We start from the raw sequence: 1,153,433 nt of genomic DNA, 5'->3' as shown, positions 1-1,153,433 counted from the left end.
ATAACCCTTGGGTCCCTTCCAACTCTAAGATTCTATGGTTGTGTGACTCTGGATGACAGCACTTCTCAAGGGTTTCAGACAAGGGTCTGCCCTAATGGTTGATGCCAGGGATGAAACCCTTCTGCACAGGAGGCAGATGGTGCACCACAGAGCTATGTTCCTTGCCCTGGGAAGCATTTTTTACTTTGGTGAATATGGGAACCCTATCATAGAGACGCTCTGAAACCCCAAATATATTCAGGTAGCTGCAAGCCCCACTGGCCCCTTTATCTGGCAATTAAAAAGCAAGTAATTTCACCTTAACCACCCACTCCAAAATAACTACAAAGTATGAAAGACTAATCTCCAAAGCTTTAGCTTTGTCTTTGCTTATTTCCGTTAATAAAGACTAATTCTACCATTCTCTAAATTCTTCCAGCAGGAAAACACCGGACAAAGTAGAAAAGCAAAGACTGATCACGATGATCAATTACAGCCTCCCATCACTGTCCCCAATGAATGCTGGAGAGGAATATTACGGAATGGACAATGGAACTGTTCTCTCTAACAATAGCTTCACTAATAATAATTCAGGATTGACATTAGGAGAGTATATGTATCTATATATTTGCTTTTTAATCAGCATTTTGGGACTTTGGTGGAATGGGACTGTCATCTGGCTGCTTGGCTTCTGCATTAAGAGGACTCCTTCCACTACTTACATCCTGCACCTCTCCATAGCTGACTTTGGTTTACTCACAGTTAATCTTAGTTCGTATATATGGTCCCTGTTTGAAGTATCTGTCCTCAAACACCTTCTAGTATACATTCTTATTCTCATGTTCCTATTCTACAGCACAGGTCAATTTCTGCTGACAGCCATCAGCATTGATAGGTGTGTGGCTGTCCTTTTCCCACTTTGGCATCGATGCCACCGGCCACCAAATATGTCCACCGCTGTTTGTGCTTCAATATGGGGACTTTCTTCTATTTTCCCTGCAATTCACTTCACTCTCCTTCTGGCTGATTTCAATGTTTATAACATACTGGGCATTCATCTTATTGTGAATGGCTTCCTTTGCCTCCCACTCATGACTATCGCCACTCTGATCCTTTTTATCAGGGTTTGCTTTAAATCACACCAGAGGAGGAGGGGAAAACTTCTAATTATGGTCCTGCTTGCTCTCTTCTTCTTCATCATTTTCTCATTTCCACTCAATACCATTTTCATCACTGTTTATGTTTTTGATTCAGAACCTCCTTCTTTCTTAGAATATGCCTTCATACTTGCCTATCTGGATAGCTGTATTAACCCTTTGATTTATTTCCTGGTTGGAAGACAGAAAAGAGGCAGGTGTAGGCAGAGCATGAAAGCCACATTCCAGAATGTTTTCAAAGAGGAGGAAAACCCTGCAGAGGTAGGGGAGATCTCTTTGGAAACTCAGTTATGAGGGCTCAAAAATATTGCCAAAATATGTCTTTATCATTGTGATTCTGATGACACAATCTAGTTCCCAATTTACAAATTTCTGTCTGTAACCTTGTTGACCTGTGCTCAGTGCTGCCTATTGATTTCAGAGTGTGCATAGAATCTCAGTCTTGAACAGATGAATGGATTTGACGAACTTCTTATTATTCTTATTATTTTATAAATCTAGATAGTATACGACTATGGAGGAAGCCTGGGTCCATTGTATTCATACATTCATTTAATGTATTCAGGGAGCTCTGAACTTGCAGTTGGGGAAAGATGTAGGCTGGGTATATTCGGCTGGCAGAAGGGAACCTTTAAACACATTTTGAATGCTTTATGCATCAGCATTTTTGTTTTCAGTTCAGAACCTCCCTAGAGCCTATATTATGACTACTTTTGTGAGTGCCTGAACTGTTGTGTTAACCCTTTGATTTATTTCCCTCTTGGAAGACATAGTAGATTATAAATGGTGTTCATGATTTTAAAGAGTGGCAGAAAGTAATTACAAGATTTATCTGGCAAGGAAAGAAACCAAGAATAAAATTTAAATTACTTACAGATACCAAAGAGAGAGGAGGTTTCTCTCTACCAGATTTAAATGTGTATTACGAAGCTTCTTGCCTTTGTTGGTTAAGGGATTGGATATTGTTAAAAAATACAGCTCTATTAGATCTGGAAGGATTTGATAAGAGATTTGGGTGGCACGCATATTTATGATATGAGAAGGTAAAAATCCATAAAGATTTTCTGAACCACATAATTCAAAAATCAATATATGAGGTGTTGAATAGATATAAGCCTTAATAGAATGTAAAACACCATGGTGGCTGTTGCCGTTAGAGGCAACAACTATTAAAAAAAGTTAAATATGGGGGGAAGGATGGGCCACCTATGGAGATTTGGTGATGGAGATGGATGACCTTCTGGAAACTTAAACTTAAACCTTATAATGAAATAAAAAACCTTGGTAAATGACTGGCTGCATTATCATCAAACAAATGAAGTGTTTAAAGAAGACCAAAAAAAAAAAAAAAAAGCTAAAAATGGTGGTGGGGGGGATGGCCCACCTATGGAGATTTGGTGATGGAGATGGATAACCAGTGGAAACTAAAACCTTATGAGGAAATAAAAAAACCTGGGAAATGATTGGCTGCATTATTGTCAAATAAATGAAGTGTTTAAAGAAGACAACAAGAAAAATGGAATATATAAGATGTAGGTTTGAATTGAATTTATTAAGTAATAAAGTAAAAATGTTGTCAAGAACATATAAGTTACTTTTGGAATGGTATACAAAAGATGAAAAAGCTAAATCTATAATGATACATTGGGCAAAAGATATTGGGTATAACATACTTTTAGAAGATTGGGAAAGATTGGGAAATATGGAATAAATTTTACTGCACGCAGTTTGCTCAAATAAAATGTAATGAAAATGATGTACAGTGGTACCTCGGGTTACATACGCTTCATGTTACAGACTCTGCTAACCCAGAAATACTACCTCAGGTTAAGAACTTTGCTTCAGGATGAGAACCGAAATTGTGCTCCGGTGGCGTGGCGGCAGCAGGAGGCCCCATTAGCTAAAGTGGTGCTTCAGGTTCAGAACAGTTTCAGATCCTCGGGGGAATCTGATATGAGGAAAATGGAGGTTTTAAAAAATGGCACAGTTTTGAGTAGTTAGCAGTAGTTAGCAATTGAGTAGTTAACATTTGGGAGTGGGGAAAAATCTACAGGAATTCCCCACTTTCCAGAAGAAACTTCTCATGGCTCTTATGTTACTGTATCCATTGGCTGCAATATTCCCTGTGTTTTTGTACTTTATGGTATATAGATTATTATGTTAACCAAGTTGAGCATGGAAAGATAAAAGCATACTATGCTATTAATCAATAAATGAATATCACTCGATTAAGTCACAGAGTTGTTAATTGCTTTCCGCTTCCCAATGACTAGGAAACCACCTTTTATCAAGAGTTCTTTCTATAACAGTGAGACTTAAGGCGGCAACAAACTCCTCCTAATTTTGCTGATGGCTATCTTGATCACCAGTAAAGAAACAGTTTCTTCTTGTCACAAGATGTTGGCAAACTGATTAAGCGCAGATGAAGAGGAGAGGATAATTTACAGGACATTAGCTGGGTCAGTCTTACAAGTTTTCATTGCGACTTGGGCATTGCATTGATTCCTGCAAATCCTTCAATTGCCTGCTTTCCCCAGCACAGAACGCTCTTACTCCTGCTTCCTCCTGCTCATGGTATCTGAGCCACAGATTCTCACAGGTATGTGAACATATTTCATCTGCAAGGGTGGCAGGACTAGGACAGAATGAGTTCTGGAGATCTCAGCGCCTGATAGACTTAGTAGCTTCAGGTCCAACACTAAGGCTTTGAATATCCCTTCCAAAACCCTACTGATGTTTGTCCCCAATCAACAGCAAATACAGTGGTTCCTCGGGTTGCATACGCTTCAGGTTACAGACTCCGCTAACCCAGAAATAGTGCTTCAGGTTAAGAACTTTGCTTCAGGATAAGAACAGAAATCGGGCTCCAGTAGTGTGGCAGCAGCAGGAGGCACCATTCGCTAAAGTGGTGCTTCAGGTTCAGAACAGTTTCAGGTTAAGAACGAACCTCCGGAACGAATTAAGTACTTAACCCGAGGTACCACTGTAGCAGGTTTTCATGGGAATAAGCAATGGCACAAAAGAATCACCTCTCATATCCTTGCATAGAAATCACAGTTCAAATGGAAGTGTGGATTTTGTATCCAAAATCTGAGGCTGAGTGGTTTGCATGCAGAAGAGTCCAGATTCAGTCTCTGTCAGGTAGGGCTGGGAAGGACACTGTCTGAAATGTGAGGATCTATTACCAGTCTTTTGAGGATGCTTTCCCTAACTCAGTAGGTATTACTAAACTAGCTCAACAAATGATCTGAATTGGTGTAAGCCAACTTCCTAACTAAGTCAATATCAACCGATTTAAATAAGTCACAACCAAGTGCCTTGATTTCAGTGGGTCAATTCAGAGTATGGCTTAATCAAATAGCATCCAAAGTATTGGGTTACATGTATATCCAGCCATGTCATTAGGGAAACATCAAATGGCAGAGTTCCTGGCAGAGCCTTAGCTGTGCATAATTATAAATGTGCCTGACTCTATGCACAAATTCAGCTGAATGTGCAGTCACCATAAAGATCTGCTTTTACAATCCTGCCCCTTCTTATGCACTTATATGCATGGTCTTTTATGGGAAGAGGACTAATATGACACATCGTCATATATTCAATTAAATAAGTTCATCCAGTTTAATGTCCCTCAGGAACCCTTCCTCCAAGGATCTTCCCCTGCTCCTAAATCAAAAGAAAATTGAGACGTTCCTTGATTGATGTTAGTCAGCCACATATGCCCAACTATTGTAGCTGTACCTCTTGTTTCTTTTTTCTTTTTTAAAATTATTCTTATCAGCAATTTCAACATAACAAATTATCAAACCATATAATCGCATACATTATTTCCCCCCTTCCCCCTCCCTTTGCTCCCCCACCAAAGTCCTCCCTCAGCTCCTCTCTCTGATTTCTCAGCACATATTATTCTCTGCATGTTATAAAATTTTACATATCCTTACATTATCTATCTAACATGTTATCAACCAATAAATTTGTCTATGTTTATTCAAAACCTGCCAACGAGTCCAGTTCATTTTGTTGTCTTTTTAAATAATTTGTAAAAAAAAGCTCCCATTCTTCCTTAAAGCCACAGCTGTCCTCGTCCTGCAATTTACATGTCAGTTTAGCCAACTCTGCATATCTCATCAATTTTTATTGCCACTGTTCTTTCATTGGGATTTACTCATTCTTCCATCCTTGTGCTATCAAGACTCTTGCTGCTGTTGTAGCATACATAAATTAATTCTTTATATTTCTTGGCAGGTCTTGTCCTACAGTCCCTAACAAAAATGCTTCTGGTTTCTTTACAAATGTCATTTTAAACATCCCCCCCCCCAATTCATTGTATATCATTTCCCAATTTTTTAAAATTTCTCTCCATTCCCACCATATATGATAAAAAGTCCCTTCTTTTTCTTTACATTTCCAACATATATTTGACCCTGTATTATACATTTTTACGATCTGCACTGGTGTAATATACCATCTATACATCATTTTCATATAATTTTCTTTAAAGAGAGAACAATCTGTAAATTTCAAGTTTACCTTCCACAATTTTTCCCAGTCCTCAAATTGTATATTATGTCCTATATCCTGTGGCCATTTGATCATAACCGATTTGACCTCCTCATCTTTTGTTTCCCATTCTATCAAAATACTATATGCTTTCTTCAGCAGCTTCACTTCTTCTTCTATAACTTCCTTTTGAAATCTAGAAGTTGTGTAACTAAACCCTTTCTTATTCTCTTCCTTGTACATCTCATGTAGTTGTCTGTAATGTGCTCTGGCCATTACTGATACGGAAGACCACATGTGACTGTCCTACCTATTTACTGCATTATGTCCAGATGGCATTCACATAGTGAGCATAAAAGAAGCCTGTTGGAATGCAGAAAACCAGTGGGACATGGTTGACTACAGGTATAAACTTTACAGAAGGATGACCATGGTAAAAACCCCAAAAGGCACAGATGAAACATTCCCAGTATTTTTGTACTCTTTTTTGTACATCCGTTTTGATTCCGTTAACCAGATTGAGCATGGAAATATAGAAGCAGGGTATGATTTTAATCAATAAATGAATTTCACTTGATTAAGTCACAGAGCCATTAGCTGGTTCTCCCTTCCCTACCTCTTGCAAACTAACTTTTCCCAGTAATTTCTTTCTGCAAAACTGAGACTTTTAGAGTGTAATCTCCACTTTAATTTCAGCAAACAGAACTCTGACACCATCAACATCACTTTATGTATTAATTTATCTATTTATTTATGATTTCTTTTTTAAACATGATTTTTAATGAGTTTTCCAAAATTACATTTCACATAAATTACACAAACTTCCTAACTACCTACCATGTTACTCAAAGGAAGTATCGACCTCCCTCCCTGGATCCTGCCACCTGAGGTGGTCTCCTCAGCTTGCCTTGTGGGCAAGGCAATCCTGCTTCCGTCTAGAAGGACTCTTCAATCTGGCATCAAAGTTTGCTTTTAATGACACTCAGATTGTGCCTCTAAACATGAGTTGGTCTTTGCCAATGCAGATGTTTGCCTCTGCCCAGTCTGTGGAATAGCAAGTCCAGCATTGCATACTTAACTGGATGTGATCTTTGCAGAGTCTTGCACTGCTAGAATTCCACATGTCTGTTACAAAGTCTCACTGAGTGAATTTGACGATGGTGGTGAAGGAACATATCTGCTTTAGTGGCTTCCTTTAGAAAGCAGGAACAGAATGATGGACTAGATCTACCTCTGTTCTGCTCCAGAAAAGCTCTTCTTTTGTCATCAGGGACATAAGAAAGGAAAAACAAGTGTGGTTGCTTCCAGATGTTTTGGGCTATAACCCCACATGCCAGACTGTTGTAGCCTCAACAGCTGAATGGCTGGCACAGGATACTACTAACTACTTTTAGCAGAGGTGAATGATTTGGAAACAGAATTTTGAATCAATAAGAGGACAGAGGAGTGAATGAAGAGCTCCGTCCAGAGCAGAAAAAGTCGGTGTAGCCAAGTCAGGAGATGACCAGATGGTGAACTAAGTTTCAGCACTGGAGTTGGAGAAGAATGTGGGGCTTGTTTTCATGTTGTGCCAGAGGAAAAAACATAACTGATGGAACATGCAAAACCAAGTGAAGAAAAGAATGCAAAATAAAGCCCCATCCTTCATGTTGCCTTCTCTGTTGATGCTATCAGGACACACCATAAGAAGGGAACAGCTGGGGAAGGCCAAAGAACCATCCATCCCGGCAACCTTTTCTCACAGTGGTCAAACAGATGTTTATGGGAAGCTTACAAGCAGGACCTGAGCACAACAGCTTTCCCCCCAGTTCTGATTTTCAGCAACTGGACTTCAGAGGCATACTGCCCCACACACAGGAGGCAGAATATAAATTTATCATCCATTGATGTGTTCAGTCCTCTTTTAAAGTCATCCAAGTTGGTGGCCATGAGTATATACTTTGGGAGCAGATTCCACGGTTTATCTATCTACTTTTCAGAGAAGTATTTTCTTTTGTCTCTCTTGAATTGTCCAGCATTCAGATGCACTAGATGGCCCTGAGTTCTAGTATTATAGGAGAGTGAGAAAAATAATAATATGGCATTATAAATTATTATTATTATTATTATTATTATTATTAAAATTTGTATACTACCCTATACTCACCTATACCACCCTAAATTTTTACATTTGCTATAATATTGCATGCTCTTAGTGCTTTTTCGTACATCCATAACTTCCAGTTTTGTACCTCCATAATTCCAGTTTCAGCACGAAAATTTAGAAGCTTTTTATGATTCTATTCAATAAATGCATTTCACCTGATCAATTCAGAGTCATTTGTTTCCTACTGCTTGCAAGCCCACTTCTTGCAAGAGTGGTATTCTAGGGTATTGCAAAAAATAATCTCCTCCTAAATTTGCAGATGATTGTATTGGCAATCCAGTGAGAATCGTTTTTGTCTTGTCACTGGCAAACGGATTAAGCATAACTGAAGGCAAACGGGCACATTGCTGTACATCTTGCCATGAGCTTTTAAATGCATTGAATGTTTCCTCAAGACTTGGGAGTGGCATTGATGTCTGCAAATCTTCTGGTTGTTTATTCCAGCACAGGAATATATACTGCTGGTTTTTTCTCTCTCCATCATGATATCTGATCCAATGTTTGTCACAGGTAAGCGAAAAGCTTAAGTTAGAAATTCTTGCCTGCTTATTTCCACTTTTTACAATAAAATGAATACCTCTAGCCATCTCTTGCTTATCTCAGTAAACCAGTTTCACAACTTTTTTCATCTTGTTCTGTGTTCCCCATTTCTGTTTTGCCTTTTCCAGTAGGACAGGGAGTGCACTGAGCCTGATGTTGTACTAAATCAAGCAGGTTCCTAATTTGGCCAGTGAAACTGCAAAGGAAAAACCAGGAGCCTTGGAGCAAGCTCCCCGTTGTTCATTGGCAAGTGGAGATGGCTCCAATGCATGACCCAAAAATCTTTGTACCTCTATCAACTAGGGGTGGGGAACCTCCAACCGATGGGCCAAATATGGCCTGTCAACCTTCTGCATTTATGTCACAACAACAACAACAACAACAACAACGACAACAACAACAACAACAACATTTTATTTATACCCCACCCTCCCTGGCCAAAGCCCGGCTCAGAGCGGCTAACAACAGGAAAAACAGCACATTTTACATAAAATCACAGCTAATTAATTAAAAAACATTCTAAAATCAATTCAGAATCAAATTAATGGCAACCATTGGGCTAGAGGTCTGTGAGGATTACAGAAGGAAGGAGGGGGTCAGATTGTGCTTTGGCCAAAGGCCTGATGGTACAGCACTGTCTTGAAGGCCCTGCAGAAAGATGTCAACTCCTGCAGGGCCCTAGTCTCTTGTGGCAGAGTGTTCCACCAGATCGGGGCCACGGCTGAAAAAGCCCTATCTCTGGTTGAGGCCAGCCTAACCTCCCTGTGGCCCGGGATCTCCAAGATGTTCTTATCTGAAGACCGTAAGGAGATGGGAGAGAAATCATTTCAGAAGCCATGTGGCAGTATCGCTTTCAACTGGATTAAAAATATCCTAATCTTCTGCATCCTCGGGGGCGGGGGGCTATAGGGCAAGAGGCTCCCACCACTCCTCTTCATCCAGCCATGCCCTGACATTAGGTTTGTTACTGAAGAGGTAGCTTGAACTCGAGATGAAACAGATGAGCCATTTCACCTTAAAAATTAACTCTCATATTAGGAATTAACTCAAGAATTAACTCACAAAGACATGGAAGAGTAGGCTGAAAAGTTTTAGTTTCATCTTTATTCATTAACAAAGACTAATTCCACCCTCTCCACCCCCAGCAGACATATCTACACAAGAAGAAGCGCAACAGCAACGACTGAGTACAATGGCCAATTACAGCCCAATGGCCCTGTCTCCTTTCAATGCTAAAGAAGACTATTATGGAGAAGACAATGCAACTGGGTCCTCCAACAATAGTAGTTATGATTATCCAGAATGGATTTTGGATATTTACCCAAATATATATATATTTTCTATACTCACAATTTTGATTTGCATTTTGGGGCTTTTAGGGAATGGGACTGTTGTCTGGCTGCTTAGCTTCTGCATTAAGAGGAACTCTTTCACCATTTACATCCTGAACCTCTCTGTTGCGGACTTGGGTGTAGTCACAGCTAACTTTTTTATGGAAATGATTTTGTTTGCAACAGGAGACTATTATGGACCTCTGTATGATTTTCTACAAGATGTCTTTCAAGTAATGTACAGTGCTGGTCAATATCTACTGACAGCCATCAGCATTGACAGGTGTGTGTCAGTCCTCTTCCCAATTTGGCATCGATGCCGCCGGCCAGCAAATTTGTCCACCACTTTGTGTTCCATAATATGGGTACTTTCTAGCCTTCTCTGTGGAATTACCTTCACCCTCCGCCTGAGTGAAATGGTACACAATTATACCATGAAACGTTACCAATATGCTGTGAACGGCATCCTTTGCCTCCCGCTCATGACTATCTCAACTCTAATTCTCTGCCTCAAGGTCTCCTTCAAATCGCAACAGCGAAGGCGGGGTAAAACTCAAATAGCCATCTTGCTTGCTCTTCTTTTCTTCATCATTTTTTCGTTTCCACTAAATGCCTATTACATCAGCCCTTATGTTTTTGATTCAGCCTCTCTCTTTTCTTCAATTTATGTCTACTTATTTGCCTGCCTGAACAGCAGTGTTAACCCTTTGATCTATTTCCTGGTTGGGAGGCAGAAGAGAGGCAGACACAGGAAGAGCATGAAAGCCATACTCCAGAATGTTTTCAAGGAGGAGGAAAGCTCAACAGAGGAAGCAGAGACCTCTGTTGAAACAAAGTGCTAATGGTCCCAAAAGACCATCACTTTTATCTAGTTTATACTATGACATTCTACATTCTACTAAGCAGATGTCTATAACTTCAGGTTGCATTTCCTGTAGCCTACTTAATTTGTATTCAGTATTCACGTCTTGCTTGAGCTCATATAGGTGAGGTTGTAGTCTTTTCCTGTGACTGAAGACAGTTCTGAAAGCATTTGGCACAAACTCCACTAATATGGCCAAAATTATTTTGACTTGGAATCATAGAATTACAGAAATGTAGAAGTGGAAGGGACCCGGAGGGACATTTAATTCAAGCCCTGCAAAGCCACCATATGCCTTCTGAATTCCACTTTTTTTTTGGGGGGGGGTAACCTGAAAAATGAAAACCCTGGAACATGAAGAAGTTTCCTGTGCCACCTACTACTGTACTGCAACCTTGCAAAATCTTCCATCCTGGATAGATACTTAAGGGTGGCGAGTTCCATGTTTTGAGCTCATCAACAGAATGAGCAGAGCTTTTTAGTGAAGTAGGAGGGCTTTAGTCAGTTGAGGTGGGTAGATTTGGAGAGGAAGAGATAATGGCCACTAACTTACAAAGCAGTAAGGGCGGCCGGAGGGGCGGGGAAGGCACTAAAATTAAGGTTAAGGCATTTGTGCTGCAGGTGGGAAGGACTAGACATCCCATGAATTAAACTTGGGGGGGGGGGTCCAAATATGTGAGTGGTGAAAGAAGTGATTTCTTCAGGCAACTGAGTTTTGGATAGACAGGAGCATCAAGGAAAGAGGACATGTAGGAGAATGTACTGTGTTGTAACAGAGGAGCCATAGAGGAATGGAATGACTTTTGCCTTACTGCTGAAGGGGAAGAAACTTGACAGACTAAATATCACGAGCAATGTACAGGGAAGAATCCAAAATAAAGAAAAAGCCCACCCCGCTATCTTTTACATCCCATTGATGCTGCTGCTACAGGACAGTAATTCTTCTTCTTAGGGGAACTGGGGTGTGGAAAACCTGCCCTCACACTGACCAGGTGGATACAAGCTTCCTCCAGTTTCCAGTGATGCTACTGCTCTAGGACATGACCTTGAACAGTCAATGAAGTAAGGAGATCATCCCAACTCTCCAGGATGCCTTTAAAAATTGTGTGTGTGTGTGTGTGTGTGTGTGTGTGTGTGTATAATGACGCTTCTTACATGTCTGTAAACTGTAAACTGATTTGAGATTTTCACCATTAAGCAATATATGAATATTATGAAATAAGAAATAAATACATTTGCATGTATATCTTTGAGTTTCTTGTGTACCCATGGCCATGTTAACCAGCTAGAGCATAGCAAAATGAAGACGACACATGACACTACTCAGTAAAAATAGTTCTCCTGATTGCATAACAGAGTGTTGTCTGGTTCCTCATTCCCTGCATTTTGCTAACCCAATTTTCTCAAGAATGCCTTTATGAGCTAAGAACCTCCACCTATATTCAAAATATTTTTGTCACATGATGTGGGCAGAATTCCTTAGCAAAATGTACTGCTCTAGGACATGACCTTGAACAGTCAATGAAGGAGGGAGATCTTCCTAACTTTCCAGGATGCCTTTAAAAATTGAATGTGTGTGTATATCTATCTATCTATCTATATCTAGATAGATGATAGATAGATATAGATAGATAGCTAGATAGATGATAGATAGATGATAGATAGATAGATAGATAGATAGATAGATAGATAGATATTGATAGATAGATATAGATAGATAGATAGATAGATAGATAGATAGAGATAGATAGATAGATAGATAGATAGATAGATAGATAGATAGATATAGATAGATAGATAATGATGCTTCTTACATGTCTGTAAACTGTAAACTGCTTTGAGATTTTCACCATTAAGCAGTATATGAATATTATGAAATAAGAAATAAATACATTTGCATGTATATCTTTGAGTTTCTTGTGTACCCATGGCCATGTTAACCAGCTAGAGCATAGCAAAATGAAGACGACACATGACACTACTCAGTAAAAATAGTTCTCCTGATTGCATCACAGAGTGTTGTCTGGTTCCTCATTCCCTGCAATTTGCTAACCCAATTTTCTCAAGAATGCCTTTATGTGGTAAGAACCTCCTCCTATCTTCAAAATTTTGATAACCATTGAAAAGAATATTTTTGTCACATGATGTGGGCAGAATTCGAAAAAGGGTGGGTGGAGCCCTAAAGTTCATACAGGGAACTTGAGGACATATCTGCTTTTATTCCCGTTGGGTTGCATTCATTTCTGCAAGCCTTCCTACCATCTACTTATTCCAGCGCTGAGTGCTGCATTTCCTGTCTCCCAATCACCATATTGCTGATCAGCATTTTCTCACAGGTATGTGAACGTCTCAAGTTGATGTAGTTCATTTGCAAAAGCAATAATCTCAATGTCAGGCTAATCAATACATATGTTTTTCTAAGTCTCATCTTGCTGCTTGATCTCACATTGTTGGGGGTTCTATTTTTCTGACCCTATTAAAGTTCACAGGTGGTATGGGATGGTAGAAGAGGGCTAGTACCTCCGGAAGGGGACACATTGTGCTCCTTCTGTGATAGTTTGTCCACCTTTGGTCCCCACCCCGCCTTCAGCTCTCACCTATGGCTCCACAGAAGGAAGAGAGGAAATAGTGGAAAATGATAAAGCAGAATGCAAAGAACAGTTAAAGGCACTTTGCCCATGCTTGGAATCTAAATGGACATGGAACATAGACATGGAACACCAATATAAATGTCAAGGGGTTTAGTGGGAATATTTGGTGATTGCAACCACAGCCAAGAAACAAAGAGGCACGACACAGAGGCATTTGGTTGAAGAAGAAGAAGGGTTTGGATTTGATATCCCGCTTTATCACTACCCGAAGGAGTCTCAAAGCAGCTAACATTCTCCTTTCCCTTCCTCCCCCACAACAAACACTCTTTGAGGTGAGTGGGGCTGAGAGATTTCAAAGAAGTGTGACTGGCCCAAGGTCACCCAGCAGCTGCATGTGGCGGAGCGGAGACTCGAACCTGGTTTCCCAGATTATGAGACTACCGCTCTTAACCACTACACCACACTGGCTCTCTGAAACATGGGGCTACATTTGTTTTAATTCTTCTGTTCAGGTTTTCAGCCATCCTGCTCAATTTATAATATTTCCTGTTTGCCTTCTGGGTTCCAGTAATGAACAACTACACATATTGAAGTATCAGTCCTGGAGGTGGAAAGGCATGGGAAGCAACTGAATAGAACTGATGAGCAACATCTGAAGATGGGAGTGATAGGAATAATGAATGGATATGGCAGTTGAGTTTTTGATAGACTGGAGAACTGAGAAGTCTAGAGAGGAGAAGGTCCTAGTAGACCATGTACGGAATGATCAGAGCATGGAAGGAGGGGATGGATAGAAATGGCAGGATTTCCCTTCCTTACTTAAGAGAAGCACTGTGATTGACTAAATGTGTGGAGGAAACAGTGCTCTTTAGAGGATTGTGATCATGCACACTAACAGCTCTATTTGTAAAATATACAAAAGTGCTTTGAAAGGTTCCATTACACTTCAAAAGCCTGCAAGTAAGTCTTAAGCACTGGGAAGTACTCTGCTCCCAACTCAGGAGATTTCCAAAACACCAGGGGAAAGAGAGCCCAGCTAATGGGCTGAAAAGAGCAGGATGATTGTAGAGCAGGGGTACAAAACCTTTTTCCAGCAAGAGGAGCTCATTCTTTTCTGGGAAACCTCCTAGAAGGGAATACATACAGCCAATCTACTCCCACTTGTAAGCAGAGAGTTCTCTTTGGATAAAAGTAGGATGCTTGGAATCGCTTAAGCCTCTTTGCTCCCAGGTGCAAAGCTACACAAATTCTATGCATGGCAGGAGAGAGTGCAGGAAGGTAAGGAAGGCCCTTCTCATGGCAGAATTGGGGTGAATGGGAAGGATGAAGGCAGGAAAAGGGGCAGCAAGAGTTTGTGAGTGACATTTGGTCCTCTGCTTCAGGCAGCAAAATGTCTTGCGCCAGCACTAACACATCACATCATTTCTTTTAGTTTTTTCTCCTTCTCTTTGGTGTCCTCACATATTTCTTTCCCTTCATGCCCCTCCTCAAAGGCAACTTCTATGGCGAAGCTTCTTTACTCCTTTGTCTTCGTCTCTCCTTCAGTCTGTTTTGTACCCAGCCCAACCATACACACATCAGGTCTCAAGCCATGTAAATTTTCAAAACTCCGAATAAATAAATAAATAAATAAATAAATATAGGAAACTGTCAATATAGTCATCTGCAAACTTAGGATGAGATTATTTTGTGCAATACCCTAGAACAGCCTTAGGCAAACTGGGCCCTCCAGATGTCTTGGGAGTACAATCCCTGACCACTGGTCCTGTTAGCTATGGATCATGGGAGTTGTAGTCCAAAACATCTGGAGGGCCAGGTTTGCCTATGCCTGCCCTATAATGTCACTCTTGCTAAAAGGGGGCTTGAAAGTAGTACAAATCAATTCTCGAGCCATGCATACATTCAAAACTCTGAATAAATAAATATAGGAAACTGCCTTGTACAAGGTCAGACCATTATTCTACCTAGCTCAGATTCCTGACAATGACCAGCAGGGATATCAGCAGGAATCATTCCTATCCCTACCCGGAACTACCACTGACTGAATCCAGGACATTCTGCAAGCTAAGCCAAAGCTCAAAGGGAGACAGTGCTCCTGAAGGTAGGAGTCTATCAATTGATGAAGATGATCATCCAAATGTCATAGACCAAATGGAGCAAACAGCACGCAGACCTAGTGGTGGGAGGAAAAAATCCTTAAATAAGAGACATGGGGGAATGAATAATGGACTTCAATGTCTGTACACTAATGCGCAAAGCATGGGAAATAAACAAGATGAGCTTGAGCTCTTGGTACAGCAAACTAAATATGACATAATAGGCATCATTGAAACCTGGTGGGATAAGTCCCACGATTGGAATGTAATAATGGAGGGATACAATCTATTTCAGAGAAACAGACCAGACAAGAAAGGAGGAGGAGTGGCGTTATATGTCAGGGATGTGTATACCTGTGAAGAGACCCAAGATTTAGAACCTCAAAGCCAAAGTGAGAGCATTTGGGTCAAAATTAAGGGAGAGAAGAATAACAGAGACCTCATTGTGGGAGTTTACTATAGATCCCCAAGCCAAATGGAGGACATAGATGATGCCTTCCTGGAACAGATGGCCAAGCATGCAAAAGGAAGGGAGATAGTAGTAATGGGGGACTTCAATTACCCGGATATTTGTTGGATGTCAAACTCAGCCAAGAGCATAAGGTCAGACAGATTCCTCACTGGCCTTGCAGACAACTTCATTGTCCAGAAAGTGGGAGAAGCAACAAGAGGAACAGCCATTTTAGATCTGGTCCTGACCAATGTTGAGGACCTGGTTAGTGGGGTAGAAGAGGAAGGATCATTAGGCGCGAGTGATCATGCTCTTCTGAAGTTTACTATACAGCGGAAAGGAGCAGCCAAGCATACTAGGACTCAATTTCTTGACTTTAAGAAAGCCGACTTCCTAAAACTTAGGGAAGTGCTGGGTGAGATCCCATGGACAGTAATACTAAAAGGAAAGGGAGTTCATGATGGCTGGGAGTTTGTTAAGAGGGAGATAGTAAAAGCACAACTTCAGGCAATACCAATGAGACGGAAACATGGAAGGTGCCTAAAGAAGCCAGGGTGGCTATCTAAAGAACTTTTAACTGAGTTAAGATTAAAAAAGGATGTGTACAAAAAATGAAAAAGGGGGGAAACCACCAAAGAGGAATTCAAACAAATAGCCAGCACATGTAGACACAAAGTCAGAAAAGCTAAAGCACAGAATGAACTCAGGCTTGCTAGAGAGGTTAAAAGCAACAAAAAAAGCCTTTTATTGGTATGTCCGTAGCAAAAGGAAGAACAAAGAAACAGTGGGGTCACTCAGAGGAGAAGATGGTGAAATGCAAACAGGGGACACAGAAAGGGCTGAACTCCTCAATGCCTTCTTTGCCCCAGTCTTCTCCGATAAAGAAAACAATGCCCGACCTGAAGAATTTGGAGCAAATGATTCAGCAGAGGAAACACAGCCAAGAATAACTAAGGAGATAGTACAAGAATACTTGGCTAGTTTAGATGTATTCAAGTCTTCAGGGCCAGACGAACTGCATCCAAGAGTATTAAAAGAACTGGCAGATGTGATCTCAGAACCATTGACAGTCATCTTTGAGAATTCCTGGAGAACAGGCGAAGTCTCGGCAGACTGGAGGAGGGCAAATGTTGTCCCTGTTTTCAAAAAGGGGAAAAGAGAGGACCCAAATAATTATCGCCCAGTCAGTCTGACATCAATACCAGGGAAGATTCTGGAGCAGATCATTAAGCAAACAGTCTGTGAGCACCTAGAAAGGAATGCTGTGATCACCAATAGTCAGCATGGATTTCTGAAAAATAAGTCATGTCAGACTAACCTGATCTCGTTTTTTGACAGAATTACAAGCCTGGTAGATGAAGGGAACGCAGTGGATGTAGCCTACCTTGATTTCAGCAAGGCATTTGACAAGGTGCCCCATGATATTCTTGTAAAGAAGCTGGTAAAATGCGGTCTTGACTATGCTACCACTCAGTGGATTTGTAACTGGCTGACTGACCAAACCCAAAGGGTGCTCATCAATGGTTCATCTTCATCCTGGAGAAGTGTAACTAGTGGGGTGCCACAGGGCTCTGTCTTGGGCCTGGTCTTATTCAACATCTTTATCAACGACTTGGATGATGGACTCAAGGGCATCCTGATTAAATTTGCAGATGACACCAAACTGGGAGGGGTTGCTAACACCCCAGAGGAGAGGATCGCACTTCAAAACGACCTTGACAGATTAGAGAACTGGGCCAAAACAAACAAGATGAACTTTAACAGGGAGAAATGTAAAGTATTGCACTTGGGCAAAAAAAAATGAGAGGTACAAATACAAGATGGGTGACACCTGGCTTGAGAGCAGTACATGTGAAAAAGATCTGGGAGTCTTGGTTGACCACAAACTTGACATGAGCCAACAGTGTGATGCGGCAGCTAAAAAAGCCAATGCAATTCTGGGCTGCATCAATAGGAGTATAGCATCTAGATCAAGGGAAGTAATAGTTATGCCGGCCAAGAGGCCAAAAGGACCAAGAAAGGTCGAAAATGGCGTCCGGCACGCTTCCATTGCGCAACTCTGCTTTCTCTCCGTGCCGTTCCAAAAGTCCTCTGCCTCTTGCCGGTAGCAGAGAAAACACAGCAGTTAGAAGCAAGATTGCAGCGTGGGGTAATAACTCAACGCAGACACAAGGCTTTCCTTATCCTCTTAGCCTTTAATCAAGTAGAATAACAGATCGTAAATCTCCCGGCGATCGAGCCGACATCCTCCTCTCGCATAGCGTACCAGAGGCAGACTGACTTACTCAGAGCAAACCACTCCCATAAGCGTCTATGCGTAACCACGCCTCATGATGCAAGACGTCACACACAGAACCTCTTAACCCTGTAGGTTCTGATTCTCCCACAATAGTGCCAGTGTATTCTGCTCTGGTCAGACCTCACCTGGAGTACTGTGTCCAGTTCTGGGCACCACAGTTCAAGAAGGACACTGACAAACTGGAACGTGTCCAGAGGAGGGCAACCAAAATGGTCAAAGGCCTGGAAACGATGCCTTGTGAGGAACGGCTAAGGGAACTGGGCATGTTTAGCCTGGAGAAGAGGAGGTTAAGGGGTGATATGATAGCCATGTTCAAATATATAAAAGGATGTCACATAGAGGAGGTAGAAAGGTTGTTTTCTGCTGCTCCAGAGAAGTGGACACGGAGCAATGGATCCAAACTACAAGAAAGAAGATTCCACCTAAACATTAGGAAGAACCTCCTGACAGTAAGAGCTGTTCGACAGTGGAATTTGCTGCCAAGGAGTGTGGTGGAGTCTCCTTCTTTGGAGGTCTTTAAGCAGAGGCTTGACACCCATATGTCAGGAGTGCTCTGATGGTGTTTCCTGCTTGGCAGGGGGTTGGACTCGATGGCCCTTGTGGTCTATTCCAACTCTATGATTCTATGATTCTATGATTCTGCGGATGAGCAAGAGCCCTCAAAACACCTGCAAGCATAAAGTGCATATGTCTCTGGAGACTTGGATAAGTGATTTCCTGAATGCACAGGAAATTGCTGAAGTATTTAAGCTGGGAAAATAGAAACCTGCTCATGACTAATTGGGACACCAACTAATGGCTATGAACATTTTAACAGGATATGAATGCTGCACCCCTGCCCTTATTGAACACAAAGCACTCCCTGACATTATCTGCTCAAGATTTTGTGTTCAGTGGTGGATGTACAATATGTGTTGAATGCAGAGAAGAGGTTGTGACCGAGACCCTGAAATTCTAGAAACAGAATATTGCAAGTCTCTCTGCTCTCTTTTCCTGGAAAACAGATGTGATTGGACAAAGGTAGGACTTTCTGTGCATGGAATCTTTTCTTGATGGGAAATTATCTTCTGCGGTAGCTCTTGGCTCTATTTCAGTCTCCCTTCCTTTTTTCCACCACACCCCTCCTCAAAAAAGGGAAGTAAAAGTGCTCTAAAGCTTTTGGCTGAATCCCTTAGCCATTTTCCTTACTAAGAGGAAGAAAAAATCCCTTTGCTCTTATTCATCTCTTCCTTTCCAAGTTATATTTTTCACAGTTGACATTAAACTTGTGTCTTCAGCCCCCGGCAGACTAAATGTTAAGTTATGGCTGCTTTCTGCAGCATGCTCTTCCTACAAAAATAGTGATACCGTTTGGGTTTATTCTGCTTTATGAGCTGTCCTGTCATACTTCCCAAATGCTACCACACTATTGCTGTCTGGAAGGACTATAGCACAACAAGGGTTGAGCAAAAATGCAGCCCTAGAACACTGGTGCTTAAAAAGTTACACGATTGTGTTATCTCCTTTTATATTTCAATGGAGGAGTTTGAGTTGCCTGAGAGAGACACGGAGGGAAAGGCTTTTTGTCAAGAGCCCCAGTAACAGGCTATACATATATAGTTAGGAGTGAACCCTAATTCAATGGAGTAAATATGAGAACGATTTCACGGTCACTCTGTGTTTTGTAAAGACAATGTAAGTAACAGCATATCCCTTCATCTGCCCCACCTGCAGTGAAATGGGTCTCTCCCATATCAGTCTCTACAACCACAGCAGGTGCTGTAATTTTCCATTGGTTTGACTTCACCCCCAAAGGAACACTCCATTGTCTCCTGAGACTGACAATTGCCAACAACAACATGGAAAACTTTGTATACTGAAAGGGGGGAAGTAAGTATCCTAAAGCAAAGGGAGGGTTTCATGTGAAATGTTGGGTTTCTGGAGATCATGGAGGCTACAGCTGTTGAGCTGCCTCCTGGGTTGCGTTCTAGTCAACCTAGTGGGCTCAGACAGACTGGAAATGAGGCTGCAAAAAATTCAAAGGGTTCTGAAGTCTCTCAACACTTCTACAGAAGTTTGAAGGAAATGGTTGGGGAGATGTTGCTGGGTCCCTGGGGCATAAGGAGGGATGACGCATGGTAAAGGGAAACTGGAGGTAAGGAGGTAACAGGAAAAGAAGAGAAAATGGAGACTAAGGGAGACACAGAAAGGAATCTAATTTTGCTAAGGAATCTGGGTCTTTTTCATCCTAATGGCAAGCCAGAAGGAGAATAGGAAGAAGGGAGCTAAAGAAGAATGAGGTGGCAGGGAAGTACACACCTGTATAATGGGGTCTGATGGTGACATGGAAATCCACATGTGTTTGTGTGTGTGTGCGCGCACACACACTTTCTGAACAAAAAGTCATCCAAGTTAATTTACCTACTGACAAAGTAACAGAATAAATTAGCCTCCCCAAACTCCAAAAGCCAGTGTGGTGTAGTGGTTAAGAGTGGCAGACTCGTAATTTGGGGAACCGGGTTCACGTCTCCGCTCCTCCACATGCAGCTGCTGGGTGACCTTGGGCTAGTCACACTTCTTTGAAGTCTCTCAGCCCCACTCATCTCACAGAGTGTTTGTTGTGGGGGAGGAAAGGGAAGGAGAATGTTAGCCACTTTGAGACTCCTTAGGGTAGTGATAAAGCGGGATATCAAATCCAAACTCTTCTTATCCAAATAAATTCTACAAACAATGCTCATAAAATGCCCCCACAGCTGAATAATGTTGCTTTTCTAAAATGTTGCTGACATAGCCTTCAAAAAGAAATGGAGCAAAGCCGACAAGTAAAGCGTCCCAGAGACATGGAACAACCAGAGAAAAAGCTCCTCACTCTCTTGCCCACCAGTACTTCCATTTAAAAACATCAGTTATGGATTTTCAAACCGATTCCATAAATGAGGCAAACATGCCAGCCTTACCTGGCATCTACTGTAGTTTTCGCTCTATAAGACGCACCTAGTTTTTGGGGGAAGAAAACAAGGAAGAAAAAGGAGGAAGAAAACAAGAAAAAAAAATCTGACTTGCTGTTCTGGCTCCTGGGATAGCTGCGCAGCCTGCATTCACTCCATAAGATGCACACACATTTCCCCTTACTTTTTAGGAGGGAAAAAGTGTGTCTTATAGGGCGAAAAATACGGTATTTGTCCAGATCAGTAGCAGGGACTGACTCCACCCCTCCCTCCCTCTGTTCTTTTAGGAGGCGATTCTACAGCAGAAGAACCCGAAAGCAAAATTTGAACAGAATGGCTAATTTCATTCACCCATCCTTGCTTCGTTTTGATGTCAGCAAAGGATATCCAGCGACATACGACTGCACAGAGTTTCCAAACAATGGTACCAACAATGATGATCCAGGATCAATTGCTAAATATAATTTAGAAACATATATTTTTTTCCCCATCACTCTTCCCTTCATCATGTTTGGGCTGTGGGGCAACGGGACTGTCATCTGGCTGCTTGGCGTCCGCATTAAGAGGAGCACTTTCTCGACATACATTGTGAACCTGTCCGCTGCTGACTTTGGGTTGCTCATTGTTGAAAGTATTCTACTAATATACTGGAGCATAACTAATTTGTATCGTGATCTTATAAGTGTATTGTTCAATGACCTCTTCCTATTCACGTACAGTGTTGGCCAATTTCTGCTGACAGCCATCAGCATTGACAGGTGTGTGTCTGTCCTCTTCCCACTTTGGTATCGATGTCACCGGCCAACACACTTATCCAGCACTGTCTCTGCCCTGTTGTGGGTCCTGTCCTTTCTTCTCCCTGCAATTCACTTCACTCTTTTCTTGACACATGAATTTACATATTATTTCCTAAAACACTTGCAGTTCTTCATAAATGGCATCATTTGTCTCCCACTCTTAACTATGTCCACTCTGACTCTGTTCATCAAAGTCTATTTTAAATCACAACCATACCAGCGAGGAAAACGTTTGGTAGCCATCTTGCTGACTCTATTCTTCTTTCTCATTTTTTCTTTCCCACTGAATGTTTTTTCCTGTATGAAAGTGCTTAATCAGCACTTGCCCTCCCATATTATGCGTTATGGTTACTTCTGTGCCTGCCTAAACAGCAGTGTTAATCCATTGATCTATTTCCTGGTTGGGAGACGGAGGGGGGACAATACTAGGAGAAGCATGGAGAGTATACTAAAGAAAATCTTTGTGGAGGAGGGAGAGAGTAGAGAGGAACTGGAAACCTAGTTATGATGCATGTGTTGTTTATTTATTCTTCATTCAGTATTTTTCTACCCAATCTTTCTCTCAACATAAAATTCAACAGAGCTTCTGTGCTCCACATTCTAGTGCTAAGGATTCTTGTTTGTGCTTTGTAAAAACTCAAATAGATTGACTTTGGATAGCCCTGTAGAAACATAGAGCGTAGCTGTGGGGTCTGAAGGATCAGCCTTCAATGTGACTATCTAAATCTGACCCATCCCACAGAGCTGGTGCAGCAGGATATCATGTTCAATGTTATCAAAAGCTACCAAGAGAAGCAGCATCATGCTCCTTGTGTCTCAGTCCTGGACCCAGATTGAAATTGCGGTAATCTGTCACCTCCAGGAACAGCTGGAGGGGATTAAACTGTCATTAATTCCCAGGGAGACGGAAGGCAGGGAGAACAGGCACAGCTTTCAGACACGTTTGAGAGGGAGACCACACTCTTGACAATGACTCTTTCCACTACCTTATCCCAAAATGGAATGCTCTATCACCATCATACAATGAAGTGTTTGCTAAACCCTGAACCCAATGACACACACACACTTCTCCATTGGCGTTCACCAGCTAGGATGGGCAGGGATCCAAATGGCACATTGTCAGATGCAAAGCTGCAAGTATCTTGCACACTTCATCAGGCCACATCAACTGCAAATGATTCCACAAGACAGTGGGAAAATGGCCACACCTGCTGCACCTGCCTTACTGTAGAGTTGATTGACAGTTCAAGAAGGACACTGACAAACTGGAACGTGTCCAGAGGAGGGCAACCAAAATGGTCAAAGGCCTGGAAATGATGCCTTATGAGGAATGGCTAAGGGAGCTGGGCATGTTTAGCCTGGAGAAGAGGAGGTTAAGGGGTGATATGATAGCCATGTTCAAATATATAAAAGGATGTCACATAGAGGAGGGAGAAAGGTTGTTTTCTGCTGCTCCAGAGAAGCGGACACGGAGCAATGGATCCAAACTACAAGAAAGAAGATTCCACCTAAACATTAGGAAGAACTTCCTGACAGTAAGAGCTGTTCGACAGTGGAATTTGCTGCCAAGGAGTGTGGTGGAGTCTCCGTCTTTGGAGGTCTTTAAGCAGAGGCTTGACAACCATATGTCAGGAGTGCTCTGATGGTGTTTCCTGCTTGGCAGGGGGTTGGACTCGATGGCCCTTGTGGTCTCTTCCAACTCTATGATTCTATGATTCTATGACATTCTTCTCAGACCGTTAGGCATATTGATCACAGATAACCTCCATTCCATTGATTACAGATAACCTCCATGTTTCAGTTGAACTGGCGTCTACATCACATGGAAAAAAGTATTCCTAATATTGATTTATTTTTGTTGAGATTTGTAAACTGTTGAGATTTGTAAACATATTTCTGTTTAAATGCAAAAAATGTTGCAAATTGACTATGTATATTTCCCTCATAGTATACTGCCTAAACATGTCGTTGCAATACTTGTATTAAAACAATACTTTCACAAGGTGGTGATTCTAGTTATCTGAAGGACAAGCCTGTGGCAGACAGAGGATCAGCAAGCACCCCAAGTGTTTATTAGGTAAAAGTAAAGTTGAATGACCCCTGGACAGGTAAGTCCACTCAAAGGTGACTATGGGGTTGTGGCACCCATCTCGCTTTCAGGCTGAGGGAGCCGGTGTTTGTCCACAGACAGCTTTCTGGGTCACATGGCCAGCATTACTTCTGGCACAATGGAATACCTCCCACCACAACAGTACCTGCTTATATAATTGCGTTGGCTTGCTTTCGAACTGCTCGGTTGGCAGGAGCTGAGACAGAGCAACGGGAGCTCACTCCATCGCAGGGATTCGAACCACCAACCTTGTGATCGGCAAGCCCAAGAGGCTCAGTGGTTTAGACCACAGCACCACCAGCCTCCCTTTTAAGATAGGCAAATATATGGGGGCCAGCATAGTTAATTAATCCTGCACATAGTTGTCTCTTTCATTTGATATAACCTTAAATGTGTTTTGTTCTTTTTTCCTTATCCATGATTCTTTTAACCGGTTGAGAATTGAAATTTAGAAACTTTTTTATGATTCTGTTCAACAACTGCATCTCTCCTGAAATAGTCAGAGTTGATTTTACCCTCCTCCACCACTTGGAAACCTACTTTTCTTCCACCTATTCTTAGAGGGGAAGAATCTCCTCTCAGGTTTGCGGGTGAAAAGCTTGATCACCCACTGGCAATCATTTTTCTCATCACATGATACTGCCAAACTGTTTAAGTACAGATGAAGATTTCTGTATGAGTTCCTGTACATTTTGCAGTGAGCTTGAAACACTGAATTTTCCTCAGGACTTTGGAGTTTCTCTGGTTTCTGCAAATTTTCTGATTGCAAGCTATTCCAGCACATTTATTTATTTATTTATTTATTTATTTATTTATTTATTGTCTCTTGATCTCTCTGATTCATTATACCTGACCCAAAGTTTGCCACAAGATATAACACTATCTTCGCCCAGCTTTGTTTCTCTTCAAAGGTGTATTGAAAACCATAGTGGGGTTGGCTTTGCACAGCCCTAAACAGGCGTATACAAGAGAATGTGCTTTGGAAGGCAAATTCCATGCTAGGGATCATTAGGAAAGGAATTGGAAATAAAACTGCCGATATCATAATGACATTATACAAATCTATCGGGTATCAATGGCAATTTAAATGATCCTATGCATTTATCAAATACATTCTAACCAAAAGGAAAACAAAATTTTGCATTCAGGGAGCTGTTTATTCAAATCCTAGTTTTAGTGTCATCTAAACATTGGGCAATGTAAATGCTGGGGAAGCATTTACATGTATATCTGAACAGGTTTGCAGACATAGACAGAGAATTTCTTCAGTGCAGTACAGACCTCCATACCAATGTGTGGGGCATTTTAAGGTGTGGCTGGCAGCATACTTTTGAGGCTCCATATGCCAGTGTTCATGAAGTCTGGGGTGAACCGGCCTTTTTTGCCCTTTACCTTCCCTCCTTACATGACATGTCTTTTTAAAACAAAAACAAAAAACAAAACAAAAAAACTTTAAGATTCAACAATAACCAAAAATCCACAATAGCTACTACATCAGTTCATTACAAGTGACCATCTTTAACAATAGTTGAAAAATTATGGAACATCACTTTAACTTACTCAAATTTTTATATTTAACTCTTATCTCTTTCTTAACAGATCAAAAAGAAAAAAGACCAGAAAAAGAAGGTAAAAAGAAAAAGAAGAAAAAGAAAAACAAGGGGGGGAGAGAGAGATTTAAAGAAAGAATTAAAAGAAAGGAAAAAAATATGAAATAATAATAATCACATTTGACATGTCAGCTTTGGTGCAAATACTGGCTGGTATTGTGCTAGAGTCCCCTGTTTCTTCACGCCAAGAAACTGTGGTCCAGTCTTGGTTCACCAGATCAAGAGTGAAAGATGGTGAGAAGTGTTTGGCCTCGATGCCTGTTTATAGCATCATAAACAATTTACAAAGACTCAAATTATCATCCAAACACAGCTTGTGTTTACTTCCCTTCAGCTATCAATGACAATTCAAATGAACCCATGAATTTATCCAATGCATTCTAACCAAAAGAAAACAGCATTTTTCACTGAAGGGGTTGTTCATGCAAATCCTAGTTTTGGTGTCAGTATCATCTAAACATTGAACAATGTAAATCCTGGGGAAGGATTTACATGTGTATCTGAACAGCTTTGCAGAAGCAGATGTAGACTTCTTCAGGGCAGGACAGACAACCTCAGTAATGCGTGGGACATTTTGGGGTGGGGCCAGCAATGTGCTTGTGAGGCTACATGGGCCGTTTTTCAGGAAATCCAAACCTCCTCTGCAGTAGGAAGTAACAATGGGACAACGAATGTATTCTAAGGAGCTCTCATCCCCTAATCCCTGAAGGTGTCCGATATGTTTATTTAGCTGTAGCTATTAGATAAAATGTGTTAGTTAAGGACAGAAACGTGAAAAGCAATTATACATATTTGATGATTAAATGATATAGAATTATCATTTAACAGAGATAAAGAATGCAATTAAAGATGTGGAATTAGACTTTATTTATTTTTAAATTGCTATCTCAGCCAGTGTGGTGTAGTGGTTAAGAGCGGTAGATTCATAATCTGTGGAACCAGGTTTGATTCCCTGCTCCTCCACATGCAGCTGCTGGGTGACCTTGGGCTAGTCACACTTCTCTGAAGTCTCTCAGCCCCACTCATGTCAGAGTGTTTGTTGTGGGGGAGGAAGGGAAAGGAGATTGTTAGCCACTTTGAGACTCCTTCGGGTAGTGATAAAGCGGGATATCAAATCCAAACTCCTCCTCCCCTCCTCCTCCTCCTTCTTCCCTATGGAGGAAAATCACTGAAATATGTGGAGTTAGAATCATTTAAACAGGAACAGTTCACAGGGTAGAGGAGGAATTGGATCAATGATTACATAATTGGTCTGTATATTAAGTAGGCAGGTAGGTAGGTAGACTTATAATATGAATGGAAGAGGGAGAGAGACAGAGGAAAAAGATTCCTGGCTCCTTATACCGCAAGATGATCATGGAAGTGTAAGAGGCAGAGTGAGGCAGAAGAAACCCAGGCTCCATTGGTTGTGGAAGGGAGGGGAAAGGCGGAGAGAGATGCAGGCGGGGGGGGGGGGAGACTGGAATGAAGTTGGAATGGAGCTTCACCGTCTGCATGTGTCTCTTTCTCTCTGCCTCTGTTATCCCTTCCATAGCTGAGGGAGTCAGATTTCTTTTTCCACCTCTGCCTGCCTCCACTACTTCAACACACACAGTGTAGCAGAGGGAGACTGGTTGCCATACCCTGCTCTCCACTTTCTTGCTTGGACACATGAAGGAGCATCTCCACCTCCATTGTTCAGCCCAGACACTGAGGTCCAGCGCTGAGGGCCTTCTGGTGGTTGTCTCCCTGTGAGAAGTTACAGGGAACCAGGCAGAGGGCCTTCTCAGTAGTGGCACCTGCCCTGTAGAACACCCTCCCATCAGATGTCTAAGAAATAAACACGATCTGACTTTTAGAAGACATCTGAACAGCCCTGTTTAGGGAAGCTTTTAATGACTGATTAGATAGATGATAGATGATAGATAGATAGATAGATAGATAGATAGATAGATAGATAGATAGAGATAGATAGATAGATAGATAGATAGATAGATAGATAGATAGATAGATAGATAGATATAGATAGATATACACACACATACACACAGTGGTACCTCTAGATACAAACGGGATCTGTTCCGGAGCCCTGTTCGCATCTAGAAGCAAACGTAACTAGTGATGGCACATCTGCACATGCGCAAATTGCTTTTCGCTACTTCTGCGCATGCGAGTGACGTCATTTTGAGCATCTGCGCATGTGCAAGCGGAAAAACCTGGAAGTAACACGCTCCGTTACTTCCCAGTTGCCGCGGAGCGCAACTCAAACGTGCTCAACCCGAAGCACATTCGCCCGAGATATGACTGTATATATATAATTGTCCAGTAGCACCTTAGAGACCAACTAAGTTTGTTCTTGGGATGAGCTTTAGTGTGCATGCACACTTCAGATACCATTTTATTTTATTTTTTATTTATTTCTACTGCGTCAGACCAACACGGCTACCTACCTGATGTTTTAATGTATTTTTAATCTTTTGTTGGAAGCCACCTAGAGTGTCTGGAGAAACCCAGCCAGATGGGCAGGGTATGAATAAATGATGATGATGATGATGATGATGATGATGATGATGATGAAGAGAAGAAAAAACAATTTGCTATTGCCCTCCAACCCCAGCTTGCCAGCCAGAGGCTTTTGGTCATATATGGATTTTGCACACTGCCCTTGTAACAGAGTTGTTGTGTGTGATGATTGCATTGTAATGCATAATGCACAATGGTACATAACACATAATGAATGACACATACAATGCAACGCATCAAATTATACACAATATCAAGGGAATCGGACCACACACACAGGAGATTGCTGAAGAACCCAGGAGGAGAAAGAGAACCTGCACATGCCATTTGAGGCACCTGCTAACTGATTTGCACAATTTAACAGGATGTAAAATTATCTGCCCCACCCTTCCTGAACAAACACAAATCTATCTGATGTTCTCTGACCAAGGTTGTGCGCTGCCTTCTGAATGGGCAACATCTCTTTTGAAAACAGAAAAGAGGTCTTGATTCAGACCCAAGAATTCTAAGAGAAGATCCCAAGTCTTATGGTGGGAAACCAGGTGGAATTGAATAAGGTAGGATATTTTGTGCAGAGAACCTTTTATGGGTGACCCATTTTCCTCTTCTTTGAGGCCACTTCCTATTCTCCCTTCCTTCACATCCTCCTCAAAGAAAACCTGTTCTCTAAAGATTTTGGCTTAACTTCTTTGTCATCATCCTAACCAAAATGAAAGCAAACCATTTCTAAATGACTTTGTTCATATTCATCTATTCCTTTCCAGATCTCCTTCTCTGTTTTTGACATTTAAGTGGTGGCTTCCTCTGAAAATTCTCTAAGTGTGACCATGGACCCAAGTAATAGCAGGATGGTCACTGATGCATATGTATGTTATCTCTATCTTTCCCCTCAGTGAGATCCACACTACATGGGTATTTTGAATAGCACATCCCTTAAAGTTTGCATGTACCCTCTCTGAGCAGCTTTGCAGAGATGACTAACTGCAAGGGGAAAGCTTTTTTTCTAGTAACCACCATAGTACAAGATAATACTAAAAACAGGGTGGGGGAGAGAAAGGGAAACTAAATTCTATTCCGAAGGAGAAATTGACATGCTATATCTATGCTATTTTTTTGTAAACCACTTTGAGTGTTTCTTTTTTACAATTATACATATGATTGCAACTTACACACGTTTAACGTCTGTGAATTGGACTTTATGTGGCTGAAGGCCAGCCAGTGTAAATTATTATTATTATTATTATTATTATTATTATTATTATTATTATTATTATTATTGATTGACTGATTGATTTAGACCCCACCTTTTTTGCTGGCCTGACTCAAGGTGGCTTACAGGTAAAAATACAAACCACTAAAAACACAGAAAAGTATGATAATTAAAAAACCATTAAACACTGATAGAATTAAAACTGTATACACATAATCTATTAAAACCGTACAAATAATTACAATGAAAGCAACACAGCACAAGCACTTTTGTTAAAAGCCGTCAGATCCCAAAAGCCCGTTGAAACAAGAAATCACACAGATGAAATGCACAGAAGGTGGAGAGCTTAAAAACTCTTTTTTTTTTGTACAGGGTTTTCCTGGTGCAGAAACAGCTTTCAAGCTCTCTGCCTTGCAGAACATTACCCAGGGTGCTCTCACACAAGGGCCACTCAGTGCATGGTCCTAGAAAGATAAGAATGGGGGCACTTCCAAAGATGTGGTTCGAGTATATGTATTTTTTTGTAGATGCACACCACCCCTGGAACACGATCATACTGCATAAACGCTGTTAAATAAATGAATAACTATTGCTGCATGGTATCTGTTGCAGAACCACCCATTCATTTGTCTGCCTTGACTCCTCTAGTGGCTTCAAAAGATCATACCACGTGGCTGCATATGAAGTAGGTGACCAAGTCCCACCAGGACTACATGTTCTCTGCAAGCAACCATTATTTAATGAGGAAGAATACAAAAAAATCTGCAATCTGGGTGTGTGCATATTCTTGGTGGCATATTCTTCCCCTCCCCACAGGGAGCCAGTGTGGTGTAGTGGTTAAGAGCAGTGGACTCGTAATCTGGGGAACCGGGTTCGCGTCCCCGCTCCTCCACATGCAGCTGCTGGGTGACCTTGGGCCAGTCACACTTCTTTGAAGTCTCTCAGCCCCACTCACCTCACAGAGTGTTTGTTGTGGGGGAGGAAGGGAAAGGAGAATGTTAGCTGCTTTGAGACTCCTGAAGGGGAGTGAAAGGCGGGATATCAAATCCAAACTCTTCTTCTTCTTCTTCTTCATCACATCTTCTCATTTGTTTCCTCTGTCAATTTCAGCTTTCCCAATTCCTCATTTGCTATTTCTTAAAATAAAAAAAAATCAAATGAAGATTATTCAGCATTTTAGGGCACTTTATGCAAATTTAAGCAATGTTCTCCCCAGAGAGGCTCACCTGGTACCTTCATTACATATCTTTAGGCAAAGGCATTTATCTTCTTCAGGTCTTTGGCTAATTAAATAATGGTTGGCCTTTTAACCTGGGGTGGGGTATTGTTTTTGTTTGTTATGGTGGTATGTATTTTTGTGTTTTTTATATTGTAAACCACCTATGATCCTCAAACGAAGGAAATTTAATTGATAAAACATAATAATAAATAATAAAGTTTCTGAGCATACTTGTAGCTAAGCATGTTTTCTCAATCATATTCTTTGGCATTAGCACGCATAGCAACATGCTGTAAGAGTTTTCATGGTACTTCAATCTGGGTTCAGGTGCAGTTTGCAAACTGAATCAGCCTTGATCACCCTCACTGGGGACCCGTATTGAGGGTGCAACTCTGTTTCCAACTCTGTGATTCTATGATTCCATGCTCTGCAGGAATGGAGAAGGAAGAGGGATTATCTCAGCAACTATCTGCAGTTACAGATAGGTAGCCGTGTTGGGATTATGTCAGCAACTATCTGCAGTTCAGCTTCAGCCTGGATTTTTAAAAAAATCTACAGGAATGTATGGAAAGATAGAAAAATTAATCAATTCAGAGCACGTAGACTAAGGTCATAGAATCATAGAACTGTAGAGCTGGAAGGAAACCTGAGGATAATTTAGTCCAATCCCCTGCAATGCAGGAATCTGCAGCGGTGCCATACAGGGATTGAACCTGCAACTTTGACGTTGCCAGTATCAACCTCTAACCAGCTGAACTATCTAGGCTAATGTTGTTGTTTAGTTGTTTAGTCATGTCCGACTCTTCATGACCCTATGGACCAGAGCACACCAAGCACTCCTGTCTTCCACTGCCTCCCGCAGTTTAGTCAAACTCATGCTGGTAGCTTCGAGAACACTGTACAACCATCTTGTCCTCTGTTGTCCCCTTTTCCCCCTTTCCCAACATCAAGGTCTTTTCCAGGGAGTCTTCTCTTCTCATGAGGTGGCCAAAGTATTGGAGCCTCAGCTTCAAGATCTGTCCTTCCAGTGAGCACTCAGGGCTGATTTCCTTAAGAATGGAGACGTTGGATCTTCTTGCAGTCCATGGGACTCTCAAGAGTCTCCTCCAGCACCATAATTCAAAAGCATTAATTCTTCGGCGATCAGCCTTCTTTGTGGTCCAGCTCTGACTTCCATACATCACTACTGGGAAAACCATAGCTTTAACTATATGGACCTTTGTCGACAAGGTGATGTCTCTGCTTTTTAAGATGCTGTCTAGGTTAGTCATTGCATCTAGGCTAATAATTATCATTATTTTTAATGTGTGTTCCTGAAAATGCCACAGTAACTGGAGATGAGCCAGGAAGAATTATTTCACTTCAACAATATTTTAGGAAATTGCTGTAATGGATAAGGCAAGAAAGACTAGAGTAAACAGAAAGCTTTAATTCAATCTTCATTGGCTCAGCTACATTAGCAAAAACTAATTCCACCCTTGATTCTTTACTTCCAGCAGAAATATATATACCAGAAGAAGCACAAAAACAAAGATTGAAGATGATGACCAGTTTCAACCTAACATCTTTGTCCCTTTCGTACAATGAAACTACTTTTTCCAACAACAACAACAACAGTAATGATGACACAAAATCGATTGTGTATTATGAATTAGAACTATATGTTTTGTTTGTATTAATAATTGTAATTTGCATTTTGGGGTGCTGGGGGACTGGAAATGTCATCTGGTTGCTTGGCTTCCGTATTAAGAGGAGTCCTTTTACCGTGTACATCCTGAACCTCGCCATTGCTGACTTTGGCTTACTCACAGTTGAATTGATTATAGAAGTAGTTTGGACTGTAGGAGGTCTGAAGGAGAGCCTTCTGCATGTGTTCCTTGGTGATGTTTTCCAATTCGTGTACAATGCCGGTCAGTTTCTGCTGACAGCTATCAGCCTTGACAGGTGTGTGTCTGTCCTGTTTCCACTTTGGTACCGATGCCACCGGCCGCCATATTTGCCAACCGTTGTGTGTGCCTTAATATGGATGTTTTCTTTCCTTCTCCCTGGAATTCACTTCATTGTCTGCCTGACTTTTAAGGGAAAACAGGATCTCATAAAATACTATCAGTATACTTTTAATGGCTTCTTTTGCCTACCACTCATGACTATCTCCACCCTGATCCTGTTTATCAAGGTCTGCTTTAAATCACAACAACGAAAGCGGGGGAAACTACTAATAGTTATCCTGCTTACTCTGTTCTTCTTCATCTTTTTTTCTTTTCCACTGAATGCCTATTACATGATCATTTATATTTTCCATTCACCAGCGCCCTATTCCTTACCTTATTGCTACTTAAACACTGCTCTTAACAGCAGTGTGAACCCTTTGATATATTTCCTGATTGGGAGACAGAAAAGAGGCAGGCCTAGGGAGAGCATGGAAGCCAGGCTCCAGAATGTTTTCAAAGAAGAAGAAAACTCTACAAAGTAAGTAGAGGCCACCTCGGTTGAAATCCGCTTATGATGACTCCAAAGAATACAGGTTTTAGCTGTATCACTCTAGTTACAATAAGACACTATAGTTTCTACTTAGTTAGATATTTGTGTGTTCAGACCCAGAAACCTCCCCCCTAAATAAATTCACGCATGACTCAAATTTTTGGTTTGTTTTTGGCAGAATTTAGGCCACAACTTTATTGATTACAGAAAGTGACTGGTTGCATAGGCTCTGGTTCAAATAGCTCCCTGCCATGCAGGGTTCCAGCATAGGTCAGCCAAGGGTGAACACCTGGATAAGCAGAAAGCTGGGAACAGGCTAACTCCGCCACCCAAATGTCCCCCTGGATTCAGGCACGGGCACAACCCCCTCTCAGGGGTTGACCAAACCATTGAGTCCATGGATTCCTTTAATGGAATACCCTTCACAGAGGGATGGCGAGAGTGTTCTCCCATCCCTAACACCTGAACCAGATACAGATAGGTAGCCGTGTTGGTCTGCCATAGTCAAAACAAAAAAAATTCCTTCCAGTAGCACCTTAAAGACCAACTAAGTTAGTTCTTGGTATGAGCTTTCGTGTGCATGCACACTTCTTCAGATACCTGAACCAGAGCCTTTCCGCAACCTTACAAGTTGTGATGATTTGCTACACGGCAGGCGAAACCCAAATGGCAACAGCCAATCAGCCAAGTGGGGAAAATTCCTGCCATGCCCCTGTCCCAATGGCAGATGGCACACGATGGCATAGCAAAGTCAAGTGCAAAGTCCTAAAAGTAGAGAGAGGTGGGCGGGTGTTCCAATGCACGTGCCGAAAGAGGGAGCTCCGGGTCATGTGCATGGGCATAAATAGGTCCCTTGAACCATTTGGACTGTGTCCCATTGGCCAGATTGCACCCAGCTACAAGGGACCTACCAATTGGGTGTTATGGCTGACCAATCGTACTCACCCACAACACAGGGTGTCAGTTTTCCAGGTCTCACCGTAATATGTGCCCTCTTTAAGGGAGGATCTGATGTATCTCAAATCTGCTGACATTTCTTTCTTGTTCAAGGGTGGTGAGGTTTGGCTACCTACTGTAGGTCCAAACACGAGAAGTTCCACATATGAAAAATTATTTACTGTATTAAGGACATTTATAGTTCACCTAATCATATACCGAAGGAGCATAGAGAGCTAAGCAACCATTGGACCATATAGCTCTGTATTGTAAAAAAAAAGGTAAAGGACCCCTGGATTGTTAAGTCTAATCAAAGGCAACTATAGGGTTGCGGTGCTCATATCACTTTCAGATCAAGGGAGCCAGCGTTTGTCCACAGACAGCTTTCCGGGTCATGTGGCCAACATGACTAAACTGTTTCTGGTGCAACGGAGCACCGTGATGGAAACCAGAGTGCACAGAAACACCTCTGTTTACCTTCCCACCGCAGCATTACCTATTTATCTACTTTCACTGGTGTGCTTTCAAACTGCTAGGTTGGCAGGAGCTGGGACAGAACAATGGGAGCTCACCCCAACATGGGGATTTGAACCGCCAACCTTCAGTGTATTGCATACAATGACTAGCTGGGGTGCAAACTTGAGTGAAATATTGTGGGGGCCCAGGCAAGCCCCGCCCCCTAATTATCAATCACATGGTGCAGTGCACATCCACCATTTGAATGGAAAAGCCCATCAACTTTGCGGGGGCCCAGTCCCCTCAAATATTTTATTTTGGAGCTGGCACCTATGCTGACTGGCAGCCCTATCTGGAGATGCCAGGGATTGAACCTGTGATGCTCTGCAAGCAATACAGATATTCTAGCACTGAACTACATCCATTCCCCTACACACAATATAGAGAATACAATAATAATAATTCACCATAAAACCAAACAGAATCAAGAACATGCTATACTGGGCACATGCTCTTGGCTGTTAAATGCCAGGAAGTTTTGATCTATACAGATTAGATTTGAGTGTTTTCTGTGGTGAAGGCAGTTACAACAGCATTTGATACAAAACCCATGCCCTGAGAAAAATAACTATGTTAAAAAAAAGAGCCTTCCCAAGGAGCCTTCTGAGTCATGTCAAAATCATTTTGATTCCCTTCGAGAGAAAGCTACCAGATGTGAACTGCACATCTGGAAAAGCCCCCTGACAACCTAGGGACACACAGAAACCCTTCGAGAAATCTCTTCAATCGCATTTTGCGCTCTGTCTCCAAAGTTGCTTCTAGTTTTCCTCTTGCTGACCTTTTGAGTCCAGTTCCAAATATAATATGGCTTTTACTAGCATAGGGTTTTTTACTAGCATAGGGGTTCACATGTGACTGTCTTATAGACCGGCTCAGATCCAGCTACAGGGATACAGAGTTTTACCAATGGTGGAAATGTCTGGGAAGCCATGGAAGGGAATCAGGGAGAGACAACAGAAGGTGTGAATGGCTAGAGATGTAAATAGTTGGGGCAGCCAAGTTTTGGATAAAGTGGAACAGTGAGGAAGCCCAGAGAGGACAGTGTCACAGTAAACCATGCAAGAGATGATCATTGAGAGTTTGAACCATTTTAAACTGAGGAGATGGAGAAGAATGGCAAGATATTTGTGCAAGGAGAAGCACCATGACTGACTAAACACGGGAAGCAAAGTACAAGGAATAATGGAGTTGGGGGGGGGGGGACACTGTCAATTCTTCCTCCATTTTCCACTGATGCTGCTATGCGACCAACTCAGAAAATGTCAGTAAGGGAGGGATATCTTTCCCACTTTCCAGTTTGCCAAACGGATTTTGTTATGATGATTCTTAGGTTGTAATCTTGTATGTATATATGTGAGTGGGTTTGTTTTTTTAATTAATACATTTGTATTTAACAAAAGTAATAATCTTAATAACAGGGGAGATGTATAGTAGCATATTGCTTCATGAAATAAATCCAGTAGATTTAGGAATTCCAAAGTTTTAATGTTACTGTTGGGAGCTGTTGATATAAAAGATGCATGTTTACACATGTAATAAAATGCTGCCATATATCTTGAAATGGAGTACCTTTAGCCAATCTTTTCAGGGCCTTAAAGCAGTATGTAATCTTCTCAGAAGGATTAGTCTTCCATACATTTCTTATGCAAGAGCATCACAAAAATCCTGTAAAGTTTTCCAATTTTGTACAACAGATTAATAATAATAATACAGAATAATAAATAATAATAAAACATTCAGTTACCAAGAAAAAATGTTTCAAGTTCTTTACATGCCGTGCTTTTATTATCTCCATCAAACACAGAGAGAAGTGTTAACTGTGGCACCATCTGAAATTGTACCTGTACAATATCTGATATCCTGGGTTTTGGGTTGTGTATCCATGATTCTTCTAAGCAGCTTAAGCATGGAAATATAAAATCAAGGCATAACTAACATCAATAAAGGGATTTATCCTGATGAAATTACTATAGCAGTGATCTACAGGTCAGGAGAAGAACGAAGACTTCTCTAATGCCTCCTCCATCACTCTTCTGAAAAGTGAGTTTAATTTATTTCATGTGTGGTCAGGGCTTTTCCCCCCACCAGAACTTATTGGAACTCAGTTCTGGAACCTCTCAGGTGGGTGCCATTTCCATTATAAGAGAACAAGGGAGGCATTCATGGCGAGTTCTGGCACCTCTTTGTCTAGAAAAAATAGCACTGTGTGTGGCCTCTCACTAAGAACTATCTCCACTCTTATCCTGTTCATAAAACTATCTTTGAGGTGACAACAGAAGAGGCAGCCATTCTGCTTGTACTCTGCTTCTTCCTTAACTTAGCTTGCCGGTTAATTTCGTTTTTCTTAACTGATCATTTCTTCATTCGGCTCTTACACATTTTTAGTTCTTATGCAGCTGTCTAAATATCATATTTCATCCACTGATGTGTTTCCTATTTGGAAGAAAGAAAAGGGGTTGATCTAAGCAGAACACATAGGTCATACTCCAGATTCTTTTGAAGGAGAAGGAAGATACAGAGGAGCTAGAGTTCCAGGAGCAAAACCTGGTATGATGTCTTCAAAGTAATCAGAAACTGCATTTCTCTTCTGATTATAGTGCATGCTCCTTTCAGCTTTTTTTTCTTTCAAACAAATGTATTTACCATAAAGTTTATATGTCTGAAGAGCTTCAGAGATGTCCACTTATTTTATTTTTTTTCAACTGCTGAGTGATGTTTTTAGATTGTGATGCTTGCTATACTATGGTTATCCAGAGAGCAGCAAGAATGGCTATCTGGAGATCCTGTAATATGATTCATGATGTAATGTGAATTATATGATTCATGCATGAAAGAGATTGTCTTATTATGATATTATTGTTTTAATGCAACAATTAGTTGGGATAAGAATGAGAAAGGTAAACTTCCTGAATCAAAGAACAAAGTACTGTAAAAGCAATATTAATTGTGAAACTCAACAGAGATCCAACTTGAGTGCCATCCTGTAGACCAGTTTGTTTCTTGATTAATGATTTCAAATGTTTATATTAATATCAGTACTGCATAAATATATTCATCTGGATCAAACAGACTTTTCACTGAAAGCATTTGTGGTAGAGCACTATTAATAAAGCATGTTAAAAGCACCTGACACCAGACTTTTAGGTGTCAAAGGCCAGGATAAAGAGGTGCAGGATCTGTACATGGTAAAATGTGCATAATGAAGGTACCACATGCATCTGTGTAGGGAGGGAATATGACAACTTAGTGTGTGCAACACAGAAGTTATCTCTCCTTGCACTCAGCCCCTGAACTTCTGTGGGTGGTGAAAGTAGACAGCAACAATACTTTGTCAGATGACTGGTCCATCTTGCTCAATATTGTCTATACTGACTGTTAGTGGCTTGCCCAGACTTTTAAAAATTGCTTTTATTAAGATTTCTTTGGGTAACAAAAATACATGCAGCATCTCTGCTTTCAGTTCACAGAGTTCTTTCTACAGATCATTTATATTCAATAGGAGACACTAATGTTATAGACCGTATGAAGATGGGAGAGAAGAGAGGCATGGGGGGGGGGAGAAGGGGGGTAGAAAGCTTTCATTCTTTGACATAATGTATGTGTGAGGTTTCTGTGTCACCGTCATGTGGGCAGGTTCTTTTTCCATTCATTTATTAGTTTTTGTTGGCAGTGAGAGAAGTTGTGGGGAGCCCAGAGCATGGTTGCTTGCCTTCAGCTGACTGCAGTGAGTTTTGTTAGCATGGGGGGGGGGGGGAGGGGGGATTCCCAATATAGAACTCTACTACATCGCCAACCAAGTATAATCCTATAGGACTAGACAAAACAATGGGCTCACATGGAGACAGACATAATTGAAGACACCCCCATCACCGCTTGGTGTTCTCCCAGTCCTACCTGAAAATTCTAAGACTGAACCTGGAAGCTTTGCATGCTCTAAGGAACCAAGTCCATGTTCCTTTGGTGTGTGTGTGTGTGTTTCTGCCAACTCAAGTACATGATCACGTTACATTTGACACATAACACACTTGCGAGAGGGGAGTCTTGTATGAAGTTCTGACTATCTCAAACCTGTCCGTTCTCATCTGTGATCAAATGCTTGGCTGGAAGTAGGATGTTTAAAGCTTGAAATCCCTCAGTCTTCTTTCATCCCAGATGTAGTGTATATAAAATTGGGAAAGAGCATAAAGCAGCTGCTTGCAGGGATAGAATTACAGCAATGTGAGCGCATAATCAGGAACTGGTGTTTTAACAAGGCAGCAAGAAAGCATTTGCAGTATCATTTGGAATCCTTTTAAAGCAGCATTTTTAATGGGCTGGCACTGATGCATGAAATATTTCCTTCCTGCTTTTTTCTCCTTCTCTGTGCTGCCTCCACTTCTCTCTCTCTCTCTTTCGTTACATTCCTCTTCAAAAGTAGCATTTGCAGAAAAGCCCTTGGTTTGATTCCTTTGCCCTGATCTCTCCTTCAGTCTGTTCTGGCTTCCATCATGTCCACAGCTCAATTCTTAAGGTATGTATATCTGCGAGTCTGTGAATGTGGGAACATAGGAAAGCTGCCTTATACTAAGTTAAACTTATTACTCCATCTGGTTGCGTGTCGAGGTCCCCAGGGCCACCCCAATAACTCACACATCACACAGAAATTTTTGTTTAAGGTTTTTGGCATGATTTTGGCCACAGCTTTATTAAAATACAAAAAATGTGAGTGGTTGCTTAGGCATTGGTTGCGACTATCTGCCCCCCCCCCATGGGGGACAGACTGACATTCTGTGAAAGTCAGAAAAGGGGAATACACTTGGGGGTAGCGACGGAGCAGGGAACCTGCCCTCAGCCCTCCCCAAATGCAACCAGGAGCTTTTGCATGGCCCGAGCCCCCTTGACAGGGTGGACAAGCAATAGTTAGCCCCTGATTCCTTTAATGGAATCCTTTGCAGCAGCAGCATTAGAGGGGCAGGCACAGCCAATCCATGCCCCTCAACCAACCAAACCATAAACCAATGCCTAACCGCAACCTTACAAGTTGTGACGATTTGCTACGCGGTATGCAAAACCCAAATGGCCCCAGCCAATCAGCCTGATGGACAAAATTCCTACCGGGCCCCTGCCCCAAGAGCAGATGACCCCATGACAGGCATAGCAAGGTCAAAGCGAACAACCCTAAATATAGGGAGGGGGGACGGGCAATCTGATGCACGGGCAGAAAGAGGAAGCCCTAGCCTTGTGCAAGGAGTTTTAGCATTTCTGGCTGTCAATCAACAAATGGCAACATTAACTTCTTCCCAACAACAAAGGAAGCCCAATCACATCAGTGGCCAACGATCAATTAGCCCGCCCCACAACTTTGGAGTGTCCTGGCGGCCCCCACTGCAACATGTGCTCTCCATGAAGGAGAACACGCTTTATCCTGCATCACAGGGGATTGGGTTACATGGGCCTTGGGATCCATTCCAACTCTACCGCTCTATGGTTCTAGTTCAGTACTGTTAACACTGATTGGCGGAGTTCTCCAGGATTTCTGGCAACAGCCTTTTACAGCTCTGCCTGAAGATGCAACAGATTGAAAAGCTCCATTGTAGTCGCTGAATCAGTACAGAATCTGACTATTAATGCAACATGCCACTAAACTTGAAACATCTGCAAGTACAAGCTGCAAATATCTTCTGAAGCTTTGCTAAGTTACAACCAAAACAATTTGAAGAGCACACAGGGGATTGCTGATGCATACCGGGAAAGAAAGTTAACCCTAACCTCGCCTTTTTCTAAAATACCAGCTAATGGATTTGCACATTTTAACAGGATATCAATTACCTGCCCTGCCCTTGCTAAACCAACATGGTGTTCTATCTGATGTTCTCTGCTCAATGCTGAGTACTGACAGCTGGATGGGCAACGTGTTTTGAAAACGGAGCAGAAATACTGGCTCAGACCTTAGAATTCTAAGAGAGCAAACATCTGTGATTGGAATTAAGGTAGGACATTCTTCCTCTTCTTTGAGGCCACATTATATTCTCCCTTCCTCCACACCCCACCTTAAAGACAAAAACTTTGGGCTTAACCTCTTCACCTCCATCCAGAATGTAGGGAAATTATTTCCAAATGCTTTTGCTCATATTCATCTCTTCCTTTCCAAATTGCCTTCTCTGCTGTCATCATTTAAACAGTGTGTTCCTCTGATATTTCCCCATGGATCAAAGTCAAGGCAGGATGGTGACTGTCACCCTTGCAGTCCCCAAGATTTCCCCAGTAATATTGCTGCTTCTGGGTATTTTTGGATGGGACAGTCTTGAGATGGATGGGGCACTCCCATTCCAGTTCAGCTTTGTGCAGTTGATTAAGTGCAAAAAAAAGAGCTGGCTTTCGGGTTACAAGTATAGAACTAGCATACTATTAAAGGGAGAAAATTCTCTGCTCATAGAGGTAAAAACTGAACTTTACTAGAACCAGGATAGTATGAAATGCAAACAAGCAAAAACAACACACACATTTTTTAAGAGGGAGAAAAGAAAACTAAATTTTACTATTTGAAAGGAGACATTGACAGCAAGAGTGAAACTGTTGTCTATCACTCCATGATTTCTGTTTCAGAACCTTCCATTCATTTACCTATCTTGCCTCCTTTACTGCCCTGGCTGGCCACATTCAAAGTAGGCCAGCAAGTCCAACTGGGTTAGCTTCATGTCCTCTGCAATCAATGGGGTAGAAAAATGAAACAATGGAAAGTGGTAGGATAACTTTATTGTCTGTATGTGTCTTTCTGAAAATGCAACTTTAACTGGAGAGGGTATAATAAGAAGCACTTCACCCTAACAGTGGTTTCTCAGACTGAAGCAAGAAAGACTAGCTTGAAAAGGTTTGTTCACCTTGTTAGCAAAAGGCTAACGTGACCTTTTCTCGCACTTCTCCCAGCAGGAATCTCTACACCAGACAAAACACAAAAGCCAAAGTTGAACACAATGGCGAGTTTCAGCCCAACGCTCCTGTACCCTTTGGATGCTGGAGAGAAATATTATGAAACATCCAATGCAAGTGTTTTTTCCAACAACAGCCACAGTAATGACGGCCCAGAATTTATATACAGGACAGTAACAATGTATATAGTGTGTGTATCAATAATTATAGTTTGCATTTTGGGATGCTTGGGGAATGGAACTGTCATCTGGCTGCTAGGATTCCGTATTCAGAGGACCCCCTTCACCACATACATCCTGAACCTCGCCATTGCGGACTTTGGTTTACTCGCTGTTGACTTTATTTTAGAAATACGCTGGCTTCAAAACCGTAAACAGGATGAAGGCATCGTGTTTGAATTCTTTGAAGATATTTTCCAATGCATGTACAACACTGGTCAGTTTCTGCTGACGGCCATCAGCATCGACAGGTGTGTTTGTATCCTGTTCCCCCTTTGGTATCGATGCCACCGGCCACCACGTTTGTCTACCATTTTGTGTGCCTTGATATGGATATTTTCTTACATTTTCCCTGGAAATCACTTCATTCTCTTCCTGACTGCTAAGAAGGAACACAAGTATATAAGGTGCTACCAGTATATTGTGAACGGCTTCATTTGCCTCCCACTCATGACTTTCTCCACATTGATCCTTTTTATCAAGTTCTGCTTCAAAACACAACGGATAAGGCGGAGAAAGCTGATCACGGTCATCCTGCTTACACTCCTCTTCTTTCTTTCTTTTTCTTTTCCAATGAATGCCTTTTACATAAGCCATTATATTTTTGAGTCTCCAACTTTGCATCGCATACAATATGGCTACTTGTGCGCCACTCTGAACAGCAGCGTTAACCCTTTGATCTATTTCCTGGTTGGGAGACCAAAGAGAGGCAAACCTAGGAGAAGCATGAAAGTCATACTTCAGAATGTTTTCAAAGAGGAAGAAAGTCATCCAGATGAAATGGCACCCTCGGCTGAAACGAAGTTATGATGGCTCCAAAAGATTTATCAATCATGCAATCACACATTCTTAGCCCCTGTGCTCAAGATTCACCTTCCATTCCTTCAAAGAATATGGGATGATTTGCAGTGACCTACATTGAGCTTGCCTCTTCAAGATGGTTCCCACCTGCCTCTGGAGGAATTGGGGCTATACCATGAAACCAGCTGAGAGAGGAACGGAGGAACGGGGCAGGGGATAGATTTCACCATCTACTAAGTAGAGGTGCACCTCCTTCTTTCACACATTGTAAAAATCCCCCTCCTATTCTCCACCCTTTTCTTGCCCCTGCTCTCAACCTCATCCCCCTGCATCCTCCTCCCTGCTTTGTTGTAAGCCCCTTATCACCCCAATTTTCACATTCACCCCTTTCCCCTCCACTGTCTTCCTTCCCCCCCCCTCCAGTCTCCGTTTCACAGAGATCAACCCATTTCTGTGCCGAATGCAGAAAGAGGAAATCCGAGAGAAGCTGGAGAGAAGAAGAGGAACTCTTAGGATGCACTCCATCCTGCTCATAGAGTGCACATCCTGCTCACAGAGTGCACATGTTGTTTAGTCATTTAGTCGTGTCCGACTCTTCGTGACCCCATGGACCAGAGCACACCAGGCACTCCTGTCTTCCACTGCCTCCCGCAGTTTGGTCAGGCTCATGTTTGTAGCTTCGAGAACACTGTCCAATCATCTCGTAGAGTGCACATAGAGGAACATAAATAAGAGGTTAAGGGCCTCTAAAGCAGCATCTAGATACAGGATTTAAAAGAAAAAGAAAAAAGAAAGAAGCAACAGCCTGTAACTGCAATACCTCAAGGACCACCTCTTCCCATATGAACCAACCAGGACCCTGAAATCATAATCAGGTCCTTCTTTGTTTGCCTCCCCCATGAACAGTCCAGAGAGTGCCAACATGAAAACGAACCTTTTCTGTGATGGCTCCCCACTTGTGGAATCTTCTCCCCAGGAATCATCAGGTCCCCAGGGGGAGGAATCATTCCTCTTTTCCCAGACCTTGGATAGTTAAACAATCTATGGCCTTTTAAATTGTGTATGTAGGGGGGCATCGTTTTGTGTGTCATTATCTTATGTATTTTTTGTGTTTTTATACTTTAAACTACCCTGTGATACTCAGATGAAGGCTGGCAAACAAACAAAGCCTTCCCCTCTCTTATTCCATGGCCTCCTTTGCAAGCACACCAGTATCATGTTCAACCTCTTCTTTCCTCCTTTTTCAACTCTCCCTTGCACACAGACCTGCCCCATTTCCATACACCCTCCTCTGTTCCTATTCTGAAGCACCATTTGCATGTGCACTCACTGCTGGTATATATTAATTTATCTTTAGGATGAATAAACTATTGAGAACAAGCCAGTCGCTTAGCTTATTCAGTTAGAGTGTTAAATGGTGTTTGATGGACATTGTACTTACATAGGTATCTGCTTGCTAATAAAATAGCTATTCAAAATGACTGACTCCACTGCTCTGTTTTTACTGCTGGTGTCTCTTGGGGCGTTTGAGCTCCATTTAGCGTGGGAAGCTGGCAGAACACTTTTTGAGTTGGCAGATAGGCAAGCCTTGAGCTGGACTACTTTCTCCTCCTCTGTGTCTTTCAGGCATGTGAGCCGCTGCGGAGCAGCTTGGTCAAAAGAACAATATGGGACTTGGGCAGCACACATGCCACAAAGCTGACCGCTTGGTGGCTGGTTTGGCTTGGGCCTCCTCCGCCCTCCTGTGGGCAGTTGGTTATCAGTTGCCTCCTTTTGTGCCATGAGTGTTGCAGGTTAGGGCTCCATGGTCATTTCTGTCTCAGATTTGAGCGAGTGCATCAGCCACCTGCCCTTCCCCATTAGGTCTGCTGGTGGCCATGATATTTTAGACCTACTTTGTCTATAGAGCCCAGTGGCAGCCATTTTAGAGCAGGCCTGGCTTCAGCACATTGAACTTGCCTTCAAATATTTCTCTGATGAAAATAGGAACGTTCAATTCAATAATAATAGTCAGTGCTTTTTTCTGGTGGGATGCAGGGGGATGCCTACCCCTAAACATTTTGTGAATCTTTGTACTTTTGTCCATTTATTGTATTTATTTTTCTTGATTTGAACTATAAAATGGTGATTTCCTTGAATCAAAATGAGAGCACCCCTAAACATTTTTTTAAGAAAAAAGCACTAATAATAATAATAATAATAATAATAATAATAATAATGCCCCACACATCTGACAGTGCAGCTGCCAACATATATAAAACATAATTAATTAATTTATTTTTTTAAATACACTGCCCTTCCTATACAGGGCTTCCTTCAGAAGTCTTCTAAAGGTTGTATAGTTACTTATCTCCATGCCTTGGGGATCGCATAACTCCATGCCCTCCAACATTTATCTAATGGAAATAGGGATGTCCTAAGGAAAAGTGGGACATTCTGGGATCAAATCAGAAACTGGGACGTCATCTGTAAACCTAGGATTGTCCATGGAAAATAGGGACACTTGGAGGGTCTGTCTGAGGGCATTGGCCTGGTGACCATTTTGAGCAGCAGACTTGGTGAAATATTATTCAGGCCATGATAAACCCATGACCTATGGCTGGTTAGGTCTTGTGGACTTTGTACTAGCACCAGACAGTAGCCTTAGCCAGTACCTGGTTTATTCTTAATAGTTGACTTTTGGGTGGTGGTTGGCACAGAACCTACTTTGGCTGGGGTAAGAAGATAGCCTTGCCATTGACCCAGCATGGGTTTGTTTGCCCTAATAGATATGGGATTTCTTAATCATAGTCAGTTCCCTCACCTACAACTCTTCTGTGCAGGTTTACGTCTAACTTTTAATGAAATGGACCTTATCCAACCCAGCCATTTGTCTCTCTGTATATATTTCAGCCTTCGACCACAATAGAATGTTTACCTTCTATAAGAGTTAGCTTGGCATTTTGTGGTTAAAATGTTATGGCACATTTCATAGAATCATAGAACTGTAGAGTTGAAAGGAACCCCAAAGGTCATCTGGTCCAGCCCCCTGCAATGCAGGAATCTCAGCTAATGATTGCTGCATCTCAGCATTTCTCAAATCTCAGCATTTGCCCAATATGTCTTCTTGGGGTCTGGCAAAGGGCATGACATAGAAACAGTTTGCTCTAAATCCACTTCCCCCTCCCTTAGGCACATGCAAAAATTGGCTAAAGAAGAAATTGCATGTTTACTGGAGTAAAGTTCACTTGAGCTATTGATCTCGCAGTGTCCAGTACTAAAGTTCATCTGACAGTTGATTGTCCGGAATCCAAATGTCAAATTTTACTATCAGCTGTGACCCTGGAAACACTTGTAAGTATAAAGTGCATATATCACCTGAGGTTTTTGTAAGTTATAAAGGGACACACACTCACAGGAGATTCTTGAAGTATCAGGAAGCAAAAGACAATCCGTGGCTAAGTTGGGCACCAACTAATGGATTTGCACTTGTTAACAGGATTTCCGTTATCTGCCCCACACTTGCTGAACAAACAACTCTTCCATTTGACATTCTCTGCTCAAAATGTGTGCTGACTTCTGGATGAGTATTTTATTTTGAACACAGAGAAGAGATATCAACTGATATCCTAGAGGCATCAGAGAACATCTCAAACCTTGTGAGCAAACATCTGTGGTTGGAATAAGGTAGGAAATGTTTTGTAGAGGTTCTTTTCCTGATGGCACAATTTTCTCATCTCAGAGATCACTTTCCATTCTTTTCCTCCACTCCCCTTCTCAAAGCCAGTATTTCCTCTAAAGCTTTTGGCTTGACCTCTTCATCTTTATCCTAAACAAAATAAATCTACGTGCCTTTACCCAAAATCAAATTAATTATTGTTTTAATTGTTGAGATCTGCAGGTCCAGCTTAAAAGTCTTATCGCAATACCCAAAACTCTCCAGTCACCGTACTTGGGGTAAGGTGGTGAAGTCTTAATTTTTTAAAATACAGGACTCTTTTGCAAATGTTGTCTATTAGAAAGGGTTTGTTGTCATTTGTCCAGCTTTTATTTGCTTTCTAACCTTTCCAAATTAATTCTTCTCCCATCCTTAAAAAAAGAATAGAAATCCAGAACATTTTTCATTTTTTAAATATATTTTTATTCTGTTCTCATTGCTAAAAATTATTACTATCAGCAGCAGAAGCATTAGAAATTGCTAACAACAAACAAACAACACGAAGCAGCCAGCTTGGGTAGTTTAGCCTACTGGGGTTATATATATTCTTACTAATTAGTGAGCCAGGCAGCCAGCCAAAGCTTGTGGGCTTATTACCCAGCCTTGAATACTATTGTTCTTTCCCCTACTCTCACTGCTTCTGCTGGCAATCTGGCCCCTTCTTGACATGGTCTCTTTGTTGACTCCAATGAACGTGTTAAAGGTAAAGGGACCCCTGACCGTTAGGTCCAGTCACAGAAAACTCTGGGGTTGCGGCGCTCATCTCACTTTACTGGCTGAGGGAGCCGGTGTGCCGGTGTACAGCTTCCGGGTCATGTGGCCAGCATGACTAAGCCACTTCTGGCAAACCAGAGCAGCGCACAGAAATGCCATTTACCTTCCCGCCAGAGTGGTACCTATTTATCTACTTGCACTTTGACATGCTTTCGAACTGCTAGGTTGGCAGGAGCAGGGACCAAGCAACAGGAGCTCACCCCGTCGCGGGGATTCAATCTGCCAACCTTCTGATCGGCAAGCCCTAGGCGCTGTGATTTAGACCACAGTGCCACCTGCGTCCCAATGAATGTGTTACTTTTTATCATTGCTGACCAATTCCAAAGGCTTATTCCACTTTTCTCCCATGTCTTCCAGCAGGACTATCCACACCAGACGATACACAAAAGCAAGGGATGAGCACAATGGCCAGCTTCAGCCCAACATCCCTGTCCCCTTTGAATGCTGGAGAGAAATATTATGCAGCCTTCAACACAAGCGCTTACCCCAACAGTAGCCACAGTAATGATGATCCAGAATTTGTATACCAGACAGTAACAATGTATATAGTGTGTGTATCAATAATTATAGTTTGCATTTTGGGATGCTTGGGGAATGGAATTGTCATCTGGCTGCTTGGATTCCGTATTCAGAGGACCCCCTTCACCACGTACATCCTGAACCTCGCCGTTGCAGACTTTGGTTTACTTGCTGTGGACCTTATTCTAGAAATACGCTGGCTTCAGAATCGCAAACAGGATGAGGGTGTTGCGTTTGAATTCTTTGAAGATATTTTCCAATTCATGTACAACGCGGGTCAGTTTCTGCTGACGGCCATCAGCATTGACAGGTGTGTGTCTGTACTCTTCCCAGTTTGGTATGGATGCCACCGACCGCCACGTTTGTCCATTGTTTTGTGTGCCTTCATATGGGTGCTTTCTTTCTTTCTCCCTGGAACACATTTCCTTCTCTACCTGGCTGTTAAAGAGTATCATGGTTCCGTAAGACTCTACCAGTACATTGAGAATGGCTTCTTTTGTCTCCCACTAATAACTGTCTCCACATTAATCCTGTTCATCAAGGTCTGCTTTAAAACACAACAGCAGAAGCGGGGCAAGCTCATTATAGTCGTCCTCCTTACTCTTTTCTTCTTTATCTTTCTTTCTTTTCCACTGAATGCCTTTTACATTGGCCATTATGTTTTCCATATTCCAACTTTGCACCGATTGCAATATGGTTACTTGTGCGCCACTCTGAACAGCAGTGTTAACCCTTTGCTCTATTTTGTGTTTGGGAGACGAAAGAGAGGCGGGCATGTAAAGGGCATGAAAGCCATACTCCAAAATATTTTCAAGGAAGAAGAAAACCCTACAGAGGAAGTGGAGACCTGTGCTTTAAGTACCTTGTGATGGCTTTGAAAGAGTACAACTTATAGCTATACCACTCTGGTTACTATAAGTTGTTCTAGCTCCTACCAAGTAAACAAGTGTATATTTGTATTCCACTGCTGAGATTAAGTTTTGATGGCTCCAAAAGATTTATAATCCTAGTTTCTTTGAAGCATACCTGTGTAATTTTGGTTTCCATTACCAGGACTTTTCTTGACCTGTATTCAGTGTGGGCTATTGATTCCAGGATGTGTTTAGAATTTCAGCAGGGTGAACTAGATGAACTCAGAAGCTCTTAATTATTCTAAGTCTTGTAGAGTTATGAAGCAAAGCACGCTATACCATCAAAACCATGTCTCTCTGTTTTACAACTAGTTACCAGAATCATGAATGTACAAAAACCCATCATCTATATTTGATATACTGTAATCTTGTATGTATAATCACCCCTTGCATTGCTTTGTAAGCCACTGTTTCTAATACAAGTTTGTATCTAGCTGTAACATGTCTACACTTGTTTGCATTGCTGTTGTAAAATGCTGTCATGGACTGGGTGGGGGCAGAGAAGTGGTGGGAGGCACCAGCTGAAGAACCCCCCAGGGAAGAAGACTCAGAGCCAGGGGATTGGTGGTGGGACAACGATGAGTGTTCAGAGGAAGGAGACTGGGAGGAGGAGGAGGAGGAGGAGGTGGAGGTGGTGGTGGTATTGGAAGCTGAAGAGGTAACAGGGTTTAGTGAGCAGGAAGAGGCTGCGACAGAGAGAAGTCCAGAATCTGGGTGGGGGAAAAGGAAGGAGGAGGGAAAGGATTTGGAAAGAGTCTTCTCCCCACCCTACATTCCCACTCTCGGTCTCACACACACAGAGGTGCAGGGAGAACTGTTCTAAAGCCCAGACAGTAAAATGACTGGCAGGCTAGGAGCATCAATGGTACCCCTTGGAGATTTCACCCAGAGCAAAAGTCTTGGCGTAAACCTCCCCCCCACCCCCAGCTATGGCTCTGCATTTGTGGAAGGCAACACCAGAGCACTATTAATCAAACACACTGAGAGCACTTTGCATGAGACTCCTTGCTTCACCCTGACTAAAAGTAAACACAGAGAACTCCGAGGTGATGTCATGCAATTGCAGCTGGACATATCAGATGCTTTTTCTGCCCCTGCCCCCAACTCACATGCAACTGGTGCACACGAGGGGAGCAAGATTTCACCTACCTCTTCCCCAAAGCTTCTTGCCAGCAGCGTTTGTTTAGCAATAGCTTTTAGGAGCCGGATAAGGAACGCCTCACCAGCATGCAAAGGCATGGGGATGCCAGGAAAACCACCCTACTCTCCTTCAGGATGAGGCCTGGGATAAGGGGTATGCACTTCTGCTATGCCAACTAAATATGGTATAAGTAAAGGTAAAGGAAGGGACACAGGTGGCGCTGTGGGTTAAACCACAGAGCCTAGGACTTGCTGATCAGAAGGTCGGTGGTTCGAATCCCCGCGACGGGGTGAGCTCCCATTGCTCTGTCCCTGCTCCTGCCCACCTAGCAGTTTGAAAACACGTCAAAGTGCAAGTAGATAAATAGGTACCGCTCCGGCGGGAAGGTAAACAGTGTTTCCGTGCACTGCTCTGGTTCGCCAGAAGCGGCTTAGTCATGCTGGCCACATGACCCGGAAGCTGTACGGTGGCTCCCTCGGCCAGTAAAGCGAGATGTGCGCCGCAACCCCAGAGTCGGTCATGACTGGACCTAATGGTCAGGGGTCCCTTTACCTTTAAAGGTAAAGGACCCCTGGATGGTTAAGTCCAGCCAAAGGTGATTATGGGGTATGGTGCTCATCTCGCTTTCAGGCTGAGAGAGCAGGCATTTGTCCACAGATGGCTTTCTGGGTCATGCAGCCAGCATGACTAAACCACATCTGGTGCAATGAAACACCGTGATGAAAACCAGAGTGCATGGAAACTCTGTTTACCTTCCTGCTGCAGCTTGAACCAGCATGCTTTCAAACTGCTAGGTTGGCAGGAGCTGGGACAGAGCAACAGGAGCTCATCCTGTCATAGGGATTCAAACCGCTGACCTTCTGATAGGCAAGCACAAGAGGCTCAGTGGTTTAGACCACAGCGCCACCCATGTCCCTTAAAATATGGTATACATGGTATATGGGATCACCTTTCAGTTTATCCTTACAACAATTCTGTGAGGTAGGTTAGGGTGAGTGTGTGACTGAATCAAGGGCACTCACTAAGTGCCATTGCTAAATAGTGATTTCAATCCAACTCTCTCCACTCTTAGTCCAGCACTGGAATGCTGTTCATGGCTCTCTCAGGCAAAACTTTGAGATGAGTCAAAGGAGTGTTGACAAGACTAGTGATTTTATTTATTTTGCAGAAGGCTGTTTGGGAATGGTTTTGTATATAGTTATTTTTCACATGACATATTGAAACTATCTTCATCGAGAGGAAACACCTGACACATGCCCAAGCAAGATAGCTCTGATGGCAGATAATGATGCCCTGGTGTTTCACTGCCAAGAACATAATAATAATAATAATAATAATAATAATAATAATAATAATAATAATAATAATAATTTATTATTTGTACCCCGCCCATCTGGCTGGGTTTCCCCAGCCACTCTGGGCGGCTTCCATAGAAACCAAAAAACACTAAAATATCATACATTAAAAACTTCCCTGAACAGGGCTGCCTTAAGATGTCTTCTGAATGTCAGGTAGTTGTTTATCGTTTTGACATCTGATGGGAGGGCGTTCCACAGGGCCAGTGCCACTACTGAAAAGGCCCTCTGCCTGGTTCCCTGTAGCTTTGCTTCTCGCAATGAGGGAACCGCCAGAAGGCCCTCGGCGCTGGACCTCAGCGTCCGGGCAGAACGATGGGGGTGGAGACGCTCCTTCAGCTATAATGGGCCGAGGCCGTTTAGGGCTTTAAAGGTCAACACCAGCACTTTGAATTGTGCTCGGAAACGTACTGGGAGCCAATGTAGGTCTTTCAAGACCGGTGTTATGTGGTCTCGGCGGCCGCCCCCAGTCACCAGTCTAGCTGCCGCATTCTGGATTAGCTGTAGTTTCCGAGTCACCTTCAAAGGTAGCCCCACGTAGAGCGCATTGCAGTAGTCCAAGCGGGAGATAACTAGAGCATGCACCACTCTGGCGAGACAGTCTGCGGGCAGGTAGGGTCTCAGCCTGCGTACCAGGTGGAGTTGGTAGACAGCTGCCCTGGATACAGAATTGACCTGCGCCTCCATGGACAGCTGTGAGTCCAAAATGACTCCCAGGCTACGCACCTGGTCCTTCAGGGGCACAGTTACCCTATTCAGGACAAGGGAGTCCTCCACACTAGCCCGCCCCCTGTCCCCCAAAAACAGTACTTCTGTCTTGTCAGGATTCAGCTTCAATCCATTAGCCGCCATCCATCCTCCAACCGCCTCCAGGCACTCACACAGGACCTTCACCGCCTTCACTGGTTCTGATTTGAAAGAGAGGTAGAGCTGGGTATCATCTGCATATTGATGGACACCCAGTCCAAACCCCCTGATGATCTCTCCCAGCGGCTTCATATAGATGTTAAAAAGCATGGGGGAGAGGACGGAACCCTGAGGCACCCCACAAGTGAGGGCCCAAGGGTCTGAACACTCATCCCCCACCACCACTTTCTGAACACGGCCCAGGAGGAAGGAGCGAAACCACTGTATAACAGTGCCCCCAGCTCCCAACCCCTCTAGATGGTCCAGAAGGATGTTATGGTCGATTGTATCAAAGGCCGCTGAGAGATCCATGTGCCCAGTATGTCATACATATTCGTATATATTAGTCTCATGTGCAGTAACACCAAGTTGATACTCCTGTAGCCAAAACTGTACAACCTTTACATAAGAGGCATACTTCAGTAGATTTGGGTAGCTCTGAGAGGGGCATAAAAAACTCTGAACACCCCACTGAAAACTCAGTGGGTTGGAATGTCGAATGAGTGTGAGAGTGCGTTGGAGTGGCATAGAATGGAGTGGCTTTCCCTCCTTCTTTCTTTTTTTTCTCTCCCATGAAAAAACACCAGAAATAACATCTTATGGTATGGCTAAGCCTTATTCAGACTGAGCTATTTTTCTCCATGTCCCCCAGGATGGAGTGAAGAGTACTTGATATCAATAGAGGCTGTAAAGAACTGGTGCATATGGGATCAGACAGAAGTGTTCCCACGCCCCACCAAAAAAAGCAAAAAGGCACATGTCAAAGTTGTCCCAGGGGGGTTGGAAAATTAAGGCGATTGAAGCCTGCCAGCAGAACATCATGTGGGAGGAGAGTACTGTTGTGTTCAGAAGCTGTTGTGGGCTTCCTTGAAGCATCTGTTTGGCCACTGTGAGACCAGGACAATTGACTGCAAGGGCCACTGAACTGATCTAGAAGGACTCTCTTTTTTGTTCTTCAGATATATTTCTCCACCCCAGCCTACGTTCTTCCCCAGCAGAAGCAACCGCAAGCTGATTACTCTCTGAATACACTGGTTAGTCTTTCTGTTAATGGGTCAGGTGACACTCTAATCAATAAAGATATTTCTCCAGATAGGGACAAAGAGAAGTTGGACTTGCTTACCACTTGCAAACTCTCTCTTCTCAAGAGTGCTTGCTTGGGGCACTGAACTTTAGAAGGCAAGAAGAAGAAGAAGAAGAAGAAGAGTTTGGATTTGATATCCCGCCTTTCACTCCCTTTAAGGAGTCTCAAAGCGGCTAACATTCTCCTTTCCCTTCCTCCCCCACAACAAACACTCTGTGAGGTGAGTGGGGCTGAGAGACTTCAGAGAAGTGTGACTGGCCCAAGGTCACCCAGCAGCTGCAAGTGGAGGAGCGGAGACGCGAACCCGGTTCCCCAGATTAGCAGACTACCGCTCTTAACCACTACACCACACTGGCTCAGAATCTCCTCCTGAGTTTGCCAAATGCTATCCTGAGACCCAAGGCACAAAGCAACCAGCTTATCACACAATGCTGGCAAATGGATTACACAGAACTGAAGACACATGGGCAGAATCCAACACATCTTGCAAATCTTCGGATTACCTGCTTATTCCAGCACCACTTGCTGCTCCCACTCACCATGCCCGAGGGATGCTGTTCCAAAGTTTTTGAGAGCAATGTGAATAGCTACTTTTGATGTCATTCATTAGCAAAGGTAAGAGGGGATCTGTAGCTGAATGACAATGCTGTGCACCTTTGGCTTATAGGTGGGGCAAGCTATCTCCATGGAGTGTTCTGTTAGAAGGATACCAGGCGGATGGCTGGTGAAGACGACAGGAATTTTTGGTTTCCACATCCAGTCAGAGCAGCAAGTACTAGGCAGGATAGAGTAATGGTTTGTCTAATACATTCCACATTTTAAAAATCTTGCTGCCTGGCTAATCTATTGTGTTTCTTCTTCTTCTAATTTTCATATTTCTTAATAATCCCAATTCAACTTGTGTTTTATTTATCCACTTTTGTTCAAAATCACATTTTAATAACAATAAAATTACACATGCCTTCCCAATTCATTCTAGCTTTTGTTTCCCGAATCACAAGAGCTGTTCAACTCCTTCTCACACTCCTCTTCTCCAACACCCAACCAACCAATGACCGTGACACAAGAGGTTAGTTTCCAATCTTAAGGCTGAGTCAGAGAGCAGAAGAGGAGAATTTGAGTTCTAAAACAATATGCTTACTGATGTTGTGAATGCAATTTTTTTACTCAGAGCAAAAGATCCACAACACATCGGCAAACTCCATTTCCCCCCTGAGCCTTTGAAACTGATAAGTTGTGGCAAACATTCCAATGACTATATTCCTAAAGTGTTCATCAGTCATGAATTCCCACTATAGCATGTCTCTTTTGTTATTGTTTGAGTGTCTCAGTTTCATATGGTTGAGCTTTACAGCTAAAACTGACTCCACATTTGTTTATTTTCTTTTGTTAGAACTATACAAGAAAGAGGCCAAGAGTACAGATACAGCAAGATGAGCAATGATGGCCTGGGATCCTGGTCCACTTTGAATGCTTCGTTGGAAGATATTGGAGCAGAAAATGAAACTGACTTCCTAACCCCCGAGGATGGTTTCGATCACGAATTATCACCATATGATATAGCAGACATTGTTATCTCCATCTCCATTTTACTTATTAGCATTTTTGGAATCATTGGGAATGGAACTGTCATCTGGTTACTTGGTTTTTGCATGAAGAGGAATCCTTTTACCACTTTCATACTACATCTGGCTGTTGCTGACCTTGGGGCTCTCATGAGCTTATCTCCTCTTTCAATTATGAGAATTTTGACTTTATTTCCATTCTTCACTTTTTATAATAACTTCTTTGCAGTATTCGAGAATTTGTTGTGGTTTATGAACAACACTGGTCAATATCTGTTGACAGCCATTAGCATGGACAGGTGTGTTTCTGTCGTTTTCCCACTTTGGCATCGATGCCACCGACCACCACACTTTTCCACCCTTGTGTGTGCCACAATATGGATCATTTCTTTCCTGCTCACTGTAATCGGCATGATTCTTTATCTTTTTAACATTCTATCACATACCATTTTCTACCACCTTCTAGTGAATGCTATACTTTGCCTCCCACTCATGACTGTTTCCACTCTGGTCCTGTTTATAAAACTTTACTTTAGGTCACAACAAAGGAAGAAGGGAAAAGCTTTAACAGCCATCCTCCTTGCCCTCCTCTTCTTCCTCTTCTTAGCTTTCCCATTAACTTGCATTGTATTGATCTGTTTTTTCACTCCATTTATAGCCTATAATGTTGAATCTTTTGCAATATCTGTTGGGTTATTATGCAGCTGCCTGAATAGCAGTATTAACCCACTGATTTATTTCCTGATTGGGAGAAACAAGAGGGCTCGATCTAGGGAGAGCATGAATGTCATACTCCAGAGACTTTTCAAAGAGAAGGAAAACTGCAGAGAGGAACGAGAAGTTTCAGTTCAAACCTGGATGTGAAGACTTCAAAAAAGCTCAGGAAGTGTCATTTTCTATCTCTTGGTGTTTTTCTTGGTACTTGTTTTCCTCTGTATTCACAATTTTACTATTTTGGATTCATTTACTCTGTTAATTTTTGTCCTTGTTTCAGGAGTATCGCTAAAAGCCCCTTGGATTGCCCATTTGGCAGGATTAATGTTTTGTATGTTTTAGAAAATGAAATAAAAAGAAATGCCACTTCAACAGACTTTGAGTTAAGAGGGATGGCTTGCTAAATGGTATAGAAAACAGATTCATTGCCAAAGGGAATGAAGTAAAGAAATCTTCCCATGTAGAGCTCAAATGTTTGAAGAAAACAGAAGAAAACATTTCCCCCAGATTTTTTTAAAAAGTGCATTATGGAACATTCCACCAGTACAATCCCTATTTTCTGTGCTATTTTTCTAGAAAAAGAGGTGCAGAAACTCACCATAATGGCCTCCCTTGTTCTGTTATAATTTCAGCCGCACGCACCTGAGAGGTGCTGGAACTGAGTTCCAATTAGTTACGGCTGAAAAATAGCACTGCTTATTATATGGATGTAGTGATATAGAAATTACAATTGCGCCTCGGGGCCCCTAGACCCACCCCTAAAATAAATACATACGGACACTTATATTAGTTAAACTTTTGGGGCAAATTTTGGCCACAACTTTATTGAAATACAATCACGGGAGCGGTATTGGCTTAGGCATTGACTCCCCACTATAACTGACTCCACCTCTCAGGGTGATCGTTGAATGGGGTCAACCAAATGAGGGAACAAGCTTGATGAGAACCAGCCTACGCTCACCTTGGGGTTCGTGTGGTCCTGGCATGGCCCTAGCCCCTCAAGTGGACTTCGGACAAGATCCAGGACCCCCAGATTCCGTTAAAAGAATACCCAGTTCCTGGAGGGGCAGGTGATGGCCACACCTCCCCTCCCCACAATCCAACTGAGCCAATGCCTAACCGCCACCTTACAAGATGTGATGATTTGCTAAGGGGTAGGCAAAAATCAAAGGGCTAAAGCCAATCTGCCAAATGGGAAAAAAATTCCTACCAAGCCCCTGTTCCAAAACAGGCAACCCAAACCAAAGCAAGGCCAAGCGACTCTACCTGAACTCGGGAGTTTGGGTGGTTGTTCAGCCATGCAAATGCAAGTGACCCACTTGCATCACACTGCTGTTTTTAAAGCACCTAGGATCACACCACCTACTGGCTATTGGCTAAAGCCAGCTGGCATGATCCCAGGGGAATGGCCAGGACTTCCCGCCCCCTCCCCCCCCCATTTCAACCCTGTCAGGTGAGCTCTTGGGACCTGAGCGCAACCAGGACTCTGTTATGAGGATCCCATCTATGTGCATATAGAAATACACAAAGTTCTGCCATCTACACCTTTATAGGGCAATGTGACAATTAGCAGAAGTGATTTGTGACATCAATGTTTCTCTATCTTTCCAATAACGTTTTTGAAAAAAACACCAGTGGATACAGGAGGAAGATGGTTCCATATCATGTCACAATGCACTTTCCACTCAATGCTAGCCATTGATGCTATATCCAAAGCTACACTAGACTCCTTTGCACGATGAAGAACCGACATCATCATGGACTCACCTTGACACATCATTCTAGTCAACACTTATTAAGAAGGATTGGGATGGGGCATGAGAATAAAGCAGTCAGGTGAAACCATGCAGTCCACTCTGCATTGCAGAGGAAAGAGTCACCCCTGGACATGGGAGAAGATGACCAGGCTCCTCTTAAGCTGATTAGCTTTTCACTGGAACAACCTAAGTGACCCACCAAAGTGTGCAAAGGCTCTAATGCAATTGAGAAGCAGCAAGCTGCTCACCTAAAAGGCTAACCAAAAATCAGCCTGAGCGAGTAACACTCATTATCAGAATGGCACAAAGCACCTGGTGGGTAACAGGGAGATATTAGTGTCTTCAATCCTAGCTCCTGCACTCTGTGTTTGTGTCTGTGTCTGTGTCTGTGTCCGTGTTTGTGTTTGTGGCTGTCTCTCTCCCTCTCTTAGTGTGTGTGTACTTGTCTGTGTGCGCTATTAATGAAAGTAAATATGATTATTCAAAAGAGAAGAATTAACTTGGTGTTGGACTGCTGAAGAAGGATAGAACCCAAGGATTGAGAACTGAATGTGGTCTGAGGCCCAGAACTTTAATTAGCCCCATAATGTTTTGGAATTCTTTTGCATGTCATTATTGCATATATAGTTATTTTCCCCTATAATATAAGTTTTGGGTTAGATGCTTTTGTAACTGTCTCCTCTCACAGGAAACACCCAACTATCTTCTGCAGAAGTTCAAGCAAGATAGCTCTGGTGGCAGATAACAATGTCCTGGCATTTAACGGTCATGAACATGTGCCCAGTAGACCATTCTCATACAGAGTCTTCTATATCACATATTTAAGTCTCATGTGCAGTAATATCAAGTTGATATTTCTCATGTTTGCCCTCCTGTATCCAAAATTATACCACCATTGCATAAGAGGCATGCTTTGTGTATCACTGAGAGGGGCATAAAAACCCCAGAACAACCCAAAGAAAATTCATTGGAATGGGAAATGGAATGACTGAATGGAAAAAACTAAGAACAAGGTGGAAGGGGGCATGTAGTAGGTCTCTTTCTCTCTCATACTTATACTCATACACATAAACACACACACACAGGGAGGGAGGGAGAGAGAGAGAGAGAGAGAGAGAGAGAGAGAGAGAGAGAAAGAGAGAGAGAAATACCATCTCTTGGTCTGGCTACATTTCAGCCTTATTCAGAAAAGAGAATTTATTTTTTCCTTGTCGCCAGTATGGAATGAAGAGTACTCCAAAAAAATTAGAGGCTTTAAAGGATTGATGCATCTGGGATTGTGCAGAAGTGTGACCACACCCCACAAAAAAATAGCAGGTTGGCCTCCCACACATGTCAATGTCGTCCCAAGGCAGTTGGAAAATTAAGGAGATTGAGGCCTGCCAGCAGAACGTCACAGGGGAGCAGAGTACTGTTGTGTTCAGAAGCTGTTGTGGGCTTCCTTGAAGCTTGTGTTTGGCCACTGTGAGACCAGGACAATTGACTGCAAGGGCCACTGAACTGATCTAGAAGGACTCTCTTTTTTGTTCTTCAGATACATTTCTCCACCCCAGCCTACGTTCTTCTCCAGCAGAACCAACCACAAGCTGATTTCTCTCTGAATACACTGGTTAGTCTTTCTGTTAATGGGTCAGGTGACACTCTAATCAATAAAGATATTTCTCCAGATAGGGGCAAAGAGAAGTTGGACTTGCTTACCACTTGCAAACTCTCTCTTCTCAAGAGTGCTTGCTTGGGGCACTGAACTTTAGAAGGCAAGAATCTCCTCCTGAGTTTGCCAAATGCTATCCTGAGACCCAAGGCACAAAGCAACCAGCTTATCACACAATGGTGGCAAATGGATTACACAGAACTGAAGACACATGGGCAGAATCCTACCCATCTTACTAAGAACCAGATGAGGCATCTTAACAATTTCTGAATATCTTCCGATTACCTGCTTATTCCAGCACCACTTGCTGCTCCCGCTCACCATGCCGGAGGGATGCTGATCCAAAGTTTTTGAGAGCAATGTGAATAACTACTTTTGATGTCATTCATTAGCAAAGGTAAGAGGGGATCTGTAGCTGAATGACAATGCTGTGCACCTTTGGCTTATAGGTGGGGCAAGCTAACTCCATGGGGTGTTCTGTTAGAAGGATACCAGGTGGATGGCTGGTGAAGACGGCAGGAATTTTTGATTCCCACGTCCAGTCAGAGCAGAAAGTACTATGCAGGATAGAGGAATGGTTTGTCTAATACATTCCACATTGTAAAAATCTTGCTATCTGGGTAATCTATTGTGTTTTTTCTTCTTCTCATTTTCATATTTCTTAATAATCCCAATTCAACTTGTGTTTTATTTATCCACTTTTGTTCAAAATCACATTTTAATAACAATAAAATTACACATGCCTTCCCAATTCATTCTAGCTTTTGTTTCCCGAATCACAAGAGCTGTTCAACTCCTTCTCACACTCCTCTTCTCCAACACCCAACCAACCAATGACCGTGACACAAGAGGTTAGTTTCCAATCTTAAGGCTGAGTCAGAGAGCAGAAGAGGAGAATTTGAGTTCTAAAACAATATGCTTACTGATGTTGTGAATGCAATTTTTTTACTCAGAGCAAAAGATCCACAACACATCGGCAAACTCCATTTCCCCCCTTAGCCTTTGAAACTGATAAGTTGTGGCAAACATTCCAATGACTATATTCCTAAAGTGTTCATCAGTCATGAATTCCCACTATAGCATGTCTCTTTTGTTATTGTTTGAGTGTCTCAGTTTCATATGGTTGAGCTTTACAGCTAAAATTGACTCCACATTTGTTTATTTTCTCTTGTTAGAACTATACAAGAAAGAGCCCAAGAGTCCAGATACAGCAAGATGAGCAATGATGGCCTGGGATCCTGGTCCACTTTGAATGCTTCGTTGGAAGATATTGGAGCAGAAAATGCAACTGACTTCCTAACCCCCGAGGATGGTTTCGATCACGAATTATCACCATATGATATAGCAGACATTCTTATCTCCATCTCCATTTTACTTATTAGCATTTTTGGAATCATTGGGAATGGAACTGTCATCTGGTTACTTGGTTTTTGCATGAAGAGGAATCCTTTCACCACTTTCATACTACATCTGGCTGTTGCTGACCTTGGGGCTCTCATGACCTTATATCCTCTTTCAATTATGAGAATTTTGACTTTATTTCCATTCTTCACTTTTTATAATAACTTCTTTGCAGTATTCGAGAATTTGTTGTGGTTTATGAACAACACTGGTCAATATCTGTTGACAGCCATTAGCATGGACAGGTGTGTTTCTGTCGTTTTCCCACTTTGGCATAGATGCCACCGACCACCACACTTTTCCACCCTTGTGTGTGCCACAATATGGATCATTTCTTTCCTGCTCACTGCAATCAACTTGATTGTTTCTATTTTTAACATTCTACTGTATACCATTCTCTACCACCTTCTAATGAATGCTATACTTTGCCTCCCACTCATGACTGTTTCCACTCTGGTCCTGTTTATAAAACTTTACTTTAGATCACAACAAAGGAAGAAGGGAAAAGCTTTAACAGCCATTCTACTTGCCCTCCTCTTCTTTCTCTTCTTAGCTTTCCCATTAACTTGCATTGTATTGATCTGTTTTTTCACTCCAGTTGTAGACTATAAACTGCAATTTGTTGCAATATCTGTTGGGTTATTATGCAGCTGCCTGAATAGCAGTATTAACCCACTGATTTATTTCCTGATTGGGAGAAACAAGAGGGCTCGATCCAGGGAGAGCATGAAGGTCATACTCCAGAGACTTTTCAAAGAGGAGGAAAACTGCAGAGAGGAACGAGAAGTTTCAGTTCAAACCCGGATGTGAAGACTTCAAAAAAGCTCAGAAAGTGTCATATTCTATCTCTTGGTACTTGCTTTCCTCTGTACTCACTATTTTACTATTTTGGATTCATTTACTCTGTTAATTTTTGTCCTTGTTTTAGCAGTCCTTGTTTTAGCAGGAGTAATGCTTTGTATGTTTTAGAAAATTAAATAAAAAGAAATGCCACTTCAACAGACTTTGAGTTAAGAGGGATGACTTGCTAAATGGTATAGAAAACAGATTCATTGCCAAAGGAATGAAGTAAAGAAATCTTCACATGTTGAGCTCGAATGTTTGAAGAAAACAGAAGAAAATATTTCTCCCAGATTTTTTAAAAAAGTGCATGATAGAACATTCCACCAGTTGTTGTTGTTTAGTCGTTTAGTCGTGTCCGACTCTTCGTGACCCCATGGACCAGAGCACGCCAGGCACTCCTGTCTTCCACCGCCTCCCGCAGTTTGGTCAGGCTCATGTTTGTAGCTTCGAGAACACTATCCAACCATCTCATCCTCTGTCGTCCCCTTCTCCTTGTGCCCTCCATCTTTCCCAACATCAGGGTCTTTTCCAGGGAGTCTTCTCTTCTCATGAGGTGGCCAAAGTATTGGAGCCTCAACTTCACGATCTGTCCTTCCAGTGAGCACTCAGGTCTGATTTCCTTAAGAATGGATAGGTTTGATCTTCTTGCAGTCCATGGGACTCTCAAGAGTCTCCTCCAGCACCATAATTCAAAAGCATCAATTCTTCGGCGATCAGCCTTCTTTATGGTCCAGCTCTGACTTCCATACATCACTACTGGGAAAACCATGGCTTTAACTATACGGACCTTTGTTGGTAAGGTGATGTCTCTACTTTTTAAGATGTTGTCTAGATTTGCCATCGCCTTTCTCCCAAGGAGCAGGCGTCTTTTAATTTCGTGACTGCTGTCACCATCTGCAGTGATCATGGAGCCCAAGAAAATAAAATCTCTCACTGCCTCCACTTCTTCCCCATCTATTTGCCAGGAGGTGATGGGACCAGTGGCCATGATCTTCGTTTTTTTGATGTTGAGCTTCAGACCATATTTTGCGCTCTCCTCTTTCACCCTCATTAAAAGGTTCTTTAATTCCTCCTCACTTTCTGCCATCAAGGTTGTGTCATCTGCATATCTGAGGTTGTTGATATTTCTTCCGGCAATCTTAATTCCGGCTTGGGATTCATCCAGCCCAGCCTTTCGCATGATGAATTCTGCATATAAGTTAAATAAGCAGGGGGACAATATACAGCCTTGTCGTACTCCTTTCCCAATTTTGAACCAATCAGTTGTTCCATATCCAGTTCTAACTGTAGCTTCTTGTCCCACATAGAGATTTCTCAGGAGACAGATGAGGTGATCAGGCACTCCCATTTCTTTAAGAACTTGCCATAGTTTGCTGTGGTCAACACAGTCAAAGGCTTTTGCATAGTCAATGAAGCAGAAGTAGATGTCTTTCTGGAACTCTCTAGCTTTCTCCATAATCCAGTGCATGTTTGCAATTTGGTCTCTGGTTCCTCTGCCTCTTCTAAATCCAGCTTGCACTTCTGGGAGTTCTCGGTCCACATACTGCTTAAGCCTGCCTTGTAGAATTTTAAGCATAACCTTGCTAGCGTGTGAAATAAGTGCAATTGTGTGGTAGTTGGAGCATTCTTTGGCACTTCCCTTCTTTGGGATTGGGATGTAGACTGATCTTCTCCAATCTTCTGGCCACTGCTGAGTTTTCCAAATTTGCTGGCATATTGAGTGTAGCACCTTAACAGCATCATCTTTTAAAATTTTAAATAATTCAGCTGGAATATCATCACTTCCACTGGCCTTGTTATTAGCGATGCTTTCTAAGGCCCATTTGACTTCACTTTCCAGGATGTCTGGCTCAAGGTCAGCAACCACACTACCTGGGGTATACGAGACATCAATTTCTTTCTGGTATAGTTCCTCTGTGTATTCTTGCCACCTCTTCTTGATGTCTTCTGCTTCTGTTAGGTCCTTTCCACTTTTGTCTTTTATTATGGAAATCTTTGTACAAAATGTTCCTTTCATATCTCCAATTTTCTTGAACAGATCTCTGGTTCTTCCCATTCTATTGTTTTCCTCTATTTCTTTGCATTGCTCGTTTGAGAAGGCCTTCTTGTCTCTCCTTGCTATTTTTTGGAAATCTGCATTCAATTTCCTGTATCTTTCACTATCTCCCTCGCATTTTGCTTGCCTTCTCTCCCCTGCTATTTGTAAGGCCTCGTTGGACAGCCACTTTGCTTTCTTGCATTTCCTTTTCATTGGGATGGTTTTAGTTGCTGCCTCTTGTATAATGTTACGAGCCTCCATCCATAGTTCTTCAGGCACTCTGTCCACCAAATCTAAATCCTTAAACCTGTTCCTCACTTCCACTGTGTATTCATAAGGGATTTGACTTAGATTGTATCTTACCGGCCCAGTGGTTTTTCCTACTTTCTTCAGTTTAAGCTTGAATTTTGCTATAAGAAGCTGATGATCTGAGCCACAGTCAGCTCCAGGTCTTGTTTTTGCTGACTGTATAGAGCTTCTCCATCTTTGGCTGCAGAGAATATAATCAATCTGATTTCGATGCTGCCCATCTGGTGATGTCCATGTGTAGAGTCATCTCTTGTGTTGTTGGAAAAGCGTGTTTGTGATGACCAGCTTGTTCTCTTGACAGAACTCTATTAGCCTTTGCCCTGCTTCGTTTTGAACTCCAAGGCCAAACTTGCCAGTTGTTCCTTTTATCTCTTGATTCCCTACTTTAGCATTCCAATCCCCTATTATGAGCAGAACATCCTTCTTTGGTGTCATTTCTATAAGGTCTTGTAAGTCTTCATAGAATTGGTCAATTTCAGTTTCTTCAGCACCAGTAGTTGGTGCATAAACTTGGATTACTGTGATGTTAAAAGGTCTGCCTTGGATTCGTATCGAGATCATTCTATCATTTTTGAGATTGCATCCCAGTACAGCTTTCACCACTCTTTTGTTGACTATGAGGGCCACTCCATTTCTTTTACGGGTTTCTTGTCCACAGTAGTAGATATGATAGTCATCCGAACTGAATTCGCCCATTCCCGTCCATTTTAGTTCACTGATGCCCAAGATGTCAATATTTCTTCATGCCATCTCATTTTTGACCACATCCAACTTACCCAGGTTCATGGTTCTTACATTTCAGGTTCCTATGCAATATTTTTCTTTACAGCATTGGACTTTCCTTTCGCTTCCATGCATATCCGCAACTGAGCGTCCTTTCGGCTTTGGCCCAGCCGCTTCATCAGCTCTGGATCTACTTGTACTTGTCCTCCGCTCTTCCCCAGTAGCATGTTGGACACCTTCCGACCTGAGGGGCTCATCTTCCAGCGTCATAACTTTTATATGCCTGTTGTCTTTGTCCATGGAGTTTTCTTGGCAGGGATACTGGAGTGGCTTGCCAGTTCCTGCTCCAGGTGGATCACGTTTGGTCAAAACTCTCCACTATGACCTGTCCATCTTGGGTGGCCCTGCACGGCATAGCTCATAGCTCATAGCTTCTCTGAGTTATTCAAGCCCCTTCGCCACGGCAAGGCAGTGATCCATGAAGGAGGCAGTGATCCATGAAGGATTCCACCAGTACAATCCCTATTTTCTGTGCTATTTTTCTAGAAAAAGAGCTGCAGAAACTCACCATAAAGGCCTCCCTTGTTCTGTTATAATTTCAGCGGCACGCACCTGAGAGGTGCTGGAACTGAGTTCCAATTAGTTACGGCTGAAAAATAGCACTGCTTATTATATGGATGTAGTGATATAGAAATTATAATTGCGTCTCGAGGCCCCTAGACCCACCCCTAAAATAAATACACATGGATACTTATATTAGTTTAACTTTTGGGGCAAATTTTGGCCATAACTTTATTGAAATACAATCACGGGAGCGGTATTGGCTTAGGCATTGACTCCCCACTATAACTGACTCCACCTCTCAGGGTGATCGTTGAATGGGGTCAACCAAATGAGGGAACAAGCTTGATGAGAACCAGCCTAAGCTCACCTTGGGGTTCGTGTGGTCCTGGCATGGCCCTAGCCCCTCAAGGGGACTTCGGACAAGATCCAGGACCCCCAGATTCCTTTAACCGAATACCCAGTTCCTGGAGGGGCAGGTGATGGCCACACCTCCCCTCCCCACAATTCAACTGAGCCAATGCCTAACCGCCACCTTACAAGTCGTGACGATTTGCTAAGGGGTAGGCAAAAATCAAATGGCTAAAGACAATCTGCCAAATGGAGAAAAAAAATTCCTACCAAGCCCCTGTTCCAAAACAGGTGACCCAAACCAAAGCAAGGCCAAGCGACTCTACCTGAACTCGGGAGTTTGGGTGGTTGTTCAGCCGTGCAAATGCAAGTGACCCACTTGCATCACACTGCTGTTTTTAAAGCACCTGGGATCATGCCACCTACTGGCTATTGGCTAAAGCCAGCTGGCATGATCCCAGGGGAATGGCCAGGACTTACTGCTCCCCCCCCCATTTTAACCCTGTCAGGTGAACTCTTGGGTCCCGAGCGCAACCAGGACTCTGTTATGAGGATCCCATTTATGTGCATATAGAAATACACAAAGTTCTGCCATCTACACCTTTATGGGGCAATGTGACAATTAGGAGAAATGATTCATGACATCAATGTTTCTCTATCTTTCCAATAAAGTTTTTGAAAAAAACACCAGTGGATACAGGAGGGAGATGGTTCCATATCATGTCACAATGCACTTTCCACTCAATGCTAGGCATCGAGGCTATATCCAAAGCTACACTAGACTCCTTTGCACGATGAAGAACTCACATCACCATGGACTCACCTTGACACATCATTCTAGTCAACACTTATTAAGAAGCATTGGGATGGGGCATGAGAATAAAGTAGGCAGGTGAAACCATGCAGTCCACTCTGCATTGCAGAGGAAAGAGTCACCCCTGGACATGGAAGAAGATGACCAGGCTCCTCTTAAGCTGATTAGCTTTTCACTGGAACAACCTAAGTGACCCACCAAAGTGTGCAAAGGCTCTAATGCAATTGAGAGGCAGCAAGCTGCTCACATAAAAGGGTAACCAAAAATCAGCCTGAGCAAGTAACATTCATTATCAGAATGGCACAAAGCACTTGATGGGTGGCAGAGAAAGATAACTGCCTTCCAACCCAGCTCCTGCAGTCAGTCAGTCTCTCTCTCTCTCTCTCTCTCTCTCTCTCTCTCACACACACACACACACACACACACACACACTTTCTCTCTCTCTCTCTCTCTCTCTGTGTGCGCGCGTGATTAATGGAAGTAAATCTGATGTTTCAAAAGAGAGGAATTACAGTAACTTGCTGTTGGACAGATGCAGAAGGATTGCACCCAAGGATTGAGAATTGGATGTGGTCTGAGGTCCAGACCTTTAATTACCCCCATAATGTTTTGGAATTCTTTTGCATATCATTATTGCATATATAGTTATTTCCCCCCATAATATAAGTTTTGGGTTAGATGCTTTCGTAACTGTCTCCTCTCACAGGAAACACCCAACTATCTTCTGCAGAAATTCAAGCAAGATAGTGCTGGTGGCAGATAACAATGTCCTGGCATTCAACGGTCATGAGCATGTGCCCAGTAGACCATTCTCATGCAGAGTCTTCTATATCACATAACTAAGTCTCATGTGCAGTAATATCAAGTTGATACTTCCCATGTTTGGGCTCCTGTATCCAAAACTATACCATCATTGCATAAGAGGCATGCTTTCTGTAGCACTGAGAGGGACATAAAAACCACAGAACAACCCAAAGAAAATTCAGTGGAATGGGATATGGAATGACTGAATGGAAAAAACTAAGAACCAGGTGGAAGGTGCATGCAGTAGGTCTCTCTCTCTCTCTCTCTCTCTCTCTCTCTCTCACACACACACACACACACACACAGAGAGAGAGAGAGAGAGAGAGAGAGAGAGAGAGAGAGAGAGACCATCTCTTGGTCTGGCTAGATTGCCAGACCAAATTCAGAAAGAGAATTCTTTAAAGGACTGATGCATCTGGCATTCAATGTGGATTACTGATTTCAGGGTGACCACAGGATTTTAGCATTGCTCAGGGGGTTAAAATAGATGACCTCCAAAGTGCATTATCTTCATGTTATTTTAGATGTTCAGTTGTGCAGCAAAACATTGCTTTCTGAATGATTGATGAAAGAAAATCTAATGTTTCAAAAGAGAGGAATGAACTTGCTGTTGGAATGTTGCAGAAGGATTGAGATGTTGTCAGCCCAAGGACTGAGAACTGGATGTGGTCAGAGTTCCAGATCTTTAAACATCCCCATAATGTTTTGGAATGTTTTTGCATATAGTTATTACATATATAGTTATTTTCCCCATTATATAAGTTTTGGGTTTGATGCTTTTGTAACTGTCTGCTCTGACAGGAAACACCCAGAGGTTCAAGCAAGATAGATCTGGTGGTAGATAACAAAGCCCTGGCATTTAACGCTCAAGAGCATGTGCCCAGTATACGATTCTCATACAGAGTCTTCTATACCACATATTTCAATCTCTTATGCAGTAATATCGAGTTGATACTCCCCATGTTTAGGCTGCTGTAGCATAAAAGGCATAAAACCCCTAGAACACCCCAAAGAAAACTCAGTGGAATGAGATATTGAATGAGTGAGTGTGGAAAATTTTTAGACCCTGATGGAAGGCGCATGCAGTAGCTCTCTCTCTCTCTCTCTCTCTCTCTCTCTCTCTCTCTCACACACACACACACACACACACACACACACACACACACAATCCCTTGATCTGGCTAGATTGCAGCCTTATTCAGACTGAGAATTAATTTTTTCCTTGTCGCCAAGGTGGAATGAAGAATACTCAATATCAATAAATAGAGGCTTTAAAGAACTGGTGCATATAGTATCAGACAGAAGTGTGCCCACACCCCACCAAAAAAAGCAGATTGGCCTCCCACACATGTAAAAGTTTTCCCAAGGGGGTTGGAAAATTAAGGCGATTAAGGCCTGCCAGCAGAACATCACCGGGGAGGAGAGTACAGAAGCTGTTGTGGGCTTCCTGGAAGCATCTGTTTGGCCACTGTGAGACCAGGACAATTGACTGCAAGGGCCACTGAACTGATCTAGCAGGACTCTCTTTTTTGTTCTTCAGATATATTTCTCCACCCCAGCCTATGTCCTTCCCCAGCAGAACCAACCGCAAGCTGATTACTCTCTGAATACACTGGTTAGTCTTTCTGTTAATGGGTCAGGTGACACTCTAATCAAGAAAGATATTTATCCAGATAGGGACAAAGAGAAGTTGGACTTGCTTACCACTTGCAAACTCTCTCTTCTCAAGAGTGCTTGCTTGGTGCACTGAACTTTAGAAGGCAAGAGTCTCCTCCTGAGTTTGCCAAATGCTATCCTGAGACCCAAGGCACAAAGCAACCAGCTTATCACATGATGATGGCAAATGGATTACACAGAACTGAAGACAGAATCCTACACATCTTGCTAAGAACCAGATGAGGCGTCTTAAAAATTTCTGCAAATCTTCTGATTACCTGCTTATTCCAGCACCACTTGCTGCTCCCACTCACCATGCCGGAGGGATGCTGATCCAAAGTTTTTGAGAGCAATGCGAATAGCTACTTTTGATGTCATTCATTAGCAAAGGTAAGAGGGGATCTGTAGCTGAATGGCAATGCTGTGCACCTTTGGCTTATAGGTGGGGCAAGCTAACTCCATGGAGTGTTCTGTTAGAAGGATACCAGGCGGATGGCTGGTGAAGACGAAAGGAATTTTTGGTTCCCACATCCAGTCAGAGCAGCAAGTACTAGGCAGGATAGAGTAATGGTTTGTCTAATACATTCCACATGGTGAAAATCTTGCTGTCTGGCTAATCTATTGTGTTTCTTCTTCTTCTAATTTTCATATTTCTTAATAATCCCAATTCAACTTGTGTTTTATTTATCCACTTTTGTTCAAAATCACATTTTAATAACAATAAAATTACAAATGTCTTCCCAATTCATTCTAGCTTTTGATTCCCGAATTCCTGAATACTCCACATTTGTTTATTTTCTCTTGTTAGAACTATACAAGAAAAAGCCCAAAAGTCCAGATCCAGCAAGATGAGCAATGATGGCCCGGGATCCTGGTCCACTTTGAATGCTTCATTGGAAGAGATTGGAGCAGAAAATGGAACTGACTTCCTAACCCCCCAGGATGGTTTCGATCACGAATTATCACCATATCATATAGCAGACATTCTTATCTCCATCTCCATTTTACTTATTAGCATTTTTGGACTTATGGGGAATGGAACTGTCATCTGGTTTCTTAGTTTTTGCATGAAGAGGAATCCTTTTACAACTTTCATACTACATCTGGCTGTTGCTGACCTTGGGGCTCTCATGAGCTTATCTTGTTGTTCGATTATGAGAATTTTGAGTTTATTTTCATTCTTACCTTTGTATAGTAACTTGTTCGTAGTATTCGACTATTTGTTGTTGTTCATGTACAACACTGGTCAATATCTGTTGACAGCCATTAGCATTGACAGGTGTGTTTCTGCTGTCTTCCCACTTTGGCATAGATGCCACCGACCACCACACTTTTCCACCCTTGTGTGTGCCACAATATGGATCACTTCTTTCCTGCTCACTGTAATCGGCATGATTCTTTATCATTTTAGAGATACAATGAATCCCCTTTTCTATCTGCTTCTAATGAATGCTATACTTTGTCTCCCACTCATGACTGTTTCCACTCTGGTCCTGTTTATAAAAGTTTACTTCAGATCACAACTGAGGAAGAAGGGAAAAGCTTTAACAGCCCTCCTGCTTGCCCTCCTCTTCTTCCTCTTCTTAGCTTTCCCACTTACTTGCATTTCATTGATCCGTTTTTTCACTCCACTTATAGACTATGATGTTTTATTTTTTGCAATACCAGTTGGGTTATTATGCAGCTGCCTGAATAGCAGTATTAACCCACTGATTTATTTCCTGATTGGGAGAAACAAGAGGGCTCAATCTAGGGAGAGCATGAAGGTCATACTCCAGAGACTTTTCAAAGAGGAGGAAAACTGCAGAGAGGAACGAGAAGTTCCAGTCCAAACCCGGATGTGAAGAGTTCAAAATAGCTCAGAAAGTGTCATATTCTATCTCTTGGTGTATTTCTTGGTACTTGTTTTCCTCTGTATTCACTATTTTACTATTCTGGATTCATTTACTCTGTTAATTTTTGTCCTTGTTTCAGGAGTATCGCTAAAAGCCCCCTGGATTGCCCATTTGGCAGGATTAATGTTTTGTATGTTTTAGAAAATGAAATAAAAAGAAATGCCACTTCAACAGACTTTGAGTTAAGAGGGATGACTTGCTAAATGATATAGAAAACAGATTCATTGCCAAAGGGAATGAAGTAAAGAAATCTTCACATGTAGAGCTCAAATGTTTGAAGGAAACAGAATAAAATGTTTCTCCCAGATTTTTTTAAAAAAGCATGATAGAACATTCCACCAGTACAATCCCTATTTTCTGTGCTATTTTTCTAGAAAAAGAGCTGCAGAAACTCACCATAAAGGCCTCCCTTGTTCTGTTATAATTTCAGCGGCACGCACCTGAGAGGTGCTGGAACTGAGTTCCAATTAGTTACGGCTGAAAAATAGCACTGCTTATTATATGGATGTAGTGATATAGAAATTATAATTGCGTCTCGAGGCCCCTAGACCCACCCCTAAAATAAATACACACGGACACTTATATTAGTTTAACTTTTGGGGCAAATTTTGGCCATAACTTTATTGAAATACAATCACGTGAGCGGTATTGGCTTAGGCATTGACTCCCCACTATAACTGACTCCACCTCTCAGGGTGACCGTTGAATGGGGTCAACCAAATGAGGGAACAAGCTTGATGAGAACCAGCCTAAGCTCACCTTGGGGTTCCTGTGGTCCTGGCATGGCCCTAGCCCCTCAAGTGGACTTCGGACAAGATCCAGGACCCCCAGATTCCTTTAACCGAATACCCAGTTCCTGGAGGGGCAGGTGATGGCCACACCTCCCCTCCCCACAATCCAACTGAGCCAATGCCTAACCGCCACCTTACAAGATGTGATGATTTGCTAAGGGGCAGGCAAAAATCAAATGGCTAAAGCCAATCTGCCAAATGGAGAGAAAAAAAATCCTATCCAGCCCCTGTTCCAATACATGCGACCCAAACCAGAGCAAGGCCAAGCGACTCTACCTAAACTTGGGAGGGTGGGTGGTTGTTCAGCCGTGCAAATGCAAGTGCCCTACTTGCATCACACTGCTGTCTTTAAAGCACCTAGGATCACGCCACCTTCTGGCTATTGGCTAAAGCCAGCTGGCATGATCCCAGGGGAATGGCCAGGACTCCCCCCCCCCATTTTAACCCTGTCAGGTGAGCTCTTGGGACCTGAGCGCAACCAGGACTCTGTTATGAGGATCCCATCTATGTGCATATTGAAATACACAAAGTTCTGCCATCTACACCTTTATAGGGCAATGTGACAATTAGCAGAAGTCATTCGTGACATCAATGTTTCTCTATCTTTCCAATAACGTTTTTGAAAAAAACACCAGGGGATATAGGAGGGAGATGGTTCCATATCATTCCACAATGCACTTTCCGCTCAATGCTAGCCATTGATGCTATATCCAAAGCTACACTAGACTCCTTTGCACGATGAAGAACCGACATCACCATGGACTCACCTTGACACATCATTCTAGTCAACACTTATTAAGAAGCATTTGGATGGGGCATGAGAATAAAGCAGGCAGGTGAAACCATGCAGTCCACTCTGCACTGCAAAGCAAAGAGTCACCTCTGAGCAGGGGAGAAGATGACTGGGCTCCTCTTAAGCTGATTAGCTTTTCACTGGAACAACCTAAGTGACCCACCAAAGTGTGCAAAGGCTCTAATGCAATTGAGAGGCAGCAATCTGCTCACATAAAAGGCTAAACAAAAATCAGCCTGAGCGAGTAACACTCATTATCAGAATGGCACAAAGCACCTGGAGGGTAACAGGGAGATATTACTGTCTTCAATCCTAGCTCCTGCAGTCTGTGTCTGTGTCTGTGTTTGTGGCTGTCTCTCTCTCTCTCTTAGTGTGCGTGTGCTTGTGTGTGCGATTAATGAAAGTAAATATGATGCTTCAAAAGAGAGGAATTAACTTGCTGTTGGACTGCTGAAGAAGGATAGAACCCAAGGATTGAGAACTGGATTTGGTCTGTGGCCCAGAACTTTATTTACCCCATAATGTTTTGGAATTCTTTTGCATATCATTATTGCATATATAGTCACTTTCCCCCATAATATAAGTTTTGGGTTTGATGCTTATGTAACTGTCTCCTCTCACAGGAAACACCCAACTATTTTCTGCAGAAGTTCAAGCAAGATAGCTCTGGTGGCAGATAACAAGGTCCTGGCACTTAACGGTCATGAACATGTGCCCAGTATATCATTCTCATACAGAGTTTTCTATATCACGTATTTCAGTCTCATATGCAGTAATATAGGTTGATACTTTCCATGTTTGGGCTCCTGTATCAGCAGAAGGGACAAAGAGAAGTTGGACTTGCTTACCACTTGCAAATTCTCTCTTCTCAAGAGTTCCTGTTAGGGACACTGAACTTTAAAAGGCAAGAATCTCCTCCTGAGTTTGTCAAATGCTATCCTGAGACCCAATGTGGAATACAAACATCTTATCACATGATGCTGGCAAATGGGTTGCACAGAACTGAAGACATGTGGGAAGGATCCTACACATCTTGCTAAGAACCAGATGAGGCATCTTAACAATTTCTGCAAATTTTCCGATTACCTGATTATTCCAGCACCACTTGCTGCTCCCACTCACCTTGCCTGAGGGATGCTGATCCAAAGCTTTTGAAAGGTATGTGAATAGCTAAATTTGATGTCATTCATTAGCAAAGGTAAGAGGGGATCTGTAGCTGAATGGCAATGCTGTGCACCTTTGGCTGATAGGTGGGACAAGCTAACTCCATGGAGTGTTCTGTTAGTAGGATACCAGTTGGATGGCAGGTGAAGATGGCAGGAATTTTTGGTTCCCACATCCAGTCAGAGCAGAAAGTACTAGGCAGGATAGAGTAATGGTTTGTCTAATTCATTACACATTGTAAAAATCTTGCTGTCTGGCTTATCTATTGTGGATCTTTTTCCGATTTTCATATTTCTTATCAATCTCAATTTGACTTGAGTTTTATATTATCCACTTTTGTTAAAAATCACATTTTAATAATAATAAAAAAACAGATGCCTTCCCAATTCATTCTGGCTTTTGTTTTCCTAAACACAAGAGCTGTTCAACTCCTTCTCCCACTCCTCTTCTCCACCACCCAGCCATTCCACCCTCAATGTCTGCAACACAAGAGGTTAGTGGCCTGAGGTCCAGAACTTCAATGATCCCCATAATATTTTGGAATGCTTTTGTCTATCATCATTACATATATAGTTACTTTCCCCATAATATCAGTTTTGGTTTTGATGCTTTTATAAGTGTCTCCTCTCACAGGCAACACCCAACTATCTTCTGCAGAAGCTCAAGCAAGATAGCTCTGGTGGCAGATAACAAGGGCCTGGCATTGCATTTTTCCGGTTGTGTTTTTTCAGGTTACGGACGTGCCAAAACCCGGAAGTACTGGAATGGGTTACTTCTCGGTTTCGGCGGTTGCGTGTGCGCAGAAGCACTAAATTGTTCTTTGCGCATGCGCAGAAGAACCGAATCACAACCCACGCATGCGAAGGTGCACTACTGCAGGTTGCGAATGCTGCGGGTTGCGAACGTGCATCCCGCACGGATCACGTTCGCAACCCAAGCATCCACTGTACACCATTCTCATACAGAGTCTTCTATATCACATATTTAAGTCTCATGTGGAGTAATATCAAGTTGATACTTCCCATGTTTAGGTTCCTGTATCCAAAACTATATCACCACTAATAACCAGGTGGAAGGGGACATGATGTAGGTCTCTCTCTCTCTCTCTCTCTCACACACACACAGAGAGAGAGAGAGAGAGAGAGAGAGAGAGAGAGAGAGAGAGAGAGAGAGAGAGAGATACCGTCTCTTGTTCTGGCTAGATTGCAGCCTTATTCAGATTGAGCATTTATTTTTTTCCTCTGCCAGGACTTCGACCGCCCATGAACTGGACCGTGACAGGTAATTGTTCTACTCTGAACTCAGTAACTTATTACTATAAGTCTACTTGTTAATATCCACAGATTGTATATCTCTGGGGAGACATAGAGGTAAACCCTCTTTCCATTATTTTCAATGGCAGAATTATATATTAATATTATTTTTTGAATTCATATACTGTCCTATAACTGGAGGTCTCAGATGAGTGATGCTGGCAGTTCTTTGTGGTTCTTTTACTTTGTTCTTGGCTATTATTATTATTTATTAATAATAATAATAATAATAATAATAATAATAATAATAATATCTGCTATACCAGCTTATGCAGTGACAGTGGTGGGGCTCTCTGACCGAAAGTCAAGCATTTTTCTAATTAAAAATTGTCAATGGGCCATACTCCATAAGCTCGGAGAGTGGAGAAAATAAATGTCAACAATGAGGTATTTGTGCTTGGAAACATCCTGGAAATGCGTGAATAGAATTGGGCATTGATGTCAGAAGGTCTGAATGGTTATTTGTCGTAAGTCCACCTAACTCTCCTCCACTTCCCACTGATCCTGAAGCCATAGTACAACATATATATATATATATATATATATATATAACATAAGACACATCATAAGTCATGAAGGGAAACTGAAGAGTTGGCCTTTATGAAGAGCTTGTTTTATGAATTATTTTCTTATTATGATGTGTCTTGTGTTTGATACACCCTTGTATGCATATCATTTATTGTGTACTCAACAATGCTGTTAACTGGCTTGAACATGGGAAGGTAAAACATGGCATCATCAGTAAGGATATTTTTGTACACTGGTTGCCTGGTTCCTTCTGCCTAGAACTTGCTTACCCACTTTCCTTAAGAACTCCTTTGTATGACATGAAGCTTTAGAAGTTAAGATTCTCCTCCTACATAAGCCATATTGATAACCAATGGTGGGGGAAAATCTTACCATGTGATATTGAGAAGCTGCTGAAGAACAGATAAAAATTAGTGGCTGGAGCTCTGAACATCTCGCTGGAAGCTTGACGAAACATCTGCTGTTTCTTTGGAGTTACATTCATTTCTGAAAATGCCCTGTCCCCCTACTTTTATCAGCACAGAATATTCTACTTCCTTCTGCCTTCCACACCCCATCTCCTAAGGGGGGTGGTCAATAACTGGCCTCCTCTTAAACTGATTCATTTTGGACTTGAACAAACTAATTGCCCCAGCACAATGCGCTAATGCGCTTATCCAACCCACCGGCAGCAAGCAGCTCACCCATTCTAAAAGTGACATCAACAGCTAACAGAATGTCAGCCTAAACAGTGAACACTCACTATCAGAATGGCACGAAACAACCAGTGGCTTTTGGGAGGAAATTACTTTCCTCAAATCTAGCTCATGCAGTCTCTCTGTGTGTGTTGGTTGGTGTGTGTGTGTGTGTGTGTGTGTGTGTGTGTGTGTGTGTGAGAGAGAGAGAGAGAGAGAGAGAGAGAGAGAGAGAGAGAGCTCCACAACTCAAACCTACTGCACTCAGTTACGATGCTTTTCACTTCTAACTATATCTCTCTTGTTCTTTTTTGTATTTTAACTAATTTTTATTCTTTTTCATTGAAAATCTTCCAATTAATGACAAATCAAAGCAAATCATTCCATATTACAATAATAGCAGTACCACCAATTATATATTCTCCACAACCCAACCAATGTCTACGACACAAGACATTAGTTTCTGATCTTAAGGCTGAGTCAGAGAGCAGAGGAAGAGAATTTGAGTTCTAAAATGATATGCTTACTGATGTTGTGAATGTAGTTTTTTTTACTCAGAGGAAAGATCCACAACACATCGGCGAACTCCATTTCCCTCCAAAGCCTTGGAAACTGCTAAGTTGTGACAAACATTCCAAAGAACTATATTCCTAAAGTGTTTATCAGTCATGAATTCCCACTATAGCATGTCTCTTTTATTATTGTTTGAGTGCCTCAGTTTAATATGGTTGGGCTTATAAGCCAAAACTGACTCCGCATTTGTTTATTTTCTCCAGGTAGGAAGAGCAATACAAGGAGTAGCTCAAAAGTAGAGATCCAGCAAGATGAGGAATGAGGGCCTGGGATCCTGGTCCTCTTTGAATGCTTCATGGGAACATATTGGAGCAGAAAATGGAACTGACATCCTAACCCCCCAGGACGGTTTTGATCATGAATTATCAACATATCGTATAGCAGGCATTATTCTATATTTCTTAATTCTAGTTATTAGCATTTTTGGACTTATGGGGAATGGGACTGTCATCTGGTTTCTTGGTTTCTGCATGAAGAGGAATCCTTTCACCACTTTCATACTAAATCTGGCTGTTGCTGACCTTGGGGCCCTCATTTGCTTATCTTCTTATTTGATTGTGTATCTTGTGGTGTCATTTTCATCCTTATCTGTAGATATTAGTTTGTGTGTACAGTTGTTTGAGTTTTTCTTGTTGTTCATGTACAACACTGGTCAATACCTGTTGACGGCCATTAGCATGGACAAGTGTGTTTCTGTCATTTTCCCCCTTTGGCATCGATGCCACCGACCACCACACTTTTCCACCTTTGTGTGTGCCACAATATGGATCATTTCTTTCCTGTTCTCTGTAATCAACTTGATTCTTTTTATTTTTAATATTTTTCTGGACCTCCTTTTCTACCAGCTTCTGTTAAATGCTGTTCTTTTCCTCCCACTTATGACTGTCTCCTCTCTGATCATCATTTATTTATTACGGCCATAGGCCCATACAGGTAAAAACAACACATAAATAACAGCTTGTGCACGTGGGGAAAAAAAACAGCCGCTAAAACACCACTATAACAATAAAATACTATAAGATGGAATGGCATACTACGCCTTAATTAGCTTGTAGTGCTCCTTGGCGTCGTTTTTGGGTAAGGACAGCGACCAGGAACCTAGCCACTTTCAGGGTCGTATGGGTATCCTTATCCTGCAAGATTTGGGCAAGGTGGAATTTTGGTGGGGTACCCTCTAGTTTCTGTATGATTGATCCCAACAAATTTGCCCGTGGCACATTGAACAAGGGGCAAGTGAACATAATGTGCTGGAGCGACTCCGGCGTCTCCTTATCACATTCGCACATGGCGGGGGCTTGGCCCTTTGAGAATCTATGTCTCAGGACATTGGAGGGAAAAACGTTAAACCTCGCTTTGGTGAAGGCCAGTCTATGGGCAACAGTCGAAAGGGAAGAGAGGTATGATGGAACGCAGTAAGTTAAAGTGACACCAATGTTCTGGGGCGAACAAACACCTCCCCCCAGCGTATAATTTCGCTGTAAGTCGATGCCATCCAGTCTTTGACGGATCAGTCTTTGAGCAGTGATTTGGTCTAGTTTTAGGGAATCTGAGGGAGAGATTCCATAACTCAGGAGTTTGGCATGAATTCTACTAGTCCAAAGGCTAGAGAATTCATCTCGCCATAAGCATTGGACAAGGTAATGGTTTGGTAATCTATGCCACAATGATAACCAATAATTGAAGACTTGCTTCCACAGGCAAGTTTCTAAGGATGCGATCTTCAATTCTAGTCGCATGGCTGCATTGCTTACGCACAGGGGGAGCATTAGGAGCCGACGTAGGAATTGGTTTTGCAGAGTCTCAAGAGGAGCAGGATCTGTCATCACGGCCCAGAGCGGGGCAGCATAAGCAAGCACGGCAACCACTTTTGCCTTGAACACCTTTAGGGCCGACCTCTCTGATCCTGTTTATAAAAGTTTGGTTTCAATCACAACACAGGAAGAAGGGAAAAGCTTTAACAGCCATCCTCCTTGCCCTCCTCTTCTTCCTCTTCTTAGCTTTCCCATTTACTTGCATTTCATTAATCTATTTTTTCAATCCACCTTTGGACTATGATGTTTCATCTTTTAAAGTATCTGTTGTGTTATTATGCAGCTGCCTGAATAGCAGTATTAACCCACTGATTTATTTCCTGATTGGGAGAAACAAGAGGACTCGATCCAGGGAGAGCATGAAGGTCATACTCCAGAGACTTTTAAAAGAGGAGGAAAACTGCAGAGAGGAACGAGAAGTTCCAGTTCAAAGCCAGATGTGAAGAGTTCAAAATAGCTAGGAAAGCTTCATTTTCTATCATTTGGTGTATTTCTTGGTACTTGTTTTCCTCTGTATTCACTATTGTTTTATTATTTTGGATTCATTTACTCTGTTAACTTTTGTCCTCGTTTCAGTAGTATCGTTACAAGCCCCTTGGGTTCCCTAATTTGCAGGATAAGTGTTTTACATGTTTGAGAAAATGAAATAAAAAGAAATGCCACCTCAACAGACTTTGACAAGAGGGATGACTTGCTAAATGGTATACAAAAGAGATTCATTGCCAAAGTGAATGAAGTAAAGAAATCTTCACACGTAGGGCCCAAATGTTTGAAGAAAACAGAAGAAAATATTTTCCCCAGATTTTTTTGAAAAAAGTGCATTATAGGACATTCCACCAGTATAACCCCTATTTTCTGTGCTATTTTTCTAGAAAAAGAGGTGCAGAAACTCACAATAAAGGCCTCCTTTGTTCTATTACAATTTCAATGGCACCCATCTGAGAGGCGCCGGAATTGAGTTCTGGAGAGTTCTGGCTGAAATAGATCCCTGCTTATTATACGAAGGTAGTGATATAGACATTGTAACTATGTGCATATAGAAATCCACAAAATTCTGCCATCTACAACTTTATAGGGCAATGTGACAATTAGCAGAAGTGATTCATGACATCAATGTTTCCTCTATCTTTCCAAAAAAGATTTTGGGGGAAATCCAGAGCATACTGGGGGGGGGGGGTTCCATATCATGCCTCAATGCACTTTCCACTCAATGCTAGCTGTCAAGCCTATATCCAAAGCTACACTAGATTCTTTTGCATGGTGAAGAACTGAAATCGCCATGGATAAAGACTCACCTTGACACATCATTCTGGTCAATACTTATTAAGAAGGATTGGGATGGGGCATGAGAATAAAGCAGTCAGGTGACACCATGCAGTCCACTGTGCATTGCAGAGCAAAAAGTCACCTCTGAGCAGGGGGGAAGATGACTGGGCTCCTCTTAAGCTGATTAGCTTTTCACTGGAATAACCTAAGTGACCCACCACAGTGTGCAAGCTGCTCACATAAAAGGTTAACCAAAAATCAGCATGAGCAAGTAAGACTCAGCATCAGAATGGCACAAAGCCCTGATGGGTGACAGAGAAAGATTACTGTCTTCAAACCCAGCTCCTGCAGTCTCCGTATCTCTCTGTCTGACTTTCTCTCTCTCTTAGTGTGTGTGTGTGCGCGTGCACGATGAATGAAAGTAAATTTGATGTTTCAAAAGAGAGGAATTAACTTCCTCTTGGACTGATGCAGAAGGATTGAACCCAAGGTTTGAGAACTGGATTTGGTCTGAGGCCCAGAACTTTAATTACCCCCATAATGTTTTGGAATGCTTTTGCATATCATTTTTGCATATATAGTTATTTTCCGCATAATATAAGTTTTGGGTTTGATGCTTTTGTAACTGACTCCTCTAACAGGAAACACCCAACTATCTTCTGCAGAAGTTCAAGCAAGATAGCTCTGGTGGCAGATAACAAGGTCCTGGCATTTAACGGTCATGAACATGTGCCCAGTAGACCATTCTCATACAGAGTCTTCTATATCACATATCTAAGTCCCATGTGCAGTAATATCAAGTTGATATTTCTCATGTTTGCCCTCCTGTATCCAAAATTATACCACCATTGCATAAGAGGCATGCTTTCTGTAGCACTGAGAGGGACATAAAAACCGCAGAACAACCCAAAGAAAATTTAGTGGAATGGGAAATGGAATGACTGAATGGAAAAAACTAAGAACAAGGTGGAAGGGGGCATGCAGTAGGTCTCTCTCTCTCTCTCTCACACACACACACACACACAGAGAGAGAGAGAGAGAGAGAGAGAGAGAGAGAGAGAGAGAGAGAGAGAGAGAGACCATCTCTTGGTCTGGCTAGATTGCAGCCTTATTCAGACAGAGAATGATTTCAGGGTGACGACAGGATTTTAGCATTGAGCAGGGGGTTAAGATAGATGACCTCCAAAGAGCATTATCTTCATGTTATTTTAGATGTTCAGTTGTGCAGCAAAACATTACTTTCTGAATGATTGATGAAAGAAAATCTAATGTTTCAAAAGAGAGAAATGAACTCGCTGTTGGACTGTTGCAGAACGATTGAGCCCAAGGATTGAGAACTTGATGTGGTCTGAGTTTCAGATCTTTAAACATCCCCATAATGTTTGGGTATATTTTTGCACATAGTTATTACATATATAGCTATTTTTCCCATTATATAAATTTTGGGTTTGATGCTTTTGTAACTGTCTCCTCTGACAGGAAACACCCAGAAGTTCAAGCAAGATAAATCTGGTGGTGGATAACAAAGCCCTGGCATATAACTCTCAAGAGCATGTGCCCAGTACACCATTCTCATACAGAGTCTTCTATACCACATATTTCAATCACATATGTCATAATATTGAGTTGACACTCCCCATGTTTGGCGGCATGCAATGGGTCTCTCTCTCTCTCTCTCTCTCTCTCTCTCTCTCTCTCTCTCTCTCTCACACACACACACACACACACACACACACTATCCCTTCAGTGGAATTGAATATGGAATGACTGAATGGAAAAAACTAAGAACCAGGTGGAAGGGGGCATGATGTAGGTCTCTCTCTCACTCACACACACACACACAGAGAGAGAGAGAGAGAGAGAGAGAGAGAGAGAGAGAGAGAGAGAGAGAGAAATACCATTTCTCGTTCTGGCTAGATTGCAGCCTTATTGAGATTGAGCATTTATTTATTTTCCTCTACCAGGACTTTGACCGCCTGTAAACTGGACCGTGACAGGTACTTGTTCTACTCTGAACTCAGTATCTTATTATTATAAATCTATTTGCTAATATCCACAGGTTGTATATCTCTGGGGAGACATAGAGGTAAACCCTCTTTCCATTATTTTCAACTGCAGAATTATATATTAATATTATTTTTTGAATTTATATACTGCCCTAAAAATCTTCCAATTAATGACAAATCAAAGCAAATCATTACATATTACAATAATAGCAATACCACCAATTATATATTTCAATTATTTAAGAAATTCAAAAGGGAAGTCCCCATGCTCCAGATGTCTACAGATATTGTCCGCATTAAAGTCTCTGCATTCTTCACTATTTTCCATTTTCATAACTCTTATTTTAACCGTGCTTATCTTCTCAATCCATCAGTCGCTGTTTCTGTGACTTACTATCTTTCTAAACAGTTCCTTATATTATGAACACACAGGAGGCATTTCTTATTCCATATTATTCTCTGTCCAATTATTTTTGAAGTGCAGGCCTCTTTCTTCGATCTCTCCTTCGTTCTTCGTATTCTCATTAAGGCTCTGGGCTTTGTTCCAAAGTTGAAGTTTGTGGCAGCCTATCAACAAATTCTTTCTGATCTCTCTTAGTAAGCTGGTGTGTCTGTATGTTTCCATTAAGTACTGTATTGTGGGGTATGCTTCAGGAGCTGTATGTAATATGAGAATTATTTTGGGTTCTTCTAAAGGAGCCCCCCCCCCCAGCTCTCCTGGGTCCTAAGAGAACTGAGAGGGCTCCAGAATTCACCATCATCCAGCCACTTTTGATTGATGGGGTCTGTGTGGAAAGGGTAACAACGTTCAGATTTTTGGGCATTGAATTACAAGAGGATCTGTCCTGGAGTGTCAACACAAGGGGGCTTGTGAAGAAGGCGCAGCAGAGACTGTACTTTTTGAGAATTCTAAGGAAAAACCATCTTCCGCAGAAACTGCTGCTTGCCTTTTATCACTGTGCCATTGAGAGCGTGCTCACTTATGGCTTATGTGTGTGGTACGGAAGCTGTACTACCCAGGACAGGATGGGGTTGTGCAGAGTTGTTAAGGCAGCAGAGAGCATTGTTGGCTGCCAACTCTCCACCTTAGAGCAGATTTATGCCACAAGGTGCCATAGGAAGGCACTGGACATAGTAAAAGATCCATCGCATCCTGGTCACTGTCTCTTCGAGCTCCTGCCATCGGGACGGAGATACAGGACGATGAAGACAAGAACGAGCCGTCTTAAGAACAGCTTCTTCTCCAGAGCGATCTCGGCCCTGAATGGGAAGCCTAGACTTTGAAAGTCATCTAATCTTCCTTGCTGTATTATACTGTATTGTTTTAATTAGTGTTTTTATAGTTGTTTTGATTTTGTGTGGAGTGCCCTACCTGGGTGGATGGAGCAGCCAAGTAATTTCGTTGTCCCCGAGAGGGGGCAATGACAATAAAGATATTATTATTATTATTATTATTATTATTATTATTATTATTATTATTATTATTATTATTATTATTTCCTCAAATCATATATAAAAATAATTCATACAGACAGATGTGTCTTAGAATGAGGTACCCCCTTTTGTAGTCCAAAGGAATTCCTTTATTTTTGTAACTGTGCAACACAGCCGCCATCTTTTTTTCCTCCCATCCTCAGCCCAAGCCGCTTTCGTATCAGATTTCACTCTGCCAGTTCTCAGTTGAGGGCTGTGCATCCTACATTCAATTAAGATTTCACCTCTTGTGTTCCCTTTGAATAATTAATTTCTTTCTGGGTGAGCTTTGCCAAAACATGAGGTAACAAATATGACAAATGCAAAAAGACAGCAGTCGCTCACCTCATTAATCCACACGTCGAGATGAGAGTCCTTTTAGAGTCCAAAACTTAGCAACCAGCAACTGTATAATTAGGCAGATTTTTCTTTTATCTCTTTCCATCTGGAACATGCCTGTTTTTTGCCCAAATCTCATTCATTTTTTGAAAACAGGTATTTTGGCTCATGGGAGTGGCTTCAGAGAGTGCCCAGCTCATCATTCCATGCTCCAAGCCCAGCGTCCCTGCCCCCACATCTTGTTGCGGAGGACAGATAACGGACGATCTGTGGGCAAGACAGCCCTCCCCCACCACGGGGAGGTCGGCAGGGCTGATTACCCCCTTATCAACCCTGAATTACTGGAACAGCTGAGAGTCCGTTCTTGTGGGAGACAGCCATTTCCCTCAGCAGGAAACAGGAAGTCTATATCACTCTTTTTTATATATAAATTTTTTATTAATTTTCAAACACAAAATAAACACAAACAATACACAATACATAAACAAACAAACATTAAACATGTATAATTTTCATAACCTTCTTTTCATAAACCTTACTTCCCGGACTTCCCCATGCCTCCCCTTTTCTGCATCCTTGTTTTTACATTTCTGCAGCAACTCCCTCAATTAGCCAATTGTTCAATTCATTTTCTTTTAGGTTCTTCTCTAACTTATCAAATACAGCTACAATTCTCTATTTCCCAATCCCTTGACATTTTAACACTCATCAATTTTACAACAGTTTTTAAGATACATTTTAAATTTCTTCCAGTCTTCTTCCACCGTCTCTTTCCCTTGGTCACGGATTCTGCCAGTCATCTCCGCCAGTCCCATATAGTCGATCACCTTCGTCTGCCATTCTGCCATTCAGCGTGGGTAGTTCTTGTGTCTTCCAATACTTCGCTAAAAGAATCCTTGCTGCTGTAGTGGCATACATAAAAAACGTCCTATCCTTCCTTAACACCAATTGGCCAAACATGCCCAGGAGAAAAGCCTCAGGTTTCTTAGGAAAGGTCCGTTTAAGGACCTTCTTAATTTCATCAGGAAGTCTATATCACTCTTGTCCTAATGAGTCATTCTAATTCCTAGTAAGTCAGTGTGCGGTACTTTGGGTTGCATTGTCTGTAGCCATGTTGACCTGCATTCAATGTGGATTACTGATTTCAGGTTGACCACAGGATTTTAGCATTGAGCAGGGGGTTAAAATAGATGATCTCCAAAGTGCATTAACTTTATGTTATTTTAGATATGCGCTCAGTATGCCATTCTCATACAGAGTCTTCTATACCACATATTTCAATCTCATATGCAGTAATATCAAGTTGATACTCCCCATGTTTTGGCTCCTGTAGCATAAAAGGCATAAAACCTCAGACCACCCCAAAGAAACCTCAGTGGAATGGGATATTGAATGAGTGAGTATGGGAAAAACTTAGAACCTCATGGAAGTAGCTCTCTCTCTCTCACACACACACACACACACACACACAATCCCTTGACCTGGCTAGATTGCAGCCTTATTCAGACTGAGAATTATTTTTTTCCTTGTCGCCAAGATGGAATGAAGAATACTCAATATCAATAAATAGAGGCTTTAAAGAACTAGTGCATATGGGATCAGACAGAAGTGTGCCCACACCCCACCAAAAAAAGCAGATTGGCCTCCCACACATGTCAAAGTTTTCCCAAGGGGGTTGGAAAATTAAGGGGACTAAGGCCTGCCAGCAGAACATCACCGGGGAGGAGAGTACTATTGTGTTCAGAAGCTGTTGTGCGCTTCCTGGAAGCATCTGTTTGGCCACTGTGAGACCAGGACAATTGACTGCAAGGGCCACTGACCTGATCTAGAAGAACTCTCTTTTTTGTTCTTCAGATATATTTCTCCACCCCAGGCTACGTTCTTCCCCAGCAGAACCAACCGCAAGCTGATTACTCTCTGAATACACTGGTTAGTCTTTCTGTTAATGGGTCAGGTGACACTCTAATCAAGAAAGATATTTATCCAGATAGGGGCAAAGAGAAGTTGGACTTGCTTACCACTTGCAAACTCTCTCTTCTCAAGAGTGCTTGCTTGGGGCACTGAACTTTAGAAGGCAAGAGTCTCCTCCTGAGTTTGTCAAATGCTATCCTGAGACCCAAGGCACAAAGCAACCAGCTTATCACACGATGCTGGCAAATGGATTACACAGAACTGAAGACACATGGGCAGAATCCTACACATCTTGCTAAGAACCAGATGAGGCGTCTTAACAATTTCTGCAAATCTTCTGATTACCTGCTTATTCCAGCACCACTTGCTGCTCCCACTCACCATGCCGGAGGGATGCTGATCCAAAGTTTTTGAGAGCAATGCGAATAGCTACTTTTGATGTCATTCATTAGCAAAGGTAAGAGGGGGTCTGTAGCTGAATGGCAATGCTGTGCACCTTTGGCTTATAGGTGGGACAAGCTAACTCCATGGGGTGTTCTGTTAGAAGGATACAAGGCGGATGGCTGGTGAAGACAGCAGGAATTTTTGGTTCCCACATCCAGTCAGAGCAGCAAGTACTAGGCAGGATAGAGTAATGGTTTGTCTAATACATTCCACATTATAAAACTCTTGCTGTCTGGCTAATCTATTGTGGGGGTTTTTGCTTTTTTAAATTTTCATATTTCTTCACAATCCCAATTCAACTTGAGTTTTATTTATCCACTTTTGTTCAAAATCACATTTTAATAACAATAAAATTACTTATGCCTTCCCAATTCATTCCAGAATCACAAGAGCTGTTCAAATCCTTCTCACACTCATCTTCTCCACCACCCAACCAACCGAAGTCAATGACACAGAGGTTAATTTCCGATCTTATGGCTGAGTCAGAGAGCAGAAGAGGAGAATTTGAGTTCTAAAATGACGTGCTTACTGATGTTGTGAATGCAGTTTTTTTACTTAGAGGAAAGATCCACAACACATTGGCAAACTCCGTTTCCCCACAAAGCCTTTGAAACTGATAAGTTGTGACAAACATTCCTGTGAACCATATTCCTAATGTGTTTGTTTATCAGTCTTTAATTCCCACTATAGCATGTCTCTTTTATTATTGTTTGTCTCAGTTTAATAGGTTGAGCTTTAGAGCTAAAACTAACTCCACATTTGTTTATTTTCTCCTGGTAGGAAGAGCTATACAAGAAAAATCTCAGAAGTAGAGAGATCCAGCAAGATGAGCAATGATGGCCTGGGAACCTGGTCCACTTTGAATGCTTCGTTGGAAGATATTGGAGCACAAATTGAAACTGACCTAACTCGCCAGGATGGTTTTGATCATGAATTATCACCATATAGTATAGCAGACATTCTTATCCCCATTTTACTTATCTCCATTTTACTTATTAGCATTTTTGGAATCATTGGGAATGGAACTGTCATCTGGTTTCTTGGCTTTTGCATGAAGAGGAATCCTTTCACCACCTTCATCCTGCATCTGGCTGCGGCTGACCTTGGGGCTCTCATATGCTTATTTACTTTTTCCATTATATATCCTCTGAGGTCATTCTTATCTTTAACTCCCTATATGCATTTGATTTTATTATTGGGTTTCATTCTTTTTTTCTTCATGTACAACACTGGTCAATATCTGTTGACAGCCATTAGCATGGACAGGTGTGTTTCTGTCGTTTTCCCCCTTTGGCATCGATGCCACCGACCACCACACTTTTCCACCCTTGTGTGTGCCGCAATATGGATCACTTCCTTCCTGCTCATTGCAATCAACTTGATTATTGCTTATTTTACTGTTCCACAGTATACCGCTTTATTCCACTTTCTATTGAATGCTATACTTTGCCTCCCACTCATGACTGTCTCCACTCTGGTCCTGTTTAGAAAAGTTTACTTCAGATCACAACAGAGGAAGAAGGGAAAAGCTTTAACAGCCATCCTCCTTGCCCTCCTCTTCTTCCTCTTCTTAGCTTTCCCATTTTCTTGCATTTCATTAATCGGTTTTTTCCCTCTAGTTATAGACAATAAAATGCAATTTGTTGCAATATCTGTTGGGTTATTATGCAGCTGCCTGAATAGCAGTATTAACCCACTGATTTATTTCCTGATTGGGAGAAACAAGAGGGCTCGATCCAGGGAGAGCATGAAGGTCATACTCCAGAAACTTTTCAAAGAGGAGGAAAACTGCAGAGAGGAACGAGAAGTTCCAGCTCAAACCCGGATGTGAAGAAAGACTTCAAGATAGCTCAGAAAGCTTCATTTTCTATCTCTTGGTGTTTTTCTTGGTACTTGTTTTCCCCTGTACTCACTATTTTATTATTTTGGATTCATTTACTCTGTTAATTTTTGTCCTCGTTTCTGGAGTATCGTTAAAAGCCCCTTGGATTGCCCATTTGGCAGGATAAATGTTTTAGATGTTTTAGAAAATTAAATAAAAATAAATGCCGCTTTAACAGTGTGAGTTGAGTGGGATGACTTGCTAAATGGTATAGATAACAGATTCATTGCCAAAGGGAATGAAGTAAAGAAATCTTCACAGGTAGAGATCGAATGTTTGAAGAAAACAGAAGAAAATATTTCTCCCTTATTTTTAAAAAAGTGCATGATAGAACATTCCACCAGTACAATCCCTATTTTCTGTGCTATTTTTCTAGAAAAAGAGGTGCAGAAACTGACCATAAAGGCCTGCCTTGTTCTCCTATTATAGCCATGGCACCCACCTGAGAGGTGTGGGAACTGAGTTCTGGTGAGTTGCGGCTGAAAAAAAGCCATGCTTATTATATGGATGTTATAAAAATTGTTAAAATTCTGCTATCTACACCTTAATAGGGCAATGTGACAATTAGCAGAAGTGATTCATGACATCAATGTTTCTCTATCTTTCCAATAATTTTTTTGAAAAAATCTTCAGAGGGTACAGTAGGGAGGTGGTTCCATATCATGCCTCAATGCACTTTCCACTCAATGCTAGCCGTCAAGCCTACATCCAAAGCTACACTAGACTCCTTTGCATGGTGAAGAACTGAAATCGCCATGGATAAAGGCTCACCTTGACACATCATTCTGGTCAATACTTATTAAGAAGGATTGGCATGGGGCATGAGAATAAAGCAGTCAGGTGACACCATGCAGTCCACTGTGCATTGCAGAGCAAAGAGTCACCTCTGAGCAGGGGGGAAGATGACTGGGCTCCTCTTAAGCTGATTAGCTTTTCACTGGAACAACCTAAGTGACCCACCACAGTGTGCAAGCTGCTCACATAAAAGGTTAACCAAAAATCAGCATGAGCAAGTAAGACTCAGCATCAGAATGGCACAAAGCCCTGATGGGTGACAGAGAAAGATTACTGTCTTCAAACCCAGCTCCTGCAGTCTCTGTATCTCTCTGTCTGTCTTTCTCTCTCTCTTAGTCTGTGTGTGCACGCGTGCACGATTAATGAAAGTAAATCTGATGTTTCAAAAGAGAGGAATTAACTTCCTCTTGGACTGATGCAGAAGCATTGAACCCAAGGATTGAGAACTGGATTTGGTCTGAGGCACAGAACTTTAATTACCCCCATAATGTTTTGGAATGCTTTGGCATATCATTTTAGCATATATAGTTATTTTCCCCATAATATAAGTTTTGGGTTTGATGCTTTTGTAACTGTCTCTTCTCACAGGAAACACCCAACTATCTTCTGCAGAAGTTTAAGCAAGATAGCTCTGGTGGCAGATAACAAGGTCCTGGCATTTAACGGTCATGAACATGTGCCCAGTAGACCATTCTCATACAGAGTCTTCTATATCACATATCTAAGTCTCATGTGCAGTAATATCAAGTTGATATTTCTCATGTTTGCCCTCCTGTATCCAAAATTATACCACCATTGCATAAGAGGCATGCTTTCTGTAGCACTGAGAGGGACATAAAAACCGCAGAACAACCCAAAGAAAATTTAGTGGAATGGGAAATGGAATGACTGAATGGAAAAAACTAAGAACAAGGTGGAAGGGGGCATGCAGTAGGTCTCTCTCTCTCTCTCTCTCTCACACACACACACACACACACACACACACAGAGAGAGAGAGAGAGAGAGAGAGAGAGAGAGAGAGAGAGAGAGAGAGAGAGAGAGACCATCTCTTGGTCTGGCTAGATTGCAGCCTTATTCAGAAAGAGAATGATTTCAGGGTGACGACAGGATTTTAGCATTGAGCAGGGGGTTAAGATAGATGACCTCCAAAGAGCATTACCTTCATGTTATTTTAGATGTTCAGTTGTGCAGCAAAACATTACTTTCTGAATGATTGATGAAAGAAAATCTAATGTTTCAAAAGAGAGAAAGGAACTTGATGTTGGACTGTTGCAGAACGATTGAGCCCAAGGATTGAGAACTGGATGTGGTCTGAGTTTCAGATCTTTAAACATCCCCATAATGTTTTGGTATATTTTTGCACATAGTTATTACATATATAGCTATTTTTCCCATTATATAAATTTTGGGTTTGATGCTTTTGTAACTGTCTCCTCTGACAGGAAACACCCAGAAGTTCAAGCAAGATAAATCTGGTGGTGGATAACAAAGCCCTGGCATATAACTCTCAAGAGCATGTGCCCAGTACACCATTCTCATACAGAGTCTTCTATACCACATATTTCAATCACATATGCCGTAATATCGAGTTGACACTCCCCATGTTTGGCGGCATGCAGTGGGTCTCTCTCTCTCTCTCTCTCTCTCTCTCTCTCTCTCTCTCTCACACACACACACACACACACACACACACTATCCCTTGACCTGACTAAATTGCAGCCTTATTCAGACTGAGAATTAATTTCTTCCTTGTTGCCAAGATGGAATGAAGAATACTCAGTATCAATAAATAGAGGCTTTAAAGAACTGGTGCATATGGGATCGGACAGAAGTGTGCCCACATCCAATCAAAAAAAGCAGATTGGCCTCCCGCACGTGTCAAAGTTTTCCCAAGGGGGTTGGAAAATTAAGGCGACTAAGGCCTGCCAGCAGAACATCACAGGGGAGGAGAGTACTGTTGTGCTCAGAAGCTGTTGTGGGCTTCCTTGAAGCATCTGTTTGGTCATTGTGAGACCAGGACAATTGACTGCAAGGGCCACTGACCTGATATAGAAGGACTCTCTTTTTTGTTCTTCAGATACATTTCTCCACCCCAGCCTACGTTCTTCCCCTGCAGAACCAACCGCAAGCTGATTTCTCTCTGAATACACTGGTTAGTCTTTCTGTTAATGGGTCAGGTGACACTCTAATCAATAAAGATGTTTCTCCAGATAGGGACAAAGAGACGTTGGGCTTGCTTACCACTTGCAAACTCTCTCTTCTCAAGAGTGCTTGCTTGGTGCACTGAACTTTAGAAGGCAAGAGTCTCCTCCTGAGTTTGCCAAATGCTATCCTGAGACCCAATGCACAAAGCAACCAGCTTATCACACGATGCTGGCAAATGGATTAAACAGAACTGAAGACACATGGGCAGAATCCTACCCATCTTGCTAAGAACCAGGTGAGGCGTCTTAACAATTTCTGAATATCTTCCGATTACCTGCTTATTCCAGCACCACTTGCTGCTCCCACTCACCATGCCAGAGGGATGCTGATCCAAAGTTTTTGAGAGCAATGCGAATAGCTACTTTTGATGTCATTCATTAGCAAAGGTAAGAGGGGATCTGTAGCTGAATGACAATGCTGTGCACCTTTGGCAGATAGGTGGGACAAGCTAACTCCATGGAGTGTTCTGCTAGATGGATATCAGGTGGATGGCTGGTGAAGACGGCAGAAATTTTTGGTTCCCACATCCAGTCAGGGCAGAAAGTACTAGGCAGGATAGAGTAATGGTTTGTCTAATACATTCCACATTATAAAACTCTTGCTGTCTGGCTAATCTCTTGTGGGGTTTTTTTGTTTTTTTTTTAATTTTCATATTTCTTAACAATCCCAATTCAACTTGAGTTTTATTTATCCACTTTTGTTCAAAATCACATTTTTATAACAATAAAATTACATATGCCTTCCCAATTCATTCCAGAATCACAAGAGCTGTTCAACTCCTTCTCACACTCGTCTTCTCCACCACCCAACCAACCGAAGTCAATGACACAAGAGGTTAGTTTCCGATCTTAAGGCTGAGTCAGAGAGCAGAAGAGGGGAATTTGAGTTCTAAAACGATGTGCTTACTGATGTTGTGAATGCAGTTTTTTTACTTAGAGGAAAGATCCACAACACATCGGCAAACTCCATTTCCCCACAAAGCCTTTGAAACTGATAAGTTGTGACAAACATTCCTGTGAACCATATTCCTAATGTGTTTGTTTATCAGTCATTAATTCCCACTATAGCATGTCTCTTTTATTATTCTTTGTCTCAGTTTAATCGGTTGAGCTTTATAGCTAAAACTGACTCCACATTTGTTTATTTTCTCCTGGTAGTAAGAGCTATACAAGAAAAATCTCAGAAGTAGAGATCCAGCAAGATGAGCAATGATGGCCTGGGATCCTGGTCCTCTTCGAATGCTTCGTTGGAAGATATTGGAGCAGAAAATAAAACTGACCTCCTAACCCCCCAGGATGGTTTTGATCATGAATTATCACCATATAGTATAGCAGACATTCTTATCCCCATTTTACTTATCTCCATTTTACTTATTAGCATTTTTGGAATCATTGGGAATGGAACTGTCATCCGGTTTCTTGGCTTTTGCATGAAGAGGAATCCTTTCACCACCTTCATACTGCATCTGGCTGTGGCTGACCTTGGGACTCTCATATGCTTATTTACTTTTTCCATTATATATCTTCTGGAGTCATTCTTATCTTTAACTCCCTATGTGCATTTGATAGTATTATTGGGTTCCATTCTTTTTTTCTTCATGTACAACACTGGTCAATATCTGTTGACAGCCATTAGCATGGACAGGTGTGTTTCTGTCGTTTTCCCTCTTTGGCATCGATGCCACCGACCACCATACTTTTCCACCCTTGTGTGTGCCACAATATGGATCATTTCTTTCCTGCTCATTGCAATCCACTTGATTGTTGCTATTTTTAGCATTCCATGGTATTACATTTTATTCCACTTTCTATTGAATGCTATACTTTGCCTCCCACTCATGACTGTTTCCACTCTGGTCCTGTTTATAAAAGTTTACTTCGGATCACAACAGAGGAAGAAGGGAAAAGCTGTAACAGCCATCCTACTTGCCCTCTTCGTCTTCCTCTTCTTAGCTTTCCCACTTACTTGCATTTCATTAATCGGTATTTTCCCTCCAGTTATAGACTATAAAATGCAATTTGTTGCAATATCTGTTGGGTTATTATGCAGCTGCCTGAATAGCAGTATTAACCCACTGATTTATTTCCTGATTGGGAGAAACAAGAGGGCTCGATCCAGGGAGAGCATGAAGGTCATACTCCAGAGACTTTTCAAAGAGGAGGAAAACTGCAGAGAGGAACGAGAAGTTCCAGTTCAAACCCAGATGTGAAGAAAGACTTCAAAATAGCTCAGAAAGCTTCATTTTCTATCTCTTGGTGTATTTCTTGGTACTTGTTTTCCCCTGTACTCACTATTTTATTATTTTGGATTCATTTACTCTGTTAATTTTTGTCCTCGTTTCTGGAGTATCGTTAAAAGCCCCTTGGATTGCCCATTTGGCAGGATAAATGTTTTAGATGTTTTAGAAAATTAAATAAAAATAAATGCCGCTTTAACAGTGTGAGTTGAGTGGGATGACTTGCTAAATGGTATAGATAACAGATTCATTGCCAAAGGGAATGAAGTAAAGAAATCTTCACAGGTAGAGATCGAATGTTTGAAGAAAACAGAAGAAAATATTTCCCCCAGATTTTTTGAAAAAAATGCATGATGGAACATTCCACCAGTACAATCCCTATTTTCTGTGCTATTTTTCTAGAAAAAGAGGTACAGAAGCTGACCATAAAGGCCTGCCTTGTTCTCCTATTATAGCCATGGCACCCACCTGAGAGGTGTGGGTATTGAGCTCTGGTGAGTTGTGGCTGAAAAAAAGCCATGCTTATTATATGGATGTTATAAAAATTGTTAAAATTCTGCTATCTACACCTTAACAGGGCAATGTGACAATTAGCAGAAATGATTCATGACATCAATGTTTCTCTATCTTTCCAATAATTTTTTTGAAAAAATCATCAGAGGGTACAGTAGGGAGGTGGTTCCATATCATGCCACAATGCACTTTCCACTCAATGCTAGCCGTCAAGCCTATATCCAAACCTACACTAGACTCCTTAGCATGGTGAAGAACTGAAATCGCCATGTATAAAGACTCACCTTGACACATCATTCTCGTTAACTCTTGTTAAGAAGGATTAGGATGGGGCATGAGAATAAAGCAATCAGGTGAAACCATGCAGTCCACTGTGCATTGCAGAGCAAAGAGTCACCTCTGATGAAAGATGATTGGGCTCCTCTTAAGCTGATTAGCTTTTCACTGGCACAACCTAAGTGACCCACCACAGTGTGCAAGCTGCTCACATAAAAGGTTAACCAAAAATCAGCATGAGCAAGTAAGACTCATCATCAGAATGGCACAAAGCCCTGATGGGTGACAGAGAAAGATTACTGTCTTCAAACCCAGCTCCTGCAGTCTCCGTATCTCTCTGTCTGTCTTTCTCTCTCTCTTAGTCTGTGTGTGCACGCGTGCACGATTAATGAAAGTAAATCTGATGTTTCAAAAGAGAAGAATTAACTTCCTGTTGGACTGATGCAGAAGGATTGAACCCAAGGATTGAGAACGGGATTTGGTCTGAGGCCCAGAACTTTAATTACCCCCATAATGTTTTGGAATGCTTTTGCATATCATTTTTGCATATATAGTTATTTTCCGCATAATATAAGTTTTGGGTTTGATGCTTTTGTAACCGACTCCTCTAACAGGAAACACCCAACTATCTTCTGCAGAAGTTCAAGCAAGATAGCTCTGGTGGCAGATAACAAGGTCCTGGCATTTAACGGTCATGAACATGTGCCCAGTATATCATTCTCATACAGAGTCTTCTATATCACATATCTAAGTCTCATGTAATATCAAGTTGATATTTCTCATGTTTGCCCTCCTGTATCCAAAATTATACCACCATTGCATAAGAGGCATGCTTTGTGTAGCACTGAGAGGGACATAAAAACTGCAGAACAACCCAAGGAAAATTTAGTGGAATGGGAAATGGAATGACTGAATGGAAAAAACTAAGAACCAGGTGGAAGGAGGCATTCTGTAGGTCTCTCTCCCTCTCTCTCTCTCTCTCTCTCTCTCACACACACACACACACACAGAGAGAGAGAGAGGGAGAGAGAGAGAGAGAGAGAGAGAGAGAGAGAGAGAGAGAGAGAGAGACCATCTCTTCATAGATTGCAGCATTATTCAGACTGAGAATTTGTTTTTTTTCCCCTTGTCGCCAGGATGGATTGAAGAGTATATAAATAAAAATAGAGGCTTTAAAAAATTGATGCATGTGGGATTGGGCCGAAGTGTGTTGAAGTCCCACCAAAAAAAGCCTATCAGCCTCACACATATGTCAAAGTTTTCCCAACAGGATTGGAAAATTAAGGAGATTAAGGCCTGCCAGCAGATCATCATGGGGGAGGAGGGTCCTGTTGTGTTCAGAAGCTATATGTGGGTTTCCCTGAAGTATTTGTTTGGTCATTGTGAGACCAGGACAGTTGGCTGCAGGGGCCACGTACCTGATCTAGCAGGACTCTCCATTTGTTCTTCAGATATAGTTCTCCACCCTAGCAGAACCAACAGAAAGCTCATAGCTCACTTAAGACATTAGCTACTCTTTCTGTTAATGGGTCAGATGACACTCTAACCAATAAAGATATTTCTCCAGATAAGGTCAAAGAGAAGTGAGACTTGCTTACCACTTGCAAACTCTCTCTTCTCAAGAGTGCTTGCTTGGGGCACTGAACTTTAGAAGGCAAGAATCTCCTCCTGAGTTTGCCAAATGCTATCCTGAGACCCAAGGCACAAAGCAACCAGCTTATCACACGATGCTGGCAAATGGATTACACAGAACTGAAGACACATGGGCAGAATCCTACACATCTTGCTAAGATGAGGCATCTTAACAATTTTTGCAAATCTTCTGATTACCTGATTATTCCAGCACCACTTGCTGCTCCCACTCACCTTGCCTGAGGGATGCTGATCCAAAGCTTTTGACAGGTATGTGAATAGCTAAATTTGATGTCATTCATTAGCAAAGGTAAGAGGGGATCTGTAGCTGAATGATAATGCTGTGCACCTTTGGCTGATAGTTGGGACAAGCTAACTCCATGGAGTGTTCTGTTAGAAGGATACCGGGTGGATGGCTGGTGAAGATGGCAGAAATTTTTGGTTCCCACATCCAGTCAGAGCAGAAAGTACTAGGCAGGATAGAGTAATGGTTTGTCTAATACATTCCACATTGTAAAAATCTTGCTGCCTGGCTAATCTATTGGGGGGGGGGGTTCTCTAATTTTCATATTTCTTAATAATCTCAATTCAACTTGAGTTTTATTTTATCCACTTTTGTTTAAAATCACATTTTAATAATTATCAAAAACAGATGCCTTCCCAATTCATTCTGGCTTTTGTTTCCCTAATCACAAGAGCTGTTCAATTGCTTCTCCCACTCCTCTTCTCTACCACCCAACCATCCCACCCTCAATGTCTACGACACAAGAGGTTCAGAAATGATATGCTTACCGATGCTGTGCCTGCAGATTTTTTTATTTGGAGGAAAAATCCATAACCCATTGGCAAACTGCATCCCGCTGCAAGCCTTTGAAGCTGATAAGTTTTGACAAACATTCCAATGAACAATATTCCTCACGTTTGTTTGTTTGTTTGTTTGTTTGTTTATCAGTCATGAATTCTCCGGTTCTCAGGGCTTCTCCATACCTCATTTGGCCTTCCATTACCCACTTGGAAAACCTTCTCTTCTCAAAACAAATGGCCATTGGGTTTTCTGCAGATTGCTGTTCATTCCAATTCAGAGGAAACGAGCGTGTTTTTCAGGGGGTAGCTGCACAGCAAATGGAAGGTCACTTGGACCATTGCCTGGAAAGTACCTGGAAAGTGTGTGAAACTGTGCCCTTTTGGAATAGGACTGGTGGAATGGTGGGCGTGCCCTCAATTTGAACAAGGAAAATAAGCTAGTCACAACATGCCCTGTTAGTTACTGTACATAGATCTCTCCCCCCCCCCCATAATATTTATAAAGTTTCATACAAATACAACACATACTATAAAATCAACACCAAAATACAAGAAAAAGAAAAAAAGGAATAAAACAGATATAACAAATGATAACCAAAAATATAACCACAAACACTTAAACAATAAAAGTTAATTAATTAATTAAATTTCCAACTTCTTAAAAATATTACCTGACTTCCTCTAATCTCTCCCAACTGAATTTCCTTGTAACTGAATGTAGCAGTTTTCCAATATCATTGTTCAAAAGTACAATATTCCGATTATAATCAAAATTCTTAACTTTTCTTAACATTCTATATCTATATCGTATTTATTTATTTAGTCTTAATTTAATCCTAGGTCTGTTTAGTACCTTCAAGTAACTACTAATCTTTAATATTATAATATTTACTCAAGTAATCTTTAAATTTCTTCCAGTCTTCTTGATTTTCCTCTTCTTTGTGGTCGCGGATTCTCCCAGTGAGATAAGCCAGCTCCATAAAGTCCATCATCTTTATCTGCCATACTATACATAGATCTTTATATACATGTGTGTTTGTGTGTGTGTGTGTGTGTGTGTGTGTGTGTGTGTGTGTGTGCCATCGCATCCAACCATTCCATTCTGTTCTCCTCTCCCACCTGGTTAACCATTGTCCCCTTCTTAGTCATTCAAAAGCCCCTCCCCCTTCCAGGTTTCATAGTTACACCTGTGGGGCTTCATATGCACAATGCAATCAAACCATATGATTTTCCCCAAAGAAACAAAGACACGGTAGTTTCACCCCTCACTCAGTTGTTCCTTGCAACTTATTTACTCACTTTTCTCAAGAATGCTTCACCATGACATCAAGACTTTGGAGGCAAGAACCTCCTCTTAAATTAACTTTCTGGACAACTAATGAACAAAATTCTTCTTGCCACAGGATATTGCCAAACTGCTTAAGAGCAGATGAAGAGTAAAGGGTGGAGCCCTAAACATCTTGCAGAGAGCTTGGTGAAATTTTCTCCTCCTTGGGGCTGTAGTCAATTCTGCCAATCTTCCTGGTACCTCCTCATTCCAGGACAAGATTTTGTGCTTCTTGCCTCCAACTCACTGTGTCCTTAGACTGCTGATCAAGAGTTGCTCACAGGTTGTCCCCCTCTTAGTCATGTCTCAAGTTGACATAGTGCATTTGCAAAAGTGGGAGAAGAACCAAAGGCAGAAGTGTACATGCATTACAGGCAGAAAAGGCCAAGTTGAATCCCTGGAGAAGGGAATAGTGGGCTGGACAAACCAATCATCTGCCTCACAAGTGCTCTACAGTGGGGATACAAGATTAATTTTAAAAAATCTCAATGTAAGGCTCATCATCATTTTTTTATTTTTATTACTAGCTCTCATTTTACTGCTTGAATTCACTTTAACTTGTGTTTTATTTTTCTGTTATAATTCATATTGTTTCCTCCATAAACAGTTTACTGGTGTTGGCATGTCTCCTTATGCTGGGAAATGTTATATTAGATAATATTGGTCAAAGAGGGTCAACAGGAGAGGAGTGAAAAATGTAAGGAATGTATGTGAAGTATGTTAATGTATGTGGGGTTGAACAGAAGTGTCCCATGTCCCAGTAAAAACACAGGATGGTCTCGCAGCAATGTCAAAGTTGCCCCTAGTGGGGTTGGGAAATTAAAGAGCTGGTTGACAAGTAGAAAAAACAGGAGAGGAGACTATTGTTGTGTTCAGAAGCTGCTTGTAGGCTTCTCTTAAGCATCTGTTTGGCCCCGTAAGACCAGTACAGTGGATTTGACTTGAGTTTTATTTCATCTGGTTTTATAAAAATCACATTTTAATAATAAAAAACCTTATACCTGCCTTCCCAATGCATCATTTGGTTATGTTTTTATAATATATGTTGGAAGCTGCCCACTGTGATTTGGGAACCCAGTCAGATGGGCGGTGTACTAATAATCATAATGGCTTTTGTTTTCCTGATCACCAGAGCTGCTCAATTCCTTCTCCCATTCCTCTTCTTCACTCCAGATTTGAAGCACTGAGCCCATCCAACCATCCCACTCCCAGTGTTTTGGACACAGTACAGTAGTTTGATAAGAGAGCAGAAGAGGGGAATTTTAGTTCAGAAATGATATGCTTACTGATGCTATGCCTGCAGATATTTTATTGAAGGAAAAATCCATAACCCATTGGCAAACTGCATTTCCTCCCTAAACCTTTGTTTATCAGTCATGAATTCCCACTATAGCATGTCTCTTTTATTACTGAATGTGTGGCAAGGATTGCAGCACCTAACCAACTATAAAGGCAATATGACGAACATGGTCACGGCCAATGATATGCTGGCAGAGGAGCTGAACATCTACTTCGCCCTCTATGAGCAGATATCTCGGCTCCTGTCTGCTAGCCTACAAACTCACAGCCACTTGCTTTATATGACCATCAAGTGAAAGCTGCATTGTGGGCGGTCCATCCCTGCAAAGCTGCTGTCCCAAATGGGGTGTTGGGAATAGTGGTAAAAAATTGCGCCGATCAATTAGCAGGGGTCTTGACAAGAGATTTTTAACATCTCTCTGCAAACCGCTTGTGTTCCATCATGTTTGAAAGCGGCCACAATTATCACAGTCCCAAAGAAAACAGCATTTAGCTGCCTAAATGACTATAGATCCATTGCATTAACATCTGTAGTGATGAAATGTTTCGAGAGACACATGAGAACATGTTTTCCACCGGGCTTTGATAAACACCAGTTCGCCTATAGGAAAAATAGGTCAACAGACGATGCCATTGCTACAGCTTTTCACCTTGCAGCGAGTCATCTGGAGAAACCAGGAAATTATGTCAGAATGCTGTTTATTGATGATAGCTTGGCTTTCAATACCATCCTTCCGGACATTCTCTTCGGAAAGTTAAGGGACCTGGACCTTTCTTCTAATATCTGTGAGTGGATTAAAGACTTTCTGAGAGATCAGACACAAAGAGTAAGGATTGGATCTGTTACATCTACCTCCCTGAAGCTCAGCACTGGCACTCCACAGGGATGTGTGCTAAGTCCATACAGTGGTGCCCCACAAGACGAATGCCTCGCAAGACGGAAAACCCGCTAGACGAAAGGGTTTTCCGTTTTTGAGTTGCTTCGCAAGATGATTTTCCCTATGGGCTTGCTTCGCAAGACGAAAACGTCTTGCGAGTCTTGCGATTTTTTCCCACTTTTCCCCCCTTTCTCTAAGCCGCTAAGGCGCTAATAGCCTTTTAGCCGCTAAGCATTTAATAGCCGCTAAGCCGCTAAGCCGCTAAACGCGCTAATCCGCTAATCCGCTAATAGGGTTGCTTCGCAAGACGAAAAAACCGCTAGACGAAGAGACTTGCGGAACGGATTATTTTCGTCTTGCGAGGCACCACTGTACCTGTATTTGTTGTATACATATGATTGCATTTCATCTGACCCATCTACTGCAATTATTAAGTTTGCTCATGACATCACTATAATGGGTTTAATTATATGTGGAGACGAATCTGTGTACAGGGGGGAGGTTCAAAAGGTATCCACATGGTGCTCAGAGAACAATCTGCAGCTAGACATTGGCAAGACAAAGGAGATGGTGTTGGACTTTCGGAGGAAGAGAGGGAAGCTAGCCCCGTTGTATATCATGGGGGGCTGTGTGGAGAGAGTCTCTTCCTTTAAATACCTGGGAGTCCATCTTAGTGAAGACCTAACTTTGAAGGTCAATACAACCTAGGTGGTTAGGAAGGCCCAACAGAGACTTCATTTCCTTAGGGTCTTGCGAAAGAACAAGGTTGGACAACAGCTGGTGATTTCCTTCTATCGGTCCACGATAGAAGGTGTTCTCTCATACTGTATTATGGTGCGGTACACTGGTTTGACAGCCATGGACAGAGTCCCTACGGACGGTGGTGAAGAGAGCACATAATATTGTGGGCTGTCCCCTGAGTCCGCTAGATGTCATCGCGGGAGACCATTGCCTCAGAAGAGCGAGGAACATTCTCAGGGATGACTCACACCCTGGCCAGCACCTTTTAAATCTCCTGCCCTCAGGCAGGAGATATAGAAGCATGATAAGCTGCACCAATATGCTAAAGAACAGTTTCTAACTGTGGGCTGTGAGGCTGCTGAAAGGAAGACAGCCACATTGCAGCTGACGTTTGGGGTTCGTGGTCGTACGACAGCACACAGAGTGTAACAAGGACTGAGAGATTGTGGGAGGAGGGGGCTCGTTTAACAAGTGGTACGGTGACAATAAAGTATTTCTATTTCTAATATGAGTGTCTCACTTTCATATGGTTGAGCTTTGTAGCCAAAACTGACTCCACATTTGTTTCTTTTCTCCTGGTAGGAAAAGCCATGGAAGGAGTAGCTCAGAAGTAGAGATCCAGCAAGATGAGGAATGATGGCCTGGAATCCTGGTCCTCTTTGAATGCTTCATGGAAAGATATTGGAGCAGAAAATGGAACTGACATCCAAACCCCCCAGGACGGTTTTGATCATGAATCATCACTAAATCCTATAGCAGTAATTATTCTATATTTCTTAATTATAGTTATTAGCATTTTTGGACTTATGGGGAATGGAACTGTCATCTGGTTTCTTGGTTTTTGCATGAAGAGGAATCCTTTTACCACTTTCATACTACATCTGGCTGTTGCTGACCTTGGGGCTCTCATGAGCTTATCTTCTCTTTCGATTATGACAATTTTGAATTTATTTTCATTCTTACCTTTGTATAGTAACTTGCTCATAGTATTCAACTATTTGTTGTTGTTCATGTACAACACTGGTCAATATCTGTTGACAGCCATTAGCATGGATAGGTGTGTTTCTGCTGTCTTCCCACTTTGGCATCGATGCCACCGACCACCACACTTTTCCACTCTTGTGTGTGCCACAATATGGATCATTTCTTTCCTGCTCACTGTAATCAGCATGATTCTTTTTATTTTTACACTTACAATGGATCCCCTTTTCTATCTGTTTCTAATGAATGCTATACTTTGTCTCCCACTCATGACTGTTTCCACTCTGGTCCTGTTTCTAAAAGTTTACTTCAGATCACAACTGAGGAACAAGGGAAAAGCTTTAACAGCCATCCTGCTTGCCCTCCTCTTCTTTCTCTTCTTAGCTTTCCCATTAACTTGCATTGTATTGATCTGTTTTTTCACTCCAGTTATAGACTATAAACTGCAATTTGTTGCAATATCTGTTGGGTTCTTATGCAGCTGCCTGAATAGCAGTATTAACCCACTGATTTATTTCCTGATTGGGAGAAACAAGAGGGCTCGATCCAGGGAGAGCATGAAGGTCATACTCCAGAGACTTTTCAAAGAGGAGGAAAACTGCAGAGAGGAACGAGAAGTTTCAGTTCAAACCCGGATGTGAAGAGTTCAAAATAGCTCAGAAAGTGTCATATTCTATCTCTTGGTGTATTTCTTGGTACTTGTTTTCCTCTGTACTCACTATTTTATGATTTTGGATTTATTTACTCTGTTAATTTTTGTCCTTGTTTCAGGAGTATCGTTAAAAGCCCCATGGATTGCTCATTTGGCAGGATTAATATTTTGTATGTTTTAGAAAATGAAATAAAAAGAAATGCCTCTTTAACAGTGTGAATTGAGTGGGATGACTTGCTAAATGGTATAGAAAACAGATTCATTGCCCAAGGGAATAAAGTAAAGAAATCTTCACATATAGAGCTCGAATGTTTGAAGAAAACAGAAGAAAATATTTCCCCCAGATTTTTTTAAAAAGTGCATTATGGAACATTCCACCAGTACAATCCTTATTGGCTCTGCTATTTTTCTAGAAAAAGAGCTGCAGAAACTCGCCATAAAGGGCTCCCTTGTTCTCTTATGGCACCCACCTGAGAGATGCGAGAAATGAATTCTGGTGAGTTCTGGCTGAAAAAAATCCCTGCTTATTATATGGATGTAGTGATGTAGAAATTATAACTATGTGCATATAGAAATAAAAAGAATTCTGCCATCTGCCATTGAGAGCCAGTGTGGTGTAGTGGTTAAGAGCGGTAGTCTCATAATCTGGGAAACCAGGTTCGAGTCTCCGCTCCTCCACATGCAGCTGCTGGGTGACCTTGGGCCAGTCACACTTCTGTGAAGTCTCTCAGCCCCACTCACCCCACAGAGTGTTTGTTGTGGGGGAGGAAGGGAAAGGAGAATGTTAGCCGCTTTGAGACTCCTTAAAGGGAGTGAAAGACGGGATATCAAATCCAAACTCTTCTTCTTCATCATCATCTAAACCTTTATAGGGCAATGTGACAATTAGCAGATGTGGTTCATGATATCAATCTTTCCAATAAAGTTTTTGAAAAAAACACCAGAGCATACAGGGGAAATGGTTCCATATCATGCCACAATGCACTTTCCACTCAATGCTAGCCATCAAGCCTATATCTTGATGATTACGCTGGACTCCTTTGCATGGTGAAGAACCGAAATCGCCATGGATAAAGACTCACCTTGACACATCATTCTATTGAGAAAGATTGGGATGGGGCATGAGAATAAAGCAGTCAGGTGAAACAATGCAGTCCAGTCTGCATTGCAGAGCAAAGAATCAACTCTGAGCAGGGGAGAAGATGACCGGGGTCCTCTTAAGCTGCTTAGCTTTTCACTGGCACAACCTAAGTGACCCACCACAATGTGCAAAGGCTCTAATGCAATTGAGAGGCAGCAAGCTGCTCACATAAAAAGCTAACCAAAAACCAGCTTGAGCAAGTAACACTCATCATCAGAATGGCACAAAGCCCTGATGGGTGACAGAGAAAGATTACCGTTTTGCAACCCAGCTCCTACAATCTCTCTCTCTCTCTCTCTCTCTCTCTCTCTCTCTCTCTCTGTGTGTGTGTGTGTGTGTGTGTGTGTGAAAGTACCGTAAATCTGATTATTCAAAAGAGAGGAATTAACTTGCTGTTGGACTGATGCAGAAGGATTGAACCCAAGGATTGAGAATGAATTGTGAACCCAAGGATTGTGAATAGAATTGAGGGTTGATGTCAGAAAATCTGAAAGGTGAGGAAAGGGAATGATTCTGACATCTGAGTGTTGGATTGATTGGACAGCCAAGCCAATTCAGAGCTGAGCAGTTCACCCTTCCCCCTGTGAAAGATAGACAGAGAGAGTGTGAAGGTATTTGTCCATAAGCCCAGCCACCTTTTCTCCACATCCCACTGATCCTGCTGCTATAGTCAAACAAATAGATATCAAACATAAGGCACATCGTGAGAAGAAAACAAGTCATAAAGGCCAGCTGAAGAGTTGGCCTTTATGAAGAGCTTGTTTTATTAATCATTTTCTTATTATGATGTGTCTTGTGTTTGATACAACCTTGTATGCATATCATTTATTGTGTACTTGCCGATCAGAAGGTCGGTGGTTTGAATCCCCACAACGGGGTGAGCTGCCATTGCTCAGTCCCTGCTCCTGCTAACCTAGCAGTTCGAAAGCACGTCAAAGTGCAAGTAGATAAATTGGTACTGCTCCGGCAGGAAGGTAAGCGGCGTTTCTGTGCACTGCCCTGGTTCGCCAGAAGTGGCTTAGTCATGCTGTATGCCGGCTCCCTTGGCCAATAAAGCGAGATGAGCGCTGCAACCCCAGAGTCTGCCACGACCGGACCTAGTGGTCAGGGGTCCCTTTACCTTTACCTTTACCTATAGCTCTGTTTAGAGTAGGTAATGTCTTGATAATATAATGTTTTAAGTTTTTTGAATTAATCCAGCATATTTCCTTTTAATTGTTGAATGATTCTGTGTACATTGCGGCAGCCTTTGGCTATGTGCAATAAAACTGACTGACACAGGTATGCGAATGTTTCAAGTTGGTGAAGTTCATTTGCAAGATCAAGAGGGGGGGCATAATTGGGTGGCAGAGGTGAACGTGCAGGAGCACTACTCTTGAAGCAAAACCAGTTTCTTTGTGACATAAATGGTCCTGTTGTTATTCTTCATTATATGCATTCTGTGATTAGAGAGCATGGAAGAGAGCAAATTGGGGTATAATAAACTGTAGGTTAAAATAATGTATTTTTTTTCCATATGTCAGTAGCTGACTGGATTGTTTGTCTGTGTATTTAATATGTGGATTTAGGAACAGACCAAGATGTGTAATTCCAAGTCAGACTTTCTGATCCCCTTGGTCAGCACTGTCTGCTGTAAAGGGGGGGGGGGAGCATTCTCAATGATCCTCTAGGATCTCCAGGATTTCCCCTCCCTTGGTCCCTTGAACTAGAGTCGCCACAGCTTAAATTTTGGCACCTCTGCATGTAACATATGTATTATAATCCCCAAACTATAGTCCCTCTCCAGAACCACTTCTTATTATAGCTGCACAGTCTGTGATTTTCATTTTTTATAAAAAGTGATGAAAAAGAGAATTTAAATTGGACCAATAAGAACAATGACCGCTCCCCACATCAACTGGGGGTGCCTTTTGCGTGGTCGCACACAGACCCCCCCCCCCCCCCGGATCCCAGTGCGGACCTTGGTAGTTTGGGCTGGCTTCATCCTCCCCAGGCTGGATATCTGGAGGTCTCCGCCTACCTCAGCCAATTGCCCAATCCCGCCCGGGGAGGCGTTACAAGGGATTCAGCCAGGTAAGGGGAGGGACCACCCTGCCCACACAACAGAAGGTGAATCCTACCTGCAAAGTGTCAGTTGATTCCAGAGCTTCTCCCACCCTGCCCTCCCTCAGTTAAGTCTTCTTTTGCAGGTTAACCTCTTCTCCACAGGTACGCAGGCGCTGCTACGTCTTGGTCGCTGTTGAAGGGCCGGAAAGGAATTTTCCAGCATTGGCAGGTTTTGCCTTTCCAGTAGCGAAATGTCAAAACTTTGGCAGTTTCAGGCCTTGGGCGGGATCCTTTAGTCTATCTTCCTAAATGGTGTGTGTGTGTGAAGTGGTGACCCACGCCCCCCTTGCGGCGGTGATCCCAGGGTTTCCTGTTAAAGGGGTCTTGAGGGGAGGCATTGGCCATACGCCGAGAGGTTGTCATTGCTGTTCCCTCCAACGGCAGCGAAACAGGTGGTGGGCTCTCTGCTTGAACGCATGTTCTTCAGAGCCAGCACAATCCCCACACATTCTGGATAACCCTGATGTCTTCCAGATCCCCGGCTGCGGACTGGGAAGGATAAACGGCCAATGCCTGAGCCAAGGTCTCCCTACACCTGAAATTTAATAAAGTTGTGGCCAATTGTAATCCCATAGCATGTTGTCTTGAGTCATTATTCTGCTCAGGGGTCACCTGGGGTTGGGGGGACTCTGCCTGTGCACGCAAAAGTTACATACACTTTTTAACACTGCTGCTGTTGTTTTCCCAATATATTGCCTCATTTTTGTTATCCTTTGAGTTACTCCACCATAAGTGCCAAGCTGGAAAATCATAGGTACGAAACTGAGAACCAAGAAATCAAAGGAAGTCTTTAGATTCACAACTGAGATTCTTCTTGGTGTCCTGGCATGACCCTGACATCTGTTATCAGATTTCTGTTTCACACTTAACAGCTAAGTTCTGATTGTATCAGAATGGGAAATGGTGGTTAGTTTTGCAACTAGGTTGCAGCAAGAAGACAAAAGAGGAACTAGTGGCCAAACGAACTTAGATGCAATTTTCCCATGCTTGAAATCCAAAGAAACACAAAATGTATACTTGGAACATAGAGGCAAATGTCCAGGGTTTGGGCAGGAACAATAGGTGAGTATTTCAAGTAATCAGTTCCCTGTTTCTTCTCTGTCACTTTGCAAAATCCCATTGAGCTCAATGAGCATTGGATTAATTGGAGGGTCCCCTCTCCATTTGTGTCTTTCCCCCCAACTATTTATTTGATATATCTGTTGTGAAAATCAATAATGGCCATAATAATGCCCATATCTGCCCAATTCAAACTTTCAGATGTCTCCATTAATGTCTATGGCTGACCATCTAACACAGGGTGGCCAAACTTGGTCCTCCAGCTGTTTTGGGACGACAACTCCCATCATCCCTAGCTAATAGAACCAGTGGTCAGGAATGATGGGGATTTTAGTCCCAAAACAGCTGGAGGACCAAGTTTGGCCACCACTGCTCTAACATCTCACGAGGCATATAAAAACAGGTTCTCAGGGCTCCTCCACACCTCATTTAGCCTTCCATTTCCCGTCCAGGAAAACCCTCTGTGTACTGCTGAGTCGAAACAAATGACCATTGGGTTTTCTGCAGATTGCTGTTCATTCCAATTCAGAGGGAACGAGTGTGTTTTTCATGGGAAAGCTGCACAGCAAAGGCAAGATCACTTGGACCGGTGCCTGGAAGGTCCCTGGAGAATAATAATAATAAATAATAAATTTTATTTATATCCCGCCCTCCCCAGCCGAAGCCAGGCTCAGGGCGGCTAACAACAGTCAAATAGTCAAACAGTCAAATTCTAAAAACATTCTAAAAACATTTCATTATAAAATTAATTAAAATCAAATTTTTGGCAACCGATTAGGCAAAATTCTGTGCAGGTTGCCAGAGGAGGGAGTCAGGCTGCGCCCTGACCAAAGGCCTGGTGGAACAACTCTGTCTTGCAGGCCCTGCGGAAAGATGTCAGGTCCCGCAGGGCCCTAGTCTCTTGTGACAGAGCATTCCACCAGATTGGAGCCGCAGCCGAGAAGGCCCTGGCTCTAGTTGAGGCCAGCCTAACCTCTCTGAGGCCTGGGACCTTGAGGGTGTTGTTATTTGCAGACCGTAGGTTTCTCTGTGGGGCATACCAGGAGAGGCGGTCCCGTAGGTACGAGGGTCCTAGGCCGTATAGGGCTTTAAAGGTTAAAACCAGCACCTTAAACCTGACCCTGTACTCCACCGGGAGCCAGTGCAGCTGGTATAGTACCGGATGAATGTGATCTCGCAGCGAAGACCCCATAAGGAGTCTCGCCGCGGCATTCTGCACCCGCTGGAGTTTCTGGGTCAGTTTCAAGGGCAGCCCCACGTAGAGCGAGTTACAATAATCCAGTCTGGAGGTGACCGTCGCATGGATCACAGTGGCTAGATCAGGGCGAGAGAGATAAGGGGCCAACTGCTTAGCTTGGCGGAGATGAAAAAATGCCGCCTTTGTTATAGCTGTAATCTGCGCCTCCATAGAGAGGGAGGTATCGAAGATTACACCCAAACTCTTAACGGACGGTGCTGGCACTAATTGCACCCCCGCAAGAGATGGGAGTTGCCCCCTCGATCCCATATCGTCCCGCCCCAGCCAGAGGACCTCTGTCTTCGAAGGATTTAACTTCAACCGGCTCCCACGTAACCATCCAACCATCCAGCCACAGCTTCCAGACATCTGGTCAGTGTGTCTGGGGCCGAGTCAGGATGGCCATCCATCAACAGATAGAGTTGGGTGTCATCAGCATACTGATGGCAACCCAGCCCAAAACTCCGGACAAGCTGGGCGAGGGGGCGCATAAAGATGTTAAAAAGCATTGGGGAGAGAATCGCACCCTGAGGCACTCCACACACCAAGGAGTGACGCGATGACAATTCCCCCCCAAGCGCCACCCTCTGTCCCCGACCAGAGAGAAACGAGCGCAGCCATTGAAGGACTGTGCCCTGGATCCCCACGTCCAGAAGTTCATGATCGACCATGTCAAAGGCTGCTGACAGATCAAGAAGAATCAGCAGCCCCGACCCGCCTCGATCCAGCTGCCTGCGGAGGTCATCTGTTAGGGCGACCAGAGCCGTCTCGGTCCCATGCCCAGCGCGGAAGCCGGACTGGAATGGATCCAGAGCAGAAGGCTTGAAACTGTGTCTTTTTGGAATGGGACTGGTGGATGAACCCTCAATTTGAACAAGGAAAATGACCTAGCCAGGACATGCCATGTTATTTACTGTACATACCTCTTTACATACATGTGTGTGTGTGTGCCATCTCATCCAACCATTCCTCTCAAGCACTGTAGTTTTGACCCTCACCCAGTTCCTCCCTGCAATTTATTTTCTCACTTATCTCAAGAATGCTATTCTATGACATCAAGACTTTGGAGGCAAGAACCTCCTGTGTAATCAGCTCTCTTGACAACCAATGAACAAAATTCTTCTTGCCACAGGATGTTGGCAAATTGCTTAAGAACAGATGAAGAGTAATGGGTGGAGCCCTAAACATCTTGCGGAGAGCTTGGTGATACATCTATTTTCTCCTCCTTGGGTCTGTAGTCAATTCTGCCAATCTTCTGACTACTTCTTCATTCCAGCACATGATTTTGTGCTGCTTGCTGTCTCCAACTCACCTTGTCTTTAGACGGCTAATCAACAGTTGCTCACAGGTATGTAAATGTCTCAAGTTGACATAGTTCATTTGCAAAAGTGGGAGAAGAACCAAAGGCAGAAGTGTGCATGCAGTTCAGGTAGAAAAGCCCAGGTTGAATTCCTGGAGAAGGGAATACTGGGCTGGACAAACTAATAATCTGCCTCACAAGTGCTCTACAGTAGGGATACAACAGTTTACTGGTGGTGGCAATTTTCCTTCTTATGATAGGAAATGCTATGTAAGAGGCAAAGAATCAGGATTGAGGGGGATGAATAGGAGAGGAGTTTAAAATGACCCTATTTTCATCTGAGGAATTTTCAGGGATATGTCAATGTATTTGGGATTGAACAGAAGTGTCCCCAATGACTTGTAAAACAACAACAACAGGTTGCTCTTCAGAGTTGCCTGAAGTGGGTTGTGAAATTAAAGAGCTGATGGGCCAGCAGAAAACCAGAGGAGTGGAGATGACTGTTGTGTTCCGAAGCTGTTTGTAGGCTTCCCTTAAGCATCTGTTTGGCCATTGGGAGACCAGGAGAGTGGATTTCAGTTGAGATTTATTTAATCTGCTTTTGTTAAATATCACATTTTAATAATAATAATAATAATAATAATAATAATAATAATAACAACAACAACAACAACAACAACAACAACAACAACTTACATATGCGTTCCCAAATCATTGTTTCGTTATGTTTTTATTTATGTTGAAAGCTGTCAACTGTGGCTGGGGAATGCAGTCAGATGGGCTGGGTACGAATAATCATAATGGCTTTTGTTTTCCTGATCTCCAGAGCCATTCAACTCCTTCTCCTGTTCCTCTTCTCCACTCCAGATCTGAAGCACGGAGCCTATCCCACCACTCCACTCCCAGTGTTTAGGACAAAATACGTAAGTTTCAGATGTTAAGACTGACTCCGAGAGCAGAAGAGGGGAAATTTAGTTTAGCTTACTGATGCTGTGCCTGCAGATTCTTTTACTGGGAGGAAAAATCTATAACCCCTTCCCGTACTGCATTTCCCCCTAAATCTTTGAAACTGATAAGCTCCATGTCATAGCTTTAAAGTGTGGAAATTGAGCTTTAAAGCATGAACCTACATTGAAATTGCAGAGGGAAGGTAAGATCCATACCTTCCATAGTCCCTTTCCATAGTTACCTCTTGTTATATCTAGATGGACAGTGATTTTCTAAAAGAGAAAAATAAATGAACATCTGAGAACTTGATGAAGCCATTCATTCTATGCTATCCTTTCTGAAATGACTAGGATTTTTACCACAGTATGCCAAGTGTAGAATCACCATAGATTTTTATAACTGCATCATTTTATTGAAAGTTTCATTTTGAATTGCTGCTGCACAGTGGGCCAGCATTTTCATCAAGCTACCCACCACATCCACAATATCTCTTTCTTGGTCATTCATTACTAGTTCAAATCCCATTGAGTGAATATAGATATATAGAAACCTTGCATATATATGGTTGTTAGAGAGTCTGGCATAAAACTTTACCAAAAACTTTGATGGTGGTTTCTTGTCCTTCTCTGTGTTGTTGTTGTTTTAAAAAATATATATACTGAGATGAGCTTTGCCATTAACTATTTCCCCTTCCTATGCAAGCAGAGTTTTAAGAACGCCTGAACAGAGTCCACCTCATGATAGGACAAAAAGCTTATATATGGCTTGGTAGTCAAGTCTTCTAATCACTAGAAAATGTATTGAATAAATCTTCTAGATTTCAAAAGGGATTGCCTGTAAACTTTCAAGCAATTTCTAGTACCCATAAGGACTCTTCTATTTTTATAAAATAAAAACTAAACCTGTAAGGAGGATTAATTTTGCACCCCATATCACATTGTTTTGCTATCCCATGGTATTTTGCAATCTAGGCATGCACCAGTGTAATAAGGTTCAGCTTTATAGACAGAACTGACTCAATCTTTGTTTCTTTTTCCTAGGAGAAGCCTTTCAAGAGATAGCTGAAAAGCATAGATTGAGCATGATGAGAAACAATAGCATGGAATCCCTGTCCCTTTTGGATACTGTAGAGAATGCAAACCGAACAAACAATGGCACCGAGCTCCCCCAAAATAATAATCCCTATATTGAATTAAAGGCTCAAGAAACGGCATTGATTATTATTGCCGTCTTTATTTTTGTTATTAGCATTTTTGGACTTACTGGGAATGGAACTGTCATCTGGTTTCTTGGCTTTCGCATGAAAAGGAATCCTTTCACCACCTTCATATTGCACCTGGCTGTTGCTGACCTCGGGGTTCTCATTGCTTTGCTAATATTGCTACCTCTGTCTGTATTTTTACCCTCATTGTCAAATATCACCTCGTTAATATTTTTTGGCATCGGTACTTTCTTTTTTTTCTACATGTGCATCACTGGTCAATTTCTGTTGACAGCCATCAGCGTTGACAGGTGTGTTTCTGTCCTCTTTCCAATTTGGCATCGATGTCACCGGCCACAGCACTTGTCTACCATTGTTTGTGCTCTCATATGGATCCTTACTTTCCTATCCATTGGATTATGCATTTATGCTTCTTTGGAGTACCTTTCTGAGAAACTATTTTTCTTCCTCTTCCTGGTTCCTCCTGTGCTTTGCTTTCCACTCATGATTATCTCCACAGTGATCCTGCTTATAAAAGTTTGCTTCAGATCACAACGAAGGAAGAAGGGAAGGGTCTTAAGAGCCATCCTTCTTGCTCTCCTCTTCTTCCTCTTTTTCACTTTTACATTAACTTTCATGATTTTACTTCTGTTTCTCGGGTTTGATATCTCATCACCTTCACTAATTGTTGGACACTTATGCAGCTGTCTAAACAGCAGTGTTAACCCACTGATTTATTTCCTGGTTGGAAGAAAGAAACAGAGTCGCTCAAGGGAGAGCATGAAGGTTGCGTTGTGGAGGCTTTTCAAGGAGGAGGAACATGGAAGAGAGGAGCTAGAACTCCGAGTCAGTCCCCAGATATAATGCTTCAAAAGAATCAGAATGCTTTACTTTTCTGCTCAGGAAGTCAAAGAAACCAAAACAAATTGTGATTATTTAATGGATAGTACAATCTGTGAATTATTGGGCTACGTACACACAAATCATGTCCTCCCTAAAAGAGGGCACATGTTGTGGTGAGACCTGGAGACTGACCTCCTGGTTGTGGGTGGGTCTATTGGATAGCTACAACACGCAATTGGTAGGTCCCTAGTTGCTGGGTTTAATCTGGCCAATGGGGTGCAGTCCAAACGGATTGAGAGACTCATGCACGCATCCCAGAGCTTCCTCTTTCGGCTCATGCATCAGAACACCCGCACACCTCTCCCTAATTTTAGGGCATTTTGTGATTGACCTTGCTATGCTGTCGTGTATCGTCTGTCGTTGGGACAGGGGCACGGCAGGAATTTTCCCCACTTGGCTGATTGGCTGTAGCCATTTGGGTTTCACCTGCCACGTAGCAATTCATCACAACTTGTAAGGTTGTGGATAGGCACTGGTTCATTTGATAGGGATGGGAGAATGGTCTCGCCATCCCTATGTGAAAGGTATTCTGTTAAAGGAATCCAGGGACTCAACTTGGTTTGGTCAACCCCCGAAAGGGTGTTGTGCCCGTGCCTGAGTCCAGGGGAGCATCTGGGGAGTGAACAGAGTCTGTTCCCAGGCTTTTCACCTGCCTCAGGTGTTCACCCTTGGCTGACCTATGATAGAGCTCTAGGTCAGCGCTACCTGCGAGGGTGTAGGGAGCTAGTCGAACAAGAGCCTATGCAACCACTCACTTTTCTGTAATCAATAAAGTTAAAAGCCTAAATTCTGCCAAAAACCAAAACTAAAATTTGAGTCAAATGTGTCTTTATTTAGGCACATTTATGTAGACAAAAACTGCAACATTAGCCCCAGAAAACCTCATTTCTTACAGTTGTGCCAAATTGGGTGAAGTCATGCTAAAGTATTGGTTTGTTCCACCATATCAGGTGGAATGCTCTTTCAAGGAAGTCTTGCCTGCCACCTTTATTTCATATGTTTAGGCACCAGGCAGAAATGTTCCTCTATACCCAAGCCTTCAGCTGATTCACCTTAAATGTGTTTGATGGAGGGGGGTTATTCATTTGTTTTTGTTTTATTAAATATTTTGTGTTATAATTTTTACGTTCTGAACTGCCCTGTAATCTTCAGAAGAAGGGCAATATGTAAATTTAATACATAAATAAACAAAACTGTTACGAATGGTGTCTCCAAACATACTCGAAGACTGCAGCTTCCAGGAACCTTCATACCAATTTGGGCAACATCTCTAGAAACATCCAAATCAGTACAGTTGTGAACCATCACAACACATTGGGTGGAAGTACTTGATTGGCACAATTTTGTTGGGGGTTGTTGCTGTTAATATTTTGTATCTGTATTTTGTATCTTATGGTTTATGTGGAAATTGTTTAATTTGACTGTGTGCTTTTTGATATTTTCTTTATTGTTTATTACTACTTTTGTTATGTTTAAAGTTACGTAATGTTGTAAGCCGTCATGAGCATGGTCTTAACTTTGGAAAGACAGCATAAAAATAAAATGATTGATTGATGGGGGGCACTGCTGTTGTGCCCTGCTTGTATGTTTTGGTGCTTGTTTTACACTGTTCTCACTATTTTTAAATAATTAATAATATTCCTCAAATAAAATATAAAAAGATAATGGAGCATGTGAAACAACAAATAGGTATTGGAAGGGAATTTGAGCAGTCTTATACATACAATTAAATTATTATAATTAAGTATTAATTTGAAAACCTACCAATTCAAAGCAGTTTACCTACCATAAATACCAACTGCACAACAATTGTTGTTGCTGCTGCTGTTGCGTGCCATAACAATCTCTGAGCGATGTGGAATTCCAGCAGTTATGGGAACTTACTCAGGGTCTGTGTATCCTTTCGGAATGAGGCAGAGCAGAGACTGTGGTGTCTTTATGATAAATTGTTTACTTATACACATATACAGTATGCGCCTATGTTCGAGGGGATCACAGCATTAGCCCTCCAAAAGGGTCTTGTTTCTCCCACAGCCACAACCTTGGATTCAAACTGAAATCAAATATTGCTTTCAAACATTACTCTGACTCTCTCTCTCCAGCTTGCTGCTTTACTTCTAGGTAACATCATTGCCCACAAAATTTGCCCACTGCCTTGATTAACTTCTAACACTTGCTAGATCCAGGGATTAGAGGGATCTGGAGCATAGCCTAACATCCCAAACTCTTAAAAATACATACATACATACATACATACATACATACATACAATGCCATTTAAATGCTGGGTTCCACCTGAAGAAAAATATGTAATTACAGATATAACAAAAGTAGTCAGAAACAATCAATAATGAAAAATACACAACCAAATTGTCCACATGAGTCATCGTAACATCACCATTCATTTCTCTTGAATGACTCTGTGATGTCTGCTTTCCTGTTTCACACTTTTCTGTTTCACCCTTAACAATGAAGTGCTGACAGCAAAAGAATAGGAAGTGGTGCAACAGGGCTGTGGTGAGAATGGGGAAAGAGGAACTGTTGTTGTTTAGTCGTTTAGTCTCTCTCTCTCTCTCTCTCTCTCTCTCTCTCTCTCTCTGTGTGTGTGTGTGTGTGTGTGTGTGCTCCTGCTCTTGAAATGAACCCTGCAAAAGTTTTCCACCACAGTATATATTCAGATTGATTTTTGCAGCAGGAGAACTTGGGTCAGTTGCAGTTGATAGAGGTGGAAGGGAAGAGATAATTGACAGGAATATAAAAAGAAGCTACAGCCACAGCAGGCGCTGCAACTGCCCAACTGCTTGACCTCACCTCCAAAGGTGTCCTCCTCCATTGACTCATGAGACAGATGGATGCCAACGCACAACAAAGAAGCAAGAAGTGAGAGTGGGGATGGAGAACCTTACAATGAAATATTCCAGTGACTGGAATTTGTGGAGAGTGGATATCCCCAATATGTGAGGGATGGGCGAAGTGTCTGGTTCTGAGAGCTGTGCTTTGGATAAACTGGCTCACAATTCCTGAAGATGGTGTTTCCATGGGATCAAGACTTAAAAGGCAAGATGCTCCTCTTAAATTAGCTATTGATAAAAAAGGGAATAACATCTTCCTGCAACACAATGTTGGGAAACTGCTTAAGAATGGATGGAACCCTACTGTTTTCTGATAGAGCCACCAAATGTTTTCTGAACTCAAATCCACTAACAACTGAGGGACATGAAGAAGCTCTCTGTTTATGTGTGCAATTGCTGCGTTTTGCGTGTGTTTGCATGACTGATTGTGCATGGATATTAAGGATCTGTTATTGTATGAGAGTCTGTGCCTGCCCAAGAAATTCTTCCCTCTTGCATAAATGTATAGAGCGAGGAGTTCCACTTTGGGGTTTCATCAAAAGAGAATGTTGAAGAATATTTTACGATCGCCAACTGTAAATCTCAAAGGTGGTCCAGCAAAACTTCCTTCCTTCCTCCTCTGAAATGAAGGCATGGAATCAATTTTGTAGCTCCGGAAACACAGCATAGCTCCTGATAGCCCTGCTTTTTTGTGTCATGATCCTCCAGGTGTTCCTCTTCTGCCTCATTTTCCCTCCTACCACTGTGTGGCGCTGCTCCTCTGTTCTTGCTATCTCTGTGTGGTTTAAATTTTAAAATTGCCTACCGCTGGAAGTTTTTCCCTCTTTCTGTCTTTCCCTCTTGCCCCCTAAACTGCTTAGGGTTTCTTACTCAGGATTTCAAAGTACAGTGGTACCTCAGGTTAAGCACTTAATTCATTCCAGAGGTATGTTCTTAACCTGAAACTGTTCTTAACCTGAAGCATCACTTTAGCTAATGGGGCCTCCTGCAGCCGCCGCGCTGCCAGAACACAATTTCTGTTCTCATCCTGAAGCAAAGTTCTTAACCCAAGGTAGTACTTCTGGATTAACAGAGTCTGTAACCTGAAGTGTATGTAACCCGAGGTACCACTGTAGAGCAAATTAATTAAACTCTTGAATGTCACACTTTCTGGTTGCTCAACAAATCTTTGTTCCACCGATGACTTTGTTCCACCAACTTCAGCTACTGGAATGGATCAGAAGGGTGGGAAATCTATACACAAATGTAATATGGTTGAGTTTTATTTAATGGGAACTGACTCCACTTTGTCTCTCTTCTCCTAGGAGGAGGATTCATACAAGAAGCAGCTCAAAAGCAGAGATTCAACATGAGGAGAAATTATGGCCCTCAGTCCTTGTCCCTTTTGGATGCTGTAGAGGAAGATAAGGAGACAATGCAAGTGGGCTCCCAAACTATGAACATATTAATTATGGAATATCATATACCTTATTATCCCTGCCTTTATTTCAGTTATTAGCATTTTTGAACTTACGAGGGATCTAACTGTCATCTGGCTTCTCGGCTTTGGCATGAAAATGAATTGTTTTACCATCTTCATCCTGAATTTGGCTGTGGCTGAGCTTGGCATCCTTGTATGCTTTTATATCTCTTCTGATTTGTTGCAAGGGTTCCTTTCCTCTTACTTTTTCCTCATGTACATCACTCGTCAATTTCTGCTGACAGCCATCAGCACTGAATGGTGTGTTGCTGTCCTCTTCCCAATTTGGCATTGATTCCATCAGCCTCCATGACAATATGAATGCCCACAAGGTGTAAGAAGCAACAAAGGGGATCTGGTCCTCATCAACAGAGAGGAACTGAGTGATGAAGTGGAAGCACTGGGAAGCTTAGAAGTAAATGAACATAACCTGTTTGCTTTAATGATACAAAAACATGGGAAAGCTGAGTGTAGTCAGCTTGCACTCAGAAAGGAAGGTGGAAAGTATCGTTACAGATAAGCTGAGGTGTAAGAAGGGAATGTATATGAAATGGAAGAAAAAGAAAATCGGAAAGGAAGAGTATACTGTACAGGTGTAGCCAACAGCTGCAGGGAGAAGGTCAAGTAGGTCAAAGCTCAGAATGAGCTCAGGCTTTCAAGGGATATTTAAAATAATGTAAAGTGTTTCTTTGGCTAATGCTAAACGGCACATATTTTCATACCAAAACAAAAATCACAAACCCTGCAAGCTTTTCCATTTTGGGACAGCTGAGGTTCCATCAGCTGCCATCATCTATGAGATCTGACACCTTTCAATCAATTATCCCATAGATTGAGCTGCTATGTATGTGAGATTCTGTATACACCATAACTGAAGTTAAATTATCCGCCGCCACAAAAAGTATAGGATGTTTTCTCTGAGTTGCAGATCTCAGCATCCTAACAATCTACAGTCCCCACAATTATGAGGCTTTCTAAATTTGACATAAGTTTTTGTGTGACCCTGTTAACTAGTTTGAGCATGGTAAAATAAGGGGAAGGCGAAACTCTCAGTAATAAATAAAGATATTTCTCCCAATTACATGACACAGCTATTATTATTACTATTTGTTATGTATTAAATTTGTATACTGCCCTTCATCCAAAGATCTCGGGGTGATTCACAAAATAAAAATACATAATAGAGCCAAAGCAAAACAAACCAATCACAAACCAATCCCCTGGTTCTTCCTTCTCTGTGACTCTCTGACCCACATTTCTCAGGAATGTCTTTCTAAGACCTTCGAGTCATAAATTTCCTCCTAAACTAGCTATCTTGATAACCAACGAGCAAAATTCTTCTTGCCATATGATGTTTGCAAACTGAGCACAAATTAAGAGGAAGGGGTGGAGTTCTAAACAGTTTCCAGGGAACTTTGATGACAAGTCAGTTCTTTTATTTTCTTTGTAGTTGCATTTATTTCTGCACATCTTCCAGCACAGAATATTATACCTCTTGCTGCTGCCTCCCAAGTATCTGTCTAAAGATTGCTGATCAGCAGTTTCTCCCAGGTATGTGAATGTCTCAAGTTGATGTAGCTTGTTTGCAAAAGCTGGAAGGCAACCATATCTGAGTGGCGGGGGAGGGGGTATGTGTTTTTCAGCCAGCTTGAATCCCCAGAGTCTTCTGTTAGAAGTATAACAGGTCAAAGGCTGGGGTGATCCTTTTAGGCTGTGTTTATGGAAGACAATCTTACTTGGCTACAAGTGATCACCAAAGAAGATTCTTTTAGACCTGGTGTACCAGGGCAAAGAGCTGGAGCATATGGGATCCTAGGCTAAGAGGGCACCACTGCTACTTTTAACCTTTACTAAACGAGAAATGCCTCCTGATTCTTTAGTATATGCTGATATAATTTTATTCTTGTAATACATGTGTACAGCTGTGTGTATGTATCTTTCAATAACGGTAAAACTTGCTTAGATGAAAACCACATATCACTTGCAAGTGAGTAAGCTCCAAGGACAGGTGACAGGGAAGTTTTATTCTGTATCAAAATCTGATGCCTAATTAAAGTCTCCTAAAATTATTTACTTGTTTCATAAAATATATGTACTGCTTGATCATAAAAAAACAAAACAAAACCTCAAATTATTTTGTAATAAATGAAATAAAAACGTTCTCTAAGTTTCCTAAAATGAAATTCCATTGAAACCCATTGAAATTAACGGATCTAAATTAATAATGGCCATTGATTTCAGTAGGCTTAGTCTGGGTGAACATTAGCTAAATACAACCCAAACACTTGAATGGCCCTAAATATGCCTAGATTGAAGACTTCGGAAGGACTTCTTGTTGCCCTAACAAGGAGGAAAAAGGGGTGTGATGATATATCAAGAAAAAGAGAAAAGGTGTGCAAAGAGAGAGAAGGAGAGAGGGAGAAAGAGAGAGTTGACTACTTAGGTTTGGCTGTAGAAGTTTCATAAGAAGCATTATGAATATTTTGATGCATGAGATTCCAGGCACCATAAATGGAAGCCATTCTCCTTGCTCTCTTTCTCTATGGAAGCACTATTCTGAAAAGTAATCTCTTTGACTTCATTTAGACCCACAAGATTGTTTCAGAACTTCAGCTGTTATGATGGTTCTAGAGACTTATCTGGTTATCCAGATTTAAACAATAGTTTTGTCATTGGATATCAAAATAATAGCACAAATGAGCTAATTTTCCCCCAAAGTTAACAAAATATATAATCACCAGATAAAAATGTAATAAATAAAGTTGAGAGGACAAATTTTCTCCCTCCTAAATGTGACAGAGTAGATTTCTCCCTAGGTAAAGGTAAAGGGACCCCTGACCATTAGGTCCAGTCATGGCCAACTCTGGCGTTGTGGCACTCATCTCACTTTATTGGCCGAGGGAGCAGGCGTACAGCTTCAGGGTCATGTGGCCAGCATGACTAAGCCGCTTCTGGCGAACCAGAGCAGTGCATGGAAACACCATTTCCTTTCCCAATGGAGCAGTACCTATTTATCTACTTGCACTTTGACGTGCTTTCGAACTGCTAGGTTGGCAGGAGCAGGGACCAAGCAACGGGAGCTCACCCCATCACAGGGATTCAAACTGCCGACCTTCTGATCGGCAAGTCCTAGGCTCTGTGGTTTAACCCACAGTGCCACCCGCGTCCCTAGATAGAAATCGCTAGACATCAACAGCTTGGCTAGAGAGTTAACTACTCTGAGGCCATGAGCCAAGGGAGCTCACCCACATATCCAAGGATTAAGCTATAGATTACACTGTTTCAGATTTATAGGAGCCTGGAATGCTTTGAAGATTTCGTAATTCTAGTCCTTTGTAGACCCTTCAAGTAGACTTTAATAAGGCTGTTGTCATTTTAATCCCAATCCTTTGTGTCTTGTGTGGGTGCAGTCACAATCTGAGAGGGTGCTCTTGGGCTCAGCTTCTCCGTCTGGCTATTCCAGAGGCATCTAGCTGGCCACTGTGAGAACATGATGCTGCACTAGATGGGCCACTTGTGTGATCCATCTGAGCTTTTCTGGTGTCCCTCTCTGCATCCAGTGTGGTGTCCAACTCCTTCTCCAAACTTCAGAATTGGGTCCAGGGTGGGGCAGTTCATCTTCAGGTTGAACCAGCATGGTCTGCCCTGATTCAGGAACCCCTGGATCAATGTCATGGGGCGGATGGTTGTGCACAGCTCTAGTGAACATCTGCCAATCTCTTCTACTTTTTAATAAAGTCATAACTTTGATTTACAACACTTGAAACCATTCTCATAGTTTATAGTAGTTATTTTATTTAGGCATCCCACAATGGAAGGAAATTCTATACATCATTTTAACATCACAAGGGAACTGGATGTGACGGACATTTATTATATACAATAATAAAAAAAATAATAAGGCAGAGAATGCGGCCTCTGTCAGGTTACTAAAAAGAGGATGTGACCTTCAGAATTCCACCCTCCAGATTTATTTTATAGTTTTTTGTTTATTTATCACATTTATCTCACACCTTTTTCTCTAAAGAGAACGGGCAACACAAGAGCAGGGCCTTCTCTGCAGTGGCTCCCCATCTGTGCAATGCTCCCCCCAGGGAAGTTTGCCTGGCACCTTCATTATACACCTTTAGGCGCCAGGCAAAAACGTTCCTTTTTAACCAGGCCTTTGGTTGATCCAATTTACATCCTATGCCCTTTTAAAATGTGTGTTTTTTTTGGGGGGGGGGCTATTGGGTTGTTGTTTTTATTTTTATTATGTATTTTGTGGTTTTATATCTTGATTTTATTCTGTGAACCGCCCTGAGACCCCTGGATATAGGGTGATATATAAATTCAATAAATTATTATTATTATTATTATTATTATTATTATTATTATTATTATTATTATCATTATGAGCTCATGGTGCCATGCATGGTTCTCCCAGTCCTACTTTAATCTTAGGGTGGATTAACGCTCAATCTCTTTGCACATGGAACTCTTGGAATTATAGCACTGTGGTGGGAATAAGGAACGCCTAAGCACTTTCAGGGACGCGGGTGGCGCTATGGGTAAAACCTCAGCGCCTAGGGCTTGCTGATTGAAAGGTCGGTGGTTTGAATCCCCACGGCGGGGTGCGCTCCCGTCGTTCAGTCCCAGCGCCTGCCAACCTAGCAGTTCGAAAGCACCCCCGGGTGCAAGTAGATAAATAGGGACCGCTTACCAGCGGGAAGGTAAACGGCGTTCCGTGTGCTGCGCTGGCTCACCAGATGCAGCTTGTCACACTGGCCACGTGACCCGGAAGTGTCTGCGGACAGCGCTGGCTCCCGGCCTCTAGAGTGAGATGAGCGCACAACCCTAGAGTCTGTCAAGACTGGCCCGTACGGGCAGGGGTACCTTTACCTTTACCTTTAAGCACTTTCAGTGCCTTTAACAAACTGCAACTCCCAGGATTCTTTGGGCGGCCATCAATGTTTATCATAACAATGTAAAGGCATGGTGTGGATATGGCCACCATTGACTTGAGAGTTTTTGAAAGAAATGTTGGGAATCAGGTAAGAGACTCACTCAGTGGAAGTTGCTCCCAGTCCCAGTCGCACCCAAATCAATATGACTTTGACAAATGAGGAGTCAGGGTTGTAGGTAGTGTGGTTTGTGTACCCGTTGTGTAGATCATTTGATTGACCGCAGAATAATGCTTACTCTTGTTCTCTTTCTTTTTGCAGGTATCGGCATGAAAGGATTACCGAAGTTAAAATTTATGTAAAGGGTATTGCCAAGCAACCAGATGGTCGAGCAATAACAGAAGATTACAGTGGTTCTGGAGACATACCTGATTATCTTAACTCAAATGAGGGTATCATATTTAGAAATTTAAATAATAGCACAACTGCTGCCTCCAGCATTGTTTTTGCCGAGTTTGTAGCATCAAATGATCTGGTCTTCTCCAAATTAGCAAAGTATTTAATCAACAGCTTCATTGCCATTATTTGCATTTTGGGGCTTTTGGTATCTCTAATCAGTACTGCTGCATTTGCTACTGCCCTTCGTGTGACGAGTGAATCTCGCATTCTCAACAGCGTTTTTCTATTATTTTTTGAACTCTTTTGCTTCACATATTCTACCAGTCAGTATCTACTGGCAGCTATCAGCATTGACAGGTGTGTAGTTGTCCTCTTCCCACTTTGGCATCGATTTGACCGGGGACCAAACTCATCCGCCATCATATGTGCTATAATATGGATCTTCTCCTTCCTGCTTTCTGCAATCCATTTCGCTCTCCGCATGACTGGCAGATTTGGGGCGTCCCTTTTACACTACCAGCTGCTTGTAAATGCTCTGCTTTGTACGCCTCTGATGTTCATCTCTTCTATGACCCTGTTCATCAAAGTCTGCTGTAAAGCACAACAACGCCAGCAAGGAAAACTCATCACGGCTATCTTGCTTGCCCTCCTGTTCTTTCTCATCTTTGCTTTCCCACTGAATGCAGTTTATGTAATCTATTGCTATTATTTCCCCCACCTTCACAGTCTCATGCTCATCGGCTTTGGGTGTTCTTCTGTAAACAGCCTCATCAACCCAATCATTTATTTTTTAGTTGGAAGGAGAGCACGGAAGAGTCCTTCCAGGGTATCCATGAGAGCTGCAATCTCAAGGGTGTTTAAGGATGTGGGAGACTGTAGAGAAGACAAGAAATCCAGAACAGAGAGCAAAGTTATGATTTGACCGCCTATGAGTGGTGTCTTAGCAGGGTTCCTACTGTGTGAAATCTTAGATTTCCCAATGGATTTTTATAGGCAGGCCTCACTTCTATCCATGGGGTTGGTAAAAAAAATAGCTTCTCATCGTGAACCAGCATAGCCATCTTCCTTACACTCCTCTTCTCTGTACCTTTGCTTCTCCAGTGCATGAAGTTTATATAATCAATTAATATTATTCCCACTTTCCCAATCTAATGCTTATTGGTTTCAAGCGTTCCTCTATAAACAGCAATATCAACCGTCATGGAGGGGATGTCAGCTCATGGGTGCTTACAGACATCTCTGGTGGGATTGTGGGAAAGTACAAAAGTTCTGGCTCTCTGTGATTAAAGAGATTAATAGCACTCTCCTCACTTGAGGTTCCCAGAAACAGCTATTCAGAGGCATCCTCAACGAATGCAAAAACCTTCCCAAAAAGACTTCTAAAAAGAATTCACTAGTTTTGTCAAAATTAATTTGACCCCTCCCAAAATTAGGTCTAAGTGAGTCATTAACCTATTATTCAATTCCACATCTGGGAAAACCAAGTTGGAAGAAAGGGGATTATGACTTAACATCAGAAATAACTTTCTGACACTAAGAGCTGTATGACAGTGGAACAGACTCCCTCAGGAGATTATGGACTCCCCTTCATTGGAGGCTTTTAAGCAGAGGTTGGAAAGTCATCTGTTATGCATGCTTTAGTTGAGATTCCTGCTCGACTAGATGACCTTTGGGGTACCTTCCAACTTTACAGTTCTATGAGTCTATGAACCCAGGGATATATAGAAGGTCTCCATTTCTAGGTCCAATAGCAATGTCTGTGTGGCTCGGTACACACCATACACTGAAACCACATTGAAAGCACATGATGGCCCTCCAAGTATTCTGAGAACTTAACTTACCACTCACAGAGCTACATTTTCTAGTGCCCTTAATAAACTAAAGTCCCCAGAATTATCGGGGGTGGGGGAGGATAATGTGTTTTCAATCTACTTTGTGTGATTGCCCAATTTACTGCAAGTGAGTGATAGAGATCTGGTGTGTTTCTTGTTTTTGTATATGTGTGTGTGGATGCTTGCTACTGGAATGCAGCTTCCAAAAGCTTTCCACCACAATAGATATTGAGATAGTGTGTGCCACATTTAGCAGGTATCAAGGGAGAATGAGCAGAGTTGTTTTTTGAAGCAGGAGAACTGTGGTCAGCTGAGGTTTTTAGAGATGGAAGGGAAAAGGTAATTTCCAGGAACATACCGAGAAACAAGGAATGAGTGAGTGTGGATGGGGGACCTGACAGTTAAGCATGAGACATTTCTGCTGGTTGGTGGCAAAGCATGGAAATCCTGTGAATAGAATTGAGGGGGTCGGGGATCCATATATGTGAATGATGGGATAAGTGAATGACAGCTGGAGTACCAAGGAATAACAGAATGAAGCGACCTGGGAGAAGAAGCAGTGGAAGAGGATTGGAAGAAATTTAAGGACTATTTACAAAAACATTGTAAATTGTATGAGTGTTAAGAAGGATGCAGGACTGAAAATAACAGGGCATCAGCAAACTAGCTGAAGGGACTATGAAAATAAGTGAAATTTGAGAAAAAGATAAATTTCAGATTAATATCATGTCTAGATTAAGTATTTAAGTTCATGATAAAAATATTTAAAGTTAGAGACATAATATTGGAAAGTCACAAAATAAGATTTGAAACAAGGTGATAAATTGCTGTTTAAAATTTTATGAATTGGGAACACAGGAACGAGAGATGTGAGGAAGTCCAAAAGCAAAGAAAATATGGTTATGAACTATTTGATTTTGTTGTTGTATGTTTTTTGTATTATGTGTTATTCTTTTTATTCTTTTGTGTTTTTCTTTGTTTATTGTATTATGGTGATGGTTTTATATGTGTTTGGTGATTATAAATGTCTGAAATCTTTAATAAATATTTTATAAAAAAAAAAAGGAATAACAGAATGAATAGACTGGCGCACCAAGGAAATTCATAAAGCAGAAGATCACCATATACCCTGTAGGCAATGAGCAGAGAGACTGTAAACGGAATTGTTACTGAAAAAGAATGGAATGTTTTTTGCCTTACTGTGCAAAGAAAAGGAATATGGCTGACTAATTATCAAGATCAAAGGACAGAGAAGAATCCAAAACAAAGACAGAGCCCATCCTCCTTTCCTCTAGTACCCACTGATGTTGCTGCCTTAGGACATCACCTTGAAAACTCAGGAAAGAAGGGACCTCCATCCGACTTACTGGCTTTCATTGAGTTCTTTTTCCTTTATGTTGCTTCTTATAATTTATGTAATATTGCATGCATATCTTTAGGTTTCTTGTGTATCTCTGACCCCATTGACCAGCCTGAGCATGGCAACATGAAAACAAAGAATAACTGTAATCAATAAATAGATTTCTCCTAGTTACATTGCAGAGTAGTTGTCTGGTTCATCCTCTGAGACTTGATGACTCATGATTCTCAATAATGCCTTTGTCAAGAATCTCACCCTAAATTAGCTATCTTGAGTACCAATGAACAAAATCCTTCATCTCACATAATGTTGGAAAACTGTTTAACACGGACGAAGAGGAATGGATGCAGCCCTAAACTTCTTGCAGGTGTCTTCTTGGTGTCTCCTCCACATACTGTATGTCTAAAGATGGCTGATCAGCAGTTTCTCACAGGGATGTGAATGTCTCAAGCTGATGTAGTTCATTTGCAAAAGAAAGTGGGGGACCACAGTTGAGTGGCAGAGGGGTACATGGGTAGTTCTGCTTGAAGGATTCTGGCTCACCAGCTTGGGAAAGTTCTTCGTGACATCTTGGGAGCCACTACAAGCCAGTGGGCCACCCTCGTTTGTGACCCCTGGATCAATGTCATAGACCAGATATATTGGGCTGTGCACAGCTCTAGTGAACGTCTTTTTCAATCTTTTCCACTTTGACAACTAAGTAACAGCATTTAAAATTATTTTGGTAATATATAGCAGTTATTTTATTTTAGATATCCCAACATGGAAGGAAATCCATTGCCTCCTCATAATGTGATGTGGTGGGCATCTGGTAAGTACAGTAATAATACGGCAGAGCATGAAGCTGCTATCTGGTTACTAAACAGAGAGTATGTCCCCCAGTCCTGGATTTATTTACTTATCATTTATTTGTTTATTTTCCAAAGAGCTCAAGGTGGTGTACATGGTTTCCCCTCTCCTCATTTGAACCTCACAACAACCCTGTTTGACAAAGACTGGCCCAAGGTTACCCTGTGAGCTTCAGGTCAAGTGTGGATTTGTCAGTCAAGAATGTCCAGAATGAGGAATTAACTCTTTATTGTCAAAAGTACACTTACAATTTATCAACATGCCCCTCAGCCCTACATCTCTTAGCTAAGATGTGGAAGGCTTTGACTCTACACCAGCCTAACCTATCTCTCACTCCTTCTGCACCTGTTTTTCACTCTCCAAACCTGCAGCTTCACCTGCTTCTGACTCTCGTCTCCTGGCTGTTACAGGGACCCCCAGATCAACGATCCCTTCTTCCGTGTCAGTCGCTAACCTCCGTTCTCCCAGCACACATTCACCAGTATCCTTTGTGTAACCTCTGAGGAAGCCAGGAAAGCACCATCTTGGTCAAAGTGACTTATTTCCCTGAAACAAAAAATGGGTGCTGAGGAGCAACTATTGGCCCAGTTGATGACAAGCCAAAAACACTTTCCGAAGAAACTGAAGCACTTCCCTATTACAGCAGTTCTTGGTATCCCCTTATTGCATTCTAAGAAGAGGACAGCAGTTGCCTTGAATAATACACTGATATGAAATCTGCTGATATAAGATAAGGGAAGTAACACAAGAAGCAAAACCAACGTTTTCTTTTTTGCAATGTGGCAAGAGCAGAAATACACATCAACAGCTTCCATAATGTGCCAGCCTAGGGAATAATAATAATAATAATAATAATAATAATAATAATAATAATAATAAATTTTATTTATATCCCGCCCTCCCCAGCCGAAGCTGGGCTCAGGGCGGCTAACAACAATAAAACAGTACAACAGTACAACACAACACAACACAACACAACACTCTAAAATCATTCATTATAAAATTAATTCAAAGCAAACCACTGGCAACCATTCGGCCAGAGCTCCTCACAGATTGCCGAAGGAGGGAGTCAGGCTGTGCCCTGGCCAAAGGCCTGGTGGAACAGCTCTGTCTTGCAGGCCCTGCGGAAAGATGTCAAGTCCCGCAGGGCCCTAGTCTCTTGTGACAGAGTGTTCCACCAGATCGGAGCCACAGCCGAAAAAGCCCTGGCTCTAGTTGAGGCCAGCCTAACCTCTCTGTGGCCTGGGACCTTCAAGATGTTTTTATTTGAAGACCGTAAGTTTCTCTGTGGGACATACCAGAATGCATTTTCTATATAAATAAAGAATGCATACCAGAATGCATTTTCTATATAAATATAGAATGCATTTCTTTATTTCTCAGTTTTATTTCATTACTACATTCTTATATTTCAGAGTTTGTATGTCTTTATCATACAGAGTGTGTGTTCCTGGCATTGGACAATCGGGATAGATTAGGACTTCTGCTGGTTTACCACCCGCCTCGCTGCCCAGCAGTCTCCCTGCTTGAGCTGACAAAGCTGGTTTCAGAGGTGGCATTGAGGATTTCCAGACTGCTGGTTCTGGGAGATTCCAACATCCATGCCAAGGCAGCTGGCTCTGGGGCAGCTCAGGACTTCATGGCCTCCATGACAATCATGGGGCTGTCCCAAGATGTCAGTGGTGCAACGCAGATGGCAGGCCACTCTCTGGACCTGTTTTCTTGACTGGGAAGGAAGAGGGTGACTTGTTTGTAAAGCATTTTGGAGATAAAATCGCTTGCCTCTACCAAGACTTTGCTGTTACAGCAAATGAATTTCATGGGGTGTCCAGAGCATAGTCTAGTCCTATTGTGTTAAATGAGTTTCAGTTGGTAAGGCTCAAGTATGTGGACAAGGTGTTCGGATTAGTCAGCGTGACCACTTGTACTCTAGACCCCTGCCCCTCTTGGCTGATAAAAACCAGCAAGGAGGGAACAGCTGGCTGGTCCTCTTTACGAGAGGGGGTCGTCCCTGCCTGTTTGAATGAGGCAGTGGTAAAACCACTCCTTAAGAAACCTTCCCTGAATTTGGAAATCCTAACTGACTACCAGACAGTTGCTAATCTCCCTTTTCTGAGCAACGTTCTGGAATGAGTGGTCACAGACCAGATCCAGGCATTTTTGGAAGAAACTGATTTTCTGGATCCATTTCAATCAAGGTTTAGGCCCCGTTTTGGCACAGAAACTACTTTGGTTGCCCTGTTCGATGACCCCTGTTGAGAGAGAGAGAGACAAGGGAAACATGTCCCTGTTAATTCTTATTGACCTCTCAGTGGCTTTTGATACCATTGACCATGTTATCTTTCTGAAGTGACTGTCCGAACTAGGAGTGGGTGGTACCTCTTTGCGGTGGTTCCAGTCCTACTTGGATGGTCATTCCCAGAGGGTGTTGCTTGGGAAATGCTTTTCAGACCCATACAATGTGGGGTTCCATGAGGCTCAAGCCTATCCCCCACATTGTTTAACATCTACATAAAACCACTGTGGGGACATCTGGAGGTTTGGAGTCCACCTATTCCAAACTTGTTAATTCCAACAGACCTCTGATTGGAATTGTGCTGTAAGTATATAAAACCTATGGCTGCTGAGTGGAAACACCAGCAGAATTTCAAGTGGCAGGAAGTTACAAAAGCTGGGCTGCCACCATCACAAAAGATAAGCGTCATTATCCGGTTTAAAGATCCTGACAGATATTTCAGATTGTAGTATCTGCTATTTGTGGGTGAGGGGATAAACCATATTGTTGATTCTGTGCTCTGATACGCACACCCAAAATGCATGCAGATACAAAAAAATGCCCTTCACAGCAAAATGAAGAGATTTGATCACAGCTACTTTGTGAGCAGAAAGGAGCATAGTAATTGGTGAGATAGTTCCTGTGGTTTAAAGTTGATAATGAAGCATGTGCAACAAATGTCATATCAAGGAAAGTTGTTGAAAAACACAAACTCTTGCAGAAACTAAATATAGTAATAGCCGCCCAGAGGCGGGGTATAAATAATAAATTGATATTATTATTATTATTATTATTATTATTATTATTATTATTATTATTATTATTATCATCATCATAATCATCATCCTTATCATCATTATTATTATTTTCAGTAAAGGAGGGGTCAGGAAACTTGTCAGGAAAATGTTTCACCTGTGGAAATACCTTTGCCTAAGGAAAAACCAACACTATCCTCTCAAATGGTCGCCATTGCCATTCTAAGAGAATGGGGGAGGTGTTCATGGTGTGTTCCAGCACCTCTTTTTCTAGAAAAATAGCACTGGATATGGGGGACCCCCTGTTCATCCTCCTGTTCATGTAGATGCAGGTCAATTCTGTGTCCAGGGCAACTGTCTACCAGCCCTATCTGGCTGAGACCCTACCTGCCCACAGACTGTCTTGCCAGAGTGGTGCATGCTTTGGATATCTCCCACTTGGACTATTGCAATGCCCTCTATGTGGGGCTACCTTTGAAGATGACTCAGAAACTACAAGCAATCCAGAATGAAGCATATAGACTGGTGACTGGGAGTGGCCTCCAGAACCGTATAACACCAGTCCTAAAGGATTGACATTGGCTTCCAGTATATTTCCAAGCACAATTCAAAGTTTTGGTGCTGACCTTTAAAACCTGAAATGGCCTCTGACCTGTATACCTGAAGGAGCGTCTCCATCCCCATAGCTCAGCCCAAACCCTGAAATCCAGCTCTGAGGGCCTTCTGGCGGTTCCCTCACTGCAAGAAGCCAAGTTACAGGGAACCAGGCAGAGGGCCTTCTCAATAGTGGGGCCCATTCTGTGGAATGCCCCCCCCCCCCATCAGATGTCAAGGAGATAGAGAACTACACAACATTTAGAAGACATCATAGTACAGCTGTGTATATGAAAGTTTTTAATGTTTGATGTTTGATTGTGTTTCAAATATTTTGTTGGGAGCCAACAAATTTTTATTATTATTATAAGCAGTAGTAGTAGTAAACTGACCAATATCTAACCTTGGTTTAGGAGGGGTCCCTGTTGTGCAATTTCTAGTGTAGCTTAATATCAGTATAACCATACTACTCAGAAGTAAGACCTACTAAATTTCATGGGCATGTCTCCCAGATAGGACTGGGGCCTGAATTAGTTAGTCTGAAAGGTGCCACACAGAATGTTTAACTAGGTACCCATTAAAGTTTCAGCCCTCTGGAAAAATATCATCTCTCACCCCAACTTATTTACTTGTACATTTTGTTTCCAGAAAGTGTGGCAGAATATCAAATGGAGCAGTGCATAAGAGACCAGGGTTACAATTACCACTCATTGATGGAAGGTGGTATATAAATTGAATAAATATAATAATAATAATAATAATAATAATAATAATAATAATAATAATAATAAATAAACAACAACAACAACAACAACAACAACAAACAAACAATTGATCTGTTTCAAATGGCCATTCATACTGTTTACTATGCACCATCTTGTACATCCCTCAAATTCATTTGTGAATAAAAATATAGGCTTACTCAATCTGAATTATCTAATCAAATTAGCCACTAAAACAATCTAGCTACCATTTCCATTGGTTTGAATTCTGTGTCTGCTCTTTTCTTCCTTTTCTAACGCCTACTTCCTATGAAGTTTGTTATCCAGATCTAGTTCAAAATCTTCTGGTGCTTCAGTTTCCTCTTTTGATTTCTGCTTACTTTTGTTGCTGACTAGCTCATCAGCGGCTGTTCCGGCTATAACTCTAGCTTGTGTTTCTTGGGGGACCAGTACATTTTATCAACTACCCCATGATGGATGATTACGAGGTAAGCACTCTTAAACAAAAGCTCCCTTTTAATTTCTTCCCCATTTGCTTTTACATGATGCTGATTTAGGTGCCTGTTTGCTGATACTGTGGCAATTTCTCTCTGCATGCTTTCATGAGTTAGGCTTGAGATTGAATTTAAGATGTATAGCAGCTTGTAAAAGAGAAAACAGATAGGCTGGCTGGTCATTTCAGCTATTTCCACTACCAAACATTGTAAAAACAAACAAACAACCTTGTCATAACCATTAACCAAATGAGGTTAAGGGGGTAAGCATGCAAAGCTAATGTGTAATAGAAATATGTATTTCTAGATACATAGAATCAAAGAGTTTTAGAGTTGGAAAGGACCCTGAGGGTAATCTGTTCTCCTCTCTCTCTCCTCTCAGTCTTCAGGTGCCCAGAACTGGACACAGGACTCCATGTTTGATCAGACCAAGGTAAAGTTTTTGGTCTACTACAGGCTTCCTCAACATCAACCCTCCAGATGTTTTGAGACTACAGTTCCCATAATCCCTGACCACTGGTCCTGTTATCTAGGGATCATGGGAGTTGTATGCCAAAAACATCTGGAGGGCTGAGGTTGAGGAAACCTGGTCTACTAAGACCCCTAGATCCTTTTCGCATGTACTACTGGCAAGTCAGGTGCTATCCGTCTTATATTTATGCAGTTGGTTGTTTCTGCCTGACATTGGTACCTATTCCAATTCATTTGTTGGTTCTCCAATCTGTGAAGTTCATCTTAAATTCATCATACATACACCATGCTGTTATACAATGTTCAGCAATGTTATTTGTTGAAAAATGATATTTGATTTGTGAAATTGCAAAGTATTTTTTTATAATTAAACTACTTTGTTTTTGCATTATCCTCCCTCCCCTTCCCCTCTTTGCTTATTTGGTCAGTTGTTATTAACATCTATTCTCTTAAACCTAAAGTACTCTCTGTAACTGGGTTGTAATTGTGATTTTATTTAGATATCAGAAAATGTTTCTAGCATTCAGTATAAAGAAGGTGTAGATTTACTGGGGTAAGTGCATTTTTAAAATAATTTCATGTTCAGGATAAGCACTGTATCCATTCACTTCACTTAAAGTGAAGTGAATGGATACAGTGAATGTAGCTGTGACAAAGCATAAGTGATTAATGCAGAACAATATCTTATAGAGTTTTAATAACAATAGCCAGAGATTTCCATTTTGGATTCTCTCAATTTCTCATGTTTCCTGTTCTGCAGAGTTTTGATTTTTTTAAAAAATGATTTCCTCATGTATTTTAAAAAATATTTTAATGTAACTTAGAAGAAAGTTACATTTGTTAAAAGAAATATATTAATATATTTTGTGTGCAGTTTTGAATTGTGTGCAGTTTTGAATATTGTGTGCAGTTTTCCCATAATACATGCATTTTTGTAGGAATTTCTTGGCTGGAGAACTGCATCACAAAATGCAGATAAGTGTGAATTTCAAAGAAAAAAATGTGCTGTTGTTTTGTGTATTGCTTCAGGAAGTTCAAATTAGATAGTTTCTAATTAAAATGCAAAGAAATTCAAATCTATCCCCCATCTCCAGTTCTGCGATTAGCAAAACCATCATAGCAACAATCTCAGCTTGATGCAACAATCCTGGGTTAAAGAAAAAGGTTTAGCCCTTTGTCAGAAAAAGTGGAGGGGAATAAATACCACTGATAGACTCACTCCCCTTACCTTTATTTAAAATTTCCTGGATTAAAGAAAATGTTTGGGGCCGTTGTTACTAAAAATGGAGGGGAAGACCACAGGGAAGTACTTCCCCTTTTCTGAAAATCATTTCCTAACACATAATCATAGATTCATAGAATTTTAGAGTTGGAAGGACCCCAAGGGTCATCTAGTCCAACTCCCGGCAATGCGGGAACCTCAGCTAAAGCATCCATGACAGATGGCCATACAACCTCTGCCTAAAAGCCTCCAATGAAGGGGAGTCCATAATCTCCTGAAGGAGTCTGTTCCACTGTCGAACAGCTCTGTCAGAAAGCTTTTTTTGAATGTTTAGTCAGAATCTCCTTCAACTTGAAGCCATTGGTTTGAGTCCTACTCCCTTCCATGTCACAGCCCTTAAGATATTTGAAGCTGGCTATCATATCTCCTTTCAGTCTCCTCTTTTCCAGGCTAAACATACCTTCAACTACTCCTCATAAGGCTTGGTTTCCCGATCCTTGATCATCTTGGTTGCCCTCCTCTGCACGTTCCAGCCTGTCAAAATCCTTCATAAATTGGGGTGCCCAAAATTGGACACAGTATTCCAGGTGTGGTCCGACCAAGACAGAATAGAGTGGTACTATTACTTCCCTCAATCTGGACACTATACTTCCGTTGATGCAGTCTAGAATAGTGTTAGCTATTTCCTAATTTGCTATTGAACCTCAACATTTCACCTACTTTGTGTCAATATTTACTCAATAGTTGTAAAAATGGAAAAGCTACCAAACCGTTTACTTTGAAGATTCCAGGAAAATGTGTACTGCCATAGCTACACAGGTATTGATCTAGACAAGAAGAAAGTGGTATTATCTCTTTGCTGCTTAGATTGATCACTGATTGGGTCATGCTGACTTTAGAGTTAATGAAGGTGAACCTAGACATCATATCAGGTACTGAGATCCTTTTATCTCTTTCAGGGAATTATATTTTGAGGAAATACGTGATAGAAATGTAATCCAAAGCATTGCCAACAGCATAATTATCATCATCTGCATCTTTGGCTTCCTGGGGAATGGAATGGTCATCCGGCTTCTGGGCTTCCACATTAAGAGGAATCCTTTCACCACCTACATCCTGAACCTCTCCATCGCTGACTTTGGTGTCCTTACAGTTCTCCTGACTATTATTTTGCCTGTTGTAACTTTCTATGAGAAATCCCATGTTGCTGTTTTGATTAGAAAAGTATTATTTGAACTATTTTTCTTCACGTATTCTGCGGGCCAGTTTCTACTGACCGCCATCAGCATCGACAGGTCTGTGGCTGTCCTCTTCCCACTTTGGCATCGATGCCACCGGCCGGCACGTTTATCCACCATTATCTGTGCCCTGATATGGACCCTCTCTTTCCTGCTCTCAGGCATTCACCTTACTCTCCTACTGACTCAGAGCTTTCCAGACTCTAACTTAGTGTACCAGCTTATTGTAAACGCCCTCATTTGCACTCCTCTGATGGTCACCTCCACTCTGATACTGGCCCTCAAAGTCTGTTGCAAATCAGAGCAGAATCAACGCGGGAAGCTGCTCACCACCATTTTGCTTGCACTTCTTTTCTTCCTCATCTTTGCTTTCCCACTAAATGCCATTTACACTGCCATCTATTTTAATGAGAAGAATATGATTCTATTGGAAGTTGGTTTTGTGTGTGCCTCTCTGAATAGTAGTGTCAACCCGCTGATCTATTTCCTAGTTGGGAGGAGACAGAAAAAGGGCCAGTCCAGGGTCTCCATGAAAGCTGCACTCCAGAGGATTTTCAAGGATGAGGAAGAATCAGCATCCAAAACTGAAAACTCGGTTATGATAGCAACTTAATGCCTTAAGGCAGGACTGGCCAATTCTTTATTATCATAAGCACAATAATGTACAGAGGGTAGTCTTTGGCGTGGAAGACTTCTTTTAATGCCTTTCTATCTCATGTCCAACATAGGAAATTTAAACTAGGAGTTTTGTATTGTAACATTTGCTGTGGATAGAGTAAGACTGTGGAGATGGGCCTTGGAGAGAAGGTCAGGTCTTCTTCACCCCTATATTTTTTGAAGGGTTGGGCTAAAGATTTTCTCCCCACCACCTCCCCATGCCATAATGTTGATTGGCGTTTCATCCTTTCAGAAAGTACACAAGTAGACTGGACAAAGCACACATCTCCAAGCTAGACAGCAGTGGGACATGACCACAGTCCCTTGCTCACGCTGACTGCAGTGGCTGTGAACCGCCTTGATATCTAAAGGTATAGGGTCGTATACTAATTTAATGCAGAATGAAATAATTATAATAATTACATGTATCTTATATTGTTCTTTTTCGTTTCTCTGTTGTTCTTTTTCATTTCTCCATTGCTCACTTGCATTCCATTTATGTATTCTTTTCATTCTTATACCACAGTGTTTTATCTTAATCATTCCTCAGCTGCAATTTAAATAAATCTTTCAATTTTATTGTACTTTGCATCTGACTCCGGTCCTTTCTGAACAGCACACAACAACTCACTATTGAAGGTCACAGTCCATCACATTTTCACTGCATGGGTATACTCATGTGTAGGCAGCTTGTTATCAGCTTCCAACCATTTAGCAGTAGTCAGCAACTGAAACTACACTTTGAGTAGAAACACAGACACCATAACACTCAGTCAAGTGAATTATTTCTTGACTGGACATAAACACTTCACAGTAGCACTATTCACAATCATTATAGCAATAGCTGTAATGACATACTTAAGTTTCAGTCCTTCTTTCTTTTAAGCAATGATGGAGGCAGACACAGTCTATCGGCAGTCATGAAGCAGCAGTTTGGTCAGTCTTCTAGTTCTCCTTTTATTGGCACTTCCAGCTGAAGCTTTGCATGCTCAGAGTGCCTCTCCCACTTATATGCAACTGTTCTGGAATCTTCTCCCTGTTTGTGGATGAATGACTCCCTAATACTCACTGGAGCAAGCTGTTTTCAGGCTACCCTGCATATCGCTAACAGCCTATATGGCAAGATTTGTCAGATCTTACAGTGCAGTGGACCTCTGGCCGGACCAGGAGCAGAGCCACGTTGAGCTATGTTGCTGTAGCCTAAAGTCCATCTATTCCAAATTTGCTACTTCTAACAGGCCTTGGATTAGAATGATGCTGTAAGTATATCAAACCCAGGGCTGCTGAATGTTAACCACTATCTCCAAAAGTCTATGGAAAAATCTGTTTTTAGCTTATATCTAAGCGACATCAGTGCAGGGAGCAGCAGAATTTCAAGTGGCTGGGCCATTATCATAACACAAAAAACCGCAAGTGTCATTATCCAGATAAAAGACTCAGCCAGAGATTTTAGATTGTAATACAGTGGTAACATAGTTTACAAACACCTCGAGTTACAAACACTTCGGGTTACAGACTCCACTAACCTGGAAGTAGTACCTCGGGTTAAGAACTTTACCTCAGGATGAGAACAGAAATCACACGGCGGCAACACAGTGGCAGCAGGCCCCATTAGCTAAAGTGGTACCTCATGTTAAGAACAGTTTCAGGTTAAGGCCCCATTAGCTAAAGATCGTGAAGGACAGATCGTGAAGCTGAGGCTCCAGTACTTTGGCCACCTCATGAGAAGAGAAGACTTCCTGGAGAAGACACTGATGCTGGGAAAGATGGAGGGCACAAGGAGAAGGGGGCGACAGAGGATGAGATGGTTGGATAATGTTTTCGAGGTTACCAGCATGAGTTTGACCAAACTGCGGGAGGTAGTGGAGGACAGAGGTGCCTGGCGTGCTCTGGTCCATGGGGTCACGAAGAGTCGGACACGACTAAACGACTAAACAACAACAACAACAAGCTAAAGTGGTACCTCAGGTTAAGAACAGTTTCAGGTTAAGAACGGCTTCAGGTTAAGAACGGATCTCCACAACGAATTAAGTTTGTAACCAGAGTTCGTAACCACTGTATCTACTATTTGTGAGGGGGATAAACCATATTGTTGATTCTGCACTCTGATACACACCCCAAAACACATGCAGTTACAAGACGAATGCTCTGGACAAGACAATGCTAGTTTTTGAAGTCATGGCAACTATGCACAGAAATCAGCAGATTAACTGGTGAGATACTTCCTGTGGGTGAAAGCTGATTATGAAACATATGTAACAAACTTCATATCAAGGAAACTTCTTGAAAAACACAAGCTTTTGCAGAAACTGAATCTTCAGTAAAAAAAGGAGAGGGGGGCTTCCTCAAGGGAAAATCTCTCAGCAAAATGAGGAAGAACCTTTGCACAAGAAAAATCAACACCACACAATCTTTAAGACTTGATGTATAAAACTCAAAATATTGCTTAGATGTTTTGCATGAAAGAACTACCCCAACATTTTCTTTGAATGTTCATTTCAGATAAAATTTGATGGAATTCCTACACCTGGACTTGCCACTATGAACACTCCTCTACATGCCTCCGAACATATATCATACGTAGCAAGTGGCTAATCAATCAAACCAGTTAGCCAGAGTCATACTGGGGGCCAAGGGGATTAGAGATGATAGACCACCTCATATCCCATGGGTTACTTACTGTACTTTGTTATCCACGAGGAAGGAAAGGAAAGGGTTATAGACAGATCGGGAGGGGGCATGGCCCCAGGCACACAATTTTGAGAGGGTGTGAACCAGGTGCCCCAACACAGGTGCCATCTTCCATAGGGATTTCTGTTCCACCCAGGCATGTTCTGGCAGGCCCTGTCCCCAGCTTCCTGTCCTTCTCTGCCTGCCGCTGGGGGTCTCCTCACTTGACGCATCGGTGCGGAGGTCAAGTGAGGTGGGGAAGGGGCGACCCACAGCAGCATAGCCTGGCATCAAGCACAGTAAATATTACAAGCTCAATTCTTCTTTCTCTAACACCTACTTCCTGTGTTGATGCTGGAACAATACCAGGATGCGTTTCAAAATTAGGTGGTGATTCAGTTTCCTCTTTAGTTTTCCACTTAATTATTTTGCTAACTAGCTTATTATGTGTTGGAGGCTGTTCTAGCTGCAACTGTAGCTTGGGTTTCTTGGGGGACCAGTACATTTTATGGACTATCCCATGATGGATGATTACGAGGTAAGCACTCCTAAACAAAAGCTCCCTTTTAATTGCTTCCCCATTTGCTTTTACATGATGCTGATTTAGGTGCCTGTTTGCTGATACTGTGGCAATTTCTCTCTGCATGTTTTCATGAGTTAGGGTGGGGCTTCACACTTATAGCAGCTTGTAGAAGAGAAACGGGGAGGTTGGCTGTCCAGTTCAGCCATTTACACTCCCAAACATTCTATAACGCTAAAACCAAACAAGGTTAAGCAGGGAAGTATTTGAGGATAATATGTAAATAAATATATATATTCCAGATACATAGAAACATAGAATTGTATAGTTGGAAGGGACCCCGGAGGTCTTCTGGTCCAACCACCTGCAGTGTAGATTTTCATCCAACCTCTGCTTAAAAACCTCCAAGGTTAACAATAATAATTCATTATTTGTACCCCGCCCAGCTGGCTTGGTTTCCCCAGCCACTCTGGGAGGCTTCCAGCAAAGATTAAAAATACATTAAAATGTCACACATTAAAAACTTCCCTGAACAGGGCTGCCTTCAGATGTCTTCTAAATGTCAGGTAGTTGTTTATCTCTTTGACATCTGATGGGAGGGCATTCCACAGGGAGGGTGCCACTACCTGGTTCCCTGCAACCTCGCTTCTCACAGTGAGGGAACCGCCAGAAGACCCTCGGTGCTGGACCTCAGTGTCCGGACAGAACGATGTGGGTGGAGACACTCCTTCAGGTATAACAGCTCTTCTTGTCAGAAAGTTCTTCCTGATAGTTAGTTGGAATCTCCTTTCTTGCAACTTGAATCCATTGGGTCATGTCCTGTCTCTGAAGCAGGAGAAATCAAGTTGGATCCATCATCCATGTAACAGCCCTTTAATATAACAAGGGCTCTGTACTAGATGACCCTTGGGGTCTCATCCAACTCTACGGTTCTATGATTCTGTTCTCCTCTCTCTCTTCTCTCAGTCTCCTCTGCCCCAGGCTAAACATGCCCAACTCCCTCACCTGTTCCTCATAAGGCTTGGTTTCCAGACCCCTGATTATCTTGGTCTCTCTCTCTCTCTCTCTCTCTCTCTCACACACACACACACACACACACACACCCTGCACATATTCCAGCTTTTCAACATAATTCTTAAATTGTGGCACCCAGAACTGGACACAGTATTCCAGGTGTGGTTTGACCAAGGCAGAATAGAATGGAATTATTACTTCCCTTGATTAGGAACTATACAGTATATCTGTTGATGCAGCCTAGAAAGCAGTTGCTTTTTCCTGCTACACCACATGGCTGACGTGTGAAACTTTTGGTCTACTAAGACCCCTAGATCCTTTTCAAATGTACTAGTGGAAAGACAGGTTTCCCTTATCTTATATATGTGCAACTGGTTTCTCCTACCTAAGTGTAGAACCTGAAACTGGTCCGTATTGAAATTCATTTTGTTTGGGTCCAGTTCTACAATCTGTTAAGTCATATTGAATGCACCATAAGAGTATCTCATGCACTGTGCTATTATATAATGTTCACCAATGTTACCTCCTTTGATTCAATACGTATATTTGGTTTGTGAAATTGCAACACATTTTATTAAAATTAAACTACCTTATATTTGCATTCTTTCTTTTCCTTGACCTCTTTGCTCAGTTGCTATAAACAATTAATCTGTTAAACCAAAAGTAGCCTCTGTAACTGGATACTAATTGTAATTTTCTTTTCTCTTACATAAATCCTCTTTTTCAAAAAAAGGAGAAGAATATATCTAGACGACTGTGGTAAGTGCACATAAAAAAGTAATATCATGTTCAGTATTAGCACTGTATACATTAACTTCAACACACCTAAGAATGAAGATGTGGTACAGCATATGTGATTAATGTAGGACCATAACTTCATCTTATAGTCTGCATAAGGGATAGGTGGAGATTTCCATTTTGGGTTCTCTCAGTTTCTCACATTTTGAATTCTCTACATTTCTGCAACAATTTGGATTAAAAAGAAATAGCTTCATGTAATATTGAAAAATATGTTAGTGTGACTTTCTTTTTTAAAAAATGTAATGTTTGTGCTGTCTTGAAGAATGAACACACTTTAACAAGCATATTGCCATAATACATGAATTTTTTGTAAACACTTTGGTTGGAGAACTGCATCCAAAAATGTGGGTAAATTTGAATTTCAAAGAAAATTTTGTTTTGCATATTGGGTCAGGAAGTTTAAATTAGATAATGTCTAAGTAAAATGCAAGGAGATTCAAATCCCCTTCCCAATGACTAGTTCTGCAATTATGAAAAGCATCATTGCAACATTAAATCAGATTAACTTGATCATTCAGTTGGATTAACATAATCCAACAATTTTGGTTTGAAGAAAAATGGTGCTTTCTCTTTATTTGGAAATGTCTTTGAATTTGTAGTTTTCCAGGAAAACCTCTAGGAAAAATATTTTCCCTGTTATGAGAATCATTTCCTAACTGATAATGTTTGGGTATGATATTGCCATGCTTTGAAACTCAAAGTTCCCTTGTTCTGTGATAAAATATCAACTTATTTGTTTCAAAAATTGAAAAGCTATTGGTAGGATTTAAATAAACATTTACAACTTTATTTACAGAGAACAAGAAATACAATTAGTGATAACAGAACATTAGGTATAAAAAGCAGAATGTAACATTTGGTGTAATAAACCAGAAGTGGAAGCTGGGGGAAGTCAACAGGGAGGGGGGAACTAGAAAATGGATGTTAAATGATGACATTAAATATGTCTTACGAGAAAAGAAAACCAATAAAAAATGTTTTTTTAAAAATTGAAAAGCTACCAACCAGCTTATTTTGAAGACTCACAAAAACTGTGTAGTGCCTTAGCTACACAGGTGTTGATCTAGACAAGAAGAAAATCAAATTATCTCTTTGCAATTGGATAATCCTAACTTTTGATGATAGTTAATGCTATAGTTAGTGTATATCAAAAAAAGATTTCCTGTTATCTCTTCCAGGATAGAGAATGAAGAGCCAAATCACTCTTCTGGAGATTCAGATGATGGCTCAACTGTTTCATTGAAGTTAACCCAAAGCATTGCCAACAGTGTCTTTATCATCATCTGCATCTTTGGCTTCCTGGGGAATGGAATGGTCATCCGGCTTCTGGGCTTCCACATTAAGAGGAATCCTTTCACCACCTACATCCTGAACCTCTCCATCGCTGACTTTGGTGTCCTTGCAGCTCTCCTGACTATTATTTTGCCTGTTGTAACTTTCTATGAGAAATCTCATGTTGCTGTTTTGATTAGAAAAGTATTATATGAACTGTTTTTCTTCACGTATTCTGCGGGCCAGTTTCTACTGACCGCCATCAGCATCGACAGGTCTGTGGCTGTCCTCTTCCCACTTTGGCATCGATGCCACCGACCGGCACGTTTATCCACCATTATTTGTGCCCTGATATGGACCCTCTCTTTCCTGCTCTCAGGCATTCACCTTACTCTCCTACTGACTCAGAGCTTTCCAGACTCTAACCTAGTGTACCAGCTTATTGTAAATGCCCTCATTTGCACTCCTCTGATGGTCACCTCCACTCTGATACTGGCCCTCAAAGTCTGTTGCAAATCAGAGCAGAATCAACGCGGGAAGCTGCTCACCACCATTTTGCTTGCACTTCTTTTCTTCCTCATCTTTGCTTTCCCACTAAATGCCATTTACACTGCCATCTATTTTAATGAGAACAATATGATTCTAATGGAATTTGGTTTTGTGTGTGCCTCTCTGAATAGTAGTGTCAACCCGCTGATCTATTTCCTAGTTGGGAGGAGACAGAAAAAGGGCCAGTCCAGGGTCTCCATGAAAGCTGCACTCCAGAGGATTTTCAAGGATGAGGAAGACTGTGTGGAACAGTCAGAGTCCAGAACTGAAAACTCAGTTTTGGAAGAGTCCAAGTCTGGAACTGAACACTCAGTTACGATGGCTCCCTTGAAGGCTTAAGACAAGAAATGTCAACTTCTGTATTACAGTGGTACCTCTGGTTACGAACTTAATTTTTTCTGGAGGTCCATTCTTAAGCTGAAACCCTTCTTATCCTGAGGCGCTCTGTCTGGGGCCTCCCGCTGCACGCACGCCTCCAGCAAGCGCTTCCCGTTCACATCCTGGGGCAAAGTTTACAACCAGGAGCAGCTACTTGTGGGTTTGCGGAGTTCGTAACCTGAAGCATTCGTAACCAGAAGCGTTCATAACCAGAGGTGCCACTGTATCATGATCAACATGATGTATAGACAATAATCTGTTGTCTGAATGTCTTCTTGTATTGTCTTTCTATTGTCGAAAGCAGGAGTTTCACTTTAGGAGTTCTGCATTTTAATGTTTGCTTTGGAAAGAGCACTATTGTGAAGATGGAGATTGGATGGAAAATATGTGTGAGCATAGATTTCTTCAACCCTATACTGTATTGTCCAATGGGTTGGGCTTCTCTCTCCATGAACAAGAGTCATAATGTTTTTTGGAGTTACAGCCAACCCAGAAGCAACTTTAGTCCACATGGCTTAAAACTGTGGATCATTCATTTCATTTATTACGGCCATAGGCCCATACAGGTAAAAACAACACATAAGTGACAGCTTGTGCCGTGGGGAAAAAAAACAGTCGCTAAAACACCACTATAACAATAAAATACTATAAGATGGAAAGGCATGCTATGCCTTAATTAGCTTGTAGTGCTCCTTGGCATCGCTTTTGGGAAAGGACCAGGAACCTAGCCACTTTCAGGGTCGTGTGGGAATCCTTATCCTGCAAGATTTGGGCAAGGTGGAATTTTGGTGGGGTACCCTCTAGTTTCTGTATGATTGATCCCAACAAATTTGCCCGTGGCACATTGAACAAGGGGCAAGTGAACATAATGTGCTGGAGCGACTCCGGCGTCACCTTATCACATTCGCACATGGCGGGGGCTTGGCCCTTTGAGAATCTATGTCTCAGGACATTGGAGGGAAAAACGTTGAACCTCGCTTTGGTGAAGGCCAGTCTATGGGCAACTGTCGAAAGGGAGGAGAGGTATGATGTGGATCTAGTAAACTCATTTTGAGTGGCATGATTCAAATTGATTAATTTTTTGTTGTATCTATTTCAACAACCCCAAAGTTTGAGAGTCTGTAGCACGAATGTTATAAAGATATGCTGATCTGTTGTGGAACCCCATTGAAGAAGATAACAATAGTTACTTGGACCTTATTGCCAGTTGCAAAGGGGGTCCTGTAGCAATTCGAGCTTCAGGGCCCCCAAAATGTAGATCCACCACTGATAGCCACCACCATACCTACAGCCCCTTGCTCATCCTGACTGTGGTGGCAGCTGTGGGGCACATCAGGAACTGATTTCTTCTGATCTCTTCCAGGGAAGAGTTTTTTTATATATGGACATTGAGTTGCCGGCTTCCTTGAAGTTAACCCTAAGCATTGTCAACAGCATCCCTATCATTATCAGCATATTTGGCTTCCTGGGGAATGGAAGAGTCATCCACCTTCTGGGCTTCCACATTGAGAAGAATCCTTTCACCACCTGCATCCTGAACCTCTCCATAGATGACTTTGGTGTCTTTACAGCTCTCCTCAGTATTATTTTGCCTGTTGTAACTCTCTATGGGGAATTTTATTCTGTTCACGTGATTAAAATATTATTATTTGAACTATTTTTCTTCACATATTCTGTTGGCCAGCTTCTACTGACAGCCATCAGCAATGATACTTCTGTGGCTGTTCTCTTCCCACTTTGGCATCAATGCTACAGTCCAACACATTTATCCACCATTATCTGTGCCCTGGTATGGACCTTTTGTTTCCTTCTTTCTGGAATTCACTTTACCCTTTTTAAATGCTCCTATTGCTCCATCCCAGCGTCTGCCAATCTAGCAGTTCAAAAGCAAATAAATCGGTATCGCTGCAGGAAAAAGGTAAAAGGTGTTTCTGTGGGCTCTGGCCCTCGTCACAGTGTTCTGTTGCAACAGAAGAAGTTTAGTCATGCTGGGCACATGTCCCAGAAAGCTGTCTGTGGACAAACGGTGACTCCCTTATCCTGCAAAGCGAGATGAGTGCTGCACCCCATAGCCACTTTTGACTGGACGTAACTGTCCAGGGGCCCTTTACCTTTACCTCTACATATTGTCCAAAGAATGAGATTTAGACTAGGAGTTCTGAGTTGAATTATTTCCTTTGGAAAGAGGAACCCTTTCCAAAGGAAACAGATTTATGCTTGAGCACAAACTTCTCCACCCCTATAAAATCTAAAGGGTTGTGCTAAATCTTCTTTCTCAGTGCCTCCCCCATTATAATGTTGACTGGAGTTCCGGGCAATAGACAGCAGTGGGACATCATAGCATGACATAGCCACCACCATAACTACAGCCCCTTGCTCATGCTGCCTGAGGTGGCAGCCATGGGGCAGGCACAAGCTTGCTCTAGGCTAAACCACTTGCAGCTATATCGTGATCAGGCCCAATCCCAACTAGTGTTGACTATAGTGTCAGTTCAGAATCCACCAGGTCCCTTTGTATCTCAGCTCATTTCTGTCTCCAGGAAGCCTGGGAAGCCCTCTGGATAATAGTTCTACCCACTATTATATTTTCAGGCACAAAAGGAAGCTCTTTTCCAATGGGGGGACTATAGGGTCACTCCTTGGTAAGAGGCAAGTGCACCAGAGGCTTGGAATGCACCCCAAGAACCTCAATCTGAATTAAATCACTCAGTAGGAAGAATACAGAAGGCCATCAAAATGCAAGCAGAAATTCCCCAATGGCAGACCTCTTCAACACACATCAGGTCCTAAGGAAGTTTGTGGATGAGGCTCTACTCTACTACTACTACTACTACTACTATTATTACTCTACGATGCCTCTGCATGGAGTCTGCTTCAAACAGCTTTGGTGCAGTGGTAGGTTGAGTGTCACAGCTTCACACAGAGATGCCACTAAAGTTCATGTCTTCTACTAAAGACTCAGGTGGCAAAAAAATTTCTTTGGAGATCTGGGGTGTCTCAATGCATGTTAGACCCAAAAAAGTGAATGGAGTGGAAAGGAAGCAAACATTGGTGAAAGACACTGTAGCTTCTGAAAGACCTTTGATGTTTTATTGTATTTTTAATATTCTGTTGGGAGCCACCCAGAGTGGCTGGGGAAAGCCAGCAAGATGGGTGGGGTGTAAATAAATTATTAGTATTATTATTATTATTATTATTATTATTATTATTATTATTAAAGCCTGAATGTCTTTCTTGGACACACAAATATCAATTTTCCTGCTTTAAGCATCTCCCTCTTTCACTTTTTAAAAAAATCATCCTGGTCAGTTTGTTCTAAGACGCTCTTTTGGGCCTAGATACTTGGGTTTTGGGTTGATGCATGGTTTTCCCTCAGATGTTTTGATATTTCCCAAAATCCATTTTATTTTTATTTTCTGTTTATTCCTGTGTAAGACTCCAACTTCACTACAATTTTAGGCACATTCATTTTTTTATTTTTTTTAACCTGAATTCATTTTCCATTTGGAGACCTCTGAGCCTCATGCATTCCGTACACTTTTCCAAACTCTCTCCCTGAGTCCACAGGATCCTTTTCAGAAGATCCCTCCTTGATCCTTAGGTTTAACTGCTATCTACTTTGGAATTAAGTAAGCTTTGAACTAATTAAATTGGAAGATGCAGTTTAGAACACAGGATTTGTGTTATTGATAGCTGCTTGGTCGCTACTTAAAAAACAACCACCACCTATCAATTATTTCTTTTAGTTATAGCACAATCCCACCCACCATCCATTTTGGGGGATTTGCACCTACTGCTGCTGAACAGGGTTTGGAACAGGGTTTGGATCTATTGTAACTTGACACCAGCTTAAATTACACCAATTTGCTTCAGGCCATCTTGTTCATAGGTTTGCTTCATTAGTCAATAAGCAGCACTACTTCTGCTTCTCCTCCATAGAAGTATCCAGGCAAACGGCAGAAACCCTGATCAGATTAGAAATCATAGGAAGGATACTGAGAAAGCAAATGGCACATGAGTGACAAGGAGAATAATCATCATCATCATCATCATCATTTATTTCTACCCCACTCTTCTTGCTTGGTTTCCCCAGCCACTCTGGGCGGCTCCCAACAGAATATTAAAAGCACAATAAAACATCAAACATGAAAAACTTCCCTAAACAGGGTTGCCTTCAGATGTCTTCTAAAAGTCAGATAGTTGTTTATTTCCTTGACATCTGATGGGAGGGTGTTCCACAGGGCGGGCGCCACTTCCGAGAAGGCCCTCTGCCTAGTTCCCTGTAACCTCACTTCTTGCAGGGAGGAAACCGGCAGAAGGCCCTCGGAGTTGGACCTCAGTGTACGGGCTGAACGATGGACGTGGAGATGTTCCTTCAGGTATGCTGGGCAGAGGATGATGAGTGGAGAAGATGCCAGGCCTAGGGAGCTGGTATGAGTTTTCATTTCACTTTTAATTTGTATACCACTTTTCTATATTGCTATACACAGGATGGTTTACAAGCTGAAGAAACAACAAAATAGACAGCAAATCTATCACACACCTAATAATAATCTGATCCAATACAGAAAGTGATAATAAAAACATAATTTTAAAATAAACAACCTACACCAAATATAGCAATATTCAATAATCCATTTGAATATAATAGTAAAATTCAAAATTAAATACCAGCAAATAATAATTAAACAGTTTACACTACTACCAAGAAGGCCCTCTGCCTAGTTCCCTGTAGCTTCACTTCTTGAAGTGAGGGAACAGCCTGGAATTGTTGTCATTTATTAATTTATATGCCACCCAATGCCCAGATTAGTTTTGCATTTAAAAACCAAAATAAGAAGCCCATAGAACGCATTATCCAACTAAATGGAATAAAGTAAAAATAGATGTATATGCCCCTTAATTCCCGTATTAGCTTCTAAGCAAATTGTAAGTGTAAAATCCAATGAGGCAAACATTTTTGAAAATCAACATCCATAATTAAAATATGCATTGAGTTCTGCAGAAAAACTGGATCTGTGGAAGCTTTTCCAGAAGCGAATATTGCATTTGGTTATCGCTTATGTCATCCCCACAGCATAGCTTACAAGGGGAGATTTAAGAAGTCATCATCATTGAATCTGTCATAGCTGGAGGATTCTGATCCTCTGTGCAATCAGCTTTGTCACTAAATACAGTGGTACCTCGCAAGGCGGATGCCTCGCAAGATGGAAAACTTGCAAGACGAAAGGGTTTTTGGTTTTTTGAATTGCTTCGCAAGACGATTTTCCCTATGGGCTTGCTTCACAAGATGGAAACGTCTTGCAAGTTTGTTTCCTTTTTCTTAAAACCGTTAATACAGTTGCGACTTGACTTCGAGGAGCAACTCATAGCACGCGGTGTGGTAGCCTTTTTGGGGGGTTTTGAAGACTTTGGTATTTTTGAAGCTTTTCCAAAACTTTTCCGAAACCGTGCTTCGCAAGACGAAAAAATCGCAAGACGAAAAAACTCGCGGAACAAATTAATTTCGTCTTGCGAGGCACCACTGTACTCTTTCCAGCACTACCTTCAAGGGTTCTGTGGGTCGAAGTTTCTTTCCCCTTCCAATTAGGAAGTAAAGGAATGGATTAACACTGCTGTTGATAATAGCACATGCCATACATATTAGCGGTTCCCATAACATGCTTTGAATGTCAATCAGCTGAAAAGCTAGAAGGGTCATCAGGGCACTGAATGGTACACCGAAAATAAAGAAGAAAAGAAGAGCAAGGAAGAGGGCTGTGTAGAACTTTCCTCATGGGCGTCGATGAAAACTGCAGCAGACCTTGGTGAAAAGGATCACAGTACAGATGACTACAACAATTGGGCAAAATACAGAGTTGATTGTGGAAATGACTTGAAAAGTTATGGTAGATTGTATTTGAAAGAAATCAGTTCCGAAGAATAGACTGGACATTGCCCTTATTAATGCACAAACAATTGCAGACAGGTGTTCTGGACGGTGGCATCTGTACCAGATTGGGAAGACAACCAAGAGACACTTCTCAACACTGATGGCTGTCAGGAGATATCCGCTCGTGGTATATGTGTAAAAAAGCAGAGCATGCGATATGGAGTCTAGGGAATTAGGATCACTTTTATTCAAAGAGAAAGCGAAAACTACTGCAGAAACAAGGACACAAGCATCAGCAACAGCCAAGTTCAAGATGTAGGTGGTGATGGGGTTCTTCTTAAAAATGAAGCAGAGAAAATAGATGACGATTGCATTCCCCACCAGACCACATATAAATATTATAAGGATGATGAGAATACCAAAGAGCAGTAGGCAGTCTATGAAGGAAGAAAGCTCAAATTCAAAATCATCTTCTGGGAATGTTGAAGGGCTGAATTTTCCATAGATCCCATCAGTAGTGTGTGTTAAAACAAGCGATGTTCCTGTGCTCAGCTCTGTCATGATGAAATCTCTTCCTTTGGATTCTACCTGATTTTTCCTTTACTTACACAACTGCTGCAAGCAGAAAGGATGAAGATCATAAGAAATCATCACTAAAGACCAGTTAAAACACATACCTAATGCATAGCAACATATCTTTTTCCTTAACTGAAGTTTCTCCAAACATACTCTCCAGGGCTTATCCCAAGGCAGTCACTCATAACCCCATTTATGTCTGCTCACTCAAACCATAATTAAGAACTATTTAGGAGGAATAACAAAATAACATTACACATGAACATAACATGAGAGCCAGCGTGGTGTAGTGGTTAAGAGCGCTAGTCTCGTAATCAGGGGAACCGGGTTCGCGTCTCCGCTCCTCCACATGCAGCTGCTGGGTGACCTTGGGCCAGTCACACTTCTCTGAAGTCTCTCAGCCCCACTCACCTCACAGGGTGTTTGTTGTGGTGGAGGAAGGGAAAGGAAATTGTTAGCCGCTTTGAGACTCCTTAAAGGGAGTGAAAGGCGGGATATCAAATCCAAACTCTTCTTCTTCTATTTAGAACAAAATATATTCAAAGCCCTGAATTGTGGCTTATGAATCTGAGGAAAATAAGAAGCTCATATTCTTGTGAAAATGAAAATCACATTTAGGTGATTTTCCATGATGTTTTTAACATTTCGAACTGTTTCAAGTTCATTGCATACACTGCCTTGAGCAGTCACATAAAAAGGTAAACATTTGTTTTTTAAAAGATTAAAAATAACACTCCCAAATGCCTTCTGAATAATATCTATAGATGGCTTCCTAAGCACGTCTACTCAGAAGTAAGTTTCAATTAACAAGTTCTACTTAACTTGGTGGGAACTTACTATGCATAGTAAGTGCACTTAGGACACTAAACCATAATATCCCAGTCTACTCATGGAAGTCTCATTGAACTAAATAGGACTTAATTTGCAAGTAAGTGGCAATTTGCAAAGTTTATAACTTTTTAAAAAAAAGTAACACTGGAAAGAGATTAAGTTTTTGGCAATACTCACCCGCTGCAGCTTCAAGAAGAATTAAAAGGGTTTTGGTGAAGCAAAGAAGAGGCACAACTTTCCATATGCATATGAATTTGACTTCTGGTTACACCATCTTTGCTTACCCCTCCTCAAAGATGCTATCTAGGCCAACTGTTGAGACTGTTTATCAGACTGCAACCCAAGGGAAGCATGTAGGACAGAAGAGAACTTGTGGACATGTTTTGAGATAGTACGATTTGAAGCAAGCCTAGCCCAATCTGGTGCCCTCCAGATGCTTTGGACTACAACTCCCATCTGGGTGTGCCGGATGGGACTGTTGGGAGTTGTAGTACAAAACATGGTGGTCACCAAGTTGGAAAAACAAAGTAATAGAAAAGATTATAAAGTAAGGATCTTAATTATGGGTTGGGGGGTTGTTCTTTTAATGGAAATTATCTAACTTCATCTGCCATTATATTTGATTTGATGGTCAAACTAAACAGGAAACAATGCCTTTGGAGACCTGGAAACTACAACTAATCCAGAATGTGGCAGATGGGGACCTGATGATATACGAAGCATGCTATGGATTGGGACTCTGTGGCAGCTTTTTCTTCAAAAGAAAAGTATTATCAAAAACTAAATGATACAATAATTTGTATCTGTGCATACTAAAAGTATCTATGTCAAAAACAGTATTCAATATATATATCACCTTTAAAATTAATCCATAAAGCTGGATTGGTTAAACCAAGCCAATACAATGTTTTCTTTACATAAGCATTGTGTTTCAAGATTGTGAATGGGGAGTAGTGATGTACAAGTCTGGTATGCAGGCCTGGCCTGTCTCCAAAGGATGTTACCAAAATACCTTTTATTCCCATTTCAACAAGTTCAATTGGAGTAGGGAAAATCAGGTATGCTGTAGGGCCTGTTCTAATGTCACTGGAACCAGCAGAAGTGGGGATATTTGTCACAGTTCTCTCATGCAATGCAATCCTAATCACATTTCATGGGGAGACTCCTTTACGAGTGTGCTTAGAATTGCAGGTTATAGTTAACTCCACTGGAGAGCTTTGTTCTCTAACCTGGAGAGTCTGTTCATGTGAGAAATTGCTGTGTTCACCTTTTTATTGGGAAAAGACACACACTGAAGTTCAAATCACAGTAATGTCCCAGAATACGCCAACTTCTTCTCATTTCTGGCAAGGACCTCATAATTTTCTCTGTCCAGGCATATAGTTTACATATGCAAAATGACTTCACATTAGCTTAATAGGTATTAGTTGGAAGAGAGGAGGCACTGTACAAGCTATCATCTCCCTAAACATTCATCTGTTGTCTTTTTTTGCCAAACGTGCAGCTCCCCAAGCATGTAGGTTTGTAGCAGTGTAGTTTTGTGCTGGCAGACATTCAGTCAGACCCCAACTCTTCAGTCAGTTCAGTCCTTTACTGACAGCTCCAAAACATTAAGGCAATTTCACTATATATAGACTTCCCCTGGATCCCTAGTAGAAGGTACAGGCTTCAAATGCAAAGCAAGTACAACTCACAGCATACATACAGCACAGAATTCAGTATTAATTTGCGAAGCAAGCAGGCAACGTACAGACCCCTCTTAATAGACCTAAGAATGACCACATCCATGGCCAGTTACCAGGTCACAGTGACCTACTTGGCTGGTTGCCAGGTCAGTGTCCTTCAGACACTAATCACAAGACCTGCAGGTGAAAGATAAGGGAAGCATGTGCACCAGATGGGCAGGGTATAAATTATTATTATTATTATTATTATTATTATTATTATTATTATTACAGCAATTAAAGGAATCTCAACACCATCCTCTGATCAGCTTTCTGACCATAAGGCATGCTCACTGAATCAAAACACAAAAAGACCATTTCAAATACTTGTCGTCAACTGTTATAGTATTATCTTGAATAGAGTAGCTACACATGGGTTCACTGATTAGTTTATCACATGCCTACCACAAACGGACAGAGCCATCAGATGTCATTGTCTAATCATTGCCTCTCCCTTAGTCAGTTCATTAGGTAGAATTTGTGACTGTATTTGCCTGGGCTTCACCACCATTTTTGCAACATCCAGCTGGTTCCCTTCAATAGCACCTGCTTCATCCTTGAACATCCTTCCAAGCACATCCTTCAAGAGCTCCCTAGATTGTCTCTCCCAACCAAGTAATATATTCTTGGGTCAATGATGCTGAATGGCAAATATAATGAAGAAGAGGAGAGCGGTCAAGAAATCTGTGTGCACCTTTGGTGGCTGACATCTGTGTGAGCTACAGCAGATCTTGATGAAGGGGGTCGGCATGGAGCCAAACGTAAAGGGAGGGGGGAAACCCAGAAAGTTCACAATGCTAATGATCATTGGACCCTGATGAAGTAGAAGCGTCATTCCAGAAAGCAGGTTAGACAAAACCCAGAACAATGATGATACAACAGCAGAAGAATATGCTGGTAGATGCATGAGTAACAGATGAAAGGTACGCCCACAGCCAATCATGAAACACTAAAAGTATTCCTATTCACGTTCCCAATGGGCAACCAGCTAATCCAATACTACCATATGAGGAGGGTGGGCAGGCTGCTGCATTTAATTGATGAAGCCATTAGCCTAAATAGGGCTATGCCTGCCCTACTCCCATTGGTCCACATGAGACTCTCACACACACACACACACAATATCATAGATGCCAGGTAGCACCATGCTTTTCACCTTTGCAAGGGGTGCCCCTAGCAAGGGGGGAAACACTTCCATCAAAGCAACAGAGGAGAAAAATCATGCACTTCTCTAAATTTTGCAGTGCAGGTATAGTTCAAAACACATTACATAATGTACACAAAAATATATTCTATGAGAAAGCATGCATTTATAAGCATTTTTAGTTGAAATGAATAGGAAAACATAAGGCAATGCTTATTTTAGGCAGGAAATCTGTACACAACGTGTATTTTAGGGAAACTGAGTACAAAAGTGCAGACAATTTAAATGTGAAATGTTTGTTTCTCTTGTTTTTAAGGGGACAGAAACAGAGTCAGGACTGAGCTATCTTATGAAACTGACACAGAACAGAAACAGGCTGACGTTGTTCATCCTTATTTGGAAATCATTGCTCTCCAGAAGCTTCTTAGTGCTTTATTATGTGCCAGGAACACATATCTCAGATTCTTTCAATTCCACATTTCCCGTTTCCCTCAATGACAAAGCAAAGCAAAGGATGAATGGTGTTTCTGAAAGCAGTAAAGAGAAATCAAAGCAACATAAGAAGAATAATGGATGTATAACCTAAACAGTCTATGAAGTACAATATTCTAAATGGAATAGCAAAGGAAATGAAGGGAGAGTGAGCAGTAACGGTCACATAAAACATTATTGGCTGATCTTGTGAGCTGCAGCACATCTTGGTGAACCTAATCAATGTAGAGACAAGAAGAGCGATGATAAGGGCATTCTTGGTACAGATTATCCTGATAATTGTGGAGAAAACATTCATATGACAAAAGATGGCAAAATAGCTTTGCTGTTCCAGGCAACAAGCCAGAAGTGGGCCAGAGCAGCCATGAAGGCAAAGCAGAAATGTATTCTGACTGGGCAAAACAATCCTAGATTGGAAAGCAAGCCACACTGGGCTGTCCAGTATAAGCAAACCAAAGGAGGTAAATTACTGGCCTCTTTAGTGACAATGATCTTGTTGGTTATTTCTGAGAGTGCTCAGTGCCAAAAAAGGGAGTGGCAGGAGCACAAAAGGGAAGAAGTTGAAGTCAACTACAGGCAAATTCAGCAAGTTAGGCGATCAAGGGAGTACTTTTCTTGGTGCAGATGCACAAAGCATATGTTCAGAAACCAGATGGCAATTCCAGTCTTCACCAATGGAAACAGAAGTGGATTTAGGAAAGCACAACCAGTTTGCCAGCACTGGGCACCAAGCCAAGAGGGCACTGGAAGAAGAAGAAGAGGAGGAGGAGGAGGAGGAGTTTGGAATTGATATCCCGCTTTATCACTACCCGAAGGAGTCTCAAAGCGGTTAACAATCTCCTTTCCCTTCCTCCCCCACAACAAACACTCTGTGAGGTGAGTGAGGCTGAGAGACTTCAGAGAAGCATGACTAGCCCAAGGTCACCCAGCAGCTGCATGTGGAGGAGCAGGGAAGCGAACACGGTTCACCAGATTACGAGTCTAGCACTCTTAACCACTACACCACACTGGGGCAAGGATGACTTGGAACAGAAGATGAGAGGCAGAGGCAGCAAAAAGTTTTGAGAATTGCACAGTGGGCCACGGAAATTTTAGATCCCAAAGTCCACCACTGCTCCAAACATGCACATAAAAATGCTGGTGCTGTGGAGGATTGGTAAATAACCACAAGTATTGTCATAGTACCATGTTCTCCATTGTTTCCTCCTCCCTCCTCCCTTGCACATAAGGGGAAAGTGGCTTCTCTACATCATGGTCTTCACGAAATTGCTGGAATTTCATTACAATTTGTAATTCATTACAATGATACCTGAAGGCCTTTTCAGGACTGGTCCTGAGACATTTTGCTGCTAGAGGCTATCCCCAGAAACATCTGAGTTGGCATCTGAGAACATTGCATCCTTGCTTTAGGATCAACTCCATTCCTTTGTTTAAGGCAACTTTCCCCAACCTGGTGCCCTCCAGATGTTTGGAACTACATCTCCCACTCCCATACAGCACAACATGGTGGGAGTTGTAGTCCAAAAAATCTGGATGACATCAGACTGGAGGAGGCTTGTTTGAAGTCATGTCATCTCAGAACTTGTGTTCAATTTATCTTCCTCTCTGGTCCCTGATAATTTTAGCCTGATAAACAGCTACAACAGTTGGCTGAGATACCATCATAGAGGAAGGGGCAGAGAAGACTGTTTAACGAAAGTTATTTCTTATATACATTGGGAGTCTTGTGCCTCTTCTATGAACCTCTTCTTTATTTTGCCCAAAACTTTTTCCTGCATTCCAGGGGGTTGGAGTGAATGATCCCTTCAGATTCGACAATTCTATATTTCTGTTCTTCTTCTTGAAGCTGTAGCAGGTGAGTAGTGCTAATTTCTTTCCTGGGCTACCTATAACAAGTGAGTTAGAAGCTTTCCATACTGGAATTGTGTAGGCACTTACTTTTAGTGATTATCCCTTCTGATCCTCATCCCTTCTGCTTGCAGACATAGTGCAGAGAACGGGGAAGAAGGAAGAATCCAAAGGAAAAGATTTCATTATGGCTGAGCAGAGCACAGCAGCATCACTTGCTTTAACCATTGATGGGTTTTCTGGAGACTACAGCCTTTCAGCATTCCCAGAGGAAGATGATGAATCTGAACTTGCTTCCTTCACACATTACCTGTTTCTCTTTGCCTGTCTTTTCATTATTACCCTTGCAATATTCATATGTGGCCTGGTGGGGAATGCAATTGTCATCTGGTTTCTCTGCTTCATCGTGAAGAAGAATCCCATCACCACCTACATCTTGAACTTGGCTGTAGCTGATTCTTGTGTCCTTGTAACTTTAGCACTTGCAATTTCAGCTAGCTTTTGGGATGTAGGAGGAATTTCCTCTGGGCTGGGTTTTGAACTGTTTATTTCCACACATGCCATTAGCTTATATCTACTGACAGCCATCAGTGCCGAGAAATGTCTCTCTGTTGTCTTCCCACTCTGGTATCGATGCCACCGTCTAGAACACCTGTCTGAAATTGTTTGTGCATTAATATGGGCAATGTCCATTCTGGTCTTTGGAATTTATCACTTTGTCATTTCAACCGAAAATGCAGACTTTGACATAATGATTTGTGTCATTCATATGATCAACTCTGTATTTTGCACACTTGTTGTGGTGATCTGTACTGTGGTCCTTTTCATCAAGGTCTGCTGCAGTTTACATCGACGCCAACGAGGAAAGTTCTACACAGCACTCTTACTTGCTCTTCTTTTCTTCCTTATTTTTGGTGTTCCACTCAGTGTCATAATAACTGTTCAATATCTTTTTCCTGGTGTTAATTTAATAACGGCATTATTTGGAGTAGTATCTGCTGTTATCAACAGCAGTGTTAATCCATTCATTTACTTCTTAATTGGAAGGAAAAAGACGCATCGATCCAGGGAACCCTTGAAGGTGGTGCTGGAAAGAGTTTTTAGTGACAAAGATGATTGCAGAGAAGATCGGAGTCTTCCAGCCACAACAGATTCAATTATGATGACTCCTTAAGTCTCTCCTTGTAAGCTAAGCTGTGGGGATGGCATTAGAGATGACCAACAACATAGATTTATTCTTAAAAAAAAGTCTGTAGATTTGTATTTTTCTGCTTCTTTTCTACAACTTATAATCATGGGTGTTTATTTTTAATGTTTGCTCCTTTAGTTTTTATACTTGTAATTTGCTTAGTAGCCAACATGAACATCAGATGGCATACAAATTAATAAAGAAAAATTAATCATTCACCAAGTGGGATTTGTTCAAATACCAAGGACCTCCAAGGCTTCAAAGGCCTAAGCAGGATTCTTCACAATTGCATCCCTTTGGAAGCTCTGCACACCCATGGGGTGAACGTGTGAATTTAACACACCTGGTCATTACGTGTGAAGCTTGAGCTGCTGTAAAAGCCATCTGGTCCCCTGGCAAAACCTCCTGTATCTCCAATCTAACCTGGTTCCACCACAAATAATATTGTTACAGGTTTGTGGTGGAACAAGGTATCCCAAATCCCTGTGTGTCAAATTCCCTCCTATATATTCCTGGATATGTTCTGGGAAGAGGAAAGAGAACAAAGGTGAGAACTTCATGAGTGCAGGCTGCAACCTAGAGAATGGCGAGCATAGCTGACTGCTCTGGTTTCCAGCTGACTGAAGCTATGAGAGAAGCAGCAAGAGACACTATTGGGGAGGGAGGTTCTGCACTCCCTCCAACTAAGCTCAGGTGTAAATATGAGTAAAGAAACCACATTCCTTAAAGACTCTGCAGGCTCCACTGCAGAAGAAGTTCCACTGTATCCTTTGGCTGTAATCCATTATCTTTGTGCTATGAAAACTTAAACTAGTTGATGTGTCCACACTGAACAACTTGTGCTCACACAACTACAGGGGCATCTGTTCTAATCTTTTCCAAATTTGCTGGCAACCTTACAAGGGTAGTCAAGAATAAAAGAACATCGTTACAATGATACCTGATGGTCTTTTCAGGACTGGTCCTGAGACATTTTGCTGCTAGAGGCTATCCCCAGACACATCTGAGTTGCCATGTAAGAACATTGCATCCTTGCTTTAGGATCAACTCCATGCCTTTGTTTAAGGAACTTTTCCCAACCTGGTGCCCTCCAGATGTTTGGAACTACATCTCCCACTCCCATCCAGCACAACATGGTGGGAATTGTAGTCCAAAAAATCTGGATGACATCAGACTGGAGGAGGCTTGTTTAAAGTCATGCGATCTCATAACTTGTGTACGATTTATTTTCCTCTCTCAACCCTGATAATTTTAGCCTGATAAACAGCTACAACAGTTGGCTGAGATACCATCATAGAGGAAGGGGCAGAGAAGACTGTGTAACCAGAGTTATTTCTTATATACGTTGGGAGTCTTGTGCCTCTTCTATGAACCTCTTCTTTATTTTGCCCAAAACATTTTCCTGCATTGCAGGGGGTTGGAGTGAATGATCCTTAGGGTCCCTTCAGACTCAACAATTTTATATTTCTATTCTTCTTCTTGAAGCTGTAGGAGGTGAGTAGGGTTAATCTCTTTCCTGGGCTACCTATAACAAATGAGTTAGAAGCTTTCCATATTGGAAGTGTGTAGGCACTTACTTTTAGTGATTATCCCTTCTGATCCTCATCCCTTCTGCTTGCAGACATAGTGCAGAGAACAGGGAAGAAGGAAGAATCCAAAGGAAAAGATTTCATTATGGCTGAGCAGAGCACAGCCGCATCACTTGGTTTAACCATTGATGGGTTTTCTGGAGACTACAGCCCTTCAGCATTCCCAGAGGAAGATGATGAATCTGAACTTTCTTCCTTCACATATTACCTGCTGCTCTTTTTCTTTCTTTTCATCCTTACAATATTCATATGTGGCCTGGTGGGGAATGCAATTGTCATCTGGTTTCTCTGCTTCATCGTGAAGAAGAATCCCATCACCACCTACATCTTGAACTTGGCTGTAGCTGATTCTTGTGTCCTTGTAACTTTAGCATTTTCAATGTCAGCTAGATTTTGGCATGTAGGAGGAATTTCCTCTCGGCTGGGTTTTGAACTGTTTATTTCCACACATGCCATTAGCTTATATCTACTGACAGCCATCAGTGCCGAGAAATGTCTCTCTGTTGTCTTCCCAATCTGGTATCGATGCCACCGTCTAGAACACCTGTCTGAAATTGTTTGTGCATTAATATGGACAATGTCCATTCTGGTGTTTGGAATCTATAACTTTTTCATTTTAACCCAATATGCAGACTTTTACATAATGATTTGTGTCGTTCATATGATCAACTCTGTATTTTGCACACTTGTTGTGGTGATCTGTACTGTGATCCTTTTCATCAAGGTCTGCTGCAGTTTACATCGACGCCAACGAGGAAAGTTCTACACAGCGCTCTTGCTTGCTCTTCTTTTCTTCCTCATTTTTGGTGTTCCACTCAGTGTCATAATAACTGTTCAATGTTTACTTGCTGATATTAATATAATAACGGCATTATTTGGAGTAGTATCTGCTGTTATCAACAGCAGTGTTAATCCATTCATTTACTTCTTAATTGGAAGGAAAAAGACGCATCGATCCAGGGAACCCTTGAAGGTGGTGCTGGAAAGAGTTTTTAGTGACAAAGCTGATTGCAGAGAAGATCAGAGTCTTCCAGCCACAACAGATTCAATGATGATGACTCCTTAAATGTCTCCTTGTAAGCTAAGCTGTGGGGATGGCATTAGAGATGACCAACAACATAGGTTTATTCTAAAAAAAAAAAAGTCTGTAGATTTGTGTTTTTCTGCTTCTTTTCTGCAACTTATAATCATGGGTGTTTATCTTTTAATGTTTGCTCCTTTAGTTCTTATACTTGTTATTTGCTTAGTAGCTAACATGAACATCAGGTGGCATAAAGTTTAATAAAGAAAAATTAATCATTCACCAAGTGGGATTTGTTCAAATACCAAGGGCTGCAAGGCTTCAAAGGCCTAAGCAGGATTCTTTTCAACTCCATCCCTTTGGAAGCTCTGCACACCCATGGGGTGAAAGTGTGAATTTAACACACCTGGTCATTAGGTGTGAAGCTTGAGCTGCTGTAAAAGCCATCTGGTCCCTTGGCAGAACCTCCTGCATCTCCAATCCAACCTGGTTCCACCACAGATAATATTGTTAAAAGGTATCCCCAGATCCCTGTGTGTCAGATTCCCCCCTATATGTTCCTGGATATGTTCTGGGAAGAGGAAAGAGGACAAAAGTGAGAACTTCATGAGTGCAGGCTGCAACCTAGAGACTGGCGAGCATAGCTGACTGCTCTGGACTCCAGCTGGCTGAAGCAGCAAGAGACACCTTTGGGGAGGAGGTCTTGAACTCCCTCCCTCAAAACTCAGGTGTAAATATGTGTAAATAAGCCATACTTCTTAATGACACTGCAGACTCCACAGGATTGGCACCAACAGGAGCAGACATGTTCTATGCTTACAATAACATTTTATTACCTTGTCAATTGTGCTGTCTTAAATGTGCATTTTTTAAATTTGGCTTCTTCTAGTAATGTTTTCTTTTGAAATGTTTAAGACAATATAATAGTTTCCTGGTAACTATTTTGCTTTGAATGTATATTTAACTTTCTTCAGTATTGTTTTATCCTGGATTTGATGCTCTAATGTGTTTTAAACCACACTGAGGTTTTTTTAAAAATATATACAGAGGCATAGTGATGAAATGAATAATAGGAATAATGGAAATTTCTGAATTGTAGGTTCAGCTTGGCGATCCTTGTGGGCAACATAAAGTAAGCACCTTGGTAGCCACTTGGAGAATTGCCTTGGTTTCCTCTCTGCTGTCATGTATCCTGTCTTTCATTTTCCTTCCTCTTGTTCTCCTAAAGCAGGCCACTGTTTATCTTACTAGATATATAGAGTGATGTCTTTTGCGGGCAGTGGAAAAAGGGCAGAATGGAGGCTATGAACTTTCCTTTCTTCAGAGAGCTAGCTTGACTGGGGAAAACATGAGTCACGACCTTGCTGTGGGTCACTGGCCAACGTGATGCAACTCAAGGTTAAATATTATGGTGCACACAATATGCTGGATTATCTCATTTCTTCTCAAGTTAACTAATATCTTGTATCAAATGTTACAGCTTAAGAGTGAATATCAATGTTTACTTGTTTGTTTGTTTTTAATTATTGTTTTTTTTTATGTTTTTAGCCATTCTTGTTTTTATCTGTATGCTATCTTGAGTCCCTGTCAGGGCACAGGCAGGATATAAATAAAATTATTACTGTTGTTGTGGTGGTGGTGATTGTGGTTGTTGTTAAACCTCTACCTAAACAATCTTTTAAAATATATATATTTTTTAAAAAATTGTCCAGTAGCACCTTAGCGACCAACTAAGTGTGTTCTTGGTATAAGCTTTCGCGTGCATGCATATACACAAAAGCTTATACCAAGAACAAACGTAGTTGGTCTGTAAGGTCTACTGGACATTTATATATATTGAGTGCGTCAGACCAACATGGCTACCTGCACCGTCAAAGGCACACACACTGAACATGAGAACTAAGCATCACTCCTTCCTGTACACATGGGGACATTTTCAAAGAGAAAGAAGCGGTTGGAACAGAGAAAGCAATCAATATTGACTAGCTTTAGTCTTTCATTTCATTACCTATTTATTGACATTGTCAAAAGGCTTAAAAGCTGCTAACCATGAATGGGACGGGGCAGCTCTGAGATCATAAAAAGCAACATGAGAGTCAGTAGTACCCCAAAGAATACAAAAGGCAAACCTTTTACATCTAATAATAAGCTGTTGCTATGGCAGGCAAATCAGTGGCAAGGGGGGTCATGGTTGTTGGCTCGCCTGGACAGGAGCAGAAGAAACTGTGGATCTGGCTGTGGTACATCATCAGGTCAGTCCTCCTCAAAGTCTTTGGACTTTCAAATTTCACTGGCACCCTCTGCAAGGCAAAAAATTGGCACCCTGCAACTTTTGCCGTCCATTCAGTACATGCATTATGTCAGAGTGGTGATGCCTTCCATTGACCCCAGTGCAGTGGAATAATAATTATTTATACCCCGCCCATCTGGCTGGGTTTCCTCAGCCACTCTGGGCGGCTTCCAACAGAATATTAAAATACAATAATCTATTAAGCATTCAAAGCTTCCCTAAACAGGGCTGCCTTCAGATGTCTTCTAAAAGTCTGGTAGTCGTTTTTCTCTTTGACATCTGGTGGGAGGGCATTCCACAGGGTGGGTGCCACTACTGAGAAGGCCCTCTATCTGGTTCCCTGTAACTTGGCTTCTCGCAGCGAGGGAACTGCCAGAAGGCCCTCGGAGCTGGACCTCAGTGTCCGGGCAGAATGATGGAGGTGGATACGCTCCTTCAGGTATACTGAACCAAGGCCACACTGCTCTAAATCCACCTCCTTCAACCTCCTTGGCCACCTGCTTCCCACTTTAGAAGGCAACATGCAAATTCATAGCAAGGGACAGCAGCAGCATATGCTATTGTTATTCTTCTGAATAACCTTATACATTCATTGTCTTATTGAAGGCCCCAAGGTGACTATAGAGAATTGCAAATAAAGTGGGAGGGATTCAGCTAGCAAACCCCACCATCAGAAGCCCTGAGCAAATATTCCACCACCACCACCCCTATGTGCTCACCAAAATTGGCCTGCAGGGACTGGGATAAACCTTGCAATATGAAGTGTGTCAGAAGAGGGTGATCATTCTGACTAGCAAGCAAAGATTCTTAACTAGACAGAATGGATGCCTTAATACAGGGGTCGGCAAGGCTTACCAGCCATGGGCCGGATCACTCACGTGGAGATCCTCTGTGGGCCGGGCCGGTGCAGCACAATGCTGAAAATCATGTCTGCGCATGTCCGCGGTGCCGGGAGTTGCTTCTGCGCATGCCCAGACGCTGGAAATTGTGCCTGTGAAGAAGCAATTTCCAGCACCTTGGACATGCGCAGACACGATTTCTGGCATCTGGGCATGCAAAGAAGTGATTTCGGGAGCCGCGAAAAAGAGTCCCCATGCTGCACTGCGCCGGTTTAGTGCAGCACTCAGGGACTCGCTGAGAGGGCGACTCAGTTTGGGGGAGGCTTGGGGGCCGGTTAAGTGGCCTCCGTGGGCTGCTTCCGGCCCATGGGCCTTAGGTTGCTGACCCCTGCCTTAGTACATCACTGAATTCCTCCTAATCAAAGGTTTCAAAGAACCCATGGCAGTGCCTAAAAGGACTACATATGACTGGTCTGAGGAGGAATGGTGGAGAACCCCACCCCCCTCTGCTGCACTTCCCAGAGAAGAGGGAGACAGTATAGATTTAGAACAGTGGTTTGCAGAAGGTCACATTTCAGAGGCTGCAGAGGGCAGAAGCTGGGAAATATTGGGAGAGGAGCAGAAGGAAGAAGAAGCACCAGGGTAGAGACAGCTGACAGACTCGGTGTCTTTGGAAAGCATGCCAGACCCCTCCCCTTATCCCAGGTCCTGGCCAGCATTGAGAGTAGTAGAAGAGAAGGATTAAAGCCAGAAAGCACAGATGAGCCGGTGGAGAGATGACGTATGATAGGAGAGATGGAGGCGGTGGGACTTTACACGGAGCAATGCCATTATCTAAAAGAGGTGGCATTGCTATGTCTTCTATTGTGAATCTTGAATTAAAGACTTGGTAGTAACTCTTCTTTTTTTATCTGCTTATTGGCTGCCACCCTGGGAGGGATCAAATTCCCTGACTCCTGACTTCCCTCTGAGGAAAGGTTACAGCATCTGGGGCAAAAGAAAGTATTTCTTCACACAGGCAAATCAATTCACACAGTGCATAGTTAAACTATTATTATTATATATTAAATTTGTACACTTCCCTATACCCGCAGGTCTCAGGGTGGTTCACAAGATACAATCACAATATAAAAGCACAAAATATAGAATATAAACAAAAGCAACTCAATAACAGATGCCCCTTCCAACACATTTTAAGAGGGTATTGGATGTGAATCTGCCAAAGGCCTGGTTAAACAGGAAAGTATTTGCCTGGTGCCTAAAGGTGTATAAGGATGGGGCCAAGCAAACCCTCCTGGGGAGAGCATTCCACAAATGGGGGACCACTGCAGAAAAGGTCCGTTCTTGAGACCTCTTTGTGGAGGAGGCACATGAAGGAGGGCCTCAGATGAGGATCTCAGGGTCCAGGTAGGTTCACACGGAGAGAGGTCATCCTTGAGGTATTGCGGTCCTGAGCAGTTTACTATGGGACTATGCTCCCACAAGAGGCAGTGATAGTCATCAACATGGCTGACTTTGCTCCACACAGGGAGGTACCCTGAGGTTCCTGACGGCAATGGACTATGCTGCAGCAACTTTATCAATACTAAGCTAGAGAGAAGTAGCAGTTAAATCAGTATGGCAAGAGAAAAGCATTCCTTTGAGTTAATGAAGCTGTGGCTTTTTGTTGTGCCGATTGATTGCATCTTGCATCTTCATTCCTGGGTAAGGAGATTGAGCTTCATGGTATAGTCCACTATGAGCAATTATTCTTACATAGTCCAGGATCAAAGCATTTCCATTCAAGAACAATGCTGGCTTAGTCAGTTGATGGCTTGGGTTGAACAAGTTACTGCACTAAGTTTCTCTGCATCAGTCAACACGTTCTCTTGCAGAGGATAGTATTCATCCTGGAAGACCCTCCTGAAAATGACCTTCAGGGGTTCTGTAGAGGAACATTTGCCCCGTTTCCCCACCAAGTAATAAAGCACTGGTTTAATGCTGCCATTGACAGAGTGGAGGAGCTGAGAAAGTGCAATAAGAGTTTGTGAATGCTTAGGGGAGGATAGCAGAAATGCGATGCTCCATGGGCCATGGCAGAGGAGGAAAAACAGGAGGGAGAGAAGAATGGCAGTAGTTAGGCTTCCTGGCAGTCGGCACTGAGAGTTGCAACACATTTTGACCAGCAGGAGCAAAGTGAAGACAGCTAAAATTGGAGGCAAAACCCATATGACCACAATGAACATGTTCTTGACAACTGGGTATAATACCATATTATAGACCAGGTAAAATGAAATTTCCATTCCGCAGAACATGACACACAGGATCCAGACTAGCACGGATAGCCCAGACGAAAGGGATTGTGGTCGCCGATGTTGGTAGCAGCTCGGAAAAGAGACAGAGAGGCATCTTTCTATACTGATGATTGTATGGAAACAGAGACTGGCAGTATAGCAAAATTGGCATAAGTGCAACAGGGGTATTGCAGAAATGCGAACAGGGAGCGGTAATCCACAGAGGTCATCAGCGAACAAAAAGATAAGGGACAGAGACAAAAACATGAGCAGGCCAAAGTCAGCTGCAGTCAAATTCAGGATGTAGGTGGTGAAAGGATTTCTCTTAATATGGGAATCAAGGAGCCACAAAACATATCCATTCCCCAGCAACCCAAATATGCAGATAAGGATGGCAATGGGTTTAGTATAATAACCCAATTCAGAAAATGCATATCTGTAGATTTCTTCTTCGAAACATGTTGCGCGAAGTTGCTCTCCGTACATTTCATATGTGTTTTCAGTGTCCATGGTGAAAATGTTGCTGCCCCACTCACTGCTGCTCGTAATACTCCACACCGTTTTCTGTTCTGTTGGAGGGTGGAAACAGAGGGGAATTAGTCACTCTGGTTGAGCTGGACTACAGAAGTATTTGAACATTTCACATCAACACTTTGACTATTTTATAAGGCGAGGCAACTGAAAGCTGTCATGAACGGGTGACATTAGAAGCTTCAGATTGGCTTTGCATGAGAATTCCAAAAAAACCTAAACAACTAGCAAAGTTTTGAAATCAGTGATTAAAAGCAGTGAAGTTTTTCAAGTTTCAGTCTGCCATCTTGATTCATAATGACATCCAGTTGTATTAAAACATAGACAAACCCTGTCCCTTGATCTCAGGAACCATCATGCAAAATAAGAATGCAATATCTCAGTAGGTGCCCAAACACAGAGTTAACAAACAATCATCCAAAATAGTAGATTTTCCAGCTGAATTCCAGCATTACCATTACTATTATTGTAACTGTTTAAAATGACTTTATAGGAGATTTTATATAGAAACAATTTGGATTACTAGAAGGATGTTAGAAGAGTCGTTTTGTGCTGTCTGAGTAACTAAATGTTAAAGGCTGGACTCTAGAGGGAAATTTGGGCAAAGTTACAGCCTACAGAGGGGACAAAACTATTATGGAGTACTTATGTTAAATACTTTGAATAACTGTTGTAACAGATAATTGTCAGATAGGGAGGCAGGAGTTCTTCTTTTTAATCATTTTTTTCCTAGTCTTTTCTATTCTTTTAGTTATTTTTAATTTGTTCTTTCTCTTCCTCTTTTTTATTTAATTGTGTTTTGTAAGGATCATGGGTATTTTTGTTGTTGTTGTTATTCTTTTTTTATACACTCCTTTTTATTATCTTTTTATAAATGCATTTGGGTTTTAATGCTCAAAATGTTATAAACCTTCCATAAAATTGTTTTAAAGATCACTGTTATTAATTCTACTGTTATTATGCATTCGGCGACTGATACTTAAGAGCAACACTTACGTTACTAAAATATGGGGGCTGAGAGGTTAAGGCAGAAGAATGGCGAGAATGAATGGAAGCAGAAGCTGAATCAGCCCACAGAGGAAGTGGTGGGAGAGAAACTGCTTTTACATCACACTCAGACATCTAACAATTCTTGGAGCCTCATTGTGGTTAGCTAGAAACCACTAAAGCTTTTACAGTTTTGAATACTACTTTAAAAATGAAAAGGAGTGAGTGTGGGGGAGAGAAATATCTTGACCTGGCCATGAAAAGTATTGAGAACAGTACTAAAAAAAAACTTCTCCATGCTCTCAACAGTGGCAGCCTCCTTTGGATCAGACTCTATCCAGTGAAAGGGATTTTATTTATTCCTGTCCCTTCAAAGAGACACCTTCCTGCATTAGAGGTTGAAAGCAGAGGGTGGATGGCCACCTATCAGCAGTGATGTCCTGGTGGGACCCCAGCCTCAACAGAGGGCTGGATGAGTTTCCAGGCTCCTTCTCATATCACAATTCCGTGTTCACAGAGGGCAACTCAGGATGCAAGCCGGAGTGACTTGACCCCCACCTAAATGCAAGGCATAGCCTGGATTTATGTTGGGGGGCAGGCTTTATGTGAGGGGGCCGCAGTTAAGTGCCCCCCCGCTACACCCATGGTTACCGGTGCCCTCTGGAGTGCCTGGGTAAGGAGAGATTGAGAAACCAGAGAAGAGGTCCACGGGAACATCACAGATCTCCTCCATAACCTGGAACTTTTAAAGGAGGACAAAGTGAGGAGATAGGAACACAAAACTCTTTAAAAAAACAAACAAACAGGACAATCAAAACTTACAGATCCTTTCTTTCTCCAGTCCCTCCTGGGGGACCTAAAGCTTCCAGCAAAACGCGCGATTTGGCTGGCTGGTAACAGTCCTTCCTTCCTCCTTCAGCGGGGGAATGTTTTCTCCCTGCTTGCTTTCCTGTTATTCGCACGCCCTTCTGATTCTCGCTCTCTTGCTCTTCTTCGTGGCTTCTTCTCGACTGGCGTCTCTCCAGCAGCTCTTTCCCTCCTCCTCCACCCCTTCTAGCCAGATCCGCCCTCTTCCCACGCACCCGACCCGCCTCCCAGACTTCACAGATTCCTGAGAATCTCCGGATGTTCATTCAGCCTAGGAAATCCCCAGTCCAGAGCAAGTACTGCTGTTTCTGAAGAAGAGAGGGCACGAACTGCTTGCCCCTGGCTCTCGCTGCTGACTGATCTGAGAGCACATGCACACAGTGTGCATGCTGAGCCTGGGAGGGAACTACACAGACTGCATTTTTTTTGAAAAAGAGGCTTGAATGCTACTCTCAGTTAAAGAGGAAAGTACAATTTGCAGAAGGAGCTGGTTATCTGTGGTGCTGATGTGCCAGAGACAGGCCACGGAGACTTTGCAAAGTGATCCAGCAGTCTTTCCGGTGAAGATTTCGATCTCCTGCGCACAGGAAACTTTTCATGGCGGAAGATTTAACTCTTTGTGAACCCAGAGCTTACAAACGAAAAGAGGATTTTCTGTTTCTTTCAGCTGGTGGAGGATATAGTGGTACATACAGGGTTACATACGCTTCAGGTTATATACGCTTCAGGTTACAGACTCTGCTAACCCAGAAATAGTGCTTCAGGTTAAGAACTTTGCTTCAGGATGAGAACAGAAATTGTGCTCCAGCAGCACAGCGTCAGCAGGAGGCCCCATTAGCTAAAGTGGTGCTTCAGGTTAAGAACAGTTTCAGGTTAAGAACGGACCTCCAGAACGAATTAAGTACTTAACCCGAGGTACCACTGTATGGAATCATAGAATAGTAGATTTGGAAAGAACCCAATGTCATCTAGTCCAACCCCCTGCAAAGCAGGGGTCTCAACTGGCAGATACCATCTAACCTCTGCTTCAAAACCTCCAGTGAAGGAGAGTCCACCACTTCCCAAGGGCGTCTGTTCCATTGTCAAACTACTGTCAGAAAGTTCTTCCTGATGTTTAGTTAGAATCTCCTTTCTTCTAACTTGTTTCCCCCCCCTAGTGATGGAGTTGCCTTGTTGCAGGAATTTATGTACAGGTGGGGGGGTGCCCCTCCAGCAGATATCATGCACATGCAGCCCACTACCAAAATCAGCACGATCACTTTTGTGACTTGTCCCCACAAAACATTTCATCACAGTTTCTTCCTATCTATTCAAAGGTCCTCTGCTGCACAATACCAAATGTAACAATTCACTGATAAATGTATCTGTGTACTGGCTCACTGGGAAAACTTCAGAAATTCATATAGACATGTGAGCTCAGCAGCCCCTCTGCCTGAGTGATAGTTCCTGGCATCCTGATACCTGAGTGCCAGACAGGTAGCCATTCCAGAAATAACAAACCCAGATGAAGACAAAAGGGTGTGATTAACTTGGCTGGGAAACAGGGAAATGTAAGTATCTCTTTTGTTACACTTGATGGGTGTTTGGCGGAGGGCAAGGAGAACCATGGGCCAGGGTCCAGGATGCTCAGATTACTGCCACCAGACCTCCCCTCTCATGATGTATTAGTGATGCAGTTTGGGGGGGGGGGTGTAATAAAAGTTTGGGTGCTCTTTTGTTCGGGGTTTCCATCTTGTTCCACCTTGTGGCAGGTGGGAGTCCTGTTGCGGCAGTCTTCAATAAAGACCAAGCCTACTGGCTGCTGTTTTGCTCTGGTATTCCTGGCCGGTGTCCTTGTTTTTTGTCCAAGGGAGCTCTCAGATTTCTCCATTAACAGTCTGAACATGTAGGACCTACTTTCTGTACTTTATGAGGAGTCTAGATGCATCTTGGTTGGTTGGATGCCTACCTATCCCAACATCCTGTTCCTTCCCATGGCCAATCAGATGCCTGTGAGAAGCCCACAAACAGGGCATGAGCACAATAGTCCATCCATGCTGTTATTCCCCTGTTGGCAATCCTTTTTGATAGACACATGTTTCACACACATATATTCTAGGAGTCTCATGAATCATGACCTTTAGATAGTGGTAGCAGCATGTCTTGGCAAGCTTATCCAGGAAATGTTCTCTACTTCAGGCTCAGTTGTTTAAACCACAGTGCCACTCGCGTCCCACTCCAACAGGATAGAAAGTGGCAAAATGTCTCCCTTCTGCAAATTGTTTGGTTTTGGCTCTTGACTCAGTCATGATTTGAAAGGAGATCTACTCATTTATGCCTTTCCTCTGCAGCCTACAAAAGATGGTTTTTTGACTGGCTGTTCAAGAAGCCCGTGGCCACATCCTCCCTTTTCATGTAATCTGTGCAGGAAATCCGGCCACCCAGAAGCCAGGTTGTGATGCTGTGAAAGCTGCAGATTTCCACTGCTAATCTGATGGTCTCTCAATTGTGAATTCAACAGCTAGGGCACTATAAACAGTCCAATAGTGTGTCCAATAGGTAAAGGTAAAGGGACCCCTGACCATTAGGTCCAGTCGTGGCCGACTCTGGAGTTGCGGCGCTCATCTTGCTTTACTGGCTGAGGAGCCAGCGTACAGCTTCCGGGTCATGTGGCCAGCATGACTAAGCCACTTCTGGTGAACCAGAGCAGCGCACGGAAACACCATTTACCTTCCCGCTGGAGTGGTACCTATTTAACTACTTGCACTTTAATGTGCTTTCAAACTGCTAGGTGGGCAGGAGGAGGGACCGAGCAATGGGAGCTCACCCCATCGCGGGGATTCGAACTGCCGACCTTCTGATCGGCAAATCCTAGGCTCTGTGGTTTAACCCACAGCGCCACCCGTGTCCCCAGTGGGTCCAATAGTGCTGTGCTAAATAGATAGATGAACTTATTTGATTTAATACTGCAAACCAAAAATAAATTCTTCAAGCTCACCATTATGTTGGAAAAGCTGTGGAGAATGAGGTTACTATTTTCATGTTTGGTGGGAGTGCACCCTGCTCCGCACCTTTTAGGGAAAATACTTTTATCTGACCTCCAAAATCACTAAACTATCTATCAGGTGCTTGCCTTACTATCATTAGATTTGACCACAAATTCTACCCTTAAATCAAAAGAATTAATTCCCTTCCTGTTAACAGCAGCTAGACTAGTTATTGTCCAATGGTGGAAGGAAAACTCTAATATACCAATAGAGGCTTGAGTTAATAATATCTGGAACATTGCTCTTTCAGAATGCCTCTCATGCCATCGTCAAATAGTCAGAGGCAAAAAGAAGTCTTTGACACAATTTAGTCTCCTTTTTTATTGAAGAAGAACAGGATAATTTTACGCCATCATCATCACAGAGGTGTCTGTGGAGGGGATATATTGATTCAAAATGTCTAGTAAACCCAGATCCACAGTTGGGTTCCTACTGAGAGTATTTGGCGAGTCAACATGACAGTGATGATGAACTGAGGATCGGAGTCATTGTTCTGTGGTATTATGGCAGTCAAGAAAACTGAAGTGTAACTTTTGGATAATTGTGTTTTTCATAAAATAAAAATTTAAAATACTGCAAACCAGTTCTCTCTCTCTCTCTCTCTCTCTCTCTCTCTCTCTCTCTGTGTGTGTGTGTGTGTGTGTGTGTGTGTGTTGAATCTGGCCATTCCTCTTCACCCAGTTTTCTTGGACAGACATTAAAAAACCTAAAATGCAAACCTGAAGTATTTGTTTGCCAGGTGAATTCCATCCCACAGTTACAAAAAATTTATAGGAAATGGCATTCTTATAGTATATAAAAAAGGGCACACCTAAAGAGCTGAATTTTCAAGTTGCCTAAATGGCTACGCTTTCCCTCATAAATAACCTGCAAGGTATTACCCAAAAGAGTGCAATTTTTTCACAGGAAGCAATTTCTTTCACAATGGGAACATTGTCAAAGCATCTAGGATAATGGAACATTACCTAATAGGCTGGTAGGAAGTTTCAACACGATATTATTACTATGTGCCACCCTGACTGGAATGAGAGAAAACCTTTCACCGATATTCTCTACCCAGAATGAGAAGTTTCTTTTGAACTCTAGAAAGAGATTGTGAATAAGATTCTGACAATTTGAAGGGTGATATCTCACACCTGCTTGATCCCAGCAGGGAAACCCAGCCAGTTGGGTGGGGTATAAATAAATAAGTTTTCTGTTTTACAATTTAAAATACTCATTTTACATCTTTTTTTGCAATTGTTTTTATTGATTTTCATATTATATATTTATACAGTACATTCTTACAATATTAGTAACCTAAAACTCTCAGGATTACCACTTCCCTCTACCCCTCTTCTGGTTTTCTTGTTTCCACACTATAATATTCACACATTGATTTATATCAGCATACTGTTCATATCTATACATGGTACTTTCTATAATCTCATATAGAATGCTCCATACGTTGTAAGGTTTATCTCCGACCTGCCAGTGTTCTTTATATGTAAACAGTGTTTCTCAAGGTAAGTTATAAATTTCTTGCAGTCTTTTTGGAACGTCTGGTCATCCTGCTCATGGATTCGTCCCGTTGGCCTGGCTAATTCTGCGTACTCTACCATCTTTTTTTGCCATTCCTCGATAGTCAGCAGATCTTGATGTTTCCATCCTTGAGCTATCAAAACTCTGGCTGCCATTGTCGTATACAGAAATAGTTTTTCGTCTTCTTTTGGTATCTCATCCCCAACCATTCCTAAAAGAAATGCCTCTGGCCTTTTAGGGAATGTATATCTAAACTTTTTTTTATTTCATTGTATATATATATATATATATATATGCTTTCGTAGATTTTCACGGGTATAGGTATGCAGGTTTTGGTGTCCTCGGGTGTCTTCCCGTGTAAAAGTTGGGGTGTCTAGGCGACGTTTCGACGAGGTCTCACTCGTCATCTTCAGGCTGGTGCTTTCGGCTTCTTGTTACTGGAACAGAGCAGGATCTCAGTGTTTGAGTTCCTATAAATACTGTTGGGGTGTGGTGTATAGCCTCCAATGTTCTGGGCCGAGAGGAAGTTCCCAGGCTAGTGTGCCTTTTCTTCTTTTGTTCCTTAGTTGCTTGAGGGATATCTTGAGATATCACTCAAGAAATCACTCAAGATATCCCTCAAGCAACTAAGGAACAAAAGAAGAAAAGGCACACTAGCCTGGGAACAAGAAGCCGAAAGCACCAGCCTGAAGATGACGAGTGAGACCTCGTCGAAACGTCGCCTAGACACCCCAACTTTTACACGGGAAGACACCCGAGGACACCAAAACCTGCATATATATATATATATATATATATATATATATATATATATATATATATACACACACACACACACACACACACACAATGAACATTTTACATCCTTAAGATATCAATGACTTCCCTTCTTCTCTTTCATTGGTTCATTTTACATATTGTAAATCCCTGAGTATTTTACAAAAACTATACCATTAGTATTCCATTATTGCACCCATCAAAACTTTTTTTACACTGTTGAATCTGTCTTAATGCTGCCAGCATTGTCAGCTGTACACAATTATTTCCCATATATTCAGTAAACATTTTCCAATCTTCTTTAAACGTATATTCTTCTTGTTCTCTTATTCTATATGTTAGGTCTGTGAGTTGTGCATATTCTTAAGTTGCCATTCTTCTTTGGTTGGAACCTTGCAGGTGGAGATTATGTCACACTTGTGTGCCCGTAGCTCTTACCATCACATCATCATTTCTCTTACTCTGTCCATTGTCTGGCCTGCCACTGAAGCATGGGTAGGCAAACTAAGGCCCATGGGCTGGATCCGGCCCAATTGCCTTCTAAATCCAACCCACGGACAGTCTGGGAATCAGCATGTTTTTACATGAGTAGATGTGTCCTTTTATTTAAAATGCATCTCTGGGTTATTTGTGGGGCATAGGAATTCGTTCATTCCCCCCCCCCAAAAAAAAAAAATAGTTCAGCCCCCCACAAGGTTTGAGGGACAGTGGACCAGCCCCCTGCTGAAAAAGTTTGATCACCCCTGCACTGAAGGGTATTAACCTCACAAAATCCCCGACCCTGTTTTTTCTCTCACACTGAGCAGATCAGTCAGTTCAAGCAGAGTGAGCACTTTAAGCAAAATTCAGGACCATGGACAGCACCCATGAGGTCCCACTGTTTTAAGGTCTCTTCCCATGTTGTACTGTAGGTATGGAGGGATATTTTCCCCTGGTTTAGAGCTGAAACTATCTCAAGACTTGCTAACATTAGGCGGGCACACTTGCTATACTCTCATGGATGCCCGTGAAAAACTTTTTTTATGTCAGGAAGCCTATCCAGACATGTAAATTACTATTTGCTTTTTATTATTATTTTGCTGATTTTATCCGCTTCTTTAGTTTACAAGAAACAGTTAAAAACAAAAGGTTACAGTTAAGGAAAAGTAGTTAAAAGGTTTAAACAACAATTAAAACCGTCAGCAAATTTTAAAAAAAGAGATTAAAACTGAGATTAAGAAGGCAGCAGCCAAGAAAAAGGTGAAGAGGCTTCCCCAATGATGAATCAAAAGCTTTGAGGAAAGGGATTGAAAATAAAACTACTAACAGCATATTGCTGCTAGACAATTTTATAGTGCAACCATATTTGGAATACTTTGTACATTTCTGGTTGTTTCGCCTCAAAAAGGAGAGCTGGGGAAATTTCAGGAAAGGTTGAAGAAAAATGAAGAAAAAGGTCAGTAAGAGGGAAGAGGATAGAGCTGCATAATTATGCATTACATGGATAAAGTCAGTTGAAAGTTGTTGTTGTTTCTTGTAATAGTAGAATTCAGGGTCATCCGATGAAATTGAATTTTGGAAAATTTAGGATAGAGAAAATAAAATACTGCCTCTGAATGTCTCTGAATACCAGTTGCTGGAACTGCATGTGAACAGAGCAATGTGGCACTCAGTTCCTGCTTGTATGCTTTCCAGAAGAAGACAGCTTCTAGATGGACCTTTGGTCTGAATCAGCAGTCAGGCGCTTCTTATGCACTAGTAATAATGAATATAGAGGAGAACTGTTGTGGAAACTGGGAAAGAAACACAACAGAGCCAGGAACCAGACCGCGTGTTTCTTTCACTGATTTTATTCATGACGCTCATGAGCCATCTGCTGGCAAGCTGGACTAATAGCACTTTGAAAAGGGAATTTCAATTTTTCCCCCTCTTGGCTGTTCTCTAGCAACATTTGCTAATAGCTAGAAACAGACACCATTCAGGCAAAGCTACCTCTTCTTCTTGCAAGTGCATATCATAAAGTTAAGCTCAACTTACCAATTTCGCAGGAATGCTGTGTTTATGGAAGTGGAGGGAGGAAATGCCTGTTCAGGAAAATATAATTCTATAGCACCCTTACATCCAGCAAGCAAGGTCTCTGTATGTAATCACATTTCTGATATTTCATTCTAATCATTCGCAGAGCGGAAGCCATATTTGTGTGTTGTAGCTGAAACAACAAAAGTTCTTGTGGCCTCTTTAACGCAACCAGATTTATTATGGCATGTAAGGTTTCACAGACTGTACAAGTCGGACAAGGTGCAGTCCCAAAAAGTTTATGCCATCCTAAATGTATCAAGCTTTAAAGTGTCACTCATAGAATGCATTTGGATGTGGCTATTATTGGACTTGGGTGGCACTGTGGGTTAAACCACAGAGCCTAGGGCTTGCTGATCAGGTCGGCAGTTCAAATCCCCACGACAGGGTGAGCTCCCATTGCTCGGTCCCTACTCCTGCCCACCTAGCAGTTCAAAAGCATGTCAAAGTGCAAGTAGATAAATAGGAACCACTCCGGCGGGAAGGTAAATGGTGTTTCCGTGCGCTGCTCTGGTTCACCAGAAGCGGCTTAGTCATGCTGGCCACGTGACCCAGAAGTTGTACGCCAATAAAGTGAGATGAGCGCCACAACCCCAGAGTCGTCTGCGACTGGACCTAATGGTCAGGGGTCCCTTTACCTTATTATTGTGTTAGTCTTCCTGGTTAGAAGGCTAGTGCTTCTAACATTCCTTTTGCATCGCATTACCTGCTGCATTAAAGAATTTCCCTTTTTTTATATGTCCAAGAAGGTGGTTGTGGTATGACACAACAGCAGATGTCATCGGACATGTCACCACCCTTTATGAGCATGTGTACTTCTGTTTCCCCATGACTGGCCCAAGAAAATAGTGGGGGGAACTGTATGCTAGAATACCAGCCCATATTTCATCACAATGGTGTGGTTTGTGAAAATGGAGCAAAAATGTGCAGCACAAAATTCCTGCAATTTTCCGGGTTAATAGGCTTGCAAATTTATTATATTTTTTCTGGAAGCAATCATCACAGAATTGTGTACTAAACTTCCACTAGATTCTGCTAGATTTCCAAAAGTGGCTTTTATGTCATATGAAAGATCTTATAAAACGCAGAAATTGTTAGGGAAGGAAACATGGGGGAAATGAAGAGATGTGCTGCCTGAATGCAGTCTTAGGTATTTCTAGGCTTTATAACCAACTCTGTTTAAACTTGTGAATAAGACAGATTCTTATTCATTAGCCTATAAAACCTCATAATTGATTATGAGGAACCAATTGGAACTGATTGGTTCAAAATTGGGAAAGGAGTACGACAAGGCTATATTTTGTCTCCCTGCTTATTTAATTTATATGCAGGATACATCATGCGAAAGGCTGGAATTAAGATTGCCGGAAGAAATATCAACAACCTCAGATATGCAGATGACACAACCTTGATGGCAGAAAGTGAGGAGGAATTAAAGAACCTTTTAATGAGGGTGAAAGAGGAGAGCGCAAAATATGGTCTGAAGCTCAACATCAAAAAAACGAAGATCATGGCCACTGGTCCCATCACCTCCTGGCAAATAGAAGGGGAAGAAATGGAGGCAGTGAGACATTTTACTTTCTTGGGCTCCATGATCACTGCAGATGGTGACAGCAGCCACGAAATTAAAAGACGCCTGCTTCTTGGGAGAAGGGCAATGACAGGCCTAGACAGCATCTTGAGAAGTAGAGACGTCACCTTGCCAACAAAGGTCCGTATAGTTAAAGCCATGGTTTTCCCAGTAGTGATGTATGGAAGTGAGAGCTGGACCATAAAGAAGGCTGATCGCCAAAGAATTGATGCTTTTGAATTATGGTGCTGGAGAAGACTCTTGAGAGTCCCATGGACTGCAAGAAGATCAAACGCATCCATTCTTAAGGAAATCAGCCCTGAGTGCTCACTGGAAGGACAGATTGTGAAGCTGAGGCTCCAGTACTTTGGCCACCTCATGAGAAGAGAAGACTCCCTGGAGAAGACACTGATGCTGGGAAAGATGGAGGGCACAAGGAGAAGGGGGCGACAGAGGACGAGATGGTTGGATAGTGTTTTCGAGGTTACCAGCATGAGTTTGACCAAACTGCAGGAGGTAGTGGAGGACAGAGGTGCCTGGCGTGCTCTGGTCCATGGGGTCATGAAGAGTCGGACACGACTAAACGACTAAACAACAACAACAACATAAAACCTCATCATATAAAAAAAAGCTATTAAAGAGTAACTTTGGTTGTCGTCATTATCTATCTGAATCCTAAATAATTTACTGCCTTTGACAGCCAAAATCTTGGGCAGAACAGGTTGCCAATCATTCAAGGACAGTGGACACATTTGGAGTTTTGAGCAAGTGACATGGATGCCACCCTCTTCTGAGAGCCAGTGTGGTGTAGTGGTTAAGAGTGGTTGACTCGTAATCTGGGGAACCGGGTTCGCATCTCCGCTCCTCCATATGCAGCAGCTGGGTGACCTTGGGCCAGTCACACTTCTCTGAAGTCTCTCAGCCCCACTCACCTCACAGAGTGTTTGTTGTGGGGGAGTAAGAGAAAGGAGAATGTTAGCCGCTTTGAGACTCCTTCAGGTAGTGATAAAGCAGGATATCAAATCCAAACTCTTCTTCTTCTTCTTCTTCTGTCACCATTCTCCTCTCCCCACAGAGAGACAGAAAGAAGACAAATTGCACATACAAAGACACAACACTTTCCCAAGGCAACTGGGTAAAAGCTGGATTCAGCAGAATTAATCTGAGAAGCAGAAAGAGCTGAAAGAGGAAGTGGGAAAGAGTTTCACTCTTCCAGCTTCCTTCTTCAGCTCCACATACTTGAAAAAGATGTCCATACTAACTATGGGAAAGCAGCTGACAATAAAATGATGGTGGTGGTGGTCCCATGTACATACCCAATGGAATTACCCAAAGCATTTACACACAGGAGTATTGGGTAGGAAAGCTTTCCTTGGACAGCACCATTTTGACACAGTTGTGTGGGGCTTGAAAGTTTGAATGCTTCCCTTGCCTCTTCCCTTTATATAAAAAGATTGAATGTCAGGTAGACGTATTCAGCCTTGTCCTCTTCCTGACATCATGTTTTTTCTGTACAGAGGAGATTTTCAGCCCATTCTTTCCATGAAGAGAATATTCAGACATATACTCTGACCACCTGCAACCTTGGTTCCAGTGCAGTTTAATTATCTGAGTTGCTTAAAGTACAAAATGACACCAGCTAAGACCCTGTCCTTGAATCCTCTCTTCTAAAGAGTAGTTTGCCTTGAAAAAAGCATTATTCCATCTATCAGCCAGCAAAATGAGTAATGGATATCAGCTGGTCCCTTTTCTAACCTGCAAAGCATTGCTTACTGTTGCTTCGTGCTATTTTTAGCTGCCCTTTCACTGAAGTTGCAGAGGAATTCAGTTTGGATTTACTGTTCCAAGTTGACAACTGTGATTATTTTCGCTTGCACAGGGAAGCATGTCTTTAACCAATGTATCTGAGCTAGGGACATACAAATATGTTTCCCTTTACTTCCATTTAATTTGGGCATATATTTGTCCATGATTCTGTTTTTTTGTTTCCTATGTTAATCTCTTTCTGTGAGTTTATTCACATGCACACATTTTCCCACAGGCATCATTAAACTGTTCTTCTCATGGAAATTATCATTCAGAACTTTGCCATTTCCATATCATTTTACATGCATATGGGATAGATTCTGTTCCGGATTCTTCTCAACCCATTCAATCAATATTCCTATGCCTTCCCCAGAAACAGAGGAGCCCTAACACTGGTGACTAGCTGTGTTGCAAGTCAGCAGAGAACTAGTGATGGGTGGAGGGTATGAGATGTTTCACCCATTCCATGTTCCAAATCCATACACACACCAGCATCCTGCCCATGGCTCACAAGAGCACACAAACATCTGAAATTCAATGAAGGGATAAGTCACTACTTCTAAAACTGCTTTTCATTTTTTAAAAATGCAATGCATACATTAGAAACTGGCTTATACCAACTCAGACCATTTGCTCATCTAACTCAAGATTGACTACACTGACTTGCAGTGGTTCTACAGGGTTTCATTTCCCTCTCAGCCCTATCTGGAGATGCCAGGGTTTGAACCTAGGACCTTCAGCATGCAAAGAATTTGCTCTACAGCCTTGTCTTCAAATACAGTCTGATTTCCCCCTTTTAACCTTTCTTCTTCTTTTTACATTTCAGATTCACAACAAAAAAATCCAGGAGGTCCCCTTGCCCAAAAGTGTCACTTCATCATTTCACTTTAGGTGTTCAGTTCTCCCATTAATATTCCTACCACAGAGGTAAATTTCCTGTTTAGATCCCTTATCTAGTCATCCCCCCTGACCACACCCAAATCCTACCCACATGATTCCTCTGTAGGTATCCTGTTGTTATAGTTTGAGTCTTGTGATACTCCTATAGGTGAGCTGAGTGGTCACTCAACTCAAATAGTATTCCTCCAGGTCAACTTCTAGCATGGCTGCATCACACAACTATTTAAATAAGAAGAAAGTTTTGAAGGACACCAAGACACATAAAAGAGTCCATAGAACAGTGGACAACTGACATTTATTGCACAACATAGTTCTCCTATAAAACTGTAAAGCTGTTTACCATTTAGTAGAATGGCAATGGAGAAGTGTAATGTTGATGATCTTCAGGAAGTTGTAATTTTAACACTGTTCATTTTCAGGGATTAGAGCTGAAAGGATTGGGATTGAGCTAAAGTGGAACTAAGATCCAGCTTTACTCTTCATCCACCAGGATAATATCTCCCAGCGCCATCCTTCGTGAGGCTGGTCGCATTGCAAGGAGGTCCTCATCAATCTCATCCGGCTCTTCCCCTCTCCCCCTGTGCTTTTTGGCTACATTGTCCAGTAACTTGTTTGCATGGCTAAGAGTCTTCTGAGCTCGTTGGCCAGCTGTTTGGACCTTCCCTTCCTCCAGGCCAGTCCCTGTGGCCTTCAAAGGTTTGGCCTTGCCTAAACGCTCCTGTTGCTCTTTCATCTGCTTTAATTTGAAACGGGGCCTACCATTCACCTGAGAAGGGTTGTCTGGAATCTTGGCATCCTCTTGAAAATCAGGCGTTTGGAGAATGCCACACACGTTCTTGGGAATTAAAGGCTTACGGCATTGCACAGGGGAGCATTCAGCAACAGGCTTTTTAGAAGGCTTGGCATTTCCCTCAGCTGGCAAGATGATCTGAACCTTACACAAAGGGTTGTCAAAACTTGATGAATGGCTGCCCTCTTGATTCTCTAAAGTGGGCTTCTCATTCGGCTTGACCATGTGAAGGCTTTCCACCTCAACCTGGGCCAAATTCTTCACCCTTTTGACATGGGGCTCACTGCCAATGGAGCCAATGCTAGCCAGTTTGGAAGCAGCCAACTGGGAATCTCTCTGAAGGCTCATGATTTTCTTGAGCTGAGCTTCTTTAACTTCCAAGGAGATCTCTAGCGGAGCCAACCTCACTGGTCTTTTCATGGCAAGATTATCCATGCTTTGAGCATCTGCTGAATAAAATGGTTTGGGGAAAGTAACACTATCTTTGGTGACTTTTCTAGACAGGGTTTTTGTCTCTTCTTTGATTACTGTAGTGTCTGCAAGGTTGGGAGCAGAATGGTGGAAGCTGGCAGACCTGAGAACCTTCTCTTTCTTCTTTCCAGGCAATATTACGGTTGTTTTCTTATCAGGTTTCAGGTTCATCACAGTAACTTCACTAACTGTGCAGTTCAACATCTTTTCATCAGCTGCCGGAGCACCCTGAAAGAACAATGAATATGTAGATGTTTAGTGTGGTGCATGAATTCAAAAGGTTTTTTTATACAAATGGACTTTCCCCTCCAGAAAACTAGCCACTTTCATCTTAGAGAGCTCTGTTCATTTATTTACAGAACAAACAACAGAAATATCAGCTTCTGGCTCAGTTTGGAATGAAGAGAAATTCACAAATCACAGACTTGCCTAGGAATCCTTGAATTCACTACCACAAGATTTGGTGGTGACCCTGTGCTGAGATCAGTGGTTCTCAGTGTATGTGACACACCACACTGGTGTGGCAGGAAAGGCTGGCAAGTGTGGTGAGAAGATTCAAGGACAATCAAAGAAACATTTAAATATTTTAGTGTAGCATAGTATAGTATCATTTTTTTTTGCAGAATATGGATAGATAAATGTTCAAAATGAGAGCAAGAGCATCAAGTGACAGTAGTTGTGATCTTTTTGCTTTCCAATGTATTTTTTGTTTATAATTTTTATTAAGGATTTTCTGAACATTTCTCAAGATAATAATGCCCACTCACATTATAAAAAGCTTATAACCCACCTACTCTCAGCAGTCAGAAGCATCATAGCCAGACACTGGAGAGACATGTCAGGACTGAACATGGACCACTGATACCAAATCGTATGGAAAACAGCCTTATTAGAAAAGCTAACCAACAGACTAAAAATGACATGGGGACAAAAAGAAGAGGACACCTTCACCCTGGTATGGCTCGCCTTTATTACATACACAGCCCAGCAAGACAAGAAGAAGAACCCACCGACAGTATACGAATCAATCTGGCTAGCTTTCCAATGTATCTCTTATCAATAAAACATTCAGTGCATGAGCAAATTTTTATTCTGAAAGTGTGGCCCAGAGGGGGGGAATTAAGAACCAATGGCTTAGATGGGATGGATTTAGAAGGGGATTAGAGAAACTGATCTCCCAATGGTTATTAGTCATATTGGCTCTATACTAGGGCTGTGCACCAGAACCAGCCAAATCCCAGACCCTGAACCAAAATGGATTGATTTGAGTTGAGCCAAGATTCCACCAGAGTGCATTGGATGCAGCCCAATTTTGCCCCATATCAGATCAGGTCCATTCAAAGTGATCTAGAGCTATCAACGAGGAGAGAGAGGAAGGAGATGTGCAGACAGTCTACATGTGTCTCCTCCTAACCACCACCACATGTTTTATCAAGGTTTTCTTAAACATACAATCAGGAAAGGATTAAATACCTGTCTGCTTCTCTTTCCTTCCCAACCACATGAGTGTAAAGGCCCCTCAATTGGTTTTCGGCTTGACACTGCCTTCAGCATGAGTGAGCAAAGTGGCTTCTCACCCTAGTTACCTGCCAGTTAAATCCTCCTGAAGCCTTGTGCTAATTCACTTAACCTCTCCTGAGCTATAAGCACAGCATTTTGCTCTTCCTGCACATGTTAGTTTAGAGTCTCTCTGAATACTCAGCTACTCTGACACTTTTGATTCAACTACTTTGTAGGTTCCTCTGTTTGGCCGTAATTCTCCCATGCACATTGGAAATGGTGGCAAGTCCAATGTACCCAGTACTTACAGGAGAATTCTTGTACAGGGATCACTTTGTATTTGCAGACTGTTAAGAAAAAAGCCTCTGCGCGTATATGTGAAATACTCTCTATCTCTCAATGTATGCACAGTACTGCAAACGTGGCACAGATGATAGGTTTGGCAGCTGATTTGTATCAGACGCTATTCCCACAAGTATAATGTGTGCCCAAGCATTTACTTCTGCAAGACTGTTGTAAGCTATATCCTCAGTGCCACCCAGTGAGTTGCCACAGTAAACATTGTATATAGTGCATTGAGCCTGTTCGCACATGCACGCTCTTTCGATTACTGCACAATAATCACAGGTTTCTTGCTTGTGTGAATTAGCCGTTCCAAATCTGACACCTCAGACAAAGCACAGAGCTTCTTCACTGGAGGCAATTCACACATTCATCTATGAGCCATTTTGTGGTCAATAACTTGCATGCACACTCGTGGAACATTTATCTCCTTGCCTTCATGTGAAATAGTGAGGTGTTGAGGTTAAGATAGCGTGATAGGTAATGGGGGCAAGCAGCTTCATGGATAAAATCTTACAGCTTATCCAGAGTTAAGCTGTCCTCAGAGAGCAATTTATCCCAAGTTTAAATCCAACTTAGTTTGACGTCCTTAGTATGCCCTGAGTCAGCAGGCGCTTTGTCTCTTCTTAATGACTCATTGTTCAAGGCCTAGTTCAGTCAATAAGTGTGCTTGTGTACACTGCACAAATTGCATTAATGCTCTCCTCCATACTGAAAGGAGCATTGACGCTGTCTTACATGCAAGTCAATGGTTTGTATCTCTCTGAAACAAGCCACCAGAACTAGCCAAGAACACATATACGTCAGCACACCTGCTTGCTCCTCGTAGTTTGTTGAACTATAGCTTACCACCATGTGAGAACCAGGCTATAATGTGATGCAAACAGGCCATCAGACAATCTATGTCTGACCTTCTTATATTCATGTGCCTTCCCCAATTAATGGAGATATCTTGAGTCTGCATCTCTTCCTTCATTGTTTTCTAATTCCTTCTCTTTTCCTTCTCTATCTACTTATGTGATAGGTCTGCGGGACAAGATATCTTGTAGTTCATTCTGTGATCTATATTGCACTTTTTAGGCACATGAGAAATAATCACCATTACATCATCACATTGATCCCTTTCATCCCCATCTTGCTTTCTGTAGGTGTTGATCAACAGTTCATCTCCCACAGCTGCCACCCAAATTAGTATGTTGGATTTGGAATGCCCCAGCTAGGGAAACATTGCTGGGAATTTCAAAGGAAACTGAAATAATGTTGGTACGATTTCAGAAATTCTGCAGAGTAGTCCACAACGTTTTAGAGTTATTTTGAATTTCTTTCCCGAATTAGACATACAGTGTCTCAGGTTAAGTACTTAATTCATTCTGGAGGTCCATTCTTAACCTGAAACTGTTCTTAACCTGAAGCACCACTTTAGCTAAAGGGGCCTCCTGCTGCCTCCGTGCTGCCGGAGCACAATTTCTGTTCTCATCCTGAAGCAAACTTCTTAATCCGAGGTAATATTTCTGGGTTAGCGAAGTCTGTAACCTGAAGTGTCTGTAACCTGAAGCGTATGTAACCCAAGGTACCACTGTATAGAGAGTATGTGGAACAAGTGTGATCTTCAAATCATTGGACCTGCCCACAAAATATTCAAACTGTGTTCATAGCTGCTGCATAGCTTTCTACAAAATCAAGTACAACCCTTACATAACTGTTACATAATAAGGCAAGAGGAAGCCTTAAATTAGCTTTGGTTATTCCACTCAAAATGATGCTCAACTGGTTCCCACTCATTCTTAATCCCCATGTGTCCTTGAGTAAGCCACGTAGGCCAAAACCTTTGAGCTTCAGCATATCAGGGTCAAAGTTCCCAGTAATGAATATTCCCAAGTAAGCTTCTAAGTTCACATTTAAGCTTCAAAAACTAGCTTCACTTTCATTGCTAATTGATTGTCCCTTTGAAACTATTCATGTCTTTATATGAATTAAGGACTACGCTGTCTAACTTTGGACAATCTAACTTTAGGCCTCGTGCTGCCATCTGAACTTTCCGTAACTATATAGAAATGAACTGTATTTCATAAGCCCTTCTGTACCTATTGATTAAAGGAAAAGGCTCATATCTGAATCCGTGTCTGAATAAGGAGATAATGTGGGGCATTTACAGAACCCCCAAGTGAGCATATGAACAGATCAACTTTAAGGTTCTGTGATTGTGTACAGTTCTGCTGAAAAAAGGATGTTGTGGAGCTGTAATTTTTCAGGAAAGGACAACCAAAGAGGATGGAGCAACATCTCTATGCATAAAGTTTGCAGTATTGGGGCATTCTTAGTTGAGTAAGGTGAGTAAGTGGGGAATGGTTAAGGTGCCTAAAACTTAGTTTGTGAAGATAGTGGAGAGGAAAGCTTTTAACCCTTTCTCATTACACTATAACTCAGAGCTATCCAGTGTGAAGGGACACGGGTGGCGCTTGGGTTAAACCACAGAGCCTAGGACTTGCCGATCGGAAGGTCAGCGGTTCGAATCCCCGTGATGGGGTGAGCTCCCGTTGCTTGGTCCCTGCTCCTGCCAACCTAGCAGTACGAAAGCATGTAAAAGTGCAAGTAGATAAATAGGTACCACTCTGGCGGGAAGGTAAACAGCGTTTCCGTGTGCTGCTCTGGTTCGCCAGAAGCGGCTTAGTCATGCTGGCCACATGACCCGGAAGCTGTACGGCGGCTCCCTCAGCCAGTAAAGCGAGATGAGCACCGCAACCCCAGAGTCGGCCATGACTGAACCTAATGGTCAGGGGTCCCTTTACCTTTACCTTTATCCAGTGAAAGAAAGTTCTTCTTCAAATAGTGCATCATTAAACTATTGAACTCAATCCTACAGGAGGCAGTGAAGACCACCAACTTGTACAACTTCAAAAGAAGATTAGACAAACTCATGCAGGATAAAGCTATTGATGTTCTACAGTTCCCATCAAAGGTAGTGTGCTTTTGAATAGTAGTTCCTAAGAATCACAACTGGGAAGAGTGCTATTGCACTGCGGTCCTGCTTCTAGGTTTCCCATTGGCAGCTGGTTGGCCACTGCGGGAACAGGAAGCAGAACGAGATAGGCCTTTGGTCTGCTCAAGCAGTTAAGTTCTTGAGGTTAATTAAATATACATTCTCAAAACAATGGTAGCACATGATAGCTAAGGAAATGGCCAGACAATATAGAGAAGTAACTAGAGGGTACCACATTGTGGTAGGTATACCCGGACTATGTAATCTTGACAAGGATTGAAGATTCCCAAAACTCATTCCATGGAAAATGTGAACAATACTTGTATAGTATATGCATGATTATATTATAATGTTGCACAAATATTTAATGCGTATATATTCCAGCTGTCCTAATAAACTGATTACTTTGCAACAATGCATAAGACTGTCTATCTGAAGAAGTGTGCATGCACATGAAAGCTCATACCAAGAACTAACTTAGTTGGTCTTTAAGGTGCTACTGGAAGGAATTTTTTTTGTTTTGACTATGGCAGACCAACACGGCTACCTATCTGTAACTAAGACTGTCTAAAAAGACATATACAGATTTGTGCTGCAAAAAATATAGTAGAACATGGAGACTGGCTCTTTTATCTATATTATACATATAATATATATTTATGCAAATAATTTTCCATATAGATAGGTGGTTTGTCATTTTTTTAAAAAGATGGGAATATTGAAGTCGCTTGGTCATAAGTGGGCACTCATTGCAAGCCACTGTCCAGTGATGAGGTTGGAAGCACCAAAATCTGTGTATAAATCCATTTAAAATGGATTACTCCATCACTAAGCTTGACATTGCATGTTTACAGAGATGTTAGTTCTATGGAACTCAATGGAGATCACACCCTAGGAAGTGTGCTTAGGATCGATGCCTCAGTTGTTTGTGATTTATCCCATGTTCCAAAGCCAAAGGTGAAAATGTGATATATTAAATGGGTTTGGGGATTCACACACCAGGTGCTGTTGTAAAGCTCCCAAGAGTACAGAATGAGAAGGAGGGATTAACTAAATAGCCCCATGGCAGCTTTTGCTGCTAGACTCCCCACTGCTAGTAAGGATAGGGTAGAAATTGGACTTTGTTTGCATGTTAATGATAAACTGTCTAATTCTGCATTTCTCAAACCAAATCAAAACACAGCTATCATTTGAAAATTCATGTTTCTCTGAATTTTGCAATGCAGCTCTCCAACCAATGTGTAGAAAAATGCACATCCCAGAGGAAAGTTTGCTTTGAAATGCATATCTTAATGAAAATAACATACAAAAAAAAACACCTTAATATTGAATAAATGTGCCTGCAAAATTTTGTAGATTAACCCAAACTGCATACAAACTGTAATCATTAGGAGGAATTCATTCACATTAAATGTCTGGTGGATTCTCACATGGATTTGCAAATTGACAGTGTGTAGAACTGACTGAATTTATAAGAAAGGAGAGAGACCAAAACTAACAGATGCACCCATTCTTAGCTGCTAGTGGATTCCCTGCAGAGTGATTCAAAGAAGACAGCAGATCAGGGGACTTTTGCCCCACTAATAACATTACTGTGGGACCATGACCTGCAGCAGCTGAGCGCTTAGTCGTGCTAAAATCTCTTTCAGAGCACTGGCCACCTGAGACACAGAGAACGTGGCTTCAGCGTTAACCCCCATCCTTACCATGCAGTTCCTTTTGCCATGCCTTGATACCTTTCACTTTCCTGTCCCCCAACTGCCACCACCCACTGTCAAAATTTAGATAATGTGCTCCTTAAATCAGGGTGTGAATCACCTCGGTTGCGTCTATGAAATTAGCATTGTGCCGAACATTTGTCCTGCATCTGTTTCATGATGACTGTCCATTGGTTATGAGAAAATAAATTCTGTTTTAAAAATATCCATGTGGAGATAAAAGGTCAATGAAATTCTCTTGAGTAGGATGCAGGGTTCCGCCCCCTCCTTATGTGTGCTTTCGAGGTGGCCAATAAATGTTTGTAAATTTTTTTCTTTCGTTCTGCAAATCTTCTCTTTCATGGCCTGCACTCTGCAGCCTTCCTGGGCGATCAACTTTCCTACAAACCCCATGACATCCTCATAGGAAGTACAGTAAGGTTAACAGGTTGCCTGTGGTGCTCCTGATGGCTGTGCATTGTCATGTTGCTAAACCTTCTTGCTCTTAAAGAAATCAGTGTTATAAGGTACAGTGGTACCTCGCAAGACGAATGCCTCGCAAGACAAAAAACTCGCTAGACGAAAGGGTTTTTTGTTTTTTGAGCTGCTTCGCAAGACGATTTTCCCTAAGGGCTTGCTTCGCAAGTCGGAAATGTCTTGCAAGTTTGTTTCCTTTTTCTTAACACCATTAATACAGTTGCGACTTGACTTCGAGGAGCAACTCATAGAATGCGGTGTGGTAGCCTTTTTTGAGGTTTTTAAAGACTTTGGTGATTTTTGAAGCTTTTCCAAAACTTTCCCGTGGAAAGACTTCTATTAGAAACAATTCAGGAGGAGCACCTATCTCAGGCTTTTAGAGCCACCCTCCTAGCTACCCATGTATTAATTAAAGCTCAGGGAAAGACATTGTGCTGTTATGGAGCTTCTGGAGGGATTAGGAAGTCCAGGAAACCAGGGAATCTGGAGAAAATTTTAATGGAAAGATAAGTTCATGTGACCACCTCACACCTCATCTCACAAGGAGAGTATGGTGCAAAGGTCAGAGAGGTGGACCTAGGAGACCAGGGCTGTCTCCAACTAACTTGTTCCATCAGTGCAAGGGTTGGGATTTTTGACTACCTGCTATCTGATGCAGCTTCCCACAGAAGCAATTAGGGGGTGGCCAAAGGCCAAGAAGACTGAGCAGAGGGAGTTATTCTGCCTAGAGATATGGGACCTTGGATACAACTCTGCTATTGGTCAAGGTCTCCACATAGGCATGATAACTCATGACCTTCCTTGCTGGTTAGTTGGTTGGTCAGCGTAAGTTCTAAGACTCGTGCGGAGTTTGTTCAGTGAGAGAGTTAAGATCTGTGTCTGTATCCTGTATATAGTAACATGTAGAGTCTGCTGTAAATAATAAACCTCTAAGTAATCAAGTTACTGGTAGCAGCATCTTGTTCCTGCTTCATCCTACCTGCCTGCAGCTGACTGCTTCTGGAAGTCTGTGTATGCTTTGCTATATTCAACTGGGTCTGGCTAAGATCCTGTAACAGGTTAAGGTAGTGAAATATCAATAAATGCTTGAGCAACAGAACTCCCCCACGTCCTCCTGCTACACACCCAAATCTGTTGTGAGGGTTCCCTCAATGATCCTGAGCAGGTTTGGGGAGGGGTGCACATGGGGAGAGAAGAGGAGGAGGGAGTTCCATTGCACAAGCATAAATCCAAATTAGTTGGACACCAACCCAAGGTTCAATTCCACAGGAAGTCATAAAGCTCATTGGTTGACTTTGGGCCTTTCATAGTCTCTCCGCCTAACCTATATCACAGGGATGTTGTGAGGTTAGAATGGGGAGGAAAATAACCATGTACACCCCCTTGAGCTCCTTGAAGGAAATGATATAAGTGTAAAGATAAGGAATAAAGTAAGAACAATCCCACCCCCACCGAAATTCTAAAGTACCCTGAGAATGCAGGAGGAAAAAATAGAAGCTTCTTTCACAGGGGAAGAAATATTTAGAGAAACAGGAGGATAAGTTTGATCACAGTGTACAAATAGCAACAAAAACAACTTTTCAGAATATATATCTGTAGATGGGCAGATGCTTTGTTCCAAATGTATTATTATTTCTTCTCAACTTTGTCCCTGAAATACTTCCAGCCAGTGGCCCTTCTGTTAAAGACTAGAGCTGGCAAAATAAATGTTATAGTGATTCATAGAATTGCAGAGCTGGAAGGGACCACGTGGGTCATCCAGTCCAATGCCCTGCAATGCAGGGATCGTCTGCCCAATGTGAGACTCAGACCCACAACCCTGAGATTAAGAGACTCATGTTCTATCAACTGTTAATCTAGAGCCAACATCTCATGCCACCCCTACTGCTCTGCAGGAGCAGAGACTTCCATGCTGGGAAATTCCCTGAAATGAAGTCCAATTCTACATGCAGACATCACCCAACATCAAAAGGATTGCAGATACCATCTCATGCAAGTCTCCATCAGAGTCAACATCTCATGCCACCCCTACTGCTCTGCATGAGCAGAGACTTCCATGCTGGAAGTTCTCTGAAATGCATATCAATTCTACATGCAAACATCACCCAACATCAAAAGGATTAGCAGATACCATCTCATGCAAGTCTCCATCAGAGCCATAGTAGCATAGCAAGTGGCTTTCTCAATGAGTCAAATCATTGGTCCATCAAACTCTGCATTGTCTACACTGGCTGGCAGCAGGCAAGAGTCTTTCCAGATTGAACCTGGACCTTCTGAGTATAAAGTAGATGCCCTACTACTAAGCTGCAGTCCTCCTGCTTTCACCCAAGCTGAGCGATAACGTTTGGCACCAACCCAGAGGAACACACATTATCCAATTTTCCATCAATGGAATAGAGCACGAATAACATGCCCATACTGACCAACCTCCTTCAGAAGGCTGTACACCTGTGTACCGCCCCTCCCAAAATCAGAAAGTTCCCATGTGAAGGTTTGCATGAATTAGAATTCCAAGGTAATGACCATTGACCAGAGTTAGAAAAAAGAAGCATGCATATCATGTCAGAGAAACTGGCATGCCATAAGCACATTGATCCAATGAACCAGGATATGTGTTGAAAATGTTCATCTCCTGTTGTGGTTTCTGTTTGGCCCTTGTGAAACCAGGGCTGCTATCACTAAACGTTGACCATTATTACATACCCTCCAACAGGTTCAGTCCCAAAATTGGGAAGCCTGTCTTCCCGTCCGTGATCCTGCACGAGTCACATGACCCATGTGAGATCACTGCGTGGACTACTGCAAAGTGCTTTATGAGAGGCTACCTTTGAAGGTGACTCGGAAACTGCAATTAATCCAGAATGTGGCAGCTAGACTGGTGAGTGGGAGTGGCCACCGAGACCATACAACACTGGTCCTGAGAGACCTGCATTGGCTCCCAGTAAATTTCTGAGCACAATTCAAAGTGTTGGTACTGACCTTTAAGGCCCTAAATGGCCTCAGCCCCCATAGTTTTACCCAGACACTGAGATCCAGCGCCGAGGGCCTTCTGCCAGTTCCCTCGCTGCAAGAAGTGAGGTTACAGGGAACCAGGCAGAGGGCCTTCTTGGTAGTGGTACCCACCCTGTAGAATGCCCTCCCATCAGATGTCAAGGAAATAAGCAACTATCTTACTTTTAAAAGACATCTGAAGACAGCCCTGTTTAGGAAAGTTTTTAATGTTTAATGCTGTATTATGTTTTTAACATTCAGTTGGGAGCTGCCCAGAGCAGCTGGGAAAATCCAGCAAGATGGGTGGGATATAAATAATATATCATCATCATCATCATCATCATCTTCACAGAGCCCAAAAGATGGACTTGGAGACTTCTTATGTGGCAAGCACCTAATAAATTGAAATAAGATAATAAAATCAATAACATTAAATTAATCTTCTATCCTTGTCCCTTTCTGCCCCGGGAGTTGTTGGGTCAACCTCATGCCACTTTCTCCTGTGTAAAGCAGGACCAGGAGGAATGCTTTGTTTGTGATGACAACTCAACCCTGGAGCTAATTGCCTGCAGACCTTGCACTTGTGGAATGGGATTTTCCTTCTTCTCACTTCCTTCTGCAACCTCCAATAGTGCTGGAAATCTTCTCCATGGGCTTGGGGACCATATGACATGATGGGTTGCAGTTGGAGTGGGAATTACCCACTGCATGAGCAGCGATGCCTTGGACTTATGCTAGGGCTCTGTTGGATATAGAGACAGAAGAAGCTGCGGTTTGGGATTCTATCGCTCAAGCATTTTTTTTATTGCGGTTTGAAAAACAAGTTTGCTTCAAAATTCACACGCATTTCTGTGCAGATTTCTTCTAGCTAGGGAAGGGGTAGGAATTTGATTAGGTTTGCATTTAAAAGCGAATCTTTTGCATCTTCCCAAACCCAATATGAAAACAGCCTCCCTTCTAAAATTCACACTTAAAACAAATTTTGTGACGCAGTTCTCCAGCCAACCAATGCTTACGAAAAAGACATAACAGAGGCAAGTGTGCACTAAAATGAATGGGATAACGAAAATAGCATGCATGAAATTGGGAAAACCTGCTTGCCCAAATATGTACATTAGTTGAGACTGCATACAAAGAAAGATAACATGTTTATTAGGAGAAATTTTCAGCTGAATCCCGATGAGTTTTTGTGAGGATTTAAAACAGGGGGGGGGGGACCCATACAGTTCTGCAGAAATCTGGAGAACTAAATTTAATATGGGGAAAATGAGAAACTAAGAGAACCAAAATTGGCATTTCCTTCCACCTCTACTGCCAATATATGTATTTTCGCATGCAATTTTGCCCAACATTTCCCTCTAACAGAATGCAGTTGAGTATGTTATTTTCCCTAATATCCATTTGTGGATTTCCACAGAGAGCTGCATTTCAGTTCATATGCTGGTTTGGGATGTGCATTTGGAAAATTCACATTTAAAATGCATACTGAATGGATTTCTCCTCCATCTCCCTTTTCGTCACCCTTTCCCCCAAGGAATTGTGATTGCTAACTGCACAGTGTATGCAAACACTGGTGAACAGCAGCATTGCAAGACAACAGAGATTTGGGGAGTGTGATATGCTTTACCCATTCCATGCTCCAAATCCAAACACACACACCCAGCATCCTGCCCACCATGGGTCATAAGTGGAAACACACGTGTGAAACCTGAGAAGGGGGGAAGCCACTTTTCCTGCAACTGCTTTTCATTTTTTTAAAAAAATGACATGCACAGGTGCATTGCAAATTGCCTTATACTGAGCCAAACCACTGGTCCATCTAACTCAATATCATCTACATTGACTGGTAGGAGCTTTCCAGAAGATAGCTCAGCCAGTAGAGCATGAGATTCGTAATCTCAGGGTCATGGGTTTGAGTTGCACGTTGGGCAAAAGATTCTTGCATTGCAAAGGCTTGGACTAGATGATGCTTGTGGTCTCTTCCAGCTCCATGGTTGTATGAAACTAGATTCCCTCCTAGCCCTTTCTTGGGATGTTGGGAATTGAACCTGCGACCTCCTGCATGCAATGCAGATACTCTGACACTGTGACCCTTCCCTGAAGATCAAGCTTCGTTGCCTATGAAGGCGCAGCGACATGCATTTGCAAACAACACAAAACCAGCCCCTAAAAATCCCATCTCCTTCTTTGAAGCAGAAAAAAATGTACCTAGCTCCCTTGTCCTCAGATGTGCTTACCAGGCGGCCAGGTTGCTCAAGTTTAGCTCGTTGCTTTATCGTTCCAGATCGTGGGCCTTCCTGCATCTTGCTCTGTGACGGCTTCTGCTGAAGCTCTTCTTGCAAAGCGTGCTTAGACCAGAGTGCCGAGCAAATGGGATCAGCAAGGACTTAAAGATGGTTTAGAGATACGTAACGGAGGGGGATTGGGGTCAACTTTTATAGAGGCACTTAGGGAAATTGGCCCAGCATGGGTTCTGAAAGTCAAAATGACATGGCAAAAGGGACGTCTTTTTATTCCGTTCAATAAAAGGGCTCACGCCTATTCCTTTCCTGCTCAACCCGTTATAATAAATACAGATATTACAGAAAAATACATCATTAGTTTCCAGCTTCTTATGCCTTCACCAGAAAGTTAGTGCTGCATTATTTTTTTATTATTTTTATTTTATTTATATCCCGCCTATCTGTCTGGGTCACCCCAGCCACTCTGGGTGGCTTCCAGGACATAATGAAACATTAAACGATTAAAACTTGCCTATACAGCTGTGTTCTAAAAGTTGTGTTGTTCTTGTGCTCTTGTGCTTGAATCCTGCTTGCCGTTTTCCCACAGGAATCTAATTGGCCACAGTGAGAACAGGATGCTAGGTTAGATGGTCTCATCCAACGGGCTCTTTTTATGTTATTATGGAAAAGAGAGAAAACTTAATTAAAAAAACACTTACAGACATTTGAAAATGGCATGATGAACTCAGCATTCAATGAAGTTGCATGTCTACTCATTGGTCTCTCTATACTGGAATGTGACCACCCCCCACACTGTGAAAGAAGCAGTTTCAATTTGGGAACCCCAGTTCTAAAGTCTCCTTATCCAGTTTAAACCTTCTGATGAACATGTCATAGGAAACAAAACAAATCCCATCATCCAAAATGACAGCTTTTGTCACCAGTGCTTCTGATGCCAGATTTTGCTGTCCTGTGCCAATCAGTTTGACAGCCAAGACAGAAAACCACACAACCAGGTGGGGTCACCCACACACTATTCCTCTAAACCAGGGCTAGGCAACCTAAGACCCTCATGCCCTTTCTTTATCCAGCCCACGGACGGTCTGGGAATCAGCATGTTTTTACATGACTAGAATGTGTCCTTTTATTTAAAATGCTTCTCTTGGTTATTTGTGGGGCCTGCCTGGTGTTTTTACATGAGTAGAATGTGTGCTTTTATTTAAAATGCATCTCTGGGTTATACGTGGGGCATAGGAATTCATTCATTTGCCCCCAAAAAATATAGTCCGGCCCCCCACATGGTCTGAGGGATGGTGGACTGACCCATGGCTGAAAAAGGTTGCTGACCCCTGCTCTAAGCCAAATCCACTTCCTGGGCTCTTCATATCCTCATTATTTAAAAATCCACCTCTATTTACATGTTATTGAGTTCAATACATGTGGAACCACAGAACAGCCAATTCCTGGGATTAGCAGACTAGCAATAAAGAGGAAAGAAGTGGGGGGAATTAAACAGAGTGCTAATAGCAGGGATTAATGCATCTCATTGAAAGGGCTTATTTTTTAACATGGGAAATAATGTGAGGCCCTGTAGATATACTTATCAGAGGCACAAAGCCCATCTCTGTGCCGCAGGAAGACTTATATTGCTTAATAATAAGAACGCCTTCATTTCAGCTGAATCAAGGCACTCATTAGTTAATGGCAGAATTTGCCTAGATGTTGCTAGGACTGAGGTTTCATCGGATGTGTTTAGCCTGGCCCAGTGGGGGCTTTGCAATGTCATGGCGAGGGGGAAAGCATTGCCAGCTTCTCTGAGACAGCACAGGCAAGACGTACACATCGTGGCTCTCTCAGAAGCACACAGAAGATGCCAGACACACTTCTCAAAGTTGCAGAGCATATGCTTTTCCATGTGGAAGGTGCCATGTTCAACCCCTGGTGCCTCCAGATAGGGTTAGGAGGGACCCCTGCCTGGAATCCTGGAGAGTTACTGCCAGTCAGCATAGAGAGCATTGGGCTTGTTCCATCTAACTCAATGCTCTCTATACGGACTGGCAACAGCTCTCCATGATTTCACTTGGCTTCATAAAAGGCAGCAGAGACCTGGATTCTCTGGGCAGATCCTCGGTATACACTTACAGCACATTCAATGCACATCTAGGGAGTTCGTGGGATTTTGTAGTAGTATTTTGTATATTGCGGATACCATCCCTCTATCATGTCCCTTTGTTGTTAGAAGGAGGTTTTCGAATGTTTTCAGAGGCCTAGTTGCTGTTGATTTTACTGCTGGGTTGTTTAAGAGGGCATATAATTGGTGATGTGTTAACCAGGGCATTTGGGTGTCTTCAAGTTCGTCTTGTATTTCTTGTGTTGACAAGGGTTTGTTATTTTTGTAGAAGTCTTATTAGGCGAAATTAACCAATAAACTGAAACTGACACGGGGACAAATACTGGTAGTAGTAGTAGTAGAAGAAGAAGAAGAAGAAGAAGAAGAAGAAGAAGAAGAAGAAGAAGAAGAAGGAGAAGGAGAAGGAGAAGAAGAGTTTGGATTTGATATCCTGCTTTTCACTCCCTTTAAGGAGTCTCAAAGCACTCTCCTTTCCCTCCCTCCCCCACAACAAACACTCTGTGAGGTGAATGGGGCTGAGAGACTTCAAAGAAGTGTGACTGGCCCAAGGTCACCCAGCAGCTGCATGTGGAGGAGCAGAGACGCGAACCCGGTTCCCCAGATTACGAGACTACCGCTCTTAACCACTACACCACACTGGCTCTCTCCTTCACCCTGTTATGGCTCCCCTTTATCACATACACAGCCCAACAAGACAATGACAAAAATCCACCAACAAAATACAAATCAATATGGCTAACCTGATCCAAAACACCCACCCACCTCACTCACACACGAAAACTAAGACCACCACAGCCAACCACACATGAATAACCACACCCTAGGCCAACCCCAACCTCTCTCACCACCAAAGAAACAAAAGTGAACAGCAAAGAACCTGCACAAGCAACACTGACACCAAACCCTACATATAGTAAGTAAAATAGAAACATCACCACCTGACCCCACCCATCTTTTCCCCCCTCCGCCTCTTTCCTGCTTTTCTTCCTAATTTCTCAACAAATGAAACTGATTTGTAAAAATGTTACATCGGGGGGGGGGGGGGAATATGAGAGAGAGACATTGCACACACTTGTAAATCAACAAAATTTTTAATAAAAAACAAAACAAAACATTCAATGCACATAGGTCAAATACAGATCTCATTCTAGGTCTCTCCTTTCCATATCCATCACACCAAACGGGTTCTGTGGGATCCTCTGTAGGGTGTTTTGAACTGCATTCCCCTTTCAGTTTACACCACCTTGTCTTTACAGAAGTGAAAGACTCAAACAGTTGGCAGAAAAATGGGGACGGAATTGATCAAGAGCACATTTTCACTCTGGTCAAAGGGCTTGTCCTGCATGGTGCTATTGGATGAAGAATCACAAATAGAAAGTCCCCCAGCTTGACAGGTGACCCCCTTCCCCTTTAAGCAACCAATTGCTTCAGATCATTGGACCAAGACAAGCACCATGGATCAGCTAGTTCTTAAATTACGTCCTAGAACATTCATTTCCTGTTCCAGTGATTTTACAACAGGAGCTGAAAGACTGATAAATGCCCCTGTCAAAGTTGAGCAATTACGGGGCAATTACGGTCCACTTTGATGCCAAAATATGAAGTTCACACCTCAGTCCTAAACACATTTGTTGGTAGGTAGTGTCAGTAGGACACATTGCTTCTGAACATAGAATTGAGTGTTGGAAATCAGCAGAAAGCAAGCATAATATGTTATCCTCCCTTTCTCAAACACCATACTTGACCTGGTGACTCAAGGGTCCTCAATGAGGAATTAGAAATCATTACTGCAAGAGCTAGCCATACAAAGCGACACCATTTCAGTGAGGAGGAGGAGGAGGAGAGTTTGGACTTGATGTTCCACCTTTCACTCCCCTTAAGGAGTTTCAAAGCGGCTAACAATCTCTTTTCCCTTCCTCTCCCACAACAAACACTCTGTGAGGTGAGTGAGGCTGAGAGACTTCAGAGAAGTATGACTAGACCAAAGTCACCCAGCAGCTGCATGTGGAGGAGTGGGGAAGTGAACCCGGTTCACCAGATTACGAGTCCACCGCTCTTAACCACTAAAAGGTAAAGGTACCCCTGCCCGTTGGGGCCAGTCTTGCCAGACTCTAGGGTTGTGCGCTCATCTCACTCTAGAGGCCGGGAGCCGGTGCTGTCCGGAGACACTTCCGGGTTACGTAGCCAGCATGACAAGCTGCATCTGGCGAGCCAGCGCAGCACACGGAACGCCGTTTACCTTCCCGCTGGTCCCCTCTTAACCACTACACCATGCTATTTCCTATATTCCCTATATTCCTATATTTCATGGACTGAAATAAACATGAATTTGGAACACCCCACTCCCTGCACCAGGGGTGCCAACTTGTATAAAATATTGTGGGGGCCCAGGTAAGCCACATCCCACATAATTCATCACATGATGCAGTGCACACTCACTATTTGAATGGCCATCAACTTGGTGGGGGCCTGACCCCCTCAAATATTTTATTGTGGGGACCAAAGCCCCCATGGCCCCTAAGAATTGGCTCCTATGCCCTGCACAATTCCTTTATAATCCCTGCAGATTATATTAAGGAGAAGGAGCACCCAAGGTCATCATCATGCTCCCAACCCAGATGGGATGGGAACTGCAGCAATATCCGTCTGTTTTGAAGCAAATTCTTTCAACCATTTCTATACCACTCCTGCCAAGTCCTGGGTGATTAGGCAGGCGTATGAGGAATCAGGACGTGTTTGGGGTTTATTGGATTCAAATTGTTAAGGGTCTTGTGAATTAAATCAATAATGTTGAACTTGCTCCCCAAATGCTGTCCTTGGCTACTCCTGAGGGTGCTGTTTTTTGTGGGCAAGGAAAGTTCACAAAGTTTTCTCCTAGCCTGATACTGTATACAACATCAAAGTCTCACATTGAATATAACTGATCTGTAGAAAGGGCTTTATGACCTGAAAATGGAGACAATGTTTCTGCTTTTGTAACCCTAGAAAATCTTTAATAAAAACCAAGTTTCGTGGTCATGTCGATTTGTTTTCCTGAATTAAACATATACAGTTGAAGGTTAGAATAAGCGGAATGAGCATAATGTTCAAATCATTGGACCTTCCCACAAAATATTTAAACTGTTTTTTATAGCTTCTGTATATCTTTCTACTCTAGGGACGCGGGTGGCGCTGTGGGTAAAACCTCAGTGCCTAGGACTTGCCGATCGCATGGTTGGCGGTTCGAATCCCCGGGGCAGGGTGCGCTCCCGTCGTTCGGTCCCAGCGCCTGCCAACCTAGCAGTTCGAAAGCACCTCCGGGTGCAAGTAGATAAATAGGGACCGCTTACCAGCGGGAAGGTAAACGGCATTCCGTGTGCTGCGCTGGCTCGCCAGATGCAGCTTGTCACGCTGGCCACATGACCCGGAAGTGTCTGCGGACAGTGCTGGCTCCCAGCCTATAGAGTGAGATGAGCGCACAACCCTAGAGTCTGGCAAGACTGGCCCGTACGGGCATGGGTACCTTTACCTTTACCTTTACCTTTATAGCTTTCTACAAAATCACCTACAATCTTTACGTAACTGTTACATAACAAAGCAATTGGAAGTCTTAAACGAGCTTTGGTTCATCCATTCAGAATGTTGCCTAACTGGTTTTCATTCATTCTTAATCCCTGTGTGTCCTTGACCAAGCCTCGCAGGCCAAAACCTTTGAGCTTCAGCACTTACACTTACAAGGGTCAAGGTTTCCAAGAACAGATATCCCAAATTAGGCTTCTAAATCCCACATTTAAGCTTCTATAACTGACTTCACTTTCATTGCTAAGTGACTGGCCCTTTGAAACAGTTGTTGATATAAATGTAGGACTATGACATCTAACTTTAGACAATCTAATTTTAGGTCCTCTCAGCTTGCTGTTACTAAATATAAATGAACTGTATTTCATAAGCCCCATGCTACCTATTGATTAAGGGAGAAGTCTCATATCTGAGTCCCTGTTTGAATAAAGAATAAAGCACAGACCCTCCAGGGTCCTACTTTCCAGAGCGAGCCCGGGATTTACAGAAGGTGTCCCAGTTTCTGATTTGATCCCGGAATGTCTCACTTTTCCTTACGGCACCACAATTTTAATTGGAGAAATGTTGGAGAGTGTGGTAGGATGTCCCTATTTTCACCAGAGAAATGTTGAAGAACATGGGGTTATCTGACCCCTGAGCGATCTAAAAGCAGCCCGGTATAGGGAAGTTTTTAATGTTTAATATTTTATTATGTTTTTATATATGTTGGAAGCCGCCCAGGGTGGCTGGGGCAACCCAGTCATATGGGTGAGGTATAAATAGTAAAGTTGTTGTTGTTGTTGTTGTTGTTGTTGTTGTTGTTGTTGTTGTTGTTGTTACATAGGGTGTCCCTATTTTCATTGTAGGGTATGAAAATGGGGTATTTACATAACACACAAACGAGCATATAAACAGATCAAGTTTAAGAAAATTAATGACCACACTTGCAATATTGTGGAGAGTTCTGGTCACCTCACCTGAAAAAAAGATGATATTGTAGAGCTGGAAAATGTGCAGAAAAGGAGAGCCAAAGAGGGTGGAATAATAATAATAATAATAATAATAATAATAATAATAATAATAATAATTTATTATTTGTACCCTGACCATCTGGCTGGGTTTCCCCAGCCACTCGGGTGGCTTCCAACAAAGACAAAAAAATACACTAAAATGTCACACATTAAAAGCTTCCCTGAACAGGGCTGCCTTCAGATATCTTCTGAATGTCAGGTAGTTGTTTATCTCTTTGACATCTGATGAGAGGGTGTTCCACAGGGCTGGTACCACCACTGAGAAAGCCCTCTGCCTGGTTCCCTGCAGCTTTGCTTCTCGCAATGAGGGAACCACCAGAAGGCCCTCGGCATTGGACCTCAGCGTCCGGGCAGAATGATGGGGGTGGAGACGCTCCTTCAGGTATACAGGACTGAGGCCATTTAGGGCTTTAAAGGTCAACACCAACACTTTGAATTGTGCTCGGAAACGTACTGGGAGCCAATGCAGATCTCTCAGAACCGGTGTTATGTGGTCCCGGCGGCCACTCCCAGTCACCAGTCTAGCTGCCGCATTCTGGGTTAGTTGTAGTTTCTGGGTCACCTTCAAAGGTAGCCCCACATAGAGTGCATTGCAGTAGTCCAAGCGGGAGATAACTAGAGCATGCACCACTCTGGCGAGACAGCTTTGAATGGTGTAGAAAGAGTGGAGGGAAAGGTTTTTCTTCCTCTCCAATAATATAAGAACTCAGGGCCAGACAATGAAGCTGAATGATGTAAAGCGGGGGGGGGGGGGCAAGTATTTCTTCACATAGTGCATAGCTGAACTACGAAATTTGCTCCCATGAGAGAAGTGATGGCAGCCAACTTAGAATCATAGAATCATAGAGTTGGAAGAGACCACAAGGGCCATCGAGTCCAACCCCCTGCCAAGCAGGAAACACCATCAGAGCATTCCTGACATATGGTTGTCAAGCCTCTGCTCAAAGACCTCCAAAGAAGGAGACTCAACCACACTCCTTGGCAGCAAATTCCACTGTCGAACAGCTCTTACTGTCAGGAAGTTCTTCCTAATGCTTAGGTGGAATCTTCTTTCTTGTAGTTTGGATCCATTGCTCCGTGTCCGCTTCTCTGGAGCAGCAGAAAACAACCTTTCTCCCTCCTCTATGTGACATCCTTTTATATATTTGAACATGGCTATCATATCACCCCTTAACCTCCTCTTCTCCAGGCTAAACATGCCCAGCTCCCTTAGCCGTTCCTCATAAGGCATCGTTTCCAGGCCTTTGACCATTTTGGTTGCCCTCCTCTGGACACGTTCCAGTTTGTCAGTGTCCTTCTTGAACTGTGGTGCCCAGAACTGGACACAGAACTTGGATGGGTTCAAAAGAGGATTAGTCAAATTTCATGGAGAAGAAGGTTATCAAAGTCCACTAGCCATGATGGTTCTGTTCTGTCCTGTCTCCATGACTGGAGGTAGTATCCTTCTAAATATTGTACCAGTCAGTGGAAACAGTAGGAGGGGAGAGCGCTCTTTTGCTCATATCCTGCTTGTTGGTTTCTCCCGGTCATCCGGTTGACCACTGTGAGAATCGGATGCTAGACTAGATGGGTCATTGGCCTGATTCAGCAGACTCTTCTTATGTAGTCATCCTCCAAATTCTTTGCAAACAGGTCACAGCAAGCTGCCACTCCATTAATTTCAATGAGTCTATTCAGAATATAACTTACTGTATTTTTTGCTCTATAAGACTCACTTTTTCCCTCCTAAAAAGTAAGGGAAAATGTGTGTGCGTCTTATGGAGCGAATGCAGGCTGCACAGCTATCCCAGAAGCCAGAACAGCAAGAGGGATTGCTGTTTTCACTGAGCAGCGATCCCTCTTGCTGTTCTGGCTTCTGAGATTCAGAATATTTGTTTTCTTATTTTCCTCCTCCAAAAACTAGGTGCGTCTTATGGTCTGGTGCATCTTATAGAGCGAAAAATACGTTACTTGGATGCAACTTAATGATTCTTCAGGCTAATGTTTACTGTTTCATTTAAAAAAAAATAGGAAAATGGAAGTATTAATACTTTGAATTGGATGAAGGGTGAATGAGTGGACAAGGACTAGATTATGATTAAATAAGCAAATGGGGAAAATTGGCTAATAACTGATCTTATGCTGATGTTTCCTACAGCAATCCCTACAACAGTTGTAATATGGGGACCTGCCCAGAGTCCCACTAATATTGTTTTCATGTCAGCTTCAGTACAACATTCATGTACAAAAGTGCATTATTATTTGTACGTTCAAATGCACATGCGCGCACACACTCACACAATGACCTGGAAACTGTTGTCTGATTTTCATAGCAATACTGCTGAAGCAGGCATATGGATAATATCAAATCAGCCCCATTATCTCATTAGTAAAGGACTCATTAACATGAATGGTCTGTTTAACCAACATTTGCATGCCATATATTGCTGTGCAGATTGCAATTAACATCTGCCAGAGTTGTATACGAGTTGCAGCACCCGATGTAGCCTGCCATTTCCTGTATTGAGCAACCCTGCAGCAGCAAAAACAAATAAACAACCTCCTACCTGACTAATGCACTAACATTTTCTTTATTTGCTCACACTCAAAGAGGTCTCAACAGTACAATGATTACGCTCATGAGGTGCCGATATTGCAAGGGAGCTGAGCTGTAACTCCCGCTTACCATTCATTCGCATAAACGGAGCAAATCTCAGAACAGTTTGTTAGGATCCAACGATTTGCAGGCATGCCACCTCTCATAGTGACCTGCCTAGATCTTCAGGTCATCAGCAATGGCCTTCTCCAAATCCCATGTCCATCAGAGGCACCTCTGCAAGTAAGTATGTCTGGTGCCAATATTGCCTTTCAGGCACCTGGCGAAGATTGCAAGCTTTTAAAATATTTAAACATTCTAAATATTTAAACTCTCCAAATAGCACCTGGGTCTTAATTTACTGCTTGTTTTGTTGGGTTGTTTCTTGGTTGTTTTTTTAGCTGCTAATCTATCCATCCCTTCTCTTCCCGCTCGCTGCAAACTACCTGGAGATCATTGTGAGAAAGAAAGTATATAAATCTCTAACACAGAGTAGCAAACAAGCAGCTGGAAATAAATGGCTCGCTGTCTCAGGGATTCAGCCTGGAACTTACAAGGTAGTGTTGTTCCAGAGGGGCCAACAGGGCCAGCTAAGTTCTACTCAGAGCAGACTTCTTAAAATTAATGAGTCTAAATTACATTGGTACCTCTAGTTGCGGACATAATACATTTTGGGGTGTTGTTCGCACCCTGAAAAGTCCACAACTAGAGTGCCTCTTCCACACATGTGCGCTGCACGATCAAGCACTTCTGCGTGTGAGCGAATCGCGCAGATGGCTTCTACCCATGTGCAAAGCATGCAGATCGCTTCTGCACATGCGCAGTGGTGAACCCGGGTTTTCTGGGTTCGTAAGCTGGAAGTCCATAAGAAGAGTGGAATGCAACACAAGGAATGACTGTAATCATGTCCATTCATTTTGGTGAGTATGCCTTGAGTATGACCAACATTAGATTTAGGAATGGGGGAGAAATTTGGTTTGCCTTTAAAGGCAAACCTAACTAATTGGCACTTCCCAAAACAAACCACAAACTGGGCTGGTAGAGCATGAGGCTCTTACTCTCAGGACTGTGGGTTCGAGCCCCACACTGGGCAAAGGATGCCTGCACGGCAGGGGGTTGAACTGGATGACCCTTGTGGTCCCGCACGACTCTACAATTCTGTCGTTCTTTGAAGGACACCACTTCTGAACTTTTCAGTCCAGTTCTGCAGCCAAGTAATGTGTGCAAACGTGTATACTAAACTAACATGTTTATTGGGTTAATAACATAAATCTTGACACACTTGACCTACCTAATGAGGTCTTCAGAAGAGCCAAATTTCAAACTGATCTGATAAAAATTGCTGTGGATACAGGCATGGGTGCCTGCATGTTGTTGTTGGTTATTGTTTTGCTTGGAAGGGGAGGGGAGCAAAGTAAACACCAAATAAACAACCAAACAAAATTAGCATCAGAGTAAGGCCTAACATGTTCTCGAAGCTACCAACATGAGTTTGACCAAACTGCGGGAGGCAGTGGAAGACAGGAGTGCCTGGTTTGCTCTGGTCCATGGGGTCACGAAGAGTTGGACACAACTAAATGACTAAACAACAAAAGGACTAACATTTCTGGTAGATCCCGTAATTGAGCAGTGACATGGTCTAAGTATTCCAGATCCAGCGCTCTGTCGGTTCCCAATAGGTTCAGTATAGATATAATAATAACCACTTTAGTATCACTCGACTCTTCAACAGTCAAAGATTAGCATTGTTAGAGAAATCATTAAGTTTGGTTTCAGGATTGAAATATACTCGGAGTTGAGTGTTGATTTAATGCTCTTTATTTCAGCTTATGGTCATCAGTGAGTGAGTGAGTTCCCCCCCCCCCAAACCTCTGGATGACATTTAAGTCCAGATGCAAACTACTCTAGAGTTGCGGCGCTCATCTCACTTTACTGGCCAAGGGAGCCAACAGTTTTTCCGGGTCATGTGGCCAGCATGACTAAGCCGCTTCTGGCGAAACCAGAGCAGCGCACGGAAATGCCGTTTACCTTCCCGCCGGAGCGGGATGTGCTTTCAAACTGCTAGGTTGGCAGGAGCTGGGACCAAGCAACGGAAGCTCACCCCATTGTGGGGATTCGAAAACCTCTGGCTATATATACATTATTTACAATGGGACCCGTGTGATTGGCTGATTCAACTTCCCTCCTGGAGCCTGATTGGGCTGTTCCTGCAGGCCACTCAAGTTGCTGCCTTCTAGGATCCTACCTGCCTATTGTTCTAGGATTCAAACTCAGCACATACCAAGGATTAAGGATAATGACATTCGCTCTGGTCAAGAATAAGAGTGGAGGTGACATGGAATGAAAGCGACATTTGATTATTCATGTACTGCTTAGCCACAAAGTTGTGCAAAAATGTTCCAATGCATGGAACTGCAGACAACCCGTAAAGCGAAATAACTGCTGATGATGTAAAATCAATCTAAAGAGTACACAACTATTTTGGAATATGTTGAAATACTGCCTTGAACCTTTCTATAATATTCCACTACAGTGGTATCTCGGGTTACATATGCTTCAGGTTACATATGCTTCAGGTTACACACTCTGCTAACCCAGAAATAGTGCTTCAGGTTAAGAACTTTGCTTCAGGATAAGAACAGAAATTGGGCTCCGGCGGCGCCACAGCAGCAGGAGGCCCCATTAGCTAAAGTGGTGCTTCAGGTTAAGAACAGTTTCAGGTTAAGAACGGACCTCCGGAACGAATTCAGTACTTAACCTGAGGTACCACTGAATATTTGAGCAAGAAAGTCTCTGTGCTTTGTGTAACAATTACTGTATAAATATTGTGCACATTGCAACATGTCCAGGGGACTCGCTAGTTTTCAGGAGTTGAGAAACATCTCTCAGGTGTACTCCAGAATAAAGAGGAGCTTCAGGCAACTGAATCGAAAAGCAGTTTTCCTGTGGTGCGTGTTCTGCAACAGTATGCCCCCCCCCCCCAATTCTGCAGCAAATGTAGTAAAACTGAATAATGTAGCTTTGGAATAGAAGTAGCTTCAGAATTCAACTTAAAAAGCATGGCTTCCATTTAAAAAACAACAACAAAATGAAAACCCTCTACATTTTAGTCTTTATGGTTGTCAAAATACTCATGCAGGTGTCTAGGCAATGCTGAATGAAATAGCAAGAGTCAGGGGAGTTGTTGAATGAGATTCTCTTTGGTCCAAGTGCATTCTCTTGTCGTTTTTCATCCCTCTGAAGGGTTTGTAGTGCTTTCCAGGTATTCAAGGAAACTAGTGGTGTGCCGTGAATTTTTTTGTAGGGTAACAGTTAGGGTCAGAGGTGCCAAGGGCAATGGGAGGGGGACGGTGTCATGTGTGAGACATCACCTGTATGAGCATCCCTAAGGTGGGCAGAAGTTTCCCAGGCTTTGGGAAGGAGGCAGCAGGGAAACATTTAGGGGACTAGCCTACTCACCCATGTCTACTGACTGCACACCACTACTGGACCCCAGCTGCCATCAGCTTTAGCCAGCTGGGCCAATGGCCAGGGATGATGGGAGCTGTCGTCCATCAGCTTCTGAGCACTTCACGGAAAAGGTGCCTTTTGACCAGGAGGCATGTGAAGGAAGAGAGAAGGGCAGCATCATGGATAAGAGATAAATAAACAACAGTAGTAATAATGAATACAAAGAAGGTCCTAACTTTTTCGAAACCAAACAATGCTGCTCTTCAGAACTGAAGGATCACTGCCATAATCTCTTACCAGCATTCAAAGGTGTGTTTTCCCCCATCCAGCAGTGAGTCCCAGGCAAGGCATGGTAGAGAGTTTCATTTTCTTGGTTCCTAGGGTGGGGAACAAACTCCATATCATCATGAAATTTCCTAGCAAGCCATATAGTGTTCCATTAGCTTTTGACAGAGTTTTGCTACTCTACCTGATCCAGAAAACTCGTTCCTGTCTTCTATTTTAATTGCACCTAATGGGTGCCACCATGGAAGTAGTAGAATTTGGGAGGCTGTGTTCCATCCGGGGAAGAGTGAGACAAGCGCTGCTTCCCTTGTGGCTGAAACTGTGAAAGAAGACACTGATGGAAATAGTGCAGCCATCTGCAAGAGAGTGTGCTTGCAATGAGGTTGTCCGTAAAGGGATTTGAATTGCTGTTTGCAATTGATTCATCCAGGGGGGCTGAGTGAGACCAGGCCAGCCTTCCGTATGAAAGAACCAGGTGTCTGGGACTGCACTGCTGTTTGAAAGCAGCACGTGCTCCATTTAGGGCTGGATGGGACCTGCCCCATCGCCCTTGGGGCTGAAAGTATAGACAAACTTGCTGCCTGCCACTATGCTGCTGCACCAAGCGAGAAAGCCCTTTCTCAGAGGGGTTATGTCAACTGGAGCTGGGCTAGAGCTCAGCATCCATTCCCGATCAATTATTTGTATGATTCAGATATGTCACTGTTTACTGAATTCTCTCTTTTTTTATCTTCTGTGCTACTGCAGGTTTTGATACAATTGTCTTAGTGGAAATGTTCCTTGTTAAATTTTTAATGTGTTGTTATTGTGAGCTCGATGCTGATATTAAAGCAAAGCAAGGCAAAGCAAGCAGTGTCAGCAGTCCAGCTGTGAGAAGAGAAACCAAACAGAGGGAGACTGGATCCCTGCCTGCTGTTAAGTTCACTGGCATTCTACCTTGGTGTCCCTTGGGAGCTGAAGTGGGTGGCTGCTACTGAAATTCATGGGGTTTGGGAATCAACACCACGGCCAGTGTGTTACTCCCTCAAAAGTGCCGCTTGGGTGATTAATCCTCCTCCTGAGGCACTGCTGCGGCAGATATCCGAAGACATCTGCACACCCTGTCTCAGCAGAGTCAGCAGACAGCAAAAGCAAGGCTTTGAGGTGTGGATACAAAGCTCTATGTTTATTATTTACAGGACAAAGGAAAACATGGCTCCTCTCAGATTCATCATCAGAGAGAGGGTGGGGGAAGCAAAAGTAGTATCACGGATCAGTGTATCTGAACTTCCGTTCCCATGACATCCAACACTGTGGAATGTTAACACACAGACATGTGATGAAACAATCCCATATCTGCAGCACGGAGGAATGAATTCCCAACACCCTAGAGGGTATTTGGAAGATCATAGTGGGGAGTAGGTGAGAACGGTGGGCAACTTCCAAAGCAGGATTGACTCAGAAAATAAACCAAGCTATTCCAGACATTTGGGGAATTATCTTGGCTTCTCTCAATTTTGAGAGATGCCTGGAGAGAGCTCAAATGTTACCAGAAAAGTCCTTTTTCTACTTGTAGAAGCTTGTAGGTATTTCCAAGATTTAGTTTGAAAACTGAGCTCTTAGGGTGGATTTTTTCCCATGTTCTATTGGGGTGTGGAAAGAGAGAAAGAATAATAATAAACACCAGGGAGTAACAAAAGCCCATAACCGGTTCATTTGGGCAGATCTGGGCTTCAGCTGAATTGGGTTGAGATAGTCCCGGATGACCCAAGGTCAGGATGGCCAACCCATAATGATTTGGTACTGGAAAGAGACACAGCAATAGTGGCAGGAGAGAAGGATAGGCACAAAGCCTTTGAAAAGAGCTGGATAGGGCTGTTTGCAAGAGGACTTTTAAACAGCCCTGCACAGTGCTTTGCCTATTTGTGCCTGTTCCAATCAAGGGAATATCCATGAACCTTCCACTCACCAGCATTCCCACTGGCTGCAGGGAATGCACTGGGGAAGCAATACCCAGCAGGATTAAACTCAGGTCCCCAAATAAATTCAAGGACTAGATCCAGGTTGGGTCAGCCCTGAGTTGGGTGAGGGCCAATCCAAAGTCTTAGAATGGCTGCTGGATTGGGTTGTGGGATGCACAGCACTAAATCAACACCCTACATTACCAGTGTGAGGTATTCATGTCTCTTCAGAAGTTAGAGATCTATGGGACCTTGGTAACTGTAATCATAGTCTAGCTTGACTTTTCCAAAGTTTACATTGGAAATTCCACTGGAGGGAGGGGAGAAAATAGGACTCTTTATCTGAGAAATAATCATGGGCCAAGTAGAATTCACAGTGATAGTTCTGCTATTATTATCAATTAAAGCATATTTCAATATCAGGGAAGTGAAGATTACAAGAGAGAAAAAGGACACCCTAATTATTTCTCATGGAGTAAAGCGCATCGGTTGGCTGAGCTTCCCTGTGTGAGATGGCTTCTGAATGGCCTTGAAGGGGGCAAATGAAAGAAGCCACCATTTTGATTGCATTTCTGATCTCTATCTTCCTCCCTTCGGACATTTTTAACTTATTTGCTCTGAAAGAAGATCCTGGGTACCTTCCTCATTTAATAAACTGATTTGAAACCATCAGAAGCTCTGGAACGAATTCATAATGGATATTTCCTAAAAATGCCTTCCTTCTCATTTAAAGAAAGACACCCTTTCAGCCTCCAAAGTGGTACCACGTTGGCAGGGAGTACCAGCAAAATTATGTTGAAAATATCTATTGAATTTATCATGAGTTAGCTAATGCTTTGCCTATTAACTGAAGTGCACAGTGACTAATGAATTGGAGAACGGATATTCAGTCCAGCATTCAACAATAAATTATGTTGAAGAATTCATTAAAAATGTGGGTCAAAGTGGGGGGGGGCTCTTTCCACCCCCCTCTGGGATGGTCGCATCCATTTTTCTATGTAGAAATGAGGCAGCTCTATTTTGATTCAGAGACACTTTTACAGCTGTCCACTGATAAATCTTTCCATTGCATTTCCATAATTATATGTGTCAGAGCTGCTCCCCGATCCTAGCTCACAGAGGATCACGCTAGCCAGCGTTCGCTTTATAAAAGTCTTTATTGAGTTACAGTTTCCATTTCCAAGCTGCTGCGTGCAACTCTACGTCTTATGGCTAGACCGGCGAAGCTCCGTCTGAGTCTCCGCCCCTCGTACACCAACTTAATATCCTCGCCTTACTCCACCTTTTCCGCCTGACCGTCCTTCTCTGGGTCCCTCTGCCCCCCGTGGTCTCCTCCCTCCGGGACTCCTCTGACGCTGACCCCCCGGACCCTCCTGTCTCCTTGCGTCGGGCTTTAGGACCCGGCTCCCTTTCCGGGCTGCTTACTGCGCCGCCTTCCTGTGCATTTGAACTTGGCGCGCGCGCCCAACCTTCCACTTTCCGCTTGACCGTTTCTTCGCTCCCCGATGGGGGCGTGGTCACTCCTGACTCATGCCCTCCTCCCTGCTGCGAGCTGCCAGGGCTCGATCCCTGACGTCCTTCCTCTCCACTGCGCTCTGGTGGGGACGCTGGCCCCGATTTCCAACTGCTGCCCTCTGAACCCCCGCTGGTCCCTTCCTCCTGGGGTGTCCCCCTAGGCCCCCCCTTTGCTCTGGCCACTGGCGCTCCTTTCTGTGAATCTTCCGATTCACTGGAAAGACTCGGAGATCTTGGGTCGTCGTCATCACTCATCCTTTCTTCGGACTCCTCCCCCTCGCTCTCTGTTTCCTCCCTTGCCCTCGCCTCTGCTCCTGAACCCCTGACAATATGCAATTTATTTTTTTTGAAAGAACACACACACAAATTCTTGTGTGTTTTAGAGTTAATGTCTCTCAGCCTAACCTACCTCACAGGGTTGTTGTGTGGATAAAATGAGGAGAGTGAGAATCATGTACACCAGCTTGGGCTCCTTGGAGAATAGGTGGTTATCAGTGCAAGAAATGAAATGAAATACATTTGAATTTACATCTGCCATCAGTAGAATAGCAGTAACGATAGACCTTATTTTAGATGCCCCTTCTGACCCCCTGTAAACTGGCATCTGGGAAGATGCATGCATCTGTAAAATCAACAAGCGGTTTTTGCTTTCAGAAAAGCCAGGGATTAGTCAAAAAGTTTCTCAAGCCATGGAGGGAGGCAACATCCCCATCTGACCTCCATCCTTCAACATGAATCCAAGTGGACCCCACAGTGTGTCAAAATGGTGCATCACAGCTCGTTCAGTGGCTTGGAATGAACTATTAATGATTGATGGGTGAGAAATTTTTAAATGCCTATTAACCATAACAAAAGGAACTACAACACTACGTTATACCCTTTATCATGGGACAAACAAGGGAAGGCATCTTCTGATGATATCTGGCTGACTTAGGTAAGAGAATTCTGGGCTAGATGAATCACTAGCAAGTTATTCTTAACTTTGCATCATGTAGCACCCAACAGCTCCAGCCAATTTCACCAGAACATCAGCATTTACAGAAGGAACTGTTGTTACTGAAACCGTTTGTAAGATATCAGTTCTGAGATGTGAAGTTCTTATTTTCTTAAGCGTTTTTGGAATGTTATATGAAAACCAATATAGAGCTGCATATTTTTGAGGAAGGGTTCTGCTGCAGCTCTAAGTAAAACTTTAATAAGCTTAATTCACAGAGCACTCCAAGGACTCAGCTAAACTGCTAAAGAAAAAGTGATTTTTATGCTTTGTATGTGCAATATAACATTGTGCTGCCAGATGGTGACGTGGAGTCCTGTTTTTCTCTACCTGTTTTCCCTGTTTAAATTTACAATTCTTTAAACTGAAACGCTTCTTTGATCAAGCCCAAATAGGTATCTTTTCATGTCCTAAAGTGCTGCAAATTCTGCTTTTTGCAGTATGCCAGGGGATGATGTATTTTCATTTATAGGCACTGTAATCCTTCTTATATTACTTAAGTTGCCTTTCCCTCTTCGTGGATGATTTATGGCAGAGGCATACGCTTCCATTGGCCTCTCTTACAATGATTAAATTGGAATATAATAGCCCTATCACTCTGAGTATATTGCCTAAATATAAGTTCATGGGAAATTTGAGCCTCCCCCATTCACAATAAGGATGATGGTAATGAAGATAGGGCAATAGCTGCGGTTGATGCTTACGTGCACCTGATGAAGGCAGGACTACCTTTCCCACACAAGCTCAGTAGGTACTCATTTGTCTTCATCTTGGTGGAAGGACTACACCTGGCATGAAGGAGTGTCCTTATCTCGAAGGAGTGTTCTTACTTTGCAAGCTACTTCAGTACCAAGGAGTCAGCTCCACCACCAGCAGGCCTTTTCATAGCTCAGCCAGTAGAGCGGAAGGCTGTAAACAGAGATTTGAGGCATCTGTGGGTGCAAAGAGCTCAGAATGGAAGCAGAAGCATCATTTTGACAGGTAGCAGGGGGTTCAAGTCAAGGAAGGTTGTACCAGATTGGTTGCACCCCCAGTGCTGCTGTTGAGAAGAGGAAGCTGCAAACAGTGGAACGGATTCCCTTGGAAGGTGATGGACTCTCCTTCATTGGAGGTTTTCAAGTAGAGGTTGGATGACCAGCTGACATGGATGCTTTAGCTAAAATTCCTGCATTGCTGGGGGTTGTAACAGATAACCCTTCGGGTCCCTTCCAAATCCACTGTTCTGTGATTCCATGCCTGTTATAATTTGGCTGGTTTCTTATATAGGAACACCTCTCACAGGTATATTGTGTGGACATCAAGTGAATCCTTTTTTAACTTTAAAAAAGAGAGGTAAAGGACCCCTGAACAGTTAAGTCCAGTCAAAGGCAATTATGGGGTTGTGGCTCTCATCTCACTTCAGGCTTAGGGAGCCAGCATTTGTCCACAGACAGCTTTCCAGGTCATATGGCCAGCATGACTAAATCTCTTCTGGTGCAATGGGACACCGTGACGGAAGCCAGAGTGCACGGAAACGCCATTTACCTTCCCGCCACAGCGGTACCTATTTATCTACTTGCACTGGTATGCTTTCGAACTGCTAGGTTGGCAGGAGCTGGGAGAGAACAATGGGAAATCACCCCATTGTGGCGATTCGAAATACTGACCTTCCAATCAGCAAGCCCCAGAGGCTCCGTGGTTTAGACCACAGCTCCACACGTTCCCTTTTTTTACCTACCCAAAGCCTGTAAAACAGAACTCAAAACAGGGATTTGTATTTGGAGCAGAGCTGAATGAGGCAGTCTACAAAATGCTTTAGACCAACTCAGACTATTTCCAAAGCACAAAACTGAGGTCTGAACTGAAACTTGTAGTTGGGGCACACCCTTAATTTATGTTCCTTGTTCAAGTAGACCGGAATGATTCAAGAAGTTGGATAATCATTCATGTAGTTCATGATCTCCCTCATAGCCTTTTGTTTACTTGCTCTTGATTGCTCTGGAACTTCTCAGTTACTCCTTGAATAGGCTGGCTCTTTATGGATCAATTCACCAGCTGTCTTCTTTCCCCCGTGTTTTGGTTTCCAGACAATCTACCATCTGAGATCATTGATCATTTGCCCTTGGCCATTATCTTTTCTGCTTGACAGGCTTTCGGCAAGGTATCTAGCCTACTCATCTCCCTGTATACAAACTGCATGCCGCTTTGCCCAGAATACTCCAGTGGCCTTCTCAAGTTTGTGTGTGTAACGGCAGATGGTGCTAACATATGGAGTAGCAGTCAGGAGTAGTAGGGATTGCAGAAACGTCACCCTCCGATTGGTGCTCAAGCTTTGCAGCTCTGCCCGAGAGCTTTCCAGCAGGGTGGGGGAAGTGATCTAATTCAAATTTGCAGGAACGCTAAGAAGAGGCATTGATCCAACACATTTTTTGGAGTGCTGGATGTAATGCACAGTGCTTTCCTATAAACATATTGGAAGGAAAGAGTAAGAGACAGTGAGAGAGCCAGAGGACTAGACATAGAAATATATATAGGGTAATAAGCAACTAAGTCTTGTTCACAGCAGACTCACTGAAATTAGTGGACATGACTAAGTTAGATCTTCTCTGACAAAACCACCCTTATATTTTATTACTCAGTTTGGAGTCTGGAATGATGTTTGTCCCCAGTTAGACCAACCAGGTACACTGGTTTCCTTTTTTACTTGAATGTAACCACTTTGGCTGTAGTGTTCAACTGCCTTTTTCTGAATTATCATACTATTGTTCCATCTTTCATCAGTACTGTCTGACAGGCAACAGTTCGCTGAGGCTTCAGGCAGGGTCTTCCTCAGCCCCAACTATCAGGGATCCTGTTTTAAGAACATGAAATCCACGTTAAAGGTAAAGGTAAAGGTACCCCTGCCCGTACGGGCCAGTCTTGACAGACTCTAGGGTTGTGCGCCCATCTCACTTAAGAGGCCAGGGGCCAGCGCTGTCCGGAGACACTTCTGGGTCACGTGGCCAGCGTGACAAAGCTACATCTGGCGAGCCAGCGCAGCACACGAAAACACCGTTTACCTTCCTGCTGGAGTGGTACCTATTTATCTACTTGCACTTTGACATGCTTTCGAACTGCTAGGTTGGCAGGCGCTGGGACCGAGCAACAGGAGCGCACCCCGCCGCGGGGATTCGAACCACCAACCTTTCAATTGGCAAGCCCTAGGCACTGAGGCTTTAACCCACAGCGCCACCCGTGTCCCACCACGTTAAAGCGGACCAAAGGCATGTCTTGTCCAGGCATATCTTGCAGTGGACAACCAGATATGAGGAACGGTTGAAGGAGCTGGGTATGTTTAGCCTGAAAAAGAGGAAACTGAGAGGAGGTATGACAGCCATCTTCAAATATCACAAGGGCTGTCCCATGGAAGAGGGAACAAGTTTGGTTTCTCCTGCTCTGGAGGGTACGACTCAAACCAATGGCTTCAAGTTACAAGAAAGGAGATTCTGACTAAACATGAATCTATGATTCCATGATTTTAAAAGTGTATCGTTTCATCACTTTGGTGTTCATTTTCCTGGGCTCCTTTGGGAGGAAAGGTGGGATAGTGCCTTCAATTAAATAATATCTGGAAAGGATGCCACTAATGAGCTGTAGAACTGGGGTAATCAGAAATTCACATGTCTCTTTATGGACAAGATCCATGAATTTCCATTTTGCATACTACACCAAAAGTACGGAATTCAAAGGGTTAGATGTGCTTTTCTTGCAGGGCAGTTGTGGGAACTGACTTTCTGTCTGATATCTGTGTAATTTCCCTCTCTTTTTAAAAAACAACAACAAACACCTTCCAGCATCAACATTTCAACAACTTCTCTAGGCAAGTGTTCCTTTGACTGGCTCCATGTACAGATCTTCCCAGAAACAAAATCGATGGTGTCCAAGCACTCCCAGATCAATATTCTCTCCGCCTCTTAACTTATGCTGTTTTATACTTTTCTCGAGCTGCTTTGTGCTTCCCAACAATTACCTGTTTTGAGACTTCAAGCTATTTTATTTTCAAAGATTAGAAACATCCATAACTGAGATCGAGTGGGTGGAGTTTGGATACAGCTGTCCTCTTTCAACCAAGCGGATTCAAAGTGGTAGCCAAATAGGCAATGATAAAAGCAGCACCCCTTCTGAAGAATTTCTGACTCCTTTATTATTATAACTCAGTATTTTAGGGTGTCAGCAGCTATACTTTGGAACTCCCTGCCTATTGATATCAGTGAGGTCCCTTCACTGTACAGTGGTACCTCTGGTTACGTACTTAATTCATTCTGGAGGTCCGTACTTAACCTGAAACTGTTCTTAACCTGAAGCACCACTTTAGCTAATGGGGCCTCCCACTGCTGCCGCGCCGCGGGAGCCCGATTTCTGTTCTCATCCTGAAGCAAAGTTCTTAACATGAAGCACTATTTCTGGGCTAGCGGAGTCTGTAACCTGAAGTGTATGTAACCTGAAGTGTATGTAACCTGAGGTACCACCGTACTCATCTCAGCACACATTCTTGTTTCGACAAGCCTACCCAGATGTTCAGAAAGTTGGTATAAATTTAATTCATTTTTAGTCTATTGTTATTTTAGTTCTTGAAAGTTTTAAATTATTGTTTGCGGATTTTTCTTATTGCTCATATTATTGCTTTATCTTTTCTGTAATCAAGCGAAATATGCATTTATTGAATAATAAATAATAAACAGATAACCGTGTGAGGGGAATCAGAGCTTACAGGGTTAAACAGCTCAGATTCCAGTGTCCTGCCTACTGGGGAGGGGTTTCCCACATCCGGGGATCCGTTGCGGGGATTCGAACTACCGACCTTCTGATCAGCAAGTCCTAGGCTCTGTGGTTTAACCCACAGCGGCACCCACATCCCTATTCAAGAATAGAGGAACTTAAAATGAGCAGCCCCAGTTTGAAATGGGCACCACCCTTATATGACAAACTTAGATCCATTGATTTCAGCAGGTCTGTTCTGAATACGACTTAGGCAGAATTTGACTGTCATGACTTCGTCGTTGGTTTTGCCATTCTTCCTTGTGAACTGCTTTTAACATGACATATATGGGAAGGCAGGATAAATAAGTCAAGAATCTATGACGACTGGCCTTGTTCATATGATTTCCAAATCCGGATGAACCAAAGTGGTAATGGGAGGAAGCCACTGAGAAGAGGTCCCCATGACTGGAAAATATCAGTTGGGCCTTAATCTGCTGACATCCCCATTTTATGGGAGACACAAAGCTTCTTTTTATTTTATTTTTTGTAATAAATTTTTATTAGTTTTCCATGAATAAAGAAAAGACAAAACAAAAACATATACATAAACAAACAAAAACACGACTTCCCCATACCACCCCTTTTCTGCATTCTTGTTTCAAGATTTTTCAGCAACCCTCTGAACATAACTTAAATATGTTTCATGTATTTAACTTCAGTTAGTTATTAATACAACTGTAGTTCTTTATCTCTTATAACTCTGAGCCCCTAATTTTCCAAATTACAACAGTTTTTAAGATAAACTTTAAATTTGTTCCAATCTTCATCCACCGCCTCTTTCCCCCGGTCTCGAATTCTGCCAGTCATCTCTGCCAGTCCCATATAGTCGATCACCTTCGTCTGCCATTCTTCCAACGTGGGTAAATCTTGCGTCTTCCAATACTTTGCTAGAAGAATTCTTGCTGCTGTAGTGGCATACATAAAAAATGTCCTATCCTTCTTTGGCACCATTTGGCCCACCATACCCAAGAGAAAGGCCTCTGGTTTTTTAACAAACGTTCTCTTCAGAACTTTTTTTATTTCATTATAGATCATTTCCCAGAAAGCCTTAATCTTCGGGCAGGTCCACCAAAGGTGATAGAAGGTTCCCTCCGTTTCACTACACTTCCAACACTTGTTGTTGGGCAAATGATAGATCTTTGCTAACTTAGCAGGAGTCATGTACCACCTGTAGATCATTTTCATAATGTTTTCTTTTAAGGCATTGCATGCCGTAAATTTAATACCAGTGGTCCATAACTGCTCCCAGTCAGCAAGTTCAATGTCATGCCCAATATCCTGTGCCCATTTAATCATATTAGATTTCACCATTTCATCTTGAGTATTCCATTTCAACAGCAAGTTGTACATTCTTGACAAATTTTTAGTATTGGGTTCTAACAGTTCTGTTTCTAATTTTGACTTCTCCACTTGGAAGCCTTTCTTTCTGTCCTGTTTAAATACTTCATTTATCTGTCGATAATGCAACCAATCTCTCACCTTAAACTTCAGTTTCTCAAAACTCTGCAATTTTACATTTTCACCATCTTGTTCTATAATTTCACAATATTTAGGCCAATTAGAACCCATATTCAATTTTTTCACCTCTTTTGCTTCCATTGGTGACAACCACCTGGGGGTTCTACTTTCAAACAGGTCTTTATATTTAATCCAAACATTATACAGAGCTTTCCTCACCATATGGTTCTTAAAACCTTTATGCAATTTTACCTTGTCATACCATATATATGCATGCCAACCGAATCTGTTGTCAAATCCTTCAAGATCCAAAATGTCTGTATTCTCGAGGAGCAGCCAATCTTTCAACCAGCAAAACGCTGCTGATTCATAGTAAAGTCTTAAGTCCGGCAGGGCAAAACCCCCTCTATCTTTCACATCTGTTAATGTCTTAAATTTTATTCTTGGCTTTTTGCCCTGCCAGACAAATTTCGATATGTCTTTCTGCCACCTCTTGAAACAGTCCATCTTGTCTATTATTTGTAATGTCTGAACACAAAGCTTCTTTTTAGAACACAGTGGAATCAGCAATTTCACACACACACCCCTATTTGAAAGACACTACAGAGAAACAAGGAATTCAGGATAATAACATCTTCCCTCCGTCTCTCAGGAGACACGCAGGAACGCAATCTGCTGTGCCGTGGCAGGACTGTTTAGAACGAAGTGCACAGTTTGAATATAAAATGCAAAATCACCTCATCGATAGACAGCAATCAGATTGCATGCAATGAGACTGGCTCCCCACCCCCCACCCCGGCTAATGAATTACAGAGAAAGAGACTCTTCTCATTCTTCAGACACATCCTCTCCTCTAAATAAGATACAATCCAGTATATTGAATTTTATGTACTTACCTGTGCATGCATAAAAAATTAGGAATTAGTGCTTGATCTTGGCTGTGTAGGGTACTTAAACAGTTGCTCCTGTCAGTTTTAATAATGTGGAGGGAAGGAGAATAGCACCCTGATAGGAGCTTTTGAGCTCAAAATATTTGTAACTCCAGGTTCCTTATTGCATTAACTACCTGGTTGTTTGACACTGATTTATTATCCAACTTTTCTTCCTCTCTGGTGCATATGCGAATCCTTTTACTAATCTAAGCATGCTTTCTTAAAATAATTCGCTGCTACCTCTGCAGTTTTGAGAGAAAGTGAAACATTCATATTAAGGAACTGTTGGTTGGATCCAGCGAAGACATTTTGCAAGCAAATTGACTTCTGATCAAGCAGTGGAACCTTTTCTACCTCTCCTCCCCCTGTGGACCCCCCCCCCACCTCACAGATCTGCTCTGGGGGTTCCCCAAACCTTCTGTAGCAGTTGGGGAACTAGCACCAGGAGAAAGGAAAGGAAGTGGAAGTTCTGTTGCATGAGCAGAAGTCTCTCTCTTCATGCAGTGACTCCATTAAATTCAACCCTATAATGAGCTGCATAAATTGAAGCAAGTCATGGTGGCTTAGTTGATAGGTTGCTGGATTTCAGCGGTGGAAATGAGGTGGGATTACTATTAGACCCATCGTTAGTGAGGCCGAGGGTCACATATGCAAGAACACAACATGAACAAAATTCTGGTAAGAACCAGTTGAAGAGGAAATTAGTGGCTGATTGCTAAAGGGTAAAGCAACTCCATGTAAGGTACAAGGAGGGTTCTGACATCTAAAGTAAAAATGGGTTGAGTAAGTTGTATCCATAGCTGTCAACTTTCAGATTTGAAAATAAGGGACCAGCAGCCAAAATAAGGGATCAGCGGCCTCACCTGTCCCAGGCACTCCTGTCTTCCACTGCCTCCCACAGTTTGGTCAAACTCATGCTGGTAGCTTCGAGAACACTGTCCCACCATCTCGTCCTCATGGTTCAATGTTACTAGTGAGCAAAGTTACTCAGTCAGGATTTGAATCTTGGTCCTAACTTTTGGGGTTACGTTTCTATTTAGCTGTCCATTAATACTGACAAACTGTATCTCTCATTCATCTCTCAGATTCCCTTGTAAATCTAAAGTACTGACCTCACCACATCCTGCGGTATAAAAATTCCCCAAGTTAATTACACATCATGTGAAGGTAAGTTTGTGAAGCTACATCATTCCTACTATAAGCTTAAGAGACACATTCGCTCTCTCTCTCTCTCTCTCTCTCTCTCTCTCACACACACACACACACACACACACACACACACACACAGAGTAGAGCCCCTCCGAGCCAAAGGCCCAAAGGCAGAAAGCCCAGCCAGCAGCCAAACGAAGCCTCAAGCGGTGGTTCCCACAGCGCAGCAACCCGGCAAAGGGATACAGCAGTAAGGAAAACCACACTGTCACCTCTCTGCTGGGAAGGCAACATGGCCTATTTGATTGGCAGAAGGCATGCAAGCTCCACCCCCCAGTCGTACTCAGACTCCTTATTGGGCCTTATTGGGCAGCCGAGCAACGCAGTTGAGGAGCCTCCCTGGACCGCAGGGAGGGAGAGGAGCTGCTCCCTTTGAAATCTGGGAAATTTACGGGATATCAACAAACCGGGATAGCAGCGGGAAACAGCGCTGGAATAAGGGAGTTTCCCGCCAAATAAGGGAAGGTTGACAGCTATGGTTGTATCTCATGGGCTGTGGTTCGATGAGAGGTGGTGAAGCACTGGGGGGGGGCAGAAGGTGGTTGGATAGATGATGAACAGTGAAGATGACGCACAGTTGCCCACAAAGTTTGTGTCCTAACGAAATGCTTTTACAGACTCTTTGGACTCTGGTGTCTGATGATGCATTGCATGGTTGCCCCTTCTGGTGGGACAGCCTGCAAAATGTCAGAAAGAATAGGTGAATCAGTTCTCCTTCAAGGGCAGATTATGTCATTTTGGGGTGGGTAAAATAGGAATCGGGGCAGGGGCAGGGCATGGGGGAGAAGAGAATAAATTCTCAAGGAAAAACGGGGTGGGGTGGCTTTTCCCCCACCACAGGAATAATCCTTCCAGGGCCATGGATGGGGATAGGCTTCTGCCTCCCCTTCATGGATTTTGGGGGGTACAGTCTCCTCTCCCTGGAAATGAGCTTCATTAACTCTGAAATTTTGGATTCCCTCCAAACTGATGCCAAAGTTTTGTGCTTGTTTTGCACCAACCTATGGGAGAGAAGCAATGACAAACTTAGATAGCATCTTAAAAAGTAGAGACATCACCTTGCCAACAAAGGTCCGTATAGTAAAAGCTATAGTTTTCCCAGTCGTGATGTATGGAAGTGAGAGCTGGACCATAAGGAAGGCTGATCGCCGAAGAATTGATGCTTTTGAATTATGGTGCTGGAGAAGACTCTTGAGAGTCCCATGGACTGCAAGAAGATCAAACACATCCATTCTTAAGGAAATCAGCCCTGAGTGCTCACTGGAAGGACAGATCGTGAAGCTGAGGCTCCAGTACTTTGGCCACCTCATGAGAAGAGAAGACTCCCTGGAAAAGACCCTGATGTTGGGAAAGATGGAGGGCACAAGGAGAAGGGGACGACAGAGGACGAGATGGTTGGATAGTGTCTTCGAAGCTACCAGCATGAGTTTGACCAAACTGCGGGAGGCAGTGGAAGACAGAAGTGCCTGGCGTGCTCTGGTCCATGGGGTCACGAAGAGTCGGACACGACTAAACGACTAAACAACAACAACAACATGGGAGAGAAATATACGTCCATTGACTTGCACAGGGGGTTATGGAAAGACCCAAAGGAAGGACTGAGGGTGGGGAAAATCTCACCCTTCCAGCAAGAACCTTGTTACCCCAAGAGTGGGCAATGGAGTTTGTGGGGAGCTTCTTTCAATTGATTTTCGCAGGGAACGGCATAGATCCATATGGGGGGAAAATAATCACTGTTTTTAAGTTCTCCAAATCACTGTGATTGGAGTGCCCTGGGGAAATAATTCACTATGATTAAAGGCTAGACCTGTCCATCACGGCAACTCCCTATGCCCCTATAAATATCACTTTAAAACACACACACACACACACACACACACACACAAACAACCTTGATTGCAATCATAACCGTGGCCACATGTGAACTGCTGCCTCTGGCGCCAGAACATAAATGCTATGTTTAAACACAGAGCTTCACATGTGACTAAAAATATATATAATTAGTAACCAAGGCAACTAACTGTGATGGAACCTTGCTTTTAATAGCAAATACCAAAATAAGCTTTTTAGCGGTGCTTAAGAAATCTCTTCTGTGCATAGTATGCAAATTTAGATCATGCTGAGAGAGACGGAGGGGCAATTAAAATCAACATGTCAAGTGCTGTTTGGATAACAAATCTTTCGGGCCTCGCATATGCAATTCAAAAACCAAGCCACTTGCGCTAGGATGAAGAAGCCAAACACACAAGGGGGGAGGACAAGGACCAGGGCTGTATTCATAAAGTAGATGCAAGAATATCAGAAGCTGTGCTTTACCATATCAGATAATTAGCTGGCCTAACTCAGTATGGTCTGGGCCACATTCCCTTCTGGAAAACTTTCTGAGGACTGCATGCCTGTGCTGGTCCCGGGGGGAAGGTTATATCGTAGTCAAAGTTCAGTCCTGAGTCACTAGCCTGGTAATAGTCCACAAGGTGCGAGGCGAGGTCCGAAACAGGGAGCCGGGCGGAGACAGGAACACCCGAAGATCAGAAGCAGGAAGCCGGGCGGGGAACAGGAACGCTGGAAGGTCAGAAGCAGGAAGCCGGGTGGGAAACAGGAACACTGGAGGAACAGGACTGGATGCTGGCCGAAACAGCTCTTCAATAACGACGTTGCTCCCGCAACCTGGGACCGGGCTGACTGGCCTTTATCTTCTCTAAGGCCAGGGGCGGTCCCGGCCCCCAGGAGCCCCGCCTCCCCTGGCCTTAAGGCGAGCACTCCTCCTGGGAGAAACCAGTTCCCTTCGCCTCTCTGCCCTAAGCCTCTGCAGTTCAGGAGAGGCCGAAGGGTTACTGGGCCCCGGGGGAGGCTCACCTGTAGACACTGAGTCCTCAAGCACCTCTGGGGCCAGAATGGTTTCACCTGGTGCCTGCTCCTGAGGATCTGGCACAGGTGCAGGCTCCTCAGAATCTAGGCCTTGCCCCAGTTCAGCCGGCCCTGGAGGCGGGGACTCCTGTGCCGGCTGGGATTCCTCCGGTTCACTCTCAGAATCGGAATCCCAGGCCATCACAATGCCACTGGTGGAAAGGGCCAGAGATACTTGCACACTACTCCGTGCAGGCAATTGAGAGGCATTTTGTTTAGTCGTTTAGTCGTGTCCGACTCTTCGTGACCCCATGGACCAGAGCACACCAGGCACTTCTGTCTTCCACTGCCTTCCGCAGTTTGGTCAAACTCATGCTGGTAACCTCGAAAACACTATCCAACCATCTCATCCTCTGTCGCCCCCTTCTCCTTGTGCCCTCCATCTTTCCCAGCATCAGTGTCTTCTCCAGGGAGTCTTCTCTTCTCATGAGGTGGCCAAAGTACTGGAGCCTCAGCTTCATGATCTGTCCTTCCAGTGAACACTCAGGGCTGATTTCCTTAAGAATGGATGCGTTTGATCTTCTTGCAGTCCATGGGACTCTCAAGAGTCTTCTCCAGCACCATAATTCAAAAGCATCAATTCTTTGGTGATCAGCCTTCTTTATGGTCCAGCTCTCACTTCCATACATCACTACTGGGAAAACCATGGCTTTAATTATACGGACCTTTGTTGGCAAGCTGACGTCTCTACTTCTCAAGATGCTGGATCACTTCATGGATCACTGCCTTGCCGTGGTGAAGGGGCTTGAAGAACTCAGAGAAGCTATGAACTACGCCGAGCAGGGCACACAAGATGAACAGGTCATAGTGGAGAGTTTTGACCAAACGTGATCCACCTGGAGGAGGTAAGCCACTCCAGTATCCTTGCCAAGAAAACTCCATGGGCAAAGACAACAGGCATATAAAAGTTATGACGCTGGAAGATGAGCCCCTCAGGTCAGAAGGCGTCCAACATGCTACTGGGGAAGAGCGGAGGGCAAGTACAAGTAGATCCAGAGCTGATGAAGCGGCTGGGCCAAAGCCGAAAGGACGCTCAGTTGCGGATATGCCTGGAAGCGAAAGGAAAGTCCAATGCTGTAAAGAAAAATATTGCATAGGAACCTGGAATGTAAGAATCATGAACCTGGGTAAGTTGGAGGTGGTCAAAAATGAGATGGCAAGACTAAATATTGACATCCTGGGCATCAGTGAGAGGCATTAGAATAAGTTAAAGACACATCCTAGCCATGAAAATACACTTTGTGGGGGATGCACAGGTGGAACATAGCCTTGGGCATGTTCCAAGGGCCAGGTAGAGAGACCTGGAAGACCACATTTGGGCCCTAGACCCAGAGCCATAGCTAGGTGATCTTGCGCCCCTGGCAGAACTGTCCAGATTGCACCACCTAGCCACTGACAAATTAGCTCTTCTTTCCGCCTCTCCTCCAACACCCCCCCCCATTCAATTCACCCTCTATTTAAAACCTTTTCTTATGAGGCAATAATAAATATTTTTATTTATGGACATATTTTTAGCCGATTTTGTGCCCCCACCCCTCACCGGCGCCCCTGGCAGGGTCCCAGCTCACCATCCCCTAGCAATGGCCCTCTCTAGACCCCAGGTTCCCCAACCTTGGTTTACACCCTGGTGTTCAACTGATGGGCTGGGATGCACCACAAGGTCACAGCCTGATCTAAGGTGGGTTGTCACAGCAGCACTGCAACCATATAGATATATGGGTTGGTTGGTTGGTTGGTTGGTTGGTTGGTTGGTTGGTTGGTTGGTTTAAAAATGATGTGGGTCCCCAAATGCATATTTAGGTTCAAGATGGGTCCAAGGCTTGGCAAGGTTGAAGACCACTTGCCTAAACCAGTCCATTGCCAGAAGGCTGCATGTGACTTCCGCTTACATTGGTCTGACCCTCCCACCAAGTCATGAAAGAGAAGATGGATGAACAGGTGGAAGTGTGGAAGGGATGAAGGAAAGGATGAGAGGGTGGATTTGTGTGAGAGAGAGGTGGGGGAGTGTCCTATCCATATTTTGACAGATTAAACACCTTGTTCTTCCAAGGAAATTCTGTAGTGTCCTGTGAAGGAGGCAAAAAACCCAAAATAGAAGCCTCTTTTGCAAGAAAAGAAAACTTTTTAAACAGGTTTCAGCAGAGTACAGGTTTCGGGTAGACACGTGAGCTACCCTAGTACAAAGCAGCTTCCAGTAATAGTAATAGTAATAACCGTAGCAATGTATGGAAGTGAGAGCTGGACCATAAAAAAGGCTGATCGCCGAAGAATTGGTGCTTTTGAATTCTGGTGCTGGAGGAGACTCTTGAGAGTCCCATGGACTGCAAGAAGATCAAATGCATCAATTCTTAAGGAAATTAGCCCTGAGTGCTCACTGGAAGGACAGATTGTGAAGCTGAGACTCCAGTACTTTGGGCACCTCATGAGAAGAGAAGGCTGCCTGGAAAAGACCCTGATGTTGGGAAAGATGGAGGGCACAAGGAGAAGGGGATGAGAGAGGATGAGGTGGTTGAACAGTGTTCTCGAAGCTACTAACATGAGTTTGACCAAACTGCGGAAGGCAGTGGAAGACAGGTGTGCCTGGCGTGCTCTGGTCCATGGGGTCATGAAGAGTCGGACACGACTAAACAACAACAACAAGAATTGGAAGGGACCCTGAGGGTCATCCAGCCGAACCCCCTGCAGAGCAGAAATCACAACAGAAGCATCCATGATAGATGACCATCCAACCTCTGCTTAAAAACCATAATAATAATAATAATGTGAATAATCAGTATTTGCTTGAAATGGTTAGTGAATAAGATTTCAGCTCATAATGTCCATCTCCTTTTATCTCATTTTGAATTTAATGGGTGGCAAGGTGTGGCCTTTTCTCATGCAGTACTTCAGCTGATCAGCTTTGTAATTGCTACACACCTTGTAAATGGAGCTATTCTCCACAGGGGGGTGGAGATGGTGACTCTGCACACGCTCCTCTCCTTTGTTTTTAAATCACTCACATTCTGTTTCAGATGGGGTTTATGAGGCTTCCCTTTCGCTCTGGTAATGATTTGTTGTTCAATTGTGTCTCATCCGGCTATTATCTTCAAAGCGCCTTGAGATGCAGCACATGAAAGCCGCTCTCACAAGTGGTTTATGGAACGGAATGAGAATTCAGGTATCAACAGGCTGCGATTAATGGGCCTGCACTAAATAATCAGAGTGTTCCTTCCTTCCTTGAAATCAGCAGCGGTGTCAGGCATCCAGGAATGGAAAACCTGCAAACAAGTGTTGTACATGAGGTGGATATAAACCTTGCTGATGTCCAGGTCACGCATATCACCTGCCTTAAAAGAACTGATTGGTGACATTATTTGTCAACTACAGATGGGTAGCCGTCTTGGTCTGCCATAGTCAAAACAAAAAAAATTCCTTGCAGTAGCACCTTAAAGACCAACTAAGTTAGTTCTTGGTATGAGCTTTCGTGTGCATGCACACTTCTTCAGATACCTGAAGATATCTGAAGAAGTGTGCATGCACACGAAAGCTCATACCAAGAACTAACTTAGTTGGTCTTTAAGGTGCTACTGCAAGGAATTATTTGTCAACATATGAGATGAGAGCTGTAGGCAGTGAAATAACAGAGCCATTATCACCCACTGCAAATCAAAAGAAACTACAGTCATCTTCCAAAGCAGAAGATAGTGGAACCATGCCATCACTCCTGATTTTAACTCTGACATTGATTGGCAAGTGAAATTAAAGCCTCCTCAAGCCCTGCTGAAGCTAGGGATAAACTACACTCTTGTTGTAAGACTAGGCGCAGGTGGCGCTGTGGTCTAAACCACTGAGCCTCTTGGGCTTGCCAATCAGAAGGTCAGCGGTTTGAATCTCCACAATGGGGTGAGCTCCCATTGCTCTGTCCCAGCTCCTGCCAATCTAGCAATTCAAAAGCACACCAGTGCAAGTAGATAAATAGGTACTACTGCAGCAGGGAGGTAAATAGCATTTCAGTGCGCTCTGGCTTCTGTCACGGTGTTCCGTTGCACCAGAAGCGGTCTAGTCATGCTGGCCACATGACCTGGAAATCTATCTGTGAACAAACGCCAGCTCCCTCGGCCTGAAGCAAGATGAGCACTGCGGCCCCATAATCACTTTTGACTGGACTTAACCATCCAGGGGTCCTTTACCTTTACATTTCCCACTACCCTGACACTTGCGTATGCTGTTTGGGGCTGCTGAGAGTCATATTTGCTACCTGTATTTTAATGAACGTTGGGAGACACAAGCATAATGTCCTAAAACCCCTGGCCTACCTGTCAGTGAGTCAGTATGTCAAATTCCCAGTCCAGGGTCAATCTAGGTGTCCAAAGTCCAAAACAGAGCACCGTCCCACAGAGATCTGGAACATCCAATGTGAGAGTCAGGGACTGCGCAGGTGAGGAGGAGAAGTGGAGACCAGGAAGCTTCCAGATGATGGGAGTATGGAGCCAAAATTATATCATTTGTGCTAGATTCTACAAGGAGGTTCTTGGGCTCTTGTGCAGGTCTTAGCATTTGTAGGAGGGATGGGAAGACCTGTGGCCCAAGGGATTTGCTGGACTACAACTCTCATGAACTCAAAGCCACACACAGCTTCCCCATTTATCCACGAATTCAAAAACTGATGCCATGAAGTTTAGCTGAATTTCTAAATTAGAGGTGTAGTGTCAATCTGGTATGAAAATATTTCCCTGTCTGTAGACAATAACTAATGTGCAGAGAATTTTTTTTTGGGGGGGGGGGGAGAGGATTAGAGAGGAGAAAGCAATGGCACTCTGCACATGTGTAAAGGCACACTTTCCTAAGCACATGCTGTACAAGTCTTACTGTGATGAGAAAAGCAAGGTTGAAAATTGCAGCCCTACCAAGTCAAAGAATTATCAGCTGCCACCCGTCCAATAATGAAAACATATAATTAAGGAATAGGGAATCTGTGGCCCTCCAGATCTTATTAGACTAGAAGTCCCATCAGCCCTGGCCAGTATGGTCCATGAGGGTTGGTAGAAAAGCCTCCATAAATTCAAGGAAATATAAAGTGTATGGGGGACAGGAAAGAGAGTGTTTGAGATCTTGAGATATGTTTTTTTTAATTGCCTGACATTTCTGGTGGGAGGGCTGTGTCTCAGTAATTCCTGTAGACCAGCCGCCACGGACCTGGACCCCACAAAGCTCAAATGTTGCCTCTCCCTTTATCAGCCCCCCCCCCCAAACTCTGGTCATCTGGCCAGGCCCAAATATGTGTTTCTAACATGTATGAAAACCAGAGTGAACAAAATCAGTGCCTTCAGAGGTGTCGTTTCCCTTCTTTGCTGTCTCATTTCTTCCATTTGGTCTTTGATGATGCAGATTAACCTCTCCATTTCCTTTTGGAGTAATATATCTAATCCTGTGTTCATTTTTTTATTTCTTTTGGATTGGATCCACAGTTCCCCTTCCTCTGATGGATGCCTCTTTCTTTTCTGACGGGAATCTTCCTTGGATGCATGTGGTCCTTCTGATGAACAAGAAATGCTCCTTCCAACAGAGAAAGAGAACCTTTGGATCCAAGCCATCATATTTTGACTTGTTCTTACCAATTTTTTAAGCTGCCTTGAGGCTCGGATGAACAATTCATTGAATCGATTTAAATAAATACTTAAAATAAGAATTCAGGTAGAAAGGCAATACCATAATCAATCATTTTAAAGCTGGAAACATTTCTTTAATTAATTAACCGCAAACATCCTTCTACTACTGATGTAACTGATTCTATCAACTTGCAATAAAATTGTGTATGTGGCTATGTGTTTTCAGAATAAGGGAGTTATTTGCAACCTTTCTGTAAGACTGCCCTTATGTTTTTCAGGAGGATAGATTTGTCAGTCATTTACTAGGGTACTAATTAGGAATTTGTTGGTATCACCCATATTGGTCAAAGGTGTACCATTGCTTCAGCTACATCATACTCTTTGAGCTCAGTATGGTGGGTTTCAGTTGCTTGATGGACTCCTTGGTTTTGCCACAACAGGCAGGGAGTGTGGTCAAGGAGAGAAAAGGAAATGGGGTTGTGGTTCACTGAGATGTTGAAGGGACACCGTGTCACCTACCAGACATCAACGGCCAGCTCAAGTGGATGAAGAAGGAAATGACTTTTGGTTCCTAGAAGCTTCACCCATCTGACAGGAATAGAACAGGTACAAAATGGAGCAAACTAGCGCTTCCCAGCTCACCGTTTGGTGAGTGGAAAAGGAAGGGCATGGACCAGTCTATCCTCTGATCCAGAAGCAAGAGTGAGGTTTCCTCAACAGGAAACAGAGGTGTTCATTCCATTGCCTCCCCTAAGGAAGGATATCCCCAGTGTTCAAGCAGGTCACTCCTAGCTTATTGCAAGACACTTGTGATTAATTAAGAAAAAGTTGGCTCTTTGGTCCATTGTTTGTCTTATGCCAACTTTCTGGGGTATGGGAGATTTTATTCTTGTAGATCAAATACTACATATGTGCAGAACAGATGTCTGTCTGGCCCACAGGAAAATGTGGCATTTGAGGGTGCACCCTGGTGTGCCTTGCTCACCAATGCTATGAAACCCTAGAGACATAAAAAAGTGTCCAAAACCTGCAGACCGGGTGGTTTTGTGATTTTTCCTTGCAGTTCTAGTCTAATAATGTACAGCCACATAAATCAGGGGCAGGGAACTGTGTCCATCCAGATGTCGCTAGACTGCAGATCCCATCTGTTCCAACCAACATGGGCAAGAGTCAAGGACGATGGGACTTGTAGTCTAGCAACAGCTGGAGAACCACAGACTGGTAAGGAGGACAATGTGAGAGGTAAACTGTTGATTTGCCACAGGTTTTGGTTGTGCTGGCTCAGTAAGCAAGGAGGAGTCCACACTTGCATCTTCTTGATCCTTCAGAAGCCATCACTACTTGTCCTCCAGGTTGGACAGAGCCAAGACGGCATAATTCTGCAATTGTTTGCGCTCATCCAGGTTATACTGCAGCTTCTCCAGCAGCTCAAAGTAGCGGAAGAGGGCGTAACGCGGCCAAATGACCTGCTCGTCATTTTCAGCCTCGTATAGCCCTGGCAGGTTCTTGTGGACATATGTTTCCCAATCCAGAGACCCAGCCTCGACTTCTGGTATGCTGTATATTGTGGATGGCCCCATGCTCATTCTGTCCTGCCCCTGGGGTGAGCTGTACTTCTTTTCCAGCAGTTCCATCTTAAATTTGTCAGCTTTCTGCTGAGTCTCAATCTGCTTCATTTCTTCACTCAATTCATTCCGAATGCTCTGGAAATTGGTGACCATGGTGGCCACCATGAGGTTTCTGAAGATGAATGCCCCAATGAGGAGCCACAAGCAGATAAACAAGCCACTGATTGCTTTGTTTATCTCTGGGACCTTCCACGTGTCCTGCAGCAGAGCATACCAATGGTCCATGGTGAAGAGAATAAAGATGGTCACCAGTGAATTGGGCATGTCTTGAAAATACTTGTTGTACTCTAGGTCGTCCAGGTTTGAGCGAGTGTAGCCCTCAAAGAAGAAAATGCCTGATACGGCAAAAATATAGAAGAAGAAGGCGAGGAGCACCAGGATGAAGCTCATGGCTTTCATTGCTTTGAAGAGGGCCATAATGAGGATCCGGATTTGCCGGAGTCTAGGGAAGAGCTTTAAGCCGCGCAGCACACGGCAAACCTGGAGGAAGTATGTGACGGCCTTGCTGTGTTTCTTTTCAACAAGGAGTATCAACTCAGGGATAAAGGATATGATGGTGACTGTGCAGTCAAAGACATTCCAGGAGTTCTTAAAGTAATCCTGAAAGCTAACAGCCCAGTTCAGCCCAATTTCCACCAAAAAGATGAGGACAATGACCCAGATGATCACCTCCATTGCTATCTTCATTTTCACAAAGTGGTCCTCCAACTTATCCCTTATCTCTACTAAGATCATGAGGACCACCATGTTCAGGCAGATGAGGAAGATCATGAAGACTTTGAAGATTTGGCTGTTCAGGACTGAATAAGCCCACATGGCGACAGGGGGCCAGCGGCTGCAGCGCACGCGGATACGGTTACGGCAGCGTATCTCTCGCGTGATCATGACATTCCGTTTGGGTGCAACATTGAAGCGCACCAGCTGGTGATGGTCTGTGAGCATTAGCTTCTTTAGCTTCCGATGGTCCAGGAAATCTCGTATGTTATGGCGTGGAATAGCACTGCCTAGCCCCCGTAGGTAGTCGATCAGATAGAAAGTGTAGATCAGCTTGGAGCGGATGGCATCTGCTCGGGGATGCAGTTCAAAGGGTACTTCATTTGTCTCTTTGGAAGCATGTGATGAGGGTGGCTGGTCCTCCATGACTCCTGCTGGCTCCTCCTGGTACGGCCCAGAGGAGATTGGAAGGTTCTTCAGACAGCATAATAGACACACAGTGGTGACCTCACAGTTGAGAGTATTCTCCTGGAGCAGTCAGAGCATTCCACTAGCCTGATTCTATTGATATGCCTAGGACTGCAGTTTTTAGGATCAATGAATGCAAGTTATATAATGGATTGCAGACATGAGCCAGTATATAGTCTAACTGCAGTAGTCCATGCACTGGTAACCTCAAGGCTTGATTATTGCAATGCACTTTATGTGGGCTACCCCTGTATCTGCTTCAGAACCTGCAGCTAGTGCAGAATGCAGTAGCTAAACTAATTACATGACTAAACTACTGGCAATATGTTGCTCCTCTGCTGTGGCAGCTGTACTGGTTGCCAGTTTCTTTTTCTGGACCAGGTTCAAGGTGTTTGTGTGAATTTCCAAAGCCCGAAACAGCCTAAGCTGAAAGGACCATCTGATCCCTTATGCTTCACCTCTGATGGGGCACTTCTTGTAGTTCCCCACAGCCCTGAAGTTCAATTGGCCTTTGCTAGGGACTATTTATTGTGGCAGACCCTGACCTGTGGCAGAGCCTGACCTGTGGTTCTCCCTGCCAGACTAGACATCTGGCAGGAACCTTCCCTGCCTTCTTTCAGATGCCTTCTACAGAGCTGTTCTACAATGAAACGCACAATATACATACATACATACATACATACATACATACACACATAATGTTATTCATATGCGGGGGGCCACTAGGGGGCGCATTGGAAGATGGCCGACAATACCATCTCTCCGACCCACACGGGGTAATTAAGAGGCTGTTATGGGAGTAGGCAGCCTCCCTTGTTGCCCCAAGGAAATGGGGAATGCTGCCCTTGCCTGCTGTGCCCATAAATCACCCCCTAATCCAAAAGAAGGGGGTGAGGGCCCTAGGCAGAATGCCCCCGTGTGGACCTCGGCTCTCCTGGACGCTGTCTCTGATCGTGCACTAGCTGCAGCAATTTGGAATAATTAATTACAAAAGAAGCAAATGCACATATTTCAAGTGAAGAAGGGGAGTGAAGCCTGCTAATTTAAGTGACCTCTGCGAAAGAAGACGACGGGTTGGAGAAACAGGAATATTTTACGATGAAGATACACCAAAGGCTGGGTATGTTGACAACGGGACTGAATGGGGGGGACCTTTTTTACTTTCCTTCTATGTGATTTACAAGAACCCCTCCTCATTAGAATCGTCAGTTGAACTGACCCAAGCAGGATGAATAAGGTCTGTGTGGAGATAAACTTTAACCAAAAGTATGCTTTATGGAGATCGAGAAGCAATAAGAGCTTTTGGGAATGGCACAGCAATTAATTCGGAGTCGCCATCTTGCCAAAGGATTTATAGCCGGGAGGAAGAACGGACTTGTTTTCAGACTGCATTCCTGGTGAATCTCCTCAGAGGTTTTGAGAAAGGAGAAAGGAGGCAGATTGGTGAAGATTAATAACGCTGAGACTGTTTTGATGTATGGAAGTGATGTTATATGGAAAACGTCTGGATATGGCTACTGGATTAAAAAAAAATATCCACGCAGGATTACAAACTGTTCTAACCAGCTTGTGGAGAGTATCAGAGGTCACAAAGAGAAAGGAAAAATATATTAAAATAACAACAAGAGATGTGGAAAAACAATAAGAAAGGACTGGATAGTACTGTGAACATCATAAGGTTAGATTTGTGGACATTAAAACAGCAGTAAGAAGCAAGACGTTGATTGGATCCCCTTCGGAACTTGAAATATGGGTACCCCCAACAAAAATTTAAAATTCGGCTGTGTAATTTGGAATTTATGTAATTTGGTTTGATGTGATGTGATTGGTCGGTTAATAAAAAAATATTCTTAAAAAAAAACATAATGTTATTCATATGCAACCTTTCCATAATTAAAACAATGCTCAAGGCTGCTTACAATGTGAAAAAAATACATAATTACAATTATAACCAAAGTGGTCACAAACAACATAAACAATAAAACATCAAAAGTATGCAACCAAATTGCAACATAAATCATAATATCATCCAAAATAAAGATACAAAAATAAATGTCAATAACAGCAGCAACCATCCTCCACCAACCTACCTAAACAATTCACCAGCCCAAGAATCTATTCTGCAGCCTCAGCTTTTGTAGTTGGAGTCAGTCAGGGCTCTGCCCTCTTAGCCCAGGTGGGAAAAGGCTTGCAAGGCAGGGAGGAGGAGGAGGAGGAGGAGGAGGAGGAGGAGGAGGAGTTTGGATTTGATATCCCGCTTTATCACTGCCCTAAAGATTCTCAAAGCGGCTAACAATGTCCTTTTCCCTTCCTCCCCCACAACAAACACTCTTTGAGGTGAGTGAGGCTGAGAGACTTCAGAGAAGTGTGACTAGCCCAAAGTCACCCAGCACCTGCATGTGGAGGAGCGGAGACACGAACCCGGTTCCTCAGATTATGAGACCACCGTTCTTAACCACTACACCACACTGGCAGGTCTTTCATAGCCAAGATGCTCTACTTCAGAAGGTGGGGTACCTTCATTGGAGGTTTTTAAGCAGAAGTTTTTAAAAAACAAAAACAAACAAAACTTTCAGGACCAGTGTTATATGGTCTCAGCGGCTGCCCCCAGTCACCACTCTAGCTGCCATATTCTGGATTAGTTGTAGTTTCCGGGTCACCTTCAAAGGTAGTCCCATGTAGAGTGCATTGCAATAGTCCAAGCAAGAGTAACCAGAGCATGCACCACTCTGGCGAGACAGTCCGCGGGCAGGTAGGGTCTCAGCCTGCGTACCAGATGGAGCTGGTAGACAGCTGCCCTGGATACAGAATTGACCTGTGCCTCCATGGACAGCTGTGAGTCCAAAATGACTCCCAGGCTGCGCACCTGGTCCTTCAGGGGCACAGTTACCCCATTCAGGACCAGGGAGTCCTCCACACCAGCCCGCCTCCTGTCCCCCAAAAACAGTACTTCTGTCTTGTCAGGATTCAATCTCAATCCATTAGCCGCCATCCATCCTCCAACCGCCTTCAGACACTCATACAGGACCTTTACCGCCTTCACTGGTTCTGATTTGAAAGAGAGGTAGAGCTGGGTATCATCCACATACTGATGAACACCCAGCCCAAACCCCCTGATGATCTCTCCCAGCGGCTGCATGTAGATGTTGAAAAGCATGGGGGCCAGGAACCCTGAGAGACCCCACAAGTGAGAGCCCAGGGGTCTGAACACTCATCCCCCACCACCACTTTCTGAACACAGCCCAGGAGGAAGGAGCAGAAGCACTGTATAACAGTGCACCCAGCTCCCAGCCCCACTAGACGGTCCAGAAGGATGTTATGGTCGATGGTATCAAAAGCCGCTGAGAGATCCAACAGAACTAGCAAACAGCTCTCACCTTTGTCCCTAGCCTGTCGGAGATCATCGACCAGTGCGACCAAGGCAGTTTCAGTCCCATGATGAGGCCTGAATCCCAACTGGAAGGGATCCAAATGGTCCGCTTCTTCCAGGCATGCCTGGAGTTGTTCAGCAACCACTCGCTCAATCACCTTGCCCAAGAATGGAAGATTTGAGACTGGGAGATAGTTGGCCATATTGGCTGCATCTAAATATGTTTTTTTAAGAAGCGGTTTGATAACTGCGTCTTTCAGCGGGTCTGGGAAGGCTCCCTCACAGAGAGAAGCATTCACTACCCCACGAAGCCCATCGTCCAGCCCTTCCTGGCTAGCTTTATAAGCCAGGATGGGCAAGGATCAAGGAGACAGGTGATTGGTTTCACTCATCCAAGCAGCCTGTCCACATCCTCAGAGGTAACAGATTGGAATTAATCCCACGCAACTTGACTAGACAGGACTCTAGCACTCTCCCACCCCAGCCCTGCTCCCATGATGGAGTCTACCTCTTACCCAATCTGAGCGACTTTATCTGCAAAAAACTTTGCAAAATCATTGCAGGAGATCATGTGGCCACTACTGGGCCCCAACAGAACAGGTGGTTCCACTAAATTGCGAACCACCTGAAAGAGTTTCCTGTTGCTGTTTTCTGCAGATGCAATAGAGGCGGTGAAGACAGTCTTCTTCGCCGTTGCTATTGCCACTTGGTTGGCTCAACATTGAGCTCTAACCCGTGTCCGGTCAGCTTCAGGTTGAGTTATCCGCCACCGGCGCTCTAGCCGTCTCTAGCCTTTCATTGCCCTCAGATCCGTGGAAAACCATGGGGCTGTATAGGGAAGCTTTTTAGTGTTTAATGTTACATTTTTATATATGTTGGAAGCTGCCCAGAGTGGCTGGGGCAGCCTAGTCAGATGGGTGAGGTATAAATAATAAAGTTATTATTGTTGTTGTTATGGAACAGGATATCCCTATTTCCATCAGAGAAATGTTGGAGGGTATGGAGAAGGCTTCTAGTATCATTTGAATGTCAGTGAGAAGCTCTATTGCAGAATGCAGTTAAATAAGGGCTAAAGCAGTCTTATAATGGAATTGGCATGTGAAATAGTGTCTGGCTCTCTTTTCAAGGATCAAGTTTCCTGCCTAGATCACTAATTTCCCAAACTGTGTGTCATGAGTGGTCTAATAAAGAGCTTCTGTGAACCCAAAGAGCTCTTCCATGGAGGATGCCTGGTACAACTCTACATGACTGCCTCTACATGACTTTTTATGGGGCAGACAACTGCAAGAGCCACTTTTCTGGGTTGCCTGCTAACTAGAAGGTGGCAAGTTTATCTTTCACTCACTTCACTGCAGAGTTGCAGCAGAATAACTAGATCTCTAAGGAGTCTGACCATTGGATCCCTGGATGAGTCACTGCTCTGAGCATGCCTCTTCGAAAGAAGAAAGCATGTCCAGAACCAGCCACTCATGCAGAAACAAAGAAAAAATAGAGGTCTACTGGAGGCAAGCGATTCTCATACAGTTCAGAAAACAGGTCAAAGTATTTTTAAATGTGGAGGTCAAACAATCAGAAATCATGGCCTAAGTGGTTCTTCTTCAACTTTGGATCCCCAACTCCAGTCATCCCTGACCAGACCCTCCAAGTGTCCCTATTTTCCAGTGATGTCCCTGATTTGAAGAAGCCGTCCCAGTTCCTGATTTGATCCCAGAATGTCCCGCTTTTCCTTAGGATGTCCCTATTTTCATTGAAGAAATGTTGGAGGGTATGGAGTTATCCAATCCCTGAGCCGTCTTAATGCAATCCTATATAGGGAAGGTTTTTTTAACGTTTAATGTTTTATTATGTTGTTGTTGATTTTACGTTGGAAGCAGCCCAGAGTGCTGGGGCAACCCAGTAAGATGTGTGGGATAAAAATAGTAAAATTATCATTATGGAATGGTACATACCTATTTTCATCGGAGAAATGTTGGAAGGTGTTATGTACTGAGTTGAATAGGATCCAAAATGCAGCAGTCTGATTGGTCCGCAGGAGCCACCCAACCCAACTCCAGGTGGAATTGAATCCGCAACCTGATTGGCCTACAGGAGAATCCCAGAATTAGCCCATCATGTGGGGCCCATTGTGTAAATAATGTATATAAAGCAGACATTTTGGGAGAACTTCCATTCTTCACTACTATAAGCTGAATAAAGAGTATGAAATCCACACTCGACTCCGAGTATATTTCAGAAGGTATGCCTGATTATTGACTAAGCTAGCTGGGGTTGATGGGAGCTAAAGGCCAACAACACTGGAGAACACAGGTTTTAAAACCCTCTCCTTGATTTTGTTGTGGTTGTTTAGTCGTTTAGTCGTGTCCGACTCTTCGTGACCCCATGGACCAGAGAATGCCAGGCACTCCTGTCTTCCACTGCCTCCCGCAGTTTGGTCAAACTCATGCTGGTAGCTTCGAGAACACTATCCAACCATCTCGTCCTCTGTTGTCCCCTTCTCCTTGTGCCCTCAATCTTTCCCAACATCAGGGTCTTTTCCAGGGAGTCTTCTCTTCTCATGAGGTGGCCAAAGTATTGGAGCCTCAGCTTCAGGATCTGTCCTTCCAGTGAGCACTCAGGGCTGATTTCCTTAAGAATTGATAGGTTTGATCTTCCTGCAGTCCATGGGACTCTCAAGAGTCTCCTCCAGCACCATAATTCAAAAGCATCATTTCTTCAGCGATCAGCCTTCTTTAAGCTCCAGCTCTCCATAATTCCTTTCAAAGATTGAGTGTGGAATTTGATGCAGCTGCAGCACAGGGACGCTAGGGGGTGTAAAGCCATAACATTCAAGAAGCAATATCCTTTTAGATTTTTGTGTCAGGAATCTCAGAGGGTGTGGGGCGAAGGAGAGACGTGCCATCAGCTGCCTCCTATTACAGATGCTGCTGGCTTTGGGTTTTGCTTAAAAGCTTTCTCTTTTCGAATCCCATTACAACTCTATGCAGGCCATTAGTTAATTAAGTGAAGCTACCGGAGTCTTTGATTGTCTGAATCTGTCATTACTCTTGGCCAGCCACCTTTGGGGATTTACCTTCCTCCACACAATCACGAAATGTGGAAAGCAAATACAAAAACCAGGCGACAAAAACCAGCAAGAAAATGAATTCCTCTTGGGACGGAGCCAAATCTGTCTCCTTCTGCCAAGTACATTAAATCACTAGGTGCTCTCTTCCCTCCCCCACAAGACACAGCGACACTGGCAGCCTCTTGAGTAAAAGGGAACAATGAACTCATTACCGAACCCAGTTATTTTTGTAGCTTCCTCAGTATGATCAAAATGGACACCGGTTTCTTTCACCCTACAGTCCAGGAATCCTGCTTCTCCAACCCCATCGTCTGAGGTCCTCCTCCAAGGGTCTTTTGGCAGTTCCCTCAGTGCGAGAAGTGAGGTTACAGGGAACCAGGCAGAGGGCCTTCTCGGTAGTGGCTCCCTCCTTGTGGAATGCCCTCCCTTTGGATGTCAAGGAAATGACCAGCTATCTGACTTTTAGAAGACATCTGAAGGCAGCCCTGTTTAGGGAAGTTTTTAAGGATTGATGTTATGCCTTTAGATATGTTGTAAGCTGCCCAGAGTAGCTGAGGAAACCCAGCCAGCTGGGTGGGGTATAAACAATGTTGTTGTTGTTGTTGTTGTTGTTGTTGTTGTTGTTGTTGTTGTTGTTGTCATATTACTGAACTGCAAGTGAAGGGTGGAAAGCAGGGGTGGCTAACATTTCCTTGATGAAAATAGGGATGTCCTATTCAATAATAATAATAATAATAACAATAATAATAATACCACAAAAATCTGAGTAGGTTGCCATTTAAACAAATGAAAGTGGGACATCCTGGGATCAGATCAGAAACTGGGACAGCTTCTGTAAATCTGTGACTGTCCCTGGAGAACAGAGACACTTGGAGGGTCTGTAGTGGCTAACCCTCCCAGTGTCACACACAATCAGCTTGTTTTCTCCATCTCCAGAGGTTAGGTCTCAAACCCATGGCTTCAAGTTAAAGAAAGGAGATTCTGACTAAACATCAGGGGGGGATTGCTGTTCAACAGCTGTGGACTCTCCTTCCTTGGTGGTTTTAAAACAGAGGTTGGACAGCCATGCTTTCGTTGAGATTCCTGCCTTGCAGGAGGTTGGACTAGATGACCCTTAGGGTCCCTTCCAACGCTACAATTCTACCAGAAGCCATCTGGGTTTCTGATTTGATTCCAGAATGTCCCACTTTGCCTTAAAACACCCCTATTTTCATTGGAGAAATGATGGAGGGCATGGAGTAATGCAACCCCCAAGCCGAGGAGATAAAGTAACTATACAACCTTTAGAAGATATCTGGAGGCAGCCTTGTATAGTGAAGTTGTTGATGTTTAATGTTTTATTCTGTTTTTTATACATGTTGGAAGCTGCCCAGAGGAGCTGGGGTAACCCAGTCAGGTGGGTGGATGGATATATAAATAATAAAATTAGTAGTAGTAGTAGTAGTAGTAGTAGTAGTAGTAGTAGTAGTATCATCCTCATCCTCACCATGGAATAACAGGTGGCGCTGTGGGTTAAACCACAGAGTCTAGGACTTGCCGACCTGATCGGTGGTTCGAATCCCCCGTGACGGGGTGAGCTCCCGTTGCTCGGTCCCTGCTCCTGCCAACCTAGCAGTTTGAAAGCACGTTAAAGTGCAAGTAGATAAATAGGTACCGCTCCGGAGAGAAGGTAAATGGTGTTTCCGTGCGCTGCTCTGGTTTGCCAGAAGCGGCTTAGTCATGCTGGCTGCATGACCCGGAAGCTGTACGCCGGCTCCCTCGGCCAATAAAGCGAGATGAGCGCAGCAACCCAAGAGTTGGTCATGACTGGACCTAATGGTCAGGGGTCCCTTTACCTTTACCTTTACCTATTTTCATCAGAGAAATGTTGGAAGGTCTGGCATCTGCTCTGCGTGCAGAAACTCCCAGGTTCAGTTCCCAACACCTCCACATAGGACTGGGAATATCTCCTTCCTGCAACCCTGGAGAGTTGCTGCCAGTCAACAACACTGAGCTCAACAACACTGATCTAGATGGAGCAGTGGTCTGACTCAGTAGAAAGCAGATTCCTAGGCTCCTAGGTTTCAGCACAAAACTAGTCCAAAGTGCTACGAAGAGTGAGAAAGTTTCAGGGCCATTCACCTTGCTATTTTGAGATGGGGACTTTTATTAGATTGGATTGTAGTTAGATTGGATTGTAGATCGAGCGACCTGTGGGCTAAAAATAATTCTCTCCCTGTGAGTGAGTGAGTGTGTGCGAAAAAGAGTGAGGGGGGTATTTCTGTTTTTAATCTCTTATCCACGGAACAGAGAAGTGCTACAGTTCCTCCACAAAGCCCTCCTCTCCCAAGATGATATATGTTGCGCTGAATAAATGCAAGCCAAAGGCAACCATCGTGAACGAAGGAGCAAACTCTTCCTGACAAGTGACAATATGAGGTCCTCAGGCTCCCACTTATTATAGCAAGGCCCAGCAGATTTAGGAGCTGTGCCTCTCGAATGCAGCTCTCCAATAATCCCACTGACTCAATTGGCGAGCTTCTCCCCTTCGTCACTTTCTTCATTGCAATCCACCGGAAGCGACAGCCCAGAAGCATCCTCTGCTTACTCACCTACCAAGTGTGGTTCAGCTTCTTGTCACCTAGTGTTAGCTCAGCCAAGGAAGAGATCTTTTCTCAGGGCTTCTGCTCACAAGCAACATGGCCCCATGCTTTTATTTTGGCCATCCTCCTAGAGTTGCTTTTTTTGCAATGGAAAGGAACACTCCATCAGTGGGTTGAGGAAATGCGGAGAAGCAGCCAGCAGAGAATGGAATCGAGGACTACTTTTGAATTAACAGAGATTTAGTAGAGAATTAATGAAAACAAGTAAGCAGTGGAAGACAGGAGTGCCTGGCATGCTCTGGTCCATGGGGTCACAAAGAGTCAGACACGACTAAATGACTGAACAACAAAGCATCCGAAAGGGGAAATGTTGTAGTACTGGTTGACTTCACCTGCAATACCAGTGCAAAGAGATAACATTTCCAGAAGCCCTAAATGACTGTACGCTAGAACCGTTGGCCATGGAGCTGATATGGGGTAGGTGGGAAGTGGGTGGCCCTGTGGTCTGAACCACTGAGCCTCTTGGGCTTGCTGATCACAAGGTTGGCAGTTCGAATCCCCACAACGGGGTGAGCTTCCGCTGCTCTGTCCCAGCTCCTGCCAACCTAGTAGTTCGAAAGCATGTCAAAGTGCTAGTAAATAAATAGGTACCACTCCAGTGGGAAGGTAAATGGCGTTTCTGTGCACTCTGGTTTCCATCACAGTGTTCTGTTGTGCCAGAAGCGGTTTAGTCATGCTGGCCACATGACCAGGAAAGCTGTCTGTGGACAAACGCCGGCTCCCTCAGCCTGAAAGCACCACAATCCCATAGTCGCCTTTGACTGGACTTAACTGTCCAGGGGTCCTTTACCTTTTACCTTTACCTAGGGGTGGGTAATATATTGATATATCAACCAAAACCAGTCTATATTGTGATATCAGTAACAAAAATTTTGACCTGGCAATATATTGCAAATCATGATGTGTATGTGGGGAAATACACATCATGATTTGCAACATGATTTGATGTGTATCATGCAAAAGGCTGGGCTGGATGAATCCCAAGCTGGAATTAAGATTGCCGGAAGAAATATCAACAACCTCAGATATGCAGATGACACAACCTTGATGGCAGAAAGTGAGGAGGAATTAAAGAACCTTTTAATGAGGGTGAAAGAGGAGAGCACAAAATATGGTCTGAAGCTCAACATCAAAAAAACGAAGATCATGGCCACTGGTCCCATCACCTCCTGACAAATAGAAGGGGTAGGAATGGAGGCAGTGAGAGATTTTACTTTCTTGGGCTCCATGATCACTGCAGATGGTGACAGCAGCCACAAAATTAAAAGACCCCTGCTTCTTGGGAGAAGGGCAATGACAGGCCTAGACAGCATCCTGAGAAGTAGAGACGTCACCTTGCCAACAAAGGTCCGTATAGTTAAAGCCATGGTTTTCCCAGTAGTGATGTACGGAAGTGAGAGCTGGACCATAAAGAAGGCTGATCGCCGAACAATTGATGCTTTTGAATTATGGTGCTGGAGGAGACTCTTGAGAGTCCCATGGACTGCAAGAAGATCAAACGCATCCATTCTTAAGGAAATCAGCCCTGAGTGCTCACTGGAAGGACAGATTGTGAAGCTGAGGCTCCAGTACTTTGGCCACCTCATGAGAAGAGAAGACTCCCTGGAGAAGACACTGATGCTGGGAAAGATGGAGGGCACAAGGAAAAGGGGGCGACAGAGGACGAGATGGTTGGATAGTGTTTTCGAGGTTACCAGCAGGAGTTTGACCAAACTGCGAGAGGTAGTGGAGGACAGAGGTGCCTGGCGTGCTCTGGTCCATGGGGTCACGAAGAGTCGGACACGACTAAACGACTAAACAACAACAACAATGTGGGGAAATGTGGGGGAAACCACAAAGCCAGCCAATGCTTCTCTTGATTCCTGCAGCCCCCATTAACTCTGCCAGCTCAGCTTTTCCCTGCCTCCTACAGGGGGCAGAGAATCACAAAAGCAGACGCCAGCAAAAAATCACAACACGGGGAAAACCGTGAAGCCAGCCAATGTCTCTACATAGCTCCATCCTTATTTCAGACATTGTGATATACTGGTATATCATGATGTTTAGCACGTTAGATATATCATGATGTCGGAAACCAGATATCAACCTGTCCTAGAGCTGACCAGCAGAAGGGCAACCCAGGACCTGATGTGAGATTTCTGTTCTTGAAGCAGTTGGGAGTAGTGGCCGGAGTGTTATTAGATTAAATATACATGTAAATGGCCAATAGCCAAGAAAATCTGACACCGTCACATTTATTCCCTAAATTAATCCATAGCTGTATGTTAGTTTCAATGATATGCTTTTTAAAAAATGGACACTTCACTCCAGTAAATGCATCTTAGTACAGATTACCTGGCCGGAGAACAGCAGTGCAAAATTTAGAGAAGCGCAAAATTCAAAGGATGGCTGAATTTGAAGGATGGTTTTTGCATTGCTTCGGAACATGTGAATGAGTTTAAATGCAAACTGCACTGAACTCCCCCACCATTCTTGTCTGTAATGCTCACCATAATGTCACCCCAGCAAGTCCTCCTAGCAGCTCCACATTGAGCTTTAAATAGCTTCTGATTACTAACAAACAAGGCTATTCTGCTCTCCTCTGTGAGCTCGATTTCTCCTTGATGGGAAAGGAGGGACATTCTGTTCGGTGTTGGCAAAACCACCATTCACACTTAATATCGGGATCCTTCTTTGTTTATTTTCTGTCCTTTCTTCAAGATTGTCTCCCCCCCACCCACCCTACAAACACATCCACACTTAATTTCTCCGGCTTATCTGCCAAATGTTTTGGAATGCCTCGTCCATTGCTGCAATGGAATATGTTTCAAAGACTCCTTGGTTACCAAATCCAATCAGAGTTTGTAGCACCTAATGCCAGACTCTCCAAGTCTTTAATCATTCGGCATTGTTCTTTTCTCCTCTAGCCTTTCTCATCAAACTCTCCACATTAACGTTGTCATCTGCTAGGTTTCGCCGTTACTAAAAACAAAGAGGCAGGTTTTAGGCAGTAGAACAAACATGACTCAAAAAGGGGAGCAACCAAACATGCCTTTTAAAGATTTTTTAGCTCTAGTCTCTAAGCTGGGAAAGAAGAACGCAGGAATCTGCCTTACACTGAGTCAAACCATTGATCTGTCCAGCTCAGTCATGTTGATAGGAAGCAGCACCCCAAGATTTCAGGCAAGGAGTCCCTCCCAGACCTACCTGGAAGTACTGGTAAGCAAACCTGGGACCTTCTGCATACAAAGCAGGTGCTCTTCCTCTGAGCTATAACACTGATGAAGAGGAGGAATGATAGAATTGGGAAGTTAGAAGGGAACAAAAGGGGTCCTCAAGGTCAACCTCCTGCAATGCATGTATCTTTTGCCCATTGTGGGGCTTGAACCCACGACCTTGAGATTAAGAGTCTCATGCTCTATCCCAGAAAAAGGAAGAGCAATGCAAAGAACATAAGTGTATAAGAAAAACCCTGCTGGATCTGACCATTGGCCCGTCTACTCCAGCACCCTGTTCTCGCACTGGCAGATGGGAAGAAGAAGAAGAAGAAGAAGAAGAGGAGGAGGAGGAGGGGGGGAGGAGTTTGGATTTGATATCCCGCTTTATCACTACCCGAAGGAGTCTCAAAGTGGCTAACAATCTCCTTTCCCTTCCTCCCCCACAACAAACACTCTGTGAGGTGAGTGGGGCTGAGAGACTTCAAAGAAGTGTGACTAGCCCAAGGTCACCCAGCAGCTGCAAGTGGAGGAGCGGAGACGCGAACCCGGTTCCCCAGATTAGCAGACTACCGCCCTTAACCACTACACCACACTGGCAATGTGTGCAATAAGGCAAGCAGTTGGAAGGACGCGGGTGGCGCTGTGGTCTAAACCACTGAACCTCTTGAGCTTGCCAATCAGAAGGTTGGCAGTTTGAATCCCCATGACAGGGTGAGCTCCCATTCCCCGGTCCCAGCTCCTGCCAACCTAGCAGTTCAAAAGCATGTCAAAGTGCAAGTAGATAAATAGGTACTGCTCCAGCGGGAAGGTAAACAGTGTTTCTGTGCACTGCTCTGGTTTTGCCAGAAGCGGCTTGGTCATGCTGGCCACATGACCCGGGAAAACTGTCTGCAGACAAATGCCAGCTTCCTAGGCCAGCAAAGCGAGATGAGCGCCGCAACCCCAAAGTCATATGTGACTGGACTTAACTGTCAGGGGTCTTTTACCTTCTTCTTTTTTAAACTAGCAGTTGAGGAAGTTTGGACTGGGTATATTTCAGAGCCACCTGTAGTTATTTAAGAACATCAGAAGAACTTCAGAAGAACATTCTTCGTGGATTTGTCCAATCCTCTTTTAAAGCCATCCAAGTTGGTAGCCATCACTGCCTCTTGTGGGAGTGAGTTCCATAGTTTAACATAGAATCATAGAATCATAGAGTTGGAATAGACCACAAGGGCCATCGAGTCCAACCCCCTGCCAAGCAGGAAACACCATCAGAGCACTCCTGACATATGGTTGTCAAGCCTCTGCTTAAAGACCACCAAAGAAGGAGACTCCACCACACTCCTTGGCAGCAAATTCCACTGTCAAACAGCTCTTACTGTCAGGAAGTTCTTCCTAACGTTTAGGTGGAATCTTCTTTCTTGTAGTTTGGATCCATTGCTCCGTGTCCGCTTCTCTGGAGCAGCAGAAAACAACCTTTCTCCCTCCTCTATATGACATCCTTTTATATATTTGAACATGGCTATCATATCACCCCTTAACCTCCTCTTCTCCAGGCTAAACATGCCCAGCTCCCTTAGCCGTTCCTCATAAGGCATTGTTTCCAGGCCTTTGACCATTTTGGTTGCCCTCCTCTGGACATGTTCCAGTTTGTCAGTGTCCTGAAGAAGGACTTTCTTCTATCAGTCCTGAGCCTTCCAACTTTTAGCTTCATTGGATGTCCATGAGTTGGTGTTAGTGTTATGAGAGAGGGGAGTAAAACTTTTCTCTGCCTTCTATACCTTTTCCCACTCTACAATATTCTTTTGTCGGAGAAGTGGCTAGAATTCACTAAAATGTTGAGTTTCCCCGTGAAGGCTACCTACTAATGTAAAGGCAAAAAGGTAAAGGACCCCTGAATGGTTAAGTCCAGTCAAAGGTGACTATGGGGTTGTGGTGCTCATCTCGCTTTTGGGATGCCAAGGGAGCCGGTTTTTGTCCACAGACAGCTTTCCGGGTCATGGGGCCAGCATGACTAAACCGCTTATGGCACAACAGGACACCATGACATAAGCCAGAGCGCATGGAAATGCCGTTTACCTTCCTGCCGCAGTGGTACCTATTTATCTACTTGCACTGGCATGCTTTCGAACTACTAGGTTGGCAGGAGCTGGGACAGAGCAACGGGAGCTCACCCCGTCGCGGGGATTCGAACCGCCAACCTTGTGATCAGCAAACCCAAGAGGCTCAGTGGTTTAGACCCTACTAATGTACCTTCCTGTCAACCAGAAGAACTGCCTACTTCTGCATGAACCTGCTCACACACTGCAGTCAGCATCTGAGCCCCTGCTCTGTGCTTTGTTTTGGCACAGACTTTTCAGCAGTGGAAGCCAGAACCTCCTGAAAGAGGTCCAGTTGGCTTTCTCTCCGCTGAGCTTTAAGATTTACTTATTTAATTAATTCTGCCATGTTTTTAATTATCTCTTTTAACCCTCTGCTGTGGTGGTGAATGTTAAAACTCGCCCAGTTGTTTTATGATCTTCTGTGTATTGCTGTTTTAATGATTTGAATGGATTTACGGTGTTTGTTTTTAATCTACTTTTATGGTCTCCAAGCTGCCTTGGGTGTCCTTTTGGGGTCCTAATGGCAGGGTAGCTATTGCCTTGCATAAAGGAATGAATGAATAATAAAAAAGAGCAATGCTTCTTTACAATTTGCACCAAAATCCCACTGAACCTCCCCCTACAGAAAGCAAATTCATTATTCTTTTCACCTGATCTAGAAGCTACAGTCGAAGCTAACGAAAATCCCCATCTTGAAAGAATAAGGTGAACGAATTATGGTGCTGGAGGAGACCCTTGAGAGTCCCATGGACTGCAAGAAGATCAAACCTAGCCATTCTGAAGGAAATCAGGCATGAGTGCTCACTGGAAGGACAGATCCTGAAGCTGAGGCACCAAAACTCTGGCCACCTCATGAGAAGAGAAGACTCCCTGGAAAAGACCCTGATGTTGGGAAAGATGGAGGGCACAAGGAGAAGGGGACGACAGAGGACGAGATGGCTGGACAGTGTTCTCGAAGCTACCAGCATGAGTTTGACCAAACTGTGGGAGGCAGTGGAAGATAGGAGTGCCTGGCATGCTCTGGTCCATGGGGTCACGAAGAGTCGGACACAACTAAACGACTAAACAACAACAACAACAATAATTTAAACTAGTTCTGTGCTGAAACCTAGGAGAAGTGGAAACAGCCTCGTGCTGCCATTGGGCCATTTCACTCAGTATTGTCAACTGGCTCTCCAGGAGTTACAAACAGGAGTCGTTCCCCTACTCCCGATATACTGTACATGGAGATGACAGGGACTGACTCTGAGATCTTCCTCAAGCAAGACAGATGCTATAGCTCCAACCACTTTGACAGGTTATTTTTCTTGACCTGCTCCCCCTGTGTCTGGAATTCAGGATTCCTGGAGCAAGCAAACGCATCTCTTTGCATGGCAGCTGAAAGCTTATCAGTCACAGTCTATCCATCTGTATTATTGGTCAGGGGGAGAGAAGGAAAAGCTCACTTCTTTATGGATGTGTTGTAAGGATTAAGAGCATAGGAAGACCCTGCTGGATCAAGTCAAGGACACATCTACTCCATCATTCTGTTCTCACAGAGGCCAACTAGATGTAGGAAACCCACAAGCAGGATTCAAGTACAACAGCACTCTCCCCTCCTGTTGTTTCCAGCAACAGGTTTTCAGAAGCATTACTCCCTGCAACTGTGGTGGAGCATAGCCATTATGGCTAGCAGCCATTGATAGCCCTCTCCTTCATGAATTTGTCTAATCCTCTTTCAAAGCCCTCTAGGTTGGTGGTCATCACTGCCTCTCAAAGGAATGAGTTACATAGTTCAACAATGCACTTCGTGAAGAAGTCAAGGGACGCGGGTGATGCTGTGGTCTAGACCAGTGTTTCCCAACCTTGGGCCTCCAGCTGTTTTTGAACTACAATTCCCATCATCCCTGACCACTGGTCTTGCTAGCTAGGGATGATGGGAGTTGTAGTCCAAAAACAGCTGGAGGCCCAAGGTTGGGAAACACTGGTCTAGACCACCAAGCTTCTTGGGCCTGCCGATTGTAAGGTTGGCAGTTTGAATCTGTGCGACGGGGTGAGCTCTTACCAACCTAGCAGTTCGAAAGCACACCAGTGCAAGTAGATAAATAGGTACCACTCCAGCAGGAAGGTAAACGGCATTTCAGTTCACTCTGGTTTCCATCGCGGTGTTCTGTTGTGCCAGAAGCAGTTTAGTCATGCTGCTGAAGGAAGAGGAATGCGGGGGGAGCGCACCACCCCCGGCAGCGTGATCCTGGTGAGGTGCCATTGTGGCTTCCCCCCACCCGTGCTGGGTGCCAAGCCCCTGGGACACGTGCCAGCCCCACCCCCGTCTGCTCACCGCCTCTCGGTGCCAGAGCATGAAGCTCCGTCACTGGCTGGCCACATGACCCGGAAAGTTGTCACAGACAAACACCGGCTCCCTCGACCTGAAAGTGGAGATGAGCGCTATACCCCATAGCCGAATTTGACTGAACCGTCCAGGGTCCTTTACCTTTAGGAGAAGTATTTTTTTGTCCTGATAAAAAAAGTAAGAAAATATATGTGTGGGGGACACAGTTAACGATCTGAAGTGCTCAAATGCAGATGCCTAGTTCCAAGTAGATCCCAGAATGACCAGCCAACCTTCTTCGATTCAGCTGAACACTTTGAAGCTTAGACCTGGAATACAGAGAGGGGGGAAATAATTCATGATGCTGAATAACCTCTGGGAGAAGAAAGTGGAAATGCCGTGGCACAACCAGACTCCTTCCTCTGCCCCAGATGCAACAAAGCATTTCACTCCTGTATCAGTCTCTAAAGCCACAGCAGGAGCTGTAACTCTCCAATGTTTGGACTTCACTCCTGAAAGCACACTCTTCCATTGCCTCCAATAGAATGCCAACCAATTCCTGACGTAACTGATTCTCAGAAATCACAGGGACAAAGGATAAGTGGTTATTTTAAAACATAACATACAGAAAAGTATTTTCTTAAACACTTTTTTTAAAAAAGTGTGTTCCAAGCAAGGGCTTATGTAAACACAATGATTAAGATAAAATAAATTATAGGCTTAACCCTGGAGACAGTCACACTGCTCTTTGATGCAGAGTGCCTCTGCTCCCCCTCCGTTGCGCCTTTCCCCACTCAAAAGCACTTGATGTCCCCACTTGTCACTTTAATTATTGGGGTAATCCAGTGGATAAGGGGGACTTGCTCCACAACTCCCACTGACTAAATGCTCGCTTGAGGAAATGCAGCTGTGAAAAAAATGCCGCAGTTCATCAGAGCCAAAGATAATAATCTCCTTGCTGCCTCCCCTTGCTCTCTTTCAACAACTTTTTCTGCCAGGCTTCTGGAAACGCGACTTACTGTTTCCATTCCTGGAAGCAGAGGCTTTGCCGAGGGTTGAAAGTCCAGATAGACACGATGCATGTTCGGGTGGAGTGGAAGTATTCCCTCTGTGGAGGGAATACTTTTTTTACATAATTTTATTTCATTTTCAACATTTAAGTATTTTCTTCTTCTTATGTATATCTCTGAGGGAGAATGATAATTGTGATGTATACTAAAAAAAAAAATCAATAAAGATTAAATGCAAAAAAAAAGACATGATGCATAGAGACCAAGAGCATCTCAACATTTTTAAATTTGTTATTTAATTATTATCAATTGCATTTATATCCCACCTTTTTCTCCAAAGTGTGCAAGGTCGTGGACTTGGTCCCCCTCCCCCACCTCCTCATTTAATCCCCACAACAACAACCCTGTGAGGCAGACTAGGCTGAGAGGCAGGAGGCTCCAAATTTGACTGGAGGAATGATGGAGGGAAATGAGCAATTAAATCCCTGCAGGTATTTGTTCGTTGACTATCTTCCAAGGGAGATACTGTGATGGCCTGGGACTCGGGGAACTGGGGGAGTCGGGAACCGGATCCTCTGCCTCAGGTGGCATCTGAACCAAGTCTGGGGCCTGATTCTGAAGAACTCCAGTCTGCACAGGTTCCCCTGCAACAAGCACCAGCTGAGCCGAGTCAGGGGCCTGAACCTGCCCTGGCTCCAGATGCGGGGATTACCTCGTTGCCTCCAGCTGGGCCATCACTTACAGCTGCTCCACTACCAGTTGGGTCAGGAGAGGCGGAGGTGGCCCCTGGGTCTAGTAACCCACTGACATCTCCCAAGCTGCAGAGACTGAGGTCTGAGAGAAGGAGAGACCTGAGGAGAGTGAGGCAGGAAGAGAGTGCTCGCCTTCGGGCAAGACAGGGAGGTGAGTCACCATGGGATCAGGACCGGCCATTATCCCGTCAGAGATAAAAGGTTGCCGGACCCCACCCCAGGTTGCAGGAGCAACATTGCTGCTACCTGCCTGTTACCCTGTGCCTGACCTAGCCCGGTTTCCTGCCTTGGCCTTGTTGGACTGACTCCTCATGGAATCCTTGGATTTGGGACCAGACCTGGACCGTGTTGCTCGGGTTAACCCCCTGGGCCCAGCACAGATACCATCTTTCTCAGATGATTTGTTCTGGGTCTCTGCTGCCTCTGCTCTGATGAAAATAGCCTACCATGCAAAAGAAAATTTGGGATTAATTACTCTGCTCACTTTTGTCTCTGGCCCCAGCCACCACTGGTGTAAGGTCCTCAGGTAGTTTCACAGAAAGTTTTGCCACTCTCAGGCTGGAAAATGTTCCCCATTCCTGGTCTGTATGATGGAGGGTCTTTGCCTTCTGGTGCTCTCTGCATGTAAAATCCCTTGCATAGTTGGACACATGGCAGAAAATTTGCATCTTTGACACTACTTGCATGTTAAGAAAAGGAAGATTCTCCATGTGCGGTTAGATTTGAAAACACGCAGCATCATTGGCCCTGGGAAATATTTCTTCTTTGCCAAGAGTGCCCAGTAAACTGTTTCTGCTGCACTTTAATCAAGAAGACACAATAGTCTAGCCAGGTGGATGGATAATTAGAAATTCCCTCTGAATTCAAAGCAATCTCTTGGTTTGGTTTAAAACTCTTTCTTCCCACCCCAAGGTGGGAAAATGCCAGCACTTCCAATGAATTCTGAAGGAAGCAAAATGAGTTCCGATAAGTCTGGTGAAATTTCATGAGGAAATTCCTGCCAGGGGTTCATCGTGCACCAATAACTTTCCCGCTCTGAGGGCAAAGCTAATGGGACTTGGAATTAGAGTTACAGTGAAATGCCGAGGAGTTTTTGAAAGTTTATCCATTCAGGAAACAAAAGGCATAAGGGGGCAGCTACAGAATTGGCTGTAGTGTGGGTGAATACAATTTGCTGGCTCATACACCAAGGCAAGGGCCATTCCAATCTAGCATTTAGTTTCCAACAGTGGCTGGTCACAGCATCTGTTGTAGAGAGATATACTGCGCCTGAACTTTGAGTTTACATTTAGCTTTCATGATTGGATGCCATTGATAAGCCTAATGGCATTGTATAGGTACCCACCAGTTAAGTTTACAGTGGTGGTTCCACAGTGGTGGAATTCCTCCCCCTATGAATGCATCAGGCTTCATCCCCGGAAATGTTTAAGAGGGCTTTGAAGACCTCTCTCTTTCCAGTGGCTTGTATCGGGTAATGCACATTGGGGACTTTGTGCATTGAAGTTATTTTGAATGAATGAATGAATGAATTTTATTATTTCGGTCACAGACCAGTTCCAGCCCAAATACAATATCAAGGAAGTCATAAAAGACAATAGGGATACATTTGAATTTGCAATTAGGTATAACAGGGACAATACAGATATAGCAACAGTTAAAAATATATATAAATTAAAACTTAGTTTTAAGAAAGAAGTTATTTTGTCTTTGCTTTCTACTTAAGGTTGTTTTCTGTTTAGTTATAGATTATATCCCCCCCCCCTTTTTTATTATTTCTGGTTTTAGATGTTTAGGACATGATTTTAGATGCATGGAAGCTACATTATGGAGAATCATTTTTATTTCAAATTTATAAATAACAGGTTATCTCCAACTATGTCTAACCCAGAGTAAACCCACTGAAACTAAGGGGCCTAAGTTAGTGGTGCCCACTAAATTCAATGGATCTACTCTGAGTATGACTAATTTTGGACACAACCCAGCAACCTCCATAGATTAGTCATTATTCTTCAATGCCACCTCTAAGAAACTAACTTGAGTTTGAATCCCAAGATTCTGTTGTTGATCCTCATGGTTCTTCTCCTTTCTTCCAGTGCTGCTTCTTTGTGAAAGCCACTACTTTGCCCAGTAGATTTGCTTGTCCCACATTCCCTTCACCTTCTCGCTGATCTGATCCTTGGCATTTAGGAAACATGCCAAGAGCTGAAAAGCATCCATATTTCACATCCTTATCTTGAATTTTGATTCAATTGACTTTGAACCATGCTGTCAGATGATTGCATTTGGAGCTGTGCGGCGCTGCTTTGCATCCAAAGCTGAACTTAGCCAACCTCTTAGGGGAAAGAACTTGTCAGGCTTCCTTATTCTGGACATATGCTATAATGCCAAAGTGGCCCCAAAGTGCAGTGTGGCAGCTGCAATAGTGGCTGGGAAAGACAGCAATCCATAGAGACAGCAATCCATGAAGACAGCTCCCTTAGGGCTGGTGGGAGATTGCCCCTCCAGCCCACCAGCCTACCTTCATACGGACAACTCAGCCAGGACGTAGAACTGCCAGTGGTATCTTCCTCCTCCATAGTCTTCCTTGCCCTTGTGGAACTCAACAGGGAGGAGGATAGGTACGAAAGCAGGAAGTGTTAGCTCACCTTATCCTTGAACCTGGCTCCCCCTACTCAGTGGCGGAGGAACAGGGAGGAGGGGTGGTGCGCCCTGGGTGCCATCTCTGAGGGGGGTGACAAGAAGGCACCCCGCTGCCCCTGGGTGCAGGGGCGCAAGCTGCAGCCATTGCAGCACCAAAAGCCATGTGTGGAGGATCCTGCTGCTGCAAGCGGAGGATGCTGCCGCCACCACTGTGAGGGGAGGACTGTGCCACCACCTGTACGGCACTCAAGCGGCACCGTCGGTATCGGCACCGCACATGCACCATACGTAGCAGCGCCGCACATGCACCGCTGAGCAGTTTGCCCCGCCCCTCGACACCCTGCACCAGGTGCCAGAGAGCCTTCCTTCACCCCTGCCCCTACTTCTGATGCCCCTCCTTCTGCCCAACCAAGCCAAATGAGCACCAGCCATGATTGGGACCAGTCCAGCCCAGCAGCATTTCAGGGAATGACCTTGATCTCAGACAGAGCACACTGTATAATATAATAATAATAATAATAATAATAATAATAATAATAATAATAATAATAATAATTTTATTATTTATATCCTGGCTGAGTTTCCCCAGCTGCTCTGAGTGGCTTACAGCATATATAAAGCATAATAAATCAATATATAGCTTACAGCATATATAAAGCATAATAAATCAAGACCTCAAGTTCAAATCCAAGTATCCCAAGTGTAAAAAAACCCACAGGTCTGGGAATGGCATTTGCCTGCGACCTCAATGTGAGCTGCTAGCAGTTGCGGGAGACCTTATAATAGCTTTGGTAGATCTTTGGGCATTTGCAATAGTATTTTTAACCTGATAATGCCACGAGCTCTTTTCCTGGAAGGTTATACCCAGGTATTTAAAAGATGATACCTATTCAATAGGTTGATTGTCAATTCTCCATTTGTGTCTCATTCTTTTTTTAGAGAACACCATAACTTTGGATTTGCTATAGTTAATTGTTAATTGTTCGGCATTACAATAAAGAGTGAGAGATCTTAGAAGTTTTCTTAGGCCTACACAGGAGATGGAAAATAGAACTGCGTCATCTGCATATAAGAGAACCGGGAGGGGTGTACCAGCCAATTTGGGGGGGGGGGGCATTTTCTTTATCCATGTTTCCTACTGAGGAGTTAATATTTGTTGTTGTTGTTTAGTCGTTTAGTCATGTCCGACTCTTTGTGACCCCATGGACCAGAGCACGCCAGGCACTCCTGTCTTCCACTGCCTCCTGCAGTTTGGTCAAACTCATGCTGGTAGCTTCGAGAACACTATCCAACCATCTCATCCTCTGTCGTCCCCTTCTCTTTGTGCCCTCCATCTTTCCCAACATCAGGAAAGATCAGATTCCAGGGAGTCTACTCTTCTCATGAGGTGGCCAAAGTATTGGAGCCTCAGCTTCACAATCTGACCTTCCAGTGAGCACTCAGGGCTAATTTCCTTAAGAATTGATGCATTTGATCTTCTTGCAGTCCATGGGACTCTCAAGAGTCTTCTCCAGCACCATAATTCAAAAGCATCAATTCTTTGGTGATCAGCCTTCTTTATAGTCCAGCTCTCACTTCCATACATCACTACTGGGAAAACCATAGCTTTTACTATACGGACCTTTGTTGGCAAGGTGATGTCTCTACTTTTTAATATGCTTTTAATATATTAAGGAGTTAATATAGAAGTTGAATAAAGTAGGCGCAAGGACACAGCCTTGTTTAACAACATGGTAGGTTTGGATTTCCTTGGATAAATGGTCCTGTTGGTCACACCTAACCTGGACCCAAGTGTTTTCATATAAACTGCGGATGAGACACAGTAGATGTCTGTCTATGCTTGAGGCAGTTGTGGGAGACAATGGCTGCACCAGACGGAGCAATGAGTCAAGCCATACACTAGACACATCCTTGAGAGTAAAGTTAGATTTTTCAAAAAGCAACCTGAAATATTGCCTAATAAAGTGGAGTGTGGGTGGGGTGGCAGGATAATTCAAAAGGAAGGTCATTTCAGTTTGTTTGTTTGTTTGTTTGCTTGCTTGCTTGCTTGCTTGCTTGCTTGCTTTTTAAGTGCAGAGGCAGGGCTGGCCCACCCATGAGTCAATGTAAGGTGACTGCCTCAGGTGGCAGGTTTCACAGAGGCAGCAGATCCAGCCTGCAAGGAATGTATCACCCACTGCTGCCACTGCCTTCTCAGCAGCCCTGACAATGCCACCTCTACAGTGGTCTCTTAGTGAATAGAAAGCTCTGCTGCTTTCCTCTCACCTGCAGGGAGGAAAGGGCAGGAGCTGCCGTCTGGGGTCTCCTGGGGTCTTCACCCACCTGGCATGATTCAGAGCAGGCCTCTTCCACCACCCCATGATGGCCTTTGGTTCCCACTTCAACTGTCAAATAAAGTTGATTTGATTCCTACCATGTTCCCAATGTAGATCTTTATCCCCACCCTGTTCCTGATGTAGATCTTCACTCACCCCCTCTGGCCTGATGTGGTTAACCCTACTTTGTGGTTCACCTCAAATGTCAGGGTTGAAGTCAGACACAGGTCCGCATGAAAGATGCAGAACTCCATTTTCAATGAAGGTAACTATTCATGGAAGCGCCATACAACTCAGCAATCCTTCCCAGTAGGCCTTGCACTTATGGAGCAGTTGCCAGGACTGAAGTTCCCTGCCTTCCACCCTTTCTAAGGCTCCTCCTCTCCCAGAGGTTTCCCAAGCAGTCTCAAACTGCATCTGTGCACCTCTGGCCTCTGTTCTGCTCTTCTCTTTTCTCTGTGAGTTCTTGGGGACCAGTAGGAAGGGGGAGAAGGAGGTTCCCTGGATTCTTCAGCAGCGTCTTGACTCTCCTCCTCTGCTTCAGCATTGGAGTCTGAACTGCTCTCTGTCACCAGCTCTTCTTGCTCACTAAACCCTATTGCTGCTTCAACATCTAGCCCCTCCTCCCACTCTTCTCCCTCTGCCCTCTCGTCAGTGTCCCACCACCAATCTCGGGCTTCCTCCTTTGGATTTTCCCTCAGAGGGTGCCTCCAACCACTCCTATTCATCCAGTCAGTGCCTGAAATCAGATGCCAAAACATCTTCATAGAATCATAGAGTTGGAATAGACCACAAGGGCCATCGAGTCCAACCCCCTGCCAAGCAGGAAACACCATCAAAGCACTCCTGACATATGGTTGTCAAGCCTCTGCTTAAAGACCTCCAAAGAAGGAGACTCCACCACACTCCTTGGCAGCAAATTCCACTGTCGAACAGCTCTTACTATCAGGAAGTTCTTCCTAATGTTTAGGTGGAATCTTCTTTCTTGTAGTTTGGATCCATTGCTCCATGTCCGCTTCTCTGGAGCAGCAGAAAACAACCTTTCTCCTTCCTCTATATGACATCCTTTTATATATTTGAACATGGCTATCATATCACCCCTTAACCTCCTCTTCTCCAGGCTAAACATGCCCAGCTCTTGAACCAGCCTAGCCCAGAGAGCAGCACTAGAGAGGGGGGGAGAACATACACACACCTGGACCACCTGGTAAGTTTATTAAGGTAACTAATCAGTCCCCTATTCAAAAAAATAAAAAATGCACATCACACTGCACTATGGTTTAGCAGAGAGGTGGGGAACATCAGAACCAAGGGCTGTATGTGGCCCTCCAAGCCTTCTCCCCCAGGCCATACCCCATCTCCAACCACATGCCCTACTGACCCTACTTTGCAGAAGCTAGCCTACTTGTATAGTAAAATTTTCAATCACTGATGCACAGGAAACTGAGATGGTGCTCCAGAAACCTGCTCAAGGGCAAGAAACTACAAGAAGGAATGAGTCATGTTTCAGTGGTCTCTATACAAATGCACAGAGTATGGGAAACAAGCAAGATGAATTGGAGCTTTTAATACAGGATGATTCTATGCTCTGGCCAATTGGGCCTCTGGCCCCCTCTGCTGGCCAGACTGGGTATGTGGCCCCTGGAAGGGTACTCAGAAAGGAATGTGGCCCTCTATCTGAAAAATGTTCACACCCCTAGTTGTGCATGGCATGGAAGCATGCCCATAGTTTCACCATGGTGAGAGTTTCATTAACATAAGGGGTTGGCATTAAAGAACATAAGGAGTGACATCCTGTATCAGACCAACAGATCATCTAGTCTAGCATCCTGTTCTCACTATGGTCAACACATGGCTATGGAAATCCCACCAAGCAGAACCTGAGCACAACAGTACCCCATCCTCCTGTGATTCTCAGCGACTGGCATTCACAGGCATGGCCACTTCCTACTGTGGAGACAGAACACAGTCATTACTGCCAGTACCATATGTGTAAGAGTATATACACGGCAGCTTGGGACACTTTGTCTAGTAAATGCTAACTATGCAAAACAGACTCTCAAACCGCATTCCAAGCTAGAGAAGTGATTTTAGAGGAAATCACTGAGTCCCAAACACAAATGAGGATGCAAAAAAGTTTCTATGTGGATATACGCTCGGTATTTATCACTCCTGTTATACAAAAATCTTCAAATGGGTCCGAACTTCAATGTCTAAAAGTCCTGGTAGAGGACAAGGATTTAGAGATCACGCTAAGGCTGGCCAAATTCTGTGCGACTGCCATAAAACTTAGGGAACAAGCTGTAGTACCAAAATGATTAAGGTTTTAAGTGACAATTTTAGGTTATATTTTAGTAATCAAGATTTAATATATATTTTCTGAATATTATCTGAATTGTCTCTGTTATACCCAATTGCAATTCAATGTATTCCTGTTGTGTTTTATAATTTTCCTGATATTGTAAGTGAGCCGGAACTGGTCTGTAATCATAATAATAAAATTCCATTCAAGGTGTAAAAAAAATGGATGAATCTATATACCAAATTGCAGATTTTGGCATCATGGAATGAATGAATGAACGAACCAACGAACAAATGCTTGTCATCTACTTGTCCTGCTCCCAAGTATCAGACCTTAGTAAATAAATGCAGGAGACAATTAAAGCCATGTGGATGAAGATGCCAGTTGTAAAAGTACGGCATCAATTTCAGGTTGTACAAGGTGCCTCTTTCTGTTCAGTGTAGGTGCAGAGAGGAACACAGCAACTGAAGACAGCTTGTTTGCACAGCAATTTTTCAAGGAGCTAAACTTTCTCCCTCCTCAGTGACACTCACAAACAGTGGCCATTTATCAATATGTGAAAGAGATTTATTGGGACTTATATATTTCAATCTCTAAGGGTAGGGAAGGAGGAAGGATAATGGGGGGCGGGGTAATGTTCTGGAGCTCTGCAAGGACAGCCTTGTGAAGTTCATGGTTCAGATTTGATGCTCAGGTTGGGTCAGCAAAAACTTCAGAGCAACTGTTGGACACGGATGAAGTGCCACCTGCCTGCATGCAGGGACTTTATAAAGCAATGTAAAGTCCAGAAGTGTTGAAATGAATTTGTGAACACCTCAACTCCATGCCAGGAGTGGGGAACCTCCAGCCCACAGGCCAAATTAGTCCAGCAAGAGACATTGGTGGTCCTAGGCAAGCCTTCTCTGAGATGTGTCTCTTCTATTGCACTGGTGTGGGTCTCTATGACATCTTCAGTGGTACAGAGTGCTATGTGATGCCACCCAAAAGGTATCTCCAGCATCCGAGTCAGCCATGATCCTGACATGCTCAGAGATCCAGTGCTTCTGCATGACTAGCTAACTCTAGAAGGAGGGGTAGTTTTGAGAATTTGGTAGGGGCTTCCAGCGAGTAGTCACTTTCCTTAAGGTTATCTCTGTGGGAAGAAAACTGTTGCTATTTCCACATACTTAGAAGTGTGAATATCTCTTAATTGTTATCTTAATACAGTAACAGTTCATAGAAATAGGGCACCCATTGCCCTGAGCCGGTTAGCATGAAATTCAATTTGTGCTAATCTGCCCAATGCCCAAAGAGTGTGAAATACTCTGCATAATAGGAATTACCCCTGTTGGTAGTTCATTCGCCAGAATTATGGCTCTGCTATTGTCATTTGCATTGCTGGATCAATTCCTCAGTGTGCTCTGTATTAAACACACAAACACAGAGATTGACATTTGGGGTTCACTCACTCACTCATCAGGGTATCAAAATTGTAAAAGGTGTTGCTTAATGAGCTACAGTTCTGAAACTTGGAACACAGAGGGAGAGAGAGAGAGACAAAAGTATCCCAGTTACTAGGAAACTGTGGAAATTGTACCTTTTATTATGTCTCCCTTAAACTGGGGGTTCAAAGCATTTATCCCAAATATGCAAGCTACACTCTTACCTAGCAAGTCCAAGAAGTTCTGATTTTTGGAAAACTTATCCATCAAGAGAGTCGACTAAAAAATATAGGAACCAGAAAGCTGGAGTTTGGCACATTCATAGTTCAAGATAATGTAGGTGTGTTTAAGCATTTGCCTGACCATGTGACCTTTGTATCCAAGGACAGGGCGGCGGTATTGAAGTGTGCATGCAAGTCATCCGTCCCTCCAATTGCTTTGGACAGACTCTGTGCATTCAACCCATTCACACGTTGAGCAGAGAAGGTCTGCAGAGAACTTTTACCTGCATTCACAAATAGAACCCTCCCAACAAGGTGTCATCCAGGCATTACTGGACTACAACTCTCATCAGGCTGAGCCACAAGGACCAATGGCCAGGAATGGTGAGAGTATAATCCAGCAATGTCTAGAGGGCACCAGGTGGGGGACATTTCTATGATGGGAGGAAAACTCTGGTCCTCTTGCAGTACCAAAAGAATCAGAAGAGCATAAGCAGGGCCGTCTTAACCATAGGCGCCAGGGGTGCAGGGCACCCAGACGCTGGGCTCTCAGGGGCGCCAGGCCGAGAATCCGGGGCCTGAGAGTTGAGTCCACCCTAATGAATGTTAGAATGATGTTGGATAAGAAGTTAAGTGGTTCTTAGCTGTAATGCTATAAAGGAATATGGAAAAATGGATTATTAAGGTAAAAATTTAATGTTATAATACTTTAAGATTAAAGATTAGGATAAACAAAGAGAGAAAGGATTTGCTGAACTAACAAATTGAACTGGAATACAAAAAAGGGAGGTGTGAGGAGGTCTGGGAAACAAGCAAATGAAAGATAAGTAACGGAAAGATGGAATTGTTTTTAACTATTTTTATTTTGTATTTTTCTTTTTTCTTTTTTCATTTTGTAATATTTTGAAAATCTCAATAAATATCTTTTTTTAAAAAAAGAGAGAGAGTTGAGTCCACCCATTGGTCAGAGCACAGCAATAGGCTCTTCTGCTGTGGGCTGCTCTGCGCCGTGAGTTCAGGGGCGACTGAGCCAGCGAGATGCTGAGGAGGCCGGCCAGCTCTGCTCTCCTGCACACCTGGGACTGGGCAACCTGGGGGGGGGGCATCAGGCAGATCCTTGCACCCTGGGGCAGCATACTTAAGACAGCCCTGAGCATAAGGGATGGACAAGTTGGTCCCCCAAATATCTGTAGTGTCATGTCTTTGTGTCCAAAATTGCCAAATGCTGTAAAGACCCAGTTCAGAATGAGAAGCTCTAAAGTGCCAGTATTCCAGACCGGTACCAGTTTACCCAGAATGATCCATGGTTTTCTCTCAGTTCACCCCATAGGTCTCAGTCCACCCCACACCCACTTGCCAGAATGTGGTGCTGATGAGGAGGGGTCCTCCCTCCCACCCTGGCGCTTGAAATGCCGACTTGACAATATCACAGATTCATGTAGCACTTGGAGAGCAAGCTTTCTAAGTATCTCTGGTGCCTGAAATGCTGCCATTGCCAAGAACCAAAGAGAAATTGTGGAAATTGTGGAGGAGTGGAAGGGATGGAGAAATTGAGAGATGCTTGTGCTAACACACTACTGGTGGAGAAGATACAGGAGCCACTGCAGAAGCCAGAAAAGGGAGCAGGTTTTGGAGCTTATGGAAGACTGAGGGATGGAGAAGGATGCTGTTATACTCACAGCCATGTTATCAGGGGAATTGGGAGGTTCCAAATGATCTGCAGAATTAGATGACCTGATTTTTTGATTTTTTGATTTAAAAAAGCGACAGCAAGCCTATGTTTGTCAAACTCGATTCCAAATCAAACTGGGGTAGGGAAGCATTTTTCATCTGGTAATTTTAAAGATTTTGACATGGTAAATTTCCATGGGGTTCTTTTTTTTGGGGGGGGGGAGTTAAAGAAAATGTCATTCCCCTGTTTTTTGCTACTCAATTCTCCCAGCTCACATCAAAACAATCCATCAGCCCCTTCTGTAACCTTCATAATGTTACCTGCTGCAAAGACAAAAGAGCTACGCTCCTCGTTAGCTGCGGCCAAAGTGACATTTCTAATTACCAGTCTGCAGTGCAAATATTCAGTTGCCCTGCTGGGTGGAAATCAAAGTGTGACTCAGAATCAGGAGGAGAGGAAAATATGAGATCAGCAGCTTTGGGTCTATTGCCAGATGAAGGGGAGGATGTTTGTCTAATTGGTGCCAGAGGATATCGGGAGGCTGCACTGAATACTTAGCCAGAATTGACCAGAAGAGACCTCAGAGTCTGATATCTGTGAGCTCAGTCAGTATCTGCCGCACTTAAACCGCTCAGCATTAATTGGGATGTCAGTTCTACAGCAAAGGAAACCCCCTTACACCAAGTCAGACCATTGGACAATCTAGCTCAGTATTATTGACCGTGGTTTTCCCGGGTTTCAGAGAAGAACCTTTCACAGCCTGCCTGGCATTTGAACCTATGGCCATCTCCATGCAAGGCAAGTAACCCACCTCTGAGCTAAAGCTAAGTTTAGCAATTTACTCAGTCTTTGTATGGTGGCAGGGCAAGGTGACCCCTCAATTGCACCATGCAGATGATGTAACGTATTGCTGCATGTTGCATCATTGCATGCAGTGTGTAACCAAGACAATACTAGCTGGGCTAGAATTCCTTGTAAGAGAGCACACCAAAGACTTACAGCTGGGGTGGGGAACCTCATTCAACATTGTGTTAAGGCAATTGTTCCATGAAGGTCAGTATTGCTGGCTGGAATTCTCTCGTCTCCTCTCCTCACTGCCCCATGTGTTTTTCCAGGGGTTCTCCCAGCCCCCAAGCCAATTTTGGGAGGCTTCACAGGGAGGAGAGGGGAAGAAATCCCCTCTCAAGCAGAAGTCTTTGTGCAGATCTTCCCCTGAGGGGACTCATTAGTTCAATTCATCATCATCTTGTTATAGATGTGGGAGGGGGACTCCCCCACAAACCCTAGAAATTAATAAATAGTAGGATTTTGGCAGTTCTGTTTTTCTAGAAAAAGATTTGCCAGAACTCAACATGAAAAACCTTGCTTGTTCTCCTACAATAGCAATGGCGCCCACCTGAGAGGTGCTGGAACTCAGTTCCAGCAAGTTCTAGCTGAAAAAGAAGCCCAGGATTTTGATTATTTAGGGTGTGAAGGGGGAAATACAAACTGCAGATCTGGAGATACAAACTGCGGATCTGGCCCCCAGGGCTTAGTTTGCCTACCCATGCTGTAAGATATGGACTTCCTTCATGCAGACTGAAGGTATAAATAGGTGAATAAACCGTATTTATCAAAATTATGACAGTCTCCGCTGTGTCTCAGTTCTCCAGAGGAGCACAGACCCTGAAACCCCATGAGCTCCTGCCACCTCCCAGCAAAGAGTGAGGGTGGCACCCAACTTTTGCAACAGTAAGGTAAAGGTAAAGGGACTCCTGACCATTAGGCAGAATCGTGGCCGACTCTGGGGTTGGGGCGCTCATCTTGCTTTGTTGGCCGAGGGAGCCGGCGTACAGCTTCTGCGTCATGTGGCCAGCATGACTAAGCCGCTTCTGGCAAACCAGAGCAGCGCACGGAAACGCCATTTACCTTCATGCCAGAGCGGTACCTATTTATCTACCTGCACTTCGATGTGCTTCCGAACTGCTAGGTTGGCAGGAGCAGGGACCGAGCAACGGGAGCTCACCCCGTCGCGGGGATTCAAACCACCGACCTTCTGATCGGCAAGTCCTAGGCTCTGTGGTTTAACCCACAGCACCACCCACGTCCCTTTTGCAACAGTATATTCTGCTTAATGCCGAAATCAGCTTCTATGTGGTGTGCATAGTATAAAAATCTGTCTCGCGAGCATTAAGACACAGGCATCCTTAATTAAAACAGACAATTAAAAAAATCTCATTGAAACAGCACAGCAAATAAAACAGGATATTGTGTGTGCATGGAAACGTCTCGTTGTTGCCTAGCTGGAATGTAGCTGACTGTACAATGATGTCACATCCAGAAAATTCTGTATGAGGGAACATGTCCCTTGGGCTAAAGAAGGTTTCCCTATCCTGGAATGTATGGCATCTTTGTAATAGCTCCTTTATTTACACATTTATTTGTTTGTTTCAATGATTTTGATACTACTTAATTGCAGAACAATGGCAGATAAAATTAATAGACTACGCAGAATTAGATAAAATGACAGGAAGGATTCGAAACCTGCGGGACCAGAGATTCACAGAAGATTGGAGGAACTATACAAACTATTTGAAGAGCAACTGTAATCAACAAATTATGCTAGTAGGACTACAAGAAGTTTTGTAAGGAGAAATATATGAAACTTTGCAAAGTAGTTTCATATTAGTTATGAGATTTAAATGTAATAGTAAAAGTAAGAAATATAAATTAATGGAATAGATTGGAAAATTTTCAGATGTGATTGATGTCAAAAAAAACTGTATAAGATATAAAAGTATTTTTTATTATTGTTGAGAATATGTTAAAAAACTAATAAAAAGTATTTTTTTCTAAAAAAGATACTGCTTAATTGCAATAGACTCTAAGTGGTAGAGGTAATGATTAGTGGAAGCAAGCAACAGGCATCTTCCATAGGGCAGCACCATATACCCCCTTTCCTTAGCCTTGAGTAGGGATTCTTTAGGAATTTGATTTCTGCAGCTTCCACACAGAAACTGCCAGATCCCATCTCCCTTTGCCAAGCCTCAGATTTTGTTGTCTGCCACTGTCAGACAGCTGGGTGAGCTAATGAGTTCCTTTTGCAATGAGGGTGGTCCACATTAAGCAAATTGAATTGTTCCTGGTGGCTTGTGAGCCAAAAACTGGTCCAAGTAGATGGACACTCTTCCTGCTCTGCATGAACAGAGACAGCTCAGCCAATGCAATGTAATGTTTGTCTTCGCCATCAGAACAGATTTATCTGCTCAGGACAAGGATGGGGAACCGCTGGCTTAAGTAGACTTGGCACAGGTTCCCATTTGGACCACAAGGCTGTGTATCCCACCCAACCATGCCTACCCACCTCACACCTGGGCTGGATATAGACAGGTCAAAGAAGCGATCCAGCAAAACGTATTGCAAACTCATACAGGGAAATCCGGTAGGCAAAAGATGGGACTCCACCGCGCCACCTGTGTCACAGTGTTATATTGCATATGTTGTTGTTGTTGTTTAGTCATTTAGTCATGTCCAGCTCTTCGTGACCCCATGGACCAGAGCACGCCAGGCACTCCTGTCTTCCACTGCCTCCCACAGTTTGGTCAAACTCATGCTGGTAGCTACGAGAACACTGTCCAACCATCTCATCCTCTGTTGTTCCCTTCTCCTAGCGCCCTCAATCTTTCCCAACATCAGGGTCTTTTCCAGGGAGTCTTCTCTTCCCCAGAGGTGGCCAAAGTATTAGAGCCTCAGCTTCAGCATCTGTTCTTCCAGTGAGCACTCAGGGCTGATTTCCTTCAGAATGGATAGGTTTGATCTTCTTAGAGTACATGGGATTCTCAAGAGTCTCCGCCAGCACCATAATTCAAAAGCATCCATTCTTCAGCAATCAGCCTTCTTTATGGTCCAGCTCTCACTTCCATACATCACGACTGGGAAAACCGTAGCTTTAACTATACGCACCTTTGTTGGCATATACAACACATATAAAATTGTTTTTTTTTTCTTTACCAGTCTAGCTAAGTCCCTGATGTTATATGCGATGTTGAGGTGTGGGGTAGCTAAAGGCGTGGCTCCAAAGGAACAACACAGAGCTTAAGGAGAGCTACTGATCCTTCGAAAGCAAGTCCCAGTGGTATTGGCTGCACCAGGGTGTTCCCTATCAAGTTCTAGTTTTACCTGCAAATAAGCCTGTTTCCTCTTTATCTGTTTGCAGGTGTGGTTTGACTCTAAACCATGCCTGCAAAAAGACTTCAAAGCGGTTTGCTGTAACTGCTAAACAGATGGTTGGTGGTTAAAGCAAGCCCCTTTAGAGTTGGCACCTGATCAGGCGCACCAGCTCCATGGGGCTGAGGTCTCTACAGCCCCCACATGGCCACTGGGGGGGCTCATCCCCCCCAATCATGTGGAGGCAGATGAGGACTGGCAGGATGTTGCCCCAGGTCACTCAGTGTTAGGAGACACTGTGTGGACCAGTGCAGACTAGTGATTGAATGTCACATCGAAAGGATGTTTGTGGATTATCTGAGACAATATTATAGTCAACTGAAATAGCAGACAGGACTGGGAATATAAGCAAAGGAATGACAATGATAAAGGAATGTAATGCAGGATATACTTTGTTATGGAAGTAAGTATTACATTCAAGGCAGTAGACAAAGGGAGGGAGGGAGGGAGGGAGGGTAGTCTGAGTACAGATTCAAGGATAATTAGAAAAATATGCTATGATTACTAAAACCCAGCATGGGTTTCTCAAAAACAAGTCATGCCAGATCAATCACATGTCTTTTTTGATAGAGTTAGAAGCTTGGCATATAAGGGGGATTAGTAGTAGTAGTAGTAGTAGTAGTAGTAGTAGTAGTAGTAGTAGTATATGAATTTATATACTGCCCTATACCCAAAGGTCTCGGGGGGGGGGGGTGTTCACGGAATAAAATCAAAATCTAAAACCACAAAATAAATAATCAAAATAAAAGCAACAACCCAATAATCCCCCCCCCCAAAAAAACCCTCATTTTGAAAGGGCATAGTCAATGAAATCAACCAAAGGCATGGTTAAAAAGGAATGTTTTTGCCTGGCACCTAAAGGTGCATAATGAAGGGAGAGCATTCCATAGACTGCAGAGAAGGCCCTGCTCTCATGTTGCCACTCTTCAGACCTCTTGAGGAGGAGGCACACAAAGAAGGGCTTCAGAAGATGATCTCAGGGTCTGGGTAGGTTCATATGGAAAGAGGTGGTCCTTGAGGTATTGTGGTCCTGAGCCATTTAAGGCTTTATAGGTCAAAACCAGCACTTTGAATTGGGCCTGGAAATTAATTAGTAGCCAGTGCAGTTGGTCCAGGATCGGTGTAATATGTTCAAACCATCTTGCTTCAGTGAGCAACCTGAATGCTGAATTCTCCACTACCGGAAGTTTCTGAACCATCTCCAGAGGCAGCCCTATGTATAATACATTGCACTAATCTAATCTTGAGATTACAAGAGCATAGACAACAGTAGTTAGGCTATCCCTGTCCAGATAGGGACATAGCTGGGCCACCAGCAAAGCTGATGAAAGGCACTCCAGGCCACTGAGGCCACCTGAGCCTCGAGTGACAGCAAAGGATTCAGGAGGACACCCAAGCTATGAATCTGCTCCTTCAGAGGAAGTGTAGCCCCACCAAGAGCAGGGGATCCCCAACCCATCCAGTCTAGGGAACTACCCACTAACAGTGCCTCAGTCTTATCTGGATTGAGTTTCAGTTTGTTGGCTCTCATCCATTCCATCACCAAGGCTAGACACTGGTCCAGCACTTCCACTGCCTCACCTGCAGATGTAACAGAGAAATAGAGCTGAGTGTCATCAGTATACTGCTGACAATGTACTCCAAACCTCCAGATAACTCCACACAGCGGTTTCATGTAGATGTTAAACAATGTAGAGGATAAGATTGAGCCCTGAGGAACGCCACATTGAAGGTTCTATGGGGTTGAAAAGCATTCCCCAAGCAACACTCTCTGGGAACGACCACCCAAGTATGACTGGAAACAAAATGAGGCCTGAACCCCAATTGAAATGGATCCAGAAAATCAGTTTCTTCCAAAAGTGCCTGGATCTGGTCTGTGACCACTTGCTCCAGAACCTTGCTCAGGAAAGGTAGATTAGCAACTGGCCGGTAGTTAGTTAGGCTTTCCGAATCCAGGGAAAGTTTCTATTTTCTTTTTAATTAACAGTTAACAAACTACAAAACATCAGTTAACAAACTACAACATTTAACAAACTACAAAACATCGCTTCGAATTAGTCAACTTTTCAGATTTAACTTTGTCTCTTTCTTAGCAGATCAGAAAGAAAAGAGACTAAAAGGGAAAAGTGAGAAGAGAAGAAAATTTAAAAAGGAAGAAGAAAAGGAAGAAAGAAATTAATAAAGAAAAGAATTAAAAAAAGAAAATTAATACATTTAACTTCCGATTAGACTCATTGTATTATTGTTTCTATTGTTCTTTCACACACAGTTCCAAATTACAGTGGCACCTCGGGTTAAGTACTTAATTTGTTCTGGAGCTCCGTTCTTAACCTGAAACTGTTCTTAACCTGAAGCACCACTTTAGCTAATGGGGCCTCCTGCCGCCGCCGCACCGCTGGAGCACGATTTCTGTTCTCATCCTGAAGCAAAGTTCTTAACCCAAGGTACTATTTCTGGGTTAGCGGAGTCTGTAACCTGAAGCATCTGTAACCTGAAGCAGCTTTAACCCGAGGTACCACTGTACTGTATTGCTTTCTTTGTTTTTATCAGATAACAACAACATTATGTTTCTTATTTTACAAGAATTATTCTAGTAAGATGCCAGGAGATGTTTATTATTACAATAGTTTTCCAGGTATTCTTTAAATATTTTCCATTCTTTCTGTACTTTCTCTTTTGGATATCCTCTGACTCTCCCTGTCATCATAGCCAACTGCACATATTCTATCATTTGGACCTGCCACTCATTTATCATAGGTGTTTTATCACTTTTCCAGTTTCTTGCAATTAAGATCCTGGCTGCTACTGTCGTGTACATAAAAAAGTAGTCTAACATCTTTTTTTATTTGCGTGGCGATACCCTCCCCCTCCCGCAATTGAAGTAAATAAAGACACAGCACAACAGATTTTAGGTTAATGGGCGAAAATGGCCACAACTTTATTGATTACAGGTAAGAGCGGTATTGGCCTTAGGCATTGGCCCTAACAGACTATCCGGTCTAACCAGGAAGGGATAAGCACCAACAGAGGGAGCCCCCGAGATGCACATCCGTAGGCACTCCGCTGAGGGGTTACCGCTCGGGGGGGCGCTTTAGGCCCTAGCCTCCGTAGGTTTCGGACGAGGCGATGCCCCCCGGAGTCCTTTAACGAACTACCCATCAGGATTTGGGGGAGGTGATGGCGCTCCTCCCCCCCCCGACCTCATTTGCATAACAATACCCCTGCCAATGCCTAACCGCCAAAACCAGAAGTTGTGACGTTTTGCTACGAGGTAGGCGAAAAAACCAAGTGGCTTCAAAATACGGCCAATTTGCCAAATGGAAAAACTCCTACGTGGCCCCTTGCGGCGACCAGCCGAAGCCCATAGCAAAGTCCGGGTGCAAACCTAGAGGGCTGGTGGGTGGGAAACCGCAGCTGCTGCGAGAAAGAAAAGGGGGCGAGTCAGGGCTGCCCTGACCTTAAGTGCACCTGGTAAGCCCGCCCCCAGCGCCGCCCGATTGGCTGGCGCTGAGGGTGATGAATATTGATGAGCTAGGGGAATCCCTGAGTCCCGCGGGGCTGAAGCCCGCCCCGCGAGATTGCAGTCGGGGTCGTGAACCCGCAACCCCACCCCCTCATTAGGTCGGGAGTGGCTTTCTGAAGACATTATACCTAGGAGGAAGGTTTCAGGTTTTTTCTAAAATGAGAAATTAAATAACTTTATAAATTCATTATAGATGTTATTCCAGAATTCCTTAATGGCTGTGCATTCCCACCACATGTGTACTGTATATATGACCCTATACCATCTTTACACCTCCAGCAAGTTGGTGATCTATTTTTATACATCTTCGCAAGTTTTGCTGGAGTGTGGTGCCAACTGTACTGCATTTTCATAATATTTTCTCTGAGATTATAGCATACCGTAAATTTAAAGTCTACATTGGCTCCCAGTACGTTTCCGAGCACAATTCAAAGTGTTGGTGCTGACCTTTAAAGCCCTAAACGGCCTTGCTCCAGTATATCTGAAGGAGCGTCTCCACCCCCATCATTCTACCCGGACACTGAGGTCCAGCACCGAGGGCCTTCTGGCGGTTCCTTCACTGCGAGAAGCCAAGTTACAGGGAACCAGGCAGAGGGCCTTCTTGGTAGTGGCGCCTTCCCTGTGGAACACCCTCGCACCAGATGTCAAAGAGAACAACAACTACCAGGCTTTTAGAAGACATCTGAAGGCAGCCCTGTTTCGGGAAGCTTTTAATGTTTGATGTATTATAGTATTTTAATATTCTTTTGGAAGCCGCCCAGAGTGGCTGGGGAAGCCCAGCCAGATGGGCGGGGTATAAATAATAAATTATTATTATTATTATTATTATTATTATTATTATTATTATTATTATTATTATTTAATGCCCTCCCTCCATAGTTTCTCCCATTGATCCATATCGATGTTATACCCTAGGTCTTGCGCCCATTTCACCATTGTCCCTTTCATCAATTCTTCTTTCACCTCCCATTCTAAAAGGAGGCTATATATTCTTTAAATTTATTTTTCTTTATATTGAATTAATTCGTTTTCAAATCTAGATGTTTCTTTTGCAAGACCTTCCTTTCTGTCTAAGCTCAATCTTTCATTTATCTGAAAATCTTGCAGCCAGTCTGTCAAGTGTCTTCTAATTTCTTCAAATTCTTTCAATTTGAAGTTATCGTTAATTTCTTCTATCAGCACTCTGTATGTAGCCCGTCTCTTTGCATATTTTTCTGTTTGACATCCAGGGCTTCTGTCGGTGAGGTCCACAAGGGAATCTTTGGTCCTAATAATCCTTTACAGTGGTACCTCGGGTTAAAGCTGCTTCAGGTTACAGACGCTTCAGGTTACAGACTCCGCTAACCCAAAAGTAGTACCTCGGGTTAAGAACTTTGCTTCAGGATGAGAACAGAAATCGCGGCACGGCAGCGCAGCAGCAGCAGCGGGAGGCCCCATTAGCTAAAGTGGTGCTTCAGGTTAAGGACAGTTTCAGGTTAAGAACGGACATCGAGAACAAATTAAGTTCTTAACCTGAGGTACCACTGTATATTTTATCCAGATCTTATATAAGGATTTTCTTATAATGTGATTCAAAAATCCCTTGTGTGCCCTCACCTTTTCATAAATTAGATACGCGTGCCAACCGTATTGATTGTCAAAACCTTCCAGGTCTAGCACATCCGTATCCCTTAAAGCAATCCAGTCTTTTATCTATACCAGCTCAGCAGTTGCGTGTTAAAGTTCTAACTCTGGTAGGGCAAAGCCTCCCTTCTCCCTTTTGTCTATGAGTATTTGGTGTTTGATTCTTTTTTTTTCCCCATTCCAAATAAATCTAGCAAAGGTTTCTTAAGGAGTGGTCTTATCACTGCCTCCTTCAAACAGGCAGTGACCACCCCCTCTCGGAAAGAGGCACTGGTCACCTCCCTGACCCAGCCAACTGTTCCCTCCCTGATGTGGACTTTTGTGTATCTTGGTTTCAGGAAGGTTGTTGGCAAATTCTCCCATTACATCCGCATGGAGAAGCTCGTAAAATGTGGGGTGAGCAAGGGAACTGCTAGGTGGATTTCTGGCTGGTAGACAGTTCAAACCCAAAGAGTGCTCACTAATGGTTCCTCATCATCCTGGAAAAAAGAGACAAGTAGGGTGCAGAAGAGTTTTGTCCTGGACCAGTTGTTGTTCAACATCTTTCTAAATGACATGGATGAAAGAATTGAGGGGACTCTCAATTTTCAGATGACACCAAATTGGGAGAGGTAGCCAATGCCGCAAAAGAATCAGAGTTCAAAACAAATAAAGGGCCCAAACAAATCAAGCACTGAGGTTACCAATGCATGGACCACTGTGGTTAGAAGAAGAGTTTGGATTTGATATCCTGCTTTTTCACTACCCGAAGGAGTATCAAAGTGGCTAACATTCTCCTTTCCCTTCCTCCCCGACAACAAACACCTGTGAGGTGAGTGGGGCTGAAAGACTTCAAAGAAGCGTGACTGGCCCAAGGTCACCCAAGAGCTGCATGTGGAGGAGCGGAGACACGAACCCGGTTCCCCAGATTACGAGACTACCGCTCTTAACCACTATACCACACTGGCTCTTAGACTATATACTGTCTCATGTCTGCATTCCACTGTATAACTTGCATGCATTGACCCTAAGAACTGAAGTCCTAGGCATACCAATAGAATCAGGCTAGTGGAATGCTCTGACTGCTCCAGGAGAATACTCTCAACTGTGAGGTCACCACTGAGTGTCTATTATGCTGTCTGAAGAACCTTCCAATCTCCTCTGGGCCGTCCCAGGAGGAGCCAGCAGGAGTCATGGAGGACCAGCCACCCTCATCACATGCTTCCAAAGAGACAAATGAAGTACCCTTTGAACTGCATCCCCGAGCAGATGCCATCCGCTCCAAGCTGATCTACACTTTCTATCTGATCGACTATCTACGGGGGCTAGGCAGTGCTATTCCACGCCATAACATACGAGATTTCCTGGACCATCGGAAGCTAAAGAAGCTAATGCTCACAGACCATCACCAGCTGGTGCGCTTCAATGTTGCGCCCAAACGGAATGTCATGATCACGCGAGAGACACGCTGCCGTAACCGTATCCGCGTGCGCTGCAGCCGCTGGCCCCCTGTCGCTATTTGGGCTTATTCAGTCCTGAACAGCCAAATCTTCAAAGTCTTCATGATCTTCCTCATCTGCCTGAACATGGTGGTCCTCATGATCTTAGTAGAGATAAGGGATAAGTTGGAGGACCACTTTGTGAAAATGAAGATAGCAATGGAGGTGATCATCTGGGTCATTGTCCTCATCTTTTTGGTGGAAATTGGGCTGAACTGGGCTGTTAGCTTTCAGGATTACTTTAAGAACTCCTGGAATGTCTTTGACTGCACAGTCACCATCATATCCTTTATCCCTGAGTTGATACTCCTTGTTGAAAAGAAACACAGCAAGGCCGTCACATACTTCCTCCAGGTTTGCCGTGTGCTGCGCGGCTTAAAGCTCTTCCCTAGACTCCGGCAAATCCGGATCCTCATTATGGCCCTCTTCAAAGCAATGAAAGCCATGAGCTTCATCCTGGTGCTCCTCGCCTTCTTCTTCTATATTTTTGCCGTATCAGGCATTTTCTTCTTTGAGGGCTACACTCGCTCAAACCTGGACGACCTAGAGTACAACAAGTATTTTCAAGACATGCCCAATTCACTGGTGACCATCTTCATTCTCTTCACCATGGACCATTGGTATGCTCTGCTGCAGGACACGTGGAAGGTCCCAGAGATAAACAAAGCAATCAGTGGCTTGTTTATCTGCTTGTGGCTCCTCATTGGGGCATTCATCTTCAGAAACCTCATGGTGGCCACCATGGTCACCAATTTCCAGACCATTCGGAATGAACTGAGTGAAGAAATGAAGCAGATTGAGACTCAGCAGAAAGCTGACAAATTTAAGATGGAACTGCTGGAAAAGAAGTACAGCTCACCCCAGGGGCAGGACAGAATGAGCATGGGGCCATCCACAATATACAGCATACCAGAAGTCGAGTCTGGGTCTCTGGATTGGGAAACATATGTCCACAAGAACCTGCCAGGGCTATACGAGGCTGAAAACGATGAGCAGGTCATTTGGCCCCGTGACGCCCTCTTCCGCTACTTTGAGCTGCTGGAGAAGCTGCAGTATAACCTGGATGAGCGCAAACAATTGCAGAATTATGCCGTCTTGGCTCTGTCCAACCTGGAGGACAAGTAGTGATGGCTTCTGAAGGATCAAGAAGATGCAAGTGTGGACTCCTCCTTGCTTACTGAGCCAGCACAACCAAAACCTGTGGCAAATCAACAGTTTACCTCTCACATTGTCCTCCTTACCAGTCTGTGGTTCTCCAGCTGTTGCTAGACTCCAAGTCCCATCATCCTTGACTCTTGCCCATGTTGGCTGGGACAGATGGGATCTGCAGTCTAGCGACATCTGGATGGACACAGTTCCCTGCCCCTGATTTATGTGGCTTTACATTATTAGACTAGAACTGCAAGGAAAAATCACAAAACCACCCGGTCTGCAGGTTTTGGACACTTTTTGATGTCTCTAGGGTTTCATAGCATTGGTGAGCAAGGCACACCAGGGTGCACCCTCAAATGCCACATTTTCCTGTGGGCCAGACAGACATCTGTTCTGCACATATGTAATATTTGATCTACAAGAATAAATTCCCCCATACCCCAGAAAGTTGGCATAAGACACACCAATGGACCAAAGAGCCAACTTTTGCTTAATTAATCACAAGTGTCTTGCAATAAGCTAGGAGTGACCTGCTTGAACACTGGGGATATCCTTCCTTAGGGGAGGCAATGGAATGAACACCTCTGTTTCCTGTTGAGGAAACCTCACTCTTGCTTCTGGATCAGAGGATTGACTGGTCCATGCCCTTCCTTTTCCACTCACCAAACGGTGAGCTGGGAAGCGCTAGTTTGCTCCATTTCTTACCTATTCTATTCCTGTCAGATGGGTGAAGCTTCTAGGAACCAAAAGTCATTTCCTTCTTCATCCACTTGAGCTGGCCATTGATGTCTGGTAGGTGACACGGTGTCCCTTCAACATCTCAGTGAACCACAACCCCATTTCCTTTTCTCTCCTTAACCACACTCCCTGCCTGTTGTGGCAAAACCAAGGAGTCCATCAAGCAACTGAAACCCACCATACTGAGCTCAAAGAGTATGATGTAGCTGAAGCAATGGTACACCTTTTACCAATATGGGTGATACCAACAAATTCCTAATTAGTACCCTAGTAAATGACTGACAAATCTATCCTCCTGAAAAACATAAGGGCAGTCTTACAGAAAGGTTGCAAATAACTCCCTTATTCTGAAAACACATAGCCACATACACAATTTTATTGCAAGTTGATAGAATCAGTTACATCCATAGTAAAAGGATGTTTGCCGATAATTAATGAAATGTTTCCAGCTTTAAAAAGATTGATTATGGTATTGCCTTTCTTCCTGAACTCTTACTTATTTTAAGTATTTATTTAAATCGATTCAATGAATTGTTCATCCGAGGCTCATGGCAGCTTAAAAAATTGGTAAGACCAAGTCAAAATATGATGGCTTGGATCCAAAGGTTCCCTTTCTCTGTTGGAAGGAGCATTTCTTGTTCATCAGAAGGACCACATGCATCCAAGGAAGATTCCCGTCAGAAAAGAAAGAGGCATCCATCAGAGGAAGGGGAACTGTGGATCCAATCCAAAAGAAATAAAAAAATGAACACAGGATTAGATATATTACTCCAAAAGGAAATGGAGAGGTTAATCTGCATCATCAAAGACCAAATGGAAGAAATGAGACAGCAAAGAAGGGAAACGACACCTCTGAAGGCACTGATTTTGTTCACTCTGGTTTTCATCTGGTACAGGTTAGAAACACATATTTGGTCCTGGCCAGATGACCAGAGTTGGTGTGGAGGCTGATAAAGGGAGAGGCAACATTTGAGCTTTGTGGGGTCCAGGTCCGTGGGGGCTGGTCTACAGGAATTATTGAGACACAGCCCTCCCACCAGAAATGTCAAGCAATTAAAAAAAAAATAATCCAAAGATCTCAAACACTCTCTTTCCTGTCCCACACACATTTTATATTTCCTTGAATTTACTGAGGCATTTCTACCAACCTCCATGGACCATGCTGGCCAGGGCTGATGGGAGTTCTATCTCATTAAAATCTGGAGGGCCACAGATTCCCCATTCCTTCTTTATATGTTTTCATGACTTGGACCGGTGGCAGCTGATAATTCTTTACTTGGTAGGGCTGCAATTTTCAACCTTGCTTTTCTCATCACAGTAAGACTTGTACAGCATGTGCTTAGGAAAGTGTGCACAAGTGATATAATATTGGCTGCATTTGCTTCCGACTCCCAACATTCATTAAAATACAGGTGGCAAATCTGATGTTGCTGGACTCCAATTGCCGTTGACCCCAAACAGCGTGGCGAAGCCTCAGGGGTGGTGGGACATGCATCAGCGTGCTTCAAGCAGGCCTTGACATCACTTGACAATCAATGCCAGTGTTGAAATCAGGAGTGATAGCATGGTTCCACTAACTTCCGCTTTGGAAGATGACTATAGTTTCTTTTGATTTGCAGTGGGTGGTATGGGCTTCACCATTGCCAATGAAAGCGACAATTGCTCTGTTATTTCACTGCCTACAGCTCTCATATGTTGACAAATAATGTCACCAATCAGTTCTTTTAAGGCACGTGAAATGTGTGACCATCAGCAAGGCTTATACAGTAGTATACAGTAGTATTATCATTACGATTGTTTCTATTGCAACAGAATCCTCATACAGTGGTACCTCGGGTTAAGAACTTAATTTGTTCTGGAGGTCCATTCTTAACCTGAAACTGTTCTTAACCTGAGGTACCACTTTAGCTAATGGGGCCTCCCGCTGCTGCCGTGTGATTTCTGTTCTCATCCTGAAGCAAAGTTCTTAACCCGAGGTACTATTTCTGGGTTAGTAGAGTCTGTAACCTGAAGCGTCTGTAACCCGAGGTACCACTGTATCCAACTCATGTACAATGGTTGTTTGCTGGTTTTTAATCCCTTGGACCAGCAAGGTTCAAGGAGGCCTTGATTGAACTTGGCAATCAATATCAGGAGTATTGGTATGGTTCCACTACCTTCCCCATTGCAAGCGGTTGTGCCAGATGATCATCTTGGGTCACTTCCAACTCTACATTTCTTTGATTCTGTGATGAAGCTGTCAATGGCTACAACCCACAATGACTTATGTACTGCCTTCACTGTTGAAGACAGTATGCCTCTCATTATCAGCCACTTTGTAATACAACTGGGGGTAGGAACGCAGGTGGCACTGTGGTTTAAACCACTGAGCCTCTTGGGCTTGCCGATCAGAAGGTCGGCGGTTTGAATTCCCATGACGGAGTGAGGTCCCTTTACTCCATCCCAGCTTCAGCCAACCTAGCAGTTTGAAAGTACACCAGTACAAGTAAATGAAGATGAAGATGAAGATGAAGATGAAGATGAAGATGATGAAGAAGAAGAGGAGGAGGAGGAGGAGGAGGAGGAGTTTGGATTTGATATCTCGCTTTGTCACTACCCGAAGGAGTCTCGAAGCGGCTAACATTCTCCTTTCCCTTCCTCCCCCACAACAAACACTCTTTGAGGTGAGTGGGGCTGAGAGACTTCAGAGACGTGTGACTAGCCCAAGGTCACCCAGCAGCTGCATGTGGAGGAGTGGGGAATCGAACCCAGTTCACCAGATTACAAGTCTATCGCTCTTAACCACTACACCACACTGGCTCTGTTTTGAGAACAACATGCTGCGCTAGATGGGTCTTTTGGTCTGATCTAGCAGCCCAGCTCTTACTATGTTTACTTATGATAACTTCCTGTAGCATCATGACTTTAACTAGAGTCTTGCCGCATATTCGGCTCCTCTGTGCAAAATTTGATTTTGAACTCAGATTTTACGTTGTGGGCAGAGTCCACACACAGCTCTAACCATGTGGGTCACTCTGTTCCACACCTGACCCAAGGAAATTGCTTGCTTTCTCATATTGCCCTGCTGCTGCATTTGTTGCTCAGAGCGTGCAGAAAACGAGCGAGCAAAGAAGAATCCAGCCGCCGCCCTTTCCGGACCCCCTTTCTCCCGTGCAATTATATAAAAAGCCATGTGCCCTTTCATCTGAGTCACCCAATGAAAGGGAGAATTGAATTACATTCCTGCTGAATAAAACCCGATAAAACAAGACTGAGGCTATTTTCGTAATCAAGAAAGACATAATAATATCCCCTATTGTGCGAGCGCTTTGAACAAAGGAAGGGGAGGGAAGTCACCTAGAGATGGCAAAATTGTTGCAGGTGCACAGGATTGGACTAATGGGCTGTCCACCTACAGAACCTGCTTTGAGGTGGCATAACAGGCCCATTGTGCTACAAGATGACTCTGGTCAAGTCCTTTGCTGTCATCTGGCTGTGTCCACTGAATAATAATAATAATAATAATAATAATAATTTATACCCTGCCCATCTGGCTGGGTTTCCCCAGCCACTCTGGGCGGCATCCAACAAAATATTAAAATACATTAAAACATCAGTCATTAAAAGCTTCCCTAAACAGGGCTGCCTTCAGATGTCTTCTAAAAGTCAGATAGTTCTTTATTTCCTTGACATCTGATGGGAGGGCGTTCCGCAGGGCAGGCATCACCACTTAGAAGTCCTCTGCCTGGTTCCCTGCAACCTCATTTCTAGCAGTGAGGGAACCGCCAGAAGGGCCTCGGAGCTGGACCTCAGTGATGGGGGTGGATGATGGGGGTGGATACGCTCCTTCAAGTAAACTGGGCCGAGGCCGTTTAGGGCTTTAAAGGTCAGTGTCAACACTTTGAATTGTGCTTGGAAACATACTCTCAGTGCAGAATACCATGTCAGCGCAGAAAAATTACAGAACTTAATTCTGAGGCCAGAAATCAGCCCAAGTTCCACATCTAGAGGCAGTCTACCACTGATTATCTTGTTGGGATGCTGCTAAGGAATCGGGGGCAATTGGCAAGCCTCCAGCTGGCTCCAGCCCACCCGCCGATGTGCCGGTCGAACTCCAGTCCTTGGTGCAGCATGAATCTGCGACCCAGAGCTTCAGAAGCTGCAGAAGCTGGGCACGCAACTTAGCAGAGTAAACGCACAACAGAAGTGACAGGGAGAGGCTGTGTAAAGCATATTTACAAGCAGTTTATTCAGCATCAGGACAAGAGGAAAAACATGTCTTCTGCCTTTCATGCCCAAGCAAGCAGTATAAGCAAAAGCTATACACAAACAGAAGTTCCCAGCAAGCTGTGCTGAAGTGTAAACAGGTATGTGTCACACAACAGTCACGCCTGTTCCTCTTAAGGTGGAATGGAATATTCTAACATATCTGACATTGAGAACAAGCAGCGGGGGGTGGCTCTCTCCCCCTTGCTCTGAATGTAGCTGACTCCTGTTGGAGGCTGCTTGCTCTGGGAGGTTACATTATACTGACCTTCTTTTGGACCTGGCCAGGAATTGTAACTGCAAAAAGCATCCCAAGAATGGTTACCCTTCTGTGGAAGGCTGCTTAAGAATTGTAAGTTGAAGGGTGATTTTGTTGTTGTTTGTTTGTTTTAATTATTTCTGTAATGTGACTAACAGCAGCCCAGGACATGGGACTAGCCCACGGTATGGTTGGCTAACACCAGCTGGACCCCAAGGATGAGCAAAACCTACACAGAATCATAGAGTTAGAAGATGCCACAAGGGTAATCTAGTCCAACCCCCTGCAATGCAGGAATCTTTCATCCAACACGGGGCATGAACCCACAATCCCAGGATTAAGAGTCTCATGCCCTCTGACTTTCAGCTTTGAGCAGAACACCAAGGCTTACTGTTGTCTCAGAACCTTCCTCCCTTGCCCTCCTTTCCCAAAGGAACAGATTATGGGAGCAGATTGTATGCAACATTAGAGTTCCCTGGGAAGAGGGGCTGATTGTTAAGCCCAAGGCTGAATCATCCACAAGGCAAGGAGAGCTCTCTGGGGTTGAAGGCAAGGGGTCTCTCAGCCCAACCTATGACCTTTGGCATGCAAGGCAGTTTCTCCTGAGCTTCATTTCATCACTGAAGCTAAACCCCGAAACATCAGATCAAACCCTGAGAGGTGCCAACGCAACTCAATAATAATATAAAGCCTGGGGCTGTTGCGTTCTGAGGCCAAAGGAAGGACTGGACCCTGATTAAAATAAGACACGAGGCTTTGACCAGCAAGGCTCTCGGAGGAAGTGCATACACCACACCCCTCACCAGGCCATTTTATTAGCAAAAGAATCCTTTACACAGTGCTCGTAAGAACCAATCAGATTTCCTCTGAGCATTTAAACAAACCCCAAGTGGGACAAAGTTAAACTATAAACACTAGTTAGGCATGCATACTTTGGAGTAAATGAATGAAAACTACAAAGGAGCGCATACAGCAACCCCGGAGGTCATAAACAATCAGTACACATGATAAGAAGGATGGCCAGAAGGACAGTGACCATTATCACCTTAATGTGAAACCTGTTTCCTGGCCCTAAGATTAACATCCTAAGATTAACATATAAGAAAAGCTACATCGAGGAAACTGCCCACTGTCTTTGAGGACCCAGGACGCCTGCCTGTCTAAGTGTGTACATGACTTGTGAAGAGAGAGAAATGGGCAGTAGAGGGAAAAGGGCATGAATGTAGAACCTTATGGGATTTAATCAGAAATTATCGTCAATATATCAAACCCAGTCAACACAATGCATTCATCGTGGACACGATGGCTTGATGTATATTTTATAATTCCTCATGGTAATCCCATCTGATCCCTACATGGGGCCTCTCATAGTTTTGTTTTGTTTTAGAAATCCAATTCCAGGTCTTACTGGATACATCAAAATCCTCCTTTATATCCTTGCCTTTTTGCTTCCCTTTCACTCTGTATATTTACTGCCACTAAAGAAAGTGCAGAGCATACAACATGAAAATCATGTCCTTTAACGGTGCTGACACTGTACTTTACTTGCAAAAACCCACAAAGCAGAACAAATCCAAAGGACTGTTGCATGACTTTTAAAAGTCTACAAAAAGGAAAAGAAAAGGTTTGTGCTGTGGATGTTCTGCAGATGAAGCAAGGTCTGTAAGATTAAGAGTTCACAGGAGCGGCTGAAGGTTTCTTCCTTTTGTTTACAGACAGTGCCCCCCCCCAGGGGGGCACACTTTTCAGACATTCTGAAATACAATGAGGAGAGTGGGTGTGAATCCTGCCCGTGGGCCATACCCCCAGCTCTGCAGATTAATCTGATCTGTGTGCATGCAGAGAGTCTTGTGTGCACAACTTGTACATGGATATACTCTGTGCTTGTCGTTGGCATCCACCTGTCTCAAGAGACAGTGGAAGAGTGCACCATTGGGGGTAGATTCAAACCGTTGGAGAGTTATAGCACCTGCTGTGGGTGTAGAGACCAATACGGGAAAGACATGTTTCATTGTAGCTGGGGCAGATGAAGGTGTCCGGTTTCGCTGTTGATATTTTAAGTTGGCACACCACTCACCAACTCCTTTGAGAGGGACATCTCAGATTTATGGAAACTGCCCTGGCTTCTGTTTGAAATCCCAGATATCCCACTTCCGCACCTCTTCTCCTTCACCTCTACATTGGCAGCCGCTGTGGTCTCTGCCATGGACTCTTGGCTTCCGACATGACATCAGCTGCCACTGCCATTCTCCTGGAAGAGGAGCACCACTTCCGGTGGCTGTGGCAAGGCCAAGGAGACCTCAGGAATGTTGGATGTGAAACACAAGAGCAGTCAAGTACAACATCCTTAGAGTGGACATAAAAGGGGATCTTGGGACCAGCCAGTTGGAACTTCCTGTTTCTCCTGCCTGGGACAGACTTCCTCTACATAGAATCATAGAGTTGGAATAGACCACAAGGGCCATCGAGTCCAACCCCCTGCCAAGCAGGAAACACCATCAGAGCACTCCTGACATATGGTTGTCAAGCCTCTGCTTAAAGACCTCCAAAGAAGGAGACTCCACCACACTCCTTGGCAGCAAATTCCACTGTCAAACAGCTCTTACTGTCAGGAAGTTCTTCCTAATGTTTAGGTGGAATCTTCTTTCTTGTAGTTTGGATCCATTGCTCCGTGTCCGCTTCTCTGGAGCAGCAGAAAACAACCTTTCTCCCTCCTCTATATGACATCCTTTTATATATTTGAACACGGCTATCTTATCACCCCTTAACCTCCTCTTCTCCAGGCTAAACATGCCCAGCTCCCTTAGCCGTTCCTCATAACGCATCGTTTCCAGGCCTTTGACCATTTTGGTTACCCTCCTCTGGACACGTTCCAGTTTGTCAGTGTCCTTCTTGAACTGTGGTGCCCAGAACTAGACACAGTACTCCAGGTGAGGTCTGACCAGAGCAGAATACAGTGGCACTATTACTTCCCTTGATCTAGATGCTATACTCCTATTGATGCAGCCCAGACCAGAGACATGTGACCAGAGGTGGCCTCAACTGTGCAGGTAACAAAAGCATAGGGCTGGCCTCCATGACTACTTGAGTTGAAGAAGCAACATCTGCTTAGCCAAAGATGCTCTCTTGGCTTCCAGCCAAGAGAGGACAAAGGGACTGTCTCCTTATGAGATAGTTTCCAGGTGTATGTTACTTTTCTAAGCTAAGTCTGCCTTCTGGGATCCAATTGTGAACAGAATGTGAGTGAGTCAACTCTTTTTATACTTTTATAGAAGACTGTGCCATGTCTTATCTTTTATGAGGGAATAAGGGGGAAATACCAGAACAGTAATTATAGAGGCTTTAACGGGCCTGAGCAAACGCATCCGCTGTAAGTTTAAAAGGGGAATGTCACTCTGCTAAATTGTGGGACTTGTTAACACAAGTTGGAAATGCTATAATCAAACAATATATCTTCTCCTGCATCTCTGAACATTCCCACAAAGAATGCTCTCGATAAAAAACTCTTTCTTCCTCTTCTTTCTCTGTCTCGTCCTTCTCCCAAGAAATGCTCAAGCAGCCCCCGACTGCTTCCAGTTGTCATCTGTTCCCATATTTATTGAAACCATCTAGCTGGATGCTCAACAGGTTGTGTGCATGACCACTGCTCAACTTCCTGTTGGATTATTATTTTTTTACTTCAAGAGCAATATTATTATTATTATTATTATCATCATCATCATCATCATCATTATTACTGTTTATGTGCCTCTTCTCTCACCTCCCGCGCCCCCAATCTCCCGCAACTTTGCAGTGGAGCGAATGTGCCTAAGTTCTGAGAGTGTGTCCAGCATCTCTGACGATGCTGATGACTAACAACATCTGCTGTACCTGCAGGCAGCTGAGAGATCTGTAAGAAGAGGGATAAGGGCAGACTGTGGCCTCTGCGGTCAACACACAGAGATGAAAGAGTGCAGTGTGAATGGGATGATGACTGTGCTGGTTGGGCCTCCAGAGGGGAGAGTGTGCCTGTATGTGTGTCTGCGTGTGCGCAAGGCCCCTGCTTGCTCATGTCCAGGAAGTCCTGGCTGCTTCCTCTCTGGAGGAATCTGGTGGATGGATGATTGGCCAAGGGCCTGGTTTACAACTCAAGCCCATCTCTGCAGGTAGCTGTTCATGTTGGGCTGTTGTTTTAAAACCCATCAACTTCTTTTTTTAATGTCATGGCTATTTGGGACTAAAAAGCACAAACTGCTTGTGATTCTTGCCTATAAAGTTGCCAGGCTCTCCACGCTTGACACATGCATTATCCCCCCCCCCTCCTCATTTTATCCTGACCACAACCTGATAAAGTAGGCTCAGCTGCAACATTGTGACACTTCATTGCTGAGTGGGCATTTGAACCCTTGTCCCCCAGGTCCTAGTCCAACACTTGAATTACTACACCACACAGGCTCTCAGTGATGTTGAACCACTGTCTGAGCTAGTTATATGAACACATGTCACATGCCCAAATCACAGCTCATCTGTAAAATCTGTAAAATCCAGATTAGGGGCATGTAACCACATGGCTTGTTCAGCATGCTTTAAATAACAGCAGGAATCTCTTGGGTTTATTTTATTGTGATTAGTCCCTTTTATGAGACAGTTATGATGGTCAGAAATATAAACTCAGAGAATAAAGTTCCTTCTTTAGGTGGTATAAAGAGCCAGAATGGTGTAGTGGTTAAGAGCGGTAGACTCGTAATCTGGGGAACCGGGTTCGCTTCCCTGCTCCTCCATATGCAGCTGCTGGGTGACCTTGGGCTAGTCACACTTCTCTGAAGTCTCTCAGCCCCACTCACCTCACAGAGTGTTTGTTGTGGGGGAGGAAGGGAAAGGAGAATGTTAGCTGCTTTGAGACTCCTTCGGGTAGTAATAAAGCGGGATATCAAATCCAAACTACTACTACTACTACTATTCTTCTTCTTCTTCTTCTTCTTCTTCTTCTTCTTCCTGATGGTGATGATTCCAATTATTATCCACCCTTCAGCCCAAGGTCCCAAGTTGGTTTACAATAAAAACACAATGTTAAGAACATTTAGGATTCATTATGTATTTATTTCATATTTCAGCAGAGTGGATAACAAGAAACTAAAAGTACACTTAGCAACAACAACAACAACAATGCAAACTAATAATGCAAATTAAAATAGCAACAGACATTTAAATAGATGGTACAACCCAAACTAATTTGCAAAGATGAGGAAGGGAGGATCCTGGGAGTCCAAATCACACACCAAGGGGAAAGACTTAACGTAGTAACAGTTTATGCCCCCAATACAAACAAAACCGAGTTTTTCAGGAAATTGGAAAAAGTGCTATTGGAATTGGAAAATCACAATTTAATTGTATTAGGTGACCTGAATGGAGTTCCGGAACCCGAGATAGATAGAAGTGAAAAAAGAAAGAAAGGGAAACAGGGGAAACTCCCCAAAACCTTTGATGACCTCCAAGAAAATTTAGATCTGATTGACATCTGGAGGTTTAAAAACCCCACAGAAAAACAGTTTACTTTTTTTTCAGGAGTTCATCAAAGTTGGGGGAGAATAGACCAGATTTGGGTCTCCAGAGAGCTTTCGACAAGGTCACTGAAATGTGAAATAGAGCCCAGAACACTCTCGGATCATAATCCAATATATCTGGAAATAAAGTGTAAGCTACCAGGACCTTATAGATGGAGAATGAATGATTACTTGTTGGAACAAGAGGAGACCATCTTTAAGGCAAAGAATATTTTGAAAGAGTATTTTGATCAAAACCTGAACAAAGAAACCAAAATTGATGTGGTCTGGGATGCAAGTAAAGCAGTACTCAGAGGTTTTCTGATACAACAGAATAAATACAGGAAAAACTTAAGAGAGGCAAAGAAAGATGAAATAGTCAAACAATTAAAAGAGATAGAGATAAAATTAACAAAAAACCCGGGAGATGAGAAGACCAAACAATTGGGTAAATTACTACAAACTCAATATTCATCACTGCTAAATCAGGAAATAGAATGGGGAATAAGAATGATGAAACAAAAATACTTTGAGTCTGCGAACAAAACAGGTAAGCTATTAGCATGGCAATTGAGAAAAAGGAAAAAGCAAAGAGTAATTAATAAAATTAAATCGGAAGAGCAAATAATAGAAGACCCTAATGAGATAAAAGATAAATTCCTCCAATACTACGAAACTCTGTATAAAAAGAGGGAAGAGGAAGATATAAACGAGACCGGAAGATATTTAGAAAGGAGTGGAGGAGAAGAAATAACAGAAGAAGAAAAGGCACTTCTAAATGAACCAATAACGGTGGAAGAAGTTAGGGATGCAATTAAGAAAATGAAACCGGGGAAGGCTCCAGGCCCAGACGGCCTGTCTCAAAAATACTACAAAACTTTAGAGGAACATCTGGCCCCGGTACTGTGCAATGTAATTAATAACATCTTACAAGGGGGAGAAATACCTGATTCTTGGAGGGAGGCCTACATCACGGTAATACCGAAAGCAGATTCAGATACACTTGAGATAAAAAATTATAGACCAATATCGCTGCTTAATAATGACTATAAAATTTTTGCGGGAATAATGGCATGTAGATTAAAGAAATATTTGAATAGAGCGATCCATAAAGACCAAGCCGGATTCCTGCCAGGTAGGCAGATAAAAGACAATGTAAGGCATATAATCAATATAATTGAATACCTGGAATCCAGGAACGATATCCCCGCTGCCCTAATCTTCATAGACGCCGAGAAGGCTTTTGATAACGTATCCTGGCACTTTCTTATAAGATGCATGGAGAATGTAGGAATAAGAGGACCATTTCTGGAAGGCATAAGATCGATCTACTCAACTCAAAGAGCGAAATTAATAGTCAACGGTAACCTGACAAACTCATTCATGATCTCCAAAGGCACAAGACAGGGATGCCCTCTATCACCCCTGTTATTCATTATGGTCTTGGAAGTTATACTAAATAGAATAAGAGGAACGCCGGAAATTAGAGGGATTAAAATAGGTACAAAAGAATATAAAGTAAAAGCTTACGCCGACGACCTAGTAGTCTCAATAGAAGATCCCACAAAAGGGATAAACACAGTCATTGAGGTAATGGAGGCGTTCGGTAGGCTATCCGGGTTCAAATTAAACAAAATCAAAACAAAGATCCTGATAAAAAATCTAGATGAACAACTAAGAAACAAAATAGAACTGGATTCCGGGATAAAAGTATCGAAAAAGGTTAAATATTTGGGTATTTGGATTACCCCAAAAAGTATAAACCTGGTGGAGGATAACTACAATAAGATCTGGAGAGAATGTAAAAGGGATCTAGACAGTTGGAGTAGACTACAACTCTCATGGGAAGGGAGAATGGCCGCCATTAAAATGAATATCTTGCCAAAAATGATATTCCTATTCCAAAATATCCCAGTAATTAGGGGCACAACGATGTTCAAAGATTGGCAGAGGACCTTGTCCAGATTTATCTGGCAAGGCAAAAGGGCCAGAATTAAATATAAGTTACTCACCGACAGAAGAGAGAGAGGAGGCTTCGCAGTACCGAACCTGCAACTATACTATGAGGCTTCATGCCTCTGTTGGATTAAGGAATGGATAGTCTTAGATAACACCGACCTATTGGATTTAGAGGGGTTCGACGCCAGGTTCGGGTGGCATGCGTACTTATGGCAGGAGAAAGGGAGAGTCCATAAAGGTTTTTCCAACCATATCATAAGAGGAGCACTGCTGGAGATGTGGAACAGATGTAAAAACTTAGTAGAAAAGGACACCCCATGGTGGCTGTCACCTATTGATATTCTAGTAATTAAAAAATTAAATATGGAAGGCAAAAGGTGGACTTATGCTGATCTCCTGAAAAGAACAGACAAAGGTTGGGAAGTCAGACCTTATGAGGAATTAAAGGATAAACTAACGGGGTGGATGCAATACCACCAAATTAACGCCGTTTGGAGGGAACACAAAAAAGTCGGAATGAGTAAGAATAAATCCAAGTTCCAACTAGAAATAATAGAGGGGAAATCTAAACTGCTAACTAAAATGTATAACCAACTATTAGACTGGGATACAATGGATGAGGAAATCAAAGAAGTAATGGTTAAGTGGGCCATAGACCTAGGACACCCTATAGAATATGAAAGGTGGACAAAACTCTGGAATAAAGATATGAAATTTTCAGCTTGTGTCAGACTTCGGGAAAACATGGAAAAGATGATGTACCGATGGTACATCACACCAACGAAATTAGCTAAAATGTATAAAACCGGGGAGAAGACTTGCTGGAAATGCAAGAGGAAGGAGGGAGACTTCTTCCATATGTGGTGGTCCTGCGAAGAAGTTAAAAGATTTTGGGGGTTGGTCTACGATGAGTTGAAAAAGATCCTAAAGTATAACTTTCCCAAAAAGCCCGAGGCATTCCTCTTAGGAATGGTGGGGGAAGAAATAAAAAAAGACGACCAAATCCTCTTTCAATATGCAACAGTATCCGCAAGGATACTGTTAGCACAGAATTGGAGAACAGCAAACGTTCCAATGATTAGTGAATGGCAAACTAAACTGATTGAATATATGGATATAGCAATAATGACACAGAAGATCAGGCAACAGAAGAATACCAAATTTATTAACGATTGGAATAAATTTCTCTCATACATGGAACGGACCTTGGGAAATGACAAAATCACAGTAGGCATAATATAAAAATCGCGAGGTGAGAACAATGATTAGATAAAGACACTGCTGAACGTAATATTGAGTTAACGCTCGCTCGAGGTGGTGGGAAGTCAACAATGTTATAGATTTGTACAATATTTGAGTGTATAGTCAGTAAGGAATCCAATTGTGTTTTTGTATATTCTGTTTTCCTTTAGGTTTTCATGTTTTTCTTTTTTTTTTCTTTTATGGATGATGTATATATGTTTTTAACTGCTGGAATATAATAAAGGTATTTTTAAAATTAAAAAAAAAATAAATAAATAAATAGATGGTACAATCAAACTGCTCTAAGTTTCAGAATGCTTACATTAGCAGTTCTTAAAATGTCAGAGATAAGCAGAAAAGTTTTCGCCAGGCACCTAAATGATCTTGCTCATGAATTACTCCAGACGTTTGGGAGAGGGGCAGCAGATCTGAAGTTGTATTATGTAAACACCTCAAAGCCCAGAAATGATAATATTCTGCTCTTTTAAAAAGGCCATATTCCACACTTCAAATCGTTATGCAAATCAAGGCTATGGGCATAAACCTGAAGATTTTGCTCTTCTTCTGTTAACAACGAGCAACATAAAGTAGCTGTGTAGAGCTCATGCAAACTTGCAGCCCTTCTGTAATCTTCATAGAACTCTAACCTGATGGTTGCCATTAATTTGATTCTGAATTGATTATAGAATGTATTTTAATTAATTGACACTGCGATTTTATGTACGCTGTGCTATTTTTACCTGTTGTTAGCTGCTCTGAGTCTGGCTTTGGCCGGGGAGGGCGGGATACAAATAAATTTATTATCATCATCATCATTACTTGGAAGCAAATCTTATAGTTTTCAATGGGGCTTACTCTTAAAGAAGGCTGATCGCCGAAGAATTGATGCTTTTGAATTCTGGTGCTGGAGGAGACTCTTGAGAGTCCCATGGACTGCAAGAAGATCCAACCTATCCATTCTGAAGGAAATCAGCCCTGTGTGCTCACTGGAAGGACAGATCCTGAAGCTGAGGCTCCAAGACTTTGGTCACCTCATAAGAAGAGAAGACTCCCTGGAAAAGACCCTGATGTTGGGAAAGATGGAGGGCACAAGGAGAAGGGGACGACAGAGGATGAGGTGGTTGGACAGTGTTCTCGAAGCTACCAGCATGAGTTTGACCAAACTTCGGGAGGCAGTGGAAGACAGGAGTGCCTGGTGTGCTCTGGTCCATGGGGTCACGAAGAGTCGGACACGACTAAATGACTAAACAACAACAACAACAACAACAACTCTTAAGTTAGCATAGTCCAACTGTTTGATATATTTTCTTGTAGGAACCTAGGAACCTAGAAATTGCCTTCGAAATTCACTTCCAGTGACACTTTGTTGCAAGGTCCCTTATAGGTGAGGCTGAAAGCACATCTGGTCTAACATCCTGTTGTCATAACTTCTGCAGAGAGGCAGGTGCTGGTAGCCTGAGGGGGAGTGTGTGGGGCAGTGAATAGGATTGCCATATTTCAAAAAGTGAAAATCCGGACAGAAAAGCTGTTGAGCATTTTTCTTTTTTGAGCTATTTTTAAAGAAAAGCGCCCAAAACGACACTGCTGGCATGGGTTGCCAGGCGTCCAGACATAGTATGGCAACCCTAGCCGTGAATCATCTGGGTTTATGGAATCCAAATTAGATCTAGGTTTGGGCATCTATATATCTCTGAATTGTGCAGCGCAGTGCAGAATAGCTACTCTTTGATTTAAGTCCAAGGAAGTAAAGCAGGGGAAATGCTGAGAACAGGACAATCTTCCTCGTCCCGTGATCAAAATTAATGGACTTCACTCCAGTGGTGAGTGGGCAGCCTTTTTTCTTCAGCTCACTGGACTGATGGTAAATAATGATGTAACAGAAACTTGCAGGGTGCCTACAGCTCGCTTTTACATCTTCTGCCCTTGTCAGCTGAGCCGTTCATCCTCTCTCCACGCTCGGGATTAGATGTGATTTCCCCCATCCTGGCTCCTTGCAATTAACAAAGAAATGCTGCAACCAAGTTTGACAGACTCTGTTCCCGGCCTGCCGAAAAAGGTCCACGCTTTTCTGTTATCCCATTTTATGTCTTTATCCCTCGCTCCTTGGCTTTGACACCTTGCCACCTGAAGGCTTCGCCTACATTAATTATCCATGAAGTGTCTTTCCATCTGAATAAGCAGATTATCCAACTCGTGATTTAATGATGGACTTGTCTGCTGAGCTCTGAGTTTTGGGGGAGGAGGGGAAATGGAGAGAGGCAAAAGAGCTAAGGCCTGGATCCAGCACATTTTGTCAGAAGCCAGTCCACACTGCAGGGGTGGGGGATTCCCAGACCCCTCTCTCTCACCCTCGGGACTCTCCGAGGCCATATCCCCTACCCAGACCACACCACGACTGGCCTTTCGTCCTTCAAATCCTCCTTGAGTGGTTTTCACTGGCTAAAGTGTGTCCTTGTACTCTGATAATGCATCTGCCCCACCTGGATGGAGGATAGCAAGGGGTGTGTGAGAGAGTGCATAGAAACTAGCCTACTGTATAAAGATAGAATTTGCATTGCTCCACCCCTTTTTCCTCTGGCCCTTCCCACCTTTGCCATGTGACCCTTACCCAGAAAAGAATGCAGCCCTTAGGCTGGAAGAGGTTTCCCACACCTGCCATTTTGAAAAAAATGGAACCGAGGTTTGATGGTGTTATGTACTGAGTTGAATAGGATCCAAAATGCAGCAGTCTGATTGGTCCTAGAACAATAGGATCCAAAATGCAGCAGTCTGATTGGTCCTAGAACAATGCAGCAGTCTGATTGGTCCTCAGGAGCCACCCAATCCAGCTCCAGGTGGAAGTGAACCTGCAACCTGATTGGCCTACAGGAGAATCCCGGAATTAGCCAATCACGTGCGGCCCATTATGTAAATAATGTATATAAAGCAGATATTTTGGGGGAACTTTCATTCCTCACTACTATGAGCTGAATAAAGAGCATGAAATCCACACTTGACTCCGAGTATATTTCAGATACATACTTTCGTGTGTGTTTTTCATGCTTTCTGATGGAATACCGTATTGGCCCGCATATAAGCCACACCTTTAAAATTCAAGGGGGGGAGAGAAAAGAAAAGACAAAACCTGAATATAAGTCGCTCCCTTAAAATTGGGTTGCAGGGTGAAAATTGCTGCAGTTGGTAGAATTGTAACTCTGAGCCAATTTAAGCCTTTGATCTCGCAAGCCCGCAAAAGTTACCGTACAATCGCTAAAATCACAAATCGCTATTCAGTTGCTAAAGTTCCAAAGGCATTCACACACCCCAAATGGGAAATGTAGAAGAAAAATCCTATGGGTACTAGAGAGGACCCGCATGTGGGTTAAACACCTGTTCGTGGCACCGTAAATGCAAATAAAAAAATCAATACTACACTGTAAAATACGGGGAAAGTGATGGATGACATTGGAATTAATTGCACAACAGTCTCAAGCTTGCAAATCGGCAATAAATCATTATTTTGTTTCATTTTACTGTATGTCTGTTCCAGCAGCAATATCGTAAAAGGCCATTTTTTGAAGGTCACGAATTTAAGCCGCACTTTAAGTTTTCATGGTCAGAATTTGGGGAGGAGGGAATATGGTACTTCTGCCTTTTCACTTATCTTGTGTGTATGAATGGACCATCAAACACAACCAATGATTTGGATCCTGACTTCCCTTCCATGGATGGAACAGGGTCCGCAAGCACAGAATGGGGCATTCCCTCCTCCCTGCCAAAGACACCCCAATTATGGACCTCAGGCTTGGGGGCTCCTTGGACATAGTGTGGTAGAGGGCTGTATCTGGAAAAGGAAGTGGGCAGAAATGGCTCTTATTACATGAATGGAGGAGCATCTGAGAATCCAGTCCTCTTGGTTGGATCCACATTACATTAGTTGTACTTAGATCCCATTGAAATCCATGGGGGAAGTTATGGTGCTCCCAGAGGGGGCTTAATGCTGTAAATGGGTCGTTCTGATATCATTAACTGGTTCAGAGTAAATCTGGGGGAAATGGTGCTGAGGAACACATCCTGGCAATTCTAAAAATGTGTGTGCAAGAGGGTCACTGACCTGCCTATAAACACCTGCCTATAAGCAGGCTTACTCTTGACTCAGCTACTTAGTCTACTCTAGATAAAACTCGATGCTTTTCCGCAACTGAATTTATGAGCCGACTCCTCTGTGTTTGAAATGATGCAATAGCAAAGTTGTTGGTTTCTATTTATGATCACCCATTAACTTGTGAAAGTAATTACTCTTCTTTTATTCTTTTTCATGTTTGTTTGTTTTATTAGGGAAAAAAACATAGCTTGCATCAATTCAAACTTACATTGATCATACGCACACACATATGTTAGACAGATGTTAGATAATAAAGATAAAGAAAAAAGGAACAGAAAAAATAATAAAGAATCTGCTGCTGCTGCTGCTTCTTTGGCGATCACTCATAGCCAAGTAAGATTGTCTTCCATAAACATGGTTTTAACAATGACTCTGGAGGTCAATTCTGGATCCACACATCCTTCCACAGTGGGGACATTGGTTTCCGGGCGGGAGTTGATCACGGTGTGGATTTGCCAAGCGTGCCTTCCTCTTAGCACATTTCACCCTTGTGTCCTGAGTTTGAGTGTCTTCAAAGCCCATGACACCTTTGGTAAAGGCTGTTCTCCAATTGGAGCCCTCGCAGGCCAGTGTTTCCCAGTTGTCAGTGTTTATACTACATTTTTTTTTTTTAGATTTGCTTTGAGACAGTCTTTAAACCTCTTTTGTTGACCACCAACATTGCACTTTCCATTTTTAAATTCGGAATAGACTAGTTGCTTTGGAATATGAAAATCAGGCATCCGCACAACATGACCAGTCCAACGAAGTTGATGTTGAAGAATCATTGCTACCACACTGGTGATCTTTGCTTCTTCCATTATGCTGATATTAGTTCACCTGTCTTCCTTAGTGATGTGTAAAAATTTTCAGAGAGAACAGTGATTATGCTTAGAATACACCCTTGACAGTGATATATTTTCCCATTATACAGCCAAGTTTAAATAACCACAAAAAGTGTATTTGGATTAACCTTCTACTGAAATTTTGTATTCCAATGATTTGTAATCAAACCCCACTTTGTAATAACTTTATTAGGATCTACCAGGGAGAAGAGTCGGTGGAAGAAGATTGGAAAAAGTTTAAAGTCTACCTACAGAAATACTGTAAAATTAATGAATGTTAGAATGATGTTGGATAAGAAGTTAAGTGGTTTTTTGCTATAATGCTATAAGGAATATGAAAAAATGGATTATTAATAGGTTAAAATTTAAGGTTAAAATATTTTAAGATTAAAGATTAGGATAAACAAAGAGGGAAAGGATTTGCTGAATTAACAAATTGAATTGGAATACAAAAAAGGGAGGTGTGAGGAGGTCCGGGAAACAAGCAAATGAAAGATAAGTAATGGAAAGATGGAATTGTTTTTAACTATTTTTATTTTGTATTTTTCTTTTTTCTTTTTTCATTTTGTAATACTTTGAAAATCTTAATAAATATCTTTTTTTAAAAAAAAAAATAGGATCTTGTCCTTCAGTAATCAGTTTAGTTTCTAACAGCCTTCATTCTATCACTTCCAAATGCTAGTGATTTCATTATCCCTGTTTGGTGAAAAATCCAGCAACATCTGGGGGGCACCATAATGGATACCCCTGTCTTATGGAATGGATTCTCCCAGTGGCACCATCTTTTTGAGGACACATCCTTGTTGGATTTCCCATCAAGGTGAGATAAGTAGGGACAAGAAGTCAGGCTCTTGCTTGGTGCAGTGTGCTTTATGGAATACCATGCCCAGGTAAAACTACCAGGACACATATTTGATGAAAAGCAGTCTCTTTCTACATAAATTCTGGATAACTGACTGGTCGGCTTCTTTCTTTTTCAGAGCTTCTTTTATACCTTGTTATTTTTCACGGTCGGTATTTAATCCTATTTCTGTTTCTGTTCAATTTATAGTTTGATAAGTTGCTGCGAGTATAGTTTTCTACGTAGAGGAGAATAATAAGCTTAAATCATACAGAATAATCTTTCCGTGTTTCACATCTCCCTCCACCCACAGAGAGCAGACAGGAAGCCCTCTGGGCAGTGCTCTCATTGATTCTGTATTCTCCACCAACCTTTCTAACCTGCTAAATGATGGACAGCCATTCATGGCACTGATGCAGCAAAATGAGGAGGATATCAATGTGCCTATTGCCACCACGGTACAACCATGGATCCACATATTTCATTGTAAATCTGGGTTTGTAATCACATCCCCACGAGTAAGGCTGGACTACTAGTAAGGACCACACACTCAAGACTGTAGAAACAAATGAAAGTTTATTGAGCTGTAACAACAACAACAATGTATACCCCACCCATCCAGCTGGGTTTCCCCAGCCACTCTGGGCGGCTCCCAACAGATTAAAAACAGAATAAAACATCAAACATTAAAAACTTCCCTAAACAGGGCTGCCTTCAGATGTCTTCTAAATGTCAGATAGTTGTTTATTTCCTTGACATTTGATGGGAGCGTGTTCCACAGGGAGGGCACCACCACCAAGAAGGCCCTCTGCCTGGTTCCCTGTAGCCTCACTTCTCGCAGTGAGGGGACAGCCAGAAGGCCCTCAGAGCTGGACCTCAGTGTCCAGGCTGAACCATGGGGGTGGAGACGCTCCTTCAGGTATACTGGGCCAAGGCCATTTAGGGCTTTAAAGGTCAGCACCAACACTTTGAATTGTGCTCAGAAACATACTTGGAGCCAATGAAGGTCTTTCAGGACTGGTGTTATATGGTCTCGTGACTGCTCCCAGTCACCAGTCTAGCTGCCGCATTCTGGATTAGTTGTAGTTTCTGAGTCACCTTCAAAAGGTAGCTCCACATACAGCACATTGCAGTAGTCCAAGCGGGAGATAACTAGAGCATGCACCACTCTGGTGAGACAGTCTGCGGGCAGATAGGGTCTTAGCCTGCGTACCAGATGGAGCTGGTAGACAGCTGCCCTGGACACAGTATTGACCTGCGCCTCCATGGACAGTTGTGAGTCCAAAATGACTCCCAGGCTGCACACCTGATCCTTCAGGGGCACAGCTACCCCATTCAGGACCAGGGAGTCCGCCATACCACTCTGTCAGGCCCTGCCCTAAGCCAGATATTCCATATTCCATATTCTGTACTTCACAAAACACATAAAGTATGGAATCCACTGCTACAAGATGTAGTGATGGCCATCAATGTGGATAGCTTTAAAAGAGAATTGGACAAATTTATGGTGGAAATGCTAGCTTAGTGGGAAGGGGGAGGGGAGGAGATGAGGAGAACATTTTGTCACGCAAGCAGAAATCCTTGTACTGATGGGACATTCTTGGAACAGTGCGCTGGACACTACCCAATGTTGGCAACAAGCTGCCTGTCAAAACAAGTACAGAGCTGGAAGTGAAATAATGCTCTTCTTTGCTGCTCTGGCTCCGCTTCTGAAGCTAAGCCATCAGACTTTGGTGAGTCAGATTCCTTAGCAAAGAACCTATGGAGGAAACAAGCCTTCAGCATAGCTCCAGGCAGTGGGAAATTGTAGCACTGAGTGATGAAGTCTCCAATAGTATCAGGGCATCAACGTTAGAGGCCATAACAGACCGGCATGCTTGCGGGTTTGAGAACACTGTGTTTGAGCAAATGGTCCAAGCAAAGGACAATCCCAAATGATTGACAGTAAAAGGGCAGGAAGTTTGGCCTCAGGGCTGTAGCTGCCGGGGGTCCGTGGGGGCCTTCCCTCCTCCCAGGAATATTCCAGCCCCTTTCCCATCTCTGAAATTTTAGCTTTAAGCTTTAAGAAAAAGTAGCACTGCCATCTTACCAATCACTGCTGAATTCAAGTCCTCAGAGTTGTTAGCAGACCCCTATTCCCTGCTTGGAGCCGTGATGCATGGAGTGGTTTAAGAGTCAATCCCTCTTTCTGGATAGCTAAGTTGGTTAGAGTGTGGTGCTGATAAGGCTAAGGTCGCAGGTTCAATCCCCGTATGGGAACATATTCCTGCATTGCAAAAATACTAGATGATCCTCAGGGTCCCTTCCAACTCTATGATTCCCAGGGAAGTCTAGGAATTTTAGCTCTGTGAGGAGGAGAGTGGTCTCCTAACAATTCTCAGCAGCATTAACAAACTACACTTCCCAGGATTCTTTGGGGGAAGCCACAAAGGTTTAAAGCAGTATCGTAGTGCTTTAAACGCATGGTATTAATGTGGCTTAGGACTTCCTTCTGAGTATGCATGGTGCTGGTAGCCTTCATCCTTTTTCCTTGCGAAGGCTTATAATGGAAGGCTCTTGGTATTCTACCCAGTTGCGCACTGTGAAATAGTAAATTTGTGGCTGACAGCTGCAGGGAATGGACTGCGTAAGATCTGGCTGTTCTTAAGAAAGGAAAATGGAGGGAAGAGGGAGGGGAATAAAAAAGAAGACAGGGACATAAGAAACTAAAGGTGAGAAAAGAAAATGGTGTGGTTATGTCCATACCTTACCTACTGTTTCTCCCTCCAGGAGCAAAACTTTATTCTCACATTGTTTGTTTGCTTGTTTGTTTGTTTGTTTGCTTGCTTGCTTGCTTGCTTGCTTGCTTGCTTGCTTCATTGATCAATTGCATTTATTTCCAGCTTTTCCTCTCCAAGGAGCCCAGGGCAGCAAACAAATATTCAATTTAAAAACAAAAGCATAGCAAAAAACAAACAAACAAACATTATAAAACCAATCAAAGCACTCTAAAAACAATTACAGTTCAAGGCATTCCTAAAGCCATTGCAGTTGAAAACACACTTCCCATCCAACGATCTTGAGGTTGCTGGGAAGAAAAATGTTCTTCAGCCACCAAATGCCTGGGTAACAGAAAGGTACTCAAGTTCTGCCTGAAAGCTAATAATGATGGAGACAGGCACACCTCACAAGAGAGGGCACTCCACAACTGGGGAACCACCCCTGAAAAGGCTCTGTCATGGGTTGGCGCCAACTGGGCAACCACCAACAAGGCCTTACCTGTGAATCACAGGGTTCAGGATTGTTGATATGGGGAAAGTACTCTCAGGACTGGTGCCACATGGCCACATTGGGCTGACCCAATTGCTACAGGTGAAGTTACAAGGAAGCAGGCAGAGGGCCTTCTCAGTACAGTGCTACCTCGGGTTACATACTCTTCAGGTTACAGACGCTTCAGGTTACAGACTCCACTAACCCAGAAATAGTACCTCGGGTTAAGAACTTTGCTTCAGGATGAGAACAGAAATCGTGCTCTGGCGGTGTGGCGGCAGCAGAAGACCCCATTAGCTAAAGTGGTGCTTCAGGTTAAGAACAGTTTCAGGATAAGAACGGACCTCCGGAACGAATTAAGTACTTAACTGGAGGTACCACTGTAGTGCCACCCACCCTGTGGAACACCCTCCCATCAGATGTCAAGGAGATGAGTAACTATATAACCTTTAGAAGACATCTGAAGGCAGCCCTGTAGATGGAAGCTTTTTAATGTCTAATGTTTTAGTGTGTGTGTGTGTGTGTGTGTGTGTGTGTGTGTGTGTGTATCAGAAGCCACCGAGAGTGGCTGAGGCAACCCAATCAGATGGGTGGGGTACTATAATATTATCATTATCGTTATCATTATTATTACTACTACTACCAAGCTAACAAACACATTTTGCACTTGCTGAAGTCTCTGCATTGTCTTTAATAGTAGACCGGCGTGGAGTGAATTATAGAAGTCTACATATCAGCTCCAGTTTCGCTTAAAAACACAGAAATGAAAGTGAGAAAAATTGCCAACTGGATGTCCTATAACAGGAATCTGACTGAAGGACAGTGGAATCCAAGGACATGGATTTTAGATGAATGTATTTAATAAAAGAGGTTCTGTTTTATCGTTTGGTGGACTAACCAAACAGGCTGGTACTTAATATAGTAGATGACTTGCCAGCAGTTTCCATCTGGCCAACATGATACCGTCTGTCTTACATGGAAACGGATCCCATCTGAATATCTATATATATGAGGTTTATGAGGTTTAATCATTTATGAGGTTCAAACATTAAAGAGTGCTTTTTGACTTGCATGGCAAATTCCAATATTGTGACGTTCATATTTGCTCAGTCTTTTTGCAGGGCCTGCTATCCAACCCATGGAAATAATTTGCTCAACTGCCTTGCTTCACGCTGTGTTTCTAGTTTAACTTTAAATTAAATAGCTCTTTCCTTTCTCAGCCTATCCCGACACATTCTAGAAGGATAGCCATGTTGTCCTGTTGTAAGTGAAAAACAAAATCCGGCAGCACTAAGACACATTTTCTGAGCATCAGGAGGTTGATGTCTGCTTCCATTACCTTTCAGAGATGCAAGATCTAGTAGAAGGTGCTGCTGCTGCTATAATGTTGTTGTTGTTTAGTCATTTAGTCGTGTCCGACTCTTCGTGACCCCATGGACCAGAGCACGCCAGGCACCTCTGTCCTCCACTACCTCCCGCAGTTTGGTCAAACTCATGCTGGTAACCTCGAAAACACTATCCAGCCATCTCGTCCTCTGTCTCCCCCTTCTCCTTGTGCCCTCCATCTTTCCCAGGATCAGTGTCTTCTCCAGGGAGTCTTCTCTTCTCATGAGGTGGCCAAAGTAATGGAGCCTCAGCTTCACGATCTGTCCTTCCAGTGAGCACTCAGGGCTGATTTCCTTAAGAATGGATGTGTTTGATCTTCTTACAGTCCATGGGACTCTCAAGAGTCTTCTCCAGCACCATAATTCAAAAGCATCAATTCTTCGGCGATCAGCCTTCTTTATGGTCCAGCTCTCACTTCCATACATCACTACTGGGAAAACCATAGCTTTAACTATACGGACCTTTGTTGGCAAGGTGACGTCTCTCCTTCTCAAGATGCTGTCTAGGCCTGTCATTGCCCTTCTCCCAAGAAGCAGGCGTCTTTTAATTTCGTGGCTGCTGTCACAATCTGCAGTGATCATGGAGCCCAAGAAAGTAAAATCTCTGCTGCTATAATAATAATAATTCATTATTTATACCCCGCCCATCTGGCTGGGTTTCCCCAGCCATTGTGGGTGGCTTCCAACTGAATATTAAAAACAATACAGCGTCAGACATTAAAAACATCCCTAAACAGGGCCACCTTCAGTTGTCTTTTAAAAGTAAAATAGTTGTTCATTGCCTTGACAGCATTCCACAGGGCAGGCGCCACCACTTAGAAGGCCCTCTACCTGGTTCCCTGTAACCTCAGTTCTCGCAGTGAGGGAACCACCAGAAGGCCCTCGGCGCTGTACCTCAGTGTCAGGGCTGGATGATGGGGGTTGAGACACTCCTTCAGGTATACAGGACCGAGGCTGTTTAGGGCTTTAAAGGTCAGCACCAACACTTGCTGCTGCTGCAGCTGTTGTTGATATACTGCCCTTCATCAAAAGATCTCAGGGCGATTAACAAGATAAAAACACAAGATAAAAGCACATATAAATAGTTAAAACAGAAACAACATAACAATAACTCCCCCTCCCACAAAGACATTTAAAAGGCTGTAGAATATTAATCAGCCCAAAGCCTTGTTGGAAAAGAACGGCTTTTTGCCTGGCACCTAAAGATATATAAGGATGAAACTTCCCCGGGGAGAGCATTCCACAAATGGGGAGCTACTGCAGAAAATGTTTGTTCTTGTGCCACCACCCTTCGGACCTCACGAGGTACACACACGATGAAGGGCCTCAAACAAAGAACACAGAGTCCAGGTCAGTTTATATGGTGAGAGGCAGTCCTTGAGGTATTGCAGTCCTGATTTACAACAGGTGATCATGGCTACTCTTTTGAAATGTAGCCCTGAAGAAGGCACTAGCATTAACCAGATGAACTGAAAATCCATAGATCTCATGAAGGACCTCAATGCATATTAATACTGTTAGACTTTAATGGCTACAGTGTTTCATTCAAGTTGGCACCCCTGCCTCCAACTGTGGAGGCAGAACATAGTCATCATGGCTAGTAGCCACTGATAGCCCTTTCTTCCATGAATTTGTCTCATCCTCTTTTAAAACCATCCAGGTTGGCAGTCATCACTGCCTCTTGTGGGATTGAGTTCTGCACTGCACAAAGCACTTTCTTTTCTCTATCCTGTATCTTCCAGCGTTCAGTTTCTTTGGTTGTCCAGAGGTTCTAGTGCAATGACCGAGGAAGAAAAACCTTTCTCCATCTACTTTCTCCATGCCATGTGTAAATTAATAAACTTCAGTCATGTTGCCTCTTACCTTTTCTATGAACTAAAACTTTCTCAAAGGTCTGGACAGAGAGGTGTGTCTTTGCCTTCTTTCAAAATGTTAATAGTATTAGTATCAGGCACACTTCGGAGGTGCATCCATTGCCTTTCTGGAGATTTTTCTGTCCATCTCTGCCTCCTTCCTGCCTTGCTTGTGGTTCTACCAGAATCTCATATTCACCGTTTTCATTTGGGCTAAATGCATCCATCAATTAATTGGCATGATTTACCAATTTACTTATCTCATGCAGGTTTAAAATGTGGCCTTTTCCATTAGTTTTTAATTGGAGTGATGCCCTGGACGAGGGCTCTCACTGCTGATTGTATTCTTGTAAATAATTTATGTCTCATCTTTTGCTTCGGGCAGTGTTCTTTAAAGTGATTTGGTGAACAGCAACAGATTTGTCTTTGCTTCAGAGTCAAAGGAAACATTATCTGCCGTGAAATATCTCCAAATTCCCCCCCCCCCCGCTCCTGTCTCAGCTCTCAAAGGTCCACCAAGGTCTGGAGGAACACCAATTCCTCACCCCTACTCTGAAAGATCACATTGGGGTGGCACATGCACCATCAATATTTTGTGCCAGGAGAGCAAGGCATGCTTCGTTTGTTGGTAAGAGGTTCCCAAAGGTGGCTGGTATAATTCTGCAGAATGCCTTCAGCAATACTGCACATACATGTGGATGATGCAGCTGCTCTGCAAGGCTACCCAGAAGCCTGGAATAAGGCACAAGTCCCTCTACTTAAATCAAAATATGGTAAACAAGTCGTATGAGGAATGGTTGAAGGAGTTGGGTATGTCTAGCCTGCAAAAGAGGAAAGTGAAAGAAGATATGATAGGCATCTTCAACTATCTCAAGAGCTGTCATATCAAACATGGAGCAAGCTTGTTTTCTCCAGCTCCAGAGGTTAAGACCCAAACCAATGGCTTCAAGTTACAAGCAAGGAGATTCCTGCTAAACATCAGGAAGAACTTTCTGACAGTAAAAGCTGTTCGACAGTGGGACTGCCTCCCTCGGAAAGTGGTGGGTTCTCCTTCCTTGGAGGTTTTTAAGCAGAGGTTGGATGGCCATCTGTCATGGATGCTTTAGCTGAGATTCCTGCATTGCAGGGGTTTAGACTAGATGATCCCCAGGGTCCCTTCCAACTATATAATTCTGTGATTTACAAAACAGAAATGGCAATGAAACCAGGTGTATGCCACCTAATCACACAAGCAGGTTGTACAGGAACACTCATGAAACTGTACTAAATCACCATGAAACAAACTCAGAACATTCCTAGTAGAACTTCTGCAGGCCTTAGTCAGTTGATTGACGTGACATTTTGTTGCCTGGAGAAATCAGCACTGGCTCACTGAACTGCAGATCCATCTGGCTACCAGGTTTACTTGTTCAAGTCCATAAATCATTAAAAATTTGTTCTATTGCTCTGGGCATTGCTCCTATAGTTTTCACCCCATTGCTGTTTCATTTTCAATGCCTTCATTTCTTCTTCTTTCTGGGCCATAGGTCAGTAAAGCAGGTTTTGCACAACAAACTTTACTGGTTGAACTTAAGAACCCCTAGCAACAGGGATGGGTGAGGATGCTTTATCAGAGCCTAGTGATCTCAGAAAGTGTCGGAATACTTTATCAGGAGGGCTCATACTTGATTATTATCATTAAGAATGGCTATGACCATGCTTGAGGAAGTTCATGCAGACTTCATAGGATCAAAAAGTTGGAAGTGACCTCAAATATCATCTAGTCCTGGTGATGAAGGAAATCAATGGCTTGACCTCTGAGCCATGGCAGTCTAGCCTCTGTTTAAAAATCTATGTGAAAGAATAGTTTGTTTTTGCTTTAGAGCCTGTCCTGCACAGGAGGGTCAAAAGTTCATAGTGAGGTTAAAAGTATAGGGGGACGTTTTCTCAGAAGGTTTGATACAGCAATCTGAAACATTCGGCCTAGCAACCTGGTAGTTAAAGAGAAACAGAATCAAGACTGCACTCTCCTTCTGATTGGCTAAAATGGTGGAAGGAGGAATAAATATATAAGTCAAGCTGAGGAGGGGACAGAGGTGGGAAAGTGGGAGAGGGGGGAGAGGAGAAAGGGCAAGAGAGGAAAAGATGTGGTGGAGAGACTAGAAATATGGGGATGGGGAAACAGGGGAGAGACGGATGGGCAATCCTAGCATATTTGCTCCATACAAATTATTGTCATCTGGTGGACATTCCACTGGTTTCTTATTAAAGATACCAAGGAATGTTTTGGCATTGTTGCCTGCCCACAAATATTTAAAATAGTAACTCAATTCCTCTATAACCCAGACAGCGCATTTTCACACTTAGAAGTCCTCAGTATACCCACTTTAGTTGCCACACGTCCCACTGACAAAACACTAAAATATTCAGGAGAACAGAATGCAGTTCACATTTACAAAATGGTGAGATCCATTTCTCCAGGAAGGAGACTATATTTTGGCAGCCAGATTGGAACAGATGGCAGCGAGCTCTGAAATTCTGTTAATATTCAGGACACAGCAGCCCCCTATATGCATGAATTGCAAGTGGAGTTGTGAGTTGGAGTGCAGGCAACCGTAACAATGCAGTGCCCCTTGTCTCTTGTTTTTATTTGTGATGGAGCTCTGAAAGACTTCTCCCGGGCTGGATCTGACCCCTGAGAAAACTTTATTGACTTCCTGGTACCCCTGTCAAGTTTTAATCAGGGTACTGTTTATCCACAATTTCATTCTTAAGAATAAGACGGATATTAACAAGTTGTAACAAACAGAAGCATTTCCAGTTCTCTTTCTAAACTGATGTGCAACACATCCATAATCAGGGGTAGCTGCGGCTGTCCCAGGTGCTGCCAAGTGTTCTGGAATGGGCTCACTAACCTTCCTGCTCCTTGTGGCTCAGTTTAATTTAGCAGCAAGCGGCTGTGAGCCTCCTTCCATTTTAAATTTCATTCAATTCCCCATAACAAATGCCTCACGGCGCTGCAGGAAATTTTGTAACTTGTAGCTGCACAGTGCAGATCGCATCGCTGCTACTGCTCACCAACACCAGTAGAAGCCCACAGAACAAAGGTGGTGGATCTGCTATTGTCAAGGTGTTTTTCTGTCAGGGGACACTAGAGAAGGACCCTATTCAGTGTGAAAATACACATATCTAACCATAGTGCCGGGACGTGGGTGGCGCTGTGGGTAAAACCACAGAGCCTAGGACTTGCCAATCAGAACGTCGGTGGTTCAAATCCGCGCGACGGGGTGAGCTCCTGTTGCTCATTCCCTGCTCCTGCCAACCTAGCAGTTCGAAAGCACATCAAAGTGCAACTAGATAAATAGGTACCGCTGTGGCAGGAAGGTAAACAGCATTTTCGTGCACTGCTCTGGTTCGCCAGAAGTGGCTTAGTCATGCTGGCCACATGACCCGGAAGCTGTAGCTGGCTCCCTTGGCCAATAAAGCGAGATGAGCACCACAACCCCAGAGTCGTCCATGACTGGACCTAATGGTCAGGAGTCCCTTTACCTTTTTAACCATAGTGCCACACCTTAGCATATGTCTACAGTGGTACCTCAGGTTGAGAACTTAATTTGTTCTGGAGGTCTGTTCTTAAGCTGAAACTGTTCTTAACCTGAGGTACCACTTTAGCTAATGAGGCCTCCCGCTGCACAATTTCTGTTCTCATCCTGAAGCAAAGTTCTTAACCCGAGGTACTATTCCTGGGTTAGTGGAGTCTGTAAGCTGAAGCTTCTGTAACCTGAAGTGTCGGTAACCCAAGGTACCACTTTACTCTTGAATTATCCAAGATGTGGAGAGATTCGATGTTTGTGGCTTAGAGAAACAGTGAGTAAAAGGTGACATGATGAAAGTGTTTTCTAATATGCATGGCATAGAGAGAGTGGATATAAAAATGTTCTCCACCCTCTCGCATAACACCAGAACTCATGAGCATCCATGAAGCTGAATGTTGAAAGATTCAGGACAGATAAAAGGAAGTAGTTCTTCGTGCAGCCCATAGTTTAAAAGAGGGAACTCTTTCCTGCTTGCATCCTCAGATAACTGTCATTCAAAGGTTTGTAGCTTCTGATGTAGACTAGTATAACTAATATGCTAATATATCAAGTCCTGCAGGACTTGATCTCCTTCTGTAGGGCCTGTAAGACAGAGCTATTCTGCCCGGCCTTCAGTTTGAATTAGCATGATCCTCTATTGCCTTTTCCCTTTCCTCTTCTATGAAGAAACTCTTTCTGGGACCCCACATTTAATTCTTGCCTGGTCTCCTTGCTGGCCCTAGTAGGACCAACTTGGTCAGTTAGCCCTGGTGATCATTTGATGTCCACTGACTGGGTTGTTTATTTGTTTTTTTCCAAAATGAACCATGAATTTTTGAATTTTATTGATATGGATGCTGCATTTTATGTTCTATTTTATGCTGTTTTTAAGTCACATTTTAATCAATGTTTTATATTTCCTGTTAGCCGTCCTGATCCCGGCTAGGGTGGGGTATAAATAAATTTATTATTATTATTATTATTATTATTATTATTATTATTATTATTATTATTATTTGCCATTGATAGCCCTACCTCACATGATGCATCAGGGAGGAGAATGGCAGACGTCAACATGAAGATATCGCTTTGGGACCTGCTGCACGTAACACATCATGTATAGTCCTGCCTTGGTGGAGTACAGGGTCAGATTTAAGGTGCTGCTTTTGACCTTTAAAGCCCTTCACGGCCTAGGACCCTCGTACCTACGGGACCGCCTCTCCTGGTATGCCCCACGGAGAGCCTCAAGGTCCATAAATAACAACACCCTAGTGGTCCCAGGCCCTAAGGAAGTTAGATTGGATTCAACCAGAGCCAGGGCCTTTTCAACACTGGCTCCGGCCTGGTGGAACACTCTGTCTCATGAGACCAGGGCCCTGCAGGATCTGATTTCTTTCCGCAGGGCCTGTAAGACAGAGTTGTTCCGCCTGGCCTTTGGCTTGGAGCCAATTTGATTCCCTCCCTCCCTCTCTTTCTTTTTTCTTTTCCTTCTCCTCCTGCAATGAGGCTACATTTTAATATTTTAATGTTCCATTATTTTAATGTTGTATTTTATTTTTGTTTTTAAGTTGTAATCATTCTTCTTGTTTTTATTATTGCTTGTAAGCCGCTCTGAGCCCGGCCTTGGCTGGGGAGGGCGGGGTATTGTAGCACCCTGCTTGTGGTTAACGCTTAGCTGGAATGAAATATTCAACGCAGCAATAGAGAAATTAAAATAATAATTTATTTGTCAGACAAATAAATGAGAGGCACAGTGGTATATGGTTACCAAGCTCTGGCCTGCCTCCTGCCATTATGGCCAGCACTTATATTCCCTTAATCCAGCCCCCTTTGCTCCTCCTTGGGCTGCCTCTGTTCAATCAGCCTGGTTGGATTTCCTATTGGCTGATTGCTATAACTAATCACAAAAAGATACACCCATATCCTCCTGTCCTTATATGGAACACAAAGAGCTATATATAAATGACAAATAAGTAATAATATATCTTACATGGAATCTTAATTACCAGCTCACCTCTTGCCCTCCTTGCCCTATTGCCTTCTAAAACAAATGGTTAATCTTAAATTTTTATCTTGAACAGATGTCAGAGACCTTGGGTTCATATTCTCATGCATCATCAATGAAATATCTCCTTTTGGAGGTCTTTAAACAAAGGCCTGACAACCATTTGTCATGAGTGCTCGCTGGCGTCTTCCTGTCTTGCAGGGGAGCTGGGCTCGTTTTGCCCCTCTGGTCTCACAGCAATATGACTCTATGAAATAAGAATTTAGCATTTCTTTCTTTCTAGATCCTTTGCATAATTACATTTAAGCCAGCATATTTCATACATAACATATATAGCTTTTTAGAAGGATAAATCTCCTCAAAGTAAAAGGAAGGAACAGTTTACAGCCTCAAAATAAAAAGTGAAGAAAAAAGTCTCTTCCCCTGTTTACACTCCCCCCCTTCTCCAGCCAGTTGTTTTCAAAACCATTTGCTCTTGGCCTTTTACCCTGTGGCTCAAGTTTAAGAGAGGCCCATGGTATCATTTTACTATTTGCCCATTCCTAATTATGTTGGGTCTGTGTAACCTTGCTCTTAACCTGTAATTCCCTTTTTACGACTTTGAGAATTGTTTTCTGCTATAAATCAAGGGGGCCCCTTGTCTAGGAGGAAAACATTGTCAAGGTTCTCTAAGCAGCTGGTCTTCTGCCTGGCATGAAACATTTGTGAATTTAAGCCCATTTTAGACTTTATGAACCTGATCAAAATATAAGTCAATATAAACCTTGATTAAAAATACAGTCTATATTCAGATGCCACAGGATAAATAAAAAATTATTATTATTATTATTATTATTATTATTATTATTATTATTATTATTAGTGCTGGCACACAAGGAGAGCTGCACCAGACCATCTAGTCCAACATCCTGTTTCTTATAGTGCAGACCTTAAGGCATGGTGGAAGTGCAAGAGCACTCTCGCCACTCGTGTTCCCCAGTATTCAGAGGCACAGAGAAGAGATTGTTCCTCACTGTGAATACAGAAGCTGGTCATCCTTGGGATGCAATCCAGAAAACTGTGCTGGTCCCGTGGGTTACCCGAGAGGTGAGGTCCAAGTCCGAACCATGGTCAAAGGTGCAATGTGGAGGTAGTCCGTAGTAGCTGAAGCTGGAGGCGAGCACTCCTCCTGCGGGAACTTAGTTCCCTCCGCCTCTCTGCCCTGAGCCTCTGTAGCTCAGGAGAGGCTGGAGGGTAACCAGACCCAGAGACAACCTCAGCTTCCTCTGACAGGGCTGAGAGTAGAGCACCTGCAGGCAATGGGTCCTCCATCACCTCAGAAGCTAGAGCAGCTCAGCTGATGCCTGCACCTGAGGATCCAGCACAAGTGAGGACCCTTCAGGCTCATGCCCCAACTCCGGCTCAGCTGATTCTGGAGTTGGGGAATTCTGTGCAGGCTGGGATCCCTCAGGTTCAGAATCCGAGTCCAAATCCCAGGCCATCACAAAAACAAGAAAACCAACTGTGCACCAGTGAATATCTTCTTTTAAAGCATTGTTTCTGTGAAAGGAGATAAGAGCAAACACTTCCCTACCCAAACAGATTTGCTTTGTCTCCCCAGGCCCAGTGGGTAAGAGCTTTATTCGAGAAAACATGTAGCTCTACTTTTCCAGCTGAGCAGATCGGAGTTAGACAACCCACTGGCTATGCAAGCTGAGGCTCAAACTACATGCTAAGTGGAGTTCTGTGAGCCTTTGCTCCACAGTCTTGGGGTGGGTTTGTTCTTTAACCCAACGCAGCCCCAAAATGGGAGACGAATAAGAGACTGTTTAATGCTTCCTATCATTTTGCAGCTGAAAATTGTCCCCCTCTGTGCTGCTTTTTCCCATGGGGAAGGGACACAGCCCCCATAACTTCCCTGTCATCATTTCTTTTTCAGGGGAAAATGCCCTTCAGGGGAAAGTAGCTACTGAAAGCAGAGAAGGTCAAGTGGCCTTAGGTGATTTTGCAGGACAGAGCTGAAGTGAAATTCCAGGGGCATTGTTGGGCAAATTGGATCACTAGATTCTCCCAAGCTAAGGTGGTGGTTTCCTTCCCTCCTGTTCAGTGCGTGCTGGCATCCTGCAACACCCTGCTTTCTAATTTGCCTCCCTCATTAATTGTCCTCCCTGATCCCATCCAGGCCCCACTGGAGGATCCAGATTACATTCCCTCACCAAGGTCACTTTGAGGAATTTAAAAGCAGATTTAGCACCTTCATTAATGACCCAGATGAGGAAGTAAACAGCACGTTAATTAAATTGGCACATGGTGGCATATTGGAAGATGATGCATCAAGTGGGTGGAATGAAGTTCTGATGAATCATTTGTCCTTGTCATTGGCTTCTGGGAAGGTTCTCAATACCTGAGCTCCCCACTTTGCCCATCCCAGGCTAAAATCCAGACCTCACATATGCCGCAGGATACACTTAAGTTGAATGATCTGTGGTGGCAAAGCTTCAATGTCAGGTTGGACAATTCATGCAAGAAGGACGGGGCCCTCAAATGTTGTTGACCTGTAAGTCCCATAATCTCTGAGCCTTGACCAAGCCATCTAAGACTGATGGGAGGCAAAGTCCAACACCATCTTCTAGAATTTGATTAACAAAAATGGAACTTTGGGAGGTATCCCTTCCGAAAAAGGAAGGAAGGAAGATTCAGATGATAGAAATTGGCATCTCCAATGTCTGCTCCTCAACTTTAGTGGGGGTGAGTTGGAAAGAATGTAAGGAGACTGTTGACAATATACTGTTTAGTTTGCCCTTATTCTGCTCTCAAGGAGGAAGTAGGAACCCAGGAGGCATTTGCACCTACAAGGAGTGCAAAAACTGGAAGAATGGATGGCTAATCCAAAATATGCATAAAAGCTCTTGGTGCTTCTGAACGAAAGAGAGAGAAAGGGGCACACTTTTATTAAAGGTTCTGAAATAAGAACTCTTACAATTAGATTGATTGATTGATTGATTGATTGATTTGCTTGTTGTTGTTTTTCCAATCCACCTCATCTTCAGACATTCAGGTACAACACTGATTCCCCTAGTGACAACTCACAGTGCAGAGAGGGAAGGATGCCAAGTATGGTACTTGGGTGAGACATGCAACCTACCTCAGAGAATCGAAGGGGCAACCAGTCCTTCCTGTTTCCTGCAGGAGCCAGCAATGAACAGTGCTGATTGGATAGCCCTTGAAACATTATTAAGGGTTTATCCCTCCCCAACCTGCTCATGCAGAGTTGTGACTGGCTGATCCTTGTGGCGTTCCGTATTATTTATTTATTTGAGGAGGGGAGCTTAAAACTTTCTTGAAGCACAGAGGAAGGGCTAAATCAGCACTTGGAGAGGCACATAAATCAACACCAGGTATGTGTATTATTAGAAAACCGCACAGGGATCAGAGCTCACCCCACAGTATGAAAAAAAAATGTGGATTGGTGCAACCGTATGCAAACTAAAGCTCTATAGCAAAGGAAGAGCAGAGTTAGGGAGCATTCTTGAAGATGGATGTATGGTTTATTAATAGATATGACAGCCATTTGCAATTCAAGAGCAACTTTCTAAAAGGAATGTCATAAAATAGAACGGTTTGCAGGGACCTGATATTGATCCACAAAAAGGCACACAAGTTATATTTAGACCCAGACTGAACTATATTGAAACATTACGATGTCGTTACTTTTAGTGTTGCTTTGGGGCATTTTAAAAATGCAAAATAAATACACTTTCAGGTTATACAAGATGCCAGAAAAAATATGAAAATCCAAAGCTTGCAGCGTAACTGGTTATTAATTTTAACTGGGTAGAAAGCTCAGGAGAAACCAGCTGGAAGGCAAATGAGTGGTGAAGTGGTGAAGTTTGGGTTGTCCTTTCCCAGAATGCATGGCAAGGAGGAAGTTGTTTCAAGTCAACAGGACAGGCTAGGAGTTTTTCCCTGTTGATATTTCACAGGCATAAAGCTTAAGATAAAGCATTAAAACATTTGCTGGATCAGACCTGTGAGCATCTAGTCTAGCATCTAGTCTAGGAGCTGAAGATCATCTTCTACAACCCATTGGTGGCGGTTATGGGGGGCAAAGAGGGTGAAGGGCACCGTCCAACACACAAGTACCTGCTCAGTGGTAAGGGCTGGGCGAGCATGCTCCACACCCATCCCAGGTGCTTGCGAATGGTGCAATGCTCCTACCTTCCTGCAGTTTGTAGAGGAGCATTTTCAGATAAGGAACTCTCATGTGGAAGGACATAATATAGAAATGAGTGCATGGGAAGAGCTGTGGAAAGTAGATATGAAATTTACTGCTTGCTATGAGCGGGTGGCGTGGGATGCAGGTGGCGCTGTGGGTAAAACCTCAGTGCCTAGGACTTGCCGATTGCATGGTCGGCGGTTCGACTCCCCGCGGCAGGGTGTGCTCCTGTTGCTCGGTCCCAGCGCCTGCCAACCTAGCAGTTCAAAAGCACCCCCTGGTGCAAGTAGATAAATAGGGACCACTTACTAGCGGGAAGGTAAACGGTGTTTCTGTGTGCGGCTCTGGCTCACCAGAGTAGCTTCGTCACGCTGGCCACGTGACCCGGAAGTGTCTGCGGACAGCGCTGGCTCCCGGCCTATAGAGTGAGATGAGCGCACAACCCTAGAGTCTGTCAAGACTGGCCCATACGGGCGGGGTACCTTTACCTTTTTATGAGCGGGTGGCGGTGTGGGTTAAACCACAGAGCCTAGGACTTGCCGATCAGAAGGTTGGCGGTTCAAATCCCTGCGACGGGGTGAGCTCCTGTTGTTCAGTCCCTGCTCCTGCCAACCTAGCAGTTTGAAATCACGTTGAAGTGCAAGTAAATAAATAGGTACCGCTCCAGCAGGAAGGTAAACGGTGTTTCTGTGCGCTGCTCTGGTTCTCCAGAAGTGGCTTAGTCATGCTGGTCACATGACCCGGAAGCTGTACGCCAGCTCCCTCAGCCAATAACAAGAGTTGAGCACCGCAACCCCAGAGTCGGTCACGACTGGACCTAATGGTCAGGGGTCCCTTTACCTTTAGCTTTATCCTCTAAATGAAAATAGATGGTCCTTAACACCTAACAAATTATCTAAAATGTTCAAGAAGGTTCCTAATAATTGCTGGAATTATACACAGGTAGATGGATCTTTTTCCCCATATGTGGTGGACTTGCAAGAAAATGAGGGAATTTTGGAAAATGATACACGATGAGATTTTAAAAGATGTTTAAAATTAGTGTATTGAAAAAGCCCAGAGTGCTTCTGTTAGGGTCTATAGAAGCAGAAATCTCCCAAGAAATGTTAAAGTTTATGTATGTAACAACAGCAGCTAGAATTCTATATGTGCAGATATGAAAGGAGGAGGAAGTTCCAACCAAAGAATAGATAAGTATGATAATGGACTACGCAGAACTGGCAAAATTAAGACGATCCAGTGATGAGTGCTTTATGGAAGAATTGATGTCTTTTTCAGACTATTTAAAGAAATATGATAATATGATGAAGTTGGGGAAAGGATTTAACTATGAGAATTAGCAGTAATCAGATTATAATAATGTGGTTATGATTTGAAGAGTTAATCTTTCTGCAGGCTCCGGCTGCACTCTGCCCCCTAAAGGAGAGGAGGCATTCAACACTGAGGTAAAGGTAAAGGGACCCCTGACCATTAGGTCCAGTCATGGACAACTCTGGGGTTGTGGCGCTCATCTCGCTTTATTGGTCAAGGGAGCCGGCATACAGCTTCCGGGTCATGTGGCAAGCATGACTAAGCCACTTCTGGCAAACCAGAGCAGTGCACGAAAATGCTGTTTACCTTCCCGCTGGAGCGGTACCTATTTATCTACTTGCACTTAGATGTGCTTTCAAACTGCTAGGTTGGCAGGAGCAGGGACCAAGCAACAGGAGCTCACCGTGTCACAGGGATTCAAACCGCCGACCTTCTGATCGGCAAGCCCTAGGCTCTGTGGTTTAACCCACAGCGCCACCCATGTCCCATATTCAACACTGAAGCCAGGTATATTCAGAGGAAGGGAAGGGCTGCCATCTGTTCCAGTCTCCCCTCCCTCTTCATCTCCTTCTTTGTATTGCTGCAGAATCTGCCATCCCAAGTCTGAGTCTGAAAGTTCTGAGGGAGGCATGAAAGACTTGACTGCAGGGGTGGGAGGAGCTGATCTTTAATCTGAGTCCACCTCTTCTTCTTCTGCTCAGCTGCAAGGTATGCCGCAGCCCATGCAAGACTAGGCTGTGGGCTAGAAGTGGCCCAGGGAGTACAGATCAACACTTAAAAAATAGGAAAAAAGATGTGTTTCTTGGAGACTCTGCACACCATATTGAAAATGTGCATATTGCCCAGAGAATGTACAACATTCCCTAGATATAGGCACATTCCTGAGGCCTGCTGGAGATCATTCATATTCACTGGAAAACATACAAAACTCAGGCAAGGCATGAACATTCTTCAAAGCAAATTGGGGGTTATGCATAATGACTCGGGAATGCACAAACTGCAGTTGATATATGTACGTTTCCCGAAGCCTGTTGGAGCTTATGCATAAAGACCAAAGAATGTACAAAATTCAGTAAATGTATGTACATTTTCCAAGTCCTGTTGGAGACTATCTATATTGACCAGGATATGTAGACAGTTCCCTTTCCGTGGCTGGATTATGTGGCACTCCATGAGGTCAGGCAAATGTTCACAATGGGCAGTTGTTACTCTACCCTGGGAAAACCTAATCTGTGTTGAATTTAATTTGCCACTGGGAATTTCCTCTCCCCTTCTGTCTGCTGAGATGACCAGATTATAGGTAAAAGCTCCCCCTCCCCACAACCATCTCATTGCTTAGCTCACTGCCCTATCCCTTTCATCTTGCTTTGCCTTCTCTCTCCATCTAGGATACAACTCACATTTTCCTGTTCTTCCTCCTTCCCTTCAGGAATAGTCCAGAAGAGCACATGGAGGAAGGAGAGGGGAGATGGTTCCATTGAGCAAGCAAAACTGCTTTTGCTGATGGAACGATCATAATAGTGTGGTATTGAATTCCACCCTAAACCTCTGTTGTTCCTGGAAATCGGTTCAGATGCATGGAGAGATATGTCCCAAAAAAGTATGGTAATAGTCCTTTGTAAATGACAGAATCATTTCTCAGGTGTTCACCAGGGCAGATAAGCCTCTCAGCCTGGGGAGGGAGGGGAGACATTACTTCAGACTTCCAATTTGAATTTAACTCAGATATCCATAAATATACTGGCTGTATTCAAATTATTTCTGAATTGGATTTGCCAGGGCAGAGTGGGATGGAAGAGTTTCACTCCATCTAATTCAACCTACGTGGTCCAGGTGACAAGTTTCATCTGTAAAAAAAAAATAGCATACTTAGAATGGCAGTTCATAATAGCATTTCAGGAATACATTGGGAGTCAAGACACCATTAGCAACAGGCTGAGAAACTAAGTTGCTATGAGCCTTTGTGGTTTTCTGCAATCCCAGCTTCTATATCATGTGCTGGAGCTCTTTTCTTTCAAGCATCAATGCTAGAAAGAAGAGCCTTCCAATGATTTTTTTGTTTTTGTTTTTGTCATTGCTCATAAAACCATAGAATTGCAGAGTTGGAAGGGACACTGAGGGTCATCTAGTCCAACACCCAGGGATACAGGAATCTCAACTCAACAAAACGACTATATTATGAATGCTAGGCAACCATGCTAGTCATATCCTTCAACCAGTGAAATTGCATGTTCAGAATGTGTCTGCTTTGGGGAACGTATTGTTGGAGAATGGTCTTTTGGCCTGTCTGGAACATGAAAACCACCAGATATGGGAATGTAATAGATATATGTTCTGTGAACTGCCCACATGAAAGGCCAGAAAAATCAGAGGATATTGCAGTGGTCATCCAAAGCATTGCTGCTCCCATTGTTTGGGGGAAGAGAGCACTTCTTCCAAGCTTTGCTCACATTGAGTTCTTTGGATAACTTGGCCATGCTACAATAAGTAAGACTTCTGAAGAGATTTAAAAAACTTCTTCCCTTCTCTCAACATGGAGAAATTGTGCATTACCTCATCTCCCTTGGGCTCTGGAAGCTCTCCTTATCTCTCTTTTTCCTCCTAATTTTTGGAAGAGACGGATCATACAAAATGTAAATGTGTCTTGCATCTCCCAAGAGGACTTAGACACTTGCTCGCTGCTCACTGGGTGCTGAGCTTCTTGGGATTGTGCTGAAGCTTCCAGTTTCAGGACTGGAGGCTATATTGCTTGATTTCCTTGCATAAAACCATCACATCAAAGCAGACTTCCAGGCCTCCTGTTGGTGGATGTGGCTCAACATGGGCAGATAGAGAGAAAGTGTAAGATGAAGCAAATAAATAAATAAATGCTACAATGGAAGCTTATTTCTGCACCTACTCCCTTCCTTTCATCATCATCAATATGAACCATTTCCCTCCCTGTACTGAGAGAGTCGCTGAGCTGTGTTCTAATTTCCCATCTAGGCTTCCCCAAATCTATCTCCTTTTTCGGCTTCAGCATCTTTTTTTCTTTCGTTATATTCACCTCCTTTTGATTTCCACTGGCTGCTTGCCATGTTCTGATTTACTGATGCCTCCTTCCCACATAAGAAGATCAGAAGAGCCCTGCAGGATCAGGCCAAGTGCCCGTCTGATCAGAGTGGCCAACCAGATGCCTATGGAGAAAGGTCATAGCTCAGCGGTAGAGTACATGCTTTGTATTCACAGCATCTCCAGATAGGGATGGGAGGGGGGGTTGGAACCTGTCTGAAATCCTGGAGAGTCTCAGCTAGTCAGTGTAGGCAGCCTTGCACTAGATGGATCAATGGTCTTGTTAAGCACAAGGCAGCTTCCTATGTTCATAAGCTTCAATTTCTTTTGCTTGTTTTCCTGTTTTGTAAATTGCAATCTGTTACTAGACTCTTTGGTCTCCTCAGTCTAGTGCTTTGCTGTCTGGGACATGCAGATGTGTCTTCCCATCTCTCCCCGCCCCCCAGCCTTTCAATTTATTCACAGACCTTCTTTCCTGAACCACCCCAGCCTCATCTTCTTGGCCTGTCACTGCCAGTGTCCTTCCCAAGAGACTCAAAAGTGTCCTTCCCAACTCAAGTGCATTCAGTAGTGTCTGGTGCCCATTGGAACTGGTAAGGCAGATAGTGGCAGAGCTTCATGCTCCAGCACCGGGGCGGAGAGCAGGCAGGTGGGGCTGGCATGTGTCCTGGGGCAGAGCGCGCGTCCTGGGGGCAGGGTGCACTGCCTGCGGGGGTGGGGCGCCCAGCACAGGCGGAGGAGGCAGCTGTGATGGCACCCTGGGGATCACACTGCCAGGGATGGTGCACTCCCCACACACTCCTCTTCCTCTGCCAGTGAAGGCAGAAGGCAGGAACGAAGGAGGAGGAGGAAGAGGAAGAGGAGGAGGAGGAGGAGAGTAGTAGTTTGGACTTGATATCCCGCTTTTCACTCCCCTTAAGGAGTCTCAAAGCAACTAACAATCTCCTTTCCATTCCTCCCCCACAACACACACTCTGTGAGGTGAGTGGGGCTGAGAGACTTCAGAGAAGTGTGACTGGTCCAAGGTCACCCAGCAGCTGCATGTGGAGGAGCAGGGACGCGAACCCGGTTCCCCAGATTACGAGTCTACCGCTCTTAACCACTACACCACACTGGAGACCAACAGAAGCCGGAGCTGGAGCCAACAACAGGCAGAACAAACTCATTCTAGTTTTGTCCCCATCCTCCTACCTGTTGGTTTCAGGACAGTTAACTACAAAGCCCAAAATTTGGCATGCCCTGCAAACCTGAACCCAAGTTTTGCAGTTGATTTGCAGTGAAAACCCTGCGTTTTGCAATGCCCCACAACTGTGTTGCTGATACATCAAACAAGGGCTTCGTACTTAACATTAACTATGAACTCCAAAGTTGGAGGATCCCCTCCAAACCTGCGCCAAACCTTTTGCAACATTTTGATTTCCCCAAGGGCAACCCTGAGACAGAGAAGGAGTGTTCAGCTCTGGGCTGGCTGTAGGAAAGAAGGCAGCCAAGTCACTTGAGGACTAGCTGCGGGCAGGCTAAGGTTGCTGGGGCAGTGCCCAATTCACTCTAATTGTTAGGGCCAGGGCTGTGCAATCTGTCACCTTCCCCATTCATACTGCTACAAACTAAGCCAGGCGTAGGCAAACTCGGCCCTCCAGATGTTTTGGGACTACAACTCTGTGGCGTTTGCCCTCCTAGATGTGTGACATCATACTGGGTTCATAAGGAAAGGGTTAACTAATTGTAAAATGACTATCCAATGGGAACCCAAGGGGAGGAGTTAGAGTTAGGGTGGTTGAGAAGTCAGTCTGGAGTTAGAGAAGAGACAGAGAGAGGATAAGTTGGGCTAGTCTGATGTGAGAGAGTGAGAGAATTTGTTAAGAGGAGTCAGTCAAACAGTTGAGATAATCAGTCAGAAGGTATTAGGAAGATGTAAGCTGGTAAAGAAACTAAAGTTAAGAAACCGACAGGAATATTATCTGAGAAACCATAAACTTGTTAATGCTTATAAAATAAACTTGTTTATTTGGTTCAATTTTAACAACTGTCTGGACTCCGTGTTTTACCAGAGAGTAACGGGTTGGTGGCAGCGGGGAAGCGAGTGCAGTGGTGGCACAGGGATCAATAGACCGTCAAACATCTGGGGACCCTGTGTGATCGCCACAAACTCCCATCATCCCTGACCACTGGGTCTGTTAGCTAGGGATGATGGGAGTTGTAGTCCCAGAACATCTGGAGGACCGAGTTTGCCTATGCCTGAACTAAGCAAAGCTCCTGTGCAGTATACAACTATGAATCGTTTCCCCATGTTGAATTCTTGTTGATCCATGTCCAATTCCTTACTGGCAGGGGATGGGAGGGGTGTCAGCCATTTCAGCGCATGATAATTGAGAACTCATTCGCAGCCTCCTGTCTGCCTGTTTACAGAGTCAACCAAGGTCTGTCAGCTTTGTACAATGGAGAGATAGGAAAGGAAGCAAGAGGGCTTTTTTTTTTGCAAATGCCATTGGCTCCTTTGTGCAACAGACTGTTAAATCCTATTAGCAAAGTTTCCCCAGGAGATGCTACATTAAGTGAAGGATGAGGTACTTTCCATTCCCTCCGTGCCTAAATAGTTCCTTTTTTTATTTTAAGGGAGTGCTAACACTTTGCAAATTAAAAGAAAAAGGCAAGACAAATTGTTCTTGATCGGGGAATTAGTGTGGGGACCTGTAGTTACATGGAGCAAATATGATGGGTTAGGGAGAAACTTCAGCCTCCAACTAGTTCTTTCAAATTGTCAGAACAATGAATGAGAGGGAAGGACATGATAGAGGGTTAGAAAATTATGAATGATGTAGAGCGTGGGGTGGGGTTTTTTTGGTCCATCTCCCATAATGTAGTATTACCCAGTGAAGTTTAACATCACATTTGCAAGCTCAATACAGAGACAAAAGAAAATACTTTCTCACACAATGCATGATCATTGTCTTATGAAATTCACTGCCACAAAATGTGGTAATGGCTATTCAGGTGGCTTATAAAATTACATTCAAGAAAGTCAGGAAGAGGAAATCTATCAGTGACGATCAGTTGTGCTACATAAATATAGGTGTACTGAGGCAATATATGTTTGAGATGGGCAAATCTGTCATTTTCAATTCCTCATTTCCCCAATATTCAGCATGCCCCATTTCTGCACATATTTGTGATTTTATTTTAAAGTATTCATGAAAAGTTGTGTGCATTTTCATGCCCATTCCTCATAAAATTGTAAATGCAATTTTGCCTTATATATGCCTTTTTGCAAGCAATTTGCAATTATTATTTTTTGTACATTGCTCTCCTAATGTGCACGTTCATTGGATGCATTCTTTGGCTGGAGAACTGCGTCACAAAATTCAGAGACGTATGACTTTCAAAGGAAAGTTGCGCTTTGGTTCAGGTAGGGCAAATTGAGTGGTAAAAAGCCAACCAAATTAATTTATCACCCATCCCTAGTACCTGGGCTTCAACCAAAATCATTTCAGGAAGCAGTCAGCTACAGAGATAACCCCACTCTTTTCTTTATATTTACAGTAGATTACTCTCACCAATGAACGGACTGGATATAATCCAGGCATCCCAGAGATTGCTTATTCCAGACAGCAGTGCTTGCAACAGAATAACTCCGCTGAAAACATCACTTGAACATCAATGGTGCATCAACTCAAGAGAGGAACAGTCTACCTCCGGAACTGTCAGTACCAACTCGCAGTTCTTTTTTCTTCTTCTTCTTTTGGACACCTCCACTGTCTTCTGTAGCCTTGCATAGCTTGTGAGAGATGACAAATATCTCAGCAAGAAAGTTGTGTGTGTGTGTGTGTGGTGCATGAATAACTTTTGTTTCCTGATACTTTACACCAGCTGTATTCACCCCATAACTCACCAAGAGAGTCCATCAAGGGAGAAAAATCTCAAGCTAAAGTATTTTCAGGTAATACAGTTGGTATGGGTAGGTACACAAGAGGAGAAAGCATGGAAGCCATTCAGGAAGACTGAAGAAAAGAAGATGGTGAAATCCCAGCCTCTGATAAGGCTTTGCTTCAAGTTTTTATTTCTAGGGGAATTTTGTTTGAGATGAGCTTATGAAAAAAATATAATGCATGCGTGCGTTTTTGCTTATTTTCTTTCGACACTTCCCTCTACTTCTTCAGTGCTGGTAAATGACATTCAGTTAGAATTATTTGTTCCAACCAATGGTATTTTTCAAGTACTTTTCTCACCAGTTGTTTACTGTTTAATTTACTTTTTGCCTTGATATCTGCATGACACTTGAAATGATGGTAGAAGTTTCTAACTCTTCCTTCTAAAAAAAATTAAAATAAAACACCAATCATTTTGGTACTATAACGTCTCTTAATCTGGACACTAAACTTATTCTGATGCAGCCTAGAATAGCATTGGCTTTTTTTACTGCTGCTGCATCACACTGCAGAGACAACTCATGTTAAACTTGTGGTTTATTAAGAACCCTAGATCTTTTTCACATGTACTACTGGCAAGCCAGATGTCCCCCATCCTATATATGTGCATCTGGTTCTTCCTGCGTAAGTGTAGAATCTTACATTTGTCCCTATTGAAATTCATTTTGTTCATCTGGGCCAGTTCTCCAGTCTATTAAGATCTTCTTGAATCCTGGTTCTGCCTTCCGCAGCATTAGCTACCTGCCCAGTTTTGTGTCAACCCCAAATTTGATGAGCATCCCTCTATTCTTCATCCAGTTGACTGAGATTTTTAATAAGAAAAACAAATACCTTAACAAAATGTGGAGGGGGTGTTCTCATTCCCCCTCTCATAGGAGACTTCTCTTCATGTGAGCAACCCAGTGTTTGAACTAAAAACTCCTTCATTTCAGCCACAGCAGCTTCAAGTTTTGCCAAAACTAGTTCCTGGCTCACATACACATTATGCTTTTCCTGTGGGTAGCTCACTCAACATGGTAGATGTGGGAGCGGAGACAACAGGGAGAAGACCATCTGAACTGACCCTAATTTCTTTAAGTGCCAACTGAAAATGGCCCTAACATGGGTAGACTAACTGCGGTCCCCAAAAGATTCTCTCAAGCCAGACTTTTACTATGCAAGCAAACAACAACAATAGCATATTCACTTCATGCAAATCAATCCTCCCTAATGGCCTGAAAAGGTTCCGTCAATTAATTTAACTATTGGGGCTGAAAGATCATATGGAAAAACTCGGCGGCAATCCAGTTAAGGAAGTGGTTAAGCCTAATTTGATTGACGAACAGCATTTCAAAAGGAGTCAGCGCATCAGTCATTGACACACATCAGTTACCCAAGTGAAATACTTCATTGCTAATGTTTTTGGCACTTCTCATCCAGAAGGCTTGGGAAAGTATGGAATTTGGGAAGTTACAAAAACTCAGAACAACATCATCACCATTAGTAATACATAACATTCCCAACTCATATACCAAGTACACAGTCCTGCTCAACATTCTTAAAATGTAAGATGGGGTGGGGAACTTTTGAAGCCTGAGGACCACAATACCTCTTCTGGAGGCAGCATTCCAATGGTGAGTAAGGCTAGAAGTGAAAGTGGGTAGGACAATATGAGTGACTCTTAGTTTGGGACAGTAAGATACACTCCAGCCTCACAAAAGCCAGGGGGTTCTGCTCACACCTGTATCTTTCCATCCTACCTCCAGACCAGCAAGAGGCACCATCACATTCCAATGAGCCATTTCAGACAGGTCAAAGCACTTGAGGCAATTGCAGAGCAGGGCTGATAAAGGGGTAGACTGAGAAGGGTCCCAATGGCCTGGCAGAGAGAACTGCAAGGCCACATTCAGACCCTTGGCTTGAGATCCCCACCTCTGATGTAACATCTACTTCACACAAAATGTTTATAGCATAAGGAGATCTCCAGAGATATTGCCCAGATGGGATTCCACAGAGGTTGCTGATAGTGTAGATGGGCATTTCGATGAAGACTGACATGAAGCAATTATGATTTGTGCCAAGATGTTGCTCATTCCTCAAAGTTGCTGTCATGATCATGTAGATCACCATGGCTATGTTCCTCATACTGCCAGTGCCTCTGCATGATCCTGATTGGGTTGTGAGCCCACCAGTGTCCCATATGAAGCTACCTGGATCCTGTGATCACTGTCAAAGGCCTGTCTTCATGTGCCCCCTCCATGAGAGGTTCAGAGGGTGGCAACACAAAAATGGTTCTGCAGTGGCTCTCCATTTGTGGAAGCTCACCTGGTGCCTTCATTATATATCTTTAGAAACAAGACAAAAACATTCCTGTTCTCCCAGCCCTTTGGCTAATAAAAATATATATATGGCCTCTTAAACTCTGTGGGGGGTATTGCTTGTTTGTTATTGTGTTATGTATTTTTGAGTTTTTATACTGTAAACCACCCTGTAATCCTCTGATGAAGGGCAGTAAAGAATAAGAATAAGAATAAAAATAAGAATAAAAATAAGAATTTGTATGATTGCTCATGACCCAGCAAACATTTGCACCTGGTCTGTGTTGCTCAAATGGCAACTGTCAACATGATATGCTAGTAATCTGCCGCTTTGTCACATTTCCACTCATTGAGCAGTAACCATCAGCAGGGAATTTTTTGTTGTTGTGTTGAGAGTTTTTGTCACTAACAGATCTCCTGGCACTGACTGGATGCAGCATGACAAGAGAAGCCGAATATTCTACCACAATTGCAAAATAAGAGCTTGCTCCTGTTAAATGCAAATTTCATCTTCTTGTTTACCCTTTGCCTTTGTCAGAAGTACAATTAAAATTGCCTCCTCTTCTCCCTGTTCTTTCTCACCTTCTCTCACCTATTAATCACTGATTGGAGTCAGTCATCTAATAGAGGATAATAAAACCCTCTTTCTAAAAGATTAAGGATGACTCACCGAATCTAAGAACTTTAGGGACTCTCAACCATCGTCAAGTCAGCCCAATTTACCAAAGCCATCACTAAACACAAAGTTATGTTAGAAAGCATTTTGACACTTTTGAGCACCTGCTAAATGGGCAGCTATCTGACTGTCCCTTGGAAATGCCAGCCAATTTCCCACCATGATTTCCACAGATAATATGGAGGGGAGAAGAAGAAGAAGAAGAAGAAGAAGAAGAAGAAGAAGAAGAAGAAGAAGAAGAAGAAGAAGAAGAAGAAGAGGAGGAGGAGGAGTTTGGATTTGATATCCCGCCTTTCACTCCCTTTAAGGAGTCTCAAAGCGGCTAATATTCTCCTTTCCCTTCCTCCCCCACAACAAACACTCTGTGAGGTGAGTGGGGCTGAGAGACTTCAAAGAAGTGTGACTGGCCCAAGGTCACCCAGCAGCTGCATGTGGAGGAGCGGGGAATCGAACCCAGTTCCCCAGATTACAAGACTACCACTCTTAACCACTACACCACACTGGCTCTCTGGAGGGCCATAAGTCAGTGGCAGAGCATGTGTGTTGCATGTGGAAGGTCCCATTTTCAGTCCTTGGCATGAAGAATTTAAAAGGCTGGCAACTTCAACCCCACTGTGTGGGAATCCCTTGAAGACAACCACAGTGCCTAGAGACAGACAGTCAGGTTGTGCATCAATAGCAGTGACCAGGGGGGAAATGGCCACCGGGAAGAACACAGAAAGAACACCATGGTGCAACAGCAGCTGCACAACTGTTTGTCCTCATCTGCCCCAGCTGCAACAAAGCACCTCTCTCGGTCTCTACAGCCACAGTAGGCATGTAACCTTCCAACAGTTTGGTGTCACCCCAAAGGCGCACTCCTCCATTGTCCCACGAGACAGACGGACGCCAACCAGAAAATCTGTCCCCGGGTGTAACTTCCTGCTCCTCAACCAGAAAATCTGTCCCCGGGTGTAACCCTGCTCCTCAATGCCAATTCAGGCAAAGCTCCTACTCAGACAGGTGCAGACAATGCTGATCACTAGGGTGCTGTCAGGACAAACTGTGTTTTATTGGCTGGCTTTAAATGTATACTGGTTGTCAGAGACGTGGCTCAAACGAACACCTGGGAAGAGGCTGACTCTGGAGATGAGGGAATGCAGTCACAGACAGAACAGGAATGGGTTAGTTTAGCCCCCCTTCATCAAGAGTTCCCAGACTCAGATAGAGCAGCAGACTTGGAAAGCTCGCCGCCGGAGGGGGGGAGATAGACGGCATTGAGGGGGTTGCTATGCAACCAGGAGGGAGGCAGCACTTAGAGGGCTCTTCATTTGAGAGTGGGTGGGGGGAGTCCACCCACCTTGTCCCCGAACCAGAAGAGCTGAAAGGGTTAAAATGCAAAAGAAGTACAAGAGAGGAAGAACTGGACTTTGGCACCCTTCATGCTGCGAAAGGGGTGGAGACTCAGAGTGACCAACTCGTAGCTAAGAGCGGCAGGCTCGAAGCCGCTCTCTGGGTGTTAATTGTAAATAAATGCACCATAAAACTGCCAGAGACCCATTAATTCTTATCAGAGCTTGCTCGCCTGCCTGAGATCATTACACTGGTGCATTTTAGTTACTGTGTTTAACTTCCGTATTTTGTAATGATGTTTTTAAATGCTATCAGCTGCCTTGAATCCAAACTCGGGATGGGAGTCCCTGCATGATGGGAAACCTCAAGTCCAGCATCTGAACATAGCCCTCCAGACCTCTCCATCTCCCTAGGCCATGTCCTCTTCCCCAGGCCACATTTTTCACTGCCCTTCCTCTGTGTGCTCCTTGACTGCTTTTGCCTGAATGAAATGTATCCTAGACTGGAGATAATGTCTCTTGCTTGCCTTATTGGAGGAATCTGGGGCTGGTGGGTCTGACTCCTATATGGCTGGAATGTGGTCTACAGTACAAGTTCCAAAAGCCACATCTGTGACTCTGCCTACATTTGTCCCTAGCTCCACCCATGTGCCCCCCCAGGTCCCCCATAAAGGGATTTGGCCCTGGGACTGAAAATGGTCACCACTCTCCTGTGGTGGCACCCAACCACACACAACCTTACCTGCTTCAGTAGCCTTGGCCAAAAAGCAGCAGGCCATAAATCCGTGAAATAAATAGCTCAATCTATTGAAATGAATAAGGATGCCGTTCTGGACTTCAGCATGCATGCCATGCCTGGCTCAGGTTTATTGTGCCAGGAAGAGATCCCTGGAGCGGTGACAAAATCAACATGTAAGGGATACAGTGCCCTGAATGTGTAAACGGATCTTCAAAGAGAGAGAAGAAGAGGCAGAATATTATTTTAAACAGCATTTCCAAATGGAGTTCCTAGGGAGGTGAACAGAACTAATTATGTTCAATTAAAAAAAACATACTGTTCTACATCCAAAAATGGGAGTGAGCATCATGTTCTTCTTAATCCTGGTCTCTTTACCTTCGGCAAACAGTATAATTATTATTTTGAGTTCTATGCAGGCTAAGAGTAGTACATCCTATTAATGAGTTCGGCGGGACAAGACATTCAATAATACATAGCCTGTTGTAGCAGAAATGAAATGCTGAAATGCCAAGGGTGGGGTCCTATTGCAGGCATCTTCCACATTTGTTTAACTCCTATCACTCATATGCTTTGGTTTTGTTTATTGCTTGCTTCAGAGTGACATTTTGTAAAGGCTAAGGAGGTTCCATACCCTCTAACATTTCTCGACAAAAATTTGTTGTTGTTTAGTCGTGTCCGACTCTTCGTGAACCCCATGGACCAGAGCACACTAGGCACTTCTGACTTCCACTGCCTCCCACAGTTTAGTCAAACTCATGCTGGTAGCTTCGAGAACACTGTCCAACCATCTCGTCCTCTGTCGTCCCCTTCTCCTTGTGCCCTCAATCTTTCTCAACATCAGGGTCTTTTCCAGGGAGGCTTCTCTTCTCATGAGGTGGCCAAAGTATTGGAGTCTCAGCTTCAGGATCTGTCCTTCCAGTGAGCAGTCAGGGCTGATTTCCTTCAGAATGGATAGGATGGATCTTCTTGCAGTCCATGGGACTCTCAAGAGTCTCCTCCAGCACCATAATTCAAAAGCATCAATTCTTCGGCGATCAGCCTTCTTTATGGTCCAGCTCTCACTTCCGTACATCACTACTGGGGAAACCATAGCTTAACTATACGGAACTTTGTTGGCAAGGTGATGTCTCTGCTTTTTAAGATGCTGTCTAGGTTTGTTATTGCTTTTCTCCCAAAAAGCAGGCATCTTTTAATCTCGTGGCTGCTGTCACCAAAAATGCTGTCGACAAAAATAGGGGCATCCTATTCCGTACTCTCCAACATTTCTCTGATGGAAATAGAGATGTCCCCTCCAACATTGCTCCAATGAAAATAGGAATGCCCTATTCCATACCTCACAACATTTCTCTGATGAAAACAGGGGTGTCCTAAGGAAAAGCAAGGCATTCCGGGATCAAATCAGAAACCAGGATGGCTTCTGTAAATTCAGGACTGACCCTGCAAAACAGGGACACTTGGAGGGTCTTTAAGTTTCATGTGAGGTGGATTTGAAAAAGTGAAAATGAAACCTTCTTCTTAGAAGTTGTTGAATGATGCTAATCAAAGATGGTTTTGCTGGCATGATTATTATTTTTTTAATTTAAAAAAATTATTTTGTTTTTCAAATTAAAGTTTTTCAAACACATATCCAACATACTACATAAAAATACAGTTCCAAAGAAACTCCTGAACCTCCCTCCTCCCCTTTGTGGGTCCGATTGTTAGTCATTTCCCCCTGCATCTCTTATAATAATCCAAACATTTTACCTCTCCATTATATCCATTAAACTACAAGTATTATTCCAATCCTACTAACTATTTTAACTGTTTACAATGGTTTTTAAGCTAAATTATAAATTTCCCCCATTCCTTATTAAAATTTTGGTCTTCCTGATTTCTGATTCTTCCGGTCATTTTTGCAGTTTTGGCATAATCCATCAACTTAATCTGCCATTCTTCTCTAGTTGTCCCAGCTCTTGCTGGCATGATTTAGGCCCGGTTCCACTAAACGTTCCCCTGCAGCCAACTCCTGTTCAGTTTCTGCTTGCGGGACAAGGTGCTTCGGAAACGCTTTGCTCCCTTGCTTCCTCTCCCGGAGAGTGAATGAAGTAACTGCAAAACATGCACATTGTGTTTGAGGGAGAGCTATTTATGACCCCGTGGGTTGTAAAAACGCAAAAGGCAGTGACAAAGTGCCGTCTGCGTACGCGCAGAACGCTGCTGTCGATGTGGCGTGTAATGGGGCTGTAACTTAATTTACTACAGGGCCTGCATATTGCTGCAGGATACATCATCCCTCTCAGCACTCTGCTCCGTGCGGTAGATAGATGTGATTGTGGCTCATAGATTAAGCAGAGGCATGTATTATTACTAAGGCTGTTGCAGAGCTAGAAAGCCTTTCCCTGCCCAAGGTGTAATCGCCAGAAAACATACTCTGCTCAGCGAAAAGCCAGGATAATGCAATATTAAAGCAAGAACAATATGCGCTGTCAAAGTCGATGGGTGAGTCTGCATTGCTTGCGCTCCTCAGAGTGGGCTATAGATTTCCTCTTTTTTTGTTGTTGTTTAAGTTGCAGAGATGATTCAGATAAAAGGCTAATTAGATCAGGCCTACCCTTTAAAAATGGATTTTCTTTCCCTTGGCCCTGTTACCCTGAAGAGAAGGCTGAACCTATTGCAAAGCATACATACAAAACGCTGGACTGTGAGTCAGTTAAAATGGTTGAAAGCTCTGATTCCCCACCCGCTTGGCAGGAAGGCAAGGGACTCAAACCCACAGGGTCACAGGCTAGTGAGAATACCACCGACTCCTCACCTGTTTAAAATGCCACAGTTCAACCCAAGCAGATGGAAACTAACTTTGGCTACCCTCGTGTCTCTGAGTATATACATAGTGAGTTCTCCAAAGCTCCCTTGCAGCTAACATTCATTTAAGTGTGCTGTACTCAGGGGATTTTCCAAACCCTCCAACATTTCTCTGATGAAAATAAGAATGCCCTATTTACTACTACTACTACTACTAATAATAATAATAATAATAATAATAATACTCCACCCATCTGACTGGGTTGCCCCAGCCACTCTGGGCTGCTTCCAACATATATAAAAAACATATTGAAACATTATATATAAAAAAAACTGCACAGGGCTGCCTTCAGAGAGAGCCAGTGTGGTGTAGTGGTTAAGAGTGGTGGACTCGTAATCTGGTGAACCGGGTTCGATTCCCCGCTCCTCCACATGCAGCTGCTGGGTGACCTTGGGCTAGTCACACTTCTCTGAAGTCTCTCAGCCTCACTCACCTCACAGAGTGTTTGTTGTGGGGGAGGAAGGGAAAGGAGAATGTTAGCAGCTTTGAGACTCCTTTGGGTAGTGATAAAGTGGGATATCAAATCCAAACTCCTCCTCCTCCTCCTCTTCTTCTTCTTCTTCTTCTTCTTCTTCAGATGTCTTCTAAAGGTTGTATAGTTACTTATCTCCTTGGCTCAGAGGTCACTTGACTCCATACCCTCCAACATTTCTCCGATGAAAATAGAGACGTCCTAAGGAAAAGTGGGAGATTCCAGGATCAAATCAGAAACTGGGACGGCTTCTGTAAATCAGGGATGGTCCCTGGAAAACAGGGACACTTGGAGGGTCTGAGTTTCCAAGTTGCTTGTGCCTTTGCAAAACTAGGAGTTGGGGGGGGTCTCACCTCACTGCGATATTCCTAGCAATCTTACCCTCACCTTGACTAGATCAAAGGACTAGCTTTGCTTCCCACTTCGGTCATGCCATCCCAAAAACTGAAAACCGAAATCCAAGAGAGGAGCATATACAGTACAACTCTCAACAATAGTTTATGCCTCCTTTTGAACCTTTTTCCTTCTGCTATCATATCAATTTGACTCTGGCATGTCTAGTCCGCCAAGGGTGAAGAACTTGTAGCCTTCCAGGTGTGGTTGGCTGTCAACTCCTATCAGGCCCAGCAGTCAGAGATGGCACAAGTTGGTTCCAACAACATTTGGAGGGGCAGTAGAGTGGTACCTCGGGTTACATATGCTTCAGGTTACATACGCTTCAGGTTACAGACTCCGCTAACCCAGAAATATTACCTCGGGTTAATAACTTTGCTTCAGGATGAGAACAGAACTCATGCTCCGGTGACGCGGCAGCAGCAGGAGGCCCCATTAGCTAAAGTGCTGCTTCAGGTTAAGAACAGTTTCAGGTTAAGAACGGACCTCCGGATCGAATTAAGTACTTAACCTGAGATACCACTGTAGTTCTTCACTCTGGGGGTAGCCCCTTCATCTTCATCATCCTTAGTTGCAACAATACCTAAACAAGAGCAGGAAATATGTGTATTTCCCGAATTCTCTTCTGGGAAACCTTTTGAGAGTCGTGTGCTAAGTGGTAGCAGGGCCAGGGCAAAAGTGGGTGGCACAATCGGTGTGCATCTTGCCTTGGTGCAGTAAGTTAGTTTCTGCACACATTTCAATCTATCCTTCATGTAGGCAAGCAAGAAGTGTTATCAGAGTTCAAGGACACATTCCACCCAGGGAAAAGCACTCTGGGTACAGACTGTTGACATTTCCATTCCACCTTAAGGAGCAGATGTGTGGAATTGTTGCGTGTCACATGTCTGTTTACATTCCAGCACAGTATGCTGGGAACTTCTGTTGCATATAGTTTTTGCTTTTAGCTGTTCTCTCTGAGACAACATGAGAAAGATACAACATGCTTCTTTGTCCTGATTTATGATTAATAAATCTGTAGTTGTGGTATGCTTCCACAAGCCTCACGCCTATTCTGTGTGCACAGTTCATTCTGCTGATAGTGTACCCTGGCTTTGAAGCCTGGGTCACTGATTTAAATCGGAGCTGGAAGGGACAGCTGGAAGGGAGCGGCCCAGCCGGGGCTTGCCAGTGTGGCCTCCCGGCCCTCTGCATGCCGACACAGACCAGGGCTATTGAGAGAGGTGGTCTGGTGTGCATCCCAAAAGTCTGCCTTGGAGGACCACCTTTGGCTCCCAGGCCTGAGTATCCCCACCTCTGCCCTAAGGACACGCAGATGCATCTTCTTCGCTTTGTCCCTTGTAAATCATAAAGGCATAAAAGGTCGGTGGCCCATCTAGTCCAGCATCTTGTTCTCACAATAGCGAACCAGGTGCTTGTGGTAAAACCACAAGCAGGAATGGAACAGAAGAACACTCTCCCCTCCTGTGGTTTCCAGCAATCTGTATTCAGAAACATTACTGCCTCTGACCATGAAAATAGAATATCATGGCTAGTAGACATTGATGGCCCTCTCCTCCATTGATTTGTCCAATCCTATTTTAAAGCTTTTAATGAGGGTGAAAGAGGAGAGCGCAAAATATGGTCTGAAGCTCAACAGCAAAAAAATGAAGATCATGGCCACTGGTCCCATCACCTCCTGGCAAATAGAAGGGGAAGAAATGGAGGCAGTGAGAGATTTTACTTTCTTGGGTTCCGTGATCACTGCAGATGGTGACAGCAGTCACGAAATTAAAAGACGCCTGCTTTGTGGGAGAAAAGCAATGACAAACCTAGACAGCATCTTAAAAAGCAGAGACATCACCTTGCCGACAAAGCTCCGTATAGTTAAAGCTGTGGTTTTCCCAGTAGTGATGTATAGAAGTGAGAGCTGGACCATAAAGAAGGCTGATCGCCGAAGAATTGATGCTTTTGAATTATGGTGTTGGAGGAGACTCTTGAGAGTCCCATGGACTGCAAGTAGATCCATCCTATCCATTCTGAAGGAAATCAGCCCTGAGTGCTCACTGGAAGGACAGATTGTGAGGCTGAGGCTCCAATACCTTGGCCACCTCATGAGAAGAGAAGACTCCCTGGAAAAGACCCAGGGAAAGATTGAGGGCACAAGGAGAAGGGGACGACAGAGGACAAGATGACTGGACAGTGTTCTCGAAGCTACGAACATGAGTTTGACCAAACTGCGGGAGGCAGTGGAAGACAGAAGTGCCTGGTGTGTTCTGGTCCATGGGGTCAGGAAGAGTCAGACACGACTAAACGACTAAACAACAACAACAACAAATTTTAAAGCTATCCAAGTTGTCTGGCTGTCACTGCCTCCTGTGGGAGCAAATTCCATAGTTTCTCTCTCTCTCTCTCTCTCTCTCTCTCTCTCTCTCACACACACACACACACACACAATTGTCCTCATCCCTATCCCACACCTAAATTTAAACCAGGGTTTCCCAAAGTTGGGTCTCCAGATGTTTTCGAACTACAACTCCCATCATCCCTAGCTAAGCAGGACCAGTGGTCAGGGATGATGGGAACTGTTGTCCAAAAACAACTAGAGACCCAAGTTTGGGAAATCCTGGTTTGAACTATAAGCTCTTTGCCTTTTGAAGCAGGAATGGTGATGGGGTTATAAATAATAACCTTAATTATTTATGAAGAGCCTCTCACACGTTGAGAATTATAGCCATATTTTTTAAAAAATGACCACATCAGAGTTGGGGAGCATTTATATTTGGAGAAACTAAACAAAAATTGCCTTGGCTTATTTCCTGCTTCTCTATACATTCCTGCCTGGGAGACAAGCCAGTTTGATGCAATAGAGTTGATGGCAATCGACATTTGCTGGTGTAGGCACATTGAACCGGGAAACCTCCAAGCAGCAACAGGACTCTTGCCCACTGTTGCTTGCTAATCTGGAAAGTGTCGTTTAATAGACTCTCATCCTTTATTTTATTTATTTATTTATTTATTTATTTCACTATGTGGCTTAATAATAAATGCAAGCTAAGACCCACTGCCGACGGTGCTCAATTACTCTGCCAAAACCACTTGGAGAAGAGAAGAAAGATGTATTGAAAACTGGGACCAGATTTCCTTGTTTGCAGACTCAGTGGCTATTGAGAAATGATGGTTCAGGGCCAGGACTATGAACAACCAATTTGTCTGCAGACATGAGCAGATGAAATGCCTCCCTGCCCAAGGCAATCTTCTCAAACCTGATGCCCTTCAGCTGTTGCTAGACTTCAGCTCCCATCACTCCTGGCATTTGGCCATTCTAGCTGGGGCTGATGGGATGTGGAGTCCATCAACATTTGGGTTACACCAGTTTGGGGAAAGGCTGACCTAAGGCACTGGTTTTGCTTGGCATTGCAAGGCACTTACCAAGTGCACCTTCCTAAAATTGTTGTTGTTGTTGTTGTTGTTGTTGTTGTTGTTGTTGTTGTTAATATTCTTTCTTTCTTTCTTTCTTTCTTTCTTTCTTTCTTTCTTTCTTTCTTTCTTTCTTTCTTTATACCCCGCCCTTCCCGGTTCAGAAAACTGGGCTCAGAGTGGCTAACAACAAATTTAAAACACTTAATTGATGCAACAAAAAACAGCATAAAATACAGTATAAAACGTGAATAACAATAATTTCAGAATTCAAAAATCAATTTAGGGGGGAAATGCATCCAATAAACATCAGGTGATCACCAGGGCTAGCTGGCTAAATTAGTCCTATTTGGGCCAGCGAGGAGACCAGAGAAGAATTAGCTGTGGGATCCCAGAGCGGGTAATCTTCATAAAAAGGGGAGGGGGAGGGAAGGGAGGGGAATAAAAGATCAAGTTAAATTCAAATTGAAAGCCAGGTGGAATAGCTTTGCCTTACAGGCCCTGCGGAAGGAAGTTAAACCCTGCAGGGCCCTGGTCTCATAGGACAGAGCATTCCACCAGGTCGGAGCCATCACTGAGCAGGCCCTGGCCCTGGTGGAGGATAATCTGACTTTCTTAGGGCCCAGGACCTCTAAACTATGATTATTCATGGACCTTAAGGCCCTCTGCGTGGCATACCAGAAGAGGCGGTCCCGTAAATACGAGGGCCCTGCGCCACAAAGGGCTTTAATAAAGTACCTGTTTTATAACTGTAACTATTTACACTTGATGTACATGTTTCTGTTCTGGAGATGTTTCACACTGTGCCTTCGCACATAGGATAGCAGCAACTCTCAGTTTCTGCAGAAACCCATGTCTCCCCAAAAGCTACTCCAGAGAACCAGAGGTGCTCTGAATCGAGAGATGGGGATGAGACTGAAGATTGAAAGGGACCTCAGCGAAAATCACCTCCTGCCCCCTCCTTCACCAACAAGATCTCAGGCCTTCCAGATGGAAGGAGCCTTTCCCTACAAGGAAAGACAACTCTGCATTTAATCAATTATTTGTAGTATAAAGGTAAAGGTACCCCTGCCCGTACGGGCCAGTCGTGTCCAACTCTAGGGTTGCGCGCTCATCTCGCTTAAGAGGCCAGGAGCCGGCGCTGTCCGAAGACACTTCCGGGTCATGTGGCCAGCGTGACGAAGCTGCAGCTGGCGAGCCAGCACCAGCGCCACACATGGAAACGCTGTTTACCTTCCCGCTACAAAGCGGTACCTATTTATCTACTTGCACTTTGACGTGCTTTCGAACTGCTAGGTGGGCAGGAGCTGGGACCGAACGGCGGGAGCGCACCCCGCCACGGGGATTCGAACCACCGACCTTACGATCAGCAAGTCCTAGGCACTGAGGTTTTACCCACAGCGCCACCATTAAAGGCATCAAGGACCTCCTTAGAAGCATTCTTCTCTCACACATAGGAGGGAGCATCCTTTTCTAAGTAGTAGTAGTAGTAGTAGTAGTTGTTGTTGTTGTTTACTTATTTACTTATTATATTGGTATACCGCCCTGTCACAAAACAAAACACAAAATGCATAATAATAATAAAAATAAGAACAGCCCCATAAACCTCCTTCCCCAACACATTTTTAAAGGGCATTGACCATCAATCAGCCAAAGGTCTGGTTAAAGAGGTTCTTCCTGGCGCCTCAAGGTGTTTAATGAAGGCGACACCTGAACCTCCCTGGGGAGAGCATTCCACAAACAGGGAGCCACTGCATAAAAGGCCCATTCTCGTGTTTTATATATTTATTGAATTTATATTCCACCCTATACACAGAGGTCTCAGGGCGGCTCACAGAACAAAATCAAAATACAGTATAAAACCACATAATATATAAAAGCAACAACCCAACAGCCCTGCCACAAAAAAACCCACATTTTAAAAGGGCATAGGATATCAATCAAATCAACCAAAGGCTTGGTAAAAAAAGGAATGTTGTTGCCTGGTGCCTAAAGGTGTATAAAGAAGGTGCCAAGCAAATATCCCTGGGGAGAGCATTCCATAGACGGGGAGACACTGCAGAGAAGCCCCTGCTCTCGTGTTACCACCCAGCAGACCTCTCGAGGAGGAGGCACACGAAGGAGGGCCTCAGAAGATGATCTCAGGGTCCGGGTAGGTTCATATGGAAAGAGACACTCCTTGAGGCATTGTGGACCTGACCCATTTAAGGCTTTATAGGTAAAAAGCAGCACTTTGAATTGGGCCCGGAAACTAATTGGTAGCCAGTGCAGTTGGACCAGGATTGATGTACAGTGGTACCTTGGGTTACATACGCTTCAGGTTACAGACGCTTCAGGTTACAGACTCCGCTAACCCAGAAATAGTACCTCGGGTTAAGAACTTTGCTTCAGGATGAGAACAGAAATCTTGCTCCGGCGGCACGGCAGCAGCGGGAGGCCCCATTAGCCAAAGTGGTACTTCAGGTTAAGAACAGTTTCAGGTTAAGAAGGGACCTCCAGAACAAATTAAGTACCACTGTAATATGTTCAAACCGTCTTGCTCTGGTGAGCAACCTGGCTGCTGAATTCTGCACTAGCTGAAGTTTCTGAACTGTCATCAGAGGCAGCCTTACATATAACGCATTGCAGTAATCTAACCTTGAGGTTACCAGAGCATAGACAACCGTAATTAGGCTATCCCTGTCCAGATAGGGGAATAGCTGGGCCACCAGCCGAAGCTGATGGAAGGCACTCCACACCACTGAGGCCACCTGAGCCTTGAGCGACAGCAAAGGATCCTGTTCTTATTGGAACCAACCAGATGACTATGGGATGTTTCAAAGCAGGACTCGAGAGCTCTTCTAGTTTGTGAATCCCAGCAACTGGGAGGTAGTACATAGCTATTTTGGCTGGTAGCAATTGCCAGGCTTATCCTCTATGAATCTGTCTAATCTTCTTTTAAAGCCATCTAAGTTGGTGGCCGATGCTACAGCTTGTGGGAATGAATCCCATTGTTCAACTATGTGCTGTGTGAAGAAGTACTTTCTTTTCATCTGTACATTTTGCTTTGTTCTAGCCTTATTGGAGGTAGAAGAACTTCCTTCTCTCCACTGTCCCCAATCCATGCATAATGTTATACACCTCTATCATGCTTCCGCCAATTTCTGGTCGCAAAGGAATTTCAATTTAGTTGTTATTGTGATTCATTTTTAAATGATTGCTGGCTTTACAGGAATCATTTTTTAAAAAAATCAAATGACATTTAGGAAGTGAGGAATAGTTTTACAGTGCTACAGTCCCAAAACCTATTAAACGTTATAAAATGTATATGAGCTTTATATTGTTTCTTTTTCCGCATGGTTATATTTTATGTATCTGCAAATGTGTCTGAAATATTCATATTACCACTATAATTTAAAAGGGGAGAAAGAAATAGATTTATACATCAAATGACAACTTTTGTTGCTGGTTGTAACTTTCCTAGTACGGAGCATCAACTCTCATGCAGATATTTTTCTCCTTGCCAAACATGGGCAGAATTCCTTGCACTTCAGATTTACTCGCAACTGTGACTTGGAGAAAAGTTGGTTCTGAAAATATTTCTAAAAGGACAGAAAATGCCAGGACATAATATTCAAATGTATTGCCAGGGACAAATGCTACAAATTCTTGACTCTTGCATTATTCAAACAAATGCACCCGGCTTATTTTGCTCTGAAGGAAAGCAACATTTTATATTTGTGGCTTTAGCCATGGAGCCAGTAAGAAAGTGAAGATTTTAGTTATGAAAAAAATGGTATTCTGCCCAAGGTTATCTGGCCTGGGAGACTTTACTCATGTCACTCAGTTGCATTCCTTACCACCTCTGGTGAGACACACTCTCTCTTTATATTTTATTTTTGTCTATTTAACTCTGCCAATTCACAAATGCATGTGAAGGGAGTCCTGCTTGACTGTTGTATAAAAATTCAAAACCTGCTACCACTATATATTTATTTTACTAAAACCTTAATCCATAACTCAGAAGATGTGATATTTTAGGCATGGTACAAAGCAAGCCAGACACATTTTAACAATTAAATAAAAAATAGCAAGGTATTTGTTTATATTAACTATGCATGCAAAGTGAGGTAAAATGTAATATTTCAGTTGGCTTCTGTTTCTCCAAGCCTTGCGTTTGCTATACTAAGTTTATTTAAGTGACAATTATAGTGGTTTGCATGATTCCTGCTGGTGAAGTGCTGTTCTTAGCCCTAATTAATTTATATGCTAATGATCCTTAGGCCCTTTTACCCACTCAGTCTCACTCCCAGGTCCTGGGCAGTGACATATCATGGGGCAGGGGGGAGCACAAGGGCACAAAATGGTTAAAGGTGCAAAAATCTCAACCCCCAGCGCTGCCTCAACACAGAACTTCCATCGCTGGGCTCCGCTGAAAATGGTTTCTCCATGCAAACCAGGAAGTGACCTCTCCAGACAATCCTACTTTCTTATCTCTGTGGCTGCAATCTCCTGGGTGTTGGGGATGCCGTTAGACAGTTGAATGCACATGCGCACTCCTTCCATTTGCCTTCTGGCCCCAAGAGCTGGCAACCCACGCTATGCCATGGGTTGCAGACTTGGGCTTTTCCCTCCTTTGTGTCGAAATCTGTGTTCGACCGAGCTGATAAAGCTCATCTTCCGGAATCGCACTCCAACGTGATTAACGACCTGAGCCTTTGATGACGCTCCAGGCACATTCCCATTCAGCAGAGAATCAAAGCAGCACGTGGAAGTGATGAGAGTTATGGCTACATCGCTGTGCTTTATTTCTTACTACACAGACAGAAAACACAACCTCTCTCTGTGAAAGGCAGAGAGCAACTGAACAACAAAGGAATAGGAAACCAGTAACGTCACATCCGTCTCCCATCTCCCGTGAGACTTCCAACAGCCTGGAATGTCTCTGGAATGTAAACAGAGTCTTGTGACTCCAAAGCAGCTGCACATTGACAAACAGAAACTAACACTTTGAACCATGCTTGCAGGGGCTTCATGTTATGATCAGTTCTAGAATTCATATTATGCTGAATTCTCCTCACTGCCTGAAACCCTTATATGGCCTCTCTGCCAATCTTCAGCTTAAGCCAGTGATTCAGCTCTTTGAGGCCAGATTAGTATTTCCATCTTTCTCTGGGCCTATCTGTTGCCCATTTTCCACCTGGTTGTGTTTCAGACTTCTCCCTCTTCTTGATCTCTGTTTTTCTCTTGCCCCCCTCACAGTACTGGAACAGGCCTGTTTATATGCAAGCCAACCTATCCTTCAACCAATCACATTTGAGTGGAGAAGAGAATTCTCCACCTCATGACTTCTCCCGTCCAATGAGTGATCAAGAACATCCACCCAACAGGTTGATCAGATTTGAGTGGAGAAGAGAATTCTCCACCTCATGACTTCTTCCGTCCAATGAGTGATCAAGAACACCCACCCAACAGGCCAATCAGAAGGGTAATTGTACAATTCTCTCTCCAAGCGTTTAAAAGAACCCAGTCCCCCCCCCAAGCAGCCTCATATGACTAAACAACAGCTAACTGTTAGTAGCCAACAGATACACAGTATTTCAAATTTGACCCTTTACATGACTCACATACGCATGCGCTGTATCTCATCCAAACCCTGTTCCAGTAAACACATTTTAAAATGTGATTTCTCCACACTGTCCTTGGTCTCCCTCCTCTTTGAGTGATTTTTGCCTGGAATGTGTCCTTCATAATGCCTCTTGAATGCCTAGACAGAGGGTGGGTGTATGTTTGCATATAGAAATCTCAAGATTTTGTAGGAGCAGAATATAGCCCAATGCATCTGTTGCTCTGCTCACTTTTGCTTCTGTCCCCACTCACCTTTGCTTCTCACCACACCCACCACTGAAGGTTGCCCAGGGAAGGAATGCAACCCTCGGACTTAAAAAGTTTCCCCACCTCCGGTATATACTATTACAAATTGTATGGAAAGAAAACACAGAACACAAAGAGATATAAATATACATTACTGCGATTAACGTGATGAAATGTTTTTTCCAACACATAAACAATAAAGCCTCTGTTTTGTAAATCACAATAACGTTTCGTGATGAACCGGATTCTAAAAGGGATGCAGAGCAAGCCTTGGAGAAGCGCTCTTTGACGTTTTTATCATGAGACATACACATAATACTATTATTCGGGTTGGCATCATTGCCATTATAAGAGAACAAGAGAGGTGTTCCAGCACCTCTTTTTCTAGAAAAATAGCAGGGGATAAGTCTATCAACAGTGACAAATCCATGAGACCCAGTGGAGGCTGGCTCAGGAGGCATCTACCCACCAATTTGAGTCTGCCTTCAGTCATCCCCACCTGCCTGTCTTCTTACTTGCAACTAGTCCAGAGGGTGGCTATCAGCCTCCTTCTCCTTGGTATCAGTGTTGCCCTTGTAGAACTCAGTATGGTTGAGAGCCAGTGTGGTGTAGTGGTTAAGAGCGGTAGACTCATAATCTGGTGAACCGGGTTCACGTCTCCGCTCCTCCACATGCAGCTGCTGGGTGACCTTGGGCCAGTCACACTTCTCTGAAGTCTCTCAACCCCACTCACCTCACAGAGTGTTTGTTGTGGGGGAGGAAGGGAAAGGAGATTGTTAGCCGCTTTGAGACTCCTTAAGGGGAGTGAAAGGCAGGATATCAAATCCAAACTCTTCTTCTTCTTCTCGGCAGGGACAGGAGGGTGACAAAATTAGAATTAGCTGACTCTGCCTGTTGTTGACTCTGGCTTAAGGTTACCAGATGTCCCCATTTCCCGGGGGCAGTCCCCAGATTTATAAATCAATCCCCTGTCAAAATCCATCTATTTAGTAGGAAGTTGAAAAGTGTCCCCAGATTCATTGGGGAAAAAATATGGTAACCTTGCTCTGGCTTCCCACAGTGGCAGAGCATATGCCCGCGCTGCCCATGGCGGGTGTGCTCCTGAGGAGGGGGCGGGACATGGAGGGTGCCCTGCCAGGCACGGAATAGACGCTTGGGTGCACGGAGCGGCATGTGCACCCTGCAGCCAGGGGCAGAGTGATCCACCCATGGTGGACATTTGGAGTGTGCCCCCCGCCCGTGACTCCCAAGCCTCCCCAAGCTGTCAAAACGAAGGAGGAAGGGGAGGAATGCCACCGGCAAAGCGGCACAGCTCTCCCCCTTACCCTGACGGCTCGGGGTAGGCTTGGGAGTTGTGGGTGGGTGGCGTGCCAAATGTCACCCCCCTCAGTGAGGGCACCCAGGGTGGACCACCCCATCACCCCCTTCCTCCACCCTTGGCTCCCTGTACTGTTTGTCTCTGTGCCTTCCGCCCTGCCACTTCCAGTGGACACCAGTCACCACCAATGATACCAAAATGGCACCTCGATGCACAAAGAATAGCAGGTGCTGAGGGACAAGCAACAGAAGTGATGTTTCAATCACAGTTTGTTGGTTCCAAGAGGCCACTGTTGGCAACAGAGCTCTGGGTTAAATGACCCTTTTCAAGGCTCCCATTATATTCTTAAATTCAGTCCTCCGGCTATCCGAATGCAAATTAAGCTGGTAAGAAGCTCTACAGGAAATTCCACAGTTGCCACTGGATCCATTTTCAGTCTAGCTGCAAACCACGAATGATGTGTCCTAAGGTGGCTACTGTGTTGGCCGATGGCAGCAAACCGAGAATTGGCCATGTTTAGCTCACTCTGTGGAAGCTCCTTTTCTGTTTCCAGGGGAAGTTCTGCCAAGCCAGCTACCTCTGCGTACTGACAGCTTGACTACTTATGTCAGGGTGAGGTTGAGAAATGAGTTAATTTATGATTGCATGAAATGTTTGTCAAAGAGACAAAACTGTTGGATCGGTTGGCAGCATATAAAAGGATAAATACTAAGGAACACAATGACAGGAGCCGACATTTATTAAAATTATGGCCTGCAATGTTTTCAAGTAATGTTATTTCATTGGCTTGCTCATCAGGAGCTTTGAGAGGGAGCCCGCATCTGGAAGGAAGGAAGGAGCAGCCTCAGACATGCACATGAAGCTTGCTCATTCCAAACGCTTATTTAAAAAATCATAGAAGTTAAATGGACCTTCTTACTGCATTTGACTACAGGTAAGATGCTTTTGAATTATGGTCTGGAGGAGACTCTTGAGAGTCCCATGGACTGCAAGAAGATCCAACCGATCCATTCTGAAGGAAATCAGCCCTGAGTGCTCTCTGGAAGGACAGATCGTGAAGCTGAGGCTCCAGTACTTTGGCCACCTCATGAGAAGAGAAGACTCCCTGGAAAAGACCCTGATGTTGGGAAAGATTGAGGGCACAAGGAGAAGGGGACGACAGAGGACGAGATGGTTGGACAGTGTTCTCGAAGCTACCAGCATGAGTCTGACCAAACTGCGGGAGGCAGTAGAAGACAGGAGTGCCTGGCGTGCTCTGGTCCAGGGGGTCACGTAGAGTCGGACACGACTAAACGACTAAACAACAACAGTGAAAGATCTCTGCCAGACCTGCTGCCAGTTTGAGTGGACAACAGTGAACTAGATAGGCAAATAGCATTATGTAACATTTATTTTTTTTTGACAAATTTACAATCTGCACTTTTCATAAAATATATCAAAGTGGCTTGCAATATTAAAATATAAAATCAGCCTATACAGATCCACAGAGCACAATTAAAAATATCAATTAAACACCAGCAGATACAGGTAGCTCAGCAGTTGGAGAGAGCAATGCTTCTGGAAACCACATGAGAGGAAAAAGTGCTCTTGTGCTCTGGTCCTGCTACAGGCATCTGGGTGACCACTGTGGAACAGGATGCTGGGCTAGATGTTCCTGATCCAGCAGGCCCAATGATCTTATGCTTGGTTAAAAAGAAAAATTAAATCTGCAGGGGTATCGAAACAGTACAGTTTGCAGGAGTCATTTGAAAGAAGGCAGGGGAGATTCCTGCAGAACCTCTAAAGGTAGGGCAAGGGCAGGGCTGCCACACTAAATGTCCCTATGCCTAGGAAAGGTTGACCATCACATCCCCAGCATCGGCGATAGTTTTCCAGTTCTTGGGAATCACAAGTGAAGAGAGTGCAGTTACGCTCAGGTCCTCCCAGTGGCATAGTGTAGGTTGCCAGCTCCCGGGGCTGCACAGAGGGGGAAGGGGAAGGGAGGAAACAGACAAAGTACGCATGCCACATTCAACTGTCTAATGGCATCCACATCCAGGAGATTGCAGCCACAGAAATAAGAAAAGAAAAGTCATTCCTTTGTCTGGAGAGGTGACTTCCTAGTTCACATGGAGAAGACATTTTCAACGGAGCCCAGTGCTGGAAGCGCACAGTTGTATTGAGGCAGAACCAGGCGCTGAAATTTTGTGCCCGGGGCAACTGTCCCTGTGCCCCCCCCCACTCTATACCACTTTGTGGGCTTCAGATCAGCATCTGGCTGGCCATTGTAAGAACAGAATGGTGGAAAGATTGGTCTTTGGCCTAATCTAGCAGGCTCATCTTACATTCCTGGTTGGTGGTGATTTTTGTTTTTGTTTTAGAGGAGGAGCAGCAGTATTCAATGCTTTTTCTGCATGTGAGAATGCTGGCCAGACCCATCCTTAATCCATATTTATATCTCCTGCTTCTTAGCTCTCTGTAGGTATATGATTGGCCACCGTGAGAAGAGGACGCTGAACTTGATGGCTCTCTGGCCTGATCAAGAAGGGTGTTTCTTTTGTTCTTAAGTAACAAAACTTCTTAAATAGATATTGACACAAATGCAACATGCCAACGTGAATCATAGGAGATTGTCTTCTACTGAGTCAGACCAATGATTCATCTAGTTTAATGCTTTCTGCACTGGCTGGCATCAGCTCTCCAAGGTTTCAGACAACAGATTCTAAGCTCTACCTTACAATACCAAGGAACTGAACCTGGAAACTCTCGCATGCTCTACTACCGAACTATGGTCATTCCTCTAAGTATGCTTCCCTGCTTCCATAGATAACTCCACTCCTCCTGTCTTGTTGCTCCTTTTACCTAGGGCTCTCTCTCAGAGTACCTGCCTGCTGCCACCAATCTCTCTTCTATCACATCCACGCCGAAAGCCCTTCTTCCATGAAGACTGGTGCAACCCCTTGGACCTCAGCTCCTATTGAAACAAAGTATATGTAGGTGAGCTGAAAACATGGTGGTCATCACCTATGAATTATCACCCCATGTTCTTCACTTTCCACCTCACTCTTTGTCGCTTCTCTATAAAGCGTCGTGCACATTGATGTTGCTCTATAAATGGTGGAGGTTGTTAAGGTTATTTCACCTCAGGCCAATTTGGGCTGCCTCTAGCTCTACATAAGCAGACTAAAAGAAGAATACAGAGCAACCACTAATCCCCTCTTGTCTTCTCCACCTGACATCGCCCAGCCAAATTTAGAACACCGGCACTTCATTCCCAATGACAGCATGCAATTGCTCCCTCCAGTACATTTTCCATTCATTCTCCAACTACGTGTCTCCAGCAGTGGCTTTTTTCCACTGTGTCCTTTTGGAGACTGTTTTGAAGAACATGCTATTCTTTATCATTTATGGCTATGAAGTGCTAACAGCACACAGAGGAGACAGAAAGAATGTCCATGCTGACAAGGGAAATGGTTATGTAGAAGGGCATATGGCCATTTACTGCTCATGAGTGGTTAAAATAATAGAAGACCAGACCACATCATTACTGAGGAGGCAGGTTTAGTTGTTGTTTGAAGACTATTCCTGCCTCCGGGTCTGGTCTTGACTGGGTGGATACTGGAATCAACAAGGGAGACCCACATGACCTGAAGGTGCTGCTGTACAATGCCAGGTCAATGATTCATAAGACCACAGCCATCCATGACTTGATCGTGGATGGAGGACTTAACCTGGCATGTGTGATGGAGACTTGGTTGGATGAAGCAGATGGGCTTGTCCTTGCTGCTGCTTGTCCACCAGGTTTCTCGTACGCACAGCAACCCAGGTCATAGGGACGGGGAGGGGGGGTTGCAGTGATTATTTTTAGGAAGTCACTGGTTTACATCCTGTTGGGAAGACGCAGTTCTCTGGGTGCATGTTCTGGAAGCTGGGCAATAGAGACAGTTCAGGATTCCTTTTGGTGTACCAACCTCCCCGCTGCACCAAGGATTATCTGCCCGAGCTGCTTCAGGTCATAGCAGATGTTCTCCTGGAGACACCTAGTTTGGTTGTCCTAGGGGATTTTAACATCCATGCCAAGGTTGTCCTTACAAGGGGCCGCTCAGGAAAGCATGGCCTCCATGGGGCTGTCCCTGAATAAATTTGACCCAGCTCATAGTCACGGACATGCCATGGTGTTCACCTCTAGTGACGTGGGTGATCTGGTATTCAGTAAAAGTGAAACAAAAGAAGTGCCATGGTCAGATCACTTCCTGGTGCAACTGGACTTCTCTGCGGCCCTTCCCCTCTGCAGGGAGGTGGGACCAATTTGGATGGTCTGCCCCTGCCACTTAATGGATACAAATGGTTTCCAGAGAGTGATAGGGGATGCTTTATCCCATGTTAATGGCCTTTCAGCTGATTCCCTGGTGGCCCGCTGGAATGCGGAATGCCTGGCGTGCTCTGACCCATGGGGTCACGAAGAGTCAGACATGACTAAACGACTAAACAACAACATTGACTGTCTGGCTCTGAAATGCCCTCTCCAATTGCATGAAGCCCGGACAGCCCCATGGTTTTCCCTGGAGCTGAGGGCGATGAAACAATCACTGAGGCGGCTAGAGCGCCAGTGGCGGAAAACTCATTTTGAATCAGACTGGACATGGGTTAGAGCTCAATGTCGAGCCTACCAAGTGGCAATAGTGATGGTAAAGAGGACTTTCTTCACCGCCTCTATTGCATCTGCAGAAAGTAGCAGCAGGAGACTCTTTCAAGTGGTTCGCAATTTAACGGAACCACCTTTGACATTGGGGCCTGGTAAAGACTCCAAAATCTCCTGCAATGATTTTGCAAAGTTTTTTGCAGATAAAGTCACTCAGATTCGGAGAAAGGTAGACTCCACCATGGGAGCAGGGCCAGGGCAGGGGAGAAATGGAGTCCTGTCTAGTCGAGTTGCATTGAATCAATTCCAATCTGTTACCTCCAAGGATGTGGACAGGCTGCTTGGACGAGTGAAAACAACCACCTGTCTCCTTGATCCTTGCCCATCCTGGCTAATAAAAGCAAGCCGGGAAGGGCTGGGAGATTGACTCTGCGGGGTGGTGAATGCTTCCGTCTGTGAGGGAGTCTTCCCACACCACTGAAAGAGGCGGTCATTAAACCGCTTCTTAAAAAAACATCTTTAGACCCGGCCAATATGGCCAACTATCACCAAGTCTCAAATCTTCCATTCTTGTGCAAGGTGATTGAGCGGATGGTTGCTGAACCACTCCAAGCATGTCTGGAGGATGTGGACCATTTGGATCCCTTCCAGTCGGGATTCAGGCCTCATCATGGGACTGAAACTGCCTTGGTCATGCTCCGCCAAACTCCAGCCCTGGTGCACCCTCCCCACGGAAGGAGAGCCGCGAGGTATCCCCAAGTCCAGCCTGCTTTTCCCCATCCTTTCCCAACCTTGCAATGTCGTTCTCTTCTCCTTTGCTCTCCCAGGGATCAGGAGACAGGCCCTGGAGGCTGCCAGAGCTCTGCATACTCTCCCCAGTGCCAGTGAGCGATTGCTCAGCAAGGCACCCTGGGGCTTGTAGTGCAGCTGCTTGGCCGAGCGACCGAGCCCAAAGAGAGCCCCCAGCCTCCATGGCTCCAGTGACTGCAGTATCAGTGACCCCCTTCTCCATGCCTTGCTGAGCGATCACTCACCGGGGAGAGCATGCAGAGCTCCAGCAGCCCCCTGCCTCCCGATCCCCGGGAGAGCAAAGGAGAAGAGAGTGACAGTGCAAGGTTGGGAGAGTAGCAGCCTGGACTCAGGTATACCTCGTGGTTCTGTGGGGAGGACACATTGGGGCTGGAGTTTTGGCTCTGTGAGGTCCTTCAAACGAGTGCACATGAGTCCAGCCTACCTCCAGCTTCCATTCCACCTTACATGTCATCTAAAGAAGTCTCCAGCCCAGATACGGCTTTCCCACCCTTCTGCCCATCTCACAGACATCAACAACAGATGGATTGTTATGGTTGGGTGGGAAAGTGGGTTAGTGGTATGCATAACTATCAGATTTCAAAAGGTTACACCGACAGATACAAATTAAACTGTCTGCCCTATTGCAGGGCTTCTCGGAGCCAGGGAGCATTGGGGACGGCTCTATGTCCATCACAACCAGAGACCCCACAATTACTCACAGACTCAGATGTGCTGCAGCCTAATGTAGTGATTAGGAAGCTGTCTCACACCAGGTCAGATTTCTGCCCAGCTAGCCCAGAATAATCTACTTGAATGGGCAGCATTTCTCCATGGTCTCGGCAGAGGTCTTTTCTGTTGCTTGTTAGTTTTAAGTGGAGGTGCTAGGGATTTAATACGGGACCTTTGACATGTGGAGTTCATACTCGACCACTCAGTTATTGTCTCTGCCCAGAGGGGCATTATATGTTTCTCCTGATGTGTGATCTACTCTTTTCAGATGCAGCTGAGCAAAATATGAAAATTGGGTTTCAAAAAGCCTTGCTGGTCAGGAGATACTTATTATTTATTGCACTTATTAGTCACTTTTTTAAAAAAAAGGTAACTCAAAGCAATTTTTAGAAATTAAAGCAACACAAACCTCAAACAGAATAAAAACTGTAGTGGACCTTAATAATTTCACCATACATAAAGACACACATTTAAAAAGCAGACTCCAGTATGAAGCGGCCAAATTTGAATTCATCCATTCTCAAATCTTACATAGCAGAGCTTGGTCTCATCAGATTCTGGGATAAGCTAGCACGATGGGTGTCTGGGATATTGTTCTTGCTATGCCTCTTTTTTTACTCAGCAGGCTAATTCAAGGCCGGCTCTACTGTTAGGCAGAGGAGACCACCTCCGGCAGCAATCTCTGTTCTACCTAGGCCCCCTGCCTAGACACCTCAATTGGAAGACAGAATTGTGCATGCTACACCATCTGCCCCGGGCCCCCTAAACTAGCCTAGGTCCTTCTCTGATGTAGAGTAGGGCATTACAGGAAGAAGGGCAGGATATACATCTAACTAATTAATATCAACAATCCCACTGCCAGTGTTGAAACAAGATTGGGGGACAGGGCCAAAGCTCGGTGGCAAAGTGTCTGCCTTGCATGCAGAAGCTCCCGGGCTTAATCCCTGTCTGAAATCCTGGAGAGCTGTTTCTGGTCAGAGCAGACAATACTGAGCCAGACCCTCCGAGTGTCCCTATTTTCCAGGGACTGTCTCAGATTAACAGAAGCCATCCTCATTTCTGATTTGATCCCAGAATGTTTCCTTGGGACATCCCTATGTTCATAGGAGAAATGTTGGAGGGTATGGAGTTATGTAACTCTCGAGCCAAGGAGATAAGTAACTATACAACCTTAAGAAGATATCTGAAGGCGTATGGAAGTTTTTTTAATGTTTAATGTTTTATTATGTTTTTTATATATGTTGGAAGCCACCCAGAGTGGCTGGGACAACCTAGTCAGATAGGCAGTGAATAATAATAATAATAATAATAATAATAATAATAATAATAAAGACATCCCTATTTTCATCAGAGAAATGCTGGAGGGTATGCTGAGCTCGATGGACCAATGGTTCTGATTCAGCATAAGACAACTTCCTATGTTCCTAACTGTTGGTGCGATCAGCTTCTGTACATGGAATGAGCAACATCTATCACCTTGTCTTTCATCTCTGGCAACAAAAATTGGGGGACAGCCTTGCCTGTTTTTCAACTCAACAATGAGAGGCAAAACCACACTTGGACATACAGGGATTGAAAATATACAGCCGCAGTGGCTGTTAGAGTGGCACTTTCTCATACTTTGGACCTGGCATATGGCACACGGGACTAATTTAATCTGCCCCATCATCTGCAATAACATTGTTCCTAATGGTTGTTAACCGCAAGTGCAAATTGCTGAAAGGACGAGCGTTTTGAAAGGAGGCAAAGCAATGCCAAGACACAATTGTTCCAGCCATGTTATTTGTGCAGATGGTACTTGGATGCCTGGGCTATTTTTAAAGCCTGTAAGAATTACTCATCTATGTTTAACTCCGAGAAAGGGAAAAAATATCTCTCCAATATGTCTCAGATATTCATGTCAGCAAGACAGCCTGGGGGCTAGGAAATGTAGACACTGTCTGATGGCAAGTACTCGGCAAACTTTCCATCCTGCTATTTGTTTATGTAGCTCCCATCAGGTTCAGAGAGGGAAATGATAATGGGAACCTGTGCTGACTGGTAAGCTTTTGCCTGCAGACATTGTTTCAATGAGAGGAGCTACCTTACTCGGTTTGCTTCACCAGCAGCAATAGTAGACATTTTACACAGACAAATGTATTTATTTACTTACCCAATTTCAATGCCAGCTGGGAAAAAAAAAAAAGCAACAGAGGCACATGAAAGCTACAGCTGAGCTGAAAGGAGGAGGAAATCAGCAGCGAAAAGAATCTTCACCTTTCAGATAATATTATGAATTTTCTCCAAAAGAGGGCAAATATGTTCACACATTCAGTGTAGAGCCAATGATAATGCATTTGCCCTCATGTCATCAAGTCACACGGGCTGGCTAGCGTTGTGGCATTATTGTGTTTACGATAGAGACCCTGAATGGTTGAGACCATGTAGCCTTAGAGAAAGAAACTCTAAATCAGAGGGAGAAGGGGGAATGGTGCCTTAAGTAGTACAATGGCTGCAAAAAGTCATGGAAAAGGTTATTATTCTTAAACATTTTTCAGGGAATATTTTGGGAGCCCTGGAAGGAAGTTTGTCACCCTAGAATGTCCCCTCTCTACAATATATTTGGGCAAGTTGTTTGTTCACTGTGCGTTTGGATACCGCTTAAGATATCATAACGAACTTTGGAATGATGGTTCCTGAGATATTTTTAATTAAATATATTAAATAATATTAAATTTAATACATTAAATATCCAGCAGATATTTCCCCCCCCCCTATGTTTGGATACAATTGGGTGCCATTTTGAATCAAGATGGTGTACTGCACCTTTCAAAACTGCGCCAATTATTGTTCTTGTTTCTTAGAATTCTTGAGCAACGTCGGGTACAAGTCTGGTACTACAAAAGGGCACCATGTTGGCTACAGGGTATTCAACAAAGTTTCCACAGCAAAATTAGGCCAGAAACCTGAATGAAATGGAGGCACAAGTTTACACATGTATGTGCCCATTGCCAATCCATTGCTTCTCCCATCCTCGCCACCCCCCTGCCCTGCCCTGCCCTGCCCTGCCCCATCCTGGTCTTCGTGAGCAGCAGGCACCATAGCCAGAAGAGCAGCAGAGAGGTGGTAGCCCACCTCACATGTCATAACTGCCTACCAGAAAGCAAAATAAAAGTGTGTCTTGAGAAGAATTGCGGGGGAAAACAGATTTGTGGTTTGGAGAATCGTTTGTTTGGAATAAGAGAAGTGTCTACTGTAGAGGGTCCCCCTTGGCTAGTTCCCATGATGTCAAACAGTGCTTTTTTCTGGGGGGATACGCATACCCCTAAACATTTTGTGAATCTTTGTACATTTGTCCATTTACTGTATTTATTTTTCCCGATTTGAACTATAAAATGGTGGTTTTCTGGAGTCAAAATGAGAGTACCCCTAAACATTTTTTTTTGGGGGGGAGCACTGATGTCAACAACACAAGCTCCATAACAGTACTTTTGTAACTTAAAAAAAAGTTAATAGCACATAAGATAAATGCTGAAACAACTTCCACTGTCCTTAAGATCTTACCTTAGGGACAAATTCCATGATATATGCAAGCACGTGTAACGAAGTCCCTGTGATTTAAAAATAAATAGCAGACCCAAGAGGCTGCAATCCTGAGCAGAGGGTGCTCAGCTTTTTCCCAGGTGGGCATTCTTTCACTCTCAGTGAACACAGGAAGGTGATTTAAAGTGAGTCGGACCAGTGGTCCTCTGAAGTAACCTTTGAACTGCCTACCCTGACTGGAAGCAGTTTTCCTGAGTTTCAAACTGGGTCCAAGCTGGTGATGCTTGGAAACTGAACCTGGAACTATTTACATTTTAGACATTTCCTCTATCCCTGAGCTGTGACCCATTCCTAAAATTGTTGCTAGTGGCTGCTTTTCCCTGGTGGGGTTCCAGCTGTGTACTTTGAAGGGTAAACATGCCTCTAGAGTTCTGCGGCGGGAAAAGTAGCTTGTATAGTGTGATTTGGAGAAGGGAAGGGGTTAAATACAACCCTTCCCACTTTCCTCCTCTGTTCAGAATCGCAGGCATCCAAGGCTTTAATTTATTTTAAAGAAAAGCCAGGATTTGTAGCACACATTTGTAACATGGCATTTGCCTCAGAGAAAGACAGCTTTTATAGCCAGAATCTGATATATAGTGGCTCCCAAATTATCATATTTTTACCAAAAAAAAATGGGGGGAGCAATGTCCACGTAAGGCTTTGAGCCCTACTATGCCCTTTCCCCCCAGGAAAAAAAAATTCCCTCAACAGATTGTAGCATTACATTCTGGAACAATTTAAACAGTGTTAGGTATCTAATGCTTCAGCTATTTTTATAGTATCCAGGGGGATTATAAACTGTAAGTCATTGTCGACTGGTTTTGATAAGTATTGCTTTCAAATCGGATTATAATTTGTAAAGGCACACACTGCATTTGGGGTATGGCCATGTCAGGCAGCGAGATAAAGAGTGAAAAGGAATCTGTGATGTTCTTGAGCCCTGGGGAGGAGCTGCCTTGCTTAGAAAGGGCAGCGCTGAAGGACTAGTGGCTGCACAAAGGAGACAGGAGGGAATTGAGTGGCTTGGCTTCAAGGCAAGACAACAAAAGGAGGTGATTTATCAGTTACAGGAGGATGAGGGGGCTGGAGGACCACACACCTTATCCCAGCTGGTTATGACACTCCATCACGGATCAGACAAATCACAGAAACCCAGAGAGGATAGTCAATACCTACTCCTATGTCAGTGTCATTTAGATTCCAGAAAAAAAAAACCCTTCACATTTCATTGCACCAGACAAAAGACAGCTTCAGTTTGTTTGTTTAATTTATTTAGTCTGATAGATTATCTCTGCTCCTGTCCAGGGCAGAGGAGAAAGGGGTGCAAAGAGGAGGAGAGGCTGATATAGTGGCAAAGAGGGGGGAAAGCCAATTTTAGCACCAAGGGAAGAGGCATTGTGCCATCTTAATAGATAAGAGTGGATTTTAAAAAAGAGAATCACTCTATTCTGCCTGCTACATGCTGACAGGGAGTGAATCAGCTGCTGTCTTTTCACAGAATTGGAAATGATCTCAAACGTCGTCTAGTCCAACCCAAGGAACAGAAGCCTCGTGGATCATTTTAATTAGGGATGGGGGATAAATTTTATTCACTTTGCATTTTAAAGGCAAATCTACCTAATTTGCATTTTATGAAACAATACGCGAACTGTAACACAACTGTCCTTTGAAATTTGCACTTCTCTGAATTTTGCGATTCAATTGTTCAGCCAAGTAGCATCTACAAAGATGCACATTCTAAGGGAAAGTGTACTGTGTATAAAAGTACATATATCGGTGAAAATAGCATACAGAATTGCAGTATATTAGGGGAAATATGTTTATATAAAGCACACTTGCGTGCAAAAATATGTCTATCGGGATCAATCTGTATGAAAATAGTGGTGAATTTTCGTGAAACTTGTTTCTAGGGAGGGAAATCATAAACTGATGTGGATATATGAAGTGCTGAACTTACGACTGGAAACATGAGAAACCAGAATAGACAGATTCACACATCTCTAGTTTTAACTCACCAAAGTAATGTTAATCGATGGGATAGTCCTGTTAAGTGCTTTTATCATTCCCTTCTTCCCTCTGCTTGAAATATCGGGGGGGGGGGGACAGATAACAAGTTCAGAGGTCATCATGAGCTGGAGACTGTTGAACTTGTTATACTCCTCCCAGTCATACAGAAATCCTTTTTAAGTGCTCTCACCTTGAATTTTGGGGACCAGGGTGGCACTGTGGGTTATACCACTGAGCCTCTTGGGCTTGCCGATCGGAAGGTAAGTGGTTTGAATCCCCACGACGGAGTGAGCTCCCGTTGCTCTGTCCCTGCTCCTGCCAACCTAGCAGTTCGAAAGCACGTCAAAGTGCAAGTAGATAAATAGGTACTGCTCTGGCGGGGAGGTAAACGGCGTTTCCGTGCGCTGCTCTGGTTCGCCAGAAGTGGCTTAGTCATGCTGGCCACATGACCCGGAAGCTGTACACCGGCTCCCTCGGCCAGTAAAGCAAGAGGAGCACCACAACCCCAGAGTTGGCCACGACTGGACCTAATGGTCAGGGGACCCTTTACCCTTTACCTTTACTCACACTCAACCATGAAACCCTCTACATGTCTTTGGACAAGTCAGTGTTTTGCAGCCCAACACACCCCTTATCAGAGGCGCCACCTTGAGCCAAAGATTGGGGGGCAGCAGCACGACATGCCTGTGTCATCACACACACGTCATTGCGAATAGGCCTTGCCCAGTGCCACGCAGCTTCTATGGCTGCAAATCTTCCTCTCTCGTACTTAGGAGGAGCCTGCCTTTGATGCTAGGCTGCTCTCAGCTCAGTGCTTCAGCCTCCTCTGCCCCCTCAATATTAGGGGGGGGGGCTGAGCCACCTGCTAAGGAATATTGAGGGGGCTGACGACACTTCCAGCCCCTGGAGTTGGTGCCCCTGCCCCTTATATACTAAAATGAGTGTCTTGGAAGAAAGAGAAGTTGCAACTGTGATGGATGAATAGATAAAGGTAAAGAGCCCCCGGACGGTTACATCCAGTCAAAGGCCACTATGGGGTTGCAGTGCTCATCTCACTTTCAGGCCGAGGGAGCCAACGTTTGTCCACAGACAGCTTTCTGGGTCATGTGGCCAGCATGACTAAACCTCTTCTGGTGCAACAGGACACTGTGACAGAAGCCAGAGCGCATGGCAACGCCGTTTACCTTCCCGCTGCAGCAGTACCTATTTATCTACTTGCACTGGCGTGCTTTCAAACTGCTAGGTTGGCAGGAGCTAGGACAAAGCAATGGGAGCTCACTCCGTCGTGGGGATTCAAACCGCCGACCTTCCAATTGGCAAGCCCAAGAGGCTCAGTGGTTTAGCGCCACTAGGGGATAGCGCCACCCGAGTCCCCTAGGATGGGTGAATACATAGAGAGGTTCCTGTAGCTTTATTTTTTTTAAAGAAAGAAAAATCTATTTGTTACTTATATTGTAACAAAAAAAGGTTGTTAGCTACACACATAAAGGTTGTTAGCTCCACACATAATGTATAGACTGTCTTATAATTGCTCTTCATACCACACCCTGTCCAGGTAGGCCATAAACGCTTCCCAGTCCTTTTACTCACAAACTTCCTGTAATAAATTCAATGGCAGCCGTTGGGGCAGGATGGTGCCACCTGCTGTTTTGATGTTTCCTTGGCTCAATTTTCTGGCTGATTTGTGGCTGCTGTTTTACAGCTTCTGTAGTTCTGAGGAAATGCTTTCGCCGGCTTTATGTTAGTTTTTCAAATTTGCTTTCAATCCACCCCAAGCTGTAGAGAAGAGGGGCGGGGAGTGATAGAAAACCCTTTCAACAAATAAACATATCTGTGTAGGAAAAGAGTGTTGTGTGAAGCAGACATCACTTCTTATGCACAATGCCTAGCCCTGTGGGAGTTAACCTGTTTGTGGCCTTTTAGAGTCTATTGCAGCAGAAATGTTTCGATAATAACAATAATATGTCTCATTGGGCCCCTAATTCCCAGTCTCCATTAATGGAGATGGCAATACTCTCCAGAGTGTTGTGAGGATTAATTAGCTAATGTTTGTACAAGTGCTAAGTATTAATTATTAAGTCAGGCTGCTGCTAAAGGGAACAAAAGATTTTTGACTCTCTGGAAAGTGGGGAGGGGAGAAGACATTTTGCAGAAGACTCCCACAGCCTCTTAGGCAGATGTGAGGCGTGAGGTGGCATCTGAACAAAATGGAGAACAAACTCACAGCCTAATTAACAGAGGCGACAGATTTGTTGTTTTGTTGGTGGAAAGACATTACGCAACTCTCTTTGCAAGAGGAGAAACACAAACCCCACAATCCTGCAAAGAGAAATAGTTTACACCCCCCAACAAAAAGCAGAAAAGCCTGCTGTGCAGTTGGGTGTCATGCAGCTGGTGGTGTCATAATTCGTCTATTGAGGCATATGCATGTCTGCGCTGAATAAAATATTCTCCAGTTTCAATTTTGCGGCAAAAAAAAAGCGGGGGAGGTAAGGTGTGAGGAAGTTTTCTGAAAAACACTTTGTGCAAATATTCATTTTTAAAAGAAAGGATTTTTCAAAACATTGGCATTATCCCCTCCCCCCAAAAAAGAAAAAATATATCTTTCCAGCCTTATATACATACCCATGTCCATTCTGGTGTAAAATGCAATCCATATTCCTTCCAGTTAATCTTGAACTTAGGTTAGTTTCTTCAGTGCATATTCGCATCAACTTGCTCATTTCAACACATGTCAAAGAACTTGATAGGCCTCTCCTTGGTTGTTGGAATAGCTGCTCATTTCTGGTGTTGGGAAAACACTGCATTCTAATTCAAGCACATTGATTAGGGATGGATGAGTCAATGGCCACATCCGTACCAAACATTTAAGACCTGTAATGCCACTTTAAGAGTCATGGCTTCCTGCAAAGAATCCCGGTAAGTGTGATTAGTTAAGGGTGCTGAGAGTTGTTAGGGATTGATTGTTATATCACCCTGGGAATTGCAGCTTTGTGAGAGGAATGGAGCCTACTAACAACTCTCAGGGCCAATAACTCTCTACACTTCCCGGGATTCTTTGCAATAAGTTGTGACTGTTAGAGTGGCATAATAGTTCTTTAAATATATTTTGTGGAAGTGGCATTCAAGTCAATTTCTTTCTTCTTCTTTTTTTTAAAAAATATTTTCATTGCAAAGTTACAACATAAAATATAAAGTCAAACAATGATCAAAAATCTTGAAAGAAAAAGAAGAAAACAACAAAACAACAGCAATAACCACAAATCATAACGAAACATACATACATTTTGATTCCTGCATACCCTTTAGCGACTTCCAATTTTCACTTTATCTTGATTGTCATGTTATATATACATATGTACATTAATTCTAACTTTAACGCTTTCATATCTATTTCTTCCTTTCTTCAACCTTGCAAACTTCATTCATTACATACTGATACGTTTATTCCAGAACAATGTTTTTTCATATACACAGTCCCATTCTTTCATTAGTTTTTGCTCTGGTTGTCCTCAAGACTGCTGTTAACCTTGCCAAATCTATGTATTCACAGAGTTTGATTTGCCATTCTCTTACTGATGGAATTTTTCCCCCTTTCCAGTTTTTTGCTATAAGCATCAAGTCTATTTCTATTGTGTCGCTTTTGCATGTGTTCCTGCACAAGCCTGCCCTGTCCCATTCCACACTAATTCATATTTAAATTCATAATTAAATACTATTCTAAAACATATTTTCTGTTCATGTGTTACTCAAGTGTAGGGCACTTGTGTGTTGACATGTGAACAAGAGCTCACAGGTTGGGTTTTCTTCACAGACAATTTCACACAACATGTGGTTGTTCTGGGAAGAAGATGTGATATGGAGATGGGGCTACAAAAGAGGTTCTCCTTCCCAGTCACCACACACTTGCCTTACATGAGAGTAACACATTAGCAGAGCTACCGCTTCAGAACATTGGAGATTTGTAGAAGCCAGAGGATAGAAAAGTCCCATCTACACATTAGTGTGGGAGGTGCAAGTTGCCTCATTTCATACCAGAATTCCTCAGATGATGAATTCTTCAAGCATCCTTATGTTTGATAGTTCATATCCAAATGGATCAAGCTTCAGGTTAACATCAGTTACTTGACAAATGGCACCCAATTTAGAACCAATTTAGAATCAAATATGAAGATACTCATACTACAAGTAATGGGGGGGGGCAAAAATTCTGCCTTGTCTCTAGAGGACTTCCAGGATTTAAATCTATTACACTTGAACATTTTTTTTCACCCTGCCAGGAGTTATTTTCTAGAAACAGAACAACTCATAACATTTTGCTTTTCTCAGGAAGACACCAGAGAAGTGAGGATTAATCAAATAATAAATCTTCATCCAGGTCTTCTGACATTTCTAAATTCTTTTCCCATAAATATTTTAGAGAGTCTTTTTTAATATCCAAAATACATTATTAATGCTCATAGCAGAGAGGCAGCACCTCTCTGTCAAATTATTAAGCACCAAAACCTTGCAAGATGATCAGTCTTCTTTAAAACAAAAACAAAAAATTGGGGGGGAGCCTGATTTTCATCAGACAAAATGTCTTCCCAGAAAACATGGAAACCAAGATGGAACACAGCCTTGCAGTCTCATCCCAGTTCCCTCTCCTCTGATGAAAATCCCATTTATAAGAACATCCATCCATTTGTAGTCACAGACTTGGTTCACGTGTAACACTAAGCCAAACCATCATTGGATCATTTTTAGCATTAGAAATGCTAAGAAGAAAAGGGGGGGTTGAGTCAGTTTTAAACTGACTGCACAGAAACCCATTCCTTCAATTCAAGTTGCTCCAACAAAATGCTTGTTCTAATTCAAACCAAACAGCCTTCTTGTCTTGTGTGTGAACCATTGTCCTAGCCAGCAATCTAACCCATAACTATTTGGTGACAGGTGGGTATACAAGTTTTGTTTAAAAAAATAAAATAATAATAATTTAAAAATCATAAATAAATGTCCTTTGTTGAGGGTGAGGGCAATGGACAGTCACATTGATGACCCCAGCCCATCAGGGAAAAATGGCACTCTGAATGGAATGAAAAGAAAGATGCTACTAATCAGATTTGTCTATGCAATGGCACCACTGAGGATAAATGAAGTCGAGAGAGAGAGAGACCGAGAGAGAGATCAAAGTAATTGAATAATCAAAAGTTTTTGCAACTCATGCAAAAGAAAATGTTGGAAAAGGAAGACATTTATAACACTTTGAAAGTTTTCTCATCGGTCTGCCCTGGACACCCGTAGATTTTCTGTCACCAGATAAGTGGTTCATAAGGTTACCTTTTATGCACTACTGATGGGTGGTAAAAAATAATTCTTCAATGATTATCCAAGTCCGTTATATGAAGCTATTCTCTGAGCAATCACAGCCTTCGCTGCTTCAACTGAATGCATTTTTCACACCACTCTCAGCCAACCTTGGCTATTTTTACTACAGATTTATAGGGCAAAATCTGTCCTTAAATTCAATTTTCTTTGATGCAACCTTTTCACAGATGTTTTATTATTACTCTTATTATTATTATTTCCTTTGAGTTATGTTTTAATCTTTTCTGTCCTACCCAGGAGTTCTGAAAGGTTATCTACAGTTATAAGAAATAATATTTGCCACTGACAATTGGGTTGCTGGGTTGTTATTTTTCCCCTTGCTTGTGTGTGTGTGTTTTTTAACTGAAGAATTGATGTTATTTTTGAGCAAGAGTTATTTTTACCCACATTTTTGCTTTGAGCATCAGGATATTTTAGAACAATGGAAAGAACATGAGCAATACCCTAATGATTTGTGAAGGTTGGTTAAAGGAGGCTGAAACGACTAGAGAAGCAATATTTGGGGAAATAGGTATGCAAATATTTCTCCCTTCATCATAATGCATACACTTAGAGTCACTCAAATGAAATTGATTGGCAGTAGAATCAGGAAAGAATTATCACATGGTGCACAATTAACTTAGGGATTTTGTTTATCTCAGGAGAAAGCAATGAAAGGTGCCTTTAATGGCCTTAAAAGGTGCCAGACTAATTCTTAGGGATAAGAGCTATCATTCAACATATATTACCCATTTTAAAAAGCAGGGATCTGGTCCATATGGCTGCAAACATCCTTGAAAATGGGTGGGCAGAGCTAGTGTGGTGTAGTTGTTAGGAGTGGTAGACTCGTAATCTGGTGAACCAGGTTCGTGTCTCCTGTCCTCCACATGCAGCTGCTGGGTGACCTTGGGCTAGTCACACTTCTCTGAAGTCTCTCAGCCCCACTCACCTCACAGAGTGTTTGTTGCGGGGGAGGAAGGGAAAGGAGAATGTTAGCCGCTTTGAGACTCCTTCGGGTAGTGATAAAGCGGGATATCAAATCCAAACTCTTCTAGTGTTATCTCAAATCCCAAAGCCGTGGTTAAATAAGACTTGGAGGAGGCAGGAAGGCTACATAGCTCATTACCCCTCCTCATAACTATCAATCAACAAATAAATAAATCATGCAAAGGATACTGTACAGCTGGAAAAGATTCAGAAAAAGGCAACCCAAGTGATCGAAGTGATAGACTAACTCCCCAAAGGGGAAAGGTTACAGCATCTGAGGCATTTTAGTTTAGAGAAAAGGCAAATAATAGGGACATGATAGTGGTGTGCCATGTATGCCATGTGGAGATAGCACCCAGGAAGCCATTTTTCTCCCTTTCACATAGTACTAGAACGCGAGGACTTACAATGAAGCTGAATGTTCCAAGATTTGGGACAGGTAAAAGAAAACACTTCTCCACCCAGTGCGTAGCTAAACTATGGAATTCACTCCACAGGAGGTAGTGGTCACTGCCAACTTGGATGGCTATCAAAGAGGGTTCAACACACTCGTTGACAATGAGGCTATTGATTGCTGCTAGCCATGATGGGTATGCCCTGCCTCCATGGCCAGAGGCAATATTGTCTCTGAACAGTGACTCTCACTTGCTGGAAGCCACAAGAAGGAAGAGTACTGTTGTGTTCAGGTTCTTCCTGTGAGTCTCCCATGAGCACCTGACTGGCCTCATATAACCAACATGCTTAAGTCTAATCAAGGCATGAAGGAGTTAATGTCATAGAGTAAGCTGTCCTGTCAGAGTTCGTTAGCTCACTCCCCTTCACCTTGGGAGGAAGGTAATCAAGGCACTTGTTCACCTTCAGTCTACCAGAGAAGTTCATTGTGTTAGGAGGTATGAGATGGTCGCTCGAAGCTCAGACCGCATGGCTCAAACAAGCCACTCTTGAGTTCCTATAACAATAATTTAGGAACTTTCACCACTTTGGAACTAAGCCAAGTTTTACTGCCAGTGCAACTTTTCCTGAGTGCTGTATAGAAAAGCACAAGAATCTGACTTTTGGAGGGTTTGTAAGTAAAGCATTTTTAACTTACCAAATGTGTGGTCTTTTTCTATGCTAAGGGAAGAGGGAAGTTTTGGAACTCACAAGAGCATATTTTCAAAGGCTAACAACCCATATTTCCACGTTTTACTTTGCTGCATGTTTTGTGATTTTAAATCTCTGCTGGGTTGCTCTCACCAAAGAGTACTTGTCCCAAACCTGGATATTGGCATCCAGGGGATTCTCTTTTAATACTTAAATTTTTCCGTTGCCACCAACAAGAATAGGGTGCTGGATGAGATGGGCAAGGGCGCTCCTTATTTTCTTGCAGCAAGCTGTGCTCAGTTATGCTCCTGAGAAATCCCCCAGTCATTTTGTGTACTTTCCAGCACATAGCACCACTGTGTTTTTAATGTGTGCTTCTGCTTTTCTTTCACTTTCATGCGGGTTAATGTTATGAGTATTGATTTTTTGAAAGCCTGCAGCGCAAGGAAAGGGACAAAATCTCTCCCTTCCACCCCAGCCCTCAACACTCCAATTTTAACTCCTATTTTCTCTTTTTATCCCTGCAGACTCCTGCTCAATTCCCTACACGCCAAAAGAATGTACCGATGGCGAGCCTCAGAAACAAGCCACCTTGCAGTGCTTTGCTTTTTTTAGAACAATTCACTCAGCCTCTCTTTTATCTCACTGGACTGACTCTGTCGACTGAGGTTAATTCCTGCAGGGACTATGGGAAAGAAGTGCCCTTTTGGCCCTCGCAAAGAGATCGAAAGTGCTCTCTCTTTGGATCTCTCAAATGCAGAGTAATTCCAGGCCACCTGAACAGAGAAGGAGCGGAATGTAGCCATCAGAGGAAGGAAGAATGGCTAAACTGATGCTCACTTTATAACATGATGTTACGCAAGGTGGGAAAGCTGTATAAAGTGCACTTTCAAGGTGCATTTGCATCAAGCCTGGAGCAATGTAGCCTCTGAAATCAATTGTCTGAACCACTGTGATGGCATGGAATGTTCAGGAAAGCGCCTTATGAGGAATGGTTGAAGGAGCTGGATATGTTTAGCTTGGAAAAGAGGAGACTGAGAGGAGATATGATAGCCATCTTCAAATATCTCAAGGGCCGTTACATGTAAGATGGAGCAAGCTAGTTTTCTCCTGCTCTGGAGGGTAGGACTTGAACCAATGGCTTCAAATTGTGAGAAAGGAGATTCCGACTAAACATCAGAAAGAACGTTCTGGCAGTAAGAATCATAGAATCATAGAATCATAGAGTTGGAATAGACCACAAGGGCCATCGAGTCCAACCCCCTGCCAAGCAGGAAACACCATCAGAGCACTCCTGACATATGGTTGTCAAGCCTCTGCTTAAAGACCTCCAAAGAATGTGCTCCACCACACTCCTTGGCAGCAAATTCCACTGTCGAACAGCTCTTACTGTCAGGAAGTTCTTCCTAATGTTTAGGTGGAATCTTCTTTCTTGTAGTTTGGATCCATTGCTCCGTGTCCGCTTCTCTGGAGCAGCAGAAAACAACCTTTCTCCCTCCTCTATGCGACATCCTTTTATATATTTGAACATGGCTATCATATCACCCCTTAACCTCCTCTTCTCCAGGCTAAACATGCCCAGCTCCCTTAGCCGTTCCTCATAAGGCATCGTTTCCAGGCCTTTGATCATTTTGGTTGCCCTCCTCTGGACATGTTCCAGTTTGTCAGTGTCCTTCTTGAACTGTGGTGCCCAGAACTGGACACAATACTGCAGGTGAGGTCTGACCAGAGCAGAATACAGAGAGCTGTCTGACAGTGGAACAATCTCCCTCGGGAGGTGGTGGACTCTCCCTCCTTGGAGGTTTTTAAGCCCATCTGTCATGGATGCTTTAGCTGAGATTCCTGCATCGCCAGGACTAGATGATCCTTGTAGTCACTTCCAATGCTACAATTCTATGGTTCCTTCTTCTCAAGGGGAGGGGGAACTGTTCAAAAATTGGGAGCTAAGACTGCTACTGCAGTCATCTCCAACTTGTGGGCTCTCCATGGGCACTCGATGGCTGGTGGACTTGACAGGTCTTCTGTATGATCCAGGAGACCTCCTCCTTATGTCCTTATGTCCTCTTTCTGTGGGAGAAAGAAAACTGGGAATTAAATTTGATACTGACCCCACTGCTTTGTGGGGAAGGCTGATGATTGGAAAGTGGTCCAAGAATGTAGGGAAGAGAAGGAAGGGTCTCATGAATGGTAGAGAATAGGCCACTGGTAAAGAAACAGGAAGGAGACTTGAGAGAAAGGGACCAAGGAGATAAGGGAAGTGACTGCAAAAGGGATCATGACAGAAAGGATGCTGAATAAACCTCAAGGAACGGAAGGACCATGGAAAACTCTGTGATAATGGGTGAGAGGAACTGATGATGGAGGCCATGAAGAAGAGAGGGTAGCTAATGGAAATGGAACCAAGGAGGAAGTAGACTGAAAGAGGAGGTTCAGAGGGTGGCACCAAGGGAGATGACCTTTGGTTTTGGGGTTTCCCATTTGTGGAATGCTATTCCCAGCAAGTTCCACCTGGCACCTTAATTAATATCCTCTCAGCAACAAGTAAAAACTTACCTCTTTTCCTGGGCATTTGACAGATTGCAATGATTTTGTTGTTTACTTGTATGTACGTGTGTGCATATATATAAGTGCTATTTTGTAGGGCCTGTTCTATGGATTTTTACACTACTTTTCCTGTAATATATTGCTCTTTTTTCTGATTTTGTGCTATGCTGATGCTCTTAAAAGTTTGGGCATTGATTAGACCAGGGGTCAGCAACATTTTCAGCTGTTGGCCGGTCCACCATCCCTCAGACCATGTGGTGGGCCAGACTATATATTGGGGGGGGGGGATTAACGAATTCCAATGCCCCACAAATAACCCAGAGATGGGTTATTAAATAAATAAATAAATAAATAAATAAATTTTATTTGTACGCCGCCCTCCCCGGCCAGAGCCAAGCTCAGGGAGGCTAACAGTAATAATAATAATAATAATAATAATAATAATAATAATAATAATAATAATAAATTTTATTTATATCCCGCCCTCCCCAGCCGAAGCCGGGCTCAGGGCGGCTAACAACAGTCAAATAGTCAAACAGTCAAATTCTAAAAACATTCTAAAAACATTTCATTATAAAAATTAATTAAAATCAAATTGTTGGCAACCGATTAGGCAAGATTCTGTGCAGGTTGCCAGAGGAGGGAGTCAGGCTGCGCCCTGACCAAAGGCCTGGTGGAACAACTCTGTCTTGCAGGCCCTGCGGAAAGATGTCAGTAAAAACATAACGGGGGGAACCAATTTAAAATACAGGTTAAAATGCAATTTAAAATGCAGCCTCATTTTAAAAGTAGCCCATAGATCAAAACCATAAGGGGAGGGAAGCATAAGGGCCAGACTGAGTCCAAACCAAAGGCCAGGCAGAACAGCTCTGTCTTGCAGGCCCTGCGGAAAGATGTCAAGTCCCGCAGGGCCCTAGTCTCTCGTGACACAGCGTTCCACCAAGTCGGGGCCAGTACTGAAAAGGCCCTGGCCTAGCTGAGACCATGTAACTTGGGACCTCCAAAATATTGTCATTTGTGGACCTTAAGGTCCTCTGTGGGGCATACCAGGAGAGGCGGTCCCATGGGTACGTGGGTCCTAGTTTCGCTTAGGTGTCATGGCTTATAGCCATGCGTAGATTCATGAGACATCAAATCTCGCTCGGTATAAGGCAGCTTCTTATGTTAATCTGATCCCTCTCTTTGTGTTGACAGCAGAGAACCTCCTGTGTCTGATCTGCTTACAGCAGAAATAATGGTGGGATTGTCTAAATATGCAAGAGACCTTGTTCTTCCTAAACCTCTTATGCTGTGAATAATTTGTGCTGAGCCACTGGGGAAGGCCATCTTTCTCCCTCCCTTCACCCCAATATGCTTTCTTTAGCTTTGTTATGTAGATCTTGTCGTAACATCTTCATTGCTCCAAAGAAACTAGTTAATATTTCTTTCTCCGGCATCTATTCTTGGTACAACACTGGGACATTGCCATGGAAACAGTGGTAATCTGGAAATCAAAGTTGTTTTTTTCCTTATTTTTGGTTTGGGAGGGGTGCATTCATAGAAGCACTAAGAAACTCTCACCCATCGACTTGTTCCACAAAATTATTTACTGCCTCCGTCCTACTTTGCCAAAAGGTTTAGCAGCATTTGGAATTGTGGCATCAATTTATCATTCATAATTGCATTTCTACCCCTGCTTTCCTCCTCCCCTGAGCTCAGAGCTCACACATATTGTTCTCCTCTACCCTTTTTATCCTCACATCAAACCTGCAGGGTTTGGACCTGAATTTTTGCACTGTAACCACTATAGCACAGTGCCTCCCAAGTCAATGTGCAATGCATGCACATCGTCCAACCATATGAGGTTTTTATATGTACTCATAGAAATGTAAGCGGCTGAATCTCAAGAGGTGTCCAGAACACTGTCTAGTCTTCTTGTGCTGGATGAGTTTCAGTTATTAAGGCTTGAGGATGTGGGAAAATATTTGGTTCGGTCTGGAGAACCACCTGTGTACTTGACCCTTGAGCCTCATGGCTGAGAAAAATGGGCAGGGAGGGGGGAGTCAGCTGGGAAGTGATTGGTGACGTTTTTGAGATGGGTGGTCCCTGTCTGCTTTAAGGAGGCAATGGTAAGACCACTCCTTAAGAAACCCTCCCCCTTCTAGGGGGGGTTGGCAAAAGCAAGTTGGTGACTGGAGGAGGAAAGGGGATTGTTACCAAGGGTCAGTTGCTGGTGACGCTTTTATTTTCTTTCTCCTTTCCTTTTAGTGTGTAGCATGGCTTATGTGCTTGAGTCATCTAGGAGCTCTATGGATAGCATATTGCTGTTGACATCTGTCTGTCTTGAGAGACAGTGGAGTGTGCCTCCATGGGTGAAGTCAAACTGCTGCATTAGCAACGCTGAAGTGACCTTCCTTGTGCATGAGCCTGGGCAGTGTGTCTGGGTATTCTGGGCTGCCCAGTTAAGATCTCCATCTCAGACTTGATGAGGTGGTCCAAGAGAAAGGAAAGGAAAGCAATATGTTTGGCACCAGCTTGGCCAAAGAAGTTGCCCGAAGGAGGCGTACAAGGTGCCATCCATCTGCCTTAGGGGCTCCACTCTGGATTTGTGTAGGGTTTGCCCCTTAACCTTTCCTTCTCCCAAAGACAGTGGAGGTTTAGGATCAGAATTTTCCTTCTCCTAGTCGAGCTACCTTCCCAGGTTGACAAGCCCCATCTGCCCCTTGCTTCCCTCTACAACACACGCAGAAGCTGCCTTTTTGATGGTTGGACCCACCATTGGTCTCATCCACTCAATCTTCTCCCATTGACCTCAAGAATGAAATGAATGCAGCTCCAGCCTCCAATCAACAGTTCAGCCTGTATCATCTTGAAGGGCTTTCTAACTCTGCGACTTCACGATTGCATTGCCATTCTGATCCCAAAAAACCCGTTGATATTGTGGACGACCTCATTTTAATGCCCAGGAGTGAGTGAGGACCTCCAAGTCCCCCCTAGGAAAGCAGCCCTATGATTGAATTGGTATTCTGGTCCTTAGATGCCATCAGTATTGCACAAGGTCAAGGGATTGAGATTGATGGCCTCTTCTTGGTTTACAACTCTGTGGGTTGGATCCAGACTGAGGATGGAATCCAACACAGAACAAAATGAATGTTCTGCCAGTGCAAAGATTTCTGCTTGTGCAATGGAGTATTCGCCCACTCTCCATTCCATGAACCCCCTAAATCTGTTCTAGGGTGTTCACCCAACCCTTAAGAGCAGATCTGGGGAGACCACAGGGGGAAGGAGGAGGGAAACTCCTGTTGTACTGACAGGACAGGTTAGTTAAATAATACCCAGAGTTAGTTGAACTTGAAATCCATAGATGACTAACTTGTCCTATTGATTTCAAAGGATCCCAAATGCAACTAACTTCCTCGGGATCCTCTATGTCTCCATCTGCCCCAAAGCCAGAAGCACCACACAACTTCACTGCCTGTTTGTCAATAGACGGGCTTTTGATGTATCTGGGTGCCTTTGCAATATGTGCTGCATATCATTGTTTCTCTTGTAATCATGTAATCAGACAGCAGCACTAATAATCAACATGTCCTTACCACCATGGCAAGCACTTATCGCTGGCTTCTGCGAGAACAAAATCCCAGAAAATGTGCTGTGTGCTCCGTCATCTGTCACTTGGCAATCTTGAATGATTAATGTCTATCTGTGCTTACAAGAGGCAAAGTATAATGCTCCCTAGGAGGCTCCAGCGCCGCAGGCAAACTGTGGCAGGCAAAATGGATGAATCCCAGTGGGACGCAGGCACATGTGGGTGAGCATGACAAGCTCCCACCAGCAATGAGCTAGGAAAAGGAATAGATGGGATGGTGGAACTCTAGGGGCTTTACTTAGCTCAGAAGGACTTATTCTCATTCTGGGGCTATGGAATCTGAGTGTTTCTCTTACCTGCCTAATTAATCACTGCAGGTCTTCCAACAGTTTAAATGTTCCATTCTCATTCAGAGCAAGAGGCTGTGGTGGTTTGGGTACCCGTAAGGCACCTATTTTCCAAGCATCACAATGGGTGGTGCCCTGTATGCCAAGGGTGGCCAACGTGGTGCCCTTAAGATGTTGTGGACTACAGAACCCATGCTGGCTGGAGCTGATGGGAATGACTGTCCAAAACATCTACAGGGCATCACACTGACTACCTCGACTGAATGCAAAAATAGAACGGATCTTATGAAGTGACTTGAGCACATCTTGGTTGTAGGGCATGCCACATAACCCCCAGGTTTTGCTATCCAGACTTTGGAGCTCTACCCAGGCCACAAACCCTCTATACTTGTTCAGCACTCTCAAGTGCTTTTGTCTGGCTGGAACGTGTCCTTGAATGATGACAGTGTCTCTTTCTTTCCTGTAAGGAAGAAGGAAAGGTGCAAGTGGGTGCAGAAACCTCTGGACTTTGTGCAGCTTGAATGTAGCCAACTATACACAGATAAGTATCATGTCCATTGCTCTGGCCACTTTCCCTCTAGCTCTGACCACCACTGACGTGATTTCCATGAAGGTTCCCCATCCCCGTGTTATATAAAAGAAGCCATATGCATTTGAAAACGTGCCATAGGATTTTTAATGAAAAAAATTAGAAAAAGTGCATTTATTTTACAACACTACAGTAAATGATTCTCCCTCTGTATTTTTTTCCTCTTGTTTTGTAAAGACATTGTAAAATATATACAGGGTTGCTTAGTGCATTCATTACAAAAAGAAAGATGCAATCCCTTGCATAAATTACATATATTTTACAGGGGTTCGCTGTCTACTTGGACTTGTAAACATTGGTGTGGTACAGTTTTCATTCTTTAGGTAAGCTGCAATACATCATTTTTTTTTCCTGCTCATCCAACTGTTAAGCCACTCTGCTGAATCAAGTACGGCATTTGAAGGCCATGTGTGAGGTCTACCTCTCCCAACATGGAGAAGGCCAGTAAAAAAAATGAAATTGAGACACAACTGTCATTTAATTTAATTCACATACTAACACGATTCAACTTGTTGCTTCTGACCTGCTCTTCTTCCTCTTGACATTCTATTTTGAAATGCAAAACACTGGACTTCTTTCTCCATATGGGTCTTTTCCTTGGGAGCAAAAACTCAACCAAGAGCACTATGGTACCTTAAAGACAAATAATTTCATTGTGCATTGAGCTTCCATGGAATAGAGGGGTATGTGGAATCCTCTTCAAGAATTTTACTAGTCCTCTAAAATGTGGGGTGTGGGGTTTTCTCCCCTTTTTTGGATGTTCCATATGAATCAAGAATCTTCCAATTTGCCAGGAAATGTCACTTCAGGGGAAAGTCAATGGCCAGCCAGGAATACCATTCCTTAGCAATTCCATTATTATTATTATTATTATTATTATTATTATTATTCCTTAAATTTCTTCAGATGTTTTACCTGTGCAGGAAAAACCTTGCTTGAGCAGGAACAACAACTTCACCTTGAGATTGGCCACTTCAACTCTTGCCTTTAGTGCGCAATGCTAATTTAAGCACTTATATCCTGTATTTGTAGGCAAAAGCACCTTACAATATAATCACACTAAGATAATAAACAAATGCAATGTGAATAGCTCCTCTCACAATGAATATGATAGTCTTTTAGGTACCATGGGATTATTTTCTTTGCCACTTCTGCTGTGCAGGCTAGAAGCTGGCCAGAAGCTGTCAATCTGCCAGAGGAATTGCACTGTGAATGGCACTCTTGAGGTAAGATCTCCCCTCCCCAAGATATCATCTAGGAAGATCCACCACCACACAGATCAGGGCCATCATACTGTGGTTTGCCCAACTCTTGCTCCTTGTCATTGTTGTTGATCATCAGGTGATGGCTTTGACCCATGCAATAAATGTACCTTCCTGGATGGTGCTGCAGTAAGGAGAAGAATGATCCAAAGGGATGTCATTTCCATGGCACCCACTCAGCTCTGCCATGGCTACTCATCCATAATTTGTTCCTTGGGACAGATTTTCAGCATAGTCCATGGTGGAGGTAGTCAACCTGGTGACCTTCAGATGTTATTGGCTTATGACTCCCATCAGCCCTGGTGAGTGTGGCCAATGGTCAGGAATTATGGGAATTGTAGTCCAGTAACATCTGAAGGGTACCACACTGTCTGTCTCTAGTCCATGGACTTTAATTCTTATCCCTCTTTCCCCCGCCATTTCTCTTCTATGCTCTGCACAGAAAATATACCACTCAGATTAGGGACATTTTCTTTTTGATAATGCCACTGGAAAATGCTGCTTTGTCTTCTTCCCACTCCAGGAATGGGGAACCTGAGATGCTGTGGAGCTCCCAACTCCCTTCAGCCCTAACCAGCATGACCAATGGTCAGGGGTGGTGGGAGTCCAGCAACATCAGAAGGGCTCCAGGTGCCTCACCCCTGTCCTGCGTACATCCTGCAAAAAGTACAAAAATGCAACCGAAGTGTCAAGAGAGACAGCATCAACGCACACCCATGCGCGCACACACACACACAATAATTGCAGGCTCTCAATCCGGTTGAACACCTTTCATGCGTTTGCTTTGGAAGAAATCCAAGAACTTCTGTATAAAAGCCACTGGGACACAATTTGAACACTTTTTATCCCTGCTTCTCGTCGATACAACAGTAAGCTGAAAGAAGAAATTGCACCTTAAAGAGACAGTCTCTCCATGCTTTTTGACTTGCTGGGAACGGCAATCACAAGGACCCATCTTCCCCACAATATATCGAATTGACTATCTGTAATCCAGTTTATTAACTGGAATTATCTATGATAAAAGGACTCGCCATGCAGAGGCAAGTGGTACCCTAAGTGTGTTTAAAGTGTGTTCCAAGGAATGACAAGCTTCTTCTGCCTGTTACTACTCTTCAGTGAGAAGATCATACATGGTGGACAAGCTTCCTTAAAAGATAGCTTGTCCATCAAAATGCTCTCCCTTTTGGATGTGGATGGGGGTGGTAGATTTTAACCTGAAGCTAAACTGAGACCTCCTGCAAAGGCCTCTTTGGCATACACAAGAATTCTCTGAAGGCAGAAAGTTGGGAGATTGCTCACCTAATACCCAGTGACTAGTGGAGGTATGTTTCTGAATGACAGTTGCTGGGAAACACCCATGCTAGGGACATCATGTTTATATCAGATTTAAGCTTAGACTAATAGGGAAAGCTGAAGCATACCCTCCAACATCTGTCCGATGAAAATAGGGACATCCTATTCAACCACAACAATACTTTTTTTATTTATACCCCACACCCATTTGACTGGTTTGCCCCAGCCACTCTGGGTGGCTTCCAACATATATAAAAACATAATAAAATATTAAACATTTTTTAAAAATTTCCCTATACAGGGCTGCCTTCAGATGTCTAGCAGTTGTATAGTTATTTATCTCCTTAGCTTGGAGACCGAATACTTCCATACCGTCTAATGAAAATAGGAATGTCCTACCAACATTTCTCTGAAGAAAATAGGGACACCCTAAGGAAAAGCGGAACATTCCAGGATCAAATCAGAAACTGGAACAGCTTCTGTAAATCAGGGACTGTCCCTGGAAAATAGGGACACTTGGAGGGTCTGCTGGAGTCATGGGGGAGCTGGAGATAGGGTGGGAAAACGCAAACTCTTTCTTACAAACCAATCTTCATTCTGGATTAGACTCCAGAAAATAATGTATAAAAACTGAAAGAAATAAAACGTAAGGCCCCTGCTAGATCAGGCCACAGGTCCAGCATCCTATTCTCACAGTGGCCAACCAGATTCCCCAGTGGAGAGCCTGCAGAGAGGTATTTGGTGCAACAACTGCACTCTCCCCACTTGTGATTCCAGGAACTGGTATTCAGAGACAAACTGCCTCTAAGAGTGGACGAGAAAGCTGGACAAATCCTGACTTGGGCCTCTGGTTAGCCTCTGATTTAGAGACAAGGAACCTGGGACATGCAACCTTTTGAGCAAATTGTCTTTCCACTTTAGTTCCCCCTCTCCCTCTCTTGTCTTTAAATCAATCTGCACATTCCTATTGCCAGCAGTAATTAGTGGCGCTATTTTCTTTCCCCAGGGTTCTTTCCCACAACATCATGCTCTTCATTAATGCGCAATGAGAGGGAGAAGCGCTACACAGTAATGGTTCCATCTGATTGAATGTGCCTCTGAAAGGGCAAGCTAAGGCATCAGTTCGAAAGCGCGGCGGGGATAACAAACAGGGGTGAAAAATAGCCAAGCATGAAACAAGCGACATCAGCTCTTTAACAAGGAATCTGCCTTCTACCCTTCTGGGATGCTGTGATTCTGGTAGACACCCTTCCACAAGCTCTTCTGCACACTGAACAGGGTATTTATCAAAGCCACCAAACTAGTATAATCAGAAGTTAGGGGAGGAAAAGATGCATTTCAGAGCACATTTTCAATTACTGGAGCTGCGACTCAATCTGCTCACAGAAAGAACCGGCAAATGATAAATCCCGTCACTCTGCAGGATGGGTTCTGCTTTCTCAAACGGAGCCCAGACAACATGGCTTGCAGCGATGAATATTAATTACCCGAAAGACTGCACCTATTAATCTTGGTTTGGAGTCTTCTCCTTCCTTGGGGGTGGGGGGAAAGCTGTTGTGGGTGTTGACATATAGCACCGTGCCATACATGATCAGTGGGCAAGGTGGGGAAAGGTTGACAAGACAATTAAGTAAAAATGAAATGCGCTAGGGGTGAGATCTTTGTTAATTACAATATCCATTCATCACAACCATAAAAGGGAGGGAGAGGAGATCTGGACGTAGGCTCACAAAATATGTTTCCAATTATTATTGAGAGCCCGTGTGTCCTGCTGGTTAGAAAAAAGGTCACCACTGTAATACCTCCAGATGTTCTGGATTACAACTCCCATTAGCTCCAGCCAGCATGGTCAATGGTCATGGATGATGGCAGCTATGGTCCTCAACATCTGGAGGGCACGACATTGACTACACCCTGGATTAGAGTACTGGATTAGGCCAGCGATGACCTAAATTCAGATACCCACTGAAGTATAAAACTCAGAGTGGTCTTGACACAGTCGCTTGCTTGCTTGCTCTCAGTCTAAACTGCCTAAGTGAGCTGTTGTAAAGATGAAAAGGCATGGATTTATATGCTGTCTTGGAACTCTTTGGAAAAGTGGTCGGATACAAATATAATAAACCAATCTAATTCTGGTTCAAAAGCAGGAATGGGGACCTTTGACCCTCCAGCTATGGTTGGGTCACAACTCCCATAATCCCTGACTACTCTCCATGCTGCTTGAGGCTGATGGTCATTGGAATCCAACAACTTCTGGAGGGCCACAGGTTCCCTACCCCTGACCTGAAGTCTAGGTGACACCACTGAAAATGAACAGTTGCAATTATGTGCCGCACATATCCACCTCATTCAAACCTTCAGGTTTTCATGCAGCGCTGCTGTACTTCTGGTCTTCCTCACTCATTTCCATGGATTCAGCCAATCCATTCAGACAAAGGAATATGTGTCCTCTTCCAACTCTACAATTCAATGATTCAGCAATCAACTCTCTCTATTGAAATGACTGGAGGAATGCTCTTTGCATACCAGAGCAGCTGCACCAGCTGTAACAAACCATGACAAGCCGAGTAACAAACAAGCAACGGTGTTGGCCCAATGCAACCAATACAGGGTCAGTAAAATAATGCTTTGATTAGCACCATTATCAGAACCTGACTTGTAGCAGGTCGGGCTGCTTATCCATCTTTGGTACTGTCTCCTTAGAGAGGCAACAGTGCTCTAGCAACTCAGGAGAGGGTTTTGAATATGGGGTCTGCCGCATTCCAAGAATGTTCTCTATCACTTCCTCCCTAACCTATGTGCACATGTCCTGCTTGCGAATATCCCATTGATCCCATGGACATCTGGTTAGCCACTGTAAGAACAGGATGCTGGACTAAATGGGCCTTTGGTGCGATCCACCAAGCATTTGTTTATTTTTAGTACACTGTTAGACCATTTGCAAATTCAGCCCCAAAGCTATTTCTGAGTTTTCACTACATCCACAAGGACTGGGAATATGGTTTGTTTTTCAATGCAAATGGATTCTCTGTAATCTGATGGTTTCATATTTCATTGGGTTATGCTGTAAACCAGAATACCTGATTGGAATAATGAGTCGAGATGAAATACTTATTGGCTCATTCAAAGCAATATTTCTGATCAAATTTCATGCATTTGCATTCACAATCAGGTTTTGTGTCCCTGCTACCATCTTGCAGTGGATATTCCACATCCATCTTAATTATCTCCACTTTAATTATTTGCAGCTTCTATTCAGAGGAAGGGGACTTTAATTTAGTTGTGAAAAATCAAACTAAGTGAGAAAAGATTTCCATAGTGAATTCAAACTTCAGTCAATTTTTCTACAGCTCATCTCTGTTGCTGGCTTCTGTTACCCTGCTCCTACAGCTCAATATCCTCTCATTTTCCAGTAAGAATGTTGATATTTTAAAAGGATGCTGTTAAAATGGGCAGTTCCTCTTCTGTGTTTCTTTTCCTTTTCAAATCTTGAAATGACATTGTGCTCCACATTGTTGAAATTAGCAACACTTGGATTTAAATTTGTGTAATATCCCAGTCAGCAACAGAACCTCATTAAAATCTACATTAAAAAGTCCATAACATTAGCGCAATGGACAGATTCCAGCGACCCTTTCTATTTGCATTTCCCTAGTAAAAGGCTTTAAATGAATATCTTAATTAGACCCTGGATATTAGCAAGAACATTACACAAAGTAAAATTATGCCATAAACCTCAGATCTGGTCTATTTCCTTCATAATTCTTCCGCTGGCCTCCATGCTTTTAATAGTTGGAAAATGTTTCCTTTTTTAAATCTCTTGTTCCTTTCATTGATCTTTCTTTTAAGCTTAACCAGTCTCCTCTCACATGTTTCCAGCTACCAAATATATAGTTAGCTAGGTCATGATGTGCAATTCAGCATTCTTGAAAGGGCAGCCTTGTGATTTCTGAGGAATAGTCAGATCCAACCCTACCATTAGACATAATGAGGCAGTTACCTCAGGCAGAAGATCATGAGGGCTTATGAGGTACAACACCATCCTTCCCCCTGCTCCGCTGTCCCCTTCTGTTGAAGTACACAATTGTGTGCACCCCTTAAAATAGTCTGATTTCTCCAAGAGTGGTGGAAGACATCATCCTATTCCACAGCTTCTATACAATGGTACCTCAGTTTTCGAACATCTCAGAAGTCAAACGTTTCAGTTTCCGAACACCAAAAACCTGGAAGTAACTGCTTCGGTTTTCAAACGCTTTTTTGAAGTCGAACGTGCCACACAGCTTCTGTATTGAGTTTTTCAGAAGTAAATGCTTCAGTTTTTGAACGTTTCGGAAGTCATATGGTCTTCCAGAATGGATTACGTTCAAAAACAGTGGTACCACTGTACATAGAATGGACACTGTATTATCCTTTACCTCCTGCAGCAAAATGTCTTGGATGTTGTGCCCACCCAGGTATGAGTGAAAAGGAGAACTGGACTAGAACAACCAAGTTTCACTAAGATATGAGATTGAAATATAGCTATGGTCGCAGTGAAACTTGGTGGTCAAAATTGGCATCCAGCTACCATGTTGCATCAGTGCAAGGATTTACTCCTGCATAATGGAACTTTCCCCCCTGTGCACCCCTTACAGCTCTTCTAGGAGTTCCCCCAAACCTCCACACAGATTCCTAGGGAGGACACATTCTTGATGAATACCATCCATTATTGCCAACACACGCAAGAAGACTGAAGGCAAGCTAACTGCATGCATGTGTAAACCTGCGCACAAGGGAAATGGTTCCTTGAGCCTATGCACTCAAACACTGGTATCCTCTAGGTTAGATTACTGCAATGTGTTATACATGGGGCTGCCTCTGAAGACAGTTCGGAGACTTCAGCTGGTGCAGAATTCAGTGGCCAGGTTGCTCACCAGGGCAAGACAGTTTGACCATAGTACAGTGACCCTGATCCAACTGCTGGCTGGCTGCCAATTAGTTTCCAAGCCCAACTCAAAGTGCTGGTTTTGACCTATAAAGCCTTAGGTAGCTCAGGATCACAATTCCTCAAGGACTGCCTCTGCCCACATCAATTGATCCGGACCCTGAAATCATAATCTCTGGTCCTTCTTCATGTGCCGCCTCTGTGAGAGGTACGGAGGATGGCAGCACAAGAATGGGTCTCTTCTTTGGTGGCTCCTCATTTGTGGAATGCTCTCCCCAGGGAGACTTGCCTGAGGCATTCATTACATATCTTTAGGCACCAAGTGAAAACATTCCTCTTCAACCAAGCCGTTGGTTGATTAAACAATCTATGGCCTTTTCAACTGTGGGTGGGTATTGTTCATGCTTGTTATTATGTTATGCATTTTTTTATTTTTTTATTGTATACTACCCTGTGATTCTCAGATGAAGGGCGGTATAGAAATTTTATAAATAACATAATATAAATAAGTAACATCAGTTGTTTTCTGCATTCCTGGGATTCTGGTAGAAGGTAACCAAGAAGCCTGGGCCAGGTGCAAGGCCAGTTCCCTCTTATAGGCACCTGTGGCTCTTGCTCTCTTTCTAGAAGAACACAAAGCATTCCTAGAAAAACTGGTGATTCACAAGAGATATCACAGCGGCAGGGCACTCAACTGAGTGATCGCCATGGCCAGAGCCACATCATCACTCAAGCAGGGATTTTTCACATGTCTACCACAGAATTCCTATTTTCTTATGAATGTTTTATATTATTTTACATAAAATAGTTAGATGGGGTTTGTTTTTTTAAAAAAAATAAGCTGTTTATAAATCTTGTTGAATAAATATAATAAAATATATTTCATTCAATCAAATTTAAAATACAGTGGTACCTCTGGATGCAAACGGGATCCGTTCCGGAGTCCCGTTTGCATCCTGAAGCAAACACAACCCGCGTCTGCATGTGCGCAAGTCGTGATTCGCTGCTTCCGCGTATGAGCGTGATGTCATTTTGAGCGTCGGCGCATGCGCGAGCGGCGAAACCCAGAAGTAACACATTCCGTTACTTCCGGGTCGTCGTGGAGTGCAACCCAAAAACGCTCAACCTGAAGCATATTTAACCCGAGGTACGACTGTAGCAGTATTATGTTTACTATTATTATAGTTAATGACTTCGTTCTGGCCAATATTGCACTTCATGCATCATTTTTGGTGCTACTGGTTGGCATTAAGCTACAACTGAAAAGAAGCTGGTGTGTCAGAGGGCAGAGCCTGCAGGAACGAAAGCTATTTTCACCTCAGATAAGCAACACTTGGTAGCGCTGGTGGCCCCAGTATTGTGGAATGCTCACCCTGCTGAAACGCAAGGGGTCCTATCCGCATTGGCATTCCGCGGGCTCTTGCAAACGCACTTGTTGTCACATCCCCCTGATCTCCTGACCTAAACCCCCCATCTTAATTGCTGTTTTAACCGTTGTGCTGTTTCAAAGGGCTTGTTTATTGCACGTTTTAATTGTGGGATGTGTATTTTAATGTTTTGATGGGGCATTGTTTTATTGCTTGTCTCCATTCTGTGCGTTTATATTCTGTAAGTGGTTTTATATTTCTAAAACCACTTACAAGCCACTTTGGCAATTAAGTCGTATATAAATAAATTAATAATGTTTAGCCTCAATAATAATAACTCTTTCAAGGAAAAACAACACAGTTGAAAGATAAGGAAGAAGTAGGGAGTCGAAATGAGGTGGAGGGAAGTCACATGCGAAGAATAATTATTATATTTTTGGTTTATATTTGTGTATAAGAAAATACATGTTGAAGAACGAATGGAATATGTATATGAATAACCAACTTAAAAACTCAATAAAAAATTATTATTGGTTTTTTTTTTAAAAAAAAAAGGTGCAAGCAATTGCTTTAAATTCAGAAGTACGTTCACCAGAATAAAGCACTTTTCCTGCCTAGAAAATAACAACAACTCTTGCATGTGCTTACAGGTCCTCAGCCACCAGGCTGTTTTGTAAGATGTGTGGTGGTGAAGTAATTTGGGGGTGTGGGTGGGGAGTGACAGGTTACCTTTTCCCTCCTCAGCTGTGTCTCCCTTCCCATCAAACAAAATTCCCTCCTGCCTGGCAAATAGGGTTAAAAATCAGCTTCCGCTGACACCAATGGAGGCTGCTTTTTTAAAGCATAATTGAACTCTAGCTGTCTGCAGGCTACATGTCAAGGTCCCTGTGGCCAACAGTTCCTCGGCCCTGATATTGTACAGTGGAGATACCGTATTTTTTGCTCTATAAGACTCACTTTTTCCCTCCTAAAAAGGGGAAATGTGTGTGCATCTTATGGAGCGAATGCAGGCTGCACAGCTATCCCAGAAGCCAGAACAGCAAGAGGGATTGCTGCTTTCACTGCGCAGCGCTCCCTCTTGCTGTTCTGGCTTCTGAGATTCAGAATATTTTTTTCCTTGTTTTCCTCCTCCAAAAACTAGGTGCGTCTTGTGGTCTGGTGCATCTAATAGAGCGAAAAATACAGTAGTTTCCCCATTCTCAAAAATAAACATGTCATCATAAGTGTATTGTTTATTTCCCTTCACCCCTCGTTCTGCAATTTTACAATTTCCCCTTACACTGGGCCAGAGGGTACAAGAAATGGAAGGGATGAATACTAGGCCTTCAGATCTCTATATTTACCAAGTGAGAAAGATGAACCAATATAGAAAACTCCAGACCCTGAAGCCTTGTGAAAGCCTTTTGCTGAGGCCAGTGCAACTCTCAGAAAATCACAGCATCATATTAGCCTTCTGCTTGCCTTGCTTCATTATGGCATGTCTCATCCCTGCTTCGCAGCTTGCTCTGTCAAAAACATTTTAACCATGCCCTGAGCAAACTAAATCCCTCCCTCCCTCGCTCTGGTGCTGAAATGTAATACGATAGGATAAACTGGATTGTTACATAATGGTTCAAACACAGGCACAAAACACAGAATGGCCATTGGGCTGATGAAAAGCACAGTTGCTTTGGGAGCAAGTGAACGATCCCTTCGCAGGCCCAATGCAGACATACAGCAGAATTGCCATCCCACAAAAATGAGGTTGAATGGCTGGAAGGAAGCCAAGCCAGAACAGGGACTCTTGCAGAGACAGCAACAGGCAAGCTTCTTCATGTCATGGGGTACTTAGCGCACAGATAAGCTTTTCCATTCTAAATGAGCCCATTTCTCTAGATAACCCTAGCTGTTTTCAACTGTTTTGGAATTTCTGGACTGCAAGTACGCTTCACCATTAAGCCAGTGCTTCCTAGATCTTGTATTCCTTGAACAAAATGGTTCGAAGGGCTGCTAAAGCAACTCAATTCCAGTGCAATCATCCAAAGGGTCAAAGCAGAACAAGTATTGACACCCGCAGTTGCCTCAATTGAACACATTCGCTCAGCAAAAGATTGTCAGGGTTTAAACGTTCCCAGAAGGTCAAAGCATGAGACACTCTCTCTTGAATCCTTCCTGAGGCCAACCAAGGCTTTCCGTTATTTACAAATCAAAAGCATTTAGAGACGATCTTTTATTATAATAATAATTTAAACAAGGAATGCCCTGTTTTTTATATATAAGAAAAAGGGGGGGATACACCCACCTCTGTATACCATCCTTGTCCAAGCCTTCCCCAAAATATATTTCCTATGCATGCATCTGATTCTGCACACGTACACACATTCAGGCTCTCTCACTCACACACACACACAAGCACATGATAACATAAAATTTAATTTTATACAAAACTGTATAAATAAGAAATAATAAAATAGATACTCTTCAGTTCCAACAATTCCCCCCTCAGAAAAGAAAAACCTTCTGTGTTGTGGCATATAGTTGGAACAATAACAAAGAATTAAAAGAAACTGATTTTAAAACCATATTATTTGCTTTAGAGTATTAATCCCATCTTTTCAAGGGTTTTGTTTTCCTTTTGTATTGTCTTAATGCATACCAGTTCTATAAAATGCATGCTGTAGATTTTTTTAAAAATATATGTTTGCGGGGGGGTTTGTAAGGATTTGATCCGGCAAGCAAAAGCAATCCTTCTTTCCTGCCTTGAACCTTCCTGGAAACAAAACATCTAATAAAATCTAGCATTAAATAAAAATAAAAAAATCACCATGATACACTTGGTATATTGACCGTTTATGGTGCATGCTTGACTCAGCAAACGGAACAAAAGAGAATAGCAGCTTTTTCCCATTCCCGCAGCCCCTGCCATGTTTTGGAAGCCAAAAAGCAGGCCAGAATACAAGTTCTTCAAAGGAAGAATCGAAAGAAAACAAAACCAATACCTGATGCTTTGATATATACTTTGTTAGTCACATGGCACTGGTAGTGGAATTGTGCGTGTGCACCTATACCCTAACCCAGACACGCCACACACAGGCACACTCGTGCTCTCTCACTCTCACTCACACACACACACAGAGTGACCTGCTTGTGAAGGAAAAGAGTTCATTAGGTCAAAAAGTGCCCGAGGGCACATTGAAAGCTCCCCGCTAATATGTGCAACTTTGGAATTTGGATACCCACTTCCCATCACCTCGAATCTTCAGACTACCGAGGGGCGGGGACATAAATGTAAGGCATACTTTGCTCCAGAGCTGAGTCTCAGAGGAAGGATGTCTATTCCTTTGCTTGATTTCCTTGAATAATCTTAGCCTCGCTCTGACTTACACGAGGAATTCCTTTTTAAAAAAACAAACAAAGCAATCTTAGGAATAAAAGATCAAAAACCCCAAGGACAAAGGACTTCAGATGGACTTCCGCCGTCTCATCAGCCTGTGGCTGTCTGTGAAGCTGTTCAAGCCAGGAGAGATGGAGCTTACAGGAGATGGGAAAAGGCTGTTTTTTAATGTGCTTGGCGAGATCTCCTCTATCTTGTAGGAGATAGAGTGAAAGTACTGGAGGTTCAACTTGGAGCTGAAGGAGTTTTGGTGGGACACAACCCGGCTGGTGTATTCGTGGGACCTGTAGCACATGCAGGAGCAATCCGACTGGAGGTCCGTCACCTCGGCCTTGTACCTCGGCCGCCCATGCTGGGAATCTTCTTGGATGTGGATGATCATGCTGTTACGGTTCCCTGCCTGGGAGGCACGTTCCTCAGCCTCCCGCCTCTCTTCCTCGATGTTCATGAACAACCTGAGAACAACCAGATTGAGGAATGCCCCAATGACTGTCAAGCCTACTAGGATGTACATAAAGCTAAAGGCCACGTAGAGCGGCTTCCTCTGGAGGGCTCCTTTTGTCTGAAGGGCCACGTAGTCTCCAAACCCTATTGTAGTCAATGTTATAAAGCAGTAGTAGAAGGCCTGGAAAAAGCTCCACTCCTCGCAGTGGGAGAAGGCCGCTGCTCCTATGCAGAGGGTCCCTATGCACGAAAAGAATCCGACAGCCACCATGTTCTCCATGGAGACATCAGTGCTCCTCATCCTGCAGCACCTTTTCATCCGCTGCAAGAGGTACTTGACAAAGGTGTTCATGCGTTCGCCAAGGCTCTGGAACATGACCAGGGTCAACGGGATGCCCAGGGCAGCGTAGCACATGCAGAAAGCCTTCCCAGCATTTGTTCCTGGGGCAGCATGTCCATAACCTGGAGAAGCAAAAGACAAAAACAGGTGAGTGACCAGGGAGGGAGGGAAGGAGGGGTGGCTGCTCCTAGGTGGAGCTACCCATCACAGATGGACTTTGGTCTTTCACATTTCAGTAGCACCCTGTGCAAGCCCCAAAATCCGCTCACATACTCCACTTCTCACCTTCTGTTCTGTTCAATTCACTACGTCATAGCTGCAATGCCCTGCTGCCCCCCGCTAGGCTCAATGCCCAGCACGGTGGAACAAGTCGCCCTGCCCTAAATCTTCCTCTGTACCCATTCCAAATGCCCTACACATGTCTACTGTAAAGGAGAAACAGAGCTGTGTGTCATCACTGAAAGCCTCATGGGGCCCAAAACACTCCCCAAGCATCACCCACTGAAGACAACCATCCAAGTAGAACCGGAACCACTGCAAAACAGTTCTGCTCACCCCCAACTCGGACAGCTGCTCCAGAAGTATACCATTGTTGATGGTACTGAAAGCCACTGAGAGTTCAAGGAGGATTAACAGGGACACATTGCCCCTGTCTCTCGTCTGACAGAGGTCATCGTATAAGGTGACCATGACCGTTTCTGTGCCAAAGCCAGGCCAAAACCCCGATTGAAATGGATCTAGAAGATCAGTCTCCTCCAAGAGCACCTGGATCTGGTCAATGGCCACCCACTCAAGTACCTTACCCCCAAAAGGGAGTTCGGCAGCTGACCAGTAATTACTTAGGTTCTCAGAATCTATGGATGGTTTCTTGAGAAGTGGTCTTATCACTGCCTCCTTCAAACAGGCAAGAACCACCTGCCTGATATTGCTGTATCATAGCAATATTGCTATATCACAGCAATAGTAGTGCAAAGTGATCTGTTAACTAGTGGTAGCAACAGCAGCCGCAGCAATAACTACATGACAAGATCTCCTCCTCCTCCATTTGCAGGATCTGAATGCAAATTGTGTGCTGCTGATTTTGTTTCCCTTTGAATTCACTTTTTCAGGCAATATGGGACCCACACTGCTATTCAAAACTGGAATGGAAGAAGCTTCACAAGCATTCTTCATCGTCATTCCATGGTAATGGAAATTCACCTTCCTTCGTGGGGCAATCTCTCCTTTTGACAACAGCATAAAGCTGGGGGTGGAGGGGGGGTGAACTATGCCAAACCCTCATGACTCAGACATTTCTTATGCTGGCTGCAGCCTGAGATGGCAGATAACGACAAAGGAATAATTGCATCTGAAACTTAAAACAGACGTATTGGGGGGGGGGGGGTATGGTCATGACTGAAGTAACACACAAACTGCTTTTCCTCCAGGGAAATAGTAGCAAAGAGTGACGTAGATCTTAGGAATAACTCCAGTCATCCTTTCGGCATGCTGAATTTTCCTTAGCTCAGTTATACTAGACACTTAAAGGCCATTGTATGTAGACTGTGTATCTGAAGCGTCTAAGATGCTCTTGACTCAGGTTGCCCCATCATCTTCAGTCATGGTAGCAGACAAGCCCTTTCAGTAGCAGCTAATACTGTCATGGTTGGAAGTAGGAATGAACATGTCAGTTTGGGTTTCTTTCTGTTTCTCCTTTTCCCAGTTTTCAGTTAATCTCATTTCTGCATTGCATTTGCAGTTTATGCATTGTATTAGGTCAAATGGTTTGCAACAATTATTGTATTAGGCAAAGCTGCATTTTTTATATAAAAAAATGTGTATATTGGAGAAAATTCACACTAAAATGCTGGTGAATTTTCACGACGTAAAAAAATCCACGCAGTAATGTAGAAAGGTGGAAAAATAAAAGTAAGGCTGGGAAAATAAGAAACTGGAAGAAACCAAAATTGACAAATTTTGGCCTAAGTAAACCCATTGGTAAATACTGCAAACAGTGCATCCAGTTCTCTAAATTAGAGTTCAGCTTATTATATACACACCCAGAAAATGACTCCACTCCCCATTAACTTCTCTTTCCATGAGTGGAAATAACGAAGGTTGTCATCAAATCTTTTCTGAAACTGACTTTGCAAGTAGGGGATCTGTTACTGCTGAATAGCTACCATCATTTATGCTTATTTCATATTGTTTACAGACCACTTTTCTACGCATCTGCACCCAAAGCAGTGTACAGTTAACATCAGTAAAAACAACAAAGGTCAATCAGCAAAATGAACACTGAAAAAGACTGCTACAGAACAAAAATGCAAAGCAAATTTTGAAAGAAGGGCCCACAAAATCTACCTGGAGGAGTGTTCCAGAACTGCAGCAACAGCACCCCAAAAAAAAGCTCAAATCTGTTATACAACATTGTAGACAACTTGGTAAAATCCTCATGGCATTTGCCGCTCATTAAGTGGGGGCTTTCTTGACTGCCACAATAGTTGGTGGAGCCTCAAGACTACAAACTCCATGGTACAGTGTTACTATGACCAAAATATTGTTATGAGTTTGGGGGTGCCAGACTCCCCTAAATTCCTGGACCTAGTAAGCGTTAGAATTTAATCAAGGATTGGAGTGTTAAAATATAAACCAAGTAAGCTTCCTCGTGAGAGGTGAGCCATTAAGAAAACAAAGGAACGGTGATGGCCCATTAAGAAAGCTAAGGAGAGAGAAAGCTCTGTGCCAGATGGCAAATGGGTGACACCTCTCCTCATTTTGAAGTTAGTTAGAAGACAAAGCCAGAGTTTGAGGCAGATGTTTAGAGTTGGCTGTGATGTGACCTAGAGGGGGGAAAGGTTGCAGGTTGGCAACAAGCTAGGAAGAAGGTTGGAGTATGATTGATTTCTGCTTGAATCCAAGGCTGCACCTATGGGAGAAACAAGATCCTTAATGCTGTGAACCCCTCCATCACAGGCTCAGGTTGTATATATGTGCACATAAACAATATTATCGTAAAGAGACCATAGTCTCTGCTGTGCCTCATTTGCAAAAGGAAACATGAACCCCTGGAATCTCACACCACTCAGAGATTGGGGTGGCAGGCAGCAATATGCATCCACAGGAATATATGATACCTGTGAATGTAACAATAAATAAGCTAATTTTGAGCATATGCAACTGTAAAAAGGAGCAGCTGAAAGCCAAAAAGAGCAGATCGATTTCCTGCAGCAAAAATGTTGCCTGGCTGCCTCTAGCCTTCTTGCTATGCACTGGACCACACCAGCAGATGTGAATAACGTTTAAAATAAGTGTAAAAGGAATCTTGCTCCTGCCCTAGCCGAGACTACAATCGTCTCCCAGAGATTAACAGCACGAGCCACAGGCCTCTTCTCTCATCAGCTCTATCAGGTCAGGCGCCTGTCTTCCCTTTTTTTAATTCTGAAGGGTGGAAGGCCAGGCTGCAGCACGGCACAGCATGACTCAGAAGAAGGATGGCTGCTTCAGCTTGAAAAGTTACCCCCGGCACAGGTTTGTCTGCAAGTAAATCAAGTCGACTTAGCTAAATGCCTGTCAGCAAATCAAGCAGATGGCAGCGAAGAGGCAGAGTTGAAAGGGTCACCCAAGAAAGAGAGAGGGGGAGATGGTCACAGAGTCAGCAAATTCCTGTCCCTGTGGAGAGGTGAGCGCTGGCTTCTCCTTGCAATCACATAGGAGGGAAACGGTATAAGGGACGTGACTTTCTTTCCATAGTATGATTCACCCTGACAACATAAGGTCCCAATTCTCAAGCCAGGACATGCATCTGCACTCCAAATACTTGAGAGAGCTATGGCCATCCCAGCTCATTCCAAAAAAAGCTTTAATACAAATGCTATGATTAAGAAAATACAGTGGACGCTCGGGTTGCGAACATGATCCGTGTGGGATGCAAATAATAATAATAATAATAATAATAATAATAATAATAATAATTTATTTATTTATTTATATCCTGCCCTCCCCAGCCGAAACTGGGCTCAGGGCGGCTAACAACAATAAAATAATACAACATTCTAAAATCATTTCATTATAAAATTAATTCAAATCGAATTGATGGCAACCATTGGGCTAGAGTTCTGTGAAGATTGCCAAAGGAGGGGAGTCAGGCTGTGCCCTGGCCAAAGGCTTGGTGGAACAGCTCTGTCTTGCAGGCCCTGCGGTAAGATGTCAAGTCCCGCAGGGCCCTAGTCTCTTGTGACAGAGCGTTCCACCAGATTGGAGCCACAGCCAAAAAAGCCCTGGCTCTGGTTGAGGCCAGCCTAACCTCTCTGTGGCCTGGGACCTCCAAGATGTTTTTGTTTGAAGATCGTAAGTTCCTCTGTGGGACATACCAGGAGAGGCGGTCCCGTAGGTACGAGGGTCCTAGGCCGTGTAGGGTTTTAAAGGTTCGCAACCCGCAGCGTTCGCAACCCATGTCTGACCACGTCTGCGATTCGGTGTACTGGTACTTCTGGGTTTTGGAGGTCTGCAACCCAAAAAAATGCAACCTGAAGCAGCTGTATGACTGTAGTGGAGAAGAATTAGAACAGCAATCTTTTGCGCTGTTCCCTTGGAGTAAGCTGCACTGGGTGCAATGGGCTTTCCAAGTTAACATGCATAGGACTGGGCCACAACAATGTGGTTTGGGGCATAGCTATTCAGAAGTAAGTCCTATTGAGTTAAATGAGTCTCACCCCCATTGTTTGTGCAGGATTGCAGCCCATGTCAAAGAAGTGTGCTTAGGAAGAAGGTAAGTGTCCGCTTTATATTAAGTTATTCTATCTAGATCAGTATCATCTACGCTGACTGGCAGGGTTTCAGACACAACACATTTCCAGTCCTCCTTGAAGATCACAGAATTGTAGAGCTGGAAGGACCCCTGAGGGTCATCTAGTCCAACCCCCTGCAATGCGGGGATCTCAACTGCTGGGGATTGAACCTGGGACCTTCTGCACTCAAAGCAGGTGCTCTGCTGTTTGAACTGAAGGAAATCAAGAGATCTCAAAAGGATAAACCTGCAGGTGATTCCACATCAGACTGCAGTGGGAGAGAAATTAAATATTTGAATGCTCGCCAATATATATTGCACATGCAAGACCATCGGGGAGCAAGCACAGGAAATAATGCACGTTTGAATGTGCATCAGATCTCATTCCTTCACCAGCACCACCTGCAGTCTGAAGAGTTTCAGCTAGCTTTCAGTCATCTGGTGAACTTGTCCACTTGCCTGCATCCTCCCTGCTGAATTTGCTGAATCTGGGCTTATGTTTTAGAGGGGAAAGGGTTCAAAACTCGGCAGGCTCTGCTACACAGTTATCACATCACATCCAGCCTTATGTCTTATTACACATGCTGAGGGGAAGGAATCTGTGTGTCCTCACGGCACCCCTCTGTCCCCATTTGCCTCTGCCAACCCTCCTTAGAAAGTGTCCAGAGTATTATATCACAAGACATATAATGCCTTGAACAAGACTGCAGCCTGAAAAGGCAAACTGGCAAGCAGAGATGACCGAAGGAAATAACTCTTCTCGAGTTTAAACCAATCATGCCTACTTGGATCACACACACACACACACACACACACACACACACACACACTGCTCACTTCACTCTCCAACCCCTCCCCTTGCAGCTTACAGAAACCCCTTCCTCTTATGACAGTTAAGTCCAGTCACAAACGATTCTGGGGTTGTGGTGCTCATCTCGCTTTACTGGCCGAGGGAGCTGTCATTTGTCTGCATACAGTTTTTCCAGGTCATGTGGCCAGCAGGACTAAGCCGCTTCTGGCAAAACCAGAGCAGTGCACGGAAACGCCGTTTACCTTCCCACCAGAGCAGTACCTATTTATCTACTTGCACTTTGACGTGCTTTCGAACTGCTAGGTTGGCAGGAGCAGGGACGGAGCAATGGGAGCTCACCCCGTCGCAGGGATTTGAACCGCCAACCTTCCAATCGGCAAGACCTAGGCTCAGTGGTTTAGACCACAGCGCCACCCACGTCCCCCTTCCTCTTAGAGATTGTCCCAAATGTGCACACACCCCTCCACCTACAGATCACCCAAACCTGAGCCCAGGAAACCTGAAGAGCAACAGGCAGGACAGGCTGTTCCATCACCGTGCTGCAGTTCTCGTGGCTGCCTGCTGGCGGCCACGCAAAGTGCAGCGTGATGACATCCTTGCAGTTTTACTATATAGCCCCACCTGCAACAAAATATGTCTCCCCCATACCTCTACAGCCACAGTTTTTGGGGGTGAAGTAAAAAGCTTCCAACTGTTTTGACTTCACACCCAAAGGCACGTTCCTCTGTTGAGTCTCAAGACAAGACAGATGCCAAACTAATCCAGCTTTCACATCAAGCATTTTACTAAGTAAAAAAATTCCTTCCAGCAGCACCTTAGAGACCAACTAAGTTTGTTATTGGTGTGAGCTTTCGTGTGCATGCACACTTCTTCAGATACACTGAAATAGAAGTCACCAGACCCTTATATATAGTGAGAGGGTAGGGAGGGGTATACTCAGAAGGGTGATAGGAATGGATGATTGGCTGATAGGTGTGGTAAACCTGTTGACAACTGTTAACGACTGCAATTGGTCTTACAGGAAAAAGCAAGGGGTGCGATGGCTAAAAATAGCTTTATTGTGTACAATGAGATAATAATCCAATGTCTCTATTCAGACCAGGTCTCTCCACGCTTTTAAGTTTGGTAATAAGTTGCAATTCAGCAACTTCTCTTTCCAGTCTATTTCTGAAATTCTTTTGTAATATGACAGCTACTTTGAGATTTTGTATAGAATGTCCTGGGAGATTGAAGTGTTCTCCTACTGGTTTCTCTGTCTTGTGACTCCTAACATTTTACTAAGAAACCTCTTTGGAGTCACAAAATTCCCCTACGTATTGCAAAGGATTTGGGGCCACCATTTAGAGTGCACATTCAGTTTGCACAAATGAGACCAGCAACAAAATGCTGCAGTGTGGAGTGTTCCTGTTCAGGTTTCCAGCCTTTGATCCATGCTTTTTTCCCATTCCATTTTGCCTTTCCTCTCCACAGAGCATGCCCAGTTCTCAATGGGTTGGGTTTTTTGGCTGGTTGAGAGGGTCCCCTTTGTGTTTTTCCCAAAGCTGTTTTGTGCATCTGCAATCCTTTAAGTTCCCCCAAGACCTCTGACGCTTCTCTCATACACCATTTGTGCTGTTTTGGCCATGTAAAGATTGTTGACTGAAGATTGAAACACTACTATCCTTCGAAATCTATAGTTGAATGAACTTTGAGGTGCGTTTTCCAACCAAGTAATTTGCAGGCTTTGAGCATGCATCAGTGAAAATGATTTTTTTAAAAAATGCACTGTATTGGGAGAAATTGCTTGCAAACCTGTGTAGTAGTCAATGTTGCATGCAATAATGTTTCTGTTATCCTAAAATACTGGTGTACTTTCATTGGGACCTTTAATTCGCAAATGGATGTAGAAATGTGGAGAAGTTAAGATTGGGAAAATGAGAAATGAAGAGAAACTGATTGGATAGATCTGCCTACCCCTGTACATCCTGAATCTAGTGTACTGTTGGCATGGCAGGTGGACATCAATCATGGTGGACAAACCTTCTGCCCATTGCTGATGTTCACCTTGAGAAGCCCCTGAGGAGCCCTCAAGGATCCCCAAGATTCCCTGGAGCTCAGTTTGAAAGTCTGATGTTATATGTGAAGTGAAATGTCTGGAGTGGAAGGGTTCCTCACAGCAATGCCTGGGGAAATCTGTAAAGAGCTTTGCAGAGCCTGCCATTAGGAAGTTTTCCTTACATACAGCCTACGTTGAATTTCTCTGCTCAATTGCATCCCATTACCCTTCGCTATACACCCCCACCATCACTGCAGAGTCTCTCCATTCTTGGTATTAAAAACCCTCTTCCGACACTGTCAGAGAGTCGTTATCTCCTGCCTCAGGCAGAAACCTCCTAGTCCAGCACTTGCATCCTTAAAAAAGATAGAAAGCTGCCTTAAAGCTGTGAGACCATTGGTCCGTCTAGTGCAGAACAGCTGACACTGGCTGGGTGCTGCTCTCCCAAGGTTTCAGGTAGAGTCTTTGCAAGCTGTATCTGGAGATTCCAGGGATTCAGCTTGGGACCTGCTGCATTAAAAACAGATATTCTGCCACTTAGCGGCAGCCCATTCTCCTGTGCCAGCAATATTTCTGCATAGGGTGGTTTGTGTGAACAGCTGCTCCGTGGTCTAGGGCTCAGCTTGGAAAGTGGCCCGGGTCAAACAGGTGACGACGGAAAGGGTGATGGCCAAATCCTACAAAATCTCAGGCTGTGGGAAAGAGAATCATTAATAATAATAATAATAATAATAATAATAATAATAATATCTTTATTGTCATTGCCCCCTCTCGGGGACAACAAAATTACTTGGCTGCTCCATCCACCCAGGTAGGGCACTCCACACAAAATCAAAACAACTATAAAAACACTAATTAAAACAATACAGTATAATACAGCAAGGAAGATTAGATGACTTTCAAAGTCCAGGCTTCCCATTCAGGGCCGAGATCGCTCTGGAGAAGAAGCTGTTCTAAAGACGGCTCGTTCTTGTCTTCATCGTCCTGTATCTCCGTCCCGACGGCAGGAGCTCGAAGAGACAGTGACCAGGATGCGATGGATCTTTTACTATGTCCAGTGCCTTCCTATGGCACCTTGTGGCATCATTACCAGCAATAGCAAGGGTGGGAAGAGAACTGGCATCTGCAGGCACACTTCTTCAGATCCACTGAAACAGAAGTCACCAGACCCTTATATATATCTGTATCTATATATGTATCTGAAGAAGTGTGCATGCGCACGAAAGCTCATACCAATAACAAACTTAGTTGGTCTCTAAAGTGCTACTGGAAGGAATTTTTTTATTTTGTTTCAACTACGGCAGACAGACTATGGAAGACAGGAGTGCCTGGTGTGCTCTGGTCCATGGGGTCACAAAGAGCTGGACACGACTAAATGACTAAACAACAACACGGCAGACTAACACGGCTACCTACCTCTAATCAGTATAAAGCAGTTTCCTCCATTTCATCCACTACAAGTTGTGGTCAAACAAGTTAGAGACAGGGAGTGGAATGGAGAAAGGAATCCCCATCATCGTGGCCAGCTAAATCTTATGAAATCTCCCACCCCATTTCCCCCCGCCTTCCGACGGAAAGAAAGCATTCCGTCCCAGCTCTACACACTGCACTGATCCAGAGCTCCATATGCACAGAGCCCCACATTTTCATGGGGAAGTATTCAACCAAGCAATCCCCCCATTTGCCACCTGAAGTGGTACAACCAACCAACAGCTCTTTGTCGTAATGTAGCAAAGAATAACATTGGCCTTTGCTGACACAGTAATTTAAGGAGATCCCACATTCTGGCAATCCCCATCCTGCGGAGTTTTCATCCTTTCCCCCCACTACATAGGAGCTTTGCATATCTCCTGCAAGAGGAGCAACTCTATTTTCAATGAAATTTCAAGGGAAGGAATTCCTTTTCTGGGTTTTCATTGGGGGGGGCAAATAACTTAAAAAGAGCAAAACTGTGTCAGTTCAGTTGTGTCCCCCTCCCACTTCCAGGCTAAACAATAATAATCTCTTCAGTCTTTCCTCACACACCCTGCTGTCTTCACTCTTGAGCAACAGTGTCTCCCCCGAATCGTTTCCTGCCTTTTTGGATTTTTTTCAATCACCAACTGAGGGTCTGAACAGGCATCTGTGAAATCCTGCTCAGGAAGAGGCTAAGATGAGGATGCTGAAAGCACCAAGCCAAGCCACTGCGGCCAAGGAAGTAAATCTGTCTTGTTTAAATTGTGGAAATTGATCCACCCATCCCAGTTAGCCATTTTTACAGCAATTTGTCTCATCAATAGGCAGCTGCAGTTTTCTACAAAATAAGCCCATTTCTCTGTTGTTTACAAAGAGCAACCTTCCTCGATGCCAGATTCTGACATATGCATCCCACGGTAAATTTACAAGAGGCGGTGGAGCTAGGCATCCCATCTTAAATGTTCTGACTATGCATAATCAGGGAGATCCATCATTTTTGTTTCCTGTGCACTGGAGGCCCAATGTATGAGCCTGTGTGAAAGATCCAGCACTTTCAATAATTTTGCGTGGATCCCAGAAGAAAACCCACCCCCAAGGCCAGCCTTACCACATTGTGATCGATGAAGTCAGGAGAGTACATTGACCATCTCCAGAAAGGAAACATCACTTTCAATCTTCCATCCCTGGCTTCTCACTATCCACTGGACAAGTCAAAGGCTATGTACACCAGGGGTCCCCAAATTAAGGCCCGCGGGCCGGATAAGGCCCAAGGGACTTGCTTATCTGGCCCACAGCAACCCCCGCTGCCGCCACTCGCTCTTACCGGCACTGCGCTGTGTTGCTGCCCACTTCCGGGTTGGAGGAGCACCAGAAATAGCTTGTGTGCATGTGTAAGCATTATTTGTGCATGCGGAAGCATTATTTCCAGTGCACATCCAGGTTGGAGAAGGCCCGTGCAAATGTGCACAAGCTATTTCCGGTGCTCCTCTGACCCGGAAGTGCGCCGGAAATAGCGTGTGCACATGCATATGGGCACGCGCTGCCCCGCCCTCCGGCCTACCACGCAATTGGCTCTGGAGACACTGGCCAGAGGTGCGGTAAGTTTGCTGGCCCCTGATGTAAACACTATAAAGCGCATTCAAAGCGCATCACTTTCCTCAAAGAAATCTGGGCACTGTAATTCACCCCACACAGAGTTACAATTTGCAACAGCCCTAAACAAATTATAGTGCTGCCCTTGTAGAATTTAGCAGAGAGGAGTATGGAGACAAAACTAGAATGAGGTGGCTCGGTTTGAGCTATGGGCCTTTCAGCCACCACTTTGATTTGAAAGCTATAACCTGGCCAGTTGGTTTCAGTCCCCTCTTCACCAGGCTACAAAAGGAAGCCTGCAATATTTCAGTGGAGACCAAAATATTTGTTCTCGTAACTGGTTAAAGGTGGTTCTGAGTGTGTCAGTGTCATCCACACATTGAATGGCACAACCCCACCACCACACGTCACTGCAAATGGCCACGCCACATCCCAGCCATCTCCAACCTGGAGCCCTCCAGATGTGGTTCCCATTTTTCCTTACCATTGGCCATACTGACTGGGGCTGATGGCCGTTGCAGTCCAAGAACATCTGGAGGAAACCAGGTTGAGGGAGGCTGGCATAATCTGAAAAGGACCGTGAAAACAAAGCCAAGAAAGCAACAGCCCTGGGGCATGGTTCTGTGGAGGTTGCATCTCTTCAGAACACAGTTCACCAAGTGTGCCAGCAATTTTCTCTGCTTCTTGTGGCTTATTATTATGTTTTCTCCTTTCATGCTTCGAAATCAAAAGCTCCCTTTCCAGGCTTAGTGCAGTTTGTACCATGCTATATTTGCCTCCAAAACTCAATTTCCTCGGAGGGGTTTTGCAGTTGTTTGATGAAGCTGCTTATCAGGGTACACAAAGAAATGGCAGTGATTTCCGACAAGCCACACCACGCTTCCAGTTACCAACCATTCTGTAGTTGAAGGGAGGGGGAAGAAAACATTTTCTGAGCCTTCCAATCAGACCAAAGACAGGGAATATCTCTAAATTTTAAACCCTTAAGTATTAAGAAGTTGGTAATTTTAGGACTCGTGTTAAACTCACATGGCTCAGGCAGTTCCAAATGCTCAGAGGTTCTTGCACAAGCTCTAAAAAATAAAATAAAAAAGGCTTCAAGCCATTCCTCATTCTTCTAGTCTGCCTCTGAACCCAGAATCATTACAGTCAGGGAAGGAAATATGCAGTAGGGTCCAGAATAATACTGTTAAAGGATTCGAGTAAACACTTACAATTAAGAAAACAAATGTAAAGATTAAGAAACAACAGTTTGGAAACTAATTAAGGATAAGACATAATTGGAAAGAAAATATGGTATAAAAATGATGAGAATATAAGAGCATTTAATCAAAAGATAACAGTTAAGCAGAAATAGCAAACATTTAATGAATTGGAAGGGGAAGTTGAGGGAAGTCATAGGGTGAGGGGATATTTTGATTCTTTTAGTATTTTTCTTCTATATGACAAATGTGTGGAATATAAAACTGTAAAGCTAATAAAATTCTTTTTTAAAAAAAAACCAGAATAATTCTGTTGCACTTAGTTCCCTGTAATCAATGGAAATTAACACTAACTTGTTGCATGAATTTCAACAGTACCCAAATATAGTCTGCATCCAGCCCATGGTTGCCAATCGTCTAGGACCAGTCTGAACACTAGGGGTAATGTCTGTCTGCTTCTGTGATTAGAACAGCCTTCATCTGCTGGTGAGAGAGGAGGGAGAGTCCTCTACTCCCGAGGGAGATTGTTCCACTGTCAAACAGCTCTTACCACCAGAATGTTCTTCCTGATCTTTAGTTGGAATCTCCTTTCTCATAATTTGAAACCATTGGTTCAAGTCCTACTCTCCAGAGCAGGAGAAAACAAGCTTGCGCCATCTTCCATGTGACAGCCCTTGAGATGGCTACCCTTTCTCCTCTCAGTCTCCTCTTTTCCAGGCTTAATATACCCAGCTCCTTCAACCACTCCTCATAAGGCTTGGTTTCATAGATGCAAATAGCTCTGTCAATTCTCAATTTACGTAAGTGCAAAAAAATGAATATAGGGAGAAAACCAAGGGTACAAATAGAGAAAAACAACAACAGAAAACAGCCGAATGAAGGTGGAGCATACTCAGAAGGCATGGAATGCTACGTGGCTGCTGGGGTGAGGAAAAGGAAAACTGAAGTGAGGAAAGGAAATAGTACTGAGTGCCTGTGGACCTGAACAGAGGCATGTCATGTTGTATCATTTTGCTCCAGGTCCCACCTGTTTCTTGTTCAGTGCTGCAGATGATGTTCCTGCAACCAGTGGTGCTAACAGACTCAATGGGCACTGCCCAGTGCTTAGAAGGAAATAATTCAGATTAACTAATCCATTGAATTAATTCAAAAATCTCTGAATTATACCTATAATTTGGGGATGAACTCAATCTGAATTAAGTTCCTTTTGCAGTGGAACATCTGGGTGATGTGCAATTCGTATATGTTTCGTCACACTTAACTCTGTGTTTGATTGTGGCCATTTCATTATTTGGGGTAAATTAATAAAACAACTGTTCACATTACACGGTGTTGTTATGTTCTGATGCTTTCTTGGTCTTCTTAAGTATATTTTATGCTTGAGGGGAGCAGCTTGTAAAATTCTAGTGGCTAAAAAAAAGTGCCAAGGACTACTTGAATGAATTTTGAATGGAATTGTAACCTGAACTGGGACAGAATTAGTTCCTTTTTGGAGGCGGCGAACTTGAACTGGAATTTATTCCTTTTTATAATGAAGTTCCCAAGCACTGTTACTGTCGATTTTAAAGCCGTTTTTCTATGACACTCCTTAAAGTACATATTGAAAAGTATTATAAAAAGGATCATGGTTGTAAATTATAGTGCTAAAGTGTATGTGAGAGCAGAAATGAATTAACCGCTAACTATTAAACTGCTTGACCTTCGAAGTCATAATGTGCAATGAACAATTCAAAATCCCACCGCTGGCCCAAATACATGGAGTCTTCACACACCACTGATGCAAACTACACTCCATTACAATGCAATCTCCCAGAGAAGAAGGGAGAGGTAGCATTCCTGAGCACCTGTGCCTCTGAGCCCATCTCAAATACATTTCCTTCCTGTTATTTAAGCAATTACGGTCACGACCCGTGTCTTTTCTAGGGGTGATAATGACCAACTGAAATTACTGCATTCATGCACCATTAGCCCCAAACCATCATTAGCTGCCTTCAGCGCTGCACGTCCACTAATAAGACTCAAGCCTCTGCCACGAGAACGTATCCCTCGGACTTAGAGATTGTGCCAGAAGGAAGCCCCTTAAATACCATAGGCTTTCAGTCCATTAGGAAATGGACGTGTTGGCTACAAAAGCTCCCATTTGTCTTCCTGCTGGAATCAGAAAGCCGAGAGTTGCACTTAACAAGCAGGAAGGGAATTCATACGCCGCTGCCCAGCAACTTAAATTTTCTTGTCCTCAGGGAAAATTGACACTTCACAGTGCTTCCATTTTTATTATTTGGATTGCTATCCTACCCCCCCCCTAGAGGGCTGGAGGCAGGTTGTAAAACTTTAAAACAAAGCACATAAGCTTATTAACCAAGGGTTAATAAGGGTTAACTAAGTCATACTCAGAGGAGACCTCCTGAAGCTGGTGGACTTCCATGTGACAAACTTAAGTCCATGGATTTCAGGGAGCCTCTTCTGAGTAAGACTTAGTTGGGTGCCACCCCAAATCTGTAAAACATTAACAAGGATGGAGCTGGGAGCCATGGGAAACTACATTTCCTGTGATCCCCAGCATTAATAGATGCTCCATGAAAACATCCAAAATAGTTAAGTGAGACCTCCCCTCTCCACCTCCAGACCGTCCTCCTGCCTTAACATGCATACATTTTGAGAAGCAGGGAACCAGTTGCATGGAGATGTCAGGTGTACTTGGCCTGAACTTCAGAACAGCATGGGCTCAGGTAGTTCTGAACTGAGGATGTTCTTTCTGGGTAGGAATTGTCCAATTCCAAGATACAGCATCATAAGAATGGGTAAAAAAAATGAAAGAAAACTGCAATTTAGTGCCAATCCAAACAAGCTTTCTATATGCAGCATGACCACTGCAGAGGACCTTGCACATGATAATGAAGCCAAAGTTAGATAGATGATAGATGATAGATGATAGATGATAGATGATAGATGATAGATGATAGATAGATAGATGATAATAGATGATAGATAGATAGATAGATGATAGATAGATAGATAGATAGATGATAGATAGATAGATGATAGATAGATAGATAGATAGATAGATGGTAGATAGATAGATGATAGATGATAGATGATAGATGATAGATAGATAGATAGATAGATAGACAGACAGATAGATAGATAGATGATAGATAGATAGATAGATAGATAGATAGATAGATGATAGATAGATAGATGATAGATAGATAGATAGATAGATAGATGATAGATGATAGATAGATAGATAGATAGATAGATAGATAGATAGATAGATAGATAGATAGATAGATGATATAGATAGATGATAGATAGATAGATAGATAGATTAGATAGATATAGATAGATAGATAGATAGATAGATAGATAGATAGATAGATGATAGATAGATGATAGATGATAGATAGATAGATAGATAGATGATAGATAGATAGATAGATAGATAGATAGATAGATAGATAGATAGATAGATAGATAGAGATAGATAGATGATAGATAGATAGATGATAGATAGATGATAGATAGATAGATGATAGATAGATAGATATAAATAGATGATAGATGATAGATAGATAGATGATAGATAGATATAGATAGATGATAGATAGATAGATGATAGATGATAGATGATAGATAGATAGATAGATAGATAGATAGATAGATAGATGATAGATGATAGATAGAGATAGATAGATATACCACATTCTTCCCTGTGCTTTCTCTCGTGTTCAATGCAACAAATGTTCAGATATGTATTTGCAAAAGCTGAGAGTTTCTTAGCCTTAGGAACATTGAGTCAGACCATTGATCCATATAGTTTAGTATTGTTTATAGTGACTGTCAATGACTCCAGAGTTTCAGGCAGGAGTTTCTCCCAACCATACCTGGAGATGACAGGGATTGAATCTAGGAGCTTCTGCATGCAAGGCAGATGTTCTCCCACTGAGTTATGCCCCCCCCCCTGAGTTAAGGGGATGGGGAACCCATGATCCTCCAGATGTTGGGACTCCTTTTAGCCCAAGCCAATACAGCCAGTGGCCAGAGATGATGAGATCTTGTAGTCCAGCAAGATCTTTGCTTTAGTAGCAGAAAGATTCGGAAACCTTCAACTGGAAAACCAGACAGCTGACAGTTTTAAGGATAATTGATTTTCTTTTGCCTGAGGTATCTGACCATTTATGTCAGCATACTGCTTTGACAATGTACAAAATGTTATGCTTGTGCATTTCTCGTTTGTATGTTATGACCTGAGGTCAAGACAATAAAGAGACAAGCTGGGAGGTAGACGGGCTAAAACACTGTGCACAAGGCAAATGGCTGTCTGACACTTACACCATGTGCCAAGTCACCTGCCAGGCACTGTAATGCGTTGAGTAAAGTTAGCAATCCAATGAAAGGGGAGCTCTTAGAAGACAATCAGTGCATATGCATCTAGGGATCAGGTCCACTGTCTGCCTAATCATGCAGCACACAGCACAGTCCCAGGATGGGAGAGAAATTTGATATTCTTTGCATTTTAGTGAGAAACTACCTAATTTGCACTTCTCAAACCTATACATGAACCAAAAGACAGCTGTCATTTGAAATGCACACTTCTCTGAATTTTGCAATGCAGTTCTCCAGCCAAAGTGTACAAAGATGCATAAATCAGGGGCAAGAGTACATAAAGATGCATACATTAGTGAAGCTAACAAAAAAAAATTATTAAGGGAAAGGGATTGAAATATTAGTCAATATTAGTGCATATTAGTCAAAACTGTGTACCGAAATATGCTTAATATAACAAATCTGCTGTTGTAAAATGATTGCTCTGTTTATTGAAAATGCCAATAAAAATATACCTTTTATAAAACAAATGCTAAGGTATTTTGAAATTGTTGCACAAATGTGAGAGCTGGATTTAAGAGTGGGGGGGGGGAGAGAAACTGAGAAAGCCCAAATTGAAAACCAAAAACCTAGCATGTCACATATACAAGTACTTGGTAATGGTAGCAAAGCTTGGGAAGAGTGGCTTTGGAAATTAATTCCCCTCGTTTAGAACCCAGTTTGATTATGCTCACACCAGCATGAGACCGTTCCACCATCAACGTCCTGACTTTTCCTACCCAAGTTGACCCACTGGGAACACCAGCCTACACTAAGGTTGTGACACTGCTGTGTGCAGGGTCCAGAGTGTTAGGAATCCATGGGAATGTTACAATGTTAGCCGCTCTGAGCCCGGCCTCAGCTGGGGAAGGCAGGATACAAATAAAAAATGTATTATTATTATTATTATTATTATTATTATTATTATTATTCCCACTGACCTAAGAATAAGCTTCACTGAGTTCAGTGTGACTTACCACCCTGAGACCTGTATGTATAAATAATAATAAGGGCACAAGGAGAAGGGGACGACAGAGGACAAGATGGTTGGACAGTGTTCTCGAAGCTACCAGCATGGGTTTGACCAAACTGCGGGAGGCAGTGGAAGACAGGAGTGCCTGGCATTCTCTGGTCCATGGGGTCACGAAGAGTCGGACACGACTAAACAACTTAACAACAACAATAGGATTCCACTGTGAACCTCCATTTGATCTCTTGCAATTCCACTGATCTTTCACCCAAGCCAAGATCTCAAAATTCACCACTTGGTGAGAAATTCAGTAGCAACCTCAGAACAGGCAGAGCTCCGATATAAAATTCATGAGTTTTATCCAAAACTGTTTTGCTTCTCTTGACATTCCTCACCTGAGCAAGAACCTTCACTTTCTTTTCAGAATTTCAATTCCAGCAAAATTTGCTTCCAGCTCTTACTCACAGGAGACCTCCAGACCTCCACAAAGGCACAACAGTGCCACTATAGTGTAAGGACCATATGTGAGGAGCACCACCCAAACTCGGATGCTGGGAAATTCTAATACCTTGCCTTAATATGTGCTGGACTTAATGCTGTAAAAAGGCAATGTTGGATGACCTAGAAACAAAATACTAGATTCTGAGAGCCACTGCTAAGCACCCCTTCTGAAAACCATTGACAGACCTCTTGGGGTGAAAGCATCTCTTGGGGTAAAAGCTATTCCATGGTAGTCCAGGGGGATGTTCAAGTAAGGAATCTTTGAACTTCATTAATCAATGGCAGAAACCTTTATAACATCTCTTTTTTGAAGAGAGAGAAACAAAGTAATTTCCCTAGCTTCTCTTTTCCCATGGGAATGGATTCTTATAATATCAGATGTTCTTTAACATCTCATCTCCCTTAGGTATCATTGCCTTGAAAAACACAGGGCCGAATGTGGAAGTTTTTTTTTTTTTTTTTGTGACTTTCCCTCTTCACCAGTTTCTAATTTTACCAATCTTAAAGCAAATCATTGTGTAAATTTTGTCAGCCTTTCAGTGTGAATCTCTTCCAAAAAGGTAAAGGTAAAGGAGCCCCTGACAGTCGCAGACAACTCTGGGGTTGTGGTGCTCATCTCGCTTTATAGGCCAAGGGAGCTGGCATTTGTCCGCAGACAGTTTTTCCGGGTCATGTGACCAGCATGACTAAGCTGCTTCTGGCGCAATGGAACACCGAAACCAGAGCAGCGCACAGAAACACTGTTTGCCTTCCCGCCACGGTGGTACCTATTTATCTACTTGCACTGGCATGCTTTTGAACTGGTAGGTTGGCAGGAGCTGGGACAGAGCAACAGGCGCTCACTCCGTCACAGGGCTTCAAACCACTGACCTTCTGATTGGCAAGCCCAAGAGGCTCAGTCGTTTAGACCACAACTCCACCCACGTCCCATGAATCTCTCCTAACAGGATGCAATTTTGATGTGTTATTTTCACAAATATATATGCACATTTACACACACTTTCCATGTTGAATGCATTTTTTGCACACAATGGATGGTTGGAGAAACGCATTGCAAAATTTGGAGACGTGAATATTGGAAGATCATCATATTGTGGTTCGTTTATTGGCTTGAGACGTGAGAAGTGGGTAGTTGCTCATAAAAATGCAAACGAATTTGAATTTCACCCCGTCTCATATATTTTTGGACATATATGCATATATATTCATGCCAGGAAAGGGAAGACATTTTGTTTGATACAGCTTTTGGTGCCAAGATGAAACCACGTCCTGACAGCCCTCTTTTTCTTTTCTTTAGATATACCCACAATCTAAGAGAGTGGAAATTTAAGCCAAATGCATCCACTACCTGGTTTGCTAAATGAGGTTTTGTTGACCTCAGCTGTTCTCAGACAAGGAGGTCTACTGAACTGTACGCACATCTGACTGCCGCTCTTTCATTCAGAAGTCAGCACAAAGCACACATCAGCACATAAATCTTTCTTCCCATCCCTGAGATAGTGCCAAACTGGACTTAGTGGCAGAAGTGTCTTATTTGATGTTGACGTCTATTATCTGAGTATTAGTTTTGTATCTGATCGATTGCTACCTGTCTTCCATGAGGATTCAGACCTTGCATGCAAGGAACAAAGGAAGCTGTTTTATACGGAGCCAGGTCATTGTGCCATCTAGGTCAGTATCGCCTACAATGACTGATAGCAGCTGTCCAGGGTTTTAGACAGGGACCTTTCCCCACCCAACATGGATATGCTGAGGGGTTGAACCAGTTAAGATGTTGGTGATGAGGAAGAGGCCAGCACTACTGATCTAGATAGACCTGTGTTCTGACTTGCTATAAGGTAGCTTCATACGTTCCTATGATGCATTCATTGTCGAACCTCTAAGAAGTCTTCTACAGTTCCCCTCCTCAAACAGCAGGCAAAGGGGGATTTCCATGCCTCGTAATAATTTGCTTCCCAGTAATTGAACAGTATTATTAACAGCACTGTCATCCATGCAGCCTGCTTAATTAACTGGTCAGCAAATGAGGCCTTGAAGATCATTAGTCAGATCCGTTATTGTTTTTCCCCTAATGATCTGCTGCATCTTTTAATTCAACTATTGGCCAAGGATCCCACCTAATATATATTTTAGCGGCTTTCAACAGAAGAAAACTGGATATGCTGTTGAATTTTGCATGACTTTCTGCTGTTTATATAACCTGTTATGCATATTGTTACTTTCTCTTCTTTCACAAGTACATTAAGGGGAGATCATCAAAGTCTCTCCTGTGACTGAGTTCTCCCCAGTGAACCCTTCCTCTTTTCTCAATATAAGGTTGCTTTTTTGGAGAGGGGCTAGTAATGGGGATGAAGACATTACTCTCTCTCTCTCTCTCTCTCTCTCTCTCTCTCTCTCTCTCACACACACACACACACACACACACACACACACACACACAACACCAGAGCTTGGATATTGGTAGTAATAACCACCAAGTTGGATGGCATTAAAGTATTTTTTATACATCCCATTTTTCCCTTCTTTTTAAAGCTCATTTCCTATTATTGTATTCCTTCTGTGAAGTGTAAGATACACTGGTCATCTACATTATTTATATCTACTGTCCATCGAAATGTGATTCACTGTCATGGACTGGTTGGATGCAGAAGAATGTTGGAAGGAACCAAGGGAAGAAGGCTCAGAGCCCGGGGAGTGGTGGTGGGACAATGATAAGTGGTCAGAGGAAGAAGAGGGAGCAGACTGGAAGAATAGGTGTCAGAAGCAGAAGAGGTAACAGGCCTTAGTGAGTTAGGAGAGTCTGTGGCAGACAGAAGTCCAGGATTAGGGGCAGGAGAGTGGAAGAAATCTTCTGCCCAACATAGGGCTCAAATTCACGACCCCGAGATTAAGAGCCTCATGCTCTACTGACTGAGCTATAAGCTTCCCCCCGTACTTTGACAGACAGAAACACCTGGCTTTAGGTCTGACACAGACCAACTATGTCAGAATAGCACAGGCCTTTTAATATCAACTATAATTGGAATATATGCTAAACCATTACAAAATCAGATCTGCATTCTTACAGGCACCAATCCCTCGTTTTGTAATAGTAGTAATAATAATAATAATAATAATAATAATAATAATAATAATAATAATAATAATATTTCATTTGTATCCCGCCCTCCCCGGCAGAGGCCGGGCTCAGAGCGGCTAACATCATAAAAACAATACAATATGCATAAAAACACACATCAATTAATTAAAATACATCTTAAAATTAATTCAGACAAGTTAAAATCTGGGCAGGTGGCAATTATCAGGTTGGAATTGAGAGTGGTTAATACTTGCCAGGACCAATTGTTTCCACACACACAAACACTAACACGTGTGTGTGTGTGTGTGTGTGTGTGTGTGTGTTGTGAATGAATTTTGCCACATAGAAACAGACACAATCTTATCGTTCATGTAAAATACAGTAGCAGCCACAACACTTTAAACTACTGTGAGAAACTGGTAATCTTTCATTTAAGAACAACACTATATAGCAGAAAACATTTCAGTGTGTCATTTACAGGTTAGGAAAAGGCATCCATAATAAATCTTGTATCAATCTGGAGAATACTTTCTTTAAAATGAAGTGACTGTTGAGAAGCCATCATTAGAAGATAGCACACATTTCCTAAGAAGTTTGTAACATCACCTCCCTAAATATGGCTGAGAAACCTGGAATGCAATATGCTGACCAGCTTGAACTGAACTTTTGACGTAGTATGTATGACATACATTTGTATGCATTGAAACTAAGGTCAGCCTACAGGATTGCAGCCAACTAGGTTTTACTCAAAGTAGATCCATTGAAATTAATGAACCTTAGTTAGTCATGTTCATGAATTTCAATGTGTCCATTCTGGGTAGAACTAATATTGGATACAACTCATATCGCTGAAATAAATACACTGCTCTGTGCCATTTAATCTTGGGTATATTCAGGAGCAGGTCTCTAAACCTTGTTGAGAATTCTACAGTGTCTTCTCCCTGATCTGATATGAACTGGACTGGTACCCTAACTCTGTGGATTAAAAATAGCATCTGATGACATTTAAGAGCAGCTGCCTAGTCTGGGCTGTAAGAGTAGTGAGCCATGCCTGACTCAGATGACTGACTGATCCATCCATCATACAAACTTTACTGTCTGTCATTGGGATTGCTTCTGCCTTTTCCATTGCCCTCTTAAAAAAGAAGGGAGAGAGACTGGGAAATGCTTCCACAGGCCAACCATCAATATGACTTCTTCTTATACAGCTAGGGAGAGGAAGGTGCTCCAGAAGGTCATAACCACAGCCCAAAGGATTATTGGTCATCCTCTCCCATCTTTGGAAGAACTGTACGGTTCCCGTTGTCTTAGGAAAGCAAACAACATCCTGCAGGATTCATCTCACCCGGGACACAGTCTGTTTGCACTACTGCCTTCTGGCAGGAGATATAGAAACATCAAGTCAAGGACAAATAGACTGAAAAACAGTTTCTATCCAAGAGCTGTGGCCTTTTTGAATGCTGTAACTCGATAGTGTGACCTGGGAGTTTGATGGGTGTTGGTGTGGGTGTGGCTGGAATGTGGTTTGTTTGGTTGTTGTTGTTGTTTTGCTTTTGTTGTTTTTAAGGGATGGCATCCAATTTCGTTGCACTTGTGCAATGTTGCACTTGTGTAATGACAATAAAGAATCTATTCTATTCTATTCTATTCTATTAATGAGCCAGAGTCCCTTCCCTAGTTAGTTAGAATGTATCTTGGGTCATTTTGACCCAGCCTGGAGCCCAAATGCATTAAATCCTCTTCATAGTGAAACTGTTTTATTCTCCGTTATATCTGAGAAGTGTAAATCTGACCAAACTGAAGAAACTATTGTTGCTTCAATTGGTAGGAGGTGGGGGAGGGGTTTTGAGAAAAGAGAGCACAAAATCGGTTGACGGAAAGAGGGGGGAATAAAGACAAGTCGTGAATGTGATCAGACACCATTTCTTTTAGAAAGGAACAGCTGTAAAGCTTTGTAGCTATGGAAACTTTACTACTTGGTGTGTAGTTCTCCGTTGACAAGGCATAACATTGATAGATGAGCCTTGCTCCTGCTACTGATACCCTCCCCTCCGCAGGAAAACCGCAGTATCGTTCTAGTACTGTATACATGTGTCAGGGCTGCCTCAGGTCCCAGCTCACAAAGGACCAACGCCAGTGTCTCTTTATATACAAAAGTCTTTATTGAAGTTCATTGTTGGGTTTACAGCCGCGGCGCGCAGCCCTACGTCTGTAACTCTAGACCGTCGAAGCTCCGTCTGAGTCTCCTCCCCCCAGACACCAGTTTAAGACCCTAGCCTTGCTCCACCTCTTCCTCTGCTCCCTTTTCCTCTGGGTCCTCTTGTCCGCCGAAGTCTTGCCCTTCCTAGACTCTTCTGAGGCTGACTCCCCTGAGTCTTCCCCCTCCCTCCGGCGAGCTTTAGGACCCGGTTCCCAATCCTGGCTTTCTGCTGTCCCGCTCGCCTGTACATTTGAACTTGGCGCGCGCGCCCAGCCTGCCACCTTCCTTCTGACCGTTATACTGCTTCTGTCACTGCTTCCCGGAGGAGAGGCTGACTCTGACCTATGAGACTCTTCCCCCCCACTACGCTCCGGTGGGGAAGCTGGCCCTGATTTCCAGCTACTGCTCTGGGAGTCTCCGCTGGCCCCCTGCTTCTGGTGTGTCCTCCCTGGGACCCCCCCTCGCCCTGGCTATCGGCGCTCCCTTCTGGGAATCTTCTGATTCACTGGAGAGGCTCATGGAATCTCTCGGGTCACTGTCATTCTGCCCTCCGCTGCCCTCAGATTCTTCCCCTTCGCTCTCCATTTCCTCTCTCCTCTGCGCCTCTGCTCCTGAGCCCCTGACAACATGTGACTCAAGCTGTAAGCTTGTTGGGACAGAGAAAACAGGGGGGGCGGGAAGAAATGTTCTCCTGCCTTGTACATTTACGGCGCTGCGTCACCGTATCTGTCTATTTGCCTTGTTCAAGCTAAGCTCACAAGTTTGAGTTTTGTATGTGACACCATTGGAAAGGAAACACAGCAGAAATTTACCTTGAGCTGTCCAGCATTGGAATATAGGAAAGCTCTGCCTCAGCCACTGCAGAGATGCCAAACAACAGGAAGCGTGAGGTATCTAGATTAGCGTGAGGAAAGCTAGATTATCACAGCAAAGCTGTATGTTGCAGATACAGCACGGAACATCACCGTGGGAAACACATATCCTGCAACTGCCCTGATTAAATTGGGTCATCCTGTTTGGGAGGATGACACCCCAAAACATGCAAGATCGCAACCTGAAAGGCACATGTTTTAGGGCACCATGCTCTTGTGTGGTTCACGTGACTCATGCCCTGAAAAACAGGCACCCTAGTTTCCCGCTGCAACATGTTGGAGTGTATGGGAAACAGAGTAGTTGACTAGCTGGAACCAATCCAATGGGGCTCTTGTGTTTTACGCCCACTGGGGTTGCCCAAGACTTTGCTCATTCTCTGTCCTCTCCTGGTTCACAGCAACAGAACCTACTGAGCCCCATCAGAAGAAGACTTCCTTTCCCTTCCACTTCTCTGTCCAGAACTAAGATCCCCTTAACTCAAGAGGAGCAAAATCTTATTCCAAAATTGCACTCTGTGAAAGTTGAGCTGGATCTAGGCTGGCTGGAAGCTGCTGCTGTTTTCCTGTTGAGGCAATATGCAAGTTCAGTAATAAAAGCTGGCAGAGCAGCTGGAAGGAAGGAAGAAGCATGCCTGATAGCTGTGCTCTGTCTCCACAGTTGGAGTCAATGATGCTCTGAATACCAGTTGCTGGAAACCACAGGGCAGGGCAGTGCTTTGTGCTTGAAACCTGCTTGCTGGTTTTCCACAGAGAAACCCAGCAAGCAGAACAGGATGTTAGACTATGTTCTTATGTCAGTGAAGACGAGACAAGCTGAGTCTCCCAAGGGAAGGAGTTCATCCACAGCCTGGGAGCAGCGAGAGAGAAGGTCCCTTCCCATAAACGACACTGCTGGTGGCAGGGGGAAGTGGTTTGGAACTGGGTTTCTCCTCAAAGATCTGAATAGGCAGACAGAAGCATATGAAAGCAGGCAGCCTTTCAAATATCCTAGTCCCAAGCTTTCCAGGGCTTGTAGGCCCCAATGAAGCCAGTACTTTGATCTCGACTCAGAAGCAAAACTAAGCACCAATCAAGATTAAATAATAGCAGGCTAACATAATTGGTGTCTGCTATGGTGTCTCTTACACCCACCAGCCTGAGTCTGAAACTGAGCAGTTAAATGTCAATAGGAGCTAAGTCAAAACAGCAGCTGCTACGGGTTAAACACGAGATGTAGTATTGACATTCAGGAGTAGGAGTAATGTTACTGAGGGAAAGACCATGAGTATTACCAGCAGCAAGTATCTGCTGCACTAACCAGAAGTCGATGGTTCGGGCTCAGAGCCCAAACCCATCATGCCTGACAAACGTCACAGAGCAATCAGGATTATTGCCTTGTCAATAAACTGTGATAATTAAGGAAAGGAAGAGAAACAACAGGCTCTTTTGTATCCTAAACATAGCTGTTAAAGCTCAATTACCATTTCCTGGTAAAATTCCCAGACTTCATTCTGTTGTTCCTTTACAACCAAGGGCTGCAATCCCCGCTCAGAAACAACGAGAGGGATCAAAACACCTGCAAAAAGGAGGGCGAAACAGAAAGGGGGAGAGAGAACAGCAGCAGCTGTGTAAGGAAAGTCAGTCGCCCTTAGTCCAAATGTGTTTGTAGTAAAAAAAAAAATCAAAGCAAGAATTGTTTTTAGAGAAAGGAAAGATGCTCAGAACTGCTCTCTCTTAACAGGGCAGATGAAAGACATTTTGCTGCTTGTGGGAAGAATGACACCCCTCCATATACAGATGTTGACTGGCCCAAGAGTTCATCTTCCTTCAACACTGAACTTAAGAGCCTGCTGGATCAGGCCAATGGCCCATCTAGTCCAACATCCTGTTCTCACAGTGGCCACCCAGATGCCGGTGGGAAACCCACAAGCAGCAGCCAAGCACAAGAGCCACTCTCCCCTCTTGTGGTTTCCGGCAACTGATATTCAGAAGCATTACTACCACTTACAGTGAAGACAGGGCGTAGGCATCATGGCTAGTAGCCATTGATAGCCTTCTGCAAGTCATAGATCACTAAAGCCAGGTTATCTTCATCTGGACAGCGCTGCAGCTGGGCAACCAACCACAGTTGGTAGAACAACACCCTGGGAACCCCAGCTAGAGGCAACAAGAGACTACATAGGTAAAGATGGGCAGGCAGGCACATGTAAACATCTTTCAGGGGCAAGGAGAATCTACCCTACCAGTGTAGTGGTAGTGGTTAAGAGCGGTGGACTCGTAGTCTGGTGAACCGGGTTTGCTTCCCCGCTTCTCCACATGCAGCTGCTGGGTGACCTTGGGCTAGTCACACTTCTGTGAAGTCTCTCAGCCTCACTCACCTCACAGAGTGTTTGTTGTGGGGGAGGAAGGGAAGGGAGGTTGTTAGCCGCTTTGAGACTCCTTAGGGTAGTGATAAAGCGGGATATCAAGTCCAAACTCATCAGAGCTTTGTTCCAGTCAGAGCTCACTGGAACTCAGTTCCGGCACCTCTCAGGTGGGCGCCATTGCTAAGAGAATGCTAAGAGAACATGGTGAGTTCTGGCACCTCTTTCTCTAGAAAAATAGCATTGCCTACCATAATTGCTATTTCCCCCCCCCCAAAAAAAAAAATATAGAAACTAGTGAATATTCAGTGCGGCGCCAATCCTAACCTCTGTCAGAAATGCTATGTGGAAGCTACTCTGTACACAATCATAATCCATCTTATCTGACAACTAGCCATCATTATGAAGCACCACAGGATGAATTTCTCCCTGACCTATGAAGGCCAATATTGTTTTGTGATGTGAATCTAAATAAAAGATGGGGAGAATTGAAGTTCTGTGAATTTTCCCCGCATTCTATTAAATAGATGATGAGATAAGGACAAGACATGTCAAAGCTTTAGGCTGAACAAGGGAAAGGGTAGCGTTGTGCGAGCAGGGAAGGACGTGACGGAGCATGGAGAATTACAACCCGTTTTGCGATAGAATACTAATGTCTGATATCCTCACCAAGCCAGAATGCTCCTCTCATCGTATAATCTGCCATAAATAGCCAATAAATCCCCTAAGCTGGCTGGCTGCACAGCTGCTTAGGAAAATGTCTGCATTTTACCGCACTTGGCTGTCCCCGCTGTATCATTCGACGCCAGTTCCCATTAAAACAGCATTTCCCATTTACTGTCCCACATACCTACAAATCGCTTCAAATCGCTCCCAATCTGCTTGATCAGCACTGGGCTTCATTAACATAGCAAGTTGTGCTTTGGGGCTTACCGGTTGAGTGAACCATCCTCTCAGGGAGATACTTGTTGCATCTGCTCCCAGGCCCTGCGAACAGTTAATCTCTTGCCAGCTTGATGATGGCTCTCCTCCTCCCCTCCTCGGAAGTGAACCAAAATGTTGGAGAACTATAACCAGGATTGTACTGTAGATCACCCATGCCTTTCTTTAATGTCTCACTCCCCTTTGGCCGCACTCAGACAAGCGCAGAACTTGCCAGTAGTATGGAAACGCTTACTAGGGTTGGCCCTACCATTGGGCAAAGTGGGCACTCAGATTATTGGGGGGAGGGCAATGTCCTCTTGCTGTTCTCTATAAGCCCACTAGCACTTCCATTCTGTTGGACGACAGACCCTTGTATGGTATCTGGTAGGGAGGGAGAAGCTCTCGCCCTCAGAATTCTCCCTAGGCCACATCCTAAACTGGCCCCACATCATGCCACAAGCAGAGGCAGAGCAAGGTGGGTGCGGCACAACTCTGGGTGCCATCCTGATGAGGGTGACATTTTGCCCCCCCCCCCCCACATGACTCCCAAGCCTACAGGGAGCCAGGGAAAGAGGGGAGCTGCAAAGCAGCGCACAAGGTAAGCCTACCCACTAGCCATCTGCTCTCTCAGAGCTGCAGCTGCGAGCAGAGGATCCCACTGCCATCTGTATGGCACTCTAGCAGCCCATCTGTATGGCACTCTAGCAGCACTGTCAGCAAACCGCCCATCGGCGCATGCACAGCACGTAGCGGTGCCGCACATGTGCCATACATATGGTGCACACGCATGAGCGGCCAGGCCGTTTGCCCCACCCCAACACCCTGCACCAGGTGCTGGTTAGCCTTCCTTCGCCCCTGGCCACAAGGGTTTTTGCCTGCCTGAAATATGTCCCTACACTCTAATCATGCTTCTTGCTTATCTGGACGGCATATAGAGACGGGGTGTGTGACAGTGTATAGCAACTAGCCGACTGTACAAAAGTAGAAATTACATGCTCTGCGCTGCTTTCTTTTGCTTGTCTTGTGGCATGTGGTACCCAGAAGGTTGCCCAGAAACAAACATGTCCCTCAGGAAGGAAGTTGTCCTTGGGCTGTCCCCAGCTTTTACACAGAGAGGAGCACAGAGAGAAGAAACGTCCTGGTGCATCTACAGCAGCACAACTGGATGCCTTCATCTGCCCCAGCTGCAGCAAAACGTGTCTCTCCCATATTGGTCTTTACATCCACAGCAGGCACTGTAACTCTCCAATGGTTTGGCTTCACCCACAAAGGCACACTCTTCCCAAGACAGATGCCAACCAGCAGTTGAGAATGGAGAGCCAATTGAGGCTCCAGTTGAGAATGGCAACTAATGCTTAGGAAGCATGTAATGAGACAGGAGACAATTGACTTATCAGGTGGTTAAGTTCGTGGAAGAGTCCTAGTTTAGTGTAGAGCCTCTCTTGTGCATGCAGAAAGTCCTAAATTCAATTCCAGGCAGGGCTAAATGAGACCTCACCTGAAACCCTGGAGAGCCACTCTCTGCCAGTGTCGACAATACTAAGCTAGCCAGTGTACGGCAGCTTTCCTATCTTCCTAACTTAACCTCTTATTTAACAGGATATTTTTAACGCTTATTCACCCACAACCTCTAAGCAGTTTACATAGAATATAAAATGTTCATTTAAAAAATAATAATGAGAAAATCGAACATTTAAAGCAAGTTAACCTAAATAAAACATGCACTTGTTAAATGTATACACAATAAAATAAAATTTCATGTCTGGGTAAAGGTAAAGGTAAAGGGACCCCTGACAGTTCTCAGTTCAGACTGAAGGATCCTGTGGTCCCTGAAAGAACACTGGGGGAGCCATAAAAGCACTGAACATAAAGGTAAAGGGACCCCTGACCATTAGGTCTAGTCGTGGCCGACTCTGGGGTTGCGGCGCTCATCTTGCTTTATTGGCCAAGGGAGCCGGCATACAGCTTCCGGGTCATGTGGCCAGCATGACTAAGCTGCTTCTGGCAAACCAGAGCAGCGCATGGAAACGCCATTTACCTTCCCACCAGAGCTGTACCTATTTATCTACTTGCAGTTTGATGTGCTTTCAAACTGCTAGGTTGGCAGGAGCAGGGACCGAGCAACGGGAGTTTACCCCATCATGGGGATTCGAACCGCCGACCTTCTGATCGGCAAGTCCTAGGCTCTGTGGTTTAACCCACAGTGCCACCCGCATCTCTCATGTCTGGGTAGGCCTGCCTAAACTAAAAAAGGTTTTTAGCAGGAGCCAAAGCAAATACAAGGGATGTGGGTGGTGAGATGAGCAGGTGGCGAGATGAGTGCCGCAACCCCAGAGTCGGTCACGACTGGACCTAATGGTCAGGGGTCCCTTTACCTTTGAAAGCAAAAACAACAAAGGTGCCAAGTTAATATAAATGGGCAGGGAGTTGCCACATTGAAGGATTGATTCCTTGCAAGTACAGAATGAGAATTATGCGGCAGCTGCAAAGTGCCCTTTCTGTAGATCAAAGCAGCCAATTGGGGCAAGGAGTTACTTCAAGTTGACTGGCTCAAAGCTGTTAAATATGAATAACACCTAGAATTTCGCCTGGTGACAAATTGGCAGCCAGTGCATATCTCTGAGCAGAGCTGCAATATGCTGGTGGCCTCTCACTCCTTTCAGCAATTGTTCTGCAGCATTCTGCACTAACCATAGTTTCTGGACCCAAGTACAAGGGAAGCTCACGTGGAGTGCATTGCAGTAATCCAGTCTTGGAGTTAGCAATGCCTGAACTACTGTGGTCTCCCAGTCCAGGAATGGCCACAGCTGTTGTACCAATTAAAGCTGGTCAATAGCCCCACCAAGGTTATCAGGACCTCCAGGGACAAAGCTGGACCCAGAAGCAATCCTAGACTGTGTACCTGATATTTCAGCAGCAGTTAAATCCCACCCAGGGCAAGCAATTGGTCAGTTTTTTCTTGGACAGGGGAACCACTTACCTCCATCTTTCCTTATCCACTCCACTTAGGGCTTTACAATCTCTCTTACTTCAGATGCTATGGAGAAATAGAGGTGTCGTCAGCATACTGATGGTACCTTGTCCCAAATCTCCTACAAGGCAGCCCTGTTTAGGAAAGCTTTTAATGTTTTATGCATTACTGTATTTTAATATTTTGTTGGAAGCTGCCCAGAGTGGCTGGGGAAGCCCATCCAGATGGGCGGGGTATAAATTATTATTATTATTATTATTATTATTATTATTAGACACTCCAAATGGCTTCAAGGAGATATTAAACAGCATGAGGAATCCAAGGGTGAGCACCTCAAAGCACTCCAAATGCTCAGCTGCATCCACCATCATTAGAGTTCAGATATGAATCTGCCAGATCTGCAGGAAATTCTTGAAAAGAGGATGGTGACGGAGAGTTGTATGTAGAGCAGACCATGGACTGCCTACAAGCTCCAGTTGCTTCATTGCATTACTTCAGCGTGACTTACAGAATAGAGTAGAATCTCATTGCTGAGATTAAATACACCATCACTGCCCTATCCCCATGCATTGCTTAGCCAGCACCAGCTGTTCATTTTCAGGGACATTTCTCCCCCACCCCTATTACCTCAGGTAACCTTTGACTCCATTCCTAATAACATCTTGAGGCATCGGAAAGGAGACCCTAGCAACAATTAAACTGAAGGCTCCTCAGTCGGTCAGAAGGTCAAAAATTGAGTTAAAATACCCTGCTCTTTGTTCTCCGCAGTGCTCTAGCTGAAAGGGCTGAGGTGAGGCTGGAAAGGGCTGTTGCTGAATTCTTTTGGAAATAAGGACACAAGTTCTGTCTGGAAATGGAGACGTTGGCTGAGAAAGCCAGCGTCAAAAGATAGCCATTCAGATTCTTGACTGCTAAAACGCAAGGAAATTTGGGAAGGTACCATGAAGAAGGGACAGATCGCAGATGCTAATCTAGTATAAGTGTAGAAAACATTATAAAATTGATTTTAGTCCCAGCATGGAAGAAGCATAAAATTGGAAGGAACCCTGATGGTCATCTACTCCAACCCCCTGCAATTTAGGAATAAAGAGGGGGACATATTTATATGGCATTGTGGTTACAATTGTTGGCCTAGGACCAGGCAGACCAGCATTCAAATCCCCACTACATTTGAAGCTCACTGGGTGACTTTGGGCCAGTCACTATCTCTCAATGTCTAGTTATTGTGTCTAATTATTGTGAGGATGAAATGAGGGAGAACCATATACACCACCTTGAGCTTGTTGGAGGAAAGTGGGATATAAATGTAATTAATTAGTATAATTAATTAGCTCACCTAATGAACCCTGTTGGCTCTGCAGAAGGGCTTCTCCTTGTGTAATAGGACTTTCCTCCTCTCCCCTACATGCCCCCATGAACCCCATAATTGGCTCTGGGAGGGTTGAGAATTACCCCAAAACAGCACTATGGGGAAAGGAGGTGGGATCATTCCATCTAGCAAACTAATATGCTTGTGCAGATGGAACACTGAATTCCACCCAATATGTGGAACAAAAGAATCTTCCATATATTGAGTAAAATAACTCATCCATCTAACCTGGTACTGTCTAGACTAGATACCCCCAACTAGATGCCCCCTGCATGTGTTTTGGGCTACAACTCCTCCCATAATCCAAAACATCTAGAGGGGTCCAGGGTGAGGTTGGTCTATCCCAACTGACTGCTACTTCAGAGTTGCAGCTGTATTTCTTAGTCCCACCAGGAGATGCCAAAGAATGAACCTGGGACATTTTGCATGTGTCCTACTTTTGAGATCAAGGATTGGGGGGGGGGGGGCTGTGCTAAAAAGCTGAACACTGATATTTTTGGGAAATTCCATCTATAGTAACAATAGCCGCAAATTATGTCTGACTTGTAAGCCAAGTCCCTTTTTATGGGCTCATGCCAAACTTGCCTGAAAATTGTATAGTAAAGGTAAAGGGACCCCTGACCATTAGGTCCAGTCGTGGCTGACTCTGGGGTTGCAGTGCTCATCTCACTTTATTGGCCGAGGGAGCCGGCGTACAGCTTCTGGGTCATGTGGCCAGCATGACTAAGCCGCTTCTGGAGAACCAGAGCAGTGCACAGAAACGCCGTTTACCTTCCCGCTGGAGCGGTACCTATTTATCTAATTGCACTTTGACGTGCTTTCGAACTGCTAGGTTGGCAGGAGCAGGGACCGAGCAACAGGAGCTCACCCTGTTGCCGGGATTTGAACCGCCAACCTTCTGATCAGCAAGCCCTAGGCTCTGTGGTTTAGACCACAGTGCCACCCGTGTCCCAAAAATTGTATACAGCAGAGCATTTCCTTCTCTGCTTAGCACACTGACATTAAATAGGACACTACCTCACTTCAGTTGCTCCTCAACCATCCTTGCATCTCTGCAATCACTTTCCAGAAAAGTAGAAAGTGTGATCGGTCTCACTTCTTACTGAGCTATTGGTCATGTATGTTCTGTTTGTGACATGCATTCCTTGATCCAAGATGGTGAGCAGGGCATTCTAAAAAAAAAAAAAAAAAAAGCTTTTCGATCAAGGATTGGGCCTGTCATCAAGTCACAGTACACTTCCTGCATGTCTTCCTTTCTATCCCTATAAGGCAGGAGATCTTTGCTCAAAAACAGCCAATGAAGGGTTAACACCCTCCATCCTTCAGCAGAATTGTACTTCGGAAACCTCCCAAGGAATGAAATGCCTGCACTCTTGTAAGGCCAGCTGGGCAATGCTGAGGAGCTGAGGCTACTCATCTGCGTGAGAGACATTTATGTGACGTGACAAGGTGAGGGACGGCCTTCTCCTGGCTCCTGCTTTGGGGTCTTTCAAGGCCCTGACGGGAAGACAGCTTGTGCAAGCCGTGTGCGCTTCTGAATCTTTGGCAAGTCCCATGCGCAGGTTCCTCTTCAGACATTGCAGTGGAAGAGCAGAAGATGGAAGGCGGATGCACTGAACCATTGCTTATCCCATGCCCATCTCAGTGACAGCTTGTACAGGCAGCGAGATTATATCAGGCAAGCTTTTCTAGACACAAAGAGATCTTTCCTGCCATTCCTTTGATCGGCTTTTGTTTCCTTATACCAGGGGTGGGGAACCTCAAGCCCAGAGGCTGAATGCAGCCCTTCAGGACTTTCTGTTGGGCCCTCAGAAATCTGCTCAGGCTACACCTTGTTCCGCAGCTCATATACTTCACTGCTCTTGTGTCATCTGCTGAGCATTTTTTTCTTGGCTGGAATGCCTCATTCAACTCTAAAAAGATATCTTGTTTGCCTGGATAGAGGACACAGAGGGGTGTGTGAGAGTAGAAACTAGCCTACTGCCCAAATGAAAAATTTGCATTTCTTGCTCCACCCATTTGCCTCTGGCCACACCCACCATTGGCCTGTGGCCCTCAGAAGGTTCTTAAGAAAGGAATGTGGCCCTCGGAGTGGAAAAAATGCCCCCCCCTCTTTCACAAACAACTGGCACTGAAGCAAAATAACATGGTGGCTTTATTTATTCTCCATTCATTGCCAGAAATACATTTATCCCATTTCCATCTAGGCCTGAAACATACATTAACGACGACAGCAGGGAAATGATATGCTTCCCCATGGTTTCTTTCCACTCCGCAAAATGTATCTGTATATATAATATTTCTACTCTGCCTCATCACCTAACAGCCTGAAAATGTCTTGCAATAAAGTTAAAAACCAACTAAAATACAAAATTAAGAAGAGTGTTTTTATAATAATAAAAAAAACCTCATAAAAGCAGCAGAGGGAAAGAACCAAAACCAGCTCATTACAGTCAAGGCATCTAAAAGCAATTAAAGCTTGAATTAAAACAATTCAAAAGTGTCTCAGATATTTTAAGAATCAAAGAGTCTTGTGGCACCTTAAAGACTAACAAATTTATTGTGGCTTTTGGGATTCAGACTAGCTTCATCAGAGGCATGAAGTGAAATCCTGTCTGGCAGGTATACAAAGGAGGAAATTGCAAGATGGGCGTTGAACGGCTATGAGATGGAGAAACTAAAGTCAGGGATTGATTATTGGAGCACACCTTGAATCATCAGTGAGGATTGATGCAGTGATTGTATTAACACGTGTAGTGGGGCAGGGAATCATTTGCAAGAGCACAGATATCCTGGCACTGGTTAGCTAATAAGCTCATGTAAAGTTAAAGGTAAAGGTACCCCTGCCCGTACGGGCCAGTCTTGCCAGACTCTAGGGTTGTGCGCCCATCTCACTCTATAGGCCGGGGGCCAGCGCTGTCCGGAGACACTTCCGGGTCACGTGGTCAGCGTGACGAGCTGCATCTGGCGAGCCAGCGCAGCACACGGAAACACCGTTTACCTTCCCGCTAGTAAGCGGTCCCTATTTATCTACTTGCACCCGGGGGTGCTTTCGAACTGCTAGGTTGGCAGGCGCTGGGACCGAGCAACAGGAGCACACCCCGCCGCGGGGATTCGAACCGCCAACCTTTCGATCGGCAAGTCCTAGGCACTGAGGCTTTAACCCACAGCGCCACCCACGTCCCATGTAGCATGATAAAAATCCTCTATCTTGATTTAACTCACAAGTGATGGCACTGAACTTCAAGATGAAGAAGAAAGTATTCGTGTGTCTAGGGAGAGGGTTCCACAGCCTGGGTGCCACTACTTTGCTTGTAGTCACCTGCCCAATATTTGAAGGTAGGGAGCACCCAGAGAAGGGCACCCAAAGAAGATATCAGTTGGTGGCAGAATCACGTGTATCCCTGCCCCCCACCCCACTGAAGTAAGCTTATGAACTTGGTCACAAATTCGTCCGTTCTATAACATCTCACCAAGTCAACTTCATTTCTCCCTCTTCAGGACATGAACAATAGTCACTGGTATCCTTTCATTTTTATTTCCCAGTGTCATGCCCAGAAATCCACCCTCAAGGATGTTCAAACCTCAATGCAATCTGAGTACCTTGGCAACGATCATACTTTATCTCGCCTTCTCTATCACCTTCAAAGAGCAACGTCTCCACCTCTTCGCCTCTCAAGTGTGCGCTGAAAAGATATTTCCAAGGAGGTGCCAGCCAGGAGTTTAGAGGCCAGAGGACTAAGAGCTCATTCAGAACCCTTTTGTATGTGTGATTTGCTTAAGTTGTTTCATCTAGACTTCACACTACCTGCCCTGAAATCCATCACTGTGCCACTGTGCTGGCATTTCCTGAGATTTCTTCAACCCTTCCAGAGTTCCACTTGTTCCTCCCTCGCCTTTACTACCCTGATCCCTGTGGGTGTTTTTCTATTAACCTCCTCACATTCTGGGAACTGAACTGTTCCTTCTATTATTTGTTCCTTGCCTCTTAAGCACAATTTAAAAAATAATCTATAACTGTGTTTCACCTCCCACCCTGTGAGGTTTGTGAACCTCTCCAGCAGGTTCCCTGAAAGAACGTTATCAAACCTTTCAAACCAGCCTGAAAGCAGTAGATCACCTTGTTCCATACACTGAACTTCTGAACATAAAACATTTCTATATGACATAGGTAGGAACAGAAAGCAAAGTTGGTTAGAGCGGGGTGCTGATAACACCAAGGTCGCAGGTTCAAACCCAATATGGGACAGCTGCATATTCCTTCATTCCAGGGGGTTTCACTGCTGTAGATGACCCTCAAAGTCCTCCCCAAATCTCTGATTCTGTGATTCTATGTTTCATTTGCATTTAAAACCAAAACAACCTAATTCACTAAAACCAAACTTTTAAGTCAAGAGTGGGGAACATTTGCAGCCCAAGGTTCATATTCCCATATTTGAAACCTCCTAGGGGCCATGTTCCAGGGGTGGAAGCGACCAGAGGCAAACCTGGACTTAGCGACAAGTGTAAGCTGCCGTATGTTTCGCTCCATAAGACGCACTTAACCATAAGACGCACCTAGTTTTTAGAGGAGGAAAGGGGGAAAGGCCCATTTTTTTGAAGATCAGCTCAAAGTTGTGCAGGTTCTTTTGCAAATAGGAAAAGCCCCTTTTTTGAGGATCAGCTCAAAGTTGTTGAGCTTACTTTGCAAACGGAAAAAATCCTGTTTTTATGGGGTTCAACTCACAGTTCTGCAGATTCTTTAGGAAAGGAAAGGGAGCCATTTCTACAGTTTCCAGACAGATAATCTAACCAGCCAGTCACATGTCGCTGGGGAAACAAATAGCCTCCGTCTGCAGAACATTCAGCAATGGAGGCCTGGGCAAGGGGGCAGGGCTGGAAAGGGAGCCAGCGATCAACCGTACATTCACTCCATAAGACGCACAGACATTTCCCCTTACTTTTTAGGAGAGAGAAAGTGTGTCTTATGGAGCGAAAAATACGGTACACGGAAGGCTGGATTTTACACTCACACACCCCTCTCGATCTTCCGTTCAGGCAAGCAGCAGCCACAAGATGTCAAGAACAGGATAGCGAATATTCAGAAGATATTTGAGTAGTCAAAAAAAAAAAAATAGTGAGCAAGCATCAGCATTCTCACTTGAGAGACCAAATCTGGCATATAATAAACACCGTATGGATGGCTTCATTTTAAAAAAACAACAAAAAAACCTGGTTCCATTTGATGGTGTCTCTACACCATAGCTATAACTTATGTGTCTCTCCAAACTACATATGGGCAGCTGACGTGCTAGCATGAGGACTTACTATGTGTTCTACCCAATCCACATTGCTTACAGATACAGGGCGGGTCCTCCACCCCAAGAGATAGTAGACTTGTTCACATAATACACTGAACCCAGGTACAAGTTGTTTCTACACATGTACAAGTGATTGCGTGAAAGAATGTGCACTTATTTGTTCATACAACTCAGTCATTGTGCGCACATGCACCCAAATTCTACACTTGTTGAACATTACCTGTGAATAACTGTACAAGCGTGCAGCTCAACTATTTGTGTATAAATGTGTAAAAGGCAAAAGATTCATATGATCTGAAGAGAAACCAGAGCATGTGTACACATGTGGACAGATTGTACACTCATTCAATGTAACATGTGAACATCCCTGGTCTTTCAATCCTTTGACTAGAAAGTTACCATTTGAAAGACAGTTTTCTCTGCATGTCTCCATAGTGAAATCCATATGTGCAGAGGGGGAATAATAATAATAATAATAATAATAATAATAATAATAATAATAATAATAATAATAAAATTTTATTTATATCCCGCCCTCCCCAGCCGAAGCTGGGCTCAGAGCGGCTAACAACAGTAAAATGATACAAGATACTAAAATCATTTCATTATAAAATCAAATCAAAATCAAATCAATGGCAACAATTGGGCTAGAGTTCTGTGAGGATTACCGAAGGAGGGGGTCAGACTGTGCCTTGGCCAAAGGCCTGGTGGAACAGCTCTGTCTTGCAGGCCCTGCAGAAAGATGTTAAGTCCCGCAGGGCCCTAGTCTCTTGTGACAGAGCGTTCCACCAGATCGGAGCCACAGCCGAAAAAGCCCTGGCTCTGGTTGAGGCCAGCCTAACGTCTCTGTGGCCCAGGACCTCCAAGATGTTTTTGTTTGAAGACCATAAGGTCCTCCGTGGGACATGCCAGGACAGGTGGTCCCATAGGTACGAGGGTCCTATGCAATATAGGGCTTTAAAGGAAATGCTTCTCAAAACTCACTCAGTAAACCAGTGCCTAGGAACTGCAAACAACCCAGGTTTCTCCTTGTGTCTTCACCACCTCTTTCCAAGCATGCATCTACCTTCTCTAGCTTACAACATTCACTGCAAAGAAATGAGAATGTATCTTTCTCGTGCCATGTCATGTGGCCCTAATGGGTCTCATATACAATGTCCTAGATTCTGTGTTTGTGAGAGCTTAGCTCCAGTCTAAAACTCGTGAAATTCTACCTATATAATAAATATTGTTTCATTGTGTCTGTGTTTTTGTGATCAAGTAAAAGGTAAAGGGACCCCTGACCATTAGGTCCAGTCGTGGCCGACTCTGGGGTTGCGGTGCTCATCTCGCTTTATTGGCCAAGGGAGCCGGTGTACAGCTTCCGGGTCATGTGGCCAGCACGACTTGCTCCCCCCCAAAAAAAGTCAAAGGAGGAAGAAACATTTGTAAAATGAATCAGAGGAGAAGAGAGAGATTTTCATTCAAACCATCCAGATAAACCTGCTCAGTTTTCAGGAGAAAACTTGTTACCTTGCATGCTTCTGAAAATTTCTCTCTGACCTCCGAGTAGCAGCCTTGAATGTTCATTATAAGCCACTAAATGAATCACAAACATTTCCCCACCTTTGTTATTCACAGTGAGCAAGAGAAAGTACAGCTAAATAATAGAACACGAGATTATCTGTTTATGCTCAAATACTCAAACATGTTTGGACCTCTGTTTCCCAAGCAGTTCTGACAATAACATGGTCAAAGGTCTTCTAGAGGTATTGGCAGAAAGGCACTCTAACAGAGAGCCCAGGCTAACCTACATTTATTAAAAAGAAGAACAAAAGACTAAAACTGCAGTGGGAATTTTAGAAGTACAGAGATGTTAGCTAAATGTAAACTAAGCTGTAATATTATATGTCTGTGGAATTTACTCGTGGCAAATCCACATTAGTCAAGGCACCACAGACCAAAGTTGGCCCATGGCTGATGTATCTATTGAAGAATACTATCCCCACCATCTTCAGAGGTAGGCTGGGACCATGGGTAACCCTGAAGTCTGTGCTCTTCATGCCAAGATTGAGGAAATCAATGGTTGTGGCCAGTTGTGGCTGGTAGCCATTGGGTCTGGTAGGGTGGGATGCAGGGAGGTCAACAGTAGGTGGCGCCAGAGCCTAGCTTTGAACCCGTCCTCCTACTTGCTGAGTTAAACGAGGACGACACTGAGATTTAGTAGGAAGAGAAAGCTGAGCTGGATACAAGCACTGCCACCTGCTGGACTGGATGAAAGTTAGACAAAAGGTAGGTGGGTACTAAGAGCAGACTGAAATTGGTGGGGCCATGCCTCATTTGCCTAAATGGGCTACCCTCTACTGCAGGGGTCAGCAAACTTTTTCAGCAGGGGGCCGACCCACTGTCCCTCAGACCTTGTGGAGGGCCGGACTATATTTTGAAGAAGAAGAAAATGAATGGATTCCTATGCCCCACAAATAACCCAGAGATGCAGTTTAAATAAAAGGACACATTCTACTCATGTAAAAACACGCTGATTCCCGGACCGTCTGCAGGCCAGATTTAGAAGGCGATTTGGCCAGATCCTGTCCCCGGGCCTTAGTTTGCCTACCCGTGCTCTACTGGTTGCAGCTGGAGCTGCAAAGAAGGTAAAAGGTTGCAGCTGTTTTCAACGGGTGGAGGACAATGTCCAGACTCCTAATTTCCCATTCCTGACTAATCCACAGTCAGGCAATTGTGGGGGTTTGTGTTGCTTACTCCTGCTCCTTTCGATGCTTGAAAAGGGCACCAAAATTGGAGTGCATAGTTCTGCAAAGGCAAGATCCTAACAAAACACAAAGTGCCTGGTTCAAAACATAGAATCATAGAATTGCTGAGTTGGAAGGGACCCCAAAACTGCAGCCCCTTGTAATGCAGAAATACATCACATCCCTGTGTGGTTCTCATAATTAGGATTGAGTGCACATTGTGTCTGCAGTGACAGTCAGGTCCCCTCCAGGGTGCCAGTGAGCCAGTGTGGTGTAGTGGTTAAGAACGATAGACTTGTAATCTGGTGAACCAGGTTCGCGTCCCCGCTCCTCCACATGCAGCTGCTGGGTGACCTTGGGCTAGTCACACTTCTCTGAAGTCTCTCAGCCCCACTCACCTCACAGAGTGTTTGTTGTGGGGGAGGAAGGGAAAGGAGAATGTTAGCCGCTTTGAGACTCCTTCGGGTAGTGATAAAGCGGGATATCAAATCCAAACTCTTCTTCTTCTCCAAAATACACCCCAATGTTGATACTGCTTACTTTCTCCCATAGAAGAGGGCCACAGTGAGAAAACTGGCACAGCCCTAACTATATCAGCTGAGCTCACAAGAAGAGAAGACTCTCCAATAAGAACAAAAGACCACCTAGTCCAGCATCCTATCCTCATAGTGGCCAACCAGATGTCTACACGAAGCCCAAAAGGACACTCTTCCATTTGTGAACCCCAGCAAACAGCATTCTGCCTCTGATAAGCAGGTTGTTAGTTAGTTCTGTGCTGCTCAATAATTCCAGGCAAATCAAGTCTGGACGATGCTTTCCCATTCTTAACACTTTGCCTAGGAGCATCTCTGTTCCATTATGATTTAATGGAAACATTTTTCTCAGCTCTTGCAAAAAAAAAAAAAAAAGCCAGCTCTTTGCAAAACACAAATGAAGAAAAATGCCCAATGGCTTTCTAATGCCCGTGCAACACCACAGAGTATTAATGAACAGATCCATTACCCGGAAAAGTTGTTCCTAGACCTTGTCAAAGCAAAACTCCAAGAGGATGTGGAAGTGAAATATCTGCAGACATATGGCAGGAGCTTTGACATTGAATTTGACCAAGAAGCAAATTTCAGGAACCTGAGCATAAATGACTACACGGCAGTTCCAGGAAATGACCTGACAGATGGCCAGTTTCTACAGCCACCAGAATCAGATGGAACAGTTTCTCCTGGACTGTACTACGCCAGATTGCAGAGGGGGAATCAATGTTAAAATTCCATGTCCCACACATGGAAAAACAGTACATATAAATTCGCCTGGGTCTTTTCCCTGGTTTGTTTCTTTTCTATAGCAAGGTGTTTACATGCACAGGCCTACGTATGTATTTCCATGTCAGTACATTCAAACAAACAGATTTCCACTTGCAGTCTAAAATAGCACCATCCAGACAAAGTTTTATATTTTAATTAATTTTTATAATGTTTTTATAATGTTGCATTGTTTTAGTGTTGTTAGCCGCCCTGAGCCCGGCTTCGGCTGGGGAGGGCGGGATATAAATAAAATTTATTATTATTATTATTATTATTATTATTATTATTATTATTATTATTATTTTAACACTGGATTGTCAGGTGTTTAGTATTATTTTAAATGTATCTGTTGTCCATAGGTTTTTAACTGTTTGTACAGTGGTACCTTGGGTTACATACGCTTCAGGTTACATACGCTCCAGGTTACAGACTCCGCTAACCCAGAAATAGTACCTCGGGTTAAGAAATTTGCTTCAAGATGAGAACAGAAATAGCATGGTGGGAGATCCCATTAGCAAAAGTTGTGCTTCAGGTTAAGAACAGCTTCAGGTTAAGAACGGACCTCTGGAACAAATTCAGTACATAACCAGAGGTACCACTGTACCGGTAATTATCTCACCTTGAGATGGTGGTTTTGAAAGCAAATTAATAAATTCTAATTCTGGTGGTGGTGATGATGAGATCCTTGGAAGACAAAAGTGGTATAGAAATGTAATAATAAAATAAAATCTATATATTGCTTTTCATCCAAGGATCACAGCGGAGCTTACAGTATAAAAACACAAAAATAAATATCGTAAACATGCAGTGGCATCTATAAAATGTCTTCTTTTTTGCAATGTAGCAAGCTTTATTAATAGTCTTACAGTACATTACATATATGTAGTACATCTCGTAGAGTAAATTGAAATTTCAATTATATACACGCATATATAAAATATAAGGATGTTCCATATCCCTTCAGTCAGGCTATTGTATTCTCTCCCACATCTCCCTGTAGATACAAAGACATGCTAGGTTCAGGCCATTACTCTAATATCATTCTTCTCCTCTCATACCTTCTTTTTCATTTCCGTCTTTGCTACTACAGTGGTGCCTCGCAAGACGAAATTAATTCGTTCCGCAAGTCTCTTCGTCTTGCGGTTTTTTCGTCTTGCGATGCACGGTTTCCCATAGGAATGCATTGAAAATCAATTAATGCGTTCCTAGGGAAACCGCCTTCAGACCAGGTCCGGGGACAGTCTGTCCCCCGACCTCTTCTGAAGGCTGGGGGGGGGGACAAGGGCTTTTCTTCCCACTGCCAGCCTTCAGAAGGCTGTTCTGAAGGCTGGCGGTGGGAAGAAAAGCCCTTCTTCCCACCTCCCGCCCCGCAAGCTCCGGGGACAGGAGGGCTTTACTGCCGACCGCCAGCATTTTAAAAGCCCCTGCTGTCCCGGGGCGATTTTAAAATGCTGGCGGGTGGGAGCGAAGTCTCCGCTGCCCCGAGGAGATTTTAAAATGCTGGGGGTCGGCAGCGAACGCTTCGCTCCCGCTCGCCAGCATTTTAAGATCGCCCGGGGCAGCGGAGAAGTCTCCGCTGTCCCGGGAAGGCAGGCTCGGGGAGCAAAGACTTTTGCCCCCGCCTGCCTTCAGAAGAGGTCCAGGACCTCGTTCCGATGCCCGGCGGCGGGGTGAGAGGTTCCCGCCCCCCCGCCCCGCTTCGGAGCAGCGTTCCGAAGCCGGGCGGTGGGGGCAGGTGTTCCCTCCCCCCCCCGCCCGGCTTCGGAGCACCGGGAGAAGCGATCTCCCCGCAGCCCCTTGCTTCAAAAGAGGTCCGGGGGCAGCGGGAAGTGCTTCCCGCTGTCCCCGGACCTCTTTTGAAGCAAGGGGCGGTGGGGAGAAGCGATCTCCCCGCAGCCCCTTGCTTCAAAAGAGGTCCGGGGGCAGCGGGGAAGAAGCGCTGCGCTTCCCGCTGCCCCCGGACCTCTTTTGAAGCAAGGGGCTGCGGGGAGATCGCTTTTCCCCGCAAACCCTTGCTTCAAAAGAGGTCCGGGGGCAGCGCGAAGCGCTTCCCGCTGTCCCCGGACCTCTTTTGAAGCAAGGGGCGGTGGGGAGAAGCGATCTCCCCGCAGCCCCTTGCTTCAAAAGAGGTCCGGGGGCAGCGGGAAGCGCTTCCCGCTGTCCCCGGACCTGGGGCTGCGGGGAGAAGATCGCTTCTCCCCGCCGCCCCTTGCTTCAAAAGAGAAGACCCGCTGTCCCCTGGGCAAGCTTCGTTTTGCGAAGCAAGCCCATAGGGAAATTAGTCTTGCGAGGCAACTCGAAAACGAAAAAACCTTTCGTTTTGCGAGTTTTTCGTCTCGCGAGGCGTTCGTCTTGCGGGGTACCACTGTACTTCTACATATCTCCTCTAGCAATTTCCTTAAGGACACCAATCTCACATGGCTCAATGGCAACTGTAAGGACTTGGTTCCAGAATCACAAGAAAACTGCCCTACAACTGCAGGTATCAGAGCGGTTCACAGCAGGATCAGGCCAAGTCTCTAGTCAAGCATCCTATCCCAACCAAATGCCTCTGGGATGCTCACAAACCAAGACCTGACTTCCACAGCAGCCTCCCTACTTATGAATCCCAGCATCTGACTCTGCCCATGGAGCTAGGGCATAGCCATCTTGGCTAGTTGCCATTCGCAGGCTTATCCTCCAGGAAATCAAGCTACAATGTCAGAGCTATCAGGTCTAGAACTCCAACAAGGAGAAGGAGAAATCGTAATGATTGTGCGCAGAGTGTACTCCCACACCCCTGAATAACTGCTGCCTTCTCCACCACACTTAGAATTATAAAATGGAGGAAGGATGCAACTTTGGCTTCCATTTCATTCTGAGAGATTAAGTGTCAGAGTTGAGGACTGTGGGAAATAACAAATTTATAAATTCCAGGCTCCCACTTTCTGAACCAATTATAATTTCATATATGACAATCATATTCCTCTTTTTGCCTTCTCTTTTCCAACCAGGACTCCTAATCTTTTTAGCTGAGTTTTGTGTGAAACTCAGTCGTCCCCCCTTGATCAATTTTGTACTCTTTCTCTGCAATTTTTCAGGTTTGACTATATCTCTTTTTTCCCCATTGCACAGCCAAGAACTGTGCTTTAAGTGAAATTGTTGGCAGAAATTAAATGAAATGGGAGGATGAGCTGGAGCTGAGAGCAGAGCCTTCGCACAGTAATTGGTTTGTGTTGTAAGAGCTAAAAAGTATTAAAACATACTCTGTGTGCTACCTAAGTTCATCATGTTAACAGATGTATGTATGTGATGTATGTTCAATGCTTTTGTTGAGCAATACGTTACAACAATGTGGCCTCTGAGAAGACCAAGCTAAGCAAAACCTTTGGATAGATCTGCTTTTGAACATTAGATCATTTGCCACTAGCCAATTCTTCTACCAGAAAAAACATGGACTTTGCCGCTGGAGTTTTTCATTAATGACTTGTGTTAGCAATTGGCATCCAACTTTGCGCTCCCAAAAATGCAGCACAAATATGAACTGAATGAACCTTGCAAGATTACAGGCGTATCTGGGGAAGCTGAGATGAGGGTGGTCATATGGCAAAGAGAAAGAATTTGGAGAGTCTTGGTGCATCATAACTAGGCTCCTGAATCAAACCAACACTCATCTTGGACTATCAATCTGCTTCTAACAATAGCCAGTCAGAAGGGTATTCAAATTGACCTGAACAGATGGGCAAATTCAGCCCAAACTAACAAAAATGCATTTCAATACAGACAAAGGTAGGCAGGAAGAGACAACTGTTCAAATGAGAGATGGGGGACACCTGACTTGCCAGTAGTATATGTGAAAAGGATCTAGGGGTCTAAGTAGACCACAAGCTTAACAGCTCAGTTGGAATCATAGAATCATAGAGTTGGAAGAGACCACAAGGGCCATCGAGTCCAACCCCCTAGTTGGTGCTGATAATGCCACAGTTATGGGTTTGATCCCTGTTTAGGTGCATATTCCTGTCTTGCAGGGGGTTGAACTAGATGGCCCATGGGGTCGCTTCCAACTCTATGATTCTGTGAGTCAACCATGAGATGCAGCAGCAAAAAAAGCTAATGCTATTCTAGGCTGCATCAGCAGAAATTTAGTGCCATAATCAAGGGGAGTAATACCACTCTATTCTACCTTGGTCAAACCATACATGGAATACTGTGTCCAATTCTGGGCACCACAATTTTAAGAAGGATATTGACAAGTTGGAACATGTGCAGAGGAGGAAAACCAAGATGATCAATGGTCTGAAAGCCAAACCTTATAAGGAACGGTTGAGGGAGTTGGGAATGTTTAGCCCGGAAAAGAAGAGACTGAGATGAGATATGATCACCATCTTCAAACATCTCAAGGGCTGTCACAAGGAACATGGAGCAAGCCTGTTTTCGGCTGCTCCAGAGGGTAGACCTGAACCAATGGATTCAGGTTACAAGAACGGAGATTCTGACTAAACATCAGAAATAACTTTCTGATGGTAAGAATGGGCAGCCTCAGAAGGTAATGGACTCTCCTTCCTTGGAGGTTTTCAAGCAGAGGTTAGATGGCCATCTGTCATGGGTGGTTTAGTGGAGATTCCTGCATTGCAAGCGGTTGGATTAGATGACCCTGGGGGTCCATTGTTGTTGTTTAGTCATTTAGTTGTGTCCGACTCTTTGTGACCCCATGGACCAGAGCATGCCAGGTACTCCTGTCTTCCACTGACTCCCGCAGTTTGGTCAAACTCATGTTGGTAGCTTCGAGAACACTGTCCAACCATCTCGTCCTCTGTTGTCCCCTTCTCTACATAGACAACTGACCTAATCCAGCAGGCTATTCTTGTGTTCTTATGTTCGGTGTTTTTATGGCTCCCCCTGTGTTCTTTCAGAGACCAAAGGATCCTTCAGTCTGAACTGAGAACTGTCAGACTCTTGGGGAAATGTGAAACCCTGGGAACAGGTAATTCCAGCCTGCACATTAGTCTAGGTCTAGGAGATGCAGATCTGGTCAACATGAATAAGGAGTTGCAAATATCAAATTCCCCCAACCATGCCTACTTTTTTCCAGCACAGCAGCTCATTAGATCAGGCCACAAATCAAGTATAAAGCAACTGTGTGTGTTTGGCCATCTGTTAAATAAATGGAATACAGTCTGTAAGGAAAGCGCTATCATATAAATATGCATTATTAAATCCATATATATTTTCCCCTTTATCTTTTAATCACACTTTGCTAGATCTTGGCCCTCTTGAGATGAGAGGAGGAATCCTGATGTTTATGCCACACCAGTCATTGATATTTGTGTAATCTTTTCTCGCCAAACTCTCAACTTGTCAGGCATGCGGTAGAATGATCTCCATTATGATTAAGACTCTGCAGTGACATTCTCTGAATAGTCAAATCAAGGCATAAAGGGAAGGGAAGGAGTCTGTTGATGAACACATGAATACTTCAAATGAGGGGATCCATGACATGAGATAATTTCATTCATCTCTGATGTGGGGAGTGGGGAATTGATATGCTTACTAAAAAAAATTTTAGAAACCTACAATACGGGAATCATCATGATTTCGTGTATTTGCATAACAGGAATAGAAGGAAATTCTGATCGGCATTTTTGTTGCTGAATCTGACCTAATTTGTGCAAAATTAAAAAATAAACAATAATAAACTGTCTTGTCTGTTTCATTTCAGTATTAAAATGTTCCTCCTAAAAGCTGAAAATGCATATTACAGAGGTTAATTTTGCAAGGTCTTCTAATGAATGAATGAATGAATGGCTATAATCTCCATATACTGCAACAAAGCTTAATTCTCATTAAAATGCTGACATCATGAAAGCTGCAAAGTTGCATAGAAAGGAGCTTTAAGAATTTGTGTGGGCTATATGCAACAAACAAGATTAACTTAACTGGATTTTAACCATAAAAACAAAAGTAATCGCAACTCAGCCGGGGGTTTCCATTTCTTTGTTTGGCCTTAAATATTAATGTGCATTGAAGAATGTAGAAAATCAGCAGACATATTTCCTCTGGCCGGTCTGAACCTAATGATCTGCTTTATTTTCTGGTTGTTCTGAGACTGCAGAAAGTAGGGGGAAATGACACCCTGACCCCATTCATCAGCATAAGTCTGGCAGAGAGCCACAAAACACTGTCCAAGCAGACAGATAGCAAGGAAAGACCTAGCCTAACTGGATATAAATGCCTACATGCAACCATAATAGGGTTGCCATACATCCGGAATTTCCCAGGCATATCCGGAATACTGTAGTTCAGCGGTTTTCAACCAGTGTGCCATGGCACCCTGGGGTGTCTTGAATGATAGTCAGGGTGCCACGGACAACACTGTCCTCTGTCCTTCCTTCCTTCCTTTGATGCCCTCTCACATCTCTGCCTCCTAAAGGCTTGCACAACTGTTTGTTGCAGTGGGCCTGGCTACAAGCTCTGGAGGGCGAATGGTGCCTCTGGGGCTAGCCAGGAGGTGCTGGTTGCCAGGAGCTGAGGCAGCCTCGGAGTAAGCAAGCAAGCAGGCAAGGGAGCCCAGACAGCCAGTCTACCAGTTCTTGCTGTTGGAAATGCACAGACAAGTCCCAGGCCCCTGTGGGGCAGTGCAAGGGGCAGGGGGGCCAGTTCAGAGACCAAGGGCAGAAGCAGTGGCAGCCCAGAGGACTCCCATGGAGAAGGGAGAGGAGAGCAGGCTGAGGGAACACTCCACAAGGGAGGGTCTTCAAAGGGGGGGGAGAGGTTCTTCGGTGTCATCCTCTCCTTTTTCTACAGGAGAGGATGACACCGAAGATGCGAAGGGCCAATGTGTGAATGTGGCGCCTCACCATGGTTGTTCACATGTTTGGCACAGGCGCTTTGCCCATTTGAATTGGAGATATCTTCAGAAAGCACCAGAACTGACACAAGGGTGCAAATTTAATGTTTGTGACAAATTTTTAGATTGCAATGCATGTAAACAGGCGAAAATTGTGACATGCTCATATCCAAAGTCAGAGAGGCAGACCACACAACCCCTTGAATTAATTCAGCAGATTTGTGTGGACCCATGTCAGCTGAGTCACTGGGAGTATCAAAGTATTCTCTGCTTCTGATTGATGATTTTTCGAGGTCTGCTTGGACCTTCTCTCTAAAAACGAAAGGGGAGGCGGCTAAAATGATCAGGGATTGGATCACCGCAGTTGAGGTAACCTTTTCCACCAAAGGTTACCTCAACTGCGGTGATCCAATCCCTGATCATTTTAGCCACCTCCCCTTTCTTCTGTGTGAGGAGCCAGCAAGGGGTGACATAACTGGGATCCTTTTTTTTCTAAACTTTTTTTATTCAAAATTAAAACAAAACATATTATCCAGAAACATATAATTCTTACCCCCCCCCCCATTTTTCCTCCCTCCCTCCCCCCACCCTCCCACACAAAACCCACCCACCCCCGGACATCCTTCAGTTCCAGTCTTTGATTTCTCTAAGAATGCTGTTTTATGCATGTTACACAGTTGTATAGATCCTCAAACTATTTAGCTGATTATTATCAATAACAAGTTTGTGAATGTTTATTCAAAGCCAGCCAAGGAGTCCACAACATAACTGGGCTCCTGAACCCCTCAGGGTTACCACAGAAAGAATGTACCATATTTTTCGCTCCATAAGATGCACCAGACCATAAGACGCACCTAGTTTTTAGAGGAGGGAAACAAGAGAAAAAAAATATTCTGAATCTCAGAAGCCAGAACATCAAGAGGAATCGCTGCACAGTGAAAGCAGCGATCCCTCTTGCTGTTCTGGCTTCTGGGATAGCTGTGCAGCCTGCATTCGCTCCATTCGCACACACATTTCCCCTTACTTTTTAGGAGGGAAAAAGTGAGTCTTATAGAGCAAAAAATACGGTAGTTGGTCAAGAGAGTTGCCGACTTAAAAAGGTTGAAAACCTCTGTTGTAGTTGGTTGCAGTGTCCGTGCGAAAATCGGCAAGAAGTCTGGGAAAATCCAGATGTATGGCAACGCATGTTGGCAGTGTTGTTTACGCCAATTTTCCATAAAAATAGCTCAAAAACGTTATGTGGTTTTGCAAAAAAATTCGCTGCTTGAAATATGGCAACTCTGCATAAGATTCCCCTTGCAACTGCACATAGTAAGAAGATAAGAATAGCCTACTGGATCATGCCAATGCCCCATCTAGCCCAGCATCCTGTTGTCACAATAGCCAACCCCCAAGGGGAAGTCCATGAGCAGGCCTCAAGCACAAGAGGCCTCTCCCCTCCTGTGGTTTCCATCAACCAGCATTCAGAAGCTCTGCTGCCTCCAGCTGCAGAGGTAGAACATAGTCATCATGGCTAGTAGCCATCGACAGCTCTCTCCTCCATGAATTTGTCTAGTTGCTTTTTAAAGCCATCCAAGTTGGTGGCAATCACTGCCTCCCAGAGAAGCAAGTTCCATAGTTTGACCCTGTGCTATGTGAAAAAGGATGGGGACGCAGGTGGCACTGTGGGTTAAACCACAGAGCCTAGGACTTGCTGATCAGAAGGTCAGCGGTTCGAATCCCCGTGACGGGGTGAGCTCCCGTTGCTCGGTCCCTGCTCCTGCCAACCTAGCAGTTCAAAAGCACGTCAAAGTGCAAGTAGATAAATAGGTACCGCTCCGGCGGGAAGGTAAACGGTGTTTCCGTGTGCTGCTCTGGTTCGCCAGAAGCGGCTTAGTCATGCTGGCCACATGACCTGGAAGCTGTATGCCGGCTCCGCAACACCCGAGTCGGCCATGACTGGACCTAATGGTCAGGGGTTCTTATGTGAAAAAGGGCATTCAAGGAACTTCAGTAATAGTTGCAAGGCAGATATAAGAATTAAGATCTATTAAGAAAAAGTTTAATAATGATAAAAGTGTGTACTGGCAATAAGTTATACGAAATGGAAATATGGAATAGAGGGGAGGCTGGGTCTTTAGTGTTAAGACCAATTTATGTCTTATTGATTGTTAAGAAAATTCAGTATCTATTGTTATTCCTGTGTGTAGTTTGGTATTTATGTTTTCTCTTTTTTTCCCTTTCTTGCTGTATCAAAAAAAAATATATCAAAAAAAAGAGAGAGAGAGAAACAGTGATGCCATATAACACTAAAAGTACAAATACAAAAGTAAAAGAAAAGAATGAAAAATAAAAAGGGCTTTCTTTTAGCTGTCCTAAGTCTTCCAACATTCAGCTTCATTGGAGATTCATAAGTTCTATCTACTTTCTCCAAGCCATGCATATATATTTTTTTTAAAAAAAACTTCTATTATGTTCCCTTTTCCTCACCTTTTCTCTAAGCTAAAAAGTCCCAAGCACTGTAATCTTTCATTATACGAAAGTCATTCCATCCTCATTTAGTGGCCCTTTCCTGAGTCTTTACCAAATCTGTAATATTTGGAAGCCTCCTGATCTGTTTCCAGTGCATTCAGTATCATTCAGTTTGCTTCGTTATTCAGGTCCAAATCTGAAGCTCTGTTTCACCCCCATTAACTATAATGGTGAATCTACAAATATCCCTCTCCCGCCCCCCATTTTCACTGAAGCAGATAAAATTTATGGGCCCTCCGAGTGGACTAAACCTGCCAAAATCCAGGCAAATCCACCCATGGGTTTTCATGTAGGTTTTGTGGGGGGTTAGTCTCTAACCTTTTATTTGCAGCTACAATTACATGTAAGTAATTACATGTAAGTAATAGAGATAGGTCAAGCAGCTTTTCCACAAGCACAGACTTTAACATTTTGGAGTGGGGAAATAGAAATCATGTTCTCTCTCTTCTTTTTTGTTGTTGAAGGAAATCAATTTGAGAACTTGCAGCTTGAGGGAGATGTCCCTTGGTAAAAAGCCCACCAATGTTCAGACAAACAGATCCAAAGGGTGATTTTACCTTCTTCTTTGGGGGGGGGGGAAAGGGGGCCTGGAAAAGTTGCAGTTCTTATTCACCACCACCCCTCCAGAAATCCCCTGTAGTTTGTAGTTAGAAAAATTGAAGACTGGGAAAGAAGCAAGCCAATCAATAGTCTAACTCAACCACATACAGCCTGCTCTTGCAGTCAAAACTCAGTGGAGTCAGGATTGATGAGTCTTGTAGTTCAGGAAACCAATGGCTTCAAGATTCTAACTAAACATTAGGAATAACTTTCTGGTGGTAAGAACTGCTCAACAGTGGGATGGACTCCCTCAGAAGGAGTTTTCTAAACAGAGGCTGGATGGCCACCTGTCAGGGATTCTTTAGTTATGATTCCTGCACTGGAGGTGGATGGACTAGAAGGACCCCACGGGGTACCTTCCAATTCTTCAAATCTTTGATTCTATGAAAATCTTGACCTGCCCATCAACACCAAAGATCCCCTCCCCTCTCGCCCTTCCTTATTGAACTCTAGACATTTTCCCAGTCAGATTGGTTTTATTTCTCAGGAAATGGGATGGGTAGGTTGTACATTTAACTTCTGGGGGGAAATCACAGCCGCAGAATGACTCAGAAGATTAGGGGGTTCCTGGTCAGCCTTAAGGCACCTTGTTAATGGTCTGATCTGACTCAGGAATGTGAGATCATGGCCTGAATCATCCTGATTTGCCTTGTTATTCAGACCACACACAAAGCCATTGCACGCTCCCAAAATATAACATCTCCTTTGTCTGCCTTTCCCTTCCACAGTGTGGTTTGTCTTTCTTTAGCCTAAAGGCAAGGCATCATTCCTCTTTCTTTCTTTCTTTCTTTCTTTCTTTCTTTCTTTCTTTCTTTCTTTCTTTCTTAGTTCATACAATCTACTTTGGCAGACAATAACTAGATCCTAAGCTGATCCACCAGCTGGCCTGATCTGAGCCTCTCTGCTGCCCCACCCTGGAGCTGGCTCAGCAAAATATATAAGACACCCTGGCTCCACCCTCTACTTCCACTGTGGCTTGGATGAGCAGTTGAATGAGCTTGGATGAGCAATTGCAACTGTGCTGCTCCTCAGCTGGAATTTAGGATTGATCCCTACGTCAGGTTTAGAGAAGATCCTTTGAAATCAATGGGACTTAGTCATGACTAAGTCTCTTTGGTCTCCATGGGTCTGCTCTAAGCATGACTGAATCTAACCCAATATTACAATGAACCACTATTACAGGTGGTGGTGGTTTTTATGAACATAAGACAGGTCCTGCTGGATGAGGTCCAAGTCCCATCTGGTCCAACATTCTGTTATCACAGTAGTCAGCCAGAAGCCTATAGGAAGCCCTCACCACTTGTGTTTTTCAGCAACTGGTACTGCTTCTGACCACCAGAGCATAATGACTAGTAGCCATTGATAGCCAAAGCCTTCATGACTCTGTATAGACAAATTTCAAAGAGGGTTTTGAAGGTTATCAGATCCAATTTCCTCCAACAGCTAAAACTCCATCTTTAAAGGCACTACGTATTCCATTAACAGATTCTGGAGACAAATCAAGAAGGGAAAGCTAGATAGATAGCTACCAGCATTATTGCCTTTGCCTTGTTTGTGAGCATCTTGGAGGCGTATTTGGGAGACAATGATGGACTAGATGGGACTTAAACCATCTAGTGACAACTTTTAAAAACAACAACAATACACTAAGGCAGCAATGGCAGCCTATGGTTCTCCATATAATCTGGAATCCTGCTCCCATTAGTCCCAATCAGCATGGCTGATGGTCAGCAATGATGGGAGTTAGAGCAGAATATCTGGAAGGTGACAGGTTCCCTGTCCCTACAGGGACAGATTCCTTGCATGAGTGAATGGCCTATCAGAGCACTGATTGAACTATCAAATCCACTCCTGTTACATAATACTTTTCAGAGTAGTCAGCTTACACATTCCTTAACCGTCAGTTCATGCAATGATTTGCATCACACGATTTGTTCACACTTAATTGCTAGAGATGACTGTCAGCTGGATGTGAAAACAGACCGTCTTGAAAATCTTTAAGGAGATAATGAGAGTTCTACCTGGTCCTTTTCCCACATGCAAGTTGGCCAGAGTGACTTAAAGGTAAAGGGACCCCTGACCATTAGGTCCAGTCACGACCGACTCTGGGGTTGCGGTGCTCATCTTGCTTTATTGGCCAAGGGAGCCGGCGTACAGCTTCCGGGTCATGTGGCCAGCATAGCTAAGCCGCTTCTGGTGAACCAGAGCAGCGCACGGATACGCCGTTTACCTTCCCACCGGAGCGGTACCTATTTATCTACTTGCACTTTGACGTGCTTTCGAACTGCTAGGTTGGCAGGAGCAGGGACCAAGCAACAGGAGCTCAACCCATCGTGGGGATTTGAACCACCGACCTTCTGATCGGCAAGTCCTAGGCTCTGTGGTTTAACCCACAGCACCACCCGTCCCCCCAGAGTGACTTAGTCTCTTGCAAATTCTTAAAAATAGCATCCTGGCTGCTTGCCTGAGTACCTGGAACCACATTCATTAATTGTTCATTGCAAAAAAAGCCAAAGTATACAGATGAGGGTGCGAGCCCAGATTCACCAACTGAATTGAACAGGACCGTGCCACACACCTGGTTAGATACTCCTCTTTGTAATCAGGTGTTCCTGCAGGTTACTTTAGCTACGACTGCACTCCTTGAAGCCTCTAGGGGGAGCCCTATAATCATTGTTCATCCCCCTGGGATAATTGTAGTTCATACACAAGCACACAGTCTTTGATGCTTCACCAGGTCGTGAACTATAAATAACTCCCCTTCTTTTATTTTAGAACAGTTTTCTAAAGGAAAGATTTATTCCCTTGGAAATTCAAGATAAAGTAGCTCAGCCCTAACAGGAAAATTCATGGATTGTTTTTCCCCCCCCATAATTAATTAACCTGCAAAGAGAAAGCACTTTGATCTGTTTGATGAGGCAGTTTACACCTAATATTTGGCACAGCCAGCACAAGAAGGCACTCACTTGGGGAAATATAAATGTGAGTCAACAGTTCATGCTAAATTCGCTGGAGAAGGGAGGTAGTGCTTGATGCAATCTTCAGTCTCCAGATTCTCCCATTTCATAGACCCCTCTAGTATTCCAAAAACAGCACCTAAAGGAGCTGCGCCCAAAAGATAAACAAGCCAGGTCCCCTCCGCCTTCTGGAATTGCAAATATACGTTGTAGTAATTCACCTACATTTATTTATTCATTGCATTTATATCCCACCATTTTCTCCAAGGAACTCAAGGGGGCATGCCTACTTAGTTCTTCCCCTCCTCGTTTAATGTCCACAACAGTTCTGTGAGGTGGCTTAAGCCAAGAGTGAGTAATTGGCCCAACATCACCCAGTGAGCTCCACAGATGAGTGGGAATTTTCAACCCTGGTCTCCCAGGTCCGAGTCAGACACCCTGACCACTACATCACAGTCCCATGAGGTTGTATTGGGAAGGGCTATGGTTCAATAGCAGAGCAAGTGCTTAGCATGCAAAAGATCATGGTTTCAGTCCTTGGCATCTCCAAGAAAGGCAGGTATGAAACTCTGGAGATCTGCTGCTAGTAAGTGTGGGCAATGCTGAGCTAGATGGACCAGTGGTCTGACTCTGTATAAAGCAGCTTGCTATGTTCCTCTCTTGCCAACAAAGGTCCGTATAGAAAAGCTATGGTTTTCCCAGTAGTGATGTATGGAAGTGAGAGCTGGACCATAAAGAAGGCTGATCGCTGAAGAATTGGGGCTTTTGAATTATGGTGCTGGAGGAGACCCTTGAGAGTCCCATGGACTGCAAGAAGATCAAACCTATCCATTCTGAAGGAAATCAGCCCTGAGTGCTCACTGGAAGGACAGATCCTGAAGCTGAGGCTCCAATACTTTGGCCACCTCATGAGAAGAGAAGACTCCCTGGAAATGACCCTGATGTTGGGAAAGATGGAGGGCACAAGGAGAAGGGGAGGACAGAGGACAAGATGGTTGGACAGTGTTCTTGAAGCCACCAACATGAGTCTGACCAAACTGCGGGAGGCAGTGGAAGACAGGAGTGCCTGGCGTGCTCTGGTCCATGGGGTCACAAAGAGTTGGACACGACTAAACGACTAAACAACAACAACATGTTCCTCTATCCATAATCAGACAGTGAACGAATTACATTTCTCCTTGCAAGCATGGACAGACACACACATACACAGTGTTGAGGACTGATCAGAACTGCCTGTGATTGCACATGTGCTTTTGTGTGAAGTAGTAGACACTAAAGTCAATTGGTTAATTTTCATGTTCAGTTTCCGTGTTGAAATTTTCATGCTCACTTTCACCAAACAATGAAGCCAATTGCACAAAAGTCAAAAGTGTTCCTCTGCTGCAAAGGAGTTTTGAAAGAAAAAGGGCTACTCAACCCTCTCTTGGGCTCAAGGGAGAGAAACACATTGCATTCATTTATGCATATGTAAATAATACTTGTTGTTCAACTGTTGCCAGCCTGACTGTTGCTCCTCCCCAAAACACAAAGCACGTGAAATTGTGTGATCCTCTTTTAAAGTCTCCTACTAAGAAAAACTGGTTGGAATGGAGAAATGGCCAAACTTGTCACATGGTTTTAAAGAGCAGGATCGTTATGTGCCTGTATGAGAAAGGCCAAATCACTGTATGCAGGTTCCATGAAAAATCAGGCACCCCGGGGCTGTTTTTAGTGTACGTGACTATAAATACACCAGATATCGACTTTATTCCTGGCTGACATTAACTGTTCATTTTAATGAGTAAAGTGAGGGGGGGATATCTTAACAGAGCTAGATATTTTAATCTATAATTTGCTCCATCCTCTTGGTTTATTAGATTATACACTTGAGGAAGAACTGACTGTTCTTTTACTTGCTGTCCTTTTTGGCAACCAGATCTATACCTAGCAGAGTGTGGGTGGGGAAACTCCTCCAAATTCTCTTGTGCATGCAAGGCGAATCCAAAGGAAATGTATATCTGTGATTGTACTTCCAGACATCCAAAAGCAGGAGGATTCAGGGGTAATGAATCACTGAAATGAAGGAAGGAAGGAAGCCAGAATTGTGGAGGCCAGAGGGATGGATAAATTTTTTTGGACAGAACATTACCAAGAAGGAACACCACACAACAGACTTGCAAAGCTTTCCAGAGCCAATAGCTCGCTTGTCTTAGGACAACAGTATCAGGAAACCACTGACTGTGTGTGTGATGCTCCATCTTATGTTAATTGTAAGGCACTATGGCACTGCCAGACAAACTTTGGAGCCCAGTGTGGGTTACTTACGGTCTGAGCTGCTAGGAGACAGCTAGCTGCGTGGAGATGATAACTGCAGACACTGCACACTCTAGAACCCTCCATATTGAGCGCCAAGAACTAACAGTAGCAGCAGAGAAAACATGTCCCCCTCTTTATTTTCAATTTTCTTGGGCCACATGAAACTAACCACAATTACCTTCAATTTCTGCTTAACCCTCAAGAAAGAAGGGCATTTTCGCTGGCCAGGTTTGATTCAAATCCATCAAACCTCCTTTGTTCTCAGGCAGGGTGGGAGGAGAAAGAACTCGCCCATGTGAAGACCACCTGGTGGAAACCATTACACATATGGTTCTTAACTGTAAACTATATGCTGATCTCCATCAGCAATTTCTAGATCAACTCTGCATCCCCAAATGGAAACTAGAGTTGGAGGTCATACATTTTCTACTACTGGGGAATGATCAGGAGCTCACCAATATCTCTATTTGGTTTTTTGTCGTAGAAATACGCTGCAGACGCCTGATCTCCCTGGAGACCTAGAGATGTGACGATAGACTGCCCTGCCTCCTTTCTTTTAGCAAACATTTTGTGCCACTGGGGAAGTGGTAATTCTGTATTGATTTGTTTTGGATGTTTGGATGTGATGCCAACAAAAGGTTTGATGATGATGATAGAATCCTCCTAGGTGGGAGTGAACTAACCACAGTTAAAAATCCCTGCATTGCAGGGGGTTGGACTAGATGACCCATGGGCCCCTTCCCATTCTACAATCCAATGAGTCTATAAGAACACAAGAAGCTGCTTTCTACTGAGGGAGACCACTGGTCCGTCTGTCTCAGTGTCGTCTACATTGACTGGGGTTTCAGTTGGGAGATGTTCCCAGCTGTACCTGGGATGGAAGTGAGGCTGTTCGTTCCGGGTGGGAAGTATCTAATTCCAAGCTACAGGCTCATGGTAATGAAAGAGGAAAGAAAGAAAACAGCAGTCCAAGGCCCATTCGCAGAACGTTTCTGTATGCATGATGACTGCAGAGGATCTTGCTCACAATGCAGCCAGAAGCAGCTATACATCGCCCTTCCCTGTGCTTTATCTCTTGTTTAATGCAAGAAGTATACAGAGCATGCACTTGTAAATGCAGAGAGCTTTCTCTGTAATGGAAAATTGGCTTTCTCAGGCTTTAGGAACCTAAGAAGCCACCCACCTTTGAGTCAGACCACTGGTCCATCTAATTCAGTATTCCTTACACTGATTGGCAGTGGGTCTCCAGGGCTTAAGGCAGGAGTTTCTACCAACCCTACTTGGAGATGCTGGGGGTTGAACCTGGAGCCTTCTGCATGCAAAGCAGATGTTCTGCCGCTGAGCTACTTTCCCAGCCACCTTTCACTTCCATCTCTAAGCTCCGCTGCTTTGCAATCTGAGCAGCTGGTCTCCAGGGGAAGATACACAGCTTCTGTCCATTTCTGCCTGACTGCCTCCTCTATCTGACCTCCTGCCTGCTCCTCAGCTTGCCCCAGGCCTATCAACATCTGAACCAGCTTTCTAATAACCAATATAGACACACGTGTACTGTACAATGCAGCTCAAAGACAGGTATGCGCACCTCTCTCACTATTTCAGGACTATTCTGCCAGTTCAGAGGTCTTCGAAGTTTTCAGATCCAAGCCATGCTTTTAAATCCAACCTGCATCATAGGGGCGTGTTCAACAAAATATTTGTCCTAGTGCAAGGATTAGCACAAGCACAATGGGATTTTCCTTTTCTGCTCCCCCAATATGATCTCAAATGCGCCCTTGGAAGTTAGGAAAGGTGGAGAACATGCCATTGCACAGAGAAATTCTTGTGCTGATAGACCATTAATCTTAGTGCTACACTGAATACAACCCACAGTTGTAATACTTTAGGTCTCCCTCTCGCTCTCTCTCTCTCTCTCTCTCTCACACACACACACAGAGAGAGAGAGAGAGAGAGAGAGAGAGAGAGAGAGAGAGAGAGATATCCCACTTCTCTTGTCTCACACTTTTTCTTCCTCTGGGCATATCTGCACTGCAGACTTATTGCAGATGGTAGTTCTTTTGGGGGGGGGGAGTAGCAATTTCTAGCAGAAAATCCTTCTTGTCTGAGTCAAATTACCATTCCTAGGTTTGGGGCAAGAGAGCAAGGAGCCATGCCAGTTAAACTAGTACTGAACTAATATAAATTTATTTTAATTATATAAATTTGTATCTTTCACTCTTCTTCCCCACCATTTTCTACTTTTCTCTCTTTTTTAAAAAATAAACATTACAGTGCTGCTGTTTCAATTTGCATAAGGTCGGTTCAGTTTAATGGTTAGCCAAAGAGGCTTTAAAGACCACTTTAGATCTGGCCAGCACTCACAGCAAACTACTGACTCACTGGTCAACACTAGGAAGAATGGCTGAGGAGCTGAGGAAAACACTCATTCTTACACTGCTATATTCAGGATCTCTCAATATTCAATTGGCATGATTTTTTGACATCAAATGCAACCTGCAAGTGTTTCAAATATCAGGAATGGCATCCAAATCCATGGGTGTTGTCTGAAAATTCTGCAAAACAAAGTTCAGTACACTTAAAATATTTTACTCACATGTATTACCCACCCCTCTGCAGTTTTGTTTTAATCTCAGTGTTAGTCCCCAAATACTGAGGAACAGGATATTCTGCAATTTATCACGTTTCTGCAGAATTTTCATTGCCTTGCCACAAAGTACAGAAGGGTTAGGAACTTCTGCTGATAATGGTGATTCGCCTCCCCCTTCAATATATATTTACTATTCAGTTGCCTAGTTAAGTAAATTGCACGCTGCTAAATATTCCAGCAAAAATTTCTCAGCAGTTTACACATGCCAGCATAAAATAATCAATACAAAACTATAAAATACAAAATCAACATTCAAAACCAAACCGTACTAATAATTCCGCAGTTTAGCAAAGCAACTAATGCATGTCACACAACTATGTGCACGAGTAAAATAAATAAGAACCGCAAAAGCAGATCATATACAAAACTTCAAAATACAAAATACAACATCAAAACGCAACATAATGATAGTATCATCTAGAAAACGTCATAAATATCACACAAAAGCACATAGCATAATAATACAATCAGTACAATCATTCACATACACCAGGGGTGAGGAATTTATGGCTTTCCATATGTTTGTTGGATTACAACTCCCATTCTCCATGACTATTGGCTTGCTGGCTGGAGCAGATGGGAGCTGTAGTTCGACAACAAAGGTTTCCCAGCCCTGAAATACACATCCACACTACACAAAGCCAATCAGATTACACAACCTCTACTTAACACTTTCATTCAACTATCACATCACTCGGCCGCATCACTCCATCCATTCGATTCCTGCTTCAACAAAACACTCAACATTCAATTAACTAATCATTGTGTACTGAAAAAGGAGTACTCTGAATAAGAAAAATCCAAGAACAGCATTGGAAGGGGAGGTCATTTCCTCCTCATCTCTCACTTGGGGCAATAGAAAACCCTCTCTCCATCTCCCACCTAAGGAGATTAAACACTTTCCCACCAACAAGACTCTCGCCCCATGGTGAATCAGGTGAAGTCCCCAGCATAGTCCACTCACCACTTCCCAGTCAATCAATTTTTTTTTAAAAAAAAATCTCCCTTAAAAAACAATAATGCCCCAAGAACAACAAATCGAAAGGACAGGGGACTCTCTCATTCTCATGATGACCCTGAAGGAGCAACCCAAAACGGCTAACTACTCTGAATTTGTGGTCTCCATTAATCCCCTATGAGAGTGTCTGCTCTTCTGCTGATAATTTCTTCACACATTTCTTACTACCCATTATCAACCCTGAGCTCTCCATGGTGCTGAATACTGAGACGGCGCTGCCACTAGCAAGGGAATAAGAGCACTCTTAGAAGCTAGATGGAGGAAGCTAAAACCAGCGCTACAAGCTGCCAAATGACTTTGCTGATAGCACCAGTGGGAAATGTTCATGCAAGGACAGGTCAACAGCAGCAAATTCTGAGCATGATGTTCAGACCACCTAGGGGTAAACAAATTGAGCCCCATTTATGGATCCGCTTAAATGGCTGTTTTTGTTCACCAAAAGCTAATTGACCCAATTTTCCCAACACTTAAAAAAATAAAGTGATGTGGTTATCTGTACACTCTTCCCATTGCCCTGATTATACATAAAGCCACTACCTCCTCACCACCACCATTCAAACCTGCACAAGTTAGAATTCCTTGGCAACTACAAAGCATGAAACGCAATTGTGAATCCTTGTTTTGGAAAGCAGTATCACCCTATTGTGTTATTTTTATCACCTGGGTTTCTTGGACGGGGTTTTCAGATAACTGGTGGTTATATTTGCACCTGAGTCTGAGACACGATTTTTCAGAAAGCCACCCGCTCTCAGCTCAGACACTTATAAAGGTGTGTGGGATGAGCTTTGTTTATTAAAGCCTTGTCATTGACACTTGCATTATTTTTAATTAAGCAAGACAGAAGCACAATGACAGGAGGCAGCTGTCAGCCTATTCCAGCCTGCTTCCAACAAACCCCAAACCCCATCCTTTATAGGTTGCCCAGAGTGAGAGTTTGGGCTGCAACATTTTTGAGTATCCATCGGAAGAGCCTCCTGGATCAATGGCCCATCTAGTCCTGTTCTCACAGCGGCCAACCAGATCCTAAAGTTGCTTAATACTAATTAGTGTGAGAGACTGAACTGGTATAGAGAAAAGCCTACTTGGATGGGAAACAGGGGCAGAGTAGTTATGTTGCCTTTTTATGATACTGTATTGCCCTAGGTCAGGGGTAGCCAATGTGGCATCCCCCAGAAATTGCTAAACTACAACTCCCATAAGCCCTAGCTACTATGGGCAATGGTCAGAGATTATGGGAGTTGTAGTCCAGCAACATCTGAAGGGTACCATGTGTCCCTATTTTCCAGGGATGTCCCTGATTTAGAGAAGCCATCTCAGCTTCTGATCTGATCCTGGAGTGTCCCAGTTTTTCTTAGGATGTTCCTGTTTTCATTGGAGAAATATTGGAGGGTATGGAGTTATCCGAACCCCGAGCCATCTGAAGGTAATCCTGTATAGGGAAGCTTTTAAAAATGTTTATTATCGTTTTATATCTGTTGGAAGCTTCCCAGAGTGGCTGGGGCAACCCAGTAAGATGTGTGGGGTATTCCATAAATTACCATTATGGAATGGGATGTCCCTATTTTCATCGGAGAAATGTTGGAGGGTATGCGCGCGCACACACACACACACACACACACACACACACACCAGCTCCTGCTCCCATTTGCAAAATGGGGGCGGGGGGCACACAATACTGATCTACCTACCAGGCTTGCTGTATGAGTCTTTGCACAGACATGTCTGTGAACTGTGCTCTGTGCACTCTGAAAAGCATATCTAAAAATAATGTTAAGTGTATTTATGATCCTGTGAAGCAAAATGCATGTATCACTAGGCACAGAAATTAATTTGGGGAAATGGGGGAGAGAGATTAACTGGCCTTAAGTGTATAGCCCTACAATTATCAGAAGTATATCAAGGATATAGATGTCCCTGGAGCTCATTTGGAGAGTACAAGATGCTGCAACGAGGGTGGTTCTCTTTCTCTGACTCCCTCTCTTTCAAAAAAAGGAAAAGGAGCAGGAGGGTGGGGAAACCAGACAGGATTTCAGCTGAACCTGTTTAGTAAATTATCTATTATCTCCCTTGGTGGCACAGGCAAGTAATCCCTCTTGCTTTAATGAGCAATTTTATGGCTACTAATAACATTTGTAGCTAAGATAATGAGAAGGATAATCAAATCCCATGCTTCAGGGCATATGCCAATAACCACAGGGTAAGTTAGGGAAGAAATCGCCACCATCGTTGAGTGGAGCTTAGGTGTCCTGCAGAGAAGCTGCGCTACCTTTGAAGTACAGCATGTGTTAGACATCTGGATGAATTGAAAGCCCAAGTCTAGGAGCTCCTGCAGTGGGACTCAACCCCTCTCATTCTGATTTTTGTGCCTATTACATATTCCCTTTGGATCTTGACTTGAGTGGATGTATGTGCGTTACTGTGTTTCATCCCTTTCTGCCAACCCTGGGAACTGAACCCACTCCAAGAACTGGCACAGAAACACCCCAAAATCAGCACTGTGTCCATAGAATTGTAGAGTTGGAAGGGACCCCAGTGGTCATGCAGCTCAACCCTCAGCAATGTGGGAATCACAACTAAAGAAACCCTGTCGGATGGTCATCTGTTTAAAAATTTCCAGTGAAGGAGAGTCCACCACCTTCTGAGCTAGTCCATTCCATTGTCAAATAGTTCTTACCATCAGAAAGCCATTTCTAATGTTTAATCAGAATCTCCTTTCTTGTAAGACCATCTTAGCTGTGAGTCTTGGAGGACCTGCTCCTTGCCTTGCAGGCCTTTTCCACCTGGCCTGGGAGGGCAGGTCCCTGACTGACTCCAACTACAAAGGCTGAGGCTGCTAAAGAGTCCAAGAACAATATTGGGCCTACAGGACCACCTCTCCCGGTATGCCCCACAGAGAGCCTCAAGGTCCATAAATAGCAACACCCTAGTGGTCCCGGGCCCTAAGGAAGTTAGATTAGCTTCAACCAGAGCCAGGGCCTTTTCAACTCTGGCTCCGGCCTGGTGGAACGCTCTGTCTCATGAGACCAGGGCCCTGCAGGATCTGATTTCTTCCCGCAGGGCCTGTAAGACAGAGTTGTTCCGCCTGGCCTTTGGCTTGGATTCCCTTCCCCTCTTTCTTTTTCCTTTCTCCTGTGATGAGGCTGCATGTTAATATTTTAATGTTTCAATATTTTAATGTTGTATTTTAATCTTGTTTTTAAGTTGTATTCATTCAACTTGTTTTTATTATTGCTTGTTAGCTGCCCTGAGCCCGGCCTTGACTGGGAAGGGCGGGTATAAATGAAAATTATTATTATTATTATTATTATTATTATTATTATTATTATCTTGGCTGTGAGTCCTCCCCTCTGGAACAGGAGAAAACAAGTCCTTCAGATCTTTGAATATAGCTATCATGCCACCTCTCAGTCTTCTCTTCTCCAGGCTCAACATACCCAGCTCCCTCAACCATTCCTCATCAGGATTAGTTTCTCCTAGGCAACCCAACTATGCCATCAAAAGGAGCCAGAACTAATCATTACTTCTATGGAACTTTTGGTAAGTTGACTCAGCAAACACAAATAAAATTTGGACACAGAACATACAGAAAGCCCTGCTGGATCAGTTGGCTGGGGCACATATTCCAGTATGTGGAAAACGCACAGAAAAGCTCAAGATACATGTTGATCTACCCACATGTAGTTGTTATCCCTGAGAAATGTAGAAAATAACAGGATATATCTATCCGAAAGTCTTCAAACTTACACAACCCTTTAAAAATTAGCTGATGAAGGTGAATACATCGAAACATCGACTTCAGCTCAATGATTGAAACTCTTCACGTTGAATCTGACTATGGACTAAAGGTAAAGGTACCCCTGCCCGTACGGGCCAGTCTTGCCAGACCCTGGGGTTGTGCGCCCATCTCACTTAAGAGGCCGGGGGCCAGCGCTGTCCGGAGACACTTCCGGGTCACGTGGCCAGCGTAACAAAGCTGCATCTGGCGAGCCAGCGCAGCACACGGAAACGCTGTTTACCTTCCCACCAGTAAGCGATCCCTATTTATCTACTTGCACCCAGGGGTGCTTTCGAACTGCTAGGTTGGCAGGCGCTGGGACCGAGCAATGGGAGCGCACCCCGCCGCGGGGATTTGAACCGCCGACCTTTCGATCGGCAAGCCCTAGGCGCTGAGGCTTTTACCCACAGCGCCACCCACGTCCCCGACTATGGACTAACATGAACTTATCTCTACTCATAAACTCTTATTTCTAATTCTGTAACGAATTATTGTGTTATACGTATCTTTATGAGTTTGAGTTTGTAATCTCTGTTAGAGTTTGTAATCTCTATTTAAGTTTGTAATCCTTGTCAGAATACATACTTCTGAATGGATTAGTTTTTGTTACTATTGACTATTGATTTGCGAGTAGGGACCACTCCCACTATTGAAACTTACATTGGCCTGAGTTCTTGGTGTGCTTTTTTCACGAACAGGATATGAGCACAACAGCACTCTCCCCACCTGTGATTCTCAGCAACCGGTATTCAGAAATATACCGATTCCAACAGAGGAAAGAAAATAGTCATAATGGCTAGTATCCAATGAAAATTTCTAGTCTTCTTTTAAAGTCATTCAAGTTGGAGGTCATCACTACTTCTTGCAAATGCCATAGTTTAACTAAGCACTGCATGAAAAAGTACTTGATTTTGTTTGTCCTGAATTTCAGCTTCTTTGGGTGGCCCTGAGTTTCAGTATTACAAGAGAAGAAGATAAACCTTTCTGTCCACTCCATGAAAGGTTTTATGCACCTATCTATCCTCGGCAGCTGTAATGGCTGAAGGCACAACATCTCCAACCAAATAGGATGTATGTCATCAAATCATGAGGCCTCGGCAAGCCGAGTCATGGGCAAAGGGCTCTTTAATCCCCTCTCCTCCAATGTGAACTTCAACAGACAGTTTGGAAAATCCTTCCCTTTCCCACTCTCCTTTGCAGGAGCCAACCCTCAGCTATATTGTATAAGAACTCTGTCAAAGCTGTTCACATCAGCTGAGCAGAAGGGAGAAGCACTGGAGAGCCCTTTGCCTTGTGTCTCAGTTTGCACTGGAAAAATAATCCGTTTGGTTCATAAAAAAGTGATGGGGTCTGTGAAATAGGGAATCAGCTGGCAAGCGCTTGCAGCCATTGCCTGAGATTGCTTCTAATTGGTCTGCAGTTCAAGGTCCTGCTCTGCATTCCTCAGCCTATCATCCATACATCCAGGTTCCTACTACCAGGTTCTTAGGCTCCTGATCTCAGCTCAGCCTTGATTCTGGTGGTCTCCAGCATTGTCATCCTGCTTATCACAAATGCATTGGGACTTCCAGAACAGCTGCAATATAATCTGCTCTGAAACTCAGCTCCCCATCTCTTCATTACATGTCTCGATGATTGGCATGCCTCTCCTCCTTCCTGGAAGCCCAGCCTATCCATTTTTTTTTTTTAATCCTTCCGTAGTCAATGCATAGACTCCCATTCTCCAATTGGCTAACATTACATTCAGGGTTTCCCCAATTGCTTTTCAAGTCTGCAATAATTTATTTTGCAGACTACCGCTTCCTGGTGCAGGGCACACGCTGACACTTGCAAGGCCGCATGCACAGAGCCACTTAATCAGTGCCAAAGTACTGCTAACATAAATAGATTTGCTGGTGGTCTTGGATTTATTCCAGCGAATCAGAATTATAAAGTGGACTCACTCGAGTTCTGAGCCTATGTTGGCTCACCTAGCAATAAAACAAACCCTACAAGAATCACAACAAACTGGGCAATATACCAGCCCCTCAGCTTACTGAAGTTTTGTCTGGGGCAAGAAATATATGGCTAGAATCTGAAGCACCATGGAACAGCAGAAGGAGGAGCCATAATTCAGTGGTAAAACAACTGCTTTGCACAGGGGAGGTATCGGGTTCAAGCTCCAGCATCTCCTGTAAAAAGGATCATAGTAGCCAGGTTCAAAAAGACTTTTGTCTGGAAAGGCCTTGCAAAAGAGGTGGCTCATGTTGTTTATATTGATGTGTAATGGGCCATTGATACATGCAAGTCCTCAGTGCATGCTGCAGCCTCCAAGAATGAGCTTCTAGATCACGAACTAGGCCTTGGGGAGGTTTGCATCCATTTGCAGAGAAGATGAACTAAAGCATATCTGATTAGAAATCAAGCTGGTTCGGTGGTGGTGGTTTTTAAAAGCTATTTGGTTTTTGTTCAGCTGCTGCCAATGCAGCTCATTTGCCTCTTTTTGCCCTACAGACACAGACATATGTTTTGGTTTCATACAAATAAAAGGAATACCCTGCTGTTGCAGGAGCTACAGTTGCTGGAATTGCTCTTTCAGCGAGCCTTTCAACTCTCACTTGTAGCCTGCCTTAAGAACAAGCCATTCCTCATTCTGAGTGCTGCTGGCAAGATCTCTCCAGCACAGATCACCCAGGTGTCAGGATAGGAAAGACACAGGGCTAGAAGCCAGGTTCATTGCAACCCTGAATTACTCAGAGGCCTGGGCTTGCATGGAAAGCTGTAGAGTTCCCAGGCATCCTGGCATCACAATGGGAAACTAGCTAAGAGGGTTATCAGGTTGCAACCTGATAGCCACCTTTCTTATTAACACACCAGTCTGGCACACCAGCTGAAGCTTTTTCCCGCCAGTTATCTGGAAAAGCTTCACCTGTGGAACATTTTCCTGTTTGGCTGCAGGGAAAGCAGCAGGTAGCAACCGCAACAGAGCCTTTGAATTCTCCAGTACAGAGAGAAATGGCAGCCAGGACTCCTCTAGCCTCACCCTCCTCTGCTGCAGAAAGCAGGAATCCTAAGAGTAATGGCCACCAACATGGATACCTTTAAAGTGTGAGACATTTATAATGCAATCAAACCAACAATGCATGTTTGCTAGATGGTAGGAGCTGAAGCTCATAGAGTTTTCCTGTAAGTTTTCTAGAGAGAACTCCTGGTGGGGAGATTGTATCTACTTTCCTCACCTGGCTGGGCACTTCTGCCTTGCTCTCTCTTCACTCTTACTTTTTCATCTCATCGCCAAGCCAGAAATGTGAGCACAATCTGCATGGCTGAGCTCCATTGCTCAGGCACCATTTTAAACTAGACATAAGTAGGTCTGTGTAACTGAATTACCATTTTAAGCTCGCCTGAATTAAAGCGACTGTATTTGATATTCTGCAACAGAAGCTCTGAGTGAGTTCAGTGGACCCTCTAGTTACGTACTTCTCTGGATACATAGCTTTCGGGATACGAATGCGGCAAACCCAGAAGTGTATACTTCTGAGTTTTGTCGCACGCATGTGCGCAGAAGCACTCAATCGTGCCGTGCGTGCGCACAGAAGTGGCACCTCTGCCCACGGACTTTTCAGGTTGCAGACGAACCCCAGAACTAATTTAATTCATATCCAGAGGGTCCACTGTAAATGTTATTTTTACCTTTTACAAGACTGTTTGTGTGGTTATTGTTTAAAGGGGAGAAAAGAGGGGAAATACCAGCAGAATCCTTTCCTCTCTGAAGCATCCTAGATTACTTAAACTAAAAGGAAAAGGCTTAAACTAGCCTTTCTAAGCTTCCCTTTTAAGCTGCAAAGGGGTGGCACTCTGCTGAACTCACAAACTTGAGGAAGGAAGGATAACATCTAATAAACGTATTATCTCCTAGCATCTATGCACATCCCTACATAAAGGAGGGTGAGAAAAATTCATGGAGGATGCTGCTATCAGTGGTTACTAAACACAATAGCAATGTGCCACTGTTTCGGGGCTACCGTCTCCACAGGGGCAAAGACATTTCTCAGGTGGGATCTTTTGGAATCAACCCTCAAGTACAGCAGATGGCAAAACAAGTGTAAAAGCACGTCTGTATTTTGGGATAATAAGTTTGTGCAGATATGGGGCCAGAGAATAAAAATGGAAAGGTGGAAAATGAACAGACCAAGGGCTGAATTTCCTTAGATGTGGACACACAAAGTGTTTGTTTTTAATAAAGACTCCTTTGTGCTCCGCTCAACTCCCACTTTTTCCTCCCCCAGGGTGGCCCCGCCCTCTGCCTGCCATTCAGAGCCAGTGTGTCACACAGGGTTGGGCCCTGGTGACCGCAGCCTCTTCTCCTCCTTGCCTGGTCTCCAGCAGTTGCTACGAGCTGTCCAAGGGAGGAAGCCAGAGGCGGTGGCCATGGAGAGGCCATGGAGAGGCAACTGGGTGGTTCATCGCAGCTGCCACCACCTCTCAAGGACAAGTCCTGGCTTATCTTCTTCCCCAAGCTTGGCAGCAGCTGCACTGGTAGGGGAAATAGAGATATTCCAGGATCAAATCAGAAACTGGGAAGGCTTTTATAATTCTGAGACTGTGCTTGGAAAATCTGGACACTTGGAGCATATAGGCTCCATATCAACCCATCATCTCCATATACTGGGGACTCTGGACTGGAGTCACAGATCCATTAATACTGGGTTTGGGTTGGTCACCCAGACTAAAGGCCCCAGTAAAGGTAAAGGGACCTCTGACCATTAGGTCCAGTCGCGGATGACTCTGGGGGTGTGGCGTTCATCTCGCTTTATTGGCCGAGGGAGCCGGCGTACAGCTTCCGGGTCATGTGACCAGCATGACTAAGCCGCTTCTGGCAAACCAGAGCAGTGCACGGAAACGCTGGAGCAGTACCTATTGATCTACATGCACTTTGACGTGCTTTCAAACTGCTAGGTTGGCAGGAGCAGGGACCGAGCAATGGGAGCTCACCCCATTGCGGGGATTCAAACCGCCGACCTTCTCATCGGCAAGCCCAAGAGGCTCAGTGGTTTAGACCACAGCGCCACCCGCGTCCCGAGGCCCCAGTAGGTGACCATAAAATGTTCTTAACAACTGGCTATCACCACCCCACAAGCCCAGGGGCACCAGTCTGCACAATGGAACAGAATTCTTCCGCCTCTCTCAACAGACAGTCCTCTGATTTCCCCAATACAAGAACCAACCATGTGGAACAAGGTCAAGCCAAGTGTTAGCGGCAAATTGTTACTCTCAGTTGTTTGCATGCAGCTCTTGGGCATAAAGTTGAAGCTGAAATGTGTCCCTTGCAAAAAATGGAATAGGAGAGGGAGAAGGAGGGAGGCAGAAAGAGAGAGAGCTCTGTGTTTCAACTATTTGTTGCCTGGAACTAGATTTATCTCATTTTAACCATAGCAACTGCTCAGTAGTGCAGAAGCTTAAGACGACACATGGTGAGAAAGAGATAATGTGGGGACACTGTCATTTGCAGAAAGGGTCACAGCACTGTGTGCACTCCAACATCAGCTGGAAGCAAGGAGACAGTTCCCAAGAGCAGCAAAACATCCCCTAGCTAGCAGAACCCTGAATCAAACACCAAAGTAAAGTTCAGAAAACAGTGTCTGCCATATGGGTCCAGTCCCTGCCATGAATCATCATACCGCTCAACTGCCCCAATTAAATTGGGATGTCCCGTTTTGGGGGGCTGTGCTCTCAAGAGCACAACGCCCCAAAACACGCTTTTTGGGTGCTAGGATCTCATGCAGATCACATGACTTGTGTGGGACCATGTCCCGAAAGAAGCACATCCTGGTTTTCCATGGTGACATGTTGGAGGGTGACATGATGTACTTCAGGAGGCATTGTTGATGGTGAGGGACAGAGGAAGGCAGCAATTAGTGCCTGACTGATGCAACAATATTTGTTTCACTGCTGGCCCCCTTGGCTGGTGGGGGGGGGACACACAAAGTAGGCCCCAGTGAAGAAGCAAAGTACCTTGGACTGGTAGCACTATCATCTGTAACTGAGGCCCCATCTGCACTATGCATTTAAGGGTGCATCATAATAATATAATAATAATAATTTATTATTTATACCCCGCCCATCTGGCTGAGTTTCCCCAGCCACTCTGGGCGGCTCCCAAACAGTGTTAAAAACAGTACAGCGTTACATATTAAAAACTTCCCTGAACAGGGCTGCCTTAAGATGTCTTCTGAATGTCAGGTAATTATTTATCTCTTTGACATCTGATGGGAGGGCGTTCCTCAGGGAGGGCGCCACTACCGAGAAGGCCCTCTGTCTGCTTCCCTGTAGCCTCACTTCTCGCAATGAGGGAACCGCCAGAAGGCCCTCGGCGCTGGATCTCAGTGTCCGGGCTGAACGATGGGGGTGGAGACGCTCCTTCAGGTATACAGGACCGATCATACCACTTTAAAGATTCACAGCTTCCCCCAAAGACTCCTGGGAAGTGTACAGTGGTACCTCTGGTTAAGAACTTAATTTGTTCCAGAGGTCCATTCTTAACCTGAAACTGTTCTTAACCTGAAGCACCACTTTAGCTAATGGGGCCTCCCGCCGCCGCACAATTTCTGTTCTCATCCTGAAGCAAAGTTCTTAACCCAAGGTACTATTTCTGGGTTAGTGGAGTCTGTAACCTGAAGCGTCTGTAACCCAAGGTACCACTGTGGTTTGTTAAGGGTGCTGAGAGGTGTTAGGAGACTCCCTACTCCTTTCACAGAGCTATAGTTTCCAGAGTGGTTTAACAATCAACCCCTCTCCCCAAGGAACTCTGGGAATGGTAGCTTAGTGAGGGGAATAGGGGCCTGCAAACATTTCTCAGCACCCTTAACAAACTACAGAAAAATTACAGAAATGGATGCACTGAAAGTCTTTATCCCAAGGAGATATAGACTCCCTGTGCCAATTTTGGTGATAGGTAAGCGGTCGCCATTTATCACATACTGGAATAAGCAGTGCATGTTTATGTCATTGAACAGAAATCTGTTTCTGTTAAGGTTAAGCGTGATAATGATTTTTTTACAAAAACAAAAAACGAGGATGGGATGGCAGTATGATAGAGTGGATGTGTAGCACAATGATGGGGACGTTTTTCAGTCTGAGGACCACAGTCACTTAGAATCATAGAACTTAGAGTTGGAAAGTACCCCAACTCTATTATTACATTAAAAAAAAAACCTCCATATATTATTTCACCCTTCCTTTGTCTTGTCTTATGCTGCTCACTTCAGTACAGCCACTTCAGTTCAGGAGGTTGTAGACTCTCCTTCCTTGGAGGTTTTTAAGCAGAGGCTGAGTGGTCATCTGTAATGGATGCTTTCATTGAGATTTCTGCATTGCAGGGGGTTAGACTAGAGGATTCTTGGGGTCCCTTCCACTCTACAGTTCTATGGTTCTATGATACTGGGAGATACAGTAAGATATCTTTAAAGAGTCCTTCAAATCCATTTCCTAAGCAAAGGAAGCACCTCCCAGAATCTTGACATTTTTCTTTTCCTAACCCTCTCTTTTCCCACCATTACATAAACTTCTATTCATGTCTGGAAGTTTGCCATAAGGTTATGCAACATTAAATTGGCCAAAGGGCTATTGGCTCACAATCCTTTCTCGGGGGGTGAGCTGCTTGCTTTACTGAGATGACGGTGATGGTGATATTACAGCAAAAAAGGCAAACCTTTGTTAAGAGGAACATATGGTTTTCTCAGTTGATTGGATGAACATAAAGCGGGGGAAAGGCATTTGACTCTGCCCTTTGGCACTGCTCCTAGATGGCTGTGACAAAGTGGAAGATGGAAAGCATTTTGTAGAAGAGCCACCTCATTATGGGATTGAAGTGATCTGATAACATCATACCCTCCAATATTTCTCCAATGAAAACAGGGACATCCTAAGGAAAAGTGAGACATTCTGGGATCAAATCAGAAACCGGGATGGCATCTCTAAATCAGGGACATCCCTGGAAAATAGGGACAACTTGGAGGGTCTGTAACATCCAAAGGAATGATGTGAGCAATCCACTTTCTCAGCATTCGGCAAGGAAGCCAAACAAACTGATGGTGCAGGAAGACAGTAGAATATTCTTCCTGTGCTACCAATTTGATCCCACTCACTCTGTATTTAACACCAGTAAGATTAGATCAAATGAACAAGAAATGTTTGGTGTTATGTTGGAGGAGATGCCAGGAAAGTCCAGATGTAGCATTGTTATCAATTTACGATGGGGTGGAAGGTTTGCAGGCTATGGAGGAGATGCTCACAAATTTATTATAGCTAGGAAGTGGAAGGTGCAAGGTGAATATAAAATGGAAGAATGGAACAAAGAGGTTGCGGGTATAGCTATTAATGATGAATTAACAGGTGTTGTTAAGGTAAGACAGGGAATGTGCAGGAGAAATTATTTTTAGGAGATATGGAAGGTATTTGGAGAATTTGTACTGTTAAAACGGAAAGGGGTCAAACCATTGCAAGAGGTGTTGAAAATTTGGGAGGTTGGATAGTTATAATGGAATGGTCTTGGGGGTGGGGTGCACATTTTATATTTTATTACTTTGTTAAAATAAAATAAAAAAAATAACAATAATGAAGCTGGTGGGGGAGAGAAAGCCTCAGTAAGGCCTACAGTGCCTGGTAGCAGTTCTGCCAGGCTTCAGTCTGGGACTTCTCCCAGTCCTACCGTAAGATGCCGGGGAATTAAAATCAAGACCTTCTGCATAAAAAATCAGATACACTGAGCTATGTCCCTGGGCACACTGTGGCCACGAACCTTTGGTGAAAGATCAGGGTTAGCCGTATGTTTCTGTTATCCATTGGTTGCTTCTGCTGGTTTTGGAATGAGAGAGAAAAGATGGCTTTCTTTTCTTTTCATTCCCCACACGAGCCTCCAGAAATAGCCAGTGTTTACTACAGTTCCGTGGCGTTAAATCAAGTATGGCTATCACCTCTAAAAGCCTGAGAAATGATCGAGTGTTATCCGTAGTGGGAACTTGCTCACTTTGAAAGGGGGAGGGAGAGAGAGGGAGAGAGAGAGAGAGAATACCCAGTTTCCTTGCAGCTATAAATGGATTGCTCTAGACTATATTCCCAAAATACTTCTGATTCCCCGACAGAGGAAGCCAAATCTTGTGGGCATCTATATAAGCCCACAGGTGTTGCAATCAGAATACATTATGGAAATAAGAACATTAAGCAAATTGTCTAAATCAGCAGCCCTCGGGAGACCCTGGAGCCAATTTCAACCCCAGTGTGCATCAGGTCTTCAATTTTTCTTCTCTTCCTTCCTTTCTTTTTTTTTTTTTTTACTGGAAAGGTCTGTGTGAGACGTAAGAGCAACACTTGTGTGCCCATTCATGTTATTTCGGGGTTATGAATGGGAGAATACAGTCAATCCCTCTAAAAGCAAGCTCAATAAGTTGAGTGGCCTATCAGCTGGGAAATGAAGAAGAAAACACACACCACCCCCCAAAATATGTAGGTGGTTTCTACCTTCCTAGTTATGCATATGAGTTTGTATATTAAAGAGAAAATGTGTTTTGAAAAATCTCTTAATGGGTGGCAGTGGCGTAGCGTGGGGGGAGCAGGGGGGCGGGCTGCACCGGGCGCAACATCTGGGGTTAGGGCAAATCCATGGGTTAGGGGGCGCAAATCTACGGGTTAGGGGGCACAAATTACTTGCCTTGCCCCGGGTGCTGACAACCCACGCTACGCCACTGATGGGTGGGCAATGAAGTAACTCATGAGCAGGACCTGAGCTCAGCCACACTATTCCCTCTTACGATTCCCAACAGCACTTATTTAGAGGCATACTGATTCCACCAGAGGACATGGAACACAACCATCATGGCTAGTTTTAAAGATGCTCAGGTTTTGGAGCAAAAGTCACTACTGCTGTGCAGCACAGCATGAAAAGGTGGAACGTTTGGAAAGAACAGGGGGGGGGGGAATGTGCCCTTTTCCCCTCCCTTTCCCTGAAACTCCCTCTACTCCCATGATACTGAGCCTCTTGGGCTTGCTGATCAGAAAGTAGTCAGTTTGAATCTGTGAGATGGGGTGAGCTCCTGTTGAAAGTGGATAGTTAGGTACTGCAGTATGAAGGTAAACAGTGTTTCCGTGCATGCTGGTTTCTGTCACGGTGTTTGATTGTGCCAGAAAGAGTTTAATCATGCTGGCCACATGACCCGGCTCCTGCCAACCTAGCAGGGCAAAAAGGAGAAATGAGCTAAGAGGAAGGCACATTTGGCAAACCCTCACCATGATCAACTCCCACCCAGAAACCTATGTCCCCACTGTGGAAGGACATGTGGATCCAGAACTGGCCTCACTTACGGACTCACTGTTAAGACCACATTCATGGAAGACAATCTTACTTAGCTACAAGTGATCGCCAAAGAAGAAGAACTCAAATAGCACCACAAAGGTCTTATTCTACAGTCTCTGGAGCCCTGAAAAGGAACACTTCCCTTAGTAGCTGAGGATAGACATTTTATTGCACATCAGAAGAATAAGAGGAGGAGGGAAAGGAGTTTCTGTTTGCTACTTTAATGTTCAAAGAACTCCATATATGTTTTCTTAGTTATTTTTACAATTGCTCTGGGAGGTATACCACTCTTGTTATCACCTCGCATTGCATTTGGGTGGGGGTTGTTGAGAGAAGGAGAGAGAGGTTTGCCAATGTGGTGTAGTGGTTAAGAGTGGAAGACTTGTGAACCGGGTTGGCTTTCCCACTCCTCCACATGCAGCTTCTGGGTGACCTTGGGCTAGTCACACTTCTCTGAAGTCTCTCAGCCTCACTCACCTCACAAAGGGATTGTTGTGGGGGAAGAAGGGAAAAGGAGATTGTTAGCCACTTTGAGACTCCTTAGGGTAGTCATAAAGTTGGATATCAAATCCAAACTCTTTTTCTTCTCCTTCTTAAGGCCACATAGCAATTTCATGCCTGAGAAGAGATCTTTGGAACTGCAGCCTTCCAGATCACCGTCTATACTCTTCACCATTAATCTATATGGGTTCTTGTTGAGTGACTGAGGGTGGGGGGCAGTGGACAATGCATGCAGCCACTGTAATCTGAACAATTGCCCCTGCTGAGGTAACCTGCCTGTGTAACATCAGAGGACCTTGCCTGCATTGCACAGCATCACATGGTCTAAGGTTGTTGCAATCAGGGCTGCAGGAGAATCCCAAATCCTGAGATTTCAGGGCCCAAACCTGAGATCTTGGGGTGGGCCCTGGTGATGTCAGAGAGCAGCCCCTAATAATGTCATGGGGTAAGCCCTGGAGACAGAGGTTAATTGGAGCAGAGAGGGGAAGACTCTCCCCAAATGCCAATGGTGTAAATTGCAGCCAGCTCTGCCAGGCTGAAGCTTGCAAGTGGTGGTGGTGGTGGTGTTAAAGGCTGCCCGCCTTGAGATTCAATACCTCCACTTGCCACCTACAGGGGGTGAGGCAGACGTGAAGGCTTCTGCCAACCCTAATTGCAACACCATATGGGGAAGCCTAACCCACTTTGCAGAGCACCCACTTTGTGTTCATATCCAATCCCTGGTATCTCCAGTTAAAACAGGGACATGGGACAATTTTCTGCCCAAAGACTTCATTCCCTTCTGGACAATCGCATGCAAGTGTTGGGCAGACCCAGGGGCAAAAATGAGCAAGACAACCCATGCAACATTTAGGTTTCTAAGTAGGCAGGTGCCAACACACACACACACACACACACACCTCACTCTTCCATCCAGGCAGTAAGGAACACATGACAACCAGACAAACACACTCAAGGAGTGTGCAATGCTGAACCAGTGAAGGAAGTGGCCTGGGTAAAGGAGGCTGGGGAGGGTGTGTGGCCTGAGGGGAGTCCTGACACTAGGGGATAGGAAAGGTCTCTGCCATAGGACCTAGAGAGCCAGTCAGAACAGACAAAACTGGGTGATGCTGATAACTAATCTGAGTTCACTATGATCCTGTCCTGGCATGATCACCAAATCCTAGGGAGGATTTAAATGCTCAAAAGATGCAATGAATGAGAAAAGGCTGAAGGAGCTCAGTTTAGCTCAGGGAGAGAGAGAGAGAGAGAGAGAGAGCGCAATCAACACACATCAAGGACTATTAGCAAAGCTAGTTCAGTGGAGCTGAACTCCAGACAGCCCATAGGGGGTCCTCATGTTTGTAAGCACCCAGAAACACTTGACTTGCCACTGCTGGAAACAGCATGCTAAGCTAAAAGATTTTTATCTAGCCGAGCAACACCATTCTTGTGCACGGTTGAACTTTGAATCAGAAAATAGAATCTGAAAACTAGATGAAGGTGAATGGGGTTGACATAGAGAAGGAGGAGACATTTTGCTCAGGTACAGAAATAAACAATCGAATTGTTCTCAATGCTCAGAAATCATTCTCTAAGAAACCTGTACAGTAATAAGTAAATTCCTTTAATCCCCTGCAGAAACTTTTTTGAACCACCGAGTCATGAAAATTTCATGAGAAGTCACTTCAACGCTCCCAGTGGAACACAGTGATATATTTTCTGCACAGTGATTGGGTGTGAGGGGGCAGGATTGTAGCGCAGCCTGTAGAAAACTTTTTTTACCAAAATATAAAAATTCAAAGCGTATGGCAATTGGGAGTCAGAAAATATCCTCCAAGGAACGGAATAAATATTTTGAGCCTCTGCTAATACTGGAGCTGGCAAATTAGCTAGACCTCTCACCTCCCAGAGGGGGGAAAAACCTATCACTGGTTAATGAAGGGAAGGGTGGGCTTCATTGGACGGAATTAACAGAAATTGGCCAAGTGTTATTAGTGCAATGGAGCTTGGAAGCTTCCTAATTCTACCACCTCTCTTGTCATCATTTGTGAGTAATTAGCAACAACCACTCAGCATTTAGGAGAGCATTTGGTTTCCTTAACAGTGAGCAGCTGCAGCAAGGAACTGACCAGTTCAACCAGTCTAGCACCATTACTTCTTGTACGTTGGTGGTGCAAAATGGGTCTCCAGAAAGAAAAGTAATCTTTCCAACCTTTCCATTTCACTGGCATGGTTTCTTAACCAAATGCTCCCTAACTGGAGAGCTGGTGTGGTGTAGTGGTTAGAGTGTGGGACTAGGACCTGGGAGGCCAGGATTCAAATCCCTACTCACCGGGTGACCTTGGACCGGTCACAGCCTCTCAGCCTAACCTACCTCACAGAATAGAATAGAATAGAATAGAATAGAATAGAATAGAATAGAATAGAATTTATTATTTCTAACCCCGCCCCATCTGGGCGGCTTCCAACAAAGCATTAAAATACAGTAGTCTGTTAAACATTAAAAGCTTCCCTAAAGAGGGCTGCCTTTAGATGTCTTCTAAAAATCTGGTAGTTGTTCTTCTCTTTGACATCTGGTGGGAGGGCATTCCACAGGGCGGGTGCCACTACTGAGAAGGCCCTCTGCCTGGTTCCCTGTAACTTGGCTTCTCGCAGTGAGGGAACCGCCAGAAGGCCCTTGGCGCTGGACCTCAGTGTCCAGGTAGAATGATGGGGGTGGAGACGCTCCTTCAGGTATACAGGACCGAGACCGTTTAGGGCTTTAAAGGTCAGCACCAACACTTTGAATTGTGCTCGGAAATGTACTGGGAGCCAATGTAGGTCTTTCAAGACCGGTGTTATGTGGTCTTGGCAACTGCTCCCAGAGTTGCTGCGAGGTTTAAAGGAGGAGGAGGTGGTGGAGGAGAACCTTGTATGCCACCATGAGTTCATTGTAGGAAAAAGATGAGATATAAATGTGATGGAAAAACCATCCGTTGACAGAAGATGGAATGGGGCCCAAGGCACATGACTGCAGCATCATATGAGAAGTCGTAACTTAGTGATGAAGCAGCAGCTTCCATACAGAAGGTCCCATGGCATCTCCAGTTAAAATAAGGACAGAGAAAACATTTACAGCCCCATGGCTTACTTCCCTTCTGGACAGCTTTCCACAGTCCACATACATACATACATACATACATACATGGATCAAGCCAGAGGCAAAAGAGGCAGAGCCACAAATGTAAAATTGTCAAAATGGAGAGTTGGAAGTGACCCCAGGGTCATCTAGTCCAACCCCCTGCGATGCAGGAAACTCACTTAAAGCATCCATGACAGATGGCCATCCAACCTCTGCTTAAAAACCCCCAAAGAAGATATCCCTTAAGATTTTTGAAGATGGCTATCAAATCTCCTCTCAGTCTCCTCTTTTCCAGGCTAAACATACCCAGCTCCTTCAACCGTTCTTCATAAGGCTTGGTGTCCAGGCCCTTGTTCATCTTGGTTGCAAATTTGCATTTGTAGAGTGCACTGTATTCCTCTCTCTCTCTCTCTCTCTCTCTCTCTCTCTCCTCTATCCATAATCCAGGCAAGCAATATCAGAGTCTGAGGACACATTCTAGCCAGCCAAAAGGACTCAAGACCAGTCAGGGACACAAAGCAAGCGAAGTGCGGACAGCATGCCAGACAGGAACTTGTGGCTTAAATCCCAGCTGCACCAGGATGTATCTCGAAGCTGCAATTAACTCTCAGTCAAAAACTGCATGTGAGCAGTGAACTCATGAATCCAAATTTCCCAGGTGCTGCTTCTCTGTGGCAAAGCAGCACTGGGAGGGGATTATTTGGGTGGGAGAGAAGGCAGAGGGGCTAAAGGACATCTAGCCTTTTCATTGCCCACTTATTTTTATCTTTGCAACTCATGTGCAGACAGAGAAAGAGCAAATTATGAACGTAGCCAGTTGCCTTATACTGAGTCAGTCCATTGGTCCATCTAACTCAGTGAGCCTGCACAGGTAAAGGACCCCTGACAGTTAAGTCCAGTTGCAGACGACTCTGGGGTTGCGGTGCTCATCTCGCTTTACTGGCCAAGGGAGCCGGCATTTGTCTGCAGACAGCTTCCGGGTCATGTGGCCAGCATGACTAAGCCGCTTCTGGTGAACCAGAGCAGCGCACAGAAACACCGTTTACCTTCCCGCTGGAGTGGTACCTATTTATCTACTTGCACTTCAACATGCTTTCAAACTGCTAGGCTGACAGGAGCTGGGACCAAGCAACAGGAGCTCACTGCATTGCGGAGATTCGAACCGCCGGCCTTCTGATCGGCAAGCCCAAGGCTCAGTGGTTTAGACCACAGCGCCACCCACGTACCTCCGTTCTCTGTAAATTGGGAGTATTAATGCCTTGCCTCGAGAACTGGTATGAGAGCAAGTGTGGAGCCTCTTCAAACATTGCACTTGCTTTTCAACATACCCCTTAAAATGCAAACTAAACTCTTCTTTAAAAACATACATACACTAGTCAGCCAATATGAGAAATGCGAAAATACCTTTGAGGGACATGATAATAAGGATTTGGAAGCACCTTTATGTGGTCTCACATCTCGCTCTCTCTCTCTCTCTTCCTTCAAATCCCTCCTTGGAAATGATTGATTTATTATTTAATTGAGGTTTATTTATTAAAAGCCTTCTGTACTGCTTTTCCAGCAGTTCCAAGTGGTTTACATTTTAAAATAAATTAATTAATTAAAAGCACCTTCAAAAGAAAAAAAAAGGGGAGAAATCACAACATCAGCACACCACTACAGATTTAAAGCAGCCACGGAAAGCCCTTTTTCCAGTCAAAAACCAAATTGAAGAAGTAATTCCTGCTGCATCTCTTAAAAAATTACAGGGACCTAGCCCTCCTAACCTCTTCATCGAAACAGTGTCACAATTTGCGGTCTGTTGGGACCCATCTGCACTATCTATTTAAAACAGTATCATATCTCTTTAAAGAACTGTGGCTTCCTTGAAAAAAGCCTGGGAACTGTAGTTGGGTGCTGAGAGTCATTAGGTGACCCCTAGTCGCTTTGCAGGGCTACTATTCCCAGAGTGGTTTAATTCTCAATCCATCTTCCCAGGGAGTTCTGTGAAGGGAATAGGGTTCTCTTAAAAGCTCTCCATGCCATTAAAAAAAACCTACAGTTCCCACGTTTCTTGGAGCAGGGAGCCATGACTGTTTAAAATGGTATTTTAAATGTATACTGTAGATGGGGCCTCACTAAGGAAACCCAGGTCTGAGCTGGCAGCAAGGATGGAAGAGAGAATACAACCTGCTTATTGGTCCATGCAGAGAACCAGCGATGATCCTTAGTGTGTGATGGTCTTGGGAAAACTGGTGAAGATTCTCTTTCACGAAACCGTCATTTCACTTCTGGGTCCCCAGGTACAACAGCAAAGGTTTGTAGTGCTGGTCCTCAACTACAGCGAGGTCACAGTGGCTGAGTACACACTACGCATTCAAAGCACACAGTCACTCCCGATAATCTTGAGAACTGTAGTTCATAGAGCTACAGTTCCCAGCACCCTTGAACTACAATTCCCATGATTCTTTGGGGGTTCTAAATGTGATTCAGATGTGTACACAGCTGATAGGCGTTAACAGCGTTTGCTCACATTCACTTGCCCCCTCCTCTCTCTTATGTGCCTCTATTCCCTGTCAGGTTTGGCACTGTATGTTCCTAGGGGCAGGGACACTGGTTTATGCTGTAGAGCATCATATACACTGACGGGGTTTCTGCAAATAAAAATGATGACAGTGAAACTCTAAAAGGTGGCATACTAAGGATTTCTGAACATAGGAAGCACTTTGGAGCAATTTAAATCAGGCATAGGCAAACTCAGCCCAGATGTTTTTGGGACTACAACTCCCGTCATCCCTTGCTAACAGGACCAGTGGTCAGGGATGATGGGAGTTGTAGTCCCAAAACATCTGGAGGGTCGAGTTTGCCTGTGCCTGATTTAAATATTTGCCGTTTTTGATGGAGCGGCGGTGTTGAAATATTTTGTACAAACACACCATAATTGCTAAACCTCGACCAACTTGCTCAGTGCCAGATGTCAAATTCTGCACCTGGGTAAGCTCACCTCTGAGACACTCTTATTTCCTTGCCTTTGATAAGAAGCCAATCCAGAAAACACAACCAACTGTTGTATTTATTGACATTATGCAAAATATGGAAATTTCAGATTGCATTTGCTAGTGAAAGCCCACTAGCTGTACCCTACGGAGGCACTTGGTGCCTTCTCATTAATGCATAAAATGTGCTTTTTCTTCCTGAGTTGTACTTAGGTGGTTTCAGAGAGAGAACAAAGTGTGTGCAAAGCGACGTCTTCAAGGTTAGTTTAAAAATAGAAACTTAAAAAAAACAAACCAGCCGAGCGGCACACTTGATGTCACTGCAGATTATTCTAAAATAACTTTTTTTAAAAAAAAAAAGTGATTTCTCTAAAGGCCTAAAACTACTGAAGTGGAATAAAGAAAACAGAAGCACTTTTTAAAGGTATAAATTAACCACACGTGAGAAATTGTTAATTTGTCCTCATGGGTTGGTAGAACTTGATATTCATTGAAATAAATGGGTCTGAAATTAAGTCAAGGCCAACTTGTCCCATTGATTTCAGCAGGACAGCAGTTTACTGAGACTGCAACCCTTTACATACTTACCCGGGAAGAAGTCCCATTGAACTGAATGGTCCTTACTTCTGAGCAGGCATGCATAGAATTACACTGTTAGTGGATTTTCAGTGATAATGGTCCTATATACCCCAGCTTGAAGAGCACTCAAAACTATCTGGCATATTTTTTTTAATCTATGCCTACAGGCTGGATGGAGGGGAGAGTGCCTTTGAGCATGTACAGAGTGCTTTTTATCAATCCTAAGTAATCACAATAAGAGCACATTCAGGCACATTGGCTTAGCCCATGGCTTCCAGGTTGGTTTGAACCTTGACACCTGTTGTTTCACAAATTAAGCAATAGAGATGTGAGTCACATTTGGGGTATAAGCCAGTCAAAGTTAACACTTAACTCTCCCATTGAAATCAATGGGACAAGAAAGTGTTTGCCTTTGAACAGGTCATGCCCATGGTTAAATTCAGAGTTCTCTTTCCACCAGGCTTCTTCCAATTATTCCTTGTGCTCTTTTAAGAAAGCTTTTGATCTAAATAGCCAATATTTTTAGTTAATATGCAGGCAGGCAAACATGTATACTGAGAGCATTAAAAAAAAAAATATTTTCATCCTTCTGCAACATATTACAAAGTATTTCAATTATATACTCACAATTTTAAATACATACACAAGGTAAGAGTCAGCAGATGTACCGAAACTCACAAAAGGAAGTTATGTCATTGGGTCCAGCTAAACTAAACTAAACCGCCAACCCATTCAACAAACTATCACGACAGTGTTCAATACAATCATTAAAACAGTATAACATTATAAAAGATGGAACTAATTTTTAACACTGGGTCAAATTAATTCTCTAAAAGCACTTTGGAATGCAGAAATGAATTTTGGAACGCAGAAATGAAGAAAACCATCAAATCTAGCATGTTGGGGGCCCCACATTATCTAAATTATATAATTTGGTATTTGAATGATTGGTCTTAATAATTGTATTATAAATTGGTATTGTTATAACGAGGCTATTATTGCACTGTGATTGAAAACTGATAAAAATTTACTATATAAAAAGATAAAAGCACTTGGAGAAGCAGAACAAATTCAGCAAGTGGAAAAATATCAGAATTAAAGCACGGGGGTGGGGGTTAATACTCTGCTGTGTTTCCCTCCCTGATCCCCCCCCCCAAAAAAACCCCAACTTCACAAAGATTGTTCCAAAGCATGAAAGTTTTGATTTCTACAAAGACCCTTTATGACAGGGTGGGGAGGGAGATTGAAGTGAAGGGGAGACCCAGCAAAATAAGTCTCAGTTTTGGCCCCCAAAAGAAACATTCTTTTTAAACAAAGTTAGAAAGACATAAACTACAAAATCTCTCCCAGTGTCAGATTGCCTCTCAAGCAAGCAATTTACTGCGGTGAACTGCACACCTTCCCCACCTGACAGCTTATAAGAAGGTGGAATGGACATTCTGCTGAAAACTGAGAGCTCCTTCGTGTGTTAATGTTTACACTGGCGGTAATGATAGTGTCTGTCTCAATTAATAACGTTGTTCTGTTCTTCGTGTCCTGTCCAACAGAACATAGTGCATGCATTATTAACCAACTATTGTGTTCAAGTGACCTGCTAGTGGTGTATGTTGAGAGAACATCTTCATTTTCTCATGACGTGCATCTGAATATACAAATAGGCAAGCAATAGAGTAAGCACAAAATAAAGTCCAGGGTCCAGGACCGATCTCTTGATACCTCATCAGTGCCTGCGGGATGAAATGGGCTATACACTGATTTTTTTTTCATCCTGTCAAGCAATATTTTATTTTATTTTAGGAGAGGAAAACTTTATTTGGGTGATTCTGCACTTTTCCCAAGAGTATGGTACGCTGCTAGAAAAACAACTCTGCCTTGTCAACAAAACAGTCATCTAAAAAGTCACGTTACGTTCAGCACCGGGCAAGTTCTCTGATTCCTACTATTTTGCACATTGGACTGTCTACTCCGCCTTCTAAAATGAGGGGGAGGAGATTGCAAGTAGACAAGAGGAGAGGCACGCAGACAAGGACCTGTTACTACTACTACTGTTGTAGAAGAAAACTTCTGGGGCAAATTGGCCTCTCCCTTCCCAAAGCAAAGGATCAGATGGAAAGATCTGGTCTGTTAGTTCCCTGAATCATGGCAATCCAAGGCTTGGGTTACAATCCTCAAACTACAGTATTATTGTGAAGATTCCCGAGTAGCGCAATCGAACTATTTCAGGGTAAATGGCAATGCCAGTTTACAAACCTTGGCTATTTTTTTCTCCCTAGAGTGAAAACAAGCTTCAAAAAAGACTTGCAAGCCAATCCAATACATTTTCTCAAAAGTATGTCCAACTGAGCTCACTGGAACTTGTTCCCAGTTATGTGTGCCTGGGATTGCAGCTTCAATTACTTTTAAATCTTAATTTATTGGCATCACCTTCCAAATATCATTGATTGAAAAATTGCACATCATTTTGTTGCCTCCCTGTCATGAGTTGGGAAGAACTTCTAGTGGTGCTAAATTCTGCCTTCAGAAGTTCTCAGTCACTCCACCCAATTCTACTAAGGTTTAATCTGGAATCTGGGGGTGGGGGCAGAGAGACAGAGAGACCTAATGTCCAACAGGTGTGAATTGAAATATAAAAATAAATTAATAGAGTAGAAAAGGGAGGGTCATTCGCTCTCCAACTTTTGGAACCAATCCCCACTGCACAGCTAAACCCATTTTTGTTTTACCCTGCAAATCCCACAGTTGCCCCGCTCCCCAAATCATCAGCTCCCCCATCTCCCAGTAGACATCTTTCCCTGGGTAACCCTCTTTCATTTTGCATAACGCCTCAACCTTTGGAGCAGTCTGGTCACATTTACTCATGCTTTTACGCACAGATATATTTCATTTTCCGTGTTAGCAGTTCAGCACCGAACAGCACCCAAAGTTTAGGAAGCTTCCCTTCCGACGTCCCTCTCCTTGGCATCTCACAGTTTCTCAACTCTTGGCGCCCTCAAACCTTCCACTTGCACCCATCCGGCATCGTGCGGGGGACTTACCTATGGTGGTGATAACTGTGATGGCAAAGTAGAAAGACCCTGCGAATTTCCACTGGACCCCTGCCCGGTGGGGCTCCAACTGCATGATAATCTCCTCCAGCTGCTGGTAGTCGTCGTTGGTGATGTTGTACTTCCCCTTGAGCCGGGTCTCCTCGGCTTTCAGCTGCTCGTCTTCGCGCATTTCGTGGTCGGACTCCAGGGCATCAAAGACGGCCGCCCCCACCAGCAGGTAAGTGAACGTGCAGATGATCAGGGAGAGGGTCCGCACGTTCTGCCTCTTCATGGCCGCCAGGAAGGGCCCACGGAGGGGACCATGTCCCCCCCTGGCCGCCCGGAGATCCGACAGGGTGCAACAGAGGCAGCCGCCGAGCGAGGCGAGCTGCAAGCGGCGCCTGGCGGGGCTCGGTGGGCTTCCTCGAGGAAGCTGCTGTCCTTGGTGCTGAAAGCGCGGTGGCGGCGGCTGCTCAGGCTGCTGCCGCCGCTGCTGCTGCTCTGGCTGTTGCTGCTGCTCTCCGCCTCGCGGATCGGGCTCCTGTGAGGCGGACAGGCACAGAAGGCTGCTGGAGCGTCTCGACCACGGACCTTGCAGCCGGCAAACTCTGCGCAAGACCTGTCCAAACCAAGCTGTCCCGGCGCGCAGGGCCATCAAGGGCACCTCTTCAGGAAACCAGATCTTGCCCACCCGAGGAGTCGAAAGGAGGCTCAGCCCGAGGACCAGAGGCAGGTCCCCCCCTCCACGCCGCCGCCCACAGTTTTCCCAAACTCCCCAAAACTCCCTCCCCGCCCTCTTAGCAAGGGAAAGCCAAGAGGGAAGTCGAGTCCGTCGGGGAGAGCGGATCTTGCCCGCCCCGCCACCTGTCTCCCCGCAATCGCCCTTCCCCGCTCGGGTTGGGGTTTATTCCGCACTTGTCGAGCCCCAGGGGGAGCGGGCTAAGGACGCGAAGAGGGGTCCCATCAGAGGGGCGGCGGGACGGCGGCACGCCCCTTCCAATCCATGTGCGACTGGGCTGTCCCTCCCGGGAGAGGCCAGCGGGTCCCGTCTCCAGATGTGGCCGGTCCAGGTGTGCGCCGGTAGGATGCCGGCACAGCATCAGCCACGTCCCAAGAAGACTTCTTTTTGGGGCGCTGCCTCTTTGGAACGGAGGAAGAACTTCCGGTAAGTGGGGAAGGAAACTGACCAGCTTGCAAGCGCCACGGCGGCTCTCCCCCACCCCCAAATGATGCAAATTTTCACCAGGCACGCGCACAGGCACACACGAACACACACACACACACTTCTGCAGGCTGCTGCTTCCTTCGAGCAAAGCCTTCAAGTATGATCAGTAGCAATCTTGAGGCAGATCGTTCCAGGAGTCGCCACGAGGATCATACAAAGCGCGCACAGCCTTTGCTTTGCAGCCACCAGCGTGGCTGCGGGGAGACGGGGCAGGAGGAGGCGGCGAAGTTCGCGAAATCCAGCTTTCTTTAGGGTCAGTTGCGATTTGGCTGGGGAGGGGTCGCGGGGGGGGGGAGGTCTCTTAATGCAGCCAGCCCCTTTCTGTTACTGTTTCGGAAGGGAGATTGCTTTTGGAGGGGAAGAGGGAGAAGAAGAGCCCACCGTTTGGGGGCAGGGCGATTGTCGCTGGAACAGATAGACGATGCTGAAGGAGAAGATCTGGAAGACCAGCCGGGGTAAGAAGGAGACGGTCTCAGACGTCAGCTTGCGGCTTTGGGGTCTCATAGTCGGACTCACGGCAGGGGCGCGCTCGCTCGCTTTTCTCCTCCTCCTCCTCCTCCTCTTCCTCTTCCTCCTCCTCGCTGGAGTAAAAGGCAGACAGTCTGGGTCTTCTGTGGAGACAGGTGCGCGCCTGCCTCAGGATCCTTTATCTGAAAGGCTGCCGTTTGCCGGGGGAAGGAGTGGAATGAATGAATAATTGGGGGAGGGGAGGAGGGAGATTGTGTGTGAGAGAGAGAGGCGTGGCCCAAGGATGCAAAGGAATCTCCCGGTCGCGCGTGGGATCGTCTGGGAACCAACTGGTCGCACCCGCCAGTGCGCCACGCTCCTTTGCTCTTTTCGCAGACACTGAGAAGATGGGCTCGCCTGAAGCCGAAGATGAGAGCGCTACAGAAGGCACTTGGTCTTGCCAGTCTCCCTGCCTTAAAGGAGAGAGTTAACAGCCATCAGGATTCAGAAGGGGGAGGAGCACGGAGGGGGAGGGGGAGGGAAGCAGGACCCCTTGTCTTGACACTCTTCCATCCCAACCCCACTCCCCAGAAAATGAGACTCAAAGTATTGGAGAAATTATGGGGCCTGAGGTGAGGGGGACATGGCTCTATGTTTGTGTATATCTTCGGTTCTGGGTCGTATCCTCTTTAAGGCTGCCTCCCCCACGACAAAGCAGCCCCCCAGCGTCCTAACTGCTTGACATCACCGGGAGTGGGAGGGGTGGCGTGCGCGCCTTCCTCCTCCATCACCATCTTCCTTCCTCGCCCAACGCAAAGCCAAGCCGGGCTGGGCTGGGCTTCATCTCCTGGGATGTTTCCAGCCCCAGAGAAGAGTTGGCGGTGGGGTTTATGCGAGCCAGCCGTCGCCGGCGGAGAGTCTCCCACCGCCTTCAACCGCGCGCCTCCCTCAATAGCTCAGCGCACTTCCCAGCGCTTGCCTCTGAGCGCAGACGGAGAAGCGCCCGCCCGCCCTTTCTCTTCTCATCCACCCACCTTGTCTGGAAAAAACTGGAACTCGTCGGCTGCCGTCTCCCGACCTGCTCTCTTGGTGTCCGCGGTCTCACTCACTCATTCTCTACATCCTCTGGCCCCGCCCACCCCAGATGTGGACCCGCCCATTCTGCTCCTCTTCTTTAAATAAGCTGCGAGCTGGAGGAAGGGGATTTGGAGGGAGGGGGAGACAGATGATGTGCAAAAATCCAGGCACCGGGGACTCCCTTCCCTCGCTTTGCCAAGGCGTAGCAGTCTTCTGGTCTTTGGGAATGAAGCCACAGGACAAAGATGTAGCTAAGGTTGCCACCATTTAATTCTGGGACTGCGGCTGTGACTCTTAGCAGACAGAAACTAAGCAAGGGAAACTTCCCGTGGCCTGGAAACAAAGTAATTGGGGCAGGTTGGAGAGAATGTCACCTGCTTTCTTTTCAAAATTCTGAGCCACCTTCACACATTCTGGGCTTGGATCCAGACTTGGCCAGTTGCAGTGTGATCGTGCAGACCTACCCATGCCTCCTCAGAAGTAAGCCCCTTTTAGCTCAATGGGACTGCGATCCTAGTTCCACTTTCCTGGGACTAAGTCCCATTGAAAGTGAGCTGTAGCCAATGGCGTTTCACTCAGACCCACTGAAATAAATGTGCGGAAAACAGTCGTGCTCATGAATTGCAAGAGCTCTGCTCTGAGTAGGGCTAGTATTGGATACAGCCCCATGGGATGTATGTCTGAGTAGACGTGTATAGGATTGGGTGTTTTATCCCCCACTGAAAGTAACGGGACTTGTCAGTCATGACACTTCTTTCAAAGTTACTTAGGTGTAACTGACTTTGTCCAGACCCAACCCTATGTGGGTTTATTGATTGATTGCTTAACAAGCTTCATATTCCTTCTTCTTAGCTCTCTCTCTCTCTCTCTCTTTCTAAACCCGGTGCTAATAATAAGATGTTGTCAGGGCCGCCTCAGGTCCCAGCTCACAAGAGACCAACGCCAAGTCCACTTTATTTACAAAAGTCTTTATTGAAGTACATTGTTTGTTCCACAGCCGAGGCGCGCAGCCCCACGTCTGTTACGCTGAGACCGCTGAAGTCCCCTCTGAATCAGTCCCGCCTCTACACCAGTTTAAGAGGCTTGTGCTGGTCCACCTCTTCCTGTCCTTCCTTTTCCGCAGGGTCTTTCTGCCCCCCTGGGTTCCTTCCCTCCTGCTTTCCCCTGACGCTGAGTCCCCAGACGCCTGCTCCCCCCTCCTCCATGCTTTGGGACCAGGCTCCTCCTCCGGGCTCTCCGCATTTCCGCGCGCCTCCACATTTGAACTTGGCGCGCGTTCGCTACCCCTGACCTTCCTCTTGACAGTTACACTACTCTCTGTACTACTCTCCGCCCCTTCCGGAAGGACGTCTTGCCCCGATCTCCTTCCCCTCTCTGCTTCCTGCTCTGCTCCGTCTGTCACACTGGGAACTCCACCCTCTTCACTCCGTTCCGATGGGGAAGCCGGCCCCGATCTCCAACTCCCACTCGGGGTTTCCCTGCTGCTCCCCTGCTCCTGACGGGTCCCCCCTGTGGCTCCCCTTGGCCTGACCAGTGGCGCCCCCTTTTGGGAATCCTCCGATTCACTTGAGAGACTCATGGAAACCCTCAAGTCATTGTCATCCTCCTCCTCCTCGTTCCTGGATTCTTCCCCCTCGCTCTCAGTCTCCTCCCTCATCTGTGCCTCTCTCCCTGAACCCCTGACAGATGTGATCAAAATATAAAGCAAGTCATACTTTAAAATAAGCAGACAGCAAACAAAAAAGGCACTGCATGCATCAAAAGTAAAAGTATTCAGCTCTTAATAGAGTGAATGAGCAATCCTTAACTTCTGAATGTGGCCAACACTCTTCTGTAAGTGCATGTCTTGTGCAAATACACTTACTGGGAAGTGGAGATAGACTGCAGCTGCAAGGTGTGAAGGATATACGTAGTAAGGACTCTGCAGTCGCGCCATCTGTGAGACAGTCCTCAGGTTGTTAAAGGCAAAAGGACCAGAGCCCAGGAAAAGATAACAACTTGAGTGCGTATTCACACATTGCTAAAAGCACCACTGAGCCCATCCCATACTGCACAATTCAAAGTGTTGGTGCTGACCTTTAAAGCTCTAAACCAGGCATCCCCAAACTCAGCCCTCCAGATGTTTTGGGACTACAACTCCCATCATCCCTGGCTAACAGGACCAGTAGTCAGGGATGATGGGAATTGTAGTCCCAAAACATCTGGAGGGCTGAGTTTGGGGGTGCCTGCTCTAAACAGCCTTGGTCCAGTATACCTGAAGGAGCGTTTCCACCACCACCACCAATCGTTCAGCCCAGACACTGAGGTTCTCCTCCGAGGGTCTTCTGCTGGTTCCCTCACTGTGAGAAGTGAAGTTACAGGGAACCAGGCAGAGGGCCTTCTCAGTAGTGGCGCCCTCCCTGTGGAACGCCGTCCCACCAGATGTCAAGAAGATAAACACCTATCTGACTTTTAGAAGACATCTGAAAGCAGCCCTGCTTAGGGAAGTTTTTAATTTTTGATGTTTTATCGTGTTTTTGCTATTCTGCTGGGAGCTGCCCAGAGTGGCTGGGGAAACCCAGACAAAAGGGTGGGGTATAAATGACGCAAGCTAGAAAGCAGATGAGAGCCACATTTTGCAATCAAAGTTCACATTTTTATTATAATTATTATTCCATAAATCACTGCCCTTTGTCAAAAGGCTGCAGAGTGGCTTACCACATAGAAACATAATAAACCACATAACGCGCCCATATAACATAGGCTAATGCAGAGATTACAGTGCCTTTGAATCACAGATGATGCAACTTGCAGCTTAGAGGTGAAAATGAACAAAGAACACAAGGACACAGGCTCACTGCTTGACACCAGTGCAAGTCTCAGTCTTGGGACAAATTATAAACCAAAGTTGCTACATATGTGGAATTATTTCCTCTTAACAGTGAGTTGACCTTGCCAACAAAGGTCCGTATAGTTAAAGCCATGGTTTTCCCAGTAGTGATGTATGGAAGTGAGAGCTGGACCATAAAGAAGGCTGATCGCCGAAGAATTGATGCTTTTGAATTATGGTGCTGGAGAAGACTCTTGAGAGTCCCATGGACTGCAAGAAGATCAAACGCATCCATTCTTAAGGAAATCAGCCCTGAGTGCTCACTGGAAGGACAGATTGTGAAGCTGAGGCTCCAGTACTTTGGCCACCTCATGAGAAGAGAAGACTCCCTGGAGAAGACACTGATGCTGGGGAAGATGGAGGGCACAAGGAGAAGGGGACGACAGAGGACGAGATGGTTGGATAGTGTTTTCGAGGTTACCAGCATGAGTTTGACCAAACTGCGGGAGGTAGTGGAGGACAGAGGTGCCTGGTGTGCTCTGGCCCATGGGGTCACGAAGAGTCGGACACGACTAAACGACTAAACAACAACAACAAAACAGTGGGTTGTACAACCAGCCTCCACAGATGAGAGCTTTGGTGTGCTGGGCTCCCATGTTCAAAAGGATGGCCTCCAGGCAGACTCGAACCACATTGGCTCTTGGTTTCGAATAGCTATAGCCACATGGCTATCCACACCTGCCACCCAGACGTTATGGTTTACAGTTCCCATTATCTCCAGGTGTGCAAGGGAGCATGCTCAAATCAGTGGCCCATGCAGGACTGCAGGGACGGCGAATCATCCGGACTTTCAAAACAAGCCCTTTGTTGCTGTAGAAGTGAAGCGGGTCTCAGGAGGTTGGGCAAACACAGTCTTAGAGTCCTGGCTCATTTCAGGGCTTGGGGTCAACAACAGGCAATAATCCTTTGGCAACACTCTGGCAGGGCCCAGCAGCAAAATCAGCACTCTTGGCTTTCCACAAAGCAGCACTCTTAGGGCATTGCAAGGAATTAAAAGGATAACTGAACACTTGGTGCTGATCAGAGGGCAATTACTTGCCACTGTGATGTAAGCCACTCTATGTAAGCCAATAGGAGGGGGCTCGGCGGAGGACCCTTTGGTGAGAACACCCTCCAACTTGCAGCTCTCCCCTGCCCCAGCCTCCTCTGCTTGGCAGTGATCCTGTTTTCCTTTTCTAGCTTTCCCTGGCAAATAATGGAGCGCAGGTTTCCCGCCTCTCTTATTTTCTCTTTTTATGTATGCGGAGCCTGAAATTTCAAGGTGGCTGTGCAATTATTGCACCACTTAATAGATGTGTTCGGTAACCCCACTGCTGAGAAGCTGTGGAATGGCACAAAGGCGAAATGCTACTGAGGGGGCTCTTCCCCCCCCCCCGCCACCCTTCTGCTTAATTGTAGGAGACGTTTTCCTGGGGTAATAGAGGAGGTACCTCTACACAATTTCTCTCCTTGAGAAATAAAGGCAGTTTGGAAACAAGGCAGGCACGTTGCCCTGGGAAATAGAGGTAAATCACACAGAGAGCTACTGATAATGGACTGAAAGGGGAATCTGGACCACATTCAGGGCCCCAGAGGAGAGGGGTCTTTCTAGGGTGTCAATAGTGCATGGGCAAACTTCTCTAGCTTTGTGTGGCTGGCATCATCGAGGGAGAGTTAGAGAGAGGAGCAACAGCCATTGGGAAGTTACAGGTGTATTCAGCAGGTGATTGGTTTGCTGAGCACAGAGCCTCCATTCATCATCAGATTTCTGCAGCAAGCTGCTGGAGAGGCAAATCCCACGGGAGAGAACTGCCGTGTCTTCAGCTCAGGAGCATTTTTAGAAGCTCAGAGGTCATTATTGTTTCCAGGCTTATAATTTATACAGTAACCTTTTAATTGCAGCCAGGAAGGACCAGTTTATAAAGTCAGCACAATTGGTTGACATTCCTGGACCACGTTTCTTTTCTTTTCTTTTCTTTTCTTTTCTTTCTTTTCTTCTCTTTTCTCTTTTCTTCTCTTCTCTTCTCTTCTCTTCTCTTCTCTTCTCTTCTTTTCTTTTCTTTTTTTCTGGTGGATTTTTTCCCCTCCTGATTTTTATGCATCTGAACAAGTAGGCTCTAGACTATGAAAGCTTAGACCACAATACCAGTCTTTAAGGTATTGTGGAGTGGGGCAATAGCTTGTGGTGGACCAGATGTGTTGCATCTCCAGATACAATTGAGAAAAGTCACTGTGAAACTCATTGTCAGAGATTGTAGAGAATAGTGAGCTAGATAGACCGATGGGTTGACTTGGTATAAGGCAGCTTCCCCTTGTTTCTAAGGTTTCACGTGACTCTTGGATGGTTTTCCCAGACTGCACTGCTTCAAGCTATACCAAGGTGTGGAGTAGGAGCTGCTGGGAGCTAGCTGGCCTCAGTGGTTTCCCACTCCTCCTGAGCAACTCATGAACCTGTGAAGTTGCCTTATAACAAGAATGGAGGGCCTTCCATGTGTAGCTGGTTTCCCATAAGCTCCAGCCAACATGGTCAATGGTCAGGGTTGGTGGACGTTGTAGTCTAGCAGCATCTTAGAACCAGAGTTTCCCCACTCCTGGCTTGTATCAGCTCACACCATTGGTCCAACCTAGCCAAGTATGTTTCCAAGGAAAATTCAAAGTGTTGGTGCTCACGTTTAAAGCCCTAAACGGTCCAGTATATCTGAAGGAGTGTCTCCACCTCCATCATTCTGCCTGGACACTGAGGTCCAGTGCCAAGGGCCTTCTGGCAGTTCCCTCACTGCAAGAAGCCAAGTCACAGGGAACCAGGCAGAGGGCCTTCTCGGTAGTGGCGCCCACTCTGTGGAACACCCTCCCACCAGATGTCAAAGAGAACAACAACTACCAGACTTTCAGAAGACAACTGAAGGCAGCCCTATTTAGGGAAGCTTTTAATGTTTGATGTATTACAGTATTTTAATATTTTGTTGGAAGCTGCCCAGAATGGCTGGGGAAGCCCAGCCAGATGGGTGGGGTATAAATTTGTTGTTGTTGTTGTTGTTGTTGTTGTTGTTGTTGTTGTTGTTGTTGTATTGTTTTCTCAGACAAGAGGTGCAGGGATTGAAACTGGGGTCCTACACATTGTGCTTTGGAATACAACTACCATCACCCCCAGCCAGGATTGCTGATGGTCAGGGGTTATCAGAGTCATAGTCCAGAACATCTGAAGGGTAATGAGTTGGAAAAGGCTGGTGCTGAGAATATTGTGCTACAAGGACCATTGGTCTGATTTGGTATTCCTGCATTCCTGTAAGTCTTCTGCTCTAACTGACCACTGTTGCTCACACCCAGCTTCCTTCAGGATCTTGTTCAGCCTCATCCTAAGAATGAGGCTCCATGCTCCACCCATCTATGCCTCAAGCATCTCTGTCCTTCCATCAAAATCTGATTTATGTCAGCCACTTCTGATTCCCCCATAGAAAAGCAGAGAGTGCAGGGGGGCAGTCAAGGGGGGGGGTTCAAAGAGCCTTTCTATAAATAGATTGCAACACAGAGCAGAGTTGCAGTGCAGATCAATAGCCTGTCTTAAGGAGGGCTCCAAATTACATCTCCAGGGATGGAGGTGCTGAAGAGAATTGATAAATGAGTTGCAAATGCTGCGTGTGTTGTGTGTGTATCTAATTAACAAAGGGTGACTGGGATCAATAGCAAAGAAGGAGCAGAGCTAAAAATAGAACTCGGGCCAGGAACTCAACCTGCTGGCAGCAGCCTCGCAGGAAAATGTCCCCCTGAAATATTACCTTCCCCCAACATCAGATTTTCTTTTCTTTTCTGCTGGGAGTGGGTGCTGAATGCCAGGAGCAGACACGCCCTGCAAATCATCCCTAGGAGGAAGGAGGATCATCATCACGCAATAACACGATACTGGCACAGTGTGTTCACTTCCAAAAGGAAAAGGGGAAAGATTGCCTCCTCCTTTGCAGGGAGAAAGACGCAGAAATCTGACATCTGGGTTACAAAGCTCTCCGCGCAGCTTTCTCTGGAGCAAAATGCATCGAATCAATTGATCAGTGTAATTGGTGAAGCCTAAGACTGATGGCGTGAGCCTCTGGAGTTCTTGGCACGGGCAGGCCAGTATACCAGTAGCAATCCTCCTATCTGCTCTGTCCCCTGTCATTTTGGATTAGAGGACCACCCCAGAGGCCCTAAGAAGTCAAGCCAGGGGCCACATCCCCTCCTCTGCAAGCTTCCAGGGACCGCAGGTGGGCAGAGGCAGAGTTAAAAGAGGGCAGGAAAACAAATGCAAATGTTACATCCGTATGGGTAGTCTATATAGAATCATAGATCTGTAGAGTTGGAAGGGATCCTGGGGGTCATGCAGTCCAACCCCCTGCAGGAATCTCAGCTAAAGCATCCATGGCAGATGGCCATCCAACCTCTGCTTAAAAACCTCCAGTGTGGAGAGCCAGTGTGGTGCAGTGGTTAAGAGCGGTAGTCTCGTAATCTGGGGAACCGGGTTCGCGTCTCCGCTCCTCCACATGCAGCTGCTGGGTGACCTTGGGCCAGTCACACTTCTGTGAAGTCTCTCAGCCCCACTCACCTCACAGAGTGTTTGTTGTGGGGGAGGAAGGGAAAGGAGAATGTGAGCCGCTTTGAGACTCCTTAAAGGGAGTGAAAGGCGGGATATCAAATCCAAACTCTTCTTCTCTTCTTCTTCTCCAAGGATAGAGAGTCCACAGCCTTCCAAGGGAGACTGTTCCACCATCGAACAGCTCTCATTGTCAGGAAGTTTTTATATATCCACATTATAACCTCCATCCAGCAAACAAGAGGCACTATCAGAGTTCAAGGACACATTCTAGCCGGGCAGAAACAACAAGGGTGCAGAGCAAGGATGCTGAAGGATGTGGCTGAGGGTGTGAGACCTGAGCACCAGGAGGAACCCATTGGGCAACAGCATCTGAAGTTCTCCACCCCTGCTCTGGAAGCCTCCCATACCCACTTTCCTCCTTTCCAAAGGCAATGCAAAGTTCAGGGACGAACGCATTTCTCTGCTCTGCTAACCACCCAATACAGGATGCATTGCCCTTTGGCTCCTTGGAGTAAGAGGCAGGGCTGGTTTAAACAAATGGTGAACCAATGGAGAAAATGCTATTGTTCATTACTGCATTGTGGGTGGGGGGAGAAATAAAGACCCCATAAGTCATTTCCTGATGGGACACGGGTGGCGCTGTGGGTTAAACCACAGAGCCTAGCACTTGCCAATTAGAAGGTCGGCGGTTCGAATCCCTGCAACAGGGTGAGCTCCCGTTGCTCGGTCCCTGCTCCTGCCAACCTAGCAGTTCAAAAGCACATCAAAGTGCAAGTAGATAAATAGGTACCACACCAGCGGGAAGGTAAGCGGCATTTCCGTGCGCTGCTCTGGTTCGCCAGAAGCGGCTTAGTCATGCTGGCCACATGACCCGGAAGCTGTACGCCGGCTCCCTCGGCCAATAAAGTGAGATGAGCGCCGCAACCCCAGAGTCAGCCACAAGTGGACCTAATGGTCAGGGGTCCATTTTAAGTCATTTCCACCTGGATTTGTGCACCAGCAATGCACATTAATTGCACCAGCAGCTAGCATTGTGCATAATGATCTCATGCAACCTTTGGGTCTTAAAACACTGAGGATCTTCCTCCGTTCATCTGTAACATCAATTGCCAGTTGGAAAATCATCAGAAATGGATGTTGTTTTCATGCCTTGCTGGCAAACTTCACAAAAGTTCCTATTATATCTGTATGTATAAAGCAGGAAACAGGCACAGAAATTTAAATTATAAGCGTATGGAAAGTCCACTAGGAGGGGATATTTCTTTATAGGTGTCTGATTATCATCATCATCATCACCATCTTCATCATTGCATCTATATCCTACCTCTTCTCCAAGGAGATCAAGATGGTGTACGTGGTACCCCACCCCCAAATTGCATCTCCACAAAAATCCTGTCAGGTTGGTGATGCTGAGAGGTAGTGGCTGGTCCATAGTCACCCAGAGAGCTTCATGATTCTGTGTAGTTTTGAACCCTAGTCTCCAGCGCTCTAACCACTACACTGCACGGACTTGTGTGTGTAACACATTCCATGCCAATTTTGCATGACTGCTCTCTCCATGTTCACCAACAAATTAATCACACCAGTTGTATTCTCACCGGGCAAATAAATATTTTAAAAATTCTGTGTTAAAGGGGTGGGGAAGGAATACCTGCATTCTGCAGGCTAATTCACACATGCTTGCACATCACTCAGTTTATGCAACAATTGATGACTTGACGTGAGTGTGTGAACTAACTTCAAGTGCCTCCAAAGGACATGTTTATTCCGCATTCGTTCTGATCTGCTTGCACAAATCAGAACAGAAGTTAAACTATCCCCAGTCTTTACTGAGCATTAAATCTGATCTGTTTGTGGGGCATTGATATGACATTGAGCATTCCTGCATTCCTGTATCGCAGGATATTGGAATAGATTTCTCTTGGGGTCGTTTTCAACTCTACAATTCTGTGATTCTATTATTCATCCTGATTTGTTTGTGGAGTGCTTATACCTCTCCCCATTAATAATTTGTTCATCCCATACTTTACAGAGCATTTCCTCATCTATTTCCTAACCACAAAGTTCTGCTGCTTTTTTTTCAAAAATTGATTTTTTTAAGCCTCAGCGCCTAGGGCTTGCCGATCGAAAGGTCGGCGGTTCGAATCCCCGCGGCGGGGTGCGCTCCCGTTGTTCGGTCCCAGTGCCTGCCAACCTTAGCAGTTCGAAAGCACCCCCGGGTGCAAGTAGATAAATAGGGACCGCTTACTAGCGGGAAGGTAAACGGCGTTTCCGTGTGCTGTGCTGGCTCGCCAGAGCAGCGATGTCACGCTGGCCACGTGACCCGGAAGTGTCTCCGGACAGCGCTGGCCCCCGGCCTCTTGAGTGAGATGGGCGCACAACCCTAGAGTCTGTCAAGACTGGCCCGTACGGGCAGGGGTACCTTTACCTTTACCTAGGGTGACAGAGCACTTTAATCCACTCTGATTCCCACAAAATAAAGACCAGTGGAACCTGTACATGGAAAAGTAATGCTATTTTTTATGTGGTGGGTATAATAGAAATTCCTGTGTTTGATCTACAATAGATTCAAATAGAAGGGGAAGAAATGGAGGAAGTGACAGATTTTACTTTCTTGGGCTCCATGATCACTGCAGATGGTGACAGCAGTCACAAAATTAAAAGACGCCTGCTTCTTGGGAGAAAAGCAATGACAAACCAAGACAGCATCTTAAAAAGCAGAGGACATCACCTTGCCAACAAAGGTCCGTATATTTAAAGCTATGGTTTTTCCAGTAGTGATGTATGGAAGTGAGAGCTGGACCATAAAGAAGGCTGGTCGCCAAAGAATTGATGCTTTTGAATTATGGTGCTGGAGGAGACTCTTGGGAGTCCCATGGACTGCAAGAAGATCAAACCTCTCCATTCTGAAGGAAATCAGCCCTGAGTGCTCACTGGAAGGACAGATCCTGAAGCTGAGGCTCCAAGACTTTGGCCACCTCATGAGAAGAGAAGACTCCCTGGAAAAGACCCTGATGTTGGGAAAGATGGAGGGCACAAAGAGAAGGGGACGACAGACGACGACCAGATGGTTGGACAGTGTTCTCGAAGCTACCAGCATGAGTTTGACCAAACTGCGGGAGGCAGTGGAAGACAGGAGTGCCTGGTGTGCTCTGGTCCATGGGGTCACAAAGAGTCGGACACGACTAAACAACTAAACAACAACAACAGATTCAAATCAAAACAAACATTTACTGTTGACTGCTGATGTGTTTTTAGTTTATAGGTGGCTTCAGTTTTCTGAATGCTTTGATTGTCTTTACTCATAATTGTATTGGGGGGGTTCTTTTTGTAAACCACTTCAAGGGCTTTTTTATATATATACAATCAAGTGATATACAAATTTCATGAAATAAATAAATAAACAAGCACAACAAGCACAATTTGACATTGCTGTCACCAAGCGTTAATCAGCTCAGAGATTCAAATAAAGAGGTAGCAGCTGATATTCCCCAAGCTTTTTGCAAAAGCACACAGACACAAGACCAAAACTGAAGAACCGTTTCTTCCTGATCGAAGCTGCAGGGTCTCCAAGCTACTTCGGAAGCCCCTTTCTCATGCTTTTCTCGATGGAACATGCTACTGTTAAAACACTCTAGGTGGCAGCAAATTGAGCATCTGGTCTAGCTTGAATTGTCTCTCCTGTTCTATTTTTAAATTCCTTCTTCATTAAAAAAAATACTGCAGAACCGGATTGTGGCAGGCAAGGGTGACATCACTCCTCCGCATTTGAGCCAAAGGTCTCCATGAGAGGCAGCATGTAAGAGGTTGAAAGACATGACTGTGTAATTGAAAAGTGTGTAAGGAGCTGTTCCAGAGGCACACAGTTCTACATCCTGTGTGTGTAATAATACATCATGTGCAAACTTTGCATGACTGCTCTCTCCACATTTACCAGAAAATTCAACTGGCCAAATAAAAATTAAGACTTCTGTGTTAAGGTGGGAAGTGGAAATGTGTGCATTCTGTTCTTGGGCGGGTACTTTGACACAGTACATTGAGCCCATTTGGAAGAGAGAGAGAAATAAATTTAGGTGCTAAAGAACACCATGTAGTTAATTATTCCTCCTCGTTCAGATTTCACTACCCATAGACCTGATACCTTTCTCTAACTAAGTTGAACTGCATGTAACAAAAATAATTCCATATTCTTCCCCTGTTTACTGCTGCTGCTTCTCCTTTCCCTTTCTCTGTTATTTCTCTGGTGTCTCAATTGTATGCCCATTGGGGCAGGGACCTGTGCCTTCTCATTCCTTATAAAGCACCATTGTAATAATAATAATAATAATAATAATAATAATAATAATAATAATAATAATAATAGAATATCTGAGGATGATGAAGCAAGAGTAGCAAAGCAATGTAGACCTTGCAACTTAGAAAGATGTACCGTATTTTTCGCTCTATAAGACGCACCAGACCACAAGACGCACCTAGTTTTTGGAGGAGGAAAACAAGAAAAAAATATATTCTGAATCTCAGAAGCCAGAACAGCAAGAGGGATTGCTGTGCAGTGAAAGCAGCAATCCCTCTTGCTGTTCTGGCTTCTGTGATAGCTGCGCAGCCTGCATTCACTCCATAAGACGCACACACATTTCCCCTTACTTTTTAGGAGGGAAAAAGTGAGTCTTATAGAGCAAAAAATACGGTATTTTGCACTCTCTCAGCAGTTTTGGCCACAGCCCTATAAAGTAGCCCAGTATTACTATCACTGTAATGATAGGTGGAGTTTTGCCTGAGAAAACAGTGGCCTTCCTTAAACCCAGTAAATCTGCCAAAGGGAAAAGATTTGAGCCATAGAGGTCCTCACTCAGCTCTCCTGAACTGCACTCTTGTGAAAGGAACTGCAAGTGTCAGCACTTGTTGTTTTGTGAAAGAACCACACACACACACACACACACACACACACACACACACACACATAAAGACACGAGGTAAGATTGCCAATAACCCTGTCTTGAAACACCACTACAGTTGTAAAGGAGAACTCAAACCCTTCTGTTTCAGATCATTTTGTTTGTTTGTTTCCTGTCCTTCATCCAAAGAAGAAGAAGAAGAGGAGGAGGAGGAGGAGGAGGAGGAGGAGGAGGAGGAGGAGTTTGGATTTGATATCCCATTTTATCACTACCCAAAGGAGTCTCAAAGCGGCTACAATTCTCCTTTCCCTTCCTCCCCCACAACAAACACTCTGTGAGGTGAGTGGGGCTGAGAGACTTCAAAGAAGTGTGACTGGCCCAAGGTCACCCAGCAGCTGCATGTGGAGGAGCGGAGACGCGAACCCAGTTCCCCAGATTACAAGTCTACCGCTCTTAACCACTACACCACACTGGCTCTCTAAGGTCCTGGGGCAGGCTACAGCACAATATAAAAACAATTTGAAACAACTTACAATCATAAAAAGTAAGGCGGGTCCTAAAAACATACACCTCAGGTGTCAAAAGTCAGGGTAAAGAGGTACATCATCAGCATTCTTTGGAATAATGAAAGTGCCAGACGTACCTCTGTGGGGAGAGAGTCCAACAGCTCAGGGGCCACCACAGAGAAGGCCCTCTCCCAGGCCACCCACCCACCCACTGATGAAATGAATTACAGGGAATCACGCCAAATAAGGTTTGGGCGTTCTGAGCATGCTCAGCATTACAGCAAACTAACCAATCACAAGGAAGCACACACACACAAGGAAGCGGTAAAATCAGACCAACCATAAGGTAGTAGCATTGTCTACACTTATGTGCCTTATAAGGAAATGGGAAGAGGGGAACTAAACATTCTGATTGGATGTAAGGATTTGAAATGTATTGGAACGTATGCAATCTATATGAAAACGTGTGTGATCTAATGTTCTGGGTCCAGTCTATGTGGAGCAATCCCAAGGGATCAAACTTCTGTGCAGAAATAAACTTTGGACTTCTTTTTCACCTCCGTCTCATGTGTTTCTTTGTCCACTCGTGTGATAGGGCTGATTTTCCTGCAACACCATGAGCCTCTGGGGACAAAGGTGTTAGAGGGGGATTTTCCACTGGTGGCAGATGACAGAGACTGTGACTCCATGAGACAGGTGTAAAACCAAATTAAATAAAGGTTTTGTTTCAAAACAACAAACAGCAATGCTTGTGGGTGTTTTTCCTGCAGGCAGAGTTCAGACTGCAGCTTTTCTCCTTTTGTAGTCATGGCCAGCTGCACCCAATCAGCCCAGAGCTTACAGAAACTATTCTTAAAGGTACAAACATGTTTCTGTGCAGAATGATTCTTTCCATACAAAAGGAACTACTAAAGGGTAGTTGGCTCTGCCAATCTCAGCACCCAGGAGTGAAGGTGGTGGTCTTTCAGATATTTGGACCCTGAGTCATTTGGAGCCTGGAATTGTGAGCACTTTGAATTGGACCCGGTAACAAACTGGCAATGAGTGCAATTCTTTTAAAACTGGTTGTATGATGTGTAAATAGAACCCCTGTCGTAATTTGGACTAAGTGAAGTTTCTGAGTAGTATTCAAGGGCTGCCCCACGTAGAGAGCATTGGAATAATCCAGTCTGCAAGTTAGTAGAGAATGGACTACAACGGCCTAGTCATCTCCGTTATTATTAATAGCAGCAGCAGCAGCAGTGTTATAGCATTAGCATTACTGCATAATTTAATTGTATGTGACTGCTGTCCAAGGCATGCTTAATTTTCCCATAAGGCCAGAGTTCTCTACTCACTTGGAAACTGTCCCCATGAAATCAGTGGAAGCTGCCGTTCATCCACCTGGCTCAGTTTTCGCTACACTGAATGGAGTTAACCTTGGATTAAATGTTCAGCAAGCCAAGCAGATGCTCCACCACTATGCATCCCCACTGATTTGGGATCAAGATGCAAAAGATGTTTGGGGTTAGACAGCATCTTTAAAAGTAGAGACATCACCTTGCCAACAAAGGTCCGCATAGTAAAAGCTATGGTTTACCCAGTAGTGAAAGCTGGACCATAAAGAAGGCTGATCACCGAAGTATTGATGCTTTTGAATTATGGTGCTGGAGGAGACTCTTGTGAGTCCCGTGGACTGCAAGAAGATAAAACCTATCCATTCTGAAGGAAATCAGCCTTGAGTGCTCACTGGAAGGACAGATCCTGAAGCTGAGGCTCCAATACTTTAGCCACCTCATGAGAAGAGAAGACTCCCTGGAAAAGACCCTGATGTTGGGAAAGATGGAGGGCACAAGGAGAAGGGGACGACAGAGGACGAGATGGTGGGATAGTGTTCTCGAAGCTACCAGCATGAGTTTGATCAAACTGCGGGAGGCAGTGGAAGACAGAAGTGCCTGGCATGCTCTGGTCCAGGGGGTCACGAAGAGTGGGACATGACTAAATGACTAAATAATAATAATAATAATAATAATAATAATAATAATAATAATAATAATTGCTGCAGTAATTGAATAGTATAATTATTATCTTGGCTAGACTGCAGACCAGGCATAGGCAACCTCAGACCTCCAGATGTTTTGGGACTACAACTCCCATGATCCCTAGCTAACAGGACCTGTGGTCAGGGATGAAGGGAATTGTAGTCCCAAAACATCTGGAGGGCTGAGGTTGCCTATGCCTGCTGCAGACACACCCAGCTCCACTGCCTATAAAGCTGTTTCTGCAATTGGCATTGCAGTGTGGTGGGGAGGAGACTCTGACTTCAGTATGATTTAATAAACACACCATTCTAGGAACAGCTTGGCCATAGAACAGTCAATTTTCTAATGTTGGAGACAGCTTGTAAACACACAGGATGTTATAAAAAGGACAGGTGCTTGAGTGAATCTGAGGAGCATGGTCTCCTATTGTTGGATACAAAAAGAAAGCCTTTAAAAACAACTAGGTTATATTTTCAGGGACAAGTGGGAGGTTGCAGCGTTAAGTATTTTCCTTTGTAGCCGGCTGGCTGCTCAGATGAAGAAAGGGAGGATTTTCCATGAAAAAGAGAAGTCGGTGGAACAGTATCAATTGCCCAAGGATACTTAATGGAACGTGCCTCCAGTGGTGAAGCCAAACTGCTGCATTTGCAGCATCAAAGTGACCTCCCCTGGGTCCTAACATGGACAGTGTGTATGGAGGTCCTGGGCTGCCCAGGTAACAAGACCTCCCCTCTCTACCTCCATCATGTGGTCCAAAAGAAAGCAGAGCAATGCACTGGGCACCAGTTTGGCTGCAGGAGTTGCCGGAAGGAGGTGTACAAGATGCTAAGGATACTATGCTTTGTGCAACAGACAGGCAGATAGGCAGGTAAGCTGGCAGGCAGGCAGATAGACAAACCACTTTACAGCAGATTTAATTTTATTTATTATTACTTTTTTAATCCATTGCTCCTCAGTGGAGTTCCCCACCCCTAGCCTTCATGGCCAAGTGGAGATTTGAATCCAGTTCTCCCCAGTCTAAGGACTTGTCCACACTTGACTTGCCCCATGCCTGGAAAGCAGTTGTCCATTTGTCCCACCTCTTTCCCCAGGAAAACTTGTTCTTCTGAATTGAAGCAGACATCAATCCATGGAAAGTCCAATTGGCATTTGCTCTGATTCTGCAGTAAATAGCAGGTTCCCCCCACGGGAAAGCGGTTGGGAAAGCAGAAGTGTGTGAGAGCCTTTAAGTCCAACACGGCAATATCTACCTACACTGGCTTTAAGGCTTAATATCTATATGATGCTTCCCCCGAACTGCATAAAGTGCTTTGCACATATTTATTCTCTAATCTCACAACAAGCTTGTTAAGTATTATTTCTCACACATTATAATAGCGTATTAAAGCTGTGATTTTAAATGAGAACTTCCATCTCATACTCATGCTATGCTACACTGGTTCAGTGCCTATTTTTATTGAGTGTTGATGAAAGAAAATAATGGACAAATCTAACACAACATAAAATCTCCAGTACCTGTGCAATGCATATATAATGCATCCATTTCCCATAGAATCAAATAAAGACTTTGAGTCCCCAGCTCCATAATTCAATATCTTTCCCTTCCAGATCTATTTTTTTCCTCCAGAAACAAGGAGTGGCTATCCTTCAGAAAAGTTCCATGTGTCCATTTTTCAAAAGCCATTCAGCTTGACACCGAAATTGAGTTTTGTATTGATGAAATGTTTGATGTAATGCAAAAATAAAATAAAGCTATGCCGCATTGCATAGAATTTCTTGCCCCTGAATACTCACAAGTGATGTGTTAAGAGCATAAGAAGAATCTGCTGGATCACTCCAATGGCGCATCTAGTTCAGCATCCCTCTCCCCCAGTGGCCAGCCATAAACTGGCATCTGAGCACAAGAGCATTCTCATCTCCAGTGGTTTCCATCAACTGGCATTCCCAGCATTGCTTTCTCCAACTGTGGATGCAAAGCATAGCAATCATGGCTAGTAGCAACTGATAGTCTTATCCAGAGGTAGGCAACTAAAGGAATGATTGCCGGGTGTGGCGCACACTTCCACCGGCTGGGTGTGGAGCAGACTTCCACCCACAGACAAGCCACAGCTGTCTGAACATCATGCCCTCTATCTAACCTTTGCTCTCTTGGTGGTCTGCTGTGCCCTGTCCGTGACCTTTGTCTCCTTCGCTATACATTGTTCAAGGGGAAAATGATGCGGTGGAAACAGGTGCCAAAATAACTTTGTACCACCCCATGATCTTGTGGTTGGAAGATGTAAAGGTCAGAGTCCAAAATGTATCTGACTGGTTTTGCATATTGTGCTAATAAAAAGAGCCTCAGCAGAGCTAGCTGGCAGCTTGCTTATGCACAGCTCACCTGCATTACCAACTCCTGCCTCATGTCCTTCACTTCAGCAACCTAAGGCCCAGGGGCCAGATTTGGCCCAATCGCCTTCTCAATCCGGCCTGCAGACAGTCTGGGAATCACCATGTTTTTACATGAGTGGTATGTGTTCTTTTATTTAAAATGCATCTCTGGGTTGTTTGTGGGGCCTGCCTGGTGTTTTTACATGAGTAGAATGTGTTCTTTTATTTAAAATGCATCTCTGGGTTATTTGTGGGGCATAGGAATTTGTTCATTTTCCCCCTTCCCCCCTGGAGAGGGATCTCTCCAGCCCACCACATAGTCTGAGGGACGGTGGACCGGCCCAAGGCTGAAAAAGGTTGCTGACCCCTGGTCTTATCCATGAAGTTGTCTAATCTTCAATCCCTCCTTGGCAGAGGGATATTGATAATTTTAATTTACAAAACATGGGACCTTTTAGAAACACGACTGGAAATTGCCAGGAACTGGAGAGAAGCAACACTTCTCTCCTTTAAATCTTGGTGCAGTAGAGTTTGGCAGCTAGCATTGGAGGAAAAGCTGACCTAAGAGAGGGGGAGGGCATGTGGGAGGAATCAAAACTGATAAAGTTACAGCAATTCGGTATCCTTTTATTCAGTTTGTTAACAAAAGTGATTGGATTGAAAGCCCCCTCTCCAAGCTTCTCTCTCTTTTTTTGGTATGAGGTTCTGCCCCACCCCAACAATTCCCTCCTCTGTCGTCCCAGCAGCACTAGTAGTGCCCTAGACATTTTTATTTCATTTCTTTTGCTATTTATTGTACAGTAAAGGGTGACATTGTTATAAACTGATCATTCTGTTAGTTTAAAATGGCAGTAAAAATATATATTTTTAAAACATGGGGGATTTGATGGCAGAATACGGTCTTCCATCTTTGCAAAAAGAGAACTGTTTGCTGATGTGTTCATGAGGTCCAGGTCAAGTGGAAGACCTCAAGTCTGAGTCATCAATGGGAGAGTAAGTCTGTCAGAAGAACAGAGAGAACTGCATGTCGCCCCACTTATCCCACGACTGTATATGAAAAACACTCAATCACATTTAAAAAATATAGCAGCTAAATGTGGAAGATTGATAGCAACTTGTCTTATTAGCCGATCAGATGGCCTCCTCTGTGGAACTTGAGTTTGTGTGTGTTCCTTTAATGTAGCTTTTGCATTCTACCCTGAAGTTATTTTGCTTGCCAGAAACATGATAAAACAGCAACAAAATCAACCTCTGGCTGACTCAGCAGACAAATAAATAACACTTGCTGTCTTTGTCTTAGACTCATGTTCCCTTTTAAAACTGCAAATGTGGCAGTGTCGCCAATGGATCAGTAAATATCGACAGTGTGGAACACTAAATACATTTCAGCACCTCGGCCAGCTACACAGGCATTTCCTCCCATGGTTTATTTTTTTCTTGCTGGCTGCCTCTTCCTGCTCCTCTCCCTGCTGAATGTTACGAATTCGGAGAATCAGTAAGATTAGCAACATCTGCCGGGGATTATTCCATATCTGCAATATTAACACTTGTTGTTGTTTAGTCGTTTAGTTGTGTCCAACTCTTCATGACCCCATGGACCAGAGCACGCCAGGCACTTCTGTCTTCCACTGCCTCCCACAGTTTGGTCAAACTCATGTTGGTAGCTTTGAGAACACTGTCCCACCATCTCGTCCTCTGTCGTCCCCTTCTCCTTGGGCCCTCCATCTTTCCCAACATCAGGGTCTTTTCCAGGGAGTCTTCTCTTCTCATGAGGTGGCCAAAGTCTTGGAGCCTCAGCTTCTGGATCTGTCCTTCCAGTGAGCACTCAGGGCTGATTTCCTTCAGAATGGATCGGTTTGATCTTCTTGCAGTCCATGGGACTCTCAAGAGTCTCCTCCAGCACCAGAATTCAAAAGCATCAATTCTTCGGCGACCAGCCTTCTTTATGGTCCAGCTCTCACTTCCATACATCACTACTGGGAAAACCATGGCTTTAACTATACAGACCTTTGTTGGCAAGGTGATGTCTCTGCTTTTTAAGATGCTGTCAAGGTTTGCCATCACCTTTCTCCCAAGGAGCAGGAGTCTTTTAATTTCGTGACTGCTGTCACCATCTGCAGTGATCATGGAGCCCAAGAAAGTAAAATCTCTCACTGCCTCCATTTCTTCCCCTTCTATTTGCCAGGAGGTGATGGGACCAGTAGCCATGATCTTCGTTTTTTTGATGTTGAGCTTCAGACCATATTTTGCGCTCTCCTCTTTCACCCTCATTAAAAGGTTCTTTAATTCCTCCTCACTTTCTGCCATCAAGGTTGTGTCATCTGCATATCTGAGGTTGTTGATATTTCTTCCGGTGATCTTAATTCCGGCTTGGGATTCATCCAGCCCAGCCTTTCGCATGATGTATTCTGCATATAAATTAAATAAGCAGGGAGACAATATGCAGCCTTGCCATACTCCTTTCCCAATTTTGAACCAATCAGTTGTTCCATATCCAGTTCTAACTGTAGCTTCTTGTCCCACATAGAGATTTCTCAGGAGACAGATGAGGTAATCAGGCACTCCCATTTCTTTAAGAACTTGCCATAGTTTGCTGTGGTCGACACAGTCAAAGGCTTTTGCATAGTCAATGAAGCAGAAGTAGATGTCTTTCTGGAACTCTCTAGCTTTCTCCATAATCCAACGCATGTTTGCAATTTGGTCTCTGGTTCCTCTTCTAAATCCAGCTTGCACTTCTGGGAGTTCTTGATCCACATACTGCTTAAGCCTTCCTTGTAGAATTTTAAGCATAACCTTGCTAGCGTGTGAAATGAGTGCAATTGTGTGGTAGTTGGAGCATTCTTTGGCACTGCCCTTCTTTGGGATTGGGATGTAGATTGATCTACTCCAATCCTCTGGCCACTGCTGAGTTTTCCAAACTTGCTGGCATATTGAGTGTAGCACCTTAACAGCATCATCTTTTAAACTTTTAAATAGTTCAGCTGGAATACCATCACTTCCACTGGCCTTGTTATTTGCAGTGCTTTCTAAGGCCCATTTGACTTCACTCTCCAGGATGTCTGGCTATTAACACTAACATTCACTTAAAGTAGAATGTAGTTATAAATGGGAGGATCTGTAGGGATTTTGATCGATTCAGTGGCATAGCAGAACATGGTGAGAGGATGCTCTAGTCATCCAAAGACTGTGATTTCTGAACATTTGAAATAACTCATGGGTGCTTGTGTTTTGAAAAGGGGCCCTCAAAGATTCTGAATAGGCAAAGCATTGTCAACATTTTCCGGTGTGTCTCGTCTCCTGCAAGCCAAAGAGGGAAAGCGCCTTGTTTTGAGGAAGGCGGAAGGCTTTGGGGGAGGGGCCTGACTCAACAGGAGAACATCTGACTTGCATACCCAAGTCCAATCACTTGTATCATCCTGTTGGGCTGGAGAGACCCCTGTCAGATACTTTGGAGAGCCACTTTCAGTCAGTGTAGACTGAGCCAATTAGAACAATAGTCTGACTCAGTAGAAGGCAAATTCCTATGTTCCTTGTAAGGATCACTACCACATAGTATAAGCTTTAGGTTAGAAATGATGTTTAGAGTTTCTAAAAATTCCTAGGCAGTGCCAGGCATGCCTCCACTAAAGGTAAAGGTAAAGGTACCCCTGTCCGTACGGGCCAGTCTTGCCAGACTCTAGGGTTGTGCGCTCATCTCACTCTATAGGCCGGGAGCCAGCGCTGTCCGCAGACACTTCCGGGTCATGTGGCCAGCGTGACAAGCTGCATCTGGCGAGCCAGCGCAGCACACGGAACGCCGTTTACCTTTCCGCTGATAAGCGGTCCCTATTTATCTACTTGCACCTGGGGGTGCTTTCGAACTGCTAGGTTGGCAGGCGCTGGGACCGAACGATGGGAGCGCACCCCGCCGCAGGGATTCGAACCGCCGACCATGCGATCAGCAAGTCCTAGGTGCTGAGGCTTTTACCCACAGCGCCACCCGCGTCCCATTCCTCCACTAGTCTGCTCTATATTTTGGAAAGTTGATTCTTCACTATGTACTTAGACACTTTTAAAGATATTATAACTAAATTTTGTGTGATGATTCCTGACATCAAGGAGCAGGTTTTTGTCCGTGTTTTGATACAATTGGACAAAATGACATCAAGATGGTAGACTGAACCTTTCAAAAATGAACTGATTTCAACCACTGATTTCAAAGCTGAACCTATAAATATATATGGTTTCTTAGAATAGCCAAGCAAGTAATAAATAAATAAATAGTGACTTTGAGCCCAAGGGTTTCTTTCATAGCATCATAGAATCATGGAATCATAGAATCATAGAGTTGGAATGGACCACAAGGGCCATCGAGTCCAACCCCCTGCCAAACAGGAAACACCATCAGAGCACTCCTGACATATGGTTGTCAAGCCTCTGCTTAAAGACCTCCAAAGAAGGAGACTCCACCACACTCCTTGGCAGCAAATTCCACGGTCGAACAGCTCTTACTGTCAGGAAGTTCTTCCTAATGTTTAGGTGGAATCTTCTTTCTTGTAGTTTGGATCCATTGCTCCGTGTCCGCTTCTCTGGAGCAGCAGAAAACAACCTTTCTCCCTCCTCTATATGACATCCTTTTATATATTTGAACATGGCTATCATATCACCCCTTAACCTCCTCTTCTCCAGGCTAAACATGCCCAGCTCCCTTAGCCGTTCCTCATAAGGCATCGTTTCCAGGCCTTTGACCATTTGGGTTGCCCTCCTCTGGACACGTTCCAGTTTGTCAGTGTCCTTCTTGAACTGTGGTGCCCAGAACTGGACACAGTACTCCAGGTGAGGTCTGACCAGAGCAGAATACAGTGGCACTATTACTTCCCTTGATCTAGATGCTATACTCCTATTGATGCAGCCCAGAATTGCATTGGCTTTCATTCAATGGCAGAAGCTTTCTCCAATAAAAGAAGACTTTCTCCAGTGAAAAGGAACTCTTCTACTAAAAATAAATAAATTCTCTCATTGGCAAAGACTTCTTCCTCTTAAAGAAGGAAAAATTTTGATCTAAAGGTATGTTTGAATAAGAATTACATCACATCTTGTATCTCCATTTGTTTGTTTGTTTGTTTTTCTTTCCCTTGAGAGAAATATTTGGTTATCAGAATTCCAACAATGCAGATACGTGAAACTCTCCACCCAAAACTAGCATAAAATAGCAATTTCATTGAGGGCCTTTGTTTAACTTTTAATATTTAATTATTTTTTAAAAGTGTGTGTGTGTGCAGGTGTGCATGCTAAACTCAGATTGATACACAAAATGCAAATCCCTGTTTTGGATACCATTTTCAGTCTCCATAGTAACCACTGAATACCAAATAATCTTTGAATCGAATGATTCCAGCTCTTTTTGTGATCATTCCTGGTTCCCATGGCAATCCCTGAAACCTCATGATCTCTCAAGCCAGGGATTCCAGCCAATAGGATACCCAGCTGGAGCAGACAAGTAAACAGAAAGATCTAGTCCAGCTTATTGTATTGCCCATGGTTAAAAAAAAAACCAACAGCTTTACTGCCGAATATCTATACTGATGATTACTCTTGGGATTTGAGGCAGAGACAGAATAAAGCATTTTACAGAAGCCTGCCTTGTTTAATTAGTTGAAATCAAATTTATTTAAAGAGTTCACTTCCTACTTACACTAGAGTCTTCCTCTGAATTCAGTAGGGTTACACTATTATAAATAGATTCTCTGTCATTATCAACCAGTTAAATTAATGGAATTTAAAATACATTCATACCTCGGGTTACAGACGCTTCAGGTTGCACGTTTTTGGGTTGTGCACCGCGCCAAACCCGGAAGTACCAGAATGGGTTACTTCCAGGTTTCGGAATCTGTGCATGTGCAGAAGCGCTAAATCATGCTTTGCACATGCACAGAAGTGCTGAATCGTGACCCACGTGTGTGCAGACTGCGGGTTGCGAACGCTGCGGGTCGCGAATGTGCCTCCCGCACGGATCACGTTCGCAACCTGAGCGTCCACTGTATGCGCACATGGTAAGATATAAACAATGCTTTTTAAAAGTTTACTAGTTTGGGCAAATGAGTGCTGAAGGTTGGGTATCTCTTGATTTCAGAGAAAATCAGATGCAGTCTGGTTCAATCCAGATTATGCAGTGATCCTAGCTACATGTACTTGGAATTAACTTTTTATCACTTACTTAATGAGAACATCGCTTATTGGATTTGCATCCTATGCCTTCCTCCTAATATGCCCAGGAAAGAGGAGTTAAGAAATAGAGCCCTCTATTTCTGCTGCTGTTGCTTCTCCCCTCACCCCCTAAAATTTTATTAAGACTTTTCATAATGCAATGCTATAAAAAACAAACTAATCTAAACGAAAACACAAACAGAAAAAAGAAAAAGAAAGTGGTTGACCCTCCCAATTCTCACATGAGAGCTTCCCTTTCTTTTCCCTGCCTCCCATTCTGGGATATCTTCCCTGTCCTGCCTCTCACACAGGGTCCTTCATCAACCATCCAATATAAGTTGCAATTTCAGCTGAATTTGGGGAAACCACTTGAAGCATCTGTCATGTTAAGCTATTTCAAGTGCTTTTGGTTGATTTGCTCATTGCAAACAGCCAAAAGTCTATAAATCTTGATAATAAACCTGATTTGCAATTGGGGTGTATGTGTGTGTGTGAGAGAGAGAATAATTTTAATTGCAATTGTATGTATAATCCCAGTAGTGGCCCAGAGTATGGGACACACACAAAAAGAAAAGAGAAACGAGAGAGGGGAGAATAAGGAAAATAAAAATAATAGAAGGAAAAGAAAGAAAGAAAAGAGAAATAAAAAGGACTTCTGATTTTCCATTTGTCAGTTACAAAAAGATTATTCAAAGTATTTACTCTTAGGGTGACATCAATATGTTTTTCCTTCTGCTAAGGAATATTTTCCTGATATTCTGACCCAAATGTCTCCTATTCATTCATTTTCCATTCCACATAAAAAGTCTAAAAGGGGTTCTTTAATTCTTCATCTTTGTTCACACAAGTCTCTCTCCACTGTAAATGTAAAGGGACCCCTGACCATTAGGTCCAGTCGTGACCGACTCTGGGGTTGCGCGCTCATCTCGCTTATTGGCCGAGGGATCCGGCGTACAGCTTCTGGGTCATGTGGCCAGCATGACTAAGCCGCTTCTGCTGAGCCAGAGCAGCGCACGGAAACGCCGTTTACCTTCCTGCCTATTTATCTACTTGCACGTTGACGTGCTTTCAAACTGCTAGGTTGGCAGGAGCAGGGACCGAGCAATGGGAGCTCATCCCGTCGTGGGGATTCGAACCGCCGACCTTCTAATCAGCAAGTCCTGGGCTCTGTGGTTTAACCCACAGCGTCAGCCGCATCCCCTCTCCACTGTGGTCATATATTAAAATACTACTCCATAGTTATTTACTTATTGTATATTCATTAATTCACGCCCAGTTCCATATCTTCCAATCCGATTTCCTCTTATATTTGCCGTGATTTTTCATTCTAATTTTTAAAAATTATCTTCCATTTCTGCTTAATAATAATAATAATTTATTATTTATACCCCGCCCATCTGGCTGGGCTTCCCCAGCCACTCTGGGCGGCTTCCAAAAGAATATTAAAATACTATAATACATCAAACATTAAAAGCTTCCCGAAACAGGGCTGCCTTCAGATGTCTTCTAAAAGCCTGGTAGTTGTTGTTCTTTTTGACATCTGGTGGGAGGGTGTTCCACAGGGAAGGCGCCACTACCGAGAAGGCCCTCTGCCTGGTTCCCTGTAACTTGGCTTCTCGCAGTGAGGGAACCGCCAGAAGGCCCTCGGTGCTGGACCTCAGTGTCCGGGTAGAACAATGGGGGTGGAGACGCTCCTTCAGATATACTGGACCAAGGCTGTTTAGGGCTTTAAAGGTCAGCACCAACACTTTGAATTGTGCTCGGAAACGTACTGGGAGCCAATGTAGGTCTTTCAAGACCGGTGTTATGTGGTCTCTGCGGCCGCTCCCAGTCACCAATCTAGCTGCCGCATTCTGGATTAGTTGTAGTTTCCGGGTCACCTTCAAAGGTAGCCCCACGTAGAGCGCATTGCAGTAATCCAAGCGGGAGATAACCAGAGCATGCACCACTCTGGCGAGGCAGTCCGCAGGCAGATAGGGTCTCAGCCTGCGTACCAGATGGAGCTGGTAAACAGCTGCCCTGGACACAGATTTGACCTGTGCCTCCATGGACAGCTCTGAGTCCAAAATGACTCCCAGGCTGCGCACCTGGTCCTTCAGGGGCACAGTTACCCCATTCAGGACCAGGGAATCCTCCACACCTGCCCACCTCCTGTCCCCCAAAAACAGTACTTCTGTCTTGTCAGGATTCAACCTCAATCTGTTAGCCGCCATCCAACCTCCAACCGCCTCCAGGCACTCACACAGGACCTTCACTGCCTTCACTGGTTCTGATTTGAAAGAGAGGTAGAGCTGGGTATCATCCGCATACTGATGAACACCCAGCCCAAATCCCCTGATGATCTCTCCCAGCGGCTTCATGTAGATGTTGAAAAGCATGGGGGAGAGGACAGCACCCTGAGGCACCCCACAAGTGAGGGCCCAGGGGTCTGAACACTCATCCCCACCACTTTCTGAACACAGCCCAGGAGGAAGGAGCAGAACCACTGTATAACAGTGCCCCCAGCTCCCAGCCCCTCAAGACAGTCCAGAAGGATGTTATGGTCGATGGTATCAAGACGGTCCAGAAGGATGTTATGGTCGATGGTAGCTTCTTCCATTCTTTTCCCAAGAGAAGTATCCAAGGCTTGATAGCTTTTCCCTCTGGATTCTACCAGTCTCTGCCACCATAGCTTACAGGTCTGTTGCCAGGATTACCAAGTTTATGAATATAAATTTACTAGAAAGCTGCAGCATGCAATATAGAATCCAGGCTGTTTTTATTCCTTATATTTGATTACTTGTCTGTTTCTCACTCAGGTACACTTTCTCCAGCTCAACCAGAGTGTGCTAGCATCCATTTTACAATGAGTCTGATTAACATTTCTTCGAGGGATATGTTTTTTTCCCCTCAATGTGCATAAACTCAGAAGACTCATTTATCTTCCTTCCATCATAAAGGTCGAATCTATGAATCATTACAAATTATTTGTGTCCAACGAGTATTTGTTATATAATTGAACAAAGGTCATGGGTCAGCTGCCTACAGTGTCCCTCACGTACACCAGTCCCATGAATGGATGTTAGTTAGTAAAGGAGTCCTTAATATTGAATAAACACCTTCCTAAACATTAGGTGGACATACATTAAAAAGGTAAAGGGACCCCTGACCATTAGGTCCGGTCGTGGCTGACTCTGGGGTTGTGGCGCTCATCTCGCTTTATTGGCCGAGGGAGCCATCGTACAGCTTCTGGGTCATGTGGCCAGCATGACTAAGCTGCTTTTGGTGAACCAGAGCAGCGCACGGAAACGCCGTTTACCTTCCCGCCAAAGCGGTACCTATTTTGCACTTTGCACTTTGACGTGCCTTCGAACTGCTAGGTTGGTAGGAGCAGGGATCGAACAACGGGAGCTCACCCCGTCGCGGGGATTCGAACCGCTGACCTTCTGATCGGCAAGTCCTAGGCTCTGTGGTTTAACCCACAGCGCCACCCATGTCCTGGACATCCATTAGTCATGCTTAATAGAGAATGACAATAGTTCAGTGGGAAAGCACAAGGGAAGTTGGCTTCTACCAAGTCAAACCATTGGTCCATAAAGTCAGTATTGTCTACACCAGCGATGTCCAGTGGTAGATTCCCTGGTGATCAAGCTTGATGGTGGTCGATTGTGGGCTCCTTATCGAACGCTGGATTTAAAAAAAATGTATAAAGAAGGTCTCCACCCCCCACCTCCCTCACTCTGTCACTCCATTGTGTGAAATGGGCGTTTCTTTGTTTTCTGTTGCCGACAATTGTGGAAAAGTGTGCTTGTTCATGGTGTAGTTTATTGTGAGCGATTAATGCCATTTTCCCCAAAGAAACTCAGGAAATCAGTCCTCCCCCCACTACATGAAGCTCAACAACTCTGGCCTCCCCACCCTCAAAAAAAGCTCAACAACTGTGGGCAATCCACCCCTTGCACCCACCCACCCCTCCAATGACAATGGGTAGATCACTGCCAGTTTTTTTTTTATACTGAGAGCAGATCGCAGTCTCTTGGGAGTTGGACATGCCTGGTCTACACTGACTGGAAGCAACTCTCAGAGTTATCTCCCAGCCCTGCCTGAAGATGCCAGAAACCAAACCTACTAGGACCTTCTGCATGCAAAGCACATGCTCCAACCAGTGAGCTATAGCCCTTCCTAATAATAATAATAATAATAATAATAATAATAATTTATTTATATCCCACCCTCCCCAGTCAAAGCCAGACTCAGGGCGGCTAACAACAGTAAAATGATACAACATTCTAAAATCATTTCATTATAAAATCAGTTCAAATCAGATTAATGGCAACCATTGGGCTAGAGTTCTATGAGGGTTGCCAAAGGAGGGGGTCAGGCTGCGCCTTGGCCAAAGGCCTGGTGGAACAGCTCAGTCTTTCAGGTCCTGCGGAAAGATGTCAAGTCCCACAGGGCCCTAGTCTCTTGTGACAGAGCGTTCCACCAGATTGGAGCCACAGCCGAAAAAGCCCTGGCTCTGGTTGAGGCCAGCCTAACCTCCCTATGGCCCGGGACCTTCAAGATGTTTTTGTTTGAAGACCGTAAGGTCCTCCGTGGGACATACCAGGAGAGGCAGTCGCGTAGGTACGAGGGTCCTAGGCCGTATAGGGCTTTAAAGGTTAAAACCAGCACCTTAAACCTGATCCTGTACTCCACCGGGAGCCAGTGCAGCTAGTATAGCACCGGGTGAATGTGATCCCGCAGCGAGGACCCCGTAAGGAGTCTCTCTTTCCATGCTTAAGGTACCAAGTTCCATCCCAGCATCTTCAGTCACCTGTAGCAGATGATGATAAAGGTTTCAACTTGACACCTTGGAAAACCACAGACCAAGGGTAGCCAATGTGATGACTGCTAAATGCTGTTGAACTACAACTCCCATCATGTGTGTTGTAGTCCAGCAACACCTGGAGGGCATCACATGTTATGCCTCCTGTAGACAGAATTGTAGGTCTACGAATGGTATAATTCAGTATAGGATACCTTCTTCTCATTCATATCAGTACAGATTTTTATTTATTGCATTTTTTTAAAAAATCAGGCATAACCAAACTGTACAGTTCAGCAATTTTAAGTCTCAGAGAAGAGTTTAGCCCATGTTGAAAGCTCTCCTGCTGAAATCAGTGGAGCATTGGACTTGGTTGCGTTTTATCCTTGTATCCTTGTTTATATGTAGGGCATGATCCAACTAAAATTAGGCAATATTAAGTTCCACTGGTTTCAGCAAAAGAGTTAATCAGATGTTTTACGTTTCTCCTGCTTCAATAAGTGCCTAATTTAATTGGGAGCCTTTGGGCAGGGACTTGTCTTCTTGAATTCTCCACAGAGTGCCTTGTTTATTGCAAGAATAGCCAATAATAATAATTAAGTTTCACATTTTAAGAATGACAAACATTCTGTCAGGTGTGCCACTGGCAGCCTCCCTGAGCTGAGAAGAAAGTCCAAGCAAGGCCATCATGGAGTCTTCAGGGAGAATGGGCACCCAGGAAGGCTGCAGAGGGCAGACCACTGAGGAGATTACTTTTGGAATGAACAAAAGAATCTCAGAAACCCACACAGGAGAAAATTTGTGGGATGTGAAACACAAGAGCAGTCAAGTACAACATTCCTAGAGTGAACATGTTTGCACATGGGGAGGAATGTTTGTCCAGCCAGCAGGTAAACTTCCTGTTTCCTTCTGGGCTGGGACAGACTTCCTCTGCATGTGACTAGAGGTGGGTGTGGCCTCACCTGTGCAGGTAATCACAAAAGCACAGGGCAGGGCAGCTATCTCTCTTTCACTACATGCATCGAAGAAGCAACATCTGCTTAGCCAAAGATGCCCTCTTGGCTTCCAGCCAAGAGAGGAAAAAGCGGCTGTCTTCTTATGGAATAGTTTCCAAGTATATGTTACTTTTCTAAGCTAAGTCTGCCTTCTGGGATCCGATTGTGAACAGAATGTGTGAGTAAACTCTTTTTATACTTTTATAGAAGACTGTGTTGTGTCTTATCTTTTATGAGGGAATAAGGGGAAAATACCAGAACAGTTATTATAGAGGCTTTAGCGAGCCTGAGCAAACGCATCCGCTGCAAGTTTAAAAGGGGGAATGTTACTCTGCTAAATTGTGGAAGTTGTTAACACAAGTTGGAAAAGGATATAATCAGACAATATATCCTCCCCTGCATCCCTGAACAATCCCACAAAATTGTGGCGTAACACCAGTTTTAATTATTATGCCTAGCCCATGTGCAGGGAACTTTTGACTCCCCTGATGTTACTGAGCTACAACTGCCATCAGCCTAAACAAGCACAGCCAAAGGCCAGAGCTAATGGGAGTTCTTCTTCAGCTGCGTCTTGACAGCCAAATGATCCCCACACGTGGTCTTGCTTCTGGATTGCTTGCATTTTTTCTTGAAGCTTTGCATTTTGCGGTTGCAGTTTCTTGTGAAGCTGCCCTGGACAAATGGCAAAGTGCACATATTTTAAATAAATAAGTGCAACACTTCATGATAGAATTGTGGGCTATTTACAATGCAGTCAAACCAACAATGCATGTTTGCTAGATAGGCACGTGTGTGATAGGAGCTCAGAGTTCTTCTTGTAAGTTTCCTAGAAGGAACTCTGAGAGACACTCCCTCTGTGCCCTGACCGGTGGAGGGCTTATCCATACATATAATCTCCTCACCTGACCAAGTACTTCCCTTTTGCTCTTTGACCTCATTCCAGCAATGTGAGAACATATGCTCAGTCTCAGACTCCATTTTAAACTAGACCAATGTATTTGTAACTGAATTACCATTTTAAGCCTGCCTGAGCAAAGCTATCTGTTACTCTTCAACAAGTATTCTGAGTGAGTAAATGATATTTTTACCTTTTACAAGACTATTTGTGTGATTGTTGTTTTTTAAGGGGGAAATACCAGAAGGATTCAGAGTGCCATAAAGCATCCTGGATTACTTAAACTAAAAGTAAAAGTAAAGTAAACTAGCCTATCTAACCTGCAAAGGAATGCACTCTGCTGAACTCACAAATGTGAGGAAGGAGGGGTAATATCTAATCAATATTTCCTCTTCTAGCATCTAGACACATTCCAATAAGAATGTGCGTAGACGTTCCATCATTAAGCCTCTGATAACTATGAGTTAAGGACAGCAGTTATTCATAGCTGACAACGTTTCCCTTTTTTTAAGGGAAATTCCCTTATTCTGAATAGGATTCCTCGCAAGAAAAGGGAAAAGTTGACAGCTATGCGAGTGTGTATTCTTTTCTTTCTTCCTTTTAAAGCCACCGCTTTAAGAAGTAAATGAATGTTTGGCAATCGTTTAATTGAGTATTGGCATTTATGTATTATCAAAGCAGCGGTTTATGTTTCGTGTGTAGTATATCAAAGCCTGGGGGAAATGGCTAATTTCTGTGTTGAAAGCGAATTCAGAAGTAGGGGAGGGGACAGGACTTCAAGGAGAATCCTATCAACGTGCCATCAGGGAACGAACAGCCACAGAAGCTCGTTAACAGCTTGATTAGAAGGATAGAAACTAATCATCCCAGCTCTTAAAACAAACAGGAAGGCAGAAGGCTCAACTAAATAGGCACTAATTGGGAACAAAGAATTATGAGAGCCCCGATAAGAGATACCCTCAAGGAAGCAGGAATAAGGTTCACTTACCCAAAGTGTTTTATTAAACAGAGAGTTTGTTATTAAGTACTGTACCACTAATGGAGAAGAGGCAGACACTTGCTTAGGTGCAGAGAGCTTTCAGGTAGCAGTAACTTGCAACTGCATTAAAAGATTAATGACTGTTTAGTGCGTGGATAGCTCAGTTGGTTAGAACACAGTGCTGATAACGCCAAGGTTGCAGGTTCGATCCTCGAATGGGACAACGGCATATTCCTGCATTGCAGGGGGTTAGATTAGATTATCCTAAGGGTCCATTCCAACTCATTAGCTATGAGTACCCTGAAAAGGGCAAGCAAATTATTAAGGGGGGGGAGCAACTCCCCAATAAGGAAGGGTTGCAATATAGTGGCAACTCAGGTTACAGACGCTTCAGGTTACATACGCTTCAGGTTACAGAATCCACTAACCCAGAAATAGTACCTTGGGTTAAGAACATTGCTTCAGGATGAGAACAGAAATCGTGTGGTGGCAGCGGGAGGCCCCATTAGCTAAAGTGGTGCTTCAGGTTAAGAACAGTTTCAGGTTAAGAACGGACCTCCGGAACGAATTAAGTTCTTAACCCGAGGTACCACTGTATTTGGAGCTGTTTAGCAAAGAGAAAAGCAAGCAAGAAGCAAGAAGCAGTGTGGAAATCATGCATGGCATGCCAAGAGTGGATAGAGGAACATTTTCCACCTCTCTCACTAGAACTCACGGATCTGTGATGAAGCAAAATGTTGGAAAGTTCAGGACAGATAAAATAAAGGACGTCACACAGTTAAACTGTGGAACTCACTCCCTCAAGAGGCAGTTATGGCCACCAGTGGCGTAGCGTGGGTTGTCAGCACCCGGGGCAAGGCAAGTAATTTGCGCCCCCTAACCCGTGGATTTGCGCCCCCCAACCCGTGGATTTGCGCCTCCTAACCTGTGGATTTGCCCTAACCCCAGATGTTGCGCCCGGTGCAGCCGGCCCCCCCCTGCACCCCCCATGCTACGCCACTGATGGCCACCAACCTGAATGGCTTTAAAAGGTAAAGGGATCCCTGACCATTAGGTCCTGTCGCGGACGACTCTGGGGTTGCGGCACTCATCTCGCTTTATTGGCCGAGGGAGCCGGTGTACAGCTTCCGGGTCATTTGGCCAGCATGACTAAGTCGCTTCTGGCGAACCAGAGCAGCGCACGGAAATGCTGTTTACCTTCCCGCCGGAGTGGTACCTATTTATCTACTTGCACTTTGACGTGCTTTCAAACTGCTAGGTTGGAAGGAGCAGGGACCAAGCAACGAGAGTTCACCCTGTTGTGGGGATTTGAACCGCATACCTTCTGATCAGCAAGCCCTAGGCTCTGTGGTTTAACCCACAGCGCCACCCATGTCCCTTTGGCTTTAAAAGAGGTCTGGACAAATCCTTGGAGGTAAAGGCTATCAATGGCTACTAACCTTGATTACTGTATTCTACCTCCAATATGCTTCTGTAAGGTACATGCGGTTCCTTTGCAAGCACACCTTCCCCGCAGAGAAGTTTGTGGGAATGTTCAGGGATGCAGGAGAGGATATATTGTTTGATTATATCCTTTCCAACTTGTGTTGACAAGTCCCACAATTTAGCAGAGTAACATTCCCCTTTTTAAACTTGTACAGCGGATGCATTTGCTCGGGCTCGCTAAAGCCTCTATAATATGTTTTCAAGGTAATTCCCCATCTAGTCCCTCATAAAAAGATAAGAGACAACACAGTATTCTATAAAAGTATAAAAAGAGTTTACTCACTCACATTCTGTTCACAAATGGATCCCAGAAGGCAGACTTAAGTTAGAAAACTAATATACACCTGGGAACTATCCCATAAGGAGACAGCTCCTCTGAGCATCTTAGGCTAAGCAGATGTTGCTTCTTCGGCGAATGTGGTCAGAGAGAGAGAGGGATGGTGGCCAGTCCTATGCTTTTGTTACCTGCACAGGTGAGGCCACGCCCACCTCTAGTCACATGCAGAGGAAGTCTGTCCCAGCTTAGGAGAAACAGGAAGTTCCAACTGCCTGGTCCAGACATCCCCTTTTATGTCCACTCTAGGGATGTTGTACTTGACTGCTCTTGTGCTTCACATCCCACAAAGTTGCTTGCGATGGAGCACTCCACAGAACTGAACCCCATTGCTTTTGGTTGGCAGGGAGAAAATACACAATGTCTTCTCCCTCCTCCCCCATTCTGGCTGTATTATTAACTAGGGGGTTTAAACAAAGCAAACAAACAAAAAAACCCACCACCTAATTAAACGCTACTTAATATGGAACCACATCCAAGATGGGTGGTCCTCAAGATGGAGGATCCACCCAGGGCAGGTGGATCAGGGCCCCAGAGTGAACTGGGGTTGGGCTATTGTGTGTTCCTTGACTTATGCTCTGCTCATTGGCCTGATCCAGCAACCTATTCTTCTGCTCTTAATGTTTAGATTTCAGGAGAACACTCTGCATCCAAGAAAGCAGCACCGTTGGTTCTCTCCCCCCCCCCCCCCCCGCCGCCCGGAGAGCAGAGTGTTCTTTTCTAAGCAAAACATTCATTCCTTGCTCACATCATTTGCGATGGATTCATATTACACAGAGGGCATGGAAAGGTGCTTTTATTCAGAGGGAACTCAAGCTACAACACTGCAGAAATATAAAAGGCAGTTTATAAAGGAGAGCTATAGAGATTATGCTTAGAAGCTTGACTGGAGGCAGGGAACACCTCCTACGAAGGGAGAACACACACACTCATAACATGATTAGTCAAGGTGCCTCAAGGGAATTTCTGTCCCAGAAGTTTGATTCTGAAAAGGGGAGGGGATGTTCCTCCCCCGCCCCCATGGAGGAAAACACCATCCATCTGAAACCCAAATCGAGCTATAAGTATACTCCCTTTTAATTATGTTTTAGGGCCAAATCTTCAAAGCTACAATCAGTGCACTGCCAAGCTAGGGAAGTTGATTTGGGGTTGCCCCCTGCCATGACCCCAGAGTCTCGTGGTGACTAAGGCCACATTAACACCACACATCTAAAGCACTACAATACCAATTTAAACAGTTATGGCTTTCCTCAATGAGACCTGGGAGCTGTAGTTTGTTAAGGGTGCTTAGAGTTGCTAGGAGACCCCAACCCCTCTTCCCCTCACAATGCCACAATTCCCAGAGGTGTTGGTTGCTATTCCACTCTGTGAGGGGAAGTCAGAGAACTGCCCTTAATTTGGGCCCTGTTCCTACACTGGGAAGAGAAACACTCCATTAGGAAACAGCAGTGGGAAGACTTCCTTGACTGAACAGCTCAGGACATGTGAGGTTTCCAGGAACCCAAATTCTGCCTGGGAAACTTGTCTAATTCTGCACCCACTCTGGTTGCAAACAGGATCCATTCTGGAGGCCCATGTGCAACATGAAAAGAACGCAACTCGCATCTGCGCATGTGCGGGTTGCGATTCACCATTTCTGCGCATGCGTGTGATGTCATTTTGCACGTCTGTGCATGCGCGAGTGGCAAAACCCAGAAGTAACCCTTTCCGGTACTTCCAAGTCACTGTGGGACATATCCTGAAAGAACGTAACATGAAGCGGACATAACATGAGGTATGACTGTATTTGATGATCTGCTGCGCTCAACAGCAGCTTCAGAGATTCAGATGTTCTCTCTCCCTGCTTGCTTGTGACTCTTCATGTAGAAAAAGGCTCTCAATGACAACTAGCCATGATGTCTGTTCTCTCCCTCCATGGTTGGAGGCAGTAGTTTCTGAATACCAGCTGTTGGAAGCCACCGGAACAGAGAGGTTGCTCTTGCCTTGAATCCTGTTTGAGGATTTCCCACAGACACGTGATTGGCCACTGTGTGACAGGTTACTGAACTAGATGCACCACTAGTCTGATCCAGCAGGCTCTTTGTATGTTCTTACGACACCCAAAGCCATCCTAAGAGAAGAAGGAAACCTCAACTCCGACCCTCATTCGTTTTTTCCATGCCCAACACCAATCATTCAAAAGCAATTGTACCCAGGTTCCACTCACCAGATCTCCTTGCTGTTCAGCAGGCAGTGGAAACTGGGCTGGTTTGCATATTTCTTCTTTCTAGTCCAAGCCCAGATCTCATTATCCTGCATTTATCTAAGCTGCATTCCATTTGTCATCTTTTGGCCCAATTACTTAAAATGATCTAAGACCTTTTAGGTGTCGAAGTGCCTATCTTCCTTAATTACCCTTCCTTCCGATTAACTGTCACCTGAAGTTCTTCCTGTCCCATATTCACCACCCTCATTCTGCCTAAGATGCATCTAGGAATAAGTAGAAAATTGAGAGAGAGAGAGAGAGAGAGAGAGAGAGAGAGAGAGAGAGAGAGAGAAGAGAAAAGAGAACCTTCATGTTGCCTGCCGGCTTTTTGCTTTTGCTCCATGTCATTCCCTGCCATCTTCATCTGACCAAAGCGTATTAAATTTGTCAGCACAAATATTAATTTATTAAGAATCTCCGCTCTGTGAATAGCAAGGAAGATCTATTCCCCAGGAACTGGACCAGCAAAGAACAGGCTGGGAAATAACTCTGCTGTTATGTTGATGTCAGTTGGAAACGATCACTATGTAAAATGCCTTTGTATACTCAGCTAGCAAAAGAGAGAGTGAAGGTGATGGCATTTCTTTGGAGCTAAGATATGAGAACTGTACAGCTAGACTGTCTTGCCAGAGTGGTGCATGCTCTAGCTATCTCCCACTTGGACTACTGCAATGCGCTCTACGTGGGGCTACCTTTGAAGGTGACTCGGAAACTGCAGTTAATCCAGAATGCGGCAGCTAAACTGATGACTGGGAGTGGCCACCAAGACCATATAACACTGGTTCTGAAAGATCTTCATTGGCTCCCAGTACATTTCCGTGCACAATTGAAAGCATTGGTGCTGACCTTTAAAGCCCTAAATGGCCTCAGTCCTGTATACTTGAAGAAGCGTCTCCACCCCCATCATCCAGCCCGGACACTGAGGTCCAGCACCGAGGGCCTTCTGGCGGTTCCCTCGCTGAGAGAAGTGAGGTTACAGGGAAACAGACAGAGGGCCTTCTGCCCTGTGGAACGCCCTCCCAGCAGATGTCAGGCAATAAACAACTATTTTACTTTTAAAAGACAACGGAAGGCGGCCCTATTTAGGGAAGTTTTTAACGTCTGATGCTGTATTGTTTTTAATATTCAGTTGGAAGCCTGCCAGAGTGGCTGGGGAAACCCAGCCAGTTGGGCAGGGTATAAATAATAAATTATTATTATTATTATTATTATTATTATTATTATTATTATTATTATTATTATAGATCAATACAAATTTAGCCCAGAATCCTTCCTCCAGGGGTAGCCAGCTAGATGCCTCTGAGGGGCCCATCAGCAGAGCATGGAAGTCCTGGCCTTACCCCACTTTTTGTCCCCAGTGTCTGGGATTGGCAGGTATACTGGGGAAAGTATCTGATGGGTTGAAAGAGGGTTCCTCATCCCTGCTGTACACTGTCTGAAGGTAACCTCTGGAGTTTGTGGACTCTCCTTCATTGCAAGCGTTAAAGCAGAAATTGGATGGCTATCTGTCTTGGATGCTTTATTTGAGAATCCTGCATTGCACAGGGTTGGACTAAATGACCCTTGGGGTCCCTTCCAACTCTACCGTTCCATGATTCTATAATTCTATGGTTCTGTGGTGCTGGAGGAGACTCTTGAGAGTCCCATGGACTGCAAGAAGATCAAACCTATCCATTCTTAAGGAAATCAGCCCTCAGTGCTCACTGGAAGGACAGATCCTGAAGCTGAGGCTCCAATACTTTGGCCACCTCATGAGAAGAGAAGACTCCTTGGAAAAGACCCTGATGTTGGGGGAAATGGAGGGCACAAGGAGAAGGGGACGACAGAGGACGAGATGGTGGGACAGTGTTCTCGAAGCTACCAGCATGAGTTTGACCAAATTGCGGGAGGCAGTGGAAGACAGGAGTGCCTGGCGTGCTCTGGTCCATGGGGTCATGAAGAGTTGGACACGACTAAATGACTAAACAACAACAACAACAACTCTCCACAGGTTCAGACAGGTCCTGGGACCTGGGACATTATGCATGCAAAACATGCACTTGAAACAGGGGCCCTCCCAGTGAACTATAGTTTCCCCCCACCACCACCACCAAAAGGGGAAAAAAACCTATCAGAAGGTGCCAAAGAAAAAATTACTTTCCATTTGCAAACACGCTCCCAACTTCTTAGTATGCCTAACCTGTTTTGAGCATAACATACTATTTATCAGAGGCACTAAAAGCAATTCGGAAAGCATAATGCAAACAATGTATCACAACATTTAATACATCAAGATTATGTGCAGACACATCACGCCATTTAAAACATATTTGTTAAAGAGTGCCCAGGGAACCGCAGCGTAAACATCAGCATTGAGGCATATTCTTCAAAGAGAACTTTAAGCCCTGCTACTCTCTGAGCATTCAGAGTTACAGAATTAATGAGACAACGAGCCCGCCAACTCCATTCTTTCATAATCAGCTTGCTGTTTCTATTGTCATCAAAAGGCATTATGCAGATCACAGCTACTGATTCTCAAAAAGAGGAAGAGACAAACATTTTAATTCCCTATAAGGATTATTGTAAAGGAACAAAGTTTCTGAATACCTGTCTGGAGTGGAGAATCAGCTTGCAATCCGCAGAAATAGCTTCGGTATCGAAGGGGCAAGTTGTTTTCAATGAGATCCCCTTTTCCTTTCTCAGGTTCAAATCCTATGCATTTACCTGGGAGTAAGTCCCGTTGAAATTAATGGGGCTTAATTCTGAGCAGGCATGCCAAGAACCACACTCTTAGCCTTTCTGCTTGGGCTTCAGGAGGATGATTTAAGACTAGAGGGGAAAGCTGTGACTTTTTGCCTCATGGGATTGAGATGAAGGATGCAACACCAAACACACTTCCTAATACAAAGAAAGTGAGCAAGCATGAAACTTGTCTCACAGGGCTAGAGTACCTGTGACCCTCTTGATGCTGTTAGACTCCAATTCCTATAATCCCTGTACATTGGTCATGCTGACCGGGGCTGATGGGAGTTGGAGTCCAATAACATCTAAAAGTACCAAGGTGCTCAAAAGCTGCTCCACAATCACCCTTAAAGGTAAAGGTAAAGGGACCCCTGACCATTAGGTCCAGTCGTGGCCGACTCTGGGGTTGCGGAGCTCATCTCGCTTTACTGGCTGAGGGAGCTGGCGTACAGCTTCCGGGTCATGTGGCCAGCATGACTAAGCTGCTTCTGGCGAACCAGAGCAGCACATGGAAATGTTGTTTACCTTCCCACCGGAGCAGTACCTATTTATCTACTTGCACTATTTTGACGTGCTTTTGAACTGCTAGGTTGGCAGGAGCAGGGACCAAGCAACAGGAGCTCACTCTGTCGTGGGGATTCAAACCGCTGACCTTCTAATCGGCAAGTCCTAGGCTCTGTGGTTTAACCCACAGCGCCACCCGTGCCCCTCAATCACCCTTACCACTCCAATAAAAAGGATTGCAGCTACCAAGGTGAGACAATACCTCTCTCGGTCTTTAGTTTCCCACATTACAATTTTGTCTATAGTCCTTATGAAAATTCATCAACATGTTAATGGGCATTTCTCCTGACATTTTTGTGTACAGTGGTACCTCGGGTTAAGAACTTAATTCGTTCTGGAGGTCCGTTCTTAACCTGAAACTGCTCTTAACCTGAAGCTCCACTTTAGCTAATGGGGCCTCCCACTGCCGCCACGCTGCCGGCGCACGATTTCTGTTCTCATCCTGAAGCAAAGTTCTTAACCTGAGGTACTATTTCTGGGTTAGCAGAGTCTGTAACCTGAAGCGTCTGTAACCCGAGGTACCACTGTACAATTTTTCCTGTGATACCCGTTTTTTACGAGATGATTTCCCCAATTTTTATTTTCACCAGTATATGTGGGCTTTTATGGACACATCACCCACCCCTACAGTTTATGAATTTTGTACACATTACTAGGCTGGAGGACTGAACTGCAAAATTCAGAGGTGTGCGAATTTTGAAGGCTGCTTTTATTCTGTCTGCGTATTGTTTTGGGGAATGTGAATTAGGTCACTAAACCTTTAAATGCAAACCTCACCCCTATGCCTCATCTTCTTTAAACTCTGCCTCCCCACCCCAGCTAGGAAAAACATTGCATTTGTTTTGGTGGGGAAAGTTTGCCCACAGAGAAGAGGTTAATCATCAGATATCAAGCAGGCGGTGATTGCTTAACTTGGATTAAACCAAGATTTGCTGGAACACAGTAATTTGTGTCTATAATTGCACTCAAGTTTATAGCTATATCTGACAGCTTCTGCCTCACTTTGTTCTCCTCCTTTGAAATGTTGTTGTAGCAATGTAACTGGCAAAGAATAATGTGTTTGGGGGGGAATTGTAAAAAACTGTCACAAGCTCCCAGCGTGAAGAGACCGCACAGTTTACAGCTGACATCACCAGAGTCTTTGTTCATAATCAGGAGTCTTGGACCCTTGAGGCATATTCCATAGCACATTTGTTTCTTGAAAATCGGCTTTCTCCAGTTTCCAGAGGGGCAGGTATGTTGCAGCCGAATTTGAACCATGTCTACTCTGAAGGAAGTCCCATTGAATTCAGTGGAAGTCTCAGGTAATCAAGGTAAGTACTGCATCCTTTCCTAGTCTGGTGCAGCAAAAAGAAGGAAGCATCTCAACAGGACCTGAAGAAGAAAAAGGCTTTGATTCCTGGAATTTTCCAGTTGGAAAATGAGAGAGAGGTTGTCTTTCAGCCTTTTTTGTCTGTTGTATGATCTCATCACTGCACATGGCAAGACAGATTGGTTTGTTGAAGGCATCTGCAGGCAGTTTGTTCTGGGACACTTAAGCACAGCAGCCAGGATTCCTCCTGGTCCTGAGAAACAGACATTCCCAGAGATCCGCTCGTTCAAAGATTTGCTCCTCAGTCTGGGCAACTCAGTGATGAGTGAGGTCAACAGCTTGCTGAACACATGAATTATCCTGGGCCATACCATTAGCTCATCTGCTTTGGCAGCAGCTCTCCAATGTCTTAGGCTGAGTTCTTCCCCAACCCAGATGGCTGAGATACTGGGAGAGGTCTTCCCAGGTCCCACAGGAATCTGGTTAGCCACTATGAGAACACAGTGCTGGTCTGGCTGGGCCACTGGCCTGAACTAGCAGGACTCTTGCATTCTTACTCTCTTTCACACTGAGAGCCAGTGTGGTGTAGTGGTTAAGAGCGGTAGACTCATAATCTGGGGAACCGGGTTCGCATCTCCGCTCCTCCACACGCAGCTGCTGGGTGACCTTGGGCTACTCACCCTTCTCTGAAGTCTCTCAGCCCCACTCACCTCACAGAGTGTTTGTTGTGGGAGAAGAAGGGAAAGGAGAATGTTAGCCGCTTTGAGACTCCTTTGGGTAGTGATAAAGCAGGATATCAAATCCAAACTCTTCTTTTTCATCTGAAGGAGCTAGGATCTGAAGCCATAACCATCTGCATTTAGTTGTTTGACCCTTGAGTTATGGTCCTCTCATTGCCCTCCTGCCTGCTGTGCATCCACCTCCTCTGTTCGTACTGGGGTCAGAGAATCCCTGAAAAGCAGCCATGACATAATATAAGTAGCTACGGGTGACTTCATGTATTTAAAAGGTATCTAACTGCATTGCTTTTTAGCAGTGAGGGGTAGTCTAGTAGGGTGAATGGGGCACTACTTTTTCAACTTTTAATAAAAACAAAATATACATGGAGAGGTTACCCCACCCATCCCCACATAGCTATGCTTCTAAACAGAAGTTAACAGGCATGAATTTACTGAATTTCAAATGCACAGCCTGTTATAAATAGCATCAACCCAGCACAATACAATGCGATACTGGAGTGTTTTTCTCTGGTCTATTTTCCTCCTATTAAAGTCACACTGCTTCTTTATTGGCAATTACAATACTTTCCCCCTTTCCAACATAAAAGCCTGGGCGTGAGTGGGGAAATCAATAAAAGAGAATATGGAAAACCGGCCTCCTGTTCTGCAAAGGCAAAGGGAACATGCAAACCCCTATGTACAGCTTTTCATAATTAAGGGCAATTAGGTACCTTTACCTTTTAATAAGGTCCAGCCCAAATCATGCATTGGTGCACTTGAGTTTCCTGTTGTAAAGACTAAGAAGCAGCACTGAGTGTTGGTATTATGGTGTCCATTGTTAGATGGGGAAACAGGGAATTGTTTGGAGCATACATGAAGTCATGGGAGTTCCACCACACTTCTACCTAAAGAAGATTCTATTGGAGCAGGCCGAGGGTCCATCTAGCCAAGCATCCCATTCTCAGAGGGGCCAACCAGATGTCTGTAGGAAACCCATAACCAGGATCCAAGCACAAGAGTCCTCTTCCCTCCTGTGGTTTCCCCCACCTGGAGTTCAGAAATGATTCTTCAACATCAGCTTCGTTGGACTGTTCATGTTGTTCAGATGCCTGATTATCGTCTTCCAAAGAAGCTACTCTATTCCGAAATTAAAAATGGATGGCGTGATGCTGGTGGTCAACAAAAGAGGTTTGAAGACTCTCTCAAGGCAAATCTTAGAAAATGTAGTATAAACACCGAAATCTGGGAAACACTGGCCTGCAAGCGCTCCAGTTGGAGAACAGCCTTTAGAAAAGGTGTCATGGGCTTTGAAGATGCTTGAACTCAGGACAAAAGGGAGGAGAAGAAGAAGAGGAGGAGGAGGAGGAGGAGTTTGGATTTGATATCCCTCTTTATCACTACCCGAAAGAGTCTCAAAGTGGCTAACAATCTCCTTTCCCTTACTCCCCCACAACAAACACTCTGTGAGGTGAGTGGGGCTGAGAGACTTCAGAGAAGTGTGACTAGCCCAAGGTCACGCAGCAGCTGCATGTGGAGGAGCGGAGACGCGAACCCGGTTCCCCAGATTACGAGTCCACCGCTCTTAACCACTACACCACACTGGCTCTCATGAGAAACACGTTAAGAGGAAGGTATGTTTCTCAAATCCTCACTGTGATCAACACCCACCTGAAAAGACCGTGTTCATGGAAGACAATCTTACAAGTGATCGCCAAAGAAGAAAAGAAGGACGTTTAGAAGCATTACTGCCTCCAACTATGAAGACAGAGTGCAGCCATCATGGCTGTTAGCCATCAAGCAACCCTTCACCCATTCATTTATCTTATCCTCTTTTAAAGTCAACTAGGCTGGTGGCTATCACTGCCTCCTGTGGGACTCTGTGTGAGGCCTTTCCTCACCTTCATAAACTTCCTCATCAGCTCAGGGACCCTCTTTTCATGTACAAAAGGAGCATGTGGATGTCAGGAGTTCAGCCTACACCTGAGTAGGACCCTGGCAGAGACACTTGCCCAACTGGCATGTTCTCTCCCTCCTGGTTGATTGTTCGGGAGCTTCAAAAGCTTTCTTCAGCCCGAACATCACAGCGACCGATGCCAACAGACATCGACACACTTAGGGATCCGCAGAGTCTTCGCAGCTTGCGTAACAGACCTCAGCAACTCAGCTTTTTGGCTAATCTACTTTATTTACATATAAACACACACGGAGCACTGCAACCTGGCTCCCTCTCTCATCAGACAGCAAAGAGAAAAATAACAAAGGACAATAGTCCCACTTCACGGAACACAGTAACACAAACATCCTATCTTTCATCACTTCCCACTCTGTGGAGTCGAAACATATCACGTCATGTGAAAGACAAAAATCCTATGACTGCAATCACAGAGCAGGAATTCTAACAGTGGACAGAGTGGTCCCTCCATCAAAAAGCACAGGGAGCCCGCTGAGCTCCTTTTGATTGGCTGGAACAATCCAGTGTGTATATGCTGGCAAAACCAGACGAGCCAGGCCTGGTGACAGATGAAGACAAGCACTCCATGAAGGCTTGCAACTCAAGGAAAAGACGCTTCTCTCAGAGGTGGTTGCTGTAAGCTGTGGACCACAGCAGTGCCAGGAGATGATCCACGTGGCCCTCGCAGTCTCAGCCCAAGCAACCTCACTTGCCTGTTATTAGGGAGCAGCTGTATGCTACTTAGATTTCCCAGGAGAAAAGAAGGGTGCTTTCTCTATAACCTCCCCCCCCACACACACACACAAACACACATTCTGGGGTGTTTTTTGTTTTGTTTTGCTCGTTCCCCAAAGCCAGGTATTTCTTTTAAAGCAACAATGCAAGAAAATCAAAACTATTCCCCCCTCCCTGTTTCAATAATTCAAGGGCTCTCACAACCACCACCAAAACAGAAGTATTTATCACATCACATACAAAGCCTCCAGGCTCCAAAGCTGGAGAGGCCCATTAGATGCCACGCATCTGCCAGTCTGACACCATCCCATTCAGATCTAGTTGCACTTGTATTTTTTTAACACTTGAATAAAACATTTCCAATTTGTAATGCTGAATTCAAAACAGCAAGCCTGAACCATATTCAGAGTAAAGCTGTCTAGAATGCTAATGTTTTTCATTTTTATTTTTATTTTTTAAAAGGGAGGGATTTCCCCCTCAGCCAACACCAGCCAAGGCAGCTGACTGCGGTGCATTCAGTTCCTTCCACCAACACTCCTGGCATCAACCATGATCCAAAAGTTTGCAATCACCCTGATGGACTCCAGATACACATCACTCATCCAGCAGACATTTCAACTAACCCCAAAAATTGCACAGAGAGTTATCAGGCTGGAGAGCTTTGCAGGGACTGCACCACACCAGACCATAAGATAAATAAGGCATGTTTGAATGTTCTATCATCGGAGGGGGAGAACTAGTGACGGTGCCAAAACCAGCGTTTCTTGGCTTGGTAGAAATGAATTTGGGTAGTGCTTGCTTCAAATACAAGGCTAGCACTACAGGACTGGAGGTTATTATCGGGCTTGGATTTTAATCAGGCATGGCAGTCTGATCAGGCCTGGAACTTGCTCTCACAGAAGGCAGGGGTGGCAAACAACCTAGACAGCTTTAAAAGAGGATTAGACAAATTGACGGAGGAAAGGGCAACTGATGGCTACTAACCAGGAGAACTATGTTCTACCTCCACAGTTGGAGGAAGCAATGCTTCCAAATACCAGTTTTTGGAAACTATAGGAGGGGAGAGTGTACTCCAATCCTTTTTTTTAGGTTTCCCGCAGGAATCTACTTGGCTACAGTGAGAACAGGATGCTGGACTAGGTCGACCATTGGCCGGATCCAGTAGGCTCTTTTTATGTTTTTATTGTCCAGCAGATTTTAATCAGACTTGGAAGTTATTCTCCAGCTCAGATTTTAATTCAAGCAGAGAAGGTCCTTCCCCACTGCTCAGCCTCCCACCCTTACTCAGATCATCGTTAATAACAATAACAATAACAATATAAATATAAATATAAATATATTTATACCCTGCCCATCTGGCTGGGTTTCCCCAGCCACTTTGGGCACCTTCCAACCAAATATTAAAAACAATACAGCATCAGACATTAAAAACTTCCCTAAACTTCCAGTTGTCTTTTAGAAGTAAAATAGTTGTTTATTTCCTTGAAATCTGCTGGGAGGGCATTCCACAGGGCGGGCACCACTACCGAGAAGGACCTCTGCCTGGTTCCCTGTAACCTCACTTCTCATAGAAGGCCCTCGGCGCTGGATCTCAGTGTCCGGGCTGGATGATGGGGGTGGAGATGCTCCTTCAGTTATACAGGACTGAGGCCATTTACATCATCCAGACCGACTCCCGCCCCCAAAACTGCCACAGTACTTTTCATCCCAGTGGATCTATGGATGTGTTGTACACATCTGCCTGATTCCTCCAGCAGCACTGACAGCTTATGGGATACTTCTAGTTGCTGTAAGGCGACTGGCTAACTTTGCACAGCCAATGCTCTGGCTGCCCCCTCAAACAATCCCTGCGAAGATGGAGAGAGCGAGAGGCCGCTGAGCATCCTGGTTTCAGGAGGAATAAGGGACACTTCTTCACAAAGAGCGGGTGACTTTTCTTGTAAGGACATAATGATTTATGGCAGACTTGAGAGCTCCAGGTAACAAGCAATTGAGTAATCTTATTAAAAAGAAACTTAAGGACATGACTGCTGTCTTTGTTGTCAGGGCCGAAAAGCTGCTCAAATTGCTGAGTCACTTCTGAACTCCAGGCGCTACTTCCCTGCCTCGCTTTGTCCAAAACTGTGGCCTAACATGTGTGCGCCTCAACACAGGCGTGGAGCTCCTGGTCGCCTTACAATTTTGCAGCAAGTACTGGTGTCTCTACCAAACTCAAAGGGGTTGATTTAAACCCCTTCCTTTTCCCTTCTGCACCTGCCCCATGCTCAAGCCCTCTAAGAAGGGGTCTGCTGCACTGGGACCACCCCTTCTTCCTACTGATTGGCTGCTTGATGGAGGGGGAATCTAGTGGGCCAGCTAACATTAGGCAGTGGGCCAGAAGAATCCCAGGAGGCAAAGCTTGTGTACTTCCAAACAAGAGATTGGGTGAGGAGACTTGACTCATAGAATTGTAGAGTTGGAAGGGCTCCAGAAGGTCATAACCACAGCCCAAAGGATTATTGGTCATCCTCTCCCATCTTTGGAAGAACTGTACGGTTCCCGTTGTCTTAGGAAAGCAAACAACATCCTGCAGGATTCATCTCACCCGGGATACAGTCTGTTTGCACTACTGCCTTCTGGCAGGAGATATAGAAACATCAAGTCAAGGACAAATAGACTGAAAAACAGTTTCTATCCAAGAGCTGTGGCCTTTTTGAATGCTGTAACTCGATAGTGTGACCTGGGAGTTTGATGGGTGTGGGTGTGGGTGTGGCTGGAATGTGGTTTGTTTGGTTGTTGTGGTTGTTTTGCTTTTGTTGTTTTTAAGGGATGGCATCCAATTTCGTTGCACTTGTGCAATGTTGCACTTGTGTAATGACAATAAAGAATCTAATCTAATCTAATCTAATCTAATCTTGAGGGTCATCTAGCTCAATCCCTGCAATGCAGGGACTTAGAGACTATGCATATTGCCTGTAGAACATACAAAATGCAGCTGAGATGCACACATTTGCTTAGGCCTGTTGGGGAGTTTGCATGACTGGGAAATGTGCACCTGGATTATGTGCCTGGATTATGTGCACATTCTCCATGAGGCCTGGTGAATGTGCACAATGTCCAGTTGTTGTTCACATTAAGCGCTCAACTTACATTCTACACACACTCCTTTGTTGATAACTACAGCCCTAACAACCCTGTTCCTATAGGGATGTTTGGTGGCAATTCAAGAAGACGCCTTCTCGGTTGTCAATTTTCCGACAATTTCACAAGATACAGCCATGATTAATGAGTTCCTTTTTGAAGAATCTTTCTGCAAAATGATACTATCTGTTTCCCTCTCCCCCCATCTCCCCCAGGATATATTGTGTACTTAAAAGAAACCAATAGTGGCAATAATACGGATGATAGACCTATTACACAATTGGAAGAGTATGGTTTTTATCACTGATGTCCAGGGGTGAATTGCATTAGCGTTAATGAAATCTTATAAGGCTTCTGGAAGTGTGATAACTTTTAAAATGCTGCTATTAGTAGCTCTGTCAATTCTCTTTTGCTCATCGTTCAATTCACAATTTAGGAATAATGAAAGTTGGAGGTGGCTGCTGCTACCAGTCAGGCAAACCACAGAGCTCCTCCATTGTCAGCAGTGAGAGGAATCCTTAGAAAACACTGCCATTCCATGCAGGAGCTATTCAATTAATGTTGGCTGTGTGCTATTTCTCCTCTGAGATGTGTTTACAAACCTAACCAATTATATCATCGAGGGCCTTTCCAGTGATGTGATTATATCAACCTGCAAAGACACAAGTCAGAGGCGATTCAAAAAGGAAAACAATAGAGTTTAAAGGCTATGCTGGCCGCTAGGTAAAGATGTTCTGGGTTCTGGTGCAACTGAACAACAGAAGATGGTTAAACCTCAGGGTTTATTGAGCTCAGAGAAAGAAGGGTGGTAGATTTAACTCTGTCCCCAAAACAACGGAAATGGGTAGATTTGGTTCTACACGGGGCAAAAAATCAGTCACATACTGCGCTGGTGGCTCTGTGGTCTAAGCCACTGAGCCTCTTGGGCTTGCCTATCAGAAGGTCGGCAGTTTGAATCCCTGTGACGGGGTGCACTCCCGTTTCTCTGTCCCAGCTCCTGCCAACCTAACAGTTCGAAAGCATGCCAGTGCAAGTAGATAAAGAGGTACTGCAGCGGCAGGAAGGTAAATGGCATTTCCATGCGCTCCTGGTTTCTGTCATGGTGTTCCATTGCGCCAGAAGCTGTTTAGTCATGCTGGCCAGATGACCTGGAAAGCTGTCTGTGGACAAACACCAGCTCCCTCAGCCTGAATGTGAGATGAGCGCCGCAACCCCATAGTCGCCTTTGACTGGACTTAACCGTCCAGAGGTTCTTTAACTTTTTACCTTTTATTTCTCTCTTGTTCACCTATGTCCGTTTCAGGTGATTAGAAGCTTTGCCGACATCTGATTGCATCTGCTACCACACAAAAAAAATTCTTTAAAATGGATCATTCAGCACTGGAAAAAAGAATAGACAAATGTCAGCTTTTCTACAAAGAAAACTCATAGAAGAGGAAACACAGGGAACTGTCTTGTATCAGTTCACCCCGTGGTCCATCTGGCTCAATACTGCTTTGACTGGCAGTGGCTGTCCAGGGTTTCAGGCAAGGCTCTTTCTCACCCTTATTCAGAGATGCCAGGGACCCTTTCCTGTGCAAATCACATGCTCTTCCTTTCTCTCTCTTACCAATTTTATCCATTCCCTGTTTCCTTCCCTCCTTTTTCTTTCCACCCAACCTCATGCCACAGCCTCTAGTTCCTTAATACAAGGGCAGATGTGGATTCGGCCGAGTGGCTGGTGGGTTCAAGCAGCTCAGTTGTTGAAAGTGCTGCAAAACCTGCCAAAACTTTGCAGATTTTAAGATAGTAAGATGAACAGCTTTTAATTTTCCGTTGTTTTATTTTGCTGTGCTTGTTTTCGTAACAGTTTCTACTTCGAGGGGGGGGGGAATTCACAAGGAGTTGTGTAACATTTGTATAATTAACCATCCTGGGAACATATAATGCAATAGAGAGTACATTACACACTAATCAACCCTTTGGTTATCACCAGCAGCATAAATCACAGGCGTCTCTGGTTAAGAGTGTTCCAGACAGGGCTCAATGTGGTTCTCCACTCCCCTTCCCCATTTTGTCCTTACAACCACTTTGCGAGGTGAGATAGGGCAGGAACAGACTCCAAGGTCACCCTGTGAGCTTCATGGCTGAGTGGGGATTTGAACCCAGGTCTCCCAGGTCCTAGTCCGACACTCTAATCACTAAACCACACTGGATCCTTCTTTCTGGGTTTTTCTATGTGTAAGCCTTTTAAGACCCTGTTGTTGACGATGTTGTGCAAAGCTAGTAATGAATAAGTAAAGCATGCTGTTATATGGCCTGTAAAAAGGTAAAGGGACTCCTGACCGTTAGGTCCAGTCATGGACGATTTTGGGGTTGCGGTGCTCATCTCGCTTTACTGGCCGAGGGAGCCAGCGTACAGCTTCCGGGTCATGTGGCCAGCATGACTAAGCCGCTTACCTTCCCACCGGAGCAGTACCTATTTATTAACTTGCACTTCTGAGAACAATTACAGACTCCAAAATGCTTGCTTGTAAGTGTGGACAGATGCACTCTGGTCCGCTTGTGGGCTTCCAAAAGTGGTCTTTTTGGCCACTGAGAGAACAGGATTCTGGAACAGAGATGTACCATTTGACCTCATCCAGCAGGACTCTTCTTTTTTTTAAAAAAAAAATAGTTTTTATTAAATATTTTTTGTGATACCAAACAAACAAACAAGGAAAAGTACATATAGTGTCTCCCCTTTCAATGCATACAGTTTGTTTGCATTTGTTATGGTAATAATAATAATATATAATAATTTATTATTTATACTCCGCCCATCTGGCTGAGTTTCCCCAGCCACTCTGGGCAGCTCCCAATCGAGTGTTAAAAACAATACAGCATTAAATATTAAAAACTACCCTAAACAGGGCTGCCTTCAAATGTCTTTTAAAAATAGGATAGCTGCTTATTTCCTTGACATCTGATGGGAGGGTGTTCCACAGGGCAGGGCACAACTACCGAGAAGGCCCTCTGCCTAGTTCCCTGTAACCTCACTTCTCGCAATGAGGGAACCGCCAGAAGGCCCTCAATGCTGGACCTCAGTGTCCGGGCTGAACGATGGGGGTGGAGACGCTCCTTCAGGTATACTGAGCCGAGGCCGTTTGGGGCTTTAAAGGTCAGCAGCAACACTTTGAATTGTGCTGGGAAACATCCTGGGAGCCAATGAAGGTCTTTCAGGACCAGTGTTATGTGGTCCCAGCATCCACTCCCAGTCACCAGTCTAGCTGCCGCATCCTGGATTAATTGCAGTTTCCGGGTCACCTTCAAAGGTAGCCCCACATAGAGCGCATTGCAGTAGTCCAAGCCGGAGATAACTAGAGCATGGGACACTATTGTCATAGATTTTGGGGAGAAAGAGAGAGGGGAGGAGAAGGGTCTTTTTGTTCCATTGCCTAGTGTTTGTGCAGGGTTTTTGTGACAGCATCCTGTGGGTAGGTCCTTTATTTATACAGTTATTTGTTTTTATTGGTGTTGTGATGTTCTCCTAAGGATGCCTGAGAGGGCCAGAAAAGGGAAGGGGCGTTAAAAAGAAGTTCCAAGAGTGGAGCTTGAAGGAAAGCTGCAGAGAAGAAAGTTGAAAAGAGAGGACAAGAAGCTGGGAAGAGACGTGAGGAAGGAGATAGAGAGGAAAGAAGGGATAAAGGCTCAAAGATTGAGCCTGCCAGACTGAAAAGACCTGATGTGGGCAGGCAAGGCCAGGATGGAAATTGCCACTAGACTAGCAACAGACATAATTCACTGGTTCGTTCAACAAACCCACAGTTGCCCAGTAACTAGCACTGGTCTGAGTTGGGTCACTGTGGGGAACTTTGGATGTAGTTATTTTATTATCCACCTATGTTGTTGTTTCTTTCTCATTATTTTTTATTGATACTTTTTCATCATACAACACAATAAACAAAACAACTAATCTAAAAAGAGACAGGGTGAAGTAAATACAAAACCTGCTCTCAAATAAGCCCAGGAAAGAAGTGTTAAGAAATATAGCCCTCTATTTCTCATTACTGCTGCTTCCACTTCTTTCTTTCTTTTCCCCATAAAATTTTATTAAGGTTTTTCATAATGCAATGCTATATAAAAAAACTAAACTAAATGAAAACAGAAGCAGAAAAAAAGAAAAGGCAAGTCCTCTCTCACAGATATTCAATGTATTTTTAATATTTTGTTGGAAGCCACCCAGAAAGCCTGGGGAAACTCAGCCACATGGGCGGGGTATAAATAATAAATTTATTATTGTTGTTGTTATTATTATTATTATTACCACCCTTGTCTCACACAGAAATGGGTGGACCCTCGCAGCTCTCGCCTGGGAACTTCCTTTTCTTTTCCCAGCCGCCCACCCTGGGAGACCCTGCCTCTTACATAGGTTCCTTCAGCCGCCAGCCAGCCAGCCAGCGCCCCAGAGTAGAGGAATATTTGTTTGCTTGCTGTGTTTATTTACTGGCCTCCACAACACAGTAAAAACCCCTCACTTCAGGTAAAGGTAAAGGGACCCCTGACCATTAGGTCCAGTCATGGCAGACTCTGGGGTTGTGGCGCTCATCTCGCTTTATTGGCCGAGGGAGCCGGCGTACAGTTTCCGGGTCATGTGGCCAGCATGACTAAGCCGCTTCTGGCGAACCAGAGCAGTGCACGGAAATGCCATTTACCTTCCCGCCGGAGTGGTACCTATTTATCTCCTTGCACTCTGATGTGCTTTCAAACTGCTAGGTTGGCAGGAGCAGGGACCGAGCAATGGGAGCTCACCCCGTTGCATGGATTCGAACTGCCGACCTTCTCATTGGCAAGTCCTAGGCTCTGTGGTTGAACCCACAGCGCCACCCATGTCCCTAATTAAAACATTTTTCCCCTTCAACTCTGATAATAAGCGGTCCCTGGCCACTGGCCGTAATGGGCACTGCAGTTCAGAAATCTGGACTGGGCTTTGCTCCCAAGCCTCTAGATCAGCTTGCCCTGTGTGTTAAGACAGTCTCTGAAAGCCCTCATACATATTCCTCTGCCCTCTGCAGTGGAGTAGATCTAAGAGAAGGTGTTGGTGGTGGGACCCCATTTGCAGAATGACTTCCCTCAGGGAGGTTCACTGAGCACCTAATTTTTATTTTTGGCCCCAGGCGAAACCTTTGCGAAAACTATTGCTGTTCTTCTTGTCCTGATTTGAGTGTTTATTTTTTTACCAATTGCATGCTGTCTTATTCCTAGGTAAGGTTTTGCCCCTCCCACAGGAAAAAACCCTTTTTTTGAAGAGCAGGACATACGTTTTATAAAAAAAAGAAAAGACTTATCTGGATTCTGTGAACCTCACCACAGACACCTCCCCTCTGTCGTCATCAATGAAGTCTGCGGCATAATCACTAAGCAGTTGCAGAAAAACACCGTCAAGAGAGCAAATTTCATTTATTAAAAGTATAGCAATTCTTTTCCGTGTGTGTGTGTGCGTTTGTTTTTTTAAAAACAAACACCTTCCTGGGTAAAATTGCTCCCCTACCACATCGTGCCTTCCCAAATGAAAGCTTTTCATATTCAATATAAGGAACAATCCATCATTGCATTGTGCTTCCTTGTAGCCTTCTCAGTGTTTATTCCGCAGAGGGAGGGAAAGAGAAGAGGCTTGAATATGTATGAAGAATTTCATAATGTTGAAGTACAGCACGGCCACAGACTGCTCAGAGCTCTCTTCATAAACACAAGGAACGCTGCCTAGGACCAATTCAGTCCTCCCTTCTTGACTAACTCTTGTAAATTGCTCCTGGTACAAACTGATCACACAGCCTCGTCTGGTTGCTTTTTATAGTTTCGCAATTCGGGGAAGGAGAGAGAGGAAATGGTCCCTTGGGAACCAGCGGCCACTGTATGTCATGTATGATGCGTTTATGTACAGTTTGCCCATCATGCAGATGGATTTGTATTGCTAATATTTCAGACTGTCGAGAGAAATTAGTCCTGTTTGGAAGAGGACCATTGGGTGGCATAGATTTTTAATCTGATGTTGCAGTAGTAGCAGCTTTGGGCTGGTTGCCTTTTCTCTCCTGCCAAGATAATCTCCACCTCACCCTCCAGAAAGTGGTTTCTTAAGCAGAGAGATGTTTAAAAGGGTAGAACATATTCCGGCTCTGGGCTTGTGGTATAATCATATACTGCTATTACACTTTACAAAGCTTTTTAAAAAAATCATTGTGTTTCTCAAAGGAGGTGGGGAAGAATTCATTTCTAAGCAGGAGTCGTCAGGCCTCACGCCTGCATGGGAAATCAACTCCCATCATTATTAGTAGGTTTTTAGCCTTTCCTCCCCTCTCCACCCCCAATGTTTTGCAAAGGAACCGGAGGATATTTATTTATTTAAGCTGAGGAATTATTATTCTTATTCACACAGCCTGCTTTTCTTGTACCATCAAGGCAGTCTTCAGTGCACCCCTTCTCTTTGTGCTGAAGTGAATTGATTAACCTCAGCTATTAGCCTACTTTTTTATTCCATTGTTAGTAATTTAAAATATACTGATCACAGTTTCTGATGCTCCTTCTCTCAGATGCCGAAGTGCTGAAGCCAGTCCAGAGGGCTAGTATCCCTGCAAATTTCATCCACTCCTTTTCAAAGGGAAAATAACATTTTCTAAATTTCCCCTAATTTTTGGGTAGGATTGAGCTTCATCTTTCATGAAGAGGCTTACAGGGTGGTTTACAATCCCAAAACACAAAAATGCATACCGTAGTAACAAACAAAAGCAATAAACCCTACACACACACACACACACACACAGAGAGAGAGAGAGAGAGAGAGAGAGTGTGTTTAAAACAGCATAGATTGTTTAATTGGGCAAAGGGTTGGGGAAAGAAGAATGTTTTTGTCTGGCACCTAAAAATATGTAATGAAGGCACCAGGCAGGTCTCCCTGGGGAGAGCATTCCACAAATGGGAAGCCACTACAGAAAAGGCCCGTTCTCATGTTCCTGCCTTCCAGACATCTCATGGAGGAGGCACATGAAGGGCTGCAGATGATTAATGCAGGGTCTGGGATGGGGAGCACTGGATTGGCTCCACTGGTGCACCCACAAAGTGGGTGCAGGGTGACAAACACATACGAAAAATCCCTCCCCAGCATGGAAGCAGTTCTGATACTCCAAGAGGAGCACATGAAGAGTCATGGGCAGAGTGGCCTGCAGTAGCTTCCTACTGAATACCACAACAAACAAGGACACTGTGCTTCGTTGGAATCCCTCTGCTCAAAGATTTCTGCAAAGTGATGCTGAGCTTTCAAATTAAGGGCAGTTAATGAAAATGGATCAGCACTAGCTGTTATGTGAGCCTTACTGCACACATTCAATAGGTTCATTAAGATGATGTTTTGCTGTCTCTGTCTGAGATCTGTGCTCCATCTTGCTATTGGACTCTCTGGTCATGTATTTTGTGGGTCGACCATAGCATTTGGAATTAGTAATGGTGGTAATGGATCTCCAGGCTCTGCTTGCAAGTGTGTTGCTGCACCCACACTTGACAACACACACACCCATCAAAAGAAATTTGTATTTTGCTAGAGGAATAAAAATGCATTTTCCTCCCCTTAGCAGAGATGCCCTGCAGAATCCCTGAGTTGCATCAAGCTAGAGAGAAAACTGTGCTGCAGAAGCAGATAGTGCTGCAAAATTTCCAATCTCAAGAGTATTAGATGGTGAGCGTTTGGACATCTTCCAAAAGCAGAGCTGGTGCGCTGTCAGTCTCAATTAAAGATGCCTTTCCATAAGGAATATGCTTCTACTTTCATAGAATAATGTAATAGAATCATAGAATTGTAGAGTTGGAAAGGACCCTGAGGGTCATCTAGTCCAAACCCCTACAATGCAGGAATCTCAAGCATCCATTAAGTAATTCATCAACTACTCGTCTCCCACAGATTTGGCAGAAGACGTCTTGCCAAAAGGTTGTCCAGCCCAGCACTCCAGCAGCCATTATGATACCTCTGAAAGCTCACAATCAAGGTAGGAAGGTGGCTTAGCTTTTTCCTCTTCTTTGTCACCAACATCGGAGGTATTATTGGCATCTGTCTGTCTCAAGAGACAATGGGGGCTTCCCTGGGGCACAAGCCTAGACAGTGTGCATGGAAGTTCTAGGTTCCACAGATGAAGAAGAGTTTGGATTTGATATCCTGCTTTATCACTACCCTAAGGAGTCTCAAAGCGGCTGACACTCTCCTTTCCCTTCCTCCCCCACAACAAACACTCTGTGGGGTGAGTGAGGCTGAGAGACTTCAGAGAAGTGTGACTAGCCCAAGGTCACCCAGCAGCTGCATGTGGAGGAGCGGAGACGCGAACCCTGTTCACCAGATTACAAGTCTACCACTCTTAACCACTACACCACACTGGTTATAACAAGACCCTCCTCTCAGCATCGCTGATGTGGTCCAAAGGAAAGCAGAGCAATAAGTTTGGCATCAGCTTGGCTGCAGGAGTTGCCGGAAGGAGGCGTACAAGGCCCAACCCAACCATCTTAGGGCCTCTGTTCCGGATTTACGTAGGGTTGACTCCTTAGCCGCCTCTTCTCCTGAAGATATCCCGTAAGGAAGAAGAGGTTTAGGATCCGTTTTCCTTCTACGAGATGGGCTCCCTTCCCAGGTCAACAAGAACCATCTTTCCCCTTGCTCCCTCTACAGCATGAGCACAAACTGCCTTCTTGACCGTTAGACCCACTATTGGTCTCAATCCGCCAGAGCCTGTCTTTGCATGCAGGTGAATACTGCCTCTTGATATGAAGGCTATGTTTAGCTGCTGATGGATCTACTCCAGGGGATGGGAGTCTGGCCTGGAGCCTGCGTGTGGCCATGTAGACATCTATAACTGACCCATGGGAACCTTCCAAAGCCACATACCTTCATATCCTTCCTGGCTAGAATGTGTTCTTCAACTTTGATAAAGCCTCTTCCTTGCCTGGATGTGGGGCAGAGATGGGTGCATGAGTGTGTGCAGCCTAGGTAGCGCTTATATTCTTTGCTCTGCTTACTTTTGCCGTCTGGCCCACCCCACCCATGGCTTTTGAATCCCACACCCCACCAGAGATTAGCTAGATGGAATTGTGATGCCTGGGATGCAAAAGGTTTCATTAACCCTGTTACGGAAATTACGGGGGGGGGGCACATCTTTAAAGATAAATATTACAAATATTATGCCTGAATATATCCTTCCAACTTGACAGCTCAGGGAAGTCACCTAGCTTTAAAAATAATATAAAATCATCTCCTTTCCCAGTTCCCCCCATTCCAAAGCTATTTTCCCCTTGCAAAAGGACTCCGGGAAGTTCTCAGAGGTGACAATTGCTGGGCTCATTGTTAGCCAAAGGAAGCCAAATTTCATCACCTGACTCGCCTCAGGCTCCAGACATGCAAAGGAACTTCTATTGTACTTTTGGGTGGTGGGTACTTAAGACATATTTGTCTATGCTAATCTTATACCTGAGTCTTGCCCTGCCATGTCTGCTTATGCTAATCTTGTACCAAGGACTTGTCTGAACATGTTTGCCAAGGTTAACCCCTCCCCCTTCGAACTGTATTTTGGGATGTGGTGGGAAAGTTTTAAAAGTCTTTGTCACCCCATCCTCGGGGTTCAGAATTTGCTCTTTGAACCTATTGCGCAACAAACTTTGGTCTACAGCTATTTGCTCCGGTTGGCTGGACTCCTTCCTTTATTCCGCAGGGACCCGTGGGCTCTGCCCGACCAGCTGGGTGACTGAGCAGCCTCGCTCCTAGATTTTTCCTTAACAAACCCTAATCTACTCTGCAAGGTTTCCCCCCGCTTTCTTAAATGCATCAAATGTAGCGTTTTTCACTGTATCTTGTGTTAGGAAATGCTATCAGTCATGAAACCTCATGTTGTCACACATAATTAAAAGCTCCTGTGAGACTGAAGCATCCACCTGCTGGAGGTGGTGTCAGAGACCTGCTGTGTGCCGGAATGAATCACTGCTCTGGCCCTGTCACCTTCCACTCAGTCTTCATTAAGGGCAGTTTCCCCCGCTGTCTTACTGCATTAGGTGTGATCGGATAAGTCAATTATTCCCAGCACAATTACCCGCTTCGAGGAGGCTGGCCGCCACATCTCTGAACGAATCACTGTTCAGGGCTTCTCTCCGTCGCATTGCTTTTTGCTGGGAGCAGAGACTGGTTTGGATTGGGTGTGGCTGGGTCACAGCCAACTCAGGCTTGGGGGAGATAAAATAGCTCTGGGTTGCGAGTATATGTTCAGTCCCCAGCAACTACTCTGGTCAAAACCACCAGGCAGCAGGTAATGGAAAAGGCCTCTGTGTGAAACTCCCGGGAGCTACCAGTCAGACGAAGCAACACTGAGCCAGACAGACAAGTTTAAGATAGCTTCCTATGTTCCTCAGTCCCTGAAGATGACAAACACCCATCTAAGGGCATAAAGTCATTTTCAGCATCTAAAAAGTGGCTTCTGAGGCCAACGAAGATATTACAAAATAAAGAATTCTTTTTTTAAAAGGTGCTATGTACGCTCTAAACTCCAGTTAAATGTTTAAACGAGGCCAAAACATTGCCAGATATGTCCCCAGCTGCCCTGCATGTGACGCGGCTAATCAAATTTCCCAGATTTGGCCACTAACATCTGTTTGTTTTGTGATCTGCATCTGATACTCCCACAAATGGCTGCGCTTCTTGCTGCCTTCAAAGCAGGAGGGTGATGTCAATTTTTCAATCAGCAGAGTCTAGTTAAAAAGCAATAATGATGATGGCTGACACATTTCCATTAATGTACAAGATGTACACAGAGATAGATCACAGGGCTGCAGCTGCCAGAATAGTACAATGTGGCCCAAGGGGCCTGCAGCGAGAGGAACTGGAAAACAATGCTCTTTATCGCGTTTTCAGGATGCTTCGTAGTCTCAGGAGGGCCAGGGCACCTTTAAAATGGACCCAACAACATACAAAACCATAAATAAGAGCAGCTACGGTGGAATTGACAGTGGAATTTGCTGCCAAGGAGTGTGGTGGAGTCTCCTTCTTTGGAGGTCTTTAAGCAGAGGCTTGACAACCATATGTCAGGAGTGCTCTGATGGTGTTTCCTGCTTGGCAGGGGGTTGGACTCGATAGCCCTTGTGGTCTATTCCAACTCTATGATTCTATGATTTCTATGAGCTATTAAAACACTATATAAGGAGATGGAACGTGTTTGTTAGCAAAGGACCACGCATGGCTGAAGACCAGCTTCCATACTACGTTCCCATTAGATGCCATCTTGGTGGCCAGAATACCACCCTGTTTTCTTTGACTCTTTTGTGCTGCTCTCATTCATCTTCATAGGGCTTCCCCAGGAAACCCTCAGACCATGGATCAGATGTGTCTCTCTTCCATTCTGCTGCCCTTAACAACCACCAGTGGATATTCATTCATCTGACCTCATGGTAAGGTCTCTAACCCAGAAAAAGCGTCCTGCACAAATTTGCACTCATGCCTTCCGAAGTTTCACGCTCACACCTTTTGCATTGCTCCTGCATTCCTGAGGTCTTTATTCTTTCATCCCACATACCTGCTCTCTCAACCTTAAAGGTAAAGGGACCCCTGACCATTAGGTCCAGCCGTGACTGATTCTGGGGTTGCAGCGCTCATCTCGCTTTATTGGCCGAGGGAGCCGGCGTCCAGCTTCCGGATCATGTGGCCAGCATGACTAAGCCGCTTCCGGCGAACCAGAGCAGTGCACGCAAATGCTGTTTACCTTCCTGCTGGAGCGGTACCTATTTATCTACTTGCACTTTGACATGCTTTCGAACTGCTAGGTTGGCAGGAGCAGAGACCAAGAAACTGGAGCTCACCCCGTTGTGGGGATTCGAACTGCCAACCTTCTGATCGGCAAGTCCTAGGCTCTGTGGTTTAACCCACAGTGCCACCCCCATCTCTCTAACCTTAAGCTTAGCCAAATCTGTGTGCAGCCATGTTTGCTTGCATTCTTACCACATATCCCAGGGCTTCTCTCCTCCTCCTTTGTTTTTAGACTATAAGCTCCTTAAAGCAGGAAACATTTCCTATAAAGACATGGTGGTGGTTGTCGCTTTTAAAAAAAACACCTATTGGTCCATATGCATCTATTGTTTTCTTTATAATTTAACAAGCCCAAATTCGCTAGATAAAATAGAGTGAAATTGAATTCCAGACCGAGGGGTAATTTGATACTGTTCTGTTAAGGCACAAGGTGATAACAGCAGCCGAGGTGTCACATAATTACAAGCAGTAAAACCACAGTGGAAAATCATACGCAGTGGAGGGAGGCAGATGGACAAATATTTATTTGGCAAGTTCAACTTAACATACGATTTGAGTTTCACCAGCATATATCAGCATATACACACAACGGACCAAATTCTGCTCTCGGTTTGTAACAGTTTTAAAACCAAAGAATGGTTTAACTCATCTAACTGGGGTTTACAGTTGATTTACAGGTGAAAGTTGTCCCATTACAGATTTGGAGGGGGGAAATCTGCCTACGTTTCCAGAAAAGGAGAAAGACCTACGTTTCCAGAAAAGGAGAAAGGAGAAAAACAGTCTGCATTTAAACTCTATTGCAAGTGCAATTGTGGAATCTAATATGTTAATGGCTCAGAGATTGAGCACAGCTGGGGTTACACCAGCTTCCTTCAGAATACAGATCTGTGAAACAACGCATTAGGAAATGTACTTCTGGCCAGAAACTTAACAATCTTCAGCGCTGCAAAGTTACCCTTTCTCACTCGGGAGCATGCAAGCAGGCAAACAGAGAGTGCCAAAGCAGATAATCCATTAAAGTTAACAAGGGGGAGGTTAGATCCTACATTTCTGTAATGGAACAGACTTCAAAAGTCACCTTGCACAGAGTGGCATCTATTAGGAAGCAGATGTTGCCAAAGAGCAGCAGCGGAATGGACTGCAATCTGGAGAGAATGTATACACCTGCAGTCCACATGCTGTTTCACAGGTATTATGGAAGAGTTCAGAAACGGAAGAGCAAAGATGATACAGAAATATTAGGCCATTCGTAAATGTTATCGGGCGCAATCAGGATAAGTGATCAGGATTAGTAGACGAGAGAGCACAATATTTTCTGCCCATCCAAGGCAAGGAGTAGGAGAAAGCCTGCCATTACACATCTGGCAACATGATGAAGAAAGCACAAAGTCACTTCTCGGGCCATTGGATTAATGCTTCCTAGAAGGATAGACAGCCATCCTGAAATGAAGGTCAGTGCAGGGATTTTCAGCAGGCGATGTCTCTAGTTTCCCACTAATCAGGCAACTTCTAAACAAAAGTGCACAGTCCTAATTTCTTGCCCCAGAAGTCCAGAGCACTGTGAGTTGATGCCAGGTCAAAAGCTACATCGCATGAAAATGCGCACTTAGGGAACAAGGTGGTGTGAGGAGAAAGAGACACTTCATGCAAATACCTGTGTCACTTGCTTAGAAGCAATTCCTCTACCAAAAAAAGAGATATCCTTGCAATGCTGCCATTTAACATATGTGATTAACACCATTTTGAATTAATTCAGATCCCAACGTGCATATGATGAAGCCAACAGGAATTTACTTTCTGCTTCCTAATAACCAGCAGGCTCTGTGGTTGAAATATGAAGCACTTTTTTATGAAGTTGGTGTGGGTTTTGTACTGCAAATGTGATCCTACTGATTAGACCTGAGTTTGCAAGTCAAAGGAGTTTGCATTACAAGCCTGCATTTCCGGTATATTTGAAAGTTTCTATAATATTGCTGAAAATTCAAGGAAGCGGCTTTAGGAATTCTGCCCATATTGCAATAATGTATTGGGTGCCCCCTATCTAGACAAGCATTAATATACTAGCCGTTACTCCATTTTAAGTCTACATCTTAAAAACTGATTGCTAAAGCCCAGTGCTGCACTTCAGCAACAATGTAAGATCTTTGGGGGAAAGAGAAAGGAATGTTATTCTATAAGAACCATACGCAAATAAGGAAAAATTGTGTTCCCTGGTATACTCATTCACTTCTTCTCAAATCAACAAAACGAGCTTCCAGTAACTACCAGCTAATTGTGGGAAGTATTTGAATGCATTTGAATGAAAACATCAGACTGGAAAGCAACAAACTAAGGTCATGTGGAGGCAACGCCCAGCCTTCCTGAGCATGGCAACTAATGCAATTTTATATGGAACATTTACATCTTAGTTTGGATCACGGGCTGCGCAGCACGGATGTGAACGCTGGGCAGGCAAAACCACGAGAGGGGAAGCTCCCTGCTGGAGTTGTCTTCGTGGAACTGGATGTTCAAGTAGAAATCGCCCGTGTACAGAAAGAGTAGGGCTCCAATGCACACCGAATTTTCTGTTGGCTTAACCTGCAAGAGATGGGGGGAGGGAGTTATTTTAGTAGAATATTCATTATCTGTATGCAGCAGATCAATAGTTAGAATCATAGGATTGTAGAGTTGGAAGGGACCCTCAGGGTAATCAAGTAGATCATACATGAGAGAAGTCATCCGAACTCTGCTTAAAAACCTCCGTGAAGGAGAGTCCACCACTTCTGGAGGGAGACCGTTCCACAGTCAAACAGCTCCTACAGCCCGAAAGTTCTTCCTGGTGTTGACAGGAAAGGAGATTCCGACAAACTTGAATCTACTGGCTTTGGTCCTACCCTCCAGAGCAGGAGAAGCTTGCTCCATCCTCCATGTGACAACCCTTGGAAGATGGCTATCATATCTCCACTCGGTCTCCTCTTTTCCAGACTAAACAGACCCAACTCCCTCAACCATTCCTCATAAGGCTTGGTTTCCAGACCCCTGATCATGTTCCTTCCAAACATTTCGGAGGGTGGTGGGGATAAAACTTTTTAAAATGCAGCTGAGGATTATAGCTAAGTAGCAAAGCATTTACACACGGAAGGCTCAAGGTTCAATTCTTCCTATATCCAGGTGGAACTGGGGGAGGATTTCTGTCCGAGGCCCTGTAGTGAACATGGGTAACTGAGTGCCTGTCATTAGGAAGTGAAATGGGGTCACCTAAGGGCAGAAATTTCTACTTTCTTGGTGGGGACTCCTTATATAATAATAACATATAAGATGGTGAATTAAACGAAACCAATCATTTGGAAAACCCCTAAATGGCCTATGAAACTCCAGGGTTTCCAAAATGCCAAGGTGTTTTTTTCTTTTGTGAGTGGGGTGGGAGATGACAAAACTGGAGGTGGGGTGAGAAACAAGAGGGAACTGGTTTGCTCAATCAGCCTGCATTTGAGAGGAGAAGAGGGTTGACCGGGTGTTCGTGTGTGTGAACTTTGCTGCAGTTTATGGGAATGTATCCTGGAGTGGATAAAGATTCACCACAAAACTTTGTCATGGGTCCTATTTGTTCTTCCAAAATTCAGATGGATAACTGAAACCAAGCTCTGGTGTCCCTCTATTATTATAGATCCGATTGAAACTACAAGTCTGGAGAATATCAATGGTAAAAATGGGGACACGTTGAAAGATGAGTTGCAGGTTGTTACAGACGGGATGAGAGCCGTGAAGAATTGCACTGGTTTGCTTGCTTTTAAATTGGCAAGCGTCCGGTCTGGTGTAACATATTATTCGGGGGGGGGGGGAATACTGGCACAAAGTGGAAGGGTTATTACTAAAGTAGCTGGATTTAGGCAGCCAAGAGAATGCCAAAGGGAACATCAATCAAAGTAAAAGTGGGGGTTTGGGGGGAGAACTGGGCTCTCTCATAGCTTTGATTCTGGAACAAAGAGCAGCAGTAGGCAGACAAGTGATTAAGCCATGAAGGCCCATTTTGTCAGGGTCACCCAGCTTTAGCACTTGAAGAATCCAGATAGTAGAAACCGGAGAGCTACACATCCTCTGCCTTTGGTGGCTGTTTTAGATATAGTTTAAACAACCACCTGAGGCAAAATCAGCTTAGCTTTTGGCCGAGCAATATTCCGTAAAGAGGTTTGGTTTGGATTTCCCTGACTGCTCTCTAAGGGCCTTTCGTTTATTACATCACACAGACCCAGGTTTGCTAATGAAAGCACACTCAACAAGAAGCACAGCCAATCTCGGCTTCCTAATGAGTGCGTGTGCATGAGATACATCTTTTCAAATACAAGGTTAACTTCACTCGCAGTTCGGATTTGCATTTCTAATGTGAAAAGAGCACTTAAGTGCGCAGTGGAGACGTTTCACAGAGATGAAATGTGTGACTCTGCTCCAATTCATCTTTTCTTCACCTCCTTTCAGAGGGTTAGTTTCCAGTTTCCAGCAGTGGCTGCAATAACAATATAACAAGAGCCACTACATTCACCCAGTCAATGTGCAGGCAGCTGAAATCACCCATTAATGCGACATTCTCTCCTTCAGTTACTGCCTTGATGTCTTTCTTCATCTCTAGGGTTTGGGATGAGAGCAGCATCCATCACAATTCTGTGCATGTGTATATTCCTCTGCTCTGTCTTTATTATAGAGCTCATATTCAAGGATAACCATATTTCCCGGGTTCTCACTGTTCCACTAGTCTTCTTAGAAGTTTTATGTTCTCTTTTAGCACCAAGCACTCAAATTCCTCTATTACAGGTTGGAGGCTTATGGAATTAGCATGTAAACACCAGAACACTGCGTTCCTCTCCCTTTGTGGAACAATTTTTCCTACGGCACTCTGGCCTCTTCGAACAGCCCTTACTTGGTTTTGTAGGCTCATTGCCAAGTTCTACTGTATCTCCAACTTGAAAAACATTTACTTACACCAGCAACCTTAATGATCCCTGCTTCCTCAAGGCTTTCTTCAAGAAATCAGCTGAAAAGCTGCTCTGTAATTATGATGGTGGTGGTGGTGATGTTGCTAGCACTCCAATTCAATCACAATTCATGTCAGAGGAGAAAATCGAACTTGGCAAATAGGCTTAACTTGTACAGTTCAAACCACTCATCAAAGTGCACAAACATTTGCGATTTCCTTCCACAAGTGCTTCCCATAAGTACTTTGAGGAAGGAGGTCACCACTTGCCACTTTGCAACCTCTTTCCCACGTGTGGACCAGGAGTCAAGTACGTTCGTGTAGCGTGTAACTGGATGAGACTGGATAGCTCAGTCGGTAGAGCACGAGACTCTTAATCCCAGGTTTGTGGGTTTGGGGCTCACGTTGGTTGGAAGACTTCTGCATTGCAGGGGGTTGGACTAGATGACCCCAAGGCCCCTTCCAATTCTACAATTCTATGATTCAGCAGGGGACCGTGCATAAAACAGTAAATTCTAAACTGAAAGGTAGAATGCTAAAGGATTTTCTTAAGTTTAGATTTTTAAAAGGTGGCTGATATAGGTACAGTGGTACCTCGGGTTACAGACGCTTCAGGTTACAGACTACGCTAACCCAGAAATAGTACCTCAGGTTAAGAACTTTGCTTCAGGATGAGAACAGAAATCGCACGGCGGCAGCGGGAGGCCCCATTAGCTAAAGTGGTATCTCAGGTTAAGAACAGTTTCAGGTTAAGAACGGACCTTAATTTGAAGTCCTTAACCCGAGGTACCACTGTATCTCTTTTAGCATAAGCTCTGGGATACCCTCTAGGAAGCAGATACATCCAGAACTGAAGTCTACTTCTTGATCTATGATGCAACGGATGAGTTATGCCAAGATACCTTTCACAGAAAACTCGTGCTTATCTTTTCAACATTCTAACACGGAACTAGACAGCGCATGGTGATTTATGGATTTACCGTATCGATATATAGGGTGTTGGATCCAACGAAAGTGATGCCATCTTGGAGGTCGTAGTTGTGGACGCCATTTTGGTAGTCTTGGTAGGGGATCACTGTGAGCGAGAAGGGGCCTACGCTGCGCTTGCTCCAGTTGGTAAGCTTCACCTCCAGCTTCACCGTGTCCCCGACTGTGCAATCTGCTACAACATCGCAGTCACAGAGCTTTCCCTCCACCGACACATCTGCAAAGCAAAGACCCCAAATGACAAACTCAATAAGTTGTGCTTCAGGAACTTTGAATCCTTATCGGTCTCAGTGCACCAAAATAAACCAACTAAAATTGGAAAGTTCACATGCTGGAACCACATCTACCTGGCAATGTATAAAACATTTTTCTATACTGTGTAAACACTGACCTTTATCATCCTTTATCATGACTTTCAACACCTTGTGATTATGTTTGGGAGAAGACGCATGATGACTAATGAGTTTTGAATTGTTGGTTCTAGAACTAACACACTGGACATTTGGGCAATGCCAAGAATAAACCACCAGGTTTTCAGGGTGACTTTTAGGAGCAAAGTATGTGCAGCCAAATTTGCAATGTAACACACATATTCACCCATACCCACTAAGCAAAAGAAAACAGCTTTCTAAATGCTACTATACTAAGAAAAGCTTGCCTAGGTTTTTCCCCCCAGCACGCACTCAGTCTGTTTTCCATTTTTTTTTACTCTGCAATTTGAGTGGGAAGATGGAAGCACGCTTCTAAGGTACTGGAATATCTTTTATCGCAACCCTACTCACTAGCAGCTGTCTTCGCGAAGTCACACACATCTCTGGAAAAGAGACTGAAAGTGACGTTTCTCCCACTTTGCACATGGTTCACGTTCAGGAGAGGAGTCACATAGATAGCACACAGAATCATAGAGTTGGAAGGGACCCTGAGAAAAAATCTAGCCCACCCCTTGCCATGCAATATGTGCAACTGTCTCTTACGGGGATTGAACCTGTGACCTTGGTGTTATCAGCACCACACCACCTGAGCTACCCAGCTAGTACCTGCTTTCAGCATCTCAAAAATAAAGTATTTTTAAATAAATAAATAAAATAAAATATAAAAAACCAGCTACCATCCCATCCTAGATCTCTGTGCACTCTCTCCAAATGTCACAAAGTTGAATTTCTGCATACTTTTGAAATGTTTCCTCTTGGGAAATGTATCACAGCGCCAAATGAGAAGTAATACGGCAGATCCGTGACCAGGGCCTTGTGGGCTTCCCATGGGCATTTGGTTATTCACTGTGGGAACAGAATGTTGGACTAGGTGGACAACAAGGCTCTTTTATGTTCTTGCTAGTGCCAAACAACTGAAACTGGCATTCAGAATCGCCAATGGACTACTGATTTTAGAATGAATGGATTTTAGAATGTTGTGTTACTTTTATTGTTGTTAGCCGCTCTGAGCCCGGCTTTGGCTGGGGAGGGCAGGAAATAAATAAATAAATAAATAAATAAATAAATAAATAAATAAAATAAAATAAATAATACCTTTATTGAAAGCTGACCAGTCAGGTGGCCCATACAACCTGCACTCCAACAATGATGAACGAAACATAACTTTCCCCTTTCTTCTGTTGGTACCCAACATCACAACGCATGCAACTGTTGCAAGCATCCTTCCTCCATAGCCAATTAAACTATAAAGGTCACAAGACAGTAACCTCTAATCAAACCAATTTATTTCATATTCTTCACAGCCAATTAGACTGATTGATTTAGGGCGTGTATGTGTAGAGGCACTAATTATTTCCTGAACTCAGCCGCTGTACTAGCCACCTATAAAAGTGTACAGACAGCGGTTCCTGTCAAATGATCAAAGTATGTTTGCACAGGCCTATGCGGGTAGCAGAACATCAAAAGTATTTCAAAATTTCATTCTTCCCTTGACACAGAAAAAGCCCATTGCACCACATGGACCTGTTTTCATATTTTTCAGCAGCAAATGGAAGAAAGAGCTTCGTGCATAGAGTCCAGTTGGTGTCGTTGCTACTTGCTAACACAGATGGCATATAAAAGCTGAAATTACTCTTGGTGTTGCTTTGGGAGTAAATCACTGTTGGCTCTAACATGCAGAAGCTCTACATCTTTAGTACAGCAGCCAAATGGTGAGTGCTATATTCATCTTGCTCAGATTCAGATATGTTTAAAAAAAATGACCGTTAGCATTTCAGAAAACGAGAAGAAAGTGAAGCTGAGCATCACTGCAGAAAGTCAAACCAAAAGGGAAGCAACACAATGGATATGACTGCCTTTCACGGGAGGAAGAGCTGTGTGCAGCAGAGCACAATCAATGGACTGAACTGCACTGTCAAAAGAGCGAACCAGCAGTAAATCACACTGTTCAAAGTTGGGAGTTAACCCTTTACTAGCAAAAAGACGATCTTCACAAACTTGGCTAAATGTCAAGGCTAATGAACACAGCAGCTCATCCCTGGTAGGTCTGGCATCCTGAATCAGTTGCCAAGAGACTTTCTAAGACCCTTCCCTTCCTCTCCAGGGCTTTTCCCAAGCAATTGTAGACTATGCCTGTGTGCAGCTAAGCTCTCCTCTGCCCTTTTCATGCCTCTGCTGGTTCTGCGAGACAAGTGGCGGAGGGGAGCTTGTCACAGCAGTAGGGAAAGACACCTATGACTCTTCACCAGCTTGACTCATATGTGCTTCTTGGCCTCCCTCATCCCACTCTCTTGCTTCAGCTTCAGCCTCTGATTCTGGACTTCTCTCTACCATAGACACTCCCTGTTCACTAAGCCCTGTTGCTTCTTCAGCTTCTGACACCTCCTCTTTCCAGTCTTCTCCCTCTGCCCAACTATCATTGTGCCACTACCACTCTCTGGGCTCTGAGTCTTCTTCTCTTGGTGGCAGGGGCTGCGGTGGGGGAGAACCGCCCTGGGTGTCTTTGCTGAGCGGGTGGCATTTGGTGTGCTGCCCGCTCGTGACTCCCAAGCCTACCCAGAGCCATTGGGGGAAGGGGGCAGCTGCTCCGCCTTGCCAGCAGCATTCCCCCCTTCCCCATTTGTTTTGACAGTGGGGGGAAGGCTTGGGAGTCATGGGTGAGCAGTGTGCCGAACGTCCACCATTGAAGGCTCGCTCTGTCCCTGTGGGCTGCTTGCTCTGCCCCCAGCTGCAGGGCACGCGCGCTGCTCCGTGAACCCGAGCGGTTATCCTGCATCTGGGAGGGCACCCTCCGTGCCCCTCAGGAGCACGCCCCGCCCTTGGGAGCATGCCCACCCTGGGCAGCGCAGGCATATGCTCCGCCACTGCTTGGCAGTGCCTTGGCTGGTTCTTCCCACTATTCCTCTGTGTCCAACCAGTCCATGACCTGCACAATGTATTTATTCTCTGGCCTACAACCTGAATCTGTGGAGGAAGATTGTGCCTGCCTCCATGTTTCACACCGCACACAATCATTTCTCAGATCAGGCCAACTCTACAAACTGAATGACTATAAACACTTAAATGGGCCCAAGAACTGCTAAAGGCAGAAATGGCAGTTCACACAGGACAGGCCTGTCAATGGCTCTTTGCCATGATAGCTGAATGGGACCTCCAGGTTCAGAGATGGTACGGCAACCTTTGAAAACCATGTGCTGAGGAGGGTTGTTGTTTTCATGCTCTCCTGGGGGGCTTCCAGAAGCTTCTAGTTCATGGGTAGGCAAACTAAGGCCCAGGGGCCGGATCCGACCCAATCACCTTGTAAATTCGGCCAGTGGATGGTCGGTAAATCAGCATGTTTTTACATGAGTAGAATGTGTCCTTTTATTTAAAATGCATCTCTGGGTTATTTGTGGGGCATAGGAATTCATTCATTCCCCCCCCCCCAATATAGTCCAGCCCCCCACAAGGTCTGAGAGACAGTGAACTGGCCCCCTGCTGAAAAAGTTTGCTGACCCCTGAATTTAGTTGTTCATTGTTGAGAAGAGGATGTTGGGATACATAGGCTAGAGGTGGGAAAATATTTTGCAGCATGAGGTCTATGTTTCCTCATGGCCAACCTTTCTGGGACCTCATGCTAGCAGTCTGCACACACTGTACACACCTACATAATGCACACACAAATGCAAGACTCTCTCATCCTATGTACCAATTAGGTGTTCATGATACTGCAGCTGGACAGGGGGAGAGGGTTCACTCGCATTGCATTTTTACTGTAATCTTGAACATATACAGGAGTAAGCCTTTAAATCTTACTAAGAATCATGCCTACTGACAGCTATTTGCTCTCCTCTCCACTGAAATATAAAATCAAAACTGATACTCACAGCGCAGTGTAGAACCCTGCTGGTGTTAAGTGCCAACTACTAGTAATTATAGCGACAGCATTATGCTGCTATTTCTAATGCAACTTTATTATTAAGGAAGACCCCTTGCTTAAAAATAACAGCAAAGCAACAGGTACATCTAGGTGAGATGAATCACATGTATGGATTAAAAAAAAAAGCTGTGAAATGTTTAAACAAGTGTTTCACTGCCATTATCGGCTCCTGTGTAGCGAGTTGTAAGAGCACACATTAAGATCTACAATGACACCAGCTGTGCTTGCCATTTTATTAGCTGCTAACTGGCACAGGTTAGAAAAGTGACCTCAACCTGCTTTCTTTCTTTCTTTCTTTCTTTCTTTCTTTCTTTCTTTCTTTCTTTCTTTCTTTCTTTCTTTCTTTCCTTCCTTCCTTCCTTCCTTCCTTCCTTCTTTCTTTCTTTCTTTCTTTCTTTCTTTCTTTCTTTCTTTCTTTCTTTCTTTCCCTTCCTGCCTGCATGCCTGCCTGCATGCCTACCTCTTTGCTTACAATTCATCCTGAACTTGGAACAGAACATGGGGAAAATTCTTAGGGCCATGAATAGAAATAAATTAGATGCTGGATGACTACATTTATGCCCATTTCAATTTTCCAAACATCTGGGGAAAGACTTGGGATTAAGCAAAATACTGCCGCACTGCAAACTAATGCAGCGTACAAATCAAGTTGGGTTTTTTCTTTCCTGGATGTTTAGATTAGGCAAGTACCTTGTCTCTCCTTTGTGTATTCTTTATGAAGTCGGAAGCAGTTCCTGGCAGTTCTTGTTTCAGCTTGACTAGTCACATTTGATAGAAGTGCTCTGGGCTATGGGTCCAACCCCCCCCCCCCCCCGCAAAAAAACCTTCCAAAGGCGTTTTGAACACTGCTTATGCAATATGTGCACCAGATAAGCCCGAAGTATGCTCTATGCTCCTTGAGCCCCCCTGCATAAATCATTTCCCTCAATTTTTCCAAACATGCGGCCTCTTTTACTTGCACACATACGTAAAAATTGTAATTTCATGACAGTCAAGTCTCCTAGTTACTGAACATCCACGTGCTTTTGCTTTAAATCTGCTGTATGTGTTTCACGTCAGTTTCATCATCCTTATAGCTAACATTTAAGCTTCGAGAGAAAGACCTGTGTGTTTGCTAGAGATTAAAAGAGAAAACATATAGACAAAACCATAACAAGAGCAGTCATATTAAGGTGGCACGGGTTTCGAGTAGAGATATTTAAATATATTAAGCTCAATCATCAAAAGTAAGCTTTGGTCTACAAAACCGACTCTTTACAATCTTGGAATGCGTGATCCAAGTGTATAAATACTTACGACACACACCTCTACAGTTCAATGCCTTCACAGTCTGAGACAAGAGAAGATGAAGTCAGTGCATTTTATTAAAAAAAAATATTCAAAACTATAAACCAAGGCAGAAACTGGTGTGTGTGTATTAAGTGTTGCACACAAAGCTACAATAATATTGTACTTTAGAAAAAACACCAATACTAATTTGTAGAACAGTCCAGTGCTTTTCATAATCCTTTCAAGCAGCCTAATTTCTGGCAACCTTCCCATGCATGAAAACAAATGTTTTTACATTTAATTAGTGCCATCTTGTTTCCTTTCAAAATTGAGCAAGCCGGCAAGCTCAGCCCAAATGGTGTTCCAGCAAGAGTTAAGTACCAAATAGCTGAGTGCACTTGTATGTCTTACTGACTGTATGCAGTGCTAGATTTATTATCGCATTTTTCTCCCATCTTTCCTCTGAGAGGAGCGAATGAAATTGCTGCCCTTCTAACAAAAATAGATAACTAGTGCCTCAGATCAGCCTCCATACCTGAGGACTGGAAAGTAGCCAACGTAACACCATTTTTTTTTAAAGGATCCAGGGTAGATCCTGAAAATAACAGGCCAGCTAGTTCAACTCAGGAAAACAGACCTCACCTGGAGTACTGTGTCCAGTCCTGGGCACCACAGTTCAAGAAGGACAGTGACAAACTGGAACGTGTCCAGAGGAGGGCAACCAAAATGGTCAAAGGCCTGGACACGATGCCTTATGAGGAACGGCTAAGGGAGCTGGGCATGTTTAGCCTGGAGAAGAGGAGGTTAAGGGGTGATATGATAGCCATGTTCAAATATATAAAAGGATGTCACATAGAGGAGGGAGAAAGGTTGTTTTCTGCTGCTCCAGAGAAGCGGACACGGAGCAATGGATCCAGACTACAAGAAAGAAGATTCCACCTAAACATTAGGAAGAACTTCCTGACAGTAAGAGCTGTTTGACAGTGGAATTTGCTGCCAAGGAGTGTGGTGGAGTCTCCGTCTTTGGAGGTCTTTAAGCAGAGGCTTGACAACCATATGTCAGGAGTGCTCTGATGGTGTTTCCTGCTTGGCAGGGGGTTGGACTCGATGGCCCTTGTGGTCTCTTCCAACTCTATGATTCTATGATTCTATGAAAACAGGTGGAAAGTATTGTTAAATATAAAGTAACCAAGCATATGGAAGAACAAGCCTTGCTAAAGCAGCATGGCTTCTGCAAACAAGTCCTGGCTCGTAAACCTTTTAGAGTTCTTTGAGAGTGTTGGCAAGATATGGTTAGAGGTGGTCCAGCTGACACAGTGTACTTGGTCTTTTGACAAAAAACTTTTGACAAGGCACCTCACCATTCTGAGTAAGCTTAGCAGTCATGGAATAAGAAGAGAGGTCCTCTTGCGGATCACAAATTGGTTAAGTAGAAGGAAGCAGAAAGTAGGAATAAATGGACAGTTCTCCAACTGGAGGAATATAGAAAGTGGAGCCCCCCCCTCCCAGGACTGATATTCAGATATTCAGGGTAAGCTGTGACACAACAATCAACAGCATCCATACTCTGCCTGTCTTGGAAGAGCTGGATGTCCCTCCTTTCACAAGCAGAAGAATGCTATCAACTCTCAGGTATGTGGTAAAGCTCCAGGACAGGACAGAATCACAACAGAAGTGCTGCAAGTGCTCTTGCAGTGTTGGGAACAAGGATCCCTACCACAAGACACTGCTCAACAAATGGGATGCCCACCAAAGCTTCACAAGATGATTGCGTCCTTCCACAAGAACATGAATGGCATCGTCCAATTATGACGGCTCATCCTCAGACGCTTTCCCTATAACGAACGGTGTGAAACAGGGCTATGTTCTCGCTTCAACTCTCTTTGGCATATTCCTGGTTCTCTCATAACACCCACATAACACCGGTTTTGAAAGACCTACATTGGCTCCCAGTACGTTTCCGAGCACAATTCAAACTGTTGGTGCTGACCTTTAAAGCCCTAAACGGCCTCGGTCCAGTATACCTGAAGGGGCGTCTCCACCCCCATCATTCTGCCCGGATGCTAAGGTCCAGCGCCAAGGGCCTTCTGGCAGTTCCCTCACTGCAAGAAGCAAAGCTACAGGGAACCAGGCAGAGGGCCTTCTCGGTAGTGGCGCCCGCCCTGTGGAACGCCCTCCCATCAGATGTCAAAGAGATAAACAACTACCTGACATTTAGAATACATCTGAAGGCAGCCCTGTTCAGGGAAGTTTTTAATGTGTGACATTTTAATGTATTTTTAATCTTTGTTGGAAGCTGCCCAGAGTGGCTGGGGAAACCCAGCCAGATGGGCGGGGTACAAATAATAAATAATAATTATTATTATTATTATTATTATTATTATTATTATTATTATTAGCCTTTAGCTTGAGCTCGTTCAAGGAGTGAGTGGGGATTTGGCCCTAAATTTGTCAGACTATCGAAAAATATTTATGACATTACATCTGCTACAATCAGGATAAATAATGCAGATTCATACAAAAAAGTCAACTTAGCCTCAGGACTAAACAGGTTTCCTTTCCCATTATCACTTTTATGATTTGCTTTAATTGTAGAACCCCTGGCAATGAGATTATGCCAAATTCTGACAGTAATGGGTGGAACTATTGTCTGGCTATAAACTGTAACAAGTATCCCACCCACACCCCTCGAAAAAAGTTATAATGCGGAATGCAATTTAGTTAACTCTCCCTTAACATAAGGACATGAGTGCAGCCCTATAATTCCTTATTGACATTTAAAGTTTTTGGGGTTTTTAAAAAAAATGGATTTCTACTCTAACTTCAAGGCAAAGTATATTGGGCTCTCGCCATGGAGACTATGGCTCTCGCCATGAGACAGAGCGACTCCACATTGCATATGCATGGACCCAAGGACAATTGTGGTTTACAATTTTCACGGAAAGGTCAGGCAGTACATTATGGTTAACAATCCCTCTCTCTCTCAAAGTGCCCTTTCACATATATTGAATTTATTTCATAAATTTATATGCCTCCCTTCAAATTAAAGCAAACAAACAAGTTGGCTTTCCACATAAAATAGCAGAACGCTCCAAGGGTTGTTCTTTTTAGCCCTCCCTCCAGACAAATTCTATGGAAATTCATAGAATTGTAGAATTGTAGAGTTGGAAGGGACCCCGAGGGTCATCTAGTCCAACTCCCTGCAATCTCAACTAAAACATCCACGGCAGATGGCCATCCAACCTCTGCTTAAAAAACTCATATTTCTATTAAATATCAGTTTCTGGTCTTGGTTCCGCATTGGGATTCCACGCTAGAGCGAGTCCATAGAGTTGGAAAATCCTATCTTATTAAGATTATCACTGTAAGTGTTCTCTGCCGCTATTAATTATGTGCTTGGTACAAAGAAAGAAAGGAAAAGTCTATTTCAAAAGCCTGGTTTTGCTGTTTTAACTTGTTCACTTGGATTCCATTAGCTTCCTTTCATTCATCAGTTCACATTTAATTCCCAAATCTATCCTTGGCAAAGTGTTGATCAGTGTTCGCTTTTGGAGCTGCTCAATCTCTTGACTGTTGTAGAGGTTTGGATAACGTACAGCTTTCTTCAATTAAATCTCCGCACTGGGTGATGTTCACTGGAAAGAAAAATGCTTAGCTCCCTGGGCTTTGAGGGCTGGCTGGCTCAGGCACCCTCACTGCAAAACCAAATGGAAGCTACATGTTTGCTTTAAGAAATGCCATTTTACACAGCTGGGTGCTTAAAGAACACCTGCTCCCACATCAGCCTGCTTGCATACGAAGGTTGTGTCCAAGTGACAAAGTGAGACAAATGGAAACCATAGAGAGTTGCTTCCCATCTGTGGGAACTTGTTTCTGGAACTCTTACACCAGCAAGTTTTGTGGGGAACCAACATCAATACTTTGTAGGCACTAGACCAGTGATGGCCCTCCAGACCAGTGATGGCCCTCCAGCTGTTTTGGGACTACAACTCCCATCATACCTAGCTAACAGGACCAGTGGTCAGGGATGATGGGAACTGTAGTTCCAAAACAGCTGGAGGGTCAAGTTTGGCCACCAAAGACTTTTTCTTGCTGCTTAAACCATTGTGTTATGATTCTGAATTGTGATGTAGTTTCTTTTTATGGTGCTTTTATTGTATAAATAGGTGGGATCCAATGAAGTAGTCATGTTAGTGCAAGGATTTCCATTTACACAACAAATGCCTCCTGCACTCTCCCCAAAGCTGCTCCTGAGAGTTGGGGAAACCGTCAGAACAGATTCAGAGGGAGTACAAGAAGAGGAAATTATGTTGCAGAGTTGGAAGTTCTTGCAGTAATGGAACCAGCCTGCATAGCTCAGTTGGTTAGAGTGTGGTGCTGATAACGTCAAGGTTGCAGGTTTGATCCCCGTATGGAACAGCATATTTCTGCATTGCTAGGGGTTGGACTAGATCACTGATGTCCAGCAGGCCAATCGTGATCAACTGGTCAGTCCCTGAGTGTTCGATCGTTGGTTGAAGAAAGCATTTTGTTGAAAGTCTCGGATCCCCCCTCCAGCATTTTATGAAGTCCCCCCTAAAAAACTCCACAACTCTGCCCCCCCAAAAAAAGCTCAACAACTTTGGCCACCCACCCCCCACTCTAATGACAATGGATGACTGGTAGATCACTGCCAGTTGTTTTATACTGGGAGTAGATCACGGTCTCTAGGGAGTTGGACGTGCCTGGACTAGATGACCCTCAGGGTCCCTTCCAAGTCTACAATACTATGATTCTACTTGGATACTACCCACTGTATGGTATAGAACCTGGGCTGGTATACGACTCTACTGGACTCTACACTGCAATCTAACCCCACTCACTTGGGAGTAAACCAGTTATGGTTATAGAGAATTACCATTCTACATTTCATAAACATGCATCCTGATGACCTTATCAATGTATTTGGGGTTACTGGCATGACCCATATAGGGGGCTAGATGGAGAATTTTGATTTCTATTAATTTCAATGTGAATTGGCTTAATATGAACCTTCTGGACTGATCAGAATGCGATTATTCTTCAGATTCTGCACCTTTGAATTTTGTAACGTGTTTCTTGGCTCAAAAACTGTATAAAGTACACTTAGAAATACAATAAATTATGTCCACATTAGAGTTTGATGCCCTGCTGGACACAGTCTGCGACTTTCAATTACCTCCTTGCACTATTCAGAAATGTAGTGTTCTGCTTAAAAACCAGCTCAGTCTGCAAATTATTCAGGGATTTTTTATTTCCTCCCCAAACATTGTCTTTTAACCCATAGCACAACAGTGAGATGCAATGATATGTGCCCCACGCTATTAGAAAAGACTTTTGGAGCTAAAAACATCATGTCTTATAGCCATACCTGGGAAGCTGGCCTGTTATTTAAGTAAAAGCGGTAAAAAAACCAAACATCCATGGACCTCCAAGGAATCCCAGATTCCTAAGGAAATGGCATACTTCCTTCCAAAGTACCATGAAATCATTAGCCTAGCAAAGGAAGAGTTCACATGCAGAGATCAGACTTTCCTTCTGCCCCTTCAGTTTGGGAGCACAACACTCAGCATCCGTAAGATTATTCCTGGAATGATTTCCATCTCAAAACCATGTAACAAAAATCCCGTCATCCACCAACCTTTCTAAGAGCCATGTATGAAGCGGGGACATTCCTGCTGTCGTACTAAATCTGTATATTTTTCCATGCTGGTAGTTTCTAAGCTGTATGTACTGCCCCAGGCTCCTTTGGGAGGAAGGCTGGGATATAAATTTAATGAAATAAATAAATAAAAATAATGGACCAAATGATAAATGTTTTCAGGTGTTGTTGTTGTTGTTTAGTCATGTCCGACTCTTTGTGACCCCATGGACCAGAGCACGCCAGGCACTTCTGTCTTCCACTGCCTCCCGCCGTTTGGTCAAACTCATGCTGGTAGCTTCGAGAACACTGTCCAACCATCTCGTCCTCTGTCGTCTGCTTCTCCTTGTGCCCTCCATCTTTCCCAACATCAGGGTCTTTTCCAGGGAGTCTTCTCTTCTCATGAGGTGGCCAAAGTATTGGAGCCTCAACGTCAGGATCTGTCCTTCCAGAGAGCACTCAGGGCTGATTTCCTTCAGAATGGAGAGGTTTGATCTTCTTGCAGTCCATGGAACTCTCAAGAGTCTCCTCCACCACCATAGTTCAAAAGCATCAATTCTTCGGCGATCAGCCTTCTTTATGGACCAGCTCTCACTTCTCACAAGTGCTGCTAATATTATTGAAATGAGGGATGCTGCATATATGACATGTTGTTACATACAGGTGTGTATGTTGACATGCTCATGTAGATGATACTTGCATCGCCGGCCACATATACGAAAGGCCCACTGGGAACTGCAGATCTCCAGATATATACACGGTCATATCTTTAAGAGTAACCATGTAAGCGCTCTATTCCAACACCCATGCTGGTAAAATTTTACAGGGAATGTGGCCCATGTAGAGAAGTTGATCACAGTTCACTGGTAAGGAAGAACAGATTCCATGATGCTACAGGTTAAAATCCCCAGGATTTGCAGTTAAAGAGATCAGGTAAAAAGTCTGATAGAAACCTTGGCCTGAGAATCTGTCAATATGGATTATGAGGACCATCCATTGCTTATAATTCCTGATCTCATGTATGTAAGGCAATAGATTTTATTAGGCCAACTTCTCTCGAAAGAGAACGCGTGATTCTGATTATCACACAACCATTCAGAATGTGAAGCAAAGGTTATTTTGGAGCTTAATACAGAAGAAGGATAAGGCATTATAGGTCTTAATGAATCGCAAGCCTGCCGCAGAACATGAAACAGCTGCTGGTACAAGTTCAACTAGGAAATGAGACACTAAGCCATTTCAAGGGATAGAAAAGCAAAAAGGTAGGATATTAGTTTTTCCATTGTAGAAAGACGAGAGGAAGCCATGTCATATTTGACTAGCTCATGAGCCACTCTGACCCCGGCATAACAGCCTATTTTCAGGCACAACAAAAGATAACACATTACTCCCTGTTAATGGGCAGGTAGATGATTTACTGCATCTCAGTGGCTGTGTAAATACGAATGCTAAAACACCGAGCTTTCGGGCCTCACCAAAGCCAGCCATGATTTAAGCACAATGAGCTGGAATTAATTGGAAACATTTAAGGCTTTCTTCAGAGCCAAATTCTCTTTATCTCAGCATTTTACCAAAGATAGGGCAGGCCATTTGGCTCTTTCATAATTCAGTTTTAGGAATCTTCACACAGTTTAAATGACACCCGCCTTTAACTAGGAGGTCATTTTAGGCTTTTCTAGTGTGTCAGTTATCCAAGGTAATAATAGCTTAAATTATATGCGTTTGACTTGGGTATGAATGCAATTGCCTGCTCTGATCAATTCTGTATTATTCTTGCTGAGCAGGAAATATGTATATATGTATTTTCCAACCATTGTGCATACTGGAAAACAAGGAATGAGGAATGGAAAAAAGACATATGAAGGGGGAAAGAGGCAACATAGCAAAAAAGAACCCCCCAAAGAAAACTACTGTAGGATGAACAGATTAAAAGGAAAAATATCACCATTTACAGTGTCATTCCAAAAATGTAGGAACAAAGCCTACCTCTAAATAAATTTGTTTTCCCAACTATTATGTATCGTGTTCCTCTCATATGGAAGTTTAACAATTAAGATTTGCCAGGTTTTCATTAACCAATCAGTTACACTGTAGTAGGGGAGGTCCTTTATTTTTCTATTTTTGTGCAATACACGGTTTTGCGGTTGTTAGCAGTGTAGTAATCAGCCGCAAATCAGTATTAATGACTTCAGAATGAAGTATCAAAAGGAGAGTTATTTTAGAGTTTATTGGAAGTTCGTAGCCTGTACTTGTTTGTACAATACTCTCAAGAAAGGAATTATTTTTACAACTCCAGAAAGGTCTTTATTAAATCCGTGTTGATTCCATTACACTTCCAACGATGCATGTTTTGGCCAAAAAACTTCCACATTTTGTACGGAATTAAGCACCAATAGAAAATTGTCTTAAGATCATTGTTTTCCAGGTTCTAGTCTGAGTGACCCTTGAACTGCAAAGTGACGTATTATCCACTTTGCACTTTAAAGGTCACTCATACCTGAATATTCTACATGAGGAATTTGGTATGCTACATTCCATATTGCTTTTTGTTCTGCAAAGCATCCATTTTAGCCTGGCCTCTTCTCTGAAACAACCTGACCAGAACTACAGTAAATCTTGTCTCTAACGGAAGAGACATGAGTAAGAAAACAGTCTTGGAGTCAACTGGCCTATATGGCAATAACATCTTCATCAAAGAATGCAAGATGAGTCATGTTTATAAATAAGCATTTTTTAGAAAGAGAAACTGAGCAATCAAAAGATTAGGAATCTGTGCAGTAGACAGCTGGTAAATACATCTGCACTTGTCATGATGAATTCAACTATCATGTGACAGCTCAGAGGCCTGAAACGATCTTCCTATATCATATTGCTGCGTCACAACTATTACTAAAAAAAGGAGGCGAGGAATGATGCAGATACATGAGGAATCACGTAACTGGAAAGGATCTTCGAATCTTCTCTTCCCCACCCTGCTTGATGCAGGAAATTGAGCTAGACATCTCCAGCAGAGAGATGTCTAATTTCTGAAGACCACAAGAGAGAGAGAATTCACCACCTCTCCAGGTAATTAGTTCCACTGCCAAAGAGCTCTTACCATTAGCTTTCTCCTAAGGTTCACTTGAAGTGTGAAGTGTTGGGATTCACCTAATGTTGGTCTCTTCTGCTGTGACTTTTACCCTTTTAATGAAACCATTCTAGAGTTCCCAGGAATGTCTGAAGGCACTGGCATGTCCATGAAATTACTTACCACCCCAAGGCAAGCTGTGGACTGCATGCCTGCACCAGTTGGGTTGGACCCAGATCTGGGACATGTGGGCTACAGCTTGCCCCAAAGTCTCTAGGTGTGATGGGGTGCTGATGCTTAGAAGATTATGGGTAAAGCTAGTGTTACAGGTGCTGCAAGGACCTTAAACTGAATAGATGGAAGTCCTTCCCAAAACCTGTGAACATTCTGCCTGGGTGGAATCTCAGAATCTGGCCAAGGTGTCAACATTTGGCAGCTTCTCTAGCGGTGATCAGAAGTCATTTAAAAACTAAGAAACACTACAAGCTGTAAAAACCAATGTCTGTTTAACCTCTGGGAATTATCTGTGTCAAGAAGTCACCTCTCAAGGGTTGCAGAAGATTGTAGCATATCTACACCACCCTTCGTACTTGGTTGGTTGGGTGGCAAAACCTCAATGGAAGGTAATTTAGAATTAATTTCTTAAAGAAAAGAGGGTGAAGGGACCGAGAAAGGAACAGGTGTCAGATCTGGCCTTTGATTTGTGGGCTTTAAAAAAGCAAGATACAATTATGTGCAAATGAATGCAGTCTTGTGGTTCATTAGGCCTTTCTTTTCAGATTTTTGTGTGTGCAAGGTTTGAGTGAGTAAGCAGGATAGACTATCACCTTATCCGCAGAAAGTCTGATTATCAGAGGCTTGCCAAGCATGTTGAAAGATACAGCAGCATAATTAGAGAACACAGTGATTAATGCTTGCCCAACAAAGGAAACAGGGCAAGAGTTTGCAGCAAAAGGCAAGGTAAACATCACTTGAGATCTGGTCTAAGGCATGCACTCATGTGGAATTCTTCACTCACTTTTGTGAAATGAATCTGCAAATGAATCTTTTAAGAAGCAATGAAGTAATGACAAATGCACAAGTAAGCCAAAAGCCAGGAGGCAAATGTGTCAAGATTCAGTGTCTGGAAAGATTTTTTAATTCTACTCCACCTTATGACTCTGGCAAGCAACATATTACTAGTCTTCCAAAAGTAAAAAGAAAAAAGCTCTCCAGAGGAAAAATGTATATCAATTATCAGTAGATCAGCATTTTAGTATAGCACTAGTTCCCCCCCAAAAGATGTGATCTACCTCTTATCACTGCTGATGGCTGCATACTAATTTATTCTCTCTCTGCTAGCAGAATGTTTACTCTCTTTACTCCACACCACAAATCAATATCACGGAGTCACAGCAGAAATAATGGGATGGATAAAGAAATCCACAATGAGAGTTCTAGTCCCAGAATGCTCTCTGTTCCCACAAACAGAAGACTGGAACAAAGGAGGAAATTAAGCCTCTATTCTTCTTGCAACTTTTTCTGCTTGCCCCCATTTGCTCCGGAGGATCAACATGGGAGATACTGTGGGTAGCTGTAGGGGGAATAGGGAATCAGTGGAAATATTGTCTCATTTCTGTTTGCAGATTCCAGTTTCCTAGGCACCAGTATAACATTTCCAAATGCCCCCTGTGGTTATGTAATTGGGAATTTTCCAGGTCTGTCATTAGCAGTAAAAATAATAATAGTTTACTTTATGTCCCTTCGATAGCTGTGTGCTCCTGGAAGAGTAAATAGGGGCATATTACTTAATGCTAAGTAGTAATCACATTATCTCTGGCAATATACGAATGGCAAAAGCCCAAAGAACTGATTGTGCATACTTTTCTTAGCGGGTATTATTTGAAAAGGAAGGATAATATGCATGGCACCTGACTGTATACCTGGTATTTTTTCTTCCCACAAGCCCTATGAGAGATTAGGTTGGAGGACAGTGAGAGCCCAAGACCATACTGCTGATTTCAGCACTCTATTCATATTCTCAATGCCATTATGAGGGGGGAAACAATGGGGAAAGTTCTGTTGTGCTCATGTCCTGCTTAAAAGGTAAAGGGACCCCTGACCATTAGGTCCAGTCGCGGATGACTCTGGGGTTGCAGTGCTCATCTCGCTTTATTGGCCGAGGGAGCCAGCGTACAGCTTCCGGGTCATGTGGCCAGCATGACTAAGCCGCTTCTGGTGAACCAGAGCTGCGCATGGAAACGCCATTTACCTTCCCGTTGAAGCGGTACCTATTTATCTACTTGCACTTTGAAGTGCTTTCGAACTGCTAGGTTGGCAGGAGCAGGGACCGAGCAACGGGAGCTCACCCCATTGCGGAGATTCGAACCACCGACCTTCTGATTGGTAAGTCCTAGGCTCTGTGGTTTAACCCACAGCGCCACCCACGTCCCTCATGTCCTGCTTACAGACTTCCAATTGGTATCTGGCTGTTGTTGTTGTTTAGTCGTTTGGTCGTGTCCGACTCTTTGTGACCCCATGGACCAGTTTGGTCAAACTCATGCTGGTAGCTTCGAAAACACCGTCCAACCATCTCGCCCTCTGTCGTCCCCTTCTCCTTGTGCCCTCCATCTTTCCCAACATCAGGGTCTTTTCCAGGGAGCCTTCTCTTCTCATGAGGTGGCCAAAGTATTGGAGCCTCAGCTTCAGGATCTGTCCTTCCAGAGAGCACTCAGGGCTGATTTCCTTCAGAATGGATAGGTTTTATCTTCTTGCAGTCCATGGGACTCTAAGAGTCTCCTCCAGCACCATAATTCAAAAGCATCAATTCTTCGGCGATCAGCCTTCTTTATGGTCCAGCTCTCACTTCCATACATCACTACTGGGAAAACCATAGCTTTCACTATATGGAACTTTGTTGACAAGGTGATGTCTCTGCTGTAAAAACAGGATGGACTAGATGTATCTTTGGTCTGCTTCAGCAGGACTCTGCTTATGTTGAATAAGTTTTTTTCCAGCCAACTGTGAATCCATTTGAGAATGTTATCCTCTAGTCTGCCTTTAACCAGTTTACTAACAAAAATATCTTTTCAAATGCATTATTTAAACAAAGATAAATTGCATCCTAAGCATTCCCACAATCCACTAAGGTAATAACCCAATATATGATTAATCTAGCAGGATTTATTCTTGACAAATCCATGGTGGGGTTTTTTGCTGCTGCACAGCTAACAAGACAATTATAAATTGATTCCTTTATCTGGTGGCCGCTGGAGTAGATGGGCCTTTGCTTGTGATCCAGTAGGGCTCTTCATATGTCCTTAATATGTGTTAGCATCTTTCCCAGTCAGGAGGGATGCTAATCTGTGGCTTCCGCTCTTTTTTGACAACTGGTACAACATTTGCCTGTCTTCAGCTCTGTGACACCTCATTCATTCTCCAAGATTTCTTGAAGATGATAGAGAGCCTGAGAGTAAATTAGTAAATTCCTTTAGTACTCAAAGATGCAGATTATCTTGCCCTGAAGATGAACTCATTTAAAGTAGACAGGTGCTTCTTGATCTACCGTCCTGAGCCCTCACCAGGTACATTACTTGTACAAGGTAACACATGGTCTCCCTTGTGGGAGAAGATCAAGGTAAAACAGATAAGCAGCTCCACTTCTCTTTATCACCTGTTGACATTTGCCCATCTTTACTGCACAGTGCCACAGCAGTCCTGCCTCTTCCTTTAAAATCTAACCAGAAACATTTTTGCTGCTTCTAGCATCATTCGCCAATCACATCTTATTCTGAAGTTTAGCTTTGCTGCCATTCATCCTAGAAGAGTCGAGAGGGTGGCTATGACAGAACAACCCTTTTCCAGTAGTGGTCCCCCTCATCTACAGAATGCACTATCCAGAGGAGCTCGCCTTGTCCCCTCATTGACATATTTTCAGTATAAGGGAAAGACATTTCTCTTTTGTCAGACAGCAGAGGAACCAACCCCCACGGCAGGTTGCCGGGAACGGGCAATACAAGGAAAAGTCCTTACCATCTGCGTTTATTCAATGTTCACAGAGAGAGGCTTGGGGATGTGGCCTCTCAGAATAATGGTGATGCTCCAAATGAGTCTCCACCCCTCCCTCTCTCCCATTATACGTCATCACTACAGGTGCTGATATGTGCCCTCTGCCTCTGAGCTCTTTGCTCCCCTACTTTCAATGCCCGCTGGGTTCTGGGAGAGGGGGGTCTGGAATGCTTTCTAAAGACACTGAGTCCATCAGCTGTCTCTCCTCTGGTGCTTCTTCTTCCTCCTCCTCCTCTCCCACTATTTCCCAGCTTTCCCCCTCATCTGCCTCTGAGCTGTGACCTCCCTCAAACCCCTGTTGTAATTCTGAACTGTCTCCTTCTTCTCTGGAAGGGTCAGGCTGGGGAGGCGGTCTCCACCATTCCTCCTCTGCCCAGTCCGTGACATCTTTTCAGAGAAATTCGGGTGTTAATTTTTTGCAGAAGTAGAATACAGTTCAAGACCGTTTGTTTGGTAGGATGTGTGCTTCTGTTGTGGGGATGAAGCATCTGCTTTATGTTCTGACCATCTTGTCATCCGAGTTGAAATAATGATGATGATGATGATGATGATGATGACGACGACAATGACATTAAAGGACTGGGCTGCTCTTTTGTGTTCATCCTTGGTTATCTGTCCTCCTTCCCATTTCTTACCCATGTCCTTTTTTGTGAAGCCACGTTGGCTTTTAAAAGATATCTCCTATTTCTGTCTCTCCTTGGTATTGCTTAGTTTCTTCTGCAGGAACTTCTACCTACCCCGGGCTCTTAAAAAAAAAAAAAGCCAGCAGCAAGGCAAGTGGCAGGGGAAAAAAATCAATTTATATGTCATGATATACTAAGAAGCAACATAGGGGGCACAAGATAAATTGTTTTCTACTACAGCTGGCAATGAAGACAAGCCCTTGAGGATATCTGACTCTTGCTTCTCTCTCGCCAATTCCATTGTGGCACAATAGCCGTCTCCTCACCCACCCTTCCAGCAGCAGCTAAATCCAGCGGAGGTAGAGAATCTCACAAAAAAATGGCACCGTGCGATTAGGTAAGTGTTCCCAGGTCCCAGGAAGGACCTGCTAGAGAGAAGGCATTTCCAACAGCGCCCCATGGCGCATGCAATAGGAAGCTTGGCACTTGCAAGCCTAATTGCTGAGCCCTGCTCTCCTTTTCACTGTTCTGTTGTTTGCAAGGTAAAGAAAGGAGCATTTAAGACACATGCTTGTTTTAAGTTTAAGGCACATACAACTGAAATTTTGATAAAACCAGACTGCTTACTACCTTCTGGTTCTGGACTCAGAATCATGAACTGCTATATCCTGTCAGCCACAAGATTACACGGAAAGGCTGTGTATGTGATTCTGCTGCTGCCCTATAACCATGCCAAATGCATAAAATGGATGTTAAATGCTAGTAAGGCATAGCAAATCCATGTTAATTTATCCTGAGCATCCACTCATAGAGAATTGACCAAAGAAGGTGTGGAAGGGGAGAAGAGTATTTGTGAAAATTTCAATGTTTGGGCACATACCAAAACGCTGGTGTGGGTTGGAGCTGGTGGACTGAGTTAATTAAATTTAGGACAGCTCCGTTACTGAACCAAAATCTTAAATATTTTGCAAACATGCCCTGCACAACCTTCTTCAAAGCATTTATTCTGGAACACCAATTCTGTGGGCTGAAGCAATTTTTTTTAACATACCCTTCTCATTTTCATTTCTAGAGAGACCTTAATTGTAAATTCTGCTGCATGGCCGCTCGGTGGAAATCGGTTTTGAGAGAGCAAAGGTCCATTTCCTCTGACACTTATCTCTTAGCACTGATTTTAAAGAATATCATCATCTCTTACTCCACTGGCCTTGAGGCTTTTTGGGGGGCGGGGGGAAATCCAATATAACAAAAATATCCAATATAATTGTTAATTACTTGGAAAGTCAGGCAAGTCTGACCTACTGAGGCTTAATTTATGGATTCATCCAGTGGAAAAAAGTCAGTATCTGCCACAGAGTATTGCTTCAGACACCTGTTCTTGACAATAGTTTGGAACATGAGGTTCTTGAACAAAGAAAACTATCAGTGAAACTGCGTGTTCACCCATAACAAGGAATCCTTAATAAGAGAGCCACTTAGGGAAGTGTTTAAGATGACAGATTTCTTTGAAGTTCAAAATGACTCTCTCCGAGAGTTCATATTTAAATATCTCAGAATGCTAATAGCCAAATCTCTTAAATGGCATAATTTGACAAAAGGCTTAGGCTGTTCACAGAAATTAGTGATGAGAGGCGGGAGGTCTGGAAATCATAGGTCAGCTGGTCACCCTCCTCTAAGCCTGCAAATATGACAAGAGTTCCTCTGCTAACTGGTAGCTCTATGGAATTCCCCCTGGTCGCAGCCCAGGAGGCTTGTACAGTGGTACCTCTAGTTGCGAATGGGATCCGTTCCGGAGGGCCATTCGCAACATTCGTGGGTTGCAATTCGCCACTTCTGCGCATGCGTGTGATGTCATTTTGCACGTCTGCGCATGCGCGAGCGACGAAACCCGAAATTAACCCTTTTGGGTACTTCCGGGTCACCGCGGGACCTAACCTGAAAGAAGCGGATGTAACATGAGGTATGACTGTACAGTGGTACCTTTAGTTACAAACTTAATTTGTTCTGGAGGTCCGTTCTTAACCTGAAACTGTTCTTAACTAGAGGTGTGCTTTCGCTAATGGGGCCTCTTTCTGCCGCTGCGCCGCCAGCACACGATTTCCGTTCTCATCCTGGGGCAAAGTTCTCAACTCGAGGTAACTCTTCCAGGTCAGCAGAGTTTGTAACCTGAAGCGTTTGTAACCTGAGGCGTTTGTAACTTGAGGTACCACTGTACATACGTTCAAAGAAAATGTTCTTACAGCCCAGTTTAAACCTTTTAACACTTCTTCTTCTTCTTCTCTGGCGATCACTTGTGGCTGAGTAAGATTGTCTTCCATGAACATGATCTGAATGGTGTGGCCATAAGTGATTGTGGAGGGTAATCCTGGATCCATACATCCTTCCACAGTAAGGACATAGGTTTCCAGGCGGGAGTTGGTCACAGTGAGGATTTGCCAAATGTGCCTACCTCGTTTCTCCCTTTCATCCTGAGTTCATAATTCGTAAAAGTCCATGACACCTTTGGTAAAGGCTGTTCTCCAATTGGAGCGCTTGCAGGCAAGTGTTCCCCAATTTTCCGTGCTTATACTGCATTTTTTAAGGTTTGCCTTGAGAGCGTCTTTAAACCTCTTTTGTTGTCCACCGGCATTACGCTTTCCATTCTTAAGTTGGGAATAGAGTACAGTGGTACCTCGGGTTACAGATGCTTCAGGTTACATACGCTTCAGGTTACAGACTCTGCTAACCCAGAAATAGTACCTCGGGTTAAGAACTTTGCTTCAGGATGAGAACAGAAATCGTGCGGCGGCAACGGGAGGCCCCATTAGCTAAAGTGGTGCTTCAGGTTAAGAACAGTTTCAAGTTAAGAATGGACCTCCGGAACGAATTAAGTACATAACCAGAGGTACCACTGTAGTTGCTTTGCAAGATTGTAATCAGGTATCTGAACAACATGACCAGTCCTTCTAAACACGTTCAGAGCAAATGTGCTTACAGCCCAGTTTAAACTGTTCAGCACTAAACACGTGTTGGTCAGAAATGGCAACCCTGGGAATGGGGCCAATTTTCATGTTCCCATCACCCTCCACACTTCTGCAGCAGCCATGTGCAGATTGCATGCCTGAAGAGGGGCTTTGTAGCAACTGGAAAAAAGGGTCTCTGCAAGCAATGCTATATGGGAACAAGCTGTACTTGCAAATGCCCCCCCTTGGAAGCACTAAAGCCAAAATATTGCATCTGCCAATCCTACAATCACACAAATAGTCCATCAGATGATTATCATATCATAAAGCTGACACTCAAAAGCTTCCCTCTCCATCAACCGGTATTAGTTACACGAGCTGAAAAGGCCTTTTGGTGGTGATGGAGAATTAAAATGACACGGTTGTGCTGCACTAGATGTGGAGTTCATTAGCATTTCAAATGCCACAGGCAGGCACAAGAATATTAGTTTTTAAGGTGTTCAAATGTAATTAAAAGCAATGAACGGCAGTGGCTATGTACAGCAAAACACTGAGCCATGGAATATAATCACAAAGATAATCAAAGGCAAAGGTCCGGGGCTAACTCGTTAGCATATCAAGAGAGAGCATCAGGAATCCATGCTCTCTCCATGCACAGCCTATTCTTCCTCAGAAGCAAATCCACACCACCATGCTATTAGCATTTCCTGGATTTCATGTTCTGATATCAGGCAACAATGGAAATATCCATACCTGGAACCCCTGGCTTTAATTTTTGAGTCATTTCAATTGGGCCACATTTGTGATGAAGCTGAAATGTCGCTTCTTTTGATTGCAACATTTCAGCTTTATCACCTCTCTTCTCCACTCCCCCTCCCCCTCCCTGGAAAGGCACCGTTTAAGGCTGCTGACCTCGCTGCCAATATGAGAAGGTGGAATCTGAGGTGGAATAATATTTGCCACAATATTCAGTCCAAGGGCAGGATCTGCACATTTTATCAGGCATGGCAGCTTTCTTTCTATGCCTTCAGGGACAGCTTTTGCAAATCCACCCTTGTTTGAATTGCATTATTTCCCCACAATGTTGAGGCAATGGAATAATGCTTTAATTTTCAAGTGTTTGCAGACAGACACTGTAGCTGTCAAGCAGCCTGCCTAACAAACAAGACTAACAAATCTCCCATTCTGCTTACAGTCAGAGTGAGTATTATTAGACCTACTTGTCGGTTGCTACCACTGACTGGGGTACTTTATGTGGCAGCCTGACGGTCTCTCCTCTATGAAATCTGGCAGGCACCAACTTGGATAAACTTTCTGGCACCCAAGACTCACCTCTTCACCCAGTTGTTTGCTGGCTGCTATATTCTAGCATGCTAATATATATTATTGGGTACAGTGGGTGGATTTCTGTTGTAATAGGCATATTTCACTGCACTAGGTTTATATTGCAAACTGTTCTATTACCCATAGGAAGAGTAGTATATAAATATTTGAAATGCATGAATACATAGTAGGACAGCAAGTCCAATCACTGCAGTCTTCCATGGATGAACAGTAGAGGATGGGAAGACCACTGGCTGTGGTGGACATTAGGGTCTCAAAAGTCAGCAGCGCCCTGTGCGAAGCCATATAATTAGTCTCTTTACACTTTCAACGAGTAATTAACCAAGCTCTTTCCTTAAGAAATCAATAGCTATGTTCTCCCATTTGTGACCCAGGCTTCATTCATTTCTTCGATAGCTGCTCAGCCAGGTGGGCCAACCGAACAACGGAAAGGATTTAGAGGCTAATATTGTGTTAGAAACACGAGAAAAAAGTGCAGCCATCTGCATTCTTCACTAAAACTTTATATAATTATTAGTTAGGAATGCAATTTTAAGCTCCCAACAGTACAATAGGCAAACAGAATAGAAAACTATATATTATAAAGGTTGTATTCAATGCTAGTGCTACTTAGAGTAGACCCATAGAGGTTAATGGTCACGACAATGTAGTTTTGTTGATTTCAATTGGTTTACACTGGGTAGGACTTGGTTGGATACAACCCCATGAGTTTCTATTTGCACTCAGCAAATCAGGACTCTCACAGGTTAGGAGTTCCAAAGATGTGAGTTGTAAGAACATAAAAAGATTCCTATGGGAAGCCCAAAAGCGCAACAGCATTCTGCCCACTTGCGACACCCAACAGGTGGCATTCAGAGGCATAATACCCCCAACACTATGAGCAAAAATGTAAGTCTCATTCTACTTCTGTGAACAATCCATCCTGGTTAATTTCTACCAGATTTGTTCAGTCTTCATTTAGTAATACTCCCATATATTTCAAGCGCATTGGTGCCCAGGGAATAGCTGTTAATTGAACAAGTCCCTCTTTGATTTTCTGCTGAAGGTTAAGTCCTATTCACGATGACTTCTTATGATTAATCTTGTACTCTGATAGACTTCCATATATTATTAATAATTGCATTAGCTCCTTACATTGCATTAGCCCCTGTGGTTAAGCTGAGTCCAATATTATCTGCATACAGCCTTTTTATTTTTAAACATCAGGTATCCTAGCTGGAAAGACAGATCCTGAAGCTGAGGCTCCAATACTTTGGCCACCTCATGAGAAGAGAAGACTACCTGGAAAAGACCCTGATGTTGGAAAAGATGGAGGGCACAAGGAGAAGGGGACGGCAGAGGATGAGATGGTTGGACAGTATTCTCGAAGCTACCAGCATGAGTTTGACCAAACTGCAGGAGGCAGTAGAAGACAGGAGTGCCTGGTGTGCTCTGGTCCATGGGGTCACAAAGAGTCGGACACGACTAAATGACTAAACAACAACAACATCCTAGCTGTACTTCCTGAATATTAAGATTTTCCCTAGTTAGTTTGGCTAGAGGGTCTAGTGAACAGAAGGAAAGGAGTCCAACTACCCTACCAAATCCCACTTGTTAAGAGAATCGAACAGAGGATAGCTCAGACAGTAGAGCATGAGACTCTTAATCTCAAATCTATGTTGGGCAAGAACAGATTCCTGCATTGCAGGGGGTTGGACTAAATGACCCTCATGGTCCCTTCCAACTCTACAATTCTATGATTCTATTAATCTATGACTCTAACCTGAGCATTAGGTTTAGCAAACAAAAACTTCGTCCATTTTTTAAACTGATATCCCAAATGAAAATTGTTCCCATTCAGAGCTAATGAACACTTTGGTGTTTATGAAAGGCAGAGCACATGCCTGCTTCTAGTAATTTACAGATTTGATTATACCCACAAAGCATAATTGTATACTAATAAATCCTCTCTGGTCTAAATCTATAACACTTGACATTATTTAATCATGATAAAACAACAGTGTTTAAATCCTGTTTAAGGAGCAGGACTGGTCTGTGGAAATTGTTAATTTAAATCTATACTTGTACAAATACAGTGGTTAGTCACTGCGGAAAACAGGATGTTCTACTAGACAGGTTTTTGCTCTAACAGCAGAGGCCTACTTTGACATTGCAGGACCTCTCTGGACCATCAGGAAAGCTATTCTTGTACCGGACAAAAAATTGACACTCCATCACTAAAGATCGCAATATGCTTGACAATGTCCTTTACCTCGGGTTAAATGTGCTTCAGGTTGAGCGTTTTCAGGTTACGCTCCGTGGTGACCCGGAAGTAACGGAGCGCGTTACTTCCGGGTTTTGCCACTCGCGCAGACGCTCAAAATGACGTCATGCGCATGCGCAGAAGCGACGAATTGCGACCCGCGCATGTGCAGATGCGGGTTGTGTTCGCTTCAGGATGCGAACGGGGCTCTAGAACGGATTCCGTTCGCATCCAGAGGTACCACTGTACTTAAATACATGTGTGTCACAAAAGGGCAGGGTGATGCATTGGGCTGGGTCTGAACATGACAAGCCCTAGATTCAATTCTCTCCCAGCCGTGAAGCTTACTGGGTAGCCACTGACTCAATGGGTATAGTCAATCACCCATCTCCTACTAACCTCCTGAGAAAAACCCCATCCCACCCTCCCACTATATATAAGGGTCTGGTGGTGACTTCTGTTTCAGTGTATCTGAAGAAATGTGCATGCACACAAAAGCTTGTACCAAGAACAAACTTTGTTGGTCTCTAAGATGCTACTGGACAATTTATTTTTATTTTTATATATATTTTGACTGCGTCAGGCCAACAGGGGTACCCACCTGAATCTCAAATAATTATTGTAAAGATAAAATGGCAGTCCTTAGCAGAAAGTTGGGAGTAAAAACGCAGAGGCAACATGGGTGCAAAGTTGAACTAGGATCACCAAGGCCTATGCGACCTTGGATCCATCAGCTGAACCTAGCTCACACGGTAATTGTAGAAATAAAATGAGATACCATCACATGTGCCATTCTGAGCTCTTTTAAGGAAAGGAAAGATTCAAGTGTGAGAAAAGATTACAAAATGTAGCAGGTCCGTCCATGTATGTTTGCACTGATAGATTTATATCCACGCCTCCTGTTCCCCACATAAAACAGGTAGATGATTTAAGCTGAGATACCAAACTGTTGGGCAGACATGCCTACAAAAGAAACTGTTCATCATTCTAATTGGCCCAATGGATCGTTGCCATTTGCTATTCTTATTACAGAACAAAATTTTGATTTGGAATACAGTGTATTTAGGGCACTCCGCTTGAAAAAGGATGACCCACACAAATCACAATTGCATCTGTGGGGCAGCATTTCTGCAAAGACTGTCCAGTCTACTTAGAAATCCCTCTGCATCTCTATAGCAATTATTTCAAAAATTAATGGTGATGTGGCTAGAGGCTTCCTTCAGAGGAGAAACCCAATTCTATTTAGGAATACCACTCAGCTGGCCTTTGCAGTGGACGAGAGCGTGCAATTGCCAGAAGTATACACTTCAAGGTGGCTAGCGGTATGAAAATAGCAGCAAAGTAGCTATCATGAGAAGGCGAAGGAAATTGCTGTAGCCATCCTAGCATAAATGAACCATACACTCATCATTACAAAAGCACAAGCGTATGTTTGCAAACAGCTGGTCGAAACAACCTATTACAGGCAAAGGCTCAGTAGCAACAGACACATCACCATTCTCCATGGCTGACCTCCTGTCAAGGATGTTCCACCAAGAGATACCAGCTGGAAGTTCATGAGCAAACCAAGTTATTAATATTTTGACTTCATTTGCCAGATAAGAATGGAGAGCACGTGTTGCGGTGGGGGCTAGCAAGATACCCACTGTTGCTGGGCGGGAAAAGAGTTTGGCTGCCATTATCATGGAGCTTCCTGTTGCTGGGGAGATTTATATGTTGCCATTTATATGTATTGTATATGTATTTATATGTACTGTGCCTGTCCCTCCAAAATGCTGCTGCTGCAAGGGTTTTCCCTTAAAGGAACCCAGGGGTTCGCCATGCTTTTGTCCAAACCCTTGTTAAGGGGCTAGGGCCACGCAAGAGCCCCTGGGAGCATTTGGGGAGAGGTGAGGCATGGTTCCCAGTTCCGTCTCTCTCCCCAAAATGTTTTCCTTTCTGACTTTGCAGGTGTGTGAATGTCAGTCTGTCCCCATGCGGGGTCAGGTAGTCGCAACCAATGACTAAACAACTACTCACATTGCTTGTGATTTTAATAAAGTTGTGGCCAAAATTATGCCAAAAACCTTAAACTAAAACCATGTGTCAATTGTGTTTTATTGGGGGGGTGTCTTGGGGACCTCAACACGCAATGCTCCTTCATAAGGATTACTCCTCCTCCTGAACTTAACACCAGTGTGGCAAGTCATCCAAGGTCACAGAGGCGGTGGCTATATGGGGGTGAGCTGTCTTCACCACCACAAATCTGGGGGGGACGACAGACCCCCTCAACGTTGAGGGGACAGAGGAGACCAAAGACGAGCAAGGAGTCAACAGCCACTGAAGCCGTGCCACGCTGGGCTCTGCGCTTGGTCTCCTCTTGATAATGCGACATCTTGCATGCCTCACAAATGACATCACACACATGTGACACACGTCAGGAGCATGTGCACCACACGTGTGACATCATACCCATGCAACATGCACCAGGCCCCCTCAATCTTGGGCGCAACCTGGTTCCTCTGCAAGGTGGTGTTTGACCCTCTCTGCCTTACCCTGAAAGTGTGATATGATTTATTATTATATTATAAATATTTTTATTTCATGTTCAGCGTGTCGAGTGGCTTTTTGCTTAAAAGCACTACACAGAAGAAGTCTCCACTTGTCAGTGGGTACAGCTTATATATGGTGTTTTTAAGGTCTCTCTCATTTTGAGTACCTATTTAATGATAATTTATCTCAGCTGGCTGTTGTAAAAACATAGGAAGAGCCCTGCTGGAAACGTCCAATGGCTTATCTGGTCCAGCATCTGGCTCTCGCAGCAGTGATGCGGGGTGAGACTGATAAGATGCCTCTTACTGGTCAAGGACAGCTAGGGAGCTAGATTCGGCTCAGGGACTGGCAGCTGACAACCAGCTGTTAAGGTAAAAAAAGGTAAAGGTAAAGGACCCCTGACAGTTAAGTCCAGTTGTGAACGACTCTGGGGTTGCGGTGCTCATCTCGCTTTACTGGCCAAGGGAGCCGACGTTTGTCCGCAGACAGCATGACTACGCCACTTCTGGTAAAACCAGAGCAGCGCACAGAAACGCTGTTTACCTTCCCGCCGGAGCGGTACCTATTTATCTACTTGCACTTTTTGGAGTGCTTTCGGACTGCTAGGTTGGCAGGATCTGGGACCGAGCAATGGGAGCTCACCCTGTGGCAGGGATTCGAACTGCCGACCTTCTGATCGGCAAGCCCAAAAGGCTCAGGGGTTTAGACCACAGCGCAACCCGCATCCTTAGCTGCTAAGTTATATATTCCAACACACCCATTCCTCCTCTGCTCACTGAAAAGCTTTGGGGATGAAGTTTACTGGATGGCATCTTCCCCAGGGGGCACCTCAAACCTGGTGCAGATTTCAGCAAGGATCACACTTCACTCTCTCATGTTCAAAAACATACCACTTGGGAAGAATGACTTCTTCAAGATGCTTCTAAATCATGTTCGTTAGTGTCCCCTAACAGAGAACATGCTTAAGTGATGGCAGGATTAGTGTCACCTGAACCATAAACACCAAGTCACATAAATGATAGGGTTTGCTACTGAAAGCAGATCATATGGCAAAATTTCAGAGCTGCCACATTAATTAAATTAACATTAATGTCATATCTCAGTTTTATAAACTGTATAATATCCTCTGTAGCCATAAGCAAAGAATCCTGAAATATAAAATCTCTTTCTTTATGGTTTCAAAATTAATGTCCCTAGCTCACTCCAAAAGCATCATGCTTCAGCTTTTAAGTCCATCACTTCTGCATTTCATCAATTATTTTGCACTGTATTTTGATTATGCTGACATTCTGCTAATGAAAGTTATAAATTTTAAAGCAATATGTCAGCCTGAAAGAGCAGGGATAGAGGTTCCTAAAGACAAGTTAAATTCTTTATTAAAAATTAAATTACTTTTTCTCCAAGTGGAGAACAGTGGCAAAGTATAGCATAAGAATTCTTCTTAAATGAATGACCGAATCTCATTTCAATTTTGTTCTGCATATAAGCTTTCATACAGTGAATCCTTTTTAAATAACAATCCTTTTAAATAACTAGGTGATCCAATGAAAGCAATTTATGTCTACTGCTAACCCTTCTCACCCGTTCAAATGTTGGCAAGCAGTAGGTGGGAAAGATGGCCAATAGAATTTCTCATTATCCAAATTTTTCTTTTCTATTCAAGTTTAAGGCATGAGCCACTTAGCCCCATGGGCTAATGCACTTGGTAGATTACTCATACCAAAGCTTTGGAAGTGAGTTAAAGAATAGACTAATCCCTTCCCTGCCTGTGTGAATTAACCATAGTTAAGGCTTTTCTTGCCACTGAGCTCACCAGAGCTTTTTATTAATTATATATGAATATAGTTTCAAATATATTGCTTAAAAGCACTACATAGAAGCAGTCTCCACTCGTCAGTTGGTACTGCTTCATGGATCACTGCCTTGCCGTGGCGAAGGGTCTTGAGTAACTCAGAGAATCTATGAACTATGCCGAACAGGGCACCCAAGATAGACAGGTCATAGTGGAGAGTTTTGACCAAACGTGATCCACCTGGAGGAGGAACTGGCAGGCCACTCCAGTATCCCTGCCAAGAAAACTCCATGGACAAAGACAACTGGACGACAGAGGACAAGATGGTTGGACAGTGTTCTCGAAGCTACCAGCATGAGTTTGACTAAACTGCGGGAGGCAGTGGAAGACAGAAGTGCCTGGTGTGCTCTGGTCCATGGGGTCACGAAGAGTCGGACACGACTAAACGACTAAACAACAACAACATAGTTTCAGAGCCTCAGCTAACTGAAATCCAGGTGAGCGTTAACTATGGTTAAGGTTGGGAATTTTATCCAATGGCAGAAGGCAAAATTTACGGCTGATTGCCTCACTGTACTACAATGAAAGCCAAGTGATCTTTTATGTAATGTCTCTTTATTTTTGCTGATGTTCACTGGATGTTACCTGGATTATAAGAAAAAGATATGATGGGGGGGGGAGGTTAGGAATTGGCCCAAGAAAGAAGAGACTGGAGGAGGGAACTCTTGATCACATGGGGTGTTCCTAATCCCTTCTCCATGGTTTGGGGATCAGGAGGTTTCTGTGGTCAACTTCTAGAAAAAGATGCTCAACATCTGCTTGAGCGATAGAATTTGTATGTCAAGAGCATATTTTTCAAGCCATGCACTTAAGTCTGCACGCTGAATTCCAAGCTTCCGAAAAGGTTTTCATTTGTGACGCAAAGCTTTTCATTTGTGACACTTATCAATTCAATAAGTGCCACATCTGATCACTTGGAGGACACATCTATCCATGTAGCCGCCTCCCCACCCCAACCAGATAACCTATAATAAAAAACAGATACTAGCATTTGGCAGCGTGCATTACAACTGTAATAGCTAGTTACACATTTGTGAATCAATGAAGTAGATTCCTATGATCATTTACAGTAGTCTGGCATTTGTGTCACATATGACAAATCTTTTCATACCCGTACTAATAGATTTCCTGACCTTTTATTAAGGTCTCTTTTCAAGTTGTTCTTCTGTACTTCAAGACTGATGATTAACTGCCAAATGACACCCAAATGATAAGTAATTTGTATAACCACTGTCAAAGTGGCCTGCGGGGAAGGAGAGAAGTCCGGATGTGGCATGCCGGTCGGATCCTGTTCTCTATCCCTGTATAACTGGAACCTGCAACAAAATGTGCTGCTGTTTAGGAGTCTAGAAACTCCATTCCATCCCCCAGAAGTTCTCTGCTCCTCAAAGCTGTTGGTCAGGATTCTGCAGCCCACCTTGAGTCCTAACTGGGAGTTTCCCTTCTTTAAAGGTGCTTTTTCCTAATTCTTCAGATTTAGAGGTTCCTCCAAGCCTGCTGCTCTTTTGCATAGGTTTTGGCAACAATAAACACACAAGATGTAACCGGCTGTACGTTTGAAAAAATAATATATATTAATCATCGTACAGTGGTGCCCCGCAAGACGAATGCCTCGCAAGACGGAAAACCCGCTAGACGAAAGGGTTTTTCGTTTTTGAGTTGCTTCACAAGACGAATTTCCCTATGGGCTTGCTTCGCAAGACGAAAACGTCTTGCTAGCCTTGCGATTTTTTTTCGCTTTCCCGCTAAGCCGCTAAGCCGCTAATAGCCTTTTAGCAGCTAAGCCTTTAATAGCCGCTAAGCCGCTAAACTGCTAATAGCGCTAAGCCGCTAAGCCGCTAATAGGGTTGCTTCGCAAGACGAACAAACCGCTAGACGAAGAGAATCGCGGAACGGATTCTTTTCGTCTTGCGAGGCACCACTGTACTGAATTGTAGATTTCAACAGAAGTAGCTCATAAAGTTCAACGAAAAACGCAGAAGACCCAGTGGATCAGTTCATTCTCTAATCAGTTTATGCATAAGGTCCATATATGTGAAAGTGTCTATTCCACCTGTCTGTTCATAGAGTCCAACAATCCACATGAAGGGCTGTTACATTTCCACAGAATCCTTTCACAGAGTCTAAGACAAGGATTTCCGGAATATTAGCCTTGTTTCGCCATCCTAGGCTTCATCAGTAGTACAAATTCATATATGATATCACAGGACAGTGGATCTTATAGCATAGTAGTATCTGCTGTCAGTACAATGAATAGTATATATTATTTTTTCAAACGTACAGCCGGTTACGTCTTGTGTGTTTATTGAATGTTTCACGTAACCAGAGGTTTGTTGTTGTTTTGCGTAAGTTTTGGCAACTGCATGCATGCCCGAAAGTAGGGAGACCACTTATACTTCATCTCCCCGCCACCACAAAAAAATTTATTATCACTATAATAATTATTATTCATTAAATTTGTATACCGCCCTTCATCTGAAGATCAGAGCATAAAAATACAAATTTGGAACACAAAATACATAACAAACAAAAACATACCAATACCCCCCCAACACATGTAAAAGGCCTAAGACTGTCTATAACCAGGCCTTTGGCTAATTAAGCAAACATCTGCATCCTTTGGGGAGCCACCACAGAAAAGGCCCGTTCTCATGCTGCCACCTTCCGGACCTGTCAGGGAAGGGATTACAAAGAAGGGCCTCAGATGATGAGTATAAGAGTACCTACTTGAGTAAGAGAACCTCCAAGGGCTCAAGTTGAGATCCTTCCTAACACATGCAGATGATGCCAAGAACTGAGGCCAAGACCTTCTTCATGAAAAGTGTTAAGTTGTGGGTGAACATATCAGACGACACAGCGATTCTCCAAAGAGCTCTTGTTTATTCACAGGTCAGAACAGAACTGAACTGAAGGGTTCAGCCAGCCTGCTTATATAGAGCTCCAGTACAACGTAACTGTAACAGCTTTCTGTAACTATCCAATCACTGAACGTCACTTTTGATCCCTTATTTGCATATGTGGACCTGAGTAAAAACTTTCTACTGTTAGGATATTTCCGTTCCACCTTAAAAGGGAGCAGGCTGTGAGTCACAGAGTCTGCGTATTTCCTGTCACAGGATGTTTATGTTTGCTATTGCTTTCGTTTTCTTTGTCTGTGCCTGAACACGCTAGCAGGCGGTCATGGTTTTCTTTGTTCTGACCAACGTGGAATAAACTTGTAAATATGCTCTCCTGCTGTGCATCTTTTCCTGTGTGGATTCTGCTGAAAGAGTGTGCACCAGCCTAGGAATGTGGCAATCTATTTCTAAGGCTTCGTGTCGCTAATTGCTGATACTGCGTGACTGCGTGACTACGGAAGGTCGATGGATCGTCCGGCAGCCGGCTTGGGGGCTCAGATGGACATTATCTCCCTGGCAGTATCCCAACATCTACAGTATCCCCCTGCTGGCCCAGGGTGAGAACTTCAGTACATAACAAAAAGTATGCACCCCTCTACTCTACTATGGGCCCTTCGCCATGTTTCGTTGCATCACCATCACCATATACTCATGTATCACCATATTCATCAAATTTATCACTGCATAAGCTCACAAGGCTGCAATAATTAGGCTTAACCAATCTGTTGCAGAGATGCAGAAAATGGCAGCGTATAACAAAAGAAGCCCCCCATTATCTCCCTCTCTTTATTCTAATTATCTCATTAATGTGCCTGTACCTTCACAAGAGGTCTCCTCCCTTTCTCTCACCCCCTTAATCAACGTGATTAATCATCATGTTATACAAGATAGCCAGGAGAATGGAAAGACAGGGGAAACTTCACTGTAAAGACAGAGTATAGGGAAGGCATGTTAGAGGTCTATTATAATCTACTTATCGTTTTTATTAGCGCTGGGTTTTTATTACCCAGTGTGGAGGTAATAGCAAAAGCGCAACCTGAGAAACAAAACTTCCGTCAAAAATAAGTCCGTTAATTAAGCCAACAACACCAGAGAGATAAAGCCAAAGTACAGACATGAATTCATTATTCCCTATTACACGTAATTCACGATCTAATCATATTAGCATCATTATTACAGGCTGTTTCAGTTTATGACAGCACAGAACCGCATCACCCTTATCATTTCACCTGAGAGTAGCTCTTACAATCACCCTGCTGACATACCATCCTCCATATCTTTTCTTTACCTTTTGATAGTTCTTCAGTTGTGCAATTATTAAATGGAAACAAAGGCTAGCTGTAACAGCCCCATAATCTAGTTCCTTTGTTAAATTCAGCCGGCAGCTCCAATTTCTTTGCAACAGTTTATTTCATTTCATTTTATTTTTAAACCCGAAGCTTCCCGACCAAAAAGGGAATGTAAGGAACACTGATTTGGAATTTATGGTTATTATCAGAAGCAAAACTGAATACTGCACGTTACCGCAAAACTGTCGTGCATTACAATGTGATAGAAAGCTCTCTGGAAGTATTATAAAAATGTTTGTTCATATGTGTTACTCACTTTATTATGTTTTAGATTTATTTATTTTTAAAGGAAAGGTCACCAGTGTTGCAGTCTTGAGGTCATGACCCTACTGCCTCCTTATTTCATCTCTGTGTAGTTTGTGATCTGATTTAGAAAATTTAAGTACCTCTGGTTGGTTAAAAGATTTCCCTTGACCTACTACAGTGGTACCTCGGGTTAAGTACTTAATTCGTCCGTACTTAACCTGAAACTGTTCTTAACCTGAAGCACCACTTTAGCTAATGGGGCCTCCTGCTGCTGCCGTGCCGCCGGAGCACAATTTCTGTTCTCATCCTGAAGCAAAGTTCTTAACCTGAAGCACTATTTCTGGGTTAGCGGAGTTTGTAACCTGAAGCGTATGTAACCTGAAGTGTATGTAACCCGAGGTACCACTGTACAGCCTCTTTGCATAGCGACTCTTTCTTTACTCACACTCCCATTTTGTTCCACACTTCAGTAAAAAATAAACAAAAATATGTTTCTTGCTCTTACCTAGATATTACCCTTTCTATCAGCTGCTATTTAGCTCAACAGTTGAATTAGTTAACCCTGCCAATCATTCCACAGGTACAAACTGTACAAAAAAGGACTGGGGCTAGACCTTCTCAAAACAATTCCAAGCAGGTTAGAATTGAAGATGACACGGCTGAAATGAACTTCGTGATGATGGGCACATTCCCTTACTCAACACACAGTTTCTTCTGGCCCGAGTTTTATTTTTAGACACCTCTACACATATCTCTGCCTTAGATGGCTTTCACCATTAATTTGTGTGTTTGCCTTCTGTTTACTTGGGTTTGGCTTCAGTTCCATCCGTAGCAAGCAGTGCTGACAACGGGAATTAGCAGGCAATCTAAAGAATGGCATAAATTTGATAAGGCCTCAATCCAAGCTTTAATGTAATTGTGCTTGCACAGGATCTACAGAGCACACACAAACACAAACTAACAGAGGCACTGTTAGTGAGTGGTTCCCTAGATCGTATGGATGGGAGACTAGCTGCTCTTGACGGGGTTACACTCCTTCTTAAGGAGCAGGTATGCAGTTTGGGGGCGCATTGCTGTCACTTGGGGCCAAGGTGGCCTCGGTGGCATGGAGTGCCTTCTGTCAGCTTTGGCTGGTGGCTACACCCCTAACTGGACATGGTTAGCCTAACTTCTGTGGCTTACACCCCGGTAACCTCTAAATTAGATTACTGCAAGGCATTATATGTGGGGCTGCCTCTGAAGATGGTTCAGAAACATCAGCTGGCATATGAACCGACCCAGACTCTGTGCCTGTCATCTGATGCCCTTCTCTGTGCCCCCCCTCTCTTAAGAGCTTCAGAGTGTAACAACAAGAAAACGGGGCTTTCCTGTGGTGGCTCCTCATTTGTAGAATGCTCTTCCCAGAGCTGCTTACCTGACACCATCATTACATGTCTTAGGTGCCAGGCAAAATTCTTCTTTACCCAGGCCTTTGGCCATAGTAATAGTAATAATAACAATGTATTATTTATACCCCACCCATCTGGCTGGGTTTCCCCAGCCACTCTGGGTGGCTTCCAACCGAATATTAAAAACAATAGAGCATCAAACATTAAAAACTTCCCTAAACTTTTAAAAGTAAAATAGTTGCTTATTGCCTTGACATCATCTGCTGGAAGGGCGTTCCACAGGGCAGGTGCCACTACTGAGAAGGCCCTCTGCCTGGTTCCCTGTAACCTCACTTCTCGCAGTGAGGGAAACACCAGAAGGCCCTTGGCGCTGGACCTTCAGGTTTAGTGGGCCAAGGCTGTTTAGGGCTTTAAAGGTCAGCACTAAGACTTGGAAATGTACTGGGAGCCAATGAAGATTAAATGATACATGGCCTTTTAAATATGTGGTGACTGTTAATATGACTTTTTTTGTTTCATTGAATTTTATTATTATGTAATGTAAATTATGTTGTTTTGTTGTTGTTGTTGTTGTGAAGAAGAAGAAGAAGAAGAAGAAGAAGAAGAAGAAGAAGAAGAAGAAGTTGACAGCCACATGCGCACAGAAGCAGTCAGTTCAACAACAGACTATGAAGTATGCAAGGTATCATCTTGGTTGCACTGAAGTGTATTAACCCAATTTGATAACCCTTTGCACCCTCCTAGGTACAAAGAAGTAAAATTGGGGAACAACATGTGCCAGCATGCAGCATCTAGCACACGGATGGTGCTAAAATGGTACTGTTCTCTAAGTCAGAGATGAGACACAGGCGTTAAAAGCAGGTATTTCAGTAGAGTTTGTACTTTCAAGGTGTTGCCTTATGCATTCTCCAGAGGCTATTGGCTTTTCCATTTCCCCCCCTTAAAAACTCCCTAAACTAAATGAAAACGTGCACTGGGAAAAGTGCATCATTCTTTAAATGAGTCAGTGGCACCACTGCCGTCAAGGATTTGACATTCCTTCGATTTATCACCATTCTATCAAAATGAACACAAGCTCCTTTGCAAAGTCTAAAAAAGCATCACTTCAGTTGATTTTGTCTCTGAGGAGACCTTGTCCTTTAGCACTTAGCACTTCACCAAAGGCTGCTTAAGCTGTACGCCTATCACAGCCTCTGTTTCACGAACACATTCAATACACCGCTTTATGGAAATGAGTCATAGATAGGTAATGCCTTCTACATGCGCTGCGTCAAGAAGAGCAGGAAGAAACAAGCTTGCCCCCTCTTCCACGTGACAGCCCTCAAGATATTTGAAAATGGCTATCATATCTCCTCTCAGTCTCCTCTTCTTCAGGCTAAACAGACCCAGCTCCCTCAACCGTTCCTCATAAGGCTTGGTTTCCAGACCCTTGACCATCTTGGTCACCCTCCTCTGCACACATTCCAGCTTGTCAACATCCTTCTTAGATTATGCTGCCCAGAACTGGACACAGTATTCCAGGTGTGGTCTAACCAAGGCAGAATAGAGTGGGACTATTACTTCCCTTGATCTGGACACTATACTTCTGTTGATGCAGCCTAGAATAGCATTAGCTTTTTTTGCTGCTGCATCACACTGTTGACTCATGTTCAGCTTGTGATCCACCAAGATCCCTAGATCCTTTTCACATGTACTGCTAGTAAGCCAGGTGTCCCCCATATATAAGCTAATCGCCAAACGACACTTTAAACCTAGTTACGGTCACCACAATGGACGGTCTACTTGCCCTTTTTTAGTGGAGTTTATTATTGGCATTATTCATTTCATTTCTATACCGCTTTGTATCTTAAAGGGGGAAAATCTAAAACTTGTTTACATCACATTAAACCATCAAATAAAACAATCCAGAATAAAACAGCAACTGTTCCTCATAAGGCTTGGTTTCCAGACCCTTGATCATCTGGGTCACCCTCCTCTGCACACATTCCGGCTTGTCAACATCTTTCTTAAATTGTGGTGCCCACAACTGGACACAGTATTCCAGGTGTGGTCTGACCAAGGCAGAATAATGGCTACTCCTAAGCTGCTTGTGACTGCATGTGTGTTCCCTGAGTGGTGTCCCCAGCATGGCTGCTGCTCATCTAACATTCGGGCGGGCTCTGAGGCCCTGGACTTTTGCCCCATGGTCTGCTGTGCCATCATCCAGGGAGCAAATTTTAACTTAAAGAAGGCTTGACCTCCAAAGTCCAAATTAAGCATTAATAGGATCCTATAAATAAGATGCTATACACTGAGGTCCAGCGCCGAGGGCCTTCTGGCGGTTCCCTCATTGCAAGAAGTGAAGTTACAGGGAACCAGGCAGAGGGCCTTCTCAGTGCTGGTGCCCACCCTGTGGAACACCCTCCCATCAGATGTCAAAGAAATAAACAACTATCTGACTTTTAGAAGACATCTGAAGGCAGCCCTGTTTAGGTAAGCTTTTAATATTTGATGAATTATTGTATTTTAATATTTTGTTGGAAAGTGGCTGGGGAATTCCAGCCAGATGGGCAGGGTATAAATCTATTATCGTTGTTGTTGTTGTTGTTGTTATAACAAAAGGATCAAAAAATCTGCACAGTGAAATAAATTTCAGAAGAAACAACACAGACAGACAATATACAATACAGCTAGATTATATTGTACATGTTATCAATCCTCTGTTGTCTATGAGAAATTTTACTTAATAAAAGGCACTCTGCACGCAGTATTTCTGCAGCAGCACTCAAAGACACAAGCCTAGTGTATTTGTAGATATCAATACCTGACGCAGATGCCACCATTTGATGCTACCAAGTACATAATCTCTCCTATTACAGGGAGCCTGTGTACTGCATGGGTTATACACAGCAGCCAAGTGTTCTGCCTTTATGAAGTTTAAAATTAATGCATTGCACAACCCAATTCAGAAAAGAAGCCTCCTGAGTTAATTTACATATCTATGCCAATGATGGAAATAGGAATATTAATGCATTTTCCCAGGCTGGAATCCTGGTGATTACAATGAAAGATGAAGGGCAAATATTCAGAAGCCATTTTCCGTTAGTCTATTGGCTCAGCGCAGATGTGGTTCTTTCCTTCCACTTCTATAACCTTTTAAAAAATGTTTCGTATTATTTGGAGGAAAATATAGCTGGTGCCTATTTAAATAATGTGGTTTTGAATGTCTATTGGAATTGTTTTTAAATGGTTTGGGAGCAATCTTTCCCATGCTGGTATAATTAGAAATGGCCAATCGTCTAATTGGGAGGGCAAAATATTCACACATAAAACTGCTCACATTTCTTCATTTCCTATGCACTTGGAAGACCCCAAAGCAAATTGCTATTTCAAATGGGAATTAAAGAAAAATGGCCAGTAATGGAGCCACTGGACTTTATCACATGAGCATGAGGCTGTGAGGAACATTGCTTTAACTCTAGCTCTCCGACATAGCAAAGCAAAGTCATATCTCTATTTTTACTTCTTGTTAATTATCTTGTTACGTGGCCCTGTGAAGCTTAAGGCAAATTAAGAATTTGTTACCGTGGGTGAGCAATGTGTGGCATCACGTTATTCATATAAACAAACAAACAAAGTGTTGTGGAAGGGGGAATTACTTGGGTTGACTTTGCTTTTATTTTTATGACGTATTTTGTGGTTTTTGTATTGTGATTTTATGTTGTGAACCATCCTGAGATCTAAGGGTGTTACAGGGTGGTATACAAATTTAATAAATAATAAAAATAAAATAAAAATAATCAGGGCTGCTGTGATGCAGTCTGCAGATCCTTTTTACATCCCCAGCATCTTATTTACATAACCAGGTTACTAGCCCTCATGGCCATAGAGATATATTTTACTGTGTGACGGTAAAATTACCAAAAGCCTTGCCTCTCTTGTCCCATGATTTCCACATCGAATCTGTAGCAGACTGGCTCTAGTTTTTAAAATGTGAGGGTAAAAATGACCGAATAAAGAGAATGTAATTGTGAACGCAACATTCAGCAACTGGCACGCCATGTTCATGAAAGAAACCTACACATATTCATGATCTTAGCCTCCCTTGGGCTAGTACACTTCTCTTCTATTCATCTGGAACAGCCACAAGGAAGTCTAAATCCTCCACCAGCTTTAAGCTAACCACAGTTTAGCATGGTGCGTGAACCCTAAAATTTTAACAAGCCAACGTTTTGACGTTAATCAAAAACTGCAGTGAAAGCTTCCCAACTCCTCTTTGTGGCTACATCTGAGGAGGAGGGGAGAGAGGGCAGAACAGCAGCTGTGGGAGAAGCTAAGGTCATTCTTACAGTGCTAAACTGTGGTTACTGATCGCCGAAGAATTGATGCTTTTGAATTATGGTGCTGGAGGAGACTCTTGAGAGTCCCATGGACTGCAAGAAGATCAAACCTATCCATTCTGAAGGAAATCAGCCCTGAGTGCTCACTGGAAGGACAGATCCTGAAGCTGAGGCTCCAAGACTTTGGACACCTCATGAGAAGAGAAGACTCCCTGGAAAAGACCCTGATGTTGGGAAAGATGGAGGGCACAAGGAGAAGGGGACGACAGAGGACAAGATGGTTGGACAGTGTTCTCGAAGCTACCAGCATGAGTTTGACCAAACTGCAGGAGGCAGTGGAAGACAGGAGTGCCTGGCGTGCTCTGGTCCAGGGGGTCACGAAGAGTCGGACACGACTAAACAACAAAAACTGTGGTTAAGAAGAAAACAATGCTAAAAAGTGTGGTTGGACATTACATCTGAACTAGGGCAACATCTTGACCACAGCTGCTTCCCTGTGATTCGGATCTGGCAACCCTTAGTGTTGGTGCCATGCTGTCAATCCAATTTATTACGATTCCACAGCAGACCACAAGAACCAGATGGAAGCTGAATTCAGGATTTTTTCAGTTGCATGGTGTTTTATATCAGGATCAGCCACAGTTCTTATCAGAAACCCTCTTGATTTGTGTTGCCAAACTGATTTTGGTAGTCACTCCAGGGCAAAGAATGTTTTCTTTTGGTTTGGCTAGTAACACTTCCAGGTAAGGCCTATGTCTTTGCCAGGGAGATTGCCCAAATTTCAACTTTGCTGGCTTCTTAATTGTGTTCCATACATCTCAACCAACCAGCCTGCTTGCTCCTCTTGTATTGGTCTGCTAGTCTGCCTCTTGCCTTCATTCTTGCTCTACTCTGCTCTTGAATCCTTACTGATCCTTCATCTGAAAACAACTCTCCTGCTGATTTGCCCCTTCTGCTCTCCCCATTTCCCCAGGATTCAAACTGTCTGCATGCACACTTAAAAGTATTCACAAGTTGTTGGGTTCTCCCCACTCCTTGTGGGAAACACCCCCCCCCCCAAGTTCTTTGAAGATAGCGAATTAAGACAGTTCTTCGAAATGATGTTGAACAAAAGAAAAGAACAACGTCCTCTATTGAGATTCACAATGCTACCTGTTTCCAGCTAAGATGGAAACACAATGGGAATCCCTAACCCAGCCACTTATACTTTGGCTCCTGGCCAAAATCTGTAAAGAAAGGTGGACATTAAAATGAAGAGTATTTTTTAAAAAATGAAGAAGGAATGGTGAGAAATAAAACAAGTTGAGCTTATTCGAATGCTGGTGATAAGGCAAGAGGATTGCACAACCCAGTCAGATGGGTGGCATACGAATCTATATATAGATAAAGATATAGACAGATACACACACAATTGCCATATATTCCAAGACTCTAAAAAGAGCAGATCTACTCCCTCTGTTTGAAAACATTTGGAGGGAATGGAAATATCCCTGTGTGATTATTTTTTAAAAATATTAAGATGCGAGGGAAGAAATAGCTTATTTGGCCTTTTAAAAGGTGACCTATGAGAACCTTGCCTTGCTGCTGGTCCCCTACAGTTCTTCTCATGTCTCCCTGGTAAAATATATTTCATATTTCATATATATTTATCCTGTCTTTTCTCCAGGTAGCTCAGTGCAGCATTCATGGATATCCCCCACCCTTGTTTTACCCTTAGAACAATGATGTTGAGATATAAGTTAGGCTGATTGGCACAAGGCTACTCAGTGAGATTCATGGCCGAATGGGATTTGAATTCAGGTCTCCTTTGCCCTGGGATGTGGGTGGTGCTGTTGGTTAAACCACAGAGCCGAGGACTTGCTGATCAGAAGGTCGGCGGTTCGAATCCCCGCGACGGGGTGAGCTCCCTTTGCTCAGTCCCTGCTCCTGCCAACCTAGCAGTCCGAAAGCACGTCAAAGTGCAAGTAGATAAATAGGTACCACTCTGGTGGGAAGGTAAACAGCGTTTCCGTGCGCTGCTCTGGTTCGCCAGAAGCGGCTTAGCCATGCTGGCCACATGACCCGGAAGCTGTACGCCGGCTCCCTCTGCCAATAAATGAGATGAGCGCCGCAACCCCAGAGTCGGCCACCACTGGACCTAATGGTCAGGGGTCCCTTTACCTCCCCTTCCCTAGTCACGTAATAAGATGGCCAGAGATCTGGCAGAGGAGAAATTGCCCAGTTGTCATTCAGTATGTCTATTTGCATCCTGAATTCTGTCCCCCATCATCTTCTACTTGCCAATTTCAGCCCCAGATGATATGCAGCAGATACTGCTTTTCTAGTAGTCATCTGGACAAGCCTTGGTCTGTGACTAGTGGGGAGAGTGGTGCTGCCCTCTGGTCTTGCTTGTGGGCTTCCCATAGGTAGCCAACTGATCACTGTAAGAACAGGATGCTGAACAAGAAGACCCTTTGGCCTGATCCAGCAGGACATTTCTTTTGTTCTCTTCCTTAGGCTACATTAGGGTGAGGAATGGGGGTTTAAACATCCCTTGAGAATCATATATTTATTCTAATCAGAAGGATGTGATACGGATAGATTGTGTTTAAGTATCACAAGAGGTATGAATTCCTCTTCATAGAAGACGTTTAATACATTATTATTGTTGTTACTTTACTTCCACGAGAGTTTACCTCCGAAATTAATCAAGGGAGTTAACAGATGAAGCACATACAGAACTTCAGAAGCCAGCCTTCTAAAAATAGGCTGACATCTGGAGTGGAATGTGAGTTGCTTGAAGGTGAGCTTGGTAGGTCAGCTGAGAATCAATCAGGTATTCGAAAAGACAAGGTAGACAGCAGAAGGAGGAGGGAGGCTGTATTTGGAAGTATGGAGATGGGGGAAAGCTGCCCACAACAATAGAGCTTAAGAAGTGATTAAAACTGAAAACAGGAGTCTGATTCTGGAGTTGCATGCACCGCACCGCAGGAAGGATGAGAGGGCAACTGCTGAGAGTTCCTGCCACTGGGCTGCTCTGAATGGCATCCATTCAACCTCCTAAAGATACAAAAATTGAAATACTTTATTGTCACTTGTACAACTTGTATACAGTGAGATTACATAATTCCCCTCGTTTACTGAAGCACACCCACCAAACCTGAAAGTCAGTTGCCCTGTTGTTATCTTTTCATTCAGCAGCCTAACAGCCCACGGATAGAAGCTGTTCTTTACCCTATTGGTACGACTAATCATGCTTCTATATCTTCTGCCTAAGGGCAGGAGATCAAGAAAGTGCCGGCCAGGGTATGAATCATCCCTGAGAATTTTCCTCACTCTCCTGAGGCAACGTTCTTCCGCGATGACATCCAGCGGATTCACGGGACAGCCCATAATATCTTGTGCTGTATTCACCACCCTCTGTAGGCACTTCCTATCAGTTGATGTCAAACCAGTGTACCACACCATGATGCAGTATGAAAGGACACTTTCTATTGTGGACCGGTAGGAGATCATCAAATGTTGATTGACATTGTTCTTTTGCAATACTCTGAGGAGATGGAGTCTCTGTTGGGATTTCTTAACCACCCGGGGTATATTGATTTTCCAAGTAAAAAGCCAAAAGTCTTCAAAGCATTTTGGAGGACTTAGTGATCATCTGATGCACAGCACCGAAATGTTAGCAGGGACATGTTCCAACCGGTCTGGAGATGCTGTAAGCAACCCGCAGCAAAAGCAAGGTGGCTGGGATGGAGTTGGTAGCACAAACAAGAACCTGGAACCAATGAACATTGTCGTAACGGCTGAAGGGTGCAATGAGATATAGTGGTTTGAAGAGGCCAAGGAATTCACCAGGAGGCAGGTGCAGAAGGCAAGAGGCACCAGAGAGGAAGGGGAATATATTGGAAGGGCTGAGGAACAACATGACTTTCCCCAACAATGTTACTTAGACCAGTGTTTCCCAACCTTGGGCCTCCAGCTGTTTTTGAACTACAATTCCCATCATCCCTGACCACTGGTCTTGCTAGCTAGGGATGATGGGAGTTGTAGTCCAAAAACAGCTGGAGGCCCAAGGTTGGGAAACACTGACTTAGACCATGTAGGCCCCCTCCTTTCATATCTCACACTGCAGCATTTCTCCACAAGACTGCAAATATGCTGATATACTTCCAAGCAGCAATTTACTGGATATAGTAAAGACAGGATATATTTCATATTCAGTTAACTTTCAGAAACAGGGACATTTTCTCCAGCAGCTACTGTTTCCCATTATATTGTTTATTTTTAGCTGAAGCTGTATTAACTCTTGCATCATGGTAAGGTTGTTGAAAGAGCTGAAAGAGCTAGTTAGTTACAGGGTAGCAGGTAAAAACCCAACACTTTCATATTTTGAGACCTAAATTTAAAATATATGATATACTAAATATCTTATTGAGATCCCTATCTGAGAACAGCTTTTGATTTATAACACAGATGTAGGAATGAAGAACAGCAAGGGAAGGAAATGTCCAGGAAGAAAAGTTGACTCGGTCCTGTAAGCAACTCTCTGTTTAGAAAATAAACATGGCTGCTCCAAAATGATATGTTTCTATTAAAAATGCTACATGTGGCAAAATTATGGCAATGGCTGAAATCCACTAGGAACTACAGCACGTGGACGAGCCAAGATTGGAGAAGAATGCCCAGTAGGTTGAAAAATCTCCAATGCATATAAGTTGAGGAGGAGTGGCTGGCCCTGGAGCTGTGGAGAAGGTGAGCTATGATGGCTCAGGACACAAATGAAGAAGTGGATCTTGCAATGGAAGGGGATCCGTGGTGATGTCCACCACCCAAAGAGGGGGATGATCCAGACAACGTGGAGTTCAGTAGGTCCAGGGGTCTTGAACAAATCAGTGGTAAGAACAGGATGTTGGAGAAGGGCAAAGGTGCCACACCCACTGGTTCTTCAGCTGAGGCAGAAAATACAAGGCTCTGTGATTTGTTCATCTTCTTCCCTGAATTTAATGGCATTGCAGGGCCACAGAAGAGATCATGTTACCACCACCTTTGTCTCAGCCTTTGGCTAGAACAATGAACTTATGAACCAAACTGAGTATCTGAAAGGCTGTCACATGGAAGGAAGATGGAGTTGGCTGGTATTCTCCTGCTCTGAAGGGCAGGACCCGAATCAATGGCTTCAAGTTCTAAGAATAGACATTCTGATTAATCATCAGGAAGAACTTTCTGACAGTAAGAGCTGTTTGACAGTGGAACCGTCTCCCTCGGGAGGTGGTGGACTCTCCTTCCTTGGAGGTTTTTAAGCAGATGTTGGATGGTCATCTGTCATAGATGCTTTAGTTGACATTCCTGCATTACAGGGGGTTGGGCTAAAGGATCCTCAGGGCACCTTCCAACTCTACAATTCTATGATTCTATGAACTGAAGTGAATCAAACTTACTGCCTTTTCATGTTATTAATCAATAACATCAGAAAGCAGACACACAACACAGCTTTATTGCGGTCCATAGACCCAAAATACACAGTATGACAATAAAAAGCCTAGTGTTGTGGTGTCAGTCATTCAGTACAGTGGTACCTCTGGATGCAAACGTGATCCGTTCTGGAGCCCCGTTCTCATCCTGAAGCGAACGCAACTCGCATCTGTGCGTGCGCGGGTCGCGATTCACTGCTTCCGTGCATGCATGTGAGATCCTTTTGAGCGTCTGCACATGTGCGAGCGGCAAAACCCGGAAGTAACACGCTCCGTTAATTCCGAGTTGCTGCGGAGCGTAACCTGAAAACGCTCAACCTGAAGCCCATTTAACCCAAGGTATGGCTATATCTCTCATCAAACAACTTGAGGGGTCAAACCCTTTACAGTCATACCTCGAGCTACAGACACTTCAGGTTGCGCACCGCGCCGAACCCGGAAGTACCGGAACAGGTTACTTCCAGGTTTTGGTGCTCGCGCATGCGCAAAAACACTAAATTGTGCTTTGAATATGTGCAGAAGTCCAGAAACGCGACCTGCGCATATGCAGATGCGGCGGTGCGGGTTGTGAACGTGCCTCCCACACGGATCACATTTGCAACCCGAGGTTCCACTGTACTTACTTACTTAGCCTATTTGCTTACATTTCTGTTTTTAAAAAATGAGTAGCTAGACAGGAAGAATTTCAGCTTCCTCCCCTTTCATCTGATAGCAGCTGGAAAATGAAGTTGTTTTTTGTGGTAGATGTGTGTACTCTGTGAGCAGATCCACAGGAATTGTGTTGGGTACCTTTCTTAAAATGCACCTGTCATCCACATGGTCTAGGGCAGAAATCAACTCTTAAATGGCCACCAGGTTAGTGGTCACATGGCTACAAAAAGAATTGCCAATGAAATGAGGAAGCAAGTACAACGTGAGCTGCCTCCTTCTAAGATCTGTATATAATATGAAAGCGTATTTGATTCATTTGGGGTCTGCTTGGTTTTTTGGCATTTGTGAGCATTTTCCTGCTCTTTTTTCAGACAAAAGAGAAAAACCTGAAATGCTTCCTGACTAGATAATCTGTGTTTTCTTAAAAGCAGAAATGAAAACATACACAGGATTTAATGGCGTCTGAACTGAGTGGCACTGACAGCTAAACTGAGAATTAAACACACCAAGGCAAAGAGAAGGGGGGGCGGGAGACCCAATAGTTCCACATTATTTCTAGAGGTGTTAATCTTGGGAATGAACAGCCAGCTTCAGATCAATTAGCAAGATAGTGGAAACTATACAAAAAGAAGGTATCTGAGGATTACGGGCACTTTCAAATGTTACAAAATCCTCCCCATCAATAGCCCATCTGAGGAATGCTCTGAGCTCACTTTTGATCTCTTCAAATCTTTCAGTAAGACCCAGGAGGCACCTCTGCTTCTGAGGGGGATGTGTTAATCCCTACACAATCAGGATGAATCAGTTACATTCCACACACAGAGAAGTGAAACTGCTATACAGGACTTGCACAATGGCTCTAAGCAGAGGCAGGGCAAGCAGCGACCGACATCTCAAAATACACCAAGGAGACAAACTGCTGTGCATGAACTGGCTACCTGGTAAAGAAGGTGTCTATGACAGAATAAATCTGATACATGTTTATGAACATTGTTTTTTTTTAAAAAAAAAAGCACATCATGCTTCTGAAGAGAAAAGCAGTAATAGCATATTAGTGTGCAATTATGGCACAGGAAATATGGTCTTAACATTGATACAGTGGTACCTCAGGTTACATACGCTTCAGGTTACGTACGCTTCAGGTTACAGACTCCGCTAACCCAGAAATAGTGCTTCAGGTTAAGAACTTTGCTTCAGGATGAGAACAGAAATCGTGCTCTGGCAGTGCAGCAGCAGCAGGAGGCCCCATTAGCTAAAGTGGTGCTTCAGGTTAAGAACAGTTTCAGGTTAAGAACAGACCTCCGGATTGAATTAAGTACTTAACCCGAGGTACCACTGTACAAGCATATCCACGTATTCATCTGCCTTTACTTAAATCCTGACACGCTACATAGTCAATGCAAGCAGAGTGCCATTTGGTATACAGATTTGATAACGGAAGTCAGCAAAGAAATAAATGCACTTTTGTGCATGGAGCATTCTCTTCCTATTTGTAGTCAAGGAACTAAACTAGACTACCCTTGTGCACCTTTCATTTTCAGGATTCAGTTATTATATAAAGAAGACTTTTTTTATTGCTTTCTTATGGACAAAATGAAACTTTGTCACCTACAAGTTGACAGATCAGTGAACACTCCAACTCATGGATGTGTAGCATTAGAGCAATTGCGGTGAGCTACTAAAGGCTGCCGATGAGCAGATGAGCGAAGGTCAAGACTGTCCTCCCAAACCCAAGCCTATTGATTCCTCCTCATTTGGTCTGGCTATAAATGCTCTCCCCTTCATGGATCAGTGCCTTGTCGTGGTGAAGGGGCTTGAATAACTCCAAGAAGCTCTGAGCTATGCCATGCAGGGCCACCCAAGACGGACAGGTCATAGCCGAGAGTTTAGACTAAATGTGATGCACCTGGAGAAGGAACTGGCAAACCACTCCAGTATTTTGCCAAGAAAACTCCATGGGCAAGGAGAAGCTTTGAGAAGAAAGTGAGAGCTTCCAAGGCATGCTGTGGTTCATGGGGTCACAGAGAGTCAAACACAACTAAGACGACTAAACAACAACAATAAATGCTCTGAGTTCAGAGTTAATCATCCATCCCACTCACCCATTCTTCTTTACAAACTGCCTCCTCCTATCCCAACATTAGTGTTATGAGGGTTGATCTTGCAAAGTTTAGTTTTGCCCTGTGATAGGAATTTTGAGGTCTTAGATATATGGTAATGTTCTTAAGTGTACCAACCAAGCACGTACATAGATCAGCACTGGAAGACCGACCTGGAACCATTTTAATTCCTAAACTGAGCAAATGTTTTCTCTGCAAGGTCAAAGTGGGAAATCTCCCCATTGTCTCTTTCCTCACAAATCCTGTCTAAGGGCACATTTAAGATATGAATAGGGTGTGAGCCTGTGACCTGGCCCAGGAACTAAGTATTTATCATTACAAAAGACTGGCCAGGTTCCCCAGGCAATCCAATCAAGTGACCTGCCAGACAGGAGATAAATAACGACAGGAGAAAAACAACATTCAAATTTCTGTTTAGACCGCCTTTTCTGTGATGTAGGTGTGATGTATCTGAGGTTACACCCCTTCTGTGATGTATGTATGATGTTTCTGGGGGTGGTCTTGATCTACAGGGTGGCAATTTCAAAAGTCTTTATAAGGCGTTGAACGCCATTTTAATGGGGTCCTCCTCTCTCCTGCGGGTGAGGGGAGCACCCTGTTGCAACAGATCAATAAAGATCAAGCTTACTAGCTGCTTTGCTTCTCAATATTCTCTGGTTGGCCCCTGTTATTCTCTCCTACCAATAGGGAACCTATGTAAGGACTCCATATGGGCTCTTGGATACCCCATAAGGGAAAAGGGCAATTTTTGTTTACAACAGCCCTCATGCACTTATTTCCTGTGCTACCTTCATTGCCTGTCCCTAAATCCAGGTGCAGCACTTCATAATAAAATCTGGTCCCAACCTTGCCAGGTCCACACATCATCTGCTTCTAGGAATATAGGAATCTGCCCGATACTGAGATAATTAAACCATCTACCTTAGCACAGTCTGCACCAACTGGCAGAGGTTGAGCAGGATTTCAGTTGATGAACAACAACGCATGACATACATCACCGTGTCGTGATTTATTTAACAGAAATAGAGCGAAGATGGAGAAATCATGTGTGAAAAATGAGAAAGCCTCATCTCTCTAAAAAGAACATGGTAGCACAGCTTTGGTTAGCAAAGTTGCATCTGAACAAACCACAAGACTTCTGGAACAATGTCCTTTGGACAGATGAGACCAAAGTGGAGATGTTTAGGCATAATGCACAGCACCATGTTCAGCAAAAACCAAACACAGCATATCAACACAAGCGACTTACACTTGCTTGTGTAAGATTATTGTAATTATGTCTTCATATGTAAAACCACAGACTTCAAAGTGGCTGCACCTCCTTTTTCTCATGACTATATAGATTTAGGCGTCAGGCAAAGACATTCCTGTTCTCCCAGGCCTTTGGCTGATTAAACAATCTTCAGATTCTCTTTGTCAGGAGAGTATTTTTTTTATTTGTTACTACATTATGTATTTTTGTGTTTTTCTGTTGTAAACTGCCCTGTGATCCTCAAATGAAGGGCAGTATAGACATTAAATTAACAACAACAACAACTTGGCTGGTCTTAGGTACTATGTCCCTTGACTTGGACAGGCAAGCATTTGGTGTTCCACCTCAGCCAGCCAAACATCTTGCAGTGGCTCTAACACAACACAGAAGTCTAGCAGAAAAATGTTCACAAACCACTGGGAATCCGATGTAAGATTCGCTGCTAAATTCGAGCAATCTGCAATGCCTGCACATAGCCATGCTGGGATGATGATACTACAAAAGGCAGCTTATGCATTCCAGTTTCAATATTTACTTGGGCTTGACTTGTGGCCTTGTAAGGGTGCTTCAAGATGCCTGATTCACCCCTAGTTCATTTCGTAGTAGAATCCTATTCAGCAACAAGGGAAAGGGAGGGTTGGCTACAGCCACTGTTTTGGGCTGTGCCACCAGCTACCATCTAGTCATTTTTACTGGCAGTGATAAGTACAGAAGTACAGGAACCAGCCTCTGGGTGCTGAAACAGCATGTTTGACGCTCAAACCCTCATCTGCTTGGAAGCACCCTAGAAGCATTTTTGAATGCCTATGTATCAGTTAATCAGCCAGGTTTTACTGATGTGCTGGACATGGCAGACAGCAAAGGGGCTTCAACATGCCAAATTTCATTAAGATTCTCCAACAGCTGCAATAAAAGGAATTAGCATGAGAAACAGAGCACAAAGCTGTCTGAAGCACACAGCAGAGTAATTGAAGAAAAATGAGCTCCTTCTGGAATAGCGCAATCATTTCTTTAAGCAATAAGAGGAAGTTTGTTAAATAATAGACTAGACAAACTCTAATAAAAACTGTCAAAGAACACTTTTATTTTTAAACCTTTAACACAATCCTCCCCGTTTTGCTTTCATTAGCATGCAGCAACAGTTGATCAGATTTTATTATCATCTTGTCTGGACAATATCTAATCAGCATTCAAGTACATTGCAAAGAAATCAAAAGATGCAGGAAGAGTTGCAATTTAAAAGATGGCTGGACTGAAAGCATGCAGTGCAGGAAATCCCTCCAATGGCACTTAATGGTGCTTCTGCAACACAGTTAGAAATGGAACGGTCAGTTAAGAGCTTTCTGCATGTGATCTTCTTAGTCCAGCTAGACCAGGGGTCGGCAAGGTTTACCTCGCCTGGGCCAGTTCACTCCAGCGGAGATCCTTCCCTGGACCAGATCGCACACATGTGTGAGCATGTGTGCCCGTGATTTCCAGCATCTGCGTAGACGCGATTTCCAGGGCCGCAGAAGCGAGTCCCTGCGCCGTGCTGTGTTGGTTTAGTGAAGCGCATGGGGACTTGCCAAGTGAGTGGCTTGGTTCAGGGGTGGCTTGTGGCCCGGTTAAACGACCCCCGTGGGTTGCTTGTGGCCCATGGGCCTTAGGTTGCCGACCCCTGAGCTAGACATTACATCAATCTAGGGGAATTTCCACCAAAGCAACCGGTGAATCAGGTCTACTGCCAATCAGGGTTGAAAGTGATGGATAATGTGGTTGACTCACTATAAGGGAGCACTCCATAGATATTTAGTTACTTAAACCTATTTTTAAAAAAGCATAGAGGGGACAGATGCCTGGGCCAGGGAGGTTTAGATTAATGCCTCCTTGCAAGAGGGGATGGTCCCTGCCAGCTTGAAGGCGGCAGTGGTAAAACCTCTCCTCAATAAATCTTCCCTGGATTCAAAACATCTGAGTAACTGCCAGCCAGTTGCTAATCTCCTCTTCTTGGGAAAGGTTCTTGTGCAGATGTATCCTTCTGGAGCAGCTCTTCAAGTTAGGGTTGGGTGCCATTGCTCTGCAGTGGTCCCAGACCTATTTGAACGGGTGTTACCGGAGAGTGATTCTGATGGAGTGTTCTTTGGCCCCATGAAGTCTTCAACGTGGGGTTCTGCGGGGTTCAATTTGAGCAGGATTATCCAGAGGTTTGGAGTATGTTGTCAGCAGGAATGACACTGGGCATGCTGGATCACTGTCTGGCCTCAGTAGTGGACTGGATGAAAGTCAGCAAATCCAAGCTCAATTCAGGTCACACTGGGGCATTGTTTGTGGGAGATTCCCTAGAATGGATGGGTGGAAGGTTGGCTGCCCTTGATGGGGTTACACTCCCTCTGAAGTAGCAGGTATGTAGCTTACAGGTACTTCTGGATCCTTTGCCATAGCTTGAGGTTCAGGTGCCTCCGTGGCCTGGAGTGCCTCCCATCAGCTTCAGCTGGGCAAGAATAGCCTGGCTTCTGTTCTCTATCGCTCAGGTAACCTCTAGGTTAGATTACTGCAACACTTTCTAAACTTTCTATTAGGCCATTCAGTAATCCCAGAGAGAAGAAAAAGCACTGTCTGCACAGGGAAGGTGGGTTGCACATGAAACTTCAGTTGAAAGCCTGGGATTAGGGCATCATCAGCCTACACCAGTGGTGTCCAAACTTTTTTCAAAGAGGGCCAGATTTGTAATAATAATTTATTATTTATACCCCACCCATCTGGTTGGGCTTCCGCAGCCACTCTGGGCAGCTTCCAACAAAATATTAAAATACAGTAATGCATCAAACATTAAAAGCTTCCCTAAACAGGGCTGCCTTCAGATGTCCTCTAAAAGTCTGGTAGTTGTTGTTCTCTTTGACATCTGGTGGGAGGGCGTTCCACAGGGTGGGTGCCACTACCAAGAAGGCCCTCTGCCTGGTTCCCTGTAACTTGGCTTCTTGCAATGAGGGAACCGCCAGAAGGCCCTTGGCGCTGGACCTCAGTGTCCTGATAGAATGATGGGGGTCGAGATGCTCCTTCAGATATACTGGACCGAGGCTGTTTAGGGCTTTAAAGGTCAGCATTTGATGAAGTGAAGGGCCGTGAGGGCCAACCAAAGTTGTTAACCTTTTTTTAGGATTGAAGTTGTTGAGCTATTTTTATGATTTTACCCCAGGAAATAAACTGCCACATGGGTCAGATTAAACTGCCCAGCAGGCCAGATTAGACCCCCGGAACGGACTTTGGACATGCCTGGCCTACAGCCTCTATTCAACTTTGCACATGATAATCACTTCTACATTTGAGATGTTCAGTACAGACCCACCAGATGGAGTCAGTGACAACTGAACCAGGAGGTATGATTTCCAGCCAAACTGTGAAAATTTTAATATCCCTAAATTGTGTCTCAGACTCACTGCTTGATGCAGGGCCTTCAGTCGGCTTCTCGTACACTCAAATATGTATGAGAATGGAGAAATAACGGAGCACTCATTCTGGGATAGTTAAGATCACCATCCTTAGGAATATTCTGAGCCAGAGGAAGAATGCTCTGAAGGTTATGGATAATACAAGTTAACACCTGTGTCCACAATCAACCTGTCTAATTATTGGGGTAAAGTATAAAGGCCGAGTTCCTGGATTTCCTGCTGGGAATGCAGAGGTGCAGTTGATCCAAAGGAATGGAAAACAAGTTTATTCCCCCTTCGCAGGTATGTTCTGTGCAGTTTCCTAGACAGCATTTCATAAATCATCTCTATAGGTTAGCAAAATCCCTGCTGAGCCCCTTTAATCTGTTGATTCTGATCCCCACACACATACTTTTCAAACTAGCAGGTTTTCACAATGCAGCCTGATATTTGCTTAAATAATGAAACACCTTAGACAACTCTAGGTGAGAAGTGGGAAAAGATCCCCATCGTGACACCTGCTTAATTCCTTTCATCTTTTCCTCACAGTCTCCAACACTTTTTTTATTATTTACCAAAAGCTGACATAAAATATTTGTCTTTTGATCGGCTGCTGCAATTTGAGGTCATGAAAGGAAATAGTAGGCTACTTGATTGGCCCGACAGAACACAAAGGTATTTTAGCAGCACAGACAATCAAGGAAGATAGACACGTAGTTGTGGCTCACAAACTGTCGGCTACGCTCCCTGTGGGCTCTTTGTTGGAACTGTACTTTGGTAAGGATAACTGTATCCACACCAGAGACGAGCAAACTCACTCTGGATTAATAGAGAGCTGCTCTTGGAAAAACCCAAAAGAACTTTATTTGCTTCCCTGAGCCAATCTGAGAGTTGGGGAAATGACCCTCCCACTGTCAGGCAGTGAAGGTTTAAGGTCAGTTTTCCTTTTCCTAGGTGGGCTACCTTCCCAGGTTGATCAGCCCCATCTGTCCCTTAGCGCAATAGAGCAAACTTCTGGATTCCTGGAGAGAATGATTTTAGCCTTAGTTTGAGAAGAAGCATTGCGAAGATGGCAACATTCAAGACCTCTTCCCTGGGCCTTTCCAGGTTATGATCATTTCACTGCTCTGTGAATGTTATTGTTGCAGGGGTGCCAAATGTCCTTCCACCTGCCAGCGTATCTATTGAGGGGAAATCACATTTTTCAAGCACTCCCAAGTGCAATTTGCTGTGAAAACACAGCTCTCTCTCTCCACCATAATTAGCTGCCATTACAACCTGAAGTGCTGCTTGGAATGTAGAATCCATTATTAGTGCTTGTGACATCAGTCATGACCAGAAACACGGTCCTCCTCTCACATTCTCCTCTACTTTCACAACTTTTTTTAATAAGAGTTTTATATCTCTGTTTTGAATTTATTTTCCCAGCTTCCCAGCAAGCATGATCATGAGGATGTTTAAATTTGGAGGTGAAAAAATATATAGCCTCTCTCTTCCTACATGCCATTAAGTATGTGTTCTTAGTTTAGTTCTTGAATGTGCTATCCTATTTTTATCACTAAAGTACACAGCTACCTTGCATACAGTAATAATGCCTAAAATAATCGATTGCTCCAAGAACACATAATTTCACTTTCTGCGCCCAAAGTAGCTTAATACTTAATAAAGGGTGCTACTTTATTAGCACATACACTAAATTCATTTTTTTTCCTCTTATAGAAAACACTTCTATGAACGAATGGTTCATTTACTGATTATAAAGCTTGATTTTCTCCAGGAAATTGCGTACATACAAGATTTAATAATAATTAAAATAATTGTATTATTTATACCCCGCTTCCAACACGTATAAAAACATAATAAAACATCGAATATTAAAAATTTCCTGATACAGGGCTGCCTTCAGGTGTCTTCTAAAAGTTCCATAGTTATTTATCTCCTTGACATTTTCAGGGCATTTTCCGAGAGGGTGCCACTGCCGAGAAGGCCCTCTGCCAGGTTTCCTGCAACCTCACTTCCCGCAGTGAGGGAACCACCAGAAGGACCTCGGAGGTTCCCCATGCATTCCCTCATTAATTACTGCATCCAATTTGCACCATTTACCAAGCAAAACAAGGCCCTTAGCATACACACACACAACCCTGCAGCCAGAAAATCAATCTGTGACTGTTTTACCATCTGTGACACCATCACCATTACTAAAAATAAAATTAAAAAAGAGTCAGAATAAAATCTTTACTGGCAATTTTGTTGATGACACATGAAGCAAAATACAAGCACAGCTTGATCCTTTGTAGCTACATTGAATTTGTACTGCTGGCGGTAATGGAAATTTGCATCTATCAGTTTACTAAACTCCCCAAACACTGTGAAGAGGGAAGAGATGGCTTTAATAGCCAGGCAGAAGGGTGAAGAGCCACACTTCCCTCAACACAACTGTATCCCAGAATATAACCCTTTTCCCACACACCCAACCTTCACCCGATTTTAGAGGTATATTTTAGGATCTTGACATGGGACCCCAAATCTACAGGCATGGGCTTAAGCCTCAGAGCATAGGTCTTCAACTGGTGGGTCATGGCCTGATCCAAGGGTAGTCACAACAGAAGCACTAAGGTAAAGGTAAAGGGACCCCTGACCATTAGGTCCAGTCGTGACCGACTCTGGGGTTGCGGAGCTCATCTCGCTTTATTGGCCGAGGGAGCCGGCGTTTGTCTGCAGACAGCTTCCGGGTCATGTGGCCAGCATGACTAAGCCGCTTCTGGCGAACCAGAACAGTGCACGGAAATGCCGTTTACCTTCCCGGCAAAGTGGTACCTATTTATCTACTTGCACTTTGACGTGCTTTCGAACTGCTAGGTTGGCAGGAGCAGGGACCGAGCAACGGGAGCTCACCCCGCCGTGGGGATTCGAACCACCAACCTTCTGATTGGCAAGTCCTAGGCTCTGTGGTTTAACCCACAGAGCCACCTGCGTCCCAACAGAAGCACTATCACCAGGCAAATGCATGGTAAAAGGTTCAGCAATGGGTCCCCAAATGCATGTCTGGGTCTTTGATCTGAAAAGGTTGGAGATACCTGCCTTAGGAGATACAAGTCATTTTAGCCAAGTCAGAGAAATGACTCATCATCATGTATGACATCAGACCTCTACAGTCTTTCCTCTATTTCCATGTTGAAAATAGGGAACTGAGCACGAAAGCATCATGTTCCAATGAATCCGCTGTTGAGCTGAAACTCACCTGGTTCCACACTGAGAGCTCTCAGACAGTACAGTTCCATACAGGGAACTAGCCTACCATGGAACAAACAAAATCGGACAAACATATTTGACCAGGGGGATGCTTTGGGATCAAAAAGCAAAGTGGAAACTAAACAAACAAAAAGGAGAAATGAGTAAGTTAGCATAGTAGCTGTCCATTTTGCATCACGCCAAAGGCGAAACCTGGCAAAGCCATTCAGAAAGCAATATTTGTGATAGATAATTGATTATGGCAAAAAAACCACAACCCCACAAAAAACCAATGATGGAAAGATCCACCGTCTCTAGCAAAAACAATCAACTTAATAGCTTTCCTGGAAGAGACATAATCAACTGTGAGTAGCCAAAGTATTCGCGCAATATTTAGCAAAGATGGATTTCTCTGTAGTTATCACTTTCACTGGAATCAATCAAAATTTGACAACCATAAATTCTGGGCCATGATCCAGAGAATCCCTTTAGGTATGCCCAAGGAACTGTGTATGTGCAATGCAATTTATTGCTTTCCTCTATAAAAGACATGCATGAGAGACAGAGGAACGGGATGCCTAGGTTTCCCTGTGATGTTTTCATCAGAAAATGGCTAAAAATCTATGCTCTTGAAAATGCCAACTCACATCCTGCTCTAATTTCTGCACATCTTCATGCACTTCGACTGAAATTAGTGATACATATTTTGAAAATGAGAGGGTGGGCTTTTGATTTCACAACTGGTGATAAGGAATTCCTCAATGAATGTATTTATAAACCCTGTGATACGGCAGAGGAAGCTGCTTTTCATCACCATCTCTACAATTTCTATACTCCTCCAACTTGACAATTATATGGTTCTATTACCATCTTATTGTATTGTTGGGTCCACTGAGAATGGGTAAGATGAGTCAGTGACTAAGTAAAAATGCTCCGGTTGCAGGCAGGCAGAGACAGGATACAACAACAAGAAGAAATGGAAACCAAACAAGAGATTTCCTAATTTCAAAAGACAGTCACCATTAAAATGTAAGCACCTAATTAACATTTGTAGGGAAGCGGGTGGCACTATGGGTTAAAGCCTCAGCGCCTAGGACTTGCCGATCAAAAGGTTGGCGGTTCAAATCCCCGCGGCGGGGTGCGCTCCCGTCGTTCAGTCCCAGCGCCTGCCAACCTAGCAGTTCGAAAGCACCTTCTGGTGCAAGTAGATAAATAGGGACCGCTTACCAGCGGGAAGGTAAACAGCGTTCCGTGTGCTGCGCTGGCTAGCCAGATGCAGCTTGTCACGCTGGCCACGTGACCCGGAGGTGTCTGCGGACAGCGCTGGCTCCCGGCCTATAGAGTGAAATGAGCGCACAACCCTAGAGTCTGGCAAGACTGGCCCGTACGGGCAGGGGTACCTTTACCTTTAATTAACATTTGTATGTAGAAACTGCTTTTCAGTCCTTGTCTCACTCATGGTATCAACTGCGATTGCATCCTTTCTCTCTTTTTCAAGAGAACCATTTGCTGCTGCTCAAAGCCTTTGAATCTCACTCTGGGCCAGAGGACCTCATCTGCTGTTATCAGTGAGCTGATAGCACAGAAGGATGAAGCAAAACTCCTGTGCTTGTAAAGTACTCCTTCCTTCCAATGGGACTTGGGCAGCAGAATTTCCCACAGAATAATGCCCTCATTTTCAAATGAAAAACAAACAATCAAAAGAGAAAAAACGAGGAAGTAGTGAAAAATAGAAAGATTGGGAAATGGCTTTCCGGTTTTTAATAAAAAGCAGGCTGTCTGCTTGTTCTTGAGTTCAAATAAAAGTTGATGTTGATTTTGATTTTGCAATCTGTAGATTGCAACTCCAATCCAAGGCCATACCTCAGGATTTAAAACCACAACTTTCTTTTAAAATTTTGCTTATATTAGCATTAGCGTTACTGAGTTAACGGCCTGTTGGCAAGCACAAAATAAACAAACCTATGCCAACATCAAAACTGCAGCCTAAAGGGAAAGTACTTTCTGAGCAAGTGCATAAAAAGCATAAAACATCCAGTGAAATTATGAAAGCCGCTACACAAATCCAACATGTCGATGGTTATGCCTCTGTCAACAGATACTGATATGACCAACACCTTTGCAGGGTTATTGAGAACAACTACAAAAGTCATTCGAGATTGGGATCAAAGGAAGAACGCAAGAAATAATTTGAGACAAAGAAGAGGTAAATATGATATCTCTAGATAGGCATAAGTTAAAATTCCAGGCTAGCAGGTGTTTACATCAATGCGACAGCAAAACAAATTATGCAAGATTACAGATTCAGGTTTGCTGCCTCGTCTCTCAGTTGCTTCCAGATCAAACGAGTTCTGTCGTTGGGCAACTGCATTATGCAGAGTCAAGGAGAAGATGGTGCCTGCTACAAGGCCTTTAGCAACAAACAGTGCAAATAGAAAACATTGTTTTCATATGTATTTTTCTATCTCGAGTTACAATGCAAAGCGGAGGGGAGCGGAGGGGGTAAATATCTATCTTGATATGAGGCATAACAAAGTTTAATTTGCAAAATGAATCATACTGGTAATCATATCACCTCTCATGTCTGTTATTCTTTTTGAGACTTCAGGTATTTTAACTCAGTAATTCTATCAGTAATCCTGTAAGGTTGGTTAGTATTATTATCCCTATAGTGTTGATGGGAACTAAGGTTTGCTGGCGGCCTCCCAGTGAGCCTGTGAATGTTGAAAAAATTGGACTTGGGGGCTTCCTGATTTATAGCACACAGTCAGTTGTAGCCATTGCACAACTCCTGCTCACAGGCATCATTTAACCTGAGGTATGCAGTGATTTCTCACATGTTAAACTTGTGGCCGGCATCCCACTGGCACCTAAACATTAGGAAGAACTTCCTGACAGTAAGAGCTGTTCAACAGTGGAATTTGCTGCCAAGGAGTGTGGTGTAGTCTCCTTCTTTGGAGGTCTTTAAGCAGAGGCTTGACAACCATATGTCAGGAGTGCTCTGATGGTGTTTCCTGCTTGGCAGGGGGTTGGACTCGATGGCCCTTGTGGTCTATTCCAACTCCATGATTCTATGATTCTATGATTCTATGATCTGGTTATAGGTAAAGGTAAAGGGACCCCTGACCATTAGTTCCAGCCGTGGCTGACTCAGGTGTTGCGGCGCTCATCTCGCTTTACTGGCCGAGGGAGCTTCCAGGTCATGTGGCCAGCATGACTAAGCGGCTTCTGGCAAACCAGAGCAGCGCATGGAAACGCCGTTTACCTTCCTGCCAGAGTGGTACCTATTTATCTACTTGCACTTCGAAGTGCTTTCGAACTGCTAGGTTGGCAGGAGCAGGGACCGAGCAATGGGAGCTCACCCCGTCACGGGGATTCGAACTGCCGACCTTCTGATTGGCAAGTCCTAGGCTCTGTGGTTTAACCCACAGCGCCACCCGCGTCCCGGCATCTGGTTAGCTACTGCAAAAACAGGATGCTGTACAAGATGGGCCATCAGTTTGATCTATAGGCAAGCTCTTATTATCTCGACTTGCAATAATATCCCATTGTTATAAGAAAAAAACTGCTCCTTTTCCCTTATGGGGTACCCAAGAGCCCATGCAGAGTCCTTTCATAGGTTCTCTATCGGTAGGAGAAAAATAAGAGGCCAACCAGAGAATATTGAGAAGCAAAGCACCTAGTAAGCCTGATCTTTATTCAACTGTTACAACAGGGTCCCCACTCACCACACGCAGGAGAAGGGAAGAGGAACCCAGAACATTGGTGTGCAAGCCCTTATATAGACTTTTGAAATTGCCACCCTGTAGCCCAAGACCACCCCCCTGAAACATCATACATACATCACAGCAGAGGTGGTCTACAGCAGAATCCTGTCTACCAGGATACCTGATAATGGTTACTGATTGCTTTTACCTGCACATCCTGGCCATTCTTTTGTGATGGTAAATACTCAGTTCCTGAATCCAGGTCACAGGCTCACCCTATTCATACATAGATATGCCCTTAAGACAGGATTTGTGGGCAAAGAGACAATGGGGAAGGTTTCCCATTTCCTTCCTCCTTGCAGAGAAATATTTGAGATCAATTTGGGAGAGTCAAAATGGCTTCACGATTGCTCTCCTATACTATTTCAGACACGTGGTTTATACACTTACGTACGTGTTTGTCTTGTAGATTTATGAACATTTAATTTATATATTTGAGACCTTAAATTCTTGTAACACCATACTACTGTCACTTTGGGCATAGCTTGCCTGAGCTTGTCTTTTGAATACTTGGATGTGGTGAGATCACAATTCATCGCATCGCAGGAAAAAATCAAATGGTCTGTGCTGATGTCGATAAGTGAAAATTGTGGAGGGGGAGTCATTTTGCAAAAACACACCATTTTAGAAAAGGGAATGAAAACTGTCCCACACCCACACCCCAACACTAAACATGAACTGTTCGACTCCTGCGATAATTCCAGAACACTAGAAATAACTTGTTTCTAAGAAGTCTCGGGCTGGTGTGAAGGCTTTTTCAGAAAGAAAGGAAAAAACAATGAAAGAAAGGAGTGTTAGGTCAGTGTTCTAAACACTTCATACACACTGCTGCAATAATCAGTAACTTGATAAAATCTAGTGGGCACCGTGCACACACCACAATCTATTACAGTGGTGCCTCGCAAGACGAAAATAATCCGTTCCGCGAGTCTCTTTGTCTAGCGGTTTTTTCGCCTTGCGAAGCAACCCTATTAGCGGCTTAGCGGATTAGCGCTATTAGCGGCTTAGCAGCTAAAAGGCTATTAGCGGCTTGGCAGCTATTAAAGGCTTAGCGGCTAAAAGGCTATTAGCGGCTTCGCGTCTATTAAAGGCTTAGCGGCTTAGCGGCTAAAAGGCTATTAGCGGCTTAGCGGCTATTAAAGGCTTAGCGGCTTAGCGGCTAAAAGGCTATTAGCAGCTTTGCGGCTATTAAAGGCTTAGCGGCTTAGCGGCTAAAAGGCTATTAGCGGCTTAGCAGCTATTAAAGGCTTAGCGGCTTAGCGGCTAAAAGGCTATTAGCGGCTTCGCGGCTATTAAGGGCTTAGCGACTTAGCGGCTAAAAGGCTATTAGCGGCTTAGCGGCTATTAAGGGCTTAGCGGCTTAGCGGCTAAAAGGCTATTAGCGGCTTAGCGGCTATTAAGGGCTTAGCGGCTTAGCGGCTAAAAGGCTATTAGCGGCTTAGCGGCTATTAAGGGCTTAGCGGCTTAGCGGCTAAAAGGCTATTAGCGGCTTAGCGGCTATTAAAGGCTTAGCGGCTTAGCGGCTAAAAGGCTATCAGTGGCTTAGCGGCTATTAGCGGCTTAGCGGCTAAAAGGCTATTAGCGGCTTAGCGGCTATTAGCGGCTTAGCGGCTTAGCGGCTAAAAGGCTATCAGTGGCTTAGCGGCTATTAGCGGCTTAGCGGCTAAAAGGCTATTAGCGGCTTAGAAAAAGGGGGGGAGCGAAAAAAATCGCAAGACTCGCAAGACGTTTCCGTCTTGCGAAGCAAGCCCATAGGGAAAATCATCTTGCGAAGCGCATCGAAAAACGGAAAACCCTTTCGTCTAGCGGGTTTTTCGTCTTGCGAGGCATTCGCCTTGCGGGGCACCACTGTATATTTGCTATGACAGTATGCTTTTGTTTAAGTGTAATTTCAGTGGAGGGAAGTAGATAGATAATTTATTACAGCCGGTGACCAGCTTATAAAACACACTTGGGGGTACAATCCCAGAAGGAAAACAAACATTTAAAACAATGTACAACAATAGATTTAAAATTTATAAATGCGATAAGTGTATAGACACTTAAAACTTTAAGATGAGCTACCGCAGAGAGATGACCCAAACTCACCCATGGAACTGAGTTTGGGGATTTTCTTAATGAACTAGTTTGGGTTGGGGGATGGTCTGCGCCTACAGAATCTGGTGACCATCCGGCCGTCTTATGATCTTTGCCTAACAGGAAAAGGTCAAATTTTTGCATTTCCGGGAGGTCAGTGAGCCTCACCAACAGGAGATCAATGGTCTCACTACATGCCTCTTCATAAAAGGGACTTCTAAAGAACAAGTGCTCTGGACTTCCTATCTCCCCCAATGAACAGGCACAAAGTCTCTGAGCATATGGGACTTTTTTTAAAGGATCCTTCCAGGACTGGCGAGGGCAGAGCTGAGCTTCTGGCGAGTGTAAAAGCCCTTCCTGCATGGGGGGACAGTAGAGGAGACTCTGTGGGCGACACAGGAGGCATCTGTGGACACGTACATGAAGGGGAAGATACCTTCATACTGCAGAAAACTCTTGAGATACAGAAACAATAACTTTCCTCTGGAAAGTTGCTTTTACTTTGCTGATGTAAAAATACACAAAGCTATATTCTGATTGTTCTTGTTCTTCTACTCATTCGTTAATGTAATCACAAGCCATTTAAAGGAGAACTCAAAGCCTAATCTTTAATTGCCAAAAGAAAAATTGGCAGAATCAAACGAAGCCATCATCAATCTTAGAAATATCAACCGCTTTCATTTATACAAATGCATGCTTCAGTTAGAGTTAGCAGGTCTCATACTCTTGCTAATGGAGCAGGACAAGACAGAATACATCAATGCGATAAAAAAACCCAACCCAATACTTCTTTTTTTTTAAGCTGATTCTTTCTTCCAGAAACCAATGCAGACCTTTGAAGCGTGGCTACAAATCAGATGCTGTTAAGCATCACGTACTATGCCTCCGTTACATTAGGTGCATCCTTGAAATAATTTAAATTGGGAATACTACATTTTTTTTAAAAAAAAAAAACACTTTTTGAGTTGTCCACATTTCATTTAAAACAGCTGTTGGTCACAAACCAAAATCTTATTTATTTAAAAATACAATACAGCACCATAAAAAACCCCATAAAAGTTACAGCTTAAAACACTAACAACAATACTAATAATTTATGAACTGGGGATAGACATTTCATACAACCGATTCCCAGTTAGCAGCAGAAAGAAAGCAAAGGTATCTCAAGAAGCTTTCTTGGGCAGAGAAGCTACAAAAATGTGATGGATGGCCATCTGTCATGAATGCTGTAGCTGAGATTCCTGCATTGTATGGGGTTGGACTAGATGATGCTCAGGATAATAATAATAATAATAATAATTTATTATTTATACCCCGCCCATCTGGCTGGGTTTCCCCAGCCACTCTGGGTGGCTTTCAACGAATATTAAAGTACAATAGTCTATTAAACATTAAAAGCTTCCCTAAACAGGGCTGCCTTCAGATGTCTTCTAAAAGTCTGGTAGTTGTTTTTCTCTTTGACATCTGGTGGGAGGGCATTCCACAGGGCGGGTGCCACTACCAAGAAGGCCCTCTGCCTGGTTCCCTGTAACGTGACTCCTCGCAGTGAGGGAACTGCCAGAAGGCCCTTGGCGCTGGACCTCAGTGTCCAGGCAGAATGATGGGGGTGGAGACGCTCCTTCAGGTATAGTGGACCAAGGCCATTTAGGGCTTTAAAGGTCAGCACCAACACTTTGAATTGTGCTCGGAAACGTACTAGGAGCCAGTGTAGGTCTTTCAAGACCAGTGTTACGTGGTCTCGGCAGTCGCTCCCAGTCACCAGTCTAGCTGCCGCATTCTGGATTAGATCCCTTCCAATTCTATTAGCCTATGTATCTCCATTGCACACATGATTTCTCCAGCGCCAATGAAGCCTGCTGCTGCAATTGGTTGCTTTTATTGTTATAAAATGTCAACCATATTACTGTTCTACTCTGATATTGTTCACATTGTTGTTTTAAAAAACACTGTAACACACCCTGGGTTCCTTTGATGAAGGGCAGGCTAACATAGTCTTAATAAATATATAGTAATACATAATTACCTTAATAAAATATAATAATAAATAAATGGGACAGCCTCTGCCTTTACAGAACTGCAGGAGGCATTGCCTCTATGCATTACCACTATGCAGAGCTCTGCACTTAGGTGATTGTTTTTATCTACAAGTAGATGTAGGGCTCCCAAGATGTCTTTAATTTTCAAGTAATTTCCATTTATTTCAAAAGGAGAAACAAACTTATGCGGCACCAGGGTGGATGTGATTTAAATCAAATTGATTTAGATCACTAGTCAGTAAGACTTGATTTAAATCATTATTATTTTTTTACAGAAAGACTCATTCTTGCTAGTATAATCTAAATATTTTACAACCAGAGGAAGGTTTCATTTTTGGAATAATAAATTTTCAGAATAGTTTTTACAGTTATATCAAAAATTACTGATTTGGTTATACTGTTAGAAATACATAGACAGATAATTATGAAATAATTATGAGGTTAAATAAGTTAACTGTTTATATTTTGACAACTTTCTGCTGTACTTTATTGGAAGGAGAAAAATAATCATTTCCTTAATAACAATTTAAACAATTTATTCAACTAAAGCAATAACATTATAGCATATGTATCCATGTTTGTTAACTGATGTGGTTAAACGTAGGTTGTTGTTTTTTAAGAAAAACAACAGCACACAACTTAGAATGAGTTTTAGCACACACGAAAAACTTAAAACAAATCCTTATTTCCTGATGAATAGCCATTGGACTATAATGTAACTATACATCAAACGCATCCATTCTTAAGGAAATCAGCCCTGAGTGCTCACTGGAAGGACAGATCGTGAAGCTGAGGCTCCAGTACTTTGGCCACCTCATGAGAAGAGAAGACTCCCTGGAGAAGACACTGATGCTGGGAAAGATGGAGGGCACAAGGAGAAGGGGGCGACAGAGGACGAGATGGTTGGATAGTGTTTTCGAGGTTACCAGCATGAGTCTGACCAAACTGCGGGAAGTAGTGGGGGACAGAGGTGCCTGGCGTGCTCTGGTCCATGGGGTCACGAAGAGTCGGACACGACTAAACGACTAAACAACAACAACAACATAATGTAACTTAAATAGAAAGCTATCTTTAGAAAGATTTTTCCTCCAAAAGCATTTTATTTTAAAAATCTGATTTAAAAAAAAAATGATTTATTTATTTATTTAAAAAAAATCACCCTGTGTGGCACTGAAACCATCCATTTATTCACTAGTTGTTCATACAAGCTGCTATTCTAAAACAGCAGATTCCCACTGAGAAATGATACGCTGAAGAACACGTGAGATGAGACCACTGGGAGACCCACAACTCCACAAGCAATGAAAGCCTTAACACTTGACCATGTATTTTAAACAACCTGTTCAGATATTCACACGACTCTAAGGCAAAACATGAAAAACCAGCCACCAGCAGCCAACTATTCTTCAAATTAAAATATTTTCCAAAAGGCATACTATAATACAAATGAGAAATATGCATGAAGGTACCTTTTGAATATTTATTTGAACTGTTCCTATTACAGATGCTTCTAAAGCCTGAAAATTCAAGGCTCCTTCACAAACTCTCTCTCTTTCCCCAGCAGGGAGTCCTCGAAAGCGTAATTTTTGTAGATGTCTTGACATTCTGTCCGGCAATGTGGGGAAATCGCACCTCCCAGGGTTCCCTGTGCAACCTGCCCTAACAATGTCCCATGTGTCAGGGTTAAGAGGAGAAGACCCCAGTCTCTTCAACTCTTGCTGCTGTGAAGAAAGAACAAAAAATTGGGGCGGGGGGGGGGGAGTGCATTGCTAGAAGTGCCACAGAAGCAGCAGAATGCCCCCCCCCTCAGCCACAGCCATCATGAAGGGAGGTCTGAGGCCTCTTAGGGTGACAGAAATTATGAGCAAATTTAGAATTTGTGGGGAAGAAAAAGGCACGTTTGAGCATTTTCTTGCCCAACTGAAACTGGGGGACCTTTCCCTTCTCTAAAAGCTTGATTCCCAGAGCTTCTTATTAGTGAACATTATCATTACAGTGGTACCTCAGGTTACAGACGCTTCAGGTTACAGACTCCGCTAACACAGAAATAGTACCTCAGATTAAGAACTTTGCATCAAGATGAGAACAGAAATCATGCGGCAGTGACACGGCGGCAGGCCCCATTAGCTAAAGTGGTACCTCAGGTTAAGAACAGTTTCAGGTTAAGAACGGACCTCCGGAGCGAATTAAGTTCTTAACCAGAGGTACCACTGTATTTCATTTTCATTGCTTTCTACAAATATATGCAATCAGATTTGCAACAATAAAAATAATACAAGTGCATGTAAAAGTATTGATCAGTTTTGCAGGTGAATTATTTTGGGTTGTTCCACAGTGGATCGTTTTTGTGTGTGTTTTGTTTTTTAATGCGTTTGTGCCACAAAACCACACAGAGTAAGACAGTAGCTTTCACTTGCACCAACTAGTGGTCAGACGACTGTATGCAGTGGGATAGATCTCCATGTAGATCTTGAGGACTAAGAAGCATGAAATGGGAATATCCCTACAACATATGAGCACTTATTCCACTGTTTGCTGTTGTTGTTTAGTCGTTTAGTCATGTCAGACTCTTTGTGACCCCATGGAGGAGAGCACGCCAGGCACTCCTGTCTTCCACTGCCTCCCACAGTTTGGTCAAACTCATGTTCGTAGCTTCGAAAACACTGTCCAACCATCTCATCCTCTGTCGTCCCCTTCTCCTTGTGCCCTCAATCTTTCCCAACATCAGGGTCTTTTCCTGGGAGCCTTCTCTTCTCAAAAGGTTGCCAAAGTATTGGAGCCTCAGCTTCAGGATCTGTCCTTCCAGTGAGCACTCAGAGCTGATTTCCTTCAGAATGGATAGATTTGATCTTCTTGCAGTCCATGGGACTCTCAAGAGTCTCCTCCAGCACCATAATTCAAAAGCATCAATTCTTTTGGATAACACTACCTGCCACTGATACATGATTACCTCATAAAACAATGAACTGGATAGAAAATGCCCATCAAATGAACTCAGGCAAGTTCTTTTTGCGGCTTTTGATAAAAGATACGCTCCGGCTGAGGTTATACTTGAATAATGAGCAGTCGCAGAACAACAACCTAAGTTCTTAAACAGTATTTCCTGCTAGCTCTTCCATTAAAATGGTTGAAGGCAGAGGATATTAAAGAATCCAATTTATTGCTTATCACTACTGGATCTCTGAAAAGCTGCCCATTTCATTGGAAATGTTTCCAATTAAGTGCTCATCGGTGGCTCAAGACAAATGCTAGCCAGAAGAGCGATCATTAGGGGGCAATGTGAATAACTTCCTCTCTGCAGGAAAAGAGCACTTTGCCTCTGGCTCCTTATCTGTGATAGCCTTGAAAAGAGAAACTCGGCTGCACTTCAATTAGACTATGGGGCTGGCCCAGAGACACTGATTGCTAATGTGCTGGGAATAAGATAATACTTGTGAGCTTATTAATCAATTAGATAAAGAATTAAATGGGCTTAAAGAATGAACTATTTAAATGGGCGATAGTCAAGCATGGGCATTAAATGCAGCATCATAATGAAGGAACTAATAAATGGAGATAAAGATGCACAGAGCTCTGAGACTGAGGAAGTTAACGCAGCCCAGATTTCAACTTGCAAAAACAAGTTGCTTACCTGTGAGTGTGGTTTTCCCGGAGGTTATCTGCAGTTGCACAAGTGGGGGTCTGCCCCTGTGGAAAGCAGCGTTTGGAACCTAGAGCTAAGCGAAATCTGCCCTCAAACCCTCATGTAATGGGAGAGGACACCCCATGTGGCATTTTAGGGCTGGTCACTGTCAGAGAACCACACATTTCAGAATGGAGTTTTTCCAGAGACCACAAAGAAGTTGCTATTAACAGAAGCTTCCTTAATAGTGGTAAGAAAGGAGAGAAGGAAAGGAGAGCAGAAAGACAACCAAATAATTCAAGATCTTGAGAATGCATCCCCATACCACAAAAAAACTCGACAGATTTCTGTTGAAATCAAACACTGTTCCTGGAAATGGGACATTTACTTTAATGCATAATGTAGAATAATATTAATAAATTACTGGTTTGGCTTTGGATTTGGTATCATCTCAACTGATATTCCCCCCCCCCCAGCACATTTATAGTTGCTGTTTATTATACAGATTTGTAAAGCAGAGCCAATGTAATTTCCTAATAACCACAGTGTCCAGTTTAGTCAAGCATGCCATCCAATGAAATGGCTTCCATACCAATGCTTCCCAGAAATCTCACGTGCACACTGAGAATCTGGTACCTGGGAATTCATGAACAATTCTTTCCAAGGCCTCTCCTTTGCCAGCAATAAGACTGCTGCCAGACATATTGGCCAGCGCAGATAACTGTAATTTGTTATGCAGTAAAAACAAACCAGTATAGGCACCTTCTGTTGTTGACTCCCCCCAGCCTACAGCCGATTACTGTAGCTGAAATAAAGAAAAAAAAATTTGGAAATATATGCATATGCATATACTGTACAGTCAGGCTTCAGGATCATGGTTCCAGGTGTTTTCAGACAAAGGGTGGGGGAGCACGGCTGAGAGGGATGAGGCAAAAGTAGAGATGGAGGAAGACAAAGTCAGTTTGTTTTGGCAAGAGCATGACTCTTACCAGACCTAGGAGATGACAGACACTGACCTACTGAAGTAAGGAGGCTATTTTAGCTTTCTGGTTTCCTAGTTCCCAGTTATTTGGACATAACTGGGTAGTGATGCAGATTCAATGTTTACCTGATACCGTTTAGCTCACCTCCTTTGGCTCCAGTACAGTCATACCTCGGGTTACAGCCGCTTCAGGTTGCGTTTTTTCAGGTTACGGACCGCCAAAACCTGGAAGTACCAGAACGGGTTACTTCCGGGTTTCGGCGGTCGCACATGTGCAGAAGCGCCGAATCGTGACCCGCGCGTGCGCAGACGCAGGTTGCGAACTCTGCAGGTTTGCGAACGTGCATCCCTCACAGATCACTTTCGCAACCTGAGCGTCCAGTGTACTGACTTACTTACAGACACCTGCGCCCAGAAATAAATAATTCAATTATATCCTGAAATGGCAGGAGAGCGATGGAAAGTCATAGTGGCTCATATGAGGAAACCCTCTCTCCCAGAGCCTGAAGAGGATGTCAGAAAGCCAAAAGTACAGGGGGGAGGAACGAATCCAAAAAAGGGTTGCAAAATGGTGGATGGGAGCTATCGCTGCTGCTGTGCGACCCCACACAACAGCTATTGGGCAGGAAGCTTTAACTACTGCAGTGGGCTCCACACTTATGCCCATTTTGCTTATGAACGCAGAGGCCCAGAACTTAACCCCTGTATAACCCCTTGGGTTTTCAAAAAAAAACCCAAGACATTACTCAAGAGCATAGGGCATTGGACACATGCTTAAGGAAGCACCAGAACTACTGAGTCGAAAAAGGATGACTGAAACCATGCCCAGCAAGCCACAAAAATACTGCAAATGCTGATTCTCAACGTTATGAATTACTAGGGTTCCTCCAGTTTGTCTCATCTCCCTCCGCTTTGCAATACTACCAACCAATTACATACTAGATTTAGAACAGATGCATTTTTGGTATGAAATGTACTCAGCACTCGTAATGCAATTATTTTTCATATGTTATGCTAGATGGTTGTGCAAAATTAAAAACAGCCACCAGCTCCCTAACCCACAGCAGACATTCGGGGAAAATTAAAACCTATTCTTAAGTGAGCTGTGAGAGACACCAATCACTTTCTTTGAAATAAACATTTTATTTAATAAGCCAGACATGCTCAAGTTTTCAAACAGGCAATGCACAAGGGCAGGATATATTCACATTTTCAGCAGCTTTCATTCATTATTACAAGCAATTTCAATAATAAATAGTCTCTATTCAAAATGAACAAGAAGAAAAATGTGGATTGGCTGCTTATGGGGACTGGATAATTCCTGCCACATCCTTCTTCCCTCAGGGTTCTTCTATCAATTACCATTGATAGCAGTTGAAATTCTCACAGGAGGGGCTTGGTGAGGTTCCCCTTGTTCTTGCCAATGCTAGGGAGGGTTCTGGCTGCCCTCCCCATATCAGATCCAGGAGCAGAGCAGCTGACAAACAGACAGATGACATGATGACACTTGTAGCTATCTAAAGATTTTACGATGCTGGAGGAGACTCTTGAGAGTCCCATGGACTGCAAGAAGATCAAACCTATCCATTCTGAAGGAAATCAGCCCTGAGTGCTCACTGGAAGGACAGATCCTGAAGCTGAGGCTCCAATACTTTGGCCACCTCATGAGAAGAGAAGACTCCCTGGAAAAGACTCTGATGTTGGGAAAGATGGAGGGCACAAGGAGAAGGGGACGACAGAGGACGAGATGGTTGGACAGTGTTCTCAAAGCTACCAGCATGAGTTTGACCAAACTGCGGGAGGCAGTGGAAGACAGAAGTGCCTGGTGTGCTCTGGTCCATGGGGTCACGAAGAGTCGGACACGACTAAACAACTAAACAACAACAAAGATTCTACATGCTGCTTTTCCAAAGCAACTAATAACCACCAAAAAGCAGATTTTTAAAAATCCGTATTGCAGGAGACAGGCAGGCACAAGAGACAGGTTCTTTTCTGTGATGGCCCCACATTTATGAAACTCTCTATCTGGCTTCCTCCCTCCCTGCTTTGAAATGCCTTCTATTTAAAACCTGCTTGAAACGATGGGTTGGGTTTTAAATGGTACTATGACTTTTTACTGGTCTTCCTGAAAACTGTTGTATGCTGCTTTTTAAAAATATTTAGATATTGGTTTTAGATATTTAGATATTGGTTTTAAATGTTTGCATCAACTGTAAGCTGCCTTGGGAAAATCCTCCTAGATAAATGAGCAGACAAACAAATAAACAAACAAGCACTCTTAAGGGGAAATTCCCCATGTGTGACACAAGAAAACAAGTTCTAGAGCTCTTCCAAAATGCAAGCAAAGAGGAACAGTTTCTCAGTCCTGAACAGAGATAGTTCCACAGTCTTGAGCAGTCTCTGCTTCTTAGCCCCATCACCTGTAACACTCAAATTTATCGGTGTGTGGTTTCTTAAAAGGCAAAGAGATACGTTTCTTTTTAAATGGCAAGTAGAATGTGTAACACATAATTTCATCTAACCGTTGGCCAACATTTTTAGCAGCTGTCGACATAAAATAATCACCCACATAATCCATTTAAGATTTAGTTTTGGGTCAATTCGACCAACAACAACGTCCATACCATGACTCCTAGGCAAGTTTCACTACAGATCTATGGATTGGCTGAGTTCCCTATTGTATTAGTTAGATGGCGACTGTCTAGCATTTTAAGTGATGTAGCCAAGGAGCGCAAGATTTGCTTTTCATTTCATTCTGCTCTAACCTCATCACAGGAATCAATAACGGGCCATTTAAGACTATATCCCAAGGGAGTTTGTCTAAGCCAATATTTATACATGTAAGAATATTTATACACATGTTATGTTGAAGAGCTGATTCCACTGACAGAAAATTAATCTCATCTCAGTTTCTCTGAAAGAAAAGACTGGGCAGGGCCCTCTGTATATGACCCAATCCGGTGGTGGAAAATTGGTATTAAGCTTTCTGAAGTTTTTGTTCTTTACTTCTCTTTGAAACAAGAATCCCTGCACGGATGGGACAAAGGGGAATTCTAACCCTCTCCCTCCAGGCAAGAGTTCCTAAATTTTGTCACAGCGATCCTTTTAAAATAAGCGTTGAACCTTTCAAAATAGCCACGTGACAAAAGTGGGATGCTAAAATCCACTTTTAGAAATCCCTAGAAAGTGAAACAAATTGTGTACAGATATTAAATGCATATTTCACTCTGATTCAGAGAACATAATAAGGAGCAAATTGAATCTGATATTCATAAGAAATGTGAGCTTTTTCAAACAGCGAGGCTTTTATAAAAGTGATTCAATGCTTCGTGCCACCCGTATTTGCTTATTTGGCAGGCTTGTTTCCCCGAAAGGCTATTTCAATTCAACAGCATTTGTACAGAGAGACAAAAGCTGATAAACAGGGGACAATGGTCGTCAGTAATATAATAAAGTGTGAGGATGGAAAAGTAAACAGCCCATCTAGATGTATCCAAAATAAACAGGGACAGAATAGTATTCACTGCAGAAGAAGAAAACCTGGTAGCAATGGAAAATAAATGGGGTTAAGGAAAGCTAGGGAGACAGGCCTGACGAGAGAAGCACTAAAGCTAAACGCAAGTGTGGGAAGAATTAACTTACACCAAAGAATAGTTTCATTTTTGATGCATTATCTTAACCCCAGTTCAGTCCAAGAAAACAGAACAATTGGGCAAATGCCTAGCGCCTGGCGCCAATAAAAGTATGGTATAATATAAACTATAGTATGGTATAATACTTGGAGATATTATTCCCTTTTTCCTTAAACTTTGGAGAAATAGATTCCCACTCCTTTCCAAAACTCTTCAACATATCAGTAGACTACCATGTTATAAAGCTTACTCCATAACCGCTTTGAGATTCCTTAGGGTAGTGATAAAGCGGGATATCAAATCCAAACTCTCTTTTTTTATGCTATTCCAGGAAAGGTTTCACCAACTTATGTTGTGATCTATCCTCAAAGGGAAGTTTTGGGTGCTCAGGTCTGCACCTTTTCTATCTAATACTAATTTAACAAAGTTATATACCACTTCAACCCTTTTCCAGGAAACCGACATATAATACTGTTTAGGAACTTAAGTTGTTCTGAGACTGTTCATGTGCATTCTGCTTATTCAAGTGTAGCCTGAATCTGAGCATCTCTACAGTGCTTGTTCAAAAGATATGAGAAGAACCTGTCTGAGTTCATCTGACCTGCATTTTCTATCCTTCGTAAGGCAGTTCCTTGTTTTATCAGGTCATCATGTGTCAGTTGCCAGTACTGTTCTCTAAAAATGATGATATTGCCTCAAAATAGCTGGGAACCTGTGTGGGCAAACTGCACAGCAAAGGTCACACCTAGTTTAGCTCCATCAGAGCTGCCTTGCCCCAAACGCCTTGTAGGCTCTCGTCAACATTATGGCAGCTGGACCAAATAAAAGCAAAGATGGCATTTGTCAACCAGACCCACTGAGGAAAAAAGTCTGTGTGCATTCAATTTGGATGAATCCTGAAGAAGGGAATCAATGTTTTGGACAGATTCAGGGCTCATCCAAGCTGAAGCAGATACTCTCTGTGCCCCAAACCAAAACAGGGACATCCAAAGTGTTTCAGGGAGCTCTGGAACGTTGGACGTTAAAATAAAATGCTGAAGACAGCATGTTTGGAAAAACGGAAACATCTCAGATCTAGCTTCTAATTAGAGGGAATGGTTTTACTGGGGCTCCTTGTTAGCTTTGCTGGTGCCAGATGTTCAGACTCTTCTTCCCCTATGGCGCACGCTAACACATCTACTATTGTCAAATACCATCCCAAAACTGTAAATGCTGTCCTCAGAGGAAAACCACTGGAGCTATGCCTCTGAAATCTGGCAAGATCCGTCCCTTCATAGGGGGTTCTGTGCTGGCAAATTTAAATCCTGCAAATAATGCTAATATTAATAATCCTTGCCGACAAAGGTCCGTATAGTGAAAGCTATGGTTTTCCCAGTAGTGATGTATGGAAGTGAGAGCTGGACCATAAAGAAGGCTGATCGCCGAAGAATTGATGCTTTTGAATTATGGTGCTGGAGGAGACTCTTGAGAGTCCCATGGACTGCAAGAAGATCAAACCTATCCATTCTGAAGGAAATCAGCCCTGAGTGCTCACTGGAAGGACAGATCCTGAAGCTGAGGCTCCAATATTTTGGCCACCTCATGAGAAGAGAAGACTCCCTGGAAATGAACCTGATGTTGGGAAAGATTGAGGGCACAAGGAGAAGGGGACGACAGAGGACCAGATGGTTGGACAGTGTTCTCAAAGCTACCAGTATGAGTTTGACCAAGCTGCGGGAGGCAGTGGAAGACAGGAGTGCCTGGCGTGCTCCAGTCCATGGGGTCATGAAGAGTCGGACACGACTAAATGACTAAACAACAACAATAATCCTTTGTGCCTGTGGAGTCAGGACTGGTTCAAAAACCAGGGCTGAGATAGCTCAGTTGGTAGAGCATGAGTTGGTAGGGTCACAGGTTTGAGCTCCATGTTGGGCAAAAGATTCCTGCATTGCAGGGGTTGGACTAGATGACCCTGTCGCGTATTCCACGCGGCGTTTTCAGCAAAGTATTAAGAGTTCCAGGTTTTTCAGTGCAGTCCTTTTTAATGTGAGCTATACACAGGCTATATACAAAAGAAACAGTCCATACAGAGTACTTACAAATGAATACTCTCCACCACAGCACCACCACACTACAGCACAACCACCACACCCACTGTTAAACAGGCTTTCCTTTTAAAACAGGTGACAGCCAATCACACTAATCACACTCCTGCTGAGTCACTCTGACCCAGCAGAGTATTGCATCATCCTGTTGAAGCCTGCAGACTTATCCAGTATCCTGCGAATCCCAACACTCCTCCTTAAGTCAAAGGCTTGAGACCTAATAATTCTCTTAAGTCTCGAAATTTAGGAGCATCCAAACATTTTGTATACAAATCTGCCACATTACATTTCGTGTTACAGTGCTGTACCTTTAACACATTTCTTTCCAAAGCATTTTTCACATTTCCGTATCTTATAGCAATATGTTTACTCTTGCTTTTAAAGTTCTGTTGGTTAGCAAGCTGTTGTGCAGCCATGTTGTCACTTAGCACAGTGATTGGCATTTCAGAAGGTATTCCAAGCTCTTTTGTTAGGCAAGCAAACCATTCTATTTGTGATACACATTCGCTTATGGCTGAGTACTCTGCTTCACAAGTACTTGTGGCAACAAATGTTTGTTTCTGGGATTTCCACTGAACCAGGGCATTTCCAATATATATGGCATAGCCAGTGGTAGACTTTCCATTTTCTCTGTCCCCCCAGCTGGCATCAGCGTATGCATACACTTGCTGATCATATCCTGTATCCAGCACCAGTTTGTAATCTTTTGTGCCTTTCAGATACCTTAGGATTCTTTTAAGTGCTACCCAATCTCTCTGAGCCGGGTCTGCACTTCTTTGGCTTAACATGTGCACTGCCAATGTGATGTCGGGTCTTGTCCAACAACTTAAATATAACAGAGAACCCAACAGAGAATGAAACGCTGTTGCATTCTCACATTTTTGCCCTTCTGGTTCATTTTTGTACTGGGTAGTTATGGGAGTGTCAACCTCATTTGCCCTCTCCATTCCATATGTCTTCAGTAACTTTTCAATTTTTTTCCTTCTGACTCAGAGAGTAGACACCCTTTTCATTTCTCTGAACCTCTACTCCTAAGTAATTCTGAATCTCTCCCAAATACTTTAGTTTATATTTGTTACCTAGGCTGTTTATAAACCAAGACACTTGCTTTTGTGCAGTTGTTATTAGACAGATATCATCAACATACAAAAGTAAATAACAAACACTTCCTTGCACCATTGCTGAATATAAACAGGAATCAGCCAGGCTTTGTTTGAATCCCATCTTTTTCAAAGTTGTGTCTATGCATTCATGCCATAGACGTGCACTTTGGTGTAAACCGTATAGTGCCCTTTGCAGTTTTAACACCATGCTGTCTTTTTCCAGCTCATAACCTGGTATTTGCTGTAAATACACCTCGGCGTCAATAGGAGCATTTAAGTATGCTGAGGCAACATCAAAATGATTAACTTTTAACCCTCTCAGACTTGCCATTGCTAAAACTGATTTTACTGTTTCAGCCTTTGCTGTTGGGGCAAACACTTCATCATAATGTATCATTTTCCTTTGTGTAAAGCCCCTTGCAACCAATCTGGCTTTCCTCTGATAACTACCATCAGCCAGTTTTTTCACTTTAAAAACCCACTTACAGCTTATGGGCTTTTTACCTTCAGGCAATTCTGTAGGTACAAAGACATTGTTGTTTAGCAGAGAGTTATACTCTGCCTGCATTGCCTTTAACCACGCCTCTTTCTCTAGAGTAGGTAACTCTTGCACTTCTTCAAAGTTTTCTGGCTCAGTTACACAAACCTGGTTTATGGTGGCTGGGAACCCATAACGGTCTGGAGGTTGACCTTTATTACTTCTTGCAGACCTCCTTGGTTCATTAATCTCACCCCCTGGGCTACCTTCAGGACTGCTTTTGGGGTGGATTGACTCTGTAGATCTACCTCCTCCTGTCCCTGTTGCACTTTCTTCTCTCCCCTGCTCCATGCTAGCAGCTGGAGAAAAATGCTCAACCTTTACCTCCTCCCTTTCAGTTTCTCTGGGAGAGCTGCCAATTCTCAGCTTTGTTTCAACTGCCTTATCAGGTATGCTCGGCAGTAAAACTTTTTCTGGCAGCAGGTTTGCATGTATCTTGGGCCAATTTCTTTGCTCATTAAAGCTGGCTGATCGACTATAACTCAAAAGATTTTTATTATCTTCAAACCTATAGGCTTTCGTACCACTTTCATACCCAAGAAACAGCAACTGCTGTGCCCTTTTCCCACCTTTTCTTCGGTTCTTTACAGGTATGTCAACCCACGCCTTTGTCCCAAAGATTCTCAAATGTTGCAAACTGGGACTTTTGTTATAGAGAATTTTATAGGGTATGTCATCTAGTACCCTTGACCACAAGCGATTCCCAATATAATTTGCGGTCTTAATACTCTCAGCCCAGTACTTAATTGGAAGATTTGCATCTGCTAACAATGCTTTCATTTGTGTCTGCAAGACACCTCCCCTACGCTCTGCTACCCCGTTCTCCTGAGGCGTCGCCACATTGGTAAGCCTATGTTTAATCCCTTGGGAACGCAACCAGTTTCTTAGGGAGCTTGCCATAAACTCTCCTCCCCTGTCTGTCTGAATAGAGCACACCTTTTCGCCAAGTTGCCTTTCTACCCTTCTTACCCAAAACTTCAAAGTTTGGGCAACGTCAGACTTTTGCTTTAATGGATAGACCCAGCCAAATCTAGAATAGTCATCCACTAGGATCAAACAGTACTTGTTATGGGAGACACTTGGTGGAAAAGGACCTGTTACATCAGCATGAATCAACTCCAGTGTTTTTTTGGTTTCTCTCTGGCTTGCTCTTGCTACTGGGCAAGCCCTGCTTTTAACCTCCTTGCAGATATTGCAGTCTAAGTAATTATCACAACTTTTAACGTTTTTCATCCCCCCACACAACTCCAATGTTTTGTTTAGCACCTTATAGCTAGCATGAGCCAGACGCCTGTGCAGGAGATGAATACACATATCATGGGTTGGGACATTTTGCACATTCGCAACCTTAGACTCACACTGCAGTACATACATATTAGTTCTAAGGTTAGCATTTGCCAACACTGCCCCATTTTGCTTTATCTGGCACTGATCTCCCACAAAGTTTACTTCAAAGCCTGCTTTTGCCAAGTCAGGAATGCTCAGGAGATTGTTTTGCAAACTAGGCACACACAACACATTCCTGAACGTGTGTCCCAGCTGTGGGAACACAACCTCCCCCTCACAAACCACATTAGCTTTCTGGCCCGTAGCAAGACTTACATGTTTTTTGTTTGAAGCCCTAGCATCAGTTAGCAGTCCTTTTCTTTTACAAAAGGTTTGAGAAGCTCCACTGTCCAGAACCCACAGCTCTTCATTTTCTTGACCATCTGCAGACACCCAAGCGGTAGACTCCCTCTGCTGCCTCTTGTGCTTCTGCTGTTTTTGTTGTTTTCTTGGGCAGTCCCGCAGCAGATGTCCACTGGACTTGCAGCAAAAACACCTTTTTACTTTGTTGACCACCGGCTGGTCTGCAGCAGCTCCTCCTGGCTGTTTCTCCGGCTCCCGACACCTCTGCTCTTCCCAGCTGTTGTTCCCTCTGGGATGCTCCAACAGCTGGGCTGAGGTCATCTTTCGCTCTGCACGCCTGTCCTCCTCTGCATACAACCGTCCGGTAACGTATTCCAGAGTCAGCTTATCAGTCTCTACCGACTCGAGGGAGTTGACCAGCATATCATAGCTGTCATCAAGGGAACTCAGGACTATAAAGACTTTGTCCTCTTCCCCCACAGGCCTCCCTCTTAAGGCTAGCTCCTGGAAACAGCCTGTTAGGAATTTTAGGTGGTTTACCAGGGAGTCCCCCGGTTTCTTCCGACGCCGGTACAGTCTCCTGGTCAGTGTTATCAGTGAGCCAGCTGTCTCTCGCACATGGACAGCCTTGAGCGCATTCCACGCCTCACTTGCCGTCACCTTATCAGCTACGTAGACTAGCTGGCTGTCGTCCACTCCAAGGATGATCGTAGCCAAAGCTTTCTCATCCTTTTCAAGCTGGGCCTCTGCTAGTGCCAGCTTTTCATCGTCGTCCTCCCACTCCTCCTCCTCAGAGGGCTGCGGTGGATCTTCCACCACTTTCCACAGGCCCTCACGCTTGAGGAAGTGTTGCATGCGGACCGACCAGATGCTGTAGTTCGTGGCCGTTAGCTTCTCCAGCAACATGCCAGTTCTGGACTGCTCCATCCCTGCAGCTCACCTCCAGCACCCACGGCTAGATAACTGCCACCTGTACTCTTGCGCAGCGGAAGCGTGCTGGGCCCATAACCCTGTCGCGTATTCCACGCGGCGTTTTCAGCAAAGTATTAAGAGTTCCAGGTTTTTCAGTGCAGTCCTTTTTAATGTGAGCTATACACAGGCTATATACAAAAGAAACAGTCCATACAGAGTACTTACAAATGAATACTCTCCACCACAGCACCACCACACTACAGCACAACCACCACACCCACTGTTAAACAGGCTTTCCTTTTAAAACAGGTGACAGCCAATCACACTAATCACACTCCTGCTGAGTCACTCTGACCCAGCAGAGTATTGCATCATCCTGTTGAAGCCTGCAGACTTATCCAGTATCCTGCGAATCCCAACAGACCCCTGTGGTCCTTTCCAACTCTACAATTCTATGACTCTATGATTCTAATCATTATAAACTATTCATTTGGAGGGGTTGGTCTTTAAAGTTTCCCAGCATAACCCCCCCCCCCACCTTAGAACCTATTTGTCTGTAACAAGGCAGGCTGAGGAGGAGTTCCTATGCCTCCAAATGCCATTCAATTCCAACAACAATAAAAGTTATGTCCATTTTTTAATTTGTCCATAATAGTGAATGGAGGAGCTATCAAGTTTCATGTTTCTGAATCAACACTTGACATCAGATTCTGAACCAAATTAGGTAGCCTCGTGAATCAGGCTGTTTTCTGAAGAGCTGGACTCCAAGCTGAATATTGTGCTCAGTCTATATACATGGTTGTCAATTGCCTCCCATTCCCAGTTCTTTCTTGCATTGCTGGGAGTCAAACTATCTTCCTAAGAAAAAGCCCTTACCATTTTTGGCCAGCAAGTTCTATCTCCTGCTTATTTTTTCCTCCTGTCTATAAGAGGAAAAGTGCTGACAAGGAAGAACGTGCATCTCAAGGAGTCTTTTTGAAGATGGCAAGAAAGGACTAGGAAGAGTGTCAAATGTATACTTACAGAACCACCGAAAAGCACACTGCAGCTAGTGTGCAGTGACAACAAAAATACAGAAAACTCCAGGAAAACGTCTATAGCTGGAAAATAGTACACTGAGCATAAAGGATGGGGTTGTTGAGAAGTGTCAGTAATCCTCTGTGACTGGCACAAATTGAGAGATAAGATGACATGCAATTCAAGAAGACATCTGGATTTGGTAGCAATTAAGTGGCACCCATTTAGGAGGCCTTACAGGAAAATGGAGACACTGTTAACCAAGAGAGAAAATTGCAATTGTGGTGAATAAGGAACACAAATCTTGGTTAACGGAGAGCCTTAAGAGGCTTTTCTGCCATCCTTTACCTAAGAGAGGACAGATATCATAATGGCACAAAAGCAGATTAAGGGAAAGCCACGATTAAGCTACTCACACTTATTAAGAAAAAAAATTGGCCTGAGTGACGAAAAATGTGGATGTATTTTCATGGATGGGGTCTTGCTGCTTGGTCGCAACATATCGCACCCTGACAGAAGCAAAAGGCATTGAGATGGGCATTAGAAAAAGTCAGAAAGCGGACTATTATTTTGTAATCTAGCCATTGTAATGAAATTCTTTTCTATACTGTATTGGAAAATTGTCAGTATGTTGTGCCCATCATGTAACCTTTTCCTTCCTTGGTTACACATATACTTATCGTCTACGTATGATATGAGAGCAGCAAAGAACACAAATGGCACAACAGCTTGCAGATTATCTGTAACGATGGCATGGGGGAACCAGGTTCATAGAATCTTAGAGCTGGAAGGGATCCTGCAATTCAGGAATCTCAACTAAAGTATCCATGACAGGTGGCCACCCAACCTCTGCTTAAAATTTCCAATTCCAATAAAGGAGAGTCCACCACATCCTGAGGGAGTCTGTCCCCTCACTGGGTACCCCTGAACCGAAGCATCTATAATTCTGTTACCTGTCAAGTAGATAATGTTTTATTTATTTATTTATTTGTTTATTGTTTATACCCTGCCCATCTGGCTAGGTTTCCCCAGCCACTCTGGGCGGCTTCCAACAAAAGATTAAAAGTACATTAAAACATCTGTCATTAAAAACTTCCCTAAACAGGGCTGCCTTCAGATGTCTGCTAAACGTCAAGATAGTTGTTTATTTCTTTCATATCTGATGGGAGGGCGGGCGCCACCACCGAGAAGGCCCTCTGCCTGGTTCCTTGTAACTTTTCTTCTTGCAATGAGGGAACAAGGGCTCCTTTACAGCACTCAAAACTATTATGCCACTATTTTTATTTTGCCCTGATCAATCCAGCTGCTTATAAAAATACTCTAGTCAATTATGCACATGATAGAATGTTGAATTCTTAATTCATTTTCACTAAACTCCAGTTGTTGAGCTGGTTGTTTTTTATTGTATTTTCTTTTTATTTCATTTCATGCATTGATTAAAGTCTGTATGTAACTTTTGTGTATTTAAGTTAAGGTTACCAGGTGCTGGCTATTATGGAGAACAGAAACCCAGTGCAATCCAATAGAGAGACAGAGACAGAAGGACCCCTGCAACTTAGACAAGGTCTGAGCTCATACAGGAAGCCTTTTATAGTCCTTTCTGTAAACGCCTGTGAATACTGCACTTTAAGGAAAACATTCCAACCTGTACCCAGAACCCAAGGTTCCTGGTTCTAGCCCCCATAGCTGCTGATAGACAAATATCCATAACAATCCACTTTGGCCATTTCACTGCTCATGGGAATAAAAGCCATTTTGGCATATAATTGGCACATAAATTGGTAAATCATAATAAATCACTCCCATTAAAGAAGGAACCTAATGAACAGAACATGCAAAGGTGGTAAGGGGGAGTCACACTGCGGGAATTCTGAAATGTCCCTGCTATATCATCTTATTTACATAGAAATTGCGACAGATTTATATTTTTGATTCTTAACCTTATGTGGGTGGCGCTGTGGGTTAAACCACAGAGCCTAGGACTTGCCGATCAGAAGGTCGGCGGTTCGAATCCCCGCGACGGGGTGAGCTCCCATTGTTCGGTCCCAGCTCCTGCCAACCTAGCAGTTCGAAAGCATGTCAAAGTGCAAGTAGATAAATAGGTATCTACTGGCGGGAAGGTAAACGGTGTTTCTGTGCGCTGCTCTGGTTCGCCAGAAGCGACTTAGTCATGCTGGCCACATGACCCGAAAGCTGTATGTTGGACCCCTCGGCCAATAAAGTGAGATGAGTGCTGCAACCCCAGAGTCAGTCACGATTGGACCTAACCGTCAGGGGTCCCTTTACCTTTAACCTTACCATTTCAATACATTCTGATATATTCTCCTATTCTATGGCTAGGAGATAAAATGTGATAGCTTAACTGGAAATGGAGGGGGAGGGGAAAAAACTAACAGAAGAGACAACACCCTCTTCTACGTTTTGCAAACACTAAGAAAAACAAGACAGCCCCCATGGAACTTGCTACGGCAAAATATTCAGAAGTTCAGTTTCTACCTATCTGTTCATTTGATTTCCAAAGTTTTTCCCTCCTCAGAACGCCATTAGCTCAGCAGTATCTGTAGTTTTACAGTAGCAATTAGCATCCTGGGGATCCAGCCATGGATAACGAAAAACATAACTGAAGTGGAGTTAATCAAGAGTAAAATTAAAAATGTGGAGGAACTCACATAATCACAGTAGTTTTTTCTTCTAAGTGGTAGAAGGCTTGTGAAGAAATTGCCACAGGCATAGCTGAGTCTTCCAGGCTTCCTTTGGCAACGAACCTCGAACAGTTGGGGTTTCTTAATGACTTAGAAAACTAATGAAGGCTAATAATAATGACTGGGCATCCCAGATAAGGATTACTCTGACATGATAATCATGTCTTTTCTTTTATGTGGCTGAGCTGCAGTGGAAGGGATCTGATTTCCTCACTTTGAAAGCAATGCTTTCAAATCATTATCTCAAGTGTTAAGGTCCACATTTGGGTTGGGGGAAGGAATCAAATATGCCACTGTGCATTTCAATTCTTTCCTTTTGTTGCATGAGGCACAAGATAACAGGCAGGATTCATGTGAACAGAAGGAGGCAGACCTTCTTGCTTCCCACTTTTAGACTATCTCCATGTTAGGGTACAGTGGTGCCCTGCAAGACGAATGCCTCGCAAGACGAAAAACTCGCTAGACGAAAGGGTTTTCCGTTTTTTGAGTCGTTCCGCAAGACGAATTTCCCTATGGGCTTGCTTCACAAGACGAAACGTCTTGCGAGTTCTTGCGAGTTTGTTTCCTTTTTCTTAAAGCTGCTAAGCCGTTAATAGCCGCTAATAGCTGCTAAGCCGTTAATAGCCGCTAAGCCACTAAGCCACTAATAGCCGCTAATAGCCGTGCTTCGCAAGACGAAAAAACCGCAAGACGAAGAGACTCGCGAAACGGATTAATTTCGTCTTGCGAGGCACCACTGTACATGCAAGTATTTCAAGTGTTAACAGACAATAAATCTCTGTTCCTCTCTCCCCTTTTCCCACACAGAAAATGAGAGAAAACATTATGTGTACGTATGTGTGTGTATCAAGAGTAATGAGTACCATATATACTCAAGTAAAGCTGACCTTTTCAGCACATTTTTTATGCTGAAAAAGCCCCCCTCGGCTTATACTTGAGTGAGGGTCCTTTCGGGCTGCTCCTTCCTCCTCCTCCTCCTCCTTTGCCGCTGTTGGCGGCAGAGGAACAAGCAGCCCGAAAGCAGCCATTTTAGGCTGCTTGTTCTTCCTCCGCTGCTGCCGCCACCACCAGGTTTGTGGTGTGGTGAACTGGTTTATACCAGTTTTTTGTGGTAAAATTGGGTGCCTCGGCTTATATTCAGGTTGGCTTATACTCAAGTATATACGGTATATAAGTTGCATCTGAGCACACAACTACTTTTATGAGAGGCAATACTTTCTACAAGTTTTTCAGGGACAAACGTTAAGCTAACTGGTCTGTCATTTCCAGGATCTCCTTGGGTCCTGTTTTAAAAATTGGCTACTTTCCAGTCCTCGGGTCTGGTGGCTTATCTGAGTGACAAGTTGGGTTTGGACTTCTCAGGAACTCAAAACATTATTTAAAGAGTCTGGAGATATATATATTTTAAAGTAGCAATGCATTTTCAGAGCACTTCAGAGCCACAGTTTACTTTTCCCCCTTAACAGGCCTGTGTGGTATTCTCAGAACTGATGAATTGTAATCATTTGTCTTTCTAAACGAATGCTAAAAGATGTGCCAAAGGCCCTAAAGCAATTTGAAACCAGACAGTGCATTAGGAACACCATTCCTCTGATCTGGAAGGTTGCTTTAACCTCAAAAAGTGAGCATTTTCAACTATCGAGCTGATTCTAAATTTGATAAAATTTGCTACATTAGGCTGTGCCAGTTTAGTCTTTCCTTTTCTTTGTAAAACAGATTAGCTTGGAAAGAAACATCATTATCGTCAGCACATGTCGTAAGCAGCACATTGTAAAAAGCACTCAGGTTGCTTCTCAGTGGTATATTAATGTTAAATAAATCACATTGCTTCTATTATTTTTGAGTAGGACCACTTAGTTAATCGTTAGTGAGACATGAAGTAGTATCTTCTTTCAAATTAAGAGCCCTTAACCAAGTCACTTTAAATTGCAATCAATGAAAATAAGAATGGTACAGAATCAGAGGTGGCTTCACAATAATTCAAAATGAATATGCGGCATTCAGAAAACATAGCAAGAGCTGCAGTAGATAAAATGAAACTTGGAAAACTAAATTCTTTCAACACTGTAGCCAGTTTTTATATATATTTTTGCTAGCTCTGCAATGCTTCTAGAAGTACATCACCACAAAGTAACTGCAATTATGAGTTCTAGGCTTATCCAAACAGCATATTGCATAGCCTGGGCTCTTACACTAGGAAAAGTTCTTTAAAACGGGCAGTTGTAAAGGTAGGTATTAATTAAAAACAGAATTGAGGGGCGAGCAAGCTATTCATTCAATACCTGAATCAGGAATTTGTGGGAAAGCTCTCACCTTTTCCAAAGTGGTTACAAACTGGAAAATGTATTTATCAACCGCCAACTGCTCTGGGGACGCGGGTGGCGCTGTGGGTAAAAGCCTCAGCGCCTAGGGCTTGCCGATCGAAAGGTTGCAGTTCGAATCCCCGCGGCGGGGTGCGCTCCCACTGTTCGGTCCCAGCGCCTGCCAACCTAGCAGTTTGAAAGCACCCCTGGGTGCAAGTAGATAAATAGGGACCGCTTACCAGCGGGAAGGTAAACAGCGTTCCGTGTGCGGCGCTGGCTCGCCAGATGCAGCTTTGTCACGCTGGCCACATGACCCGGAAGTGTCTCCGGACAGCGCTGGCCCCCGGCCTCTTGAGTGAGATGGGCGCACAACCCCAGAGTCTGTCAAGACTGGCCCGTACGGGCAGGGGTACCTTTACCTTTACCTAACTGCTCTGGAGATTTGGGGAATCCCCAGAACAGATTGGAGGATGTAGAAGATGGAGAGAAGATTTGTCTGTTGTACAAGCGGAAGTACTTGTGTGAAAGGGATAATTTTGTTGAATACAACCCAAGGCTTCTGTGGGGTGGGTTTTAATGGGTATGAGAGAATATATTAATTGCAATTTATCCCTCCAGGTGCCCATGTGTAGGGGTTAAAAAGAGTTTTTAAATCCTACCCTTGCCATCAAAATTAAAAGCATAGGAATTAGGCTGTAAAACCTTGTTCTGAGCAAGTCCAAGTATGAAGTATGCCAGCTCTCCCTCTCTTATCCTACTTACCAATGAATCAGGCAACAGCTTGGGAAGTAAGTTTCAAAATATAATTTACCTGCTTATAATCTTGCATAGGTTCACTGCAATGGCAGCAGTAAAAACTATGCAGGCAAAATACTTATATTTACAGTAAACAGCAAGCACAGGGCATGTGTGCCTTCATAGCTGGTCGAAGGAAGAGAAAAGGGGAACAGGAATTACGATAAGCTCCTTCCTCTACAGCAGGAGAGGGGAAATGACATTACACAGAGCCCTCTCTACCAATTCACAGAAGCACAGAACTGTAGAGTTGAAAGGGACCCTAAGGGTCATCTAGTCCAACCCCCCACAATGCAGGAATCTCAGCTAAAGCATCCATGGCAGAGGGCCATCCAAACTCTGCTTTAAAACCTCCAACGAAGGAGAGTCCACAACCTCTGGAGGGAGACTGTTCCACTGTGCTTACTGTCAGAAAGTTTTTCCTGATGTTTAGTCAAAAACGTATTTAGTCGGAATTGTATTTCTGCGGTCTGAGCATCGGCCTATCAAGAACGCAGCTTGGTGCATATAACCCTTTCTCATCCTAACTAGCAAGAACATGCATTTGTTGGGTTTGGCTGTTAATGAGAGCCAGTGTGGTGTAGTGGTTAAGAGTGGTGGACTCGTAATCTGGTGAACCAGGTTCGATTCCCTGCTCCTCCACATGCAGCTGCTGGGTGACCTTGGGCTAGTCACACTTCTCTGAAGTCTCACAGCCCCACTCACCTCACAGAGTGTTTGTTGTGGGGGAGGAAGGGAAAGGAGAATGTTAGCCGCTTTGAGACTCCTTCAGGTAGTGATAAAGCGGGATATCAAATCCAAAGATGATGGACTTTTCGGAGCTAGCCAACCTGACTGGAAGAGTCCGTGACCAGAAGGAGGAGGAGTACCAGGAAGAATGGATGAAATTTAAAGACTATTTATTTAAATACGTTAAGATAACTTAACTGGAAAAACTTGCAAATATCAGATAGGCTTAGGATTTAAATATGTGATGTTAGAGAATAATATGTTTAAAGTTAAAATGAAAAGAAAGAAAGATGTTAAGCGATTAAGTTAATATTATGAGACAAATTGGTTTTGGAAAACTGTTACAATTATACACAGTGAAATTCAGCTAGGGGGATTTGAGGAAGTCACTTAGCAATGTCACTAAGATTGGATGAAGTTCAGTTATTTTTGTTTGTTTGTTTGTTTGTTTGTTTGTTTAAAATTTTGGAAAACCATAAAAAAAAATTTGAAAAAATAATAGTGTGTGTGTGTGTGTGTGTGTGTGTAATATATGTTGTTGTTGTTTAGTCGTTTAGTCGTGTCCGACTCTTTGTGACCCCATGAACCAGAGCACGCCAGGCACTCCTGTCTTCCACTGCCTCCCGCAGTTTGGTCAAACTCATGCTGGTCGTTTCGAGAACACTGTCCAACCATCTAATCCTCTGTCGTCCCCTTCTCCTTGTGCCCTCCATCTTTCCCAACATCAGGGTCTTTTCCAGGGAGTCTTCTCTTCTCATGAGATGGCCAAAGTATTGGAGCCTCAGCTTCAGGATCTGTCCTTCCAGTGAGCACTCAGGGCTGATTTCCTTCAGAATGGATAGGTTTGATCTTCTTGCAGTCCATGGGACTCTCAAGAGTCTCCTCCAGCACCATAATTCAAAAGCATCAATTCTTCGGTGATCAGCCTTCTTTATGGTCCAGCTCTCACTTCCATACATCACTACTGAGAAAACCATATCAAATATCTTAAGGGCTGTCACATGGAGGAGGGAGCATGCTTGTTTTCTCCTGCTGCAGTGGCTAGGACCCGAACCAATGGCTTCAAGTTGCAAGAAAGGAGATTCCGATGAAACATTCGGAAAAAACTTTCTGATGGTAAGAGCTGTTCAGCAGTGGAACAGACTCCCACAAGAGGTGGTGGACTCTCCTTCCTTGGAGGTTTTTAAGCCGAGGTTGGATGGCCATCTGTCATGGATGCTCTAGCTGTAATTCCTGCATTGCAGAGGGTTGGGCTAGATGACCTTTGGGAACTTTCCAACTCTAAGATTCTAAGATGAGATGGTAGGAGAGGGTGAGTTATGATTCCTTTAAGAAAAACAAACCTACAGGAGAATATTTTCTGGCCCGCGCAAACCAACAAAAACCAGAATTCAATAGCATTCTTTATTTATGATATAGGTAGATTTCAAAGAAATTTACATGAAGAGAAGCCAGTTTTCCATGAAAATACAATGCGTCAGTGGTTTGTTTTGGATACAGAACGGTGTCACACAAAGTTTATAGGTAATTATTATAGCTTTTTTCTAACAGCTCTTGAACTCCTTACAAAGGTTTCCTCTAACTTACACTTACAAGTTGCACCTGTGTCGTGCAGCGACGGGTAGAGAGGCAGGCTGGAAGAGTTGAAGGAACGGTTGGGTCACAGAGGCAGAAAAAAGCACAATCATGAAATATAACCTCAGTAAATGGTATCAGAGGATCAGGCTCCAGTTATAAAGATGTGGAAAGAAGTTTAACGAACAAGGTTGACATGCAGGCCTTGATGCTGTGTTTGTAACTTTTTAGATCCATTGTTCTACATATATACATATAAAGCAGGGTACATTGCCAGCTGATCGCAACAGCAGTTGAATATTCTCATTCTACTTGTACTCTGAATCCTTTTCCTTACTCTGGGCACTCTCGTTCGGTTCCTGAGGGTAATAATAATAACAACAACAATAATAACAATAATAATACTTTTATTGTCATTGTACAACCTGAGTACAATGAAATTAAACAATGTGAAATTAAACCTGTGTACAATGAAATTAAATGAAAATAAAAGTATTATTAATATTAATATTCTCATTCTACTTGTGCTCTGAATCACTTTCCTTACTCTGGGCGCTCTCGTTCAATTCCTGTGGGAACTAAACAACTACCGTATTTTTTGCTCTATAGGACACACCCGACCATAGGACACACCTTGTTTTAGCGGGGGAGAACAAGAAAGAAAAAATTCTCCCCCTCTCTGCGCAGCGCCCCTTCAGCGAAGCGGCAGAAGAAACGGAGCCCCTTCCATTTCTCCTCCCGCTTCGCTGAAGGGGCACCTACCCTTCGGCGAAAGGAACCCCTCTCGGTCTCCAGGCTTCAGTGAAGGCAACCCAAAGCCTCCGGAGCGCAGTGGGAGCGCTCCCACTGCCCTTCGGAGGCTTCGCGTTGCTATCGCTGAAGCCAAGGAGCCTGCATTCACTCCATAAGACACACATACATTTTCCCTTAATTTTTGGAGTGCTGGAACACTATAAATTTTAGCCAGACTCTCTTTCAGGAAATCTGAAAACAACAAGAAGTTGTCCAAACTAATCACGCTAAGTTGACTAATTCTTTCCTGACCTGACCAGTCACTTCCATCCCCTTGGTGCAAAGAAGCCAAGTCTTACATCAGGTTGCTGAATTCACACGTTAACAAACGACTGGGAGAAGAAAGTCAGCACCAGTTTGTTCATATATTAATAGTTTGGCCTTGCCATCCTACCATTAGGGTTTAGCAACAAGCCAGGATGCCTGCTAGATAAAAATGCTTTTAGCTGTGCACCTCTTTGCTCTCTCTTGCTCTCCCGCTCCTCAGTTACGCATTGACAGGAAGAAATGCCTTAGCCTGTAGAACAAAGCAACCGGAAATCAAATAGAATCTGGCTGCTCTCAAACACTTTGCCAATTTCAAGCATCATTGTGGATGATGGAAAGGTAGGAGGTCTCCAGCGTTGCAGGTTGCTGGTGCAGTGACTGGAGCAAAGTGCCTTCTCTATTTCTGTTTCCACCCTCAGTAATGGCACTGTTGCATCTATTGATATGACATTTAACTAAATATAGTCTTTAAGGTGTCAGGATAACTTCCTTCTGCTCCCTAGAGACAGAGTAAGATGTTCTTCATCCACTCCGTCCTTTTGACTTCAATCACAGCTTGGGGAAAGCTGTAATACGGAGCTTATCAGAAACTGTCCCAAAACAAACTCTTGCTACTGGGCAGTGATGTCTTTTTGCTGTGAATTAACTAAATTAAACACACATGGGGGGGGGGGGCAACACAGGTTGCAGTTGGTGGCTGGCACATTACAAATTAGATTTAATATTTTAGAAGTGGAATCGGCACTGACAAAGAAAGAATATGGCTCTCTTTCTCTTCTCTCCCCTGCTTCTTGCCTTGCTAGAAAAAGAACAATAATCAGAGAGTTCAATTTTTTTTTTTCATTAAGGGGGCATCACAGAATTTTAATGTCCCATCACTGGCTATGTTAGGGTTGCCATATGTCCGGGAAAACCTAGACATGTCCCCTTTTTGAGGGCCAACATGCCCATCTGGGCAGATTTTTACTTTTATTAGGCAGAACATAGTTAACAGGGTTCTTTTTCCCCCTATAATCAATTTTGGAAGAAAATTTGCTTACACTGTAATTTTAGACTTAATATATAATCTTAGCACTTTTCTGGGATATAAATGTTGGACAGCATGCCCCTAGTATAAAGAGGCTGTTTTCACAGTGGTGTCAAGTACATCGTCAGCACTTAGAGGCAATAACTTTTATTTAAGGATCAATATTCTGGAGTATAATTTACAGCTTTCTTTCATCCAGGCCCTTAGGGCAATTAGGACTGGATTGGCATGTGGGCTGTATTGATCCATGACTTAGCACAACAGTAGCATCCTACTGAAAGGATTGTTTATAACCACCCTTTTGCTCTTACAGGTTTAAATTTATGTTCATATGGGCCATAGTGAGCCATTTAGAACCTACAGGAGTTATTATCAAAACCTATTAAGAAGGCCACAAGTAATCATATTGAAATCTCTGCAAACACAAGTTTCTGTACAGGATCAGAGGCAGTGTGTTTGCAATGTATCTAAGAAAGACGTTTAGAAGCTACCAAAGAAAAGGCAGAGAAAAATCAATACTATAGCTATAGCAAATCTTATAGTCATATTTATATTTGATAGGAAAACTGCAGGAATCGTGTGTGTGTGTGCCCTTTGGTCAAAAGAAAGAGCATAGTTTAGCAATTAGAAACTCACTTTCTGTAGTATGCAATGTATTAGGGAGTAACTGACTTCACTCAACCAAATGAATGAACAATCTAGCTACAGAAGGAACTTTGCTTTTTAGTATTAATTGCAATTGTTGTTTGAGTAGTAAATCAAAGTAACAGTAATTGCTGGATCACGTTTAAGGCAGCTAAGTTCTACAGTGACTTTAAGGATTTTTGTCTAGAGCAAAAATAGGAATCGGCTTGTGCACAAAACCTGCTTTTGGTTGCGAGATACGAAATACAGTATGGTCAAATAACAACCATATCAAATTTGATCACTGATAGCCAAACAGGGAGGAATGGTTTTTTGTTCAGAGTTAACTAAATGCTCCTAAAAACAAAAGTGAAAAAGTAGGCCAACAAAACAAAACATACTCTGACAGAGGATCAAAATCTTGGGCTATCTGCTACACAGTGACATACACTTCAGCCTTTGTCCGATAAAAGGAGAGCTGTGATGCCATTTTACAGGATGAAAGAAATGACAAATGGAGCTCATGGTGAGTGAGCAACTTAAATGTGACAAAATCATGGTGTTTGGATACCATTAAAAAATCTGGAGGTGATACTTTCAGGGAGCTCTATCCCTTACTGTATAGGAAATAAAGATGAGGAGTTTCTTTGGGCGGGGGAAGATACTGGAAGCTGGTAGACTGTGGAAACTATGGCACTTGAGAATTTGAGTAAGTTGAATGTAGTAATCAACCACCACCATGGATGAAACAACCACTAGCATGGAAAGTTGTTAAATTTAGTTCAGAGTATTTCTCAGCCAAATATTTAGGATCCTTAGAGGAAGAGCCAGGCTATGCAACACGATACGATACGATAATCTTTATTGTCATTGTCCCTGTATGTCACTGTCATACAGAACAACGAAATTGAAAAATCTACATAAGACATTCAAAAACCAACAAGCCTGCTATCCCAGCCATCCCAACCTGGTTAGCCCCCTAAAATACAATATACTCCCATAGAGACTCCTTACACTGCGTTTGAAACCAAAATCGCATTTGGATAGAAACTGTTTCTCAGGCATGGACTGTTTCACAGCATGGACTGTTCAGCCTCTAGCATCTTGTTTTTGCTTTTTGTTTTAAAATAATAATCGGGTAGCAGGTGGAGGGAATGACCCCTGCCTCCAACCCTGGAAAGCCACTTCTAGTCAGAGATGACAAGCATCAGAATCATCATAGTATCTTGATTCAGAATATTGCCATGGTGTACCTAATTGGGATATCTCCCCGTCCATTTGTTTGCTGGTGTAACAACTCTAATAATAATAATAATAATAATAATAATAATAATAATAATAATAATAATTTATTTATACCCCGCCCTCCCCAGCCAAGGCCGGGCTCAGAGCGGCTTACAAGCAATAAAAAACAAGATGAATGATTACAACTTAAAAACAAAAATAAAATACAACATTAAAATAATGGAACATTAAAATATTAAAATGTAGCCTCATCGCAGGAGGAGAAGGAAAAGAAAAAAGAAAGAGAGGGAGGGAGGGAATCAAATTGACTCCAAGCCAAAGGCCAGGCGGAACAACTCTGTCTTACAGGCCCTGTGGAAAGAAATCAGATCCTGCAGGGCCCTGGTCTCATGAGGCAGAGCGTTCCACCAGGCTGGAGGCAGAGTTGAAAAGGCCCTGGCTCTGGTTGAAGCCAATCTAACTTCCTTAGGGCCTGGGACCACTAGGGTGTTGTTATTTATGGACCTTGAGGCTCTCTGTGGGGCATACCAGGAGAGGCGGTCCCGTAGGTACGAGGGTCCTAGGCCGTGAAGGGCTTTAAGGGTCAAAAGCAGCACCTTAAATCTGACCCTGTACTCCACCGGGAGCCAGTGCAGCTTGAAAAGCACTGGGTGAATATGCTCCCATGGCAGAGACCCCATGAGGAGCCTCGCTGCAGCATTCTGTACCCGCTGGAGTTTCTGGGACAGCTTCAAGGGCAGCCTCACGTAGAGCAAATTACAGTAGTCAAGCCTGGAGACGACCGTCTCATGGATCACTGTGGCCAGGTCGGGGCGGGAAAGGTAAGGGACCAACTGCTTGATGCGGTAAAGGTGGAAAAATGTCGCCTTGGCTGTTGCTGTAACTTGCGCCTCCATGGAAAGGGAGGCGTCAAGGATTACACCCAAACTCTTAACGGAAGGCAATGGCACTAACCCGACCAGAGATAAAAGAGCACAACCAGTTACGGGCTATGCCCTGTATCCCCACGTCTGCGAGGCGGTGGTCCAGAAGATCATGATCGACCATGTCAAAGGCTGCTGAGAAATCTAAAAGGATCAGCAGTCCTGACCCGCCTCGATCCAGTTGTCTACGGAGATCATCTGTTAGGGCAACCAGAGCCGTCTCAGTCCCAAAACCAGGACGGAAACCGGACTGAAATGGATCTAATGCCGATGTTTCCTCCAAAAACCTACCAAGCTGTTCAGCAACCGCTCTCTCAATTACCTTGCCCAGGTATGGAAGATTTGAAACTGGGCGGTAATTGGATAGGTCTAAGGGATCTAATGAAGTTTTCTTTAAGAGTGGACACACCACTGCTTCCTTCAGTTCCCCTGGGAATGTCCCTGTGTCAAGGGACAAATTGATAATTTCAACCAGGGGGGTCCGCGCAACATCTGGACACTCTCTAATCAGCCAAGACGGGCACGGATCAAGGAGGCAGGTGGTGGGCCTACCAACTTGGAGGAATCTATCCACATCAGTAGGGAGTATCTGATCAAAATGGTCCAACACCGGACCTGAAGTCAGTCGAGGGGCCTCCAGTTCAGTCACTGTATCTAAATTGGCAGGGAGGTCACGGCGGAGCAACAGGACTTTCTCCGCAAAAAAGCTCGCAAATGCCTCACAGCTGTGGGTCGAATTTGTGCTTAAATTTGGTTGTCCTCCTAAGGACGTTATTGACCTAATTATTCTAAAAAGTTGTGCCGGGCGAGAGCTAGCGGATGCAATGGAAGCTGCAAAGTAAGATTTCTTAGCAGCTTTCATAGCCATCTCATAGGCTTTCATAAGCGTCCTATAAGATGTTCTTGAGGCTCCGTCACGAGTCCGTCGCCATACTCGCTCTAGCCGTCTGAGATCCCGCTTCATTTTCCGGAGCTCCTCAGTAAACCAAGGGGCCCGGTTTCGACGGGGCCGCAGAGGGCGCTTAGGCACGATCTCATCAATGGCTGCCAAGAGCCGGTTATTCCAGTCCTCAACAAGGTCATCTAATGAGTCGCCAGGAGGAGCAGGGTTCCGCAAGGCTTGTCGGAATCTATCAGGATCCATCAGTTTTTGCGTACGAGCCCAAATAGGTTCGCCACCCGAGCCGGGGAGGAAAAACTATAGCGTCAACGAAAGAACAGTTCCCTTATCTTTCATCCTGACCAGTAAACTTAACAGGTAAATTTGAGGCTAGTCAAGGGGCGGCAGAGTTAAAATGAGATAAGCTGTTAGTGCTGGTACTTAAAAATGCAACACAACCGAGAGAAATGAAAATGTTAAGGGTTCAGTTCTGTATCTAAATCTAACTCTTGAGTTGTTCTGCCCCAAGGATTGCCACCTGATCAACAACTGACTCCCTGCTGGGCTAATCCTCCAGCTTCTCAGTCCTGCAAACTGTTTGCATCCTGTTAAAAGAATACATATTGCTTTGATTAAATGTTGAATACCGTTGTGCTAAAAGCTGATTGACAGTCTTATATTTCACCTGAACAGCTTCAGGGCTGCAATACAGCTCAGTTATGTGTTAGTCTAAGTTTGTGCAAGGTTACTCTTCTGTTGTTTTTCAACAAGTAGTTTGCGAGCAACGTAGAGGAGCTATTTTTTGAAATGTAACACCCTGTCACCTTGTCAGCCGCAATAACGGAAGAAAAAACATCAGGGACATACCTGGTTGCCTTTAATGAATGCAAACAGATGTTTTGGTTCGCAACCAGTATCAATACAAGCTGCAAAATTATTTTAATATCTAAAAACAGATTGCAGTGTTGCAACCCGATAGCTGCCTGTGGTCACCAGCTGATCCTTTGCTCCACAGAACATTGCCATCAGAAGCTCAATTAGCTGACACACAAGAGAGGACATTTTCAGTCGTGTGGTTCTGGTTGTGAAAGACTGACCTCATCGTTCTCATCATTCTGGCATACTGTGAATACCTTGAATTAAAGAAGCTATGCTTGTTTCAGACAGGCAAATATTGAGATGATGGTACATACCCATTGCTCTGTAGCCATTGTCAGTAGAAGCTGTTTGTCAGCTCAGCTGCCTTCAGTTCTGGGCAAAATAATGCAAAATTCATGGGCGACACTTGGATGATAACTCAGGTGAAAAATAAGCCCATTTTATGGAGAACTGTCAGGCCTTCAGTTGTAGGCCACTTTTTAATGCATCAACCTTATTTTAGTTACACACTGATCAAAGCCAGAAGAAAGCAAAAAGGCTAGGAAGCAGGTGATTATATTTACTACTTTAAAGTCCAAACTGTCTGCCCCAGAGTGGCCGTAATAAATAGAAACTATACTTGATTTTCTCTTCAGTCTCTCCTGAGCAGCTGATGCCACCCCAGACCACAATCCAGCATAATTCACTTGGCTGGCACATTGATAAATGGTTCTCTCATATCACTGAAACAATTGTCCAGAGAACAAACAAATTCCTATTCAGAGACTGACAAATAGCAAGTTCTCCTTTGGCTGAGACAGCAGCAACACTCGTGGAAGGAGAGGTATTAGCAGAAAAGGGTGCCAGGTGGATTTGGGGGTGAGGTGGAGGGACACATGGAACATAGACGGAACTGCTAATTCTTAGCCTGCTTTTCGGACTAACAGCAATTTGTGGGGATCTCACTGAAGTCTGCACACAAGTCGATGAGTGTGAAATATTGAATGAGAATGCTGGACACCTGAAAAATTCCGGGCAGGAAGCCTCATCAGAATACTGAACAGCAGGTATAGAATTTCATGATATCTGGAAACGGATGGAGTTACGGTTATCCTCCTATTTTGAATATTTTTCTCCTTTTAAAACCCTCAGCTCTGGTTTACAAGAAATTGAGACAGGCTGTGTCCAAAGTTTATGGTGTGTGTTACAGTTAACAGGCAGTATTCTGCAATGCAACAAATAAGGTCATTGTGCAAGTTCTCAGATTTATAATTACTTGTATCTCAGATATCATGCATGAGGGGCCCCAGATCTTGGAAGTAGGCAATCCTTTAAAGACTCATATAACAGGACATTAAAAAAAACCAAGATGTTACAAATTCCAAGAGGAATATGAGAAGAAACTTCCCCAAATTTTCCTCCCACTGCAGCAATAAATCCTGATCTTACATGAACCTCAGCTTGGGTTTCACTCTTCCTTTGTGCACTGTTGACCCCGGATGACACAAAAAAGAGAACAGCACGGAGAATCATGAAGACAAGTTGTCACAAATCAGACATGCCACTAGTTTATATAAACTCTGGGGTATATTTCCTCTTGTTCTATGCAGCTCATAGGTGGGTATTTTTCCTTAAGTGACCAAAACAGCTCCTAGCGTTCTACTCCGGGGTCTAGAGACGTAAGATACTGAGGAGAAAGAATTATTGCACTGTCTCTGGAAAACTTTTCCAGCATGCCACAAAACTTTGTGCCAAGGCCACAAGTACAAAACCGCAGTGTGCACCTAACAATAATTCACAGCAATAATGCTCTTTCTAGACAATTCTCTGTATGTAATCTCAAAACTAAATGTTGGCATATTTTGTTGGCATGAACTCAATGTTCGGAAGGCTTTTCATTCAGAGTGCTTCCTTGTTCTGTGCCCTGCTCCCAGCCTTGACTTTAATGTAACATTGCATTTCATTTAGGAATGCACAAAAATGCCTTTGACAGGTTTCCTGAGAAATCTGCCTTTCAGCACATTACTGAAGCAAAGATCTGGAGGGAGTGCTCCGAGTGCTCCGAACCGCCACAAGCTTTTTGCTCAGCAGGTTAGGCCCCCTACTGCAATTATACTACACCTTCTGAAATAATGAAGCACAAAACTACACATTCCTCCACGTGAAATTGAAATCCACAGAGATACTGCAGTCTTCTTACAAGATTAAGGAAAAGGGGCTCTTCATCCAAGTGATTCTGAATGAAGTGAGACACAGACAAGTTTAAGCAGCCTAAGTGAAGATAACCAGAAAAATGAACAAAAAGTAGCATTCAAATTTGCTCTCAGAAATCATGTTCAAAGTAAGTGACCCGTTCCCCATGATTTCAAAATGCACATTAACCGTCATAACCCACTCCAATGCCAGGAAGTGGAGGTTTAAATAATGAACTTAATCACTCTGCTCATCTGATGAAGTAAAGTGAGTTATAGTCTCCATAAGCCTGTTTGTTGTTTACCAAATTAAGGGATTTCTCTCTATCTTTGCTGGCATTCTCAGAGGAAAGCCAGCAAAGAAATACTTTTCCTCACATCTACAAGAAAAGGAAAATCTGCACAGTCATTAAGACCTGCACAATGTTTGCAGGAACGCCCAAAACACTGATCAATGTTTAAAACACGTTTAAAAACAGCACTTTAGCGTCACTGGAGCAAACATGATTTCCTTCTATTTAAGGCGGTGGGGAAATAAACCCTCTCACAGTCTACTTTTTATTTTAAAGCAATAGCCTAATGCTGTCCATCTTCCATTTCAAAGATACATTTACAATGGGGGCAAAGCCTCTTATTTATGATGGTGACTACATCATGGGCAACAAACTCCAATAACTTTTACCCCTCTGCTTCTGCCCAACTCTGTACATGAAGTAAGGGTCTAATATTGCTGGACAACACTTAAGGGTTGTTTTTTATTGAACCAAGTCAAACAAATCAATCCCGCCCCCACACACCCCAAAAATAACAGAAGTACAAATACAAAAGAGAAACAGAGCAGAAAATACGGACGAAGCTTAGATCAGATAAGTAGAGTACTTAGGACCATTTAGAAAGCAAGGTTTCATTTTTTACCATGGAGAGGAAAGATTAGCCCAATCTCTGCTGCGTTATAATATGGAATTTGTTCACTGACTTCTGTGGGCAGCTTTCTCTTCCATCCCTGCGTTCATTTGAAAACGGCTTCTCATTGCAAACAAGAAAATAATCCATCCAGACAACAACATGGTTCTCTCTATCTCACACCCACACTTGCATTTTCCAGCCACTCTATTCTATTCTCTTCCCCCCTCCAAGAGTCAGCTTAGCCTTCTGTGCCCACTGAATGCACTCACAAACCTACAGGAGAATATTTTCTGGCTTGCGCAAACCAACAAAAACCAGAATTCAATAGTGTTATTTATTTATGATGAAGGTAGATTTCAAAGAAATCTACGTGAGGAGTAGCCAGTTTTCCATGAACATACAATGAGCCAGTGGTTTGTTTTGGGTACAGAATGGTGTCACACAATGTCTAAAGGCAATCATTATAGCTTTTTTCTAACAGCTCTTGAACGCTTTACAAAGGTTTCCTCTAACATGTGAGAGGCCTGCAGGTTGGAGACAGAGGTTCAAGTTGCACTGATGCCTCATCTTAAGAACTCGAAGCTATCCTTTGTTCCTTTTCAAGTACTCTCATCCATCCATTTCCTGCAGATTGATGCTTGAGTTTGCTCTCCTGGAAAAAGGCTCTTTATTCAATAGTCAGCCATCCCTTGAAACAACAACAAGTGTCTCTGACATCCAGATGCCAGCAATGAACTTGCCATCTGTCAATACACGTGTGCAGGCTCCTTCACAGATCACGATCCACGGCCTTCCCATTGCCCAACACAGTCAAAACAAGGGCATCTAAAGAGGCATTATTGCAGGCATAGGCAAACTCGGCCCTCCAGATGTTTTGGGACTGCAATTCCCATCATCCCTGACCACTGGTCCTGTTAGCTTGGGATCATGAGAGTTGTAGTCCCAAAACATCTGGAGGGCCGAATTATTGGGTGACTGCTTCACAACCATGGATCTCTTGGCTCATGGGAGCTCACCCAAATTTGAGCATAAAAATAGGCGATGTTATATAGCAATATATAGCTCACTGGAAGGACAGATCGTGAAGCTGAGGCTCCAGTACTTTGGCCACCTTATGAGAAGAGAAGACTCCCTGGAGAAGACACTGATGCTGGGAAAGATGGAGGGCACAAGGAGAAGGGGGCGACAGAGGACGAGATGGTTGGATAGTGTTTTCGAGGTTACCAGCATGAGTTTGACCAAACTGCGGGAGGTAGTGGAGGACAGAGGTGCCTGGCGTGCTCTGGTCCATTGGGTCACAAAGAGTCGGACACGACTAAACGACTAAACAACAACAAAATATAGCAATATTCCTCAGCCCCCACACTTAAAACCCTGAACAGTCTGGGACCCAAATACCTTAAGAGAATCTATAAATTATTTTAAAAAAATAAAAATAAAGCAACCCTCTGTCTCTCTTGCCCCTCTCTCTTTCCATACTTCTCCATGTATACATTCTAGGCATCCGATTGTTCAAATGATTTGGACATTCCCAAAGCACTCAGAGAAAACAGAAGTGTATTATAGTTAGCACAAAGAAAAAGCTCGTGCCAATGAGCAACTGGAGTTAATAGTGTGCCATAAGCAAAGGGGGGGGGGGAAGTGGGGTGCAATTAAGATGTGTTTTGCCAAAGCGTGTTCTCCTTCATGGAGAGCACGTGTTGCGGTGGGGTCTGCTGAGCCACCCCTCTGTTACCAGGCAGGGTCTCTAAAGATGGCCTGGGGCAGTGATTGGTTCACTGGGTTGCTGGGGTAAAAGTTATGTTGCAATTTTGGTGGGAGGGGTAAAATGTTTAAGTACTCTGCACGCAGCCTGGAGCTTTCTCTTTGCTGTGTGCAACGGATCACCCGCCCACCCGCCCTTGAGTAAGGGGTTGTTGCATTGACCTTGCTATGCCTGTCATGGGGTCGTCTGCCATTGGGGCAGGGGCCTGGTAGGAATTTTGTCCATCTGGCTGATTGGCTGGGCCATTTGGTTTTTGCCTACTGCGTAGCAAATCGTCACAACTTGTAAGGTTGTGGTTAGGCATTGGTTATAAATTGGTGGAGGAGGGGTTAGGATAGGCTGGGCCTGCCCCTCCATGGTTGCTGCGGAAAGGGAATTCCGTTAAAGGAATCCTGGGGCTTGCCATGTTTTCGTCCAATCCCTGGAATGGGACTAGGGCCGGCAAGCCTTCGGGGAGCATGCGGATGAGAATTGAGGGTCTGTGACTCAGCTCCATTTCTCCCCGACTTGCTTTCCCCCGCACTGTCTTTCGGTGGTGCCCGGAAGTCAGTTCTGTCCCCAGGCGGGGGGACAGATAGTCTTAACCAATGCCTAAACAACCACTCACGGTTTTGTATTTAAATAAAGTTGTGGCCAAAATTATGCCAAAAACCTTAAACAAAAATTATGTGTGCATTGTGAGTTATTTGGGGGGGTGGCTTGGGGACCTCGACACGCAAGTTTGCTTGGAGACACACAGTAAGTTGCTTACGGAAAGAACGCAAAAATCTCCCAGAAACACCACTTAATCACTTTGAAAAAGCATCTTGAACCAATATAGAACAATTCAATTGTAGAGTGAAAATAGAACCATCCTGGAAGGTGGCTGGCTGACGGGGAAGGGAGTAGGAAAGGGGACAAAAAACAACAACCCCATCTTATTTTATTTTCAGCTGAGGTATGTGAAACCTATTTTTTCCTGGTGCTTAATTCCCTCCCCAAATAGCAGCAGGAATGATGTTTGTATCATTGAACAATGAAGCTCCAGCCCTTCAACAATTTTTATATAATAAAAGAAATACAGAACTCTTGTAAATCATTGTTTGCTGTGCCGGAATAATGTCCAGGAAAAGCAAAGTGGTTGCAAAATGTAACACAGGTTTCTCTTTTGGACAGCAGAAATTCCTCTATCCCTATTCCTCTCTTTGTTGCAAGGACGGGCATATCGTAATGGTTCAAAAGCTGCAGCAAATCTTTGCAATGTAAGAAATAAATTGCCCCCCTTATTAGAATGACTGAAGCTACTGGGGTGGCTGCGAATTGGATTGTCATTTTAGCAACAAGAAAATAATCTCTGCAGAGAAATCTTGTCTGGGAAGGAAAAGTAACCTAATGTCCAATAATAACTGCCGGCTGAATTAAGTCCTAGAAAAGAAAAAGCTTGATGTGCGTAGTTAGAAGAGTGGAACACAATGTCATTGCTATTGAAAAGCACCTTTATAATTTTACACTCATGCGCGCACACAATGGTGCTGTTTTAACATTTGTGGACTCTATTTTATCCCAGACAGTTTCTGAGCTTCAGTATAACTAGAATGAATGCTGAGAGCTCTGTCCATCAGTTTGCCCATAGTATCAAGATAGTAGTGGAGATTGACTCAGCTAAGACAAAATATATGGCTTACATGCAGGGGGGCATGTTTGAGCAAGAACTCGGGGGAACAGAATGACCTTAACTTCTTAAAATGAAATAATAATAATTATTTTTATTTTTAAAATATATTTTTATTATTTTCCTCATTAAGCAATATTTTCGACAATACAATAACAAACACAAAAACTTCCCGCTCTGCCGAGTGTGTGACTTCCCTCCTTCCCTTCAGCAGGTTTTCCACTTTCAAGTCCTGTCTCGCAGTTTAGCTCTTTAACTTCTATTGTCCACATTGTAGGATTTATTTCAATCCTGCTGGCGTCTTCAAATTTGTGCAATTATTATTCAAATATGCAATAAATTTACTCCAATCCCTTTGAAAGTTTTGATCGTCCTGGTCTCGGATCCTGCAGGTCATTCTGGCCAGTTCTGCAAAGTCCATCATCTTTGTCTGCCACTCCGCAATCGTTGGTACTTCCTGTAACTTTTGGACCAATAATTATTTTTTTTCTGGGGGGCCTGGAATAAACATAAACCCAAGGAGCCAAAAATCCACCTATATCTGTAATAGTTGTAGCCTTTTCTAATCCAGAGCATTGACTTCTTGCGTTTATTAATCACATTTTACACTTGGCCTCTGCCCAGGAGGAGGGGATGGCACTACAACTGGGCCTGCAATTAACAAACGAACAAACATTGTGGTGAGTCCCCCCACCTTTTTTCCAGAAAAAAGCACTGCTTAAATATACTCAGTACAGTGGTACCTTGGGTTACAGACACTTCAGGTTACAGACTCCACTAACCCAAAATAGTGCTTCAGGTGGCGCTGCGGCAGCAGGAGGCCCCATTAGCTAAATTGGTGTCTCAGATTAAGAATAGTTTCAGGTTAAGAACGGACCTCCAGAACGAATTACCGGTAAGTGCTTAACCCGAGGTACCACTGTATTCTCATTTTGTATTTTTTTGTTGCGTACCGCCCCGGGATCTTTCGATGAAGGGCGGAATATAAATTTAAATAATAATGAATATACAGGAAACTCCTTTAAGGCAGCTAATACAGTGGTACCTCAGGTTATAGATGATTCAGGTTACAGACTCCGCTAACCCAGAAATAGTACCTTGGGTTAAGAACTTTGCTTCAGGATGAGAACAGAAATTGTGCGGCAGCAGCGCAGCAGCAGCAGGAGGTCCCATTAGCTAAAGTTGTACCTCAGATTAAGAACAGTTTCAGGTTAAGAACGGACCTCCAGAACGAATTAAGTTCTTAACCCGAGGTACCAAGGTACTCAAATTATGCAGACTATGTGCTTTCCCCCTCGGCAGGCAAGGAGATTGGGATTGGCTCTGGTTCTGGGGTTGAAATCCAGGGCTTTTTTTCAACCAGAACTCGCAGGAACTCTGTTCCGGCGCCTTTCAGGGTGGGCGCTATTATCATTATAGGAGAACAAGGGAGGCATTCATGGTGAGTTCTGGTATCTCTTTTTCTAGAAACATAGAACTGGCCGAGAGGAAATTGCCAAAAGCAATTTTGGGATTTTGTTTATGTGCTTTGATCCAGCTTTCTCATGGAAGCAATAAGTGAGCTGGCCGAAGGCCAGGAAGTCTGAGCAGAGAAGTTTTTCTACCTGGTGATATGGGAACCTTGGATACAACTCTGCTATTGGTCGAGGTCACCCATATAGGCAGGATGACTCATGACTTCTGTGTGGTTGTTTGGTTGGAGTTAGCTGGAGTTGATTGAGAGAGTTAAGATCTGTGTCTGTATCTTGTATATAGTAACTTGTGAGTCTGCTGTAAATAATAAACCTCTAAGTAACCAAGTTACAGTCATACCTCATGTTACGTTTGCTTCTGGTTGCGCATTTTCAGGTTGCGTCCCGAGGCGACCCAGAAGTACTGGAAAGGGTTACTTCCGGGTTTCGCCGCTCGCGCATATGCGCAAAATGACATCACGCGCATGCACATAAGCAGCGAATCGCGACCTGTGCGTGCGCAGACGCAGGTTGCGTTCTTCTCAGCTTGCAAATGGGCCTCCGGAATGGATCCCATTCGCAACCAGAGGTACCACTGTACTGGTGAGCAGCGTTTTGTTCCTGGTCATCCTTCCAGCTTGCAACCAGATACTTCCAGAAAGTCTGCGTATACTCTGCAATATTCAACAAAAAGTCAGGGGAATAAGGAATATTATTTGCCCCTTTTTATTACTCCTTTTGTACTTGTCATTAGGTCACTGATTCCCACTGTTGGAAAAAGGAGGTCTTCTAAAAACAGTTTTTGTGGGTGGAAGGATGAGCGATGTTTCTGACCGTGCTTTAGAACGGGATAGTGATTTCAACTGCCCCATAGCAATTTCACCAAATTTCAATCAAGGTTTGAGCAGTAGCATAACTAGGGCATTGTTACTGCTCACCCAACCTGAGGTACAAGAGCTCTCTCTTTCTTTGTGTCTGCATGTGCAAGATGATGCTGCCAATGGAGCATAGCTTAAAATCATTATAATAGCATGAATTTCACACGACCAAAAGATAGTTTTCACATTTATTTCATTACATTGATCACATTTATTTCATTATTTTTAAAAAATCAAAATTACCCACGTGGGAATTGATAATGATATAAATATGAAAATCATATTTAAATAGGTGACATTTGTTCAATTATAATGATCCCTAGCTCAGGCTCACCACTGATTAATAAATTGTATTAATGTGATTTTGTGAAATTGGTATGTTTATTGAAGCTTCAATTTAATCACACTGTCAGATATTGCAACTTTTTTCTTATTTACTTCTAAATCTAAATCAGTGGTTCTAATTGAAATGGATATTACCTATCAGTCTATTCACTTGCAAAAAAAATAATAATTAAACATGTTATCAAAGCAGCTGTCTCTGGTGCTGAATTTAGAACAAGGAAGAAAACTACAGAAGAATAAATTAAAATAGCATGTCTCAGGTGTGGCAAAAAATGAGACCAAAGACATCACTGACTCAAGCAAGTGGAGCAAGTGGAGGTTTTTATAACAAACACAGCACAAACTGATGAAAAAAATGCACTGTGAGTCTAGTAGATCTTTCAAACAGATTTAAAGGGGCACTGAAAATAGACAGGTTTTCCCCCCTCCATGTCTAAAGTAGAATTCCAGAGAGAAATTCTCTTGCACAAGTTTCACTATGAGGTGCTAGTGAATAACTCAAATATTTTTCAAGGAGCTTGCCCAAAATAACTTCTAAATGTGCTGTGTCTCAAATGCCCTAACTAGACTGTAGTTTTCTCAAATGCTGTAACTAGACTGTAGTTTTCCAGTCTATCATACATCATCCACCTGCTGGAATTAAGGATGTAAAGAATATCCACTGAATATGGTAAAGTGACAGCATAAAACTACCCTGGTCCTTGTATCTGTGCGATATATTCAATTTCTGCAATGACAAGAGAAAAGCACTCTTTCCGAAGTCTTTCTTTAGGCTCTGTGCTAGATCTCCAATTGGCCACTTAGTGTTGTTGTTGTTGTTGTTTAGTCGTTTAGTCGTGTCCAACTCTTCGTGACCCCATGGACCAGAGCAGGCCAAGCACTCCTGTCTTCCACTGCCTCCCGCAGTTTGGTCAAACTCATGTTGGTAGCTTCGAGAACACTGTCCAACCATCTCGTCCTCTGTCGTCCCCTTCTCCTTGTGCCCTCCATCTTTCCCAACATCAGGGTCTTTTCCAGGGAGTCTTCTCTTCTCCTGAGGTGGCCAAAGTACTGGAGCCCCAGCTTCAGGATCTGTCCTTCCAGTGAGCACTCACTGTACGCCTTTACCCCACCGTAGTAATTCTTGTCCATTTTACTGTATTTATAAATCATTGCAAGCTGGCCTCAAGAACTTTGATTAGTAGAAAGGGAATAAATACTCCATACCAATCTGGGCTATGCGCGCCCTGCAAATCTTATTTCTTCCTGTTTCCTATTAGTGACATTTTTATCCATTAGGATATTACAGGATTTATTACCGTTTCACAGTTTCTTGTTCCCTCTTGTGTTTGACTCTTCTACCATAACTTGTGCACACAGGAATCTTGCCAAGTGACCTTCAGTTCACATTTGTACTAGCACTAAATCGTACAGTCACACATTATGGGTCCAACATCTTATTGTATCAGGATTGGGGGGTGGGTTGTTCCTCCAAATTTTTGTTGTTTACAACCAACACACCAAAGACTCTCCCAGAGACAGCCTTTGGGTAGATGACACTGGAGTGGGTGGAATAATTAGTGGCAAAAAGCAAAAAATGGAAATGAGATAGGAGGCAGGCACAGGTTGAGTGCAGTTGGCATTAAAAACAAAACACTAAAATTTGCACTGAAGACTTGCCTGTGTTGGGAGTGGGGTACTGAGCAAGATAAAAATTCCCATAGCAACAACGTATAATTTAAAGAGCCCTTAATTTGTGCTAGTTAAAAACATGCTTAAATATTTAGCAGTATAAAATACAGAGCTCTCCAAACCCCTGTCCATTTAATCTCTTCTGTTAAATTAATCTCCTGAATGGCTTATTCTGCTTGATGGTCAGCTGATAGTCTGTTGCAAATGGCAATAACGAGGAAATCAAGGGAAATGAGATGAAGGTTTAAAGGAACAAGTTACTTTGTATGCAGAACGCAAGTATTTCAAAGACTGCAAAACTCTCTCCCCCCCCCCCCCCGTAATTGACTTCTATCTCCACAGCAATCTTTCCAGCATTATCAAAGATTATGAAGAGAAGTAGACAATGGACCTACCTTTTTTCAGTTAAAAATAAAGCTTAGTTCTACCTCAGCTGGATGAAGCAAGGAAATGTAAAATTCTGAACTGGTTCCAAGAACCAATTGCCCTGCTTTCCTTAGGACTACACCAGTAAGTCTGAGATGGGGGCCTCCTCATCTGGGCAGCCCAAGACTTCTGTACACACTGTCCAGGTTTGCGCCCCAGGGAGGTCACTTTGGTGCTGCTAACACAACAAAAACAATATGGTTACGAGTCCCTGCAGTCACAGTGGGAGCTGCAATTCTCCAGCAATTTGACTTCACACCCCCCCCCCAAGGTGCACTCCATTGTCTCTCAAGACAGAGTAATGCCAACAATCTTCAGATGCATCCCAATTGGCACAGTTCATAACCGTTGTGCCAAACTGAGCAAGGTCACACAAAACTGGGAAACACTATCTCCAGAGGAATCTACTGTGCTATTCAGAACATTTTGGTCGGCCATCTTGATTCAAAATGGCATCAAACGGTGTCCAAACACAGATGAAAACTGGCTCCTCCATCTTGGAAACCCTCATGCCAAACAGGGTGACATTATCTTAACAGGCGTCCAAAAGCAAAGAGGGCAGATGGACAGACAGATGGACAAAACCACTTTGCTAAAAACAGAGCAGATTGCGCATGTAATTATTTAAAGCTTTCGTATGCTGCTTACTGCCACAAATGATCTTGAAAAGGTTTACAAATATCAGTAAAAAATAATAAAAACACAAATAATAAAATACAATTAAATAAAAACACAAATAATAAAATACAATTAAAACATCAACAACAATGCCATTCTAGTCAAGACTAGATAATATGAAGGGAGAGAAGGCAGAAAATAATATAAATATAACTTCCTGTTGTGTTCAGAAAACACAGCATCTTTCCCTGACATTCTATCAATGTCCTAATCATCCATTCTTCTATAAGAAAAGAGTTCTATAAGTGGTGTGTAAATACAGAGAATGCCCTTTTATAAATCACTACATGCTGGGCTACTCCCTAGTCAAACCATAATCAGTTCCCCTACATTGGGTTTGTGCTGGTTGGTATGGGGAGAGGCACTAAAATAAGTGCTATTGATATAGTAAAGGTACCCCTGCCCGTACGGGCCAGTCGTGTCCGACTCTAGGGTTGTGCGCTCATCTCACTTAAGAGGCCGGGAGCCAGCGCTGTCCGGAGACACTTCCAGGTCACGTGGCCAGCGTGACGAAGCTGCTCTGGCGAGCCAGCACCAGCGCAGCACACGGAAACGCCGTTTACCTTCCCGCTATACAGCGGTACCTATTTATCTACTTGCACTTAGGGGTGCTTTCGAACTGCTAGGTGGGTAGGAGCTGGGACCGAAAGACGGGAGCTCACCCCGCCACAGGGATTCGAACCGCTGACCATATGATCGGCAAGTCCTAGCCACTGAGGTTTTACCCACAGCGCCACCCGCGTCCCTTATTGATATAGTACTTTACTGTATTTAAATGGCTTCATGTACATATTGTACATGCATCGAAGGCATGCAAATATTGCACCCGCTATTTCATATGCTTGTTTTGTAGGCAAGAGAAGAGGGAATGAAAAACATCTACAAGGCCATGTACCAGACATATTAAATTTGTTTTTCAGCCTAACAGAGAATGAACCGTTGACTTTGGTATCATGTTACCAAAAGTCAATTTAATTCATGTTATGTCTGTTCCTCCATGGCAAGGGACCTAAACACTTACAGTATTTGTGTAGCCTACGGCAGAAACAAAGTTCTCTACTAATGATCTCAAATTGTAATCTTGTTCACGTAAATAACCCCGCATCCCTCTGGCAGGAGTATTTCGAGGAGCCCATTTGCAGAGGCCATATATGTATAATATTAACAGTTACCTCTAGGCGTAAGAATGAGTCAGCCAACAGTGAACCATTTTTCTGTAGGAATTTAATTATACTTCCAGCCTTGGATATAGCAGTTATCATATGTGCTAGGAAAACCCCTGAACACTACCAGAGGCTGTAGGTCTAGTGCCCAGTGAGGCAAGAATGTGCCTTAAAGTTTGCTTCCGATTGTGCTTGCTGTCACCACTGATCAGCATAAAGCAGATCTTGAAGTCATTGCCTGTCAGCTGATGGGTGCTGACTTCAAAGTCCATGGGATCAGCTGTGCTATAGAGCACTGTTTGGCACCTTAAAGCAGCAACAATCAGCTGATCAGCAATGCTTCAAAACACTGCACGGGGCACTTTGCAAACCCTGTGTGATGCTTTGAAGTCCCAATAATTGCTGGGACTTCAAAGCACCATCACCTGACATTTGACCCACGAGGGGTTGTCGAGATGTAGACCCTAACTGTAGATTGATGCTACTACCATCATCATCCTGTCACACAGCTATTAGCAAACAACAATATTCTCCCCATCCTCAAAACAGCCCTCAGCAAAATCTTCCTTTCAAAAATAGTGTTAAAACTGCATTGTACCCTACACTCCACACATTTTGTGAACAGTTCGGTTTATTTTATTTCCGTTTCTGAAAACGCCTTTTCCCCATGTTCACCACATAAAGATATTTAATGCGAACAGCAGCAAGGTTGCTACTTATTCTATTAAAGGTGAATAACATATAATGATATTTACACCGAATCAGGGCTTCGGTAATCTTACAGAGATGATAAAATGCTGCTGGAGTATGATTTGTCTGATTCAGAAAACCTCTTAAGCAATAGTTATCAGCAGCGCTGAACCTTGGCAGCAGGGAAGAGAGAGATGGTACACTTTATCAGTCCCTAGAGATCAAGATGTGTGTGTGTGTGTGTGTGTGTGTGTGTGTGTGTCTGTCTTAGGCTGAATCACCAACACCATAAAGGGTTGGGAGGCGGGGAAACTGACCAAACTGTAGATCCTAGTTGAGGATATTTATAGAAACGCATTTTCCTGTACAGTGGTGCCTCGCAAGACGAAATTAATTCGTTCCGCGAGTTTTGTCGTCTTGTGATTTTTTTCGTCTTGCGAAGCACGGTGTCGGGAAAGTTTTGGAAAAGCTTCAAAAATCACCAAAGTCTTTAAAAACCTCAAAAAAGGCTACCACACCGCATTCTATGAGTTGCTCCTCGAAGTCAAGTCGCAACTGTATTAACGGTGTTAAGAAAAAGGAAACAAACTTGCAAGACGTTTCCATCTTGCGAAGCAAGCCCATAGGGAAAATCGTCTTGCGAAGCAGCTCAAAAAACCCTTTCTTCTTGCGGGTTTTTTGTCTTGCGAGGCATTCGTCTTGCGAGGTACCACTGTAGCTTTAAACCTACTGACCAGATCTCATGCAACAGCTAGAGCAAATCATAAGCAGTATTACAGCACAACAAGCTACATTTTGAAGAATGAGCTGCTGACTCAGGTGCTCCTCTAGAGCAGAGAGGGGGGCTTGTGCTGTTAAACTAGGCTTGTAGTGTAAGCAAGAAAGAGATATGTGTTTTCCTATATGACACACTCTCTCAAAACCTGGCCCTCTAGTTTCCTGTGGATAGGCAAGAGGAATGGGCAGCTGTTGTGAGGAAGAAGTACTATAATAATCCGGAACATTGATCCAAGGGACAGTGGGAGTCAGTGCTGTTATATGCATGCCGAGCATATATGGGTGTTATCTAATGTTAGTCAAACGCAGAGTAAATATACTGAATTCAATGTTAATTTCATTTGGTTAATTTCATTGTACACAGGTTGTACATTGACAATCAAGGGAACATCACCATCATCATCATTGTACTTAAAAAACACACAAATTAGTTTATTTCCATGTGTCTACTCTGAGTTTGACTAATATTAAATACCACCCTGTGTAAGTAAATGTCCAGTTCTCTGTCTCTCTCACTCACAAACACCCAGGCTGCCATGGCTAACTTATAAGCGGGGGGAGAGGGGTACATGCTATTTTGCCATGGAAAATGCCAGAAAAACAAAAGTTCGGAGCGAACTGGTCTATTTATAACACATTTGCAGCTCAACAAACAGCAACAGCAACAATCACTCAAGAGTACCTCAACAAGGACCAATCAAAAGGTTACAAAATAAGGGGTAAGATTTGCATGACTCTTTTTTCAGGCTGGATATTATATTAAACAAAAATAGAATGAACTGTGTTTGGGGCATGGTAAAAAAATAAATAAATCCCCACTGTGGTTGATGCTGTAATTTCAGAAAAGTAGAAAATACAGAATTAAATAGATTTTTTTCCCCAGGAGGCTATATGTATGCATGAGATGGGATTCTGGAACATGTGTGGAGGTGTTACAAGTTTAATACTTGGACTCTGGTTATCAGATAACATAATGAAGGGACTTCTGTACCCCTGAATGACAGGGGTGCTTTTAAGCACATAACTGAACTGAACAAAGACAAGCGACAGATAGGATCTTATGGATCAATTACCTTGCTAACATATTCACTTCAGTCTCAGAGATTAAGTACACCAAAAGCCATGTATATCAATAAAGATCTGAAGGGTTTTGTACTTTCCAGAAAAGTATCTGATAACATCTGAAGGGTACTTAATAAAGATTCCTATATATCAAAAAGAAAAAGAAACCTACCATTGATTAGGCACCCAAAAAGCATTTGACAATTTGAAGTGAACCTTTATAACACAATTACTGTACAAATGGGTACATGGTTCTGAACTTTTATGCATATATTGAACCACCATGTAGCACACTGAAGGCAACAGTTAGGACAAATGGCCTGGATACTGTACCCATCAATATATAGAGAGGGACCCAAATAAGAGTGTCTCTATCGCTCTTCTTCACCCCACTTCAGAACCATTAGGAAGTTCAATATGAGTGAACAACAGAAGAAAAGGAATAACTATCAGCCACCAGAAATACAAAACAAACTATTTGCTAATGATGTACCGTATTTTTCGCTCCATAAGGTGCACTGGACCATAAGGCGACCTAGTTTTTAGAGGGGGAAATCAAGGGGGGGGGGAAATTCCGTTTCTCCCAGAGCTTCTTAGGGCTGCCGGGGGAAGCCCGGGTCCCCCCCCCCCAGCCCCAAAGAGCAAAGAAGCCAATCCATCCAACAAAGGATCCATCCCGCTCGCTGTCTTGGCTTCCTCTTTAGCCTCGCGCAGCCCCTCTGGCCAGGAGAGGCTGCGCGCGGCTGTGGCAGAAGCCAAGACAGCCAGTGGGATGGATCCCGCTCACTGTCTTGCTTTCTTTAGCGCGCGGCTATGGCAATTCCCCCACCTCCCGCAAAAGCCCACAGGAGCCGCTCACCCTTTAAGGAGCGCACGGCTCCTGCGGGCTTTTATACGAGGAAGGAGAAGGGACTGACTGGCCCCTCCTGGGGAAGAGCCCGCAAGAGGCGTGCAGATCTTGTGTGCGGCTCTTGGGGGCTTTTCCTGCCTGCCTCCCCCCTGCATTCGCTCCATAAGACCACACACATTTTCCCTTACTTTTTAGGAGGGAAAAGGTGCGTCTTATGGAGCGAAAAATACGGTACATACATATCTTTCCAGCAAATCCCAAAGAGTCAGGTGCCATGAAGACACCAGATCCAAACTCTGTTCAGCAGCAAGGCTAAGCCTAGCAGAGGGGAAACAGGCCTTTAAAATAGTGTTTGAATTACACTACCCTTTTTACTTATGCTGGGTTGCCATGCCACATGACCAAGCTGAACAGGCATAGGATCCAGCCCAGGGGCACCCCCTCTGTTCTTGCCAGCACTATGCCCCATTTTCAGGGCTTACGGGGGTTTAAATCTGCAGGGTTTGGCACAGCCAGCTGGGGTGGAGGAGTTATTTCCGGTGTATTTCTGGCTGAGCTGAGGATAAGGAAATTAAGTTGGCATAGCCTGAGTGCAATAGGAACCTTGCAGTTTAGCTGGAGATCTAATGAATACTAACCTGCAAATCCTTGCATATCTGCATATAGATCTCCGTATATAGGAATAGTGCACTGCAATTTGAAGAAAAACAATAGGATCATTCACTGATCCTTTTATCTCCAATGTTTTGGAGGTAAGAGTTTTCTTAGTTAACTGCTACTCTTAAATATACTAAATTAAAGCAGCTGGTTTTATGAGGATTCTTGTTTTAAACAAGCTAGCAAGTGAATTTAACTTTTATGCTCTCCAAGGATATTACCATTATGATCCTTTCCTTCTTAGGGAATACCTATAAGCCTCCCAATATTGAGTACTAGATTGACTCATCCTTCCCCTCCCCACTATAGAAAATTAAATTTACATTCTTCTGAGTTGATGAAAAAGAGGATTGCCACCCTCATAATTCACTTTGGATTTTAATTAAACCAATTTATTGAACATGTCAAATCTTTGCAGCATTTGAAGAAATAAATGTTATTTACGTAGTATCTGTGCTTTAGTCCAAAATCAATTCCGAGTATGCATAACAATGTTTTGGATTTATAGCGGTGTAACTTCTAGTGCTTTTCAGTCACCCATCTGTGCAGCCAGGTCATAAATAAACTATACTGACATGGTCTTTTACGGTAAGATCATAAATGTAGCTCATAACAATAGCCAAATATTTTGCCTCCCCACCCCACCCCTATCATCTATTTGGTTTACATACTGATGCATTATTTAAAAAAAAAAAAAAACTTATGATACTGCTTTAAATGGATTACTACAGTGTATTCTATGTAGGTCTGCCTTTCAGGCTGACCCAGAAGCTGCAGTTTGTGCAAAATGCCACAGCTTAACTGCTCACTGGGGTGGAATATTAACATCATATTATGCCACTGCTGAAAGAATTGCCCTGGTTGCCAATTAGCTACAAGCCTAGGTTCAATTGCTGGTGTGTGTGTGTTCACAAAGAGCATATTCCAGCTTCTGCTTTCACAGCCAAGTTGTCTCAGCACGGCTTTCAAGAACCCAAAGCACTGAAAGAACTTATTTGTCATCCACAACCCTCTCCGTGAAGAGCAAAAGTGACACAACAGATTATGGCATTTTTAGGTAACCTTTTCTTTTTATACTGAAATCGCGGAGTGTAATTAGCCAGGCTTTTAAGGCCAATTTTCCATGAGCTCTATTACATTTACTTTTAAACAAACCCCCCCCCCCAAAAAAAACCCCTTAGATTCAGCTAAGAAATGTTTACTGTCCCATTAAGATCTTACAAATACACATGTTCTCTCTTCTTCCTGGAATCACAACGATTAATATTTATACACTTTCACTCATCCGACATCATGCAGTACAGTGGTACCTCGGGTTAAGTACTTAACTCGTTCCGGAGGTCCGTACTTAACCTGAAACTGTTCTTAACCTGAAGCACCACTTGGGCCTCCTGCTGCTGCCGCAACACCGGAGCCCGATTTCTGTTCTCATCCTGAAGCAAAGTTCTTAACCTGAAGCACTATTTCTGGGTTAGCGGAGTCTGTAACCTGAAGCGTATGTAACCTGAAGCGTATGTAACCTGAAGCGTATGTAACCCAAGGTACCACTGTAGTTTGAATGGTGCTGTGAACTATGGAGCAACAAGAGGCGTTGGTTGGGAAACCCAGGGAAATAGTGGAGGGAAAGCTAGAACTGTCTGTGGCAGCCCACCCACCCCAGTTCTGCTGGCTCCTCTGCCTGCCAGCCTCGTGGGCCCTGTCCCTGGGACCCAGACCTCGAGGCTTGCCAGTTCTGCTACTGCCAGTTCTGCTACTGCCACCGCCAACTTCTTCCTCTACTCCTGATGCCAATTATGATGTAAAGTTGGCCTGGGCAGCAGGAGGAGCAGCATGGGGAGGACAGGAAGGCAGCCAAAAGTGGTGCCCCCCCCCCCCCTGGACATTGACCGTGGCAGCAGCTTGAGGTGGAAAGAGATGGGGTTATTTTGGGGGGAGTGGGTCTGGGAGGCACAGCAAACAGGGGGGCACTGCTATGTATTCAGTGGTCTGTGTTTGCCTGAGCTTGAGTCTGGACTAAGTATTCTGCGCCCCCGTGTTCTGATTCGATACATGATATCCAATCATAGAACATTTCAGGATTTGGGGCTCTGTCATTGGCCTTTGAACTCTCGAGTTATGATTCGCAGCTTGGAAGTTTAGACAGCCAATCACGTTGGGAGTGGGAGTGGCCCAGGCCTTCACAAAAGTATATAAGAAGTTGCTTTGCCCCTGTTGTCCAGTTCTGTTAGTTCAATAAAAGTTCTTGCTGTCATCACTGTGTCTTGCCTCGTGGGAACCCAGCTACGCTTCAGCACTGCCCCCCCCCACTTGTTACTTACAAAACACATTGTAACATGAAGGCCTTTTAGTTCAGGAATTATGATGATTGTATCAAGCTGTGTCCAATATTATGTGAGTGGAAAGCAAAGCAAACAAATGCAACAGATCTCTCCTTTCCCCTCCTCGGACTGTACTTGAAAAGTCTCTCCAGGGGCTTGGACGGATCCAGCAAACACAGGTCTGTATCTATGCCTGCAGCTGGAGGAGGGGAAATCGGCTAAAACCGGGTGGAGGAATCTTGCCCTCTGCTGGCTTGTTAGGTTTTCTTTAACCCTCTAGCACCTTTTACAGTATTGGTATGGGTTCTAGTCCGAACTTTGAAAAATATATTATAATTCATGTATTTTTTTAATGAACACTTTATATGAATAAAGAAAACAAAGGTCATATTCAAAGTTAAAGAAATGAAATGTACACAAGTAAATGAAACAGCCATTTCGCTGTGATGTCAAAGAAAAACTTTGGATTGCCAAAGCATGAAAGGAGGGGAAATAATCCAACAAATTAATGCATATGTAAAGATATTGACCCTAGACCCTTGGTCATAGCTGTCAACTTACAGATTTGAAAATAAGGGACCAGCAGCCAAAATAAGGGACCTGCAGCCTCACCTGTTCCAGGCACTCCTGTCCTCCTGCAGTCTGGTCAAACTCATGCTGGTAGCTTCGAGAACACTGTCCAACCAAATTTGTAACCAGAGGTTCAACTGAATAGAATCTGAATCACATGCACCACAAGGCCTATGCAGCCTCAACTTAAGATGGCTCCCCAGCCTGGCTTTGTACTGCAAAGTTTGCAGCAGCATGTGCAACAAAATGGCGTCCAGCATTCAAAAATCTCCTCAGCTTGCATTAACTAGCCACACACAAGGCATGCAAGCTCCACCCCCCAGTCGTTCTTAGACTTCTTATTGGGTGAGCAACACAGCCAAGCAACACAGTTGGAGCCTCCCTCCTCCCTGGCCGGCAGGGAGGGAGGGAGGGAGAGGAGCTGCTTCCCTTGAAATTTAAGGGACATTTAAGGGACATCCATCAATAAGGGACAGCAGCGGGACATGGCCCTGGAATAAGGGACTGTCCCTTCAAATAAGGGACACTTGACAGCTATGCCCTTGGTCTCCATTCATTAAAATGTCAAATGTCAAAGCAGTAATAAGGAAACAGTTTAACCACATTCTGTGTGATTTTATCCATAGATGAATTTGGAGAATTCCAGTTATGAACACGAGTAGCCCAAGGAAGCCGAGTCAAAAATGTAGCACTAAACATTTTATGAAAACAAATACCAGCACCACGATAACACTATGAGCAAAAGGGAGGGGGGGAATTAAGAAGGAAAAGAAATTGTGACATTTCAACAGCTCCGTAATCTCTGAGTAACACGTTCCTAGCTATTTACTAATGGATACTGAGAATTTTTCACAAAGCAAGTATGCTTTGCCTTTTGTTTTCAATGTCTTATACGATTCTCGAGAACAGCTCACTCAATATTGCAATTTAAGAAAGATGGGTTAAAGCATATACGGTGGGGAAATGATTTTTAAAGTCCTAATTTTGTTCCCAAGTGGAAATGAAAAACCAAGAAAAATAATAAAGTTAAAAGACAGAACCTGTAAGAGATGAACGTGAAAGTACAGTACTGTATATTATACTGGCAATAGGGGAGGGAGAAGGCATATTCCCAGACATGGTTTTAAATTAGATGGAGAGTAAATGAGGCAAAGAGTAATAAAATGGATGTTCCAGATGGCACAAGTTATACAGTACATAATAGTCTTGCACAAAGAGTGGCAAAATGGTATAAAAGGGCATGCAAAAGCTAGCTGAGATGCAGCGATTGCTTCAAAACTGTATAGACTTTTCTAGCTTTGCAAAGCCAGCATAAGATGCCCCTAAGACAGTAGTAGACTTAGGAAGAGATCAATGTCAGTTGAGGAGGGCTTTAGAAGCTGAATGATGGACTGTAAGTACTTTGACAGAGCTACTAGTCTACCATGTTAAGGGCTAAAAGAAAAGCCTGTCTACACAGACTTTTTCTGATCCACTTTGTTCTTCTGATGAAATCATCTTAAGTCTTCCTAAAGCTCATAGCTATGAGTAGCAGAGCATAATGTTATCAAAAACTTGGCTGGTGTTTATACATTGGTGTTTATAACCCTGGGCCCCCAATTTCTCACTAATGGCCCAATTACAGGCATGACTTCCATTAGATATGGCACCACAAGTATGAAATAGCTTCAGAAGATCAATGACACTGAGTTTGAGCGATCAATTGGGCAGTTACAGTTGTCTGTTTCTGGCTGGCATGTGCAGATGTCATCGTTGGCACGAACAAGACAGGATTCCCTTGTTCACTACTGTGACACACTCATTGCTCAAACCAAAGCCACATAATATATGCAGAATTCTATCTGAGATGAGCTACTGATTAAACAGTATTGCAGGACTGCCACAGAGACTAAGGTTCACCCTGGGATGGTAATAATAATAATAATAATAATAATAATAATAATAATAATAATAATTTTTATTTATACCCTGCCCTCCCCAGCCAAGGTTGGGCTCAGGGCAGCTAACAAGCAATAATAAAAACAAGTTGAAAATACAACATTAAAATATTGAAACATTAAAATATTAAAATGCAGCCTCATCACAGTAGGAGAAAGGAAAAAGAAAAAAGAAAGAGAAGGGGAGGGAATAAAATTGGCTCCAAGCCAAAGGCCAGGCGGAACAACTCTGTCTTACAGGCCCTGCGGGAAGGAATCAGATCCTGCAGGGCCCTGGTCTCATGAGGCAGAGCGTTCCACCAGGCTGGAGCCAGTGTTGAAAAGGCTCTCCGTGGGGCATACCAGGAGAGGCGGTCCCGTAGGTACGAGGGTCCTAGGCCGTGAAGGGCTTTAAAGGTCAAAACCAGCACCTGAAATCTGACCCTGTACTCCACCGGGAGCCAGTGCAGCTGGAAAAGCACTGGGTGAATATGCTCCCATGGCAGAAACCCCGCGAGGAGCCTCGCTGCAGCATTCTGCACCCGCTGGCGTTTCTGGGACAGCTTCAAGGGCAGCCCGCATAGAGCGAATTACAGTAGTCAAGCCTGGAAGTGACCATCGCATGGATCACTGTGGCCAGGTCAGGGCGGGAAAGGTAAGGGATAAATAAGCCAAAAGACTGGGATCAGTGACTCCACCTCAGGTATGCATAAGGGCTTGTGCCCAAAGTTATTTATTTTTTATTTTTCTTCTTCTTCTTTCCTGCCACCCATATCCACCGAGGGCTTTTGGGGCTCATGAAAAACACTTATGTGCCTCTTTTAAGCCTGCCCCAAAGCTGCAAAATGGCCTTCAGACTCTGAGAGGACAAACCAATAATTAACCTTACTAAACACATGTATTAATATGACACCATTAACCTAAATTCCTTAATTAATCTGTCATTCTTAATGCCACCTCTTCTTCATTTCAAAGGTCTATTGTGCAACACCACACCCGAATTACAATGAAGACACTGACTAATTGCACACGGCTACCTTTTAAAGTTGAAGACAGCATTTTCTCATACCTTTACCATAAATAGTACCTTACTTCAGGCCCCAAAGTTTGCAGGCTTACTTTAAAAAAACAAAAACCTAATCTAATCTGAGGCTACTTGCTAACTTAATCTTATTTTCTCAAAGCACATCCCTCTTAACACAGAGGCCAGCATGAACCACGAGGAGTTGCTAAGAAAACAACATATTCTGTTGCTAGGCGCATGGATATAATTCCTTACCAAAGGGTGATACATTGAAGATAAGCATTAACCTTGTGTGATTCAATCACATGTACTCCTGCGCTTTCAGAGAGCCTGCAATCTATGGCAAGTGCTACATAAACAAGGAAGATGCCTTCCATCCCATCTGCCAAGTTCTGGTCTGCTGACTTTGTAAGAAAAGAAAAGTAACTCAGCTTCTTTACCTTAAAAAGTCAGAGTGCAAGTTTATTCCTAGGTGCCTGTGATAGAATGGCACCGTAGCTGGATTTTCTTTTCAGTTAACACAAGTGCTCTTTTGGAAATGTGAGATCATCGTCAATGGCACTCATGTCAAGTACAAACCTCCCTGCCTTAATGCCAAAAACTGAACAAACAGTTGAGGATGCTGCAGTCTGGGCAACAGGAGGCAAATATCTGCTTTGCTATCGCTCCTAGAACCATCTGCCTACAGGCCTCCCTTCTTTCTCCAGACGTGAAAAAGTGTGTGTGCAGGAGGATTCCAAAGAATAGGACCAGTTTGTTGCAAGAAGATGCCCAGATTTCGAAGAATATAGGCCTAGTGTTTGCATGCCACAGAAACAAAAGCTGAAGTAGGCAACAGGGAGACAAAAATAGCATTCCTCTTCCCATGATACAGCAACAAAACGAAAACAGACTAATATAGCACCTTGCCGCACACAACAAAATCATGTAAATAAAAATGAACAGAAACACCTACATTGAAGCAACACCAATATAGAGGTTCTGTTCAATGGACTAGTTTGGTGGGTGTTGCACCCCACTTACAGCACATACTGTGTGCTTATTTTAGACAACTTCTTGCTCCAGATCAAAACTGAAAACCACACAATATTGAGGCAGATGAAGAAACCTGCTGTTTTGATCATCCGCCCCTGAAACAAAAAGATGCAAAATACAGTTTGACGTATTCAGAGAATGCACATCAATCAAATACGTGACTATCAGTTCCATTTATAATCTCCAAACTCCTCAGGGGCTGCCACCCAATATGCAATAATAATAATAATAATAATAATAATAATAATAATAATAATAATAATAATAATTGCATCACTAGTTATGCAAAAGGCTCTGTTCATGGGGCAGCCTTTAAATACAGTTCATAAACTCAACTGGTAAAAAGCACAGCTGACAAGATGCGTGCCACGTGTCACCCAACTTTTCAACTGTGTCTGTTGTTTTGTCTTGAGCTTACAACGAAGTTGCTTCTTCGTATATCTAGCTTTCAGCACCATTTTCTGAAATCTATCATTCTGGAATCTTTTAAGGAAGCCTTAGAGTTAGAAACCAAGCTAGGCAAATTCTAAGGAGCCTATGTATTTCTGGTCAACAGGTGAGATTTGATAAGAGTTTTATTTTTAATGTAGATTCTTGGAAAGCCATACACAAATTCAAAGGGAATCAGACCAGAAATCAAAAAGACATCTGCGCTCCACAGGAGGGGAAAAAGAAGGTGTAATCTGATCGCAAAATAGCACAGCATCATATAGTCAACTATTCTGGCATTAAACGGAACATTTCTGGCCTTTAATCTCTAACAGTACTATGCCTGGTACATTTTCTATATCATAGTGCCATCTTGAGCCCATGGCAGGATTAATATGAGTTCTGGCCACCGATTCAATAAAGTCTAGGCTAAGTGTTTCATATTTCACTACAATCCTCAACAGGATCATTGACATCTAAGTCACTACCTATGGTTTTAAAAGATTTTTATTGAAACATTTGTGGAAATTCTCCGGCCTCGAATGTACTTCAAGCTAACTGTAGCGACACAGAAAAGCTGAGATCATCCTTTTAAAAGCAAGAGTTGTGGATAGAACTGCAAGGACGACACAGATGTTGGAACGTCAGGGAAAAGTGGATCTCATACAAGAGATGCATACTGTCATCCCTGCGACAAAGTGAATTAATTAGTACAGTCGTACCTCGGAAGTCGAACAAAATCCATTCCAGAACTCCGTTCGACTTCCGAAACATTTGACTTCCAGAGCGTGGCTTCTGATTGGCTGCAGGAAGCTCCTGCAACCAATCAGAGGCCCTGTCAGACGTTCGGCTTCCGAAAGAACGTTCGGAAACCAGAACACTCACTTCTAGTTTTTGATTGTTCAGGAGCTGAAATGTTTGACTCCCAAGACGTTCAGGAGTCGAGGTACGACTGTACAAGTCAATTGGAGGAGAGATGATATGAGGAATGTTCTCTTGCTTAAATTTGCTAGAGAAATGAAATGTACTTTTTTGATTTATTTCATCTTAAAAAAAAATGTTCTATTTTATTAGCATTTCCTTGGTGGTGAATAAGAGTTGATTTCTCTTACTGTAGAAGAATAGACAAAAAAAAAAAGGAATTCGTGAAGTGTTCAAAAGAAACAAGTATGCAAAACAAAGGATGAATCCTTTTACTTTGATGTTTTACAATGAGGAACATTGCCTAGAACATTCCTTTCAGTTAACTTGGCAAGAAATATATCCTGAACGTACAATTATTCTGGATAAGTGACAGAACCAATGAAAAACAGGGACAGCATAAAATTCACTTGTATAATCATGCAGCACTGAACCCAGTTCAAATTCTACAGTGAAGTGATGACAGAGAGAAATCTTAATGTCTTTTCCCAAACAATGCTGTGAGCACAGTGACTTTGCAACTGCATGTACAATGGTGGTATAAAGGGATGCTTGTTTTCCTTTGGAATTTTTTTCTCCACAGATCCCTCTATTTTGGTTGCATATTATGGTAAGATGATAAAAGCATTCACTGACTCAGATAAAACATCAAGGCTGCAATCCTAACCATGTGTCCTCAGAAGTAAGTCCCAATTGACTCAGTGAACTTACAGGTAAGAGAGGTTGGGTTACAGTTTTCAAAGCGATTTTTATTGATTTTATAACACAGACAAAAATACAGACAGGATTGTCCAACAAATGAACAATGAAGCTTGGAACAAAACAATTATAAGTCTTATTAACTGGGAATAGATGCATTTGAAAAGGGGTGGGGGGGAAGTAGGGGGATGAGGATTATTTGAGTTAGGATAGCTTTTAATTTAAATTGAAGGAATTTCTCCAGAGGGAGGCTTTCCCACCCATTGAAAGCTTAATAAAAGACAAGAACAGAAACCAAACGGCGGCAAAAACCAAACAGCAGCAAACACATCAGGCTGGGCTCACTCCTTTGACAACAGAAGGTTGTGGGTCCATTTTTTCACAAAGTGGAATCTGCCAAATTAGAACGTAGCATCTGCCGACAGAAAATACCAAGAGAGTTTCCCAGCAAACAATACTTTCTTGTGCAGCCAAGCAACAATAAAGTGATGAGCTTTGTGTCCATGAGTTTAGGTCCCAAGTTGATAGATACTAAGAGTTCTGAGAATCATTTGATTTGTTACCCAGGGGGAGGAAAGAATACAGGAATTTTTCTTGTGATGAATTTCTATTTATTGGGAATGACAGGTGACACGCTTCACAGAGAAGACACCTCATAATGGCAGGACTCATTGAAGCCTTTTGCCTCCTTTCCAGTGGGAGAAGTTATCCATCCCACCAGACCAACAGGCAGAGCAGACAACTGCTGCACATTCCAACATCAACTCTCTCAACAACGGAAAACTGTTGAAAAACTCCAATGAACAGGGGGGAAAAGAAACCACCCAAGAACACAGAAGCACTGCAAAAGCAGAGGGGACTAGAATTGCTGCAAAAGATTCATAATTCAGTTTTGAAATGAACAGGTAAGCTGAACAAGCTTACCTAATTATCCAAACTACAAAAAAATACTAGCTCCTTGATTCCGTGCATCCTGTCAACTGTGCTTTGCAAGCATGTAAAAAAAAGAGAGTCCCCTTTAATTGGGGGAAATAATTGTGCCCAAGGATGTTCTTGTATTTCTGCAACAGCAACTTGAGTAATCAAGATGATGTGTTAAATATGGACTGTTTTTTTTCTGCTCGCAGCACCCAATGTCATTTGCTACTCAAAATCATATTAAAATATATACTAGATCCCTGCACAAGTTACTTGCGGCAACAGCAAGGTGACAACAGCAACTGTGACAGGCGATAAGAAAACAGAATGGAAAATTGCGCTAAGAAATAGTTGGGCAAATGAGGCTTCATTTTGTCCCAGTTTATTTACATAACCAGAAACTATAAGCTCAAATTCATAGACGCTAAGCAGTTTCCAAACTTAAACACTTTGATTTGCAAATGTCATTGGTATTTCACTGGCTGTATGAGATAATCATATATCACAACACTGGATGATCAATTGGACCTGAACAAGTTGTAACACAGTGGGGTCCTTTATCAGTAACTCATTTTGTGGATTTCTGAAAATATCAAGAGATAGTGGTGGTTTGGCCCATATGCAGTTTCCCTGCAAGCAAATGCTGTTTCATTCGTTCATACAGATAATGAGCTAATAGGATCACACCATCATTTTGAATTTCCAAGACAGGAATGTGAATGATGACAAAGGGGAAACATATAGGTGACTTTGAGATCTGGCAATAATTGCTTCAAAATCTTTGAGAATGGGTGACTGCAGTCACCAACACAATAAGAAATATATGTACACACAATATAATTAAACTCCCCCCCCCCAAAGAATCATGGGAACTGTAATTTGTTAAGGCAGCTAGGATCTCTAGCTCTGTGAGGGAGAAGTTTTTGGTATTGGCGAGTATTTTAATTGTATATTGTGTACACAGCCTGTTTCCTATTCTTCTAGTAGGGGAGATGGATCAAGTACCTTCTGCTGCTCATAATTAAAGTACCTTGGATTAATAGAATTAGAAAATGATTAGCTAATGAAGACTGTATAATAAACAAAAATGCTGAAATCTAGGGAGGTGGAGATCTATACAATCATCCTTCACTTTAATGCATGCACTGGGACTATTCCCAATTTCTTTTTCCATGTATAGCTCCTTATGCAGCTCCTTGGCTTTCACCCTAGACTGAAACCCCAGAAAGGAGAGTTTATTTAAAAGGTTATTCCCAGTAAAGCACATCTTTCTGCATTCCATCTATTATTCAACCCTCCACCTTTATTTCCCTTCCTGCACAAATGCAAACCTGAAAATAGAAAATGTGAATTTTCTTCCAGCTTTTCTTGCTCCATATTGCTTGACAGGTTTACAGTGCTACAGAGATCCCAAGAGCTCATAATCCGGTTTGTTTTCTGTCTGCGGATGCACCATCAGGAACTGAATTATGTCATCTTGTAAGTGATTGCAGTAAACTCAAGTCAGAGCCGTTGGCACCAACACTTGGCTGAAGTCCATACACAAGCTTGGGGGATATTTTCTGCAATACAAAAGTGGTGTGTATGCAATTTTCCTTACACTCATTTCTTTGTGTTCCTACTTCTTTGTCTCCTGTTCTTGTATTCCACATGAACTAAAATAAGATGAACAAGATCATTGAAGGGCCCTTCCAACTCTACAATTCTATGATTCTATGACTCAGAGCACAAAAACGTGAATCACATGTTTGGTCACATGTTTCTCAAGCCCCTTTAGCAGAATCAAATGTTATACACAGTTGCATGCTGAAGTCACCAAACAGTTTTAAAACAATCAAAAGTAAAAAGGATATATTCATCTCAAGCTCACACTTTCGCTGGCATTCAGTTCTAAATGGCCATTATTTCCCACCCAGTGTGCTCACTGGAAGGACAGATCCTGAAGCTGAGGCTCCAATACTTTGGCCACCTCATGAGAAGAGAAGACTCCATGGAAAAGAGCCTGGTGTTGGGAAAGATGGAGGGCACAAGGAGAAGGGGACGACAGAGGACGAGATGGTGGGACAGTGTTCTCGAAGCTACCAGCATGAGTTTGACCAAACTGCGGGAGGCAGCGGAAGACAGGAGTGCCTGGCGTGCTCTGGTCCATGGGGTCACGAAGAGTCAGACACGACTAAACGACTAAACAACAAAAAATTCTAAATCTTCATCATTATTCTTTCAGCTATTGAAAACTCAGGACTCCATCTGATCCATCACAGGTCTAACCTAATCCATCTGCATGCTGAGGGATCCCAATGCGGTATAAATGATCCCCCTCCCTCTCTTCTATTGTGTGTGCACAAACCTTTCCAAGCATCTTGTAAAATGGAAGACCTATGTGTGTCTCCTTTTCCCCCCATCCAGCCCTTCTTTCATCTTGCTTAGGGTTAAGAGAAGTTTCAAACTCAGGTTCCTTGATAAAGCGGATGGGGGAAGGTTGCATTGAGGGAAGTGCACACAGGTCTCTCATCTACTCTAAGGGTCGGGTAATCTAAGAACATGAGATGAGACCCGCTGGATCAGGCCAAAGGCCCATCTCATCTAGCATCCTGCTCTCCCAGAGGCCAGTGAGTTGCCATGGGGAAGCCCGCAAGCAAGACCTGAGGCACCACAGCATTCTCTCTCCTAGTGATTTGCAGCAACTGGTATTCAAAGATTAACTGCCTCCCACAGTACAAGCAGGACATAGCTATCATACGGCACTCATACTGAACTGCATTGAGCCCTTAAAAGGTAAAGGTACTCCTGACCGTTAGGTACAGTCGCAGACGACTCTGGGGTTGGGCGCTCATCTCGCTCTATAGGCCAAGGGAGCTGGTGTTTGTCCGCAGACAGCTTCCAGGTCATGTGGCCAGCATGACTGAGCCGCTTCTGGTGAACCAGAGCAGCACACGGAAACGCTGTTTACCTTCCCGCGGGAGTGGTACCTATTTACCTACTTGCACTTGACATGCTTTTGAACTGCTAGGTGGGAAGGAGCAGGGACCGAACAACAGGAGCTCACCCCGTCGCGGGGATTCGAACAGCCAACCTTCTGATCGGCAAGCCCTAGGCTCTGTGGTTTAAACCACAGCGCCACCCGCATCCCCTTGAGCCCTTAACTGTAAGCAATTTTACTGTTATGAGATATCATGCAAACCAAACAAAATATGTAAAAGACTAGATTTCAAAAAAAACACAGCAGAGCTTTAGGAGAAATAGTTTTTTTCCTCCCAAAATTAATGCAATGCTAAACCTTAATACAGGATTGTAATGATCAGTTCCTTTCCAGGAATATTTCTAAGTACCTTCTAAGGAGAACCATGTACAAAAGTTGAACAATTGACAGCACTCTGAAGAGAGGTAATTCTAAGGCAGATTCTCTTACAATAAATAGCAGGCAGAAGATCAAATGAAGATAAAAAGTGACCCACAGCAATGCATGGAAACCAAATTCCTATCACACCCTCACAAGGAAGGTTAAGGGTTATTCCAAATGATTATTCCTTTGGCAGACACAGTGTCTCCCTAGCAAAGTTGCCATATTTAATGAAATATGACTCTGACTTCTCTTCTTTCCTTCTTTAATACATAGTCTATTGCTACTCTTTTTCTACACATTGGAATACAGCATACCTACACATGTATATAGAATAATTCCACATAATAACAAGTTGAGGGAGGGTTGTATGTTGAAGGTTACGTAGATAAGAGACACCACCTGCCTTGTGAGAAGGAAGAAGAGAACAAGAGAGGCAGGACGGAGGCAGGCAAGGGCAAGAGCAAGACCTTGCTCCAGAACTCAGCTACGTTAGCAAAGAAAAAGTGTTTTATATGGGTTATAACACTGTGACACCAGATGTGGAGTCCCGTCTTTTGCCAACATGATTTCCCACTATGAAGGTTATAACGCGTTTTCCTGAAACACATTTTTTGACGTGTGTCGATCCAACCCCGGTCAAACTGGCTCCTCCCTACCATGTGCTGGGCCAATTTAACATTTTACTCATTTTGGAGTTTTAAAGTGTAAACTGCCTTGGGTGCCTTGGCAGAAAGGTGGTATATAAATGCACTAAACAAATATTGGTGTTTCTTAAAACAAAACAAAAAACAGCCCTATCCACACACACAAGACGGAGGTTGCAGGAACTCCAAGGTACAATCAAAGCAACAACACAGAACCCCCTATTGAGATCCCTTTTCGTGCTAGAACCAAACCACCAAACTGACTTTTCCTTACACACACCCCCCCCATAACATTTCACCAGTTGGATTAAAAAAGCTTTGCAACTCCAGCAGTTCTGAATCTATTTCCATCTTCTTAGTTAACATGTCCAAAAATAGCCTAATTCTCCAAAGATCGGAATACCCTTGAGATCTGCTAATTAAAATCTCAGGTGTTCCCTCCTTCTGTTTAGAGACAGAATTAATTGGCTCAGTGGAGCTAAAAAGAAATATGTGAATATGTAGAGCAAGCAGGTTCTACTTTTACTCCAGCTTTAGATTTGTTAAATTATGAAACACAAAGAGCTTTAACAAATGTGTTTGATTTTCCTTTTTTTGCGGGGGGTGGGAAGATTAGCTGTTCACAGTAACAGGCAGCAATTTAGTAATATTGAGATAGACTGCCAGTTAATCTGTTTGTGCAAGATTTCAAAGTGTACAGTAAGCACAGTTGAACAGCACTGTAATTTTCAGCTGGCAATCATCAGTAAGAGGATTTAACAATTCAACTGGTGTTTCATGGGCCAATTTATCACAAACTGACACATTCTTGTTACACAGGGTTGTTCAGAATCTTTGTTCATTGTCATATGCAATCATTTGTATTTCTTGCAATGTTTCTATCCTGGGCCCCCAAGAAAACCTGGGGGGGGGGGATCTCTTACTCTCTGGTTGGTTAGGCTGTAAGAATTCCCAAAATCATCTTGTGGGCTTCATAGCTGACTGAAGGTTTGAACTCTCATGTCCTTGCAGGACTAACCCAAGGCATTTTGCTGCCTGTGAATATGGGCAATATTACTGCCCCTTAGTTTATTTTATTTTTTAGTAAAGGTAAAGGTACCCCTGCCCGTACGGGCCAGTCTTGACAGACTCTAGGGTTGTGTGCCCATCTCACTCTATAGGCCGGGGGCCAGCGCTGTCCGGAGACACTTCCGGGTCACGTGGCCAGCGTGACATCGCTGCTCTGGCGAGCCAGAGCCGCACACGGAAACGCCGTTTACCTTCCCGCCAGTAAGCGGTCCCTATTTATCTACTTGCACCCGGGAGTGCTTTCGAACTGCTAGGTTGGCAGGCGCTGGGACCGAATAACGGGAGCACACCCCGCCGCGGGGATTCAAACTGCCGACCTTTCGATTGGCAAGCCCTAGGCGCTGAGGCTTTTACCCACAGCGCCACCCGCGTCCCTATTTTATTTTTTAAGCGGCTCTTAAAAACACTGGAGCAGCATTGTAGTATGTAGCTCTGAATTTATATCCATTTTTCACATTCATGCAGTCCTCCAGCCATTTTCAATGGAAGAATCCCGGCTATGTCTCGGAAATTCTGGGTGTATGGCAGCTCTAGATAAACTGGCGATACTGGCCAACTCTTCCAGAGAGGTACACTTGACAAGCAAAATTTAGAACAAAGATAAGAATCCCCTCCACACAGATCAAACAGCAAAATAAGATTAAAATAAGTAGAATGGGAAGGAAGAGCACAGTGAGTGAAAGTTGATTTGGCAAAGTGTAAACAATTAGACGGCAAAAACAGGAAAAAATAAATTCAGGTACAGTATTCGAAAACTAAATAATTAATGAGGAGTTAAAGACTTTGTTAATTATGCAGAAATGTATTATTTATTCAGAGCATCAAATGAGCAGCAAGTAATTATGCAGGAAACCAAATGAGCCATCCGTTATGGAAGGAGCACGTGGACAATTTGCAAACAGATGGATGGCAAAAATAATTAAGTGTTAGGTAACTAACAAATGTAGTTAATGTAGCAATTAAAGCAAACCAATGTATTCCTCCGATCAAGTGAAATAACCATGTAAAAAAAAAGTTAAGATAAATCGGGGAAGTACATAATTTGATGATCAGACAGATCATTAAAATGTTAGCCAACTAAAGGGATGCTGAATGGCAGTATCATATATAGGTCAAAAGGACACAAAACATAGTCATTACAATCTTCTCTCCCATTAATTTCTAGAGGCGGACTATCCACAAATAAACAGTACGAAATATCTTGATTAGGACCAACTAAGAGGTCACAAGTAGTAAGCAAACTTTCAAGTTCATTCAAATTTGAAGGAGAAAGGGATGCAACGGGCTAGATATAGATATATAAAAGACTTGGCCTGCAATTTGTAAAAGTTCTACAATAGAATGAGGTCTTAGTGGGGGAGTGGTCCAGATATCATCCCATCATCTTCAATTGGGTGGATCTCTGCTCGCTTACAGGAACCATCACTCAAGGGCATCCTTCAAGGGCCCTGGATGCCAGTCAAGCAGGCAAAAATTAATCACTTCCTTTCCCCTTTTTGTTTCTCCAAATCTCGCCTTAGCCCTACTATCTTTGGACGTGAAGATTCCACCCTGAACCACAGCAAACTAGTAGGCTCCTTACTGACCGCAGCACGACTAGCAATAGCTCAGCAAATGGAAAAACCAGACTGAAATACCCTTGAACCTATAGGAAAATAATATATGGGACACAGCAATGTCTAGGCATTTCATCAGACACAGAAGGGAAGTTAAAGGCATAACGAATAGAGACACCTTCCAAGAAACCTGGACAATTTTCTTTAACTATGCTAATGACTAAAATCAGTGGAGAGGTTACATTAAGTACAGTGGACCCTCTGGATACGAACTTAATTTGTTCTGGGGGTCTGTTCATACCACGGAAAGTCCGTATTTAGAGGCGCCGCTTGTGCGCACATGCGCAATGTGATATAGTACTTCTGCGCATGTGCGCGTGGCAAAACCCGGAAGTATATACTTCCGGGTTTGCTGCGTTTGCAACCCAAAAGTTAGGTTACCTTTGGGTAACCCGATAGTCCACTGTAATATGTTTGAATGTTGAATGTATGACAGTATGTCTACAGACAATGGATAAAACAAATCACTCTCAGATGTACTGCTGGATAAGTGTTAAATGGTTATTGTATTTGAATTTGGGGTTTCTTTTTGTTTTTTAAAAAGAATCAGGTCAGTGTTTTGCAGTCTTAAGACTACACAGAGTAGCATTGCTGCTCTCCCTGACCTTTGAATATATAAGCACCAGCAGCTATTTCATTTTCCCACTAGAACTAAATCAGAACATACAGGTTCCTTGCAAGGTAGGTAAAGAAAACAATGCTTTAAATTATGTTAGAAAACCTGAAGATTGTGCTTAGCGTACCACCTCAGAGGGCACTGTAATTTCCCTGAGTGCTCCGTGGGCAAAGCCCCATCAGATGGCCATCATTTATTCATTAATTTATTCATTAAGTTATTAATTTATTCATTTAATTTATTCATTTATTCATTAATTAATTCATTTTTCATCACTCACCATCATTCTCTGGGCAGCATACATTGTCATATTTCAAAAAGTGAAAATCTGGACAGAAAAGTTGTTGAGCTTCCAGACACTGCTTGCGGCTGCAGTATTCCAGATATGTCTGAGAAAATCTGGACGTATGGGAACCCTAGCATGCAACAGTTATCAAAACAGTTTGAAATCACAAATTCCACATAAATAAAATTCTGTTTAACAGTGCTAACACTAAAAATAGTACTTTTAGATCAAGGAATAAGTCTAAAGATGCAGCTGGTCCATGGAATTCAAAGTGAAATATATAGTAAAATACAATATATAAGAAATGAAAGAAGACAATAAAATGATTGTATTGCCTAGTGCATTACAATTGCTACAAAAGGCAGAAAAATCGTTAAGTGGTTCTCCAAGACTCTCAACAATTTTCAAGTAATCTGTGGGAAAGAAAGTTTGGGAAGAACTAATTTACACGATGTTCAATAATAATATCTGGTGGAAGCCAGTTTAACAATCTACTTGCAAAAAAATATCATCATGAGTGGCTGCATTACAAATGTACTAATATAGTAAAGGACAGCTGGTTTCCGTTTCCATTTTAATGCTTCTTGGATATCAATTTGCCAATGTGGAACACATCTTTTCAGTCTAAAAGCAACATCTTCTAACTAAAATGCACTGATAATGTCATGCAATCTCCCAAAGCCTGGCAGAATATAAATATCTTTACAGATCTCCTAAAGATCACAACTGAGTAGGCTTGGCAAATTTCCCCAGGGAGAAAAGCTACAGTACAAGTGCCATCACAAAAAGTTCTATTTTTAGAACAGATTAATAATGTTATCTCAGACACAGTGGAACCTGCAGTATCTATCTCTCTGGTAGATTTGAACTGATTGGGGGGGGGGGGGGGAGAGAGATGGGAAATGCTGTTCCCTGAAATATATCCAGCTTGAAGCTATATAAAAAAGAGTTTAAGCTTAAAACCAGCATAGAGAGTTTAACCTGAACACAATCTGGTAGCAAGTGAAATCCGGATTCTAAGGATATTTTCTAATATTTGCTGTTAGACCCAGCTAGCATTTTGGACCAGCTGGAGTTTTTGACTGGCAGAATTCCTTGCACTCCTCGGAGCATAAAAACAGGGCCATGGTGATTTGTCTCAAGAAAGAAGTTAAGCTAGTATATTATCCAAAACGAGTGAAAAGGGCTTGTGGGAAGGGCTGTAGCTCAGTAGCAGAGTGCATGATTTGCACGCAAAAGGTTCAATCTCCAGGGTAGGGCTGGGGAAAATTTGTACCTGCCTGAAACTCTGGAGTGCTGCTGCCAGACAGTGTAGACTGTATTGAGCTAGATGTATAGATGGTCTATGGGACACGGGTGGCGCTGTGGGTTAAACCACAGAGCCTAGGACTTGCTGATCAGAAGGTCGGCGGTTCGAATCCCCGTGATGGGGTGAGCTCCTGTTGCTCGGTCCCTGCTCCTGCCAACCTAGCAGTTCGAAAGCACGTCAAAGTGCAAGTAGATAAATAGGTACTGCTCTGGCGGGAAGGTAAACGGCATTTCCGTGCGCTGCTCTGGTTCGCCAGAAGCAGCTTAGTCATGCTGGCCACATGACCCGGAAGCTGTATGCCAGCTCCCTCGGCCAATAAAGCGAGATGAGCGCAGCAACCCCAGAGTCGGTCACGACTGGACCTAATGGTCAGGGGTCCCTTTACCTTACCTATAGATGGTCTGGCTCAGGTTAAGACCGCTTCCTATGTTCCCACATCAAAACCCGGACATCCACAAAAAAGCATTGCCATGATATGAGGTTGAACTCTAAGGGGGGAAATGGCTTCCATTAAGGACAGGCATAAACCACAAAGCCAGATTTAATGGGCAGGACTCCTTTGTTGTTGGCGTCTATCTGTCTCAAGAGACAAACACACTTCCGCCATTCGGAGGAGGTGGAGTTGCGGGCTTCATGGATCCAGCCCCCGCATGATTGGGGAATTCCCGGCCGCGTCACCTCCTGGCCAGCCAATCGGCTGGCTCTGGGGGTGTGGCCTGCCTTATTTAAACCAGGACACAGCCAGGGATCTCCCTCTTTGCCGCCTGACAGCTGTTCCTGCTTCTCCCGCCCTTTAAGGTTTTCGTTCCTTGACCTTACTATGGACCTTGGTTGGTCGCCGTTGAGGGGCCTGGTAGGAATTTTTCCACTTGGCAAATTGGCACCAGCCACTTGGTTTTCGCCTAAATGTAAAGGTAAAGGTACCCCTGCCGGTACGGGCCAGTCTTGACAGACTCTAGGGTTGTGCACCCATCTCACTTAAGAGGCCGGGGGCCAGCGCTGTCCAAAGACACTTCTGGGTCACGTGGCCAGCGTGACAAGCTGCATCTGGCGAGCCAGCACAGCACACGGAAACACCGTTTACCTTCCCGCTAGTAAGCGGTCCCTATTTATCTACTTGCACCCGGGGGTGCTTTCGAACTGCTAGGTTGGCAGGCGCTGGGACCGAGCAACGGGAGCGCACCCCGCTGCGGGGATTCGAACCACCGACCATGCAATCGGCAAGTCCTAGTCACTGAGGTTTTACCCACAGCGCCACCTATGGTTTTCGCCTACCTCATAGCAAATCGTCACAACTTTCTTGGTATTGGCGGTTAGGCATTGGTACTGCTCTGTAGATGGAAGAGGGGAGGTAACGCCATCCCCTGCCCCGCATATTGACGGGTAGTCCGATAAAAGATTCCGGGTGGCGTCGCCCTGTCCAAAGCCTATAGAGGTGAGGGCCTAAGGCATGCCCCCAAGCGGTGACCCCGGGGGAGTTCCTAGTTGATGTGCATCAGCAGGACTCCCCCTACTGGGGTTAACCCTTCCCGGACTTCTAGCGGACGGGCTGAAGTCAGATATAGTCAGTTAGGACCAATGCCTAAGCCAATACCGCTCATCACCTGTAACCAATAAAGTTATGGCCTTATTTAGCCCATTAACCTTAATACAGTGGTACCTCGGGTTACATACGTTTCAGGTTACATACGCTTCAGGTTACAGACTCTGCTAACCCAGAAATTGTGCTTCAGGTTAAGAACTTTGCTTCATGATGAGAACAGAAATCATGCTCTGGCGGCGGGAAGGTAAACGGTGTTTCTGTGCGCTGCTCTGGTTCACCAGAAGCGGCTTAGTCATGCTGGCCACATGACCCGGAAGCTGTACGCCGGCTCCCTCGGCCAATAAAGTGAGATGAGCGCTGCAACCCCAGAATCGGCCAAGACTGGACCTAATGGTCAGGGGTCCCTTTACCTTTAAGCATTCCAGCAAGAGTCAACATGCAATAATACCCTACTCTGTGCCCCTGTCTTCTTCAGCAAGAACAGGTGGTTCCACAGTAGGAAACTTTCAATAATCTCAATATTCTGTGATAGATTCCATGACAGTAAAACCAGTTCCCAGCTCGAACATATGCTGTAATACTGTGGATCAGAGCTTTCCAAACTGGGTGTCGCAATATGTTAGTGTGTCTGCTGCAGTGTGTAGGTGTGTTGCGCAAACGCTCGCCGTGCTCCTCCCGGGACTGGAAAGGGGTTAGTTTAACATCTGGTTTGCTAGTAAAACTGAATTGCATTGTGAAAAGATGCAAAACTGAATTACTGCTTCGCAAAATGATGCACGTCTAAAAAATGTGTCACCATCATGAAAAGTTTGGAAAGCTCTGCTGTAGATGGATTCAGCTGTAAAAAAGTTACATTTTCCTCTGTCAATAGCAGAGGAGAACAGAGGGTGGCCCAAAGATAAGCAGGGGTTAGTTGGCTGAGAAATTAGACACTTTCTTATTTCTTTCAGATCAGTTGTCAATAATCCTTCTAGTTCATACACTTATTGGTGGGCAATTTCCAGGCACTATGAAATTATTTACTCTTTTATCCCTGTTTACCAAGACCAAATTCTTATGGCACATAGTTACATATTTACTTTCTACTGAAATACAACAGAAAGAAAACCCATTAGCACTGTAATAATATTTTTAGAGGCCATAATTATTCTTTTATGAGTAAACTTCTGTTCAGGTTGTCTGTTGCTAACTATCTGTATCAGTGTTAAGAAGATCATTTTATCCATATAATATTAAAATGGCAATATAACATACAGCAACGCCCGGATCATTAGCCTTCTTTGCTGTTAGAGTATCTGCAGCATTTCACACTAAACTAATTTTTTTATTGAATTAACAGTCCGATTGCACAGTTGATTGCTGTTGAGGAAAAAAGCCACATATAAAAATCTCTACAATCTTAATGGCTTTCCTGGCTAACCAATTATTTACTTAAATTATTCATGGATAAAACAATAAATTTTGCAATAGCACTGCAGTAATTCTAGGAAACACTGTTCTCCGTGAAGCTGACTATAAGGAGCACTGAAGACGATGTCAGTTAAACCTCTCGAAGTTCACTTATAGTTACCTTTTGATCATTAGTTAAATTTTAAATATTCAAATGGTAAGATAACTTTGAAACAAAATGAATGCTTTAAATACTACATGCTATTCTCAAATACCAGTTTGTGTCAGGAGCTGGAGTCAGCAATAAAACAATACTCCTTCCGAACGCTCTCTAAGACTCCTCGCCTGCTTCTTTTCCCAGCAGCCTAAGGCTTTGTCCATGACAGTTTGCCTATAAAAGCTAATTTCTTCAAGTGGAATATGACTGATAGAATCACAGAACATGGAATACATAAAACTGTATAACTGGAAGGGATCCTGAGGGTCATCTAGCCCAACCCCTTGCAATGCAGGAATCTCAACTAAAGCATCCATGACAGATGGCCATCCAACCTCTGCTTAAGGACCTCCAAGGAAGGAGATTCTACAAGCTCCTGAGGGAGACCATTCCACTGTTGAACAGCTCTTACTGTCAGAATGTTCTTCCTGATTCTTAGTCGGAATCTCCTTTCTTGTAACTTGAAGCCATTAGTTCGAGTCCTACCCTCCGGAGCAGGAGAAAACAAGCCTGATCCATCTTCGGTGCTATTTCCAACCAACTAGGGACGTGGGTGGCGCTGTGGTCTAAGCCACCGAGCCTCTTGGGCTTGCTGATCAGAAGGTTGGCGGTTCGAATCCCCGCAATGGCATGAGCTCCTGTTGCTCTGTCCCAGCTCCTGCCAACCCAGCAGTTTAAAAGCACACCAGTGCAAGTAGATAGTCAGGTACAGCTGCGGTGGGAAGGTAAACGGGGTTTCCGTGCGCTCTGGCTTCCATCACGGTGTTCCGTTGCACCAGATTTGGTTTAGTCATGCTGGCCACATGACCCAGAAAGCTGTCTGTGGACAAACGCCGGCTCCCTCAGCCTGAAAGCGCCACAACCCCATATTCGCCTTTGACTGGACCGAACTGTCCAGGGGTCCTTTACCTTTACCAACTGTACTTCTGCCTTGTCTGGATTAAATTTATGCAGCCTGATGGATCACAGATCCTCTTTCAACCATAACCAGATAACACAGAGGACATGAAGCTGGGTGCTCCCACTTTCTGATGTTAGGCAGGTGGGTGATGCCTTCTATAGGGACACTAATAGTTGACAAATTTTGCAGCAGACTGTTGTGAGAAGTCTTTATTTATCTATCTTTGCCTTTTACAATATTGGTTTATTGTTACATTAAGTGTGTGTGTGTGTGTGTGTTCTGCCTTTCAGCTCTTAATGATTTTTATTACTCATTGGAGGGGCACGTTTAGGTGGACTGTTTAACTTCTGTTTTTGAGATGCTGCCCTGGATCTTCTAAAACTGAAGAGCAAGATATTAAACATGCTAAAACAAACAATAAGAGAGAGAGGCAATGCATACAAATAAGGTTCGCTTCTCATACAGAATGTTGGGGACTGCAGTTTAAGAGTTAACCGCACTGTAGTAAACAAAACCACATACAAACATTTCCATGCAGTTATTATTTCCATGCTATTAGAAAGACAGTTCATCACAAAATGCAGTTGAATATGATCTGCTTTGTAACATATCCTCTGCTCAAGTATCTGGGAGAAGATTTTAAAGCCGGCACTGCAAATAGATTAATAGTTACATAAGTCATAAAACTCTGATCTTTATTTCCTCTTAAGTATAGTTTATTAACAGATGGCATCACAGTAAATATAGATATATTATCTCTTTCCACTGCTGAAATGCCATTAAGAAGCATCTGGAGCTCACATGAAATCGTCCCTCCTCCAGCCAGCTATGGAGCCCTTGAAACAGCCACACATAAATGTAAAAGGGACAGCCGAGTTCTGCTCCCATCAATGCAAAATGGGCCAATGAAATAGATAATTTATATTAACTGGCAATGCCAGCATGCTTAAAATCTGAATGGGGAAGCTAATATAGTTACTAAATCTATGAAATGGCTTATAAGTTACCCAATGCAGGGCTTTTAATTGTAATTTTTAGGGCACCAATTAGGTTGCCTGAAACTCTTAGTGGCAATTTCAACAGCACTACAGCCAGCTTCCGTCTAAATTCTCCCTGATTTGTCACACATATCTCTTGTATTTAGCTATTTAATTCTTTTTTTATTGCTCCTATGTCACGCCTATCATCCGTGGTTTTTCTGTGTGTGCTACCACCCTCCCACATTTGTGCTGAGTTTATTTAATAGTTGTATCCTGCTTTTCGGACAACAAATTTTGAGCTCAAAGTGGCTCGCAATAATCACAACAGCATTAAAAATAACAATTGCAATGACTATAATATCAAACGCAACAGCATATAAAGCAAACAGCAACCAATTCATCATAAGCCATTAATACAATTCAATAAAGTTATATATTTGTCTATACCAGGGTTTACCAAACTTGGGTCTCCTGCTGTTTTTGGACTACAACTCCCATCATTTCTAGCTAGCAGGATCAGTGGTCTGGGATGATGGGAATTGTAATCCAAAAACAGCTGGAAACTCAAGTTTGGGAAACCATGGTCTATACCAAAGATGGGGGACTATGCCATCTCTTCTAGGAGAGCTGTTGGCGCAGTAGCTTGACTATCTACTTAACTTGAATTTACTGGACAAATTCCAAAAGCATATAATTATTTGTACTCAGACAAGAAAAACCCAACACATTATGTGGTATGACCTTTCACAAAACCCATGCAATTAGCATTGTAGGGTTTTCTCTGTTTCTATTTTCATAAGCCACCAGTATGATGGATAAGCTGTTGCCCTAATACAGGTGCAAGTGAGTATTAAATTACATTTTAAGACCCATTTTGTTCACTACAATGCCAGAGCTTATCCTATCATTATATTTGATGTATAGATGGTTGGCAGAATTTTAAAACCAAAATAGGGAGGCAATGAATGACCTGTTTTTGTTCCTTCAGCATTCACGAGGAGGAGAAGAAATCAGTACTATTTGATTATAATATCTACACGCCACTAGGAAATGGCCTGGTTTGCACATCACATTAAGCCCGAAAGCATACAGGCTCTGAGAGAGGAGATCACAGCTTCTTGGCTGCAAGTCTGGCTTAGCTTGATATGTGAACCTAAACTTGTGATTTAGCACTCCTGGACAAACTGCAAACTATAATCCATAGGATTCTTTCCCTGCCAAAAGCTGCAGTTACTATTTCCCATAGTTATAAGAGAACATTGTAGAGACCCATAATGACTGGTATTTTGCTAGACACCAATACATTTTACTATAAAATGGTAATTATCACCCATCATTACAATTCTTGGCCAAACAGGATGGAATATGGATGTATAAAATAGATATTAAAGGCCCCATATTGCCATGATCACTCTTTTACACAGGCAAGTCCCTGCAGACCTGAGTTGCAATGGTTAATTAATAAGAGAACTACTACAAGAGGCAAATGTATAAATCCGACAGATGTTCCAATTTGCTATGCAAATTCTCCCTGAGTGTCTCGCTAGCAGGAGAATATCCTTACATATTCCAAAACCTGGAGCTTGAAGGAAGATCAGAGAAAATCAGCATATCATTTCGCCCAGAAAGGCGGGGGGGGGGGGGGAGTTAGAATTTGCTGAGGGAAGGGGGGGAAATGAAAACGTGTTTCATCTCCTCCAGTTCTCATTGCCAAAAATAATTTTATGTGAAAAAGTTTAAAATAAAAAATAAAAAAGGTATTGACATTGTGCAAGGGTTATTCTGGCTGAGTGCTTTAGTAATGTGCCAAGCTGACAGTGTCCTTTTATTAAATGAAGGAGTGCACCCTAAAGGCTGATAGAGCATGGCTGCTAATTTTAAATGGCTCAGGCTTGCAACTGGATCAGTAAATTCCAACGGGGGATGAATAAGCAGGGTAGGTGGTTCTTTTTCAGAGAGGAGTAAAACGAAAATAGAAAGCTCTTTTTATAGCAAGAGGGAGCCTCGGGGAGATCTCGGCGCATCTTTCAACTGCTGAAACACACTATATATATTTTTTAAATTAAGAGACCTGAGAGACAGCCATTTTAATTACTTTTCAGCTTATTTTCACAGAAACAAAGCAGAGTGCATGTGGAGAGGGAATCTACACAAAAATGAATTATAGATGGGCTGGCTGTGGCAAATGGGTCTTCCAGCATACTGATCTTTTTCAAAATCCGGCGACTTCAACCAGCCTAATCTATTCTCCCTTTCCAGATGGCACGGACGATAACCAGATTATGCCAAAACAGTATCAGATTGCAACCTATGGCTCAGAAATTTTTGGTGGGGGAAACCAGTTAAATCCGAGTTGTCCAGTTCAAATGTTAGAGCAGGGGGAGTCATTTATAAGGACCCTTCAGATGTTTCGGATGTCTCAGCCAGCATGGTCAATGATAAGAGATATGGGGAATTGCAATCCACAACATCTGGAGGTCCCCATGTTGGCTTCATTTGTCCTAGAATCAAGGAGGGTTCTCAAAATCTCTACCTCCAGGGCCCACTTACGAAGGCTGAAAATTATTGAGGCCCAACAATCAAAATCTCCCGAAAGCTCCCTGCTTCAAGGTACCATGGAAATACCCACTTCAGTTCTGGCAAGTCCCGAATCTGTCCAAAGCTGCCCCACTTCAAAGAATTAGAATTACAGAATCACTGAGTTGGAAGGGACCCTGGAGATCATCTACTTCAACCCCCTACAATGTACAAATATGCAGCTGTCTCTACAGGGATCGAACCTGCAAACTTGGCGTTAACAGTATCACGCCCTAACCAACTGAGATACTCAGCTGTAACTTCAGTTCTAGATTGGGGATTCATGTGGATCTTTTGCACACCACTAATAATTATACAAGGGACGCGGGTGGCGCTGTGGGTTAAACCACAGAGCCTAGGACTTGCCGATCAGAAGGTCGGCGGTTCGAATCCCCGCGACGGGGTGAGCTCCCGTTGCTCGGTCCCTGCTCCTGCCAACCTAGCAGTTCGAAAGCACGTCAAAGTGCAAGTAGATAAATAGGTACCGCTCCGGCGGGAAGGTAAACGGTGTTTCCGTGCACTGCTCTGGTTCTCCAGAAGCGGCTCAGTCATGCTGGCCACATGACCCGGAAGCTGTACGCCGGCTCCCTCGGCCAATAAAGCAAGATGAGCGCTGTAACCCCAGAGTCAGTCACAACTGGACCTAATGGTCTGGGGTCCCTTTACCTTTACTAATAATTATACACAAACATTGCTATGGTGAAGGTCTGCTGGTGAACAATATTGTACTAACAAATACAAATGGGATTCTACAAAACAGACATCCATGTTTAATTAATTTGTTTACTGACTAGTAACAGTGCACTCCTATTTTCTAAAATCATGTAAGCATTTGTATGCAGCACTGATCGCCGGAACAACCAATCATTACTGCAAAAAATTCGAAGCACAAGGCACACGTCATTCTTAATTGTGATCTGCTGTTTTCTGGAACAGAATAATATTTCAGTCACTAAAACCTGCTATGGTCTGCTGGTGTGCAAGGTAAATTATATTGTTCTTGTAAATTAGAGTTTGAAAAGGGCATACCAGGGAACTGACAGTCTTACAAGACAATGTTTTTTAATTACACTTCACATCAATAAATGTCACTGGAATCAAATTAATTGAATTCAAGCTCAGTTTGATTTTCACAACTCGATAAGGAAATTGATAAGCATCCCTCTCGGAAAGATCCAGGAAGTCTTTGTAGCTTCATAAATTTAAACGTAAGACATTAATTTAAACTACTTACCAACAACAGTGTGTACAGTTTGACATGCTTGAAAGCCTAATACGCACACAAGGCACATACTAAAGAATTCGGAAGCGTGCTTATAAATTAACATTCTGCAATATATGTAGAAATGTTGGGAAGACTACCTCCTACAATCAATAGTCATGCTTGCGGAATCTGTACCATTGCCTGCAGCTATGTAAAGGGCAATGTTGGAATAATAAAAAATTGAATACTCTCATTTCTAGGGAAGAGGTTTGTGCCCTCTTTCCCCATTCCTTCGAGTCAAATTTCTAATTATTGAGATGTTTTCTTTCAGACACACAATGTAAGTAAGATGGAGAGACAATATAGGATACCACAACTACTCTAGGGCAGCCATTCCCATTTCACCTCCACATCTGCCCCCTGGCAGGCCCTCACTTAAATATAGTGCGACCACCTCACCGTACACCAATTATACGAATTTCTACAATTTACCCCCGATTATCTAGTGGGCGACTTGTGTGAGGGAAAACTTAATGATTTGGAGTCTCAGGCAGGATTTGTTCAAACAAACAAGAAAGGTTTTATCAAACAAAGAAAGTTTATGACCCAAAGTAGGTAAAACAAAGGATACTTCAGGTTATAACGTTATTTCAGGTAACCATTCACCTAATAATATTTATACTAAATCTAACTGATGTTATGGACTTCTAATCAAGCACAGCTTCCTTTAAACTTCAGTTGCTTATGTTCAGTTACTTCGCTTCAGGTAGATGTCGCAGGATCTGACTGTAACCTATTGCTTTGCAATAAACAACACTGGACCTCCAACTCCTCACGTTTCTGAGTTTTATTGGCATAAACTCAGGAGATAAGCTATTTCTTTTATTTTTGTATAAGAACTACAGTGGTACCTCTGGTTACGTACTTAATTCGTTCCGGAGGTCCGTTCTTAACCTGAAACTGTTCTTAACCTGAAGCACCACTTTAGCTAATGGGGCCTCCTGCTGCCGCTGCGCTGCCACCACACGATTTCTGTTCTCATCCTGAAGCAAAGTTCTTAACCCAAGGTACTATTTTTGGGTTAGCGGAGTCTGTAAGCTGAAGCGTATGTAACCTGAAGCGTATGTAACCCGAGGTACCACTGTAATATGAAAAAGGCCTCCCAGCATTCTCACAGGCCCATATAAGATCAGCGTAAACAGTTGGGCTAATGAGCACTTACTGTTCCCTACTCTAACCCTGAGGAAAGCCATCTAATTAGACTTTAATCTGATTTTGACCTGTTTTTAGGAGGTAATTTAATTATTTAATTATTGCTTGATTTTATACCTATGTTATATATCTGATGTAAACCGCCCTGAGCCCAACTTCGGCCGGGGAGGTCAAGATATAAATAAAAGTTTGTTGTTGTTGTTGTTGTTGGCTTACAGCACTCTCAAAGGACACCACACACTGTCCTTCACCCTAAGCTGAGAGACTCCTTTCTGTAGCTTTTGATATATTCCTCAGAATGGATGTTTCCACGACCCCATTGGGAACCCTGGGGGAGCTCTAATTGATGTACATCAACAGGGCTTCACCCTACTGGTGGTTGACCCTTACTAGACTACCTGCAGGAGTCAGTCAGTCGGTTCAGTTCCAGTACCTAAGCCAATACCACTCACATTCTGTAGCCAGTGAAGTTGTGGCCTTAATTATCCCATTAACCTATATACAGTCATACCTCGTGTTGTGTTGGGTTCACATTGCATCTTTTCAGCTTGTGAACGTGGCAAACCCAGAAGTGCATACTTCTGGGTTTTGCCGCACGCGCATGCACAGAAGTGTTCTGCGTGCTTCATGCATGCACAGAGGCGCTCTATTGCGCTCTGCGCTTGCGCAGAAGTGCCGCTCTAGTTGCGGACTTTTTGGGATGCAAACAGCACCCCGGAATGAATCATGTCTGCAGCTAGAGGTACCACTGTACTGCTGTCCGTGTTTTTTTCATTATTTACAAAGGGGGGGGGGGGCTTGGGGTCTTGCCATGCAAATATTGCTTTAACTTGGTTTAGGGCTTTTAATTGGCAGGCAAACCTGAGAACGATACACAACATGTCTTCACTGCCAGCTTCCTGACAATGTGCTCATGCTGTGCTAAAATTAGCACTATCTGTGTACCTTCCGTTCATTATCAGTGACACAAATAGTATACAAATTTAGCTCTTTTCCATGTCTGCCCTCCCATTTGTCTCCCACTCATTTATACTTTTTAAAGAAATAATATGCACTGTAATCTCCCCCCCCCCCTTTCCTTTCCATCAATGTGAAACTGAACCGCTTTTTACGAGCCTGCTTTCATTCATCTACTAAGATCATCCTCTTTCTAAATTAGAGCACTGCTTCATTACTGAAGTAGATTACACTGAAGCGCTACAAATAATTTATCACCACTAACTGTAACAGAGAGTGCATGTTTCTCGTCTAAAAGGAGTCATCTTTAGACCCATTTAAATCACTCCAAGGACAATGTTTTCGGGGGGGGGGGGTAATTTAAATTTGTCAAATAAAATACTTAAATAAAACCACGTGCACACAAACATTCATGTTTGTGTAAGTATATGAAGGAACATCATGGAACACAATACCACTTTCTGATGCTGCTACAGATAGTGCTTACCAAGAACAGAAATTTTGGCTAACAACTTTGGATTACTATAATGCAATCCATTGCAGTGCTAATATGAATCAATTCACAATTCCACATTTTCATGCAACTTTCAGTGTGGTGGTAGGATCAGGCCGATGTTCAATCAGCAGGTGCAACTGCATCCTAATGAATTTGCAAAAGTCCGTCTGGGCCAGGTTAGGCAGAAAGGGCTCCACAGTGCAATTTTTTTCTAGAAAAAGGGGTGCCGGATGTCACAACGAACACTTCCATTGTTCTCTTGAGTTCCTGTGAGTTCTGGCTGGAAAAAAACCCTGCCACCAGCCATGTGAAAAGTTCTGCAGCTTTTAAAAGCAACAGATTGACCTAGCAGTTGGCAGATCAGGGGAATGCTATGAACATAAAATGAGTTCAACAAGACTTTTTGACAAGGTCCCTCTATTATATTCTAGAGATTATGCTAATGCTAGGTGGATTTGTAGCTAGTTGAGGGACCGTAACCAATAAGCACTCATCAACACCTCATTATCAATCTGGAGAAGTGACAAGTGAGATGCAACAGGATTTTATCCTGGGCCCCATCTTTCTAAATCAAAGTATCATAGAATTGTAGAGTTGGAAGGACCCCAAGGGTCATCTAGCTCAATCCCCTGTGATGCAGGAATCTCAACTAAAGCATCCATGACAGATGGCCATCCAATCTCTGCTTAAAAACCTCCAAGGAAGGAGAGACCACCACCTTCCAAGGGAGTCCGTTCCACTGCTGAACAGAATATTCTCCCTGATGTTTAGTTGAAATATCCTTTCTTGTAACTTGAAGCCACTGGTTTGGGTCACTACCCTCTACAGCAGCAGAAAACAAGTTTGCTCCCTCTTATAGATATTTGAAGATGGCCATCATATCTAGTGGCGAAGCTGCATGATCCGCTACTGGGGGCGAGAGCAGGTGGGGGCATGGCACGTGTTCTGGGGGTGTGGTGCATCGTTTGTGGGGGCGTGGCGCCTGGCGCGCACCCAGGGAGGGCGCCGCGATGGTACCCTACCAGAATAGTGGTGCCGGGGGCAGTCCGCTTCCTCTGCAGTCCCATTCCTCCGCCAGTGATCATATCTCCCCTCTGACTTATCTCTCTGACTTCAACAAAGGAGTGGAGGAAAAAATATAAGGTTTGGGATGGAAGGTCTATCAGTGAGAGTTTGTGTATCTCTGAAAGCCCCTTTCTGACAGCACCAGAAAAACGTGTTACTGAACATTTGGCCCATACCAAGAAATGAAATCTTTGCAGTTTTTACAATATAAAAAGAATGCAGGATTCGTCATTGCTGCCCTCACACAACCAAATAAACCAATCTTTTTTGCAGCCCAAACTGTGCTAGAACGGGCCTCTCTCTTTCACGAGGTTTGAACTCTAAAGAGGCTGATCAAAGTTCCCCTCTCCCAGGTTGATAGAGTGGGAGATGGCAAAAGTCAGCCTCTTGTGTTGTTACTGATCTAAGAATACACTAATATCTTTCCTGAAAGTCTGCAGGGGTTAACTTTATTTTACGTTGAGAACACCTGTAAAAGACAAAAATGAAATACATACACAGACATTTACAATGGCCCCAAGGAACTGTGTTTCAACCACTGAGCAAACCGTCTGCATTTACAGGGAAATAAGGCTCTAACTCCCTACATCCAAGTGGCACAATCAATTTGCAATAGGCTTCCATTGCAGGAGCTCTGGCTGTGCAATAAAGCTCTTCTGAGCTGTTATTGGATATTTTACTTTCTATTAGAGATGCTAAGAGGCAGACAGCTTCACAATGGAAATGTGATTTTTCTATCTCCTTTCTCCATCAGCCAATCGGGTACATGAATAGCAAAATTAACTACGAAACAGTACTTTCTGTCTACTTTATGCAAGGTTTTTAGACAATACATATGGCATTGCCATCCTTTGAGTTCACTTTTGATAGCTTTTTTTCTTAGTCACAAGCCCTGTCCCCCTTCTGATGTTTTCTAGTAACTGAGGCTGACAGGATTTCTTCCACAATTACAACTTCCTCGATCCATGGCTATTTTTTGTCAAGCTGACCTTGATTTTACTTTGAAGAATTAAGCTCTTGGAGTCACACCCTCCCAATTCTAAGGAGGGAACTGACATACAACTCGTGGGAGAATGAATTAGCACAGAGAAGAGTGCAGTTTGGTTCTCTAGATTTCTTCTTCCTGCTTCAAACTTTCCTGGCAATATCATACCTATTTATTGAGTTCACCTAAGCAGATGACAATTCTAGTGTGTGTGTTTTTATATAAAAATAATATTTTTTCCTGTTTCAGTATTCTAATCCATCCTGAAATGAAAGGAAAGTGCCTAGACTCTCTAAAAGCTTTAAAAATCCCTTTACATGGTTATAAATCTAAATCAATGTAACATAATTACACTACTACAGCTATTATTTTTAAATTACATGGAAAACAATATCTAAGGAAAACCTTATATATTGCCCAAACCAAAGAATGAAAGTACCTGCTACAGAATTCCCACAGGCCATACCATAGCTGTCAATGTTTCCCATTTTTTAAGGGAAATTCCCTTATTCCGAATAGGATTCCTCGCAAGAAAAGGGAAAAGTTGACAGCTATGGGCCATACTACATACATACATACATACATACACATACATACATACATACATACATAATATTATTTGTATGCTGGCTTTAAATAATTCAAGCCATGTTCAAGGAGACTTACAACATGGAAAAAACCCCATCATTGTAAACTTAAGTTTGTAGGTTTATAGGTGACCTAGATTGGTACATAGCGTGTCTGAACAGATATGCTAGCTTCAAGCATCCACTAGTTACAACATAACAATAAAGCAATATCACAGGTTTGTAGTGAAGTTTCCAGAGATCAAATCATATAAAGGTGCTGGAAAAAAGGCTTCTATCATTTCACAAGGAAGAATTAAGGCAAACCTGATAGCTATCAGTTATCAAAAGACCAAATATGCAGGTGAAAATATGTCGGCTGCTTACTTTACAACCCCCACTTTTTTTTTTTTTACATTGGACACACCTGTGCCCTAATTCTGTGCCCTTTAAAATGCTCCTGAGTAAGGGCTTCCAAGTCACAGTTTACATTTTCCATCATTAAACATACTGACATTAGAAAATTAATGGACAACTTGCCACTAGATATTGATGGACTCCAACTCCCATCAGCACCAGCCAGCATGGCCAATAGACATGATTGATGGGATATGTAGTTACGTAACACTAACGAGCCACAGGTTCTCCATCCCTGCATTAAACATTCTCACATAATGAAGCTTAAGAGTACAGTATAGCCTGTGTCCATGGCACTGTCACATAGCTCACTTGGGTGCAAGAAATGTCTTGATTTGGAAAGATATTGTGGTTTCAATTCATCTAAACTTTTCATTGCATTAAACTCTGTGCAGAAGGAAAGGACTGGTCTGAAGAGCAACAAATTTCACATTTCTCAGAAACACCCCTGTTTGCATCAACATCAGACCTACGGAGGCTCTTAATTTTGACATGAGAATGCCGAGACTATGAACCGACAAGAACTTGGAAATGGTGGGAAATAAATTCAGTCTTGATAGATTGGGGGGGGGGGGCGTAGAGAAATAGTTCAGGTTACGCCATAGTTTTGTGCTGCTGGTTCCTTGGTTTGTAGTCTATGCTGTTTTCTGACAACTGTCAGATACATGCTGAAATCTTTTCACTAGCCATCATAATATAATTTGTAAAATTCAGTGAGGTAATTCACTTTATTACATGCTCTTTGAATCCAATAGGAACCTGGGAAAGGTAACAAGAACAGTCACAGTTGAAAGAATTTCCATCAAGCAGAACAGCATTTCAGCTGTAGAAATTTAAGGTAGATATATTATACTTCTAAACAGACAGCTATGTTGGTTCACTTGAAAAAGTGCAAACAGAAACAGTAAAACAATACATTCATTAGGACAGCTACAAAGCAGTTTTTACAAAGCTTTTAAATGTCCACTGAATGCTTCCTCAGGCTGGATTGGGGTTGGGGTTGGATGTGATCAATACTGGTAATATTTATTTTAACCATCCAGAGAGGACTCATAGGAAGTGGGCAAAGATGGGCTTCCATGTAACAATGAGCAGCGCTAACACAATATCTTTATTAGGATCGACTCGCGGGTGGCGCTGTGGGTTAAACTACAGAGCCTAGGACTTGCCGATCAGAAGGTCGGCGGTTCGAATCCCCGCAACGGGGTGAGCTCCCATTGCTCGGTCCCTGCTCCTGCCAACCTAGCAGTTTGAAAGCACATCAAAGTAGATAAATAGGTACCACTCCAGCGGGAAGGTAAACGGCGTTTCTGTGTGCTGCTCTGGTTCGCCAGAAGCGGCTTAGTCATGCTGGCCACATGACCCGGAAGCTGTACGCCGGCTCCCTTGGCCAATAAAGCGAGATGAGCGCCGCAACACCAGAGTCGGCCACGACTAGACCTAATGGTCAGGGGTTCCTTTACCTTTACCTTTTACATTATTTTTATTTTCTCTCCCCCTTTTTTTGTAAAACTTCTAGCCTGCGGGAAGAGTTCTGTAAAACCCAAAATCTAGTTCACTATTTTGTGGCTTTCCGTTGGTCCTAAAAGGTTATCGCCACTGTTGTGCTATTCTATGTGGCACCTTGGTAAATATGGGATTCTTGCTTTCTTAGCAAGTAGACCCTTTCTAAGCCACCTAACATTACATAAAGCTAAGTAATTGCCTAATTTGTTAAAGAAAAGGAGTGAAGCATCCAAGTTCAGAATTTAAGTACGCTTTTTCTTATACCCTTTTCTTGACCAACTGCTTTCTGACATGCTTATATGCACTTAATTTCCCATCAGGAAAACTACAATGCAATTACATTGTTTTTCAAAAACTGTCTTTACTTCCATGGAGTCTGGTCTTCCATGCTTTTTCTATAATATACCATCAATCCACAGCCTCTCACTGAATCTTTGCTGAGCGAAGCATACAATAATATTTCCTTTATTATGTGGCAATTTGATAGCTATCAAAATGCGATAGCATAGTGGATGTCAGAGGACAACATAAATTAAAAATTATTGACCGATTCCAAGCTATACGGTTTTTTAGGGGAGGAAATAAAATACAAAGCTAACTTCTACAACAGGCTTCCCCACCCTCACTTTGATGCATACATCACTGCATGTAATCTGACAGAGAAGAAAACTGACACTCAAGAAGGAGAAAGCGCAATGAAAGAAGCTAAAATGATCGTCTGCTTCACATTTGCTTCATGAGTAGTATTCTTTAGTATTACAATAAAAGGTAAAGGTAAAGGTACCCCTGCCCGTACGGGCCAGTCTTGCCAGACTCTAGGGTTGTGCGCCCATCTCACTCTATAGGCCGGGAGCCAGCGCTGTCCGCAGACACTTCCAGGTCACGTGGCCAGCGTGACAAGCTGCATCTGGCGAGCCAGCGCAGCACACGGAACGCCGTTTACCTTCCCGCTAGTAAGCGGTCCCTATTTATTTACTTGCACCCGAAGGTGCTTTCGAACTGCTAGGTTGGCAGGCGCTGGGACCGAGCAACGGGAGCGCACCCCGCCGCGGGGATTCGAACCGCCGACCTTTTGATCGGCAAGTCCTAGGCGCTGAGGCTTTAACCCACAGCGGCACCCGCGTCCCTAGTATTACAATAACTGGTGTTATTGTTGGAGAATGAGATAGGTGAAAGCACTAGAAGCAGCAGAACTTGTCCTCATCAGAATTCCTGACCTTTCCCCTTCGGTTCCAAATGTCACAGCTAAAAATATCCTTGCCATCACGAGACATTAGCTCTTCATGCTGGAGAATGCAGTGGAGAGCATTGTGCTCTTGCTATAAATAGAAGCACTTCGATGCCCATGAAATCACATTAAAACATAAGCAACCAACAGCATAAGCCATTAGTAACTAACACCAAGACTCTAATTCGAATACTGGTTTTAGCATCCCCTAGATTTAGATTTATTGTGCAAAGAACTGCTTGACAGTATACAGAGCACAAAGGAAGCAGATTTCTTTTTTCTTTTCTTTTCTCTTTAATACATTCCAAATGCTAACCACAGGGCTGCAGAATCCACTCCCAGGTACTGTCAACCTTTTCAAGGATCCACGCCAGATCTACAATGCTAAAATTAAACTGAATCCCCAAGTGTAAAAAGGTGTCCCTTTTATCTGGTTATAAACTGCAAAGTCTTTCTACCTCCTGAAGTATATCTGGGCCATGCATTCCTACCCTTAAAAAAACCCTACAAAACCTCCACTGAACTTTGATAAGGTCATTGTACAGGAGGGGAACTGTTTACAGAATAGTGGGGGGGGGGGGAGAGAATTCTTCAGGGAAAGGATTAGCTATGTCAAATGACAGCTATATTTTCATCTCTTCCAAGTTATTCTGTGGACTTCCCATGGGCTTTAGCAAACGTATCAGAATAAGTGATTCTACTGTTGGAGAATGAGTGTAAACAATTGGTGTGTGGTATCTCAGGTGGCGATGCTTACTTAAGAGGAGTTAAAACTGAAACAACCATAGATTTTGGCTGTGATTCAGAGAGAATCACAGTGTGTGCAAGGACATCTCACCCCCCTTGCTACTACTACTACTACTACTACTACTACTACTAATAATAATAATAATAATAAAATTTTATTTATACCCCACCCTCCCCAGCTCAGGGCGGCTAACACCAAATATAAATTACAATAAAACGTAATAAAAAAACACAGTTTATTAAAATACAGCTTAAAATACAGCCTCATTTTAGTAGTAGCCTATAAATCAAGACCATAAACGGAAGAAATATCAGATATTCACTCGAGCCAGCTATCCATGCTGGTCCTACATGGGCCAGCAAAAAAGCCAAGGGAAAATGTATATACCAAATCCCATATAAGGGGTCAGAGTGAGTCTAAGCCGAAGGCCAGGTGGAACAGCTCTGTCTTGCAGGCCCTGCGGAAGGATGTCAAGTCCCGTAGGGCCCTGGTCTCTTGTGACAGAGTGTTCCACCAAGTCGGGGCCAGTGCTGAAAAGGCCCTGGCCCTAGTTGAGATGAATCTAACCTCCTTGAGGCTCGGGACCTCCAAAGTGTTGTTATTTATGGACCTTAAGGTCCTCTGCAGGGCATACCAGGAGAGGCGGTCCCGTAGGTATGAGGGTCCTAGGCCGCATAGGGCTTTAAAGGTCAAAACCAGCACCTTAAACCTGACCCTGTACTCCACCGGGAGCCAGGGCAGTTGGTAAAGCACTGGAATGATGGTGTAGTAGTACCTACACCTGAGGTTGCTTTCGGGGCGGGGAGCTGGGTGAACTGGGTCGCCTGATGTAATGGAGAACTTATTTAAGAAAAGAGTGAGGGTTGTTGTTATTTTTGTATACCACCCTTCATCTGTAGATGTCAGGGTAGTTCACAACATAAAATTGGGATATGAAAAGTTCAAAATATCTCCTTGCATACTAGCTTATTATATGCTACTTGGGCCTCTGTATATATTGTGGTGGATTGATTTGCTCTTCACAGATCAACTCGTCCCCCCAAGCCTACACACACATTCATGTTGTCAGGACAGACCACAAAATCCAAACCACTAGTATACCTTTCTGGGCCACCGACAGGTTATGGCCCAGTCTATGTTGGCTCACGTGACATATCTCAATATTTTTTTATTCTAAACAGAATAAGGATAAAGAAAAGAGGAGACACACACACACACAAAAGTTCCATGTGGTAAAAATGAGTGTTGGGTTCCATTAGAAGGTTTGTTCTGGAATCAGAAAAGACTGATGATAATAGCTCTAGTGTATATTGATCCATATCCATGCCAGTTTTCACCCACTTCAAAAGAAAAAAGGATATTTCCTAAGAAAGTTCTCCACAGAAACACCATCCTTCTGTCACCTTCTGAAACTTCCATCACTTATAGTTTAACCGTCTTGTTGGAACTTGCCTTTTCTGACTGATCTGTGTCACAAGGTTGTAAACATATTGCGTTCTTTCTTGTCATTTCTGTTCTTTGAATCATGTCTTCCTCTCTGAGTGAACTTTCTCTGCTAGAACAATATACTGCAGCGGCGAGGAAACGCAAGCCATTTCTCACAAGTAAACTCAATCATACTTCTGAATTGTCTTATTTCCATCCTTTGCCCCGCATCGTTCCACTCCATTTTTCATACTTAAGTAATGTCTACCGTCTGTGCCAAGACTAATGAGTACTACCAAATCAAAGGAACTGTGCAATCCACTTTGCAACTTTCCTCTGAGTGAGACACAAATGTAGAAATAAGCCCAGGGTGGTGTGGGGGGGGGAGATTTAGGAAGGCCCTTTGCCTTTAAAGCAGAGATTTCTGCTCTACTCTTCCTGATGTAATAGTGTAGCCCTGATCTTGACCACAGATGAGAGCAGTGCTTTTTTTCTGGGAGGGACGCATACCCCTAAATCAGGCTTCCTCAACCTCGGCCCTCCAGATGTTTTAAGACTACAATTCCCATCATCCCTGACCATTGGTCCTGCTAGCTAGGGATCATGGAAGTTGTAGGCCAAAAACATCTGGAGGGCCAAGGCTGAGGTAGCCTGCCCTAAACATTTTGTGAATCTAAGTTTGGCCTCACTGAGGGGCAGTATTTCAATATGAGTAGGAAAATGAGAGTACCCTTAAGCATTTTTTTAAGAAAAAAAGCATTGGATGAGAGTATGGTTCTTTGTCCTGAATAAGACTGACATGGGATGCCTCATGCTACCAAGTGAGCAATACACCACTGTCATAAACATAAAACTGTCATAAAAGGGGGGCATGGATGTTTCAGGGTTTTTAAAAATACTTTATCAAGTTGCTGTGAGGACGGCAAGGAAGGCCCACACGCCACCCTGAGCTCTTTGGCAGATGGGCAGATTTAAAAAGCAACCGGCATGAATGTTCCAAATTACGTCATAGGGTTTTTGCATTGGTACACATTTATAAGAATTCCAAACAAGTACTATATCTCCTGCCTTGACTATGCCAGAGCTTCCGAATTTATGTCAGCTCTGTGGCTTTCATGTGCAAAACCAGAGAAAGCCTCAAAAAACAACGTGCACTCGGCAGACACAGAGCAATTTCTCAGTCATTAAAGTTATACAGATTAACTGCTCAAATAATCATGTTTCTGATGTTCTGAAGTAATTTCCACAGGTGTAATTTGAAATGCTGCATAAAATTAGCCCCTCCTGCCATTCTGTAAGCAGGTTTTTCCTCTGAGAGAACAGTCCCGAAAAGAAACAACTCATGTTGCCCAATTAGGAGAAATAGGAAGGTTGTTTATTAGAGCAAATGATTCACAACAACCTGGTTGGCAAATGTTTGTGCTATAAACCATTAAAAGCAAAGTTCCTTCCCCCCCCCCCGAAAAAAAGCCTGAGGAAGTACCATCCACTTTGAGCCTGCCCATAAAAATCAAGCCTAGTGTGAGTGCTTTGCAACATGGTCTCTTAAAGGTAATCACCTGCAACAGGTAATTTCCACAGCAATGCCAATTCCACCCTGCTTTTTGGCAATCATAGCTAGCAATAAATAGCTATTTGGGGACAGAAGCAGGAGGCTCACATAATTATAATTCAATATAATTACTGATTTCAAACCAGCTGATATGCCTGCAGTGCTAATCTTTATAACCATGGCTTACAGTAATGAGACTTTTGGGATAAGGTTACAAACACTCACCCTGGAAAAGGTTCATATTCCTAGTCCAAATTTACTCCACGATTGCTGCCAAATATCTCTAGGGAAGGGTCTGTAGCTCAGCGGTACTGCTCATGTTTGACACACACAGGTCCCAGGTTCAGATCCTGGCATTACACGATAGGGCTGGGGTAGCAGTGGACAACCACCACTGAGCCAGGGTAGACAGTAACAAATTAGAAGGACCGATGGTCTGAGTTGCTCTAAGGCATTCCCAATGCTCCTATTGTTCAGACTAAACTAGTACGTAGGATTGAACATTATTAACATTAAAAAAAAAAAATCAAGACCAGTACAAGAAGAGAATTATGGAACTGTTCTGCCATGTTACACAACATAAAACAAGCACCAACAACCTGTAGCTTTTTAAAGAAAGAACTTGATGGAAAAATAATAAAGCCACCATTCAGTTGAAATATCTTTTATGTCTTAGTTTTTTACTGCTAAGTGCTTATCACTCAGCTGCTGAGTTGTTAAAATGTCTTTATCAAAGGTTGAGTCTCTTATCTATTTTTCAAAACTGCCCCTAAGCCACATATTTTTCCCAGGAATCGTAAACCTAGCATTATTATTATTCTCAACTTCTGCAAAACCACTTTTGCTATGTCAGCCAAAATATTGTATCCTTGTTTTCCACAAGGCAGAACTTTCATATTGCTTATCTTTCAGAGCAGCCTATTAAATTCCACATGCTTTCAGAATTTTGCCAATTATCTTTTACAAACCGCATATTCAGTTCTGCATCTTTGGTACATGAACACATAACTAATGGTTATAACTTCATACTGGGCCCTGCCTGGTCTGTTCTTCCAGCCAGCAATTGTGTATGTGTTGTAAGCTTGTTTGAACTGTCTGATATCTGCCTGCAGATAAGAGTGTGTTTGTGTTGACTGCAATACTGCTAAGTGAATACAGGTTGGGTGTATGAGAAACACAAAAGCCAGAGTGTGTTGTGTATGTGAGAGTTGGGCTAGAAGCAGGCTGCAGGCGGAAGCCTGAGAGTGAGAGCCATACTTGATTTCTGCTTGAATCCAAGGCTGCAGTTATGGGAGAAGCAAGACATGGGATGCTAATGCTGTGAGCCCCTCCATCATAGGTTCAACTAATGTCAGTGTACTGGAAGAAGTAAAGATCACCAGTGTTGAAGCAATGATTCTTCAACATCAACTTCGTTGGACTGGTCATGTTGTGTGGATGCCTGATGATCATCTTCCAAAGCAACTACTCTATTCCAAACTTAAAAATGGAAAGCGTAATGCTGGTGGTCAACAAAACAGGTTTAAAGACCTTCTCAAGGCAAATCTTAAAAAATTTAGTATAAACATTGACAACTGGGAAACACTGGCCTGCGAGCGCTCCAGTTGGAGAACAGCCTTTGCCAAAGGTGTCATGGGCTTTGAAGACACTCGCACTCAGGATGCAAGGGAGAAACGTGCTAGGAGGAAGGCACGCTTGGCAAATCCACACTGTGATCAGCTCCCGCCCAGAAACCAATATCCCCACTGTGGAAGGAAGTGTGGATCCAGAATTGGCCTCCACAGTCACTTACAGACTCATTGTTAAAATTGTGTTTATGGAAGACAATCTTCCTCGGCTACAAGTGATCGCCAAAGAAGAAGAAGAAAGATGTATAAATAAACAATACATCATATACCACAGTCTCCGTTGCCTCTCATTCCAAGATCTGTGCCTGGAATCTTGCACTGCTCAGAGATTGGGGTTCCAACAATATATATGAACTTTCCATGTTCCAGGGGAAATCTAGGTCTAAACAAGCATTACTGTGTAGGCACGTGAGTTTTAAGCAAGACTTAACAAGAGAGATGCAGTGTGCAGTAATATTTTCAACAAGGCATTTTTTCAGTGAAAGCTCACCCACTTTCCGCCAACACCAGTATGCAAATAAATTACGAAAAGCAGCCCTACTCAGCATTTCCTGATGCAAGGTCACAACATCTGGAGTCTACTTTTCATAGATAGCTAAACAGATAGAAGTGCCACATGTGTCTCCCATCTAGTTTGGCTGCAGTTTTGCTTTTACAACTGTTTCCAACACACCATAATGTAATGAATCTTCCAATTCAGAAAGATAATTCTTCATGTGTTTGCTCTCTGAACAGAACCCCCCCCCCAAAAAAAAACCCCACTGCAAATCAAATAATTGAGAACATGGTTTGATCATAAATCAGTAAGAAATATCCCACATAAATTACTATCTACAAACAAGAGTTATGCATTTCACACACAAAAACAACAGCATTTTTGTAAGAGCAAATCTCTACCACACTAGAGTGGACAGCAGAATTATAACCCAACAATAACAATTAGTTTTGAGGATAATGAATGATTTTCTACAACCAAGTAAACAAAACCAAGGGGAAAGCCCTCATACTAAGTTACCTTGCTCCACTGATTTTTAGCAAATGATTAAAAATGGAAGCAGAGAGCTGCATTGTGCACTGTTCGACATTTCAAGAGGTTACCCAATGACTGTGCAGAGCTAACATCTGTAAGAAGCACCACAACATAAAGCAAATGTATATAATTATCAATCTTTTTCAGCATTACTCACCCCACTGGAGAGGAGCCAATTGCAAGTGCTCTAGGACCAGTTGATTGAGAACCCCTTCTATGCTTGCTTCTCCTTCACGCTTCAAAGAGGGGTAAATGATAGTTAAGGAGCACAGATGCAGCTCGTAAAAAGAAAACATACATGAATACAACATTTAAGGCTGCAATTTCTATGAATAATTTCAGGTTGTTATTGGACATAAAGAAGAGCCAAAGAAGAGCAAAGAGAAATGTCAGTCCTGAACAGGACAGACAGGATCAATACTTGTTTTCTGAGTCAAGTGGCACAGATATCACAGGTATAGATGATATTGCTTCATTTTCAATAATACACAATAAGGCAAGTCATTGGCCTATCTAACCTTCAAGCACTACGTATTCCAACAGGCAGCAACTGTCCAAGTGCTCAGGAGAGCACTTTAGCAGCCTTGCTTCCCCAGGCTTATCTATTTACTTAATCCATACCCCAACCTTCCTCCCAACAGAGTGGCAAACAACAATTGATAAAACAATAAAAGCATCTTTAAAATCCCCATACAGATGCAGACTAGGGAAGATCTCAAATTACAAGCCTAGTTGAAAGAGGAAGGTCTATAGCAGGCAGCAAAAAGATGGCAGAGACAGCAAAAGCCACAACATCAAATATGCTTTTTTAATGGGATTTTTTAAAGCATAGTCTTGACTATGCTACCACTCAGTGGATTTGTAACTGGCTGACTGACCGAACCCAAAGGGTGCTCATCAATGGTTCCTCTTCATCCTGGAGAAGAGTGACTAGTGGGGTGCCACAGGGTTCTGTCTTGGGCCCGGTCTTATTCAACATCTTTATCAACGACTTGGATGATGGACTCAAGGGCATCCTGATCAAATTTGCAGATGACACCAAACTGGGAGGGGTGGCTAACACCCCAGAGGACAGGATCACACTTCAAAACGACCTTGACAGATTAGAGAACTGGGCCAAAACAAACAAGATGAACTTTAACAGGGAGAAATGTAAAGTATTGCACTTGGGCAAAAAAAATGAGAGGCACAAATACAAGATGGGGGACACCTGGCTTGAGAGCAGCACATGTGAAAAGGATCTAGGAGTCTTGGTTGACCACAAACTTGACATGAGCCAACAGTGTGACGCGGCAGCTAAAAAAGCCAATGCAATTCTGGGCTGCATCAATAGGAGTATAGCATCTAGATCAAGGGAAGTAATAGTGCCACTGTATTCTGCTCTGGTCGGACCTCACCTGGAGTACTGTGTCCAGTTCTGGGCACCACAGTTCAAGAAGGACACTGACAAACTGGAACGTGTCCAGAGGAGGGCAACCAAAATGGTCAAAGGCCTGGAAACGATGCCTTATGAGGAACGGCTAAGGGAGCTGGGCATGTTTAGCCTGGAAAAGAGGAGGTTAAGGGGTGATATGATAGCCATGTTCAAATATATAAAAGGATGTCACATAGAGGAGGGAGAAAGGTTGTTTTCTGCTGCTCCAGAGAAGCGGACACGGAGCAATGGATCCAAACTACAAGAAAGAAGATTCCACCTAAACATTAGGAAGAACTTCCTGACAGTAAGAGCTGTTCGACAGTGGAATTTGCTGCCAAGGAGTGTGGTGGAGTCTCCGTCTTTGGAGGTCTTTAAGCAGAGGCTTGACAACCATATGTCAGGAGTGCTCTGATGGTGTTTCCTGCTTGGCAGGGGGTTGGACTCGATGGCCCTTGTGGTCTCTTCCAACTCTATGATTCTATGATTCTAATGGGAGATGCCAAGGAATGAACCTGGGACCTTTGATACAGGCTCTAGTTCTTCAACAAGTCCTCCTTCCCCCATGAAGGTTTCTGTTCTAGACAACCTATTTCCACTAAAATTATTTCTGCTTTTGCAGGAATTACCACCAACTGTAAACAGAACAGTTTTATCTCCTGGTTATATGTAGAGCCTGAAGATCTGAAGGTTCATTCCCCACCCCATCCCAAATACATCCAGGTAGATTCTATCTATAATGAAGACTGAGAAGTAAAATGTGCAAACTCTCAACTACATTTACTTAATGCTCACCTTTAAGGTCACTGAAGAAAGTTGGTAGCATATTTTTAGAATAAAGTTGGATGCAAAGAGAAACAAACTTGTTTACTGTACCAGCAAGACAGCTTTTACTTTGAGATATTGCATTAATAAAATATCCTCCTGCTTAGACAAGTGGGTACAGATTCTTCCCACCGCTGCCCCTGCACTGAGCCTTACAGCCCTTAATTGCTTTCACTCTGCAATGCAGTTTGACCTCAGGCATTTTGCTATGAAGATGTTTCTTTCTGTCCCACTTGTCACTTCCTATGTGGAAAGGTACAAGTGAACGAATGCATCCCACTGCTACTTCAAGCATAAATGAATTAGCACATATTCATAAATAGAAATTATACTAATGGAAAACTGCTTAAAGTGATTAATGAATACATCTTACCATAAATATTTCCTCTCATTTGCATTCTGAACTTTCTGAATACTGATTATTATTGCATTTCTATCGTTCCAAACACATTTGTTGTGTGTTGCTCCACATTATTATTTTAATCAATCAATCAATAAAGTTTCTATACCACCCTTCATCTGTAGATCTCAGGACGGTTCACAGCATAAAAATACAAGATAAAAACACAAAATGCATAATGCAAAAAGAGCAGAAACAAACCAAGAAGCCTACCCGCCAATGAAACATTTAAAAGTGTACCGGATGTCAATCAGCCAAAGGTGCCTAAAGTTGTATAATGAAAGCACAAGGTGAACTCCCCAGGGAGAACATTCTCTCTCCAGTATTAACAAAATTTGCTTACGGAGATGTCAAAAGAAAGCCCACTTAAAACTGTCTCGTTCATCCAACTTGGCTCAAGGGCTTCTATGTACACATATGAAGGTGTGTACGTTGTGTCCGTCTTGCCTTTGGCATTCATAAAAAGGTGGTTTAACCCACAGCGCCACCCACGTCCCCTTGGAATTCATATTCTCTTTTAATAACATCCTTCTGGACCGTCTAGAGGGGCTGGGAGCTGGGGGCACTGTCATACAGTGGTTCCGCTCCTTCCTCCTGGGCCGTGTCCAGAAAGTGGTGGTGGGGGATGAGTGTTCAGACCCCTGGGCTCTCACTTGTGGGGTGCCTCAGGGTTCTGTCCTCTCCCCCATGCTTTTTAATATCTATATGAAGCCGCTGGGAGAGATCATCAGGGGGTTTGGACTGGGTGTTCATCAGTATGCAGATGACACCCAGCTCTACCTCTCCTTTAAATCAGAACCAGTGAAGGCGGTGAAGGTCCTGTGTGAGTGCCTGGAGGCAGTTGGAGGATGGATGGCGGCTAACAGATTGAGGTTGAATCCTGACAAGACAGAAGTACTGTTTTTGGGGGACAGGGAGCGGGTTGGTGTGGGGGATTCCCTGGTCTTGAATGGGGTAACTGTGCCCCTGAAGGACCAGGTGCGCAGCCTGGGAGTCATTTTGGACTCACAGCTGTCCATGGAGGCGCAGGTTAACTCTGTGTCCAAGGCAGCTGTCTACCAGCTCCACCTGGTACGCAGGCTAAGACCCTACCTGCCCGCGAACTGTCTCGCCAGAGTGGTGCATGCTCTAGTTATCTCCCGCTTGGACTACTGCAACGTGCTCTACGTGGGACTACCTTTGAAGGTGACCCGGAAACTGCAATTAATCCAGAATGCGGCAGCTAGACTGGTGACTGGGAGTGGCCGCCGGGACCACATAACACTGGTTCTGAGAGATCTGCATTGGCTCCCAGTACGTTTCCAAGCACAATTCAAAGTGTTGGTGCTGACCTCTAAAGCCCTAAACGGCCTTGGTCCTGTATACCTGAAGGAGCGTCTCCACCCCCATCGTTCAGCCCGGACACTGAGATCCAGCGCCGAGGGCCTTCTGGCGGTTCCCTCATTGAGAGAAGTGAGGCTACAGGGAACCAGACAGAGGGCCTTCTCGGTAGTGGCGCCCGCCCTGTGGAACGCCCTCCCATCAGATGTCAAAGAGATAAATAATTACCTGACATTCAGAAGACATCTTAAGGCAGCCCTGTTCAGGGAAGTTTTTAATATGTAACGCTGTACTGTTTTTAACACTGATTGGGAGCCGCCCAGAGTGGCTGGGGAAACTCAGCCAGATGGGCGGGGGTATAAATAATAAATAAGAGGTGGGAGCAAGGCCAGTGCAAAAAGTAGTGGAGCAGTCTCTCATACGTCCAGTCATACACATCCATTCTCACATATAGCAGAAACTCATTCATGCTCCACTACACATATTCATTCATTCGTTCGTTCATTCATTCATTCATACATACATGCATTCATTCATTCTCTCTCTCTCTCTCCAACACACAAACATCTCTCACTCCCACCCCCCAGCAATTAGTCATGAGAAAAGCACTGGAGCTTCTTCCCCAAGCCCAATTGCTTGGGGAGAGATGAACCATTGCAGTAGCTGCCTTGTCAATACTCCTGTCCAGCTCAGCGTCAATGGGAGAGACTGCTAGTTATTTAAGTGAGTCATGGGCGACTTATACCACCAGGAGTGACACCTCGACGCCTTCCACATGTGCTGCATCAGGAGGATTTCAGGTATCATACAGCAGGGCAGAATTCCAATCAAAGATGTGCTCTCCCAAAGCCCACATTCCCAGCAGGCTTGCACTCCTGTCTCAACGACATCTCAGCTTGGTCATGTCCACAAGAATGAAGATGGCAGGCTCCCCCAAGGACATGCCCAAAACAGATAGCAGTGCTGCTTCCCATTTCTAAGCACCTAGGAGCCAACCGGCTTGCCAAAACTGCTCCTCAAATGCTGCCAAACGGCTCTCCAAAATAGAACGTCTTTTGAATAACCCACTAAATATTTAGAAAATATTAATAAAATGCACAGACTCACAAATATTAGCCAATCTCAAAATGGTATGCCATCTGTTCAAGTACTGAACAGCAACAACAAGATTCCGGTGTGCAGACAACAGCAGATGCTATTAGCACATGCTCATTAGGAAACAGGGGGTGGAGGAAACCCCCCCCCCCATCCCAAAACTGGATCCGTAATCTAAACTATAAAAATCACTACAGTGGTACCTTGGTTTGTGAACAGTCTGGTTTGCATACGTTTTGGATTACAAACACATCAAAACCGGAAGTACGTGTGCCGGTTTGTGAACATTTTTTGGACTACAACCCATTTGGGGGGGGGGATTACGAACAATTATTTTTTGGAGGCCCCATTGGCGAAAGTGTGCCTTGGGTTACAGCTTGTTTTGGTTTACGAACGGACCTTCAGATCGGATTTTGGTTGTAAACCAAGGTACCACTGTATATGATGCTGTTTAATAAACAATATCTCAATCTGTATTTTAAATCCTAAGGACTTATTCCTATGCAAGAGGAGCACATATGCACATTCACATTTACACCACCGCACCACAACAAGCTGGGCAGATGCATGTAATAAGCAATAGGGATGGGGAACCTTTTGCAGCCAGGGGTTCAATTCCCTTGTGACAAATGCTATTTTCATTTAATTTGTCCAGTGTGCTACATTCCAGCCACACACAGGTCAGAAGTTTCTATGCATGAACATGGGGTAACTGTGCCCCTGAAGGACCAGGTGCGTAGCCTGGGAGTCATTTTGGATTCACAGCTGTCCATGGAGGCGCAGGTTAATTCTGTGTCCAGGGCAGCTGTCTACCAGCTCCATCTGGTATGCAGGCTGAGACCCTATCTGCCCACAGACTGTCTCGCCAGAGTGGTGCATGCTCTAGTTATCTCCCGCTTGGACTACTGCAACCCGCTCTACATGGGGCTACCTTTGAAGGTGACCCAGAAACTGCAACTAATCCAGAATGCGGCAGCTAGACTGGTGACTGGGAGTAGCTGCTGAGACCATATAACACCGGTCCTGAAAGATCTTCATTGGCTCCCAGTACGTATCCAAGCACAATTCAAATTGTTGATGCTGACCTTTAAAGCCCTAAACAGCCTCGGTCCTGTATACCTGAACAAGCGTCTCTACCCCCATCGTCCAGCCTGGACACTGAGGTCCAGCGTCAAGGGCCTTCTGGTGGTTCCCACACTGCGATAAGTGAGGTTACAGGGAACCAGTCAGAGGGCCTTCTCAGTAGTGGCGCCTGCCCTGTGGAACGCCCTTCCAGCAGATGTCAAGGCAATAAACATTTACTTTTAAAAGACAACTGAAGGCAGCCCTGTTTAGGGAAGCTCTTGTTTGATGCTGTATTGTTTTGAATATTCGGTTGGAAGCTGCCCAGAGTGGCTGGGGAAACCCATCCAGATGGGCGGGGTATAAATAATAATAATAAATTTAGTAGTAGTAGTAGTAGTAGTAGTAGTAGTAGTAGTAGTAGTAGTAGTTGTTGTTGTTGTTGTCTTTGTCCAGATCAAACGCATCCATTCTTAAGGAAATCAGCCCTGAGTGCTCACTGGAAGGACAGATCGTGAAGCTGAGGCTCCAGTACTTTGGCCACCTCATGAGAAGAGAAGACTCCCTGGAGAAGACACTGATGCTGGGAAAGATGGAGGGCACAAGGAGAAGGGAGCGACAGAGGACGAGATGGTTGGATAGTGTTTTCGAGGTTACCAGCATGAGTTTGACCAAACTGCAGGAGGTAGTGGAGGACAGAGGTGCCTGGCGTGCTCTGGTCCATGGGGTCACGAAGAGTCGGACACGACTAAACGACTAAACAACAACAACAACAAGAAGTAGTAGTAGTAGCAGCAGTAGTAGCAGTAGTAGTAGTGTGCTTATTTATATCTATACACCCACACAAGCAAGAGGCATTATTCAACAACACATTCCAGCAAGGCAAAATCATTCAAGCAGAGGGCATATCAGGCCAGTGGAGGGTTTATCCAGGGGAGAGTCCTGAAGGATGCACAGAGGGGCCTGGACTTTTTGATTCTTCTCCCTAGAACTAAATGCCTTCAATGGTACAAGCTGAAATTTAGGGAAGACCACAGAAAATGTTTTATGTGGTGAAAATACAGAAAAGTGCTGCTTTAAATCAATGGGCCCCCGTGGTCCTGTTCAAAGTTGCTCTGACTGACAGCTGCCTCCAGCACTTTTGGAGAAGGGCTCCTACAGGAATCAATTAAAATGCTGAAAGCTATTGCTAGCAGCATCCTCTCTTTATACCTTCCGGCTGAATTGTGGTCAGGTGTTGGTTTAATCTGCCCTGTTCTGGTCCTGCAGAGAAGCCCACAGGGCAGGCCAACAAGGCGGGACCACAGACAGCTCTGAGTCCACAAATTGCTCCAACAAAGGCCCAACTCATAGAATTGGAAGAGACCACAAGGGCCATCGAGTCCAACCCCCTGCCAAGCAGGAAACACCATCAGAGCACTCCTGACATATGGTTGTCAAGCCTCTGCTTAAAGACCTCCAAAGAAGGAGACTCCTCCACACTCCTTGGCAGCAAATTCCACTGTCGAACAGCTCTTCCTGTCAGGAAGTTCTTCCTAATGTTTAGGTGGAATCTTCTTTCTTGTAGTTTGGATCCATTGCTCCGTGTCCGCTTCTCTGGAGCAGCAGAAAACAACCTTTCTCCCTCCTCTATGTGACATCCTTTTATATATTTGAACATGGCTATCATATCACCCCTTAACCTCCTCTTCTCCAGGCTAAACATGCCCAGCTCCCTTAGCCGTTCCTCATAAGGCATCGTTTCCAGGCCTTTGACCATTTTGGTTGCCCTCCTCTGGACACGTTCCAGTTTGTCAGTGTCCTTCTTGAACTGTGGTGCCCAGAACTGGACACAGTACTCCAGGTGAGGACTGACCAGAGCAGAATACAGTGGCACTATGACTTCCCTTGATCTAGATGCTATACTCCTATTGATGCAGCCCAGAATTGCATTGGCTTTTTTAGCTGCCGCGTCACACTGTTGGCTCATGTCAAGTTTGTGGTCAACCAAGACTCCTAGATCCTTTTCACATGTACTGCTCTCAAGCCAGGTGTCCCCCATCTTGTATTTGTGCCTCTCATTTTTTTTGCCCAAGTGCAATACTTTACATTTCTCCCTGTTAAAGTTCATCTTGTTTGTTTTGGCCCAGTTCTCTAATCTGTCAAGGTCGTTTTGAAGTGTGATCCTGTCCTCTGGGGTGTTAGCCACCCCTCCCAGTTTGGTGTCATCTGCAAATTTGATCAGGATGCCCTTGAGTCCATCATCCAAGTCGTTGATAAAGATGTTGAATAAGACCGGGCCCAAGACAGAACCCTGTGGCACCCCACTAGTCACTCTTCTCCAGGATGAAGAGGAACCATTGATGAGTACCCTTTGGGTTCGGTCAGTCAGCCAGTTACAAATCCACTGAGTGGCAGCATAGTCAAGACCGCATTTTACCAGCTTCTTTACAAGAATATCATGGGGCACCTTGTCAAATGCCTGACCCCTTTATAGTCTCTAGGTTACCTTTCCCAGGCCCCACCCCTGCATGGAGAAGTTTCTGGCCTGAAGACAGTCTCTGCTCCAGCATGCCACCTTTACTACTGGACCAATGAGTTATTGTGGGAGGAATTTAGATCCTCAGGCTCACGGGAAGATCCCAACTCTTGCCATAAGGGCTCTGCTGCCATGAGAGGTTGTTCCAAGGAATCCTGTCTGCCAGGGCTGGGAGTCCTGAACCTTGACTGGTCTCTCGGCAGGTAGCACTGATGCCTTGAACTCTGTGTTTCAGTTACTGTTGGGCTCCAGTGTGGTGCCATAATCCATCTCCCGAGTGGCATTCTCAAGCCCTGTGCCATCTCAGAGGCAATTCCACGAAACACAGTACAGTTCTTTATCTTGCATTATTCAAGAAAACAGATGAACCCTGGAGTGTGCCCACTTGAATCAAAGGATTGCAAGGCATCGTACTGAACATACTGGAAAAATCTAAACAAGTTAAGAGTTGAAATTAAGTTTAAGAATTCTATAATTATGTTAAATGATCAATTTTAAACCATGTTCTCTTTCAAACTTCTTTACAAAAATCATTTGAATTAAAGGTCACAGGCTTCCTACAAGAGTATCTTAAGGAGGAAAAAAATAGTATTTCTGAAAGGATATGATTTTCCAAAGAATGTCTAACTTGCTGTTGATCTCCAGACCTTTTGCTTGCTGTCTCTCTTCTTCCAGCTGCTTTGGGTTTGTAAATTGTGCTCTTTCACCAGGGGAGTCCGGGTAGCTCTCAAAGTTGAACTTGTCAACTTGGATAGCCATACTGCAGTAAAAAACAACAATTATTATTGGAGAAGTTTTATGGAACAATGTCTTGCAGGTCACACGACAATTTTCATCACATCAGAAAAGCATCAGTAAGCAGTAGTGGTTCAAATCACAAACAGAACTGAAACAAGCCCAAAATGATGTTGCCGCCTTGTAAATATCGTTATTAAGGGTGATATTTAGCTTTTTTGTAAATAAAATTATTCCTAAACAAATTTGGAAGGGCCATTGATCCTATTTAAAGTTCACACATTTCTAGAACGACATATGAACAGATCATAATTAATAACTATACAGAAACACATACAAACTCAATTGCAGTTGGCTACTAAACCAGGGTGTGTTATTCTTCTGTGCATACATGTTCACGCAAACAAATCCATCTAGCCTTCCACTCCTGATCAGTCAAGTTATTTACCAGCTTGAATAGCTTGACTAAGCAAAGAACCAGGAGGCAATTTAAAAACGTTGAGCTTTAAAACACACAATTGTAAAATGCATACCCACAAACATATACAATTTGGAACACGGCAGACATCCACTTTAGAAGCAAATAAATTGATTTGATTAAAATGTATGTATTATGGCTATGATCTCCATTGAAATCCAGCATGGAACACTGTGTAGAGCTCAGAGGAAAGGAATAAATTAGGCAGAGATGTTGAAACTCTTGGTTTTAAGTTTCTAGCCTCTTCTAGGTACTCATGTGGTCTTGTTCAAGTCATATTTTGCTATACAACTGTTGTAATTAATGTATCATGGAAATATGACTCACATTTTGACTGGCAGATATCAAAACATCATATTTTCAGGTTCTTCTAGCAATCACATCAAACACTAGACTGTAGTACCTATTCATATAGCAATTTGTTTTGAGGTTCCCACAGTAATCTTTCTCCGCTTTGCTAAGGAAGTATTGTGTTTTTGCAAAAAGTCTCCCACAAGTTAGCTACTTGAAAAACTGAACACAGTCACTCTCTAATGCACACTCAGAAGTAGATCGGCTTAAACGTCATCACAATATTCAATTAGAAATGGAGATGTTATACTGTAAGGGGGGCATTAATTTAATTTAATTATTATCTATTGCAATTTGGTTGTAATGCAGCTCCTTTATTAAAATTGGTGTGGACCTCTCATTCTTTCATTGCTTAGAAACCATATTATGAAATGTGATTTTAGAATAAAATGACTCATACAGCCCACAGGAACCACCTTTACTCATAATCGAAAACTGGTTTTATAAAAGTTTGGCAGAAGAGCTTAGTAAAGACGCCTGCAGAAAATGAGTGATTTTCCCACCACTATCTCAAATGTCCATTAATTGCACAAAATATACACCTAAATCTTAAACGTTTATCATTTATATCAGGATTTCTGTGCTACCTTTTGGCCCAAACCACCTTAAGCAGCTTCCAAGCAATTAAAAACCATATGTGCTACAAGTATACACACATTAGATTTCAACTAGTATATGTTAAAGTATGTAGCCCTCTAGAAGAAGAATTTAATAAATCTGAAGTTTCTAAAACAAAGTAAAAATCCAATAAAATAACCTGTGGGAGGGGGGTGAGATTACTCATGAATTTTACCAGAATAAAAGATGTAAATATCCAATCATAAAGGAAACTCTCTTTCAATGTTCACAGAAACCAGACTATTTTGACAAAACCAAGGATGGCAGTGGACAACTTAGGAACAGATATACGAGAAATTACATACCTCACATGTAAACAGAGTTAACACACGCAATTACCATGCCCTGAAAACCAGACACTTTGTCAATGCCTACCCCCTGTGGTTACCCCACTCACTTCAAATAATAGCAATATATACTTGAAGGTAGCACTGTTTTTCTAGAAAAATAGGTACCAGAACTCAATATGTTCTCTTATAATGGCAATGGCGCCCACCTGAGAGTTCCAGTTAGTTCTGGCTGGAAAAAAATGGTTTTCCTCTGTAACCAAAGGGGTATGTGTGTGTTTTCCCTTCTAAATGTATTGTTTTCAGAAAGTTGCAGTTATCATTAAGGCTAGATTGTGTCGTCTGCTGCAGACTCCACACAGGCATAGACCAACTGTGTCCCCTAATCATTTCAACAGAGACTTTTAGGTGAAGAGTGAAATCTTTCCAGACAGAAGGACACTGCAAAATGGTTTAAAAGAAATCACAAAACAAGTGTGCTTTTCATGATCCCCTCACAACTGCTTCACTTATAACAACCAGCAGTCCACCTGAAAAGTTGGTGGCCAAATTCAAAATCTTATTAAGTGCCACTTATTAAACCTGACTCGTAGTTTTTTTTTAAAAAAACATTTGTGTTTTAGCTGATAGAAATACAGGTACAGTGGGGGGGGGGGAGTATTTGATCCCCTGCTAAATTTGCCCGTTTGCCCTCTGATGAAGAAATGACCAGTCCATAATTTTAATGGTAGGTTTATTGTAGCTGTGAGAGACAGAATAATAACAGGAAAAAACCCAGAAACCCAGAAGACAAAAGTCAGAGATTGATGTGCATTATAATGAGTGAAATAAGTATTTGATCCCCTATCAACCAGCCAGATGTCAGGCTACCTTGTATCTTCACTGTATGTAAGGAGCTGAGATTAGAAGCACCTGCTATAAGGGAGAGGCCTTACCTGTAATCCCAGCTCATTACTGTACCTATACAAAAGACACCTGTCAACAGAAGCAATCGATCCAGCAGATTCCAAAGTAGCCACCATGACCAAGACCTAAGAGCTGTCCAAGGATGTCAGGGACAAGACTGTAGACCTGCACAAGGCTGGACTAGGCTACAAGACTATTGCCAAGCAGCTTGGTGAGAAGGTGACAACAGTCACAAACAGATAATTCGCAAATGGAAGAAACACAAAATAACTGTCGACCTCCCTCGGTCTGGGGCTCCATGCAAGATCTGATCTCGTGGAGTTGCAATGCTCAGGAGAATGGTGATGAAGCAGCCCAGAACTACACGGGGGGAACTTGTCAATGATCTCAGGGCAGCTGGGACCATAGTCACCATGAAAACAGTTGGTAACACACTATGCTATGAAGGATTGAGATCCTGCAGAGCCTGCAAAGTCCCCTTGCTCAAGACAGCACATGTACAGGCCCGTCTGCAGTTTGCCAATGCACATCTGAAATGACCCAGAGGAGAACCAAAATCGAGCTCTTTGGCATCAACTCAACTCGTCATGTTTGGAGGAGGAAGGAATGCTGTCTACGACCCCAAGAACACCACCCCCATAGTCAAACATGGAGGGGGACATATTATGTTTGGGGGGTGTTTTTCTGCTAAGGGGATAGGACACCTTCACCGCATCAAAGGGACGATGGACGGGACCATGTATCGTCAAACCTTGGGTGAGCACCTCCTTCCCTCAGTCAGGGCATTGAAAATGGGTTGAGGATGGGTATTCCAGCATGACAATGACCCAAAACACACAGCCAAGGCATGACAATGACCCAAAACACACGGCCAAGGAGTGGCTCAAGAAGAAGCACATTAAGGTCCTGGAGTGGCCTAGCCAATCTCCAGACCTTTATCCCATCGAAAATCTGTGGAGGGAGCTGAAGGTTCGAGTAGCTACACATCAGCCTTGAAATCTTACTGACTTGGAGAGGGTCTGCAAAGAGGAGTGGGACAAAATACCTCCTGAGATGTGTGCAAACCTGATGGCCACCTTCAAGAAACGTCTGACCTCTGTAATTGCCAACAAGGGTTTTGCCACCAAGTACTAAGTCATCTTTTGCAAAGGGATCAAACAGGCAACTTTAGCAGGGGATCAAATACTTTCCCTCCTCACTGTACTACTGTATATATATTATACCCTCTAGTTACCTTCCATCCAAGGAGGTTTAATAAGATAATATGCTGTTTTATTTTTCCAATAATTCATCCTTAAAGCAGGCATTGCTCCTGATCTGGCAGCATGCAAAGGAAAGGCTGTGTCTACTTTGCCTCTGATTAATTTTGTATTGATTTGCCTTTGAATGTTATTGCCAGTGCTCCAGCGCTTCACTTACTTCCATTAGTGAATAGCGACTGCTGCACATGACACCTATGTTGTGCCAGTTGAATTGGCTGCCGGTGTGCTTATAAGCACACTTCAAAGAGCTCATAAATGCATTCACAACCCTGAGCAGTTTAGAATCAGGCTAGTTTAAGGATCACTTCCACCTGTATCAACCTGCCTGCATCTTAAGATCATCCTTAAGATACACTGCTCAGACGACTTGAGACTAAATTAGAAGACTGGCAAGAATGCAGAACAGCGTCTTATCAGTGAAGGTCTCACAACTATGAAATCAAACCTCATATGGACTTAGACTCACTCTCATGTTTTTATTCAAGCTTTTAAAGACTCACCTTTTTACTCTGGTTTTAGTGCGACTATGTTATATTGGGGATTTTTTTTAAATCTAGGATTAGCTTTAAGAACTAGTGCTATATAAACAAAATTTATACGGTTTTATCAAGTTTTTAAACTATATTGATTTACTCAATGTGATAAATTAATTGTTAGCTGCTGTATGAAACTTGTTCTTAAAAAGCAAACTAAAAATATATCTGTGAAAATTAATATTGTGATATTTCAGTGATCTGCACAAATATAGAACCTATTCAGTATAAGTGATAAATCACCAATTAACCTGTTCCAACCTTCTACTGAAAACTGAATGTATGTACAGAGCAGCTATTCTCCCAGTTGCTGGTTTTCCAAGCACCTGACAAAAATTCTATCTCTATGGGAGATTTCTTTCCACACTGCAGATTTCAAACTCTGTCCTCTTGTACTCTGGAAAACATCATGCACTCTGATGATGCAATATAACAACAATGTTAATAGGCAACGGCATGAATCAAGCCATCTTGATTTCTAATTTTCTTATATATCCAAAATAGTTTTCAATTCTTTTGTTTATGCTTGTAACTGTTTTTATTTATTTTATAATTGTATATTTTGCTGTTGTGAAGTGTGAGCTAAAAATCCACATTGAATTCATAAATCTATAGTGATTAAATAAAACCAAAATTAATAAAAACACGAAAGACAGGAACAAGGCCATCAAACCACATGCATTATTTACCCAATGGCATCTGAAGGCCAGCAACCAATATGCCAGGCAAATTTCAGGGGGAATGTGTTCAACAGTCGCGGTGCCGCCATAGAAAAGACTCACAAACCAATGATAAACCATGGCTTTACATCAACCAAAATAACATGGTTTAGTTAGCTGGGACAGGTTCAGACATTAAGGCAAGCCAAGGTTTAGTGTTACATGTGAATATGGCTACTATATCTGCTATGGAAGTTACATTACAACAGCCTCCGCAGAGATTTCTTTCAAGCTTTTAAAAATTCTGAGTCACATCATAACATTTTTGAAAGTAAGAATTTAAAACTTAATTCCATATTGCTCATGTTAGGAAAAATATGAGGAGAAAAAGCACAGTAATGAAGGTCACAGCGCGGCATGTAGAAAGAGAAGGTCGAAGACAACTAAGGTTGCTTCTATGGAAGAGTATATATTCTGAAGCTTCAAATCACACCATAGGTATAGATGTAATGAAACAAACTGACAAGTTATTTCCATAACCAGGCATATTTCTATCTGCAATCATGACCTAAAAATAAGTTTCTTAACAGGTGTTTGTCTTATTTTTACTGCTTGGTAAAAAATAAGAAGCATGGAGTTCACCCAGATGCAATCGAAGCATTTTATATGCTGCATATAATCATTTATTTTATCTGACAGGTGAGATCTTCAGTGTTGGATGTGGAGGATGTAATTAGAACAGTGTTCTGAACATACTTGCTATGAGATACCTGAAGTGCCTTATCTTCGTGTTAATCTAGCATCTACAATCCAAATGAAAGGAGTCAAGTTGGTCTTGAACCTATTTCAAGATGGAGTATTACAGCCTGTCTAGCAGCCAACCAAATCAGGTAGTATGAATCAAAATTTTAAGAGCCTTTAGTCCGTTGAGTAATTTACATGTAAAGGTTATTTTTATCTGTCATCTATAACACTGCCCTGAAAGCCTGAAAGGGCAGGATAGACATAAGTAAATAAAATAACATAACCAAGTATTTTTGCTTCAGCAGAAATGAAAGATGAAGTAAATAATACCCTGGCTAAAAAAGGGAAATGTTTCTGTGGATAGTGGGTGTAAATTTTGCACCTTCATAGCGCTATTTAAAGCACATAAACACAGACATGAACAATTATAAGGGGAATGCTCACAGTAACTGTTTGTTGGAGATAAAATTTTATGAACAACTAGCCAAAAGAAAAAGGGGAAAGGATATTAGGAAATTGTTTCCTAATTGTATGGTGATTTTATATAAATACGTTTGTATGTTAAATGCTTCCCCACGCCAACATTTTGTTCCGCATTTGAGATGCATTTAAATGACTTTAGGGATGTTTGTTGAGTCATTTTACTGTTCCGTTCACTGGTTAAGATATAATAACAATAATATTTTGGATAAGCATGTTTCTTTAAAGCCTTAATTCCATATATTTTCACAATGAGCACTACATAAAAAGCCTTGAAGGAAGCTAGCTGACATCTACAAGCTAGAAAAGCACGGAATACCTAGTGCACAAATGGAATTCTCACACTGATTATACTGTTTCTGTATCAAAATCAGAAATAGGTACAGCTTTATTCTCATTTTGATTCACAGTTTCTCGGGCAAAAAGGAGAGTTTGCTCACACTGTAAAAGTGAAGAGCAAGGGTGTGTAGGGGGGGAATACGATGACCTCTACAATATTCTCCACAGATCTGTGCATTAGTCATCAGAGTTAAAGCTTTGCCTCTGGAGACCTGAAATCAGCTTCACGTTGCTTGGAGGGGATTAAAAGAATGAATCGCCAAGGAATTCAATAGTGATGACTCAGAACACATATTTTCATTATGGAAATTTCAGTTACAGGTCACTCTATCTTTCCATGCAGCCAAAGTGAGCTGGAAAGAAAAGAAAATGTGAATACAGAGACATAGTCGGATCAAGTAAACTATTGCTGTGTATTATGCATCTTGGAAGGGTCTATTGCTTTATTCTGTTCATGTGCCTGAATTGATTCCTAAGGATAAAAACTGGATAAAGTGAGCTTTTCAAAATGTGGATATGACCTCCGCCAAGGTGATAAGAGTGTTTTTATAGCTATTATGCTGCTAATTTATTTTTTTCCTCCTCTCAGTTGCTTGCTCCATGCAGAAGCACACCAACAATAGGGCAAGTCTTTTCTTTGTCTATTATGATATAGGCAGCATGTCAGGGAGATGGGCTCTAGATTAGCCCTCTCTCCCTAGGTTACCTCTCTGCATTTAGGAAGAAATCAGAACCCAGTCAAAATTCAATGTAGTTTGCAAGATTCTGGAACTCCATGCTGGAGGAGGCCAGGCGAAGCCCTAGTGTGCATGCGAATATCTAAATGTGCAGCTGAGGGCATTGGGGAAATATCCCCTAGGAATGCTAAGAAACGATCAAGCAGTGTTTTGGTTAGTGAAAATGCATCAGCGGAAAAAGCTGCTCAACTTCTCCACTAAAGATAGCCTTCAAGAACTGAACTTTTATTTCAGAAAGAAAAGCACTTGTCTGGTATCAAAATGTCTAAATTGATGCAAGACCACAAAGGGAGGAATCCTATGGCAAAGATCTGCCAGGGTTAAGAACGAAGGATTCAGCTGATCTCTGGCTGAGCCAGAAAGTCCCCACCCCTGGCTCAGCCAAAGATATGGTGGTGTAACTTGCTCATCCTGGCTCAGCTGAAACTAGCAGAACTTACGCCAGCTTTTGGTGTATAGGATAGCTCCCTACATTTGGCTAAGCTCAGAACATACATATCTAAACAATTAATCTCCCAAGAGGTGGTCATATAATTTTTTGTTGTTAATGTTTAGTCGTTTAGTCGTTTAGTTGTGTCCGACTCTTTGTGACCCCATGGACCAGAGCACGCCAGGCACTCCTATCTTCCACTGCCTCCCACAGTTTGGTCAAACTCATGCTGGTAGCTTCGAGAACACTATCCAACCATCTTGTCCTCTGTCATCCCCTTCTCCTTGTGCCCTCCATCTTTCCCAACATCAGGGTCTTTTCCAAGGAGTCTTCTCTTCTCCTGAGGTGGCCAAAGTCTTGGAGCCTCAGCTTCAGGATCTGTCCTGAATTTACAGTGCTTGAAAACCTGTGCATCCAGCCAACTTCCAGAACCAAATCCTATGCACAAGAAGTTGCCATAAAAAAAGTGGGTGTAAATTAAGCCAGTGGATGCTGCTGTTCTGGCTGACAGAAAACAACCCCTTAAAATAGTGTTATATGCCAGGTTGCTAGGAACCAAACTGAATGGGCTTAGGATCCAGCCTAACTCCTCCCTCTCTGGTTCTGCCCCCATCATGCTCATGAAATGCCCCTTTTGCGGGGAGGGAGGCATTTACACTGGCCTTGGATCAAGTTACACCAGCATATCTTTGGATGAGCAGGCTTGGGGACTTAACACTGGCTGAGTGTAGCTGAGCCAGAAATCAGCTGTCTGAATCAGAGATCCACTACACTCTAAGCTGCTCATCCTATGGTTCTTCTTGCCATAGGTGTGCCTCTTTTCTCTCTCTCATCTCTAATTTATTGACACTGGAAACCTGTAGGAGTGGGGAAAGGCTGAGAACGGCATGTTAGGTAAACAGAACAAGTACCATATCTGAGCCTTGCTGTCTTGGTGGAAATTAATAGAGATGAAGTAACCTCCAAAGACTATCGGAGATACTTAAATAAATAGACAGGAATTTTACAGGAGTAAATGCTATCTTCAAAGGGCTCTTCCACATGTGGTGGACTTCTCTGGCTGTTAAAATATTCTGGGTATGGGAATTTGGCAATGTTGCTGATGAAGTGCAACCACTGATGGAGCCTACTAATCCATTATTAGCCAGGCTATGAAATTTCAAAGACCCTAATCAGGATTAATTTATCCCCAAAATTACCATATTGTTTTTACTACCAGCAACTTGGATTGGAAGAGTCAGATATTGTAAACCCCCTTCAGTTTTCTAGGATTTGGCAAATAGCAGAAAAGTACAGTGGTACCTCAGGTTAAGTACTTAATTTGTTCCGGAGGTCCGTTCTTTTTTTTTTTTATATAAAATTTTTTATTGGTTTTACAGAATTTTTAAAAGGAACAAACACACACTAAAAATGACAAACATACACGTATAGTTTCGAACATATTTTCATAAACCTCTTTTCTTGGACTTCCCCATACCCCCCCTCTCTGCATCCCAATGTCCATAATTCACCTAGCAACTCCCCATTATTACTTTCCATTCTCTATCATCTTAATCCTCTTTTATAATTCTAACCTTATGTCCCTGTACCCCTTTATTTCTAGGAACCACAACATTTTAACATTCATTAAGTTTATAGTAGTCCTTAAGATAACTCTTAAATTTTGTCCATTCTTCTTCCACTGTCTCTTTTCGTTGGTCACGGATTCTGCCTGTCATCTCGGCCAGTGTCATATACTCCATCACTTTCATCTGCCATTCTTCCAGAGTGGGTAGATCTTGTGTCTTCCAATACTTTGCGATGAGTATTCTTGCTGCTGTTGAGGCGTACATGAAGAAAGTTCTATCCCTCTTTGCCACCAATTGGCCGACAATGCCCAGGAGGAAGGCCTCTGGTTTTTTAAAAAAGGTACATTTAAGTACTTTTTTAATTTCATTATAGATCATTTCCCAGAAGGCCTTGATCTTCGGGCATGTCCACCAAAGGTGGTAGAAGGTACCTTCAGTCTCTTTACACTTCCAACATTTGTTATCGGGCAGATGATAAATTTTTGCCAGCTTGACTGGGGTCATGTACCACCTGTAAATCATTTTCATTATGTTTTCTCTTAAGGCATTACATGCCGTAAACTTAACACCGGTGGTCCATAACTGTTCCCAGTCAGCAAACATAATGTCATGACCAATATCTTGTGCCCATTTAATCATAGCTGATTTCACCATTTCATCCTGTGTATTCCATTTCAGCAACAAGTTATACATTCTTGATAAATTCTTAGTGTTGGGTTCTAGCAGTTCAATCTCTAGTTTTGATTTTTCCACCTGAAAGCCAATTTTCCTGTCCTGTTTGAAAAGCTCCATTATTTGATAATATTGAAGCCAGTTTTGTACTTTATGTTTCAATTTGTCATAGCTTTGTAATTTCCACTTATCTCCATCCTGTTCCAAAATTTCCCAATACTTCGGCCATCCGACCTCCATATTGAGTTTCTTTACTGCTTTAGCCTCGACTGGTGACACCCATCTAGGGGTTTTGTTTTCCAACAGATCTTTATATCTCATCCATACATTAAACAATGCTTTTCTAACAATGTGATTTTTAAAGGCACTATGCTGCTTAATTTTGTCATACCATAAATATGCATGCCAACCAAAAACATTGTTAAAACCTTCCAGGTCCAAAATATCTGTATTCTCGAGGAGCATCCATTCCTTCAGCCAGCAAAAAGCTGCTGCCTCATAGTACAATTTTAAGTCCGGCAGGGCAAACCCCCCTCTTTCTTTAGCATCTGTCAATATCTTAAATTTAATTCTGGGCTTTTTGCCCTGCCAGACAAATTTCGAAATATCTTTCTGCCACCTCTTAAAACAATCCATCTTGTCAAGAATCTGCAAGGTCTGAAACAAAAACAACATTCTAGGCAATACATTCATTTTGATCACTGCAATTCGGCCTAACATTGACAATTTCAAATTTGACCATATTTCTAGATCTTTTTTAATTTCTGACCAACATTTTTCATAGTTGTCCTTGTACAAATTCAGATTTTTAGATGTTAAGTAAACCCCTAGGTATTTCACCTTCTTGGCTACTGTCAAACCTGTCTCCTCTTGAAATTTCTCCTTTTCCATGTCTGTTAGGTTTTTCCCTAAAACTTTAGTTTTTTGCTTATTCAGCTTAAATCCAGCTACCTGGCCAAACTGTTGTATTATTTCTAAAACCTTTTTCGTACTAGTGTTTGGCTCTTGCAAAGTCAATACTAAGTCATCTGCAAACGCTCTTATAATGTTTAGCTCCGACCTGCACTCCTTTGACCTGCTGGTCATTTCTTATCATATTCAGCAACACCTCCAGAACTGAGATAAAGAGTAATGGGGAGATCGGGCACCCCTGTCGTGTTCCTTTTTCTATCTTAAGTTCCTCAGTCACAACATTGTTTACAATCAGTTTAGCTTTTTGTTCGGAATATATTGCAGCCATACCATTCTCAAAACCCTGGCCTACCCCCATCCCATGAAGATTCTTTCTCATAAAACTCCAAGAAATATTGTCAAAGGCTTTCTCCGCATCCACAAAGATCAATACTGCTTTAGTGTTTATATTCACCTCTAGCTTTTCCAAAATGTCTATTACATTCCTTACATTATCTGCCAGGTGTCTTTTAGGGAGAAAGCCTGCTTGGTCCTTATGAATCTTCTCCATCAACACTCTTTTAAATCTTTTTGCCAAAATGTCTGCAAAAATTTTGTAATCCACATTAAGCAATGATATTGGGCGGTAGTTCTTAAGTTGGGTCTTTTCAGTCTCTGACTTTGGTATGAGTGAAATATATGCTTCTTTCCACGATTCAGGTGCCCTTTTTCCCTCAAGGATCTCGTTACAAACTTCTCTTAATGGTTGAGTGAGCCATTCCTTCAGCGATTTGTAGTATCCGGAAGTCAGTCCATCTGGTCCTGGAGATTTGCCCAATTGCATATTCTGAATGGCAGCCTCTATCTCTTGTTCTGAGATTCTCTGGTTCAAATCCATCTTACTTTGGTGAGAGATATTTTGTAATCCATATTTTCCAAGGAATTTGTCTATATCTTCTTCATTTTGCGGGCCTTGAGTGTAGAGTTTTTTGAAGTAGCTTAAAAAGCAGTTTCTAATTTCATTGGGTTTAGAGATATTTTTCCCATCCACCTCTAGGCTTGTAACTGTATTTAATTTCTGCCTTTTCTTCAGTTCCGGAGGTCCGTTCTTAACCTGAAACTGTTCTTAACCTGAAGCACCACTTTAGCTAATGCGGCCTCCCGCTGCTGCTGCCCCGCCGCTGCACAATTTCTGTTCTCATCCTGAAGCAAAGTTCTTAACCCGAGGTAATATTTCTGGGTTAGCGGAGTCTGTAACCTGAAGCATCTGTAACCCAAGGTACCACTGTACAACATACTTATGTGGGAATGTAAAGGATAGCAGGAAAGGATATATTGAATAAGTATTATCCTTCCTTCACTCACACTAGTGAGTGATGTAGCAGAGCAAATTCCCCTCAATATTGCTGGAAGCTAGTTTGCAGATTTGTCTGAATCTCTTAGTTAAGATTATTTCCTGGTGTCCCCCCTTTTGATCCCTCTTAAAAGAATAAAGACAAAAGAGTCTTTCTGAGTAAAGTAACAAAAAGTTTACTCGCATTTCAGTTCACAATTTGATTCCTGAAAGGCAGGCTTTACTTGGTAGTTACATAAAGAAACTGTGAGTTTGTCTGATATGGAGATTAAACTCATGCGCTGCTGGCTGAGAACCAGCAGACAGAAAAATTAATTAACAAAATGGCTGCAGGAGAGCAGCATGGCAGCAAGAGACAGAACAACAGTAGTATCAAGACAGCAAGAATCAAGACAAGCTGAGAAAATGGCTGCATGACTGGGCTCTTTTATGAAGTCAGCCAGAGCCATGCCCATCTCCCAGATCACATGCAGGGGGAACAGGAAGAGAACAGTGGAACAGGAAGTTACACTGATTGGATGTCCCCCTGCCTGTGCCCACTCTAGGGAAATAAGGAATGTTGCATTTGACTGCACCAACAGATTACATCCCACAACTTATTCAGGTATTGTAGCCGTGTTGGTCTGTCATAATAAATAACAATGATGAAAGATTTTTTTTAAAAAAATATTGAAAGATGTTCCAGTAGCACCTTAAAGACCAACTAAGTATACACTTTCTAGGTATGAGCTTTCGTAGGTATACTTAGTTGGTCTTTAAGGTGCTACTGGAACATCTTTCAATATATTTTTTTTTAAATCTTTCATCATTTTTATCTTTCATCATTTTATCTTTCATCATTGTTAATTATCCCACAACTTAAGACATTCTGAAATGACAGCAGTTGAATGGACAGGCAGATTTTTATGCCAGCAATAATACTGTGGTGAACTCCTATTACCATTCGGCTGCTTATTATTTTCACTGTTTATTACTCCATAAATTTCTTCTTTTAGGGAAAAATTAACCCGAGACAGCGGACAAAATTTTGTATAAAACAGTCCTCAAACAGGTGTTTTTACCATCTTTATTGCTGGCTCAGAGGATTATTACTATTATTACTACTACTATTATTGTTAATTCATAAAATTTCTATATTGCCTTTCATCCAAAGATCACAGGGTCGTTTAAATATAAAAAACCAAAATACATACCATAATAACAAACAAAAATAATACACCCCCCCGACTATTATTTCAAACCCACTGGCCCAAGAACCATAAACATTCTATATCTGGCAAAACACAGTGGGTCAGCTGGTACTAAATCAACTAAAAATCTAATGATAGCAAGAAAACATTTTTATTTGCAATTAAATCTGCCATTCTGCTATTAATATGTAGAACTTTTGTTAGGGTTTTTAAATAGTAACATGGGGGGGGGGGGTAATCCCAATTAGCAGCATTTCCCGCAATAACCTTTCTCAGAATAAATCTTGTGTGTAAGGCTGAGATAGTTACTATAGCAACTGAAGGCAATTTCAAGCCACCGTTAATGAGAAATGCAGTATCTGTTACAGAAGATGCTGCTGGTAGCCTGACACAATGTAAAGAATTAGTTACTGGCCCCTTCTACTCCAAAAGCAGCATAAAACTGCCGCACAAAAATGTTTAACATCTTCATTGTTGTTTCACACTCTGCCTAACACCAAGCGATCCTGGATCACTGCAAAAAGTGCCATGTTAAATCTTTAAGGTATGGATGGATGGTAGGCAATATTTTTCAGAACTCAACCATACTTTACATCATATAAGTAACATATAGGTCATTAAGAAATTGGGCAAAACGGAACACATTTTGTGAATATAGCCAGGGCACTTTGCAAGACAGACCCTCCAAATTATATTCTCCAATCTGAAAAACCCCAAACTATAAAGTTAAAGCGAGGGGCGATTATGCGCCACTCACAAAGGCCCCATTGTCAGCCCCAAACAGATTTTTCTAAAAATAAATCTCTAGAAAGGTATGAAGCTAAGTGTAAGCAATTTCTGTGAAATGGTTGCTTCTATCTTTCAGCATCTTAAAAAGCAGAGACATCACCTTGCCAACAAAGGTCTGTTTAGTTAAAGCTATGGTTTTCCCAGTAGTGATGTATGGAAGTGAGAGCTGGACCATAAAGAAGGCTCATCGCCGAAGAATTGATGCTTTTGAATTACAGTGCTGGAGGAGACTCTTGAGAGTCCCATGGACTGCAAGAAGATCAAACCTATCCATTCTGAAGGAAATCAGCCCTGAGGGCTCCCTGGAAGGACAGATCCTGAAGCTGAGGCTCCAATACTTTGGCCACCTCATGAGAACAGAAGACTCCCTGGAAAAGACCCTGATGTTGGGGAAGATGGAGGGCACAAGGAGAAGGGGATGACAGAGGATGAGATGGTTGGACAGTGTTCTCGAAGCTACCAGCATGAGTTTGACCAAACTGCGGGAGACAGTGGAAGACAGGAGTGCCTGGTGTGCTCTGGTCCATGGGGTCACGAAGAGTTGGACACGACTAAACGACTAAACAAAACAGCAACATCTTTCAATGTTTTTAGCCAATGAGTGATGTCAGAGCTATGATTGACAAGTCAGCTATTTCCCCCTTGCCTCTCGTACTCTATCATTTAGCTTAGGGGAGATAATTATTTTCTGGGAAGGAGTAAACCCTGAAAGGTGCACAAATCAGACACGATTTTCCATAATTAGATCATCCCTCTGCCTCAACATCAACTAATACCTTTGATGACCTGCATAGGCATACTGTTGCTATATATAAAAAAATTGAGCCTACTGTTGCAAATGATAAATTAATATAGTACTGCCATTCACACTGCTGGCTGGCATATATTTCAATCTGCAGATAAATGAGAAAGAAAAACTCTAGTTATGCAGAAGGAGAACAAGTCATTCAGTAAGAATACAGATGACCTCGCAAGCTGTGCCCACTGTAGTGCAGAATTATAGGTATCTCTCAAGGAAACAAGCCAGCACCATATTCTTACACTCTCTGATGATGTTCAGTGATAGATTCTACAAATCCTCCTAGATTTCCAAAAGCCAACACAATCTTAAATTGCCAAAGAAAAGAGCATTTTCAAAGCCATTTAAAGACTGCAAACAAAACAGAGCAGCAAGGTACAGCTAATGGTAGGTCTTGTGCCTTTGCTAACTATCCAAACATTATTTTTATTGTGATAAACGATACAGGCAAGTCAGACAGTCTGCCACGAATAGTTGCTTCAGTTTCATAAATCTTTAACTGTCTCATTTGGAGGGGAAAGCTAGAGTATTGCTTGATTTTTAAAAGAGAATAAATGTTATCGTACACCAGGGGCTGGAATTTTGTGCTCCTCCGTATCAACACCTAACATTTTTGACCATGGAGCTTAATGTCTGGGGCTGATGGGAGTTGGAGTTCAACAACATTTGGAGGGGTCACATGAAACCCCATTCCTGTACCAAACAGTTGGTTCATTAAAAAGTTATCCAATGTTCTGGCACAATCCCATTTATTTATTTATTTATTTATTTATTTATTCCTTTCCTTTCTGAATCATCCTTCTTCCCAAAGAAGCCCAGTGTGATGTAAAACAAAGAGCAGAACAATGAAGTACATCCCATAAATAAAACACAAGAGATAACAAAAAACAGCAATAAAATATCAAAGTGAAAGCACAAAAACTACCTGCAGCTGTTAAGTTTTAGAACAAGTATTATAACAAATTATTTTATAAAAACCTGGCCAAAGAAAAATATATTCTGCTGAAATCCAAATGTAAAAAAACTCTTGGTGTCCCTTCCAACTCTACATTTCTTTGATTCCATGATTCTATGAATCATGTTTCAAAGAGAAGGATATTCTGGATTCAGGTTGCCACCACAAAGAAGGCCTTTTTGCAAGTTCTTTTTACCATGAATTCTCATGGGGACTACTAGGAGGGTCCCTATTCTACTGATATTAGGGGGGAAACAACCTATAAATTCAGAGCTCAGATAAAATGCCTGCTGAAATAATAATTTTAAAAGTATTTAGCATGTACTGGAATTTCCACAGGGAAGGGGTTTGTTGGACCTCAACTGGAAGGGAGTCCTATAAAATGTACACTGAACTGCAAATTACCAAGACACTTTGCATTTATTTTTCCTCTGCTTAATGAGTACTTTAAAACATACTCTTCCACATGCACACCTGAAAGATTTCAAAAGATGAGTACCAGTAGATTAAATACACCACTAAGTGATTTTGTTAGGTTCCTCCTAAGAATCTATTTAAGAAGAAGTTTCCATTATAAAACTTAATGAGAAAACCTGAGCAAATACTGACGTGCGAAAAAGATCGTTAGTGCTTCAGGAAAAAAGAGAAATAAAATAATGCAGTGCTATTTAAAAATGGAGATGGGGCATTAATAAGTCACACAAAGGTATTCTGGATTACCAGATATTAGCCTTAGATAAGCTCCATTTCTAGCAACACAAGACAGGTATATCAGAGAGAACAATTACAGCTATTAGACAAAGACCTCTCTTCCTGTCACAGTACTATTCAAATATTCAAAATATGAGCCTATCAGAGCACTTAATATTCATCAGAGATGAGACAGACTTTCTCTTGTGTGCCCTAAAATTACATTCTTTGTGCTAAAAGCAAGTAAGCTCAAGACGGAGCGTGTGCTCGGAGTTTCAATTTTGATGGCTAATAGTTTATTTTTGCAATTCTCCCCCCACCCCCACCCCGCCGCCTCAGTAACTCTTATATCGGCTCTACAAAAGATCTAGATGGCTTCTTCATTGGGGTATTGCAGTATGTGCTAGCTTAATACAACAAACATCTATTTGGTCTCATAGGACTCACAGCAACAACAAAAATACAGTCACTATGGTCAGAAAAGCTGAAAAAGAGTCACAGAAATTCTTCAGGAAGTATCATAAGTTTCCATTTAGCACTCACTACTCCTGTCACCGTGTTTAAGAAACAATGTACCAAAGCTTTTAATATGTTAACACACATCTGCATGCTAAAGTAAATTAGGTAAAGGCTCAGCTGAGAGACTCTTGCCCATGATTGTTTATGGGAGGGCTGCCAAAGTAGATGAAGCTAATTGAACTAGATGCATGTACTAGGCAACAAAAATGGTCAAACAGGCATCTGGTTGGCCATTGTGAGAATACTGGACTAGATGGGCCCCTGGCCTGATCCAGCAGAATATTCTTACGTTCTTACTTAAGACTAGTTTGTAGGCAAAAAAATAGTGCAGAAAAATGAAAACACAGATTAATGTTTGGGACTTGGTATACGGCTGCTTCCTACCAAAGCAATTGTCCTAGACACTGTTTAATAATAATAATAACAATAGCCCTACTATGCAAGTTCAAGCTTAAGAGAATTGTTACGATGGATAATTAAGTCCACAGTTCATATCGCTTAACAAGGAGAATTAACACCATTGGGACTTTTAGTCTTAGGAAGTGGCCTTGGGCCAGTCACTATCTCTCATTTTACCCAACTTCTCAAATTTGTTGTGAACAAAAATTGGGGGTGGTGACTACTATGTACTTTGAGAACCTTGGAGGAATATGAGGACAGCAAGTAAGGCTGAGGTTACTATAGTTCCTCATTGCTTTACTTCCCCCAACAAGTCCTATCTAGTTCAGCATCGGCCAGCCAGGTAACTCCTAAAGCTCATAAGCAAGGTATGAAAGCTACCTATTGTTTATTCACCGCACATGGTACTCAGGAAAATATTACCTCTAGGGGACCAGTTAATTGCTGCAATTCTAGCGAAATCTTCACTCAATGCAACTTCAGAACATACTTTCTACAGGTGCAGAACCCTAAGTGGAGGCCTCCTACGAAGATCCCAATAACTGGGAAGAGTCAAATGGAACCCACAAACGTCTTCAAGAAGGGCACTCGCATTGTCTTGCAAACTACAGAAGTGATCTGAGCACCCCAAATGAAAAGCGCTTGAATATTTCACACTGACACATTGAAGATATTAACAAAAAGGTAGAAATGTCCCAACAGCAACCATGTTAATTTGGCCAGGTGAACCCAAGTCCATAAAAAGTAGTCAGTTTCTATACCCAAGATTTCATGGGTAACCCAACGATGGCCGTTTAAGTTAGGTTTTTCCCTCTTCAGCAACCTCTTCCCCATCCCCTCCAAAATCTTTTGAAAACTTTCTAAGCTACCCAAATAGGCAGACAAATAGGGAGCTGCTGAATAGGAAAAAGATACTCAATACCCCCCTCCACCACAAACAAATGAGTCACCTCATTTGAATTGTGTAATCCACTCTACTTCAGTGTTAAGATCCCAGCGCATCCCATTAACTGGAAATTTTCTATGGCATCTTAAAATGCCTTTTTAAAAAGAGGTAAGTGCTACACTTCAGTAAAGGGGGAAAAATCTGACAGGCTGTTAAATCACACAAAAGTGCCATTTGATATGCCCGATGCTCTCCCACCACTGAAAAATACGCAGAGAATAATGTCCTTCTCAGAACTATGGGAAAGGTTATTGATGCTGCTCACGGTACATACATAAAGTCCCATCCTCTCCGAAATACTATCCTTCTCACTTTATACCGTTTTTCAGAAAAATGTGCTCCTACTTGATCTCAACTTTTACATCACCACAAATTTTCTCAGAATAGAGGAGGTTTTTATACAAAAAAATCATTTTACAGAAGTGAAAGCAATTCAGGTAAAAGTGAGGCAAGCCATCAGCTTTAGGAGACTCGTTTTTCATATGGTTTCTTTATACTTGGAAATACATTTATTTTGTGTGGATCATGTTACAGCATCTGAGTATATAATGGGAAGTCAGACGATACAACCTTTTTTTAATGAGTATCAAGTATAATGTCTTTTCCAGGTACTCTCTGAAATCTGTTTACCACACATTCATGAAACACTTGAGGTGCACCACAAAAGAAAAATGATAACACCGATCTACTGAGATCATCACTTTGATAAATCTCCACACTAATGAGTTAGTTCAGGACTATTCAATGCCAGACATTCTGTGTGTAGAATTTAAATGCTTAGGTGACACCTTCCACTTTGAATTACAAATTACTCTCATGAAACTTGATTTTAATGGTATGATGATCAAGAACAAAGCATAATAAATTACCAAAAGTAGGTCTACATGTACCGCTATTGATGACCACATATTATTTTATCATAAAAAGCTATTTTAATATTTTCACATCTGTAAATACAAACCAAGGCACTGCCAAGGTGGTAGTGACTAAATTCATAACTTTTAAAAATACCTGCCAAACCATATCAAAGTTACTCCGAAGTACATAACTAAACATTCTTTGTGAGTAGAATTTGCTTGGCAAAACTGACGCTATCGAGATTACAAAATGTGAAAGTTCAGAAATCCAGCCATAGTCTGAAAGAAAATCCATGACTTTATTGCTACGAGAAAAAGAGAGTAGTCAGGACCACACTGAAAACTAAATTGAACATCGATTTTTTTGTTTCTGATATCTGAGACTTCTAAGCAAGCATTTGATTTAGAATGCCCGAACTCAATAATGGCAGGAGTTCAATTATCACTTTGTGCCTCTGAGTACAAAATGGCCAGTGAAACTTGTACCATCAAGTATTCTCATATTCTGCTACAGTGGTGCCTCGCAAGACGAAAAAAATCCGTTCCGTGATTCTCTTCGTCTAGCGGTTTTTTCGTCTTGCGAAGCAACCCCATTAGCGGCTAAGAGGATTAGCGCTATTAGCGATTTAGCGGCTTAGCGGCTATTAAAGGATTAGCGGCTAAGCTGCTAAAAGGCTATTAATGGCTTAGCGGCTTTGAAAAGGGGGGGAGCGGAAAAAAATGGCGAGACTCGCAAGACGTTTACGTCTTGCGAAGCAAGCCCATAGGGAAAATCGTCTTGCGAAGCGCATCGCAAACGGAAAACCCTTTCGTCTAGCGGGTTTTCCGTCTTGCGAGGCATTCGTCTTGCGGGGCACCACTGTATATGCATATGCAAATTCATTATCTGAGCACTATGCTTTTTCTGTATAGGTACCCAAGGGCTCCTATACTCCCCCCCTTCAAAATATTGATCACTAGTGAAAGTAATTGAATAAAGTTCTACTGTACAGTTGATAAAACAAAATTATGATTTAGGACAGTGATTTAGAGCTTTTCTACTGCATACACATTATTTAAAATACAGCAACAGCCTCTATTTGAATAATAAGGTTAAAAAAAAAAGTTTATCCAAAATATAGTTGTTGTGAACACTGAAAAAAGTGATGCACAAAATGTCTATTTCTTTCTGTTTCCCCACACATGTCATCTATGTGTAAATTGTGCTAAGAAAACTTTCAAGTTAAGATGTCTCAAACTAGTCAATTATATTTACAGGGGACTACTTATTAATCACATGCACTGCTGAGCCTCTGAGCATTCAAGGTGAGACAGAGATGTAACATAGAGGAGGACATGAAAGAAAGAAGGGGATGAAACTAAGAAGCTGTGTTTTGTCTCTGAACTTACCGCTGGCATTCCCCAGCATGCAAAACTAGATCTTCATTGTTCTTTGCACTAACTGTGAGCTCATGTTCTGTTGAGTTGAAGACATCAAGGAGGAGATGGCACTGGCGGGTACTGTTTGAAGAGATTTAAACAAACAATGTTGAGGTTTTAACAATCATCACAGAGTTACGATAACAGGAAAACATTAATCGTTATTATTAAAGGAAAGGAACAGTCTGTGATCAAGTCAGTGTTCTTTTTCCATTGCAGCAAATCTCAGCACTTCTCAGAGCAGTGACTATTTAACATTTTAGCTATCATGTCCCAGTCACTGTTCAAATTCAAGTATCACAGTAAACTATGGTTTAATGAGATGTCAGCTTCCTTCTGGTATCAGGTGCTCTCTTCCTCCTCCCACACAGCTGAGATGAGCATGGAGATGTTTGCTTTCAGTTTTAGTTAACGGTGGCTTCTTGTGTCATCTGTAAACTCAAACTGTGATTCAAGTTACCTATGGTTAGTTTAAAACAGCTCTTCTCTAGCTGGCTTGTTTAAACTAACCATAGTTAACACGAACTGCCATTTCTGGTGTGGATAGTATGGGAATCCACAATTAAAGGCATGGAAACCCATAGTTAAGGTGTCTGAACTCATCCTCTCAGCTATGATGGAGTAGAAGGAGTATGCACAAACCAAAGGCAGTCACATTGCAGAGCACATTACAGTAATCCAACATTGATGAAACTAAGGCACTGTAGCCAGGATCAGGACTGGGTGCAGCCTGTATACTAGCCTAAACTGAGCAAAAGCATTGCTGGTCACTGCCACACCATGATCATCCAGATGTAAAATTGTATTTAGGAGCGCTGCCAAACTGCAAACCATGTTTCTCAAAGGGAGTACAACCTCATACAAAACAGGCTGAATCTCTACTCCAGTGATATCTGTTAGGGTGAGATTAAGGGCTGGATTGTCAGGATCCATTAAGGCAATTCTTATTTTGTTAAAAATCACCCTATTGTACTAACAGTGAGAGTATCAGAGGGAAGAATGTACAATTTAAGAATGGACTTTAATCTGCTAGTGTTTGAATTCTGGTGCTGGAGGAGACTCTTGAGAGTCCCATGGACTGCAAGAAGATCAAGCCTTTTAGGGCAGCAGCTGAAGAAGGAACAAAAAGGGTTTTCTTGTGTGAGTTTCTTGTGGCTGTTTAGCTGCTCTCTCTGTGCAAAGGTCAGAGGGGGCAGGGCTTCTGTTGAGGTAGGTGATTAGCTGTGGGAGGAGCTTATCAGAGTTTTAGGGCAGCAGCTGAAGAAGGAACAAAAAGGGTTTTCTTGTGTGAGTTTCTTGTGGCTGTTTAGCTGCTCTCTCTGTGCAAAGGTCAGAGGGGGCAGGGCTTCTGTTGAGGTAGGTGATTAGCTGTGGGAGGAGCTTATCAGAGTTTTAGGGCAGCAGCTGAAGAAGGAACAAAAAGGGTTTTCTTGTGTGAGTTTCTTGTGGCTGATTAGCTGCTCTCTCTGTGCAAAGGTCAGAGGGGGCAGGGCTTCTGTTGAGGTAGGTGATTAGCTGTGGGAGGAGCTTATCAGAGTTTTAGGGCAGCGGCGCGCGCAGTTTGATCCATATTTTAGATTTAGGGGAGCTAGTCTCAAACATTTGTTGGGGGAGACCTAGGTTTTTTGGGGGGGATTTATTTGTCCTGTCTCCACACTTTTAATGATAGAGGACCACTGTAGTCACCCCCAACGACACGTTCTCAAGATGGAGGGTGAGGGAACAGCTGCAGTCGCCTGTGGTTCCTGCGCAATGTTTGCCATCTTGCCAAAGGTTGCAGGCAGCTTTACCTGCAGCAATTGCATGTTGATTGCCCTCTTAAAAGACAAAGTCCAGCAACTGGAGGAACGTGTAGCTACGCTCCAAAGAATTAGAGACCTGGAACTCTTCTTGGAAGCAACAGAGCACACCGTCTCCACCAAGGAAGAGACAGGGGACTCCCCTGAGAAGGTGGCTAGTTCACCAACACAGGAGCCAGATATATGGAGAAACGTGACTCAAAGAAGTAGGAGGCCCAGGGTTCGCTCTGATTGTTTAGAAATACGCAATCGCTTTGAGGTCCTTTCCCCTACCATGGAAGACGAAGAGCAGACTCCATTTGAGGATCTCTCCCTCATTACAGTCGATCAGGTATATGAAGACGAGCAGCAAAGGCAGTCCTCAGGGAATGTCCAGGCGACCTTGGAACGGACAGCTCACAGAAGAACCCCGACCAGACCTAAGAGGAGGCGTGTGGTGGTGATAGGGGATTCCCTACTGAGGGGAACAGAAGCAGTGATCTGTGGGCCTGACAAGATGTCTCGGGAAGTGTGCTGTCTCCCCGGGGCTAAGATCCAAGATGTAACTGAACGACTGCAAGGAATCATAAAACCCACTGACAAATACCCCTTCCTCTTGGTTCATGTGGGAACCAATGACACTGCAAGCAATAGCCTCCAGAAGATCAAAAGAGATTACGAGGCTCTGGGCAGGAAATTGAAGCAATTAAATGCACAAATTGTCATCTCATCTGTCCTCCCAGTTGAACGACGTGGCCCAGGGAGAGAGGGGAAAATAGTGGAAGTGAACAACTGGCTTCGCAAATGGTGTAAACAGGAACGGTTTGGATTCTTAGATCACGGACTGCAGTTTCTTGAAGATGGACTTCTGGCAAGCGATGGGCTGCACCTCACAACGGTTGGGAGGAATGTTTTTGCAAAAAATCTCAGAAACCTCATCAGGAGGGCTTTAAACTGACTAATGTGGGGGAGGGAGACAGTGCTCCTGAAGGTAGGAGTCTATCAATTGATGAAGATGATCATCCAAATGTCATAGACCGAATGGAGCAAAGAGCATGCAGACCTAGTGGTGGGAGGAAAAAATCCTTAAATAAGAGACACGGGGGAATGATTAATGGACTTCAATGTCTGTACACTAATGCGCAAAGCATGGGAAATAAACAAGATGAGCTTGAACTCCTGGTACAGCAAACTAAATATGACATAATAGGAATCACTGAAACCTGGTGGGATAAATCCCACGATTGGAATGTAATAATGGAGGGATACAATCTATTTCAAAGAAACAGACCAGACAAGAAAGGAGGAGGAGTGGCGTTATATGTCAGGGATGTGTATACCTGTGAAGAGATCCAAGATTTAGAACCTCAAAGCCAAAGTGAGAGCATTTGGGTGAAAATTAAGGGAGAGAAGAATAACAGTGACCTCATTGTGGGAGTTTACTATAGATCCCCAAGCCAAACGGAGGACATAGATGATGCCTTCCTGGAACAGATGGCCAAGCATGCAAAAGGAAGGGAGATAGTAGTAATGGGGGACTTCAATTACCCTGATATTTGTTGGATGTCAAACTCAGCCAAGAGCATAAGGTCAAACAGATTCCTCACTGCCCTTGCAGACAACTTCATTGTCCAGAAAGTGGGAGAAGCAACAAGAGGAACAGCCATTTTAGATCTGGTCCTAACCAATGTTGATGACCTGGTTAGTGGGGTAGAAGTGGAAGGATCATTAGGCGCGAGTGATCATGCTCTTCTGAAGTTTACTATACAGCGGAAAGGAGCAGCCAAGCATACTAGGACTCAATTTCTCGACTTTAAGAAAGCCGACTTCATAAAGCTTAGGGAAGTGCTGGGTGAGATCCCATGGACAGTAATACTAAAAGGAAAGGGAGTTCAAGATGGCTGGGAGTTTGTTAAGAGGGAGATAGTAAAAGCACAACTTCAGGCAATACCAATGAGACGGAAACATGGAAGGTGCCTAAAGAAGCCAGGGTGGCTATCTAAAGAACTTTTAACTGAGTTAAGATTAAAAAAGGATGTGTACAAAAAATGGAAAAGGGGGGAAACCACCAAAGAGGAATTCAAACAAATAGCCAGCACGTGTAGACACAAAGTCAGAAAAGCTAAAGCACAAAATGAACTCAGGCTTGCTAGAGAGGTTAAAAGCAACAAAAAAGGCTTTTATGGGTATGTTCGTAGCAAAAGGAAGAACAAAGAAACCGTGGGGTCACTCAGAGGAGAAGATGGTGAAATGCAAACAGGGGACACAGAAAGGGCTGAACTCCTCAATGCTTTCTTTGCCTCAGTCTTCTCCGATAAAGAAAACAATGCCCGACCTGAAGAATTTGGAGCAAATGATTCAGCAGAGGAAACACAACCCAGAATAACTAAGGAGACAGTACAAGAATACTTGGCTAGTCTAGATGTATTCAAGTCTCCAGGGCCAGATGAACTGCATCCAAGAGTATTAAAAGAACTGGCAGATGTGATTTCAGAACCACTGGCAGTCATCTTTGAGAATTCCTGGAGAAAAGGCGAAGTCCCCGCAGACTGGAGGAGGGCAAATGTTGTCCCTATTTTCAAAAAGGGGAAAAGAGAGGACCCAAATAATTACCGCCCAGTCAGTCTGACATCAATACCAGGGAAGATTCTGGAGCAGATCATTAAGCAAACAGTCTGTGAGCACCTAGAAAGGAATGCTGTGATCACCAATAGTCAGCATGGATTTCTGAAAAATAAGTCATGTCAGACTAACCTGATCTCGTTTTTTGACAGAATTACAAGCCTGGTAGATGAAGGGAACGCAGTGGATGTAGTCTATCTTGATTTCAGCAAGGCATTTGACAAGGTGCCCCATGATATTCTTGTAAAGAAGCTGGTAAAATGCGGTCTTGACTATGCTACCACTCAGTGGATTTGTAACTGGCTGACTGACCGAACCCAAAGGGTGCTCATCAATGGTTCCTCTTCATCCTGGAGAAGAGTGACTAGTGGGGTGCCACAGGGTTCTGTCTTGGGCCCGGTCTTATTCAACATCTTTATCAACGACTTGGATGATGGACTCAAGGGCATCCTGATCAAATTTGCAGATGACACCAAACTGGGAGGGGTGACTAACACCCCAGAGGACAGGATCACACTTCAAAACGACCTTGACAGATTAGAGAACTGGGCCAAAACAAACAAGATGAATTTTAACAGGGAGAAATGTAAAGTATTGCACTTGGGCAAAAAAAATGAGAGGCACAAATACAAGATGGGGGACACCTGGCTTGAGAGCAGTACATGTGAAAAGGATCTAGGAGTCTTGGTTGACCACAAACTTGACATGAGCCAACAATGTGACGCGGCAGCTAAAAAAGCCAATGCAATTCTGGGCCTCATCAATAGGAGTATAGCATCTAGATCAAGGGAAGTAATAGTGCCACTGTATTCTGCTCTGGTCAGACCTCACCTGGAGTACTGTGTCCAGTTCTGGGCACCACAGTTCAAGAAGGACACTGACAAACTCGAACGTGTCCAGAGGAGGGCAACCAAAATGGTCAAAGGCCTGGAAACGATGCCTTATGAGGAACGGCTAAGGGAGCTGGGCATGTTTAGCCTGGAGAAGAGGAGGTTACGGGGTGATATGATAGCCATGTACAAATATATAAAAGGATGTCACATAGAGGAGGGAGAAAGGCTGTTTTCTGCTGCTCCAGAGAAGCGGACACGGAGCAATGGATCCAAACTACAAGAAAGAAGATTCCACCTAAACATTAGGAAGAACTTCCTGACAGTAAGAGCTGTTCGACAGTGGAATTTGCTGCCAAGGAGTGTGGTGGAGTCTCCTTCTTTGGAGGTCTTTAAGCAGAGGCTTGACAACCATATGTCAGGAGTGCTCTGATGGTGTTTCCTGCTTGGCAGGGGGTTGGACTCGATGGCCCTTGTGGTCTCTTCCAACTCTATGATTCTATGATTCTATTCTATGATTCTATGATTCTATCCATTCTTATGGAAATCAGCTCTGAGTGTTCACTGGAAGGACAGACTTTGGCCACCTCATGAGAAGAAAAGACTCCCTGGAAAAGACCCAGATGTTGGAAAAGATGGAGGGCACAAGGAGAAGGGGACGACAGAGGACGAGATGGTTGGACAGTGTTCTCGAAGCTACCAGCATGAGTTTGACCAAACTATGGGAGGCAGTGGAAGAAAGGAGTGCCTGGTGTGCTCTGGTTCATGGGGTCATGAAGAGTCGGACACGACTAAACGACTAAACAATAGCAGTGTTTGTAACTAGCTGATGGCCCTAAATCCAGATCATTAGGGCTACAGCATGGATGTATGATCTCATGCATTTGGTGTCAGGGTTATAAGTAACTGTGCTTGGATAATGAGTCACACAATGCCCTTAAACTTTTTAATTCTCCATTTGCCTTAACCATACTTCTTCACTAGATGTGCATATCTGACACATTCTAGGTTTACTCAAGTCATTTTGAGAAAGCACCATTTTTTAAAGAATTAAAATCTATTACAGTGCTATCATAACTTGATAAAATCTTCAAGCATTGAAAAACATTTCATCAGCAAATGAATATATAAAGCATTCATCACGGGAAGAGAGAGAGAAAAAACTAAATTCAATTGAGTAGAGGAGACGAGACAGGCAACTACTATTGCTTTATTCATTAGCAACGCTAAAATAGAAACTCATAAAATTTAACTGAACCGAATGACAGACTGCTCCAGTTCTGAAAGAGGCAGATTTGTTGAATTTTTGGCATTAGGAGAAGCAGCTGAATTATGCCAAATTTCTCCCAACAGGCAGAAATGTTCTATTTCATAATGCATGAAACCAATAGAAGGTATATTATATCCATGCTGCATGACAAAAAAATAAACTGAGAAGCGGCTGTCTTCTGCTGTTAGGTTCTTCCACCGCTCTTCACGGGTGGAAGAGTCTAAGCCTGCTATGCTATCATGGGATGGTCGTAAACACTGCAACTGCTGAAAGGAATGATTCTGTTACAGAATGCTGGCTGTTTCTATGAAAAGGTCAATGGTTTTTTTTTAGGGAAATCTCCATGTGAGAACTAGAGAGTGGCTGTGTATTTTTTGCTAAAAATGAAATACATGCAGACAGGAGAGTCAAGCATTCCTGGAAACTGGACTAGCGAGATGAGTTAAGAGTGGCTGGATGCATAGCCTGACTGTCTGTCTACAGGCACTGCGGTCGTCTGCAAGGGATTTCCACATGGCAAGGTTGATGTTCCAAGCAATTAATGAGGTATCCGTATTGTGGCCTTGCCACTGTGCTGTGGAACAGGAGTCTCCAGGCTCTGATGAAGACCAAGACTCAAGAAGGGTAAGCAGATACGAAACAGAGAGCCTAAAGTGTGGTGGTTATGTCCAATCACCAGGATCACATTGCAGAACTAGGGCTTGAACACAGTTAGATTACTTAAAGGTAAAGGTACCCCTGCCCGTACGGGCCAGTCTTGACAGACTCTGGGGTTGTGCGCTCATCTCACTCTAGAGGCCGGGAGCCAGCGCTGTCCGCAGACACTTCCGGGTCACGTGGCCAGCGTGAGAAAGCTGCTCTGGAGAGCTGGCACCAGCGCAGCACACGGAAACGCTGTTTACCTTCCCGCTATAAAGCGGTACCTATTTATCTACTTGCACCTAAGGGTGCTTTCAAACTGCTTGGTGGGCAGGAGCTGGGACCGAAAGACGGGAGCTCACCCCGCCGCAGGGATTCGAACTGCCGACCATGCGATCGGCAAGTCCTAGGCACTGAGGTTTTACCCACAGCGCCACCAGGGTCCCTGTTAGATTACTTAGGAATATACAATTTTTGAAACTGTCCGCTGATTTGTATTATGACTGACAGGAAAGGGGGGAACATAGGGAAATAATGGTCAGGATACATTAAAGTGGACTACTGACAACTGCAATGTGAGAACATGACAGAAAGGTAATCATAGAATCTTAGAGTTGAAAGGGACCCAAAGGGTCATCTAGTTCAACCCCCTGCAATTCAAGAATCTCAGCTAAAGTATCCATGACAGATGGCCATCCAACCATATGCACCCAAGTTAAGAGATGGATTCCAAAGAAGAAGATGGATGATTACTTTCTAGCAGAGCCACTCCGAAACTGATGATATGATTACTTAATCTCTCCAATCTGCAATTATTATCTTTTTAAAAAGCCACTTTAGTACTATTTGTAAATTGCTTTGAAAATAGATATGGAAAACCAGGGTGCAAATACTGTAAACAACTTTTTAAAAGCTAGGCAAAAGTTCGTGAGTAGCTCATAACTTATACAAATATGTGATTTCAAGCAAAATTAATCACACTAGTTTAAAACAAATAAAACTTTGTTTCATAATTTGCAGTGCTCAAGTCTTACACTCAGCAGGCATTGTGGATCATAAACTGAGAAACAAGCTGTTTTTTAAAATAACACCAGTTCACAGATGTGTGGACAGAGAGTCCCTATGTGTCAATGAAGTGTAGGAATGAGATGCAATTTGTATTAGTAGTGGGAAAATTGTAGAAGTGCAGGAGCACTGTATGTCACCAAAACCACAAATAATGAGCATTATAAAAAAGGAGTATTTAAATGTACATTCACATCAATACTTGTACAGCGACAACACATTTTGTAAAAAATATGAAGGAACATAAAAGAATTCTGGCAATGTTGTTGTTGTTGTTTAATCGTTTAGTCCTGTCCGACTCTTCGTGAAGAGGCTTGAATAACTCAGAGAAGCTATGAGCTATGCCATGCAGGGCCACCCAAGACTGACAGGTCATAGTGGAGAGTTTTGACTAAACGTGATCCACCTGGAGCAGGAACCAGCAAGCCACTCCAGTATCCCTGCCAAGGAAACTCCATGGACAATTCTGGCAATATCTCCACCTAAAGATTTATTCATCCATATTATTTCTGGACCTAGCTCAACAAAAGTACTTAGGAGGTTTCTTGACCTCTAACAAAACACAACATGGTTTTATATGGCTAATGTCATAATCCAACGCAGCAACGTGCAGTTCTTCTAATAAACAGAGTGAGAGCTTTGTTTCATACTTTCACTGTGTTGCTGTTCATTTTCAAAAAGGTTGTATCTCCGACACACTGTGAGCCTAGGTGTGCTGCTGAATGGCATCACAGTTTAGCTTATAAACTAAGGGTCATATCCATTGCTGAAGCTCTGCTGGTGCAACAAATGTCTGTGCATGTTACAGAGCTTCTTCTTTCTCTTCTCTCCCTTCCAACTGCTACATCCTCAAAATCAGCTCTGGAGGGTTGGGAAGCATGTTTTTCTGGATGCACAGTGGGGAATGGGAATGGAAGTCCTACTGCACTAGTGAATGCTTCACTGATGCAGTGCTGGGTACAACCCTAAGTGAATTTATATATGCTGGTATTTCTGCTGAACACTACCTATTATGCAAAAATACAATGCTGAAGTAGGCTCAATGAAACCATTAACTTTCACTGAACTCCATTCTCAGTTATATTATGTGGTTTGCGTTATGATAGAAGCAATACTATGTGACAAAATTATTAAGTACTTTAAGAGGAAATAATAATAATAATAATAATAATAATAATAATAATAATATACTGATATAATAGAGAGAGCAAAAGAACAAAAAGCTTGTTTAAAGCAAAGATTAATTGTAACACGAATAAAAGAGGAGAAATAGATAATTGTGCAAGCCCCGAAGTATTCTTTAAACTTTAACATGGTTTTAATGAAATTGGAAATTAACATGTAGGAAGGCAGTATACTGGCCAACTTTTAGGCCATTAGGGCAACTTCATTCAGATGCACTGGGTCACTTCTATGAAATTATAAGCACACTGGTTCAAAAAAGGAAACAAAATGTTTCATTTTTGCTGATTAGCTTTTAGCTGTGTACAGATACATGGGACCCTTGAGAACACACAAGAGGAAACTATTTCTCAATTAATAGTAATCTACTTTGGTATATTACAGGAATAAGATTGCTGTCCCAATATTGCTGCTGCTACTACTACTATTATATTGATGTTATATAGAGAAATCCTCCCCCCTTCCCACACAAAAGTAAGCTTTTTAAAAATAACACACCTTGTTGCAGGCAGAGTACTAACACGTGTAAAGAAGACAGATGGCTCCACATCTACATGAAGTCCCAGAGACAAGTTCCTGTAATAGCCATCGACATGTCCTGGACCTCCTGAGTATTTGAAGTTCAAGATGGCTTCCAGCGTCTACAAAAACAACAGTAAAAAGTTTAAATTTGCTTTTTTTCCCCCTATACTAAAATATACAGTTGATTTCTATCACCTTTCCAAGTATCACTTTGTGCTTCCACTAACAATACTGTTCTGGCTACCCTGATGTAAATGCAACAGGGGCTTTAGGAAATACAACAGGATGATCTCAAAGATTACAGTCAGCTATGGTACATCATAACATCTGCCTGAAAAGGGGGGGGGGGAGACCACCTATAAATGCAATTTAAAAACAAACTCACACAACCATATTTTAGGTAATGGGATTTACTATGAATGGATTCCATTTGGTAAATGAACAGGGACATGCAATTGTTTCATTGTGCACCAAATTCGGAACTACAGGTGTCATTCCTGCACTTTACTGTACTTACATTGCTTTAAGCACCTGTGGTAAAGTGGGACATTGGCTCACAATAATGTGTCACTGTTTCACCAGAGAGCTAAGGAAGAATAAGCCTGCATTCACAGACCATTAACTCTACCTTGAAATTTATGGGTATATCTGTTGTAACTTAGCTAACCTTATATCTGATTTCACACAGTCACACAATTTGTTTTTTTGCTTAATCACAATCAAATGATTAGCATGGCTAATCTTACATCACCACAACATAGAAACTGGACAACTTGTGCAACCATTAATGTCATGTCTAGAAAATAATCACTAGGCAATACATTCAAAGACAAGGAAAAACACCCTACAAACATTTCCAGGTTAACAAAATGCTGAGTTAAAATCGGCAGTTTCAGAAAGCTGACATTGCTTAAGACAAACTTGTAGTATTGAAAATGTTTTTATTTCATTTTTTTGCTGGTGACATAGTATTTTGTAAAGTGTGGCAAAGTACAGATTTCACTCTTTTCTTCTATATCCCAAAACTGATGATGTCCTGCTGTTATGCAGGGCAACCTGTACAAAACCGATTGAATAGCAAAACTGAATTCCTTTGAAGTGCTTTCTTTTACATGGAAGAAAAAGAAAGTGAAATAATTGCAGAATCCAAGAAACAAAAACAAATGCTGAGGTTGATGTGTTTTTAATGAAACTCCTGCATAAAAAACAGCTCCATTAGTGCTAGGCCTTTGGGCAAACATCTGGGGCTCCGTAGCACCATCCTCAGGGAGACCATCAAACTTTGTAGCTTGGCTTTCTTCTCCCCATCCCTTGACTGAGTCCAAAGTGTCCACTGCTTTTCTCTCACTTAAAATCACCACTGAGTTTGAATTTCAAAAGGAGGGAAATGCAAAACTGAAACTGTGCCCCAAGTAATGATTTCAGCAAACATCTTTTGGCAGCGAATCTGCCTTGGTTACCAGGTGCCACTAGAAAAACACAGCTGAGACTAAAGTAAGAAGGCTATTGCACTATATGCATGTTTCCCACTTCCATCTCAGCTCCCTGTTCAAACTGGCAGCCCGCAGCTCAGCTATGGGTGTTGCCAAGATCTGGTATTTCATTAAAGTGCTGCCAGAAGGCATGGCTATAATTTAAAAGTGCCAGGAGCAACCAGTGCCAAAAGGGAGGACCTGTGCAACCCAGAAGTAAGCCAGCCCAAAAACTTTGCATGTCAGGCAAACGCATGGGGTTAAGATTCCCATGTTTGCCACTGAAAATCTAGCATTGCTTAAATCATTCAAAATATCATATTGGGGCTTTGAGGACTAGAGGTGTCTCTGGGACATCTTGCCTTGAAGGCCAGCAGGTGTCAGAGCACTAGAATGACCTGCTAGTGTTTGGAATTGAAACCGAATTACTGGAAATGCATCAGAACGTCCATAGGTAATTTGACAGTGTTAAAGGACAGCTATTAGAGGCAGTTTTCCATACTCACTGCCTGAAGTTACTTCAATGCAAGATGCTTAGGAGTTCTCGTTTTGAAGTCAGGAATTATGTTATTTGAGTGATTTCATGCACCATTTTTGCATCTTCACAAAGGATTAGGGAAAAATATGTTAACAAGTAAGCATATATGGATGTTTGCTCAGATTTCTTGCAATGGAAAATGCCTTGGCTACTTAAACAACAAAGAGTTCTGGGGCACCTTAAAATCTAACACATGTATTATGACATAAGCTTTTGTGGACTAAGGTCTACTTCACAAGAAGCCCCTAAACTGTCATCCATTTATCAACAGATTTATGAGCAGAAGGGCCTATTTTCAGGTCTTTCAATCATGTTGAGAGGCCTGAAGCAAAGCAGAGGGAAACCCTTTCAGATGGAGAGAAAGAAAAACACTTGTTGGTCTCCAATATGTGCCTCAGCTCCTGGGTAGCAGAGCTACTTCCTCTGTCTCTCTCAATGGGAGTTAGCAGCTTGCAGGTCCATTGTGGTTAAGCAACCACTCTGCCTCATTTCCACCCCAAAGGTGGAGAGATGAGTGAAGATGGGCAGCTGGACAGTGATGCTCATTAGCCTGTTTTGCTTCAGCAGCATTAGCCTGTTTAGCTTCTATGCAAGAGGAAGAGACGCCAATCACAGAAGCTGCACCAGGAAAGGAAAGCCATCTTTCCATAAGAACCCTCTTCTCTTCTCAGTGATGCCACTTCCATCAAACTTTATGGTAAGGCACAACCAGAGCATTGTCCGAGTATCTGCCTGAAAGGGTGCATCTCACACACAAAAGAAATAAACTATAAATACAAAGGAAAAATTGAAGGTGGTCACAATAATTGAGATACAATCGATGCCAGAACTCTACTGCTTCTAGCCTGGCAAAGCTGATATGATAGCAGAACACAAAAATTCTGGTCTTCTGAAATTCCCGGAAATTAGAGAAATGGGAAATAAGGGGACAATAAATCCAGCAAGTAAAGATGCACAGATAATTTTATTCCACAGGAACTCAGGTTGGTCAAACCATTGCACAAGTGCTATAAAACAGGCAAAGTGTACCTCCTCAGCAGTAGCTCGCTTTTATTTTCAGAAAGGTAACCAACTTATACCAGCTGCTATTCAGATTTTTCAAGCTAATAGTGATTTAGATAAGATACACTCAAGTTGATTGAGATGTATCCTGGGGCTCCCAAGTTCAAGCAAGTATGAGACGATGTGTGCAGAACTAGGTATAAACACGATGGAATATTGGGTGTGAGCCAGCACTATAAAATCCTGGTTGCACTGCCATTTTCATTGTCAAACTTCGAGTCTGCTCTCTGACTTACTTAAGGACTCTTATAAATCCAGATGCTTCCAACTCTTACATAGCAAAATCAGATATATTGGTATTGACTTGGAACTCTTGTATAATTCAAGTGAGCAATATATTTATCTCAATATTCAAACCAGATTAAGGAACACTGAAAACAAAACATTGAGTCAGCTGTAAATAAAATTTGCTCTTCCAAATTCTATGGTTTTAATACAACAGATAACAGGGTGACATATATCTCAAAATTAATAATTCCAGTCCAACACAGGGCCTTTATGTTAGGCCGATTGAACATTTCCCCCTCAGAATTAGTCAAGGGCAGATATTTAAACATCCCTAGAAGAGATAAACATTGTGGATGTTCTTTGAATGTGCTGGGCATTGTAGAACATTTTCTTTTCTACTTTTCAGCTACACAAAGGTATGCTATTCCCATTTTGGGGGCAGTCTAACATCACGGCACAATGAAATATCAGATTCTACCTATTATTTGTATATATTTTAAATTTTTATATCTAATGTTTTATGATGGCCTATACTTGTAGAGGGACGCGGGTGGCGCTGTGGGTTAAACCACAGAGCCTAGGACTTGCCGATCAGAAGGTTGGCGGTTCGAATCCCCGCAATGGGATGAGCTCCCGTTGCTCGGTCCCTGCTCCTGCCAACCTAGCAGTTCAAAGGCACGTCAAAGTGCAAGTAGATAAATAGGTACTGCTCCATTGGGAAAGGAAATGGTGTTTCCATGCACTGCTCTGGTTCGCCAGAAGCGGCTTAGTCATGCTGGCCACATGACCCGGAAGCTGTACGCCGGCTCCCTCAGCCAATAAAGCGAGATGAGCGCCACAACCCCAGAGTCGGTCACGACTGGACCTAATGGTCAGGGGTCCCTTTACCTTTATACTTGTAATGCCTAATAAAGGTCTGGCGAAGTAGGAAAGAAAGATCAGGGAGCAGAGAAACCGCTCTTCTCAGTGTCATTCCTGCTAGAAGCCCTGTTGATCTACAAAGAGGAGGCACTTTCTAAAATAAAGACTGTCGCAGCCTAGAACCACCAGAGAATGTCATTTGTTGAGCTCACTTTGGTCTCATTCCTGGTTCTTGAAGATACTTATGGTACTTTTTTGTTTCTTCATCAGGTCCTTTAAGCTCCTCCAGAATTTGCATAGCTACTGTTTATCAGCTCACTCATTTAGACACTCACTCAGGATGAAAGGGAGAAACACACTAAGAGGAAGGCACGCTTGGCAAACCCTCACCATGAACAATTCCCTCCCGGAAAGCTATGTCCCCATTGTGGAAGGACATGTGGATCCAGAATTGGCCTCCACAGTCACTTACGGACACACCATTAAGACCGTGTTCATGGAAGACATTCTTATTCGGCTACGAGTGATTGCTGAAGAAGAAGAGGAGAGTCACAACACTTTCTTCAGGCACTCTCTTATCCTCCGATGTTCATGTTGAGCCTGATATATGCTAGCTCACACAGCCTTTTTAAGTGAGCCAGCCCTCAGAGCCTGAAGAATCCCTGGGGCATGGCTCTAATAGCAAGATGCAGGCACACAGAAGTGGTAAGACTTCTATCTCAGAGAATGAGCTACTTTGTGCATCCAATGACCCTTCCCTTCCCTTCCGATTCTATGAATTAGTTGTTATAGAAGACAATGAAGACCATGAATACAGCAAGAGACAACATTTGCTGACCCACACAAAGAGTTCCTTAAAAATGTGATTTTTTAAAAAAGTGAATTACTTTAGTCTGGACATGGGGAAAGAGTAACAATTCTGCATTTTTATACAGTATCTCTTATTCTCAAGGTACTTCAAGCTGTGTCACAAAGCAGTGGTCACCTGCAGCGAGGTAAATTTGCTGCAAAGTAACAATGATCTTACTGTGCAGTGTCCATTAACCTTAATGCACCCTTCACAGCTAGAAGCCTATTCAGAGCACTTAAAATATATCTAAAATACACTGTAGAACCAATTTATAGAAACACGATTAATTTGATGAATGGCAGTTTCAGCTCACAACATGCACATAATCCCCACGAGTAAATGACTTTGGAGAAAACACAGGGAAGATTATGCCCTTAATTTATAGAACCAGAACCTGAAGTGTACATGCAGGGATTATACTTATTTAAGCATCTTTTAGCATCCCCTTCATCATGTGACCCCATGGTTTGTTATAATGCAATCGAAACAAGAACAATTCCAGACAGTGAAGAGCTAAACAGAATTAAAGCTCCCACCTCTTGCGGGGGCTCAATTTGTGCCAGCGCCTTCTGTCAGGAGTTTGGGTGTAGCCTTCAAAACCTCCCTTTCTATGGAGGCGCAGGTTGCAACTGCGGCAAAGGCAGCATTTGTCCACCTCCACCATGCTAAGCAGCTGGTCCCTTACCTTTCTCTCCCCGATCTGGCCACAGTGATCCATGCGACAGTCACTTCCAGGCTTGATTATTGTAGTTTGCTCTATGCAGGGTTGCCCTTGAAGCTGACCCAGAAACTCCAGCAGGTGCAAAACGCCGCAGCGAGGCTCCTTACGAGGTCCTTGCCACGGGACCACATTCATCCAGTGCTACACCGGCTCCCGGTGGAGTACAGAGTCAGGTTCAAAGTGCTGGTTTTAACCTTTAAAGCCCTATACAGCCTAGGACCCTCGTACTTATGGGACCGCCTCTCTTGGTATGCCCCACGGAGGACCTTACGAGCCACAAACAATAATACTTTGGAGGTCCTGGGCCTCAAGGAGGTTAGACTGGCCTCGACCAGGGTCAGAGCCTTTTCAGCCCTGGCCCCAGTCTGGTGGAACGCTCTGTCGAAAGAGACCAGGGCCCTGCGGGATTTGTCATCTTTCTGCAGGGTCTGCAAGATGAAGCTGTTCCGCCAAGCCTTTGGTCCGGGCCCAGTCTGACCCCTTTCTTTCTATGGGACCCTGTATGTAAGTGGCCTCTATGGCTCTCTCTATCGGTCCATATGGGACCAGCACGAGTGGCCGGGCCTGGTGAACTTTTAATTCCTTACCCCTGCGGTTATGATTCGTGGGTTCCTACTTAATTTTATTTTGATTTTAAATGTGATTCGAATTGTATTTTAAACTAATCGTTTGATTTTGTGTTTTTAATGTACTGTATATTTGGTGTTAGTCGCCCTGAGCCCGGTCTCAGCCGGGGAGGGCGGGGTATAAATAAAAGTATTTATTATTATTATTATTATTATTCAGTAAAAAAGAAAACAAAAAAAACAGAACTGCAGAAATTGCCATGCGAACAGATCTTTAGCCTAATGCTGAAATGCCAAAAGAGGGGGCATTCTGCAATTTGGGTCCCACCACAAAGGACACTGGAGAAGGGCCTCTTCCAGATACCTGGGTTCCAAATTTGGGTTCTAAGATGTTTAGGGCTTTACAGTGCAGCACCAGCACCTTAAATTCATCCAGGAAGCAAACAGTCAATGGAGATCCTTCGGGTTCTATGTTGTACAGTATGGTCTCTGCTAGCTGCCCCAGTCAACATTCTGACAGCTGTGTTCTGCACTGATGGCAGCTTCCAAACCATTTTCAAGGGCAGCCTCACAGAAACCTCACCACAGTAATCCAAACAGGAGGTTACCAAGGCATGTGTCACTGTGGCTTAGGTCACCTCTGTCCAGGAATGGCCATAGCTGGCAAACCAGTCAGAACTTGCCTAAGGTACTCCATGCCACTGAACCCATTTCACGCAACATTTACCAATAAAAATCTAAGCATGCCAAAGGAAGCATTTGCAAGTGTTGCTTGAGATGGGCAATTCAGAAAAAGAGCTGCAGTGGGTTTTTCCTCTGAAGAGGGTCTTAATCTCCTGTGAAACTTAATTGTACCCAGCTTAATTGTACAGCTAAACCATGTTTTAGAGAGCCAGTGAGGTGGAGTAGTTAGGGCATTGGACTAGGTCCTAGGAGGCAAGGTGTGATGGCCTGGGATTCCGATTCAGAGAGTGAACCGGAGGAATCCCAGCCGGCACAGGAGTCCCCGCCTCCAGGGCCGGCTGAACTGGGGCAGGGCCTTGATTCTGAGGAGCCTGCACCTGTGCCGGATCCTCAGGAGCAGGCACCAGGTGAATCCATTCTGGCTCCAGAGGTGGTTGAGGACTCAGTGCCTACAGGTGAGTCTCCCCCGGGGCCCAGTAACCCTTCAGCCTCTCCTGAACTGCAGAGGCTTAGGGCAGAGAGGCGAAGGGAACTGGTTTCTCCCAGGAGGAGTGCTCGCCTTAAGGCCAGGAGAGGCGGGGCTCCTGGGGGCCGGGACCGCCCCTGGCCTCAGAGAAGATAAAGGCCAGTCAGCCCGGTCCCAGGTTGCGGGAGCAACGTCGTCATTGAAGAGCTGTTTCGGCCAGCATCCAGTCCTGTTCCTCCAGTGTTCCTGTTCCCCGCCCGGCTTCCTGCTTCTGACCTTCCAGCGTTCCTGTTCCCCGCCCGGCTTCCTGCTTCTGAGCTTCGAGTGTTCCTGTCCCCGCCCGGCTCCCTGCTTCGGACCTCGCCTTGCACCTTGTGAACTATTTCCAGGCTAGTGACTCAGGACTGAACTTTGACTACGGTAACAGTAACCTTCCCCCCGGGACCAGCACACAATGGTTCAAATACCTTCTCAGCCATGAAACCCACTGGGTGACCTTGGAAAGGCCAGAGGTTACTTGAAAGCAAAAACTAAACTAGTCATTCTCCACACTTGACGGAACTGGAGAGAGAAACCCTGCCAGATAGTTGGGGAATAAATAATAAAATTATTTATTTAATATTTAAAAGAGTATTATTATAAGCTTGATGCTTTGCCTGGGGTTCGTGAAACCTCACGCACTTAGCGCTAAACCATGACTGAGTTTTATGCACAAACACAGCCAGTGTGTGTAACACTGCAGTCATCAATTAGTGCAAACTATACTGAGCTGTGATGAAAATTCAGACTACAATCCTGTACCAATTACATTGGTAGAAAGCCTCACTAATCTCAGTGGGGCTTACTTCATGTAGCAGATGATTGTATGACAGCAAAATACCAAAATCTACTTCCATATAGTCTTTTAAAAATGCTGCATTTCCTTGCAAAGCAACAACCTTCTATGCGTACACCGAAATCCCACATAAAACAGGTGATGTGAATTGCCATGATGCCCCTTGCTCAGCAGTGTGGCCATCTGCCCTCCAGTCGAATAAATCTGAAATCCTGAGGCAGCTATAACATTGACGTGCAAGTCCAAGAAACTAAATCCCAAGTGTGTGTGTGTGTCTGTTTTAAACACTTAAAATAGTCATTACAATTTGTCTATTTAAGGCAAGATGGCCTTTCATGGTGTCTGCTGCCCTTGAGAACTAAAATAGTTATTACGGTAACTGCATGCTGACCCAACATTTTAAGACACAATTGCCTACATAGTTCTGTAGCTTCCCCTCAGATGTAGTGCACACAAGCTGAATTTCAGAAGTAACATGCAATATCCCACATTCATCGTCTAGTTCATTCATCTGCATTTATGTCTTATCAACTCACTGAACAATGAAATTGCATCATCCCTTTGTGTAATAATACAGTGGTAGTAGCAACTGGGGAAAACTAAATATAGGTTCTGCATAATGTATGCCTTGGGAATTAAATAATGCAGTATTGTCCTTTTCCCCCCCTGCCTCCCCTTGTCAGACCATTTAGCAACAGGATCCATCTTGAGTTATGCTCTGTATCTCAATAAAGTCCCCTTGCCCCCGAAGGTAGAAGGAATGTTTTAAATTTCAGCTGGCTAAAAATAGCCTTGCTTGAAACGATTGAAAGTGTGAGCAGAATAATACTCAGATACAACACAGAGCTGGCATGCAGTACTGCTTGTACATTAGCTAATGAGATAAAACTGCAGCTGCTCTTACAGTGATATATAGGTTGCCAAATGCATATGATTGGACAAGGCCTTATGGCAACATACAGAAGCTGAATAACCTAAACTAGTTGAAGGCTTTTTAAAAAAAACCACTGGGTTTCAAACGACGTCTTGGGAAACATAAGAGTTCTGTGGGATCAGTAACAGCACACAACCCTACCAGAAAGCCAACTTGGCTTTCTGGAATATTGGGTGCACTCTTCCCACTTTAGATCAAATCTATGCTGCCAGGTGCCATAAGAAAACGGCAGAGATAGCGCAGGATAGTACGCACCCCGGAAATGATCTCTTTCAGCTTCTGCCTTCTGGAAGAAAGTATAGGGTTATAAAGGCCAGGACTAGCCGCCTGAGAAACAGTTTCTATGCAAATTCAATTCTGGTTCTAAATGCAGCATAAGGTGCCTCTATAGTATAGTGAATTTTATAGTATAGCATAGCATAGCATAGCATTAGCATAGTATAGTATAGTATAGTATAGTATAGTATAGTATAGTATAGTATATTTTAAAATGGGGTTTCAGAGTTTTTAGGGGGTTTTATAGTATAGTAATAGTGTATTTTAAAATGGGGTTTCAGAGTTTTTACGGGTTTTTGAATGTTTTATGTAGTTTTTCAATTTCATTGTTCTGTATGGGACAATGACAATAAAGATATCACATATTGTATATATCGTATAACTTGTGTAACCATTCCCCGCCTTCTCTGATGGCCGTATTTTGGTTTAATATGAGATGTGAATGAGCCTTTTGCACATTTCCATGTGCAAAAGGTCATGTGCAAGTGTCTACCTCGTGGCATCTCAATGAAATGCAGAAGACTTTAATTAACTAGAGCTTCCCATTTTAACTGAACTGGTAAACTATGGTTGTCAGAATCAGAAGCAGACAGAACCTTAAACCAGCTTCAAACCATGATTTACGATCCTGGCTGGGTTCAGAACTACAGTAACCAAGCCCAACTCCCCTGTTTGGATAAAATTGGAACTATAAGACTTCTGGAATTAATCACGGCCTGCCAAGAAGTGAGTACGGAAGGGGCTGCAAGTATGGGCAAACATTTCTTCCTATTTCAGCTATTAAACCGAGATGCGACCATCCAAACACAGCTAATGTGCAGTCACGGGAGACTTGAGTGTATTCCAGGGGGTTGTGCTCTCATTTTAGATGGGGTGAGGGTGAAACCAAATACATATTTGCCAGAATCCTCTGCAACAGACCACAGTCTTTGACAGATAAATCAATACAAGAAGGGTTCCCTGAAACCGAGTCTCAAAACCTCTGCACCCAAAATCCTACAAATGCTTATTAAAGATCACGCTACTGTGTCAGCTCTCTTTCAGAATTTAATAAAAATATCAGACTGAAACTCCCAAAGAGTGAGTCATCTTTGAGAACTTGATGTTAGCCAAGTAATCAGGTATATAGCAACTGCATGGTCACACTCAATTTAATCCCCAGGCTATAGTTTGCCAACTTCTGGGGATTCCACTTTGCAATACATTTATGAGTTACAGCATATGAAGTTAATGGATTTTTTTGTTTTTGTTTTTAAGGAGGAAAAGAAAATATATTGGCAGAGGGAAATTTGAGCCTTTCAAATCAGATGCGATGTTAAACTAGCATACCTAGATGCATAGCAGGAAACCTTACCAGCATTCTGCAATTCTGCTGTATTAACTAGGGATCTAGAGATTTTGTTTTCTGTTCCTGAAAAGGCTATGAATACATTCATGAATCTGTGGTTTGTTGCTGAAAGTACTAGAAAGTGCTTTCAGTAAAATTATTTTGTAATAAAGCAAGACAAACCAAGGAAAACATGGGGGAAATCTTCAGTTTTTACTGAGTATTCAACATATTCTCAAATATTGACCAATAGCAAGTATGCTTTGATAATTCATTCAAAATATATCACTGGGGTATTCATTAACATTCATTAACCTGCAACGCATGTCAGTCACAGGAGGTGCTGGATCTCTCCAATGGTTTGACCTTTCCCCCTAAGGCACCCTCTTCCATTGTCTCCTGAAACAGACTGATGCCAACACAACATCCATTAACAATGATATTCACCATCTTAGAACGTCCTCCCATCAGAGTTTTGGGCCTGATCCTTAGCTCAGATTAAGTCATGGTTAAGCTTTGAGTAGCAGTGCCCTTTTTTCTCTTATTCATCTGTTTGGAGCCGGAATGATCTGACCAAGGTCTTATGGATCTGGTGTGGTGGTTCTTGGAACTGTAAAATAAGCCCATGTCCTGAATCTGCAAATTACTTTTCCAGCATCCATCTTACCAAACATGGCTAACATGGTTTGGTTCCTTCACACAATAACTTCTGAGGCATAGAAGTTCTGTTTTTGTTTTGTCTGAGTGTTTTCTTTTGTGCAGGTAACAGCTCATCTCTATTCTCTGGAAGATGACTTCTCAGCAAAAGCTCTGCTTGCTAATCACACCACTGGTTCCTATAAGTAAGAGGGTTTTATGTCCTGCGGCCCACTAACTTGCTATCAGATGGAAATCAAGAGAAACCCTGTGCTCTTGCCTTACCATCTCTTTGAGACTGCAATAGCCTGTGCCAGAAACTCAATGCAGTAAAGCACGGAAGAATGGACTAAGTGGTGGTTTTCTTTATAACAACATGGGTTTACTTATTAAAAAAAAATCTGAGTCCCACTTGCACAGGCTTTGCAACCCACCTGAGACTCACAAACCACAGTTTAGGAAATGCTAATCCAGGGAACACGTGGATCAATAAATTATGTGTGGCAGCCGAGACCATATAACACCGGTCCTGAAAGACCTACACTGGCTCCCAGTACATTTCCGAGCACAATTCAAAGTGTTGGTGCTGACCTTGAAAGCCCTAAACGGCCTTGGCCCAGTATACCTGAAGGAGCGTCTCCACATCCATCATCCAGCCCGGACACTGAGGTCCAGCGCTGAGGGCCTTCTGGCAGTTCCCTCCCTGTGAGAAGTGAGGTTACAGGGAACCATGGAAAGAGGGCCTTCTCGGTAGTGGTGCCTGCCCTGTGGAACGTCCTCCCATCAGATGTCAAGGAAATAGACAACTAATCTGACTTTTAGAAGACATCTGAAGGTAGCCCTGTTTAGGGAAGTTTTTAATGTTTGATACTTTATTGTTATTTTATTCTGTTGGAAGCCACCAAGAGTGGCTGGGGAAACCCAGCCAGATGGGCGGGGTATAAATATGTTGTTGTTGTTGTTGTTGTTGTTGTTGTTGTTGTTGTTGTTGTATAAATATTATGTTATAGAAAAGATGACAAGAGAAGCATCTTTCAGAGTAAACAACTTTAACAGATCAGGATACCAAGTAGGCCAAGGCACCATATGCAGACTACAGTTAACGTTAGGAATACTGAGGGGCACTGGTGGTTAGATTAGTACTGCAACTTAGAAACATAAAGTTGGAAAGGACCTGAGGGTCATCTAGTCCAACCCCCCTGCAATGCAGGAATCTGGCCCACAGCCATCCCTGTGTGGGCTCAAACCACCAACCTTCTGGTTAACAGCCAGACACACTGACCCATTGCGGACTACCGCAATAGATTACATAATACAGTGGTACCTCGGGTTACAGGCGCTTCAGGTTACAGACTCTGCTAACCCAGAAATAGTACCTCAGGTTAAGAACTTTGCTTCAGGATGAGAACAGAAATCGCGTGGCCGCGGTGGGAGGCCCCATTAGCTAAAGTGGTACCTCAGGTTAAGAACAGTTTCAGGTTAAGAACGGACCTCCAGAACGAATTAAGTTCTTCACCCGAGGTACCACTGTAGGTGTTAAAGGTGACAAATACGAGCACAACCAAATGGCCAACTACAAGTAATAATAAAAGCAATAATAAGGAATAAAAGAATAAGAAAAGGAAGTATAGTGGTACCTCTGGATGCAAACGGGATCCGTTCCACAGCCCCATTTGCATCCTGAGTAGAACGTAACATGTGACCGCGCGTCTGCGCGGGTTGCGTTTCAACGCTTCTGCGCACGCGCGTGACGTCATTTTGAGCGTCTGCGCATGCACGAGTGGCGAAACCTGGAAGTAACGCGCTCCATTACTTCCAGGTCGCCACGGAGCGCAACCTGAAAATGCTTAACCTGAAGCTACTTCAACCCGAGGCATGACTGTAAAGGCTGGGGGAGAGACTTCCAAATAACCATTGCACATACCAGCCCAGGATATATGGTAAAATATTTTCTTTGTGTCTCATTCCACCAGTACCTAATAAACACACTCCATTTTTTAATAAATAAATTATTAGATTGCTTACCTTCCCTCATTATAATTCTATTATTTAATTTATGATTTTTTACTACTTGGTGAAGGTGTTTGGGGTTTGTTTCTTCCCCCCATTTAGAACTTGTTATCCATGCAGCTGTTAAGAGGCGAATGGTAATTTCCTTATCTTCTGGCAAAACCAGACCTTCTGCGTAACAAAACAGAACAGCTAAGAAATTTGCTGGCAGCATATAACCTGGAATGCTTTCCTTTTATAATATTTATCAAAATGATCTTTATTCAGGGGCAAGACCAGAATATATGGAGCATATCAGCATTTAGTGCTTCTCATTCCCAACACTTATTATTTGTGCCTATGTTTATTTATTTCAACCTTGAAGGTCTCAAATACCAACAGATAAGAAGTTTATATAAAAAATAACTTTAAGATTAATATTTATTTCCTGTGGGACATATTGCCCTATCTACTTCCATGCATCTAGCAGGATCTCATTATTCAAATACTGTTCACATCTGCTTTAATATGTGTTGACGGAAATATCATTAGCCATAATAATATCACATAGCTTACTCAATAACTTTGGTCTTTGCCCTTTAGCCATTACATTTTCAAAATCTGTTCTCTCTCGCATAATGTGCCACATTTTAAAACGAGGCATTTGGCTATGCGTCTCATTTGTAGATACTGAAAGAATTGCAGCAGGTGCTCTTCCATTCCAATACTAATTCCTTTGTAAGATTTTAAGTGTCCACCTTAAAAAAAGATCCCATATCTCAATCCAACCATTATCATGCCACAATTGCAAAATTATTTATATTAACACCATCTGATCACATTCAGATTAGCATGGGACTCAGCTACACAGCTGCAAATAAAATGCTTTAAATGTGTTGTAAAGTGCAATATACAAATGTGACACTAGATGGCAAAAGTGAGCCATGCAAAATTCAATGTATTTTTCAAAACTTTTTTTAAAAAAAAAAAGCATTTTGACAGCGTTTTTTGTATGTGTGTAGATTCCACCCTGCACTAATCATGTTTTGTTCACACTATCACTTACATAGCCAATTACATGAACTAGACACTTGACCAAGTCCACACCTGAAAACTAGCAAGGGTCCTTAGTTCACATCTGATTTCAGAACATGCAGAACAATATCCTATGAAACTGCTTCAGAGAGCCTTATTCTATCATAATGGACCACATTTTAAAACAGCTACTCCAAAGACTACATGAATCCATTAGTTGGCTAGATCACCCAACAAGCATGGCTTATTCTGCTAAGATTTATAGTGTATTCCTTTAGGAACTTAGAGTGATGTGTGCATACTCTACTATGCTGGTAACCGCCATTACATTCTTCTTCAAGTTGGCAATATAGTCTTGAACTTTCGGGCATATAAGGAACTGGGAACTTCAGCATCATCTCTCCCTCCCCCTTTTATCTGTACACACTGAAGGATTGCACTGGCACTCTGTGTCCAATATCAGCATAGTTGGAAATCAATTTTTAACACAACCCCTTTTATTACATTAAGTTAAAGACAGCTAATGCGAGTCAGCAGCACCACACTCAGGAAAGCTGAAGAAGCAAAGGGAAAGAACTATTATGAGAGCGTGTTTGATTTTTAAATGATTATTTAAGGGCTCTTGTTCACTATCCTGAGTCATGCTAAAAAAAATTAATCAGAATCTTTACTATTCCTAAGCAGTTAAATACCAGAATCATTAAGATTCGTAAGCGGGGGTAGCAGCCTTAGTGAGGTATGGAATTGAGAGCTGGACCATAAAGAAGGCTGATCAGCGAAGAATGGATGCTTTTGAATTCTGGTGCTGGAGGAGACTCTTGAGAGTCCCATGGACTGCAAGAAGATCAAACCTCTCCATTCTTAAGGAAATCAGCTCTGAGTGCTCACTGGAAGGACAGATCCTGAAGCTGAGGCTCCAATACTTTGGCCACCTAATGAGAAGAGAAGACTCCCTGGAAAAGACCCTGATGTTGGGAAAGATGGAGGGCACAAGGAGAAGGGGACACCAGAGGACGAGATGGTGGGACAGTGTTCTCGAAGCTACCAACATGAGTTTGACCAAACTGCGGGAGGAAATGGAAGACAGGAGGGCCTGGCGTGCTCTGGTCCATGGGGTCACGAAGAGTCGGACACGACTAAACAACTCAACAACAACAAAGCACCCTTACCTTTTGTGGGAGCTATAGGTGGTGATTGGTTTGGCTAAACTTGGAGAAGTCAGGATATGGAGATTAAATATTTCATTAGACCTCGCCATCAATCAGGTAGGAGGAGATCATGGGGGGAATGTGAAGTGGAGGAAGTGGAGGATGATACTTCACATTCCCCCCATCTCCCCATCCCAACCCCACTGATCAGAAGCACACTGCAGGGAAGAGAGGTCAGGCTGGCAGAAACTTGCTGCCAATGCGGGAATAGGTCACTCTCTTCCTCCATCAGCAAGCTGTTGCTTTTCCAAAAGAAAAAAAAGAAATCCCCTTTCTCAGTGCACAATAAGGAAGTGTGAACCCAATATCTAGATGTGTAGGAATGAGGCATGGATATGGCTTCCACCATGACCACGTTTTCACTTTGGCCCCACTTACAGCTAGTATGCAAAGGTTATCCACAAGGAAAACAATCCCTTGGGCTATGAAAGCTTCTCTTCTGCTGCCTTAGGGTAACGGAAGTTGAGGCTTTGCTCCTTCCCACAGCAATACAACTCTATTTAAATTATGATCCAAAGCAAAGTTTCCTTACAGATCTTAATAAGATGGTGTCCTGTGCTCATATTAATTAATACCGCACCACACAGAGCAGTATTCAAGTGTTTTCCGGTTCTCCCACGCTGCTCACTTGTTACATATGTTCAAGGTACCACTATTAAGGAACTGTAGCGCTTTCAAGAATGTCAAGTTGAAATCAACCCTAAAAAGAATGTCAAGTTAAAATCAACCCTAAAAAGCCTTTACTCTGATACAAGAATGAGGAGCGCCTCTGGCCTTCCTGATGATGTTGATCTACAACTTCAATCCCATGGACCACGTTAGCTGGAGCAGAGGGAAGGTGAAGCCCAACAACGTCTGGATGACCACACTGCTCTAATAGATTAGTTCAGTGTACCTACCCAAGCTGCTGGTTTCTCATTTTTGTGTCCTTTTCTCGTCCTAGGCCATCTGTCAGGCTGGAGAACTGCTGACTCAGTTGAAGTGCAAGCATCCTGTCACTAACATCACTGAATGCTTGTTAAACCTTAAGCAGTGAACCATAATAAATGCAGCATCATCACCTTTCATGTCTTTACCTTTCCCCAAACTGGCTTATGAACTCTCTCCGTATAAGAAGGTGCTCAGGGTAGAGGCAATAAATGCCAATGACGTGATAGAAAACTACAAGAAGGCAGTTTGGGGAAAACAAAGGAAAGATGGGGTGATGAACAATCGGAAACTCTACATGAGATTTTGGAGAAGACCGTAGCACTGAGAAGATAGCACAAGAACTGTGCATGCAGTCATTGGGAGGTGGGGGACACAACAACGACCCACAAGAAATATAAACCTGCTAGTGTCTCAAGAATTTGTAGTCTGTCCCAGCACTGAAATACTACTGCAATGCTGCATTAGGTTACCACTGATAAAAGCATCATATTTCAAATGATACAGAGATAACTGGATAGCCCGACACTATCATTAAAATCTCCCCAATGACTTTTTGCAAGGGAAGAAGAGACATTAACCCTCATGCCCTGGCTAAATTCCAAATGGGTAATTATATTCATTCTGCTCTGCAATTTCAAATGTCTAGGGGTCATCAAAACAAGAGCTTTACAAGACCCTAGATCCCTACATCAGAGCAGAAGGAATTATGTGGTCACAAAGATACGCATCAATTGAAGAGCTTTAAATATCAACGAAGCAATTTGATATGCATTAAAAAAAACGGAAAAAAAACGAAACCCAAGATGGGAAATGTAGATTTTTAAGGAGCTGAACACGATTAGCAATTCTGGTAGCAAATGCTGACTGCCTGTCAGTCCCCAAAGGAACATAAATTCTTCCTGCCACATGTGATCATGAGCATAATGTTCAATGATGACAACCCCGAGGCAGTCTGAATAAAGTCTAGATTGCCCTTTTCCGTACTTCCTTCCTGTTTTGAGAAAAGCAGAATTCTCACAAACAGATGATAGGGGAAATCTATGTCTGTTCCATGTCATTTCATGCTGCAGAGAAAGGCTCACATGAATGAACACTACACAATATGGAAACACCCGCTACAACAGAGGCTTAGGCTAGAACCCTTTACCTGGGCATCTATTTTTTGTGTCAGATCACTTGCTGTTGAGATTTAGGCTTTCAGCACCTTTTCCCCTCTGCAGAGGCAGGGGACTTATTAGGATGGTCCACCCTGGTGGATCCAGTGGGCTTCCAGGTGGCTCTGGGAGATTTTCTGGCTGATATGACTTGTGTTCCTGGCTGACCTCTTGAGCATCCGAATGGCTTGGGCCGTTGACATGATCACCCCTGATCGCTCCCTCTGAAGGAGAAGGTGTGTACTTCTGGATCCTTCACTGTAGTTTGAGGCTCAGGTGGTTTCAATGGCATGGAGTGTCTTCCATCAGCTTCAACTGGTGGCCCCCATGCCCGTATCTGGACAGGGATAGCCTGACCACTGTTGTCTATACTCTGGTAACCTGTAGGTTAGATTACTGCAACGTGTTCAACCCTTTTGGCTGATTAACATCTTATACCTCTTTAAAATGTGTTTGTGGGAGTGGTGGGAGAGGAGTTGGGTTAATAATAATAATTTTATTATTTATACCCCACCCATTTGGCTGGGTTTCCCCAGCCACTCTGAGCAGCTTACAGAACATAAAACATTCTGAAAATTTCCTGTACAGGGTTGCATTCAGATGTCTCCTAAAAGTCAGATGGTTGTTTATTTCCTTGGCATCTGGTGGGAGGGTGTTACACAGGGCGGGTGCCACTACTGAGAAGGCCATCTGCCTGGTTCCCTGTAACCTTGCTTCTCGCAGTGAGGGAACCACCAGAAGGCCCTCAGAGCTGGACCTCAGTGTCTGGGCAGAATGAAGGGGGTGAATTGCACCTTCAGGTATACTGGGCTGAGGCTGTTGAGGGCTTTAAAGGTCAGCACCAACTAGTTGAATTGTGCTTGGAAACATACTGGGAGCCAATGTCTAGCTGCTGCATTCTGGATTAGTTGTAGTTTCCGAGTCACCTTCAAAGGTAGCCCCACGTAGAGCGCATTGCAGTATTCCAAAGAGGAGATAACTAGAGCATGCACCACTCTGGCAAGACAGTCGGCGGGCAGGTAGGGTCACAGCTTCCGTACCAGATGAAGCTGGTAAACAGCTGCCCTGGACACAGCTTTGATCTGTGCCTTCATGGACAGCTATGGGTCCAAAATTACTCCCAGGCTGTGCACCTGGTCCTTCAGGGGCACAGTTACTCCATTCAGGACCAGGAAGTCCCCCACACCTGCCTGCACCCTGTCCCCCCAAAACAGTACTTGTGTCTTGTCAGGATTCAACCTCAGTCTGTTAACCGCTATCCATCCTCCAACCGCCTCCAGACATGTTATGGATTATAGGTTTGTGTTTTTTTGTACTTGCTTTTATCATGTACTTTGTGTTTTTATATTGTATTTTTATGTTGTGAACTGCCCTGAGGTCGACAGATGAAGAGTGATATACAAATTTAATTAATAATAATATGCTTACTTGTTCTGAAGCTGTTAATTAACTGTTCTGGTTCAGAACAAGAAAACTAGCAAATAGAAGAGTTTCTAGCCTTCTTGCTTGCATGTATGAGAGAAGGGCTTGAAAGCATGCCCATAGCACACCTCTCCGCTTCTGGTTACAGTTAATTGGGTGTAGGTATAACAGTAACTCTAACTAACATGTCCATCAGAAAATATTGACCCAGAAATCGGTCCTTAAGTCTTTTAAATCACTGTCAACTGTCTGAAGCTCTTGTGACCAATTTATGCTTCATCATCCATCAAAGCTGGATGTGCAAAAACTCTTGAAATACTTTCCCCTCACATGAAACTAACTTTCAATGTCATAAACCTCATGAGTTTTGCTGTCCGTTTTGAGTTTCATCTTAATTCAACCAACTTGAACAACTTTGCAAGACAAATTGAAGATGTTGGTTACAATATATAGTTTCAGATATTCCACAATTCAAGAGGCAAAGGGCTTTTCAATATTGTCAGTAGGACAAAGTAAAACAGTTTCGTCTCTCAAAACTGTTTCCAGGGTCCACTGTGTTACCTGAGAGGCACCAAACTTTAGTGCATACTCAGTGGGAGCTTTCATGTTTTTCATTTAACGTAAGACCCTGTCAGATGCCACCATGCAGTCAGGTTTGAACACTGAAATTTCACGCAATCAATCCTTGAGGTGTTCCTATTGAAGACATTATCACTTTATTATTGCTGCAACTTTTTAATACACATTTGTTTATCGTCATTTATATGTGTCACACAGGTCCAAACCAAATATTCAAATGTACCTCAGTATTTTATTTATGGTCTCTGCATCCATTACTCATAATTAAGAGACACATTCTGAAGATATTTTCATTCTCAAAGAAATTTTTTTTTCTTCTCCTCCTCCAAGTTAAACTTTCATGAGAGGAACATGTGTAGTTCCAATATACATTTTGAAAATAATTCACTGTATAGCAAAGCAAAGTTTATATTTTTATTGAAGCCCTGGTCAGGAAATGGTTTGGGCAGAGGGCCACACTGACAAATGAGCACAACCTACCTTCACAAATGTCTTACTTCAGGCTCCCATCACCACAATTGCTTATCCATCTCCCTCCAAATGATGGATCTGACTGAGGTATTACTAGCTGTTGATTGCTAGTTTACAGGATCATAATTAACATTATTGTGAGATGATCTGCATGACTTATGTGTGCTCTGTAGAGTATCGTTAAAATTCCCATGGAATGCAGATTCCCAATAGTAAGCACATAATATCAAAGTGCTAAAAGCAAAAAAAGGAAGCTGGGATATTTGCATCACTAATATCCTAGCACAAAAAATTGAAATCCAGAACAGATGCACACTTTATTTTGAAACACTGAGCTGTCTAATCGCAGCAGGACTAAAACGTTCAGCTAATTATTGAAACAGGTAAGAATTCTCTAGATATACATTTATTTAATTAATTTTACTTTCTCTAATGAATTAGCATAATTACCAGATGCTCTGCTTGTATTTACTTATTGAGCAAGTACGTATTTTCAAACAGGGGCAGGAAAAGTAACAAAATGTTTTTCCTTGTAGTTGTTTCGATACTACTGCTTACCCTCAACAACATGTGCAAACAGTGAAAGGTCACTATTTTCTCAGTTTATCTCATGTATCGGATGAAACAGGAACTTAGCTGCAGAAGTCTCCAAGGCACAGCAATGCTTTCCAAATTATGTACTGGATAATTTACAGTCTGACAGTGCAATCCTCTGCAAGTCTGCACCAGTGGAAGTTTGTCAGGGGGTACCCTCCAATAATGGGCGGCCTCATGCCTGCACACAAAGCTATTCCCTCCCATGGTAACACAGTTATATACTGAATTCTTAGTAACTTAGTAACGCCACTCAAGTGCCACCTTCCATATTTTTGTAGCCATTCTCACCAGGTTTACTGTATTTTCAAAGCTCTGTGATACAATTCATCTGCCCTTACACTGCAGAAGGCAAAAAGACTTCAGTAATCCTGGAAGAATGCAAATAGAGCCATTATACAGCTGAACAGCCAGCTCAGCCTTACAGTTATTTAACATTTCAAACTTCGAAATGCAGCTGCATACTGAAAACTGCATATACATTTGCAAAAAGCACAAACGTTTATGTGCACAGAAGTCTGCCAAGAATTTCACTCTCCACTTCTGATACTGCAGAGGTAGTGGCTGTGACGGAACACTTTGCACACTGAAGTTCTTTTCTCACTGTGTTGAATGGCTGGATGTGAACTTAGAGTGTCTGGCCACATCTGTCCCACAAGCTCCCCATGCCTAATATAGAGGACTGGGGCCTGAAGAGATTGTGGAATACATAGAAACATGCATGTATTGATAACCTTGGACAAAAACTGAAAAAGCAACTCTACATTCACGCCTCACTCAACTCTCTCACAGATTAAATACCAACCAAACAACCTGGTGAATGAAATAACAAATATTTTCAGGGAACAATGTGTAGCAAAGTGCCCATCCTTCTACCAGTTTATTTACCAGATCATAACTGCCCCGAATGGCATATGACAGCTCCACCCATTAGAACTGAGCCATCACAGTGTGGAACTCATGGCTTGCTCTGTGTCTCTCATTTGGACCAATATACCCATGGGACGCGGGTGGCGCTGTGAGTTAAACCACAGAGCCTAGGACTTGCTGATCAGAAGGTCGACGGTTCGAATCCCCGCAACGGGGTGAGATCCCGTTGCTCGGTCCCTGCTCCTGCCAACCTAGCAGTTCGAAAGAACACCAAAAAGTGCAAGTAGATAAATAGGTACCGCTCCGGCGGGAAGGTAAACGGCGTTTCCATGCGCAGCTCTGGTTCGCCAGAAGCGGCTTAGTCATGCTGGCCACATGACCCGGAAGCTAAACGCCGGCTCCTTCGGCCAATAAAGCGAGATGAGCGCCGCAACCCCAGAGTCGGTCACGACTGGACCTAATGGTCAGGGGTCCCTTTACCTTACCTTTACCTTATCCAGTGCCCCCGCCTTTAAGGGCAAAGGAGAATGCTGTTGCATGCACCAAGGGAATACAATGAGTTTCTATGGTGCAGCACAGTGGTGATTTCTCAGCCCAGCTCACTTTCTCTCTTCTGAAATAACTGCCACCTACTCACAGTAGTGGAGGGGGGGGTAAACATGTAGAAATTATGCACTAAACAGTGTTAGTAATTCTGACAATTTACACTGCTTGCCACAAACAAAGCAACCTGCTATTACTTGCAACAGTTTAAATGCATTCTTGTATCATACTGGTTGCAAAACCAGTCTCAATTGGTTGATGGATTGTTGCTTTAATCACCAATCTGATTGTATGACTGTATGAGTTGTATGAGTGCACATTAATACAGTATGTGATAAATGTCTATGGATGTATAGCATGTATTTAAGCAGGCAGGGTGATGGTAACCATAGTGCATAGTCCAAAAATAGAATTATCATCTGTAAAAGCATTCATGCTGTGGCAGTTGACAGAATGGATATAAATATACCTATTAGCAGCTTCAACTGAATCTCTAAACAGCACTGTAGTGATAGCAGGACTCTAAAAATAGCTTGACAATGCTGCATTTGAACACTTGGCCTCAGAAGCACTCTGATGCATACACTGGGTGAATTTCAATTTTTCCCTTCATGTAGTTCAAAATGAACATCTGTGGCACATGAGAGACAGGCAATGTGACATTCTCTGACCTCTCTTCTCTGTGTCTACCCTACAAATAGCTATACAACAATGTAAGATTATTTTTTTCAGCTAGAGAAAATGTTGCACTGGCTATAATTTTAAATAAGAGTAAAAAAAAAACCAGGCTCCTAAAATAAATTACAAGAGCAAACCATTTCTACATGCATCTTTTGGTGCAAATTGGATCGCACATCTGCATCAGGGGTCACCAGCTGTTATATACATCTCATGGCCCACATCTACAGTTGGATCATGGTCTAAAGATGACCACAGTTAGCTGGATGAAAAACAAACCTTTGCATTTCTTCCAAATAAGCAAAGCACATTTCTTAATTCCCCCCCCCCCCAAATGCCTGTTCTATGTCCACACTTATACCTAACAGAAACTGAACGTGCAGCCCCAAATTCCGCATACTGTAAGTGGGAAGAACCATACTTTCCCCCCTTCAAAATCGCATGTTACAAAAGGCATTATTTCATCGACTACCCTACAAATGTCTTCTTTTGAATGCAGCAGAGAACCACAATAGAAGCATATGATAAAGCGGACTGTAATCCATGAAAGCAGGCACTTTCTGGTTTTTAACGTGCCACAAGACTTTTCCCCAAGACTAGCAAGTTATAGCTATGAATCTTAAAGATCACAGTAGCCTGCTAGGCTGATAGCAGCCACAACATACAAGATGCAGTTGGTATCAGATTTCCTATACACATTTTGGTTAAATTACTTCAAATTAGTGTGTTAGGAATATAATTCCAGAGAAATCAATTGTGCCTATTTTTCCTTTAGTGGATGGAAAAAACAAAGTGAGCTTTGTTTTAGCACCTTCATACAATGGGTCTGGTTTTACTATTTTAGGCAGAAGAACACAAAAGAAAGTTATGACTTGCACTTTATTGAACTGGTTAATTAGCACACTTAAGTTGGAAAAGAAAGAAGTAAAATTAGATGTTTTACTGGATCAGTTAGTATTACAATCCTTTAGAGCTTCTACTGTCAAAGCAGCAAAACAACAACAACAATCCCAATGGATCATCTAGCACTTATTTTATTGCAATATTTTACAAAACCATTTATTTGTCTGATATATTAGTTTGCTTTTCCCCAACAAAATTGTCACCATACACAATGCCTTACCTATCTCTTCCAGCACCAAACATTCAACGCAGCCAGGCAAATCAATTTTTGTGATAGTGTCCACTTACCTTTACATGACTGAAGTCACCAACTTTGGTGGTTTCTGATGGATTTATAGGTTTGTTCTCAACTCGTGGTTTTATCACTTGTCGAAAAGGACTGGAAAGCGGAAGACCACTCACGCTAATTCCATCTAAAAAGGGGGGGAGAGAACATTATTATTCCTCCTTTCAAACTCAGAGGCACTTAAAGAGAAATATCAGTAGGCAACCAGATCTTTGACAAGCACCTGTGGCCACCCGGTACTAGGCAATAAACCCAAATCAATCAAGATTCAAAATAGTTTCTTCGAAGCACAGAAAATACAAGGTAATATGACAACTGTGGGAATTGACAGTTCTAACTAGCACTGGGCAAACTCTCCCGTGCTCTTCCTGGTCAGACCCAGAAGCAGACTGATTTGGCTTTTTGTTTTAAATCGATTCCAAAGTCAATCTATGAGGCTTGGGAAATAAAGAACTCCTCCTCTTCCCTGGAAGTTCCCCTGCTCCCTTTACTTACCTGCAAGCAGGGATGGCATTTGAGAACAGAGGAGAGATATTATATACCCTATACACATGGCTATTACTAGAAGTAAGGCTGGCTCTATGCCTCTTTCATTATACAGCTACCACAAGCAAAGCAAGTGCAAGTCTTTGTGGCACCCTTACTAATGCCACTATGCCATCCTGCATCCTCTGACAATCTGGTATCAACGAAGGCAACGTGCCTTCATCCAAACTGCTTATTAACACAATATTTCCAGCAAACATTCACTGGAACAAAGCCTTCCAAATCCTCTTTAATAATACTTGCTTAACATTAAATAATGGATAACGTGAATATTATGTATTCAATACTGCAAGAGTTAATTAAAATTTAGAGTCAGTAGACCTTTATCATTAGGTCTTAATAAATTTCAAAGTTATTTTTGTCAGATTTGTGGGCACCGACAAAACTCATTACTGTAACTTCTAAATAAGTTATGTACACAGCACATCTATTGCATTATTTAAAATGTTACTTTTATGAGATTCTGTGCAATACAACTTTTCAATTACACACAGGGGAAGGTTGAAAAATGAGGTTTCTGCTTTGCCCCTATGCTTCCTTATCTTACTGAGATGAACAAGCATGCTGTTGCATGGGGGGAATGGAGGAGACATCAGGATGGGAGCTGAACACAGCCCTCCAGACCTCTCTGGAGAGCCAGTGTGGTGTAGTGGTTAAGAGCGGTAGTCTCGTAATCTGGGGAACTGGGTTCGCGTCTCTGCTCCTCCACATGCAGCTGCTGGGTGACCTTGGGCTAGTCACACTTCTCTGAAGTCTCTCAGCCCCACTCACCTCACAGGGTGTTTGTTGTGGGGGAGGAAGGGAAAGGAGAATGTTAGCCGCTTTGAGACTCCTTCGGGTAGTGATAAAGCGGGATATCAAATCCAAACTCTCTCTGTCTGACTCCTGGACTTCTCATTAGGCCACACTCCTCAGCTACCCTATGCCACACCATCCCGAAATTCAGTTACATGCACACATCATCACTGCATCCTTCAATGGTGAGAATGCCTCTTGCTTGCCTAGATGGAGTATGGAAAGAGGGGTGTGCATGTGTACGGGCCTCTGACTTCACATGACTGCAATGTAGTCTACTGCACTGTACAACAGCAAGAGTTACATCTGTTGCTCCTGACTTTTTTCCCTGTTTCTACCACTGTTGTGCCCACCCCTCGCAAAGTTGTCAGAAGGGGAATACAGCCCATGGACTGAATAAAACCACGTTCCTACCCCTGCTGTTGAGTAAGAATAGCTTCTCAACTTACCATCAGTGTAATTTTAAAGATTTCTGGGAAATACCTGATGGATCGCCATATGGATGGTCTCTTTCCCAATTCCAACAAGGGGTTGGAACCAAGAGGTGGGGAAAGACACACTTGTACACACAAGTTCTGGGTTTGCAATAGAATGGATTGAACCCATAATGTTTAAAAGCAGTAGGGGAAAACATTCACTAGCAACTTTCCACTAGGCACCGAGAAAGGTTACAGGTGAATTTATTCGACTTGAGTAATTCAACTGTAAAGTTGTTTAAATTATCATGTATGATATTATGAAAATATCATGCTCTTATTATTCTTGGTATTACTCTGTCCCAGATCCCAAGGCCATACTTTAATTATAAACACTATTCAGATTGCATATCAAGCTTACCAGATCTGACCACATGCTGATTCTCAATTACCACTGCACGAAGGGATACGGTAAGATTATATATGAGACCTAATGGGAAAGCTTGGTGAACTTTGCCTCGATCCAAACATAGCTTTGGAGTGATTTTAAAGATGTGTAGTCAACTAGATCAGCTGGTGGTTCCATTACAGCCAGGGTGATATTTGTCATTAAGGTTGCAAAGTAAGAGATGTCACACCCTACAGCTTTGAAATATCCCTAACTAAGCCAAAATACTTACCAAAAACCCTGCATACCAAAAAAGAATCCAAAACTCACCATCATTAAGGTCTTGCAGGAGGTTTTCCTGGCAGGAGAAGTCAAGCTTTACTTTAATATACACAATAAATGTAGCAATGTGTCCTGGTTTCAGAGGAAACTGGGAGAGCGTGTCTTCCAGATTCCAGCTCAGAAAGTCACCAAACAGCTTTCCTATAAAAATAATAACAACAACATACAGAAGTTATGTGTAGACAAACACAATAAGTACACTGGGTCAAACTATAAAATACCCAGTGTTCAGTATGGCTCCTCCTGAATATGCAGAATTTTCTTTTTCAAAAAAAACAAAAACGATTTCTGTGCACAAAAGTGACTAGTAAATATAATAGTGGACGATCGGGTTGTGAACGTTATCCGTGCAGGATGCACGTTTGCAACCTGCAGTGTTCGCAACCCGTGTCTGCACATGCGCAGGTTGCGATTCGGCACTTCTGCGCATGCGCAAAGCGCGATTTAGCACTTCATGCGCAACTGACAAAACCCAGAAGTAACCCGTTCCATTACTTCCGAGTTTCGGCAGTCTGCAACCCAAAAAAACCGCAACCTGAAGCAGCTGTAACCCGAGGTATGACTGTAATAATTACATCACTACCTAGGCCCAGAATTCTCAATTCTCAATTATATTTGGAGCCGATCTATTAGAAAGCAGCCAGGTTTGCAGGGTATGGAGGAAGCAGAATGCCTAGAAAATAACTCCCCCTGAATGTCAGGTTATTTACTACCTATTAAGTGCAATATGGGGGGGGCACACACACACACACACACACACACACACAACTAGAAAAAGTTAAGTGTATAACTGCATGCTCTGAACACTAGAAAACAGGGCAAGAGAAGAGGCATATGGGTTGCAAGAGTAATTGCTGGGGTTTTGTTGGCACCTGCCTGTCTTGAGAGACAATGAGTTGCACCTCTGGGGTTAAGTCAAACCACTGGAGAATCTCAGCACCTGCTATGGCTGCGGAGACCGCTAACTCGGTCTTTTTGCTGGGTTAGCAGCATCAAAGCTATCTCTCTGGGGCACAAGCTTGGACATAGAAATATTGGGCTGCCCAGATGACGAGACCCTTCTCTCGGCCTCACTGGTGTGGTCCAAAGGAAAGCAGAGGGATGCGTTTGGCACCAGTTTGGCTGCAGGAGTTGCCGGAAGGAGGTGTACAAGGTGCCATCCAACTGCCTTAGGGATTCCACTCCAGATCTGTGTAGTGTTTACTCTTTTGCCTTTTCTTCTCCCAGAAATGTCCCGCAAGTCAGCGGGTAGTTACTGGGGTAGGTGAATTATTATTGATTCAATTTATATCCTCCCCTTGCTCCCGAAAAGGCCCGGGGTAGCAGTATTAGAATTTGAGAATGACAGAAATAAAATTTACATTAGTCAGATTAAAAGGCTATGCCTATTAATTTATTTCAATCATTTATTTTTATGATGAGAACACAAAAGTAGATTCTAAATATTTGCAGCATGTATCACTGCTGAGAACAACTAAGAGATCACCAGAATTTGCAGGCTTGTGCAAAGAGTTATATTTTTTAAAGGCCCAAAACATTGTTGCACTTGTTCGGATCACTGTTTGTCCGAGTGCTTCGAAGTAACTAAATTATTAAAATACATATTTTTAATCTAAAACTTGCACAGTTAACTATTTTTCCTGTAGGAGTCAGCCGGAGATGCATTATTCATTACAACAGCACTGCCAACTATTGCCTTTATTATCAGAAACACAATAACGAATATTTTTTTCCATTCCAGTAAAAGCTCATTTAAGATGCAAGCACATCTAAAGAATGGCCACTTTCTGACATCTTATGTTTAGTAGCCAGTCTTTCTATCAAGGTGGTGTAGTATCTTCAGATCCACTGACCAATGTTGCAAATGTTGTCTTCAAGCAAAGCTCACCTGTGACTTCCTTACTTATCAAGTCCTGAAGTTAATGGAACTTATTTCAAGATGACATGGACAGGTTTGCCACTCAAGTCCAATTGGGAGCAACTGCACTTAGTCTTAACTTTTTTTCTACTGATTTCAATGAGGCTTTGTTCATTACTAACTAAAGCAGGCTCAGGGTTGTTTAAATTTTCTCCCCTTAACATAATAAGTACAGGGGTACCTTGGGTTAAGTACTTAATTTGTTCCGGAGGTCCGTTCTTAACTTGAAACTGTTCTTAACCTGAAGCACCACTTTAGCTAATGGGGCCTCCTGCTGCCACCGTGCCGCCAGAGCACGATTTCTGTACTTATCCTGAAGCAAAGTTCTTAACCTGAAGCACTATTTCTGGGTTAGGGGAGTCTGTAACCTGAAGCGTATGTAATGTAACCCGAGGTACCACTGTAAAGGTAAAAAGGTAAAGGACCCCTGAATGGTTAAGTCTAGTCAAAGGCAACTATGGGGTTGTGGCGTTCATCACGCTTTCAGGCCAAGGGAGCCGGCATTTGTCCACAGACAGTTTTCCGGGTCATGTGGCCAGCATGACTAAACCGCTACAGGTGCACAGAGGACCGTGACAAGTGCCAGAGCGCATGGAAATGTCGTTTACCTTCCCACAGCAGCGGTACCTATTTATCTACTTGCACTGGAATGCTTTTGAACTGCTAGGTTGGCAGGAGCTGGGACAGAGAAACGGGAGCTCACCCCGACGCGGGGATTCAAACCGCCGACCTTCCGATCGGCAAGCCCTAGACTCAGTGGTTTAGACCACAGCGCCACCCACGTCCCTTTAATGCCATGGTTTAAAGTTAGCTTAATATCCTGGCTTGTTTGTAAACTACTGAACAGGGGTTTTTTTGGATCACATACAATCTGATGCTCTGATTAAGAGCTGAATCCTGGCTCATTCAGGCCCTCACACCAAGGGAGGGATGAAGCAGCTGCCAAGGCACCTGCACAGAGCTTCTGCGTATCCTGGCTTACTGAGCAAGGAACTAATCATGCAAACCAGGCCAATGTGATTTCCCCTGAAATTAGGTACACGTTTGGTGGACTACATCCTCAGTTCACATGCCTCTTAATTTTTTGCATATCTCATAGAAGAATCATAATTTAGTAGCTATTCAAACATTCAAATGTGTATGTGCATCTCCAGTGATTTTTAAAATACTTCTCGGTGAAGCTTTCTTCCCTAGTAGTGTGTTAAAAGACTGCAGCTTAAAGAGAGCTTGTAAGAAGTCAGTGAGGAATGCATAAACTCAATAAACTGTTTCTTGATCGAAATAGTCATGGAAAATAAAAATTTAAAGAATAAGAAGAAAGAAATAGTCATGGAAACAGAGTTTAGAAGCTTTATAGTAGTGTGGACATTTCTAAACAGTGCAGAATGCTTTTTTTACCTTTTACTTTGGTGCAATGTCATAAAAAAACACCTATCTTGCAAAATCTGCATTAGCTGCCTATATATTATCAAGTTCAATTAAAGGTGTTAAGACTAACATAAAAATCCCTACACAACTTGGACCCTAGGGAGGTGGTTTTTCCATTTTCCTCCTGCTAGTATTCTTTGTACGGTTGAGACACTGATAAATGAAATGGAATCATTATGAATTATATATGTTTTAACTGTATTATATTTATTGCTTTTGTTATTACCAATGTGCACTTTTATGAAAACCCCTTTGATGTCTGCTTGACAGAAAGCACCATATAATAATCTGCAATATTTAATTAAATAAGGTTTTGGGCTTACAGAAAATACTTCTCTTTTTAAATCTGATAAACTTTAAACCCTGTATCAAAAAAATAGTCAACAACTATTATTGTTTATCTTAGGTGGTTTTATTTTTTGATATTTATCAGTAATTAAAAGGACATCAAAATCTGAAAATACCTTCAAAGATTGTTCCTTTCCAAAATCCTTGTTGGTACAAAACAAAAACCGAATCCAGCGAAACAATTTTAGGTTTATTCTTTGTTAAAGTATAAGGTGTTGCTCCTGCCACCAGAAAGAGCTGTGTATTATATAAATGACCAAGATTCTCTGGGTATCAAGCAGCAAACTTGGAGAGGTGGGGATTCTCACATAAGTCTTGTGGAGGAAGCATATACAATACCATCCCTCCAGTCCCTTCATCAATCATAACCGCCTTTCTCAAAATATATGCTTATCACATAACTTATGAAGAGCCATCACCAGAATTTTATTGTTGCCAATTTCCTCCTCATCCCTTTCCTCCTTGTGTACTGTATGCAGGTATCTTTGATGAAGGAGGTCTAGAGGTGCCCAGCCTGTCATTTATTTATTTAAATCCCAGCTTTCTTCCATCTTGTACATTCCTCTTCAGTTAGGCTTTTGGCTGAATAACCTTCTATGTCCTTTCAAATGTTTTTGCGGGAGGTGGGTTGTTATTCGTCTGTTTTGTATTTGTTCTTGTTTTTATTATGGGCTTTGCGTTTTGGTTTTGGTTTTTTAATGCTGGAAACTGCCCTGAAATCTTCAGCTGAAGGGTGGTATACAAATTTAATATAATAATGAGGAGGAGGAGGAGGAGGAGGAGGAGGAGGAGGAGGAGAAGAAGAAGAAGAAGAAGAAGAAGTCGTCGCCAGTGGGCATGGCTGTGCTGTACTCAAAAATCTTTAGGCATCAATAATAATTGCAAATACCTTTTGTGTTGATCATTTTTGATGTGACCTCCAGCTTCTCCAAAGGCTCTGTTCCAATATTTTCCAGCTTAATGGTGAGTTGCTGCGTCTCTCCATTATAGAGCTGGACAGACACATTGGTGGCTATTTCATCTCCTGAGGAAGGCTGTAGCATGTGAGCAGACCTTCAAGAATGGGATGAAAATACAAATGAAAAACACATGCAACATTGATAAACATATGAAAATTACATTATCTACCTTTATGATTTTATTTATTATTATTTTTTGTCCTGCCCTTTCTCCAAAGAGCCTGGGGCAGTATACCTCCTTTTCCCCAGTAACATTATATCCCCACAACAACCCTGTAAAGATATATTAGAGGTGAGGAACAAGGTCATCCAGTGCATATCTCGTCTGAGCTGAAATCTGAACCCAGATCTTCCCAATCCTGGTCCGATACTGACCACTACACTATGCTGGCACAGCTTACTTACTCCTCCCCTTTACGTGTGACATATAAAAATCTGACTGCATGTGCTAATGTACAGGTGATAACGGTCATTGTGGAGAATTCTACTTTGGCTTTCCAAGTAGAATCTAAAGAAGAACTTAAGACTGGGAATTGGTGAGTTAATTCTCCTTGCAGTGCAAGCTATTGAAAGGTAACACTGAAGCCACTGTTGCCCTTGCTGGTGGATAAAATAGTAATCCTCAAGCTGATATCTTTCAGGATAAATTTCTGTCCTTACTTGCTGACCCCAACAGTACAGTGGTACCTCGCATTAAGAACTTCTGGAGGTCCGTTCTTAACCTGAAACTGTTCTTAACCTGAGGTACCACTTTAGCTAATGGTGCCTCCTGTTGCCACCGCCACTGCGCAATTTCTGTTCTCATCCTGAAGCAAAGTTCTTAACCCGAGGTACTATTTCTGGGTTAGAGGCGTCTGTAACCTGAAGCGTCTGTAACCTGAAGCATCTGTAATCTGAGGTACCACTGTATAATAAAATGCTTGATGTTTTCACTAATACAAACACATAAATTTGAATGGGAACACAATATAATGTTATATGGTTATTTGGAGAGTGGATGATTCCCCTAGTTCCTAACGACTTGAAAATGATCATTCAGGTTTCTTACCTCGGTAATGAAGTACTAATTTGCAATCTAGGTAAAGCTGGAATGACTTCCACTGCGCAACCAGTGGTCTTTATTCCTGGTAACTTGTCCAGAAGACAGTCACTGAAGACCCCAAAAACTGAAGTGTGATAACCTGCCATCAACAGAGACCGAATCAGGAGTTTATTGTCAAGTCATGGATAGAAACCCCAATACAGTTGACGATGTCAGAAACTTGATATATATGGAATATATTGAAAAGTTTAGTGGCCTTGGTACCAGTGACTCATTTGGGCCCTCCTTACTAGCCAATTATGATATACAGTAGTTAGCAATTATCTATGATGAGCTATTTAAGAAATGTCCAGGAGCCAATAATCCTCACAACATAACTAACATTGGTTGGGGGGTGGGGGTTGCCATGGGAATGGGATGGGGGCTAAATGGCAAATATAGAGGCCAGTAAATTTTAATCCTGTTTAGTATTCACACTATGAGCCAAAGTCTTAAGAATATGTATCCGTCCATTTCCTATTCATTTCACTCTTGCATGTTTTCACTCATAAATCAGTTACTTCCCATTTTTTGCATTAAGCTGTAATTTCTTTAAGAAGAAATATTTAAATTATTACATATTTTCCTTGCAAAAATGCACTCTTCTAAAAACACATATTTCTAAAAACCTTTCTTTTTTCAAAACACATTGGTGGGGGAGGGACTTCACCAAAACATTTGTAAGTGCAAACATTTATGGATAGCTAACTTCTGAATCACACTTTCGTGTGGGAAATGGGGATTGGATCAGTTCATTTTGGGATTCACGAAAATCAAATTCCACAAATATCCCTACTAGAAACAAGAGAATTTTGCCAATTTGCCAAATTGTGTTTTAGGCGAACTGTTTTAGGATTTACCTTGGACTACCCCAGGACCTCTGCTGCCCCTTTTCTCCCATATACAGTAATCTACAATTCAACAAACACCATTCGCCTCTGAGATGTTCAGCTACAATAGAGAGATTCTTTTTGATACCAGACTCCTGACTCATTTACTGGAAAGCACATTAATTATAAGCAATTTAAAGATAAGCCTCTTGTTTTCTCATTTCTATGTACAGTTAGTAGGCAATTAGGTTAGCTCAATATTTTCTTTTTAGAATCGATTGATACAATCTAGACTTCGTTTATGAAATTTGTAGCCCACGCTTCATCTCAAACGGCAGCAACTATATGCAGTTTTAACAATAGGGTAATAAGTAGACACAGTGAGATAGACTGCTTCTATTTCCTGTGTGGCTGGGCAGAATTACAGTAAGCAAAAGGGATCACTCACTTCTACAGAAAAAAGGGCAGGGGATTAGAACAGCCTTGCCATTTAGAAAATCGACAACTTCTGACGCATGAATGGAATATAAAAGCAACAACAGTTTTTACCATTGATAGTGATCTGGCCTGCAGACTGTGGGACACCAACAAGTGTTACTGGATAGAGGCCGGATTCTGCTGGTAAAGAGAGAGCTGCAGGGAGGGATTCAAACTCCACTCCACTTGTCAGAAGGCCCTGGAGGAGGTGGAAAGCATATATATAACAGACACACATAAGTAGTCTATTCAACTTGCATCAAAGAGAATATGAATGCTGTCTGCTAGTGCTTATTTATACTGCTTTACTATTTGTACTGCTTTACTGTTTTTGCCACTCTTCCAAGGAAGAAATAGTGGGATATAAATGATTTTAAATAAAATGTGTCTGCATTGAAAATGGGGCTTTAAATTAAGCAAGCCATGCTTAAACCAGCTTGCAAAGGTTTTTGGTGCTTAACTTTTAGTGCTGTGTTTACTGTAATGCTCAAACTGCTTATTATTATACAGTGGTACTTCGGGTTAAGAACTTAATTCGTTCTGGAGGCCCGTTCTTAACCTGAAACTGTTCTTAACCTGAAGCACCACTTTAGCTAGCGGGGCCTCCCGCTGCCGCTGCGCTGCCACCACTTGATTTCTGTTCTCATCCTGAAGCAAAGTTCTTAACCCGAGGTACTGTTTCTGGGTTAGCGGAGTCTGTAACCTGAAGCGTCTGTAACCCAAGGTACCACTGTATTTCATCTGCTGCATTTAATATTGCAATTTTATTATTTTATTGTACATTGTCTTAAGTACATTTGTAGAAACAGAACTATATTGTATGTGAAACATTTCTAATTTTGTGTCCCCTCCAACTCTATCAGAATCATTAAAGAATTGTAATCTGCAGTGAAAGGGTATATGATAGCCCCCGTAGTCTGAGCCACTGGCTCTTAACATTACTGTCAGTTTTGCATTGAGATTAGCAACTGTACACAGTAATTACATAGGCTTCATACTGTATATGCAATACCACAATGGTAAATCTAACTGCAATGGAGATTTCCTTGCAAAGCAACCCCAAAATAAGTAAGCATTACATAATATTATGTAAGTTAAATGTCTGGCAACTGAAATAGCTAAGTTCCAGCTCCTAACCAGAAGAAAAAGCCAACATAATTGCCTTTCCTTTCTTTTTAGGACTTATTACCAGTGAATTGTCTCTGTGAATTGAAAAAGTCCCACTGGTCAGAATAATATACCACCATCTGCTGGAGCAAAGGACATTTGGTTGGTTAGATTCACGAGCAAGTGGGTCAAAGAATCACTCTAATGTGATCTCAACTGACACGGCAGTTAGCTGAATTAACTGCAGAGAGTGTCTGAGGAGACACAGTATTATTCAGCTCAACAAATGACAACAGCCAATAGCCATTTCACTCAACACAGATTGCAGGCTATCTGGGTGCATTAACATGAATCAAAACTGTAGAACTCTGTCATCTACTTCCAAAGTGACAAAGTGCATTGAGGCAAATCCCTAACAGAGGACAGAGGCCTTCACTGTTGTGTGTATGAAAGAGTTATGCAGGCTGAAGGCAGCAAACCTGAAACATGTTTTTGAACATTTACCGTATTTTTCGCCCTATAGGACGCACCGGCCCATAGGACACACTTATTTGGGGGGGGGGGGAATAAAGGAAAAAAATGTTATTTCCCCCCCCACCCCCAAAGAGCAAAGAAGCCATGACAGCGAGCGGGAGGGATCCCGCTCGCTTTCCTGGCTTCCTTTTTGGCCTTGGGACTGGGGGTCCGGGAGCGAAGGCGATGTTGCGGAACCTCACCATTGCTCCCGGAGCTTGCGGGGCTGGGGGCGGGGGAAGCCGAGCTTCCCCTTACCCCAGCCCCCAGAACGGGTCGGAGAGCGATAGCAAAGCTGCGCGCAGCTTCGCCATCGCTCTCTGAGCTTGCGGGGCAGGGGGCGGGGGAAGCCGGAGCTTGCCGGGTTGGGGGGATAGCTTCCTGAAGCCTGGAGAGCAAGAGGGGTCGGTGCACACCGACCCCTCTCGCTCTCCAGGCTTCAGCGAAAGCCTGCATTCGCCCCATAGGACGCACACACATTTCCCCTTCATTTTTGGAGGGGGGAAAGTGCGTCCTATAGGGCGAAAAATACGGTATGTCCCACAACGACCAAGGCTTTGCAACGAAGATGGATTTTTTTTTAAAGTAACAAAATAACAACACCCACCCCCCACCCCAAGAAAAGAGGTATTGCGTATCACTCCCCATAAGGCTAAGAGAGAGGGACACTATGCTGTGGTATGTACTGGGTGCTGCTTTTGCACTTAAGGATGATCTTATTTTGAAATTTGGTGTGTTTAGTATCATTCTGCAAATCTTTGTAAGATTTCATAGCATACAAGCCTCTGGTATATAAAATAGTTGATTAATTTTAGCATTAACCGTGTCTGATTGAAAACACCAATTTCATAATGGAAAAAGCCCCACCCCCACTTCTGATATATTTTCCTTGCAGTGATGAAATGACTGTACAGGGCTTGCTTCTTTAAAAAGATGTATTGTGGGGGAGGGGGGAGGAATCAGAGATTTATAAAATCATGAACTATATGAAGAATTCATTTTAAGCGTTTTCCCCCCCTTTCCCTGAACACAAGCACTTGAGAGCATCCATTGAAATTGATGGGCAGGTCATTCAGGATAGACAAAGGGAAATGATTCTTGAAATCAATAATTAACATGTGGAATTGGTGGTCACAAGATGTGGTGATGGTAACTCAATTTGAAAGGGGTTACAGAAGCTAATGTAAGAGGAAAGTCTATCAACAGCCATTAACTATAGCTTTACTAAACCTCCCTGCAAAAAGGGATGCAACTCTGTCCCCCAGCGTCTAGCACTCAGACAGGAGAAGACTGCTACCTTCAGGATCTGCTTGTGATTTCCCAGAAGTATATGGGTGGTCACTGCCGCAAACAAGATACTGAACTTACTAGATGAAACCTTGGCCTGATCCAGTTAGGAAAAAATTAAAAAATCCCCCCTTTATTATTTACGTATGATCATTCAAAAATAAAAGTTACTTCTTCTGCATAACAAAATGCTTGAAAATCCAAATAATTTATTGATAAAGCTTTGCCACCAAGCACTAGATTATTAAGACATCACTTTCACTTCTGCAAATCATCTTCACATAAGTTGATATAGGTAGTTTCTTTGGGACTCTTCATATTTTATGAAATCAGGAAAGGTGCACTATTAAAACACAGCTATTTCAGCTGAACAATGGCTGCCCTTGTGTACATATCATCCAAACCCTTTAATTCCGGCCTTCACAGTGTCTTGTCACACATTTCCAATGGTTCCGACTAGGGCTAGAACTCTTTCCTCAATTAGCATTATTGCTGTGTGGACAGAGGAAAAAGACCCAGGGATGAGGAATGGGGCAAGATTTGACAGACACAAAAAACGATGAACACAACTCCATATTCATCCAGCAGTGCCCTTAGGAAAAGAAACCAAAGAGTTTTAAAGAATGTAAAAGCAGAAAGTAACAAAGACCTGGGGCTAAATTTAGAGGGCACAGAGATGTCAAGTTGAAAGGTCAGAAGAAATTTGGCATAAAAAAAGGTACATGGACAATGAGGAACACAACTATTGCTGCTAGCGTGCCTCAAATCCTCAAGAACTCCAATAGAAACATAACTTGGCTTAAAGGAGCAGTGTTATACTTGATCTCAAACCTCGTTTATAGAATGAACTATTCTATAAACGAGGTTTGAGATTAAGTATAATGAAATACAAATAACAACAACAATAATAATAATATCCCTAGTCAGTAAAAGGCAATGGTTTTATCCTTGCTTGTATACACTAGCATAAATGTTCATCAGTATAAAGCATATCAAACAGGCCTGGTACAGATATTAAGAGGGTGACCACACACCCTCATTTCACTGTCCTCTTCCCAACAATTTCAGCCATTTGTCCCATCTCATTTTAAACATGATGTTAACATCAGTAAGGCTAATCAGGGTTTCAAGTCAACCAGGCTTTGAAACATACCATATTTTCTACACGGAGTTCAAAAGGCATTGGATTGTACACCATAAGCTGAACTTCACAAACATCTCCCTGGACCCATTGAAAATCTGTATTAAAAAAAACAAAAACATAACAAGTTTCAGAGTTGCTGTTGTTGTTTTTTAAAAAGCTACATGCATACTTTGTTGCTGTGATCATATATTGCTACAGAGTTATTGTTGGTATCTCACGTGCCACCCATACGGGCTGCCTCTCGCATGGCGACCGTACAGGCTGCCGCTCTCGCGCGCCGTCCGCATGGGTGTCCGTACTGGCTGCCGCTTGCACGGCGACAATAGGAAGTCTTGATCCCCACGTAACCCAACTTTTGTTGCAAGATTATGCTAAGCTATAACAACAAATCAGCAAGCATTCTGTTCCTCACGCTTCCAATAAGCACTGAACGACTGAAAGGCATTCTTGCAATCATCTTCAATGATACTATAAAAATGTGAGCTGCTTGTATCCTTCTTTCCAAGTGGCAGCAGTGGATTAACACATCATGAGCTGCAAACAAAGGCAAGATGGATACAAGCAATCTGTGCCAAGTTGTCTAGTCAGTTTTATAATCGAGAGGAGGAAATAGCGTATTGATCCAAAAACTGGCAATAACCACTTGATTCAATTTGCAGGATGAAAACCAGCAAGCAAACAGTGGTATATCAAATATTCAAGAAGGATGCATTTTAAAACTTAATGAATATAAGAAATAATTTCCTTACCAATTTTTTTACTCCGCTCCTCCCCACGATTGTGAGCAATGATTGGAGAATATATAAAGGGACTCTTTGTTGACATGTTCTGACCCACCAAGCTTTTTATTTTCTGCGGCCGAAGGCTAACAGGGAGATTTAAAAGCTTGACAGATCTGTTAAATAAACAAAAAGGGTTGTTTTAACATAGCAAAGACACCTAAATTGAACATGCAGTCAGAATAGAAACAAGGCAGCATTAGAAATTCTAGTAAAATCAGCTTAGAGTAGTGGGGGGGGGGGGACAAATTGCAAGAAGAATAAAGGATTATCAATTCCTTAAATAAGCATGCTCACTATAAGCCTGGTAACCTATACATATGGCAATGCATCCAGCTTGAATTCAGAACTTCAGTGTCTGAGGCTTAGTGAGCTCTGAGAGACTGTGTCCCCAGCAATAGTGCTTAGGATTATTTTCCATTCAATATGTAGTAGCATAAAAAGCAAATTATATATCTTAAATTCTAACTGAAAGGTAAAATTATTTCACATTCCGTGGCCATAACACTGATGCCATGCCAATATTGACAATGAATTCTCTGGGAAGAGACTTCATTGGCAAACATATCTCAGGCAAAGCCGCTATACAGTGGTACCTCAGGTTAAGTACTTAATTCGTTCCGGAGGTCCGTTCTTAACCTGAAACTGTTCTTAACCTGAAGCATCACTTTAGCTAATGGGGCCTCCTGCTGCCGCCACGCCGTCAGAGCATGATTTCTGTTCTCATCCTGAAGCAAAGTTCTTAACCTGAAGCACTATTTCTGGGTTAGTGGAGTCTGTAATCTGAAGTGTATGTAACCTGAAGCGTATGTAACCCGAGGTACCACTGTACAGCACAAAATAAATAGGTATAACAGCAACAGCTCAATCCACCATGGAACCATCTATGGCAGCATCAGCCAACACAACCATGAAAGTAGAGAAAAGGGTTAGACTAGTATGAAAGCAGACAACAACAAACCAAGATAAGTCAGAAAGAATGATATGATGCTGAGACATCATGACTATGCATATATTTGGGTAGTATTAAGAAGCAAATCACTGATATTCAGGGGCTAAGATGCAGTCTCAACTATGCAAGATCAGTGTCCTCAACACAATGACTCCTTACACAACTGGCTACTCCCTTCGAGAAATATTGTTACAAGTCAGAAACTGGACAGATGGTTACAAGGACAGAAACTGTCCCATTCTACTGCAGCTGACCCATGGATCACAAAGAACGTTTTGACACCTACAGTGCAAAGCACGAAAACCAACAGGACCAAGCAATTCAATTGCAATTGATGGTTACCTTACAATAGGAAGTTTAGTGAATGGCACAGGGGGAAGCTTTAAACCATCTGGAAGCGTAATTAATTCCATCGTCCCAGGGCATTTTGAGGTGTAGTTTTCTAGACTTTGTGTTACATCTTTCTTTTCTGAAAAGAAAGCACAATTCTCCATTAAAGTTGTCTCAAAACGGTAATATTCAAAAGCACATAATTTATCCAGGATTACAGCTATTTTTATTTTATTTTGCTATGTATTGTGATATACTGCTTACTCTCTCCATTACTTTCTCTCTCTTAAAAAATTACAGTGGACTTCAGAACACCACTGATGCAATATTGGATATGATCCTGAACCAGTAGTAGTTAAAACAAACACAAGCAAAATACTGAAGATTCCAAAAGCAGCAGTCAGTGGAACAATAAAAACATTTTTACAGACCTGGCAATATATGACAGGGCTTTCCAAAGGTGACATGCCACAACTAAAAAGAGCCAGGCTTTGATGGCTGTCCACCTAACCTCTGTAGATTGCACTGTTTGGAGAAGGTCTTCCCCAGAAGATCTTAAAACACATATTCAGGTTCTTACAGGAGTAGGCAGTCCTTGAGATAACTTAACAATGTATTGAAGAGCAACTTCAGTCCAGAAAGAATGCCAGTTTACCTGTTTCAAACCTGCTGGGATTTGTCCATTTTTAGATTAAGAGGATTTTCAAAAGCTCTTTGTGATATAACTTGTAGTGTAATAACAGAAGTCAGGAATCCCACTCAGCATGTCTAAAGGAGCCTCTCCTTTAGTGACATCTATATAAATTAGTTACAGAAAATATATTTGTAATTTTATTTTATTTTTTTAAAAAAACCATACCCTGATCAGAAAGAAAATCCAGCATGGTTTGCAAGAGAAAAGACAAATGTCGGACAGAAAGCGCTGGGTTTCCCATTCTTCTTGAAGCATACACCAACTCGTGAAGCAAACGCATCTGCACGGCAGCCCAGCCACGGTGAGTTCCTTGAAAACAAAACCGGGAATGTTTACTGCAATAAATCTCGAAAGTGAGAAGCAATCAATACCACCATGAAATTTATTCAATGCTGAATTTTACAAGGCTACTAGCTCTAAGGCTCAGCATGATGCTAGACCTGCTTCCGAAGACAACCGTCCCATGACATAAATTTTTAAAAGCCACGCTGGAGACTAGGGTAGTTAATAAAGGATAACTTATTTAATGCCCTCTCAAAAAGACCTTCAGTGCCAAGATCCCATGCCTACACAATAACACTGCTCCTAGTGTAAGGCCCCTTCAGTTTTTACTGTGCCCAAGGCCCCTGAAAATCTCAAAGCCTATGCACAAAACCTTCACATTTTCACTATACCACTGAATAGTGCCTCTTCTGTTACGCAGTAAAATCTTACTGCCATCTGGAAAAATCAAATTAATATTTTCCATTTCATCAACTAAATTGTACTGTAGCACTGAACACAAATCATCATAATCACTCAGATGTTTATTAATGTTCTTCAAATCCAAGATACATTTTCTCTCAAATCCTCTCATTACTGCATCATCCACACTTAAATTTAGGCACTCAGGCTAAACATAAATCACTTTTATCATTATCCTCCGAAAACTGGACTTAAAATTAATTACCTCACATTAGTTACATTCAAAAAAAGAAATTATGTAGAAATAAGTCCTGTCAAGGTTTGAGTGCCATACTCACATATTTGAATAAAATATGAAATATGGAAGCTATTGCTCCTCAAACATAAAGAGACTTGGGGTTGTGTTCAGCTAACTGTTACTCAGAGTATACCCACTGAAGTTAATAGCCATGACTCCCTTAGGCCTATTAATTTCAGTTAGCCTACTCTGAGTAAATGTTAGCTGAATGCAACTCTTTCTATAATATACCTGTTTAAAAACTACCTGCAGTTTTCATGAAGCTATTAATATTAGCTGGTATATAGTGTGGTATATAATTTTATTATATGCATTTGCAACACTTTCAGAAACTTCAGAAACTACAGTGTGGATCATATCCCATTATCATTCAGAACTACAATTGAAGATTGACAGTGGCTGTATCCTTCCCACCACTTCACATGTGATTCTTCCTCAGGAGTACCTGCTTCTTTAGATTTTATGAGGAATTTAAAAATAACTATGCGGGTGGCGCTGTGGGTTAAACCACAGAGCCTAGGACTTGCTGATCAGAAGGTCGGTGGTTCGAATCCCCGTGACGGGGTGAGTTCCCGTTGTTTGGTCCCTGCTCCTGCCAACCTAGCAGTTCAAAAGCACCTCAAAGTGCAAGTAGATAAATAGGTACCACTCCGGCAGGAAGGTAAACGGCGTTTCCGTGCGTTGCTCTGGTTCGCCAGAAGCGGCTTAGTCATGATGGCCACATGACCCGGAAGCTCCCTCGGCCAATAAAGCAAGATGAGCGCCACAACCCCAGAGTCAGTCACGACTGGACCTAATAGTCAGGGGTCCCTTTACCTTTACCTTATGACAAATGTTCTCAGTATAAACTGGTATTTTTTAAACAGTGTTTTAGAACTGGGGGGAGCTCCCCCTAAACACTAGGAATGCATAAATACTAGGATTTTGATTAATTGGTATACGGATTAAAGTACAGAATTGTGCCAAACAGGGAATACAGGGAATTCGTGGGTCGGCTTATACAAACCAGCCTGGCCTAGCTAGGGCCATTAAGGAAATAAAGGTGGGCCACTGTGGAGAGGAATCCTTTAGCCTGAGAGGTGAGATGTTACCAAGGTGATGGGGGGGGGGTGTTTGAGGGGGCAGGAAAAGGAAGGTTTGAAGCAAGGGTTTCTGGGCAGGAGTAGGAAGTACGGCTGAGATCCATCTTTGTGGTCAAGAGGAGAGGTTGTCTGCAATGCTTTGGGCCATGCTGTAAGATCTAGACTCCCTCCATGCAGACCAAAGGTGTAAATAGGGGAATAAACCCTATTTCTTAAAGCACGGCAGTCTCCACCATGTCTTCTATTCTACAAAGGGGCACAGACCCTGTGTGTGTGCCTGTGGCCCCATGCGCTCTGGCCATTGCTTGGCGGAGAGAGGGCACAGCGCATTTGTAAGAATATACTTTCAGCCTGAACATATTCAAGAGCAGACCTTATTGTGAATCTTCCCCATCTCCACGAAAACATGTTTGCCCTCTCCCCTCTATAAAACCTGAAGTAGCACCTCTGCCAGTATTTAACACAATACACATTTAAATAATTGCCAACAAAGGTCCGTATAGTTAAAGCTATGGTTTCCCCGTAGTGATGTATGGAAGTGAGAGCTGGACCATAAAGAAGGCTGATCGCCGAAGAATTGGTGCTTTTGAATTATGGTGCTGGAGGAAACTCTTGAGAGTCCCATGGACTGCAAGAAGATCAAACGTATGCATTCTTAAGGAAATCAGCCCTGAGTGCTCACTGGAAGGACAGATCGTGAAGCTGAGGCTCCAATACTTTGGACACCTCATGAGAAGAGAAAACTCCCTGGAAAAGACCCTGATGTTGGGAAAGATGGAGGGTACAAGGAGAAGGGGACGACAGAGGACGAGGTGGTTGGACAGTGTTCTCGAAGCTACAAACATGAGTCTGACCAAACTGCGGGAGGCAGTGGAAGACAGGAGTGCCTGGTGTGCTCTGGTCCATGGGGTCACGAAGAGTCGGACACGACTAAACGACTAAACAACAACAACATTTAAATAATAGTACAGTGGTACCTCGGGTTACATATGCTTCAGGTTACATACGCTTCAGGTTACAGACTCTGCTAACCCAGAAATATTACCTCGGGTTAAGAACTTTGCTTCAGGATGAGAACAGAAATCGTGCAGCGGCGGCCCGGCGGCAGCAGGAGGCCCCATTAGCTAAAGTAGTGCTTCAGGTTAACAACAGTTTCAGGTTAAGAACAGACCTCCAGAACAAATTAAGTTCTTAACCCGAGGTACCACTGTAATAACCAAGGTTTCTGTGCAGCATATGCCTTACACAGTTTGCATTTTATTGCCTGGCTTTGTCTCATGACTGTGTACGTGTAAATTTGTGGAGCTGACTGCTTGGAATGTCTGCCTCCAATTCAAATTTCAGCCTTCTGACTTCTGTACATTTATTTGCTAAGCTTGATGCAAGCAAGACAATAAGGGTTATGAGGGGGATTTTTTAAGGGCAGGGGGGTGTCTGAAAATAATCTGTACCTTTGCTGAAATCCTTAGGATCCAGAGATAGACTGTAACCAGGAAGGGTCTCCAGAAGCAGCTTATAGCAGGCTCTCCACCCTGGCTCTGTTATGCTAGGTGCCACACACTGCATTGCTGCCACACGCTTGAAGAAAGCAGATTTGCGGTGAAACCCAATGCGCTCATAAAGCTCAGAAAGAATGCTATAACGCTGAATTTTTTCTTCTTCAGAAAGCTGGGAGGGGGAGAGAGAAAAAAGTTTACTCATTAAAAGGTTCTTCTGAAACCTGCTGACATATCATACATACAAGCAGGCAGACTGCTACACAGTTTTATAAAAAGGCAAGAAAAAAGAAATGGGCCCAAACCTAAAAGGTGTGCAAAGTGACATCCTAAAAGGAAAAGCAATGTAACAGCAGTTGGACAGTAATAAAACATAAAATAATGACCAACTAGACTCTAGAGAAATGCATGCATCCCGGAGATAAATCACAGCTACTTATACTGCATTATAATCCAAAAGCAGCTTTCTTCTTTGATAGTGTGAGCAGCTGTAGTGGTAAATAATCTGAAACCTCCTGCGGCTAAGTATGCAGTTCTCCTTTGCAGTAATGTATGTATTTTGCTGGTTAGCCATGAAAGTGAATACAAAGAAATCCTTGACTGAGAACCAATGTATTCCACACACCCTCACAGCCTGTATTTCCCAAAAATTGTCAGTATATTGTTGGTTGATTTTGCTTGCTCTGTTCTATTACAAGTATTGGTTTTGATGGTCAACTGCTACGCCCAAAACAACCTGTTTTCAGTATGTGGTCATTGTATTTTTAACACCACTTCAGGTGGCTCATGTGCTGAGCTAGAAAGGCAGGATGCACTAAAGAAATAATAAATGCAAAGAATTCATCTGAAGTCGATATAAAGCACTGCAAGACACTGCCCTGAAAATCTCAACAACAGCAGCAAAAGATTGGCTGGATTCTAACAGACGCCCGGAAAAACAGAATACTATCATAGTACAACAGATAAAATTATGTTTTGGGTTCCTAAAGACTTGATATTAACACTTGTAGAAATATTTAAGATAAAATTTTCTATAAGAGCTAAGGTATCATAGATGCAGTTTTGCAGTTTTATAGTAGTGTAAAAAAGACTTTCTATAACCCTACATTTGAAGACTCAAACAGTGCCATTTCAGATAAAACCAGTTCAAGTGAGAATCCAGTGAAAAGGGATTTATCCTGGAGAAGCTAGAGCACAAATATGCACAATTGAAATGTGCATTGTCAGGGCACATGGGAAGAAACTTAACTATTGTGCCATTATTGAAATAATAGTGCTACTCCACTGTATGATTTCCTATAAGGTACATTAGAACTATTTGATCCATTCCAGAAATGACTGAACTATTTGACTGGTTCCATAATCCTAAATTGCTTTAGAACTGGCTTGCTCATACAGCAGCCCCCACACCACATGACAACCTGCTTATGAAGCTGACAGGAGTTTCAAAAGCAGTTAGTGAGCAGTTCTAGTTACAGGTAGGTAGCCGTGTTGGTCTGCCATAGTCGAAACAAAATTTAAAAAATCCTTCCAGTAGCACCTTAGAGACCAACTAAGTTTGTTATTGGTATGAGCTTTTGTGTGCACGCACACTTCTTCAGATAGACAGTGAGCAGCACAGAGTTCAAGTGAGTGGAGGGAAAAGCTAGCAAAACAATTCACTTGGCTAGCACAAGCACCTTATCCGATGCTAGCCAGCTCTTTGAATCCAGGACTGTATGGTACTCTGAGAACTGAATTTTTAATGTTGATGGTGAGTACTAGCCGACAGTTGCTTTAAAAAACAACAACTCCTATACAGAAGTAACATAATATGTTTTAGCTCCTAAGCAAAAGACAGCAATATCATAAGCATGCAAAAGAAAGTGATGCCAATCACATATTCCCAGGAAATTCAGGAGGAAAAGCCAGGTGGCATTTCAATTCTCTACATACGTAGGAGTTCTAACTTCATAAATTGTTCAGCAAATAGTCTAACTGGTACCCAACTTGGGCAATGAGCAACAAGAATCTTGAAGGCATCAAATACCACAAACCCACAATACAAATTCTGTTTGTTATATCAAATCCCATCAGGGCTCATTATTTCTGTTGTTTGACTGGAATATTTTAAGACAGAAATAAACCTGCAAGAGAAAACTCCTTTGCTTGGCTAACTCAAGAGGCTGTTAAGCAATAAGACTTTATCTCGGCACTATTCCAGCCACAGCAATAACCAATTCCTACAGTGTTACACTGCTGACCCCTAGTGAAAAATATACAACATAAGCATAACGAAAGCCTGCCGCAACCGCTGTTGACATTTCCCCCAATCCTCTAAAGAAATATTTTGTGTGAAGAAAATAAAATGAGAGCAGTACAACACCTTAAATGACAAATGCTCAGAAAGGAAAGGTGAGTGGTGTGGTGTTCCACTCAAAATTCCTCTAAAGACAATAGCCTAGGGATAACTATCATAGAATCAGAGTTGGAAGGGACCCTGAGGATCATCTAGTCCAACCCCCTACAATGCAAGAATATGCAGCTGTCCCTTACCAGCATCAAACCTGCAACCTTGCCATTGTCAGAACCATGAGCTATCCACCTCAACACTCGGTTGATCACATTCATATTCAATAGACACCATAAACTGATATTACAAAATATTTGGAAATATTCACTGCTTTGTCTTCTCTATAACCATTTCCCCCCAAATTCAGTCACTTCTGCTACAAGTCCTCCATTTCAGCTATCTTAAAGAACAATATTACACCCACCCCATCAAAACAAAGCACTTGGCTTCTGTGCATTCACAACTCCACTCATTTCTGGAATGGGTCCAACAGTTGTAATGTACCTTATAGGAAACCATACAGTCGAGTAGCACTATTAAGGTATTTCAATAATGGCACAATAGTTAAGTTTCTTCCCTAATGCTCTGACAATGCACATTTCAATTATGCATAATTACGCTCAAGCTTCTCCAGACTAAATCCCTTTTCACTGGATTCTCAGTTGAACTGGTTTTATCTAAAATGGCACTGAGTCTTCAAGTGTAGGGTTATAGAAATTATCAAACAATGGCTCAATTTAAATTATCGTTGCTGGCTTCATAAAGCTTGATTTATCAAGCAGGGAACAATTCGTCAAGGCCAAGCCCTCCTCTTCTCAAGCACCACTTCAGTGCTTTGCGTCTGGCTTGTATTAAGCAAGTGTTACCAATACATACAAACTCTGGCTTAATTTCAGGAAACAAGTCAAGATTATCCTTGCTTGATAAATGACATTAAGCATTTCCCCGCTTATCATCCTTGCTTGTTAACTCACAATAAGCCGGAATTCCCAGTATGGATGTAACTGGAACTCTGGCTTCATACAAGCCAGAAACAAATTCACCTAATGAGTTCTGTCAACAGGAACCCTAGGCAAGGACTTGCATTTGCACAGTGGGACTTTCTCTCCTGTTCTTCTGCCATGCATGCCCTGCCCTCCAAAAACAACAGGCTCCAGGGAGGGGGTCAGTAGACACCCCAGAAAAACACAAGGGGTGCGGGGAGAGGAGAATCATCCTATCTGGAAAGTTGAAATGACAGAATATTCAACGTAACGTGACAAATTCCTCCCACAGCACTAAAGTGGCAGTTGAAGGTTGGAGAGGAACAAGGGAGAGTGTTTGGCACTGATGCTAATCGGGGGGGGGGAGTTCAAAAAACCAAGTCAATCCATTCTTAGTTGAAAGATAAAGAGTGTACTCACCTGACGGAGATTAATATAAACAGCATTCTGAAGAAATTCAGAAGCCTCCATGCTTCTTTTCTGTATTGCCAACACTCTCACAGCCTTCACACAGGCTTCCAACTCAATTACACCAGCATTCTTGTACTATAAAACAAGAACATATAGAGGATAGAAATATTATTAAGTGATGTACCAAAAATATTTGGCAGACAGGAGGACCAATGGACTCAGTATCAGACCATTGGTCCATCCTGCTCTCCAGGGTTTCATGCAGGAAACTGAACCAAGAAACACCTGCATTCAAAGCAAATCATTTGGGAAAGGGACTAATTATCCCTTTATGCTGAGAATTCACTACAGTCTGCAGGAGAGCTTCTCCTTCAAATTCCAAACATATCAGAAACCTGCTCCACAGCATCTTGGAGCAGGGCTTTCACCATGGCTGCCTCTGTTCTGTGGCACAGCAGTCCCTCTGAAATACAACAGGTGCCTACTTTCTGGAAAACAACAACAAACTAAAGACATTTTTGTTTCAACAAGCTTTCCCAGCTGGATGAATACCCAGGGGGGTCCATTTTGTGTTATTTTCTGTGCCGTTTTTAACTTAGTTAAACTGAGAGAATCTACGTACAAGGAGAAAGTAAAAAAAAATGCTGCTATTTGTAACAACAAATGTGGTTGGAGCTTCTGGAGAGAGAAAAGTAGTATTTCCAAAGCATTTGAACCAAGTTCACAAATTTAGCAAGAGTTGCAGAGTGTGGGGCCAAAACTGCAATGCAATGATCTGCATTTCCTTCAGAGGCCTTTTCAGTTAAAATAAAACACAGTGACTGCATTCAGAAACAAGGCTATGGTTTTATTGTTACATAAATGAGCTTTGATCTCTCACCTCCTTCATTCTTCAGCACAGTATCAAGAAAAAGAAGTTTTTACTTCTAATTTCAGTTATGTCCAAACCATAAAATATGGATAGTCTAATTAAGGTTTGCTGCAGCAAGGGTGAATTGGATCCAGCAGTAACCAACCCTCTGGAGGGCACTTTGAGAGATGAACAGGGCCACCCACCTATCTCTCACCTGACTTCATATGATGTCAGGAATTTAAAGTCCCAAGTACAGCTGCAAAGGAACAGTACTCCTTTGCAGCCACAGTTATTCCTTTGCATCTGTGGCTTAAATTCAAGCTGTGGCTGCAAAGGAAAATCCTTCCTTGAACTTTCCAAGGCCTGACCTCATACAAAAAAGATTGCATGGTTTCCCCCAAAACCACCTAGTGAGTCAACCTCCAAGGCTTGGTGGACCTAATTAGGCTCATAGGCAGAAGGCTCCCCACCAATGACTTACTGGAACAAGCCAGGATCATAAACCAGTTTAAAGTTGGCTTATTTTGCTAAACCGCAGCTAAGGCTATTCCCACTTTGTCCACTCCAGATTTAACAGTAAACCATAGTTAGTTAAAGCAGAAGTGAAAGTTTTCTCCATCCTGGAAAAGGGAAAGGGATCTGACAAATCATGGGCCGGCAAACTAAGGTCTGCGGGCCATTGCCTTCTGGATCCGGCCCATGGACGGTCCGGGATTCACTGCATGGCTTGCCAGTGCACACATTCTTTCCCTCTCCCTCCCTCTCCCTCAGGCAGCACCGGCGCCTCCTCCCTCCCTCCTCCTGGCTTCTCCCCGCCCTGCCTAGATGAGGAACGTGGCTGGGCTTTGTTGGTGCCAGCAGCACTCAAGGCAGCTGCCATTTTAAGCAGCCCCTCTCCGGAGCCCTTTCGCGCACCACTCATCGCCCCTCCGCTGATGCCACCAGCCCCTGCCCCTCGCAAGACACAGGTAAGCAGCCACTGGGGCTCGTGGTGCTCTGGCATCATTTTCCCCCCTCCAAAATATAGTTCGGTCCCCCACAAGGTCTGAGGGACAGTGGACCAGCCCCCTGCTGAAAAGGTTTGCTGACCCCTGCAATAAATCTTTACGCAATGAAAAACCATAATTTCATTGCTATATCTGAAAGTAGTGGAAACGTGTAAGAATAAGTTCACCTTTGCATGGTGCATAAGCCTAGCATTCGACTCTAAAACCACAATTTAAACTATAAAAAGCCATTTTCTAGGGAACTTCAGCAGCTACATATATAGGTGCTAGTTTATAGAGTTAGCAGCTCGAGAGCATCAACACTATCTTGTATGCCCATCCGTAGTACTGTACAATCTTACAGGAAATCATGTGCCCACTACCAGAGGTGCCGCTCAAAATGAAGCTGACTGCCTTTATTTCACACATTAAAATCTCTCATAATGTAGGAACATCACCTTGCTGTAGTAAGAAATGGCCTCTTTGTATTTATCTATGATGTCTTCAGGGCTAAGGCAGTTCTTGGCCCGTCCTATTTCAGTACTGGTATCTGCATTAATGCCATTTGACGTGAGGGCTCCTGCATTGGAGGAAAGCAGGAAATTTCAAATTAACAATGGTTGCCAGTTAATGACACCTGGGTAAGAGCAAAGCAGACCAAAAAATGTTTCAGAAAAGCCTTTCAAGACAAATTAACTCTACCAATACTAAGTTTTAGCAATGAACAAACCTTTAAAAAAATTTAGAATGTAAATAAAAATCAGTTTGCTTATTCATTGTCACAGAATTAAATTTCTTTCTTTTTTTAATTGCACAAAAAGTTGAAAATTATATCTTATTTTGATAACATAAGCATACATAAAATAATCTCTGGCAAAATTGACAAGCTAGTGCTGTATTATGTTGTCTACATAATAAGGAAAAAAGGAAATGCCACTTAATGGTATGCAACATTTTAAACGAATTTGCCTGTTCTCCAAAGGAAAATAAAAAAAATGATTTAAAGATTATATGAAGTAGAAACTACTATTTAAAAAAAAGAATTCTAGGAACAACATATAGGAACTAGAAAACAATTAACACAAATATATATATTGACACAGCAGATTAATAAGACAGTATACCTGGATCAATAAGAACTTCTTGTGCCCCTAAAGGAAAATCAAAGTGACAACATTAACCTTCTTTATTTCCAAAAAACCCCAAGCTATTAAATATATTTGAAAACATGCCAAACAGCTGCAGAATTCTGAGAAAACCCCATTACTGACATTGAAACAAACAGCTGCCAAGTGGTTTTGATAAACTTTGTTATCACATACCTTCCTACAGCCTGACAGATGACTCTACACAAGCTACTGAGTTGGGTCATTTAGCTTAGTATTGTCTGTTTACATCAGGAGTGGTCAACCTACAGCGCCACCAATGGCAGTGGACAACAACTCCCATCATGCAATGATGGTTGTTGATGCCTAGGGGAAATACCAGAGCCTGCCAAATACTTAATTGTCAAACATACTACGGAGAAAGTATATTGCTTACCTGGTCTGTGCCTGTTGCCTGCCTCTGCAGGAAGTGAACTTCCTTGTGCTCTTCTTGCACCAACTTTACCACCTGTGCCTCCAGGATAATGATAGATAACTGAGGCGGAACATAATCCTTCAAGAGCCGCTACAGATTAAAAACAGTGTTTTAAGTGGCAGCAATCTCACAGGCCTACTCATGTGATTTCAATTGTACAAGAAATATAGGCAGGTACTGAGGCTGGCCCAGGCCAATAGAAACCCAGATGGGTGGGGTATAAATAATAAAATTTGTTGTTGTTGTTGTTCTTGTTGTTGTTATCTCAAAGCACTGCCAAAGCAGCCTTAAAATCCACCATTCCTTTCATAGGCAGGGTGTGTGAAATCCCTTGGTGTGCACTACCGTACCCAGCCCTGTGGATCACAATTTGTTACGGATTTATTATGGATGTTAAGGTCACTTCTGTTTCATTACCAAGACTTAAAACATTTCCATCTAAGTTGTAGCAGGTAAAGGCAGAAAGTGGATATAAATCATATATCCACTGATCTCAATGGATCTGCTCCAAATATAACTTGCAACCTGGGTCAAGAAAGCTTTCTAAAAAAAGTTTCATTTTGTTACTCATTTTGCCCACCTCCAAGCCACAAAAAGTCATTCACAGAACGGAGAAGTTCCACTGCCATGTGGTAGTGTACGAGGGAATCTTGCAACATCCCGGCTTGCAGACATAGGTCACCGACATGCTTCCGCATACGACCCTGGCATCGCTTCTTATAATGTCTAGAACACAAAGTATACAGAGATTGATTAGTTTCGTTGACCTCAGTATGCCAGAAGGCATTAGATTTATTTGCTTTAACATTTCTCTATCACTTTATGCATCATGTACAGGTGTATTTTTTTCGCAACAATATTTATGTCTTTAGCCACCCTGTGCTCCCTGACTTCTGGATACAACCATGAGATATAAAAGCTGATGAAATAAATAGCCGTTTCTGCTCACCAATGAGCAGACAGACTTGTTTCAGCCATCAATGTAAAAGGCTAAATAAAAACAAAGATAGCCACTATAATAATAATAAAATAAATCACATGTTTGGAAGCAGAACCACAATCTGTATATGCAACACTAGCAATAGTTGTATCAGTGCAAGCTATCTTGAGTGTTGGCAACCGTCACCCAAACAACGTACATGCCTCTCCTTATCCTCTGACCTCTTCATTCTCCTTTGTGTCTGTCCCATTCTTTTTTTACGCCACTAGCTGACCTGACATCACAGAAGCGCTTGGGTAGCTTGGCCAGCGAAGGTGTTCTGCTAGGGTGAGGCAGCTGAGCACTGCTTAAGCATATTCAAAGAGGCCTTCAGATAGAATTTCCAAGATCAATGAAGAATCAATTGTCTGTGTGTGTGGTTTGGGAGCTGCATGGTGGGGGGGGGGGGAACAATGCTGTCCAGGGTTGTAAAGACTGCGGAGAAAATAATTGGGTGCACTCTTCCCACTTAGGATCAAATCTATGCTTCCAGGTGTCATAAGAAAGCTGCAGAGATAGTGCAGGATAGTACACACCCCGGAAATTATCTCTTTCAGCTTCTGCCTTCTGGATGAAGGTATAGGGTTATAAAGACTAGGACTAGCAGCCTGAGAAACAGTTTTTATCCAAATGCGATTTTGGTTTTAAACGCAGTGTAAGGTAGTCTCTGTGGGAGTATATTGTATTTAATTATGGGGTATCAGAGTTTTTAGGGGGTTAACCAGGCTGGGATAGCTGGGATAGCAGGCTTGTTGGTTTTTGAATGCCTGATGTAGATTTTTTCAATTTCGTTGTTCTGTATGGGACAATGACTATAAAGATTATCGTATCATATCAAACTTTCGCTAAATTAAAACTACACATCTATGGCAGAGATTCCACAAAAGCCACCCATGGGCTCTTGCACTACAACCTCTCAGTGTGGTTTAATAGTTATGGAATCTTTTGATAGAGACAGATGACACTAGCTGCTTAATTATTTTTTAGCTTAGTGAAATGAAATAGTTTATGATTTGTGGTACTATCAGGTTATAAACTGAGCAAAGCAAAAGCAGAACTTTTTATGCATTAACTTAGCTCCACAGCTTGAGAGGAACTGCAAGACTATATTATATGTGAGGAACGTGGAATTTCAGAATGGCAAGATATTTGAAACTCAATTTCTCTGAAGATTTAAAAGTATTAATAGATATCAGCAAGGAAGTAATTTCATTAAAAGCAATTCTCTCAATGAAGAGCCGAAACCAATGTAAGTCCCCACCCCCACAAAAACAGACACTATGGGAGCATGGCAGGGGCAAGACCAGACAGTGGGGATTTAGGCTGGATCGTAAAACCATTCAGCTTGGTCATGCGGCCTGGCAAGCCAGAGTAAAATACTATTTTAAAGACTTGTTTTTCCTCTGCCAGGCATAGGCAGGGCTGCAGCAGTAGTTCAGCTGCTCAATGGAGTTTGGATCAGGTATAACTTTATGCCAATTTAACATATACCAGCTTGCTTTATGACAGTTTTTGTGCACAGGATTGTTCCCATAGCCAATAAAGTGGGATTTCTTCAACAAATCTTCTACAGAATATTTAGAAACTAATGCATACAGAACAGTAATGAAACTATGCATTTTTTTACTTCAAGACCCATTAAGTTTCGTGCATACAAAACAGTTTTTCTAGAAGATTTTCAGCTAATTAAAAGATCATTTCATATGCCCTGCATGACAGTGGTGTGTTTGAAAAGATGTATGCTTGTGTTTTAAGACAAAACATTAGTAAATACAGCATAAAGAAAAGTATTAGCTAAACTGTATACATTTTATGAGATACAAATAAGTATTAAAAAAACAAACTTCTAAAAATGTGTTTCAGTGCATTTAGGAAAAACAGTGCTGTTAAAACATTCAATAAAATGTTATCGCCGTATGTTGCTGCCTGTACCATAAATAACCACATTTTAACATTCAGCTACTATAAGGGGGAAAGCTGATGCCCCTCCAATATTTGTAATATTAAATTCCCATTGGTGCAATAAAAACAGAAAATAGCCAGTAGCATTTGATAATAATAATATTACTAAACTATACTTTTGTTTCATTTTATTTTTTGTAGTGACTCTAATTCTGTGGAAGTCTTGTCATGGAAGACCACTCTAAACTCCTCTAAACCCCGCCACCCTCCAGAAGCTGCTTTGCTCTTTACAAAATGGTCGGAGCACCATTTCATTTATAAGCATGTAATTTATAGGCAGGAGCAACCTACCGCTTTTCCAATGTGAGCAGCAACATTCTCTGTCCTGGCATTCTCCCCAACCCACTTCAGCTATCGACTCCCATGTCCACAACATACAGACAGAGCATCTCCTGCTTTTATCTCTATGGAAGAGCCCTTTGCCTGGGTCTTGGACCACATGGATGCAAGTCAGCAGGGAGAGTCAACGTTACCGGCTCTTCAGCACTCGCTGAATACAAAATATGCCCCTCGTGAAAATTTATTAAATTATAAATTATTATTAAGCAGGTATGTAGAATCATCGTTGAAAACAATAACAACAACAACAACCGCTTGCTATTACTGCTCATGTTTATGGATGAATGACCAAAGTTAGTTAGAACAGTGCTCTAGGTGACCTCTGGGTGACTGGAAGAGGAAGGCTTTGACACCTCCGCAAATGCAAGGAAGGTGCCCTGGCAATTAAATGCACCCAGGGGCAAAGAGTTAACAACATATAACCCATGTAGGGAAACCACACTTTGGATATGAAACTTTTAATCAGAAAACAATGCAGACAAGAATGCATCCTTCTTTTCCCCCTTGTTAGCCAAGGATGTGGAACAGAGTCTCATGGAAGAATTTTGCCATGATGTTAGCAATTAAAAAGTGACTGACAAGACTTCCACTATCTTTAGCCTTTCAATACATTCAAGAAAGGTTTTATACAATATTAATTATGCATTGCAAAGCAAGCGATCTAGCTCTTGTCACCAGCTAATTAAACAGTTCAGTGTTGCACAGGTATGACTTATATATCTAACAAAACCTGCCATATTGCAAGGCAGTTATCTTTAGCCTTTATAGGCATAGGCACCATTAGCCACAACCTTCAACACACAATTCATTTTTTAAAAATATATCTGCCCATGTTCCTATGGCTTGTGTAGCAGAGCTAGAAGCCAAATGTTATGCTATTCTGGAAGGTGCCTATTTGAGCTCTTGGTGGGTTAAGCAGAAAAGAAGGTTGATCCTTCGCATGGATTAGCTTTAGGGCAGGGATAGGATACATCCAAACAACTTCCGGTTCAAATCTCCAACATCTCCAGTTGACAGTAGATCAGGCAGAAGGGCTGTGAAATATCCTTGGAGCTCTACTGCCAGAGAGTAGACAATACAATGATTTGACTAAGTATGAAGTTTCATGAGTGTTCCTTAACATTGTTTCTTCTGTCCCTCTTTCTTTTTCCTCTCCTCAGACCCTTACAGAAACATTAAACAAGAAAATAAAAAAGTGGTAGTGAACTACTACAATTTACTCTAGGTCAGACTACAACTGAACTGGGTCTATTCCCACATTTGAAGAAGGTGCAAACTGAACAACCCAGATATTTTTAATGTGATCAGTCTGCAAGTGATTGTCAGAGAGAAGATATCACCCTCTGCTATCCACTTGCATTTTGATGCGCTTCAGTGCCATAAATGTCAAAAAGGAAAGCTTTTTTTAAAAAAAAAAGTTTATACTTGTATATTCACAAGACTCCACTCACTGTACCCTTGGTTATGCCCACTGAGCGGGTTCTGCATCCATCAGCCTATTCAGTGAGCAATTTAAAAGTAGCTGCAATCAAATGATGTTGTGTACACTGGAAAATTTATGAATGCACCCCAATTAAAATACACTAAATACATCAGACGGCTGCAACTGTACTTTCGGATTTACAGTTATCAGTTTCGTTCACTCCTAAATGACAACACAAGTCACTATAGATTATCATCTCTTTAAAATTTCTCAAGCAAAAGAAAATCATGCAAAATGAATGAATATTTTCATGTTAAATGTTACAAGAACTATTTCAACAACAACAAAAATCAAGTTAAGATGGCATGCTTTGCTACAACTGTTTATAGCTTTTGAAAGCCAGAAACAAGTTCCATGGCTGAGGACCTATTCAGTCTTGAAACTGAATATGCAAGAGCATTATAATAGCTGTAGAGTTTTAGGTGGTGAAAAATCCTAAATCAAACCAAACACAAACCCTGCAAGCTCTGCGTGTCTGGAGCTACCAAAAAAAAAAAAAAAGTTTTAAACAGTTCTCCTTACTCCCTCCCCACCCGCAACTCAAGAAGGCAACTTAGACAAATCTCAGCACTTTAAAAAAAGCCTTGCCCAAAATGCCAAAAAGATAAAATCCAGTAAGAGTCCAGGCAGCAACAGTCAATTGCTGTGTTAAATAAAGACACAAAAAGCAACACTATAGTATGCAACAGAGGCAAAGGAAGAAGGCAGCACACAAAAACTAGCTATTTTTAAAAATGCAATGTGATCAAAAGCCTACCTTTTGAGACCCAAAAACACACTCACAGGGCAGTACGAGAGAGAGAGAGAAAAGAAACAAGGAAGGAACAAAACAAAAATTAGAAACACACACAGTAATTAGAAATAAAATAGCCATGTATACACAGAAGAAGTGAAGGAAACCACACCGATTACGTAATAAAGAGATGTTTAGAAAGCACATTAGAATTACAGATTAGAAGAGCAAAGCAACTGTAAATTAATGGATCTTCATCAACATGTTTACAGGTGGATGATGCCTTTTGAGTTATGAAACAAAATGTTGCACACATGACTGCATTTGAATCAGTGCACCATTTCACCAAAATGCTAAGAAGTAGCAAATACCAAAAATGTTAGCTACAATTCAACAACCTGACACTGTAATTAATTTTGTGTCAAACTGTGTTCTGTGGGAGCTGAGTGTGTTCCTGGCTTTCAGTTTGTAGCTTAAGAAGCGATGTATCAGTTGCTCCAAATCCATCTACAATACTAAAAGCTTTTTTAAAAAAGATTTGTCAGCTCACACATTCTGGATATAAACTATCATATAAACAGGCCTTTTTTGGTCTAAAAACACATGACGTATCACCTTCAGGGAACTGAAAGCTAACCTGTTAATGACAGCCACCAAGTTTAAAAAACAATTGATACTTTGCATAACTCTTTACTCAGTGACGTACCAAATATTGGATGTGTGAATGCGTTAGGAAACCCCTTCTTTGCTTCAGCACACAGAAGTTGTTAACAGTGCAATCTTATGGATGTTTACTCACAAGTAAGTTCAGTGGAGTTCAAAGGGACTTACTCCAGGTGTGTATAGGATTGTAGCTTATGAATAATTAATTTCATCTGTTCCTGGATAATTTAATTTTGGTTAAACGACCCTGCATGGGATCAGCAGCTCTGATTACACTCAATTAATACAGTGCAAACCTTTCCAGTACAAATGGATCTCCAATATCAATAGAAGCCAGGTGTTGCCATCTACTAACATGAGTTGTCTGGCTAATCACTACTTCAGCACCATTAGGCTGACAGACAGGTTTGCCAGTTGCAGAAGAATCTATACTAAGAACAGCTCTTCCCCTAGTCATACCACAACCTGTTTTTAAAACTCCCCTTCGTTTCAAAAACAGTTCAGTTCACAGGAAGACTTATTTGTGTGTCCATGCATAAAGGGCTTAAAGTCCCCTTGAGCTCACAGAAATAGTTTCACAATTCTTCCAGTTGTGGACTATATTTTCAACAAGTGTTTAAATACCACTTATAGGGAAGGCAGGTCTGGAATAGAGGAGGAAAAAGAGACCTGAGCTGAAATTTCTCAACCAACCACAAACAATATTAGGTTGTATCCAACTAAGTCAGAGCAGACCCAAGGAAACTGATGAACATTACTTAGGGGCTGATCCTACAGCAAGACCTGCCAGGATAACCCCCATAGGTTGCAGAGACTCTGAAGTTCAGCCAGACTCAGCCAGTGTTAAGTCCCCTGCTCCAGCTCAGCCGAAGATGCACTCGTGTAATTTACTCATCCAAGCTCAACCACCAGCTGAGCAGAAGTTGGTATAAGCCCCCCAAACAGGGTGTTTTGGGGGCATGGAGGAAGGAGGGGGAACTTAAGCTGGAGCCTGTTCAGCTCAGTCATGTGACCTGGCAACTCACCACAGAACACTATTTTAAAGACTTGTTCCCCTTCTGCCTGGCTAAGGAAGAGCTGAGCAGGGTTTTGATCTGATGTAACTTAACGCCAGCTTAATTTACACTGGCTTGCTTCATGATGGCTTCTTGTGCATAGGACTGCTTCCCTAAACTGCTGTCCACTGGCTTTAGTGGGTCAACCCCAAATATGACTAAATTTGATGGATTCCATTACTTGAAGACTTTTGTTAAGACTCTCATCATTGATTTTAAATGGGCAAGAAATGACAATTATTGAAAAAGAGGTAACTGCATAGAAGTTTGGTTAGGCAGAATCAGGATGCTACCCAATGGTAAGAAATGTTATTGAATCAAAAGAGGCATGGAGAACAGATAGTGTTGAAAATTACTATATTTAACTGGTTCTTTTCTTTACATTTTACAGCCCAGAACTCTAAGCTCCAATTTAAATGACTTAAAGCAGCACTGGTTCCAGTATTCTGAGGAGGGAGGAAGAATGCTGCATCTGAACCATGTCCAATCTGAAGTAAATCCCATTGAATTCAATGGAGCCAACTACCAGGTAAGTGGTATTAGGATTGCACCCTTAGTTCCAACACTCCACAAAAGTTAAGCATCTATTCTTTTTTTAATATACACTCAAAGACTGTCCTGCAGTTATGTCAACACCATTAAGGGTCTTGCCATAGCATGTACCCATGTAAAAAGAAAGAAATTGGCTAATCTGCTACCAATGAAGCACAATACAAATAACTACCACCATAATCACATCTACCTGAATTGCAGAATAAATGAGGTAGCTATGTATCTGATGTGAACCTCACGCATGATGAACTGCAATTCAAGAAGGTAATATGCTCACTTGTGTGTACAACATTTTCAAGCACATCTAATGATGTCAATCTACTACAGGCAATTTCCTACATTACTTACAAAAATAATTTCAAACACCTGCAGTCACCTCTCTGCTATGGTCTAAAATACGATACTACCACCTAAAAATCTGAAATATACATTTTTTCTAACTTCAAGAAACAATTGCATATAACAGCCACACACAAAAATTGGGGGGGGAGAGGAAATAATCATTCACATTTATTGGGGAATCCTGAAATTAGAAAACAGACTATTATTTGTGGATGCCTGAAATATGATTTCTATGTACCTACTATATTATTAGCAACATTCCAGTGAAAATAAAAATAATTCATGTGTCTGTTAGAAATACACATAAGCTATTTCTGGGACATGTGATACCTTAATCAACCACTATGTTTACAGGGATTAATAAGGCTTTCAAATGCTGAGCTACAACACAGCACCTTTCAAAATACATGTTCTCCTTTCCTCTGCTTTTTCTTTGCAAGTCTGTGCTTTTTAAATACAGTCATACCTCATGTTACATCCGTTTCATGTTACGTTATTTCAGGTTACATCCCGCGGCGACCTGGAAGTACCGGAAAGGGTTACTTCCGAGTTTCGCCACTTGCGCATGCACAGAAGCATAAAACAACGTCACGCGCACATGCAGAAGCGGTGAATCGCAACCCACGCGTACGCAGACGCGCCACAGCGGGTTGCGTTCTTTTCATGTTGTGAACGGGCCTCTGGAACAGATCCCATCTGCAACCAGAGGTACCACTGTACTGGTACATACATCTACATACAGTGGTGCCTCGCAAGACGAAAAGAATCCGTTCCGCAATTCTCTTCGTCTAGTGGTTTTTTCGTCTTGCGAAGCAACCCTATTAGCGGCTTAGTGGATTAGCGCTATTAGCGGCTTAGCGGCTATTAAAGGCTTAGCGGCTTAGCTGCTAAAAGGCTATTAGCCGCTTAGCGGCTTAGAAAAAGGGGGGGAAAGTGGGGGGGAAATCGCAAGACTTGCAAGACGTTTTCGTCTTGCGAAGCAAGCCCATAGGGAAAATCGTCTTGCGAAGCAACTCAAAAACGGAAAACCCTTTCGTCTATCAGGTTTTCCGTCTTGCGAGGCATTCGTCTTGCGGGGCACCACTCTTCTAAGTGTATCATAGGTGTCTGGGGTAGCCTGTTGTTGGTTGTTGTTGACATCCGTCTGTCTTGAGAGACAATGGAGTGTGCCTCCAGGGGGTGAAGTCAAACTGCTACATTAGCAGCACTGAAGTGACCACCCTGGGGTGCAAGCCTGGGAAGTGTGCATGGAGGTCTTGGGCTACCCAGACAACAAGTCACCCACACCCTCCACCTCGCTGATGTGGTCTGAAGGAAAGCAAGGCAATACATATGGCACAAGCAGCAGCTGCCAGAAGGAGGCATACAAGGCACCATCCAACTGTCTAGGGATTGTTTACACCTTAGCCTTAGGGTTTACTCCTTATCCTTTTCTTTTGCTGAAGATATTCCATAAGGCAGCAGAGGTTTAGGATCAGAGCTTTCCTTCTCCTAAATGGGCTACCTTCCCAGGTTGACAAGCCCTGTCTGCCCCTCACTTCTGTCCAGGAATAACATAGGTGTACAGGAGTAGCTTGTGTGGTACCCTTCGGATGTTACAGGACTCCAACTACAATCAGTCACAGTCAGCAAGGCCTGAGTGGTCAAGGATGCTGGAAAAACAGTATCTGAAGGACACAATGTTGACCATCCCTGCCCTAGACCATATTCAAAGAGTGAACAATTTAGGATAAAATGGAATGCTAAAGTTACTTCCTGGTTAAATCAGAACAACTCAATATATGAGCACTTTGACTTAGATTATCAAAATTAATTCGCATTGAGATCTCCCAGAAAAGTGATGAGAACTATAGCAAGCAAAACACAAATATTATCTAACAAAGCAGGCGAAATATTACACATTGCCAGGGATGGAAGAAGGTGCAACAAGGGGGGCGGGGAGAGACTTACAATTAAGAGAGCAATCCTATAGCAAGATCTGCCAGGACAAGTGAGTTAGGATCCAGGGGATCTCCAGCTGGGCTATGCAAGCTCACTCTCAGTTCAGCCAAGACCCTGCTGCCTGAGCTAAACCTGATGGATCGTAAACTGGCATAAGTCCTGAAAAGGGGGTGCTGTGGGGTTGTGGTGGGATTAGGATGAGAGAGGTGAGACTTCAAGTTCACTATGACTAGGGACTGATCAGAGAGAGCACCAACTAGAGTGGCAACTCATTAGTATTTGAGTACTCTCTCATTCCACAATATCCAGGATATGTCATTGACAACATCTATTTTGAATGAGCAAATAAAAAGATCAACAGCTTCATAATTGTTGTGTGTGAAGTAAACAGCCATAGGGCACTTAAACAAAATACTGCAAGATCATAAATGAAATAAAACTATTGGAAGTAGAGACTTTCAGAGTCATAGACCATCTGCAAGGCAGACTCCTACACCTCTGGTTTTGTACTTTCATTATACCCATCAAAATGAGTCAAAATGGAACAATCTAGTTCACGCTTACAAAAAAATGCTAGAGCTTACTTCCAGGTAAATATACCTAGGGCTGCAGCCTCAACAGTATAAATGTCTGAGGCAATTTCATGTTCACTTTCTTGGGGTTGAGTTCCATTAAACAGAGTGGATTCTATTCAAAGTACACATGCACATAATTAAACTGTTACTTCTGTAGCAGGGAGACTGTATCAGTCATTTGAGGGGGGAAGTGAAAAGCTCAACCACAAAGGAGGGACCAGACCAGTAGGACAGGAGATGCATACTTCTAATATCGCTAAACTGAATGAAATATCATCCAAAGAGAGCAAGCAGCAATTCACAAGAGAAGGAATGCCCTGTGTGCTCTCTCACATACAGATGGCAGCACTCTCTAGGTGCAGAAATGCATTTTGGACTTGAGGGTTGTGTAAGTCTACAGTATTAGATGATAATCTATAGCATTCCTGTGTATACCCACAAGAAATTACCATACTTAAATGCTGTAAACTATTTTACATAAAATCTTCATTTGAACAAAGTTTTGTCTTAAAAAGTATTTCAGCCGTACAAACCTGGGGAAGGGGGGGGTAACAGGAGTTGTATATTATTATTATTATTATTATTATTATTATTATTATTATTACTTCCCCCCCAAAAAAAAAAATTCCCATGGTAGATCTTTTCTCCTCAAAATATTCTGCCAGTTTTTCCCCCCAGGCTTACATCTACATGAGAAACAAGTTTACCAAGAATGCTCACAAATGTCAGTTAACAATAGCACCCTGTTACTCATTGTTTTTAAATTGTCAACAAGGCAGCTTTGAGGGACAGGAGCAGTATTTTCCCAGCTATAGCAGGGGACTAGTACCTCTAGCTGGCCAGACAAGAGACATAAATTTTAGATCTGTATTTTGTGAAGGTACTTACCTACTATCTGTATCCAGGCCTACAAAATCCTTTTTTTCAAAAGGAACACAGAGAAGTGGGATCTTATCTCCAGACTTATCTGTGGCTCTGTCAAGACGTTTGGATTCTAATACAATGAAGAGAGATTCAATGAAGTCTTCAATCCTCTTTTCTACATTTTCACATTCATCATAACTAGGATAAAATGCCACATCTGTACGAGGTTGCTCTGCAATTTCTCCTTGAAGCCCGAAGACAAATAGCCGAGAATCATAAAGTGTGGACCCATATATTTCCTTCTGAAGGTGGAATTTTTCAAAGGTCTGAGGCCAGTCTTTTGCAGAGGAGCAGTCTGTGATGGTTATGAGTCCCACCACTTTGCGGTGCGTCTGAAAATCCCCCCATTCATTGTTCTCCGGTGGGTAATGATGTCTATAGCGGATGTAAAGGATGCGCTGAGAGTCGCGTACGTTGATCTGACTCACGGTTGAAATCCGCTTGTAGATCTTAAAAAAGCTCTCTTCGGGGACAATCCCAACTGGCTGGACCACAACTAGTAGAGTTTGATGGTCTTCTGCACACTGCATGTAGTCAGGGACACTCATTTTGCATCACCCGTATACTAATGAAACAAACAAACAAAAAATTCCTGTTAGATTGTTGCAGGAGTACCCATCATTTTAGAAATTACAAATAGATTAAGGATTAGCTCTATTCTTCAAATTCATGGTCAACTTCAGCTTTATTAAGTAAGTTATCAGATCCTAAGTAGCATAGCTGTCAACGTTTCCCTTTTTTTAAGGGAAATTCCCTTATTCCAAATAGGATTCCTCGAAAGAAAAGGGGAAAGTTGACAGCTATGAAGTAGGCTATCACACATCACAGTGTGTTAATCTTTATTTATTCATTTATATCCCACCTTTTCTCCAAAAAGCTCAAGGTGACACAAATGTTTCTCCCCTGTCCTCATTTAATCCCCACAGTAGCCCTGAGATAGGTTAGGTTGAGAGGCAGGATTTGAACTGAGTGGGGATTTGAACCCAAGTCTCACAGGTCTAGTTCAACACGCAAACCACTACACCACACTGGCTCCCAAACATAAATTTCTCACAGTATGCTTTGCTGCTTGTATAGAATGTTCAGATGCAGAAAGACACAGAATGTTCTATATACATAGAAAGCCAGGAGCAGCCCCCAGGGTAAAGAAACTGCTGGGGCAAATTTTGGGAGCCCTATAACTGGGAATATCTTAAATAAAGGAGCTTCTTAAATAAATGGCAACCCAGCCAGATGGATGGGGTATTAATAATAATAATAATAATAATAATACTGTGTCCAGTCTGCAGAAAGGAGAAAAGTGGTCAGAGGAGACACCTGAGTCTCTACTCCACGATTTCCCCAGCTGTTTTCAGACTACAACTCCCATCATCTCTCACCATTGGTCCTGTCTAGCTAGGGATGATGGGAGTTGTGGTCCAAAAACAGCTGGGGACCCAAGTTTGGGGAAACCTTGCTCTACACCAGGCTTCCGCAAATTCGGCCCTCCAGATGTTTTGAGACTACAGTTCCCATCATCCCTGACCACTGGTCCTGCTAGATAGGGATCACGGGAGTTGTAGGCCAAAAACATCTGGAGGGCAGAGTTTGAGAGGGAATTTTGACTTGTCACCCAGGATAGAAGGAAAAGCTGCACCTGCTGAAAATTCCCTCACTGACCCTGGGGTTTTTTCTTGAGGGAGAAGTGGGGTGGGGAAGGACACCTAAAACCACTGGAAGGCAAAGCTGGGAAGGGTCCCCAGGGGCTCATCTAGACCAACCCTCCCGCCTCCTAGAAATGAAAAAGAAAAAAAAATCCTCTTCCTCCTGTTTTGGGAGAGGAGGGCGTGGGGCGGTGAAGGAGAGAAAGCAAACCCCAGCCAGACATGAACGTGTGTGTATATATATATATATATATATATATATATGGATTACAGTATTATTAGTTTTATGACATTAGCAAAATAATAACAAAAATTCGTAATTATAACTGCCTCAGAGGTGCACGATAGAGGGACACACGGAAGGGAAGGGGAAGCTGAGGTAAAATATCTGTGTGCGAGAGAAGGGGGGAGGTGAAAGTTTGTGAGGCGAAAGCGGCCCCTCCCCCCTCCTCTCCCCCTCCCCCACCGCGATAAAGGGAGGGGGGGCTCCGGCTCACTCACTCAGCCGGGGCGACGCAATAGCTCCGCCTCCTCTCGGCCTCTTCCTCAGCGCGCCCGCCCCACAGGCAGAAGGGAGCGGAACTCGCCGGTGCGGGGGGGAGGGAGGGCCTTGACTGCGCAGCCGCCTCGCCGCCGAGACGAAGTACGCACGCGCAGGAGTCCCCGCGCGACTGTTGGTCCCGCCCCTCCGCATGGAGTAAGGCCACGGGACTACAACTCCCGTCATGCCCTGCCATTGGCCACGCAGGCTGAGGGCTGGTGGGAGTTGGAGTCGCCCGGCGACTTGTAAAGGGCAGGCGTCTCCCCCGCTCCCATCGCTGACTTAAAGAGGAAACGCTCCGCGATTGGATTGTTACTCTTTGGGTTGCTTTGGGGTGAGATAAAGGGACGGACAAGTAGTAGTATTACAGGAGTAATAATAATAGTTGTTTCCAAGCGACGGTTACTTCAGACATGCCAAAGTATTATTATTATTAGTTGTTGTTGTTGTTTAGTCGTGTCCGACTCTTTGTGACCCCATGGACCAGAGCATGCCAGGCACTCCTGTCTTCCACTGCCTCCCGCAGTTTGGTCAGACTCATGCTGGTAGCTTCGAGGACACTGTCCCACCATCTCGTCCTCTGTTGTCCCCTTCTCCTTGTGCCCTCCATCTTCCCCAACATCAGGGTCTTTTCCAGGGAGTCTTCTCTTCTCATGAGGTGGCCAAAGTCTTGGAGCCTCAGCTTCAGGATCTTTCCTTCCAGTGAGCACTCAGGGCTGATTTCCTTCAGAATGGATAGGTTTGATCTTCTTGCAGTCCATGTTATAGAGTTATACCTAGAGTTTTGTATCCAAAATCTGAGGCTGAGTGGTTTGCATGCAGAAGATTCCAGATTCAGTCTCTGCCAGGTATGGCTAATTCATATCCTGTTAAAATGTTCATATCCACTAGTTGGTGTTCCAATTAGTCATGGGCAGGTTTCTTTTTTCTCAGCCTAGATACTTCAGCAATCTCCTGTGTGTTCAGGAAATGAACTTACTACTACAACAACAACAACAACAATTACTTTAAAAAAGAAAAGAAAACACTTATCAGTCTCCAGAGACGTATGCACTTTATGCTTGCAGGTGTTTTGAGGGCTCTTGCTCATCCGCAGAGCTTTGGCTTAGCGTGCAGAAAGTCCTGCATTCAAAGTAATAGTAGTACAGGAGTAATAATAATAATAATAATAATAATAGTAGTAGGTGTTTCCAAGCGACGGTTACTTCAGACATGCCAAAGTATTATTATTAGTACTATTGGTTTTATTATTTTATGTTTATAAGGCGGTTGGTTAGTGTGGGGCTACACCAAGATCTCTATAAGGGATATTCCTGCGTTGCAGGGGGGTTAGACTAGATGACCCTGAGGGGAGGAGGGTCTTCGACCTCTACAATTCTATGCTTCTATATTTATTTACACTCTGCCTCCCCCCCAGAGTGGCTTCCAGGGGGCGAAGGTATGTTCTGCACTGACAAAGATTCTGCGCGGAAATAATGCGTATCCGTTTTGCTCAAGGTCGCTGACGAGTGATGTCACAGACGCGCCTTGCGGGACTTGTAGTCTTTCTTAACGAGGCGGGGCTCGCCGCGCGTTTGGGCTCGGAGAGAAGGAGGCGGGGTGGTGGCCGCAGTGCATTGTGGGATAGGTAGTTCCGAGCCCTGGCGACGGCGCAGCCAGAGCGGAGACGAAAACTACAAATCCCAGAGGGGGAGGCGAGGCTTCCGGCGGAGGCCGCGCGGTTGTGGGAGGGAGATGGAAGATGGCGTCGCGGGTGAGTGGAATCGGCGGTAGCGGCGGCGGCGGTGGCGAAGAGAACCGTCTGGTGTCGCTGCCGTTGTCTCGCATCCGGGTGATCATGAAGAGCTCGCCTGAGGTCTCCAGCATCAACCCGGACGCCATTTTCCTCACGGCGAAGGCCACGGTAGGGCCCCGGCAGGGACGCTTCTGAGGGGGATGCGAAGGCCGCGAGGGAGACGCCGGCGGGAGACTGCGCTTGAGGCAGCTCCGACGGTGGCAGCGGCTCTCCTGTGGAGACCAAGCTCCTGGGAAGGTGGGGTGGTTTTTCTAAAGAGACACATACATAGATATGTATGTGTACAGTGGTACCTCGGGTTACATACGCTTCAGGTTACAGACGCTTCAGGTTACAGACTCCGCTAACCCAGAAATAGTGCTTCAGGTTAAGAACTTTGCTTCAGGATGAGAACAGAAATCGTGCTTCAGGGCGCAGCGGCAGCAGGAGGCCCCATTAGCTAAAGTGGTGCTTCAGGTTAAGAACAGTTTCAGGTTAAGTACGGACCTCCGGAACGAATTAAGTACTTAACCCGAGGTACCACTGTATTCTCTTCAGTCCTACCTCGCAGGGTTGTTGTGAGGAAAGATGGGGACCCAGGGGAGTTTTCACGTCTCCCGCCTTGACCTCGATTCATTAACTTACTCTCTTTCTATGCAAAGTGGCTCCCGAGCAACAATGACGTACAGTAATAGAGCATCACATATACAACGTGAATTATATAGAATCATGAACTAAATCAGCAGTAGATCAAGCGCATTCTATAAAATGCTAGTAACAAAAGAACTTTTTAAAAAAGAAAGAAAAGCTAAACAACACAATTACAGCAAATGTCAGCTTTGGAACTCCCTGCCTAGGGAAACCAAACTCACTAGCTCCTTGCTGCCCTTCTGCCAACAGTTGAAGGCATTCTTGTTCCAACAGGCTTTTGGGAACTGACTGCATTTGATGCCTTGCTGGGTTTTTTTTTTTTTTGTAATTATTTTTAGGGTTTTAAGTCTATATATGTATGTTTTAATTATCAATGATTGTTGCTTTTCTGTGTTTATAGCTGTTACTTTTATCTGTAAGGCAGGGGGAAAGGCAGGGTATAGCTAAATATGTCTTATTTATTTGGCGATCACTCGTAGCCAAGTAAGATTGTCTTCCATAAACGTGGTTATTTGTTTCCTAATTAAATAAATTTTATTAGTATTTTCCACACAACAACACGAAAATATCGAAAAATAACAATACACAACACGCAAAAAGCAACACCCGAAAACTAAAAGAATAACTAAAAAACACACAAAAGAAATCCATATCTTACAAGTTAATAATATATATTATATAATATAAACACAGTTTTAACAATGAGTCCCTAAGTCACTGTGGAGGCCAATTCTGGATCCACACATCCTTCCACAGTGGGGACATTAGTTTCCGGGCGGGAGTTCATCACGGTGTGGATAGGCCAAGCATGCCTTCCTCTTAGCATGTTTCTCCCTTGCGTCCTGAGTTCGAGTGTCTTCAAAGCCCATGACACCTTTGGTAAAGGCTGTTCTCCAACTGGAGCACTCACAGGCCAGTGTTTCCCAGTTGTCAGTGTTTATACATACTACATTTTTTTTAGATTTGCCGAGACAGTCTTTAAACCTCTTGTTGACCACCAGCATTACACTTTCCATTTTTAAGTTCGGAATAGAGTAGTTGCTTTGGAAGACGAGTAGCAGTAGGGGCAACAGTGGTGATAAAAAGTGTAGCTTAGATTTCCAGCCCATGATCAGCCTACAATGGGACATATTTTGTATTGCATCGTGGATATCTATTGATTGATGAACTCAATTGTGTGCCACTTTTCCTCCAATGAACTATGGTGGGGCATGCACAGTTTTTCTCCTCCCAATTTTCTCCTCGCAGCAACCCTGAGAGATAGGTTAATCTGAGAGTGACTGACTTCCCCAGGGTCACTGAGTGAGCTTCATGACTGGGGAGAGGTTTGAATGCTGGTCCCCCAGCACTCTAACCACTGCACCATGATACCTCCTCTTGTTATAGTACCCTCTGTGGTTCCAAGAGGGTGATTGGTGTAATTACAATAAAATAGTGTATGCTGAATAATATATACCTGACTCATTGGCATACTATATTCTTATCCTTAGGAGCTGTTTGTCCAGTATTTAGCCGTGCATTCCTACAAGCACGGCCAGGGAAAGAACAAAACATCATTAACCTACAGTGACTTGTCGCATACAGCAGAGAACTATGATACATTTCAGTTCCTTGCAGGTAGGTCTTTACTCTCATCGGTCATGTAATTGTTGCAGATTTTTGAGTCCCCAATGGCGAAGTTGGTTCTGTTAAGACTACAAACCACCTTAAAAAGTCTCCTGGAACTGTTTTCCACTGATACAATGGAGGTGGCAAAGAAGGTCGTCTTTGCCATCGCCATCACCACTTGGTAGGCTCAAATGTTAAGCTCTAACTCGTGTTTGGTCCAATTTGGAATGGGTTTTTTGCCACTGGTGCTCTAGCCATCTCAGCAATTGTTTCATTGCTGAATGAGAGAAACATGAGAGTTATGGATGATGGGTAGAGAGAATGACTAGGATACAGATTTCCTGTTCAAACCCATTCTAGTTTCTAAGTCTTCACAAGTCACCTCTTTAAGTTTACCAAGTGCTCTTGGACAACCATAGCAGTGAAAATCTTTTTTTTCTTTTTTTTGGAAGATTATTGTAGATGTAATAGTCTGCGTTAGGTATGTGGTTCCATTGTGAACCTTACATTGGGCCACACCTTTCCTTAGTTATTTCCTAGCACCTGTAAGAATGCTTTTGTAATCATTTAATGATGGTGCCCTTCTTCCAGATATCCTGCCAAAGAAGATCTTGGCTAGCAAATATCTAAAAATGCTTGAGAGAGAAAAAGAGGGAGGAGAAGAGGAGGAGGAGGCAGAAGAGGAAGAGGATGAAGAAAGTGAAGAGGAAGAAGCATCTTGAGGGTGACAAATGACTTACAGCACATCCTTGTTACACATTAACTTTTTTAGATGACTTGTGTTCAAGAAAAGTCCTGTTATCTCTGGATTGGTTGAAAATTGAACAACTGGATTGCCAGTTTGTTTTACAATATATGCAAGAGCCATAAGTGTGGGACTGAACTTGTGAAGAGATTTTTATTTTATTTTATTTACAGTTCTTTGTTAAAAGCTTAACCAACTACGTATCAAACATTCTTATCTTGTGGATACTGTATTTCCAATACGGAGGTTTCTTCCTCTGCCCACATTGGGCAGCTCAGCAGTGACAATGAACCTCCTGATAGGGAACAATTCATTTAACAGCTTCATAGAAACCAAACATAATGCACAATGTCCAGCCTAGTTGGGAACAAATGGAGAAACTCTTTTCATGTTTTGGGGTTTTTTTTAATTACTACTTGCAGTGATGTTATGCATATTGTTAATAGGGGGGGAAATCTGCTCTGCCTCATGTTAATATGTATATTTTGAAAGGATGTTAAATATAGAAGTAGCATTTCCACAGCAGGGACTCTTTCCCATTTTGAGTAAGAGATGTACTTTATTCTTTAAACAGTGGCAACATTTGTAGAATACTTGTTCTAATGAATGTTTTATAAAAATGAATTCAGAAGATTTTTGTATAAGCACTTTTCCTTTGAAACTTGAACCTGTTCAGGGATTGAGCCAAAGGCTTAGTGAAGGCTGTTTTGTGTGTCTGAGTGATGTAAAACGTAATTGAAGTGGGATAATAGGTGAGCATTCCAGGCCATACACAAGGCAGGGAGAGTAATAAAATGTGATTTTTGATCCATTTACTATATGTACTAGGCCACCCATCCTCTTGCACCAACTCTGTAGTTGCTTCCATCAACGTGTTGAATGATAGAGATGCTGTTTGAAACTGCTTGAAAGGTTTAGTACTAAATGCTTATATAGCCAGCTCATCCACAGGAAAAATAATTCCTTCCTTGGTCTTTACCTTTTCACAAAAAAAATGAAGCACTTACGAAAGACTTTGCTTCACCAGCTTCTATTCTGTGAGGACCCACATGGCAGAACCTTCCCTGCTACTCAAGGGAAATTGCTATCTCAGGGGTGTCTGCATGTGCTCTGGAAGCCACTGGAGGTTGAGTGGTTCCAGACCATCACATGCTTTAAAAAAGTCAAATTGGGACTGGAAGTTTGCAATATTGGTATTACATTATACCCACCCTTCAAATTCTCCTGCTCCACTGTCAATTAACCCTCTGAAGTTCTTAAAATATGGGTAGGTTTATATGCCCCTACCAGTTGGTTTGGCAACGGCATACCAGAACCCTTTCTTCAGTGGAATTAAAACTGTAATTCTCCAGTGGCTAGCTGCTGCCCTCCTGAATGAGTTTCTGGACATTTAGAAGTACTCATGCAGAGGACACAAAGCTTAGCTCAGTCTCCCCCATGATGGGAGAGAGTTTGAACAATATACTGATTAAATACAAGTGCAGTACTCAGCAGGTACACTATTGCTCCCGTTTCAGTGGCTGCAAGCTCTACCCTCTGAAGCAAACCTGGGAGTTAGAAAGATGGAACACACTTAGGAAGTTATGGACTATACAGCCATAGCGACCTGTGTTTTATAAAGCACCTTGGTCTAGTGATGTGTGAGCAAAACAGCATCTATTAAATTGCAGAGATAGCCAGTCATTTTTCTCCTAGGTTCCATGGAAACTGAGCTAATAAGGAAATAGTTTATTCTTATGCACACAATAACAGAATGGTTAAGAATGATCAGCTGGTCTGAAAAACAAATGTTCAAACTGTTTCCCAGCAATGAAGTTTGCTATGTGACCTTGGACCAGTTACCATCATGCAGCTTACCTTACTTCATAGGATCAATGATAAAAACTGCCCAGAATGTGTGCATCCACATTCCCGCCCTGTAAAAAATGTATTAATTGTACCAGGCACTTGAAACCCATGCATAATAGAAAATGGTACATTTGAACTTGTAAATATGAGTAATTTATTGACATACTATGAGGCAGAAACAAAATCGACACCATACAAAATAACTTTATAAAATATCATTCACATCATATTTCATCAAGATTTACAGCATTTTGAGCTTGTTACATGTCTTATGGTATGGAGGTAATAAAAAAAAACCACTACACTAAATCTTTAGTATTAGTTTATAATATATATACACACACACATACACAAGAAACCAAAACAAAAGTAAAAGGTTAGTTTGTCATGAGTTTATTGCATAAGTAGTGCAAAGTATTTTACTAGCAAGCTGTAAAACAAACATGGAAAGAGGAACCACCTAAGTTTAAAAACAGGACAATAAATGTTGAATTTCACAGTCTTCTGAAGCTTCCTTCAAGAGTTTCTCTCCCTGCGTTCTACTCCCAAACACAACTCCCTCTGTGTTATAATGCATTTGGGGAATTAAAACTACCAAGTTATTCTGAAGGAAATTAGATCTAAAGGGCACATGTTGCTTGAAATCACCTGCTTGCAAACTCTGGGTGGCGTCCAACTAAACAGTTTGGCCAGCGCAAGGACATTTACTGCACAGTGGAATATTCCCATATTCAAGCCTCCGGAGCAGATTTAGGGGGTGAGAGGCAGGGAGGTTCCACTGTACAGCTAAAATCCTTGCGCTAGCCAAACTGTTTAGCTGGATCCCGCCCTCAGTTTCCAATGGGGGGTGTTTTGGAGTAGCAATGTGGCTCAGCTGTCCAGTTAGGTTATCCTAACTGATTTGTTAGCTTATTCCTTAATCAATATATAATTATTACAAGTACATGATTGCTTTTTTCCAGTTGGAAAGCAGCAAACGACACCACTCCCCATCCTCGATGTTCAATGATTACAAAGCAAGCATACAAACCAAGAGAGAACATATATTGTCTGTTTTACAACCTTAAGTTTCCTTTTTCTCAAAACCTACTTCGTAAAGTCACTACATCCTCTACTGAACAATGCAGGGCAGACTTGATAACAACTACTGAACTAACACCGGTAAAGGGTAAGAATGTCTAACTAAGTGAAGAGAGACAAACTCTCTCAGTTCTTCAGGGGATCCAACAAATACAAATTAAAAGCCAGGTAGCCTTTTAACAATATATTAAAACTAATGAAAGCCAAACAAAATGCTCAGTGAAATAAAAGGAACAAAATGCAGCATATTCAGGCTCTTGTTTCAATCGTGAGGTACCTGTAAGTCTTATATTCTGCCCAAGTACTATGGTACATTAAAAACATTTTAAAATTCTTAACCATGAGCCAATTTACAGGACACTATTACTGAGAAAGTGCAACAATGCTGATCACTTATATGCAGCATATTAAAAGGTTGGTTACTCTTTTATAAAATATAGCTTTACTTATAGACCCGTTGGGGCAGTTTTGTAACATACACTTTTTTTCCTGTTGATTGAGTCTCTCTGCAGCAAAAAGAAAAAAAAAAGGAAAAACACCTCCTTTAGGGTATAGCTTAAATCCTGCCACTTAGGAATGTTGGTGTCCCCCGTCTCTCCCCCCCCCCCCCCCCGCCGCCCACATTTCTTTAATTCCCCCACCCGGATATTAAACTAAATTATCAATTTTTACAGGAAAAGATTCCCATGCTGTATTGGTTACGGTTTATAAAGTCAAATTTTCAATCTTCAAAAACAATAGTATATTACAACTTAGTCTCCCCAAAAAAAGGTAAGTAAAAAAAGTTTTATATAAAAAAGGATATTCAAACTGTTATATAAAAGCATGCAGAAAGTTACTTGGATGTTTTTATTCCCTTACCTGACATATGCACACACATCACTTCCATGTTTTACTATATACATGTATATATGTACAGTAACCTTTGCCAGCCCGGGAGGGCAGCCTTCCAGGTATTGTTGGACTACAACTCCCATCAGTCCCCAGTGAGCAAGTGCTGTCTGGGGGCTGATGGGAGTTGTAGTCCCTTATCTGGAGGGCTAACCAGGTTAGCAAAGGATGATGTACAGCTTGAGTATTAGTAGCTACATACACACATCTTCACGCATATTGAGCTTCCCACCCTCGGAACTACCCAGGCCACAGAGATTTCACTAATTAAATGGAGGAAGTATATATATATATCTCGTCGTGTGCAGATTTGCTCCCTTCGCTGAAACAAATAGGGTGGCCCACATATATTGGCTAGCACATTGGAACACGGTCATCCCAGGATTGAACTGCCACACTACTTCCTTTTGGGCAAACGCCGAGATGCTCCACAGAGCATGCATGGTTCACGACCATGCAAATGTATGCATAGAATAGTTTGGGATCCGAGTACCAATGTTTTTTTTTCCCCTTCCGTCTGTCTGTTTTTCAATACATGTTTTTTTCTTAAAAAAAGAACTCTTTCCACATTACAAGCGTTCCGTTACGCTGTATATTTATATAGTTTTATTACACACAAAAATACACTTTCGTTAATTTTTCAGAAACCTGACACAGTTTTCAGTTTTGCTGTTAAAAAGGGTTTATAGTTCGTATAGGAGCGTGACGATTTCGCTATGCATCGGGACTCAACACAAAAGGCACAAAGATGAAGAGAGAGAGAAACCAAATGCATTTTTGTAACACAACCCACCCCCACCCACCCACCCAAACACCCTTGTCTTCAGAGGACAAGTAATCACATACTGTTTGGTCACTTTGGACAATCTCATTTACTGTATAATTTGAATAAATTAGCACCCAACTGCTTAGTGTGAGGTAGATCCAAACTGGAAAGAGTGCTGGTTCCCCACCACCCCCACCCCCGCCTGCGACTAATCTTGGAGACAAAAGGAGTCAATGTCAGTTATGTGATGCAAAAAAACATCACTATGTTTTCAACATATGTACATTTTAAAAAATCGTCAAGACTCTTCTTTCAGTACAACTCCATTTCGCTCGGGGGAATGAAGCAACATTAATCCCCTTAGCCCTTTTTTTAAAAAAATGAATTTCTTCCAATTGCTTAATATCTTCTCCACACATCACAATGTCCGGATTAACAGTGTGGCTGGAGCCCCAGTCCAGGAGGTGTAAAATTCTGTAAAAATTGGGATAGAATGGCAAGGCTACAGGGCAGGTGCCTCCACTGCCTCCTCAAAAACAGACTGGTTTTAAGGATAAGAACAACTTAAAAAAAAAAAAAATCTCTTGTGCCTTCATGGGAAAGAGTTAAGTCTTACTAAATTACTGTTTTTTGCATATTCTGATTTTGGACAAATTTGATACATTTGTTAAGGCTTAAGTTAAAGAAACCACATCGCATCAAGCAAGCATGTAACTAAAACTGCTTAAGGTACATACACTGCATAAAATGCTAATTCTCCTACATTGAGTTTTTATAGATGAATGTATAGAGTGAAGTATACTCTCTATAATATATATATATATATAATGAAATGGAAACTCTACAGCATTACTAATGGGAAGAAATAATTTTTTTAAGTTTTCCTCAAGTGCTAATTTTATATTTCTGTATATCCTGGAAGCCTGGAACATTGCAACAGAGAGGCAGCAAAAGGATGTAAACTATTTCTATTTAGTACCATTTTGAAATAAGGCCCTTCACTAATCTCTCTCATTAGCTAATCGGTTTTTTTCCCAACAATGTATTTTGTTTCTTCCTTCTTGGCAAATGAAATATGTACGATAATGGTGTTCCTAGGCAATTATTCCCTCAGCGGGTAGGATCCAGACCCAAGTTTGCTGAACTTGGGTGCCACCGCCAAGTTATTATTACTCTTCATTACTGCATTCATGTCCCATCTTTTTGTGTGCTTGGTTCGCCACATTTAACCCCCACAGCAACCCTGTGAGGTAGGTTAGGCTGAGAGAAGACCGTGACTGGCCCAAGGTCACCCAGTTAGCTTCATGGCCGAGTGGCGATTTGAACCCTGGTCTCCCAGGTCCTAGTTCGGCACTCTTAACCACGACACCACACTGGATCTCAAGTTAATACTGGGTTAAGTCCCGTTGATTTCAGTGAAGTAACTTACGTCTGGATCCAAGAAACATTAGTAAATTAAAAAAATACTACAACTGCTTAAACTAAACTACAGGTTAAAATTAATCCCAGGAGATGTCAGTTAAATCTGAAGTGTGCCAAAGCTTTTTAAGATCAGATTACACCATAAACCCTGACCATCCTAACTTCCTACCTCCAACTTCATGGTGCAAAACCCTCTCAGTCTACTGTTGCAGATTAATAGCCATTGGTCATAATAATCGCTTGCTAGAAACTGAGTGGCAAGTCTCAGTTGACCATGCGGGGGCACACCTGGCAAAGGAGCAAAGCCCACCGCAACTCCAACCCTATGATAAGTGGGTGTGTTCAAGATGTACAGTACACCTTAAAAAAAACTTGTGTGAAGCAAGGACGCTGTGGCTTTTGCAGCACACAGGGAAAAATGAAGAAGAAAAAGCTTCAGAGTCAGCACACATCCTGAGGAAAGCATGGCGTTACCAACAGTTTGTGCAATGGACTCGGTAGAAAATGGGAGGTAAGGAAAGTAACGTTACTATGCAGTCTGTCTCCTCATATCCTTTTGCCGCTTAAAAAGAACTGAAAAGGTGCCCGCAATACTGCCATCAGAGGTAGTTTTTTTGGTTTTGTTTTGAAAGGAGAGCAACGGGCCCAGATTCTTTCCCCAAGAATATTTCTTCCCTAGTTGTAATCTTGAGAAATTCACAGAACTGAGAAAGGTGGCAGCTATTTGCATGCCCTGTTCTTAAAACTCTCTATAGAAAAAGCTGCCGTGAATTCAGAGATCTCTCATATCTAGGCTCACTCCAGAGGCAGGAGTAAAATTGTTCTTCTCTTCCAGACTGAGAATCAAAGTGTCACATATCTCAAGCAACAAGCTCACTCTTTTAAGGATATCCTTAACATGGGATAAAAGTTACTACACCCTTGTGCTCCTTATGGAGTTCTGCCAGATTCTGAACAGCCGACGGGAAAGCCAGGGGCTTTTTTTTTTGCATTGTAAAGCAGTATTTAAAGTAGGATAGTTCCTGTTTGACAATTTGGTTGCTTCAGCAGATTTCAGCAGGTTTTCAGTAACTTAAATCATAACCCTTGTTAGAAGTCTCTAGCCCTCAGCGTCATAAAGCCTTATGAACACTTCTCTCAGCCTCAAGTGGTTGAAGGGACAAATAACATCAATCTCTGGCAATTTAGCAGTAGTACCCTTCTTCCCCAAGGTTAAGCCCTCTCTTGTAATTCAGGGTCAGTACAGATGCCATGCTGGTTCCCTTAAACCATGGTTTGGCAACATGCGTAAGAGCTTAAAGGTCCATCGACACCTGTTTCCTGATGGCTCAGGTGTCTTCAGGAACTCCACCAGCTTCAGATGGCGGTGGAGAAGGGGCAGAGAAAGAAATAGGCTTCACTGTGCAAGCCAGTGTTTCCCAACCTATGGGTCATGAACCACAAGAATCGCAAAGCCTGTGCAAACGAGTCACAGGCTTTATAAGTAAGCCCAAAATAAATATTGTTAGTAACCTTTAACTGGTATGATGAATGCCTCCTGCAACTTTTCATTTCGTTGGCATATCATTGATGCTTGTGGCAATAAATTTATGGGTCACCACACCAAATAAATTCGGAGTTGTGAGTCATCGTATCAAAGAGAACCACTGGTGTAGGCTACAATTCAAAATACCTCTTTAAGGGAAGGGATACACCTCAGTGGCTGACCACACATTTTGCATGCAAAAAAACTGCCTGGTTCAGTTCCTGGCATTGCTAAATGGAATTGGTGGGCTCCTGCTAGAAAACCCTGCAGAGCTGCTGCTAATCAGCCTAGGCAGACAATATTGAACTAAGTAGACCAATGGTCTGTCCATTTTAAGGTAGCTTCCTACATTCCACACCTAGTGCCACACACCCAAGTAGGCTCTGAGATCATAGCTCTTTGGATCTCTGGCTTCAAAGGATGAACAGATCTGTTTGCAAACTACTGGTGAACATGACTATTGAATAGCACAAGCACTGTTACTCTCCCGACTGATGAAACTTATGATGACTTGCATTAACTATCAAGTAAGTAAGTAAGTAAAGTAAGTAAGTTATGGATAACAGTCCTATGACATATCCAGTGACAATCTTGCTAGCAATATGTGTATGTATAAATGAGCACAATGAATTCGCTCGTCAGAATAATATTATGATTACAAGACAGCTTTCTACAGTTTAGTTTGAGATAAAAGCACCTTATTTGCACTCACTTCAAGATCTTGGGCGTGACCAAATTCTCATACCGTGAAACAGAACACACTCATAATATAAAACATTCAAGAATATATATATATATTTGCACATTTAGAGTTTATATAAGTTAGTGACTTGTGTAGGGAAAAATAGCATCTTGAAGTTCGAAGAAAAAATACCTAAATAGAATCTCAAAAATATCAACACATAATGTCATCCTAGGTTCAAAATAAGTTTAAAGCACCTTCATGTCAACCCTCTGTTAAAACAAGAGACCTTATATATTATTTTACATATGTGTGCACATCTGGATTCATAGCTAGTATGCACGAGAGAACTTGGGACTTGTGTTTTCAAACGGCAAGCCCTCATATGCAAAAGAAGCAAACCTCAGCTGAAGCAAAAAGGGAATCTTATCATTAGCCTGTGATATGGAAGAAGGGCCTGCCATTTAAAGGGAGAAGTACGTGCCCAAGTCCCTAGGGGGTAGCTTTTTAGATCCTGGCCAAACATCCCATGTACACACATGCTCCTACACCTAAGGCATTCAGACATGTCTTATTGGAAACAACAGTTGGGGGGGGTTTGCAAATACAGGGTAAAAGTGGACCCGTCCAGGATATCACTGCAATCCTTCAAGCCATATTAAATCCATTAAAAACAACAACTTTATTCGCTCTTTGCAAAGTAGGCAGCATCCTGTGGGTTCTATGCAGACCGCTTGTTCTGATAAAGGATGCTATAAGACCCCGTATGGCACTTGGCTTCTCAGATTAGAAGCCAGTAAGTTCATAGTGACTCAGGTCCTTTGGTGAATTTTGGCTACTCTCAGTAATGTTAAATCACATCTCAAAAAAAAAAGGGGGGGACAGGATATTCTAATTTCTTTCAAAGTATGAAGGAGGTAGTATTTAAACTGTACCAGCTTACTAGTTGGAAGAGTCCTCTGCTGCAATCTGGCCATGCCGTTTTAATTCTATGACAATACTTCAGGGGTCATCGTCATTTAAGTAGGGTGGAGTCAGGTACACAGCACGCCAAATGAACAGGCTTAACATGGGGTGGGAGGGCTGAAATAACTTCGCAAACAGGGCAGGGGCTTCTCTGTCTGCTTTAAGCATGCCAAAGGGTAGTTCGACAGAAGTCAGAGCCAATTACTAACAGGTACCTTTGCAGCCCAAAGAATAACTGGCTACAGAAAGGTCAATTCACAAATCACAAGCTATCCAACTCACAGCTATCCATTTGGGCTGCCTGTTTAATTAGTATGGAGAATTCATACAAGGTTGAGTGAGAAAAGCTCCATCAGGTAAGCAGCCCTATGGCACAGAATGAAGCCCAAGCCCACGTTTTGCCCTCTGTCCAATGGTTTCACATAGCCGCTGCAACAGTTTGGCTGAGCCCAAAGCCATGTTAGAGCAGCCAAATGAATCGGATGCTGAGGTTCTCCACCAGTCATTTTTCTTGGCACATCTCCCAATCTGCATTCTTTGTAACCAGACAGCATGGCCGACTGGTCAAAAAGGCAGTGATAAAACTGCAGGGCAGAGAGCTATGTATAACTGATTATACCAGTGCATAAAATCGGGGAGGGGGGGTTTACATATTTTGCAAGCAAAGTGCATTTTGGAAAGGGACAAAAAAAATGAAGCTATGGAGTGAAAGCAGACAAAAAACTTCACTAAAATATATAAAGCAAATTTAGCAAACTGTCCTTCAAGGATTTGTTGGCTACATACAAATGGATAAAATGCAGAAACTAAATATGAGCCTTTATGTTCCTCTCTTAATACTGTAAAATCAGACACTCACTCTACAAATACAACAATGAATGTGACAATTTCTCCCTTGTCTCATCCTAACGCTATGTACAGTATTGTTCCAATAGCTACAGCAGATGCAAACAGAAAACCCTTTACAGTAAAAAAAAATAATAAAAAAAAAAGATCAGTGCAATTACATCCTGCTTGAGTTTTTCCTAGAAATGATGGCCTGGAAGCTTTTAGAAGCGAATTGTCAGTGACTACAAATGCGAAAGGAAGATATAATGCATGGTCTCATATGCATGGATCTTAGCCAGTGCCATTTCGAAATGAACAAAGCTACCAAACAAAAATAACTGCTTTTGGAGAAACGAATTGTAACTGCAACACAAAACTTTAATCTACAACTGCTACCTACTAGTGACAACGTTTACATTCTTTTCCTTAGGCAGAAAGACCTTATGGCTTAGGTAATGTCACAGGAGTTGTTCTCTGGGTTATATCACATGTGGCAAGATTTCTACCTACAACCCCTAAAGCGAAGGACCAAAATCTCGTCCCAAAGTGTCAATGGTCACAGGTGAAAGACCTGAGACCCTGAAGAGCTGTTCCAGACTTGGTGATCATGAGCTAGATGGACTATTGGTCCGTCTGATCTGGTGATAAGGCAGCTTCCAACTATCCCCCAGAACTGAAGATGGGACATGGGACTGTGAAGCGTTGCTAAGCACATGAGATCTAGTTCATTTCTCAAGGGGGTGGGGAGGGACTACACTGACTTTAAGAGATAAGGCTTGGCGCTCCTATTGTGTGCTTGCATATAACTGGATACTTCCAATCCCACCTGTTCCCGATAACTGTTTTTCAGCTCCGGGGGTGGCGACCTTAGACATATATATATGTCAGGTTGGTAGGTGACCCAGGAGCCCATATTAATGTTTAAGCCAATCCCATATCCAACAACCTAGATCAGAAAGAGTGAAGACTCATAGAACTATCTCCAAGAACTTGGAGCTATTAAGATGCTGCCATAGCCTAGGTCACAACAGTCTACATGATGCTTCAGATGTTGTTGAGCTCCCATCATCTCAGACTCCTGGTTATACTAGCTGGGAGCTGGAGTCCAACAACACGCAGAAGGCACTAACTACGCTGGCTCCTCCTAACTTATGCAATCTTTTTTACCTACCTGACTGCAACATGTTATCTGAATTTTAGGTACAGGCAGAAGCAACTCAAATAACACAGGTAATCTCCAGCATGTGCAAAGCTGAGGAGGAACAGGAGAGAGGGCGTTGTGAGAATTCCCATCTCCCCTGAACAAACCCATCACAGCTCAACTTGAAGTCGCCACATGCAGCCACACAGTATGTCCTTACAAGTCAAGACTAGCAACACACACACACCCCTTGGCAAGTTTTTAGATGTGAATTATTCCAGTGCTCTAGCCATTGTTATAATAAAATTCAACAACACAGCCTCAAATGTGCTGCATATCCCAATCAAGTCAGCACCAGAACAGTAATGAAAGCTAGGCAGGGGCTTGATTGCGCCTGTGCTCAAGACCCAAAGCTGAGGAGGAGAGGCAAAGAACTTGGTTGGGCCCAATACATGATCTAACGTCAGTAACAACTCCAAAATGTGGTGTGGGGAGGAGATCTGGCCATGGCTGGCTCTGTCTCTCACTCCCGTTGTCATTTATCTCCGGCCGACAACCTCTGAGCAAGCAAGGGGCAACAATGCCGATCCTCATATGCTCCAGAAGGCATCCATGTTCTCTGCATCAAGAATGCATATTTTTAAAAGGCACAAGAGACCAATTATAGGGTGTTTTGCTTTTTCAGATAAAATGGCTTCAGTTATCATTGCTGGTTCATTGGTTTGCGCTCTGAAACAGAAGCAATTCCATTGGTTGCTGCTTTCTTCTTTTTTTACATCCCAATACTGCTAAAATTGTGAAGCAAACAAAAGCAAATAAAAATAGAAAACTTGCACACTTGAATTCTATAGGGTGTTTCCACCACCCCTCAAATCTTCCTACAATAGGAGGTTCCTTACTTGGCAACATGAAATTGACAGCAAAGCAACTGGGTTTGCTAGGGCTGAGATGTCAGCCCCTTGTTCTTCTTTTTTGAGACGTTACAGGAATTTATAAGCATCAAACAGGCAATAGCACAGATAAGAGACGTGAGGGGGGACCTGCAGTCCAACAGCATCTGAAGGGCCAAAACTCCCATCCTCCCCAACCATTGTCCAGCTAGCTGGGTCTGATGGGAACTGTATTCCGACAACATCCAGAGGGTTGTATGTTCCCCATCCCTAGCACAGATACACACCCAGCAGAGTCTAATCCTTACAGGTGAAGTTTGAGAAAGGACTGCAGCATTTACAGGCAATGCAACTCTGAAACACCTGTTTGGCTACAACTGAGTGCTGATGCCATTTTAAAAAAACAATTATGGAGGTCAATCAGACCCAGTTTTCTCTGCATGTGAAAAGGGAACAACTTTTTAAAAAAGGAGAAAAAGAAGCCAAATTCCTAACAGAACCAGTTTTATTACAAATTGATTCCAACAATAAGTAGATAAAATTTAAAAGCACTTCCAGGTATATGACACAACCCTGGACTCCCCTCAGTTTTTTTGTAAACTATTCTCCTTTGTTCTCATGGAGAATATTTTGGATAAAAGTGTATGAAATCATTCACCTGAGATATTGCTGTGCTTTCAAGAGTCATTGTAGTAAACAGCTGTGTAGAAAGATGTATTCTTTGTTTCAAATTGGAGTTTTGGTTTATGCATATATTATAAAAAGCAGTTCCTGTGCATAATCAGAGTGCCCTATCTTTTCAAAGTGCATTGTCAATTGTTCAAAAACGAGCTTTACAACCCCTCCCCCCGATGCTGAATCTTGCTAGACACTAGTTCACCATGCATCTAAGAATAAGAAAGGAAAAAAGCCTTAAAAAAAATAAAAATACAGTATACAAGATTAAAAGAAAGAAAACAACATGCATTTATCCTTTCTGCCACACAATGATATCTAACTTTCAGAAAACGACCATATTCCTTCTACACAGGTAGATACTCACATGAAATTGCTGCACATGCCAGTGACAACATTAATTCTTTGGAGAAGGGTCTACACAAGCCCAGGCAACAATTGTGGACATGCGTCTGCAGTCTGAGAGTGCTGATTCAATGAAGATAATGGAAATGGAAGAAATGAAAAGAACTAAGTGACTGCCAGCTAGCACCTAGAAGATAGCCGCTACTATTTTAGCTTGTTGCTAGTTAACAGCAGCTGCGGGAAAGAGCTCTTTGCATTGACTTTACCACCCAGTTCTGGATAGGAAGACAAGGAAAATTCTGCCATCTTGGCCCACCTCTTTCTGCCTGATGTAGCTTCAAGATGACAGAGAAACAAGGAAATAATGAATTACTGCCACCTTATGTGCCAGCCCAGGACAGAACTAGCTTAGATTAGCTTTTAGAACCGGCTTGTTCACCAACTGAACAGTGGTGAACCCCAAATATCTCTTCACATTTCAATCGCTTCCCTAACGCAAGCTGGAAAGTGCAACAAATCCAGGAAGAAAAAGGTAAGATGCTATAAATTCAAGGAGGAGATGTTGCAATCTGCTTTTCACAGCAGAATGACAGAGACCCTGACTGGGTCCTGTTTTTCTTGAAACAATCAAGCTGCTGGAACTGCAGAGTCCAGAATTTTAACACACACACACACACACACAGACACACACTTACTTTAAACAAAAGAAAACATGACATACTCATGCCTCAAAAGCCTGTCTGTTGTTCCAGCAGATCTGTTTGGCATTATGAGGCACTGCTTACTAGGTGCAGACTTTAACTGATGTACAGCATAAATTAGATTCCTAAAATTTAATAGGCAACAAAAAAAATTGAGCACTCTGTTGCCCAGGCATCAACTATCAGTTCTATAATACCGTAACAACCTTAGCACAGCCTGATCCCATTTCCCCCACTTCTTGAATAGAGAAATGGGAACAAATCTTGCAAAGCAGCTGTTCTGCTGTTCAGAAGAGAGAGAAAAAAACAAATCCGAATGAATCTTAAGATGGTTTTACAAGCATAAAAAGTACTTAACACTGACTTGATGTGTTTAGCTCTTTTCTTTCTTTTTGTAAACTCCAGCAAGGTCAGATTAGGAGGGAAATTTCCTGGGCTTTCTTCGACAGTATCTTAGTAGTGTTCCTGTTGCCATCATTAGTGCAATGGTATTTGTCGTTAGTCACCTATATGAATCTTGTGCAAATGTACAGAAGCTTTTATTTTAAGTAGGTCTCTGTTTGAATTAATGCTCCTCCAAAGAGAACGGCAAACCTCCCCCACCTCTTTCTATTCATGTTACGCAAAACAGTTGGCACTTCACTGCCCAAGTACACACACCAGATCTCTTTCCTTTCACTTCTCTGTCTCAGATGATCGAACAGGAAAGTAATTTTTTTGTGCTTGAATGAATCAAGAACTGTTCCTTCATGCCTAAACTACTGAGTGTTAGATCTACTGAGCTGGATGAGCTCAGCAAGCCCTTCCAAATATAAGCTAAATAAAACGATATATACACCAGGTAAATCTCTCAACCCTGCCTCGTTAAGTCAGTTGCATATTCCTGCTTTTGAAAGGTGCAATACACCAAGCGTTGCTACAGCCTGTCCTCTATTCATTTCAAAGAGAGGCGGATGAAGCATCACACACAAGGCCTGTTGAAATGAATAGAGAACTTGCAAAAGCTACGGTTGGTGAATTCCGACCCAAATCACTAGTGTCCCCATGATAAACTTCTCATCTCAAATCCAAAGCATTCCTGAATTTATGATATGTTAACAGAAGTAAGTTGAGCTGATCACTCCTTAGTAAATAAAAATAAATAGCATCTAGTCTATCATGTTAATACTGTGAACATATATAATTTTTACATTAATTCAAACATAACAGTGAAAAAGATTGTACTGTATCACCACAGACCCGTATTCTTTAGAAAAGCTTTGGAAAATTAAGTGTCACAGTCCTATAGGACAAACTCCATGATTAGTAATCAAAATGGATTTTTTTTAAAGGAAAAAAATACATTTTTAATGGCACGCTTTGCTAATCTTTCAATGGACCTAAATAAATGTATAATAAACTCCTTTTTCTTCCTGAAATAATTCCATTATTCATTCTACGAAAAACTTAAAACAGCACAATGAGAGACATTCAAGAACTTCAAAAAATACTTTTTTGCCCATAGACCCCCCACAGACTGTTCATCTAGAAGACAGCAAGGGGCAAACCAGGATTCTCCCCTTTTGCATCTCAATACTAAACCATTTGTGAATGCATCCAAAATGACTGAGGATTTAAATGGCACCGAATTAGCACTTCATTTTCTTTTCAGGAATAAAAGCAAAATTCATAGGTTTTTCACCAACCCATTAAGCCTGATCTTAATTGGGTATTTTCAGATTAGTTACAAACAAGTATATCTGTAGAAAGGCATAACTAAATGAAAGGTGTTGTTTTTAGCCCTGAGATCACAGCTCTAGATTTAGTTACAAAAGGTGGGTTTTGATTTGTTTCTTTTTTGTTCCTTTCTTCCTGACAAGCAGCTTCTGATTTTGGCAAATCCAAACTTCTAATAGCTGTGCAATTTTGTACAGGTCTGCAGTTTGCAATCAAGTCTGAAATTCCGGACGGAAGGCTTCCTTGCAAATGAAAAAACAATACTAAAAATTAAAACCTAATAAAATTATGATGCATCACTCATTGCTGGCTGTCGCTGTAGCTGGGGCAACTGTTGGTCTAAGTGCAGCTGGTCTCCTGTGAATCCAACTTGGAACTGAGTTACTTAAAGCACTGCAACATGTCAAGCGAAGTACATGGTGCGCAATGTATCTTGATGAACCTGAACGGCTTTTGCAAGTGCTTGATGATCTCTGCCATTGCTCTGACCAGACGTATGACTCCCTTCGGCACTAGAAGATAAGAGGGGGAAGAGGAAAGACAAAACTCACTTTATTTATCTACCCTGAGATAATTTTCCACTTAAGGAAATTCTGATGTTTCTAAACAGTGTATTCAGTTCGTATCAGAGCATCTTTTAAAAATTAAAAAGCATGCACTCTACAAGAAATCTAGCCCATTATTAAGCCAAATTCTTTTCCCTGAGCAGGGGAAAATTACAGGCAACTCCAGCTGGAGAATCAAAAATCTCCAATTGGCTCCAGTTCACTATGCTAAAACAAAATGGTTCTTGGTCTGGTACATCTGCTGTAGGAATACTGCTAAACCTGAGACATCCCAAAACCGTAACATGGTTTGAGTGTGAAAGGACCCAGAAATCAAAGATGCAAGGACAGATACACATATACACACACAATAATATAACCCCTTTAAAAAGTTTCAGTTACTCATTGGTACTTACTTCTGTAAAGCTATGTATAGGATCGCACTGCCATTTGATTATCTATTCTCAATACCATCCTACTATCCTAGCCATGGTTGTTTGAAGATGCAATTATCTTCCTATATTGATGGATTTTTATCTGGATTTATTTTATGTTTATCTAATTTTTAATTTAATCTGTTGTTCACTGCTTCGTGGGCCTTTGGGTAGAAAAGCAATAAATGAATACATTTTAATAACGATGAATGACAATTTGAATGTCCTTACATAAAAATTGTGGTTCGTTGTTATTATTAATCACAAGAAAGTGAGCTAGAAAATACTTTCATGGAGCTAGGTTAAGGTAAAGGGACCCCTGACCATTAGGTCCAGCCGTGGCTGACTCTGGGGTTGCGGCGCTCATCTCTCTTTATTGGCCGAGGGAGCCGGCGTACAGCTTCCGGCCAGCATGACTAAGCCGCTTCTGGCGAACCAGAGCAACACACGGAAACGCTGTGGAGCTAGGAGAAGCAAATTATACAGCCTCCGGGCAAGCTACACACAGATTTGCACTCTGCCCATTTCCATCAGTCCCAAGCAAGTTGCTCACCTATCATGTTCTTTATCCACCAGATGATACCTGGCTCTGAAGGCAACCAGGTGTGCATAGTATGCTGGTGCAGGGATTGAAACAGAACGAGTACAGCGTACATATGTATGACACAGTTGGTAGGTAAGGATTTGAAGCTCATCTGAAGAGAAACGATTGTCATCCCAGAGAACGTGGTAATGAGATGGCCTGCTTGTCCCCTGAAAAGAGCACAAAGAAGCAGAGGTTTTCTCCTTCCACTAGTCAAGACTGAACACACCACACTGAATTTCTATAAGCTATCCTATGAATAAATATAATATATATATATATATATATATACATATACATAGATATATATGAAATAATTCCTTTCATTTGAAGGAACCTATGAGTTTCATTCAAACCCCGCCCCGAAGCTTAACTATGATTTGTTTATTGCCAACAAGTCACAATCTGAAAAGCCATGCTTTGTTGTTGGCTAACAAATCTTGGTTTGTTTTAGCTATGGCATGTTAGGTGCAAACCTGGAACACTTTCATAACCAGAATTTGGCCACCTCACCTCAGACCATCACCAAGTTACAAAGGCACAAGGCAAGAGCAGCTGGAAAACAAACCAGGCTGTGGAGAACCAAGCCATGGTTTGCTTGATCGTCTTTGCGATATTTCTAGGTTAACTCGGCCACGGCTTGGTGTTAAATGAAACCAGGCCAATCTTAGTACAAACCTATTATTGTTGTTGGACACAGAGAGGTGCCCAAGACAGAGGAAGTTCAAAAGAGGTTTGACACATGCTGGGCTATAAGAAAAAGATTAAGTGAAGATAACTTGGTTCATCCCACTTTTGGAATGTGCACCAATTCAGAATTGCTAGTTTAGGGGTTGCCGCAAGCTTTTTGGACCAGTGGGCACATTTTGGAATTTTGATTTTGAAAGAGTGCTGGAGGCACCAATCACAAAACAGCTGCTATGGTAACATGGAATCCCTTCAAGATTTCTTTTTTTAAAAAATGTTTCTTTTTATACTTTCTAAACAGTTCATGAACCCCTATTTTTTCCAGGAATAATTTTAAAATTTATTCTCGTATGATATACCATTTATTTATTTTGAAAATTTATAAACCACTTACTAAAAATAAAATAAAAATCTCCAAGTGGTACACACATTCAATTATATATGAAATATAATTAAAATATACAAACCAATTAAAAACAAACATACATAAAACAATGGTTTTAAAATAAAACATTTAAAACAAATGTAACTCAACGATGCATCTGGACAGGCTTGCTGAAACAGAGGTTTTCAGCAGGCATCTAAAGCAGTACACAGTGAAAGCACTAATATCAATAGGCAGGGAGTTCCAGAGCACAGGGGCTGCCACACTAAGGGTATGTGGTACAAGGAAGAATAAATAATAAATCTAGGACACATACAGCTAAAACGCACAGGAGACAGAATAGTCATAACACGGTTGGTCTACAGAATGAGATGACACATTAAGAATATACCTGAATACCAGCATGACTACACAGATAGAAGTCAAACTCTGAAGGGTGGGTGATTTTTGTGTCCACTGTTGTACCTGCTGGAATGTTTCCGCTTTTCCCGACCTGTGCAAACAAAAAATAATGAGACTTAAGCTTTTGTTTCTTCTCGTCTGTACTATGAAGCTGCAATAAAGGAGCAAGCAAATGTGCATTTGCTTAAAAGGTTGTTTAGATGCTACAGTATAAATGGTTGATGAGCGTTTCTCTTTTACGATCGGCTTCTGCTGGATGGGGCTGGGCTACTTATTTCAACACCTTGCAGGCTGTTGCTTAATGTCAGCCTCTTTACAAAATGTGATACCCACCCTTTCATTTTTGTCTGTACAGAAGAGTCTGGTGTGATGCCTTTTCTGCACAACAATGAATGTGATTCCAGGCTGGTAGTCTTTTTCTAGCTTAATACATGCTTCTCTGATAGCCAGCAACTCATGATGGAGGACCTACAGGAAAAAAAGAGGGGAGGGGGTGCAGGAAATGTAACATTCTGAAATGTCACAAACACATAGACACTAGTAGGAAAATGCATTTAAAAAAAATAAAATCTGACTGTTTACATTTTCAGAGCTTGCTTCAGGTATTTCCCCTGCAGCAGAACAGGTGATCTTAAGACCTATCCTACATTCTTCACTTAATGAGATTAAACGAGATTGCTGAGAACTTGGAGGAAGATCAACATTATAATAAAAACCCGTATAGGTCCAGGCATGCTGCGGCGTTTGGCAAACACCACATTTTCCAGTGCTGTTAATCAGCCACATATAGACTTTGAAATCTAAGGTTCAGACAACACTGAAATGAAAGGTTTATGGATAGAGAGCGAGGGCCACGGACCTTGCCTGTACCCTTCTCATGTGCAAATCCCCCCAGCCCCTTTCTGTCCAATTGCAGCATTATACAAGCGTTTGAGGTACCCTCCCAAACTAATTTTGAGAACCCAGCTTTAAAAAAGCTTTCATATACATATATAAACCCCAGAGAGATACCATCATAGCTGCAACAAGAATACAGTAGGCCCACAATTCTGGGGATTGTGCCTAAAGCCAAAATAGGCAAAACCCATTGGATTCAATGGTGGGTGGGAATGCCAAAGTCATTTTTCCTGGAACCCCACACCTTCTCAACCCCTTCTTCTTATTATTATTATTATTTTAAATAGCCACACACGTAAAGCTGAATGAACACAAGTTGCGGGTTTTACGCATTCAAATAGCTCTGTTAAGGACTGATCCTATTATAATTTCAAGATTTTTGTGCTGGGGCACTCAGTGACTTTTATTCTTACAAACAGGTGTGCCTGGGATCAAGATTCCTTGGCTCAGTGGTCAGCCATTACCTGTGGTCTGCACTAAGCCCCTCCCCCCTTTCTCGAGTCTCTGGCTCTTGCCAGAGAGGAGAAGAAACAAGCAGTGAGAGACTCATGTCTTCTGCAGAATAAAGGGAGAGGGCTCTTCTATCAGCTCACACCAGGCAGCACTATAGATGGGGACTTCTGCCACTTGTTCAGAGCACAACATGATACAGTGGTACCCCGCAAGACGAACGCCTCGCAAGACGGAAAACCCGCTAGACGAAAGGGTTTTCCGTTTTGGAGGCGCTTCGCAAAACGAATTTCCCTATGGGCTTGCTTCGCAAGACGAAAGCCCATAGGGAAATCTCCGGGGACCTCTTTTAAATGCTAGCGGTGGGGAGCAAAGCCTTCCCCCCCCCCCCTCCGGCCTTCAGAAGAGGTCCAGGAAGGCTGGCGGGGGCCGAAAGGCTTTGCTCCCCACCGCCAGCATTTTAAAAGCAGTCCGGGATAGCAGGGAAGCGCTTCCCGCTATCCCGGACGGCTTTTGAAGGCAGGAGAGGTCCGCGAAGCCTGGGCGCGCTGATCTCAGCGCGCGCAGGCTTCGGCATGCCGGCAACTCACCGCAAGCAGCGGCAGCGCTGCCGCTGCTTGCGGAGAGGTCCGCGAAGCCTGGGCGCGCTGATCTCAGCGCGCGCAGGCTTCGGCATGCCGGCAACTCACCGCAAGCAGCGGCAGCGCTGCCGCTGCTTGCGGAGAGGTCCGCGAAGCCTGGGCGCGCTGATCTCAGCGCGCGCAGGCTTCGGCATGCCGGCAACTCACCGCAAGCAGCGGCAGCGCTGCCGCTGCTTGCGGAGAGGTCCGCGAAGCCTGGGCGCGCTGATCTCAGCGCGCGCAGGCTTCGGCATGCCGGCAACTCACCGCAAGCAGCGGCAGCGCTGCCGCTGCTTGCGGAGAGGTCCACGAAGCCTGGGCGCGCTGATCTCAGCGCGCGCAGGCTTCGGCAAGCCAGCAACTCACCGCAAGCAGCGGCAGCGCTGCCGCTGCTTGCGGAGAGGTCCGCGAAGCCTGGGCGCGCTGATCTCAGCGCGCGCAGGCTTCGGCATGCCGGCAACTCACCGCAAGCAGCGGCAGCGCTGCCGCTGCTTGCGGAGAGGTCCACGAAGCCTGGGCGCGCTGATCTCAGCGCGCGCAGGCTTCGGCAAGCCGGCAACTCACCGCAAGCAGCGGCAGCGCTGCCGCTGCTTGCGGAGAGGTCCGCGAAGCCTTGGCCGGACAGCTTTTGAAGGCAGGCGGGGGGGGGGGGAAGCAAAGACTTTTGCCCCCGCCAGCCTTCAGAAGAGGTCCTGGACCTCTTCTGAAGGAGGGCGGGGGGCAAATGTCTTTGTCCCCCCTGCCTGCCTTCCCGGGAGAGCGGAGAAACGCAGCGCGTTTTTCCGCTCTTCCGGGAGGGCTTTTAATGGCAGGCAGGGGGGACAAAGACTTTCGCCCCCCGCCAGCCTTCAGAAGAGGTCCAGGACCTCTTCTGAAGGCTGGCGGGGGGCAAAGGTCTTTGTCCCCCCTGTCTGCCTTCCCAGGGGCTTTTAAATCGCCCCGGACAGCGGAGAAGTCCTCCGCTGTCCGGGGCAATTTTAAAATGCCGCCCGCCAGCATTTTAAGATCGCCCCGGACAGCGGAGAAGCCCTCCGCTGTCCCGGGGTTTTTTAAAATGCTGGGGGTGGGAAGAAAAGCCCTTGTCCCCCCCCCCCAGCCTTCAGAAGAGGTCGGGGGACAGACTGTCCCCGGACCTGGTCTGAAGTCGGTTTCCCTAGGAACGCATTAATTGATTTTCAATGCATTCCTATGGGAAACCGTGCATCGCAAGACGAAAAACTCGCAAGAAGAAAAAACTTGCGGAACGAATTAATTTCGTCTTGCGAGGCACCACTGTACCACCATTTTGATGGGAGTGTTGGACAACAGCCTTGGACCTGCCACACTTGCTCAGCCTAATCTACCTCACAAAGTTATAGCTACCCCCAAAGTCCTTCAAAGAAGGGTGGAAATACAAATGTAAGAAATAACCATACATCAACAAAAGCCATCTATGCAACCCTTCCTAAAACAATGCTGTACAAAGAACACAGCAAAATGTAAACATCAAAAGCGTATGTGGGGGGGAAGATAACCTGTTGGAATTGCCCCTCAGAAACACCATCTCTGTAGAAAATAATCCGAGTTGGTTTGAATCGGGTTGATTTGTAGAACTGAATGAGCAGCTCCCTGACCATGGCAGCCAAGTCTTGGATGATCTCTTGGCGGTGCTGCTGGACTCTCACAGTGGCACAGTATCGATTAGGGTGGGCATCCATACTACCTACAACCTGTTGGAGAACAGGAGAGTTGTTTCAATGAGCTGGTTCATCTAGGAATATGGGGTAGAAACAGGAGTTACCTCATATCCCGTTTCCAAGCAAGTCTTCCAAGATCTTTAAGAAGAGTTTGGATTTGATATCCCACTTTTTCACTACCCGAAGGAGTCTCAAAGCGGCTAACATTCTCCTTTCCCTTCCTCTCCCACAACAAACACTCTGTGAGGTGAGTGGGGCTGAGAGACTTCAAAGAAGAGTGACTAGCCCAAGGTCACCGAGCAGCTGCATGTGGAGGAGCGGGGAAGCGAACCCGGTTCACCAGATTACAAGTCCACCACTCTTAACCACTACACCACACTGGCTTTAATCATTCTAAAGGTGGCATTTTACTGAAGTAAACTTCCATTCAGTCTGCTAGGCTATCCTGTGTAGATGCCACCCTCTCCTTACAAGGAGGGAGGCAGGTGTTTGTCCAGCAGCATGGTTCCCCCCTTCCAAAAAAAAACCATGCAGATTGGGGTTTTCTATTCCTTCCATGCCTAGAAGAAACAGAGGCTCTGCAACTATCCTGAAGCTTAACAGTGTCAACAGGGAAGACAAGATAGACGTGTATAAAATTTGTGTGGTATGGAGAAAGCAGATCTCTCTTTCTCCCTTTCAAAAAAATACCAGAATTTGGGGACCTTGGCAACTGTAATACTACTATGACACATTGAATGCAGAGAAACCTATCTGAGTAATATGATATTTAAGGAGTATTCGTGAAGTAGGTACATGTACCAGCCCAACAAGCCTGTCACATCCTTAATTCGGCTACGAGGGCAAGCCACTAATTTACATCCAGGTTTAAAGAACCCACTGTGACCAAGCAAGGGATGCAATATTGAACCTCAATATTGTCTCACCTTGCATCCTCACCTGAATCATTTGCATGGGGCAAGAAAAAAGACACATTTGTGAGTCCTGCTTGGGCTCCCTTTCAGTGAAGGAACAATGGACCAGGAGCAGACTAAGCATTGACTACTGCTGTCATTATTCTTCATTTCTCACTACCTGGCTTGCAAACAGAAACCTCATCTAAATATGATTAAACTAGCAGAAGGGAACAGACCCGGAGTCTACAGCCACTCACTACAAATGCATGGGAAAGAAGGGGTCATGTTTCAGCTCCGGGATGTAACCTTCAAAAAAAACTACTGGACAGAGAAGATGGCACCACAGTGTTTTGGTCCACTGGGAGGCACATGAAGAAAAGGAACTGCTCCCTTGCTAATGCAACTACTGAAAAACACTGTATGTGCGGGGGGGTGGGATATGTTTGATGTGACCGATACACAGTTTACTCACAGCAGCAATGGATGGTTTTTTCCCATCTCCAGCTGGTGGATGAGTGACATCTGCACCCAGGAAAATTACAGGTTGCTGAAATACTGGAGGCCTAGATAATAAAAATAATAATAATGATACCGAATAGTCACATAGTAAGTTAACAGTCAGTATGGTAAGCCCACTTTTTATTGTTCCACAGTGGCATTACCAAACAGGCAGAATGGGAAATGGCTTTGCGCTAAGCTTCTAAAGGCACTCCAATGTGGCAAGAGTCTGGACTGCTTTCAAGTGCCTCTGGAATGCAGCATGATGTCAAGGGCAAGACCTGCCCTTTCCTCAATTTGGGGTGGGGCAACTACTGAGGCCAACCAAAATTTGTAGACATGCCAATAATACATGTGGATGCAATGTACACCCTTTACACACACCCGACATTGATGGACCTGTTATTCAATAGCTGCTCCCCGTTTTAAACTTGGCAAAGAAGAAAAGATTGCTTATCTTTACGAAAGGGACTTATACTTTGGTTCACAAATGCATGTTTCTCTTAATTAGTGGGAAACAAACAAACTTTAAAATGGCATTTCCCATTTAGTCACTCTTTGGGGCATTACCAGATATATATGCTTAATATAGTCAGGACTTATTTTTGCAGCCTCTAAAGATGTGTGCCCAGTTTTGGGTTTTTTTTACTCCCCCCATCCCACTATTTCAGCTTGAGACGCACCCAACCCTAGCATGTTTATCATAAATGCAACTCTTAGCAATCCCTCAAGCACAATGCAACAAGATGCAAATTTCTTTCAAGTCTAAACTACGTATTATTTTCCATTGGTTTTATCCTGGCCATCAGGATTCAATGAACAAGGCAACTTTCATTTTGCGCTCTCTCTCTCCTCCAGCTACAGAATTAATCAAGCATTATGTGTATCAGATTCCAGGTTTTTAGTCTCAGTATGTTAATTAAAATCTAGCCATGGAAATAAACTTTTTTTAAAAGCAGTCCTACAGGACAAAAAAAACTATGTTGCACTGAATATAGCTATTTCTCAGAAAATTAGGCTGCAATGGATGTGCACATTTATAAACTGTCTACTTACTCAATTGTTTACACACAGGAAACCCCTTACCTTCCCTGAGGCAGTAAAATGTTATTTACTCCTCCCAGTTTGACATTGATCTTTAAGCACAGATTGGAAAGTGTCTGTGGCGTCGTTCTCTGCACATTTTTCATCTGCACACACTGTGTGGCCATGCCGAGCACAGTATCACCAACACGCTTCACCTCAGCTGCCAAGTGAAAGAGAGACCCAGTCAAGTCACTCTGGCACAGAAGATTATCAGACAGACTACCTCTCGATATGAAAATAACCATACATTAAAATCAGGAACACCAGAGTGTTTTCTACAGATGTCCCTGTCATCTAATACAAGTTGGGGGGGGCGCTTCTTGGGGGGGGGGGGGCTTCTCAGTAATGATGGTGCTCCGATTCTGGATGATCGCCCCAAAGAGACTCACCTAGAGTTTACGATCATTATATTTCAACACCAGGTAAAGACATATTTATTTCCCGTCTTATTGCTTTACAGATGCTGCTTTAAGATCTACTGTCTTTGTCTGTTATTTCACCAGTTTTGCTGTGTTTTTCTCTCTCTCTTTTTTTTGCAAGCCAACATGGGATAGTATATAAACACTTATAATAAACAAACAAGTTTTGTATATAAATGTAAAATACACCATGTTATCAACTTTCTGTGGAAAAGGAGTATGTGTAAAATAACATATATTAAGTCTATGAAATGGGATGTGATTTAAATAATGCTGAGGGTTTCATTTCAAAGAATTATTGTATACTAATGAGCATGTATTCCCATTGCTGTTATTCACCTTCCAAAATGATTGGGCAGGTCTCTGACAACGTTTATTGAATGGGCTTCTGATGCTTAGGTGATCTTGACAAAAAGACTGCTCAGCAGCATACACACAGAATACCACACACACATACAAAATTATTTGTATGCTGCCTTTCCAGACTTAAATCCATGCTTACAACATGAAAAAAGTACATACTTACAAAGATAACAAAAATTAGTCATAAGCAACAAGCAAAACGCATCAAAAAGCACACAACCAAACTGAACCATTTCCACATGGCTTAATCATAAGATGATCTAAATATAAAGATTAATATCAAGAGCAGCAGCAACAAAAACCCATTAAAAAAAACCCCTAATTCCTCAGTTCAAGAGTCTGTTTAGCAGCCTCAATTACTGAAGCTGGAGTCAGCCAGGGCCCCGCCTTCCCCGGCCAGGTGTGAAATGGCCTGCAAGACAGGGAGCAGCTCTTCCAGGACTCACAGCCAAGATAAACACAAAGCTTTCTTCCCCTGATGCTTATCATGCTACTTCAGAAAAAAGTGCAAAGCCAAACAGTCAATATTGCACTGCACACCAGAGAACTACATCAGGCAGTTCCTCTGGGAACAGTATGCTGCTGCATTAAAGGAAATCTGTACAGAAACATCTAGAACACTATGAAATGCCAAGGCAATAAAAGGCCACACTGCATAAATTTAAATAGGTAAGTCAAATGTAACCCCTATATACTGACCATAAACTGGAGTTTTTCCTGGCAGAATGACTACTACGAGCTGCAATCCGGCGTAAGTGTTTTTTAGATGTCGGAACATTGGTTCCACGCTATCTGCTCCCTGGGCATATTTACAGAAACAGGGCTGACCCTGGATGGGCATTCCTGCATCTCGTGATATCTTCCTCAGTTGTTCTGTGAAGGACCTAAGAATAAAAATGAATCAAGGCACACATTTAAAGGAATGGAACCAGCACTTGACACTCATTACAACCAATATAGCCTTGTTGGCTTGAGTGACACCTGAGTGTCTGCAATTTCCATATTTCTGATTATAGAACTCTTCTATTTCCATCCTTGGGGAATCCTCTAAACACTCAGGCCTATATACTGCTGCCAAGCAGATTCATGCCAATTCCTTTCCCTCGCAAAACAGCTACACTCCTACATGCAAGCAGCTGCACATACACTCCAAGGAAATAAGCAGTGTCTATATTCCCAAATGTGAACACGCACTTCAGGTTTCAGGGACCAAAACTCTCCTGACAGTTTATTATCAATAGTAAATTTGGAGTGGTTTATAAATAAAACTAGTATTTATTTACCAAAGTACATGGAACCTTACAGTTTCAGAAGCAGGGGACAAATCCATGTCCAAACACTTTAAGGCTGCATTTCTATGCATAAATGCTTGGAAGTAATAGCCCTGAAGTCAGCAGAAGTCCTTTCCAAATTATGGTGCCTAGGTGCAGTCTTTACATTTTTGCAGTTCCCATTTCACACTAGCCAAATGCAACCGTCTAGCCTTAAAAGTATGCAACATTTCTAATACGTATCTGAAGAAGTGTGCATGCACACGAAAGCTTATACCCAGAACAAATTTAGTTGGTCTCTAAGGTGCTACTGGACAATTTTTTCGTTGCCAATAAGTAAATGAATACAGTGGTACCTCGGGTTAAGAACTTAATTCGTTCTGGAGGTCCGTTCTTAACCTGAAACTGTTCTTAACCTGAGGTACCACTTTAGCTAATGGGGCCTCCCACTGCTGCTGGGCTGCCGCCGCACGATTTCTGTTCTCATCCTGAAGCAAAGTTCTTAACCCGAGGTAATATTTCTGGGTTGGGGGAGTCTGTAACCTGAAGCGTCTGTAACCCGAGGTACCACTGTATTTATTTGTATGAGATATCTGCTCCCCAATACTTCAATTGTATTAGTTGTATTTCTCACATTTCTGGAGGAGTGCATAGTTCTGCTGTTATGTTTAGAAAACTAATGGCATGCTTAATACTTTCAGAAACTATGAGAACACATTCAAAATCACTACCTGAACACGACTTCGATCCCTAACAAACTTACTTAAGGTGGACTTCAGTGCACTGGCGCTGTGGAGCAAAGCAAGCAATTGCCCAGACCTTGATTTCAATTCCAGTGTGAAACTGTTTGTTCCTCATATCCCAAACTCCTTGAACTGGTGTAGCTATTGCTTTGTTCTAGAAAGAGAGAGAAAACATAGTAGTGAGTGGTTTACTGCACAAAATAGCTCTGTGCTGCAATGGCTTTAAATACCTCGGTATCAAAATAGCAAGCCTCTACACATTCTGGGGAAACCATTAAATCTTCCAAGGCATCTTGATCAGTCTCCCCCTTGGCCAGGAGTAAATGCATCCCAGACCCAGAATAAACCATGACTTCCGATCTCTGTATCCTTTTCCCTGCACACAACAAACTACATGTACAATCATCCACGAGCTATATTGGTAACATCAGTGGAAAAGACTGTCAGGGTAACTGCATCTATTGACAATACATATTTTTCTTGGCCAAATGCTAAAGGGCACCATTTGAGACTGCAAGATCTTCTACGGTATCACTGGAACAACTCCAAGAGAAAAGTATGTGCAAAAGATTCCCCGCACTGAAACCTCTCCACTGGGAAGAAATAGGGGGACAAGAGAGTAACCCACCCTCCTGTAGATAGATACTCAAGAGTATTCACATAGCAGCATCTGAAAGCCACACACAGTAAAATCTGAAACTGTGGCTAAGTACAGCACTAACCATTATTCAACGTCCTTACATACAAACCGGGGGGGGGGGGGGGTGATCACTGCAGATCCCACAGGATCTTGGTTTACATACCCTGCCTCCGTAGAGAATTGAAGGAGGCTGTAGGACCCGCCCAGTCACATCCGTCATTTCATCTTTCACCATTATTCCAAATTCACGAACGAAAGGGTCAGTATTAAAACTTGCACTTCGCATCTAGAAACGAAAGATAAACCAATGATGAGACAAATCCTTCATTACAATACAGTTCAAAACATCGAATTTGTCCGGATATGGCTCAGAAAACAGAGTGGGAATGAGCAGTTTCTGAGAACTGAAACTGAAGGACAATGTTATATGAATACCTGCTGCTTTTTGTCATTTATTGTTCCCTGGCCTTCAGCCCCTCTTACACGGCTCCACATTTCTACCATATTCCTCTCTGTTTGCTAAAAAGTTATCAAACTCTTTGAAAGTCCAAACCTGGGAGGCAGTGTTATGTTTAGTAAATGCACCAGACATAGATGATTTATGCCAAGACCGGAATTTGTGTTTCCTTTTTGCACACCATTATACTATTATTAATTATCATCATCATCATCATCATCATCATCATTTACTTATGCCCCGCCCATCTGGCCAGGCCTCCCCAGTCACTCTGGGTGGCTCCCAACAGGATATTAAAAACACAATAAAACATCAAGCATTAAAAACTTCCCTAAACAGGGCTGCCTTCAGATGTCTTCTAAAAGTCAGATAATTGTTTATTTCCTTGACATCTGGTGGGAAGGCATTCCATAGGGCGGGCGCCACTACCGAAAAGGTCCTCTGCCTGGTTCCCTATAATCTCACTTCTCGCAGTGAGGGAACTGCCAGAAGGCCCTCGAAGCTGGACCTCGGTGTCCGGGCTTAGCTATGGGGGTGGAGACGCTCCTTCAGGTATACAGTGGTACCTCAGGTTAAGAACTTAATTGGTTCCGGAGGTCCGTTCTCAAGCTGAAACGGTTCTTAACCTGAGGTACAACTTTAGCTAATGGGGCCTCCCGCTGCTGCTGTGCTGCGGCTGTGCGATTTCTGTTCTTGTCTTGAAGCAAAGTTCTTAACCCGAGGTACTATTTCTGGTTAGCGGAGTCTGTAACCAGAAGCGTCTGCAACCTGAGGCACCACTCTGTACTGGGCTGAGGCCATTCAGGGCTTTAAAGGTCAGCACCAACACTCTGAATTGTGCTCGAAAACATACTGTGAGCCAATGAAGTTCTTTCAGGACCGGTGTTATATGGTCAAGCTATACCCTAATTCCAGGGGCAGAGGAAGAGGACTCACCAGTTTACTAATCTCTTCTTGACGGTCAGGTGCTGATCTAGCTGTTGCTCTTATCATAGTGGAAGTTTGATTGTCTGTCAGCTTCTTTATACACCTCTGTCCTGCCACTATGTTGCATACCTGTACAAAGAACAAACACAAATTAGTTTTTTTTTTAAATATCCAGGGGAACAGACATACTACAAAATAGCAAAGAATCTTATGGAACCTTAAAGCTAACAAGATAGACAGCGATATAAGGATGTTAGAAACTGTTATTCTAGATTTGAGTGATATCCCATTGAAGGAACTGGTCAAGTTCAAAGCTATTCGGCAGTACCAACAAGCATTTGATTGGGCCTCAGATAAATCAGATCTAAACAAACATACATTATAACTTCATGCGAAGCAATCCCCAAAAGGCATAAGAGAGTCCCATTATCTTCTAGGTGTTTACAAACATGCACCACACCAGGTCATTTGAGAGAATGAGAAGCCACTGCACACCCAATATCCCCATCGAGCCACCCATTCACTTGGCCAATGCCATAAGATCAGAGCTGGTCTGGATAAAGGAAGCAACTTTCCACTGAATAGGCTCTATAAGCACTTCTGGCATTGGTTTTATTCCCCCCTAATATGGAGGGAAATGGCAGCCAATAGGAAACAGCTTTTCTACTCCAGCTGGCCATTAAAGAACTTGTAACTAAGATCTTGTATGTGAGCTTAGATATTTCCTCCTTCCTCCCAGTTCAGTGTATGTGTGTGTGATGCCTTTTTCCACTGTAAGCCTGATCTGAAAGTCTTCTTTGGTTAAAGAGCAAGGTTAACATACTTTAAATATATAAAAACATATCAACCTTTCAACTAAACTACTTCGACAATGGAAGGAGGGGGAACCTGTTAGAACTATGGAGTATTGCCGATCCTCCTACACAGAAAAGCAGTGACTTGCCTCTAGAGGGAGATATGTGTGTTTCTGCTCCTGTCCAACTTGTAAACATGGAAGATGAGGGTATCGTAAAACCAGCTTGTGCCTATCTTTAAAGTATTGAGCTACAGTGCATTCAACGGTCTGTCCACTCTCCTGCTGAAGCGGGAATCTACGGAAAGTCAAATGTGAGGAGGGAAATGCAAGTTAGTGATTTCACAAACTGTCCCACAATGCAACTTTACAGGGGCTCACATCAGCCTCCAGACACTATATAGTCATAATACTTAAACGCTTTGCCTTTTCCAGCTCCCAGAGACTAAGTGCCTACAGGAAGCCACAAAAGGCACTTTCACTGTTTCTACGTTCACTGGCTACAGTCAAACCACGTTATGTTTCTAATAGAGTTTCAATCACCCTTTGAAGATAAATCACAGCAGTTATAATTATCCTTAAATCAGAAAACACTACCCAGATAATGTATTTGGCTTCTTTGAATAACAGTCATAATTGAAGCTCCTACCATGTTTTTCACTGACTATCTGAAAGAAGATTTATACAAGCTTCCAACATCAGAATAAAACCTGAAGGAGCAAAATTAAATCAGCCTAGAAGGGTCTGGAACAAAAGGGACATGCAAAGCCTCAAGGAAGCTGCTTTTTCTGGCATTAGAAGAGGCATTCTTTAACAAGGGATGTCACCAACTCAAAGTAACTTCTTCAAGTTCTCAATCTTGTCATATATCGATGGAAGGTTTATAGTCAATGAGCATGAAAGAAGGTGCTGCATCAAATAAGTACAGAGGAAGTAACAACTGTTAATTGCAAAAAAATCAAAAAGCAAATATTACGTTTGGTGACTTGCTGGTCGTCTGGTAACATTGCATACTCGGTATTTTCTCTTCATTTGCCCGCAGTGAGTGATTTCCACCTTCAGACCTAATGATTTAGGAGCATAAGAACTCAGTTTTGTTTCCTAGAAAATTTACTAGTACATATTTGAAAATTAATAGGGGAAATGGTTCTATTTGAAATACCTGTTTTAAAAAAACCCAAAGCCTGCATTTCAGGAGACTTTATTAAATAAACATTAACTAAATTTTAACAATATGATTACCTTATTTCCAAGTGACTTGGGTTAATGTAAGCTGAACAAAATTTAATCACTAAATAACTTGAGTGTGATGGGCTGCCAGGGCTCGCTGATCCTTTACTACCACCTGGCACTTTAAGTAGGCCCCAATCCACACCACCAGGCACCAACCAGGCAATGACCACATTTGGACACTGCCTGGAGACACCACCTGGGGCATTCTCCTTTTGCTGCCTGCCAGCAAGGAAGGAGCCCAGCTGTTGTGCCTTAAGAATGTTTCAAAACAAAGCCCTCCACACATGCTTAAGCAGGAGTGAAAACTGAATATGCTTTTATACAACTGGGTCATAACATTCATACATGCAGAAGCCCACAGGAATTACAAATCTTGGGGGAAATCAAGTCCATTTAAAATATGCATCAATCAAAACCAGTTTGGTTGACGGCAAGAATGTTGATCTCCTTACAGCCCTAGTTTAAATTCCTTCCAAACTGAATGACCAATTCATTAACAATCAACCACATTCTACTGCACGATTGGAGACAATTTACTATAAGGTAGCCTTCTGAAACTCTCAATATTTGTTCCACACAGACAATCATGTTTGTTTCTTTCAACTTTCTTACCTTTAATTTCTTTGGTAAACTTAACCCTTTGGGAATCTGTCAGAGGTTTCTGTTGTTCTTCAATACTTTTGAAATCCAAAACTTCACATACGAACTCAATTACAGGTTGTGCCTTGTAAAATGCTGTTGCAGATACTAAAAATCAAAAGGAAAAATACAGGAAATGAATGACACACAAATCTTACAGATCTAAGAAACCTGACTAAAAAGCACTTTCAGACAACGTAAACAAGTGCAAATGGTGAAGTGACACAAAGCATACCATCAATGTTAAGCATCATTTTCCACAGTGAAGGCCTGACGGACTGATGGAATCCAAACCAAACTTCTCTGCCGCCACCCAAGGGATTAGAGCACCCTTCTGATGCAGTAAAAAAGGACCGTCCCACAGGAGTGTACCTACAAGAGAAAGTGAATATATTATTCAGCGGGGGGAAATGGAGGGAGGGGGGAGCTGTATTATTCCAAACACATTCCTGGTCCAACTACACTAGGGTGAAACTAGGGTTTCACGTGCCGTGCACATCGGGCCACTGAAAAATATTATTGGTAAATAATATTGTTCAATGGCCCTATGTGCACGGCATGTTAAACCATGGTTTAAAAGCTATCTATGGTTTATAGTGAATGAGCAGCATGCTGTCACCTGCTGCTCAAAAGCTTACGCGGGGCTCCTCCCCAGTCCTGCTGCCGGCACACCACAAACCAAATAAGCATTCAGTGTCATCCAAGGCTGGGTTCATGATTTGTCCCTTCAGCCCCCACCCCGTGCTGTGAACAAACCTTAGTTCCCACTTGTGGTGCGTTGAGAAACAAGTCACAAGACCATGTTTGGGCAGCATAAAAATGCAGACACTGGCTTGTTTCATCTGAGCCACAGTAGCAAGACCACGTGGGTGAGGAGCATCGCAGAAGCTTTTAAGCAGCATGCCCTGGCACACCACTTATGCTTGCTCACTCACATTAATCCAGTTTGTTTTAAACTGTGTCTAATATGATATGCAAACTACGCCAGTATCCAGCAAGGTCCATGGGATCTCATTAGAATCCCTGTAACCATCTTTGGGACATCTCTGGATTTATTTTTATGCAACAATAAAAAGCATTATGGTTGAAAGAAGAAAGGCATGGATAAATGGGAGAAAGGAAGGGTGCAGCAAAAACAGAAAAAGAGAGAAAGAGGGGTAAACAGCTGCCAGTCCTAAATCCCTGAATCTTTTGTCCTCATTTCAACATCTGCCTTCAGAAGTTCCCTTTAATTCCAGTTGATGAGCAGCTTCCAATTTGCAGGAGTTTTGCATGCACACCTGCCTCTTCCATTCACACAAATAGTAAAGTGTGCGTGCACACATACAGTGCACTACAGTTCACATCAAGACGTTGTTGATGTAGATGCAAAATTCCCAAATGTAATTTTGTTTAGCTCCAGCACTAAAACTTCCCCAAAGACCTGTATTAACATTTCCCTTACCTCATGGAAGGCAAGTGCCTCATTACTACATCCAGCGCCTGAATTGTTTCAAAAGGAACACTTGGAAGACGACCAGAGAGAGCATCATGTAAAGCCTGCAGACTCACACCTGACATCCACTTTATTGCCACCTTAAATATTCTGTCCTTCCCTTCTCCCGGCAATGTGACCTCCAATTCCACCTGCAACATTTGGAAACCACAACAAGATGATTCTTTCTGTTTAAGCACACACTTTATCAGAACGGTCAAAGGGAAGCAAACTCTTCTGTATAGTGAACGCTCATTGACAACAACACAAAAAGACCCCACAAATAAAAATTTACTTAGACGGCTACTCCACACATGATTCAAGTGCAGTGATACATTTAAATAACAAAATAAAAACAGAGCAGCGGGGGGTGGGATGATGTAAGCCAAAAAAAAAAATTACTTCACTGAAAATCCTCAGCAAATTAAAAGGTTTTCCAAGTGCCAGGGAAAGACACCAGGCTCATTAACAGGAGAGCCTCCCTGGAGAGTTGGGGTGCCACAACTTAAAAGACTCTTTCTCGGATCTCCACCAGACTAACTTCTGAAAATCGTCTCAAAATATTCAGAAATAATTATCCTGGATATTTTTTCTTTTCTCCACGTTGGATCATGTGCACCTTAAGATCACCACTGTGTTTTGGCAAAGCTGTTTTAGAAGCAACACTTGTGCTGTGATGCACCAACTGCAGGTAACAAACAAGGTAATGTGTCTGTAATGGCAGCATGGCTGGCCTTTTGTCTTCCAGCAATCAGCTCAGCCACTGTTCCTGTTATAGCTACAGCTGCACCATTAATTGTTATACAATATGAACATCTTATGAAAACCTTTATACAGTGTGAACTTTCAGAGCTGCTTTTCCACAGCAAACACTTTAAAGGTAACTACTGCTGTGTAAGGCATTTATTCCAACAATGAGACATCACCCTCATCATTATTTATTACCCATCTGACTGGGCTGCCCCAGCTGCTTTGCATGGCTTCCAAATCAAACAGCATAGGTGACACATGTGGTAAGGGTTTTCTTGGAAAACCCCACTGAAGCACTTCCCATTGTATAAGCAATATTGAAATCTTAGTAGGATGAGTTACTGATGAACTTACAAAAACCCTACAGATTTTATAACCCGCATCTTATCACTGAAGCCTTGACACATGGGAAGCATGCAGCTCTGTCAAAATAATGAAATCATACATGGAAGATATGGAATCATAGTTGAGGCTAGCATTAAATACTTACTTTATCTCTCCCTATTGGAAGTGGTATAGCTGTATAGAGGTTTTTTCTTCCATCAAACACCGGCTTGCGCTCCCCAAATATCTGTCCTTTAAAGTGCTGGACCATGTGTTCAACTATTTCTCTGGAAACATTGTTCAAAGTGTTAGAATAAGGACCCATCCATGTTTATTAGTTATAGCTTTATAAAAGGATGAAAACTGAATTCAAACATCTGCTGAAACCCATTCAAGTCCTCCATAATAATAATCAATGTACAGATCACTTGCACCTTACTTGTGGATTATATTCCAGGGATGGTTCATAAATCCAAAATTGTGTATAGTCAATACAATCCCTTGAAACCACCCACATGTGAGCAACCTCACCTTCTGGAGCTGGTGCACCAATGGATCTCACCCCACCAGCAAGGCACAGTACTTTTAAGCTCTCTGCCTTGCTTACTTGGCTCTGGGGGGCTCCTGCAAGAAAGGGAGTGCTGGGGGAACCCTGCGCAAAGGGAGCTTCTAAGTTCTCCACCTACCGTGCATTTAATTTATGTGATTTCAAAGTTGAAATCACATATGTTGAACGCCTGTGAGTTGACTGACTATATCTCTGGAGCATTGAGAGCAATCCATTCATTGACAGACAGGGTGGGGAGGAGAGACTGTCTTGCCTAGAAGTTCATGGCAAAGGCAAGATTGAATCAATTTTTTTTCTGCTTCAAAGCTCAGTCCTGATTAAAGTTGATGTTAGGCAGGAAAGAAAAGCTTACTCATAAAGCATTCCTTGCAACCAACTCCACTTTAAACCATGCCCTTAGCCACAACACATGCAACGTTAATAGCTATCAGAGCAGAACCCATGTGTTCTATGCTGGATACCATAAAGATGACAGGTTAGCCACAGTATGAATGCAGCTAGGATTTCTTAGCTTTTTGGTGTGCTCCCAACATCACCGGGAGAGGACAGCATGCAAATGCTACTTCTACTCCTCCATAACATCTGAATCAAGACAGGCTGTGAAAAGTCTGGATTGATGTCTGAATGCAGTGGTGGACTGGATAAGGGCCAATTAACTCTGCTTGCACTCTATGTGGCCTTTAGGTTTGGTTTGGAAGCTCCGGCTGGTGTAGAGTGAAGCAACCAAACTGCTGATAGGGGCATCTGGTCAAGAACACGTGACACCATATTTCAAACAGCAGCACTGGCTGCCCATTCACTACCAAGCCAGGTTCAAGGTCCTTGTATTAATTTACAAAGCCCTGAACAACTTAGGTCCAGGGTAGCCCAGGGATCACCTGAACCCTTATATCCCAGTTCGACCACTGAGATCATCTGCAGGAGCATAATTGGTCATTCCCCAAGTTGGCAAGGCTCACTTGAAAACAAGAAACCGAGCCTTTAGTGTCATCAGCCCAGTCCTGTGGAATACTCTGCCAATAAGAGATTCAGCAATTGTCTACTATGCCAAAGTTTAAACATCTGCTTAAAAGTTTTCTAGTCCATCAGGCCTATGCAGGCAATTAAGTATACATGTCCCCATAATAGTTAATTGATGTCTGACTATTCCCTTTAATGTGGTTTTTATTGCATCGTTGTATGTATTTTTGTTGTAAACCACTTTGATATTTTAATGAAACAGCAGCATATAAATATTTTTATACATGCAAATATAATAAGCAAACAAATAAATAAGCTATTGCTTCTCTTTTTTTAACGGCTTATTAGCCTTCAAATACAAGAGCTCCCTGGCAACCCTATCACTTTAACCTTTGCAGGTAAGTCCTTCAATTCTCTATTCAAAAGCAAAAGATGGATAGGAGATAGCTAGGCTGTTATTGAGTTTCATACTTCCAGCTTTTTTAAAACAGAAACACATGCAATACCCTTTGTATATATGGTAACCACAGCATGCATGTTAGTGGCAAAAGCAAAGTAATCAGTTAATCCAACAAAGAACTCTCAGATAATAGAGACAGAAGATGTGGAACACTGCCTTAATGAATAAAATTATGGCCTGTAAATATCAGTTGGAAGGAATATTCCACCTTTCCACTTATTGTAGTGGTTAAGACAGACGACAAAATTCAAATAATAATTAAAAAATCACATTTCCCTCCACTGAGAGGTAGGAAACTGAGTAGTGCTAACATGAAAAAATCTGTCCTGATTTACACCAACTTTGGGTAATTCAGATATCAGCATACAGAGCAGATGTTATCCTATACATAAGCCCAGTCACTATGGCTTGTAAAGACAAACATCTAAAAGACCCAGGAACCTACACATATCTTCATCTGTCATTTTCTGTTAACAGGCAATCTGATGGAGACATGTAATCTCTTACCTGCTGTTATATATAGTTTCTCCAAAGTCCTTTTATACCATCAGACAAATGAGTTCACTTCCCCCTGCCAGTAGGTGAAGACAGGAAAACAAGCAGTTGGTAACATCACCTCTCCACTTAAGAGGCTTGATATCAAACTACAGTACCAACCAGTAAGCAAGCAGTTCAGTACTGGTTGAAGGAGATCAACTGCAGTGAAATTGGTGAGATATGACCTGCCATATCATTGATACCCATCAAAGGCTAAAAGTTTTAAATAAACACAGTGCCACCGAACACAGCATAGGGAGAAAAAAAATATTTTAGGATGGTATAAAAAGATTTGGAGAAACTGATTTTGTTTTATAAGAGGAGCTCCTCTTAAGTGCAAGCAGAACAAAGGCACCACTGTTTCTGGTTTATAGTAAGTATACCACTAATACCATCCCAAAGAGTAATAGTTCAGCATCAAAGTTTAATGAATGTATCATTTTTTTAAACAAATGAAGGAAGTGAAATGTTCAAAGCTGTAGAGAAAGTAAAGCGGGGTGTACCTGTTAACTCTTCTAGGGCACTTCTCTGGCTTTATATCCAATTCATAATGGTAGATGTCGATTTTTGGAATGTCCATTTCAAAAAAGTTGGCTTGCAGTTTGATTGATCTCCCTGAAGTACCAAAATCAGGTCGAGGGGGCGGTTTAAATGCATATGCCTGTATCGGAGGTGGCATGGGCGGAGGCGTTGCAAGTACTAGAAAGGAGGGAAAGGCACAAACAGTAATGCAAATTCCGTAAATGCAATTCTCTGTAACATATATTCCATTTCCATCTCTATGTCATTCATAGCAAAGTAACAAATAGCAATAAACTAAAGCAGAAGAATAATCAAAGTTATCCAGTGAGTTTTCCTACTCTTTGTAGCAAAAATCACTCTTTCAATACAGCAACATAAATGGCTGCAGTCCAAGTATCATTTTAGCAATCCAAAGTACTTTCTCTTAAAACCAGCTTAGTAACAAGGATTTTAATGCTAGCCAAGAACACACTCTAGTGAGCAGCTGTATAGCACAGCAAAGAGAAAGAATGGTCCACAGCAACCCATCAAAACTGGGTTGCATTGCACTGGCATGTAAGTAAACAGGATTAACTTGACTGAAATGCAGGAATTCTGGTTCTGTTTTTGAATCACATGTCTAGTTATTACTCTGCTCAGTTTTTTTCATTATATCAGTGTGATATACAATACATGCTTAACTCAACAGCTGTAAAACAATGCTATTTATCAAAACACAGATTCAGCATATAGATTTATAATAACCAATCAACAAGAAGGGGAAACATTTAATAGCTTTAATATATTTTACTAAAGAGCACACATGTACTTTTAAATCAGGAAGTCAGGAAATCTAACTGATTTTAAACTGTGCAGGTGAAGAAAGGATCCACTGATGTCACTATAACATCAGGTGATTGACAGGTGGGCGTCTCCACCCATTTGTCAGGCTTGGCCCACAGGAGTTGTGGGAGGGAGGAGATAATGATTTGGCCTACTAGCCTGATCCAGTTCCCCACCCTTTGTCTAACATCTACACCAGTGTTTCCCAACCTTGGGCCTCCAGCTGTTTTTGGACTACAACTCCCATCATCCCTCGCTAGCAAGACCAGTGGTCAGGGATGATGGGAATTGTAGTTCAAAAACAGCTGGAGGCCCAAGGTTGGGAAACACTGATCTACACAACACCAAAAGCAATCACAACACACAACTGTACTATTAAGTAGTTATTTATTACCATATCCTACTGTGCTTCCTATACAGTGTTTATATTCTCCTGAGTACAGCAGAATACTTCCCTTTCTAGAATAAATAATAGTGGTTTCTTCCTTGAAATAAGTAACTACTAGGTTTTTATTACATCTTTCTCCATCTCCACTATTTTCTAGATCTCACTATGCTTCTGCTTTTGAGTGATGGAAGCCACAGTCATTTGCGACCTCCCCTGGGGCACCCAAGACCACCAGTTCAGTCTGCCAGATCCCTAGCAACCCTTCCCACTCCTCATATGGGGACCAATAGTTCTCATGCCATGGGGACATGCATAGCCTTGGTAACAGGAAAGAGAACTGGCACTGTGCTTTATCTATTTGTCAATCTCAAGCTTTTCTCAAGGAGAGCAAATGGAAAATGTTTTTCAATACAAAACTAAGGAGCATTTGCCCATCGCTACATAAAAGCGCTTTACTTTATTTCTTTTTTGAATCACGTCCCATGAAACACCCTAAAGCGATTAACAACAAAAATGTAGATTTAAAAAAACAACCAAAAAGCTGGATTGTTCCATTAGAATCTTACAACAAAATTAGAGAAAACGTCGTCTAGATGGACAAAATTTTTTGAATGTCATGAGAAAACTCTTGATTTATGCCTGGTACAATCAGTAATTAAGTCTGTAACTGTAACAAATGTTTTGCAAATGAAGCCTGAGTCTTTCAAGTAACAATACCAACTTCAACAGATCTGCTCACACAGAGAGAGGACTTCAAGTGTGTATGATACTACTGATCTCACACACACACACACACACACACACACTTTTACCATACATCCGCAGCCCCCTCTCAAATACATAGCCACTACTTCCTTTTTTGATAATGTGAAAGTATTTTAGTAGGAAGGAGAACCGCCAAGCAAGTCAAATGGAAGTGTGGTCATTTTGGTCCCACTTCACTGGATAAGTCCCAAGATGAATGTATTATGATCAATTATGCTGGCAATATTGTTCAATAATATATATATTATTCCCATTTTAAATTACCAGTGGATGGCGCTTTTAGTGCTGTTAAGAGGAAATAATTGCTCCCTCTCTTGCTCTTGAAACTACCAATGTAGTCCGCTAGCTTTACTACACAAAGAACCTCATTCATATGGATCCTAAATGTGTCAAATGACTAAAATTGCTGTTTTTATTATTAATTTGCTCTTTCGGTGGAAAAAAATAGCACGATACACTTTTACATACAATTTAAATAATTCATAATCTTCAGCTGCCATAACTTTATTTCTGTTCACTTCATTCTGCTACTGTAGCTGCATCTGCACTTACATTTTACATTAATTGGTCATTATTTCAGTCATCCTAGCTTCAGCAACTGTACTGTGAAATTAAGGTTTTTATGAAGATAAATAGTTTTTACAAAATAAAACATATTAAATGTATCTCCGTACATATAAAAGTTCCTCAAAATACACCTCAAATAAGCTGGAGTTACTGTAAAGAAAGGTAAGTTTTAGTTTTCAAAGTTCTTCTGCAGAGTATCATATAGAGTCAGCTCTCTAACATTCTTCTGTTTCAAGCTGATAGACAAAAGTGGAGATATAACGTGAAATGTTCAGTCCAAGATAAGAAGCACTTCCAATATACTGCCAACTTTTAAGACATCCTTAAAGCTGAGTAAAACTGGCTTTGGTAGACCTTGGTGTTCCAAAAATATTAAAATCTGTTGTGCTGTACTTGTAAGACATGACCATTGAAAGTAATATTTAACACGCATGCTTAGATGGCACTGCCAAAGTTCTGAAACAGACTGGAACATTACCACCTAAGTCTCCAAAACCATTTGAACTAAGAGCTATTTGATTTGGGGGTTGAGGGTCGATTCAAAGCAATCCTACACTTACACTGCCACCATGACACCAGCAGAATAGTCATTATAGAGTCAATATGCCACACAAATGCTTTTGAATTCTGGTGCTGGAGGAGACTCTTGAGAGTCCCATGGACTGCAAGAAGATCAAACCTATCCATTCTTAAGAAAATCAACCCTGAGTGCTCACGGGAAGGACAGATCCTGAAACTGAGGCTCCAATACTTTGGCCACCTCATGAGAAGAGAAGACTCCCTGGAAAAGACCCTGATGTTGGGAAAGATTGAGGGCACAAAGAGAAGGGGACGACAGAGGACCAGATGGTTGGACAGTGTTCTCGAAGATACCAGCATGTGTTTGACCAAACTGCGGGAGGCAGTGGAAGACAGGAGTGCCTGGCGTGCTCTGGTCCATGGGGTCACGAAGAGTAGGACACAACTGAACGACTAAACAACAACAACATGCCACACAAAGATATTCTCATCCCTGGAAACTCTGCCGGTGCCCACCCATCAGGGACAGTGCCCATAAAAATGTTCATAGGCCACAGAGGAAGCTGATGAACTTAGAGCAAAGGAAACAGACCTCCAGCACTGTCTCACCACACTTACAACATTCATGTTGGTGTGGCAACATCCCCCTACTTTATCAGCCCCAGTGGCACAGCCAGCAATGACCCTGCTACTGCCAGCTCCCAGGCACCCCCTTGGCAGTTCAAATCTCTTCATGCTGCTCACAACCACTGTTTTATGAGCACAACGAAGGAGAGGAAAGAGAACCCAGACAACACAGCACATAAAAGATACCTGCCACCATTCCTGACTGTGCCACTGGGGCCAACAGAAGAGAAGAGAAGAGTTTGGATTTGATATCCCGCTTTATCACTACCCGAAGGTGTCTCAAAGCGGCTAACAGTCTCCTTTCCCTTCCTCCCCCACAACAAACACTCTGTGAGGTGAGTGGAGCTGAGTGACTAGCCCAAGGTCACCCAGCAGCTGCATGTGGAGGAGCAGGGAAGCGAACCCGGTTCACCAGATTACGAGTCTACTGCTCTTGACCACTACAGCACACTGGCTCTCAGTGTGAATGGAGGGGGTGTTGTGGCCACCTCTAGCAATATATGTGCAGCTGAGGCAAATCTGTGTGAAAGGGGCATATTCCTGCTATCATGAGTTCATCAGATCCCTGTACAGGCAGCCCCGACTAGCTCACAGTTCAACAACGCGCTGCAAGTGTTTCTGAAGGCTCCCCCCAAAAAGCTCAACAACTTTGGTCAATCCAATAGGTAGATCACTGCCAGGTTTGGTTTGGTTTTTTTTAGTGGGAGTAGATTGCAGTCTCTTGGGAGTTGGACATGCTTGTTCTACAGCAATCTTAACTCTGAAGGGCTGCTTTTAGTCTGTATACAATACTGAGGTACATGACCTGTCATACAACTTTCTATAAGGCAGCTGACTTGTTTTAAGGCAGTACAAACCACAGGAAAATTAAATATATTCCTTCTGCTCAAAGAAAACTTGCATTACGGAGCCAGGCAAGCTAAAGCTTTCCATATAAGAATATACACAGACAACTAGATGTCAGTGAGAAGAGTTCTAGCCTAGGCTTCTCCCTAATCTGCTACTTTCCCATGGCCTTCTCTATACACATCCCTGCAGCCTGAAGCAATACAGTGTGGCAACAATTTTATTGCCTCCTCTGTTGTATGTGTGAACTAGGCCTAAAATGTCTTCAATTATTCAAGCTTTGTTTTAGCTTCACAGAGAGGAGACGCCAAATAAATCTAAGTGGATCGATCAACAGGAAAATGCTGCAGTCAGATGTCATATTATGTCAACAAGAGCATTCATTGCAACAACCATTTTTGTTTCTATAAACCAGGGGTGGAAAACCTGTGGCCTGTGGCTCTCCAGATGTTTCTGAGAATACAACTCTCATCGTTCCTGACCACTGGTCATGCTGGCTGGGGCTAACTGGGGCTGGGAGCTCAATAACATCTGAAAGCCACATGTTCATCCCCTCTGCTATAAACAAACAATTATGATATCAGACACATGTGTTCAAACTAGCATTTGCCATCCAGAAAAGAATATGGATTGGATTCAAACTAAGTTTAGTTACACTTCAGTCCTAATGAAATCAGCGGGGCAAATTAGCCATGACATAACTGAAGTCAGTTGAATTCAATAGAGAGTAAGCGGTTGGATCTAGAATTTGTTCCAAAGATGATACTCAAACTACATAAATACACCAAAAATTTAAATATCTATCCTAACTACATGGAACAGCTTGCTTTTGAGAAAAATACTGAGGCTGGCAATTAGTTTTCCCACCCTTCGCTAGATTTTAAGAGAGAAATAGATGGTGTTTTAGTAATCTCTTTGTCTTTGTTAGACCAAGGAGCGCAAAAACATTAATTAATCAAAAAGTGGAAACATCCAAAGCCTGGGAGAAGCTTGTACACATCTCCCCACATGCAACCAGGAGCCAGAAGTGACAAGTGACATCAAAAGCAGCCCAGGTGAGCAAACCCCACCCTGCGTAGGACTCCAAGATCTGGCTGCTTTCATTTCATCCAAGACCTGCCAAGGCCCAGAGACTGGAACAGCAGAGTGGCAGCTGGAACAGCTGAGGACGGGACAGTGGATTGTATACACCTTTTCCTCCCCCTTTACTGTGCCTCTTGCATCTGCTGCCAGAAGCTGCAAGAGAAATCAACAGCTGCCTGAGTAAGGAAGCCCAACACAGTGAGGAACTAACCTGATGACTGAGCTACTGTATATTAAATGCATTGAAAGCTGCCTTCACAACTTTGGTTAAAGATTGGGGTATAAATATATCTATGCACATGGAAATGTATCTATCTATCTAAGTTACAACTTTGTATATTATACAGCTTTTTATATTATACAAAGTAATACTGAAAACCCAATTAATCTAGAGCTTTAACCTCATCCACCTTTATCAATCTGCTGGTAAGGGCCAACACACCATTTAAAACCTGACCTTCAAATAGTATAGTATAGATGTCTTAATGTAGTCTTTTCTTTTCCGGTTTTAATATATGTATGTTTTCTCTTTTTCTTTTTGTAATTTCCTTTGGGTTGTCTGTGGCAAAAAAAATTGAAGAAGAATAATCTCATTTTTTAAAAAAGTGTCGTTTTTATTATAATTGTTGACATTTAAGTGGCATATAAATAAATTGCTTTCATTTTTTAAATGGTCATTGAATAATTTTTATATTTGTAATACAAGCAGAGCTTGTGTGGGAGTTATATTATTGTGGTGGCTCCCCGTTTGTGGAATGCTCTCCCCAGGGAGGCTTGCCTGGCACCTTCATTACATATCTCTAGGTGCCAGGCTAAAACATTCCTCTTCTCCCAGGCTTTTGCCAAATTAAACAATCTATGGCCTTAAACCCTCTGTATGTGAGAGAGAGAATGTGTGTAAGGGTTACTGTTTTTGTTTGTTACTATGGTGTATATTTTTGTGTTGTTATATTGTAAACCACCCCGTGGTTCTTGGAAGAAAGGTGGTATGGAAGTTTAATTAAGAATAAGAATAATTTCCACTCAACTAAGCTAGGGGTAGGGACGCAGGTGGCGCTGTGGGTAAAACCTCAGCGCCTAGGACTTGCCGATCGCATGGTCGGCGGTTCGAATCCCCGTGGCGGGGTGCGCTCCCGTCGTTCGGTCCCAGCGCCTGCCAACCTAGCAGTTCGAAAGCACCCCCAGGTGCAAGTAGATAAATAGGGACCGCTTACCAGCAGGAAGGTAAATGGCGTTCCGTGTGCTGCGCTGGCTCGCCAGATGCAGCTTGTCACGCTGGCCACGTGACCCGGAAGTGTCTGCGGACAGCGCTGGCTCCCGGCCTATAGAGTGAGATGAGCGCACAACCCCTAGAGTCTGGCAAGACTGGCCCGTACGGGCAGGGGTACCTTTACCTTTACCTTAAGCTAGGGGTAGGGAACCCCTGTGGAACAGATCTGACCCACAGCCTAACCTGATCCAGCTTGCTGCCACAGGAGGGTACCTGTGAGTGGTTCTTTGCTTTTCATGCAGAGCAGTGGGGCGGCTACATGTTCCCTTGGCTGGCACTAGCTGGAGGGAGGGAGGGAGGAACAGAAGAGAACAAGGAAGATGTTCTTTGTTTTTCACCAGGGTTTTTCCTCTTCTTGGGCGACACTTGCTTAACGAAGGAAAGGAAAACCAAAGGGACAAGAAAGTGCCATAGGAGCAAAGCAGAAAACTTCCTTCAATTTAAGGCACCCAAGGGAAAATGAGGTGAAGTGTAACTTTTTGCCACACTTTAGGAGACACTGGAGTGTGACTCTCAACTCATGCAACTACGACTACACATCAATGGGTTGAGGGAACAGAAGGAAAGAGAACTTGGGGGGAGGCTATCCATCCATGGGGCTCCGCTTCCATCCACTGGGGTGTGGAGCTGTCATACAGTGGTGTAGCACATAGTTTGTATGCAAAAGATCCCAAACTCAATGCATAGCATCTCCGTGTAGGAGTCCTGTCTGATATCCTGGAGAGCCACTGCCAGTCAATTTTGACAGCGTTGCACTAGGACCATCACTGGTCCAACATGGTGTAAGGTAAAGTGTAAGGCGGCACCCTATGTTACATTGTCAGTACCAGCCCTGCCCAATATTGGCTTCAACTCCTTCTCCTCACTGAATCTTCCCACTGCTCAAGGACTCTTTTAAGTAATAATAATAAAAAAGTTACCCATCCCTGACCTAAGACACTGGCCTAAGTAATTATTTGAACCAAGATTATGTACTGATGGAGAATATTCAGGAAAAAATGGTAGGAGATATTTCTTTCATGTGATTTGGGTGTATTGCATTGTTTTAACGTGGCACAAAAATCTATTAGTTCTCTCCAACTATAATTCAGGCAACACACAGAAGTAAAAAAGTGCACTTTTTAAAGAGAATCAAACTCTCAGCATGTAAACTACTGAAAACCATTTTTCAGATTTCTTTTAAATCTTTACAGAAGAAAAAATAAGACACACACCATTTAAAGCATCTACAGCAGGTGCATATATTAAGGTTACTTCCAAATTAAACTTTTAATTACACAAAACCAAGAACACATAAGTAAACATGCGTTACTGGATTTCAACCCAGCCACCACTTCAAAACATACATTTCTCTCTCACACACCATTTAATGGGTTGTTAACTGCTGTGCTGTAACAAAAGACATTGTGTAAAAAATTAATGCAGATGATACTTTATGGTAAGCAACTTCCACAAAGTTCAGCTTCAGTTCTGAAGAACTCAAAACCTTATGCTCAAAGGCAATTGAGTCAATAAAAAGGTATTATGTAAAATATTTCAGATCTTGCCTGCTACAAGTTAGGATTTAAATCCTGAAAATACAAAACAAGCATATTGGGTAGAATGTAAAGTCATGTAGTTGTTGAATTCCTCAACTAGGAATAGGCTCCCACTGTAACTTGCTGGGACATTTCCCCCTAAGAGGATAAGGACAGTACTTCTGGATAATATCAAGAATTCTTCAGTCTGCATCCTGTTTCAGACAGTGGTCAAGCAAATGCTTCTGAGAAGCACATAGCAAAGGGATGAAAGCAATAGCCCTCCCGTTCTGCTGCCCCACAGCAGCTAACATTCAGCAGTCTCTGAACCCAGAAGGGCTAGATGCCTGCCAATCCAAAAATAGCTAATAGTGTTCTGTCTCAATAAAGATGCACAAAACGAAGAATTAGTTTACCACTCACTAAACACAATTATGCTGGGCCCATTGCATGTATGCTACTGGGAAGCACCTGTGCCATGAAGAAGGAATATGAAGGGGAAATACTTTCAGGCGGTACAATTAACCTTGCTTAGTATCAGGCAGGCTGATTCTGAAAATCACCTATGCATTACACTTCACTTATTCCTATTACATTAATTCAGTGACAACAGCACACAAACTACTAGATAGCTGATCAGAAGAAACACAATTCCTTTCCAGAAGCCTTGCAATCTACAATAGGCAGGCAAGACAGTATTCGTTTATCTAATGTATTTATATCCCACCTTTCTCCCAATCAGGGGTGAAGAAGAGATACAGGACTGGTGTGATATGGAAGTGGCAACTGAGATATTGTTAAGATCCCTCTGTATGTATCTGAACACTATGAAAGACAGCAGGGAGGGCAAAGTCACTACTGCTGTGTGTTTACACTTTACAACTCTATGGGCAATGTCAGATGACTTCCAGGCATTAAAAATAAATCTAACATTTTACACCTGTAGTACAATCAGTGGTAGAAACTGAGCTATGAAAGCTAGGAGCTAAATGGCACCTTAAACTTAGGTTATGGGTGCAACAACGGAATGTTTAGGTGCGCTTTGTAAATAAAAAGAATACAAAGTTGAAAATGAATAAACTGCAGCTAAAATATTACCGTATTTTTTGCTCTATAAGACTTTTTGACCTTTAAAGCCCTTCACGGCCAAGGACCCTCGTACCTACGCTGCGCAGCGATCCCTCTTGCTGTTCTGGCTTCTGAGATTCAGAATATTTTTTTTTTCTTGTTTTCCTCCTCCAAAAACTAGGTGCGTCTTGTGGTCAGGTGCGTCTTATAGAGCGAAAAATACGGTATGTTCATTTTCCACATGATCTAGTCCTTCCCCTGTCCACACCCTAATATTCTTAAGAGGGTATCTTCTCCAATCTACAGAGAGTAGCTGGAAGTGGGGAGGCAGAAAAAGGTCCTCCTTTCCTCCCACTCTGCAGTTTTAATCTGAAATCTTAGGTGTAGTACTGCACCCTGAGCTCAGAAACTGCTCATGCTAATGAAATTCCCTGTCGCAAAATGTACCTAGAGCAATGGGTGTTTTGAACACTGGGTACAATACACCCTACCCCCCCCCCAACACACACACACACATTATGGACAGGCAGGGAGCTGGATGTTTTTAAATCAGCAATGCTGGAGGAGTGGGGTATGCGGCTAAGAACTGCTGCCAGAAAAGAAAAGTTGCTTTGCTCATGTTTGCCACCTATTTTTAAAAGGCAAGATAAGTGTTTAACTTTGCATGATGGACTGGTAGGTGCTGCAGAAACATGCTCAGCCTCTGCAGAATGTTCTAAGAAGCAAAGCAAACTTCTACAATTTTCACAAAACAGCACACACATTTCAGGAGGGGAGACACACTCCTCATTAGAAATAGTGCCAACAGCATCCACAGAATTAAAGAATTGGCACAGCTAGAGCACACCCTGGACTGACTAATAGTTATGTTTTCCTAGCAACAAGCATCAGGTTTGAGAGCAGCGGAAAATGCAACTTCCTCACAACAGAAGCAGTTATTAGAAGGGAAATATCTGATCTGATCTGATGCAATAGCTATACAACTTACTGCACTTTTAACATGCTACCTGTCTGGAAACCCCAGGTAACATTCCTTAAGTGAGATGCCCAGGAACATCTCAAATACAGTGGTACCTTGTTTAAAGAACAGCCCTGTTTACAAACTATTCAGTTTAAGAACTCCACAAAACCGGAAGTAGTGTCCCAGTTTGCGAACTTTACCTCGGTCTAAGAACGGAAGCTGAACAGTGGAAGGGCAGCGGGAGGCCTCATTAGGGAAAGTGCCCCTCGGTTTAAGAATGGTTTTGGTTTAAGAACGGACTTCTAGAACGGTTTAAGTTCGTAAATCAAGATAACACTGTATGCTAATTCAACAAGGAGAGTAAGAAAACAAAAAGTGGTTTTAGACTGGATAAACTCTGTGAAACCCTAGCTAGTAGTATGTTTAAAGGGCTGCCAGAGATGTTAAACTGTTTAAATTGCTAATTTTTTACTATATGGAGTATATAAAAACAAGAAAACAATGGAACAGCAATTGAGCTCAGTACACTTCATTGATCCAACACATCATATGAGGTCAACCTGTAGCAAAGGGAGCTAGTTTGTTGCAAACATAGCCAGGAGAAGCACATCTTCAGATTCCCAAGCTGTTTGTCTTTATGCTTGCTTGCTTTCTGTTCAGTACAAAAGGCATGGATGCAACATGCGCACTGTTGTGGCACTATTTTTTGGACCAGACTTGTGGCACGCTTGCCAGTCAAGTTTACCAGCACTTCCATACGTTCTTATTTTGGGCAGTTGTTTCAACAAGACAAATATTTGGTACAGAAGGAATAAACAAAATGCCTAATTTCACCTGTTCAGCTTTGATGCTGTATTGCCTGTGCACAACAGAATGTAACTTGCACAACACACACAAATTATACAGTATAGTAATGACAGTGCCCATCAGTAACTCAGATATTTCCAGTTCGGTCCAGCAGTGAAAATGTTCTCAATCTGAGGGTTGCACTCCATATTTTGAGAAGGGGCACAAAAATTGCCAGGTCACTCTGACAACCAAAAATGGACCCCTAACATAAGGGGTCCCCCCTATTCTGGCAGGTTCTGGATCCAGAAGAGATACTACATGGAGATAATGTGAATGGGGGTGGGGGTGGCGGCAGTTACCTCATATCAGTAAACTTGGAAGTGTGAGTAAACTTGTAACCATACCTTCGCACTGAAACAGAAGTGCAACATTTGGTGTGCAGCTGGCAGCAAGATGCTATGAAGACATATGAGAAATGGGGTGTGCATATGTGTCTGTGTGCAATATATTATTGTGTTTATATCCCATCCTTCCTCCAAGAAGCTCAGAGCAGCACACGTAACACCCCACTCCTCACAACTGTAAGAACCTGTATTATGTAGTGGTTAGTGTGGGACCAGGATCCAAATCCCCATGCAGCCATGAGACTCAGCTAGTGATCTTGGCCCAGTAACTATTGTCTTAACCTAACCTACCATACAAAACAGCTGTAAAGATAACGTGGAGCTGAAGAACCACATACATCTGTAAGCGAGGATGAATGGCCCAAGGTTGGTCAGCTTCATGCCTGAGTGGGGATTTGAACCTGTGTCTCCCTAATCCAGGGACGCGGGTGGCGCTGTGGGTAAAACCTCAGTGCCTAGGACTTGCCGATCGTATGGTTGGCGGTTCGAATCCCTGCGGCGGGGTGAGCTCCCGTCTTTCGGTCCCAGCTCCTGCCCACCTAGCAGTTCGAAAGCACCCCTAAGTGCAAGTAGATAAATAGGTACCGCTTTATAGCGGGAAGGTAAACGGCGTTTCCGTGTGCTGCGCTGGTGCTGGCTCACCAGATGCAGCTTCGTCACGCTGGCCATGTGACCCGGAAATGTCTCCGGACAGCGCTGGCCCCCGGCCTCTTAAGTGAGATGAGCGAACAACCCTAGAGTCGGACACGACTGGCCCGTATGGGCAGGGGTACCTTTACCTTTACCTCCCTAATCCAGCACATCACACACACACACACACACACACACACACTCCCACAAGTATCTTGTTGGTCACTGTGAGAACAGGATGCTGGGCTAGATGAGCCACCAGCCTGATCCAGCAGGGCTCTTCTTATGCTTCGTATATATGTGTGCATAAATAGAATCATAGAATTGTTGAGTTGCAAGGGACCCCAGGGTCATCTAGTCCAACCCCCTGCAATGCAGGAATAAAAGGTGGGCATTATATATGTGGTGCTGCATACGTATTGAAAAATAAAGTGGTTCTGTTTTAGCACCAGTGGGCCTCTTGGATGGCAGCTCTTGGATGGTAGTAGCAGATTGAACTCTTTTTCACATCCAGCCCAGGCAAAGAAACTCCTGCCATCACCTCGCCTACCTAGACCCTGTCTGCCCCCATCACCCACCCCATCTTTTGGGCAATGCCCATTGTCTGGCTTCACTCTCTTAAAACTGCAAACCGGCCAACAGAGAAAGGCAACCACAACACTGCGAGGGCAGCCACTACCAAAACACAAAGGAGGCAGCCATACAAAACACACACACAGGCGCCCCTTTAATTTATTTTCCCACTTCCCTCTCTCCCGCCCCCCCCCGCCCCCGCGCAGCCAGGGGCCCTGATGCTTCGCGACCACCCAACACGCCCCCCACACCAGGGGGTCTCTCAGGCGGCGCTGACGCGAGGCTGCCCATCCCTCACTCGCAACCGGTCTATTGGGGGGGGGGGTTGTGCGTGTGCTTTTCACTTTAAAAAAATCAATTGCGGGGGAAAGGAGGGGAGGGACCCGAACTGCAAGTCTGTGTGCAAGTGGTTTTTATTACTTTTATTTTTTTTAAAGGAGCTTCGGGAAGCGCAGCGCCTCCTTCGCCCCCTCCCCCCCCCCCACCGACTCCACAGCTGAGGTAAAAAAGCGGGGAAGAGGAGACTTTAAAAAAAACTCTTCTCCCTCGACCCGCAACCGACACCCTCCCGCTGCTGCCGCCCTCCTCCTCCTCTTTCCGGGTCTCGCCCAGGCAGCTGGCGGAGGAGGAGGAGAGCCGGCAGCGAGGGAGGGAGGCCGGGCGGCTGAGGCGAGACCGCCGGCGGCGGGGGCGGCCGCGCTGAGGGAAACGTACCGAGCGCCCCCTCACAGAGCCCGGCCGCGCGAGAGGGAGCGCGCGCACCTCCCTCCCTCTGCCCCCTCCCTCCCGAGAGACCGTTGGCGGCGCCTCGTGCGCCTCCTTCGCTGCTGCTTCTCCTCACAAACCCGGTTCCCGCCTCAGCGCTGCCCACCCATTTAATTTTTTGTGGGGGGGGGGGGGAAGAAGAGGGAGAAGCGCCGCCTTTCTCTCCGATCCCTCGTGGAACTGGCGGGGTTTGGGGGATAGAAGCGGCGGCTCACTCACCGGGTCCCGCGGCGACGGGGGCCGCTCCCCCCGCCGTGTACATGGCGGCGGCCCTCGGGCGGGCGGCGTGGCGCCCTTTTCTTCTTCTTCTATGAGGAGAGCGGCGGCGACGGGCGGGGAGGGGGGAGGCGAGGCGGCAGGGAAAATAATAATAATGGTGACGATGGTAATGAAATAAAAATAAAGCCCGCCTTCTCTTCCTCTTGTTCTTCCTCCTCCTCCTCCTCCCTCGTCGGCTGCCGAGGCCCCCCCGCCAAACTCCGGCGCCAAGCACGGTTGATGGTGGCTTTGCTGAGGGCGGAGGGAGCCGAGCTGAGGCGAGGCGGGCAGGGCCCGAGAGGAGGAGCCGACGTCGGAGGCCGCGGCGGAGGGCGGAGCCCGTGGACGAGGGAGGAGAAGGAGGCCGCGGCGGCGGCGGCGAAGCCAGACGCTCCGCCCCGTCAGGCGCCGGCCCTCCTCCGCTCCCGGCTTTCGTTTCCTCCCCTCACGCAGCGGCGGTGGCGGCCCCGTTGCCTCAGATGCCCTCGTCGCACCGTGTGCCTCGCCGCCTCACGTAGCACTTTTGAACTTAAAAAAAACACAACACACAAGCCAAAATCTATTTTTCCCCTTTCTTTTTTCCCCAAGAAGACCAGGCGCTGGAATGTTTTTGAAGCGAGAAACAAGAAGTGTATATGAGACGAGGGGGGTTTTTTTTGCGTGCGCGCGCGTACTTTTTAAAATCACCTCACAGTTTCGGGTTCGACAAAGATGGTCAAAAAGCCCCACAGAGACTCCAGCTCAGTGGTTCTCAAACTTTTTTTTCCCCTCCCTCTGAGCTACGCTTTCGGAATAAAAATGTGCTCGCGCCGCGGCAATTTTTTTCATTGACAAGAAAGTAAAACGGAAAGGAGCGACACACAGCAGTGCTTGATTTAGGACATAAAACACCACTGCTTTGTAATACGGCCACGAGACATCCAGAAAATATAAAACGATGCGGCTACTTAAGAGCAGTCCCAAAATATAATATTGATTGTCCTTGAACCTTCCCGCCACACCAAGGTGTTGCACAGCACCCTTTGATAACCAACTGGACCACGAGTCTCTTTCTTGAGGCAGCAGTTCAGCAATGTCACATCTAGAAAGCCACTATATAGTAACCTAGTTTTCAGACATGACACAAGCTCTTCTTGCTGGGAGTTAAAGAAACGAATATGTTGAAGAGAAAAAAGTTGTTGCTGGTGATAAATATCAAATGATGGTGATGGTGATATTTGAAGGCAGACATTACAATCCAACTTTGCCCATTTACAAAATACTATTTTTGGCACCTGTTTCTGAGTCTTTTCAGTGGTATTGCCCCATCTATGAAAGAATACCTCCACCCCAAGAAGATCATCTCATACCTATGCTACTGTCTCTTTCCACCAAGTGAACTCTTTATAATGTTGGGTTATCCCTAACAATTGGTTTTTGTGTTCTGGCGCGATTCTGACCTCCCTGCCAGAATAGAGTGGGACTGTTACTTCTCTTGATCTGAACAATATACTTCTGTTGATGCATTAGCTTTTTTGCGGCTGCATCACACCGTTGACTCATGTTAAGCTTGTGGTCCACCAAGACCCCTGGATTCTTTAAGTCAAATTTACCCCATCTTATATTTGTGCATTTATTTATTCCTGCATAACTGCAGGACCTTACATCTGTCCCTACTGAAATTAATTTTGTTAACTTGGGCCTAGTTCTCCATTCTGTTGAAGTCATTTTGTATTCTGATTCTGTCTTCTGTGGCATTAGGTACCTCTCCCAGTTTGGTGTCATCTGCAAATTTGATAAACATTCCCTCGATTCCTTCAAGTCATTTACAAAGATGTTGAACAACCCAGGACAGAACCCTGCAGCACCCCCACTTGTCAATTTTCCCCCAGGATCATAAGGAACCAATAATGAATATTCATTAGGTTTGGTCAGTTAACCAGTTACAAATCCACCTAACAGTATACCTTGTTCATCCACCCACATTTTATCATCCTCGGAATTTCTAGAAATTATGCCTAAAGATATCTCTAGTGCCCATACACAGGCACACACACAGGGAAGCCAATGTGAGCTATTTTTAACAGACCCTAGGACAATTATGTTTTCTGCCTTATTTGCAGTACAGTATAACGAACATTATGCTTTTGAATTATGGTGCTGGAGGAGACTCTTGAGAGTCCCATGGACTGCAAGAAGATCAAACCTATCCTTTCTTAAGGAAATCAGCCCTGAGTGCTCACTGGAAGGACAGATCGTGAAGCTGAGGCTCCAGTACTTTGGCCACCTCATGAGAAGAGAAGACTCCCTGGGAAAGACCCTAATGTTGGGAAAGATGGAGGGCACAAGGAGAAGGGGGCGACAAAGGACAAGATGGTTGGATAGTGTTTTCGAGGTTACCAGCATGAGTTTGACCAAACTGCGGGAGGCAGTGGAGGACAGAGGTGCCTGGCGTTCTCTGGTCCATGGGGTCACGAAGAGTCGGACACGACTAAACGACTAAACAACAACAAATAACGAACATAGGAAGCTGCCTTGTACTGAATTAGGCCATTAGTCTGTCGATCTCAGTATTGCCTCTTCTGTCAGCTGCTCTACTTGAAGATGCCGGTGGAGACCGTACCCAGGACCTTTTGCATGCCACTTCTGAGGCTGGGGCAACAAGGTTGTGGCATAATGAGGCTGTCACTTTACCTACTAGCCTCGAAGTGTTACTAAGGTCTAAAAGGCAGCAAGTTGCTGTGATCTTTCAGCGACATTAAACTGCAAAGGTGCAAAGTTGGCAATCCAGTCACAGCCCCCTAGTATTGTTGGCTAGAGCTTCGGTTGCTGGCTTGGCGAGCGCAGCAACTGCATTGAACCCAGGCCAGAAACCCCCACAGGTGTGGGAGCAATCTCAAAGCCCTAGCTGAAGAGACCCACCAAGCCATGTTGTTTGGGCCCAGTTCCTTGAGGGAGAGGGAGGCCAAGAGAACTTTGAAAGCAGGTGGAATGACTGAGGACACCTCCACCCAGCTGCCACCACTCCATCCTCCAGCCATGTCAGACTTACAGTGGTACCTCGGGTTACATACGCTTCAGATTACATATGCTTCAGGTTACAGAACTTTGCTTCAGGATGAGAACAGAAATTGTGCTACGGCGGCAGCAGGAGGTCCCATTAGCTAAAGTGGTGCTTCAGGTTAAGAACAGTTTCAGGTTAAGAACAGACCTCCGGAACGAAATAAGTACTTAACCCGAGGTACCACTATATCCTGCTAAAGAGGCATGGCTTGTGTGTTTCCTCTTAGGCCCTGTCTTTACTACAAATTTAAAGCACTATGATACCACTTTAAACTGTCATGGCTTCCCTCCAATGAATCCTGGGAATTATCATTTGTTAGGGGTGATGAGTGTTATTGATGGGGGGGGGGACCCCTGTTACACTCAGAGAGGTATACTTGACCCTAGGAACTGGGGAAACTTAAAGTCCTAGCAGGGCAAAGTGGGAAATTCCTTCGGAGAAGATACTGGAGTGTGATGTGGGGTGATCACATACCCAAATTATTCCCCTCCTTCCAATTAGCACTTTTCCCTCGAAAAATCAGACTTTTGTCCTCCCTCCCTCCTTGTCCTATTTCCCCTCCCCATAGCCCAATGCTGAGCAGAGAACGATCTCTGAGCATTGGCGCGTGTTGCCTCTCAGCAGTGGCACCAAAGGGCCAGTCAACTTTGCCTGCATTTCTGCCAGGCAGGAAAAAAAGAGAGAGACAAAGGCTTGAGCGACGCAGCGTTGATCGGGAGGCAGCGGTGTGTCTGTGGCGGGAGGAGGGGGGTGGAGTTTGGCCGCTCCTGGTTACTTCAATGAGCCCAGGACTGTGAATGGGGCCCCTCTAAGAGTTTAAAAAACAGCTGCCCGCCCCCTTCCTCCTCCGCTATTGGCTGACTCCCACGCCGCCTAGCAACGGAGCAACAACCGAGGCTTAAAAGCTTTCCCAGCCTCATGTGACATGCGCACAAGGCGTTTGAGAGTTAGCGGCGGGGTTGAGAGCGGCTCACGGAACAGCCTCTCTCCTTCCACTTCCGGTAGCCATCTTTGTTGGTGGAAGCTGCTCCGCTTGCGTGGGTGGCTCAAAGGAGGCACTGCGCAGGCGCCGAACAGGAATATACATTGGTCGGCTTTGATGTTTCGATACTGTACTTCCAAGCAAGAAGGAAGGCGGCGGGGAACGTAGTTCGGGGACTCCCCCCACCCCATCGCCTCCGTGACGTCATCAGCGAAGCGTCAGAGTACTTCAGGGACTCTCCTAAATGAAGTGATAACAAGGCTTTCAAGGATGGGGGCATCTTATTATTATTATTATTATTCAAATTTGCCTACCACCCTTCATCTGAATATCTCAGGGTGGTTCACAGCATAAAAACAGAATAAAATAGTACATAATTAAAAGCATACTACACATGTCACATATGTCCACAGCCCTTAGCCTTAACACCGGCTCACCACAGGGTTGTGTGTTGAGTCCCCTGCTCTATGCTCTCTATACGTATGACTGTACAGCCATCTATTCCAGCAACAAAATCATCAAGTTTGCTGATGACACTACGGTGGTAGGGCTCATTTCAGGAGGGGATGAGTCCGCCTATCGGGACGAGGTGGAGCGACTCTGTGTTTGGTGTGGAGAGAACAATCTGGCTCTTAATACGGCTAAGACCAAGGAATTGGTGGTGGATTACAGGAAAAAAAAGGCGGACATTCAGCCCTTGTATATCAACGGGGAACGGGTGGAGAGGGTGGCGGAATTCAGGTTTTTGGGAGTAACTATCGATCAGGGCATGACTTGGAGCGCAAATACCACTGCTCTGGTGAAGAAGGCCCAGCAGAGAATTTATTTCCTCAGACTTTTAAAGAAGAACAATCTGAGTGAGAGACTGCTGGTGTCCTTCTACCGAGGCTCCATAGAGAGCATTCTTACATACTGTATTTGTGCTTGGTTCTCCAGTTGTACAGCTAGGGAGAGGAAGGTGCTCCAGAAGGTCATAACCACAGCCCAAAGGATTATTGGTCATCCTCTCCCATCTTTGGAAGAACTGTACGGTTCCCGTTGTCTTAGGAAAGCAAATAACATCCTGCAGGATTCATCTCACCCGGGACACAGTCTGTTTGCACTACTGCCTTCTGGCAGGAGATATAGAAACATCAAGTCAAGGACAAATAGACTGAAAAACAGTTTCTATCCAAGAGCTGTGGCCTTTTTGAATGCTGTAACTCGATAGTGTGACCTGGGAGTTTGATGGGTGTTGGTGTGGGTGTGGCTGGAATGTGGTTTGTTTGGTTGTTGTTGTTGTTTTGCTTTTGTTGTTTTTAAGGGATGGCATCCAATTTCGTTGCACTTGTGCAATGTTGCACTTGTGTAATGACAATAAAGAATCTATTCTATTCTATTCTATTCTATTCTATTCTATTCTATTCTATTTATCCCCCAAGAATCCTGGTTCACACAGAGCTACAATTCTCAGTAACTTTTTAGAAATGACGGTTCTCAGGATTTTTCCTGGCAAGGGCCGCAGACTCGCCTTCCCTCGTATAATTGTTCTCTGGAGCCTACATTTGCCCCAGGATTTAAATATGGCTTCCAGTGTGTAACCAGAATCTCTCTCTTCAGAATGTGGGATGAGTTACTCTAGAATTTTCTGAAGTCTAGACACATTACCCATGGAGCCTCTTGGCCCCAGACGGCGTCGACGCAAGAAAGTAACAACCGCCTCTCTTATTGGCTTTGGCCTCTTCGACTCCTCGCGGCCGCCGCCAACCGAGGAGTACCCGCCACTACGATTGGTCTTCGTGTTCTCGCGCGAATCTCTCCCCCCTCTCCAACTGCCGACTAAAGCCCGCCCCGCCGCAACGCGACTGGCTCTTCGTCCGCCACGCTCTCCGCTATTGGCCAGAGCGCCCCGCCGCGAGCGAGCCGGGATTGGCTGGGGCAGCCTTTATAAACTCGGTCGGCGGCGAGGGGCCTTCCCTTTCTCCAAGCTCCCTCAGCGAGGCGCGCAAGGTGCTGTGTCCTTCAGCAGAAGCTAAGGCCGATTTCCCAGCCGGCGACTAGCACCGCGCACCGACTGCCCGCCATGGCCTCCGTCTCCGAGCTCGCCTGCATCTACTCCGCCCTCATCCTGCACGACGACGAAGTCACCGTCACGGTGAGGGAAAGGGGGAGGCCGCGCGGGGAGGGGCTCAGGGCGCATGCGCCGGAACATCGTGGCACGTGGAGGAGAAACGGCCACTCGGGGAGAGGAGCTGAAGGGGCAGAAGGAAGAGCAGGCCTAGGCCTGGCCCAGCCCAGCCACGCTGGTTCGAGTGTCCCTTCTGCCCGGCCACTTGCTTGACTTAAGCTTATCCAGCAAAGCCCTCTGCTAATTTTACTTGTTTGATCCGCATGCTGCCTTTCGATTAACAGCATAAAAAAAACCACAAGATAAAATCACAATCTGCACAATCAAAATTAAAATTTAAAATTGGATAGGGTATTAGGCAAAGGTCTGGTCGAAAACGAACGTTTTCTCAAGACAACAAAATGAATAATAATAATAATTATTTATACCCCGCCCATCTGGCTGGGTCCCTCCAGCCACTCTGGGCGGCTTCCAACAAAACACCCAAACACAGTAACCTATTAAGCATTAAAAACTTCCCTAAATAGGGCTGCCTTCAGATGTCTTCTAAAAGTTTGGTAGTTATTTTTCTCTTTGACATCTGGTGGGAGGGCGTTCCACAGGGTGGGTGCCACTACCAAGAAGGCCCTCTGCCTGGTTCCCTGTAACTTGGCTTCTTGCAGTGAGGGAACCGCCAGAAGGCCCTCTGCGCTGGACCTCATTACAGAACTGGACAGGTTTTGAATAAACATACACAAATTTATCGGTTAATAACATGAGGGACGGATATGTACAACTTTATAATATGCAGAGAAAATATGTGAAGAGAAATCAGGGAGAGCAGCTGAGGAAAGTCCTTGGTGGCGGGGAAAGGGGGGGAAATAATGTATGTGATTATATGGTTTATATTTACAAAGAAGAAGAAGAAAACAAACATTTTCTCCTGGCACCTGAAAGTGCAGGTGTCCCTGGGGAGAACATTTTATTTAACTCCATGAGAAAAGATCACCATTGATGTTCCCCGTGGGGAGAGCCACGTTGAGGATATTTGCTGCCCTCCCCAGAAACAGGAGTGTGGGCATTTGGCTCTGTGGGAAAAGAGAAGCATAGGGGTAGGAAGTTTCTGCACCTGGTGGTCTCTCCTTCCTTGGAGGTTTTAAGCAGAGGTTGGGGGCCATCTGTCGGGGGTTCTTTAGCTGCTGTTTCTGCAATGCAGGAGGTTTGACTCAATGACCCTTGGGATCCCTTTCAATGCTACAGTTCTGTGATTCCTCTTCACCCCTCTCCCCATGTAGTGACAGCCACAAACTGCTCCAGCTTCAGAAGGGGGATTAGGCAAATTGGTGGGAAGCTGCACTAGCAGTGGCTACTAGGCACAGTGGCTGTGTTATTCCTCCTCTATGGGGAGGTAGTATGCTTCTGAATACCAACTGATAGGAGTTGCGGGTGGAGAGAGCACCGTTGCCCTGCGGGTTCCTGCAGGCACCTGGCTGGCTGTCACGAGGACAGGATCATGGACTATAGATGGGTCTTTGGCCTCATCCAGAAGGGCTCTTCTGCCCTTAGGATGCTGGCTGCTTATAGCTGTTTAGCTTTCATCCTGTGTTTTGCTTCATCCCACAACATGGCAGAATAGGGGCAGTCCATAGTGGACACCCAACTCCCATCAACCACATCACAAATGGTCAAGGATGATGCGGGTTGGATCTTCACATCGTGTGAAGGGTGGTAAATTGGCTACCCATCTCATAGCTAGGAGACTATCAGAAGGTGGGTGGGGAGGAACGTCATTTTAGGATCTATAAATGTAATTCGTAGGGCCTTCATCATGGAACTTTGGAGTGTCAGGCATAGCCCTACTGGCTTTAGCCCAAACGTAGCAGAGTTTTCCTGCACAGCGAAGAAGCTAGTTGCGGCAGTAATGACAAGTCAGCTAGACTCAGAATAACTATTTACTTCAGCCTTCGCTGTATTTTAAGGCAGCTTGCACCAACCTGGTGCCCTCCAGGTGTTTCGGAGTACATCTTCCTGTCAGCTACATGCAGCAAGTACTGGCTATGGATGATGCGGTATAAGGTGTATGCAGAGATTCTCCAAGCTCAGCATGTAGAAATGGGAAAATAATTTTAAAAAACACACTTTCTCTTCAACAGGGTGGTACGGCTCAATTAGGAAAGTAATTTTAACAACCCTACCAGTGTTAGGGTGATTCCTATAGCAGCCTTGTATGTCTTGCCACAACAGTTACTAACCTAAGTTCAGCCTAGCAACAGGGGCTGACATTCTCTCCTGGGAACTTGCGGGCTTCCACTTGCCTGCTTGGATTTTATACGCATATTAAGTGAACTCAAATAAGAGGGTAGGGAATACCTCAGACTATTTTGAGATAGTAATTTCAAGTTATTCAGATAGGGGATGTCACAAATACTATGCACCTAGTAATGCCTTTTGATTTAATGATGGAGACATATGAATGCATTTTGGGGGTAGGGGGTAGAGTATGATCTGTGACCTCATTTCTTTAATAATTTTCTTAACACTTTGTTTAGGAGGACAAAATCAATGCCCTAATCAAAGCAGCCGGAGTGAATGTTGAACCTTTCTGGCCTGGACTATTCGCAAAGGTAATACTAATGAGGAACGAGTCATCCAGTAGAAATACATTTATGAAAAGAATATAGTCTGCTGCCTTTAGGGTGTTGTTGGATCACAACTCCCACCATACCGTACCAAGGGCCTTGCAGGCCAGGGCTGATGGAAATCCTACACTAGACATGTAGGATAAGTATCTACATGTGGTGCTTGGCTGGCAGATTTATGTATTCTGGGGACAGCAGTGACAATTTTTCTACTACAACTCTTAGCAGTTCTAGAGCAGTAACTGGTTCCAAGTTTGTGCTGTATGATGGGTGGTTGTCACTCAAATTGATATGCTCGCGTTTTTAGTAACTTGTTTATTCTGACTAGGCCTTGGCCAACATTGACATTGGAAGTCTCATCTGCAATGTAGGAGTTGGCGGCGGTGCTCCAGCGGCTTCAGCCCCAGCCGGTGGAGGGGCTCCTGCTGGTGCTGCTGCTCCCGGTAAGTGAAATTATTTCCTTATTTAGGAGGCCCTTAGATCCATTTAAGTGGGATGCAATTTTTCCCAGAAAGGGACTAACAAGCCATGCTATAAATGTCTCTTTTTTTCCCCTCTTTGTGGATAATTAGGTTGTCCACAATTTGTGTGGTGGTAATCTGCACCTAACAAGTTTGGTCCTCAAAGCATACACCTCAAGGGTCAAAAGGCAGGGCAAAGCGGTTCAGCATTATCTAAAACCTGTTAAGTGGAGGTGTCGCACACTTCTGGGGTGGATGTTCCACAGCGGCTGCGACAGAGAGTCATCCAATGTGCATGCTAAAACAGCTTAATGGGTGTTTATTAATTAAGGTGGACTGAGATTTCTGTATTCTAATCAATATTAATTTTGCAGCTGAGGAGAAGAAAGAGGAAGAAAAGAAAGAAGAGTCAGAAGAATCTGATGATGACATGGGCTTTGGTCTCTTTGACTAAGCAAACATTTTGTACTCTTTGCTAATAAAGATACAAAACCATGTAAATGGAATCTCATTTGCTCATTTGTTCTGGTAATACATGAGGTGAGTCTGCTAGATTTGGCCAGCATCTTGCACAACAGTGGCCAAACAGGTGCCTGTGGAAAGCCTGAAAGCTGCACATGAATGCAGCAGACCTCCGGCCACCCGCAGTTACCAACAGGCGGAGTTCAGAGGTGAAGTGGGTCTTGGGAAACATTCATCTAGGTATTAGAGTTTTCCTGTTTACATCCTGATGGTTTTAGAAATTGTTTCTCTACAGCAGAGGTTTCTCCCTCACCTCTGCAAACAATGGAGGAGTGCACCTTCAGGGATGAAGTCAAACTTTTGGAAAGTTATAGCGCCTGCTGTTGGCTGAAGAGACCAATACAGGAGAGACATGTTTTGTTGCATCTGGGGCTGAGTTCTGCTGCAGAAGGATTTAAATTTAACCCCCCCCCCAATTTCTTCATTAAACTTAACAAGAATTGGCATGCATGTTGAAGTTGTGATCAGATCTCCCCATCAGCTGGATCTAAGGTGAGAGCCCCACCTGTACCACTCCTGAAGTACGATGGTGGGGCTTCCTCAATGTACTGACAAGCCTGATGGTGCCATGTTTTGTTTCATGGACTGGAAGTTCCCCACCCCAACCTGTAAAGGAAAGAACTGCTGGTAGGTGAAAGCAATAAGGTGATGTAGAATGGCAAGGATTATAGGCCTTTTAGACCCTAGTCCTCAAACTCCTAGGAGTCCAGAATCCCTTAACAATTAATTTCATGCTAATTGTGTCTACCCCCATCCAAGACAATCCTTATTTCACTATTCTTAAAAAATACACTGAAGCTATTCATAGTCCTTTGTATAGGGAGGAACTATACAAAGCCATTTTTTTAGGGATTTGCCCCCTAAATGTTTCCAGAGAGGATTCTGTTTGATACCACACAAGGTGCCCTACCATTACAGAGGAGTAGAGAGACAAACAAATTAGGAAGAGAATTCTGTACTAGGTTGCCAAGAAACAATTACATCACATTTGCCCATTATTTCATTATAATCCCTTAATCAGGCACACCAATGGCAGGTTTAAAATATTCATCATGGCTTTAATCTTTCTTTATAAATTATATAAAAATGGGGAACATGTATGGTTACATAACATTTTCTTCTAAATTCAGCTTTGAGTTGCTCTGGTACAAAGCAGCTTGTTTTTGCTTCCGAGGAAAACAACTGCTACAAAAAACTGGCATGTTATTCTGGTGAAAAAGACAAGTTCTCTGTTGGTGTTCTACAACTACTTTCCAATCCAATGCTTCACACGTCCACATGGAAGGGGAGGGAAACAAATGGATGAAGAGGACTTTCTGTTTTGAAATGACAGGCGCTTTGAAAATATAGCTTTTTAATCTTTCTCTGTAAATTGTGATTAGCATTTTGCGGCTTTAAGTGTTCTAATAAAAAAAAAGTATTCCAGTCTGGACAGTTCGCATATTGTGGGCAAGAATTCTCAGCCCTGAGGTTTCCCAGAATTCTTCACAATACCTTTGCTCAGTTCTGCACCTTGGAAAGTTCAAGGTCTTTGACTTGTTCCTTTTTCTTAAAAAAAAACAACAAAAACCCTTGGCAAATGAAGAGATCCACATTCCACATAATGTGAAAATTTCAAATTGATGTCCACCGATTCTGTGAAAATTGACACATTTTCAATCTCAGACTTTTCCTGGCATTGTCAATTAGGGGGGGGAAAGATGCTTGAAGATAGAAGAACCAACAGGTGTCATTTTGTTAAGCAGCATGGGAATTACTGGAAATCCAGGACCAGGAAGGGTCAATTCTCATTTCTGCTGGAAGGCTAATTTGCCCATTAAGGGAGCAAGGCTCTCCCAACTGCACAATGCAAACTTCCCTCTGCATTTAGTGGGGCCTGGACTGGCCAATCGATTTTAGCCTGGCTTGGTCAATAACATCCAGCAAGTTTTTGGCATCCACAGCCAGAGCATGAGCTGCCGTGAGCATCTGCTTTTTGTATTCCTGCTGCAGGCTAGTCATGACATATTGCTGAGCCAGCTTCATCTTGTTAATCAGTTCAGCGAGGTCAGAGTTCAGGAGTTTCTGGGCCATCTCAATCTGGAAGAGAGAAGAATCGGGATGACACCTGGTGTAGGGAAAGGCAAAAGGTGCTACAATACTCATCTTGGTGGTGGGAGGGACTTCTATTCCCAATGAAAACCACTGGACCTTTAGTTGGAAATGTTCAATGTCCCTGCAGAGCCAGTGTCTTGTAATGGTTAAAGAGTGGTGGACTAGGACAGGAGAGCAGGGTTCAAATCCCCACTGTGGGTGACCTTGGGCCAGTCACCTCTTAGCCTAACCTACCTCACAGGGTTGTGAGGATGAAATGTGAGGAGAACCTGAGCTTACAGGGTTAAACAGCTCAGTGTGCGTCCTGCCTACTGTGGGGTGGGGGGAGAGGCTGCGTCACTTCCGTTCCGTGATAATGGTTAGAATGCTGTAAATGAAGTGCTTTTAGTTTTAGTAACTGCGTGAGAGCCTGATTTATGCACATTGACGCACAGAAGACAGAAAGCTTTATTCCTGACCGCTGTGTGACTCTGCTTTTGCTCAGAGTTTTGGTATGTGTGCTTCACAACAGAAGCCTGCCGCACAGAAGCCTGCCAGACCTTATCTCTCTGAGCAATAAATCATCTCAGATGAAATGGGGTGGAGAACCATGCATACCACCTTGAGATCTTTGGAAGATAAAGGTGGTATGTAAATGTAATTAAAAAATAAGTCACTTAGGTGTGAAACCCACTAAATAATAGTCATGGCCACTACAGTGGAACCTTGGTTTTCAAACTTAATCCATTCCGAAATATGTTCGAAAACAGAAGCATTCACTTCCAGGTTGTCAGCGTTCGAGTTCTGAATTGTTCGGCAACCAAGGTTCCACTGTACTGTTTTCCCCAGGGGCTATAATGGAATTTATTAGGTCCCTGGATTTCAGAGCTTAGCTTTGCAAGTGTGCTAGCAGTTTTATTGCTGTGCCACTAGGGGGAGACCATTCACTTAGCATAGTAAAGCTGGTGATGACATTTTGCTGTTTGTAAACAATGCTACTCTTGCCTCCCAATGGACATGCTCCATTATGCTGTTTTCCTAAGTCCCAGTAGCCAGATGAGGCTGCTATACCACTAATGGGTCCAAACTGGTTGCTGATTACACTTCTTTATGAAGGGCTGTATTCATTGGGAAGGCTAGCATATGAGGGGCTCCAGAGGCTCTGTGCTGCTCAACCCAGACCAATGACTGCAGAGTGCATTGAAGTGCAGGCCTGCCATCCATAAATTAAAGCTTGAATCATCTACCTCTCTGTGGGTGCTTGTCGGGAGCACTGGGATGGTCTCGTCTACTGTAGCCAGTAAAGTTCGAAGTGCCAAGCCAACCTCCTAGCCAAAGACAAGAAAGCATGATTTATTATATACCAATTATCCCAATCCTGTGGAATTCCTGCTCAGTCATTCCCACTATGGACCTGACATTTCAGTAGGCACCATCTCTCAAGCTTCTCTTCCGACCACAAAGGACTAGAAATATAACAAGTTCAGAGATATTCAGTATCCTGAGTTTAATGCCCTGGTCAAATTCCACCCATGTGTCTTTTACACACAGCCCCATTTATAGTAATAAACTACATACATCAAGGAGAGTCAACCACATAGAATCTTTCATTACTAGACATAGGGCTGGTTAAGGTGCTTAAGTTCAGGGGTAGGCAACCTAAGGCCTGGGGGCCGGATGCGGCCCAATCGCCTTCTCAATCTGGCCTGCAGTCAGAATCAGCATGTTTTTACATGAGTAGAATGTGTGCGTTTATTTAAAATGCATCTCTGGGTTATTTGTGGGGCCTGCCTGGTGTTTTTACATGAGTAGAATGTGTGTTTTTATTTAAAATGAATCTCTGGATTATTTGTAGGGCATAGGGATTCGTTCATTTTTTTTATTTTTATTTTCAAAATATAGTCCGGCCCCCCACATGGTCTGAGGGACGGTGGACCGGCCCACAGCTGAAAAAGGTTGCTGAACCCTGCTTAAGTTTCTCTCCATGCAGGAGAGCTTGAGAATGCACGCACATACAACCCCGCATATCCCAATCCTGGTTTTTGCTTTTCTTCTGCCACACATCTTGAAAGACTATAAGGCCACTCTATGGGGGGGGGGGACTATCTTACCTTCACCATGGGGACATACTCCTCCGGTGGGGCTGGCTGAATTCTGCTGGACATCTCTATGACCGCTTTCACGAGGCCTGTGACGTTCTCATAGACCTTGTCATTGGAACGATCCAAGTTGGCTGTTGGGGGAGGGCTAATCTCTTGCGGCTGAATCTGGAGGGGGAAAGGAGATAGCTTTACTTTCACATGCTTGCCCACCAGATGGCGCTCGTCTACTTTTCTAAGTTTCAGCTTCAGGAGGACTCCTTTCTATAACTACAAACACAGGGCATACACATTCAAACAGCGGCCAAGCTGATGGAAACCCTGAAGAGTTTCTAAGACTCAGTGGCCAAGACTGGGAATATGAACTAAGCTGAACCACAATATAAAATGAGAGAGGAGAACCAAGTAGGAATACTCTCACGTTGCAGTTGGTGCCTCTGCTCCAACAGAATCTCTGCATAACCTTCAATATTTGATCTGAAGAAGTGTGCATGCACACAAAAGCTCATACCAAGAACTAACTTAGTTGGTCTTTAAGGTGCTACTGGAAGGAAATTTTTTTGTTTTGACTATGGCAGACCAACACGGCTACCTATCTGTAACTTCAATATTTAGATTATCTTCAGATCACCTAAATTCAATTGAAATATTCCAGAGTAAACAGTCTGATGACTGCAGACCCCCAAGTTCATCCCCTAGCATTGCCCTCTCTTGACCAGCTTTGAGAGCCACAGCCAGGGAGGTAAGCCAGTGGTGAGTGAGGCTGATGAAGCGCATGGCAGTTTAAGTGGGTGAGGCAGCTTCCTGTGTTGTTCACATGTCTTAAGTCAGGGTTTGGTCAGAATATCCCCTCGCCAACTATGTGATTGATACTTCTTATTAAGGGATGGTTTCCATAAATAAATATGAAGAGCAGTCAGAAGTGAAAAGCTGTGCACTCCAGGAGCCTAAGAAGTTTCAGACGTTACAGTGGGAAAAGGCTACACGCGCCTCCTTTTAAGGCTAAGGCAAACAGTCATCCGAGAGGACACATTGTGCTGCGGGCACAGTTGGAACGGCAAACACTGCTTCATGCCAGAGTCTGTAGCACGGCAGCAAAATCAGCCACCCTGTTGCTTCCCCCTTCCTGTGCCTGGTTCTGAAATGGGAGGATGTAGAATACTCCGCAAAGGTGTAGCAGCTAGAGGCAGAGGGGGGAGAAAGGAGCTTGTTTGCCTGGGTGAGAAAGGAGCTTGTTTGCCTGCTCCTTTCCTACAGCTGAGAGGAAGGCAGCCATCTTCCCCCTCTCACTGGGCAGGCCATGGGGGGGGGGGGGACATCTCACAGCTGAAGGCTCCTCCCATTCTCAAAGAATTAGGGGTGGGAGTGAGGAAATGTCTGCAAAAGAGCAGCCTGCCAGATGTTTGCAACGTATCAGCACTGATGTGCTGCTATGCTACAGGTGTACTTCTGCTGTGGCACTGACTGCATGGTTGGACTGGATGAGGGCCAAAAAACTGAGCTTGAACCCTGGGAAGATGGAAGCACTGTGGGTTGGTAGTTGTCACGTCTGGGGAAATGGGCCAGTTGCCTCTTCCAGATGTGGTTGCAGTCCCTCTGAAAGAAACAGAGGTTCGGAGATCGGGGGTGCTCCTGGAGCCATCTTTGTCATTGGAAGCTCAGGTAGCCTCAGTGGCTAGGAGTGCCTTTGGCCAGCTATTGCTGGTATGGCAACCACAGATGTTTGTGGGCAGGGATGGTATTCTGTATTGGAATCCTCAAGACTCTGTTCTTGCAGTGCACTCTATGTGGGGCTATTTGTGGATCCAGTCCGGAGGCTTCAGCTGGTTAAAAATGCTGCTGTTACGACTGCTGTTGGGGGCAGACTATTGCCAGCACGTAACTCCAGAGCTCAAATGTTTGCATCGACTGCCTGTGTGCTACCAAGTGAGGTTCAAGGTCCTTAACAATTTGGGTTCAGAATACCTCAAGGACTTGTACCTAATCCCTTGTATCACTGAAGTCTTCAAGGGAGTCCCTGTAAGTTGTCCCTCATGGCTTGCATGCAAGGCTCATATCCACCAGGAGCTGTGTGTTTAGTGATGTGGGTCCAATTTTATGGAATTCCCTTCCAGTTAGGGTCAGATAGGTCCCTCCCTACTGAACTTACGGCGACTACTGAAGACGTTTATATCCCATATATTTTAACTGAACTTTGATCTCCTTCTTTTAACTGATTTTTGCTTTCTACGTTGCATCTTTGTAAACTGCTTGGAGACTAGTGTGGTTAAGTGGCATATCAATTATTTAAATAAAGCAAATAAATAAACAAATGGTTCTGCAGACGTGGCAGCCCTTCATTTCTCCCTCCCCGGCTGGCTCAGAAACATATCATTCATTTCTAAGGGGTGAAGGTGTTCCCGATGGATTGGGGGTCTGAACAAATTTCTGCAGCCACCAGAGCACATGCAGAGGCATTTGTGAAAAGCAAAAGGCGCTGCCACACAGGGCTTGCGTAGTCTTGTCATTCGCACAACCACACGCACACTCCAAGTGCTTACCCTCCATGGCTAGTGTCGAGCAGAGTTTGAGGGGTGGTTAAAGAAATTTACCAGAAGAGAAAGGGAAAAGAGAAAAAAACACAAGGTTAATAAAATGTAGCGGGGGGGGGGGGGGGCAAGGATTCCAAAATATGAGGAATAGCAAGAAAGACCTGTTAAAACGCCCCAGCCCCAAAGTTCGTCCGCACCCATTTCTGCTCAGTTGTGTTAGCCATTGCCCCCCGCCCCCCCGAAGCGGAGTGTCCATGCCCAGCCCTGGAAGGAGAGTTTTATCTGCCATGCACCCCTAGCAAGAGAGCATGCAAACAGCAACAGGGGCAAAACGGCCCAGCGAGAAGCAAAGGAATTAAAGATTACGAGGAGCCCCTCAGTGTGGAAGCAGCAGGCGGGCCTCAGACACCTGGTTCTCTGCACAAGAGATCAAGCAGAGGAAAATTTCGGTCTCTTTTTATGAGATCAGGGGAAAGTGCTCAGTAGAAGGAATCATTTAGTCATCTAATTGCTCCGCTCCTGTTTGCAAAAAATCTTTGGTCAAACCCTTGGCCAAGTTCTATGCTGGAGGATCGTTTGGGGACCAATTACTAACAACCCACTTGATTCCTCTGCTGAAATTCCAGAAGACTGTATCTGCCTAGCTGGATGCTCATTTGTTATGCTTCTCTGCCATTTCTGAAGCCAATACCAACAGTAATCCGCCACAAACTAAACAGCCAGGGTTATCTGTGCAATGTTTGGCTGGTTGCCCCTTGGCAAAAAAAACTGTTCTTTCAAAAATAAAACCAGAAATGCCTCCCAAGCTCCATTTTCCTCCAGATTAAGAAGTTCAGAACTGGTGTTTGCAATAAGGGGAATTTCTGCATTCTGTCCAATACTGGTTCCTTTTGTGTGACCTAAAAATCTCAGGAAAAGCTTCTGTTTGGCTTGGCAGGTTCCAGCACAGCCACGTTATACGAAAGGTCCTGCAGCTTCCTGAGGGCGGGCCAGGAAAATCCACTCCAGGATGAAAGAGGGAAATGGGATGACGATGCAATATTCTGCCTCCCCCAAAATGTGAGTGTAGAGTCCTGGTGACCTGCCCTTTTCCAGATTTCATTTTAAGGAGGGTCTCTGTGTTTATACAGGAATTTTAGACTGAGACACTGAGATTAGCAAATAATGCTTTTAAGAGAAACTCTTTTTTTTCCTTTCTTTTTTGGAGGCTTGGCAGCTCAAAAGACTCTGGCACTGTTCGTAAAAAACAAACAAACAATTTTTAAAGCAGCCTGTTGAATCCTCTTATGCTGGCCTCTAAACGCCAAGCAAATCTCAAAACGTTAAGAGGGAGAAAAGGGCACTGTGTCCATTTTTGCCAGACCTCTTGCCATCGATGGCTTGATTGTGAATTCCACAGATGGGAATATACTGGGCCTTCCCACCAGTTCTGCCCCCGCCCTGAAAGGCCTAAAATAGATTTCACTTAATGAGAATCTCCATTTTCATCACTAAATGGGAACAGAGCTCTTGGGAAAGGCTCGCCTCTTCAGAAACTTAACTTTCCTGAGAAAGTAAACCGTTCTAACCGTCCTTGAATTACAACAGCCCATATCCCTGGAGCTGGCCAGAGGTCACTCTAATGGCTGCTCGGATCCCATGGGAAGTTGAGTCGAGAGTGCTACTGGTGCCCAGCTTCTGCTTGCATCTGGTTGGCCAATGTGAGAACAGGAGGGTGAACCAGATGGGCCTGGGGCCCCATCCACCAGCCAGGCTGTTCTCAGGTGCTCAAACACACAAACAGCACATGATGACAACGAGCATCCCTTTGAAGTTTGATTCCAGCAGCTGGCGAGCAAAAAGGGCCTCTGAATATGGGAGTCGTCTCCACCCCCATCATTCTGCCGCGATGCTGAGGTCCAGCGCCAAGGGCCTTCTGGCAGTTCCCTCACTGTGAGAATCAAAGCTACAGAGAACCAGTCAGAGGGCCTTCTTGGTAGTGGCACCCGCCCTGTGGAACGCCCTCCCATCAGATGTCAAAGATAAACAACTACCTGACATTTAGAAGACATCTGAAGGCAGCCCTGTTCAGGGAAGTTTTTAATGTGTGACATTTTAATGTATTTTTAATCTTTGTTGGAAGCCTTGCAGAGTGGCTGGGGAAACCCAGCCAGATGGGTGGGGTACACATTAATTAATAAATAATAATAATAATAATAATAATAATAATAATAATAATAATAATAATAATAGCATCCTGGATCATAGCCTGTAGCAGACTAATCTCTAAGACTCTGTCTAATCCATTTTAAAAAGAGTTTTTAAAAAGGTTAATTATGTTTTACCTAGGTTTTTGAGGCTTCTATGTGTTTAACTATGCTTTCACTCCCCCAGCCCACCTATTTTATTCTTTGTTTGTTGCTAGCGCATGAATCAACTGTCTTTAGAGCAGAATATGGGAATAGATTTACTATTGGGGGGGGGGCGGTAATATAAAGCACAACTTATTTTCATGTATTAATTATGCACATCTAACACAACCCAATTTGGACAGCCAAGCAAGCCAAAGGAATATGAGTTTTATAGAAACCTGAGTTTCTGTAACAGGTCCAGCCAACATGGTGATCTCCCAGAAGCTTTGGGACTACAACGTCCATTATCCCTGACCAGTAATCCAACAACATCTGGACAGCACCATATGGGTGACCTCTGCTGCTGAACAAGGACATGTTTTCTGTGGCTGCACACTAAATGCAGCACAGTCTTCTGTGTTGGAGAGTCAAAAGGCCAAAGCATAAGCATTTGTCTGTAGTACATTTAAGACCTTTTCAATTGAGCTGGATGTAGAAGCCAGGTTTAAAAACCAAATTCAGGGGCAAGAAGAATTGGGTTTCAAGCAGGGTTTTTTAAAAGCCATATACATCGTCAGCCTTTGTTGATGAGACAGACTTAAAACCTTAACTCTACCGAGGGAAACAGCAATCCACAATTATTGCAGCGGTGAAATAAAGCCAGCATGTCACAAAAACTGTACTGCTGTGCCCATGAAGGAGGAGAAATGTTACTTCGTTTGACCACCTGCCTCTGAAAATCATTCCTGCCTGGGGAAAAGCTCAGCTTCTTCAGCCTATTAGCAAGCACACATTCAATTTGTGCCTCAGCTTCCCGGCAATTTGAAACAAAAGCAGGCAAGTTCCCAAAGCTACTGGGTGAGCCCTGAGTGTTTAAAACTGAATTCCACCCAGAGGAACAAAGAGACTTTCAGCTGTTGCTACAGAGGCTGAGATTCAGAGCCACGCAGCTACTCTTGCAGTCTACAAGGGGACTCTGGGCTTGTGTTCCTCAAACTGCAGCTCTGCATACACGACATGGCAAACCACCTTTGAAGTGAAGCACAGAAGACTTTCACAGTACAGCGCAGGGGGCTGCCCTTAGATGAAATGAAGGCCCAAAGTCCACTGAGCATGCTTAAAGCCCTCTGGCATCCTGCCAGAGTGGCTCCCGGGATCTTGGCCAGAATCTAAGATGCTGTATTTACCCAGGAATCCTGCTCAAGGTTAGAGCTCGAGTGATGCTTTGAACAACACAGGTTTTCAAGACTTATCGCCCTGGCATTTCCAAGACTCAGAAATAAATACTCTTGACCGAGCTTTTCTGTGTGCAGCTAAGATAAAAAGTCAGCAGAAATGGCAGTGTTCATTTTTGGCCCCAGCACATTATGGAAAACGCAGAATTCAGGACAGCATGAACTTGCATTCAACGAGAAAAGGACCATTGGAGGTGGATGCCAGAAATACCATATAGTGAAGAGGGGCCTGTTGTCATATGGTGGTGGCAAGTTCTCTACTGGAACAAAAGGAAGCTACCCAAGACTGCAGGGAAAGGGAGGCTGCCCCTGGGAAGCTGCACACTTCAGATGAGGAAGGCTCATGACCTCACTTGTAGCTGGCAACTTTGTTCACTGCAGGAAAGTGCCATTCAGCACAATTATGTCGCATGAAAGGGACAAGCAGCCGGGGCTCCTTGGGGTACCTAGGGCAGTACACTTCAAGTATGGGCCTCATTGGCTTCTCTAACAGGGGCACAAATGGAATCAGAACACTGACTGCAGCACATGGAGCTCAGGATTTCAACCTCTGCTTAGTAGCATCAAATCTAGATAATCCAGACCAGCCTTTCTCAACCTGTGGGTCCCCAGATGTTGTTGAACTACAACTCCCATCATCCCTAGCTAGCAAGGCCAGAGCTCAGGGATGATGGGAGTTGTAGTCCAACAACATCTGGGGACCCACAGGTTGAGAACTGCTGATCTAGACTGATGATCTAGAACATTGTTGGCTCAAGACTCCCTCTAGTGCGTGACAATCCTACGCAGGGCACACTTTGGACACTATATGTAATCTACCAAACCACTGTTGATGGAACAGTTGACTGCCTTATTCACATTTCACTAAAGGGTACATCTCTGGAAAGAATGGTGGAGAATAAGGCAAACAAACAACAACCCACTGTGTGATGCATGGTGGGTTAGTCATTATTTAGAACTCATGTTAATAATGGGAGTATATGATCCATCACTACAAGGATGCCATGTAAAAATGTCCCCCCCCCCCAAAGCACCCCGGCAGCTCTATGCTTACAAAATCTGCCCAGATTCTGGCCACGAAGTGAGCTTTCTCCTACCTGCTTCCAATCATTTCTGAGCAGCTACTTTTGCCAGGAGAGATGTCTTAAGCTAGGGGACAATCATCTGATTCCATTTCAAACCACTATTAATACCCCCCACCAAAGAAAAAAGTGCATAGCAAGGTTCAAGTCCAGAGATACCCAGTGCTGCTCTTGCATAAACTGCACCATGCACACAAAGATCAACAGGCATGGTATGATTATATGCTGCAACTTTCAGCACTGAGAAGCCACATCAATGTTCCAGCCCAGTCCGTACACAATCTCTTATTCCCTATCATTTGTGAAGGGAGTAAGCTGATGATAGGCCTTGGCCACCAGATCTCATTTTGCAAGCTGCAGTTTTGACTCTCCGCTTGCAGATGGATTCCACAACCAGCTTGAGTATATTCAGTTGGGAAACAGAATCTGACAACCTGGTGGAGCAGAAGTCTAAAATGGCTGAATATGGCAAAGACTGGATATTTATTTTCTTCGGGTACCATGGACTCAGGGTGGGGAGCACCAGGAGAAAGACCTGCCATAACACACATCTACCTTGATTGGTCAAGAAAGGTTATGGTAGGTTTTGAACTGTTTCTCCGTTAGGAACAGTAATTGTTCAACTTAACCCAGGACTTTGACGAGTAATGTGCAATGCGACCCAGCGTTGCACTAAGAATATACCTTAACCCCTTCATTGTAGCTGTCCACGGGGCTGTTCAGGCTGGCAAGGCTACCCAAATGGCTGGGAGCTCCTGGGCGAGGTGGTTTCTTTGGTGGAGCAGAATGATCTGGTAAGAAAATATTATACATGCATTGATATGAAAACTACAATCATTAGGCTCATTTAACTGGAACGTAGCAGAAACTCACCAAGTCCATTTTCACTAGCACCCCAACCAACCCCTTCTATGCGAGAGCAAAACACACAGTCCCCAAAATCAGAACTTAAGAGCAATTTATACTTTATACGTTGGCTTTGAAGTCAAGCACAGAAGCCTCCTAGATTAGGTAATAGACACAGTTTAAATGGACCTTTACAGATCCTGTTGGCATAGGAGACCCAGACACATGGTATTACTCATGAGTAACCACTGAAGACTGCCACTAGCTTTGACAAATGTTGTTTACCCCAGAATCTAATGGATTTTCTAATAATGGAGGAGACCTAGAGAGGAGAGATTGAGAGTTCACATTGTGGCTGTAAAGCTGCCTGTTTATGACTTACCTGGTTTACCCACAGGCTGATAAATGTGCTGGTTAGAAGCCTGAAAAAGGAAAATAAGTTTTATTTGTCTGCTCACAGTGTTTATGTGCAAAGAAACCCTCTCCAGCTAACTCCCCTCCCCCACCATCCTTATGCATCAGGCTATCCAGCCACAAGAATTTCCAACATTTCTCCTCTCCCACTGCTCTCAAATTTCAGGAGAAAACAACATAAAACAAATCCTCCCATCTCCTGCTATTTTGCTCGGCATCCGTGTGATATATCCATGCAAGGTCACAGCTACCATCACTCAGACAAAATGACATGTTTATAACATTCGACCTCTTCAATCCAAACACAAAAATCCAGGCTACTAAGCTGCAGTATGAAAAGCTCGTGCCTCAGGTCTCTCCATATTGTTCAACAGATCTTTCAGAATAATTACTCTTGTGTTTCACAATAAAAGGAAAACGAACAAAAGACCTTGGTTATTAATTTGGAAAGGGGTTTATAACAGGATTCAAATCTAATCATATTTCTACAACCCTTTGCCAAGCGAGATAAAAGTCTATTCTCTCACTGCACAACAAAAGTGGCATTTGTGCATGCTGTTGGCTGCTGCATTCTTAGAAAAACATTGGTTTAGAAAAGCCTGGTGTGCTTTTATCAAAAAGTGAGCATTCACAGAGAAAATTTTCCTTTGCAAGATAATAGTGCTGACACAGTGAAAAGATGCGTTTTCCTCATCAGAACCCAGGCAAGAGCGTTGGGTAGCTCAAATTTTTAAAAGCTGGTTATCTACTAACATAGCATTTCGAGGTCACCTTGCAAAATGAGGCTAAGCCACAGAGCGTCTGCATGAACTCAGCTGCCCCCAAGGATAAATCCAGAATAATTCACTGCACTGATTCATTCAACATGTTCTAGCTAGCTGCTCTAGTGTCACTCTCAGAGCAAATATGTGTCTTTGTGGGTGGCTAAGCTTGCATGCTAGCAAGAGAAAATGTGTAACTGAAAAACTAACAGGAAAGGAGTAAGAAACATCTCAGCTGGTATCTGTACTGGATTTGAATTGATGTGATGTTGTTCTATATGTGTGTGTATGTCTGTCTGTCTTTGTCTCTGTCTCTCTCTGCATGTGCACAGTTAAAAAAAATAGGGGTGGCATTCATTACGTTTTACTCATAGGAAACCTATTGAAATCAACCAACCTAACTTAGTCATGTTCCTTAATTTCAAAGGATCTGCCCTAAGCAAAATGTCAATGAAGACCACTCTGTGTTTCTTACCCACCCTTTCGCCATGAGGTCTCAGGGTGGGTCCCAACCAGAAAACATGCAATTATACAACCAGTAAAAATAGTTACAACCATAAAACAAGAACAGTGTGGAAACAATTCCCTACAGATGCAGGTTGGGATAAATATCTCCATGTCAAAGGGTTCAGTATGCACCAACAGAACGACAGAGTACATGCCACCACAATGAAGGCCCATCTCATTGCAGAACCAAATTACCTTGCAGAACCGTACATGAGAAAGCACTTCTGAGAAGTGGAAAGGGCCTTCTGTTTAAATTAGGTTTGCTAGACTGCAATGGGTGGTTACAGAGGTTACCAACAATGGGAGATCCTTCAGCTCTGCTGTATGAACATAGAACAGTGCAATATGTTCCAGCTGTCTACACAACTTGTTTCTCCAGAGGACCTGGAGATTGTCCTACAGAAGCAGCCATCCCAGGACATAGCTGTGTCTGTTTACAGCCCCATACCTCAAAGAATGCCTTGATCTTCCCCTCCAGATGAAGGAGCGGCAGTCAGAGATCAACCAAGTTCCACTGATCAGATCCTCAAAAATCTGAAGATAGGCCTGATATTTGCTTTCTAGGTAGCATGCTCACAGTACATTAGCAGCAGAAATCCCTATGAACACGCAAGCCTGAAGCTGTCAGCAAGTTTATACTGCAGAGGGGCTAAAAAAGCACTAAAACAAGTCTGTGTTCGCACCCAAAACTCCCAGTGTTGATCCAAAGGCCCTGAAGCTAATAATCCAATTTAAATACTCTGATCTCTGTTGTGAAAGCAGTGCAGCCCTTATTTCTATAAAGCCAAGGTGGATGAATGAGTTCTTAAGACTTTCTTTCGATATTGCAACTGCACCTCCAGGTACTGAGAAATGCACATTTAAATGCCCCAAACACAGTAATTAATTGGAAGGGGGTAGGTCACCACCAAGTACAGGTTTCTGACTAGCAATCAGATGACACGTTTATTGTCTGAGGCAGCTATACCCCTGTTGCAGATGTGTTTTACAAGCACATCCAACACATCTTTTCATCCAGCCCTTGTTTTGATGATAGCTTGCTAACAAACACCACCCTCAAGACACTACTTAAGTTCCACATTACTTCGGAGAATGCTCTCTAGTTACTCAAACATCTGCAGGCATTCCTTTACAGTTTTGCTTCCTGTTGGCAGATACGTCAATGCAAAGCTAACACAGGCACACACACACACACCCCGACCTGGCTGTGTACTGCAAAGCAGCTTTAAAAATAATTAGAGCTCTGTTTCCAAAGGGAAGAGCGCATCTGCTTCGGCGGCGGCATGAAAAGAAGCAGCTCCCCAATGTGCTGCGTGCACAAGACTTCCCCTGTCAGCACCATTCCCAGAGAAGCGGGAGCCTTTTGAAACCTCTCACGTAAACATAACAATGGTGGAAACACCGAGAAAATCAAAACTCATCTCCCGCGAGCACGAGCGGAATGTTAACATCGAGAAAATTAAACAAACATTTCTCCTGATAGTCGAAGAGATGGCATCTGTGCTTACCGGACCCTGGAGACTCCCATCTTCTCGATCGATGCTCCCCCTGGAGAGCCTCACATCAGGTTTCTAAGGAAATGAAAAGAGATGTGGTTTTGTACTGCGGGTTTTGAAGAGCCACGCAAGCCAAATAGCCTAAGAAATAGAATTCTTACTAAAAGAAAGGCAAAACATAAAAATCCTCTGCTGGGAGGAAAGGAAGGGGTGGGAGAGAGTGCACTTTGACTAATACGGATGCTATTGCATTCCTTCTCCTCATGCCTCAACTTCACACACACACACACACACACACACACACACACACCCAACACACTCTTCCAGAACGCAGCAAGTGAACCTCCCAGCAGCCCTTCTAAAGATTTTTCTATTCTTTCACTCTATCTAACTACTCGCTTTGTCTCTTGTACATAAAAAAGGCTTTGAGATAAATATTGATAGTACCATTTCCCCAACACAACATTGGAAAACCTGCATTTTAATTCTCCCAGGAATAGCAGCAGCAGCAGCAGCAGCGCCACAGCCGTCGTTTATTGCGCTTTTCTTCCTAACAGCGAAAATTTCAACCACAGGATGAGAAACGCTTCACATTAATTCCTGTTTCCTGCTTGAGGAAGGCTTAAATGTACTTGGCTCCATCTCCAAACTTCCCAAATGGGGCCAATTACCAGCGCTCTTTTAAAGCACAGAGATGCAGAAAGTTCACAAGGCAGCCTGGACCCAATACGCTGCTTCTAGCAGGAAGAAAACAGAAGCCACTTTTTATTACCCCTTTGAAAAGTCAGATTAGGAATCTGTTGACTTTTTAAAATAAAACAATTCCTAAAGATCATCCTCCTACTCTGATACTTCACTGCATAATATAAAAAACAAAAGCTTGGAAATGATCTTTTGCAAAATGGATCAGATGAAGTTTTTAACCCACCCCCCCAAAAAAATTAAAAGGGGCAGAGCAGAGGAAGGCTAAAAGAGAGACTATGTTCACACCCCACACTAAGCCAAATCATAGCTTAGCACAAACATGCTGGCTCCTGAAGAGGGGGGCGCAGTCATTTTGCTCCTCCCTGGGATTTTTAGGTTAGGGCAGCATGGCTGCTACTCCATGGTTAGTGCATGGGTAGGCAAACTCAGGCCCGGAGGCCGGATCCGGCCCAATCGCCTTCTAAATCTGGCCTGCGGACGGTCTGGGAATCAGCGTGTTTTTACATGAGTAGAATGTATCCTTTTATTTAAAATGCATCTCTGGGTTCTTTGTGGGGCATAGGAATTCGTTCATTATTATTTTTTTCAAAATATAGTCCGCCCCCCCGCCACAAGGTCTGAGGAACAGTGGACCGGCCCCTGCTGAAAAAGTTTGCTGACCCCTGGCTTAGTGTGTCATCCGAATGCAGGGTCAGGGTTTAAGTTTCTTCTCAACAACCAACTTCATTTATTTGTGCGTGGCTTTGTATCTGTTTTGTCCTGAAATACATTTTACTGCATTTTTGAGCAGATGACAATATTGAAAAATTCCGAAAACTGTGTAAACGGTATTTATCCCAGAAGCATGAATCAAGGTGGATTGCCTAAAAATGTGAACTAAGCAAAATCCTCAAGCATCCCTATCGGGGGAGGTTGCAACTACAATTATTTTTACAATGGATTGTCCCCCTTGTGTATTGTGAAAATGGTGCTGTTAAAAGTCACACCCGTTTAAAAACAAAAATCAAAAAGAGGATGCAACAGGACAGGACAGCTGTTGCAGTTGTGACTGAAAAGGGTAGATTGGTAGTGTGTGCCCACAGCATCTTGAGGGCAGTTTTTTCTCAATTCAACATCCTCTAGGTATGTGCAAGCTTCCTTCTAGACACTCTACCTAGCAGGAAGTGAAGGCGGCTTACCATTAATGCAGCACTAACGACAGCAAAACACTTTAGGGTAAATGCCACAAAAGCGAAATGTGCGCAGAAGTCCTTGCTTAGCTGAATTCTTTTGGGAACGGCAAGGATATAATTACCCACCACCCCGCCCCTCTTCACAAAGAGGAGCTGGAGAGCTCTGCTGCATTCCATGTCTTTTTTTTTCATTAATTCAGTGGGGAAAAATGCACAAGTCATTCTCAACAAAGGAAAAATGACGCCCGTGTTCTCTCTCTCTCTTTTTTTTAATCCTAAAATAAAAACCCAACTTTAGCACACAGTTCCACCAATTTCCCCGCTGCTATTCGTGTTTTCCTAGTTCGTCTAGACATGTGCTGAGCTGCACATATGTGGGAATATTTGTGAATTCACCAACCCCTGAAAACAAAAATAAAAAGCCAGAGATAAGAACACTATGTCAGTTATTCCACCCCAAACCCAGAGAGGCCAGTGAGGGGTTGCAGAATTCCAAGCTTTGCTGAACAGTGCCTGCGTGCTCATGCGCACAACTATCAATGTGCTATTGACAGAAAGCCACAACAGATCCAAGGATGCAAACTGCGAAAAGCGTAGGAAAACAGGCCCAATGATTAACAGAGAAAATAAGATGGTCTCTTGGAGACACCCAGAATCTCCACCCCTAAGAAAGCTGATTAAAACGTTTTGTGGAAGCCTGCTTAAAGTTCATCAAAGACATTTGGACCACTCTCCCTTCATACCTGGGCTTGCAGGGTGTGTCTCCTTGCCTCTAGGGCTTGCGTTTATGATGCCCGTCAACCAGGCTGCACACTAGGCATTAACGTCCCCCGTTTCAGCCCTGCAGAATCCAGTTAGCCAACCCTCTCCTCTCTGGGACACATCAGTAAGGGGTGAGGGCTGAGGATAGTTCAACCTGGACCACACCCCCTCCCTTCCAACCCGACAGCCACAAATTCGCTGCCGCAACCACGTATGGGAGGCTCAGTCCAGGCTCAAGTGCAGGACTTTTCCAAGGCCTTCTGGTTCTAAGCAGGGCACCAAGCAGCTGAGAAGTACAAGAGGCACTTCAGCTGTGCTCTGTTGCAGGTTGCCTTGTTAACTCTAAGAGCTTCTGAAGAGGAAGTGAGTAGCTCCTTTAGGCGGGGCTTGGAGTAGCCTGACACTGTGTCCACGCAGACAGCTGTAGATATGGAATGCTGGGCTGAATTGAAACTGGACTAATTGGAAGCCTACATGTTTCATGAAATCACTTGAATATACAGTGGTACCTCGGGTTACAGACGCTTCAGGTTACAGACTCTGTTAACCCAGAAATAGTACCTCGGGTTAAGAACTTTGCTTCAGGATGAGAACAGAAATCGCATGGTGGCAGCGGGAGGCCCCATTAGCTAAAGTGGTGCTTCAGGTTAAGAACAGTTTCAGGTTAAGAACGGACCTCCAGAACAAATTAAGTTCTTAACCAGAGGTACCACTGTACTGTCAAAACTCTTCTCATTCAGTTTTGGAATTTTGTTTTGATTTGGGGGGTGGGGTCAGTTAGTCCTGAGATTTTTTTCTTTTCTTGCAGACTCAGCATTGGGTGTGCCTCCTTAGAGGGCATTCCAAATTTCAAGTGCCACCACAGAAAAGGCCCTCTCCTTTGTGAAAGCACAGAACACGACTAACTTAAAGAGGGTCCTTGGAACAGATCCTCTTCAGAAGATCTTAAGACACGGGCCTGGCTGGCAAAGGATGGCTAGTGAGGCACCCATCAGGAAGACCGAGAAAACCTTGGAGTGCTTCTCTGTCCGAGCTACATTTGGTCAAGTAAAAGCCGCTTGAGAGATCATGGAGGATTTAGCAAAGGCCCTCAGAGCCAAAGAAGATGACTCAAACCTGTGTGTAGTAGCTTCACTTCTCCACTGCTGATCAACCAGTAGCTCACGGAAGTCTGAAGTTAGGAGAAGAGCCTTTGACATGAGTACTACCCCCCCTTAGCATCCAACTTGGGTGTGGCCGGGTCTTGCAATTCATCATGTGGGAGAGGTAGAATGTGTCACAGATGGGAAAGTGCGACTCAGCTTTGGAAGGCCTGGCCCATTCCTTGCAGATGATGTCAGTGAAGTTGGTCAAGTGGAAGGGGAAGACTGAGGTTTAGCTGGTTCAGACAGAGTCTGGGGACTATCCTCACCTGAGTCAGATAGGTGTACGGTTTCTTTGCTGGTCGCCAGGGGAAACTATCATGGAAATGTCTGCACTAGGAGAGCCTATTCTTAGCCCTTTCAGCCTCTCCATCTTCCCTATCAGAGAGTAGAACCCTTCTGAGAGGGAGGGAGGGAGGGGGGAAGACCTGTATGCTTGGTTTCTTCCACCTGAGATGGAAGTGTTCATGAAGGCAGCTCTGATCCTCTTGTATCTCTCCTGTGACTTGCGCAGATAAAATTAGGTCAGTTTGAGAAAAGGGGGTCATTCCCCACCTCCCTCTTGTGTGGAGATCTGTGATAAGAACTGGAAGAAGGTCAGGTTCTTAACCAGGATCTAAAGTGGGAGGGAACAGCAGCAACCCCCAGATCTACAACATCACCTATGTATCTGTAAGGAGGGACACTGGAATATTTGCAAATGTCAGGTGTTACTTGGATCTCACCCACAAATGTGATCTGTGGATCCCTACTTTGCAATTATTATCAGAACCATGAGACTTGTGGTTTCTTTATTGGTGCATCTGACCAGTGTCTGCACTGACCTGAGCCCAGCACCAAGTGTGTCTTAGAGAACACTGCATTAATTAGCGAGAGATAAGCAGCGCAGTGGAGTGCATTACCAGGAATCTCTCTTCTTTTTCCAACCATCGCTGGTCTTCCTCCATTTCCTGTTGCTGTCGTATCAATCTCTCCTCCATTAGATGTGCGGGTAGAACTTGCCCCATTCCTCGTAGATCTAAACTGCCGGAATCCTACCAGACGAAGAGAGAGAAAAACCAAGAATATTAATTGTGGTAGTATTTTTATTCTGTTAATATAATCCTGTTCTTGAAGGCAGCAGGTTTTCAGGCAAGATAAAAATCAGTTTGCAATAAACTCATTAAACAAACGTGGTGCTAGATTACATTTAGACAAGAGAATTCTAGGCTGAAACCCCAATTCAGCTATGCAGATAGCTTGCAGCCGAACCTAATTCACTGGTCGTTGCAAGGATAAATGAGAAACTGCCAGGAAATTTGCGCAACTGAAAAGAATTTTTCTATCCATTACAGACCATCTATTTGGCTGAAAAGCCACTTGAAAAAAGTTATCAGAAAGAGAATTGAAGCCATGCATATTTAGATCTAAAAACCCTCTTATACCACTAGAAGCACTCAGCTAACTGTAGCAGTAATTGCCTTCGGCAACTGAAACAGGTGCTTAATGGTCCTCCCAATGCTTTGTGCCACTAGCACTACCACCCACCCACTCAAAATGGCATGCCAGTGATGCTTTGTCATAAGTAGATCCACTTGTAGGAAGTTGTACTAAGAGGTTGGACAGGGAGGTTTAAACAGCACACCAGAGGAACAAGAATGTTGTTGTTTTTTAGCACAAAGTTTCAGCCTCCTCCAGTATAGTGCATTAAATGATGAGTATATTAGAACTGCTGCAAGGTCAGGGACTTGGGTAAGGGAAAGGGCAAGCCAAAATCTTGCCTGCGGAAGGAATGAAGACCAACTGTGAAATGTTTTGTCATTCACTGAAGAAGGAGAATGGTGTGAAACCAACACTAGGTTCTCTTTTCTCCCAGCAGATGGCAGCTGTATAATCTACTGCAGTGTTTCCCAACCTTTTTTGGGCAAAGGCACACTTGTTTCATGAAAAAAATCTCGAGGCACACCACCATTACAGCCCCGTGACGTCAGCGCGCAGCGTCACGCCGGGAGGGACATGAATTGCTAGCAAATTACATAATCACCTCCTTGAGGGCTGGCTCATCTTCTCCGAAGGCAGAACCCCATTAATTAACAGCACAGACTCACACCATAGCCAAGACGAGGGGGGAAAACCTCAGTCATGCACAGTCATGCACATGTGGGGGCTAAATGAGGACGAAGACCGGGCAGAGAGCAGGGTTCAAATCACCCCACCTGGCCAGGACAATCCCTGGGTGCTCCCTTGGGCCACTCGCCTGACCCACCTCGCAGGGCTGTTGTTGCGAGGATAACACGGGGAGAACCACGCGCGCCCCCGGGAGCTCCTTGGAGGAGAAAGTGGGCGATGAATGCAATGCACGAAATATATGAGAGGCGACCAGGTTTTGCAGGTGAGGGGCCCCCGCCAGCCTCCGCTTCCAACACCCGGCGCAACGACGCTGAAGTTTCCCCCCGGGCTCGGCTCGGGGAGCAGCGCTGCTCCCCCCCGGCTCCCCTTCGCCCTCCCGGCTCTCTCTGCTGCCCACTGGGGACCCCCCTCACCTGCCAAGTCCGGAGCGCCGGTGGAAGTTGCATGCATGCATGCATGCAGGGCGCCGCGTTGCCACTGGATTGCACTGCACTCCATGCAACGCCTGCATGCATGCATTGCCTTGCACGCCCGCCAAGGGGTCTCCCCGCGGTCCGATGCGTCCCCTCCGGCGCGGATGCAGCATTGCAAAAATAAAACACCCCCCCGACGCAGCCCTACCTGGGGGGCAGCCTCCGCCTCCGCTGCTCCGCCTCCGCGGGGATTCCCGGCCTCCATCCTGCCGCCCGATCTCCGCGGGGGCGCAGGCAGGCTGAGCGGGGTCTGCGCGGAAGAGCCCCTGCCCGCCCGGCCGCCGCCGCCGCGCTCATTCCATGGCCGGGAGAAGAGCACTTCAAACAAAATGCCCGGCCCGCCAGGCCACGCTGGGAAACGTAGTCCGCGCACCACGCGCGGGCGCGGAGCCCAAGGGCGAGGGGACTACGGATCCCGGCAGCCCCCGCGCCGGGGACGGAGGGGGAGAGGCCGGGTGCAGGGATGGAGGGACGGGTGGGCGAGCGAGTGAGTGAGTGGCAGCCGCCAAGCCTTGGCCGAGAGCCAGGAAGGGCCTCCCCGGAGGAGGAGGAGGGAGGCGCAGAGCGGGAGGGAGGGAGGGAACCACAGGGGTCATCTAGTGATGGCGTCCCAATCGAAAATTTGACTTTAAAAAAAATAATAATTTTTTAATTTTTCCCGCGGCACACCAGGCAACATCTCTAGTGTGCCGCGGAACAATGGTTGGGAAACACTGATCTACTGCCCTCTGGCTCTGACTGCTCTGGTGCAGCAATGGAACACTCTGCACTGCCCTATATGGATTGCTTGGGATGATTAACTAGCTCTCTCAGAAAAGCAAGGCTGCACAGATGCTTCCTGGGAGCTGCTTTCGTCATGTAGATTATGTCAAACCGGGTGGGGGTGAAACACCAGAAGGAGGACAAATGAGGCTACTGAAGCCTTACTGAAGGAGGAGGAGGGGGGAGAGAGGGAATACACATATTAGCTAGAAAGCAAGAGAATGCTCTCAACTGCCCACAAGTTGCTAATTATCTGGGAAGAAGTTACCTCCATGTTGGGTTGCCACATGGATATTTCTTGAGGCCGATGATTCCAGGAATCTGTTTGATCCAAGAGGGAAGCCTGGCCTGGATAAATGCTACCCGCCATAGCTGGAATCCCATGGGAACTGGTGTACCCTGAGACCTACCAAAGAAAGCAATGAGAAATGCCTGAACTCACTAAGAAGTCTCCAGTTAAACTTTTACATGTTTTACGAGTTTGTCCTCATAAATCAAAAGCAAGGGGGGGGGGGTACAAAAAAAATAATCCAAGTGAGAGAAAAGGAGAGTTGAAATTGATGCTTTCAGTCACAATATGACATGCCCTTAGATGCTGCCTTATATGTACCTAATTTTTAGAGATTATTTCTGAAAAATGAAACTTATAATGCCCTTAATGAACACGCCCATATCGGAATACTTGTGCATGATATACAAGCACACAGTGCTCGCTGACACTAATAATGATTATGTTTGCATTTCCCTATATATACTGCTAAATACAGACCCCCGGCATTTTCTACAAGCTTTTACGTCTGTGGTGGCAGAAGATAATTAGCACAAGAAGCTGGAAGATGTTCCAACTGTTTCTCCATTGTGATCCAAAGCTGGTTTCAAATGAGAGACCGGTTTAAAAATGCACGGCATTGTAGACATACTGCAAGCTTTGCATCCATCTGTGAGTTACTGCAATAATTATTGTCAAAGGATCCAGGGTGGTACAAGATCAAAGATAAAACAAAGCAAAATAAATACATAAACTTTGGCTTCTCTTAGCAAATGAAAAAGCCTTCAAGGAGGCCGCTGAGAAGTGTCTTATCGGAACATTTAATTGCACTTCCACATCTGTGCAACATTTGCAACTTACAGCTTTCCATAAACCCTAAATAAATGAGGAAGGATTATACTACAGCTTTAAGACAACAGTGCAACAATAGTGCCCACATTTTTTCTTTCAGCTCTGACCTCTCAGCTTCTGCCTAATCCTCTACCTCAGTCTCATCCACATTTCTTCCCAGTAGTCTTGCAAATGTGTCAGCATTTAAAATGGCAAAGACAGAGCTCATACTCTTTCCATTCAAAACCATTCCCTCACTCGTGTAAAGTGAGAGATGCTGTTACTTGCTTCATCTCCAGATTCTCACTTTTTGGAGCACTTTGGGTAAGATCTGCCAGCATCCAAACAATCTTCAAATCCTCCTGCCTTGTCTGTCTTTACATCACTTTACACCCTTCCCTTTTCTCACTTGGGAAAATCAATTAATAATAATAATAATAATAATAATAATAATAATAATAATAATAATAATAATAATAATAATTTATTTATACTCCGCCCATCTGGCTGGGTTTCCCCAGCCACTCTGGGTGGCTTCCAACACTAAAATACAACAACCTATTAAACATTAAAAGCTTCCCTAAACAGGGCTGCCTTCAGATGTCTTCTAAAAGTCTGGTAGTTATTTTTCTCTTTGACATCTGGTGGGAGGGCGTTCCAAGGGCGGGCGCCACTACCGAGAAGGCCCTCTGCCTGGTTCCCTGTAACTTGGCTTCTCGCAGTGAGGGAACCGCCAGAAGACCCTCGGCACTGGACCTCAGTGTCCGGGAAGAACGATGGAGGTGGAGACGCTCCTTCAGGTATACTGGACCCTTGCTCCAGTTGCCCCTCCTCTAAACCACCATAATACCATTACTGCTACCTTTCCCCCTCTCAACTCAGGTTGCATGCCGCTGCTGAAATAAACTTTCCCTCTTGAGTATTTACAATTTTATGGCCATCCCCCTCAAGACAGTCTTCTGCACTCTCTCTCCCTGTTCACTTCTGATTCCCAGTCAACCTCAAATGTCTTCACTCTCAGCCTGCTGCAGACATAGGAGCTCCATCATCTGAATTCCTCCTCACCTACTGCAACTTCAAACAAGTCAAGCCTCATGTGCGTTCCTCCCACTGAGATTCTGGCATGCACAAAGTGACAGACTTAAAACACTCCCCGCCCCCCAAATATATATATTCCCCACCTCTCTCTTTCACTTTCTGGTGACTTTGTTCTGCTTCCATTGCCTTTGCACAAACTCATTGGCTATCAGCATCATTTGCTAAATTCTCATATTGCTCAATGTTGTTATTTCTTCCTACCCTTGAACAAACTTTTCAAATCAGCTGCACATCCTCCTCCTAGTTACTCATCAATACCATTTTCAGGAAAGTCCTTTCTACCTACCTCCCAGTGCATTCTTAATCCGGATGTACCTCTGCTCAGTGCTATTTTTCTAGACAAAGGGATGCCAGAACTCATCATGAACACATCCCTCATTCTCTTAGAATGGCAATGATGCCCACCTGATGGATGCCAGAACTGAGTTCCACTAAGTTCCGGCTGAAAAAAAGCTCTACCTCTGATGCTTCTCATCCCTCCACTATGCCAACCTCGCTCACTCATTTGCTTTTTAAAAGACAGCGAGAATTATAAATTGGGAATGAGTAATTATACATTCACCAATATAGGTATTACGTTTTTTCTGGCACAATGAAAGGAATGCACAAATAAACAGTTACGCAAAGGGCATACAAATAATAACAATATGGAAATCTAAAAAGCACATTCATTTAAAAAAATGCAGGAGGGAGAGAATTGGGTTCTTGGCATTAGAAATGTTATATACCTAAGTTTTTTCCAACTTGCATATTTGTTTAGACTTACCCCCTCACCAGAGCTTTTGTATTCGCAGGTCAATTCCAGCCCAACCTAGCAATGCCCCAGCCCTTTGGAGCTATTTCTTTAGGTCTTCTGGTGTAATTACTCCTTTAATGGGAGCTATTTCTTTAGGTCTTCTGGTGTAATTACTCCTTTAATAGCTCAGTGGCAGAAAACATGTTTTGCATGTAGAAGGTCCCAGCTGACAAGACTGGGGCGGCGGGGCGGGGCGGGGGGGGGGGAAGAGACTTGGCTGAAACCTTGCAGAGCTAGTGTCTGCCAGTGTACCAATTCTGGACAAGAGAGACCAGGAGAAGGTAGGAACATAGGTTTATATTAATAACAACTAAATGCACCTTCTATTGCTGTCAGTTTCTTCGCTCTTTTTTCAAGTTACTGTGCCAGATAATGTGTTTTTGACATTTGACAACCCAACATAAATCCATTATTCCTTCAGCAACCCAATTTCAGGGTTGTTAACATTCTGCAATTCCACGATAGCAAAGTTCAACCAAATAAGTTTTTAGTGGGAACAGATTTCATTATCAGGAACAACATCTTTCATTTAAAAAAAAAACTAGCTTCAAAATTGTGATAAATGTGCTTGAAAGTGTATGGGTTGCGCCTGGCAAAATTACAGAAGCTATGCCTGAGCATAATTAGCAGGAGGAGGAAAAAGTATGAAAAATAAGTCAATAGTAAGAAATTTTTTAAAATAATATGCCTAATTTTTGTTCCCCTGACCAGAGACTTCACCACTTCTGCCCCATATCTGGTATGCAGTTAGCAGTAACTAACTGAGTTGTGCAAATATTGGAAACTGAGTTGTGCAAAAAGCTCTTACAAAAGTGTGTCAGGGCTCCCTATGGGCCATGTGTGGACCATCCCCCAACTATATGAACCATGCTTTCCTTCCTTCTGCAAACATTTAATATGATGATTTTTTTAAAAACAGTGAAACAGTAGTGATTAAGAATTAGTAGTTCTCACCTGGTAATGATTGGGCTGTACCATATGCTGTGGGCTGGGATAAAACCCTTCGCTGGATCTTGGACTGGGATAACCAGGTCTGCTGGGCTAGAAATACAGAGAAACGCACTTTCATTTCAAAACAAAATAACGCAACTCACTATGTTTTTAGTAAAATAATAAAATTAAAATGCAACGAAACAGATGCAAGAAGTTTCTTTCATTTATGCACTTAGACTTGGGTTCCATCCTAATCTGCCCAGGACTATCACCAGGTTTATGACTGGCAGCAACTGAAAACATGCAGTAGGGATGGACACAATTTGTATGGCAAAGGAACAAACAAGGAATAAGGACAATTACTAGATGAACAAACTGGATCAACAAAAATGGTTTTGGCATTACTGTGATCCCTACAGATGGCGACTAAGTAATGTGCTTTACAAATTCCCATTGCATTCAACTGATGCTTTTTCATAGGCTCAGGTTTTATTGAAAAGTTCATGAAGGTTGATCCCCACTTCCAGTACATTCAGGTTCGAAACAGAAGGCAGAAAAGGTAACTAGAACACTTTTCTCTCAGTCACGTCAGAGCCCATCTGTATTCCCCACCCCCCAAAAGAGCACAGATCCAAAATCTCCTCTATTATGTGCTAATCAGGTCCCATTGCTCATTAGCCACAGCTTTCAAAGGATTTAGTGTTGTGCTTCTCTTAATCAAGCTGTAATTCTTCATTCATTAATTTAAAGAAACCTATTATCCACTCAGATTAGTTCTAAGAATTTAACAGTTAATGCCATCAAACAATGTTGTAAAATACTAGTGGCAGCTTGCTGCTACAACTCATGCCATTTGTTTACTTCTGCAAATGTACATATTAGTTATTCAAAGCACTTCACCATGAGAGTACAGTAATTCAAATGGCTCGGCTACAGGTCAGTGCGAACTTCTGTTCATTTGATTTTATTGCCTTCTGTGTTCTGAAGGGCAAAGCCATGGTAACTAAGAAAGGAACACACAATATGCTTTTAAAATTTAGTTAGAGCTGGAAAAAAAGCACTCCAAGCCACCATGGCCACCTGAGCCTCCAGTGACAAGATTGAATCCAGGAACACTCTCAAGTTATCGTGCAAGCAAGTTATTGTGCAACCAACCAGGACAGGCAATCTCCTCACTTCCTGTACTCAAGAACCTGGGACATATTGCACCTCTTTCTTTTCAGGACTCAGTTCCAATTTACTGGCCCACATCCAGCCCACCATTGTCTCTAGACAGTGGTCTAACACTGCGACCACCTCTCCTGTTTCAGATGGAACAGAGAGTCGACCTTGGTGTCATTTGCATATTGGGGACACCTCACTCCAAATCTGATGACAGCTTCAAGTGGTTTCATATAGATGCTATCATATAGATAGCATGGAGGACAAGACAGGACACCACAGGACAACTTGCACAATGCCAAACAATAGCCTCCCATAACTACTTTCTGGAAATGGCCTTGGGAGTAGGGTCAGAACCACTGATCCTTCCTGAGTACCCCCACCTTCCTGAGGTACTTCAGAAGGATACCATGGTCAACAGCATCGAAACCCACCAAGAGATCAAGGAGAAGGGGCAGGGATGCACTCCTTCCATCTCTCTCCCAACAAATGTCATCAACTAGGATAACCAAAGCGGTGCTGTGATAGGGCCTGAAGCCAGACTGAAATGGATCCAAACAATCACCTTCTTCCAAACGTATCCAAGCATTTAGTCTTAATAGTCTCTACTCCAACAGACAGCAATGCACCCAAGGTCTCAGGCAGGGGTCTCTTGGAGCCTTGTGGCATGCAAAGCATGCGCTCTACCACTGAACAAAGAGCCCTTCCCAGCCTGCCAACAACCAATCCCCAGTCAGAGACACATTGGCAGCCCACTCACATTTTATGCAGCATAGGTATCTGTCGCATGTACATCAGCATTGAGGGAAAGGCTGATGAAGTGAAAACAGATGTAAGCAAAACATCTGAAAATGGTCTCACCATCCACTGAGCAAGGGATAAGCCCCGGTATAAATTAGAATGCAATGAACTCGTTTCTGAATGGCGTGCTATTATGTCGTAAATAAAACTTTATGGATGTCTCACAAGCCAGCTATTTACAAGCGGTCAGGCAAGACAAAAATGAAAATGTTTAATCCCCAGGTAAAATAATACAATGATAATCTGGGTGCCCCTGGGAGGAGATTCTAAAGAGGACAATGAGAACATAGAGAAGAGTGAACAACCACCTGACGTATTACCACTGAAAGTTCACCTACTATCAGACCCAGTTAATGTCTTCATAGAGGTTTATGGGGAACATGTCATGAACCATACCAAGTTTCATCAAAGCAGATAACAAAATGTGAACCAAATGAGTAGGAATTACTGAAATCACACTTATTCTAAATTTCAGTCAATAGATAATCAACATCAGATGTTGCATGTCAGTTTCACAAATTTTTTTTTACATTATTTAAGTAATACTTTTCAACTTTCAAGTACAGAAAAATAACAAGTTATTTCTTAAAGAAGACATATCTAAGAACTAATTTGTATTCCTTTCTGTTTCTGCTACCTTTAAGCTTTCTTTCTTTCAGGACTTTTTCAAAAGGAACTCTGCGGCAAAGGAAGACAGCTTTTTTAAAAAACAAAAGAAAAAAGAATGTAGTTGTCTGCACTTTAACAACAGAGATTCAAAGGCTCTGTATCCGGATGTGGCCTGTGGTGCTTACTCTTGGAATTAAGAAGCCACACAGTTTTAGTACAAATGATATGAGAGAAACCCATCTTCTGTACCTTGGGAGGAGCCTCATCTGATCCTCCTGAATCCCAGGACACCGTAACCTGTCGCCTTGATTCCATTCTCATCCGCTCCTCCTGCTGCAACTTCTCTTCCTCCAGTATTGTACTAGGGGGGAAATAAATGTTGCACTGAAGATAAATGGCATTCTGGCTCAGAATGTAATAGATGCCGTCCTCAAGTCTCCTCCAAGCACATTCCCCAAACCAATGGTTCCAGACGGCAGACAAGTAAGGAATTTGCTAGACAAATATGTCTTCTTTTTAGACAGCAATAGAAACGGTTAGGCTTCGTAAGTCTAATAGTGGGGAGGGGAAATGGGGGTGTGGGGAGAATGCCTTTGCGAAATTAGCAACTGCATTTTGAAACGCAAGACTCTTAAAACATCAAGACATATGGCAATGAGAGATATATTTAGAAAGTTACGGGTGATCCCACAGAAGAACACTGAAAATATCTATATATCCACATTCCTTTTGATCTAATGGCACCAGTGTAATTATACTGAGGCAATTAATCAAGCACGTACTTGCTTGAAAACATTCATACACCCCATGTAAAATAAGATTGTTGCATCTCTGAAAAGTCCGAAAGAAGCTTCAGACTTAAGGAAGAAAGACGGAAAGGGATATTCAGTTCTATTAGTAATGTTGAAAATAACATCAAATGCTTAAAACTGCATCTAAAACTCCTATTGCTTAACTTTTTACTAGTAGGCAAGCTCAAACAAAAGCTGTGAGAGGCTTCTAACAGAGAACAGAAGGAATTTCTCCAGTAAAACAAATAAGAGTACTACCTCCTCTGTTGCTCAGCTACTTACCACATCTTTCCCACTTGAAGTGACTAATTGAAGATTTGCTGCCTCTTCAGAAATTCACTCCCCTTCCTGCCATGCAAATCACCCAACTTGGATAGTAGCCATCTTGAAAAGACTTGGCATGCAGCAGCTTCCAAGATTTACTGAGCAGTTACAGTATCCTGTGCTACATATATTCTAAGGAGTTCGAAGCTGATCCGGTCATTTCCACACTGGTCTCTACAGAGCCACAAACTAATCAGTTTGGCAGCACAGCAACTTTGGGATGGAGTCAGGAGTTTCTAAGGGCTGTTTAGGATTTATACCCTCCTCATCTAGCTCCCCCAGTTAACCACTTGGAATAAAGTGATGAAAGGCATGAAATCAGTTGCCTTAGTCCTTTGCTCATTTTAAAAATAAATTCCTCCTTGATTGGCTATTAGATTCTGCTTCTCTGCTCTGCCAAATGTAAAACCACTCGGCAGTTTCTATAGGGATGGAGAAGGCAAAAACTCAAATAGCAATTTATTTCATCTGGTTCCTGGAAATAAATGGATTTTGAGCCTACTGCCTTGCAATCAGAGTAGGCTCCAAATGAACACACCCTACTACCACCACAAAGATAGAATAAATCAGACCAATATTGTCCTTTTTTCCCCCTTATGGGTCTGTTCCAGGAGCAAAATATCAGGTAAATTTGGTCTGGAGATGAACAACTGTTTTTGTTTGTTTACTTTTAGTGAACTGAGTGTGGTTTGAGAACAAAGCACACGCACATTTGCTGAAATGCTCAAACGGGTCTTGCATGTTTTTTAAACAATGCAACACCTTGCAAAAACTGTTTCGTTGTCCCCGAGAGGGGGCAATGACAATAAAGATATTATTATTATTATTATTATTAGCTAAGATAAAGATAGGATAAGTTGTGTTATGAACATATACAGTCATACCTCGGGTTGAATATGCTTCAGGTTGAGCATTTTCAGGTTACGCTCCGCGGTGACCTGGAAGTAACGGAATGCGTTACTTCCGGGTTTCGCTACTCGTGCACGCGCAGGTGCTCAAAATGGCGTCATGTGCATGCGCGGAAGTGGCGAAACGCTACCCATGCAGTTGTGTGTTACGTTCTACTCAGGATGCGAACGAGACTCCGGAACGGATCCTGTTTGCATCCAGAGGTACCACTGTACATACATACAATGAACAGGAGTATTTCTCTCTAAATATTCCCAGTTCTCAGGGCCTGGGGTCGGGAAAGCCTATCTGTCTTATTGCTGGAACTGTGGCAAGGAAGTCCCATTTCATTACTCGTCTTCAGGAACAAAGCAATTTGCCCCCACCTTTTGCACACCCCAATTAACAACCCAAATCCTAGCAGCACCTTTGCTTTAAAGAGCACTCGGTGTCGTTTGCAAACTGTCACGACAGCTGCAAACCTCAAGAAACTGGTCTCCATGTACACATGATGAACAAACCATTTGTTTATCGAGTTTTTATTTATCTGTCTGTTGTAACAGTTGGATGGAAACTTCTGTCATTCTACTTGGGGAAGGGTGGAAGAAATGGGGGCTCATGACCGCAACACACTAGCTCATTAAAAGCCACAACTTACAAGAGACAGTCCATAGCTAAGACAATGAAAAACATGTAGAGCTACAACCAGCTAAAAATGGGAATCCTGATTTCTTAGCTGCATGCCCGGCAAGCTATCTATGAACATCACCGTGGTGTCTCCAACACTCAGTAATATTAAGTCTAAACAGATGCAGCAAGAATTCATGACATTTTTCACTTTCAAATTTAGAATCAACCCTTTTCTTTTCAGATAAGCTATGTATTTCTAGTTTGCTTTACAGAGGTGCTAACACACACATTGCCCTGGTTCCTCCGAAACAACCTTGCCTGTATGCTTACATGACAAGTTTTGAAAATGCTTAACTTCTAAAAGCTGAAGAGCCATGGATAAAGTTTGCCTTTGAGCAATGCCTCCCATCTGCCATTCCAAGGAACGACACTAGTGAACCCTGAGCTAAATCTAGCCCCTGAACCAAAAATCTGGTGCAGTCTTCATGGCTGTGCTGGTTGGGGCTGATTGGAGTTGTAGTTCAAAGCATCTGGAGAAAGCAAGCTTGGTCTGCACCAGGGGTGTCCAAAGATTTTCCAAAGAGGGTCAGATTTGATGAAGTGAACATGCGTGAGGGCCGACCAAAGTTGCTGCCACCTTTTTTTAGGATTGAAGTTCTTGAGTGTTTTTTTAAGATTGAAGTTCTTGAGCTTTTTTTAGGATTTTACCACAGAAAATAAACAACTGCCACAGGGGCCAGATTAAACCAACTGGCGGGCCGGATTGGGCCCCCAAAACAGACTTTGGACATGCCTGGTCTACACTGGCTGGCAGACTCCAGGGTTTCAGATGTCTTCCCAATCCTACCTGAGGATAAAGGTAAAGGTAAAGGTACCCCTGCCCGTACGGGCCAGTCTTGACAGACTCTAGGGTTGTGCACCCATCTCACTCAAGAGGCCGGGGGCCAGCGCTGTCCAGAGACACTTCTGGGTCACGTAGCCAGCATGACATCGCTGCTCTGGCAAGCCAGAGCCGCACACGGAAACGCCGTTTACATTCCCGCTAGAAAGCGGTCCCTATTTATCTACTTGCACCCGGGGGTGCTTTCGAACTGCTAGGTTGGCAGGCGCTGGGACCGAACAACGGGAGCGCACCCCGCCACGGGGATTCGAACCGCGACCTTTCGATCGGCAAGCCCTAGGTGCTGAGGCTTTTACCCACAGCACCACCCGCGTCCCTGAGGATACTGGGGATCAAATCTAGGACCTGGCTGGGACTGATGGGAGTTGCAGCCTAAAACATCTGGACAACACAAGGCTGGCAGTGGTTGACCCAAAAAATAGGGTACAGGATATGGCAAGCGACATTCAAGAGGGCTTTGCCCATTACCATTCTCTGCTCCCTCCTAAAAGTGGCCTTCTGAAAAAGGATTTGTGAACCAAGTCCCAAACTCATGTGTGGAAACCAGCTGTGGTCATCAGTGGTAAGGGTTTCACACATGCTCTGAAGGACTCTCTAATTATTTTGGAAATCCAAAAGCTAGGCTGAACCATAATTCTCACAACAGATTCCTGGTGTAACTCCTAGTCAGTGCTGATAAATGAACCCCCAATTTTGGACCCTACAGCAAGACTTTAAAATAGGGAGCATCAAAGCAACCCTGCCCCCAAATCCTGATCTGCTGAAATGAAGGCAATCCTCAGTTGTTTTTGTCTCTGCCCTGACAAAGAAGAGTGTGAAATGGAAAGGACTCTGAGAAGCTTTAATCTGCTTGAAGCAAAGGATTAAAAATAACACATAAAACTGCCTTTGTTTGGCCACTGGGAGGGACAGTCCATAGATGGGAACAGCACAACGTCTGGAGATATTTTTGACTGTGCCTTTATACAGCTGTTCTAATGCACTCTTAGCATTTTAAAGCTAGAATTCACAGGAGGTCAGGAAAGTCAGTTTGAGCCATATTTTTCCCAAACTGAATGTTATTTGTTGCACAGTAACGGAACATGTCTTGTCTTGCAGCTTACCCTGCCAGATCTTAAACAGCTTGAAGGCATTCAACTAATTTTCTTAGCAAAGTTGACATTTTATTTGAAATAGCCATCAGAATGCATTTTTCAGTAAAATACCATTATCCAACTAGCCACAATAACCCTTGACAGTGCAGTCCATGCCCTAAAAGGGAATCACATGTTGTTATATTACTAAATAGAAGGCAATCTTCTCAAAGTTCTTCAGACTAGTGTAGTAGGACAGAGTTGTGTTTCTTAATTTATATTTATTTCCTCACATTATGTGAGGAAATTCACACACACATGTGTGAATTAGTCAACAGCAGATGCAAAAAAGAAAAGCTTCTAAAAAATTTGGTTTCCAAGGGCATGGAAATAAAATATTTGAAATGTGCTCTACGACTGCCCAAGGTTGCATCACCAGCAGAGAATTTTCAACCCTTGCAAGTAAAAGGGCTGACATAGCCTTTATGGAGTGAAAGCAAGGCCAAGGGATCTTTGTCCAGAGAAGGGAGAAAAAAGACTTGTGAAAAATAGAAAAGTTCTTCTAAGAAACAGCAATCCTCTACTCCGCCTATTCAGGTGAAACAGGAAGCAGTGTTTACTTCTTGACACATACGGAAAACGCCAGTGTCTTTTTTGCTAGAATGTTGGGAGTTCAGCACCTCTTAACAATTCATCTCATCCTGTACATCTCTAACTGTTCACTCAGTATCTGAAACCCTACACCATGTCTCTACACCAAGCACGTGGGAACAATTTCTTTCTGGTTGAGGCACTAAAAGGACCGAATTACCTCCTATGGGGCAAAGGGGACATTGGCCTGACCCTAACACTTCTCAACCCAAAACAGCTAGTTCAGACGGCCTTTACAAAGACAGTGACTGGTTGTTTTTACTGTGCTCATTTTTAATTTATTTTTAGGAGGGGGCTTCTGCTGGAGGCTTTTTGTTTTTACTTTTATTATTTTTATAGTGTGATATATCATTATACTGCTTACTACTATTAGTGGCCACTGTCTTGGAAGCCCTAACAAAAAAGCCAGGTGAACACTATTTTAAGCAACAGAAAAGTGAGAATTTAGGGCAGAATCTGCAAAGCAGCTGTAAAAGGGGTTGGAGTGCCTATTGAGCCCTTCAAATACACATGCTCCAAGAGTCAAGCGGCAGGACTGTATGGTCAAATTCACCCTCCACAGCAAAAATAATAAAAAGGAGGGGGAGGATATCAACCACAGATTCTATGAAAAAAAGGTAGATAAATAAAACCATGGGGGAAAGGAAATAAGATGACTGAAGTTGAATACATTCTGGAAGTAGCACTTGGTAGGTATTCAGTGGGACTGACAAACATAATATATACTGATGGGAGGCTATGAAACAGAACAGTCACACCAAATATTTTATTCAAATATTCCAAGATATTTTTTTTAAAAAACCCTGCTTTTGTTTAAAATAGTTACCGTATTTTTCCATCTATAAGATGCCCCCATGTATAAGACACCCCCTATTTTGGGGGACTCAGATTTAAGAAAATGGGGGGCGGGAAACTATCCGTGTATAAGACACCCCCGAATTTTGGACATTATTTTTTAGGGAAAAAACCCAGTCTTATACATGGAAAAATATGGTATATCCTAAGTACGAACAAGCATATTTTTATTTCAAAATAATGCCATCGATCCCTCGGTCCATCCTCCTCCCTCACAAACACAATCCCTTTAAAGCCAATATCTTAACATAACAAGATTAGCACATAACATGAGATGCTAGCAGACAAGAAAGCGATTCTTACTTCAGCTGAGCTTTAAGTTCCGTAAATCTCGGCCGCCTGCTGGGGTCATATGCCCAACATTTGGTCATAAGGCTGTACAGAGTGGGAGGGCAGTTCGGAGGCATTGGTAACCGCTCGCCATTCTCAATGCGGCCAATCACATCATTGTTCTTCACTCCTTGAAAGGGCTTTATGCCATGCATTAAAATTTCCCACATACACACACCTGGGAAATTGAAAACAAAAAGTGAGCAGTTAACCTGAAACAAGAGTATCTGGGGGGAAATTATCAGCCAGGTTAAAGACTTAGCTAATAAAGTTTTGAAAGGATTTGTTTTCTCAGGCATACAGATAAAGGGGTGACTGAGTCGTTGAACAATAGCTAGCAATAATGAGTTGGAAATTGTGCAACCTCTCAACAAACCCTTGCGTTTTTGTTCAGAAATCTGCCTCAGCAGACTACCTATCTGTTGTTCTGAACCATGAATATTCACCATGGAATTTATGCTCCAACCACATAAAGGAAGGATATACTAGATTAACCGTAAAAAGGGAAATTCTTACTTATGTGTGCACTCCCATTTTTGGAGGAGACAGACACATCTAGGATAAAACCTATTCTCGGAATAGGCAGGGTACAGTTGCTAGGATACCAAGGGGCGAAAGTTATCTACTTTCCGAATCTGAACCCAACAAGCTAAGGTTTCTCAACCATATTGTCTGGGCTTAATCCAGACAAGATGAGGGTACTGTGGGAAAGTACATATAAGATTTGGACAGGTGGACACGGTTTGCCAAAATGGCCTGGCAGGTCAAATGGGAACGTCTGGTGGGGCAAGTCTGGCCAGAGGTTCCTGCTTAATTAGAAGAAAAGTGGAACTTAAAAAAACCACCACACCACCATTATAACGAAGGAAGTAAATTGATTAACATAGTTCATTGGCATAAAAAGCTCAAATTAATCTGTGTTAACAAAGCCTCAAAATGGTTTTCCACCCCAAAGTGCTGAAGAAGTGTGAAATGGTACCTTTTTTTAAAAAACATACTCATTACCACACTAAAAGGCCATGTTTAATACTTCCCTTTCTTATTAACTTATCACAAACCAAAAGCTGCCTTAAAAAAGAAGTGTGCTCTACACTTTCAGCCCCACTTACTCAAACTGGCCTTAACCACTCATTCAACTAAATTTTTGGTTAATCAATCAGCCTGCAAAACTTCACCATCCTAGTCATAATGATGAAGAATAAGCAATCCTTGTTTTCTACATTTCCCACAGGCTTGTTCTTACTTGTGGATGGTTCTTGACAGTATTTCAGTCTGAGGTTAAGTTTCAACAAAGAAAAAAAGCTGAACCAAGAGACAAAGTAGTTTCAATCGAAACTATGCTTAACATGGGTAATCCAACAAAAATTGCCTTAGGAGCTGTTAATAGCTGGGGCTTTCTACCCACAATGCCTTTCCTGTGACCAATTAAAAAATAAATTACTGAAGAAAGAATGCCCTAACTGCAATATAAAAATAATCATGAATCAAAAAGTACAAAGAAATGAGCTTGTTTTTGTTGCACCATGCTTTTATTAAGCAAAGTGAAGCTGATATCAACCACCCCTTTTGGCATATGCTCAGCTTATTACAAGGGATGAAACCTCTCCTGCCTCTTGCCAAGTACAGAAATAAATACAGAAGAATTTAAGAACTTCCAGAGCCTAGCTGTATTCACACCTTTGTTTGTCTATATAAATGAGTGTTTGTGAATGAATGAATGAATGTTTGTGTGTGTATGTATGTGCACACATACAGCAAGAACCACTGATATTGCATCACAATTTAGCATGGGCAAGATAACCAAGGATTGGGCTTTGTAGATGAGGGGGTGGAGTTCTACTAATCAGTATTACCATTTTTATGCTGTTTTGCTACTCATAAAATGTCACAGCAGCTTACAAAGTAAAGTAACAACAACATCAATGAACACCAGCAGAACCACCACAAGAAGGAGAATCGAACACCAAAGGCTGCCTGAAAAACCTGTCTTCACCCATCTCTGTAAAGACAGAAAAGGCAGAAGACATTCCTCTCGGGAGAGAGTTGCAGAGAGCATCAGGAGCCACTCTACTGCAGCTACTTCAAGACAAACAACATATGCAAGGCAGAACACCACATCCGGCACTAGCTAAAGCTTCTGAGTCATATGACAAAGCAACTTCATCACATAGTGTGCGTTACTAAAGTTTAATATGAAAGCTACCAAAGCTTGTCTAACAATGGGCTATACCAGGCGTCTGGCTTTTCAGCCAAAGCAGGTGAAAGGCACTCCAGCCTACAGCTACCAACATGGAATCCAGGAGCAATGGTTGATCCAACAGTACCTCCAGACTACAATTCTGAACCTTTCAGGAGGGAGAAACCTTGTCCAGAGACAAGGCATGTCCCAAGGCAACCAATTTACTGACTCTCAGTTACTGGGCCACCATGAAGCCCAAACGGCAATGGTATCCCTGCTCCCACATAAGCAAATGCTCATCATTTCTTCCTATGGGAAAAGTAAATCACACGCCACAGTAAAAGCAAAATTTGCCTTCCACCCTGTCATTAGGTTGCCCAGCCTCGCTGACATGGACGCAGAAGAATGATGCAATGTACGTAGGTCTGTGTGCAAAATCCAGAGGTACATTGCACCCCATAAATCCTTTAATATCCTTCCACAAGGATGGAGGGAACTTGTCAGTGTGAAATATATGGGGAATGAAAGCCTATAAGTGGTTCACATAAAAAAACAACCCTATAAATGGAGCTCATCATCACTTACCAAACATCCAGACGTCACTGGCTGAGGTAAAACGTCGGAAGTTGATGGACTCTGGTGCCATCCACTTGATAGGCAATTTTCCTTTGGAAGCTGGAAGGTATAAATCACGACTACTGATGACCCGTTAACTGCTAATGCTAAAGTATATTCAACTGATTATCTTCAATAGTATACACACTGTTCTTTCTCCTGGCCATTTGTAAAGATCCTTTTGTGCCGTGCTTCTCAGAGTGTAGCGTCAATTACAAAGGCGAAGACCAAGGAAAGTGCCTCACAGTTGTACTTTCACGAAAGGAGTAGAAGTAACAGCAGAGACTAAAAACCTAATGTTACTGTCAATGCCACTTGCATTGCTGATTATGATGCCCCTTTGGTTGCTGTTTACTCATCTCCTGCTGCACTCTGCACTGCCTTGCTAAGACACTGCCTTGCGGCAGGCTTTTCTGCCATCCGATCTCTTTGGTACTCACATGCACTCTGACTTCTTCAAAGTTTACAGGCCTTGCTTTTCACTAGGCTGGCCCAGAATCTGGATTGTTGTTCCACACACACCACAGAGGGCAAGAGGGCAGAACGCATGCAGCTTGGCTCCCTAACTTGCCATTAACATAAATCAGGTGTGCAATTCTAAGGAAAGTGTGATATTTTAAACTGACAGGTGCTGAATGTCATTGGGCAGATAAAATCTGCTTACTTATTTAAGAAAGCTGCAAAGATAAGCAGAATAATTTGCAGAAATAACATTTCTCCGGCTTCTCCCAAATTTATTTATACAACATTGGTTTATTTCTTAAACTGGGCTGGGTTTGTTTTTACTTGCCATTATACTGTAGTTCTGTATTATGTTGCATGTACCATCTTAAAATCAACTGACTTAGTAAATACAATGATGTTGAGTACATTTTGGAAACCATGACTTGATGAACATTCCCCTTTCTTACCTTTATAATACGTACTATCTTCCATATACCGGGACAAACCGAAGTCACCTAATTTCACACAGTCCGTGGAGGACACAAGCACATTTCTAGCAGCAATATCCCTGCCAGAGGACACAACAGTTATTTCCTTTTCACATAAATTTAAGGCATCAAAAGTTTTGACTATTAGCAATATTCTATGCATTTCATCACACTGAAATCTAGCATCGTTCTCCCTTACTAACCCGAGTTATCTCCTCCTGGTAGAAATGACAAGTGCACTACCAGTATCGGACAGCATGGAGGGCCGTTCCTGCTCACCTGACCTCCAGTCGGTCACATTGCTGCAACTTAGGCAGAAAGGGGGGAGAGGGGAGAGGGCACTGTGGTTCAAACACACTGGTGAAGTCAATCTGGTGCTCTTGCCAGTGTGTTTGCACCATGCCAACCCTTCTACCCCCTGGTAAGCAGCAGTGACACAACGGACTGGAGGTCAGGTGAGCTGCACTAGCCTACCACTCTGTGCACACACAACATAGTATATGAAAGTCTGTTTAGGATCTACAGAGAAAACAATGCGAGTATTCAAGAAGCTACCTTATGCCCAGCCAAATCAATGCTCCTCTAGGATAACCATCTGCAGAAGTCAGACATTGCCCCGTTACCAAAAAGTCAGTGTAAATCACTAAATTGAGACCTTCTTTATGTTAAGTGTGTGCAACACCTTCAAATCTAGGGCGCCTCTCTGCTGATCTTGCCCTATCCATGTGAAGTTGAATTACAAAATCTTCATTAGTTTCGGACTCTTGCCTCTACCGTACACACAATTTCTTCAACATGAAGAGCAATTATAGCCCATTCTCTAAGCTAGTAAAGTACCAATCCACTCATGTGCCTCTGAGTGATAGCAGGTGCTTGGAGAATCACAACAACTGGGAAGTACAAGAGTTTCCAAATTTCTGTTGCTCATACCTCTCTCACCATATAAATCAGAACTCTCCCATTTCTCCTCATGGTGAAAAAAGCTTGCATTTCACACCAAAGAGGAAGTGCAAAATGCTTTTTAACACTACAGGGGGGAGCTTACACTTCCTGTTTCCCAAATTATTGTTCATGAAACCCCCAGTTTCAATCTCAACTCCAGCATAAACTCAGAAGGTGGCTTTAATCCCAGGTCTAACTGGGATTTTGTGAGGATTACAAGATGGAGTGTATGGAGTACTTTGAACACACTAAAGTAGCCTTTGCCAACCAAGTGCCATCCAGATGTTTTCTGCCATCCATATTTAATGCAACATTTTATTCACTCTTATTACTTAGAAATCTGAGGGGTTGTTTCTACTGGTTTTCAGTTTAACTGCAGCAGAAAACAGCATGAGTATAGTTCTTCCTGCTCTTAAGAACACTGCTGGTGAGCTCTCACATTTTGAAAGGGTTTCAAAATTGCATTTGCAAATCACCAGAAGATGTCTTGGCAGACTGACTTGCTGCAAATATTTTGTTTAAAATACTAAAAAGCGGCAGTCCAGCAGGTGTCACTCTTCACTAAGTCTCTTGAGTGCAGCTGCATCCCCAACAGGGGAACAAGCAAATGAATTTTGGAACTTCAAAGTTTTATTCTAAACTTGGGAGTATTTTTATTCACACAGTAAATTAAGTTCTAATACATTACCGTATTTTTCGCTCTATAAGACACACTTTCCCCCTCCTAAAAGGTAAGGGGAAATGTGTGTGTGTGTCTCATGGAGCGAATGCAGGCTGCACGGCTATCCCAGAAGCCAGAACAGTGAGAGGGATCGCTGCGCAGCGCTCCCTCTTGCTGTCCTAGATTCTGGCTTAGCCGCGCGAAGCCTCTTCAGGGCATGGGGAGCCTTCATCCCGCTGCCCTGAGGAGGCTTTGCGGGGCTATCCCAGAAGCCAATGTGAAGATGCACTTCTAGATAACAAAACATTTCTCCTATCTTTAAGCAGTATAGCCAAACAGTCTGGCTGCTAAAGAAGACAAACATACGTATGCATTTGGGGGTCTGAAACTAAAATTTTGCAGGTTGAAGATGTCTTACCTATGTACAAATCGTTTGCTCTCTAAGTAGGCAAGTGCTGTGCTAAGCTGATAAGCATACAGTATCAAAGATGCCAGATCCAAGTTGTATTTTCTTACTTGCAAAAACGACCGCAGCTTTATGGATGAAAGAGAGAGGAAAAAGTTCAGGCAAAATAAAAACACAGCTGAATGAACAAGTGGGGTCTGTGACAAAATGTTGCTGTCTGGGGTGCTTTTATTTATTGTTCCAAAATATTCGACACAACCCCATTTTCCGTCTCCCAAGCTCCAGAACAGAAACCAGCAGTTGAGTGACTACTAAGTATACCCAGCCTTAATTTTTCTTTTGGGGTAAGGGGCTTAGTCTCTCCCCCCCCCCCCCAGTTCTTTTACCTCTGCAAAACTTGGGAGCCTCCCCATTCATGCCAGTATTTCCCCCCCATTGGCCACATTTGGGCCACAATACTATTGGGCATTTATATTGCCAAAGGCATTTGGATACCCTTGGGAAAAAGTCATATAACAAACAGGCCTTGCTCCCCTATCCCACGCTGTCCACCAGAATGCTCCCACAGGCATCTCCCTACTTGTTCTTGTGGGTTTGTTGAGCTCTGCCTAAGCCCCATTCCCATGGATACATGACAACCAGCAGCCCTCTGTTGTGATCCCTAGCTCACCTTAAGACTCCCTGGGTCTTAAGAATGCTGCTGCGCTACTTCCTTCATGCCTCACCCTGGGATGATGGGGCCTGATGATCACTCTCACCTATTGATACTCTTATTTATTGTTTACTGCCTGGTCTTTGCTTGACTCTTTAGAGTGGGGTGGGAGCCTGTGGCTCTCTCGATGTCGCTGGACTACAACTCCCATCATTCCTGAACATGCCCATGCCCAAACACCACTTAGCAGAAGATGTGAAAAGAGACCAAGAGGTCATAAGGCAGATATGAGCCCTGTCCACCCAATTCTGCAGCAAAAGCACTGGACCGGGCTACAGCCCACAATATAGCCAAACTGGTGGCATTCGGCTGACAGTGCTGAATTGAAACCCCCGCTCCTCCACTTTACTATATTAATTTGTCAGGTGGAAGGAAGTGGCAAATACGGTAATCACTTCAGTATTTTTTTAACAAGTAATATGAATCAAAGCATTTCTGGGGAAAAGAAGGAAGACGAAAACAGGTTGCCGGCAGCTGTTGGGAACAGCATTAAGGGGATAATAATAGAATTTGAAACAACAATGCTAAAGCATTAGAAGGGAACTGAGCTGTGTAATCTGTTACACATAACAGTTACCCTAGTTCAATTCTCAATTCCACTGTATAACCTGGTTCAAGCAAATCTATTAGGAATAGCTCTCTCTCAAGGGTAATATGGTTTTACTTGTTACCCATTAATACACATCTTGTGCACAGCATGCATGAAAGTTTTAATTTATTATCAGTTCCACTCTCTGCTTAACTACAAAGAACCCCTTTGAGGACTATGAGTCAAACAGCACCGGGGTAAACAGGTGCAAATCTCCCATCACCAGCACAGCTAGGCCTGATTACTCCAGGGTTGAATTTGAACCCCAATCTGTGCAGCTGCAGAGTTTTGATGAGTGTCTTGGAGTGCAATATTCAAGCAGCAAATACATGGCTGGCAAAACAAGCAGTCCTCCCAAATCTCTTTATAAAACATCTGCAAGACTTAGGCATACACAAGCTTCTGAACTTTTCCTACCTCTCCTAACGTACAGAGCTCCATAATGATCCAGACGGGGTTTTCTGTGATAACGCCGATCAACTTGACGATGTGAGGATGATCAAACTGACGCATTGTTACTAGAATGGAGAAAAGTAAGCTTTGTTGTTAAGAATCACACTGTGATCTCAAAGAGGATAGGGTGGTGGGCCAATGACACTTCTGGGAACAAGAATTTAAGTTACAAACTCTGGACTAAGAAATCAGAAGCACTTCATGTAATACTGATTCAACATGAATGCACATCACAGGTGGCAATTTAGCACCACTGATATTTCCACTGTAAGTCAGCAGTGTCTTTCAATAGGACTAAACAAGGTACTCCAACTCAACAAAATCTGTTTGGGTTGAAACCCTCTAGAAAATTAATACCAGGCATTGTGGTAAAAGGAGTAATACTGAAGCCCAGCTTCTTCTTCTTCTTTGTAAGACACCTTAGCATCTCTTATCTAGTCACAATGTTTATGAATAATTCAGCTATTTATCCTTCATAAGGGGAGGAGGAAGAATAGTTAACTAGTTAGGATTGATTCATAATGTTGTTACCGTGGTGATAGAATTTAGCACTGACATGTGTATGGAGTCCACAAGAAAATCTCATTTAGTGCTTTGGTGTTTATCAGATCTTATTTATTATGAGCATAATTGCTCTATTATCAGTCTCATCAGAAAAACAGCAACACCTCACACTTGCTAAAATGTGCATCTATTTATTCATGCTGTGGAAGAGACTTCATTCTATTGCTGAACCTGGAACGCCAGCCTTTTATCTCAGAACGGGCAGAGAAACATTCCTAAAACATTTATTAAACATAGCAGTTTTATATTGGTTGCTCATGCTTTTCCCGCAGTTACAAATTATATGTGTTATTCCTCTGTTTAAACTATTTATTGAAATCCTAGATTTATGAATCAAACCCACACCTTCTATATGTCTAGGTTTTGAAGAGTTGCTAGATTATGTGGGGGTGAGGAGAACAGTGTTATTCCTGACAAGGACCATTGGCGTCAAACACTGCAATGTCTTTACAACTAGATTGCTGGTTGTGGTTCCTTCCAGATCTCACATAACCATTTTAAAACAGCTGTACTGGCTGCCAGTTCATTTCTGGGCCCAATCCAAGGTGCCTCCAGTTTCATTTTAAGCAAAGCTTTCCCCAAATTCAGCATCTAATTCCAAGTTAGTTAGGGGGAGGGAAAGGAGGAGAGAACTGAAAACTCAAGACAACCAGGTGTGGAACTCCATGGCCTTTCTCAAATGAGCAAACTGAGGTGTGTGTTTTCTACACACAGATGGAAAGTATGAGAAAGTACTTGAGTCATTTCTAATATCAGCAGAATCCTGATTTCTGGTATCAGCAGATTCAGCTAGAAAATAAAAAAAGTAAAACCCGGTTTCTCAAGCTGTGCTAGCCGTCCATTTGGCTTGATATGCAATTCAGGGTTTTATGTGTACATTGGTATCAGAGTAATTCAAATATGTGGCCTTAAAAACAATTTGTATATGCACATATCTGCATACAGTAAGTAAAACCCTACTTCAAGTTAACGTAGAGTTGATGGCAACGGAACAGAGTAATCTGTCAAAAGAACGTAAAGCTCAAAATAATGAAAACGCTAAGTTTTTTCTAAAAAACAAAACTTATACATCCATGCAACCCCTGAGCATGAGCCAAACCTTGGTCATGCTTAAAGTGTGGAAAAAGTAGCTTTAGGTAATGGAAGCTGCTCTGAGGCATATTGGTGTTATTTGCTGCCCTCTCATTATACTACATTATAAACTGTAAAGAAGCCAAGGCCCCCTTCTGGAAAATCTGAATGCATATGGCCACATTGCCTCTTTAGCTGCTCCCACATTTATTTTCAAAATTGAGGCATTGCTTTATTAAAAACACAGACATTGGCTTGGAACCCAGAAAAGGCTGGGGTAACAACTTCAACATGCCGCAAATGGTTCAACTTGTCAGCAGCATGAACCAGAATTGGTCTGCCTCATAATATACAAGCTACATGAAATTGTGGTGATAAAGTTCACTTTCTAGCTGGCCACAGGTTCTGTTCCCCTGTTAATAAAATGTGTGCTGCAATGACCCACCAGAGATGTTGCAAGCACAAAAAACATAAAACACGGCACTTCAAAGGGCTATAAAATTGGTGATATGGTAAAAATATAAAATACTTATTACTCTGAGCATTAAGTACACAAACCATCCTGAAACTAAAAGGTAAGTCAGCTTACAGCTTTCAGGATGAATTTGGGCCATTATTTACATGCCTTTGACTCTGAAAATTCATCATTTAATGCTGCTATGTTTACAACATAACGAAGAATGAAGGCTAGAAAACTTGCTCTCAAAAACAGATAACTGAATAAAAGCAGGGATCTCAGAATTCTAAGAGTATCTTAAATTTTGTGGCCATATGAGTCACATTCCCCACCTCGTCTTACTGAAATGTAAAGAGGAAGTGATTTTACAACTTACAGGCTTCTTGCAAGAATTTCTCTCGCACACTGTCTGAGGTGCAGTTTTTACACGTTTTGATTGCAACCGCCATGGCAGGGTTTTCCTGCAAGACAGAAAAACCACGTTGTAAAAATGATGGTCACCTCCTGTGAATATTTGTTTCTTTGGAACTACAACCAACAACTATGAGAGAGGGTTTTTGTTTTTTTGCAAAAAATCATCGTAAGTTACAAGTGTATACAGTGGTGCCTCGAAAGACGAAATTAATTCGTTCCGCAAGTTTTTTCTTCTTGCGAGTTTTTCGTCTTGCGAAGCACGGTTTCCCATAGGAATGCATTGAAAATCAATTAATGTGTTCCTATGGAGACCGCTTTCCAGGCTGGCGGTGCGGAGAAGGGCTTTTCTCCCCACCGCAAGCCTTCAGGACAGGTACGGGAACAGAGGGGAAGGCGCGCAGCGCTTCTCCTCTGTTCCCGGGGCTTGCGGTGGGAGGAGGGTTTTTCCTCCCCACCGCCAACATTCAGAACAGCATTCTGAATGTTGGCGGTGGGAAGGAAAACCCTCCTCCCATCACAAGTCTTCAGGACAGCCATCCGAAGGCTGGCGCGGGGAGAAGGTCTCTCCGCTCCGCCGCCAGCCTTCGGAGCAGCATTCTGAAGGCTGCCGGTGGGGCGAAGAGACCTCCTCCTGCCGCCAGCCTTCGGAGCAGCCTTCCGAAGGCTGCCGGTGGGGCGGAGAGACCTCCTCCCGCCGCCAGCCTTCGGAAGGCTGCTCCGAAGGCTGGCGGCGGGGCGGAGAGACCTCCTCCCGCTGCCAGGCTTCGGATGGCTGCTCCGAAGGCTGGCGGCGGGGCGGAGAGACCTCCTCCCGCCGCCAGCCTTCGGAGCAGCCTTCCGAAGGCTGGCGGCGGGAGGAGGTCTCTCCGCCCCGCCGCCAGCCTTCGGAGGAGGTCCGAGGACAGTGGGGAAGACACGCTGCGCTTCCCCGCTGTCCCGGAGATTTCCCTATGGGCTTTCGTCTTGCGAAGGAAGCCCATAGGGAAATTCGTTTTGCGAAGCGCCTCCAAAACGGAAAACCCTTTCGTCTAGCGGGTTTTCCGTCTTGCGAGGCGTTCGTCTTGCGGGGCACCACTGTATTTTCATTCAATTAATTCATATACATTGGCAATGTTGTTCTTAACATTGTTGCATAGAACACATCTTAAATGTTTTTTAAAACATATTTGCAACAAAACATTACTAAGCATTCTCTCATTCTGTAATAGTTTTGAAAAACACAGAGCTTGTGAGTCATTTTGGAGGCAGACTAGCATCCACTGGTACATTTCTGGGTGATTCCTCCACCTTTGTCCAAACCTGAGACAACTTAAGAAAATGAGAAATCAAACTGACACAACTTTTAAGTGAGTGATGAAAAACTCCCCATGCCACAGAGTGTATATGTGTGTGTCTCTGTGTCTGCACCCATGCACCCATGCAAGGATGTAAGCACACACACTTTAAACCCAAATATCGATTTATATCTGCCACCTTGCAAAGAAATCCTCCCCATGCCAGAAGGACTCTCTAGGGTGCTCCCCATTTTATGTGATTTCGCATACTGGGCCGGGGGGCAGGGGTGGTGGAACAGAATGGAACCTGTATACAAATCACCTCAAATTCTGGGTGAAATGTGCAGCAGTAACAGTAGGCTGTGTATGATATCAAACAAGTATTTTGACGGACAATGAATTATAAGGGCTGCTTCTAACTTATTTGGAGACACAGGTACGAACATGTAGGCCTGGACAGATTAACATGAGCAACATTTAGCCACATTATGTAAAATTCTCTCTCTCTCCCCTCCCCCCTGGTAGATCCCAAAATGTGGTGTTGAAGAACTACTGCCCTGCCCTGTACCCTTTGACTTACAAGGTACCATAGACTTCTAGCTTCTTCAAATACAAGTTCATGAATAGGAATGAAGGCACATGTCATGCCCTTCAAGTAATAACGAAGGCTCCACAAATAATCAGAAAGCCCAAACTAAAGAATTCTATCCCTGCCAAGCCATGTGAAGCAGTAAGACGGAATGATATTTCACCTCCCAGGTCAGAGGTCGGCTCCAGACAAAGGTGGTGGATCTCCTTTGCAATTCTTGGTTAGAGCATGGTGCTGATAACACCAAGGTCAAGGGTTAAATCCCCATATGGGACAGCTATAATATATTCCTGCATTGCAGGGGGTCATTTCCAACTCTACAGTTCTATGCATAGCTGTCAACTTACAGATTTGAAAATAAGGGGCCAGCAGCCTCGAAAATAAGGGATCAGCAGCCAAAATAAGGGATTTTCCGGACACAGGTATGTTCAGCTTCTGAGCCCCTCCGAGCCAAAGACAAGAAAGCTCAGCCAGCAGCCAAACAAAGCCTCAAGCGGTGGTTCCCACAGCGCAGCAACCCGGAAAAGGGGATGCAGCAAGGAAAACCACCATCACCTCTCTGCTGGGAAGCGCTGAGCAAAGGCGAGTCCCCAGGCAATGCAGCCGATTTGATTGGCACAAGGTATGTAAGCTCCACCCCCCAGTCATTCTTAGACTCCTTATTGGGTGAGCAATGCAGCTAAGCAACACAGTTGGAGTCTCCCTCCTCCCTGGCCAGTAGGCAGGGAGGGAGAGGAACTGCTTCCTTTGAAACCCAGGAAATTTAAGGGACATCAATAAGGGACAGCAGCGGGACACAGCACTGGGATAAGGGACTTCCCCGCCAAATAAGGGACGGTTGACAGCTATGGTTCTATGATTCTTTCACTACTCTTACTGGATAAAATAATGTTTATCCACCTAACGTATATGAAACAGTTTTCACAGAACGCATAATTACAAGAAAGAGAATACACTTGATGAAAGTATGAAAACATTAAGGATACCTACTGGGGTCACGTAAACTCCTTGATGAACGTCTCCAAACTGCCCTTCACCAATGCAGCGTCCCAGTTCAATCCGTTCTCTCTGAATCTCATAATCCCTGGCTATTGAAACAGAATCCATTTAAATGTCAATCTACTGATGAAAAGCTTTCAGCTGAAATAATCCACAAGATGCCAAAAAATTCAAAAGTAAGCCGCACAAATGATTGGCATTTGAAAAACAGATTAGAATTTGCTGCACGCAATCTATAAAAATACGGTCTGCACAGCAGAATCCTCTTAAACAACTGTTCGAATGAAAACCCTGAAAAGAATGCTGTGAAATCCAGACGTACTGAATTAGTTCCAATGTGTTTAGTTATTATTAATGCAATAAATATAATTAAAACATCTTAATTGGATTATGACCTACAAGACCACATGGAAAGAAATGCAAGTAGCCTAGATTCTATGGGTTAGCCTCCATAAACAGTATGTTTAAGAGTTCTCTGCTATATTGTCTTTTGGGTGCCTGTGGCTGGAATCCTTTGCACAATTACCTGAGAGTAAGTTCCACTGAACCAAGTGAGGCCTACTTCCAAGTAAACATTCACAGGATTGCACTGTTAAACACCAAATCAGCCTGGAGTATTTTTAAAGAGGTGCAAGGAAGGAGATAGTAAAAAGAACCACCTATATTCTGGTGATGTTTGATGCAAAATTGACATAATGAGATTGTGCATTATTTATTACTTTTTTCTATAGTTTACTGCATATTCCTAAGAAAACCAGTGGTTTCCTAGAGCATGAAGCAATGTATCTCCAATCAATTCATTTATTTACTTGGAAACATGCTTTATTTCTCATTTCCGCTGCCAGCTACCTCCAAAACAACTAACAAGTACTTTAGGTCTTATTCTATAACACTTCATTTACAGTATTTGTAAAAATAAGTGAGTACAGCTCACACGATAAAAATGGGCTTAATATGTCCTACACATTTTTTAATTGACTAATGCATTGTCCTCTTTAAAATCCCAAAGCTATCAAATATATTGGCTAAATTCTCACAATCAAGCTAATTAATATTTTATATTAATAAAGTCAAGTTTTTTTAAAAAAAGACACCATCACATCATTCCAAAGTTGCAAGCACAGAGATTATTAAAGGATCTCCTGTTACCTTCATCTATTCCATAGCTTTCTGCAGTGCAATTAAGAGAAAAATCAAACACTTCCTTAGAAATAGCTTCTTCAAATTCATAAAACATTTGGAAAATACTTCTAATATTTAAAACCCACAGACACAGAGATGTTGTATATTAATTTAGTGTGAGCCCCACAAGTGTAAAATCTTAATTTCATTTTGCCACCATCTTCATGACCCAAGAGAGGCAAAGATGTCATTGGTAATCCCTGTTCCCAGCCTTTATTTGCAAAGTGCAAAGGCTTCCGAATATGCAGTGCTCACTTCTGAGATCTACCCTCTCTCATTACTATGGCCAAAAACAATAGAAGCATCCAGCCAGCCCCCCACCCAACCCTGCAAGGGGTTTTTATTTATTACATTCATGTCCACTCTTCCTTCCAGGGTGGCCTACATAGATCCAAGTTCAGCAGATCCACATAGCCATTTTCCCTCCTTTGGGAGGAGGCTGAAAACTTGCACTTGCAAACTGATATTTCCAGGGGCTAGCAGACATCTGGTCTCACAAAAGGAAAAAAAGAAAGAGGGAAGAGACAGAAGCAGTCATGGGCCTGGCTTGTCTAGGCAAGTCCTAAAATTGACCAGTGCCACAATATCCAAGACTGAATTTAGCACTAAAGCAGCTAAGCCGAAGCCCCATTAATGCAATGCTGTTTGTCACTGGACTGTATTTCAGACTGCAGGCAGGATTCAAGCGATTGAATGCTCCCCCCAAATACTCCTTCAACATATAAACAGGGTCTGCCAGGAAAGCTTCCTCAGTGGTATGCTAGCTGCATACGTCCGATGTGGGGAAATCAACTCTTTTGAGCGCTCCCCTGAAATGGTACAAACTAACAACAGATATACCACACCAAGTTTTTCCTCATGCATTTTAAATTTTAATGGTTTACTTGGTGTCTACAGTTCATTTTCTAACCTGATGGGTCCCTTCCCCCACTAATTTCTACTAGGGTGTTTAATTGTTAGCTTTGTTTCATGAATCAAGCACAGAAAGAAGAAAACAGAATGTAAATCCTATAAGAATATTCTTGCCCACAACATTTCTCTTTTAAAGCCATCCTATTTTGAAATGTATTGATCTTCTGACCAACAAGTTACCTAAAACCAATTGAACCAAACTGAAGCCCATGGATCTGAACTGGCATAATTGCAAACGGCTTGTTGATTGCTGTTCTGGTGTTTACAAATATGACAAACTCCAGAATGAACATTTTACTTACTTGAGGGCATGGTATAAGTATCTTCTTCATCTATAATCTCTGCATAGTCATCTGTTTCTGAAAGGAAGGAATCAGAGAGTTTGTAGGAGGACTGACGTTTTGGGGGGTAGGGATACTGCTCCCTTTCCCATTTAAAAAGCAAAAACCTGTAGCCTTCTCAATCTTCACACAAATCTGCTTAGGCCACCATGACTAAAGTTTCCCCATGCACAAAGTTATTCATGGAAATGAAGATGATCTCATTGCCTACTACATTATACCACACAGACTTGTTTTTCAGACGTTAGAGACAATTTGAATGCATCTTTTATTAAATAGTAGACAGTTCCCCTATTTAGTTCTATTAGTCAAAATATGAATTAAGTCCTGTCTGTATCATCAATTGAAACTTCCAACTACAAGGCCCATTATAATCCAGTGGTGTAGGACAGGACTATAAATCAAGACCCTTTCTAAGAGGTGCAAACAAGCAAGAACTTTGTATATCTTATGCATGATTAACAATTTGAGGATGCAGGATCCACTAGCAGCAAGAGTCTGATGCTTAGTTTCAGTCTAGAGCACTATGGAGCGATCTGTTCCCTTAAAACAAAACAAAAACAGAAAGATGGATTGCACATCTACATGAAACCACTGAGCTGGCCAGGTTGCTCAGGGGGGCAAGACAGTTTGAGCATATTACACCAAGCCTGGCCTGACTGCACTGGCTGGGCCCAATTTTGAAGTGCTGATTTTGACCTAAAAAGCCTTAAAAGGCTCAGGACTGCAATACCCCAAGGACTGCCTCTCTCCATATGACTCTACAGACCCTGAAACCATCATCTTCATCATCTTAATGTGCCTCCTTCATGAGCGATCCAGAAGATGGCAACATAAGAACAGGCCTTTCTGCAGTAGCTCCCCATTTGTGGAATAGTCTTCTCACGGAGGTTCGGCTGGCACCTTCATTATATACCTTTAGGCACCAGGGGAAAACACTCCTCTTCAACCAATCTTGCTGATTAACATCCTATTACATTTTGAATTGTTTGTGGGACAGGGTACGGGGAAGGGGGTTGAAGGTTTGTTTTTGTTTTTATTCTGCATTGTGTATCTTGTATTTTTAAACTTGTATTTTTATTTTGTGAACTGCCCTGAGATCTACAGATGAAGGGCAGTATACAGATTTAATAAATAATAATTGTGAATTCCATCTGCAAATGAATTTGATGGCTTATATTTGTCTATATTATTCAAAATTTATACAGAAGTAATTCACTGGAAGCTGTTGTTGTTGTTTAGTCGTGTCCGACTCTTCGTGACCCCATGGACCAGAGCATGCCAGGCTCTGGGAGCTAAGTAATGTTAATTATAAGAGTGGCACCAGGCCCGTTGCCAGACCAACTGTGTCCTTCCAACCCTGCTGGGTGTGAATCCCTTGCAGACGACTGCAGTGCCTGGAGACAGTCGGGACATGCATCCATAGCAGTGACAAGAGGAGAAATAACCGCTGGGAGGAGCGCAGAGAGAAGGAACACCATGGTACATCTGCAGTAGCACAACCAAACACCCTCATCTGCCCCAGCTGCAACAAAACATGTCTCTCCTATATCATCCTCTACAGCCACAGCAGGTGCTGCAACCTTCCAACAGTCTCCTTCAACCCAGAGGTGCATCCCTCCATTGTCTTCCAAGAGAGACAGATGCTTACAATACTCAGTAGTAGTTCACTGGGAACTAAGAGTGGCAAGTTTGTTTATATAAATCTGCCTTGGGCTTGGATAGCTCAGTTGGTTAGAGTGTGGTGCTGATAAAGCCAAGGTTGCAGGTTCAATCCACTAACGGGACAGCTGCATATTCTCTATTGCAGGGGGTTGGAATAGATGATCATCAAGGTCCATTCCAGCTCTACAATTCTATGATTCCTATCATGCCAAATCTATTCCACTCCTGCCAGGACCTCTAGAAAGGAATGGAAAGCACATTCTTGCCCACTAACTGGGATAAATATCTGAAAGCCTGCACTCTCACCCCAAGCCTCCTCTATGAAGTCAGTATGTTTAGACCACAATTCCCAAAACATCTGCTCATCTGTTCATTATAAACACTGCATCTTCATAAAAAGTTTAAAAACACAATAGGGTACATAAGCCACTGTTCTAAAAACTTGCTGGTGAGAAAGTGCCAATGGTTTTCCCTTGATACTTGTGTGATGAACAATTCTGGACCACCAAACCCTGTCCCTTCTCAACCTCCAAACTCTGGTGACATATCCTGGCCAAGCCTAAGTGCTCCTCTGAAAATTCTTCACCAGTTACTTTTTGAATGAATATACCACCCCCACCCCCCAAAAAATAGTGGTAATATCAATTGTGAATGGAGCAGATTAATTTAAGTGGTTTGGTATCTCTGCACTAAGCATGAAAGTGGGATTTTGTCCCTTTCCCCATTACTGGTTTTTTTTTGGGGGGGCACTGATTTAGATGTATTTTTTCCACTTAAAACTGGTATACTCTGTACCAGAGACCAAAATGTAAGCCCCTTCAGGTCTTTTCATCTCATTCTATCATTTGAGTTCAATTTTCTGATTATTCCAACTTTTTAAACTCGCCTTCACTCTTGAACTTCTCTGCATTCACTATTTATTTCGTCTCCTTGATCTACTCATTCTCCCTCGGCCACCTTGGGTGACTTACTCCTTGTCGCTCCTACTCCCTGTAGCAACCTTTGACCACACCTTTCTTTATGCTCAGTCCTCCCATTTGTTCAAAGCTTCAGCTCCCTCCACTATCAGTTTTCTGATACTCCGAGATACTGGAAAGCATCTCTCCACCAAATCTCACATCTCAGTGGTAAAAACTGCCCCTCCTTCATCTGATCTGTTCTCAAGTTTTACCACTTCCTTCCTTTCGCTTTGCTGTATCATCTCCCCCCCCCCCCAAAAAAAACCCAACCCTCTCTGGCTCTCAGCAAACAATTCAAATGCTCACCCATATCTACATTCTCTCAAAAGCATAATTGCTAGAGATTTCCTGTTCTATTTGTCAATTTAGGTACTTTCAGTTCTTGCGGTGTAGTGTGGTGACTAAAACCTTATGACTGGATGTGAAAAACTCAGGCTAAAATTGTTTCCAAGCCATGAAGTTCACTGGGCAGCCTACAACCCAGGTTCTATCTCAGCTTAACCTTCCTTACATTGTTGATGAGAGGATAAACAAATATAACCCCAAGTAACCCCCGAGTTTCTTTGGGGAATGGCAGCATGCGAACATGATACATAGAATAAAAATCCACCTTCGCTGTTTCCTGCTTTGCACAGCCCAGCACTTAATCATTAGCTGCTGCTGTCTCTAAATTAAAGTGCAGATAGAAGCAGTTGCAGCTGCCATGGTGCCTACTCAGTAGTATGCCCTGTTCAATTCAATGGGGCTTACTCCCAGGTAAGTGGAGTTAGGACTGCAAATTTATTCATCAATAAGTAGGTTTAGCATAGTGGCAATAGGATGCTATCCTCAAATAGGATTATGGCTGAACACTGAACAACCCTGAACATGTAGCATTTCCCATATAAAAGCATATTTTAAAAGCTATGGGCATACCTTCCCAATAAAGAGAAATAAAGCATGCTTTATATGATTGTTATTATTTTGCTTTCACTTTATTACTCTTACACAGTCTTAGGGGTGGGCTTTTTCTTCACTCTGTGCAGAGGAAAACAATGCAGAATCATAGAATCATAGAGTTGGAAGAGACCACAAGGGTCATCGAGTCCAACCCCCTGCCAAGCAGGAAACACCATCAGAGCACTCCTGACATATGGTTGTCAAGCCTCTGCTTAAAGACCTCCAAAGACGGAGACTCCACCACACTCCTTGGCAGCAAATTCCACTGTCGAACAGCTCTTACTGTCAGGAAGTTCTTCCTAATGTTTAGGTGGAATCTTCTTTCTTGTAGTTTGGATCCATTGCTCCGTGTCCGCTTCTCTGGAGCAGCAGAAAACAACCTTTCTCCCTCCTCTATGTGACATCCTTTTATATATTTGAACATGGCTATCATATCACCCCTTAACCTCCTCTTCTCCAGGCTAAACATGCCCAGCTCCCTTAGCCGTTCCTCATAAGGCATCGTTTCCAGGCCTTTGACCATTTTGGTTGCCCCCTCCTCTGGACACGTTCCAGTTTGTCAGTGTCCTTCTTGAACTGTGGTGCCCAGAACTGGACACAGTACTCCAGGTGAGGTCTGACCAGAGCAGAATACAGTGGCACTATTACTTCCCTTGATCTAGATGCTATACTCCTATTGATGCAGCCCAGAATTGCATTGGCTTTTTTAGCTGCCGCGTCACACTGTTGGCTCATGTCAAGTTTGTGGTCAACCAAGACTCCTAGATCCTTTGCATCCAGAAGATCCCATGCATCCAGAAAGGCATGCATGGAAAGGATATAGCCAATTCTAGCAGCACATCTCTACAAGCCACCCTGGCAAATGTGGCCACGTGGCTGCTTTTGGCTGGCATCATAATCAAAAGGATGTTTCCAAAACCAGACATTGTGATCCCTTCCTTGCATAGGTACTGTTCTAGTATGATGGGGAGCAAGGCAGCCCCAACACTGCAGACCCTCTAAAAATAACGATGTGCTCAGCATCTGAAGGATGATTAAGATGGCTATAGTATCTAAAGTAAATGTTAATTTCTCTCTCACACACACTCACTCTGTGTGTGAGAGAGACAGAGAGGGGGGGGGAGGCACAGAGAGAGAGATAATATAACAGACCATTCCATTTCCCCCTAGTTATTTTATTTTTCTCTTTCATGTATTGGAGAATTCGTATTCACCCCAGGGAGACAAATTACTTGCATTGGAAAGAAAAACGTTTAGCTTTCTCTGATATTGCTATTATGCTATAGCAAATATAAGCAATTCTTCATTTCGGAAGGCCTGGGAATTGCAAAGCCTTAACAGTGGCGCAGGGATGTCAGGCAGTAGGGCCTAGCACCAGCAGAGGGGGCCAGTTTTAAAGAAGCCGTCTAATGTAAAGAAATGCAGCTCTTCACTGGCTGCTGTTTGAGATATTCTTATTGAACATGGGGTTGGGAATGGAACTCTTGTTTCTGTTTGGTCATTCCAAACAGATTCTCAGCACCACTCCAGAAGCCACACGTACTTTGCTGCTGCACTTTGTCTTGCTTCAGTATTTCAGGTTCAGCGCGTGCATTTGGGGTGGGGGGTAGGGAATGGAAATTCTCCTTTTGGAATTAAGCTAGATAAGCAGCTGCACATCTAGTTTACTGCTTGTCCTCCATAAATTCTAGTGTAATATCCCTCCCCCAGTTCCAGCTTCAGGCTTGACACTGTGGTGTCAAGACGTGAGGTAGGAAACACTAGATGTTTCTGAGAAGGGAAGGGAATGTAGATGCAAAACTATCATTTGGAACAGCAGACACATTTAATGTAAAGCCAACTTCAGCCCTCAACTGAAGGGTTTAAAGACAGACAAACAACTTATATAGCACTTTGTTCTGCGTGACACTGTGGAGTAGCAAGACATACAAGCCAGCCTTAGGACTACTTTGATTTTTTTTTTAAATGACATTAGCAGTAGATCAGCGTCAGGGGCTGTAAACTGCATGTTAGTGACAGACAGACTGAAATAGGTATAGATATATAACCACATATTACCGTCCCCACTAATTTCATCTGTTGATCCGGGTGGCATGCAAAGAGAGAGAGAGAGAAATGCAGGGAAGGGGAGGGACAAAAGGGGAAAGAAATGGGAAGATATAGTATTAAAATCACAGGAAAGTCAAACAGAATAGCAAAATCATATGCAGTCATCTTACATGCCTAGCTCAAAAGAGATCTGATAAAGGAAGAGGAAATTAAGGGAGCTCACTGGAATCCAGTGGTCTAATTCCTCACAGCATAGGGCAAAATGCAAGCAAACAACACGGTGGTACGAATTTCAAGTACATTTTGTGGGTAAGCAAACTTTAGCGGCTGCGCTTCATTACCAGTGGCATCAATCTGCTACGGGACAAGAAAGCAGAATAAAAAGGAATGAGTAAGCCCAAGGGGCAAACCGGCCTGATGCTTACGAAAACTTTCTCCTGTAATTTAGACATTCCCCTTTACTATTATTTAATGCTTGTACGAATTTGTGCTTGCAAAATCTGCTGTCATGTGATGCCACAATTTGAAACTACTAAATACAATCCACGTTCAGAATTTTAGTACTAACTACAGAAACAGATTTCTAACCAACCAGCTCAAAAGATAATGTGCTACAAACACCTGCTCATTGGAGGCATGGTGAAAGTTTGCCTCTCTTCACCCCTAACTCCCCACCAAAGCCCCATCTGTCAAGGACCAACACCCAGGGCTCGGGCACATTCTACATCCTCCTGGCCCGGGGCTAAAAGTACTCCTAGATTGGTGCAAGTCTTCCCCTCTCAGCCATGCTTTTGGTTCTCTTCCTTGAGCAAATTTCTTGCATTTGAGGATACTGGAGCCTCCCCCTGTCCAGCATGCTAACATGAAGGCAAATACCTGTCCCACAGTAAGAATCCTACAGCAGCAATGCCTGCACATGCCTTTAGATCTATGCAAAGCATTACCACAATCACTTACTAACCTAAGTGACCTCAATACACTTTAATAGCTACTAATTTCTATGACATTAAACTGCATGCTATACCAGGGGTCCAAGAATATGCTGGCCCAAGTGGACCACTGAGTGAAAGATTTGCAGAGCCTCTTCACTTGCATTGCCCAATGTTTTGCTTACGTAGTATACCACATCGGTACAAAGGCGGCAGCATCTACACTTGTTAAAAATATTTCCTGCGAGGTGTGTGTGTGTTGGGAAACACTCTAAAATTTCAGCAGGATTATTCTTGGAACTCTGCTTCACAATTTTACTCCAACCTCAGGTGAACAAAACTGCAACAGAGTTAGTATTGTTCAGCTTTCGGGTTAGTCAGGAAGCCTAAAGGCAGAGCAGTGCAGTAGTACCCTTAGGTGGTGACTCATGGGAACAGAAGACGAAAGGGAGAAAGTGCCTGGCTTTCTTTGCTTTATGTTGACAGTGATTGACTCCTTTACCAAGAAGCGGAAAATAAAAAGAAAGAAACATTATTTGGACACAACGGAAGATTGACGTATCAGCACATCTGCAAGGAATGAACACCAGTATGCAAAAGTTAAATGTTACATTTTTATCCTTTCAAGGGATAGTCAACTACATGAAATTTGTCTTTCCTTCCTTTAAATGGGTATTATTACAGAAATGCATATTTTACTTCTACTTTGCTTTTTGAAAAGGGGTTTATCAAACAGGGGCTGTTAAAGGCGCAACATCTGCAAGCTCTTATTTACAGCAATGAGCAGAACACGTTGTTTTGGTGTATGAACTGGCATAGATTACAAAATTGACAATTACTAACAAATCTGGATATTCACATGACTGTGTGTATGAACATAGACACAATAACAACAAATGTAAATGTTTCACACATCATTAAGTAAAAGATAAGGAGTGAGAGTATTTTCTTTTGCCCTAAAGAGGCAAAAACATCTTTCTGTACGACCTGACTTCAGCTCCTGGGGTCTTTCCTTACCTCCAGCTTCTTATCCCTGGCCTTCATATAATAAAAACCATAAGCTTATGCTGGTGTGTACCACAAGGAGATCTGCCAAATTCTTTTGGATCCACAAAAGTGGAGGATTGGACACTGATAATACAGAAATGGAAGGTGCGTAGGAAACATCTGAAAAAGTAGCAGTCCAGCAGACCAGTCAGACACATGCTTCCATTTCTCCTTCTAAACTCTGACAAATTTTGTTTGGGGAAGGGTATGAGGAAAGGCTCTAGTGTATTTAAGTGTAAGCCTAATGCCATAGAACAGGGGCCACCATCCCCAACCCCCCGTTTCCATGATCCCCAGTGTGGTGGCCTCCCACTTGGTGGAATGCCTTCCTCTCTGAGATGTCTGGCCTTGCCACTATATATATTTTGATGTCAGGACAATACAGGCACTCTTGCACAAGCCTTTTGAGGTGGAATATCTTATATGGTTTAACTGTATCGATCTCCATGCAACCCACCTTGGAACCTGTTCTTCGTACTTTGCTCTGTCTCCTGCACTCTGTTTAGCAGCATCACTCTTTCTGATTGAGACACCCAAGAATCACAGGGGCCTCGCCAGCTCACAGTACAAAAATTGCAGTGGGCTATCAAAAAATCCTGTGGGTGCTTTGCTCTCTTAGCTATCACAAGTAGACAGACTGAGCATGTTTCAAGCATGGTCAGCAGGGGGGAAAATCGTAATCTCCAGAAACAGATGGCAGCTCAACATTTGCTTATCCTCCTTAAATCACTTCTAAGGGTTGTGTGGTACTGAAGATGCAACCCCCCCCCCCTATTCAGGGATACTAATATTCCCAACAGCAACGTGCATTTTTCTTTCAGTTCATTCAATGCCACACAGGACCTGATTACCAAACTATGCTGTTTAAAACCAGGTAGCTGACCATGCATTCCTTGGCCTTTCCTCTTGTTGCAAAAGGATAGTCGTGGGACTGTATAATATATATGGTTTGTACAAGTGTCTTAAAACAAAGGCATCTGAGCAGCTTGAATACACTAAAGGAGTAAGGCAATGGTTTATTTACTGAAAGATTTATAAACTGCCATTCAGGACAATTGCTCTCATATGTAATTTCACAATAAATATAATATTAAGTTAAAATAGAAAATGCTAAGCCAAAGCAGCTCAACACACTTTGCTCATCCCTAAGGAGATGGGGGAATGGCAGGGAGCAACTTGATTAACATGTGCCACTGTCTCCCTGTATGAGTGAATTTGGAGGACAGTGCTGCTTCTGAATAAATGGCAGAAACCAGAAGCAGAATTCCAGGATTGGATTATTATTTTTTCATCTAGATGCTTGGCATATAGACCCGCACTGCTTCAGTGACAGATTTAGACATTCTACTCAACTCTACTGTAGAAGTACTCTAAAAAGGGGGTGGAAGGGACAGGAACATTTTGCTCTGTGGTGTGATTAATTTATTTACGTCTTCATGTGTTTGAATACCACACGCTATAAGGCTGTGACTTACAGATTACACTGAGTGAACGCACATAGCATTTCAAGGCCAAACGGTAAACACCACGTGGAAACCAGGGCAATTCTGTGCATGCACTTCCCCGTGAAACAGTCACACTGCCCATTATTCAGTGATACTTTTGTTTGGTGACCTTGTTCTTTAAATGGCTGGCAGCTTTTGCAGAACTTCTAGAACACTTGGATTCATGCACAATAAAGAAGAGCAATGCTGATAAAATCAAAGAGTATCATTCTGATTTTGTGTTTCTTGGTTTTGATGGGAAAAGTGAAGCTTATCCATAAAACCCTGACTCACTTTAAGTCTCTGGGCTACAAGTCACTTTAAATATCAAATGACAGCTCTCATTCTGCAGTTTGGGATGGCATCACCACAGCTGGTTTTGCACATTAGACTTCGTGCTGTTAAAACTCTGCTAAGCTAGATAAGCCAACATTAATTGTGCATTGTGTGCATCTGTTGCTTTCATTGTTCAGTGTCTTTCAGACATATTCATTGGGAAAGTGTGCCTCTTTTATGTGATTGCATGAAACACAACTTCCTTTGAAGCTAGTTGGTACATTTCGAGAAAAACCCAAAGAGACTATCTCCCCCTGAAAAATACTATGCCCAAACTACCATATAATTTTCACACTAACAATCTGTTCCTGAGGAATGAATTCAACATGACAACAGCCCATGCCAAAACCTGAAGGAACTATACTATGACTTGAAATTATTTTGTGCAAATAATGGTTAGTAGTAACAAAATCTGTATGAATAACCATTTGGACTGTATGAGTCATTAGAGCTGTTCCAACATTTCTACACAAACTGGGCTTTAATGGTTCATAACAAAGTGTTTAGAAACTGCAGCCCAATGGCTGAATTGTTAAGGATTTAAAAGTTATCCTTCTATGTTTTGGCCTGTACTCCTTAGACTTTGCTACATTTAAGAATGCATCCAAGCTGCTCTAGTGAAGTGGTGATGGATTTCCCAGTTGGCTCTCCATTGTTGTAATAAGAGTTCTCTGTTTAAACAAGAAATTGGCCAGTAGTTTCTTCAAGAATCAAGTGTAATTAAATCCAGCTGTACAAGCCAATAAAAAGGTTGATGTGAAAAGCAGACTGACCAAAAGGAACAAAAAAGAGCCAGAACAGAAAAAAGCATAATCCTGCATGCACAATCTCATGTCTAGATACATAGAGCAATCAAACTTATAGACTTCAGTTTGATGTGCATGTTGACACTATCCACCCAACTTCTCCATGTTACACCAACCATTATTCATGAACGTGTTGCATCTATAGATTTAATGTTTTTAAAGACTTGAGACCAACTTTGATGCTAACTTATGAAATGGGACCTTTTAATTTCTCAGCATAAAGGTAAAGGTAAAGGGACCTCTGACCATTAGGTCCAGTTGTGACTGACTGGGGTTGCGGCGCTCATCTCGCTTTATTGGCCGAGGGAGCCAGCGTACAGTTTCCGGGTCACGTGGCCAGCATGACTAAGCCGCTTCTGGCAAACCAGAGCAGCACACGGAAACACTGTTTACCTTCCTGCCAGAGTGGTACCTATTTATCTACTTGCATTTTGACGTGCTTTCGAACTGCTAGGTTGGCAGGTGCAGGGACCTGTTACGAAAAAGGAGCAATGCAGATGCGAGCTCCAGATGGCTGGAAAGCCAAACAGTATGTTGATGCTTGTGGCTGTACCGTGGGAACAAAGGGGCTGTCTATTCACTGTGCTGAGCACCGGATGTTAGCTCAGAGTGTCATCTGACCTGTGCTGGAAGTACAGGGGAGGAGTCTCTCTCTCTCTGCTGTTGGTGTTAAGAGAGTACAGACACGTTTCTCTGTACTGCTGGAAAGACAGAAATAAAAGCATGTAAATACATTTCTGTCTGTCTCTTTCCCCTCCCTGGGAAATGGCAGGGAAGAGGGGAGGAGTGGTGTGTCCTTCTCACGTTAGAGGAGGATCGCCGATAGAAGATCTCGCCTGATCTTGCCGGGAGTCGCAGACCGGGGAGGTCAACAAGGAATTAAGCCGGGTGCCTGGAGAGTGGCCAATTCCTCTGATAAGGCTTAATTCTAACAGGACCGAGCAATGGGAGCTCACCCTGTCGCAGGGATTCGAACCGCTGACCTTCTGATCAGTCAAGACCTAGGCTCTGTGGTTGAACCCACAGTGCCACCCGCGTCCCAATTTCTCAGCATAAATGGAACAAATTTGCTCTCCTGATCCCTGTGTGTTTCCTTCCCTTCTCCTCTCAAAACAACAAGTAAACCAATGGGTGGCTAATCTGCTTTGGCCTCAGGGCTGCATTTGCCCTTGGTCAACTCCTCCCCTACTCCTGGCTGCACTTGGGGCAACAAGCCACAAGACTTGGCTTGTTGTGTCATCTGAACCCAGACTCATGTTTCTCTCTAAACAAACCACAAGGAGTAGCTAAGGCCTGTTCTTGGCTTCCTGCCCCTGGTTTGTTTAGGGAGAGAAGTAGGGGAGGTCTGTTCATGTTAACCTATGGTCTTCTTTTGTTATTTCCACAGCACCTTTAGCATGTACAATGCTTTTTGGTTACAATAATTCTCTTATAGTAGCCACGTAGTGATTAACATTTTATACACAGAGATTGAAGCAAATGTATGCAAACTGACAAAAGCAATAGAATAATAAATAAGGATAAAACTCATTATCACCGGCACCTATTCGTCAAACCTATTTCCAAGTGGCGCAACCTGCCCAGAGCCTCCATGTGAATCCATTGCAATGCTAGGATTTTAACCCAGGTCTAAATACAACACATTGCCTACTGGACTACAGCATCAGCTGAACAGTCCTAAGTTCTCCAGCCTCTAAGTCTTCACCTCTCAGCAAGGATCACTACTTTATGTTTTGGTTTGAAAAGAATCCCAGAGTGATCCTAGTATTTGGCAACTCTATGCAAACAAGGGAATTGCAACAGATTAAAATGGAGCACTTTATTATTAAGACAGTAATTCACAGCCGTATCAAGTTCTGTTGCTGATGACTAAATCCGTGTAGATACAGAGCACATGCACACATTTTATTAAAGGCAATGATATAATATATTGCAGTTTTCACTGAGTTGTATATTCCCCTGCTATGATAGTCCTTGCATACGTGAATCATGAAGGGCAGGGCTAGCCAACAGGATGCCTTCCAGTCAGGGGCTGGTCAGGGATAAAGGGAGTTGTAGTTCAACAGTAACTGGGGGGCACCAAGTTGACTACCCCTGGTTGAAAAGTAACCTGCACATAAGCAATTCAATTATGTACTGTAATCGCTTTTCATCTAAGCTTCATATAAGGAGATGCCTTTGTTAAACAAAAACAACAACAACAAAAACAGCATATCCTCCCCCTCCCAGCCTTCAATGATATTTTGTGAGGAAGTAAGCAAAGGCTTTAAAATATTTAGCAGCAGAGAAGTATATATAAAATTACCGAAATAAAACTGTCTTCATAAGCAAAGTTACTGCAGATCCTACCTGATACAGAGACTGTATGCGACCGTATTCCTTGCTTCTCGTTGTTGGCCAGCCTGTAACACAAGAGTTCAAATCTGTGAATGCTTACATTGTAGCTCAAGAGAATTCATTCTAACAGGGCACCTCCTGCAATTAGGAGGGCCAACCCATTTTCTACAGTGAAAAGTTTTGGAGGAGCAGAAAGTTGTCTCTACCATTATGAATCCACTGGGGGGGGGGAGTAGAGGGAACGCTAAGAGGAGCCAATTTTAAACTTGACTCATCTTGACCAAGTCAGAAGAGAATAGCTTTGTAAAGAAACTGGGTTAACAAGCAAGAGTTTAATTTTGAATTGCTTCTAATCCGCATTTAGTGTTACCCCAATTCAACACTGCATCTACTTCTTATTTCTGAAAGAGGGCTATGTTGTCTCTTTATTACACGTCTTATTATCTCTCCTGTTTAGTATGTAGGGCATATCCTTCTTAAATATTATTTCATCCCTGGGGGGGAAAACTTAGTAGGCTTAGTGCAGCTAAGAATTTATCCATTATCAATCTATTAACTTCAGTGGTGGTTGTACATCAAGAGTTTGAATCATGCAACAGTATGAACAATTCATAAACAGATTAAGTCTGCAATCTTTACATTTACTTGCACGTAAGTCCCACTGAACTCAGTAAGACATATCTGAGTAAACATGAGCAACAATGTACTACAAAACTGTGACCACCAGTCTACAGTAAAGTAACATACACTGTGCTAAAATGACTGTTTTATGACATAAAAACATATAACTGCATAAATAAAATACGAAGCTCAGCAAAAGGAAGCCTCTTTGGATTTAGCATGCTGTGTAAAGGGAGTGTGGAGTTACAAGTGGCCTCACAGCATTTTGTGTGTGTGCTGCCAGAGGGAGGTGAGGGGCTCCTACATTCACAGCAAGTGAAGTTAAAATATTCATTCTTTGGAGACCAGGAAAAACCCAGAGAAGTTCTCCAAGCAGAACAGGATTTTATTAAAACTTTAGTAATAACTACTTATACTGAAGCCTACCAGAATCTTTCAGTGGCTGATTGACCTGGTCTAGCTTGTGTAAAGAGGAGCATATTGAGTCCTAAGTAAAATCTGGGTGGGGGCAGCTTCAGATTATGGTATGCTACAACCGCTAAGAAAACATGGAGTGGACTTTGAACATGAGAGACCCCTCCTTATGCATAGCCTGCTGATTGAGGAACACACATTAATACTTAAATGTTTTCTTTCCACTGGAGAACTGGCTGAGCATGTTGCTGGTCAAGAGAACCAAATTCTTTCCCAGCCTCTAGAAAGCCCAACTACAGAAGGGAAAGAACACCATAGCCATCACCTTTTGTTACAGAGGTCCACCCAGAGAGCTTTGCTTAGGATCCCTTCAGTCTGAAATCACCAAGCAAAGAAGGTGGAGAACCTCAGGCCGAGGAACCAAATGTGGCCCTCTAAAACCCTCTATCTGGCCCTCAGGACTCTCCCCAATCTACACTTCCTCCTAAGCCATTCCCCTTGCCCCCCTATGGCTCACAGGTCGTACTTTGCATCTTCCTCAAGTGCTTGTTCCTTGCAGGAATGTGCCCTTGAAAATGCTTCTTGTTTGCCTGGATGGAGGACCGAGACAGGCGTGTGAGCATTTGTAGGAACTAGCCTACTGTGCAAAGGTAAACGCTACACCCACTTTTGCCTCTGGCCCTGCCCACCACTGGCATGTGGGCCTTGGAAGGCTGCCGGGGAGAGAATGTGTCCCTAGTGCTGGAAAGGTTCGCCCACTTCCTAACAACAACAACATTCAGAACTTTGCGGACAATAAAGACTAATGCTCTCAACAGGGTCTTTTTGCCACAGCACTTGCCTTGCAGAAACAACTGCCCTGTGCGATTTGCCTTAGCCCTTCTCCACTGACCTTTGGAAAATGCTGTAAAATATTTTTGGTTTAAGCTGTTTTTATACTGTCACTTAACAGGGCTACAGCCACTTGAGATATATATTAAGCACCTGGGATATATTTCAAAACAGAGCAAGTGCAGCAAAGAGTTAAAGCTGGCAGCCCATTGTGCTCTTGCCTGAGTCACCATTTGGCCATTACTCAACCCTGAAACCAAAAGCCTCAAACAAATGTGCTGAGGATTCAGGCCCTGTTCGAGGGGGTAATGAGCCAAAATAAGGGCTCACACCCCTGCATGAGGCATATTTCAGCCATTTGGCTGAAGGTGAAGTTAAGCTCTCTTGCCTATTTAACAACATGCAGTAGTTATAATCTACAGCATTATCATGAATATGCTGCATTTTAGGACCACAAAGAAATGGAGATGACCTATTTTGATTGAAATGAATATACCAAATCAGAACAAAAGGAGGCCTGAAAGGGAAAAAGAAAAAGAAAGAGAAAGAGAAAGAGAAAGGTGGCAATAATAATAGAGCTTTTGGGGGTGGGATCTGCATCATTGTTTCTACCAATGTTCTAAATCTATTGCGATATAACTTGCCTGGTGACATCATTATAAATCTGTAGGCACCAAGCAAAAACTTTCTTCTATAACCAGGCCTTGGACCATTAACTATCTGGGATGTTTCTAATGTATTTCTGTGTCATCTTGGTTTTAATGTATATATGATGGGATTTTTTGGCTCTCTTTGGTTGTAAGTCAACTTTGGGTTGCCCTGTTACACATAAAGCAACTAACAAATTTAGTGGAAGGAAGGAAGGAAGGAAGGAAGGAAGGGATAGAATGAAAGATTTGGATTCTATATTATTTGGGGTTTATTTTTTTACTCTAGTTTACAGAAATAGTGCTTTGTGAATGCACACACCTGTACCCAGGTAAAATAAAGCTATCATAATGTGGGGAAGGGGTACACACCAACCCACCAGAGACAGCTGCCAGGCTGGAGGGGGGAGGGATTGCAACTTTTAAACCCCACAATCTGAACAGCATTGTATGCATTCATAATATTCCTATTAATTTAATGAATTTTTTCACTTAATGGTTTTTCTATGGAATAAAATATAGTAGAGGAAAGTCTATTGTCCTCATGTAGTTCACACACAAAGCTGCCTTCACATGTCACACTATGCACACATGTCAACAGCCTTCAAACTCCACCTATCAAGGATTGAACCTGGGACCTTCTGCATCAAAGCACTTATTCCACCACTAAGTTATTGCCCAAAGGGATGCGGGTGGCGCTGTGGGTTAAACCACAGAGCCTAGGACTTGCCGATCAGAAGGTTGGCGGTTCGAATCCCCGCAACGGGGTGAGCTCCTGTTGCTCGGTCCCTGCTCCTGCCAACCTAGCAGTTCAAAAGCATGCCAGTGCAAGTAGATAAATAGGTACTGCTCTGGCGGGAAGGTAAACGGCGTTTCCGTGTGCTGCTCTGGTTCGCCAGAAGTGGCTTAGTTATGCTGGCCACATGACCAGCTGTACGCCGGCTCCCTCGGCCAATAAAGTGAGATGAGCGCTGCAACCCCAGAGTCGGTCACGACTGGACCTAATGGTCAGGGGTCCCTTTACCTTTTAAGTTATTGCCAGGTATGCGTTTGAGTTTCCTAAAGGCATTTGATTGTAATCCAGCGGCAGTTTGGTCACAAAGAGATATGGAGGCCACAAGAACCCACAATGCCACCTGCCATCCTTATGATGCCACAAGAGTTATCCAGGTGTATTGAGTTACATGGTGAATAAAAATGAATGGAACCAAACAATAGCTGGTTAACTTCATTTAAAGTCTTTAGCTGTACAACCCCCAAATTAATATATGTCACAGTATTATTTAACTTCTGAAAATAAAGTACTAAGACTTACTTTGGTATGGACGGTAAAGCTCTTTCACCTTCTGCATGAAGAGGAAAATAGACAGTCGGTTGTCACATGCTCTTAAGGTATATGCATAAAATATATTTCACAAGTAGGAAAACTGCTAATTAAAGCTAATTCTATCTTCAAATTCTAGGAGGAAGTTTTACAATATCACATTTTCCCTAATAGCCTTACATAAAGCTTCCAAATGCCCCTCATTTATGCAGTACAAGGATCTTATAATGAATCTCTGGATACCTGTAGAAAGGGGAAATCTTCAGAAAAACACTGACAAACTACTATTGTGTCAGAAGGGTCAAAACTACAGGAAATCTGCTCAGTGTTTTCTGAGCAACTGATTTTTTACCCTTTGGGTCAACTTCTAACTATTATTTCACTTTCCCAAGCAATTTTTAGAACATCTTCAGAAGGTCCAACATACAGGAAGCAAGAGACTAGAAGCTGAAAGTAAAATATTACAAAAATTCAAGTAATCAATGAAAAATCCCAGAAATCATGGCTGCATTATTCTACACTATTAGTGTTAAGATATCAAAATCAGACTTGAATAATTTCCCTCGCTTAGTAGTGTCTGAAATTTAAATTTGATTATAGATTATCTGTCTATCAGATATTGGGTACTGAAGTATAACCAGTCAGTACAAAATAAGCTGGACTCTCTGCAGACAACCTCTTTTGTGCTCAATGCAACAAGGCAAAAGCCATTCCTGGACTTGGTTACATTTAAACAACTATTTTATTTTTGCACTAATATTAATAATCAAAAGTTATTATATATTTTTTTAAAAAATAAATTTTAAATTTAGTTTTACGTATTTCTTTTTCACTGAATAATTCACAATTGCCAAAATAAAATATGTTCCTATGATTCTAACAGGAGTTTTCAAATCTCGTGTTTGAGTCTAAAATTTCTTCGAGCATGCCAAAGCTCATGTAACCAAAAACATCAGAATTGGAGAGATGAAAATTAAAATCCATCATGCTACATAGTGTATCAAGTGAAGTTAGGCTGCTCATTATGTCTCAGCCTAACCTACTTCACAAGATTGTTGTGAATAATAAAGGGGGGGGGGGGGAAGAACCATAGGTGCCACCCTGATCTCCATAAAGGAAGAATAGAATAAATAATAAAAACATGTATGACTGAATGCATGAGTGTCTAAAAAGGAAGGCTGTCTTCCTACAGAACATACATGATCCAAACAAAGTATGATGGACCGCATAGGGAGAGATAGTTAGGTTTGTGTGCAAGCAAGAGATATAAGAGATATTTTACTACTAGTTTAGAATACAAACTAGCTGACAGTTTTGGAATATGACTAAGTTATGGTTTTGCCATCTATAAAATTTACTTATATAAGAGTAGCTGTTGGAATTGGCATCTCAGACGCTTGTTAACTTTTTGCTATTAGTTGTATATCCCCTGGCTGCAGAAACCACACGGATTTCCCCTAGTAAACAAGAGAAAAGTTATCCAGGCTAGGATTCCCCCCTCAAACCTGACTAGATATAATACAAGTTATCTGCAAAAATTTTATCTCACCTTTCTGAGGTCTGATGATGAAGGATTGTGTAGCACCGTTGACCAGCCGGCAATAGCCATCTATCAAGTCTGCCATGTTCTCTGCAATGGTTAAGGATGGTGCTGTCACTGTCAGAGGCTAGAGAGAAAGAGAGCGAGAAAACAGGGCACCAAACAAAGAGGCATTATTTGCAGACACAAACATTTAGTAGAACAGCTGAGCTGTTATGTCAGAGCAGAGCATGCAACTTAAAAACAGAAAATAGGGGGGAAAGTGAGTAAATGATTAAAAGGTCCCAGTTGTTACACCCTAAAGCCTTTCACATGGGAGCGGCCCCATGGAGGATGTGAACATGAGAGCTGGCACGACCACAATGACAAATGCCACTTTCTAATGCCAGTTCGCATGAATAAAGCAGCGTATTTTTTCAGCTGCCAACAAGTCCCATCTCTCTGCTGGAAAGCAGTGTATCTCCATGTGGCCGAATCAGCTCATAAGTTGCTTTCTCTGTGTGGCTGTCTTCATGGGTCTCTCCACATGGAGGGTTTTCATCTACATCCTGTATCTTAGAATGTATAAGATTAGGACTATAATTATTTGGATTGAACCCAAAACATACTAGGTATCAGCAATATGCATGAGGCAATGGGAGGAGAATTCAGAAACAATTCACCTTTTGATAAGAAAGGCTTTTCATTGACAGCTCCTCACCTTTGGAATGCCATAGGGAGGCCCAGTGCAGTGACTACTTAACTACCTTTTAGGCACCAGGCAAACACATTCCTGTTTTCTCAGGGCTTTTAGCAAAAGGTAGTTTTGCTGTTTTTCTTTAAAAACAAACAAACTTGGAGCAGCTTTGATTTTGCTATCTATTTGAAGAGATGGCTGAAATGATGTTTCACAGTGTTGTCTTAGTTTCTATGCTTTATTGCATTACAGACAACTCCCATTTTGCACACATTCAAAGAATGTGTGACCCAGAAGTGGCAGGAAAAGGGGGCAGAACGAGGGGAGGGCAGGCTATATGTGTGCTGCCATCGTGTGTGATGACCTGGAATGCGCGCGCACACACACACACACACACACACACACACACGGGTTGTCTGTAATTTATCAATTGTATTTTTATTGTTCTTGCTATTTGTTACCTGTGCTAACATGAATTAATGCTAAAGGTGTGGAATATAAATTGTGTGAATAATAAACAAACAGAGGTTAAACTTGATTGGCAATTGTTATCTGGAATAAAATAACAACTAATAACCAAAGAAGTGCATGCGGTTTGGGTTTTAACTAGAAATTGAACGTCTCTTATTTAACCCGAGAATACTTGCTTATCGATTGTGTGCATAGTTCATACAGTTTAAGAAAAATATTAAGCACAAAATATACCACATTTTCACCAAGTATAATTGATGAAGGTTTATGGTACCAACTAAAGAGCTGTTCGCGGGACGCGGGTGGTGCTGTGGGTTAAACCACAGAGCCTAAGACTTGCTGATCAGGTCGGCGGTTCAAATCCCCGCGATGGGGTGAGCTCCCATTGCCCGGTCCCTGCTCCTGCCAACCTAGCAGTTCAAAAGCACGTCAAAGTGCAAGTAGATAAATAGGTACCACTCCGGCGGGAAGGGAAACAGCATTTCCGTGCGCTGCTCTAGTTCGCCAGAAGCGGCTTACTCATGCTGGCCACATGACCCGGAAGCTGTATGCCGGCTCCCTCGGCCAATAAAGCGAGATGAGCGCCGCAACCACAGAGTCAGTCACGACTGGACCTAATGGTCAGGGGTTCCTTTACCTTTACCTAAAGAGCTATTCAGTATGCTTCCATGTATCAACAGTTTCAAAAGCAAGCTTCCGCTAGTCACACCTTTTTTCTGGATAGCACTGTGTGCATTGTGCAGGTTTCTTGGGTAGTAACAACATCTCCCAAAGCAGAGAAATGCACCCATCTTTTATATGACTTAACTGTTCATTTCTGTGTTCTCGCTCTTCTCCACTGTTTTCCTGATTACGTCCAACGTAACAGCTAGGTCAGGGAAGAGTCATTCTCAGGTTCAAAACTCCACACATGGTTTCCCACATTGACCTGTCTAACCACAAATACGTAGTGCTCACACACTCCAAAGGGTAGCCGTTTCTGTCAAACACACTATAATAAGGAGCACCCACAGAGGGCAGTAATGGCTTTCCACTGCAACCATCACCATGGGGTTACTGCAAAAGGAACAGCAGAACTGTAGCATGGGCATGTGGTCCAGTACAACTGGCAAGGCAGACATAATCTCAGCCACTCTGGATCCAAGAAGCCTGAAAGAATAGCACTATGGCAGGTACCTCACTGCAGCTAGGACTCTACTATACATCATTCTTAGCATTATTAATGCAGAGGGCTGCAGTCTCGGGACGAAGAAGTCTGAGGCAATGATCCAAATTTTTACATTGTCCTAGGACAGACACCCACCTCTGTTCATGAAGTATTGATAAAGTACAATAAGGAATTAGGTCTCATTGCCTGACCATGCCATGCAACAGAAAACTCAACATTAATCCGCCTACCTCTGGTGCTCCAGCAATTTTCATTTGTAGCACTCCTTTCCTGTCCTTATCTTCGCTAGTTGAATACTGAATGGTCTGAACTTGATGGAAGTCTGCCAGGTGAGTAAGCTACAGAAAAGTACGGGGGTAAAGTGAAAGCATCAGTAACAGCAAGTACCATGCTTAAACACTAACCACTGTCCTCCTGAAGTTTACCATATTCTGCCAGCTTCCTGTCATTTTTAATAGAGCCTCAGAGCAATGTCACAAGCTCTGCCCAGGGAAAGAGAAGAGAGCAAAGAGATGGCAACTCTTGGCCTAGAGCACTATGGAGCAATATGAACTATTGGCAGAGAGCCCAAATGGAAACTGACTTGAGATCTCCTATGAGGAGAGGAGGGTGGAGGGAAGCGTAATCAACACAGCATTTGTTTGCTTTGATTTCTGTATGTCAATTTTCCTGAAATCTAAGAAGCCTGTTTGGGGTTGGTGGTGGTGGGGAACACAATATAATGAAAAGAAAAACCCTAAGATTCAATTTAAGCCTACCAAAAATGCAGACGTCATGGTATGAAGAGCGGCAATATATTCTATTTCCAGTCTTCAGGGGAGGATGCTTACGTAGCTAACTCATCAAGTACAAGAAAGAGATACACAAGGAGAAGCCCAAGATTTGCAGAAGTACAACGTATTTAGGGAGAATCCCTATAAACAGTCCAATAAGGACTGAGCACAGAATGCAGACTGACTGTGGTTTGTTTGTTTTTAGGGGGTGAAATAGATGGGAGCAGCAGAGTTTTGCTTGAAAATCTAATTTAAGATTAACCTCCACCAAAACATTCATTTACACCTCCTACTCCAAGGCATGTTAATACAGTTGGTGGATAGGCAGACTTACATTGGAACCCTTGTCTGTAAGGTAGCTGATTCCTTCTTCTGGACCAATGGCCAGCTCGACCGAAATTATCCAGCTTGACTTTTATATTAACAGAGGTGGTGATGATTTGGAAAAAACATTGACAAAAGAAATTGGGTAAATACCATCAAATTTTCTACACAACTTCCATCTTCACAGGTTTATCATTGTTTCTTGGCATTATGTAAAATAACTCATTTTTTTAAAAAGCCAGCAGGGGAGAGTTCAATTTTAGACACAGCGGCAATGTGACTCACAGAAACTGAGTGCAGTCTTCAATCCTCGAATTCAAAAATGATTCTTAAAAATGTGTGTAGCTGTATTATATGGTTGGTGATTAGCTGGATATAACAAACACATTTACCAAACTCTTGTTCTCCCTTCCCCGACCCCTAAAAAAACACCATTGTCACCTCTGGCCTGGATTGAACACCTCTGTCCTGGATTGAACATAACAGTGAACCACAATTAACGTATCTGGCAGATAATCCCTTAAACCTTGGTATATTACAACAGAGAATAGAGAAAAACACCAGCAAGAAAAAGCAGCCAGGCCTTGAAAGTGATTTGAATTTTTCTGACACTCTTCCGTTACGGTTCTGTACCTTTTGGGTAGTGTCAGTTCCATAAGGAGAACGTCCAGGTTCACCCATAACACTAAACCATGGTTAACACTAATGTTCATGCAACAACAACATGCCTTGGTCAACAAGAAACCTTTAACCATAGTCAATAAATGATAGTTAAGCTGCTGGCCATAGTTTAATAAACCGTGACCTGTCTACAAATAACCCTGATTATTTTGTAATATGCCCTGGCACTTGGATTGGATGTAGCATACTTACACCCAGAGCACACTTGAAGCATTCCTTGTCAAATCTGTATACTGGTGAGAGGATCTCGAAAAATTTCAAAATACTTTCTTCTCTATTGAGGTTGGCATACTGTCGAAACGTTTGCTGGATCATTTTCCGTAGGTTTTTGGCCTAGGTAATGAAAGAGATATCACTGTAAGGTCCTGCCGGCAAGAGCGAATATTAAACTGCATCCATCACCACAAGGTTGGAAACATCTGCCCAATAAACTTGGGGGGGGGGGACAAACATTCACAATTCTGAAGCAGAAAGAAGCTTTGTCAAGCATGAATAATGTACAGCTGTTTACCACCTTGCATCTTATAAAGAAAAACAATGTAACTCTCTTTAACAGGTGCTGTTGCAGAAGAAAGGTTGAAATAAATTTAATTACTCCATAATGTTAAAAGGCAATCTGAGTATTATGATGCACTTGGACCAATTGTCATTGTCTGGGGTTTGATCTTAGTTTCTAAACCAATATTAAGTGAAGAAAAAACTGCAGGCAGCTTCCTCTCAGTCTCATACATTCACATTCAGAATATTTACTCTACCCTCAAGTAGCCATTGCCCAGAAGCCTGTGACATTCGGAAATTGTACAGAACTGGGAGGAACAAATTAAATAAATCCATTCAGGCTCCTAGTAATCCACACACTCTTTTCCTTGAGGCTCACAAATTGAACACTTAATAATCTATTATAGAATTTTGCTCGGTATTGACATCAGGCTAATTAACTTCGAGTTTCCCGGACCTGATTTTTTCCCTTTTTGAAGAAAGGGATAGCATTCGCCCATCTCCAGTCTTCTGGCAACTCATGTGATCTCCAAGAATTCTCAATTAATAGTCACTGGTTCTGAAACATCTGCGAGCTACTCCAACACCCTTGGAGGCAATTCATCTGGCCCTGGAAACTTGAACTCCTTCAACGTAGCTAGGTGCTCTCTAACAGCTTCCTTACCTATCCTGAGGTTGAACACAATTCATCTTGTTAGAGAAGACAGAGGTGAAATAGGAAATGAGTAATTCTAACCCTCTCTTCATCTTTGGTTAATAATTCCTTAAACAGAAGACCTACCCGCTTCTTTGTCCTTCTACTTTATTTAAACATAACCAAAGAAGCCCTTTCTCAAGTCTCAGCTCTTTCTGGATTTTACTCTTCCTGATACCTTACATCCTTAGAGACGTAAGCTACTCATTGTACTCATCCTTCTGCCTCCTGTACATATCCTTTCCAAAAATCTTGGCTCATCAGCATTAGCTCTCTGTGCAGTCACACAAACTTATTTAGATGTCTTCTGTTTTTCCTCCTAACAGGAATAGTTTGCCATTGTGCCTTCAGCATTCCACACTTCCCAATATCCCATCCCTCTTGAGTTCCCTCAGAATTTCTAGCCATTGCTAGAAATTCCTCAATTCTGCTTTCCAAAAATCCAGGTTACCTGTCCAGCTATGTCCAGTTTACACATACATTGTTATCACAAATTCCAAGGTAACACAGTCATTTTCACCCCAAGGTTCTTGCCATGTGTACTTGCCAGCTGGTCTCAGTTGGTAAGAATTAGATAGATAAAGAATAGCAGATCCCTTTATTCCTTCCCCCACCTCCTGAGAGATGAAACTGACAGCAAAACAAGTCAGGAATTTGTTCAATATGCCTATGTCTTTTTTTGCTTGTACCACATTCCCTTGGGCCATTTTCAAGATTGTAAGGCCCTGAGCAGGGGTTACTTGTCCTCTCATGTGTTTTGAAATGCCATGAAATGGGCAGTACTAAATAAATATATAAATGTAAACTTTGAGGGGCAGGAGATGGAATGATCAACACACACCACCCAACTACTTCCAGCATCTGAATAGAACATACAATTACCTTTACTGAATCCAACAAACTCTTCGGAAAAAATCTTTTCAAGCCCACATCTTTCCTGAAATAATCAAAGCAATAGTTAGTCATGTTTATGAGAAGTGATGTACTTGGACAGGATTTTGTGATTGATCAAACAAATACATTACCCTAATACAAATTCTGGGATTTGTGTGCCTTGCTCATGTAAATCAACAATAAAATCAAGAAGAAATATGCAGGGTGTGTGGGTGTGGGTGTACACACACACACACACACACACACACACAATGTGTGCTAATAAACAAATCAAGGAAGAATTCATAAAAAACAGTCAACAATTAAAAAAAACCTTTTCAACATTGTTTATATATCATTTTAAACAGTTATTTTATAAACTTCTAGTTGGAAGCAGACTACTAAAAAACAAAACAAACCCCCTCTTTCAGTTCCAAAACATTTAACAATTTCCTTATTTACTGTATCTTTAAGGCAATTACACCAAGCAGAAGCAACTTGCAGTGGTAATAGACAAAACAAACTTTTATTACTTAGTGACTATATTTGAAGCTTTGTGACACTAGCCCAATCTGCTAATCTCTAAATGTGAAAAATAATGTGCAAGTTCATCAGCAATCATTTAAGTGGCAATTGTACTGGATGTATAGATATACAAACTGAGGGAAGGTTCCCCTTTATCATTCATATATATGTGTATGTACCGTATTTTTTGCTCTATAAGACTCACTTTTTCCCTCCTAAAAAGTAAGGGGAAATGTGTGTGCGTCTTATGGAGCAGTTATCCCAGAAGCCAGAACAGCAAGAGGGATTGCTGCTTTCACTGCGCAGCGATCCCTCTTGCTGTTCTGGCTTCTGAGATTGAGAATATTTTTTTTCTTGTTTTCCTCCTCCAAAAACTAGGTGCGTCTTGTGGTCTGGTGCGTCTTATAGAGCCAAAAATACGGTATATATACACACACACATATATCTCCCCCTCTCCCTTTGACACTTGGGAAAGGGCACCTCCTTTTGCCTAATTTTATTCTGAAAAGCGGCCTCAAACTTGAGGTGTTTCAGGGATCACTACCAAATGCACAACTGGATGCGGACTCCTTTCTATAGAGGTTGTATTCAGAGATGTCAGATGCACAAAGCCAGCTACCATTTAGTGGAATCATTTGCATTTGATTGTAGGCCTCTTTAAAAGAGAAAAGAAAAAAAGACCCTGCTAAAAATCTTTCCCCAAAACATATAAGATTAACGGCAGCAGAACATTCTCCTTTGCAGCTACAAGCACAAGTGTCTGCAGGGATGCTAAACTGGGGAAGAACGTGATAAAACATTCATAAATATTAAGTCCTTTGATGTCTTTCTTCTCAGATGCAAACTGCATGCAGTTTATCTGACTATGTAGGATTAGATAAATCCGACAGTCTACATGACATGGAAGAGCACTCCAAGAGGGACTGCACTGCACATCTTGGAAATATTTACAAAGAAAATATCTCACATTACTGCCACCTTAATGTTATTACCGTACATGGTTTCCGTGTATTGGTATGAACAATATTTTACAGTTTTATAACAGTTTTTGCATCATCCTTAACAGCCTTCAAGCTCTGCTTGTAGAGATATCTGGCTGGCTATGATAGAAGCTTGGCTTACTGCAGGAGCTCAATGATAAAACATAACAAATAAATATTTAACAAACAAATAAATATTATTTGTTTTTGGTTGGCCTGTAAGAACAGGATGCTGGACTAGATGGGCCACTGGCCTGATCTACTCTAGTTCTCCAATCTGTTAAGGTCATCTTGAATCGCGATTCTGCTTCTACAGCATTAGCTACCTCTCCAAGTTTGATGTCATCTGCAAATTTGATGACTATCCCTTCAATTCCTTCATCCAAGGTGTTTATAAAGGTGTTGAACAACAACAGCCACAGGACAGAACCTTGCAACACCCCACTTGTCACTTTTTCCAGGGTGACGTGGAGCCGTTAGTGAGCACTCTATGTGTTTGGCCAGTCAACCAGCTACAAATCCACCTAACAGGTACCTAGTCCAGTCCACATTTTCCCAGCTTCAGTGCAAGAATATTATGGGGGACTTTGTCAAAAGTCTTACTTTGTCCAATGCATTCCCCTGATCCACCATCAAAAAAAGAAATTAGATTCGTCTGGCATTACTTGTTTTTCAGAAACCCATGCTGGGTATTAGAAATCACAGCATCCTTTTCCAAGTGTTCAGAGATGTACCGTCCAGGACCTTTCCTGGTATCAATGTCAAGCTGACAGGTCAGCTGCTGCTGTTGCTGCTATTTTTACTAAGTTTCTATACTGTCCTTCATCCAAGGATCACAGGGTGGTTTACAATATTAACCCCCCCCCAAAAAAAACACAAACAGCAATCCCCCCCCTCGCCTCCAGTTGCCCTCTTAAATTAGGTATCAATTTCAAAATGAGCTTGTAAGGAATAATTAATTTATATATTGGTAGGACATAACAGTGGACACTGAAGGCATACCTAACTCTACAGACTTTGAAAGGTTGGTGGTTCTTCCATTTATATAGCACTTCTAACGTTGCAATTGTCATTGCCTTTTGCTTTCATAACAGATCCTACAAACCCTCAAACAGCATTGAAGCTGAATGTTGCCCATCTGTTTTACACTTATACCCTCTCGTGCCTTTCTGCTTTCTATTGGGGCTTTAGTAGGGAAATCTTTTCACTTCCTAGAAAACCTGCTAATGCACTTAGCCACTAAGTTCACTAAAACAAAACTGCCCTTTAATGGGCTGTAGCAATGCCAATTGTCTTTTTGGAATTGGATGCAAAGCTCCTCAAGCTCTCTGTTGAAATTTGGCTAGAAGCCACACTTTCACAGTTTGCCTAGGTCAATATTCCAGCTTTTAATGACGAGTAACTCAAGTCTGGAGCACATGCTGGGCAGTTTGTGATTTTGCTAACTTCACTGTAACTTAGTACAGGGGGAAAGGAAAGAAAGGGAAAACAAAGCCACCGATTATATAATTCCAGAATCTGCTAAGTAATTAAAGACTCTAAGTAATTTAGTCCCGTGACTGATTAATCTAATCACAAACAGAAAATCCATTTTATACAAAGCACTGCTAAATCTGTAGGACTAGAGCGGCTGATCCCAGATGCATTAACAGAATGCAGATGATTGAAACCACTATGATACTGCATATCAGCAGGTTTAAACTATGAAGAATCCAATTTGTCTTGGTCAGACAGAAGCTGATGAGCTCTTGCCTCCTCAATAGGTTCAGAGGTCTGAAATTTATTAGGTTTTACGATTTCCCATTTTATCTTAATTAAAGAAATAACAGCAGACTTCGTATCATGGCCTCCCCGTGAAGAGTGGCAGTAATGCAGCTTCTAATGGAACTTATCCTCTTTCTCCTAAGCAAGAGACAACTCGGGCCTGGAACTGAAATGATATACTTACTCTAATACTTCATAGTTTGACTTCTTATCTAACGCGTTGCCTCTCATCTCCCAGTATGATCTCCTGAAATCAGCACAGACACAAAACAAAAACACCTTGAGTAAATACTTGTCTGGGCAAGCACAAGATAAGCCATCAGTGCATATAAAAGTATCTCAGCAACTTGACTAATAGAAACCTACTGCTGTTTAAATGGTGAACATGCAAGAGCTGAATTTGTCATAATAATGCTACTAAATCCTCTCGCAGATTAAGAGAGTCACAGAATACACACATACCCCAATCACCTGAGGAGCATTTTCAAGGTGTGATATCACAACTGTGTTTTTGTTGTTGTTTAGTCGTGTCCGACTCTTTGTGACCCCATGGACCAGAGCATGCCAGGCACCTCTGTCCTCCACTACTTCCCGCAGTTTGGTCAAACTCATGCTGGTAACCTCAAAAACACTGTCCAACCATCTCGTCCTCTGTCGCCCCCTTCTCCTTGTGCCCTCCATCTTTCCCAGCATCAGGGTCTTCTCCAGGGAGTCTTCTCTTCTCATAAGGTGGCCAAAGTACTGGAGCCTCAGCTTCACGATCTGTCCTTCCAGTGAACACTCAGGGCTGATTTCCTTAAGAATGGAGAGGTTTGATCTTCTTGCAGTCCATGGGACTCTCAAGAGTCTCCTCCAGCACCATAATTCAAAAGCATCAATTCTTCGGCGATCAGCCTTCTTTATGGTCCAGCTCTCACTTCCATACATCACTACTGGGAAAACCATGGCTTTAACTATACGGACCTTTGTTGGCAAGGTGACGTCTCTACTTCTCAAGATGCTGTCTAGGCCTGTCATTGCCCTTCTCCCAAGAAGCAGGCGTCTTTTAATTTCGTGGCTGCTGTCACCATCTGCAGTGATCATCACAACTGTGCCCATCATTAATCCCAGGACAAACCCAAAGCACTGCTACAGGTGCCCTCTGTTTGTGACTTACAGGCATCTCTGACCCACCTTTTATTGCTATAACATCGAACAACAGAATATGCTTTCCATGAAGTGACTCAAATAGATTTACATATGAGATAGTTATTTTTAAGACAATAAACTTACTCTATTTATTTTTTTCTAATAATTTTAACCATTATACTTGCGTTGTACATTAATCTAAGCTGCATGTATAGTGGAAAAACATAGCACCATCCTCCTGCAGCTGAACCCCTGTGTTATGGGAGAGGCATATTGGAGTTTCCGAATCCTTTCAAATTAGCTCAAGCCAGCACTTCAATATATACGGCTCTTCAAAGTGCTGAATGTCCAGCCTCTGGCCACTGGAAACCTTACTCAATTTTTGTTGGACTTTTCACTTTTTAGTTTGTTTTGTTATACATCTGTAATCACAAGGGCTTGTGATTCCAAAAGATCAAGTTCCTTGTCTCAAACCATATTATATGCTTGCGATGAAAATTTAAATCCTCAGCCACCTTCCCACCCAAACATTTCTTTAAACTTGCAATTTTGACAGCGCTGAGCTGCCATGTACCAGCTATCATTATTCTTGGCCAGCAAGAGCATTTGCAACAATGGTGTAATTCAAAATTACTGCTCAACATTTGCTTTTCTCTCCCTATTACTCTGTCGCTTGATTTACCACTAATTTCTTATTGATTGTTACTTTTTCTGAGTCTTGCTGTGCAAGACAATAGCAGAACTAAAGCAACTGTCTCAACAAAAAGACCTTGAACAACAGCTATATGCTTGGGGAATTTTCATCAGCTGTTGTTCCGAAATCTCTCTTGTCTCTCTCTCTTCGTAATCCGAAAGAGTTTATTAACATGCTAAAAATTATTGTGCTTTGTAAAATAGGAGGAGACTACAAAATGCTGTTTAGGGTTGGTATCCCAGCAGGACTGGGTTGGGCTGGGCTTAGGCTGAGCCCTTCATAGCTCCAGCCTTCATGCGTGTTCTAGAGCCTTCCTGGTATGATTGATACTGGGCTCAGTTTCACAGCATTCAGCTGAAGAGGAAACATAAGCTTAGCGTGACAGTGGTGGGGGGGGAAATGCATACAGAGCAGCTCTCCAGCCACAGGCTTCCCAGCCCTTTCTGATGGTGGCAGGGATTAAACCTGGACCTTTTGTATGCAAAGTACAGGGGCGTCTTACCAATAGAGGCATGTGCTGCTGGGCGCCGGGGCGCCATGTTCTGGAGGGCGCCAGGGAAGAGGTGGAGGCTGGATGCTGAGCTTCCTGGCATCAGCTGGCCACCCTCGCCTGCCTCCACCATGCTGTGCCGAAGCAGTGCTGTGCCCAGAGCCTCTGTCTGCTGTGGCCACCGCGGCACAAAGTGGCCAGCTGAGCTGGGAGGCACCGCGTCCAGCCTCTGCCTCTTCCCCGACGGAGGAGCCGCCCTCCAGCTGCTGCCCGCCTCCTCCAGCCCCGCCCTCCCTAAAAAACTCTGGGAAACGGGGAGGGGGGTGCCGGAGGGAGCTTTGCACCACGGCGCTGGATATGCTTAGGACGTCCCTCAAAAAGTATGCACTGTCCCACTGAGCTGCAGCCCTTCCCTACATTTCCGCAGTTCTATAATATGCATTCACCTATCTGGAGACAAAAATATAGCTTGGCTCTGTAGATGTCTAACCAAACCAAATGTCCAGCTATGAAGCTCAGAAGGCAGGCAGAACCAGACACTTCGCAGCCGTGCTGTTGGCAGAAGAAGGTGGTGGTGTCTCCATTGCAAAGGAAATTCCCTGGATGGTAGGAAAGCCAGCCCCATTCCACGCATCCCTGCTGTATTTCCACTGTGGGGATAGCCAGTGACCTAGTCTGATTCCAAAGACAACCCCGCTGGAGGTGGAGACAAATCTGAATAATATTCTGACCCCTCGGTGCAGAGTCAGAGCTATATATAAAGATTTATGTTTATAGAGTGGGCCATGGAGAAAATGAGACTCCAGATAAAGGCTCCCTGAGCTGTGGCTGATCCCTGTGAAAAGGAAGGGTCACATAACCTATGTGAGGCATACTGAACAGGAGGGGCTCCATAACTCGCACTATAATCTCAATTAAATAAGTGCTTGCTGCTTTAAGAATATAAGAAACCACCCTTGCTCTCACAGTAGCCAACCAGATGCTTATGGGAAACCTATAAGAAGGAAATGAGTACAACGGTGCTCTTCCCACTTGTGATTCCCAGCAACCGATTATAAAATACAAGAGCATGACTTTGGGCTCGCAAGAGTGAGGATGTGTATTTGTGAAAGAAAGAAGATTTGTAGCTCTGGCATGGTACCTGGATAATTTATTAAGAGACAACTCATGAAAAGGGACCACAACATCTTTGCCAGTATTCTGCTTTTTAAAAAGGCCACCAAAGCAATTTGGATGCCTGACAGTCTCCAAAGCCCATTGCTCAGATCTAGGGCACACAATATCCCCTCAACTGAGCTTCAGGCTCAGGCGGGTAGCAGAAAGGCGACAGAAAGGCAAAAAAATCAGTTTCAGATCGGAGACATTAAGACAGATGACAGTAAGTCTCCCCCCCCCCCCCATGAACTCCAAATATTCCTAGTTACAAGAGTAAAAAATATGTTTGGATTCACTTCTCTCTGTTTCTCTCTATAGAAATTTTTTACACTTTATAAATATTGGACAATAAGTTAAGGAAGAGGCAACAGCAATGTTCCTAATTCAACTCTTCATGATTTGTAAATGTGGGTTGATGAAACATTGTCCCACAGTAAATGTATTTGTACAGTGGTGCCTCGCAAGACGAAAAGAATCCGTTCCGCGAGTCTCTTCGTCTTGCGGTTTTTTCGTCTTGCGAAGCAACCCTATTAGCGGCTTAGCGCTATTAGCGGCTTAGCGGCTTAGCTTATAAGCGGCTTAGCGGCTTAGCTTATAAGCGGCTTAGCGGATCAGCTGATAAGCGGCTTAGCGATCAGCTATTAAGCGGCTTGGCGGCTTAGCTGTTAAGCAGCTTAGCGGCTTAGCGGATCAGCTGATAAGCGGCTTAGCGGCTTGGGGAAAAGGGGGGGGGAACCCTGCAGGAACTCACAAGACATTTTCGTCTTGCGAAGCAAGCCCATAGGAAATTCATTTTGCGAAGCACCTCCAAAACGGAAAACCCTTTCGTCTAGCGGGTTTTCCGTCTTGCGAGGCATTCATCTTGCAGGGCACCACTGTATTGCCTTACTTTCAATACTGTGGCTAATTTCTAACCATTTGAGTTAAGTTTGTGTGAACTGAGCAGAAGTGACATAAAAATGCCACTAACCGGGAGTGTGGGGAAGGGGAAATCTGTAAATTTAAAAGCATTACAATTGTATTACACCAAACACTGTAAGTTCCAAAAAGACTTTTAAGGAAACCTTTTTTAAAAAATCCCAATTTTCATATCCATCAGGGTATCAAGAATAAGGGAAATTGCTCAGCTTATAAAAGTTTGAATAAATATGTAAAAAATATTGCCTTACCGGATTTCAAGGCAACCTAGCTTCAAGGCAATTTCCTGGTCCACCTGGTCTGCTATTTCTACCATATAGTCATTTTTCACCTAAAGTAAAACAAAGAGGAATGTGTCACATATAAGAACAGTATAAATGACATCAAATATACTTTCATTCAAATATCATGTTCACTGCAAGTTTCAATACTTCTCCAAGCAAATTTCATCAGTCTGCTTTGGAGGTAAATTATTCTCAAGCTCCAAGCAATCTTTTCCATGAGTAATGAAGAGCAGATTTGTTCATTAAAAGGTGGGGGGGGGGGTTGAGGAGTAGGGTGAGGAAAAGAATTCTAGTTTCTTGTGCAACATCCAAAGAGGGATACTGTGCATTTCCCTTGTAGAGAGAGTAGCTGAGCAATATTCCTGAATCTGAAAATGTACACACGCACAACTGGCAAGACATGAGACTCTTGATTTCAAACATTAACCAAGAAAAAGCAAAAAGAGGGAGTGTGTATCACTCCTGCTTGCCTTTCAATCACATACCTCCAAAATGTGAAGTTGCCTGAAGTGATGTGGTATTTCTTATTGTGGATTCGTATTTTTTCTAGATTTATTGCATTGTTTTTATGGAAATGGTTGCAAACTGCCCTAGAATTCTCAATGAAATGTGCTGTGCAAATAGTTGATAGATAATGAATTTATTGCATACATGCTCCCCATAGCTTTACTACAGGCATTAGGGAGGCTGTAAAAGTTGAACTCCCCCCCCCCCAAAAAAAAACACACTTGAAGGAGAAGATAGATGCTCATCTAAGCAATGGCCTGGTTTGCTCATAACACTGGTTTGCTCACAACACTCATAAAACTTTTAATTGTGTAATGACAAACTGTGTTCTGAAACCATGGTTCAGTGTTGTCTTTCCTTTGTTGCAAGAACGGCCTGGTGTTATTTGTGAACCCAACACCCTTCTTCAATCATGGCTTGCTTGGACACTGTGTAACCTCAGACGCTTGCCAGTCTACAAAGACATGAGGCAAGAGCAGCTGGAAAACCAAACCAATTTTGAGGACACAACCCATGGTTTTGTTTCACCGTCACTATGTGGGAGAACTCATAATTACCTCAGTTTGTGAAACAAACCATGACCAGGATTTGCCAAGGAGAGTCCTGGAGCTGACTCTCCACCCAAGAGGGTCAAGAACAGATACAATAATAGTCATCCAATCCCCCCCGCCCAGTAAATAAATAAAGGTTGGTAATTAAAAATATAATTTATCCCCAAATGAAATTCAGACCTCCTTGACTGAGATGTATACTTCAATGGCAATAATTAACATTAGCACATGACTATCACTGGACATTTAAACAGCTCTGTTAGAAAGAAGAATGATTAATAACAGCCAACGTTGTGAATAGCTGGGTAAGCAGAGATAACCTACATGAAAACTTAATTTTTATGAATACTTAGGGCTAATAGGGCTTTTCATCTTAAAAACACTTAAAGTTTATAGATAACAAATCAGAGCTTAACAGAATTACACTGAAAGCTTGGTATTTTTTCTGCACTTATTGGTGGATATTTACTTGATTCCCAAAAATGATTGTGAGCTTAATATCTACTAATTAGAACTGCTGTTCAATTACATTAATTTTATAATGATATACTTCCCCAGGAAGCTAGTATATTAATTTAAAACCCTTGCAAAGCTGCTTTACAAAAAGAGCCTTTTACATTAATCAGATCAACATGCTGATTTTAATTAATGTAGTATTTCCCCTTGAATTATATGGTTCTTTTCACAAAATTCAAGAGTTGCCCATTGCACCACCGTTCTTCACTATTAAATCACTCGCTTTAATGGAAAACTCAATTTTAAACTTCCCAAAATAATATGGACAATCAATGTGTGTTCACGTACAACATTTTCTTTCTTATTTCTTTTTAATAACATTCACTGGTTGGTATGCAAGGATAGTTTTCATAGTCAGAATCATAGTACACGAAACCTTCAGCCAAACATTTAGACACCTTGTGCTGTATATTCCCTCATAATCAGAAAGAAGAAGCAAAGTAAAAAACCAAATAAGAGTGCCATGGGCAAAACCACAGTCCAGCAGAATACATTTTATTTATACCTTTCATATCTCCCTTTCCTCCAAGGAGTTCAAGGTGGCATACATGGTTCTCCCCTCCTAATTCTTCCTCACAACAACCCTATAAGGTAGGTTAGGCTGAGAGGCAATGACTGGCCCAAGGTCACCCCTGGCATAGTGGGGATTTGAACTCTGGTCTCTCAGGCCCTAGTCTGAAACATTCTAACCAACCCCCAGCTCCCTTTTTCTGTACAGTCATACCTTCTTACGTTTGCTTCATGATAGGTTTCTTCAGGTTGCGTACCGCGGCGACCCGGAAGTACTGGAAAGGGGTACTTCTGGATTTCGTCACTCGCGCATGCGCAGAAATGCAAAATGACGTGATGTGCATGCTATGCGCAGAAGCGGCGAATAACGACCCGCACATGCACAGACGCGGGGTGCATTCCTTTCAGGTTGTGAACGGGGCTCCGGAACGGATCCCGTTCGCAACCAGAGGTACCACTGTACTGTAGCTTTTTTATACTAAATGTTTTGACATTATGGGAAAATGCACTTTGTGCTTCACTTAGGTTTTTAAATTATCACAGAAGACCTCTCCATAAAGTGCAAGAGACAGAAACATACTCAGATGTCAATAAAAAAGCACTATCTATGGACCTCTTCCTACAGTGGCGGACTTTGGGCTCTCAAATTTCAGCAGTGCCCTTGGGTAACCCAAAAATTCAGGCCCCCCCCCTCTTCCCCTTCATTCTACAGCGCTCCCTGCAGTGCCCTTTTGGCCCAGCACCTAGTGCAGGCAAACTGGTCATGTTCCCCTAAATCTGCCTCTGCTTCATACATGACTTGTACTTCCATTGCTTGTGTCTCTTAAAATAATTACCATTCACTTCCAAAACCAAGGTGCTAGCCTTTTTGGCACATGAGCCACAGAGGGAACGTGCCACACTAATTCATATCAGAATGAAAACCTCAGCATCCCTTGACCACTTCAGAGTGGTTTGTCTCAGGGAACAGACAAGAGGAGAGGCAGGCAAAAGGGAAGGTCCAAAACCATGTGCTCTCCTGCTCCTGTTACAGAAGTGTCACAGTCTACATGTCCTGTGCCACTTAAGGCAACCTTGCTACAGGTTGACCACCCAGCCACAAATACCTCTTCCTCCCCAGGCAATCTATTCCTTTCCATGCCAGACTTCCTGGTCTAATAGTCCATGCAAACTTATCTGCTGCTCCCAATGACCATGAGAACACAACCGTGACTGCTTTATGTCTCTGCCCCCATATTTCACATGTATGCTCATGTTCTCTTTTGGGTTCATCACTCAATAGTGCTTCAGTCTCTCTCTTGACTGCTCTTGCTTTCCTCCCCACTTTCATATGATGTCTAATGTTGTATTTGATCTTGAACCACTAGGAATTTTAAGAAGCGCAGAAAAGCATTGTTTTAGGAAATGTTCTTGGGCTGGCTTTGAGTTAGCAGTGCATGAAAAAGGTCACACACAAGCCCCAGAAACACTATTTCCAGTCTTAAAAGAATGCAAGGAAGTAAAAATAAAAGTAAACACTTTACAACTGTACCCTATCGAAAAAGCGTTTTGAATACAAGATGCTCAGTCAAGGAGAAGATGAAATGTGCAATCACCTCAAAAGCTCTAAAGTGCTCTAGCCTTGTTGATGAAGTGCATCAAACCAACCAAGCAAATACACCTAGATCACAACTCTGAATTCTTCCTTGGATACTACACATCCAGGAAACAATTTTCCCCTTAACACACATGGAAAGGAACAGTAAGATTGCTACCTCTTATCTGAATATAAAGCCAACTGCCCTAGCATACTGCTATGTCTTATACATTTCTCTAACTGCAGTCTACTGCAGCATCACAGGTTCTCTTCTCACCCTCCAAATCCCTGAATCTCCCCAAGAAAGAAACTTTTAAAAAGATTAAAGTAACAAGTAACCATACACACAATAATTTCTTAAACAGAAAGCAAACACTGGTGGGTGAATGAGCACATGCTGGTTTCAGCCAAGCATATTGCAACCATTTCCTATTATACTGTGCTCTATGTTTGGTCCTAAAGATTTCCATCTCTTCGGGGAATAAACTCTTGTTTCTTCAGAATCAAGAACTGGGGCAACAATGCACAGCAGCAGTACAGTACCCAGAAATTAAGACTTTCTAGAGAAGGTATCACAAACAAGAAATTAGCAATTTTCAGTTGCCTTTAGCAGGTAACATATATTAAGGGCCCTATGGACACCTATTGGACTTTAATGTTGTTTTGCTAGATATACTTGACAGATTAATTTAGGGCATCCATTTTTATATTTTGCATATTGGTAATGCCGTAATTTTTGAAACTGTAACCTACTTTGTGAAGTTTTTTTCTTCTTCAAAAAGTAGGGTTCAAACCTACCAAATAAACAAACAGAAATCCATAACCCATATCAATGGAATAAAATAGATTTAGTATCTTTTATTATTTTTAACAAACGAACAGAAGAATCAAATAAACCAAACAATCATAACTGATAAGATAACCAGCTCAGCTAATGTTTGTGCTTTTACAGCAGTAGTGATTTTATTTGCTTCACGGGGTTTAAATAAATAAATAAATTTATTATTATTATATTCTTTCCAAGTGAAAAGTTCAGTGTGAGTATTTCAATTTTTCCAGAAGCACTTCCTTTAGAAGGTGAGGCAGTGATTTATTTATTTTTTTGTTTCATCTAAAGAAGTTTGATCTTCATGCTGTTTTTAACTATAGTGCAGCTTTGAAAGCAAGTCCACAAAAGTTACTAGCCTGCAACAACAACAAAATTATTAGCCTGCCAAAACTGGAGAGAGTGGAGCTTCATCCTTCCTGCAACAGTCCTCTGCACATTTCTGTACTGGGTGCAGGAGAGAGAAACAGAGTGCTCCATCTTTCTTTTGCCATCCTGCTCTCTCATGAACATGGAATCCTTTCTCGCCGATGGCTACCAAGCTAGGTTTGTTATAATGGTTGCCTTGCTGCTCCTTCACTGTACTGCCGTGACCACAATTTTTGACTTTGAAGCTAATTGAACCTTATTACCAAAACATTTCCTCCTGTGGGTGCTTCATTGACTTCATTCTTCATCTCAAGATCTCCTTGAGCTTTTCAATGGCGGGGGGAGAGCGCAACCCCTGTAATGGAGTCAGTCCCTTTTTTGATTTCTAGCTTACTAGAGTCAATGCCCTCTTTGATTACAGAGTGACAACACCTCAAGTACATCCTTCCTTGCTGTTCCTCAAGTGTTAGCATCTGGAGATAACCACATCCCACTGGTTTTCTCTGTTCTACCCAAGCTTCCAAATGTCTTGGGCAAGTAGTCAGTTCAGATCCAGGAAAGATATCAACTGGGATAAGCTGTATCTGGTCCCAAGCTGTATAGGGCTTTGTACACAAATACCAGCGCTCTGTACCTAGCCTGGGAGTTAGCTGGCAGCCAGTGCAATTCCTTATTCAGGAATACTGTTCGTAACTGTGATGTTCACTAATCACCCTGCTGCAACTACAGCAGCAGTTTGCTGCTCAGAAGATAAGAGCACTTCGTGCCCCAAAGAATATTGCTGTGTGCTAAACTTTCTTCCATTGACTAAGGTTAAATATAGAACATTCATGAAGTCCAGGAAATATGGGTAAGCCGAAACTTCAATCTGCCAGAGATGCTAAAGCAGCAATTCCCAAACTCTGTGCTAGGGCACAATAGGATGTGGCGAGAGAACTGCTAGATAGGCATGAGAAGTAATTAAATTATTTAAAAGATTCTGAGAACCTGGAATGATACACTCACAGAGGGAGCTACCTGCTGCATCTCTGCATGATTTACTGCTTTGGCCTTAATTTCTTCAAATCAGTCTCTGTCTGATTTGAGCTAGCAATTGTGCAGCATGATTGTATCAGGTGGTGACAGCATCACTCCTAGTGCAAAAATGCAGCTAATTGCCTGCACTTGGAGGAAGCATGACCTGAACACTGATTCATGAAGAAACACAGGGTGAGGGTCCTAAGAAGGTGAACAGTTCATACTTTTAAGATGGAAGACTGCACAAATAAATACATAGAAATAGCTTGGGTGTCAGACATCTGGAAACCACTGATTTATTAGTTAACTATGTTCATATACAGCAAAGGTTGCTGTGCACAGAAGACGCCAGGGAAGCCTTCCTCAACTTGGTGACCTTCAGAAGTTGCTGGACTACAATTCTCATCAGCCATAGCCAGCATGGACAGCATGATGGGAATTATAGTCCAAAACAACTGGCGTGCACCAGGTTGAGGAAGACTATTTGAGATCATGCACTTGTTTTCTTCTTCTTTTGTCATTGGGGGTGCATGAGCAAATACATTAACTATGGCCCACTTTACAGCTTTGGAATCTGAACCTTCATATTGGAAAACAGTTCCTAAGGACTCTTGGTTGGTTCTCAGTTTCAAAAATCGCACATCATAATCTGTGAATCTAGGAGCTAGATTCTGAGAGAGTTGGTGACTGCTCCCCAAAACCTTTATTTCACCATGCAGACATTATGGCAGAAGGCAGCTACAGGAACTGGTGAGACTGCAAGTTTGCAGACACTGCCTCAGAGCAGTAAACGACAAGAACTGCCAGTTCAAAAGCTCAAACAGAATTTCCAAATCCCTGTTTATTGTTGACATTTAAAATAGCTGAGGGCATTTGGAAGGGAGAAGAGTCAAGTGGGCCAAAGGTGCTTAATCCGTCCTGCACCTGCATGCTTTCTTCTCCAGGTCCTCTTTGAATTCTTTTCCGGAACTTGTTCAAGTATAATACTGGCTGGCAGAAAAGAATTCTTAGGGAGGGTGAATCTCAGACCGTGGAGCAGACAGCTCTTTCCCTACACTCTCACACACCTCACCACTCACTCTCTCCCTTGCAAATCCATCCCTCCTCCACTTTTGCACAGCAGGAGGAAAAGATGAGATTAGGAAACCCATGTTTGTTGCCAAAGATGTAGTCCCAGACTCAGTGAGAAGAATCGCACACCAGTTTGGAATTTTACTCCAACGGGAATTAATTAGAATTAAAAGCAGGTTGAGATCAACCATTTGAGAATTTCTCTTTAAGCTCATACATGTTTTTCGCACCAGGAGAAGGGGTGATGAACCAGAGAAAGCGATTCGAGGTTGAAATGCAGCACACACACAGGGAAAGCCCCATTTAACTCAGTGGGACTTATTATGAGTAAACACAGAGTTGAGCTTAAGCCAGGAGCCCCAATAGCAGCAACCCTTTCACAGGCTAAAAGCTTACTGGAAAACAAAAAGCAAAAATACAGCAAGTCTGCTCTCTCAGTAGGATCCTTATTTTTGTTGAGACAGAACACTGGTTGTGCGCACTTCTTGAATAACTTGCTGACTAGTCACTTCCCAGACTTCAAAACATTTATTAAGGAACAATTGTAAAACCCGCCAGCAGTCAAGTTCCCTGGCACATCAGACTGGCGCGATATGCAGTCAAGATGAGAGGAATGAAGAGCTCATACGTTTGGACATTCCAAACAGTGTAGGCTTACTCTGGTGCATGAGTTAAGAATAAATTTATTACTGACTGTATTGCCTTATGCAGCAGCTGCTACGTTTTAGAAGGCATGTGCCTCATTTAGCCAGATCTCCCCCCCCACACACACACACACCCAGCCCTTACAGCAACAAAATCTCAGGAAGAAACATTCACCATAGCCTGGGGATTTAATTCAGATGCGAAGATTGCTATTAGACAATACATGGAATAATCAAGGTTTTCATCTTTGTGCAGCAAAAAGATACAACCCCGCCCCCCCCGAAAGCATAAGTCAGGGCAAGGCATGGATGAGGTTACATTCAACCAAACATGCCTTAATTAGGAGGTGCACATAAACAGGAGAGGGTGAAACTGAGGAGCGCTGAGTGCAAGGCGCAGTAGCGGGTTTATTGGTGTGGCTTAAGGATAGGAAAGGATCTGAACAGGTTCCTAATGTCCAGCTTTCACAGTAGGAAACCAATCATGCATTAATTAAACAGCAAGCAATCCAAAGGCACCAAGATGAGTCTCGGGATAAGGTTGCAAGACATTAATCTGAGGTTGTTTTTCATCTCCTCCACCTGGGCATAGTGGTGCTAACAGTGCAGAGTTAAATATTATGTTTTCTTCAGACGTCTCCTTTCAGAATGCACATGTACAAAGTTGTTCATAACATCATGAGACAGATGGAGAGAGCAGGTGTGCGTGTGCAGGTTGGTAGTTCAACTCACCATGGGGATGCTAATCTCCATGGTAAGGGTAGCATTTAAAACAGTCCCCAGAATGTTACTGTAGAAACAAAGACATGTAAAGCTGGTCCAAGTGAATGTCATTTTCTGTGCCCAATGAAAATCCAGAGTGTTAGTAGAGAAGGAACAGAGTTTCCTCTACCCTCATCTACCAGCCCACAACAAGGCATTATTCCATCTAGTATATTTTCAAGGTTTCCTTACAAGCACTGTCAGCAATGAAGACGACTGAGCATGGATTTCAAGCCGCTGTTGAACCCATGCACAGAATGTGACCTCTAAATAAGCCATTACTTAAAGCAGCCTTGTGTTTCAGAACTTGCCTGGTAGCCATAGTAGATAAGGCATTGCATGCAGGAAAGCAAAGTGGCTAAAGACTGATAGAGCACTCTGTCCCTTCTCCGCATCTGTTAAAGAAGTAAAGTAGGCTGTCGGAGGATGAAACCCTCTACATCCCATTTATTGTAAGTTTCTTATCCTGTGGAATCACCATGGCTTCTACAATGTTGAACGGTAAAAAGTGGTTACTACTCTGCTTCATTTATATTAGTCCTCCCTTCCCTTTTGGCCAGCTTTACAACGGACAAATCATTAAACGAAGATTTCCATGCTCCAAAGAAAATACACACTGGTGTTTTTTTCTTTCTTTACAGCTTTTAAAAGCAAAGCTTTGCATTAGGGTAACGCTCAGCTGCCATCTGCCCTCAGCTGCTGCTCTGCCTTATCAAAAAGGTCACAGTTGCTACATTAATGCAAGTTGATCTTTGACATCCTGCACTAATTACACAGGCTCCCTTATTTCTATGGTAATAATAAGGACATTAGTGACTGGGGGAAGGGAACTGCTTGCCAACAGGGCATTGTGCAAGGCAGAATGACTTTAAAATTACCCCTTCTGTCATGGTGGACAGATCCCCCAGCTGTCTTTGTATATGCTTCCACTTCCGATTTTGTTGGCAAAATCAAACTATACACTTGGGAACCTTTATAATATTGGAAGCAATGCAAGTCTTTTAGTACAAATGATCACTTTAAGTAATCAGGCGTACTATCTTACTAATTTTAATTTTACCGGGAGGAGGAAGCTGGAATGTTTTGTAAATGTATCTTGCCATATGGAAAGATCACCACCTGGTAAGATATAGGTTTACAAGACTTCATAGATTTGCATGGCTCAGAGAACAGTAAGGATTATCTACCAGCAGAGACGGATGGGTCTGCATCATTTTTCCTGACTGCTCTTAAAAGAGTTTCCTTTTGACCTAGCTAACTGTCTGTCATTGTACTAGTTGGTCTCTGGAATAGAAAAATGTCCCGAGAGAGAGATGACCACTCCTACGTGTATCTTCCATTGACTAGACCCTCAGCTGCTTCCTGTTATATTAGAGAGCTTGGAAGCAACAGAAAATACAAAAGCAGAACACAAACTGAGGAAGACTTGAGCTATGTCAGACTATAGGAGAGTTTACATCACCACCATCACATCTACAGCTTGGAGGTTTTTACCTTTTTATAATCATGTGGTATATAAACTGTATGAGATAAAGAAATACTGTAAATCTACAGGAATGTCTGGCAGAGATTTAACATGCAGTAATGGGCTCCAGAGCAGTACAGCAAACCCTTGGTAGCCTACTATGATCTAGTCGTTAAAAATTGATTTACATACATGCATACATACATAATATAATTTGTATGCTGCCTTTCCATAGTTAAAATCAAGCTCAAGGTGGCTTACAACATGGGGGAGGGGGAATTGCATAGTTCCAAACATAACAAAAGTAATCTTAGACAAGAAATAAAACATCAAAAAGTACACAGTCAAATTGAACAATTTCCACATAAATCATAATAAAGATACAAATAATAATACCAACAACAGCAACACCCCCCAAACAAAATCCCCTAAGCAATTTAAGAAGCTAATGTCTAAATAGATTACCTAACAGGCACTGTCAATCTAATGACCACAGCGCTCTTCCTATGATCACTCCTAACATCATGAAAGAGTTGAGGGCCTATAAACATCGTGGCTTCAAGTCCTGGAAGATTCCACCTGGCCTGGGAGGGTGGGCCTCTGATTGACTCCAGCTACAAAAGCTGAGGCTGAAGAGGAGGCCAGAGACCATCTTGACTGTGTCTTAGCTCAGACCCAGGATATTGAGCCAGAGCTTCCACAGCTGCCATCCTCCATGAACCACCACTGGCAAGATTGGCAGCAACATCAGCAGATACGTTCTATGCTTATGATAACATTTTATTCAAATATTTTATTTTCTTGCTAATAATGCTGTTTTAAATGTGCATTTTATAGTTGACTTTCTTTAGCAATGTTTTCTTTTGGAATGTTAGATAAAAGATAAAATATTTGTTAACTTTGCTGTGTTATATGTGCATTCTGCGGTTGACCGCCTTTGTAATGTTTTATTGTGAAATCTTTAAGATAATGTTTAGATTCCTGCTAATTATGTTGCCTTGAAAGCATACTTTATTTGACTTTTCTTCAGTATTGTTTGATATTTTTTCTTTAATAGATAAAACAATATAGAAATGAAATGGATAATATTATTAACAAAAACAACAACTTAAAGGGCTATGTCAGGATCTCTGACCATGAAAAGCAAGGCCTAAAAGCTTCCTCCAGTCCCCCTGAAAATCAACTTGTGCTGGCATTTCTGTATTCAAAAAACGATTCAAGTAATTCATGAGGCAAGGCACTAATCAGGCAGTGCTTAAAGAAAAAATTCAGTGATTTGCTGGCAGAAGGAAAACAAACCGACTGGCAAGAGCACAGTGAGCATGGCAAATACTAGCACACTCAATAATGCTTGAGAGTAGCCCGGGAGCAATTCTACTGAACAGTGAACGGACCACAGATCTGTGACACTATCACATCACCGCCTTGGCAAGCACAAGCTCTATATGCATCCAAACTAGAGCTCCCCAAAGCAATTTTACACCCATCTTATCATCATAATACTCCAGTACGAATTATGCAACACTGTGCACTGGAAACAAATCAATGGATTAAGCCTTCCACCACCTCACAATTGCTGTTATTATTCGCCACCCTTATCACGGGGAAAAAAGATAACTTCTGTTCGATGAACTTAAATTCTTTACAGTGGTACCTCGGGTTACATATGCTTCAGGTTACATACGCTTCAGGTTACAGACTCCGCTAACCCAGAAATAGTGCTTCAGGTTAAGAACTTTGCTTCAGGATGAGAACAGAAATTGGGCTTTGGCGGCGCGGCAGCAGCAGGAGGCCCCATTAGCTAAAGTGGTGCTTCAGGTTAAGAACAGTTTCAGGTTAAGTACGGACCTCCGGAACGAATTAAGTACTTAACCCGAGGTACTACTGTACACCAGTATGTAGCATTACTATAGGGTTGCTATATTTCAAGGGGTAAAAATCTGGACAAAAAAAGTTATTGAGCCAAAACCCAAACAAGAGTCCAGGCCGCCACTGCCAGAGCCGGAACATATGTTCTACCACTACTCTGCTGCATATAAATCCCTGGCTGTAACTTTCTAATTAGGTTACTAACATGAATTTAGATAATTCTAAAGAAATCTCTGTCAAAGGAGTACAACAAATCCTGTACCGACAATGCATTCGGCAGCTCTTCTATTGCATATGCAATTTAAGCAAATTTGCACACCTCTACTTATTTTGCATAATTGATTCCCACTTAAGATTTTATAGTAAATCTGTCAGTCATTGTGAAGAAAAGGGAGACTACATTGCACAATAAAACTCTGCTGTCTTCGCTAGCTAAAGAACTAAGAAATTCTTAGTCAGCCCCTTTCTACGTTCCGAGATTCCACTAGACTTTGCCCACTCACTTTTCAAGCTTATCTTCACAGCTGTAGTTACTAAAAGCAAAGATTTTTCAGGATGATGAATGAATTCTGCCCACAGCAACCAAGCCCTGTGCTTTTTGCTGTATTTCCATTGAACTATAGCTGTGCTTGCATGGAACTGAAGAACACACACAGTTTTCCTGGTCACAGAGAAAATTATTAGAAGAGTTCCAAGTAGATGAGGGTCTGAAGATGGTTAGCTGGTTTAAGTTAATTGGATTTTGAAAAGAAGTTTATAGCAAGAAAGAAGGCAACCCTTTTTCATTAAAGCTTTATGAGATATCCCTATGTTTTTAATCTGGGGAAATTATGGAAAATTTCCATAACTATAGAAATTATGGATGGGTGGGGCATAAATAATAAATTATTATTATTTATTTATTTGGGGGAGGAAGTCCCACATTTATTACACAGATTTGTGTGAATCTCTAGAAGAATTTATGTATAGATAGATAGAGAACAGCTGGAATTTGTGTATAACAGCTGGAATTTATTAGGGAGTTAGGTTCTGAAATATCTGCACACATATTAATCGTGGATTTTCATGATATGCCACCTTTCTTCCACAGCAAAACTCCGTCCAGGCACTTCGTCAAACCCAGGATCTGAAAAACTCTTCCAAAACATGTCTTCTTGCCACAGCCTTGGGCATTATTTATGGAAAGGCAGAATTTAACCAGAGTGAAATATCCCAGGGTACTTATACCACACTGCAAGTGTGTCTTAGACAAAAGTATTTCTGAATCTATCCCAATGCAGCATATGCATAAACTGGTCAGTGTGCAGAGGGGAAACCTAATCACTGCTATGTGCAAAATTTTCAAACTCCACTCATACTATGAAAACTGGTGCCTTAAACTGGTTTTCTTGACATAAGAGACTCACCCTTTCCCTCCAATTCTGATGTGTGCTTTCAAATAACATATACCACTACCATTTTTCTGTGCCTGCATCGACATGCTACTTATATAAACAAAGCAGACTTTCACAACTCCAAAAGCAAGTTTAAACAAAGGTGTATGTGTTTACCTGCTGATAGAAAAAATTTAACGTTGGCTTATCTTCAGTAAACTGGTTCAGAAATCCTTTCGGTAAGTATCGGATTCGAAGTTCATATCTACAAGGATAGAAAATGCAGAAAAATTTTATGCTTTGTGTTATGAGTCATCATCACATAATTTTTTAAAAAATCTCTAACCGTTCTGTATAATATTTATTTAAATTTTATTTATTTAGAGCATTTGTACCCCACTCTTCATCCAAAAAGGCTCTCAGAGCAGCTTACATGAAATCAAAACAAAACACTCCCTACCAGCAGGCATATATTCTACATATCCTGGAGGTAGAACAAGACTTGCAATGAGAGCCAAATATGTGAGAATCCATATGCACATCAAAAAGCAACAGGGAAACAATGCTTGATTTTTAAAGAGAGACGGGTGGGAATTTTAAAATTGCATGAAATGATATGCTTATGCAAGGTGCTGTTGAAACCACTGAACTTCACAGCAATCGCCATTCATAAAATTCTAATTTCTTATTAACACTGACACACAAACTGTATTACTGGCCTTCAGTAATTCACCATCATAACATAACTGGTTCATGATCTGTGCAGAAGGCTATGGACAAGATCCAAACAAGCTTCTCAATATAAAATGGAACTCTTCTCTCCAGGAACGCCAGCAGCTGCTGTGAAATACTGGCAATATCTCTGTCCAAAATATGCAGCTCTTTTAGACATTGTTGTTGTTGTTGTTTAGTCATGTCCGACTCTTCGTGACCCCATGGACCAGAGCACGCCAGGCACTCCTGTCTTCCACTACCTCCCGCAGTTTGGTCAAACTTATGCTGGTAGCTTCGAGAACACTATCCAACCATCTCGCCCTCTGTCGTCCCCTTCTCCTTGTGCCCTCCATCTTTCCCAACATCAGGGTCTTTTCCAGGGAGTCTTCTCTTCTCATGAGGTGGCCAAAGTACTGGAGCCTCAGCTACAGGATCTGTCCTTCCAGTGAGCACTCAGGGCTGATTTCCTTCAGAATGGATAGGTTTGATCTTCTTGCAGTCCATGGGACTCTCAAGAGTCTCCCTTTTAGACATTTGCCCACATCTAATATGCTTTACAAGTGCTACCTTCCTTTAGAACTATCTTCCCTACAATAGCATTGAAGTTGATCCAAATATGAGTTAATTGCTATAAAATTATTGTGCATCCATCCTGTTTCATTCTCTGCAAAAAATACTGTCAGCTTCTTCCTGTATCTATATTTTAATGGCACGAATTATAAGGAAACAGAAGTGCTAACAAGTCACTTTGTCCTCCTCACAAGCGGAAAAAAAATGTCACAGTAAACCTCTTCCTATCTGATCTCACAAAGAAATCACCACCTTTCAATTCTGAATGTGTTTGTTACTGTGATTATCATCCCACTCTCCACGCTGTGTCAACATGAATCTAACTTCCAAGTCACAGCCTATGAAAGCATCGTTTGCACCATATTAAAACAATCAATTATACCTGAAGATAATCATCAGCTTAAGCAAGAGCTTTTAAATCCTGGGCTTCTACACAGGCTGCCTAAATCGAGATCTCTTGCAAGTTGTTTGCAGCTTCTTTTTCACCAGCTATTTCTAGAAAGCATTTTACAGCAGATTCTTCTGCAGTTTTAAAACTAAAACTGTTCTGCAGTTTTAGAAGTAAACACTATTTTACCACTGCAACTGCTTTAGAGTTTAAAATTCTAACTTCTCTGCCCCTAGATAATGCAAAGTAAGTTCCAGTGATTTAAAAACTGGAGATGAAAATTATTATTAGATTTCAAACATCAGCCTTTATACCTTTCAAAATGAAAAGGTTGATGAGACTTGCCTAATACACCATGCAAACAAATCTTCACCATAATAAAGTTTTGCTAAATAAGAAAATATTATCACAATGAACAGTCAGGGAGCAATAACACCAATTTCACTAGCATCCTTTGTGCTTATTGGCAACATTTTTTTAAAAAAAGGAACCATTCCACTAAAAATAATAGTTTCAACTATTTTTTGGAAGAAAAATGTTATCATATGCTGCTGTTCAGCACCTAAGCATGGAGACAGCGATTTGCATTATGTTTTCATTTCAGTTTAAATGCCATGCTGGTAGTGCAGTTTCAGGCTGTGAGAAGTGCAACTGAGACATGATCCATGTCTGCAATGGTCCACTGAAGTTAAAAAGAGGTGCCACACTCAAGGGGATCAGTGCTCTGAGAATTCTTGCAGCAGGATGTATAAGAGCAACCTAAGACAGACTCCTGGCAATGAGCTACTTTTGGTCCTCATCATCCTCATTCTACAGAACCATACAGTGGTACCTCAGGTTACATACGCTTCAGGTTACAGACTCCGCTAACCGAGAAATAGTGCTTCAGGTTAAGAACTTTGCTTCAGGATGAGAACAGAAATCATGCAGTGGCAGCGCGGCAGCAGCAGGAGGCCCCATTAGCTAAAGTGGTGCTTCAGGTTAAGAACAGTTTCAGATTAAGTACGGACCTCCGGAACGAATTAAGTACTTAACCTGAGGTACCACTGTACTTTGCTTAATGTTGTTCATGTCAATTGGCTGTCAGCAGTTTTGTCAAGATGAGCTGAATGGGTTTTTCAGGCAACTTCCAGGAAAGCAAAAAACGTATTCGTTTTGACAGGATGCCAGACTGAGCTTCTAGACCATGGGTAGGCAAACTAAGGCCCGGGGGCCGGATCCGGCCCAATTGCCTTCTAAATCCTGCCCACGGACAGTCTGGGAATCAGCGTGTTTCTACATGAGTAGAATGTGTGGTTTTATTTAAAATGCACCTCTGGGTTATTTGTGGGGCATAGGAATTCGTTCATTTTATTTTTTTTTCCAAAATAGTCTGGCCCCCCACAAGGTAAAGGGACACTGGATCGGCCCCCTGCTGAAAAAGTTTCCTGACCCCTGTTCTAGGCCAATAGTTTGCAAACTCTGTATCTTCAGGGAACCCTTTCTATATTGACTTGTCTGCCAAGGATGCCCTGCACATTGCCAAGGTCACTGTATCCTAGAACTCTCCAATCCATGCAGGGTGTTCACCAGGTTTTTTGGCCAATGTCTCTTGTAGATGGTGAATGCAGCACAGAAGTCATCCAAAACTCCCTTGCAGCTACTCACTAATAACAATGACAGACACGTTTTCTGGTATTACTGATCTTTCTCATTGAAAAATTCCTGATAAACTTTAGAGAAGCCCCAGAAGTCCCTGGGACAGAATTCAGAAATCAGTCTCTTAGACCAAAACATTACTATTATTAATCATCACCATTATTACTAATTTGATTTTTATCCTACTCTTTCTTTTTAAAAAAACAACCATATTTATTCATATTCCATTACTGCACTTCTCAAAATGAGGACACTGAGCGAGTCCCAAGAATCAGAAGCCCAAATTGTGGGGTTTACATGTTGTCAGCAACAGCAGTAGAGAAGAACACAGATGCTCTCGGCAGCAAGTTGTCTAAGTGCTAAATACAGGAGCAGCCATGAATGAAGAACATGAACAGAAAGCAGCTGCAAGAGTGACTTGCACATTTCATTGGTCCGGTGCAGATCTAGTTCTCTGTTAACTACTGCTTGATTCTTCCATCTCTGGCTCTTTTACTATAGAAAAGCTCTGGAAAAGGTGTCACAAATATGAATACCAGAATTAAGTTGTCACATCTTCTCATTCGCGCTGACAGAAGCCTCCTTTTTACATTTTTTTTTTAAAGTTAAAGCTATTTAAGGAGAATCCTCATTTGTATATTATTACACAGTAGAAAGCTATTAGATTCAAGCCCCCTTCCAGAATTCTTCTTCTACCCCACTAATCTAAATATTTTTACAAGCACTGTCATCCGATACTAAATGCTGTGTTTCATGTATTAAAAAAATATGACAGCAGTGGTTTCATTATTCCCAACAAACCTCCACAGATTAAGAGAGCAAGGCAGGCTGCACATCTTTGATAAAGCATGAAATTACACTCTGGAAAGATGATGAATAATTTATACCAACTCATGATGCTTTCATGAGGGATTTTATATGACCTGATCACCTAAACATCAGAACAATTATCTAACTTTGCTTTTAAAGGTTATTATCTTTGTTCTGCAATGCATTAAGACATGAGAGTACCAGTGAATGCTATAAATGAAACTGGCACTTTTACGTTTCAGAACTAATTTTTCCAGCATAAATTACAGTCACACTGAATATAAGTATACTTTTAAAAAATGTCAAAGGTATAATTTTGTATGATTTTATGATAATTTACTTGGTGAAAAAAGAATCACACGTTCACTACAGAACACTGAAATAGAAATGTTAATGTGGGAAAATAAATGCTACATTTTATTCACTCAAAATTTAAAAAACCTTTTAATTTAATGTGAAGGGTTAAGACAAGCAAGTCTGTCCCAAGATAGTTCATACCTCTGTTGCACTTTATTTGTTGCAATGCACTCAGCATCACAAGAAAAAAATGTTTATAGGCTGTCAAACTGAATGCAAAGCCAGAGAGAGCCAAATCACACTGTAAAAATCAGAAGGCATTTTTCTAGTGCATGGCAGCTCCTTGCTTGTAGCAAGCAGTCCTAATGGGCGAGTCACTCATTAGATGAAAAGAGTCACTACTCTTGCAAACTAGCAATGATGTGACTATCATCAGAAGGGCCAGACACCAAACCAGGTCCGTTACAGAGCCTAGAAAAAACCAGTACTGCCATATTTGCTGTAATTTAATGAGGACCTAGAGAAGCTGGAGCAGATTAGGCTCTGCCTGACACAAGTAGGGAGAACACACAAAAGAGTTCCCTGCAACTCCGCCACAATAATTAAGAGAGCCATCTTGCTCAAGGACCCACAGTAACTCAGCAGTGCTTCTAACAGGAATGATAGTTTCCACAAATGTCCCATGCCTGTCAACCTGCTAAGAAGTCCCAGAGAAAGCAGGAAACGAGGTTACAGAAGTCTTAATTGCCAAACGTTCCACACTGAATGTGTGAATGCAGTTCCAGAACATTCATAAATGTTTCGCAACTTGCCCTGTTGGTCTACTTGGAGCCACAGTGTCAGAGATAGTCAAAAGATCTTTCGTTCTCAATAGCCAGCATTTACAGGGACAAGCAAAACCAGGGTTCTGCAGCCATAGAGTGTACTACTCTGAACCAGTGTAGCAACACTGTGCTAGCAGGAAATTTTCAGCATCCGCCCCTCCCCACAAAGAAATAATCTTTTAAATATATTTAAACTACTTATATGCTTCAAGGACCAGCAGGGCACAGCTCACCACAACTAACGCTAAGGAACTTGCAGCAGACTATCTCCAAACTGTGCTTCCACCACTATCTCTCAAGCACTGGGAGAGGTAATATTGGCAGTTGTCTTTCCTGTTTCATACCCACTATTCTCTTCCCCCTGCCTTTTCTAAGCTGAGCCATGGTGCTTCTAAGGGAGTGCACTTAACTCTCTTCCTTATACCAATTAGACCAGGCATAGGCAAACTTGGCCCTCCAGATGTTTTGGGACAACTCCCATCATCCCTAGCTAACAGGACCAGTGATCAGGGATGATGGGAGTTATACAGTGGTACCTTGGGTTAAGTACTTAATTCGTTCCGGAGGTCCGTTCTTAACCTGAAACTGTTCTTAACCTGAAGCACCACTTTAGCCAATGGGGCCTCCCGCTGCTGCCACGCCGCCGGAGCACGATTTCTGTTCTCATCCTGAAGCAAAGTTCTTAACCCGAGGCACTATTTCTGGGTTAGCCGAGTCTGTAATCTGAAGCATATGTAACCTGAAGCGTTTGTAACCTGAGGTACCACTGTAGTCCCCAAACATCTGGAAGGCCGAGTTTGCCTATGCCTGAAGTTGACCCTACATGTCTGTCTCTAGGGCCTCTCACCACTCTTTTTTTCCATACTTGGTAACTGTTTTCCCCAACATCCAGCTCCTGAACTGTCTTTTATAGCCTCTCCTCCTTGCCTAGTCAGCAGGATCAATGCACAGCAAAGAAGCAATTCCATCCTTCCCCTCCTCAGACTGCTAGGGCAGCAGATAAGCCATCTGGGACAGGCTTCATTTAAGCCAGCCAGCCACTGTTCTACTCTTCCTGTGTTTACATTTTTCATGTTTGTATTATTTTTTATTTTGCTTCCTGTACCTAGCAGGCCTCCCCCCTGCCCCCCACAACTGGGTTTCCACCGAAATATCTGATTCCACTGCATCGTTTACTTTCTCATTTCCTAAACAAAAACATATCTGCTTGTTAATTTAACTGCTTCCACCTCTATGGAACTACGGAGCAGTACACAACATAGTTTTCAAAGTATCATGCATTTAAGAGTAGGAACGCTTCTAGGTTTTTGCCTTACTTCCATTCCTCCGGCGCGTGGGATAGTTCGAATTTCTCCCTCACGTTGGACACTCCCATGTCTGGATGAAGCCAGTGAACTTCCTCTGACTGCAGGTGACTGAGCCGTAAACCGTAACAGGCTACATTTTTTACTTTGTGACTATCTACTATCTTCTGGATTATGCCCTAAAAAAGAGAAAGAATGCAATGATTTGTTTGTTTTTTCTTAAAATTCATATACGGCTTTCTTGAATGAGCATGATATGGTCAGAAGGCACATGAGGACACCACCTTGCTGAACAGAAGCAGGCCTGTGTCCAGACAGTGCTTGGATGGGTGATCACCTACGAACCACTTGCATGCTGCCTTGGGTTTCAGGACAGAAGAAAATGGGATATAAATGTAAGGAAAATAGTCTCCTGAGCATAAATTTTAAGAATTCACATTTTCTACATAAGATCGAATAGCATAACAAGCATTTGTGTTTATTATGAGTTATTCCTTAATAAAATTGTTTATGGGTAATGAAATATTAGCTAGAAGTGTAGTATGTTTCTCCCAGCTTTTATACCTGTGTTTTAACTTTGAGTTGCAGTCAGTATTGTTTTCTTGTTATATCTACGTTGCTTTTGCTTTTATTCTGTATTTGAATTGTGTGTGTGTGTGTGTGTGTGTGTGTGCGCGCGCGCATGCATGCATGTGTGGTAAACAGCCCAGAAAACTTAATGTTATAAAGCATATAAGTCCTGTTAATGTGAATAAATAATACATTTTAAAAGTTCTTGAGAGGCAACATGAATCACCACGGTGAAAGAACGGTCACTACTGAACAGTAACAGCTGCTTCAGATTTTCATACTGAACAGAACCATGCCTTCTGTTTGCCTTTCACTGGATACATTAAGACGGTGGTGAAATCTTTGTTTATCTAATTCCCATCACAGTCTAGCTCTACACTCAGGAGACAACCAGCGAGACTAGTGTGCCACTGAACTAAGAACCTGAACTGCAGTGCTTATATTCATAGGTCTATCAATTCCACACAGCATTTCTTCTAGCCTGAAAACCTTGAGCACAATAGGGTAAACACAGAAGAAGTTATTCACCTGCTTGCTGCCAGATAGTGTTGTTTAAGTGCAAGTTTTCCTAATGCAGCAACACACAGTTGTCCATAACTAGAGCTATGTGGGTCAGCACAAATTTCAGGCATTGAACCCTAAAGATCTATTTATGCATAGCTAAGTGTGAGCCTGACAGTCCCACTATGGGCACACTTCCAAGTCTCCCTCCCCCAATCGATGTATGAATAGAAACAGCCATGGAATGCAATTCATTCATTTTTTCTGGGCTTTCTGAACTTGGCACAAAAAATGTCCACATAACATACAGACTTCTTTTCAGAAACCTCGCCAAGTAGGACAGTTTTGTTAACAATGAAAAAAGAAAGAAAAGCAGATGTAACTTAAGAATTGCAAATGGACAACCATTTTTTTAATTAAAAAAAGGGGAGGGTGGGCAAAACTAGCATGGATTAATGAACAAGTAAATTTAAAAACAATAAAAACAAAAACCACTCACACTGGCGAGGTTTACAAACAACTAATGAAGGAAACGAAGTAATCTTTCAAGCTATAATTTTTAAGATAAACCCAACTGGGGGTTAAAATTACATGCTGGGTGAAGTAACTAATATGATCACAGGATCATAGCCTGTTTCATTTACTTTATTTCAAGTGACCATGTAGGCAATTGCATAGCTATTAACCAGCAGTTAGCTCAAAATAGCGAGAGCAGAAAGAACAATTCATATCCATCAGCAGTCTGAGAGTCTGTGAGTCTGTGTCTGAGAGTGAGACTGCTATATGGTAGCTATCACCTGAAGAACATGTGTCAACAGTAGGTTACATCAATTCCCGAAGCCACTTCCCCATTCTTTTTCTCATTCTTTTTAAAAACCTTTTTGGAACGTTTGTGGAGGTACCTTAGAAAATTCCACTTAATACCACAAAATGTATATATATATATAACCAAAGCAAACAAACAAAATGAAAAGAACAATTTATCTGGTGACTAAAACACGGGAGCAGTAGAAGAGTTCTACTGTCATCATTCTCATTTCCGAAGGTAGCCTTCCACTGCTGTTTGGCATGCAGGTGACCTTATGAGATTTATTGATATAACTAATGAAGGGGAACCAAGTATCATCAAAACTGTCTCATTTCATTTTACCTTCAATGACTTGCCTATGTTGGGTTACATGCTCTGGTAATGCTATGTCCCAATTTTTTTCAGTACCATTCCTTCTTTGTGGGCACAGAAAGGGCATGTCGCAGTCAGTAGCATTGCTAGTGATCTTCTATATTGAATTCTATGATCATTACCACTTCCAATCAAAAGGAGTGCTAAAGTCAGGTCTAAATGGGGGATTTGGTTGCTAATTTTGCTTAATTCAGAAAAATACCCCCTTTCACTATTTTTTTTAAAGCTTTAGGGCAATCCTGCCACCCATTACTGCCTTATAAACATAGGCCCACTACTTGGTGGCCTGGTTTACATGGCACCTTAAAGCACAGTTAAACTCAATTATGGCTTAAAGCAAAATTAGCAATATTGCATCATAACGCATGGGGCTAAAATTGCAGGTGCTTTGCTCCTCCCCCCACTCCTGCTACTGTATGCTGCTGGGAGTTATGTGATGGTTTGGCTTAGCATTATGTCTGGATGTCCAGGACTGTGGTTTGCTTCTCTTCAAATAAACCTTGGTTTTGTTCTCGGCTTACAGCTCAGGGTTTGTTTGGGGGCAAACAAGCCACTGTCTCCTTTTCAAACATATTGCTAGGCCAAACTACAGTTTGCGCCAGGCCAGGAGAGCTGACTTATGACTATCCAGATGCTGCTGAACATTTCCAACCATGCTGACTGGGGCTAAAGGGTACAGCAATCTGAAGTGGGTATGTAGGAACATTCTGTCATATTAGTAGTCTGAAGTGGTGCAGCCCAGACACAGTTTGAGCACCTCAATGAGAAGTAGGCATAATCTTTGTGTGATGCAAGCAAAATACCTAGTAGTGTAAGAAACAGAAGCTTTAGTACTCCCCTGGGATGCCTTGCCTGTTATGGCAATAATTATGAGCTGATTACCTGTAAAAGAGCTTCAAGTATCTAAAACAAGCTCACAGGATGGGCCACAATAATTTCAGAAATCAAAATTAAGTAAGTGCCTCATTTGCTTAGGTTCTCTTGGAGCTGCAAGTCTCAGATTTAAAAGCAAGGTTGAAAAAATTATCTTTCAAACTCATACTGCAAACACACAGCATTTTCTAAGTGAATTCCTTCAAGATGAAAAAAGCATTACATCTGAACTATGTAAATCCCTTCCTAGTGCAGCATGAAACCAGAACGTGTGCTCTCTTTCAAGTGAACCAATGGAATATTTAAAATTCTGAGACAAAAGGTCATTTGAAATGTAAAATGCTACTACCTGTGTTTGAAGTCTTTTCTGTTCCACCCTATTTTCTTTTAAGTTAGCCCAAGAGCAATACTTTCGTTTTTGTGAAAAATAATGTATTTGTCTGCAAACAACTAAAATAAAAATTGGCATACCATACCTAAATTAGCATACCATGGCATACCATAAAGTCTTGGTTAGCCTGTTTAACCAAGAAAAATATTCTTTTTAAATATTATTTAATCATGTCAGTAGCTTAAAACAAAAAGATTGCAGGTGCAAATAAATATGAATAGCTGTAATGTGGTTCATGGGGATAAAAAAAAATATGAGCAAAGGCATTAAATAGGTCAGCTAAAGCTACAAACCTAACCCCACTTACCTGGCAGTAACCCACATTGAATTCAACAGGATTTGCTTCTGAGTAGACATATTCCTCAAGAAAATTTCTAGAAATCAAAGCTTTGCCTGGAATGACTCACAGCATGTGCTGAATAAAGACCTTCAAGTAAACACTTCAACATCTGTGTCCCTCAGCCTCAAGTTATTCGCTTCACATTCTGAGAATGACCTTCAAAAAACCATCTCTAAAGAACTTCAAAATGTTAAATCAGCTTACCCAAACATCTGTAGCATCCCCGTGGCGTATAATACTGGCCCATGTTGTTGGCTCGCTGTTACTTTCAAAATAATGGAAAACCTTTAGGACTCGTTCCATTGCCCCAGGAGAACGCTCCATCCCAGAACTGAGGTGCGTCTTTGTGCTTGAGCTTGGCGTGTGATTCAAGTTTGGGTCTAGGTAAGCTGCTGCCATGGTTTTGCTAGATGCTAGGTATCTGTCATATTCTGAAATGGGAGGAAGGAAAAAAGTAACATTTCAGACTTTACAAGTGATACATAAACAAATTCTACAGTTAGTCAATACCTTGGAATAATTGGTGTTCATTTTGCTAAGGAAAAGCACCTCCAAAAGACACAAACCATTAAAAATAATCTATTCAAATGTATAGAGGGGGGAATTCCCATTCAAAAACATTTATCACCCTGTACAGTAAATTTTTTAAATCACTTGTATTTATAGATCACACTAGCATAAAAAAATCATCTTCCTATGGCCCCACAAAGTGTGTCTGGCTGTTAACCAGAAGGTTGGTGGTTCGAGCCCACCCAGGGACAGCTGTGGGCAGGATTCCAGCATTGCAGGGAGTTGGACAAGATGACCTTCGAGATCCCTTCCAATTCTATCATTCTATGTTTCTATGTAAGTTTTCTTTGAGCATCCAACTGTCTGAGAAATGGGAACTACAGAGCACAGGAATAAACAGCACAAAATAGTAAAGCAACTCTGCCCCTTTCTAGTAGGAAGTTTATTCTTCTTTGTGTTGCACCCCTGCAATGGAAAATTGGCACATCATAATCAGTTTTGGGGCTTTTAAGGCCATTTGTTAGAGCAGGGGTAAAAATGGTACCTCTGGATGTGAACGGGATCCGTTCTGGGGCCCCATTCGCATCCTGAGTAGAACGCAACCCGTGTCTGCGGATCGCGATTTGCCGCTTCTGTGCAATGCGTGTGACGTCATTTTGAGCGTCTGCGCATGCACCAGCGGCGAAACCCTGAAGTAACGCATTCCGTTACTTCTGGGTCACTGTGGAGCATAACCTGAAAACGCTCAACCTGAAGCATATTTAACCCGAAGTATGACTGTAATCAAATGCAATCTAGTTTGTAGAACTTTAGAGCACCAAGATCCTGTAGACACTGCTGTTCAAAAACTAGGTATACAAAAGTGAATAGCTTTTCATCACTTATTTGCATTATTTCCTGCTCCCTTAGTCAAAATCCTGTTTGAAAAACTAGCTCTAACTTTCTAGCATCAGCATATTTCTAAAGTAGTCTTTCCACAGTCACCTTTACTGCAGTGAAGGTCTAAGTATGCTTGCAGAACTCTTTGCCTAAAAGCTACATTCAATGTAATACACTAGATTAATAGCCCATGCAGGGCTATATTACACTAGTATCACATTTTACAGCCTTCCAGGAAATGTTGGAACAGCAGCTGTAAACCCCAAAGTGACTTCAGAAGTGGAAGGCAATGATCATTACTAAGGCCTAATTCATATCAACTCTAAATGTTCTCAGTGGTGCCACTTCAAGCATAATTAAGACAGGATATGCTCATCCGAATAAATACAACCTTTGCCTTCTTCTGCCTGCACCCTTTACATGAGTCACATTTGGCGAAAGTGCTTGCTAAAATGCAATGCATTGTTAAGGCAACATTTTCTTGCTAAGCCACCAGGACAGGAGGTAAGAGAGCACTGCAGAAACTTTGAGCCATCTCGTTTTGGGTCCTAACAAACTAAGCAGTCCTGTGATTTGCATATAGCTCATCCTGTCTTTTCCCTGCAAAATGGTATACAAGTGTGCTACAACACATTTGGGAAATAACTACTTCTAAGAAAGAGTGAACACAAGCATACCATGTTTCTACTACTACAAATGAAGTCTAGCTGCTCCAAGTAGAAGCAAACAGGATGCTACACATGCACATTACCGAAGTGTTCTTCAACCTTGGGCCCCAAATATTGTTGGACTGCAATGTCCATCTTCCCTGACCATTATCTAAGCAGGCTGGGGATTATGCAAATTGGAGGCCACACTTGGGGATCCAAGACTGAAGAAACAGTGTGTTACAACATGAGGTGTATGCAGTACAAGGAAGCAATTTGCCCCATCTTCACAGTTGTGAAATTAAATATTGCCAATATTTATTGTGCCATATTTTCAGATAACACAAGCAAGAAGGGATGGGGGAGGGGGTTAGAAATACCATATCCCTAGTTTTATTGTGGTTTTGTTAATTTATTAATCACCTTTCATATAAATTTCAAGGTAGTAATGAAATAAAATACCTAAAAATAGGCTTCAAAACAATTTAAAAACTAATCAAAGATGATTTAAAAAAAAATACAAATATAAACACTCAAGGCAGAGACATATAATACAAAATAAAAACAATTTCCTCCCCAGCCAGTTGGGAAAGCCTCTCAAAACAAAAACATCTTAATTGTTTCTGGAAGCTACAAATAGTGAGTGGGTGCCTGTCTTATGTCAAAAGGAGATGCTAGTTCATGTTCTCGAAGCTACCAGCATGAGTTTGACCAAACTGCGGGAGGCAGTGGAAGATAGGAGTGCCTGGCATGCTCTCGTCCATGGGGTCACGAAGAGTCGGACACGACTAAACAACAACAGTCCAAAAAAAATAGAATAATAGAATTGTAGAGCTGGAAGGGATCCCAAGGTTCACCTAGTCCAACGCCCTGCAAAGCAGGAATCTCAATGAAGGGATCCTTGACAGAGGACCATCCAACTTCTGCTTAAAAACCTCCGAGGAAGAAGAGTCCACCACATTCCAAGGGAGTCTGGTCCACTGTTGAACAGTTCTTGCTGTCAGAAAATTATTCCTGGTGTTTAGCGGGAATCTCCTTTCTTGTAATTTGAATCCATTGGTCCCACCCTCTGAAGCAGGAGAAAACAAGTTTGCTCCATCTTCCATGAGACAGCCCTCTACATATTTGAAGATGGCTATCATATCTACCCTCAGTCTCCTCTTTTCCCAGCTCCCGCAACCGTTCCTCCTAAATGCTTGGTTTCCAGACCCTTTATCACCTTGGTCATTTTTCTCTGCACATGTTCCAGCTTGTCAATATCCTTCTTAAAGTGTAGTGAAGCCACATAGGTATTTTAGCAACTTCAAGGACAGTCTCTCCTGGAGAATGCAGTCACCAAATACCCTGGTATATATAATTTTAATAGAAGTCATATAAGAAATCACTAAAGAAACATATTGTACCAGGAAAACAACTTGCCACTCACATGCTTGTCCAGGGCATTAACAACTACACAGACCCCATGCCATTATGTACCACTTCCTCCCAGTACTGAAGTCAGTATTCTTACTTAACAGAATTTATATACTGCTTAATCACCAAAACCTCCAAGTGATTTACAGTACCATCTCAGGTGTCTGATCTAAACCTTAAAACTGGGACAGTCTCATGATGTTGATACTAGCCAGGGTAATGCAACCCAGTATGCTAGCACAGCAAAAATATCAAAATTCAGTTGCCTGAGTTCTGGGGAGATTCCTCTGATAGCCTACCTTCAAACTCCCCTTACTAGATCAAGATAATGTGGGAAACATTAATTTTCAAATAAAAATATAATAAATAAATCTATCTGTTCATGTTAGGTGAGCATGCAAGTAAAATATTATACTATTTATTAAAAATGGTTAGAGTTTTGAGACTGAAATATCCAGCAGAAAAACAAAGATTATTGATCCTGTGCTTGTATCTGATATGAAAAATTGGGTTAGGATCCCCCCCCCCAAACTTGGTTCTTTCATTTCAAAACCAGAATCAACCTTCCGTTTTCTGGGCAATTAACTGATATTAAGTGGGTGGGTGGCGTTGTGGTCTAAACAACTGAGCCTAGGGCTTGCCGATCGAAAGTTTGGTGATTCGAATCCCCGTGACGGGGTGAGCTCCCGTTGCGCTGTCCAGCTCCTGCCAACCTAGCAGTTTGAAAGCACATCAAAGTACAAGTAGATAAATAGGTACTGCTCTGGTGGGAAGGAAAATGGCGTTTCCATGCACTGCTCTGGTTTTGGTGTTCCGTTGCACTGAAAGTGGCTTAATCATGCTGGCCACATGACCCAGAAAAACTGTCTGCAGACAAACGTCAGCTCCTTCGGCCAGTAAAGCGAGATGAGCGCCGCAACCCCCGAGTCGTTCTTAACTGGACTTAACTGTCAGGGGTCCTTTACCTTTAAGTTATTTTTATTTATTTATATTAGAACTTCAGTCATGGCTCTTCTAACTTTTTCTAGCTGCCGCATGGAAATTCCATCCCCACCAAACATACTTCAAATATTATTAATCTTTCTTGTATAAAGGTAAAGGGACTTTTGACCATTAGGTCCAGTCATGACCGACTCTGAGGTTGCAGCGCTCATCTCGCTTTATTGGCCGAGGGAGCCGGCATACATTATCTACTTGCACTGGTGTGCTTTTGAACTGCTAAAAGGTAAAGGTAAAGGTACCCCTGCCCATACGGGCCAGTCTTGACAGACTCTGGGGTTGTGCGCTCATCTCACTCTATAGGCCGGGAGCCAGCGCTGTCCGCAGACACTTCCGGGCCACGTGGCCAGCGTGACGAAGCTGCTCTAGTGAGCCAGAGCCGCACACGGAAACGCCGTTTACCTTCCCGCTAGTAAGCGGCCCCTATTTATCTACTTGCACCTGGGGGTGCTTTCGAACTGCTAGGTTGGCAGGCGCTGGGACCGAGCAACGGGAGCACACCCCGCCACGGGGATTCAAACCACCGACCATACGATCGGCAAGTCCTAGGCGCTGAGGTTTAACCCACAGCGCCACCCGCGTCCCTTTTCGAACTGCTAGGTTGGCAGAAAACTGGGACAAAGCAACAGGAGCTCACCCCATCTCGCGGATTCAAACCACCGACCTTCCAATCAGCAAGGTCAAGCCACTCAGTGGTTTAGACCACAGCGCCACCCGCTGACTAGATCCATGTATAAACATGTACTAATGATTTCACAGATAGCTAACACTTAACTCCTCAAATTGACAATCAACCAGCATACCTCCAACTGCAGAGGAATCTCACAGGCCAAGCATGAACAATTCTTTTTTACTGAGGTTAACCTAGTTTCCCCCATCATCTCATATCATCTACAGAGCTATTCTAGCTGCTCCCCAAAGAGTTGGCACCAATTTCTATTTTCAGGTGATATTTGCTTCTAATCCTCCTCCTCTGTTAAAGGATTAAGCACTTCTGATATGTTAACAGTTTCTTTACCATTTCTTATAAGCCATCCATCTAAAAGTGATTCAGGTTTTCTTTTGATTTACATCTTCATACCGCCTTCTATGCATCTCATGTGGTGATAGCCTATTTCTGTTCTGATAGACAAAGCACCATTATAAGCACCACCCTGTGTTCAACCTATCAGCAGTGGCTGTGATCCAGAGAGGCGAATTATGGCTTGATAAGAAGAGAGGTGTGTTCGTGCACAGCAATGTCTAATATCAAATGGCTTGTCTAAATCCAGAAAAGTTTTAAATATATAATTTGGGGGTTCAGTACGGAGAACTTCTGAAATGTAATAAACAAAAATGCCAGTTTGTGTGCCCCAATGTGATGCACTTGAGACTTTCATTTAATTTCATTTTTATTTGAACTAATATATGCTGCTATGTAGTCATTACAAAGGAACACACCATGAGAAACATAAAACTTTACAAAAATATTGTACTGATTTCTGGGTATGGAAACTGGTGGGGATAGGGATGGTGAAACTGCAGGCACGCAGGTTCTAGCATCCAAACAAGTCAAAATTCCCATCAAGTCATGATGTCACACAATATTTTTGGTGGACATTCCCATCTGTAGGATCTTGCAACACAGGAAATGGGTGTTTCCTGCCTCAGAGGCTACGAACACAATATACATTTAAAGCACATTTTCCCAACAAAAGAATCCTGGGAACTGTAATTTGTTGGTGGGGGGAATTTTTAGCTCTGTGGAGCTAAACTACATTTTCCAGGATTCTTGAGAGTAGTGCTTTAAATGGACAGCACATACAATACTAGTTACTGAATTTTTCGTTCCCCTGCTTACACTGGCTATCTATATCCAACCAATTTTCTTGCCTTGCCATGTCAGGATGACAAAAAATATCATTTGTGCGTTATCAAGGCCCTTGCAGAGGCAGAAAGTGGCCATCAATTAGACAGCATGCAAACTGACAAAAGCGATAGCTTAATAAATAAGGATACAAATTATTACCACCGGTGCCTATTTGTCACATCTATTTCCAAGTGGCTTTAGGAACTGCAGGAATAAATATGCATGCTCGTTTTAAGAAGTGTTTCTCTGCATGCAAAAGGGAAAAGGTCATAGCCCTTGGAAACCTTGTAAGTGGAGACTGTTATTGTTGATCCTCTTTGTTAAAGAACTTCACTACATTTTCAAGTTTAAAAAAACAAGCTGAAATCTTAACAGCTTATAATTAATATTTGAAAAGAAGATTTTAAACCTTTGAGAACTGGAAGAAAAATCAAACTATAGCTACAGAAAACAAAAACTGGGGGATTAAAGTAACACTACTTTTTCATACACATATTTGAAGACATTCTCTAAAAAACAGCAAACAGATTGCTGATGTAACGGTAAAAATGCCTTTTTAAATCCAAACACACACCAGACACTTAAAATAGAGGCTTGTATTTCAATTTAGCCTATTTATAATCTTAGATCTTCACTGATCATGCATGCAACGTCAGTAAGCAGCAGAAAAATACACTGTCACTCCGTACAGAAAAACTCTGCCAAGTTTGAAGCATTACCACTGGCCCAAGTGGTGTTTCCTAGCACTTAAACCTGCATCCAGATTCTGAGTTCTAAATCTCCATTCAGCTGCTCAGCTTGCTTACTTTAATTAAGAAATAAAATTGCAGCTTTTAGTGGTCTGGTTGTGGCCAGTCTATGATTTGGTCGATTGGAGCTATGCATCAACTTCACATACTCCTTTCTCCCAATCCGATTACTTAGAAACATAGGCAACTGCCTTATACTGAAACAGACCACTGGTCCATCTAGCTCAGTATGGTCAACCCTGATAGGAAAGCAGCTCTCCAAAAGTTTCAGGCAGTGGTAGTAACCAACCATGCCTAGAGAAAGCAGAAACTAAACCTGGGTGCTTCTGAAGGCAAAGTAGATAATTTACTACTGTGCTAGAGCCCTTTCCTTCATTTCATGATTTCTACTAACCAGTTGCTTGTCCAATTCAGATATTAATGCAAATAAGATATTAATAAGGTAAACTAGGAAGTGCGACTAAGAATTACAGCAAACAGGTTTGGGCTGTGACATATGCACTGGGTGAGAGTCACACAATTTGTAGATATTTCACATTCGTATATTTACCTACATGGGCAAGACAAGACACATTAAGAACACACACACTGTTATGGAGAAACTGACATTAGAACCATACACCACACACTTTAAAAATAGTCCACGGAGATGAACATGGTACATAAAATACAACATCCCCTCTCTCCCATCCCCCCTTTGTTCACTTTTTAAAAATACTGAATTCTTCAGATATATCAAAGAGCAACCCCTATTTGAAGAGTAAACACAAAGGGTCAGTAGGTAAATGCTTTCAATATACCATGTCTTACAAATAACAAACAGAAAAAACCTTCCAGTTAATCTATACAATATTTTCAAAAGCAAGCTGTTTTCAAGAGATAGGCAGAAGACAGAATTGGGATCCAAGATGACCTTAGCAGATTGAAGAACTGGCCCCAAAATAACACTATGAAACTTCAAGAAGGACAAATGTTGGTTTCTATGCTTTGTCAGAAAGCACCAGCTGCACAAATATAAGATGGGGGACGTTTGGTTTGTCTGTAGTACATGTAAAAGGAATGTAGGGGTCTTGGAGGACCACAAGCTTAACATGAGATAACAGTGTGATGCAGCAGCAAAAAACCGCTAATGCTATTCTAGGCTTCAACAACAGAAGTATAGTGTCCTGGTTAAGGGAAGTAATAGTCCTGCTCTGTTCTGCTTTGGTTAAACCACACCTGGAGTACTATGTCCAGTTCTGGGCACCACAATTTAAGAAGGATATTGACAAGCTGGAACATGTACAGAGGAGGGAAACCAAGATGATCAAGGGTCTGGAAACCAAGCCTTATAAGGAACGGTTGAAGGAGTTGGGTGTGTTTAGCCTGAAAAAGAAGAGAGATGTTGTTGTTGTTGTTTAGTCGTTTAGTCGTGTCCGACTCTTCGTGACCCCATGGACCAGAGCATGCCAGGCACCTCTGTCCTCCACTACCTCCCGCAGTTTGGTCAAACTCATGCTGGTAACCTCGAAAACACTATCCAACCATCTCGTCCTCTGTCGCCCCCTTCTCCTTGTGCCCTCCATCTTTCCCAGCATCAATGTCTTCTACAGGGAGTCTTCTCTTCTCATGAGGTGGCCAAAGTACTGGAGCCTCAGCTTCACGATCTGTCCTTACAGTGAGCACTCAGGGCTGATTTCCTTAAGAATGGATGCGTTTGATCTTCTTGCAGTCCATGGGACTCTCAAGAGTCTTCTCCAGCACCATAATTCAAAAGCATCAATTCTTCGGCGATCAGCCTTCTTTATGGTCCAGCTCTCACTTCCATACATCTTCAAATATCTAAAGAGCTCACATGGGAAAAGGAGGGCTCACATGGGAAATGGAGCAAGCTTGTTTTCTCCTGCTCTAGAGGATAGGACCTAAACTAATGGATTCAAGTTACAAGAAGGGAGATTCCAACTCAAGAACAAGAAGAACTTTCTGACAGTGAGAGCTGTTCAGCAGTGGAACGGACTCACATGGAAGGTGGTGGATTCTCCTTCAATTGGAGGTTTTTAAGCAGATGTTAGATAGCAAACTGCCATGGATGACTTAGCTGAGATTCCTGCATTGCAGGGGTTGGGCAAGAGGACCCTCAAAATCTCTTCCAACTCTCCAATTCTGTGATTCTACAATCATGCTATATTACTTCACAAAGATCTAGCTTCACTAAGTGCTTCCACACAGTGCTTCCAACTAGGAGGACAATGCACCTTGGCCTTTCCCCTCTGATCAGAAATGTATGACTAAAGGATTGTCATTAATGAATACAGTCCCCACAGGTCTATGGGGTCATTTCCAAATAGTGAGTTAGGAGACAACAAAGGGAAAACTATGACTAATAGTTTCTGAAAAGAACCACTAAGATAAGAGTGAATGATTCTGAAATGAGCTAGCTGTAACAGACCACAGTCTACTAAGTTGCTCACAGGCATGCTAATTTCTAACTCAGAGAAGGCTTCTATGCCTTTAATTCATTGTTAGCAATCAATTAAGGCAGTCTGGATTTCCTATCACAGTGGTGTCCCCTCTCACACAATCTGTCACAAACCATGAAATTTGGGGGCAGACAACAGCAACCTAGTTCTCCTTGAACCTCAACACATTTTACTTGAACACTCCTTGATTTTTTAAAATACTAAAAAATAATAATTCACTGGTATGGCAAAGGAAGGAGGTGTGACTCAGAAACGAATGATCAATTCATGCTTCTAAAGAAATTCATTTCTACAATGCTACTGCAACAAGACAAAAACAAAGAAGATTTCAGAATCCTTCCCTAAAAGACAAAGATGTTCAGTCTTGACTTCCTCAGAAAGTGCCCTGTAATAGCCTCATAATACAATATTTCAAACAAATAACAACCTAAGAATGAGTTAAAATGATGGTCCATCATCAACACATGAGTAATGCCAACTATGATTGAAAGCCTCCCAAAAACCCATATAAATGCAAATAGATACCAAAAAACCCACTGAGAATTTTAAGAGGACACTGGAAAATCCAAAGCAGCACTACTGTACATATATGCACTATGGCTCCCTAAAACTGAAAAATCAAGTAATGGCACTAGACTAGGAATCAGAAACCCGTGTTTCTAAACCACAATGAAGTCCTGAAAGCCCCAGCTAACACAGTGCTAAAAAGATTAATCAGCTAAAAAAGGCATTTCTGTGCACTGTTATTCAGAGTTAAAAAGCTCAAAATAAACCATCTAACAACTGTGTTTACAGAGATGACTTGGCCTGACTAGCGGGTTTTATGGAGCTATATATAGGGAAGAAGAGACCCCACTGGATTTTTCAGGTCAGGACTTAACTCTAGTGTCAGGATCTCTGGAATCTCATTATTTAATAGTCCCTCCCCCCTCCCCTGCTCAACCCAATCCTTTTCAAATGCTCCCCATTACAAATGGACTCAGACCATTTTTTATAATGTTATATAGGACATGCGCTCTCTTCTCTCCTCAGTGTTCAGAACATTGCACTCTAGGGTTCACCAGTAGTATTTTTTTCAACAAACAAGTAGAAGCAGACAATGGTGAGGGAATACCCGAAAGCTTATGCCAGTGGTTTCAACCAGTGTGCCATGCCACCCTGGGGTGCACTGGATGATGGCCAGGGGTGCCACAGGCAACACTGCCCTCTGTCCCTCTTTCCTTCCCTCCCTCCTGATACCCTCTCACGTCTCTGCCTCCCAAAGGCTTGCACTGCTGTTTGTTGCAGCAGCCCTGACCACAAGCTCCCCAGCCCAGGTGAATGGTGCCTCGGGGGTTGGCTAGGGAGGAGGGACCCTCTGTGATGTGGGGTGTTCAGAGACCAGGAGCTGTGGCAGTGGCTGCTAAGAGGACTCCCAAGGAGAGGAGAGAGGAGGCTGAGAGAACACTCCACAAGGGAGGGTCTTCGCAAAAGGGTGAGAGGCTGACAGCTCTGCAGGCAAGTGGTGATAAAACCGGGCTCCTGAGCCCCACAGGAGTGCCGCAGAAAGAAAATAGCTGGTCAAGTGAGCCGTGGACTCAAAAGGGTTGGAAACCTCTGGCTTATGCCATAAGACATGTGTTAATGTTAAAGGTACCAGGAGCTTTTGTTGCAACAGACTAACCCAACTACCCCTCTGGAAATCAGTCAAATCCTGTTCTCATTCTGAAAAGTCCACCGTTACAGTGACCACCTTAAATTCCCACGCACTGATTTCAGGCAGAGACCCCAGTTGCCTCCAATCACTAAAGGGAAGTTCAAGGTTGCCTGCCATTTTCCAACTCCTGAATAAAATTGGGGGAGCCTCACTGGTCGTTAGCACACTTTTTCATATACTCACACAATGTAATATAATAGAGAAGGAAAACACCCAGCAGGAATGCTTCTTAAAATATGTTTTAAGTCAAACGTTAGAATCTTGCACTTGCGCCAAATAAATAGATATAATAAAGGAGATAAATAATGTTAATAAATACTGGCAAGCATCTAAGACACTACGGTTCAGTATTCAGCTTCAAGCAGCTATCTTTTCCATACCTGAGATAAATATAAGCATAGTGACATGCTAAAAAGATGAATATTCTACATGTGTCAAGGGGAAATGAGATCTAAGGAGGGCTGTTCAGCAACTGCTTGTATTAATTGCTAGGTACTGCATAGCTGGCCATATATTTGTTCATTCTGCACCACAATACAGTGGTACCTCGGGTTACATACGCTTCAGGTTACATACACTTCAGGTTACACACTCCACTAAGCCAGAAATAGTGCTTCAGGTTAACAACTATGCTTCAGGATAAGAACAGAAATCGGGCTCCGGCAGCGTGGAAGCAGCAGGAGGCCCCATTAGCTAAAGTGGTGCTTCAGGTTAAGAACAGTTTCAGGTTAAGTATGGACCTCCGGAACGAATTAAGTACTTAACCCGAGGTACCACTGTATCCAAATCAAGCAAGATCTAGGCATATACCTTTCCTCACATTTTTTTTTGTTAAAGGGCAACAAAAATATTGCATCTATTGTTCTGTCACTGTTTTGGTTTTTTTGCCTTAACTTTATATCCTGAACAACAATGAAATCCAGACTTGATGAGTATATAAATGCTGAATGAATGAAAGTCATTCAGTATCACAGAGTGCCATTTCATCAAAACCAGCCAACTATGGCTTGCCCAACAGATCAGGATTAAACCATCTGCTTGCTGGGCAAGCACAAAGCATACTAGTTTCGCTAAAGTTAAGTAAAAATTATTTTGGATTTCTAGCTCATACCACCCTGCCTATGGCTCAGGGCACACAACAGTTTTCACACACAACATAACCAAGATGAGAAAAGTAAAACATGCTATTTAAAACCTACTATTGCAATTGCCCAACACCTTCCAACCAGACTAATTGAAATGTAACCTGCACACAAGACCTTCAAGCAAAGTACATGGTCTTAAGATTCAAGGAAATCTCTATGACAAAAAGGTTCCACAGATGCAAAACAGCCACGAAAAACACCCACTCTGCATGTCATAAAGAAGTGTTTCTCAAACTTTTTCTTTGGACTACGCTTTGAGAATAAAAATTTGCTTGTGCCACACTGAATTTTTTATTGATAAGAAATACATTGGAAAACAAAAAGAAACAATTCCCAGCAACGCTTGATTTATAAACACAGAACACAGCTACTTTATGATACACACATCCAGAAAGTATAAAACAATTCCCCAAATACAATTATAAATGAACCTCTTACATATGTACCTTATGTATACAAACTCTGAGAGTTGTGAGCTTGCTTTTGCTGGGTAATGTCATTTACAGTGGTACCTCTGGATATGAACGGGATCCGTTCCGGAGCTTCGTTCGCATCCAGAAGCAAACGTAACTAGTGACAGCACGTCTGCGCATGCACGCGTCGCTTTTCACCGCTTCTGCGCATGTGTGTGGCGTCATTTTGAGCACATGCGGCAAAACCCGGAAGTAACACGCTCCGTTACTTCCGGGTTGCCGCAGAGCGCAACTCAAACGCGCTCAACATGATGCATATTCAACCCGAGGTATGACTGTATATTAGGTTTAATTTGAAACAAACAAACATTCATCTCCTCATCAACACAAAGAAGACTCTCTTTTCTGATCTTTCATATTTGTCAGAGCTGAAAATCCCTGTGAATGTTACGACATGAAGAACTGTAGAAGAACTGCAATTCTGGATCGCAACTAGGATTGCCCTGAATATCACTTCATTCTCTTGCTCTCGTTTTGAAAAGATATCTATCCATAATCTGCAAATAAAATTTATCTTTATATTATACTATACTGCGCTGAAATGCTTAAATGCTTCTTTGATTGTCCTTGAATCTTTCCACCCGCCAGACTTGCCATCCCTCCTGCCATATCAGTGTGGTGCACCACACCCTTTGAGAACCACTTAAAGGTAATAAGAGAGTGTAAGAGAGAAAGTTCTCCCTGAAGTATGTAAACCCCAAGCCATTCTATTTGTCTCCTTTTCTGCTTCATCATCCTTCAACATCTAAACAAGCGGACTTGTGGAAAATAACATCTGGGAAGCAACAATTTCAATAGTCCTCCTCACACATTATTCACCTAGATGGCATTCACGTGTATGAGAAGAAGGGATTAATGGCTGAATTAATTTAAATCACTAAAAGAGAAAAATAGAAGGCTGACCTTTTTAAAATAACAATCCCATTTTCATAATTTATTTATCTCTTGCAGAAACTGCGAGTTAGTAGAATATATGACTAGCTAAAGAGAAACTTTACGTGTTTCTAGGAACATCAACCAAAACCTCTGGTCATACAGTCAACATGCCTTTCACACTACATAATTTATAATTGCTTAGAAGCAGAGAAGCATTGTGGAGTTCAATATTTTGCTCTGGCTATCTTTATACATATGTGGTTTTTTCTTTACAAGGCAGAAATAGTTTTCAGGAATTTCATAATAGCTTTTGCTATAAAAGAGAATGTCAAAGCATACATAAATGAAGAACATGTACCGTATTTTTCGCCCTATAGGATGCACCGTCCCATAAGGCGCACCTAGTTATTTTGGGGGGAAATAAAAGGGGAAACATTTATTTCCCCCCCAGGCGTGGGGCTGGAGCGGGGGAAGCCCGAGCTTCCCCCGACCCCAGCCCCCAGAACAGGCAACTCTTCGCAAGCCGTGGGAGCCCAGTGCCGGGCTCCCGCGCCTTGCGGAGAGCTGCGCGAAGTCTGGGTGCGCTGAGCTCAGCGCGCCCAGGCTTCAGCATGCAGGCAACTCTCCACAAGCCGTGGGAGCCCGCGCCCGGGTTCCAACGGCTTGCGGAGATCTGCGCTAAGCCTGGAGAGCGAGAGGGGTCGGTGCGCACTGACCCCTCTCGCTCTCCAGGCTTCAGCGAAAGCCTGCATTCGCCCCATAGGATGCACACACATTTCCCCTTCATTTTTGGAGGGGAACAAGTGCGTCCTATGGGGCGAAAAATACGGTAATTCTTACACAAAGTTATCTAGCCCTGGGATAGCCAATGTGGGTGCCTTCCAGATGTTCAAAACGACAGCACACATCCTAACCAATGATCAGGGATGATGGAAGTTGAAGCCCATGGTGGAAATTGAGGGCACCATGTTGCCTATCCCTGATCTAACCAATGATTAAAATACTGTATAATTCAACCACACAAGCTTCACTTACAATATTGTTCTTATCCAATAATTAAGATGGGGTGGCTGACCATCAGATAGGACTAAAAAGCAGTAAATCCTAACACAATTCAAAGATGCAGCCACATGGGAAAGGAACAACAACAAAAGAGTTCTGAATATATAGGCTTTCATGTTCCCTTGTTGGCATGGCTACCTCTACAATTGTTCCCATGTTAGTCTGAAACCACATACAGAATTCCACCCGTGCAGATGGTCCCAACAGCATCATCTACCAAATACATAAGCAATGCCCTTCTTGAACTGGCAGGGCACGGCTACTGTGGAATGTGATCAAAGTGTGTGCAAACCTGTGTATATTACTTCAGTGGCATGGCAGCAAGTGCAAAGGCAGTCCATAGGGTTGTATTTTTCATACATGATTTTTGAACAGCATTTATTATACACAGTTCCCATTAATTTCTGCAGGTATTTTTGAGTACTTTATGGATTGCGCTTTGTGTCACCAAATCTGAGGAAAAACAGCCTCTTATAAAGAAAAAAACTCCAACTTAAAATGGAGGAAGGTTGGAAAAGGTAATTTAATCCTGAATTTACAGTTCCTGAGCAGGCACATGGCATTAACTTTTAGTTTGGACAAAACTGTTGCTTAAGTCTCATAAGAACTGTAGCCTATAATTTGGAGCACAAGGAATGAGAAACTTTATTGTTGTTTTAAGGACAACAGATGCTCACAAAGCTTATTTTACATGCCATTGATAAGTTTAAACAACTACTGGGGATGTCCTTAGACAAGAGCTTAAATTGAGTAACAACTGGAGAATATTGTGAAAATAAAATGTCACTTGGTCGTAATGCTATATGATAAACTCAGATGGGCCTCTGATGGCCTTGAGATTTATTTCAAAATGTGTAATCCATTTATATAAGTAGCTACTTCTAGAGTTTACCAAATGCTGTGTAAACCAAGACGGAACTGAAAGAATTTTGCCCATTATGCTTTCTGCCATTAATCTCCAGTTTTAATATAACAATTCTATTCGTTTGTTCTGTCAATTGGTTATTATTTTAGGCCCAAGAAGAAAAATATACAAAGCAGTTAAGAAATCTATTTTTATAAGTTCACAGGTACTTAAAACAACTTGCTCTATACCAGATTTATTGAAATCTTTTCCATTCTGCCTGACACATTTCTAAACCAAGCACTCATGGTAGTGAATATTCAAAGAATAATAAATCAATAATTAAACAATTAAAAACAAAAAACACAGAAACAGCATGCAAATAGTTAACACCTGAGTAAGCTTAAAATACCAAGGGTGTGTGTGGTTTTTTTGGGGGGCGGGGGGACTTCAATATCTGCCTCAAGGTTTTCATGAGTTTTAACAGAAACTAAGGTGGTGCTCAGATGCTAAAGTGTCTAATTTAGCCCCTACCCTAAAGATACCAAACTATCTTTGAGAAAGGTCAAATGGACAATAGTGACACCTAGGGCCATCCAGCTTGTTCTAAATACTCCCAGACAACAAGCAAAGAAGTCTGGTCATGCAAAAACTTTATCTTATATTTATCCTGAATATCTGTGCCTGAAAACTGAAGTTAGTTCAATAACTTCTGAACAATAACAAATATTTTTAAGTATTCTATTATAACACTAAGAGTCAATATTTTCAACTCTAGAAGCAAGCATTGCACTCCCAAAGGTGTTGAACTCCAAATCCCATCAGCCCCAGCCACCAAGACCAATGATCAGGGCTGATGAGTGTTGTAATCTATGAAGTTGGTGGCAACGGCCACAGTCCCTTGCAGTTCCCACAACACTGGGCTGTCAAGCTGAATGATTCACTGACAAGTCCAAGCTATTGGTAACTCACTTCACTTTAAAACAGGGATAGGGAACTTGGAGGACTTCCAGTTTTGGTTTGACTCCAAATCCCATCTGCCCTAGCCAGCATACCCAATGGTCAGGGACAAAGGGAATTATTATCCAGAAACTACTGTACTGGGAAAGCAAAAGGTTCCCTATCACTGCCACTGAGGTTTACTGGTTGCACAGCAATAAAAACAGCTCAAGGTAAAGAAAAACTTACATATTTTCTGCTGCTACCTCTGTAGATGTAATTGTTGAAATATTCCATAGCTTAACACCTTTTAAGTGAAAATTGGGTTGCCTTTTGTATTAACCCAAGAGCACTGGTGATTGGACTTCATGATGGGTGCAAGCAACAGACTGAAGGAAAAAATGCTTTGGGGTAGCAAGTGTGCTGATATTTTACAGTCCTGATCATCATTCCTCTGTATTCCTATCAATCTTGTACTCTTATGAAATCCTGTCCATATTGTACCTGGAAGCAACTCACTTGCTTTCATCCGGTGTCAACTAATCTGCACAGGGGTTTGCCCACAAGCAGTCTTTGCTCAGGACCGAAGTTGATGTCCAAACTATGTGGACTGATAGGCAGGGGATAGTTCATAGATTGCCCTGCCTTCCAGAGATGAACAAATTTAATGGCCTTTGAAAAAGTCCCTTTCAACCAAATGATTCTATAAAGCTGAAGACAAATGAGGCACACAGACTAGATGCAAGTAGGCACAATACTAAGAGATAAAGATAGATTGTTTCCCACTATAACAACAAGACTTCGACAAATGGAAGAAATTAGATGAGCAGACGGAGGCAAATGTAACTCTGTGAAAACCGCTTATTCTGATCACATTAATCCCACCAATACAAGCAGCACATCCCATCCAGCTGGCTTCATGGATTCTGTTCATTAGAAAAGATTACATGAAAAAGTGCACTTTTGCTTTTTAAAGACATTAGTTGTCTAAACATTAGAACAGAAACTGAGTTGCATGAACAGAGTGGGGGAAACCCACGCAACTGAATATAAAAGAAACTGAGCAATTTTTGCAATTTTTATATTGTAATTCTACAGTTTTATTACATCACTTTCTTACATTTATCACAAGTTAAAATGAACAGTCATGATTTCAAATAATGCTTTTAAACCTAACATTATTTTAAAAGACTCTCTATTTTTGTCTGCCACCTAATTAGGCTAATCTTATTCCACTTGCAAAATATCTCTTGCTATCTATCTTAAGACTGTGATAAAGCTGTAGCTGTAGGCCTTCCATGTCACACTATTTTTCTCCCGTCTGTTCCCCTCTCATTTTGCTAGGAATCTAGCTGGCCTCACAAAGCTTTCTGCTTGCTTTTTTAACATATTAGTTGGTCAGTCTCCTCCATAATAGTGTCAGCATTTTTTTGGCCTTCCCCCATTTCCCACAATTTCTTGAAGCACTTCATCCTTTTTCTGCTTTACTGGGGGGCTGTGATCATCAGTATTAGTTTACAGGAATTTTGTACTAATCTTCCAACAACAAATGTATTGGTTCATGGCAAAAAAGAAGTTCATGACAGCCTTTATTCTTCCAAGCTTCCCCTGCTGAGCTTCCGCTGCATTAAAATAGAGAATATTACTTTCCTAGCTTATCTTGCTTAGATACTGAACAGCTTGTTATAGACTCTTACTTTTCAGCCTCAGTGTTTAAACTTGCACGGCTGCCTTTTTCACTTGTCCAAGGTATGTGCATGTGTGCAAGCCCATTCCTGTTTCCAGTGATTGATATTCCCTAGTCCTGCACCTCTATTCTGCCCATTGCTTCGTTCAAATGCACATGAAAATCCAGTAAGTTTTCCCATTTATTCTGAGGAACTAGAACTCAATTCCTTTAAAAGCAAGCTCTTCCTAAACCATGGGGGTTCTCCCAAAAGAAGGGGGACCCTGTCCATTTAAATGCTCAGCATCTACACATATAAGACATCCACTACTGTTATAATTCCAAACCAATGAGTGGCTCTTGTTCCGCATTAGGACTACCTAGAACTTGGCAGTTAATAGTTAATATTGATAGGTATTCCAAATAATGTTCAATTATCAAATGTTTGCTTGCTCAAAAACTTAGGGTGACAGTAGCTCAGGCAGAATAGCACCCATGCAGCTTCTCACTGGCCTCTTGTATACAGCCTAACACATTGAAGCATGTTCAGCCCCTGAACATGAAAATATGCAAATCTTTTAAATATGCATAAGAAATCCTGGCCAGAGTTGATGAAAGCTGTAGTCCAAAATATCAGGATAGCACCAGAAAACCAGAGAAGGGTGGCATGAAAGTGCAGCCCCCAGCAAAGACTTCATACCAGTGAAAACTCATTAATGGTGCTAGGGAGGTTGGTTATGGCACTGGTCAACTTTTTTGAAATCCAACTGTTGCTCGACCTCTTGAATACATAAATAGATCAGGAGTGAATTATGGGGCTGTCACTCCAGGATAATGATTGTGTAAATTAGAGCATCAGAACCACATTGAAGCATTTACTTATTTTAATGGAAGCGGCAGGTGCCAAAATAACAGTGGGAAGAATGATGCACTTAGTCTACAATGTTCTTATTTTGAAAGAATGTATTACCTTCAAGTCTGAGAACTAAATGATTGTTCATTAAAAAAATTAATACATATTTTGACTAGTATTGGTTAATTTTTACTGCTACATTCTCTGCAACAGCTTTTGCCATCATGTTTTCCAATTTACTCTTGAGCTATGAAGATAAAACATTCAATGACCATAAATTATTTATGTTTTAGTTGGTTCGTATCATCACAGCAAACCAGCCTGGCATCACATTAAAAATTCCCTCGAGGGAGCTTCACCTCTCCAAGTAGTCAAAAAGAGCTCACCCTGATTTCCAAAAGCAATGCAGAAAGCAGTTTATTGGAAAGGTAAACCCCTACTCATTAAATCCCTCCTAAATCTATTCAGATTTGACTGAAATATTTCCATTATAAAGTAATTCCACAAGCATTCTATACATAAAGGTGGTTTGTATGTAGAAGTCGGTTCATTTATTCCAGACATTTTAGGGCCAACAGAGAAAGAAAGCTTTAGATGCTGCACAGATTATGTATGAAAACACTTTTTCTTGGGTTCTCAGATATGCAAGCATGTAATGCAATAAAACACTACACTCACAAACATCTCAAAAGACTTTCAGGTCATCTCTTACGTGGGATCATCTCTTCAGGATGATTTCTATAGCACTTTTCAAAAGTAGATTACAATAGTTCTCTCTTATCCCTGAAATAGCTGTATAAGTGATTCCATTTTACATAAGTGAAAAGTGAGATTTAAAAGAAGCTAGCATGCTGAGAGACACTTAACAACTTCATCGCTTATCAAGTATTTGAACCTGCATCTTTCACAGGTCCAAGTCAGTTATAACCACCATCAGGAACTAATATAAGGCACTCTACTCTGAACACAATAAGTAAATCAAAAAGGTGTATTGATTCCAGAGCAGCTCTCAACAGAAAAAGGCTGCTTTAGTGTGAAGTTGCATGAGGCTATACTGGTGTGAAAAAGTTGAATTTGGCAAGACTGTCGTGGTTATTTTGTACAGAAAAGGAAGGATTGCTTAGCCGATTATAGCAACACTGTACCAGCCACATAAGCCCCAGAGTACTAATTACAATCAGGTTACTGAGAAGATAGTAGCTTTTCCGTTTTTAAAAGCAAGAGAGAAAGTGAGAAGAATTGTACAGAGTCCCTGAATTCACACAGGGTTCTTTTGCACAGGGTTCTTTTCAAGAAGGAGAAATGCCACTGTCAACATGAAGAAGATAAAGATAAGCAGATTTTCAAACAATGTTTCCTAGGCAGTAGCTGACACACATAACTGTATGGTCTGTGGCACGTAGTGACAGGAGATGGTTAATAGCATACTTAATTTTTACAACAGTTAAGAATGTTATTATTCAAATTTGTTATTGTTTTACTACCTTGCTTCCATATGCAGCTATTTAACAATCTTTATTATCGGAGCTGGCCAGATCCAGTTTTGTTCCCTAAGGTTAAGCCCACAAGCACTGCATGCATATTTATCAGATAAAGACTAGTCGCTATTCAATTGCAAATAAGAAACTCTCACTGCATCTTCTCTCCGGGGAACACTGAAAACAGACTATTTGAGAAATGATTACCACACACACACACACACACACACACACACACGACCTTTAAAATAGTTATTTGTCTCCTGTGTTGATATGTGCTTGGCAGGATGTTCAATGCAATATATTTATTTGCTTAAGTATATTCTTGTCTAAGTCAGTTTATGCCATAAATAAACCAGTAAGGGATTATCTGCAGGTTTTACTCCAAGTTAGTCATTTCTTAGGTAAAGGTAAGCCCATTAGGTCCAGTCATGACCGACTCTGGGGTTGCGGTGCTCATCTCGCTTTATTGGCCGAGGGAGCTGGCGTACAGCTTCCGGGTCATGTGGCCAGCATGACTAAGCCGCTTCTGGAGAACCAGAGCTGTGCACGGAAACGCCGTTTACCTTTCTGCCGGAGCGGTACCTATTTATCTACTTGCACTTTGACATGCTTTTGAATTGCTAGGTTGGCAGGAGCAGGGACTGAGCAATGGGAGCTCACCCCGTCGCAGGGATTCGAACCTCCAACCTTCTGATCGGCAAGTCCTAGGCTCTGTGGTTTAACCCACAGCGCCACCCGCGTCTACCCACATCCAAATGCAACTCCCATCAGACACAGCCAGCATGGCCAATGGCCAGGAATGATGTGAGTTGCAATCCAGAAGAATCCATCCACAAGGCATCTCTTTGGACACCACTGCTCTGTAAGTTACCAGAAATTTAGAAATATCCCCTCATCAATACACCTCTATATAATGACAGGGTCCCCTAGCCAGAACCCCCTCGATATGATGTTATATCTCCTTGCAGACACAGATAAGTATGTGACCTGGCGGGTAGCACTTTTTGCAACTGCTGCCAGGAAAATTAGAGCAAATTATATAGCCAAGGTAGCCATTAACTGTAAAGGAGATGAATTTATTTGATCCTATCTATCTACCTCAGGCTATGCTCTATCTTTGTCACCAAACTCTGAGTATAAATTGCACACTGTATTAATTGATATTGTTTTTAACATTAGTGACCATGTGATGATTTTAGCTTATGAATTTTATTGTTTAATGTTTTTATTTGTACATTGGGGTACTTTTATAGCTTTGTTTAGAGTATGTAATGTTTTAATAATATAAATGTTTTAAGCCTTTTTTTACCAATTCAGTATATTTACTTTTAACTGTCAAATAATTCTGTGTACATTGCGGCAGCCTTTGGCTATGTGCAATAAAACTGACTGAGAATACACCTCTATTGTAAAGTCAGGAAAGATTCAGGAAAGGGAAACAAAAATTATCTAGGGTCTGAGCGGTTCCCCTATGCAGAAAGGTTGTAGCATTTGGTGCTTTTTAGTTTGAAAAAGAGGCAGGAAACATGCTAGAAATGGTTTGGAGAAAGTGTTTCAGGGGAGGTTCTCCCCACTCCCCTCTCTCATAACACACAATTCACAGTAACTTAATGAAACTACACGCTTCAATGAAACTACACGCTTCAGGACAGCCCAAAGGAAACACTTCTTCACACAATGTACAGTTAAACACTGGGATTTACTCCCACAAGATGCAGTAATGGCCACAAACTTGGGACAGCTTTAAAAGGCATTTGGACAAATTCATGAAGCATAAGGCTAGGAATGGATACTAGTCATGATGACTAATACCATAAGGGAATGTAAGTGGGCAAGTGCTCTTGCTCTCATGTCTTGCTGGTGGACTTTCCAAAGGCATCTGTTTGGCCAACGGGGAAACACAATGATGGAGTAGAGGAGCCTTTGATCTGATCCAGTTCTTATGTTCACTTGTCTACATTTTGGATGGAAGGGAAGTGAGAGGCAGAATGACTGCCTCAGAAAAAAATAACGAAGACCATGAACTCTGACATGTTACTAACACTGTGAATCCAACCTTAGTCATTCAAAGGCCAAGGACACATTTCTACTTTCAAAGGTGGGGAACTAGAGTCTAGCCACAGGAACAAGGCAGCAAGAATGACCCTGAGGAAATATATGCAAGCAAGGAGGTACACTGCACCAGTTCTCATGAAGAGGAATTGGAAACCAACAGCTCTAGGCCAGAAGAACAACCTCTAACACATCAGCTGAGCTCCCCCAGTTCTGGTGCCACCCTTCCAAACCTCCATTTACGTGTCTCCAAACACTTGCCATGCTCTCCATGACAAGTGTGCAATTGCCCACTGGTGGGAGAAATAAGCAACAGACCTTCTTCCTACTTTGAAGCAGCGAAGTGACTCAGGCTCATCCTGGATTAATTCCCACCCTCTCCCCAGGTCAAAGGTTCAGAGGAAAGCTCTCCCCATTACCCAGCAATTGCTGAAACTTTCACTCTCCTTGCCCAGTCTTTTCTGCTTGTGAGACAACTGGGGAAAAGAAACCTTTTCAACCGCTGCTCAGCACTGTGCACTGCCTAAAGCCTGCAATTTTCACCACCTATCTTTCCCTCAGGTAACAGAGGGGGGGGGGGGTCAAACTGAATCTGGAATGCTTCTTATCTACCTTCCCCTCCAGTAAGTTTGGTGAGAATTCTTGGCTGTTGGGCAAAAGTGCTTGCCTCCAGCCAACTGGAAACAAGCTGGTGGCCATAAATTTTTGTTTGACTAGCAATAGCAATCAAAAAATGTAGATCCCTGCCCAACATATTGTAGAGAGGTAAAAATTGCCCAATAAATACTTCCATGCACACTGAAGTAGAAAATCTAATTTTCTTCTTACTTATAAGACGTCAGGAGGTGTACAGAGTCATAAGGTATGTCTAGATCCACAAACATGGATTGTAAGGAGTAACTGGATGTCAGCTGATCAGTGTATCAATTAAAGGATGGGCAAGACACATGGAGAGTTCAAACCGAGAGCTTATATGTGTGTATGTCATCCCGTCCCCGTCCCCAAGACATACATTGTCCATCAGCAGCTGGACAAATTGGCTTGAAGTTAACTATGTCCACTGCTTCAATTATAAAGTTGAGTAACAGTTATAAAGTTACTCTGAAATGAGATCACAATGATAGTAAAGAATAGGACTACTTATCTGTATTCTTCTTATCCTAAACAGTGTCTAGCTCCATCAATGCACTCAGGCTTCAGGGTATCTGATTTCTATAACTTGCAAAGTGCCTGTGAGAGTTATGTAACTCTGTAAGTATCCTATGGCTTCCTGGATATTATCCCTTAAGTATCCAGTACTGATAAAATTTAGGAGGTTTGATATTAAACTAGACATCATAGACATGAAGAGCAGCATCTTTACCCTTGAGTTTTATTCAACAGATGAGGAATATAAAAGCAGCTAAGGGACTAACTCCTCTGTAATCTAACTGAATAGCCCCACATTCTAATGTAAGCCTGACACAAGGCTCCAAGTTTATCCTTTATGTGAAACTATTTTTAAAAAATCTCATCAAAAATACATGTAGCATTAATTTTATATAAGCGAACAGCATTCAGTGTGCCTTCAAAATTGAAAGTTGCCATTGCCTTATTTAACTTAGCAAATATGCCCTTCATAAAACAGGAAATATTGAGTTGGGATCCAAAAGTAACAGAAATGCTGTTTCACTTTACATTTACAGCTCGCCAAGATGAAGGTGCACATAGCAGGAGAATTCTAAAGAAAATTCCTAGGAAATGCATTACACATTTCCAGAGGAAACTATTCAAGAATTCTGGACTTATATTTCACTGGGAAGAAGGTTTCACAACTAGTTTGGAGATAACTATCTAAGAAGCTGCCATATATACTGTCCAATCAGTGGTTCATCTAACCCAACATGGCACCTTCCACCTCCGAACTCTCATAAACACTGACTATGCTGGCTGAGGCTGATGGGAATCCCCAACAACCAGAGGAGGATGGCTACCCCTGATATAATAAAACAATCTGCTACCCATGAGAGCAAGTGTGGTATAGGACTCAGGAGGCCTGGATTCAAATCTCTCATAATAATCGTTCTTCACAACACCCTTGTGAGGTAAAGGAGAGGGGGGAAAGGAGAATATATGCAACTCCTTTGAGGAAAAGGAGGGTAAGTAAGACACATTGACTGGCAATGGAAAACCAAGTTCTCAGATAGCTGTCTCTCAGATCTGCCATCCAAGAATCTTGGACAGGAGATGTCAGAGGTTAAAACCAGACTCAGTGCTCCACCATAAGCTATGGCACAGCTGACAACTCATAATGTGACAGCAGATTAAAAACCTTCCTTCACAGAGTAGCGGTCACGAACTGCCTCCGGTCATGTAATGAACTGAGCATTGCAATACTCCTGCTACCCTTTGGCAGGGAGCAGGGTAATGGTTGGCTCATAGCCCAGCTGGATACTATAGGTGACCTGTTCAGGTGAATCACTACCACCATAAAGAAAGAGGTCATCTTGCACTACTTTTCATTACAAAATTAAACATTTTTGTGGGGGGAGGGCTACTTTGTCCTTTATAATTTTACCTTAAAATGTACAGTATAGGCACCCGGACCTTACATGACAGTGCACTAAAGGGCAAGGGTGCAAATAATGTTGCTGCCTTTAAAACCCACTAAAAATACACCCAGTAGGGAGAGTTCTATACTTGGAACTGGTTTATTGCTCAACCTGAATTTCAAGTCAGATCCTGTCTGATTGTGCCAGCTATAAAGCACTTCCCTGTCACGTTTACCACAGCTTTTAAAAAGGTAACCAATGCAGTAGTTCTGCATAAAAATTCTATCCTGTTCACACTCATCAAATTTCCACCCTGTTTTGGCCACCAAAATTAGTCATAATTTGCAGAATCTATCCTGAAAAATAATGAATAACATTTGATAAAAGATTTAAATAATAAAAAACCACACATGCAGGCAACTGAGGTAGATGAATTCTCCATTTCAAATAGATCATCAAAACTGAAAAGTACTGACTATTCAAAACCAATAATGCTCATACCATTTGTTTCCCTGCCTTTAGAGGGTAAAATGTTTATGGTTGTCAGGTGAAACACCACAGCTGACTGCTTCCACATCAAAATTACATGGCCAGAATACAGCCACTGTGTTTTCAATTTCATGCCAGTCCTTCTCTCCCAACCAACTTATTTCCCCCTTTTATTTTGATGCATGAATCAAAAGTCAGAAAATATATAATATTTAAGTTTGGTGTACCTTTAGCCCAACATATTGGGAATGGACTACAGCCGCTTTTCTCCATATAGATGACACCTGCTTGTTTCGGGGCCTGTTGCCCTGCCAATTCCAAGAACAACATACACACAATCGTATAGAGATCACGCCAGGCTCCAGCATACAATGTTCCAATTCAGGTCTCCAGTAGTATTTGCTCCCGCAGGGGGGCTGGGAAGCCAGCCGCTTGAGCGCAGTCACAAGCAGGAAAAATCAACTACTAACCCTCCTTACATTTAGCGTCTTTCAGGTTTGGCTGCAAAGGTAGAAGCAAGAAAAGACCCACCTCCACACCACCCCATTCCTTAGTGCTGCTCGAGTAATATATTCCGACAGCGTGAAGAATGCATTTCAGTTTCGGAGTCTTCGCATGCCTCAACAATTTAAAGCACAGATCATCCTTTTCCCTGGACAAGCTACCAAACAGAATGCAACCAGCCAGCAATGTGACTGTGTGCGTCTGTATTCCTAGATTCATTCAGGAGAGGCGGAGGAGGAAGGGAGGGAGAGGGGAGGGGAGGGAGGGGAGGCGATTAGCAACAACCTTATTAATATGCTAATCTCACCCTTCTGTTCAGTTCAGCCAGCAGACTCCTGTTTACAAAACTGACAGCAGATTCTAAAACTGACTAAGCTGCAAATCAAGCCTGACCCAGGTCATAGCTGTAGATCTGCTCCTGCAACCAGTTTAGCTTTAAATCCATGCCTCTGGCATCGTACCTACCAACACTGACATTTGATTTTAAATAACTATTCTGATGAAACAAGAATAATTGGGGGAGGGGGGGAGGGGCTGCACTAAACAATGAGATGTAACCTCTAATCATCTTTCATTTAAAGACAACCCAATTACAAACTTCATACTTTCTAAGTACTGTAAAGTGTTCTGAAATATTCTCAAAATTTATCTGCAAGAAAGGATTACTAGAAAAATGGAAAAGATACCTCAAAACACACATAGACATGCACACACAATGGAAGAAAAAAGGTGACCCAAATTATACACCAAGTATGGCCATTGTTTAAAATGTCTTGAAGCTAGCATTCAGCAAAGGTCAATACATACGGGTGTTCTGTGCATATTATACTCCAACCACAAAAGGTTAACTGAAAACAGATTCTGTTTCCTTCAGCACGCACGCACGCACACACACACACACACAGGTGCACAGAATATCAATGATAAACTGGCTATTTATACATACACACATTGCAGCAAACAACACAGAACGTGGTATATACATTTTGCCTCTTCCACTCACACAGTGACACACATACCAAGAAAGTGTTTTAGCAACTGCTGGATTTAAACAGCTTTGTTTACTAGCCAAATGCATTCTCCCACAATGTGCCTGGGCTCATGAGTCCCTCCCAGAATGTGAAAATGCTTTCTATTTAACATGGAGCAGGTTGTGAGATACACAGGTGTTCTGTTTTATTACCGTATTTTTTGCTCTATAACACTCACTTTTTCCCTCCTAAAAAGTAAGGGGAAATGTGTGTGCGTCTTATGGAGCGAATGCAAGCTGCGCAGCTTTCCCAGAAGCCAGAACATCAAGAGGAATCGCTGCTTTCGCTGTGCAGCGATCCCTCTTGCTGTTCTGGCTTCTGGGATTCAGAATATTTTTTTTCTTGTTTTCCTCCTCCAAAAGCTAGGTGCGTCTTATGGTCTGGTGCGTCTTATGGACCGAAAAATACGGTAATTAATTACTCCTTTAGCCCTGAAGAATACTGTTTTGCGTATTGCATATCGGCTTCCATTTAAGTACAAGTAAGCATGGCCAACTCCACTGCTAAGCCAATATTGTTGCAAGTCATAGTCAAGCTCATAGCCAGGATAGCAAATATGGCTTCCTGTGCCACTACATTGGATGTGGTTGCAAACTGTGCTCTGCTTAACTGAAATGGAGATGTCAGGTACAGGCAGCTCCCCATCGATGCAGAGGTTACATTCCAAGGAACCACACATTTAAGTAAATTTGTATATTGGGAACACCATAGGAAAAGTCTGCAAACACCCTCCAAACCTCCTCAATCAAACTCCAACTCTTCACAGGCCTCAAATGTCAGTGCAAGGGCTCCTGGGATTGCAGTTGCAAAGGCTTGGGGGATTGCTAGATGCTGTTTTTCTGCCATTTTCATGCCCTTTGGGGCCTGTTTTTGCCCCTTTCCTTGCCACTTCCAGGCTCGCAGCAATGCACACAGCCACGGTCATGTGTGCCTTGAACACGTGTAAATGTGGAGTGTTCTGTATTCTACTTTGACGGCACTTCTTAACATGCTAAAATCAGAGGTAGTGGGATTGTTTCTGTTGCCCCAGCCCGATTAAACTGAAAGATAGCCATGTTGGACTATTAGGCAAATTCCAACATCCTTATTAGGGCAATACCTTTATTAGGCCAACCAAAATACCACAAAACAGTGTGCCAATCCCCCTTTCCCAGTTCTGTTTACCATCCAGCGCCAAGATAGCCAACACTGTCCCATCCAGGAGATAACTGCATGCAAGGCTTGCAATCTATACATGCATTTGTCTTGGAAGACAGTGCTTTGTGTTTGGTAGTTGCTTTTAAATTTTTCAACACAGTTTATAAACAACAATAACAACTGTCCCACCCATATGTTGTTGGATTCCAAATCCCCTCAGACTCAACCAGGATGCCAGTAGTCAGAGAGGATGAGAACTGTAAACCAACAACATGTGGAGGGCCCCACTCTGGCTATACCTGATAGAGTCTGGTGAAGACTTCCAGAAAACTCAAAAGCTTGTATGATGTTTTGTGACATGTTGATTGGTCTCATATAAGTATTGCCCTAACACAATCAGTCTTTGCTAACACTCTTATTTGGTAGCTGTTCCACTTACATGTGTTCTCCTGAACCAAGAGTGGGATGTGGGTTTTTTGTATGTTTCTTCTTATTTCAATCTTTTTAAATGAGGCTAGCATTCAGTATCCAAGTTAATTTTCATGAAGTTTTATTCTTTCTTTTTTTTAAAAAAGGGAATAGTTATAATGTTACAGTTTATTAAGCAGTCACCTGTGATATAGAGTAGCAATACAGTGAGCTATTAAAATAGCTTCTCAGTTACATCTCAGCTAGAAACACCACACCACCCCCAAATTTAACAATAATGTCATCAGCATGTGGATGACATACAACTCTACTCCTCTTTTCCACCTACTTGCTCCAGAAGGCTGTTTGAAATGCTGAACTGATGTCTGGAGGTGGGTTGGGGTTGTAACATACTGCACTGGTTGCCAGTGCGTTTCTGGGTTTAATTTCAAAGCACTGGTCATGATCTTTAAAGTCCTCAGCAGTTTGGGACGAGGTTACATGAAGGATCATATTCATTATAGTAACCTGCCAACACCTAATTTATGATATGTGTCTGAGGTCCTGCTCCCCTGCCTGCCTGTGAGAGCAATCCACAGGGAAGCAAAAGGAGGCATTCCTTGGAACAGACACATGGGAAGCTTGCACACATTGTTCTTGGTGCACCTCACTGCTACTAGTTGCACAACAAGAACAGCTGGACATGTCTACAACAAGCTCTGTTCAGCCCTTTTGAAAAGAACTTAGAAAACTGGGTTCCAATACGGTTTAAAATAAAAATTAGAGCACAATTGAACCATTAGTTCTGCCCCACTGCTCAGGCATAATGACCAAAGCTCCTTCAAAGTTTAAAGAGTCCCCACCATAAAACGACATCTCCTTATGCATATAGTCAGGGCAGGAAAGTAGGATGAACAATTAACAAAAATCCTCTCAGCATCAATTTTCAAGAACAGAACACCTGTGTACAGAACAGAACAAGTGCAGCAGTATAGGCACAGTAGTTTCTACTACTGCACAAAATATAAGGCATCTATTAGACGACCAGATGCAAAAGAATGAGAGGACTCATATACCTAGGACAACTTTTGCCAGCCGGAGTAGACAGTACTGGACGAGACTGGTGAGTGACTCAGTCAGTATAAGGCAGTTTCGTATATTTACCCATAATGTTAGTTAAAAGCTTGTCAGGTAGGGAAAGCTGCACATATTGAAATGTTTTCTTTTACACAATTATGAAACTCTAGAACCAAAATGTGGTGTAATATCCTGGTTTGATTATACCAATTGTGGTTTGAACAAACCAGTGTTTCATCAACTCAGAAGAAATGGAAGACAATGGTTTGTCTGAAACCACATCCAGAACACTAAGCTACAGTTGAATGTTATGTCTGACCTGAGTAAGTTACATGCACACAAAGATACAACTGCCATCTTATGCTTTGGCTTCATACAAGCCAAACATCAAGGTTAGTGTCTCACTTTCTGAACTGAATTTTTTCTCTCACACGTTTTAACTGAGAGCTGTTTTTTATACTCCCCCTTCAGCACAGATTATCAGACCTCTGGAAAGCTAATACCCTTAATTCCAGAAGCACCTCTGAGAAAGAACCATTTCCCCTGCACTCTAGCAGCAAATGATTTCCTGAAGTTCTTTCATACATTCAGGGTAGAATAGGAAGGGGGATGTTGTGGAAGGCTATATCTCCTCTTCTGAACTTCGCCCTCTCACCTCTCTATGAAGCTCCAAAAGGCACCTTTTTGACAATCATGAATACTACAGGGGAGACCAAATATCTAGAAAGAAAAGCAGATGGAATCCATATACTAAAAAAAATAAAATGCAACTGGTAAACAGAATGCTTCTTGCACCTTGAAAATAATTTAATTGCAAGGCTCTCCCTACTATATATGTGGTTCACTGAAATATAAAATCTTCAATTTACAGCATTCATTTATGTATGTATAACATTCGTAATGAAGTTCTCTCGGCAGCTTACAATAAATAAGGAATACACAAATGAAACACAAAATAAGACCTAAAAATATTAAAAAGTAAATAAAAACCATTTAAACAAATATTGACCATGACCCACCACAGCATGACATGTACAATTCATTAAGAATGAAGGAAGTAGCTGGAAAGGGTGCTTGACTGGGGTCAAGACAAAGGGGCTCAGACATTTCTTTTAAGGTAAGGGTTTTATCTAGACTTTGGCACCAGCTATACTGTCACTGATAGCAATACAAAATCCCAAAGCTACGGAATAAGTTTCTCCTTAATCAAATGAAGTCAAAGTGTCTCACTTTTTGGTTTATAGAAAAGGTGAAGAAAAAAACTGAATTAAGACACCACATGCTTCCTTAAATAACTTGCATGAAAGATAAATATAGCAGATCTACTCCTCTGAGGCTGCAATCATTTCTTTTTCCTTTATGAGCAGACTTCAGAGAAGCATTGATCAATTTTCCTAATCCAGAGCACCACATGAAGTTATTCATATGGATTCCATTCTTGCTGCTTCTCCTTCCTTCACTCCATCCAGTTACCCTCCATGTTCCCCAACCCTCCCTAGGTGGCCCTTAGACAAGCGACTATTCTCCAAGCCTCAGTACCTCACTCCCACTGCAAGATGGGGATAATATTAAGATATGTTACAGAGCAGTTGTAAGGATTACCAAAATTATTTATGTGACATGCTCTATCCATTCGACATACACTATATGTTAAGCATCATTACCACGTTCCACCAGTTATTGTATTTTATGGTAAGCAACAATCACTCAATTGATTTAAAACAAAAAATAAATAAAAGCTTGTGACGTAATATTAATGCCTGCTCAGAAAACTCACTTATCACTTTGGCATCCCAGGCTTTCCCCCAGAGGAACCCAAGGGGGCACACAGGGTACTCTTGCACTCTATCCTCACAAAATTTATGTGAGATGGGTTCAAGTTGAATAATACATTATTATTTCACCAAGCTTTTAATCACTTGTTAATATTTCTTTTGAAGTTGTATTTTGAGTGACTGTAAAAAAATTTGCATTGTATTAAGATGCATGTTTAAGGTTCTAAACACCTTAGGGGAGCCTTTCTCAACACTGGGTCCCCAGATGCTGTTGGACTACACAACCCCCATAATCCCTGGCTAGAAGAACTAGTGATCAAGCATGATGGGAGTTGTAGTTTAACAACATATGGGTACCCAAGGTTGAGAAAGGCTGACTTAGGAGTTCTTCTGAGGGTTGAAAGTTAAGTTGTGCCTGCCGGGGGATATGTATAGAAGCACGTCAGGAAAACACTAACTTAATAATCTGAAGCACTTGTTCTCTGCAAAACTATGAACATGTCCTGTTCAAAAAAGAGGGTTAATGGCAGTAAAGCTGTTCATAATGCAAACACATTTCTGGTCTCTGGAGCTATTGAAGGCCCACCTGGAATAAAATCTCACTTTTGAGTGGGGGGGGATTACAAAAGTATTGAGGGCCCCTCAATTCATGCTCCAATTCCATGCCCCCATAACCTTGTATTCCAGCGCTAAACCTGACTAAGGTAGGAAGGTTACAGGTCTACTGCTATTCTGAATTGTAGCCATCCTGTCTCAAAACAGATTGTGAAACTACAGTCTGAGCAATGCTACAGTTATTCCCTGCATTCCTTGATCTCTCCTCCTTCCTCTGTGAAGGTATCTCTGCCTTCTAAGCCACCATTACTAAAGCACCCTGCAGCTGGCCTCTCTCTTGCCATTCTTTACATCACTTCATCGCATTTCCCTCGTATCCACAGTGCTGCCAAAGCTAGCTGATCTTGCAAAAGGCAAGCTTTTACAGCCTCGGCCTCTTACCCACAATTTGCACAAAAAGGTAGTCTCCCATGTTGAGCTTTGCCTTTGGAGCAAAAGGTCATCTTCACTGCCTTCACCCCTTTTAAACCTTTTTCCACAGTCTGAAACCATCCCAAAGTGTCAGAATTTTACACACTTCTAGATTTTGCTACCGAGTTATCCCATACTGATCCTTAAAAAAAAAAAAAGCAGTAACTCCATTTTCAAATGTGATTAAGCCTACCACTGTGTTTCTCCTACTACACCCTGACTGAAAAAGTCCATCATCCTTTCACCACAGTATGCCTATCCATTAATGAAAGATTAATGCTTTAGAAGGAAATGCATAATGACACTTGAAAAGTTAAGCTACTCATGATTTTAACTTGTGGATCACTAGAATGAAGTATTTAACAGTGAATGGTTAAATACTTAATTCACTGTTAAAGTTCAGCACATTTTCAAAACCACAGACATATACTTACTGACTGTCATTCACAAAAGGAATACTGTATTAGGACTGGAGACATGGAAAAACAGGTTCTGTGCAATTTCTGCTTGGAGAAGAGAGGAAAAAATAAAAAATGGTACCCAATTTTTATTAAAGACTACATATGAGGCGAATCCCGATAACAACAGAGAGCCTCACCTTCATTTCCTCTCTTTTCGTGATACCAGCACTGTTCAACTGAATCATGGCAAGCAGATTAATCATGTTTGTTCTGTGCAGCACAATGCACAAGTCAAATCCGCACAGGTCACAAACCATGATCCATTCTTAGCACGGGTAAATGACTAAATTACCATGTTCTGTATTTTGGACTTTCAAAGACAAATTGGGTTCTCAAATGAAACTTGAGAAGCATTTTGCAACTGTTTTAATAGGGGGACCTCATAAACCCTTTAAAAGTGGATGACAACAGCTGGTGTCTCACCAGCTCACAGTTACTGAATATGCCCAGCAGAATTGAGGTAGACAGTAGACAACTGATTACTTTACAGAGCCATTCTGGGTTCTGGCCTCTTGTCAGTAACCAGGCCCCGAGGTAAAATATGTTCACCAAGCAGAATCATTAACAGATGGTATAGCATCCACCCACCTCTCCCTCATTAAATCTCTAAGAGCAGAAATTTGAGGACTCGCAAAACCCATCAGAGCAAAAGCTTCTATAACGGAGCCTTGTGATGGTTGCAGGAAATCAGACAAAAGTATAAATTAAGAGGAGCCTTCCTTTGAAAAGGGCAGAAAACTTTATCTTTTCACCACTATTTCTTTTTTAAAAAAGAATAACATATTCAATCTGATTTATTTTTAATTAAACACAATTAAGATCTGTAGCAGGTGCACCTGGCAGAATCCCTGCACCTAAGTTTATGGTATTATGATCATAAATTCCATTTTCTCCCACAGGAATCTTTTCCCTCAGCTGCTGTGTGAAGCTGGCTTAAAATGGAGAATAAAGAGAGGTCAGCAGTGAATTAAATATTCACTGCATCACTGTCGATATGTTGGATTAAAAATAATGTAAACATACCTGTTTCAGTCCATTTACTAGCAGTAGTTCACAAGTTTACTCAGAAGCAAGCCCCAGTGTCTTTAATGAAACCTATTTCTTAGTAAGCGTAAAAGGATAAGAGAACTTTCAAAGGGGAAGAAAAGTTCACGATTTGCTGTTGGATATCACAAATTTAATTCAGATATGAATTTTAACAGTGTGTACTATTATTAGTGTGTACTAATATTTCCACACCTATTCTTGCTGGAACAATAATATAAAACAAACAAAAAGCCAGCAGAGTGCTAGAGAAAAGCTACAGTCTACCGCAACATTTCAGGTTCCCTGCCAAAAATGGTTGACATCCAGAATAACCACAACCCCTTGCGGTTCTCTTATAGGCAATTCTGTGCTAATCAGACTGGGAACAGACACCAAAACAGTCATCTTATTCCACAGGCAGGCATACTCCGTATTCACCCGCTTGCCGGCAGAAGGAGCCTCTGAAGCAGCCATGGGAAATCCAGGCAACGTCTTGCCTAGTGGCTGCCCTAGCCACACAAAGGTTCACCTGAGCTCAAATGACAACTGTGGTGACTGTCCTGGTCTAGGATGCTGCAATGAATATCATTTAATGAATCTTGCAACGCTTCAAAAAAAAGAGAGCCAAACTGATGGTAACCTTTGCAATTATCATCAGAAGTCATTTTGGATGGTTTTCAAATAGCTGCAACACTTTCCTGGAGCGTGGTGCTTTCACTTTCTTCTTCCTCTTCCTCTTCCTCCGTTTTTTTTTAAAGCAACATGTTTTAGGTTGAGCCTCCCTGGGGAGAGCATTCCACAAATGAGAAGCCACTGCAGAAAACGGCCATTCTCACATTGCTATCCGCACACAAAGAAGGGCCTCAGATAAGAGCAAGTTTAAAGTCTATACAGCTAGATAACGTACATGCAATGCACAGAAAACCTTTTAAAAAAATAAATACAATTTATGCTCTAAAAAACAGCAAATTGAATAATAAAATAATGGAAAGTCTAGATTTGTAATGTACATCATAAAACTATCAAAGGTTTGTGTGTTGTTGTTATTATAGTTGTTGTTGGTTTTTAAAAGTGTGCTAATCCCATTGCTCAGTCCCTGCTCCTGCCAACCTAGCAGTTCGAAAGCACGTCAAAGTGCAAGTAGATAAATAGGTACCGCTCCAGCGGGAAGGCAAACGGCATTTCCGTGCACTGCTCTGGTTCGCCAGAAGCGGCTTAGTCATGCTGGCCACATGACCTGGAAGCTGTACGCCGGCTCCCTCGGCCAATAAAGCGAGAGGAGCACCGCAACCCCAGAGTCGGTCACAACTGGACCTAATGGTCAGGGGACCCTTTACCTTTATTAGTATTATGGCTTTCCTGACTGTTGTATCCTGAGTTGTAGTGTCATATCTCAACCATGGTCAGATCTTTGCAGCATTTACAAAGTGTTATCTAGTAGATGGTATTCTTGCCTGTAAACATCAGCAACCAACTAATGCCCCCTAGCATGGTGCCAAAAACCAATAATCAGGATGAAACATAGAACCCTGCCATTAACTGCTTGTTATCAGTGAATATCCCTAAGGCACTTTTCACAAGCACAAGATTGCAAACAGATGTCCATGCAAGTGTTCAGCTTGGCTAGCTCTGTCTAGCAGACAGAAATCTCCCTCAAAATTGGTAAGTTAATTCTCTTTTAAACTAAATGTTGATGTTCTTCCAGAAGATGAAAGCCACATACAGAAATTACCTTTTTCCTCCTTAAAAAAAAGGACCCATGAATTAAATGCAGATGACTTTGAATGGTTTATTTCAAAACAGAAGGAAAACAAATGTACAATATTTAGAAGTGCCTAAACACCTAGATGCGCCTGCCAACCTAGCAGTTCGAAAGCACCCCCGGGTGCAAGTAGATAAATAGGGACCGCTTACTAGCGGGAAGGTAAACGGCGTTTCAGTGTGCGGCTCTGACTCGCCAGAGCAGCGATGTCATGCTGGCCACATGACCCGGAAGTGTCTCCGGACAGCGCTGGCCCCTGGCCTCTTGAGTGAGATGGGCGCACAACCCTAGAGTCTGGCAAGACTGGCCCGTACGGGCAGGGGTACCTTTACCTTTACCTTTAAACACCTAGATGATGTTCAGTAAAAAATAACAAATGTACAGAAGTGGATCTGCATGCAGGCCCATTACCTACTCATATGATTTAAAAGGAATGATGGAGATAGCACAAGGAAAAATAAAATAGAAATGCCAGTTATAAAAAAATACATACTTTCAGAAAATTATCAGATAAATTTTAAAATTTATGACAGGAAAATCAGTGTTTATTACACTTATATTCCAGCTTTTCACCAAGGAGCTCAGTGCAGCATTCTAATGAGTGTGAAGCCCAGGTAAATTGGGTGAGAGGTTTAGATCTGAGTAGAGATCTGAAGCTGGATCTCAACAGTCCTGGTCCAGCAGTATAACGACTATAACTCACCAGTCATCAGTATACAAAGAGACAGCCAGCTGAGAGGTTGTCAGCAAAATTAAGCATGCAAATAATATTTTTGCATCCTTAAGCTCCCTTTACAGTAGCCAACAGTAATGCTCCCCTACCCAAAAATATAAAAGGAAAAAAAGGTAGCAGCAGAGATAAGGCCATCATTATTGTGGCCATACTGCAGGGCGACAAGAGGTGTGGCTAATTGTTATTATCCAGCCTTTCAGAAATGTGTTTGTTTTGTGTGTGTGTGTGTGTGAGTGAGAGAGAGAGAGAGAGAGAGCGCGCATGCGCTCCCGGTGGGTTAATGCAAACATCAAACACTTTCACCTGTACTACTCCAATCATTTCTGCAATCCACCCACCTGCTTTTCTCTTTTATAAAAATGCAGTGTGACCCTCAAAGGTTATAAACACTATAGTAGAATATAGTACACTCAACCTCACCTGTATAGGAACACTTTCTGTTATGGCTAGCAAAACAAAACTCCGACTGAAAGGCTGCTGTAAAAGTAATTATATTTAAATTGATGCTTCAGAATTCTTCCCACCCCAAATCTAGCACTCAACTGAACGTACAACACAGAAGCCTTTGCCTCCAAAAGGCAAAAGAAGATACATGCATCAAATTAAAATTCCAAGGCAACTCTGAATCTGGGCATTGTGTGTCAGTCTACTCTTGTAAGTCTATGGTCATAAGTGCATGCTCTGAGGTTGCCAGGCAACCACAGGATATAATACTATAGGTCATCTACTGCTGAGGGAGGGAATCAGAAGAGTAAACTACAACAGAATGAATGGAGGAAACAGAAATTCCACACATATATAATGCTGGTGGCTTAGAGAAAGAGAGCAGTGCAAGGTGCATAAGTTCTATATAACAATTTCTGAACTTGCTAAAGTAGAATTAGATGCTTATTTTCAAGTCTTACCAAAAAAATCCATGCAAAGAAAATGCATTTCTCAGGCTTCCAGTCTATCAACTTGTGCACTGATCCCTTTGCATTGAACAGTACAGCACAGCCAGGGAGATTCATTCAGGTTCTCATTGCTAAAATGGCAACAATGCTACGCTACATCTGCATCATATCTATTTGACACTTACCTGCGGTAACACAACACCACTTTTTTAATTTACCAATTAAATTTCCCAATATTTCATATATCAATGATCCATACAAATATTGAAGTACTAGTAGCATTGATATTTATTCAATTGAAATCAGAAACCATAATACTTCAACCTCTCTCTTAATACTGCACAAAACAATTTAATAATGGGGGGAAACGGGAAAAACGCGGAGATGACGAGGGAAGCAAAGTCAACCATGTGACTTAATGAATTTATCCACCATATCTCAAACATCAACCACATCTACAGAAACTGAGATAGATGCTCAATTTTTTTATTTTAAAAAATCAATTGAAACATTTATTTATGTACATGCTACAAGATGTCTGGCCTAGAGGACTTTACATACAAATAAAGTGCTGGAGCACAGCCTTCAACACAGCTCTAAAGTGATAAAAATTTAACAAGTTGCCCTCAGACGCCTCCAGTGATTTGCACTCTCAAATCCTCAAATCTCATATTCTTGGCCTCAATTAAAAAAGCAAGAGCAAAGTAAGTGGCAAAGACTTCAAAGCTGTGATAGAAATTAGAGAAATGTAGGATAACTCCCTTATGTGATGGTTTAACAAACTACCTAATCAAGTAATGCATTCAACAGCACACACTTAATCATCCCCACAAAAAGGTTTAACTCTGAAATCAAAGAGGAAAGGAAATGTTCACAATGACCTTTATCTTCCAGCAACGACAAGAACAACAGAATCTATATTTAATCCGATTGTTAGCTGCACACTATGACCAAGGAGCACTGGAAAAGTCCACTGCTACAATGCTTCCCCACAGAGTAGAGGTGCATTGTAATGGAAATGGTTCAGAACAGAAAAGACAGACATACAAAAGAGTCGAAGACGATTCCAGACAGTTACTGCATAGTGCTAAAAACGTGCTATCAGATATATTCTGTTGTTGTTGTTGTTGTTTTAAAGTGTTGCTTTTCAAATCTTCAATTTGCCTTGATGCCTATTCTGCATACTAAAAACAAAATTCTGTTCCAAGTAGTTGTGAGAGAGGGATAAGCAGAAGTAAAAAAAATCACCTGAACAAAAACACAAGATCACATATTGCAGCACTAAGAGGCAAGAACCTCCTTAAAGATTGTCCTGTAAGCAGCATAAATAGTATAGCAGAAAGCTAAAATTGTCATTGCATTCTACTGAGGGGTGTTTAGAGTCACAGTTCCTGAAAAGGCTATGGTTTTCATTAGGACTTCAGAGATTGTTAGTTGGTAACAGTGCGTGGTTCAGTAATAATAAAAACTGTGTTCTTTATTTTATATAAACACAGGGCACTCTGTTTGCAGAAGGTCACACTGCCTTTCATGTAGCCTTCTGTATTTCCCACATAAACTCGAAAGTTTTCAGTTCAGCTTTCCAAATACAAAATGCACCTACAGTGGTACCTCGCAAGACGAACGCCTCGCAAGACGGAAAACCCGCTAGACGAAAGGGTTTTCCGTTTTCGAGGCGCTTCGCAAAACGAATTTCCCTATGGGCTTGCCTCGCAAGACGACAGCCCATAGGGAAATCTCCGGGACAGCGGGGAAGCGCAGCGCGTCTTCCCCTCTGTCCTTGGACCTCCTCCGAAGCCTGGCGGCGGGGCGGGGACACCTCCTCTCGCCGCCGCCGGGCATCGGAACGATGCCCCGATGCCGGGCGGTGGGACGGGAAGCTCTCACCCCGCCGCCGGGCATCGGAACGATGCCCCGATGCCGGGCGGTGGGACGGGAAGCTCTCACCCCGCCGCCGGGCATCGGAACGATGCCCCGATGCCGGGCGGTGGGGCGGGAACCTCTCACCCCGCCGCCGGGCATCGGAACGATGCCCCGATGCCGGGCGGTGGGGCGGGAACCTCTCACCCCGCCGCCGGGCATCGGAACGATGCCCCGATGCCGGGCGGTGGGGCGGGAACCTCTCACCCCGCCGCCGGGCATCGGAACGATGCCCCGATGCCGGGCGGTGGGGCGGGAACCTCTCACCCCGCCGCCGGGCATCGGAACGATGCCCCGATGCCGGGCGGCGGGCGGGAACCTCTCACCCCGCCGCCGGGCATCGGAACGATGCCCCGATGCCGGGCGGTGGGGCCGGAACCTCTCCCCCCGCCGCCCAGCATCGGAACGATGCCCCGATGCCGGGCGGTGGGGCGGGAACCTCTCACCCCGCCGCCGGGCATCAGAACGATGCCCCGATGCCGGGCGGTGGGGCGGGAACCTCTCACCCCGCCGCCCGGCATCGGAACGAGGTCCTGGACCTCTTCTGAAGGCAGGCAGGGGCAAAAGTCTTTGTCCCCCCCTGCCTGCCTTCCCAGGGGCTTTTAAATCGCCCCGGACAGCGGAGAAGTCCTCCGCTGTCCCGGGCGATTTTAAAATGCCGCCCGCCAGCATTTTAAGATCGCCCCGGACAGCAGAGACGTCCTCCGCTGTCCCGGGTTTTTTTAAAATGCTGGGGGTGGGAAGAAAGGCCCTTGTCCCCCCCCCAGCCTTCAGAAGAGGTCAGGGGACAGACTGTCCCCGGACCTGGTCTGAAGGCGGTTTCCCTAGGAACGCATTAATTGATTTTCAATGCATTCCTATGGGAAACCGTGCATCGCAAGACGAAAAACTCGCAAGACGAAGAGACTTGCGGAACGAATTAATTTCGTCTTGCGAGGCACCACTGTACTAAAGAAATGATGGCTTTCACAGATAGACTGAGGAAACCACCAGCTATTAGTTTAAAAGTCAGAGTCCACTGACAATCTAGTCATTTGTGGTGGTGGCAGCAAATAAATAAATAAATAAATGCATGGATCAGGTTCTTTTGTGTGTGATTTAATAGATACAAGTCTACTGAAAAACATAAATAAATTAGGAAGGTTGGGATGCAATGCCTCTTAGCTAGCCCTCTATACGCCATACCATCTCCATACTCACCACACTGAATGTCTTACTTTAAAAATAAGTACCAAAGGGTAGTTTATTCCTACAAGCCTTACTCTAAAATCCTGACTCATCAACACCTCTTCTTATTTTCACTGGGATGTGGGTGGCGCTGTGGTCTAAACCACTGAGCCTCTTGGGCTTCCTGATCGGAAGGTTGGCAGTTCGAATCTGCCCAACAGGATGAGCTCCCGTTGCTCTGTCCGAGATTCTGCCAACCTAGCAGTTCTAAAGCACACCAGCGCAAGTAGATAAATAGGCACTGCTGTGGTGGGAAGGTAAACGGCATTTCCATGCGCTCTGGCTTCTGTCATGGTGCAGTTATGCTGACCACATGACCTGGAAATGTGTCTGTGGAGAAACATTGGCTCCCTCGGCCTGAAGCAAGATGAGCGATGCACCCCATAGTTGTCTTTGACTGGACTTAACCGTCCAGGGGTCTTTTACCTTATTTTCACAACTGTATTGAAAACAGAGCAGCAAATCCCTATGGACTTTTACACACCTCTGTATACAACAATTCTGACTTCTTGACCCCATAACTATATAGCTTACAAAATACATTAATGATCACCAAGTAATACAAAAAATTACAAGCATCTTACTTGGCCATATTTTAGAATTATATCATTATAAAAGCCAACATTTATTATTAAAACAATACCTTACCTGCTGAAAAAGAAAGTCTGGAAATATCTGCAATAATTAAAAAGAAATATATATTAGTGCAAATAACATTCGATGCAATCTTTCTAATTTACAATGCCATTCTCTTGAGCTACATAAGTTGGAAATGGTCATATTTCAATCTCAAAAGTCTATCCCCATCACTTAACCTAGGATGTCTGAACTGACAAACCATGCATATAGCTAGATAGGAAGCCATAATCGGCAATTGTGATTTGAAATATAGTTGCTGCCTATGGTAATAGCTGTCAACTTTTCCCTTTTCTTGCAAGGAATCCTATTCAGAATAAGGGAATTTTCCTTAAAAAAAGGAAAAGGTTGACAGCTAATGCGTATGGTTTGGTGGATTATCTAAACTGATAAACTAATCCAGCTTTTCTGCAACTTTTAAGGCCAATTTTGAAGTTACATTAACAGCAGGAATTCCAGCTGCTAATCCCCAACATCTCTCCAATTCACAATAAGAGAAGAGCTTGATCATCATTAAAAGCTGGCATGGATATATCAAAGGTTAGAAAGCATGGAGAAAAACATATCAACAAGAAAATGCTAATGTTATATATTTAGTTAGGCTTATAATCAATGTTTCATGTTGTAAAAACTAATAAAACTTTAATGAAAAACAATTAAGTAAAATAATTACACCAAAAACTGAAAGCTTCCCAGCTCAGCCTATAGCATATTTCAAACACAATCTGAGATCTGCCTCTAAGAATATACAGTTATTGCTGAAAACCACACAGCAGCTAGAAATAAAAACAACTCTCAAAATGCAGTTACACAATATTTACCAATATAACATGTTAGTTAAGTTGTAGTGAATAGAAAAGCAGCCAGGAGCCAAAAAGGCTCCAAAACATTTTTCAATGCATTTGCTTCTTTGAACAATTGACCCATTTGTCAGTTTCAAAAGCAGTTCTCCTTACAGCATGGGAAGGGAGGCTCTTTCAATCAAACTGCAACTCCCATCATCCCTGACCATTGGCCATGCTGGCTGAGATTCACACCAAACTCAGATGGGGTCTCCACCCCCATCGTTCAGCCTGGACACTGAGATCCAGCACCAAGGGCCTCCTGGTGAGAACTGAAGCTATAGGGAACCAGGCCAAGGGCCTTTTTGGTAATGGCGCCCACCCTGTGGAACGCACTCCCATCAGATGCCAAGGAGATGAGTAACTATATAACCTTCAGAAGACATCTGAATGCGGCCCTGTATAGAGAAGTTTCTTAAGGTTTAAGGTTGTATTATGTTTTTATATATGCTGGAAGCTGCCCAGAGTGGCTGGGGCAACCCAGTCAGATGGGTGGGGTACAAATAATAAACTACTACCATCATCATCATCATCATTATTTATGGCATCTGGAGGGCCATCTGTTTCCCAGCCCTCCCTGCAGAGCCTTGGACTTTAGCTAGACTGTAGTTCTGGGAGATAGGATGAAAAAGAATTTAGTGCATATTACAGCACATTTATAGATGTAGACATAATTCTAATAGACTTCTCCCAAAAATTCTTCAAGGCAAAAAAAGAGGACAAAATATGTGCATTTATTTTGGGGGGGAAATGGGTGCCAGAAAAATTGGGGTTGTCTCTTATGGGTGGGGCTAGAGGCCAAAAGTAGGTGGGACAAGAGATGTGGTTCCTTTTTAAAAACTCTTTTTATTTAAATCGTTAAAACAGTAAAATTATATATTCTAACAAATAAGATACAATAAAGTAAATGAAGACATCTGTTTAAAATACAGTATTACAACAATCTGAAAGCCACACACGGTTGATCATTAAACTTGGCTAAATGACTGATTAAACTGGGGGGGAATTGTTTTGTTATTATGTTATGTATTATTGTGTCCTTACATTGTAAACCAGCCCATAATCCTCAATTTAAGGGTGCTATAGCTATATATGCAGTATTCCCACTTATTGAGGAGATATGGTCAAACTAGTACCAAGGAAAAACCTACCATAAACACAGGCCTAGAGAGAAAGATAACAAGATAAATTATTAAACTCCACATTTCTGACTTCCACACCACCACTTCAAGTGTTTGGGGCTAAGCTAGTTCATTATGAATTTAGAAGAGACTGGTTTGTCTTTAAGGGTGCCACAGGATTTTGTCTTACAAAACCAGGCAACACTCAGGGGAGAACACAGAAAAGCTCAAGGGTAACAATTCCACCAAGAAAAATGCTCACTAAGCCATCTGCTCACTAGCAAGTCAGGCTGATGTAATGAGAGAAGCCCTTAAATATGAGAAAACAAAAAGTGCGGCAGGAAAGAGCAACACAAACTTCAGGAATGGAAAGCCTTACGTTGCCTCCGGCAATAGATTCCATAAACAACAGTTATTGGTATATACAGCCTCCTTAAGACAGCAGAAGCCTTACAGTATTCTAGTATAGGTGGATGCACCCATAGATTTATTTTTGCTAAGCAGCGCGCTATCTTGGATCTGTCACATCAATGAATTATAATCTGGGGATATTTGTAGCACTAAAATTTTAACCCAGTTCTCTTTTTAAAAAAAGTAAAGGGTATTACAAAAAATCTGTTTCATTATTTGAAAATTCCCGTATGAAAAAAGCATGTAAGCCTGGACCATCTTCAGAACAGACATTGGAAAGGAAAGGCAGCTCATGTCCTGACACGCTTCTGTGAAAAAAGTGTTATAGGAACTTGGGGAGGGGGGTGAGAGAATTATCTATATCTGGTCAGCAACAACCTCCTCACCCAAGATACATACAATGGATATAGGCAAAGCAGGAAGCTAATGTATCCAAAGCTAATGCATACTGACATTATTTTTTAAAGATATGCACAATTTCAAAGTAAATATTGCCCCAGACATTACAAAATGAACAATTCCATGCTGCCCTGGTTTGCATGTCACACTGAGCCAAACTATGGCTTACATCAATACATGGTCTCCCAGAGAATACATCACAGCTGCTTTGCTCCTCTCTGTGTTTTGTTTTTTTGTTTTTCTTTTTCTTTTGCTATAGCACAGGGTGCTTTCCAAAGTCCTGCTCATGGTTAAGTTCTATCCACACTAACCACAAACTGTAACAAAGAACAAAGGGAAAAGTAGGCACCACCAAAACCAGTGTTGCACAGTTACTTCTTCACAGCTTGCATTAATTAGATCACAAATTCTCTATAGCAATGTAGATTACTCAATGAGATTTGACAAATATAAATATAAACTACCATCACTTTTCAATAAATTCAATTGCAGCATTCCTAATTTGAATAAATACAATGTGCTTTGATCTCACTACAAATAGGAGATCAAATCAAGGGACTGCTGCTATATATGGTCACTGTGTGAACAGTCTCAGACTGCACTTTCTACACTCCTTTGACCCTACAGCATTTTCCTCTCAACATACATATGTACACGTAACCACACATGTGATAACCCATCATGCATTTGATTCTAGTCCACAAAAGGTCGTTCCATAATAAACATGTTAGTCTTCACTGCTATCTCCATGCTAAGCTTGACAGCTTTCGGAAACATCTGGCTGCCTGGCTGCCTGAAGCAGATTGGACTAAATTGGGATGACCAAGCAATCATGCTCTTGTGTTCTTACACAACAAGGGGAAGGGTCATAGCTCTGTTCTAGAGCATCTGATTTGCATGCAGGATGTCCCAGATTCAGTTCCTGGTATCTCTAGGCTTCAGAGAGACCTCCAGCCTGAAATCCTACTATTGGACTGACCAGTTTGATAAGGCAGCTTCTTATGTTCCTGTGTAACAGCCACAATAACCACTCCTGCACTCATTTAATAGGGCAGACTGGTCATTTTAAAGGATTTGTACACAATTTCATTCATTCAAGAAGTCTTCCAAATTTTACCCTCCACTCTCACAGCTCAATTTTTGGAAACAGCTCAGGACAGAAATCACCCATGATTCTTGGTATATCTCATATTTGCATGACATTTTACAATTTTAGCTTTGAGGTGCTTTCTCCCATAAGGTATGTGATGCAAAGTATTTGTAGTTCCACTGTATTGTATACTTCCCCTTGTATTGCATTTTTTATCATTTTTTCTTGTTCTAGTTGTCCTCTTTTTGACATTTAAAACTGTTTTCTATTTATGTAACAAAAATAAAATAAAGACAGTGTCCCAAAGAGCAATGGATAACCATATGTTAGTTGTGCTGTGCTCTAGGGTCATCTTAATAATATTTAAAGGGGAAATCTGTACAGTGCTAAAATGTGCACACTCCTGCATCAGAACAGAGCAAGTCCAATTAAAAGAGGGTGTTGACTTGTGAAAAGGAGATTTGTGGTGGTACCCAAGCTGTACTTAATTAGGTCTGAATTCTGGAGCTGTTATTGATATATAACTTGATTGGACTGATAGATTTTTATTTATTTTTTTGGAAAAAATAAAAGTGCTTATTGTCGCAAGTTCAGACACAATGCTAAAACCATAGTTTAGTATTAACTAGCCTTCTGATTGTGCATTTCCCTCTGCTCTCTCCTCTTCCAGTGCAGCTGCAGATTTCTGTTCTTAACGATCCATAATTTACCCTGTAGTTAGTAAAACAATACTTCATTGAAACAAGCCCAGATCAAACTGTGGTTTAACTGACCCGAGTTCCCTGTTTGAGTGTAATGCTTAACTCTAGTTTGTTCAAACCAGGAAACATTTCCAAACTTTGTGGATGTACTAGAGAAGAAAAGGAGAGGGATAGTGTATAAACTCAAAGTTTACTGCTGCTCAGGCATGTCATTCTAAACCAGGGGTAGGCAACCTAAGGCCCATGGACCACAAGTAGCCCACGGGGGTCGTTTAACCGGCCCCTGAGCTGACTCTGAACCGAGCTGCCGCTGAGGCGCCGAATATCACGTCTGCGCAGACGCCGGAAATCACGCAATCCGGCCCACAGTGGGATCTCCGCTGGAGTGAACCGGCCTGGGCAAGGTAAACCTTGCGGACCCCTGCTCTAAACCATGGTTCAGCCTTATATCTAGACCAAATTGCTGTGTTTTGTATTTTTAGAATAATTTTTAAGACTAAGTGGCTCTGAATGTCTTTTGACTAATGGAGCAAGACTTTTTAAAAAGAACAAACATTTCTATGTCAATTCTGCTTTGCACAACTCCTTAAACTAGCAATGATTTGCCTAATAGATAGACCTCAACTCTGTCTTGCATATGAGAAACACCAACTGTGGTTGACAAGCTACAAAACAGTATTGGGAGGTCCCTTTAATCGGCCAAGTAAAACAGTGGAATACGTCAGTTTAAGTTTATTTAAGGTTTATACCATCCAATCAGAAAAGGACTCATGCTATTTTATTTTCAAGACCTGCTAAGATTCAGAATGTGCTGCCAGAAAACAAGTGGTGGCCTCAATGAACTACAGTTGTTTCTAGCTATCTATACAGAGCTGTTTCTATCATGTTCAATACTGAATCATGGTCTCAGCTGTAACAGTAATCCAACACTGGTTCTCTTCATAATGCCCTCTTTCTGCCCAGATTCCTGTCTACATAATCTCAAAAGCCAGTAAGCATGTGAGCTGCACTTTACCAAATCCACGTGGGAAATCTGACAAGTGGGAACAGAAGATCTCAACTGTACACTCACTTCTCAATGTCATTTACAGGAGGTAAAATTGGGTTTGCCATTGTGGCCCATGCAAAACCTGGCCCAGTCAAAATCCTATCTGATGGCATTATCGTTGTCACCCAAACCCTCTCCTGAATCTCCAGAGACAAAGAGTAGGTTTTCCCAATAGTTTTGCCACTCTCCTTAATGTGTTTTATGCGTTGCTGGGACATCACATGTTCTCTGTATGCCAACTGAAGAAAGATGCTTCTCTTTAACCTGCAAGTTACTGAAAATATTGTCAGGATATAACAAGTGTTATGAACTACTTAGAGAATCTGTCCCCTCCCCCCAGTGTAACTTTAGATTTCTTTCATTCTTTATGTAAATTAAATTAATATTTATAATTAGCGTTTATTATGTTTTGGACGAGCAATCAGCTGTGCCTAACCCTTCGCTCAGGCTTCCAGTTGTAGAGTGGTGCTGGGAAATTACACTCTTGTGACAAACTTGAATACATCCCTACCTTTCTTTGAGAAAGAACAGACTGAGAGGTACATTGCATGTTATTTGCTCCTGGGCAGTCCTACCATCACATCCCTCTTACAGAAGTACCTAGGTCTGAGTGGAAAAACCTGAGACATGAAGTGGCTACAGTGATCTGACAATTGGAAACACTCTTGGCAAACTCTTGGATAGAAAAGTCAGCTCTGTTTTCACTTCTTAGCAGGATGCTATAAACTAATGACAAAAACTGAAGCAGACAGGCCCACTCTGAAGTGAAGGCATGAGGCAGGAATTGGTAATGCAGGTGAACTGTGCACAAGCAAGCTGCCAGCCAGCTCTGCTGAGGCTCTTTTTATTAGCACAATATGCAAAACCAGTCAGATACATTTTGGACTGTGACCTTTACACATCTTCCAATCCCGAGATCGAGGGGTGGTACAAAGTTATTTTGGCACCTGTTTCCACTGCGTCACTTTCCCCTTGCACAATGTATGACGAAGGAGACAAAGGTCACAGACAGGGCATGGCAGACCACTGAAAAAGCCAAAGGTTAGATAGAGGGCATGATGTTCAGACAGCTGTGGTTTGTCTGTGGGTGGAAGTGTGCTCCACACCCGAAGGTCACGCGGTCAGACAGCTGAGGCTGCCTGCGGGCGGAAGTGTGCTCCACACCCAGCGGTCATTCCTTCACACTCAGTGGACCATAGAGGAACTGACTCCCAAGTAGCCTCTCTAGCTCCATTCACTAGCACTAAATTAATCATAAGAGTACACAGAGTCTGGTGGGTAATCTGCTTCAAAAGAACACTTTCTAAATATTCTGCCCGCCAGGTAAAAGCCGTCTCTCAGTCCAGGCCAGCATTTCGTACACTCTCTTAAATACTTTATTCTTCCACTTATTAGTCAACCCTTGCAATTCAGAGTCTTAATGATCCTGTAACATTTTTCAGTCTGACAGTTCGACTAACAGCACATACACAAAACTCCTCCGGCTTCAAAGCCAATTCAAATATGGATGGTTTTATTTTGGTTTCTCTTTTTATTATTTTACAAAATTTACATACTACTTGCTCAAAAACAACAACAACAACACCCTCCCAAGCCACTGTAGCAAATACCAAGTGGTATATCAATAATAATAATAATAATAATAATAATACAGTGGTGCCTCGCAAGACGAAATTAATCCGTTCCGCGAGTCTCTTCGCCTTGCGGTTTTTTCGTCTTGCGAAGCACGGCTATTAGCGGCTTAGCAGCTATTAGCGGCTTGGCGGCTATTAACGGCTTAGCAGCTTAGCGGCTATTAACAGCTTAGCGGCTTTAAGAAAAAGGAAACAAACTTGCAAGAACTCACAAGACGTTTCGTCTTGCGAAGCAAGCCCATAGGGAAATTCATCTTGCGGAACGACTCAAAAAAGGAAAAACCGTTTCGTCTAGCGAGTTTTTCGTCTTGCGGGGCACCACTGTAATAATAAATTTATTTATATCCTGCCCTCCCCAGCCGAAGCCGAGCTCGGGGCGGCTAACAACAATCAAATAATCAAACAATCAAATAATCCAACATTCTAAAAACATTTCATTATAAAAAATAATTAAATCAAATTGATGGCAACCGTTAAGCAAAATTCTGTGCAGGTTGCCAGAGGAGGGAGTCTGGTTGCGCCCTGACCAAAGGCCTGGTGGAACAACTCTGTCTTGCAGGCCCTGCGGAAAGATGTCAGGTCCCGCAGGGCCCTAGTCTCTTGTGACAGAGCCTTCCACCAGATTGGAGCCGCAGCCGAGAAAGCCCTGGCTCTAGTTGAGGCCAGCCTAACCTCAAGTAGGACTGCCCCACCTCCTATTCACTTTTTCGTCGCAATTCACCACCTCCATTAATGAACCCAAAGCAACTCAGGATGTTTATCTTCCTATGGGAATCCGGGCTTTAAGATCTTCTGGGGAAGTCTTTCTCTCAGTCCTGTCACATTCACAGGCATGTTTAGTGAGGACACAAGAGAGCACCTTCTTAGTAGCTTGCTCCCAGATTGTGGAACCCCCATCCATGCAATGTTATGCTGCCCTGCTTTCTGCTTTCCTTTTACTGACAGGCAAAGACTGATTTGTTCAACAGGCCTGGGTACAAATGAAATAAGTAATAAACTGTGTATTTAATGGATGCACTCATCAGTATCATGTATCCAAACTTCATGCAATAATCCTATTGTTTTCTTCTGTAGGTTAAAATATAAACTTGTAAAAAAATGGATTCATTCAGGAGAGAAACTGCAAATCCTCCTAAGTTAGACCATTGATTTACCCGCCTCTAGCTAAATATTCCCAAGACCACTTATTTCTTTATTGCTCCTGTTAGCGGTAAAGAATTATGGGACTTCACAAAAAGTAAGACAGGAGAAGAAAAAACATGCAATTTAAAATGACCAAAGAGGAAAATAAGGACAAGGGATGATGAAATATGTCAATCTGAAGAACTAATATGGTAAATACTTTGTCCTCCTAACAGTCTGGCTAATGGATGCTGATGCTTTTCAAGAGACATCAGGTGTTCCACTTTTCACATGAAAGGTGGAGAATCCACTCCACAGAAGGACTCCAAAGTCTACAGCCTACAAAGACTATAATCTAACAAAGGAATTCCAGGTAGCATGAATGAAGTGTGCACTGTTTGTATAAGCCATCTGCTTACAGGGATTCCTGAAGTTACAGTGAAACATCTAGAAATGTTAAATGTGTGCTTTTTTTGTCAGAGCACTGATAAGAATAACACATTCAGCATGAATGGTTTTGGGTGTCCATTAAGAGTCAAATGAATATATTTAGTGTAGAACCATTAAAGCATAATCAACATTTAAAATGATGGCTGAAGCGTATCTTTCCCGTAATGCACTGTGCAGACCAATCAATTTATGTGTATTAACAACATAATGATACTGACTTTCTCCTAACAGCAAGAGGCAAGTTTTAATCACCAATCAAATATTGGTACAAATATTTGGTACAAATATATCTTGGAGGTCAAAGAAAGGTAGCTAATAAATGCTACATATATGTTGTGGGAAGTGGAGGAACCAATGACATTTTCCTTACCTAAAACACGTGGCCACACACAATCCCCCCACCCCTTGCAAGAGCTGAGGGCTTGTCAAGCAAGCAGCAACCACCAGACACGGCTGGTGTGTTGTATTCTGACTGGTGAGCCACCAATTATGCAGGCCTTCATCAAATACACCTCTGGGGCATTTTTAATCCAAAGGCAATAAACACATTTTATTAATGCAGCAAATGCTGCTAGATGGGAAATTCTGAACACTTAAACTTTTAATACAAAGACACATCTATATCTAAGCAACGTAGAGCATGTTCTTCCAGTTATCAGGGAAGTGGGACTTTAAACTCAAGGATTAAGTCCTAGCCACCTTTTTTCCAGACTACAAATTCCAAAATCCCTAACCATTAGCTATGCCTGCTGGTGCTGGTGAGAGAAGATGGCAGCCAAACATATGGGAGGGCCACAAGTTAGCTACTCCTGTTTTAGTGTGACATCCAAATGTTGTGAGTAATGGAAAAAAGCTGCTCCACAATTGATTTATAGTCACAATTGTCTCACTACTTTTACGAAAACTCAATGCCACTTTGAAATTGCTATATGCTCAATATCTTTAAATCAGTGAAGATAATTGGTTTACAAAATAAAAATGTGAACAAATTGAAACTAGCTCTTGTGACATTCTTTGATAAAACTGAGCTGACTGAGGAAACAAATGTTTCAGTACCACATAGCTTTATGTATTAGGAAAATCAATCGGCTACTTGTTATTTCTTATGATCATACTTTGCCAATGTGCTCTTGATCAGGTATACTTTAATGCACACAGATACATACACAGAGCTGTCAGTTACCATATCAACACACCCATGTTTAACCATCCCGCATACCAAGAAAGGATCTTGCAGCATCCCAATCAAACTAACGAAGTTTAATTTTGTTCCAGATATATTTTTATTCTGTAATGAAAAATGGGGGAGGGGACATGTTTGATCATTGAAAATGGACCTGATGGATTTTCAGCGCATGTAATTTAGCCACATGAACACCCATATTGGGAGACAAAATGCAGAATAATCACAAAGGTCCTAACTATTAACCTAATTGATACAAATGGGATTTCAGGTTACATACAACAAAAGACTAAAAATATTCAGAATCCGGGCATAGCAGCGACTGCATCCAATGCACACATTAAACTGGTGAAACAGAATGGTCTTACATAATACTTACCACAGTATAGTCTTTCCATGTAGGTTCTTGCTTACAAAGCCTGCTAGAATTCGGTATATTCAGTACAGCTTCAGCATTCTTAGATCCAAAACACTTAAGTTGTCAATTAATATTTGCTCTCCCCCCATCCCGTTTCACAGAGAACATAGTGCAGCAGCCTTTGGTCACGAGCTTATCACACAGTACAGTGAAGCCAGTGGAGCTTCTTTTGTCTCCTTTCACTCAAAAGTCAGGCAGCGCAAACAAAAGGCATCCATCACTAAGTCCATTAGCTTCAGCTGACGAGACAATTCTAGGCTGCCAGATGGGTAAACGTATTTTGCTAAATCTGGCTGCGGCCGCAATAAATCCTAAAAGAAGAACAGCCACAGCAATCAGCCTTTCGAATCTCTTCTACTCCAATATTTTGTGCGTGTACCAGTAAGCCCATTCTGTTCACTTGATAGCCTCACACCCTAACATGCATTTTCAATCAATTACTTTTTAAAGAGTGACAATAAAGAACAGAAGCAAGTCCTTCCTGGAAGCTAGCAGGAGCTTTCACTATATATTATTATCCAGAAGCAAGCTGAAGGAGATGCAGCTGTATTTTTTCCTTACAAAAGCAGGACAACATCTTTCTCAGTGAAGTACCTTAGTATATTTAGAACTTATTCCTCTCAAAGGTCACTGAAAACCAGAAATGCTAATTCATGCAAATGCAAAACAAACCAATGCCCTAAATCTGGAACTGAAAATGAGTAAGTAAACACCTAATGTTGCAGTGACTCAAAATATAAACTGGAACTTCATAACTTCTAACAGCAAACAATAATTTTGTAAACTTTTGTCTTCCATACAACAATCTGTAGTCTTTGTTGTTTGTGACGTAACTGTTAAATACTTAATAAGGTGTCAACCCTTGGCTAAAATGAAAAACTATTGATCCTCTTTATACAAAGATCTTTCCCCATCTTGGAATATCAGAGTAGCTTCTTAATCTCTGGATGTGTATTAATGTATAGAACTTAAAAAGTTATTTTTAATTCCCAGCAGATGTCTTTTACATTTCTGCAGAGATGCAATTTTTAGCATTAATAACAAAGTAAGATGCTAGTCATATTTCTTCTTAATTATGAATAAAATAAATTACCTCTTGAGCAGACAATGACAGCTACGAGACAGTTATAAAACAACTGATTGGTGTCCCTAGTATCAAAGATTTCTTAGAACTAGATGAAGATTATGAAACCAGCATTTTATGGGCATACAGGATAAACTGAAGACATGCAAAAAAACCCAACAAGTTGGATAGAGATGTTTGTAATTAATTTATTTAGTGTTTGAGTAAAGGATGCAGTATTAAAGAAAATAAGAACAGGAACAGCATTAAAAATTGGCAATCAAAATATTGAAGAACTTGCAGATATACTGTATGTCCAGAAGTGCAGAAAAAGAATAAGGGGAAAGAAGAGATTAATTCATGGAGATAAAGGCTATATTAGTGGGTACTTAACATGATAGCTATGCTCTGCCTCCAAGGTTGAGGGCAGTATGCTACTGAATATGAGCTGCTGGAAACTACAGGAGAGGAAACTGCTCTTGCGCTCATCTTTCCCACAGGAGTCAACAAAATTTTGGGACATGAAGTTCCATTGCACCCAATGGTCTTTTTGCTAAATTGTTTAGAAGGTTCTACTGGACATGACCATGTGGAATGGTTTCTGACTTATCACCTGCAACTAGAATTCTCTCTGCTGGAAAATGGGAGTCAGGTAACGTACCATGTATAACAACATTTCTGTGTATGCCGTGATGGCATGGTTGACATTAGATTCAGAGAACAAAAACAAAATCATAGGACAATTTGGGGGCAGGGGACCACATGTTCTTCATCCCTGCCCTAGAGCCAACTATACAAGGGCAGCGACCTTTAGAATGGGTCAAAACTGTGTATGTATGAACCATTGCAGTTTGAGGAACTCATTGTCAAAGACAAGCTAGAAGAAAAAGTTCTATGATACGATGTGGGGACCAAGATTGTTAAACTCCCAATCAAGCAAGGAGTCAGAGCTACTGGAGAGTGAAATGGGATAGGCAGTTCCACAAAGGGATTTTTTTAAGGTCAACAGGTTTCTGTAAAATAATGCTGTGAAATTGAGACAGGAAGGCCCCTTAAAATATAAATGAGATGAGGAAGAATTTTCATGCTAATGATACAGAACTTCCTACAAAGATTGACCACTAATGTCTCCCAGCAGTCTAAATCGGCTTTATTTGATCAAGTATGAAAGCTAAATTCACTTTAACCAGCTTTGGGGATTTTCATTCCTAGAAAGATGATCTCAGTGGGCCACCACTTAAAATGTCCAGGTTTTAAACAACTGTTGTGATGCAATTTTAAATGTCATATTATCCCAGTTGACTAGATAGCTTGACAGGAAGACAGAGTTTTCAAGCAGTGAAACAAGATTGAGTTCTAAGGTGTCCACAGCCTCCAAAATCAGTACGTAAGAAAATCTGAGTTCAGTGCCTTTCATCCTTAATATTCATGTCTCAGCTTAGAATATTGAAAGGAAGTTGAGAGAGGGGGAAATGAGAGCTATTACATTAAAATATTTAACAGAAAATAGATGCAACTGAATTTTCTGGAATTAAATCACTTGAACGTAAAACTATAACTATTCTCTCCCACAGAGTCTTAACAGGTATTTAGAAAACAAAATCCATGATGAAACATTAGAAGGCATGTTCTTGCTTGTGCACATAAACTGCGCAGCAACTTCCTGCTACTTCTCTAGAGAGATAAAGCTAAATGCATCCTATGCTGTGATACGATCATGTTGCACAACATAACAAAGTGGCTTGCTACCAACATGTGAACATACATCAAAAATTGTTAATTCTGCCTAAGCTATATAATGATGCTTCAACATGGGAGTGAGCAGGTTTCGATAAGAAATGTAGGCAAAGCTATGGCCACCACATCCCTGACCCATTCAACTAGAAAAACTGTTGAGAGAAAAAAATAAACTATGCCTTTATTTATGCTGATACAGTCTGCTCTACTTATGAGTAAGCACTGTAAACTTCCACAGCTTGAGACATCCATCAACCAGTAAGCATTTCACATACATATTGTAGGCAGTCTGGCATAAATTTATAAGTGCATGTTTGATGCCCAAACATTTTATTTCAATAGACCTCACAGCTTCTGTTCAAAATTCTCTCTCTCTCTCTCTCTCTCCCTCTCTCTCTTTCTCACTCACTCACACACATACATATGGGGTGCAATTCTGCCTAATGAGCAAGACCAAGAACAACAGCAGTTGATTTATAGTTTGCTAATGCAAAGGGAATGCTAAGCTTAACTATTTTAGTGTTACAATGATTTTCCAGATTTGTGTTTTACAAGGATGACCCTTCTACATCAATATGTCTTTATGACTTTGAAAACTGCAGCTGTTAGTTATAGACAAAACAGCAAGCAGTTTTTGTGACGAATGTTGTTCCCAAGCAGACCTTTAGAGTGGGTTTTTACTCATGAACCTGGTGGTGGAGCCAGAAGACGACTAGAAAAACTCCTGAAGGGTCTACTTTTTCAAACATCTTAGAAGAAGGCTCCTGATAAAAGAAAACCTGATAAGCAATTGCTGTTGTGCCCTGCAGAGAATTTGACGTTAACATACTGTGATCAGAGAGTTTCATCAGCCGATACAAATCAAAAGCAAAATTCCCCCACTAAGAAACAGATACAGTTCTTTGCATATCTGTCCGTAAGAGTCCACCTAAGCAAGTTTATAGTTGAGTTATAAATCATTCACAATGACGGTGCTCAGAAATGTTTTTAAAGGCACCAATATCTGATATACACACAATGTCAAGCAAAACAAGCCATTTGCAACAAGGTCAATCTCCAGATATGAGCAAAGAATATTTGGCACTGAAGATTTTGCTTTTTGCCTCAAATAAGCCAACCTAGTGCGGCAAGAATGCAACAGACAATCCACCAATGGATTTATATAAAAAGAAGCAACTCTACCCTATCTTGCTAAGTAGCACCCCACACTTTCCACCAGAAGGGTGGAATACCTTTCCCACATTGAATTTGAACTAATCATCAGACCAAGCAGGGGACAGTAAAGGAGGGGCAAGCAGAAAAAGAGTAAACGAATGTCCATGTACAAGTGTTTTTTTATTGTGTGCAAGTAAGGTGAATGCAAGTAAGTAAACAGAATGCAAAGTCAAGTCTCAAAACAGTTTCAGAACTCAAGGAGGTGAGGAGTACAACTGTGATGTATGCGAACTTGGTGCTCAGAACAGGGATGATCCCCAATCACTAGTTCCCAAGTATTTAATACAAAGGAGGGAAGCAAACAGTGATCAAAATGATGTGGTATCACGAGTGAGCAGTGGGGTAGTCATATTTGCAGGTGACAACAGATTATTTAGGTTGCCTAAAGCCCAAGCTGACTGAATGAGATACAGAATGAAGCAAGATTCAGTATTTCCCAGTAAATAATAATGGATATTATTTTGACTAGCAGGTAATGTTTTCTATGAGCTATACTGAGATTTGTGGTTAAATGCTCAAAGGCTAGTAAACCCAAGTTGTGTCATTTTCCAGAGAATGGTTCCCAGTACTGAACATACAAAGCAGAGCATTCTTTTTTTAAAAGAAAGGATGTTTTAGTAAATGTGATCTGGGATGAATTAACACATGTAGTTTTGATTCAGAAATTTTCTTTTAACAACATTTGCTTACTTTGGATATTTACTGTTGCTGATAGAAATGGTAATTGTTACAAACATTTATCTGCCTTCAATAAGTTTTGTAGCACATTTTCTCAATTAGGTGTAAGACTCAGGTGTAGCTTTTGCTAAATTTAAATTATCTCCGCATCACCCAGCCACATGGGGAGATTGTAGTAAATTCCTGACCATATAGACCGTGTTCACCCATTTCTGTATTTGGATTTATGCCAAAAGGCTGAAGCAGGGTGTCCAAATGCATACTTTGATGTGACTGGTGTAAGTTATGATTACCTGGTATATGCCAGTGTTGTGTTTCTGGCACAAGACCAAAAATTACACTAGTACCTACCACCCTACAATAGTAGGTTTTTTTGCCTTTGGGAAGAAGCCCTTAAAGTAAGGTTACCAGATGTCCCCGTTTCCCATACAAAATCAGTCCCCATACAAAATCCATCCAAGTTGAAAAGTGTCCCTGGATTCATTGAAAAAAATCTGGTAACTTACCTTAAAGCATAGCTTGAACTCACTTTGCCATATGCAGTCCACAATGACCACAAATTAGAGACGATGGCTGGTCCAATGCCAAGCACTTCTCCTTAACACAGGGATAGCCAACATGGCACTCTCCAGAGATTTTGGACTGGGGAAGATGCCAGTTATAGCCCACAACATCAGAAGGCCATCACATTAGCTAGCCTTGCCTTAACACAGAAATGTCTTTACACTAGATCACCTGCACTCCAATCCTGTCTATGTTTATTCAGAATAAAGTCGCTCTTAGTTCAATGGATTAACTTCCAATTGAATACTTAGAGCTGCAAAACACTTCATAATGACAAAGCTCATGAACACTCCCATTTCAGATGCAAGTTTTAAATTGTATTCACAAGTTAAAATGATCTCCCCTTAAAACTAAGCTGTACTGAAAGCAAAAAAAAAAATGATGCAATCAAATATAAATACAGAAGTTGGATTTTTTTTTAATTGAGCAATGAAGAGCACTTGACCCAAGTTTAACCAGCTCTGTTTGGTAATGTAATATATAATGTAATGTATAATGTAATATATCATACTAGCAAACAATTTCTTCCAATGTAACAAATTAAGCACTTGCATCCAATTTTTAAAAGATGTATGCCAAGTACAAGCAGATGCATGCCAAGTTTTAAACATTTCTTTGCATGCTTCTTGAACTTGCTAGATAATGGTACAGTTGTACAACCAGTTTTAGGAGGACTGGGGGATATCTACCTTCCTCCTGCCTCTTTCACTGTGCTACTGGGGATATTTATACATCAATTGGGTTCTGGGGAGATTGGATACAGATATTCTCCAGATTGAAATCCAAGTACTATACAGATGGCAGAACAAGCTTCATGGGCAACCTCTGCTATCTAATTTCTTTTTATTTAGTTGAAGGCAGCTGGCCAAAATGCATCAACTGTCACATACAGATATATAATTTTTTAGTCTCTATAGTTGTATTATCAGAATACACAGGTAGCAATTCCCCCATAGATTAAGATGTAATTAAACCAATATAAACTCTGATTTTTTTCAGTAACCTTGACCTAAATATCCCCCTCACCAGAAGGAATTGCTGACTTGGAAGGTAAAACGCTTATAACCTCTCAGTAATTCCATTGTGTTTAGATAAAACTACAAAAAGCATACAATTAAGAAAGGAATAATTATCACTTCACATTGCTTCTGATAAAAGTTTTTTCTGTTGCCAAAAAAAGTTAACAGAAAAATGCAAGGCAATTAGACTACCATGCACGCTTGTACACCACTGGATGTCCTTGCACACATTCCAACCATCTGCTAACCGGCTACTCCTAATGCCAGTCTTCTGCAAGCCTAGCCCAATAAGTTGCTTGAGCAGTTAAGAAAAAATAAAACTTACATTTTTCAGAACATGTACAGAGAGCAAGAGGACAGAATAAGGCAACCAAGTCTTAAAAATGGGAAGGAAAACATTTTTGTGTTAAGAGTTCAAAATAGATCCCCCTTACACCTATCATACCATTCCCCAATTCTGATTACAGCATTCAGAACACAATCAGTCTAAGCACTCCAAAACCAGATTTACCACTTTACAGCACATCCAACAAATACAGTATGATCATAACATACTTTCTTGTGTTGTCTGGAAGGGTACATTAGATGTGTCTGCAGAAATAACTGTGTGGTAACAGCCCTGTCCTCCTGGCCTAGATATTATCAGTTCTGCTCCAGAAATGTGGAAAGGGGGGGTGTTAAGGAGGGACTGTTCTTTGCCAAAGACAAGAGAGTCAAACTAAAAACTGAGACTGGGGAAAAGGAAGACAATTCCATCAAATGTCATCAAGTCAGCTGTCTGAGGAAAGAACTGTTGTGGCAGGAGCAGCCCTGTCCTTCCGGCGTTGACATCTTATATATTTCTGATATGGGAGGAAGGGAGAAGAGGAGCTTCAAGGGAGGGGTTGCCTCTAAAACAACCAGAACCTACATATATATTAGCGAGATTACTGAGTGAGTGTGTTCATTTTTTCAAGGATGGAAGATGCCTATGTGAAAGCCCACCCCTGCTGAAAAGTGTAATATTCTAAATAAATGGCGTGCTCTGGTCCATGGGGTCACGAAGAGTCGGACACGACTAAACGACTAAACAACAACAACAACAAATAATTTAATTCCAATTTAACAATTCCATTGCCCCTGAAACTAGGCTGATGTTTTTCTGTATAATGTAACTAATTTTTGGTATCTATAAGCCGCTAGTGGATAAGCTATTGTCGGCAATCTGAACAACTCTGGGTAATTCCCCCACCCCCAAAAAAAGCTCAACAATTGGGCAATCCTCCTCAAAAGAAGCTTAAGAACTGTGGGCAATCTCCCCCCATTTCCTTAATTTTGAGTCCCAAAAAATAGGGGTCGTCTTATACACAAGGGTGTGTTATACATGGAAAAATACAGTAAGTACCAGGGTTCATCCCATCTCAGAGAGAGAAAAGGAACTTTAAACACTATGCCAGACACTGAAACAGGCAAGAAAGAAACATACCAGAGGAACACACACACACAAACCCCTCAGCAGATTTGGTTGTGCTTTTGAAGGCGGTTTCAGCTTTTGGAGAATTTCAGCCTGAATTGCTACAAAATCCAAACTTGAGTCACCATTATGGACAAAGAAAAAGAGAAAATAATATGGATGCTCTTTATACTGCCAGCACCAAGTCTCTAGAGAACAGTTGTTACCATAGGGGAATGTTGAGACAAAGTTATTGCATATTTGAGAAGCAAGCAAAACATGCTATTATCAGTACACAGCCGAAAGTTCTCTACCTTCTGCAGTTACCAGAATTGTCTGTATACCCATTAACCAAACAACCACCAAATTCACCCAAACAATACACAAAGTACATACCATTACTTGCACAATTTAAAAATCCAAGAACCTGCATTTGCTCTTGTGGTGTTTGAAATCCTCCAGTGGAAAGTTATGTCTGATTCCCTTGCTGCAAGGTTGCTTGCAGCTATGTCTACCGCTCTGTGCCTCTACTGTCAAATCTCTAAACACTCAAGAGCTCTCAAATTTCACAGTAGGCAAAAACCAAAACACACCCTTCCTTGAAAAACAACTGCGCACCTTTAATGATAAGAGGGGAAAGAGTGAAACCAGAAAAAGTCTGAACAATTACTTGAGAAACATTTTAGCCTCTCATTATAAAACTGCTTATTCTTAGGAAATCTAGTATTGCCCATACCAAAGAGGATTTATCTGTTGACACAATGGGGGGAAAACATAAAGCTGAATCCTGAGAAGTTTAGAGCTCTACCCCTTCTTCTGTCTCTAGTACCAAGGGTATATGGTTGTAAGAACATATGCCTTATGCTCTTGTAAACTCAGTTCAGTGTGTACCTTCAACCTTAATCGAAACAGTCAAAAATCTGCTGGAAAAAACATCAAATGAGAACAGTATAAAGTTCATACACCTTCCTACATTTGCCTAAATTCTGGGCTGTTAACAAAAACCCATCCATTCCATGAATCGCTTTTTACTTGACTGAAGTCTTCCATGTTTCTCATTTTCCAAAAATCACGCAATCAGAGCAAATGAATCCTTGGTTTTCTGTTACATCCAAGCTAGGGATCAAGGCTTCCATAACAAACCACAACTTGAAAACCAACCTAAAGCTGCTAAGGACAAAGACACCACAATTACCAGCTCAGGCTTCTTGGATTGTTTGTCCTGCTTGCACCAGAGCAGTAGCAAAGAAGCAATGATTGGGCAGAAAAAGGATGACAAGCCAGAAAACTGTGGCTTATAGTAATGTGCAAACACAGCCACCCCTTCCACAAATTCAAACCATGATGAAGTCTGTTAGCACTCTTTGACAACCTGATTTCAATTCTAACATGAAATTTAGGCATGTGTCAAACCTCTTTATAAACCAGGTTAGAGGTGCTAAATGGAGGAATGCAGCATAAACAGGGAAGGAGCAGAGAGAGCACCACCTAATCCAGAAGTCTACTCCCAAAAAAGCATACCTTTTTCCCCACAACTGCTTCCAGACCTGGAGAAGGAACGCACTCTGCACACACTCAGGAGCGCACCTCAGCGCCGCCAACTCACCGGCGTTGTTGACAAACAGCAGCCACTCCATCAGCCTGTCCCTGCGGAGCTCCCAGGCAGCATGCATCATGTGCTGCGGCCCGTCCAAGGCCAGGTCGATGGGCAGGAGGGGCGCACAGCTCGCCATCCAGCTGCTCCAGCGTGGCAGCCGAGTGTGCCACCAGCAGCAGCACCGAGCCAGGCGCGGGGCCAGCAGGCGCACCAAGCTCCGGCTGAAGCCCCACGACGCGCCCGTCACGATGCCCACGGCATGGCCCAGACCCACCACCCGCCCGCCAGCAGACGCCTCAGCGCACGGGCAGCAAGGCTTCAGATTGACTGCAGGAACTTCCTGCAGCCTATCCAAAGCTGCGCCAGCGTTGCTGCCTGCCCAGAGAGGTCTGCAGCTTTGGATTGGCTGCAGGAGCTTCCTGCAGCCAATCTGAAGCCGTGTCAGCATCACGGAAGTCAGTCCCCGCACAGAGAGGCGTCCACGGCTTCTTTTCAAGGAAACACCATGCTGGTTTAGCTCAGTGTGTGGGGACTGACCGAGCGGGTGGCAGGGTCCACTGGCCAGATTTACGACCCTGGTGGGCCTGATTCGGCCTGCAGGCCTTAGTCTGCCAACCCATGGACTTGAGCATAAGAGACATGTTCCCCTTTTCCCTCCACCCCCAACACCACAAATTTTAAGTTACATAACAAATGCAGTAAAATATAAGTTTGGCAAAATCTGAACTGGGACTGTATGGTTCTACGACTGTGTTCATTTTGCAATTTCTATCCCCTCCAATAGTTAGTAAATTCTGAGTGGCTTACAGAAGACATGCTTACAGAAACATCAGCATAGCAACTAACCAATAGTTACACAAATTTACCACATCCACAAATATATTCAACAATGTGCATCCTTGATACGCATCTGAAGAAGTGTGCATGCACACAAAAGCTCATACCAAGAACTAACTTAGTTGGTCTTTAAGGTGCTACTGGAAGGAATTTTTTTTGTTTTGACTATGGCAGACCAACACGGCTACCTATCTGTAACTTTTTTCTGAGAGTTCACTAGGCATGTCTGCAATCTTTCTGGATTAAGTTAGCAACCATAAGGGACAGAACTGAGGGTAAAAAAATTACAGGGTCCTGAATATTGCACCCCAAACCAAATTATAACATGCCCAATGCTCTAGTTAAGGATTTCAGAATCAGTGTTATGCTTGAGTGGTTAGTGTTGCATCTTCTTCCCATTACTACAGTATGTGGCTTTGTTACAAGAATGTTACAAGAAGCTTGTCACCTAAATTTGAGCAAGTGGCTTTTCAAGAAACAATAAATACGATTTGTACAGTGTATATATTTCACCTGCAACAAGTTCCCCGTGCACTGTAAGCCATCTTTCAAGCTTACTTCCATCACCAGGAACATCTTCCAAAATCTGTCCTGGAACAAATACATGGTTCTCTCATAATCACTGAACAGCATATTTAGCTCTTAGCTCTACTGATCACATTGGGGGGGGGGGGGAATTCCATGGTGCAGTTCTCTGGTACTATACCACTTCAGAATGCAGATGGCGAATCATATCTAATGCTCATCAACACATGATCTTCTGCACAAAGAAACACAATGCCGGGGGGGGGGGCTGTTGGATTAGTGCCATTCTTCTGGACACATTAGCTTTCCATAGGTAGTGTTGAGAAGCATTTGCAGGTAATGTTTCCTCACCTACATTCTGAAGCGATAGCCACTTTTTTCCTGTACATTAGCCATAAGGTCTGACTTTGCGTGGCAAGGTCCCAAACCCTCCCAGGAAGTGCACATGAAATATTATTTTAGGTTAATGGGTGAAAAAGGCCGCAACTTTATTGGTTGTAGGATATTGAGCATCAGGAACTAACAGTAGCAGCAGAGAAAACGTGTTCCCCTCTTTATTTTAAACCTTATTGGGCACATGAAACTAACCACAATTACCTTGCATTTCTGCTTAAGAAAGAAGGGCATTTTTCGCTGGCCAGGTTTAATTCAAATCCATCAAACCTCCTTTGGGGAAGGTTCTCAGGCAGGGTGGAAGGAGAAAGAACTCACCCATGTGAAGACCACCTGGTGGAAACCCTCACACATATGGCTCTTAACTGTAAACTATATGCTGATCACCATCAGCAATTTCTAGATCAACTCTGCATCCCCAAATGGAAACCAGAGTTGGAGGTCATACATTTTCTATTACTGGGGAATGATCAGGAGCTCACCAAGTTAGTGGCTAAATATCTCTATTTGTTTTTTTGTCGTAGAAATACACTGCAGATGCCTGATCTCCCTGGAGACCTAGAGATGTGACGATAGACGGCTCTGCCTCCTTTCTTTTAGCAAATGTTTTGTGCCACTGGGGAAGTGGTAATTCTGTATTGATTTGTTTTGGATGTTTGTATGTGATGCCAATAAAAGGTTTGATGATGATGATGATGATGATGATGATGATGATGATGGTTACAGAATGTGAGTGGTATTGGCTTAGGCATTGGAAACCACAAGACTATATCTGACTCCTGCCCATCTGCAGGAGTCTTGGAAGGGTTAACCACCAGAAGGGGGAGCCCTGCTGATGCACATCAACTAGGAACTCCCCCAGGGTCACCGCTAGGGGTCGTGTCATGGCCCTAGCCCCCCGTCTGGGGCTTCGGACAGAGACCATGCCCCTCGGATTCCTTTAATGGAATTCCCTTGAAATAGGAGGGGTAGGTGATGGCCACTACCTCCCCTCACCTTCAACCTAATACTCCAATGCCTAACTGCCAAACCTTACAAGGTTGTGACAATTTGCTACGAGGTAGGCAAAAAACCAAATGGCCGGTGCCAATTTGCCAAGTGGAAAAAATCCCTACCAGGCCCCTGTTAAAAAACAGGCTACCAACCAAAGTCCATAGCAAGGTCAGGAGATAAAGAGCCTAACCTAAGGGAGGGAGGGTGGGAGAACTGACTGAGCAGGGAGAAAAGGAACATGTCCTCGGCCGTGGGCAGTTTAAGTAGCCCGCGCCATGCCCCCGGACCATCCGGATTTGAAAGCTTTGGGTTGACGTGGCCGAGGACCAACCAATGGCGCAGGGGCTATCCCGCCCCATGCGTGTGGGGAGGGCTTGCTCCCAGCCCGTAACGTCATCTCCCCAGGGACAGGAAATGGCTTTCTTGTGTAAGATTAAAGATTAGGCTAATCAGCAGAAATGAAAGGAGCCTTTTCTTTGTAAGTGGATGTATTACCTCCACTTGTAATGGTAGCCACAATCCTGCTATCGTTAATAGTACTTACAAAGCTAAATCTAGGCTCATAAAAATATCATCGTTTAGTTATCCCCATTCACAATGTTAGACTTGAAGATCTGTCATCAGTTCTATTACCTACCACGTCAGAGCTTTTAACACTTGTGTGGAATATTTCAACAAGACATATCTAGGCGATTCCAGAACACCACAGTCTATAACAGAACAAAGCTTTGGGGTTATTTTCTGCTCAAGAGCAAAAGTAAAACCTAATAGCTAATCTGTCCAGACTGATAAGCCTAAGGATACAGACACATGCATTTACCATAGATAGTGTCGTTTCCAGTGTAATGTTCTGGTTTTAATAAAATAAAGACCTTGTCTGCCAGTAGGCTTCATCTGTGCATCATACATAGTCATGTACAACACACATATGCCCCAAATAATCTAGGGATCTGTTCCATTCAGAACATGCTACCCATTCAAAGAGGAAAGAGTTCTTCTGGTTCAATTTGAGTCTTTCAAAAAGAAAGGCATTTGGGGAGTTTTCTTCATTCTCAAATAATTGTGTGACATCAGAAGTTCACTAGAAGACTCTAATACTTTGATACTTAGAAGACTATAATACTTTGATAAGCTATACAAAACAGGCAGAGAGAGGACTTAAGAAGATAAATAGAAACACAATATATTAAAGAGTTCCCCAGAAACTTCCCAGTTGCACTTGTTCTCCGAAGTTTGAGCATGCCCTTCTTAGGTTTCATGCTAAGTGAGAACGCTGTGTCAGGCAGAAGCAAGAAACTTGGTAGTGCAAGTTAGGCTACACTGGCGGATCTTAGTTCAATATTGTTACTCAATAACTTGGTGATTAAAGAGGAGGGAAAATGGAAGCTAAAACCATATGAACAAATTAAAGAACATGTATATGATTGGTTGCATTATTTCCAGGTTAATGAAATGTTTAAAAAAGATATAAAAGAATGTGGATATGGAGAAAAAGACTCAAAGTTTCAAGTAGATATAATAAACAATGAATGTAAAATTCTGTCAAAAATGTATAAAATACTGTTGGAATGGAACATGAAATATGAAGAGGTTAAATCGGTAATGATACAATGAGCCAAAGACTTTGGGTATAATATACAATTTGATGATTGGGGGAAATTGTGGAAAGAAAATTTGAAATTTACTGCATGTACTGCGTTGAAGGAAAACGTTATGAAAATGTTTTACAGATGGTACATCACGCCGGTAAAATTAGCAAAAATGTATAAGACATGTAATAAGTGTTGGAAATGTAAAGAAAAAGAAGGAACATTTTATCATATGTAGTGGGAATGTAAGAAAGTGAAAGGTTTCTGGGATGCGATTTATAATGAATTGAAAAAGATGTTAAAATTTACCTTTGTGAAGAAACAAGAAGCCTTTTTTTAGGAATTACAGGAAAAGAAATAAGAAGAAAAGACTGTAAACTCTTTCTGTATGCAGTTACAGCAGCAAGGACTTTATTGGCTCAAAAATGGAAACGAGGAAATACCGACAATAGAAGAATGGAGAATGAAATTGACAGATTATGAGGAACTGGATAAACTAACTGGGAAAATTAGATATGCCCGAGACCAAAAGTTTATCGAAGACTGGGGAAAGTTTGTAGAGTATCTGAAAAACGTGTGCGATATACAAACAACGCTAGTGGGGTTTTGAGAGGCGCTGTAAAAACTGAGATATATTGTCAAAAAAGAAATAGAAGGGAGAGGGAAGACAAATGGCAATATGTATAAAGGGAATGCGTAATTAAGAGATAAATATGGATGATTGCCAGAGAAGCTGAAGGAAGTCCAAAAGAGATGCTTTGTTATAATTTGGATAAAAATGTACAATTGTATTGGAAAATTAATAAAAATTTATTCAATATTGTTATTCAAAATCATGTTTGCTACTCAAACTATTATCACTTACTTTGAATTAGTGTGAAAATCTGGACATCAACAAATTTAGACACGGTTATATGAACACATAACAGCACTCTGTTCCTAATGCTTATTTTGTTTTACAAGAAAGATCCCTTTTATAGCTCTGAGGTAGCATTGTACCATTTCCATATTTTACTTATGAATAAGCAGAACAGGTAGTCACATAGGCCTATAAGAATTGCAAAATTCATATTAGAGCAATACCTGCATTAGGTGAACCAAAGAATCACAAAATAGTGTGGTAACTATAGAGGTCTTCACAACTATAGAGGTCTTCACATTAGTGCAGATTTTTGTCAAGGTAACGAATGAGAAATCTCTATGTGGGACAAGAAGCTACAGTTAGGCTGGTCTGGATGAATCCCAAACCGGAAATTAAGATTGCCGGAAGAAATATCAGCAACCTCAGATATGCAGATGACACAACCTTGATGGCAGAAAGTGAGAAGGAATTAAAGAACCTCTTAATGAGGGTGAAAGAGGAGAGTGCAAAATATGGTCTGAAGTTCAACATCAAAAAAACTAAGATCATGGCCACTGGTCCCATCACCTCCTGGCAAAAAGAAGGGGAAGAAATGGAGGCAGTGAGAGATTTTACTTTCTTGGGTTCCATGATCACTGTAGATGGTGACAGCAGTCACCAAATTAAACAGCAGTCACAAAATTAAAAGACGCCTGCTTCTTCGGAGAAAAGCAATGATAAACCTAGACAGCATCTTAAAAAGCAGAGACATCACCTTGCCGACAAAGATCCGTATAGTAAAAGCTATGGTTTTCCCAGTAGTGATGTATGGAAGTGAGAGCTGGACCATAAAGAAGGCTGATCGCTAAAGAATGGATGCTTTTGAATTATGGTGCTGGAGGAGACTCTTGAGAGTCCCATGGACTGCAAGAAGATCAAACCTATCTATTCTGAAGGAAATCAGCCCTGAGTGCTCACTGGAAGGACAGATCCTGAAGCTGAAGCTCCAATAATTTGGCCACCTCACGATAAGACTCCCTGGAAAAGACCCTGATGTTGGGAAAGATTGAGGGCACAAGGAGAAGGCGACAACAGAGGGCAAGATGGTTGGACAGTGTTCTCAAGCTACCAACATGAGTTTGACCAAACTGCGGGAGGCAGTGGAAGACAGGAGTGCCTAGCGTGCTCTGGTCCATGGGGTCACGAAGAGTTGGACACGACTAAACAACTAAACAACAACAACAAATGCTATTTGGTTTAAATTCAGTCCCCTACAGTTAGAATGCCCCATATGTTGTATATGTATTGTTGAACTTAAAACTGCCAAATTAAAAATGAGATTCATCAATGCTAGGTTGTCTGTTTTATGTAGGTATACATCAGGTGGCTAACCTGTAGCTTCCAGAAGTTTGTGGACTCCAGTTCCTATGAACCCCAACCCATCAGACATGTTGGAAATTTGGAGTAACAAAATCTGGTGGACTACCAATGAGCCATCCCTGGTATACCTTACAAGTGTCACAGATTAGTATCAAAGTGAGTTGCAGTGCTCTGGAACACATTTTTTGGCTCTGTACTCACATAGATGCTTATTACTTGATTGCTACAACATCAATGGGCAATTTTGAATGTGGCATGTAAAAGCATTTTAAAATATTTTCAAAGGATTGGAAAATTAATGCTGTCATGTGTTTATGGGGATATTAATGCTATTATGTGTAAATGCTATTAGGATGCTAACAGGCATACATCATTATGAGAAAGCTGATCAAGATGTCACCACATGATACAAATAGTATAATCTAAACCTCAGAGTTTAAAAATAAAAAGGTTCCATAATTCATATCAAGCCTTCATACACAGCTTAGCTTACTGAAGGAAGCAGTGTACAATCTGGGAAAGTGGCCCAGGAACAGGCTCCAGTCCAGACACAGTGATCATGAGCAGATGTTCATCTGCAGCTTCATAATGTGCCTGCACACATGCGCCTGCAGAAATCTTCCCTCGTGCCTTTGGGGTTCCCTCCACACACCTGTCCATGCTGAATTGGGGTTACTTGGAAGTATTCTACTGCAGCCAACAGAGCAGGTTGCCACCTATGCTTGGCTGCTGTATGTGTGGTGCCTACAACAGTTTCTTCAATGGGCTAATGTGCCTGGAAGTCCCAAAATGTTGGTCACTCCTATATTAAGCCATGATGAGCACCAAGGGAACATGCTCCTCCCTTGCTTCTCCCTACAACCTAATTATCCTGATTTGTTAGCCATTAAAACAGAGTTCCCAGTATAGACATGAAGGTAATACTTCATCCAAATACTTCATCCAAATACAGCCAGCGGTGTAATGTGTAATATGCAGCAATATGCAGTAATATGCAGCAGAGTAATGTGTAATATGCAGTAATATGCAGCAGAGTAGCACTACTCTGAGCAGAATAGCTTGCTGTTCTTTGGATTACTAAGTAGTCATTACTGCTGAAAGTAATCCTGTGCACTTTCTACAAAGCTTCAGTCTTCACTGCACAGATTAAGTTGTGTCAGTGGATGTCTGCCAGACTTCCAATACTTAGTCTTAAACCAACTCTTTCTCCAGTCCTACCAACCTTTCCACAAGATCTGTTCCTCTCAGCACTCAATTTACACCTCAATACTTACAAGTAGCAAGGTGGTATAGTTTTCAAGTGTTGATTTACATGTGCAAAAATAGCACAAACAGAGCTATCTTTGCAAGTTTGACAACACAGAAAGATACTTAAGGGCAATAATTTATGATATGTTGTAAGTGTGCAAAAGGCTTTTCAACTCTCCTCTCATTCATTCCAAACAATTCCCACCTTACTAAGGTAAGTGACTGGACAAAAAGGAAAATGTAGGAATTGGGACTTATTGAAAACCATCTTGGACAATCATGACTTAGCAGAAATATGAAAAAGGTGTCTCAGTTTGAGTAGGAAACCATTCATCCACTGATCAATACATACTAATTCAAGAAACTCTCAAGAATACAGTCCTGTTCAATATGTGGGCAGCCTTGGTGTACCTCCTTTTTTCTTAAGACTGCAATCCTATGCATGGCTTCATGCAGTTTTTGGAATAAGCCCCAAAGAACAAAGCAAGCAAGTACATGATGAAAAGTCACCACTTTAATACTGAATGATCCAAATAATATTGAGACATTATTTGGTTTGTGTACTTGTGTGGTTAAAGAACTGTTGACACACTTTCTTTTTAACTATTTAGCATGGTTTTTTTGCCATATATGTCTTTGCTTTCCTGAATTTTAACAGTGTGGTGATGAATAGAACCCACAAAAGGAATTCTGTTACAAAGTTTTATCCAAGGAGATGCTGTACTGCACTCTGAAAGTTATTTACCCAACAAAGTGATGATTACACAGTTGTCTGATGAGTCACTTAATCTGTTACGTTTGGAGTATTCAAGAGAACAGGAGGCTGCAGTTCACAGAAAAGACCAAATAAAGCTCATTTCTAGATAACATCATATGTTTTGAGCTCTCTCCAACAGTAATCTCAAACGAAACAGAACATAAATATATTGTATGTGCATTGTGCTAGGTACAAAAGACAGACAGACATACGAACACAAAACCCATGTTACAATGGAAGTTATATCCCAGCTCATTTTTTGAGTGTCTTGCAAATTTAAAATATAACTCAGCAGTTCTAAAATGAGAGAAAGGGATAAAACAGTGAGTCATAAAATCCTTGTGGGTGGGTCACCAGGCTGCCATAAATTGATGCTGGGCACAAGTACAGCACAAAAGGCTAAAAGCTGGGGACAGGTTTCCAGGTCTGCAATCTAGAGGAACTAAAAAAAAACATGCTCTGGGTGACCTTTTATACATTTTCTCTTCTTCAATACCATGCTATCACAAAAGCACAAACTACTACATATATCCATCATATCTTGTTTTAGAAATCCAAAACAATGCAAGTGGTTTAGGGATTGTTTCCTTAAACACAAGGACATCAGGAGTATAACTTCCCTTACTGCTCCTAGAAAAGTGAATTCTACAGCTTGAAGAAATTCTACTGAGCTCATCATCCGGCTTCTGAGATGTTAACCAGGCAACTGACTACATCTCTTTGAAGTCTAAGGACTAGAAACTTACTTACATAAAGCCAAAAACTGAGAATCTCACAACACAAAACTATATGCTCAGCTTTGACCTTGTGCAATGCAGTGATGGAACTGCAACAAACATAACAGTCCCGTAGGCTCCTTAAGTGTATTCTTAGAATTAAGCAGGAGTGAAAAATGTTTCTCACTTCAGAAGAAAGCAAAGTGAGAAGCTTCAACTTGCCTCACTAGGAGGTTACTCTACACAGTACCAAGATATACAGCCTAAATATGGAGTAAATTTTTCGGGTAAGAATTTCCACATAACTCACAAGGTAAAATTTGGCACAGCAATAAAGCAACTCCACTGCAATCACAAAGTCATGGGATAAGTATAAGAATACTCTTCCCACAGTTTCTGGACCCTGGGTGCTGATCAAAAGGCCGCTGAGATTACACATTCTGGTAGCACTAATCTCAGTTCATGACAAGGGCAAGCTTTTGAGGAACTTCTCTTCAGGCAGACATGAAAAACTCTGCAATGCCTAAAATCCTTACACCATTTACCAACACCAAAACAAAAAGACTACATTCATGAACAATGCACAAAGTATAGAAAGCAAATGCATTCACAATGATGTGCTTGTTGTGCTACAGTGCAGACTTTAACATGCCATATCAGATATTGTATTGCTGATTGCTATGTGGCATGCTGCTCTTTCCTTTAGGACATAAATTTCTAGGAAATCCAGGTAGAAATAGAGGCATGCACTGTATGGCCTTTGAGGGCTCATAATTTACTCACATACTTTGTAGAATGCCCATACAGTATTCATTAAAAAAAAAAAAAGATGGAAAAGAACACATAATATCTACCTTAAGCAGATTTTCCAGTTCTTAGCAGTGGATGCCTTCTAAGAATAAGAAGGGTCTTGAAACCTGTAATAATAAATAGAATTAGTCAGGTATATTATCTTTCTTGACATATTGAAAATACAAAATGAAATGCATCATAAAAGCTATGAAGGAGCAAACTGCAACAAACTACAGTACAAATAATATTGATAAGATCTATCATATTGATATCCACAACAAAATACATCAGTATTTTTATTTTGAATAAACCCAGAATTGCAAATCGGATATTTTCTGAATTAGAATGGCTTTCAGATTCACACAAGCATATAAATGCAGCATTCGAAATTAGCCAGTTGTCAGTCGCTTTTTGCAACCCAGGAGCGCTCCCTTGTGGCCAAGCTGAAATCTGCAGTCACCAGAGGGGAGATCGGGCTGATTTTCAGCTGTGAAAGACATGTTGTGGTTGGAGCAGGAGGGGCGATCTGGCTGTTCAAAGGGAGTCTCTTTGGAGAAACAGAAATGCTGTGTGGAAACACCCTTTAAACTGGTGCATATTCTATAAAATAGGGTATTTTAGAAATAGAAGGAAGTGTGGAATTTTATTATCTTTTAAGTACAAGGGGTGCCAGTACAACCCATCAACGTATTATAATTCAAACTACAAGGTGTCAGTCTTACTTGCATTTTTACTGGAAGTGAAAAATGAAATAAAGAAGTGCCTTTTCTTGGGGAAACCCCATTTCATATGTCAAAATAAATGTTATGTTAGGGTTTCTATAAACCACCTTTGAGGGTTTTCATGCTAAATCCTAGTTATAATATAGAATGGTAGGCTTTTTGTTTTTTGTATTTTTTTAAGTGCAAACATTTCCCACAGATTTCCTCTCATCCATACTCATGGAGTTAACACACTACAGCTAAAATGATAATTTGAGGTAGGGGCAAACCTTCAAAGAAACCAAGCATCTTGAAATAGTGGAGCATCACCCAACCATTTACAGGGAAAAGCTTTGCTCTACAGAAATAAAAATATTAGAACTTTGAAAATAATCATGTTATGTAGGCATGAATGCACAGAGTTAGACAATGTCCCTCACTGGCAGCTCCACCTATCACAGAAGCTGTGACATTGTAAATGGAAAGAAAAAGCTCGCCTCAGGGGTAGTCAGTGTGGTGTAGGGGTTAGTGTCTGTAGAACTAGGACCTGGGAGACCCAGGTTCAAAACCTTACTCAGCCATGTTCACTGGTTGTGACTTTCCTAAACATGCCTAAACTTAAGTCCATTAGTGCTCTCTGTACAACCTGTTTTGCTATGGCTGGTTACAACATTCCAAATACAAAAAACTGTGAATAGAAGCAAATAAATTCTCTTTGCAAAGTTATTCACAACTTTATAAAAGATGCAGGTTTTGGCAAACTACCCACTCTAACTGAGTAAAAGAGGTTTGGTTTTTACTTCTGCTAGAATGAAACTGCAGTCACATCTCTTCTAGACTGCTTTTTCCACTTGATTGCTTCTTCATTTTAAAAGAACTCATCTTTCGTGCACAATATTTATTCCATCTTCAGCTAAATGGCCCATCTTGTCTTCATTTGCTGTGTAATCATGTAAAAAAAAATGTTTCTAGACATACTGTGCAACTGAAACCTAAGCTGACGGTGCCATTTGGCTCCCAGCTCTTATATCTCAGTTTCTGACACTGTGTAAATGCCACCTCTAAGGTATTTCCAGAGAAATACCTTCCTCCTACTCCTTTTCAATGTTCAGTAAGAATTTGCTTTTAACTTAAACGTCATTACAGTGGTACCTCCAGTTACGAATTTAATTCGTTCCGGAGGTCCGTTCTCAACCCGAACCTGCTCGTAACATGAGGCGTGCTTTCGCTAATGGCACCTCCCACTGCTCCCAGTGAGCGACTTCCGCACACATCCCGGGGCAAAGGTCACAACCGGGAGCATCTACTTCCAGGTTAGCGGAGCTCGTAACCCGCAGTGTTCGCAAGGGGGACAGTACGTAACACGAGGTTCCACTGCATCACATTTAACATACAAGTACTGAAAAGCCATTTCTTATACAGTGGTACCTCTGGTTAAGAACTTAATTCGTTCTGGAGGTCTGTTCTTAACATGAAACTGTTCTTAACCTGAGGTACCACTTTAGCTAATGGGGCTGCTGCGCCGCCGCCATGCAATTTCTGTTCCCATCCTAAAGCAAAGTTCTTAACCTGAGGTACTATTTCTGGGTTAGCGGAGTCTGTAACCTGAAGCGTCTGTAACCTGAAGCGTCTGTAACCCGAGGTTCCACTGTACATCTAAGCATCTGCTGTACTTTTTTGCTACTTCTTATCCTAGAAAGAATCAGTAGAGAGTTCATTTGTATCCAGGAGTCCTTCAGTACTAGACAGTTAATTAAAATCCAGTATATGGCAAAGATTTTTGTTTACGGCAGGAAGGCCACACTAAGGCATGCTCTATTAGCATTCCAGCCTTACATTAGCCAATAATGATGAAATTGTAGTCTGCTTTACTACAGAACAGTAAAAAGAAAGATAGAGGGGACAGGAAATTGTGAGAAAATACTATTTCATATTTAGCATTTATATATATCACTTTAGGGTGTTCAAATCCATTTACATACCACAGCTTAGAAAACCCCTCATCAACTGTGTTAAGTAAATGAGAAAACACACATATGCCCAATATAATGCTTTGTTTTTGACACAACAGCCCCCAAGCAGTGCAATACACCAAACCACATAAGGCTTTAAGGCTCCCAAGCATGAAAAGTACTTGCAGGTGACAGGGCACTATAATGCTTTGCCAAAAGGGGGAGAGGGGAGAGGTGTATTAAGTGATTTAAATAACATTAATTTCTGGACTGATTGCAGTCAAGATTTCTAGGGAAGACCAGTAATTATTTTGACCACTGGTTGACTGTAAAACTCTGACTTCATGGAGCTTCATGGAACATTTTGAATGCCTGAGATCTGTTAGGACCCAAAATCTATTGCAGCCTTGTGTTTGTTATTCTTGCTATCTGCACACACTTCCCAAGTACCTAACTTTCACTACCCACAAAAAAATGCCTTATGACTCATCACTTTCAGTTATGTTTCCAGTATTGACCTCGGTTACTTCTGGCCTCGTGCCTAACCATGCCCTCTAGCTGTTCAGAAACCTCTTCCTAAAATTATCATGATGTGCAGTTAATTAAAAAGACCCTCGTTAACATTTGCTGTCGCAGTCCTCATTATAATATCCTCCCATTTCCTTTTGCTAGTTATCAAGAATGGTAGGGCTACTGCAGGGACTGGACCAATAAAAACTACTCTTTGTTCAACATCAAAGCTGAGCGAGACCAGGGCTTCAGGCTTATTGCCTATTTCAATTTCTAATGCAACACATACAAGCAATTTGCAGTACTGTATTATTTGCTAAACACAACACTTAACCTAAAATATAAGATACAAGGCAGCAAAATTCACTAGGAAATTACCAAGAGTCAATTTGTATGTGGAAAGAAACTGAGCAGACTGCAAGTAGAATACACAATGAAATTAGAGGGGAAATATGCACATTTTCAGACAGAAATACTATGGCGTCCCGTCTTTTCCTATGATTCTTCCCAAAGTTTCATACACTCTAAATCCCAATGCCATATACTCACGTCATCTCCCTTCTTCCTATCTCTCTGTCTCACACAAACACACACACTGCAATCCTAACTTCCCAGAAAGTCCCACTTGTGGCCCACTTCCCTCCCTGCTCTCAATCTGCAGATAAACCAAACCTCCTCACAAACAACCTTCCTCCCTATGTTCTCTGGGAGAAAACAGTTCCACATGCAGTGGCTGGTTTAAGTCAGTTCATCTAGTAAGGATGGGGCTGCTTCAGCTCTTAAAAGCGAAAACTGGTTGGAAGGACAGAGGGGCGGGGGAAAGCCGAATGTAACCCTTGGACGCCCAAGTGAATTCTAGTTATGTAAGAACTGTGCAACATATGCTACATTAGTTCAATTCAAGAAAAGCATACAAATGCACAAGCCCCAGCTTGAACACAGACAATATTCACCGTTTTAAAATATCCCACAACTCTCATTTGGGAAAACAAAGGTCTTTCTAGGCCATAAAAATAATTAAATATCAGGAGACGGTAAAAAAACACATCTTTTTTTCCTGCCCCATCCATCCTCCAGAGTTAAGCTAAATAATAAAAAGGTAGCAAGGCACTAAAGCAGTGGTTTCAGATAAATCAACAGCCTTACATTTCATAACATAGGGCCCTCATATTGGGACTACTTTACTGAACTGAGTTGTGCATGTTTAAAAGCATTTATCACCCAATCTCAAGAGCTCAGACTCTTTAAAATAAGTTACAAATGTGCCACTGTAATAGTCCATGCCAAACCTCAGCTAAACTTCTACCAAAATTACAGTTCATAACTTCACGTATTACTGACACCAGAAAGGTAAAATGCACATATGGTCCTGAGGCTTTAAAAACATCACATAAGCAATTCACCCATTTCCATTCATAATCTTTCTTAGAAGTTTGACACCAGCCCATACCCTTTCTCTGGCAGTCACTCTGCCTCACCCTCTGGGGATCTCTTAGGGATGTTATCATGTGGGCGTTATCTTTCAGGGATTAGAGGAAACAGTACTCAAAGGACCCAAGTGAAAGTGACTTCAGTCATGGGCAAATTGCTAGATAAGGAAGCCACTACATTTCTTATTGACTAAGTTTTGTTCTGGATAAGTTTAACAAGTTCACTTGCAGAGATGCTGTGTGTTATCAACTTCCCTTTTCTTAAGATTCACAGGATCTGACAAGACATCCTGAGAGGTTACTGGTAAGTATAAATCACTTAGCGTTCATGCTTGTTTATCACACTTATATCCCACTTCTACAAATAACACAGAATAGATTATATGGAATTATAATACTTTAACCTCGTAAATCTGCAGGACAGATGATGAACCACAAAGCAGCAAGGCCTCATGGGCATATACCTTCCTGTCATTCCAAAGCCTTTCGTAAGTCACAACAATATTTTTTTTAAAAAAAGCTTCTTATTGTCAGCTGCCTTGGAAGCCTATTGTCAGACAAAAAGGTGGGATATTAAATAAATTCTCTGAAATAGATCTGGCTGAGAGGTAGCACTTGCCCCATGAGCATCATAGCAGAACAAAGAAGTTAACCCATGGAATCAACATCCACTACACACTGCTTTTATTATGCATACCCATCGCAATAGTTTAAGGATATGTGATCAGCAGTACGTATTCATTCATTCAAGCATCAGGCCTCTATCCTGTGGCTCACAGCCTATTTCCATAGCTTGGCACAGGAGCTCAGGTCATCTTCAAGGTATTGTGTCTCTGAAGTTGCTCAGGACTTTGTATATTAATCAGGGGCATGCCTAGAGGTTGGCTAGATTTGCCCCTGCCAGTGATGCAGGCCCGGGGGGTGCAAAAATTGTGTCTCTCCACCCTGGCTCGGAGCCCACTCACCCATTCAAACACTCCCTGGGCCACAGCCAGGCAAGGTGTGCAAGGCTCCTCTGGGTGCCTCAGTGGAAGAAACCAGTTGCCATCATGGACCATCACAGCAGCCCTGTGCCCCCCCCCCACCTTTCTGGTCTGCCAGCTTATTAGAAGTGTGAGCAGAGCACTTGGCGGGAGTTCACGGTGAGTTATGGCACCTCTTTTTCTAGAAAAATAGTATTGGTGGTTACAATTAATTCTACACCAAATTATGTGCTAGTTTGTCATCAAATTACATGGGAAATCAACATGGCCCCCAAATCGGAAAAGCTTGAGTCCAAATTCTGAAATTGCAGAGGGAAAAGTATAATATGTTTTGAATATGGAAATTTATTGTTGAACAGGGACTTCTCATGCATGCAAATTTCTCACTGTGTGCTCACAATATTGTTGCTATCAAAATTGCCAACATTTAATTCAGAGATTCATTTTCCAGAGGAAAGCCAGCAAGTGGAAGGGGGAAACCTGTTGCTGACAACTCATCTGAGCTAACCCTTACAATATTATGTGCCTACCTGGAAGCACACTTAAATGCCCAAATCACCTGAAGAAGAGTTCCAATTAGCCAGAAAGCTAAATCACAGCATTTTGAACACTAGTCTCCTTTGCTGCATGCCATTTAGGCAGCCTGATCAGCTGACCGACCCCAGAGGCCAAGAGGAGGTGCAAGGAAAAATCATATACTTGGAAGGAAAAAAACGCTGCCCATCCGTATGGCATGCCACACCAGCATCAAACACCAAAGTCCAGAACAGTATGGCAAAATCAGAAGGGGAAAACACACACACCAACAGGACACATAAAGCAAAGATGACTAAAGTGAACAAACCAGACAAAAGGATTAGCATCATACCTCTACCTACAGAGCAATCATAGAATCACAGCGTCATAGAATTGTGGAGTTGGAAGGGACCCCCAGAGTTATCTAGTCCAACCCCCTGCAATGCCCCAGTCGGGGTGAAAGCAGGAATTTCTGGAATCTGTCAAAAGCAAAGGGGAGCAGGGTACTGAGACTTTTCTTGCCTTGATTGCAATCCAGAGGATCAAAACAAAAGGTTTCCGAAAAAGAAGAGAAAGCTGGCAGGTAGTGACTTGCTTCTTCCCCCTACAACAGCTTGTATTGGTTCAACCCAACCTTTCAGCTTAATATTTGAACTGACAGGACTGAAATCTGGGACAACATCCCCTGCTCCTCCCCTTAACCAACGAACAGAGAAGGCAGTTATTGCCTAGCTAGGAAGATTGATGTGTTCCTATCTTTTTTTCTGTTGCCAATGCAAAAGATTTTAAGACAACTCCTCATTCCTGGAAAGTGAAAACTTACAAGAGTTGTCCAAGTACAACATTATACAGAAAAGAGAAGCATGGCAAGATCTTTAGCTCTGGTCTTTCAAAGCCACTTGTCTTAAGGATTTTTGCTGACTAAACTAGTCTGTTCCTTGTACCAGTGAAAGGATGGGAAGCTATTCAAATACCCCCCAAAAGCACCAAAAAACCCTGAATGATTCTCCACGGAGTTTCTACGGCAAGATCAAATTTCACTTTATGATTGTGAAATTTAACACAACAAGAAATAGTCAGTTTAACAGATATAGACGTTGAAACTAGAAACCAGTCTAGAAAGAAATAAGGAAACAGGAATAGAAATGCTTCAAAATTGTGAAAAACTTCAATATGTGAGTTGCCCACCAGAAAGAAAACACAAATATGCTTCCAATTAGAGCTGTGTGCAAATGGCCTTTTGAAATTCTCCACTCAATCTGTGAGTACGAAAACGAAGGACAGTGAGCACCATTTCACCAAATTTCTCTATGAGGAAGAGACATTTTTCAGTATTTTCTCAGGCTTGAGGGGCTCATCATAAGCAGTGGCAGCAAAGCTTCTTTTCCCTTAGGTTTAATGTGATGCCATTGCAAATGACAGCATCATCAAACGTGTTGGCAGCCTAACCATCATTTTGCACCCTCCACAATCTTCAGACCTATTATTAATATGGAGCATGTGGGGTGGAAAGGGGGAATGGCAGACACCACAAAAAAAGAAGAAAATTCCGAAGAGAAGCCTTTTTCTTACTCGCTCAGATAGATATCGGAAAAACGCCTTTAGAGAAATTTCATCTCAATTCTACATTCAGTGTTGGAACTACTTTGACAAATTCTACTCAGAGTAGATGAGGGAAGTAACAACAGAATTTAAAACTCCTGCTTCTTCACTGAACATTAAAACTAAAATGATAAATTAAGCCCACCTCAACAGATTGGAGCATGTTTCTGCTGAAAAAAGTAACAGTTATCAAGTTCTTCACAGGAATGTAGTAAGAACAGAATACTTTTTTATTTATGCATATAAGAATAATTAGCATTTCAGAGTATGTTTTAACTGTTTAAGGTGCACCTCATACATTAGCTCAGAAATTCTCACAACCACCCTCTAAAATGTTCTTTATTTCAGATAAGAGCAAAGGAACCGTGGTTTGCCTAAGCCCACATAGCACATGTTCAGACAATACTTTCCCCACAATACACACACAACTCTGGAACATCAGGAACAGCTTTTTAGGCTCACACGTTTGCTCCTCCATCTAACAATGTTGCAACCTGTTCTCATAGCAGCTAGCCAAATGCCCAAGCGGAACATGAATGCATCAGCAGCACAATCCTATTTTAAGGCCATCACTAACTACATGCTGTAGGAAGTAGTAGTTTCTTTTGTATGTCAGCCCAACATCCAGCTTCACTGGATGGCACCAAGTTCTAGCATTATGAGAGAGGGGGGAAAGCTTTTCTCTATCCACTTTTTCAACACCGCGCACAATTTTATACAGTGGTACCTCGCAAGACGAATGCCTCGCAAGACAAAAAACTCGCTAGACGAAAGGGTTTTTTGTTTTTTGAGCTGCTTCGCAAGGCGATTTTCCCTATGGGCTTGCTTCGCAAGACGGAAACGTCTTGCAAGTTTGTTTCCTTTTTCTTATCACTGTTAATACAGTTGCGACTTGACTTTGAGGAGCAACTCATAGAACGCGGTGTGGTAGCCTTTTTTGAGGTTTTTAAAGACTTTGGTGATTTTTGAAGCTTTTACAAAACTTTCCCGACACCGTGCTTCGCAAGACGAAAAAAATCGCAAGACGACAAAACTCGCGGAACAAATTAATTTCGTCTTGCGAGGCACCACTGTACATCTTTATGATGTATTCTCTCACTCAGCAAAACTAAAAACCCTCAAATGCTGCAATCTTTCCACACAGGGAGGTTGCTCCATTCCCTTGATTGGTTTTGGTTGCCCTTTTCTGAACATTCTCAAGCTCTACAATAACTTTGAGGTGAGGAAATCTCAATTGCACACAGTCACACCACAGATTTATACAATAGCATTATATGGCAAGTTTTATTTTCAGTCCTTTTCCCAATTATCCCTACCATGGCATTCACTTTTTTCACAGATGTTGCACACTGGGTTAAGATCTTCACTGTGCTATCTACAACAACCCAAAGATCTCTTTCCTGGTCAGTGACCACCAGTACAGACCCCATGAGCATCTGTGCGCTCATATATATACACATACACACAGTGCTTTTTTCTGGGGGTACGCAGGGGAATGTATACCCCAAAACATTTTGTGAATCCAAGTTTGGCCTAATTGAGGGGCAGTATTTCAATATCAGTAGGAAAAAGTGAGTACCCCTAAACATTTTTTAGAAAAAAGCACTGTGTATACACACGCACACACATGTGTGTGTGTGTCCCAATGTGCATCACTATACATATGCTTACACTGAAGTGCATCCTTTGATGTTTTGATGTGCTTAGACAATAATGAAAGAACAAGAGCATCCGGTGGATATTTGAACCCAATTGCATGGTTCAGACATAACAGAAGCCACATGAGTAAGTTGTGGTTAGCCTCAGGCTTCCCCAACACACACACTTTTGTACACCAGGAGGTAAAAATAGGAAACTTCAGTTATCCAATTTTAAACAATCTCAGTGCAATCCACAGTGCATCCAACCTCTGTCCTGCAGCTTATTAAAAAATTATTTAACAAGCCAGGAACAGAAAGCTTTGTTTGATCCTGGTTTAGTTCTCACTTACTAGAGTTTAAACAAACCAATATTGCCAGATATCAGCCTTAACAGGGAACTACAGCTTGCTTAAAATTGAAAACCTCTCATCTTTTCCATTTGCTCATGGAAGAAGAAGAGCATGAAACCCCAGCTCAGCATAACTCGTTCACACAACAGGAAACCATGGTTGGGCAAGAGATCCCATGTTCAATAAACCATAGGATAACCCTACTCAAATGTTGCCTTCCAAAGTACAATGTAAGTTCATATAAAGCTGAAGGTATCTGAAGATAGTGTATCTGAAGAAGTGTTCATACACACAAAAGCTTATACCAAGAACAAACTTAGTTGGTCTCTAAGGTGTTACTGGACATTTTTTAATTTTTTTTATATATTTTGACTGCGTCAGACCAACACGGCTACCTACCTGAATGTAAGTTCATGTCTCTTCACCAATACCCTACACCAATTTTCATTACCTCTCATATGTATATGATGGTAGTATCAATAATGCATTCAAAAATCTCAAACAATTTCAAAAGCAAACCTGAGAGTTTCTCTACTATTTTAGATTCTTAACTCCTAGTTATATTTTTGAAAGAAAGTTAGTAACAGACCTACAAGAATACTGAACAATGGCAAGCATACAGCAAATGTTCAGTTCTAACAGCTCCCTTTTAAGCATCTTTTTTTTAATCAACACTGCTGATTCTTGAAGTAACTATCTTACTACATCACACTTCTGAAGGCAGCTATCAGCAACTTTCCTGTGCCATTACTCAAATTACAAATTGTTTGCTATATTTGATGAAAGGCATATACACAGCTCTTAAGAGATGTGAGAGGATTTGCAACATCCTATTATCTCCGATCTGTAGGCAGCAGCATACCAAATATTTCTGTCATTCTGAAAGACCCACACTGATGCTTTGAGATTCTTGCAATAGTGGAGGAAACAATATTTATGGAAATGTCCAACTTCCTTGAATGTTTACACATATTAGTATCAAAACCAAATTAAAAGATTCATCCTTTGTCACCAAGAGGCTTGTTGAATCTACAAACTGAATTGTTGCTTTTGATGTCTCTTCTGATTCGTCCTCAAAAACTAGAAATCGTTTACATGAGAACACGCTCTTAATACCATGCCATTTACTTGAAAAACAGGATATGATTACATCACCCCTGGAAACAGGACTACAGTGACCAGATGCAATCAACAACAGGGGCTCTTGAACATTTAATAGTTGTGAAGAGAGAATTTCAGCAGGTGCAGTTGTTAGTCAAATCACAGCATTAAGAAAATGCCACATGTATGCCATAATCCCTCCTTCTACTCAGTAATAAAGACCTTTAGAACTTTTCAAGGCAAGTGAATACATTTTTACTTTTTGGGGAGAGGAACAAATCTCCTCTCTTAACATTAACTGATGTTCCGTTTAAAGCATTTAAATAACTGCTTTGGTTTTCACAAAAAAATGATGCATTTTAGTGATTCAGAATGCTGCAAAGCTGCCTTGACTACACGGTGGGATACATGCTGCTCCACAAACAGAATGCTACTCAGTTATAAAGAACTGCAGCATCACAGATCATTGCTTGTATCACAGAACCCTGAACCAGCAAATTGATAACACAGAAGTGCAATTATACACAATGAAGAGCAGTGTTGTAACTTAGCTTCATATGAGACTGTCAGCAAAAGGGAAGCCAAGGCTTGTGATATCAGGCCCTGCAGCTGGAATGAAAGGAACTATGATACACTGAACAGAATTGACCTCAGGCACCTGGGTTCACTTCCCAGTTCAGCTATAGACTCAGTAAGGAGAGGAGAAATAATTCTCGCCTCAACATTCAGTAAAGCACAAATGAAGAAAAGTTGAAAGGACGAACAAATTAAATAAGATGTTGCTGGCCTTGATCCTTTAAATGGCGGACAAGTTATAAATTCTATCTTTTAACATACACAGAGGGTGTCATTTAAGAAAGGAGTGTGGGGAGGGAAGAATCAAAGCTAACTACTTCCAGATGTGGGGGTGGGGAGGGGGAGTGGAAAGCTTGCAGTACGGATGTTCATCATGAACAATGAACTCTGAAATCTCCACTGGCAAACTTTCTGCTTTCAGCTTAAACTCCCTTCCAATATCTTTATTACGGTACTACATATATTGCCAGAAACTCAACTGCAGATCAGCAGTACAAGAGCCCAGTATTGGTATTATAGCCTATACTACTGGAAGAAAAGTAGTTTCAGTTTAAAAAAAAACTTCAAGTAATACAGAACTGCCTAGTTCACAATATCCCTAGCTTTGTATGTTAGAACTGGCCAATATACTAATCTAGAACAAATAAATGCAAAACCAGCAATATATTTAAAAGTTAGAAAAAGAGAAGCATGGGCTGGGAGGAACAACACACAAAATTCTGGATTAATTTTACTATATACACATGATCTGGAAATGAGTTAAGATTATTTTGCCGCTGTGCCCATCTCATTGTGGGGAGAGTGTGAAGAAGAGAGGGTGATTCCGTCCATTTACACTGGATTTGGATCGTTTCCTCCTCAAAATCTTTCAAAAGAAACCTGCCTTGGGTGAATAACACACCACCACCACCGCAAAACACACAAGCACACATACACTCCCCCTCCTTTCGGAGGCTACCCTTTCCCCTGTGGATCAGGCAACCTGGATTTTTTACTATTTGGCCAAAAGATGCGCACCCGAGAAATCTCAGCAACTTCCCTTGCAGCCTTCCCACTCTCACACACAAACACACACCACTCCCCGTGTTGCTCAAGATGCACACGCCGACTCACAACTCTCCATGCTACAGGTTATAAGCGTGTTTCGGAGACGGATGCATCCCAGACTGGAGGGCCGCCCCGCCCTTTTCGTTTACTTTCCCCACAAGCGACCCCCTTCACACGCCCCAGAGGCACTTTAAGGCCTACACGGCATTCCTCGTGAACTCCCGTGGATCTTCCACACTTCGCAAAGGCTGGGTCAGGAACGAAACACGGAGGCGGCGGCGGGGGCGGCCGGGCGTGGATCACCCAAAGGAAAGGTTTATTATTTTTAGGTAGCTTCGTTTCCTCTTCCCTGCTTTTGTGGGGGAGAAAGAGAGAGAAAGAAGGGGGGGGAGCGGCTTGGTTTCTCTTTCCTTCGCGATTCCAGAGAGAAATCAAAGAGCCCCGAAGTTTGCAGAGCTCCTTTTGTTAGTGGGAACACACAAAAACCACAGCGAGTGGCGTGCAAATCACAACACCTCGGGGGACGCTTCCCCCTCCACACACACACACACACACACACACACCACTCGCTCCCATTCAAAAAGCCACGGCCACTTCACCTTTGCACCCACCCACCCTATACACACCCCCTGGCGGAGCCCTGCCCCACAACCCTCCCCTCCATCTCTCTGTGTGTGACATAAAGAGACCCTCAGGGATGGAAAACTCCCTGTTTACATGTTATTCCCATTGCCTTCCCTCAGGAGGAGGAGGGGGGCGCGCCTTTCGGAGCCCCCACCCCACCGTCACCCCATTCCCACAACCGCTTCTTCCCTCCCCACACGCATCCACGCTCCCTTCCAAACTGGCCGCCCCCGCCTTTCCTCCTCCTCCTCCTCCTCCCCTCACGGCTGAAGGGGGCTGAGAGACTCACCCGGCGAAGCCCTGAGGCGCCACGGTCATAAGAGCCGAGCGTCCATTCGCCCGCCGCCTCCTTCTTCTTTCCCTTCCTTCCCTTCCCTTCCCCCGCGGGTCGTTCCGCCGGTCGCTTCCCTCAGCCGGAGGAGGAGGAGGAGGAGGAGGAGAAAGCTGCTCCTTCTCCCGCTTCCCAGGCCGCTCCGCCCGTCCCTCAGCCAGCCGGCCTCCCTCCCTCCCTCCCGGCGCGCTGCACCATGGGATGCGCCGCCGCCGCCGTTGCCCTCACATAATATACACATACAGACACGCGCCCTCCCTCGCGCGCGCGCGCGCTCTCTTCTCCCTCGCCTTTCCCTCTCCAGTTCGTTCCCGGCGCCTACAACATGGCCGCGAGCGACTGCGCGGCGAGGGAAGCGGGAGCGCGCGGCCCCGCCCCACCCCCGCCTCGAGCGAGGGGTTGCTGAGGGCGAGGATGGCGCGGTCCCCTCCTCACGCCAAAGTATCCCCCACTCACTCTCACACACACTCTGAGGGGAAGAAATCAGAAACTTCTCCTCGGGGGGGTGTGGGGAAAGGTCGGCAGGTAGATAGATACCTGATAGTACAAGAGCTTTGTTAAACGCACTTTGGTTTCCCTGCGAATGTCCCGGTCCTCAAAACACTCTGCACTTCAATTTTGCTCAAAAATTTCCTTCCAGTAGCACCTTAGAGACCAACTAAGTTTGTTATTGGTATAAGCTTTCGTGTGCACGCACACTTCTTCAGATTTTTCCTCCATACTATGGCAGACCAACAGGGACGCGGGTGGCGCTGTGGGTAAAAGCCTCAGCACCTAGGGCTTGCTAGGTCGGCGGTTCGAATCCCGCGGCGGGGTGCGCTCCCACTGCTCGGTCCCAGTGCCTGCCAACCTAGCAGTTCGAAAGCACCCCCGGGTGCAAGTAGATAAATAGGGACCGCTTACTGGCGGGAAGGTAAACGGCGTTTCCGTGTGCGGCTCTGGCTCGCCAGGGCAGCGATGTCACGCTGGCCACGTGACCCGGAAGTGTCTCCGGACAGCGCTGGCCCCCGGCCTCTTGAGTGAGATGGGGGCACAACCCTAGAGTCTCTCAAGACTGGCCCGTACGGGCAGGGGTACCTTTACCTTTACCTTATGGCAGACCAACACAGCTACCTACCTGTAACTTCAATTTTACTGTACGCTTGTGAAACAAGGACCATTTATAAACGCCAACTCCTGGAAAGATTCCATCAAGGGTGTCTCCGAAAATTTTTACACATCACTTGGGAAGACAGGCGAACTAATACCAGTGTACTGGAAGAAGCAAAGATCACCAATGCTGAAGTGATGATTCTTCGATGTCAACTTCGTTGGACTGGTATAGAATCATAGAGTTGGAATAGACCACAAGGGCCATCGAGTCCAACCCCCTGCCAAGCAGGAAACACCATCAGAGCACATATGGTTGTCAAGCCTCTGTTTAAAGACCTCCAAAGAAGGAGACTCCACCACACTCCTTGGCAGCAAATTCCACGGTCAAACAGCTCTTACTGTCAGGAAGTTCTTCCTAATGTTTAGGTGGAATCTTCTTTCTTGTAGTTTGGATCCATTGCTCCGTGTCCGCTTCTCTGGAGCAGCAGAAAACAACCTTTCTCCCTCCTCTATATGACATCCTTTTATATATTTGAACATGGCTATCATCCCTTAACCTCCTCTTCTCCAGGCTAAACATGCCCAGCTCCCTTAGCCGTTCCTCATAAGGCATCGTTTCCAGGCCTTTGACCATTTTGGTTGCCCTCCTCTGGACACGTTCCAGTTTGTCAGTGTCCTTCTTGAACTGTGGTGCCCAGAACTGGACACAGTACTCCAGGTGAGGACTGACCAGAGCAGAATACAGTGGCACTATTACTTCCCTTGATCTAGATGCTATACTCCTATTGATGCAGCCCAGAATTGCATTGGCTTTTTTAGCTGCCGCGTCACACTGTTGGCTCATGTCAAGTTTGTGGTCAACCAAGACTCCTAGATCCTTTTCACATGTACTGCTCTCAAGCCAGGTGTCACCCATCTTGTATTTGTGCCTCTCATTTTTTTGCCCAAGTGCAATACTTTACATTTCTCCCTGTTAAAGTTCATCTTGTTTGTTTTGGCCCAGTTCTCTAATCTGTCAAGGTCGTTTTGAAGTGTGATCCTGTCCTCTGGGGTGTTAGCCACCCCTCCCAGTTTGGCGTCATCTGCAAATTTGATCAGGATGCCCTTGAGTCCATCATCCAAGTCGTTGATAAAGATGTTGAATAAGACCGGGCCCAAGAGAGAACCCTGTGGCACCCCACTAGTCACTCTTCTCCAGGATGAAGAGGAACCATTGATGAGCACCCTTTGCCGCTCCCCCAAAAAGAGCTCAAGAACTTTGAGCAAAAAAAAGAAAAGAAAGCAGCTTGACAACTTTGCAAAAAAAAAAAAAAGAAAAAAGTTCAACTTTGCTGTCTGGATTTGCACTTTTTGACATATGGCAACCCTATACTGTGTGTGTGTGTGTGTGTGTGTGTACACACACATACTGTATATATAATTGCATTTACGGTATATGCCACCTTTCTTCTTTCTTCCAAGCAGCTCAAGGTGGCATACAGCAGGAGGAGGCAAGGTGGTAGAGGCTCCAGACCCTCCTACAAAAAGTAATAAAATATTGTTAATTAGTATCAAGCACTTGTTAAACGAGGACAGAAACCCCCCCCCCCAAAGTAAAAATTTTCCCACAGAGAAAAAAAATCACAACTTTCCCTCAAAGGGTGTGTGTGGAAAGGTTGACAAATATATAGGTAATTCAGATAAGAACAGTGAAAAACATAGGGAAAAACAATCATTAAAAAGCAATTAAACTTTAATAGAGTTTATCTAGATGGATATAGATAGATTAGGAACATACAGATAATGACCATAAAACAGGACAACACCAGCCCTTTCATTGAAAGCAGTCAGTTGCCAAAAGCAAGGAGGGAGCCAGTCTGGCTTCTCTAGGGAGGGAGTTCCAAAGTCTGGGAGCAGCCACCACCAAGAAGACATATTTATATGCCAACCTTCTTCCATGGAGCTTAAGGTGATGTGCTTGGTTCACCCTCTGCTCTTTTTTATACTCACAACAGCCCTGTGAGGAATTCTAGGCTGAGAGACGGGGATAGCGACTGGTCCAAGGCCACCCAATGAGCTTTCTGTCCGTGTGAGAATTTGAACCCTGGTCTGCCTGGTCCTAGTCTGACAAACTCGCCTCTACACCATGCCGGCTCTCTAGGGCTGTCCAAGGTACCCTCTGCCTGGAACTGTTTAAGAGGGTAGGGCACCCATTTTTGCACCCATGTGGGACGCAGGTAGCGCTGTGGGTTAAACCACAGAGCCTAGGACTTGCTGATCAGAAGGTTGGCAGTCCGAATCCCTGCGACAGGGTGAGCTCCTGTTGCTCAGTCGCTGCTCCTGCCAACCTAGCAGTTCAAAAGCACATCAAAGTGCAAGTAGATAAATAGGTACCGCTCCGGCGGGAAGGTAAACGGCGTTTCCGTGCGCTGCTCTAGTTTGCCATAAGCGGCTTAGTCATGCTGGCCACATAACCTGGAAGCTGTATGCCAGCTCCCTTGGCCAATAAAGCGAGATGAGCGCCGCAACCCCAGGGTCGGCCACGACTGGACCTAATGCTCAGGGGTCCCTTTGCCTTTGCAGTTGTTGGCAGGCAGTGATTTTGGTACCTGATCCTAGTGCCTACGACCCTGAGGTGAAGGGGATCCAGGTTCAAATGTTATCTCAGCCTTCCATTCATTTGTCTTTTGTAGCATTGTTCTTGTCTTGAAAGCAAAGGAATTAAGGGCAGTGTTTCCATGTGCAAAGGCATAGAATCCATACAACAGTCAAGGGTGAAAGACACAGGCGGGTGGCACAAAGTCACTTTCATGGCTGCTGAATGGCCATTGGAAGCCAGATCTCCCAAGTCCAAGACTGATATGCAGCCCACAAATTCTCAGTGGCACACTGCACATTGCATGTCTATGCCTGTTTATCCAGAAGTGAAAACCCCACTTTCGCTCATACGGGCTTTAAATGCAGTCCTAACCATGTCTCCTCAGAAGTCCTATTTAATTCAACAGTTTTACTCCTAGGTAAGTGAGGTTAAGATTGCAGGCTAAAGAACACTAAGCAAGTCACTATCTCTCAGTCCCTCTTCTGCAATATATTCTGCAATAATAACTAATACTGCAGAAGCAAGACAACTGCATTTACTAACAATGAAACAAGAAGAACATATCCACAGGTGCTATAAAAAGATCACCACTGAGAGGCATAAAGCAATTGAAAGGGAGAAAATCTCTTCTCCTCTGCAGTAGCAAAATGAAGTTGAAGTCTGAAATGGGTTGGGCGATTTCCAAGAGCAAGCTATTCTTTTTAGCTCCTGCGGATATTTTCCTCTTATTTTCATCAGATAACACAGCACCTTAAAGAGCTCTTGTAAAGATTACCAAGATAGGTGTGTGAAGATCGCCAACACTAAAGCACCCTATTAATTATAAATATATAATTATTGTTACCTTATTTGCCTTACTGCCTCTGTTTCAGTTTGGCTACTGTACTGCTGTATGACTCAGGGTTATGACTCTGGCTTTTCCTAGACTGAGTAAATAGCTGTCTCAGGTGGCACAATTCAAAGGGGAGCTGTCATACCGGAAGCAGGATACAGTATACGTCCAGATTCTCATGCTACTTCTGAAATGTCCTGTCCAACCCCTTCAGCCAGCAGCAAAGTTCTGAAGTGTCTTCTTTACAACAAATTGAATGTAGCTTATATTTAACTTTTGGCATGTCACTCCAAACATTGCTACAGTCTCAAGGGATCAACATGAACTAGACTTTTCCTTACCTGTGATCACCAGACCAACTCTGTACTACAAAGAGGTCTGCAAACCTGACATTGAAGGCTGGCAACATCAAGCACACCATGTGGGAATCCTCTACAGTCAACAGTGCCTGGAGATAATCAGTGAGGTCCTGTATCCACAGCAGTAGCCAGAGGAGGAATGACTACTGGGAGGAGCATAGAAAGAAGAAACGCCGTGGTGCACCTGCATCAGCACAACCGGATGCCTTCATCTGTTCCAGCTGCAACAAAACATGTCTCTCCTGTATCGGTCTCTACAGCTACAGCAGGCGCTGTAACTCTCCAACGGTTTGACTTCAGCCCTGAAGGCGCACTCTTCCATTGTCTCCTGAAACAGACAGATGCCAGCCAACCAGGTCACTTAGAAAAAGTGCCACTGTGATCATGTAGCTCATGAAAGTGTGTGAGCTCAGCAGCCCCACACAAAACTCAAAGTACTCACAGGGGCCCACTTTTTCATTGATATTTAGCTACACCCTCAGCAGCTCAGCTCAGACTGTACCATGGAAAAGCCTTGAGACTGGTGTTATTTGGAATGCAAGCAGCTATAAACATGAAAAACCCACTTCCCTATACAGGACAACCTTCAGATGTCTTCTAAAGGTTGTATAGTTACTTATCTCCTTGGCTTGAGGGTCCCATAACTCCATACCCTCCATCATTTCTCCGATGAAAATAGGTACATCCTAAGGGACACGGGTGGCGCTGTGGGTTAACCACAGACCCTAGGACTTGCCATTCAGAAGGTCGGCGGTTCAAATCCCCACAACGGGGTGAGCTCCCATTTTTTGGTCCCTGCTCCTGCCAACCTAGCAGTTCAAAAGCATGTCAGAGTGCAAGTAGATAAATAGGTACCGCTCTGGCGGGAAGGTAAACAGCATTTCGTGCGCTGCTCTGGTTCGCCAGAAGCAGCTTAGTCATGCTGGCCACATGACCCGGAAGCTATACGCCGGCTCCCTCGGCCAATAAAGCGAGATGAACGCCGCAACCCCAGAGTCAGCCATGACTGGACCTAATGGTCAGGGGTCCCTTTACCTTTTTAAGGAAAAGGAGGACATTCAATGATCAAATCAGAAACCAGGATGGCTTCTGTAAATCCAGGACTATCCCTGGAAAATAGGGACACTTGGAAGGTCTGAAATTCTAAACCAGTTGCAACCACTGAACATCTTCGGTGACATCTCTGCAAGTTTCAGTGGTAGTCACAGCCTAAATTATAAAGACATTCATTGACATTTACTTGGTCTGTAGCCAAGAGCAAAGATGACAGCATTCTCACTAAACAGAGTTTGTAAGAATACTGACCCAGGAGGAAGCACACCAAAGCTACACTCATCAATGTCCCTGGGAAAATGGATTCATCAATGAGAGGTGGAGCTTCATGCTTTAGATTGCAAGCTCCATGCTTTAAATCCTTCACAGACAATTTGCCTTTTCGCATACATGGTGGAAGTACATGGTTCTATCTTGATTAGACAAGTGCCAAGTGATAACACATGCCGTTTTGCAAATGTGAATTATTATAGACTGGTCAGCTTGCATTGCTGTGGCACTAATACCGGAGAACACAGTGTTTGAATTTATACCAATCTTTTTATTCCCACCCACACCATTATCTCTTTTAATTTTCCAGCCATTTAATAAACCTGCAAATCCTTGTGCTATATTGGTATAAACAATAAAATAATAATGAACTTAATTACAGCATAACATTAATTATCTTTTCCATTACTGAATGAGGATGTGGAAGGGGGGGAGAACAGCTTTATGCAGAAAATGAAAATAGTAATCTAGTATTTTACAGCTTAGCAGTCTTGAGCTGTACTGCAAGGGAGTAAATATTCATTAAAACAGCCAAGGCTGATCAAGCTGAAGGGAGACAAGTTATTTGGAACTGCAGGGCTATTTCTCTGAATTGAAATAATGTGGATTTTAAGTCGGGGGTGGGGGGAAGAGTTCAGTAAGTTAGAAATATAACATTAAAACCCACAGCGAATTTCTTCTCCACAAGCAGATAAATTTAATACATATTAATATTAAAAGAGATTTCCCCTCAAATGAAGGTGGCTGTCAGCTTGATCCTCCAAGTGGCTCATTCTTCTACATCAGTGCTTACACTCCTGCAAGTAAATAATTTGGTATTATAGTTGAAGACAGGAGACGCCCAGCTGTTCACTGTGTGAGCTCTTTCTCAATGTGTTTTGCATACACTGTATTTTCACTGTCTTCTTCATACGTGGCTGTGGTAGTATTACCTGGTCACGTATGGGAGTCCTCCTATGCTACCGAATCCCTGGAAAATAAGCTGGAATTGGGGCAAAGGGGCTTTGATTATTTCTTCTCATACTTGCTATAAGAATGAAAAGGACAAAATGAAAAGAAACCAGTAATTAAAGCGCCCTCTTCTGGCCTTTGCAAACAGGAAATGTTAAACTAAAGGGACAGAAGCCCTTAAAGGCCTGATTAAGCACATCGCCTTTCCACAAAAATTGCCACAAGTCAGGTATAAAAAACATGGGAGGACAAAAGACTGTAATGTAAACAAGCTTACAATTATGTAATCTGGATGTTCGGTGGGGTGTGTGTCTATTTGTGTGAACAAAGCGTGTGCATTTCAGAAAAAGAACTAGTTTAGAAGCAGCTTCATTGTAGAATGCTCAGGAGGCTCTTACATTACACTTTCCAGAAGTCTTTTCAGTATGCAGGGTCCCCTACTATACACCGGCCTCTGCCTGTCATTGTGGCAACATTAAATTAAGGCTTATACTCCGATGTCACAGCGAGGAGCACAGCAGCGAAGTCTACAAGAATGGATTACGGGGAAGTGAAAGCCATGAAACACGCTTATGTTATGTGTGGATTTGTTCGCGTCACTGTGGATTTGAAATATAGCTAAACAAATTCTCGGGATGCCATGGATGCTGTCTGGCATAAGAGCTGAAGCGAGAATCCCAGCGGAAAACAAAGTTAAATCGGCAGTGTAAAAGGGTTAGCCACTGCCGTGTTGCTGTGGTTGCGCGAAGAATACACAGAGGGCTGGTGTTCACGCAGTGGGGACAGAGGCTCAGTTCCTTACGGAAGCCGCCTGATTAGTTTTTGCGATTGGCTTAACATTTCTGAGGCAAACGTTCCTTAATTGGGAGCACAAAAATAATCCCAGCTCAGACTCCCAAGGTAAAAAGGAGGGTGGGAGGCAGGTAATAAAGAAGAAAATGGAACTGGAAATTCAAACAAAGCACGCCTGTTGAATAAAAGGGCATTTTGAGCGGGATGATGGGTTTAAGAAATCTATACTCCGACCTTTTCATAATTGTGGACTGCAAAAACCAAAAATGTTAAGTCTATAGCAAGAACAGAAGGCAGCATCGTATAAAAAGTATAGTAGAAAGGAGCCTGGCAGAGGAATTGAAACCACCAGAACTGTTGGCTGAAAGGGCATAATGGGGAGAGGGCAAACAGAGAGGGCCCTTGCTGATGGAAAAAACCCTGTGCCAGCAGCAACACATCTATGTGCCCAAGGAAAGCATGGTGATCGAAAGATACGCCCATTGGTAATTAACTGTGCAGAAAGCCCCAATATTGGGTTTACCATGGTTGAGGAATGGGCATCTGTTATGTACTGAGTTGAATAGGATCCAAAAGGCAGCAGTCTGACTGGTCCTAGAATAATAGGATTCAGAATGCAGCAGTCTGATTGGTCCTAGAACAATAGGATTCAGAATGCAGCAGTCTGATTGGTCCACAGGAGCCACCCAATCCAGCTCCAGGTGGAAGTGAACCCGCAACCTGATTGGCCTACAGGTGAATCCCGGAATTAGCCAAGCACGTGGGGCCCATTGTGTAAATAAAGCAGATGTTCTGGGGGAACTTCCATTCCTCCTCGCTACTATGAGCTGAATAAAGAGCATGAAATCCACACTCACCTCTAGATTTCAGCATCTGTTGCTGGAGGACTGGAACACAGGCTGGGCATCCCACGCTCCTGAATTTCAGAAGCACCTTCTGCAGCATGGGGATGTTGCAGTTAGTGTGGAGGGGCCAAACATCTGGCACAGTGCCTCATGCACATCCCTGTTGAATTGAAAGGTCTAGATGAGGGTTTCACAAACTTGGGTCTCCAGCTGTTTTTTGACTACAACTCCCACCATCCCTAGCTAGCAGGACCTGTGGTCAGGGCTGATGACATATTTTGCAAAGAGCTGTATGCATACGTAAACACATGCACAGAGGGAGACCTCCAATGCTTGCACTAATTGAGCCAGAAAGTTGTTTCCTGCATAGTGACTTAACAGCTCAAAGCCAGTTTTGTACGCAACATAAACAGCATTTCCTAGGGTGTTGGGCTTTGACATTCAGTTGTGTATAAAGTGTGAAGAGTTCAGTGCTTTCTGTATCCCGAATTTTCTCCTCCAGGAGGCAACATCTGCAATTTCCATGTGGTAGCACTGCATAAGCCACATGTCTCAATTTGCTAAATTCATGTGGCACTGTATCAAAAGCACTTCAGCTGCATAGTCCTGTAAACGTAATCAATCTGTATTCTACTGTTCCTTCAGCTCCCGTTTACGTATCTGAGAGAGGCTCTACAAACAATAAGATGTATACCTTGGGCCTTTTTCTCTTTAAGTCAAAGGCTGTACAGCTGCTTTAATCAATCAGGTGCCGTCCAGAGATTTTGGAATACGATTCCCATCAGCCCTAGGTAACACATGTTGCCTGGGGCTTCTGGGAGTTGTATTCTAAAACATCGGTCGGTAAAGGTTTCTGTACTTCACTGAACCAAATGCTTTGCTACTTTGAAACCACGCCATGTTGCCTGACTTCCTTCTATTTGTGAAAGCTAAAGTTTTGGATGAAAATTGGCACAACACAGCAGAGATTTCAGGAAAATCTGGGCTTGTGCCTAATAGCTGAATGAATACATTTGCAAACAAAGTTTTTTTTAATGCCACACACAGCAATGTTCCCACGCCTGACCTTGTGCAGGACAACAGTCCTCAGCATGTTTACCTGGAAGTAAGCCCCACGGAACCTAGTGGGACTTAATTTCCTGCTAAGTATGTCCAGTGGTGACTGACAAAGGCATATCTATGACATCCCCTTACACAGGTTTTGCACATTTGACTATCGTAGCATCCCTCAAAGAATCTAGGGGAACGGGCGAAAAGGCTGGTGTTGCAACACTCTTTTCCTCCCAAACATAAAGGGGTTAATGCCATAAAGTAAGCTGTCCTGCCAGGCATAGCCTATGTCACTTTCCCACACCTTAGGAAATAATGGACAACCGAGCCTCCTGTTGTATTCAGTCTGTATGTGAATTCAGTGTGTGAGGAGATCTGAGCTCCTCCCTCCAGCTGCTTCAACCAGCTTCTCCCTCTGAGAAGCCTCTTTAGTTTCAGAGAAGAATGGAGCCTGAAACCAACATTTCTTTTTCATATAAGAATGGAGCCTGAAACTAACATTTCCTTTTCATATACCAATAGTTTAGTAACTTTTACCATTTTGTAACCAAGCAGCGTTCTCCTGCCTGTGCACCTTTTTCTGACTGCTGCATGGGAAAGCACACAAATCTGACCTTTGAAGAGTTTTGTAAGTAAACTTACCACATGTGTGGTCTATGCTGGCTTGGTCATGTCCAGAGAATGGAAGATGGCAGGATCCTCAAGGAAGTGCTCTATAGGGAGCTGGCTTCAGGCACCAGGCCCGTTGGCAGACCAACTTTGTGCTACAAAGATGTCTGCAAGTGTGACATGAAGGCTGGCAGCATCAATCCCACCATGTGGGAATCCCTTGCAGACAAGTGCAGCATCTGGAGACAATTGGTCAGGTCATCCACCAGAGGAGGAATGACCACTGGGAGGAGTGCAGAGAGAAGAAACACCATGGTGCATTTGGAACAGCAAAACTGGACGCCTTCCTCTGCCCCAACTGCAACAAAACATGTCACTCCTGCAATTATTAGAGGCCACTCAAATCAGAGAATAATCAAAGAGTGGTATGGTGTGAAGGAATACATGAAAAAATATTGTTCTGTAATTGAAATGTTAATAGATAATGGGTAAAATGTGCAGGGGTAACCAGAAAAGAACAATAGAATTAATTGAATAATTATTAAATTATAACAACACAACAAGATGGAAGAAGTAAAATACTGAGATCACACATGGGTGAAGGGGAGTGGGGGGCATGTGGGAATCTATAATATTATTTATAATATAAATGTTCTAGGTAAAGGTACCCCTGCCCGTACGGGCCAGTCTTGACAGACTCTGGGGTTGTGCGCCCATCTCACTCAAGAGGCCGGGGGCCAGCGCTGTCCGGAGACACTTCCGGGTCACGTGGCCAGCGTGACAAAGCTGCATCTGGCGAGCCAGCGCAGCACACGGAACGCCGTTTAGCTTCCCGCTGGTAAGCGGTCCCTATTTATCTACTTGCACCCGGGGGTGCTTTTGAACTGCTAGGTTGGCAGGCGCTGGGACCGAGCAGCAGGAGCGCACCCCGCCGCGGGGATTCGAACCGCGACCTTTCGATCGGCAAGCCCTAGGCGCTGAGGCTTTTACCCACAGCGCCACCCACGTCCCTTTTATAAATGTTCTAACTGCGTTGTATTTCAATATAGCAAAAGGAAGCCTAGAGTAATGATGTATATTTTAATTTAGGTAATCTCTGTAATAGGCTTATGTTAGAATACGAACATGGATTTTGAATTTGATGCTTGTACTTTGTTTCGTTTTGTTTTTGGAAAAACCACAAAAAAACAACAACATGTCTCTCCTGTATCAGTCCCCACAGCCACAGCAGGCACTGTAACTTCCAACAGTTTGACTTCACCTCCAAAGGCACACTCCTCCATTGTCTCCTGAGACAGACGGATGCCAGCCAGCATTATTTTATTATAACAGTCTGTGATTTAGGCAGTGTACACATTCCCATCTTCTCTGCACCGCAGGTCTGGGAAACAGTGAACACATTATGCTAACCACAAACCCATATCTCCTGATCTATCCTGCTTCTTCTTATGAAATACTGTGTTTTGATAACTTCCCAACTAAACCAGCTTTGATCCGAACTGAACAATATAACTGCATTTTAAGCTGCTAATGTGTATACAGCCATAGAATGGTTTGACTGTTTCTTTGCTTTTTACTGGAGGATTCTCAATAGTATAGGGGTGGAATTGCAGTAATTTGTGAGTCCCCCCTCCAACCGCCTTAGCCTCCCATCTGCCGGTAAGGAAGAGTTTACTGCAGAAGAAGGGATTTGGCTGCTGTCAAACAACCTGAAATATTTGCAGCTTAACAGTGATTCATGCTCTCTTCTCTTCTTTCCTGCCCAGGATTGAGCTCTCAAGATCTTAGCGAAAGGAAATGGCTTTTCAAGAATCTTACTTAGCCCAGAAACAAATCAGAGCCTTTTCACAGTTGTTGTTTTTTTAAAGACCAGTCATTTGGTTGGCAGAAATAATTACAGCGTCTCTGAAACCACAGAAAAGAGTCTATTTATAATGATCCCGCTTTCTCCCCCCACATTTGATGTGGATAAATTAATAAACCAAATAAATGTCCAATTTAAATAGAAGTATATTCTTACATAAGAGTGCAATCCTCTTCTTGCCTACTCAGAATTAATTCCCACCAAGTTCTCATAGGTAAGAGGGCATAGGAAAGGTTGCAGCGCTATACACACCTGGGAGTAAAACCCATTGGACTCTGTGGGGCTTACTTCTGAGACACCTGCACAGAATAACACTGCAACCCATCACATCGGCTTGCATCCTATACCTGTAGAGACGTTGCTGTAAAGCTGTACTAATCTGGCGAGCTACTAATTTTTGCAGCAGGTACAGTAATTTTGGCTGGAGTGTGAGTAGGGATGGAGGGTTAAGTGCTCTCTGCTTCAATTGGCATAGCAGAATCCATCAGTACGTACAGATCCTTCTCCCCAACTCCTCTCCGCAGTACCAATTATTATAAGTGACTACAGTGGTACCTTGGGTTAAGTACTTAATTCATTCTGGAGGTCTGTTCTTAACCTGAAACTGTTCTTAACCTGAAGCACCACTTTAGCTAATGGGGCCTCCCGCTGCCGCTGTGCCGCTGGAGCACAATTTCTGTTCTCATCCTGAAGCAAAGTTCTTAACCCGAGGTACTATTTCTGGGTTAGCGGAGTCTGTAACCTGAAGCGTATGTAACCTGAAGCGTATGTAACCCGAGGTACCACTTTAATGTGGAAAGACTTTGTTCAGGTGTCACAAAAGCCAGCAGTCTGATTGCCTTCCAATAGGTACAGAACCTTTTCAGTGGTGGCACCAGCACCTGGGAATGCCCTCCCTAGCAAGATATAAAATACAGTTGACTTATTAATGCCTTGAAAGATTCCATCAACGGTGTCTCCGAAAAATTGTACTGTACATATCACTTGGGAAGACAGGCAAACTAATGCCAGTGTACTGGAAGAAGCAAAGATCACCAGTGTCAAAGTGATGATTCTTCAACATTAACTTCGTTGGACTGCTCATGTTGTGTGGATGCTTGATTATTGTCTTCCAAAGCAACTACTTTATTCCAAACTTAGAAATGGAAAGCGTAATGTCGGTGGACAACAAAAGAGGTTTAAAGACTCTCTCAAGGCAAATCTTTAAAAATGTAGCATAAACACCAACAACTGGGAAACACTGGCTTGCGAGTGGTCCAGTTGGAGAACAGCTTTTACCAAAGGTGTCATGGACTTTGAAGACACTCGAAATCAGGACACAAGGGAGAAATGCGCTAAGAGGAGGGCAAGTTTGTCGAATCCTCACTGTGATCAACTCCCTCCCGGAAACCTGTGTCCCCACTGTGGAAGGACGTGTGGATCCAGAATTGGCCTCCATAGTCACCTACAGACACACCGTTAAGGCCATGTTCATGGAAAACAATCTTACTCGGCTATGAGTGATTGCCAAAGAAGAAGAAGAAGGTACTTGACTCTTGACTTATACGGGGGATACATTCCAGGGATAGTGTATAACAGTGTTTTTCAACCTTTTTTGGGCAAAGGCAAACTTGTTTCATGAAAAAAATCACGAGGCACACCACCATTAGAAAATGTTAAAAAAATTAACTCTGTGCCTATATTGACTATATATAAACTTACCGGGCTGCTGCTGCTGCACAGGGCTGGACTCACTCGTCTCTCTTCCGAGACCCGACCGTGACCGACTGGTTCCAGATAACCTCCTCACCTCACGCTGCACCTGCGGCCTGGTCTGGATCCGGATGCGGTCTCTCTGCAGTGCCGACTCCCGCCGAGTCCTGGTCTCCGTCCGTCTCCTCCTGCTCCGGTCCTCCTGGTGACTCGAGTCGCGACGTCTTCTCTCCGCTGCTGCACACACTGTGCTCGGGCGGGAAGGAAGTCGGAAGATGATGTCCTACTGTGATAGGTCCAGGCTGGAGTCTGGACCAATCACAGCCCGGACATCAGAAAAGTGGAGGGTGTCCCCCTGAGCAGCACCAATCGGCGCCCCTGCTGGCTGAGGGTGGGGTCCACCTCCCCCCCCATACCCAGGACACAGTCCGGTGCCCGCCTAGTGGGCAAAAATTTGACATTTAAAAAAAAAAAAATCTTTCGAATTTTTCAATTTTCCCCACGGCACACCAGGCAACATCTCGCGGCACACTAGTGTGCCACGGAACAGTGGTTGAAAAACACTGGCGTATAAAGCCAAAATTGCAAAAAACAACCCTCCAAATGCTCTCCCAGAATCACATGCACTCTCCCAAAGCTGCTACACACTCTCACAAGGCAGCTGAACATTCTCTCTGCACCTCCAAATGCTCTTTTAAGGTGAGTGCAATAGCGGATGGGATTGCCATAGTCTCCTCCCACAGACTCCTACCCCCATTTCTCAGTCTTCATCATTCCCACCTGCTCCACCCAAGCCTTTCTTTTTTAAAAAAATAAATGTTAATTTTTACTGAGTTCAAATAACCAAATCATCTCATAAAATGCTTCAGATGACAACAGGAAAAAGCAAACATTGGAGGACAGTTAAAATCAGTTGTAGATAGTAAAAACAGCCAAGGTAAATGAAAAAGTACGCATGAACGTCAAATTAATGCTAAATTTGTTTGTTGGTTTTAGGTTGCTGTGCAACTGATCTCTGAACAGATGAAGCCCTCAATCACACCAGACGTGTGGCTACGGATTTCGGAACTGGGTCTCTTCAATCTGGCGCTTGTGTTTCAATGTCATCATTGTCAACAAAAGAAGGGTTGCCTTGCCAAGCTGCCATATGCCCCGTTCTATATTAACTCTGTCTCATAAAGCGTGTTGTCTTTGTCCATGGAGTTTTCTTGGCAAGGATACTGGAGTGGCTTGCCGGTTCCTCCTCCAGGTGGATCATGTTTGGTCAAAACTCTCCACTATGACCTGTTCATCTTGTGTGCCCTGCTCGGCGTAGTTCATAGCTTCTCTGAGTTCTTCAAGCCCCTTCGCCACGGCAAGGCAGTGATCCATGCAGGGGTGCAACTGATGCTAGATGCTAGACAGCATCTTGAGAAGTAGAGACGTCACCTTGCCAACAAAGGTCCGTATAGTTAAAGCCATGGTTTTCCCAGTAGTGATGTATGGAAGTGAGAGCTGGACCATAAAGAAGGCTGAGCGCCGAAGAATTGATGCTTTTGAATTATGGTGCTGGAGAAGACTCTTGAGAGTCCCATGGACTGCAAGAAGATCAAACGTATCCATTCTGAAGGAAATCAGCCCTGAGTGCTCACTGGAAGGACAGATCGTGAAGCTGAGGCTCCAGTACTTTGGCCACCTCATGAGAAGAGAAGACTCCCTGGAGAAGACACTGATGCTGGGAAAGATGGAGGGCACAAGGAGAAGGGGGCGACAGAGGACGAGATGGTTGGATAGTGTTTTCGAGGTTACCAGCATGAGTTTGACCAAACTGCGGGAGGTAGTGGAGGACAGAGGTGCCTGGCGTGCTCTGGTCCATGGGGTCACGAAGAGTCGGACACGACTAAACGACTAAACAACAACAACATAAAGCGTGGTGGGTGGGAGACAGAGAAACTATAGGGTGGCAGCTTGGGGCTGGATTCAGCCTAGGGACTGTAAATTCGCATTGCCTGCTCTGCAAACAGTGAAATGTTACTCTTGCTCAGAGTTTCTGGAGAAATGCCCACCAGGAAGTGGCTATTGCAACAGGGCATCAAGGCTTTATCTCTCTCTCGAGATGTTAGATGACAGCCTCTGCATAACCCGTGTTCTTTGCCTTCACCTACATGGCAATTTAGAAAAACAAAAAACAAAAACGTTCTGGATATTGTTCAGATTTTCTTTAGATGCCTCCCACTTTTCTTCCTTGTTGGAATTGTCTGCCTTTGTGCCTTCAATATTTAAGAAACTCCTGTCCATCTTGGACTCCCTTCTATTTGATTATTTCCATACCCTCCAACATTTCTCCGATGAAAAGAGGGACATGCTATTTAATAATAATAATAATAATAATAATAATAATAATAATAATAATAATAATAATACTTCACCCATCTAATTGGTTTGCCCAACCACTCTGGGTGGCTTCCAACATATATAGAAACATAATAAAATACAGGACTGCCTTCAGATGTCTTCTAAAGGTTGTATAGTTACTTATCTCCTTGGCTTGGGGGTTGCATAACTCCACACCCTCCAACATTTCTCCAATGAAAATAGGGACTGTCCTAAGGAAAAGTGGGACATCAAATCAGAAACCGGGATGGCTTCTGTAAATCCAGGACTGTCCCTGGAAAAAAGGGACACTTGTAGCATCCTTTATTTTTCACCATGGGATCTCACCCAGTAGTTTCTTAAGCTTTTTGAAACCAGCCTTCCTAAATTCCAGGTGTTATGTACTGAAGTTCTCACCCTGGGCCAGCAGGGGGATACTGTAGATAGTTTTCACTCAGGTCCACATATGCAAAATAAGGAACTGAAAGTGACGTTCAGTGATTGGATAGTTACAGAAAGTTGTTACTGTTGCTTTGTAGTTGAGCTCTATTTAAGCAGGTTGGCTGAACCCTTCAGCCCAGTTCTGTTCTGGGCCTGTGAATAAACAAGAACTGTCTGAAGAATCGCTGTGTCGTCTGACATGTTCACCCACAAACATAACACCAGGGTGTATGTCCAGCTACACTCAGCTTTCCCTTGCGTCAGTATCATGAAACTCAAGAAACCCAAGAGGACATGATAACTTCCTGGTCACTGTTGTTTCTCCCACAATACGCTCTCAACCTTACTTCCATGCTCCAGTTATTCTCTGCTGTCTTACTACATTGTTTTAATTTACTCTTATTGTTTTAATACTGCTTTGTGAGGTTCACCTGAAAAACTGGTACAAATACCTTTCATAAATCCAACAATATATTTGAATGCCGTACATTTGACAATACCCGTAATGTTCCCGGGTATGCTGAGTTTTAAGTTAGTGCTAACAGGCGACCTCAGGGACGCGGGTGGCGCTGTGGGTAAAACCTGTGCCTAGGACTTGCTGATCGTAAGGTCGGTGGTTCGAATCCCCACGGCGGGGTGAGCTCCCGTCGTTCGGTCCCAGCTCCTGTCAACCTAGCAGTTCAAAAGCACCCCTAAGTGCAAGTAGATAAATAGGGACCGCTTTATAGCGGGAAGGTAAACGGCGTTTCCGTGTGCGGCGCTGGTGCTGGCTCGCCAGATGCAGCTTCGTCACGCTGGCCACGTGACCCGGAAGGGTCTTTGGACAGCGCCGGCTCCCGGCCTCTTGAGCGAGATGAGCGCGCAACCCTAGAGTCGGTCACAACGGGCCCTGTCGGGCAGGGGTACCTTTACCTTTAACAGGCGACCTCAGTTTTTAAACCTATCTGGAAAAGCTGCAGTTACAGGCCTAATCTTTTATTGTTTGAGCCATCCGGTTTCCTCTAATCGCCAAAGCAAGGTCTATTCAGCAGCAAGCACCAGAACAAATGCTATTAACAGGACAATGCCAGCCAAGAGGAGAAATCTTCAGAAATAAAGCTTTGCTTTTAAGGCAGCCTAAAATGCAATTACAGGGGACGTTTGAGTCTCCAGCCTGCATACTTTACTGTATGCAGATTTCCATTCCATCAGGGCCAACCACCCACAACATGAATTCGTTAACAATATCACCGAAGGGGAGAAACAAGCAAGACTCAAGAGTCAACAGGAGTTTTGCTCTGTGTGCAGAAAGCTACCCATAATGCGAGTCTTTCTTGCGTGGTGGTGGACTTAATTATTACAAGATGAGGAGGAAGCATAATTCTTATGATAATGAGTTGGGGACATAGGAGGAGAAGGCAGGCCAGGCAAGGCAGAGGCCATAAACTGTGGCAAAGACTCCTGATGGCATTGCTTCACAACTCAAACTGCTCCTGCTACCCCCCAAACGTCTCTCATTTCCTAGAAACAGATGGGGCTGCATTATTACTGAGTCTGCTTATCGGTTCCTCTGCACTGATGGGCAACAGCTCGGTAGGATTTCAGGCAGGATTCTGAATGCGAAGCAAATGGTCATAGAATCACAGAATGGCAAAGTTGGAAGGGACCCTCAGGGTCATCTAGTCCAACCCCCTGCAATGCAGGAATCTCAGCTAAAGCATCTGTCAGGGGTTCAGGGAGAGAGGCACAGATGAGGGAGGAGACTGAGAGCGAGGGGAAAGAATCCAGGAACGAGGAGGAGGATGACAATGACTTGAGGGCTTCCATGAGTCTCTCAAGTGAATCGGAGGATTCCCAAAAGGGGGCGCCCCTGGTCAGGCCAAGGGGAGCCACAGGGGGGACTCGTCAGGAGCAGGGGAGCAGCAGGGAAACCCCGAGTGGGAGTGGGAGATCGGGGCCGGCTTCCCAGCCGGAACGGAGTGAAGAGGGTGGAGTTCCCAGGGTGACACACGGAGCAGAGCAGGAAGCAGAGAGGGGAAGGAGATCGGGGCAAGACGTCCTGCCGGAAGGGGCGGAGAGTAGTACAGAGAGCAGTGTAACTGTCAAGAGGAAGGTCAGGGGTAGCGAACGCGCGCCAAGTTCAAATGTGGAGGCGCGCGGAAATGCGGAGAGCCCGGAGGAGGAGCCTGGTCCCAAAGCACGGAGGAGGGGGGAGCAGGCGTCTGGGGACTCAGCGTCAGGGGAAAGCAGGAGGGAAGGAACCCAGGGGGGCAGAAAGACCCTGCGGAAAAGGAAGGACAGGAAGAGGTGGACTAGCACAAGCCTCTTAAACTGGTGTAGAGGCGGGACTGATTCAGAGGGGACTTCAGCGGTCTAAGCGTAACAGACGTGGGGCTGCGCGCCTCGGCTGTGGAACAAACAATGTACTTCAATAAAGACTTTTGTAAATAAAGTGGACTTGGCATTGGTCTCTTGTGAGCTGGGACCTGAGGCGGCCCTGACAGCATCCATGACAGATGGCTACCCAACCTCTGCTAAAAACCTCCAAGGAAGGAAAGACCACAACCTTCCAAGGGAGTCCATTCCGCTGTCAAACAGCTCTTACTGTGAAAAAGTTTTTCCTGATCTTTAGTCAGAATCTCCTTTCTTCTAACTTGAATCCATTGATTCGAATCCTACCTTCCAGAGGAGGAGGAAAACAAGCTTGTTCCCTCTTCTGTGTGACAGCCCTTGAGATATGTTATATAGTGAGCTGAATAGGATCCAAAAGGCAGCAGCCTGATTGGTCCTAGAACAATAGGATTCAGAATGCAGCAGTCTGATTGGTCCTAGAACAATAGGATTCAGAATGCAGCAGTCTGATTGGTCCTAGAACAATAGGATTCAGAATGCAGCGGTCTGATTGGTCCACAGGAGCCACCCAATCCAGCTCCAGGTGGAAGTGAATCTGCAACCTGATTGGCCTACAGGTGAATCCCGGAATTAGCCAATCACGTGGGGCCCATTGTGTAAATAATGTCTATAAAGCAGACATTCTGGGGGAACTTCCATTCCTCCTCACCACTATGAGCTGAATAAAGACCATGAAATCCACTCTCGACTCCGAGTATATTTCAAGATATTTGAAGATGGCTATCATATCTCCTCTTTTCCAGGCTAAACATACTCAGCTCCTTCAACTGTTCCTCATAAGGCTTGGTTTGCAGACCCTTGATCATCTTCGTTGCCTTCCTCTGCCCACGTTCCAGCTTGTCAACATCCTTCTTAAATTCTACTGCCCAGAATTGGTCACAGTATTCCAGGTATGGTCTGACCAAGGCAGTCCACTAGATAGTTCTCAGCATATTCATTCTTGCAAGCCCTTCCACACTGACACTTGCAGCCAAATAAATGTGAGACTACGCCTGCACGAAGCCAACCCCTCCTCCGCTCTTTTCATGCCACTCCTGGTTCTCGGAAGGAGAGTTTGCCGCAGCAGGAAGGGGAGACACCATGACTCTTCACCAGCCTGAGACAGCTCTGCTTCTTGGCCTCCTTCCTCTGCTTCAGCTTCTGCCTCTGATTCTGCACTTCTCTCTGCTGCAAACTCTCCCAGCTCACTAAGCCCTGTTAGCTCTTCCGTTTCCGACACCTACTCCTCCCAGTCTTCTCCCTCTTCTATGGGGGTTCCCCACCTGGTTCCTCCCATCATTCCTCTGCTTCTAGCCAGTCCACAACAGCGGTCGTGTTTGTGTGTGCATCGCAGGAGCACTACAGGAATTGCTGTACAGTTATACCTCAGGTGAAGTGAGAGCTGGACCATAAAGAAGGCTCATTGCTGAAGAATTGATGCTTTTGAATTATGGTGCTGGAGGAGACTCTTGAGTGTCCCATGGACTGCAAGAAGATCAAACCTGTCCATTCTCAGGGAAATCAGCCCTGAGTGCTCACTGGAAGGACAGATCCTGAAGCTGAGGCTCCAAGACTTTGGCCACCTCATGAGAAGAGAAGACTATCTGGAAAAGACCCTGATGTTGGGAAAGATGGAGGGCACAAGGAGAAGGAGACGACAGAGGTTGAGATGGTTGGACAGTGTTCTCGAAGTTACCAGCATGATTTTGACCAAACTGCGGGAGGCAGTGGAAGACAGAAGTGCCTGGCGTGCTCTGGTCCATGGGGTCACAAAGAGTCGGACACGACGAAACGACTAAACAACAACAACAACATACCTCGGGTTGAAGTAGCTTTGGGTTAAGCATTTTCAGGTTGCGCTCCGCGGTGACCTGGAAGTAACAGAGTGCATTACTTCTGGGTTTCGCTGCTCGCGCATGCGCAGACGCTCAAAATGACGTCACGCGCATGCGCAGAAGCGGCGAATCATGACCCGTGCACACACAGACGCAGGTTGCATTCGCTTCAGGATGCGAAGGGAGCTCCGGAACGGATCCCATTCGCATCCAGAGGTACCACTGTAAGTGTGCATCTTTTGTCAATGAAGAGTTAACTTACAGACATGTGCATTCCTTAGCTGGGGTTGGCCAGGACATCTGGTCATGCTATGCTGCACTGGAAACTCCCTACATGCTGAAAGCTAACATTACAGGAAGAAGAAGAAGAAGAAGAAGAAGAAGAAGAAGAAGAAGAAGAAGAAGAGGAGTTTGGATTTGATATCCTGCTTTATCACTACCCTAAGGAGTCTCAAAGCAGCTAACAATCTCGTTTCCCTTCCTCCCCCACAACAAACACTCTGTGAGGTGAGTGGGGCTGAGAGACTTCAGAGAAGTGTGACTAGCCCAAGGTCACCCAGCAGCTGCATGTGGAAGAGCGGGGAAGCGAACCCGGTTCACCAGATTACGAGTCCACCGCTCTTAACCACTACACCACACTGGCTCTCATTACAGGAAACATTACAGGAAAACATTACAGGAAAAAGCCAAGGCTGGGCTAAAAGCTTTAATTGCACCATGCTTAGAGCCTGGTTTTAGCAATAGATCTTCAGGATTACACTGTGCAAGTCAGTATTTCACAGCTTATTCTTACTTGCAAGTTGGCCATGAGAATAAAAAAACGAGAGACAGCGAAAATTGCCGTCGGCTCCTGGAAAACAAATTCGAAGTAAAAAATGAAAAGTGGCGTTTGAAAGCTTGCCCTGTGAAGTCTGCAGCAAGGTCTACAGCTCCCTGCAGATTCCGCTGGGTGTTTTGCAACTTCATATCTGCCACAATCAGGATGCACGAGGCAGAAATTCTGTCTAGTTTGCATATTTTAATCTTTTATTATCTGCAGCAGGATTTGGAAATGTTATCACTGCTAATCTTCAATCACAATTAAAGCAAAATGGACTTTGCAGAACCAATCCTGCTATCGGAGATGGCAGGGAGGTGAACCGAGAGGAGGAGTCGAGGCAGGAAATGAATTGCTTTGTTAGATGTGATGAACAAGATTGTGCTGGACTGCAGAGAAGTGACCCTCCATTTTCTGTTCTAATATAGCTTGCAATAGAATCATAAAAGTGCAGCTTTGGGAGGTACCCCAAGAGTCACTTGGCCCAACCCCCTGCAATGCAGGAATCTCAACTAAAATATAATTGGGGTGGGGGGAAGAGTCTCTGCCAAAACTTGAAAGGAAAAACCCAGAAGCTGGTTGCTATAAAGAGAGGTCCACAGACAGAGAAAGAAAGGAATGTAGCTTCATCCGAAGGGTGTGGCATGACCAATACCTCCTAAAACAGCGTTTCCCAAACTTGCGTCTCCAGCTGTTTTTGGAATGCAACTCACATCATCTGGAGCTAGCAGGACCAGTGGTCAGAGCTGATGGGAAGTGTAGTCCAAAAACAGCTGGGGAAGCATTGTCCTAAAACATGGGTAGGCAAATTAAGGTCCAGGGGCCGGATCTGGCCCAATCACCTTCTAAATCTGGTCCACGGACAGTCCGAGAATCAGCATGTTTTTACATGAGTAGAATGTGTGCTTTTATTTAAAATGCATCTCTGGGTTATTTGTGGGGCCTGCCTGGTGTTTTTACATGAGAATTGTCATGGAATTTACATGGAATTGTCAGGCACCCCTAGTCGTAAGCAAGCACTGTTTGTGATATTGCACGACATCTCTACCAACCACGAGGCTCGTCTGTTAAGGGATTAGCCTCAGCTTTCTGTTTCCCAGCTTTGCGGAGCTTGAGCCAACACGTGATAGCCTTAACTCCGGATTTTAAATCACCAAATATTTGGGATCACTGAATATTCCTTGCATTCCAGGGGAGATGATCAAGAGCTTTTTCATCTCTCCACTGCCTGCCTGGGGGCACAGACATAGTTATAAAGAGGAATGAGCAAAGAATGTACAGACATTAAAAGATGAGAATAGTGAATACTGGCCTCGGTCCAGTATATCTGAAGGAGCGTCTCCACCCCCATCATTCTACCCGGACATTGAGGTCCAGCTCCGAGGGCCTTCTGGCGGTTCCCTCACTGCGAGAAGCCAAGTTACAGGGAACCAGGCAGAGGGCCTTCTTGGTAGTGGCGCCCGCCCTGTGGAACGCCCTCCCACCAGATGTCAAAGAGAACAACAACTACCAGACTTTTAGAAGACATCTGCAGGCAGCCCTGTTTAGGGAAGCTTTTAATGTTTGATGTATTACGGTATTTTAATATTTTGTTGGAAGCCGCCCAGAGTGGCTGGGGAAGCCCAGCCAGATGGGCGGGGTATAAATAATAAATTATTATTATTATTACTTGTTCATCTACAGTGCAATCCAATATGAGTCCTATTGAATTCAGTGGGCCTTACATCCAGCTAAGTGGGTATAGGATTGCAGCAATTGTACTATTGTTAATCTCCTCCAGGGCCGTTTTAAGCATATCCGGCGCCGTGGTGCAAAGATCCCTCCAGTGCCCCACCCTCATTTCCCAGACTTGTCGACCTTTTCCCAAGCCTCTGTGGGGGCTTGGGAAGGAAGCTGCACATCTGCCAGCCATATAGTTGGTGGGGCGCAGCTTCTATCCTAAGTCTCTGGGGGGGGTCGCTCTCCTCCCACGGAGCCTTGGGAGGCAAGTTGCACGCCCGCCTGCCATATGGTTGACGGGCCGCAGCTGTTGGGCATGCAGGAGGGAAAGGGGAGGCGCCGGCAAAGCCGCGCAGCTCCCCCACTCACTGGGGCGCCCCTGAGAGGCCGGCGCCCTGGTGCAACTCGCCAGTAAACCCAATGGGAAAGGCGGCTCTGATCTCCGCAATGCATGATAAGAAGTGTGATGGCCTGGGAATCTGATTCAGGAGCTGAACCTGAGGAGTCCCAGCCTGCACAGGAGTCCCCGCCTCCAGGGCCGGCTGAGCCGGGGCAGGGGCTTGAATCTGAAGGGCCCTCACCTGTGCCGGATCCTCAGGAGCAGACACCAGGTGATTCCACTCTGGCTCCGGGGGTGATTGAGGACCCATTGCCTGCAGGTGCGCCTCTCCCAGCCCTGTCAGGGGAAGGGGAAGCTGCCTCTGGGTCCAGTAACCCTCCAGCCTCTCCTGAGCTACAGAGGCTCAGGGCAGAGAGGCGGAGGGAACTAAGTTCTCACAGGAGGAGTGCTCACCTTAAGGCCAGGAGAGGCGAGCCACCTGTGGGCCGGGACCGCCCCTGGCCTCAGAGGAGCTAAAGGCCAGTCAGCCCAGTCCCAGGTTGCGAGAGCAACATTGTTGGAAACCTGTTTCTGTCAGCACCCTGACCTGCTCTTCCGGAGTTCCCGATCATACCTGCCTTTTGCTTTGGACTCCGCTTCGCCCTTGGTGGACAGTCTCCAGACCCTCGACCCAGGACCGGACTCTGACCACACCTCTTGGTCACCCCCCGCCCCGGGTCCAGCACAAGAAGCAAAGGTGGATATGAATGTTTTAATTCACCAAGGCAGCAAACCAACCAACCTTAGGCTACTCTGTCTCTCCTGTTTCGCTTTTCCCAGCTTCTCCCACGCACAAAAAGTTTCTTTTTAATCAGCTATCTGACTTCCCCAAAAACATTTCTTGGCAGACCGTAAGTTTCCCAGGCAATGCCAAATAAATGGGTCGAAATTTCTGGGAGCGCCTTGTGACACCTTGAGCAAAACCTGCAGATCGTGACTGGCGTGAATCAATCCAGTGTGAGGAGGAGAGGGCCAGCCAAATCAAACATTTATCCCAACAGAAGTTTGCAACACTTTTGCACGCTGGGAAGGAAGCCCTTAATTTATTTTGCAAACACAGCCAAGCAAATACTCAATGCACAAAACCGATCCTCTGTTCATAGGTCCATGGCTGGTCCAGCCATCAAAGCAAACCCAAGGAACATTCCAGGAGATCTTGCCTCAGCTGGGCTCAGAAAGAGAGCTGCTGCCAGAAATTTTGGAAGATGCACAAATTGCACATAGAAACTGTCCAGGCTCTCTGCATGCAAGCAGAGTATTTTGTAAGTAGTTAAAGTATTTTAATATTCTGTTGGAAGCAGCCCAGAGTGGCTGGGGAAACCCAGCCAGATGGGCAGGGTATAAATAATAAATTATATTATTATTATTATTATTATTATTATTATTATTATTATTATTAAGAGTTCTTAAAGTATGGAGTGTTAGGATAGGGGTAGTATCTCTGGTGGGAGACACCTCATGGTCTTTTTTGGGTAGGTTATCCACCTTTGGACCCCATCCTGCACTCAGCACTAACCGGTGGTTTCTAGAAGCTGCCAGTATAATAATAATAATAATAATAATAATAATAATAATAATAATAATAATAATAATAATAATACGTCCATCTGGCTGGGTTGCCCAAGCCACTCTGGGCGGCTTCCAAGACATAAAAACATAATAAAACATCAAACGTTAATAGTAACAATCTGATCCAATATAAGTCACAATAACTTTTAAAATAAACAACTTATATCAAACAAAGCAACATTCCACAATCCATCAGAATCTGATAGTAAACAGTAAAATTAAACATCAGCAAATAATAATTAAACCGTTCAACCACAATAAAGAATTACCAATCTATAATCAATAAAAGTAACAGCAAATCGCAATGCATACAACAACCACAAAACATACAAAACCATGTAAAAGGTTCAAATTGAGAAACAAAGAAACAAAGCTGCTCCTGCCAACCTAGCAATTCGAAAGCACGTCAAAGTGCAAGTAGATAAATAGGTACCACTCCGGCAGGAAGGTAAACGGTGTTTCCGTGCGCTGCTCTGGTTTGCCAGAAGTGGCTTAGTCATGCTGTACGCTGGCTCCCTTGGCCAATAAAGCAAGATGAGCGCCGCAACCCCAGAGTCGGCCACGATTGGACCTAATGGTCAGGGGTCCCTTTACCTTTAGCTAGGTGGGGCAAGACAGGTGGTAACGCCATTGCCTGATGAGGAACAGAAAGTCTCTCTCCAGCAGCCACACCCCAGGAATGGCTTTGACTGGCTGGTTAAACCAGGCGAGGATGGCCGATGCAGGGGCAGAGGAAGGGGTGTGTGGTGGGAGTGGGCCGCCCTGCATGACACTGAGGGGGGTGACAAAATGCTGGGCAGCACTCACTGCGGGGCCTGCAGTGCGCCTGAGCCACGCATCTCACCTGGGAGTGATGTGGCGGCTTGGGCACCCGCCACATTGCTCCAAATGGTCCACCCACCACCTCCCCCTCAGCTGTGGGGCGGCTGAGAGGGAGGAGGTAGGCAGACTCTTCGGAGGCCCCGCGGAGCGTCCTGCCCCGGCTGGTCTCGCCCTGCGGGCAGCTGGCCCCACCCCTGGGCTCAGTGCACACACACCTCTCCAGGCACCTGACTGGCTTGCTCTGCTGCTCAGCCGATGGGTCTCAAGCCAACAGTGACTTAGGGGCTTCCTCTGCATGTGAAGACAGGCTCTGGTGGACAGAATATATGAGACCGAGAGAGTGTCCAGTGGTCAAGAAGGCGGTTTCTGCACATGCTGTAGAGCAGCGGTTCTCAACCTGTGGGTCCCCAGATGTTGTTGGACTACAACTCCCATCACCCCTGAGCTCTGGCCTTGCTAGCTAGGGGTGATGGGAGTTGTAGTTCAACAACATCTGGGGACCCACAGGTTGAGAAAGGCTGCTGTAGAGGGAAGTGAAGTGCAGGTGGGGTTCGTCAACCTGGAAGGGTAGCCCATCTAGGAAAACTCTGATCCTGTAGCGTATGTTTGGGAGAAAAAGAGGCTAAGGAACCAACCCTACACAAATCCAGAACAGAGCCCCTAAGACGGTTGTGTGGCACCTTGTACACCTCCTTCTGGCAATTCCTGCTGCCAAGCTGGTGCCAAACCTATTGCTCTGCTTTCCTTTGGACCACATCAGTGAGGCTGAGAGGGTTGGGGGCTTATCACCTGGGCACCCCAGGACCTCCATACATCCTTGCCCAGGCTTGTGCCCCAGAGAGGCCATTTGGGTGCTTCTAATGCAGTGGTTTGACTTCACCCCTGGAGGTGCACTCCACTGCATCTCGAGACAGACAGATGCCAACAACAACAAATGTTCTTAATTCAGGCAAGTAATGGTAAAGGCTCTGTTGATGTAGAGCTCAGGACTCAAGATTCAGGAGTTCAGGAGCAGGGCAAGAAGTTCAGAAATTGGACAGATGCCTCAATAGGACTACTCTGTCTACTCTGAGCAGGACTAGTGCCAGATACAACCAACAGCATAAGGTTTGGGAGATGGGACAATGTCTCTTACAGACACCAAAAAGATGACCCACCCCTGAGATCTTCCCAGGTGAAGGAGTTTTACAGAAGGGGCAACACAGCTGCCCTGAGAGTGAGACCATTAGCGTATCAAACCTTTCGCCTTAATTTTACAATTGCAGCTATCTAAGCATTGCAGCAATCAAGCTATTGTTTGTGAAGCGCCTATGAAGATATTTTGGCAGTAAACTCAGATGTCTCCAACTGGCGGCAGAACACAGGAGTATCCTGGCAGGAAACGCCATGCCATTAATGACAATGGCCAATTCTTCCGAAGTCCTTGAAACAATTGACACCCCCCCCCCTACATTTTGCACAAAGGGGAAGTTAAACTAAAACATGTGGATTGTGGAATACCCATATATGAGCAACAGTTTTATACTCTTGACAGTCTCCTGCATCAACCTTTTTTTTTTAAGCACCAAGCATAGCACAGGCCTCTAGCCGGCAGCTGCAAGCACATGGCAACCTCAAAAATGAATGCTCCATCTCCTCTTCTTCATTCCCAGCACCCCACACTCAGAGATTGTACATACTGGCAATAAGTTCAAAGACGTAAACTGCAACATTACTTGTGATAGCCTGGGAATCTGATTCAGAGGCTGAACCTGAGGAATCCCAGCCTGCACAGGAGTCCCCGCCTCCATGGCTGGCTGAGCCAGGGCAGGGCCTTGAATCTGAAGGGCCTGCACCTGTGCTGGATCTTCAGGAGCAGACACCAGATGAATCCACTCTGGCTCTGGAGATGATTGAGGACCCATTGCCTGCAGGTGCTCCTCTCCCAGCCCTGTCAGGGGAAGGTGAGGTTGCCTCTGGGTCCAGTAACCCTCCAGCCTCTCCAGAGCTGCAGAGGCCCAGGGCAGAGAGGCGGAGGGAACTAAGTTCTCACAGGAGGAGTGCTCACCTCCAGGCCAGGAGAGGCGAGTCACCTGTGGACTGGGGCTACCCTATGCCTCAGAGGAGATAAAGGCCAGTCAGCCCAGTCCCAGGTTGCGGGAGCAACATCGTTGGTAACCTGTTCCTGCCAGCACCCTGACCTGCTCTCCTGAGTTCCTGACCACGCCCGACTCCTCGCTTTGGACCTCGCTTCGCCCCTGACAGACAGCCTCCTTACCCTCGACCTAGGACCGGACTTAGACCACGCCGCACGGTACCCCCCCCCCCCGGGACCAGCACATTATCACTGCATCTCAGCATAAATTGGGGTGACAGACCATTTTTGTCAGGAGCTGGAGTCGGGAGCAAGTTGGAAATAAATCAGCAAAGTTAACTAATTATATAAAATCAGCAAAGTTAACTCATTATACAGTTGTAGTGAGCACTACAACTCATCCTGGTAAATCTTGCCTCTATGATGTCCCTGTCTTCCTACATTTCTCTAAGACTCTTTCTCTCTCACCTCCTTCCCAAGTAATCTGAGACTATGTTGCCGTGCCTGTCTTTGTTCCTCAGGGTGACTAACAACAAATTTCCCAGACATAGTCAGGATTCGGCTGTCGGAAACAGTATCTGGGAGTCCGACACAACTTTGCCCCCCCCCCCATGGCAACCCTACCATATGACCCACTCCTCCGTTTCCCATTGATTGGGCAGATGATGCCACGGGGCTGGGGACTGTGAGTAATCTGCACCCCTTATTCCTATTGGTGAGGCCACCTTGGAAGGAATGACAGGTGCATGAATGCAATTGGCTTTTAATATATTTTGGAAAAGTTAAGGTTTTGTTGTCTTAACTTTTTGTACATTTTGCTTTTTGTGCTTGAAATTTGCAGGGTGTGTGTGTGTGTGTGTGTGTGTGAGTGTGAGCTGCCTTGGCTTTTTTTTTTGGCAACGTGGCAGCATGTAATTAAACAATAAATGGGCATCTATACATATACATTTGGCACCAGCTTGGCTGCAGGAGTTGCCAGGAGGAGGCATACAAGGTGCCAGCCAACTGTCTTTGGGACTCCACTTCTGATTTGTGTAGAGTTTGGTCCTTTGCCTTTTCTTTTCCTGAAGATGTCCCGCTGCCCAGGTTCGCACCCCAGAAAGCAAAAACAACGCAGGAGGCAGCAGTTATGAGTTTCTGGTCTCTGCAGCCACAGCAGACGCTGTGATTCTCCAGCGGTTTGAATTCACCTCCAGAGGCACACTCCATTGTCTCTCAAGACAGATGGATGCCTGCAACAAGGTATACATATAAATATGTATATTTTGGAAACTCGCAGATTTGTGCGGCCACATATTTATACTCTGAACACCAAACCTTTCTGTGTTCTCCATTTCGCCCGAGACCAAGTTATTACATTTAAACAAGTGATATTAGATCTCTCTGTTTAGAAAGAGAAATGTTTTGGCTGCTTTAATAAGTTGCTTGGTAAAAATGTGTGGTGCAGACTTTCACTGGAACAGATCTTCTGGATTCCTTTAGCATTAGTTCTTGTAAAAAAACACAAAAAAACCTGTATTATTATTATGATTATTCTCAGCAAAAATGTTTCCACATGACCAGTTAAAACTTGAAGGTAACATGTGACTTGACGGCATTTTTAAGAATCTGCCGTCAATGAGATTGACTTACATTTGAGCCAGTTCCTTCTGGCTTTCCTTTGGTTTCATTCAAATGCCACCCCCTCATAAATACTATTCTTCTTGCTTTGGGGGCTAAATGCATCCGCAGAACCTCCAAGATGTTTCATTTGAAGGATGAAGAGGTTAAGTCGGTTATGATTCACTGGGCCAAAGATTTTGGGTATAATATACAGCTGAGTGATTGGGTGAAATTATGGAAGGAAGGTTTAAAATTTACTGCATGCAATTATGGAAGGAAGGTTTAAAATTTACTGCATGCAATGCCCTAAAAGAAAATGTGATGAAAATGATGTATAGATGGTATATTACACCTGTCAAGTTAGCGAAAATGTATAAAGTCAGTTATAAATGTTGGAAGTATAAAGAAAAAGAGGGAACATTTTATCACATGTGGTGGGAATGTAAAAAGGTGAAATGCTTCTGGGAGATGATATATAATGAGTTGAAAAAAATGTTGAAATATACATTTATAAAGAAACCAGAAGCATTTTTATTGGGCATTGTGGGGAGTGACATAAATAGAAAGGAATGTAAGCTCTTTTTATATGCAATAACAGCAGCAAGAATATTATTGGCCCAAAAATGGAAGCAAGAAGAGTTACCGACGAATGAAGAATGGAGGATGAAGTTAATGGACTATGCAGAATTAGATAAACTAACAGGAAGGATTCGAAACCAGTGAGACCAGAAATTCACGGAAGGCTGGAGTAAATTTACAGACTATTTAAAAAGTAATTGTGAAGAACAGACAACGTTTGTAGGGTTGCAAGAAGTTTTGTAAGGAGTATTATTAGAAGTATTGTAAAAATGGACAAGGGGGAGGATGATTTGTTAAGTGATGTAAAGGCAATATAAAGTTAAGAAATGCATAAGAAGTGGTTAAAACGGTGGATCATCAGAGGTGCTGATGGAAGTCTAAAAAGATTGTATAGGTGATAAGTTTTGTGGTACATTTTATAATTTATATGTTAACATTAATAAAAAATATTATATAAAAAAAGAACCTCCAAGATGTTTCAGAAGACCTAATCTGATCCATTCCTCTCTGGGAAAGTCTGCCCACTCACAGACCACCTGTGCAGTAAAACACAGTAAATACCAACAGACCCAAGAGAGCGTTAAGAAGATTCTCCCAAGCATCGCTCTCTCTCGGTTGACACCTCAAGCAGAAAACTCACCTTTCTGATGCCATCCCTTGTGAGGCAAGAAAACGTGTCCCTGTCGTTCCTCCTCCAGACTCATTTCTGGGGTCGCCAGGCATGTTTGAGCAGAAGGCAAAGAACAAAGAGTGGCAGGTCACATGGGATTACCTGTTCAGCGAGGCAGGAGGACAGGGAGCACAACTTCCTTGCAAAATGACAGCTCTCCCGTTTCCTTGGAGAAAGCCTTAGCCATTCAGCTTCTTTCAAACGGCCTTAACATTATGGAGGAGCAGAAAGGTCAAATGTCCATAGGAGAGGAAATCAATGCATGGGAGCATCAGAGCCATTTCTCAGAGGCAGTTTTTTCGCCTGATACTTATCCCTGCAAGATTTAATTATTTGCAAAATGCCAAAAGGGGGTGGGGGTGGGGGGCGGGAAAGGTTTGCTATGGAAGTTGCATCTGTTTCTGTACCCAGTCGAGGTTTGAGAGTTGCATTCCTTTTTTTATTTCTATTTTAATCAGCTTAGCGGACACCCTGCATCCCAGCAGAACCATCACGGGTGATTATTGCCTCTGCCGCTGTCGAACGCTCAAAATATGTGCCACTTCCATAAACATCATTGCCACTTGGAAATTAAATACCACCCTGAAAGGCCACAGGCTGGAACAGGATGTTAATCTAGTTTATCTCAGCATCTCATTTAACTGGGCACTGACCTTCTATAATTACTTGCTCGGAGAAGCAGCAAAGGTGAAGACACGTAATAATAATAATAATAATAATAATAATAATAATTTATTATTTATACCCCGCCCATCTGGCTGGGTTTCCCCAGCCACTCTGGGCGGCTTCCAACTGAATATTAAAAACAGTACAGCATCAAACATTAAAAACTTCCCTAAAGAGGGCTGCCTTCAGATGACTTCTAAAAGTAAAATAGTTGTTTATTGCTTTGACATCTGCTGGGAGGGCGTTCCACAGGGCAGGAGCCACTACCGAGAAGGCCCTCTGCCTGGTTCCCTGTAACCTTACTTCTCGCAATGAGGGAACCGCCAGAAGGCCCTCGGCGCTGGATCTCAGTGTCCGGGCTGAACGATGGGGGTGGAGACGCTCCTTCAGATATACTGGACCGAGGCCGTTTAGGGCTTTAAAGGTCAGCACCAACACTTTGAATTGTGCTCGGAAACGTACTGGGAGCCAATGCAGATCTCTCAGAACTGGTGTTATGTGGTCCCAGCGGCCACTCCCAGTCACCAGTCTAGCGGCCGCATTCTGGATTAATTGCAGTTTCCGGGTCACCTTCAAAGGTAGCCCCACGTAGAGCGCGTTGCAGTAGTCCAAGCGGGAGATAACTAGAGCATGCACCACTCTGGCAAGACAGTCTGCGGGCAGGTAGGGTCTTAGCCTGCGTACCAGGTGGAGCTGGTAGACAGCTGCCCTGGACACAGAATTAACCTGTGCCTCCATGGACAGCTGTGAGTCCAAAATGACTCCCAGGCTGCGCACCTGGTCCTTCAGGGGCACAGTTACCCCATTCAGGACCAGGGAATCCCCCACACCTGCCCGCCCCCTGTCCCCCAAAAACAGTACTTCTGTCTTGTCAGGATTCAGCCTCAATCTGTTAGCCGCCATCCATCCTCCAACCGCCTCCAGGCACTCACACAGAGGACCTTCACCGCCTTCACTGGTTCTGATTTAAAGGAGAGGTAGAGCTGGATGTCATCTGCATACTGATGAACACCCAGCCCAAACCCCCTGATGATCTCTCCCAGCGGCTTCATATAGATATTAAAAAGCATGGGGGAGAGGACGGAACCCTGAGGCACCCCACAAGTGAGAGCCCAGGGGTCTGAACACTCATCCCCCACCACCACTTTCTGGACACGGCCCAGGAGAAAGGAGCGGAACCACCGTATAACAGTGCCCCCAGCTCCCAGCCCCTCTAGACGGTCCAGAAGGATGTTATGGTCGATGGTGTCAAAGGCCGCTGAGAGATCCAGCAGAACTAGGAAACAGCTCTCACCTTTGTCCCTAGCCCGCCGGAGATCATCAACCAGCGCGACCAAGGCAGTTTCAGTCCCATGGTGAGGCCTGAATCCCGATTGGAAGGGATCCAAATGGTCCGCATCCTCCAGGCGTGCTTGGAGTTGTCTGGCAACCACCCGCTCAATCACCTTGCCCAAGAATGGTAAATTTGAGACTGGGCGATAGTTGGCCAAATTGGCTGGGTCTAAAGATGTTTTTTTAAGAAGCGGTTTAATGACCGCCTCTTTCAGCGGGTCTGGGAAGGCTCCCTCATAGAGGGAAGCATTCACCACCCCGCAGAGCCCATCGCCCAGCCCTTCCCGGCTCGCTTTTATCAGCCAGGATGGGCAAGGATCCAGGAGACAGGTGGTCGGTTTCACTTGTCCAAGCAGCCTGTCCACATCCTCGGAGGTAACAGATTGGAATTGATCCCATGTAACAGGACCAGACAGAACTCTAGCACTCTCCCACCCTGGCCCTGCTCCCACGGTGGAGTCTACCTCCTTCTGAATCTGAGCGACTTTATCTGCAAAAAACTTTGCAAAAGCATTGCAGGAGATCTTGGGGTCCCTACCAGGCCCCGGTGGTGCAGGTGGTTCCGATAGATTGCGAACTACCTGAAAAAGTCTCCTGCTGCTGTTTTCTGCAGATGCAATGGAGGCGGTGAAGAAGGCCCTCTTCGCCGTTGCCATTGCCACTTGGTAGGCTCGACGTTGAGCTCTAGCCCGTGTCCGGTCTGATTCAGAATGAGTTTTCCGCCACCGGCGCTCTAGCCGTCTCAACGATTGTTTCATCACCCTCAGCTCCGGGGAAAACCACGGGGCTGTCCGGGCTCCATGCAATCGGAGAGGGCGCTTCGGAGCCAGACAGTCAATAGCCCTGGTTAACTCCGCATTCCAGCGTGCCACCAGGGAATCAGCTGAAAGGCCATCAACTTGGGATAAAACATCCCCTACCACTCTCTGGAAACCAATTGGATCCATTAAGTGGCGGGGGCGGACCATCCGAATCGGTCCCACCTCCCTGCAGAGGGGAAGGGTCGCGGAGAAGTCCAGTTGCACCAGGAAGTGATCTGACCATGGCACTTCTTTTGTTTCGCTTTTAGATAATGTCAGATCACCAACATCTGTAGAGGTAAACACCAAGTCTAAGGCATGTCCGCGGCTATGAGTTGGGCCAAACTTATTCAGGGACAGCCCCATGGAGGCCATGCTTTCCACGAAGTCCCGAGCGGCCCCTTGTAAGGTCGTGTCGGCATGGATGTTAAAATCCCCCAGGACAACCAAGCTAGGTGTCTCCAGGAGCATATCCGCCACGACCTGAAGCAGCTCGGACAGGGAATCCTTGGTGCAGCGGGGAGGTCGGTACACCAATAGGAATCCTGTACTGCCCCTATTGCCCAACTTCCAGAACATGCACTCAGAAAATTGGGTCTTCCCAATAGGACGCCTGGTGCAGACTAATGACTTCCTAAAAATCACTGCAACCCCCCCTCCCCGCCCACATGACCTGGGTTGCTGTGCGTAAGAGAAACCTGGTGGGCAAGCAGCGGCAAGGGCAGGCCCATCTGCCTCATCCAACCAGGTCTCTGTCACACATGCCAGGTCAAATCCTCCATCCACAATCAGGTCGTGGATGGCAGTGGTTTTATTCATCATTGACCTGGCATTGCACAGCAACACTTTCAGGTCATGTGGGTTTCCCTTGCTGATTCCAGTATCCTTCCGGTCAGGACCAGACCTGGAGGCAGGGATAGTCCTCAACCAACGACTAAACCTGCCTCCTCGGTAATAATAACTTACGGGGCAAATTAGACGGCTCTTCCTTGGATACGAAGGCTCAAGGAATGCAGCCGTCCAATCTTCAGGAAAGATGAGTGCTTCTGTTTGGACTCAGACACCTCTCATTTTGAAATATGGCAACCCTACCCTATATTTCAAGGGACTTGCCGATCAGAAGGCCAGCGGTTCGAATCCCTGTGACGGGGTGAGCTCCCGTTGCTTGGTCCCTGCTCCTGCCAACCTAGCAGTTCGAAAGCACGTCAGTGTGCAAGTAGATAAATAGGTACCACTCTGGCAGGAAGGTAAACGGCATTTCCGTGCGTTGCTCTGGTTCGCCAGAAGCGGCTTAGTCATACTGGCCACATGTCCCGGAAGCTGTACGCTGGCTCCCTCGGCCAACAAAGCGAGATGAGCGCCGCAACCCCACAGTCTGTCACGACTGGACCTAATGGTCAGGGGTCCCTTTACCTTTACCCTATATTCCAGGGACAGTCCCGGATTTAGAGAAGCCGTCCTGGTTTCTGATTTGATCGGAGCATGTCCTGCTTTTCCTTAGGATGTCCCTATTTTCGCTGGACAGTTGTTGGATGGTATGAAGTTATATGACCGCCAAGATAAGTACCGTATTTTTCACTCTATAAGACACACCAGACCAGAAGACGCACCTAGTTTTTGGAGGAGGAAAACAAGAAAAAAAAAATATTCTGAATCTCAGAAGCCAGAACAGCAAGAGGGATCGCTGTGCAGTGAAAGCAGCAATCCCTCTTGCTGTTCTGGCTTCTGTGATAGCTGCACAGCTTGCATTCGCTCCATAAGACGCACACACATTTCCCCTTACTTTTTAGGAGGGAAAAAGTGAGTCTTATAGAGCAAAAAATACGGTAACTATACAACGTTTAGTGAGAGACACTTTTGTCAGAGACATTTGCACTGGGGGGGGGGGGAAGAGGGGGGAGAGAGATGGGGGGGTATTGTTCTTTCTTTCTGTCGCCTAGTGTTGTCGTTGGGGTATGTGTCAGCATGGTCAGGGTTGCCATATTTCAAGAAGTAAAAATCCGGACAGAAAAAGTTGTTGAACTTTTTTGGGGGGGAATTGTTGAGCATTTTTTTTTTTATTCGTATGCTATTGGGGTGGGCAGGTCGTTGTCCTTTTCTGCTTTGCATGTGATAAAGGGGGACCGTACTTCAGTGAACACTTGCAATTGATGCAGAATGAGATTATCTTAGTGTATCCGAACCCTGGACACACCCCTCAGTTATCCCTTTGTGGCTTAGGGCCTTCGTATTTATGGGACCACCTCTCCTGGTATGCCCCACAGAGGACCTTAAGGTCCATGAATAATCATAGTTTAGAGGTCCCGGGCCCTAAGGAAGTAAGACTATCCACCACCAGGGCCAGGGCCTTCTCAGTGATGGCTCCGACCTGGTGGAATGCTCTGTCCCATGAGACCAGGGTCCTGCAGGATTTAACTTCCTTCCGCAGGGCCTGTAAGACAGAGCTATTCCTCCCAGCTTTCAATTTGAACTTAGCCTGATCTTTTATTCCCCTTCCTTCCCTCCCCCTCCCCTTTTTATGAAGATTACCCGCTCTGGGATCCCATAGCTAATTCTCCCCTGGTCTCCTCACTGGCCCAAATAGGACTAATTTAGCCAGCTAGCCCTGGTGATCACCTAATGTTTATTGGATGGATTTCCCCCCTAAATTGATTTTTGAATTCTGAATTTATAGTTATTCACGTTTTATACTGTATTTTATGCTGTTTTTTGTTGCATCAATTGTTTTAAATTTGTTGTTAGCCGCCCTGAGCCCGGTTTTCTGAACTGGGAAGGGCGGGTTATAAATTTTTTTATTATTATTATTATTATTATTATTATTATTATTATTATTATTATTATTATTATTTATCTGGCAAGCAGCGGTTCCTTTCATAAATTGCCTTCCCGAGCTGAAAACAATTTATCATAGACAGTAACAAGAAGCAAGTAGCTTCTCATCTGCAATAATTGTTTCAGACACCCGGCCATCAAGTGATAATTGCAGGTAGCCTATAAGAAACCCATTATGTGAACACGGCCTATTACATCTGCAGCTGCTTGCGGAGACAAACAAATCTCTGCAGTCCTGAGGCTCACATCCAAATCCTGCACATTGTGGCAACTGCATACAAGCACAACGCTGGGAACATCTAGAAACTGTCTAGAAGACTTTAGGGTAATTTCTACTCCATATATTTCCTCGGATGCATCTCTGCTATATTGATTCCTGTGCACAGTGAAGTTTATAGCTGAAACTGGTATGCTTAACACAGCATCTACGTAGCTCCAGCTTAATGTACCAGAACCATTTAGAAAAAAATAACGGGATAAATTTAGCTTGGAAATATTGACTGCCCTTTAAGTGCATCCTGTTCTGCTTTGCTTCTGAATGTTTCATTATGTATTATTTGAGCATGCGGACTCTTCACGTGTAACAATTCCCACTAAATTATATGCACACTTTTTTTTTTTTAAAGCAATTTCAATTAGCTAGAAAATATCTGATAGCTTCCATTTCATACACTTAAGTTTACGTTTCTCTCTGCTCCTGATCATGTTTGACCTTATACAGTTAGAACTGGAATAGTGTTCAGTTTTTAAGGTACGGGTTATGATTTGGTACATGCATTTCTAATCAAGGAAGACTTTGTTTCACCTGATATGAAAGGTGTTTGTGGCTTACTTCAGACTGAGTTACATTAGTCAAAAACAACGCTTTGAATGCATTATAAACATGCAACACCAGATGGCGCCAGAAAGCAAACAAATTTTCTATGCGATTTTACATAGGGTTTTTCTCTCTCTTTTGTTATGACGATTTAATTTCTGGCTTATTTATAGCATTTCCCCCCTGTGTGTAGATCCACCTTTCCTGTTATGGTGCTTTTCAACCTACCTCTGGGAGGAATATATTTCCTTCTATTGTCTCTTGGCAAGGCATTCTAATGCCTTTTAGTAGGTGACACTAAACTGTGGTTCTTAGCATGCTTTTTAGCATTACAAGTTGGCACGAACCTCAGGCTTGCATCCACTCACCTCCTCTCTCTTCTGGTATAGCTGCAAAGAGGCGGCTGGAAGCTTGCAAATTGACTTTTACATGACCCAGAGCTCCCTGTCATAAGTGAATTTGAGGGAACTGCTTTATGGGTTGTTCAAATAAGCCAGAGCAAACAACGTGATCCAACAACTCCCGTGCGAGAAATGGTTAGAGTGACTTTTTGTTGGGGGGGGGTAGATAAAAGGGGACGTGACGAAGGTTGTACATTGTACAATTATTCATGACATGGATTTTATTTCCTACACTCAACATTCATAAATCTTGTGAAATATGAATGTATTGATGTATATTGATGTGTCACCAATTATTTTTCTTTTTTTATATAATATTTTATTAGATTTTTATTTTGCAATATTTTCCTGCATTTTTCCATTTTTTTTTGGCTCATATGAGCTAGTCGACTTCCCTCTCTCCTGCCTTATGGTTACATTAATTCATTATTATGGTTTCCACATTCACACCTCTTCCTGCTTACATTTTATCATTCCAATTAATCAATTTTTAAATATATATATGTAAAAAGGTAGAATTATCATCATTATAAGTCTTCTGGTAGGCCCATGTTTGAAACAAGATACCTTTGACTGAGCCTTTCCTTCAATCCCACAGACCCCTTTTAAGCTGATTTAGGATCCTGGCTCGTTCACTCACTGGACTCCACCCAGAATTCCCTGAGTTTGGGCTGTTATGAGGGAAAAAACCTGTTCCTTTTCCCTTATGGGGTACCCAAGAGCCCATACAGAGTCCTTTTGTAAGTTCTCTTATCGGTAGGAGAAAATAACAGAGACCTACCAGAAAATATTGAGAAGCAAAGCAGCTAGTAAGCCTGATCTTTATTGATCTGTTGCAGCAGGGTGCTCCTCTCACACGCAAGAGAGAGGAAGAGGCCCCTGAGCCATGCGCACAAGCCCTTATATAGACATTTTTAAATTGCCAGCCCTGGAGTCCAAGACCACCACCAGAAACATCATACATACATCACAGAAGGGGTGTAGCCCAAGACCACCCCCAAGATACATCATACCTACATCACAGAAAAGGCGGTCTACAACAGAAATCTGAGTGCGTTTTTACCTCCTGTCTGGCAAGTTACCTGATTGCATTATCTGGGTTTTGGCCACTCTTTTGTTATTATAACTACTTAATTCCTGAATCCAGGTCACAGGTCACAGGCTCACCCTATTCACACCTCAAATGTGCCTTTAAGGCAGGATTTGTGAGCACAGAGACAGTGGGGAGATTTCCCATTTCCTTCGACCTTGCAGTGAAATATTTGAGGTCATTTTGGGAGAGAGAAAATGGTTTCAGGACTTTTCTGTGGGTTTCAGACATGTGGTTTACATATTTGTACATGTGTTTGCTTGGTACATTTATGAACATCATATATATATATATATATATATATATATATATATATATATATATGCAGGTTTTGGTGTCCTCGGGTGTCTATATAATATATATATATATTTGCTTTCGTAGATTTTCACGGGTACAGGAATGCAGGTTTTGGTGTCCTCGGGTGTCTTCCCGTGTAAAAGTTGGGGTGTCTAGGCGACGTTTCGACGAGGTCTCACTCGTCATCTTCAGGCTGGTGCTTTCGGCTTCTTGTTACTGGAACAGAGCAGGATCTCAGTGTTTGAGTTCCTATAAATACTGTTGAGGAGGTGTGGTGTATAGCCTCCAATGTTCTGGGCAGAGAGGAAGTTCCCAGGCTAGTGTGCCTTTTCTTCTTTTGTTCCTTAATTGCTTGAGGGATATCTTGAGTGATTTCTTGAGTGATATCCTGAGTACCACTTAGGTGGGTCATTAGGTGTGGATTAGTTGCTAAAGCCTTTGTGTCTTGACCTCTTGAACTTTGTGCAGAGTTTTTCTGAGAAGATGGCTGTACTGCACTGGGGGTGTTTCTTTTTGGATTAGCTTCGTAACCCTGTTTTGCTGGTATCCATTGGCAATTAACACATTTGAGAGATTCTGTAACTCAGTTGTCAAGTGGTCTTTGTCAGCCAGGCGTTTGGTTCTTTTACACGGGAAGACACCCGAGGACACCAAAACCTGCATTCCTGTACCCGTGAAAATCTACGAAAGCAAATATCTCACCTCTACGGGGAGGAAACCTTCCAGCTGACAAGAACCTACGAGAAACTAGAAATCCGAAGAGCCACCATCTTATGTGATCTCTTGTTCCTACGCAACTGCCGAGACAACAACTTAATTCCCACATGCTTCCAACTTAAATTCCACTCTAAAACCCCAGCTACCGAAAGGATCCTGAAACGAACTGAACTATCCCTAATCAGAAACGAACTACACAAGAAAAGATACCTACTAAACCAAACCAACAAAGATCTGCTCACTCTTCACCTCAAACTCTGTAACAAAATCCACCCTGCACTCTGGGACAAATGCAAACAACTAGCCGTCTGGAGAGCTGAAACGGAGACCTCACATAAGACAGACACACACACCAACAAACTCCACAAACTAGAGAAACGCCAGAAGCCCAGCCACCCTCCACAACAACCCATGAAACAAACAGTACATAACATATCAGACAGGATCCTCACCTCAACTGAAACCAAAGTACTCTCCAAAGGTTTCAACTTTGCAGTCGCCCCGAGACGCATCCCCACGGAAAACATCATATGCGGAGTCGAAGCTAGCCTAACCAAAATCAACCCAGATGAAGCCAATAAAATCAGACTTGAAGTCACCAACATCCTCTGCTCCAGCAAACCACCCAGAAGCAATTTACACAAAGAAGAACAGAAAGCACTCACCAACCTGAGGAAAGACAACAACATAATCATTCTCCCAGCAGACAAAGGTAATGCCACTGTTGTGATGAACACATCGGACTACCAAGCAAAACTATCAAATCTACTCCAAGACCCTACCTACCAACCTATAAAAACAGATCCCACCACCTATCTGGAAAAAACCACCAAATCCAAAATAAAAGCCTCTCCTATCAGTGAAGAAATCCAGCTAAGAATCATCCCCAGAGAAAAATCATCCAGATGCCCCAAACTCTACGGCCTCCCCAAGATACACAAAGAGGGAACACCACTCAGACCAATAGTCAGCTCCATAGGCTCACCTCTACAAAATCTCGCTAAATTTCTCGCCAAGCAACTTCAGCCCTATGCAGAATCCATCTCTTCACACGTTCCAAACTCCTTCCAGTTCATAGAAACAATAAAGAAGCAAAACCTACATCCCAATGACCTACTTGTGAGCTTCGATGTTGTATCTCTCTTCACACAAGTGCCCATTAATGAAGCCTTGACAGCCATTCAAAACAAATACAATCCCCCCGAATACATCTTGGACCTGACCAACCACTGCCTAACCAACACGTACTTCATCCACAATGGACAAAGATACAAACAGATAGAAGGAGCACCTATGGGATCACCCCTCTCACCGGTCATCGCAAACCTGTACATGGAACACTTTGAAACCAATGCTTTAGACAAGTCAGAACACAAACCCAAACTTTGGCTCAGATATGTTGACGACACCTTTGTAATTTGGCCACACGGGAAGGAAAAACTGGACAGCTTCCTCACACATCTCAACAGCCTACACCCCAAAATACAATTCACTATGGAAATAGAAGCCAACAACCAACTTCCCTTCCTTGACGTCCTAATCTACAAAAAACCTGATGGCTCCCTAGGACACACTATCTACCAGAAAAAAACACACACCAACCGCTACTTACATGCACAATCACACCACCACCCTGCACAAATAAACTCCGTAGCCAAGACTCTCATCTCCAGAACCAAACGCCTGGCTGACAAAGACCACTTGACAACTGAGTTACAGAATCTCTCAAATGTGTTAATTGCCAATGGATACCAGCAAAACAGGGTTACGAAGCTAATCCAAAAAGAAACACCCCCCAAAAACCAAGACACAGAAGAAAACAATGGCATGGCCCTCCTTCCTTATATCAAGGGCACTACAGATAAAATTAGCAAAATCCTCCATAAACACAATATCAAAACAGCCTTTTGCGCCAACCAAAAGATAGCCAATATCCTCAGAAACCCCAAGGATAAAATCCAGTTGGAAAACCAAGGGGTCTATGAAATACCCTGCAAAGTCTGCCCAGCCACGTACATTGGACAAACAAACAGACGAATAAATGCACGTATCGCAGAACACAAGAATGCCGTCAAAAAAGAAGAAAAAACTTCCTCTCTTTTCCAACACATGAAAGAAACAGGACACGAAATTAATTTTGCAGATTCCAAATTGCTCTCTAACATGGAACATCACCACAAGAGAATAATCATGGAAGCCATCGAGATAGAGAAACACCCTCACAACATGAACAAGCGTGACGACACATCCCGCTTGCCAGACATCTGGAAATTAGCCCTCCCCACAAAAACTGACACCAGATCCAGAGGCACACAGAACGCCATCACCAATCAACCACACCAGACCCAAACCCAGACCCTCTCCACAGATAAATTACAGATACCATCCAGTAGCCAAACCATGGTGGCACCTCCGGATGCTGCACCCCCCTGCAATCCCTACACAGATCTGGCTGGCACAGGCCACAAAACCACAGCTCGCCCCTATACACGAAGCCAAGCCAGAGCACAACTAAGTGCAGTACAGCCATCTTCTCAGAAAAACTCTGCACAAAGTTCAAGAGGTCAAGACACAAAGGCTTTAGCAACTAATCCACACCTAATGACCCACCTAAGTGGTACTCAGGATATCACTCAGGAAATCACTCAAGATATCCCTCAAGCAATTAAGGAACAAAAGAAGAAAAGGCACACTAGCCTGGGAACTTCCTCTCTGCCCAGAACATTGGAGGCTATACACCACACCTCCTCAACAGTATTTATAGGAACTCAAACACTGAGATCCTGCTCTGTTCCAGTAACAAGAAGCCGAAAGCACCAGCCTGAAGATGACGAGTGAGACCTCGTCGAAACGTCGCCTAGACACCCCAACTTTTACACGGGAAGACACCCGAGGACACCAAAACCTGCATATATATATATATATATATATATATAACCTTAAAATTCTTATAACAGGGCATACATAAAAGCAAACTCTTCTGCCGTCTCTTCCTGGATGACTCAGGAACTTTCAGGGGACATTATCTTGATCTAGATATGATCCAGAGAATTTGGGCTCGTGTCAGATAATTAGAAGTTATAAAGATTAACATGCATCTGGAAACTGTTATCTAGCCTGGCCCCTTTTATCTTTTATCTTCTTCTTTTTTAAGATTATAGTGATTGCAGATCTTGGTTCCTCTTTTTTACACGACAGCAATATTTTCTATGTCTTTTTTTCCCTCTTCGCCTTCCATTTCCAAACAATTTGATACAGTCGACTTTTCGAGAGGTTACTTGGTTATACTTTTAATCATTATTGGCACATCACAACCTATTTTTTGCACCTCACACTTCCAGTTGTGCCATATGTGTGCATGTGCCCCCTCACACACATGTGCACATCTGCAAACACTACCCACAAGCAGACCTGCAAATATTTGAAAGAGAAAGATTTAAAAGAGAAAGCCCACAGGAAATGGAAGGCATGAAGCAAGTCTGTGATATGGGGAAGGCACAAGAGGTTCGAAATTCAACAGCATATTGTGTAAAACTATACCTCTAGAATGTCTGTCTGTTGTGCAGCTGTGAAGGCTACAGAGACTTAAATACTTTTCTTCTTGTATCTTTATACACTGGCTGAAAGACCTACACTGGCTCCCAGTATGTTTCCGAGCACAATTCAAAGTGTTGGTGTTGACCTTTAAAGCCCTAAACGGCCTCGGTCCAGTATACCTGAAGGGAGTGTCTCCACCTCCATCGTTCTGCCCGGACACTGAGGTCCAGCGCCGAGGGCCTTCTGGCGGTTCCCTCGCTGCGAGAAGCCTAGTTACAGGGAACCAGGCAGAGGGCCTACTTGGTGGTGGCGCCCTCCCTGTGAAACGCCCTCCCACCAGATGTCAAAGAGAACAACAACTAGCAGACTTTTAGAAGACATCTGAAGGCAGCCCTGTTTAGGGAAGCTTTTAATGTTTAATAGGTTATTGTATTTTAGTGTTTTGTTGGAAGCCGCTCAGAGTGGCTGGGGAAACCCAGCTAGATGGGCGGGGTATAAATAAATAAATAAATAAATTATTATTATTATTATTATTATTATTATTATTATTATTATTATTATTGCTTCAGCAAAAACAATAAATCAACAATAACTAACACATCAATTCGCTATTTGCTACAGTTGACCATCTTTAACAATACTTAACAAACTACAAAACATCGCTTCGAATAAGTCAACTTTCCATATTTTTGACTTCATCTCTTTCTTAGCAAATAAGAAAGAAAAGAAACTAAAGGGGAGAGAGGAAGAGAAGAAAAAGGGAGAGAAAGAAAAAGAGAGAAAAGAAGAAAATTTAGAAAGAAAAAAGAGATTAATAAAGAAAAGCATTAAAAAAAATACATTTAACTTCCGATTAGGCTCATTGTATTATTATTTCTATTGTTCTTTCACACAAAGTTCCAAAATACCATATTGTTTTCTTTGTTTTTATCAAAAAACAAAAACATTGTGTTTCTTATTTTGCAAGAATCATTCTAGTTCTGCCAGGAGAATTTTATTATTCCAGTATTATTATTGTTGTTGTTACAATAGTTTTCCAGGTATTATTTAAAGATTTTCCATTCTTTCTGTACATTCTGTTTTGGATATTCTCTGACTCTCCCTGTCATCATCGCAGATATTCTATCATTTGGACCTGCCACTCATTTATCGTAGGTGTTTTCTCACTTTTCCAGTTTCTTACAATTAAGATCCTGGCTGCACAGTCTGAGATTTAACACTGGCATCCTCTACCACAGCATCGCGAAAGGAATAAGCGAAATGGGAATCAGAGCTGCCCCTCACCATAAGGCAAAGGCCTTAGGAAATGCCAGGAACAGGAGCGCATCAGAGAACCTGGATTGGTTCCTATGCCTTCTTTCTTCATCTGAGTGGTCCATAATCTCTATTCCTATGTTTGTGTTTGGCTGTGACCTTCCCTGTCTGCCTGCTTCTTGTTAACGTGGCGTCCTGACCGGCGGCGCTCGGCGGCACCCTGCAAAAATGGGTCAGGCGGTCCGATCAAAACAATTGTCTGCATCGGAGGCAACGCTACTCTGCCCCCATCTCAGATATTATGCAAATGAACCCTCGCAAATGCCTGAGCAGGGAAATTCATGCCATCGTTAAGTCAGATATTGTCTACGTCTGAGTAGCATGAGCCCAACCCCAGCTCCAGCAAGACCCTCCTTGCATTTTTCAGAATTCTGCTTTCTAGAAACAATTGAATACATTTTTGTTTCAGCAAGCATTCCCGCTTGGATTAAAAGGTCTCTGCCTTAGAAGCGCATTTCGCATTGTTTTCAAACCAGCCTTCAGTTGTTCCTATTTTTGTACTATGCCAGTTGTTTTATGATATTTTATCGAATTGCCTTAACATAAATGTAAAATAGGACTGAATTGCCTTAACATAAATGTAAAATAGGAGTGGCGCTGTGAGTTAAACCACAGAACCTAGGACTTGCCAATCAGAAGGTCGGCGGTTCAAATCCCTGTGACGGGGTGAGCTCCTGTTGCTCAGTCCCAGCTCCTGCCAACCTAGCAGTTCGAAAGCACATCAAAGTGCAAGTAGATAAATAGGTACCACTCCGGCGGGAATTTAAATGGCGTTTCTGTGCGCTGCTCTGGTTCGCCAGAAGCGACTTAGTCATGCTGGCCACATGACCCAGAAGCTGTACGCCAGCTCCCTCGGCCAATAAAGCAAGATGAGTGCTGCAACCCCAGAGTCGGCCACGACTGGACCTAATGGTCAGGGGTCCCTTTACCTTTAAATGTAAAATAGCGAGCCATTGAATTATTATTATTATCAATTAAATTCATATACTCCCCTTCACCAGAGGATCACTGGGCGGTTTCAGAAGAATGATTGTTTGGTGTAAGGGCCAGAGAGTGCTTATTTTAGCTCTATTTTATTTTTGAGATTCTGAAGCTGATCTCCTCCTCCTCTCTCTCTCTCTCTGTCTCTCCATACACAAACCCTCCCTGCACTTTTTGAGTCCTCTGCTACAATTGCTTTCAATCATTTGGAGGCATATGCTTGCACACACAAGGATACTTGTAGGGTTTTTTCTTAAGGCTTAGAGGGAACTCTTGTAAGGGACTGATCTACGTCCTTTGCTTTAGCATCTTCCGCAATGTGCGTGGCTTTAGCTTCCTCTAGTGCTGTGTTAGAGAATGGCAGGGTGACTGATGCTTTTGTTATGAGCGATCTAAGGTCACGCTTACAGTTCCCAAAGAATCATGGGTCACCTTTAAAGCGTGGGTCTCCCCCCTGCCCCAAAGAATCCTGGGAACTGTAGTTTGTTAAGGGTGCAGACCTACAATTCCCGGCGCTGTTAAGAAACTACGCCCTCCCCTCAAAAAAGGATATTGTGGAACTGGAAAAGGTTCTGAAAACGAGAAGCAATATCACCAGGAGGCAGGAACACGGTCCTTATGAGGAAAGGGTCCAACGTCTCAGGTTTTTCAGTTTAGGGATGGGGGGACATGGTAGAATTTTATAAAACTGGGAACAAAATTGGCAGGTGGCCATCCAGTGAAGGAGAGTCCATCGCCTTCCGAGGGAATCCATTCCACTGTTGAACAGCTCTTACTGTCAGAATGTCCTTTTTATTGTTTAGTCGAAATCTATTCATTGGTTTGAGTCCTACCTTCTGGAGCAGCAGAAAACTTGTTCCATTTTCCATGTGGGCAGCCGTTCAAACACTTGATGATGGCTCTCATTTCTCTTCTCAGTCTTCTCTTCTCTGGGCTAAACAATTCCCTCAACTGTTCCTCATAAGGCTTGGTTTTCCAGACCCTTTATCACCTTTGCTGCCCTCCTCTGAACATGTGGGTTCCCCTCCCTCTTTTAATGCACCAAATGAAATTGACTGGCAGCTGTTTCAGGACAACGGACAGCCAAGATGCTGAGATAACCATGTCTTTAAAAGGGAATCAGACAAATTTATGGAGAAAAACGTTATCAATGGCTACTGGTCATGATGTGTATATGTATAAAACCAACATACCTCTGAAACAAGGCACTATATATCTCTAAACCCACTTACTGGGGATCAACATCAGGACAGGGCTATTGCTGCCCTCATGTCCTGCTTGTGGACTTCTCTCTCTTTTTGTATAATTTTTATTAAGTTTTTCTATTTTCATTTTCATTTTCAACAACCTCAGCTATGCAGATGACACAACCTTGATGGCAGAAAGTGAGGAGGAATTAAAGAACGTTTTAATGAGGGTGAAAGAGGAGAGCGCAAAATATGGTTTGAAGCTCAACATCAAAAAAACCAAGATCATGGCCACTGGTCCCATCACCTCCTGGCAAATAGAAGGGGAAGAAATGGAGGCAGTGAGAGATTTTACTTTCTTGGGCTCCATGATCACTGCAGATGATGACAGCAGCCACGAAATTAAAAGACGCCTGCTTCTTCGGAGAAAAGCAATGACAAACCTAGACAGCATCTTAAAAAGACATCACCTTGCCGACAAAGGTCCGTATAGTTAAAGCTGTGGTTTCCCCAGTAGTGATGTATGGAAGTGAGAGCTGGACCATAAAGAAGGCTGATCGCCGAAGAATTGATGCTTTTGAATTCTGGTGCTGGAGGAGACTCTTGAGAGTCCCATGGACTGCAAGAAGTTCAAACCTATCCATTCTTAAGGAAATCAGCCCTGAGTGCTCACTGGAAGGACAGATCCTGAAGCTGAGGCTCCAATATTCTGGCCACCTCACGAGAAGAGAAGACTCCCTGGAAAAGACCCTGAGGTTGGGAAAGATGGAGGGCACAAGGAGAAGGGGACGACAGAGGACGAGATTGTTGGACAGTGTTCTCAAAGCTATGAACATGAGTTTGACCAAACTGCGGGAGGCAGTGGAAGACAGGAGTGCCTGGTGTGCTCTGGTCCAGGGGGTCACGAAGAGTCGGACACGACATCAGGGTCTTTTCCAGGGAGTCTTCTCTTCTCACGATCTGTCCTTCCAGTGAGACTGGAGTAAATAGAAAGGACTAGATAGGCCTTTGGTCTGCTCCAACTCAGCCCCTTCTTATGTTCTGGAATAGCACTGAATGTCCTTAGTACCTGCTTGCTCCACTCCTTCTCAACTTGGATATAAACACAGAACCAGCCTATACCTCTTCAATCCTTCCCATTTTCATGGGGAACTGACCCTGCACTGTAACTTCCTATTGCTTGGGGAAGTGGCAAGTGCCAAATGAAATTGGCAGAGCAGGCCTTGATGAGAAATAATAGAAAAAAAAGGGGTAACATTTCTTAAAAGACAGAAGTTGCCAGTTCCGTACTGGGTGAGCATCTCCTACTCATGGGAACCTGCCAAGGGAATTTTCAAGCAGCTGCTTCTGCTCTCAGCATTTTTAGAAAATCGGATGCTGGCTGATGCATTCTCCGTTTCTAGTTTCGGGGAGAGGAGATTCTCCACCGCAGCCAAAACAATTCTACTTTGCTAAAATGTTAGCATATGTGCTTGCTTGCTGCAGACAACAAAGCTGTCCTAGGGGCTTGCAGCCAACGTTCTGGCTCATCACCCATCTTTTTCCCTCTCTCTCTTCTCTTGCGAGGCTGTCAAAGGGAGTTTTCCCTGCCCTGCACTCTCAGATGGGGAAGGAGTGATCGTGAGCAATTGTGTGCATTGTTTTATCTGCATCCCCACGTTGGTTGGTTTTTAACTGCTTCTCCTGTTGCGTTTGGTCTTTACCGCTTTATGTATTGCTGGTAGTTGTCTCTTGTATCTCCTTGCATCAGTTGCCCTGGGCGTTCCTTAAATAAAATTGAAAGGTGGGGTATAAACAGGGGCAGCTGGTGCCCATTGGGCCTGGTAGGGCAGGAGGCAGGGAGACAAGCAGTAGGTGGCGCTACAGCGAAAAACAGGCAGAACCAGCTATTTCTAGCAGGTTCTCCTCCTGTTTCTTGCTGGGTTTTACAAAGGCAGCACTTAGACTAAGGCAGTGACACCCCCAGGACTGGTTATGAACAGGCAGGGGCAAGGGCTGGCTAAGGTCAGACATAAGAACATAAGAATAAGTGGCTGAATCAGGCCAATAGACAATCAAGTCTAGTTTGATTGCGATTTCTGAGAATGGAGTTGAAAGATGACCTAACCTGGGGAGAAAACAGCAAAGACCTGATGAAGAGAGCACAGCAGAGGTTATATTTTCTGAGAATCCTCTGGAAAAAGAATCTCTCAAAGGACCTATTGATGGTATTTTACCATTGTACTGTTGAGAGTGTATTAACTTATGGTCTGTGCATGTGGTTTGGGAGCTGCACGGTCAGGGGAAAAACAATGCTGTCCAGGGTTGTAAAGACTGCGGAGAGAATAATTGGGTGCACTCTTCCCACCTTGGATCAAATCTATGCTTCCAGGTGCCATAAGAAAGCTGCAGAGATAGCGCAGGATAGTACGCACCCCGGAAATGATCTCTTTCAGCTTCTGCCTTCTGGAAGAAGCTACAGGGTTATAAAGACCAGGACTAGCCGCCTGAGAAACAGTTTCTATCCAAATGCGATTTTGGTTTTAAACACAGTGTAAAGTAGTCTTTATGTGAGTATATTGTATTCAATTATGGGGTATCAGAGTTTTTAGGGGGCTAACCAGGCTGGGATAGCTGGGATAGCAGGCTTGTGGGTTTTTGAATGTCTGGGGTAGATTTCTTCAATTTCGTTGTTCTGTATGGGACAATGACAATAAAGATTATCGTATCGTAACCCTACTTGCTTAAACCATCTAAGACTAAGCCCACACAACTTCACCTGTAGGCAGATATATGCTCCTTGAATGCAAAAGATGGATCTGTCAAAGTATTCTAGGACACACCACAGTCTAGCACCCGATTCTGGTTTAACTATACCCCCAAGGCAGAAGAAAACTCTGCAGTCCACCACAGCAGCAACTGGGGCCTTTATGCCTCAGTTCAATCCTTTATCATCTGCACCAAGGAATTAGGTATCCTGAAGGTTGACCCACCTGCCACCCTGAAAGCCATTGCCCAAGGGCATGAGGGGGCCTGCATGGAGAAGGCATGCACAACAAACTGGCATTCCAGCTCCCAGAGACTTCTCCCCATTTGTCTCATCAGAATTGACCTACTTCTGCTCCTGGGTATATTACATGAGCTGGCAGCAATTGGGTTGCTAAGCAACCCATTGGAAGTGGAAGTGGCCATAATTCACTCAATTCTTCCAGTTCTCCACCAGCAGAGGTAAGCTATGGGATCTCCCCATTACAGAAACATTTATTCATGCTTGATGATTTGATGGGAAAGAGTGGGGAGAAACAGCCCTCCCAGATTCTCTGCAGCCAGCGACCAGTCTCACTGAATTTAGCAGCTACTGCACAATTCATAGCACTCTTTACAAACTACAAGATCATTGGGTGAAAGTCATATGCTTTAAATGTACAACATGTAGCCTTATCTAAAAATGCAAGAAGGGCCTTTACACTCGCCAGAAGCTCAGCTCTGCCCTCACTGGTCCTGGAAGGAGCCTTTTAAAAAGTCCCATATGCTCAGAGACTTTGCGCCTGTTCATTGCGGGAGATTGGAAGCCCAGAACACTCATAGAATCATAGAGTTGGAATAGACCACAAGGGCCATCGACTCCAACCCCCTGCCAAGCAGGAAACACCATCAGAGCACTCCTGACATATGGTTGTCAAGCCTCTGCTTAAAGACCTCCAAAGAAGGAGACTCCACCACACTCCTTGGCAGCAAATTCCACTGTCGAACAGCTCTTACTGTCAGGAAGTTCTTCCTAATGTTTAGGTGGAATCTTCTTTCTTGTAGTTTGGATCCACTCGTTCTTTAGGTGTCCCTTTTATGAAGAGGCACGTAGTGAGACCATTGATCCCCTACTGGTGAGGCTCACTGACCTCCCGGAAAAGCAAAAATCCGACCTTTTCCTTTTAGGCAAAGATCAGAAGACGACCCGGATGGTCACCAGATTCTGTGTACAGATCTGTAGGCGCAGACCATCTCAAATTAGTTCGTTAAGAAAATCCCCAAACTCAGTTCCATGGCTGACTCTGGGTCAACTCCCTGCGGTAGTTTATTGTTGTACATTGTTTTTAAATTTATTGTTGTACATTGTTTTAATTGTTTGTTTTCCTTCTGTGACTGTACCCCCAAGTGTGTTTAATAAGCTGGTCTCCGACCGTAATAAATTATCTCTCTACAACATGTAGCTTTAACGTATGCTGATAAGGTTCAAGAGAGAACAGTCACAATTTTTATGCTTAAACCATATTCCAGGTAACACTTCCTACACTTTTGCCTGGCAGACAACCTGAGCTTTCCTTGCAGAAAAGTTCTAAGTCAGCCCAGCACCCCTTGTCTTTGCTGTGCAAAGGCTAACGTGCCTGCTCTTCTGGAATCTCACCTGGCAAGTCAATTAAATACATGATATGCCTCACTGATTTCCATGTGTTTTTTTTAAATGAATACCAATGAAGAAAGCACCTTGGGAAAGAAGATTCAGATGGTAGATACAAATACAGTATGCACTCTGCTGAAAATGGTTAGAGCAGTATGTATGAAATATACTCGGAGTCAAGAGTGGATTTCATGCTCTTTATTCAGCTCATAGTGGTGAGGAGGAATGGAAGTTCCCCCAGAATGTCTGCTTTATATACATTATTTACACAATGGGCCCCACGTGATTGGCTAATTCCGCGATTCTCCTGTAGGCCAATCAGATCACGGATTCACTTCTACCTGGAGCTGGATTGGGTGGCTCCTGTGGACCAATCATACTGCTGCATTGTTCTAGGACCAATCAGACTGCTGCATTCTGAATCCTATTGTTCTAGGACCAATCAGACTGTTGCATTTTGGATCCTATTCAACTCAGTACATAACAATGGCTTAGAAAAGCAGGAAAATGTTTTGGGCGTTCACTGTTTGCTTAAGAACTTCCTTGGCTTGGCTCCCAATTAATGAAGACAGCTATTTGCACTTGCCTGACTAAGACGGCACATACAAAACACGTCAAATACTGCAAGGCTAGGTATTTAACTCAGAAAGACTAAGGCAGTCGATTGACCCTCCAGACCCTTTGAAAATAGGAGCAGGGTAAATCAATGGATGCAAAATCCAATATTCTTCTGGGGGAAAGGGAATAAGCTCTATGGCTGCGTTGTTAGCCTAAATCCCTTCCTCCTTTTTCAAATGAAAAATGAGTGAACTCAAAATAAATGTCGCTTTCTGGTCTGGCATATATGGAGATGGACCATAATTTGGACGGAGCACAGAAATTCATTCTGGGCATCCCTAGTTTAAAAGCCTTGCCCTACATGTAGACTACAATTCCCATCAGCCTGTAGTCCAAAACAGCTGGAGGTAGCATTTGGGGCAAGGCTAGAGTGGGTAGTACTCAGGTGGGTAGGGAAATGGTTGGTTCCCCCAGAATGTCTGCTTTATATACATTATTTACACAATGGGCCCCATGTGATTGGCTAATTCCGGGATTCTCCTGTAGGCCAATCAGGTTGCGGATTCACTTCCACCTGGAGCTGGTTTGGGTGGCTCCTGTGGACCAGACTGCTGCATTCTGGATCCTATTGTTCTAGGACCAATCAGACTAATGCATTTTGGATCCTATTCAGCTCAGTACATAACACCTGTCTTGCTTCAGATACCACCATATTTGCAGAGCATTGTGGCATCTAAGTAACTTGAAAGCAGACTAAACTATTCTGCAAAGGAAGTCAATATTTGAGCCAATTTGGAGGGAAATAATTTGCAGTGTGTTGGTACACATAACTTCCTTGATCCTATTCTTGGCCTGACCTTCTGGTGGTAAATAGAGCAAAACCAAGGAGGAAGGAGGAAATGGCAAGATTTAAATAATGACACCGTCTTAAAGTTTTTTTTACCTCACTAGGATCATCGCCAGAGCTTAGCAATGTTTCCAGGTAGGGCCTGGGATCTCTGACATGGCCAGCCTTATTTTGCACAGAGAAGACAACCCAAGTCAGAGGCAGGATGCATAGCTGTCAAGTGTCCCTTCTTTGAAGGGACAGTCCCTTATTCCAGCGCCATGTCCCGCTGCTGTCCCTTATTGATGGATGTCCCTTAAATGTCCCTTAAATGATGTCCCTTAAATTTCAAAGGAAGCAGCTCCTCTCCCTCCCTCCCTGCCGGCCAGGGAGGAGGGAGGCTCCAACTGTGTTGCTTGGCTGTGTTGCTCACCCAATAAGAAGTCTAAGAATGACTGGGAGGGGTGGAGCTTCCATGCCTTGTGTGTGGCTAGTTAATGCAAGCTGAGGAGGTTTTTGAATGCTGGACGCCATTTTGTTGCACATGCTGCTGCAAACTTTGCAGTTCAAAGCCAGGCCGGGGAGCCATCTTAAGTTGAGGCTGTATAGGCCTCATGGTGCATGTGATTCAGATTCTATTCAATTGAACCTCTGATTGCAAAGTTGGTTGGACAGTGTTCTCGAAGCTACCCAGCATGAGTTTGACCAGACTGCAGGAGGACAGGAAGACTGGAGTACCTGGAACAGGTGAGGCTGCAGGTCCCTTATTTTGGCTGCTGGTCCCTTATTTTCAAGGCTGCTGGCCCCTTATTTTCAAATCTGTAAGTTGACAGCTATGGCAGGATGAGAAAATTCTGGTTGCACCAGTTAAGGAGGCCAAGCCTCCAAATCCTAGCACCAACAGCATATCCAAACCTCTCAGCAGTCTGAGCAGTTCTGTCAGTTAAAACTCACTAAAATAACTGGTGGTTCTCAAAGTGCAGAAGGAAAGCTGGCCTCAGCACCTTGAAGCGTGAAACACGATTGTGGCTTTTTCTGCTTTGGGGCAAATGACTTGGCTGTTTTGCGGTTGTCCAGCGTGGCTGTGAACCAGGTTTATCCGGTTTTGTCTAGACCGCCGCATTCCGCTTGAGCGGAAACGAGAAATATGTGTCACGCTTGTTACTGCCTCATTTGCATGTGTGCACCGAAGCAAGCCCCCGACTAAATAAGCGACGGGGAACGTGCCGTGCTGTGATCACGGGCTGATGATCGCATTGTCTTGTCTGCGCTCGGCTGAGCGATGTGGTTGCAGACTTTTCAGAGAAAAGAGGGTGCGTGAAATATACTCAGAGTTGAGTGTGGATTTCATGCTCTTTATTCAGCTCATAGTAGTGAGGAGAAATGCAAGTTCCCCCTAAATGTCTGCTTTATGTACATTATTTACACAATGGGCCCCACGTGATTGGCTAATTCCGGGATTCTCCTGTAGGCCAATCAGGTTGCGGATTCACTTCCACCTGGAGTTGGATTGGGTGGCTCCTGCAGACGAATCAGACTGCTGCATTCTGGATCCTATTGTTCTAGGACCAATCAGACTGCTGCATTCTGGATCCTATTGTTCTAGGACCAATCAGACTGCTGCATTCTGGATCCTATTGTTCTAGGACCAATCAGACTGCCGCATTCTGAATCCTTAAAACCAATGTTTTAAGACTGGTCCGTATAGTAAAAGCTATGGTTTTTCCAGTAGTGATGTATGGAAGTGAGAGCTGGACCATAAAGAAGGCTGATCGCCGAAGAATTGATGCTTTCGAATTATGGTGCTGGAGGAGTCTCTTGAGAGTCCCATGGACTGCAAGAAGATCAAACCTATCCATTCTGAAGGAAATCAGCCCTGAGTGCTCACTGGAAGGACAGATCGTGAAGCTGAGGCTCCAATACTTTGGCCACCTCATGAGAAGAGGGTCCCTGGAAAAGACCCTGATGCTGGGAAAGATGGAGGGCACAAGGAGAAGGGGACGACAGAGGACAAGATGGTGGGACAGTGTTCTCGAAGCTACCAGCATGAGTTTGACCAAACTGTGGGAGGCAGTGCAAGATAGGAGTGCCTGGTGTGCTCTGATCCATGGGGTCACGAAGAGTCGGACACGACTAAATGACTAAACAACAACAACAACAACAAAATGACATTTGCCTGTCCCCTGCTTCACATAATATAGGCAGGTGGCTAAAAAGCTATTTTGTTTTCTCAGGTTTTAATCAACACATTGCAGCTGGTTTGTTGAGCTGCTTTGGAACTGCTATTGTTACACGATGTATTGTTTTTGGATTGTATTCTCTGTTTTATTGAATTTGTATGTAGCCATTTTACTGCATTTTTAAATATTATTATTATTATTATTATTATTATTATTATTATTATTAATTGAATTTATATACCACCCTATACCCAGGAGTCTCAGGGCGGTTCAGATAATAAAATCAAGATATGAAACCACACAATACATAATGCATAATAAAAATACATAATAAAAATAAAAACGACAACCCAATAATCCCTCCCAAAACACATTTCAAAAGGGCATAAAGGTAAAGGGTAAAGGGACCCCTGACCGTTAGGTCCAGTCGTGGCCAACTCTGGGGTTGCGGCGCTCATCTCACTTTACTGGCCAAGGGAGCCAGCGTACAGCTTCCGGGTCATGTGGCCAGCATGACTAAGCCGCTTCTGGCGAACCAGAGCAGCGCACGGAAACGCCGTTTACCTTCCCGCCGGAGCGGTACCTATTTATCTACTTGCACTTTGATGTGCTTTCGAACTGCTAGGTTGGCAGGAGCAGGGACCAAGTAATGGGAGCTCACCCTGTCGCGGGGATTCGAACCGCCGACCTTCTGATCGGCAAGCCCTAGGCTCTGTGGTTTAACCCACAGCGCTACCTGCGTCCCTTCAAAAGGGCATAGGATGTAATAAATAAATGTAAATAAATTTGAAATCATCATCCTCATCTGTAAATGCAAATTGTATCTTCATTGTAAATGCAATGGATCCAAACTACAAGAAAGAAGATTCCACCTAAACATTAGGAAGAACTTCCTGACAGTAAGAGCTGTTCGACAGTGGAATTTGCTGCCAAGGAGTGTGGTGGAGTCTACTTCTTTGGAGGTCTTTAAGCAGAGGCTTGACAACCATATGTCAGGAGTGCTCTGATGGTGTTTCCTGCTTGGCAGGGGGTTGGACTCGATGGCCCTTGTGGTCTCTTCCAACTCTATGATTCTATGATTAGATATGGTTCACCAATCCTCAGGTCTTTCTGCAATCAGAGTGAGACTTCCTTTCCTGGCAGGAGGCTGAACATTTCAGTGCTGCAAGTAAATAATAATAATAATAATAAAACTCACCAGCCTACCTTTTGAAGTCTGCTCTGTATGGCAATAACCTGGATCAAGGTGCAGAGAAGATTATGGATAATCCTTGAGACAGCACTGGAGGAGCAGTAATAATGCTGATAACAAGGAACATCTCAACGTTGCAAACGGCAATAAGGAAGTGAAGTTTGGGAAAGTTTCCCAGGTGTCAGAAAAAAGGACCCCCCTAAATCAAAATGAATTCATTAAATGCAGTAGAATGGATGAAGGGAAAAGGCTAAGTATGAAAAGGAAGATGAACAATGAAGTTCGTGATGAATAATTCACTTTATATGGATAGAAAAAGAAATTCACTTTGCTCTTAGATGAACTGGGAAAAAATAACTGCAGGAAAACGACTCATGAAACCAAGAAGAGGAAAGAGCCATGGGAAAAATATTGTGAATTTCAAAGAGCTTTTGAATTTGATTATTCAGCGTGAATGTTCTTTACAGAAGAGAAAGGAGCGAATGGGAATCAGAGCTGCAGCTTTTTGTAAGGGAGTCCGTGGGTAGCCCCTGTTTTGTAAAGAAATATTTTAATACCCTCACATCCCACTTTTCTGTTCAGAAGCATAAGGTGGGCAATCATAAAAACGCATTAAAATAATAAAATATTACTGATCTAAAAACACAATATTAAAAACAAACAGCATTATAAACCACTACCAGGACAATTCTCTCACTAACGATGCAAACCTAGGTGTCTGTACTCAGAAGTAAGCATCGTTGAGATCAATGGGACTTCCAAGTAAGTGGGCGTAGGCTTGCAACCAGCAAAAGCGTGATGAAAATGGAAAGCAAACATGATGGCAGAGGTCCATTTGGAAGGTGTTAGGAAACATTATACCAGGTCAGTTTAAAGCAATACAGTGCTATAGCAATACACTTTTAGCAACTATCCAGGGTCTCAGGCAGAGCTTCTTCCGAACATCTCTTACCCAAGATCTTTTAAACTGTAGATGCCAGTTTAATTCACAGCTTGTACGGCACTTAGAGAGAATATGGAAAAAAATGATGTACAGATGGTACATCACACCAGTAAAACTGGAAAAAATATACAAGACCGAAGATAAAACATGCTGGAAATGTAAAATCAAGGAAGGCAATTTTTACCACACGTGGTGGACTTGTGAGGTAATTAAAAAGTTTTGGGAACTTATTTATAATGATTTTAAAAAAATATTTAAATATGCTTTTGTAAAAAAAACCTGAGGCCTTCCTTTTGGGGATAATTGGGGATGAAATTAAAAAAGAAGATCAGATATTATTCCAATATGCAACAGTAGCTGCTAGAATATTGATACTGTAGCACAAAATTGGAAGACACCAAACACTCCAACTGTAAAAGATTGGCAAACTAAATTATTTGAATACGTAGAACTGGCAAAAATGACACAAAAAATTAGAAACCAAAAAGGTACAAAGTTTATTAATGATTGGAATAAATTTATGACATATATTGAAGCAGATGTAAGAAATTTAAAAATCACAGTAGGTTCGATATAGCTCCTGCGATGTGCAGAGGTTAAAAAAGAGAAACTGCAGAAAGAAAACCTTTTGTAATATAGTCCAAAACCGAGTTGAAGGGAAGTCAATTATTGATGTGTCGTTTAATTACTGTATGTTTTGTTTCTCTGTGTTTCTTTTGCTATGTTTTTCTTTTTTCCCCTGTTGTTTGTTGTTGTTTTGTCTTTGTTTGGTGTTGTATAGCTAATTGAAACTAATAAAAAGAAGTTAAACAACAACAACAACAACAACAACAACAACAACAACAATAATAATAAACTGTAGATGCCAGGACCTGAACCTTTGGAATGCAAAGCTAGTCCTCCAAAATGGCGCTACTTGGAGATCCTCGCCAAAGCTACAGCCACGCTATCCTCTGAGCAAGACTTGTGTAGCATTTGAACATGGCCGCATCAATAAATGATTGGATGAGCCAGGGATTCCATCATGTTGGCACCCACAACAAAGAAGGCCTGCGTCACTCCCGCCAGTGTGGTGTAGTGGTTATGGGCGGTAGACTCGTAATCTGGTGAACTGGGTTCGCGTCTCCGCTCCTCCACAGGCAGCTGCTGGGTGACTTTGGGCTAGTCACACTTCTCTGAAGTCTCTCAGCCTCACTATCTCACATAGTGTTTGTTGTGGGGGAGGAAGGGAAAGGAGATTGTTAGTCGCTTTGAGACTCCTTAAAGGTAAAGGTAAAGGGACCTCTGACCATTAGGTCCAGTCGTGACCGACTCTGGGGTTGTGGCGCTCATCTCGCTTTACTGGCCGAGGGAGCCTGAGTGCAGCTTCCGGGTCATGTGGCCAGCATGACTAAGCCGCTTCTGACGAACCAGAGCAGCGCACGGAAATGCCGTTTACCTTCCCGCCGGAGCGGTACCTATTTATCTACTTGCACTTTGATGTGCTTTCAAACTGCTAGGTTGGCAGGAGCTGGGACTGAGCAACGGGAGCTCACCCCGTCGCGGGGATTCGAACCGCCAACCTGATTGGCAAGTCCTAGGCTCTGTGGTTTAACCCACAGCGCCACCCGCGTCCCTCAGCTGAGACTCCTTAGGGTAGTGATAAAGCGGGATATCAAATCCGAATTCTTCTTCTTCCTTTCCAAATGTGGTGGTGGCTCAAAGGGCCACAATAAATGTGATAATGTATAACCCTGGAAATCCTTGAGTGCGTTTCTATTAGAGAAGTTATGGTAACCTGTTGCTTTATGAAACTGATGATTTTGCAAGTTGCCCCCTCCCCCACACACAGTGGAGCAGGAATACAGCTAATATGTGAATCACAAAGACACAGCTCAAGTTGCTACATGGTACAAATGGCTACACGTAACACAGGTTCCCAACATGCACACTAACACAATGTAACAGAAATTGGTGAAAATCAAACCTGAATCAGCATAAATTGCCAGTGCTTATTGCGCATATGTATTAAACATGTTGTTGTTGTTGTTTAGTCATTTAGTCATGTCCGCCTCTTTGTGACCCCACGGACCAGAGCACGCCAGGCACTCCTGTCTTCCACTGCCTTCCACAGTTTGGTCAAACTCATGCTGGTAGCTTCAAGAACACTGTCCAACCATCTCATCCTCTGTCGTCTCCTTCTCCTTCTGCCCTTAATCTTTCCCAACATCAGGGTCTTTTCCAGGGAGTCTTCTCTTCTCATGAGGTGGCCAGAGTCTTGGAGCCTCAGCTTCAGGATCTGTCCTTCCAGTGAGCACTCAGGGCTCCTTAAGAATTGAGAGGTTTGATCTTCTTGCAGTCCATGGGACTCTCAAGAGTCTCCTCCAGCACCATAATTCAAAAGCATCCATTCTTCGGCGATCAGCCTTCTTTATGTTCCAGCTCTCACTTCCATACATCACTACTAAAATGAGGTAATGATGTACGTAATTGGCGAAAACTGAAACCCTTTGTTTGAAACTTTATAAATACCATTGCCTGGACCATGGAGGTTGTTTAACTGGCCCACAGACCCCTGCTGCTAGCTTTGGGACCCTCGCCCAGGGAAGCTCCTTCAGCCAATGGGAAGTTGTGCCCACCTCCTCCGCACCAGAAGGAGCACCGGAAATAGCACACACTCCGGTCCACTGTGGCGTCTGCGGGACCGTGAAATGGCCCAAGCCACAAAAGCTTTGCCAACCCCTGCCCTTGCTTATGCATTACCTGGAGACGGCCAGGTTGTGCATCCATATCAGTGACCAGAGGAGGAATGACTGTTGGGAGGAGTGCAGAGAGAGAAGCACAACCAGACGCCTTCATCTGCCCTGTCTGCAACAAAACATGTCTCTCCCATATCAGTCTCTACAGCCGCAGCAGGTGCTGCAACCTTCCAACAGTTTGACTTCACCCCAAAAGGTGTACTCTTCCGTTGTCTCTCGAGACAAATTGCCAACAAATAAGGCAACGTTTTAATTTCCTATCGAGTCCAGTCCATAGCTTTCAAGTGTCCCTTATTTGGTGGGACAGTCCCTTATCCCAGCGCCAGGTCCTGCTGCTGTCCCTTATTGATGATGTCCCTTAAATTTCCCAGGTTTCAAAGGAAGCAGCTCCTCTCCCGCCCTGCCTGCCGGAGGAGGGAGGCTCCAACTGTGTTGCTTGGCTGCGTTGCTCACCCAATAAGAAGTCTAAGAACGACTGGGGGGTGGAGCTTGCATGCCTTGTGCCCGGCTGCGTTGCCTAGGGACTCGCCTTTGCTCAGTGCTTCCCAGCCGGAGAGGTGACAGTGGTTTTCCTTGCTGCATCCCTTTTGCCGGGTTGCTGCGCTGTGGGAACCACCGCTTGAGGCTTCGTTTGGCTGCTGGCTGGGCTTTCTGCCTTTGGCTTGGAGGGGCTCAGAAGTTGAACATACCTGTGCCCGGAAAATCCCTTATTTTGGCTGCTGATCCCTTATTTTCGAGGCTGCTGGTCCCTTATTTTCAAATCTGTAAGTTGACAGCTATGGTCCAGTCCTCCATGAATGCTCCATTGTGCACCAAAATTGTGAGCCCCCTCCACTGAGTCTTTGAACCTTTGTCATTTGGACCCTGGACATGGAGTGTTGATTTGTATCTGAGGATGCAGACTGTCGGTGCAAATGTACATGTCATTCTCTGTGTTCCCCTTTGGAGACATCCCTCTATCTTTGTTTCCTTCCGGCTCAAGGTTTGAATTTACTTTGAATCTGTTTTTTACAAGGAATGTAGTTTTATTGTCTCTTGCACCCATAATTCACATGCAGTGCAGTACTTTGATTTAAACACTGCTCTCTTCCTTTTCCTAATATCATTTCCTACACAAAAAACAGATGCAGGAAAGACAAAAGGCGTTGTTTGGTATAATGTGTGAATCTGAACACCCAAATGCAGTGTTTCAAATATGCCAATTGGCTTGGCGGCTGCAGCTTGCAATAACCTCCTCCAATAACCTTGTCATTCAGGCTTATCACAATTTATACAAGTATTTGCCTTGACAGATTACACAAGTAAGTCTGTTCGGTTCAGCTGACGTTATATGCATAAGGTGTACTCCATAATAACTTCCAGAAAGGATAGGTTTGAGTTGCATGTTGATTATTTGAATGAGATGTGAAATTGAGCAAATAATCTAGCTCTGTTATTATGCAACCTTTGCAAGAACACGCACAGAGGCCTGTTTTAAAGTTGTGTGTGGTTCCCCCCCCCCCTTTGCACACTGCCCCAATAACTTCTGTTATGAGCGGCTGCATTAATTTAGCAAAGCGGGCATGGAGAACTTGTGGCTTTCTAGTTGTTGTTGAACTCCAATTCCCATCAGCCTCAGGCAGCAATGTTCAGGGATGGGGGGAGCTGTAGTGCGACAAAATTCGGAGGGCAACAGTTTCCTCTTCCTTCGCCTGCAGCAAATAGACACTGGAAACCCCGTGCCCCCTTTCCTGGGTGTAAGCCCTCAATAGAACTTGGATTGAGCTATGGATACATTATGAAAAATACTGCCCTTTTCCACCCCAAAAGGAACCTTTTCTTACTGTTTCAAATCTGCGACTGCTTCTTTCCACAGAGCCTGGGGAAATTGTTTTCTTTGCCATTTAATACAGTGGTACCTCAGGTTAAGTACTTAATTCGTTCCGGAGGTCCGTACTTAACCTGAAACTGTTCTTAACCTGAAGCACCACTTTAGCTAATGGGGCCTCCTGCTGCTGCTGCTGCCATGTGATTTCTGTTCTCTTCCTGAAGCAAAGTTCTTAACCCGAGGTACTATTTCTGGGTTAGCGGAGTCTGTAACCTGAAGCGTCTGTAACCTGAAGCATCTGTAACCCGAGGTACCACTGTATAAGGGTACCAGATTTTTTTCAATGAATCCGGGGACACTTTAAATAAATAAATAAATAAATAAATACACATTTGGGATGTTGATGCTGCAGTGATGGCGGTAGCAGGGGGCGGCCGCTGCCTTGACCTCAACCACCACTTCCTCCGAGGCTTCTATCTCCTTTCTCCATGAGCCTGGGCAGCCCCTGAGTTGTTGGTTCTTCTTTGGTGGTGGTGGGGAAGGGGTGCGTGGTGGGTCAGGCATGGAAGGCGGAGGAGGATCGAGAGCAGCAGTGGCGAGACTTGAGCAGCGCGATGCCTCCCTTCCCATCAGAGCAGCCCCAATCCCATTCCTACTTGCATACAAGCAGGAGGGGGCGGGGTCCCTCACCTGGGAAGGGAGGCTTCCCGGTTGCCTAACTGAGAGATCCCTGCCCCCTCCTGCTTGCACACAAGTAGGAGTTGGGAGGCTGCTTCGATAGGCAGCATGAAGCCTCCCTTCACAACTTGGGGTCAGGGAAGGTGGGGGCAGCCCGGAAGCTGCATCTTAGAGCCCCTGCACCATCATCATATGGGGACTTCTGAGCAGCTCCGGAAGCCAGCCAGAGCCAACTGTTCCGGACTGCTGAGACTGCTGCTGCTGCATTTCCCAGGGACATTAGATGAAATCCGGGGACATTCCGGGGATGGAATTTGTCCGGGGACTTAATCGCAAATCTGGGGACTGTCCCTGGGAAACGGGGACGTCTGGTAACCCCAGTGGCGTAGCGTGGGGGTTGCAGGGGGGGCCGGCCGCACCGGGCGCAACATCTGGGGTTAGGGCAAATCCACGGGTTAGGGGGCGCAAATCCACAGGTTAGGGGGCGCAAATCCACGGGTTAGGGGGCGCAAATTACTTGCCTTGCCCCGGGTGCTGACAACCCACGCTACGCCGCTGGGTAACCCTAATTTAATAGCCTTCTTATGCCTTGAGGAGGCCCGTCATCCATTTCTACAGTTAATTTGGAACAGAATAATAGAAATAGATGCAGCCAACCAAGGGAAGGGGAACACTATTATTGCTTTTTCCACCAATACATGAACTTTTCTAATCATGGAACCGATGTCCCATGATCCATTGTAGGAACAATAGCTACTGCTAATAGAGCAATTGTGACGCCTTGTTTTTCATCTTTCAGTTTTTGCCTGTTTGTCATAATTGTTCCTTCTGTTTTATATACATTATAAATGAAATAATATTAACTTTACAAGAAAAGGAAGCCAAGGAAATGGTTAACATTTAAAAAAAAGCCAGTTGGGTGGAACATTTCACGTTCCTGGGACATTCTGTAAATGCAGCTACTCCCCTGCAAACCATTGCTAGCATTATTTTTAGAGCACTATCTTGTAATGGATAACTTTTTTATTTCTGCCGAGGTGGGCAGCACTGTATCTGTTTTAACTGGCCCTGAGTTTTTAAATGTTTGTTCATAATATTCTTGGAAATTTGTAGTGTGTGAGAGTGAGTTTATGATGCCTGAGCTCGCCCCGAATTCCTAAAAAGACAGCCTGTAAGTAGGTAATGAGAAAACAAAAGATATTGTAGTGCACCTGATGGATTCAACTAATATGGATATATATATAAATATATAAAACAAGAAATAGAAATCCAGTGAAGAAACAAAAAGAACCATAGAGAAAATCAAATTGATTTATATATTGTGTATACAGTCATGCCTCATGTTACGTCCGCTTCATGTTACGTTCTTTCAGGTTACGTCCCGTGGTGACCCGGAAGTACTGGAAAGTGCTACTTCTGGGTTTCGCTGCTCGTGCATGCACAGACGCGCACAATGATGTCCCGCGCATGCGCAGCGAATTGCAACTTGCACGTGCGCAGACGTGCCGCTGCGGGTTGCATTCCTTTCATGTTGCGAACGGGCCTCCGGAACAGATCCCGTTTGCAACCAGAGGTACCACTGTAGTTTTAATTGGCACTACTACAGTTGCTACCTGGACACAGGTGGCGCTGTGGTTTAAACCACTAACTCACTTGGACTTGCCGATCGGAAGGTCGGCGGTTCGAGGTCCCGTGACGGGGTGAGCTCCCGTTGCTCAGTCCCAGCTCCTGCCCACCTAGCAGTTTGAAAGCACATCAAAGTGCAAGTAGATAAATAGGTACCGCTCCGGCGGGAAGGTAAATGGCATTTCCGTGCACTGCTCTGGTTTCGGTGTTCCGTTGCTGACCACATGACCCGGAAAACTGCCTGCGGAAGTGGACAAACGCCGGCTCCCTTGACCAGTAAAGCGAGATGAGTGCCGCAACCCCAGAGTCGTTCGCGACTGGACTTAACTGTCAGGGGTCCCTGTACCTTTACCTTTTTACAGGTGCTACCTAATAACTGTTCTGCATTTGGAAGAACTCGGTCATTTAGAGTAGCACTTTGGAACTCCCTGCCAATTGAGACCAAGCTTTTCTCTTTTCGGCACCCGCTAAAAGCATTCCTGTTTAGGCAAGCTTAGAAAGTTCAGGTAAAACTCTGATCTGCTTTTGCCATTTTAGCTTTCATATGTCGTGAAGAAGGGCTGTGGATTTCTCTCCATTTTGCAGTATTGCCTTGCCTTTTCAGAAACCACTTTGAGTGATTTATTATTATTATTATTATTATTATTATTATTATTGAAAACCCCCAAAACGATCAAGTGGTGCATTCATGAAATAAATAAATAAATAAAGCAGTGGTTTTTTTCCAAAGTAAAAAATTAGACACACATAATGCAACGGTGTGTTAAATTGTATGAAATAATTAAAGAGGGATTATATATGTGTGGATGTGTGTGTGCCTGTATGTCATAGCTGTCAACGTTTCTTTTTTAAGAGAAATTCCCTTATTCCAAATAGGATTCCTCGCAAGAAAAGGGAAAAGTTGTCAGCTACGCTTTATGTATGTATGTATGTATGTATGTATGTATATATATGTGTGTGTATATATATATATATATATATATACGTGTGTGTGTGTGTATGTGTGTGTATACATATATATATATATGTGTGTGTGTGTGTGTATGTGTATATATATGTATATATATATATATATATATGTGTGTGTGTGTGTGTGTGTATATATATATATATATTTGCAGGTTTTGGTGTCCTCGGGTGTCTTCCCGTGTAAAAGATGGGGTGTCTAGGCGACGTTTCGACGAGGTCTCACTCGTCATCTTCAGGCTGGTGTTTTCGGCTTCTTGTTACTGGAACAGAGCAGGGTCTCAGTGTTTGAGTTCCTATAAATACTGTTGAGGTGTGGTGTATAGCCTCCAATGTTCTTGGGCAGAGAGGAAGTTCCCAGGCTAGTGTGCCTTTTCTTCTTTTGTTCCTTAATTACTTGAGGGATATCTTGAGTGATTTCTTGAGTGATATCCTGAGTACCACTTAGGTGGGTCATTAGGTGTGGATTAGTTGCTAAAGCCTTTGTGTCTTGACCTCTTGAACTTTGTGAAGAGTTTTTCTGAGAAGATGCACTTAGTTGTGCTCTGGCTTGGCTTCGTGTATAGGGGCGAGCTGTGGTTTTGTGGCCTGTGCCAGCCAGATCTGTGTAGGGATTGCAGGGGGGTGCAGCATCCGGAGGTGCCACCATGGTTTGGCTACTGGATGGTGTCTGTAATTTATCTGTGGAGAGGGTCTGGGTTTGGGTCTGGTGTGGTTGATTGGTGATGGCGTTCTGTGTGCCTCTGGCTCTGGTGTCAGTTTTTGTGGGGAGGGCTAATTTCCAGATGTCTGGCAAGCGGGATGTGTCGTCACGCTTGTTCATGTTGTGAGGGTGTTTCTCTATCTCGATGGCTTCCATGATTATTCTCTTGTGGTGATGTTCCATGTTAAAGAGCAATTTGGAATCTGCAAAATTAATTTCGTGTCCTGTTTCTTTCATGTGTTGGAAAAGAGAGGAAGTTTTTTCTTCTTTTTTGACGGCATTCTTGTGTTCTGCGATACGTGCATTTATTCGTCTGTTTGTTTGTCCAATGTACGTGGCTGGGCAGACTTTGCAGGGTATTTCATAGACCCCTTGGTTTTCCAACTGGATTTTATCCTTGGGGTTTCTGAGGATATTGGCTATTTTTTGGTTGGTGCAAAAGGCTGTTTTGATATTGTGTTTATGGAGGATTTTGCTAATTTTATCTGTAGTGCCCTTGATATAAGGAAGGAGGGCCATGCCATTGTTTTCTTCTGTGTCTTGGTTTTTGGGGGGTGTTTCTTTTTGGATTAGCTTCATAACCCTGTTTTGCTGGTATCCACTGGCAATTAACACATTTGAGAGATTCTGTAACTCAGTTGTCAGGTGGTCTTTGTCAGCCAGGCGTTTGGTTCTGGAGATGAGAGTCTTGGCTACGGAGTTTATTTGTGCAGGGTGGTGGTGTGATTGTGCATGTAAGTAGCGGTTGGTGTGTGTTTTTTTCCGGTAGATAGTGTGTCCTAGGGAGCCATCAGGTTTTTTGTAGATTAGGACGTCAAGGAAGGGAAGTTGGTTGTTGGCTTCTATTTCCATAGTGAATTGTATTTTGGGGTGTAGGCTGTTGAGATGTGTGAGGAAGCTGTCCAGTTTTTCTTTCCCGTGTGGCCAAATTACAAAGGTGTCGTCAACATATCTGAGCCAAAGTTTGGGTTTGTGTTCTGACTTGTCTAAAGCATTGGTTTCAAAGTGTTCCATGTACAGGTTTGCGATGACCGGTGAGAGGGGTGATCCCATAGGTGCTCCTTCTATCTGTTTGTATCTTTGTCCATTGTGGATGAAGTACGTGTTGGTTAGGCAGTGGTTGGTCAGGTCCAAGATGTATTCGGGGGGATTGTATTTGTTTTGAATGGCTGTCAAGGCTTCATTAATGGGCACTTGTGTGAAGAGAGATACAACATCGAAGCTCACAAGTAGGTCATTGGGATGTAGGTTTTGCTTCTTTATTGTTTCTATGAACTGGAAGGAGTTTGGAACGTGTGAAGAGATGGATTCTGCATAGGGCTGAAGTTGCTTGGCGAGAAATTTAGCGAGATTTTGTAGAGACCTCGTCGAAACGTCGCCTAGACACCCCATCTTTTACACGGGAAGACACCCGAGGACACCAAAACCTGCATTCCTGTACCCGTGAAAATCTACGAAAGCAAATATATATATTTGTATATATGTACACAAAAAAAAAAAAAAAATCCAGCGGTGCATTAAACTTGATGAAACCAACCAACAAACAGAGTTTATATGCACACACTAGTGGTGCATTAAACTTGATGAAATCTATAAATAAATCCTGCCAGGGTTTGGTTGTTGTTTTTTAAACCGATTGCCCTATAATAGCCATAAGAAATACATTCATACTCTCCCCTTCTTCTGCCGCCTCCGCCCTCCTCCTCCTCCTCCTCCCCGACTTCCTGCCTCCGCGCCGCGGGCAGCCTCTCCCGCTCCTCCCTGCTCGAGGGAAGCCGCCCGAGACTCCGCCTCTCCCGCCCGCCGAGGCCTCCGCGAAGCCCGGGCAGGGGCGGCGCGGTGGGGCGTGTGTGGGTGTCCCAGCTGGAGGGAGGCTGGCCTTTGGGACTGGAGGGTAGGCCTGAGGGCGCCCCCTTTTCCTCGGCCGAGGGGAGCCGGCCCTTCTTCCTGGAAGGGGCCGTGTGTGTCTTCCATATCTTCCCCTTTTTAACTGGGCTGAGGAGAGATTGAGTTGGGGGGCGGGCGCCTCCCCATTTTTTTGCCACCCCACTTGGCACTGAGGAGAAACACCTCAGAGGCAGCTCTTTAGAGGTTTATCCCGAATTATTATTTTTGGGGTTTTTTTTGGCCTTCCCCATTTTGGGGGTGTCTTTTTTGCCTCCCTCTTTTTTGGGGGTGTCTTTTTGGGGTGTCTTTTTGCTTCCCCCTTTTTGGTTTTTTTTGGCCTTCCCCATTTTGGGTGTGTCTTTTCTGCCTCCCTCTTTTTTGGGGGTGTCTTTTTGCTTCCCCTTTTTTGGGGGGGTGGGGTCTTTTTTGCCTTCCCCCTTTTTTGAAGGGGGTGGGCAGGAGCTCTCTAAACCGTTAAGGAAATATTGGGGAGAGAAGGTGTGTTTTGGTCCATTTTTAAAACCATCAGGGCGTCCGCTTTCGCTTTCTTGTCTTCATTTTGGGGTGTGCGCAATAATAATAATAATAATAATAATAATAATAATAATAAATTGTATTTATACCCTGCCCACCCCAGCCAAGGCCGGGCTCAGGGCGGCTAACAACCAATAATAAAAACAAGTTGAATGAATACAACTTAAAAACAAGATTAAAATAAAACCGCTGGCCCATTTGCAAAGCTAAGTGAGGTCCTGTAGGGTTTCAAATTGGATGTTGGGGGGGGTGGTGACGCGACAATATGTTGAGATTCCTGCATTGCAGGGGGTTGGACTAGATGACTTTGGGGGTCCCTTCCAACTCTCCTAGAGTCTATGATCCTGTGATTTAAAGCCTCTGCAAATGGACAGATGGATGTCAGGAGAGCCAACTTAAGAGAGGACTGCTCCCCCCCTCCATTATTTTGCTGGTGTTGGGGAGCCGAGCTTGTAGTTAGGGCTATATGCCTCCCCGTTTCCCAACGAAACCCCCTTCATTGGGGTGTTGTTCATTGGGCCTTCTCGGTGGTGGCACCCGCCCTGTGGAACGCTTTCCCACCAGATGTCAAAGAGAAAAACAACTACCAAACTCTTAGAAGACATCTGAAGACAGCCCTGTTTAGGGAAGCCTTTAATGTTTAATAGGTTATTTTGTATTTTAGTGTTTTGCCGCCCAGAGTGGCTGGGGAAACCCAGCCAGATGGGCGGGGTATAAATAAATTATTATTATTATTATTATTATTATTATTATTATTATTATTATGTTTGAATGCGGTGAGCTGGCCAACAAATTCCCCCTCCCCAAATTTCGGGGTTGGGTGAAGAAATCGGGACGAGGGAGCCCCCCATCTCACCCCCCTTTGCTGTCAATTTTGAGATTAAAAAAGAAAGTGAAAAATGCACCCAAAATAAGTGAAGAGACAATCAGGCAACCCCTTCCTTTCCCCTCCATCCCAGGGCGAGCAGAGACTGAAGGCTGCTTTTATTCCTTATTTTGGGACCAAACCCCCCCAGTTTCGTTGCAAAGGGTGCTTGGAGACAGAAGTGCCATGGGGTGAGATTTGCTACTCCTTGCAGGTGTCAACTTTCCTTTTGATCCCTTTCCCTGTTGGTTTTTAACTTTTTATCCAGCCTTCTGAGCCGAGGAGAGTTATCAGAGGCTCCTCCCATAGCGGATGACACAGACCTCGTTTGTTTCTTTCCTTCTCGGAAGCCAGGAGGCTGCTGTCTTCACCTCCATTCTCCTCTTCCCTTCTTCCTACAGGGCTGGAGGAACTGAACTTGGCTGTCCAGGGTCTGTGGGCTCCGTCTGGAAGGGGCAGGAAGCAGCCCAGGTTCCTCGGCTTCTTGTGGGCTCCGCGCCCTTGCTATGGAAGATGTGCTCCCTTCTTCAGTGCTGGAGATCTGCGTGTTGGTCGGCGTCCCTAAAGAAAGGGAGAAGGAAATGTACCAGGTAAAAAAGGGAAAAGGGACTAAGCTGCTACGCTTTCGCAGGGTTGGTGACTGCAGGAGAAAGGTGGAACAAATCGCTTTCTATGCACCCTTGAGATCCGTTTAAACCAGCGCGGCTGCATTTCTGTGCTATGTAACTGTGCGAAGCTGTTAGCGTGTTCCTGATGCGCTGACAAACTGGTAAATCCACCCTGAGGCTGAGAAGGAAAAAACAACGAAAACACAGCTTCTTTCCCACAGATCCCCTTGTAAATACATAATAGATCGCAGGAGTTTAAGATTATCTCGCCTGTCTCACTAATTTGTCAACTTCCTTCTTTGGCCTTTATTTACATGTTAGGAGCTTGGGGGCAGGGGAAGACTTTTTTAAAAAAAAATTATTTCCTTTTGCAAGGTGAGTGTGTGGTTTTTGCAGATTAAAAAAGAAGAAAAAGAAACAACCACCGCCACTTCCTAAGAGTTAAGATGTTGTGAAATGGAGATGTGCCACTTTGCTTTAAAGTGGGCATGTCACCAGCCTGTGACGTTTCGTTAGCATGCTGCAACACTTAAGTCTTAATCACCAAGCCCTTATGGTTTCCAGAGGGTTAGCTGTGTTGGTTGCTTGCAGGGAAAACACACACCAAGAGTCTTGTGGGACTTTAAAGACCAATAAGCTTATTTTTCTTATATACAGTAGTACCTCGGGTTACATACGCTTCAGGTCACAGACTCTGCTAACCCAGAAATAGTGCTTCAGGTTAAGAACTTTGCTGCAGGATGAGAACAGAAATCGTGCTCTGGCGGTGCGGCGGCAGCAGGAGGCCCCATTAGCTAAAGTGGTGCTTCAGGTTAAGAACAGACCTCCGGAATGAATTAAGTACTTAACCCGAGGTGCCACACACACACACACACAATTTTATTAGTTTTTTAACATATCATTTTCAACAGTAATTAAACATACATAACATACTTTTGCATCTTATAGAAATTTTTTGACTTCCATCAATCACCTCTGAAAATTTTCCAATCTAATCACTTAATACAGTACATTTCTTACTTTCACTATTACATTTAAATCTCATAACTAATATCTCTATTCTTTTTCTACTTTGCAATGTTTCATATATTTCTCCTTACAAAACTTATTGTAGTCCTACTAGCGTAATTTGTTGATTACAGTTGCTCTTCAAATAGTTCGTATATTTCTTCCAATCCTCTGTGAATCTCTGGTCTCACAGGTTTCGAATCCTTCCTGTCATTTTATCTAATTCTGCATAGTCCATTAATTTTGTCTGCCATTCTTCTTTCGTCCAATAAGCTTATTTTTCATAAGCTTTTGTAGATTTATCTACTTCATCAGATGCATCTTCCCTCCAAATTACCTAGTATGTTGCTGTTTTCTTTTCTGATGAGCGCTACTTAAGCAGAGCAGCTCGTTTGTTGAACAACTATCTTCCATCTGAATTGGTTACAGGTTGTTCTAAAAGTGGCTCCACAGCTCCTTTGTTGGTGGGGAGAGTTTGTGTGAGGAATGATAACGCCTATTTGGCATTGTGACGTTTGTGTGGTCTCTAAAGTAGGGTTAAATAAAAAATAAAAAATAAATGTCCAGTAGCACCTTAGAGACCAACTAAGTTAGTTCTAGGGACGCGGGAGGCACTGTGGTGTAAACCACTGAGCCTTGGGCTTGCCGATCGGAAGGTCGGCGGTTCGAATCCCTGCGATGGGGTGAGCTCCCATTGTTCGGTCCCAGCTCCTGCCAACCTAGCAGTTCGAAAGCACGTCAAAGTGCAAGTAGATAAATAGGTACCGCTCCGGCGGGAAGGTAAACGGCGTTTCTGTGCGCTGCTCTGGTTCGCCAGAAGCGGCTTAGTCATACTGGCCACATGACCCGGAAGCTGCACGCCGGCTCTCTCGGCCAGTAAAGCAAGATGAGCGCCGCAACCCCAGAGTCGGCCACGAATGGACCTAATGGTCAGGGGTTCCTTTACCTGTTAAGTTTGTTCTGGGTATAGCTTATACCCAGAACAAACTTAGTTGGTCTCTGGACAATTTTTTTATATTTATTTCAACTGCGTCAGACCAACATGGCTACCTATCTGAATCTAAAGTAGGGTGTCACTCATATGACCTGGGCGTCAAACTGATTTATTATCTGCTGAAAACGGCTATATGATTTTGATAAGTACTCTTTTGGTGCCCAACTCCCTTTTCCCGGGCACCACCACTGCTTGCATGCTTAGGCCGTTATATGAAACATCCTTGCCATTTAAATCTTTATTTTTTCATTGACTAAAAACTACCCCCAATGCCAGCTGTTCATCTCATGGCTAGACTGGGAATGGGGAAAAGCTGATAGCCATTGGTAGGTCTGTCCCCTTACACCAGGGAAGGGCATTGCTTCCTGATCCTGAAGGCAGTTTAATGATTTGCAGGGGTAACCCATGTGGTTCTCACCATCTCTGGCTCGGGCTAATGGGAGTTGGAGTTCAGCAACATTGGGGGGAGACACCATCTGACATAGAGTATGATGGAGTGTCGTGGACACTTCCTATAGAAGACTTCTTCCTATGAGTCAGTTTCAGCAGAATGAACTGAACTGGTTGCAAAATAGCATGCTTAGTTTGTTTCGCCACCAACATCCTACGAACTGACTTTGGTAGAATGAACTAGATGAAGATCAACGTGCTTAGTTGGTTTTATTTGGTTTTGTTGGTTGATAATGGTCATTCTTTGCAGAAAATTGAAAAGAAAAATGTATTGAAGTAAGATAGATTTAAGGGTGTCGCAAGTTCCTGAGAAACCGGCATAGAAACTGTATTAGCTTAGGTTTTCTTGACTTTGCTTCCAATATTGTTAACTACTAGACCAGGCATATGCAAACTCGGCCTTCCAGATGTTTTGGTGCTACAGTTCCCATCATCCCTGACCACTGGTCCTGTTAGCTAGGGATGATGGGAGTTGTAGTCCCAAAACTGCTGGAGGGCTGAGTTTGCCTATGCCTGTACTAGACCAATAGTCTTAACTGTTTCAGACTTGGGACCCATCTTTTAACCTAGATGCGCACTTGGGGACCCATTTCTTAATTAATTTATTTTACCGTCTATTTCTGTGCCATGACTCAGTTACCTCTGAACATGCAAGTTTCATTTAGCTGTCACTAATAGCCATTGATGAAGCTGTTCTCCACAAACTTATCTAATGCTCTTTTTCAAAGCCAGTAGACAACACTGCATCTTGTGGAAGTAAATGCCATAAATTAATTGTTTCAAAGTAAATTAATTAATTAATTAATTAATTAATTCAAAAGGCGAATTCTTTGTTTCCAAGAGCAACTGTGATGGTGAGAACAGCTTGTAAGATGCAGCTTGGACCGCAGGTGTTTTTGTAAAAATGCAAGTGTACTTTGAACAAGCAACTTAATAAAAAGATTTTTGATTACCCCAGGACATCACTTCGTGAGCAGACCATAGCCTCAGAAACTTTAGGGGGAAATGAACTGTGTATTAAATGCCCTGCATAGCAGCAGACCGGCATTGCTTGATCAGTGTATTGACACAAACATTTTAGTTTGTATATGTCCCACAAATAACCCAGAGATGCATTTTAGATAAAAGGGCACATTCTACTCATGTAAAAACACGCTGATTCCCAGACCGTCCGCAGGCTGGATTTAGGAGGCGATTGGGCCGGATCTGGCACCCAGGCCTTAGTTTGCCTTTTGTTGTTGTTTAGTCATTTAGTCGTGTCCGACTCTTCGTGACCCCATGGACCAGAGCATGCCAGGCACTCCTGTCTTCCACTGCCTCCCGCAGTTTGGTCAGACTCATGCTGGCAGCTTCGAGAACACTGTCTAACCATCTCGTCCTCTGTCGTCCCCTTCTCCTTGTGCCCTCCATCTTTCCCAACATCAGGGTCTTTTCCAGGGAGTCTTCTCTTCTCATGAGGCGGCCAAAGTATTGGAGCCTCAGCTTCAGGATCTGTGCTTTCAGTGAGCACTCAGGGCTAATTTCCTTAAGAATGGATGCATTTGATCTTCTTGCAGTCCATGGGACTCGCAAGAGTCTCCTCCAGCACCAGAATTCAAAAGCATCCATTCTTCGGCGATCAGCCTTGCTTTAAAGCCTCAAATGACTCAGGCTCCAAGCATCTGGAGGATCGTCTCCTTCCCTACTGATCCCCGTGGGTGTTAAGATTAGCAGAGGAATCTCTCTTGGTTGTTCCATTACTTTTGAAAGCGTGGGCTGCTGGAGGCCTGGGCAAGGACATTCTCTCTGAAGCGGGAGGCACTGTGATCTAAACCACCAAGCCTCTTGGGCTTGCTGATCGGAAGGTCAGCAATTCGAATCCCCGCGACAGGGCGAGCGCCCGTTGCTCTGTCCCAGCTCCTGGCAACCTAGCAGTTGTGCACACCAGCACAAGTAGATAAATAGATACCACTGTGACGGGTAGGTAAACGGTGTTTCTGTGTGCTCTGGCTTCCGTCATGGTGTTCTGTTGCGCCTGAAGCAGTTTAGTCATGCTGGCCACATGACCAGGAAAGCTGTCTGTGGACAAACACCGGCTCCCTCGGCCTGAAGCGAGATGAGTGCCGCAACCCCCGTAGTCACCTTTGCCTGGACTTAACCGTCCAGGGTTCCTTTACCGTTTACCTATTCTCTGTGACAGCCACAAAGCTGTGGAGCTCTCTCCCCATAGAGGTGTGTTTGGCATCTTCATTGAAGATGCTTTTTGACACCCGGGGTGTCTAGTTTTAGGGCCCACCATATTTTTGTGATGGTAAATTGCTTTGAACTGCTTTTAACATTGCGATTTAATTGCTGTAACCTGCCCCGGGATCTTAGGTTGAAAGGTAGGTAACAAATTGAAATAATAATGTTGCTAATGTTTCAGTTAATGTGTATTATTAATTCTTGAAGAAAGAACTGACACTGAAAAACTGCCCTATGGACTTTTGCACCTAGTTAAATGCTCTTGGCTTTAATTTTGAACTAGTAGACTTAGAGTTTGTTTACTTGGAAGTACAATTCAACAGTAGAATTTAGTATCAGATATGTGTGCAGAGAGCACCATGTACAAAATGAAGATAATACATAAGAGGATGAAGACTGAAGAAGTAATTATTGCCAAATAATATTAGTAACATTCTTTTTAAAATACTGTTTTAGCTGGGATGGATTGTTTCATAACAAAAATAAATTGCTGCTAAGTAGTAACAGAAGTAAATTTCTATATGTGAACCATCATTTGGGGACAAAATAAGAATTGTTATTATTTTATTGTTTTTAGGTTGCTCAAAGACATGACATAAGAAGCGCCCCTCCCTTCGAACCAGAAGTGCTTTCTGTTTTTGTACCTCCGTTCATCAGCAAGGAGGAGTTGCAAACCACAAATATAAATAGGAATGCGTTCAATAAAGGGAAACGGCGTTCCTTTCGGAAAAAGAAAGAGAAATCCAAGATTGACACTGCAAAAGCTCTGAATGGAGCCCATAAAATTCCTGAGACTGAAGATATTACCATCCCTATAGACATTGACCTTAACGGATTGCCACAGCTTTGCTTTCCAGGTAATGTGAGGCCCTGTCATTTTAATAATCAGTTTCATGTCTGTTAACGGATAGGATCAATATTGATGTATAAAAGCAGGGGACTTGTAGTGCTTCTGGAAAAGTGGGAATCATTTTATTGATGATAGATAGATACAGTGCTTTTTTTCTTAAAAAAATGTTTGGTGGTACTCTCATTTTCACTCGAGAATCACCATTTTATAGTTTAAATTGGGAAAAATAAATTCAGTAAGTGGACAAAAGTACAAAGATTCACAAGAGGGACGCGGGTGGCGCTGTGGGTTAAACCACAGAGCCTAGGACTTGCCGATCAGAAGGTGGGCAGTTCGAATCCCCGCGACGGGGTGAGCTCCCATTGCTCAGTCCCTGCTCCTGCCAACCTAGCAGTCTGAAAGCAGGTCAGAGTGAAAGTAGATAAATAGGTACCACTCCGGTGGGAAGGTAAACAGTGTTTCCGTGTGCTGCTCTGGTTCGCCAGAAGCGCCTTAGTCATGCTGGCCACATGACCCGGAAGCTGTACGCCGGCTCCCTTGGCCAATAAAGCAAGATGAGCGCCGCAACCCCAGAGTTGGTCACGACTGGACCTAATGGTCAGGGGTCCCTTTACCTTCACCTTTAGAAAGATTCACAAAATGTTTAGGGGTATGCATCCCCCTGCGTCCCCCACAGAAAGAAAGCACTGGATAGAGAGATAGAGAAATAGAGAAATGATAGCTATAGATGATAGATAGATAGATGATAGATAGATAGATAGATAGATAGATAGATAGATAGATAGATGATAGATGATAGATAGATGTTAGATAAATAGATAAATAGATATAAATAGATAGATAGATAGATAGATAGATGATAGATAGATAGATCATGCATTAGAATCTAATGGTGGGTTACATGATTACCTAACCAATGATTCCTATTCTGATTCTGGGCTACTGTGTATAACTCTCATCCCCATGCAGATAGTATAAGCTGTATCTCGGCTACAAGAGAAAAATATGCTGTACTGAGAAAATCTTAAGAGCAAAAACACTGCCATTCTGGGTGGTATTTAAACAGGCTAAATTAATTTGATTGATTAAGGCTGTGATCCTTTGGCCCCCGGGGGGGAGGGTGTTTCAAGGGGCCGTGGCAGAGAGAGAGAGAGATAGGTGAGTCCTTCCGAGGCTGCTCCCTGGCAATGTGGCAATCTTTGTGACCTCTGCCAGTGGTCTGTGGAGATGTTGAACATCTGTGCCGGGTGAAGATCACAGGAAGTCATGGATCCAAAGGATCTGTGTCCTTTCTTTTCCCCCAGCTTGGGAAAACAAACAACACCGCTTGAACTGTCTTGTGTATTCTTGGAAGCGATGTTGGCTTTGCATTTTAAAATACAAACTGTTTGGATTTCTCTGCCCAGGAAGCTGATTTGGTCAGCCTTCCTAATTTCACTCCTGGCACCAGTTTTCAGGGTCTGCAAATATGTGCGCTGTATTTGTTGTTGTTGTTATTTATTAAATCTATATACTGCCCTTCATCTGAAGATGGCAATTCGTAACTGTGTTCACTACTGCTAACTTTTATTGGCGCTGTGCCTTACAATACGTTCATCTCATTTGCAGGAGGATTTAATATAGCGTTGGAATCCACGGAAGACCGCATCCATTTCCTTGTTTTCACCGACGTCTGTGGTAACAGAACGTATGGTGTTGTCGCACAGTATTACCGGCCTATGCAAGTAGGTTGTTTACCCTGCTGCTGTGCTCCTAATCCGACAAGCCCAAATGCTGAGTTTATCATTTGCAAATGCTGACCATTCTCAAAATTAGTCATCTAGTGTCTGTATCGTTAGCTACTGCTAAGTTATTACGGTTCAGGGCATATATCTCTGAAGAAGCAAGACCCAGCAGAGTTCTTGATTGTGAGTTCTAGTCACAGATATATCTAGGGCGAATGCTTTCGACTTTGTCAACTCAGGTAACTTGTTATTAACACGTGATCATAAACCTGTAGGGTGGCTTTTGTAAGCAGAACATGGGAATTCCCCAAAGAATATAACACCGTATAACACTGGCCCTGAAAGACCTACCTTGGCTCCCAGTACATTTCTGAACACAATTCAGTTTTGGTGCTGACCTTTAAAGCCCTAAACAGCCTCGGCCCAGTATACCTGAAGGAGCATCTCCACCCCCATCGATCAGCCCGGACACTGAGGTCCAGTGCCGAGGGCCTTCTGGCGGTTCCCTCACTGTGAGAAGTGAAGTTACAGGGAACCAGTCAGAGGGCCTTCTCGGTGGTGGCACCCGCCCTGTGGAATGCTCTCAAGGCAATATACAACAATCTGACTTTTAGAAGACATCTGAAGGCAGCCCTGTTTAGGGAAGTTTTTAATGTTTGATGTTTATTGCTTTTAATAATAATAATAATAATAATAATAATAATAATATACTGTTGGGAGCCACCCAGAGTGGCTGGGGAAACCCAACCAGATGGGCAGGGTATAAATAATAAATTATTATTGTTGTTGTTGTAGAATTAGAATGGGTCTTGAGTCCCTAATATGTACTGCAACATGTTCTTAAAGTCAACATTATGTCCCGTATTTTATAAATGTGCTTCTTGGTTTTCCAAAACTGAAAATTTTGACAAGTGCCTAAAGTAGCATGCATTTTTCTTGTAGGATGCCCACATCTTCTATAATGGACAAGCTTCTTGGGAAACGGCAAAGAGCTCTAGATCTGCCTCATATTTTGTGCCATTTGCAGTGTGCATCATATCTAGGTATCCCTACTTCAATGCCCTCAAAGACTGTCTGTCTTGGTAAGGATTATGATCTAAGCTACTTTGATGGCAGTAACGTGCACCCATAGCTGTGATTTTATTTGTTACAGAAGCTGTCGAAATATGCTATATCATAGTAAGAGAGCTTTTAGTGACCAGTTACAACTGTTGGGAGGCAAAGGAAGCCAAATTAAGGCAGCAGATTCACCTATTTGTAGGCAGCGCTGCAGCATTTTGCTTGAACGGTCTCTGTCTTCACATCAGTGTGGAGCAGGAAACGATTTATTTTAAAACCGTCCTTCCAAGTAGGTTTGCAGATTGGAAGGAAAGTATTCCCCAACAGATAGTCGAAGGCAGTGCTATAATTAATCAATGTCCTTATAGGTCGAAATTAATTGGGTTCCCTGTGTTCAGAACGGCACTTAAAATGTATTTATTTCAACGGTTATTCAGAGATTAGTGATGGTTGTCAGCATGGATGTAGTCTGTTGCAGTTACGTATATTGTGATGCATTTTGATTTATTTAACAAAATTTATATACCGCTTATTCAAGCTAAAGACAAACTAAAATATTAATCAAAAACTTATGAAAGCAAGGCACGTATTTAGATACATTTAAAAAATATAAATATATATTTTTAAAAGTATATTTCGTTGGAGCAAAGCAGTTTTTAGCAGGCACCAAAAACAACACAAAGAAGGAATGCAGTAAGTTGGCGGATATATACTGTACAGAAGAAAAAAAACTTTGAAGGAAAGAGAATTTTACTAAAAGTAATTTTGCCTTCTACTGACATACGCTTCACTTCTATTTGCTTTTTTTTTATTTCAGCTTATTGGCACAGTTGAAGTCTTACAAGGATTTAGATGTTGATAACTATATAAAAGAATTCGCCGCCAGACTGTGTTTAATCCCCACTCCTCCTCCAGGACCTTTGCACTTGGTAATTCTGCAAGATACTACATTTGATTCTGCTGTATATTAGCTTCCTTAGTGTTTGTCTGGAAATGAAGGAACTTAAAATAACCCTGTTCTGAAGAACTTGGTTCATGACTGGTGCTCAGAAGAGCAAAGGCTCATGGCCACTTTCCCTTCCTCTCTTATTTTCCCCTAGGCCAGTGTGGTGTAGTGGTTAAGAGCGGTGGACTCGTAATCTGGTGAACTGGGTTCGCTTCCCCGCTCCCCCACATGCAGCTGCTGCGTGACCTTGGGCTAGTCACACTTCTCTGAAGTCTCTCAGCCCCACTCACCTCACAGAGTGTTTGTTGTGGGGGAGGAAGGGAAAGGAGAATGTTAGCCGCTTTGAGACTCCTTCGGGTAGTGATAAAGCGGGATATCAAATCCAAACTCTTCTTCTTCTTCTTCATTCTTCATTTTCCCCTCCAGACCAAACTTATCCTTCAATTTTTTGTCGACAGTGGTACCTTGGTTCTCAAATTTAATCCGTTTTGGAAGTCTGTTCCAAAACCAAAGCGTTTCTAAACCAAGGCGCGCTTTCCCATAGAAAGTAATGCAAAACGGATTAATCTGTTCCAGACTTTTAAAAACAACCCCTAAAACAGCAGTTTAACATGAATTTTACTATCTGACGAGACCATTGATCCATAAAATGAAAGCAGTAAACAATATACTGCAGTCATACAATAATTCAATCAGTCAGTAGGTGAACTGGGTTCCACACAGTCACAAAAACAAAACAAAAAAGAGCCGCAGAAGCAAAAATGCAAAATAAATAGCAAAAACAGACAGACCTCAGCGTAACACTCAAAACGGAAGTGTGGCACTAAAATTGGAAGCGTAACACTCAAAACTGAGCACGTTCGACTTCCGAAAAAAGTCTGCAAACCGGAACATTACTCTAGATTCAGGTAGGTAGCTGTGTTGGTCTGACGCAGTCAAAATATGTATAAAAAAGAAAAAAATTATGCAGGCCTTGGGAAAAATAAGAGAGGAAGGGAAAGTGGCTTACAGCAATTTTAAAAACACACTTTGGGAATCAGTTAAAACAGATTACAGTCAACAGAATGCGTGTCCTAGAATGCATGTCTCAGTTGTCAAAGAGAGGTGCACTTTCAGCATATCAAGAAAATTACACGATGAAGGTGCCTTGACACCAGACAGCAGCAGGCTTGTGTCTGCAAATTCAGGTCACCCCTGCCATTAGCAATAATATAGGACAGTGGAGTTTCAGTGGAGAGACGATGGTTGGGAACATCTTGTCTCTGCATTCCCTCTCTCCCTCCCATGTTATTTTGACTGTAGGGGAGGGAGGGGTTGCATGGGGGAAATGGGTGTGTATGAGAGGGAATGCTTTAGCTCTCCCTATCTTCTGCTTTTCCTGCTAGAAATAGCCTTTCCTGCTTCTTTACTGCTATTTGGCAGTAAATCCATGCTTGAAGATTCAAGTTCTGTTCCTGTCCTACACATTTCTGCCTTGGGTGTTCCCTGTCTTTTAGGACCTCTATTTCTACTCTGATTTTAGGACTGCAACGTTTTTCTGCCCATGCTGGGATTTTTAGGTAGTGGCGCTGTGGGTTAAACCACTGAGCCTAGGGCTTGCCGATCAGAAGGTCGGCGGTTCGAATCCCCGTGACGGGGTGAGCTCCCGTTGCTCGTTCCCTGCTCCTGCCAACCTAGCAGTTCGAAAGCATGTCAAAGTACAAGTAGATAAATAGGTACCACTCTGGCGGGAAGGTAAATGGCATTTCCGTGCGCTGCTCTGGTTCGGCCACATGACCCGGAAGCTGTACGCCGGCTCCCTTGGCCAATAAAGCGAGATGAGCGCCGCAACCCCACAGTCGGTCACGACTGGACCTAATGGTCAGGGGTCCCTTTACCTTTAAAGAGGAGTAATGGAGGTTATCCTTATTTTGCAGAACATGACATAATTCATCGAAGAATGTGCGTTTCTGGGGGTTTTTTGTTTTCAGTGCAGACTGTAGGAGTTTGCATTCAATCTTCATTCTCTCTCTTCGTCCAGAGCCTGTCTAGGGTCTGGGTTGAGCCTTTGTCAATAGGTATCTGATCACAACAGTTTTCAGGGTTTATTCCAGTGTCTGGCAATCATGAGAATGCAGAACAGTTCTGTAGTCTCTCCTAGGACCTTTAGTCTGTGTGAGAACCTGTCACTGAGTGATGCAATTTAATGTAAGTTTTCTGTCTGTGTTATAGTATCTGAGCCTGTATTGCAACTGCTCATGATTGTGCTTGAAATAATAATAATAATAATAATAATAATAATAATAATAATAATAATAATAAATAATAAATATAAGTTCTACAGGAGTTATTAACTAAATCTCATCTTACTTAACACCAGATTTTGCATTTGTTTTCACGGTTCATCCGCTCAGTAATGCAACTGTTATTTTCTGTTCCCGCCCCCTCTCACATGAATTAACATTTCCTTGCTCAGAAAGGGATTAGACTAGACAGCTCATTATCACAGTAGATGTCAGATAAGTTTAATCTATTGTCAAATTCTCCGGTTGTTTTGTTTAGTCCCTTCCTGTAGATGAGCAAAAAAAAAGGCAAAAGCTTGTTCATTTGGACAAAGAATTACTGCAGATCTGTGAGTGTTCTGCATGCAAAACCAGTCTTCTTGGGCCTGTTTTCACTGTTTTCGTTTGTAAAATATATTGTAGTTGCAGTTTGTGGTTATGACACAAAAAATAGCTGACCACCCACCTCTGTTGTTCCTCCTAGATATTTAATACGAAGCCTCTCCAGGTAATATTTCCATCACAGGAGGATCCTGACAGCCCACTTATCGATCTGGATCTACACCTTCCCTTCCTATGCTTCAAACCGGAACAGGTGTTACAGGTATAGCATGGCTGTCTTGTTTTAAGCTGGTGGAAACTGGATCCGTGTATAGTTTGTGGGAGTTGCGCAGAATTACTTTGCGCTCCGAGGCCCCCAAGCCCTTCCCCTGAAAATAACTTCACACTGACACATAATTTTAGTTTAAGTTATTGGGCAAAATTTAGGCCACAACTTTATTGATTACAGCAAAGTGAGTGGTGTTGGCTTAGGCATTGGCAACAGACTATAACTGACTCCTGCCTCTCGGGCTGGAAGTCTGAAAGGGTAAACACTAAACGAGGGAGCAACATCAATGAAGACCAACGAAGCTTACCCCGGGGTTCCTGTGGTCCTGGCATGGCCCTAGCCCCTCAAGCGGACTTCAGACGAGATCCAGGACCCCCAGATTCCTTTACCGGAATACCCTTATTCATGGAGGGGCAATGATGGCCGCACCTCCCCTCCCACACACTTCAATAAGCCAATTCCTAACCGCCAAACCTTACAAAGTTGTGATGATTGCTAAGGGGGTAGGCGAAAACCAAGTGGCCACATCCAATCTGCCAAATGGAAAAATTCCTACCCAGCCTTTGCTCCAAAACAGGCGACCCAATCCGAAGCAAGGCCAAAGCAGCACCACCTAAAATTAGGGAGGGAGAGCAGGTATTCGGCAGTGCGAATGCAAGTACCCCCAGTTATGCGGCGCTGCCGCTTTTATAGGCCCCAAGAAACACGTCAACTGCCCTGATTGGCCCAAACAGCCTGGCGTGATCCCGGGGCCCAACGGTTAAGGCTTGGGCCACGCCCGGCAACAACTCTCCCAGCTGGGGTGCCTTATGGGCTCGTGCGCAACCAGGACCCTCATTAAGGAAAATCCCATTTGTAAATAATTTCAGCCTAATGCCCTTGTTCTGAATGAGTGAAACGGGCCTCCGGCAGGGAGCATGCGAGAAGACAGACCATACTTTTAACGACGGGAGCACAGCGATCCCCATAACCAGGCAAAGTCTCTCCCGCCTTTCCATAGCGAGACCAGGGCTTTGACAGGGTCGCCATAAACACTGAACGCTCTTAGTGGCAGTGAGAGTAAGAAGTCAGAGGGATGTTGCCAGTTCAATTCTCCTTCCATCTTTCTGCTAGACGGGATATAATAAGAGTTACTGAGATGAGGGCCTTCTCGGTAGTGGCACCCGCCCTGTGGAACGCCCTCCCACCAGATGTCAAAGAGAAAAACAACTACCAAACTTTTAGAAGACATCTGAAGGCAGCCCTGTTTAGGGAAGCTTTTAATGTTTAATAGGTTATTGTATTTTAGTGTTCTGTTGGAAGCCGCCCAGAGTGGCTGGGGAAACCCAGCCAGATGGGCGGGGTATAAATAATAAATTATTATTATTATGACTTTTGTAAAGTATGCCAAGCACTTAAAATTGGTTAAATAAATGATGAGGTGCTGTTACGCTGAAGCTCTCCCTATATGGAATTTATGGTGTCCTGTTTTCCCTCCCTTTCCAGATCATAACCTGCATTTTAACAGAGCGGAAGATTGTTTTATTTTCCTCTGACTGGGCATTGCTGACCCTCATATCCGAGTGCTTCATGGTGTACATCCACCCTATTCAGTGGCAGCACACTTTCGTACCCATTCTGTCTCGTCAGATGTTGGATTTCGTCATGGCTCCTACATCTTTCCTCATGGGATGCCACATTGATCATTTTGGAGAGGTTTGCAAGGTCTGCTGTGGGTCCAGTTCTGCTTCTCTGCTTCTGTCACCTATAAAATACATTCAGAGGTACAGGCAACTCCCCATTTGTGCTGGAGTTGCGTTCTGGGTCATTGCCCACTTGCGTGGGATCAGAAGCCCATTGAAAAAGCCTGCCAACCCCTTTTTCTACCTCCATTCGACCCTTTTAGTGACGTTCCAGTGATGTCTTTATGACTTTTCCAGGTCACTTCTAGGTATGTATTTAGGGGACCGCCTCTCTGGTCTGCCTCGCAGAGGACCTTAAGGTCCATGGATAACCATAGTTTAGAGGTCCCGGGCCCTAAGGAAGTCAGACTATCCTCCACCAGGGCCAGGGCCTTCTCAGTGATGGCTCCGGTCTGGTGGAATGCTCTGTCCCATGAGACTAGGGCCCTGCAGGATTTAACCTCCTTCCGTCGGGCCTGTAAGACAGAGCTATCCCACCTGGCCTTTAATCTGAATTCAGCCTGATCTTTTATTTCCCTTCTCTTCCCTCCCCCTACCCCTTTTATGAAGATCCCGCAGCTAATTCTCCCCTGGCCTCCTCGCTGGCCCAAGTAGGACCAATTCAGCCAGCTAGCCCTGGGGATTATCTAATGCTTATCTAATACGAATTAAAAATGGAAAATGGTTTATACGAACACATGGTATTATAGATAACCGGGCCCTTTTGAAGAGATTACGCATTTAATAATATTCGTCATGTATGTAGTGCACCCATTTAATCTGCTTCTTAGCTGTGCTGTAGCTGCAACCCCAGATAACCAACCGAGTGGCAAAGGACGAACTTCTCTGCCGCTGCCCCAGCTCCTGAATGCTGGCTCTCGCTCGCCCTGCTATTGCCATGATTGCTGTGTAAATCCCCTGACATTTCTCATAATTGCTGCCACCACCAGTGCAGTCTCAGGTCAGACCCTTTCGCAGGGGATTATAAATGCTGGTTCATCTTCCAAGGAACCCTGAGAGTTAGCTCATTTCCTGTTTTATAGGGTTGTGGCCGTGCTCTAAAGAATTGGCTCCCGTTGTCAGCCTTCACATTTGAAAGGACTCTTCAGTCTTTTCGGAATGGGATGATTTGTGTAGGATATTTTTGCACGAGTCCAAGCGGCTCCCCAGCGAGGCTGGAATGGACTGGATGGAAACACAGAGAGTTGCCTTGTCCTGAGTCAGACATTTGCTCCATCTATCTCAGTACTGTCTACACGGACCGGCAGTGGTTCTTTGGGGTTTCAAATGGGCGTCTCCTGTAGTTGCCGCACATTGAACCAAGACTTTTTGCATGCAAAGTACCGTATTTTTCGCTCTATAAGACGCACCAGACCACAAGACGCACCTAGTTTTTGGAGGAGGAAAACAAGAAAAAAAATATTCTAAATCTCAGAAGCCAGAACTGCAAGAGGGGTCGCTGGGCAGTGAAAACAGCAATCCCTCTTGCTGTTCTGGCTTCTGGGATAGGTGCGCAGCCTGCATTCGCTCCATAAGACACACACACATTTCCCCTTACTTTTTAGGAGGGAAAAAGTGAGTCTTATAGAGCAAAAAATACTGTAAATCACTAGTCAGTAAGACTTGATTTAATTCTTTTTTTTTTTTTACAGAAAGACTCATTCTTGCAGGTATAATCTTAATATTTACAACCAGATGAAGGTTTCATTTTTGGAATAATAAATTTTCAGAGCAGTTTTTACAGTTATTTCAAAAATTACTGATTTGGTTATACTATTAGAAATACATAGGCAGGTAATTATGAAATTATTGTGAGGTTTAATAAGTTAACTGTTTATATCTGGACAATTTTTCTGCTGTACTTTATTGGAAGGAGAAAAATAATCATTTCCTTAATAACAATTTATTTAACTAAAACAATAACATTATATCATATGTATCCATGTTTGTTAACTGTTGTGGTTAACCAATTCTTTAAAAAAAAAAACACTTAGTCTGAGTTTTAGCACACATGAAAAACTAATCCTTACTTCCTGATGATTAGCCTTAAGACTATAATGTAACATAAATAGAAAACTTTAGAAAGGTTTTTTCCTCCAAAAGCATTTTATTTTAAAAATTCAATTTAAAGCAAAAGAATCCGATTTAAATAAAAAAATCTGATTTTTAAAATTATTATTGATTTTTATCCACCCTGCTCTGTGTCCAAAAATTCAAAACCTAGGTATTTTTATTCATATGGGGCTGGATTCAACTTCTTGGCCTCATTTGCAGAAGCCAGAGCATGCCAGCGCAGCAGGGCTTATTCCCTCCCCTTCCTTACTGTATTGCCCGCTAATCCATTCTGGGGGGTTGAGAAGAACCCCCAGAACAGTGTACAGAAGGAGGAAAGGGGAGAGCACCCGTTTGGCCAAGCAAAAATGATTTCACAAAACAATCTCCTAAGTGCTGCATTGAATTCCGCCCACATTAAGTGAGATACCTCGTGTGGTATTCAGCTAAGCATTGCTCAGGGTAGATCCACTGAGATTCACCAAATCAGTTTCATTAATTTCAATAGTTCTACTCCTGAGTAAAACTTAATTTTAATTGCATTTCATGGGTGGTATTCAGTTATTCCCTTGTTAATAGTGTCATAGCTTGCATTTTGCATTGCTTCCTCCTGCTTAATCCATATTGTTTTAAATGATGAACCTGTCTGTGTCTCAAATAAAAAGGAAGCCGACGACTTAATTCTAATTAACATCGACAATGGCGATATCGCGCAATCCCAGTCCTCGGAAGAGGAGACTGAAATTCCAGACATCCCACTGGAGGCGGCAAAAATCTTCATAGCAAGGTAGAGATAAATGCTAAGGATGAAAAAATGAAATGCTAAGGATGAAAAAATGAAATTGTTTGGCAAAGGCACACTGCGATTTTGTGCACCTGCTCATTCTCCTGCTTGGCGAAGGAGTGTGAGGTAGTGAGTTGTGCGGGGGCTGAAGTTATCTTCATCCAGTGTGATTAGAAAGATGGATTCCTTTGGTGGATTGAGGGACCTGGGGTGGGGGGCAACAGGGCGCCTGAATGGTGGCAAGTGGTGTGCGTTAATTAACTTACGCCATTCACACAAATACACGCGCAGAGATGGTTGATGGGTTTTCTGAAACAAACACCCAAAAACTTTGAACTGCAAAATTCTGATAATGGCGCATGATCCAGTAAGATAAAGGGTTTCTCTTCTAGGTAAAGGGAAAGGGACCCCTGACCATTAGGTCAAGTCGTGGCCGACTCTGGGGTTGTGGCGCTCATCTCGCTTTATTGGCCGAGGGAGCCGGCGTACAGCTTCTGGGTCATGTGGCCAGCATGACTAAGCCACTTCTGGCGAACCAGAGCAGTGCACGGAAACGCCGTTTACCTTCCCGCTGGAGCGGTACCTATTTATCTACTTGCACTTTGACGTGCTTTCGAACTGCTAGGTTGGCAAGAGCAGGGACTGAGCAACGGGAGCTCACCCGGTCACAGGGATTCGAACCGCCAACCTTCTGATCGGCAAGCCCTAGGCTCTGTGGTTAACCCACAGCGCCACCCGTGTCCCTTTGTCTTCTATAATACACCTTATCCCATTTTCTCTTGTGTACTGACACCTAAATGGTTGAGCAAATTCCCCCATATATACTCCAAATTCTTTCTTAAGTCTGATTGCTTGTCGAGACAGGCATAGCTTAAGGCCTTTGGTTTCAAAGGATGCCTTGAAGCCATTCCACTCTGATTCTCTCCTTCCTCCATCCCTGGGGTTACCATTGAGGCTGGGTGAGTTTTTGACTGTTGAGACAGTACCTGTCCTGGCATGCCCCCACATCTCTCAGACCACCCCCCCCCCGGGTGGATTTGATTTAAATCAAATTGATTTAAATCACGATTTAAATCACTAGTCAGTAAGACTTGATTTAAATAATTTTTTTTTACAGAAAGACTCATTCTTGGTGGTATAATCTTAATATTTACAGTCAGATGAAGGTTTCATTTTTGGAATAATAAATTTTCTGAGTGGTTTTTACAGTTATATCAAAAATTACTGATTTGGTTGTACTGTTAGAAATACATAGACCGATAATTATGACATTATTGTGAGGTTTAATAAGTTAACTGTTTATATTCGGACAACTTTTCTGCTATACTTTATTGGAAGGAGAAGAAGAATCATTTCCTTAATAACAATTTAAACAATTTATTTAACTAAAACAATAACATTATAGCATATGGATCAATGTTTGTTAACTGAGATGTGGTTAAACAATTTTTTAGCACACATGAAAAACTTAAAATAAATCCTTACTTCCTGATGAATAGCCTTCAGGCTTTAATGTAACATAAACAGAAAACTATCTTTAGAAAGATTTTTCCTCCAAAAGCATTTTATTTAAAAAATCCAATTTAAATCAAAAGAATCTGACTTTTTTTGTCATTGATTTTTATCCACCCTGCCCCCACCCCTTGATTTCTGTAGGGGAGAAAAGGTAAAAAAAAAAGGGTAAAAAGGTAAAGGTAAAGGACCCCGGATGGTTAAGTCCCGTCAAAGGCAACCATTGGGTTGCACATTAATCTCGCTTTCAGGCTGAGGGAGCCGGTGTTTGTCCACAGACAGATTTCTGGGTCAGGTGGCCAGCAGGACTAAACCGCTTCTGGCGCAATGGGGCACCGGGACAGAAACCAGAGTGCATGGAAATGCTGTTTACCTTCCCGCCACAGCAGTACCTATTTATCTACTTGCACTGGTGTGCTTTCGAACTGCTAGGTTGGCAGGAGCTGGGACCGAACAATGGAAGCTCACCCCGTTGTACGGATTCGAACTGCTGACCTTCTGATTGGCAAGCCCAAGAGGCTCAGTGGCTTAGACCACAGCGCCACCTGCATCTGCATAGGGGAGAAAAACATTGGGCTTGAAGACAGTACCAAGAGCATCTGAGCCTGACTGAGCACTGTGTGGGAAGAGGGAAGAGCTCAAGTGCCACACCATCCTGGAGCTAATTTTTCAAGTTTGAGTGTTAGGTGGGGAAACCCCAGATTCTCCACCTTCTGGTAGGGACCCATTTTGCCCCCGCCCCCTTTTGTATGCTGAGGAACTTTCCCAGTCTGTGGAGGGGTCAGGTAGTGACATTTGGGGTAAGCCTAAGAATACATTCCCTCCACAAAAATGCTTTAAATTTTAGCGAGTTACATGTTCTTTCCCCCCCCTGCAGGGTGGAAAATCTTCAGCTGCACTATGACCTGGAGCTCTCCCACCGTGCTTCCTGCACGGACCTTGGTGAAGTTCAGCTGCGAAGGAGGATTTGGCAGCAGAGGCTGAATTCTGAAATTCAACAGATTACTCTGCAGTTAATAGTCAATATCTTTAGGTAGGTGCTGAAATAACTCTTGCACAGTGCATGATTCTGGAACTCAAAGCATTTGCACTTTCTCTCTCTCTCTTTCTCTCTGTCTCTGAGCTCTCCTGCTCTCTTCTGTACTAAAGTGAAGAGTCCCTCGATTCAGCGAAGGAATAAATGAGGCGTTGAATCTGACGCTCAGTTATGGCAGTGTTTCTCCTGGGCATAGGGTTGGCTCCAGCAGTTGTCTTTCCACAAGGGCCGACATTGATGCCGAAATCCAGCATCGCCTGAGCTCTGCGAGTGCGGCTAATTTACGTTAGATGTACTTTTAAGCTGCCTGGATGGAAAGTGTATCGCATTACTCATCAGAATTTCGACTGGTTGGAGGGGAGGCACTGCTAACAATTCTGTGAGTAATGTTATGAATCTCCCCAGGCTTCCAGGACTTAGTCTTGAGGACAGAATCATTGTTAAGAGGAAAGGGATTACATACTTGTAGCCAAGGACAATTTTATACTGAGCTTTCAAGTGGGTTTTTGGCTGTTGCCAGTTGATTCTGTGTGAATTCATTGTAATGTGGCGACTGAGGGTGGAATTCAAATAAGTTTTACTTTGAATAGACCTATTGGATGGGCTTCAACTAAGTTGACGTGTGCATGGAACGAGGTCCATTCATGTAGCAGGACTCCCTCCCCTCTGTCCTCCCCCCTATATGCTCTTGGGGGGGGGTTGACTATGCCTAAATAAGGTTAACGGTCCACCTGAATTTTGGCACTCATTTGACGTTTGCCTTTGTACCCATGCAGCTGTGACATTTCCTGATGCCATGCTGATCTTAACCGTGGTTAAAATAAATGAGAGCATCCTACAAGTTTGCATTCTCTCTTCTCCTGCTCAATTCCTCCCCATCCCTTTCCAGTGTTAACTATGGGCTTGCAAAGGCTGCTGACCATAGTTTGCTTCCAATGAGAGCTAGAAATGCGCTTGAGTTGTTTTTAATGGTCACTTCACTGCAGACACGATTCTGCCCTCTGGTCACTGCTGAAAAGTTAGTGGAGTTTCGGTGGTAGAAGATGAGTCGGTGTGGAAAGAGGTCAATAAATGTTGCATCTGCCCAAGGTCATAATACCAGTTGAGCATCATTGTGGTTGCTTTTTTTAAAAAAAAAGAGAGAAAATAATTATAATTTGGAATCGGGGAAAAAAAATGCTAGGGATGTATTTTTCAAAACTGCAATCTTAATTCACTACACAGAATTGGTACCCCTAGCACCATAGTCAGACATACCAACACTAAAGGGGAATTATTGCTGCTTTCATAAATATTTGAGCCAATGCTTTCTATGAAGAGGTAAAGTGTTACAGTGCTAAAGCCAGTCAACATTCTGTCAGTGGGTTTGAGATTTTTGTTTTGTCCTTTTCTTCCAACTTTCCCTTTGTTCTTCTTTTCCAGTAGTGTCTTTCCTTTCTTCTACTGCTTTATGTGCCAGAATCCAGGACCAAGAAAAATACAAATGCGAAGCGGGATGTGTGTGTTTGCAATAATTAACAATAAGGTGTTGCTTGCAGACCATCTTGCAGTAATAGCCACCGGGGCAGATGCCTTTCAAAAGGGGTTAGACTGATTTGCAGAACATCAGTCATTGGCTTCAGCTATTATACACAAGAGTGATCCTTCACTTTCCTAAACCTATTTGTGTGTGCATGTTCTGCCCCCTGAAACGCATTTCAAAATATGCCGAAGTGTGCTGTCCGATTGGGAGCTGTGTTCTGATCCACAAGCAAGTTAAGGAGTGTCAGGCCAGTTTGGTCCCCTGAGATAGCTCAGTCAGTCCAGCAGGAGACTCTTAATCTCAGGTTTGTGGGTTCAAGCCCCAAGTCGCGGGGGTTGGGCTCCCAGCTCTACACTTCTATGATTCTGTTGAAAAGTGACCCAGACAAATTCCTTCTCCACCCCTAACTCGTACACTTCCATGGCACAAGCCTTTTCCCCATGTCCTTTATATGTGGTGGATGCTCTGGGCTGTATTAGATGTGTTGCTGAAGGCTTGCAGGTTACAATAGAATTAAGGGGGGGGGGCGTGGGTTTAATGATTCCACCTAAAGAACTGAGCACAATTAATAAGGACCTTTATTCATTATTGATTTTGATAATTTTGTTTTACCAACAGGGAGGTGAAAGATCATTTGAATTACGAGCACAGAGTATTTAATAGTGAGGAATTTATGAAAACGAGAGCGGTGTGCGACCAGCAGTTTTACAAAAAGGTAAATCTTCAGAACTGATTTGAATAATTTTGTCACTCAACATTATAAGTAGAGTTTTAAAGAATTCGGGTATTTTGGATTTGGCCTGTAGCTTTCCTTCACAAGTGTTCTTTTAGGGGAAGTACATGAATTCAATGATTTATTTTTTTAAGCCATTTAGCTTCTAGCTGTTTATTCATTCATCCATCTCGTTGTATGTCCTTTGGTCTTACCTGTGCAGAACGGTTGAAAGAAGGATTTTACCTTTTGGCATAGCATTATGTAATGGGAGAACCTTGACTAAAACCACTGGAAATGCCAGCTCCCTGAGTCCTTCTTCTGCCCTCTCCTCTGAGTGGAATAGCCTGGACTATGACATCTGTTGCCAAGGACCAGGAAACTGCCATGAATACCTCAGTGGTAGCTGGTGGACCCTGGACCTGGTAGGGTGAATTTGTGGGACCCAGAAGGATGACTTAGGCAGTGTTAGTGGACTGTTAAAAGTTGCCACCCACAACCTATAATAGGGGCTTCCTCAACCTTCCAGACCTATGGGAAAATATCATTTCCCTTGGCCTGTATATTCACTTTTAGGCTTACTTCCCAGATTATGAAATAAAGTGATGGTATATTACTTGGTCTAGGATCTGGGAGACCACGCAGCCATGAAGTTCACTGCAAGATCTTGGGCCAAACACTGGGTTTGGCCCCAAATACCTACCCCACAGGGTTGTTTTGAGGAGAATGTGGCGAAATGAAAGACCATAAATATAAAACAAGAGGGGAGATCTCCAGTCTTTCTGCCCCTGATTCTGAAGGGGGTGGGGGAGGCTCAGTTTGGAATAACATGAGAACAAAAACTCAAGCATGACTAAATCTATATCAGTTAAATCTCTTTTAACATGACTAAATCTGTACCAGTTATTTGTTTAAACATGCCATTCTAAGCTGTGAGATTGTCACACTTTGGTCTCAAGTGTGTGAGGACAAATTGCGAAACTTACCCAATGCCAATTATTTTAACAAGGGTCCGAATTTGAGGGGCCTCCTTGGAGCTTGAGTGTCAGATCCAAATGCCCCCCACTTCTTCCCCATCCCTCAACGCCATAGGTCCTGGTCATCCGTTGAACATAAGCCACCAGCATTGTTTTGGAAATGGATAACAAGAGTTTGCAGGGTGTCTTATCAACAAATTATTGTTTGCGTGATGAAATTCTGGCAAGGCTGTCAGTGATGATGGCAACCCTTGTGCAGCTAATATCCCATGTCGATAACATGCCACCTAGTGGATGAACACAGCTAAAAAGTCACATAGAGAATAAACAGAGAATTAGAAAAGAAGAAATTCCAACCCCCCTCCTTTCAGTTTTTCAGCCCTTGCATTGAAAAAGCGTAGCAGCTCTGTCTCTTTACGATCACGTGCCTGTGTTCCTTTTCCACAATTTTGGCCAGTGTGCCAGCTTTGCCTCTTCTTGGAGAAGGCAAATCTGGCTGCGGTCACATCCTGGTTGAACTTTTGCAATTTGCTCTATGTGACCGCAATAGCTCACAGGCGGCTTCTCCTCACATGAACCTACCCGGACCCTGTGATCATCAACTGAGGCCCTTCTTTGTGTGCCTCCTCTGCGAGAGGTCTGGAGGGTGGCAACATGAGAACCGGGCCCTTTCTGCAGTGGCTTGTGGAATACTCTCCCCAGGAAGGAGATTTGAAAGCTGCATATATATGTATATATATATGGGATGCGGGTGGCGCTGTGGGTTAAACCACAGAGCCTAGGACTTGCCGATCAGAAGGCAGTGGTTCGAATCCCCGCGATGGGGTGAGCTCCCGTTGCTCGGTTCCTGCTCCTGCCAACCTAGCAGTTTGAAAGCGCGTCAAAGTGCAAGTAGATAAATAGGTACCACTCCAGCGGGAAGGTACACGGCGTTTCCATGCGCTGCTCTGGTTTGCCAGAAGCGGCTTAGTCATGCTGGCCACATGACCCGGAAGCTGTACGCCGGCTCCCTCGGCCAATAAAGCGAGATGAGCGCCGCAACCCCAGAGTCGTCTGCGACTGGACCTAATGGTCAGGGGTCCCTTTACCTATATCTATACCTATATCTATACCTCTCTCTCTCTCTCTCTGTCTATATATATATATATATATATATATATATAATGTGTTTTTCACCCCCTTGGTGCTTTGTTTGGCACCCCATCCCTCAGCAGGGTCCACACTTAGCGAGCTCTGGCTAAGTTTATCATTGGGCACCATTATGCAGTTCACTCTGTGGCCCTGTTCCCTGGGTTTGAGCACATGACTGCTCCCAGGGAGAAGATCCTGTTGTTTTTGTTTTTAAAAAGTAGCAGCAGCAACTTGGAGAACCAATGGGTGTGATTAAGAGCAAAAAGGGAAAGGGGGGAAAAACAGCAAAAAGAAAAACAAATGCAGCATTGTGAATAACCATAAATAAATAAGAATAAAAATGTGACCCCACCACCGATACCATTCCGTTGTAACTATCCAACCTCACAGAATTTTAACACCTCTTGCAATGGTTTGACCCCTTTCCGTTTTAACAGTACGAATTCTACAAACACTCTCCATATCTCCTCAAAATCATTTCTCCTGCATATTCCCCATCTTACCTTAATGGCACGTGTTAATTTATCATTAATAATTATATTCCACATCTCTTTATACCATTCTTCCATTTTATATTCTGCTTGCCCCTTCCACTTCCTGGCTATAATAATCTGCGCAGCTTGTCAATAAATTTGTGAGCGAGTCCTTCCTAGCCTGCGAACCTGGATAATAATGCTACCTCTGGTCTTTTGATCAGAGCATTGGGAAGTTTCTTAGATAAACGCTTCTCCCCTTCCCCTCACAAAAAAACTAAGCAGGTGAACTTCTGGTGTGAAGCACTAATCCAGGCTTTCTCAACCTTGGCCCTCCAGATGTTTTTGGCCTACAACTCCCATGATCCCTAGCTAGCAGGACCAGTGGTCAGGGATGCTGGGAATTGTAGTCTCAAAACATCTGGAGGGTCGAGGTTGAGGAAGCCTGGTATAAAGCAGTGGACCTAGCCCAGGCATCCCCAACCTACGGCCCTTCAGATATTTTGGCCTACAACTCCCATGATCCCTAGCTAACAGGACCAGTGGTCAGGGATGATGGGAATTGTAGTCTCAAAACATCTGGAGGGCCGAGGTTGAGGAAGCCTGCCCTAATTGTAAGTGTGCAGACATACAAGTCCAGCTTTAAGGGGACGCTTTGGGGCTGTTTCATGTCAGTGAATAGCTAGCCCTTCAAATATGTCAAGATACTAACGTCGCTTTCCTGTTACGCTTTGCAGGTGCTGGATACCTATATATTTCACTTTTTCCTTAAAGCTCGCCTTAACAGACGGATGGATGCTTTTGCCCGCCTAGAGCTGAGCACTGAAGCTGAGAAAGACAGGTGAAGAAGCCTTCTCACTATTTATACAGTGGCTGCATGGCAAAATACCCTTTTCTACTCCGCTGAACACATCGCTATTTTTCTTTTCTTTTCAGGAAGTTTTGCTACAGAAGCATGATTTAAAATAATCTTTGAAATCCCTTGTGCCACTTCATCAAATAATTATAGGGGTTGGTAAATGTCTTTGGGTTTGTGAAACGCAGCCTGGGCTATGCCCTAGCCTGGGTTTTCTTTTCTTTTTCTTTTTTAAAATAATTTTTATTAAATTTCCAATTAACAAACCAATCATATCACATTAATTCCAAATTATACCAATACATAATAAACTCCAAATATTTAGCCGAATTTTAAATTTTTGTTGGGGGTACCCATGCTTCGAGTTCAGAAAGGGTCCAATCACCTCATATTTCTGCTGCTTTGATGTTCACAAGTCCCATCTTCCCATCTCTTTGTTGTTATCCTTTACAAATCCCGTCTTCCAATCTTCTTGTTATCGTTTTTCTTTCTTTCTTTATAACCTCTGAGATCATCTCCACAAGCGAGTTGAAGCAAACATTATTATAGTCCTGTGTGGATTTTCACGGTGATCCAAAAGTTCTGTTCAAACGGCAGGCGCCATTTCAGCAGTTCCCATAAAATACAGTCTAAGCGTCTGCTCATTAACTTTCCCAGACCAGTTGCTCCATAAATCAGCCTTACCAGGGGAGTTGTTGCCAACTCAGCCATGGAATTCAGATATGATAACAAAACCGTAGCACCTCTCCCCCTTTGACTGTAAATCTTGCAACTAAGTCTGTCTCATAAAGCCTCGGTTTTCTGATGGCCAGAAGGGCAGAGAGTTTGTTGGATCCTGCAAGTAGGTTAGATATACATTTATGTTGTTATCTGTAGGTTAACTTCACTGCTCAGCCCAAGGAGGCCAACCATGGAAAATGTAATTTCGAGAAGGTTTAATCCTCAGTACATGATGAGCAGGCGAATGGGACTGAGCTTGCCTAATCTGCAAGAGATCGCGCCAAAGGATGGCCCGACGAGGAATTCGTCTCTTCGGCGTTTAGACGTGAGGCAAGGTAAGAGGAGAACTTAACTGGGCTGCTGTGGTTGTTTCTTTTCTCATTCCAGTGTAAATGAAAAAGATAAAATAAATGTCAAATACAGCACCCCTCTCTTGAACTGCATTCTGAAGACCAATCCATGGCTGTTAGGGAAAGGTTGTCAGGTCTCAGAATCCAATTTCGTCCAACTGCAAAGCGCTGTGCCGTTACTTTCGCCAGTCTCCTTGCGATCCTTTTCAGAAGAGTAAACATAAGCAAGCCTTATGGGGCGTTGAAACCAGTGTGGGACAAGCAAAACAATAGTCAATGGCCTATTGCAGGCATAGGCTAAGTGGGCCCTCCAGATGTTTTGGGACTACAACTCCCATCATCCCTAGCTAACAGGACCAGTGGTCAGGGATGATGGGAATTGTAGTCTCAAAACATCTGGAGGGCCGAGTTTGGCTATGCCTGGCCTATTGCTTCCTAATCTTACTTTCGTTATCTTAATCTTAATTTTATTATTTGCACCCTGCCCATCTGACTGGGTTGCCCCAGCCACTCGAGGCAGCATTCAACAAATATAAAAGCATAATAAAACATCAAACATTAAAAAAAAAACTTCCCCATATAGGGCTGCCTTCAGATATAATTATTTTTATTTAGTTGCATTTGTTTTAGTTGTAAGCAATTGTTTGTTCCCTTTTCTAGACACGAGATCAACCTCTAAGTCAGTGACTACTTTCAAGATCCCAGAAATCCACTTTCCTCTTCTGAGCCAGTGTGTCTTTTCTTACTACCTTGAATTTAATATTCATCTCAGCAGAGCTATAGATATTTTGTCTCCCGATAACTCTGCGCTTCTGGCAAGGTATTTCTACCTCCGGGGACTTATTGGTTTGATGCAAGGAAAGCTTCTGAATGCGCTTTCGGACTTCCAGAACCTTTATAAGACAGACATACGGATATTTCCCACAGACCTTGTGAGGAAAGTGGTGGAAAACCTTCCTCCTTCCGAACGTTCCCAAGCGGATCAGAAGCCGGAGCTGAAGAGGCTGATCAGTCAAGTGATGGATAACCAAAGGGAGATAAGCAAAGTAGACGACCGTGTGAAAAAATTCCAGTTGCCGAAAACACACATGCAGCTGGATGACTTTGTGAAGTTCGTTCAAGAATCTGGGATTGTCAGAGACACAGACACGATTCATCGGCTGTTTGATGCACTGACAGTAGGTAAGGGGTAAAAAATATGCTCGAATGCAGTTGTTTTCGTCAGAATTTTTCATGCCTACCTTTTTCCTTCCTTGAAGATTGCTCTTACTGTTGACGTAAAACATGTTCATTCCCCAATACGTTTGTTGCTGCGAAGGAGATGCTGGCAAAGCTACCCAAATCAGCAAGGTACTGTACCATAAACATGGGATGCGGGTGGCTCTGTGGTCTAAACCACTGAGCCTCTTGGGCTTCCCAATCGGATGGTCGGCGGTTCGAATCCCCACGACGGGGTGAGATCGCGTTGCTCAGTCCCTGCTCCTGCCAACCTAGCGGTTTGAAAGCACACCAGCGCAAGCAGATAATTAGGTACCGCTGCGGCAGGAAGGTAAACAGTGTTTCCGTGCGCTGCTCTGGTTTCCATCACAGTGTGCCATTGTGCCAGAACAATTTAGTCATGCTGGCCACATGACCCGGAGAAGCTGTCTGGACAAACGCCGACTCCCTTGGTCTGAAGCAAGATGAGCAAGATGAGTGCCGCAACCCCATAGTCGCCTTTGACTGGACTTAACCGTCCAGGGCTCCTTTACCTTATCTGCTATAAACACAACACTCTGCACTGGACTAGAGCCTGAACTCAAATCTCTTGCTTGATCATACAGATCCAGGGTGATATGCAGGTTTTAGGGTGTGCCAAGGCTCCACAAGCAGGGTGAGATTCTCCTTGTGATGTAGAAGCCCATTGCCTACCAAGTGATTGCATGCATCCTGCAACCAATAGCCACTAAGCAAATACTGATCTGCACCCACCTGTTCTTAGTTCTCCATTGCTAGCCTGTTGCATAGTGTCTGAGATTATTGCAGTGCAGACAACAGCATCAGTAATAATCACTGATGACTGGTTGGATTCATATTCAGTTGTTATTTTGCTTCCATAGAATCATAAGAGCTGGAAGGGACCACGAGGGTCATCTAGTCTAACCCTCTGCAGTGCAGACCCACGCGGGGCTCGAACCCACAACCCGGAGATTCCCATGCTCTACTGACTGAGCTATCTCTCCTTCTCTCCATATTTCATATTTTGGTGTTCTTATTATCCCTTAATGACTTTTACAGTCATACCTTATGTTACGTCTGCTTCAGGTTGTGTGTTTTCGTCTTGCGTCCCGCAGCAACCCGGAAGTACCGGAATGGGTTACTTCCGGGTTTTGCTGCTCGCGCATGCGCAGAAGCGCTAAATCACGCTTCGCGCATGCGCAGAAGCACCAAATCGCGCTGCGCAGATGTGGTGATTCGAGTTGCAGGCTTTTCGCATTACGGGTGGGCCTCCGGAACGGATCCCATCCGTAACACAAGGTACCACTGTACAGTGGTACCTCGGGTTAAGTACTTAATTCGTTCCGGAGGTCCGTACTTAACCTGAAACTGTTCTTAACCTGAAGCACCACTTTAGCTAATGGGGCCTCCTGCTGCTGCCGTGCCGCCGGAGCACGATTTCTGTTCTCATCCTGAAGCAAAGTTCTTAACTTGAAGCACAATTTCTGGGTTAGCAGAGTCTGTAACCTGAACCGTATGTAACCTGAAGCGTATGTAACCCGAGCTACCACTGTACTGTGTTTGCCCTAGTCCTGCATCCGTAGCTTAATAACGGTAGGAATGAAATGAGGCCAGTCTTGTTGCAGAGGAAAGGTCTATGAGGGAAAAACACGGGATACTTTGGCTGATTCTGTTGCTTCTCTGCAGCGCTATCATCCAAAGTGAGATGGATTTTTAAAACGGCACCTACCTGGTGCAGGCAAAACTGCCAGCTTCACGTGGTTCGGTTGATGTCTCATTTTACACTTCTAATAACCTGTGCATGTTTGCTACTGAGAGCTGGCAGGCTTTCCTTGGCCAGGTCTGGAATCTGTCTCAGTGTATATTGGCTTGCACTGCCTAGGCTCAGGGGGAGACTGCAGCGATGAAACCGGCAGCAATTGCAGAGTTACTTGAACCATACTTAAAATGGTGAATTGATAATAGTTGCTGAGGTATTTTTCCAGAAGGCAGTTCTGCAGTCACAGATGGTACGTATAATATCAGCTGATTTGGGTTTTATCTGTGGGACATGGCGGCAGGTTTAGCAATTGTTTTGTGGATGAGGTTTAGCCATCGCCCTGCTGTTGCTTCTCCATGTCTTGCTACGGATCCATTTCTCCAGTTCCTTCTGCGACTGGGTTGCCCACTTCGTCTCACTTGCCCCATCTCCTCTTGTAAAGCCGAGTCCTTATGAAGTCACTTCTTCCATTCAGAAAAAAAGAGGATAGATACTTGAATTCGAGATGTTAGGGCCGTAATGGCAGAGGCAGCTGGCCAGGAAGAAAAAAAGCGAGAGCTTACTGTTTTTAGTTATATATTATTGAAAATTTTCAGTGGAGAAATAAACTGGAGGAAGGAGGGAAAGAAATGCAAAACAAAAAGAGAAAAGTGCTTTAAACTGTGACAAAATACAATGTACGGGTAGAATCATAGAATCATAGAATCATAGAATCATAGAATCATAGAGTTGGAAGAGACCACAAGGGCCATCGAGTCCAACCCCCTGCCAAGCAGGAAACACCATCAGAGCACTCCTGACATATGGTTGTCAAGCCTCTGCTTAAAGACCTCCAAAGAAGGAGACTCCACCACACTCCTTGGCAGCAAATTCCACTGTCGAACAGCTCTTACTGTCAGGAAGTTCTTCCTAATGTTTAGGTGGAATCTTCTTTCTTGTAGTTTGGATCCATTGCTCCGTGTCCGCTTCTCTGGAGCAGCAGAAAACAACCTTTCTCCCTCCTCTATGTGACATCCTTTTATATATTTGAACATGGCTATCATATCACCCCTTAACCTCCTCTTCTCCAGGCTAAACATGCCCAGCTCCCTTAGCCGTTCCTCATAAGGCATCGTTTCCAGGCCTTTGATCATTTTGGTTGCCCTCCTCTGGACACGTTCCAGTTTGTCAGTGTCCTTCTTGAATTGTGGTGCCCAGAACTGGACACAGTACTCCAGGTGAGGTCTGACCAGAGCAGAATACAGTGGCACTATTACTTCCCTTGATCTAGATGCTATACTCCTATTGATGCAGCCCAGAATTGCATTGGCTTTTTTAGCTGCCGCGTCACACTGTTGGCTCATGTCAAGTTTGTGGTCAACCAAGACTCCTAGATCCTTTTCACATGTACTGCTCTCAAGCCAGGTGTCCCCCATCTTGTATTTGTGCCTCTCATTTTTTTTGCCCAAGTGCAATACTTTACATTTCTCCCTGTTAAAATTCATCTTGTTTGTTTTGGCCCAGTTCTCTAAACTGTCAAGGTCATTTTGAAGTGTGATCCTGTCCTCTGGGGTGTTAGCCACCCCTCCCAGTTTGGTGTCATCTGCAAATTTGATCAGGATGCCCTTGAGTCCATCATCCAAGTCGTTGATAAAGATGTTGAATAAGACCGGGCCCAAGACAGAACCCTGTGGCACCCCACTAGTCACTCTTCTCCAGGATGAAGAGGAACCATTGATGAGCACCCTTTGGGTTCTGTCAGTCAGCCAGTTACAAATCCACTGAGTGGTAGCATAGTCAAGACCGCATTTTACCAGCTTCTTTACAAGAATATCATGGGGCACCTTGTCAAATGCCTTGCTGAAATCAAGGTAGGCTACATCCACTGCGTTCCCTTCATCTACCAGGCTTGTAATTCTGTCAAAAAACGAGATCAGGTTAGTCTGACATGACTTATTTTTCAGAAATCCATGCTGACTATTGGTGATCACAGCATTCCTTTCTAGGTGTTCACAGACTGTTTGCTTAATGATCTGCTCCAGAATCTTCCCTGGTATTGATGTCAGACTGACTGGGCGGTAATTATTTGGGTCCTCTCTTTTCCCCTTTTTGAAAATAGGGACAACATTTGCCCTCCTCCAATCTGCCGGGACTTCGCCTGTTCTCCAGGAATTCTCAAAGATGACTGCCAGTGGTTCTGAGATCACATCTGCCAGTTCTTTTAATACTCTTGGATGCAGTTCATCTGGCCCTGGAGACTTGAATACATCTAAACTAGCCAAGTATTCTTGTACTATCTCCTTAGTTATTCTGGGCTGTGTTTCCTTTGCTGAATCATTTGCTCCAAATTCTTCAGGTTGGGCATTGTTTTCTTTATCGGAGAAGACTGAGGCAAAGAAGGCATTGAGGAGTTCAGCCCTTTCTGTGTCCCCTGTTTGCATTTCACCATCTTCTCCTCTGAGTGACCCCACTGTTTCTTTGTTCTTCCTTTTGCTACGGACATACCCATAAAAGCCTTTTTTGTTGCTTTTAACCTCTCTAGCAAGCCTGAGTTCATTCTGTGCTTTAGCTTCCCTGACTTTGTGTCTACACGTGCTGGCTATTTGTTTGAATTCCTCTTTGGTGGTTTCCCCCCTTTTCCATTTTTTGTACACATCCTTTTTTAATCTTAACTCAGTTAAAAGTTCTTTAGATAGCCACCCTGGCTTCTTTAGGCACCTTCCATGTTTCCGTCTCATTGGTATTGCCTGACGTTGTGCTTTTACTATCTCCCTCTTAACAAACTCCCAGCCATCATGAACTCCCTTTCCTTTTAGTATTACTGTCCATGGGATTTCACCCAGCACTTCCCTAAGTTTTATGAAGTCGGCTTTCTTAAAGTCAAGAAATTGAGTCCTAGTATGCTTGGCTGCTCCTTTCCGCTGTATAGTAAACTTCAGAAGAGCATGATCACTCGTGCCTAATGATCCTTCCACTTCTACCCCACTAACCAGGTCATCAACATTGGTTAGGACCAGATCTAAAATGGCTGTTCCTCTTGTTGCTTCTCCCACTTTCTGGACAATGAAGTTGTCTGCAAGGCAAGGCCAGTGAGGTATATAAATAGTATGATTATTCCAATGAATATAACATTATTAACAGGTCATTATAATTTTTATAAATGCATTCCAGATACTATTATATTTATCCATACACAATCTGTGTCTAAAAGCAATCAGTTCATATGTTGAGTTATCATATCTTGTATCCATTGGTCAAAGGTATTCTCTTTCCAATGAACCAATATCAGTCTTTTGGCTGCAGTAACGGTGCAAAGAGTCCATCTAAGTTGACCCGCTGTCAAACCCCATATTGTTGGCATATGGTTTAGGATAATATTATCATCTGACAATTTTTATCCCCCCCCCCCCCAAGTAGTATTTATGCATGCTAATACTTTCCTCCAAAAATTTGTAAGCGTTGGACATTGCATAAACATATGCTTCAAATAATCATTTTCCCTATTACATCTCCAGCGACATGTTGTCATAGACAATCCCTTTCTACATGAATGAAACAGAGTCCAATAAATTCCAAATGTTGTAAGACGTGGTTTATAATCTCAAAACACATTTGCCACAGAAGCTAAAACCTTGTCCCACTGCTTGGGTGAAAGGAGGAACTAGTTTGGCTTCGTGTAGAAATATTAACAAGGGATGCAGGTGGCGCTGTGGTCTAAACCACAGAGCCTAGGACTTTCCGATCAGGTCGGTGGTTCCGAGTGCTGCTCTGGTTAGCCAGAAGCGGCTTAGTCATGCTGGCCACATGACCCGGAAGCTGTACGCTGGCTCCCTCAGCCAATAAAGCGAGATGAGCGCCACAACCCCAGAGTCGGCCATGACTGGACCTGATGGTCAGGGGTTCCTTTACCTTTACCTAGAAATGTTAACAGGAAATAATGGTTCCTTTCATTTAAGGACATCAGAAACAAATAGACCCAGAAACATTTAAGGACTTTTACACCTACTGGAAGGAAACGGAAGCCGAAGCGCAAGAAGTAAACCTGCCCCCCAGCGTGATAGAACGCTTAGACAAAAACGAATGTGTCTACAAGTTGTCGTCCTCTGTTAAAACGAACAAAGGAGTTGGGAAAATAGCCATGACTCAGAAGCGCTTGTTCCTCCTGACGGAAGGAGTCCGGCCCGGCTACCAAGAGATTGCAACTTTCAGGGACATAGAGGTGAGTGCGACATAGACTCAATAGCCGAATTCCCTAATTTTGAAGATATTTATTATACGACTGCAGATTTGGGGCTACCTTATATCCCTGTTGGTGGCCTTTAAAGAGGCCTTTTATATATTTATGTGCTTTAGGGCTGATGGTGGTATGCACAAGAAATAGTTGAGGCAACCCTGTATCTGAAACAGTCATTATCATCTTGTGTACGTGTTTGGCTTTTAACATCAGTTTTGCCACACCAAAGTTTAATTTTTCGGGTCAGTTGTGTCTGGGGGCATGTTTGGCAACCTGTTCAGCCCTGGAAATTCTTGCCATCTCTTACTGGAACTCGCGTGCAAACTCTCCCACCCCTCAGTATTTTAATAATATCGCTTACAATACAATCCAGGGGGCTCCATCCCTGACCAGTGATCCTGTTTGCTAGGGATGATGGGCATTGTAGTCCCAAAACAAGTTTGGGCCAAGTTTGGCCATGCCTGGTTTAGAGAAAAGCAAGTCTCCGGAAAGAGCTTAGAATCCGAGGAACTGAAAACTTTACGGGGAAGGGATTTGGAGGAGACGGCTGTGTAGCTGTACTTTGCCTCATTTCAGTTTTAAGTTCTAATTTCTCTGTCTTCACCCACTGCCCCCAAACCCAGGAAGTGAAGAGTACGACAGTTGCTTTCCTGCTTCTCCGGATTCCCACCCTAAAGATAAAAGCCGTGTCCAAAAAGGAGGTTTTCGAAGCAAATCTTAAATCTGAATGTGACCTGTGGCACTTGATGGTGAAGGAGATGTGGGCCGGGAAGAAAATGGCGGATGATCACAAGGTCTGGCACTTTGAATTGGCAGTTGAAATACATTTTGTATTGTCAAAAGAAAAGTTTTGTATGCTTTTACTATGGCACTGTGGGTTAAACCACAGAGCCTAGGACTTGCTGATCAGAAGGTTGGAGGCTCAAATCCCCACGACGGGGTGAGCTCCCGTTGCTCGGTCCCTGCTCCTGCCAACCTAGCAGTTCGAAAGCACGTCAAAGTGCAAGTAGATCAATAGGTACCACTCTGGCGGGAAGGTAAACGGTGTTTCTGTGCGTTGCTCTGGTGGCCACATGACCTGGAAGCTGTACGCCGGCTCCCTTGGCCAGTAGGGCGAGATGAGCGCCGCAACCCCAGAGTCGGTCACGACTGGACCTAATGGTCAGGGGTCCCTTTACCTTTACTTACTATCTCATTGACTTTCCAAATTCCCATGTTTCGCTCGCCTTCAGTTGTAAGAGAAGATTAATAATTAGAGAAGTGAAGTGACCAATTTTGCCAATACTGCAGCCGTCGTTACAAAAACCACGATACTGTTGATGAATGCGCCTGACATCTTCTGTATCCATATTTTAAACAACCGTTTTGTTGTATGGCTTCCTTGGCGCACATTTCAACCTGATTCTGGATGGATTGGTGCAATCCGTTTTTACTGTTAATGGGATGGTAGTTAAGGGTCCTGAAGGAAAGTATTTCCTCCTCTAAACTTAATAAGTAAATAAACAAAGGCTTCATATTGTTAGATTGAATTTGGTAATGTGATTATATAGAATATTGCATTATGCACACATGCAAAGCCGAATGGGATGATCATGGACATACACATTGGGAGATAAACATGGGCTTTTTCTTAAAACAAAAGGAACAGAAGGCAAAAAGCAAGTATTATTGTTATTTATTGAATTTATATACCGCCCTGTACCCGGAGGTCTCAGGGCGGTTCACAGAACATAATGGCTTCTTTTCATTTTGTCCCCTAGGACCCTCAATATATTCAACAAGCACTTACGAACGTTCTCCTGATGGATGCAGTCGTGGGTATATTGCAGTCCTCTAAGATCATTTATGCTGCTTCCAAGCTATCTTACTTTGACAAGATGAAGAATGAAGGTGAGCTGGTTTGTGGCTTAAATGCTCCTGCTAGGACTGTTGTTCTGTATCTAAGAGCGTCATCCAGAACTCTATTGGGCCAAGGCATCTCCAATCATGCACCAAGCCCAGGAATACCTAGGGGCCAGAGTACAGTGTGTCAGAGTTTGACTGCACCCAAAGGCCCAGGGCTAATAGTAGGGGGAGCAGAATGCTAGGACCTGTTGTGTGGCTATTCTGACTGCCTTCCAAACGGACTTCTGTTTTCGTCCTGTGACTGGCCTTTATTTCTTCAGGCATTTGCATGTGTTTATTCTCCTGGGCAGGGACGCAGGTGGCGCTGAGGGTTAAACCACAGAGCCTAGGACTTGCCGATCAGAAGGTTGGCGGTTCGAATCCCTGCGACGGGGTGAGCTCCCGTTGCTCGATCCCAGCTCCTGCCAACCTAGCAGTTCGAAAGCACAAAGTGCAAGTAGATAAATAGGTACTGCTCCAGCGGGAAGGTAAACGCCGTTTCTGTGTGCTGCTCTGGTTCGCCAGAAGCGGCTTAGTCATGCTGGCCACATGACCCGGAAGCGGCGGACAAACGCCGGCTCCCTCGGCCAATAAAGCGAGATGAGCGCCGCAACCCCAGAGTCGGTCACGACTGGACCTAATGGTCAGGGGTCCCTTTACCTTTTTATCCTCCTGGGCCTGACAGTAACTTTGAAAAACAACAACATGTATTTGTCTGCTCTTCTTCAGTGCCCATGATGGTCCCCAAAACAACAAGAGAAACGCTCAAGCACAAGATTAATCCGTCAGCTGGGGAAACTTTTCCACAAGCAGTAGAAGTCTTACTTTACACACCAGGTATGGAATACTGTATTCCTGGAAGGGGTGTGTGTCAGGGAACAATTGGAGTTGGTGGCACTCGGTGACATTGCAGCACCCCAGTGTGTCAGGATGGGGTATGTTGGCTTCTCAACAACTGTAGAAGTTGGGGTAGATAACACAAAGAGGCCTCCTGGTGAGATACGTGGCCGAGGAGAGGAGGCAGTAAGAACTCTGGTATCCTCATTCCAAGGCCAAATATTTATCTCACTAAAAAGGGACGCGGGTGACACTGTGGTCTAAACCACTGAGCCTCTTGGGTTTGCCAGTCGGAAGGTTGGCGGTTCGAATCCCCACGACGGGGTGAGCTCCCGTTGCTCTGTCCCAGCTCCTGCCAACCTAGCAGTTCGAAAGCATGCCAGTGCAAGTAGATAAATAGATACCGCTCCGGCGGGAAGGTAAACAGTGTTTCCGTGCGCTCTGGTTTCCATCGAAGTATTCTGTTGTGCCAGAAGCGGTTTAGTCATGCTGGCCACATGACCCGGAAAGCTGTCTGTGGACAAACACCAGTTCCCTTGGCCTGAAAGCGAGATGAGCGCCGCAACCCCATTGTCGCCTTTGACTGGACTTAACCGTCCAGGGATCCTTTACCTTTTACCTTTATTTATCTCACTATTCTGTGTAGCCTAAATCAGGGTTTCCCATAACTGGGTCTCCAGTTGTTTTGGACTACAATTCCCATCATCCCTTACCACTGGTCCTGCTAGCTAGGGATGATGGGATTTGTAGTCCAAAGAAGAAAAAGCTGAAGACACAAGTTTGGAAAACCCTGAGCTAAATGACACATGACAGAGTAGTTCAGGAGTGAATACCGTACTGCAGTGGTTCTCAGAGGCTGTGGCAGAAAAGGATGACATTTAAGGACAATCAAAGGAACATATAAGCATTTCAGTGTAGCATAGCATAGTATCAAAATAATTTATTTTGGCTATGCAACCAGAAAAAGTATTTCTTCTCTTTGTGCTCCTGCCAGTCTAGAAAGTGCCGGTACTTTAAGCTGAAGCGTGGTTCTTATAATCACCACCCATGTTGGAAATAGTTCAGGAGCAGGTCTTCCAGTAAAACTGATGGGTTGAAACCCTCATCGTCTCCATTCTTGGCTCTGTTAAGCTTCGTGTGAAAAGCTTGGCTCTGTTAAGCTTTCTTAGTGAAAAAGGTAACAGCTGAGGGAGATGTTAATAGGCATCAGAAATACAGCTGCTCTTCACAGTGTTCCCCAGTAGCCCAATCTGTAAGATGGCATAGCCAGATTTATATTCTTAGATAGTACATTGCTTGATAATGTATTTGGTTCAAACGTATTTTATATCAAGTGTGTCACCGTTTTCTCCTTCCAACGCTTAGGGCAACTTGATCCAGCAGAAAAGCATGGGGATGCCCACCCAAAATTATGGTGTGCCTTAAATGAAGGGAAGGTGGTCGTATTCGATGCATCTACGTGGTCCATACAGCACTATCTTAAAGTAGGAAACTCTAAACTGGTAAGCAACACTGTGCAAATACCGCATAAATTTTAATTTGCTAGCAAAAAGTATTGAAGCGCGCATGGGCGTTTTGACTTTTTAAACTTTTTCATCCTTTTAGTTTTTGTTTTGGTAGATGTGAGCTGTGTTGGGTGTTTTTCTGTTTCATTGTTATTTATGTGACAATATATTCTGTCCAGATATACTGTATCTGGGGCAGAAGGAAAACCACCTGTGTTTTTTTCTTGGGAGGTAAATAGTGGCTAGCTGCTTATGAAATTGACGCACACTGTTTGGAATTCTTCAAGGCTTCACTGAGAGATGGGGGCAAAGAGATACTGCCGAGAGGACCTGAGAGGCTCAAGTTTCTAAGCAGCGTATGTCAGAAAGGGGTACAGGTGTTTCCTTAAGTTCAGTAGAGACAGATGCTTCTCCTCCCTCAGAGAACAGTGTTTGGGATAGGGAACTGCCCATCCAAGAGGCTCAAGGTTACACACAGTTAAGTAGAATTTCACCCCTGGAAAACATTTGTGTGTCTTTCAGAATCATCAAGGCTTTTCAGGGATTTAACGTTTTGGTGTGATATTGAGAGCTTCCATGTTGCAGTGATATAGTCTTGCTGAGTATTTCTTCTTCTTCTTACAAATGCAGAATTGTATGGTAATGGTGGAACAAAGCCAAGTCTGGATCGGTTCTCAGGACTCCATTATCTATTTGATCAACACCCACAGCATGTCTTGCAATAAGCAGCTGAACGACCATCGCTCCGAAGTTGTGGACATCATTGTGAAAAACGGGGATAGCAGCTCCAGGTCAGCTAAATATATAGTATGGCAGGTTCTCTTGTTCAAAGACCAACTGGGATTGTATCCTGAGTGTAAGGGACCAGGGGAGAGAGAGAGAGGGAGAGACTTCTATTGGTGGACCCTCTTTTTCCTCAAAGTGTTTCCCTCAAAATGGTACTATGATGTGCTGCCAAAAACCAGGCTGTGAACCTCCTGATAGGCAGTTGCTTGAGGAATTTCTGAGTCCCTGTTTCTTAGGACCTCTTAATTTCAGCCCACCTCTAGGTGAAAAATGGGAGAGCAGCTTTGAATTTATTTTCCTCAAAACCTAGAGGACACTGAACTTATTAACAAAGTTTAGTGGAAACTATTGTTGGAATACAAGGGGGTAGCTTTGCAACTGTGCAGTCTTAGCATGCGGGGGAAATTTATAGCGAGAAGTTCATTTTTTTAAACCCAATGAAGCCAAATGTCCAAGTATGAGGAATTTCATGGGGAAGGAAAAGGAAGCGCAGTAAAAGGGTTGCACATGAGAGCTGTGGGAACTACAACCATTCATGGTTTTTGCGAGAGAAGCTGGATGATGCACCAGTTTGTAAAACATTTCTGTTCTCTTGTGCATGTCTGGGTATCTACATGAAATATTTCACCTATAAATTTTAAGTGAAAAAGAGAGACGGGGAACCTGCAGTCCTCTTGTCGTCCTGCATTACAAAACCCCCGACTCCTGGTCATGCTGGTTGTGGCTGATTGGGAGGTGAAGTCCAATAATTTCTGGAGGTCCAAAGGTTCCCTTGCCCCGAGGTAGTGGCTGGTTCTCTCCTGTCGCCTGCAGAACTTTCTAATCCATGAGATGTGTCAAAATAGCAAGAAAACTCCTTGCGAAGAGATGAGCTTAGAAACTAGAAAATGTGCGTAATTCATCTTCCAGTCACATTTTCGCCTTTTGTCCAGGTGGATGCTGGGGAGGTATGAGCACATTTGAAATAAGAGCAGTCCAGTTTGGATGACACCAGGTTTGAGCTGAGGTCTTAGTTCCAAAACCTGGTTCCTCAGTTGTGTGTGTGTGTGTCTGTCTGTCTGTCTGTCTGTCTGTCTGTCTCAATATCTAATTCATGAGATCGGATATAGTAGGCTATTTTACGGATATAAACAGCAGCGGAGCCCTAAAGCAGGAGAAGTGTTATTGGACAAGTTTTAGTTCACTCCCTCTGCATTGCATTGAAGGGAGGCTAGAATCTAGATACCACAAAACTTGGAATGTGATTTTTTTTTTAGCTTAAAAGCAGGTGGGGTAAAGGTAATGTTTGAAGACTGAACAGCACACACACACACACACACACACACACACACACACTGACTTCTCTGGCAGATAGTGACTCATGAATAGAATTACATGTTGTTACTTCAACCACAGTACAGTGGTACCTTGGTTTTTGAACATCTCGGAAGTTGAATGTTTCGGTTTTCGAACATCGAAAACCTGAAAGTAAATGCTTTGGTTTTTGAATGCTTTTTGGAAGTTGAATGTGCCACACGGCTTCCGTATTGAGTCTTGCGTAAGTAAATGCTTCGGTTTTCGAACGTTTTGGAACTCGAGCGGTCTTCCGGAATGAGATACTACTGCATTAATTTTTATGTCTACTTTTTTCGCAACACATGTCCTAACATCACGTACTTTCCTTGCGCATGCGCAGTGAGGCCTGTTCTTGCAGCGTGGACGGGACAGTGATTATGTGGGACATCAGCACCTTGAAAGTCAACCACAGATTCCAGCTGCCCTGTGAAACTCTGACTGCCATCAAATTCCACAGTAACAGGCTTTGGTGCTGTAAGTTTCCTGTGTCTTCATCTACCTGAAAAGAATGTACGGTAATTTAAAAGGAAGAGGGTGGGGAAGCCATATCTGACTTTGATTCATAAGAAATCAGCCACCTTCAGCCTTCCCCTGCTCTTTCTTGGAGACCTTCAGCCAAATGCTTATAATAACTTTAGCTGAAACCGTGGGACTGATTAATTTAAATTTCATTTCTGGGAAGACTCTTCCTTGCTGCAAATGTAGGCGTGTTGTTTCAATGCTTTGTCAGAAGCATTTCTCTGCATTAGGAAGAGAGCTCACCTGCTGCTCATGAACCTGACAAACTCCTATCAGAAACAGGAGTTTTCCTAACAGTGTTGGTATCTCCCTTCAATGCATAATAGGAAGAAGGCAGCACCAGAAAATAGGGGGAGCTCCCAAAAGGTGCAGTGAACCAGATTAGGGTCCCAAACACGTTCTCTTTTCTTTCCTGTGAACCATTTACAGTGGGACCTCTAGTTACTAACTTAATTCGTCCTGGAGGTCTGTTCTCAACCTGAAACTGTTCTTAACTAGAGGGGTCCTTTCGCTAATGGGGCCTCTTGCTGCCGCTGTGCCGCTGGCACACGATTTCCGTTCTTATCCAGGGGCAAAGTTCTCAACTCAAGGTACTGTATTTTTCGCTCTATAGGACGCACTTTTCCCCCTCCAAAAATTAAGGGGAAATGTGTGTGCGTCCTATGGAGCGAATGCAGGCTCCCTGGCTTCAGAGATAGCAACGCGAAGCCTCTGAAGCGCAGAGGGAGCGCTCCGTTTCTCCTGCCGCTTCGCTGAAGGGGCGCTGAGCAGAGAGGGGGAGAATTTTTTTCTTCTTGTTCTCCCCCTCTAAAACAAGGTGCGTCCTATGGTTGGGTGCGTCCTATAGAGCGAAAAATACGGTAACTTTTCCAGGTTAGCAGAGTCTGTAACCTGATGCGTTTGTAACCTGAGACGTTTGTAACTCAAGGTGCCACTGTATATCCTTTTGCTAAACTATTCAATAGTTAAGAATATTAGTGTTAAGGTCAGAAAAAAAATACAAGGTGTGACCGGAAAGTTGGGCGAATGGTCACAGAAATCGGACAGAAATCCGATACAACGCACCATTGACAATGTTCGTAGAACTTTTGGAAACTTCTGGAGAAGTCCTCTTTTCATACTGCTTTCAGTTCCCTTGTCACAGCAGCTTGGACATGTGAAATGTTGGGAAATCTGTGCCCTTTCAGTGCAGATTTCAGTTTTGGAAAAAGAAAGAAATCCGGTGGGGCCGGATTGGGAGAATATGGAGGGTGGGACAACTCAGTAACCTCAGGAATGTTTTCTTTTTTTTATATAATAATTTTTATTCATTTTCCAAACATTTTTATACAATCAACTCATATTTAATCACACATTCATCAATTTTTGACTTCCCTCAGTTTCTCTGCCACTCTTTCGTTAAAATTTCTATTGTTCACGCATTTCTGAACTTATTATTGCCTTTAACCATTCCTCTTCCTTTCTCCTACTTTCTTTTTTACAATATTTCTTAATTTTTCACAGAGACTCTTCAAAACCAACAAGCGTTGTCTGTGCATCACATATGCTTTTCAGATATTTTGTAAATCTCCCCCAATCCTCGATAAACTTTTGGTCTTTCTGATATCGAATCTTCCCAGTTAGTAACCTTAGGAACGATTTCACATGGAATATGAAATCCTTTTGCCATCCTTCAGATGGCCAAACGCTGATCCCGCATCAATAAGTCTTGAACTTTGTCACCATTTGCCACTGTTCTGCTTGTTGACGGTCTGCCAGACTGAGGGTCCTCTTCAATGGTTTGCCGCCTGTTATGCCTATTGGGTGGAGAGCGAACAGGCAAGATCCCTCACTGGTCTTTTCAAAAGCTTTATTACTGGTGCAAAGCATTTACAGTGCAGAACGCCTAAACTCCATGTCTTCCTCAGTCACTAGCAGAATCTGAGAATGGTCAGTCCTTAAACTTTCCCCAGCAGAGTAGTTTCGTGACCCCCAGCCGACGCCTCCCCTCTCTGCACGAAAACCTACTGCACAAGGAAGGCTTGGGTAAAGGGGGACCTCCCTCCTCTCCTCTTTGCTCAGGCACGGTGCCTTGGCTCTTCCTTTCATCCTCCAAGCCCTGCAGCTCTTCCCCACTTGAGGTGGGACCTCCCTCCTCCGCTGAGGAAGTGCTGCTTCCCACGATCTTTGGGGGCTCTCTGTAATCCAGCTGCCTTTCCACCTCTCGCCACTGAGCTGATGGCAGTTCCCTGACACCTCCCTTCACGGAAATGCTTAAACCACTCATACGCTGTCTTTCGGGTTACAGCTTCATCTCCATACACAATTGTGAGCATTTCGTGGGTTTCCGATGCCGATTTACCCCATTTGAAACAGAATTTCATATTGACTCTCTTCTCACAATTTCTTCTCAGAATTTCATATTGACTCTCTTCTCACAACGCACTGCACTATTAACATCGCAAGGGATTGTTGCCTTAGGAGAGCGTGAAAAATTCTCCGGGATGACTCACACCCTGGCCACACCTCTTTAATCTTCTGCCCTCGGGCAGGAGATATAGAGGTATAATCAGCTGTACCAACAGGCTAAAAAATAGCTTCTATCCGTGGGCTGTTAGGCTGTTGAACGGAAAATAATATAGCGAAATTGACTTGCGAGGTGGTGTGTTGTTTGATAAGAGATTGAGTGTTTGGGTGCAGGGGGGAGGGAGGCTCGTTTAATTTCATTGTACACAGGTTGTACAATGACAATAAAGGTATTATTATTATTACTAAAAAAAACCCAGGTTGGACAGGTCATGGCCAAGAGTTTAGACTAAATGTGATCCACCTGGAGAAGGAACTGGAGAACCACTCCAGTATTTTGCCAAGAAGAAAGTGAGAGTTTCCAAGGCATTCTCTGGTTCAAGGGGTCACGGAGAGTCGAACACGACTAAGATGACTAAACAACAACAAAACAGCTGCCACATGAACGTAGGCTGTCAAATAAATGCTGAGACACATGTCCCTATGGTAGCTGAGATACAGACAGACACCTCCCACATGTCTCCGTGAATCCGGCAGTTCCTATTATCACGTACAGGGGTGATTCACCCTACTTTTCGGTCATGCCTTGTATTTACTTATTTAGTGTAAAGGATCCATCCACCACCATCTTCATTTCTGCTTTAATGAGACAATAATATCTTTGTTACTAAGCGCTTTATGAATGTTTGTTTTAAGGTATAGGGAGCTGTATTCTTGTCCTCTCAACAAACGGTATTATTCGGCAAAGGGTACAAATGGAAGACAACGTGAGAGCTACGCCCTTCCTCTGTTTCCAGTTGTTCCCCGAGGTATGTAACAGTAGATTGCGGCAGTCGATTTGTTACTAGCACCTTAACCTAAACGTGCTAGACAGTCGTTTGCATTAATACAAGTATTCTCTTGCCTTTCTCTTCGCTTTTGCCTTAGAGTGAGCAAGTGCTGGCATCATGTTCAGCGAGCACTGAGTTGTATTTCTGGAACATGACTGATCTCTCGACACCCTCTCAAAAGATCAGCTTGCAAGACTGCTCAGAGATCACGTGTATGATGAAAGTTAAAAACCAGGTAAATCGGATGCAAAGGAACTCTGTTTGCCTCTTGTGGCTTATTCAGTGATCTCTGCTATGATACAGAAGTCCGCCTAGGTTTATGCAAGAGCTGCTTGCTAACTCCATTGAATTGTGGTTCATTGAATTAACTTCTCCCCTCTCTAGAATTACAAGCTGCTTTTGAAGCTCCTCTCAGATTTGCCACATCACAAATCTAAAGTTCGGTTCGGCTCATGGATTTGGTTTCAGGGTTCTTAAGCTACAATCCTCTCATTGTTTAATGAACCAGCCACACTTGGAAAGTATTTTTTTGTATTTTTCCTTCAAGGACTCCAGAATGGCATTGCGTAGCTTTTTCATGACGCATCCAGAATTAGTGAAGGCAAAATGGTGTGTTCTGTCATTTATCAGTTTGCTTGCATCTGACAGCCTGTGGATAACCATACTCTCCCCTTCCTAGTTATAACTACCAACTATTTATAATTTACTTACAATGGAGTGGGCTGTCTCAAATACCTTATTTTAATTTAAATAACAATTACCGTACTACTCCGTGTAGAAGACCAGGTTTTTTTCTGTAAAATTTATGTTTAAAAGTTGGGGTCATCTTATACATGGATAGTGCATAGGGTGGACGTTTGATTGGTTGTTGCTGCGGCTGTCAGCGGCTTTTGGGCGTCTTATGGTTATTGCATCAATGTCCGGTGTTGATTGGCTGGCGCTGTGGTAATAAGGGCGGGTGATTGGCAGCTTCTGCCAGCAAGAGGATAGTCAAGAGGCGGATTTTGTGATGCGTGTTGGTGAGCAATTTTTGGCACCCCCCCTCAAAAAAAGGTCAACAACCCTGGGTAACCCCCCAAGCTCAACAACTCTGTGCCATCTCCCCCCATTTTCTTAAATTAAGGTAAAGGTAAAGGTACCCCTGCCCGTACGGGCCAGTCTTGCCAGACTCTGGGGTTGTGCGCCCATCTCACTGAAGAGGCCGGGGGCCAGCGCTGTCCGAAGACACTTCCGGGTCACGTGGCCAGCGTGACATCGCTGCTCTGGCGAGCCAGAGCTGCACACGGAAACGCCGTTTACCTTCCCGCTAGAAAGCGGTCCCTATTTATCTACTTGCACCCGGGGGTGCTTTCGAACTGCTAGGTTGGCAGGCACTGGGACCGAGCAGCAGGAGCGCACCCCGCCGTGGGGATTCGAACCGCCGACCTTTCGATCGGCAAGCCCTAGGCGCTGAGGCTTTTACCCACAGCGCCACCCGCGTCCCCCAAAATAGGGCCCCCCAAAATAGGGGGTGTCTTATATATGGAAAAGTACGGTAATATACCGTATAAAAGTACGGTAATATACGGTGATGCTAGCTGACATGGTTACTAAATGTTAAACTTCACTTGGTTATGCAACTAACATGTTGAGTTGATCCATATTACTATGTAGTTCTCTGTTTTCCTGTTTCAACAAAACATCTCAGAAAGTATGCTGAGGCATTAAAGATGAGATATATATTTGTGTCTCCTGAAGGTGATCACATCTGCCAAAATAAGTTGGGCATTAGTACTTGTATTAATAAATTAGCTATTAGTCACCAGTTTGAGGTCTCCCCCATCTCCTTTCTTGCAGCTGCTCCTGTTACTGCCGGAATAAATGATTAAAATAATGCATATTTACATGCACAATGGAAATACAGTATTTTGTTTTAAAAGGACGTGTTTGCCTTTCAGATATGGGTTGGCGGCAGAGGTCTTTCTCAAGGCAAAACCAAAGGAAAGATCTATGTGGTTGATGTGGAAAAGAAAACGGTGGAGAAAGAATTGGTTGGGCACATCGACACGGTGAAAGCTCTTTGCTCAGCAGAGGACAGATACGTTCTTAGCGGCTCTGGAAAGGAAGAAGGGAAGATAGCAATCTGGAAGGTTGAATAAAGTTCAGTGTTTCAGTTTTGTTTAATTCAGTTTTTAAGGCTGGGCACAGAGAGCCCGTTGGCTTCAGTCTTGGGTGCATCTTGTTCTTCCTTCAATGTTTTAACTTATCAGATCACTTTTCAGGGTAATTGTTCTAGAATTTCTGTTCTAGAATAGCAGGAGTAAATTTATATTATGACCGTGAATACACTGAGTAAGAAACTTGAAAATGCACTAGGAAATCATTGAATGAGTCTTTAATATCAAATTGTAGATACCAGCTGAAGTTTATTATTTGCTGCGTTGTAGGATCAATGGCACCTTGTTCAGACAGCGTAATCGGGTTCTGTGCTTCCTGAATGACAAACCGTTGCAGTGCAATTAATCCGTTAAGCTTAGAAGGGTGAATGATGACTATTGCCCTTAAGACTATATAGGGTCTTTTAAATGGGATAAGTTGGTTGACAGAGACCTGTCTTTTCCTGGCTTACCGTTGTTGATCTCAAAACTCGTTCCAGGTTGAGTTACTCCACTGAGAATGAATGAGGATGCTTTTGCAAGAAGGGAGGTTCTCACTACACTGTAGAGATCACTATAGTAAAATATAAGCTTTTCCCGCCCAGGGTGCTGCAGTCACGAGACTTTTCCACTAGCACTAGTGCATTGAATCCCCTTCTGAGGATTGTGGTTACTTGCTGATCTGAAAGTAAATTGTAAATCAGGTTCTCAACTCCCTAAAAGTGGGACTGCTGCTTTCTGTGTTTATACGTTTAACACACGCCAGTGAGATGGAATAATTTTATATTGTACCTTAATTTTCAAAGGTGCTCCCATTTATTTGCGAACATAAGCTATGCCACTCCTCCCTTTTCAAATGCTCTTACTTCCCGCAGCTTTTCAAAAAGTTTGTAAGTTACATTGCCTGGTGCATCACACAAAATGCCGACTTGAAGCAACTGGTGCTCTTCCCTTCAACAGACATTCACACCAGGAGTCCTTACTCACAAATGAGTCATTCCCCTGCCATTTTTTTTTTTATATTTATAGCTGAAATGTAAATAAGCAATTCTGTCCTCCAACTTTTTAACATATAAAGCAATTACATAGAGAGCCTGAAGGAAACTTTTGACGGCCTTAACTTTCGTATTGGGATAGTGTGTTGGATAGTGTTGTAAAGACAGAAATGTTTGCTATTTTTGTAAACAATTTAATAAAAGATTGAAGTGTTACAAATTGCTAATTTCATATACCCTGTGAGTAACAGAAGGATTTCTATCTACTAATAAAACCATGCCTTTTTTGAGTAGCTGAAGCTAACCTTTCGTTTTCTTAGCTACTGAATGTAACGGGTTGGGATAGCGAATACACAGATCAGCTTAAGAAGGATGGGATTCATACTTCAGCTGACATCAAACATCTGTATCCATACACGTGTGGAAACTGTGACTTTTGTATTGCACTGCCATCTCTACCTCTAAGAGGAGCAGATTTCTCCAGCAGATTAAAAATAAAGGGTAAAAGGATCCCTGTCGTGGTCCAGTCGTGACCGACTCTGGGGTTGCGGCGCTCATCTCGCTTTATTGGCCGAGGGAGCCGGCGTACAGCTTCCGGGTCATGTGGCCAGCATGACTAAGCCGCTTCTGGCGAACCAGAGCAGCGAATGGAAATGCCGTTTACCTTCCCGCCAGAGCAGAAACTATTTGTCTACTTGTACTTTGACGTGCTTTTGAACTGCTAGGTTGGCAGGAGCAGGGACTGAGCAACGGGAGCTCACCCTGTCGCGGGGATTCGAACCGCCGACCTTCTGATCGACAAGTCCTAGGCTCTGTGGTTTAACCCACAGCGCCACCCGCATCCCTTCCAGCAGATTGCAGCAGTGCAAAAGTTAACGCATTAAGATA

The 1,153,433-nt window shown here is 43.3% G+C and overlaps 28 protein-coding genes and 3 pseudogenes across 46 annotated transcripts; 23 read left to right on the top strand and 8 right to left on the bottom strand.

Moving 5' to 3' along the window:
• Positions 1-461: 461 nt before the first annotated feature.
• Positions 462-1,430, top strand: LOC114601287 (mas-related G-protein coupled receptor member H-like). The gene has a single exon (XM_028738498.2). The coding sequence runs from the start codon at positions 462-464 to the stop codon at positions 1,428-1,430; it is 969 nt and encodes a 322-aa protein (XP_028594331.2).
• An 8,084-nt stretch (positions 1,431-9,514) lies between these two features.
• Positions 9,515-10,495, top strand: LOC144328785 (mas-related G-protein coupled receptor member H-like). The gene has a single exon (XM_077933613.1). It carries the CDS (start codon positions 9,515-9,517, stop codon positions 10,493-10,495), a length of 981 nt encoding a protein of 326 aa, XP_077789739.1.
• Positions 10,496-21,386: 10,891 nt separating this feature from the next.
• On the top strand, positions 21,387-22,178 carry LOC114601281 (mas-related G-protein coupled receptor member H-like). Its single transcript, XM_028738493.2, has one exon. The coding sequence runs from the start codon at positions 21,387-21,389 to the stop codon at positions 22,176-22,178; it is 792 nt and encodes a 263-aa protein (XP_028594326.2).
• Positions 22,179-31,870: 9,692 nt separating this feature from the next.
• LOC114601280 (mas-related G-protein coupled receptor member H-like) lies at positions 31,871-32,833 on the top strand (annotated as a pseudogene).
• An 8,339-nt stretch (positions 32,834-41,172) lies between these two features.
• LOC114601283 (mas-related G-protein coupled receptor member H-like) lies at positions 41,173-43,617 on the top strand. The gene has a single exon (XM_028738495.2). It carries the CDS (start codon positions 41,214-41,216, stop codon positions 42,195-42,197), a length of 984 nt encoding a protein of 327 aa, XP_028594328.2. The 5' UTR covers positions 41,173-41,213; the 3' UTR covers positions 42,198-43,617.
• A 1,948-nt stretch (positions 43,618-45,565) lies between these two features.
• LOC114601343 (mas-related G-protein coupled receptor member H-like) lies at positions 45,566-48,529 on the top strand. 2 transcript variants are annotated; one of them, XM_077932712.1, is made up of 2 exons: positions 45,566-45,854; positions 47,020-48,529. In XM_077932712.1, exon 2 carries the CDS (start codon positions 47,055-47,057, stop codon positions 48,045-48,047), a length of 993 nt encoding a protein of 330 aa, XP_077788838.1. In that variant the 5' UTR covers positions 45,566-45,854; positions 47,020-47,054; the 3' UTR covers positions 48,048-48,529. The 2 variants fall into 2 exon arrangements, with proteins under 2 accessions (XP_077788838.1, XP_028594387.2); XM_028738554.2 differs by having other exon boundaries at positions 47,017-48,529.
• Positions 48,530-53,979: 5,450 nt separating this feature from the next.
• Positions 53,980-55,227, top strand: LOC114590512 (mas-related G-protein coupled receptor member H-like). The gene has a single exon (XM_028716755.2). The coding sequence runs from the start codon at positions 54,009-54,011 to the stop codon at positions 55,002-55,004; it is 996 nt and encodes a 331-aa protein (XP_028572588.2). The 5' UTR covers positions 53,980-54,008; the 3' UTR covers positions 55,005-55,227.
• A 2,858-nt stretch (positions 55,228-58,085) lies between these two features.
• On the top strand, positions 58,086-60,770 carry LOC114601277 (mas-related G-protein coupled receptor member H-like). Its single transcript, XM_077932711.1, has 2 exons — positions 58,086-58,659; positions 59,438-60,770. The coding sequence occupies exon 2, from the start codon at positions 59,478-59,480 to the stop codon at positions 60,471-60,473; it is 996 nt and encodes a 331-aa protein (XP_077788837.1). The 5' UTR covers positions 58,086-58,659; positions 59,438-59,477; the 3' UTR covers positions 60,474-60,770.
• Positions 60,771-68,574: 7,804 nt separating this feature from the next.
• On the top strand, positions 68,575-69,832 carry LOC114601279 (mas-related G-protein coupled receptor member H-like). The gene has a single exon (XM_028738492.2). The coding sequence runs from the start codon at positions 68,611-68,613 to the stop codon at positions 69,604-69,606; it is 996 nt and encodes a 331-aa protein (XP_028594325.2). The 5' UTR covers positions 68,575-68,610; the 3' UTR covers positions 69,607-69,832.
• Positions 69,833-71,642: 1,810 nt separating this feature from the next.
• On the top strand, positions 71,643-84,756 carry LOC114601342 (mas-related G-protein coupled receptor member H-like). Its single transcript, XM_077932710.1, has 5 exons — positions 71,643-72,399; positions 73,654-73,686; positions 75,697-76,381; positions 77,386-78,309; positions 84,243-84,756. Exons 3-4 carry the CDS (start codon positions 75,745-75,747, stop codon positions 77,745-77,747), a joined length of 999 nt encoding a protein of 332 aa, XP_077788836.1. The 5' UTR covers positions 71,643-72,399; positions 73,654-73,686; positions 75,697-75,744; the 3' UTR covers positions 77,748-78,309; positions 84,243-84,756.
• An 805-nt stretch (positions 84,757-85,561) lies between these two features.
• LOC144328657 (proto-oncogene Mas-like) lies at positions 85,562-86,920 on the top strand. The gene has a single exon (XM_077932709.1). The coding sequence runs from the start codon at positions 85,570-85,572 to the stop codon at positions 86,572-86,574; it is 1,005 nt and encodes a 334-aa protein (XP_077788835.1). The 5' UTR covers positions 85,562-85,569; the 3' UTR covers positions 86,575-86,920.
• A 3,702-nt stretch (positions 86,921-90,622) lies between these two features.
• Positions 90,623-92,065, top strand: LOC114601268 (proto-oncogene Mas-like). Its single transcript, XM_077932707.1, has one exon. The coding sequence runs from the start codon at positions 90,827-90,829 to the stop codon at positions 91,832-91,834; it is 1,008 nt and encodes a 335-aa protein (XP_077788833.1). The 5' UTR covers positions 90,623-90,826; the 3' UTR covers positions 91,835-92,065.
• Positions 92,066-99,803: 7,738 nt separating this feature from the next.
• On the top strand, positions 99,804-101,334 carry LOC114601276 (proto-oncogene Mas-like). Its single transcript, XM_028738491.2, has one exon. It carries the CDS (start codon positions 99,958-99,960, stop codon positions 100,951-100,953), a length of 996 nt encoding a protein of 331 aa, XP_028594324.2. The 5' UTR covers positions 99,804-99,957; the 3' UTR covers positions 100,954-101,334.
• Positions 101,335-109,839: 8,505 nt separating this feature from the next.
• LOC114601274 (proto-oncogene Mas-like) lies at positions 109,840-110,820 on the top strand. Its single transcript, XM_077933612.1, has one exon. The coding sequence runs from the start codon at positions 109,840-109,842 to the stop codon at positions 110,818-110,820; it is 981 nt and encodes a 326-aa protein (XP_077789738.1).
• Positions 110,821-120,189: 9,369 nt separating this feature from the next.
• Positions 120,190-122,822, top strand: LOC114601267 (proto-oncogene Mas-like). The gene is made up of 2 exons (XM_077933611.1): positions 120,190-120,203; positions 120,375-122,822. The coding sequence occupies exons 1-2, from the start codon at positions 120,190-120,192 to the stop codon at positions 121,372-121,374; spliced, it is 1,014 nt and encodes a 337-aa protein (XP_077789737.1). The 3' UTR covers positions 121,375-122,822.
• An 8,751-nt stretch (positions 122,823-131,573) lies between these two features.
• On the top strand, positions 131,574-133,070 carry LOC114601271 (mas-related G-protein coupled receptor member H-like). The gene has a single exon (XM_077933629.1). The coding sequence runs from the start codon at positions 132,086-132,088 to the stop codon at positions 132,875-132,877; it is 792 nt and encodes a 263-aa protein (XP_077789755.1). The 5' UTR covers positions 131,574-132,085; the 3' UTR covers positions 132,878-133,070.
• A 2,942-nt stretch (positions 133,071-136,012) lies between these two features.
• On the top strand, positions 136,013-140,190 carry LOC114601340 (mas-related G-protein coupled receptor member H-like). The gene is made up of 3 exons (XM_028738549.2): positions 136,013-136,129; positions 137,859-137,884; positions 139,105-140,190. The coding sequence occupies exons 1-3, from the start codon at positions 136,100-136,102 to the stop codon at positions 140,084-140,086; spliced, it is 1,038 nt and encodes a 345-aa protein (XP_028594382.2). The 5' UTR covers positions 136,013-136,099; the 3' UTR covers positions 140,087-140,190.
• Positions 140,191-145,222: 5,032 nt separating this feature from the next.
• Positions 145,223-146,589, bottom strand: LOC114601265 (mas-related G-protein coupled receptor member H-like; annotated as a pseudogene).
• Positions 146,590-152,769: 6,180 nt separating this feature from the next.
• On the top strand, positions 152,770-153,786 carry LOC114601264 (mas-related G-protein coupled receptor member H-like). Its single transcript, XM_028738481.2, has one exon. It carries the CDS (start codon positions 152,800-152,802, stop codon positions 153,784-153,786), a length of 987 nt encoding a protein of 328 aa, XP_028594314.2. The 5' UTR covers positions 152,770-152,799.
• A 1,563-nt stretch (positions 153,787-155,349) lies between these two features.
• Positions 155,350-157,367, top strand: LOC114601263 (mas-related G-protein coupled receptor member H-like). The gene has a single exon (XM_077933628.1). The coding sequence runs from the start codon at positions 155,476-155,478 to the stop codon at positions 156,454-156,456; it is 981 nt and encodes a 326-aa protein (XP_077789754.1). The 5' UTR covers positions 155,350-155,475; the 3' UTR covers positions 156,457-157,367.
• Positions 157,368-160,578: 3,211 nt separating this feature from the next.
• LOC114600223 (mas-related G-protein coupled receptor member D-like) lies at positions 160,579-168,900 on the bottom strand. The gene is made up of 4 exons (XM_077933610.1): positions 168,671-168,900; positions 168,106-168,169; positions 163,983-164,073; positions 160,579-162,382 (listed from the first exon to the last, which is right to left on the bottom strand). The coding sequence occupies exons 1-4, from the start codon at positions 168,898-168,900 to the stop codon at positions 161,343-161,345; spliced, it is 1,425 nt and encodes a 474-aa protein (XP_077789736.1). The 3' UTR covers positions 160,579-161,342.
• Positions 168,901-176,325: 7,425 nt separating this feature from the next.
• LOC114600099 (uncharacterized) lies at positions 176,326-177,335 on the bottom strand. The gene has a single exon (XM_028735838.2). The coding sequence runs from the start codon at positions 177,316-177,318 to the stop codon at positions 176,326-176,328; it is 993 nt and encodes a 330-aa protein (XP_028591671.2). The 5' UTR covers positions 177,319-177,335.
• Positions 177,336-224,916: 47,581 nt separating this feature from the next.
• LOC114584863 (cation channel sperm-associated protein 2 pseudogene) lies at positions 224,917-226,422 on the bottom strand (annotated as a pseudogene).
• Positions 226,423-265,986: 39,564 nt separating this feature from the next.
• On the top strand, positions 265,987-267,788 carry LOC114601351 (cation channel sperm-associated protein 2-like). The gene has a single exon (XM_028738561.2). The coding sequence runs from the start codon at positions 265,987-265,989 to the stop codon at positions 267,415-267,417; it is 1,431 nt and encodes a 476-aa protein (XP_028594394.2). The 3' UTR covers positions 267,418-267,788.
• Positions 267,789-367,179: 99,391 nt separating this feature from the next.
• On the bottom strand, positions 367,180-456,315 carry KCNK9 (potassium two pore domain channel subfamily K member 9). The gene is made up of 2 exons (XM_028736101.2): positions 454,184-456,315; positions 367,180-370,372 (listed from the first exon to the last, which is right to left on the bottom strand). The coding sequence occupies exons 1-2, from the start codon at positions 454,827-454,829 to the stop codon at positions 369,534-369,536; spliced, it is 1,485 nt and encodes a 494-aa protein (XP_028591934.1). The 5' UTR covers positions 454,830-456,315; the 3' UTR covers positions 367,180-369,533.
• Positions 456,316-515,685: 59,370 nt separating this feature from the next.
• Positions 515,686-779,862, bottom strand: TRAPPC9 (trafficking protein particle complex subunit 9). 2 transcript variants are annotated; one of them, XM_077932705.1, is made up of 23 exons: positions 779,726-779,862; positions 777,546-778,146; positions 766,614-766,759; positions 765,995-766,123; positions 765,577-765,603; positions 764,911-765,032; positions 762,623-762,748; positions 758,843-759,059; positions 755,493-755,636; positions 754,646-754,772; positions 753,322-753,467; positions 752,582-752,667; positions 748,594-748,720; positions 747,182-747,314; positions 746,064-746,227; positions 741,469-741,621; positions 738,996-739,120; positions 714,852-714,994; positions 704,938-705,048; positions 683,968-684,120; positions 674,884-674,975; positions 520,865-521,088; positions 515,686-517,513 (listed from the first exon to the last, which is right to left on the bottom strand). In XM_077932705.1, the coding sequence occupies exons 2-23, from the start codon at positions 778,127-778,129 to the stop codon at positions 517,334-517,336; spliced, it is 3,459 nt and encodes a 1,152-aa protein (XP_077788831.1). In that variant the 5' UTR covers positions 778,130-778,146; positions 779,726-779,862; the 3' UTR covers positions 515,686-517,333. The 2 variants fall into 2 exon arrangements, with proteins under 2 accessions (XP_077788831.1, XP_077788832.1); XM_077932706.1 differs by lacking the exon at positions 765,577-765,603.
• Positions 779,863-781,480: 1,618 nt separating this feature from the next.
• On the top strand, positions 781,481-785,174 carry CHRAC1 (chromatin accessibility complex subunit 1). Its single transcript, XM_028736097.2, has 3 exons — positions 781,481-781,668; positions 783,681-783,807; positions 784,390-785,174. The coding sequence occupies exons 1-3, from the start codon at positions 781,507-781,509 to the stop codon at positions 784,518-784,520; spliced, it is 420 nt and encodes a 139-aa protein (XP_028591930.1). The 5' UTR covers positions 781,481-781,506; the 3' UTR covers positions 784,521-785,174.
• Positions 785,175-786,521: 1,347 nt separating this feature from the next.
• AGO2 (argonaute RISC catalytic component 2) lies at positions 786,522-836,451 on the bottom strand. Of its 3 annotated transcripts, none has more exons than XM_028736095.2 (19): positions 836,072-836,451; positions 822,240-822,435; positions 819,378-819,498; positions 818,108-818,289; positions 816,899-817,035; positions 816,637-816,771; positions 815,768-815,855; positions 814,942-815,089; positions 814,008-814,127; positions 812,778-812,900; positions 811,995-812,128; positions 810,660-810,844; positions 809,179-809,338; positions 808,067-808,157; positions 806,537-806,731; positions 803,389-803,523; positions 803,045-803,146; positions 801,552-801,751; positions 786,522-800,531 (listed from the first exon to the last, which is right to left on the bottom strand). In XM_028736095.2, the coding sequence occupies exons 1-19, from the start codon at positions 836,112-836,114 to the stop codon at positions 800,423-800,425; spliced, it is 2,604 nt and encodes an 867-aa protein (XP_028591928.1). In that variant the 5' UTR covers positions 836,115-836,451; the 3' UTR covers positions 786,522-800,422. The 3 variants fall into 3 exon arrangements, with proteins under 3 accessions (XP_028591928.1, XP_028591927.1, XP_028591929.1); XM_028736094.2 differs by having other exon boundaries at positions 818,108-818,292; positions 836,072-836,445; XM_028736096.2 differs by lacking the exon at positions 836,072-836,451 and adding an exon at positions 821,707-821,770 and having other exon boundaries at positions 818,108-818,292; positions 822,240-822,367.
• A 5,623-nt stretch (positions 836,452-842,074) lies between these two features.
• Positions 842,075-845,822, top strand: RPLP1 (ribosomal protein lateral stalk subunit P1). Its single transcript, XM_028736093.2, has 4 exons — positions 842,075-842,269; positions 844,771-844,845; positions 845,189-845,303; positions 845,696-845,822. Exons 1-4 carry the CDS (start codon positions 842,198-842,200, stop codon positions 845,773-845,775), a joined length of 342 nt encoding a protein of 113 aa, XP_028591926.1. The 5' UTR covers positions 842,075-842,197; the 3' UTR covers positions 845,776-845,822.
• Positions 845,823-846,880: 1,058 nt separating this feature from the next.
• Positions 846,881-1,036,712, bottom strand: PTK2 (protein tyrosine kinase 2). Of its 14 annotated transcripts, none has more exons than XM_077932700.1 (36): positions 1,036,684-1,036,712; positions 1,023,140-1,023,202; positions 993,295-993,321; positions 952,259-952,485; positions 948,212-948,378; positions 941,832-941,919; positions 928,566-928,645; positions 924,114-924,176; positions 920,670-920,724; positions 918,788-918,928; positions 917,925-918,002; positions 917,048-917,155; positions 914,512-914,629; positions 912,954-912,984; positions 909,138-909,190; positions 903,528-903,611; positions 902,196-902,213; positions 896,536-896,592; positions 895,289-895,309; positions 894,131-894,228; positions 891,240-891,324; positions 888,736-888,836; positions 887,030-887,145; positions 884,988-885,088; positions 884,047-884,136; positions 881,256-881,460; positions 875,089-875,200; positions 872,290-872,376; positions 868,611-868,748; positions 865,901-866,032; positions 861,230-861,292; positions 858,422-858,461; positions 857,878-857,984; positions 850,028-850,183; positions 849,164-849,244; positions 846,881-847,922 (listed from the first exon to the last, which is right to left on the bottom strand). In XM_077932700.1, the coding sequence occupies exons 4-36, from the start codon at positions 952,451-952,453 to the stop codon at positions 847,710-847,712; spliced, it is 3,282 nt and encodes a 1,093-aa protein (XP_077788826.1). In that variant the 5' UTR covers positions 952,454-952,485; positions 993,295-993,321; positions 1,023,140-1,023,202; positions 1,036,684-1,036,712; the 3' UTR covers positions 846,881-847,709. The 14 variants fall into 14 exon arrangements, with proteins under 14 accessions (XP_077788826.1, XP_077788825.1, XP_077788828.1 ...); XM_077932699.1 differs by lacking the exon at positions 1,036,684-1,036,712 and adding an exon at positions 1,036,399-1,036,604; XM_077932702.1 differs by lacking the exon at positions 993,295-993,321 and having other exon boundaries at positions 1,036,684-1,036,698.
• A 67,803-nt stretch (positions 1,036,713-1,104,515) lies between these two features.
• Positions 1,104,516-1,152,838, top strand: DENND3 (DENN domain containing 3). Of its 2 annotated transcripts, none has more exons than XM_028736071.2 (24): positions 1,104,516-1,104,604; positions 1,105,907-1,106,095; positions 1,111,366-1,111,645; positions 1,113,247-1,113,362; positions 1,114,305-1,114,444; positions 1,115,239-1,115,350; positions 1,118,113-1,118,232; positions 1,119,724-1,119,942; positions 1,122,617-1,122,738; positions 1,125,125-1,125,280; positions 1,127,424-1,127,520; positions 1,130,836-1,130,939; positions 1,131,831-1,132,009; positions 1,132,685-1,133,206; positions 1,138,937-1,139,199; positions 1,139,838-1,140,008; positions 1,140,975-1,141,104; positions 1,141,828-1,141,935; positions 1,143,301-1,143,437; positions 1,144,071-1,144,231; positions 1,145,902-1,146,035; positions 1,149,282-1,149,394; positions 1,149,513-1,149,650; positions 1,151,353-1,152,838. In XM_028736071.2, the coding sequence occupies exons 2-24, from the start codon at positions 1,106,012-1,106,014 to the stop codon at positions 1,151,551-1,151,553; spliced, it is 3,807 nt and encodes a 1,268-aa protein (XP_028591904.2). In that variant the 5' UTR covers positions 1,104,516-1,104,604; positions 1,105,907-1,106,011; the 3' UTR covers positions 1,151,554-1,152,838. The 2 variants fall into 2 exon arrangements, with proteins under 2 accessions (XP_028591904.2, XP_028591905.2); XM_028736072.2 differs by lacking the exon at positions 1,104,516-1,104,604 and adding an exon at positions 1,105,473-1,105,696.
• The last annotated feature ends 595 nt before the right edge of the window (positions 1,152,839-1,153,433 follow it).

Source organism: Podarcis muralis, chromosome 8, assembly GCF_964188315.1.
Source record: "Podarcis muralis chromosome 8, rPodMur119.hap1.1, whole genome shotgun sequence".
Lineage (NCBI taxonomy): Eukaryota > Metazoa > Chordata > Lepidosauria > Squamata > Lacertidae > Podarcis > Podarcis muralis.
This window is presented reverse-complemented; position numbering and strand designations above follow the sequence as displayed.

Excerpts from the sequence above, each read along its gene's own strand:
- LOC114601287 (XM_028738498.2), top strand. The coding sequence starts at position 462 with ATGATCAATTACAGCCTCCCATCACTGTCCCCAATGAATGCTGGAGAG.
- CHRAC1 (XM_028736097.2), top strand. The coding sequence starts at position 781,507 with ATGGCGTCGCGGGTGAGTGGAATCGGCGGTAGCGGCGGCGGCGGTGGC. Across the intron at positions 781,669-783,680 it reads TCCTCACGGCGAAGGCCACG|GAGCTGTTTGTCCAGTATTT; the intron begins GTAGGGCCCCGG and ends TCTTATCCTTAG. Across the intron at positions 783,808-784,389 it reads TACATTTCAGTTCCTTGCAG|ATATCCTGCCAAAGAAGATC; the intron begins GTAGGTCTTTAC and ends CCCTTCTTCCAG.
- LOC114601264 (XM_028738481.2), top strand. The coding sequence starts at position 152,800 with ATGGCTGAGCAGAGCACAGCAGCATCACTTGCTTTAACCATTGATGGG.
- LOC114601277 (XM_077932711.1), top strand. The coding sequence starts at position 59,478 with ATGAGCAATGATGGCCTGGGATCCTGGTCCACTTTGAATGCTTCGTTG.
- RPLP1 (XM_028736093.2), top strand. The coding sequence starts at position 842,198 with ATGGCCTCCGTCTCCGAGCTCGCCTGCATCTACTCCGCCCTCATCCTG. Across the intron at positions 844,846-845,188 it reads GGCCTGGACTATTCGCAAAG|GCCTTGGCCAACATTGACAT; the intron begins GTAATACTAATG and ends TATTCTGACTAG. Across the intron at positions 845,304-845,695 it reads TGCTGGTGCTGCTGCTCCCG|CTGAGGAGAAGAAAGAGGAA; the intron begins GTAAGTGAAATT and ends TTAATTTTGCAG.
- LOC114600223 (XM_077933610.1), bottom strand. The coding sequence starts at position 168,900 with ATGGCAGCCAGAGTTTTGATAGCTCAAGGATGGAAACATCAAGATCTG. Across the intron at positions 168,170-168,670 it reads TCGGAGATAAACCTTACAAC|ATGCTTTGACAATGTTCCCA; the intron begins GTATGGAGCATT and ends CCATTATCCTAG. Across the intron at positions 162,383-163,982 it reads AGGCACTCCAGAGGGCACCG|AACAGAAAACGGTGTGGAGT; the intron begins GTAACCATGGGT and ends ACCCTCCAACAG.
- LOC144328657 (XM_077932709.1), top strand. The coding sequence starts at position 85,570 with ATGAGCAATGATGGCCTGGGAACCTGGTCCACTTTGAATGCTTCGTTG.
- LOC114601281 (XM_028738493.2), top strand. The coding sequence starts at position 21,387 with ATGTTTGGGCTGTGGGGCAACGGGACTGTCATCTGGCTGCTTGGCGTC.
- KCNK9 (XM_028736101.2), bottom strand. The coding sequence starts at position 454,829 with ATGGCCCTGCGCGCCGGGACAGCTTGGTTTGGACAGGTCTTGCGCAGA. Across the intron at positions 370,373-454,183 it reads CACAGTTATCACCACCATAG|GTTATGGACATGCTGCCCCA; the intron begins GTAAGTCCCCCG and ends TTGCTTCTCCAG.
- LOC114601276 (XM_028738491.2), top strand. The coding sequence starts at position 99,958 with ATGAGGAATGATGGCCTGGAATCCTGGTCCTCTTTGAATGCTTCATGG.
- DENND3 (XM_028736071.2), top strand. The coding sequence starts at position 1,106,012 with ATGGAAGATGTGCTCCCTTCTTCAGTGCTGGAGATCTGCGTGTTGGTC. Across the intron at positions 1,133,207-1,138,936 it reads GTTTGATGCACTGACAGTAG|GACATCAGAAACAAATAGAC; the intron begins GTAAGGGGTAAA and ends CTTTCATTTAAG. Across the intron at positions 1,139,200-1,139,837 it reads CAACTTTCAGGGACATAGAG|GAAGTGAAGAGTACGACAGT; the intron begins GTGAGTGCGACA and ends CCCCAAACCCAG.
- LOC114601351 (XM_028738561.2), top strand. The coding sequence starts at position 265,987 with ATGGAGGACCAGCCACCCTCATCACATGCTTCCAAAGAGACAAATGAA.
- LOC114601342 (XM_077932710.1), top strand. The coding sequence starts at position 75,745 with ATGAGGAATGAGGGCCTGGGATCCTGGTCCTCTTTGAATGCTTCATGG. Across the intron at positions 76,382-77,385 it reads CCTCCCACTTATGACTGTCT|CCTCTCTGATCCTGTTTATA; the intron begins CCTCTCTGATCA and ends CTTTAGGGCCGA.
- LOC114601274 (XM_077933612.1), top strand. The coding sequence starts at position 109,840 with ATGAGAAACAATAGCATGGAATCCCTGTCCCTTTTGGATACTGTAGAG.
- LOC114601340 (XM_028738549.2), top strand. The coding sequence starts at position 136,100 with ATGGACTATCCCATGATGGATGATTACGAG. Across the intron at positions 136,130-137,858 it reads CCATGATGGATGATTACGAG|GAGAAGAATATATCTAGACG; the intron begins GTAAGCACTCCT and ends TTTCAAAAAAAG. Across the intron at positions 137,885-139,104 it reads AATATATCTAGACGACTGTG|GATAGAGAATGAAGAGCCAA; the intron begins GTAAGTGCACAT and ends TATCTCTTCCAG.
- LOC114590512 (XM_028716755.2), top strand. The coding sequence starts at position 54,009 with ATGAGCAATGATGGCCTGGGATCCTGGTCCACTTTGAATGCTTCGTTG.
- LOC114601283 (XM_028738495.2), top strand. The coding sequence starts at position 41,214 with ATGGCGAGTTTCAGCCCAACGCTCCTGTACCCTTTGGATGCTGGAGAG.
- LOC114601343 (XM_077932712.1), top strand. The coding sequence starts at position 47,055 with ATGAGCACAATGGCCAGCTTCAGCCCAACATCCCTGTCCCCTTTGAAT.
- LOC114601263 (XM_077933628.1), top strand. The coding sequence starts at position 155,476 with ATGGCTGAGCAGAGCACAGCCGCATCACTTGGTTTAACCATTGATGGG.
- PTK2 (XM_028736075.2), bottom strand. The coding sequence starts at position 977,996 with ATGTTGTTCTTGGAATTGGCAGGGCAACAGGCCCCGAAACAAGCAGGT. Across the intron at positions 881,461-884,046 it reads CAGTGACGTCTGGATGTTTG|GTGTGTGTATGTGGGAAATT; the intron begins GTAAGTGATGAT and ends TCAATTTCCCAG. Across the intron at positions 847,923-849,163 it reads CGACAAGCACCCACAGAGAG|ATTGAGATGGCCCAGAAACT; the intron begins GTAGATGATTCA and ends TCTCTCTTCCAG.
- TRAPPC9 (XM_077932705.1), bottom strand. The coding sequence starts at position 778,129 with ATGAGTGTCCCTGACTACATGCAGTGTGCAGAAGACCATCAAACTCTA. Across the intron at positions 684,121-704,937 it reads CATGCTGGGGAATGCCAGCG|TATGGCTATCCAAGTTGACA; the intron begins GTAAGTTCAGAG and ends TTTTTACTGCAG. Across the intron at positions 521,089-674,883 it reads ATTGGCTCCTCTCCAGTGGG|ATGTGTCGGTGGAGGGAAAG; the intron begins GTGAGTAATGCT and ends TTTGCTTTGCAG.
- AGO2 (XM_028736094.2), bottom strand. The coding sequence starts at position 836,114 with ATGTACACGGCGGGGGGAGCGGCCCCCGTCGCCGCGGGACCCG. Across the intron at positions 819,499-822,239 it reads TGCCCTAGAAGAGTTAACAG|AGAAATAGTTGAACACATGG; the intron begins GTACACCCCGCT and ends CAATGTTTCCAG. Across the intron at positions 815,090-815,767 it reads CGACCAGCAAGTCACCAAAC|ATTCCCGCTTCAGCAGGAGA; the intron begins GTAATATTTGCT and ends GACTTTCCGTAG.
- LOC114601268 (XM_077932707.1), top strand. The coding sequence starts at position 90,827 with ATGAGCAATGATGGCCTGGGATCCTGGTCCTCTTCGAATGCTTCGTTG.
- LOC144328785 (XM_077933613.1), top strand. The coding sequence starts at position 9,515 with ATGGCCAATTACAGCCCAATGGCCCTGTCTCCTTTCAATGCTAAAGAA.
- LOC114601279 (XM_028738492.2), top strand. The coding sequence starts at position 68,611 with ATGAGCAATGATGGCCCGGGATCCTGGTCCACTTTGAATGCTTCATTG.
- LOC114601271 (XM_077933629.1), top strand. The coding sequence starts at position 132,086 with ATGGTCATCCGGCTTCTGGGCTTCCACATTAAGAGGAATCCTTTCACC.
- LOC114600099 (XM_028735838.2), bottom strand. The coding sequence starts at position 177,318 with ATGTTGAACTGCACAGTTAGTGAAGTTACTGTGATGAACCTGAAACCT.